Source organism: Pan paniscus, chromosome 1 (genome assembly GCF_029289425.2).
Source record: "Pan paniscus chromosome 1, NHGRI_mPanPan1-v2.0_pri, whole genome shotgun sequence".
NCBI classification, from domain to species: domain Eukaryota; kingdom Metazoa; phylum Chordata; class Mammalia; order Primates; family Hominidae; genus Pan; species Pan paniscus.
The window spans coordinates 144,694,749-145,848,181 of record NC_073249.2 but is presented as its reverse complement, the minus strand read 5'-3'; the positions used below and the strand labels follow the sequence as shown (position 1 = coordinate 145,848,181).

At 36.8% G+C, this 1,153,433-nt stretch overlaps 2 protein-coding genes and 5 pseudogenes across 47 annotated transcripts; 4 read left to right on the top strand and 3 right to left on the bottom strand.

Annotated features, from left to right (window-relative positions):
- Positions 1 to 36,440: 36,440 nt before the first annotated feature.
- Positions 36,441 to 37,889, bottom strand: LOC100977132 (large ribosomal subunit protein uL30-like; annotated as a pseudogene).
- Positions 37,890 to 146,908: 109,019 nt separating this feature from the next.
- LOC100973067 (large ribosomal subunit protein uL1-like) lies at positions 146,909 to 147,575 on the top strand (annotated as a pseudogene).
- A 98,404-nt stretch (positions 147,576 to 245,979) lies between these two features.
- ADGRL2 (adhesion G protein-coupled receptor L2) lies at positions 245,980 to 927,897 on the top strand. Of its 46 annotated transcripts, XM_055116826.2 has the most exons (30): positions 245,983 to 246,313; positions 266,594 to 266,652; positions 354,107 to 354,287; positions 384,983 to 385,051; positions 634,838 to 634,899; positions 696,742 to 696,783; positions 771,950 to 772,122; positions 842,517 to 842,730; positions 872,249 to 872,358; positions 878,491 to 879,291; positions 885,701 to 885,994; positions 886,530 to 886,633; positions 887,468 to 887,653; positions 888,494 to 888,532; positions 891,381 to 891,564; positions 901,497 to 901,622; positions 901,843 to 902,048; positions 903,475 to 903,648; positions 904,628 to 904,837; positions 905,770 to 905,990; positions 907,309 to 907,375; positions 915,341 to 915,432; positions 916,260 to 916,304; positions 916,589 to 916,615; positions 917,273 to 917,441; positions 920,059 to 920,187; positions 920,736 to 920,832; positions 922,378 to 922,506; positions 923,346 to 923,363; positions 925,865 to 927,897. In XM_055116826.2, the coding sequence occupies exons 7-30, from the start codon at positions 772,050 to 772,052 to the stop codon at positions 926,617 to 926,619; spliced, it is 4,470 nt and encodes a 1,489-aa protein (XP_054972801.1). In that variant the 5' UTR covers positions 245,983 to 246,313; positions 266,594 to 266,652; positions 354,107 to 354,287; positions 384,983 to 385,051; positions 634,838 to 634,899; positions 696,742 to 696,783; positions 771,950 to 772,049; the 3' UTR covers positions 926,620 to 927,897. The 46 variants fall into 46 exon arrangements, with proteins under 46 accessions (XP_054972869.1, XP_054972879.1, XP_054972872.1 ...); XM_055116894.2 differs by lacking the exon at positions 266,594 to 266,652 and having other exon boundaries at positions 245,980 to 246,313; positions 923,346 to 923,397; XM_055116897.2 differs by lacking the exons at positions 266,594 to 266,652; positions 923,346 to 923,363 and adding an exon at positions 925,131 to 925,183 and having other exon boundaries at positions 245,981 to 246,313; positions 925,865 to 925,959.
- Positions 366,426 to 367,689, top strand: LOC100977460 (heterogeneous nuclear ribonucleoprotein A3-like; annotated as a pseudogene).
- LOC106635006 (small ribosomal subunit protein uS10-like) lies at positions 530,694 to 541,847 on the bottom strand (annotated as a pseudogene).
- LOC100978146 (hsc70-interacting protein-like) lies at positions 624,396 to 658,224 on the top strand (annotated as a pseudogene).
- LOC129397817 (uncharacterized) lies at positions 723,876 to 737,674 on the bottom strand. The gene is made up of 3 exons (XM_055112726.2): positions 737,173 to 737,674; positions 736,602 to 737,079; positions 723,876 to 726,134 (listed from the first exon to the last, which is right to left on the bottom strand). Exons 1-3 carry the CDS (start codon positions 737,672 to 737,674, stop codon positions 725,948 to 725,950), a joined length of 1,167 nt encoding a protein of 388 aa, XP_054968701.1. The 3' UTR covers positions 723,876 to 725,947.
- Positions 927,898 to 1,153,433: the final 225,536 nt, after the last annotated feature.

Below are 1,153,433 nucleotides of genomic sequence, written 5' to 3'. Positions count from 1 at the left end.
TCATTGGCCTTTCCTTTTCTCCGTACTCTTGCTTTGAACATGGATATAATACCAAGAGCAGAAGCAGTCATATTTTGACAGTGAAGTCATGAGACAGCATGCTAAGCATGGGGTTAAACAGAGAAAACATTTAATATCTTATTGAACTGCTGCAACAGCACTGAACTGCTTACCTCCAGACTTCAAGATACGTGAAAAAATAATCGCTTTTGTTTAATTCCCACAATTTAGAAAGTTACTTGTAGCCAAAGAATTACTACTAACTGACATACTAACACAAATATTCTCCACTGAAGGCATTTAGTGTTTGTCACAGCACTCCTAGACCAAAAGTAATATTTAATACATTCCATTTATTAACTAGTTAATCCAAAACTTAATACGTACTTAGATCCTAACAACTTAGTGGCCTGTTGGACATGGCACAACTTCTCAAATCTTAGAATCAAACAGGACACCGCCACCATCATTTCCTGTTCCATATGGATTTTTGTGTGGCATTTTGTTTTTATTATAGTAATTGCAGAAACTCCAGCTTCCCAAAGATATGATGTTATTGTAGCACTCTGATGTCAAAACTGTGAACTACCTTGAGATACAGGTTTGTGCTTTGACATTCCCTGAAGAATACTCCTTCACCTTTTTGATTTTGCCTTGATGCAACATTTGAAAACAACAGCCCTAACTTTCAGAAACATTATGATAATAAAGAGACAATAAATGTAAATAATAAATGCCAGTAGCTGGTATATAACAGATGATCAATAAATTATAGATGTTATTAGAAGTATAGTTTTGTGAATTTTTGAAAACACTTCAAAGAGTATCTCCCTATAAACAATTTCTGTCTCTGAAAATACGAAATAAGTGTATTTCCTATTTATTTCCTCTTATTCTTATGTGTCATAAACAATATATAGCATCACATTAGAATCACCATATTTAATGGATTCCACTGCACACACATACACATGTATGTACATTAATGTAAAACTGAAAGCAGGTACTGGGATCAGATGCTCAGTATGGCAAACAAAAATACAATGCTACAAAGATACTGTTACCCCAAGCTAACTTGCCACTTAATTTTAAGGGGCTTTAGATAGAGAAATGTATAAATATATGGAACATTCCTTGCTTCTAACTCATGGTCGGACTTGCCATTGTGCAATTATTATTTCATTTTTCTTTCTTTTCTTCTTAATCTTCCTCTTAGATTACTCTCCCATTAGAAACACTCTCCTAATAGAATGTTTTAATTCTTACCTACCCTGTAAGGATTTGCCCTGTAAATCTGAGCAAAGATTACTCCCAGTACTGTAAAACTCTAAAGGTCCTATCCACTCTCCATTTAGTGTGAATAGTGTTCCCTTCAATTTGTTTGCCCCACTTCAGTTTGATGAACAATCACTTTCTCAGAAGATGGGTATTTTCTAACATCAGGAACTGGAATACAAGCCCTTGTTTTCCCAAGCTAAATTTTTGGTGCTGTCAGCTGGACAAGATGTACCAGTCACCCACATACCTCAAGCTTAATGACTCCAGAAAATAGCAGTCTGTCTCACCCAAAAGGGCTTAAAATCACTGAATACTTAATGTGAACTGGTCAATTTCTTTGGAGGCATGAGATGCAGGAAAAAAATAAATCTCTATTTGCTATGGTTTCTGTTTGCATGGAGAGCTTTAAGACTTTTTGGATGTAATGGGGAAAAAGTTAGACCATTTCTCAAAACACACTCCAGAACCACTGCTTGGAAGACTGGCTAAAAAGATCACGACAGGCAACAAAGTCATTTGCTTTTGGAAAGTAAAAGCATCAGAAAGTCCAATGGGATACATAGCAATGAGCGAAAGATCGCTCTTGTTTATGAGAAAGTATTGGGTAAGCTATGAAGCCCAAAATAGGGACCAACAATCCAGGGTGATTGTAAACTACAAACATGCTCTTAACCACATAGGAAACATACATAGCCTATGTAGGAAGTACCGTAGAAATCAGAGACACATTCAGGCCCACAAAATGCGATCACCTTTGCAGCATTTTCAAATGTAAATAATAATAGCTCTATATTAACTGATCATCTTCAGTCGTCAATTTCCTCAGACAGGTAAATTAGTTCCCTAGCTGAGATTAATAGGTTAAATGGGCGAAGCAAGTAATTTAAGCAGGGTAAAAATAGATGTCATTCAATTCTTTCTTCTTTAATCTTTTAGCTTTTTTCTTTACCCCCATTTACTCTTTCTTTAATATTATTCATTCCCCATAACTTAGGAATAAAAATGCTGAAAATGGGAGTATTAAAATATATCACTTAATTTGTTGTGTGCAGTTTGTGAATCCTACCATTTCGAAAGGAAAATCACACATAACTCTTTGCACAACAAAGTTTCTCAAGGTAATTGTCTCAATGGCTTGAATACTGCAAGGGGTGAGATTTTTATTTTTCAATTTATGATCTTAAATTTTAAAACTACATTATTTGATACTGGGCCAAATAACACATTGACTATGTTTTTTTTAAAATTCCTACAATTAGAAGTGTAATTAGTTGATTAAAATTCACACAAAGAAGAGTTAGTGAACACACCAAACCATATCAGTAGCTTAGAAACCCTGGACATCCATATGTTTTAAACTCATCCTATGATTGGACTGACCCTGTGTCTTCTATTTCTTCCTCTGTGAGCTAGCAAAATAACCCCGTTCACTTACCTGCTTTAAAGTGAGGAGTAATGAGACAAAATTTGTAGTCGGATCAAAGTGTACTAAATAAGTACTCTAATTCTCAGGGAAAACATTATGGGTATTTATATCATATACAGTAATGAAAATGGAAATTATTTACTCTGGGGACTATGGCCACATTATCGTTAAATTATTTGCATCTTAATAAATGATTTGCATGCTAATGAGAAGGCATTCTCAGAGCAGCCTTTCCAAATGTTTCTCTATAGTTCTACTATCAAGTATGTATGATACCATGTGATACAAAGATATAAAACCTCAAAAGGTCTGTGAAGTAAATTATCCTTTTTTTCCTTTGTAATATGCTTTTGGGGGATTACTGAATGTTTTATTTTAAATTTGCCAGCTTATTGCTAATGAGTTTTTCTTAATTCTATGGGATTTTATCCCCTGTTTATGTATTTATTTATTTTATTGCTTCCAAGATTACACCACAGTCATGTTCCTTAGTGTGAGTCAAAGGTCCTTTCTATCGTTGCTAGAATGGATAAAGATTCAGTCTCCTGATAGATGGTAAAAAAAAAAAAAAAAAAAAAAAAAATACTCTAAATCAGAATTCTTTTCCCAATCTAATGTTTTGCATTTGACTTTTATCCATATGCAACCAAAAAGGAAAACAGAAAAGAAAACTCCTCTTTAGATCACAAAGAAGGTTTTGCCTATTTGAGTGAATTTAATTCATGTGCTCTTGTCTCAAGTAACACTCATTATTCTGATCTCCCTAGAGATGATATTCCCAGTGTCTACCTAGATTCAGCTACTGCAGGGAGAGCACACATTTGATCTGAGATTCTGTAGATATATATTGCAAATAAAAATAAGTTGATCCTCTCAAGGGTGTTCTTACACTAGCTAAAATACAACTTGAAAGGTTAGTGGGGAAGAGGTTAGTTCCCAAAGGGAAAGGCTGTTTCCCCACATTTGCTTGTTGGAGGATGAATACGCTAATTGGAAAACTGGAAGTTCTGGGGATTTGCAAGTGGAACAGGTGAAAATGTAACTGGTGATAATTAAAGGCTAATTATCTTCAACCCACAATTGGCCACAGGAGGTTCTTCTGAGCCACATAAAAAGAGAGCCTCGGGGTGGGGGGGAAAGACAGGCAGAAGAACCTACAATTCTTTTATATACCTGTGCTATTAACTACAGCCAGGAATTGAACCTGTGTACACTGATAGCTGATATCTGCCTTCCCCTGCTATCACCTTCCCTCCCAAATCTGACTGAAGGATTTCTACATGTAACTCATATCATCGGCATTAGGATTTGTCCACTTTAAAGTCTTTCTGGTGATTAGAAAGTAGATATTCCTCTGAAATCCCAAAGAAGACAATTTCTGACAGGCGGAGTCATTGTATTAACTGTTGCAGAAAGTTTAGGGATGGAAACTGTTTCTATGGATGTCCTCTTTAACAATGGTTATGTGGCATGAAGGGCAGAAAAACAGGCCCTTTTCACATTTCAGGCTGTATCTGGTTTTATTTGGACCAGGGAGAGATTCCAGGAAACTTTCTCCTAGAGGTTTCATAGTTGCGCTGGGAGGAATAAGAGGACCATAGGCCAAGAGAAATGTATTGGCAGAATCATCATTCAAGGAGCGATGGCCTAGTAAGTATTTTTCTGGGAAAGTGGGGGTATGTGATGTATCTTACACTATAGCTTACACTGCTACTTCCTCATCAGCATCTAAATGTGCCAAGTAGCCTGCCCATCCTCTTTTTTGGAACCTCTCCCTCCATACATATGGCCTCTCAAAGCTAACAAGTTCATGCCTAACTCCACTCCTAATCTGACTGGAGCTGAGTGATCCAGAAATAAGCACTGACATAAGCCAGTGATATCAGGGAAATTCCCTAGGATTTTATACATGAATCTGAGTGACAGAGGTGATCTCTCTCAGGTGACAGGATTTTATGGCATAAAACTGAGAACCTGCCAGCCACTGTGTTTTCCATCATGTGGAGAAAGCTGGTCTACAGTGAGAGAGCATCATGTGGAAAGTAGCAAGGACTGGAGAAGAAAACGCCCTGCTACCTTTTCAGCCCCTAAAATTTTTGGATCCAAATGCAGCTATCCTCCTGTGATTTCGTCATTCAACCCTTCTTTGGATAGTGGGCCAAAAACTTCCCTTTTTAACTAAAATAATTTGTGTTAGGATTTTGACATTTAGAATTGAAAGACTTCCAAATGAAGGAACACATCATGGGATACAATTTTTTAGTGTTGTCATTACCAGTCCACAGGCCTCTCATCATCAACAGAGAGCACAGCATCCTCCCTTTTGGCTGAGCCCACGTTTAGGAAAAGGGAACAAACAATAAACAGATTTGGAGAGGTCCAAGAACAATGGGGGCTTATTTCTTGCCACCTGGTCATGTCTGAGATGGCACCAGGACTTACAAAGGAGGCCCCGGGTAGAGTAGACATTCAGAAAACAGTGTGGCCATTCTTTGTGAAATTTAATGAACATACACTCCACTACCCAGCAATCTCATTCCTGAGCATAATATATAAACCACATACACAAGCATGCTAATAGATACATTGCCGTGGTTGCAAAAAATTGGCCAGTCTATTTTTCTGTCACTAGGGAAATGAATGAGTTTAAGTTGGACCATATGAAATTGTGAATTTTTGACCTTTTTTCTACAAAAAGGTCAATTTCATATAGTTCAACCTAATGCAATGTGGTAGATATATACTACGTAGCAGAAACAAAAAAAAATCAAGATCTTCCTACAGCAACATGGATATATCTTAAAACTTAAGGTTATATATATATATATATATATATATATGTGAGTTTCATTTAAATAAAGTAAAAACATACACAAAAATACACTGCATATCTTACCAGGATAGATGCATATATAAGGATATGTGTCAAACACAGTTAATGGGACAACTATTAAAAGAAGGAAAAATGGAGTAGGAATCAAGGTAAAAGAGAAAAATCAACTATCCAATAGAGATGCTTTGCGTGGCCTGATGATGATAATATGCCATAAGCTTGGGAGCAATAAACCCATTTTTTTGCACCTGAGGGGTAAGAAGAGTGGCACAGCCAGAAAGCCAAAGAGAGAGGAAGAGGAAAGCTTCCTGTACCAGCGTGAGTCCTCAACAGAAGGCAGAAACAAGAGGGAATGTATTTAGAAGAGAGGATCTGAAACAATTCCCCAAATTTTCCATAGCTCTAGACAAATGGCCATAATTTGTCGGAATTTTTCCAGGCCTTCTAGAGGTCTAGAAGGAACTACAATTAGCTAAGAGAGAGGGTTGCCACACAAGACAAAGGTCTCTTTGTGGTGACTGAGGGACATTGTTAGTGTATGTGGCATGGACCATATAAGTTAGAGCTATGGTCTACTGGGAATGGAGGTAACTGATGCTGTAGGAAATGAAACTCATAATCAAACACCTGACATCGTGATTTATATCTCTGCAGAGTCTTGAAGAGGCCAGTGGGTGCTCATGGTCAAGACTGCATTATTGCCTTTCATGGCCCATCTAAGACATGTGGTTTGCACCTAGACCTACTTAAGTGCAATCTGGGGTTAAGAGATGGATGTCCTTTGAGTAAAAACCAGAAATTACTAAGTAACGCTAATTCAACTGGGTTTACATGATAGAAACTTAAGTGAGTTGAAAATACAGACTCAAGTTATAAATTATGTTTAGTAACAGAAAAACAATGAAAGTTCAATTTGTACTTACATGTTTCTGACTAAAATTTGTATTCTCTCTCTCTCTGTCTATATGTGTATATATATATATATATATATATATATATATATATGAACACCACTTACTTGCTGCCTGTAACTCATTTCAACTATTCAAAATTATCTGTCTATAAGTTCATGTTCAATATAGCATGTAATTCTCGGCTTTGAATACCATGTTTTTTACACGGAGAGATATGGGTATGCTAGAAACAGAGTTGCAGGTTTTAGTTTAATAGACAGTCTATTGGTATTTTAAAATAAATAACACATTCGTTAGAAACAATATGTCAAAAAGCTAATTACTATTCTTGGCTCATTCTTCACACAGGCAGATTTTTGTTTTGTTTTGTTTTTGGAGTGTGCTTTGCTGTTGGAGACCAGTAGCTTTGCAATTGTGGGTAATACATTAAAGACGAAAGGAGGCTTCTTTTAATTAACGGCACAGTTCTAACTTGATCTAACCAGAGCAGTATCAGGAAGAGCCAGCAATGTCACCCCTCCTTATATTCGACAGCGTTCGTCTACCTCTTACAATATTTTCTCAGGAGAATTCATCCTGGAGGATAGGGATTCTGAGCTAAATGCAGACACTTAAAGCCTTGAACTAAGGAAAAATTCAGAGCCAAGTGGAAAGTTTGGCTCATCAAGTGTAGTATTTAAAAAAGTAGATTTGAATAGAAAAACAAAGTGGTATCCCTAGAGCTACGTTATTGGTTGATAAAATTATATTCAGCAGTAGAATCCATTTCAATCAAAATTCAAAACTACTGAACTCTAGTAAAGAGAACAGATAACTTCAAAGATTTCCTTTTTTTTTTTTTTTTTTTTTTTTTCGAGATGGAGTTTCACTCTTGTCCCTCAGGCTGGAGTGCAGTGGCTCTATCTCGGCTCACTGCAACCTCCGCCTCCCGAGTTCAAGTGATTCTCCTGCCTCAGTCTCCCTAGTAGCTGGGATTACAGGCATTTGCCACCACGCCCGGCTAATTATATATATATATATATATATATATATATATATATATATATATATATACACACATATATATCGTTTTAGTAGGGATGGGGTTTCTCCATGTTGGTCAGGCTGGTCTTGAACTCCTAACCTCAGGTGATCTGCCCACCTCGGCCTCCCAAAGTGTGGGATTACAGGCGTGAGCCACCATGCCCGGCCAACATCAGAGTTTTTCTAGCCGAAGTTATTTTAGAGGGTAATCAGGAACTGTAGCTTTCAGACTCAAAGGCAGAGGAAGCCCCCAAAGCTTTGTGACACACTAGGACTTTCCCAAGCACACTTTAAGATGACTGAGTAGTGGTAGCTATAAAAATATAATAATAAAAGCAAAAGTAATACCAAAAACTAATTTTTATTTACACCTTACTATGTACTAAACCCTAAAATCCTATCACCATCATTCTAGCAGCTAAATCCCCAAGTTACAGCTAAGCAAATTATGGTTCCAGTAGGTTAAATCAGTTGCCAATATTACTAAGCTAATTATTGACAAAGTTGGGATAGAAACACAGGCTGTCTGAGTCTAGAAATCTGAACTATTAATCACTTAACACTATAGACATTTACATTGGTTGACTTCTTGATCAGTGTCAAGATGCTGATAGAAAGGAAAAGAAACTAAGGAAAGCAAAGATTTCTTTGGAAGGGAAGTGGAGGTTAATAGTGCTTTAATTCAGGACACATTACGTGTGAAGTAACTGTGGGATTTCCAGATGGACTTGAGTAAGCACTCGGAAACATGAAACTGGTATACAAGAGAAAAGTGGAAGATATAGATTTTAAAGCAACATATAGGAGACAGTTGAAGGCAAGAATGATATACACAAATACAGTACATAGGGAGAAAAATGTTAATAAAACCTCAGAGAACATTAGCATTTAAAGAATGTTGGCAGGAAGGAGAGTAACTGAAGGAAATCAGGAGAATAATTTTCAGAAATCTAGGAAGAAGAACATGTAAGCACCATAAAGTAAGTGATTTTTTCTTTTTTTTTTTTTTTGTTCATTAGTACATCTCAAGCACCAGAAATAATATCTAGTATATAGTAGAGATTCAAAAATAGTTGTATGTATCAAGTACTAAATAGAGGAAATTTGTTTTTGCAGTTGAAATGCTCAGGGTCCACATCTGGATAGGGTCCCTCAAATATCCTTTTTTATTTATTTATTTAGTTTGAGACGGAGTTTCACGCTTGTTGCCCAGGCTGGAGTGCAATGGCGTGATCTCAGCTCACTGCAACCTTCGCCTCACAGGTTGAAGCAATTTTCCTGCCTCAGTCTCCCAAGTAGCTGGGATTACAGGCATGTGCCACCACGCTCGACCAATTTTTGTATTTTTAGTAGAGATGGGGTTTCACCATGTTGACTAGGCTGGTCTCGAACTCCTGGCCTAAAGTGATCTGCCAGCCATGACCTCCCAAAGTGCTGGGATTACAGGCATGAGTCACCCCGCCCAGCCTCAAATATCCTTAAAACACTCATTTCCCAAACCTATATTGAACATTATCTATATGCTTAAAAATTTTTAACTGGTTTTAAAAAGAGAGAGAGGGTTAATTATACAATTTTCTTTGATTAAAAAATGCTAAGTATTTCTCCATGCTTAAATATTTTCAAACTAGTTTTTTAAATTAGATAGTTATATAACTTCCTATGACCTCAATTTCTTAACTAAAAATTTACTTCCCAGTGAAACCAATGGTGGAGTTAACTAATTTCTGAAGAAATAAAAGGCTTGAGAGTTCTATTTGTTTTTAGCCTTAGATTTGCCTGTTTTTATACACACCTACATGTGAGAATGTTCTCATAAATTTTTCAGTTGGTCTATGATTTATGAAGCAGTTAATATGAATTTAGGAATTATCTTCCAAAAATGCATCATAATTTGTGTCTAAGCAACAACTGTTTCAAAAAAGAAAGCCACAGTCATCACTTGGTTGTGTTGGCTGACAAACCTGGAGTAATTAATCTTTGTTTTCAGTGAATATTTTATTAAATTAATTTTCAAAAATATGTGCATATTACCATTTTAAGAAAAGCTTTTATGTGTGACAGTCAAATGTAATGAAATGACTCAGGCCCAGACATAAGCTCCTGCCAAGATTTGAAAAATGATATGCTTTATATATATATTTTTTAACCCAAAGAAATCCAGGGGACTAGGAATTTACCAAATGAATAGACATAGGCACATGTTTGTTATTATATACCTGAGCATGTATTCACTTTTCAACTGAATTTGCTGATGGCATAAGATACCCAGGCTTTGAAGAGAGACAGACCTAGGTTTGGATCCTATCTTTGCCATTTCCTGACAATACGACATTGAACTAATTATTTCACTTCTCTGAGATCTTATTCATCCTAAATTAGGGCAACTTAGATACCCGTTGCAAGGTGATTGTAAGTTCCAGGATAGTATAAAGTAAATCTTTCCTGTCCATTATCATATATCTGACTCCTGGCATAGTAAGAATTTGAAAAATACTTGTCTTGTTAGGTGAATGTGCAGGATAACATATGCACTGCCTGGCACACAGGGAGTATTCAACAAATGCTACTTCACTTTCCTTTTTCCACCTACACTATTATTTGCATCAGCCCATCTCTCCCCAAATATTTCTGTTATTGGAACAAATGTGCATTCTAAGCTTGGATTGTCAGAATAATCATGTCAATCCTCTCGTGGCTCTTTCCCTTTGGAGTTACCAGATCTGCTACATTGAAAATATTATCATTAGTCACAATTTAATGCACTAACATATGCTACCAAATTCTGTCCCCAACTCCTCCATACTAGCAGGAATTACTTTCTTCATTTTAATTCATTTACATGATATTCATAAATTCAGAGTTTAATTATCATAATAGAGTTGAGTTTTACCAGCATTTTGGTTAAATAAATGACAAGACATGTCAAGCATCCTGCTTTTGGTTGACATGCAAACATATGCCTCCTACACTGTAAATTCTACTGATGGTTCTGGTGTCAACAGCAAGTGGTGTAATGAAATACGCACTTATTGTTATTGAAATTAGGAAAACCAACAAGAAAGATTCCAAAGCAAGTTTATTATTTATTGTACATTACAACTATTATAAAATTGAAGCAGTGACATGATTCAATTTAACTTTGCATAGAACCATTGATCTTGATTTTTGCACAAAGAAGTCCTTTTGGGCTAAAGCTCTACACAGAAAATCAATTTGCTTAAAATGCTTCCCTTTTATACATAATAGCTTACTCATCGAGGACTGAAATTCTGCATGTGAATAACACTGCAGTCTCCTTCTTGCCAATCACTGAAGCACTATGTAAATTATAATTGGAATATTATGGCAAAAACCTAGAGGCCACAATCTTTCCACGAGATAATTGAATGTCAATAATGATCCAGAAAAACATTTAAAGCTGCACCTCAGCATGAGTACAAATGTCCTCAAATTTAACTTTTAAAAAGTGTTTCTGTTCATTGTGCACTGAACATTTGTCCAAGTATGGAGAAATACAAGCAAGCAACTACCCCCTGGAAATATTTTGGTCCATGTTCAGGATAGAGACAAGGTTAGAAGTAAAATTCTAGTTCCAAAGGTGTCACTAACAATTAGATATTTTTATGTGGCTAGTTATTTAACCTCCCTGAATCTGAGGTTTTTTTATTTATGGAAATTACTCCAAAATCTGAAGTGTTTCAACTCCATCAATAATTACATAAACATTTTTTACTTTGAAACTATATTACTTAAATGTTGTTAGAAATGAATAAAATAAAAAAGTGTTGTACTAGAACTTCCAAAACAAGGCAGTAAAACAAGAATTAGGGGGTCTACATAGATAGGATTACCTCAAACTTTTTCGAAATGTATCTCATTTCATGTGAATTCATAACAATTTTTCTAAATTGAAACAGAAAGTGATATAAGATCTTATATAATATTTCCTTATGATTTAATAAACAACATATTAATTAAATAAATGTCAGATTTCCAGCATCTAACAAAGAAGATTTTTTTCTGTATTAGTCTGTGTCTGTCTCATATGAACTTAGGCTATTAATATACATTCATTATTTTCTCTTTTAAGGTTTATATATAAATCTGATAATTAAAGGTAAGGCATTACTGCTATAAAAAAACTTCCTATTGTGATGAAAATATGTTTCCATGATTTTTTTAGTTCATGTGGTATAGACCTAACTTTGCCAAACATGTCGCACAAATTATATTCTAACTCTAAGTAAGACAACTCAGATTCCATGAATAGATATAAAATATACTTGTTAATACTATGCTGGAGTGTTACAATTTGCCTCTGATCTGCTTCCATTCAATTTTCTTAAAGCTAATTTCAAAATCATTTTCCCATAAAGATTTAATTGGGAGTGTGTCTCCACTACATATCTAATTATTTCCTACTATACCATGAACACGACACACTTCCGGCCTCATATACCCTAAAGGATTTCAATTAATTCCAGTTATTGTGAAACATTAGGAAAGTAATTCCTAGACATTGTGCAATATGCCTAATTTGTATATAACTAAAGAAATGTGATCTAATATAATAATATTTTACTGGAGGCCAAATGAAGGACAGAAATGTGTCATTGAAAGGCAAATCTTATATGATTGAAATTTGTTTTTCCTCCAGAAAATTGTTAGAAACAAGGATTATTCCATTTTCTTATGCATAAGGGGGAGCAACTAATCTTTTTAACTCTAGCAAATAATGATGCATTTTAATAAGCCTTTAAAAAATCTGCAATTAGCATAACATCAAAAAGAAATTAGACATTTTTCATTAACTACATGTAATAACTTATTAATGAGAAAGTACATTTTTCTAAACATTTATAATTTTCTAAATAAATAACTTGGTAAACTAATATAGTCTAATAGTTTAGCTCATACTTAACAATATCTGCTGAATTTTCAAAATACAATTGAATCAGTGTGTAGAATATCGACTGAGAATATGGTCTCTAGAGTGACCTGCTTACTTGCTATGAGGATTTGGGTAAAATTTTGATCTCCAAAATCTTAATATCTTCAACTGTAAAGTGCCAATTGAAGTAATACCTTCTTCATCTTCCTTCCTAGATTTCTTATAATGATTAAATAAGATAATGCATGTGATATTGTTTAAAAAGCACTTAGACTTACTCTGTAACACCGAGGTCAACAATGAATAACTCTTATTCCACACTCAGCTATCCTAGAAGCCTTCCTGGTTTGCAGAGAAATTTGTACAAAGTGAGCATAATAGCATTAGCCCTTGACTGGTTCAAGTTAGTCTCTTGTGGGCTTGAAAGGTTTGAGGCAATCCCAAAACTAAATTCATCTCATGGCCATAATACGACTAGGCCCCACACTCTCATTTGCTCTCCATTCCAGTGGACTGGGGTTTTAACCAGATTCCCAGGGCACACCTGGCTCACAAGCTCAACAATGAAATTTCTGCTTAATCATTGTTTCACTGTATCTTGTACCCTTGGGTTCTACCCAGTATTACTTTGTCCCATAAAATTTTATTTTGATGCTTAACATTCCTCTCCAGCAGGAAATTCTTCTCTATAATTAACCCCACTCTCCTGATGCAATTATTTGCTCTCGTCTTTAAAATTGATGTGGATAAACTGGTCAGTATCCTTGGTTATACATAAACACTAACATTAAGGATGCAACAGCAAACTGTCACAGAGTTCAACCTTATGTAATTTTGGCATAGCTAAAAACACAATGGGAGTCTTATTCTACACTTAATAATTTTCCAAACAAAGCCAAAAAAAGATATCCAACAAGTATCTCAAAATGCTCTTCGTTAGAAAGTTTTAACTTGCATACAATTTAAATCTCTTTGTCTACAATGTAAGCCTATTTTCTCTTGTTTTGTTCTCAATAGATATGGAGAACAGCTACTTATTGTTTTGCCAGTAGTTTTTCCTAAGTTATTCCTCTTTTATCAAAATCCCTTTTATCCTCATCTTCTAAAAGTGCTATTTGCCTCCTTTAAATTTGTCTATCTTTATAAAAGCTCCAAAAATACGCATGTAAGTCTGGATGCACATTTTTAAATCTAATAAAAACACTGCAAGCAGATAATACCTGTGTTCTTTCTCATTGCATATAGCTAGTTGCTATTATACATCAAGAATTATATGTATACATATTCTTGCTTAGTATTATGTTAAACACAGTTCATTTTGAGTTTATGATAATAACAAATTCACTTTATTTTTGGGTTCCTCAACTGTTTCCTGAAATCATTTCTATTTTATAACATATTATTAGCTTGATCAATTTTATTCTTATAGCTTAAAAATATTTCCTGACATGTGATATATATCCTTTAGAATATACTTTTTACTTTAGCAAAGAAAAAAGGATGTCATTTGTTTTTCTTAAGACAAAGTCAAGTCCCCTTGTACCTCCAGTCTCCTCCTGTTTTTCAGAAATAGAAGAATCAGGACTCAGTTCCACCTAATTAGCCTTCCTTCACCCCCGACACCTGTTAACTCTACCCACACCTACCACACACCCCATTTTCCTTCATTTTCTGTAGTTGTCTCCATTTTGCGGAGATTCATCTACACTGTTTCTTTCTACAAGTAAACAGAAGACAAAGCTGATCAATATCTGTCCCTTGAGTGTGTACTTTCAATTGAGTATTATACTCTTGCTCTCAGTCACTTTGAATTGGAATTCATATAGCCAGTAGCCCAGGTGATAATCAACCAAATCAACACCAAGGTAGAAAATCAGAAATATTCACTTTTCCTTTCATTTATCCTTTTATGCTAATCTTCCTTAATTCAAAAAGCATCCTCATTCTTTTATCAACCTTCCAAGAAAAGCCTTTAAAATTATTTTCTCTCCCTTACTATGCTTTACCACTAAATCCACTTAGATGCCAAATGCTGTTTTATTGTTGTTGTTATCTATTCTAAATACTTGTATTGTTTTTCTCCTTTCTTTCAATTTCGGCATTTCTAGTGTTCATATAGGCTTTGATCTTCCATCTAAGTAAGCATACAATGAATATTGAAATGTTAATTAATACAAAGCCCTCCCCTGAATATATTAACTTTCCAATGGTTTATTTTTCCACCATTGAATGTACTTATAGTTTTTTAAACAAAATTACTTACCTTGAAATTATGTCCTTCAGCTGAGCTTTTCAAATAATGTCATCGATGCAACTATTATTTTTTCTACCTTTTTTCACTAATGTTTAGTTTTTTGTGCTATATTTCTATATTGAAAGAATATAAAACTTATCAAAGACAAAATTATCAAAAAATTGATTTCCAAAGATCTAATTGACTTTTATTAGTGATCCATGAACTGAACAGCATCCAATTTATGAAATAGGAAGGAACTCCAATTAGTGGGTGAGTTTTATAAGAAGAAAAAAATGGAGAAAAGCAGGAACAAGGAAAAAAAATAGCAGTTTGATAATTTCAAAGCTACTGTCCTTATTGGAATATAAGTAAAATTTTGTTAGCTTAATAGAATTTGCCTATCATTTCTCTCCTGATTTCTGGGATGTTCAGATCTTGTAAGTAAACAACTACGGTATCAGTTTGGTAATGTGGAAATTTACCATGAGTGACTCTATTTAGATCTCTCTTTCTTTTTTAAAACAAAATTTTCCTTTCTTTTTCATTCTAATGTCTACATTTGCTTTAATCCAGTTCCACAGTTAAATATAGTCTGTGCTCACCACCCATCATTTTTCTATCTACTCACAGTCATTTATTGATTGACAGTGGTTAATACATTGATTGATTCTTTATGATACTGTGGTGAAACAATATTTTCTGAATTCTTGTATATTTAATATTGGCATTTTTATAATTTATACACTTGAAGGCAGCTTGACAGGTTAAAAATTCTTGGCTTTACTTTGTTTGCTAGGATGTCTTGAGTATTTTATTCTATTTTTACTCAAATGAGGGTTCCTTTGTAGAAATCTTAGACTAACATAACTTTTTATTCTTAAAAGTGACAACCTGTAATCCCAGCACTTTTGGAGGCCGAGGCAAGTGGATTATGAGGTCAGGAGTTCAAGACCAGCATGGCCAAGATGGTGAAACCCCGTCTCTACTAAAAAACAAAAACAAACAAAAAAAAAAAACAAAATTGGCCCGGCATGGTGGCAGGTGCCTGTAATCCCAGCCACTCGGGAGGCTGAGACAGAGAATTGCTCGAACCCAAGAGGCAGAGGTTGCAGTGAGCCGAGATCATGCCACTGCACTCCAGCCTAGGCGACAGAGCAACACTCGTCTCAAAAAAAAAAAAAAAAAAAAAAAAAAAAGTGAAAACAAATATTTTCAAATCATGTATCTGATAATAGGTTTATATCCCTATTATATAAAGCACTTCTATAAGCAATAACAGAAACTTGATTTTAAATGAGCAAGAAATTTGAATAAATATTTCTCCAAAAAATACACAAATGGCCAATAAGTACATAAAACAATGTACAACATCACTATCATGAAGGCAATACCAATGAAAACTATAATAAGATACCACTTCAGACCATTTGTGCACCTATGTTCATAGCAGTATTATTACAATAGCCAAAAGGTAGAATCAACCCAAGTGTCTATCAGTGAATGACATACGGCGGAATATTATTCAGTCTTAAAAAGAATATTCTGGGCCGGGCGTGGTGGCTCATGCTTGTAATCCCAGCACTTTGGGAGGCCGAAGCGGGTGGATCACGAGGTCAGGAGATCGAGACCATCCTGGCTAACACGGTGAAACCCCGTCTCTAGTAAAAATACAAAAAAATTAGCTGGGCATGGTGGCGGGTACCTGTAGTCCCAGCTACTCGGGAGGCTGAGGCAGGAGAATGGCGTGAACCCGGGAGGCGGAGCTTGCAGTGAGCCGAGATCGCGCCACTGCACTCCAGCCTGGGTGACAGAGCGAGACTCCGTCTCAAAAAAAAAAAAAAAAAAAAAAAAAAAAAAGAATATTCTGACACATGCTACAACATGCATAAACCTTGAAGACATCACTGTAAATGAAATAATCCAGTCACAAAAGGATAATTTCCGTATGATTCCATTTATATGAGATATCTATTTTAGTCAAAGTCATAAAAACAGAAAGTAGACCAATGATCTCCAGGGGCTGGATGGAGGGAGGAATGGGGAGTTTTGGTTTAATGGGTACAGAGTTTCAGTTTACAGGATAAAAAAAAATCCTGGATATGGATGGTGGTAATGGTTGCACAACAGTGTGAATATACTTAATGCCACTGAATTGAAAAGTTAAAAGTAGTTAAAATGTCAATTTTTATTTAAAATTTTATAAAACATTATTTTTTAAAACTATGCTGATGTTTTAACTTTGCACTTAATATTTTCTAATTAAGTAATACACTTCTAGTAACTGACAATAAAAATATCGACTCTAGAAAAAGAGAGGAAAGGGACTCGACACACCCATTCGAATGCTAAAAATTAAAAAGACTGACCATATACCAAATGATGTCAAGATGTGATTCAGTTGGTACTTTTTCATATCCCCACCATGCTGGTGGGAGGTTAAAATAGCAGCCACTTTGGGAAAGGGGTGACACTATCTTAAAGTTAAACGTGTACATACCCTGTGACCCATCAATTCCATTCCTAAGTCTTCACCTAACAACAAGAAAGAGATGTACAAGAATACTCATGGAAGCTTTACTCATATTAGCCAAAATCTAAAAGCAACATAATGTCCATCAACAGGGGAACTAATAAACTAATTTGATATCTTTATACAATGGAATGCCACTTAGCAATGCCACAACATGGATAAACCTCCAATATAACATGTTGAGTAAAAAATATCTGCCACAAAATAGTACGTGCTGTATAAATACATTCTATGAAGTGCTATATGGTGATTAAAAATAAAAAACAGTAATTATTGTGGATGGTATTGACTAGAAAGAGGCTTGAGAAAATTTTAGTTTCTAATATTCTGTGTCTTGATTGGAGTAGTGATTGCATGTGTATGAACTTGTCAAACATTATCAGATGGTACACATAAATTATCTGCATTTTATAGTGTATGAGTTTTACTTCGATTACAAGGTTAGGCACAAAACAAGAGATGATGATCTTTTGCCATGTTTGCTTAAATGACTCTTTTAATTTTAGAAATACAGTTACTATTTTAAAGTATATTTGTATTGAGCCAATATCAAACGTGTTCCTCAGAATGTCATGCGCTCATTTATTATGTAGATGCAATTAATTTCTAATTTTAGAAAGATTTCATGAATTGCATATTTAAATATGTGGTCTATTTCTTTTGTTGGGTTTCTTCTTCAGAGACTTTGAATATGACTATGCTGTTCTTTGTTCTAACTTAAAAAATTATATTCTTTTTAAATTCTTTTGAACACACAACTCCTTCAATCAGACATACACAATTCTTCCACTGAGATAGCTTTAAATAAGATCACAATAACTTTAAAATCACCAGATCTAATGGATAATATTTGGTTCTTATCTAAATTGATAAGACTTTTACTTCATTTTGGAATTAGTATCTTCCTCTTAGCTTCTTGAATAATGCACACTTTTAGCTGCTGTCTGAACTTTTTGGCTTCTTTATATCTGGATCTTTTCAGGCTGATCATTCTCTAGCCAGTGATGAAATACAGAGCAAACTGAAGACTTTTCCTTAGTCCTATTCTTTCCTCATTCCATATCCCCTTCCTAGATGATCTCATCTATACACAACTTTATTTACCACTTATATTCAGACAACTCCAAAATTTATACCTCTAATCCAGACCTCCCCTCTAAATTGTGGACCTCAACTGCATTATTGTAATCTCCATTTGGGAAAAATGAAAGGTAACTGAGAATTCATATTTCCAAAACCAAACCAGAGATGGACTTTCTTCCCCAGTATTTATTATGGCAATGAATGACTCCATCTTCCGTCAAATTAAATAAGCCAAAACCCTAGGAAACATCCTTGATTTTACATAATCCATCCATCATAACAAATCTAGTAAAAAGATTTGTTAGTTTTACCTACACATTTCTCAAGTTTAGTTTTTCGTCTTTAAAACCATAGCAACTACATAACCATAGTAACTATTCTAGTGTACACTCATTGTCTCTAGCCTGAGCTACAAGTGCACTATACATATCCATTCTTGTTTATCTACTCTATTTTTATAGAAGTCATAGTCATGTTACCACACACACACACACACACACACACATATATTAGACAGAGTCTCACTCTGTCACCCCTTCTGTAGTGCAGTGGCACAATCACAGCTCATTGCAGCTCATTGAACTCCTGCGCTCAAGCAATTCTTCCACCTCAGCCTCCTGAGTAGCTGGGCCTACAGGCACATGCCACCACACCCAGCTATTTTTTTTTTAATGTTTTGTAGAGATGGAGTCTTGCTACATTAACCAGGCTTGTCTTGAACTCCTGGCCTCAAGTGATCCTCTTGCCTTGGCCTCCCAAAAATGCTGGGATTACAGGCGGACTTAACCAAACACAACTACGTAAAATCCTAGCATACTCCTCAATCACCCATATAGGCTGAATAATAGCAGTACTAATACATAACTGAAATATCACCATCTTTAACCTAATTATTTATTTTATCCTAACAACTACTGCATTCCTGGCACTCAACCTGGATTCAAGCACCAAAACCCTATTACTATCCCCTGCCTGAAACAAATTAACATCACTAACATCCCTAATCTTATCAACTTTATTATCCCTAGGAGGCCTACCCCCATTAACAGTCTTCCTGCCTAAATGAATTATTATCCAAGAATTTCCAAAAATAATAACCTTATCATTCCAACCATCATAACTATCATAACTCTACTCAACCTATATTTGAGCCACCACTGCAACCAGCTCATACTTTTGATCATATCGCACCTCTACTCAAAAATCTTCAATGAATTTCCACTGACCTTGAAGTAAAATCTGAAATCCTACAGGACACTGCATACCTTGTTTTCAATCTCTGTATGTAACTCTATCTCAGAATTGGATACCTTCATTCTCTGCATTCAAGTGAGATCGTTTTTAGTTCCTTACGTGATTCACCCTACATTTTGCCACAGAGATTTTGAAAGTGGTGTGCTTTTTTTGCACGAAATTTTTCCTCCTTTTTTCATTTAGTTCACTTCATGCTCATTTTTATTTCTCAACACGAATCATTACTTTGCATAGGAGAATTTTCAACCCTACTAATCTGGTCAGAATCTACTGATATGTTATTTTATTGCACCATGAAAGTCTGCACTAAAATTGCAGTTGTAATTTTATGATTTTTTTTTACTGTGATCATTATATTAATGCATGGTTTAACCACCAGAGTTTATGTCATTTTTGAGGAGAGTCTACTTCTTAATCCATTCATGATGCTATAACAAAAATATTACAAACTTGGTGACTTATAAATAACAAACATTTATTTTTCATAGTTCTTGAGGCTAAGAATGCCAAGATCAAGGGTCTGGAAGATTTCATGTCTGGTGAGGGACCATTCCTCAAAGAGGGCACTTTCTCACTGAATCCTCACATGGTGGAAGCGATAGGGCAGATCACTGAAACCTCTTTTATAAGGACACTGACACCATCTATGAAAGCTTTCTCTTCATGACCTAGTCACCCCACCCGCAAGAGCCCCAACTCCTAATACCATTGCCTTGTGTGTTAGGATCTTAACATATTAATTTTGGTGGAACACAATTATTCAGACCATGGTGACTGTTTGTTGTTGTTTATTATTTGCTCCTCAGTGCCTAGCAGTGTTTGATAAATGTATGTTGAAGGAGGGGAGCAAGATGGTCTGACCTGAATAGACAGTTCTCAAAAGAAGACATACCAATGGCAAACAGGCTTATGAAAAGGTGCTCAGCATCAGTGATCATCAAAGAAAATGCAAGTCAAAAACTACAACGAGATATCATCTCACCCCAGTTAAAATGGCTTTTATCCAAAAGACTGGCAATAATAACAAATGCTGGCAAGGATATAGAGAAATGGGAACCCTTGTAGACTGTTGCTGGGAATGTCAATCAGTACAACCACTATAAAGAACAGTTTGGAGATTCCCCAGAAGACTAAAAATAGAGCTACCATATGATCTGGAAATTTCATTTCTAGGTATATACTCAAAAGAGAGGAAAGCAATATATCAACGAGATATCTTCACTTCCATGTTTATTGCAGAACTCTTTCACCATAGCCAATACTTGGAGGCAATGCAAGTGTCTGCCAAGCAATTAATGGATAAAGAAAATGTGGTACATATAGGCATTGGAGTACTATTCAGCCATACAAATGAGATTCTGTCGTTTGCATATATGGATATAACTGAAGGTCATTATGTTAAGTGAAATAAGCCAGGCACAGAAAGACAAACTTCTCATGTTCTCACTTACTGGTGGGAGATAAAAATTAAAGTAATTGAACTCATGGAGATAGAAAGTAGAAGAATGGTTACCAGAGGCTGGGATGGGTAGTGGTGGGGGTGGGTAGGAAGTGAGGAGCACTAAGGGGTACAAAAAATACTTAGAAAGAATGAATAAGGCCTACTATTTGCTAGCACAACAGGATGACTATAATAAAAAATAATTTCATTGTACATTTTAAAATAACTAAAAGAGTATAATTGGATTGTTTGTAACACAAAAGATAAATGCTTGAGGTGCTTACCGTGATGTGATTATTATGCATAGTATGCCTGTACAAAAATGTCCCATGTAACCCATAAATATATATACCTACTATGTGACCACAAATTAAAATAAATAAATATATGCTGAACAAATAAATAAACAACAGGAGATGATCTAGAAAACTATAAATTGGGACCAAATTGTGAAGGATGTTCAATACAAGTCAACAGAGCTGATAAATAATTAGGTGGGCAATAGAAAAATCACTGTCAGTTTCTGGGCAAGGGAAAAGAGTGATGTGAACAATGCATCAGAAAATAAGGTATTAATATTTGCACAGTTGGTGAATTAATATCAGTTAGAAGTTAATTTTTATAGTTCAGATAAAGATAGAAGATATACAGAAAACAGAAGGGCAGTGAGACTAGATAGAGATTTCTTTTCATTGTAGCATTATACGTGTCATAAGACAGAAGGAAGAATCAGTATACTTGAAGACAGGTCAAAAGTTACCCATAGTGAAGCCAGAAAGAAAAAGAATACGAAAAATAAAAAGAACAATATATGAGAATTGTGGTAATATGAAATGATCTAACATTCATTTAATTTGTTTAACTTTTATGATCATGGGTACATGAGCAGGTTTGCTATAAAGGTAAACTTGTGTCACAAGGGTTTGCTGTACAGATTATTTTGTCACCCAGGTATTAAGCCAAGTACTCAGTTGTTTTCCTGATACTCTCCCTCCTGCCACCCTTCACCCTCAGACAGGTCCCAGTGTCTGTTTTTCCCTTGTGTGTGTCCATGTGTCCTCATCATTTAGCTCCCACTTTTAAGTGAGAACATGCAGTATTAGATTTTCTGTTCCCATGTCAGTTTGTTAAGGCTAATGCAAAGAATGTGAGCTCATTCTTTTTATAGCTGCATAGTATTCCATGGTATATATTTACCACATTTTCTTTATTCAGTCTACCACTGATGGACATTTTGGTTGATTCCATGTCTTTGCTATTGTGAACAGTGCTGCAAGGAACATATGCATGCATGTGTCTTATGGTAGAACGATTTATATTCCATTGGGTACATACCCAGTAATGGGATGGCTGAGTAGAAAGGTAATTTTGTTTTTAGCTTTTGAGCAATCACAACACTGCTTTCCATAATGGTTGAACTAATTTACACTCCCACCAACAGTATATAAGCATATCATTTTCTCCACAACCTGTTATAGTCAGCATTTTTTGGATTTTTTTCACTTTTTAATAACAGTCATTCTGACTGGAGTGAGATGGTATCTCACTGTGGCTTTTATTTGTATTCTGTAATAATCAGTAATGTTGAGCTTCTTTCCATATGCTTGTTGGCCACATGTATGTCTTCTTTTAAAAAGTGTCCTTCATGTCATTTGCCCACTTTTTAATGGGATTGTTTTTTTTCTTGTAAATTTTTTTAAGTTCCTTTTAGATGCTGGATATTAGACCTTTGTCAGATACCTAGTTTGCAAAAAAAAATTCTCCCATTCTGTAGGTTCTGTATTTATTTGGTTGATAGTTTCTTTTGTTGTGCAGACGCTTTTTAGTTTAACTAGATTCCATGTGTCAATTTTTGCTTTTGTTGCAATTGCTTTCGGCATCTTCATCATGAAATCTTTGTCTGTTCCTATGTTCAGAATGGTATTGCCTATGTTGTCTTCCAGGGTTTTTATAGTTTTGGTTTTTACATTTAAGTATTTAATCCATCTTAAGTTGATTTTCATATATGGTATAAGGAAGGTGCCGAGTTTCAATCTTCGGCATATGGCTAGCCAGTTATCTCAGCACCATTTGCAGAATAGGGAGTCCTTTCCTCATTGCTTGTTTCTGTCAGCTTTGTCAAAGCTCAGATGGTTGTAGCTGTGTGGCCTTATTTCTGAACTCTCTACTATGTTCCATTGGTCTATGTGTCTGTTTTTGTAACAGTACAATATTGTTTTGGTTACTGTAGCCCTGTAGTATAGTTTGAAGTAGGGCAGTGCGATGCCTCCAGCTGTGTTCTTTTGCTCAGGATTGCCTTATTCAGACTCTTTTTTGTTTCTATATGAATTTTAATATAGTTTTTTTCTAGTTCTGTAAAGAATTTCATTGGTAGTTTGATATTTTCAGAGGAAAGAAAGAAGAAAGCAAAACCCATAGAACCAAACATAAAAGCATTATGTAAGGTGATAGAACAAAGTGACCAAAGTTAATTTATATAGATTAAATGTATACATTAAAATTTAGACGTTTGAGGTGTGTGTGTTTGTGTGTGTGTTGTGTGTGTGTGTGTTTACTCAAGTTACATCCTACATCCTACATCCTACATCCTACATCATAGCAACACAAAAAATAGAGGGATGGAAAAATTTTCAATGGGTATATTATTCAAAAAAAAGCTAGCCTACACTACAGTGTTAATTTTAGACATAACATACTCTAACAGTGAATGCAATGATGGAAATAAAGTGGATGTTAATATTGAAAACTGCAATAATACATCAGGAAAAAATAATAAGCATGAATTTGAATATTCATAAAGGATATTCAAAAGGATATATAAAACTTAGTGATTTGAAAATGAATATTGACAAATATACGATTATACTTGGAGATTTTAATAAACCTCTATCAAAAACTAATACATCAAGCAGAATGTTAAGCACTAACAAAATATTTGCAAAATTTATGGACGGGCCGTGGCTCAGGCCTGTAATCCCAGCAATTTGGGAGGCCGAGGCGGGTGGATCATTTGAGGTCAAGAGTTCAAGACCAGCCTGGGCAACACGGTGAAACCCTGTCTCTACTGAAAACAAAAATTAGCTGGGTGTGGTTGTACTTGACTGTAATCCCAGCTATGTGGGAGGCTGAGGCAGGAGAATCACTGAAACCCAGGAGGCAGAGGTTGCAGTGAGCTAAGATGATGTCACTGCATACCAGAGTGGGTGACAGAGTGTGACTCTGGTTAAAATATATATGTGTATATATATATATATATATATATACACACGCACATATATATACACATATATGTATACATATATATATTTGCAAAAAGATGGACCAGTTAGCTGTTTACAAAAGAAATCTCAAAAATTGTTAGAATCGATATTACAGTCACCACCTTTTCTGACCACAATAAAATTTCACTTGAAATCAATTAATTAGAAGATCAATAAACCATATGTCTAAAAAGTATAAAATATTTAGACTTAAACAACACAAAATTCACTATATGGTAAAGTTGTAGGATGAAGCTAAGGTGATATAAGAAAACTGGAGCTTTAGTTTGTTATGTCCCACTCCCCAAAAAGATCCTAAAACTAAATAAGCTAAATATTAAACTTCAAAATCCAGAAAAAAAGTGCAATAAAGCAGACTTATGAAAAGGTGATAAAAGAAGGTAATAAAGGTAATGCCAGAAATTAAATAAAATACAAAAAAAAATGCTCCATTAACTTAAATGTTGATTCCCAGAACGATTATAAAATAAATGAGCCTCAGGCAAAACTAATTTTATAAAATAGAAAGAAGGTATAAATATCGCTATTGAAAACATAGAAAGAAACATAACTAGGAACATAGAAGAAAACTGCATATAAATATTTGCTAGAAAATGAAAATAAGAATTGGACAATTTTGTAGAAAATATGAATTTGAAAATTGACAGGTAATAAATAGAAAACTGGTATAAATTAGTAACTATTAAAGATATTATACTAGCAATCCAACATCACTAATCTAACTCCCAACAACGAACACAAAGAGCTTAAATTGCTTTGAAAAAAAGATTTGTCAAATTCTAAGGAGCAAATTTTCTTAACATATAGTAGTGTTCCAAAAGAAAAAATATATTAAAAAATCAACCAATTTCTTTAATGAAATGAAATTAACTTGAAATTAAACTGAAAAATTATATTAAAGTTAGTAATCAATTTTACTTATATAGGTCAAAAATCCCAAATAAAATTTAACACATAAAATAATACATTGAAAAAGAATAATAACAATAACACTGAATTTTAATCAGTAAGTTTTATCTCAGAAATGAAAGAATATTTAAACCTCATAAATGTATTACTGCAATTCATCCTAAAGAATAGAACATACCGGCTGGGCGCGGTGGCTCACGCCTGTAATTCCAGGACTTTGGGCGGCGGAGGCGGGCGGATCACCTGAGGTCAGGAGTTCCAGGCAAGCCTGGCCAACGTGGCGAAACCCGTCTCTACTAAAAATACAAAAATTAGCCAGGCATAGTGGCATGCACATCTAATCCCAGCTAGTCGGGAGGCTGAGGCAGGAGAATTGCTTGAACCGGGGAGGCAGAGGTTGCAGTGAGCTGAGATCATGCCACTGCACTCCAGCCCGGGCAACAGAGCAAGACTCCCTCTCAAAGAAAAAAAAAGAATAGAACATGCCATTTTGCTAACATTTTAAAAAATTAACTAATTAATGGGGGGAAAATAACTCTTAGAAGCCCAGGAATAAAAGATTAATTTAACAACAAAATCAGACAATACCAAATTTAATAATAAACTCTACATTGGAACAAGAGAAAGATTCCAGATATTAATTATAATGTTTAATATATTTCTGGAATTTTTAGCCAGTGTATTGAGACAAGAAAAATCAATACAAGTTATAAAAATTGGAAGTGATGATATTATTATTTTTATGAACAAAAATAAAAATAATTTTCTATATATCAAATCCAACAGAATCTATAGGCATATTTTATGACCAATAAGAGAGTTCCACCCTAGTTTTCAGAAAGAAAATCAATGCAGAAATATTAGAGCATTCCTATTTACCCATATTAACTATGTGAAAATATAGTGGAAAACATGCTATTTAAATAACAGCAAAAGTTTTATAGTACTTCAGTATAAATTTAATGAAAGATGTATAAAACTTTTAAAAAATCATATGTAATATTTCTGAAGGATGCAAAGGAAGATTTGAATAAATAGAAAAGTTTATCATATTTATGACAGGGAAGGCATAATATCAAAGACATGTCAAATTTTACAAAATTAATCTATAAATTTCTTGCAGTTCCAATAGAAATCCACTAAAAATTGATTCTAAAAATCATATATAAAAGCAAAGTGTCAAAATAACAATAAAAGATATGCAATACCAATACAAGAAAGATAATTTTCACTACTTGATATGAAGATTTGTATAAAGTTATAATAATTAAGACAATTTTATATTTGCATGGAGACGGAAAAATGAAAAATGGGACAAAATCAAGAATCAAGAAACAGAGCAAAATATGTATGGGACTTTGGCAGACCACTGAAAATCTTTAGGAAAAATATAGCTGAGCAATTTGATTACATAAGAAAATATTAAATTATACTTTTCAAAACAGAAGCAAAAACAACTCCAGATAAGTGAAAGTATTAAATTAGAAAAAGAAACATTAAACACATTAAGAGAAATACAGAATATCTTTGTGCCATGAATGCATAGAATTACTTCAACACAAAAACACACAAAATTATAAGACTAATAAAATGAGTAAAATTAGTTTTTGGAAAAGTAAAACAAATAAAAATAGTAGCTTTGACTATGTTTTCTAAAGAAATATTTGGATTCTGTCAAATAAATAGCTTATTACTCAAAATAATTTTTTTAACTCCTAAATACTTGTAAGAAAAAGGCAAATGGCTCATTTGAAAAAAATAGTTGCAAACTGTGAACAGGCAAATCACAGAAACAGAAATGTAATGGTCAATAAACAGGGTGTTAATCCTACTAATTAACAATATGTAAAGTAAAATAATAATAAATATTATCTTCAATCTATCAAATTGGCAAATATTTTATAATCTGATGATAGGGAGGGTTTATGAAGATGTAAAAAAATGATAACCTTTTGTATTGTTAAACCAACAAAAGGTATTTAGTCCACCAAACATAAACTATGTATATTAAGCAACAACATAAAGTGTGGTTCACTTATTCTAACTCCTGTAAACTCTGTGATCAATTATGCGCCGCCATAGATCTTCATTGTGTCCCTTTATCTTTCTTGTCTCTACCAGATAAGGGCCACCCTATGGTCCCTCCTCTTCATGATTCATCTCCCACCATTATATCCAGCCTAAGACAGCCTCCAAAAGCCTATAGAGGATAGTGGTGTTGTCTTCTCCAGGGCCTTTCTTTATTATTATTATTGTTATTATTATACTTTAAGTATACTTTAAGTTCTGGGGTACATGTGCAGAACATGCAGGTTTGTTACATAGGTACACACGTGCCACGGTGGTTTCCTGCACCCATCAACCCTTCAACTACATTAGGTATTTCTCCTAATGCTATCCCCCCACCACCCCCACAACCCCCGGCAGGCTCTGGTGTGTGATGCTCCCCTCCCTGTGTCCATGTGTTCCCATTGTTCAACTCCCACTTATGAGTAAGAACATGCAGTGTTTCGTTTTCTGTTCCTGTGTTAGTTTGCTGAGAATGATGGCTTCCAGCTTCATCCGTGTCCCTGCAAAGGACATGAACTCATCCTTGTTTATGGCTGCGTATGTATATGTGCCACATTTTCTTTATCCAGTCTATCATTGATGGACACATGGGTTGGTTCCAAGTCTTTGCTATTGTGAACAGTGCTGCAATAAATATAAGTGTGCATGTGTCTTTAGAGTAGAATGATTTATAATCCTTTGGGCATATACCCAGTAATGGGATTGCTGGGTCAAATTATTCCTGCTTGATCCTTGAGGAATTGCCACATTGTCTTCCACAATGGTTAAACTAATTTACACTCCTACCAACAGTGTAAAAGCATTCCTATTTCTCCACATCCTCTCCAGTATCTGTTGTTTCCTGACTTTTTAATGATTGCCATCACTGGTCATTAGATAAATGCAAATCAAAACCACAATGAGATACCATCTCACACCAGTTAGAATGGCAATCCAAGGCCTTTAGTAAAACCTTTGGAGAGGAAATGTTCTCTGGGACATCCTAGGAAAATGTGATTTGGGGTAGATGAAAATAAAATGTTTCCCTCCAAAATTCATATCCCCCAAAGCTTTCAGGCTTTTCCTTCTACAACAAGGGTAGGAAACCATTTTCTGAAAATGGTCAGAGAGTAAATATTTTAGGCTTTGCTGACCACACACAGCCTCTTTCCCATCTAGTCTGTTTTTTCGTTTGTTAATATCCTCTAAACACAGAACAACCATTCTGTTTTATGGCTGTAAAATACACATACAAACAAAACCAAGCTGTGGGCTAAAGATTGACTCATTGGCCATAGTTTGCTGACCCTGCTCTATGGCAGAAGAAGGAAATTCTAGCAACTCAGCCCCAATTTGTGTATTTCTAGGAATTTGCCCATTTCATCTAGGTTATCTAATTTGTTGGGGTACAATTGTTCATAGCATTTTCTTAGAATCCTTTTTATTTCTTCAGTGTCTATAGTCATGTTCCCAAATTCATTTATTTTAGTTATTTGTTTCTTCTCTATTTTTCTTCATCAGTCTAGCTAAAGGTTTCTAAATGTCACTGATTCAAAAAGACCAAATTTTGGTTTCATTAATTTATTGCTATTACTTTTCTAGTCCCTATTGTGTTTATCTCCACTCTAAATTTATTGTTCTTTTCTTTCTACTAGCTTTGGGTTTAGTTAGCTCTTTTTCTATTTCCCTGAGGTACAAATTTAGCTTACTGAATTGAGATTTTTCTTCCTATTTTTAATGTTGGCATTTATTGATATAAAATTTTCTCTAAGCACTACCTTTGCTACATTCCATAAGCTTTAATATGTTGTGCTTTTGTTTTCTTTCATCTGTATCTCCTAATTTTCTTTGTATTTTTTCTTTGAGACTTTGATTGTTTGAGTGTCTTGTTTAATTTCTTCATATTAATTTTCCAGTTTCCCTTCTTTTATAAATTTTCAGCTTCATTTCATTGTGATTAGAGAAGATATTCTTTCTGTATGATTTCAATCTTTAAAAAATGTATATGGCTTTATTTTAGACAGATCAACTATATAATATCGAGAATTTTCTAGCAAGCTTTAGTAAACCATAGTTTATGGAATCAGAAACAGAAGAACAAAAATATGGTAATAGAATTTTTCTCTTATTAGAGATTAGCTAAACTGATATCCAGGGAGAATTAGGAAGAATACAGAAATGAGAGGATACTAACAGACTGGGGTTATCAGAGGGAGTCAAGAGATCACAGGTCATAAATGCGTAAGATTGAAAGAGAAGAAAAACTGATAAGTAAAGAAATTGGGGTAAAGAAGGGGTAGAATATGGGATGACATAAAAGTGCTAGTATGATTTCAAGTGAGATTAAGTTCCTTCCAGCTCTGAATAGAGTAGCATAGTTAGATCGCTTTGGATTTTAAACCTTTGGATTTGAGGACATTAAAAAAATTCTATAGAAGTCTTCCATTGTCAGTCAAGATGGGATGATTGTAACCAGATTTATCCTATGACCTAAATTTTTAAAAAACTGGACAGAATATATGAAGTGACAGTTTTCAGATATTAGACAGTAGAGAGTGCAGAACAACAATTTCTAAGAGAAAGAACACCATTGAGAAGAGTTCTGTGATTGTCATTAGAAAGAGCATCTAGGTTGCAGCAAAGAGAGGAATAACCCAGGTGTAGCTGGCCATCATCCTGTGTTGAGGAGAGAGAACAAGGAGGCTGAGAGTCCAAAGAAACTGGAGTTGTGAAGCAGGGTACCAGAGAGGAGGTTACTGAATACACAGAGAGAAAAACTCTAGAAATCTGCGGATGCTCCAACTTGAGTCTTCAGCTGACTCAACACATGTATATGAGGACACTACCTATGCTCAGGAGAACTACCCCAAAAGAAGAGAGGAAAAATGTATAGATCTATAGGTGTGTGAACAGTCTGTGTGCTCACTAATCACAGTAGGAAACATACTAATTCACAGGGTGTAGGGTGGCATAGTCAGGAGATTGCCTCAGAAATCTGCCAAAAAAAAAACAGCCATACATTAAAGTTTACTGAGTTCTAAACATTTTAAACAAAACAAAACAAAAAGCCTCAAAAGGATCAGTTTCCAAAGTTGGAGGACAGGCAGTATCTGATTTTGAGATCTTTTAAAACTCTACAGTAATCAAGACATTTTAGTATTGGCATAAAACTAGATAAATAAGTCAATAAACAGAAAAGACAGTCCAGAAATAGACCCACACGTATATATGCAATTGATTTTTGACCAAAAATGCCAAGGCAATTCAATGGAAAAAGATCATCTTTTCAAGAAATGATGCAGGAAAATTTGAGTTACAGAAAACAAAAAACATTGACCCTGGCCTCCTACCATATACAAAATATTAACTTGGAACAGTCATAGACAGGATGTAAGAGCTGTAACTATAAAACTTCTAGAAGGAAACGTAGGAGCAAATCTTATTGACCTCAGATTTCGCAAAGATTTCCTAAATATATCAAAATACTTACTATAAAAGAAAAAACTTGATAAATAGGACTGTATCAAAATGAAACACTTTTGCCACTCAAAAGACACTGTTAAGATATTGTTATGAAAAGGAATAAAGCCAAAGATAAAAATATTTGCAAAACATCACATATATCCAACATAAGATATGCATCTAGAATATAAAAGAACACATATTTCAGTTACAAGACAGCACAATGAAAAAATGAGCAAAATTACTGAGCAGCAACTTCACCAAAAACTGTGTAAATGTCAGTGAGCACATGAAAATATGTTCAATACCATTGTCATCAGGGAAGTATAAATTTAAATCACTGTTGGATGTCGCTATGCATACACCAACATAGCTGAAGTTAAAAGTATGACCATACAAAGTGTTGCAGCTGGAACTCTCATGAACGGCTCATAGAACTGTAAAATGCCACAAACATTTTGAAAACAGTTAAGCAATTTCTTAAAATATTAAACATACCCAATCCTAAACTCAGGCTATGTATTTACCCAATAAAATGAAAGCATATGTCTATACAAACACTTATATGTGAATATTCATAGTAGTTTCGTTTGTAGTGGACAAAAATTGGAAACAACCAAATGTCCATCAGCAGATAAATGGAAAACAAATTGTCATCATCCATACAATGAAATAATACTAAGCAATAGAATGAAGTAAACTATTGTTACATGCCACAATATAGATGAATCTCAAAGTTATTATGTGGAGTAAAAAGAAGCAGGCAAAAAAAGAGAGAGAAAAAGAGAATGCATACTGCCTGACTTAATTTTGTAAGGTTCTAGAAAATGCAAATTGATCTATAGTCACAGATCAGTGGTTGCCTTGGGTGATGGGAGGAACGAAGGGGAGAATAGTATTCCAAAGAGACACAAGGAGACTTTTGGGCTTGATGAATGCAATATATTCATTATCTTGATTGTGATAGTTTCACAAATATGTACATGTCAACATTCATCAAATAATACACTTTATATATGTGCATTTTAATGTGCATCAATTGTACTTCAATAAAGATATAATAAAAAGGAAACTGTATTTTGATGATAATCACTAATTTAAGTGCTGTAGTTGTACAGAGTATGACAAGATCTGGACTGGAAAAAAATATATACATTTGTGTCCTATGAAGACTAAAGTCATCCATTAAAGTGGGATTACATCTGAGAGATCATCAGAAAATATTGAAAATAAAAATAAAAGGTCGGGCGCGGTGGCTCACGCCTGTAATCCCAACAATTTGGGAGGCTGAGGCAGGCGGATCACAAGGTCTTGGAGATCAAAACCATCCTGGCTAACATGGTGAAATCCCGTCTCTACTAAAAATACAAAAAAATTGGCTGGGTGTGGTGGTGGGCACCTGTAGTCCCAGCTACTCGAGAGGCTGAGGCAGGAGAATGGCATGAACCCAGGAGGCGGACCTTGCAGTGAGCCGAGATCGCGCCACTGCACTCCAGCCTCGGAGACAGAGTGAGCCTCCATCTCAAAAAAATAAAAAATAAGAAAAAGAAAGAAAGAAAGAGAGAGACGGAGGGAAGGAGGGAGGGAGGGAGGGACGGAGGAAGGAAGGAAGGAAGAAAGGAAGGAAGGAAAGAAGGAAAGAAGGAAAGAGGGAAAGAAGGAAAGAAGGGAGGAGGGGAGGGATTATTTCATCAAAGGAACGTATGGAAGAGAGTTTTTGAAATATATTGGCAAATTTGAAAGAAAGAAGGGCATACAGATTTCACTAGTTCATTACTTAGGAAATTGACAGAAATCTTTCATTTTTCTTACCTGAAAATGGATTAATAGCTACACTATACCTTTTGTTAAAATTAGTTAACATGAATATTTAACATCTCATTACATTATAATCACGAAAGGCAAACGTTGTCACCATCTAACATGATTGTGCCCTTTATATAAAAATATTTGCTGTATTTGTGATTTTATGCATTTGTTCAGTTGTTTATACAGGTTAACTGTTATAAATACTTACTTTGTTTAGGGTCAGATTTACCAACCAAAATAATCTTAGTAGTAAACAATTTATTTTTGTAATCAACCATGTTTTTGAAGATTTCTTGTCATTCAAAAAAGTGAATTTAAAACAATGTCAGTAATTCCTGCCTGATTAGTTAACCTTAAAAGCAGATTCTTTCAATGAAGTGCTAAGAACCTAGTATCTCATTTTATCAGTTAGACAGTCATTATATCAAGAAACACATAGCTGTCGAAACTATTTTTAGAGCATATTCAAAGATTATCTTTGCCTCAACAATGATGTCCCTCTGACTCTCCTAACATATATATTCTTTATTATGAAGCAAAGATACAGTCCGTGTAGTTGCATAAATATTCAAGACCCACAAGACAGCTTGCATTAAAATAAAATACAGCTACAAAATAAGGTAGGAATTACACCTTAATAAAATAAAATAAAACAAAATACAGGCATATATGAAATAAGATAGGAATTACACCTTAATTAAAAACATACTCAAACTAAAAATAATACAGAAAAGAGCAACTTTAAGACAATGAAGAGAATATAATTAATGCATCATTTAGCAAAAATGTTTCAGGCACTTTACTTGACAATTGGGATAAATCAGCAGGAAAGAAAGGGGACAGATTCCTGCTTTGGAGGAGTTATATTTTAACAGGCTGTAGCTGACCAAAAAAACAATAATTATATTAATAAGCAAAATATAAAATATACTAGAAGTTTATAAGTTCTGTAGGAAAAAAAATGGAGCAGGAAAAGGGGAACCACGAGGACAAGGAAGGATATGGAGACTGACATTTTGAATAGGATGGGTAAGGTAAGCCCTTTGAGAAGGTGACATTTGAGTAAAATCTTCAATGGAGTGAGAGAGTTAGCCATACAGATCTTCAGACAGAGTGCAAAGACTCTAAAGCACCTGCAATATTCACTCAGAGAATGGAGGCAGGATGGCTGAAGAAGAGGGAGCCATGAAGAGAATAGTAGGTGGAAAGGTCAGAGAGGTTATGGACAAGATAAGGTAGACCTTTGTGTGCCATTGGCTTTTTACACTGCGAGAAATAGAAGCTGTTGATGGTTTTGAAAAAGGCACAATGTGATCTAATTTCCATTTCAAGAGAATAATTCTGGCTGCACTATTGAGAATAGAGTGTAGAGGGACAGAGATAGAAGTAGGAAGACAGGGGACCATTGTATAGTAGTAATACAAGTGAGATTTTATGAGGTCGAGACTAAAGTGAATGTCATGAGAAGTTGGATTCTGAATGTAATGAGGAGTTGAGTGTAAAGGAGTTGTGTGTAGAGTTGAGTATTTTATAATAGAAAGGTTGTGGGGTGTGAGGGAAAGATGGTAGTTAAGGATAAAGCCACAGGTTTTGCCTAAGTTTCTATAGAAGGATGGAGTTGCTATTAATTGAGATATGGAAGACTGGATGGAGCAGGTTTTGATGGACATACATTAGGAAGGCCAGCACATGAAAATTTCCACTCTATAAAGTGGGTACTATATGCCTTGCACAATTCCAATTGATAGGTGCATAAGCGTGAACAAAGTATAGTTCCAGTCCCCCAGGGAGTTAACCGTTAGGTGGGCCAATTAATAAACCAGGCTGGGGATGCTCCAGCCCTAAAGGAATTGTGTAGGAGGGGTTTATGCCTAACTTCTAGAACATCATCAAATCTTGGAATACTAAAATGTAGAAAGTAAACTACAGAGTTAAATCTCAAACTAACTAAACCTCTTGACCCAATTGGTAGCATACTGATGAAGCTAATAGAATCATTGCTAATATTAAATAACAAGAAAGTATAACATGAAACTATGTACTAAATATTCCCAAGTGTTTTATATCTTTATTTTATATATTTAAGTATTAGTGCAAGCTAAAACGATCATTTCCCAAAATGTTTAAATAAATGCACCATGCAAAAGAAACATAATAAGTAAAATTAATAATTTGAGAAAATATTACATTCTTTTAATGTTGATTGAGCTCAGCAGCCACATCCATGTTTTCTGAGGATGTTAGATTGAATGAAATATTGGTTTGACAACAATTACTGTCTTCTAAAACAAAATATTTTCTTTTGATTATGGAAGAAATTGAATGTTATAAACATTTCAGAATATAAAGAAAAACACAAAGAATAGCAAAATAGTAAAAAAATAATAATAATAATGCCCTTTTTCAGGGTTAAACACTGTTAACTGCTAACATTTTGATATTCGCCCTAAGACTACATTTAGAAAAATGCATATTTTAAAATAAATGTAAACATACACATTTACATTAATATTTACCATTCTCCCTCAGAAAGGATTTGGAGGAAAAGAAAGATTTATCTGTTTACAGCATATAATAACAAGTGTTAGTTAAGGCAAAAATAAACATTCTAAAGTAAAAGAATGTTATTGTCAAAAACACATTTTAGGGGAAAGCATATCTCTAAAATCAAAAGTTGATAATTCAGTGAAAATAAGATTCACTCTGGTAATTTTTTTTTTCTACAAATTTTGGGCACACCTACATCAAGTGAAATAAAATTCAGTGTTTTATATAGGTCTTATCAGCATTGACTTTTTACATGGCAAGATCTTAAGATGTATCCTTTACATTGATAACAGCCATTTTCATCTAATTAAATTGTCATGATTTTATATATGTATATATGCATATGTGTGTTTATATATTAGGTATATATTCATATATACACGTGTTGACTACTTTATTCAGTCACTGGTTAATAGTAAGCAAAGGGTGACATAAGAAAATACTTATTACAGTGAACATTATATAAAGCTTAACATGTGCCTAGCACTCTTCTAAGTGCTTCCTTACTGATCAACTAGTATCAACCTCACAACACCTCAATGAGCTAAGTATTATTCAGGTCTGAGCTAAGTACAAAAGTACTAAGTACTATTGTTCCACCACTTTACTGATGAGGAGAAACAAGTAAGAGAGAGGTAGAATACCCTATCTTTGCTTACTCTAAGTAACACTGATGTGAAGTGGCACTGGGTTACACACCCTGGCTATTGAGCTCAAAATTTGTGCCCTTAACGGCTATACTCTGCAGCTTTATGAACAATCATCCAGTCAGTTTCTGCTTTTCTAGATGTATAGCTATTTTAAAAATTATTTTGGATAAATATATACAATTATGAATAATCACTATTACTTTTAACTTAAAAATTTAGATGTTTAGCCTGAATGTTCTCTGTGAACTTTTTCTCAGGCAATTTATATTTACCAATTGCATTTTACAATTATTCAACCAATTTACATTTCTAACTTTTTTCCTAAGATCACAGAAACTTTTCTTAGATTCAGCACCTCCTGTTATTTTCCAGTATTTTTATATATATATATGATTTTTCTCCCCAGGCTTGAAAAAATAGTTTATTTGTAATTCAGCTTTTCTGGTAGCAATTAACAAGTCACTACACTAGCTGGCCTGGTTCTATTGTTTCTTAGGGGACTAAGTATGTGCCTACACTGTACTTGGTATTTAAATAAATCAATGATAAGGATCTTTCCCTGGAAGAATTTATAGTCTAATTGAAAAGTAGACACTCTACCCTTCACAAACAAAACTGCCCTATCAGCGTTTCTTGGCTTTTTATCACCATGAAAATCATAGGAATTTCGCCTGGCCATACACTCCAATGAATAAACACTGTGGGTGATGTACAACTCCTGTTTATTCACTAAAATCATTGCACTCTCTTTTTTTTTCAATTTGAGAGCAGGTACTGTTTATTAAATGACCAGCTTAGAAAAATAATTCATGGTAGACACCTTAGTTCATTCTTCTAAAAAACCTGTTGATCTGGTCCTGTCTGTTGCCAGCATCTCCACCTTCTACAAAATGGGTGGTCTTTTTCTTCATTCCGCCTCGTGGAGAAGATAATTCAAAGGGCCACAGGAATTTATTTGCTTCTTTGAAGTGTTTCCCAACAGTATAGATCTCATTAATCATATCCTCCATGCAGATGATGCCATATTTACCAAGAGATGCAGCAATCAAAGCGTTGTCTGTCAAAGCAATTCTTTTCTTATTGATTTTGCCATAACCACACTTGTAGATTAGTTCATTTACTGACTTCAGATTTGGGTACCCCCATACAATATATGGTTCTACAATCCTCAGCATGTTAATTGAAGCCTTGTTAAGCTTCACAAAAGTTCCACTGAAGATTTGACGAAGGCGAAGAAGCCGCAACACCTTTCGGACCTTTTGGCCACACCATTGATACCCCTGATCCTGATGACAAATACCGATCTGTGTTCTGCAGGTACATAGAAGTTGCAAGCTTTTCTTGCCTTCCTCACCATTCGAATTTCAGTTCTGTACATCTGCCTATATTCCTTGTGATAGCGCTTTGCTTTTTCACAGATAAGCTTCCTCCTTGCCTTTCAAAGCATCTTTTGGACAAACTTCTTTCTTAGGTGCTTGATCTTCAGCTCTGCGAAATTCTTTCGCTTTTTCTTAAGGGTTTCTGGCACAGCAGGAACCTTCTTTTTCTTCTCTTCAACACCTTCTATGGTTCCAGCCAGAAAAGAGGCTTTTTTTTTTTTTTTTTTTGACATGGAGTCTCGCTCAGCCTCCCAGGCTGGAGTGCAGTGGCGCCATCTTGGCTCACTGCAACCACCATCTCCCGAGTTCAAGTGATTCTCCCGTCTCAACCTCCCAGGTAGCTGGGATTACAGGCACCGGTCATGCCCGGCTAATCTTTGTATTTTAGTAGAGACGGGGTTTCACCATGTTGGCCAGGCTGGCCTTGAACTCCTGACCTTAGGTGATCCGCCCGCTTTGGCCTCCCAAAGTGCTAGGATTACAGGGATGAGCCACCGGGCCCGACCTTTTTTTTTTTTAAATAATAAAGTTATCATGTGAGCAAATGGGAGCATTGTCAGTACAGAAATAGACTCAGATCTCCCATAGTTTTTTTTCTTCTTCAAGTGTATCATGTTAAGGTTTCTTGATTTTTGTCATTAGTAACAAATTATTTACAACTATTGACATTTAAATTTAAACTAACATTTTGCATCTTATATAGTTTTTGAGGGCTTGTGTAGTCATGGAAGGATTTATCAAGAAGACGAACCTTGAAGGATGTGTATTATTGACTGAAGAGATACCTTTAAGTTACCATGGCTTACCTTTTACTTAAATTATTCTTCTTGAAATCTGTTGTTTTCTTAAGCAACAACAAAACAAAACAAACTGCATTCAATTTCACTGACAGGATCCATTGAACTGGTTGTGTAGCTCCATAGCCAAAATTGTATTGTATTAAATTTGTGTTTTACAGTTTAATTGGAATGCCTAGAATCAAATTTAGTTCTTCTAATGAGGTCTCATATCTAATTGAACAATATATTGGTCTTTATTTTTGCTACAAAATAATGGAAAAATATATGTCCCCTATTCCACTTCCCGTATCTTACCTATCAGCATCTACAAAGGCTCTCTCACTCTCTATTGACAAGCAATTACTGGCCACCAAAAAACAATTTTAGGATAGTTTTCATGAAGAAACGCTCATTTTAAAAAGAGGTAAACAGTTAAAACATTTTATCAATTCTAACTATCCTGGTTTTTAACCAAGACATTTATTTACATTACAAAACAAGCATTTGCAAATTACAAATTTCTAGAAAAAAATTATCTTTTCTAATGAAAGAAAATATTTTGAATGATGAAAACAGCAAGTAGAGAAGTGTATCTACAGATTTCGTATCTATACTGTGGTTTTCTTATTTTGCAATGTACGGTCAAAGACAAATTAGAAAGCCGACTAGATATGGTCCACAGATTCCTTTTTCTGCAACAACCTAAAATCTGATTATGAAATCTTTCACTGATAATTACATTTGTGTTTAAGGCAATGTTTCCCTGTTGTTTGATGATATGGTTTGCCTGTGTCCCCACCCAAATCTCATTTTGAATTGTAGTTCCCATAATCCCCTTGAGTTCTGGGAGGGACCCAGTGGGAGGTAATTGAATCGTGGAGGCAGTTACCCCTATGCTGCTGTTCTCATAATAGTGAGTAAGTTCTCAGAAGATCTGATGGTTTTACAAGATTTTCCCTCTTTTGCTTGGCACTTCTTGCTGCCACCATGTGAGGAAGAACATGTTTGTTTCCCCTTTCCCCATGATTGTAAATTTTCTGAGGCCTTCCCAGCCATGCTGAACTGTGAGTCAATTAAACCTCCTTCCTTTATAAATTTCCCAGTCTTGGCTATGTCTTTATTAGCAGTGTGAGAATGGACTAATACATTTGGTCCTCATGGCATATTTTTTAATCTAGAATTTTCCATGGACTTCAAAGAATGCTAACCAAGCTAGCAATGTTGCATACAGTACATTCATCACAATGGCTGAACAGTACTGTACTCTGTACTGTCTCATCCAGGGCACCATTCACTAGGTTGAACTTTAGCTCAAAGACCTTGTTTGAATTGTTACTAACTTGCCTGGCCCTTAGGAGGCAATCATCGAAGCTTTATCTTTCTTCCTATGGGGGCTCAATTTATATAACCCTCTCATCTTTTATTCTCAATTGATTGTACCTTTCTTCTCAGCAATTCTTATGACCTGTTTGGCCCAATACCATAATATTCTTATTTTTTCTGCAGCTGTAGAAAAAGTACATTCTAAACATTGATCAATTTGGCAGTATATTCATTAAATATTGTAGCCTTTAAAAGGGGTAGCATAGGGAATATGATGTTTCCTTAAACAGTTAGTTTTGTGGACAATTACAGTTCACCCTATAAACATATCCAGTCTAAATTTATTTTGAATGTCCCTCATAGATCTATTTTTTAATATCCTAATTAAGTTTCCATTTTATCCAGTTTACATTTTACCCAGTGTTGAAATGTAAAGACCAGATGACAGATTATTTTGTGGCTAATACTACCATACATTTATAAATTTGTGATACAAAGATCTGAATTCTAATTTAATAGAAAATAAGCCCTTGATCTTGGTGCTATGCTAGGCATGTTTCCAGTACCAAAATTTATGTAGGCCTGAATAAATGATTTGAGGATAATAAAACACAGTTTCAAATTTTCATGAGAGTCATAGGAAAACAACAAGAACAAAAGATATCTATAATGTTTAATGGTCCTCCTTATATGATGATATCCAAAATCAATATTATCTTTTCATTATCAATGCAGAATATATATCATTAAACTAATGAAATAATGCAATTATTGAGGAATGTTTTATTCCTCCAAGTCTCTGACCTTATGTTTTCATTGGCAGTGAGTAACATAGCAGTTTCAAGTATCTCCACGATAATGAGAAACTATACTACAATTGTTGGTTAATGTACTTTAATTCATCTCAATAAATAGTTTTCAAGTATCTCTCACATACAATCTAGGTATGTTAGATTACATAGAATAAAATGCTGGATAAAAACAAACTTTCCCCTCTAGGATCTAGCACTATTCTGTAGGCTGTAGGCCTAGGTAGTAGTACAAAGTTAGAATGTATCCTGTCTGTATTTATAACTAAATTTCACATGCTTAATCTAAAATTAAACTTCTTCTTATACATCAATCATGATTATGTAAGATAATATAAATTTTGACTGTATCAATGATGATATATGAAGATACAAATCTTTCATGATTTTATGAAGATAATAATCTGCCTGAGAGAAGCAGGGTTGCCTTCATGAAGGTGAAGACATTTAGGATAGATGTTTAAAAAGGATTTCCCATTATGGAAAAAAATATAGCAAGAACAAAAGAAGTGGAAGTGGGAAAGTATGGGATCTTACCATATAAGTAGTTCTATTTTCCTGGAGATGATAGTACATAAACAGAGCAATGAAACAAAAAGAGAGAGTTTAAAGTTATGTGAAATAAATATTGCTTTATTATTGAATTAAAACTTGGAAACAAAATTGGTATTTAATTCCATAGAATATAGACACCTAATTAGGTTTGAAAAGGGAAATAGTAGAATTAGAGTTGGGTTTAGAAACAAAATTAGTCTTGTAATAGTAACTATGCTCTTCTAGAGTGAGGCAGTATAGTCATGGAGGAGAACTGCCAAGGGATTATTTTAATGATCCAGAAGATAAATAATGAAGGCTTGAACTAGCCTTATGTCGGTAGGATTGAAAAGAAAGGAATAGATTTTTATAAATAAAGATAGAATCTACAGACATGTACCTAAATATTATTAAGGCAGGATAGAATGAAGACTTAAAGATAACCCCGAGGCACTTAATCGTATGTAACTGAGAGAATTCTGCTACTATTACAGAACCTAGGAAGTCAGGTGCAGAAACAGGCTGTAGGAACAAGATTGGCCCAGTTGATTTTAAGGGCTGACAAGGTATCCAGGAAGAATTGCAGTGGAAACTTTTAGAAATGCAGACGCTAATGCTATGGGGAGAGATAAGTGCAAGCGGTTGGATTCAGGAGTCATCTCCACGAGGGTCTCCTGTTGAGCATCTACGTACTTAATGCCAAGCCTAGATTCAGTATTCTAAAAGAGACTCCCTCTGTCAGTAAATTTATTACAGAGCGCCCCACTTATTTTCTTAGTGAGGTTTTAGCTATGATTTAAAACAGAAATTCCAAAATCTCTGTTAGTTTGGTGAATATTGCAGTATCTTTGTCTGCAGTCTTAAAACAGGGAAAATACAATCCTTTCCTCAAATCGTTTGAAGCTCAGGAGATTACATGATTCTCAGGAACATGTTTTCAGCCCCTGTGCTCACCCCACTAGCACAAGTAGCATGATTCTGAGTAGGTTGTTTAAGCTCTCTTTTAATTTATAAAATTGAGTAGTAGAGTAATAATCTCTACCTTGCCTACCTCATAAATGTGCATTATTATGAAATAAGACAAGATTAAAGCAATATTCAAATGTAAGGAGTGATTACTGCGTTCTTCCTTCACATCTTCCTTGCATTCCCATATGAAAAATTCAGCCAACTGATGGTAAGGACATTGTATGTCAGCTTCCAGGCCATAAACAGGCTATCTCAGAGTTTGGCAAATCAGGAAATAGAAATCAAGTCTAGATATAAGGTATGGTGATGTGTCTGTGGGCATGGGCTATGAGACTTAGTGTAAGGTAACACTCACAATGCACCTCAGTTTACCCTTCCGTAAAATTGACATGGTAAGAGAAACTCTTAGATTAGATTGTTGTTAGTGCTAAGTGCTTAGACATACTAGCAATAAACTATTGTTTTAATAGGTACAAATTCTCAGTCTCAAGCTTGGATTTACAAAAATGTAATGTTTCCTTGCTTTTAAGTATTAATTAAAAAGAAATACAGATAGGATCTTGCTATTTTGCCCAGGCTGGTCTCCAACTCCTGGCCTCGAGTGATCCTCCCACGTTGGCTTCCCAAGTAGCTGTGATTACAGGCATGAGCCCCTGCACCTGGCCCTAAAAATTAAAGTTAACATAACTCTGAAGTTTCTATTTCAGCCATAGGCAAATGGCTCATCAATTCAATTGTCATTTCTGGTTTTACTGAGTTCAATTCAGGATTTTGACTCAGTTCGTTAAGGTTTTCACTCCCCTTCCTTTTGCATACCCTCATCTCTAGTGCTTAATTATAGTCCTGGCATCAGGTGAGAGGAGTCTGGTCCACATGACGATATCCTCTAACCTTGCTGCTCTCCACTGTTGTCAACATGCTAATCCTGGCATGCATCATGCATCATCGTGCTCTGGCAATTGCTGCTGACATCCATGATCTTTGTGGCCTGTGACCAAGAAGTTCACAGTGTGCTTTTGTTGCGCACATCTCTATTAATCAGCTAAGTTATGCTACACTAACAACACCCAACTCATACTTGTTTATAACAACAAAAATTTACTTCTTGTTCCTGCTGCATATTCATTGAAGGTCAAAAGCAGTTCTATTCAACATCAACCTTTTCAAAACCTTTTAAAAAATAATTTCAATATTATTTTAGATACAGGGGTATGTACAGGTTTGTTACATGGGTATATTGCATGAAACTTAGGTATGGGGTACAGATTCTGTCAGCGAGCTAGTGAGCATAGTAGGCAATAGGTCGTTTTTCCACCTACAACTCTCTTCCTTCCTTCCCCATCTAGTAGTCTGCCGTATCTATTGTTCCCATCTTTATGCTCATGTGTACTCAATGTTTAGCTCTCACCTATAAGCCAGAACATGCAGTATTTATTTTTCTGTTCCTGCATTATTTCACTTACCATTATGTCCAGTTGCATCCATGTTGCTGCACAGGACAAGATTCAATTCCTTTTATGGCTGTATCATATTCCATGGTGTGTCTGTACTGTTTGCTTTATCCAGTCAACCACTGATGAGCACCTAGGTTGATTCCATGTCTTTGCTATTGTGAATAGTGCTGAAATGAACATACGAGTGAGTGCACGTGTCTTTTTGCTAGGATAATTTGTTTTCTTTTGGGTATATACTCAGTAATGTAATTGCTGGGGTGAATGGTAGTTCTATTTTAAGTTCTTTGAGAAACCTCCAAACTGCTTTCTATAGCAGTTGAACTAATTTACATTCCCACCAGCAGTGTATAAGTGTTCCCTTTTCTCCATAGCTCCGCCAGCATCTGCTGTTTTTGACTTTTTAGTAGCCATTCTGACTGACGTGAGATGGCATCTTATTGTGGTTCTGATTTGCATTTCTCTAATGATTAGTGATGTTAAGCATTTTCTTATATGCTTGTTGGTGGCATGTATGTCTTCTTTTGAAAAATGTCTATTCATATATTTTGCCCACTTTTAAATGGAGTTGTCTTGTTTTTGCTTGTTAATTTAAGTTCCTTATAAATTTTGGATATTACACCTTTGTCAGTCGCATACTTTGCAAATATCTTCTCTCATTATGTAGGATGTCTGTTTACTCTGTTGATGGTTTCTTTTTCTGTGCAGAAGCTCTTTAGTTTAATTAGGTCGAATTTGTCAATTTTTGTCTTGTTGCAATTGTTTTTGATGTCTTCATCATAAAATCTTTGCCAGGTCCTATGTACAGAATAGTATTGCCTAGGTTTTCTTCAAGGATTTTTATAGTTTTAGGTTTTACATTTAAGTGTTTAATCCTTCTTTAGTTGTTTTTTGTATATGGTGTAAGGAAGGGTTCCAGTTTCAATCTTCTGCATATGGCCAGGCTGTTATCCAGGTACCATTTATTGAATAGAAAGTCCTTTACCTGTTGCTTGTTTTTGTCAACTTTGTTGAAGATCAGATGGTTGTAGGTGTGCAGCTTTATTTCTGAGCTCTCTATTCTGTTTCATTGGTCTATGTGCCTGTTTTTGTATGAGTACCATGCTGTTTTGGTTAATGTAGCCCTGTAGTGTAGTTTGAAGTCAGGTAGTATGATGCCTCCGGCTTTGTACTTTTTGTTTAAAATCTTTGGCTATTCAGACTCTTTTTTGGTTAAATGTGAATTTTACAATAGTTTTTTCTAATTCTGTGAAAAATAATGTTGGTAGTTTGAAGGAAATAACACTAAATCTGTAAATTGTTTTGGGCAGTATGGCCATTTTAATGATATTGATTCTTCCAGTTCATGAGAATGAAATGTTTTTCCACTTATTTGTGTAATATCTGATTTCTTTCAGCAGAGTTTTGTATTTGTTCTTGTAGAGATCTTTCACCTCCTTGATTACCTGTATTATTAGTTATTTCATTTTTGTGGCTATTGTAAATGGAATTGTGTTCTCGATTTGAGTCTCAGCTTGAATGTTATTGATATATAGAAATGCTACCATCTTTTGCATTAATACATTTATTTTAAACCCTGAAACTTTACTAAAGTTATTTACCATTTCTAGAAACATCTTGCCTGAGTCTTTAGGATTTTTTAGATATAGAATCATATAATCAAGAAAGAGAGATAGTTTCACTTCTTCTTTTCCTATTTGGATATCTTTTATATCTTTCTCTTGCCTGATTGCCTGGCTAGGACTTCCAGTACTATATTGAACAGGAGTGGTGAGTGTGGGGCCTCCTTGTTTTATTACAGTTCTCAATGGGAATGGTTCCAGCTTTTGACCATTCAGTATTATGTTGGCTTTGGGTTTGTCATAGATGATTTTTATTATTTTGAGATCTGTTCCTTTGAGGTCTAGTCTAGTCTGTTAAGGTATTTATCATGAAGGATGTTGGATTTTATTGAAAACTTTTTCTGCATCTATTGAGATAATCATATGGGTTTTTTTGCCATTCACCGTTGCTTATGTGGCAAATCGAGTTTGATTTGTATATACTGAATCAGTCTTGCACCCCAGGATTGTGGTGTATTTCCTTTCATTATTATTATTATTTATTTTTTTTTTTTGAGACAGGGTCTTTCTCTGTCACCCAGGCTGGAGTGTCATGGCATGAACATGGATCACTATAGCCTCAACCTCCTGGGCTCAAATGATCCTCTTATCTAAGCCTCCTGAGTAGCTGGTACTACAGGCACACCCCACCATGGTCAGCTAATTTTTTAAATTTTAATAGAGACAAGGTCTCACTACATTGCCCAAGCCAGTCTTGAACTCATGGGTTCAAGTGATCCTCCTAGCATTCACCTCCCAAAGTGCTGGGATTGTAGGTGTGAGTCACTGCATCCAGCCTGTATTAACTTTTTAACATGCTGTGGATTCAGTTTGCCAGTATTTTGTTGAGGATTTTTACATCTATGTCGGCTGGGAATATGGGCCTGAAGTTCTCTTTTTTCACTGTGTCTCTGCCAGATTTTGGTATCAGGCTGGTGCTGGCTTCACAGAATAAGTTAGAGAGGAGCCCATCCTCCTCAATTTTTTGGAATAGTTTCATTAGGGCTTGTACCCGTTCTTCTTTATGTGTCTGGTAAAATTTGGTTGTGAATCTATATGTTCCAGGCCTTTTTTGACTGGTAGATATTTTATTACTGATTCCATTGCAGGACTTGTTTTTCACCTGTTCAAGTTTTTACTTTCTTCATGGTTCAATCATGGGAGATTGTGTGTTTCCTAGAATTTATCCATTTCCCCTAGATTTTCTAATATGTGTACATAGAGTTATTCACAATAGTCTCTGTGGATTTTTTTATATTTCTGTGGGATTGGTTACAATGTCATCTTTGTCATTTCTGATTATACATATTTGGATCCTTATTTTTCTTTATTAATCTAACTAGCAGTCTCTGAATCATATTTATTCCCTCAAAAAAGCCACTTTTAGTTGATTTTTTGTATGAATTTTTGCATCTTACTTTAATTTCATTTGTCTGTAATTTTAGTTATTTTCTTCTGCTAGCTTTGAGGTTGGTTTGTTCTTTTTTTTTTCCCCACTTCCCCAGATTTTTCTAACTTCTTGATGAAGGTATTTGGAGCTATAAACTTTCCTTTTAATACTACCTTGGCTGTATCCCAAAACTTTGGTAAGTTGTGTCCCTATTTTCATTAATTTCAAATTTTTTTATTTCTGTCTCAATTCCATTGCACACCAGGAGTTATTCAGGAGCAAGTTATTTAATTTTCATCTATAATTTTAAGAGATCTTCTTGATACTGATTTCTGTTTTTAATATACTGTGGTCCAAGAGTGTACTTGGTATGATGTCAACTTTTTTAAGTTTGTGATTCAGCATGTCATTTCATTATGCTTAAGAACCATTGCTGGGGAGATAGTGGGTTTGTTTGGAGGTAAGGGGACATTCTGGTTTTATTGCCAGTGTTCTTGCATTAATCCTTTCTCATCTGAAAGGGATGGTATTCCTTTAGTGTAACAAAAGTTGACAATAATCAGTTGGCTTCATTTCTGGATGTTTTCAGAGGGTTAAAGTTCTGTACATAATCTGGATTTGTGGCTAGTTCTTGTCTGTGGTTCCACAGTGGTGTATATTAGCAGAATATTTTTTGGTGATATAGTTTGGGCTGCAATCCAGTAAATGATGCTTAAGAGTAATGGCTAGCAGATAGGTTCTTAGCCATGCAGCTCTTTTGTATTTCCTCACATTCACAGGCGTGCTCTGCAGTGTAAGCGAACGAGATGACCACCTCACCAACTTCATTCCTGGGCTTCAGGTGAGCTCCCTCCAATCACTGCTGGTGTGCCCACATTTCTTTTTTCTTTTTTTCCAAGAAGAAGTCTCACTCTCTCACCCAGGCTGGAGTGCAGTGGTGTGATCTTGGCTCACTGCAACCTCTGCCTCCCAGGTTCAAACAATTCTCCTGCCTCAGCCTCCCGGGTAGCTGGGATTACTGGCGCCCGCCACCACACCTGGCTAATTTTTGTATTTTTTTAGTTGAGACGGGGTTTCACCATGTTAGCCAGGCTGGTCTTGAACTCCTGACCTCGTGATCCACCCGCCTTGGCCTCCCAAAGTGCTGGGATTACAGATGTGAGCCACCGTGCCCGGCAGGTGTGCCCACATTTCTTCAGTAGGTGTTCCAGGATATGGGGCTTCCTTGGGAAGAGGCCCCGGCAGGGAAACAAGCCACATCCTTTCCAGACCAGCCCTTCAGAGAGAAGTACGTTCCACTTCCATGCCAGCCCATGAATCCCTGTGTTTCACCCCTCTCAGTGCCCTGAGAGTGCGGGACTCTACCCTGCTTAAGTGCTGAGTACAGATCTTGGCTTGGCATTCCCAAGCTGTGTGCCATAGCCCTGGGGCACAGGGATCAGCCGGCAGCTTGGGGTAGAGCTCCAGCTGCACTAGGGTATCCTAAGTGCTCCCAGGTTTTTGGGAAACTACTCAGGTGGAGCAAAGCACCCAGGCTGGACAGTGGAGGCTGCACTGTGCACCACTCCTGCAGGACAGCTAGGCAGGGGCCCTGAAGGGCTGGCAGGCAGAGGGCCTATGGAACAAATATACCCCGTCCCACAGAGCAGCCAGCCCCACTGTCTCCGAGTCCAGCAGTCAGCTGGGAGCTAGAGCTTCTCAGAAGGAAATGTGGAGCCATGGAGGGTTATGGCTGCATCCCACCAGAGCTGTCTACACACAAAAGCCCCTGGGCGTGGTCCACATTGGCAGAAACCTGTCTCTGCCTACTCTCTGGGTAGAGCCCCCTACCAGCTCAAATGTCCATGGGGAATGTGGAGTCCCCTGTAGCGAGGATCCCAGAAGTACATGGTAAGAGTGAGCTGTGACTCAATCCCTTCATTCACCCTTTCCCCAGGAGCCGTTTGGGGTTGGGAACTAGTCTTAGCATTCAAATACTCCATTCAGTGTTTCCAGCTTCCTCCCTCTTCAGCCCCAGAGTCTGCATTGCCTCTCCATCCACTCTCAGTGTTTTCTCTCCGAATATCTGCTCAAATTATGTTGGTTTACTCAATATTTTTGTCTCCCTCAGTGAGAGCAGCACTTCCTGGCTGCCTCTAGTCAGCCATCTTGTCCCCTTCCCCTCAACATTGATTTTTATTCAAGGTTAGAATCTGAAGGAGAGGCTCCTATCAAGGATTGGCCAACTCATAGTAGAAGAAAAGAGAGATGATGGAGCCACATAACGGATCTTAAAGTTTCTGCTAGAAAGTGCTTATGTCCCTTTAATTTACATCTCATTGACAGAAGTCACATGAACTTCCAAGTCTAATTTCAATGGGGTGAAATAGTATAATCTTTTCCCAAAGAGGAACAGCAAATATTTTTAATAATGTAATCTACACCCCCGCAACATACCAGGCTTCTCTGGGTCCCCCAGATCACTCTCTGGCAGCAACATGCACATTTCACATACACCACCTCATCAAGGTATGGTGAGCAGACACAGTAGAGAGTTCCAGATTGGTGGAAAGACATACAACTTCCTAATGACATATCTCGAAACACATTTCAAGCTCAATTCTTACAGTCCTAAGAGACCTCCCCCTAACATTTACAAGGCTAAGTCAAGAATAAAATGGAGGCTCACATAAATTTAAATATTTAAAAGTTATAAGACATGCTACCAAATGATTACATAAAATATGCTCTAACTTATGCCCTAACAAATAAGTCTTCATTAAGCCTTGAAAGTTTAGTTCCTCATCAGAACATGACAGAGCAGAGAGAGCTTCCCTAGGCCCAGGTCTCAGGCCAACTTTGATGGGTATTATCTTCCCACTGCTATCTTTCTGACACACTCACAAATGCCTCATGCTCATACATTAGGACATTCTAGCCAGCCTTCTCATGTTTTATCCACATCTCCCACATCTAAGGCTGCACTCACCAGCAATAGCCCATAGTGTGGGAAAAGGCGCACACAGTATTTGGGGACAAGTTCAAAAACACATGGGTTGGAAACTCAGGAGCTGTGGACCCTGTAGCATGGTTTAGAAGGGTACACGTAGGCTGGGTGAGCAGATCTCTTTGGACCCAGGAGCCCTCACCAATGGGGAAGGTAACCCAAATAAATGCCAAAATGGAATGGGGGAGGGGGACCCTCAACTATGATCTAGGAGTACTAAGTCAAAATAAACTTTAGAGGATATACACCTAAGTTACATATACATCAAAGTATAATTTCACATGTTTGTGTATGTCAGTAATAGAACCTAGTCATAAAATGATTCTACAGGAGGCCGGGTGTGGTGGCTCAAGCCTATAATCCTAGCACTTTGGGAGGCCGAGGCAGGCGGATCACTTGAAGTCGGGAGTTTGAAACAAGCCTGGCCAGCATGGTGAAACCCTGTCTCTACTAAAAAAACAAAAAATTAGCCAGGCACGGTGGCACATGCCTGTAATGCCAGATAGTTGGGAGGCTGAGGCAGGAGAATCTCTTGAACCCGGGAACTGGAGGTTGCAGTGAGCCGAGATCACACTGCTGCACTCCAGCCTGGGCGACAGAGCAAGACTGCCTCAAAAAAAAAAAAAAAAAAAAGATTCTACAGGTACAAATTTATAGTTAGATCAGAGGAGTAATTTCTGGTGTTCTATCACACAGTAGGATGACTATGGATAACAATATCGTTTTGTATATTTCAGAATAGCTAGAAGGGAGGATTTTGAGTGTTCTCAACATAAAGAATTGATAAATATGAGGTGACAGATATGTTAAATATCCTGGTTTAAATATTACACAATGTATACTTATATCAAAATATACATTGTACCCCATGCACTGTACCCCATAAATATGTGCAGTTATATGTCAATTAAAAACATTTTTAAATAAAAATCATTGTAAAAATACTAAAATATGTTTTAAGGCTATTTTCCTTCTCACTTCTGTTCGACTGCAGATACTAACTTCATCCATTATGATTGGTCTCACCTTTGCTTACCTTTGAGCAAAACTGACCCACTCAGGGGGTGTTTTAAGCAACTCCTGTCCATTTTACAGAATATCTATTTCTTTGGGAAAGAATTCCTTGAAATTTTCATATAAATAAATATTATCTTTAATATTTTTTAAAGAGCTTTATTAACAAAAGTATGCATTCTTTTAAGACCTCTATATCTACTACTTAAAGTAATGTCTATTTGTCTTTGCAAATAACTCAACACAAATTCTGACTTTTGTCTAAGAATATCCTAACAGATCAGGATGTCCATGTCAGTGTGATGAGTCACTAGTGACTTTTCTTCCTTCTTTGGCATGATAACCACCCTGTGATCAGGGAGTTGTTTTTTATACATAACTGTCCAAGCTTGCTTTCTTATTAGCAAGACTCTGCCTATGGCTAATATAAAAATGTTTTTCCCTGGGTGAAATTAAATGAGACTCCATCTGTGGCCTCACTAGTACCCAAACCTCAATTTCTCTTCCGCCAACATCACCTCCATAGAACATGTGCATAAATGAATAAGTACTATATCTGGTAAGGCTGGCAAGTCCTCCTTCGAAAAACAAAGGAATTACTTTACAAATCTGAGTTATGACATGTGAGTTAGAATTTTGCCTGGTATGAGAATATCCAATTTTAAGTTTCTTGTCCCTCACTAGCCAGGCAGTTTTTAAGAAAACTGCCAATTTGCTTTATTTCATATGTACTTAATTTCTTGATTCGCAAACAGGGAAAATGTGAAACAGAAAACCTCACATGTAACCAAGCTGAAACAAGAAAGACAATTACTTTTCCCTAATGAAATGTTCTATTTCCTTACTTTGCTGTTTCATTAATTTCCCAACTTCATTTTATGCTGATCTAGATTTTAGTAGATTTCCCGGAACACAACTTGAGCAAAAGACGTTTGAATTAATTCAAAAAAAAATTATGTATCTGTGGCGTTTGAGGTATTTTTCATGAGCTGGGTAATGGTAAAAGGCAATATCCACGTTTCTCTGCCACAGAACTTGTCATTTTAGAGCTGAGGTGGTGTGGGCAGATTAAAATAGGCAAAAGAATAAGAATTAAATATAGTTATAATTATGACAAATAAAAAGATAGAATGACTGAGGGGCACATAACTTTTCAGAAGCCCTCTCTGAAGACGTGAGATGTGAGCTGAGAACTTATAAAAAAGATGAAGCAACACATGTGGATATTTGGAGGGAGTCTCAGCCCCCAAAGTCAACATCAAGCACAAAGGCTCAAGAAAAGAACAAGTTTGGTGTGTTCCAAGACTGGAAGAAAGTCATTGTGATGGGAGCATAATGAACAAAGGAAGAGTGGTAGGAAATGAGAAGGATTGATTACCCAGGGGTTGAATTAACTAGGCAAATACAAGGAGAGTTCCATGTTATTTTTAGCAGGAAGTCACCGGTGGAATTTCAGCTGAGAAGCAATGTGATCCAATACATACTTTTAGGAAATGGCTTTGGTTGCTGAGTGTAGAATATATCTTGAGCTAGGTTATGAAGGAATGGGTGATAGGGTAGGAGGGAGTGAAACCAGGGAACCAGTTAAAACACTGATATTTCTGACTTCAAGTCTTCACATATAGAAAAATAAAACAGCATCCATACTCTATGTTCACTGACTTTTCTTCTTGGCCTTTGATCTGGGTTCATAGTTTGTGCTTCCCTTATGTCATGAAGTCCCTTACATTTGCTGCATTTGCTCAGAGCTCATCCTCTCAACCCTTGTGCAGAAGAATTTGCAGAATTTTCCTCTGATAAAGGCACAGAGCAGTTACCTGGAATTACCAGACTCCTTTGTCCAGAGGGATGACAGTATTCAAAGAAGCTATGCACTGTTTTCCAGAACTTGCTAAATATTATCTATAAGTCAGTAATTTTAGATAATAGGAAGATATCATTTATTTTTACCTCTTTCTGGATTAGTCATTTTAAGTTCTTAAATTGTAATTGATGAGAAAACCAACTTCACGGACATGGAAATTCCTTCAGGCTGTGAAAGAGCAAAAAAGCCAGAAAAAAATCTGATTTTTTTATTGAAATTATTGGATACTGGCAGCTGGGTAGCATTAAGAGGATTAGAAACATGCCTGGTCTTCTATTTAGTTTTCTGTCCTTATCATAGATGTCCAGTCTAATTTCTGGAACATTACTTTTGTTGTCAGTTATTAATCTTTCTGAGGTGGAACAGTTTGTGGTTTTGGTTCAGTCAATAACTTCTTTGGTAGTAAAATCCTCTCTAAAATGCAGTGACTCATGTGTGTTTTTTAATTTTATTTCTGGCTGAGTATTGCAAGCTTCCACTTTGGTAAAGCTGTGGTAGGGACCAAATCCATGCTGTTTATGAAAAAAAAAAAAAAATCTCTCGTTTTAGTAGATAGAGGAAGGTGTTTCCCATTGCTGGGAGGTGTTGGGTGATATTTACATTTCTTTTCTTCAAAAATCTCATCATTGTGTTTTCTGTGCTTTCAAGGGATAGGTTTAACAACAGAAATGAGATAGTGGTTTAGACTGAAAAGAATCGTAAGTAGGAAGAATATTACCATGTTTTCTAACAGACACTTTCTCTTCATCAAAGCTTGAGTCTACCAAATTATTGAAAGGAGCATTTGCAACACCAAGCCTCAATAAAGAATAGAGTAAAAAAAAAAAAAAACAAAAAAAAAACTCAGGGCAACGTTACCAGTGGTGGGCGTCCAAGTTCTTGGCGGCTTGAACAAAGAATTGGAAAAAATGCACAAAGAAAGAAAGAATGAAGCAGCAAAAGCAGAGATTTATTGAAAATGAAAGTACACTCCACAAGGTGAGAGCGGGTCTGAGAGTATGGGCTCAAGAGCCTCATTACAGAATTTTCTGGGGTTTAAATATCCTCTAGAAATTTCCATTGGTTACTTGGTATGCGCCCTATGTAAATGAAGAGGCTGAAGTAAAGTTACAAAGTCATTTACTCGGTTTGCGCCCTCTGTAAATGGAGAGGATATTTGCTATCATAGCTGAAGTGTTTCCATTTGATTTACTTCTAGGAAGCCAACGTGAATCGGCCTTATGTTTCCTGCCTCCAGACCCCATTCTCCTGCCTTAGTATCTTTTTGAAAGATTTTGTAAATTTCGTTAACTACTACAATTAGGTGGACGATACCATTACAAGGAAAATTTTTTAAGTGTGTAAAGATTTGCTTGGATCTCTGTCATAATAGTCTTCTTCCTTTCTTAAGACAGCTCCCTTATTCTTGAGTCCAGATAGCCAAGCACTCACTTATCTTCTCTAGGAGCTACTATCCTTGCTTTCAGTTTAGCCACAGGTAATTTGATATATGTCAGTTTATGTATTAGATGCAAACTATGAATGTTTAATCCTAAGCAGCCAATATCATCTTTGTGCTTACAAGTTTCTTGACCAAATCTTAGGTCTAGAACAATGCAATCTATGGCTTTTATGGCTGAAGATGTAGAGTTTAATGCAAACATTGTAATGGGACAATTGTTGACTACACCCCGTATTAATAAAATTTTTTCCCATGTTCCAAACTAATTAATGCAGTGAAAAATTCTAGATGCTGACTGTGGACTCTGGATCAATTTGCTTCTATCAATCAGTACCTCTAATTCAGTCCATGTTCAAATGACCTTAAGAAAAGAATATCAGTACCTATATCTTGTCAAATGCAGGGTTTTTTTTTGTAATGAACCAGGATAGGCTAGGACTGTCCTGCAGTAACAAACAACCCTAAAATGTTAATGTCATCAAACAAGAAGAGCTTCTTTCTTGTTCAGGCTACATGTCATTGAAAGCAGGCAAAGGGTGTCTTGCTCATTAAACACAATATGAGATTCAGGCTGAATGACGAGCCACTATTTCCAGCAGTGCCACTTCCTGAGTCCATGGAAAAAGAGCTTGAGGGAGCAATTAAAATGTTCTAGCCTAGATATGACATACTCGGAACTCATTGGCCAAAAGTAGTCACATGGCCTCAAGGGGCAGGGGGAGGGGGCTATGTAGATTGCATGCCAATTGCAGGAAGTACAATTTTACATATGTCCTAGAGGAGGGAGAAGCAGAAATATTTTGATGAACACCTTATTGATTACCACAGCACTTCACTACTGGCCTGCCTGAAGGCTTTCTGTGGACTGCTTCATTGAGTTCCAAATAACTGATTCCTTTCTAGCAACTTAGCCTAAGGAATCAGTCCTTCCTGGAAGACTAGCCTACAAAGGTTGCTGATCCAAGGAAGGAGAAGGTAGCACATCATGTTGGCTTTTTTACCTGAAATTCTGATTAGTTAGGACATATAGGCTGGTATTGGTATCAGTCTCCTTCCTGACACTTGCACAATAGCAACTCCATGAACTGACCTGCCAGCATATATCCTAACGCTGGTAGAGACGGCACTTTGTTGTCCTATGTCTCTGAGATTTCCCACAGGGAAACTGAGTGTTCCTGGTACTTTCCTGGCATCCTGGAACTTCCGCTTCTCTGTGAAATACTTCCACACCAGGAAATAAAACACCATTAATAATCACTCATTTGGAAGGTGAAGCAGCTAGAAAACATTTTCTGAGTTGTGCCCTAGTTTTGCTCAAGGGGATTCTATTGATCCATTCCCAGATATTCTGTTAGGTTCCTCAGTTTTCACTTCAAAAAATGTAAACCTTAATCCCAACTTCACTGTCTAGTGGGTAGATATGTATAAATTGCTGCAGTCCAGACATTCACCAGAGATAGAAGCTTGCATTATTTGCTACCTAAAATGATTAGGAACTCAGCTAAGCCTTTTTCTTTCTGCCTTCATTTGTTTTAAAAGCCTTTTGAGGTGTAATTTACATTCTATAAACTACACATATTTAATGTGTACAATTTTATGTGATTTGACTTATATAAACACCAGAGAAATCATCAATACAATCACAGAATGAACACATCCGTCATTCTCAAAAGTTTCCTGGTGCCCCTTTTTTTTATTCCTTCCTCTGGTCCTCATCTTCACCTGTCCCCAGGTAATGCATGATGTGCTTTCTGTCACTATAGATTAATGTTCATTTTCTAGAATTTTATATAAAGAGAATCACAGTGTATGTACTTTCTTGTATGGCTTCTTTCACTCAGCATAACTATTTTGAGGTTTATCCATGTTGTTACACATACCAGGGATCAACTTCTTTTTACTGCTGACTAGTATTCCATTGAATAAATATATCACAATGTGTTTATCCATTTACTTGTTAATAGACATGCATGTTGTTTCCAGTTTTTTAATACTACAAATGATTCTGCTATGGACATTTGTATACTTGTCTTTGTATGGACATATGCTTTCATTTTCCTGAATAAATACCTACAAGTAAAATGACTAGGTCATTTGGGGGAAGTATATTTTTTAAAGCTGCCAAGCTGTTTTCCAAAGTGCCGTATTATACCATATTCTCAAAAGCACTGTGTGAAAGTTCCAGTTTCTATAATTTATCTTCCAACACTTGACATTGCCAATCTTTTCCATTTGATAACATTACAATACATGTGTAGTCATATTTCCATCTGGTTGTGATTCGCATTTCTCTAATGACTAATGAGGTCATCTTCTTATATGCTTATTTGCCACTCAGATATCACTTTTGGTCAAGTATCTGTTCAAATCTTTTGCCCATTCCCTTTAATTTTTTTCTTTTCTTATTGAGACTCTATTTTTTGTTTAAAATATTTAAATTTTGGGACAATGACAAACTTATACAACACTTTGTAGAAGCATACAAAGAAACAGTTGTCCTCACCCATTGAAGAGTAGTCAACCTGATGCTGCATCACCTCTTAATACATTAATGTGTATTTCCTGCAGAAGAGATTATCACACATAACCACAGCACATCCATCAATCCAGGAAATTAACATTTGTGCATTATTACCGTCTACTATTCAGAACTTACCCAAGTAAGTTTGGCCAATTATTCCAATAATGTCTTATAAAGCATAAAAATTCAGTTCAGAATCACGTATAGCCAGGTATTATGTAATAGCCCTATATTTTTAGTTTCCTTAAATCTACAACATTTCTTCATTCTTTTTCAGCCTTTTAGGACTTTAAAACTTTTAAAGAAACCAGATCATTCATTTTGTAGAATGTCCTTCAGTTTAGGTTTCAATCCTGGTTACATGTTTTTGACAAGAATATCACAAAAATAATGCTGAACTTTCATGTTTGTACATTATTGTTTTTTTCAAAACACCTTTATTGAGGTATAATTGACAAACAATAAACTGCTCATACTTAAAGTATTCAGTAAGCTTTAACCTATGTATACATTGTTACCAAAATCAAGATAATAAACACACCCTTAACTTTCCCAAAATGATCCTGGAGCCCTTTGTTATACCTCTGCTTCAGGCCTTCTCTCCCAACCTCAGACAACAAATGATCTGCTATCTGTCACTGTATATTTGTTTGCATTTTCTATATAAATGAAATTATACAGTATGCACAATTCTTTGTCTGAATTCTTTCACTTGACATACTTATTTTGAGATTCATTCATGTTGTAATGTGTGTCAACATTTATTCCTCTTTATTTATAAGAGAATATTCTATTGCATGGTATACCACAGGTGTTGGCACCTGTTGATGGACATTTAGGTGGTTTCCACATTTTTACTTTTAAAATACAGCTGCTATGAACATTCATGCATAAGACTTTGTGTGGACATATGCTTTTATTTTTCCTGGGAAAATACCTTGGCATGAAATAGATGAATCATATGGTAAGTGTATGTTTTACATTTTAAGAAATTGCCAAATATTTTTCCAAAGTAGTTGTGCCATTTTACACCACCAGCTGGGTGAGAGATCCAGTTTCTCCACTTCTTCACCAGCACTTGGGAGGGTCAGACTTTTAAATTTTAGCCATTCTAAAAGGTGAGCAGTGGATCCCTTCATGGTTCAGTTTGCATTTCCACAATGACTAATAGTGTTGAGAATTTTTCTGTGTTTATTTGTCATCCATATATCATGAGCTGTTAACAAATCACTCAAAATATGCTTGTTAGCAAAATTTTAATGTTATATTCATAATGAAAATCTGTGGTTCTGTATGACAATTCCCTAGGGCTTTTTTTTTCTTTAGAGGTCAGGGGAGTTCAAAATGTTTTTTTTTTTAATTCCTTATCATCAGTGGTACATGCCTCTGCATTGAATAGTTGAAAACCTAGTGCCCCTTTCTGTTGGAGCTCTTCAAAATTACAATCATTAAAATACAAAAAGACCTAGGTATCTCCCTGAAAGTATTTTTTATGGATGCTATGATTTGTTGCTATTTATTTATTTACTTCAGTATTCAAAGCTTATGATTAAAAGCAGAGTATGGTTATCAGACATACAAAAGTAAAGACATTTCCCACATACTCTGTTGGCTTTCTTTCTCAAATAGCGGTTTTTTTTTTCAGTCAAGGCTATCTTAATGTCCTCAGAGGCATTGAATTTCATGATGCTACATGCAAAGAGGTGATTCTGGAAATAAAATATCTAACCAATGTTTTAGGTACTTTGGGATACAAATAATAACATTCAGAATATGAACAAACCTGTTTCCTCTTTCTCTTTTGCACACAGCTAAACTACAATCCCAATTGCCCTTTGTAGTTGGGAATGGTCAGGTGATTAAGTTTTGGCCAATTGAATAAAAATAGACATAACATGTGCCTCTTCCAGATCTGCTCATAAAAATTCATCCCATGTGATCCTCAGCATTCTTTTACCTTCCAGGATGATCTTGTTAAAAGCATTCAAAATTATAGGTCAGCAAGATGGAACAAGACTGAGCACCTGAATCATCATTTGGAGGCAAACCACACGTGGATCGGGAATACCGATTTGGTAGATTATGTGAATAATTTCCATTGCCTTAAACCACTGAAATTTGGGAACTTGTTTGCACAGCAACTAGAGTTATCCTTACTAATGCAGAAGTCACTAGGGTCAGAAAGATACATCAGTAATAAAGTTTCTGCATTTTTCTACTGGTACTTCTTTCTCCATTTTCGGACTTCAGGCTTCAAGCCCTTGATGGAATGCTGAAGCCCACTGAGACAACAGTGCTTAGAGTTTAATTGAAAGGCGTAACTACTGTGCAACAGTCCTTTTAATCAAGATGTTAAAAGGAAATTTTATTAAACTGTGATTGAATATATAAAATTAAGATGTAATGCATTTTAAATATATTAGCTCAAATTGTAAAATATTAAATTAAGATTTAATATATTAAATTAAACACAGATTAAACTAGATTGAAAAAAATGCTTTTAAAATCTCAAATACACCAGAGAAATTATTAACCATTTTATTTAAAAGTGAAAATCTAGCAAGTACCAAGTGATAAAAGGGGGAGTTTTCAAGGGAAACTAGTTGCACTGGGGACGTAGCAGTTGCTCCCTGAGGTAAATGAGACTATTGAAAGACTAAAGCTGACATTTGATTCTGGATTAAAGAGAATAAAAGCAAAATGTAATGACACGTTGAATTCCACCAGATCCCGTGAGATACCAGTGGCAGTGCCAACCCTGATGGTGAGCACATGGCTCATCTATTTAGAGTTATTCTCTTTTCCCACACCCAACATAAAAACCCCTTGAAAATGATTTTGTTGTTTGTGCTTATATTTTTGTGAGACAAGCTGGCTCTCTGCTGACACCAACCCTTAAGTCTAGCAGGAAACTTTTCACAGGAGGAAAAGAAAATAGAAAGAATGGTATTTAAAACTAAAAAATGACATTATTGCATTTTTCCTGTTTAACCCTGAAGATAAATAAATGCAAATATACTTTTTTACTAAACTTAATAAGTGCTGGTGCAACCCTTTAAATAGATGTTGCTTCATCCAATTTTTACAATGGTCCTATAAGAAAATTATTATTTTTACACATGAGGAAATTACAAATCAGAGAGGATAAGACATTTCCCAAGAATAAAGCAGCTAGAAAGTGATGTAACCTCACCCAAGGCTTTATTTTATTCCAAATTCCATGCTCTTTCCTCTTCCCATTAATGCAACACTGTGTGTGTGTGTCTGTGTGTGTGTGTGTGTGTGTGGTGTCTATGCTGGACTATGACAGTGGTATCTACGCTGGGCTACAACAGTGGTCTATATTATGGCTGAATTACATCTGTGAAGGAAGTAAGAAAATTTTCTCAGAGGGACAAGTCATAATCTGTGCATAATCACAGATGATAATAGTAAATAATAATTATAGCAGTTACCATTTATTAAGCACTAAATGGTGTGAGACACAATGATAAATACTTTGCAATACTTCATTCGATTATCTGAACAATTTATAAAATCAGAGAACAGCATGGGGGAAACTGCTCCCATGCTCAAATTACCTCCACCTGGTCCTTCCCTTGACACTTGGGGATTATTATAATTCAAGGTGAGATTTGGGTGGGGAGACAGAGCCAAATCATATTGGCATCTATCTTATAAAAATGGCTTAAAAGTATTTGTTGAATAAATTAGAAAACCAAATAATTATCAAATGTCACATTTGTACTGAACATATATTCGTGCTAAAAAAAAATGCCTAAAAAATAGAAGACATGGTGTCTATTTCAAGTAGCTTACAATCATCCAATTTAGTAGTAATATAGAATAGTATAAAGACATAGAAATAGATTCGAATTTGAAATTCCACCTTTGCCAATACCAGAATTGAGAAAGTCATAATTTTTTTGGTATATGTCTTCACGGCTTCCCAAAGCCAAAAGGTTAGATTATGTAATAAAAAGCTAACTTCCCACTCTTACAATCTGTCACTGCCCTCAAAGCAAGTCAGTTCGTGATAGCACTCTGCGGTTTATATGTGTAAATCACTGGCATTTAGCAAGAATTGGTTTAAAGGATTTGCAAATTACAACAGATTCCACTTCAGGAAACAGGCTTATGAATCTGTTATTTTTGAATGGTTATAAATAGCAGAAAGGTTGATCTAGGCATTTTACTTTTGTGATTTTATTTCATCTTAAACCCTGAGTTTCAATCTTCTCATCTTTATAATGGAGATTCTGTGAAGAAATAAAAAATCTTAACCAGAAATAAGCACGTAGTAGATGCTAGGCAAATGTAATTTTCCTCTTCCTTTCTGCCTCCAATTGTTTACTTGTGCCATCTAAAGACATCTAAAAATAGTCTTTGTCCCTCTAATCCATTGCATACAGACTGATGTTCAAAACATTTAACAGCTAATAGAGCATCAAAACTGACCAATCAAAACAGGACCCTGCCTTCTTATCAGACATTCAGCTCCAATCAGTCTTCAGGGGCTGGACAGCTGTGTTCATTCACTTACCTCACTGTGACTGAGCAATGGTATGGTATGGTAGCAAAGCTTTAATATTCCATCCGAAACTCCAATTTTAAAATTCAGCATTATCCTTGAGCTTCACACTTTTCTCAACACCAACTTTTACCCTATTTATTTTCATTAGAAAATTGAAAAATAAAAAAAGAATATTTTCTCTTCATTGCAATCATGAAGATTCAGCCCAGCAACAAATACTGATCAAGTGCCTATATTGTACAAAGCAGTATACAACTGACTGCTGGTAGAAATGAGACAAACTGGCAAAAATGAATGCTCAGAATCTGTAGCTTGATTCCACTATAGTAAAATAAGAAATTTCAGCATCTATAAATTATGATAGAAATGTAATTTCATGAAATTTTAGGTAGCGGTCAATGGTTCTCAATAATTTATCAGTATAGATTATTTAAGTTTTGGCCAACAGCTCTAAAATCTGAAGTATGATTCAATTAAATTATTTAAATAAAAATGATTTAGCCATAAAATGATCAAAAACAGTCTTAAACATTGTGGGATATAATCTTCTTGATTGACGGTTGTATGTGTGTGACCCCTCAGGATTTATTGTCGTCCCACCAAATATTGTTACACAAATATTTAGACCAATTTATCCAGGATATTTTTGTCCTGCTCCTCTATTGAATAACGTAAGACAAAAGTGTTGCTAAAGAAGTTAACAAAAGACCATTGCTGATTATGACACAAAGGCATTTCACATTTCTTAAGGAACGGGATAATAAAGGAAATAAGTTGCTAATTGATCATAACTTGGCAGAAAATTGCTAAGAATACAAAAACTACTTAAGAACAGAGAAAAAAACCTTATTAATGAAATGTCACAAAATATCACAGTTCATTAGTCCTAACTTCCTGATGTCTGCTGAACTAACTATAGAATTTAAAATAATTTCTTTCATGCATATGTATTTTAAAATACCAAAAAATCTTAATCATCAAATTCACTAAATATGAAAATTAATAATTATTGAAAAATCAATTTTAATATATCTTAAAGCTTCTTACTTGAAGATCATAATGTGCAAAATATCTAAATTCAACCAAATTAATTATTATGAAGCAGCTTTAATTTTAATTCTTGGATTTACTGAACTCAAGAAAGTATTTGGCAACCTGTTTATGAGTTATGTATATTGTAATTAAAGCTGTAAATGTATTCATAAGCACATTTATAAAAATTATAATGGTGTGTGTTTAGAATCTTTGATTTTGTTAACCTTAAAGTTGCAAGAAGAGTAAAAACCTCTTGAAAGTACCATAACTTTATAACTTCATTTTATTCTTTATTTCTTTGTAGTACTTAAGTAACGATTTTCTTGGTCGGTGGTAGCAGGATTTTTCTTATTGCACAAGCTTTCATGTAGATGAGACCCTTTTTATTCCTTAAGTGTCTTATTCTTTTTTGAACTATTATAATTCTGAGATAGGCATTAAAATTAAATAAAACAATGGAAATTGTGTGTGGAAATATCGACGTTTGGTCTCACCAACACTATTTTCTTATTTTTGCTTAGAAACAAAGGGAGACTAACGTGTTAGATTCACTTACTTTCTATGTCTCTTTCTAAATCCTGGATCTCTAAGTCATCTGAAATGAAATCAAATAACAAATAATATGGTTTGACTCTGGGTCCCCACTCAAATCTCATCTGGAATTGTAATCCCCATGTGTCAGGGGCGCCTGGTGGGAAGTGATTGCATAATAAGGGCGAATTTCTCCCTTGCTGTTCTAGTGATAGTGGGTAAGCTCTCATGAGATCTGATGGTTTAAAAGCGTGCAGCATTTTCCCTGATCTCTCTCTCTCCTTCCACCATGCCTTGCTTCCCCTTCATCTTCTGCCATGATTGTAAGTTTCCTGAGGCCTCCCCAGCCAAGCAGAACTGAGTTAATTAAACCTCTTTTCTTTATAAATTACGTAGTCTCTGGTAGTTCCTTATGGCAGTGTGAAAACAGACTAACACAACCAATAAATATTCCTCTAACTATAAAATCAAACTAAAATTCTGATCTTATAAATTATTTTGAATTCTACCCCAGCAATATTATTTTCATTTTAACATATGTTAGAGAACTAAAATACGTCATGAATAATATTTCCCTTGAGGATCTTTCTGCATCTACTTTTCATAATTATTTTCTTGCATTTACCTCTGGGGATCACCTTGCTCATAAGGTTTATAATTATGAGCATCTTACTTATAAATATTATATTTAAAAGATTTAAGCCCTGTCTGTATCCCTTCTTACACCATGCAAATGTGCATGTATTTGAATATGAATATCACAGTTCGCTAGTTGCTCACTTAACTAAAATATTTCTGTTTAAAACAACATAAAATCATATATTCAGAATTTAAGCCTAGAGTTCTATAACCCAATGTACAATTTAAGTAATAGAAATCAAACTTTTCACTTGGCTTTAATAGGAATGCTATTTTCAGTTGATGGCACAGCATTTGCTTAGCAACAACACTAGCTTCCATTTCATTTTAGAAGACTTGATCTAGTTTGAACATTATGCATGTATTTTGGCTGAAAGAAAATTTATCACAGGTGTATGCCTTCAATTTGCAAGAGTGCTTGCAAAAGCAATCTGTCTGAACTGAGACCGCCATATCAGATAGTGAAGATATCATTAAAATGTTTCCTTTGTGTTATGTTCAGACGAAAATCATTCTACCTACTGAGCATAAGAACTGGAATCTTCAGCAAAAGTTAAAGGGGTTTTCAGGAAAAGAGCCTTCTGATATTCAGGTTTGGCTTGTGGGATTAAGAAAGTAACTGAGGCTCAACTAAATAATAAATTACTAATTCAAATGTCAGGCATCAATGGTCTGAAATAAACTGTGTTTACCAAGAAATTCCAAGGGAGAGGCTGACTTCAGTAGATGTTCAATAAAAAGTTTGTTGAATAAATGGGTAAATAAATACTCAAGGTCACAGGAGACAAAGTTTTATTTTCACAGGATATTTGTCACTGCCCTCTTTTCACATCCTCACTGTTGGAACTACACAGCACCTATTGATGGATAGGCTTACCAAGGAGGAGAGAAACCACAGGCTCACAAAGCTCCCAGTTACATACAGGCAGAAGTGCTAAAAATGATCAGAGATTTTTATGTACACCTTTGCACTTTCTTCTTTTGTAAAAGCAAAGGGAAGTTGTTCAATGATTGTCAATGGAATTTTGAGATGCAAAAATTAAAATATTGTGAAAGAATACTGTGAAGTATGCAGAATAAACATTGCCAGCTATCGTCTTGCCCCTTCGAAGTTTGACGTTCGCCACTGAAACCAAAAAAAAAAAGAAAAGGTGGAGGCATTGTACATAACTTTGAACAACCAGTTTAGAGATAGCTGACACAGAATAAAAATGAAGAATAACTGCATTTTAAAAAAATAACAGGAGTTTTTTTCACAGTTGGGAATTTGGTGTGGAGTTGAATAATGAATAAGATAATATTTTAGAAAGTGAGTTTGCAAGAAGGTGAAAATAAAAAGATTAGGAAATATTTGTAAATATATGTTTGGTGCACGAAATTTGTACAAGAATGACAAGTAGTACTGGTTGAGTCTATTTTTTAAGTCCAAATTGTTATACATTTTAAAAAGCAGGTATTTTAATTATTTTGACCAAAAAAATAAGTCACATAAAAATTGTTATCAAACACTGTGAAGCAACACTGCGCAAGGGTTTGAGACACAAAGAGAAGAGGAATATATCCATTGAAACTGAAGAAGGAACTGAGATGACAGAAAAATAATTATTCAAATTGGAGTCTGTCCAGGATACCGAAACTAGAACAAGAGCCATGTGGAACTCATCATATAAAGTTTGGAGAAATTGTATACAGAGGCTTTGTATGGAATAACAGAGTCATATACACATGTATAAGTGCTATGGAACGCTAACACACTTGTGTAATTCCATACAAGGAGGAGGAGATTCTGGAGTCTATTATATTTTGACTCAGAAACTAAATGATAGACTATTATAGTCCCAATCACTATTCAGTAACTAAGAGCCATCTGATAGTGATTCCCACTCATAAAACAAAGCCACTAGATATTTTTTGAGAGATTGAATTTTCTTACTGAATATCAAGTCCTGCCCCAAGCTGATCTCTTCTTGAGTAACCAAGTATACCATATAAGGGGAGGGAAAAGAAAAGGAGGACTAAAATAAAATGTTCTCAAAACAGCAGCGTTTTTTTTCTATTTTGAATTATTAAGTAAAAAGGAGCTATGTCAAAAATAAGATTTGTATATGTTTTTCAATATTTCAACTTATTTAGCAATTTTATGATCACAAAAGTTTTGTAATTCATCTTACTTTCCAGAAGATCCTTTGATGCATATGGTTCATGTTCTAATGGTCTCATTATAATATCAAGTCTATTAAGCCTCTTTAATATAAGATGGAAGGAAAAATGCTGAGGAATTTGGAGGCAGGCATTCTGAGTTTTCATTCCAGCTTTGCCCACCATAGACATGCAATCTAACCTCTTTGACCTTCAGTTTCATCATGAAGAATATTGGAATAATAATATTTAGCCCCATAGGGTTGTTTTAAAAATAAATCAGCTTACAGCAGGTGCTCAATAAGTGCTATATTGTGTATTCAGTTGGCAAATTGTTACTGGTGATGGGAACAAAAAATAGAAATGCATCATGTTCCTGTCCTTGAGTGAAAAAAACAAACAGACTGGCAATTACAACACAATGTGATAAATTCACCAATGCAGCCTTGTCCCTGGTGCTTAAGGGGCTTGGATTCCATATGGAAAAAAAATTCCCAAAACCTCTTCCCACCATTGAATATTCCACTCTTCCACTTTCTTGTCTAAAGTAGTGAAGTGATCACAGTAGCAATGAGACTATGTAAAAGTCAAATGAGCTAAAGGAAATCATAGCTCCTTTGGAGGCATGAGGACATGGAAAATCTCCATTCCCAAGAAGCTGTGAGATCATGTCTGATTTAAATCCCAATCCTAAACAAACCAGGCCTCACGCTGGGTTTCATGTGTAGAATTTCATGTCCAATGCCTGTAATGAGGTGATAAGGCCTGTGTCACAGTAAGTCAGTAGCAGGCGATGGCAATTAACAGGATTGCACTAACCTGGAGATGTGCCAAGCTGGCAAAAAAAGGATTAGAAAGTAAATGAAGTGAACAACCACGAACCAGCAAATAGGGCTTAATGGACAGTACAAGTCAGTGAGGCAAAAATGGGCCAATTTGCTCTCATTGATTTTCACTGCCCATTGAGCTGCATTCCTTTTTTGCTTTCTAATGCATTTATCTTGGCCTAGGCACGTTCTCTGGCTGTCATCCTGAGGACAATTCCATTGACCGCAACAAATCCATGAATGACTGGAGGGGACCAAAGTATGATTTGACCTCCAGAGCTCTCTTTCAGGCATCATGATGCAATGTTGTGATGACTTGGAGAGTCAGAGACAGAAATTCCAATGGGGCCTCATATTAGAGCAAGAAAATCATATGGTTGAGGAGACTTTTATGAGAGGAATGTAAGTACAAGTAACAGAGTTTCATTAAACTTGTGTGTTCTACTTGATTTATAAATAACTCACAAAGTAATGAAAACACTCTATCCTGTCATTTTCAATGGTTCTAAGTAATGTCCGATGGAAGCGCCAAATGACTTCTGCTATCCAGAATAACTAAATGTTGGTGACAATTTGTTGTTCACTAATTATGATAAGAGGAAAGCCATGCAGCTATTTAAACTCTAAGAGTAAAGAAATTTTAAGTGCCAGCTTAGTTGGGATACTGAGAGTATTTCAGTATTTCAGTATCCCCTGTAATAAACCCTTATTCTCCTCTCTTATATTCATATTATTTTCTCATCTCCTCTTGTCTCCTGGTCATTTTGCTCTTTACTTATTTTTCTTTTGCTGTCTCTTCTCTCTCCCTTCTTCCTCCCTACTGGATGATTTTTTATTTTTAATTCCCTTACTTTAAATGGAAATGTACTCCAAAGGTAAATAAGCTATCCACTACATTGCAAGCCAATCAGGAAAATTTGCATCTGTACACTGGATTATTCAAGAATTATGTTCAGAGTAATTTCCCCATACCCTGCCATTTGTGCTTACTCTCAGAATACAGTGGCTTCTGAGATTTTGAAATTTCATCAGTTGCTTATGGAAGAAAACAATCTCTATCCAAGTTGTAGTGAAACTGGCTTACTTGTGAACCTGAATCAAGTTTCATGTCTTAAACAGACAAGACAGAAAACATGTGTCTACCCATAATAAATGCTTTTCTTTTGTTAAGAATTAGAAGACTGAGCACAGATAACTGTGATTTGTATTTACCTTAGTATGAATTTACCTGCGAAAGAGGTCACATTGGTACCTTCAGCAATTCAGATTCTTTCATTATTACAGAGAGATTTAGTATCCTCCAATGCTGCTTAAGGAAGCTTCTGAGTTTCTCTAGGATGTGCTGAAAGGTCAGACCTTACTTAGCTGGTCAGAGTTAAGGAGATTCCAACCTGACAAGGAATGGCTGCAGGCCTGAAAAAGACTTTCTTTTTCAAGCTAATTAACAGGTATTTTTTATAAGTCCAGTAAAATAATTTATTTCTGTAGTCACCTTTGTAAATAATGCCTTATTTGGCACTAGGACACACCAAGAAATGATTAGAGATAGCTAATAAATCTATTTGGCCATAAATATGGTATACCTTTGTTTTTTGTTTCATTTTGTTTTAAGCATTTAACTAACAGAGTTGGGTGGAGAGGGGTATGGAGAGGACGATCTGGGTAAATCTTGAATGTTACGGGTTGATATGATTTGAATTTGTGTCCCTGCCCAAATCTCATGGGTAATTGTAATCCCCAAAGTTGGAGGAGGCACCTCGTGGGAGGGGATTGAATCATGGGGTCAGATTTCCCCCTTGCTGTTCTCGTGCTAGTGAGTGCGTTTTCACGAGATCTGGTTGTTTAAAATTGTGTGGCATCTTCCTTTTCTCACTCTTCCTCCTGCTTGGGCCATGTAAGACGTGCGTGCTTCCCCTTCGCCTTCCGCCAGGACTGAAAGTTTTCTGAGGCCTTCCCAGCCATGCTTCCTGTACAGAGCCTATTAAACCTCTTTTCTTTATAAATTACCCAGTCTCAGGTATTTCTTTGTAGCAGTGCGAGAACAAACGCATACACACATCATATTGCATTTGGATATTAGTTTTCTCCTCACTTATGCTTTGCCTCCCAGTGGACCACTTTTCTCCCTTCCATAAAGTAGCTTTGCATTCCTTAAATGCACACTGGGAATTACATGGCCAACTGCTATGGTGTTTCTCTGGGGCTGCTGTTACTGCACCCAGTAGAAGAGATACTGGGGAGATATCAAACTTCACAAAAGTGTTAACTGCAGCTGCTTAAACAAGAAAAAAAAAAAACTGTCTTAATCTAAGTTATGCATTGCATGGCACGTGCATTTGATGTTTCCTTATATGTTTCCAAAGCAGCATGTGCAAGATATCACACTCAAACTGTCACTATCTGAAACACAGAGCAGCACACAGGCAAACGTTCCAATAAGACTATTGCACATATACGCCCCACCTGAGGCACCTGGAAATAACTAAACTTCTGAACATACTGTAGTTTGTAGTTTTCTTTAACAAAATAGAAAGCTTCTGTACTTAAATCAATTTAATTTTAACTGGGATTAATTTATCCTGGTATGTACTTCTAATTATTTTATATTTCCCTTGGATTACTTCCAATATTCTCTGAATGGTTCTTCAATTCTCTGTTTCCTCCCTATCTCCTATTCATTCTATCAGATTTTCTTCCTAAAAACGCACATTTTTTCCATACATCACTCTTCTACTTAAAAACTGTCAATGGTTTCTCTATGCCAAAAATAAAGCTCAAATGCCTTAGCTTGACATTTAAAGTTCTCTGCCGTCTGGCCTCAACTTGCCTATGGTTGTTGTCTAGTTCCCTGTACATCTAAACATAAATCCTCTGTTTCAAAGTGATCTAATTACTGCTACCCCCTCACTCTATTTCCATGGCCCCCAGTAAAAAATTCCATGAGTTTTCTGAATACTGATGATCATTCTCCGTGCTTGAAGTGACCATGACCCACCTTTCCCTTTCTGTCACCCTTTATTCTGTCAACCTTCCAGATTCAATTTGCTGTGGAAGGATTTCTCCACATCTGCATAGCTTCTGGAATTAATGGAGCCCCCCCTCCGGGAAGTGTAGTTCTGGAGAGGAAAACAGGTAAAATCTAGAAACTAGAAAGAAAGACTGCGTTTTTGTTCCAGCACTCTTACATAGCTATAACATGACCTTGAATGAGTCACTTGACCCTCTGATCCTCCATTTCCTCGTTATTAAAATGAGATTAATAACTGCTTTCCATAATAATTTCAAAGTAATATGTCTAAAAAGGTACTTCAAAAATAATAAAGTTTATTTGAATGTAACATATGATAATTTTCTTCTGAACTAGCATTTCCCATGCAATTATAATATGCCAGGACTATTCTGTCTAATTCATAATAATATTATGGTTGTTAACCACATTTTTTCCATACATCACTCCTCTACTTAAAATCTATCTCTCTACTGGGCTAGAAATACCTTGAAGACAGAAAACATGAATTCCATTTTTGAATTCTCACTGTCTAGCATGTAGTTACTACTCATACTCTTGTACATATTTTATAGATAATAGAGCAGAAAGGTTAAGTTAATTGTCTGTGCTAAAACAATGGGCAAGAGGAACTGGGATTCAAACCAAGATAAGTGGACACCAGAGCCTGCTTTTATCACACTACGTAATACTGCCTCTTACGCTATCTTGTAATTCATTATTAGAATGTATTTAGTCTTATACACTTCTAGAGGACAATCAGCACTACTCATCTTCTTTGTATATTTTATATGACCTCCACTGTCCAGAATGCTTGTCACACAGTTCATTTCCTCATCTCCTTCAGGTGTTTGCTCAAATGACACCTTCTCCATGAGATTTTCCGACACCTACCCATATTTAAAATTTAAAATACATGAAATTATAACCCTTAGCCTTTCCTGTTTACTTTATCCTCTTTATTTTCTCCATACCACTCATTTGACAACATCCATGTTTTACATATTTATTTGTTTTTATTGTCTTGTTCTACTAGAATGTAAGCTCCATGAAGTCATCAATTTTTGTCTGTTTCATTTACTACTGTAACCCCACTGCCTAAAACAGTGCCTTTCACATATTATAAACTCAATAAATATTTGATAATACATTAATAATTCAGCTTAGTATGTGATTGATCAAGTGAAGTGATTTGGGAGTTTTCTCAGCTAAAGGCTGCTGACCTTTGTATTCAGTTGTGTAGAATAAGAATACACACAGTATCTACAATTGTGACATTCTCTTTAGATGAATCCTTGGACAATGCCAATTGTATTAAGAGGTGCAATAGGCCGGGCGCAGTGGCTCACGCCTGTAATCCCAGCACTTTTGGAGTTCCAGACAGGTGGATCACAAGGTCAAGAGATAGAGACCATCCTGGCCAACATGGTGAAACCTCGACTCTACAAAAAATACAAAAATTAGCTGGGCGTGGTGGTGGGCGCCTGTAGTCCCAGCTACTTGGGAGGCTAAGGCAGGAGAATCGCTTGAACCCGGGAGGCAGAGGTTGCAGTGAGCCCAGATCACGCCACTGCACTCCAGCCTGGTGACAGAGTGAGACTCCGTCTCAAAAAAAAAAAAAAAGAAAAGAGATGCAGTAAATGCACTGTGATTCAGATAGGCATGTTGGAATTGTGCTTTTCTAAAACTGCAAATGTGTTTCTGGTTTTTTTTTAATTTATAAATTTATGAATGAGTATTTTATAAGAGAAAAGCATCACTATAGGATAAGCTTCTATATTCTATGAAGATTTTGTCCATCATAATATGAATATATCCATGTTGATCACAGGATAAAATGTAAATTCCTAATCATGAGCTATAAGTCATTTTAGGATGTACTCTCCACCTGCATGTCTACTTTCACCCCTTATCAGTCCCATTTCAGAGGCAAAATAGCACAGCAGCTATACCACAAGCTTTGGAGGCAAGCTACCTGAGATTGCATCCCAGGCTTATCATCAACCTTCTTCAAGCCTCATATTCCTCCAGTAAAATTAAGATAGTTACATTCACTAATTCACAGGGCTGTTATGGGGAGAAATGAAATGATCCACACAAAACACTTAGAAAACTTTCTAACACAAAGTAAGTTTTGGGTTATTGCTATTTTATTAATGTCATTTTACAATCCAGCCACTTGAAGTTCCCCAGCCTTTCTCATGCATCTATGCCCCTGAACATCAGGCTTTTCTTCAGGTTAGAGAAAATATTTATCCCTAACTTATCCAACTGGCAAATTTCTTCTTACCTTTGAGGTCTCAACTCAAATGCTGCTTTCTATGAGAAGTCTTTCCTGACTTTGCCATTCAGACTCAGGGATTACCCCTCGAAAGTTCAACATCATATTGTGCATAATTTGATTTTGACAGTTAACATCATGCTTTATTGGTGTGCTTGAAATTCTCTCTACTGGACTAGAAATACCTTGAAGGCAGAAAACAATAATTCCATTTTTGAATTCCCAATGCCTAGCATGTAGTTAACACTCAATGAATATGAATTGACTACATAAATTAATGATTTGAGTTTTTGTTTACATTTTTATATGTATATTTATTTAGAAATACATGTATTTGTACTCTGCCTAGTTTAAGATTAAATTATTACTTAGATTTTGGGCATAAAATGTAAGCAGTATCCATTTTGGGGAAGAAACATTTTTCCCTCATCATGATGTTTTTCTTCTATGTGAAGAAAGCTCTATTTATGCAAATTCCTGGCCCCTCTCCCCACTCATTTATTCCTCCTCACCTGTGAGTTCTTAATTAGACTGAAGAGTTTGAAATGAAAACTGATCCTCCTAGGCCAAGCTCCTTCTTCTCTCTTTCAAGAATGGACTACCCACAAAGAGTATGGGTTCTTGGTTGCTATGGTCAGATAGTCAGCTTGGCCATGAAAACCCAGTCCTCATGGTATAAATTGTATCTTGTGCAGAAAATTATTCCCAATTTTGAATTTTGATATCAAGAAGCTGGTTTATATTTAGATATAATTCACATTGGCAACTGAGAGCAATATTCACAATTAGGCAGATGTTTTTTCTTCCAATTGCCTTTCCCTTTGGTCTTATTTCTCAAGTGATTTAGAATTCAGGCATGGAACAATGAGGCTCTTTACTGAACCCTTGAAACTATAAACATCTTTCATAATTTAACTATGTTTGCACTATGACATAAATGATAATGTATTACTCAACACTCTTATCGTGTCTACAATATTGCTTCCATGTATCTCAAGCAATGTTGGTGGGTATAAGGGTATGTACAAGGAAGATTCTCACTGTGATTATGAAAAAAGAATGAAATAAACCTTTTCAATCTACTATGACACCAAAAGTAACATGATCTTTTTTACCAATAAAAAATCACTCCTCTGAAGCTCAAAAAATTTCTAGGAGAAAGGAAGCAGGAAATTCATTCATCTGATTGGTACTGTCTTAGAATCTTCAGATACTCCAGGCAACCTCTTGCTTACAAACTTCATCTTCACAGATCCTAACATGCCACTTATCTAGTGTGAATTTCATATCTATGCATGTTTTATGATTCACTTATTTCACTTTCCATTGAAAATAAGCCTCTAATGAATAAAATGGTTTTTTCCACTTTATTAGGTAAAACATTTAATATAATGAAAAACAATTTTAAGTTGAAGTATCATATTAGGTTGTGTTGATTTGTTAATCAAACATGATGATAGGTGACAGAAGTGGTTTGCATTTGCATTTCATAACAGTTTAATACTATAAAATATAAGAATAAGAAACTAAACAAATTACAGTTATATTCAAATGTATTTTCAGGGAGAGTGGGGAAAATAGTTTCTTATCATTATATAAATTACAGTTCTAAGATTTCACTAAAGAACTATCCCAGAGTTTCAACTTTTATTTGGCAGATTTCATTTTCATATTCATTTTTATATAGATTTTCTATATTTCAGTCACATTTCAGCTTATCTTATCTGCAAAAATATGAGTCAGTCATAAATGGCACATTATTACTCATTTCTTTAGTCATTTCTTACATTTAACTAAAATATTTTTTGCGAATGTGGGCTATGGTTTCAAATTTTGACAGACATTCATAAATACTTTATATAAAAATTATATTTTTCTTCTTTAAACCTAGAGGAGGTAATATAATTGATGAAATATTTGTAAATGTAGAGCTTATAACATTATCCAAATATATATTGGATAACTTATCTTTAGAAGACATTGTCCTGCATCTGTGAAATTACATGAGCCATAGGCCAAATGCTTAGCTTTCATGAAATTTTCTCAATACCTTCAAAAACTTTATTAATTCATCCAGTTAACTAAGATACTATAGTGGCCCCTTTATATTAATCAGTATTTTGCCCCAGTATAGATTAATGATATCTGTCCATGATATGTATGTATTAGAAAACCTTTCTAATCAAATGTCTTGAACATCTCTGTCCTGTTCACATTCTTTTTTCTGTGTATATTTTTATCTATAAAATATATGTAGCAGCTATTTTGTTGTACTAAAAAAAAACTTCAATACAAATCTTATTACACCTACCTTTGCATGCTCAATTTAATGATACTAGAAGTACAACAACAAACATGTGGGAGTCTGAAATTGTTTTAATGTTTAAGGGTGTTACATTAGAAAAGATATGATATAAATGGTATAAACTAATCAACACTTATTAAAATGATATTTAATATTTAACTTACACTTTTCCTGCCTTGGGAGACTTGGTAAGAAACCTGGGAATTTTGAAAAATCTGTACATTTATAACTGGATGAAAAGAAGATGTCATTGAAAGAAACAAGATAATCCTCATTCACTGAAAAGTCTCAACAAATATTTAGCCAAGGGTTTATGATGTACTTCATATTGTATTTTAGGAAATTGACACCAGATAATTCCTGATTCTTTTTCTATTTTGTAGAAGTGTTTGCACTAAGTTACAATGTTTGAGATTCCATCATTTAGAAATTCACCTAAGTTAAGCCAGAGACGTCTGTATCAAGAATCTTTTGACTTCAAGTTAATGAAATCTTTCTCAAACTCTCTGAGATAAATTGGCACTCACTTTCCATTCCCACTTCTTTCTTAGTGCATTTTCTTCTACAGTAATGACTGAAATGCTAAAAACTACATTTCCCAGACTTCCTTCCACCTTAGCGTCTCTATGAGAAAAAGAGATTCTTCCAATTAGTGGTACTGAAAAACTGCGGAGAAGATGGAAAGGAGAAAAAAAAATCCATGTGTCTATTAACATTTGCCATTTTTGCTGGCCAGCAAGGTCACAAAGAAGAACTTTTCTGCCTCAGCATTCCACTGTGTCACTGCTAGCCATGTGGGTGTTAGGAGGCAGTCGGATTGTGGCAGAATGAACAGCCTGACTCCACTGTGCAGACTCCAGCTTTGATGATGTCAAAAGAAGATTCTGGAGTAAGAAGCTTCCTGATCCAGATTCCTATTCCTGGATTTGTAGTTTTTGCATTGTGTTGCTGAACACAATTCCTCCCTACGCCACACTTTCCTTACGCCACACTTTCTGATGTACCCAAGGTTATAGCTTCCCTGGCAGGACAATTCTGTAGTGTTCTGGAAGTCAATTCTAGAAGCCCAGTCCTCCAGGATTTCCAATCATTTGGTAAATATTTAATTCACTCTTTTAACTTTTCTTCTGCTTAAAATACTTTGTGATTTTTCTTTCATACAATGAACCCTAATATATTGACATAAACTATACCGAGTTATAAAGGGAATTTACTGGCTAACATAATTGAAACACCCTTGTGTAAATGTGACTTCAGACAGAATGAGTCCAGAAACTCATAGACTTCAACAACATAGCCCAATGCAACTCTCTGCTTTGTCATTTATTATCTTGGCTGAATCCTCAAGTATGGTGGAAGATGGCTGTGGCAGACCGGCTTCTCACATTCCCAGGCTCCAGTCCTGTGGTGAAGACCAGCTGCCACTCCTCGGCAATCCCAGCAAAAGCTTCAGTGAATCCTATTGGCTCTGATTAGGTAACATGCCCATCTCTGATGTAGTCATTAAGGCCAAAGCAATTTAAAAGTCCCATTTACCAAATTTGCACACTGCATGTTACTCTTAGAATTGAAGCAGTAAGAATGAACTCTATCCAAAACATAATCTAGGAGAACTGGGACTTTTTCAAGGAAATTTAGGTGCCATTACCACAAGAAGAAGCACACGATTCAAAGCCAGACAACAAATGTCCACTGCATATTTTCCTTAAAATATAAGCACTTCCTGAAGGATTATAATTTTATCATTTACATATTAGTAAAAATTTATTCAATCAGATTACTTACCTTTCCATTTTGATAAAGAATTATTACATAGCAAACATTAATTTTAAAATACCAAATTTCTACTATGATGTAGTCTCTAATCTCTGCCGTTATGAATCTTACAAAGCAATAATAAGGCAATTGCATAATTCACTACAAGTAGAAAAAACAAAGCTACCAGAAGACAAGTAGAGATAAAATGCTATCGACACTCAGAAGAAGGATGAATTATTTCAGTTGGGAAAATTGAGAAAAGCTTCATGGAACTCACAGAGATAAGAAGAGGTCAGTACAGGTAAATGATAAATGGGGAGAGCATAAGAATTTATTGAGAAGTTTATTGAAAGCAGTGTAAGAAAGAATTTTCTAAGAACTGTAATAATCTTTTCATAATTACCTTTTTTCTTTTTTTCTGCAAAGTTCATATAATGATAATGCCAGAGGAATAGGCAGAAAGAGATGTCTTCACAATTGTTGGAGAGGATGATTCTACAGCACTTGTGATTGGATATTGTCTGTTTCGTAATTTATTTTTACTTAATCTTTTTTTTTTTTTTTTTTGAGACCAAGTTTCACTCTTGTTGCCCAGGCTAGAGCACAATGGTGCAATCTCAGCTCACTGCAACCTCCACCTCCTGAGTTCAAGCAATTCTCCTGCCTCAGCCCCCCTAGTAGCTGGGATTACAGGCATGCACCACCACATCAGGCTAATTTTGTATTTTTAGTAGAGACGGAGTTTCACTATGTTGGTCAAGCTGGTCTCGAACTCCTGACCTCAGCTGGTCTGCCCGCCTCAGCCTCCCACAGTGCTGGGATTACAGGCATGAGCCACTACGCCTGGCCTTAACCTTGTTTTAAAAAGGATTTGAGATGGCTGACCTAGCAATTAATTGGATATGCGGGCCAGTGAGGGAGAAGAGATAAAGATGGCATTTGATAAATATACGTTGAAAAATGAGTTAATTTACTGAGCCTTGGTGACTGGAAGATGGAAATGTCACTACGAGAGTTGAGCAAGTCAGGAAGGAGTTGATTTGTAGAGATAATGGGAATTGACAGCAAATATATTACAGCAGACACTTCTTGTGTTTGTAACTACATGGATTGGTTGTACCAAAAAAAAAAAAGAAGAGGAAGAAGAAGAAGAAAGAAGACAATTTAGTTGCCTTGTGGCAGTCTTTACAAGCTGTGAAAAATGCCCCCCCTGAACTTCAGTTGTGGTCAGAAAGCGTAGTATCATGAGTCTCTCCCTAAGTAGACAGACAGCAGGTGGAACTGACTTTGCTTGTGATATCATGGGACTCCCAAATATTCCATCTTCTGCAGCAATTGGAAAATTGCAGCAATTGCAGTAATTGGAACTTTACTTAGAGCTACTTGGAGTCAGGGGGCTTACACTGCATTCTATAAAAAGTATCACAGTATCCTTCCTTTTATCTTCTCTCAAAAGGTGCATGAATGGCCACTTTTCATGACTCTGGCCACCCTAATAATATCACTGCAAAGATTATCCAGAGAGGAGAATTGGACTCCCTATTTCAGAAACAGCTGTTTCAAAATAGTCAAAGCAATGAATTCATATGTTGTTTAAGTGCAATAAATATTTCCAATATTCTTGTAGCATGTATGGAAGATAGATATCATCTTGACTCTGTAGATTAAAAACAAATGAGGGAAGGAAAAAGATTTGCTCACACTAGCAGACTACTGTAATTAGAGGAATAAACCAGAACTGGATGCTGCCTAAAATCAATGCTTTCAGCTTTCCCCAGCATACTTCGTGACCGTGCCATTCCCATAAGCAGCAATGGAGAAAAGATACACCCTTCCTGCCCTCCTACAAACAAAACACTTGCTCAACCGTAATTCTGTTTCACCAGCTTAATATAGACATTACATATCTAAACTCAAGTCTATAGGATTCAGACAGTTCTGGCTGTACACTTGGATAGCTGACCTAAGCCTTAGTTTTCTCATCTGCAAAACAGAGACAGCAATAATACTTTCTTCATATGATAACTACTGTTTTCAGAGTACATGCTGGGTTAGGTGTTTAGTACAGACTTTCAACCCTGTATGTCCTCTGAAACCAATACTTTTTATTCTTAACAAGTTCTTTTGCTGATAAAAGACATTTCTTTTTTCCTGAGAGATAAATTTCCACTTATAAATGCATTGTTTGCTTGAAAATAATTAGTATATTTGCAGTGTTCAGTTGTTCATTTTAAAAGGTGTAGAAACAAGAGACTTTTTAGCCCTATGAAACTATTTCAAGAGTAATCTTTTTAATAAAAACAACACTCTGTGTTTTAAATCTTTCATTATTCACTTGTGTATGGTGAACTGAGATGGATACTGCATCCTCCTTGGATCTGAAGACTAAAATGTTCTCAGCTGCAGACCAATTATGATATTCAAGTATTTTCAAGACTGCTGAATGGGATATGTTGAGCTGTGCTTGTGTGATTAGCTTCATTGATTTCTATAGAAAATGCAGTACTTAACTTCAATCAGTATAGTAGTTGAGTAGTTCAAGGAAGTTTACTCTTCCTTTGAAATTCACAAGGAACATACAGTACAAAGCCAGCCACGTAAGGGTCACAGTGACAATTTACCAAAATTAGAGGTCTCAGGATCATCTATAATCAGTCCATTTGAACAGATTAGACCATGTGATTACTCAGATGTGTGTTTTCAGTCTTACCTTACTTACAGATTACACGGTGCAATTACTTGCAAACAACTATCGATTACTTTAAAAATAAATAGGAATCCATTACATGGGAATCTCCACTCTTTCTTTTGTTCAGAAATATTTTACTGTCTTCTAGTGGAAATAGTGATGTCTTCTGCCTGGAAAATGATCAGGCATTCACTAAAAAATATGGAGGCTTTTAACACAATGAAAACACTTCACGTGGAAAACTGGTGGTTAATGGATCCTCAGTAATAACAGACATAAAACTTGGTGGGCTCTTAATCTATCTTTCCACCTATCCAACTAATTATTTCTATGACACCTATGATCAAAGTTACTTAGTTGAGCTGACAGAGATATTAGAATTTCAACATAATGCATGATGAAGATTTTCTCCTGTCTTTACTCGGCCGGAGCCATATTGGGATATATTAGGATTAGTGATATAATGTCTATAACGTACCCTGAGCTCCTTGGAAAGGAGTCAGTACAGAATTTGAAAGCTTAAAATGTTATGCTTATCTCACCCACACATTGGACGGAGTCTTTCCTTGGCAGCTCGGGTGATATTTGGCCTATCAGTTGCTGTCAACAATTTATTTGCCATAATGTTCGAGGCCTGGCAGATATTTCTATTATACAGAAGACCAGCAACTTGAGGACTGTTCTGCAGTCTTCCAGAGTCAAAGCAAAGATCTTCATGAAGATAATAAAAGAAGCAAATTACATGATTCTACTTCTACTTCGACTTCTCATGAAGACCCTTATCTAAAGCAGAATCACATGAAAAATAGCCTGCTCATCCTTTCTGCCAAGTCGAAAATCACAGGTCCATGATCAATAGTGCAGTGAGTAATTAACAGTTCTGATATATTTTGAAGCACTGTTTTCAAACATTTGCACAGAACAGTGTTGAAAATGTAGTATTCCTTATTCTCAAAACTTTTCTGATAAAATGTGGATTTAGTTTTGTTATAGTGTCAGCAATACCAGAATTCGAAAGTGAAACTCCCAACTACCTCCTCCATTTTTATCTCTTGTGTTATACATTCTCCACTTTGGTTTTTGTAAGATGATATTTATTAAAAGTATCCAAGATATTGTCCTAGCTGCCAGTTGTTGTTTCTTTTGCTTTTTGCCCTGTGAACTCACTGAAAGCTTTTTTTCTTTAAGGACCTGCAGATAATTGAGCTATGCGTGCAAGGATGATGGTTAAATGGCAGGTCAAATGTATAGCCTATGAAAGGGTTGGTAGCTTCCAGTGTTCAATATCACCAGGTCGTTGTTACAGAAGTAGTAAAAAATATTCTTCAAATATAATCCTTTCACACCACTCAAATTAAGTCAGGAAACCTTTCTCAGGCTTTTGCAAGGTTTCATCAAGTAAAATAAACATAATATTATATACATAGCCATTGCATAAGGGTTTAGCCGCATGAACTTTGAAGGCAACATTGTTCCAATGTTCCATTTGAGAATAAAAGAACATACTTGATTGAATACTGCAGATGATGTCCATAGGAACACGTTATCTCATTCATTCATTGAATCACTCGTGCACTCAATGAACACATATTTGCATTCAACAAATACATTGCATATTCCTCTATTCTGGTAACAAGGAAACTTTTGTTCCAACAGGAGACTGAGTTTTTGTGAAAAGTTTAATTTCTTCTTTTGTCCAATTCTTTAGATCTAGACAATCAGAGCTGACATATAAAAAATTGTAATTTTAATAATTTTTATAATTTTGTAAGTATCTGGCAGTCCCAAATCTTATTTCCATCAAAGGATTGCTTTCAATTTGATTTGACTGGTGCTTTTCTTTTCTTTCTTTTAACTTGTCATCATAATGACATATTGGAAGACTATCGTAAGTGGATACCACTAAAAACACACTATTTCACTTTTGAGTTCACCAGTGTTTTTCAGGTCAAAAAATTATTGGTGGTAGTATTTAGTAATGTATTCATTGCAATAACAGTGGTCCCCAACCTTTTGGCACCAGGGACTGGTTTCATGGAAGACAGTTTTTCCATGGAAGTTGGGGAGCCATTCCACCTCAGATCATCAGGCATTAGATTCTCGTAAGGAGCATGCAACCCAGATCCCTCACATGTGCAGTTCAAAACAGGGCTTGGGCTCCAATGAGAATTTAATGCCACCGCTGACCTGCCAGGAGGCAGAGCTCAGGTGGCAATGCTCACCTGCCAGCCACTGCTACTGGTCTGTGGCCTAGAGGTTGGAGACTCCTGCATAGGATATTAAACCCTTTTATGGCTAGTGTTCCATTGGAACGCTAAGCATGTGGGAGTTGTTTATAGCCTACTGCTCAAGGTTATTGCCAAGGTCTGATGGCAAAAATTCAAAAAATTGCAACTTCAGGCATAAATGGGTTAACTGTACCCAAGGAGGAGTTAGATGCTTTGGTTTAGGGTCTTGTCCAATCTGCTTTAACTGTTCTTTGAATGGTAGAAGTGAGCGTTTCTCCAAATTATCTTGTGTCAAGCGACGGCCAAATATCAAACGTCAGAGTATCAATATAAACATACTTCACACATTGACTATGAGAGTAATACCTGTTTTGATATGAGATTATATTTCCAAGTCTGTTGACCTGGGCAATTCTCTTGTGTATAATATCAGGCAATCCTCAAGGTCTACCTCAAAGTGTCCCTCTGTTATTTCTGGAATCTGTGAGAAATAATCATATACATTGTAAAGTTGCCCATCGCACTCTCAAGTCCCTCAGGTGTCACTTGTAAAGCTGCTTTTTAATCATATTCTGTTCTCTTTGGTCGTTAGTTGTTACTATCCATTTGTCACAGATGAAAATATTTCCATTGTATAAACTCAAGGAGGTTAAAATATTAGCTTTCTGCCCTCAAAAAAAAAATAAAGAAATGTAATCTAGTTTAATAAAAAAAATGTCAAGAAGGCATTGCAGAATGTTAGAGGAAGGATTGCTCATGAACTTCAGCTTAGCAATTGGTCTGTTGAATCTATTTGAAAGAAAATTGTGAACAGAGAATTGCCCAGGCTAACAGGCCTGAGTGGGGATGGCTACAAATCCTTATTTTTCTCTGACACACACACACACACAAAAAATGGAACTTGATGTTCAGAAAGCATTGCCCTTCCATGAAAAAAATAATTAATAAAAATCATTTTATTATATGCAGCATGCTTTAGGGGCTAAAATCTAGGTGAAGTTAAAAGTGAACCTTTTTTTGTTTTGTTTTGGTTTTTTTAATTGTAGAGGACACTAAGAAGCAAAGTTTATCCCATTCTTTAGTCAGGAGGTGAGGCAGAACTCTGGAATGTAAGATTGCTCAAAAACATCTGCACTTGCCAACAGTTAACTTATGGGAATAAAACCTTTTCTGTATAAGTGATTAGATTCTCTGAGCTTCAAAGAGAGTTGCGGCGTCTTAATTACATGGAATATAACTACTCCAGTTAAAAACAAAATATTCAAGGTGAAAACACAGTAGAATTAAGCAGTATTATTTCAACCTTGAAATTGAAGCTATATCTTATCACTCTATTGCCCCATAATGGAAAACTGAACTTGAGTTAATCAGTATTCCTGATTACAAATAGGAAAATTGTGGGGATTTTTCAGAACCTTCTTTTTATTGTAAAGGAAATGTCATGACCATGATTTAGATAGAAATATTTTGCAGAGGATAAAAGGTTTTTAAAATTCTGATAAATACAGGCTAACTTCTGAGATTTATAACTTATTGAACTTTTTATGCATAAGACATTTAGATTAATTCATTTAAATAAATGATTGGATTGTTCTCCTGTCATTGCCTCAGATGTACCTACTTGGTCTTTCTTTTCCATAAAGTACATTTAGTGATTAGCTGAGTACATTTAAATGCAATTTGTCTTGAATAAGAAAAATGTGAAGATAAAGTAGCTGTAAACAACTAACTAAATAATGCTATAACAATGCAGAGAAGAGACACAAAGCTGAATAGATGAGAGAGTTGCAAGCATTGAATATGGATTGAGACTGTAGTTCACAGTAAGTGTATCTGCCTATCTTACTTGTTTGTTTCATATTTTTAACTAGGCTGGGGAAAAAAACAAGACTACATGAATACTTTATCATTTTACTGTATACTTGCTTCTGTGTCATTCTAGCCAACCCTGTTGCATGATAATGACAACCCAAGCTCGGAACAATAGAGACACAGAGTTTATTCACCAATTCAGTACACACCAAGCAAAATGGGGTCCATATAACTAAATGCTAGGTTAATTTTATAGCTTGTATGACCCCAGTGTACACCAGAGTTCTTCCATATTACTCAGAGGCAGAAAACATTCATAGTTCAGGGCAGTTGCAGACCACTCTACGAATCCCACATCCTAGGAATTCCATGTCAAGGCAAATCATCGCTCTGATTTAACTCAAATAAGTAAAACAAGAAATGAAATCTTTGCTCAAAATAATCATGTTTTCCAAAATTTCTTCAAAATAAGAATTTATTAGGTTTGACCCAGAATGGGACCCATTTCCTCTCTGTGTGCTCCGAGCTACCCATTTCACTGAGAGCTCCAGAAACAAAAAAAAACAGAGTATGTCCTGACAGTTTGCGCTAAAGGCCATAAGAAAGCCCTGTACTCATAGTTACTCCTGTGGGGTTTTTCCTCTTATAACCTCTGTCATTCATGTCTTCTGGCTGAATATTCAGCATTTATAAATATCAACATATTTCATCACTTTCAATTGAATTAGAGAAAGATTTATACAAACTGAAGAGAAACTACAGCATGAGAATTACAAGAATAGTGCACTATGTAGCAAAGTTCCTGAGAATTAAAAATAGAATCATTGTAAATCTATGTATGCAGAAGACCAAAGAAAACAGGTTTAAACCAAATCATGACCTGCATTAGCCTTCCGTTTTTACCATTTTTCTCCAGTATATTAATTGTTTCCAAAAGTAAAAATAATTTTTACATATTGGAATAGTGTTGGAAAAGCATTAAGATGTTCCATTCTCTTTTTGTTTATAGACAAAATGCGTAAAGTGCTAAAGCGCTGACAAAGGGATTGGATGGGGCTCAATCCTCTGAATTAGATTCTATTCAAAAGCAATCTTTTCTTTTGGCAGGAGCCCTACTTACTTCCAAAGACAAAAAGGGTCACACTTTTTTTTCTTCTGGAGATTCTTTACTCCTTTCTGACGTTTTATCCTGTTGTCCCTCTCTGTTGCTGCTATTTTTGAGTTAGTTATGCAGCTTAATTTGATCATGCTTAGCACAGTGAGAGATCAGACTAATCTTCTGTTCTCCTTTTGGATCATTTACTGCAAAATGTTGTAGGTCTTACGAAATTGCAGGATTCCTCTGTCAACTGCACACATAAAAGCATCCTCCATATGTCTTTGTCTTTAAACTCTCTTCTAAATATTTGAGAGTGAAAACACACGGACTGAGAGATCAAATGCTCTCTATGAAATATAATTTCATAGCTATCTGTCATAATTAATTCCAAGTCTTGTGACACAATGTTAAATATACTTTGGATAACTCATAAATCACCTAAAGATATACATATACATATATATATACACACACATATATACAGAGAATAATCTCTTCTATTAAAAAAATCTTTTAAGACTAACAATATAATATTTTTTAATGTTCTGTGTTTTCATCTGTTAGATGACTCAATTTGCTTTGAAAATTTGTTCTGCAATTCTATATAATTGACAAGATATATTCATGTAAGTTGTTTATTTGTCAAAAGCCTGGGTATTTGAGTTTGTTGAATTTTTGTTTTTTATTTGTAGTGTGTTTGATGCTTGCGGTGTGTGTGTGTCTGTGTGTGTGTTCTGTCTCCCCAGTGAATATGCATCTTAGAATTCTTGAGAGTTATGTCTATTTGATGTATAACATCATTTTTATGCAGTTTATGCCAGTGTAATTCCTCAAAACCATCACTAACTCAACATAGACCAAGATAAACATAACTTCTTAAGCTGAAATGTTTCAAACTTATTCTGGCCAATTTAAGTAGGGTAGAAAGTTCAGTGTTACCATATTTTTAAAACACAAATTTGTTTTATTATGGACTAATACCTATATCACAAAAGAAAAATATGGAGAAGAGATAAGAAATAAAAATAGCTAAAATCCTTTGCTCATCACTGTCGGCATTTTTTGATGTCTTTTTTCCCACCACTGCATTTGGAAGTAGCTTTTCTGGATGTCTTTATTTACAACTCTTCTGGGCACATAATGGATAGAAGAGTAATAACGCTCATTTTCATAAGGAAACTCAGGCCTCTCAGCATGAGTTTTGGTGCCCATATGTAAGATGGCACATGACACCATGTTACATGTATTTCCTAGTCTTGCTCTGTTAAGTCATCTTTCTATGCCTTTCCAATTTGCCTAAATTAACAAGCAATTCAACTGGCAGACACTTTAGGGCATGATAGTTATGAGAGAGGACTAACAATGAAGGCTTATGTGTCTCATCCTCCCAGGTAAAGATGTGTATTTTAAAGGAGGTCTTCCAGTGTTAGTGTCTTTTCTAATGCCACCTGGAGCTAGGATTCCCTGCAGAATATCTCTGATCACATTAGCAGTGTTTATTGAACTCCCACAGGGTGTAAAACCCTGTGCTAGGATCCGCACTTACGAGAAATATTCATAGTCCCAGATTTTTCCCAGATGGCAATTTAGTAATAAAATATTGTGTGTAGAAGTCAGTAAAAAGACAAAGGTTGGAAGGGGCAGGCTGTAGTATGAAAAGCTGCAGAATCAAAGTCAAACATACTTGCATTTGAATTCAGCTTTATGACATTGCTACTCTGGGACTATAGGAGGGCTACTGAGATTTTCAGAGGCTTGGGTTCCCATGTATGAAAAGCAGAAGCAGCAGCATCATTATCATGATGGATAATACTTATTGAATGATTATCATGTTCCAGGCATGCTCTGTAGTACTTTGCATATTTTAACTCAGTTATTCCTTATAACAAACCTGAGAGGCAAGCATTGTCTCCCCATTTACAAATGATAAAATTGAGGCATAGAGGATTAAATAGCTTGCCCAAGGTCACATTGCTAGGAGATGAAGGAGCCAGGATTTGATACTGGGCAGTCTGAATCTAATATCTGAATTCTTAACCACTATTCTACACTGCCTAATGAGACTTTTGTAAGAATTAAATAAAATAATAGATATCCGCTATTAGCAATGTGCAAAGCCATAACTTGTAATAGCCTCTGATTCCCAGATGACCTGAGAAGTTTCTCAAAGAGAAAGATTTACTTGAAAGTACAACTTGACTTGTGACTTAACAGAGGAAAAGGTAATGAAAAGTTGCTCTATTTTTTTTTTGAGATGCAAAGAACATTTACTTGAACTTTACTGCACTTCTCTGAGTGTGAAATTCTTCCCTCTCAGAAAACCTTAATTCTTTCCCCAAACAGGTTCATGTTAGCCTCCAAATTTTCTGCTGAGAGTTTCAAAGGTAAAATCAGAAGTAAGGTCATTCCTTAGAAATAGTATAGCTGTCATACCTGGATTTCAACACAGATTTCAGAATACAGAGTTTTCTACAAAATATACAATGACAAAAGTTATTATGCCCTTTTTAAGTTTATATTCATCAGAAATGTTTACTCATTCAATAAATGCATTTTCATTAAGGCAATCAGCATAAGAATCTACTGTATATTAGACACAGTACAAGACCCTGAGATTACAAAGGCAATTTGTTTGCATTGCATCACCATTGGTAGATTCACAGTTCTTACTACTTTGTATCCTCTTCCTTCTTAGTGCAACATTACCCCAGTTCAGTGTGGGGAAACCAAGTCCTACTCCCAACTTAGTGTATGATCTTTGGCAGAATCTGGTATCACCTCCTGGGTTCAATTACATGGAGTCCTGGCCAAAATAGTTTGTTCAACTACTCTTATCCAATCTGATAGAACCTTGAGAGTTTGCTGAGAATTTTGAGACAAAGACATTGGTTCTTCACACTCAGCAGCATCATGTGACTATGAAGTCCTTGGAGCTTCCAGCAGACATATTTCCATCTTGAGGACAGCTAGTCTTAAGGTGAAGCAAACCCCACAGATGCCAGAGTGTTCAGATGGGAAAAAATTACAATAAAATCAGGTTCTTGATGCTATCATTAAATTGCTATATTAAGCCACCCCTGAAATTTGACTCCTCCAGTTGTTTCAGGTATATGTGAACCAATAAATTCCCTTTATTAGTTAAGCCAATTGAATGTGGATTTTATGTTCTTAGAAGTAACAGACTTGTGATTATTATAAATTCCTAGAGTCAATACAATCTAAAGTTCTATTTTTCATAACCCTGACAATCATAGCCCTGAGATGCACTAGTAAAATGAATTGCCTCTCGTACCAAGTGTACCTGGCATACATTTTGAGCTCCCTGGATCTTACAGGTACTCAGCTACAGAGCCACAAAGGATCAAATAGTTTGTTGATTTGCCAAAGTTTTTAGCTTGTTTTGTTTTGTTTTGTTTGGTGTGATTGCCTAAAAGAAATCCAACAATTGAACAAATATCAGAGCATCTTTATAACTTGTTGCAATTGTTCAAACATAGCCATGAGATGCACTAGCAAAATGAGTTGCCCTTAGTACCAAGTGTATCTGGCATACATTTTGAGCTCCCTGGATCTTACTGGTACTCAGCTACTGAGCCACAAAGGATTAAATCGTTTGTTGATTTGCCAAAGTTTTCAGCTTGTTTTGTTTTGTTTGATTTGGTTTGGTGTGATTGTCTAAAAGAAATCCAACAATATGACAAATATCGGAGCATCTTTATAACTTGTTGCAACGGTTCAACCAGATTTAGCACTTTTGATAACCAGTGACTGAATAATAAGAAATTCCTGGACTAATGTCTTTGAAAATATCTTTAAAGACATTGCACTAAATCTAATATTGTCAAAATGACCTATAAAACACTGCATAAATTAGGAAGAATGGTAAACATAGAGGTGCAAACAGGTATTATTTATTATTTTTTCCATCTTCTTTAAATTTTCTAATTTGCTCTACCCCACCCAACTAACCATACCGCTCGTCTCCAAATATACCAGGCACATTCCCACCTCTGAGCTTTTGTGTTGGCTTTTGCTTCTATCTAGTAAAAATTAGGTTGATATTCTCTCAGTTTGTTTCTCTGAAAATCAACATAATTCTCTTCTTTACCTTCCTAAAGTCTTTATTCAAATATCTCTTTTCTATGAAGTTTTCCCTGCCCACTCCACTTAAAATTATAAATACTTCCCTACAAACCAGCAATTTCTACCCCTTTCCTGCCTTGTATTCTCTGTAGCACTTATCACCATTTAACATCCTAGGTGCTATATTTTTTGTTTCCTGACTGTCTCCATCACTAGAATGTACCCTTCATGAGGGCAGGTTTTTGTCTAATTTCTACAAGAGTCCCTGACACTCTTTAGCTAATAAATACATGTTTGCTAAACAGAGGAGTCTGACCTTTTACCAAAGTAAAATTATATTGGTATTCCCAGATGTCACATTCAAGAAAGTCTCTAAGAAGAGAAACAATCAAGGTAGATATAATTACAAATGAGAAAAGATGAAAATATGTAAGGCTGTGAGGGGTTATGATTAAAAAATAAAACACTAAGGAAATACACCTTGATGTTTGGAAAAAAATAACATGCGTTATTTGGTGTGGATAAGAAATCAAGACTTTAGACAGCAGAGTTTAACATTGTGAAGAAGTGTCTGAAAGGTGTAATTCCTTTGCGAATAGAGAATAGTTTAAGGGGAGAGAGCCTGAAAATTTGCATCTGCCTTAAACCTTTCCAGTGGTGAGCCAGGAGCCTTCAAGGAGAAAAATTGCATACCACCTACTCCGTAGATGGCTCAGAGGAGAAGTGACATTGGATTAGCCCCAGTCTTAAAAATAAAATTACAGGACAAGATTCAAAGGGAAGTTTCCAATTCCTATCTTCAGAAAAGAGTCATGAACCATCAACAAGGGAATAAGACTGTAAGAACTTTGTAAGCGTCTGTAACTTTCATCACTTTCCCACGTTTGTTATTTTTATCTCTTCAGTATTTTCCCCAAAGGAATTAGCAGTGAAACCCTAAAAACAAAAGAGGTCTGTGCGATTCTGTCAGAGGTAGGTAAATAAAAGGTCAAACTGGCAAGACTTCACAAGCTTCTGCCTTCCTTTCTGGTGGATAACGAAACCCCAAAAGATAGAATGGGCGGCAGTGGCTATCAAAAAGAGAGGAAAACTGAACTGACTGAGTCTTGCCAGCCTACAGTGAGAAAGAAGTGAAGAAGAATCCAGTACGAGACGGGCCCTGTGGCTGGGTTGCAGAAATGCCTTCCAGCTTCCGAAAATTTAGAAATTTACCTCCTCTAAAATATAAAGAGTTCATGTACAAGTGGGTTCAAAAACAGTTTTAAATACATTTGTGGTGCAACTATTTTAAAATGGATGTTTTAATCAAATGAGAGATGCTTGGGATTCCTTTGGAATGTGATGTTATGCAAAGCACTTTTAAAAGCTTCAAAATATATCTAGGTGAGTGTCGGAGGCCAAATCATAGACTGGCTAGATGATTAACCAGTATGACCTATCATGGCACATATGACCTTCTAAGATTATGTTGAATAACTGCTTTTAAATGAATGTGCCATGGAAATCTAGGCTAGTATATCCCTTGGTAGTAGAAACTGTTTCTAAATAGGGCAAAATATCAAATGCATTTGATAATGAACCAAAATTCTACAGCTTGCCTCTGAAAATGTTCAAAAGGATGTGACACATTAAAACGTCTACAATGTTATCACTACATCTTGCCAAATATACTGAGTGTGTTAATGATGATACATCCCTACATAATACTGGTAGAACAATGGTTCTCAATTTGAAGCAACTTTACCTTCTTGGGGATACTTGGCAATGTCTGGAACATTTTGTCTTTCAAGACTGGACCAGGTGTTACTAGAATCTAGAGAGTAGAGGCCAGGTGTGCTGCTAAACATCCTACAATTGCACAAAAATGTACAATGTTGTGGGAGTAGTCTCCACAACAAAGAAATACGAAGTTCGAAATGTCAATAGTGCTAAGCTGGGTACAGTGGCATGCATCTCTAGTCCCACCACTCTGGAGGCTGAAGTGGGAGGTTCGCTTAAACTCGCTTGAGCCCAGGAGTTTAAGTCCAACCTGGGCAATACAGTGAAGCCCCATCTTTTATATAAAAAAAAATGTCAATAGTGCAATAGTGCTGCAGTTGAGAAACACTGCTCATAAAACATTAGGCAGTGAACTTGGCAAAAAGAAGTCAAAACAAAACAAAAATCCTATATATAAATGTTATGTTTCTATTTTAATTTTTATTGTAATTTTTACCATCTAGAGTATTTTTCATAGGATCACACCAGGAAAAGAATGCAGTTGCTGTCAACCTGTGACCTAATATTTAACAATTGTACTGGACTTAAGCATATGATACACCTCAAAAACACCATAACTACATTTTCATTTTTCTCCCCATTAATAGACAAATGATTCTGATTCACTTGATAGCATTCAATTGTGGTCTATCTCTTGGCATTCATATTATGATAACACACTGTAGACGACCAAGAGCCTGTAGGTCAAAACATTGCTCTCCTGTAAGCTTATCAGCAAAGAATTTTGTCTACTGACTTCTTAGATGAAAAGTATCCCCCTCCCCACTCCAAAAAAAGACAGATAGCAAGAAGTAAAATGAATAAGCAAGGCCTCACTCGGACCTGGTTCTTCATTTTGGAATAAGTCTTCCATAAAGTGATGAGATGTCCCGTATGGCCAGCCAGACACATTCCTTGAATGATGAGACAGGTCTCCAACAATAGTGAAGTGTTCTATCAATCCCTGAGTGATGTTACCATGTACACATGCAAACATTCCATCCCCAGGAGAGGATTTCTGGTAAAACAATTTGGCCCACTCTCCCAATTTAAACAACTGCAGATACATTCCAATGTGTCATTTTCAGTAAAGACAGGTGGCCTGCTGGTTCTTCATACTGGAACTCTACTCTGTGCTGTGAATGATATGTAAACTGCAATTTAACCATACATGTGTATAAAGTATTTGTGGTGACATAAATCAGAGGCTCTTCAACTGGCTTTACATCAAGCATTCCTATTCCCTGCACATTTCATAGAGTGATAAGGTAGCACCTCTTTTTTTCCCTAGAGTATCAAGTATTGAAATATGAGTCAGCTACTGGCAAGAACGTTATGAACTTCCTCACTAGCAACTGAATTAAGTGGCAGCATTAACACACAGATAAGCTATCCTGTCTTCCATTCCAAGCCTGAATGATTCTTTTAATGTTTGTCATTTAATGTGGCACCACTTGTGCACCCATTGTCATCTTCTTGCAGTAATAATTCTATGCTAGTAGAAAGCTTCTAGAAATCCAAACAGCAGCAGTCAATGTATAGAGGAGTTGTGTAAGAGGCATTCAAAATGTATAGTTCTGTAGTTGTGTGGTATCCTCACTTCTGGATATTAAAAAGCTATTGGTGCAAAGTTCTCTTCAGTGCAGTTTATTTTATTTTATTTTATTTTATTTTATTTTATTTTATTTATTTTTGGGACAGGCTCTCACTTTGTTGCCCAGGCTGGAGTGCAGTGGTGCACTCTCGGCTCCCTGCAACCTCTGCCTCCCGGGCTCAAGTGATTCTCCTGCTTCAACCTCCCAAGTACCTGGGACTATAGGCACACACCACTACACCCAGCTAATTTTTGTACATTTTGTAGGGATGGGTTTTGCCATTTTGCCCAGGCTGGTCTTGAACTCCTGGACACAAGGGATCTGCCCGCTTCGGCTTCCCAAAGTGCTGGGATTACAAGCGTGAGCCACCATGCCCAGCCAAGGTTAATTTTAAATTAATCTTGCCAGTAGATAAAGATGAAATACTTACTAGTCTATACAACCCAAAAAGAATTAAGATTTTATGGTCTTGACAGTGGCTTGATTATAAAAAGCTTTTTGCTGAAGCAAATATAACAAGATTCCAAGAGAGAGGCTTTGCTTCCAGGACCCATCTCCTGAGATGAACAGTTATTTGCAAGCTTATATGTTTGTGATAGTAGAGGACTGGCATCAAAATAAATGGAATTAAAAAAATAAATTTTGTTCCAATTTTAAAGAAAATTCCAGTCCCTTCAGATTCTTCCCACCATTATATGTTCACATTTATGCTTGAGCTCTCTGACCTGCATTGTATTAGGCTGGTGCAAATGTAATTGCAGTTTTTGCACTGTTGGAATTTGACATTTGATATTGGAATACAATTTTAAACAAATGTGGTTACGTTATGCATCATTTTAATGGACATTTCTCACTTTATGTTTTTCTGCTAATGACTTATTACTTGCTGTTTATATTATGTTTATTTTAGACCACGGGAATGATGTTAGACAAAAAGCAAACTCCAGCAATTTTCTTATTCAAGTTCAAAATGGGTCGTAAAGCAGTGGAGACAACTTACAACATCAACAGCACATATGGGTTAGGAGCTGCTAATGAATGTACAGTGCAGTGCTGGTTCAAGAAGTTTTGCAAAGAAGAAGAGAGCCTTGAAGATAAGGGACATAGCAGCCGGCCATCGGATGCTGACAACGACCAATAGAGAGCATTCATTGAAGCTGATCCTCTTACAACTACACATGAAGTGGCCAAAGACCACTGTACCATCGTTCAGCATTTGAAGCAAATTGGAAAGGTGAAAAAACTCTATAAGTGGGTGCCTCATGAGCTGACCAACCATAAATCAAAATAATCATCGTTTTGAAGTGTTGTTTTCTCTTAAGAAGACACAACAACAATGAACCGTTTCTCAATCGGATTGTGACATGGGACAAAAAGTGGATTCTTATACAACAACCAGCAATGACCAACTCAGTGGCTGGACCAAAAAGAAGCTTCAAAGCACTTTCCAAAGCCAAACTTGCACCAAAATAAAAGGCCACTGGTCTGCTGCCAGTCTGATCCGCTAAAGCTTTCTGACTTCCAGTAAAACCATCACATCTGAGAAGTATGCTCAGCAAATCGATGCGATGCACCTAAAACTGCAACACCTTCAGCCAGCCTTGGTCAACAGACAGGGCCCAATTCTTCTCCAACAAAGCCCAGCTGCATGTCACACAACAAACACTTCAAAAGTTGAACAAACTGGGCTATGAAGTTTGGCCTCATCTGCCATATTGACCTGACCTCTCGCCAACAGACTACCACTTCTTCAAGCATTTCGACAACTTTTTGCAGGGAAAATGCTTCCACAACCAGTAGCATGCAAAAAATGCTTTCCAAGAGTTCATCGAATCCAGAAACACAAGAGTTTTATGCTACAGGAATAAACAAGCTTATTTCTCATTGGCAAAAATATGTTGATTGTAATAGTTCCTATTTTGATTAATAAAGATGTCCTTGAGCCTAGTTATAATGGTTTAAAATTCACGGTCTAAAACCACAACTACTTTTGCACCAGCTTAATAACCTTTAGGAAATATCTAGAGGTTCTTACAGGACGTCAGTTCTATATGGACTGCTTTGTATGAACTCTCAATATAAACTTTGGGGATTGTAATAAAGAATCCTACTCAAAACATGTAATTTTCATGAACAGCTTATCAAGAAGTCAATCAGGGAGGGGGATATAAATATGTTTTTCTAAATTATTGCTATGAGCCATGCTGTATTAAATTTTGAAGCTTCAACCCTTAAAAAGGGGAAGATATTCCCCAAATCTCTGGGCACTGTAACAATTATAACTCCATTTGAGCTGATTTAAAACTTTGGTCATATATCTGTTTCACAGATCTCTTCTTCTTCCAACAGAGGCTGAGCTTCTGGGCTTGAGGAGTAAGAGTGGAGATAGACACATTCTTTGTACTTTACATGCCTCTTCCCACCTCCATTTGTGGTGCTGGGTTAGGGAAAAGAGACAAGGGAGAGAGGACAAGCATCTTGGTATATAGAAGAGCAGAATGTTGCTATTTCTTTGGCCAGTGTTGACTAGCAATATCTTGTTTGCCATAACTGTCCCTATAACTGACTCTAACAGGTTACAAGTGTGTCTTTTAGGCAGCCTGGTACAGCTTCCTCAGTACTGAAACCTGACTCAGCTTTGAGTTCAAAATTTCAGCTCCAGAATAAAAGCTAGTGGGCTGTCTACACCCAGCATGGGAGGTAGCCTGCCTTAGGTGGAGGAACAGCAAAACAGCCTTAGCTAGGTTACTGTCTGCGATGCCCTAGACTAAAAGGGAATTCAAGTGCCAGTGCCCTTGCCATGTCAGACAGGGTTGGGTCTGGAATGAGAGAGTACCTAGCACCTTTTCTTTTCAGCTTTGACTCTAACCTAGGTACAAGAGTCAACATTCTCTAAAATTTAAGTAGAAAAATGCAGAAGACACTGCGTAAAGCTGCATCAAGTTGCCTGGGATGCTCCAGTTTACTTTCTGTGAGACCTTGACTAAGTCACTTAACATTTCTGAGCCTAGGTTTCCTCAATTGCAGAATGGGATAATGAGAGTCCCTACTTCAAGATTAGCTTATCTATAAGGCTATGTCAGCTATATGAATTTTTAAAATTATCTTTTAAAATCTAGATATCTGTTTACATGTTAAGACTGAAACATCAGCAACATTTTTTAAAAGAGAAAAGTTTTCTTTATTTCAGAAATGATTTCACATCTAGATATTTTCTACCAAAGCTATTTGTTCCTCTCTGAATGCCTTTCTAGTAGGCTCTTTAAAATACTTCTCCTTTTCTTGGAAAAATTATAGTTTTGAACATGATGTAAGGACATCAACATTTTCTATATCTGTTAGTCTCAAACTTTACTGTACCTATGTATTACTCATAATTGTATTAAAATAAATTTTGCAAGGCAGAACCCTCAGATATCTGACTTAATAGAACTATGGTGGGGTCCAGGAATGAACACTTTTACCCAACACTCTCTGCTTCCCAAGAAATCTGACATAGGTGATCCACAGACCACACACAGAGAAACATTGTTTTAAGATGAATGCGAAAATCTTTTGCAATGACCAATTCCTGGGACTGTTTGCAGCTATGTGCACTGTAGCTTACAAGGAATGCCTTACACTAGACAAACAGAAAAAACACAAGGACAATTTGTCTAACTTTAAGTTTTGATTTGAGCATTTATTCTATACTTACAGAAATTAAGTTTTATTTTGAAATAACTATAGTATTGTATAGTTTTTATGCATGGGTGACTCTATTACCAAAAAAAAATTGCTTTTTAGAAGCATGGAAGAGGAAACTGACCTTGAAAGAATGCAGCACAGAATTATAACTATATCTATGGGGGAAATGGCAAATCTCTATTTTTGTTGCACAAATAATGAATGTAATAAAAGAAGTAAAGTCTAAAAAAGCAAGTGATTTTTCCTAAGCAATCTCTTTCTTAGAATTTTCATTACATTTTACTTCTTTATATAAAAGAAGATGGCATAGTTAAAATCATGTAATAACAGGTGCTATGATAAATATTTGCCTGAAAATATTTTAGACTCCTGATTTAAATTTGTAAGTTTCTTCCTCTGTCTCTGGCTACTGTTCTCTTATTCAGAGCATTTTCCTTATTACCAAGACCTTCTGGAAAAATTTCTTTAGCCTTTTGATGCAAATGATTTATTTTTCTTTTTGCTCCTACCCCACCCTTCACTGTCACCCACAGCATTGTCATTCCCCAACAGGTGCAAAGAATGCAATATCCCTGCTTTCATGCAAGAAATATATACGAATAGTAAGTGGCAATAAACACACCAGTGATCATAATATTGGAATTTTTAAATAAAATGATAGATCTAACCACTTTTTATGCAGCAAAGGAATGATACCACAAATGAGTAGGCACTTTTTTAAAAAAGTAAACATCTCCTGTCTCTAATTCAGGAGAGATCACTTCATCATCTGGACTCCTCTGTAGGGGATAAATGTGTAAGTGAAATTTTGTTGGAGGAATCTTCTTTGCTTATTCGGGTGCCTGCAACAATCCATGATTTTGCAACGAGGCTTGTTCTCATTTAAATTTCTCATTTTAGATCTAAACTAGAAAAATTTTGCTGTCTAGACTCAGTATGAATTCCCATAGTACCTCAAATCTGTATTAGGAGCATTATATAAAAGACAAGTTTGTTCTCATGTCTCTTCATGTACAAAGCATAACTCAGTCCTATAGTGAGCTGATCGCATTCAGACAACCATGTGTGAACCTTATGTTATTCTGCCCTTTTCCAATATTTAAAAACTGATATCTATCTTTTTAGGAGGATAAGTGTTTTCCTAAGTCGAAAAAATTTAGTTCAGGCTTGGCCTGCATTAACTCTATTGAATTCTTCAAATGCATACCAGGTTAATGAAGGCTAAACCACGGTGGGCTAAATTTTTTGATAAATATCGAAGTCTTCTTTGATCCTGATAACCCACAAATGTTCAGCATGAGTGAGTTTTCACGGTCAGCATGCAGTGATTTTGATATTTAACTTAAGCTCTAGCCCAATGTGGTTTATTTTACTTATGTGGATGGTATGCTTAGAACTAAGGAGCAGGAAAAATTAGAAACAGCATAGGGGTACATGACATATAAGGCACTTTTCCCCATTTGGCTAAGAGTCTGCATCATTTACTTGTGGCTTCAAGGGCTCTCTCTTTGTGTGTGAGTTTGTTTGAAGTGAAACAAACAAAAGCTTAGGGAATGCTTCTTTGCTTTATTTGACCAGCCCCTAGCTGCTTTCTTATATGAATTCAGGTCTCCTTTTCCTATCATGACAAAGCCTCTGACCCTGAACAGAGGCTAGGTGTCTTTCCATCACCTGGCAACAGGAGGTCTGAGAAGGATGAAATAACAATTAGGTAACAGCAAGATCAAGAAAAACGGTGCTTTCAAGGATAAATAACAATCCTCATAAAATGCACTATAGACTCAAAGTTCTTCAATTTTCCATGAGTCAGATAAGTCGTATCTCCAACTTCTAGGATTCAATAAAACTTAGGATTCAAATGGAAAGAGAGAAGTGTCTATATAAATTACATGTAACACATATGCAACTTACTTTGTGATTCCATTTAGATGCCCTAAGAAATGAGGATCATGGTTACCTTGTGGGGATAGTGGGTGGAGAGGAGATTGGGAGGTGGGGGGCTTCCAAGGTATTGATCATCTTGTTTTTCTTGATCTTGCTGTTATTTACACAGATGTATTCTCTTTTTGAAATGTGTTTAATCTGTACATTAATGTATTAATGTATGTAATCCAGGATTCCTCAACCAGCCCTAGGGACATTTTGGATCACATGATTCTTTGTTATGGGCATCTTCCTGTGCATTGTAGGATGTTCAGACATATTCCTGACCTCTACCCACTAGTTGTCAGACGTATCTCTCCTCTCTAGTTATAATAATCAAAAATGTCTCCCAAATTGCTAAATGTCTCCAGGAAACAAAATCTCCTGAGAACTTCTAAAGTAACCTACCATTGTTAAAGACTATAAGTCAGATGTCTAGAGGAAATAATTCTTTAAGATAGGATTATTGCATCATAACAATGAGTAATATTACCAGACTTGGAGAAAATTATGTGGGCTGGCATTACTTGAAATTCACACTGTCTTCAAAATCATTAAAGTTTATTATAGTTTGGATACACCATATTTCCCACTGCTTAACTTTCATGTGTAGCTTCTATAAATCAAACACTGCCAACTCAGAAATGCTTTTGACAACTGATTGATTGATTAATCTCAGTTTTGAGCAGAATAATTGGCAAGAAAAGGGAACCCATTATAGGACTACATTATTTATATAAACAAGGGGGCTCAAAATTACCTGCAAGACAAATATACGAGATTATTCTCAGTCCTAACAACAAAACCTGACTTTACAAATGGCTGTTGAGGCAGACAGGTAAGTAATTGAAAGGAATGGAAGTTGCCAGGTCTCTAGGCATGAATAATTACTAATATAAGTTCAGATTTTTCACAACTGATAAAATTAGTAGTATCTGAGTTATTACAGAGACAAGACAAACAAGAAACCATAAGATAAAGTACGGTGGATAAAGAGTCAAACAAAAAGATGTTTAAAAAATGAACATTCACATTCTAGGCAAACACTTTAAAAGGCACCAGATACACACATACCAGCAAATCCTGATAACTCTTTCTAGCAGGACAAAATGCTTTCTGTTTAAAGGGCATCCAACATGTTTTTGTTTGGCTTTTGTTTTGGTTTTGGTTTTTTTGCTACGTGTATTTTTTCACAATGACTTATGACTTGAAAAGAAAAATAATGCCATGTGAATTCAATGTTTTACCAAGAAATGTTTATCAGTGTTTCATTCTGTGCACTCAGAGCATAAACACTTTCTTTTTTCCTGAAGCCAGATTTGGATCACTCACTTGAGCTGGGCCTGGGGGAGAAACACAGCGTGTATGAGGAGCTGATTAATTACCAGAAATCAAATGCCTTGCAGTCCAGAGCTCTGTGTTGAAAGCAAGCACCAGGACTAGAGGAATGGTGAGATCCACATGCAGGCATGGAGAGACAGTAACACCTCGGGGATTAAGTTTCACTGTGGACTGAAACAAAGGATTTAAGAATGATTGTTTATCCTTGACAATGTCACCTGTGCCAATCTTTTTTTAACAAGAGCTTTCAGCATATGACTTTTAAAGTCAAAGAAATCCTGTTAACCTCAATAGTTTGTCATCTTTAAAAAATCATTGCTTTTCCACCCTTTATATACTCCTTGAAACTTAGGTAGTAACTCATAATTAAAGGTTAGAATATGTCTTATTTCAAGCCTTGTACACATAAATAGAATCTTTTGAGGCTATCTCTCTGGAAGGGCTTCTTATTTAAAGTAGTGCATATGTCTACAAGGGAGATATAAACAGAGACAAAATAATATGAAATGTTGGGAGCAATATACTGGCAAGCTCAGAAATCTTGAAAGGTATTAATAATCATAGGTGGGCAAGATCAGCTAGTTGACAGACTTTTCATTTCTTCAAAGATCATATAAACATGGAACGTCTTCCTTCAATTCACACTGGAGGCTGGTTTCTTTTCCATGCCTCATAGCCATAAAATCCCCATTACCATTGCAGATCCATTTGTATCAATAGACTAAGGTCAAAGGGCCCAGTATTAAATTCCTCCACAGGCAAGTTTGCTTTTTAAAAAAAAAATTTGTTGGTGGGGGTCATTTTTTCCCCAGAAATTGCTTGTGCAATTTACCCTTGTCCTCCAAGAAGCACCCAGCGATGGGATCCAGAGCTGTGATGCTGTGGCGCTACTTTACATGAAGGGCTATGTCTCAGAAATGTGTGTTGTACACTTAGAATCTGTGGCTCCAGCTTTGCCACTTCAAATCACTGAAACACCTTAGCCCTTCTTTAAAACAGGTAGATTTAAAAAAAAATCAAAGCTATTAATTAAAAAGAACACTAGGCCAAACTCTTATTTTTTTTTTTATTTTTATTCAGATGGGGTCTCACTCTGTCACCCAGGCTGGAGTGTAGTGGTGCAATCTCAGCTTACTGTAACCTTCACCTTTTGGGCTCAAGCAATCCTCCTACCTCAGCTTCTTGAGTAGCTGGGATCACAGGTGTGTGCTACAACACCTGGTTGATTTTTGTACCTTTTTTGTAGAGACAGGATTTCATTATGTTGCCAAGACTGGTCTCGAACTCCAGGGCTCAAGGGATCCACCAGCCTCAGCCTCCCAAAGTGCTGGGATTACAGGCTTGAGACACCATGCCCCAAGGCCAAACTCTTTATAAACCACCCAAGTTTGTCTATCCCAGAAAACAAATGGATTGTGAGCTCTAATAGTAAAACATAAAGTTACTCTTTAGTATTGACTTTCTTCTCAGGTTGCCTCAGAAAGCCATGTGGTTTTATATTAGCAGAGAAAGTGAGAGAGGGTTATTGAGGAAAGGGGAACAAGTCAACTCTGTAACTATAAATATTTTAAGATTAACCAATGGCATTAGTGGAATTCATGTTTAAAACTAGTTACACCAAGAGAAAATCAACACCAATAGGGGAAAATGTGGGATAGAAAAGTTTAAAATGTTTAAAATTTGTGGAATTTATCTACCCTTGTCCAGTGAGCATTTTGTGCTTCGGAATTACCATCTTCTTTTGGCCCAGGAGGCTAGCATCCTCTGGCTTAGCAGGGCATTGGGCAGAGGTGGGCATGTCAGCCCAGAGGTTACAAATGGAATTAATCTTACTTGGCAAGGCACTTACTAAGATTCCAACTGCCCATGAGCAGAGCAAGGTGGCTGAATAGAGGCCTCCACTGATTGTCTTCCCCACAGGGACACCAAATTTTAATAAAAAACTACACACAAAAAGCACCATCATAAGAACCAATAATAAGGTGAGCAATCAAACTACCTGGTTTTAACTTCATATCACTGAAAGAGGAACTGAAGAGGGTAAGAAAGATAGTCTTGAATTGCTGACACCACCCCTCCCCATCCCCCAGCAGTGGCCACATGGCACATAGAGAGAATCTGTGCACCTGGGGGAAGGAGAGCACAGCGACGGGCACTTGGCATTGAACTCAGTGCTGCCCTGTCACAGCGGAGAAAAAAGCCATACTGGGCTCAGCTAGCACCAACCCACAGAATGAGCATTAGGACCAGCCCTAGGCAGAGGGAAATCACTCATCCCAGATGTTGGAAATTGAGTTTCTCAGCAAGCCTCACCACCATGGGCTAAAGTGCTCTGGAGTCCTAGGTAAACTTGAGAGGCAGTCTAGGACACAAGGACTATAATTCCTAGGCAAGTCCTAGTGCTAGGCTGGACTTAGAGCCAGTAGACGAGGGTAGCACATGACCTAGGAAGACACAAGCCAGGGCAGCTAAAGGAGAGTTTGTACCATTCCTCCCCCAACCCCAGGCAGCATAGCTGACAGCAATTAAAGTGACTCCTTCCTTCTGCTTGAGAAGAGGAGAGCAAAGAGTAAAGATGACTTTGTCTTTCATTTTAGATACCAGCTCAGCCATAACAGGATGGGACACTGGGAAGAGTCAGGGGCCCTCATTCCAGGCACTAGCTCTTAAACATTTCTAGACGCACACTGGACAAGAAGGGAACCTGCTGCCTTGAAGGGAAGGATCCAGTCCTAATAGGATCTATTACCTGCTGACTAAAGAGTGCTTGGGCCCCAAATAATCAACCGTGATACCCAGGTAGTAGTACGTCATGGACCTTGGGTAAGATTCCGAGAAGTGCTGGCTTCACGTGATACCCAGCACATGCCCAGGTGTTGTGGCTATGGTGAAAGATTTCTCCTGTTTGAGAAAAGCAGAGGGAAATGTAAAGGGGATTTTGTATTGCACCTAGGTACAGCTCAGCCACATCTCGGAAAAGCACCTGGGAGGTTGAGGCTGCAGTGTGCTGTGATCACACCACTGCACTCCAGCCTAGGTGAGAGAGTGAGACCCTGTCTCAAAAATAAATAAATAATAAATAACTAAAATGCTGAAGTAAAACATCCTTTCCCCTAAAATAGTATATTCAGTGAAAATATCCTTCAAGCATAAAGGAGAAATAGTTTTTCAGACAAACAAAACCTAAGGCATTTCATCAACACCAGGTATGTCCTACAAAAAATGTCAACGGGACTTTGTCAGTTTGAAAGAAAAGGAGATTAATGAGCAATAAAACAATTTTCTGAAAGCACAAAGCTCACTGGTACTAGTAAGTATACAGAAAAACACAGAATATCATATAACACTGTGTGGTATGTAAACTACTCTTATCTTAAGTAGAAAGACTAAATAATGAACCAATCAAAAATAATAACTACAACTTTTTGAGATATAGACTACAATAAGACATAAAAAGAACAAAAACTTAAAAAGCAAAAAGTTAAAGCATAGAGGTTTTTTAGTTTTCTTTTTGCATATTTGTTTGTTTGTGTGATCAGTCTTAAGTTGTCATCAGCTTAAAATAATAGATTATAAGAGACAGTATTTACAAGACTCATGATAACCTGAAATTGAATAATAGATACAAAAAAGCGAAAAATTACCTCATATTACCAGGGAAAATTACTCTCACTAAAAGAAAGATAGGAAGGAAGGAAAGAAGAGAAGACTAGAAAACAAATAACAAAATGGAAAAAGTAAGTTCTTACTTATCAGTAATAATCTAATCAGAAGACATAAATTGACTTAATGGATTTAAAAAACAAGACCCAATGATCTGTTGCAGAAGCACAGTTCATCTATAAAGACATACATAGAATGAAAACAAAGGGATGGAAAAAGATATTCCATGCCAACAGAAACCAAAAAAGATCAGGAGTAGCTAAATTTATATCAGACAAAATAAATTTCAAGACAAGAACAGTAAGAAGAGAAAAATAGGTTGTTATATAATGACAAAGGGGTCAATTCAGCAAGATGATATAACAATTGTAAACATATATGCACCCAACACTGGTGCATATTATTATTTTAATAATATCATTATTAATAATATCTGGAGATTTTACACCCCATTTTAAACATTGGACAGATCTTCCAGGCAGAAAATTAATGACGAAACATTGAATTCAATTAGCACTATAAAATAAATGGACCTAATAGATATTTACAGAAAATTTAATCCAACAGCTGCAGAATGCACATTCTTCTCTTCAGCACATAGATCATTCTCAAGGAGAGATCATATGTTAGGTAGCAAAACAAGTGTTAAAACATTCCAAAAAAAAATTGAGTTAATATCAACCATCTTCTCTTACCACAATGGAATAAAACCAAAAACCAATAACAGGAAGAATTTCAGAAACTATACAAACACATGGAAATTAAAAAACATGCTCCCAGATGACCATTGGGTCAATGAAAAAATTAAAAAGAAAAATGATAAAATTTTTGAAACAAATGATAATGGAAACATAACATACCAAAACCTATGGGATACAGCAAAAGCAGTGCTAAGAGGGAAATTTAGACCTATTACTGCCTATATCAAAAAAGAAGGAAAACTTAAAAGAAATAACCAAATGATGCATCTTAATGAACTAGTGAAGCAAGAGCAAACCAAACTCAAAATTAGTAGAAGAAAATAAAATAAAGATTAGAGGAGAAATAATTGAAAATGAAGAAAGAAAAAATACAAAAGATCAATGAAATGAAAACTTAACTTTTGAGAAAAGATAAATTAAATTGAAAAACCACTAGCCAGAATAAGAAAAAAACAGAAGACCCAAATAAATAAAATCAGAAGTGATAATGGAGACATTATAACTGATACTGCAGAAATTCAAAGGATCATTAGTGTTTACTGTCAGCAACTATATGCCAGTAATCTGAAAAATCTAGAGGAAATGGAGAAACTTCTAGACACAAACAACTTACCAAGACTGAAACATGAAGAAATCCAAAACCTAAGCAGACCAGTAATAAGTAATAAGATCAAAGCCATAATAAAACTCTCCCAGTCAAGAAAAGCCTGGGACCTGGTGGCTTTACTGCTGAAATCTACCACACATTTAAAGAACTAATACCAATCCTACTCAGATTATTTCAAACAATGGAAGGGAGAATATACTTCCAAATTCGTTCTATAAGGCCAGTATTACCCTAATACCAGAATCAGACAAAGACATGTCAAAAAAATAAAAATAAATAAATTACATGCCAAAATCTCTGGTGAATATTGATTCAAAAATCCTCAACTAATTACTAGCAAACCAAATTCAACAACATATTAAAAAGATCCTTCATCATAACCAAGTGAGATTTATCCCAGCAATGTAAGGATGTTTCAACATATGCAAATCAATCAGTGTGATACATCATATCAGCAGAATGAAGAATAAAAATCACATGATATTTTCAATTGATGCTGAAAAAATTATTTGATGAAATTCAGCATTCCTTCATGAAACTGGGTATAAAAGGAACATACTTCAACATAATAAAAGTCATATATGACAGACTCACAGGTAGTATTGTACCAAATGGGGGAAAACTGAAAGCCTTTCCTCTTAGCTCTAGAACACTACAAGTACTTCAATATAGTACTAGAAGTTCTAGCTAGAGCAATCCCACAAGAGAAAGAAATAAAGGGCATCCAAATTGAAAAAGAAGAAGACATATTATCCTTGTTTGCACATAATATAATCTTGTATTTGGAAAAACCTGAAGGCTTCAACAAAAAACTATTTGAACCAGCAAACAAATTCAGTAAAGTTGCAGGACACAAAGTCAACATACAATAATCAGTAGCATTTCTTATGCCAACAGTCAACAATCTGAAAAAGAAATCAAAATGTAATCCCATTTACAATAGCCACAAGTAAAATTAAATACCTAGGAATTAACTTGACTGAAGCAGTGAAAAATCTCTATAAGGACAACTGTAAAACACTAATGAAAGAAATTGAAGAGGACATAAAACATTGAAAAGATATTCCATGTTCATTCATTGAATGAGTCAATATTGTTAAAATGTTCATACTACCCAGAGCAACCTACAGATTCAGGGCAATCCCTATCAAAACGTCAGTGACATTCTTCACAGAAACAGGGAAAACAATCCTAAAATGTATATGCATCCACAAAAGACACAGACTAGATAAAGCTATCCCGAGCAAAAAAGAACAAAACTGGAGGAATTGCATTACCTGACTTCAAATTATACTACAGCACTATAGTAACCAAAACAGTATGGTACTGGCATAAAAACAGACTCACAGACCAATGGAACAGACAACCCAGAAACAAATGCATACATCTACAGTGAACTTATTTTCAACACAAGTGCCAAGAACATACACTGGGGAAAAGACAGTCTCTTCAATAAATGGTGCTGAGAAAACTGGATATTCATATGCAGAAGAACAAAAGTAGACCCCATCAATTGCCATATACAAAATCAAATCAAAATAGATTAAAGACTTAAACCTAAGACCTCTAACTATGAAACTACTACAAGAAAACATGTGTGAAATCCTCCAGGACATTATTCTGGGCAAAAAAATTTTTTAAGAATACACCAAGGGCACAAGCAACCAAAGTAAAAATGGACAAATGGAATCACATCAAGTTAGAAAGCTTCTGCACAGCAAAGGAAACAATCAACAAAGTGATGAGACAACCCACAGAGTGGGAGAAAATACTTGCAAATTACCCATCTGACAAGGGATTCGTAATCAGAATATATAAGGAGTTCCTAACAATTATATAGGAAAAAATCTAATAATCCAATTAAAAATAGGCAAAAGATCTGAATAGACATTTCTCAAAAGAATACGTACAAACAGCAAACAGGCATATGAATAAGTGCTCAACATAATTGATCATCAGAGAAATGCAAATCAAAACTACGAGATACCATCTCACCCTAATTAAATGGCTTATATTCAAAAGACAGGCAATAACAAATGCTGGCAAGCAGGTAGAGAAAAGAGAATGCTTCTACACTGTTGGTGGGAATGTAAATTAGTACAACCACTATAGATAACAGTTTGGAGGTTCCTCAAAAAACTAAAAACAGAGGTAGCTTATGATCCAGCAATCCCACTGCCGGTTATATACCCCAGAAAGGAAAGCAGTATAGCAAAGGAATATCTGCACTCCCATGTTTGTTGCCCCACTGTTCACAATAGCCAAGATTTAGAAGCAATCTAAATGTCCATCAACATATGAATAGATAAAGAAAATGTGATATATATATAGATACATATACACATGCACACACACAATGAAGTACTGTTCAGCCATTAAAAAACAATGAATGCTGCAGATGATGGATACCCTATTTATCATGTTGTGGTTATTACTCGTTTCCTGCCTGTATCAAAATGTCTCATGTATCCCATAAATATAAGCATCTACCATGTACCCACAAAAATTAAAAAATAAAATATATTTTTAAAATCCCAACTGTCATCTAGATTGGTAATCCTTTTGTTGCTAATCAGAAAATCATCATTCATCTCTCCTAGGCTTAAGCTTCAGGACTAAGAATATATACAAGAATATGAATTAGAGACACAGCAGATAGAAACTAGTTTGACTAGAAAATAGAAAAAAGTAGAAAATAACCAAGAAAATCCCAAAGGCCTGAAAGTTACAGGATTTTTTTTTTAAATTCAGCCTTTTACAAAATTAAATAACATTGGTTTTCAGTACTCATCCACCTGCACCTTTTTCTTTCTTCCATTCTTTTTTATTTTTTCTTGTACTATATTACTGATTTCAGCCTTGTATTAGTTCTTGCCTATCCTATCCTACCCTCCATTCTACAGTGATTTTAATGAGCCTTTCTCCATTTGTTAAGTGAATATAATGATAAAAAAGGCAGTTTTTGTCCTCAGGTAGCTCATGCCTACACTTCCGATGTCCAATTTTCTATCCCTATTTATTAAATCATCCCACTGTTAAATTATAATTATTCTCCCTATTTGCCTTTTCTACATTTTTTTTCTGATTTTTATCTTATAGATACAGAATATTTATAGAGTTCTATATATTTATCTATGGTTTTGCAACTCACTGGTAAGTTGAAGGGGTTTGTTGAATATTTTACAAGAAAGTACTGTTTGGGGAAACTTAAAAATTTTTCTTCAAAGCTACTCTACTCACTAGACAAATGATTATGGTTTATGGGTGATACCTAACCCTGGGCTTCTTTGAGTTGATAATATTTTGGAGAAGTATAAGGCATTTTTTTTTTACACAAATTACATCTGATTTTAAAGTGCGTTTTGTAAGTTCCTCTCTTTTGGCAGAAAATTTGCCCTCCTAATTATGTTTACCTTAGGCTAATATTAAAATTGGTTTGCATTCCTTGGCATAAAAACTGCCTCAGGGAGAGGGCACAGAAAGAGGGACTTGACCCAGAAACATGCAGACAAGGGAGATAGCTGCCCAGGGGTGCAGATTCAACCTACATAGTACAGCAAGTGGATAAGCCACAAACATGTAACCAAGAACTTGTCTCTAAAAAGTGAACTAGAAATCTTATTAAAACTTTTCATTCTTGCCAATTTTTCCTATTATTTTATTGTTTATACTTTTTCAGATAAAAATAACAAAAACTATTTCTTATTCTCAACTTTTTTATGTTATCATTTTCTCTTTGCCACTTCAGAAAAAAAAATATATTAGTTTTTGGTAATTCCAAAGCAGAAATAATTTAGTTTGCTTTATTTTAGTAGGAATTTTAGTTTTATTCTCTTTTTCTCATTTTGCTTGTGTGTTTTGATTCTAGCCTAGATGCATTTATACATATCTTGGATGGCATATTTTCCTCCTCTCATCATCATTAACTCTCTCTAAAAAGTAATAACAATTGTAATTAAATGGTGCTTTATTCCAATGAGCTTCAAATGACTTATAGCCATTATGTTAGGTGTGGAAATACTATCTCTGTGAAGTAGGTAGGAGGCAAGTGGCAGTATTCTCATTTCGCAAAAGGGAAAGTTATCTCATAGCGAGATTAAATAAATTGCTCAAGGTCACATAGAAAGCTATTGAAAAAGGAAATTACTGTACTTTCAAGCTACACAGCACATCTTCAGTTAGAAACTATTTCTTGAGTGTAAGCCGTGTTGTATCTTATTAGCAATATACTTCATTGTTAATGGAAGTTTGATAAAGACTTCCATGGAACAGGCTTCCAAATATGTGGAAGTCGATAGTTACATAAAAAGATATACAAAGAAAGAAAATGTATTCTTCCTAGAATTTGAAAGATAATAGCAAGGACTTCATTGAGCTCCTATTATGTGTCAGTTGCTATATTCACAGTGAGATATAACTGTAAAGATTCAGACCCTGCCTCAAAGGACTTAAAATTTTTAAAATATAACTGATTTTTAAAGAGATAATTACATTTATATATAAGAAAAGAAATAAATAAGGCTGTGTGATCACACACTAAAAGGGTTCAAAATACCATGCTCTTTGAGTTCCCTGGTATATATTTCAGAGCTTTCTGATTTTCCCCTTATTACCCAGATCACATGGTTCACTAGTCATTGAAGTTACCTCTAACCCCTTTTTAGGGTGGCTACTTTTAATTCTCTAAAATATTATATTAAATGAGAACTAAATGGTAAAGACTGTTCAAATTACATATTTTTATTTTAAAAAGATTTTGTAACTCCTATGTAATATAATGGACATTTTTTCATGGTAGACGAATAAGCTTTAGAGTTCAGATCTTTTTGACATCCAGTTTATAGATTTCAAGATGTTTCCGTTTGACTGTACTTCTGTCAACATCAAGAATATAGGCTGAGTGTCTTCTCAACAATTATATTTTTATTGTCATATTCTAATACATTTATCACTTAACATAAAGTGAGTATCTTCATCAATCTTAGCAATGTTACTTAAGTCTTTTGAAACATTCTTCGTTTCCCTAGTCACCACCCAACCACAGAGTAGCTTTCAGAAATCACTCACCTACCTCTTCATTGGTACTACAGCTCACCATTTGGAGACACTGTCCCATATACTTTAGGCACAAGAGTGGGAATATTGCATGTGGAAATCATTAAAGATATTTTAGGCTGGGCATGGTGGCTCCTGCCTATAATCCCAACACTTTGGATGATGGTCAAGATGGGAAAATCACTTGAGCCCAGGAGTTTAAGACCAGCCTGGATAACAAAACAAGACCCCATCTCTACAAAAAAAAAAAAAAAAAAAAAAAGTTTTCAAAAATAGCTGGATGTGGTGGTGCATACTTCTATTCCTAGCTACTTGGGAGGCTGAGCTAAGAGGACTGTGTTGAGTCTAGGAGGTTGAGGCTGCAGTAAGCTATGGTTGTGCCATTTCACTCCAGCCTTGGCAACAGAGAGAGACCCTGTCTCAAATATACATAGTTTAGGTGGCTAGAAAATCAGCACATTCCCAGGGCCTAAAAGACATCAAGCGTTTGAATATAAATCAAAATTTTAAAATATATCTTCACTCTTCCATTGCTTTATAGTCATATGATTAGGAAGTGTACATTGGTTAGTGTGGATTTGTTTAGGGTTTTTTTCTATTTTTAAACAAATTTTATTTTGTACACTTGAGGTGTACAACTTGATACTAAAGGATACATATAAATAGTAAAATTGTTACTATAGTGAGGCAAATTAACATATCCATCTGCCCACATGGTTATCCATTTTATGGTTTCTTGTTGTAAAGTTAAAATCTAGTCTTTTGTAGGAATCTCAATACAGTCATTGCCTATAGTCCTCATATTGTACATTAGCACTATGTTCATTCTATATATCTTCTACTTTGTATCCTCTTGCCCAGACCAGTGTCCTGGAGAGTATCTCTGATGCTGTCTTGTAGTAGTTTCATAGTCTTAGATTTAAGTCTTTAATCCATACCGATTTGATTTTTGTGTATGGTGGGAGATAAGAGCCTACTTTTGTTCTTCTACATACGAATATCCAGTTTTCTCTGCACCACTTATTGAAGAGACTGTCTTTTCCAGAGTGTATGTTCTCAGCACTTGTGTTGCAAATAAATTCACTGTAGATATATGTATTTATTTCTGGGTCGTCTGCTCCATTGGTCTGTGAGTCTGTTTTTATGCCAGTACCATGCTGTTTTGGTTACTATAGTGCTGTCATATAATTTGAAGTCAGGTAATGCGATTCCTCCAATTTTGTTCTTTTTTCTCAGGATAGCTTTGGCTATTCTGGTCCTTTGTGGATGCATATACATTTTAGGATTGTTTTTCCTGTTTCTGTAAAGAATGTCATTGTCATTTTGATAGAGATAACAATATTAATTTTTTCAATGAAAGAATGTGGAGTATCTTTCAAATATTTTGTGTCCTCTTCAGTTTCTTTCATTAGTGTTTTATAATTTTCATTATGGAGATCTTTCACTTCTTTGGCTAAGTTAATTCCTAAGTATTTAATTTTACTTGTAGCTATTGTAAATGGGATTCTTGTCTTTTCTTTTACGTGTGTGTGTGTGTGTGTGTGTGTGTGTGTGTGTGTGTGTCTGTGTGTGTGAGACAGGGTCTCACTTTGTCGCCCAGGCTGAAGTGCAGTGGCATGTTCTCGGCTCACTGCTGCAACCTCTGCCTCCCTGGTTCAAGGGATTCTCCTGCCTCAGCCTCCTGAGTAGCTGAGAGTACAGGCCCACACCACCATACTCAGCTAACTTTTGTATTTTTTGGTAGAGATGGGGTTTCACCATGTTGGCCAGGCTGGTCTTGAACTCTTGACCTCAAGTGATCCACACTCCTTAGCCTCCCAACATGCTGGGATTCCAGGCATGGGCCACCACACCTGGCCTGGGAATACTTTTTTAATTTATTTTTTTAGATCGTTCGCTGTTGGCATATAGAAATGCCGCTGATTATTGTATGTTGATTTTGTGTCCTGCAACTTTACTAAATTTGTTTGCCAATTCAAAAAGTTTTTTGTTGAAGTCTTCAGGTTTCTCCAAATATAAGACCATATCATGTGCAAACAAGGATAATTTGTCTTCTTCCTTTCCAATTTGGATGACCTTCTTTTCTTTTTCTTGTGCAATTGCTCTAGCTAGGACTTTTAGTACTATGTTGAATAACAGTGGTGAAAGCAGGCATCCTTGTTGCATTCCAGAGCTAAGAGGAAAGGCTTTCAGTTTTTTGGCATTTGGTAAAACACTAACTGTGAGTCTGTCATATATGGCTTTTATTATGTTGAAGTATATTTATTCTACACCCAGTTTTTTGAGGGTTTTTATCATGGAGGGATGCTGAATTTTACGAGATGATTTTTCAGCATCAATTGAAATGATCACATGGTTTTTTCCCTTCATTCTGTTGATATGATGTACCATATTGATTTCTTCTTTAACCCATTGGTTGTTCACAGAAGCATGTTACTGAATTTCCACATATTTGTGAATTTTCTCCAACTCTTCCTGTTATTGATTTTGAGTTTCATACCACTGTGGCCCGAATCGATATGATTTCAATCTTCTTAAATTTATTGACTTGTTTTGTGGCCTAACAGTTGGTTTATCCTGGAGAATGTTCCATATGTACTAGAGAAAAATGTGCATTCTGCTGCTTTGGGATGAAAAATTCTGTATATGTCTGTTTAGGTCAATTTGGTCTAAAGTGCAATACAAGTTCAGTATTTTCTTATTAATTTTTCTGTCTGATTGGTCTTTTAATTGTTGAAAGTAGAGTACTGAATTCCCCTTACTATTATTATATTACTATCTATTTCTCCCCTCATGTCCACTAATATTTGCTTTATGTATTTAGGTACTCCCACATAGGCTACAGATATATTTACAATTGTTATGTAATCTTGATGAATTGACCCCTTTATCATTAAATAAAACTTTTTTTGTCTCTTCTAACAGTTTTTGACTTAAAGTCTGTTTTATCAGATGTAACTCGAGCTACCCTGATCTCTTTTGGTTACCAAATGCATGGAATATCTTCTTCTATTCAGCCTGTATCCTTAAAGGTAGACTGGGTGTCTTAATAGTCAGTATATAGTTGAACCTTGTTTTTGTATCCATTCTGTCACTCAGTGTCTTTTAGCTGAAAAATTTAATCCAATTATATTTAAGGTTATTATCAATACATAAGGAGGACTTACTGCTGCCATGTTGTTATTTGTTGTCTGGTTGTTTTGATGTTCCTTTGTTCCTTTCTTTTTCTCTTGTTTTCTGCCTTTGTGACTTGATAATATTCTGTAGTGCTAAGCTTTGATACCTTGTTTTATTATTTGTATATCTGCTGTAGTTTTTTGTTTCATTGCTACCATTTGGCTTACGTAAAATATCTTACACTTATAATCAACTACTTGACGCTGATACCAGCTTAACTTCTGTTCCATACAAAAACTCTAGGCTTTTATTCACCCCTCCCCATTTATGTTTTTGATATCACGATTTACATCTTATAGTGTGTACTCCTTAAAAACTTATTATGACTTTCATCATTTTTGACCATTTAACTTACAAATCTTCCATACTGGAAGTATGTATGATTTAAACACTGCTATTACAATATTGGAGTATTCTAGATATGACTTTGTATTTACCTCTACCAGTGCATTTTGCACTTTCATATTAAGTCAGAGTAATAATTCTTATCCTTTCATTTCTGCTCAAAGAACTCCCTTAAGTAGTTCATGTAAGGTAGACCTAGTGGTGATGAATTCCCTCAGCTTTTTGCTTGTCTCAAAAAGACTTTATTTCTTCTTCATTTCCGAAGAACAGTTTTGCTAAGTATATTATTATTGACTAGCAATATTTTTCTTTCAGCACTTTGAATGTATCATCCCATTCTCTCCTGGTTTGCAAGGTTTCTGCTGAGAAATCTGCTAATAGTCTAATAAGAATTCCCTTATATGTGACCTGACATTTCTCTCTTGCTGATTTAAAATTATTTCTCTGACTTTAACATTTTATGGTTTGATTATAATGTGCCTTGGAGAATATTTCTTGGGTTGAATCTCTTTGGGGACCTTTAAACTTCATGGATTTTGATGCCCATATATCTTCCAATACATGGGAATTTTTTCAAAAATTATTTCATTATATATGTTTATGTCCCTTTCAGTGTCTTTTCTCCTTTTGGAACTCCAATAATACAAATATTTGTTTGCTTAATGGTGTCTCATAAGCTGCGTAGGTTGTCTTTACTCTTTTTCCTTCTTTTTTTTTCCCCCAACTGAGTCATTTAAAAAGACCTGCCTTTGGGCACAGTAGTTCATGCCTGTAATCTCAGCACTTTGGGAGGCCAAAGCAAGCAGATCACTTGAGGCCAGGAGTTCGAGACCAGCCTGGCCAATATGGTGAAACCCCCTCTCTATTAGAAATAGAAAAATTAGCCATGCGTAGTGGTACATGCCTGTAATCCCAGCTACTCGGGTGCTGAGGCAGGAGAATCACTTGAACCTGGGAGGCAGAGGTTGCAGTGAGCCAAGAGTGAGAAACACTACACTCCAGCCTATGCAATAGAGCAAGATTTAAAAAAAAAAAAAAAAAAAACCCTGTCTTCAAGTTCACTGATTCTTCCACTTAATCTGGTCAGCTGTTGAAGCTCTCCATTGCATTTTTTTATTTTATTGATTGACCTATTCAAATGCAAGATTTCTGTCATATTCTTTTTTATATCTATCTGTTCTCTGAATTTCTCATTTAGATTATAAATTATTTTTCTAATTCCATTGAAATGTCTCTCTGTATTCTCCTATATCACACTGAGTTTCCTTAAGATCATTATTTTCAGTTTTTTTCAGACAATTCATAGATTTCTGTTTCTTTGGGATCAATTACTGGAAAATTATTGTGTTCCTTCAGTGGTGTCATGTTTTCTGACTTTTTCATGTTTTTGTGTGTGTCCCTATATTGATTGCGCATCTGGTGGAGCAGGCACAACTTCAAAACTGTACAGAATAGCTTTTGTAGGGGAAGATTTTCACCTGCAGATGTGACTAAAGGTGCTAGCTGAAGAGGGTACGTGGCCTTTGGTTTGGGAATGAGCACAACGGTATAGTCTCCATGCAACTTTTTTGGTTGTGATCAATGTCAGCAATAACTGCAGGTGCCTCAGTGGTCTAGACTGTATGAGTTTATGAAAGTAATGATGGCAGTATAGGTTATTAGGGTCTTTGGTGGCAAGGGATTTAGGGGCCCTCCTTTTCTTGTCTTCCCAACATTAAGGAGTCTTAACTGAGAGAATCACTCTTGATGTTGGGTCTGACATGTCCCACCAGCAGCTGCAGCAGTTCTGGGATCCAGGGCACAAGTGCTCAGAGCAGTTGTGGAGTCATGGTCCTGGGCTCAGAGTCTTGCAAAACTACTATAGCACCTGGGACTTGAGGTTCATGTTTACTCTTCATGGCATAATTGGATTCATTTATCCCACAAACCTCTGTTGCTCAACAGCTCAGGCCCAGGGAGCAGGGATTTAGCTGTGGCTCTGACTCTGTGGGCCAGGACACTGGCATGGCTCCAAGAAGGGGTGCTCTGAAAGCTCAGGGCCTGGGGAACATGGCACATATCTTAGTTCATTTTGTGTTGCTGTAACCTAAAACCACAGACAGTACAAAAATGTATTCTCTCACAGTTCTGGAAGCTGGGAAGTTTAAGATCAAGACACTAGCATCTGATGTGGACCTTCTTACTATGTCCTCTCATGGCAAAAGACAGAAAGGGAAGAAATGATGAAGCTGAGTCCTCAGGTGTCAGAAGGGCAGAAAAGAGAGGACCCACTCCCACAAGTTCTTTTTACATCTGTATGAATAATCTAATTATAACCTAAACACCTTCCATTAGACCCTGACCTCTAAACACTGTTGTATCAGGATTTAAGTTTCTACCACATGAATTTAGAGGGGGTGCATTTAAACCATAACAGTGCAGCTGCAATGTAAGACCCAGAATCAACAGGGGATAGCATCCGTTCAGGCCCCGAGAGATAAATTATCATGCAACTGTGACTCTGGCCCTGGGATGATGGGGCAGGGCAGTAGCCCAGGATTTGTGAGGCCTGAACAGCAGCAACAAGAACTCAGGAATGGCAAGCTGCATGTGTGGCTTGCACCTTGGGGGACAGGGAGCCACACAGAGATGACTCTACTTCCCAGGAATGTGAAGCACCTCAGCAGCTCAGACTCTGTGCAGGGCTGGTCCAGTTCCAGGAAGGTGAGTAACTTTGACTGTTCAGCCTGGAGGGCAGAATGGCTCAGCTCAGCCAAGGTTTTCATTCCCTTTGACATCAGGTGCCACATCTGCTCAGCCCTAGAAAGCACGGCTACACAGGTCAGTTGAGGCTCCAGTTCCACAGGAGGTAGTGTGCCATGATGACTTGAGCACCAGGAGTGTGACTATTCTGGTGTACCAGGGGTGTGAGGTAATAGAGGATGAGACACCATGTTGGCTGTGATAACAAGGGGATGACTGTTCCCATGTTCCAAGGTCTAGAGTCTCCCAAGGGACAGAGTGCTGGGTCAACTCAAGCACTAGAGGGCATGACTGCTCTGGTGTGCCAGAAGCCTGAAGTCCCTGGGGGGTGTGACACTGTGTTGGTTTCAGCACCAGGGACACAACTGTTCCAATGTGTCAAGGCTCAGGACCCCAAGGAGGCAGGTTGCCAATTCAGCTTGAACCCCAGGGGGCAGGGCACATCAGCAAGGAATAGGAAAATGGAACGCTTTGCAGTGCTTGGACCCAGAGAGTAGGGCATAGCCTCAGCATGGCTCAGGGATGGCACACTACCAGGGGGGCATGGTGCCATGGTGACAAAGCCTCAGGGGTGCACCCTTAGAGGTGTAAAATCTACTTTACCCCGGAGCAGGACATGCTCTAGCAATGGTTCCAGCTCCAGGACAGCATCTCAGGCCATAGGTTGATGGGGTATAGCGTAAGCTACTTCTCTGGGGATAGCACAATGTGTGGACTCTGGGGAAGTCCTTCAGCTGGGCTCAGAGCCTGTGAGGACTGCAGAAGTCTCCTATAGTGAAGTATAGTGAGGTGAAGATAGCAACTGTCCACAGTAGTGATGGAGGCTGCTGGGTTCCTCTTATTTATCTTTTCCCATAGGGAGAAATTTCTCCTGGTTCCAAGCTGATCCCAACTGGGGGAAGGGGTGGCAGAGGCAAAGTGGATTTTTCCCCTTTCCTATACAGCCATCCTGGATTTCTGTGCTCGGCAGGCTTTCTGCTACTCCTTTGCTGTTCCCCTGTGCTCTCCTTTAGTTATTTTGGACAAAATGTTGTTCTCTATTTGTTGTTTGGGGATTTTTGTGTGTGTGTGTGACAGGGAAGATAGGTAGGAACTTCCAGCTTTTGTGTTGCTCTAAAATTAAGAACATTTATCTATGTGCATATTCTGATACATAAGTAAAAATTCACACATTTACAAATATGTATAAAGAGGCAGATTTTCAAGCATGGCTTTTCTTTAAAATCCATGTAACGTCTACTTCACCTTTAGTTAATAAATGAATTCATCACCTGCCTCCACTTTTCCATTTTTTTCAGTTTTGTTCTATAAATCTTTTTATCTATTTTTCTTTTGTTACTCCAAAGTTATACAAATATACTACCTTCTAAATAGATCAAAATTATATTTATTATTTTATTATTGTCATTTTGAAAACAAAGAATATAGCAAAGAGATTTGAAAATTTGCTTTAGAATAAAATCAAATGTTCTAAGGTAAACTGCAATGTCCGTATTGACTGCATTCATTAGTCAGTATCAATTTCGGACTCTATTTTGTCTATCCAAACCTAAACTTTGATATTTACAAAAGTTAAGGGTCATATTTGTATGCACTCTTTAGTCTTATTTGTGATCAATAATGTCCTTGCTCCTCAGCTATTCAAAAAAGAATGTTTCAGGACACTGGGGACAATGTACCTTGAAGTGAGATTTAACTATATGCCACTGTTCACAGTACCTCCACTGACAAGCGGTAACTTTCTTCTCTAAGATGAATACAAAAATATTTAGTCGTAGTAACATAGAATAATTATTTCATCTGTTTTCTCTCCTTGGGGGCAAAAATATACCTAAACTATTATAACCAAACAATCTTCCTTCATTGAGCTTATAAAGTAATTAATTTGGCATGCAAATCTTAAAGAGAGAAAATGGAGATTAGAAAATAATCCATGATTGTATTTACTAATCATACCCATTTTCACATTTTTTAATTATTAAATCTCCCTTAAGAATTTGTTCTCCAATGAAGAGAAACATAAATTATCAACAATTCTAAAAACAGGTTTGTTAAATGTCAAAGTATTCTTACCATTTTTTTCTTAGTTGTTGCTCTTGTAGCTAACTGTTCTCTTATTAAGTACACAGATATGCTGGAAACATAATGAAGGCTGACCTTTCAGTTTTAACTGGGCCTTAAAAAGATCAGGTCTACAGGGCCTGCCATCCATTTTTTGCATGGTTGTTGAAAAGGTGGCAAAAGTCTTATGCAAAACAAACTTCTTTTTAGGCTTTCTTTTTCACATTGCTTCTTGCATGAAATAGCAAGGCAAAGAAGTGCAGACTTACAAATCTCATTCATTGATTATGAAGTATACAATATATATTATGCTGCTACCATATGCCTTCACTGTTTTACACACTGTGGATACTATTGTGTCCGGAATTGGTGGGTTCTTGGTCTCACTGACTTCAAGAATGAAGCTGCGGACCCTCGCCGTGAGTGTTACAGCTCTTAAGGTGGCGCGTCTGGAGTCTGTCCCTTCTGATGTTCAGATGTGTTCGGAGTTTCTTCCTTCTGGTGGGTTCGTGGTCTTGCTGGCTCAGGAGTGAAGCTGCAGACCTTCGCGGTGAGTGTTAGAGCTCATAAAAGTAGCGTGGACCCAAAGAGTGAGCAGTAGCAAGATTTATTGCTAAGAGCGAAAGAACAAAGCCTCCACAGTGGGGAAGGGAACCCGAGCGGGTTGCCAATGCTGGCTCGGGCAGCCTGCTTTTATTCTCTTATCTGGCCCCACCCACATCCTGCTGATTGGTAGAGCCCAGTGGCCTGTTTTGTCAGGGCGCTGATGGGTGCGTTTACAATCCCTGAGCTAGATACAAAGGTTCTCCACGTCCCCATCAGATTAGTTAGATACAGAGTTTCAACACACAGGTTCTCCAAGGCCCCACCAGAGCAGCTAGATACAGAGTGTCGATTGGTGCACTCACAAACCTTGAGCTAAACACAGGGTGCTGATTGGTGTATTTACAATCCCTGAGCTAGACTTAAAGGTTCTCCAAGGCCCCACCAGAGCAGCTAGATACAGAGTGTCGATTGGTGCACTCACAAACCTTGAGCTAAACACAGGGTGCTGATTGGTGTATTTACAATCCCTGAGCTAGACATAAAGGTTCTCCAAGGCCCCATCAGAGCAGCTAGATACAGAGTGTCGATTGGTGCACTCACAAACCTTGAGCTAAATACAGGGTGCTGATTGGTGTATTTACAATCCATGAGCTAGACATAAAGACTCTCCACGTCCCCACCAGACTCAGGAGCCCAGCTGGCTTCACCCAGTGGAACCCACACCGGGACTGCAGGTGGAGCTGCCTGCCAGTCCTGCGCCGTGCACTCGCATTCCTCAGCCCTTGGGTGGTCGATGGGACTGGGTGCCGTGGAGCAGGGGGTGGTGCTCGTCGGGGAGGCTCCGGCTGCACAGGAGCCCACGGAGGTGGGGGAAGGCTAAGGCATGGCGGGCTGCAGGTCCTGAGCCCTGCCCCGCGGGAAGGCAGCTAAGGTCCGGTGAGAAATCGAGCACAGCACCGTTGGGCCGGCACTGCTGGGGGACCCAGTACACCCTCCGCAGCCACTGGCCCGGGTGCTAAGTCCCTCATTGCCCAGGGCCAGCAGGGCTGGCCGGCTGCTCCGAGTGCTGGGCCCGCCAAGCCCACGCCCACCCGGAACTCCAGGTGGCCCTCAAGCGCCGCACGCAGACCCGGTTCCGGCTCGCGCCTCTCCTTCCACACCTCCCTGCAAGCTGAGGGAGTGGGCTCCAGCCTTGGCCAGCCCAGAAAGGGGCTCCCACAGTGCAGTGGGGGGGCTGAAGGGCTCCTCAAATGCCGCCAAAGTGGGAGCCCAGGCAGGGGAGGTGCCGAGAGCAAGTGAGGGCTCTGAGGACTGCCAGCACACTGTCACCTCTCACTATGGGAAATGAGGATTCTTGATATAATAGAGTGTATATTTTGGGGAAAAGCAGAAGTGAGATGGAAAATATAAGGATTTCAGATAAAGGCATACCTCAGAGATAATGTGGGTTTGGTTTCAAACTACTGCAATAAACTGAATATCACAGTAAAGTGAGTAACACAATTGTTTTGGTTTCCCAGTGCATATTGAAGTTGTGTTTACACTACACTACAGTCTATTACATGTGTAGTAATAGCACTTTGCCTATGAGGTAAACATGTACAAAGGTCAGGGTGGAGGCATGACTAACACAAGATGTTAAGAATGATATGAACGTGTCTTTGCTATTTCTGCCTAATGACTCAGTCTGATATAAAACGCTTTCTTCTGGTAAATGGTGGCATAGAGTATGGGATAGTGTGATAACCAATTTGACCTTTTATTAATCACAAAATAAAAAATCTCTAGCTTAAGTTTGGAGATTTCTCAAAGAACTTAAACAGAACCGTCATTTGATGCAACAAACCCATTACTGCTTATATAACCAAGGGAATATAAATTATTCTACCATAGAAACTCATGCATGTGTAAGTTTGTCACAGCCCTTTTCACAATAACAAAATCATGGATTCAACCTAGATGCCCATCAACAGCAAGGACTTAAATGAGGGAAGAGGGTGCTAAACATTGAATACACATGGATACAAACAGGGGAATCATAAACACGAGGACTTATTTGAGGGTAGAAGGTGGGAGGAGAGTGAGGATCAAAAAACTACCTTAAGGTACCATGCTCACAAACTGGGTGATGAAATCATTTGTACACCAAACCCCAGTGACACACAATTTACCCAGGTAACAAACCTGCACATGTACCCCCGGATTCTAAAATAAAAGTTGGAAGAAAAGAAATTAAAATTAAAAATCTCTAGCTCAAAAAATTCTGATTATAATTTTAAAATATAGCGCACCAATTTCATAGCTGATACTTGGCTTTGCATTTGCTATTTTGATTTCAGTTTCTCTGATTATTAGTAAGTATGAACATTTATTTACACAGTAATTAGCTACTTCTATTTTCTTTTGTGAATTATATACAGGCATACCTAAGAGATATTGTGGGGTTGGTTCCCGACCACTGCAATATAGCAAATATTGCAATAAAGAAAGTCACATCTTTTTTTGGTTTCTCAGTGCATATAAGCTATGTTTAAACTATACTGTAATCTATTAAGTGTGCAATAGCATTGTGTCTAAAAAATGTATATACCTTAATTTAGCACATTTTATTGCTCAAAAATGCTAATAATCACCTGAGCCTTCAGCTCAGCCTTTTGCTGGTAGAAGGTCTTGCCTTGATGTTGATAGCTGTTGATTGATCAGAGTGATGGCTTTTGAAGGCTGAGGTGGCTGTTCAATTTCTTAAAATAAGACAACAGTGAAGTTTGTCATATGAAGTGACTCTTCCTTTCACAAAAGAAAGTCTCAACATGCAGTGCTGTTTGATAGCATTTTATTCACAGTATAACTTTTTTCAAAATTGGAATCAATCCTCTCAAACTTTGTTGCTGTTTCATCAACTAAGTTTATATAACATTCTAAGTTCTTTGTTGTAATTTCTACAATGTTCACAGTATCTCCATCAGGAGTAGATTTTATCTTTAGAAACTACTTCCTTTGCTTATCCATAAGAAGCAACTACTCATCCATTCGAGTTTTATCATGAGATTATAGCAATTCAGTCACCTCTTCAGGCTCCACTTTTAACTCTAGTTCTCTTGCTTATTTCTACCACATCTGCAGTTACTACCTTCACTAAAGTCTTGAACCCCCCAAAGTCATTTATGAGGGCTAGAGTTAACTTATTCCAAATTCTTGTTAGTGTTGTTTTTTTACTTCCATAAATCACAAATATTCTCAATGGCATCTAGAGTGGGAAATCCTTTCCATAATGTTTTTAATTTCTTTTGCCCAAATCCAACAGAGGAATTACCATCTATGACAGCTATAGCCTTACGAAACTTATTTCTTAGATAATAAGACTTGAAAGTCAAAATTACTCCTGATCTATGAACTGCAGAATAGATATCATGTTAGTAGACATGAAAATAACATTAATTCCTTGTACATCTAGATCAGAGGTCTTTATGACTAGGTGCCTTTTCATTGACCAGTAACACTTTGAAAAAAAAAATCTTTTTTCTGATTTGTAGGTCTCAACAGTGGGCTTAAAACATTCAGTAAACCGTGCTGTAAACAGATGTGCTGTCATCTAGGCTCTGTTGTTCCATTTATAGCATACAGGAGCACAGGCAGACTGGATTTAGCTATTCTTAAGAGCCTTGGGATTTCAGAATGACAAATGATCATTAGCTTCAACTTAAAGTCACCAGCTGCATTAGTCCCAATCAAGAGAGTCAACCTGTTCTTTGAAGCCTGGCATTGACTTCTCCACTCTACCCATGAAAGACCTAGCCAGCATCTTCTTCTAATACAATACCATTTTGTCTACATTGAAGATCTGTTTTTTATTGTAGCCACCTTCATCAATTATCTTTGCTAGATCTTCTACAGAACTTGCTACAGTTCACCTTGGAGAAAGTGAGGGAGACATCAACACTTGCTGCTTTACCTTGCACTTTTATGTTAGAAAGACGGTTTCTTTCCTTAAATCTCGTGAAGCAAACTCTGCTAGTTTTAAACTTTCCATTTGCAGCTTCTTTACCTCTCTCAGCATTCATAGAATTGAAGAGTGTTAAGGCCTTGCTCTAAATTAGACTTTGACTTAAGGGAATTTTTTGACTAGTTTAATCTTCTATCTACAACACTAAAACTTTCTCCATATCAGCAATAAGGCTGTTTTGTTTTCATTCATGCGTTCACTGGAGTAGCACTTTTAATTTTCTCCAAGAGCTTTTTCTTTGCATTCACACCTTGGCTGTTTGGCACTTGAAACCTAACCGTTGGCCAGTCTCAGCTTTCAACATGCCATCATCAGTAAGCTTAACCATTTCTAGTGGTTGATTTAAAGTGAGAGACATAGGTTATTAACTGGCCTAATTTCAATATTGTGTGTCCAGGAATAGGGAGGCCTGAGGAGAGGAAGAAAAATGCTGGAATCACCATAGCAGATATAATAATAATAATAAAGTTTAAAATATCGTGAGAATTACCAAAACGTGACAGAGACACGATGTAAGTACATGCTATTGGAAAAATGACGCCAGTAGACTTACTTAACTCAGGGTTGCCGCAAACCTTCAATTCACTAAAAAAAAAAAAAAAAGTTATTTGCAAAGCACAATAAAGTGCAATAAAGTGACTTATGCCTATAGTGACCATTGCTATGAAGAAAATTGATAATAAAAATAGGATAGTGCTAGACATGGTGGCTCATGCCTATAATCTCAGCACTTTGAGAGGCTGAGCAGGGCAGAATGCTTGAGCCCAGGAGTTTGAGAGCAGCCTGAGCATGGTGGCGAAACCCTGTCTCTACAAAAAAATACAAAATTTAGCTGGGCATGGGCAGCACACACTTGTAGTCCCAGCTGCTCAGGAGGCTGAGGAGGGAGAATCACCTGATCCTGGGAGGTTGAGGCCTGCAGTGAGCCATGATCAGACCACTGCGCTCCAGCCTGGGTGGTGGAGTAAGACCCTTTCTCAAAAAATTTAATAATTAATTAGTTAATTAATAATAATATGATGCAGCTTGATTGGGTAGGAGGGGAATCCTACTTTAAAAAGGGAAGGTAACTGAAGATGTAACATTGAGCCTGTCATCTGAGTAATGAGAATGAGTTAGCCAGGCAAAGCTCTAGCAAAAGAGTTTTCCAAACCTACGGAACCAAATGCAAAGGCTCAGAGGTAATAACAAGCTTAACATACGTGAAGAAAAGAGAGATGGGGAGAAAACTGACAAATTGCAAGACATGGAGAAAATGAAGCCAAAGAGTTCGTTGGAAGCCAGATTAGAAGAGCTTGAAAACCTAAATTGGAAGATGGGATTTTATTCAATCCAAAAGTCTTTGTATGGTTTTAAGCCAAAAAAAAAATGCTATGGTAGGGTTTGTATATTTAAAATATCCGTTTGTTGATATGTTAAAGCGGGACCCTAGGGAAATGAAACTAAAAGAGAGATGAAAAAGCTATAGAAATAGTCCAAAAAAGAGATGACAGTAACTTTAAGTTTGGTTGTTAAGAATGAAAATCATGAGAAGTAGCATGTTCAGGAAGTGCTTGAGATAGAGTCCAAAAAACATGCTGATGTATCGTGTGTTAGGAGAGAGGGAAATAGAGGAATCAAATATAGCTCCTGAGATTTGTATACAAGCAATTTGGTAGATGATAGACCCATTAACTGAAGTAGAAAACAGTGGGGGAGGAGACGTTTAGAAAGATGTGAAAAACAAGAATTCTGCCTGTTGAAATGGGGTTGCCCTCTCCAACTTGAGGATGATGTAGACATAAACCTCTAGCCATGCTTGATCAATTTTAGGGGGAAAAAAAAAATCGCTACCTTTAAAGGAGTACTAAGCATGCTATATGCCTAATCACAATTAATTCTCACAACATTGCTATGAGAAAACTGCTGATATCATATTCTTTATACAGATGAGAAAATTACGATTTAGAGAGGTTACATGCATTGTGAAAAAAAAAAAACAAAAAACCCAGCAGTGGGCATTGAAAATCTACATCCAAATTTGGCTGACCCCAGAGCCCAAGCTCTGAAATACTATGTGTCAAGAAAAGGACCCCTAGTACAGATAAAGTTTACCAAAATTCCAAGGAAGAAAGCCATTTCCAAGTCTCTGGGGAATGGATCTGGATTCAGGAGGTTTTCATCATAAGAATAAAAATGGGATCTAGAAAGTCGATCCTATATCAAAGGCGGACTAGTAACAAATTGTCTTTTGGCTCATTCCAATAGCCATAGCAGACTAAAGAAGATAAATTTCGTTTCCCTGTGAAGACTGTTCCAAGAACAAGAGACAGCACGTAATTTGCCACTTGGCTGTTAAGTGGTTCCGGTTGCGTGGATTGGAAAGATGCTGGTTCAAGGATCATTCAGTCAGTCTGAAGACAATTTCCTCCTTTATACTAGTCATCACTGATTGGGCAGAACATAAATAAGTTGCCCAAGCAGTTGCTTCCATCAGACCTTCACCAGCTCTAATGCTGGAGAGGATATTGAGAAAGAAATAGTTAAACCAGCCAGGCGTGGTGGCTCATGCCTGTAATCCCAACACTTTGGGAGGCCGATGCGGGCGGATCACCTGAGGTTGAGAGTTCAAGACTAGCCTGACCAACATGAAGAAACCCTGTCTCTACTAAAAATGAAGAACTCCCCAGGCGTGGTGGCGCAAGCCTGTAATCACAGCTACTTGAGAGGCAGGAGATTCGCTTGAACCCGGGAGGCGGAGGTTGAGGGAGAGCTGAGATCGCGCTACTGCACTCCAGCCTGGGCAACAAGAGCGAAACACAGTCTCAAAAAAAGAATGAATAAATAAAAATAAAAAAGAAAAGAAATAGTAAACCAAGTTATCTTAAGAGTTGTGGTTGAAGGAACACATGTTTAGTATTTTTATATTGAAAATAGCCTTTCCATATTTCTCACCAATTGGTAGATTATTTCCTCTCTGGATAACCTTTAGAAAGAGATTTCCTTCTAAAAGGAGTCTTAAATATATCCCTTAGGCTGGGCGCGGTGGCTCATGCCTGTAATCCCAGCACTTTGGGAGGCCAAGGCGGGTGGATCACCTGAGGTCAGGAGTTTGAGACCAGCCTGACCAGCATGGTAAAACCCTGTCTCTACTAAAAATACAAAAATTAGCTGGGCATGGTGGCACACGCCTATAATCCTGGCTACTCGGGAGGCTGAGGCACGAGAATCACTTGAACCTGTGAGGCAGATGTTGCAATGAGCTGAGATCACGCCACTGCACTCCAGCCTGGGTGACAGAGTGAGACTTTGCCTCAAAAAAAAAAAAAAAAGTCCCTTAAATTATGATAAAGTGGAGACTGGTAATCACTACATGAGGCTAGACAGAGCACTAGATTTGAAAGATAAAAAATCAATTTTAGGACTAATAAATAAGGTCACAAGACATTTCATAATACTTAGAAGAGTAATCTCAGCTACACCATAAAAGTACTTAAGGTCCTATTCCAATTCCTTAAGTGAAGAGACTTAAAAATTTATATCTGGACTATATACTATAATTTATCAATATGGCATAATCAATTAATTACATTGTTTATTAATCTGATACTAATTAGTTAATTCATTTGACAGATAATACCTAATAAGACTCAGACACTGTGCTGGGTGTTGGATACAATGCTGGAGAAGCTTTTTGACCTCTTGGAGTACACAGTTTGATGAAGGAGGCAAATAAACAATGTGTAATTGCAAATACTGATAACTGGGAAGAAGAAAAGAATAAAACTCAGTGGGAGAGAGTAATGAGGAAGACTTAGTTTAGATTGGTTAATCTAGGCAGGTTTCTTTGCAAAGGACCCAGTTGGGGAAGAAGGAATGAAATGCAGGCGGTTAGAACAGCTCATGCAAAAATCAAGAACCTGGTGAAATTCAAGGAACTGAAAATCATGGGTGTGGCTGGAGAGAAGTGAAGGTAGAAGGAGATGGATTTGGAGAATAGGAAGCAAGCAGATCATGAAAGGTCTCATTAAAACATGTGGGCATTTTAATTGCTTGTTTCTAAACGCAAGAAAAATCAAGAACACAGCACAACCTGATAGAGATTCTTAAAAGACCATGCTGGATCTTATGTCAATAGTGGATTAACAGAGAGCAAGATTAAAGCTAGAGAGACATACTCTTAGGCTATATTTTATATGGGGAACCTTGATGGTGGCTTAGCCTAAGAGGTACAGTTGCAGTAGAGATGGGGAGAAAGGTGTGGATTAGACATTCATTTTGAAGGTAAAATAAACAAAGCTCGGTGATGTATCACAGCTAAAGAGGAAGAAGTGGGTAAAAAAAGAGCAATTTTTAGCCCTGAATCCATGGGTAGGTAGAATTAATACAAAGAAAACTGACATTGTTTTAATTCTATTATTCAAATTCAGTTATTCTTATTAAATTTTTTATTGTTTTGCCAAATAAAACGGGAAAAATTATTGATTTCATTTTTGGCTGAGAGAATGAGAGGCACTTTCTGCAGTGATCTCAGATAAAGACAGCAGCCAAGCTTTCTGTCTTGGAAGACTTTCCTCTTTGTCTTCCTGGGGAATTAGTAATAGAATTCTTGTCCAATTCCTCAAGCCCAGGCCTGCAGGGTGAGCCTGCTCACAAAAGAATATTCTGAGAGGATGGAGTGCAGAGGCATAGGGGACTGCCCTGAGCTAGGAGAAGTGGAATTGGATTCCTCAGGAGTTAAAGGGGTTCTTTTGACAATAGTGACAGACTCCCATTCACCCAGTTCCAAAAACAAACAGAAACTTACTGCGGGTTCTTAACATCTATCCTTCCATTCATTGAGACAGCAAGTCCTAGAGAGCAGTCTTCAAATTAAAATTTTAGCATAAATTTAAGTAAGTTTATTTCTGATAATAAGGAATAGAAAATATAAGATCCTTAAGAGATAAAAGAAAAGGTAGTGTTTTGTCAAAATAAAAAATAACTCAGGCAGGGCGTGGTGGCTTATGCCTATAATCCAGCACTTTGGGAGGCCGAGGCAGGCAAATCACCTGAGGTCAGGAGTTTTCGAGACCAGCCTGACCAGCATGGCAAAACCTTGTCTCCATTAAAAATACAAAATCAGTCGGGCATGATGGTGCATTCCTGTAATCCCAGCTACTCTGGAGGCTGAGGCAGAAGAATCGCTTGAACCCGGGAGGCGGAAGTTGTGGTGGGCCAAGATCGCGCCATTGCACTGAAGCCTGGGCAACAAGAGTGAAACTCCATCTCAAAAAAAATAAATAAATAATAACTCATGTTTGATAAAATTAGTTTTAAAAGCCACTGAATCTGAAAAAAGGCACAAACATTTATTAATAAATTTTGATGTATCTTGATAATTTTGATAGTCCCACAGAAGATTCCGGTTACAGTGAAAATAATTGACTCTAATCTCTGCAGCTTTGGCTGTTACAAATTCAGAACATTCCCAAATGGGCCCTGAGATCCCAATGCTAACATCAAGCTTAACTCTGAACAGAAATATTTTTAAGTTTGAGAAAAGTAGGAAGTCTTACAGTTTAAAATGCCTTGAATATTCACTAGATATTTCACTGAAATACCTGAGGTCTTTATATTGCAGGGTAAGGCATAATAGCAAATCACGGTAAGGGACATGTGTTTCTCTTATAAAGTGAAAAAACCACTGTGTATTCAGGTTTCTTCTCTGGATAATCAGTTCTAAAAAAGGATGTGTATGGAAGTTGAGGTTCTGAAAACTGACTCCCTTAAAAATATCTATGCATGCAGATCTCTTAGAAAGTTTACAATTTCCACCAGTTTGAAGACTTTTCCTGCAGACCACACTGTCTCTAGTACACAATCTTCATTATTACATTCCCAAAGATTGAGAATTTGATGAACTTGAGCCTTAGTGGTACTGTATTATTATTGTGCTATCTCTCAAGCTGGTGTCTACCTTTGAAGGTAGACATATTGAGTAATATTGAGTAATTGAGTAATATTGAATAAATATTGAGACATATTGAGTAATAATTTGTGTGAAAATACTTTAAAGCTTTGGTGTGAAAGATAATATGCGTGATACAGTACATGGTGTATGAATACAGTTGAGACAATAAATAAGTTGGATAAATACAACAATGTACATAAATCTAATCTACATAAAGTCCTCCTCAGCATTTTTGCATATAAAAATATACCTGTAAAATATTAACAAAAACAGTTCTCTGCAGTTTCAGTGTTATGCATTTTATGAGTTTTCTCAGGTTTCATGATCCTGTGGACATTTCTGATATAATACTTGCATTTTCAAGTAAGATAAATAGCATTCTTTCTTTCTTTATCTTCCTATCTTTCTTTTTGTGTGTGTGTGTGTAAATTAACAAGGCTATCTTTCTTAGAGCTACCCAATTACCAAAAGAAGAAAGAAAGAAAAAGAAGAAAAAAAAGAAGATATTTTTAGTGTAGTTATTAAGAGAATGCCAAAAAAAATCTGTTTTTTGTTTAACAAGTTTTAGATTCTTCAAGAGCAGCATATATTAGAGACACTAACATGATATGTGTGTATACACATATACATATATATTATACATATATGTAATATTTTAGTTTTGCATTTTTTATGCTCTTTTAGAAATGAGAAATTGAGCTTGGGTCCTATGAGGTAGATTATGGTTATTAAAATATGCCCCTAAGCTTAACTTCTCAGTTTTCCTCTCTTGTATTAACCTGGTGTGTGTGTGTGTGTGTGTGTGTGTGTAACTGTGAATCCTTACACATGCACTTAGGCTAATTAGAGCAGAGACATTTTTATGCTCTACATTCTGCCAATTTGAAACTAATTCTGAAGCTGTTCCTAAATGCAATATATCTGATCTAAGTGTTCCATACATATACTTATCAACTAGATATAGATACTGAACTCAGATACAAGATAGTTAAGTTCAGTAGGTTGTTTTGCATAATGACTTCAAAGAATCTTCCTTCCACCCCTGAGTATCTGACTTGAATTGAAATTCAAATTTAGCTTTATTAGAAAGGTTTTATAGGAAGGTTAATTAAGTTTTGACCCTCTTGAACCCTGATTCTGGGAAGATTCTGTAAAATATTACACTTATGAACAGTTGGTCAGCATATCAGCAGCATTTATTGAACATATTTATGAACGGAACACTAAGGGCTATAGATAATTGTGAATAAAATGAAGAATTTAATTCCTTTCCATAAGAATGTTATTATCTAATGAAAAAAAAGTAGAGTATATATTCAACTAAATATCTCCCACTTATATAACAATAACCAGAAACCATACACACAAACTCAACATAATAAGAAATCAAGCAAAGTAGAAATTTAAAGGATTAAAAAAAAAAGACAAGAGAAAGTGCCCACAGCAGGGCGATAAATGTTCTTCGTGGCTGGGCGCCGTGGCTCACACCTGTAATCCCAGCATTTTGGGAGGCCTAGGCAGGCAGATCACGAGGTCAGGAGTTAGAGACCAGTCTGGCCAACATGGTGAAATCCCGTCTCTACTAAAAATACAAAAGTTAGCCGGGCATGATGGCAGGCGCCTGTAATCCCAGCTACTCAGGAGACTGAGGCAGGAGAATCTCTTGAAACCAGAAGGTGGAGGTTGCAGTGAGCCGAGATCGTGCCACTGTACTGCAGCCTGGGCGAAAGAGTGAAACTCCGTCTCATCAAAGGAAAAAAAAATGTTGTTCACTCTCTGCTTGGTTAAACTTGGCTTATTGGATCAGTGGAGTTGAAATTGGAAGAAATTAGTCATAGAGCATGAAATGCCTTGGCAGGTCTCTGTTTTACACTAAGGGTGTTAGAAGACATTTTTCCCAAATCATTTTCCCAAATTAGAAATATAGCTGTTTCAGATTTCTAGGTAAAATGCAGAAATAGTTTTAATAAAGTTCAGAGTACTTCTCAAGTTTTTATGGTAAAAGCTGTTCATGGCGGTATTTAATAAGAGCCCAAAACAATTGTTTTCAGAATTATTAGATTTTTAAAAATATTTCCCCAGCAATGACCATTACCACCCACTCTCACTCCTAGACACACAAACTTACCCACATTCTTCAGCCTTATTTATCTAAATTCTTGGAGTTCATTTTAACCATCCACTGTAGTCTGATCATCTAATTTCCATATTCATTGCTCAGTAAGGAGTCTGATCACATTAGATGTTATACAACCCTCTTGAGCATGGAAAAAATAACTTTTTGTGTCATGACGCCTACTTGAACTTCACTTAAAAACACTGTGGGAGACACTCAATAAGCATCCACTTATTTGACTGGTGGAAGGAGAATCTGGAGCTGTATCTGGAGGCAAAATTGCATATTCATCACTTTTCCAAATTTGGATATATAGATGAATTTCTCAGTGTTTAATTGCTCAGTGAAGCCTTCCCCCAAGATTCCTGTGGAGTGTAAATGATAAAAAGAGAATTAAAAGATATCTTACGGCTGTAAGCTTCCCTTATCTGGTCCTTCACTTTAGCTGAAACTCTGTTATACTCAGAAGACCCTCTTACCACTAAGTAGAAATGCTGGGAAATGTGGGTGAGTATGGAGCAGCAAGCCTCTCCTTTGCATAATTTGAGGTATATATAAAAGACATTTCTATGCCAGAATCACCCTCCAATAAAAAAAAAAATACTAAAAAACAATGATAAAGTTCTTGTGTATGACCTTTTAATAGGTCTGGAGGTAAACTTAGTAGTTTCTGATTGGTGTTTTAAGAAAATGAAGTCAAATATAATGTTGCACTGCATTATTGATGGTGTCATATTTGATATTAACTCGGTGATTCTTTGTTGCTTTTCTTTTTTTTTTGAGACAAAGTCTAGCTTTTGTCCCCCAGGCTCAAGTGCAATGGCCTGATCTCAGCTCACTGGAACCTCCACCTCCCAGGTTCAAGTGATACTCCTGCCTCAGCCTCCCAAGTAGCTGGGATTACAGGCGCCTGCCACCACGCCTGGCTGATTTTTGTATTTTTGGTAGAGACAGGGTTTCATCATGCTGGCCAGGCTGGTCTCAAACTCCTGACCTCAGGTGATCCACCCGCCTCGGCCTCTCAAAGTGCTGGGATTACAGGTGTGAGCCACCATGCCCAGCCTCTTTGTCGCATTTTGAAGGGTAAGTACTCTTTCATGAAACCCTAATTTTGGAAAAACACATGTACTTATTACCTCACAATGTAAAATATATTTTTACTCTGAGCAGAGACACTTACACTTTAAAAACCTTATTAGAATAAAGTATCATATCTTTGGAATTTTCTTGTGAAAAAAAAAAAATGTTGCCTAAGCTCGAACCAAGAATAATAATTATGGAGCACTTCCTAGTGAGAGAATGCCAAGGCGTGGAGATACATCATGGAGGTAGTTCTATCAGGACACAGCACTGGCGGCCTATGAAGTGATTTTGTCACAATGAGAGGGGTGAAAAGATTGATAAAGATTCTCAGTCTTTTGGCAAAGTACTGCTCAGGGGTGTCCAATCTTTTGGATTTCCTGGGCCACACTGGAGGAAGAAGAATTGTCTTAGGCCACACATAAAATACACTAACACTAACAATCGCTGAGGAGCAAAAAAAAAAAAAAAAAAAAAGGAAAAAAATCAGAAAGTTTACAAATTTGTGTTGGGCCACATTCAAAGCCGCCCTGGGCCACCTTCAGAATGTGAGACTCAGGTTGGACAAGCTTGGTCTACATGATAATTTTGCTCTGGGCCAAGCCTGGAATGATGACACAAAGTAGTTGCTCAACAAATCTTTCTTGAACAAATGAATGGCTAAAACCCTGGAAGGTTGTATTTTGCCCAAAATCTCTAGTGTTACTTCAAATCAAACTCAGAACTAAACCTAAGTGAACATTAGAATAAATATAACCTAATCACTTGGATTGTGAGGCAATTTTCCCTAGAGCTCTATATCTCTACATTTTTAGTCTTTACCAGTTCTCAGGTAGGACTAACAATATTGGCCAATAAAAAATAATTTCCAGAAATTGAGTTGGGGAAATAAGACCAAATTATTTGAAATAGCTTTTTTCCTTTTTTTTTTTTTTTTGAGATAGAGTCTGGCTCTGTCGCCCAGGCTGGAGTGCAGTGGCGTGATCTCGGCTCACTGCAAGCTCCGCCTCCCAGGTTCATGCCATTCTCCTGCCTCAGCCTCCTGAGTAGCTGGGACTACAGGTGCCCGCCACCACGTCCGGCTAATTTTTTGTATTTTTAGTAGAGACGGGGTTTCACCGTGTTACCCAGGATGGTGTTGATCTCCTGACCTCGTGATCTGCCCGCCTCAGCCTCCCAATGTGCTGGAATTACAGGCGTGAGCCACTGCACCCGGCCTGAAATAGCTTTTAAAAAATTAGTTAGAAAATATATGTTAATCTAGCAAAATAACATATATAAAAATAAATGAAAATAATGAAACAAAAATTTTAGTTGTTTATATTTTTATTGGGTACAGAGTAGGTATATATATTTATGGAGTATATGAGATGTTTGATACAGGCATGCAGTGTGAAATAAGCACATCATGGAAAATTGTTTATAATTTTTAAGAGGATTTGGTCTAGGGTTCCAGATTAGATCATGCCTCCAGTGTTACATGTATAATTGATATATTTTTGTGTTTTACATTATAATCCCAAGTTAAAATTTTACTGTTTATAATCAGCATTAGAACATTTAAGAAAACTTAATACTTTACTTGTTCATAAGTTAACTCAATTTGCAAGAATAACCTAAATAGTTAAGGTGTGTTTCTTAGTCAGACACTGAAATATTAATCAAAAGCCAACATTTACCTGGAAATAGATGGGGCTAGCGAAGTGAAAGGAAAAGCCTTTATTCATCAGGCATTGAAATTCTGTACTAATTCCTATAAAGAAATTAAAAAGTGATGCAAAACAAAATGAAAACCTAACTTTAAAATATCTCTACTTTCCCCTCAGCCCAGCAGCCTCCACTTTCTGTTCAGTTGTGCTTTTTGGATCTTTTTTCTGTCTTTCAGTCAACAGGTACATTAATCAGTGTACAAAATTGCCACAGTTGTGGCTGGAACACAAATATAAATACATAGATTGTGATCTCAAGAAGTCTATGTATTGATTAATTGACCTAGTTGAGGAGAAAAGACATGAAGTACTAATAAAAAATAAAAATAAAAATGCAAGAGAGAATCTGATAAAGTGCAGACATATGATAAGACAAGCTCTGTAGGAGGTCAGAGGTGGAGGCAGGTTTGGAAGGCACTACACAGCTGGGGCCTTGAAACACTGATAATAATCAGAAGGGTTGAATCATAAGGACAGATAAATTCCAGGCCAGAAAAATAGAGGGAGTAAAAACACTGACGTAGAAATGCATTCAACATATTCAGAGACTAACGAATGTATCTGTCTGAAAACTGCAAAGGATTTGTAGAACAGGTATAAAAAAAGGATAGAAAAGTAGGTGAAGAAAGATGCTAGCCATTGCATCTAGCATGTTGCACCTTCTCAATCTATTCTACCTATGTCTTTGTTAAAGGGATAGCTCTCGCCGACCTTGTTTGCATAGGGTGACCCAAACCTGCCCTTCTCCCTTTCTCCACCTCCCTCACCTGATTGGATTAGGAGTGGACACCTCAAAAAACGTGAATGAATCAGATTATCTGCTCCAGAAACTTGGAACAGGAACATTGTGAAACTGAGCCACTTATCTCTGGGAAACAAAACAGCAAGAACATGGAACCAAAGTCAGTGCTGTGGCAAACTAAAGGCAGGTGTAAACTGTAGTTATTATGGGAAAGCAGAAGGAAGTGTCCTGCAGAGGAAATCTAAATGAAATGGGAAATGGAGCCAAACATACAGAGAAACACATGGTAGAATGTCTAAACGGGTAGTCTCTGGGACTAAGCCACCAGGAATCAATCCTAGCTTTTCCTTTAACAAGAAAGGTAATATTGAGAAAGTTACTAAACCTCCATGTACAATAGAAGATAAAATACAAACAGTAATTACCTTTGCATTGTTGTGAGAACTAAATGATATAATGTGTAGAAAGCATTTAGAATTATGCCAGGCTCATGGTAAGCAATGTTGCATGTTATTATCATTAAACCATCACTTTCCAGTTCCACCTATATTGCTTACATGGAGTCCTTCTGGTCTTAAAAATTAATTCTCCCCTCCAAACAAATCTTGTTTGTTTGTTGAGCTAGTTTGATCAGTCCTATTTGCCTTACAACAAAATACTTTCTAACCAGAATGACTTAAAAAATAAACTTGGATCAGACTAGGAAGACCTTGAGTATTAAAGAAGTTTGAATCCAGAATACTGAAATTTTCTTCTTTGATACCTTTTTTCCTCAATCAACCCATTTCCCAGAATTTATCCAAGTACACTGAATCTCCCACTTACCTCAAACTTCCAATTTGGTGAAATATGATAAAATAGAGAAAATTTACTTTTAAAAATTTCATCAATTCCTTGTATTAATACATGTTTGCTCTTGAAAAATCCAGCTTAAATTTGAGAATTTTGGTAAGCTTTTCCTGTAATTTTCAAAGTGCTTAAAAATAGAAGAACTTAAACTAGGAACACACTCATCCTTTTCTATGGGATCATTGTCAAACCCCTACTATTCAACAAACCCAGCATAAATTATCATTTCTAAAAACCGCTAAGAAACTCAAGTTTTCTGAAGTGGTCTGTTCGGAGGTTTGTGCATTTTTCGGTGATCTGTAACAATGTATTTTTCTTCCCACCATCTACTGCAGGTAGGTTCACAGGTGGGACCTGAGGAGCATTTGGGGATTTTACAACGCGATTTTAAATTATTTTATTGAAACAATCAGTTTTCACTACCTGTAAAAAGATATTCCACTGTAAGTACATACGTTTGCCGTTATTTTGGAGGGAAAACTTCAAGACTAAATTAGTTTTTGAAACCCATCTTAGATTTTCATGTGAATTATATTCAGGAAAGAAAACAGTGACTTTTTTTTTTTTTTTTTTTTTTTTGGGACGGAGTCTTGCTCTTTCGCCCAGGCTGGAGTGCAGTGGCCCGATCTCAGCTCACTGCAAGCTCCGCCTCCTGGGTTCACGCCATTCTCCTGCCTCAGCCTCCCGAGTAGCTGGGACTACAGGCGCCCGCCACCACGCCCGGCTAATTTTTTCTATTTTTAGTAGAGACGGTGTTTCACGGTGTTAGCTAGGATGGTCTCGATCTCCTGACCTCGTGATCCGCCCGCCTCGGCCTCCCAAAGTACTGGGATTACAGGCGTGAGCCACCGCGCCCGGCCGAAAACAGTGATTTTTACATGACCATCTATAACAGTTTGTGGGTAAAACCGAAGTCTACAAAGTTGATTGTTTTTGAAGAATGAAAAAATAGTAAGTTACCATATTTCTAGTATTACAGCTTGATCTGAATATGATAATCCTAATTGGAATGTTTTCTCATACGTATTTGAATTGAAGAACAGTTTTTAGCAAGGTACTTTAAATTTATTTCATAATACTAAAACAGAGAATTCTTGTTTCAGAAAAGCAAATGATAAAAATAAAACTGTGTTTACATTCTATTCTCTGTTTCTAAATCTAAGTCAAACTATAAGTTAGTAAATTGATATTTTTAATACAACTTTCTTAACTTTTAATTTTGAAATAAGTTTAGACTCATGGAAAAGCTGCAAAGATAGCAAAATGAAGTCCCCATATACCTTTCACCCAGATTTCTTAATGTTAACATCTTACATAACCATGTAGCATTTTTTGAAACTAAGAATTAACAGTGGTACAATACTATTAGCTGAGTTAGACACTTCACCAAGTTTTCCACTCATGTCCTTCTCTGCTCATAGATCCAGTCCAGTATGCTGTATTGTATTTAGTTATCACGTCTCTTTAAATACCTCAAAACAGTGATGGTTTCTTGGTCTTTTGTCATTTTTCATTACGTTGACACTTTTGAAGAGTACAGGTCAAATATTTTGTAGAATGTTACCGTATTGTCTGATGTTTTCTCATGATTAGACTGAGCTTTTGAATTTGGAGAACAATGCACCATAACATGATGTACATGGTAGCAAAATGACCTCTTTCTGGTAAATATTAACTTTTATCTCTTGGTTAAGGTAGTGTCTACCAGGTCTCTCCATGATTTTTCCCTTTCCATTTGCTAATCTTTGGAAGCAAGTCACTAAATTCAGTACCTACTCAAGGAATGAGGAAGTAAGCTCCCCCCTCCTGGAGGAAGGAGTATCAAATAACTTGTAATAATTAATAAATATTTGAAGGTAGACATTTTGAGTCTATGCCGATATCCTGTTTTTCTTTAAAGTTCTACCCACTAACTTTGGCATTCATCAGTAAATTTGCCTACTCTAAGGTATTGCCTACTCTATGGTATTGTAATTGTGATATTCTATTGTCCTAATTTATTGTACATTTATTACTTGGAATTCTGTGCAGAAGATGTATCCTTCTCCAACATATATTTGTTTATTACTCATTTATATCAGTATGAATTTGTGAGTTCCAGCATCATAATCTATTTTAGTCTATTTTATGCTGCTGTAACAAAATACTGTAGACTAAGTAGTTCATAAAAAAGAGAAATTTATTTTCTCACAGTTCTGGAGGCTGGGAAGTCCAAGATCAAGGCACTGGAAAGTTTGGTTGTCTGGTGAAGGGTACTCTTTGCTTCCAAAATAGTGCCTTGTTGTTGCATCTTCCAGAGAGGAGAAATGCTGTGTCTTCACATGGAGAAAGATGAAAGGACTAAAGGGCTGAATAATGCATGAAGACTCTTTTATAAAAGTATTGATCTCATTTATGAGGGAGGAGCCCTCATGGCCTAATCACCTTTAAAAGGTCCCCTCTTAATACTATCATATTAGTCATTAAGTTTCAACACCTGAATTTTGAAGGGAATCCATTCAAACCCTAGCATATAATTCAATACTATCATTATTTGTTTATTGCCCACGATGTTGCAGCTTTGGCCATTGGTGTCTCTTTCCATTTGGCTCGAATGTCCTTTCGACATTACCCTATTCTTTTTTTCTTCTTATGTACTTCCTTACTGCACCAGGCTCATCTTGTATATTCCCTGCCCCATCCCTAGAATCAGTCATTTCTCTAAGAAATTTTATCTCTTTTATTAGAAAATGGTGTTTAGAAACCAAGATTAGGGTGCTAGGTGTGCTTATTGCTACTGGGGTGTCACTGCTTTTAGTACATCTCAGTGGACAGACCTAGAAAATATATGTGTGAATATTAACCTGTGTCTGAAGTTATTTCTGTATTTACCTGCCTGTATATATTTAAAATAAACATGAGATCAGTGTGATATCTCTAACTCTGACAACATTTCCACATGCAAATTTTAAGTCAGCACAGATTTCATTCTAATATTTGTACACTTAGGCTTGAAGGGTTTTTTGTTTGTTTTAACTTTTAATTTTTCATTATATATATTTAAAGAGAACAACATGATGTTTTGATATTCATCCTTTGATTCACTAAGAGGTTCAATCGAGTTCATTATTTAAAATATCTTAAATTTTACATTACATTGAGCTTATTTAATGTGATTAGCAAATGTTATATGGTACCCAGATAATTACATTAACTATACATTCTTTCCACAAGCAATTACTGAACACTTATTTAGCACTGAGAGAAGCAGCAATAGTAAGACTTACAAGCCCTCTTCCCTCATAGAACTTTTACTTACAGAGTAAATGCATTATGTGCATTATTTTAATTGCCTGTAATTTATTGAGTTTTGTTGTACCCTCAAAGTTCTTGCTCTCAGAATAGTTATGTTCTAAGGGGGCAATACAAAGGTATTATAAAAGTTTTGCCTTCATCACATGAACATATAGCATATCCATGTAAAATCCAACTTTTTAGGCTTAGTTTTTTTTTTTAATATTTGTTTTCCCAGTTTTATTTTCCACTTTTCCTGTTAAGTCCTCAATAACTAATCAAATAAAGTACTGAAATGTTTATTACGATAAGTATTTGTCATTTATGCCTTTAAAAACTGATCACAACTGTCATGGCAACTTACATGATAATAGGACAAACAGACTTCTCAGCAATCTCAGTTGGAAATGAAGCCATGATACCTATATTTGCTGTATATACTTGGCCCCTTGGCTGCCAAACCCATACCCATCTGTTTAGATGGCAGATTGCCTACTCATATGTTGGCTGCTCTCTTGTACTATGACATGAGTTCCAACCAATGACAGCTAACAAAATACTTCAGGAGGCAGCTCTTCTTACAGGAGGTCCTTTCTCATGCCAGAGTTAGAGAAGCAGTTGGCATCCCGCATCCATTTAAACTTTGTTACACCTGTTGACACTTCCATGCCAAAAGCAGACAATGCGACAAATGAACAACAGAAAGCACAAAGAATTTAATGAAACTAAAAAATAACCCTTCTTACAAATAGATGCTCAATTTCACTGCTGATTACTTGCACAGTTGACATTTAATTAATGGTAAATAAGGATTGCCTACTAAGTGACCAGAAAACAGTGTGCACTAAGGTGTCCCACATCACTGGGATTTTGGCCTTTATCACTCCATATTGTAAAAGGCAATGAAAGTCAATAATTACACTGAATACCTCTTTTGTCTATCCTTTAAAAAAATGCAGACACATGTCAATCAAAGAAGGTCCTTTTTAAGATAGCTTTCTTTTAAAGGAGAATTAAGGTAATTATTCCAATGATTCAGACTCCCAAAAGCACTGAATTACTTAGATTGTCTCTTTCCTAAAACAGGTGAAAGCTATGGGTGGGAGATGAGGGAGAAACATTGTAATACTGTCCCAGAACTTCATTTTAACAAACATCAGGTGACCATTAAAAACATACATATTCCAATAAAATATATGTTCAAATATAATTTAAAATGTTTATTTATGATTATATGCTTTATTTGTCTTATTTTCATTGCTCATCATTTTTTAATTTTGTTGTATATTTTATCACAAGTATACCCCTAAAATATGTCTCTGTAGATAAAATGAATTGTGTTTTCAAAAAGTGCTTTAGTTATAACAGTGCACAATTCTCCTCTTCCTTCCTTGACCTCCAACTCTTCCTTAAACTGACATGAGGCCAGTACATCAATTTTCTATTCAATACCCTGAATATGATTCTGGGAAACAAAAAAAAAGAATTCATTTGTAATAATAATGATAGGAAAATAATTAAACTAGCAATAATAATGTCTCAAAGGCTGCCAGGAGTAGATGGGGTATCTAGTTCCCTGACATGCCTGCAAGAATCATAATGATCTCTTCCCTGCTTATTTCACAAGTCAAACAACAACCACAACTAGTATTTATTGAGGACTTATTGTTTATCAGACCCTATACCAATTTCTTTTAATTCATACCTTATTGAATATTCAAAACACCAAGTGAGGAAGCCTTATCTAGATTTCACAGATAAGTAAACTGAAGCACAGAGAGATTACATAGCACACCCCAGTACAGGGATGAGCAAATGGCACAGTGAGGCTTCAAATTCAAGCAGTCTGTCATTTGAGTCCCTAACCTTAACTTATATATAACTCCATCTCTTCTCTCACTACTTTTATTTTATACCTCACATCACACTGTATACTGAATTTTTAAAGGTCTTCCAGCATACCATTACTTGACCCACTGCTTTTGCCTGGACAAATGCCCTCTCCCCATCCCATTCACCTCTCAAGGATAACTCCTACTCAAAGTTCCAAGATTACTATCACCCTCTTTCTTGGTTTGATATCACTGTCCTCCTTGATCCCTCAAATTTAGGTTCACTGTTTCTTCTGAATGTTCCTATTATACACTACTTCTAACAGCATTTTTCATGTTGTATAGAAATTGAGAGAATTAATGTCTTTCTTCTGATCTAGATCCCAAATATTTTGAAAGGGAAGGCTCCATCTATCTTGTTCACTTTGTACCCATAGCACCTATCAAGGTGAATAGCACCCAATATATTCTCAACAAGCATCTGTTCATTCATTCAGTCATTCAACACATACTGTATAACCTGAAATGTTCTAGGTCCTGGGAATAAAACAATGAACATGACAGATAAAATGCTTGTCCCATGACACTTACTTTCTTATTGAGTGTTAGGCTAAGTAGTAAATAAATAGAATAAACTACGCTGTAGATGATGATAAATGTGATGGAGAAAAATGAGACAGTGAAGAGGGTTAGAAATTACAGCAGGGCTAAGGACTTTACGTATGATGGTTAAGGAAAGCTTCACAGGGAAGGTGACATTGGAGAAAAGACTGAAGGGAGTGTAATTATATCTGAGGAAAGAACTGTTCAAAGCAGAAAGAAATTGAAGGCAAACATTCTAAGGCAGAAGCATAAAGTGACTCTTGGATTTAGTGATATGGCATTCATTAGCAACCTTCACAAGAGCAACTTTGGGGGATTGATAGGACTACCCTGACTGGAATGGAGACATGAAGCAGAGATAACAAGGAGCTTATCCATAAAGCGCATCACAGAAAGGGCAGTTGGAGGAGGAAGTGGGTTTGTGAGAAGATTTTTTTTAAGATAGTAGGAATAACAGCATGTTTGTATGATGGAGAAATTCTAGTTGAGAGCGAAAACCTGATGATACAGAAAAGACAATAGGATTACCACAGCTATGAACTTGAATAGGTGGAATAAAAGGATAGCTTTAGATAAGAAGACCCCAATTAGCAGTTACTTTATGAAGATATTATAGAAGTGTATTTCTCTTTAATGTAACAGTCCAGATGGAACAGATCAGATCTATGATGTTGCGACCACAGGGTCAGGATCACTGGCTCGCACTGGTTTCTTTTTTAACCACCATTAAGCTTGTTCTGTTCTACTTTGTACAAAATGGCTCCTAACCACATTCTAGCAAGTGGGAAATGAAAAAAATGGGTGGAATTGTGTATATGTGCATGCTTTTTCTCTTCAAGGTCAAGACCCAGAAGTGGCATATATTACATTCCATGATCCTATGGCAAAACTGAAATGCAAGCCCATGTCTAATTCAAAGGCCATTGGAAAATGTAATTCTTATTCTGGCCTATGTGAGTTATTTAAAATTTGTAATTTTTTTTCCCATAGCAGAGGACAGTAGGGATTTGGCAGGTGAGAAATGAGACTAACGACTATCTCCACTTCATGAAGGAAAAGTGTAGTTTGTGTGCCCAGAGAAAGGAGACTTTTCGATGCTTCAGGAGGGAGAAAATTAATAGGGAAATGATATCAAGTCTATGTTAACCCCCAAACCAATAAATCCCTAATTTTGTCAAAAATATGTTTAGTTCTCTTTCATGTCAAAATGAAATTGGTTAAATTATTTTGATCGTGGGATAACTAAAACATAGGTAAACAGATCCAGGTTGGACCACAACTCCTGTACTTATTATGTGTGTGACCTTAAACAAGTTACCTTATTGATTTAAGCTTTAGTTTCCTCCTGTAAGAAATAGGGTTAACAATAATACTGGCCTCATCTGGTTGTTAGAAGGACTGAATATAAAGTAGTTGGGCTGGCCGTAGTAAGTACATGGAAATCATAGCTATTATTTCCTTAACCTGACAAAAATTTCTTATGCAAAATTGGAATCAGTGGTTTTTATTTTATTTGTTTGACTATCTACATAACAATGAAAATATTGAGTCTATCATGTACTTTCATTCCAAAATTAGAATAAAGATAGTGTAAGTTATAAAGAAATTCTAAGATGTGGCAGTAATAAGAGTTGCCCAATCATTCTTCTATGAAAGCTTTCTGACTTTTCAAGCCCATTTAGTAGCTCCTTCCTGAACCCCTAAATCCATCTTCTTTGAGTTTTTTATACTTTAAGTTATTAATGCAACAATTATTAATTTCATGGTGATTTTTCTGTTTACCTGTGTTTTCCCTTTAAAGGCAAAGAAATATTCTTGAAAAATATTGACAAAAAAGATAGCTAGATAGGCAGACAGACAGACAGACAGACAGATAAACAGTATAGTCTGTAGCATTGTATAAAATTCAGTTTAAATTCTGGCTCTATTTTACACAGATTTGTGACAAAGTCCCTCTGAGTCTCATTTTATCTGTTTGTAAAATGGGAATGTTGATACCATCTTGTAACTGTGTTGTCATTTAATTAAATAGCAAATAATAATTTCTTTATTAGAATCCTAACATAATGAATTTTTGTTTAACCTATATCTCCTTTCACATGATTATATACTCTGTGAGGGCAGGGACATTGTATTACTCACCACTGCATTCCCAATGTACATCCCACTGCACAGTACCTAGAATCCTAGGTATAAATAAATATCTTCGAATGAAGGCATAATGCCACTGATATGGTTTGGCTCTGTGTCCCCACCCAAATCTAATCTCAAATTGTAACCCCCTTAATCCCCATGTATCAAGGGAGGAACCCAGTGGTAGGGGATTGGATCATGAGGGCAGTTTCCGCTATGCTGTTCTCATGATAGTGAGTGAGTTCTCACAAGATGTGATGGTTTTATAAGGGGCTCTTCCCCCTTTGCTCCTCACTCTTCTCTTTCCTGATGCCTTGTGAAGAAGGTGACTGCTTCCCCTTCTGCCATGATTGTGAGTTTCCTGAGTCCTCCTTAGCCATATGGAACCATGAGTCAATTAAACTTCTTTCTTTATAAATTACCCAGTCTTGGTTGATATCTTTAAGCAGTGTGAAAATGGACTAATACAGCCATCGATGACAGTCTGACTTTTTTTTTTTTTCAAATAGTGTTAAAACAAGACACACAGCCTGAAATCTTTTTACTTTCTATAATTCTGTTATGGGGTCGCATCTGCCATGATGCACACCCTCCACTTCATTATTTTGTGCTGAAAACGGGTGATCCCCTATCTTTGTTTATTTTATGTCAGGGTGACCTAACATATCCTTTACAGGCCATTTGTATCGATGCCACAGGGCTTAAAGGGGTGCTGTGCAAAATTCTTGTATGCCTTCTGCCCATTGTGCTGGAATAACTCAGCAATTATTCTTACTGCACAATAGCCAGCCCAATGTATCTGTTTTAATCCGAATTGTAGTGTGTATTGGTTAAAGAGGAAGCCTGGTCAAGCACCACCTGCTTCATGCTGAGAAGCTTTTACAATGAAGAAGAAAGATTCTGTGATGCTGGTAAAAATAACAGAAACACTGAGTGTTTTTGTCTATGACTCCACCAATAGACCAGCAGCACTGAAGGATGGAAACTACTACTTCTCAGTGGACTATACACTTAACTTTTTATAAATGTTCTATTAAGGAATGAGAAATGAATTATTTTATATTTAGCCTTCATTCCCTTTGCTTAATCAAGATACTACTTTCCATTTTGTGAAACAATATCTGATTGGTAGTATTTCTGAAGTGATTTGAGGCATTAATCCAGTGGACTGAGAAGGTTTCAATTTTTCTTGCAAACTACTTTTAAAATGTGTCTTCCATTATAAATCCCTATCTCTATTCCTTTTACAGCTCTATTTGAAAATTAACACTAATTTCTTAAATGGTATCATAAAAAGAGCATATTTTACCTCCCAAAGAAAAATAAGATATAAAATAATTTTCAGGGAATCTTTCAGAAAAATATTACAAAAGTTTTTTTTTTAATTCTCAGCAGTTATAAAATACCAGTACTACATTATAGTTTGGTCTGCTGTAAAAGAAAGGAGGGAACAATTGAAATTGTTTATGATTTATGCTTAGGTTAGGAAAGAAACTATATTTTAAAAGTGTGTGCATTCCACAAATTTCACTCTCACTAAACACTTTCCTCCCTTTATGAATCAAGATAAATCTCACTTTTACCCTGAAGGGAAGATTTACATGTCACAAAAAAAGAAACTAGCTGAAAACAAGTGTTCTCTACAGCAACAAAGTAGTCTATATGTCTGAGGGCTTTTAGTTTTTTCAACAACTTTTTTTTTTAAGATGGGAAAATTTACTGTCTTGGTGGAGGTTTTGTAGTTATTTTTTAGTTCATATTTTGTTACACTTTTGTTAGCCTTGAAAATAGTTACCATGGTAATAGTTCCATATATATCTAATCTTAGAGCTGAGTTACAGAAAACCTTCCCACAGGGTTGCATACAATGCCATTGATGGGTCTCATCTAGCCTATTATTTAAAGTAGGAATTATTTTAAATAATATCAAATTGTTACATTCAATTCATGACTTTCTTTTGTAACTCTCAAGTTGGTGAAATCCTTTGGTGTGTAATTTTGGAAGAACTGTGTTTAATTTCAGTTTGTATTTTTAATCACTTTTAACTGCTTTTCCTTTTATGAATGCTATATAAGCTTAGATATAGAAGATAGTTTATTTTCTTTTATAACTAAATGCTCCTAAGGATTTATCAAAAATAATTATTTTAACATAAAATCTGTAGTAGATCATAATATTGGCAACTTCTAAGAACCCTTAGATATAAGAAACTCATTTTTTTCTAAAAGGTACTCATAATATATGAACAAGAGTTATAAATAAATGAAACATGACCCTAGATCCACGGGCTTTAAAGGAACTTTGATAAGCCATCCAATTTAGTCTCCCAACTCCAGTCTTAACAGAAATTAAATCACCCTGTATAGCAGTTTTCTAGAGAACATTCTGTAAAGATGACTCCTCTGCCCTCCACAATGCTATACTTCAATGTTTTGCAGCTCTTATTTTTCAGAAGGCCTTCCCAGTATTTAACCACTTTGTATCTGGCTGCATTTTAACTACCCCTCCTCCGGGTCTTTGCCATATTTGCTCACTAACATCTATAAGATACTCCTTAGCCGTGGAAAGAACTCAGAACTCAGGAAGTCTCTAATATGTCTTAAATTAAAATTTTGTTAACAATAGCAACCTGAATATGAAGAAATGTAAAAATAACATGCATTGACAATTGGAGATTACTAAGAACACAAGGATAAGTCTACCTACTGAATACTTATTAAAAAGGTTGGTTTAAAAGACTATTTACAAATATTGAAAAGCCTTTTGTACACTGTGAAATAAAAGAAAGAGACAATGAAGTTGCAATATTGTAACATAGTGTGATTATAACCAGATCTAAAAACATGTGGCTATAGAGGCTTAGAATGAAATACACCCATTAATTACTATGTTATGGTATTGAAATGTGAGTTTTTTATTCCATTTGCCAATTTGGGGCAGCTTCTTATTATTTTATAATTTTTTTAAGGGAAGAAAAATAAAATACAGGCATCAAGTCATACACGAAGCTAAGCCTACACCCATTTTCAATTTTTTCTCTCTTGCTTGCCTTCACCTTGGAGACTGAGGGAGCTCAACACAATTTAGAGCCTTTCCCTCTCAATCTCCAAAGCAGGAAGCAATGACCATGCAATAGAGCTCTGGAAAATGAGACATATGCAGACATCTGCTGGGATATATCTGAGAAAACATGCTTTTCTTCTGAAAAGAAAGACCGATAACTGTTGTTAGTCTTTATCTTCTATTCACCTATTTTTCCAGCCTTGAATGGAAACTTCATTCCTAAACTGGAACTTTTATCTAAGAACCATGAGAGAAAGTCTAATGCTGGCCTTGATATAATTTAGCTACTCAGCCAACACCAGCAATTTTGAGAGTTCCTTAATAAAAGTAAAATAAATCTCTATTTGTTTCAACCACTACTGCCCAAGTAATCTGATTATTATAGCCAGAATATTTTCTTTTTTATTCAATGAAGACAATATTATTGTGAGTCTGGTATCTTTAAGTCACTATGAGAAACCGTTTCACGAATTTAATCTCATTCCTCAAATTGTTGTATTGGCAAGTAACTTGAAAACTTTTGTTTTTCAATATATTATAGATATGTTATTTGCTATATTTACTATAAAAACTTAAGGAAAAGGAAAGTTTTTCAGCTGAAAAGATTTGTGTTGTAATTAGATGTGAATTAACATGAAGATTTTGATGCTGAACAAATAAATGAATCCCGTCAATGATTATGTTTCCCCTATTATACCACTTTGTTTTACATATTCAGAGAAATAGTCTTGGCAAAATACAATTGTAATTTACAAAGAAAGTCACCAGCATTTGAGTTTTTCTTGTTTTTGATTAACATTTAATAAGATTCCAAGTCTGAAATCATCAGCAAGCCTGCTTTTTAAAAGAAATTTTAAGTGACTGCATAGCTATTATAACTGGCATTTTCATGGAAACTATTCCTCCTGATTATGTGTGCGTTTTATGTATTACTGGCCCATGTTACCAAGTTAGCTAATGCTGACTTCAAGAATAAAATAATTAAGGTATTTTGTGCATTCGTAGATGGATCAAAAGCAGAAAGAACATAAGCCAAGGAAATGTCCTCATCTTTATATAGTCCCTTTGAACTATATTAAAATTTAGGATCACTATTTTTATTTTAACAAGTAAAAGGAGATGCTGTCAGAATGAAGATAAGATTAGGATTCTATACCAAATGAAGTATTTCTGACTCCTAGTTCCTGTTCCATTCTTTACGCCAGAAAAGCAGCAAAGATACCACCCACATTGCTGCCTTACTGTTTTTCTGAAGGTCATTCAGGCAAAGGATTTCCAGTGGAATTCTCTCCAACATAAATCTATGTATGATCACATTGTTTTTCTTGGTGAAACCAAGGGTTGCGTTTCTTCATTAGAAAATGGTCACTTTTCCACTTTTGCATGTCACAGAAGCAATATCTTACTCTCCTTTTGCATGTGACACCCATGGGAACACTGAAATCCACAATCTCTGGAAACGTACGGAAGTTAGATCCAAATGCTTCAAAATAAAGAATCTAAGTTAAAAAGTCCATTGGCACAGGATGTATTTCCACTAATAATTTTGAAAACTATATTAATACTCCTCCGATGCTATCTTTTTTCTTCACAAAAGAATCCATTTTTCTTTTCACTTGCCTCTGGTGGGGGGAGTTTACCATTGAAAAGTGATTCCTTAGCCAGGGTGTAATAAGCTTAACACAAAGGAGAAGAAAAGGGAACTATTGGATGGGTTTTGAATTTATGCGTGTGGTTAACACTATGCAGTATTTAAAATAGTTTCATTTAAAATATCACCTTTTAAAAATATTACTTTATAATTATATGTTTATAATCTTATTTTTATTAAAATAAACAAGTTTAGCAACTAAGATCCATTAAAATCACCTTGGACTCAAATATAATTCTCAACATTTCTCATATGTTCAGAAAATAAATTAAAATAAAACTAACCAAAAAAAGTAGCACTGCACAGGCAACTAAAGCAAAAATAAACAAATGGGATTACATCAAACTAAAAAGCTTCTGCACAGCAAAGGAAACAATCACCAGAGTGAAGAGATAACTTACAGAATAGGGAAAAACCAATCTGCAAACCACATATTTGGTAAGAAGTTAATATCCAAAATATATAAGGAACTCAAACAACTCAATAGCAAGAAAACAACTGAATTAAACATGGGGAAAGGACCTAAATGGACATTTCTCAAAATAAGGCATGAAAATGGTCAACAGGTATATGAAAAATGCATAACATCACTAGTCAGCAGGGAAGTGCAAATGAAAACCGCGATGAGATACCTCCTCATACCTGTTAGAATGGCAATTGTCTAAAAGACAAAAGATAAAAAGTTTTGGAGAAGAAGCAGAGAAAAGGGAACCCTTTCACACTATTGACAGGAATGTAAATTGGTACAATCATTAAGGAGAACAGTATGGACATTCCTCAAAAAATTAAAAATATAGCTGCCATATGATCCAGTAATTCCATTTCTGAGTATATATTCAAAAGAAATGAAATCAGTATGTTAGAAGGATACCTGCTCCCCTTATTGCAGCGTTATACACAATAGCCAAGATATGGAAGATATACAAACAAACTAAGTGTCCATCAACGGATGAGTGGATAAAGAAAATGAAGTATACATACACAACAGAATACTATTCAGCTTTAAAAAAGAAGGAAATCCTGTAGGTGAGTTAGCCAACCACAAAAGACAAATACCACATGATCTCTTCACATATGGAATCTAAAAACCTGAATTCATAGAAACAGATACTACAATGGCGGTTACCAAAAGCTGGAAGGTGGGAAATTGGGGAGTTGTTGGTTAAAAGATAAAAAATTTCAATTAGGAGAAATAAGGTCAAGTTATCTATTGTACAATATAGTTATTACAGTAAATAACAATGTATTCTATTTTGAAAATTACTACGAGAGTAGATTTTAAGTGTTCTCACCACAAAAGATAGTAAGTATGTAAGTAATAAGTGTTCTCACCACAAAAGATAGTAAGTATGTAAGTAATGCATATGTTAATTAGCTGGATTGAACCATTCCACAATGTACACATATTTCAAAGCATCATGTTGTACATGATAAATATATGCAATTTTTATTTGTCAATTTTTTTAAAGCAGCAACAATAAGGAAAGTGAGCAGAAAAGGCCTCATATTTTAATATTACCTATTTAGGAATCAAAATTTTCCTTACAACTGCAATAAATTTCACCAGCAGCATCTTCAAAGATGTTTGTTAAGTAGCTCATATATTATTTGAAACTGTCGTTTTCTTCTTAGTCCTTGCTACAGAAAATTTCCCCAATACAATCTAATCAAGTGAAATAGTTATGCCTTAGTAGGGATAAATAAGCTCACATATGTATGTTTGTGTTTCAGTAGGGATTAATAAACTAAACTGATTCATTCTCTCTGTAAGGTAGAAATTCTTTCTTAGAAACAATTGAGTAAGGAAATATTTGATCAATTTGGCACAGGTAATTCCAGACAAATAAGAAAATAAATAATCTTATATGTTCTTGTGAACAGATAGTGATAGTTCCAAGAAATGAATTAAGTAAATTTTAACAAGCAGTATAATTATTTCTGTTAGATAATCCTTAATCTCATCTACGAAACGGAAAGGAAATAAATGCCTTCCTGTAACAGGAAGAGTGAGAGAGGAAGAGGTATAAAAGATTGAGATGTGTCACTTTTCCGGTTAGCTCAGTGTGAGAAGCCATGAGCAGCAAAGTCTCTTGCGACACCGTGTACGAGGTGATGCAGGAAGTCCTGCAAGGGAACCAGCACAAGGGCCCCAAGTCTGGAGACAGTGGAGTTGCAGATTAGTTTGAGGAACTGTGACTCCCAGAAGGACAAGCACCTCTCGGACACCGTCAGGCTTAAGTCCACTCCCCACCCCAAGTTCTCCGTGTGTGTCCCGGGGTACCAGCAACACTGTGACGAGGCCAAGGTCATGGATATCCCCCATATGGACATCGAGGCGCTGAAAAAACTCAACAAAAATAAGAAACTGGTCAAGAAGCTAGCCAAGAAGTATGATGCATTTTTGGCCTCAGAGCCTCTGATCAAGTGGATCCCACAAATCCTGGGCCCAGGCCTAAATAAGGCAGGAAAGTTCCCTTCCCTGCTCACACACAATGAAAACATGGCGGCCAAAGCGGATGAGGTGAAGTCCACCTTCAAGTTCCAAATGAAGAAGGTGTTATGTCTGGCTGTGGCTGTTGGCCACGTGAACATGACAGAAGATGAGCTTGTGTAGAACATTCACCTGGCTGTCAAATTCTTGCTGTCATTGCTCAAGAAAAACTGGCAGAATGTCCTGGCCTTATATATCAAGAGCACCATGGGCAAGCCTCAGCACCTATATTAAGGCACATTTGAATAAATTCTACTGCTACCAAAAAAAAAATTGTGATGTCTTTCAGCAGAATAATTTTAGCACCTGTGTCATCTCTGGCATTGTTCTACATACTAGCCACTGAGATAAATTGGAGAGTAGGGTGTGATAGAAGGAAGAACAACTTAAATATTTCTAAATTTTAATTATTCTGATTTAAAAGATTACAAAGTTGAAATAGGTCAAAATTAAAACTCTGGGGAAGAGTTCCCCCCCCCTTTTTTTTTTCATGTATGGGAAATGAAACAGCATCAGGTAAAATGGGGTTTACTATGTTTGCAAACTTTATTAGAAATTAGCTGTTTCTAGGGAGCTAAAACATTTCAACCGGTGCCAAGAGAGCAGGAAGGAGCCTTTGTATTTTGAAAGACTAATGAAACTAAAGAGTTGCAGCCAAATTTTGAAGGGGAATCCAAATGCTGTTTGGGGAAAAGATGACTAAATGAATTACCAGTGGCTGTTTGTCACCTCCCAAAGCTCTGTTGCAGAAAGACATTACTGAATAGCTTTTATAATCCTTTTTTCTTATCCTTTTCTTTCAAATCAAGTCAAGCAGAATATAGTTAAAGGCTTAATTTTCACTGAAATGTTCTGTGTGAAATTAGACCTTCTGAATCCAACTTTTCCCAGCCACCTTTTTTTTTTAAGCAGTAAGTAATCAGCGTTTAATTACTTGACTTTTACATGGTACAACCTTTGAGACCTTGCTGACTTACTGAGGCTTCGAGGTGTATTGTTCAGAATGTTCAAAGACCCTGTATGTCTTGTTAGCATTAACAATGGTAAGGTTAGAAATGGAGAAAGTGGACTGTAACATGCTCTTTGGGTACACCATTGCACACATGATAAAAGCCTCAAATTATTTAACTTTTGATGTTACCAGGCACAAGGTAGAAAAGGAAACATAATTCTGTGCTTTTTTTTTTTTTTACTTACGATTGCAGTTTTGTTACTAACTACTGGAGCTTGAGGCCCTCAGATGAAAGATACGTCTTTGTGACTGTAAAACAGAAAATGAAGGCAAGAGTTGGCAGAAATTTTTATTCTATAAGAACAGACAAATATATAATTCAGAACCATAATATGTGCTTTAGTGATTATTTATAAGCTATATATATGTGAAGTGTATTCCCTCTTTTAAGGTTTTGCGGATGGAGTCCATAAGTGAGAGACTTCACACTAACCCAAATTAAAACTCATACTACTTTAAAATTGTTTTACAGACTCGATCTATGTAAAAATTATCATATTAATAAGGTTTATTTCTTAATTTTTAGTCAAATGTCAAGACACCAAATACATTAATATAAAGAAGAGAATTATAGAGTGCTCCGTTTATACCAGTAATACATCAAAGACGTCAGTGTGATACATGGAAAAAATTAATCCAATGACCTTGTGTCCTTTTAAACATACGTCGTTTCTACCCTGCCTACACCAAAAAAAATTTAAAAGAATTTGAGATTCATTCCTGTTTAGTTTGTTTGCTTGTGCTGCTATGACAAAACACCACAGACTAGGTAATTTATAAATAATGGAAATTTATTTCTGTTTTAGAGACTGGGAAGTCCAAGATCAAGGCACCAGCAGGTTTGGTGTCTGGCAAAGACCTGTTCCTCAAAAATGGCACAGTCTAGGTGTCATGACATGGCAGAAGAGCAGAAAAGAACAAATTCACTTCCTTAAGACCTTTTATAAGAGCCCTAATCCCATCCATGAGGGCTCTTCTCTCATTAATCACTTCTTAAAACCTATTTATGCCTAGTGTTCCATTATTGAAACTCTAAGCATGTGGGAGTTATTTATATCCTACTGCTCAAGGTCATCACTAAGGTCTGATTACAAAAATTCAAAAAATTGCAACCTCAGGCATAAATGGGCTAAAGCCTCCCGCCTCTAAATACTATCACATGGGCAATTAAGTTGCAGCATATGAATTTTGGGGAACACAGTCAGATCACTCCAATTGCCCACAAGCACAAATACATGTATAATAAAAGATCAAATAGAAATTTAAATTAAAAATTCTCAGAAATAATGACTGTCTTGGCACAGGCTTGCAAATATGGAGTTATTGGTCACTTATTTTGATCTTTCATGTTTGATTATTACTTGTGATAAGTTATGATCTCTTTCTGGTGTTTCCTTTTTCAAAAAAAATTTTAGCCTCTAGGGGAACATGGTAGTAGCCCATCCTACCACAGGGACTAACCACATTCATAGTAAGTAGACAGTGTTGCTTCTTTTTTGTTTAAAGATAAACTGCTAATTTCCTTCTTATTCCTCATCTACACCAACAAAGAAAACTAATGTACATTAGATATATTTGGGTGTTGTCATAATTTTATTCCATTTTGCTTTCCTATATTTTCTGATTTTTTGCAATAATTATGTATTTCCTTATCATCAGAAAAAGCAATAAATGTGGTTCAAATAATTGTTAAAACTATTTAAAGAGGAACAATCCAGAGAAAATACATTTGTTTTCGCCTAGAATTAGGTTAATTTATGTGGATTGAGAAACTTTGAAAGAAAAAAGTGCAAATCGACTAAAAATGAGGGTTTGAGCATGCATATTCCTTTTTTAGTGTGCTTTTTATAGCACAACCAGTGATACAATGATAGCCAATACCATAGAGTTGCCATGAGGTTCAAGTGAGATAAAATGAATGCACTAGCACTGAGATTGATAGGATTAAGCATCTGAAAAGAGGAACAGGAGGCGAAGGAAGAGCAGATGGAGGTGAAGACAGAGACAGAGTCAGAGACTGTGAAGGAGACAAAGATGAAGACACAGGCCCAGACCACCCAGACCAACCCTAAACTGTACTGTATTACATATTGCTGCTTTTCTTTCCCCTTGCAGCTGTAAGTTATGTATCTGAAAGATATGTGCAATTTTGAGTGTTCTTTACTTTTTATATACTACTACTGCTGCTATTTATAGATGTCTTTGCCAATTTAGGCCTTTTTCACAAAGAGAATCTCATGTAATCATTACAGGTGCCATGTGAGATGGACACTTTCTCCATTTTAAAGATGAAGAAGTTGAGATTCACAGAGCTTAACTAATTTGCCAGAATTCACACAAAACTAGAAGAGGTTCAGATAATTTAATCTCCAGTCTCTTTGTTTATATAGGACTTTTGAAATCTTAAGATAATTTCTATTTTTCCTTAAAAATTTCTCTTATTGTTGTTCTCAAGGTTAAAGTAAAAATTTTAAAAACATATATATGAGGAAGTAATATGCACAGCAGCAAAAATCTTCATCTGAAACTCTAGTCTTTTTTTCAGGTTACAGTACAAATGATTGCATAAGTTTAATAGGGGCAATGAATTTCTTTTGTAATGATTTCAACTAAAATGAACAATTTTATTTTAGCTATACTCACTTCAAATATGGAAATTCTGGTCCCACTAAAACCATTCTTTCAATTCTTTTCAAGAAGGATACTCTAGAATTGTTTCATTGTTGTTGATTTTGAAATGTAAATAAAATTAGGAAAATAATGAGCAAAGCAATCTACATTTTTATTCAGAATTTGTTAATTTTATTAAATTTATATCAGACATATTCTTTTTTCATGACATTGGAAAAAATATTTCTTCTTTTCTGCATCCTTTTTTTTGTACCCAAAATAAACTTTTTGGCTGCCTAGTTTATCTGCACTTGATGGATAAAAGAAAAAAAAAAAAAACGAATTTGCTGTTTAACAAAGGGAATAAAACACCACTTTGCCAGTAAAACTCTTTAAATTTATTGAACAATTCTTCCACACTTTATAAATTATTTTTATCTAATTGTAGCTACATTTAAGTTAATTTAAAGCATTTTCTCAATAAAAATATAATGTTTATATTTTTCTATTATTTCCAAATGTTTTGTATCAATCTGATAATTGATTAATCACCAAATTGGAAAATTGTCATTTTCTCTGGCAATTTTCTGAAAAAAAAGAAGTCAATTTTTTTTTCCTTTTTTAAACAAACAAATGCAACTGGTTTACTTTAGTTTGAAGCTTGACCTAACTTGGAAATAAACAACTGGCCTAATCATGTATACAGTGGAGATATTTAATGAACACCATGTAAAGTTTGCCTTGATGGACTATGACATAGAAACACCCAGACGTGTTCATGTGTTCATGTAAGAAGTCACTGAGGCAACAGCACTTTACATTAACCATCCGCCTAACACTAGTCGATCCTTACGTCACAATCCAAATTGGTGATAGAGGTTGTGCAATGTGGGAAGTAAATTAAAACGTTCGAAAGCTCTCCTTAGTTTGCATTTCCTTTTTGGCTGCTTCCTGTTGTTTTTGTTTTTCTGCAGGGTCTAAGAATTTCCCCTGGAGATGGGGAGAGAGTGGTTGGGGAAAGCAAGGGAGGGTATATATTTACATTAAGAACAAAAATGAAGACAGATAATCTTTCCTTTCTAAACTACAATAGAGAAATAGATATATATATATCAATGACTTGGAGTGCCCTACCTGAATGACCAGAAACAAAAGTTACCTGTATTTTTGGGCTGCCAGGCTGTGATAAACTATAAAGGATTTCTGTTCAAAGATGATTTAATACTGTTAACAGGGAAAGAAGTCAGCAGGGCATATCCTTTGGAGACTAATATTCTTCATATCTGAAATGCAGTTTTGGTTAAGGTCTCCAAAAGAGACTTTTAGAGATTGGGAAACTACACGTTTTTGCAATGGAATTTGACAAGCGTGGCATTTCTTACATAGCAAGCATCCCAGGTAGCATTCATCAGAGAATCTTAGTTGCTTGTGGTTTTTGCTAAATTATAAGTTATTTGAAATACATAATTGTTTTTAAATTTTAAGTTAATACATATTTTAAAGTATACGTACGTGTGTGTGTGTGTGTGTGTGTGTGTGTGTGTGTGTGTGTTGGAGAGAGGGAGGTTGACTTATAAATTGAATGCTTAGAAAATAGAAAGCAGTAAGACCTTTCTCTTTTTTTCCCAAAGCAGATTTTTAAAGTTAGTTGAAATATTCTTAAATCCTCTTACTGTTACAAATAAATTCTGAGTATATGTCACATAAATGAGAGTTTCTTTCTCCTCAGGATAAATTTCCAAAAAAAATTTTTTGATATATACTATTTTGAGTTTCCTAATTTGCTTCTGACTGGATAATTTATAAATTTGAACCCAGAGCTGCTCAATTTTAATAGAAACTATTAACATTTGTCTTAATCTAGAAATAACATTATTAACATTTTACATGTAATATATATAAGTATGTATATATGCAATGCCAATCTTAATTTGTGAAGAATGTCTTTTCCTATGTGTATAGGAAAGGAAAATAATATATTTTTTCAAAGTTTGGAAAACTTTGAAAAATTTGATATTGTGGTGATAAAAAATGAGACTGTGCTCGATCAAAAGATGACTTCCTAAACAAGTTATATAGCTAAAATAAAAACATTACTTAATTTTGCCCCAATTAGATTTATGTAAAGAAAAAGATCACTTCTCTTGTGAATAGGCAAATGCAATTGTATCAAGGATAATTTAAAATATATTTTTTATCCAAATCTTTTTAAAACTTTTTCTTCTTTTCCGGAGGTGAAATAAATGTTACAAGACATACATGAAATAAAATGTTGTACTGAAATATCTATTAACAGATTACTTAAATTGGCTGCATGCCAGCAAAGAAACATCTTGTCTTAAAACTTCTTTTGGATAGGAAAAAATTTGATTCAGAAATAACTTAATAGAAAATTACATTTGGCTAATCATGTTCTAACATAAAACAATGCCATTCACATCAGAATTTATTTTGTAATTTTGTAAAATATATTTTGCTTTTCCAGCCAGTTTTGTTTGTTGGTCAAGTTTTCTGCCATAAAGGCATAGAGCATTGTCTTTGGAGGCATCAAATGGTCAATGTCTACGCCTGGAATCTCCTGCTTCTAAACTGAGGAAACTCAGACTCAAACTAACAAGTTCAGTTATTAGTTTGCCGAGGACATAGTAAACGCTATATAAATATTAACTCTTTTTTTTTATATTATACTTTAAGTTCTAGGGTACATGCGTACAATGTATGGGTTTGTTACATATGTATACATGTTCCATGTTGGTGTGCTGCACCCATTAACTCATCATTTATATGAGGTATATCTCCTAATGCTATCCCTCCCCCCTTCCCCCACCCCATGACAGGCCCCAGTGTGTGATAGTTTGCTCAGAATGATGGTTTCGAGCTTTATTCATGTCCCTACAAAGGACATGAACTCATCCTTTTTTTATGGCTGCAGAGTATTCCATGGTGTATATGTGCCACATTTTCTTAATCCAGTCTAGTATTGATGGACATTTGGGTTGGTTCCAAGTCTTTGCTATTGTGCATAGTGCCGCAATAAACATACGTGTGCATGTGTCTTTATAGCAGCATGATTTATAATCCTATGGGTATATACCCAGTATTAACTCTTTTATCTGGAGGTATTGGTTTTATAAATGGGAAATACTACATCTAAATTCAGTTTGTTTTTGTAAAGTCCTATTATTTCTGCTTCTTAGTTGAAACATGACCCATTAATTTATGTTTGCCTTATTAAATGTATTAATTCTACATATAAAAAGAAATATTTGTTGATGATTATTTATAAGTATTAATGAATATAAGAAAAGGCTCAAGAGTTAAAAGTTTGACTAGTTTTTGTTCCATTCCCCATTCATCTTTCCTGCTAATTTTCTAGTCCCTTTTAACTTTGGAAGGAACTAGTCGATGGCTTTTACCATCTCTCTATCTGTCCATCTATTATTTATCAGTCTATATTCAGGGTGCCTATTGTTGCTGCACTGATATTCTGTCTAGTGCATATTGCAAACTTCAGAGAAACAGGCCCAAAGAGCAAACTAGCAGAAGGCCTTGATTTAGCAGATCGAAAGGGAAAAAATTCTCAGCCATGAGGGGCTTTGTTGTCTAGTGAGATAACAGAACAAAGAAAACACAGATGAGCCACAAAAGTTCTGAGAAATAGGAAAAAAAAAATAGGATACTTAAGTAGTATTGTCAAATTTCTGAGTGTAGAAAGAAAATTGATGTCACCTCTGCAAACCAAGTAGTTTCCCAAAGAAGTTGCTTCTAATCAAATCTTCACTGCATTCAAAAATGTCTTTCAAAGTAACATTTTGCATTGGTAGAGGCATTTTATACTACGTGTTTGTAAAATACTTATTTTGGAAGTCTCACATTTGGGGAATTTCATGAAGATCCTTTCTAACTGAGCATTTTCTATAGGAGGATATAGGTTTATTGGATTAATAAAAGTATTTTAAAGCAAAGTTGTAACCCTCATAAATTAACTTAACAAATATTTTACCTACTTATTGATCAAATCATTGACAAAAAATTGTGTGAGTTAATTACAATTATAATGAATAATGAATTCCAGGTAACAGAGGCTTATGAAGCATAAATAACTATACTGACAATCACAGCTAATACATGTGCCATGGGTAAGATTCAAGTGCAGATCTAAGGAGATAAGTAAAGAACAAGTTACAAAATGTGTGTGTGTGTGTGTGTGTGCACGCACAAACATGCAGGGTTGCAGGAGAGGGAGGTTGGAGGAAGATCCAAACAGGCAGACATAACCCCAGGTAAAAAGAAGGTGGTGAACTTTTGAACCCTACTGGCATACAGACCGTACAATATTACCCACCCACCCAATTCTGCAGGTAATACAATCACAGTTCACAGTGTAAATGTTTAATCCCATTGGTGTGCACTTCAAGTAAGAATTTTATTTCATTGTTATTAGTTCCTTATTTTTTCAGTTGTTTCTAAGTTGTTAGAATATTTGTTATCAACAATATTACTTTGGGCTTCTATGCTTTTAAAGCATAAGGACCAATAGTTTAATTTTGCAATGAAAAACCCCTACTAATATACCAAGAATACAGAGTTGCCTAACATATGTTTTTTAATTATAATGGCATTTTCTGCTTCTATTTCCCAAATGTAAATAAAATGCTTGGTTATTTAATTTAATGTGAATTAAGTAGTTTGTATCATCTGTTAATGATATAAAATTGAATAAAATAATTCTTTTTAGAGATAAAAAGCCTCTAAAGATAAATCATTCTTTTTAGAGATAAAATGTTACTTTGTTACACCTTTTACTTCATAGGGCACAACTAAAAGAGAAAAGCAAATCATGCATTGTTCTTCTGATATTCTTTGTTCTCTCTAGGATAATCTGCATGTTCATTGTATTTTATCATTTTTTAAAAATCTTTAATACCAGTCAAACTTGGCAACCTATACCAAAAAGTAAGGTAATCATTTTCAGAGAAATTTTGGGTTAAAGAACATCTACTTTTTCTCCTTGTCTTTGTCAATAATATTAGCAGAGTGGAGGGAAAGAGTGCTGATTTAAAACATGTTAAGTACACTGGTAAAGAGTAACACCCACTAATAATACTAGTGTTTGTTAGTAATAATTATTAATTTTAATAACAATTGCTTCTGACTTTCCAGAATTTGCTGTGGATTATTTCATTTCTCTTCTCTGTTTACCCTCCCATTTTACAACTGAGAAGACAGGCAGAGAGAAGCCATGCAGCCAAGATAACAAAACTAGTAATTGTCAGAGATACAAGCCTTATACGAGGCCACATGACTTGACATTGCCTTCCTCTGTGGAATGTAATTCTTTGTGATTTAAACCAATAACAATTGCATTTCCTATCAGTGTTCTTTGTTTTCTGCTTAAATAATTTAAAAATCAGAAATAATAATAAACAAAACTATTAAAATTATGAAGTAAATTGAAGGGTTTACCCGTAATGCGTGGCATTCATTTTTTTGTCACCCAACCTCAGATTTATATATATTTATAGATTTAATTGAGACCACACTGTACAATACAAAGTTGAAAATAGAAACTTAGAGGTGACACAGTCACACATGAGTTGTGGTACAAGATACTATGCTCTATGTAGCTAAAAAATATTAAAATTGAACACATTAGCATCCCCATATCGAACACATTTTGTGTTACATTTAAGAATATTGAAGAATATTCAGAAAGCACAGTGGAAGATTCTTATAAAATACATTCATGCTTCTGGAGAACTAGGGTAAATTAGTTATGCAACATACACACCAGTGTAAAGCAATTTGTGACAGCATTTAAGTTATATTTCTGGAAAATGTGTGGCTGCTTTCATACACACACACAGACACACACATACATACACACAGTATTTAATCCTACATAATACATATTATTTATATAGAGTACAAGCACACAATCCTTTGTATAAATATATTATCACTATATAGTTAGATTTATAGAATATATTTTAAATATGATAAATGCATATACTATAAAACATATTACATATTTTGTTTAATTGTGAGTTGCTTTGTTTTTTAATTTACATGTGATACATATACATGTCATAATTCAATGTTGTATATAATAATTGTAATTAAATACATTTTTGTAACTGATCATTTTTTAAATTACAATAAATAATTGTCCCAGTTCAGCATTTTTACTAGGAATATTTGTTATCTCTAAGTATCTGAAAAAGATTTTTAAATATTCTAAAAGCCAATCAAAATACATTTGGGGTTTTCTTCAATCTAGTAGGGAAAGAGAAAGATTTGCTTTATAACATTGCAAATTTAATCCTTGTAGAATGACTTTTGGTAACCCTTTTGTCACTGTGTTAGTTTGCAGAATTAGCTTGAGTTTGTTCAGCTAATTCCTAGCCATTATAAAATGTTCCAGCTCTTTCCGATTTCCATATAACTTCCAAATTTAGTGACCTTCACTGAAGAATTCCAAAGATTGAATTATAGCATAAGCGAAGTTTTTTATTTTGAATTCTACTAAGCACAATACATATTTGTGCCATATTAGAAAATAAATGAAAATTTTAAAAAATTAACAGCTTTTCATTTGGTTATCACCAGTAGCATTTTAAAAGTCTTTATCAAGTATAAACCTTTATTTTTGCATACTTGTACCTAGTACAGTACCTTGCTTGTAGTAAATACATAATAAATATGTATTGAATAATTTCTTTTATGTGGATATTAATTTTATTGGAACCCAGATACACAGAAAAGTCTGTAGATAGAATGTCATTTTTGCTCCTAATGTAAATCTAAATATGATTTGAAAAAGAAAAGGCAAAATTTTTTAAGTAAATCAAATTACATTTCTTAATAAGCTTCTCCTTTACAAACTTCTAAAATAATTAATAAAGCAATTATGAATAATGTTAAATTTTTCAAGAAGTTCAGACCCTTTGCAGCTAAGTTTAAACCAAATTACTTCCCATGAAAGACATTAAAGAATCATTCCCAAGCTAATCACTATCCATGAAAAATAAAATCATAATTGAGTAATATAGTCCATTAACACAGGAATTTTCCTTTCTTAACTACAAAATGCTATTTACTATTACTTTGTCGTATATAATATTTTGTCAGGAAATGCCAAATGTCAATTCTGCATCTATATAACCTCTCCTTTTATTCCATAATAAAATTAAATATACATTTTGAGTCAATATAATCCTTATAGTCAAATGTCTGCAACCATCAAACATTTGTAACCTGAATGTGTTTACTTACATATGTCCCATTGCTAAATAAGACACTATATTTTTTTCTATTCCAAAAGACATGAAAGCCAGAAGCAATTATCTAGGTTTCATGTTAAGCCTTTGGCTTAATCCAGACATTATGTACTATTGGTAAAAATCAAAAAGGGACTGATGTTTTGAGTAGGGGAAAATTAATACACTTAAATGGAATTATTTGTATTACAAACTCTATTTCCCTCTTTTTATTTTTCTTCTTCACTGTGGGCAAACATATTAATCTCTTTTTTTTATTTTTAATTTTTGTGGGTACATAGAAGGTGTATATATTATGTGTTACATGAGAGACTTTGATACGGGCATGCAATGTACAATAATCACATTAGCATAAATGGGGTATCCATCACCTCAAGCACTTATTCTCTTCATACATGTTAGAATAAATTACAATATTTTACACAAACCAAAACTGTATGTTTAAATTTTGCCCATCTCACATTTTGCAGTTGGGGTCCAGATTCTATCCATAAATTTCTAATAACAAGCCCACAAATTACTATCACAAAAATAGAATCCTAATTAATGTATAAGTTAATAATCCTTCCTTCATAAAAATGACTGAGTTTGCTTTAATCTCCTTTTCCTGTATTATTTCTCAAAGATAATGATGGCAGCAGTGGCCCCTCTGGAGTGGCCACTGCGAAGACACTGGCTGCAGAAGGAGAGGTGCAGCGAGGGTTACACACTCCATGGGGCCCATGGAAGCCAGGAGCAGGCAGGAGCTCTGCCCCTTTCTGGGAGCAGCTACAGCCACCCAGCCATGGCTCCAGACCCAGGCATCCCTGCACTCTCAGGGACATGGGAAGCTCATGCCCTTGCAGTATCCAAAGTGCCTGCTCCTGCAGTCTCACCTCTCCCAACTCCCAGTACCCGCTCCAGTGCAGAGCAAAGTTATGGCTGAGCCTGGGCACTGTTGTGACTCAGCTGGGTGTATGCATGCTTGAGGTGGCACTGACACTCCAGCCCCCTGACTCCCAGGGGCACTCCCTCTGGACTTCAGGTGCTGACAAGTGTGGGAGGGAGGCCAGGGGTGGCTGAGGGTGGCTTGGCGCAGGACTGCAGGCGCCTCTCGGCACCAACAGCCTGGGCTCCGTGGACAGCATGTTGATGGTTGGGGTCAGATAGGTGCCTGGGCAGAAAGGGGCGGGTCCCTGGTAAAACCCCACCTTCAAGTTAGGAAGCCTGGGGGCCAGGCTGCCAGTTCCAGGTGGAGTCCACTGCCCAGAATGAGAACTTATGGTGCTTTTTCCAGGTCTGCCCATGGCCACCTATGGACCAATCAGCATGCACTTCCTCCCTTCTGAGCCCATAAAAACCCAGACTCAGCCAGACTTACACAGATGTCAGGACTACCGGCTGCCAGGAAGGAAGGAGCTACCCACTTCAGGTGTCCTCAACTCATTGGGACAACCTACCTGCAGAAAGGAGCTATCCACTACGGGTCTCCTCAGGGCTGTTCTGTTGCTTAATGAAGCTCCTCTCCACTTTGTTCACCCGCCAGTAATCTGCATACCTGATTCTTCCTAGATGTGGGACAAGAACTTGGGAGCCACCAAATGGCAGAACTAAAACAGCTGTAACACAAACAGGTCTGAAACATGACCACGCTTGCCCCATTGCCAGCAATGTGAAAGGGAGAAGAGAGAAGGAGTGAAGAACTGTGGCCCTTCAGAGAGCCCAGACCCAGGAGCTCCCCAAGCCAGGCCTAAGACACCCTCTTTGGGGCTCTGCAGTTCCTGGCATTGCCAGGCTTCTGGACACCACCAGGTTCCCAGTGCTCACAGTGGAAACTGCTCACAGTATGCCTGGTCCAGCCACAGCCTCACAGGCAGTCAGCACCTATGCTGGTGCTGCCACAACCAGTACACCTGGCTATGCACAGTGGCCAGACCCTGTGATCACTCAGACACCCCTTGCCACTCCACGCCTCGCTTATCCTTCACAGACGTGGGATCCAGGCCAGTAGCATGAGCCAAGCACAGCCTGATGGGCTGAGTGGGCAGAATGAGCCCAGCAGCCCAAGCAAAACTCAGGCAAAGGTGCCACTGGACACAGGGGATTCTGGCTGGAGAAGGAATACCCTAAGGATCCCGTGACAATAATATTTTATGTTCTTTCTTAGAGTCTCTTAGAAAATATTATCTTGTATTCAGGCACTATTTTACAATGTTTTTAAAGTTCCAATATTTAATACTTCATTGAACTTTTAAAAATGTGTTAAAATAACTCATTTAGCACTTTTCTATGTGGCTATATCCTACATTGTCAAAGTAGACATAATAATTTGAACAATGTTATGATTATGAAACTGTATGCTACTTCTTTCAAGAGAAGTAAAATGACAGAAGTTCTCTAACAATATATTTAAAATCACATTATTATTGACATTTGGTGGGTGGTTTATATTTTCAAATGGAAGAGATATCCACTCAATGTAAAGATAGATCATTACTTTTCAGAAGAAAAAGTAAATCAAGGTGATCCTTTTAGAGTCATATTTCTGCAATCATCAGGTATTTATGAACCGAAATGTCTATACTTGGGTCTGTCTCATTTTTGAACAGGATGTTATTCAGATCCCATTACTGAATAGGATTTCTTATTGCAAAAGACGTTAAACATATTAAAAGTTACTAAGTTTTTAAGTTGTCTTTAATTCAGACATTAGATTTCTTCTCTTAACTGCTTAATAAATTTATAAAGCAATACTTTCTCAAATACTTTGTTACCTTTTAGAAATTGTTAAGGTCATTTTCTAAAGCATTTTGTACTGACAGAACGTAAATATCTTAGAGACAAGAATAGTTTATGCAAATTTACTTCTCTCGGTGTCTGAATATTTTTCACAACTTTTGGCAGTTAAACTATAAAGTGTAATCATAAAGCTAGTGCTTTTAAAGGATGCTCAGAAGGATTGTCATTGTCATTGTGTGGACTAAACATTTTTGTAGATTTGGGGTTTTGGAATGTTAATACAACTTAGAGGAAATAAAATAATCAATAAAAGGCAGCATTGACTGGTAGAAACAACTACAAATAAAATTTTGAAAAGTTGAAAGACTCTACATATTAAATGTTGGTCGCCTTCCTAAGTAAACATTCCTTTTATCTTGTTCTTTCATGATTGCTTTGCTTAATGTCTAGTATAAACTCAAGCTATGAAGACCATTGAATAGTTGGTTGTCTCTGGCTGTGGTTGTCTCTAAAGGAGACTGCTCTGGAATAGACCCTTCCACTTGGTTTATGTGGCCTTTCACATATCTGGCAAACTGGCTGTTTCAATCAGCATTCATGGCACCTTTACACTCTGATAAATCTTCATAAGATGTGACTTTATGATGTCCTATAATCTCTACTAAATTAAGTGTTAAATGTTGGCTTTAAAAGTATATATTTAGGGCCAGGGACGGTGGCTCACGTCTGTAATCCCAGCACTTTTGGAGGCTTAGGTGGGTGGATTGCTTGAGTTTAGGAGTTCGAGACCATTCTGAGCAACATGGTGAAACCCCATCTCTACCAAAAATACAAAAAATTAGACAGGCATGGTGGCATGTACCTGTGGTCCCAGCTACTCAGGAGGCTGAGGTGCAAGGATTGCTTGAGACCAGGAGGTGGAGGTTGCAGTGAGCTGAGATTGTGCCACTGCACTCCAGTTTGGGTGACAGAGTGAGACTCTGTCTCAACAACAACAACAATAAAAGTATATATTTAGGAAGACCAGATTAAACTATTTCTCTAGCTTTCTCATAAAGTGTCTTTAACTTTTTGTATCATGTTTTCCAAAGTCTCTAAAGTTTTGTTTTGTTTTTGTTTTCAGAAACATCATTCCCAAAGTACTGATTTAACTTCTTGAAAATGCAGTTGTTACTGTAGAAGTACATATATTTTATAACATATGATGTTTTACTAACTTTGGTCTTAGACAAGACAAGGTATTTTCAGAATAAAGTTAAAGCTTAATAACATGATTTGAAACCTTTAGTGATTTAGATTTTGCTTTAGGCTCATTTCTCATGACTTCATCTGGAATTATATTCTGTTCATTGCTTGGAAGGTGTCATGTGCCTCCTAACTTTCAGTGACTGAGAATGCTGTTGTCTCTGCTTGAGACATTAACACCCCTCCCACCCCACTCATATCCTCACACATGCTTTCACTTGGCAAATTCCAACTTAGCCTGAGCTGATAAGGTACTTCTCCACAAAGAGTTCATTGACCTTAAAAAAGCATGGGTTTAGTTCCCACCAAATATATCAAAATAGAACAGTACAATGAGCTCCCATGTAACTGCCAACTAGATATACAGTTATCATTCTGCCATTCTTCATCTCAGTTTCATTACAATACACTTAAATTTACTATATATTGCCTGTATTACCCCTGGACTCTAACTTCAATGTTGTATGGGACCAAGTCAGTCTAAGTCACTATTTACACCTATTGCCTAGCCAACACAGTGCCTGGCACAAGGTGAATTCTTTCAATATTTTATGAGCTTCACATTTTCAATAGGAACAGACTTTAAAATATATTGATGTAATTAGTATTTGAGACTGGAGGTGTCTCAAAAATATATTTTTTATTTTTATTTTTTTGAAATCACTTAATAAATACCTAAAATAATTGAAGTTCATGAATCAAGAAAGAAAGCAATATGCTAAGGATGCAACTAATATAGATATTTTGAATGAACACCAATGTTAGCTCTGAGCTTCTTGATAAGCACAGCACAAAGGAGTTCCACGTGATATATAATTCTAATTATCAGGAAGAAATATTCCACTTTTTCAAGAAACACAATTTATTTGAAAGAGGGAAAGAGTCCTAAACTATAAATGCGATTTAGCTCACAAACTTGATACAAAAGGTATTTGAAAGTATCACTAATGATATTTTCAAAAACATATATTATGATTTGTTATTGCCTATCAAAATCGACCATATATATGGAGTATACCCATATATACATGATATGAACATTTTCTGTTTTATAATAAGAATAAAGAACATTCTTTATTCTCTATTATGCTAGATGATAGAGATTTTACTTTTAAGTAAATTAATGGACCTATATTAATTTAAATACATGGACAATCCCACATGATTTCTAATAGTATTGGACAGTTCCATAAGCCACATGTCTTAGCTTTTGATCTCTCTGATTAACTTGTCTATACAAGTCACTCTAATTACCCAAGACTGATAATTGGCATTCAAAAAGGTAGCAGAATGCACCTGCCACTCTGACCACTGCCGACCTTCACCATGAATTAACTAAAAAATCCATGTCAGGCAGCTAATTGAATGAAGCTGTAGACTTGTAAGCCATAATGGTTATGATTAGTGTGTAACATACCACATAACGGTAATGATGTAATCTAGGTCTTGATAGGCTTCAAACCGAAGTCTAAGGAGTCATATTCTAAATGAAGAGGAGAATAAATGACAATAAGAAAACTTTAAATAGACAGACAGAGCGCCCTTGCCTCTGTCTCCAAAAAGAGAAATATTCAATTGGATTTTAAAGGTTGGTGCGGGTTATGTGGCATCCTTGTACTTGATAGCTCGTTAAGGTAGATAGGCCTGTCAGCATTTCTTTCATTTAGGCCTGAGGAGTTATTCTTCATTTGCAGCAGGGAGTGAGGAGTCAGATTGGAACTGCTGACTGCTGCCTTTCTTAGCAGCCGGTGAACTGCACATTTCAATGAGGTACATGCTGAGCATGGCACGCGTATGTGGAGGGGCTTACCAGTTACTTATTTGTTGCATGTTTTCAGAGCCATTACAGCAATGAGATTAGTGATGCACAAGCTGATCATGCTTTCTTTACACATTACACTTTGTATACAAGTGACAAATATGAAGTGAGCAGCCAGAAAATGTCATTTGGTGAGAGAAAGCATGATGTGTTGGTGTTTTGGCTTAAGCACACACTGTGTGCAGGGTGGAAGAGCTTTTGTGGACTAGATGAATCCTGCTGAGCTCTCAGCCCTAGGGCTCACAGATAAAAAAAGAAAGCTTGTCCTGTGTGAAATTTGCTCCTGACTCTGGAGCCTATCCCATGCTTGTTAGGATATATGACATCTTATAAATATCCTCAGCAAGACACGTTACTGAACCTCTAAATGAGAAAAATGAAGCCTTTCATAGCAAATGCATCAGCCCAGTGACCAGCTTACTCATGAGCAGAAATTGAACATGTGTCCAGAAATGCAAAGTGAGGTTTCAGAATGTGCTGTCAGTCCAGGATACTCTAAATGCGGTTGGTGCTTCTGTGATTCAACAGTATCCTGTGGTGTGTAAATGGGTTACACTTCTGGTATTTGTTTCCATAGATTCATATATTTTCTGTGTAAATGATACTCGAAGTTAATGGTGACTAGAAAACTGCTTAATGGAACTCAGGAGCAGATCTGAGAAATGGCATAGGTCTACCAATAGAGCTATTAGAATGGTCGCAGATTTGCATCACAGATGCTACATTAACCTTGCAAGTGCATAAAGCCTGGTGTGTTTATACTGCATCCTGTCAGTAGGTTTGCAAGCTGTCTGCCATAAAACCGAAGTCATGGTATGGGACTATTAGGGGTGTAGCATATGTCTACTATGTGTAATCAGCATGAAGGGTAGATGGAATGTTCTTTTACTTTGGTAGATACAAGTTAGGCTAAGAAATATGTTTTCAGTTTGAGCATAGATATTGATAAACAAGGGAATTCAAGATCTTGCATTAGAGGATTAGGAATATGCACAATAAGCAAAAACCGGAAAAGAGCATTATGATTAAGGAAAATATTGTGAGATCAATGTTAATCTCATTAAGTCACAATGCCAAAGTTTGTTTCCAATATATGAGTTTGAATTTGTATTAAATGCTTTTGAATTTAATAACTGGAAGCCAATTCAAATTACAGATTTACCCAGTATCTGGAATTTTAAAAGAAAAGAAAAGGTCATGGCCTGAAAATGATTTTAAAATATTTCCTGAAAATAGCTTCCTGGAATTTATAGTTGGTATTGTAATTACTGATTCCAATCCAAGGAATTGAACACATTTTTAAAATAAGAGCCTACTCTATTTCCTTAATTACGGTATTAGAGTGAGGTTTACATGGAAACTTGTGTGTATACAAAATTTCTCCTCTAGCACAGTGTTTTTTTAATTATCTATTACTCATTTGATCAAAAACACTGAGAAATAAGATTTTTCCACTAAAAAAGAAAAAGTCTTACCAGCATTTTACGTTCCAAAATTTTAAAATCAGAATTTACAGGAGTATCCTTAGATATTATTTACACTGATTTTACCTCACTATATTTTTTTCTCTGTTCTGAATTCATATAACACATTCCTATACTCTGGCATATGCATATGCATATATGTACATGTATAAATATACATATATGTGTAATGTCATTAGTCTTTAAGATAAAATTGTGACAGTAAATGCGAACCAAAATTGGGTAAGTATTGCAACCTAATATTTCCAAAAACAATCAGCTTTGGCATTATAGCAGATATTTGTCAGTGTTTCCAAACAATTCATAGGAGAGTCAGTTTGGCCATCTTTATTCATAAGACACTATTCAAAGTTTTAAAATGCTTGCAATATTATAGATCAATGTGAATACTGATCTAGATGCTTAAGCAGAAAATATTATTAACTATTTGTGGCTTTAGATCCTTCCAATCAACTTTTCACCTCATGGGCCACAAATGTAGTTTGAAAACTGCCAAAATATATCTACTATTGCATTTAACACATAAAATTAGCATCCTTTGAAGCTCCAATTATTGTAACACACGTAAAGAAGGCCAATATTTAATCTTAAAATTTAATTCCATGATTGACTCCACTTCACCTATAAATTTCAGAAACCTACATATGCATACTGGGATAATATTCACACTAGTTGAGCTGCAATGTATCTTATACAGAATGGTGCAGTAAGAATGAAAGAATTGTCAGCTATCATTCTAATTTGCTTATTTCTTTGCAATTTGTTACATTCTTAACGGGTTTGATGAAGGGGAAAAATGCACACATGAAAACTCACCAAACAAAAAGTATTCTAAAGATGGGTGAGGATGGGGTAGAAGAGTTAAAAATCCAAAAGAGTTGTTTAATAAAACATGGTATTATAAAGTTTATGTAAATTTAAATCACCTATGTTACAACAGAAAGAAACCTAATTCTTTAAAGGTATAGCTACAATCAGTATTAAATCTAATAGGGGTAAGAAAACAATAAATACTAAAAATTTGAAAATGTCCCCATCCAAATACACTTATCTTCTTATACCAACTCTATTTCCCTCATCAGGTTAATTCAAATTTAAGTTCTATCGAGAGAGTAAGAAGTTTTATATTAAAGGTTAAGGGAGAAAAGCAAAACCTTCTTTTTTGTAAAGATTGTTTCAGGAAAACACTTTATTTCTAAAAAATAATGGATAGAAGCTACTGGTATAAATTAATATTTCAAAGGGTAATAAATGCCCACCACATTAGGAATGGTTTAAAAAGTCATACCAGGGCTTTGTGAATATGTCTCCATAACCTGGACATAAATCTGATTTTTAAAATATTTCCCATCATATTTGTTTGAAAGCTTTTTTAAAAGTTGAGTGGATAAAAAAAAGTTTGTCCTTAAGCAAAAGTTTTGTATATTCACAGATGCTTGCATTATTAATTTGATTTTGTTAGCATTTCATGCACAAAGGATGAAACCATCGGCCATTCTTCAGAGCACATTGACATAAAACATTAAGAAACACAAGGAAGTCATAGAAAAGACTCCACTTAAGTTATCACCATGCACCTAATCAAAAAAACAAGGAACCACAATCACATCATGGAGCCTGGTTGATCACAATCGCATCTGCATGGGAGAGATAGTGGCACTGACGTACTTTAGTGACCAAATGGTTAGATGAGACAAATCTGGCCTATGTCAAATTGCGTTCCATTTCATATTATGCATGACAAAGGCAGCGATGCTAATAAAAGACTTTTCCATGGACAGGCTCAGTGTCTACCACAGCATCACTGCTTTACTGTTATAATCAATTTAAATGCAATTACATTCATAAATTTAATGATCTACTATTGTTTTTAGAAACATGTCTTCCAAGAGCTTTAAAAAACATCAAAAAAATCATAATTTTAAAGTGGGTAGGTATTAACTTTGAAAAACCATGAAGTTAAATGTTTGCACTTTAAATTTTGAATAAAGAAACTAGAAATTTTGTGGGAAAGTATTTTAATTCAATATACTTTAAAGTTCTTAAGGATCTTAATAATTTTGGCAATCAATCTGTGTCTACTTGAAACCAAAGAAACTGATTATTCATTGAAGTAACCAGTTAAGCTGATTATCTTCTAGGTAATTAAAAAAGTAGTTGTTTCATTTTATTATCCAAAACCAGAGAAATAATATGACTATGCCTACTTGCTGCTTACCATAGGTAAAAATAGAAAAATATATATAGGTAGTTGCCTATATATTGGGAATGCCTAAATTTCTCACAAGAATAGTTAGTTCTTATTTCTAAATAAAATGTCTTTATTAAAAAGATATGCTAAGGATTGGATTTTTCCTTATTTTCTTAACAAATTAAAATCTATTTAAACTACATTAAACAATTTGAAAACAAACATTACAATTTCTATCCTTTTGATGGCAGCTTACTTTTAAAAGGTTTCTTTTTAAAAGAATAGAATGCATTGGATGGGATTTCAGACTCCTTAACTAAGACTTCTTGTTAAGATTATTTTAAACTGTCTTGAATTTAAGCTTTTATGTTTCCTGTATTTTCATTTAATCTCATCTATATTTTATATTTACAATTTTTTCATTGTGAATATATAACCATACTGTAGATAGCAAGTTCAGGGAAAATTATCTGTTAATTGCAATTACAGTGTGTATATTTAACATTCAATGTGTGATCATAAAAAAATAAGAATCATTCTGATTTTACTGCTACTAATGTATAAATATATTACAATTGTTGTATACGATTAGTCTAAATTGTTGAAGTAAAACACATTCATCTAGGCTGAGCGCAGTGGCTCATGCCTGTAATCTCAGCACTTTGGGAGGCTAAGGTGAGCGGATCACGAGGTCAGGAGATGGAGACCATCCTGGCCAACAAGGTGAAACCCCGTCTCTACTAAAAATACAAAAATTAGCTGGGTGTGGTGGCGCGCGCCTGTAAGCCCAGCTACTTGGGAGGCTGAGGCAGGAGAATTGCTTGAACCTGGGAGGCAGAGGTTGCAGTGAGCTGAGATCACGCCACTGAACTCCAGCCTGGTGACAGAGCTAGTCTCCATCTAAAATATATATATTCATCTAATCTGCTCACCTGTATTTTTGTTTTTTATTGTTTGTTGTTGTTAGCCTATGAAGACACTGTATGTTGTTTATTTTTTTAAGTTTTCTGTAAATTTTACTCAGTACTTATCTCAACGGGTCTCTTTATTAAAACTGGCAAAGCTTTTCCTTTTGGTTTTCTGAATGCAGATGTATGCCCACCATTCAATTCACAAATTTAGGAAAATATATATTTCATATATTTATTCAAGGTGTCTAAAACTGAAAAAGTACATGTCATTTATATTATTCCCAGCTCTTTTTGGTTTGAGCCATAGATTGCAAATTAGTTTTTCATAGTAAAACTGTAACATAGACATCTCTTCATGCTTACCTGCTAACTATTCCCTGACTTACATCTTCAGCGTGCCATTGAGGTAAACACGATGATTTATTCTTAAATACTTATGTGGATGGTAACAAAAATGAAATAGGACATTGCTCAAAAAAGAGGGGAGGGAAGAGAAAGAAAAGGAAACTTCCCTACAATGCTGCTAGCCAGGCTTTATCTTTATGACACTAACAATAATCCCCTGTGTAATTAACTGTAGAGTGGTTATGCATGCAGCATGCAGCCCATGACAAGCCTCATAGAAAATACATCAGTATTAGCCACAGGTGAATTCGTTTAGAAAGATTAATGACTGCACCTGAATTTTAATGTCTGAAAAGGGATGGAACACTGAATCCTTAATTAAAAAGTTGAATGACTGGTATGGTTTGTTTAACATCACAAATTTCAACAGGAGGGTTTTGTATTCAATGAAGTATGCAAAAGGAAACTTTCCTTAGAAACTGGTGAAGTAGAGGTGAAGAGCAAAAATGTTTTATGTGCTTTACTTTATGTAAATCGATACATGGATCAGTTGCTTTGATATGGATCAAATGTAGTGTAATTATGGCTCTTTTCTGTTTACAGTGAATGTGAAGCAAAGAATTCTTACAGAATATGAGCCAGAATTACCCTCAAACCGAAAGAAAGTCAGAGTAGGGAAGCTGTAAAACCAACAAGTGATCTTATTCTTTCCTTAATGGGAAGCAGTTTCTTCTTCATTATTATTTTACAGAGTTTTTTAATGAACAGAAAGTAACCTTGAAAAACAAGTTGGCAACGCCATTCCCAGAAGAGTTTAACTCCGCTTTGCAAACTCTTTTACTGAGTGTGTTAAAGCTTATCACAGACAGATTTTTCAATGACAATTTTAATCTCCTCTTTTAGGACTTAGATGCAGACAAGGGGAAGGATGACTTGGGCATGCTTCTATCTGGAATAGGAGGAAACAATTGAGATTAATCATCTGCCCTTGGGGTAAGAATAGCAAAAAGCAGATGTCCTAAGCAAGAATGACCTAGAATATTACTTTAGCCACTGTGTTTACAACTTCTACTATTTTTAAATTATTTTTCTATTAATCAGAAACAGTTCATATGTTCTGGATCTTTAACAATACCTCATTTGACAAAAAAAAAAAAAAAAAAAGAAAAGAACATACAAATAAAAAGCTGGCATAATATCATTAATCTATCCAGAGCCTATTGACATATTCAGTGTAAATGTACACCTCAATTACTTTTTTAAAAAACAACAAAAATAACATGTTTTATTGTTATAATGTGGGATTTCAGAAAAATGAAAGCAAGAATGTATCTGGCAGTTTTGTTCTAACCATAGTTTATATACAATTGTCTGCATTTTCTGTTTGGTCTTTGCTTCAAAATGGAAATTCCACTGAAATTTTAGTTTAGAAGAAATCAAAGCACATGAAAATTCCTTTGCCTTTTTATTTTCTAGGTCAGAATGCTGCTCACATCCATGGCAAAGTAGATTTTGATGCTTCTTAGCTTCACACATTGCCTGCTGTACCACCTTTTCTGCCAAGTAAAAGCATGGCTTTTAGTTCTGTCCGCTTTCCAAGGGAACACATTTTTAATGAAATGTCATTTAGAAGTATTTGTTACTTCCTGTAAAAGCTTCTTTCATGGTTTTGTGTGCGTGTGTGAAGAAAAAAAAAATTAGCCTCTTAAAATGTTGTAGTTGTAACTGTTCCCAGTACTTAGAACACTAGCGAGGGGGGGAAGGAAACTCTCCAGTTCTCACAGATGTATCAGATGTTTTTAATAATGAATTGAAAAAGTGTGTGTTCCATGTACTGTTATTGTCACTGAGCTATATTATTGAGTGAGTCGATTAGTGCCAATTTCCATTAGTTATAATTACCTGTGCTACAGTGCTAGACAAAGTTATTGGCACATGAAGTGTAAACATTTTTCAAAGATTGGATTTAAAGTAAACATTGATATCTTAGCATTAAGCCAATACTGAAATGTAAAGAAATGGTAAAGCTTTGGCAGCTCTCATCTCCTGAATTCAGTTAATCCATTAGAAGTCAATCTGTAGGATACTGTTTGAAGGGGCTTAAGAATTGGTATTGTTAATACCAGTTAAAATAATTTACAAAGGTGTCCATTAAACTTGTCAGCCAGGTGTTGACAGACAAAAATAGGGCTGGCTCTGGATCCGCCCAGAGCTATTCACATTAAATGTCAGTTAATAATGTCTGTTATAATTTTAGTAAATAAATGTCTGAAAGTTCAATATTAAAGCTTTCTCCCAGTTATGTACCTAAATCTTTTACCACACCTATTTAAATCCTCATCGCTAAAAGTTAAGCATATTCTCAATGGGTTCATAAGCTTTGCTGGAAGAGTACTTGTAATTTTCTGAAACTTTAGGGGGTCATGTTCACTCTTCATCCATTAAATCAGAAAGAATAAGAAAAGTTCAAGCTAAAAAAAAAATTAAAGGATTAAAACCAGGAAATGTTTAAAAGTGCCTCTTAAATATTGTATTGCCATTACTTTAAAACAATCATTCAGAGTGATTGTAAAGGGTAAATTATTTTTTTAAAAAATTTATGCCATTCACTGAAAGACTGTATTTGGATTATATTGTAAAACAGGACTAAAACTTATATTCACGAGTAGGACTTTGTAATACACACACACACACACATATATATATATGTACACACACACATACATATATAATCTCCTAAATTCAGCAGGTCCTGATAACTCCAAAAGGTAGAGTACAACCTCCATGGTACAAAGTAAATTCTCGCATCTTTGACATCTTACCTTGTTCATAAACCTGTCATATCCAGTGCCTTGATAGATAGAATTTGAATCACTTTCCTTGCTGAATGAAAGGATAATATGTTTGCATGTGAATTTCCCTCCCTCTCTCTCTCCAAAGTGTAAGGATGATTTTTGACATTGCATCCTCACATATAGACTGATTCTCAACATAGTTTAGAGCTCTTATAATATTTATAATCAGAAAATATACCTATATATTTAGGTTAAATAATTTAAACATATATTTATATATGTATATACAATCCATGTAGTTATTTATTTTGTAGAAATGCAATATAAATACAGCAAATTGTCATTTTAACCCTTTCTGAAAAATGAAGAGAATGGTACTAGGAAGACAGTACTAATATTTATTGATTATTTATTACATGCCAGTCACTATAATGGAGGCTTTAAATGTTTTATTTTATTTCAAGGTGAAAATACTCTTTTGATGGAAATTTTGTTATCACTATTTTGCAGATAAGAAGTCTGAGGTTTAGTGACCATTTTGGTTTTAAAGTGCTATGCTGTGCTAAACTCACAATCAAAGAACTTTTTATTATTTGCCATTTCTCTGCCTACTCTATTTAACTATCTCTCATTGGTTAAATTCAAAGCTATTAAGTCTTCACTCTAGAGTTCTAGAATGTTTGTCCTGGATTTAATCTGGAGATTTGTTATGCAACTTGTAGACAAATCTGCGGCAGCAAAGTCATAAATAAGCAATTGTAGAACATCGTAACTGCTTTCTGTACCTGATTGTGATAGAACTGGATGTAATGTTTGCAGCACTTACAAGCCACCCTTTCAGGACTGCACCTAGAAGATAACAGAAGGTTTTGGCGACATTTATGGAAACAAAACTAGACAGTAAATTAATCAACAAATGTCTATTTTATTTAAGAACACATAAAAAGCATTGCCGTTTGCTTGATTTTGGTTTGGGTTGCTGTAAACAGACAGGACAGGGATTTCACTTTCTGTCAAGACTTCATTCTCTCTCACGCCAAGCTTTTATTTCACTCCATATCTGAAGTCCTCAGAGAATCAGGAAAAGTATAAATGATACTTTTCTTCCTGTGGAAGGATTCATTTTCATCACATAGTCTTCATGTTTGTGAAATAAAGGTACTTTAAAGATTAAAAAATAACAAGCATGCTTTTTTTTTTTTTACATTTAGAAAGCTTAAGATACAAAATTGGAAAATTTAAGTTAGAATATCAGTAGTGGGCATATGAGTGTTTATTGTATAATACTTTCAACTTTTCTACATATTTGAAAATTTTTGCCAAATGCAGCGGTTCATACTTAAAATCTCAGCACTTTGGGAGGCCAAGGTGGGTATCCCAGGAGTTTGAGACTAACCTAGGCAACATAGCAAGAACCTGTCTCTAAAAAACGTTAAAAAAAGAAAAATGAAAAATTAGTCAGGCATGGCGGCATGTACCTATGGTCCCAGCTACTCCAAGGCTGAGGTAAGAGGATCACCTGAGCCCAGGAGGTCCAGGCTATGGTAAGCCGTGATCACACCACTGCACTCTAGCCCCTGGGTGACAGATGGAGACACTGTCTTAGAAGAAAAAAAGAAAGAAAGAAAGAAAGAGAACATTTTTATAATAAAATGTTGAGGGGAGCTTTAAATACAATGAAGTACAGTCTAGTAATCACACACCAACTACTATTTATTGCTGCCAAGGGTAGGAATTATAGGGAAATTTTACTTTCTCAGATTTATTTCTATTTTATGAAAAAGCTTGTGTTATCTGATAGGAAAAATTATTTCCACTTTCTATATGAAAGAGTAGTTGTAGAAAACTTTACCAATAAAACAGAAAATGGATCACTGAACTGCTTTGAAATTCTGGATCCTTTTGACGAAGAATGAAAAGGAAAATTATGCCCATCATGTTGGTGAGGTTCTTTCTCTCCCTGGGTTGTCCTAGAGCAATGACTTTTTAAATTTCATTAGGATCCAAAAAATAGGAAATTTAAACAACAATCACAGATAGGATATATTGAAACTCTATTGGCCGGGCCCAGTGGCTCACACCTGTAATCCCAGCACTTTGGGAGGCCGAGGCTGGTGGATCACAAGGTCAGGAGATCGAGACCATCCTGGCTAACACAGTGAAACCCCGTCTCTACTAAAAATACAAAAATTAGCCGGGCCTGGTGGTGGGCGCCTGTAGTCCCAGCTGCTGGGGAGGCTGAGGCAGGAGAATGGCGTGAACCCGGGAGGCGGAGCTTGCAGTGAGCCGAGATGGCGCCACTGCACTCCAGCCTGGGCGATAGAGCGAGACTCCTTCTCAAAAAAAAAAAAAAAAAAAGAGAGAGAAACTCTATTATGTGCAGTACACTGTTGGAAACATAGGAAGAATATATATATATATATATATATATATATACTCATGTAACTTTTCACTATCTTCAATTTACAGGTGACTCAGTCAGACAGACAAAACTAACATAACGAAAGAAGAGACAATTTAAAACCAAACCCTCACTAAACAAAAATTGAGAGAAGGGGACTTGAGTGATCAGACAGAATTAATATATTTAAAGAAAACTGCAGGGAATGGCCTGAGAATTAAGAAATCCTCAAAAACATTTAAACAGTCACAACCAATGTTAATTAAGATCAAGATCATATTGCGTAAGTGATTTTGAATCCATTTTATAAATATTATATTACATTAGAACTTATTAAGTAATTTTCAAGCTATGACTTTTAATTGCTGCCAGGAATTCCATCATATGGGCATATCTTATTTTTTCAATCCTTTCTTGTGGACAGTCATGTTTGATCAGCATTTAACTAGCATTCACATAATGTTGATGAATAATTCTTATATTGAATATTTTGATATTTTTATATAGCCAAATAAGTCACTCTTTTCTTTAATTGTGGGTTCTTCCTTTGCTTTTATCTTTGAGGTCTGGAATAATGGATGATTTTTAGATCATAGATGAGGATGACAACAGGTGTTCTGATTTCAGGAAAAATCACATATGAAAATCAATTTCTACAAGAGATTAAACTGAACAAATTCTTCATTTTATATAACTGATTTCCCACAATATCTCTAACTACAGATGTGCTGAAGATATAATTCCATTTTTAACAATTTGTTATATACATTTTAGTGGATAAACTTGGGTTGATAGGTACATTGAATTTATTTCACCTTAAATTAGATACATTTTCTAAAGGTACAATTAATTATCACAGATACTGTAAATATTTGAGTATTTTAAGTGGATTTTATTAATATGCTGCAGAGTATTCTACATCAACATTATGTTTAAAAACTATTTTAAGAATTTCCACACTGGCATCCACAGACCAAATGATTTGTATCCAGCATATCAGAAATTCAGATGATAAGGTTTTATTGAAATATAAATTATTCTTATAAATAGATTAAGTATTTCCAGGGTGAAAATGGATTGCTGCCACACTTTCTCTGGTATTGTAAGTATTCTGTTTCCTTTAAAGATTTAATATTTTTCCAAGTGCAGCTGTATGAAAAAGCTGAAGTGCAGCATTTCCTGAGGAACCATTTGTCACTTACCTACATTTACCGTGTTTACTGTCCTCTGTGTATTGCTAAACTTCACTTTTAATAGGAGAAAATTGGCCTTAAACGGGGAGCAGTATTTTACTGCTGAGCAAGAAACTATTTGTATTCCTCTTTCAAACCCTGCCTTAGAAGCATGTAGAATGCTTCTTGACCAAAGGAGATGGTATGAATATTCATGTGTTTTATGAATCACAGAGTTGAGTCCGTATGGTTTTCCCATTTATCAATTACCGGTTTAGGATTATCCAGCTGAAGAGTTGAACTGATTAACAACGCTCTTTTTGTTTGCTCGGTGTTGAGGTGAAACAGCCCAGTGACAACTGTATTATTTCTTGCCTCTTCAGCTGTCCACACTTGTGCAAGAAGCTTAACATCCTGTCAGGTTTCATCATGTATCCTCTTTATTACCACGTTGTGAGAATTTGTATAGTTGTAAATCAGAATGACTTTTTAAAGTTTAATTTCTCATTGCAGAAAAGACCCCATGTTTACTATGCCTAACAAGCATGGCTAATCATGCCCATCATAAATGATCTCAGGTATGCTTGGCATCTGACTGGAAAATTAAAGTTTTAAAAGTTAATGCTACAAGCAGTTGAGAATAGCAGCTGCAGTGAGAACTCGGCTGTTACAGAGATGGTGGAATTAATCAGACAAACACAAACTCACCTTGATTGACGAAGCTAGCATATTTAGTTTGGTTTCGTTTTACATTTGTTTTTGTTTTTCTTTCATTTTTCCTCTAACAGCCTATCTGAATTCTTATTTAAAATGTCACTGGGAGATTTCTTCTGGGACTGCTACTACTGATACTAAAATTAAAAAACAAAACAACAACAACAACAAAACCAGCAAACGCAGAATCTTTTTGTGGTTTGAGAACTCTGCTTTGCAGAAACTCAAAATTCTAAACTCTCTTTGAAAAAAGAAAAAAATGTACTAATAGGATTGATCTCTCTCTCTCTCTCTCCCCCTCTCTCTCTAACTTTCTCCCCCACTCCCTCCTTCAGCTCCCCCATTTCCCCTTCCTTCATGTTTACTTTCGTTAGTATGCAATGGTACCTTTTAATGGGATAGCGTGGAAATAAGCAAAGCTTGAAAGGGCTTTCTTAAGTATATTTTCACTTTAAATGCTTAAGTGGTAATCTTTTTCCAGTGAACAATGAGCCTGCTGGTCTGCTATTTAGCAGCTTAGATTTAGATCCAAACTTTTCTTTTGCACTGTTACATATTGATTCTCCCTTTATCCCTTTTTCTGTTTCTCTGTGGTTTAGTTTTCTGTCTTTGAGTTCTTCTATTTCAGTTTGTGTGTATATAAACATGCTCATGCTTTGTTCTCTTTTTCAGTGATGGGCAGCCAGCTTCAAAGCCATAGAATGCTACATTTTGAAGAATATTTCAGTTATTGCTACATTTTTCTTTTATTGTGAATACAAAGGGTATCAAGCTGCCCCTACGATTTGCTAAATATCTCAGTGCAGTCTCAATTTGCTGTCATTTAGTTCTTTCTTCACTGAATCCAACTTTTACTATTAACCTATTTGGAAAAGAGCCAGAAAGGAGAGAAAGAGGGACTGCCTTGCACTTCAGTTGTTTAAAACTAACACCTCTGCCCTAGTGTGGAAGAATCTAATTTTCTCTGTGAATCTCGACTACACAAGAGGCAAGTTAGCACCTTTAACACTAAGGAATCGCTCAAACTGCTTTTGCTGACAGTCTGAGTGATTGAATCATTTACCCTACAAAACAAAACTGATAAAAAAAAAAAAAAACAAATCTACATATTTTAAGTGGGTGTAAAAGAAGTCTATAGTTTGGGAAAACAAACTGAACTTTTGGGGGTGGGGAAGTTAATTTGCCATGTAGGATGCTATCACATCAAAACAGACTATGCTTTTAAATTTTTTCTCTCAGATCCAAGCCTATCATTCCATGCAGAGAGCGTGGCTTTGGCTGTCTGAGATTCTGAAAATTCTGTTTGTGAAGCAATGAACAGTGTCAAATTCTTTGTTCAACATTCTGAACACCAGGTCTCACATTGTAAATTCTGTTTTTCTGGTTTCTAAATCCTGAGTGGTTGCATGCAATATACATGTGGATGGAGATTAGAAAGATTCCGTCTGCATAAGTTCTTACTCTTTGTAAGGCGTGTGCTTTTTTCAGTGAGTGTGACCCAAGTATATCCATGCTCATTTTTTTTTCTGATGAGTGAGTTAAATTGTTTGATTTACATTTTATCAAATACACTTTCAACATGTACCTTCTCCAAAACTCTAACACTGCATCTCATTCTGCTTTAGATTTGGTATATTCTAGATCACAATATAGCCAAAAAAAGATTATGTATTCATTACCAAAATAAACTGAACAAAAGACAAGAATAGATAAATGAATGTGTAAGAGAGAAAAATAACGCATTTTATCTTTCAATTTTATGTCTTCACTGCTAAGGTTGTTTTCCAATAAGGTGGATCTCTCACTTATTCTATCATCCTCCTTTCTCATACACTTTAGTCTTCAGTTCATTTTCTTTCCATATTCCAGCTCATATGCAAAAATATCAATGGCAAGAATTCTATATAGCTATACTGCCATATTTATAATTCAAAATCTTGTCAATTCTAGTCACTGATTCAGCTGCTTAGGCTGAAAAATAATGTATAATATTCTTAAAATTTTCTGCATGGTGATTGCAACTTTAGAGAAAGCTGCATTCAGCAGACAACCAACAGAAAAAGTTGGCTTAAGATTTTTAAATTCACTAAGTTATAAATGCACAATCATAAACAGGTAAGTCAGGACAAATATAAAATCAACCTGAAGTATGAAACCAAATATCTAAAAATAATATAAATATTTTGTCTCTATTTGTACAAATTGAGTATTTACTCAATCCCTTTTTAAGTAGACTTTATTTTTTAAAGCAATTTTACGTTTACAGCAAAATTGAACAGAAAGTGCAGAAAGTTTCCATATGCCTCACTGTCCACAAACATCAACAGCCTGCACCGAAGTGGCACCTTTGTTACAACATACCTTTTTATTTGTTAGTGAAAAGAGATGACTCTCAAGTGTTGAATCCTTTAACACTATGGGTCAAAAATCCCGTTTTTAGCTTAAGTCTCAAGTCTTGCTAGAATGCATTATTTCAAGAGACAAGTCATCTTTCAGTGCTGCTAAATACATAATACTAAATTAGTTACTGAAAACATACTGTGTTCAGTGTGTAACGCAGAAGGGATGCTAAAAGTAACAACTCGGAAAAGGTGTCAACAGAAGCACTAGTTGATTTGTAGATGTAAATTGGCAAATGCCTCACCAGGGGTAAATGCTAGAGATACAGTACAGCCATCATTGAGACTTCTCCTCCCTCTACTCTTGGCAGTAGTTCCTACTTACAGGTAGACAAAATTCCAGATGTACTCATTTCAACATTCAAGCCCTGCTTCCTCAATCTGCTTCCTAGTGAGACTATTGAAATTGAAGCGCTACAGAGAAAATAGAACTTGTCATTTCGAAAGTCTTATAATGAATTAAACTGTTTTTTAAGCCAAACAAATCCTAATATTCTAGTGAAAGAAAATACAAAGAGACTTAAGAGCAGACTAAATTATCTAAAAGAGATGCTAATTAGGAATAATAAATGCTTGAATAGCCTAGGCTTTTTTGGGCTATCATAAGATTATAAACATGCGATTCTATAAAGTCAAATGATGGATCTTTCTAGTAGCAATTCCAGTATGAATACCAATTCTGAGTATTAAATGCAGCGTGCTGCAGGTGCTTGCTAAGCTCATGAATCAGTAAGATTTCTTTCCTATTTGGCCATCCAGCTCTTGAATAGTAAATACAAAAGCCTTAAAAACCTGGGTTCCACAAGACTTCATTGTATTGGAGACAGATGTATTTCTTTTAATGAATCACGACTACGAGTATTGATTCTATCAAAGAGTTCTGGGAACATTAACAGAAAAGAGATTTCTTATGACATCATGTCCCTCAACATAATATTTATGTATAATCCATGTGGACCATGTATATTTTATGCAATTATTGATGAGAAAAGGGACCCCTTTAAGCCTTTACTCATTAAATGATGTTTCTCCACCATCCTCTTATCTTGCTGCTCTGAGGCTTCTCTAAGTGGTTGCTGGTGGTGATCTACTCTGCCTTTCTCTGCAAGCATCTTCTCTGCTTCAAGAATTCTTCCCAAAGCCAGTTCTTATTGTGATTGCCTCGTTGCTTTTGCCCGTATAGCCCTCAGCATCCTACCCCCACAAACTATTTACAAATAATTGTTCTTTAAGAGTCAGTTAAGCATTCACCATGCTCTTGCTTTGCAGGAAAATTGGCAGTAAAGTAGAAAAGCTGATGCCATCATCAAATATTATAACACACTTCTGAATGGAGTTTTCAATTTCAAGGCCAACAATATATAGCTAAGAATAAGTTGTTACTTTTTGTACTTCTTGAAACTACTTTATCATTGCTCAATATTTATTGAGCACTAGTGTTATTGGAGTCAATTTTAGAACAATTTATTTCTATCCATTTTTCTCTTAATAATTTTTTTAATTTTGGATAGGAACATTTACATTTCAACCCTGACACACAAAAATTACTTTATAAATATTTGGTGTGTGGGTGCATGAGGAAAATGTTTCCTTTCGGCATTTGTGGTTTTCTCTTCACAAATAAAGTATTTAATGAAATAAGGATGGAGCAGCATGACCAAATTCATATGCACAACATATTTGGGTGTTGCTATTCCTTTAAGCATTGAATAATTTTTTTTCTTCCAGTGTTTACAAAACAGTAACAGGTTTTTTTTATCTTGGCGTAATGTTGTCAAACAATAAAAGAGTGTGGAAAAGAAAAGGGGAGCCTTTTTTCATAGTGGTGATCTGACAGAAGAAGGGATTGGTGGTTTCAATCTGTGTGCTACTCGATTGAAGGCAGACAGTTACTTAGGGAACATTACGTGTGGTTTGAATGGCTAAGAATAGATGTGTTCAAAGCACAGATATCAATGTCTTAAAAGCCACTCCTGGGATAGACAACAGCTTCTTCTTTAAGCCACTTAATTTTTTGTCTGGAAGTTAATATTTCATTATTCCTTGGAGCACTTGACATGGTCTTTATGGTTTGAAGATGTGCAGCAACCACCATGCAACCTAATATTAAGCTGTGTCTTCAAAACCCATAGAGAGAAGGTGCTGGAACTAAATGCTTTGGCACATGACTAAAGTAATTAACTATGGTAGACAGATTTAATGCTATAACGGTTTATTTTAACCAAGAGCAAAAGTAGGGAGGGACAGGGCAGGAGAAAGGATGGCTGCAGTCGGAAAGTTAAAAATTAAATAAATAAATGTCAGTGTTGCCTATGTCAGGAACAGCGGCTCCCTGCTACTTTCTGAACTATCATGTTCAAAGATGTTGATTTAGGCTCCTGCTGGTAAACATGCTTTTTTATAACCTCAACTCATCCATATTTCACACAAGAGACTTCATAAGAGAGACAGATTTATAATTTTCTGTCACTGAATTCAAGATTACCAATTATTTCTTTATTGAAATTTTTGCATCCTTTACTAGAACAGGTATTCATAGCTTTATAGACCTTTTCTTTTTTTCTCAGTCACTCAATTTAGATTTATGAAGCCTAAGAGTTTTCTCCTGCAGCAACTCGCAAAAACATTCTACTTCAAATACGCAGTGCCTCAATCAATGTAATTATTTCCAGGAACAAGCCACAAGTTTTAGAATTTATATGCTTTAATAATTCTATATTCTTGGAATGTGTAATGATTATGCATGAATGAAAAATAAGGATTTTTGAGGACAAAATATATGGGAATATTTAAAGTTCACTTTGTAGATTAATTGGACATTCCTATTTAAAATTTTAACTTTTCTCTGTGTACCATTCAAGATTTAAAACTTTCCAAATTATTTCAATAGCATGCTTTCAGAACACTAATTATATTGAAGTATGAAGAAATGGCAGAGAATTTCAACCCAAATATTACGCAGTAAAACTGCAAAAATTAGGATAGGAAAGTCTAGGAAATGTGTGTTATCTTTTGACCCCAAGAGCTTAGGGACAGGGACTTCAAAGGCATAAATGACATGTCATATTATCTATAGGTGCTACACTCTATCATGTTGATGTAGTTTTATTTCTATGGTAGTTCTTATATGGTGGAATTTGTCGGGGTGTTAGAAAAATATGATCAGACAAATTTCCTGTATAATAGTCTGAGAAATGGCTAGAACATAGAGAAAAACTACTTAACATATGAACTGAAGAAGCTGGCATTTCTTAGAAGGTTAAGAATGATCCTCTTCAGCCTGAAGAGATAAGTAGGGATCCCAAAGGAAGAGAGACACAGGGTTAACCCAAACTTTGACTTTTGAAGATTGCAAAAGAGAGTAATTAGTTCCAAGTAGACACAGCACCTCTCTCAGCAGGGCACATGGGCCAACAAGCAGAGTGGAGGCTGGATGTCATCCCTCCAGCCACCAGGAGCACTGTGCCAGCACCCCCATGTGGAGCCATTTCATGCCACTCCTGCCTAGGTCTCAAGAAGCTCAATAGGAAGGGCAGATTAGAAAGTGAGACCCATACTCCTCCTTTTTTCAAACACTACTCCTGTTTCCCTACACACACCTTGACTATGAACTCATCACTCAGAATGGTAATATTCAAAATTTGCTGAATAAATAAATAAAATAGGAACAGGTCACTATAAAAGCTAAAGAGGCACATGTAACTCTCAGAATGGAGGAATATTCAGATTTAATTCTATCTGTCTAGCTAAAGATTGCTTGCATAGTGTCTGTTCATATCCTTCACCCACTTTTTGATGGGGTTGTTTTTTCTTGTAAATTTGTTAAATTCCTTGTAGATTCTGGATATTAGCTCTTTGTCAGATGGATAGATTGGAAAAAATTTCTCCCATTCTGTAGGTTGCCTGTTCACTCTGATAATAGTTTCTTTTGCTGTGCAGAAGCTCTTTAGTTTAATTAGATCCCATTTATGTGGCCAACAAACATATGAAAAACAGATCATCATCACTGGTCATTAGAGAAATGCAAATCAAAACCACAATGAGATACCATCCCATACCAGTTAGAATGGTGATCATTAAAAAGTCAGAAAACAACAGATGCTGGAGGGGATGTGGAGAAATAGGAATGCTTTTACACTATTGGTGGGAGTGTAAATTAGTTCAACCTTTGTGGAAGACAGTATGGCAATTCCTCAAGGATCTACAACCAGGAATACCATTTGACCCAGTAATCCCATTACTGGGTACATACCCAAAGGATTATAAATCACTCTACTATAAAGACACATGCCACGTATGTTTATTGCAGCACTATTCACAATAGCAAAGACTTGGAACCAACCCAAATGCCCATCAATGATAGACTGGATAAAGAAAATGTGGCACATATACACCATGGAATAATATGCAGCCATAAAAAAGGATGAGTTCACGTCCTTTGCAGGGACATGGATGAAGCTGAAAACCATCATTCTCAGCAAACTAACACAGGAACAGAAAACCAAACATTGCATGTTCTCACTCATAAGTGGGCGTTGAACAATGAGAAAACATGGACACAGGGAGAGGAACATCACACACTGGGGCCTGCTGGAGGGTAGGAGGCTAGGGGAGGGATAGCATTAGGATAAATACCTAATGTAGATGACGGGTTGATGGATGCACCAACCACCGTGGCACATGTATACATATATAACAAACCTGCACATTCTGCACATGAATCCCAGAACTTAGAGTATAATAATAAAAAAAAGATTGTATACACTAAACATAAATGTTTATAGTTTATGTCAATAGCACTTGACACTTTCACTTTCAAGATTTTCATGTTGATCCTCACTACAGCCCAGTATGATAGACCAAGCCAGATATTTTCATACTGTCAGGCCTCTGAGCCCAAGCCAAGCCATCGCATCCCCTGTGACTTGCAGGTATACACCCAGATGGCCTGAAGTAACTGAAGAATCACAAAAGAAGTGAAAAGGCCCTGCCCCACCTTAACTGATGACATTCCACCACAAAAGAAGTGTAAATGGCTGGTCCTTACCTTAAGTGATGACATTACCTTGTGAAAGTCCTTTTCCTGGCTCATCCTGGCTCAAAAAGCACCCCCACTGAGCACTTTGTGACCCCCACTCCTGCCCGCCAGAGAACAAACGTCCTTTGACTGTAATTTTCCTTTACCTACCCAAATCCTATAAAGTGGCCCCACCCTTATCTCCCTTCACTGACTCTCTTTTCGGACTCAGCCCACCTGCACCCAGGTGAAATAAATAGACATGTTGTTCACACAAAGCCTGTTTGGTGGTCTCTTCACACGGGCGTGCATGAAATTTGGTGCCATGACTTGGCTCAGGGGACCTCCCTTGGGAGATCAATCCCCTGTCTTCCTGTTCTTTGCTCCATGAGAAAGATCCACCTACAACCTCAGGTCCTCAGACCGACCAGCCAAAGAAACATCTCTCACCAATTTCAAATCTGGTAAGCAGCCTCTTTTTACTCTCTTCAACCTCCCTCATTATCCCTCAACCTCTTTCTCCTTTCAATCTTGGCACCACAATTCAATCTCTTTCTCCTTTCAATCTTGGCACCACACTTCAATCTCTCCCTTCTCTTAATTTCAATTCATTTCATTTTATGGTAGAGACAAAGGAGACACGTTTTATCTGTGGACCCAAAACTCCGGCGCCAGTCACGGACTGGGAAGGCAGCCTTCCCTTGGTGTTTAATCATTGCAGGGACGCCTCTGTGATTATTCCCCCACATTTCAAAGGTGTCAGACCACGCAGGGACTCCTGCCTTGGTCCTTCACCCTTAGCGGCAAGTCCCACTTTTCTGGGGAAGGGGCAAGTACCCCAACCCCTTCTCTCCTTGTCTCTACCCCTTCTCTGCTTTTCTGGGGGAGGGGCAAGTACCCCTCAACCCCTGCTCCTTCACCCTTAGCGGCAAGTCCTGCTTTTCTATGGGGCAAGAACCCCCAATCCCTTATTTCTGCACCCCAACCTCTTATCTCTGCACCCCAATCCCTTATTTCCACACCCCAACCTCGTATCTCTGTGCCCCAATCCCTTATTTCCATGCCCCAACCTCTTATATCTCTGAGCCCCAATCCCTTATTTCTGTGCCGCAACCTCTTATATCTCTGTGCCCCAATCCCTTATTTCTGTGCCCCGACCTCTTATTTCTGTGCCCCATCCCTTATTTCCACGCCCCGACCTCTTATCTCTGTGCCCCAACCCCTTTTCCCACTTTTCTGGAAGGTAAGAACCCCCGAACCCCTTCCCTCCATTTCTCTACTCTCTTTTCTCTAGGCTTGCTTCCTTCACTATGGGCAACCTTCCACCCTCCATTCCTCCTTCTACTCCCTTGGCCTGTGTTCTCAAAAACTTAAAACCTCTTCAACTCACACGTGACCTAAAACCTAAATGCCTTATTTTCTTCTGCAATGCCGCTTGATTCCAATACAAACTCCACAGTAGTTCCAAATAGCCAGAAAATGGCACTTTGAATTTTTCCATCCTGCAAGATCTAAATAATTCTTGTCGTAAAATAGGCAAACGGTCTGAGGTGCCTGACGTCCAGGCATTCTTTTACACATCAGTCTCCCTTCCTAGTCTCTGTGCCCTGTGCAACTCGTCCCAAATCTTCCTTCTTTCCCTCCCACCTGTCCTCTTAGTACCAACCCCAAGCGTTGCTGAGTCTTTCTAATCTTCCTTTTCTACAGACCCATCTGACCTCTCCCTTCCTCCCCTGGCTGCTCCTCGCCAGGCCAAGCTAGGTCCCAATTCTTCCTCAGCCTCTGCTCCTCCACCCTATAATCTTTTTATCACCTCCCCACCTCACACCTGGTCCGGCTTACAGTTTCGTTCCGTGACCAGCCCTCCCCCTCCTGCCCAGCAATTTACTCTTAAAAAGGTGGCTGGAGCTAAAGGCATAGTCAAGGTTAATGCTCCTTTTTCTTTATCCCAAATCAGATAGCTTTTAGGCTCTTTTTCATCAAATATAAAAATCCAGCCCAGTTCATGACTTGTTTGGCAGCAACCCTGAGACACTTTACAGCCCTAGACCCTAAAAGGTCAAAAGGCCGTCTTATTCTTAAAATACATTTTATTACCCAATCTGCTCCTGACATTAAATAAAACTCCAAAAATTAAATTCCAGCCCTCAAACCCCACAACAGAATTTAATTAACCTCGCCTTCAAGGTGTACAATAATAGAAAAATGTTGCAATTCCTTGCCTCCACTGTGAGACAAACCCCAGCCACATCTCCAGCACACAAGAACTTCCAAACGCCTGAACCGCAGCGGCCAGGCCTTCCTCCAGAACATCCTCCCACAGGAGCTTGCTACACATGCCAGAAATCTGGCCACTGGGCCAAGGAATGCCCGCAGCCCAGGATTCCTCCTAAGCCACGTCCCATCTGTGTGGGACCCCACTGAAAATCGGACTGTTCAACTCACCTGGCAGCCACTCCCAGAGCCCCTGGAACTCTGGCCCAAGGCTCTCTGACTGACTCCTTCCCAGATCTTCTCAGTTTAGCGGCTGAAGACTGACACTGCCCAATCGCCTCGGAAGCCCCCTAGACCATCACGGATGCCGAGCTTCGGGTAACTCTCACAGTGGAAGGTAAGCCCGTCCCCTTCTTAATCAATACGGAGGCTACCCACTCCACATTACCTTCTTTTCAAGGTCCTGTTTCCCTTGCCTCGATAACTATTGTAGGTATTGACGGCCAGGCTTCTAAACCTCTTAAAACTCCCCAACTCTGGTGCCAACTCAGACAATACTCTTTTAAGCACTCCTTTTAGTTATCCCCACCTGCCCAGTTCCCTTATTAGGCTGAGACACTTTAACTAAATTATCTGCTTCCCTGACTATTCCTGGATTACAGCCACATCTCATTGCCGCCCTTCTCCCCAACCCAAAGCCTCCTTCGCGTCTTCCTCTCCTATCCCCCGACCTTAACCCACAAGTATGGGACATCTCTACTCCTTCCCTGGCAACCGATCACATGCCCATTACCATCCCATTAAAACCTAATCACCCTTACCCCGCTCAGTGCCAATGTCCCATCCCACAGCATGCTTTAAAAGGATTAAAGCCTGTTATCACTCGCCTGCTACAGCATGGGCTTCTAAAGCCTATAGACTCTCCTTACAATTCCCCCATTTTACCTGTCCAAAAACCGGACAAGTCTTACAGATTAGTTCAGGATCTGCATCTTATCAACCAAATTGTTTTGCCTATCCACCCCGTGGTGCCAAACCCATATAGTCTCCTATCCTCAATACCTGCCTCTGCAACCCATTATTCTGTTCTAGATCTCAAACATGCTTTCTTTCCTATTCGTTTGCACCCTTAATCCCAGCCTCTCTTCGATTTCACTTGGACTGACCCTGACACCCATCAAGCTCAGCAAATTACCTAGGCTGTACTGCTGCAAAGCTTCACAGACAGCCCCCATTACTTCAATCAAGCCCAAATTTCATCCTCATCTGTTACCTATCTCGGCATAATTCTCATAAAAACACACGTGCCCTCCCTGCCAATCATGTCCGACTGATCTCTCAAACCCCAGCACCTTCTACAAAACAACAACTCCTTTCCTTCCTAGGCATGGTTAGCACGGTCAGAATTCCTACACAAGAGCCAGGACCACACCCTGTAGCCTTTCTGTCCAAACAACTTGACCTTACTGTTTTAGCCTAGCCCTCATGTCTGCATGCAGCTGCTGCTGCTGCTTTAATACTTTTAGAGGCCCTCAAAATCACAAACTATGCTCAACTCACTCTCTACAGTTCTCGTAACTTCCAAAATCTATTTTCTTCCTCATACCTGATGCATATACTTTCTGCTTCCCGGCTCCTTCAGCTATACTCAACTCTTTGTTGAGTCTCCCACAATTACCATTGTTCCTAGCCCAGACTTCAATCCGGCCTCCCACATTATTCCTGATACCACACCTGACCCCCATGACTGTATCTCTCTGATCCACCTGACATTCACCCCATTTCCCCAAATTTCCTTCTTTCCTGTTCCTCACCCTGATCATGCTTGATTTATTGATGGCGGTTTCACCAGGCCTAATCGCCACACACCAGCAAAGGCAGGCTATGCTATAGTACAAGCCACTAGCCCGCCTCTCAGAACCTCTCATTTCCTTTCCATCGTGGAAATCTATCCTCAAAGAAATAACTTCTCAGTGTTCCATCTGCTATTCTACTACTCCTCAGGGATTATTCAGGCCCCCTCCCTTCCCTACACATCAAGCTCGAGGATTTGCCCCCACCCAGGACTGGCAAATTAGCTTTACTCAGCATGCCCTGAGTCAGATAACTAAAATACCTCTTAGTCTAGGTAGATACTTTCACTGGATGGGTAGAGACCTTTCCTACAGGGTCTGAGAAGGCCACCGCAGTCATTTCTTCCCTTCTGTCAGACATAATTCCTCAGTTTAGCCTTCCCACCTCAATACAGTCTGATAACAGACGAGCCTTTATTAGTCAAATCAGCCAAGCAGTTTTTCAGGCTCTTAGTATTCAGTGAAACCTTTATATCCCTTACGGTCCTCCATCTTCAAGAAAAGTAGAATGGACTAAAGGTCTTTTAAAAACACACCTCACCAAGCTCAGCCACCAACTTAAAAAGGACTGGACAATACTTTTACCACTTTCCCTTCTCAGAATTCAGGCCTGTCCTCGGAATGCTACAAGGTACAGCCCATTTACGCTCCTGTGTAGACACTCCTTTTTATTAGGCCCCAGTCTCATTCCAGACACCAGACCAACTTAGATTGTGCCCCAAAAAAACTTGTCATCCCTACTATCTTCTGTCTAGTCATACTCCTATTCACCATTCTCAACTACTCATATATGCCCTGCTCTTGTTTACATTGCCGGTTTACACTGTTTTTCCAAGCCATCACAGCTGATATCTCCTGGTGCTATCCCCAAACTGCCACTCTTAACTCTTGAAGTAAATAAATAATCTTTGCTGGCAGGACTATCCTGAATCTCCTTAGGCACTCTCTAATCAGATATCCTGAGTCGTCTCAATTCTTAGACTTTTTATACCTGTTTTTCTCCTTCTGTTATTCCATTTAGTTTCTCAATTCATCCAAAACCGTATCCAGGCCATCACCAATCATTCTATACGACAAATGTTTCTTCTAACAACCCCACGATATCACCCCTTTCCACAAGATCTTCCTTCAGCTTAATCTCTCCCACTCTAGGTTCCCATGCTGCCCCCTAATCCCGCTTGAAGCAGCCCTGAGAAACATCACCCATTCTCTCTCCATACCACCCCTCAAAAATTTTCGCCGCCCCAACACTTCAACACTATTTTGTTTTATTTTTCTTATTAATATAAGAAGGCAGGAATGTCAGGCCTCTGAGCCCAAGCCAAGCCATCGCATCCCCTGTGACTTGCAGGTATACGCCCAGATGGCCTGAAGTAACTGAAGAATCACAAAAGAAGTGAAAAGGCCCTGCCCCACCTTAACTGATGACATTCCACCACAAGAGAAGTGTAAATGGCCAGTCCTTGCCTTAAGTGATGACATTACCTTGTGAAAGTCCTTTTCCTGGCTCATCCTGGCTCAAAAAGCACCCCCACTGAGCACTTTGTGACCTCCACTCCTGCCCGCTAGAGAACAAACGTCCTTTGACTGTAATTTTCCTTTACCTACCCAAATCCTATAAAGTGGCCCCACCCTTATCTCTCTTCACTGAATCTCTTTTTGGACTCAGCCGGCCTACACCCAGGTGAAATAAACAGCCATGTTGTTCACACAAAGCCTGTTTGGTGGTCTCTTCACACAGACGTGCATGAAAATACAAATTTTAGAAATTAACGAACAATAGTTCAGAGAGGTTAAGTGGCTTGTTTAAAATTACACAGGTAGTTACATAGGACCATAAGCAGACTCACCTTCTGAGTGCAAAAGGGAGACAGAAAGTACTGTTGAGACTAAAATGAGAGAAATGACATATCTGGGATATGGAGATTGTATTAAGTGATGGTTTTTCTTTGAGAAGATTTTTTGGGATGATTATTTCCAACTTTTGCTGAATATTGATGGATAGCAGAACTCATGGAAAATATGGAGAGGTTTTCCGTAGCTGGGTGAAATTTTTTTCTGGTTTTCTTTATCTTTCAGGTATTTTCAGAAAATGCAGCAACTCAGATTAATTTTCTCATGTTTTTCAGTTAGTGCTGTTTGTGAGTGTGTGTGTATGTATGTGTGTGAGGGTGTATGAGTCATTTGATATTGGATGCAAGAGTTACTGCAACCCATTCAAGGAGGTCCAGAAGGGTATACAAGGACAATGATTTAAAAATTGATTTTTTGTATGTGAAAATTGAGGATAGGTAAGTATTCATTGAGCACTCTTCAAAAAATCAAAAACCAGATGTGAAGGTGATCTGGCTGCGACATGTCACCCCATTGATCACCAAGTTTGATTTGGATTGATGTGGCTGGCTAGGCGGGCATCACTTTCCTCCCTACCACTTCCCAGGCATCCCTCCTGAAGCTGCATGTTTGGTCAAAGAGGATGACCTCCCCTGATAGAGGAAGACCATTATTCCTGTCAAGAGTAGCTTTGCTCCCCTGCAAGAACCCGCAAACAGCTCAAAAAAAACAAAAAAAAAAAACAAAAAAAAACCCAAAACCAATAAAAGTCTATAATGTAAAGGACTCCAGGTTAAGTAATTTCATTTCTCTTGTCTTTGTCTAAAATTGTAAAAATTACCTGAAAATCCTAGGTTAGCTGAGGTGGTCATTAAGACTCCATATTTTGTTAAGATGTCATGAAATGCAAATGGTACGCATTTTTGAGATTTTTCAAGTAGTATAAGAATTGTAAACATTCTGTTTTATGAGTGATGTAAGTGTATTATATGTAATGTTGAACAGGTCACATTGCCAGTGAGTTGAAATTGTGCAATTCCGAGTTTCTATTTATCCTCAAGAGTATATTGTTTTTATATTTTAAAAACATAAATATAACAAAGTACAGTATCAGAGGCCCTTTATAGTCAGATTTAATGGTGCAAACACTGAGTTGCTACAATGCCAAAAATACAATATAATATAAAGGTAACAATATAGAAAACCAGAGCAAGAAAGTACATTTTCTGTAAAATATTTTGACTCACAGTATCCTAAAGAGGGCAAAAATAAATGCTAGACTGTAACCTTCACCTGCTAGTGTTTATAAACATACCAACAGTAAGATCTGGGATTCACAAAGCCCATCTTCATCCATTTATTTTCCATCAATGTGTCTGTCCTTTAAATGATACATTGAAAAGAAGAGAGACATACAATCAGTGAAGTTTTCAGGATTGATTTAGATAGAAACAAAATGAAGTAAACTCATATTTTCTAATTGTGAGCCACACCATATTGTATTCTAGTTCCTCTTGATGCATTGATTTGTATCCCTTGTTAGTATGGGATCCATTTCTAAAAAACAGTTTTGCAACTACTTTTAAAGCCCAGAAATCCCACATCTCAATTTGCATCTGTTTTAGTGGCTTAAGAATATGCAGCAATTTTTAAGCACTGTTGAAATGAAGCTCATAAGAATGTAAAATGAACAATGAATGAGAAATCTGGGTAGTAAGAGTTTAAAATATCAATAGATTAAGCCCTTCTTGGTTTCTAATGCTACATTTTCAGATTTCTTTTTGAGAAGAAATCTCCTTTTACTTTATTTGTTTCCCTTTTTTCATAAGATTGAAGAAATCCTCCCAAGATTTTCCAAGCTCCTTTTGGGGGCTTTCCATAATGACAGCTGCAGGCTGTTGCTTCAGGTGACTGTGAAATCTTCTTCATAGAAGTCAGTTGAAATTATGCTCGTAGTAATCGTATTGAATTTACCCTGAAAATAGAACAAATAAATATGGATAGGATCAATTTTTACATTCAATTAAATATTTGCATTTTATTCAAGTAATTAACATGAGGATGAAAATTATCTTGTGAAGCACAGTATACACATTTCTATAGCATGCGTTACTTTACCAGAGTTAAAATATTACCATTATGCCTGATAGCACATGTGGAAGCAAATCCTAGGAATGAAGCATTTATAGTAAACATCCATATGTTTTAGTAAACACAATTGCAGGCTTTCCAGAGTAAGCAAATGTGTGAATTCTTTAAATGATAGTAAAGAATTAAAATAGTCCCACTTTTCATATGCCAAAAGGAAAAAAAAAATAACACTATGTCACATACTTTGAGATTGTAACAAAATCATAACGATGAAAATAGTAACAAGCACTTTTTGGGTTTGATACATATATTTCATATGTAACCATGATACTAAGCTTACGATTGAAGCTCTATTTTCCTCTTATTTTATAGAAGGCTTGCCTTAGACAAGTAGGCAATTCAGCAATTTGGGGGCGATAGATGTGGTAGAACTTAAGATGAAGTCTTAAAGAACTGGTCAATTCTAGTAATAGCTAACCCTCACAAAGTATGTACCATGTTGAGGCACTGGGCACTTTTCTAAGTACTTTCCATATACTAACTCTTATAATCTACCTCATTTGGTTGATTCCATTATTGTCTTCATTTTACTGATGAGGAAACTGAGACACAGAGTGATAAAATAAGTTGCCAAAGGTCACACGGCTAGTAGAGAGCAGCAGAGATTCAAATGCAGACATTCTAGCTCTGCAGTCTGCTTAATGAGCCTTCATCTTAGATGAAAGTTCTGCAGCTTAAATGGCTCAAAGCTGACCTGACTGATCTAATTAAATGATTCTGATAATTCTGATTCTCAAAGCCTTAACTTGTAAATAGTCAAACAAATTAGATGTCACATGAATCTTTTTGCTTTGCCTCCCTTTCTGCAGTACCTGTAGTTCACTGGGATTTCTAGTGGCGCTAACAGTGGTGGCACTGCACCCCTCTCTGATATAGGGACTTCATTGTCCTGAGACCCTTTACATTTTCAGAACTTAATGATCACATGACTTTGGAGAAAAATTTTTAGCTTTTATTAAAGAAAGTTTTCTTTGGGTGTAGCTGCCCCCTAGGTAAAGTATATACATTTATGATACCTGTTATGTTGTCTTTTAAAAGAGACATTGTTGTGGGGGAAAAGTGGTATATGAAAACATTACTATAGTAATGCAAATACTTCCATGAAAAAGTCATAGGAATGATCTCTGATTAATCAAATAAAGTGAACTATACAGACTTGACTGCTTCCTAATATCCTCCCAGAGTCCTTCAAGACAGCAGCATTCCCAGGCTACAAATCAGGAGGCTCAGGAATCAGGCAGCAATTCAGGAACATACCAGCAGGGCTCCAGCAATGCCTGTTCCAACCACATGACCAACACAGTTAGGACATGGACTGTTTCCTAACCCTCAACCCGATAAGACCCAGGCTCGTGGAGCATCACAAAACCAACCAATTCTGGTATTGTTGCACTTCATTTTACATAAGTGTGGCTACATTTATTCACAGTTGTGTGAAGAGAACCTCCTAGGTTTCTTGCAAGTCTTAGATGAAGTAAGAGGTCAAAAGAAAGAAAATGGCCTTTTTAATATGAATGACCAGGTGTCCTAAAACTTACCAACAGAGCCCAATCCTTTTGTCCCTGGGCTGGGTTTCACCTATAACATTCAACTTATGATTTCAGAAATGCATTTTACAACTAGCCTCACATCTCCTAGCATTGGTTCCTAACATAATTGCTTCTAAGAACCTCAAAATTTATCTTTTTCATTGAAGTTCTGTAATACCTTGAGCACTTTTTAGACTTATTAAAATATGATACTAACTTTAGAAAAAAACTACCCAATTTTTACCACAAAGAGCGATGTTTCACCAACAAATATGTGAGCCCCACATTAGAATAACACTAAGTGGCATATTTAATTCTGTATCACTTTACAACTATTGACTCATGCACCAAGCTGAGTTAATATTGTGTGCCCTGTTTAAAACCTTGCCCACATTTTGGGGGATTTCTAGTTAATGAAACCACTGCTTAGAGATAAACATTGGGATTTCCTATCGGCATCCCTTTCTACCCTTATACTGACATTAGTGACCAAGCCGGTTGTCAGGGGTAGGAGGGGAAGAGGACAAGCACTGTATTTGACAATCCAGGGGAGCAGAGAATAAGAAGAAATAATGTTAAGCAAAAATCACGGTCCAATTTCCTTTTCAAGAGGACTTAGGAGAGCTGTGGGAGTTAGAGGAAAAACTGGGCTTGGCAATAAGAAGAGTCAAGGCAATCTGGAACCCTCTTTGCCAACTTGGACCTTTTCCCTCATCTCTACCCTCCTGGTCCCATTTTGAAATTCATTGTTATATTGTAAGTGCCTAATAAAAAGTGAAAGTATTGTGGAAATGTTAATAATAATGTCTTTATGTACTAGGACTCAGGGATAAACAATCTCTGTTTCCATTTCTTTGTTTTCTTTCCCTCCTTCTTTGCACTTTCCCAGACTCTCCTTACCTTGCCTGGCATTTTTTCATCTTGGTGCTGCATTTCTTCACAGATAGCTGTTCACAATCCTTCCATTCTTAGGGCAAATATGGTTCCCAGATTAGCATCACATTCCCCTGAGTACTTGATGTATGTTTTTTTTTCAGACAAGACTTCTGATCATCAAAAATAATCTTGCTATTGGGTAGTGTATTTGTCCGTTCTCATCCTGCTAATAAAGACATACCTGAGACTGCGTAATTTATAAAGAAAAAAGGTTTAATGGACTCACAGTTTCACATGGCTGGTGAAGCCTCACAATCATGGCGGAAAGTGAAAGAGGAGCAAAGTCATGTCTAACATGGTGGCAGGCAAGGGAGGGTGTGCAGGGGAACTGCCCTTTATAAAACGGTCAGATCTTGTGAGATTTATTCACTATCACAAGAAAAGCACAGGAAAACCCACTCCCATGATTCAGTTACCTCACACCTGGTCCCACTCACAACACGTGGGGATTATGGGAGCTACATTTCAAGATGAGATTTGGGTGGGGACACAGCCAAACCACATCAGGTAATTGGTATGAAAATAAGCTGGCAGTTATCAGATAATTGCCACATCTGTCAAAATTAATTGTAGTCTCTTTTGCTTAAACAGGGAGAAAATAACCTTTCAAGTCAGTGTGTAACTAGGATATACTTATAGATTCATTTAGCCTTAACCATTTATATCTCTAGAAGTAAATGGCTTTTACTCCACTTAAAAAGATAAATTCTTAATGCAAAGTTTCATCTTTGGTCATTAGCACAGTCTCTCATATGAAAGAAGTCTCTGTAATTAGTCTTATCGCATATAATGGAAAGACACTCTACAATTCATGTTTTTCTACACCAGATCAATTCTTTATTCTTTACATCCAAAAGTGATACTTTTGATAACAAGGTTCAACCTGTCAGTCTCACTAAAATTATTCTATTAGCATTGACAAGAATGATTTTTTTGGTGGGGGGACAAAGTCGGCAAGGCTGGAGTGCAGTGGCACCATCCCAGGTCACTGCAACCCCCTCCTGGACCCAGGCCATCCTCCCACCTCAGCTTCCCCAGGAGCTGGGACTACAGGTGCATGGCACCATGCCTGGCTCATTTTTGTATTTTCTGTAGAGATGAGGTTTGGCCATGTTGCCCAGTCTGTTCTTGTACTCCTGGGCTCAAGAAATCTACCCGCCTCTGTCTCCCAAAGTGCTGGTATTACAGGCATGAGCCTGTGTCCAGCCCAACAAGAATGATTTTTAAATCTATTATTCCAATCTTTGCACCATAAATACTGGCTAATATTTTTATTATCATCTTCTCATTGATATGTTTGTAAGGTACTTTAAATAGTCCCTGACTTGTCATAAAGTTCATTTATTCCATCACTGCTATCATCATCTGATTCAAGCAACACAATAGACGAATAAATTAGAAAATATTATGATCCCAATTTACAAATGAAAAAATTGAGGCTATGAAGTTAGGTAACTTGTCAATGATTAAACAGCTAGTGATTGGGGCAGTCAAAACTTAATTGCAAACCTAGTTGACTCTAAATGAAGGAAATGGACGATTCCCCAAATTTTGAATGTCTTTCTATTATACTGCCTGTACATCTGGTTAATTGCAGAAGAAAAAAAAATTAAAACTTATCAGTAATGTGCCTCCTGACAATGAGGAAAAATTAGAAGAAATGAATATTTGAATGTATACCAATAGCTTTTCAATTATTTGATCATATTATAGCAAAGACTCCATAAACTACCTATTCTACTTGATCACTTCTTCCAGTGGAAAAGGAATTCAGCAATAATGATAAAGTGTCACTGCTTAAACAAGTTGAGGAATGAAGGAAGGAAATTATTTAGACATCTGTTTTAGCAATAGGGGGGATGGATAATTCATATTCAAATTTAGTACACTGGGATTCAATGCTTTGGGGATATTACAATCCAGAAATAATATTGGACCAAATATACATGGCTACACACTGTAAGCTTAGTGATACATCCCATAAGAAAATAAAATGGTAATAATTAAGCTAAACTACAATTAATTTATAATTAACAAGCAAGAATAACAGCAATTAAAATTCCTGGCCAACACAGACGTTTCTGATTCACTAGTAACAAATTGTCCTTCCCTAAAACTGAAGGAATATTGTCAAGCTTTGTCAAATTCTTCTGGGTGCGAAACTGAATTAGTCTTCAGTATGCTCTAGCAGCTTGTTAATTTGGGTATATAAATAACAAATGTTAATATCCTAGGTTACTAGTAAAACAAAACAAAACGCTCTTAGTAGTTGGATGTGGTGGAGTGCCCCTGCAGCGCCATTTTCTAGGAAGACTGAGGCAGGGGAGGATCGCTTGAAGCCAGAAGTTCAAAGCTGTAATGCCCTATGATGGGTGCCTGTGAATAGTGACCACGCTCCAGCCTGGGCAACATACAAGACCCCATCTCTGAAGAAAAAAAAAATGAAATCTTCGTTATAGATAAAGATAAGAATAAGATAAGTCAATGGAATAAAACCCAACTTTTCCGTAAGAATAAAGGGGAACGCCTGTACATTTGAATCAATTTGAGATTCTTCAGGGGATTGCTTAAAGCCCATTAACAGGCCACAGAACAATTTTTGAGAATCACTGCTATAGAAAATATCATGCTCATCTCAAAGGGAATAAAATCTATCTTAAGTATGTTGTTTACAATCAAAATTGTTTTTAATTTCTCAGAACTTGCAGACTTTATGGGGAACTCGAGAAGACAACATCTCTTTCTTACTCTGAGAAAATCTTCCCTGCACTGCAACTTCTTTCTTTCAACTTGGCATTCCTCATTTGGTAAAATGTCATCACCATTTACACAGCTAGTTATGAACCAATCCTCTCTCTCTCTCTTTTAATCCCACATCTCACATCCAATTCAAACACTGTCACCTCTACCTACAAAAATACACCTCAAAGTCAGTCACTGGGAAGTTTGTCCACGTCCTTGTCTCCCCTGGGTTTATGCAATGGCTACCTGATTGGGCTTTCTATTTCCTCTTGTGCTTCCCTCCCCTCACTACTCTGCAGCATAATCTTTCCAGAATGAAAATCAGATCATAACACTTTGAATGTCTCAGCTGTCACTGGCTTCCCATGACACAGAAACTCAACATTCTTCACAGCCTGTCCACTAACTGCCTCTCAGCCTCCTCTCCCTCCCGTGCTCTCCTCCCGCCCTCAGGGTAGTCACCTGGCCTTCTTTGCTCTTTTGAGAACACATCAGAAATGTTCCCACCTCAAGGACTTTACACTTGGAATTTTCTTCCCCTGGAATGCTTTCCCCAGGAATATATACATGGCGGCTTGCATCTTTGCTGCATTTATGTCTTGTTCTTATGCCAGTTCCTCAGAGATCTCATCCCTAAACAGCGTATCCAAAATGCACATTCTGTCACTCTGCATTCCTCTACCCTTTGTGTTTTTCTGCCTCACACTTATCACTGTGTAGCACTATATTATATGTTCAGTTGCTTAAATGTTTATTGGCTGTCTTCACCACTGCAATGTAAGTTCTATGAGACAAGAACTTTTATTTATTTCTGAATCCCCAGTCCCTATCAGAACTCCCAGCATATAGATCATGTTCATAAATATTTCCTAAGTGAATGCATGTCTACATTTGCATCTACACTTAGGTCGTCATTGGGATCCATTTAGAGGACTGCCTAATGCTACAACCAGGTGGTCAGTTACTGGAGGGTATCTCTAGAATTCTTCTTACTCATTCGAAGTACACTTGATGCTTTCGTAGGCTTCCTAAGACTCAGTGACAGTATTCTGGTTTAGGCAAAAGCAGAAGAATGACAGGGTTGATCTCAATTTCTCCCACTCACAGCTGGCTGAACATTTAACATTCCATATTTAATCTCTTGTTCCTAAAAAAGAGTTATCTTCTTACAGTCTTCCCACCCTAGTCCCACTTTCAGAGAGATCTGAACCTTCAACCAAAGTGCCTGCTATTCATAATTCTACAACTATTGTAACCACACTACGCCTCCTAATTTTGCACTCCCAGGGAAAAGAAAAAATGTTTAAGAGCTCAAAACTTTAACAAGCCTCTCCCTTTATTTCATACAACAGACTTCCTAGTTAGAAGGATTGCAAATTGGAACCTAATTATATTTTAAATGAACTAAATATATTGCAATAAGGTGAAAATTATTTAGAAGGTATATCCTGGCAACGTCATGAAAATCTAATCACAATAAGAACTCTTTTAACTTTTCAAAATAGAAGAAGTTGAATTTTTTAGAAGGCATAACTCAGTTATAATTTTAGTGAACATAGTGAATAATTAACATCAGACTATGATGTCATAATTGTTGGAAACAAGATGTAAAAAAAGGATATTTTGTATTTTTTATATTAGTGATAAAAATAATTATTATTATAATACTATGTGACAGGCAATGTTACAAGCACTTTATATGTAGAAATTGCTGCCTTCAACCCTAATCCAAGCAACATAAAATCTTACCTGGATTATTATAGTACTTCCTACCTGGTCTATCTGTTTCTGCCCTTCACCCCTTACAACCTATTTTCAGTACAACTGCTCAATTATGGTTAAAAAGATAGGATATGCCCTATCACTTTCTTGATCAACACCTTTGGATAGCTTTCCCTCTGTCTTACAATGAACTGCAAAGATCTAACCATGTCCTACCAGGCCCTCCATAAAGAAGCCCCGATGACCTCTCTCATAACACCTCCAACTTGCTCACACTGGTTTCCCTGCTGTTCTTTATACCTTCCAGGCAGGCACAGTTATTCTGCTGGGCCTTTGCACCTGATTTTTTTTTTTTTTTTTTTTGTACGGAGTCTCACTCTTTCGCCCAGGCTGTAGTGCAATGGCGCAATCTTGGCTCACCGCAACCTCCGCCTCCCAGGTTCAAGAGATTCCCCTGCCTCAGCCTCCTCCCAAGTAGCTGGGATTACAGGTGCCCCCCAACACGCCCGGCTAATTTTTGTATTTTTAGTAGAGACGGAGTTTCGCCAGGTTAGCCAGTCAGGTCTTGAACTCCCGACCTCAGGTGACCCACCTGCCTCGGCCTCCCAAAGTGCTGGGATTACCTGAGTGAGCCACCGCGCCCGGCCTGCACCTGATATTTCCTCTACCTGCAACACTTCCATCAGATGTTTTCATGACTTCTTTCTTTCTTCGTTCAACCTCTCCTCAGATGTTGTCTTCTCAATGAAGCTTCTCTGACTACAAAATTTAAAATCGTAGCCCCCACCCCAACAGTCTTCTTTCCTCCATTTTCTTCCATAATAACACTTATCACCATCTGATAGATTATATATATTTACTCACCTCATTAGAATACAAGCTTCATGGAAGGCATTTTTGACTGTTTTGTTCACTGTTGCAATCCTAGTCCTCAGAACATTGCCTGGTACATAAAAGCTGGTAAATATTTGTTTATTAAACAAGATACCAATCAAGCAGTGAGATAACATTACATATCTATCAGAATGACTAAAATCAAAAACACTGTCAACATCCAATACTGATGAGAATGTGGAGCAACAGGAACTCTCATTCACAGCTATGGGAATGCAAACAGTACAGCCACTTTGGAAGACACTTCGGCACTTTCTTACAAAGCTACACATAATCCTACCATATGATCCAGCTATTACACTCCAAGAAATTTGCCCAAATGAGTTGAAAACTTATGTCCACACAAAACCCTGCACATAAATGTTTATAGCAGCTTTATTCATAATTGCTAAAAATTGGATGCAACCAAGATGTCCTTCAATAGGTGAGTGGACAAATAAATTGTAGGACATCTATGCGATGGAATACTATTCAGTGATAAAAAGAAATTAGCTAACAAGCCATGAAAAGACATAGAGGAAACTTTATATATATATATATATATATATATATATATATATATGTATACACACACACACACACACATACACACACACATATATATACACATATATATATATTGCTAAGTGAAAAAAAAAAGCCAGTCAGAAAATGCTAAAAACTATATGATTCCAACTATGTGATGTGCTGAAAAAGATAAAATTATGGAGAGAGTAAAAACATCAGTGGTTGCCAGGAGTTCGCAGGGAAAGAGAAAGGGATGAATAGATGGAGCACAGAGGATTTTAGGCAGTGAAACTATTCTGTGTGATAATACACTAGGGAATACATGACATTGTCCATTTGTCAAAACCCATAGAACTGTGCAACACAAAAGATGAACCTTAATATAACCTTAATTGTTGACTTTAGTCAACAATTATGTATCAATATTGGTTTGTCAATTTTAATAAATGTGCCATACTAGATGTTAATAATGAGAGAAATTATGTGTCTGTTTGGGGCAGGTGGGTGTAACATAAAAACTGTACTTTTGAAGCAAATTTTCTGTAATTTACAACTGCTCAAAAAAGTAATCTATTAATTTAAATAAGTAAATATATTTAGCTACTAATTTGGAACTAGCTAAAATATTAGCCTTTTAATCTCATAAAAGAACATTGATGTAATTTCTATCATTATCTTCATTTTGAAGATGGGGAAACTGACCCATCCATGTTGGGTGACTTTCCTAAGCTCACACAGCTACTACTTGAGAGTTGCAGGTGTGGAACCCAGAATGGATCATCTCCAGAAGCAGCACTCCTAATTATTATGCCATGTTACACACTCTAAAGACATTAAATGTACAAGGGATATAGGTTGATAAAACAAGAGCTTCTGACGGGACACGGTGGCTCATGCATGTAATCCCAGCACTTTGGGAAGCCAAGGCAGGCAGATCACCTGAGGTCAGGAGTTCGAGAACTGCCTGGCCAACATGGTGAAACCTTGTCTCTACTAAACATACAAAAATTAGCCAGGTATGGTGGCACATGCCTGTAATCCCAGCTACTTGGGAGGCTGAGGCAGGAGAATCGCTTGAACCTAGGGGGCAGAGGTTGCAGTGAGCCGAGATCAGGCCACTGCATGCCAGCCTGGACAGAGCAAGACTCTGTCTCCAAAAAAATAAAATAATAAAATAAAATAAAAATAAGAAGAGAGCTTCTTTTTATGATATATGGTGAGAGAGTGAATGCATCTATATGAGTAGTTGTGCTAAAAAGAAAATTATCATTCAAGAATGAAGTTTGACAGTCCCAGGGTTTGGTTTGTTGTCATTGTTTACTATTTTTGTTGTTCCCTTTGAGAACAACTTAATCGCTGTTGACATACATGGTCTTTTGGTGACAAACAAGAACTTTTAAAAATGCTGCACATATTTCAATATGGATAGGTACAAAAGCATATCTTTTTTATTTCACTTTTTAGTCTATTTGTAAGGCTAATATATGTCTGCTGTAGAGGGAAGAATTGATTGTCTAATTTCTGTAAAGGATTTTAAAATATACCTGAAGTGCCATTTATGTAAAATTAGAGATATGGCAGGACAAGCCATTGAGTGTGAAACAGAAAATTCCAGTCAACTGATGAGCCCCCCAGGCACAACACAGAGGGCTTTATAATTTTCTTCTTTAAAGTAGTTTCTAGATATTCCATTATCATGACAATCTTTCCAAGTCTGGATCCTCAAAGTGACCTTTTCCCTGCACTACCCAAAATAGAAATTTCAGTTCATCCCTGCCTGCCTGTGGCAGGAATAAAGCAAACCCAATATTCAGCCTCTTCCCAGATTACACAGTCCATGAGAGAATATCATCATAACTTCTTTCCATAGCAGAATATTCATCCAATTAAACTTGAATATTTTTTAAGAATGCTCACAATAAAAAAGATAATTGCATGGTTGTCAAAAATTATGACTAACAAGGTACGGTACAGCCTCATAAAATAATTCTTATAAAAAGATTAACATTTACCATGTACTACTGATGAAACATAATTGTAAGAGATTTAAAAATAAATAACTGGAAAAAAATAAACATTCATTGCACATAAAATATACAACTAAAATGAACTTTAAAATGGTAGAAAAATACATTAACACAATAAATTTGCTTATTCAACATAGGGATATGGCCTACTATACAGAAATTAGTTTCTTTAAATACTTGTTTTAAAAAAAGAGGTGTTTTTCTTTGAACTCTGTTGTGTCATGAGGTTATTCTATAAACAGGTTTCTATTGTAGACCCTCACTAAAAGTCAAAACCTTTAAGGTACAGTCCTCACAAAAAAAAAAAAAAAAAAAAAAAAAAAAAAAAAAAAAGTCAGGGAAAACCTTTCACACATACAGAAATGGAGAAAATTGCTAAAGAAAGGGAAAAAAGTCGCTTGACAGATAAGCAATAGCTCTGCTTACACAGTAATTTATGGTAATATCAGAAAGTTTTTGATAAAATTTCACACATATTGCAGGGTAGGACATTGGAAAAGACAAAAAAAAAAAAAACCTCAAAGAGATAGGGGAAATTAAACTATTTATAGAAGGGGATGTATTTTGTAAAAGAAAATTTGGCAATTGGTTTTGATAGTCATAACAATTTATGTAATTTATATGTTCTTTGGGGACTTGCTGTCTGAAAAAGTGGCAAGCTAACATTTTCTCCATTACTACAAAAAGTCATTTTTGAGAACAGTAAATACGAGAAGGTTTAAAATATATATATATATATATATGTACATATATTTTGTGTGTGTGTGTGTGTTATACACTACATACATAGTAAGACCTCTGGTAATGTTTGTGAGCCAAATAAATTTCTATCATTTGTTTAGTTTAGATCTTTTAAACTCTTATTTTTATTTTATTTGATAGCAAATCAATTTTCCAATAAAATAATTTTGCCTTTGGGGTATTATAATGAAAAAGCAATTTAAAATATATTTCTATAACTACTGAAAAGTACTTTCACACTAGATATGCAGTAAATAAATGAAATATTCACACGAGTTGCACTTCCTTTCTTGTTATCAAAAAAACAATGAGCCTTAATTTACATATTTCTCCATCAACCCCTTAAGCCCTTATTAAGGTCAAAGCTTGAATATAATATATTTGTTATTCTACAGAATTTTATATTTTGAATTTTAAAGTACTATTTAGTGCTCCGATTTCACTTTCTATATTAAAAAAATATAAATGACATCAATGAAGACTTTTTAAATGAATTTCCTTATATTCTTCAGTGACCTTTTTAAATAAACTGTCCCTGCTTTCCTCCGAACTTCAATACATCTTTGGCCTGTCATTGTCATTCTTAATCATTGATGTCTCAATTCAGTCTCTGACAACAACCACTATGAAGCTCTTCATTTCAGGAAACTGGAAACATTTTGTCATGCAAAAAGAGTGTATTATGGGAACTCTAGTTACCTGTTTTTAAAGAAGACTGACAGGAAAATTTGGAAAAAGAAATGCAAGTCTGTCTCTGCTCTCCCTAACAAATCTCACTTGAGGCAGAGCTTTAATGAGTAGTTCTGGAAACTTCTTAAACAATATATATATCTCTCTGACCTGGATGGTCGACCCTTTCAAGCTGGCCAATGCTTTTCAATAAAGATAATATCAGAATCTGAAGGAACTGGTTTGAGTTTCTAAAGCATTTTGAGGAAATATTTTGTGAGAATGGGAAGCATATTTTAATGCCATTCACATGTTTCCCTGATAATGAAAGCTGATCTGCAAGGGCATTGAAAGCATTACAGGCTAATTTCATTGCAATGTCGGGATCTGAGAGGGAGGTGAGGAGAACCAGGAGTTGGGTGGGAGTTCAAGAGCATCGAGGTGAACACGGTTGACCCATTGGAAAATCACTAAGTGCTGGAACCGACTCTAGAAGGTTCATGTTTTGAGCCTTTATGGTGATTGTGCAGCTCTCTTGAAAATTTACACTGTCATTTTATTTATAGCAGATGTCTCTTAAAGCAAACATTTTTACTTCATACTATACAAATATTACGGAAAATTGCAAACATAATGTGGAGTTTTGGTCATGCTGTAGAAATCTACAGTATTTTCTATAATGGATTATGAGCAAGGGGAAAAAAACTGATACTGATCTAAGGCTGAAGGATAAGGGGTAATCAAAACAAGACTTCTGCAGATACTTTTATGAAACTTGTTTTCAAAGAAAAGGCAAAAGTTAAACTGTGGATTAAACCAACTAAATTAAACTGTCGTGTATTCAAAATACATTCGGCACTTTAGAATAAAATGACCAGAAGCCAGTGTGAGGCAACTCCACTCTCTGAGCTATTCAAACAAAATAGTGTTTATTTGGATTTTCCTAAACAAAACTTGTATTCGATTCTTATGCACACCCAGTGGGAAAAAAAATCTAAATACATATTTCATTTTTCTACCAGTTCTGAATTGTAGTTCTCTTGTGAATTAATTTTGAGTATGGTGACTTAAATGTACGCTCTGTGGCTGCTCAGCAATTGCTGAACTGCCTGATGGAAAAGTTTTAGCATCTGAAATTTAGCTCTTAATATAAAATAATATAAAAATATAATGTGCAATTAAAGGAGAAAGTAAATTCTGTTTGGAAACAGAATTCAAAAATAGAAAATTATATAAACTTTGGAAATTAAAATCCATATAAGTAAAACCTGTATTTCTGAGAATTCGCTGTTTCTTATGCATGATTTATAACAATACACATTTCAAAAAGGAAGTCATTAAAATAATGTGGCCGTTATGTTTTCACATGCCTTTTTGAGAGTTTAACCAGTACAACAGAACAATCTCCCTGGACTCTAAAAACACAAATCCGTGACAAGGACATAAGATTGATGGAATTTGTAATCATATATTTTTACTTATGTAATAAATTTGTAATTTCAAGGGCATTATTCAAAATGACCACACTGCATTACAATGTGTGGATTCCTACGCTGTTTTGCATTAATGTCTGCAGAGAAATTTTACACTCTTAATCTGCCGTTGGTGCTTCAGTGGGTTGCTTACCATTATAATTCTGGTCACAGATGAGGGTTAAAATGTCTCTAACCTTTACAAATGTATTATGTGGCACCACTGACATAGCTTTTATTGCAGATAAAATCTATCACAAATTTTCTGTATGACAAAAGAAGAACATGATTTCATATTAAATTCTGATGATAGAGACATATTTCTCTGCTTGTACTTCTGAAATGTTTTGGGTATAGTAACAATGGACAACACTTCCTCTTCGATTACATCAATAAAATCTCAAAATCCCCTTCGTTTTTATGGGTCCAGAGCTTCAGTAAATATTTCTTAAGCAGAAATAAAAAACAGTGTGAAAAATCTTCAGAATTCAGTTCACTTCTAACCTTGCTGATCAAAACAGACAAAACATTCAGCTGGTTCAACATAATGAGAAGCAGAAAGAGGGAGCCACAAAAGAGCCTGGAAATTGAGTGTTGCCATGAAGGTGTATAAGAGCTCGAGCAAAATTTTCTCAAATATAAGCATCAAGATAACAGTAGGTCCCTCTGACAGTCATTTAAAAGAAAGAATAATGCCTATTATAGTAACTTCAAGGAGTTATAAAAGCACTTGAGTTTTCAGGGAGTCATAGACTTGTGAAATGTTTCTGACATTCCATCAAAAAATTGGTGTTGTGACATCATTATAATACATAATCATACAGTCAAGGAATGATTAGAAGTAAATCCTTAATAGCATTTTTTTAAACAAATTCCACATTGCATTCCAGACATCTTCTTTTTTTCCTTCTTCCGTTAGATTGAATGATCAAGAGAAAGGTGGATAGAATTGTCTCCTGATGCGTTTTCTGGACAATTTCTTAACAAATGAGAATTCTATTGGTCTGCATTTTTTTTTCATGTTTTGTGATTGTCAAGAACCTTACATAAATCTATGTCTCATGATACAAACTGTCTAATATTGTACTGAACACCTCTTCAAAATTACCTATTCAGGGAAAAGTATCCCTTTAAACTGCCAGGATGCCTCACAGCTATCAAGGGCTGTGTGGACTGTGTTCAAGATTCTAGGGACTTAAAGTATAATAATAATAATAATAATAAAGACACAAAATAAAAATAAAAACTTTTTAACAGAAAAAAAAAAGATTCTTGGGGATCTGCCGAAGTTGAGTCTTCATTTATTTCTTTCTCTGCATGCCACTAGGGACTTCCCTAGACTATTTGAGGAATAGGCCTTTAATTGCAAGATTACCTGAAACCAGACCCAACAAGCTTGGAGTAGCAAACAGTCAAATTGCAACCCCCCACCAAAAAAAAAAAAAAAAGCTACATGTGGCTTTAATTTTATTTCATTTATTTATTCTTTCAATTTATTTTTAAAAATTCTTGCCCAGTGCTTCAGCCTTTGGGCCCATGTGCATAATAAAAAACATTGCTGGGAATAAATAATACATATTGACTGTGTCTATTAGGATTCCCCCCTAAAAAGTTCATCAAAATGACTTATTTTATAGTCAGGAGTCTGAATTGCAAGTCTATTAGTAAAATAATTCTATTAAATTGTATGATATTTCTAACTTCAATTAATTACATTTATATCTAGCTCTATAGTGTAATGACTTATAATATTAATTGTGATTTTAATTTAGAAACAGAACTTGTAAAGTTTGCCTCGAGTTTTAGTGTTTAATGATTTTTCCACATTTAGACTGTGTCTACAAATTGAGACTTTTCCATTTTTCTAGTTAAACAACTGGTCATTTCAAACCTTCGTGTTGATGATTTTTCTCCACTGAATTGACCAATTTAATTTTCTCTAGGGCAATAAAGAAACACAGTATAATAGACAAACTAAAAGTGACTACAAAATAATGTTTCACTTTGGCTACGTACTGTTCACTTTTGGCCATATGACCAGAATTTTATTTTCACAAATATTAGAATCGGAGTTTCCAGTGGCTGAAGCCAGAGAAGTCCAAGAATCTGATTTGAAAATAGAATATTGTCATGCTTGACATTAGTTAATAAAACCAACTAAGATGTCTGTGCTGGATCAGCAATAAGCTGATTCTTTCCCACAATCAACAAGTTTTACATTCGGTCATTGCACCCCAGAAAGCAAACTGGCTGCAAGGTGACCTTGGCCTGGATCTCAGTGCCTCCATAGGCAAGTCTCATACTTCTTTGTAACTCCATTTCCTCATCTGTAAGACAAAGATTGATGATGAAATGAGGTAGTAGATATAAAGTGCTTAAAACAGAATCTTTCTCAAGTAATCAATAAATGTTTGCTATTATTATTATTGTCATTCAACCTAATATTGATATTCAAATTTTTCACTTTTAACATGTTATGCCACTTGCCTGAAATAACCTTCTCTTTCTGTCTTGCCTTTGTAAATTCAATACTTTCTTCATAGTTCTGTTGAACACCAGCCCAAGGTGATTTCTCTTTTCTCTCGACTCATATTGACCTTTTATCCCAAATCACAATTTAAGACATGGGTATATTCTCCAAAGATTTCTTACTTCCACACACACACAAAAGTACAAGTTTCTGGAAGAAGGGGACAGCTTGCTACATTTCTTGTGCCTAGATTTGGCATCTGATGCATGCTGTATCCACGTCACAATTAAAGCACAGAATCCAAAGAGTTAATGAGCCACAGCTTATGACATCCTTTATTTTTCCTGGTCAAGTTAGAGAACCACATTGTTTCAACAGAAACCTACTTTGTTTTTTTGAATTTTTGTTTGTCTTTTTGTTATTTTTTCTTAAACACAACAATTGATGTTCCTTTAATGGTGACTTTATATAATTTGGCCTTTGGATTACAAAATGTATTTTTACACACTAAAATTCTTTGGATTGAGTCCAACAAGCTCCACGATTATATAGTGTTTTCCTCTATACTGCAGCCTTTCCAAAACAGGTTTTATATCTTAATGTCGCATTGCAGAATATACATACAGATTCTTGAAAATGTCAGGCTCCTTCAATTCCCTGAGGCCAAAACAAAGATGTCTACTATTATTGGCACAATTAAGAGTTACAATTATTAGGTATGGCGTTTATATACATGCAAATCTTACTGTTAACAATGGGAATTTCAAATATTTAATATTTGTATATGGATTTCATTTGAGCTCATTAAGTAAGTGCCTTGGAAAAAGAGAAGTAGTTGAATTATTACATGTCTAGAAAATGACATTTAAATTTTTTAATTGCCTCATATTAGTAAAAAAAATCTGTTTGCATATTAAAATGAAACCTCAGAGTCTGATTTCATTGCTTATTTCATAGCTCTTATCTAGTTATCATTCATTTCTTCTCATCATAAACCAGAGTCCTTTAATTCTTTCACTGTGTCATAAAAGATTCAATAAATTCTGATTTGCATTTCAAATTCAGCTCTTTTTACAGAAGGACATCAGATTCAATGACAATTACATCACTAATCTTTTTAGCACTGACAGTGGGAAGCCAAGCTCAAGCTCCTTCCGACTGAAGTCCTAAAGATGGAAGGTCATGTAATGTTCCTTCTCAGCAAGAGTGAATTTTTATTTTGGTAAAATCTTCATTTTATTTTCTTTAACGAATATGTGCTCATTTAACCCGTTTGCTTTGTTTAAGCATTTCATACTATTTGTCTGTTTCTCCTTTCATTAAGAAATGAGCATCTTATTATTTTAGCTAAAAAAAGAGGAAACTTACAGTGTTGATTAAGCACAGTAATCTGTTGTTCTTATTATTGGTGTTATTTTGGAAATATTGAGGAAATTATATTCATATACTTTGGGGAGGTATTTTTTCCATTTTGTTGTTGTTTAACCAATTGTAATCACCAAAAATGTAAGCACTCATGTATGTATATCTTTGGGTGTGTATATGTATGTGTGTGTAAATAACATCTACAAATATTTTGACACCTAGTGTCAGAGACAAAGATAAATCTACCTCTTGAATAAATGTATTGTGAATTAATTATTGCTCTTCTAGATTCTATATACAATTTCCTCTGTCTTCAAATACTTGTCACAACTGGAGCCAATAATACTGCACAAATTACACACAGTTGAAGCAATTATATTTCTGGTACTTTATAAATGTTGCTATCTCTGTAAAGGAAGGAACAATATAAAGTAAATAAACATTGAAGTCATTATAACAATTTAGTATAGACTAAATTTAATGAAGTAGTTATCAATATTCTGATATGCACATAACATGGACAATGAATAGAAACTAAAGAGAATTTTCAAAAAGAATATCAACTTCCAAACTATTTTGCTATGTTATACTGAATTAAAATAATTTTCTTTTATTTGTACAGTATTTTCTGGCTTTTAGTATATCAACTTATTTTAAATCCTAATTATTTTACTTATATCACAATTTTAAGCTGTATGTTATTCAGATAATAGCTACTCACCAATAACTATTTTTAAGTTATTTTTTACAAGTAAGACTTTTTGCATTAAAAGTGAATTTTAGAAAGCATAGGGGTAATGATGGGTGACAAAGTACAAGATCACAAAACCCAAAAGAATACATGTTATTTCTGTATTTTTTAAATTAATAGATCTGTTTTGACTACACTGAACCTAGTTCAGTCAACCAACTATTACAAGCATATATCTTTTCAAGTATAAAACAGGTACTGAATGAACACTTGTTAAATTAAGGAGAAAAAGAGTCAATAAGTGATTCAACCTGTGGTGACCAAGAAATTCCATAACTATGACAGGATAAGCTGGCCAATTAACCAAATGAATTGTTTGATTCCATCATTATTTTTTAATTCAAACATAATGGAGTTATATAATATAGTGTAGTTATAATGGAAAATTTTAGAAAACTTAGTATCAAAAATACATTGAAATATAAAATAAAATCTACAACAAAATACAGATATATTTTCAGGTTAATTTAGTGAAAATTAATTTCCAGGTTAATTTAGCGCAAAATGCCTAGTCAAGTTAAGGACTTGGAAGTATGTGTGGGCCAAAGCATTCAAATTTATTTAAGGCATATACATGTTGTACTGGGGAGCCTTCAGAATGAAGCCTTCCTAGGTGGAAAGAAGGAAGAAAGAAGTGAAGAAAGGAATTTAAAAATTGATTAAACAAATAGATAAGTATTCATTTGTCAAAAATAATGTGTTGGCTGAGCTTAGTGGCTCACGTCTGTAATCGAAGCACTTTGGGAGGCTGAGGCAGGTGGATCGTTTGAGCTCAGGAGTCCGAGACCAGTCTAGGCAACATGGTGAAACCTCATCTCTACTAAAAACAAAAATTATCCAGCCATGGTGGCCCATGCCTGTGGTCCCAGCTACTCGCTAGGCTGAGGTGGAAGGATCACTTGAACCCAGGAGGCAGAGGTTACAGTGAGCCAAGATGGCACCACTGCACTCCAGCCTGGGTGACCCTGTCTCAAAAAAACAAAAACAAAAGTGTGTTGATACTAATCATGTAATAAATGGTAACTTTTCAAGTATAAGTTAGGTAAATATTTCTTTTGCCTCTCCCCTTTCCTGTCTAAATCCATTACTTTGCACATTTTTGAGAGAATAAAACATGAGTTTTTTAGTTACTATCTTGGTCTATTACTACATAATAAAATAAATTTTTCTTAATTTGTAAAAACTGAATCATGTGAATTATCCGTATAACTTTATATATACAGTATGTGTGCACATATACACACATATTTAAATGTTTGTTAATTCTGGGAAACTATAAAAATGAATTTGTGTGCTAAACTGAAACTAACATTTTTATTTTCTATAATCTGATCATAGAAAAAAGTATCCGTAATGAGCTTACAGTACATAAATTATTGTCTGGGTGTTAATTGCACTCAAAAAGCTACGTCTGCTGAAACCACAATTGCTAAATGGAAAAAAAAGATATATATATTATTATCCAAACAATGCCCATTTATACAGATATTAAGAAACAGTTGTTTGTTATCTTCCAATCAAACATATCTAAATGTTTTGTGTCATAACAACCAAACAACTGAATGATTGACTAAATTCTCTAGCAGGATGTTTGTGCATTATGTAGACATAACCAATGAATTACTGTATTTTTAAAAGGCCTGGATAAATTCTCAGAAGTTTTTTATGTGCACAAAGACAATGCAGTTGTATATGACCTTGTTATTACACGTGAAGAACGTTAAGTCTAGGAGAGATGAAACGTTTTCTGATTTTCAGGAGATAAATGCATAAATACATTTTTGTTCAAAATGGTCTCCTTTTTTTCAATATACATAGTCACTGAGAGAGACCAGAAAATGTCTCCTAGTGGAAAAATAGACCAATGGGAGGACATAGTTGGCAAGCAAGAGAGGAGATGGTTGACAGGGCATAAACAGAAAAGATCCCAGAGGCAAAAATTGTATCGGAACAGCTAGTCATGGATGAAGGGGCATATGGGGAGTATACAAACTTGGAGAAGACAAACTTGTGCTGAAACTGACCACTTCTAGTTCCCAAATCTAAAATCCACACATTCACCTGTCCTGATGCCCTGGAATTTCAATACTCTAGACATAGCTGTTACCATACTGCTTTTAAAAAGTGCAGCAAGGTAATGCAGAGTGTGAGTTATCATTCACTGAATTAATCAAAAGCTTTTTCCTAAACAACTGCCATTAAGAGTTTAAGAAAACATCATTTCAGATGCACATGTTAGGTGGAGGCTAAAATGAAAAGGTAAGGTTTTGAATAAGATACTGCAGGGTCAAAAAACTATTTTAATACAACTTTAGTTATTCACCCTGTAATTTTTATACATGTGTAGATTTCCACAGAAAAATAAATAACTAGAGAAGAAGAAATGCCTTAGTTGTGTCTTTAAGAGAATTTAAGAAATCAGATTCAGAAATAGATTGTATACACAGACCATCCTGGCAATTCCTGTTTTTTTCAAGGAAGAGTGTTGCCATTATATATGTCACTGTCCACATTGTCTGTTTCACTCTGAAGAAATCTTTTAAAAGCCAGCGTTGCTGCAAATCCTGCCACAACTAACCATTAAGCTTTTTTTCAAAAGTATTGCCATCGATTTGTACTTACCAAAGTCTATTATATATCTCATGGATAAGGCCTTTAATTGTTTGCAAATAATAAAGAAACACATTGGAAATATGAATAAAATAAAATATGACAAAGTTCTATTAGGCTACCCATAACCCTCAGTAGCTTTCTCTAAAACAACAACAACAACAACAAAAAAACAAAAAACAACACTTAAGCTTTTCCCTTATTGTCTTAAAATCATATTTTCGTACTTACACACCTAGAGGAATTAGTAGAGTAGACAACTGAAGGCCTTAAATAACCCAGAGAGCAGAAAATGCATGGGACCATTCTTGAAAACACTAGAAAAAATTCTGAGAGGTGTGGTTTATTATAGTGCTCAATAGTATTAAAATAAATAACTTAGTTGTAAAAATAATAATAATATCGAACATCTTGAACTGATTTTAGAATAACAGTTTCAAATGATTTTAGCCAGGGACTTCTCTGACATTCAACTAAATTTGATAGACTTGGATTTTTGTTTCTTTTGCCTTTCATACCCCAAGGCCAATGCTTAAAATAACTCCAGATTCAGGTCCTCTATATCATCCTCATCTGTGTTCCCCAGGATATTTCTTCTAGCCCTTTTTCTGTCTACATTTCTCATCCATCAAAAGAACTATCCATCTCATTTTTCATTTGCACTACATTCTCACCATGCTATCCTTGAAATCCATTCTATGGGACCATGTTCTATGTGAAAGTGCTATAATTAGATCCTTCTGGGTCATTTGGTAATGAACCCATCTGGATTTCATCCAACATACACTAGTTTTATACCAAATCTGACCTATTATGGCTAGAATTACATTAAGGTTCCATTCTAAGTCCTTTCTTATTAAAATTGTGAGCTGTCATCCTGGGATTTTAAGCAACAAACTATGAAAACTAAGCTTACATAAGGAACATTAAGTTAAAGTACACACTTTTAGGTGTGACTTTCTTAAGACTGAGCCAGAGACAAAGACAAATAGCCAGATTTTGGACCTCCTGCTAATTAGAATGGTAGCTCTCAAACTATTTTAACCAATATCCATTTAAACATGGCAAATAACCCTAAAAATCACCTGGACTATTCTCAATTTCCATTGGAAATATTATTTCCTAATAGCAATGAAACATTACTCATTGTACAAATAAATTTGGGGGAGGAGGTTAAAGATAAATGATATAGATGATGTGCATATGATTCACAATACACATCTGAGACACTAATTATAAGATTAGAGGGCGGGCCAGGCACGGTGGTATACGCCTGTAATCCCAACACTAGTGAGGCTGAAGCAGAGGGTCGCTTGAGACCAACTGTTTGAGACTAGCCTAGGCAACATAGCGAGACCTCCATCTCCACAAAAAAAGAAAAACAATTTTTGTTTTGAATTAGCTGAATGTGCTGGGACACACCGGTAATCCCAGCTACCTGGGAGGCTGAGGTGAAAGGATCACTTGAGCCCAGTAAGTTGATTGTGCAGTGATCTATGATTGTGCCACTGCATCCAGCTTGAGTGACAGAGGGAGACACTCTTTAAAAAAAAAAAAAAAAAAGGATTTAAAGACAAAATTAGTGGTAAAATTAAGCATTGGTACCCACTATAGAGTTAAACAACACAAGACAAAATGGATTATGGTGAGACTAAATGAGAAGAAAATTATAAATAAAAGCCAAGGACAGTAACAATTGAAAATCAGCAGCAGCATAAGAAAAGTTTCACAACATTCTAGCAGCCCTCCTGAGGAGGGTGGAAGTGCCACTCACGTCTGCAAGCTTCTCAGCATCACCAGGCACCCTGTGGGAGCCAGTGTAAAGAAAGGAAGAAAGAAAATCCTACAAACCTAGGATTAACAAAATTTGCCTTATAAATATTAAATCATTGTAACTCTGAATAAATTACATAGTATTTCACTAGTAACCAGACTTTAATTGTATATGAAGAAAATATCCTGTGGAATGACATGTCATTGCTCCTAAAGAACCAAAGAAAGAATTTAGCACCACTGCAAGAGTTCACAGCCTATCGCTGGGCCAAGGGACAATTTTTCAAACATCTGCTTCAGTACTGAGCTCTTAAAAAATTAGATGTATGTTGGTAGCCTAAAAGTTTGTCAATAATCATACGGCAGGTTATCTGGATAACAACTCATGGACCAAATACTATATATAACTCACTTCTGGCTCACAATACACATCTAGGTTCAGGTTATCACTGGATCAAGCTGTACCCCTTTATTGTCTAAGGCTAATGAGAAGTGTATTTCTTAGATAAATGAAGTGTACCTGCTAAGTAAAGGGTAACCAATATCATTTGAAATCCTGATGAAGATTTCTCTGTAGTTTGACTGTAGAAAATTCTGAGAGAATTGTCACAGCAAGTGAGAAAACAGCTCTGGCGTAAAAACTGAAAACAGCCTGATTGTCATTTATGTGGTGAACAGCAATTTGATTTCGACAAAACAACTTCATCTGTCCATTAAATTAATGATCCTAATTTAAATTTTATTAGTTTTGTAGTTTTTATTGACTTGAACTTGTAAAATGGTTTTTCTTATACATAATTATATAAAGCCAATAAGCACACAGTTTATACCTATTATGTTTAAACGTGTTTAAGTAATACTATAATAAGAATAATTAAGTCAAAGCTTGGGGTCATTAAGAAACTTTGCTCTTAAACGGAACCTATATAATGAGTGCCCTAGTTTGTGGCATTGAGAAGCACCTCTTTGGCCTAGTTAATCCCCAAGAGAACAAAACCATAAATGAATGGGACAGGATGAATCTGAGGAGAAAATGGGTACACAGTGATCGGGAAAGAGATTAGGAGACATTTCTGCAGTCAGCTGAAAAGATTATAATAGGCAACTGCTTACCAAAAAGCTTCCTCCTGCCTTTTGAAGATTTCTAGAGTAATACCTCCTGGGAAACCCAGGCAACTGGAACTTTCTGGTTCCTCTAAAGAATTCTGTAATGGCCACAAAATATCTCCCTCAAACTTGCAGAAATTTTGCTAATTTGTTTTGTGTGTGTGTGTGTGTGTTTTTAACCTCTATACTCTTCTTGACTCAGAACTCTTCTTATCCTTTCCATCATTGCCACTGTTGCCAGAAACAATGATGTGATTCCTCCATTAGGAAATTTGAGGTAATTCTTCCAGTGGTTCTTCAATGTGAACTCTTTCCATTTCAGTGCGTTTTACACATTGTTCAATATTCCTACAGGAAAGTTCGGATCATTTTTGTTGCCTACTCTAAAAGCCATGAAGGTTCGACATTGCCTATTAAATCAGGCATTCGAGGCAATCATCCTGACATTAATGATGTTTTCTTATCTGGCTTCAATCATTCTTCCGAGCATGTTCCCCAATACTTTCTAAACTTCAACAATGTTACTAGATGTTCGTACCTATCACTTTCTGCCTCTGTGACTTTACACAAGCTGTTTTCTTAACAGAAAATATATGTTCCTCCTACTCAGGTGTCATACAACAGGTTTCCTAAGACTCCTGGACTCAAGTATGTACACAGGGTTTAATTGGGTCGTGCTCTCTAGAGTGGAACTAAGAGAGTGTATTAGTCTGCTCAGGCTGCTATAACAAAATATTAAAATCTGGATAGCTTTTATAAACAAGAGAAATTTATTTCTCACAGTCCTGGAAACTGAAAAGGTTAAGATCAAGGTGCCAGCAGGCGCAGTGTCTGGTGAGGGCCCGTTTCCTGGTTTGTAGATGAAGCCTTCTAGCTGTATCCTCACTTGGTAGGAAGGGCAGAGTGGATCTGCCTTCATGATCTAATCATGCCTAAAAGACCCTACCTCCTAATACCCTCACCTTGGGGGTTAGGATTTCAACACATGAATTTGGAGGGGACACAAACTTTCACACCATAAGAGACAGTAAGCCCAAAAGACTAAACAAAACAGGATTGTTTGGGAAGACGTTGAAGTTGCACTCAGATAAAATTGCAACAGTGGACTCTACTGATTCTGTTGAGAGCTCTGAAGCTCAGAAAACTTTTCAGAGATGCCTCCAATCCAGGTAAAGCAGTCAGACAGGTCTGCGTACCTCTGTATTGACCAGTCATTGGAGGCTGGCTGCCCTGGAAATGGGATATAACTTTTGGCAAGTCATCTTTCTTCAACTGGAGGTAGGAGAGAGATGAAGAAAGCTATGAACGGTCACAAGTAGCTCAAATCAGGCAGGTTCTGAAAGCAGACCTGCACAGTACAACACATCCACTTCAGCCAATCCCTTGTGCCACTCAAACCACTTGTTTCATAAAGTAGGTGCACCCACATAGGAAAAATGCCAGAATTCTGGTTGGTCTTTTTCCCTGGGGCCACTCAGGAGAGGAAAGTTGTGGGACAAAGTACAGCTGAAGACTACAGCTGATACTCATTGTCTTTCCTCCACTATCCATTTTTGATTCCCCTAACCCTAGTCTAACACCTCTGCTGATGTAAGTAGTTTATAATATAGGACAAATTAGATCCTAATTTCTGAGGATTCCGTTGCCCAGGTCACCGTAAATGTCTCAGATCATGGCTGCTCTATGTTTCCTTTTACCACCAAATTGTATAAGACAGTACCAAGAAATACCCCAGTGTCTCACCTGGGTGCCCATTGTGTTCTTCTGTGCCCCCAGTGTGTAACAGCAACCCTATCTTTTCCTGCTTATAAGGTTCAATTAGCCTACCAGGGTCACTATTGCTCTCCTTGCCTATTGGTCTCCTGTGAAAAGAATCTGATATGACTGGGTGGGATCCATAACATAGTTTAATGGAACTCAAGATATATCCCTTGGGGTCACCGTTCCTCATCTAAGAACATTTCTAGACATACAAAACCTAGAGTTACAAAGGTAGGAAGCACAAATTCCCCAAGTGGGTCACTGCAAATGATGGTGAGTGAGCCCTCCTCTATTTCTACCCCGTATTTCCAGACTCATGAATTCTACCTACTAAGGATATAGCATCCTATTATAGTCATTTATTTGAGTATTGCATTCTATGGGCTAGCACCTATACAAACAAATTAGCACCTCACTTGTACCTTGAAGAGACTATTCAACCAACAACCACTGGGGGGTGCAGTATGTGACAGAACCAGCATATCCCATGATCACACACCTGCCATCATACCTCCATGGCTATAAAGTGGCTTCTTTAATCCAAGAAAATGCTAGGCAAGATTCTACGCTGGTGGATCAAACACTGTCAGGCAGCGGTTCTAGCTGAGGCTCTATAAGCCAGAAGTGGAAACTCATATGAGGAATATATGATGATTTCCATTAAAATCAATCACTGCCCTTTCCAGAGTAGGAAGAATCCAGTGAAAACAGCTTGCCACCAAGTTGGTGGTTGGTCTCCTCGAGAGCTGATGACATATCAGGGGCTCATCATTGGTTTGTATGCTGACATGATGAACTTTAGGTAACAATATTAGCAAGATCAGTCTTGGTAAGGAAATAGTCATACATTGGAGCTCCTACACTCCACTATAACTACTCTGTTCATAAGCCCCTTTTGCCAGAACTCAGGTGGTTGATAACAAAGGCTGACTGATATCAACTGTATGAATGATCTGTCTACTTGTTTAGTAACTTTTCCATAATGAGTGCTCTCTGGTGGAAATTACATGCAATGCAAAGTTTGCCCCACTCTGTGCACACTCTCATAGGTCTATTCACGTGCCTCTTCTCTAGGCATCCTTATCTGCATATTTTGTTCTTTGTCCTTTTTATTCACCTAACCAACAAGTGTAACCACTTGACAGTGTCCAAGAGCCCATATATGTTCTTAGTTTGGGCCACTTCTCTTTCTACACAAAGTGTTTGACTAGGTATACTAAACAAAACTATGCTTAACAGAGGAATTTCTCCTTATTACACTTTGTTAAGACAATTCCTGAGCTCTGGTGTATCTATACCTATGTTCCAAGTTAACCCACCTGTAAAACACATTCAACCTTTTTACTCTTCCATCACCCAGTCATAAGGGACACTCCTTTGTGTGGCCATAGGTGTGAGCTAAGGGAAAGATTCCAGTGCAACACTGATATGCCAGAGCATGGTGTCCTGAGCAACCTGCTGAAGCCTCTTCCTTGTACTTTATGGTTCTACTCACAGTCCATCTCAGATGACCATGTCCATCTCATGATAGTCTGTGGCTGGGCCGGCCCCATCTTATGATTCAGTGAGTCTGCCAGAACACAACTCACAGTGGGCGTCTCTGGACCCATGACATTTGATGTTTCACAGTTAGATTCTCCATGTCTACCAGAACTCAGTGACATACTGAGATAAAGAAGATAATAAAGAAGCTGTTTATTTCAATAGTGTATAACTCTGTGCTGCCAAGGGCATGATAGGCTCCATATGTATGTTGCAAATACTCTTTTTAGGGTTTTACCCACCATAGATACCTGTAATACCATATTGTATAGCCCAAGTGGCAAGGTGCCTTGAATTGTACCCTGGATTATACAAGAACACATTTCTTAAAGGTGGCAGACTTCTGTTCTGTGCCAGTCAGGAAATGGGTTGGAGCAATAATTCTTTTTCTTTTTTCTTTTCTTTTCTTTTTTTTTTTTTTTTTTGAGACAGAGTCTCACTCTTGTTGCCCAGGGTGGAGTGCAATGTCACGATCTTGGCTCACCGCAACCTCTGCCTCCTAGGTTCAAGCGATTCTCCTGCCTCAGCCTCCCAAGTAGCTAGGATTACAGGCATGGGTCACCTCACCCGGCTAATTCCGTATTGTTAGTAGAGACGGGGTTTCTCCATGTTGGTCAGGCTTGTCTCAGGTGATCTGCCTGCCTCGGCCTCCCAACGTGCTGGGATTACAGGCATGAGCCTCCATGCCCAGCCATAACAATAATTCTTAATGTGGATTATGATGCCTCCAGAACCTGAAGAAGCCTACTAAACACGATATTTACTTCTTAGTTGTAGAAGCATAAGTTGCAATGGTTTGTTTACTTTACTTTGGAAGTGGTGTTCTGGCATGCACTAGACTCCTTAAAATGTCACTGATTAGTCAGGTCCTTGAATCTTTGAAGATTTTTATCTTCAACCCTTTGAAGTACACATACATACTAAGGCCTTCAGTGTACAGGCTACTTTCTGCTCATCTGGTCTGATTAACAACATCATCAATATAGTAGTCCAATGAGATATATGTGGCATGTATATAAGGTCCAGATACCTTCTGATTATCTTTTGATAGCACAAGATATGGAGCAAGACAATAAATGTACACTCTTTTCTACCTTATAATAACTCACTTTTTTAGAGTCCTCCTTCTTGATGAAGATGGAAAAGCCTGCATGCTTCAACTCAGTGGTAACATACCATGTGCTTGAAGCCTCATTAATCTTTTAAGCGAAGACGGCATGTTCGGCATTACAGCTTCAACTGGTGCTACTCCTTGGTTGAGTCAGCAGAAGTCGGCTGTAATCATCTAGGCACCATCTGTGTTTCTATAGGCTGGTGAATTAAACAGGAGATATTATGGGGACCATCTTTCCTGCATCCTTCCAGTCTTTAATAATGGTACTAACATCTGTCATTTTTTTTTTGGGATGAAGTATTGTTCTTGATTAACTATCTTGACTGAATTTTGAGGGGAGCACTTTCGAAGGCTGCTGCTCGGCTTTCCCTGAGATAGCTCTTTCTCATTGGGTGAAGAAACCAATGTAAGGATTTTACCAGATACCAAATATGTCTCTTCTTGGACTGTATACATGTCCACTCTAATGCTCTACCCTTCGTATCAAGATCAACTGAAACCCTGTATCCAACAGTCCTCAAAAATGTCTGAGCGATCCCCTTTTCCCAATTTACAATGGCCCAGAAGTACCTTAGCAGGAAGAACGAGGGTTAACAGTTGGTGTATTTTCTTGCTGTAATGTTGCAAGGTCTTAAGTCTTGGAACTTATTCTTTAGTCAATAATGATTTCAGATATGAAAATAGTCTCAGTTATAGAAATACGAATATTATTTATTTATGGTAGTCACCCTTGGCCTCCTGTATTTTAGAAAGCTATATAGACAAGCAATACACTAGATGGTTCCCCATTTACCTAGAAATAAGATATTCTATTAATTATCTCCATTGCTCTCAGCAGATCAACATTTCCCTGCAACCCGGTTGCCACTCCAAACTCGCCTTCATCACATCTTACCTTGCTTCCAAAGTGCCTATTATCTTGGGATCCTCCTATTCCAACTGTTGGTAGGGCACAGTTATTTCCCCCTCTTAGTAGGTTTGGCACTTATCTGCCTGATTTCTTGTTGTGATTTAACCTATTTTGTCATCTGGTTATGAGGACGGAAGGTAGGATTCAATACAGATGTTCTGTATTTAATAGTGAATCCAGATGTTCTGTATGTTCTCTGGCAAAACAGAGACCTCTGCATCATCTTTAAGCAGTAGCCTTTAACCAGGAAGAGTAGGCCACTTCTGCAATCCCAGCAAATTCAGAGTATCTAAAGATTTGAGAATTTTAACACGTAAACTTAGATGTCCTTAACCCATTTCTCACCTGGACGTGGCAGGCTTGCTAAGATGGAAAATGCAACTTCCTCTGGAGATTTGTTACTCAGATGATTAAGCACTGGGTTGACATCTGCTTTCCAACCATAGAAGACAAAAATCCTTTCTATGTTATCCACTAGGTCCTCTGGCTTCCACACGTAGCTTGTAATTGGTAATTAATCTCAGCCTTCCATTGACTTTCTCCAGTGTATATAGGTTCCCCCTCGGCAATAGCCATCCAATGACATGACTTTTTTTTTGAGACAGGGTCTCACTCTGTCACCTAGGCTGTAATACGATGGTGCAATCTCAGCTCTAATCACCTCCTGAGGTCAAGCGATTCTCCCACCTCAGCCTCCTGAGTAGTTGGGATTACAGGTGGGCACCACCATGTCCAGCTAATTTTTGTATTTTTTTGGTAGAGAGGGGGTTTCAACATGTTGCCCAGGCTGGTCTCGAACTCCTGATCTCAAGTGATCCTCCCACCTTGGCCTCCCCAAGTGCTGGGATTACAGGCATGAGCCACTACACCTGGTACACCATGACTCTTATAATTACAATTTTCCTCAAACATCTCAAACACCTGAGACACTACTCCCAGCAGTACATTCCTTCCATCAGCATCCTATTCTAAGTCCAATTCCCCACTGGTGGAAGTTTTATCATTGCCTTGCTATGGCATGTCAAGAGCTAGCCACACTCCAACCACTAACAGTGATGGTCATAGTCAGCTGATTTGTCCAGCTCCAAAATTCTATTTTATGGTCTTCTTCCTAACACCACTCCCAGTACCAACTAGTTCAAGTTGGGCTCTCCCAGTAAACAGATACTGAGATTGAGATTTGTGTGCAGAGGTTTATTGGGCAGTGCTGTTAGGAACAACTCTGAGTAAAGCAAGGGGAGGGAGAAGGATTGGAGGAAATTAAAAAGTGATATAATTGTGAGTGTAGCCTTAGCTCATCCCATTGGAACCTCTGAAGCTGAGATGATCCTTCAGAGGTAACCTAAATAAAGACCAAGGGCCAGATCTTTGTATTGCCACATTAACTACTCACTGGATGAGGGCTACCTCTGGGGGATGGCATAAACTTGGAGGTGGCATGTTCCTTTACGTCAAAAAAGCCGTTATGGAGCCCTTAACCATCTTATGCTCATGGGATCTCAGAGAATGAATATCTCAATCATACTCAAAGAGAGTACTTCAAAGGGAGATTTGTGTGGTACAACACAGTATCCACTACACTATCATTAAAGCCTACATCAAATTCCACCTTTGTACTTCCAAGCTGAAAATATCTTCATTTTCCCTCTGAATTCCCATAAAACTTTGTTATACTTTTCTCATAATACCATCTTCAACTACATTTATAGATAAATCTAATCTTTCCTTTTATATTTAAAATTCCTTGGGTTCAGACTTTGTGTGCAATTTATCTTCAAGTTTCTTACTAAGTCTATTTCTGTACTTTCTCATTGTGTAATCAATAATTGTTTTAACATACAAATTTCTATTCATCTTCAAATCTCAGCTTACAAATCATTTCTTCAAGAAACCTTCTCTAAACCCCCAGACTCAGGAAGATTATACATGTTCATAACACCTTGTACTTGTCTATCATCACATTAATTACAATTATATTTAATTTGTCACAAAAGTAGTTATTTAATAGGCTTCCACTGCTAGAATAAAAGTTCACAAAGTCAAGATCCAGGTCTCCCCTGTTCACTACTTTACCTACAGAAATTAGCACAATGCCTGGTGCATAATTGGCTGCTAAATAAATAGTTATTGAGCAAAAGAATGGATGAACTAATGAATGAAGAGGAGAATCTCCTTCAATATGAAAGTAAAGAATAAAAATTAACAGTCACTCAACCAGTGGCCTGAATTTTTTCATGAGCTTGCTTTCCTCCAAAGATCTTTCTGGGATTGCACCAAGGGGCTGCTTTCTTGAGGTGATAAAAGGATCAAAGTATTTCAGGCATTTGGATTGCAGGACAGAGCCTAGTGAGACTCCAAAGGGGTTGGCCTTCTGAAAGACAACATGAGGACCTTGAGCTTCTGAGATTTAAGACAGGATACAGAGGTACTTCTATACGAATGATGAATTTGGATAGTAAATATTAGTGTTGAAGCCAAACTCTGTCTTGTTTGCTATCTGACCCCATCCATCACCAATGATCAGAGGACTGCATTTGAGTCATCTCAAGACGTTTATAACTAAGCCACCTCACTGTGCTATTAGAAAACAAGAGAAGTAATTACTGCACAGGGCTTTTCTGTCAAGTTCCTTGAACAGATAACACTGAAGCCAGAAAGGATCACAAGCACTCTCTTTCCTAGATTCATCATGAATTTTCTGTCAGGATTGGTTCATTTTATACTCGGTTTTATATATGGGTAAACATATTTATTCTATGTGTTCATGCACCAATATTTGTTATTTCATTTTAGTATTTTTTTAACTTCTTGTTAAAGAGTTTGTGTTTTGGCATGAGGTTATATAAGTTCAAATCCTGTCCAATTAGCTATCTTCAAAAAACCACTTGGCCTCAGTTTCCTTATCTTTAAAACAAAAGATAACAGAAAAAGCTACCTCAGTGTTATTGTAAAGAACAAATTAAGAAGTCAGTACAAAAGCGCTTTGTATGTGGTAAATCCCTACCTCCATGATTAGCTGTGATAGTGACAGGCCATTCTCAATACAGGACATTGTTAGGTATTTATGCTACGGTGGTGGGCTTCCTTCTGTTGACAGTTTATTTGAGGCAGGTAAAAATACCATCATAACCTAAATGATTACTTTGTTTAACAAACGTGCTTCAGAAGGAAACACCTAGTATTAGCATGTGCTAGAAAAGGCACTCAATAATTGACTGCTAACTGGTTGATGTTCATGAAAATCAGGCAAAAATTTAGGAGGAATTTTCAGTTGTTATAAAGCTGGGTCATTATCAAATGTTACTTATCATGCCTCATTTTTATACTGTGTATTGAGATTTAGGAAAATAACTGGCTAGCTTTTCTCAAACTACATATTCAGACGTAGTTTTAGTTTTTGTTTTTTTTTTTTTAATTTCTTAATTTTTTTGTTCTGTTTTGTTTTGTTTAGAGACAGGGTCTTGTTAGGTTTTCCAGGCTGGTCTTGAACTCCTGGCCTCAAGTGATCCCCCTAAGGCACAGGAATCACAAGCATGAGCCACTGCACCTGGCCTGGTTTGAGTTTTCTCATAGTCATATTATCTATGTTTTTATGTCATTTATTTATGAAGAAATTCTTATGGCCCACAGGTCTGATTAAGTTCCTGCTAAGGGAATCTTCTGAGTAACTTTGCCACTATAGGGAGCCCTTTGGCTTTCTGACAGAAGAACTGAGAGTAACTCACAGGCCAGGCCTCGGCAAAGCTACTTCCTAGCCCAGCTTTTCTAGGTGGTGTTACGAGTCTGGGCATACCACATCTTAACAATCTGTGCCTGCGTCCTCATTTATAAAGTTAGGAATTTCAATTAACATTTATTGAGCACTCACTACAATTAAGGAATTATGCAGGGGAGAGACAGTGATTCCAGATGGATTTTGATGGTAGCACAGATGTAAACACCTATACCAGTGTTCCATTTTCAGAAACTTGGGGATGATCCTTTCCACTCTCAACCCATGTTCTGCAGGTTTCTCCTCCTTGCATTTACTCTCTTGTAATATATGTGTACATGCCTCATCTCTCATCCAAGTAAAAGCTCCTTGGAATGCAGGGACTCCATCATAACCTTATTCTTCTTTTAACCTCCTGTTCTTACCCTTAGCATTTGAGAAAGCAGTTACACATAATAGGTGCTAGATGAAATTTTAAGTACATGAAAATATTAACACCTATTATCAAAGGAGGGATTGGGTAAATGTCATCACAAAATTTTAAAGAATTTACTCTGGATAGTGTTTATTTAGCTTCCAATGTATCCCAGAAGGCAACCTCATAAGGTAACAAAATGTCTCCATTTCGCATATAAAGAACTCAGACTCAGAGTAACCTAATAATTTGTAGAAGACTAGATTCAAACACAAGCCCATCCAATTCCAAATGCTATATTTCTACATAGTCATTTCACCCAAGCTATCACACATGAGAAAGAATGCATCCGAGACAAAAGGATTGGAAAAGATTTCCTAAAAGTGGTGATGTTTGAGATGGATCTTGAGACTGAATAGAACTCTGACAAAGAGAAATGACAGAAACATGTCCTGCAAAGAGAACATTAATACGAGCCAGAGATTGAGGATCCTGGAACATGATTGGGTTAGTAATCCAGATCAGCTCTAGGTTATGGTATGTGGCTAAAAATTAAAAATATTATGATAATAATATGATGCAAAATTATGTATATACTTCTACTATTTTAAAAATATATGTATCAGGCTGGGTGCAGTGTCTCATGCCTGTAATCCCAACACTTTGGGAGGCCAACGTGGGAGGATCACTTGAGGTCAGGAGTTTGAAACCAGCCTGGCCAACACGGTGAAATCTCACCTCTCCTAAAAATACAAAAATTAGCTGGGTGTGGTGGCACACGCCTGTAATCCCAGCTACTCATGAGGCTGAGGCAGGAGAATAACTTGAACCTGGGAGGTGGAGGTTGCAGTGAGCCGAGCTAACATGACTGCATTCCAGCCTGGGTGACAGAGTGACACTGTCTCAAAAAATAAGTAAATATATATATACACACACACTTATATATATATATACCCACACATATATATAGTGTGGGTATATATATGTATATATATGTATGTGTGTGTGTATATATGTGTACATGTAAGTGTATATATATATGTATATATATGTGTATATGTGTGTGTGTGTATGTGTGTGTGTGTGTATGTATGTGTGTGTGTGTATATATATATATATATATCTCCAGGCATGATAGCTCATCCCTGTAATCCCAGTAATTTGGTGGCAGAGACGGGGGATCACTTGAGCCCAGGAGTTCAAGACTAGCCTGTGCAACATAGCGAAAGCTTGTCTCTGCAAAAAATAAAAAAATAAGTAAATTAGCTGAGCATGGTGGCACATATCTGTGGTCACAGCTACTCAGGAGACTGAGATAGGAGGATCGCTTGAGCCCAGGAGGTCAAAGCTGTGGTTAGCTGTGATCCCACCACTGCACTACAGCCAGGGCACAGAGTGAGACCCTGTCTCAAAAAACAAAGAAGACAAATAAACAAACAAAACATGTATATGAATCTCCTCAAAATGCTCCAAGGACTTTCCATTACATTCAGAAAAAAACCGAAGACCTTTTCCACATGATCCCCATGACTGCCACTCTGACCTCAGTATCTATCACTCTTTCTGACAGCCACTTAATTACATCCATAGTAGCTTTCTTACTATACTTACTAAACCCACCAGAGCCCCACTTCAGGCCCTCTTTATTGGTGTTTCCTGGGCCAAGAAATTTCTTTTCGTAGATAGTTTCCTGGCTTGATCTCTCAGTACATTCCAGTACTAGTTCAAATGCTGTCTCCTCAAAAAATGACTTGCTTAGTCATCACATCTGAAAGAGCAGCCCCCTTTCCTCTCTCTCTTTTTATCCAGCCTTGTTTTCCTTCTTATTATTTGTCTCCACCAGGTATGAAATTAACTATCAAGGTTATCAAAAACAAAGAACTTCTGAGAAACTGTCAGAGCCAAGAGTATTCTAAGGAGACACAAAAACTGGATGGAATGTGGTATCCCGGATAGAAAAAGACATTCAGTAAAAAATAATGAAAACTGAATAAACTACAAACTTTAATTCACAGTCATGTATCACAGTAAGATGTTAATAATAGGAAAAACTGGATGTAAGGAAATTCTCTGTACTGTCTTCATAGTTTTTCTGTAAAAATGAAACTAATCTGAAATTTAAATTTTACTTTAAAAAAATATGTATGTGTAGCTGCCTGTGGTGATTCATGCCTGTAATCCCAACTCTTTGGCAGGTCGAGGCAGGAGGATCACTTGAACACAGAAGTTCGAGACCATCCTGGGCAACAAAGTGAAATCCCATTTCTACAAAAAATTAAAATTAAAATTAAAATTAAAAAATAGCCAGGCATGGTGGCATGCGTATGTAGTCCCAGCTACGTGGGAGGCTGAGGCAGGAGGATTGCCTGAGCCTGGGAGGTCGAGGCTGCAGTGAGCCATGACAGCACCACTGCACTCCAGCCTGGGCAACAGAGTGAGACCTGATCTCAAAAAATAAATAAATAAAATGAAGAATGGATTAAGAATGACAGAAACAGTGGTGGGAAGGCCAATTGGAGGATTAGGACAATGATACAGATTTCTTAAAAGTGAGACCTAAGCCAGGTAGTAGGCAAATAGAAAGACAGGTGCAAGAGATATTTTGATCTAGAAATATATGAGACTGAAAATTGATTTCAAGGCAGTGAGCAAGGAGGTATAAGTAGATTAAACTGAGGTTATGAATCTAGATGACTAGAAGAATGTTAATATCATCAATTAAAATGAGGAATAGTAATTCTTCTCTGAACTTCCTATACAGATGGTCCTCAATTTAGGATCAATCCACTATGACTTTACAATGAGTTTGCTGGGACATAATCCTGTTGTAAGTCAAGAAGCATCTGTATATTCACATATTTCATTTGGTTGTCATAAGTAGCAAATGATAAATAAATATAGAAAATCCTTTGAAAAAGTTAAAAATGCTCAACAAAATGTAAATTATTCTCAAATTTTTATCTAAAAAATTTCTGAGTGCAAAGCTAGAACAGGAGGGTACACTATGGTGTCTCAGCGAATGCTTAGCTTTAGGACAGCATTGTAAAAGTTTTCATTTTTTCATGTCTCAGGTGCAAAACTTTAATAATAATAAAAAATATTTCTTTAGAAAGTATACTGAGACCTCTGCTCTCCACATCAGTCTTGGGGTTATTAAATGATCATTATTACTATTACTTAGTATCTAGCTGACACTAACATGCATGCAGTCGACAGAACAAATGAAAGGTATTATCCTGGAGCAAAGTAATTTTTTATGGTCAATAGTCTATCATTAGTATAATGTTTATTTTATGCATTCACAGACTTTTTATCACCTCAATTGTGGTTTATAAATATTAACCTATTGATCTTTGCTGCTCTTCCATCTGCTACAGAAGTTTCTGATAAACATCATCACTTCCTTCTTTTTATAGGTGAAGGACAAGAAATAAAGGAAATCTCTAGTTATTTGATGACTGGACATGGTTGTAGAAAGATTCAGAATCCAAGGTTGTCTAACCACATAAATTCCTCAAGCTTCCCTAGAGGCTAACATTCTAGCCTACCCATAAAATCTGAACTGATATGTTTCCTTTTAAATTAAAATGTAGAATGAATACAATAACACCATATACAATAATTTACCCAGCATTGTGACTTGTGACTTACATATGCTTTTTAAATTATCAAATAACATACTGAAAATTCAGTACTTGGTTTGTTTCACAAAAATCTACTGCCATTTATTTTCTTTTCCGTTTTCTTTTTCAAGTTTTGGCAGCAGCAATTTGTTAAGCAAGAGTTCTTGGATTCTTCCCAAGAAATGTGTCTTTTCATTCTTTTGGGAGTCCGTTACACCAAATACCAATATGATTTCATTTAGGTAGTGAAGATCAGCTCTTTGGATGACCAAAATAATATACCCATAAAAATTATAAAAGAATACATTTAAAGGAGTCTAAGAAATCCATTACTTTTCTTAAACTTTTTTTTTTACTCAGTTTGTATAGGTTTCCTGATGGGAAGCTTTATTTAGTCCATTATATCTTTAATTCATTTTGCTAAAGTAAACTCGATACAAGACTGGGGCCTGGGATGAGCATTAGAGTTACATTTAATGAAAATTTAAAACACAAAAGCACTTCAATTATTCATCTTTCCTGATTTATGTGGAAAAATGGGTGCACATATGTGTGTTCCTTTGATAGGGTTCAAATTAATAGTGAGCTTTTAAAAATATGGTCCTTAGTAACTTCAACAAATGTCCTTTTACCGGCTTATCTTGAGCAAAACAGAGACTTTCAAATCAAACTTCTATTTCATCTATTTCTTTCTTTATTACTGAAATGAATAAAGTAATTTTGCATGGAAACGTAAATGCTTATCAAAATTGGAAAGTAACAAGTGCAACAATAAAACCATTTGTTAGAAGCTTCATATGTTATTTTATTTTATTATTACGACTGGAGTGATACATTTGTCTTTTCATAGGGAGTTACATGAACTTCTTAAGCTGCAAACCCAGACATAAGTCATGTGTGTGCAAGGCAAAGGAGCAAAAATTATGTCCAGTTAAATCCACAGACATTTGTTTATGCAAAGAAGCTTTAGAAATGGAAACCAAGAGCCCCCGTTTTCCCACTTGCAACACAGAAAAGACTCTCAGTAACAGGTTTGACAAATCCACATTTAGTTCCATATGGTCATTTATCCTCCCTATGTCTTTGAAAGTAAAATACTGTGAAGGCGGCATTTGAGTTTTTGGTGACAAATTACTTTTCTCAGTAGAATCAAAGGCTGTGGCCATCTGCAATAAAATAGATGAGCCACAGCTGGCTTTCATAATAATCAATCCCGATTGTAGAAGGATCATGGCACTTCTGGATTGATTGTGAGGACCTGCCATGACAAACAATACTGACCAATTCAGTCATGTTGACAACCAGTTATTTCTCATATTTAGATACAGACTCTACCTCATATCATCAGAAGGAAGGAAGGGGAGAGTTGAAAATTATCCGATATATTTGGACAATAGTAGAAAACTCTGAAAATTCAGAAAATCCTTAAACTAGATTTGGAGATCTAAATCACTTACATGATATGTCAATACTGACTGAGACTACATCTATATTATATCAGTAAAACAGGAAATCTGTTTACTAGGAATTTTTATCATTGCCTCCTCTACCTACACATACATCCTAAAGGAAACTGCCTTTCCACAACTCCTGCTATGTGAACTGTGGACCACTTGCTTCCAAATTTCCTCTTACGTTCCCCCAGGTGTAACTCTTTCTGCCAGGGATGGATACCTGATGAAAAGGCAGTCACTCCATGGACATGGTAGTGGCTTAGGACTTGTGGTGTAACCCCCAAAAACATCCTTCTTTGGGAATTTGGAATTGAGCAACTAAATTACTGAGTTAGTTAGCTATAGAGAACTAAGCCTAAAAGTTATATAATTTTCATGGCTGGGTAAGCCATTATAGACCAAACCTGAGTGGCATAAAAGAAAAAACAACAATGGCTAACATATGTTGAATACTTACTCAACGTCAAACTATCCACTATGTATTTTAAACGTCATGTCATTAACACTGTTGGTAGATACTGTTATTATTCAGATAAAATTGATGAAAAAAATCTGAAATTTGGAAAGATAAATTAAATTCCCCCCATCGTATAGATGTGAAATGAAGACAGAACTGAAGCTCAATTCTGCTGGACTCCTCTTGACTACTTAGCTATAAAACTGGGAATCTATTGCGGGAATTGGAGGAGAGAGAAAAAGACAAGAGAAGCAGATAGAAATAGAGATGACCTTGCCTCATCATGTATGCAGCCCTAAGCACATAGCCTTCTCTCCTTAAAGCTTCTGAGCTACAGTTCCCATAGGTCTAAATATTCAATAATCTCTGTCCTCGGGGTCTCATGAGCTCCCACAGTGTCTCCAGGTTGGTGTAGAGTACACAATACTGTCTGTGGTTAGAGCTATTGAGATAACTAAAGCAAAGGTAATATTTATCTTCATTTCTTCAGGCATTTCTTTAAATGTTCTATAATTCACTTTGATTTCAGAGATTTGGTGTTAGTATTGCGTTTTTCTGGGTATGGGATATATAAACATCTAGTAACTATGAGTAAATATGAAATTCATTTTTTTCAGCCAATTTCCTAATTTTAAATTTGTAAGGACCATCCAAGAAAAAAACAAAAAATATGTATTTATTTATTATTACTGGCCGTGATATTTGAATATGCGTGTGCTTCTTCCCTCTAGAATCACTTCATATTCTGAGATTAAAATCTGTTTCAAATAATTAAGTCGCTAATGGCTTCAGCCCATTATAATGCCTCAATCTCATAAACAAAACCCTGGATGGCAAAGCTGGCCCTCTGCCCCACTCTTCCAGCAGCTAGGTAAACAATTATTCAAAAAGTGAGGTGTTGTGGGATTTATACCAGTATTAGTCCATTTTTGCACTGCTGATAAAGACATACCAGAGACTGAGCAATTTACAAAAGAAAGAGGTTTAATGGACTTACAGTTCAGTTCCACATGGGTGGGGAGGACTCACAATCATGGTGGAAGGTAAAAGGCACGTGTCACATGGCAGCAAATTAGAGCGTTTGTGCAGGGAGACTCCCATTTTTAAAACCATCAGATCTCATGAGACTTATTCACTATCATGAGAACGGCACAAGAAAGACCCGCCCCCATGATTCAATTACCTCCCACCAGGTTCCTCCCATGACATGTGGGAATTGTGAGAGTCACATTCAAGGTGAGGTTTGGGTGGGGACACAGCCAAACCATGTCAATACCCAACATTCTCTTCTAAAAACCCAAATAGAACTGGAAAAGATGAAGAAGGCCTGGATGATTCAGATAGCCCCACATTTCTGAACAATGCTACTTTCTTATGTAGAAGTGACATTCAAAGGATAATAAAAATTCTATATTATCTTACAGCTTACATTATTTGTGCATTTCGGTGCCCTGATTTTCTTTGTCCTAGGCTTTGTGTAAAGGTGGCAGTTTAACTCCATTGCCAAGTTTGGCAAATTCAAACTTCAACTGTCCACAGTCCTGATTCTCCAGTGCCCCCATCCCTAGGCATGTGGCTCAGTCTGGACAGGGCCTCCATGTTGTTTGGGCATCCATCAGCATTGGTTTGTTCCATGTTCCAAAAGCAGACAGTACAATCAGTTTTTTTCTTTTTCAGAGAGTCAACTACTGCTATGTTTGGCAGTAGTTAACTGTTTAAGCAAATCTAGGATACTGGAACAGCAATTTAAGATGTATAATGAGGCACAGAAATAGCTCCTTCGCATTTTCCATTACTTTCATAATGCTTCACCAACATTCTCCCTAAAATTGTTTCTCTTTGTTTTTAAAGGGAGGTGGGAATAAAAGGTTATTTATTGCAAAAATATAAAGGCTTCTTTATTCTCTTTGATATTGTTCACAAATTCTGTGTCATTACAGACAAATTGTTGAAAAGATCTGCAGATAATCTTGTCTGAATTGCCTTAAACTCATTCCACTGTATTTTTCCCTTAGAATAATGCCCTCACTCTAATGGAATTTCAAATATATTAGCAGATATTGCCATTGATATTTCTTCATGTTAAATAACTATTACATCTATGTGTTGCATTTGTATAAATAAAATATATGAACACCATTACAATATATATACATTTATATTTCACAGGATTCTACTCATTTCTATGGGATATTTTTAAGGATTAATGATCTTTTTTGCATTTCTTTGAGTTGTGGGGCTTTTGCCATGCCATAAAAAAGGCCTACCTTTTTAATGTGATGCAAATATAATATATAAATTATGCATTTAATATATGTGCAGTGGAATATTAAGTATGACATTCTCTTTTTTTCTAGAGTTTTGTTCAGTGGTCCAAAGGCTAACATTAGCAGATGCTAGAACATCTATGCAGGATATTTTAAAATGGTTTAGTGACTATACCTTGAGGGCAGATATAAGTAAGTCAAGAGATTTATAGGGAAAGGATTTCTTTGAAGATTGTTGCAGATGGGCCAAATGAAGGAAGCTCTCAATAGCTATCCAAAACACCTGGCATGTTTCTTCTCGAGATTGAGAACAGGCTTGAAGAAAAGTCTAAAAGGAAGAGGTTGGCTTAGCGGAGCAGGAAGAGTAGTAGTGCCTTCCGAGAGAGATGGCTGCTCTTCCACTGAAGGAGTGGGGGAAATGGGTGGGTGTAGGGCAAGAATAAAGACATGTTCTTCTGGGCCAAGTAGACCCACAGAGGAAAGCTGGTCTTGAGTCAATTTAAGGACCTAAAGGGAAATCCAGAGAGAAAGTACCACTGTATGCAGAAGCTAATGAGGCATTTTAGGCATTCAGTCAGAGCTAAGGAATAACCCAGTAGGAAACCCTCAGATGGAGCATTTCTGAAGAATCTACAAAAGTTCTCTGTGAAATAGTTAATACGTGGGCATCTGCCACACCAAGAAGGCACCTCTTTCAGTTTACAGTGGCACCTGAAGAGCCAGGACAGAATGCTGCTGGGGAAGCAAATAAGAGGTAGAACGGTAAGACAGAGAAAGCATGAAGAAGCCAGCCATAACCCTTTCCACATTGCCATTGACTCAGCCGAGTCAGCCCCAAACTGGTGGTTCAGAAGAAGGTTTAAGATAGAGCAGTAAATGAAACTTTGAGAGCATGCTAAAATAGACTTTAAAACCTGGAAAATAATTGTGTTATTTAAAGAGAGTGACCTGGAATATAAGGAGATATGTCCAAGAGTTTGTACAGTGGGAGGGAAAAGCAATTCAAAAGAGGCTATTTAAAAGAAAATTGAGGAAAAGAATAAAATTGTGACTTAAAACCCCACAATGTCCATCTTTTTCAGTGTAACATACATTGAAATATCTAATCAGGAAAAAACCAAGGTACACTGGTAAAATACACACACACAAACACAAACTCATATTTAAGAAAATGTGGCTATGGAAATAATACTGTATATTCACTTCAAATGTTTTCAGAAATATAAAATGTCTGATTGTGATAAATATAATAAAAATAGTACAGAGTAACGGAGCTTGAGAGTGATGAAGGCAGATTGCTATCAGGGACAGCGTCTATAACAAGGCACCATTTTGGTAGACACTTGGCAAAACTGATGGAATGTATGTTCAGTTTGGAGGAAGATTATTCCAGGCAGAGGATGCAAGAAGCAGAGAAGCCTGAGACCAGGACATGTTGATTGCATTCAAGAAGCAGTGAGGAGGCCAAGGGGCTGGAATGGCTCGAAGCCGAAAAGGGTAGTAAGAGGTATGATCAGAGAAGTGCCAGTCCAAGTAGGGCCTCCAAAGCAATGGAAGAGCCTTACATTCTACTCTGGGAGATACGGGAGGGCACTGAAGGGTTGTAAGCAGAAGAGTAGCATGATCTAATGTATATGCCTAAAGGCTCACTCTCTCATGTTTTTTATTTGTTTGTTTTGTTGTGTTTTAATTACTGTGTCTATTTTCGGTTCGAGCAGGGCAGGCATGCACTTTCCAGTTGGCCATGGTTCACTATGCTGGCTCCATTGTCTGATACCAGGCCTGCTTCACTCTTGCACTTTGCTTTCTTGGCTTCTGATGGCACTTGAATTTGTAACCTTTATTCCAGGCTCTTACAGTTTCTGTCTCTTGCCACACAACAGGAAAACCCTCTTAAAATATAAGCTCAAGCTGCCACCTTCACATTTCCTTTTTTCTTTTGATGCACAGGTCTTCCTGGACATTGCCTTGTTCACGTTCTGAATTATGAAGCAGTTCTAAAACTTCCAAGTTTTCTGGGGCTTACTATACCTTTCAAAATAGGTTAGACCTAAGAAACTAGATGCTGCAGAGTTCTTGAGCTTGTTGCCAACTAAAGACCACATTGGTTGTGGAGATCTTTTTAATTTCTCCTGAAGAAGAGCCAGGCTGTACTGGAAGAGTACTCATGGCTAGGCCAGATCAACCCTAGAGAATGAGGAGCCCAGCCACAACATGTCATAAAATGTACTCTTTGGCTCCAAAGTGTATTGTTATAGAAATAGAATCAGTTGAAAATTCACTTCCAAGACAGACTTGAAGAGGGAAAGAAATCTCTGAGGAGCAGCCTAAATATGTTTAGAAGTGGAAAGAAAATAGCATCTATTTGTTCTATTAATAGCGGCATTGTGAGGGTTAAGTTACGAGTGGGAGAAAAGGACGTTGGGTTTCTTTTCCTTATAACATCTCCTCCCTTCAGTTGCCCCCTTGAGTACCAAGCATGGCGGGAGAGTTTAAAACTATCACTATCAAACACAAGACCTACTACATACCCCCATTTAACACTGCACAGAAGATCAAGTATGTCATATCTGGGCAGATAGTTTACTCTCTTATGGAATTCCCAGCCCCCAATCAACAGTACTCCAGAATTGAGCTCAGAGACTATAACACTCCCCAAGCACATTTAATTATTATTTGCTCTGTTTAATATGCATTACCAGTTAGATTTATTAAGCATGTACTATGTGTCAAGCACTTTGGGCCCTGAGTATTAGGCCTTGAGTATAACGAGATTAATAAGAACTATTTTGTCCTTGATGAATGCACTTTCCAGTAGAGTAGACAAAACTATAAATAGATAAATGGTGTTGTCATCTATTAAGTGTTATTACTGAGGTAAAAACAAAGTGTGAATACACAGGGGACACTATCATGTAGAAGGGAGAAGGTCATATGCAGAACTGAGCATCTTGCTTTTTGTCACTTTACATTTTAACTTGTACTAGAATCCAGAAGAAAATTGTATGTATAACAAATCACATAAGTTTATAAAGGTAAGATGGTAGAAGGGCTTCAATAACAATTTTAAGACCTTGAACTGCATGCTGTAGCAGTGGGAATCCACTGAGTGTGTTTAAGCAGAGAGGGTACTTCATTATAACCACATTTCTTCATTTATATTGCTAGGCCAGGCTGCTCTAAGCACCTGATTCCCATATCCAACCACTTACGTTCCTTACATCTCCCCTTGGAGGTACCATGAGTCTCACAAGCATAACGTGTACAAAATTTCTCATTTCCTTCCAATCTAGTTCTTCGCCTATCCTTTCCCATCTATGAAAGTTATATCATTTACCCATTGCTAAAGCCAGAAACTTAGAAGTCATTCTCGAGTCTTTCTTTTTCCTCATGGCCCATCACCATGTCCTTTTATTTTTCTACCTTCTACCACTCCTGTTTGTTTCCCTTACTACCCCGCTTTGTACTCCATCTTTCTGATGGTGGTGACCTCCTCGTTGGTTTCCCCACTCTCACTAGTGCCTCGGTCCAGGCCATCCTCCACAATAGCTGAGAGCAATCTAAAAACGGAAACGCGACAAAGTTGTGGCACCCTACCCCTGCCCCATCCTGGAGCAATATGCAAACCCCTCTACAGTCTTTATATTCTATTTAGAACAAAGGTCAGAATCTTTACTGTGCCTCTGGATGCTTGAGTGCTCCCACAGTCTTGCCTCTCCAACTACACTTCCTGCCATTTCCTTCCTCCCTCTCTAAGTTCCAACCTCAACCCTCTTTTTGTTCCTAAGTATGCCAAATATTTTCCCATACCAAGGATCACACATGATGTTTCCCCTTCCTGCAATGTTCTTTTCCTCATACCTCACACGGTGACTTTTTCTTACTCTTCTGTTTTCTGCTTAAATCTTAAATCTTCCTTGGCCACTCTCTGTATACTCTCCAGCCCCCAACTCATTTATATCAGAGTACTCAAGTTGAATTCATCATAAAACATATTGCAGACTATAATTAAATAGATGGTAATGATAGATAGATGATAGATGATAGATAGATAGATACGTAGATACATAGATATGCAGACAGATGGCTGTTTTCCATTTTAATGTCTGCATCCCCTATTAGACCATTTCACTGCAACCTCCTTGGTGTTTGTTTTGTCCATTGTATTTTCAAAATCAAAGTGCTCAATACAGTTTTGTTGAATGATGTATACTTTTCTCTTTTTGTCACAACATTTCCTTGAAATTATGTAACAAATTTGCATATATTTCCAAGTCATTTTACTTAAAAGTCTAAAATCCTCCTGCCCAGACCACTTTCTACTAGGTGAGAAAAGCGTGGAAGAGACATTTCAACCACTTTTTTTCACTACAAAGCACTAAGAGAACAATACTGCAGGAAATTTTTTAATGCTATAATGTGTTTTTTAATTCTCATTGAATTCCTCATATTCTCATATATGACCAATTTCCAGATTTACTGGAATTTTTATTTAAATGCTTATCCATTTATTACATTTTGTCATCAAACTGAAGCATATAGTTAAGTCTGCTTTTCTGTAGTATGTGTCTTGAGAAAATAAAAAAAAATTCACTCGAACTTTGTTTTAATACATAAACTAGTGTAGGTAACTTTTATTGCAAGTACACATAAACATTTTATGTTATTTCACTCCCAGCTTCTAGCCAAAACATTAAAAAAAAAAAAAAAAAGGCGGGGGGGTTTCTTGCAATCTTTGCAGAATTTCAAGCCTTAGTCAAAAAAGAAAGTCCCAAGAATCTTTTCAGAAATCCTGTTTGGGCACTATTCCCAGCATAATTTTGCAAACCAAGATGTTTGGGCAGTGCTGGTATGCCAGGGATAAGAAGTTGAGGATTTTTATCTGAATCTAACCCAAACTCCAGCCCTAATTAAAATACCACAACATTGTAAACTCCTTTACTATGTTAGACTTTAGTTGAACTAATTCCACTTCTGGAATACAGCTTCTCATTTATGTTCCTGCTGATTGCTTATAATTTTATTTCAGCTCTCCTCTTGCTTTTCAAAGGATAGAAGTATTGTCCCAGTTTTTGTTGCTATGCAGACATCTCTGAAGTTGCATACTAAAGCCAAATAGCCTGGATATGGTGACAGGAGCTTCTGAAGCTTTCTGTTTTATCCATTTTCCTTTTCTGATGACTGAGCATGGTGCAAAAGACGCCTTATAATGCTTTATTTATATTGTCTCATCTATTTTGGAGAAATAAGTACATATATATGCATATTATCTATCTATCATCATCTATCTATCTATCTATATACTCATTTTAATTGCCAAATACATTTGATGTTGGGCTTTTAGTCCCCTATACAGAAAGCGTGAACTGTAAAGGTTAGTACAAACTCTGTGTGTTTATACTCCACACATATATGTAATGGAGGCTTAGAAGCTATCAATCTCTAAGCATATGCCCTACATTCTTTGAAATCCCATCAAAGAAAATCAGCAAAGGACACAGGTTCTCTGTCCCTCATCCCAAGACCACTTTACATGCGTATCCACCTTTTCATCCTTTTCCCTTCGAACCTTCTAAAAAGCCCCTAAATTTCAAGTTGCATTACCTGTTGCTAGTGCTGCTGCTATTCCCTCATTACTATTTCACTCAGAGTTCTAGAGCCTAGCATGAAGTCAAATGTAAAGTGACAAGTTAAAACCAAGGGGCTTCAAAGTACAAATTGTATATGATCCTCTTGCCATAACAGAATAGTGACATTGTCCTGTAAAATTAGAACATCTGTGCTCTTTTACTCCAGAGAATTAGCAGCATGAGTTCGATTCAGTCGTTAACAGGAATTCTAGAGAGATTTGGAACTGTTTCCCAGAAGAAGTAGAGAAAGTCAACAGTTTCCAGATTCTCCATATAAATAATTTCCTTACATTATAAACATATTATTTATTAAAATGAACAGTTATTCACTGGGCATCTATCCTAAATACTGCACATAAAGCAGTGAGGAAAAGTCAAAGATATCTCTCTCATGGAGCTCAGATTTTAGTTTGGAAGACACTAAACAAACAAATGAATAAATAGAACATATATTGGGTCAAAGATGATGAGGTTTGTAGAGAGAAGTAAGGCAGAAAAGATGGAGAGGACTGGGCAAAGGATGGAAATTAGTGGGCAATGGATGGAATTTTAATGGGGTGTTCAGGGAGGTCTTCACTACATGAGAGACATTTTTGGGGAAAATTCTGAAAGAGTCAGACAAGTAGAATATCCAAGGGAAGACCATGCTGGGCAGAAGGAACAATAAATACAAAGGCTCTGAGAAGGCAGCATACTTTGTGTGATGGAGGAACAGTAAGATCAGAGAGGCTCACATGCTGAGAGTAGGGAGAGGGCGCCATATGGTACCAGAGAGGTCAGATGTAGGGGCAGGGAGTCCAGGCATGGCCTTGTGAGCCAATGTTAGGACTTCAGCGGTTATATTTTACTCTGAAAGAGATAAGAAAGCTTTGGAAGATGTGTTAGTTTCCTGGGGCTGCCATAACAGATTCTTATAAACTAAGTAGCTTAAAACCACAGAAATGTATTCTCCCATAGTTCTTCTGGAGGGCAGAAGTCCAAACTCACAGTGTTAGTAGATCCTTGCTCCCTCCGAGGGCTCTAAGGGAGAATTCCTCCTTACCTCAATTGTCTTCCCATGGCTCCAGGCATTTCTTGGCTTGGGACTATGTCACTCCAATATTTGCCTCTGTGTTCTGGTGGCCTTCTCCTCAGTGTCACTGCATCCTCTCCTTCTGTATCTTATAAGGACACTTGTCACTGGATTTAGAGCCCATCTGTATAATACAAGATGATCTCATATTAAGATCCTTAATTACATCTTCAAAGATTTTTTTTTTTTCAAATAAGGTCACATTCACAGATTCCAGGGGTTAGAATATGAACATACCTTCTGGGGTGGTAGGGACAATTCAACTCACTACAGAGGGTTTTCAGCAGAGGAATGACAACATCTAACTTGTGGTTTAGCTGACTTTTTCTAGTTTCTGTGGTGGATGTAGAATACAGGGAAGCAGGAAGTCTTTCCTATCTCAGAGACCATAGGACATAAGGAGCTAATTCAGGTGAGTATGTGTTCTGTATCTGAAGAATAGTAGTGGGGATGGTGAAAAATGGCTGGATCCTAGATATATTTGTAGGTAAAAATGACAGAATTTACAGAGGATTTTATGTGAGAAGTAAAAGTAGAGTCAAGGGCAATTTCAAGGTTTTTGATTTGAATATCTGCAGTTATTTCTGATGTATATGGTAGGAATACCTTCTTTCCTATAAAGCTTTTACATCACTGAGGTCAAGGTCATTAGCTAGCTGCCACTCTGGCTCCATCCATCTCAGGTTGAATGCCATTTCCTTCTGGTAGACTTCCCTGACATCAATAGATTAGATTAACATATCTCTGTGCTCTGTGCCCTGAGTTTATTCCTATCATAGCTCTTTTTGTCATTTGTGTTAGTCTGCTTTTGTCGAAGCCCCCAAAAGTTAGTGACTTAAAACCAAACCAAACCAGAAAATAAAAAAACAAAAAACATGTATTTAGTTCATGATTTTGCAGATTGATGACAGGTTTTGACTGGCCACTATGCTAGACAAGCTCATGCATCTGCAATTTGCTAGGGGGTCAGCAGGAACTGAATAATTTATGATGCCCTAACCTGAGATTTCTGAGATGACTGGGGTCTTTCACCATGTTGTCTCTCATCCTCCACAGGCTGGCCTGGGATTGTTTACGTAGCAGCCAAAGCATTCCAAGGGAGTGAGCAGAGGCTACAAGATCCCTGGAAGACAGGTACAGTTTAACTTCTGTCAACTTCTTTTGGTCAAAGTAAGTCACAAAACCAGTCCAGAATCAAGAGATGAGAAAATAGACTCCACTCATCTATAGAAGTTACCAATTATTGTTGCAGGTTTTGCAATCTAGCATATCATTTAATATAGTTACTTATTCCTTGCTAGCTAATAAACCCCACAAGGAAAGGAAACAAGTCTCTCTGTTCACCACTGTATCCCTAGACAGTAGACATTGAATACATATTTACTAAAGAAATAAATGAATGAAAGAATGACTGAAAGAATTGATTGGAAGAGAAATGAAAATACAGCTCAGTCAGCAAATGCCATGATCTCTTGGTCTTCCTCCATTCTCTTAACATACGCATCAGAATCCTTATACACTTAGTATCTGTAACCTGTATTTGCATGTGGGGCAAACTATTGCTTCGAATCAAAGATCAGAATTAGGATGGGTGCATGCAAGAAATTGTCAAAATAAGCATTATTTTTAAAATTTTTTAAACATTATAAATATTTGGGATAACTTTTTAAGGGTGTTGGATTCTTACTTACTTAACCTGGAACAACAAATTATTGCAGTTTTCCTTGGAATAGTTGTATCTGTATACACAAGTTAATAATATACTTACTTCTAGAGTGATAGCCGGTGTTATGTAGACCCATTTTTTTAGGGTTCAGAGTTCAGGTAGATACCTTCTTCGCATAAGTCAGTTGGCTTTCTTGCTTTCTTTAGGAATGTCTTGCAGGCACCAAAGTTTTTCAAAAGGATTCTTTTCCTCCTTATTGATGCTCATCTTAGAATCTAAAATGCAAAGGATTCTATAATAGTGATATGCCTTTATTGTTAAACAATGTCATTGTCTGAGAAACAGGTAGTGTTTTACAAACGGAATACAAAGGCAAGTTTTTATCCTTTTTGCAATGGAAACATATAAGTACCTTGGTAGTAGAGCTAGGAATTGAATTTAAAATCCCAGTGCCCAATCATTTTCACTAACGACTTCATTCCTAAAGCTTCATCCATTTTTCTCTGTCACTCTTTATATCACAAATAATTCACACTACCTACCAGCAAGATCCTTTTAGATTCTCTTACATCTTTCAAACCCTCCTTAATGTGAACTTCTTTCAGCACTGAGCCTGAATGTCTTCCAGAGCCTTATTGATCTAAGTATATCAACCTGTTGTTTGTGCTGCCTGTCTGTCTGTTGCAGTTAGTCTAATAAGTCTGTTGGGCTATTCAATTCTGTGTTTGGTAGAGTGCTTATGTTTTGTACTCAGTACACCAGAGGTGTGGGAACAAAGCAGTAATCTGAGAACCAATTCAGTGGGAGCAAGTCCTGGAGAACCTTTACCTCTGCAAAGAATATTTTTCCAAAAATAAGAATATCTGGGAAGTAGAAATGGCTGTGGAGCTGTCTAGGAGTCCTATGGATACATGAGAGCCAGACCAGTTCTGTGAACATTGAAGTGAAGGAATGAGAAAAAAGGGTTGGTTCTGCATCACGTAAAAATTGTTAATTGTTAGGAACTTGTGTCTGCTGGGAAGCAAACGCTGAAAGGGAACAGGGATGTAAGAGTCTTAAGAGTTTGATCAGGGACCCAAACCTCTGAAAATCAAAAGAGGAAAAAGTCGGGGTTGAGCAGGTAAGCCTCAGACCACAGTGCAAATCTGACAGTCTTGACCAACCCAAAGGGAACTAGGAATAAAAGCTGCCCATGAGAGGAATCCTGCACTGGGCGGAAAGAGACAGGCCTAAAGAAACCCACTAAGCTTGGTCATTCTCTAAGAACTACCTGATAAGGTGAATTCTGAAGGTGGAGTTTGTTAGCTAACTTCATTCCTTGCCGCAGAACCACAAGGTTTTTATTGAAGGGAAACTCAAATAGCATACCTCCCTGGCTATATGGAACTTTAAATAGTTTTAAAATCTTTGGGAAAAGAGTGGAATGTTGAATGAAACCACTCTTTCAACCTCCATTGTAGCCAGTGGGGGTGAGGAGGGAGGGCTACAATCGAAAGATAATTTAAAATAATCCTAATATAGTCAGTCATTCTGTTAATCAGCATTTTTTTTTTATCATTTGTGGTTTAGGTGCCCTTTCTGGAGGTTTTACTTGTCATTGTGTTTATGGGAAATTGACAGTTATTAATTGTTTTTAAGCTTGAACCAGTCCTTATTAGAATTCAAATGTATTTCCCACTACTGGGTCCAATATCTATGTAATCATTTATCTTATAGTGAATTTTACTGTAAGCGTAATATTTATAAGAAGCAATTTGTCATTCCTGGGTTAAGTATAGAAACTTCAATATTTTCTGGATAAATATGTCAAAAAATCTAAATTTCAAGCAATAGAAGAGAATGGGAAGCTTATAGTGTCTTTTATTAGACTTGGGAGGTTTGCTATTTGGTTTGACTCGATTATCATTATTGTTTTATAAATATAATTTTCTAATTATTACCCATCATTAACATTAATGGCATTAATGCTGGTAATCCATCTCCCTAAGGATTTCAAAGTGCGATATTTTTTCTAAGCTAAATGATTTCCAGGACTCCAGCAGCAATTCCCACCTTGATTTGCTGCACCCGAAGTCTCCAAATACAATTAATTTTAATTCATATAAGAATATACACATTTTGGGTTAGGAAATGGGGTGGCAGATGCTCACAAACAATTTTGGAACATTTCCACTCCCTAAATATTTAGATCTCTAATCTAATTGGCACTATATCCCCCTTTTTGTCACGGTAGACAGCACTCCTTGTCATTTAAACTTTTCTCTATGTGTGTGTTCCCAGGTCTGGGGAGCCTGGAAGAACGCATGTGCAAGCTGAAGGCTGAGGCCCAGGAGGTACAAATGATCCATCATGCTTATGCCCAGTGTTTCTCCTTTCTGTGACCTGCTCCCCAGTCGTGCCCTAACATTCCAGTTGGTCTGTCTCCAGTTCCCACTGATCCTCTACTCTATGCTCTGAGCATATACCACTGATTGCCCCAGCTCGTGGCGCTCTCTCCTGCTGTCCTGCCCTCCTTCCTCGTGTTCATTCACCCCGGCCTTCTCCTCCTGCATCCCTTACTTGCCCAAACAGCTCCTACTCTGTCGTCAAGAGTCACATGAAGCATCATCTAGTCTACAGAGAACTCCTTAATTACCCCCAACTGTGTTTTGCCTTCTTTACTTTCTTTCCTCTGAAGGTTTTTTCTTTGTACAGTTGTCCAATATTAGTATTAATCTGTTTACCTACCTGTTTCCATCACTTCCGCTAAAAACTGAGGGCAAGGACGATACATTTTCATATATATACCCTAGGTTCTTGTGACAAAACACTGCGTTTTTATTGAATAAATGAATGAATGAATCCCTCCTCCTCATTCTGGTGAACCAGGAGGCCAGCACCTCCACAGTCACTCTCTGAGTTGCTGCTGCAAGGTCCCTCCCACACTAGCAGCACAGGTAGGGTGCCATCCTCATTACCCCCACACAGCGCCACATATGCCAAAGGAGCTTTCTCTCTACCTTAACTGAAATCTGACCTTTCCTTGGCATGCTTATCTTCAACCAGTTACTAGAAAAAAGTATCTCTGATACAATAATTAAAACTACTGTGAATTCATGTGTCACTCTAAGTGTAAATTGTTCATGTGTTAATTTTGCCAGTAGTGAGTGAATTGAAAAAGGGACTGGGAAGCCAGTAAAACATAGAAATGAACCCCTAATGGTGGCATTTCAGGAAATAGGAGAAGACAGATGGGAAGATATTTCTGGACCAGAGTGCTTCTGGGTGCCCTTCACATTGTACCACACAAGCCATTTCCATTCCTGTACAGAAGGTTGGATCTGCTGCTACAACACTCTCTGGCTCTCCTGAGAACAGTATTTCTATTTTTGTCTTTTATAAAAAGGTAAAAGCACCCTTCTTTCTGGTTGTCAGGGAACAGGAAGGAGCCCCCTCTCATACAATGACCAGAAAAAGCCAATAACAAACTCATCTTTTTTCTACATTCAGTAGACACCATAGTAACACTTCCCAGTTTACAGATAGGCAATGAAGTTCAATGGAAACAGATTTTTAATAATTATAATTATACCTTACACTGATTAAGTGTTTACCCAGGTGCTATGCTAATCCTTTTCCTTTATTTCTTACACCAACCATATAAGTAAGGTTATTTTATTATCCACATTTTATAAGAAAGTTAGCTAACTTGCCCATGGTCAAACAGATAAATGTCTGAGTCACAAAACTGGTGCCCAGAAAGTTATGACTCAGACCCCTAAATATGCCATCTGGAAGGCATGCCCTGGTTTCAATAAGGGGCACCTAATTGTGGTTACATGTCAATATACAATCTAGCACTACTGGTACTATTATCACTCTTCTTTATATGACAAGATATTTATATTTACCTCTCCTTTTCTATTCATGAGAGTACAGAATACATCATAATTTCTGAATCCAATTTCTATATTAAATGACTGGTAAAGGAAATATAAACACTTCGATGTTATTTTCAATATTTTTTCTGCAAAAATTTATGAAACATCTACAATATGTAAAAGACATTTTCAAAATATTTGGGGAGATATTTTAGAGGAAATCGTATGGTCTCTGATTCAAAAGAGTTTACAACCTGAAAAGTAATATTAACACCTCAGTAACATTACAAGTCCAACTTGTGTACAAGCTGTGTCCAAATAGAAAAAAACCTGAGAAGTCACCCAACCACTTAGAGAGCAATCAGACTATTGGATGTCAGAGACATAAAATAACTATTGTCTTCACCCTTTTACTTTCAGGCAATTGTTTCCTAAACACTGTTATAGTCACTAAGTCTGCATACTTTAGAAACTCCAGATCGTCACTAAATCTCATGGAAATGTGTATTGGCATTTTCCTTGAGATTTCTTTTAAAGTATCACTTCTGTCCATCAAGTCAGAGTCCTTATAAGTGTAGTGTGTTTAAATTCTTTATCTTTCCTGACAGTCTATAGAGTCCCAATAGCAGCAAAAATCTAACTGAACTCCCTACTACTCTCTGCAAATATGCTCATATGTTTATGTTGAGAGTTTTAATGCCATTTGTTGAAATATATTTAACCTATATCATTTGGTTCACACCAAGTTAATGCTAGCTCCTACAAGGCTATGATCAATTCAGTCAACTAGTTGGTTTGACTGATTTTTCCTTTGAATTCACCTAATTGCTGGGCTGTTTAAGTATCTGCAGATACCATTACACAAAAGAAGGCAGGCTTCACATTAGCTTGCTAAAAGAGGGTTATTATTTTCTTCTGAGATCTGCTATGGACTTATTGAGTGGCTGTTGGCAAGAGTAATGATCATATTTGCCCTCTCCTCTTTCTCATTTTAAAAACAAGAATATGAATATAAAACAACCCAGAAAAACTCTAAAGATGCTAAATGAATAAGTTAATAATCATTGTTTATTTAAAGATACATCTGTATTGTACAAAGAGAGGGATTTCTTTTACCCTGAAATGCCAATAAGAAGCCATATGAAAAACAAAAATAGCAATTTAAAGAGATTTTTAAAAACCTCCCATTCAGTAGTACAATTGGGTTCTTTTCAGATAATTAATCATTAAGAAATATTTAAGTACTATTTTTATTTACATTGCAGTATATATCACTGGCTCTTTGAAAGTTAACAGGGATTAATTTTCTTTCAAAATAAATATTCCACTTAACTAATTGTCTGTGTTCTTTCACTGCTGTCTACACCATTCAAGCCAAAACACCGATCTCATTCAAAACTCAGAATTTCATCCAAATTTGTGTACCTGGCCACTAATAAAAGATTTTTGGTATGCTGTCTAAAATCCTAATGACAAAATAGGGAGAATCATAAAATGTTCATAAAAATCGGATGGGATCAAACATCAGCTAATCTGAGTATATTTTTCTCTATGATTAACCAGTTCTTAATGACAACATTTCTTATCTTACAACTGTGACATGAAGAGGGAGCTGTAGCTCTTCTGAGACACAGTTCTGCAAGAACCAGCTTATCCACGCTCTCCGATCTCGTGTCTGTTTCTCTTTCTCTCTCCCTCTCTTGCGCTGTCCCTCATTCATGCACTCTTCCATCTTTTTGCCATTGTGCCAGCTCAATTTAAATGTATCTGCTCTGTATCTGTTCAAGTGGAGATAATCCATGCAAATCAGGAGCCGTGGCTCTCAATGCCTGGTTCACAGAGAGGACTCAGCTTGAGGAGGTCACTTGTTCACAGCCGCTCCTCCCATTATATTTTTCCCCTTATTGCAGAACTGCTGTATGTATACAGTGACTGAAAGGACTCAATTTACTGCAACTGCTGCCTGGCTTTACTTACAACTTTTTTTTTTTTATAAAGGAACTTACCTCCATCTGTCTTTTCAAGGTAGGAAGTCTGATTCTTCTAAAGACGTGTGTAATGCCTCCACTGTCTGCTCATTATCAAATGTCACTTGAATGCTTTATATTGTTGCTGGCATTAGGTACAAATACTGTGATTCCAGGTGCCTCATGCTTTTGTTACTTAACCATATAGGTACAATTGTTTAAGTGCTGGGTATTATAATGTTTATTTTCCCTGCAGCAAGCTTCAGTTTTACAATACCAGAAAGATTAGAGTATCCACTCTCTAATGTAGAAATATAATCCTCTATCAAGTTTTCACTCTTAGAAAAATATTAATTTCTCAGTATGTTTTAACTTATTATGTATGCTGGCCAATAATAGCCAAGTGTAAAATTCAACTGTAACAAATTTTTTTTTTTAACCTGGAGCCCTCCTGCAGCATTTTCTGTGAAAAATAACTAACTGTTGAAATGTTTTTAACAACAGCAACAAAATAATAGATTTTACTTTATTTTGCTGCAAAGCAAAAAGCTGAAGGCCTTATTGTTAACAGGCCTGTCAGATAGATTTATTCTTCACCATTTTTACATTGTTACTAGGCTACGCAGAAGTATTACAATTAGTCAGGATTCAGTTACTGTCATTATCCATGTGATTATTTATTGTTTTGAGATTGAAATTGTATTACAGAAAAGTTTAATGTAGCAAGGCTTTTAAAAACCTGAATGTTTGTATAACACTGTTTGAGATCAATTTTTGAGAATGATTTCAATAGCCAAATGATTAAGTTTGGATTAAAAATGCATGTAAGAGTCTAGCAGATTTGACAATACACATGGTGATTTATGTAAGCAATTCCTGGGCTTACGTTACTTCATATGTGTCTCCTTGAAGTTACTTATAATATTTTAATCACTCCTTAGTCATATCAATTTTAAAACATACTAAAATGTCATAACATTATAGACTTTAAAATCTCTTTTTGACTAGTACAAATATAATTAGAACATTCCAGTTACAATTTAGATTTCAATAAATGCAATATGTCTTTGAAAGTATTCCTTATTAATATAATTTTGCATTTATTACCTTATTTTTCTAGGAAGGCTTTGACATGTGGCTATGACAAGGCTAGTTAATCTCTTATATAAGATAGAATTGAACATAAGCAGTAAACAAAGTTGACAGTCCTGAAAAGAAGAAAAAATTATCCTCTGGTATACTGAATAGTTCTGATGACATAAATCTTACATTTCATCTTCTAGGTAGATACTTGTAGTTAGTGGAGTTCGAAGGAAAAAAATTTATTATCCACATAAAATATCTCAATGCCAAAAATGTGCAGTTCTTTTTCTTTTTGATACAGAGTCTTCTATTGAAAAAAAAAAAAAAGCACACTGATTTTTGAGTACAGTACAAGGCATGAAGCCCTGTCATTGTTAGCATAAAGAAGACATCTACACAAGTATTACTGTGCAGAGGGCAATCTTTCTGTCTCTGGCATTTGTTAGGTTACTGTATGTAGAATTTAACAGATAAATATGTTCTGCTTCATGGCATTTTAGTGATCCTATTGGTATGCAAGCTACTCGGCTAGGATAGCAACCGAAAAAAAAAGGTATATGTTTTATAGCAGTGGGTAATAAAAGACCTTCACAGTGAGAGAAGAGGAATTTGACTTATTTCTTACGCAGTAATTAGAATTTCTTTAAAATTCTTTGAAATACTGAGTTGTAAAGTAAACTGAGGCTTTCCAGGAAGGGCTAATTGAATTTATCTATTTGAGCCATGTAGTTGTCCGTGAATATCTTCTTCACAGACACTGTCGCTGGAGAATTCCATTCACACCTTCAGCACTACAGGGAAAGAAAAGGATTTGTCACTAACAGTAAAGGATGACAATTTCATATTTAAAACGAGTTTGAGAACAGCACCCTACACAGGAAAACCTTAACAGATGGAAAGGTGTGTGGGATTGCCTGATTATGTGAACTTGAGACTAGTGTGAAACTAAAGGATGCCCTTTCAGAACAAAGGAACGCCATGTAATACTCTGTCAGCAGTCAAGCTGAGGATAGGTATAAAAAGTGGCCAAGGAGATCTTTTGGGGACAGAGAAAATGCAAACAATGAGACATTCTCTTTTCAACCAAATTACCAGGGTTTGACAGGTATAAAGGCACTCCCCATGGAATGTCACACCATCATTTCACAGAGACTTATTTCAAAAGCACATATTTTATAGACTTTGGCATTTGTTTGCAAACCTCTGAGAAAACTCTCCAAAGACCTAACTTGTATGCCTTAAGTTAGGTTTTACAACTATGTATCCAAAATAAAATGGTCACAGCCTTCAACTCCCTTGGGTTTCTTTTGCCTCATCTGTAAACTTGCCATTCCTCTAGTAACTCATTCAAGCAACTGTTCAAGATAAGTTACATTTTACTCCATTTTAGTGTGCCTTGCAGCAGAATCTATAGAACTGGTAAACTTTATGGCTATATATAATACCATGTTGTTATTCCCACCTGGCTCTTTGCTGCTGCTTTTACTGAGTACAGTTAAAAAGATAAATTATCATCTTAAAAGGATGCTATGGAAGGTGTTAATAAGTTGTATCTAACTTCAGGAGTGTTCACTGGGGCTATAGAAACTTGCGACCCTGCTTAAGGGGAAATGATGTGCATCATCAGCAGACATTCACTGCCTATATCTTCTGTAAATATTTCAAATTTCAGGAAGGATTCTATAATACCGTATATATTTCCTAAATCATGGAAGTTATTGCTGCATAAGGATTGATTATGATATTGAGTGAAAACCCAATGGATTTTGCTTTTTAGGTAATAACTTAAATTTGTACACCACCACTATGGGGTCAGTGAAACCATCATCCCCATTTCAAAGATAAAGAGAGGTACAGAGAGGTTTAAGTAACTTAGCCAAGGCCACACAGTTGGGACAGAACTGGGATGTGAACCCATTTATTCTGTTCCTGGCTTTGAAAACTCACACAATAATGCCTTCCTAATTATCTCTGATGACTAATAGTAGGGACATTCCACCCCCCACAAATAGCAAAAGTGCTCTGATTTACCCATTTGTCATCTGGATTCAAATATCTGATTCTGATTTTCCAACTCTTTTCAAAGTTCTTCACCTCAATCTGTATTATCATTATCACATAGGTTTTAGAAGTTGTTTCATTTAACGTATGTCAGGAATGGTTACTCTTACAGAACATTTGTCTTTTACCTCAAGGAGTTAAGAACTAAATCAGATCTGTAATTGACTGACTTGTCTACTGACAGCCTTTGAAGAGCCACCACTCCCCAGCTTGTTTTTCTGTCTAAAGAGCAAGATTGACATCTCTTTATATGTTTAAAATTTGTCAGTGGTGTAAAGTGCTCAGTAATGATGGAAATTAACCTGAGGCTTTATCTAACTACCTTTCCTAGCAACTCCATTGAAGTTCTGATAACAATTAAAATTTTGATGCAAACAACTGTTCACATCAGAAAAAACACTTTTTTCTGTCTTGTCATACCTTTCTTCAAAATATTCTGGGTAGTAGTGGCTCTTTTCCTTACCTTTCACTGCACTGGATGCATCTGAATGAAAATTTCCCCAGCCAAAATACACCAGCACATTAGAAAAGCAGATAAAGAAAAGAAATGAAGTAGCAATGCATGTTTAAACGGTCTGATGGTGAAACATTGAATATAATTATCTGTTCTTGTGTCAGTAGTTGTTATCTCCTTAAGGAGAACTGAGTAAGAAAAGGTCTATACAGGGCAGCATTTCTGGCCTTATTTCTGTCTATTTGGGATAGCCTTTGAATTGTCTCCCACTTTCTTTCCTCCCAATGTGAAAAGATGAACTATTACGCATGTAACTCATAGGTATCTGATTCAAAGACTGTGTTTATTTGACCTGTGGATATCAGATATCTAATATAAACAAAAACCCAAACATCATCAACACATAATCAAGTGGCAGAAGTTTGCAGAACATGGGTCAGTAGCAATTGAGCAAGCTACACATTTCTCAAGTAACAAATGAAAAACAATTTTGATTGTATTCTGTGATACCAGCATTCTTTTTAGATCTTCTTTGAAGTATCAGGCAGATGGACTGCCCTGTATATCCACAACCTCTATCTGCTGGCAGGCAGAAAGCCCAAGAACCTATCTTTAAAGTTATTTTAATATATCAGTTTTGCCCAGATTAGTCAAGTTAGATGTCGACCATTGGTATGGGAAAGGTTGGGAATTAATTTAAATTTGAGCTAACCCTGCCATCATCTCTTGCTGAGTGAGTCCCTTAGCCTGTGAGACATTCTTTTCAGATTTGATTTCTCTGTTACTTGGTTGATATTCTCTCCTTGAAAGAAAAAAAAAAAAAAAAGGAGGAGTGGTGAGAAGAGAACAGAGGATGGTGATTTGGAGTCTGTGTTGATAGAAACATTCAATGGAGTTAAAACTGACCTACAACCATTTGAAGAACGTGTCCCTCATTACTAAATTCTTTGGCTGTAATACTGAGCTCCCTATCTAAAAAGATGTCAATTTCCTGAAATTAAATATAAAACCAAGGGATTTTTCTCACTGAGGAAGGTGTGCAAAAATATTTAAACAACTTAACTCTGAAATGTATTAGCAATCAGTTTAGACTGGACAGTTAACATATTCAAGATCAAAACTAAAACTTCATTAGATAAGACACACATTTTGGTAAGCAAAACTTCATTAGATAAGATGTACCAGGATTAGAAAGTCTGTTTGTTACTGTTGTTGTTGTTTTATGATTGTTGTTATACATAGTTCCTTCTATCTTCTCCCGGAAAAATTAATCAAGTGCCCTTTCTGCAATTGAGACCTCTTTTCTGTCTATTCTCAATGCCTGCAGTTTATATCACACAAGTCAGCCTCTAATTACGTTCTTTTTTCATATTTCCCAGGTTGTTTCATGGGTCATATTCTTGTATTCCCAGTAGTTTGTAAACTACTTGAGGATGAAAATCATATTTAATCTGTGTCCTTCACAGTCCTAGCCTCAGCACTAAGACTAGAGTCTACTCTTGATTAATATTTGAATGGTTGATTGAATTTTGTAAAAATCGAGTTAGCTTATGTTATATATTTTTAAAATTTGTTTCGGGAGCAATGAGAGGAACATCTATCCATCCAACACATTTCTTAAGACTTAGCTATATTCCAAATACTGAGCCTATGCTCTCTGACAGCATATTAAAATTTACACATGCTTAATTTTAAAAATTGCAACAAGAAAGGAAATTATTCCAATGGATAAAAAATATATACTATGATTTCTCTTTTTGGAAGTTAAAAGGAGAAGCAACTGGTAAAAGAACCAAGGTGAAAAGTTAAGAAAAGAAGGAGACTGAAAGACAAAGAGAAAAATACAGAAATATAGAAGACAGTGGGGGAATGGGGAAGAGATGAGGAGAGGAGGGTTTAGGAGATTTTAAACAATTCAGACTTTGACATTTTTTAGTAACTTCAGTTTTCAGCTTTTAAACCTCTGTCACTAAATCTTCAGACACTCTAAATGAAATGGAAATAATAATTAATCTTAAAGGAAATTATTCTTTGTCCTGAAACTTTGGCTTTCCAGGAATGAATACGTTAAGAGGAGTTAGGGTCCTAAGCAACGATGGAAGCAAAGAGAATGTAAGGTGGCTTTTAAGGCAAACTATGGAATAGTCAATCCAATAAGAAATCTACAGAAAGAGTTTACAACCATAAATCAGGTTCTAAAAGGAATTTTGCAAATCCAGTTTTACCCGGGCGGACACCATCACCCAACCAATGTGGAGGTGGAGCCTGTCAGAGAAGTGGGTTTCAGGGCAGCTTCCAAGTTACAATGATCGCCAGCCAGCATGCTCTTGGAACGATGAGACGTGGACCTCAGGAGGCAGTGCTGGCAGGAGCAAAACAGAAAAAGCAGTTTGGGGTCCACAAACGTGGATAGAAAGCAGAACTTTCCATCCCCTTCTGGGTGCCAGGGCCCAGGGGAAAGGTCCCAGTTCCTCCAAATATTCGGGGTAGGTAAAGGAACTAAACATATGGATTTTCTGCCCATTGAGTTACTCTAACCACATGCTAGAGGCATTTTGTTACTCAGCTCTTAGTCATTTCATTTTTTCAGCCTTTAGCCATTGAGATATTAAGAGTATTTGTGAAATCCTTTTGATTAGCAAGTGAAAAGCCATTGTATACTGGCTTCTGGGGTGTTATCGATTCAGAGAGGGATGGAGCAGTTTACAGGTGACTGTGGATATGTATTTCTAATTGATAAGAGGGATGTAGGACCTTGGTTTAAAGTTCTGCATTCTTCACTGGAAAACAAAAACCAAAGACATTTAAAAATCATGTAAACTGAATTTACAGAGAAAACATAATGAAACAGAAAGAGTACTAGTTTCAGACAGACAGACCTAAGTTGGAATACAATATACAGAGAGTATTATTGAATCTCTCTGAGCTTCAGCTTCCTTAAATGGAAAAAATACCCATTTCTCAGCTTTATAATAAAGAAATAAAATAATGTCTGCTACATGCCCAAAACAATACTAAGTTCACTGAAGACATTTGAAGTACCTCTCTATCCTCATTTTGTTTTCTGTTCAAAATCAAATTGATAGTACCCTGGATCCCACTCACAGACATAAGTATTTAAATGTTTCATGACTTAATTTTATTTTGTAGCTAAGAAAAGAGATTTATGGGACATCAAAGCGCTGATCCTAACCTGTTACTAACAAAGTGAGGCTTAAAATTCTTAGGTCTTCTCACAGGCAGTGAGCAGACCACAGATGTAAATTAGCATATCCTTGAAGAAAGATGCTTCCTATGCTGGGGGTCACATTTATAATGTTGATTTAAATTAATATTTTCACCTAATTCTGCTTCTCAGGTCTTGATTTAATATCCTTAAGGCCTGATGCCTATGGACCAGCACGTGTTAATTTCTACGGCTCTTAAAATGGCATGCCTGTCTGCTCTTAGCCACTCGGGTGATAGGTGCTAATTCAGAGCTTGCTGAATTTCCTTCTGAAAGTGTTATCTGTGCAGGCCACTATGAGTTTCCAGTACCAAAGTTCGAAAGGCAGATTGCAAACTTTTGAAAGAGTTGACTATGGATCAGACAAATATAAAATTCATTCTAAGGGGACTCTCCTTCTTAGCTTTTTCTGTGTGAGAGGAGAGCACAGAGCACATGTCAGAAGAAAAGAAGCATCAGGACATGAAAAAATCAAGAGGGTATTTCACAGCTTGTAGGATTTTTCTGATTTCTTTGGAAACTATGTAAATGAATTCCTTAAACACAGACTGCCATTGATTTTTTTCTGGTGTTCATTGATTCCCTCATCATTGCTTCATGTATGTGTTCTCCCAAAACATCTAGTATTGATATTTCTCTCCTTCATACTCTGTCCCCAATCCATTATAAGTATATCATTCAAACCTGTTTAATTTCCTATGAAAGATGATATTAAGTGCACTTTTAGTGTAATTATGTTGATAGTGAAAGATAAACATGTATTAGGCAGTGCAAAATGCTGATTATCTGTCAGGGTAAATCTGTTTATTTCAGATATAGCAATCTGACAACCCCCCGGTGTTAATCATGAAAGTACATGCTTGTGCCAGGTACTGTTTGGTGCGGTTCTGACAGTGAAATGCACTCAGTGGCTTACTGCTGTGACGTAATCTTTATCATATATAAACCCATATGCATGTGTATCTATGTCATAAAATGCAGACTGTGGATTATGTGTTTTAAGCATGTGTGATGTACTTATATTTCGGTATTTTTGTGTGTGTATGGAAGACAAAGTATAATTTGAGAGGCAACAATGTCCAGTTTGCATTAACAGCACTGTGTAAAATGGAATGGCTTGAGAAAGGAGAGAGTGGATTATAGGATCAGGCCGCATTTTAGTTTGTACCCAGAGCGGGGTTTGCCCTCAGTAATATCAGCTCAGAACCATTTGTATTAATCCACAGAGAAAAAGAAAGAGCCAGTAGAAAAAAGGAGAATCAGGAGGTAGGTCTGGAACAGGATATTCATCCGATTCTCAACACAAACATGCTTCCTTTATTCTTTAACTTTTTTCCTTGAGATAGTAGTTTCTAAATATATCCTAGAAACACTACTGACTGCCAGATGCTATTGGACATAAAGTTCCTCTTTAATGAGATAAAATAGTGTCAGGAAGTCAACATGTTACACATGCTGTGGCAGAATTTCACCAGGCTTTTGTGCAGCAGAAAATGAATAGAAATGACAATGAATTGAATATTCAGGCACAGTTTGCCAACTCCTCTGAAAAATAATCTTGTCTGACTTTATTACGTTGTGATCATTTCCTGAATGCCATAAAATGCTGAGTAAAATAATAAAAATTGATACATATATTGACATTTCAGTTTTCTAAATAGAAGCTGAGAAAATATAAACAGCATTTGGTCTTTGCAACTCTTCCAACCAACCATTTGTATGCTGACTAATTCACTTACACTCAGATATCTCATTCTGCCTTAATATAAATGTCTTCTGAAATAATTTCTCACCAGTAGATTATGCACATCTTTAGTTTGATTCAGAATTTACATGTGTAGTTTGCATAATTTTGCATCAGAGTGTCTGCTTTAAATTACGTAAAGGTCACTGTCATTCATAATCAAAAAAGAAGGTGCATTAAAGGTCACAATTCGATAAAAAAAATTGATTAGAGGTAGAGATTTGTTCATGTGATACAATATCATTGGATAAGTGGAAATATGAGTCAACAAATTAACCTCAGTATAAGGGGTGACCTGATTCTTTGCCATCAAAAAACAATCACATCCAGATTGCTTTTTTCCCAATGTTTAACTTGTTTTACTCTATGTAGCAGTGACAGTTACTTCAGTTAATACCTCTTACCACTGGGGGTCTTTTATAATGTCATTTGGTTTAGAAATGACATAATGACAATTTTATCTCCAAAATAAAATAGTAAATTATAATGAATTAATAATAGACAGATATGGATTAGAAAGTCCCTCAGGGCTTATGGTTACTTCTACCATTTTTCCCCTGAGGTAGCTCCTAGTTCTTCCACTCTTTTTAAAAGATAGAGCTGTCACAGCACATTTCTTCTCTTACGTCACTATTTTCTACCTCTCACAGACACTAAGAGCCCATGCAAACCCTTTGGAATTTTGACATCTACTCAGTATTAGAATAGATAAGTTCAAAATAAATGTAGCTAGTGATCGGCAATTAGTTTTTTTTGATTTGTTGAACTTTTTAAAATATGTCTGTCTGAAAGTGACTTGAATAAATGGAAAGCAATTGAAAATAAATAAATGCTAAGTTGCAGTATATATTTTGTCCATAAGTCAACTTGAATATCTGAAGGAAGATAATTGATACACATTTCACTTGGAAGTTTGGCATAAGTTCTGAGACATTAACATGAATACTTACTGTAACAGAACTCATATTTATTTCCTCATCTTATAATATTTTCCTTCTCATGTGTGCCCTTGACTTAAAGGGAAATCTTCCTTTCTTCCCTTAGCTGTTTGTCTACTCTATTTGTTGTATTGGCATCTTAGCATAGGATCGTCTACCAAAAAAACAAAAAAAAACAAAAAAAAAAAAAAAAGAAGAAAGGTAGACAAGGAGGCACCACCTTTTTAAAGTACATTGTTTATTTTTCAAAGAAAATCAAACACTTTTAAAGGAACCATAAAGGTTAAATGGTTTAAGCAGATTATAATTAGTTAATTTTGTTAAACCTATACTGGATCAATTTTACATTATTTTAATTACCTTTTGGAATAAATGGTTTGGTGAACAAATTCACTTGATGTTCAGGATCAAACAAAATTACCTTTCCTCTGGGTAGGCTTAAGTTTCACAAAATGATTTGAAAATGACCTCCTTTGCTTTCATCTAAAAATATCTTTGGATTTAAAAAATGATTAAAGTTGGATATATTGTGTTTTAGGCCAATCATATTTTATCATTTTCATAGCTTATTCTTTCTTTAAAGAGGAAAATAATGAAACTTCACTAAACAGATGTTCCCCCTTTAAGGAGACTCTTGGAATTTATACACTAACATGGTATACGCAAGGTTGATTCAACTCCTATTTCTGACAGAAGGCATGTATCATATTCTGGAAAGTTTATAAAATTTTTGCTGACAAGATATAGAAATGAAAGCTGGATGATCATTAAATATTATAGCCAAATCAGAGACATTATGATTTATGTCTTTGCTGTGTATGTATGTATGTGTATGTACCTATACTCATGCCTAGAAAGAAGCAATCTCTGAATTGTAAACGTCCAGATCCCAGGTAGTTAGAGGATACATTAAAAAGCATATATGACTATCTCTCATCCACCCCGATTTAGGGCATCTAGGGAGCAATGTTGGGAAAGTGCAAATGGAATTTGACCTTTCTTTGTCAATGAAAAGTTAGGAAGTTATCCTAGTGTCCAATGCTATCTGTCTGTCTTTTTCTTTACAACAGTGATTCTCAACTAGGGATGATTTTGCTTCCCTGGTGACATTTGGTAATTTTGAGAGGCATTTTTGATTTGGGTTGGGGGTGGGAGGTACTGGTACTATGGGCATCTAGTGGGGTAGAAGCTACATATGCTGCCAAACATTCTAGAATACATAACACAACCCCCACAACAATGACTAATTCTTCCCAAAATGTCAGTAGTACCAAGGATAAAAACCCTTTCTTGTAGCTCAGAAGGAGGTATTTCTTCACTCTGTCTCAACTCTGTTGTATCTCTCTCCCCAACCCTCAACCTCACATAATCCCATACTGCATCTGGCTCACTGCTTTTCATCCCTCAGAACTCTCCAGGCACTCATCACTTCATTCAGGAAAGTGCCACTGACCGGTCTGATTGCGATGGCATTCCTTGGTGTTACCATCCCACTGTATCCCTCTGAGCTCTGTTGACTGACTTTTCTATATCCCATTCTAGACTATAAATGTTTTGAGAGTTGTATGTTGTATCACTAACATCTGCATAGTTTGTGGAACATAGTAACTCCTCTGTTAAGATTTGTTGTTGAATAAAGTCAAGTTTGTCTCTAGAAACAGTATAGTACAGAGTGTTAGGGTTTATCTTAAATTATACTTAAAATACTATCTCAGGAATTGAGGGATAAATAAGTAAATCATAGTTGCTGGACTGAAAATATAACTGTTCTTAAAATTTTTTGAAACAATCATTTGTAAGTAGGGGGTCTGTCTGCATATTTATTTATGTCTATATAGCTGAATATGTTTCAAAACATAATTATATGTCTATGAAACATGTTATTTCAAAACATAATTATATGTTTATGAAACATGGCATGATTGTGTGTATATAGATGTGTGTGTGTACATATGCACATAGTTTCAATAGGTATACATTTTAATGATGACATTCCGTGATTGTATCATAAATGCATACACATAACCAAATAAAGCATCTTAATATTTACATCATTAAATTTTTCAAGCTCTGACTTTATATTTAATATACCAAATATTATATTTGCAATAAAATAGAAAACATACTCTCCACCTTTAAAGAAAATAGACATTATACCTTTAATAAAATCACTGTCATTTCTGTTTCATGCTTTCCTGATTTCTGTATTTTATGTTATGAATATGGTCAATAACAGTATCAAATTATAAAAATACACCTGTACAGCTGAATAAGTAAATAGTTTAGTTTATTGATTGATATTAGTCAGTGAAGCCAAGATTACATTTTACATCAATTGTTACACTTCTAAGAGTAATATTTATAACTCTGCATTTTGATAATATTACTCCCCTTTGTTATTCCATAAAAAGGAAGTGAAGTCTAAAGTCAGGCTGTGCCATTTAGAAGCTGTGAGACCTTAAACAAGTTATTTAATTCCCTAAGCCTCATGTTTATCTGTAAAATGGGGGCAATACTGACATCTACTAATAGCAATCTTACATGGTTGTATCATAGACAAATGAAATGATATTTTAAAAGAATTCAGCCTACAGGCACATAAAGTAGTTGAATAAATGGTGATCATTACTAATACACTACTAGTTGCAAAAGTAACCATGATAGTAATAATAGCAGTGATGGGACGGCATGAATCCAGGGTTTCTTTAGTAATCTGGAAAATATACCTAATAATATTTCTATAACTTAAAATTAAATTTATTTTGGAAAAATATTTTATAAAAAGAGATCCTCTTTTATGTTTTTTTCTCACTGGAGTCATAAAATTCAGCATTGCTGATGCTTAAGAGCAAACTCACCTCTCTTAATGAATCCTTTCTTCAACTACTTTAATCATCTCTGTCTTCTTTTTTCTACTTTCATTTTTTCATTGCATGTAATAGTCATTTTATCCTCCATCAATTCTTTTTTTTTTTTTTTTTTTGAGATGGAGTTTCACTCTTGTTGCCCAGGCTGGAGTGCAATGGAGCGATCTCAGCTCACTGCAACCTCCACCTCCCAGGCTCAAGTGATTCTCCTGCCTCAGCCTCCCGAGTAGCTGGGATTACAGGCATGCGCCACCACCCCGGCTAATTTTGTATTTTTTTTTTTTTTTAGTAGAGACGGGGTTTCTCCATGTTGGTCAGGCTGGTCTTGAACTCCCGACCTCAAGTGATCCACCTGCCTCGGCCTCCCAAAGTGCTGGGATTACAGGCGTGAGCCACCGCGCCCAGCTTTATCCTCCATCAATTCTACGGTGATGCTCACTTGTTTGTTTGAAAGAATTTTAAAGCAAATTCCAGATTTATACTTCTTTAAGATATCCAACAGCATTTTTCCTACTATTCCATGTCCTGCTGTGGCACAACAAAGCAACATAATATTAAATACAAACCCAGATTTTTTTTCAACAGGGTGCATCATAGATAAGAAAGGCTGTGAAATATGCAGATTTCTCATCAAACCAAGAGAATTCCCTACCTTTCTCTCCCAGTGATCCCAATAGGCCAATGGGTCAAACCTGTCTTTGAGAACAGCATTTCTACAAAGCTGCTCAGAGAGGCAGGGCTCAACAAATGTTTTCTGAATGGAACTGGAATTATGAATGTTTCTAGTGAATGGTTCTATAAAGGCTAAAATAATTGTAAGTCAAATTATCATGAGTTTGTATTGCATTCACTAATTTCACTTCTTAGAACAAGGCAATAATCGTAGAGGAAAATAAGACCCATGGACCATTTTGTCTTCTAAGCCCTCTAGGTCAGTCATCTGAGCTTTCTGCAGTCATAATCTTTTTGCTGGTGCAGGGTCTTGCCTCGATGTTGGTGGCTGCTGACTTATCAGGATGGTAGTTGCTGAAGGTTGCAGTGGCTGTTGCAATTTCTTAAAATAAGACAACAGTGAAGTTTGTTGCATTGATTGACTTTTCCTTTCATGCAAGATTTCTATCACACAATGTTGTGTGATAGCATTTTACCTGTAGAATTTCTTTCAAAATTGGAGTCAATCCTCTCAAACCCTGCTGCTGCTTTATCAAGTAAGCTTACATAATATTCCAAATCCTTTGTTGTGATTTCAACAATGTCCACAGCATCTTCACCAAGAATAGTTTCCATCTCAAGAAACCAATTTCTTTGCTCATCCATAAGAAGTAACTTCTCATCCATTCAAGTTTTGTCATGAGTCTGTAGCAATTCAGTGACATCTTCAGGCTCCAGTTAGTTCAATTTGATAGTTCCACCACATCTAAAGTTACTTTCTCCACTGAAGTCTTGAACCCCTCAAAGTCATCTATGACAGTAGAAGTAAACTTCTTCCAAACTCCTGTTAATGTTGCCATTTTGACTTCTCCTGTGAATCATGAATGTCTTAATGGCATCTAGAATGGTGAATCCTTGCCAAAAGGTTTTCAAATTAATTTGCTCAGACTCCCTCAGAAGAATCTCTATCTATGGCAGCCATAGCCTTATTAAATGTACTTCTTAGATCATAAGACTTGAAGGTCAAAATTCCTCCTTGATTTATAGGCTGAAGAATGGATGTTGTGTTAGCAGACAGAAAAACAACATTCATTTCTTTGTGCATCTTCATCAGAGCTCTCAGCTGACCAGGTACATTGTAATGATAGTAATATTTTGAAAGAAAGCTTCTTTTCTGAGCAGTGGGTCTTCACAATGGGCTTAAAATATTCAGTAAACCACGCTGTAAGCAGACATGCTGTTATCCAGGCTTTGTCATTTCATTTATAGGGCACAGACAGAGTAGATTTAGCATAATTCTCGAGTAGACTTAGCATAATTCTTAAGGGCCCTAATGTTTTCAGAGTGGTAAATGAGCATTGGCTTCAACTTAAAGTCATCAGTTGCTTTAGCCTCTAACAAAGTCATCCTGTCCTCTGAAGCTTTGAAGCCAAGCATCGACTTCTCCTCTCTAGCTAGTTAAGTCCTAGATGGCATCTTTTTCCAATATAAGGCTGTTTTGAATACATTGAATATCTTTTTAGCATAGCCACCTTCATCAACTATCTTAGTCAGATCTTCTGGATAACTTACTGTAGCTTCTACATCAGCACTTGCTTCACCTTGCAGTTTTATGTTATGGAGATGGCTTCTTTCTATAAACCTCATAAGCCAACCTCTGATAGTTTCAAACTTTTCTTCTAAAGCTTTATAAAATTGAAGAGAGTTAAGGCCTTGCTCTGGATTAGGTTTTAGTTTACTTAGGGCAATTTGGAGGCTGTTTTGGTCTTCTATCCCGATGACTAAAACTATATCAGCAATAAACCTATTTTGCTTTCTTACCATTCATGTGCTCACAAGAGTAGCAGTTTTAATTTCCTTCAAAAACATTTCCTTTGCATTCTCAAGTTGGCTAACTGGTGCAAGAGGCCTATCTTTCAACATGTCTGAGCTTTTAACATGCCTTTCTCACTAAGCTTCATCATTTCTAGCTTTTGATTTAAAGTTAGAGGCAACCCTTCCTTTCACTTAGAGGCCATTGTATGGTTATTAATTGGCTTAATTTCAATATTGTTGTGACTTAGAAAATAAGGAGGCCTGGTTGAGGGCAGAGGGAGAGAGACCAGCGGATGAGCAGCTGGAGAATACCCTGTCAATAGAGCAGTCGGAACCCACACATTTATCAATTAAATTCACGGTCTTACATGGGTGTGGCTCATGGTGTTCCTGAAGAACTATAATAGTCACATCAAAGATCACTGATCACAGATCACTGTCACAGATATAATAAAAATGAAAAAGCATGAAATATTGTGAGAATTACCAAAATGTGACACAAAGATATGAAGTGATTACATGCTGTTGAAAAAAAAAAATGATGCCAATAGACTTGCTGGACCAAAGTTTGCCACAAACCTTCAGTTTGTAAAAAAACACGGTAGCTGCAAAGCGCAATAAAATGAGGCATGCGTACATTATCTAGACCACCACTCTTACTAACATTTTTAAAAGCAAACGCTGAAATTTAAAAAACAAGTTTATTTAAATACATATTCTTTATATATTTTTTGCCATACTATTTTTTTCAATGTTCTTCCTTAAATGTACAGGACTAATTCATATATATATATATATATATATATATACACACACACACATACATATATACACATATATATACACACACACATATATATACATATATACACATACACACACATATGTACATATATATACATATACATACACACATGTGTACATGTATATACATATACATATACATATATATATATACGCACACACTGTATAAACAAAAATATGTGATTCTTTGACCCTACCTGGGGGGTGAAATACAAATTTCTGCCTTTGGCCCTTGCTTTTTGTACATTGAATGTGATCAAAGTAAATATGGTTAGCCAAATTACACATGAAACAAACCTTAAAAAGATACCATATACGATACTTAGGAATAAAGGTAACAGGACCTGATAAGTGCGTAATGATGTATATCAGTTAAAAACATGAAATATACAATTTTAAATGAGGTTTTCTAGCAAGGAACTTTAGTTAGGGAGAAAAAAGATTTATGGTCTTCAATTAATCATAAGTTTAATATGCACCAGTGGTGATAGGACTGCTAAAAAAGAATACCACCACCTTAGGCTAGATTAATAGACATTGTAAAAAGGACAGTGGAAAGAATGATCTCATTACATTCTCCTATTATTAGATCACATCTGGCATATTATAATTAGTTCTATACATTTAAGGGAAAACATTGAAAAACACAGTATATCAAAAATATGGGGCCAAGCTCAAGAAAGTTTTAAAAACCATGTCATACGGGGAACAGTAAAATAACCAAGTGGTTGACCTAGAAAAAAGAAGACTAAGGGGAGATACCATAAACAATGGATATGGATCACTATGGATATCTTTCTTTTGATGTTTTTTGTTTGTTTGTTGAGACACGGCCTCACGCTGTTGTCCAGGCTGGAGTGCAGTGGGGTGATCTCAGCTCACTGCAACCTCCCACTCTTTGGTTCAAGCAATTTTCCTGCCTCAGCCCCCTGAATAGTTGGGACTACATGTGTGTGCCACCACACCCAGCTAATTTTTGTATTTTTAGTAGAGACGGGGTTTCGCTATGTTGCCCAGGCTGGTCTGAAACTCCTGATCTCAAGTGATCTACCCAATTTGGCCTCCCAAAATGCTGGGATTACAGGTGTGAGCCACCATGCCCGGCCTATAAACAAATATTAATTGCCATTTTGGCAAGCACTGTGCTTATGTATAACATAAACACAGAAAATAGGAAAGAAAATTTTTCGTTTTTTTTTGTTTTTTTTTTTTGTTTTATTTGAGGCAAAGTCTTGCTCTGTCACCCAGGCTGGAGTGTGGTGGTGTAATCAAGGTTCATCAGCCAAAATCTCCTGGGCTCATGCAACCCTCCCACCTTAGACCCCAGAGTAACTGAGACCACAGGTACGAGCCACTGTACTAGACTAATTCAATTTTTTCTTTTTTTTTTTTTTTTGTAGAGAATAGGGTCTCACTATGTTACCCAGGCTGGTCTTGAACTCCTGGACTCAAACAATCCTCCTACCTCAGACTCCCAAAATGCTGGGGTTATAGGCATGAGTCACTACACCCAGCCAAGAAATTGGTGTTTTATCGTTTTGTAAATGGACTTTATATTCAAGAGGAGAAGATAGACTTTAAATAATCACACAAAGAAACCTTTGATAACAAATAGTGATAAAGAGGAAAAGCTACAATGAAAAAATAAATAAGCTGATGAGATTTAATTGAAATAGAGCATATAGTCAAGGAAGTCTTCTCTGAAGAAGTGACATTTAAATCAAATTAATAAAGATGGATATGGGGAGAGAGGTCATTCCAAGCAATGAGAATAGCATATGCAAACCTCATAATTAAGAGACCCTTAAAGTAGAAAAGAGCTTGGCAAAATTGAGGACAAAGAAGAGGACAGAAAAGAGGAGCATCACAAAGAATCAAGAGAGAATGTTGTGAGAAGAAAATGAGGCCGGATTGTTGTAGCTCTTTGAAGCTACGTTCAGGCTAGGCTACTATTGAAAGTGCCAGGAGAAGCTCCCGAAGAATTTAAGCAGAGTGAGGCAGGAAGATTCCCTTTTGCAAAGATACCTCTGGTTTTGTCTGGCTAATGTATTGGAAGGAGGCAAGAGGTAGTGTGAGAGCCCTTTAAGAGGCTACTGTAGTGGGAAAGACAGAGATGAAGGTCATTAGGCTTCAAGCGGAGGAGATGGAGACTGAATGAGAAAGAGAGATTAAAAATATTTTTTAGGGCTGGACACAGTAGCTCGCACCTGCAATTCCAGCATTTTGGGAGGCCAAGGCAGGGAAATCACTTGAGCCCAGGAGTTCAAGAGCAGCCCAGGCAATATGGCAAAACCCTGTCTCTACAAAAAAAAAAAATAATACAAAAATCAGCTGGGCATGGTGGCATGTGCTTGTAGTCCCAGCTATTTGGAAAGCTGAGGCAGGAGGATGGCTTGAGCCCGGGAAGTCAAGGCTGAAGTGAGCCATGATTGCGCTACTGAACTCCAGCCTGAGTGACAGAATGAGACCCTGTCTCAAAAAAAAAAAAAAAAAAATCTATCTATCTATATAATATTTTTAAAATTATATATTAAAAAGTTATATATAAACTATATATGTTAAAAATTACATATACCCACACACACTTTGGAAGTAGTATCAAGAGAATTTGATGATGGATTGGAAAAGAAAGTAATATGCCAAGCAAGACCCACTTTTTCTGGTCTGAGTAACCTCCCTGAGCTAAGGGGGAGGTGAGGAAACTTTTTTTTTTTGAGGCAGAGTCTTGTTCTGTCACTCAAGTTAGAATGCAGGGTCTCAATCTCGGCTCACTGCAACCTCTGCCTCCCAGGTTCAAGCGATTCCCCTGCCTCAGTCTCCCAGGTAGCTGGGATTACAGGCGCCCACCACCACACCCAGCTAATTTTTGTACTTTTAGTAGAGACGGGGTTTTACAGTGTTGGCTAGGCTGGTATCGAACTCCTGGCCTCAGGTGATCCACCCACGCCGACCTCCCAAAGTGCTGGGATTACAGGCATGAGCCACCAGGCCCAGCCGGAAACTTTAAACCAGAAGTTTAAAAGCCTTGTTTTGGCCATAGTACCTTTGAGAAACCGGATAGACTATTTTTATATTATTTGAGTGAATATTTAGTAAGTTGTCCATTAGAAGAGACCAGAATTGCTTTGTGTTCTGTAGAAGAGCAGATCCACAGCCACAAATGTCAAGTTTACACAGAGGTGCACTTCAACCCAGTCCACGAAAGAACTGTTTTTAAAAAACTAGACTGTCCAGAAACCTGCCTTAGAAGAGGGTAAGTTTCCCCTCACAGTACCTCTTCTGGCAGAGTCAGAAGTCTACCAGACCTGTATTTAAAAGATGTCTGCACTGTGTGTAACACTGAACTGGAGTCTTTTTCAACACTATTGTGTTGAATTTCAGCTATAAAATTTTAAGACATTGAGAAAACAAAGAAGATTCTCTCGTAGGTCACTGCAGGTATTTGGTAAGTCATTTAATTGTTGATTGCTACTGGGCAAGTCCCTCACACCTTTCTACCAGAAGGGCGATTGATTGCATCAAGCAGCTATTGGCTATTTACCAAAACATGCACACTTTCTCTCCCAGGTAAATGAAGGTCAGCCAGCCCCACACCCAAATGAATCACAGAGGTTAGAAGCCAAGAATTCTCTTCCGATATAACTCTAAACTTGCCTCATGCAAACGTCTTTAATTTGCAATGGTTTGCTTTCATGTTGTGCTTAAACTTAGCTTCAAGCATCCCTCTCAACCCAGCACTCCCAGACAATCAATACCCACAGACGTATAGTCATTTGAGATGATATTCAACTCAGTTGTCATCCCTGCTCAACCCCAAGGCTCACAGTACTGAAGGGCTCTACCCCCAATAACTCCATGGAGAATGAGAAATGGTGATGATTTCTTCTAGGCCCAGAGGCCCAGAGGATCTCACTAAGCATTCATACCACTTGCCAGCCAGAGCAATGATTATTTTTTTCCCATTGGTAGTGCTTCAATTTTTCCAAAAAAACAACCTTAAGAAATTTAAGAAGATTCTTTAATGTGGACTATATAAATATATACAGGTGGAAAGTTTAAGTTTGTCATATCTTGATGTGTGATTACATATGGAGAGTGGGAGAAGGAATCAGCCACACAACTAAGCATCCCATGATAGATACTGTGCTTAATCTGAGCCAGAGATTTGAGGCAAAGCATCTCAGTCCTCTGGAAATAAAGAAAGCTTTTATTTTCTTTTCCATAGACTTTAGTCTTCAGTAATAATTGTGTGCTTTGTGATTGTAGCTCAGGAATAGTACCTATCACATTAGAGTTCAATTTTAATATATCTAGAGCTCTTTAATAAGACCGTCTGTTAAGACTAGGGCAGTGACTGATTAATAAGTTGGTTCAAGTAGACTTTCATTCAGGTCTCAGTAATAAGTGCTCTGTCTAGTTGATAAATTTCCACACTAAACACAAACGTTGTTATTTGTCATATACTAACTGTTTTAATGGACCATTCTTCATGATCTTTAACAACCATCAATTGATCTCTAGGACTCCAGTGTCACACTGCAATCCAGCTATGTTCAAAGAATCTAAGTTTAAGTGAACTACATACAAAAGAAGGAAAAAACACATTAATTTGCTCTGGGGACAGAAATATATAAAGCACATTAATGAAGATGTGAACAACAAGAAGTGACTCAGGGCTGTTATTTTTCTCCACAGCAGAAATACTGTAATCAATCCAGACAGTTATATCTTCAGTTCCTCAGGTTTTAATAAAGGTAAGTCTAAGAATTCTATTTAGACTTTCAGACCATTACATCTTGAACCGTCAGAAATAATCAGATATGTTTTAAATCAGCTAGGAGATAAACTGATCGATTTCATCCTTGTAAAACATAAACTCTAGAGGTAGCTTAATTTTCACATTCATCATTTGTGATTATTTTTCCAGTTCCTCTTTGCTTTAAAAACTACATCAAACTCAGATTTCCCTGCAGCGGACTGGCAGGCCTAAGCCACTTAATACAAATAAAGCCCAAAATGCTTAGAAATGAAATGAGCTGTTTTTTAAAGAGGTTCAGGACATACACTTATGTCCTAAGAGTACAAAAGGATATGCCTCCTTCTTTATCTGATAGTCTCCGGTGGCAACATTAGCACATCGATGTTTTATGCATTTCATACATAATGCTCCATGTGATTATAAAATCCAGACTGCAGAGCGGAATTAAGTTTGCTGAGAATGGAATGGGACGGGAGGAAGGACATGTGCTATTGAGAGAAATCATCCCATTCCTTTATCTTCTAGGAGATCTGCGGAAGCCTTTCCTTTGGAAAGTGCTCAAAGACAGATCAAATGTGATAATAAAGGTTCACTATCTGAACAGGTCTGCCCTAGAAATAGTGCTTTGGAAATTCGAGGTGGAAAGAAAGGCAGTCTGTGCCAGAAACTGATTAAATTTCAGTCATCTATCCAAAGCAGTCCCTGGTTGCTTGTAAAATGCTCCATATAATTACAGTAACTATGGGTTTTAAAGGAATTTACACATTAGCCTTTATCATGGGACTTTCTTTGTGGGTGCATTTCTACTTTAAAATCAATATCCCTAAAATAAACTTTAATAAGATTTATTAATTTTATCTATGTGGACCTTTAAAAAGTCAATATCAAATATCTTTCTTCAAATTCTTCTTGGCATTTGAAGAAGCTTAGATATAATCAAATGTCATGCCCTCTGTATGTTAAATGATCATTGTTCTATGACTTTGCTCTTGTATACAACTTAGCCCTCTTTTAAACTTTGAAAGAGTTGTGAATCAATACTAAATACCGTTTAAAACGTATAGGTCATCCTGATACATGATCTCAGTACCGTGGACAAGGCCCATTAGTTGCTTCTTGAGCTATTATCTTGCTCTGCGTTAGATTTGAATAACCCACAGAAGTCATTTGACAGCCCCCAGCCGACCCTGCACCATGGTGGCTAAAATCACTTCTTTGAAACAACCTGCAGGCCTTTGAAACAACCTCAGGGAACAAAAAACAAAAAGGCTTTTAGAAAGTAGTGTCCCAGAGAAGAACACGACTACACTGCCTTTCATTCAAAGTGCCATAAGGAGCATTGACAGGATACCACAAATTTCAAACCTTTTTCCTTTCAGAAGAGACTGAGTGCCAACATTTCTTTACAGTAAGCTTCAAAAGGGAAGAATTTCTACCAACTACATACTCAGTGGTTTGTTGGTATGTGGCTATAATCTTAATCCAGAGAACAGTAAATTTATAATTTTCATTGGAGGGAAGAATTTTGAGGAAACCATAGTTTAAGATCTTCCTTGACACCAGAAGAGTTCCATCAGTAAATCATGGAGGAAACATCGAATTGTGCTACCCACTAAAAATAAAACCTGTTTTAATGTCAGACATTTGTAAAAGTAAAGGTCAAGCTAACCCCTATCCCTAAAATATAAGCCTCAGTACTAGGTTAGAAGCTTATTGATTAGGTCTCTTTTTTTCTGTCTCTACCCTACCCCAGTAATAGTATCTTGGAAAACTTATTATAAAGTGAATTCATAATATTGAAACAGAACTTTACTGGGAGTCATACCTTAAAAAGATAATTTTATTAGCTGAGATAAACAGTGCATCTTTCCACTCAGATAAAGAAGACTGTAGAGAACATTCAGATACTTTAACATAGTTAGCTATGTTAAAGTACCCTGTGGTAAGGATCACCTCAATTCCAGTATCTTTATCCACCTAGTGCAACAAATAAGCTAGCTCTAGCCACCCCACTCTTCCTCCTACACACAGAAAAATGCTATTTGACACACAATTGAATCAAAACATCAAAGGGCACAGAAGCGCTTAATTATCATTTTATAGTCTGCCCTTTAACTGGACTGTTTAAGAGAGATTTTCATTTCCTTTGTTATTAGCCAGTAAAGGATATTTTACATGATCTACAAAAAAAAAAAATCTATCAACTTATTTAGGATAGAGTTTAGCTGCTTTTAGTGCAAAACCCAATTAACAGTAGTAACTTAATTCAATTAGTGGATTCTTCCCTGATGCAGAAGAAGTCCAGAGTTTTCACGATTATAAGCCATCCATGTTCCCACTGTCTAACTGCTCTGCCACTCTGCATGCATAGACTCTATTTTTTGTGAGTGCTTGCAAGATAGCACTAAAGCTCCAGTCATTATGTTCACTTTTCCATACAATAGGAAGGGCAAGGGAGTAAGGGCCTGTGAAGTCATCATACTGCATTCATCTCAGAACACCCCACCCCCAACCCCACCAACCAATCCAAAGACTCATCTTTATGTCTCATTATCCACCCCTATTTTGAAAGGAGGCTGAGAGACAGTTTTGTAGACAGACATATTGCTGTTTCTGACAATATAGGAAAGCTGCTACACAGGAAGAGGAGAAGAATAAATATTAGGTGAACAATTAATAGTCTCTGCTCCACAATCTAAATTTACTCCTTAATATGCTTCTGAGGTGTCTCATTTTGCAGACCTGTGACCTAAAATCTAATGAAAATATTTCTCTAAAAGCTAAACGGGTATTCTGTTAGCTAAGATCTTTTAGCTTCATATGTCTGCCTGAGCAGCATCATACTTTAGAAAAGAAAGCTCTAAATATAAAGTACAATTTTAAAATAATTTGATTATATCAAAACTGCCCAAACCACCAACTGTTTTTTAGATGCCAATTTATTTTTCACTTGTGAAACTTTGAGATGATAGGCATCTAAGGTTTCAGCAACTGTTATTTCCAAAGCTTAAAAGAATCAGAGAGGAAAATTGCTGGTTTCACACTATAAAATGTCTCTATTCTGCCTCAACTGAAACATTATCGTTACCAGTACATTAATATATTGCTCTAGAAATTGCAATCTTTATAGATTAATTTTCTGACAGCTCTGCTGGTATAGATTTACTTCTTTTGCTTTGCACATTTCTGATGATCAGATTTTAATTTGAGTAAAGGTGAAATAGAAAGAAAACTCTTATTTTGATTAAATTGCTCTTAAGTAAATGGCAGTATTTTCGGTCATCCAAGAGGCTTTTTCATTTCTAGCTGGTATTTGCCATATGCTAATAAACTAGAACATCACAAGATTAATGTCTATTAAAATATGAGTTTTCCTCACCATGGTTAGCATCTCATCATCATGATGAGGATGACCAAAAGTACCTGAAATATGTTGATGTTTTATAGAAAAATGGGGTCAGAAGATAATCTCAAATACTGACCCAATGAGGATTAATTCAAACAGATTTCTAAAACTGTCACATGTCACTGAATGAAACACATGTGATACACTGCCTGGCCCATGACATCTGCAGGTCATATCTGATTAAAGAAAAGCAAGGTCACACATTTCTATATCAACATGTATGCACACTTCCTTGGGGAATGTTCTACTGCTGGGGAACATACAGAGAACAAAACTTTAATTTCTCTAACTACAATCCAAAAATATCTAATGTATCTTACTTGATCAGAGTTAAAGTATGCTTCAGGGGTTACTTATCTGGAGAATTTGTATGTCCTTGGGTCAGGAATTATTCTTTTAAACTGGAATATCTTTATAATTCAGCCAAACTAATGGATCTTTCCTATTATACCATGGCATTATCATCTAGGTACACAAAAGCTGTTAACACATGGCATACTTAATCACCATTACTACAAGCTGCCAACAGATGCATCAGTCAACAAATCTATTCTAATTGTGTCCTGGAAAGAAGTGTTTCACACCTTTGGAGGTTGACATCTGCACCAGGCAGAAGTGCAAAAAAGTGTTTAAGGTCCACATTTATGGATACCTGATAGGTGCATTTGAGAAAATATGAACGTTGCTCAACGGATGTTTTAAAGAACACAGAACACATATTAATAACTATGACTGTTAATATTTTAAAGTTTAACAACAGATTAATTTGGCTGATAAGCACATATGTGACTGAATCATAAATTTCACAAGTGCTGGAACCATGTCTTAAACATATTTGCATGCCCCATAGTGCCTGGCACAGTGCCTGGTAAATTGAATGCTCTCAATAAATATTTGATGATAATGAGTATTTTATTTTACATCTACATCAAACCAAAACATCAAGCTGATGGAAAGGGAATTTTTCACTTCTAGATTCCTTTACTCCCTTATACTCATACCGTGTGTAATTGCTTTTTAAACATCAGACAGTATGAAATTTTCTAACTAAAAAGAAATATGCAAGAATGCAAAAGATGATAGAGAGAGAGGTTTCACATTTGCAAGTAAAGAGGATCGTTTTGGAAATACTTCATGTTATTACTTAGGATCTGAAATAATGATTAGATAAGTTTTGACCCTTTGGGGGTATGTTACGTTTACTTTGTATTTTGGGACCATGGTATCCAGGCAGTAGAAATACAGACAATGATATATCAAGTCACAGGCATGATACAGCAATAAATAAGTGCTCATCTTTTGCATGATTACTGCCGTACTGCTTTGGTATTATATTTGTTTTCCTCAAATAATTATTAGCTATATATAAATAATAAACTTTACTCCCTCGCTACTGGAAAATGATGTTTGACATTAAGGAAAGGTCAGGTATTGTGAGTGGGAAACCACAATGTGCATTGCCTTTAAGGATTATTGAATTAAGAGGTACATATATTTGACAAAGTATAGAAATCAAATAGCTACCATGTTAGCAGTGCCATTTTACATGCCATAGATTTATTGATCATTTAATAATATTTTTAACCGTTAAAACTGTGAGTACTTAGTATGCATGATGATGTAAAATGTAATATCACACCCTTGAAGATTATATGAGAGCATTTTAACTAGGGTAAATTAACCAATTATTTGGACATCAGATTGGAATATAACTTAAACAAAGGTGTTTAATTTTAGAAAGCACAAAAAAATTAAGTCACTTATGTCAGTTAAGTTGTATCTGTTGATGTACGGGACAAGTTAAATCAATATTACAGCTACTAACACACAACAACACAAACTCTTTCCATGGGTCCAAGTTGTATTTTGACGTTTGTATGTGACAAATGGATTCTGCAACTGACAAGGATGCTTATGCTATAGATGTCATGATAGAAGGTTTCCAGATGAAACGAGAAGAAAAAAAACATTTTTTGTCCAACTCTGTGCCTTTCACTGAAGCGTAAAATCACAGCATAAGTTTTATATTCAGAAATATCACAGGAGTGATCAAAATAAATATATGTACTCAAGGTTCTAGAATATATACTCACAACTTCATTTTTTTTCTGATAGACAACACAATTTCTGCCCTTAATTCTGGAGTCTCCTATTTTATTATTAGTATATTTGATCAGTAAAAGAAATATTTTAGCAGAGCTTGGAAATCAAAAACATAAGAACTTTTATAGAATTTTCATAAAATATTTAATATGCCAATCAAGTTGCGTAAGTACCTCATGGGGGCAAATTGATTTATATTAATCAAATTTAGCAGTATCTATGTTCCAAGAGCTTTGGAAACATTAAATTCAAACCTCCTCATGGAAATACAATTTAATCCCAGGTAGATGTTCTTGTTTGCCATTACCTGAATGATTACATGGCCTTTGAAAGTTACACAAGGTTGAAATGTACCCGAAATATTGGACTCCTCTGAGGAAACATGTATAGAAATGTACAGCGATAATACTTTTATTCGAAATTGAACCAAATACCCCTAACATATGTGCCTTTCACCTTATTTTCTCTAGTAATACATCAAAGCAAGAAAGTTTTAAAAAGAGAGAGGGATGTAGAATTTCATATGAAATTTGAAAGCATGAGTTCAGTTTTTGTGTTATTGTTTTGTGTTTTAAAAGTATATGTTTTTCTTTACCTTTGTTTTATTTTTTCCCCTTGGACAAAAATGTATCATAATAAGACTGTGATATTTTACACTGAAATGAGTTTAAAGTTTATACACTAGGAAGTTCAGCGACCTGGGAATTAGGAAACTTGTTTCTGAAATAAGCTGTACCACCATCTGGTCGTATAACTTTGGGCAAATCATGAAACCTCTCTAGACCTTGTAGATGTTGTTCACAATGTTGTAAAGTGAGGCTATTGGAATAAATCATTTAAAAGGTGTTTATGTTAAGGCTTTCCTTAGCATCTACCAGAGTGTAACCACTACACAGAGGGACCCAAAGAGAAATACCCGGACCTGGACTTTTTATTGCCAACCTGGGCTTCTATCCTAAATCTGCTCTCCTACTTAGAGAAAGTGGACTGAAAAAAATGTAGAATTACCGGAGACACCTTTTATGGTCCCTTATTAGAGTCAAAGCATCCAACCAGAGGACATAGCCCTTTAGCTGCATTTATCCTGGGCACCTCCTTGACTTTTTTATTTATTTATTTATTTATTTATTTATTTATTTATTTATTTTTTGAGATGGAGTCTCACTCTATCGCCCAGGCTGGAGTGCAGTGGCACCATCTCGGCTCACGGCAACCTGCGCCCTCCAAGTTCAAGTGATTCTCCTGCCTCAGCCTCCCGAATAGCTGGGATTACATGCACCTGCCACTGCGCCTGGATAATTTTTTGTATTTTTAGTAGAGACAGGTGTTTCACCATCTTGGCCAGGCTGGTCTTGAACTCCTGACCTCGTGATCCACCCACCTTGGCCTCCCAAAGTGCTGGGATTACAGGCATGAGCCACAGCACCTGGCCTCCTTGACTTTCTTTTTAGCCTTTCAGAGCTGGGAGGTTCCCTAAGCAAAAAAAAAAAAAAAAAAAAATTCCTTACTTCCAAATGTAATGGAAAGTTATAGTGTTCTGTGGGAGTCCACAATTATTACTGTGATGAGATTGCTATGATGCAGTGGTGGTGGCATGGTTGTAGTAGTGATGATATTGATGAGAGTATGGTCCCTAGAAGAATACAAAATGCATTATTGGTAACTTCATTCACTTTACTTTGATAAGAGTTTGCTCTCAATCTCAGCCTGGTACCTTTCAGATCTGCTGGAAACTTGATCTTAGACTTCCTAACCTCCATAACTTTAAGAAATAAAACAAATAATCCAGTTTATGGCATTTTGTTACAGCAGTTCAAATAGACCAACACAGGACTTTTCCTGGTAGTTTTAGAATAGCATAATGGTTAATAGCACAAGCTCTGAAACCAGCTAGCTTGTGTTTCATCTGGTTCTACCACTTGCCAGCTGTGAGCCTACATAGGTTGCTCATCTTCCCCATATCTTGGTTTCCTCTTCTATAAAAACGATACTTACATCTTGGCCATCATGTGAACATAAATTCAATAATGTGTATATTACATTTTTTCAGATAAACAAACTCTCAAAAGGGTTAGATATTATTAACTACCATTATAACCTATGATCCAGTCTTCCTGTCATATTAGTTTCATTTCTTTTAAACATTTTTCCAATTTCAGGATGAAAGGTTAGAAAATGATTTCTGTGTTGCAACTTTCCCAAATATATCAGGATATTACCAGTTTAGTGGCTTTAAAAATGCCAATTTTACAGTTATGATTTTCTAGCCATTAAAATTGATGTTACATAAATACATATTTCTTCAAAGGCCTTAATAAAACAGAAAACAAAAAGCAATGAAAATGGTTTGTTAACATTTACACAGGGCTGCCTATGAGTAGTGAGATTTCTGGTAACTTTTACTATATTCTTTCCTTGTGTATGACCTATTAACACTTTTATTTTCTCAGAATTGGCACTTGTAAAAAGTAGTTGCTCACCTCTGCCTGAAGTCATTATCACACATTGATTATCAGTCAGTACCTTAGAGGAATTAGTTGCCAGTCAGGGACACTAAGAATCCTCACAGGATAGATATTTGAAGGACAGCAGAAACTGAAGAGCAGGGAAAAGTGTTTTCAGGAAAAAAGAAATAAAGGTGTAAAGGTGTCTTTGGTGTTGATTAAATACAGTGGGCTATGTCAAGGGCTTCACATGTTCCTTTGTTGCAGTATATTTTCTATTACCAAAAATGAGCCTTCCTTACCTGAAACTAACCATCACAAATTCCTCCTTTTAATAATGAAGTTAGGTAACTTGCCCAAGGTTGTATCTATGAAAGAGCCAAAATATAAAACCAAATGAGTTTGAATCTTATAATTCTTCCAAGGCCTTATGAATCATCTTATAATAACAAGATAAATATGTGTTTTTTAATATTTGCATATGCTTCTGCAGTTAAAAATACTTTTTGTGAAGTATTTCACCTAATCCCCACACATACACACAAAAATATCCTGTTGAATATCATTATACCATTTTACAGATGAAATTGGAAAGCTCAGAATGTGCAATTAATTTAAAATCATATTGCCAGAGCTGTATCTTAAATCAATAATTTCTGACTCGGTCCAGTGTCTTTCCAGTGTACTATACTATTTTCATTCATTAGTTATTTACACATACAAAATATTGAAATGAAGTCTACACAAGCCAAACCCTCACCCCCGAACCAAAACTGTGATTCTTGTTCACAAAAACACATAATTTAGTGTGAGAAATAAAATATGCATTCACAAAAGAACTAACCCTTTTCAGAGTACAGATGAACAAATACAGGATTAAACATAATTTCCATGTATGATTCCAACTGCCCCTCAAACATTCCCCACAACTCCATTTTCCCTAATATCTAAATCAGTCTTGGAAGGAGGAACATAATGTATGCATTTCTTTCACCATCTGTCAGTTTTCACTGATTTGGAGATTCATCCCTTCCTTTAGTTATTCTACACGTATTAAATCCTACTGATAGCCAGACTCCTGTGTACCACGCAGTAGGGCTATATAGTGTTTAAAAAAACAAACAAACAAACAAACAAACAAAAAAGCACTATCTTTCCTTCATGGAGTTTACCAACTCTTGCAGTGCTTAGTGGAAAATTTCTACTTCAATCAACAGCACCATTAGCTGGAATCTAGATTCCAAAAACTTCCTAACACTTCCTTCTCTTCAGCAATTCCCTGTTTTAAGTGCAAGGCTGCTTTAAGTGTAGCTGTTTGTAAGACAAGGGAGATTATTATCAGACACCCATTGTGATGACCTTCACTTACCATTCTTCTCATTCCTGATTAATGTTCAGTGGCCTTGTCAGAGATTCTCCTCTACTATGCCAGCCTGCCACTTCCAGATATGTTTCACCTCCCTTCTTTGCCTGCACCACTCTGACCAGGATTTCTGGAAACCTTTTGTGCAAGCTATAATAATGCTTCTTTTTCTAAATATACTGATAAAAATATGAATGCGACTGATTGTGATACTAATCAAGGATTAGAAAAGGGAATGGTTCCACAGCAGCCCATTTTAGCCCTCTATTTTACTCATGTTGATGAGGAATAGTTTTCTAGTTTCAAATATTAGCCAGGTACAGAACCAAGTGAGACTGTAAGTCTTGGTGGAGACAGTTAACTGTGTCCATTTCCTTGATCGTCCATCTGAGTTAGGACTGTTTCTTAATTGCATTTGTAATATTCTTGTGCTGATTGCCCAGGTCCCTGAGGATCGCCAATGTGAAGTGCACTAGACCTATATATGTATGGCTGTCAGTGCACAAAGTTTCTAGTTGATACCATAATCCAAAGGAGCAGGGAGAGCACTCTGACTCAGCTGGGGTGTCTGGATGGCCTAATCCTCCTCTGGAAAGAGTTCATAAACTTTTTCATGTGTCATTCTGATATGGACAGGAGGCAGGGAAATACTGGGTAGAAGAGGGCGGTCCCCGGTGAGGGCCCCACCCTCGAGCCTGGACAAGTGGCCCAAAGTGAGAACTTTACCTCCCCATTTTCCCACTCGAATGTTACCTTTTCAAAAACCACCCTGGCCTGCCCTGTCTCCCATCTTGTACCCATGAAAACCCCAGGCTCCACTGGCAGAGGAGCAGCAGAGAAGGAAAGATGAGAAGAAGGAGCTTGACATCAGCGAGGAGCAGCAGAGGAGGAAAGAAGAGAAGAAGGAGCTTGACATCAGCGAGAAGCAGCCTTGACTTCACAGGGACAGCTTGACAGCGGGACCTCAAAGAAGAGTTCAGCTGGGGATAGTCGATTTCCAGGGGAAGACTAGCTTCCCACTCCATCCCCTTTTCAGCTCTCCATCCCTTCCCACCTTCCAACAGCACTAAAATCCCTGGCATTTATCATCTTCAATTTGCTTGTGCAACCTGATTCTTCCTAGATGCCGAACAAGAGCTTGGGATACAGGGGGCTGTCACACTGAGCTGTTAAACGCGTAAGACATTCACGGATGACAAAGCTAAAAGAGCGCACTGGAACACACACCCTCTGGGGCTCCAGGGGTTGTGGGTATCCCCCTAGATGCTGCTGTGGTGCGGCACAGAGTCCTGCTCCTGCTGGTGCCCCGAAGCGCTCATCCCAGCCCCTGCACTCGCTCACCTTCGTGCTCCCTGTCCCATGAAGGATTGAGAGCTGTGGGCTGAGTAAACAAGCCACCCCCTTCATGAAGACCGTGAAAGCATCAGACAAAAATTTCCTGTTTCAATTCTAGCATTATGAGAGCTCTCAGAGAAATCATCATTTGCTTTATGTTAAAGAAGACCAAGTCTTCCCTGTGTTTTCATGGTTGCTAATATATGGTCTTCTTTCAAGTTCATCACCAAGTTAATCTCACTGTCCAGATCTACATTTTTTGAAGACCTCCATTGGTCTACAGGATTTGTAGACAACCAAAAAATTGCTAAAGAGAGTTGCCATTTATCTTACACCCTGGCAGACTCTTTTTTTCAGTAATTCTTAAGCATTGGATTGTATCAACTAACCAGTTCCAGCCCTTTGAGGTTCTGTTAAGTGCACTTTGAATTCTGTGAATTTGCTGAAGCCTTCAGTCAAATAATTTGAAAATAGGGGTACAAATAGGGTCAGAGTCTTTAGGTCAGAAAAATATTACACTCAAATTTCAATTCCCATTTTTTCCAATAACCTTCTCTAAGTAGAACAGTAATATATATATTTGTTTTATACAATTATTTTAGAAATTGTCTAAGCTAAAAGTGGTATTGACTTACTACAATTCAGACTACTCTTGGCCCAACGCAGTGGCTCACACCTGTAATCCCAGCACGTTGGGAGGCCTAGGGTGGCAGATCACCTGAGGTTAGAAGTTCGCGACCAGCCTGGACAACATGGCAAAATCCCGTCTTTACTAAAAATACAAAAATTAGCTGGACTTTGTGGTGCCAGCTTGTAATTCCAGCTACCCGGGAGGCTAAGGCCCAAGAATCTCTTAAACCCGGGAGGCAGAAGTTGCAGTGAGCCAAGATGGCGCCACTGCACTCCAGCCTGGGCGACAGAGCAAGACTCTGACTCAAAAAACAAAACAAAGCAAAACACAAAACAAAACAAAAAGCTACTCTTAATATACAGGCAGTTAACATTTTCTTGGTATCTAGTCTGGCTCAGGCACTAGGATATTAACTGATACCACAAGGATCAATGATTACATGGTGTCTAACTTTGAGATCACAGTAATAGAAATTAAGTGAGTTAACTAAAAAAGAACAAAGAAAATACGGATCCAAGAAGGTCTTTTACAACGGCAGAAGTTACTTTGTGCTAACTTTATCATAAACTTGGAAATTTAATAACAATTGTTAATAATTGCATAGTATTCACCATGTACCAGATATGTTCTAAGTGATTCTTTATCCCTGGAAAACATTGCTATTCCTCTTCTGCAAATGAGGAAATTGAGACACAGAGAGGTAATGCCACTGGAGTAATTCCAGACAACCCAGAAACTGAACCCGGGCAGCTTGGCTTCAATGTCCAACCTCCTAACAAGTTTATGGTACAGCCTCTCACTAAACTCTGCTCTTGACCACTGGGTCTTCAACTGCCCTCTTCTTTCCCCTGTTTTGAAAGTTTTACACTTTTCTTATTCTCTTATCTCATTACACTATTATTATTGCCTGGAATGCTCTTCTTTCATCTGCCTTGTGGCACTAACTTTTACTCAGCATACAAAACTCAGTTCATGGTTTACTCTCTCTCTTGAATGTTTAGTCTAATTTAGAGGTACCACCTCTAGATTCCCATAGTGTCTTGTGAATATGTATCTGTATAACTAATATTTGTTGAGCATTGATATGTATTAAGAGATAAGGCCTTCCCATGGATTATTTTGTTCCATCTTTGCAACAGGCCTATAGGGAAGGCGCTCCATTTCACTGAAAGAATATTAGGACATCGTCATAATTAAGGAAACAGCTTAAGGTTAGAATTAATTAATTAATAGTAACTGACAATGTCAAGATTCCAACTCAGACAATCTGATTCCCAATGCCTTGCTCTTAAGCATCATACCCATATGTGTGTTGCATACATGTGCACACACACACAAAATTACAATCACAGTACTTGCTTCATTTGCATCTCACCTTTACTGAAAGCACCTTGAGAGTCAGCCATGTCTTATTTTATTTTGTATTCCCAGTTCCTACCACAGTGCCTAGCAAATAAATACAGCATAAAATCTTAACTTCTGTTAATCTTTCTTATTGTACCTTATTGGTCCCTTGGGGTTGTTTTGTTTGTTTGTTTGTTTGTTTGTTTTTCCTTTAGTCCTTCACCTGATACTTATTTTATGTTGTTTCCCAGGACTTGAAACCTTAGCCTTTTCAGTCTCTCAAGATTGACTACTATGGCATTAGCTCCCACCTGTTATACACATGATTTCCAAATTCAAAGGACCTGTACTCTCTTGGAATTTATCCTTCTCTATACCTTTGTACATTCTGAACCTTCTACCTGGAATGTCTTTCTTTCCTTTCTCTGACCTAAAAACTCCAAACTTTTCTTCTGGTTTCAGCTCAGCCATGAGTTCTCTTAAGTTCATATGTACCTTCCTCTGTAGTTCTTATCTACGTTTCTTTGGTAGCATATTTTGTGAATTGCATCATATTACAATTATGTTTACCTGTATCCCTTGACCTTAAGAGATTCTCAAAAAGAGCTGTGCTATATTCATTTGGTATCCTAGTTTCTGGAAGAGTATATCACAGAAAGTGTGCTCAGAAAATTCTTTAATAAATGAATGAATGAGAAATCTGAAGAATATGTTTTTAATCATACTATATTTGCAAGAGGGTGCTTTTTATTGGGAAGCTATGTGTTAACATTCTGTCATTTTATAATGAAAGTAATTTAAAGATAGCATAAACAAACAGTATGTTATCTCTACTTCAAATATAGATTTAATGTAAGGAGATTAATATTTTATTCTGTCTTTGTATGCCTTTTCAATGTGTAATTAACAGTAGCAGGACACATTTAACCTTATCACTAATATCCAAGCTTCTGCTTTTTGAAGAGTCAAAATCCTTTGCCCAACTTGTGCTTGCCCCAGGTCACGAGTCCACATCAGTGCTTCTGGTACAGAAGCAATTTTTTCTCTTTACTAGGGTAGCAGGGTCATCTGATTGGACTTTCCATGGTCCTGGCTGAATAGGAAGGGAATTAAATTGCAGTGTCAAAGGAAATTACTCATTCTAAGAAGCATTCACACATTATCTATGGCCAAAACCATCTCTGACACTCATTTATGATTAAAATTAAAAGTAAGAAAGAAGAGGCAGTTTGGCAGCACTTCTATGAAAATAAAAATGTGAGGACCAAATTAAATCGATGGTGCTGGTCTGTGGCACACCAGATAAGAAAGTGGTTTTCTCAGTGGTGTTTTAGAATTTAGAGACATACCCAGTGAGACAGGAGAGGAAATGTATGCTCCAGTGTAAGTTAGTCTATACAGAACTTCCTTCTAGAACAAACCTTATTTAGGTTGATGCCCAATAAATTCAAGTCACTCAGACATTCTCTCATGGAAAGTTGTGAGGGAGCAAAGGGTTTTTTTTTTTTTTAATGGAACCTTAAAGATCTTAAAGGAGAAACCTTCTCTAAAACAAGCCCATTTTCCACATCGTCAATGGGCATGCACTGCTCTTATTTTATTTTTGCCATAGTCCCAATCATATATTTGAAACCTATCACATGTCTAAGGTAATCGACGGTTACAAAGAATGGTGGAAAACATAATTTCTTGATAACATATCCCTGAAATAACATGGAGTTGAGGTCAAAATGTATCCTTTAAGACATTTCAAAAGTATACAGCCTGGCTTTAAAACTGTGCTGAATCCTTTGCCTATAGAGGAAATAAAATTAAAATGTTAGATTTAAAAGGAAACTCAATATTGATTATTAGAAGTAAAAATATATTTTTTTGAAAGGCCATGGAACTATTTTAGTTCCTGGAATAAATATAGCAGCAAAGATAGTTTAAAAGAGAAAGGCCTCTAGATTTATTTAAAGACATGTCATCTCTGTGGCCTCTTCACAAAGGGCAGACAAAACAAAAATGATTTATCAGTAGGGCTATTTACCTTTCAGAAAACTGTGATTTGTTTTTTTGTTTTTTATGTAGGCCTATTTTTATACTTTTATTTTATTGCCTGGTACTTAAGCACTTAAGAATGTTTTTCTTCAAACATCAGATTTCTCAACCTAGTAAGCATTTATATTAGCCTTATAAAAGCAAGCTCTTTTCAAATTTGAAGTAACAGTTTACTATTTATTTCATTCTGATTTTTAAGCATTTTAATGGAAGTGATACTTATGTTACTCTCATGTGACCATACTACCAGATGGTTCTACCTTTCTATAAAAACATGTTTGTAGAGCTCACTGGGAGTTACATATATTTGTGTATCTATGATGTACCTGCCTGCTAAAGCTCATCAACACTAATGAAGAATTAGTACCAATTACTCTAGTAAATGCTAGTAACTGCATTTATTTTAGATCAAAATTTGAACTAAACAAATACAAATTCAAATTCTAGGTTTTTATATTTCCTTTAGGAAGTGTGAATTCCAATGAAAACTATTTATTTCCTGAGAAATAAATAGAAGATGGGTAGTGGTTACTATTTTTCAGACAAATGTATTCAATGCAGACTGTGAAACTGACTGTGTCTATGAGTGGAACTAGACTTAGTTAGTGACAGTCAGATTTCCAGAACACTGAACCTGTGAAACAAAGATTTTTTTGGATCCTGCTATAGGGCTAGAATTATAATACAACAAGCATAGGTATTTAACAACAGATAACCATTTTAAGAACGACCAAAATTTCCCGCCTGAATATTTCCCCTTGGTAAGATTATTGTCATAAATGCCCAAATGAATCTACTAAAAATATTATTTAAATGTCCATATGTTTTAGATCCTATATTGAGTCCATAGAAATTACAACAAATACTGAGGAATTAGAGTTACAGTGGAATTAATCAAATCAAATTAAATCTCCATTCCAATTGTATCATGTACCTTTGACAATTTTCTGTGCATTTTTTACGATCTTGAAAGAAATCAATTGGTCTTGTCTGAATTTGACTGTGCCACTAAATGATATCAAGCTATGTCATCACTATGATTCTTGGATCAGTCTACTATTTTACAACAAATGATAGCTGGAAAAAGATTCCATCTGGCAATTTAGTCATAATTTTAACCAAGTACCAGTGGAATTCAAATTTACTTTGGTCAATCACTCTAATAGGTTTTAAAAAATCAAAGTAATCTAATAAATTTCAATTTTCCATTAAGTAACTTATTTTTCTTAATTTAGTTATTAATACACATATTAAGTATCTTACATTTAGTATGTTATTTTATCTTTTAACAGCATGATGAGGTCAATATTATTTCTACACCTTATAGGTGAAAAAATCAAGACTCATAAATTTAGCCAACTTTTCCTCTGACACACAGCTAATAGGTTGGGGAATTTAGATTTGGGCTCAATTCTTTCTCTTTGCAAAGTTCAGCTCTTTATCCCAACACCAGTGTTTTCCAAACTGCACTCTGTGTTTTTCTAGAAATGTCTGTCAATAGATACTCTGAGAAAAAAGTATGCAAGTAACTTTTTTCCTAAAATAAATCTTTTTAATGTATACGTAAAGAATATAATAAATTCATGCTTACTATTATTATACAACAATCTTTCTTTTTTTTTTTCTTTTCTTTTTTTCTTTCTTTCTTTTTTTTTTTTTTGAGACGGAATCTCACTCTGCTGCCCAGGCTGGAGTGCAGTGGTCCAGTCTCGGTTCACTGCAACCCTCCTCCTCCAGGGTCCAAGCAATTCTCACGCCTCAGCCTCCTGAGTAGCTGGGATTACAGGCGCGTGCCACCACGCTAAGCTAATTTTTGTATTTTTAGTAGGGACGGGGTTTTACCATGTTGGCCAGACTGGTCTTGAACTCCTGAACTCAAGCAATCCCCCTACCTCAGCCTCCCAAAGTACTGGGATTATAGGCATGAGCCACTGGGCCTGGCCAACAATCTTTCTTTAACAATAAATTGTTATATTTATAATTGTGTGTACAATAAAAACATGTTTTAAGGGCCAATGAAAGATTAGCACAGAATTCAGAACTATCATTTCCTTGTGTCTGAGCTTAGGCTGCTATAACAAAATACCACATGCTAAGTGGCTTAAACAACTAATCCTTATTTCTGATAGTGGGGTAGGCTGGGAATTCCAAGATCAGTGGGCCAGCATACTCAGTTTTTGGTGAGGTTCCCTTCCAAGGCACATGGCTGTCTTTTCACCATATCCTCACAAGACAGAGAGAGAGAGAAAGAGAGTGTGACAGAGAGAGAGAGAGAAAGAGAGTGTGACAGAGAGAGAGAGAGAGAGAGAGAAAGAGAGCATACACTGGTGCTTCCACTTCTTCTAAGGAAACTAAATCCAATTGCTGGGGCTCCACCTTTAGGACCTCGTCTGAACCTAATTACCTCTCAAAGTCCCCACCTCCTAATACCATACACCTGATACATTTGGGAGTAGGACTTCAACATATAAATTTTGAGGAGACACAAGCATTCAGTCCATAACAGCTAAGGTGGCAAATAATTATGTGGTAGTTTAAGGGAGTAAAACACAATAAACTGTAAGTTATTGTCAATGATCTGGTTTATGGATTTCGTAGTAGATTGACATGTGGTCATTATAGTACAAAGAAAAAAAATTTTTTCTTTTTGAGACAGAGTCTCCCTCTGTTTCCCGGCCAGAGTGCAGTGGCGCAATCTCAGCTCACTGCAACCTCCGCCTCCCAGGTTCAAGCAATTCTCATGCCTGAGCCTCCCAAATAGCTTGGATTACAGGCGCAACGTCACCACGCCCTAATTCGATGTTCTATGATAGCACATTTGTAGCCTGAGATTGGCCATGCTGTGAGTATTTATAAACAGAAATGGCAAATGTTACAAATCAGGTTTAATTTATTGTTTTGTTAATTGTCTGGACTTAAGAAAGTGACACAGAAAATGTTAATACAGCAGATTATAGGCCGGGCACAGAGGCTCACACCTGTAATCTCAGCACTTTGGGAGGCCGAAGCATGCGGATCACCTGAGGTCGGGAGTTCGAGACCAGCCTGACCAACATGGAGAAACCCCATCTCTACTAAAAATACAAAATTAGCTGGGCATGCCTGTAATCTCAACTACTCAGGAGGCTGAGGCAGGAGAATCACTTGAACCCGGGAGGCAGAGGTTGCAGTGAGCCGAGATCATGCCATTGCACTCCAGCCTGGGTGACAAGAGCGAAACTCTGTCTCAAAAAAAAAAAAAAAAAAAAGCAGATTATATTTAAAAGTGTGTTTTGTCCAGAACTGTTACATCAGTAACATAAAAAATCAAGGAAATATTTTTCTCATATTTAAAAACTATTAATTTTCCAATTTGTCAAAGAAGCAGCTCATGCTATTGATCAAGTGAAGTTCCAGCATATGTCTTTGTTTTTTCACTTTTGTGTTATTCATTAAGGTAAACAAAAATATTAACCAGCATTTTCATCAGAACTGTATTCATTCATCAATAATAAATTCATTCATTCATCAACTTTACTCAAAATCTGATTTTGTGACACTGTTAAAAAATTATAAAAACTGTTCATGAATTTTTGAAAGAAATAGTCACATTGAAGTATAGGTGTGTAACTTTTATAATAAATAATATTATATTTTTCATTATTGATAGAGTTAATGCTACATGGCATCTGGCTTCTAAGTGATCCAAGAGAGGAAGAACCAGTGGAAACTACATGCTTTTTATGACCCAGCCTTAGAACTCACATAGTATCTTCATGAAACAAACCCAAATATAGGGCAGCTCTCAAAGAATGGTTAGTTATTAATAGATGCAAGTCACTAAGCCTGGGCCACCTCCAAGCCTAGGCTGCATTCTCTCTCTCTCTCTTCCTGGTGCGCTTATCCAAGGTGATACATTGCCATTGCATCTCAAGAACAGCTACCAGTATTCCACTGATACATACGCATTTTAAAGAAACCCTCTGGCCAAATAACTTTTGATAGCCATGCATTCTGCTACATTGTCTCATCTATTCTTATCACCACAAAATTAATCCCTTCCTCAAAGTAACTGGAAGATTAATCATATTTTTGTTAAAATATAATAAAGAGAAGTGATAAATTATCCATTAATATTAAAATAAAAAATACAGATATAGAATAATTTTCACTTTGTAAATATTAATGCAACAGAATCTGTACAGCACCTAGAAAAAACAGGTGAATTGTTTTAGTCAACTAATCATAACTGTCCTAGATTCAGAATTATTTTGTGAAAGAATGAGAGAAAAAGAGAGAAAGAGAAAGGCAAGAAAGAAGTGGAAAGGAAGAAACTATATGTAAAAACGTAAAAATGCTTAGAATATTTTTCATTCATATTTTAAAATTCACTAGTAACAATATAGATATTCAATTGATATTATGAAGTTTGAAATATTCATTATGTATTATATTCACTTAACTAAGTACCATTTCAAAAGGTTTGAGCTTTTGTTGAATCTATTCTGGATTCTGAATTTTATGAAAAAATAATTTTTTAATATTTCTAGCCTCTATTGTCTCACATTTGATTTTCTATGGCAAGATATAGACAGCAATAGCAATACTTTGCCTTTCCATAACAGTATCCACAGTGAGTTTGTAAAAATACTGTTAACCCAAAGCTAAGTTGCACGCTGATAAATATTAGAAATATTGACAGGTATTTGGGGAGTGGAGGATTAGGTAAAAGGGGAAAGAGGTGGAGACACTCACATGAGAATAAAATACTTTCTATAAAGGCTTGCAAAATATTTGCAAAATGAAAATTATCCATTATGCTTATGTAGAAATAAGTCAGAGTCACATTTTTGCAATTGCTATAATCCTTTGGGCTACTGTGAACACCCACTCCACATCTACAGCATTATAATCTCATAATCAGAAGGAATAATTTGGTAAACCATCTTTATCTCAAGAATATGATCTTTCAGCTCAGTATAGTTCACATCCCAAATTTGATCATGTCAGCATCAGAGGCTACTATTAACTTGTGTCTCCTCAAAATTTATATATTGGAAGCCTAACCCTGCATGTGACTGTACCTGGAGATAGAGACTTTAGTGAGTAATTAACATTAATTAAGGTGATAAAAGTGGAGCCCTAATTCAATAAGACTGTGGCTTTATAAGTAGAGAAAGAGATCTCTCACTTTCTCTCCCCACTCCCTACCCCTCCATATGATGGCACAATGAGAAGATAGCCATCTATAAAGAAAAGATGAGAGCTTATACTCAGACAAAGATCAGAAACTGAAGCAACTAGCACCTTGATCTTGGACTTCCCAGCCTCTAGAACTATGAGAAATAAATTTCTATTGTTTGAGCAGAGCAGTCTATGGCATTTTGTTATGGTAGTCTTAAGTGACTAAGATTTTGATACCAAGAAGTGGGGTGCTGTTGTAACAAATACCTAAAAATGTGAAAGTGGCTTTGGAACTTGGTGTTGGGTAGAGGCTAAAAGAGTTTTGAGGTGCATGCAAGAAAAAGCCTAGATTTCCCTGAAGCGACATTAGATATACAGACATTAACACAATTCTATTGAGGGCTCAAAGGAAATAAGGAGAGCTGAAGAGAAAGTGTTCATCTTCTTATTGAAGATATAGTCACAAATAGAATGTTGGTAGAAATGTGAACACTAAAACCCATTCTGGGTTGGGTGCAGTGGCTCATGCCTGTAATCTCAGCACTTTGGGAGGCTGAGGCGGGTAGATCACCTGAGGTCAGGAGTTTGAGACCAGCCTGTCCAACGTGGCGAAACCCTGTCTCTACTAAAAAACACAAAAAAATAGCCAGGTGTGGTGGTGTGTGTCTGTAATCCCAGCTATTCAGGAGGCTGAGGCAGGAGAATCGCTTGAACCCGGGAAGCAGAGGTTGCGGTGAGCCTAGATCACGCCACTGCACTCCAGCCTGGATGACAGAGAGAGACTGTCTCAAAAAAAAAAAAATTTCTGGTGAGGTCTTAGATAGAAATGAGGGACAGTTCATTGGAAACCAGAGAAAAGATGATACTTATAAAATACGAAGGAGCTGGACTGAATTGTTTCCTAGTATTTTGTGGTAGAACTTGCAAGCAATGCAATTGGATATTTAGCTGAGGAGATTTCTAAGCAAAGTATGGAGGATGCAGCATGGGTCCTCCTTATGCTTATAATAAAATGTGAAGAAGGAATTGTTAATCAAAAAGGAATCAGAACTTGGATATTTAGAAAATTCTTCATATTGCAAAAAATGAGAAAACTTGTTTTAAAGAAAATACTAAGGTTGTGGCTGAACGAACAGTTGATAAAAAGATCATGGATGCATTTCACGGACTTAATCAGGCATCTCTGCAAAAGCCAGGAATACAGATGGGATAGACCAGCAGAGACATTGACAGTTTTAACTAAAAAGGGCAGAGAAAGGACAAATGCAAGAAGGCTATTGGGCTTCTTGGATTCTACAGGCCTTAGACCCTAAAGCTATTCAGCTGGGAATGTGCATTTCCCAGAAAAGGGAAGAATGAAACTGAAGATGAATCAAAAAATCATCAGGCATGTCACTCCCACCACAGGCCCAGAGGGCAAGGCTACTTCCTCCTTTGTTTCAGCCAACCAGGTAGCCACCACAGAGGCCAAGTGAGTAGGACCACCCCACAGAGCTGAAGAAGCAGAGCTGCACTGCAGAGCCATGGGGTGATGTTGACACCCCATAAGCCTGGACAGCAAAGCATCACATCGAAGAGGATTACCCCCAAGCCTTAACATCTAATGGATCTTAGCTTCTCCTGTAGCTAAGAGTCTCTAAAATGCACCTCCCCAACAGACACACACACATACACACACACTTGTGTACAAACACACATCCCTGATTTAATTCAGATGTTCCTGGTGTTTTAAAACAAGGCAACGACAAACTCGTCCTCTGGTAATCAGAATCTACTTTTTGACAGTAGCCTTTCTCCTTCCCGTCTGCTCCACTTCTCTGACCAAAAAAGGTACAATTCGTATTTTGGTTCCAGAAAGGGAGTGGTGATATGGGGAGGGGGTTGTTGAAAACAATTTTATTAAACGCTTCAGATGATTTCTCTGAACTTGGCTAAAAGTAAACATGAATTGAGATGAAAATGCTTGAGTTTGAGAGCCAGACCTTAGAAATGTTAAAAAAAAGAAAGAAAACAAAACCAAGAATAAATAGCACCACCACCAACAACAACAACAAAGAAAGGTCTAACAATGAATAGGTTTCAAAGACTTCTCTTTCTTGCTGTCATTAAAAAATAAAAACGTTTTAAAATTAGGATGATATAAAATATGAGATGGCTGACCAAGCCTTTCCAGTGTAATACTGGGACACAGTAAACAATTACATTATATAAACCAACCATCTGAGAAGAGATGATAATTAAAGTAATGCATCTACATGCTTCATTGATTTATGAATTTGTTTAATGATTCCTGTTCAGAGTAGCAAAAGCTATTATGCATTCACTGATTTTAAGAGAAAATATATAACTGCTTGACCTTTTGCTGCACCAATGGAAGTAATCTGCAGTAATACTCCAAGAGATTCAGTCACACTGATTTTTGATTACACTTAAACCATATATATATTTCCTTCATTGAAAAAGTTTTATGATTGTATATTCATAACTATTGATTGTTTTGGATGGAATCATGGAACCCAAGCAAAATTGCCTCCCAAGAGCTAAGATTAGGCTTAAATCAATGCAAGCAAAGCCATTAAACCGTGTTGGGGATATTGGCACCAGGGCAGTCTGCATTCCTCACTCTACAGCACTAAAGAGGTGTCTGCTTGTAACCAGGTGCTGCTGGACAAATGCTAAGTGATAGGTGGCCATTCTTATCAGGGAATTTCTTTGTTTATATGGTGTTCAGTCACAAGCTGATCCTTCTATTCATGTTGTCTTAGGATGTAAACTTTCTTGTTTGTTTTCATTTCGTTTTAACCTGGGAGCCAGTAAACCTTGGCACACAGGCAAATCTGAGAAGGGAAAATGGAAATTTAAGACTAAGTGATCACAGGAATGGCAGGAATGTGGGATGGTATTGGTGCTCTGAATTTAGAACTCTTTAAAGAAGTTTTTTCCTTCTACCCCACCCCCACCTATCTTGCACCAATCTCTTTTAAAAGTCAAAGATAGAGATGTTAAAGACCTGTGTTGTGAGCTACACACACACACACACACACACACACACACATCAGCATTCATTCTTTGGAATCACTAAATCCAAGCATTCTCTCATCAGCACGTCCATGCTTGACTGGAAGCAGATACAGGAAAAATATAGGAACAGCCAATTTGCCATATCAGATCAGACCACATATTTATCTATTTCTGTACTTTGCCACTGGGAGTGACCAGTTGGTAATGTTTCATTAGGAAGGCGGGAAGGAAAAAAAAATCAAACAACAACAAAAAAATACATTCTACAAACATGCTTTAGACACTCATTCCCCAGTCAAGAAAGCACTTTACAATCTTCTATTCTCATGCTCTTTTATCATTTTTTTCCCCTGTGCACCTTCCCAACCCATATCAAACTTAAAATAATTACCGCAAATGTCATTTGAGTGTTCCATGAAATATTTTGGCAACCTTACAATTTACTGTTCACCTTTCTTTATTCCTCTTGTCTTGAGATTTACCTGTGTTTAAGAGTTGATTGTGATTTTAGGAATGAATTTTTAGGGAATAAAACAAAAAATACACTATATGACAAATAACTAGCTTTGAGTTCATAAGTGCATAGCTATAACTTTGCCTAATATAACTCTATCATAGGAGGCATTGTATTAAATGATACAGTGATTCACTCTACCTGAGAATGTTCAGACAATAATTCATCTGCTTACTGTTGTGAGAAATCTGCTCATAACACTGTAGAGTGAGGTTTATGATTGACACAATGAACATTTGTAAAAGAGTTGTGTTCTGTAAGCTAAGATTAAATTAGATCTTCAAGGATTTTAGTAAAAATTTTCCAAAATCATTTTGGAGGCAATTTGAAAAGAATTGCTAAGATTTGAATCTGAAGAATAATTGGTGAACAAACCAATGTAATGACAACTGATACTGAAGAGAAACCAGATGAAAAAGATTTAAAGAGGGAATTCCTTCAGAACTTGGGGACAGATTTCACGGAAATATAAAGAAAGCACGTAGAAACATAGTCTACCAACGTAATGTCTTTCAGTAGCAAAATTTAATGACAATAAAGCAGGGTTGTGATACTTGACAGATTTTATGCCTCACATTATGCAATTTAACATTTTTTGGTTTTTTACATGTAGGCATTTGTTTACACATGCATTTGGAGAACTTGACTGTGATGGAGCATTAGACAATGTGACTTACATGTTGACATCGCAATAGCATGGGTTTTATATTAGCATATCTTTGATCATGAAAAGAAGAATTTTGCTCATTTTTATTGACTTATGGCTCAAAGAGATGGTTCTAAATAGGCAGTGCTCATATGTTTTTATTGATTTTCATGAATAAATGCAAAGTTACAGAAATAAAAAATATGTAAAATCTGGAACATATTTCCCACCCCACCAGATTATGAAGATTTAAAACTTGATCAAAATTTGACCCTAAATTATTTGACAATGTCCCCTTAAGCCTTTTAAGGGTCGCTTAGCATTTCCATTACAAATCTTGACTTTCAGAGGTTTAACGCTTGGCAGTTTAAAGTTGCAGGGGCCTGGAACTTATACAAGTTGTCAGTCCAGATGTTTTTTATTTATTTGTGGGAGGTTGTCCCTTTTTTTTTTTCAACCCTCTCTTTTTTGTTTCACTGAAAGTGTTTTTAAAACTGCTGGTAACTTCTAAAGCATACAAAAATTAAAAGCTTTAAGCTTTTGTTCTGCACCAGAGCCATAAATACCTTCATTTTGAAATATAACGTGTAGAGAATTGCACTTACTTCCCACCCCGTGATGAAAATAAGTCAATCCAATTTGATTCTAGAATCTCTTACATGTATTATGACAAGGATGATAAATAAAATAAATTTTAAAGTCAACAAGAAATAGAAATCTGAAGGTACTAAACCAAATTGAAGAAACCCTATTAAATGGACAAGTTATTTGGCAAATGTACAAAGAAAAAAATGATTCCAGATTAATTGTTAAAAAAAAAAAAAAAGTCCTTGATGTATTTTACCCAGCACGTCAAACCAGCAAGTATGTGGAAGGAGGTTTGAATCCTAGATGGAAGGTGCTGAATACTCAGAATCAAGTTCAAATTAAATAATGTTTTTAGTGCTTACATTTTCTGTCAAAAAAGCATTCCTGTTAGCGACTGTACTTGCTTTTTAAGAACCTGAATGACTACATAGGTGACAAAGTTATAAACCCCTTCAAAGAGCTGACAAGTGTCTAAGTCAGTTTAAAAAGATTAAGAGTGGCTCCCTTGTTCTAAAATTATACAAAAGTGCCATTTCACTTTTCAAGCAATTTGAAAGCCATTCATTTCAGTGGCAGGTAGCCAAAACACAAAAGCCAGAGAATGGCAGCAGAGATGTCATACCGGCATACACAGATGTTTTCCAAAGGTTTGTACTGCTTCTAACCTCAAAGGTACAGCCTCAATAGGTTGCACAGACAAAGGAGTCACCGCAAAGATCTGCACTAGGTGCACACACGTGTGCTGGGTTCTAGCATGCCCTGACTTACCCACAATGCTTGTGATTCTGTCACTTGACTCTTGAGCCCGGATGCCCAAGTTAAAGAGTTGAGGGTGACAGAACAGAATTTGTATCATCCCAAATACCTGATGGACAAAGTCTCAACATATCAGTGGACATTCTGATGGGCCACACCTGAGTTTTAGTTTCTGAAATCTTCTTGCTGTTTATTTACCTCTGAGGAATCAATTAGAATGACACAAAACCCAGCAAAATACCCCCACCTGATGTATTTGAAATATAACTTTACACAACCAGCTTAAACTCTAGCTGTGAAAACTTGAATTTAAACAGCCTGAAATTGCATATAGTTTAAGTCTTAGGTCAGGCAGTGTGCTAGTTCTGGGGGTTCTGGAGGATACTAGATTAGATAAGCAAGATAATCTTGGAAAATGAAAAATTTGGTTGTACCTCGAAATTCTAGCTTCAATTCTTTAAGACAATGGCGATTAAATAAGGGTTAGTGTTATATGGCCTTCCTATCAACTTAAGATATGCCATGTGAGAGAGGAAAGTGGTTTTTAAAGCTCCATTGGTAAATTTTATGTACCTGTTTAGTTCACAGCCATTCTTTTTAGTCATCTAAACACTTTTGATGTAGAAGGGAGACATATACATAAGCAATCAGGTAGAGTTAAAGCAGTAGCAATGGAATCAAAGGGAAAAGAGTGTTTAAGTTTGAGTAGTAGAGTCAGTTAACTCACTGAGTCAATTAACTCTATTGAAGGGGTTAATTAGGTCAGGTCAAGCAGGGATTTGGGAATGGGATAGAAAAACAAAACAAATTTTTTTAAATATTCAAAGAGATGATAGTTTTGGAACATGAGTGTTGGGGGTGAAAAAGGGTTGGAGGTAACAATATCTAATGTATAATGAATGCTTGCTTACTACATAGTGGGCAATATTCTGCATATATGTGTAAGTTAATCATCACAAGAACTTGATAAATGGGTGTTATGATTAACCTCACTTTATATCTCAAAATTTGCACCCAGGCAGTCTCTCTTCCAGACGCTTACATGTAGGCACTTCCCATACTGCCTGAGTGTTGTAAATGAGACTGCATTGCCATGAAAGGTAAGAGAATCGGATCCTTGCTTGACGGAAAAACAGTTCAGATTTGGTCCTTTTATTCCATAAATATTAGGGAGCCTCTGAAGATTTTTGAGCAGGTAAAGGCCACAACCAGATTTGCTTGTTATCTGAATTAAGGACAGAATGATAAGAAACAAGTTTGGGAGGAAAGGAACAAGAGTGTAGGACAGAGTTCTGATGGCTGGGCCTCAGAGCACACCAGAACCTAGAAAAGATGCAGATTCAGGGGCTCCACTACGGCTGCAAATGAGAATTTCAGGGATGATGAAAGCTTTAAAGACCAAAACAAGGAATTTAGAAAAAGGAAAATAGATTGAAAGACAAATTTGTAACGAAGATTTTACAGGATATGATGATTGATCGGATGTAGAAAGGTGAAGAAGAGAAAAAAATCTAGACTGATTCCAAGGTTGGCACATGGAAGCTCATTGAAGAGCAATGTCTTCAAAAATTTAGAAAACTGAAGAGGGAGAAAAGGGTGAGTATGCCACATTTCAAGTGGCCCTGGGATGATAGTGTGAACGTGTCAAGGATGCTATGGCTCTGGATCTCACAAGAGAAGCCTTGACAGGCTAGCTGTTGGCAGTCACCAGCGAGCTAAAGGTAAGTGAAATCATGCGAAAGGGCGACAGCGTCCCAGGTAAAATGTGTAGTATAAGAGAAAGGCTCAGGCATGAATCTTTGAGAAGTGTAGCATTTAATAGGTGACTATCGAATGACAAGTCTGCAGAGGGTCACAGAAACTGAAGGGCTGAAAAGGGAGAGTAACAGCACCAAAGAACTCTGATATGAGAATTTGGAAGTAAGAAAGGGTGGCAATAAACAGCATAGACTTTGGAGTCCAGCAGACTTGGAGTCTAATTTAATGGGTAGTTCCTATAAGCCAGGCATTCAACAGTATTATATATGCATCATTTTATTTAATCCTCACAAATAACCCTACAAGAAAACTACAATTACTCGTCTCATCTCACTAGTAGGGCAAATAAATCTTAGAGAAGTTTAGGAACTTGCTCAAGGACACTTAACTAGTTAAAGATGAAACTAATATTCTGTTTCTTCCCCTACAGCCAGAATTCCTAATCGGATTCTAAGCTTCCTCTGTAAATCCATACTCTGAATGCAAAAATATGTGTATCTTGTTGAACATTGTGTTTTCTTGTACCTAATACACAACCAGAACCAGATTAGTTTTTCAATAAGCATTTATTGAATGAAAGAAAGAACAACAGTTGAAGGATAACTGTGCATGTTTCTTCTCATCATGTTATCCCCTCCCAAAATGCCTTCCCACTAAACTTATTTGAAAACAGCACATCACTCATCTCTCATCCACATCATAAAGCCTACCCTGACAACCCCATCCAAAGACAGGCCTCGTTTTCCTGTACTCATGCATTCGTGTGTGCCGCTTTCATAGAATGTATTCTATCTTGTCTTGTATAATTAATTCCCTTTTTGGATTCTTATATTTTGCTTCACAAGAAGGCAGCAAGCTTGCAAGGACAGAAATATATTCCTGTATTCCTCGCTGTCAACTAGTCCCATGCCTTTTACCAAATAGGTCTTAGTAATTGTTGGCTGATTTATTTAACTAATTAAAATCAGGGAATATAAAATGGCATTTAACCCATGGCTGCCTCGCAAATACAACGTTCTGCCCTTCATCTTTTCCAGACATATTTCAAAGGATGTAAAAATAGACTTTCAGAAAAGCAACTGTATAGGAAAAAAATACGTGCCAGGCATTCAGTTACTCTCTCTGTAAAGCTCTTTGCTACTTACCATTACAATAGACAGGCTTTTTCTATGTTTTAATGAATCCCAATGTTCATAGCTTTATGTCTTACGCATTTCAAGTTATATTTGGTTGAAACTTGGCATACTCCAGCCTGGCCAAAATGGTGAAACCCCGACTCCACTAAAAAAACACATTAAAAAAAAATTGGCTGGGCTTGGTGGCATGTGCCTGTAGTCCCAGCTACTCGGGAGGCTGAGGCATAAGAATCACTTGAACTTAGGAGATGGAGGCTGCCGTGAGCCGAGATTGCACCACTGCACTCCAGCCTGGGTGACAGAGTGAGACTCAGTCTCAAAAAAAGAGAAAAAGAAAGAAAGAAAGAAACTTGGTATATAATTTTTAGAGTTTCAAGTATTCCCATACAGATACATATACAGATATATATGTGTACATATATTCTATATATTTACTTGTGTCAATCCAAAAAAGTTTCTTAATCTATAGACTTCTTTGGATTAATGGCACAAAAAGTAAGTGACCAAGTATCTGAGGTGCCTAGCTGGATAAAAGTGAAGGTTTATAGTTGTCCATAAAAGAAACACAATGCCTGTTGCCATTTGGAAAAGAAAGCATTACAGCACAAGAAGTGTACTATAGAGACCAACATGCAGAACCCTGCATGGGAAGACAAGAGACTATTAGAAGCAGGTTCACCCTGGGCCTGCAGCTTCTGAATTCCCACAGGTGTTCTGTAGGCAACAAGAGCCTCTTTTTATGTGTCATTACCAGGAGAATGGTGACCTACTCCCTCCCAGCCAGACCTGACCTTATCTCTGTCTTCGTAACCCCTGGATTAGACTATTGCTCTGCATTTATACAGATAACACTGACAACTGCCTAAGACCCTCATCTTGTGCCAAATTAAGAAAAAATGTGTTCTTACTCCCATTGTTACATATTTTTTTCCTCCTGGTATTATTTTTTTATCTCAGGGTATGAACAATGTTAACTTCAGGAACCCCAACCAAATGCTTACCAATTGACATGAAATTACCCTATCGGGTAATGATTTGCCAGTGGGAAGAGATAAGAAAAACCTGAGATGGCCTGGAGGACAATTCTCAAATGTTACTCTCACTCCCACCTCTAATATTTATACAATTTCTCTCCTCAATTAGATTTAAAATGAGCTAAGAGACATGGTGTTTTCTCTAACAGGAATGTTAAAAAATTAAAGATGCTAAAACCCACATAAAATTTCACTGAGGCTTAGGTTATACATTGCAAAATGCTAATTCCTTTCAGAGAAGAAAAGATTCTCAATTCACATAAAAAAGATGTGGATCAATGGAAACAATATGAGCTTTTCACCAGACATGGAATCAAATTCTGTGTCTTCTGATTACTATATGACCTTGGCCACATTACTAAGTCTGAAACTAACTTTTTTTTTTTGTAAGGGAGGGAGAACTCAGAAAATTAGAAAGCAAGAAAGATTAAGAAAAAAGAAGTGAGAAGGTCTCATCCTCTTCTTTGTGAAGGAATCTCTGATTATTTTCTCTGCATTATGAAGTGATATGTACTCAAGACTCTTCTGACAGAAACCTTCTAAGCATCTTCTCAGCGGGATGTTTCTGTTTTTCTTCAGGAGAGCATTAAGAAGTTTCCTTTTGGCCGGGCGCAATGGCTCACGACTGTAATCCCAGCACTTTTGGAGGCCGAGGTGGGCGGATCACGAGGTCAGGAGATCCACACCATCCTGGCTAATACGGTGAAACCCCGTCTCTACCAAAAATACAAAAAATTAGCCGAGCATGGTGGCGGGCGCCTGTAGTCCCAGCTACTCGGGAGGCTGAGGCAGGAGAATGGCGTAAACCCAGGAGGCGGAGCTTGCAGTGATTAGAGATCGCGCCGCTGCACTCCAGCCTGGGGGACAAAACGAGACTCCGTCTCAAAAAAAAAAAAAAAAGAAGTTGTTTCCTTTTAAAGCTCATTAAGAATCACACATTTCCCTTTATCTAAGGTACTAGGTACTTAAAGCTCATCTGTCCAAGGGATAGCTAGGTAATGGCTGCTAACATCCAAAGGCCTTATGAGAAAGAGCATAAACACAGCAAGACACATCATCCTGGGTCGCTCCTCCTCTTCCTCCTGCTTCTTTGAAGGAGCAAACACTGAAGGAAGAACACTGTGACTCTTTAGACTTTCTCAGGCCTTGCTTACTCTTTGCACCATGATTTATGTTCATAGGCTATGAAAAACTAATATTTTGTGATTAGGCTCCCAGATTCCCTCTCTCTTCAGTGTTTAGATTGTAAATATCCTACACCTGGATATATAACACCGGTCTCCCCCAACCTGTAAGTTTTCATTCTAGGCTCCTTTATATTCAGTTGATTGCTTTGCTAAGCTCTCTATGAATGACTAAAGTCATTCATCTTCACTCTTTTACCAGCCATTTCTTTCAAAGTTTTCAGCATATTTATTAGGATACAACTCAATGTTTTTTACCTCTTTACTTTTTTGTAGTGTGATATGGAAAAAAAATTAAACAGTTAAAAAAATCTTAGCACCATTTTGGATAATTTTTCAGAATTTCAGAAATTCCTTATTATTTAATCTTTACAATAATGATATAAATAATATTAACACCACCATTTTACAGGTAGAATAAAGAAAGCTTGGCTGGGGCAGGCAGGGTTGGGGGTAGAAGGTAGGAAGGTAATACGTTGCCTAAGGTCCTACAGCCAATAACTAATAAAATCTGTATATAAACCCAGGTCTCCTGGCTCTAATGTGCATGCCATTTTCACTAAGCTGTTGTGCCTCTGAAGTTAGTTAAACTCTTTAAGCTTAAATTTATTCATTTACAAAATGAGGATATTAATCTCTGCATAGCTCAGAATGCTATTATGGAAATCAAATAAGTGAAAGTGCTTGATAAACATTCAAATGTATAAGAATATGGGGGTAATAATAAAGTAAATTAGCAAATGCTGAATAACAATCATTTTCTTATAAGTCATTATACACATTAAACTAAAAGACACTTATTAATATTAGCCTTTTTTATTACAAGAATCAAGCCCCCAGCGTGAAAATTAGACCTCTAATTCCCTTGTCAACATAATTTGTTTTAAAAATCACAAAAGCTAATTTGTGGAAACAAGGTAGATTTTAGACTTTTTAAACTGTGTGACAGAGGGTGAATTTCCAAGGCAATGTGGGAAAAGATGGGTTTTTCATAAGCAGATATGAGAATATTTTTCCCACATCATGTGAATAAGGTGCAGTGAAGGAAAGTGGTGACCTCGGCTCTCTTGGAATGAATGTGTCTTGATGACTAAGTTGAAGATGCCATTGTATGCCCTGTGTGCTCAGGGTAAAGTACAAGCATTGAATCCAGATTTTCCAGAAGTTGATAGGGTCCTAGATTTTTGCTGTATTAAATTCAATCTGAGCCCCTGAATAATCCCAATTCAAAAACAGATATGTGTGCAGTAGAAACCCCAATTTTGTGTTCTTTCATTTCTTCAGAGATATAGAACATATGAAATTTTCTTTCTAGTGTACATTTCATTTATAGTTTGATTAACTTCCACTGGTGCAGTTAAAAATCAACCTGGATAGGACAGCTTTGTTTTTTCATCTTGCACTGTAGAGATTCCAAAATTCTTGTCACTTTGGAAATCATGAAAATATGTGATTTATATTAAGTACCTACTGTTGTCCTCACCTAGATAAAACAGTAAGTGAAACAGATGAGTTATAATAGGAAAGCAAGATAGTAATTAATCAATTACACAAACTTATAATTAGAAATTTTCATCAGTTCTATACAGAAGAATTACCTGGTGGTAGGAGAGAGATCCACTCCGTAGGATGAAGGGAAGTTCCCTAAAGAAGTGGTTTGAGCTAAAATATGGAAACTGGTCAGAAGTTAATTAGAGGAAGAGGACAGAGGAGCTGGAAGAGAGAAGGGAATCCAGGGAAAGGAAAATAGTGTATTTAAAAGTTCTGCTGTGGAAGGGCCTTGGGTTCTGCCAAAGAGGTTTAAAATTTAAAAAAAATTAAAAAAAAGAAAGAAAAGAAAATCTGTGTAGTTGGGAGGTGGTATGGAAGCATGAAACATGCAAATGGAGGCCAGATCATACTTGAGCATAGACATATCCTTGAGTAAGAACAATAAATGAGCAGGCCTTAAAAATGACTGTGTTAGCCTAATACGTATATTTGATTACTTCATTCCGATACGTTTATTGAACATCTGCCATTGTGAAGCATTCTGCTACAGGGTCAACTGGAGACAGAGTGGTGAATAAGACAGACTGCTGTCCATGTAAAGCTTACAGTCTTTAGTTCCAATTCATCTTTGAGTACCTATCGTCTTCAATATACATCGCTATCCCTAGAGGTATATTGGAACAGGAGGCAAAACTAGCTTTATTTGAAATCTGTGCCTTAACAACTACATATAAGTAATGCCAACTTGGTACTTACTTGGTATTCAGTATACAGCATTAATATTTAGCTCATTTTCTTAGTCAACATGAGTAAGTCATACTCACATAATAGACATTGCTAACATGATTACAATATGATTAAGTTTTCATTTTTACCTTGATCTTGCCCCTAAGCTCCAGTATTATATAGTAACTACACACTTGTCATCTCTACCTAAATAGCTAATAGACATCTCAAATTTAACATTCCCCAAAGCAGAACTTTACATTTACCTACATAAATGCATTTACCCCCAACCTGTTTCTCTTAGTCTTCCACATTCAGTGAAAGAAACCACCATTCACTTTCTGAAGCCAAAAAAAACCTATGAGCTATCCTAGATTCTTCTCTTTCCCTCATCCTTCCTACATCCAATCCATCAGAAAGTCCTTTTAGGCTTACCTTCAAAATGCCTCCAGAATTTATCTTCACAGCCTTTCTCACCTGCTATAATAGACAATAATCTATTCTCACACAGCAGCCAGGGTGATCATTTTAAAACAATCGAATTGTGTCAGTCCTTAACTTAAAATGCTCCAGTTACTTCCCATTTGAATGGAGACTGGATATCCAACATGGCCTTCAAGACTGTACATGATCTACTCTTTACCCAGTTTTCTCACTTCATTTCATGGCATTGGAAAAGCTTCCATTTTGTGTTATAAGCTTCACTCTGCCTATTTTAATATTCCTTAAACAAATCAAGCACGGCCTTTGAACTTGCTATTTCCTCTGCTTAGAATTCTTTGTCCCTAGATCTTTAATTGACTGTTTTCTTCTGTCATCCAGTTCTCAATTCTAATATTATTTCATCAAAGAGACTTTTCCCAGCCACAAAAATAAAGAATATACCCTATATACTTAAGAAAACACAAACCAAGAGGACCAAAGGCTTTCCAGGAATGGAGGGCAGCACTAACAGGGAATGTGTTTCTGAAAAAAATAATGTGTATGCTCCTGGAACAGAGATTGTATGTTACTGGAACTCACCTTATGAATATCTTACTCATCCAAATTGTTCTCTACAATTTTACGCAGGTTCATTTATGCATTGTTTTTAGTATCTTTTTAAAAATGCTCTTACTTTCTGTCTATGCCAAGTAAAATATAAATCCCATGAGAACAGGCATCATAGCCACCTTTTCTCATATCTGTATTTCCAGGACCTAGGAAAGTGATCTGTAAATATTTATTAAAGGAAAGTAGAGAAGGGAAGGAAAGAAGGAAGTAGGGAAAAAAGGAAGAGAGGAAGGAAGAAAAAGAAACTACACAGCTGTTTGTCCAAAAAAAACAAGTTGGCATCCTTTATCTTTTATATTCTTTCTTAAGCTTGAAATAATGTAAGAAAAAAATATTTTGCATGAAACATTCCAAATACATTTTAATGCATGCTGGGAAGAAGACTTTCTTCTGACCTAGTATCTATGTGGAAAATTTGAATAGTAAATCTGTAGATAACAGAGAAATGAAAATGATAAGAGGAAACTCCCCTCTCCCAGCCCCCATAAGAAGAAAGCCCCTAATCTTGCACTGTTGGGCAATGTTAGTTGCATTATCTTCTTTTCCCTTCAGTCTTATATTTTAAAAGAAGCAGAAAAAAGAAAGAAAACAAACCACAATGAATGTTTATTCTATTGGGCATCATTCGTTAGATGATTCACTGGGCTACATTCTCACAGTATGTATTATTCCCTCTGAGTGGAGATCCATTGATTTCCAAGTCTCTAAGCTGCCATTTTGGAGACTGCTGAGTGCAAATATTATAATGCCATTTGGGATATTCTAATGTGCTTTTTAGAAAAGTAGTCTCTCAGTAATAGTCAAACTTATCTTGATTGGGGTTTGGGCTACATTCTTGCTGAGAAAAGATGGCACTGCTTGCTCTTATGCTTTTTTTAGCACTTTAAAATTGACAAATTCTATCAGAGTCTTTGCCTAGAACTTCAGTTATTCTAAGCAGGGTGGTCAAAGCCTTGAGGAAGTCCTTAAGTAAGTGCTCCTTAAGGATGGGAACACTGTGCTATAAATCCTGGTATCACAAAGGACACTCAACAAATATTTGTTGAATGAATAGATAAATAAGTGAAAGTATGTTAATTTTGAATTTCTTGCTCAATTGCTTAGAAAAATAAGCAATCTGCTTTGACAATCTGATGCTTCCACTTTAAGCAACAGGGAGTGAAATAGAAACTTTCCTTAAAGTACAAAAGGGATAAACACTTTCTTTTCCCTGAATATTTTATGCAAGAAATGCTTATTCAGTACCTATTATATACAGGGCATTGGAATGAACAAGAGCAATTTTTGAAATCTGTCCTAAAAGAAAATCTATTCAGAGACAACCCCATGAAACCTCATAGCTATCTATAGATTTTTTTCCTCCCCCATTCAATAACCCTCTGTTCCAGTAGCATACACTATGGTTTTTTTTTAGAAACAAATTCCTGGTTAGTGCCGCCCTCCATTCCCGGAAAGCCCTTGGTCCTCTTGGTTTGTGTTTTCTTAAGTAAGTATTTAGAGTATATTGTTCAACTTTAATAGACACTATTCCTATATTAGGCATCCCAAGGTGCTAAGTATTAGATAGCATTTATTTGTCCCTCCATGGGATTGCTTCCTCTAAGACACTTTGGTATGATGTTCTAGGCTTTCATTAAGCATTCCTATACTAAAACACCATAGGAATCTCACCTTGACATTTAATGTAGGAAATTTTTTTGAGGACTTTTTTTTCCCATTATATCCCTCTGCGTCCTCTCTCCCTATGAAGTGTCACATGAGAAGATTTTTCAAAACTAAGAGCTGGTTAAATCCTTGTTTCTCCCAAAGAACTCTTTTCATTATGTTCAAGGTTAATCTTATAACTTTTGCAGCTGCCTTTTGATTTTTTTTTCTTTGACTATCAGAAAGCTCATAGTTGGAAATGCAAAGAAACTTTAGTCATTACATGGGATTACATTGCCCTTCTATCATTATGCTAATTCCTCCACAAGAAATGAGAAAATAAGGCCCTCCAAATTTATATGTAAAATTTTTAACAACTGAAATTAATTTCAAAAATATAAGGTATTTTTTTTCACTTTCTGCAGGAAATATAGCAGTGATCAATGAGGACTAAAAATTATCTGTCTGCATAGAATTAATATTCCTTGTATTGGTCCTTATTGTTTTTTAACTGAAAAAAATGCTCATCCTTTGACCACTAAAATGATCACATATAGCTAATGTTTTGTGTCGTTTCCTTATATTCTGTTTAAACATAAAACCTTTTCCATGTTATGAAAATCTCTTCTCAAATAATCAAGTACTATTTCATTCAGTGGTTAGCCCATGATTTACTTAACCATTCCTAACATCTTAAACATGCAGGTTGTTTTCTGCTTTTTAATAATTGTAAGCCTCTTGTGTTTTGGAATTATCAGCTTATGGGACCTTCTAGCACTTTTTCTGTTGGATTATGACAGATACACATGTATATCATCATATTGTATTCACCTTAAATAATTATTTTACTTATCAGAATTTATGTACATGTATGTATGTATACACTTACTATCTATGTTGATATACTGGTAGATATTTATTAAGCAAAATGAATATCTTAAATCATTTCAGTATTTGGATGTAATTAGTCACATAAAAAAAGTTACAATAAGAAGACTTAAAATTTAGTAATGTGTAGTATTCTTGATAGTCATAAAAACTGAGTAGGGAACATTGATTTAATCTTGGAAAAAGAGGCTTTCTGTGATATTTCAGCAATTCCCTAGCTACAGTCAAGCGTACGAAAGGGTAACTTAGTCATTATTCAAATTAGGCTATTAATGAGTCAATCCTATGGTAATTCAGTTGAATAATTTCTTCTCTAGAGGTGTCTATACATAACGAATTTTCCATAAAGTTTGACAATTAAAAAAAGAAACAATGTGTTCTAGTACAGAATTATCCTCCCTCTGTGGGACTGCAGGACTATCCACTGGGTAGAATTATCACATAGGAGTAGTCACCAGAGAATTCAAGGTTATATTAGCCCTACGTCTAAAAAATTGATTAATTTGTCAAATAAATGACAAATGTCCTCCACTATGCTGCTAACCATCAAATAAATGACAAGTGTCCTCCACTGTGCTGCTGACCAATCAATTCATTTAAAATAGCATCTCTGTGTAACGAAACCATCATAAAAGATTGTGTTTTGTTGATTATTTTTCCTAATAAAGAAAGGGAACTTTCTTAGTTGCCAAGTTAAAAGATTGCAGAAAATATCTGAAACCTGTATAATCTCATTGGGAGACAAATTTCTGCTTCTATACATTGTACTTGGAAAACAACAATCTAAAAATGGAAGCCTGTACATACTCATACCATAATATTTTCTGTAGGCCCTTCTGTAAATATCTACTGTATGAATGTGTTCCTTTCTCTACTTTGAAATGAAGAAATTCTTCAAGTGAACCACACTGCAAATGACTTTTTTGTGGGCATTTAATATTGTTGAAATTCTTCTGTATTTCTTTGTGAGGAAGAATAAATTTTTACATTCTGTAATAGTAAAGGATTTAAGTCATTTCCCAACACTTGCATTTGCCCCACTCCCCCTTACCCCCACTCTAAAATTCAATAGAAAGCCAGACTAAAAAAATTGGGAGAGGAATTTTTGAGCAAGACAGAGGAAGGTTGAGCCTTGAAAGTTTTCCATTTTTTTTTTTTTTTTTTATGGTTTTGCCTTGGTCTAGGATCATTTCTTTCATTTAAGTCTGAGTCAAAGCTCACCATTTGTGTTATGACCAATTTCCTGTTCAAAGTACAGTTCTTCATAGGTATTTTCTGCAATTAAAATTTCAACCTATATAATCACTTCATAAGTAAAGACAGAGAAAGAGTGAAAACACTGCTTATTTTTAATATGATAGACCCAGGTATAGAACAATTCAATTGGGTAGGTACGGAAGGTTAACTCTGTTGTCTGAACCCAACCATTCCTGGCATGAAATGTAAAAACAGTTCTTTGAATACTCAAAAGGTTAAAACTGCACACTTTACTATGAAAATTACTGTGAAAAAGAGGGAGGAAGTAAATTAATTAGCGAGAACTGAAAAATTGTAAGCAGTACACTTGTAATCAACCACCAGAATTCTTCACAAGCAGTAGTATCTTTGAGGAGTCAGGAACAATAGGATATTGGTAACTAATTCTTTTTTTTTTTCGAGACAGAGTCTTGCTCTGTCGCCCAGGCTGGAGTGCAGTGGCACAATTTCAGCTCACTGCAACCTACACCTCCCAGGTTCAAGCAATTCTTCTGCCTCAGTCTCCTAGCGAATTTTTATATTTTTAGTAGGGATGGGGTTTTACCATGTTGGCCAGGCTGGTCTTGAACTCTTGAGCTCAAATGATCCACACACCTCGGCCTCCCAAAGTGCTGAGATTACAGGCGTGAGCCACTGCCCCCAGCCGGTAATTAATATTTTAAGTCTGTCACTTATTTGAGTCTTGTATTGAGAAAACCAACCGTCCCCTGCATTTATTTGCTTTCATTTGCTTCTCCAACCTGCCTGAGAGCTGACGCCCTGAGGCTGGAGTTCAAGTGGGAGTATACTGGTCCAAGACTAACTAGGCTTCCTGTCAGGACATTCCATCAAAGAGGAGTCCAAATCTTAACCAAAAGTCAATTTCTGTCATGTCAGTCCAACAGAGTTAAGCCAAAAGGGAGGCTAGAAGTCAGGAATTGGAAGATGAAATGGTGGTTGAGACAGTAAGTCACACTGAACCAAGGTAGAAACCAAAGCGAACACTATTAGAATAGAAAGGAGACATAAGGTAAAAAGTTGCCAAAGTGTAGGGAAAGTACTGGATAGAACTTATGGAAACCTAATCTTGTATTGCACTTTCATTCACATAAAGTATAATACACATCCCACATTGTCCCTCAAGTCAGATATAAACAGAGGTCTTATATGCCATCCTGCCTCCTTACATCATGGTTATCTCTACTTCTGTTATGCTTATTTCTATCAAGACTTAAAAAAATAAAGTGTGTTTCTTCCTTCTTAAATCAAAATAAGTGAGACGACAGTTTTGTGACATAAAGGGCATCTCTTCACAGCACTGAATTACCTAATAATATTGGTTGGGAAGGATAACGGAGGATCATCATTTAACAACCACCATACCCACAAGCATGATTGGGATGGAAACTATATTTTACTGCCCTGATTCAACATTAGCACTTATTCAACCTTAGTTGAAATCTATTGGGTGTTAATACCATTGACACTGGGTCCTTCATCCTTGAGTGACATCTCTTTTACTGACTAGCTATCTGATTTTCAACACATTACCCAATTTTCCCAAGGCTTAATTTCTTCAATGAAAAATGGGGTAAAGTATCTGAAAGTGTTGTTTTAAAGGCTAGATGTGCCCATTAACATATATGAACACTATTAGCAGAGGGCGTGACTCCTCGTAGGTTTTTAATAATAGTTTATTTCCATTCTTTGCTAGTCCAGTGAATTTCCTTCTCTTCTGCTGAATAAGGGAGACAACATTAGGGATAGTCTGTTGGTTCTTACAGACTATCATTCTTTTTATACCTTCCTCTTGAAAATATCTATGAAAATCCTTAGAGAGTAGCTCTTTCAGTGATGAATTTCTGTTTCTCTACTAAATTGTTTACTACAGTAATGTTTAAGAGTAAGCCGTGCAAGGAAAAGGAATCTTAGGCACTTCCATCACTTCATGAGCACTTTACTAAGGAACCCACCAAGATATGACACATTTGACTCCAGAAAAAAAAAAAAAAGGTAATTCTAATTTAGTAAGATATGTTCTTTTAAAAAGACTTTTTTATTGAAAGAAGCAGGCTCAGTGCACAAATATTTATAGCAACATGCCAGAAACTCTACAAAACCACTGTAGCCAGAGAGTAGTAAAACAAAGAACTGTAAAATTAAACACAGAACTTATTTTACACAAATGGTAGGTTTCTATCTAGTTTTCTAGCTTTACTCTTGCTATCTTTATGCTTTTCACTGACCCAGGATCACATACTCCTTAATATATACCAAGGTGATATTTCCGTTAATCTCTTAAACTCTCCTGCCCTTGCTTTAACATAGAAATAACTTGTCTTGGCCAGAATTTCACATGTAGACTGTGAATTTAGCTAATCTTCCTTTGAAATAAAATAGTATGAAATGCCTCCATATTTCAAGTTTAGTCTATGTACCTTCTTAAATTCTCTAATGAATTTTAGTTACTTCTTTTCAGTTCTATGATTTTTGAAAACCTCCCAGTTGCTGGATTCTCTGTGATGAGACTCTCTTCGTTTTCCTGCTTCTTTGATCATTTCTACCTCTCCTCTTTTCCTGTCTCTTTAAGCATTGCTGTATCCCCAGTGGATTATCATGAGTTCTACATTCTCTTTTTATGCTACATACTTTCCTGAGATGATCTTAATCACCCTCTGAATCCTTAACAATTTATGAATTCTAGTACCACTAACTTTCTCTCAAGCTCAAGACCCATATAGTCCACTGGTTACAGAACAGTTCCACCTGGATATTTCACAGTCACACAAATGTAAAATATCCAGCAACTTTCCTGCTAGCCCTGTTCTTCTTCTTGTATATCTTGGTCAGTGTCACCAGTTTCTATGTACTTGGACAAGCCTGTTTCCAGGCAGTAACTCTTGTTTTGTTTTGTTTTGTTTTATCAGGTTTTATTTTAAGTTCCAGAGTACATATGCAGAATGTGCAGATTTGTTACATACATAGGTAAAGTGTGCCATGGTGCTGTGCTGCAGGGATCAACCCATCACCCAGGTATTAAGCCCAGCACCCATTAGCTGTTCTTCCTGATGCTCTCCCTTCCCCTGACCCCCAAATAGGCCCAGGTTTGTGTTGTTCCCCACCATGTGTCCATGTGTTCTCATCATTCAGCTCCCACTTATAAATGAGAACGTGTGGTGTTTGGTTTTCTGTTCCTGGGTTAGTTTGCCAAGGATAACCATTTCCAGCTCCATCTATGTCCCTGCAAAGAACATGACCTTGTTTCTTTCTTTTTTTTTCTTTTTTTGAGACGGAGTTTCGCTCTTATTGCCAGGCTGGAGCACAATGGCGCGATCACTGCAACCTCTGCCTCCCGGGTACAAGCAATTCTTCCTCAGCATCCCAAGTAGCTGGGATTACAGGCATGTGCCACCACACCCAGCTAATTTTGTATTTTTAGTAGAGATGGAGTTTCAGCATGTTGGTCAGGCTGGTCTCGAACTCCTGACCTCAGGTGATCCGTCCACCTTGGCCTCCCAAAGTGCTGAGATTACAGATGTGAACCACCAAGCCCAGCCTGATCTCATTCCTTTTTATGGCTGCATAGTATTCCATGGTGTACATGTACCACATTTTCTTTATCCAGTCTATCATTGATGGGCATTTGGATTGGTTCCATGACTTCGCTATTGTGAATGGTGCTATAGTGAACATACACGTGCATGTATCTTTATAATAGAATGATTTTGATTCCTTTGGGTATATACCTACTAACAGGATTGCTGGATAAAATGGTATTTCTGCTTCCAGATCTTTGAGGAATCGCCACACTGTCTTCCACAATGGTTGAATTAATTTGCATTCCCACCAATGTACAGAAGTGTTCCTTTTCCTCCACAACCTCACCAGCATCTGATGTTTCTTGACTTTTTAATAATCACCATTCTGACTGGCGTGAGATGGTATCTCATTGTGGTTTTGATTTGCATTTCTCTAATGACCAGTGATGTTGATCTTTTTATCATATGTTTGTTGGCGGCATAAATGTCTTCTTTTGAGAAGTGTCTGTTCATGTACCAGGCAGTAACTCTTAACTGGCTTTCCTTTCTCTTTAATCACTTTCCAAGTCTTGTCAACTTGTCTCTTTAACGTCTTTCAAAAGCGTTATCTATCTCTACCTCCACTGGCCACTTCCTTAGTTAAGGCCTCCATATTTCTCCTTGCCTCATTCATATTTGCCATGTATCTGCTGGAATAATTGATTTAAATGCACATATGGACTTGTCAATCTATTGTTGAGAATCTTTATTCTGTGCCACGTATGAGATAAAGCCAAAACTCCCCAAATGGCATACAAAGCCCAGTACCTTCCAATCCTTAATGATTTCGACATCTACCTTTAATGTCTGTTCTTCACACTTTACACTGCTACAGTACTTAACTGCTCACTGACTGTCCCACTACCTCTATGCTGGCTGACTGTCCCACTACCTCTGTGCCCACACTTCCCCATCACACCATTGTTTTGCATCGCTCCATCCCATTTCCTGAGGCATGAATGTGTTAACTTACATCTCCACATACCCATACACTTGAGCTACCTCTTATTTGTCATCCTTTTTTTACATAATTCCCTTATAAAATCTCCTCTATCACCATAAAATATCCTGGAAGACAATTTCCTCCTCCTTCTCTAAAAAATCAGAATCTTCTATATATTTCCATTATTATATCTAATATATGTATTATTCAAGAATCCAAAGTGACAAGTGGTTGACCTTCTGAATATTCACTTTTGAATAAAGTGAAAAGGAATAATAAGAGAAAATAAATGTTTGTAGGGATGCATGTGGGTGTGGGAGGGTTGGGAGATTGAAAGATACATTGAGGCAGAGACAGAGACACACACAGGCAGAGAGAGAGATAGTGATACATAGAGAAGACAAGAGAAATGAGGACAGAAAGAGAAAATGCACAAGCATATATTTAGGGATTCATAGCATAGAACCCAGCAGTTGGGAGGTTTTCAAAACTTATAGACTTGAAAAAATACAGTCTATATATACATAGCTTTTTAAACTCCCTGATGAATTTTAGTGACTTCTTTTCAAGTCTATAGTCTATATGTAAATACACATACTTCTTACTTGAGACTAGTAGCCACCTCCCACCATGCAATATTTCCAGAGTTGTTTTTGTTTGAGTTAGGGTTAAAGGAGTTTGCACAAAACATTCAGTTGTAGTCTACTTCTGGCAAAATGCATGCCTCTCTATATGGGGTCTATTGTTCTGCTTCTGAAAGCAATCTTGCTTCAGCCGAATGGATGACCTTATTCTGAAGCGACTGGCTCATTTGAAAGGCCATGTATACTTTTTTCATGTGCAAAAGAAAGCTAGACTAAATCAATTTATATTTCCTTATGAACACGAAAAAAAAATCCCTTTGGCTCAGAAAAGCCACAGCAGAAAAACATGTTACATAAAACAAGGCATCATTGAGTTTAAGCATTAATTTGCATGAAGCACTTGTAATCTTACAGGAAGCACTAGACTACATTTGGCATTGGAATTAGGTATTTTTACTTATTTATTTTTTATTATCACTAAGCTTTTTGGAACTGAGGTACTGCAAACTGGATAGCAGCTTGTACTGATTTCCAAAACCAGTGGAACAGCCTTGAGAGTTTCTTCCTTACAATGTGATGTCATCAGTTAGTAAGTTTCCATAGTGCCCCATACCCTACCAAAGAAGTTCCTCTCTGTATTAGTTCTACCTCACCTGCCAAGAAATGAAAACACACAGCTTCCTTTATTCTACAGTGAAACAAAGTGGTTTGGACACAATTTGGAGGGGAACTGCCAGAAAAAACAACAAAAAAAAAGGCTCTAACTTAATAATGTTTCCATACATTTAGGTGCTCTTCTAGAATATATAAGTTTAATTGATTTTTTTACCTTTTTTATAGAATACAACTGGTATAGTAGAAATTGAACTTTGGCATTGACCCAGAAATGTAAAGAAAAGATATAAAACTTTATGAAATTCAAAACGATTAAATCATTGTTGGAGATATTTTTTTCTGATTGGCTTTCACAAAATAGTACAGTGTTTGTTGCTAACAGAAAATCATCCTAATTTTATCTAGGGGAATGCTTTTGTCTGTTTTATCTGAGACAAAATTCTAAATAAGGTGATTGATTAAAACCATATTGTATACCAAAGAAACTGAAATAAGTGCTATTTTTCCTACATGGACATTATACCCATAACATACTTTTATAGTTAAATATAGGCATCCTAAAAATACTTGTGCATTTCATTCTCAGAAGACCCCCTCCCCTACAAAAAAGTTTTGAGATATTAAGACCTGAAGACAGTTATAACTTATATTGCCATCAAAATGCACAGGACAGAGTACTTCAGAAATTTTGAATGACTCGAATCCTTTTAGGAACACACTGCAGCACTTAAAATCATCTCATTCCTCATTAAATATGATTTTGCCCCATGTGCTTTTAAAAATCTTCATTTGTATGTAATAAATTGTCATTTTGGAGATACCAAAAGAATTAAGTTACACTAAGAATAATAGAATCATTGATATTAGAGATGAGAAAAACATATTAGGCCTTTCCTTTGAAGTCTCGTGAAGGACAGTTTTCAATATCGTGTGTGACTTAGTGAGTTCTCTAGTCTAGCGTTTAATGGGAATTTTCAGTGTGCTAATAAAATGCTTTTAAAAATGTATCTATTTAGGCCATGTGTACCCAAGTGAGGCAGACATTACTGAAAAGGGGAATAAGTTCTCATTTTCTGTAGTTCATTAATAGTGGCTTTCAGTGGAAAATGCAGCAGCATCTTTAGGGTCTCCACCATCCACAGAACCATTACCTTAGCCAAGGCTACTAGAACCAACCACCACACCCTTCTTATGCCTGTTTGAACTTTGAACTATAGCCATAGGAATAAAATCTCAGTGTTCTGTGCAAATTAGGGTAGATATTTCCACCAAGTCTATTTTTAAATACCAAGTAAGGTTGAAATAGCATAAGGCAGAGAAACAAATGGGAGATGGAAAAAGACAACTAAAAGATGGGGAGTAGGATAATAAGGAAAGAAAAGTATCAACAAAAAAGATGAGTTTGTAGAATGACATCTGGGTTTCCAAAACTAATGTTTCCCACTAAAAATCTTACACATTTCTATTAATATTGACACTTGTAAATACTTGCTTGTTGTGAATATAAAATAAGAAATGTAAAGCATTTGGCATAGCATAGGACAAGTATTCCATAATTAATAATTTATCTTCCTTGTAAATGAAACTTTGCATTACATACAAGAAGTAACCTGAAATATAGTGTAAAGGTGTAGCCTTAAATCTCTGTGATTGTTTTTATCTTAATTGTTTACTGGGAAATACAGAGGCCATTTTTCAGAAAGTATGCCATGTTTTTGAACAAGAAAAATTATGCACTTCATCATGGGTTATTTGATTCACCCATCCATCCATCTAACCATTCATTCATTATTCAATAAATTCCTATTGAACAAATCATTACGAGCATTATGATAATTGCTGGGAATATTGAAATAAACAGAAAATCTAGCATGCTTAAATTACAATGAAAGTAACAGATGTGTAAATAAACAAAGAAAAAAGGAATAAGTGCTAAAATACAGGTCCGTTGCAGGTACAGTTGACAGGCAGTCATGTGAGAAGGGTCAGTGTAGGAGGCTTAGAACACTGAGATCTCTGTCCCGAGACCAGTAAGCTATGGCATAAAGATCTTAGATATCACTTGTCAAAGCAAAACAAACAACCTATCCATTGTTCATGTGAAATAGGAGGTCATTCTCAAGTCTGCAATGTCGGTAGAACCTTACAAATTCTACATCAATCAACTTTTTTAAAATGGGAAACTATTACAGTAGTACTTTAATTAATCATCTGAGAATAAAGATAAAGTCAAACCTTGCTGAGAAAAAAGTGAACAAAAGTCTTCATAAATCATTCAAAGAATATTGGTACATTTAGAGCTCAGCAACCCATGTTACTTCTAAGATATAAAAATGTTAAGCAATGCCAAATAATTGCACATTATGTAAGGAGGGCCGAGATGGCAAACACAAGGGGGAAATATCAGTGCAGTCAAGATTGCTGTTCTCATTTGTACCCTCATGCCCCCATTTGCTAGCACCTGTACAACCTGGAAAGCTTATCTGTTGTTGGATTGATTGATTATAATTCAGTATAAGTAAGTTTCACAGTTTTACCTCATCAGGTGTTTTTGGCTTCCTTTGCTTATGGCTCTTGATTAATTAATTAGTTGATTAGTTTATTTTCTCTGTTACTCCATCTCATTCCAAAAACATGTTAAAGTACAAATTTTCTGTTGGTTTAATAATTGACTTTGCCATCTGCTAAAATAATGTACATAACTAGGCAGTTAGAGAGAATTTTCCTTTCTGTAGGGAAGCTCTTGAAACCAAACTATACCTGTCTACTTATATGTCTGACCCAGGCACACAGATTGATGATGTACTCCCATATTATTTTGCTTAATCACTCCTTTGTTCCCCAGAAGTGTGTCGGCAACAACTTAGTATAGAACTGTAATTGTTTCTTTACATAAATGTCTTCTTCCAATGGTTCTCACTTTTTAATGTGCATCATCACATTTATTCAAAGGGAGAGAGCTTGTTAAAACAGAGCTTCCAATAGTCCCTGATTCAGTATGTCTTGGTGCAGCCCCAAAATTTTCCCTTTCAGCAAGTGCCATGGTCATGCTAATGCTGCTAATTTGGGGGTCACATGCAGAGGACCTCTGTCTCATCCAATATCTGGTAAATATCTAGTTGGTGGCAATTCAGTCTTACCTCTGTACAGAACCTTTTAGAAAGTGTTCAATAAATGTTGATAACATTGAATAAATGAGTGAATCATTGTTCCTGCTTTAGTCCTCTAAGATGGAGATAATTAATAACTCCTGATCCCACTTCTTAAAATATTAGCCTATGAAAAACCCTAAGCAGGATGAGCCTGGGAGCAAAACCATACTTAAAGCTGAAAACCTGGACTGGAAATGTCAAACATTTCCATCTTCAATTTTCCCAATGAGTTCCACATATATTCTTTGGAAGATTCAAAAAGGCTTAATAACAGGATGGATTATGAAAACTGAGAATGAGAAGGAACAATTACAAAACTCCTGTGAGTTCATCAAGAACAGAGCCTGACTGGCAGCAGTTTTCCCTTAGTGATGCTACTTACAGGGTTCATCAGGGAAATATAACTAGCATAAAGTATCTGGGACCACAAAACAGCCTCACTTCTCTTGTAAAACATGGAAAAAAATAAGTTTAATGTCTAGAAAATTGCATACATTAATAAGGATGAATGAATGAATATACAGAAGTCAGCCTGAAAAACATCTCTAGTGGTGTGGCGTAAGTGTGACACTTCATTACTTAACCTTAAATGTTTGTTTTCAACAAGAGTTTGAATGATGACACAGAGGGTGGGCCACCAAAATTGCAGATGATTCAAAACCGGGAAAAAAGTAAGTGATTTAGGAGACATAATCTGAATCTGGCAGTATCTGGACAACATGAAGCAATGAACTGAAGCAAAGATTACATTCAATAAATGTGATCATGTAAAAATGTAGTAGGTCCAAAAATTAATCACATCATGTAAATCTTAGGTTCAAGGATACCGTGGATAAGAAAGGCAGATAAGCAGCAATGGATTTAACAGAAGTCAACAATATGTTGTGGCCACCTTTAAATACACATACACACACACACACACACACAAACACCCTTATGAATACATATAAGAATATATGAACATGTAAGCTTAGCTATACATATACGTGGAGACATGTGATACATATGTATTCCATCCATTTACCCAGTTATTGACTCAAAACCATTAAAGCACACAACAAAGCCCCAACGTGACACAATAAGTGGAGTAAAAATATTAAATCCCATAAAATACAAGCTGCCAACCAGGCATGGTGGCTCACGCCTATAATCCCAGCACTTTGGGAGGCCGAGGCGGGTGGATCACCTGAGGTCAGGAGTTCGAGACCAGCCTGGCCAACATGGCAAAACCCCATCTCTACTAAAAGTACAAAAATTAGCCGGACATGGTGGCGGGCACCTGTAATCCCAGCTACTCAGGAGGCTGAGGTGGGAGAATCACTTGAACCTGGGAGATGGGGGTTGCAGGGAGCTGAGATCGTGCCACTGCACTCCAGCCTAAGCAACAGAGTGAGACTCCATCTCAAAAAAGAAAAAAAAAACACACAAAAAAACAAGTTGCCTTGCTAGGAAACTAGTGAAATGAGTAGGGCAAGTCCGCCTAGCTAATCCACTGGCAATTCTGGCGGTCCTGGGCAATTGAAGTGTGTGCACTTCCTGACTGTGGTAGCACTTGTCTGCTCTGGCATGCATATCCACTCTTTTGTCCATTGCCGCTCACATATCCATTGGAACAATTTAGGATCCTGGGATTTACTGAGAATTCCAGCACAGTGACAGCTATTTCAAGCACCTTCTAATTAGTTGGCACTCATTTCATTGGCCCTATCCAGGAAGATGATGCAAGACAGTACTGAAGACACAGAGATCCATCCTTTGCCTCCTGACTTCCTGAGTCCAGAATGTCCCTCCTTTGTCCAGATGGCTCTCATTTGAGACCACGGCTGGGTGAGATACCATGCCCAGCGCCAGTCTTGCTGGTCTGCTTTAGGGTTTCCATGGGAGGCAGTTATGGTGGAGTGCTGTTCCAGACAACATGCTAGTTTTCTGGCCCACAGAAATAGCAACACATCATCCCTGTCCTCAGACAAATAAAAAGATGTGAGCACCTGTGAGCAAACTTAGCTTAATACCTGTCTTAATAAGTGTATACAAAGAGCAATGGCAGCAACATAGACCACTTAAGTCTGGCTCAAGGAGTCAAGCAAACTTCACAGAGGAGGTATCAGTATAGCCCCAAATTAAAGGATAAGTAGCTGTTTGCTAGAAAATTTTGCCATTCAAAAGCCAGAAGATGAAGTGGAGCGGTAAAGCAGGACCAAATTATGAAGGGCCGTGAAGTTCATTGAAAGGTGTTTAAGATAGCAAACAGCAGCAAGATGGATCATTTACAATAATATATAGGTATAAATAAGAAGAGGGATTTTGTCAATTAAGAAGCTATGAATGAACTAACTGTAGCAAGAAATATCAAGTGAACATTCGTGTTTGCAACACATTTATAAAAATGTAAGTACCATATTACTGCTTACAAACATTGGAAACATTACCATCTTTAGATGCTTCTAGCATTCTACTATTGGTTCTAGGATTAGGGAATTCTGAAGTGAAATACTGCAAGAATATCAGTACTTGGAATCATCTTACATTATTTACCAGTATCTTATTTTGGATGACTCCTTGACTATGTCCAAAAGTATCCCCTTAGTAAATGGAATTTCTGGACCCCCCTCCACGGGACCTTGCACTAGATTCAAGCTATAATATAGCGGTGGCCTCAGGGATAAATTCAGCTATGGTTCTTCGCTTGGATTTAATGATTTTTTTTTTCAAAATGCTTGATTCTATTTTTAAAAGCAAGAATACATGCTTTGACATTCTGTTAATTAGAACAAAGTACCCATATTCGGTCTTATACTTACTAACTTTAATAAAATAAATGAATTCAATTTTTAAAATACAAATCCAGCATCATTACGAAGATAGCAATATATACCAGCATCTACCCTTAGGTGGGCTGACCCCTGCCACTCCTGGCATGGGCGCTGTTGGCTCTTCCCCTTACTGGGCTGAGTAATACAGATATACTTAGCCTTTCTTCACAAGTCAGTTATCAAACTTTGAAAGAAATCTTATTTGTTCAATTCAAAACTGTAAAATCCAAAGCTGGACATACTAGTTATTGCTAACCTGTTCCAGAGAACCATTAGGCATTTTCCCAGCTGCCTGTGGGGTCGCCTTTACTTTTCACACTTTTCCAGAGCTGAGAAGGGAACAGGAGAGTGCTGCCAACCAAAGAAACATTGCCTAGTGTCCTGGTATTTTGGGAACTTTTCCAGCCTGCTTTGAGGAGGCAGCCCAAATGCCATAATGTTTCCAAAATGCCTAACTGGGTTGACTAAACCCAAAGTAATTCCACACAATGGTGATATAACCTGGTTAATACAATGAGTCTCGCCATGTCCTTTTTTTCCTCCTTCCTTCTTTCCTTCTTTTCTTCCTTCCTTTCTTCCTCCCTCCCTTCCTCCCTTCCTTCCCTCCTTCCTTCCTTCTTTCCTCCCATCCCTCTCTCCCTTTCTCTTCTTCTTTATTCACTCTATCCCTCCCATATCGCTTGTCAATTATCCACCCCTCAATATTTTGTGATTTGGCATGAGGTCCACTTAACTCATGCATGACAGAAGAAGATGCACACCCCAGGGGCTGATCAGCCTCTTCATTGAGACACAACCAGATTGAATATGGGCCAAGACTTTTGGAAGCTAGTGTGTTCAGGCAGGGTTTGCTAACACTAATAGCAGAGTGCATGGGTCAAGAAGATAAATTCATGACTTTTTGTATTTATCCAAAACAACCAGGCTTGATGCAGTTGTTCGCACCTATAATCCCAGCACTTTGAGAAACCGAGTAGGGAGGATCACTTGAGTCCAGGAGTTTTGAGCCCCGACTGAGCCAAAAAGCGAGACACCATCTCTCCAAAAAAAATGTTTTTTTAATTAGCTGGGCATGGTGGCACGCACCTGTATAGTCCTAAGCTACTCAGGAGACTGAGCTGGGAGGATCACTTAGGCCCAGGAGTTTGAGGCCACTGCACTCCAGCCTATGCGACAGAGAAAGACTGTCTGAAAAAGGTAAAATAAAACAAACAACCAAACTAAAGCAAAGAAACAAATAGCATTTCTAGTAAAAAACATCAATCATCAGCAAGTATATGAAATAAAGATAACCGTAATATTGTGAGATTACTCTGAAAGTTGAATATTCCAAAAAATGCAAGTAAAGTATTCAATGTATTGTCCGGCATTTAATCAATTCTCGGTAAATGGTACTATCATGATTATTACCCTCCTCATCCTTTAGTTATTATCAGTATCAAAATTAGCAAAATCTTAACTTCGGACCTGTGTTGGTAAAAATCATATCCAGTTAGTGGCTGGTTGCTGTTTGGTACACACTCAAACTAAGAAGGCAGGAAAGGTGTTATCCCAGCAGCAACGTAGAGTTAAAAACCCTCAGATTCATGAAGGCTTATACTACCTCTGAGATTCCTGCAGGGGTCATGATACGCACGTCACCAGCCCACATCCAGGTTGATTGTTAGGTTTCCTCTTTGTGTGACATGTTATGATTGGATGATTTGTGAGAATGTATTTAATTGCTGGAGAATTATTCTTCACTTAAAAATGTTTTTAAAGTGTTACGCCCTTTTAAAAACTTCAAAAAAAGAAAGTGTATTACCCATCCTACCTCCTTAACACCACATCTCTCACGATTTTGTACCAATTTTGAATTTTATGCTCTTTTTAAAATCGTAATAATAATGTGCATATTGAATACCACGGGTGGTACCGGGTACGGTGGCTCACACCTGTAATCCCAACACTTTGGGAGGCTGAGGCGGGCAGATCACGAGGTCAAGAGATCGAGATCATCCTGGACAACATGGTGAAACACTCTCTCTACTAAAAATACAAAAATTAGCTGGGCGTGGTGGTGCACACCTGTAGCCCCAGCTACTCAGGAGGCTGAGGCAGGGGAATCGCTTGAACCCAGGAGGCAGAGGTTGCAGCAAGCTGAGATCGCGCCACTGCACTCCATCTTGACAATAGAGAGAGACTCTGTCTCAAAAAAAAAAAAAAAAAAAGAATGCCACGATGGTTCACAATACCTACATGTATTGCAGTGATAAAGAGCAGGTTTTGTCATCAAGGTGTCCAAGTTCACCAGGCATGGTAGCTCGTGCCTGTAATCCCAGATACTCGGGAGGCTGAGGCAAGAGGATGGCTTGAGCCCAGGAGTTCGAGACCAGCCTAGGCAACATAACTAGACCGTATCTCTACAAAAAATTAAAATATAAAAAATAATTAGCTGGGAGTGGCTTTGTGTGCCTGTAGTCCCAGCTACTTGGAGGCTGAGATGGGAGCATCACCTGAACCCAGGAGTTCCAGACTGCAGTGAGTTGTGATTGTACCACTGCACTGCACTCCAGCCTGGACACCAGAATGAGACCTTGTATCTTAAAAAAAAAAAAAAAAAAAAAAAAAGCCCCCGTTCAAACTGTAGCTCTGTTGTCTACTAGCAATGTAACCTCCCCAAGACTTAATCTCTCTTTATGTAAAAATGAGGATAATAACAACAACAATAACAACAACAATAACAACATGTACCTCATTGGGAAAACTAAATTAAAGAATCCATGTAAAGTGCTTCCTGAAATGCCCAGGACATAGTACTCCATAAATATTATAACATTTTAATGGTTGAGAGTAGTCCCTAATCTTTTAACCCTCTTTAACCATAGTTAACATCCAATAATGCAATATTATAAATGATGCTATAGATAGCATACTTTCAGGTTTACAATACCCTTCCTTTCAAGAGATGTTATTACTATTTTTTAAAAATTTTCTGCTGAAGTGATCATTGAAAGATGATATTTGATCGCCATATTTGTTAACACCTCTCAGCTGTTTATTAGCATTCTTACTTCAACTTAACTAAAGGAAATCTATCATGTTTGCCAGATTTCTTCTTTATCTAGGCTCCTCATTCTCCACCTCCTTCCCCACCACCAAGCCACCTGTGCACAGGGCGACTTCATGGGAGAGAACCACAGAACACAGCAGCTGTATATTGAAATGGGAAATGTTCCCTCGTCTCCTCAAAGGGCGGGTGATAGGGGTGTGGCTCGCTTCTTCAGTGCTCCGCTGCTCAAACCTCTAGGGGAGCATACAGACGGGCAGGCTGTGGGGCTCCGACCCCATGGCAGTGTCTGAGGGTGAATGTTTACAGCTCCTGAGGCCCCAGTGGGCCTATGTTACGGGGTGCTCTTTTAATTTAGCCGTCTGTATGCAGCTTGTGTTAGTTGGCTCAATGAGACCCCCTTCCTTATCACAAGGAGAGAGAGATTTCTGTATCCCGGGGTTTCTTGCCTTGGTTACAGGAAGAATGGGATCACACATGGGCTTAAGGAATGAGTGCAAGGTTTTATTGAGTAGAAGTAGCTTTCAGCAGATAGGGGAGCCAAAAGGGAGATGGTTTTCCCCTGGAGTCAGACTGCTTGGAGGCCAGGGCTCTCCTCCAACTGCCCCAGCCAAACTCCACTTCCTCCCGGGCGATGGCCTGCCTGCATGCTGGCGTCTGTCCGTGTGCTCTTGTCAGCGTGCTCCCCTCAACATCCTCTCCATGTTCTCTACAAGTCCAGCCTCTTGTCTTCTTCCGCTAATGTGTTCCTTTGTTGTCCAGCAGCTTCTGTCTGTGCCTTGCTAGGATCTCGAGTTTTTATAGGCCTAGGATGGGGGCATGGTGGACCAGAGTGCTCTTGGAAAGGAAAATACAACATTTGGGCACAAAGGCAGAAGTGCCTGTCCTCACCTAGGTCCGTGGGGGAAGAGCCCTAGCCAGGGACCACGCCCTCCTCTACTCAACACTTCCCTTCCCCTCTTCCGTATCATTTAAACGGACCGTGTCCTTCCCTTCCCAGCACTCCCTTATCAGTAAAACCTGGCCTTCTCTGGTGAATTCATCTCTCACTTTCCCTAACACGCAAAAAATTCTAAGACTCAAACGGCTTCTATTCCCCTCCTTCTTTCAGAAGCCTGAGCTACAAACTCTAACTTTTTTTCTCCAGTCTAAATTTAACTTGCATTTCTTTGACTGCTAATGAAGTGAACGTTTTCCCACATGTTTGTTTACTAGTTGTATTTCCTCTTTTGTGAATTTTCAGTTCATGTCCTGTGCCTATCACTTTTAATGTGTATGGGCTTTTTAAAATCACGGAGTTCTTAACACCTTATTAAACGTAGAATGGGGTATTCTTTTTGAAATAAGGATATTTTATGTTTATAAAGCCAAATTTATTTGCATTTTTATGATTACTTTTTAATCTTTTGCAAATTTATATTTGTCTTCTAACCAAAGATCTAGCTATTTACTTCTTTTTTTGTTGTTGTTTAACAATGGTTTGATTTTTTAGAATTTTATTTTAACATTAATCTATCTGGAACTTATTTTGGAATATAATATGAGGTGAGGGAATACATGGATTTTTTCCAAATTGCTAACCATTTATCCAATACCATTTTTGACTAAGCCTTCTCCTCTCTATTTTCCTGACTTACAATGACTTTAACATACATGGAATTTTTACAAATGATAACATCTATTGCTAAGCTATTTATTATTTTCCATTCAGCTGTCTGTTTTTATTCCAAAACCGCAGATTTATGTATTATAAGCTTATAATGTGTTTGGTGGTGGTGGTGGTAGTGGTTTCAAATTTACTTTGATTATCTTAACTGTTTATTCTTTTTAAATGAATGGTAGGAAAAAAAAATTGAAATTTCTCCCAAACTCTTATTTTATTTCAATTACATGAAACACAAAAATACATGTGGAAACTACATGAAATATATAAATAAATGAGGTTCCATCATCTCATTTACAATTATGTTTTGTTCTCAAACATCTTATGTTATAGACCTCAATAAAATTTTAAATTTTCTTTATATATGTGACTTGGATAGATTCGAACTATATTTGTAATTTTTCTTTATATATGATTTAGAATTTGTTTTTCAGATTATTCCTTGCTTACCTTTTTTTGGTACTTTGGAATCTCTTCTTTTAATTGTATTTCTAGCTTTATATTAAATATAATTATATCGTCAGTCAAATTCATGATATTTTACTTTACAAAACTCTTCAGGGATAACTTTTCCCAAAATTTATACCCTATATTTGGTTTCATGTTACATTGGTTGATCAGAAATCCCTAAATAATAGTAAAAATTAGTGAAGATAGTAGGGATCTTAATCTTATTCCTCATTTTCATCATTAAATAATGGCTGTTGGTTTAAACTAGAAACTCTTTCCCCTTGTTTAAGAAATAGCCTATAAATTAGCTAGGCATGGTGGCACACCTGTAGTCCCAGTTACTCAAGGGACAGAGGCGGGAAGGATCACTAGAGCCCAGGAGTTTGAGGATGCAGTCATCTGTGATCCACTGCACTCCAGCCTTGGGGACAGAGCAAGATTTTGTCTCAAAGGAAAAAAAAATAGCAAAATAGCCTTCTATTTCTTTCAGTATTTTCATGAAGAGTGTCTGCAGAAATTTTGTCTCCTACTCAGTAACTTTTGACATAAACATGTTATTTATGTTTTTCTAATACATTGATTTGCCATTTTTGATGAATAGATTTTATAATATTGCATCATGTTTTCTCTCCTTAAATTAAACCTTATGTAGTTGTGGTAAATTATTTTTCATAAGACTCTGAGGATGGACTTATAATCCAAGAATTTAAACATAATAATTGTTGTATCAAACATTTCCCTAAAGTCCTGTTCCATAACCCCACTCACCTTCTTTTATCCTATATAAAAACAATTAAGCTTGCCTGGCCTGATTTTTGCTGAAGGAGGTCATGCCCTTCGTTGTTTGTGATTCCTTTGTCTAACAGTGGTTTAGTTTTCTCCCTGAATATTTGTTCCAATGTTTCACTAATTATCGACATGAAAGAATCTTGTAGATATTCTTTCCAAGTGTTGGACTAACTGAACCCTTCTGTGCTTCGAGGTTCCAAATAATTTTAAGCATAGCATGGCATACATTATATAATCATAATTATATAGTATTTTTCCAGGGGAGTTAGTCTGTTGTTCACTAACAGTTAGCAATACCTCAGCCCTCACACCAAATCACATCAACATTCATCGCCATAATTCAGGTTTTGTTCTCTTCTGCCTGATTAAAATTTAAAAATCACCCAGATTGAACATATGGGATTTTTCAGTATTCCATTATCATTGAGACTACTATTGCTATTTGAGTTTAAAGTAATAACAATCTGAATGTCCATTAAGTAAGGACTAACACACAATAGGGGTAGCTGCTGTGAGCTAACTACTTGTTAGGCATATTGTGTGCCTGGTGACCCAGACATGCCAGGGATAAAAATGAACTATTTTCAATTGCACGCCATTGTGTAGGTTATTTGCTTTTTTAAAAGCAACTTTAACATTTAATTTATGACTAAGAGAAAGTTATGAAGCATGGAGGGGTGGGGGAAGCAGAGGCAAATAAAGAACATTAACTAAGAAATGAGTTTGATCAAAGAAAAAACTGCATTTAAAGACCCTGGTTCCACCGCCTGAGCTGAAAGTCAGCCAAAAATAAATACTGACAGATGAAGAGAAACTTTGATTGATACAATTGGTCTTATCTTCAGATCTCAGAATTACTAGGAGTAATAGAAAATATGGAAGATTTTTATTAAGTGTGTAGAGAGACACTCCATCTTGCAAGTCTGATAGTTACAAAAGTTGAGTGTTTCCATGAGGATTTCAACTAACATTCGGGAATGTTTCTATTTATCAAAGAAAACTTCCAAGATGCTTCCTGCAAGATCTCCCTAATTGTTTTACTTGTATGCCTAGCATTTACAATTGTCCATGCGTTCATTCAGACTTGTATGTGTTAAGCACATACAAGTCAGGCACTGCCTTAGTGTTTGGGGATATCCCAGGGTAGACAAGTTAGCAAGTTTGCACTATTGTTCTCATATACACATCCTGTGCTCTTCCCATGCGCTGCTCCAGTGGTCTTTATTGAGCCACATTACAGGAAAGCCTAGATAAAGGAAAAGAACTTTTTCCTCTAACGTTATTTTAAATGGAAAACTCAACTCTTTTCATATTTCTTTTAAACTGATTTTTCCTGTGTATCAAAGTGATAGACCTGAGCTGGTTCCACTGAAACATCTCACTTAAAATATACAAAATTTGCTTTAAATTAGCACTCACACTGATAGATTGAACAGGTAAAAACGGCTTTCATGTTGTAAGTATTCCATAAAGTGGGAGGGAGGAACGGAATGAGGAATAGATGGAGAGAGAAAGAGAATCGTTATTTGAGCCACCATGGGTGATTATATATTCCTCTTTACTTAACAACAACAAAAACTTCTCTAGAAAAGAGTTTGTCAAAAAAGCTCAACTTCTCTGATAATTTTTAAAAATGCAAATTAAGACCAGTATGCAATAGATACACTCTGCAAAATTTTAAAGGCCTTTATATTACTCAGTCTTGACCAAGTCTTAGGAAAACAAGATCTCTCCTAAACTACTAGTTTAAAAAAAAAAAAAAAGAAGGCCAGGTGCACGGTGGCTCACACCTCTAATCCCAGCACTTTGGGAGGCCAACGTGGGCAGATCACAAGGTCAGGAGATCGAGACCATCCTGGCTAACACGGTGAACCCCCATCTCTACTAAAAATACAAAAAAAAAAAAAAAAAGAGAGCCTGGCGTGGTACTCGGGAGGCTGAGGCAGGAGAATCACTCAAACCCAGGAGGCGGAGGTTGCAGTGAGCCGAGATCACACCACTGCACTCCAGCCTGGGCAACAGAGCAAGACTCTGTCTCAAAAAAAAAAAGAAAAAAGAAAAAAGGAAGAAATTTGGTACATATTTGGAGACAAATTTAACAAGGTCTATCAAAACTAAAAAAGGCACAAACTCCACTCCATTTTCATTTTTAGGAATGCTTTTCTGTAGATGTGCAAAGATATATGTCAAACTGCACATTGTGGCTTTATCATAGAAAACAACTGGAAACAATCTAAATACCTGTCCATTAGGAACTTGTTAGAGAAACTATAGCATACTCATATAATGGCATGTTATGCAGCCCTAAAAATGAGAGAGGTCTATATGTCCTCTACATGAGGAAGTATGTTTTTAGGTAATTAAAAAGTAGGTTGCTGAAGTATAGTAAATCTCATTTACATAGAAAAAAGGTGTGCATTTGTGGGTGTGTGTGCACGCATGTTTGTGACTAGAAGATTGCTAGAAAGATATGGAGGAAAAAAATCTTAAAACTCATTACCTGGTTGGGGAGGGTGATAGAAAGGAGTGGGTATGTGAAGGTAGGAAAAAATATTTCTACTTTTCTCTTTGTGCTTTTACCTATCATTTAATTTGTCACCATTTTAAATTTATCTTTAAAAAATGAATCATTTTTCTTCGAATTGTGTAAAATAACAGGTTTATAACAGATGTGAAATCAGAATGTACTATTTCAGCCACTATCACGATAATTTTATACATCATGTGTTTTTAAGGAAGTTTTACTGGTATATGACCTGAAGCATTTGAATACCTTCTGATCATTTAGAAGATTTAGAACACTCTAAGTAACAACGTATCCACAATTACTAATATATGCTTGAAAATGTGACTGAGAAAGGCCATTTCATTATGTAGCTGGTAATAGATTAGGGTACAAGGAACAGCCAAGTTATCAATTTTATCCACTCACTTTAAGTACAGAAGGTTTTAAAAATAATTTTCAGACAAATTACCTTCTCTATTGATTGTTAATGCTTATGAAACAATGACTTTATCTTCCTCCTATTCACTTTGAACACCATTACCTAATTGCCACCATAACCTTCACAGTTGTCCAACCAGATATCAAGTTGTAGTGAGTTCTACATATGTTGCCTGTACTCAGGTAGTCTTTGATAAATATATAAAAAGGGGACATAGTATTCCATTCCTTTGTTCTTCTGCACACCTGGAGAGAATACTTAAATTTTATCAATACTATTTCCACATTGTCTTTTATTATACGATCACATAAAAGTGATGATCCTATAAATTTATTTAAAACCCACTATTATTCTTTAGCGAGATACAGCTTTGGGGGCTTGGTGAGTACTGAAAAATCATAAAGCCATGTGAATATAAGCCTAGCATGAAAATACAGTTTGTGAGCTGGCTGTATTTTCCAAAGTTGTAATATATTCCAAAGGCTGCATAAAATGAGGGCTAGAAAGATGTTCATATTACTGCATATATGAAATGTGAAAATTTGATCTATCACAATTTCTGGTTACTGTCAATTAAATGAAATCAAAGGAGAAAGGCAGATCATGTGACATATTAATGGGAAAGAATAAACCTGAGGGTAACTTAGGTAAAGCACATAGAAATATTTCCTAATACACAGGGCTAGTAAACATTGTTTTGGGGAGAGTGGCAAAAAAAAATCCTAGATAATATTTAATGAAACTGGAATCCCTGCCCTGGAATAAAAGAAAGCTATAGCGATCATTTAGGAGAAAAAATTTTAAAATGAATGAACAATGCATTGATAATGAACTATGTGCTGTATTTCATTAAGAGCTAACATAAAAACTAAAGACGCTCTGCAATATTCATACCAAGAAGAATCCTTGGAAGAAAATCTAAGGAAACAATTCTAGCTTTCAAATCTAGAGTTGCTGCTAAGTAAACATAAAGATTTACTCAAGAAGATCCCTGAAATAATTCCTAAAGAAAATGAAAGGTCTTTAGAAACCAGAAAAATAAGTGTTAACTTGAAGTCTGAGACCACATAGCTCGATATGTCTCTATAATTGTCTAATGTCCTTTAGGAACTTGTAGCTAATTAAAAAAAAAATGGCTTCAGCGCAATCCTCATTTGTTTTCTGTTTAAATAGCGCAATCTATTAGGTTTCAATGTCTCTAACTTGAAAGAATTTTATTTCTTTTTCCTGAAAAAAATTCTATTCTTTACCATAAAAAATGACAAGTACAAGGTCAAATTCAAAGGTAATCTAATGACATGTCTGACTGTTCCTCTATCTAAATGAAATAAAACAGACACAGTCTCTTTTATAAAGGACCTAATAGAATAAACCTAGTAAGCAGGAAACCATTTAGAGTAGTTGATTTGGCCTTGGTTTTAAAGGTGACCAGCATTCCTTGGTGTGTGGTAAGGTAACAATTGAATTGGTTTTATTCGCTAGCCTCCATAATGCTTTCTCTTGCAGTGTTTTTTGTATTATGCACCAATACATCCTCAGGATGCACCAATACATCCTTCTTCTTCCTCCCCTATTTGTTAGTCACATGGTAACAGATGTGCATCCAATACCAGATGAATATACTGTTACTCACAGTGATTTTCTCTGCAACAATCTAGAAGCACGCATTGCCTTTGTCCTGGGACCTCGTATTTTTGGTGGCCAGGCCTTACAAAAGAATATATTACCAAGCTAGAAAACATTAAAAGAAATAGTGTGACATGTACTGTATGTACTAACTTTAAAAGGTCCTTTACTAATCTGATGCAAACAATTGGTGCTAAATACATGTTCATTGAATTAATGGTCGTTATAAAATATAGCTCTTGCTGCCATTCTCATGAATAGAATATACTTTCAAATTGCACCCTATTAAATCTTACATCAACGCTGCTATTCTTTTTTTTTTCCCAGCTGAAATGTATTAACATATGCTGTACCATCACACAGGAGAAGCCTCAGTTCAAAAGTATTTCTCTCTCCTCATCTCTACCTGTTTTCAATGCCATCCTCTTCTACCCTTTGTCTATCAGTATCCACTTTACATTGTATGAGGAAAACTGAGACCAAGCTTTTGCTTGGCAATATGTCACAAATATTAGACAATCATGGCCTTTTAAAAGAAAATTTTAGTATAGTTCTGACTTTTATGAGAGTTGGTCCTCATTTTGGAATTAACGTTAGCTAGTATTGCTTTCTATTTGAGATCCTGCAGAAGTTACCTACTCTACAGAAGACGGTAGTGTTGGCAAAGCCAGTCAAGGAATGTTATGTGAAAACACTTGGACTTGTAAAACAAAATACCAATATTAATTGTCATCATTATTGCTTTTTTGGACTCTGCACCAAACCTTGCAGGATATTTCATTTACCAGTATTTTTCTAAAATAATTCCAGATCACAGAGAAGCAGATTATACCAGCAAAGTACTTCTGTCATAAACTTTTAGAAAATTAGGAAAGTTTTTTTAAGTTTCATATATAAATGCTGAATTGCCCAAATAATCATTTTATTTTCTATATAATAACCAAAAAGGCAGGTTGTATTTATGATTTGTTTTCTATAGAAGGCACTGTTCACATGCTTTAAATACTTATTTCTTTCCATAACTGTATGAGGTAAGTACTGTTATTGTCCTCTTTTATAGAAGAAACTGAAGGTCACTTGGCCTATGTCATGTAACTAAACAAGGGAGTTTACCCTCGAAGCCTTCAATTTTAACTCCTATATAACCGAAGTTATTCATCAACCAATTGTTAGATGATAGGCACTGTGGTTTCGGCTGTCTGCAGTTTCATAATGATGTAGGTAGTATGGCTTTCTCTCTATTAATTCTGCCTGGGAATACGGGTGGCCTCTGGAGTTTATGGATTACTTTCTTCAACTGAAAAAAATTCTCAGTCCTTTTCTCTTCCAGTAATACCTCTGTCTAATCCTCTCTCAACTCTCCTATGGGACTCTAACACATACTAGAATTCTTCATTCTATCCTCTGTATTTTTACCTTTTCCTCCCTTCTTTCCATCTTTTTAGTTCTCAATGCTTTTTCTAAATGATTTCTCTGGCCTACCATCATCAATATTTTATGTCCTGTTAAATCTGTTCATTGGGTTATAATTTGGTTTTCTGAAGTTTTCTAAAAACGTGTGAGGTGGTATTTTTTCAAATGTTCTGTCACTTTTTATAGCTTCTGTTTCTTGCAGCTATTTTCAAACTCGTCTTTTAATTCTTTAATTATAGCAATAATAGTTTCAGTCCCCCTGACTGATAATTCCAATATCCAAAATCTGTAGACCTGTCCCTTCTGACTGATGATTCTCCTGGTTTTCACACATAGTGCTTTGTGTGTATTTTATTCAGGAGGATTCCTTGAGGCCTAGCATGGAAGTGCCTTCCTCCAGAGAGAATATATGTTGATTTCTGCCAGATTCCTAGAGGCACTAATTGTTTGGAATTTTTTCAAATCAAGTTCATAGATTAGAGATCCCTGGGCCACCAAAACAATGCATAGTGAAGGCTGCAAATCAGTAAAAATACCAGCCACAACTTTCATTTTTTCTCTTTTCTCTCTTGCTCTTCAATGTGCCAGATTACTATGGTCTGAATGTTTTATCTTCTCACTCCTCATCCCACCTCAAAATAAATGTGTTGAAATTCTAACTTCAAGGTGATGAATTTGGTGGTGGAGACTTGGGAGGTGATGAGTGAGTGTCCTTGTAAAAGAGGCCCAAAGGAGGGCATTTGCCCTTTCAACATGAGAGGGCACAGATAGGAGTAAACGTGTATGAGGAAGTGGGCCCTCACATCGGATCTGCGGGCACCTTGATCTTGAACTTCCCAGACCTATCCCTGTGAGAAATAACTTTCTATTGTTTATAAGGCACTATTTTTTGATATTTTTCAATGCATCCCAAATAAACCAACCGATACTCACTGCAATCCTCTGTAAGCAGAGGATAGAAGAGTAGAGATATGCTTATTACTGATTCCCTCATCTTTTGAGGATTGGGGCTTTTTGGGGCCCCAGCTCAACGTAGGTAGATAGTCTTTTGCAGTCCCTTGTTTGAAGACCCCCAAAGAGTCTGCCAAAACCATAGCTAGAATCTGACAGAATTCAAAAATACCCCTGTGGCAAAGGCAACTTAAGCACTACATTCTCAACTTGCTTCTCTGGATCGCCACCTTTTCATTGATTTTGTCCTGTAGACTTTACTACATTTTCATCCCTTAGATGTGCTCAAGAAAACATTTTTAATACAGTATTTTTAGTTGTTTTCAGCATGAAAATCTCTCTGAATAATATAACCTTTACTGAACTACTCAACATTCAACAATGTAACTAACCATTATTAAAAAGAGAGGTCCTGTAAACAATGGAGACAATGTCTCTTTCCCAATAGAGATTACATTCCAGTCAGAGTCATATCCAAAACAAGTAAATAAAAAGACAAAATAATTTTGAGTTATAATAAGAACTATGAAGAAATTCTAGAAAATGAGCTGAAAGAGATATTAATGAAGGGATGCATAGAAGGGAGATATTGAAAAACAGCTTAGTATTTTTCCTAAATTTCAAAGAAGTTTAAAAAGTTAACAAAAGCATAGAAAGAAATGTAAGGTTATAGAGAAATTAAAGTTAAATTAAATGACAGGTGGCAAATGACATAGGCAACGAATGATTTCAGGTATTATTGAAAGAGGCCTGGATTGGGAATGGAGTTTCAAGAATGGGTCCCATGTATCATTTACCTGCTGAATGGTCTTGGGAAAGTCATCTAACCTATTCAATATAATTCAACCACTACTACCACTAAGTAACTGCACATTTGTTGTTTATCTAAAATACAAAATACTCTGTTAGGCATTGGGTGGGAGTGGTCAGAGAGATGAGCAAAGCATGGTTCCTGCATTTCTTGCAATGTGGACCTACTATAAGGCTAAAAAGAAACTACATCATAGAAACATAGATTTAATTTAAAAAACAAAAAAGAAAAAGAAAGAGAGAAAGAAGCTATATATACAAAATTCGATGTCTGCTAATCTGACTTTTAATCCCAACTCTGTAGCTTGTTTGAGCTTGAATAAATCTCCTAACCAAAAGATCTGATAATACAGGTTGAAGTAATGGTCTTAAATATTCTATGGATTCCTCTTCCTCACCTTTCTACCACTCACCTCACTGTAGGCTGGTGAGTGGTAGACCACTCACTAGAAGTGAGGAAAACAAGGAAGAAGAGAAATTCTGAAACTTCATTCTTAAGGCAACCAGAAGAGTCCTGCTTTTATCCATTCTAATATTGAGTTTTCTTATAATATTAATATTTTATGAGCATGAGCAAAGAATGGTGCATGTAGCAAACGTTTGAAACCCACTGATTGGTTAGTTGGTTTTGTTGAAAAACGTAAAAGAGTTATGAAAAGTGTGTAAGATTGATGTTCATTCTACTGACTGAAGAAACTTGGGAGAGCTGCAGAATAACTGCAAATGGTCTGCACAAAAATGCATGAACCAAATATTAGCCATTGGTAGAACATATTGGTATTAAGGTGAAGATATGAATAGAGAGAGAGATGTAATACATGTATAGATATGCAATTTCAATTTTTAAGATACAAATGATTCATGCTTATGACAGGAAAGCTCAAATAGCATGATAGATAATAATGTGAACAGTAAATGCCCTCCCTCCTATCATTTGTTTCAGTTTATTGCATATTCTTCCAGAATTTTTCCATACCTATCCTAATAGATTTATGTAGTTTTTCATACAGAAAGGGAATTATACTGTACATTCCATATGGCAATTTGATCTTCTGTCTTAATATACCTTGGACATGTTTCTGTATCAGTACATATTGATCTACCATCTTCTTTTTTGGTACTGCAAAGTATTTCATTATATGAATGCAACAAAATTTATTTAACCAATCCACTGTGGATGGACATTCATTATGTTTTCATAACCTGTTTTCAATTGCTTTTCTATTGCAAAGATGCTGCCATGCACACCCATTACATTAGCAGCTTTGAGTATATGTGGGAACTGCTTTTGCAGCTGCTGTGTCATGTATTTTCTCAATCAAAAGATAATTCAAATACAAACACTCATGGAAACTTTTGACACTTAAAGAAGATCCTCACACTAAAACCGTTTGGCAACTACTGAGTTAGAAATTCATTTTAAGCTTTAGTTTAGCATACGCTGTTTGAAGTGTAACAGGCAATCAAGTTTGTTAACAAATGAGATAAATAAATGCCCTTATCTGAAACTCACCAAAATTGATTCATTGATGCAGCAAACTCATTTTTTGAGCACTTATCCTGGCTCCGGACTATTGCTATAGGAGTGACATGTGGTTTGTGCTTGTGGCACTTGTGCTACAGAAGGCCTAGAGACTGCCGTGCTAACATCAATTGCAACACCACTGTAGCAAGTGCTGGCATAGAAGAGCTGCTCTGCGATTTTACTATTGTAATGTAAACACTGAAAATATGAACTAGAGCTGCTGCTCTCTCTACCAATGTATGCAGTGCTTCTCTAGGCATTTGCAGGAACTGTTTTCTGTAGGGAAAACAAAGAGAATTTGGCAAATAAAATTCAGTTTGTTTGTATTTTCCAATCATTTCCTATCTGTGGCTCACACATTTTTTTCTCTAAAATAAAGGAAGGATTTATCTTTCTATTTGTACCTCTCTAGCAAGTCCTCTGCTCCCTTATTTATCTTTATGTGCCCTTTGAACACGGCAGAGGTTTATCCTTGCAAATGTCTGTCTATGGTAATTTCAGACTAACAACCGACAATTTAGCCACTTACACTTCACTCTCCAAACCTGTGCCTCACTAAATGCTACTTAGTGTCTTTTCTCTTGTCAAGAGACACCATTCTGGCTTTCTCTTCTGGAAATAAGAAATGGAGGCTATCTAGGCACAAGTATGTCACTCTGGTCAATGAAGTTTTGAAATGCAATACATCTAATATAATAAAAATATTAAGTACTACCATTTATTAAATCCTTACCATTATAAGTACTTTACCTACTATGTGCTTTATGTGTATCATCATATTTAATTTCCATAACAAGCATTATCTCCAGTTTACTTATGAGGAGCATGAAGCATGGGAGAAGGTAAGTCACAAAATCATACAACTTGCAACTAATGAGCTCGATTTAAGTCCAGGTCTGTCTAATTCTATGGTCCATACTGTCAACCATTATACTGTACTGCCTCCACAGGTAAAGGGTGTTTTGAAATATGGATAATATTGCTATCTCTACACCATGTGTAAAAAAGCACCAAATATAGGCCTCTCACCCTTCCTCCTACCCCATCCCCACAAAAAAAAAAAAAAGAAGCAACATTTTCTGAGCTTAAAAAGAAACCTCCTGCCTGGATGCCATGAATAGATATAAAGTTTATTTCGGGAGGAAGGTTTTGAATATATTTGAAATATTTAAGTTTTATACCTGCCTTCCGGTGTAACTTTGCCGCCTTAGGGTCTTTATGGATACTAAGTCTCATCTATTTTTACCAATTTCTGCAAAATTATGCTGGAGGAACATGCTAATGCTAACAAAGGAGCCAGCTTGACAGAGCCCCAAGGAAGAAAAAAAAATTATCTATATTGGAGTAGTATTAGTCTAATCCTACATCCCAAAATGCCATACTTGGATTAACCACTCTCCATTAGATAAGCAGGAAATAAATTAGCAATGGAAGACTTGGCCCAACCTCTCTGCTGGAAGCATATTATTAAGAGACCATGCCCAATAGTATTAGGGAGATATGTGTTTGACTATGATCTTGAAATCCAATGGGAAATAGAGTGCCAACTGGCAAAGTTTCTTTTTCTCAGTTCAGCCTCTCTTTCTTATGTAATGCAGTGTGGGTAAAACTATACGTGTTTCATAAAGTCAGTCATCTTGTATAGACTGTATCTATCACTGAGTTACAAAATCTCCTGAAAATCTTGCTCTAATATAATCCATCTCAACTTGATTCACAATGTTTTTCTGAAAAATAATAATTGTAACGTTTTGTGCCCCATCCAACCAAACCATACTTCCATAAAATTCCTTTCCTCTTTCATTGTTTGTACACACTCTTTTGATTGTTTGATAACATCTGCACATGAGAGTGTAAATTTCAACATTGTTGATGTTTCCAAATGGTTATAAGTTCCAGCTGTTTGTTCTTTTCTCTCCAATGGAGATCTAACATTACAAAGGAAAAGAGGAAAAAAGAAAATATAACTAGTTCCCTACTCTCTCATTAGAGAGGAGATAAATTGGATGGTAAAAATTCTATTAGCAATTATATTTTTTAGAAATCAGAAATTCTCAGCAAGCGATATTTAAACATCCCCAGTTGCCTCTATCACTTTGGGGAAGGGATGAGATTGGTGAATAGAGCCTGGTTATGTAGAAGATTCAGATAACACACAAAACTCCATGCCCCAGGGGAAAAAAAAAAAAAAAGCATTGTACATATGTAGAATTTCATGAGAGGCATTCAAGAACATTTATAAAGTAAAACACCAATTACTTCATACATGAGGCCCTCTACAGCTAACAGTTCCTGCTCTTATTGTTCTCTAAATAAATCCTGTGCCAGCTTAACTTTCTGGTAAGGAAATAAGATTCTACAAACTTCCTCTCCCTTTTTAATTACTTAAGCATTGTTGTCTTGTTTTAATTTAGCAGCAGGGAAGAAATGCCAATGAGAGGCACATGTGAATCAAGAGGTAGGAGGATGCTACCATGTAAGACCCCTATACGATCACCTAGCCAAAGTTTAATACTAAGAAAGGTTGTGCCAAATAAATGCATGAGGATAATAAACAAGGAATCTACACCATATAATAAATAAACCTTAAACAACCAAATAACAGTTGAACATCTACTATGTTAATACCATTGCCTTGCTTTTTTTTTTTTTTTGCTTTTTTTTGCTTTTTTCTCCCAGAATGAGAGTAATTCATTGTTTTTCTGAATATGAAAGTATTAACATACTCATTATAGAATTTACTGATATTTGAAGGTAACAAGAAAAAAGATATCATCCATGATCCTAACACCTTTCAGGGAAAAATATAAAACATTTTCACTTCTTTCTAGACTTTTACTGCATACATCAATATATAGATGTCTATTTTCTATTTTAAAATGGAATTACAATATGTAGTTGTCTGTTTTTTTAAAAATGCAAGTTTGAGTAGCTCTACACTTTCTCCTATCAAATATAATGGGTGCCATAGATTTCTTGTTAAGGATTTATCATTTATTATATATGTGTTATTATTTATTATAGATTCTGACTAATTGACAAATCTCTTATCCACTCTTCTATTTGAAAATATACAGTAAATTGTTATTTATAGTCACTATATGGTACTATAGAACAGTAGAACTCATTCTTCCTATTTAGCTGTAATTTTGCATCCATTAAACAAACTTTGTCTATCCCCCCTCCTCCTGTACCCTTCCTAGCCTCTGGTAACCACTATTCTATCTTTACTTCCGTTGAGATCAACTCTTTTGACTTCTTCATCTGAGTGAGAACATATGGTATCTATCTTTTTGTGATTGGCTTGTTTTATTTAATGTGATGTCCTCCAAGCTTATATATGTTGCCACAAATGACAGGGTTTTATTCTGTTGTATGGTTGAATATTATTCCATTGTGTATATATACCACATTTTCTTTATCCATTTATCTGCCATTGGGCACTTTGGTTGATTCCATATCTTGACTATTGTGAATAGTGCTGCCACAAACATGGGAGTGCAGGTGTCTCACCAATATACTGATTTCCTTTGTTTGGATATATACTCAGTAGTTGGATCATATGGTATTTCTAGTTGAATTTTTTTCAGGAAACTTCATGCTATTTTCCATAATGGCTACACTATATAAGAGTTCTCCTTTCTCTACATTCTTACCATTCTTACCAGCATTTGTTATATTTTGTCTCTCTCTTTTTTTTAATTAATTATTTATTTATTTATTTAGACAAGTCTTGCTCTGTCACCCTGGCCAGAGTGCAGTGTCACGATCTCAGCTCACTGCAACATCCACCTCCCAGGTTCAAGCAATTCTCATACTTTAGCCTCCCGAGTAGCCGGGACTACATGTGTGTGCCACCATGCCCAGCCACCATGCCCAGCTAATTTTATATTTTTTGTAGAGACAGGTATTCACCATGTTGGCCAGGCTGGTTTTGAACTCCTGGCCTCAAGTGATCCACCCGCTTTGGCCTTCCAAAGTGCTAGGATTACAGGTGTGATATTTTTTGTCTCTTTGATAATAGCCATTCTATCTGGGGTGAGATGATATCTCATTGTGGTTTTGATTTGCATCTCCCTTAGGATTAGTGATGTTGAGCATTTTTTTCATATACTTCTTGGCCACTTGTATGTCTTTTTTTGAGAGAGATGCTTATTCAATTCATTTACCTATTTTCAAATGAGATTATTTGGGGGTTTGTCAGGTTTTTGCTATTTAGTTGTTCGAGATCCTTGCATATTCTGGTTAGTAATCCTTTGTCAGATGAATACTTTGTAAATATTTTCTCCCATTCTGCTAGTTGTCCCTTCACTTGGTGGATTGTTTCCTTTCTTTGCTGTGCAGTAGCATTTCAGTTTGATATATAACCCCGTTTGTCTATTCTTGCTGTGTTTTTGAGGTCTTTTCCATAAAATCTTTGTCCAGGCCAATGTCCTGAAGTGGTTTCCCTTATGTTTTGCTCTAGTAGTTTTATAGTTTCAGTGTTTACATTTAAATCTTTAACCCATTTTGAGTCAGCTTTTGTATACAGTGAAGGATAGGGGTCTAGTTTCATTCTTCTGCATATGAATATCCAGTTTCCCAGAACTATTTATTGAAGAGACTGACTTTTGTCTAATAAATGTTCTTAGCAACTTTGTCAAAAATCAGTTAGCCGTAAATATGTGAATTTATTTCTAGGTTCTCTAGCCTATTCTATTCGTCTGTGTGTCTGTTTTTATGCTAGTACCATGTTATTTAGCTTTGCAGTATATTTTGAAGTCAGATAGTGTGATGGCTCTGGCAGTCCTTTCTGCTCAGGATTGCTTTGGTTATTCACAGTCTCTTGAGGTTCCATATTAATTTTAGGATTTTTTTCCTATGCAATGTCATTGCATTGCATTGAATCTATAGATCACTTTTGGTTGTATGGTCATTTTTACAATGTTAATTCTAATCCACGAGCATGGGAAGTCTTTCCATTTTTGCATCCTCTACAATTTCTTTCATCAATGTTTTTAGTTCTCCTTGTAGAGATCTTTTACCTCTTTGGTTAAATGTATTTCCAGGTAATGATTTTGTAGCTTTGGATATGAGATTGCTTTCTTGATTTCTTTTTTCACTAGTTCATTGTTGGTGTATACAAATGCTATTGATTTTTGCATGTTAATTTTGTATGTGGCAACTTTACTAAATTTGGTTATTGGTTCTAACAGCTTTTTGTTAAGAGCTTTTAGGGTTTTCTGTATATATGACCGTGTTCCTGCAAACAAGGAAAGTTTTACTTAGCCTTTTCCCCTTCGGTTGCTCTTGTTTCCTGTCTTTTGCCTGATTCCTGTGGCTAGGACTTTCAGTACTATATTGAGCAAGAGTGGTGAGAGTGGGCATCCTTGTCATGTTCAAATTCTTAGAGAAAAAGCTTTCAGCTTTTCTCAGTTCAGATGTTAACTGTGGGTTTATCATATATGGTCTTTATCGTGTTGAGGTACATTCCTTCTATAACTAGTCTGTGAGGGGTTTTATAATGAAGGGATACTGAATTTTATCAAATGCTTTTTCTTCATCTATTGAGATTATTTATCCTGTTTATGTGATTTATCATGTTTATTGATTTGTGTATGTTGAATCATCCTTGCATCCCTGGGATAAATTCCACATGATCATGTTGAATAGCTTTTTCATGTGCTGCTGAATTTCGGTTGCTAGTATTTTGTTGAGGATTTTTACATATATGTCTATCAGGGATGTTGGCCTCTAATATTCTCTGATTGTTGTGTTCTTGTCTGATTTTGATATCGTAGTAATGCTAGCCTCATATAGTGATTTTGAAATAATTCTTTCCTCTTCAGTTTTCTGAAAAGGTTTAAGAACAATTGGTATTCATTCTCCTTTAAATCTTTGGTATAATTCAGCAGTGAAGCCATCAGGTCCTGTACTTTTACTTTTATTACTGATTCCGTCTTGTTATTTGTGATTAATTTGGTCAGGTTTTCTATTTATTTTTGGTTTAATCTTGGTAGGTTGTATGTGTCCAGGAATTTATCCATTTCCACTAGGTTCTCCAACATGTTGGCACAGAGCTATTCATAATGGTTTCTAATGATTCTTTGTATTTCTGTGGTATTAGTTATAATGTCTCCTTTTTTTTTTTTTTTTTTTTTTTTTTTTGAGATGGAGTCTTGCTCTGTTGCCCAGGCTGGAGTGCAGCTGTGCAATCTCTGCTCACTGCAACTCCTCCTCCCGGGTTCACGCCATTCTCCTGCCTCAGCCTCCCAAGTAGCTGAGACTAGAGGCGCCTGCCACCATGCCAGACTAATTTCTTGCATTTTTAGTAGAGACGGGGTTTCACCGTGTTAGCCAGGATGGTCTCGATCTCCTGACCTCGTGATCCACCCACCTCGGCCTCCCAAAGTGCTGGGATTATAGGCATGAGCCACTGCGCCCAGCCCTTATAATGTCTCCTTTTTTGTTTCTGATTTTATTTATTTGGGTCTTTTCTTTTTTAGATAATTGTTATTATTTCAATTCTTTTAAATTTGTTGAGACATTTGCAGCCTAACATGTGGTCTATGCTGAAGAATGTTTGATGTGCTGATAAAAGGAATGTGTATTCTGCAGCTGTTGGATAAAAAGTTCTGTAAATGTCTGGTATTAGGTACATTTGGTGTAAAATGCAGTTTAAATCCAAGGTTTCTTGGTTGCTTTTTTCGTCTAGATAATCTGTCGAATGCTGAAAGATTGAAGTCCCCGACTATTATTGTACTCTAATCTCTCTCTCCCTTTAAGCTAATAACATTTGTTTTATATATCTGGTGCTTGGCTTCAGGGTGCATATATTTTTGTAATTGTTATATCCTCTTGCTGAATGGATCCCTTTATATAATGACCTTCTTTGTCTCTTTTTACAGCTTTTTACCTAAAATCTGTTTTATCTGATATAAGTATAGCTACTTCTGCTTACTTTGGTTTCCATTTGCATGGAATATCTTTTTCCATCCCTTCATTTTCAGTCTATTTGTGTCTTTACAGAGTGACATAAGTTTTTTTGCATATAGCTGAGTCATGTTTTTTTATACATTCTGTCACTCTATAACTTTTAAGTAAGGAATTTAATTTGTTTACATTTAAGATTGTTATTGATAGGTGAGGACTTACTCCTGTCATTTTGTTGTTTCCTGGTTGTTTTTATACCTTTCATTTATTTTTCTTTTCTCCCATTTAAATCATTGCAGTTTGGTGGTTTCCTGTAGTGAAAGTATTTGATTCTTTTCTCTTTTTTTCTCTATCGATCTGCTCTACCAGTGAATTTTATACTTTTGCATGTCTTTGTGGTGTGATTATCATCTTTTTCCTCCCATATGTAGGACTGTCTTAAGCATTTCTTGCAAGGCTGGTCTGGTGGTGATGAAATCCCTCAGTTTTTGCTAGTCTGGGAAATACTTTATTTCTCCCTCTTCCTGAAGGGTAGCTTTACTGAGTATACTTCTTGGTTAGCAGTTGGTTTTTCTTTCCTTTTCTTCTTCTTTCAACACTTTGAATATATCACCCAATTCTCTCCTGGTCTATAAGACTTCTGCTGAGAAGTCTGCTGATAGTCTAATGGAGATTTTCTTACAGATGACTTGACACTTTTTTCTTACTGTTTTTAAAAATTCTCTCTTTGTCTTTTACTTTTGACAACTTGACTATAATATGCCTTATAGAGAATCTTTGGGGTTGAATCTATTTGAGGAACTTTGAGCTTCCTGAATCTGAATGTCCATATCTGTATTAGTCTGTTTTCACACTACTATCAAGAACTATCTGAGACTGACTAATTTATGAAAAAAAGAGGTTTAATTGACTCACAGTTCCTGAAGCTTAACAGGAAGCATGACTGGGAGGCCTCAGGAAACTTACAATCATGGTGGAAGGTGAAGGGGAAGCAAGCACATCTTACCATGGCAAAGCAAAAGAGAGAGAGAGTGATGGAGGAAGTGACACACACTTTTAACCTATCAGATCTCATGAGAACTTACTCAGGATCATGAGGACAACAAGGGGGAAATCCACCCCTGTGATCCAATCACCTCCCACCAGGCTCTTCCTCCAATTCAACATGAGATTTAGGTGGAGACACAAATCCAAACCATATCAATATCTCTGTTGAGATTTGGGGATTTTTCAGCTATAATTTTATTATATAGGTTTTCTATGCCTTTTTCCATCTCTCTTCCTTCTAGAAGTCCATAATACTAATAAATAGTTGTTCACTTAGTGGTATCGCATAAGTCTTGTGGGCTTTCTTCACTACTATTCTTTCTTATTTCCTTTTTTTTTTCTGATTGAGTAATTTCAAATGACCCATCTTCAAGTTCAAAGATTCATTCTTCTGCTTAACCAAGTCAGCTGCTGAAGATCTCTATTATATTTTTTATTTCATTCACTGAATTCTTCAGCTGCACAATTTCCGTTTGGTTCTTTTAATATCTATCTCTTTGCTACATTTCTTGTTCATATTATGAATTGTTTTCTTGATTTTGTTAAATTGTCTATCTGTATTTTCTTATATCTTCTTGAGTTGCCTTAAGATTATTATCCTTAATTCCTTTTCCAGCAATTCATAGTTTCCTTTTCATTGGATCTGTAACTAGACAGTTATTATATATTTTTGGTGGTATTGTATTTCCTTGCTTTTTCATGTTTCCTGTAGCCCTGTGTTGATGTTGATGTCTGTGCATCTGGTGGAGCAATAACTTCTTCCACACTTTCTACAGCAGCTTTTCTAGAGAATGACTTTCACTTGCAGTTAGGTTTTAGGTTGCTGGTTGGGAAAGGTGTAGTGACTGTTTTTCCAGGTAGACAGAACGGTGTTCTTAAGCTATATTCAACATTAACAATAACTATGCATGCCTCAGTGGTCTAGGCTATAGAAGTCTGTGGCAGTGGTGCTGGTAGCATAGGTGATTAAGTTCCTCAGTGGTAAGGGCTTTGGGGGGGTCCCTCTGTTCCCATTTCCCCCCAGTGGAAAGTCTTATCTTAGGGTATGCCAATTGTCTGGTCTGACATGACCTACAAGCAGCTGCAGCAGTGCTGGGTTCCAGGTGCAGGCACTAGGAACATCTTTGGGGCCCCTTGTCAAGACTCAGAGTCTGTGAACCTATGGTAGCACCTGGACTTTGGGATTCAAGTTTGCTCTCTGTGGCAGAGATGAATGTAGGTTGCCCACAGAGCCAGGATCTGTGACTCTAAGGCACTGCCTAGAAGCTCAGGCCCTGGAAGCTGGATTGTAACTGTGATTTTACCCTGGGAGACTGGGAACAGTACTGGGCCAACTCTAGGGAAGAAAGTGTGCTCTGGAGGTTTGGGCCTGGGGAGTAGGGTATGGCTGCAGTTGAGGAACCTGAGAACCTGAGCCAATAAGTCTCAGTGGCAATGTGGGTCACAGGGGATGAAGTGCTACATAGTGGTGATTCTAGACCCTGAAATAGTGAAGCTCAGCTGTATCCTAGACTCTGTTAGTCCAGGTGCAGCAGCAGCAAGTACCCCAGAATGGCTGGACACAGCTGTCTTTTGGGCCCTGGGAGACAGGGAGCAGCACAGCAATGACTCCACTCCCTAGAAAGAAGGGTATCTCAGCAGTTCAGACTCTAGGAAGCGGGTCCAGCTCCAGGGAAGTAGAGTACTAGAGTTATTTGGCCTTTAGGGTGTGATGTCTTAGCTCAGCCAGGGCTCTGTTTCCCAGGGATGTGAGGTACTGCATCAGCTCAGCCCTAGGATGCATAGCTGTTCAGTTCGGCCAAGGAAGGCAACATTTTCTCAGGGAACAATGTGCCTTCTTCAACTCAGGCCCAGGAGTGTCGCTGTTCTGAACAGCTCAGGTACTATTTCCTTAGGAGGCAGGATGCTACTTCAGCTTAGGTACTAGGATTTGTGGCCACTCTGGGCAGCCAAATTCCTCGTGTCAGGGCAGTGTTTCAGCTTTGGCACCAGGAAGGTGGTGGCCAACATACTTGCTCTGGGTGGCCATAGTATTGTTTCTCCAGGAGGCAGTACCACTTCAGCTCAGGCACAGAGGGATGAGACTGTTCTGGGATGCCTGGTGCTGCTTCATACCCAGGCAGCAACCTCAGCTGCCTGGAGTTCACACAGGCAGGGGACCCCAGTGTTGAAGACTACAGTTGTCCAAGGTGCTGCTTGGGGCAACCGGGATCCTCTTGCTTACCTGTTCCCTGTAGGGAGAATTTCCTCCTGGTTCCCAGCTGATCCCAGCTGCGGGAAGATGTGGTGGAGGCCAGGTACTTCCTTCTGTTCTCTGTGTGGCCATGCTGAGTTTCTGTGCTCTCCAGGGTCTCTGTAGCTTCTTTCATGTATGCCAGCACTGTCCTTTAGTTATTGTATTAAAATATAGTTTATTTGTTGTTGTGGCTGTCTTTGTTGTGGAGATGAGTGCTAGGAGCTTCTAGTTGACCATCTTGCTCTGTCCTCCTCATTTGGCATGTTTATGAGAGTGCTTGATTTCCAAGAAATTTTTTTCAGCCAGTGAACCTCAGGAAATGTCTCAGTTGTCCCTGAAGTCACTAAGCAGCATCTTTTCCAGATGCCTGTTCGAACTCACTGTGCATTAGGGGGTTATCTGTTACGAGGAATAAAACCCACATAAGTGTGTCCCATTTTTAACTTTTAACTTCAAAATCAAATAAGCCCAAATGTATATATTCTGTTTATATACCTAGAAACATCCTCTCCTTAAAGATAATAACTTGTTCAGCCATAGAGAAGAAAAGAATGAGAATAAAGATTTCCCTTTAAAGGATTAAAATTAGTAATTGTTTGTTTGTTTGTTTGTTTTGCAATTCCAAGAGATGTAAACTAAATGGACATAAATTGGTAAGGAAAGATTTAGCAGATGGCATACTTCCTTTTAAAACAGGTAGCCAAATTAGTCTATCTTCCTTCTTTCTCAAATACCACTAAAATCTAGCCTCTTTACTTGACTAAATGAGAAGATCACTATCTCCCTATACTGTGGGGTCCTGATAGGATCCTTGCTGTTTTTCTTAGCCTAGTGCTCTTACAGACAAACAGACAGCACCATGGCTGGGAAATTGAGGTCAGGAGGGAATATGCCACTCTGCCTGCCAGGCTCCCTAGTATGTTATTTCACCTGCTGGGTACAGAAACTTCTCTCCAGAGTTCAACAGAGAAAGTGCTTCCGTGATTAATCACATACAAGTTCCTGCACCCAGGGGTCACTGGGTGATGATTCTTTGATGCACACCAAGAGAATCCACCATATAAAGGTGATGCTACTGCTGCCATCAACCCTCTCGGTATACATTATTCTAACCTATAGGTTCTAACCATAGCCAGCTTGTTTTAATAAGATTTCAGAAAGAGAATCAACTCAAAACTGCTACAACTACTGTGAAAAACAAAACAAAACAAAAATTCCTCCTGAACTTCCTACCCTCCTCTGAAACAAAATAACTCAGGTTTCTCTTAAGTTGACCTTGTTTTTCCTATTGTCTTCCATTTTCTTAGTATTATATTTTGTCCTATTTTCTATTTGAAAAGACCTTGAAACTGCACTGTCCACAGAGCATTCTTGTTCTCACAGCTTCCAACATGCCATGCATGTGCACCAGTCTTTATTCAAACTCCCACCATCACCCCCAAAGAGCCCGTCAGAAGCCAGAGAGTTTTGTTGATTAATAAGGCAAACATTGACTGTGCAGCTATCTCATTTCATGCTGAACACCATGCTAGGTGCCAGAGATAAAAGAATAAGCAACTACAAATAATTCTTACATTCATGGAGCTTTCAATATAGTGGAGAAGACACTCACTTTGCAAACAACCTTTTATTAAAATATGTAATAAAAACTGTGACGAGTGTAGAATGGAAAGTTTCACTCAGTTGAGAGAAGGCCTAACCAACAGGTCTTTATCTACTCAGACAAATCTTGGAAGATGTCCTTGATGAGATGACCTTGGTAACAAAAATTAATCCCAGAATAGTAACAATAAAAAGAAAAAGGGAGCTATTGGAATGTACGTAACACTTTTCCTTGTTTTTTTTTGTTGTTGTTGTTTGTTTGTTTGTTTTGTTTTTTGTTTTTGAGACAGAGTCTCCCTCTGTTGCCCAGACTGGAGTGCAGCGGCATGATCTCAGCTCGCTGCAACCTCCTCCTCTCGGGCTCAAGAGATTCTCATACCTCAACCTCCAAAGTAGCTGGGCCTACGGGTGAGCACCACCCACTCCCAGCTAAGTTTTGTATTTTTATTAGAGATGGGGTTTCACAATGTTGGCCAGGCTGGTCTCGAACTCCTGACCTCAGGTGATCTGCCCTCCTTGGCCTCCCAAAGTGCTGGGATTACAGGCATGAGTCACCGTGCCTGGCCATAACACTTTTTCTTTAATGATTGTACCTCTAGGATGGCATATCAAAAGTGGTGTTATTATCAAATAATTCAATAAGTAGGTACTCTTGGAAAAATGGGTTTAAAATTTAGAGATGCCAAAATGCACATTTACATACATTCTGCAGTGTATATGTTTCTATATTTGTACATTTATCTACCACTCTTCCTAGGATGACAGAGAGAGATGGTAGTCAGTAAAGCCAATGTCTTTGATTTTTTTTTTTTTTTTTGAGACAGAATCACACTCTATTGTCCAGGCTGGAGTACAGTGGCACAATCTCAGCTCACTGCAAACTCTGCCTCCCAGGTTCAAGTGATTCTCCTGACTCAGCCTCCCAAGTAGCTGGGACTACAGGTGCGCACCACCACACCCAGCTAATTTTTGTATTTTTAGTAGAGACAGGGTTTTTTCATGTTGGCCAGGTTGGTCTCAATCTCTTGACCTCGTAATCCGTCCACCTCGGCCTCCCAAAGTGCTGGGATTACAGGCGTGAGCCACCTCACCCGGGCGTCTTTGATTTTTATCAGAAGATCTGATTACAGTTTCTTACTTGGTAGTTAAATATTAGTTCACTCTACAGCATGGTGAAGCTGTAACACCGGAATCAGATATACAGCATACCAACCCCCTTGCCGCCATCTACTAGCTGTATGATCTTAGGCAAGGTAATCAACTTTGAAGCCCCGGTTATCTTTACTTTAAAAGGAAAATAATGGTTTGTATCGTATGAAGTTCCTGTGAAAATTAAATGAGAATATTTTACAGTAAACCTTTGTATAGCGTTTAGTATGTCCCAGATACTGTTCCAAGAACTTCCAAATATTTAATCAATTTATCTTCATAATAAATCTATGAAGGTTTTTTAATGAGCTTTTAATCACATTTTATATATGAGGACATGGAGGCATAAGGAAGCTATTGGGCCAAGGCAAACAATTAGTAAGAGGCAAAGCTCAGCTTCAAACCCAGAACTTAAGCTCTCAGCCACTTCACTCAGAAACTTTGAATAAGTATAAAGCAATGAATAAAATGCTTGATAGGTTGTAAGCATTTTAAAATCTTAATTACTTTCAATATAGTTAACTTTTTAATCCATATTCAGGTGAATAGTCATTTCAAATTTCCTCAGACTAATGCATTTCTCCAGGTGGAGATTTAGATCTCTTCTTCCTTTTCCTTCATTTCTTACTCTTCCTCTTCCATCAAAATCATCATTTCTTTCTCTCATGTGCATTCTTATAAATTCCACCTAAAAGATATGTAGCATCTCCTTATCTTTAATTACAACAGAAGAGTACACAAATCAAGATGATTATTAATATTTATAGATTTGTATAATATCTGAATTGACTATAAATATGGCTTTTAGCAAAAATTCTAAAAGCTATGTTGACATTCTAGAATAATTTTTCAGTTATTCCTCAAGAGTGTTGAGGTTCTAATACATAAATTCATCTTTCATTGTCTTCTCCACTTGGAAGTTACTATGTTGGCTTATGGAACAGAGTACATATACTGTCCTGAATTTTATGACGGTGCTGTAATAGGCCTTTTTAGGTATATGCAAGTGTAGCATGAGGAATGCCCACTCTGAGGAGCAGCATGCTTTCTTTCACTTTCTCAGGGAAAGTCAATTTCACTGAGATACTATCCCTTATTCAACATCACACACAAAAAATGGGAAGAATGAAGTCTTTTTTGGCACTGGCAATGATTCTGTATTAATTTAGAATTCGATGTACTGCCACATATTCAGAGAACTGAATACCCCAAATGTGATATTGGAAAATACTATTTCAGGCCAGGTGTGGTGGCTCATGCCTGTAATCCCAATACTTTGGGAGACAAAGGTGGGAGGATTGCATGAGCCCAGGAGTTCAAGACCAGATCTGGTCTCCATGAATAATTTTAAAAATTAGCCATGGGGGTGTTGCCCACCTGCAGTCTCAGCTACTACGGAGGCTGAGGTGGGAGGATCACCTGAGCCTGGGAGGCAGAGGCTGCAGTGAGCTGTGATTATACCACTGCACTCCAGCCTGCATGACCAAAAAAAAAAAAAAAAAAAAAGGAAATAAAAAGAAAAATACTATTTCATATATTGAACACAATATCTCACATTTTCAAATAATAGGGATTATTTTCATAAGGCCTCTTATTTTCCAACAAGTTTAAAATCAGTTGAACAGTCTCCACACCTCCCCCAAAAAAGTCATTATGAAATCATAATTATGACATGTAAAGGAATTGTTTTTATACATAATGCCTATATATTCTTTAAAAGGAATATTTCATTTCGTTTTAAAATCCAATAAAGTGTTATCTCCTCATAAAAAGTTATATAATTTTAGTCCTCTTGAAAAAGATTATAATTAATCTGAGGTTTCAGGCACATACTTAATCTATTAGTAGAAAGATTTCCCATCTTTACTGTAATTATCTTGAAAAAGTTTGAGAAGAGACTTTGAAAAATCTTTAAGCATACATTAAAGTATTTTGAATATTGCTCTCTTTACTGAGATCAGAACAAGAGGAAGTACACTCTTAGCTGCAGTATGAAATATTTAGCCTAAAAAGAGAAATGGCCTCCAGTAAAGTTTTTACATCATGAAATTTTTTTTTATCAGTGCAAATCACAGACCCTCTGTGTCAAGGGCTTCACAATAGAATTTTCACCTTTCAAATACAATTTAGGTTTAACACTGCTTTGAGATTAGGCGTGAACTGAGTGACATCTTAGCTTCGTTTGATCCTTCACCTTGAAGGACAGACTACACGGGACCATAATGGCACAAATCTTGAGTGAAGAAGTGAAACCAATTTTGCTAAAACATCTGAAATATACTCTTCCTAAATAGTAACATCTGGTGGTACAGAACGTCCCAAGGAGTCTTTGTTCCCAGGAGATTTCTCAACCCAGTTTTTTGCCACCCAAGAGGCTTAGGTAATACAGCTAGGGTCAGAGAAACGCAGCCATCCGTCCAGCCTCTGGGCTGTTCTTTAAATAAAATTGCTTCCCTAACTCTCTTCACTCTCAAGTTTTGAATACAATGCAGTTTCAACCATTGCTATTGATATTTTTCTGTTAATTAAAAATAACAAATGACATTGTTGTCTGAGAGGAGTTATGCTCTCAGTAGTAGATGCCACCAGAGCCTGGAAGTCACAGACTTTGGGGAAAGCACAACTCTGCTCCCCAATCAGCAACATCTGTGATATGAAAAGGGGACTCTGGAGGTTAAAACCAATTTGAGCTTGTCAGTCTCTAGGCAAATGCTGCAGAATCCTCAGGAACAGCTTGTGACGAGGGAGTGTTGAATGGAAATAAGCTCAATCAGCCTTCTGGTTTGGATCATTGAGAATACTGGTGTTTTAAATTTTTTATTTATTTGCTATTGTTCTGTTTCATTTTGTTTTGAGTTACATTTGGGTTGAGCTCCTTATTCCTCGTCTGGTGTCTCTGGAAGAAATGTGTATTTCTGTGAGATATATTTCCTCCTGTCTCCAGAAATCTTCATGGAAGAGAAGTTCATTGCTACCATCTGTACTTGGTTTAGAAGAGCTTTGATTAATAAGGACCACCCTATTGTTCATTTGTTTGACATGTGGAAATATTTGTAATCTGTTTCTGGCGAGAGAGATTTCAGCAAGGACCCGGTTTGACTTTCAAACCCCCGTTGCCAATGAAAACCAGCCTCCTGGATCCGGAGGTCAGTGGGGGAACAAGCAAAGGTGTTTTATTCTCCCTTCACCCCCTCCCGCAAACACCAACACCTGTTAGAAGTGAGGTTAAAAAGATCCTGTTGGAACTCTGAGACAGAGACCCAATTCCATCCTGAAAGAGGCTCTGATGTATGGTGTATAATGAAAGCTGGAGACTGCCCACTGTTACACATCATTATCATTCAGATCATGAAAGAAAATGAAATGGTTCAAGCAGATAACAGCTGTTTTTATTCTGCTTTTCAAGGATTCTCTTAAACAACGATTCTCTTAAACCTGATCTCATGGCTTTTATTTAAGGGTGAACACCCAATTGTAAACATAGGAGAGATGCATTCTCATGATGTCAGTAATAAAAGCATGTATAAAGCAGCATGTGTATTCTGGAAAGCTAACTAACCATTAAAGCCAAGAAACATAGTCTGGCACAAATCTGATTATGTGTCCAAGAGGACTCGATGGTATGCACATAAGAAAATGTAATGAAATAGGGGAAGGAGAAAAGAAGGGAGAGGGAGGAGCCAGAGGGTTGAGGGGGGGCTGTTTCATGTTTGTGACATGTTAGCAAAATCAGAAAAAGGTAGAGCTGCCAAGATCATCTGAGAAAGGGGTTAGCACAGCAAGCAGAAATGTAAGCAATTTTGTTTGTTTGTTTCACTATCTGTTGTATTACAGGCTCACCTCATTGCATTTTTATCTATTAGTTATAGACAATGAGGTTGTTACACAAGACACACACAGGAAAAAGGAAGAGGCCCTGTCTTTCTTTAATCAGGAGTTCAGATCTCATTTGTTACGATGTACATCTATTGTGTTTGTAATTGCTGTGATCATTATCATAAGCATTAGGTATAGCTTGCTTGAGGAATTCAGGACCACACATTGCTCATCAGAATTCTATATAAATAAAATAGGATACAAAGGAATTTTGATGGAGTAAACCTTATACAAGCTAATCTAATAGATATTTGTTGTAATTTTTCGTTTTGTGAAATTACAGCAAAAACATAAGCAATCTCTCCTAGATGCACTGTAACATGGAATGCTCATTTTTTAAAAATTTCTTCCTATTTCTTCTCATAGTAGGTAGCATCCTTTATTAAATGGGTCATTGTATTAATTAAAGTAAATATAAACCATTCCTCACGTACTTGATAAAAGTTTTTGTGTCTGAGGAAAATACTTGTGTGTATATGCATATAAAGTTTACACCTAACATTAGCGTACAAACCACATTAATTAAGATGAGTTCAACAAGCGGTTTAAAACTGGGAATCTGCTGTTCGCGTGCCTAGACTTGTACTTAGAAAAAATAGAAGGCATAAAAATGTCAGCTCCATAGATTTGCTGCTGAAAGACCCTTGTTCACTCGTGCATAAAATATAACTGCCCCCAAGGGTGTGCACGTTTATAAACACAAATTAATCTTTACCTGCCCAATGCACAAACTATAATGGATTTCAGAACTGAACAATGTAAACTAAATATGAGATCATTTTTGATATCTCTGCTAAAGAAAACCATAATGCATGGTTTGGGATCCTAAATTATTGCTGGATTTTCTGCTCTTAGGCATTCATTAGTTTACATGGGAGGGGCCAAAGAAATAAAGCAGCAACAGTTTGTACCAATGTATGACTTTCTATTTCTTTGGATCAAATAGGAAGAGATGTGTGGACTTAAACTGTTTTCAAATGTTCTCTCCAGTTCTGTTAGAAGCAATGTTCAGACTCAACTGCCAAAATTTTTCTTCAGTGTGAAAAATGCTGATTCCATAGGCTTGTGTTAAAATATAGCACACACACACCTAATAATCTAATGTCTTATCTATTGTTGGGTATGACTGTGTTAGCTTTCCATGTTGTGAATTATCTGGATTACAAACCCCTGTTCTTTTTCTTTCCTTCTCAGTATCTGTGTAGTGATAATTTTCCTGCTCACTGGTGCATCCGCTACTAAAATACAAGCAAAAATAAAAGGAGAATATAAAGGAGACACCTCCTACCTCTGGAAGGAACACAAAAAACACACACATTTGTACCAGTTAGCAGCCCTAAATATCTGTTGAATAAATGGTTTTAAACAGTTCACTGAAATACATATTTTGAATCTGCAAATATGTCCTGGAACACAGAAGCTGTGTGGGTTAGGCAGCTACGGTATAGCTCTAAAATTCAGAGGATCCCTTCTATTTTTGGCACAGAAGATAGTCACATGGCTATGAAACATGAATTTGGATGCCAAATGAATAACAAGCTTGGAGGCTGAGCTCCCAGTGACTTCAAACATCTGTGAAGTGAAAATATCCCTGTACCAAGGTGTGCTACTGTATTGAAAACAATTACTGTTACTGATCATTTTCTTGCTTTAAATAAAGTACATCTCTTCTCATGGGAGCAGGTGTAAGGGTGACTTTGTGAATCTCCATTAGTCAAATCACAAATGGGCACCCTCCCCTATTCTTGTAAATCCATGCAAACAAAATTACAACTTTTTAACATCTCAAAAGAAGAAGTGTGCAATTTGTTAGCAAGAAAGGATAAATTTCACCTTCCCACTTCTGCAGGATTCATAGTAATCCAAAATCAAGAGAGCACAGACACTTTGAAAATCTGCCCTTTTAGCCCCTACCTTTGGTATATTAATGACTACAAGATGTTGGATGCATATTTGAGCAGTAAGAAGAACCTGCTTCCCAAAGGGAAAAAGAAACTGGGAACAGACCCAGAGAAACAATAAGTTAGTGGACAGGTCTAAGAAACTCTGAATATCAGCACGTTCCAAAGCTTAGTAACAAAGCTTAGACTGTCACGTGATCTTTACATGAAAGTCAGCCCAAACCCTTTCTATTATTATGACATCTAGAGCATGACTTATTTTTCATAAACAGATATTTTTCTTACATTGGGATTTATCCTACGATGCTTCAATTAGCATTCTGCCATTCTTTTTTGTCATAGCCATACAATGATTTGCTATCTACCTTTAAAAAGTAAAGAGTTAACAGAGAAGGGAAATTTGTATTAGGTCCTGCATTGAATTTAGGTTCCTCTTTAAAGGATGCAGTAGAACAAAAATGTCCTTCTTTCAAAATGCTTATTTTGGATTTGAAGAGCATTCTCACCCAGGTACCATTCTTTCCTTCTTTTACTTTTCTTCCAGTTGTCTTACCTTTCCTCCACACATCCGTGATGCAGATTAGCACTGGCCTCCAAGCCCCAGGCATCAAAGGAATTAGGTCAGACCAGAAGAAATCAGGTTGCAGGCAAGAAAAAAATTTTAATAACATAGAAGCTACGCCAGCCTGGAGCTCCTGTACTCCTTCAGGCAGACTAACAAGCCCTGGCCTTAGCTGTAACAGTATTAGGTAATTGATATGTGGGAGAAAAGCAGAGATGTTTGAGAGAACAAAGATTTGTATAGTATTAGCACATGATGATATGTTGAATTTATTTAAAGCCAATCTGTACATAGTGCTCTGATGGGCTTGGTGCTCAGCCCTAAAACAATTGCAATTAAAAATAATTCCTGGAAAAGAGAAAAGCTCTAGTGCAATATCTGTTTGCTATAAATTATGAGTTTTTAAAAGTCACTTTGTATTTGTATTCCATCTGAGATTAGTGGTCTTTTAAAGCATATATTAAGTGTACACAGAAAATTAATTTTATGTTAGCATGTTTAATGCTCACTCACTCAAGCAGCATATTATCTTCCTGTATTTTAAGGACAAAAAATAGAAAGAGATTGTATCGGAAAATGTCCATACTTAGTTCATTCTCCAGATGACCGTTTTAGTTGCCACTATTACTGGCTCCAAAATGATTGGAGGAGTAATTCAAATTCAACCTATCACATTATCCAAGGGCATTCTATGAATAGCTGCAACCCAGAACAAGTTCTGGCAAAGATGCAAAGGCAGCGTATGAAAGTCAGCAATAACATTCAGGAGTGTTTTCCAGAGTTGGCGAATGCAGATGAGAATATTTATATGTCATCTCTCAAACTATAGAAAGTATTTTGGGAAAGATATTTTTCACAAGCCTTAGATTAGCCATTATAACAATTTAAAGGAGGTTTTTTCTTTTTTGGATGATGAAACAAACCTTTGGGTGATGCCAGTCACATTCACACATCATCCCATTCAATCCTTCCAGCAGCCCCATGAGGGAGATATTGGTGTCGTTAGCATCTGCATTTGTGATGAGAAACTGAGGCACAGGCATTAAGCAACTTGCTAATGACCTCAAAGTTAGAAGGTAGCAAAGACAGAATTTGAACTCAGGAATCTGAGTGAATTTCTAGAGGTTTTCCTCACTACTGGAAATAGTTTTAAAGTTTTAAGAAAGTGCCGGGCGCGGTGGCTCACTCCTGTAATCCCAGCACTTTGGGAGACTGAGGTGGGCGGATCACAAGGTCAGGAGATTGAGACCACGGTGAAACTCCATCTCTACTAAAAATACAAAAAATTAGCTGGGCACAGTGGCGGGCGCCTGTAGTCCCAGCTACTCGGGAGGCTGAGGCAGGAGAATGGCGTGAACCCGGGAGAAGGAGCTTGCAGTGAGCTGAGATCGCGCCACTGCACTCCAGCCTGGGCAACAAAGCGAGACTCCGTCTTAAAAAAAAAAAAAAAAAAAAAAAAAAAAAAAAAGTTTTAAGGAAGGTGAAGCCTCTTTGGTTTGGTTTCTGAATGTAGTAAGTCTCAGATTCTGATAGCTCTTAGATATCTCTTCAAAAAAGATCATCAGTAAGATCATTTTAACCAAGGGAAAAATACTATCCTACTTAACATGTATTGAGAAATTATTTCTACCAAATATACATAAGTTTTTCATGCATAAATTCACATAATACTCACTATAAGATATACAGTTACTATCCCCGGTTGAAGAAAGGGAAACTGATGCAGAGAAAAGTTGAGTAATTTCCCTTAGGTTAACAGGTAGACAGAGTAAGAGCCAGGATTCAAGCCCAGGAAATCTGGTTCCAAAGGCAGTGCATGTAACCACCAAGCTTTATTGCCTCCACAAGTCATTATTAATTGAATCATTATATCATGTTGTGTTTTAAGGAGTGGAGTTTTGTTAAATGATTTTGTGAATATAAATGAATACCAATAATTAAGGACACACTGCATATACCATGCTTTTTGTCTAGAATTATCTTTCCTCTTCACCATCTTCTCTTACAGTTCAACCTTAATGTTAGCTTCCCCAGATCCACCTCTCTAACTTAGAAGCCTTTCTATCTTCATAGTGTAGTGCTATCATGTCATGTATCACATAGTGTAGTAATGATATATTTAACTTTCTCTCCACTTGGACTCTAAGCTCGCTGGGGGAAGAGACTCCATCTTCTATGTCTTTCTATCACTAGTAATATTACTTGTTATGTAGCAGCCACCTAAAACACGTTGGATTTACAAGTGGATGAAAGAAGAAAATAATTGATAAATACTTGGTTGCAATAGATGGATAATTGGGTGAAGGATGTATAGATTTATTGATGGATCAATACATGGATGGATGGAAATATAAAAGAATAAGTGACATACACATAGGAAACATATGAGTCAGTCCAATGTGTGTGCCAGTTTTAAATAGACAGAGCTTCCTGGGTGTATTTCTAAAAAGAGGAACTTTAAAAAAAAATTCAGTCATTTTTCTACCTTATCTTTAATTACTATTCTTTTTTCTATTGTTTTATTTTAATGGCCATTAATGATGACTCAGTAAGCTGGTGATAAATTTGTTCTTGGATGTTTTCTCTACTTTTTTGTTATGCATATATCAAAGTTTTTGGCTTGATTTCACTCCTCTTAAGTAAAGGGGACTTTTATTCCTCTAATTACCTTTGAGTTCCTGCAATGAATGCACTGCATTCCTGGCTCCCTGGATGTAGCCCTCCACCCCCCTCAGCCATTTGCCTAGCAGGCGCTACTTGAAGGTTTGGCTTCTAGAACCCCTACTAGATTTAGCAATGAAAGCAGCATAAATTCCTAAACCTACCGTCAAGTGTGAATCCTCTACTTCAGAAGAGATATATCATCCTGGTCCCAAAAAGAAACAGACCACATAATATTTGCAATATTTTAATAAATTCATCCACTCCAAGTATTGTGTTGTATTTACTCACCAGGCAGAGCAGGAAAAAAAATGTTTTTGTCATCAATAACCAAAGTATTGTAAGAAAACATTAATTTCACTTAAAAAAAAAAGACATGGAAACTGTAGGCTACCGTTACGGATGCCCTTATGATATAGCTTATAAATACAATATTCTATTAAGAATGTAATTGCTAGAGACATTGCTCCATGAAAGATGTGAGGTTGTTTACAAGAAAAAAATGTCATGTCCTCGTTTGAGAGTTGTTTTGGATGACTACTTATCAGGGTTTAAAAATATAAAGGCAAATAAAGATTGGCCTTTCTACTTGAGGTCAGTAGTTCACTGATTTTTGTCAAGAAAAATAGTTTATTAGATTTCCTTTTACACTATCAGACAGCTTCTCATTTTTTATGTGATAGACTATGTAATTATTTTTCACAGTGGTATGTTATCTATCTCTGTATATACACACATACACATACACATACACATATATATTTACCCTCTGACACTGCATTTACTGTGGAAGTGTACCAAAAATCTATTTAAGATGCAAACATCAAAGAGGAAGGGGAAAAGGAGTCCTATTGCCACTATGTGTAGATATCTGTGAAAGTCGCCTAAAGACCAATTGATCAAATACAAAAATCATCACAACTGCTAAAGGCTGCCAACATAATCTTTTAAAGCAAATGCGAAAGTAGATGCTGAAAAACGTGGGTTACCAAAGCATTCTTTACCTCTGGCTCCCCACTCTGTGCTGTATCATATTCTTGCAAGTCTCATTGGGATGCTTGGTAAACACACTTCACCTTTCTTTCTTCAGTTTCAGGGTAGAAAGGGTCCCTTTAACTCCTGAAGACTGTAAATCACAGTCTGTGTGGTGGTTCTCAGAAGACACTTAAAGGACTGAACTGGATGCTCTACATAGCACCCTTGCCAAAAGGGTTCGGAAATGACTTCCAGCTTCCCACAGTAATAAAATGGCACTGTTTGGCATCTTCGAGGTAATAAAAGTGAATTTTTTCCATTCTAGTAAATGAGAAGAGAGGCCTGGTTGTTTTAAAAACTGATTTAAATTCGTGTGTTTTCCTCACATTATAGAGCGTGATATGAGCACACTTAGGTGAACTTCAGACCATCTCAGAACATTACTATCAGCAGCTCTCTGGGGCAGAACAGGATGTGCTGGTGGGTGGTGCAAGGGAGGCTGGAAGGATGGCCAGGTGCCCTGGACACTGCCGCCGTGATACGATAGGTGGCGCTCTCCCCTCTGAGTCCGTGGGAACGATCTCCGAACGTGCTCTTTGGAGGATATTACTTTGCTTGAAGGAAATGTCTTGGACGTTCATCAGTGTTTCTGGCACTGTCTAACAGCTGCTGAGTCTCATAGCAGACTCTGGCTGTATTTTGGTGATGGGAAAAGCTTTAGAAAACAGATTTCCTGTCTTTAAGGAGGAGGCTTATGTTAGGCATTATTGTCATTTGTATACAAGACTTTTTATAATTCGATTTCACTCTCCTCCCAGTTGCAAAGGAAAATCTTTTGTCATTCCTGTTTGACTCATAGGGTCTAGGAAGAAGTTTGATCATCTTCCGTTTCCCATCTGGTTATTCATAAGACACCTGCATCTCTGTGATTTCTCCTAGACTACACAATGCTACCAACTGACAACAGACGTTGTGTAAAGAAAGGCCACCTTTCAGAAAAGGAGCCTGAACATTAAAAGCTTGTCAACCAAACACAAGGGATATAGCTTTTATTCCTTATTTCAACTGCACCAGAAGTGGAAATTATAACTCTTTTAAGCAGAAAAGACAAGATTGATACTTTTTACATAGAATCCAACCCACATTTGTCTTTGCTTATATGTTGCAATTATAAGGCTATTATAAACAAATTAGTAGTATCACGGAAGAATTTTGAATGACTTGCTGATGTCAACTACTGCCAAATACTCTTATCTACTCACCACATTCTTAATTAAGAAACATCAGTGTGTGTGTGTCTTTGTTAAAATTACTCAATAGTGGCCTCAGTAGTTACAGACTAGTCCATTAATTTATTAAAGAAGTTCAAAAGATTATTACAAAAGAAGCAGGATGTAGACACACCCAGCTTAATAATAGTGGGGAAGAGAGGGGTCCCTAAAAAAAGATACGATAAGAGAAAAGGGAGATATCACTGCAGTTCATAATGATGGTTGGTAAACAGTTGAGTACATGCTTTTAAGTTTGGACAGCTCAGTTCAACAAAGTAAGAATTAGCTGTAAATGCTAATGTCTTTGGCTTACACGTACTCCCTGTGAGTATGACCCAAATCAGAGCATCTGACTTCAGTGGGTGACCATCTGCGATAAAAAGGAGAATGTTTCCTTCTGGGCTAGTCCTGAAATACTAATAGAGGCAGTATTCCTGCACATACTAGGAAATCAATAAACACCTGCTGAATGGATGAATACATGAATAAACATTTGAAGAACAGTATCTCCTTTTCCTTTTTTTTTTTTTTTTTTTGAGACGGAGTCTTGCTCTGTCGCCCAGGCTGGAGTACAGTGGTGCGATCTCAGCTCACTGCAAGCTCGGCCTCCCGGGTTCATGCCATTCTCCTGCCTCAGCCTCCTGAGTAGCTGGGACTACAGGCGCCCGCCACCATGCCAGGCTAATTTTTTGTATTTTTAGTAGAGACCTTTAGTAACAGGGTTTCACCATGTTAGCCAGGATGGTCTCGATCTTGTGACCTCATGATCCGCCCACCTCGGCCTCCCAAAGTGCTGGGATTACAGGCGTGAGGCACTGTGCCTGGCCGGTCTCCTTTTCCTTATTGCTAAAACAGAAGTAATGTTACTTTCAGCAAATTTGTAAGGGTAAAAACAGTTACATTCTTGATCTTTAAAGTGCAATATATTTATCCACCATATTTCTTTTTTTAAATATAGAAACTGTACTGTATATACTCTGAACAACCTTCTTGCAAAAGAAAAGAAAAGAAAAAACACAAAATTTAATGGCCAGCACATTCATCTATACCTCCTACATTAACAGAGACTTGCTAAAGAGATTTTATGGTTATACTTCAGCTTGTTCCCTGCGTGCTACCTCCTCTGTAACTTGACTTTAAATTATCTGTTTATCTTCTCATATTCCAAATATTATTGAATACATGTAGTAGATTAAATAATCAGTTTCCTTTGAATATCTTTAGTTGTGATTCCTATTTTAACATTCACATTTTGCATCCAAATGGTATTTGTCTTCATATAATTGATAAAATTCCATTTATTCATTCATCTAACATATATATTGGTTGAATGCCTATTATGTATAAGATAACCTACTAAATGTAGAAATTCACCAGAAAATAGTCAACTTCTCTTCATTCCACAAATTCAGAGTTCCCTAATACTGCGGGTTTACTTTAATTTGGTCAGTGGTGCCAAGTAGTCATACAGGTGAAATATTTCCTTTAGAAGAGTGGTACTGAAAGTTGTCCATTCTTAAGAAGCATCTTTGATTATGTATGTAGTAAAATAGGTTCTGAAATTAATTTTCTTAGAATTGGCCTCAGTAGACCTGGCATAGATCCCAAGAATTTGCAGCATTTCTAACAAGTTTCCCAGGTAATTCTCAGGCACGTAGTTCTCAGAACGTGCTTAAGAATTACTGCCTTAAAATTTAAAGAAAATTTTCTTTTCATGCCATGCTATATTCTATGTACAAAAAGCATCTTCCTTTACTTTATTATTTTTCTATAAAATACAATTTAAATTTTCCCGAATGACATTTTATAATTACAACAAAATCTGTTGCGACCCATGCAGACTACTATACAATTCTTTATCCCTTTAAATGGAGTAGAAATAAATGAAGAATGCTAAACATGATTTCTTTAAAAACTCACATTTTAATCATAAGAAAAATACTTTAATTGCTATTATGTGACTCTAAATTGGTAAATCATTATAATGATAATTTATAATTTTGGTTCATTAACTTTACAAAATATTATTCAAAAGTTCCTGCAAGGTGCTTTTTCTTTAATACTTTATTTTATAATTTTTCCTTCAAAATATTTTATTAGATCACAATGAGTTTTTCATATGATTTTAGAGAATAGTAAGATAAGTGATGTTTTCCTTCTTATATTAGTAATACTTTACTTCTACCTTTTTGGAATGGATTATTTCTCTGTACAAGTCCTTTCAGCAATATGGCGCCATGTCATAGGTGGTGAACACAGTGACATTATGTAAGATCAGGGTACAGAGAAAATATATTACTAGGCTCTACTTGTTGTATTAGGGTCCACCTTTCTTTCACAGAAACATTGGCTTGTTATTTCATAATTTCAGTTCGAGACTCGGTTTTCTTGCTTCTAAGGTTGGTAGGTCATTTCTTTAACAAGATTCGATATATTTCTAATCTTTTCTAATTTGAATATTATCATAGTGTGATCTGGTGATTTTTAAAAAATATGTCAGTAGTGCCCAAGCTGCATTAGGAGATTTCAGCTGATATTAAATTAACCCCAACCACCACCTCCAGTCAAATGTGGCACCCATGCATGACAATATCACACCCACTTTTACTATATTTCTTCTTTTTTAAAAAAATGTATTTTAAGGGGCTCACTTGAAAATAACTCATAATGACAGGCAATTGTGAAATGTTCAGTTTCATTGAGTGCTCTAACCACATTCACCTGAATAACCCAGCTCCCTAAAGGCTGAAATCTATTCTAGCTAATTTGAATACATAGTGTCCAATGGTAACTACCAATGTATGCTAGGTCTCATCAAAATGGAATGAACCAGAATATCTGCACACTCAAAACAAACAAACAAAAAGGAATAGATGTTTATTTTTAAAGTTTTAAAAGGCTAAAAAAATCACAACACTATTTTAAAATATACACACTTCCACATGATAATATGCCCTTGAGCCTGGAAATCATTATAATAAAATTTTGTGGCAAAAACCCTCCACTTTTCTGTGGTGGCATTTCTGCCATGTTTCCAATTAGAACTCCTATAAATTTTGAAATTCAACAAACAGGAAAATAGAAATCTCACCTGTCTGTATTCAGACCTAAAAAATGAATTTAAATAAGATTCCAGGCCAAGTGCGGTGGCTCACGCCTGTAATCCCAGCACTTTGGGAGGCCGAGGCAGGCAGATCACGAGGTCAGGAAATCAAAACCATCCTGGCTAACACGGTGAAACCCCGTCTCTACTAAAAATACAAAAAAAATTACCCAGGCGTGGTGGCAGACGCCTGCAGTCCCAGCTACTCGGGAGGCTGAGGCAGGAGAATGGCATGAACCCAGGAGGCAGAGCTTGCAGTGAGCTGAAATCGGGCCTCTGCGCTCCAGTCTGGACGACAGAGTGAGACTCCATCTCAAAAACAAAAACAAACAAATAAGATTCCAAATCAAACTTTCTAACTTGCTGAGGTTGATACATTAATATCTGATTTCCAATATGTAGCGATTTAACTAACCAAATCCATGTTAAAATAGAATCTATACTTTCATCATTCCTTTTTAAATGAAATCATGATTATTTTGACACAATTCTCTATACTGAGGTATCCATTTCCTCACTGGAGTTCTGAGAGATGCTACAAAGTTGAAAGGGTTTTTCCACAAATGATGAGGAGGCTAAGAATCCGGGAATGCAATGCACTAGACTGGTTGCAGACCAAGCAGCAGAACTAAAGCTCAAAAGTAGGTGAAGGAACTTTCTATCAATAACTGCAAAAATAAAGTGTAAAGTGGAGCATATTTATACTTCTGGACTGTTTCTTTATTCAGCAACCTTATACAGAAAGTCTTCTTTATCTTTTTTTATTATTATTTATTTATTTAGAGATGGAGTCTCGCTCTGCCACCCAGTCTGGAGTGCAGTGGCCTGATTTCAGCTCACTACCACCACCGCCTTCTGGGTTCAAGCGATTCTCCTGGCTCAGCCTCCCTAGTAGCTGGGATTACAGGTGTCCACCACCACACCTGGCTATTTTTTGTGTTTTCTTTTAGTGGAAACAGGGTTTCACCATGTTGCCCAGGCTGGTCTCGAACTCCTGACCTCAAGTAATCTGCCTGCCTTGGCTTCCCAAAGTACTGGCATTACAGGCATGAGCCATTGCACCTGGCCATTCTTTATCTTTTTAAATGTCATAGTTGCCTAATTATAAATATTATGCAAATAACTACTTATTTGCCAAATGACAAATCCAAAATACCAAGCATCATCAAACTTTGGAAAATGCATAAATATCTCTAGGACAGTATTTTCAAATGATGCATAGAGGTAAATACGCATGCTTTTGTACTATGGACAATGCTTCAGAAAATGGATCTTTAAATCAGAAAATTCCTTGAGGAGAAGTCTGACCCTGGCTTTGAGAATCACAAATGCTGTAGTGCAGGAGAGGAGACCCACATAGTGGTTATAGTCCATCTAATCCCATCAGACTGAACACCTCTAAGTATGTTTCTCACAGTGAAAACATCTGGTCTAACTGCCTTCTCTGTCTTTTAGGAATATATTATTAGAAAAGAAAAACATTTTTGGCCTACTGTAATCAGTCAAAGGATGAGATATAATTATAACTAGGCAACAGTTGTTGTCCAGCAAGCTTGTAATTGTAATGAAAGTTGATAATCCTTTCTTTGCCTTGCAAATCCTAATTTACAGATGTTAGAAATTTAATCAAAAAAAGGAAAATCAGAAAAAAATAGAGGCAACCTAACCTGTAATCTACTTTTCAATCCCTCATCAGTAATGCCAAAGTGAAAATAGATTATTGAACCAGGAAAGGATTTTGATAAGCAAAATTGCCTTTAAAGCATTCTATTCGATAACATTAATATCACAATTCTCATCAGCATATTGGATACTATCCTCCCTCCAAAGGACTTCAATCTCATTTGATGTCTGTCTTTTACACTTTAGTTTTCTGAAAGGCTTGTTTTTGTTTTAAGTAGTTCATCTATTCATCCATCTGTCTAAACATCTTCTAAAACTAGAGCGAAAAAGCCTTTACAAATACCTTACCAGAAAGCTCCCACGATAATGAAAGCAAATAGAAATTATAAGAAAATAAGTTTATCTTTCATGTTTGAAACCAGGAGCACTTCTTCCGTTTGAATTGATTTCAGCTCAGCATGATTTTTCATATGTTTTCTGAGTTTTCTCAGGGTTCTTTTGATAATGAGTAAAGAGCATAGTTTTGTCCTTCAAAGTTGCAGAGCGATGTTAACACAAGGAGTTTTGTTTTGAAAATCTTTATCTGGCATAATTATACATTCTGCCCAGTACTCTATTGACGACGGGAAGTAAACTGTTTCTCTCCTTCAGTTGTCGTGCTTAGGATCTAAAGGCCAGATGGGTCCAGTAGCTGAAGCTACAAAAGAAGCTCTCCTAGGTCGTCGGTGGGAAGTTCAATATTATTGCCTCCCTAATAGCAGCTGCTTCTGTTTGAACTCAGGGTTATGAAAGATGAACTACATTAAATGGTAAATCATTAAATATCAGCTGAGTAAAAGCACTGTGGTGTATTTCCCTGCTTAAATCACCAGCATCTGTCTTCTCACATGCAAAGAGTTGCTCTTAACCATCATGCAGTGAAACCCTGACAGAAGGGCCAAGACTGAAACCACACAAAAAACCTCAAATAGCATCTTTTGGGTTTTCAGTTGGCAAGTAAATGATCATCAGCAAATATTCCACAGTGGAACTAAAGCTCAACATTGCATTAACAAAGCCATAAAATATTTAGGAATGCACAATCCCTTTAGAGCCTCATTTTTTTCTCCTATTATGTGTTTATTTAGAAGAAGAAGAAAAACAACTGTTTAAATTATGTCCACCTAATACCTTAGGTTTATTGCAAAGCCTACAATTTGCTGGGTTTGTTTTACTATTGATCCTCATCTTACTTATGGAGGATGTGAACATCATAACTAGAGATAAAGCTCATACTGATTCAAAACTAAAATTGTACAATAATGGATGCCTAAGGTAGTGTTTCAAGACTGCTACAAAAATTAGACCCTTTCATCGACTTGCATTAGGCAGCAGAATAATCTCAAGTGGCAATGATAGCTATAAAATCCCTCTCCCTACATAGCTTAGATTTATAGTAGAATACTCATAACTGCAAGCAGTTACCATGAGACAATGGTCTTTCTTTACCTTTATACTGCATGTGCTTTCAAGGTGCTTTGCTCCTCTGTGGATCTGTCTTGCCCACGTGAGTATTTGAGCTATCAAGACAGTGTCATATTAGATGCCACTATCATGGCAAGATACTGAGGTAACCACACAACATCTCAACTAAATATTCTTTTTTTTTTTTTTTTTTTTTTTTTGCCTCCCCAGAATATATAGCCCTGCGATAAAAAAGCAAATGGAAATCTAGAATTCACTTTTAGGTTTCCAATTAGTTGCCTCTTTTTGGCATACAACAGACTGCATTCAAAATTTGGGAAGAAAACAGGGTTTAATTGCATAGATTATGTTCTACCAATCATTTTTATGGCATGCTTATTTTGAAAATGTATCCTGCCATGTCATTCCCACACTCATCTCAGCTGGGAACATACTACCTCTATATACCATTGAAAGAGGATATATAAAATTTTCTTAATAGTATTACTTACAGACTTATTTTATTCAACACTTGAATTTTCTTTTAATTTATATTAAATGAAATCATAAAATTGTTTTACATTAATCATCAAACAAATGAAAATTTCAGGAAAAACTGGTTTACTAACATCCTACTTATTAGAAACATACCTGAATCCTTCCAAAAAATATCCACATATTTACATCTCTCAAACTTCTTTTTTTTAACATAAATTATATTATTTTAAGAGGTATAAAGATGCATTTTATCATACAAACAATTTTTTTTTTGAGACGGAGTCTCGTTCTGTTGCCTAGGCTGGAGTGCAATGGTACGATCTCAGCTCACTGCAATCTCCACCTCCTGAATTCAAGCGATTCTCCTGCCTTAGCCTCCCAAGAAGCTGGGATTACAGGCACATGCCACCACGCCTGGCCAATTTTTGTATTTTCAGTGGAGACGGGGTTTCACCATGTTGGCCAGGCTGGTCTCGAACTCCTGACCTCAAGTGATCCACCCGCCTCGGCCTCCCAAAGTGCTGGGATCACAGGCGTGGGCCACCACGCCCAGCCAAATGTATTTTTTCATTGCTTTATTAATTAGTGCCTATATACAGTATAACATTACAGAAAACTATATGCACAAAGTCATACTATTGTTTAGGGAAGAAATAATTATACTCTTTTAAGAAATTATAAGAGTCTGGAAGACCATCTTATTGTTTGACTTTGGGCAAATTATCAGCTGTACCACCATTTTCTCATCAATATACTGAAAATAATAATACCTATCTTACATATGTGTGAGAATCAAATCAAATCAAATAATACATACAAAGTACTTATCATAATGCCTGGAATATATTAAAGCTTTTAGAATAAGCAAAATGTTTGCTTTTGTCCCAAAACATACACAATGTATTTCAAATCTATGCTGTGTTGTGTTTCATGTTTCCTACAGCCTCCACACTGTTCCCTGCCCCTTTATGCATTTACTAAAAAGGCTCCTTTTGCAGCTACTCATTCCATCTGTTTTATCCACTGGAAATCTTTCAGAGACCAACCATTGAGACCAACTTGCAAATATATTAACAGAAAACATATATAGCATGTGGTTACCTCTTTGGGGACATGAATAGACAAACAGAAAATGTCAGTGTGTCATGTTTTAGAAGAAATATAAATCTTCATGAACTGCAGGACACAGTTTTGCTAACACGAGAAAGGAAAGATAACAATTTTGACAAAATTAAACTTAACCCTATGGGATATGGTTATCCCCATGTTACCTGCTTTTAGGATTATATAGGACTGTACTCATATTCAGGTCAAACTAAAGATAGGCAAATATCATTTAGGGGCATTAGAGGGTGAATGGAGCTGGCAGGCAGGCATGCCCAGGACACTTTCTAGAACACAGATGCAGGACCTATACCTACTATTCAATGCTGTCTTGTCATTGTATTAAAATACACACATCACGACGGCCCAGAATGTTCACTGGTTAAGTGAGGTCCTAAAACTTGAAAGGATCTTTGTAACTGAGAGGAAGAAAAACGAGTCAGTCATAGGGACTCTATAACTCAGATTCTGAATACTGAATAATAATCTAGCATAATTATTATACAATATTGTTCAGCGCATTTTTCGACATCATTGTCAATCTGTTTACTCTTATTTTCTTATTTCCCTAATAATGTTATACACATATATGTACTGTATAAATAATGAAGATAGAAGCTTCAGTGTTTCATGTTAAAATGTTAACTGAGATGTAAAGAGGAACCACGTAATTAATCCTTGCACCACTAAGATGAATTTCATCACAGACAACATCATTCAACAACCCATGTCATTACTGAAGCAAAGGTTAAATTGCTCTTTTTAAAAAATATAAAGCCAAGCTTTAAAGAGATTTACCAAAAAATGAAAGAACTGACCAATCTTGCTCACTCTCATCCTGAAGAAAAAGTGTTCAATCTACCAACGTATCAGGCTTTCTATATAGTTGGTTGTTCTTATCTATAATAGTTAAGAAGCTACAAATGACAATATATTTTAGCATTATATCGCACACTTCATTTCATAAGGACACTTCGATTTCTCTTCATTTCTGGAGGAAGATTAATTTTGTCACTGAACATTCCAGGCCCAAGTTGCTTGAAAGGAGTCAGTGACACACCAACGTTTATGGAAATCCTGAGCTCCAATGTCAGAGAGCATCCCAAAAAGGATGATGCATCACTCTGCAACTGCCATCTGTTGAGTGTTTTCCCGACAGCTGTATCTGTTGACCATCACCAGTGCAGATAATCACAGGAGGCACGAAGGAAGTGCACAGCCGTCAGACACAGAGGAAAATTCCATGTTCGTCTGTAAAACAACATTGCTTTTAATTGCACCATAATGATTTTCTAACAGACACAATGGTATGTAGTGTAGTCTTAGAGCTGATTTAAAGCACACACTAAACCACAGTGCAGCTGAAAAGCCAATTGAGACTTCTTAGTGCCAGGAAGGTTTTTGTCTTGCGTGAATACTCAAGAGCATTTTGCCAGCTACTCTGTCCACAATCCACTTTTACCAAAAATAACTGCCTCTATCATTGTGCCTGGGCAGTTTTTAAAAGAAAATGAACATTTTTATTTCAAATATCAATGAGGTTAAGCCTTGGCTTTATTTTTAATCTTCATGATAGACAATCCTAAGATAAGACCACTTCATCAGGTGGGTGATGGTCCAAAGTCACACTCTCCTGACTTTTTTTAAACCACTTAATGTTTTTATTCTTACCCTCCAGTGTAAAAGTCTGCCCAGTTACCTTCCAACTTTACCTCTTTCAAAACATTTTCTGACATAGCAGTTGCAAGGGTATTGAGATGGTGGAATTGGCTTGTCAGACATTGAAAGCCTTGGTTTCTTCATGGGAGCAATTAATAACACTAGTGGCTACTATTATTTGAAGACCCGCTATGGAGCAGTCCTCTTCTCAGTACTTTATAAGCTTCACCTTAAAAGATTCCAGTCAAAATGTCACCTTGTGTGAAAGTCTAATACTCTGTTTCTGGGAATTCAGCTGTCAGAATATGATGGATTCATCAGCAGAGGCTTTCTAAATCCCCTAGCTCCATTCCATTCTGGAGCATAAAAGAATGAGAGAGAGACAGAGAGAGAATAAAAGAAAGAAATTTCAAAAGATCTATACTTTCATCCTTTTCATTTATTTTAATCATTATTATTATTATAGTCAGTATATGTTGACCCTATCACATATATACACACAACACAATCACATACCCATGCATGTGTACACACACAGGCACTTATATACTCTAAACTCTCATTTTCTTCATTTACTACCAGTTCTCACTTATTTGTGTACCGTCTTGTAGCTAACTGTTACTACTACTCTGAAGTGTGGCAGCAAGAGCAGATATTAGAACCAATTAAAAAAAAATCTGTGTTAAACACGCATTAGGTACACTTGGGCTTATACTCTACTTTTCAGGGGAAAAAATATGTACCAAAATGAACCCCACATGCCTATGCCTGGCTCCTGGCAAGTTTCATGGCTGACACTCCTATAACAAAAGACACAAATGTTTTTCTCCTACTAGTCTGAATTCAGAAAGCAAGGGACAAAGAAAAAAATTTACCATCCATTCTCCACCAGGCACTACAGGCAGAGATCTGGGAGAACTGACCTTGGTTAAAAAATATAAATCCTTACTTTTTTGCCGGCTTTTGTCAATTGCTTCAAGATCTCACCTGTGGGCTCTAGAGCAGGTAGGGGGGTCTAAGTCACCCCATGGTGAGTACCAGAAACTATAGGGGAGAAAAAGTAATACATTTACCTCATCCATTGCAAGGTTCATGGCTGACAACCATATAACAAAAGACAGCTTAACAAAAGAAAATACAAATTTATTTATTTATTTATTTAAGGCAGAACCTTGCCCTGTTGCCCAGGCTGGACTGCACAGATGCAATCATAGCTCACTACAGCCTTGAACTCCTGGGCTCAGGTTGTTCTCCCACCTCAGCCTCCCAAGTAGCTGGGACTACAGGCATGCACCACCACACCCAGCCAACAAATTTATTTGACCAAAGTTTCATGTGGTAGAAAGCCTTCAGAAATGAAGACTCAAAGACCCAAGGAAAACAGCGTATTTTTATGGACAAGTTTGATGAAGAATAGACAGTCATGTAGAATTATGGTTGGACAATAGGGTGGTTTGACCTAATGATAAACTGAGCAGAACTTAGCAAAGGAGGTTTGCTTAGATTCTTCTTGGCCTCCAGGTATAGGGCAAGACACCTGTCATATGAGGGTCTTGTGGCCTATTTACAGGGGAGGTGGGTCAGACAACTTCCCTATAACCATGTTTCAGGGGAGAAAGGGCAGAGAAAGTTAGAGAGGTCCTTCTTGCTTCTATGGTTTTCTCAATTTCCTTCAGGTTAAAATACTCAGTAGATAGTGAACTCGAGTTGGAAGAGGTGAGTCCGGTCTCAAAATGGAGGTAAAACTGATGCCCAGTGGCCCCAAGCCCAATTCCAGCTGTGACCGTCACCGCCGGGAGCAGAGGATCATGATCCAAAGGAACCAGAGTAGTTGGGAAAACTGTTTATTGGTGTTCTGAGCTTTGAAACGACAGATGATAATTTAAGAGAACATTTGGAAAAATGGGCACACTCACAGATTGTATGGTAATGAGACACCCCCAAAGAAAACGTTCCAGGGGGTTTGGTTTTGTGACTTACTCTTGTGTTGAAGAGGTGGATGCAACAACATGTGCTCAACCACACAGGTTGGTGGGTGTCTATTGGAACCAAAGAGAACTCTTTCTAGAGAGGAGTCGATAAAGCCTGATGCCCATCTACCAGTGAAGAAAAATTTCCTTGGTGGTATTAAAGAAGATACAGAAGAATATAATTTGAGACTACTTTGAAAAGTATGGCAAGACTGAAACCATGGAAGTTATGGAAGACAGACAGAGTGTAAAAAAGGGAGGATTTGCTTTTGCAACTTTTGATGATCACGATACAGTTGATAACATTGTTATTCAGAAATACCACAGTTGATAACATTGTTATTCAGAAATACCACACTATTAATGGGCATAATTGTGAAGTGAAAAGGCCCTTTCTAAAAAAGAGATGCAGTCTGCTGGATCACAGAGAGATTGTGGAGGTGGATCTGGCAATTTCATGGGTTGCGGGGGAAACTTTGGAGGTGGTGGAGGTAATTTTGGCCATGGTGGCAGCTTTGGTGGAAGAGGAGGCTATGCTGGTGGAGGTGGTGGCAGCGGAAATAGTTGTGAAGGAGGTGATGGTGGATATAATGGACTTAGAGGCGATGGTGGCAACTATGGCAGTCGTCCTGGTTATAGTAGTAGAGGTGGCTATGGTGGTGGTGAACCAGGATATGGAAACCAAGGTGGTAGATATGGTGGTGGTGGTGGAGGATATGATGGTTGCAATGGAGGAAATTTGGTGGTGGTAACTGTGGTGGTGGTGGGAACTATAATGATTTTGGAAATTATAGTGGACAACAGCAATCAAATTACGAACCCATGTAAGGGGGCAGTTTTGGTGGAAGAAGCTCATCCCTATGATGGTGGTTATGGATCTGGTGATGGACATGGTGGATATAGGAGCAGAAGGTTTTTAAAACAGCAGAAAAGGGCTGCAGTTCTTAGCAGGAGAGAGAGAGAAGTTGTTAGGAAAGCTGGAGGTTACTTTGAGACAGTCATCCCAAATGCATTAAAGGAACTTTAAAAATCTGCCAGAGGGAACAATGATCCATAGTCAGAAAAGTTACTGCAGCTTAAACAGGAAATCTTCTTGTTCAGGACTGCCATAGCCATAGTTTGCAAAAAGTTCAGCTATTGATTAATGCAATGTAGTGTCAATTACATGTATATTCCTGAGGTCTTTTACCTGTGGTAGCTTTTTCTTCTTCTTTTTCTTCTCATTTCATCAGGTATATTGCCCTGTAAATTGTGGTGGTGGTAACAGGAATAAAAAATTAAGGAATTTTTAACTTTTCAATATTTGTGTAGTTCAGTTTTTCTACATTTTAGTACAGAAACTAACAAAATGCAGTTTTGAAGGTGTTTCCTCGTGAGTTAACAAGATCATTGTTAATTACTATTTTGTATGGATTTTGCTAAAGTTAACTGTAAAGAAACACTGGCTGACTTGCAGTTTAAGGGGAATCTATTCTCCCCATTTCCAAACCATGACATGAACGGGTGCTGACATGTGGACAGAATAGATATTTGTGTGTTTGCAATGTGTGTTTTAGATAAATAGGATTGGGTATTTAAATTAGCATTTGTGAATTTAATAGCATTAAGATTACCTTCAAATTAAAAAAAAATCTCAAAATTAAAAAAAAAAGAAAACCTCAGTATGCCAAGAGGCTATATTTTAGGATATCATGTTGCAGGTGCAAAACGAACTTTCCTTCCACTCCCTGAAGCTTCAAGAATTTGAGCCTATAAGACAAACTGACAGATTAACAGGAGAAGAGGTGTACACATTTACTAACATGCAAACGCATGGGAGTCATAGCAAGTATGAAACTCAAACAAGGGCCAGATGGTTGAAGCTTAAAGGCCCCCATTCATAAGAGAGAGGGAAGTGGGGGACGCAGGCAATTTTAGAGGAAGAGTAAAGGATTTTTAGGGGAGGTGAATGGACCTGAGGAACAGATGATGGCCTGAGGCAAAGTTTGTCTGGACTCTGGGAGAGTGGTGTCAACTCTAGTCTTTTCTGCAAGTTTTTCCGCTCTGTTTGATGAGATTATAAGGAGGTGGCCCAAGACAACTATGTTTCTTCTGGAGAAACTTCGCTTGGTCAAATGAGAGAACTTCACATAAAGCACCTCTCTGTGCTTCAGGATAGGGAAAGGGGAGAGAGAGGGACAGTGGGAGAAGGTCAGAGAGACCTTGTTTCTGAGGCTGCTTCTTTATTTCAAGGTACTCAGCGTATCAAAATACCATATTTTAAGGTGTTGTTTTCTGAGCCACCACAGTGTTCTGAGCCCCGATGCCTAAAAGTAGTGTTTTTCAGGAAGAAGTCTGAACCACCTATTCACATTCCCATATAGCATAAGAAATTTGAAATTCTCACTTTTGAAACCTACTATCTATATTTGTGAACTATCCATGAGGCATTTCAAAAGCAGCTTTTTTTTTTTTTACAATGACCCACTCTTGTTAGTAGTAAGGTTTGTTTGTGAACTTGACTTCCTAGTTTTCCCACTTCCTGGTTAATAATTATGAGAGATAACAGTTCATTGTGCAGTTACCTAGAGGCTACTGTTACCTTTTTTTTAAACTTAAATATCCAAGATACTTGTACCCTAAGAGCAGTTGAACATTCTCATACACGATTCACGCAGTGTAAAAGAGCCACAGGCTAAAAAGCAATGCCTAATCTCTAATTAGCTAATTTGAGCGGGGGAGGAGGAGGGTCTATATTCCTGAACAGCCTGCTTATGTTTTAAGAATATTTCGTATTCCTAAATCAGGCAGGCACGATTCAGCCCACTAGCCATTGGTTGCCTGTCCTAAGAAACATGAGTCTCCTGATATTTCAAATTGGTTGCGGTAAAGAATGTTCAAACCAAATGCCTGCTTCTTTCGGTTCTGCCCTGAAGGAATGCTGCTAGCGGCTCTTCAATCTCTTTCTTAAAACAATGGTTTCCATACACCAAACGGTGCAGGCTCTGTGGACATTTTCTCTTGTCCACAATAAAAGAAGAAAAATAAGCAGTCTGAAATGATACACATATATAAATGGAACAAATCTGTAGTGAGAGCCTCCCATATGCCAGGCAACGTTTCGGGTAATGGAGGAAAGGAGGTGAACAAAAGATGGGAAGCCCGTGACCTCATGAGCTTCATATTGTTGTTTTTTGTTTTTGTTTTTTGTTTTGTTGTTGTTGTTGTTGTTGTTGAGATGGTGTTTTGCACTAGTTGCCCAGGCTGGAGTGCAATGGCGTGATCTCGGCTCACCGCAACCTCCGCCTCCTGGGTTCAAGCGATTCTCCTGCCTCAGCCTCCCGAGTAGCTGGGATTACAGGCATGCACCGCCACGCCTGGCTAATTTTGTATTATTAGTAGAGATGGGGTTTTTCCATGTTGGTCAGGCTGGTTTCAAACTCCCGACCTCAGGTGATCCGCCAGCCTGGACCTCCCAAAGTGCTGGGATTACAGGCATGAGCCACTGCACCGGGCCATGAGCTTTATATTGTAATGGGGGAAATAGACAAAAGCAAAGAAGTGATAGATGGCAATGTAGTAGCAAGTGCTTGATGAAAAATAAAGCAAGGTTAAAGAATGGAGAGAAATGGAGGTGCAGAAGGGGAAGGTTTGTCCACATGGGGTCTGTAAAGAGGGGGTTTCAGCAGGGCTAGAGAAGCCCTGCCTCTTCTGGTTAGATTTGAGTGGAGAGCTCTGTCAATGCCCCAGGGGATCTGTTTCCAGTTAGAGGATGGGATTGGCCTGGTGCTAGGGCAATAAGGTGAAAAGGGGCTTGGTGTGTTTCAGGAACCTGCTATTTCTGAAGGCCTTTGTGGCGTGTTGGTGTAAAAGTTGCCAGGTCTTCATTTTTGAAAAGGCTGTCTTGTATTCTGAGATGATGTCTTTCCCCTCTCCCCCAGCCCCCCACTGATGTTAACATGTCCTTTCTTTTAAGAAATGATGTAAGATTTCAAGTTAGTTGTTGTTGTTGTTGTTGTTTTTAATAGCCTAACTTGGCAATATAAAATGTTGGCAGCAGTATGCTGTTCTCTCCTTTTTTTCCCAAACTGATTCGTGAAATACAAACTCTGTTAAGCTCTGGCTTAAGACGTGCAGAAAGTGCCAATCCTCCCTCTGTGTCCATGGAAAACTCCATCTTAATGCACTCCCAGGTATTTATTTGATTTGTTTACTAATTTTGGTACTTACTTATTTTCCAAGTTTGTCTTGAAAGAAAAAGAAGCACTGTGCTCCCCAAATTCACATTCTATATGTTTGGCTTATTTTATTTTATTTTAACATAAAAAAGGAGTAGTAAAATTTATCCCTGATTCTTTAATAAAACATCATGTCAGCAGAACAGGTACGGGAAATGGGGCCCTCCAAAGTTCTTTTATAGTCTGACATCAGAATTAAACTGGGATGTTGAGAACATCTGGGGCTCTCTCTGTTCTCTGTCTCCTCCTAAGATTTCCAAGGGATATCCGTGTTTGCTTTGTGTTTGTGTTTTGGAGGTAGGGTGGGGAGTTGGGAGCTGCTTTTTATTTTTTTCTTTAAGAGAAAAGGAGAAAACCAGATATTTTCAAGGGAATTGACTACTAGTGGCCAGTATAACAAAGAAACCCCACTAAGCCTAACCACAACCTGACAGAATGAAAAGTGATTCCAGAGCTGCCACTCACCACAAATCCCCATGAACCATGCCAGGAAACAAGCTGAAAGAAGTAGAGAGGCTGCCGCTGAAGGGCCACAAACCTGGCCCCTAGAGAATCTTCTGGTCCCATTCAAATTCAAAGTGGTAGCGTGGAGGAGGGGTGGAAACTGAAGACAGAGAATTAGCAGCCCTGTGATCACTTTCAGGGTTATGATGGAACTGATTTAAAATGCAAAACCACATTCCGCTGTAAACACAGAGACAAACTGGAAGCAGAGAGGAAATAGAATTTTATTTGGTGATTTTCAATTTTAGGATTGAAATGGGGATGGGAAGAACTATGCTATTTATTTTTCCAGAACTCAAATTGCCTGTTCTTTTTTGTAGGATAAGTGAATGTGGACTGATAGATTACTTCTTTGGGCTTCAATGCTAATAAGGCATACTTCCCACAGAATCTGACAGAAAGGATGAATACCTTGCCCTGCTACTGGTTAATTTGTAGTGGCATGTGTATTTCTTGAATGTTCATGAAGTTTTCTAATTCATCACCACACAATTGGGCTTTTTACCTCTCTTTAAACAGAATGAAATGCCGGGAGGGCGAGAGGTTCGGGGGTGTTGTATTATCCCTCAGCCCCTGTATTTACCACCCAAAAGTTATTGCTAATTTTTGTCTACCTCAGAAACAAAATTGTTCTTCAACAAATAATTTAGTACTGACCACACTTTAAAATGTTTATTGCTGTTGAATCTGTCACAGATTGCATCAAGCCACAGAGATGCTAATCTATCTCATGTATTTGAAATTCCTCTGGGAAACATATATTTGGGCTTACTGCTGAGTGAACATGACTGTTAGGATTATGGAGACCATACGCAGTGAAGAAAGGCAGCATCGCTTTTCTGATGGAAAGTAAACAATAGGGTGATTGTCGGCTTACACATAGGGCCAACAGCCCTACTGCTGAAGAGCTGGATGTAAAATCCTTGATCAGCAAGCTGTCTTGATGTTTTCTTCTTGGAGTTGGATGTTGTCAAGGATTCAGATGAGCCACCCCAGTGCGTATGCAGGAAACAAAACAGGATATTCTTGTTTAAGGACTGTTTTCTGTAATTATGTTGATTTTTTTATGCAACACTTGAACTTTTAAAAACTCAAGGATGCATAAGAAGTACTCCAGAGGAGAATAAATGATTGGGATTTTGTCATAAGTGAAATGTTATTATGAGTTCTTAACAAAATTAACTTGTTTTTGTTTGTGATTGGGTCTATGAATTAAGTATACTGAGACCATGCCTGTTTCATCTTCCTGCCCCCCTCCTCGGCGCCGCTCCCCTCCCCAGCCCATTTTCAGACAGGAGGTCAAGTTGTCGTTGGAACATCATATTTCCTGCTTGGAAAAGGCACTGGATTGTATAATCATCTGACAGGAAAGTTTCAAGAGTACCAGGAGCTTCCCTTGGAAGGCTTGGGGCGGTGTGGGGAATGTGCAGCATCTATAAACGTCTTTCCTTTGTACAATCATGGGCCGTTCTATGGTTGTGTATACAGAGTTTCAATGTGGAAAGAGCTAAACTGAACTGTAAATACCCTGAGGAAAAAGTGTCTGTGGAAATACGTACCTTGGGCTTGCCTGGTACCCTGTAGTTATGTGTCCTTCCTTGCTAAGGAAGGAACATCTGGCTGAACAACTTACTGTTTAATGCTATCAGGCTACAGACATCCGGTCACTCCTTTCCCATCCCAATATAAATTATCTGCCTTAGACAAGGGATGTAACATATTTGTATGCCAAGAAATTTGATTTTGTTACACTTATTTGCTCTTAATTTAAGAGAATTACTTTGTACTCTTTTTCTTTTATTTAATCAAAATGCCATGTGATTTCCTATTTTACTTGAATAATTCTCATAATTTTACAACACAATGAAAGGATTATAGATTAGTGCAGGTCAATCTCCTCCATGTCCTCTTTATTTTTCTTAAGATTCCAATCCACAAAAGGTCATAGACAACATAATACTTCAGGGCCAAGGACACCTCAAGGTCCCTTTGAGAAAGTGATTATATTCCAAGAGAAGTGTGCCCTGAGTTTTAACCACTGTGATTCAATGAAGAACATAAAATGTGAACTAGTCAGCAACTGCCAAGTTTAGTCAGGAGCACCCTGTGAAAGCTGATCTTACTCTAGGTTTAGGCTGTTTTGGGGAGAGTTTAAAATGGTGCTTGCAGGACAGCCTGTCTGGGTTGAATTCAGATTCTACCCTTCGGCAAGGAAATTATTTAACCCTTCTTTCCCTTGGTTTTCTCATTTGTAAAAGGAAAATTATAATTGTTCCAATTATTCTTTGCTGCATAATAAAGCACCCTGAAATTTAATGGCTTGAAAGAAGTATGTCTTATTATCTCTCACTTTTCCATGGATTGACTGGACTCTGTTGGGTTGTCCTCACTCAGGGTTCATAATTCCGGAGCAGTCAGATAGCAGCAGGAACTGAAGTCATGTAAAGGCTTCAGGGGACTGGCCCCACAATATGATTCATTCACATGCTGGTTGTAGGCTAGAAGCTGTGTTGGGACTCTGTTGACACCTGGCCTCTCCAGTTGCCTGAGCTTTCCCACAGCATGGAAGCCTTAGTCTGACTTTTTAGTGGAAGCTCAGGGTTCCAAGAGAACAAGGCAATGTTGCCAGCTCATTTAAAGGCTAAGCCAGGACCTAGTATGCTATCTCTTCCGCCCCACTCTATGCATCAAGCAAGTCAATAAGTCCAGCTCAGATTCAAAGGGAGAGGAATTAGACTCCACATCTCAATCTCAATTAGAGGAGTAGTAAATAATTTGATACCATCCCTGATCTACCACAAATACAGTATTAACCACATAGAGTTTTGTGAGAATTAAGCAAATTAATCTTTGTAATGTACTTAGACCAATGTGTCACGCATGTAATGTATTTTCAATGAAAGTTACTTATTATTTTCTGGGTACTTATTCTATTTTATGTTTCTTCACTGCATTTATCACCATCCAACTTTGCTTGTTTTTTATATTTGTCTCTTGGTATGTGTTTATTGTCTCTCTCTCCTACCCAAATGTAAACTTCATTACCATAGGAACTGCTTTTCTAGGGCCTAGAAGAGTGTCTGGTACTTGATGAGGGTACCATAAATATGTGTTGAATTAATGAGTGAACTAGTGAATAAGTGAATGAACCCAGTGAATACAAAACTGTAGGAAACAAACATCTTGGATGTTTGGTTGTAGAAATTGGGAGTGAGGGAGGATTACAAGCAGGGACGTTGACATTATGATTTATTTAAATATATTAAAAATTAGAATGAGTATCATCTCTCGTATGAAGCAGTTTTAACTGCAGCTGTCTGGGGAAGCACAAAATATATTACCAGGCCTACCTTGCAACCAAAATTGGGAAGCTGCAGGTGGTCATTCACAGGCCTTCAAATCTGACAAGACTGGGCTTAAATCCCTGCTCCGCTGTTTGCTTGCTGTGTGACATGAAAAGTTTTTTAACTTCTCTGAGTTGTAAAATCTGTGAAATCAGGCAACAAGGCACACTGCAAGGGACTCCTGTGAGAATTAAATACAGCTGACAAAGGGTTTCAACAAAAGTACTGGACACAATTAATTAAAATGTACCAGTCCCTGAAAGTATTAATAATAGGTAAACTTTATTGACATGAATTTTATTTTACTTATACTCTATATTAAGTTAGACAGCTTTACAGTTTTTGTTTTTCAAAAACTCCACTTATGTTTCCAAACACATTAAAAAATATTAAAATAAAATTACATTTACTTTTTACTAACTCAACATTCAATCTGTGAGTATAATGACCCATAAACTGACCTTTCTGCTTCACCAGCAACTGACAAAAGAACTGGAACTGAATATTCACTAAGTTTTAACAACCATGTTAAAAATAAATGTTTACATTTATCAAGAGAAATTGTGACATCAGAGGAAATAAACATCATGTCCAAAGAACAACTTCCCAGAATTCAAGGGGAATTCCCCCACCCCCAATCTCTTTGTGAGGATGTCCAAATGTAAATTACTTAATCCACCAGATGCTGATTGTCGAGAGTTCAATGAATTCAAAACACTTGGAACTTTGAGAAATTTTAGAAGGGAAACCACTTTTTGTTCTTTAGAGTGCTTAGTATTTTTAAATAAACTTATAGGCCAAGATGAACTAATAAATATAACAATCCATTTCTTCAAAACATCGGGACTATATATATTTAATTCAAGATGGTTAATTTATAGGTAGACACACATATTTATATAAATTCATAGTGGATACATTGAACAGAAATTTTGTCTGTTTCCTTGCTTTGCAAAAACTGTTGAATAATATTTCTTACTCTGAAACATTTCTCTGGAACCTGGGAAAGATGGAAGCTAGAAAAAAGAATGATGAAAAAAAATCATACATCTTCAGACAGGGTGTGGTGACTCATGCCTGTAATCCCAGCACTTTGGGAGTCTGAGGCAGGTGGATCACCTGAGGTAGGGAGTTCGAGACCAGCCTGACCAACATGGAGAAACCCCATCTCTACTAAAAATACAAAATTAGCCGGGCATGGTGGTGGATGCTGTAATCCCAGCTACTCGGGAGGCTGAGGCAGGAGAATCATTTGAATCTGGGAGGCAGATGTTGCGGTGAGCCGAGATCAAGCCATTGCGCTTTAACCTGGGCAATAAGAGCAAAACTCCATCTCAAAAAAATAAAAAAGAATCATACATCTTCAAAAGGAAAGTATTCAGCACTAAAGTTGCATATTGCTGTCAGGTAGACAGTATAACATATATTCAATTCTCCAATCAGCAAAACACCAAAGAAGCACAGGGCAGGCATGGCTCAGTCCTCCAAAGTGAAGGAGAACGTACTTGCCGACGACATCACGGTAGAGCATGGTAAAATTTGTTCTAGAGGGGACTTACAAATATAGGACTCACTGACGGGTTTGATACCAGATAGGTAGCAACACTCAAATAACATCTATTTAACATACCTGACAAAAGGTGGTTAGTAAATATTAGTTTTCTTTCCTTCTTTCATTTGAACTATTTTTTTTCCTTGCTTTTTTGTCCATGACCATAATGTCTGGGCTCTGTGACTAAGCGTATAGCCATGAGTGCTGGGATCACTTTATGGCTCTTTGTTCCCAAGTAAACAAGCCTAGTCTGGTTATGTATTAATCAATAGAAGGTGATAGCCTGCATGAAGAACCAATATGGGGAAAGCAGAGGCCCAGATGAAATCAATATAAAATAAATTTATCTGAGCCTTTCCATCCTTCCACTTCTAGTTCCTTTATGATCCATGATCCATTTTAGGAAGATCAGTATCCAAGGGACTGGTCTGCTCAGTGAGCCTCACTTATGTGAAAAAGAGAAACTCTTGTTGTCACCTGTCAGGACCTGATTGGATCCAATTATATAGGGCTTCATCTCTTAATCAGATACCGTATTGGCATTCATGCCATAGCTATTTTTCCTATACAAAAGTGCTGACAAAAGTGATTTGGAGTTTTCCTTTTTTCTTTCCACACCTTACCCCTTTCAGAGAATGTCTATAATTCCACTCCTTACAATAGTAAATCCAGACGGCAAGAATTCTCAACAAAATGTGTTAATAAACATTTACCTTTTTCTTTCATATTTGTAGTAATGATAACTAATCCCTACAGTCTGGATTATAATTTGTTCAATTTATCCAACCAAGACAAAAGTCTTTTAGGGGAATTTCACTATCCAGTCTATTATTTAACCTCATGAACAAAATTGCTGTTGCTGCCTCACTTAAAAAGATTCATCATGAAGGTTAAGAACAGATGAGACGGGTGTCTGCAGTCTCCTGGAATCACAAATGTACAAACAAGGGAACTAATTTTTCTCTACTGTTTTTACAAAAAAAAGGAAAGCTTTTTTTTACACTAGGCAAACAGCAACTGGTTTAGTCTCATAAATTTACATGTCCTAAGTAGTGTCAGTCTTCAGGCAGATTAGATTAACAGGCCTTGTGTTATCATCCCAGGAAAAAAAAGAAAAACAGATCCAAAGTCATCTGGTTAATTGGAGGAAGTGGGGAGATGAAGTTGCTTCCATTACATTCTTTTGGAGCAGTTGCAAGATCCACAAAATCTGTTTTTAGCTCAGTCATTCATTCTGTTGGATGTGTGATGTGTTTTCAATTTAATGATAATTGCCCTTCCCATTTCTTTGATAATTGCCCTCTCTATTATCATTTATGGAGATTCAAATTATAAATCAAGACAAGACAGCCAGAAAAATATTATGATTGTCCCTTCTGAGGCCACAGTAAAACTCAAGTAACACTGCCAAAGTCTGAGAGCTTAAGCTGTTTTCATTTGCATGTTTCTGAACATTCTATTTTAGGGTCCAGTGGTTTTCCTAAAGAGGAGGTTGCATGACAATAATAGAACTGAATGATAATGTGTACAGAGAATATAAATTTAGCTTTGATTCGAGTTATAAACTTGTATTTGAAATCAGAAACTTGCAGTCGTGACTGTCTGAAAGCAAAGGTGAGGAGTCAGCCACAAATGCCTACTATTAGTCACCTGTGTCCCCACAGAGGCCATTGCATAGCGTTGCCTCCCAGGAGTTACCCTCTCTATTTTCAGCCTGTTTGGGGGAAAAAAAAAAAAAAGCTGTATCCGTTCCTTCTCACCGAATATGCCCCGTGATCAACACATTGAAATGTGTAGAAAGACATGAGTGAGCTTTGATGTAAGATTCCTGGAACCATCTCCCAAAACAAAACAGTATAATAAAAATGTACCCACCAAAAATGGCTCTTTGAGATGGTAACAATGGAGTTCTGGCTCCAGCTTATACCTGCTCAGGAGATCCCATTATTAACTTTTCAGGAATTTGGCAAGCTGTTTTTTCCCCCAGAGAACCATTATTAATAAATAAATTGCATAAATTTAGAATTAAATAATTAAACTTAAAACAAAGGTAATAAATACACACATTCATCACTTCCTAATTATTCTAGCACATTGTATTACTTTCCGTGTTGCTGAGGGTGTTTTTATCTATTATATCAACATGTTTGAAATACCACATAATGGTACAATATAGACTATCTCTTCCCGAGCCTGCATTCTGTGACTTCATATTAGCACCCAATAAGGTGAATATCAGTAAATAATACTAAATATAGTATTTAAACCACCATATCAGAAAATGCTACAAGTCAGTGCTTTTTTTCCCTGAGAGCTGATCGGTAAACATTTTGCAGCCCAGCCCTGGACAGTAACATGGTTTTGTGAAGAAAGGAGTTTGTAGCAGGGATGACCTGGGTTTCCTTTTGGCTCAATTAGTAGCTGTATGAACTTGGGCAGTTTAAACTCTCTGAGGCTTAATTTGTCATTTTCCTGCTTAATACACTTCAATATATTTCTATTACTCAGGATGAAGTCCAAAATCCTTAGGGTGTTTTTTCCCTTATCATTGCCCCAGATTTCTTTAAACTCCTTGAATCCCCCAAGTTCCAGCTGCCTAAGGGCCCTCAAATCTGGAGTGCTCTTCTTTTTCCTCTTTGTCCTGCTAACTTCTACCCATTATTTAGGTCTCTGTTTAAATGTCACTTTCTCAAGGTAGACTTTGCGATAGAAACTCCCTTTACCTCCCATAAAACTCCCAGAGAACCTTTTGTACTTGTCAAAGTGTAAAAAAATTATATTGCACATAGTTGTTTGCTTAATATCAAAACCCCCTCTTTCATGCATGTTTCTCATGTGTTGTTATCACTGCCAAATTTAACTCTGTGTCCATGGACAACCGCTTTGCAAGCCTAACCACTAACTTTCATCTGTAGGGTTTCTATCTTATTAAGAGCAAACTCTCATTTTCAAAGTCATTCATTCTACCCAAGAGGTATTACAGCATGGTTGGTAAGTATGCGAACTCTGAGGCAGAGCACTGTAGGTTTGAATCCTGACTCCACCACTTCTGAGCTGTGTGACCTTAGCAACCTTTCTGTCCCTCTTATTCCTAATTTAGGAAGTAGAGTTAATAACGAAACCTACTGATGCAGGATTTTCTCAGCCCCTTCACTGGACTTGCAGCAGGGTTACTCCCTCTATTAGGCATGCCAGGGTCAATCCCTTGCAGGAGGGAGCACGTGAGCAAGTGAGTGCAGGATCTCTCTGGCCACTCCGGGTGCCGACACAGATGCAAACTCTGTGCGGCGCCCATGACCAGGCCAGGTGTGTCGCCTTGAGGGGAATGTAGCAGCACCCATGTGAGGGTGCCCACAACTCCGAAGCCCCAGAGGAGGTTTTACAGTGCTCCTTTAGTTGTGCCATTCACAGACGGTGGTGTGTTAGCAGCTCAGTTGGTCCCTTGCCCCATTGTGTGAGGTGGCTGCCCTCCGCCACTGATGGCAAAGGGCTGGTGTGACAGCCTTTCTTGCTACCCGCACTCAGTGGGTCTCGAGCTATTGTCCAGTGTCCAAGAAGAATGAGGTCACATAAACAGTTGAAGGATGGGGAAGGCAGAGAATTTTGTTGAGAAATGAAAATGGCTCTAAAAGGCTGTCTGTTCCCCAAAGTCAGGCTGTCTCCTCCTCTACCAACTGAGTCTGTGGTCTTTAAAGGCACAGGGTGGGGAGTGCATGCTGATTGGGTTTGCCAGTATGCAAAAAAGGCTAAAGCAAAGACACCACTCAAAGGTGCGTACGACAATGTAGAAAACCAATTAGGAAAGGGTAGGTATATGTAAAATAGGTGAAGGGTGAGGATCAATCAGAGGAAAGCACACCAAACAGGAAGACAAGTTCTTAACACAGTCTGATGATTTAACTTGTAGCTTGGCTTTCAGGCTTTAAACTATCTTCAGCTTGAAGGTGGGGTTTCACCGGGTACCCACCCCTAGCTGCCTAAGCATTTGGCTGCTTCCTGTAGCTATCACTACTTCACGTTGTGAAAATTATGTAAATTAGCCGCTGTGAAGTGCTCTGTGAAGGACGATTGCGTAGGAATCAGTACTTAAAGGTTGGACATTATTCCTACTCACCTTAACTCTGGTTGAGCTTTCTCCTAATTATGCCATTTCTCAGAATTCCCACCCATATGGAGACTCTCAGGCTTCCTTGCCTTTGGTAAATTTAGACAATCCCACAGATTTTAACTACCCCATCCATTGGAAGGATGCCAAAATTTCTAGTTCTAGTTTCTCCACTAATTTATAATCCTACAGTTCCAGCTACTTACTGCCATCTCCAAGAGACTTCTTGACACATCAAACACAATGCACCACACCTAAATTCATTACCCCATCAAACTAGTTCTTTCTTTTGACATCCGTATTTCTGTTACTAGCAACCCAATTTCTTCTGTGAGGCTCCAAGTTTCTAATTTATCTATGTCTCTTCCTTTTCCCTTACTGCACGTCTCAGCAATTGCCAATTCCTATTGATTGTCTCTGAAATACCTCTTGCATCTTTTTCTTCCTTCTAATTCCCACTGCTACTGCCTAGCCTAGGTTCTCATTAATCTCTTTCTTGTCTGGACTGTAACAACAGCCTACTATCTTCCTCACAGCTTTAGACTAAGCTTAAACATAACAAGAAGCATTCTTCTAGAGATAGACATTCATAACACATGTTTCTCTCTCTCCCTCTCTCAATCCCTGTTTTGTGTGATGTTTTATTTGTGTCTTCCCTCCATGACATCAGAGACTTTTACCCACTAGTTCACCTCTGTAGCCTCAGCACCTAATAGTACTACTTAGTACTAGTTACTAGTAAATTTAGTACTATTATTAAATATTAGTATAGTATGAACATGGCATATTATTAATATGGCATATTGCTACTGAAAATAGTACTGTTAAATTTTAAATATTGATAAAATTATTTGTTAGGTTAATTATTGAATAAATCCATTTTCAGCCCTTGTTTTGATCTATAGTGCATACACTTCATCTACCTAAATTGGATTTCTGGTTAATTTACTCCCTGTTCAAACATCATCCGTGTTCCTAATCAATTACCTAATGTCTAATATCCCCATCCCAGAATACAAGGCCTCAATTAAGAGTACAAACTTACTTCTATGAAACCTCTAGCCCAAACTGAATATTCAATTTTTGTTTGTTTGTTTGTTTTTGGGTTTCTTTGTTTGTTTTTGAGACGGAGTCTCACATTGTCACCCAGGCTGGAGTGCAGTGTCGCAATCTTGGCTCACTGCAACCTCTGCCTCCCAGGTTCAGGTTCAAGTGATTCTCCTGCCTCAGCCCTCAGCCTCCCGAGTAGCTGGGATTACAGGCATGTGCCACCATGCCCAGCTAATTTTCTTGTATTTTTAGTAGAGACGGGGTTTCACTATGTTGGCCAGGCTGGTCTCAAACTCCTGACCTCATGATCCGCCCGCCTTGGCTTCCCAAAGTCCTGGGATTATAGGTGTGAGCCACCACTCCCAACCTAGAATATTCCATTTTTTTTGAGACAGGGTCTCACTGTGCTGCCCAGGCTGGCGTGTGGTGGTGCGATCATAGCTCACTGCAGGACCTCCTGGCCTCAAGTGATCTTCTCACCTCAGCCTCCAGTAGCTGAGACTACAGATGCACACTACCATGCCTGGTTAATTTTGAAAATTTTTATAGAGGCAGAGTCTCACTATGTTCCCCAGGCTAGTCTCTGACTCCTGGGCTCAAGCAATCCTCCCTCCTCAACTTCCCAAAGTGCCGGAATTATTCAATATGGGATTCATTGAAACTTACATTATGTATCTAAGCTCTCTAGAAAATATTGAAAATTCCTTGAATGCTTCATTTTCAAATATAAAGTCCTTTTAAAAAAGAAGTCTGGCTATCAGTTGGAAAGCTATTACCACAACTTCAAAAATCAACCATTACTCAATTACCTTTGTTTCCTTAAAACGGACACAGTTAGATAGCCAATGTTAATTCTTCCTACAAAGATGAGCTTTTTTATTACAAATGAAAATATCCCTCTTTCACCAAATTACACAATAAAATGTTCACCATTTACTTGAAATGTTAAAATTATGTCTATTACCTAATCATGAAATAAAGAAATTGGCAAGAAAACAACTGAAGGGCTACTTTATTTTTTGAGCATTTTCAACCATAGCCTAAGATTTTATCTCTATCTGTAAATGTACTTAATTAACCAAGAGCGGTGTGAAGACTAAATAAGTCTACGTAGGAAATTTTCCTTTGTTACCTGTCATAGAACCTTTACAGTTATGTTGGACCCTCACAATAAAACATGGTACTCGGGAGCAAAATTCAGTATTAGTCAGATTTGCTTTGGACTGCAACCAAGGACTGTCATTTTGATGCTGATTTGCCAAGAACAAGGACCTATCCATGAGCCCTCAGGAGAGTAGCACAGGAAGGTCCCATTGTAGAAGAAAATAGGTCCATTTCCCATCTACCATTTTAAGGCCAGGTTTCACAGCCTCACTCACAAATCTGCTGGATAGCAAAGGCTATCCCTTGCATTCACAAGGTAGTTTTTCACCCTGTTTCAATTCATGTCAAACTTACAGTATGCTGACAAACTAAAAATTATTGGTCTCCAAAAACCTACTCTGTTGCTCTCACAATAGTAATTTAAACATGTAACCAAGTGTAAGAAATGCATATTCTTTACAAAATCTTTAAATTCAAGAAACAACTAATAACTAATCTATACTCTAAAATGTATAAATGATTAGCCCATCTGGGAATTCTGCTGTTTAAAAGTTTACTGGATGGTGGTCAGGCATGGTGGCTCACGTCTGTAATCCCAGCACTTTGGGAGGCCAATGTGGGTGGATCACCTGAAGTCAAGAGTTCGAGATCAGCCTGGCCAACATGATGAAACCCCATCTCTACTAAAAATACAAAAAATTAGCAAGTCATGATGGCAGGCACCTATAATCCCAGCTAATTAGGAGGCTGAGGCAGGAGAATCACTTGAACCCAGGAGGCAGAGGTTGCAACCCAGGAGGCAGAGGTGAGCCAAGATCACACCATTACAATCCAGCCTGAGTGAAAAGAGTGAAACTCCATCTCAAAAAAAAAAAAGTTCACTGAGTGATATTTCTCATAGGTAGTCATATCTTGATTAACCTTATTCCTATTTTAAGTCAGAGACAGTGTCTGATTTTCTATTGCTGGTTTGAGACCCACTTGATAGAAATCCAGCCACCTACACACTACTTAGTTAGGAATACATTTTAAGCATTCAGAACCTATATACAATATTTTGAATTTTGGAAAGTAAAATGAGCAGGAGCATAGTAATTAGTCAACATGCCACAAGTTGGCTTCACCATCTCACTGCTTTGAGAAATTGTAACTGCTGCATCTCACCATTCCTACCTTAAGTTAGTATTTTATTGCTTGCAAAATATTTTTTACTAGAATAGGAATGCTCAAAGCAGATAGAAAGATACTCCTTGTTAGGCAAATATTGCTTGACTAGTAATAATCAATAAATAATGAATATTTATACCACAAAAATAAATGAGATAAATTAATATACTCATTTTTTTAGAAGAAAAAATGAGTATTTATCTGCTACAAAGGTGGGATGATCTGAAGTACTCTTATCAGACATCTCTCCGATGCCCCGGTAAGTAGTGTCAGAGGACAAGAAAAGGTCCGGAGACCCACTTGTAGCCAGAGTTTGCAGAAGCTGAGAGAAGTAGGCAATAGCTGCTGCAGGAAAGATTCTATTGCCAATGTATAATAATCCCTTTTTACCAATGGCAGGCATTTACTTTGCCTTAGGAAATATGTAACATTTACCTTTGAACCTTTTAATCACTGGCAACTGATACTAATGCAAGACAGGTAAACCTTTCCTTATACTTTGGGAAAGAGCAATTGACTACTGAAAAAGAGTCAGCGGTTCACAAAGACCAGTAAAGCAAACAAAAAGTATATTTAATATATGGCCACTTCAGATCTAAGGGATATAATCACCTAACAGGAGAGTAAATCCCCTGAGCCATTTTATGTTTTTACATGTAAAATGTTTCTTCAGTTTGAGTTGATATTAACTCTATAAACTACTCATATTTTGGTATATTCATTTATTCTGCCTGTAAAGACTCGCTTTCTGATTTGCCCTCACATCTGTGTTTGCTGGAGGAACAGATGCTCAGTTCCTAACGGTCAGAGTTTGGCCTTTTCCCTCCTATCACTAAACCAGAAAGAAACAGGGTTCCGAAGAATGGTGGCAGCTTTCCAATGGTTGGCCTGCACGTTTACATTTAAAGTAAGCAGGTGGCATCAATGGGCTGTCTAATGACTAACAAGATAAGAGTGCAATTGATCTTTTTATTAACCCGTCTCCCCAGGTGGGTGGCAGCCTGCTCCTCCCCTCTGGGTTCAGTCACGTTGTTCAGTTCCAGGAATCATTTTAGATCTTTTTGCTTTTTTGTCTGAGCTGATACTTAAAACACAGGGACACAAGCACTAATATCCATCTCATCTAAATTCTATTCTCTCTGTATCTCCAAATTGGTAAATGCCTTCGTCATTTGAATCTAATAAAAAAATTAATGCACATGCTAATGCATTTTCAATTTCATTGATAATCTTATCATGCTGAATTTGAACTGTGGATTTGTTTGTCTCCCTTCTAGGTTACAGACCACTTACTCTAAACTTCACAAATGGTTCTGAAGAGTATGGAGCCTACGTAGATTCATAAGGTAAATGATTAATTTCAAAATAAGATACAATAGCTTCAATTATGATATGAATTCAAGCACTGCCTAAATGTATTTGCTTTATCTATTGGTGGTTTTCTAAGTTCTGATATTGGATGATCTTTTATTAAATGTAGAAGATAAAATCATGATCCTGGGTGGAGATGAGGGAAGAAGAAACTACATGTATGGGTTACCTCTCTCCATGAGTCAGGTTATTCGTTGTATGTTGCTTAAGACTGGCTGTCTACCTATCTAGATTTCTTACAAAATTATGCTTGTGATCTTAGGCATTTTTCTGCCTTGGAGTATTCTTGGACATCACAAATCACATAGGCAAATAGAGATCAGTTAAAGTTGCTATTTTCGCAAATGAAGCCAGAAATTATTCGGATGCATTCCTTTGTAGAAGTAGGATGAGGTACAAAATATCCTGTGGTGGTGTTAGTTGAGGAAGTGTGGGCTGAAGGGATTTAGAGAGGATGGCCTCATATTTCTATTTCTCTGAATCATGATCATCATTTGCTTTCCTGGTTATTACTAAGTAATTATACATTCCTAGAAGCTATGAATTCTATATTAAAGCGGACTTACATAGAATCTTTAATTCCACCTATAGCAAAATGATTAAAAGCCTAGCCTTCAGAGCCAACCTAAATTCAAAGTGTGATTCTGTCATTTACCAGCTATGTGGCTGTGGGCTCCACATTCTTATTTGCAAAATGGGAGAAATTGTCATACCTACTTTCAAGAGTTGTGGCATAGCATAAACAAATTAGTAGGTGTAAAATGCTTAAAATATTGCCTGGCACCTAGTAAGCACTAAATTTACTGATTTCACAAAGCTCTATTTTTTGATCTCCTCACTTTACGGATTGTTTGACTAAATCTCTATTTTTCAACCTCCTCACCTTACTTGCTTCAGGTTCTCAATTCTTCCATAGTCCACAAACTTGGAGGCTATAGCAATTATTAAGGGAACCAAACTCTGAATTCCGTTTTAGCAGCCTCTCTCCTATACTTTCATGTAAATGCCAGGAAAGAAAATAATTGGCATCCCATTGCCCTTTGAATGAGTTCCTGGCTCGCTCTAGGTGGTGTGACGTGTAAAGTGACCTGAAAGTGGGGTGCCTGCCAGCCCGGCGCACAGCACAGCGTAGTTGGAGAATCAATTACAAGGCTTGTCACCATTTCAGAAACATGCAAACATCAATTGGCATAGAGTTTCAGGAAGCAGAATAAAAAGGAACCTACAAAACAAAAAGCCTTTCAGGGGAATGGAGGCACAGTTCTTCCAGATCACAAACGGTTGATTATGATCACCATTAGCACTTAATGAGCCTATATAGGGCCAATGACTTCATCCGCCCAGAAGATTTGCCAATAGTCCATGTTGCCACTCACATTCATCCTTCTCTTCTAAGAAGCATAACCATGGTGTTAAGTCATGGGATTTCCCTCTCCTCCACTAGCAAAAACATATTTCTCAATTCTACCATCCCCTAGTTTTCTTTCAGGAGTAAGGTAACAAATTAGAGAAAAGAAAATAACACCCAGGGATGGCTTATACAGTCCTGGAACACCTGGGTTCAATTCAAAATTGGTCATTAACTACTCTCTGACCTAGTTTTCTCATCTTCAAAATGTAATCAGTCACTATCCTATTTACACTTACATAGTAATATATCACTCTTCTATTTCCAAAGGTAATATTAAAGATGAAAATATGTGAAATTGATATTTTGACATAAGTGGAGATATCATTTGTTATATTTAGGTATTTATTACAAATGCTATAATTTATTGTAGCCATATTTTTCTTTTAATAACTAAAATGTGGAAAATGGCATGTTAAAGTTTAAATGGGCTATCTGCTGAGCTACTTAAAAAACTATTAATTAAAATGAGATATAGGACCTAAACAGAAGTCTGATCTTTTTAGAATTAACCATACTATTATAATTTTTATATTAGTCAACAGTAAATTTTACTGTTAAAATCATTTAAAGGGACAAACGTTGGCGAAGTAGAAGTGATATTGTGAAGAGCATATATTAATAATAGGTTATTTATTGAAGGAAAAAAGTCATTATAATAGATACCATTCCCTATGATGATACTTACGTGAATTTTTTTCTTTTTCCTGTTTTAAAGATATAATTCAGTAAACATAGTAGATCTTAAAAGTGTATAATATATTGAGAGCAAGGCAAGTAACAGTTACTGTGGAAGGGATAATATTAGATATTAAGAGAGTGCTTTAGGGTAATACTTCAGAAATTCAGGATTGTTTTATGTTAAAATATTTCAGCATAATTTTTCTGGCATCTTTGTGATATAAATAAACTTTATTTGCTGTGATAATGTAAGAAGCAAAAATGGGTAATGTCTACTACCTATAACCAGCATTTCAGGAAAGTGTCACTGTTAAAAATACATGGCAGGGATTGCATTTTGGGGCTCTAGTCCCAAATCTGCATGTGAACTTTCTGAGTCATCTTGAGTAATTAGCATCTCTCTAAAATTTTTGATATACAACTTGAAGAAATGGATGAAGGGACCTCAAAGAAAAAGGCTGATTTTTAGAAAAAAACTTCCAAGCAACAAAAATGGTTAGCAGATTTTAACATGCACAAATTCACATTCTGCTATTTATCTTTCCTTACATGTATGCCTATGCCTCTCATATGGTTTGTATCTGTGTCCCCACCCAAATCTCATGTTCAATTGTAATCCCCAATGTTGGAGTGGGCCTGGTGGGAAGTGATCTGATCATGGGGGGTAGATCCTCCATGAACGGTTTAGCACCATCTCTTTGGTGCTGTTCTCCTGATACAGTTCTCATGAGATCTGGTTGTTTAAAAGTCTGTAGCACCTCCCCTGTCTCTTCCTCCTGCTCTGGCCATGTAAGTTGGCTTGCTTTCCCTTCACCTTCTGCCATGATTGTAAGTTTCCTGAGGCCTCCCAAGAAGATCCTGCCATGCTTCCTGTACAGCCTGTGGAACCATGAGCTAATTAAACCTCTTTTCTTTTTCTTTTTCTTTTTCTTTCTTTCTTTTTTTTTTTTTTTTTTTTTTGAGACAGCTGGCATACAGTGGCTTAATCTCGGCACACTGCAATCTCTGCCTCCCAGGTTAAAGCGATTTCTCCTGTCTCAGCCTCCAGAGTAACTGGGATTACAGGTATACGCCACCACACCCAACTAATTTTTGTATTTTTAGTAGAGACGGGGTTTCACCATTTTGGCCAGGCTGATCTTGAACTCCTGACCTCAGGTGATCCACCTACCTCGGCCTCCCAAAGTGCTGTGATTACAGGCATGAGCCACCACACCTGGCCAAACCTCTTTTCTTTATAAATTACCTTGTCTCAGATATTTCTTTATAGCAATGTGAGAATGAAATAATACAGCCTCTACACCCCCTGATCTCATCATTTCAAGAATCATGGCCAGGTGTGGTGGCCTACCCCTATAACCTAGCACTTTGGGCTATCAAAGCAGGAGGATCACTTGACCCCAGGAGTTAGAGACATGCCTGGGCAACATGGCAAAACTCTGTCTCTTAAAAAACAAAAACAAACAAACAAACAAACAATGAAAGGGTTATTTTAAATTGGACCCTCCTCATATTCCACAAAAATTTTTAAATCACAAAAAAAGGCTAAGTTTAACTTTTATTCTTACCCACTAGATATTTGGAGACTATTTTTCTTATCATTTAACTAATTTTACTAGGGGGATGGTCTATATTACACCCAAAACTTTTCCACAACAAAGAAATATAAAAAGAAGATAAAGTGTGACCCCTATACTTTACAGTTTATTTATAGAAGTAAAATTAACATATACAAAAATAGATATTAGTACCAGAAAAAGTATACATATATGTTCATTTCAGTATAATAAATTATGAATTTTATAGGAATTCTGATGGAATAAGTGGCATCAAAGATGTGGTTTGAATAATGAATACTTTGGATACATAGTGCTTTTGGGGGCTAAATAACCAGTGATACTATGGATTTATATTATCCAGGGTCTGTGTAATACTTTGGATACATAGTGCTTTTGGGGGCTAAATAACCAGTGATACTATGGAATTATATTATCCAGGGTCTGTGTAATAGGCTGTTTGATCACTAAAAGTAAGACACAGGGATAATTGAAGGGGTCGGGTAATTCATTATGAAGGCAGGTGAATCCTAAGAAGTCTTTCACTCTTGCACATTCAGTGAAAGTGCCAATAGGCATCCCACCAAAATCCCCGGCGTAGCCAGAGTCTGAAGCTTTCTTCTTATATAGCAACAGTGAGAATTCCAGGATGAGTGGAAAAAATTCATTCACTTCAGAGAGGACTACAATTACAACAGTTGAATTATGGCCTTTATTTGTTTTACTTTATTTATTTATTATTGAGACAGGGTCTCACTCTGTCACCCAGGCTGGAGTGCGGTGGTGCAGTCACAGGTCACTGCAGCCTTGACCTTCCAGGGTCATATGATCCTTCCACCTTAGCCTCCCGAGTAGCTGGGACTACAGGCATGTACCACCATTTTTGTATTTTGTGTAGAGACAAGGTTTCACCATGTTGCCCAGGCTGGTCTCAAACTCCTGGGCTCAAGCCATCCTCCCATTTCAGCCTCCCAAGGTGTTGGGATTACAGGCATGAGACACTGTGCTTGGCTCAGTTATGGCTTTTAAGACCCAAATGTTGGTCTTGTGTGCAAAGCTCAATGAGTAACCCCATTTCTCTGAATAGAAAACCAGAGTCTCTGAGGCTTATCAAGCACGAGCATTCCACCCCCGATGAGTCAGTTTCCCTAGCTCTCCCTGTTAATCCATCAAGTTGCTTTCTTTTGGTTTCTAACCATGCTCAAAGTGAACCAGTTGAGAAAGCTGGTACCAGTGACTTTAACAGAGAGAGCGTGGAGAGTATAGATGAGTCCATACCTGGCTCTAAGAATAAACCATTTGCCATCTGAGGAAGAAATGAGATCATTCTCTTATTAATAATCCAAAATTTGACTCAGAAGGAAAACCAAAATTTGACATTGGTCTTGAAACGTTGAGTTTCATTGTGTTGAAAACCCACGAGTATGCCAATGACAATAATCATAATACCATTAGGTACTGAGAGTTTATTGTGTACCTGCCATCCTGTTATATGCTTTAATTTATTATATCTCATTCAATTCTCACAAAGTTCATATTAGAAGAAAGTATTGGCCCCAGTCTAAAGATAAAGAAATAGACAGAGAAATTTACTTTGATGAAATTAACAAGAAGCCAGTGGCAGAGCCAGGATTTGAACCCACATCTCTCTGAGACCGAAGGCTGTGCTCTTTCCATTATGTACACTACCTTTCTCACAGTGCTGCCTCACTGTCTAGTGATGCTTTTGTTATATGCTCAGGTACCAGGAAGATGACTGAGTTGACAGTTTTATTGCATGTATGTACATTAACATCAACCAATACTTATTATTTAGTCCCATGAAGTCAGTGAATGTTTTGCAAGCAGATGGGCTACAGATTCAGAAAAATCAATGAATATTTGAGCAAGCAAGTGAACTATGAAAAGCAAAAGCATTATATGTGCTTTTTCTGGAAAGTAAAGGGAAAGCTATAGTGTTAATAAAACAGACCCCATGCTAATGACTTAGAGTCCCCCCAAAGTAAAAATCAATCTGACTGTAAGTTAGGTTGATTTTGTTCATTCCATAAACTTATTTCTCAATGGAGCTTCTTAATTTTGACATTCAAAATACAGAATCTTGTTCATGGCTCTTTACTTTCAAATTTAAGGCCAGTTTACTTCCTAATCTCTTCTCATTTATTATTCATTTTCATATAAGTCTCACCTTGTTTTCGCATACTTCATGTTCTTACACACTCGCTAACAGATAGCCCTCACTGTCTGGAAGATCTTCCATTGATCATACCTTTTTTCTTGTTTCTCAAATCTTTATTGTACTCAGCTTCTAGGATCTGAAGTTCTGATTTTGCTCAAAGCCTTCCCAATTAATTAGATATAAAATACTACCGTCCTTCTATGGAAATCCTCTTTCCTCTAGAGTCAAAGTCATTACCAATGGTGAAATGTATTCATTTTGTATATAGCAGTAATTTCAACAGTTAGATTGCATTTTTCATTGATCTCTTTTTGTCTGGTTATAGTAGAAATGCTATTGTAGAAAATTTGTAAATATCAAAACATATGAAGAAGAAAATGAAAGCCATTGTTTATACCAGAGAAGAGCATTGCTAACATTTTTTTGTATTTCTTTCTAGCCCTTTTCTATTTTCACCACATGTGGTTGTGTTTTAACTTAAACTCTCTCTGCCTTAATACATTTTTATCCTGCTTTCTTTTCTCTAAAATTGGACCATCTAATATTTGGTTTCACTCAGTTCCTTAGATTTATAAGAGCCAAGTAATTAGTAGGAGATTTTGCCATTAAGAGTCCCGGTCAAGCATTGACTCATAGAAGCCTAGAAGCATTCATATTTCTGGGCTTGTTTACAAATACAAATCCTATGCAGTCTTATACACAACTCTTGAATAATTCTTCTCTTTGCTTCCATCATGCGTTAATTTTTTGTTAATTAAAACCACTCTATTTTATCTCATAGAAGTTAGAAAAATATATGAATATTACATTATAAAGACACGGCATTATAAAATAATACACCTGTCTTTTAGATTTCTAAATTAAATTATAAATCTAAAAAACTATTTTGTATCCATATAATGTAGTGTACAACTTCTGTGCGTTCTCTCTTCTCTCCATGGGTTCACATTAGTGTATGGAAGATTGTTTTCTTGTTCAACTTTCCCTTTCAAGGCATCTAGCCCTTGCCTCCCCACCTCCACCCCAGCTTATTTTAACAAGACTGTCGTTTTTTAATCCTGTGAACATACATTGTGTGAAAACCTAACTTTCTCCTTGTGACTTATCTGTCCAATTACAGGATGCAAGTTTTTATCATTTAGCTCATTAGGAAAGACTTAACTCTTAAATAATTACTATGCATCTCATTTCTTCCACCTATTAAAAATAATGTTTGATTATTCCGCCCAGGTTTAGACATTTATCTGGTCTGGATTTGTTTACTAATCAAACTTTTAAAGACACCAATTTTTCCCCACAAAAGCAATTAAAATGTGACTCTCATGGGAGAAACAGCCTTACACGATTTTACTGAACACCTTTATCTCAATGCCCCTGATACAAAGTGTATCCTCAGCATCCAGCCCATGGCTTGTCATCATTAGCTATTTGTAAATGAATAAACAATATCATTCAACATATGAAAATCCATCCCCAAGCAAGCAGGACTACTGACTTGTAAGGGCTAAAAACTTTCATAGCTTCAGTAAGAGGCAAAAATCTTTCATTCTACAAAAATATGTTTCTTTAAATGCCACTTTTGAATCTCCTGCCTGTGAGAATAGCATTTCCTGCACCTTATATATTTTTCACACCACCTAAAAGAGATATCAGAGACTATCCAAGTTGAATCCTAATTCTAGAACTATTGGAAAACCGCTGAGTATATTCATGCATTAGTCGAGTAGATTTTGCAGATGAAGATATGGAAGCTAAAGTATGAGCACCATTGAGAAGGAGCATGAGACCTGAACAGGGAGAGAGTGTTGAAGTTCCCCAGGCAATGGGAACTCAAGAGGACAATCATGAGGTGTCAGGACAATCAAGACACGGCAATATTTTAAAATGCAGACATTCTACATCAAGGCAGATATTGCCAGCAAGAGGTCTGTGTTTTATTGAAGTCTAAACTAATTCCCCTTGTTTTATGCTCCTGAATGGTTCATTTGCTTTGGGAGCCTCAGGGGTAAAAGGGAAGGGAAACAAATTAAGTAAAACTGCGAAGGCTTGTTAAAACTACACAAGGTGTGTCTAGCTCTCTTATTGTTATGTGATACATTGGGGGAAAAAATCTGTGGGAATTCCACTCTGACTAACTGCATAACAACTCACAGCTGATTAAGTCAACCTTTGAAACATGCAATGTAAATACAGAGAAAACCAAACTTAATATGCAATAGCATAAACTAATCATTGTTTCATTTTCTGGAAATTGCGTTGGCACCAGGGTGAGAAGTAGATGAAAAAACGCCGAGAAAAACAAAGACATCTCTCGGTAAATCAGTAAGTTTACAGATTAATGAAGAGCCAGACATTGCTGTTAAGGACTTAATATGCAGTGATTATGAGCCTGACCTTCCATAACAGCAGCCACTTAAGAGTTCTAGTGGTGGGGAGACTCACATATGTACCTAGAGAGAGAAGAAAAGAGAAACATTTATGACTTTTGCACCACCCAACATACACAAAAACACACCCTCTCTTAATCTCTGTCTATAAAACTTTATTTACATAGTTGTAAACTGGGAAATCTCAAGCATAAAACTCTGTCTGTATTAAATATACAATGGTTTAGTGGACTGGTGACTTTAGCAGGCTTGCTGATTTTTGCTTTTCCTGGCAGCAAATGATAAAAAGTCTTAGGGAATCCATATCTCTAAAGCCAAAAAGCAGCTCCCAGTCATTTGTGGCATCATTAGCAATGTTGTGATGTCCCTTAAGGACAAAACACATAAATGTTCTCATGTCACTTACAACTGTGTCAAGGAGAAAACCAAAATGAGCTTGCAAAGTCATGCACCAGCTCAATTTTGGAAGGAAAAAAAATCTTCCTTTGAAGGAAATGAAATCAATCCTCAGTTCAAATTAAATTTGGACTATTCTGTGAAGCTCCAATACACAGCTCCAATGACAATCAGTACTTATGGACTTAAGGTGCCGGCAAATAATGTTTCGTTTAAAAGAAATTGAATGAGGATTACTGACAGAGAAAGTTTTGATGCTATTTTGCATTAGTTAAAGTTAAACCAGGGCATTATTGGCTCAGTCTTGAACATCTCAATCCTCACTCTTTTTTTTTTTTCTTTTTCTTCTTCCTTTTTTAATGCACTAGAAGCATTTGTCTGATGAGGCTTGTGACTTAATCTTATTAAAACCTTGTCATGCAAATGTAGCGTGAAGATTTCTGTCTCATGCAAAATGTAACTTAAATTCTATTGGCATGAAATACTTTGTTATGCACAAACCTTCTGTTTGGTTTGCTGACATTCTTCTCAGTCTGCTCTCATGGTGATTCATTATCTTGTGATATAGATTTCCAAGTATCATCTTTGTATTGATTTTTATATCTTTAATAACCACTCCACAGAAGATGGCTCCACTGGTGTCATTGATCGCATCAAAAATTCAAGGCTTACAGAAATACTAGAGGGCTAATTGGTAGCAGAACATTTCAGACTTAGCCTTAATGCAGTCTTAATCTTCTGCATTAAACCTACCTGAAGGTTTCCTCTTGGAATCAGCCAGGAAAAATTTAGCACTTCGTTGAAAAACACCTGGTGGGAGCAATCCAAGAACATTGCAGTCAATCGACTACGAACTTGAAAATGTCACATAACATGTAGATATCAAGAGCGATCCTTTCATCATCCGGGCCTCCATAATTGGAATGCTCCTTCCTTTTCTTTTCTATGGCCTCTGGCTCCACCAAGCCAGATTTGCTTAAACGTTTTAGAACAGAAACTGTCAAAGATAAGTTCCCATAATTTTAAAGCCTGTGCCGTTCTGTGGTTTGATCAATAGGTGAGATTCCTTTGCAGAAAGTCAGAGTGAACATCCTGTTTGTGGAAATGACAAAACGACAAATTCAAGACCATAGGTGTAAGGCCAGCAAGCCCAAAGATCCGTTAGATGACCAGGTTTCTCATCCTCTAACTTGCTTCCCTCTTGCTCCTCATTCTCAGAGCATACAGACCTGGTTTAGGCAATTAGAAACCTAACCAAGAGAGAAGCAAGTACTTTCTGTAATGCTCAAGAGGAACTTGATCATAAAGTTGAAACTTTGACTCGTTTTATTCTTTCCCGGGTTATTTTGTGAACTTACTCTGTCAGTCAGTGTATCAAAGCACAGATTGGTATAACCTGGTACCTTCCCTAGAGTACCTTATTCTCAGAAGCCTGTGGGCAGAACGTGGAAAGGAAACTAGGACTTCTTAGAAAGATAAGGAGAAGGCAGGATGCACAAGGATGTAGGCTTTGGAACTGGCCAGACCTGAACTCTATTCCACCTCCAACATTGTGCTGTGTGGCACTTGGCAGATCACTGCCTCCCTAAAAAAATGTCAACCGTGAAAATGTTCCTTCTCATAAGAATAAAATGTACCAATGCACAGAAATCCCGGTACTGAGCTTATTATCTGTGCTCCATTGAAAAACACCTAGTGTTTTTCAGCACAGAGGTGTGTTACATATTAGAAGACCATAAAGGAAGAAGCCATGTGTTCTGCTTACTTGTTTTTTTATTTTCTCCCTGTAGGAATTGAAGAAGTCATTTTTGAAAGGTGGAAAAGGGGAAGTCATACAAGAAAATTTGTATATGTTCTGTTTCGTAGCAGGATTTGAAACAAAGAACTACACATATATGCTGTTCAGCATTATTGTAGATACAGCATCAAGCACTCAGAGGAATTTGAAACATGAAAGACATTGGAGTTAGAGTGATGATTTTAGAAAGACTGGAAATTGGAAAGGATGAATCAAGGATGAGGTCATAGTGAAATATTATAAACGATGTGGTGAATTTTTGATATTTAGATTCTTGAATCTTGAGTGAATCCTTGATCACCAGATATTGGATGAATTCTTAAATCACCAGAAATTATAGTTGTAAGTTTCAAACTTTCTGATTTTAAAAATAAGATTTAATAACCTCATAAAAGCCTAATACATTTGGAAGGGTCTTAGTAATTAATTTTAAGTATCAATGCACTCTTACAATTTATTGCTGAGATTGTCTTCAAAGTGTTACATAACAACACAAGTGTGGGTCTCAGTTTACTTAGAATATGATATTTAAGGAAATGGCAAATGCTTGTATTATACACTTGTTTTTCTTTTTTCCTTTCTCTTTTTTTAAGAGATGGGGTCTCTGTTGCTCAGGCTGGAGTGCAGTGACACTATCATAGCTCATTGTAGCCCCAACCTCCTGGGCTCAAGTGATGCTCCATCTCAGCCTTCTGAGTAGCTGGGACTACAAGTGTGTGCCACCATATCCAGCTAATTTTTTAAATTTTTATTATTATTATTATTATTTGTAGAGACAGGGTCTCGCTTTGTTGCCCAGGCTAGTATCAAAGCCCTGGCCTCAAGCTGTCCTCCTGCCTTGGCCTCCCAAAGTGCTAGGGTTACAGGCATAAGCCATCACTCCTGATCCCACAAATTATTTTTTTATTCAAGTCATTATTTATGTTGTATAATTATGTGTATCATAGAACTTAGTCATGTATTTGGCCCCATAAATCCCCATCTGCTTGTGAAATTTTCATTTATACTTTCATCACATCCTCCTTTCCTAAACAAGCTACAGTTTTCAGCCTATGAGAGGAAAACATTTTCAGGCAGTTTTATTACAGGTGGTTTGACCATCATTGTGTAACTGCCTTTTGAGCTGCCCTCCCACAAAATAGTTCTTGATTTTGCTGCAGTTTATATAAGAACTTGTTATCCCACCTGTCTGCTCCTCCTTTTGTCTTCTGTTTTCCTCCTCTTTGCTCTCTTCCTCTCTTTTTCTTTTCTAACTTCATTCCTTCCTAAGCTTCTACTTTATTTTCATGATTCTTCTCCCTTCCTCTCTTCTTCTCTCCCTTGTCATGTTGTTACCTGAACTGAAGCCCAATGCACAGAGTTGTAAGTTTAACTCAAATTTTATTTATCCTTAAGATATTTACATAATACCTGAAGGCATCCCCCAATATGGTGCTAAATTCATTTTCCATCCTTTACAAGAAAGATGTAAAATATGAAAGGAAACAAAAATTCTGCCTAATTCAGTGAAGATAGTTTTCCAAGTGCTGAAAAATTTCTTTTTTTCCTAAACCTTTCCCTTTCTTTCCCCTACAATATAACAAAAAGGTCTCTTGACCACAGAAACCTTTGCTCAGTAGTAAGTTAATATGGTACATGAACATTTTCTGTTTCCTATTTTTTAAAACTTCAATATACTACAGAAAGAAAATGTGGACCTCCACTCTTAATGAACTAGGAAAATTAATTTATTTATTAATTTATTTTTTGAATGCTGGGAAAATTTAGACACTCGATACTAATCAGCTTATTGTTTCTGAAAATTTTTCTTTTCTTTTTTGGTAGTATTATCTATTCTTTACCATTCTCAAAGAATTAAGTTTTTGCTTATTAAAGCAATACTATTAAACAGTATTTGATTATTGACTAATAACCAAAGAATTGAAATATAGTAAAATGTCACTAGCAAAAAAACTTTTTTTTTAACTTTTTGTTAAATTCCTCTTTAATAGTTGTTAAAACTACAAAAGTGGGAATTGACAAGATTTCCAGCCAAATGAATTTTTTTTTAAATTTTGGATTTGTATATAAAATGATCCAGAAGTGAAATATGAAAGTTATGATATTTTCAGGATTTCTTCTTCTGGTCATCTCCATACCTTTTACACTCTCCAAATGGAGGCCTCACATCATTTCATAATAGGAGCCATAGCAGGAGCTTTAGAATCATTATTGATGTCGTTCTGGAGAGCAAATTACATGTGTGCTTCAATTTGCCACTATGGAATTTACATAACCTCAGATTTTGAATTGAATGACCAGTGGACAAAATTGGCATCCTAACTTCCAATCAGATATTAACTGCCATGTTTTCAGCTACTATGATGCTTTCACTTGTATTGAATTCTCACAAAGGCTCAATATGAAAAATATTATCATTTTTGTTTTACAGATGCTAAAATTGAGAATCAGGGAAATTAAGCAATGTTGCCCAAATTGACAAACTCAGTAGTTATACCACATAGACTGTTCTGTTTGGCAAATAGACCTGAAAAATAGCAATTTGCCAATGGTTGGTAAATATTGTTTGTGATGTTTTGTTTATTGTGGTAAGAATACTTACCATGAGATCCACCCTCTTAACAGATTTTCAAGTGTACAATAACATGTTATTACCTATAGGCATAATGTTGCGTGGCATAGCTTTAGAATTTATTCATCTTGCATCACTGAAACTCTATATGTTGATGAGCAACTGTTGTGGCTTTTGAAGTTTGGTGAGTGAGAGGGAGTGGCGCCCGGCACGTTCTTCTCTTCTGCTGCAGCCAGAGGAAGGGTTAGTGTTACAGGATTCCTATGGTGCCACTTTCCCAGTGGGAAATCTCTGCAGCCACATGACCTCTGCCCAGGGCCTCACTCAGTCCTCTGGACTCACACCATCCGCTTCAGCCCAGCAGGCTACACTTAGCTTGCACTACCGGCCCAGATCCCGTGCCTGCCATGGCTCCATCCTCAGCCCATGGCTGAACAGGGCATGCCACAAAGTGGCTTCCATGTTGGGCGCCAGTGTTTAGATGAGGTGGATGTGGTGGCACCCGAAAACTAGGAGATGCCAGAAACCAAGAGTCCCAAGGAGTGTTACAGCTTTTGCTCGGGGAGTCCTGAGGTCTGAGCCCCCAGGAAATGTTACAGCTCTCTCTCATTCCTCCTGACTGCAGCTCAGTGAACAGGGACGTGTTACAGTTCATTCGTTCCCACTGCCCACAGCTCAGCAAGTTCCGGATTCTTGTCCCGCCACCAGAAGGAATAAGGTATACGGACACTGGAGAGTGAGTGGGGCAGAGAATAATTTTATTGAGTGACAGAAGGAAAGCTCTCAATGGAGAGGGGATCTGAGAGTGGGTAACCCTCTGTGTGAGAGGGGGCCCAAAAGCAGATAGCCATCTGTGCGGCTGAGTCCAGGGTTTTTAAGGGCTCAGAATATGGGAGTGTGTGCTGATTGGTCTATGGGTGGTCTTGGAAAAAGCACCACTCAATTGGTTTAAAGGCAACAAGGAAGTTCTCACTCTGGTTGTGGACTCTATCCAGAACTGGCAGCTCAGTCTTCAGGCTTTGAACTGTCATTGGCTTGAAGGTCAGGTTTCACCAGGGACCCATCCCTGTCTGCCTAGGAATCTGTCTGTCTCCTGTTGCTATTACAACTCTCCAATTCCTCCTTCCTCCAAACCCTGCCAACCACCATTCTACCCTGCATCTGTGAGTTTTACTATACCTCAAGTAGAATCAAGTAGAATCATGAAGTATTTGTCCTTCTGTAATTGGCTTATTTCATATAACATAATGTTCTCAAGGTTCATCCATGTCACATATTGCAGAGTTTCCTTCTTTATTTATTTAAGGTGCAATAATATTTCATTGTATGTGCATACCACATTTTCTTTATCCATTCATCTGCCTATGGGCATTCAGATTGTTTCCACACCTTGGTTATTGTGAATAATGTGGCAACAAACATGAGAGTCTTCATAATCTCTTTAAGATTCTGATTTTATTTCCTTTACATACATACATGTGTATATATACACACACACACATATACACACACATACACACACATATATACACACACATATATATATCCTGCTACTTAGTGTGTGTGTGTATATATATATATATATACACAAACACATATATACACACACACACACACACACACTAAGTAGCAGGATTGCTGGATCATGTGGTAGCTCTATTTTTAATTTGGAGTGTTTTAAAGACCCTCCATACTGTTTTCCATAGCAACTGCACCATTTTGCATTCCTACCAGCAGTTTGCAAGGGTTTCAATTTCTCCAGAGCCTCACCAACACTTTGTCTTTTGTTATTTTTGTAATAAGCAGCCTAAGAGGTGCAAGGTGATATCTCATTGTGGTTTTGATTTGCATTTCCCTGCTGATTAGTGATGTTGAATATCTTCATATACCTGTTGCCCATTTGTATTTCTTAGGTTGCTTTTTCACTCTGTTGATTATTTTCTTTTCTATGCAGATGCTTTTTAGTTTGATGTCCTCCCATTTGCCTATTTTTATTTTTGTCATGTAAATTTTTATATTAATGATTCATATTAATTATGTAACACTATATATATAGTGTTTGAAGTGATTGGGTTGATATCTCCAGAATATTATTTTGTGTCTATTATATATCATACCACATAACTAAAGTAGATATTTGTTTCATTTTATTTTTAAAAAAAGAAAAAATTGACAACAGCTGCTTTACCTCAGCCAACTTAAGAAAAACTTATGAATTGATTCATTTTTCAAAGTTAAAAAAATTGCGTAATTTTACCTTAAAGGGATGGTTATCCCTAAAACCTGTCTTTGACAGGTTATATTATAATCTCTTAAAACTTTCTTTAAAATTTCTGATTCCCTAGGCCTGAGTTCAGACATAAAGTATCAGAATCTCGGGCAGCATGGCTTGCAGAATTTGTGTATATTTACTGTTTCCCCATTGACTGGATGTGCTCCTTGGAGTTTGAAGAGCCACCCCTTTTACTTTATTAACAAAGAATAAAATGGTCAGAAACAAGACTAGAAATTTTGATCTCCTGGGTCCTACCAAATTGCCTCTGAATACTGTTCCTAACTAGGCAAAAGGCATGGAAGGACACAGACTATAAGAAACATTGCAGTGGACTGTCTTCCTTGCAAAATTGCTGGAGTTTTCCCTCTTTCAGGATCATCTATCTTGCATGTCTCTGTCAAGTGTACATTTTATATTTGTTTAAAGGAAACAGCAGTACTTATGCAGATGTATGATGGCATATGGTCAGGATTTAGATGAGTGAATACTTGCACCTGGAAATCAAATATTAGTACAGGCAGACCCCTCTGCTTGCCCAGGGCAGCATCCACTGAACAGGGTAAGGGAAAGAGCTGCCAGATCAAACGTAATCCAGATGTCTTTTCCATCTCTTCCCCTTCCCCATACAACCTTCCATTGTTTTCTCTGTCCTTTGGCGATATTTCTAAGTTTTTAAAGGAGAAATGAAGCCCAGAAAATAGAACTAAATATGTTTTTAAAGCAGAACAAACATACTACCCACTGAGCAGTAAAAGCTTTCTTTTTTTTCTTTTCTTTTTTTTTTCTTTGGTTTTGGCCTTTTAAGAGGTTTTATTTTCATTATCTTTTTCAAGAACATATCAGATATTTGTAGTAATCCTTGGTCAAGGATTTAGAACAGTGTCCTTTTTAGCTTAATTTTCCTATTGACTAGGCAATTTTTGAGAAAGTGCTATCTCAGATATCATAGAGTGTCAGTAATGCCCAGTTACCTTCACTGATTCTAACTTTTACATAGTGTTAACTGTCCATTTATTGCATTTTAATCTCAAACTGAGCTTGTTGCTTGGGGTAGGTAGTTCACTAGTAAAGGATCTTGTTTTATCTTTTCGAAACACTTTTCCCCCCTTAGGCATGTCATGCAAGCTCTTTGTACTTTAATATCTATGCATACTTCAGAGAGATAAAAAGAGGATACAATGTTGTAAATATGTTGATACTTTCTGATCACTCTGAAGCAGTAATTCATCATTCAAAATCTCCTATATAAAGATAGCTTTGTAAAACAGGCCAAAAAGCAGAGTGAGGTGTGGGAAGGCAGGGAAAACTGTCCAGGAATAAAGGCATGAAATGAAACAAATTTAAAACCTGCCAGTAGGCAAGAATTCTTCTAAACAGAAAAGAATGGCTGATAGTCTTACAAAGAAGGAAGAAAAGAAGAAAGGGGGGGTGGTGGAGAAAGAGAGAGATGAAGGAAGGGAAAGATGGAAAGAGTGACAGGTGAAGCCAGCTGGGCTTCTGGGTCGGGTGGGGACTTGGAGAACTTTTATGTCTAGCTAGAGGATTGTAAACACACCAATCAGCATTCTGTAAAAATGGACCAATCAGCACTCTGTAAAATGGACCAATCACACTCTGTAAGATGGACCAATCACCACTCTGTAAAATGGACCAATCAGCACTCTGTAAAATGAACCAATCGGCAGGACATGGGCCGTGCCAAATAAGGGAATAAGAGCTGGCCACCCCAGCATGCAGCAGCAACCTGCTCTGCTGCCCTTCTATGTTGTGCAAGGTTAGTTCTTTTGCTGTTTATAATAAATCTTGCTACTACTCAGTCTTTGGGTCTGCGCCACATTTAAGAGCTGTAACACTCACTGTGAGGGTCTGTGGCTTCATTCTTGAAGTCAGCGAGACCAAGAACCCACCAGAAGGAACAAATTCTGGACACATCAGGGAGGGAGGGAGGGAGACAAGCAGACTTGATAAGAAATGGCAGATTCTGGTGATGAATTTTTTTCCTACATGACCTACAAACAATGCGTGTGATGTAAAGTTACCAGGTAGTGTAGTCTGATTTTTACTCAGTTATTGTTACTTGGCCCTTGTTGTCATTAACATCTTGCTCCTGAGATTTTCCAAGTATTTTATTAACTGTTTGATATATGACTTTTTAAGACTTTTTGATCATTCAAGACCTAAGAAAGCTATCCATATTCTTTAAATTGGGTCATTATATTTATTTTGTAGAAAATCATTTATCAGGAAAAGGTAAAAAAATTAGGACAGAAAAATAAGTTGGCTAGGCAGTGGCTCATGCCTATAATCCCAGCACTTTGGGAGGCCGAGGCGGGTGGATTGCTTGAGCCCAGGAGTTTGAGACCACCCTGGGCAACTTGGCAAAACCCAATTTCTACAAAAAATACAAAAATTAGCCCTGAGGGGTGGTGCACACCTGTAGTCTCAGGTACTCAGAAGGCTGAGGCAGGAAGATTGCCTGAGTCTAGGAGGTTGAGGTTGCAGTGAGCTGTGATTGCACCACTGCATTCCGGCCTGGGCAATAGAGTGAGACCATGTCTCAAAAAAAAAAAAAAAAGAAAAGAAAAAACAAATTGTGTAAACTTTGTAGGAAATACAAATGGTCATGGTCTTCAAATGTGTATGTAGCAGGGGAGAGTTGGTGTCAGGCGGATGTGGGTTGGATTCCTTCCTCCTTTGCTAGATGCACCTGTGGTCTCTCTGAGACTCAAATTCTTCCTCAGTGAAATAGACATAAATTTTTTGACATTTAAACCAAGCAGAAGAGTGTAGACCCTCTTCTAGACTGAATGTTTGGTACTCAGTCAGCTCTTGGTAAATATAAATCCTCCTTGCTAAAATTATTTTCTTTAAAACACTTCTGGTATTTGTTTTAGATGACAGTTCCCCAAATTGAGAACTTTTGTTACAAAACTGCTCCAGAGACATCTTTGAAAACCCAAGGCTGCAACTGCTGTCGGATTTCAGAATGAAAAGAGGTTTTCCTCTGGCCTCTTTCACTCCTCAGTGGACTTTAAAGATGTTGGGAACAATTTGGTCTTGTTTTATGTGTCGTGGATTCTCTTTTTGTGAGATAGTTACCTAAATTAGTAAAACATGTAGACAGCAAATGAACCAGACTCGCAATAACCCCCTGAGCAATTGGCCCTCAACTACTTACTTCACAAGGTCGTGTTCAAGGCTGGGTCAGGAGATTGATGTGTATAAAGACAGTTTAGATTCTTTGCAGAAAAGTGTCCTTGGTGTCATTGTTTATTGCCAGTAAGAATGAAAATATCACCACCACTCTCATTAAAAGAAAATTGTATTAAAGCCTACTTTAAACTTGTTTCTTAGGTTTGTCCTGATAATACGGAAGGAAAAAAGTTTCCTTCCTACTTCCTCTCTTCCTTTTTTTTTTTAAACACAAGCAAACAAAAACAAACCCCTCTAGTGCTCCTATATCCAAAGGAAATGAATTGCATACATACACATCATCATATTAGTAGTATGCCCCAGCAGGAAATCTTGAAATGATTGATACTTAAAGTGTTATCGTCTCAAGTGGAAACTCCCGTCAAATACAAATGTACAACAGTTGCATTTTTTTCCTTCTCTTTCTTTTCTGCAAACATGTAATACAGCCCCAAAGAAATCATGCTGGCCAGCTTCCTTTCTCTCTATTTAGTGCCTTCCTTTTCCTCTCCCTATCTCTCCTCATTACCCAGCCCCAATTTGTACACGCACTCCATCCCCCCAACCCCCACCCGTCTCTAGTATGTGAAAATAGAAAAGCATCTGAGTATCTGGGCAGCCTATCAGTTTGCTTAGGTTCATTTTAGCTAATCCAGACATCCCACACAGCAGGGGGAAAACTGCTGTATCTAGTGAAACAAGAGCATGAATAATTAAAACTCTGTTAGTAATGAACTTCCAGTCGTTATGTAAATGAAACTGATTTCAAGTCTAATTTGTCAGCCTGAATTCTTTCTCTGTTCTTCCTTTGTCTAGGACAAGAACTCATCATAATGGACTTGATAATAAAACACTGGTAGACATGCTGTGTGCAGTGCCCATCTGAGTTAGGGCTTTTACCGTGGTTAATTGATACAGTTACTCCAGAACAAGTCTATAAGGCATTTTGTATAGCTCTAAGTTTTAAAAGCCGCTCTTTTTCCTTTTGACAGGACTGCCTATTCTTTGCACATACCTCATTATCATTTACCTTTACATGAGGGGTGGCATATAATTACTGCCTAGTAAATAGTTTCTTTTGCAATATCCATGATATTCAAAGACAGCAGAGTTCAAAAAGGTCCAGGGGAAGAGAAGGCTGTAGTCTTCAGAGAATGACAAATAGCCACCAGGGAGAAAAAAAAAAAAGAAGAAGAAAAGAAAAAGGAATACTTGACAAAGTGCAGGACCACTAAGAACCAGTTGCCCACTGTTCCACCATCAAGTGTCACTCATGCTGTTGGTGGCATTGTCCAAGTGATACTGTGTTGTCGGTGGTCACATATTTCAGCTACATTGTTTAGATCTACTGTATTGTTTGTGAAATCATTCACTGTTAAAATGACAGCTTCAAATATCACAATTTGATTTCCTATAGTTACAAATATTTTATATAACATAAAAGCAATAATTCTTTCAATAGAAAGCTATTCAGCAGTGTGAACTCATTGACAATTATACTAAGTTCTGATCTTTTTACATTTGGATTTTGAGAATGCTTGTGTATTATTTTTAGGGAATTATATAAATTAGATATCAGAAATTAATTACTATTTTGAATATGTGGCACATGATTTTTTCACTATAAGATAATATATAAATAAGTAAAAGAAACTAATTTGTATTTTGGATCTGTTTGCTACATTAAATATTTAATTTCGTTCCATGTTTAGAAGGGGAAAAATGATCTCCATTCAGAAAGATTTTGTTTTTAAGCTGCAAGTGTTAAGAATATCATTCTTGCTAATCTAGTAGATTTTTCATTATTGAGATCATAGTACAAAGTAATATTAAAAATGAAAAATTTTTCTAGATCCCGCAAATGTTGATACACTAACTCCTAGTTTTACGTCCCTATAATGGTATTTATAGTGCCTTTGTGTCATTGAACTTAGAGAAATGTTGTCTCACTGTTTAGCTCTGCTATCTTTTGTTATTTTGCACCATTGCTTTGTTTATAGTACTAAAGAATAAATTGTATACTAATCACTTTTGTCCAAACAAAGAAAAATGAAAATCTCAGCATCTGCCTGAAAGATGATCATTAGTCCTGCAGAGATCCATCATTTTAGCTTGTGGTACACACATCTTTGGTCACCTGAAATGTGCCAGACACTGGGCTAAGCAAGGAAAATGAAAATTTTAAAACAGAGCAATTATTTCAAAAAAGTGAGGAAAGACCAAGTAACCAATATTTACAATATAATATGAAAGGTACTATAAATGAGAAAGATACAGTGTACCACATGTGTACATGTGTAATGTGTCAGAGAAGTATTGTAAAGTAATCTGCAAGAAGCCAGAAGATAGAATGCTTCAGAGAAGACCATTATGTCTGCTTTGTCTAATGGCAAAATATTACATGGCCTAAGCCCACTGTCAGTGTTGTCAGGTGCAAGGGTCTGGTTTTAATTTGATTCCTTTTCTCCCAGATGCATTACGTGGCAATTCCTGCCTCAATTTCCCAGCCAGCAAAAGGTATACAGTTATTAAAAAACATGTCTGATTTTCATGATATCAAAGTGTAGGCTGAAGGTACAGGTTAAATAAATTCGGTTTCGTGCAGTTTTACAGGATTTTGACTAGACCGGGGCATTACAGCAGGGACAGTGCAATTTGAGGTCTCATAATGCCCAGCTTGACCCTGCTCCAGTGACTGCCCTGCACATATCCATCAGGTTTGCATTGAAGAGATTTCATCTCTATTGTGCCTATGCCAGACCTTGCTATAACCACTTCTTAGTCTCACATTTTGATTAAACCTGGAGTTTGTCTAACTCAAACTAAACCTAGCAACTACCAACATTAAAAGACAAAAGCAACCCAGTGATAAGTACAAGACATGTAATGACATACAACATCTCTCTCTCTCACGCGCACACACACACACATACACACATACACACTATGTCTTTTTGTTTTCAACTGATAATATGGCTCATGGGGCTAGCAAGTCTGTTCATTTAATTCCTAGCCAACTCCAGAAGTCATAAAAATGCGTAATCTGAAATTAAAGTCAACTAAACCACATTGTTTCTTTGGAAAGTTAAAAGGAAAATACACATAAGTAATAGAAATCAATTATTGTATATTCCCAGGCCTGTTCTTATAAACTGAAGAGGTAATCAATCACTCTGGAGATTTCTACAAGGTAATTACTGTTTATTCTTTAATGATAGTGCCGTCTTCCTTTCTTCCTTCACACCAGCCCTTTGCAGCTGCCACCTCTAAGAAAGCAAATAAGCTACAGTTAAAAAAAAAAAAAAAAAAGAAAAAAAACGACTGGAAGAAAGTTGGTGTCCTCATAATGTGGACAATAAGACTGCTGAACCTCATCCCCTTCTGTGACCTGAGGCTACGATACTTTATGGCTTTGCTGTATATACACATCATAACTGCTTTTCAGTAATAAATGCAGCCATGGCTTTGAGAAGGGGCACTGCTGCATAGGGAGAATTAATGAGAAATATCTTTCTTGTGGATGTTTAGTCATTTACAGGAATTAGGTACGAAAATAAGAAGCAGTTAAAAAAGAACATGGACCAATTAAGAATTTAAAACAACTAGCATCCGACTAAATCTCATCCCCCTCTTTAAAAAGACAGGGAGGAAAATAAAGAGTAAAAATAAATGCTACTGCTATTATCGAAAGCCAAAAGCACTAACCAAGAGATTTTACAGTGCTTCAGTCAGAGCCTAGCTAATGAATATAAGTTACCTTAGCCGGTTTTAGCTGACTTTGAAATTAAAGTCTCAAACCCTTGCATGCAGGGAGAGCTGGACTTGAGCAAAATGGACTTAATAAACTCCATTGTGCGGTTAGATCCCTAGTGAGATTTCCTGCCCATCCATGACCAATCGGTATTATTTTTTCAGTGACTGGTACTTTTGTGAGCAAGATTGGGGTTTCTGGGAGTGATTAGCACTTTTCACCCTTGATTGACAGGTTCAAACAGAAATGAGACAATAGGAGGAGTCATTAGGAATTCAAATGTAAGGTTGGTGTTTGCAGGCTTTGGGATTGATTTTAATAGAAAGGAACAATATATGTAAGAAAAGGAATTAATGTTAAAAATGTTAACTTATGAAGTATAAATTAATCTTTTCAAATTCAAAAAAAATCAGAATTGAAATTAGTCAAAAATAATATGGATAGGAACAGCAAAATTTAAATGTTTTTTCTAAATACTTTGTAGACAATGGATATATTCAGTTCCTTGCCTTAGCTATTTAAGACTTGAAGATTTAAAATTTTAGGGAAATTCTCAGTATTGAAAGTTTAGATTTGGTTTTCTCGAAGATTGAAAATCCTATAGAAACAAATAAGTATTGTTTTTCTAGGGAAAAGAAAATATGATGAAGTTCTCCATTATATCTAGGGAAGATACCACAGGGAAATAATTATGGAGAGTGATTCTAGCATTGACCAGTAATTGATAATTGGCCACAAATAATTAGGGTAGTATCTTCACTGGTATAAATTATGCTAATAGCTCAGCCTTGTCCCTAGGTGCTGATACTGGTTTCTTATAAGTAATTTGGTTTTAAATTCACATTATAAATTTAGCATACTATACTTGAAACTTTAATCCTGTTTGGCCTCAAAGCAAAGGCAGATAATTCAGAATTAAACAAGCCTAATCAAAGACGAAAAATAAAATGGACCCCAACATTTGTCAGAATTTTTAAATAAAAGTTGATTTCTTATGGAAAAGAAGTTTTCTGTGACAACAATGAATACAAACCATGTTTTTTAAAAGCAAAGCTAAAGAAGGGCAAAACGTATTATTTGAAGTCACCTCGGAAATTTGAATGGAAGCATTTCCGATAACCTCGTAAGTTGTTAATGTTTAAAGGATGATAGCATAAATTCAATACCCTGTGCACGAAATAATCACTGCATCAGATTTTTATGCATATCCTGTGTGTAGCTCAGCATTCAAGCTGGATTTTTGAATATGTTGTGACTAATTTATGCCAACTTTTCATCAACCTAGCATTTTTCATTTTTCAATTGACATACAAAGTTCTGTAATCTGTGTGCTCAGTATGTTAATATACTGAGATGGTAAGAGAAAATCCAGTGCATCACAATCACAAAAGTAAACTGTGAGGGAGCCTCAGTGGAAGGAAAGGATGAAGAAAACAGTACAACCCAGTGAGGGGTTAGTGTTAGGTTTGATGTGGATTATTAATAAACCACACTTCCCACATCACGAGATGACTTCTGTCCTTTTTTGACCAATCCACCTAGCACCTGTACTTCAATTTCCCTCCAAAAATTTAAAGCATGCTCTGTCAGTGGTTCTCACACTTTCCTGCAATTGGAATCACTTGAGAATCTTTCAGAAATTCTAAGACTTGGCTTCTGCCCCACACATTCTCATTTCTTAGTGTTCATCAGCAGTCCAGGAGGTTTTGATATCCAGCAAAATTTGAGAACCATTTCTGTAAATGCTTTCTGCCTCTGTTTTTTCTAATTTGGTCTGAAAAGGCACCAATGTCCTCTCCTATACATGGTTTTTTAAAAATGCTTCTCCATCTTGCGGTTGATTTCAGGGACACGGCTCCTTGATCTGCTGTCTTTTCTGAGAAGCGTCACATCAACATACCCAGTGCTTCTGTTAAAGTCGCTTACAGACTCTCATCCACTCTCAACTTCTTTCTTATTTTCCCTTTTATACTCTTTCATCCCCTAAATTACTAAGATCAACTGTTATCCCTCTGAGTTTTCAGCTCTTATTCAATTTCCTATCTTTAGCTATCTTTGGTGTCTTATCCACCAGTTTAAGCATGAAAAAGTTTCCTTTTCAGCATTACCTATTTCTTTCTCTTTATCTAAAAAAAACACAGGCGGGCTCTATTCCTTTCTTCAATCTTCATCCAAGAGCTAAGTTAAGACCCTTAGTGATTTTTTATCTCATTATAGTGGACTTCTGTTTCAGACTCTAGTTTTCTATCTGTCTTCTCCCAATAGGCTCATCACTTTCCTGTACAAAATGCTACTGTCAGACTTCTTGTCATTTCCCTTGCTCATTATGAACACCTCGTCAGTGTGCTTCTTAAACACATCCTATGCAATTCAGCTCTTTATTCTCTTTTCATAGGCTCCTTCTGTTCCAAGCTGTCCCTAGAATTATGGGTCTGGATAGGAGTCAGCCTGTGGACTGATAGCCATGCTTAATAAATGTTTCTGCACCAAAGAGCTTCTGCAGAGGGTGATTCTGCAACATGGATGACCAAGAGTCTCTCTAGAGTTCCTGGAATTGCTTTAGGCCTTAGAAACACACGTGTTCCTTAAGTCATGTTCTTCTGCCTTTCAACAACCTGTTTTATTCTAACGCACACATCTGGTACTGCATCAGAATCATCCAAAGAGCCAGGAAGGAAGACCTAGGACTGATAGTTATATACATCTATAACTGTTCTGTTTTTCTTTTGTTCAAGTTATGCAAATTATGTACTTATTTGAACAATTATAAAATGAGTGGCTGCTGCCCTTTGGCCTTCCACATCAAGAGTCTGTTTCCTGCATCAACTGAGCTTTGTAAAATCCATCATTATCCCTGCTTCTATCCCCTGGTGCTCCTGCTCACCATTTCCCTTCCCAACAGATTCTACCCCCAACTGCTCCCTGTACCCAGCTGTCCCTCTTCCCTTTCTTGTTCGCATGCCCTTTTTCAAGTTCCACATTTTCATTTGCTAGGTCACCACCTTGAATTTTCTCAACTTCCTCTTGTAAATTTACTTCTTGCCATGGCACTTTTCTATGACAGCTTTTCAAATAAATCTTCTTTCGGAGGCAAAGAAACACACACAAAAACATTTTTTAAAGTCAAAGAAACATATACCAGTGAGAGAACCCTATCTTCTTTGTGGGTGGGTTGTATTTCTGAACTATTGAACACACATACATGTCACATGATGATGGATGTCAAGTCCTGGATGTAGAAACAAGTTCAAATTAACGTGCAGCAGGAATAATTGCTCAAAGATCAAAAAGCAAATTTCAGTTGTCACATAGTGAGCTTAAAATGTCACAAAGCGAGTTGAAAGGAAGAATACAATTATTTTTAATTTATTAATTTCAAATAAAGTCATTAATGCACAAAGGTAGAAAGAAGCTTGGTTTCCCTGAGTTTGGACTTCAGGTTTGGTCAGATCAGTTTCAAATCCTGACTGCAGTTTTGCTAGCTGTGTAACCCTCACAAATAATTTAACCTCTCATAGTCTGTTTCCTCACTGGTAACAGCAAGGTGTAAATAATATTTTATTTCAGGGATATTTTTGAGGTCTAAATAAGATAAGATCTGTTAAGCACATTGCAGGATTGGGACGTAGGTAGAACTCTGTAAACGGTGGTTGACATTATTATTTGCGTGCCTTAGTAAATCCACCACCAAATATCTGGGTATATTTTATACATTTCTTGGGCAGCTCTGATATTATTCTTTCTTCAGACCACCACAAATCCATCCCTGGCATTTAACATATCAATACAAAGATATTTATATTTTCTTGTCAATACCTTAGCATTATTTAGTATTATGTATACTTTGCCCACTTTTCATTCAGGAGATGTTTTAGATGGAAAACATATTAAGCTACTCCGCATGCTTTCAATATAGTATATCTGTTATCAGCCTCTGTAGCCACTAGATGTCAATACAATGTTTATCTGGAAGGTTTAATAAGGACTCATTAGTATCCTATTTAATGATTAAACAACGTACTCCCTTTGCGAGGCATTTTAATATTGAAGGGTTTCTGAGAATTTTATGATAATATTTATGGAATTTACTCCACTAACAGCTGAAATGCTTCACCTCATCCAGGCGTAAACAGTTGTTGAATAGAAACAGTTTTAAGCCTGAATCGAATTAAAGTTGTGAAGAAAAATGTATATAGGCTGAATATAATTGCCCTGATTGACTTTCTGCAGGTACTTAACTTGTGGAAACAGCAACGAGGTCTTTATTATTCAAAACTGGATAAGACCTAAATTTTATATTTCATTTTAAAGATAGTATCTTACCTTCTCATAGTTATGACAGTAATTCAGAGAAAAGAAATAACCTAGGATGTTTCTAAAATCATTTTCTTCAGTATATTGGCTATTTAATTCGTGATTTGATTAAAGATAATTTAAAATGTTACCAAAAATCAGCTTTAGGAAGTTTGGGTTTTTACTCTTCAATCTCTAACCCTCAAATTACAGTAAATAACTTTTTCCTGAACATACCAATTAACTTCATTATTTTTTGAAGCACCATACCAGTACAGAGAAATGTAATTTAAATCTTTCCTTTGAAATTAGGGAGTCATAACTTACTTGAAAAATAGGCAGAAATTGACCTCAAAAACAAACAAATAAAAATAAAATAAACAAAAAATACTATCTTTATCTGGGGATGTTATTTTACTAGATGATTTTTTTCCCCCAATTCCAGCTTTATGTGTTTGTTCTCTAGATATTTATCATTGAACCTATCTGTTTATTTCAGCCAAATAAAGAATAAAAGAACTTGGAAAATCCACTAGCCTAAAAGAAATCTTGCATTTAGGCCGTGCACCATGGCTCACACCTGTAATCCTAGCACTTTGCGAGGCCGAGGCAGGCGGATTGCCTGAGCTGAGGAGTTGGAGACCAGCCTGGGCAACAGTGAAACCCTGTCTCTACTAAAATACAAAAAATTAGCCGGGCGTGGTGGCACACGCCTGTAATCCCAGCTACTCAGGAGTCTGAGGCAGGAGAATCTCTTGAACCAGGGAGGTGGGGGGAGGTTGCAGTAAGCCAAGATCACACCACTTGCATTCCAGCCTGGGCGACAGAGCAAGACTCTGAAAAAAAAGGAAAGGAAAGGAAAGGAAAGGGAAAGGGAAAGGGAAAGGAATCTTGCATTTAATCTTTAGTCTGTATATCTCGTTACATGCTCTAGTAAAATCCTATATTTCCAAACTTTTCCCTAAATGAAATGGCACCATAATGAAATTTTAGGATGAGAAATAAAATTTTAGGACAGCTTTAAGAAGGTTCTTTATCTCTTTGCTTGCCTTTCCACATACATACTGCAAGTTGGTAACATTTTACATAAGATTATAATTTAACATAGTGAATGTTTTAGGAAGGAAGGGAATAAAAGGAGGGAGGGAGGAAGGAAACTGAGAGCAAAAGTGTCTATTTGAGAACCCGTTCATTTCTTTCTCAACCACTTTATGGAAATTTTCTCCACAATTAGGACCCCAGTGCCTGTTATGTGAACTCAGTGGATCAATGTAAGCAAATTAGAGATAGAGGGAGGAGAGAGGGAAAGAGAGAGAGCAGAAGGAGGATGAGGAGGAGGAGGTGATGATGGAGAGTGGGTGGGAGTGACAGAGGGGATGGTGTGATCGGCAAGAAAGGTTTCTGAAGGCTCAGGATGTTAAATTGACTTTTGCGATTGTCTCACAGTTTTGGCAGAGGTCGTGAGTAAGAATAAAAAGTAACTGTTATCCCACTTTCAAGGGAAAATTTATCCCTGCACTGTTCTGTATGGTAGGCCTTCGGCACAAGAGTCTATTGAGCACTTGAGATGTGGCTAGTGGAACTGAGATGTTCCAGAACTTATATACACATTGGATTTCAATAATGTAGTGTGAAAAAAATGTGAACTATCTGATTAATACTTGTTGCATGTTGAAACAATAAAATTGTAGATTAATCCAGTTAAACGTATTATTAAAATTAATTTCACCTGTTTCTTTGGACATTTTTAATGTGGCTACCAGAAAATTCAGAATAATATATGTGGCTTGCATTATATTTCTACTGAACTGCACCACTCAGAAGGGCTTTGCTAATAAATAGCAAAATGATACTTTAACCCTTAACCCATCACCCGTCTCCAGGTTAATATTGTGAGACTAGCTGGAGAGTCAAGAATGCTTTGTGAAAGAAAACTATAGGCCTATCAAGGGTAGCGCTGCAGCATCTTATTTCCACTGGGCAAGGGATGTGAGTTTTTTTTTTTCCCACTTCAAGATAAACTTCAAAAGAGAACCATTTGTTTAGATGTAGATGCAGAGCTGAAGAGGAGACTGACACCTCATACAACATGGATGTCCACATGGTTGCAAACACTCTTGGGAGGCTCTTTTCCTTGGTATGTGGAGTTGAGTGTCCACAGAGCTCTTAGAATAACTTGGCCTAGGCCTGTTGCAGTTGGAAAGACTCAGAAGCAGAAGTTAATGAGGAGAAGAAGAGGGAGAGCAAGGAGATAGAAGGCAGAGAGCTCTTCCCCTCTCCCTATCACAGGTCTTCCAGTGTAGGCAAGCTTGAGCTGGAAAAGAGTAAGGAGCTTCGAATTGGATATGAAATGAACGTTTGAGTTTGGATAGAATGGGATTTTGTAATAGCTGAAATTGACACTGTTAATAAATGTAAAGTACTAGAAAACCTATGGAATATGCCTGAGTTTAGGGGCAGAAAAGAATCATTATGTTTATTGTCTGTCTCCCCCATTAGAATTTAAGCTCCAGGAAGATAGGATTGTTGTGTATCTTTTGTGTTGTTTTGTTTCCACTTCATACTCTAATGAGCCTTAAATAGTACTTGGCCCATAGTGGGTGTACAATAAATATTGGTTAAATGGATGAATAGATGAATCTGACACGATATGATTGAAGCAGTAGTTGGATGGGGAAAGATGCTTCCTGGTATGCCTACAGAGTCTAGCATGTTCAATAACCTGGACACTTGCGTTCAGAAAAGCAAGGTCCATGTCATTCAGTGAGCATGAAGTAGCTGGTACATAAGGGGAGGGATTGCTGCTCAGTTCAGCAAATGCAGTCCATTTTAGAAATTATAGAGTAGAGTCAAATCACTGCATGATGCTATACTATCAAGAACTCTTTTAAATTTTCCTTGCCAATAGACTCATATTAAGGCTTGTGATGCTTAAAATACTTCCAGTGCTTTAGAGTTATTGAACATTTTTCAGTCAGTAAGATCCTTATGAAATTTCTTCCATCATTCATGGCCAATTACCTTTGTTTTTTCAATTACTGGTCATTTTGTTTGAGATTGAGTTTTGAGTATGATGAATACTTTTCATCATTATTTTATGTAGATTCAAGTAACAGTGAGAAAGATCATAACTCTGGCAAAGATTTATGCTGCCACCAGTATAGTTCCTAACCTTTTCTAAGAAAACATTTTGATAGGTGGTATGTGACAACTGCACTAGGAACCCAGGGCCTAAAAGCAGTCAGAGTCATCACAATTCGTTCCTTAGGCCCCCCAAGTCTTTAGCCTTCTATTTCCTTGGTTTCCTAGAGCTCATTGACATCAATTGTTGCACCTCAAAATCAACAATAAGGATAAAACACAATGCTAAACATCTAGTTTTGTTTTTTTAAAGAAAACTTGTATCTAAACACTTTTTGAAAATGACACTCATGGGCATAAATCATTACTGCCTTTCAAAATATAGGATGGTGGTGATTATTTTATCTGAGTATGTGAACTTAGCTAAAAAGATGCATGCATAATCAGCTTCTCCCCTGAGTAAAATCTCAGTTTTTATTACTGTTGTTTATGTCTTGACAACTCTTCCTCTTTCTCTGCTCTCTGACATCTTTGCTCAAAGGTATCTAGTAGCCTTTAGGTGACATAGGTGAGCTCTTTCTCAAAAGATTTTTAAAGCATTTATGCAGATTTTAGAATAATTTGTGAAAAAGAATTAGGAATACCTATTTTACTATGTTACGATTTGACCAGTGTTAGCCTAAGATGTGCCATCATTTGACGGATGAGGGAAAAAGAATGCTAAAACCTTTAATAATTTTGTAAATGAGTTCATCTTTCCTAAAGAGAAAAACAATGATCTCTCATACTAAAAGGATTATTTGTGGGGAGGAGATGGACAGAGAAGTACAAAAGACAAGAAAAACTGTAAGTGATAAAGACTGGGAAAAGTAGATCATGATGATAGAAGAGACACAAAGAGTAGGAATATCAAATTGCTGACAACTCAAGTGTCAACTTGGGTTAATAGTGCCCTTCCTGGAGGAGGATGTTCAGAAAAATTGTGAGGCTATTACAATCTGCGTAGGAAAGCTGTCATGAGTAGTTAGTTATCTCTGCCACGGGTGCAAGAAGCAGGAATAGGGCATAAGTGCCTTGTATTTCCATTTCTATGCCAGAAGGGAAAGTTCTCTGCTACAAGAAAACCAGTGAGTGTTCAGAGGAAGCAGTGCTTCCATAGGTGTCAGGGAATCCCAGCTATGTCAACACTGAGGAACCTACGTCTGAATTTATATTTTCCACTGAAGAGAAAAGCCTTTACACTAGACACTTAAATATATGGGTAGGAAAAAAAGAAAGAAAGAAAGAGAAAGAGCATAAGTGACAGAGAGAGAAAGAAAAAGAAAAAAAGGAAAGAAAGGGAAAGCAAAAAAGAATGAAACAAGGAAGGAAGAAAGTACAATCTTTTGATTAGATCACATCCTTTAGGTCTCCACTATTATACCTTAAAATACTGAGAGAACTTGACAATATGATTGGTGAGGTAGTCTAAGTAAAGCTGCAAAAATATCTAAGTAAAGCAGCAAAAATTGTGAGGAGTAGGAAATGTATCAGAAACTGGGTATGAGCCAAATATTATCCTAGTGCTCAAGAAGAGAAAAAGATGGATTATATTTACCAAAGAAACAATGTCCCTTCTCCTTTCCAAAGTGAACACCTCCTCCACCTGTGCTCTTTCACCTCAAGCCCAGATCCTTCTTCTCTTCTCTTTCTAGACAAATTTATTGAAACATTGTTGTGCCTGCTTACCTTCCATTTTCCTTCTCCTATTATCCTGTCAATTCTTTTCAATGGATTCCATAGAAATCTCGCAAAGCTGCTATTTAAAGGATTCCTAAGTGTCCAATTTCTAGTACATCATTAAACATGTCCCATTACACCTTCTTTCAGATAACATTGTGCAGTTTAACCTGTGATATCCTGTGTTTTTTCTGCAGTCATTCTACCTTTTTCTCATTCTGGCTTCTCCTTCATTGACTATAGATATCCTCTCAGATTCTGTCCTCAGATTCGCCATTCCAAATGCTTGATCTTAGAAATTTTATCAACATCCATTGATTAAACTGTATTTTTAAATCACCCACATTTACCTGCCTAGTCCAGGTACCCTAAATATTACTGGTTTTGCATTTTAGCTGCCCTGTGGAAATATCCATGGATGTCCCACACATAGCTCATTTCAACTTGCCCAAATAAAACTTATCTTCTCTGTTCACAGAACTACTTTTCCTTCTGTTCCTCAGATTGGTTGACCATTGCCACTAACCCACCCTGGAACCAATACTATGTACCCACCATGCACTGTGCTATGGTTTACATGTGTCATATCACATAATAGGCACACCAGCCCTCCAAGATGGATTATTATACCCATTTTACAGACAAGGAAATGGAGACAATAAGAGGTTAAGTAACTTGCCCAAAAGGCCACTAGGCTGATATATTGTAAAGCCAGAATTACTCCTAACACCTGACTATCCTGACACCCAATAATATTTTCATGCCAACCTGAAGAAAACATGTATAAATAAATAAGGAAATGTGGATTCATTCTGTTTCTACAGAAAACAGGGCTGGAGCAGTGAAGAGAAATTACATGAATATAGATTTCTGTCAATTTATCAAAGAACTTCTTAAGAGACACAGCAAAGAAACAAGTTTCCTGGCAAAGTGACGGCTTCCAACACAGGACAGTTGCAAAAGGATCTTTTGGATAATGAGAAAATGTAGACTACACAGACTCCTAAAGTTCACAATATGCCCTGGCACTCCTGCAGTTTGTAGGATAGCTCTTCAGTAGTTAGTTTATTAATCCTGTAAAGAACAAAACAGATGCATGCAGCCATTTAGTAAATATACTGCATGTTAGAGAATCAATATATTTTTGTATTAAACAGTCTAAAGTCATGAAAACTTTGGTAACGAAAAGCTAGAATTTTAAATAAGAAGAAAGTGTTTTTTATTTTAGTGATTCAGCTGCTTCAGGTCGTGTTGTGTTCTCTGTTTTGAAAAGCAGCTACCACAGCTGCTGCAAACATTTTTGAATGATCCATCACTACAATGTCATTCTGGCTGCAGCATCATCTTGTGTGGCTCAGGAAAGAAGAGGGGAGAAAAGTGTGAACGGAACAAATGGCACACTGTGTTCCAAAACTGAAGAGAGCATTTCTTGTATATTTGAGAGTAATTTTTTTGCATTGTTTATTTTTGGGGGTTTTCTTTAAACATACACTTTAATGTATTGTCTTTTAAAAAAAAATACTGCTTTCAGAAAGAGTCTGTGCTCAACACTTTGCATCCTGCGATAATTATTCCTTGGGGGAGTGGGTAAATAGGAGCAAGGGGCAGGAGGAGTCATTATCTCCAACTAAAACTGCAGTGGGAACATCGGAGAGGTGAGGTATCAGATAAGAGATGCAGAAATCCGTGCTCGGTTCCTGTGGCCGTACAGGCTGGGGAATATGCCCAGGGCTCTAGATGATTCTGCAGAGGCCACTGGCAGGTGCCTACAATGAGACTCTGTTCATCCACTTTAATTAGCACCTCATCACTTTCAGCTTGGTGTCACCCAGCTGGCTACAGCTAGACGACACCTCCAGCTTGAACTGGGCTCCATTCCATTTTCTTGGAGCTTATCGAGACATGTGGTGCTTGCTTTAAGTGCAGCTGGTGCTGGCACTTTCATTGTAAATTTAAATCTCTGTTTGGAAAAAGGTGATAAGAACAGTTTGTTTCAAGTCCCTGGTGTTTAAGCCTTAAGCAATTCCCAGCAAATACATTCAAGGCTCCTTCTGGTTTGATCGGCTACAATTTGTAGTCGTCTTATTAATAGTGGCAGTGTTCAGATTCTTCTTAATGCTATTCACATTAAGGAAGTCGCTACACTGCATCACGATTTCTCTGTGGTTCAAAGTTTGTTTGAACTTGTGGTTCAAAGATTGCTTTTAGCATTTTTGGTGATGCTTGTTGATCAGTGTAAGTTATGAGAAAAATACTGGCATCTGCATGCATTTATTTGAGTTTTTTTTTCTTGTTTCAATGGAACAAAAAATGAGATGCTTACTAGATGCATTCTGTTTCATTGCAGTTATTTCTCAATAACTCAGGGTGCTAATATCCAAGACTGCACAGTGAGCTACAAGTGAAAGCTTAATGATCTTCTGTTTTTCCATACAGTTATTGCACCATCAGTATTTAACTCATTTCTTTATAAAACATCTTATTATATATTGTGTTTGAAAGTATTGTGTAAAAATAATGTCTATTAATGTATTTTGTAACCAATTTGTATATCTCTTGGTTTTTGTCCCCAAGATTGGCAAACTTGATTAAAATATTTTTTCTTTTTTAAAAAATTTCTTCTTATAGGCTGGGCGTGGTGGCTCATGCCTGTAATCCCAGCACTTTGGGAGGCCGAGACGGGTGGATCACCTCAGGTCAGGAATTTGAGACCAGCTTGGCTAACGGCTAACATGGCAAAACCCTGTCTCTACTAAAAATACAAAAAAAAAAAATTAGCTGGGTGTGGTGGCGGGCACCTGTAATCCCAGCTGCTCAGGAGGCTGAGGTAGGAGAATCACTTGAACCCAGGATGCAGAGGTTACAGTGAGCCAAGATCACGCCATTGCACTCCAGAGTACAACAGAGTGAGACTCCGTCTGAAAAATAAAAAAAAAGAAATTTCTTCTTAAACGCCTTTAGATACTCTGTAGGCATCAGATACCCACATTTTGGAGATAAGGAATGAAAAACTGAAATTAAAATTACTTCCTTTTTATATAGTATTCTCAGCAACCTTACGAGAGACAGGGAAAACAACCTCAAATGGATGACTACAGTACTAAAAAGAATGTTGATTATTGCATTCTTCTAATTTCTTTCTCTTTCTCTCTTTCTGGAACTAACAAATAACCCCAGTGGAGGAAACATTTCCCATGTGATTTTACATCTGAGCGAATTTAACCAGGAAAGTCTTGTTTCTAAAGCTTAAATTTTGTGGAATTATTTCCTTATTGATAGTTTATGGGGTTTCCTAATTTAGATGTCTTCATTTGTTCTCTTAACTCAAAATCACACTTTTATTAGTAACATTTTAAGTCAAAATGATACCTTAAGTTGCAACCGAAGTTTTATGGACATTATCTAATATAGTTTTCATGAAAATTCTGATTTTTTGTAGGTAAGGAAACTTAATTTCAGACAAATTAAGTCATGGGCTGGTGTCACATAGCTGATGATAGAAGAGGGAGGTCTCAAGCCTAGTCTCTGTTATACAGCACAAGGCTGGAAACCAGCTAAAGATTCTTCAACCAAAATCTTCCTCCTAAGAAACAAGAAACAAGGGCAACTAGGAGGCTTTAGGCATTCGTTTCCAGCATTATTACCACTTTCCTTGGCCTGGTGGATGAACTTTTCAGAGACTGGTTTTATCATTTATAATAGACAAAATCATACTGAACTCATATGACTATTACTACAGCTAGATAAGGTAAAAAGTCAAGTATGTAGCACAGTAAATAATAGTTACCTTCATTTGTTCTTTATACCAAAAATATAGATGCCTAGTCTAGCATTGCCAGATGAAACTGAAATATTCTTAGTTGGTCAGTTAAGAACTATATGGTGTTTATTTTGACAGTTTGTCCTGAAGCAGAGTAATATTTCACATTATAAGTTTTAATTTCAGAACATATAGCATAAGCCCACCCTTTCTTTCTCTGTATAAGAAAGATGGAAAATATTTTTTAAATTATACAAGATATAGCTGACCATATTGGGGAAAGGAAGTATACATTTTAAAAATTTACTGATTTATAGTCATAATAGACAAATATTTATTTTCATATGAGCTAGCATTCACTTATATAACGACTAAGTGGTTTTTGAAAACTCATTGTATCCTAACAATGAGTTATCTGATGTCTAGTTTTCATTAAACCTGTTTTCCAGATAAGGAAACTGAAGTGCAAAAAGGCAAGGTCATCTAGTACAGGAATTTACCCCACTCAGCACCCACATTCAACCATATACGCTGTGTTAAAATAATTTAAATATTACTTGTTATGACAGTTTTATCAACTTAAATCTTACAGTTATGAAGAAATTCTCCTGAACGTCTGTATCCTTAGAGGGTTAGATCATAAGTATATTTCAGCATTTATGTCATTTATTTGTTAAAATTAGTCGTTATCAATAAAACTACTCATTGGAGTTGAAAATAAATACAAATTAAAGAAATTTAATTTGAACATTGGATAACAATAAAAATTGTTGTTCAGTGTTTTTCCATGATTTCCATCAGTGTCTAGTAACAATCCTTTTAAACATAATAAAAATAACCATAGATACTAGAAATTGTTTGTGAAAGTAATAGAGGAGCTAATTGAGATTTCTAAACTGAGAAGCCCCATAAACTATCAATAAGGAGATAATTCCGCAAAATTTAACTTTAGAAACAAGGCTTTCCCGGTCAAATTCACTCAGATGTAAAATCACATGGGGAATGTTTCCTCCACTTGGGTTATGCATTGATTCCAGAAAGACAGAAAGAAATTAGAAGGATGCAATAATCAACATTCTGTTTAGGACTGTAGTCATCCATCTGAGGTTGTTTCTCCTGTCCCTTGTAAGATTGCAGGGATGAGATGTGGCCCTAGGCGCAGAAGCTCCCAGGCAGGTGGGCAACTGCCTGGGGCAGGACCAGCTTCAGCTGTGAGCCTTGCTCTCCCTGATTTGGGGGAAGACCAAAAGTCGTGTTTCGTTAATCTGGGTAACCTCATTTTCATCTCATTTAACTAGTCTAAGTTAATTGAACTACCTGCTGAGATCTCTGGCACATAGCTAAATAAGGTGAAATGAGGTTACAATGTTCCCTAACCCACTTTTGGCCCCATTTACTGTATAGGCTGGTTTTCAAAGAGGGTCAGAAAACGCTTTGAAAATGGCAGATTACATCCTACTGCTTTGTAGCTACACCTATGTCAATTCCTTGTCATCCTGCTCCTTAACTTCACCTCTCCTTAAATATGTAGCCCTTCCCTATTTCTTTGCCTCCATCTCACACAGATCCACTTCTCATTTTTTCAAGTCAGTTACCAACATAACATATCCTTAGACCCTTCTCACCCATATCTATGTACTCTATTGACGTTTCTGACACATTGTGTCCACAACTGCTCTCTATGGCTCTTTGTCTCCCAACAGATCTCAGTAAACTCTCTTTCAGTCTGAACAGACTATGTGTACCCAAGGTTAAAAGTTGCCTTGAAAAATAAAAATTCAACCCACCAACTGCTTAGACTCTTTTAAAACACCAGTTTGAGAATTTAGCACTGCTATGATTGCATTCATTAATTATTTGGGCTTTAGTAGAAACTGATATTAGTTATTTCTGACGTAGAGAACAAAATACAGTTTGCAGCCAAAAAAAAAGAAAGTTTGAATAAAGCACCGTATGTTTCTGCATTGTTTTCTCTTGCAAAAGTCCTAATGGAGGATTCATTTCAGTGATTCATTATGTCCTTAAAAATGTAATTTTTCTTTTGCCATCCAAGTAATATGTGTTTATTATAGAACAATTTAAAAAAATAAAAAAGAATATCTTTGCTCTTGTCCTAAACCCACACATATAATTTATTATTTTAAAATAAGGCGAATAGCTATTGATACTTAATTTTGCCTGTGCAAATCTGAGTTTAAAGCCAAAATGCCTGAATTAGTGATGTATACTAATTGCCATAAATATCTTGTAAGAACTCACTGAGTATTTTACTTTTAACCTGCGTTTCCATCGCTATCAGTGTTTCATTCTAGATAGTAGTAATTATAAAACCATTAAATGTATTGCAGCATAAAAACATCTTTATGTTTGTAAACACAGGAGATATTAGATAGGGTTCCATTTATAAATGTAAGATAATTTCTTCCTATAGGTTATCATTCTGTCTTATGCCTTCATTAAAACAGTATCTATCCTTACATTTTACATTATATATATGTTTTATATATTGAATTATACATATATTTTATACATTATGTTTATATTAGCTATATCCTTATATTTTACAGTGAGCACACAGAAACATCCTGTACATCACACTAATTTTATTTAGAATGTTCACTTTCTCTTCCATGAGTACTCTTACTCTCTCTAATCTATTTATGTATGAATATACTCAAGTTTATGGAGCTTTTTTTTATTTAATTTGTTCCTAAACATGCTATAGAAAGTTGACAACTGCGTGATATTAAGAAAGAATAGTCACCCTCAGAACCCAGACTCACCAATAGAAGAACTCTTCATTAGCTGTTTTATGAAACTGAAACCCAAACCTAATCTGAATGTTGTAGGATTGTTTCTCAAACTGTATCTGTTTTATAGCTTCTAATGGACACTTTTTTAAAGTTCCAGTTTCAGAGTGACAAGTGCCTTTTATATGAGTCTCACTTAAGCCATTTAAAACAAAAACCACGGCTGTTATAGCCTAAGAAGATAAGAGAGATGAACTAGTCAAGGTGAAGAAAATGAAGCAATCAAGATGAATGCTCAAGCACCTTCGTGCATTTAGCAACATAGAAGTATATTGACAAATAATGGAATATTCCTGTTCCTGGATTAAATAAGAAAAAGAGAGCAGAACAAGGTATAGATGAGCTAATTCTTATCTGATAAATAGCTACTTCTATTTCAAGTAATTCATTATTTTAATAATAACACTACATAAAACCCAAAACTGCATAGGAATATATATTTCCCCCAGAAGCAATTAAAAATGATTCAACAATGTACAAACAGAATCAAGAATCCGGGCATGGCGAAAGTCTTCACAATTCCAAATACTGCTAGTTATAGCATGATTAGATTATAAAAATGGGAGAGATGTTAACCAGGTTATTCCTTACATTGGATGTGACTCTATGTTTGAGCTTAAACAAGGTGTTTTCAAGCATGTTTCCTTTCATAAAACTTTTAATAGACATGTGGAAATGGAAGACATATGTTTAACAATTATAATATAAGCTCACTCGAAAGTCTCCTGAATAAGACTGAACATTCCCTAAATCATGGTGTCTGACTTTCAAAAGACTAAATCAAATCTTCAAATGAAAACAATTGTGATGCAGTTAATTAAAACAACTTTGTGGCTATGTTCGATCATTTTTAAAGGGTGTACATTTCTAGATGGCATAGGTTTTCATGTTTTAAACTGTGTAAGTCTTCATTATAAAGAGACCAGCTCCCATCACCAGATGTACATATACCTTCTGGGGGCTACTTATACACACATAATGTGAGTGAATAAATCCCTTTTGGTCTTGCTTTTATAAATCAAAATTTAAGAATGAAATTCAAACATTAATTGATCAAAATCCCACAATGAATAAAAAACAAATATGTCTCTATTTCCTTATTAATTCTAATTGTTTAAAGAGTACATTCTTAAATCTGAATCTCCTTTCTAGTTCCAACAACTAGTCGGACTACAGAGGAACAAAGCAGCTTGCCCATGTCAACAGATCATTTTATTTGGGCTCCAGGTTTCTGAATGAACCTCAACTCAGACCCTTGTATACATCTGAACTCCATAAATCCACAGGTGTTTAAGTAGCCCTGAAGGCTGGGTCAGATAGCAGACTTGTTCCACTATGACTTTACAAGGATTTCGTACTGTGTAAACAACACTTGGAAGGATTTCTCTTTACTGCTGAGTAAAACCAGTAGCAGAAAGGGCCACTTTTAGTTTCCTTCCCTAAACTATGATGTGGTTCAATTTTATTATTTCAGTTATGAGCTGTGTATATTAGGTTATCTTGTACACAGTGTAGGCAGCATTTTAGTCCTTTGTTCATGAACAGGACAACTTGGCACAAAGCAAGGTCTCTTAAATGGAAAAAAAATCATCGTCTTAGAAGGGCATTCTATTACAATGATTTTCTGTCTTTCCTTGTACTGTACTAAGAAAATGTTGAAATATCTAAATATCATTTATTTGTTCCATTGATACTGGAGGATTTACATACCTCAGGTACCCTTCCCATAAAAAAAATTTGCATGAAGTTAGTATAAGCAAATGAGAGATTCTACCCATAAGGTGTTTACAAAATCCAGTTTTGTTTTCATTTTGCTTCTTTTGCTTTGTTTTGGTAATTGAGTCAGAAACCAGATTCAGAGGGCAAATTCAGAGGAAAAGCTAAAAGTTTCATGCAATGATAAATATACAGTATGCTTTGAATGCTATGACAAACTGCAATATTCAAATTTCTCAAAGTAGAACATTAGTTCAGCTTAGACTTGGAAATTAGGTCTAAAGAAGAAAAGCAAGGAGTTGAAAAGAAAAAATATGTGTTTGAAAAGCACACACACAAAAAAAAGATTACCTGTCTGAGTGGTGTATAGTAATCAGAAACAGGGAAAAGAAATAAAAATCATTAGGGAATTTTCAAGATCAGAAAACTTCAGAGAGAAAAATGTAGAGGTCTATAAGAGGAGATCCCCTGCAAATGAATAATTAACTCCAATAAAAAGCCTAGAGTCTCCATGTTGCCCCTGTTTTAAGATTTTGAGTGATTTTTTGAACATGTTTATGATAAAAGTTTTCTGTCACATATTATAATTGTATACTTTGAAGTGTATCTGATATTAAAGCAGAATAAAAATATGAACAGTAAAATATTTCTTTGTATATATAAATGGTATTTCATATATGAATGGTATTTCTGTGCCTTGGTTTAGTATACAATACTTTATTTCTTAAAAGATGTTTCTAGAATGCCTCAAGAACAATGAACCTAAGTCTCCGTAGTGAAATAATCAGTGCCTAGACAGTATTGCTGTAGGGTGCACACAGGTACCAAAGAGCCTTGTGACCTTTCTGCATTAGGAAGGTTGCTAAGAAACACTGCCCCTGCTTATAAGATAAATAAACAAACATTTAGAAAAGAGAGAGCCAGATCCACTCAAGTAAACATTGATTAGCAGTGCAGTCTGATTCACCTATCAATGAATCATGTATAAATGATGAATCAAGTGAAGGACTGAGGATCAAAGACCATCAGCACAGAAAACTAAAGACTCGGACTTAACCTCCACAAGATCAGACATCTACTGAGCTAACACCTCTGCCCTACATATAGCACTCTCCTCATGCTTTGTGTGCACTTACAACTTCAAAAGTTTTTTTTATTACCTTCTATGGACAAGCCACTGTGCTAATATTCTTGTAAAATCATGCTTAAATATTTCTTTTGAATATCCACAAGAGGAAGGGATTGTAATTTGTAAGAGGAGTTTGGTTTTGAAAACAAGCAAGAATTATTTGCTGCTTGGTTTAGCAAATCAGATGAGTAAATATGCCAGACAATGCATGTGTGGTCAAAACCCCTATGTGCACATTTTTCTCTCTGGTCTTTGCTGTATTTCATAGACATCATCTGTTTACAAGACCGATATTCCCACTCGACTATAAGCTCCTCAAGGTCAGGAACCAAGCTATTTTCATCTTTCTATTTTGACTCCTAGCACATTGCCCACTGCTTGGAAAGAGCCAATGTTTTTGTGTGATTCCTAAATTGTCTCTGAAGGCAATCCAAAAGAGAATTGCAAAGCATTGACATCTTTGTACTAACTACTTTGGGGAAAAAATGTACACATACTGAGATTTTACAAGCTAAATCTAAATACTTACAGGCCAATGCAGAATATCTACTACATGTTGATAAAACTTGAAAAAAAACAACTGTATAGTGCTATTAGGTAGATGGGAATTATTTAAAACGAGTATTAAACTATACATCATTATTTCTGTTTTACTCCCAGAGTGAAACTGTGGATTCTGAATTTGTCCCTTGCCTTCAAAGTTAGAAAAATCTTCCACCATGACCTTTGTTCATTTGAACAGCACATGAAAATGTATTTCTCATGCTTTGGACATATAAGTTAGAAAATCTACCTCAAGTTTGACAGGTTTCCAAATGATTATTTTCATTTTTAATTCTAATTTGTGATTATTGATTCATCAGGTAAAAAAATAAACAAAGTGCATACCTTTTTGAAAGTATCTAAGACTTTACAAATGTAGCAGGAAGTGATGAGACTACCAGACAGAAGTAATGAGCAGGCTACTTGTATGAATTTAAAACAAAGAAATATAAAAGTGGGCTGGGCATGGTAGCTCACACCTATAATCCCAGAACTTTGAGAGGCTGAGGCAGGAGGATCACTTGAGCCAGGAATTGGAGACCAGCCTGGGCAACATAGGGAGACCTCATCTCTACAAAAAAAAAAAAAAAAAAAAAAAAAAAGAAAGAAAGAAAGTAAAACAGCCAGGTGTGGTGGTGCTCACCTGTGGTCCCACCTCCTTTGGAGGCTGAGATGGGAGGATTGCTTAAGCCCAGGAGGTAGAGGCTGTAGGATCAGACCACTGCACTTCAGCCATCATGACAGAGTGAGACTCTGTTTCAAAAAAATGAAAGGAAAAGAAAAAGAAATATAAAAGTGGCCAAATCACACCTGAAATTCGACATAATTAATATAAATGTAAACCCATTTAAAGATATATTGAAGGCCGGGTGTGGTGGCTCATGCCTCTAATCCCAGCACTTTGGGAGGCTGAGGCAGGCAGATCACCTGAGGTCAGGAGTTCAAGACCAGCCTGGCCAACATGGTGAAACCACGTCTCTACTAAAAATACACAAATTAGTTGGGTGTGATGGTTGGCGCATATAATTCCAGCTACTCAGGAGGCTGAGGTAAGAGAATCGCTTGAACCCAGGAAGCGGAGTTTGCAGGGAGCTGAGATGGCGCCACTGAACTCCAGCCTGGGAGACAGAGCAAGACTCCATCTCAAAAAAAAAAAAAAAGGGAGATATTGAAAAATATGGAAAATGGGGAATACTACTGAAGTACAAAGAAGCTAAAATTGTATATTCAATAATGCTGTCAACATATATAACCATGTTAAAGTTATACTCCATGGAGTTTGTATCTGAATACTCACTTGAAAAATGGACTGGCTGAGGAGGAGATGTACAAATATATACAAGTATGTCAGTCTACTGTAATTTTTCTCACAAATATTTAGAAACTGATGGTTTCTTAGATACACATAGTAATATATTCAATTTAGTGATATATTTAGTAAAAAATATGTGCAAGGCACCCCACCCTCCAAGTATCACAGGTCTGTGCTCTCATCACGACTACTTCTAGTCACGAAGTGCAGACGAAATGGCTATTGTTACTGCATGCTACCCCTGCCCCCCGCCCGACTCTGGCTGAAGTGACTTCTAGAGAATTTAAAGAATGAGCACCATTTTTCCCCTTTATTTTTATTTTTTCCTCTTTTGAGGAAATTAAAGACTAGGACTTTCAAAAGCAACTGAATATATGGGGAAAATTTGAAAGTGACTATGTATGTCCAGGGAAAAAAGCAGGTTCAGAAAAGTCCTGAAAAGACCTTAAATTTACACCTCAGGTGGATCCTTGGCACAGAGAGTGCCTACAATAATACAAAAATCACAAAATCAATAAATAAAAACGTTAACAAAAAACAGCAAACTCTGGGGAAAGGGAAGAATCTGGTTTCCAGAGTTACCACATTATTAGATTAAAATGTCCAGAGACCGGGCACAGTAGCACAAGCCTGTGATTGTAGCACTTTGAGAGACCGAGGCATGCGAATAGCTTGAGCTCAGGAGTTTTGAAACCAGCCTGTGCAACATGGCAAAACCTGTCTCTACAAAAAAAAAAAAAAAAAAAAAAAAAAAGAAATACAAAAATTAACTGGATGTGGTGGCACACACCTGTAGTGCAGCTACCTGGGAGGCTGAGGTGAGAAGATAGCTTGAGCATGGGAGGTTGGGGCTGCAGTAAGAAAGATCATGCTACTGCACTCCAGCCTAGGTGACAGAATGAGACCCTGTCTCAAACAGGAGGAAAATAAGTCCAGTTTTCGATTACAAAAACCATGAGTCGTACAAAGAAGCGGAAAAGAATTGTCCCTCAAAGCAAATAAATCAATAAAATGATCCCTTAAAAAGACCTGATGTCTACTAGATAAAGACTTTAAAATAGCACCTTAAAGATATTCAAAAAACTGAATTAAGATAAAGAGAAAGTCAATAAAATGATGTATGAACAAAATGGAAATATCAGTTAAGAGATGGAAAATCTGGCTGGGTGCAGTGGCTCACACCTGTAATCCCAGCACTGTGGGAGGTTGAGGTGGGTTGAGATCACCTGAGGTCAGCAGTTTGAGACTAGCCTGGCCAACATGGTGAAACCCTGTCTCTACTAAAAATACAAAAATTAGCTGGGCACGTGGTGTGCTCCTGTAATCCCAGCTACTCTGGAGGCTGAGGCAGGAGAATCACTTGAACCTGGGAGGTGGAGGTTGCAGTGAGCTGAGATTGCAACACTGCACTCCAGCCTGGGTGACAGAGGGAGACTCTGTCTCAAAAAAAAAAATTAATAATAAAATAAAATAGATGGAAAATCTAAAAAGAAACTAAAAAAATCAAGAGCTGAAAAATACAATAATTTAAATGAAAAATTCACTAGAGGAATTCAAAGGCATATTTGAGCAGACAGAAGAATCAGCAAACTTGAAGACAGGACAATGGAAATTATTGAGTCTGAGGAACAGAAAGAAATAAGATTAAAACAAAATACACAGCCTAAGGGACCTGTGGGACACCATTAAGCAGACCAACATACACACTGTGGAAGTCCCAGAAGTAGAGGAGAGACAGGAAAAAGAAGAAAGAATATTTGAAGAAATAATAGCTGAAAACATCACAAATATGATGAAAGACATGAATATGTACATCCAAGAAGCTCAAACTCCAAGTAAGATGAGCTCAACAAGACCCACATGAAGACACATAATAATTAAACTTTCAATTGAAAGACAGAGAATCTTGTAAGCTGCAAGACAGAAGTGGCTCATCGCATACAAGGGATCCATAATAAGTTTATCAGATGATTTCTCATTAGAAATTGTAGAGGCCCAACAGCAGTGGGCCAATATATTCAAAGTGTTAAAAGCAAAAAGGCATCAATCAAGAAGTCTATGTTCAGCAAAACTGTCATTCAAAAATTAAAAAGAAATTAAAGGATGGTTAGATAAACAAAAGCTAAGAAAGTTCATTATCCCTGGAGCTGCCTGGCAAGAAATACTTAAGAGAGTCTTCCAGGGTGAAATGAGAGACTATATAGTAACTGAAAGCCATATGAAGAAATAAAGATCTCAATAAAGGTAAATATGTGGTCAATTATAAAAGCTAATATTATAGTAACAACCATTTGTAAATCTACTTTTTGTTTTCTACATGATTTGAGCGACTTAACATATTCTTTTTTTTTTTTTTCTGAGACAGAGTTTCACTCTTGTTGCCCACTCTGGAGTGCAATGGCACGATCTTGGCTCACTGCCACCTCCGCCTCCTGGGTTCAGGCAATTCTCCTGCCTCAGCCTCCCAAGTAGCTGGAATTACAGGTGTGCGCCACGATGTCTGGCTACTTTTTGTATTTTTAGTAGAGATGGGGCTTCAACATGTTAGTCAGGCTGGTCTCGAGCTCCTGACCTCAGGTGATCCACCCACCCTGGCCTCCCAAAGTGCTGGGATTACAGGCATGAGCCACCATGCCTGGCAACTTAACATATTCCTAAAAATTATTACAAAAAGGAAGCAGCCTAATAGAAAAATGGGCAAAAGACTAAATAGGCAAGTTATTAAATAGTGTACCCAAATAGTGACAAGCTTATGACAATATTCTCAACCTCATTAGCCAGCAAGAAACTGCACATTAAAACTACAGTGGGATACTACTAACACCCACAAAATAGTTTTTTAAAGAAATTTTTTAATAACAATACCAATGATGTACAGGGATGTGGAGCAACTGCAACTCACACACAGCTGGTGAGAGCATACAACACAGTCATTTTGGAAGGCATCTTGGCAGTATTTTCCAAAGTGGAAGGTACTTGAAGTTTTAGTCCTAAGCATATCCTTTACATAAATGCATACATATGCACATTAAAAGACATGCACAAGAATGTACATAGCAACTTTATTCATCATAACCCCAAATGCAAGCAACACAATGCCCACCAACAATAGAATGGATAAATAAAGCAGTGAAATATTCTAAAGTAAGGCACTATTGACCTTGTGGGCCAGATAATTCTTTGTTATGAGAATCTGACCTGTACTTTGTAAGATATTTAGTAGCACCCACTAGATGCCAATAGCATTTCCCTAGTTGTGATAAAATGTTTCCAGTAACCACTAAATGTCGCCTTGGGGGATTAAATCCCACCCCCTTGAGAATAACTTCTCTAAAACAATAAAAATAAACTTCTGCTACATGAAACGTAGTGGACAAATATATAATGTTATGTGAAAACAGCTAAACACAAAAGAGTACATGCTATAGGATTTCATTTAAATAAAGCTCTAAAACAGGCTAAATTATGTGATATCTGTTGGAATTTTTATTACATTTGGGAGAACAGTAACTAGCAGGAGGCATATGGAAGATAGTCTAGTCTAGGTGAGATTCTCTATACATCCCAATCTGGGTAATGCTCACATGGGTGTGTTCTTTGTGGAAATTCATCAAGCTATAGTTTTATGATTTTGCTATATATACTCTGCTTCAAAAAAAAAGACTACTCAAGATTATATATTTGTAAGCCTAGAGATGAAGAGACACGTAATTCTAGAATATGAAGCAAATGTTAGAAAGAGTTACTTTAAAAACACAAACAGAAGGGATTCCAACATCTCAAATTGGAAGAGAGAAAAACTGAGCTTTGTTAGAACCAAAGATGACAGAAAGAGAAGTGACAACACTGAGTGAAAAGAAAGAAAGGAAATCTTATTTCCACAGGGAATAGAAAAGGTGCTAAAAGAAAACATTTTAACCCAGGGCTAGAAAGTAAAACAATTTCTACAGTGGTGGGCGCTGCTAATTATCCACTTGTTATTTTTTTCTGTCATTCTTTCTCAATCAAGAGAACCCCAGATTTATTCTATGCAATACTGTGCTCGCGAAATGTTGCATTATTCAGCTCTCCTTGTAAATAGGGTTGTCCAAAGTGATGTGGCCATGAAAGCTGGTATTGCTGCAGTCACCATATGACATGAGATGACTGAAGATGGAAACCAGTGCCAAAATGTAGTTAGGCACAAAGAATGAAACTGAGTCTCTGATGACCATAGAGGCCCTCATCTTCACCCTGGACTGCCTGTTTCTGGCATTTTACATGAAAGGAAGAAAACCACTCTTTTAATTTTTTTTAAAAAGGAGTATGTGCAATAATTTATAACTTTGTTTCTTTCTAGTAGGAAATAAAGACTGCCCATCTCCAGTAATGTTTCTGTCATCCTTTTTTCAGTCTAACATTTTTATTTTCTTTGACCTAATATGTAGAAAACGCCCATGACTTTGCATATGTGGTTTGAATTAATGAAAAAGAAGAAAAGCCAAGGGTAAATGTTGAACACACAAAAGAGAAGGTGATTTTATGTAAATATCTTTGTAAAATAACCAATGAAGTGAAAAACACTTCAAATTCTACTTACTTTTTAAATATCAATATTCAAATAGTTTTGTTTCAAAAATTCAAAATTCAGTTAAACACACAGAACTTTATTCTGATAATGACAGTATATTGACTGAGATCACATGGGAATGAGAAATGTAATAAAAAAGAAATGCTTAGATTATTGCTAGAAAAAAGTATGCATAAATGAGAAATACTTGGACCTAGACATACTACAGTACTATGTGTTTCTAATTGTTGAAAATCATCACTGTGCAATTTCAAGTGAATAAAATCATCTTCAAAATTGGATATAATGTTCAATATTCTAAGTTCAGAAAGAAGTTTTAAACAGCAAGGCATTTAATATTGCCATCCAGATACTATTCTGATCTGCTGATGTGGAGTTTACTATTGACGTCAATCAGAAATTTGCCTAAGTAGGGACTGATGAATAGAGTATACTTCCTTTCTGGATTTCTTCTTCTATCCAGAAACATAACAGGAAGGTCATTTGTTTTAGAATAGAAGAGTATGTGAGTGGTATAAAATGACCTTGAATTATGATCTCTTCTGACATCTAATGTGTAATATGTATTTTTAAAATCTAGGAGCAAATACATAAAACTATAGGTAAGTGATAGACAAAACCTGAAAGAAGAAAACTCCTTTTTAAAAAACAATGTAACTCAATCCAAGTACCAGTGAAAAATATTTGTATCTAAATGTGATATAGTTCTAAGAAGCAGAGTCATTCAGCCTCCAACAGGTTTGTGAAATGTATTTCAGGAGAAAAGAAATTATCAAACAAATGTACCCCACTCCCGCCCCACAGTAAAACTAAATGCAATAGCATGATAGCTCAGCAGATGCAATGTGAGGTTGCCCTGCATGTCAGCGTGACAAGACAGTGTATAACTCTAGCTAAAAGCCAAACTTGTAGGGAAAGCATATTTGCTGTCCATCAAACATAGGCCCATGGTTGCAATAAATACTTATCTTTATCTATCACTGGCTACCTGCCTATCTTTAATTTCAGGCCCTTGAAATTTTATCTCATTAACTATTAAGATATGATTGTGCTCTCCTATTTTTAGGCCTATTTCTCAAAAGTGTTCTATTTGTATAATACATCAAAAAAGAAGACAGTGGCTGTATGTTTCTTCCCGTTGTTGGGATATTTGGAAGGAAGGGAGTGGAGGTTATTTTGGGCAAGAGTTTGTCTCTGGTCAGCTGAAACACATCAGTGAAGTAATTTCTATTTAAGTCTTGGCTTTGTCACTCAGTCTGTAATAAGCCAGAACTGTCAAACAGAAATCAGAACACAAATCAGTAATGGTTGCCAGAAAAAATGGACAGAAGAAAAAAATTCGATTTACAAGGCAGGAGGGAGTGGTCAGTGGTCACTTGCAGCACAAGCCAACAGTTTCCTCAGAAGTTTGGATCAGTAGACACTATACACTTATTCAAAAATCCTGTTGCTTACTTGGGGAGAGGGCTTATTAATTATTTAAAACGTGGGGACAGCTGTATTGTTCTCAGTCTGATTCTCAATGTGAAGAAAATAAGAGGCAATGTGGGTGAGTAGGACAAGATAGAGGCACTTTCTGAAACAATTTTAATATGAATTGCTCACTTCACTTTGAAATCAGCTGAATGCTAGAATGTCAACAGTCACAAACTTATGTCTCCTTCATGTTTTGACAATGTTCAGTGATCTAATAGCACCAAGTTTTGCAAACTCTCTTGCCTAAATGCCAATTCTGCATATTAAGTTAGCTCTGTCTCAGTAGGGGTGTCAGAATCTTGCTGATTTTCACTCACTGAAGTGTAAGGCTTGCTTCAATCAATCAGCAACATTCTCAGCAATTTATCCATTCCATGTAAACTGAAACAAGATAATGTGTCCCATTTTTAAAATCTGGTCTATACTCGTCATTTTAAAAAGTATAATCTGGAGGCTCAGTCCCTTATCCTTCTTCTGAAGATGAACAGTTTATCTTGGAATGGCTTTTCCCTGGACAAGATCAAATGCCCATGCTAAAGCAACTTTCCCATCATCTGCAATCTGCTTCATGGGATAAATAATACAGTCACAAAATTTTACTGATGAAGAAAATCTTAAAGATCACCTGTGACCTTCATTTCATGTCACCACTGAGAAAACAGAACTCTGAGAAATAAAGTAACTTCCTCAAGAACACAGCACTTTGGTGCCAAAGTGTGGCCTGATACCCAGAAGTCTTGATTACCAACCAGTCCATCATTCTTGTTGGCACCCCTACAAATGTAACTGGAAAACATGGACATCAACACTTCTCTTTTACAAATTCTCTCTCTTTACAATTTTACTTGATTTTACTTTTTCTTCATCTTGGAATCTTTTGTTTTAATACATCAGTTCCCCTTTTTGGAAATGTCTGTGCTAAAGGCCATTAATAAAAAAGTATTCAGAGCTGACACATCCCAAATAATGAAGCTGCTAACCTACATTACCATATTATACTTAATAAAATTAATTCGCCCATGTAAACCTTGAGTAGGCAAATTTGCACTTAGAACACACAGAGAACCATATTTGTGACACAAATAGATAACTATTAACTCCTTTTAAGCTTTCAAATGCCTCAGGATTTCAGAGTAAAGAATCAAAAAACTGCAGCTCTAATTCAAATGAATCAGGGTAGAGCAGATGGCTGAAGAAGGAACACAAGCAAGAAGGAAATCTCCTGTTCTCCCTTTCTGATTACTTTGCCCACAGAGGAATAACGATTCAAAGAAAATCAGTAATCATGGCGGATGTCATTAGCATATTCCCAATAAGGGAGCTTACGTAAAAATTCCCAGAGAAAATGAATGACTACTTGCAGATCAATTTGCAAAAGGCGCTCATCTCCAGCTGCCTCCCTTCTCCCAAAATGTGAATGATTTAAGACTTAAAAATTGAAGTTTGTAAAAGTTATGGGCAAATGCTAAAGGTTGTTTAAGTTAATAATGATGATTATTACAAGTAAAATAGAGCAGGTATATTTTCAAGTTTGTCAGTAATTAGTAGTACCTAATGTTTCACATTTCTAATTAAATTCCATTTGTGCTGCAACAAAATCCAAAGACTTATTAAAATATTGAATAACCCTCTCCCTCTCCATCTCTTCATAATGGCTGATTAAGCAAACTGCAATGAAGCACCTTCATTGTTTTATTGTGAATCCATGTGGTAAAGTGTGTTTTTCTCTCTCTTAATTGATGAGCAGAAATCATTGAAACAGCACATCAACTCCATAGAAAAACTTGCACGAAACAATTTTAAAAGGGGAAAAATTTCAACTCAGGTAACTAGGAATTTAACGTGCTTTTGTTGAGAAAATATTTCAGAAGTTGTGCTTTTAACTAAATGCAGTGCAAGAAAATGACAGATGCTTGCTTAAAGTTATACAGAAAACACCTGATAAGTTTGTCATTGGTAACCATTTCTCATTGTTCACCTGTACAGTTTCTAGATTTCTAGTTATTGAGAGGGTACAAACATCCATTGCTCTTTGTCAAGTTGAATATTTAACCCTCAAACACAAGACAGAAGAATTCCCTTTCATAGGAGGAATAGCAGTTACCAGATATGCAAACACCTTTATCAATAATAAATCTCCCTCATAAATTAACCATGAGACACAATATTGGCAGGTCTTCATATTAAATAGAGAAGAGCTAGGTAATGCCATCATTGATTAGACCAGTAGGAAGCAGATGGTTAAATAACACAATAGGAAATGTCACAATCGTTTTAATTTTATTATTGAAACCCAAACTTTCAGTGGCGGTAGACAGATTGCCTTCATTTTTCATCCATAAAACAAGCATCTTGAACATTTTATCAAAAAGAACTTTTTCTTACACTGGCATTGCAACCAATAAAACCTTTTATGCATGGCAAGTTGGCAGAAACTATTAATAAAATGTCTGTCAACTGCAAATCGCTCTTTTTTTCTTTAGCAAAAAAGGGGGAGAAATCATTAATTACAGTTTCTGTCACACACAAAAGACACTATGATTGTTCTGATGTCTTAACAACCTGAATTCACCTAGTGACCACCTCTTCTGTGGATTTGAAAAGGGATGGGTCGTCATCCATCTAAACAAAAAGCTGCAGAGCTCTCCTAACACATTGCCTGTGTCTGCCTGGGCAACAAATGTGGTATTTTAGGTTGACTCTGAAAGAAGATTATGAATATGGATAGAATGCAAATACTTCATCTATCTTAATCAGAATACAGGAATTCAAGCTGTTGAGGAAAAAAAAAAAAAAGACCTTAGAATTCCCATACAAGGAAAGAAATTTTATAGTGCTTATTGAATTTAGAAGACAGAGATTAGAGATGAACTTAATGAATCTGTTCATCAGGAGGCAAGCAACAGACTTAGCAACAAGTGTAGATCAATTACCCTGATGACAAATAAATATAATGAACTTTCAAAGTGGGAAACAACTGTTTAACACAATTTAAGAAGAAAACAATATATTCTTTTTCCTTTTCTGGGTTGGCTTTGTCCTCCCCTTTCTACCTGATTATTTTTTTTCTTCTACTAACCACTTAAAAACTCTTTTCATTTCCCTGAAATGATCTTTCCTCACACAAGCTCCACAAAATGGAAAAGAAAGAGCACAACTACATAATTTCTGTAACCAAATATAAAGAGAACAAAAGGGCCAGGAATGACTTATATAGGTTCCTCCTGAATGTGCAGCAAGATTTTTTGCAATAACACTGTGTAGAAAACTGCCAGTTTTCTTTATTATTTCTATTTATCTGCTCAAAATATGTCAACAAAAAGGTCTAGGTAGCTGGGTTCACCTGTCTTGGTTCCCCATTTCCTTTCACTTTTAATAAATGTGTTTGCTCCAGGCGCTAGCATATTGAAATGCAAGAGGTTTCTTTGTTTGTATATTTAAGAAACTTTTCAATTTAGTGGACTTCTTAATATGAAGACTAATAATTACAACACATCCATGTTGCTATGGGGTTTTTTTTAACAATATGGACTATAATTATTTTATGAGGTTCATTCAAGGATGTCTTTACGCAGGGTGGGATATATGAGGAGATGAAATAAGTCTAATCTTATAGAACAAAAATGCTTTATAATAATCTATAAATCTAAGAAGAATAGTTATCGATTCTTAAAGTTTATTACAATTTTAGGTTGTGATATATCTAGATTCAAATCCTAGGACTACTTGTTATGAGCTGTGTGACTTTAAGCAAGTTGTTTAACCTTTCTCTACCTCAATTTACTCATCTGCAGAAAGAGCAAACTACTAATAGATACTTCATATAAGAAATGAAATGATGCGAAGTATGTGAAGTACCTAGAACACTACTTGGACAGAGGAAGTGTTACGTAATTGTTAGCCATTACTAACTGGTCTATTTTTGTTTGATCTAAAGCCAAAAGTGAAAAGATGTGAACTGTTTAAAAACTCAAAGGCTAAAGCATACAATAGATACTACTCATTCTTGACTGCTGACAGAATAGGTATGGCAAAAATTTGCAGTGGCTCACGCCTGTAATCCCAGCACTTTGGGAGGCCGAGGCGGGCGGATCCCGAGGTCAGGAGATCGAGATCATCCTGGTTAACATGGTGAAACCTCATCTCTACTAAAATAATAATAATAATAAATGAATGTAGGAACCCTCATTATGAATGAGCTACGGTGAAGGACTATTCCATTGGTAGATGGATGGTAAAGAAGACAGTAATGTTGGTAATGATCAAGTATGTGTTGTTTTCTCTCAGAACAAATGTCTGCAAAAATCTAGCAAGTATCGTGAAATTATCTTGTTATAAAGTTGGAATTCAAGGTAAGAAGTGAACATGCTCTTTCTTACCATATCTAATATATGCATGTGTACACATTATTTATATATACATATATATGCAATCTTTATAATCTTTGTTTGAGAAAACCCTTTTGAGTAGAATTCTTTATTACCGCTGGTTAAAAATGTCATATCACAAGAATCTGGCAAGCATTCAGAACCATTTAATCTTTCATCAAGGCTTAATCAGAAGAGGTTTATATCTCTTTTGTGCATTGTCAAGTGCCCACCACAATTTGTCTCCCCCATACTGGACCGACAGATTGAGTGAATAAGCAAAGAGCCAGAACATCTGAGTATAATTGCAGTGTCAGCACTGTTAACTGTATTTATGAGAAGAGAGTTAACACTATGACATTAATAATTTCATCAGATTACACATGTTTGCTTGACAAACAAGCAAGCTATTCTCTTTAAATTATCTGTGACTAGTGCTGTTTTCAGCTGGAGAACAGCCATGAATTCCAGTTTAAAAAGAAAAATAAACTCACCAAAACACCATTCAACTTACACTGTTATGTTTGGGGAAAGAAAAAAAAAATAAGTCTTTAAATATTTGCATTGAGCCAGACTTTATAAATCCTGGTTTCCTGTCAATAAGAAAGAAAAAAAATGGTTAGGAACATACAATAAAAAGGAAGGGCCAGGAAGCATAATAATTGTGTCTCACTGTACTGTAGTTCAAAAATAGCTTCAGGCAGAGACACGAAGTCTTTTAGTTTGCCTTGACTTTTTAAACCACTAGATGCTCACCTGCAGTGGTTTCTGTGATTTGTGGCAGCTTACCAAAGGCACAGGATAATAAAGACAGTTTGTTACCCTCTAATTTTGGAGGGGCATAACACATGAAGCTTGTACAGCAATCTCTTACCTACATATTTCACTCCATAAGGGGAAACAATAAGAGAGAACACGACATGTATTAGAGAAGTAAATTACAATGTTATACTCTGGTCCAATAAACCATTGTGGGCTGTCATGCTCCTGACTACTGAAGTGTTGTTTTATGCTACAGCTTAATCAGCTGGATCTAGGCTCTGCTTTTGCAGGCCAGTGCCTTAGGCAACATAAATGCTGTGATTCACACATGTGATCACAGAAGCCTATATGGTAAGGTCCACACAATCTGCCATGTAAGTTATTGGCCTGAGTGATGGATCTCCTTGCAGTTAATTTAGAAGATAGAATGGGACTTGAACCCGGTTGTTAAAATAATCACAAAACATTGAACCACCTGTTTGTCTTATTTAATAGGAGCATCTTGCTGGTGTTGGTTCTAACAAAGGTAACGTTTCATCATTTGAGCCTAGAATCTATGCCCTTGTGAGAACCCCACAGGCAGGAAGCATCTGTATTTATGAAGCTTACATGAGACAGCATGATGTGAACCTGAATGCAAAAAGTTAAAAGAGTTATATTGATTCCACTACTAGCAAGCCCCAAAACAAAAGCTTACCACTGCTATAAATACGTGCAAAATTGGGTGTCAAAAGAAAGTATTTGGCTTACCTGTTTTAGTAATTCAGATAGTCGTTTTATATTCACTTTCATTATTCTTATGACAGTAGGTATTGTTAATATAACAAAACCAAGAGAATGATAGTGATACATTTTATATTTATATGTACATATGTGTATACACATAATCTCCATTTATAAATATATATAATATAACTATGCTTTCTTGAAAAAAATTAATAGATCTGTTTAGAAAGAATGAATGATATATCCTTAGGCTGAAAAAGAAAAAGATTCTTAACTCAGTGTCAGTCACTTAGGAATCATATTGCCAGAGTTTTGTATGGAATGCAAAGGATAAAGTATTTATGAAACAAAAAGATAAAACACATCTCCTCACTAAGATGGCTATTATTAAAACCAAAATCAAGTGTTAACAAGGATGTGAAGAAATGGGAACACTTGCCTGCTGTTAGTGGGGATGTAAAATGGGAGCAGCTACTGTGGAAATAGTATGGTGGTCCTGCAAAATTAGACAAAGGACTACCATATGATCCAGCAATTCCCGTTCTCAGTATATACCCAGAAACATGGAAAGCAGGGATCTAAATAGATGTTTGTACCACAGTGTTAATAGTGGCATTATTCATAATAGTCAAAATGTGGAAGTAACCCAAATGTTCATCTACAGATGAATGGATAAACAAAATGTGGTATATACATACAAAGGAATGTCATTCCTCTTCAAAAGGAATAAAATTCTGACCCATGCTACAATGTGGATGAGCTTTGAAGATATGCAAAGTGAAATAAGCCAGAAATCAAAGGACAAATACTGCAGGATCTCACTTATATAAGAGGTACCTGGAATAGTCAAATTCATAAAGAAGAAAAATAGAAAAGAGGTTACCAGGGACTGAGCACCAGGGCAAGTGGGGACTTATTGTTTAATGGGTACAGAGTTTCAGTTGGTATGATGAAACAGTTGTGAAAATGGATACTAGTGATGGTGTGCAACAATGTACTTACTGTAGAATGTACTTAAGTAAATGTACTTATTGTCACTGAACTGTGTACTTAAAAGTGCTTAAAATGGTAAATTTTATATATATTTTCCCAAAATAAAAAAGATAAATCAAATTTCTTGAAAAAATAGAGCCCCTTCTCCAAAGAAACTCTTTGATATCCAAAACTAATAGTCTGATTCTATCAAAAGAGAGCTAATATAAATGTAGAAACTTCAATTAGAGTCAGATCTCCAAATTTTGGGTCTCGAATTGGATGGTAATATGTTCAAGCCAAGTCAAAAATTCCTGTATTCTGGATTCATACCCTTTGCCTATCCTAAAGACTAGAAAGTACTCATTAGTACCATAGAGCTAACTCTCAGGGGCAAAATTACTGCTGCCACAATGTTAATTGTTTAAGGATAGATTTGATACCTTTAATAGAGAAATGCAAGTATAAAAGTACTTGGATTTATAAAACTTACTCTGTTCACCTTTATACACAACATAGCATTTTAGCCTTCAAACTATGCACACATTTTTATGGGTTTTACCAAGGACATCTGAAGATTTGTCTGGAAGTACCTCCCAACAACTGATCGGTGTACTATTCTGCAATATTTCTGCTATGTGATTTTACTAGCTCTCTGGGTCAGCTCCTATGTGTGTTGAGAGTTCAATGCAAGTTATTTCTGCTTAGAGCTGCTGTGACTTGAAATTCCATTTTAGTGAGAGCTCACATTCTGTTCTGAAAATGTGTCGTATGCCTTATAAAGTTTGTATCTTGGTTCACTCATCGAGGCACAGAGCATGTTTCTACATTAACATCATTTATAAAAATAGGAGGCTGAAACGTAGAACTGAGAAAAATCTGAGTTTTTATTTTAAAAAACAGCACGTTTTTACTTTCTGATATCCACCTCAGCTTCTGTTCTTTAAAATGGGATCAATGTCATTACACAATTTTCATTAAAATCATGTAAAAAGCACCACGCTGTGCAAAAGATGGGCCCAAATACTCTGCAAAGGTCATTGCACATAAATCAGATCCTTTCCCTCTACCTGTAGGAGTTTCTGCTCCTGTTCTCAAAGAGACAGACTGGTGAGCATGCAAAATTACAGGAAATGCAGAGAACAAAATGGGCAGAGCAACCAAAACTGTGGTGTTTGCATCAAATACAGGTCAAGAGTAAACTTATTTTCCTATGAAATTCAAGAATATGTTGAAACTGGAAAGAGCGGGACAGGCTGGTAGCACCTTTTAAAGACCAAGAGAGGCTGCCTCATTAAATATTAAGAACTTGGAGGAAAGAGGTGGATTTACACTGATAAAAGGTTCATTTAAAATTCCATGAGGTCAATAAATTACCACTTAAGATGCCATTTCCCAAAATGTGTCCTGAAGAATGCTTGTTTTAAATGAGGGTGGAGGGGTAGAGGGAAAAAATCCTGTGGTCCAATTGATTTATGCACTGTATCTCAGATGGAGTTTGACAAGAAATGTTGGCCAGGCGCGGTGTATCAAACCTGTAATCCCAGCACTTTGGGAGGCTGAGGTGGGAAGGATCACTTGAGTCCAGGAGTTTGAGACCAGCCTGGACGACATAAGGAGACCCCATCTCTACAAATAATTAAAAAATTAGTCAGGTGTGTCGGCGCACACCTGTGGTCTCAGCTACTCAGGAGGCTGAGGCAAGAGGATCACCTAAGGCCAGGAGGTTGAGGCTGCAGTGAGATGTGATGGCACCACTGCACTCCAGCCTGGGTGACTGAGTGAGACCCAGTCTCAAAAGAACAAAACAAAACAAAACAAAACAAAAAAACAGACAATAAAGTGTTGAGTTACCAAAGGCCCTGTTAACGCCTGCAACAAAAAAGATTGCTGAATCTTGCTTAGTCCAGTCTTTTCAAACTTGTTTGACCTTCAACCCCTTTGCTCTTCCTCTGCACATTCATCTACATAACAAATGTACAGAGGGCCTCCTCTAGGCCAATCACTGTTCTAGGTCCTGGGGATTCAGCAGTGAAGAAAACAAAACTCTCCCTTGGCAGACTGTGTAATTAGGAGGAGACAGAAAATAAACCAATAGATAAATCAAACCAGAAAATAAATCATTTATATAATATATCAGAAAGAGTGCAATGGAGGAATTTTTTTTTTAATAGCAAGGGGGAAAGGTTGCTGTTTTAGAGAGTGTGATCAGGGACGCTTCTCTGATAGGATGCTACTTGAGGAACAGGTGAGATATGCTGAGTTGATCAATTGCTGGAGGACCAATGGAAGCCCCAGGGAGTATGAGAGCAATCACCACCTAGAGAGTGAGCCCCTCAGCACTTTCTCCTGCACAGAAGGAGACTTAATATTGATAGAAAGTTCTACAAGGCGGCACTAGCATTAAGCAGTTCTAATAAGAGATTGATTTTACCAGTGCAGATAGGGAAATTGCTCATCCTCTAAAAGCAAATTAACTCTTTGGGGCCCCTAGGGTGTTGTTCATTTACTAATTTATTTACAAATTGTTTGCTCCTTGGCCTCTGATTAGTGACATTTTGCATGGTGACCACGTGTTTTGGAAGTGCGTTACTCTCAAGTCCTCCATTTCGCATTATATGGTGGCCATTTATCTCGCTCCTCAAGAGGGAAGCAGAGCGAGGGAGCGGCTTGTCATACCTCATTTGTCATAAGCGGAAAAGGATTCATCAAGCTGCTGAGCCGCGTTGAGAGGAATGATGATAGGGACTGGCATGTTTGCTGCCTGATTCAATTCTTGATTTCATTGACAGGGGCTCCATTGATGATTGTTGTGATTGAGATATCAAAGATAGAATAATTTAGCAAAGGTAGAAAGTTTATGCTACCTTATGCTACCTAAGGACATATCCCATTTTCCATTCTCCTGGTAGAAATATTTTCTGCCTTTAGAGCCAGCTACATTGTCTGTTGGGTTCTGTGCACAATGAAAACATGAGATTCCCTTATTTAAAGACAGGAAAAAAATAGTGTTAAAGGTTCTAAAATAGAAAACATTTCTTTTTTCTTTCCTCCCCAATCTCCTTCTCTTGACTTTATTTTGCCTTTTATTTGCTATTTAACATTATTCTAAGAAAACATTTAATTTATTAGCATGAATTCTATCACTCGGCTTTATATTGTGCAATGCCAATTTCAAATGCAAATATGAGCATTTAAGGCACATGGAATCACTGAAATAACACAATTCATATTATGTAGCTTGTGTATGCATACGTATTTTATTCTTACCAGAACAGTGAAAATGCTACACAAAACTTAATTGTTTTTGTCTGACTTCTCGATGCATGCATGTTCTACCTTCACTTTCTATCTTACTGATTAGTAAGGAACACCTTAAAGGGAATAGAGCTGTGTGTTGCCTTATATTTTAGTTACCTTCTATGTTATCATCATCACCCCTACCTCAGTCACAGACATAACATGCTGACGTTGTACTCACTTTGAGACTCACTGACCTGCCAGTCATTATGGGTTCGCCAGTGTGCTCATGAGGCATTACAAACATTATATGTGAATGAGGAGACAAGGAACAATAGACACATATATTGCATGTGTCTCCTCTGCTCCCGTGCATGCCCTATTGTCCCATTAGACTTCACTAACAAACACAAGTTGAAAGAGAAAATGATTAAGGATTTCAAGGTAGTGACAGCACTGCATGAAAGCAAGTGCCAGGCCTTACCTACATGAAGCCCTATGCATAGGGTACGCACCCATGAGGCCAGCCCTGCCATCTTTTTACAGAATACATAATAGGGAACATAGGAATCACACACGAGGGTACTGCCATCTCATAAGGAATGTTCTCAACATTGTTCCTTCATTAATTTTCTAGATGTGCCCCTGACATAACCTTTAGAGGGTGAAATATTTGCCAAGAATATATATTATTAGTTGGAAAATAGCTTCAGGACTTGGTTAGAACAACTAACCTCAGAAAGTCCCCAGCCCATGTGACCTTCTTTTCTAGGTTCAGATCAAAGAACTGCTGATCTACTAATGGAATGGTTCATCTGTCTTTTAATGTATGCAGTATCATAGCTCATCTTTCCCTCTTCTTACGCTAAAATCATATTTTGATTAAAGTTGCTGTTCATCCTTCCTTTCCACCACTGCCACATTCCTTGTGCATCAATTCCCTGCTTTTCAGAATGACTAAAGTCTAGAGTAATGGAGTATGGTACTTCCACTGCTAAAATGAATTGGAGATCAATGCACAGAAACTCACAAAGCCAACAAGCCTGCTAGTAATTCTGATACCCTGTTAACTGCATCTTAGTGTCTGGTGGCCTTTGCTTCTCCTGGAGACAATGTAGCCCTCATTCTGCTCAAGACATACTGTCTTCCATTCGTGGAAAATCACTTAGAATCACTTCGGAAAAAATACCTAAGTGATATGGTAAAAAAAAAAAAAAAAAAAGCTGCTTCCTGGCACATTCCTTTTACCACTCTATCTGCTACCGGACCTTCTATTGACCTTCTGCCCTATTCAAATCCACATTTTGTAACTGATGTGGAACACGCAGCATTTTGACACACCATTCTTGACACACCGTTCGTACGAATTTACTGTAAACCTTGTGCCTGCCTGCATTGTGGTAGAAATCATATTACCAGATTCCTAAGAAGAAGGCTTATGATGTTAGAAACTGTTAAAAACATGAATGAGAAAAGGCCCCTTCAAACAGAGCCTGAGGAGCTAGCTCAAGTAACAAAGCCCTGTTTTCCATCTTTTATGTAAAGCAAATGGATTAACAACAACTGGCATGAAGCTGAACTGACACCCTGACTCACTGTGCCAGGCAAGCGCTCTATTGAATTGTTTGCACCAGCCATTTCTTGTGTGCAAACAGAAGGAACTTGTTCAGGCAGCAGCCACTGTGAATGGTATGTGAGGATTTAGTGAAATACATGCTCAGGACAGCTTTCTTAATCCTTGCGAGTCTGCCCAACAGAGGGAATTCCAGGGTGACGGATGAAGGAAGCGCCCAAGTCTTTCACTGAACACAGTCAAGTCCAAAAAAGAAAGTTGAAGTGACTTTGTTATGTGTTTAGTTTATGCTCATCCAACAAATACCGCTGTTAGGAAAAAAAGTTTAATGAATGATGGTAATAAACAGGCTGGTACTACCCACTGATTAAAGTGTCATCATGCCTCTTTCGAAATCAAAGGAGTTATCTTGCTAATGAACTAAATTAGACTGAACTAACATTCATGTTAATAATTATTACTTACAGAGCTAGCTGTGTTAGGAGTGATCATGATAATGTGAAAACTGAATATAATAATAATATTTCTCAGGTGCATATCCTCTAGTTTAAAGCAAATTTGACAGGAACATGCAGGTACCTCAGTGGCCCAATTTTGAGAAATAGAGGGAATTTTTTCATCGTAAGGATGGTAGATTAGGTCCTAGGTGAGTAATGAAAAGAAGGCTGAAAAACAAAATTCCTTATTAGAACCAGAAGTGTTAACCTGACAAACACATTCATTCAAACTCTTTAGCACGTGAAATATATATATGAAATACATATGGTACTCATTTTCCCTTAAAATGAGCCATGATTGAAAAAAGAAACAATTTTACATTCTCAAGGTTGGAAATAGAGAAGATATGCATTGGCGATAATATTGATTTAAAAAAAAATCTGCTGAAAGGCTATTATTAGACATAGATTATAGTTACAGTGAAAACTGGGAGCTGCTTTTAATCCCCTAGGGGGTAGAAAGTTATGTAGGGTCCTTTCTGTCATTGTCAAGGTGTAGAAAGAATGAAAAAGGCTGCAGTGTATTTCATTATTAGTACACATGAACAGTTTGAACTCTCTATTATTGGGCTGTCTTTTTCCATAGTTGGTAACTTTTTCAGGCTCCTTCTAAGAAACTATTTGACAAGGAAAAAAATAGCCTTCTTGGTTTGATATGTGAGTATATACAACTTCGCACAGGTTTTCACAAGAAAGTAAATGAAGAGCATGGCCTGCAAGCTTAATCATATTAACTCTGAATATAATCAAAGCTTCAAAGTTTAACTCTATCTTAGCACCGAATGTGAATGGAAAACAAAGACTATAATAATGAAGACATTTCTGAGTCTTGGAGGAAATTTTTTATTAAATACAAATTACTACCTCTCAAAGTAAAATTTACATTATATCTATAACAATATGAAATATCTTATTTAGCTACAACCAGATACTATTATTTGACTGTTTAGAACACAGAACAAAATCCTTCTAAAACCGGTACCTTGGAGGATGTTGTCTTTCTTTGAATTAAAGCCACAACTAACAAGCCAGGCACAGTGGCAAGCACCTGTAGTCCCAGCTACTTGGAAGGTTGAGGCAATAGAATCCCTTGAGCCCAGGAGCTCCAAGCCCAGTCCAGGTAACACAGCAAGACCTTGTCTCAGAAAAAAAAAAAAAAAAAGCGCACACACACACACACACATACACATACAAGAAAACACCAACACCAAAGGCCAAATACTTCTCAACATACCAACGATTAGCGAGATTAATGATTACTTCTTTAACATATCAGTTCTCTCAAACTATTACTGTTAATAATTATAGGTAACTTGCACCTTTATTTTCTTTGTGTAGGGGGAAAGAAGTGGCCAAAGTATTTTATTTTAAATTAGTAATCTCACTTTTTTCATCAGAGTTTGTTTGATATGATTCTACTTTCCACATGTTTCTTATTCGCTGTTTTGTCTTTTAAGGCAGGCAAAGTGAGTCAAAAGCAAATCATGTTTCATGTGAATATTGGACTTTGACACTATTTGGACCAAATTATAGAGAAAACAATGTTCCGGAAATAATTTTTTTTTCTTTAAACACTTATGAAATGTCAAGATAGGCCTTAGTGAATCAACCAAGCACATTTTTCAAATTATTTCAGTAAAGGGTGAGAAGTTGTAAAAACACCTTTTAAAATCTCAACGTTTTATAATAGCTTATTCCAATAATGGAATAATTTATTCCAATAATGGAATAATTTATTCCATTATTCCAAAGGGTAATGCTGTCTCTTTATCTGTTTGTCCATAATGTATGTCTGTGCAAACTTAGGATGGCTTTTACCTCATCGTGCTAAAAGAGCAAATGAGGAGATTTTAAACACGTCTACATTTTAATATGTGAGCCTGTAGGCTGCTATGCACAGTCTTCTACAGTTTATAGTGAGATGTTTCACATCAATTAAAAAAAAAAGATGAGAGAATGGGTTACTTGAAGAGTTTGTTTCCTTATAATCAACTCTAAAGAGACCAAGGTCATGCAACAGATTTCTTTTTCTTTCTTTCTTACAGGGAGACTATGTGAATGCAAATTGCTTTATTGGTGAAGGGAATTAAAATTATAAAAAGCTGGGCTTAAAGAAGTGCAAAATCAGAGCTGTGTCGGAGCAGGGACAATATAATTGTGGTATGGATTCCCATATGGGACTAAATTATCTAGATTTTAGTAACATCAGCAGTTCTGTGTAGCTGCTGGAATGCGGCCAATGTGCCACATTTGCTTCATTTTTAAGATGGTTCTGATTCTACACAATGTTAAATATGCAGAAAGCTACAATTGTTCGGGTATCTTGGTGGCACTTCTCAGATACATCTCTTTGCATGTCAGAAATCTTATTTGACTATTAAACAGGAAGTGACACCAATGTGACTTTATTTTTCTAAGCAAAATGCCATTTATTATCATTTCTATCTAGGCTATAAAATCTTCCCAGTAGGGGGAAAAAATACCCTTTTCTGTGAGTACATATCAAGGTTGTCTTCCTTTACAGTGTACCATTCAGTAATACTGTTTTGTAGCAACTCAATAAAGCTGATAGTTTTTCTGGGTAATTACCCACAGCCCCCCTGCAGGACAAATTAGCATTCATGACCTGAATAATGCTTACTAGAAAGAGTTCAATGGAATTTACTTAATCAGAATCATTGCTTTCTCTTGGCTAATTTTTGTTTTTACCTGGTCCCCAATGCTTGCTAATAGCAAATATCTTTCAAGCCAATGTTTGGTATCTGATAGAGAAAAATGCATGAATCTTTAAATGTTCTAATGTATTTGTGAGTCTTGAAAAAATAAATGTATATTTTTTATATTGAGTGTGTGAAAAATTAAGATATCCATCTTCTTTAAAATTTCTAATTAAACTTACATGCTTATTTCTCTTTTTAATGCTTACTGGTTTCAGAAAGACAGAGATTTTTCATTTTCTAATTATCCCTCAATTGTTTCTCAATTTGTTGAGGACAAAGCTAGAGGATTGGTTGTGATTTTTGATAGATGCTTGGTAATCACTCTGTATCCTTAGGCATCAAAAATTAGGAGAACTTTGAATAGACAATGGGTGATGTTTTTGACAATTTGATTGATTCTTACTTTGTTCTTGATGACTTATTTAATAATTTTATGATTTGAACCACAATATATGAAATGTAGATACTAAGATATTAGAATAAAGGAGGAGAGAAAGTAATATTCACTGAGCTTCTACTACTTACAAAACACTCTGTGAAGTAAACAGTATATTTTATTAATTCTTGAAATGGCTCAGTGAGGGAAGGACTAGTATCTTCATATTTATAAAAGAGGGAAATGTGTTTCAGAAGATACTTACTCCAGGTTATACAGCCAGTAATGAAACAGAACCAAGACACAATCCCCAGACTGCCTGAATCAAAAGCTTACACTTTTTTGGTTTTGTGTTTATGTGCAAAGATTTTAGGTTTTTAGGAAGGCAAGAAGAGGAAGTTCTAAACCACTTGGTTCTAAACCAATTCCCTTGACTGAATCTTTAATTTGGAAAAGACTCCTAACCTGGAAGAGGAAATGTTTCTAAAATACAGCTGCATATCAATGTCTTTGAAGGACAGCTCTATAGACAACAACCAAGATCAGAGAACCACAGCAATGGGGCCATCCTCTAAAGTTTATTTTAGCTTATTTCTCCCCCCTTCCTGTCATCTTTTGTGAATCTTCACAACCCAGTGGAGTAAACGGCAGGTGTGAACTGTTGAGACACAGGCTCCCACAATGGAGCATTACTGAGGGTTGGGAAGTAATCCAGTCAAATCAAGCTGAAAGACAAAAGTGTGAGATAAGATCCAAAAATAACAAAGTAAAAGCAGAAAGGTCCTTTGGGGTTTCTATGCACTTAACTCAGTGGAGACATGGAATTTCTGTAGGTTGGGGAGATTTGTCTGGAGGCTTAGTTTGTATAGCAATCTGTTTTTACCTAGGTGGTATGGTTGTTTTGGATTGCATATTATGTTTGTTTAGAGTATATATTTATTGGAGGTGCCTTGGGGGAAGGCTCTCAGAGATTATGTGGGGTAGTTACAGCCGCTGAAAGAAACCTCTAGGCTCTTCCACTGATTAGATTGCATAGTTCGAATGAATTAAAACAGTCCAGTGCAACTGAAAAGGAGGATTCACTCATTCAGGCCCTTGTGCCTTGCAGTGCTGAACTGAATTTGGTACTTAATTAAGTTTCCAGGGGTGCAAAATGGTTATCCCATTTCTAAATCTAAATAAATCAAAATGTTTTTTCAACTTTGGGGGTTTCAGAAAACCCACAACACATTTTTTGCGCAGATTTTCCTTCCAAACACTAGAATATTGCGAGGAAAATTCAATCCATATGTTTCAGACTCACGTACAGTTGTATCAAAATCTTGTGTTGCAATTGACATTTGATGTTCATGAAGTTTTCTGAATGCTTCTTATTTGCCTTTAACTCAAGAACATAAAGTTGATTTGTCAAGCTTATAAGTACCAAAAACCCCAAAATATTACATTTGAGTTGAAGACAACAAATTTAAAATTCTGCATCAGGCATTAAATTTAATAAAGCTTTTGTCTTACCATCTCTACAGTGTTGTGTACTTGCAGATAGGCATATGCCTGATGACATGGAGTACAAAGACACAGTATACTTTTGATATTGACATGGTGAGGAGAAAGTGAAATGACAGAAAAACAAGGACACATATTTTCTCTTCTGGTATTCCTCCATGATTTAAATATTAACAGCATATTGTTTATAATTTAATGCAAAAAATATGTGCACTGACAGCCTATATCTAATTCTTCTTCCATCCTTCAACAATCTCCGTTTAGATTCTGGTTGGTACTTGGCAGCTCTTCCTTTCCTGCCAGTGTTCAGGCAATGATGTATCTTCTGGTCAGTGGGTCCCTCCACATCACCACAAAGACAAGAGAATACTGGGAGGAGGAAAGGCAAGAGGAAAAATAAATCATTTAAACTGAAGCATCAGTGTCTTTGGGATGGTTATATAAAAGAATCTGCATTTGTTGCTATTAACGCTATTTTAGAGGTTTCTAAAATGATTATGTCCCTTTGTTCAAGGCTAATAATGTGGTTCTGCCTTTGCTTAGAACATGATAATGGTGCCTTCCAATCAGAATCAGCTCAGAGAGGAGAATCATGTTCCTAAGAGCCAGGAACCTCAGAAAAAAAAAAAAAAAAAGTCTTCTGTTAGCACAAAATAAATAACAGTGTTCTGACATTTATTTATGACAGTGTCTGTATAGACAGTATAGTAGTGGGTCATTCACTTTGCTATGTGACTTGTATATATGGGCTCTTTTATAGTTTTCATTATTCTTGTTTTCAGTGTTTCTTCCCTTAGAACAAAAATGATGTATGTTTATTGTGGAAAATAAGAAAATGTTCGTAACTAAAAGAAGAAAATATTTCCGAAGCCTCACTTTCTAAAGATAACTGCTATTTACATTTATCATATGTCCCTTCATTGTATTTTATACATAAACATTCATGCACTGTATTTTTTATAAACATAAGATTATACAGCACATACTGTCAGTGGCAACATAGAGCAATAGAAGATTATGCTATATGTTTTTAAATCTTTTCTTCTTTTTTGATATGCTATATTTTAGATGGCTGTATATAGTTCATTGTTTGAGTGAAATATTAAATCAAGTATTCAAATATAATTATTCAAATGACTGCATAGTATTCCATTGTCAGAATGAACTATTTATCATCAAAATATTCAAATATAATTATTCAAATTTAATAATTCAAAATTTTAATTTTCAGGCTGTCCTAATACACTGGTTACATAAACAATACTTGAAAATAAGATCTTTCCTTCAAATCTTTGCCAGTGTGAATAATTTTTTCCTTAGAATAAATGCCCATAAGTGAAATAACTAGTCGATGTTTTAAGGCTTTTGAAATATGTTTACAAAAATAGCATGCACTTTACTTTTTTTATTTTTTCAAAATGACAATAGATGTATGCCTCTGCTTCTATGACCTTTACTTGATCCTTGTCAGGGTAATTGCAAGAGGTCCAGAAGGTTGGGAATGTAGAATACGGTGGGTGGCCAAGAAAGACAATTATGCTGAAAAGTACAAAGTGACTCAAATGCACGTCTTGTTCCAAGATTCTTTGTTATTTAGATTCCTGCATTTTCTTCCTGCATCTTACTCAACACCCCCTATCACTCCTGCAAAGTATTACCTGACTTTTAGAGTCTATAGTAAGAGCCCCACATGTTTTCCATGAATAAGGCTAGTTTTATAGTGAGCTCTGATCATCTGACAAAATAATATTTAATTGTAAGAAATGTTTTCAATAATCATGAAAATTCTTGTAAGTCTAACATGGGCCAACTTCTATTTGGGAATGTAATCATGTGTGAAGTCCCTGTGGAGTAAATTGGAATAATGTGAGTAACTAGGAAATGCAATCACTCTATCCCTAGTTAGGAGATGGATGAGACAGGAAAGCTAAGTGGAAAAGTGTATAGACCCTGTGGGAAAAGGTCTGAGTTTACACCCAACCCCTCCATTCACTAACTTTATGACTTCAAGCAAATGACTCGAGCTGCCAAAGTTTAATGTCCCCCTCTGTCGGGTGCTTATATGTTCTACATGCCATCTCAGTGGTGCAGACGCACTAACTTGCATACAGTGGGTGGTTAATAAATAGTAAATACTTTAGCTATTTTTAGACAGAGAAGATGCAAGTTACTCACTGAAGGCTATTTTAAATGCCTTTAGCCCAATTTAGCCAGAGGTCATATTGATTAAGAATCATATTCTGCTACAAGTAACAACAAAAAAAAGAGTAGCTTAAACTAATAATTCTTATTTTCTTCACCTACATAATTCCACACCCAGAGGTGAACCTTGTTAGTGGTTATTGGTTGAAGAATGTCAAAACCGGCCGGGCACGGTGGCTCACGCCTGTAACCCCAGCACTTTGGGAGGCCGAGGTGGGCAGATTACAAGGTCCAGAGTTCAAGACCAGCCTGACCAACATGGTGAAACCCCATCTCTACTAAAAATACAAAAATTAGCTGGGCATGGTGGTGCACGCCTGTAGTCTCAGCTACTTCTTGGTAGGCTGAGGTGCTTGAACCTGGGAGGTGGAGGTTGCAGTGAGCGGAGATCATGCCATTGCACTCCAGCCTGGGCGACAGAGCGAGACTCCCTCTCAAAAAAAAAAAAAAAAAAGAATGTCAAAACCACGATCCTTCGGATTAATGTATCGTTTCCTCTCAGCTACCAACATATAGCTGCTGCCACTGCTTTTGTCCACTGCTTTAGCCCCATGTCCCCATTTCAGGAAAGGAGAAAGAGGAAGTAATAGGAGGGAGAGGAAGCACCCAGGTGAGACATCCAGAGCAGACTGTGAATATCTCATTGGTGACTGCCACCCCTCACTGCAAGGAAGAGATGAAGAGCTGGGCACTTGCTTTTCTAAAGAAAACCAGAGTTACATTCCGTCTGCCAAAGATGACTTTTTCCTTTCTCTGACCATACCTCTTTCTCTTGTTTGCTTCCTGTTTGAGACAGAGTAGGCTCAGCTAGCATAGTTAGAGGGGCGTTACAAATCCCACCCAATAATTCTCACCCACCAGTTTCTGAGAATGCCTAAAATTTCAGCATCAGTGAATTAAGCTACCACCCACTATATGTTAAAATGCGTATATCTCTGGGAGGAAAGTTAGCACCTTGCTTCATTTCCATACTTAACACCTTAGATAACCAATAAATGCATTGATTAAATTCCCTTAAAGAGAAAATTAATTGAGACTAGGTTTTTAGCGAGGAAGGATGGAGAGTTCAGTTCTGCGTGACAGGCGCTAGCCAGGCAGGCAGGAGTAGGAACGCGTGAAAGGAAATAAAGAGCAGGAAGGGCAGCGTGAAGCTGCAGACAGGCAGTAGAGGCTGTTAGCAAATATTAGATAAGCACCTCAGAAACAAACACCACCTTTCACAGTGTGTCCTGGGAGTAGATCTGATTGCTCTTTTCTCTTTAGTCCTCATCGTGTCTGATCACGCAAAACTCTATATTAATACACATCGAACACTCCAAACCACAAAATAGATAACTAGCCCAACCTGTGCCTGATATTCTGTTAGACTTCACTTCAAGCTTCACATTTTGTGAAGCCCAATGTGGTTACACTCAGGAGCCACTATCCAGAGAAATGGGAATTGTTGGCTATGCAGGCTACTTCTCAGGTGAGAGTCTTCTGACTTGATGTTAAGATAGCGGAAAGAGATGTTCATCCTCAACATTTGATAAGACAGACAGTGTAGCATTATTGTTCAGCTCATGATTTCTAGAGACAAACTGTGGCTTCAAATCCACAGTGACTATGGGAGAGGTATTTAACTTCTCTGTGCCTCAGTTTCTTCATATGTAAAGTGACCATAATAATGGTATTTAGGCTTGGCGTGGTGGAGGAGGTTGCAGTGAGCTGAGATCGTGCGACTGCATTCCAGCCTAAGTAACAGAGTGAGACCCTGTCTCAAAAAAAAAAAAAAAGGTATTTATCTCTTTAGTTTGTTGTGAAGATTAAATGAGATATATAACAAGAGCTGAGAACTGTGCCTGGAACACAGAAGTGTTTGCTTTATTAAGTTTAAAGCATTACTTTTTTCTGTCTCAGATCTTTTCCGTAGATACTAATAACCATATCTTATATGTCTATAGCTTTTTACAATTTCCAAAGCATTTCCCTATGTATTTACTCATTTCAGGGAGGTGGGTCATTTTTATTAGGCCCATTTTACAGATGGGTGAATGGAGTCACAGAGATTATGCGTATGTCCAAGGTCACATGGATATTAACAAGGCAGAGACCTAAACCCAGCTATTTGAAGACAAATTCAATGCACTTTCTGTTATGCCACATTGACATATTTGGAAGCAAAAGTTTTGACATCATGGCAAAATGAACATGTCTCAGAGTTGATTCTGTTTATGTGTATTCCTGATTCCCAAAAGCTGAGTCTACCTATAGGTATTATCCAGTATACTTGCCTGGGTAGATGTAAGAAGTATTTGACTTCCTGACTCATATGTAATTTCTGTACTATTCCAGAAGGATCACAATTTATTCCATTACTATTGAATGACCCAGTAATTATACTTCTAGGAATATACCCAAGAAAAGAATCTTTAGCAGTGAAAGAAAAAAAATAGTTGTATAACAAAAGATACTAATTTAGAGTTATATATAATAGCCAAAGAAGCAACAAATAATCTAAATATACTTGGCATAGGATCAGTTAAGTAAACTCTCACACATCAACTTAATGAAGTGATGATAATGATAATAACTATTGTATATTGAGCATCCAGTATGTGCAATGCATTTTACTATCTCCTTTCAAATGGCATCTCTTTTGATTTCCTAAGAGTTAGGCATTACTGTCACTCCATTACACAGATAATGCCCCAAAGCCAAGGTTATGTGCCCAAAGTGACAGATACGGCTAATGACTCATCCTTCAACCTTTCTTGCTTCTTTATTGCCAAGGAGCCCTGATTTTGCTTGAGAAAAAAGGTACCCAGCACCAGAAGATAAATCAAGAATAGTCCAAGCTGATAAGAGCACTTCCAATCTCCTTGCAAGTAGTAAGTCTAGGGATGGGCAGGTGGTATAATTCTTGTCAATAAGATTTAAGAATAAATTTTCTTGGGCTTCTTGAAAATCACTTCCTCAAGTCTTTTTTAATTTTTTTTTCCTGCTCCCTTTTTTCTTGCCTTTGAACATTTTTATGAGAGTAGATGATGCTGGAGGCTGAAGCAGCCATTTTGGGATCATGAAGGGATTAGAAGCAAATGATGAGAATGACAAAGTAAACAAGAAAAGTAATCTAGGCCCCCAGTGGCTGCAATTAGCCAACAAGCTACCCTGGTATTGCCTGCTGCCTTTTGGGTTTTCTTTGTTTTTTGTTTGTTTTGTTTTTTAATAGAAGCAATACACATCCTTTTGGGATAAATTACTACTCATCTACTGTTTAGTACTAAAACCAATTATATTAGGTAGGATTTGATAAAGCTGTGAGTGACATAAAAACACCATCCCCGCCTCTCTGCCACACACACACATACACACACATACTAACTTGAACTTAAACACCTTTTAAAGTCTCTGATATGGTTTGGCTCTGTGTCCCCACCCAAATCTCACCTTGAATTGTAATCCTCATAATCCCTACATGTAAAGGGAGGAACCTGAAGGGAGATGATTGGATCATGGGGGTGGTTTCCCCCATGCTGTTCTCATGATAGTGAGTGAGTTCTCATGAGATCTGATGGTTTTATAAGTGTTTGACAGTTCCTCCTTCACACTCTCTTGCCTGCCTCCACGTTAGACATACCTGCTTCCCCTTCTGCTGTGATTGTAAGTTCCCTGAGGCCTCCCCAACCATGCAGAACTGTGAGTCAATTAAACCTCTTTCCTTTACAAATTACCAGTCTTGGGTAGTCCTTTAGCAAGGTGAAAACTGACTAATACAGTCTCTCTCATAAAAAGTCTATGACAGGCAGTCTGGCACAAATATGGCATTCCACGAAGTCCTGAGAGACCCAGGCTTTTCTGGCTTTTCATTCCCCGATCCCAGGATTGTGCCCACCACAGGGACCAATACGGCTACTTGATTTCCAGCCTTTGTGTATGCATTCTAGCCAACAGAAAGGAGGAAGGAGCAAAGAAGAACATATGCCCTAACTTTTAAAATAAGCCAGAAAGTTTCACACACCATTTTATTCACATCATATTGGATAGAACTGCTAGCTGCAGGAAAAGCAAGGAAACGTCATCTTTATTCTGGAAGGTCATGTACTCAGCTAAAAATCAGTGATTCAATCAGTGGGGAAAAAAGTAAAGAACATGCAGAGGGAAACACATGCAGCTGATGAATCCATATCTGTCTGACTTTAAAGCTATGCACTTACTGCTATATTCCACTGTCTCGTGGCTAATTATACTATATAGTGATATGGAAAATGTTATATTATTTTCCATCCTTTAAAACTATTCACAATTAAAATATAAAAAGAAAAATGCTTTTAATATGTTAAACAGGATAAAATTATATAATATATACAGGTAAAATTATGATTTCAAAAGAGTCAAAGGAGTGGTTGTATTTGAATTTAGGAACATGAATGTATCACAGATTTCTTCCTACTTTTCTCTGTTCTTAAGGCTTCTTTAATAAGGAAGTAATCATTTTGTAATAAAAATTTCTTATACTTACCTATATATCATATTAAAATCATATAAACTACTTAGTCACTGAAGCTTTTTATATATAGCCACGAAGCAGAGTCTGTAAGTGGTGGATTTTATGTAGAAGAAAAATGATAAATAGCATGTCATTTGATGCTTCATAATTTTTGGTTTTTCACTTTCTGGGTCACAGATTTCTCAAAGAGTTTTCATTCTTTCCACACTTTAGTTAGGTGATTGAGGAAGGTGTCAGGCTACTGAGACATGGGAAAAGATGATGTGGAGGAATTAAATTCTTCTTTTTTTTTTGGCTGAGTATACAAAATACACAGTATGATTTCATAGTCCTTCTCCTGTGTTTATTAACCTCTGTCTGCTATGGGCAGTATTGAGAAGATATTGAGAAGATATCGAGAAGATATCGTCATTGGCATTCAAATGAGATACATACTTGTATAATAAATGTACTTTTTTTTTTTTTTTGAGATGGAGTCTTGTTCTGTCACCCAGGCTGGAGTGCAGTGGTGCAATCTCAGCTCACTGCAGCCTCTGCCTCCTGGGTTAAGCGATTGTCCTTCCTCAGCCTCTTGGGTAGCTGGGATTACAGGCGCACGCCACTGTACCCAGCTAATTTTTGTATTTGTAGTAGAGACGGGTTTTCGCCATGTTGGCCAGGCTGGTCTCGAGCTCCTGACCTCAGGTCATCTGCCCACCTCAGCCTCCCAAAGTGCTGGGATTACAGGTGTGAGCCACTGTGCCGGGCCATAAATATACTTTCATATATACTGATTTAATAAAATCAGTGCTAGGAATTGATGGAATGGTTAGAATCAAGAAATTTGAAAAAAAGGGAAAAAAGAATTGCTGGTTGATAGTGATTAAGTGATTAAGGAATATATTGAGGGTGCTAGGATTACTACATTACTAGAGGAACATTGTAAATATAACATGTCAGTTCAAGAGCTCTTCTCCATTTGGTGAGTGCACATGCACAGTTGGCTTATGTGGCATCGAGAGGGCCAGCAGCACATATCAAGGAGGTGTAGATCCCAGGATTGTCCTGTAGTATAGGTGATGCATAGCTTAAGAAGTTATGTTCTATATGTGGTTTAAGCTATACTTTTTCTGTCTTTAATATGTACTTGCTTGCTGATTTTTTAAGAGGAAAAGGGACAAAAACAACATTGAAAATGATTTAAACCAGTGAAGTTAAGTGTAATTCTAATACAACAGATAAAAATCCATATTTTATCTCTTAAATTATTAGGATGATAAAGCTAATTTTTGCGTGCTTGATTGTTTTGTATTCATTATCCAGTCCAATAAATTGAGTATACAAATTTTACTCTTACTCAACAAGAAACCTATGGCTCATTTTTAGTAATTTATTTACGTTCAAAGGTTCAGTAGGAATTTCATATCTGAATATGCTCTAGAGAAGATATCTTTTTTATTTAGTTTCCAAACTATGTAATTCAAGAACTGTAAAGTGGTTGAGGCTACAATTAAAGATATGGCTTCTCAATGGCAACACACACAAAAAAATACCTGGAAAAAAAATTAACAAAAATATGAGCAAACACTATATGACAGAAGTTCAAAAACTACTGAAGAACAAAAAACACTTGCATAGATAGAGACCCATACAATGTTCTTGGATAAGAAGATATATCATAAAGATGTCAATTATCCTTAACTTTACCTATAGCTATTATGTCATACTAATATAAAATGTTAATCAAAGTATTTCCAGAACAAGATAAGCTGATACCAAATTGTTTATACGAAAAAATAAACAATCAAATAGAGCCAGGAAGTCTTAAAAAGAAAAACACTAAGAGGGAACTAGATCTTCCAGTTATTAAAACATCCTATAAAGCTTCAATAATTAAAGTATTATAATATTGGCATGCATACACACACACAGAGAGAGAGAGAAGGAAGGAGAGAGATAGAACAATAATTTGAATCTATAACTCATCTATACCATAAATCAATATTTTTTAAAATAACCCAATAAAACATGGGTAAAGGAAATGTACAGCTATCTCATAGAAAAGAAAATACATTTAAATAAAACAAAAATGGTTGATCTCACTCATAATCTGAAAAATACAAATCGAAATCACCCAAACTTTTTTCATGTATCAGATTGGCAAAGATCCAAAAGTTGGATAACACCCATGTTGGTGAAGGTTTGGAGAAACTAAATCTCTTCCACTTCCATAGAAATAAATTTGGCAATAGCAGAAAAAATAAATAAATTTTAAAAATCGGGCCTGGTATGGTGGCTTGTGCCTGTAATCCCAGCACTTTGGGAGGCCGAGGTGGGCGGATCACAAGGTCAGGAGTTCAAAACCAGCCCAGCCAACATAGTGAAACCTCGTCTCTACTAAAAATACAAAAAGTAAGTAGCTGGGCGTGGTGACAGGAGCTCATAATCCCAGCTACTCAGGAGGCTGAGGCAGGTGAACCGCTTGAACCCGGGAGGTGGAGGTTGCAGTGAGTCAAGATTGCGACGTTGCGCTCCAGCTGGGTGACGGTGTGAGACTTCATCTCAAAAATAAAAAAATGGGCCAGGCGCAGTGGCTCACGCCTGTAATCCCTGCACTTTGGGAGGCCGAGGTGGGCGGATCACAAGGTCAGGAGTTCAAAACCAGCCCAGCCAACATAGTGAAACCTCGTCTCTACTAAAAATACAAAAAGTAAGTAGCTGGGCGTGGTGACAGGAGCTCATAATCCCAGTTACTCAGGAGGTTGAGGCAGGTGAACCGCTTGAACCCGGGAGGTGGAGGTTGCAGTGAGCCAAGATTGCGACGTTGCGCTCCAGCTGGGTGACGGTGTGAGACTTCATCTCAAAAATAAAAAAATGGGCCAGGCGCAGTGGCTCACGCCTGTAATCCCAGCACTTTGGGAGGCTGAGGCGGGTGGATCACGAGGTCAGGAGATCGAGACCATCCTGGCTAACACAGTGAAACCCCATCTCTGCTAAAAAAAAATACAAAAAATTAGCCAGGTGTGGTGACGGGCGCCTGTAGTCCCAGCTACTCGGGAGGCTGAGGCAGGAGAATGGCGTAAACCTGGGAGGTGGAGCTTGCAGTGAGCCGAGATCGAGCCACTGCACTCTAGCCTGGGCAACAGAGCGAGACTCCATCTCAAAAAATAAATAAATAAAAATCATACAAACATAAAAATCTTCTGAAACTGAAATTATGCTTCTAGGAATTAATTTGAGACTCTATTTAGGATTATACACATACATGTGAAAAACTACATATATATAGGATGCCATTACAGTGTGTGTGTGTATAAAAGCAAAAGATAGGAAAGAACCTAAATAGGAAGACATCAATAGAAGACAGTTTAAACACGTAATGCAACAACCATATAATGTAATATTTATCCAAATATGAAAGAAAAAATACTTCATGTATAAATACTAAACATTTTTCAATTTATATTAACAACAACAACAACTTTGTTACTTTCTTGGGTACTTTTACAAAGATATTCTATAGAAATGTATATATTCCATCCTATTTTTATTTTTTTTTAAGAGACAAGTTCTCACTGTCTCCAAAAAAAAAAAGTGCACTTTGGAATGTCCATGTTGACATTTTTACTACACGTGTGGAATGTTAGGCTCCTTCCGGGTACTCTCTAATTTGTATTTAGATTTCAAGCTTACTGGTTTGAAGAGAGGTGAGCCACTCTCCCTTCAGTTAACAACCACTCTCCCTCTGTTTTGTTGTTTATCTCCAGGGAAGAACATTGGGTAGTTAGGGGACAGAGGTAAAAAGAGAGACTTCTCATACTTTTTATATCTTTTGAATCAGAACCTTTTGAGGTCATCACTATTCAAAAAACAAACTAAAATATAACAAATTTTAAACACCTTAGCTTGTAACTCACAGTCATACCCCATAAGTGTGGCTGTTTCAGGCACATATTTTCTAACTGAAAAAAAACAAGATGCAAAACAGTATGTATAGCATGCTACATTTACGTTTTTAAAATGGCGGGTGGGGAGAACATCTTGACTCATGCCTGTAATCCTAGCTACTGGAGAGGGTCACGGTGCTGAGGCGGGAGGATCTCTTGAGTCTAGGAGTTAGAAGCTACAGGGCCTATAAATTAAGCAGATTTGCAAGCTTATTTTGTCTCCTTGTATCATATAGTGCATTTCATTTAATATTTGCCTGTTTTATTAATAATTGAAAGCCACTTTGCAACATACAGGCATGCAGAATAACTTTTGAACCTATGGGAATTAATGTCTAGTGAGAATGGTCTAGGAATAATAAAAGTTATGATATAAAAACCCTGATCAGCTATTTTGCAGTTTAACTATTCCCTGTAGATATTTTCCTCACATTATTACCCTCCTTTCACTTGAAATTCATATATCAAATTCCTGTCAATATTATAGCTTGATAGGTAGCAAACTACTTAAAAAGATATGTATATATTTTTAGATACAATTAAGTTAACCTTTTAAAAATATAAAGAAAGAAAAAGCAGAATGTCATTACACATCTTCAAAAAGAAATTACTTTGAATGTAGAGAAGAGATATGTAATGTTTAACATTATTCTGTGTTAAACTTTTAAAAGTCCCGATTAGGATTCTCTCCTATTGAGATTTTTCTCTGGGAGGGAGATTTTGTTTTTTTAGGAATGTTTGTATTTTTTCTGCTTTAAAAACAGTTTCTACTTATGTAAATATGCCTACCTTGCCATTACCGGTGTCAGTAATGCCCAGAGGAAAGTGTATTTCGAATATACACATTCTCCATATTTGGAAACTGTAAATTAAATCAGATATTTTTGTCTGTTTGTTATTACAATTCTAGGGTAAGTTCGCCCAAGGGCAGAGCTAACACAAGTGCACCTCCTTATACTGCTATGATGCCCTGATTTACCTTATTTGAGGGAATAGTATTGACCGTTTGGAGCCACCTCTGGCTACAGTATTTCTATGGCTATCAGGTTAATGGATCTGTTTGGGTGGTATTAAAATCAAAATGATCTTTAAATTGCATCTGGCTGCAAAAGTTGCAAAAGCAAAATATAAAATCTATACATGAAAATCAGAATGTTTTCATTCAATAAAGTCGAATTCAGCATTTAATCTGTTAGGTACTATTAGGATCACCAATAAAATACCAACCTGGTTCTGCTCTTTAGGAACCACAAAAACAATGCAGATCATTTCCTCACTTGAGTTTGTCACATAGCCTTCCTCAACCAGTTTCCCTCATCTCAAAGTGTTGTCAGTCGCAGCTGTGGTCTGAGTTTAACCCCCCAAAATTCATATGTTGAAACTTACTCCCCAATGATATAATATTAAGAGGGGGAGTCTCAGGGAGGAGTTTAGGTCGCCTCCTACACCAGCCCTCATGAATGGGATTGGTGTCCTTATAAAAGCGGTCGAAGTCGAGCACGGTGACTCAGGCCTGTAATCTCAGCACTTTGGGAGACCAAGGCAGGTGGATCACCCAAGTTCAGGAGTTCGAGACCAGCCTGGCCAACATGGAGAAACCCTGTCTCTACTAAAAATACAAAAATTAGCTGGGCGTGGTGGCAGTCGCCTGTAATCCCAGCTACTCAGGAGGCTGAGGCGGGAGAATCACTTGAACCCGGGAGGCGGAGGTTGCAGTGAGCCAAGATCGCGCCACTGCACTCCAACCTAGGGGATAGAGCAAAACTCTGCCTCAAAAAAAAAAAAAAAAAAAAGTGATCGGAGGGAGCTGCCTTGTCCTTTCCACCATTTGAGGACAAAGTAAGAAGATAACTTCTGGCCAGGCAAGGTGGCTCACGCCTGTAATCCCAGCATTTTGGGAGGCTGAGGCGGGTGGATCATGAGGTCAGGAGATCGAGACCATCCTGGCTAACACGCTGAAACCCCATCTCTACTAAAAATACAAACAATTAGCCGGGTGCGGCGGCATGCACCTGTGGTCCCAGCTACTCGGGAGGCTGACGCAGGAGAATGACGTGAACCCGGGAGGCGGAGCTTGCAGTGAGCCGAGATCGCGTCACTGCACTCCAGTCTGGGCCACAGAGCGAGACTCCGTCTCAAAAGAAAAAGAAAAGGAAAAAGATACCTTCTTGCAAGTAGAGAGTGAACCCTTACCAGACAACAAATTCGCTGACAGCATCTTGATCTTCAACCTCCCGACCTCCAGAACTGTGAGAAATACATTTCTATTATTTATAAATTAACCAGTTTTAGATATTTTGTTAGAGCAGCCTGGATGAACTAAGAGAGTTGGAGAAAAGAAGCAAGATACAACTGGTGCCAAAATGAATGATCCCATGAGTGCTATAGGAATTAGATAGAAGGTAGCTGAGATTCTTTAGAATAGAAACTGACCCGGCCCGGCGCGGTGGCTCACGCCTGTAACCCCAGCACTTTGGGAGGCCGAGGCGAGCGGATTCACGAGGTCAGGAGATCGAGACCATCCTGGCTAACACGGTGAAACCCCGTCTCTACCAAAAATACAAAAAATTAGCCGGGCGCTGTGGCAGGCGCCTGTAGTCCCAGCTACTCGGGAGGCTGAGGCCGGAGAATGGCGTGAACCAGGGTGGCGAAGCTTGCAGTGAGCCAAGATAGCGCCACTGCAGTCCGGCCTGGGCGAAAGAGTGAGACTCCGTCTCAAAAAAAAAAAAAAAAGAAAAGAAAAAGAAACTGGCCCTTATTCATATTGGTAGTCTGAACACCTGGAATATTTCCTGGCATATAATAAAGACTCAATAAACATCTATTGATTGCAGGATTAAAGTAAATAAGTGGTTCATTGTTGGCTGATGCAGAGGGGAAACCTTATGGATAAAATAGAATTTTAACTGTATCTTGAAGGATGGGCAGGATTTGTATTAAAGAGGAGAATAAGAAAGGATACTATAAGTGAGGAAAATAGCAGATGCTAAACTCCAGAGAAGTAAGAAGGGTGTTTTAAGAGGGCGATGAATAAGATTTCCAGGCTAGTGCTAAGAGCACATGGAGCCAAAAGTAAAACCTAAATGTTGCTAGAAAAGGCGAAAAAAGATTTACGAAGAGCCTTAAAAACTAAGCTGAGGAGTGTGGACTTTATTAGGTAAGTAAATGAGCAGTGGAGGAAAGACATGATGAAAAATGCTGTTTGAGGGAGCTAACCTGGCAGTGGTGGGAGGATAGAATCCAAGGAGGGAAGTATGAGCTGTGACCCCACAAGGGGAGGTGCATGCAGCAAAGCAGCTGTTGCTATAGTGCAGAGGTGAAGGACAGTGGAAAGAAGGGAGGAACTGATTTGGGAGAAACTGGAAAGTAAGAATCCAGAGCATTTGGTGACTTTTAATATGAAGCATGAGAGGCAGGGGCCAGGAGAATAGGATAAAGTTGGTGCTAGTAACGGACTGCAGAAAGAATAAGCAGCATGTTTCAGTTGCGCCCTGTGGCATTCTTCTGGGAATAATTGTGTTATCTGTTGCCATGAATTGTCCAATATATATTGGGTGCAATTAGGTACTTATTGAATGCTTATCTTTTGTCCAACTATGCCAGGAGCTATGGGAAATATAGAAAAAGTAAGTCAATAACATGAACATCTTCAAAATGCTGGCATTATTTTTTATTGTTGCATTGTTATTTTAAAAACATTTTTGAACCACTGTTGGTTGAATCTATAGATGTGGACCCCATGGATGGGGAAGGCTGACTGTACTATAATTTCTCCTCAGTTTACTTACACAAACAGTGACTCTGACAGTGGCAAATTAACTTGCCCAGCATAACAAAGCCAGTAAACAGTAGCCTCAGAAATAAAATCCCAGCAGTCTAAAGCCCAAAGTCTGCAGTTTCACCATCACACCATACAGGATTTACTGTATGGAAGTAGTTAATAAGGTTAAATGACACTAAATATTATTGAGGAACAAAACCTGTGGTATCATGAAATTTGTTTTAGGGCAGGAGGAAGAGATGAGGCTCACAAGAGAAACTGTATACGCAATAACATGCCCAAGGTCACTGACAAAAAGGCATAAATCTGGGCTAGATGATGGCTACAGGGTTGAATGCCAGGAACAGTGTTGTCACTCAATATGCACTGGGATCAATCAATTAAATACTTATTGATCACTGATCATACATCTAGTAGTGACAGGCCTAGCACCTGGTAGTGACGGGCCTAGAAGTTGAGGATGAATGTACCCTCTTCTCACATTTTCCAGGCTTCAGCTTTATCTTCATACCAGTACAGGCCCAGGATACAGTTCATTCAGGCATGCACCATATTTCAGATCAACTCAAGCTGCCCCTTCCTCAAGGTGGCACAAATTCAAAAGTATTCCTGTGATTTTATTATTATTATTATTTGTATTTTTTTTGAGACAGGGTCTGGCTCTTTCACCCAGGCTGGAGTGCAGAGGCAGTAGCTCAGCTCACTGCAACCTCCACCTCCTGGGCTCAAGCAATCCTCCCACCTCAGCTACCTGAGTAGCTGGGACCACAGGTGTGCACCACCACACCCGCTCATTGTTTTGTATTTTTTGTAGAGATGGGGTTTCACCATGTTGCCCAGGCTGGTCTCCAACTCTTGAGTTCAAGTGGTCCGACTGCCTCAGCCTCCCAAAGTGCTGAGATTACAGGCGTGAGCCACCATGCCTGGCCTTGATCTTCATCATACTCAGCTTCATCATGTTCAGCCTTATTACTCTGGGACAAAGCCTCTAGAAGCTCTAAGTGACACGAGCAGTGTAGTATTTTTAGTACATAGGATGAGCTGGAGAAGAAATAGAACAGAGTTTAGAAAGATAAATACCTGGGCTGGGCCTGGTGGCTCATGCCTGTAATTCCAGCACTTTGGGAGGCCAAGGCAGGCAGATCACGAGATCCGGAGTTCGACACCAACCTGGCCAATATGGTGAAACTCCATCTCTACTAAAAACACAAAAATTTAGCCAGGCATGGTGGCGCACACCTGTAGTTCCAGCTACTTGGGAGGCTGAGGCAGAAGGATCACTTGAACCTGGTAGGCAGAGGTTGCAATGAGCTGAGATCGCACCACTGCACTACAGCCTGGGTAACAGAGCAAGACTCTGTTTCAAAAAAAAAAAAAAAAAAGAAAGAAAGATAAATGCCTAGCACTCTATATGATGCATGCCTGGTATGCAATAAATAGTTGTTAAAAGAAGAAAGAAACTTTAAAGAAGATATTCTAATAATCCACATTTGAGGAGAGAAGGACTCTTGCTGGTAGAAAAGGAGAATTAGGAATGAATCAAAAGAGTTTTCACAGGAAAAATCAACATAATAGATTGCATGTATGGTAATGGAAAAAGAAAAGTCATAGACTACACCAACTTTTGAACCTATATACTGTGTTTGAGAAATTATATAACTGATAGAGATTCTGAGAATTAGAAGTTTCATTAGGGTAGGAATTCTCTCTCTTATTATCTATGGTAATCTAGAAACTAGCCACATGCTTAGTTCATAGTAGACAGGCAATTAATAATTAGGGTGCTGAATAAATAATGTATTCATCTTAAGAAGAAAACCAAACTCTCATAATCCTCAAGCTGTGAGTCTCAACTCAGAGCAGTGACATTTACTGCTGGGAACCCACGTCTTAATGAGCCACTCTTACAGAAGGAACTTTGTTATATCCTTTAATAAGTTAGATCAGGGGGAAAAAAAACAGAGACAGGGAGATGTTTGAGGACCACTGTACTAGCACAAATGCCTAGTGGCATTCTTGATTTCAGGTTAGGGCTAGGATCGTGTCTAGAATGAAGGGCCTATATTAGTTATTGGCTGGATTCCTGAAACCAACTCCAAGATGAATTTATCAGGAAGGACAGTGGACCCTTCACTTGCATAAGCCCCTAAATTTCTTAAATTTTTATATACTTTAGACACCATAAAACCTGGACCTACCACTAAACCACTGGTCATATACTTAGGTCCAACTGGCATAAAAAATGATTTGAATTTCCCTCTTGCCTTTTCATCATCCCAAATAACTGAAGTCTGCATCCTAAGCTTGGAATTAAAACTAAATTCGAATTTTAATCATGCCTTTACAAGCTCCATGGCTTTAATATACTATTTAATTTCTCTGAGTTCAGTTTTCTCATCTGCAAAATGGGAATATGAATAACTACCCTTCAGGGTTAGTATAAGCTTAAATGTGCATAGGAGTTCAATAAATTCAGCTCCATTATTATTAGTACTTAGCACAACGATAATTCTACTCATTTTTCATGTTCAAAATATTATACATAATTGTCATTTTGTTATAAACCCTCAGAGCCCCAATAAATAAGGTTACCCTAATGTTTCCTTTACTTTACTTTTCCAGTTATCCTGCTAGGAGGAATCCTGGAAATAATGATTAGCAAGAGTTATGTACTAGATTCAGAACATACATTTTCTTTTTTTTAACTTCTATTCTCTCAGTATCTGCTGAGTATGAATCTAAACGTAAGCACTAAGCTTTTATGAATAATAGCTGCAGAGATTACTGTTTCACCAAGTTATTCCAAGCAATTTTTCAGGCTGAACAAAAACCAAATTAATCATATAATTTAGTGGTCATTTTTTTATCATCTGGAAACCAAAAAAAAAAAAAAAGCCATGAACACCAATGAATAGGCCTGCCTGGTGGCTCATGTCTGTAATCCCAGCACTTTGAGAGGCCGAGGCAAGAGGATCACTTGAGCCCAGGAGTTTGAGACCAGCCTGAGCAACATAGTGAGACCTCACTACTACAAAAAATAAATGTAAAAAATTAGCCAGGTGTGGTGACACATGCCTGTGGTCCCAGCCACTTGGGAGGCAAATGTGGGAGGATCACTGGAGCCCAGGAGATCAAGGAAGGCCACAGTGAATCGTGACTGAACCACTGAACTGTAGTCTGGGCCACAGAGTGAGACCCTTTCTCAAAAAAAAAAAAACAACAAAAAATTCTATCTATCTATCTATCTATCTATCTATCTATCTATCTATCTACCTATCCCAATGAATAAATGAACATACTTCTGTACTGTAACAATTACTAACTAAAGAGTGGTTAGAATTTTATTATTTGCCTAATCATATTTTAAATAAAAATGGGTGGCCAGGTGTGGTGGCTCACACCTGTAATCCCAGAACTTCGGGAGGCCGAGGGGGGTGGATCACCTGAGGTCAGGAGTTCAAGACCAGCCTCGCCAATATGGTGAAGCCCCGTCTCTACTACAAATACAAAAATTAGTCAGCTGTGGTGATGCACGCCTGTAATCCTAGCTACTCGGGAGGCTGAGGCAAAAGAATCACTTGAACCCATGAGGCGAAGGTTGCGGTGAGCCAAGATTGTGCCATTGCACTCCAGCCTGGGCAACAGAGTGAGACTTCATCTCAAAAAAACAAATAAATAAAAATGGACTCTAACATACTTTTTACTGAGGGGAGGGCCCTCACATTTTTTTGCTCTTAAATATGTTCCTCTGAATTTGTCTTCCACTTTACCTACTCACATCATTCTGGCATAGGAAGAAAGAAATTAGGCCAAATCTTCCCCAAATATTTAAAGTCTGCAGGCTTCTTTTCCTTGCAGTTATACTTAAGGGTCCTTTAATTTTAAAGAAAATAAAATACCAAGAGCTACTCTGAATTCCAGAAGCATTTAGATTAATTTTATCTGAACAATCTTAACAGCAGCTACATACATTGAAAGCATAGTCTTACAAATGTGTGTAAACTATAATTTATTCTATTACAGAGCTTAGTGTTCATTATTCTGGAAATAACTCCATATCCAGCTCCCTCCTCCCACCCACACCCTCACACTAGGAGTCCAAGGGGCACCAGCTGTGAATCACTGTTTTAGGTACTTGAGAATTTGTGGTCAGGGTGTCTTTGCCCATTTGTGTGAGTCTTGACGCCTTCCTAGCCTAAAAGAAAATAGAACATAAAGAAGGAAAGCACCTGGGCTACGTTTAGATCATGGGGTCTCCAGACAAAACCTCACTATGAACATATGAGAACAATCTCCTTTTCTAGACTATCGTCAACCCAAATTTGAATTCTGGTTGTGCTGTTTATTAAAATGTGGGTGTCATCTAACCAAAATGGGCTTCATAATCTTCTTTATCTGCTAATTACAAGGTATTTTATTTTATTTCATTTTATTTTACTTACTATTTATTTTTAATTTTTTTTGAAACCGAGTCTTGCTCTGTTGCTCAGGCTGGAGTGCAGTGGTATGACCTTGGCTTACTGCAACCTCCACCTCCCAGGTTGAAGTGATTCTCCTGCTTCAGCCTCCCAAATACCTGGGATTACAGGCACGAGGCACTTTGCCTGGCTAATTTTTGTATTTTCAGTAGAGATGGGGTTTCACCATGTTGGCCGGACTGGCCCCAAACTTCTGACCTCTGGTGATCCACCAGCCTTGGCCTCCCAAAGTGCTGGGGTTACAGGCGTGAGCCACTGCACCAGGCCTGATTACAAGTTATTTTAGAAGAAAATACATTTTATCTGCAGCATCCTCTACCAGATCAAAGCACTCTCACACATGTTATCTGATATGAGCTACACAACAACTTTGAGCCAAGACAAGACAAAGAAAACTGTTCCCATTTTTCAGAGAAAGGAATTGAGTCTGTGATCACATGGCTTTTTCAATTTAGATTTAATTAGTATTTGAGACAGGTGCTTAGCAAGGTTTTCTGACTCTTTAGTTAGTTTCTGACTACCTCCCGCTGGTCCTTCCATGTCTATAAATCTATGATTCTAATAATCATGGCCCATCTGAGAGACACTTTGCATGGCTTATGTCTGAGACTATTTGGTGGCTGGTAAGAACAGAATAATGCCACTATTCTTCAAGTTTTTTCAAAGGTTACAGAATCAAATGCAAGTTATTTTTAACATTCTTTGTGAATTCAAATACTAGGTGAATATTGTGATTTTTATTTCGATGACAAGAACATCCATTTAAGTACCTTCCCTCTTTCTTCCCCTACCTCCCCAACCTCTCTTTTTAACCCACAATCAGGGCCTGCTGGTTCTAAGCTTTTTGGCATCTCTGGATGAATCTTATGTGATTTAAAATAGCTGCTACTGAGCTGTTGTTTAGTACTTTAGTCCAAGTCGGCTTTAAGTGTGTACAACGTGGAAAGAGTTCTTTTCTGAGGACTGACTCTAAGCTTCAAGAAATGTTGAAGGGTTTTGTTTTCCCGGAGCTGTCAAGTTTCTTTGAGAGAACTGAAAAGATGCAACAAAGGAAGATGTGAGAGTGATTTTTAAAAATTTTAAATATCTCTTTGGTTCTTTAATCTTTTTCAAATTAAAGTTATATTGCTAACCATTCCATAGCTAAATGCCTCTACCTTTGGATTGTTGCACTGTGGCGATTATGACCCTTATCTCGTGTGTGTGTGTGTATGTGTGTGTGAGTGTGTGTGTAAGTGTGTGAGTGTGCCGACGTTCCTTTCTTTCAGCCTTTTCTCTGAATGGTAAAGGTTTATCAGAGACTAAAAACTTATCTTTTCAAAATTGAATTTGTAGTAAAAGTGGTTTGATGTAGAAGGGAGGAGGGGAAGTAGAAACAAAAGTAACATTGGAAGAATAATAAGAGAAAAGCAGCAGACAGCAGACCCAAATTGTACAGTACACCATGTTTATGTGATTTACTTGGGGTTATATGTTTTTAAAAGCAACATATAAATGCATAGCAGGATTTTGGCAGATGAAATTATGTTGTGTTTACTTTAAGACACTCAATGATGATAAACAGTTATTTAGTACAAGTAGCATGCCCAATGGTGCAGAGAACACTGAATTAGATATGGCTACTGCAAAGTAGGTTTGAAATCTAAATACAAATTAGAGGCAGGATATAAAATGCCCAGGAAAAAAACCTAACATTTAAACATGTAAAAATGTCATCATGGACATTCTAAATGTATTTCCAGACATAATTTGTAAAATTTCCTAACTGCACATACGAACAGTGTAAATAAAGTCATATTTACACAGATTCAATCGTGCAGATGTAAGCACATGAATCTCAGGTATGCCATTTAAAAGTGATACATTTAGCTGCAAAATATAGGCATCCACCTGAAAATTGCTATCTTTACTGTTCATCTCCCTTACATTTTTAATTATATTCAACTTCTTTATAAATTACAAGTTTGAATAAACATCCAAACATTTGTTGTTTCTGAATAATATGTGCAGTATATATTTGAGTAAAATTTTCTCTAAATGATTTTTAAATTTTGTATTTGGCCCCTGTAGTCTCTCTTCACTTACTTTAATAAAATATTTTACTGGTTTTTTTTAAGTTGGCAAAATGGAAAATTGAAGAGCCGTTGAAGAAAAACAAACCAAATTCTCCATGTGAACAATCATTGCACATTGATGTCTTGAAACAAGAAAGATTTCTCCTATTTATTTACCAGAGATGAGTACAGATAATTTCATTGTACATCGATTTTCTCTAAGGAGGGAGGAAATGTGGTCAGCTAAAACAAAGCACTGAAATGGGGAATCAGCTGCCACAACTTCTATTCTCATCTCTATCTTCAGAATTTGCTTTGACTCTTAGAAACTCACTTGGTTTCCATGATCTGATCTAGGGTTTTTTGTTTGTTTATGTCTTTGTTTCTTTGTCGTCGTTGTTTTCCTTTGGTGGTTATTTTGTTTTGTTTTGTTTTGTTTTTAACAAACATGATCAGACTTATAGTTAGAATTCTTGAACTGTTTTGTTAAGATATTTAAATTGGTATGTTCTATAAACAATATATTGATAAAAATGGTAACCAATACAATCATACATCATTCAGGAATATAATCATGTGAAATTCATGTAGCTAAGTGTTTAGTGAGTGCCTACTGCGTGAAGGGCACTGAACTAGGCACTGCAAAAGCGTATTTGATCTTTAAATCACAACATACTTATGTAACTGTCATTATATGAAAATATAAGGTTCTCAGTAGGCAATACTGTGTGAAGTAAGAATAAAATTATCCAAGAGAATATTGCTGTGAACTTTAAATACAAAGACCTCCTTTATTTTTGATAATACTTGTTAAATACACAAAACATTTCAAATCTCTTGACCTGTTTTTATTGTTTTTGAATTACTGTTTTTAAATTTACAGAATATGTCCACTGTATACATTTTAAAAGTTGGCATGAATATGTATATTTACTTATGTATATAACTAGAAAAAAGCATCATCCTATACCAGAAACACATACATCTGTGCCTTTTAAAGTTGAGTTAAAACTTACAGTATGACTATTTCTTTTTTTTGTTTGTTTTGTTTTGTTTTGTTTTTGAGATGGAATTTCGCTCTTGTTGCCCAGGCTGGAGTGCAATGGAGTGATCTTGGCTCACCACAACCTCTGCCTCCCAGGTTCAAGCAATTCTCCTGCCTCAGCTTCCGGAGTAGCTGGGATTACAGGCATGCACCACCATGCCCTGCTAATTTTGTATTTTTTTTAGTAGAGGCGGGGTTTCTCCACGTTGGTCAGGCTGGTCTGGGACTCCCAACCTCACGTGATCCTCCTTCCTCGGCCTCCCAAAGTGCTGGAATTACAGATGTGAGCCACCGCGCCTGCCCAGCATGACTATTTCTAATGAAAAGCATTTTATCTTTACTAAGAGTACTGCTATTTTTCCAATTCCCAAGTTTCTTATGCTAGGCCTGTCTTCTTTTTCTTTTTTTTTCTTTCTTTTTCTCTCTTTTTTTTTTTAGATGGAGTTTCACTTTTGTCACCCAGTCTGGAGTCCAGTGTCACCATCTCGGCTCACTGCAACCTCCACCTCCCAGGTTCAAGTGATTCTCCTGCCTCAGCCTCCCAAGTACCTGGCATTACAGGTGTTCACCACCACGCCCAGCTAATTTTTGTATTTTTAGTAGAGACAGGGTTTCACCATGTTGGCCAAGCTGGTCTCAAACTCCTGACCTCAGGTGATCCATCTGCCTTGGCCTTCCAAAGTGCTGGGATTACAGGTATGAGCCACCATGCCCGGCCATGTCTCCTTGATTACAGGAAAAGATAGGAAAAATATAAATAAAATGTCCTTTCAAATTGTTGATTTTATAATCATGCTTTTTAAAAATTTATCTTTGAAAATGTTTTGGGCTTGGGTATTTAACAAGAAGTTCTGGGGCTTTTACTAGGTTTTATTTATATTTTGCTCTTCCCAACTATATTGGATAGGAATTTTGTTGGGTTATCATGACATAGAAACCCAGAAACACAGTGGCTCAAACAAGGTGCAGGTTAGTTCCTACTCACGTAATAGTTTGGATAGGCAGGGTTATTGGTATGCAGCAGCTGTGCCATCTGAGAGACACAGCCTCCCTCTGTGTAATAGCTCTGCCATCTTCAACTGTGGCTTCCATCTCTTGATCCACCATGGCTGCTCTGGCTCCAGCCATCATCTTTGTCATTAGCCAGCAGGGGGAAAAAAGGAAAGGAAATGCATGCTTCTTTCTTTTGAGGACATACTCTGAAATTTACACATGTAATTTCTGAAATTATTCATGATAGATGTTCAGGCACAACCACACTAGAAGACAAAATAGAGTAGTGAAATGCTTGCATCTATACATGGAATCTCTGGATACAATAACCACAAATACAGCCTCATACAAGGGTGTTATGTCGATGACTCATTACAGGCAGGATTATTGTAGATGAGCTTCTGAAATGATGACAATTCAGTAAAATTTGGAATAAGACTACATAAAGGGCTGGGCACAGTGGCTCACACCTATAAGCCCAGCACTTTGGGAGGCCAAGGCGGGCAGATTGCTTGAGCTCAGGAGTTCAAGACCAGCCTTGGCAACATGACAAAAACCTGCCTTTACCAAAAATACAAAAAAAATTCGCCAGGCATGGTGGTGTTTTCCTGTGGTCCCAGCTACTTGGGAGGTTGAGGTTGGGGGATGGCTTGAGCCTGGGAGGTGGAAGTTGTACTGAGGTGAGATCGCACCACTAGGCTCCAGCCTGGGTGATAGAGTGAGACCCTGTCTCAAAAAAAAAAAAAAAAAAAAAAGCAACATAAAATCTTCCCTTAATATACTTTTCTGGAAAAATCAGTGCAAAATAAAAATCTTTGTGTTGGATGTGAAACAGAATTAGGTGTGCATATTTATAAATTATCCAAGTTTTTATCAAGAAATGTCCAGCAGTTTGAAAGTCATGATAGATATAGATAAATTATTTTTGTGTCAGACTGTGTCCTAAACTTTGTAACACAATTACCACCTCTAGTCCTGTCCACTAAATTCCCTCCTTCAATTACTATGACAACCAAAAACAGCTACAAAAATTTATAAAATGACGCCACCACCACCCCTCCCCACCAGGACTGTAAAACGCATATTGACAGCTCTAGAGCTACAAGGCATGTTAGCATCTGGTCTCACTTCTAACATACCGCAGATAACAATATCATCAAACATTTCACAACGTTCACACGTGGGTCTCAGATTTCCAGCCACTAATATCTATATCACTGCCCCCGATCGCCTGATGCTGCACATTCTAGGCTTTTCTTAGGACAGCACTTCACTTTTAGGTACCAAATCATATGGCATGTTATGAGTTTAGGCTGCTATAATAAAGGAACCCAAAACTGAACAGACATTTCCTTCTCCTGTAGAAGTTCTCCCAGCAGTCTAAGACTAAGAAGGCAGACTGACAACGTAAGGACTCTTACCACTACTCTCTTTTTGCTCCGTCATTCTCAATTTCTACGATTTCCATTTCAGAGATCCAACATGACTGCTCTAGCTCTAGCCATCACATCTGTATTCCAGCAATGAAAAGGGAAAAGATTAAAAAAAAAAAAAAGGCATTTTTCTTTCCTTAAAAGGCAAATCCCAAAAGCAGACAGACAATTTCTCTTACATCCCTTACTCTAGAACTTAGTGTTTTTATTTTTGAGATTCTAAAACTAAAGATGACTGGTGACTCTAAGAATCTAGTAGGTATTTTTCTCCCAAACAGGTGGCATAGTGAAATGAACCCCAAACTAGAAATTCTAATTCTGGTTGTACTGCTAACTAGCTTGGAGATCTCAGGCAGGTCATTTAACTTCTAAGATTGTTTCTCCATCTGTAAAATGAGAAAAGGGGAGGTGAATAGGTTATTTCTAATTTCCCAATTCCAGAGTATAATAGCCAGGACATCATTATGACTAGATTAAATCTTAAAACTTTTTTCCTAAAAATTTTGCAATCTGTTCATTGTAGGTGATTGATTTTTCAGAACTCATTCCAATTTTATAAAGTAAGTTAGGAACATGGAATTTAATGAAAAAAAAATTTACTTTAGATTTTTGTCATAATGCTTTTAAACAAATATGTATTGAACACTTACCACAAGCCAGACACTGAATTAGACACTACAGATAAAACGCAGAGCAAGATTGGCACAGTGCCTCCCCTCATGGAAAATACAGACAAACAGAAAATAATGGAAATGCATAGCAAGTGCTTGAAGGAAATGTACAAATGTCTAAACAAGACACTAACAGAAGTGACCAGCTTTAGATAGGGTGATCACAAAGGCCAGAGGCCTTAGAATCAAAGGAGCTGCTTGTGCACATTGTGGGGCTAGAAAGAGCATTCCAGGCAAAGAGGGATTGCCTGTATAAAGGCCCTAGGAACCTGAGAAAAAAAAAATAATAATAAACACGGGCCAGGTCATACAGGTAATGACAGGCCCTGGTAAGAAATTCAAAGGTATTAAGATTTATTCTCAGGAAAGGGGGAAGGCAATGAAGGGTTTCAAAAAGGTAATTATGTGAATTAGCTCTCAGTCTAACATCACTTTTGCTTTTGTTGGAAGGAAATAAAAGAGAAAGCAGAGAGACCAATAATCCAGGGAGAAATGGTGGCAGTTGAGACAAAGGGGTGGTAATAAGAGAAAGAAAAAAAAAATACCTGTATAAAGTGCAATTTTAAAAGCTTAATTTTATATCTAATGGTATATACAATCAATCAATGAACAATCACATTCTGAGGTCCTACCGTATGTCCAGATGGAAGTGTAAAGGTGAATGATATATTGCCCCTGCCCTCTAGGAACTTATAATTTATTTGTGGGGGAACAGCTAACAAATAGGAAACCATATCAATAATCTTACAAGAACTTCTCTGATACCTTATAAAAAGTGATTTATTTCTCTTATGTCTTTGAATTAACAGGGGAATGTGTAGAAATCTTAAAATATTATGTCTGTGTTGTATCCTGCTATTGCTTATTATATTTACAGACTGATTTTCCTGTGCAAGAACCAGGATGCAACCAATGTCCAAATGGACATTTCTTTCTTTTCCATGTATTATATTTTTTCTTACTTAGGCAAGCTCTTGGATGTGGAGTAGGTACCAGATTGTGCTGGTGGTAGGATTAAAAGAACACTGCACTTACACTTTACCAGTGTATGATAAGATCTCACTCACGCCTGCCTACAGAGACCCTGAACTCTCGCCTTTTCACACACCCACATTGGCAAACACCTCAGCCTAAGAGACAAACTCACAGATGGCAAACATAGGGTGTTTGCTTTCTAGAAATTATAAGAAACTGATTAAATTTCAAATAAGAAAGAAAGATCAAATGTAGCAAATGATCTCATTTAAAATAATCAGTGCACTGTATTAGAAATATCTTTTCTGGCTGGGCACGGTTGCTCACGCCTGTAATCCCAGCACTTTGGGAGGCTGAGGTGGGCAGATCACCTGAGGTCAGGAGTTGGAGAACAGCCTGACCAACATGGAGAAACCCCGTCTCTACTAAAAAAAAAAAAAACAAAATTAGCCAGGCGTGGTGGCGCATGCCTGTAAGCCCAGCTACTCGGGAGGCTGAGGCAGCAGAATCGCTTGAACCCGGGAGGTGGAGTTTGCGGTGAGCCGAGATCACTCCATTGTACTCCAGCCTGGGCAACAAGAGCAAAACTCCATCTCGAAAAAAAAAAGAAAAGAAAAGAAAAGAAATCTCTTTTCCAAACAATATCTTGGAATAAACTAAAAGTAACTTGCCTCAGACTTAAAGGTCCTCGATGAAAAGGGCTATAGTTTTGCTACTTAAATTACTCTTTCAGGTAAATTTTCAAATATTATTGGCATTGGAGAACTTCATGTGAAAACCTCATGCCCATGGCCTAGGGTTCTCGCCCCGTACCACAGGTTTGAACACCATCAGACTTGCACATTCACAACAGTAACCCGAGTTCTTGTGGATGGTAACGTGTATATCTCTCCAAGTCTGTCGAGAGCAGCAGGAATGAGGAAAGTAAAAGGATGCCAGAGGCCTAACACTCGTGGCCATTACCATTCCCAGAGTGCCTTTTGCAGGAGTAGGGAATGGTAATTCTGATATCCTGGACACATTTTTAACTGAGTAATAACACTTTGCCTACTTAAATGCCCCCTGTAGTTTCAATTAACTGGGCATGCTTCTGAACATTCTTTTGCTGTTAGGCGAGGCGTGGTTACAGCCAATGCGCATTACTTCCGCAGTGAATAAAAGTGCTTTCTCATCTAGAACCCACCTTTCAAACCTGTGCAAGGGTAAGGATATAATTTAAACATTTAGGCTCTAATTTGCAAGACATTTTCAGAATAGTAAGGTCAATAACACTTGTATAACATTTCCACTGTGGGAAGAGGGCATAAAATCTAAGAATACAGTGGCTATTATTTTGATTATCAATTCAATAAGTAGAATCATGGCATTATTGCTATTGAATACCTAGTTAATAACCACATAAGAGTACTTCAGAGCTCAATAGGAATATAAAGGATATTTATAATGCAACAATGGATTATTCAGATTTTACAATAGTTATTTCTCAGCAAATAATGTTGCTTATAAAAATCATAGTCCCCTATCTCAACATTTCTTCCACTATTCTATGGGAAACTGGTGTCTTTGGAAATCTTAACAGATGTCTGCCAACAACAGTTTATGTTAGCTAACAAGTTTAGAATATACTGGGTCAAAGTTAAACACTTTTTATCTTGCTTTTTTTTTTTTTTTTTGGTTTTGCTGTTTTTGCAAAGCCTTAATAATATGCTAACGTTTATTTTGAACTTCAAGATAAGTTATCTAGCATGTAGGACTGTATTTCCACAATTAATGTGACTATAGGACCCTGGAACATATATGCTATGGTCTGAATGTTTGTGTCTCCCCCAAAATTCATATGTTAGAATCCTACTTCCCAACATGGTGGTATTAGGAAATGGGGCCTTTGGTAGGTGATTCAAGTGTGAGGGCAGAGCCCTCACGAATGGAATTTGTGAGGGCTAATTCCCTCACTAAAGTCCCAAGGGAGTTGTTCACCCCTTCCATCATGTGAGGACACAAGGAGAAGGCACTATCTATGAAGAAGCAGGCCCTTGCCAGACACCAGATCTGCTGGCACTTTGATCTTTGACTTCCCAGCCTCTAAAACTGAGAGAAATACATTTCTGCTGTTTATAAGCCACCCATTTACAGTATGTTGTTAAAGCGGTATGAATGGACTAAGACAATATATTAACATATTTTTTCTATTTAAAATACATATTTATTTCCAGTTACTTCTTATCCCTTCTGCTGCTGCTACCCCAACTGGAATCAACATCGCCTTTCACTGGGTTACTACGATAGCCTTCCTAATTCAATTCATCTTCCTGTTTCTAGCCCTGTCCCTTGACAGTCTATTTTCAAGAGGCAGTCAACAACACCTCTTAAAAATCTGCAAAGAACCCTATGATAATTTCCCATTTCTTTCAGAACAAAAGCCAAAGTCCTCACCATGTCCTGAGAAGCCACAGGTTATCTCACCTCTCCCTCTTCTCGAGTTTTTCTAAACTCATCTCCTTTTGCCTGCTCGGTTTCAACTTCATACGTCTGTTGAAAGTTTCTCAATACACCAGGAATGCTTCCATTAAAGCATATTTACACCGGGTGTTCTGTCTGCTTGGCAGAGCCTTCTCTAGGTAGCCACAGGGTACATTCCCTCACTTCCTTCCAGTCATTTGCTCAAGTGACGCCTTCTCAGTGGGACCCGCTCTCACCAACCCACCTGTTTCAGATGCTAACCTCTACCCGAACCCATCTGGCAACCCTGATTCCCTTTATCCCACTTTTCCCTGAATCCACTGCATTTATCATCTACGACCATGCTACAAAAATAAGTAATTTATTATGTTTATTTTTGACTCCAACTAGAAAGTAAAGTGCAGGGAGGTACAGATTTTATTTTACTCTGATGTTGCTCTAATTTCTAGAACAGTGTCTAGCATGTATTGGGTTGTCAATAAATATTTATTGAATAAAGAAAAAGAAAAGAATATTCTCCATATATGTTTCTAAAATCAAAATGTGTCATAAAAATGAAATGTTTCTTTTTTCCCTGTTATAATATTTCTGGTGTTTGTTATAGTTACTTATGTCTTCGAATCTAGGAAATATAAATCGGGGGATACTTGGATTTTTCCAAACTCGCTGCCATCAGGGTTAATTTAATACCTGGTAAAAAGAAGAAGCCTAATGTCATCTGTGACTTCTCTTTTTCTAATTTTATCACTCCTTTCTCTGTACCTGAAATTAATTTTTTGCCAAGTTGCCTAGTCCTGCCAACTGTATTTCAATAATAATGTCCTAATTAATTTCCTTCCCTCCTTCCCTGCTAGGAAGGGCACACATAGAGAGACAACTGCCAGTAATCCTACAGGGGAGGCCGGAACTCTATCATAGGTGGCCTTCAAGGCAATTAAACTTTTTGTGGTAAACAATAGTGAGCCACTACATTTTTTTAAGCAAGATCAGAATTTTTAGAAAGGTAACTCTGACAGTGATGTATCAAATGACCTGAAGGTCAGCAGAACTCTCATTTCTAATTCTGCACGAACTCTTGATTTCCTGCTATGTGATGATCTTTCCATCAGTTTCTCATCTACTTTCTCTTTGGCCACCTACTCACATCTGAAACCTGCTCCTTCTCCAAGAGCCTGGGTATACGACAAAGACCCAGGTCACGAGACATCCCTGGTTCCATCACCTTTGAGATCTTTCTGGTCTTCTTACACACTCTGACCATAAGAGAACAAAGGGAGAAAGGAGAGAAAAAGAAGGGCTCGACATTTATTTTTATAATCTCTAAATAATCTCATATAATGTGAGTTAGTCCCACCTTACAAGTAAGGGGATCGAGGTTCAAAACACTAAAATATTTTACCCAACATCATATAAGTAGTGGGATTCAAGCTTATAGCTGCCCAGAAGAGTAAAAACAATAAGACTGACTGAACTTTTTTTTTTTTTTTTGAGACTGATTCTCACTCTTTCGCCCAGGCTGGAGTGCAGCGGTGTGATCTTGGCTGTCTGCAACCTCCGCCTCCCAGGTTCAAATGATTCTCCTGCCTCCCCAGTAGCTGAGATTACAGGCATGCACCACCATGCCAGGCTAATTTTTGCATTTTTAGTAGAGACAGGGTTTCACCATGTTGGCCAGGCTGGTCTCGAACTCCTGACCTCAAGTGATCTACCCGCCTCGCCTCCCAAAGTGCTGGGATTACAGGCGTGAGCTATCGAGCCTGGCCTGACTGACTTCTAATGAGCATCTAAGTTCCAGATACTGAAACATATCTTTTACATAAATTATTTAAATTCCAATAGGCTTATGGGGAGCTTCAGTTGTTATCCCCATTATATAGAACAGGAGACCAAGATTAGGAAGATTAAGTAATTTTCCAAAGTTCACATGGCTAGTAAATGATGATTCTAGGACTAGAGCCCAGTTTTATCTAACTGGGGTGAGAGGTCCTAACCCCCACACTATCAATAAACTCCAGTGCTTCCCCATGGGTCATCTTGCCTCCTGTGGTATGGAAAACAAGAGCCATGGGGCACACACTGGCCTGGCCCTGACCATCACTACATGATGGTCTGTCAGCCTTGGGTGTCAGTGAGCCGGTGCTCTCTCTGCTGTCGGCAGGCGTGGAGCAGCTGTTTATCCTGCCACTGGGTGCGGGGGGAAGGGAATAGCTCTGGACGGATCAGTGCTCTTAAAAATATATATTTTTCTGTACTGTTTCCTGCTTTAACAATTTATATCCCGTCCACCACTACCACCATCACCACCTGCCCCTAGAATTGTGGGGAAGAAAGAAAACTCTAAAGCTTAAGATGCAAGAATTCTAGTTGAATTTCAATTGTGACTATCAAAGCAGAAAAGTCCTCTGTAAATATTAAAATTTTACCATTATCTTTCTGCCCAGCACTATGGGTTACACATGAACTTGGCAGCATTTTATTTGGGAACGCAAAGTCCGCCTTACTCCTTTTTTCTTTTTTGAATACTCATTTAGCGTTGGCTCAATACTTGAGGTTCTTGGGTAAAGCTTTCTCAATTAGATAGTTAATTTGGATCTAAAGAGTTATTAGTCAAAATACCCTGTGATATGAAGACTGGTGTGAATAAAGACAGAAACATTTCATTCCCAAGAGATATACATAATAATAATGATAAATTAGGAACATCACAGACGTGCTCACACCATGCCCAGATGTGCCAAGAAATGGCGCTTATTTATTTTTAATTGATTGGGTCTTCTTCATAATTCCACATCCACTGGGCAGTCTAGAAAAGTTATTTCTGTTACATTGTTGATTCAATCTTATTAGGCAATTCAACCCATCTCTTTATGTAACTCAGTTTGTGCTTCAACGAGTAGGAGAAATACTTGTCAGATTTCCGGCCTCTCCACCTGGATTTATATGGATTATGTGAAATGAGTGAGGTGCACATAATCTTAGGGGAGGTGGAGTCCTGGAGTTGAAGAGGTGTCCTCTAAGTCCTCCCGGCCTGGTCTTCTCCCAGAGGTGGTCATCTCAGGAGGGACTTGTCCATCCCCAAGGCATTCTGAAGCCTCCATTGCAAGAAACTGCCTTTAGTGATATTCATTCATGTTTTCTTCACTCAATTCTTACAGTGTTTCAGGGCCCCAATAGCCATCTCCCCTTGTTAACCAAGCCCCCATCTCCACTTTTGCTGAAAATAATGATTCCCAACTGGATCTTTATCTACCGTGAATGGCTTCATTTTCTTTAGACCACCTGCTTTGGCAAAGTTGCCAGGCAAGACCTTCACCTACTTTCAGCCAGATGCCCCTGGTTCGTTTCACAGGACACTCAGAAAAGCTACCATACCATGCAAGAGCTGAGGGAGACTCTGAGGGGTTAAACTCAGATCTTTCTATACAAAACCACAGTAAACCACTGAATTTAATTTTATGTAAAACCCCCAGTAGTTAAGCAGAAGGAACCTGTAAAGCGATAGCTTCTCATCCTCTTGAAGGAGCAGAAGGCCCTTTCCCCTCACCATTCCCCTCAAATTCTCTAGAACATCTCTATACTCTTCCCTCACTCAACCCCCACCACCAGGAATCGGTGAAAACTGGAGAAGCTGGAGCAATGTTCTCCTATTTCTCTGTCTTCTACCAAGAATCCAGTGGGAACTGAGGAGCCAGGCATTTCCCGACTTCTTCCTCACTTTCATTTAAGACTCGCTAGTATTGCTGTTATTTCATTTAAGACTCTCGAGTATTATTTGTCTGGCGGCTTCTCAATAGTTAAAGAAGAAATAAAGGAATTTAGAAAATCTTTTTCTTTCTTACAATCCAAATTTCATGACTATTGTCTTGGCAAAGAAGTCAAAGGAGCCAGCTTTTGAGATTCAAAACTGATCAATGGCTTCTTTGTTCTAATCTTGGGAATGCCCAGCTTCTCCTTCCCAGGGGCTATGTGCTTGGGAGGTAGAAGTTTGCAACAAGGGAACTTGATTTAAGGGATAAGTGTCAGTGCTTTAATTTACTATCTCAAACGATTTCAAATAATTCTCATTATAACTCCCACCAAAATAACAATATTAGCTTCTTACTATGTCAGATACTGTGCATCAATGTTATTTTATGTTTTACTTAATTCTTACAACAACCCTGTTATGAAAGTCTTATTACACACATTTTCAGAGTAGAAAATCAAGTCTCAGAATGATTCACACAGCTGGGAAGGAGTTCTTTCTCTTATCCACTGCAGTCTAAAATAGTGTTTCTCAGTTTGACTACAGCCCACACAAGAAATATAATTTATGTCCCAATCCAAATACACACGTAACTGAAGAAAGAGTTTCACATAACAATACTTAACTTGCACTCAATTTCTTATGTTCTGTACAATTCTCTTCCTTTCTTTTTTTACTCTTTTTAATGCTAATCACAATCAACTACATTGATTTCATGACCTACTAAAGGGTCATAATTGACAGTTGAAAAATGCTGCTCCAGCATCTGCTGCATCAATATTACAGAATTCTAGTAGAAATTACATCAAACTCTTTAGCCATTTGGAAGTCAGGCTAAGGTAATTTTTCATATGCAAGTTATAATTGTGAGCGCTTCAGTATGAAAAACTTGAAGCAAGTAGAATAGTGAGTTAAATGTCAATTAAATACTGTTAAGTAGCTTTAAAATTACTTAGCAAGAGGAAATCCAGAAGCTGAACAAATATAGATTTGTGGTTGACTTGCCATTTTTAAGTAGTTTCACAAAGTCCTCTTTGGGTTATCCTCTCAGAACTTGTATCTAGGTATTTTCACTCTCAATTTTGATCTACAGGACATAATTGTATTCCAAGGTTTTTATTTTTCCCCAAGGATTCAGGTTAAAATGTAGCATTGTTTTCATCCAAATTGTATTCCAAATCTCTAAATAATTTCAAAGAAGAAAAACTTTCATGAGTCCCAAATTCTTGAATGATTAAGGATTTGAGTCAGTGGACATTCTGCACTTGGAGTGAGCAAGATAAACTCCAGGCTGATGATGTCAATTAATTTGGGAATGAGTGAGTGACATTTCAAAAAACAGAAGGTTGAGAAGGTGTTCAAGAATTTCCAGGTCTTGAAGCCTAGAAAAAGCCAACAGATTTCTGCCTTGCAGTCCAAAGCTCTTACTTGAAAGTTGCCTAAAGCAAAGCACTCCAACAAGTAAATCAAGAAATGAGCCCTCTCCCATGTTTGCTGCACTTTCTAGTTCTCACTAAATTTTACTTTTGACCTCTGAGACATTTGCAACGGCACCAGGATGTGGTTACAAATTGGATTAGTATTACCAAGCAGATCCTTTTGACATGCTGGAAGACCTAATCCATCAGTTACCTACTGAAGCCAAATGGATGACGTTAGTAACTCCTTGGGGTAGGTTTTGAGATACACAACTGGAGGACAAAACAGAAACTTTTGAAAATATGGAAAAGAAACTATTCAAAACAAAGGAAAGGAAGAATGCTCGAATAAATGCTGGGAGACCTAGATTCTGGCCCTGCAACCACAAAATAGTTTTGGAAGCCTTACAAAGTTACTTGACCTTTTTCAGTTTCAGATTTCTCACCTGCAGATGTCTTCTGTAGCTTATCACCTGCAAATGGTCTCCTAGTAACTACTGACATGCCAAATAGTTGGGATCAATTCTCTCCCTCAAATTGCACACAAGGTTGAAATCACCATATTCTTCAATACTCTCATTAGATAAATACATTTCAGAGAATACTATAAATAAGCAATCCTCCTGGAATCTGGCACCATTGAGAAGAACCTAGCCACCAGTGGTTTTAGGAGAGAGCTAAGGGAGAAAGCATAACATGTAAACAAGATCACGGGATGAGAAATTCACACAACCTGTAGAGGGCACTAAGGTACTTTTTAGAGAAAGAATCAGACTAATGGGCATGAGAGGTACCTGTTACCCCAAGTGAGAAGCAAATGGGGAGAAAGGATGAGTGAGAGAGGTATCTTCATTCAACTTTCCTCACATGGTTCTGTTAATCCCTGCCTTCTATCCCAAGTAGACAGTAATCACAGTAATCAGTGATTACAAAAGATAAACTGCTAACTGATAGAAAAGGGAAAAAATTACAAAAAGAAAAGCTTCATTGTAAGGATTTGATAAATGAGCCCTTGATACCTAATAACTTCAGGATTTGCCATTGGTCAGAATTAGGAAGTCCAAGGACAAAATGTTTGAAGCTCCTGCCATATTGATTATTGGCAGAGCAGAGGTAAATTAAGGGGAAAATCCAAGGAGTATCATAGGGTAAGGTCAAAGGATAGCACAGATGGAAGATGCAAGTCAATGCCTTATATTGCAAGATTGTTTCTCAGGAAGGAATGAATAGGATTCAAAATGATGCCCAGAAATGCCCTTACTTTTGTATAATTCTTAACAATTTGCAAAACCTTTTGTAAAGCTAGAATCTCATTTGATCCTCATGACAGCCATTTTATAGCTGAAGGTGTAGAGAGGTGATGTGGCTTTCCCAAAGTAACACCGTAAATTTCAAAGCTAGGTCTTTAATAGAAATTAATTTCCAGTGATTTTTAACAGAACATCAGGCTGTTCTACCAGCCCAGAGTGCTTTTGGGGACTTATTCACAGTGGAAAAATTCTGTTACAAGCCGAAGAGGTGTCAGTTTATGTTGTAAAGTAAAAATCAAATGGCAGATATTCACAAAGCAAAATAAAGACAATTTCTCATCACAGGCTTTGTAGCTCTAAGAAGCTAACAGGAGTTTTCACAACACAAATGGCTAATGTTAGCAGCACGCCGAGTTGGCAGTCATGTCGTCTGCCTGATCAACAATATGCCATGCTGTTCGAGATTTATCCTGTTACAATTCCTCTGGGTAAAGGTATCATTTCCAAAGTGTCCCTATCAGAAAGTAAATAGAATTTGTAATAAAAGCCAATAGAAGAGGTGGGACCATATATGCTTTCCGTTCTACCCTCTTTACAGAAAAAAAAAAAAATTCATTACTGCCTATATTCAGATGATTAGTGTCCCAAGCCAAAGCTCCAGGAAGGGAATCTAGAGTCAAAACAGGAAGAACAAGTTTGGGTGTGAACTCCACAGGGAAGCCTCAGGCTGAGACATGATGATGTCATGGGCTTCAGGAGGGGCTTTGAAGTCAGACCCAAGGTTGAAACCCAGCTCTGCCTCTTAGAAGATGTACTGAGACTCATTGAGCTTCATTTTCTATGCAATGAGGATGAAATTCTGATCCTGCAAGTTGATGTAAGGATCAGAAATAATACATGTAAGTGTGTGTCACATAATAAATCCTCAATAGGTGGAAACTAGAATTTTTGGGTCCCAGATGCTTGATGGGAAATGGGGCACACAGTAATGTTGAAAGCCCTAAGGACAGGTTTTTCCTCTTTTCAAGTCTGCTAAAGACTAGCCCTGACACCAGGTCTTGCGGAAGGTCTGTGTATCCAACAGGCCAAGGACTCTTTCAGAAGACAGCTTTTGTTGAGTGTCACCTTGAGTCCCCAAGTGTAAGGATTTATTATACTTTGATTTGTACAAGTCCTCCAAGATCAAAGATGGATTCTGAATGTTAGTTGTCAAGTGAACAAACGATTGTGGAAATATAAAAGCAAAGCAATGCATGTTGCCTTAGGAATAGCTCATTTGCAAAATCTAATATGCTATTACATTGACATATTTCCTCATTTCATCTATTAAATCTTCCATTTTAGTAAAACTAGTTTGTTACAACCAAATGCTGTGATTATGTGCACTTATGTATACATCATAAGTGTATAGTCTGCCTATAGTGTCTAAAGAATGCTGGGTCTGAGTTGAAAAAAATAGGAAATTAAGATCTAGGTGTGAATGAACAGCCTCTGCATTTAAATATCTTTCAGTATGACTACCTTCTTAAAAATACTTCTGAAACATACAGCTTTTTAAAATTTTAGTTCTTCTAGCACATCAATCAATCAATCAAACTGTAAGTTGTTCTTTTAAGAACGTCCATTTGGAAAACTTATGGAAAATAGATCCCATGAATTGAAATACTCCCCAGATTAACTGAAATGTATTAGTGGGAACTGCTTGTGAGATATTATATTGGAGGTAAGGAATCACTTTCCTGTTCCCTGAGTTTTTGTTCTCATCTTCCATCTAGGACTTGGCCTATTTTATTTGAATCTGCCTTTATTTGGCCTGGGAAAAAAATGTTTATGTAAAAATTGACCCCTCTCTGGCTCTTGCAGCAGCTTGTTTGTGGTATAGATGAGTGTGCTGGTTCAAATTCCTCTGTTCACTGTTGACTAAGACCTTGAAGAGTTCTTCAGGCTCCACTAGGCCCGAGAAGAGTCTATTGAGAGTCTCAGCCTTTTTCTTCCTGCCAAGTTACTTTTTTATTAGGTAGATAAACTCCTGAATTGTTGAGAAGCAGCTGTTTGAAGAAGGATTTGGCTGATTCTCATGAGGTTTCTGGGTGCATGAGAGATATATTTTCGTCTGGGATCCACTGGTCCCGAGCACAGTTAGACCTGGATGACCTCTCTTTCTTGCTCTATAAAGGTTTCTGGAATGTGGTGGAAATGCAGCACTGCTTTTCAGGGAAAGCTGCAGCCACTCAATCAATTTCCTTTTCCTTTCTGTCTCCCATCTAAGTGTGGATCTCTCTCCATAAATGTTAGTCTTTAAAATTAGGATTTCAGGTAATTTGATGTTTACTAGATGAATGCTAACCACGTAGAGTATATGAAACTTTACTTAGAAAAAAAAAAAAAAAACAGAAAAGAAAGAAAAAGAACCCCCCAAAAAACCATGAGTTCTGACTAAGACTAAGCCTGGTCAGATACATGAAAGGGTTTAAGCTGTTAATTTTCACATATTGCTCAAGTAAGCAAAACTAAAAGCATTTAATTTCTCTAATAATCTCAGACATGGTTTTCTTATAATGTACTACACAATCTGTATTGATTACTCTGTCGGTGAGATACACATTTAATAAACATGTATTCCAAAGTGAAGCATAAAATCAAAGTTTAAATTACTATTCTTGAAAGCCACTTTTTCCCCCAGTGTGTCAAAACAAAATGATTGGGAGACAACAAAGACTTACATTTCAATTGTTTCTTGAGAAACTAATTGATAATAGGTATTAAGATGAAGAGGGCATTTACAGACAGCAGAAGAATAAATTCCATACTTTTTCAAAATATGTTAGTGTAGAGATGACTTCCACCCAATCATTTGGGAACAGAAAAGAGCTTAGCTGGAAGTTGTAAAGGAAGAATAAATTTTTAGTGTTTCTGAAAAACACATAAAAATTTTCAGTATTATTTAAAAAGTATTGAATTGATAAAAAATTAAATATCAAATCTTGATCCACTATATATGCCATTTATATATGCATATAATAAAGATTAGATTATAAGCTTTTAGCATTATTTTTGCAAAGGGCATTATTTACATATAAGAGCAAATTTCTTTGCCAAATTTAAGCACCCGGTTTTTGAACTTTTAGTGTCTCCCAAAGCAGTATTTGCAGCTATGCAAAAATTTTTCACATCTTTAATGCTCTTCAGAAGAGGTCTATAGAAGGCAAATTGTAAATGTGTAAAGTGGTAAATAGAAGGGGTGATTCAAAGGAAAAGCAAATTGACATTTGTAGTATTAGAGGGTACTGTTGTTTTTGATTTGTTATATGCCTTAATCTGGCATGCTATTTCACCCTTCATGACACACATCAATACCTTCTTTATGTCTGGCTATTACCACTCATTTAAAAATCTATTTTACATGATTCTTTCAGCCAAAAAAAGACCATAATGACACAGAATACAGCATGTGCTTCATAAATTCTGTAAGAATCAATACTTTGGCTGGGAATCTGTCAGTCTCTCAAAGTTATGCATCATTAAACTTTACTGTTATTACAGTGGACTCTTCCTCAAAGTTCAGTAACTTGCTCATAATGGAGAAACGCTTTTAAAGCCAGGAAAGCCAGAGAGAGGCAAAAGCTACTAGCAGTGGGATATATACCTGCAGATGATGCTTCATTTGCAAAATGCAAATAGAACCAACACTGTTTTGCTTATGTATGGGCAGGTAGTTTATAAACTTCAGGTTCCATTTATCTAAAGGCCCTGTAGATGATATCCACACAAGTTTGGAGAATATGGGAAATATTCTACTGACCAGATTTCTCCTGCCTTCTAATAATAACCTCTGATAATTCCAGCAGTCAGGTTAAAAAACAGATGACAGCTGGATTCTTCACCCATTTTACACTACTTTCTGGATTAACTTGTAATGAGAACATGAGAGGTATTTGTTGTTTGTCATAATGACTGGTTCCAGGAGACACTTACTTTTCAGCCACACCTGTAGGGATTCCAGCTGTAATCATGGCACCTGTGAATGGCCTCGTCAGCATCAAAACCAAATATTGGCAGAGTGCCACTTGTGAGTTGTCTCCTGGTTTCACCCCAGTCTCATCAGTCAAGATCTCACTATTCTTCTAACCATATGAAATACATGAGGTTCCCAGAACTGACTGAGCTCTTGCTGCTGGGTTCAAGGCCTTGGCTTCCGTAGTTCCTTTCACCTGTTCTGCTATTTCCCCTCTTAGCTATTACTTTCTCTCTTTTTTTTTTTTTTTGGCAAAAAAACACTTTTGAATGTAATAAAGAAATGGCAATAACTGGTACATACATCAATTCAAAATATTTTCACTAAGCACCAAATAGAATAGTTCCCAATCTTTTCACTAAGAACCGCTTTGCAAGAATGCCTAAAACTTAATCAGTTTATTTAGGCTTTTAGTCAAGAAATATAAAGCTGCCAATCAGAGTTTCTAATGACCATGAGACAACCAGGTTAACAGCCTTGAGGTCATATTATATGAGCTTTTAAAAGCTTTGTTTAACCTATACATTCTAACTAAGGGGATTTGTTGGTGTCAGGCTGGTAATCACAGGTCCATGTTCCAGATACCATATACACACACAACAAAAAGAGAAAGACTATATGATCCCTGTATATTTAAGGGAAATAATGTCTGATTCTCACAGGTGTACAATTAGTGAGGGGCAGAGAGACAGGTGCAAAGCACTAGCCTACAAGGGAGAACCAAGCAAGGGCAGCAGAAGAGATAAAAGTCCTGTGCCCTTGGGGTGCAGCAAAATGGGTGCCGGGAGGCTCCAGGGAACAGACACATGAGTGGATGTCAGTACATGTGGGAAGGGGCCTTCAAGGCTGAAGAAAACAAAATGAGCCAAGGCACAGAGCCACAGGAGTACTGCCAGTCAGAAGATAGTGAAGCATTTGTCCTGGGTAAAGGGATGTGATCTAATAAGATCTAGTAAGAGACTGTATAAAACTCAGAAAACCTCACCCAGTGAGAGCCAAATAATGCTGGTCTCTATTTCTTTTCTTTTTTTTTTTTTGAGATGGAGTTTTATTCTTATTGCCCAGGCTGGAGTACAAATGGCATGATCCTGGCTCACTGCAACCTCTGTCTCCTGGGTTCAAGCGATTCTCCTGCCTCAGCCTCCCAAGTAGCTGGGATTACAGGCACCCGCCACCATATCTGGCTAATTTTTATATTTTTAGTAGAGATGGGGTTTCACCATATTGGCCAGTCTGGTCTCGAACTCTTGGTCTCAAGTGATTCACCTGCTTCGGCCTCCCAAAGTGCTGGGATTACAGGCATGAACCACTGTGCCCAGCCCTGATAGTCTCTACTTCTTAATAGCAATTCGACAGAGAATTTGAGACGACCTGAAAAACTAACAAGAAAGCAAAATATTCCCCAAAGGCGGAGGTGTCACATGCTCTTTGTGGAGGTTAAGTAGTCAATGATCACTCTGCAGCCCCTCCTCACCCTCACTGCGACACCCCAGTCTCTTGGAATCAAATCCACTGGCAATAACCTTCCTTAATGGAAAATGTTTTCCCTCCCAAAATGTAAAACAAAAATAATACAAGCAAGCAAAACTCAAAACAGAAAGGGATGATCAGAGCAAGCTTTAGCCCCTTGTAGCTCACTTATGCCCCCATTGTCACGCTACTGAAAACTGTGTCTGCCCCCATTAAACTGATTCATTACTGCAGAATGAATGGCAAAATTTAGCGTATCACTGCTCCTACTACATCCCTGAAAAAAAAAAAAAGTAAACACCACACAAAATATAAACTTACCCCGAAAAGAAATCAGCATCAACCTAAGGATCCTACTGTAATATTACTACACTAACCCAAGACATTTTAATCCTCTTCTGACTTATTTACCAAAAAATACTCATTCTGAGAGCTCTGGAAGCATTACAAATATTGTATTAGATTTTTCTTCCTGAGGTAGTTTGAAGTCTTGAAACAAGAGCAAATTTACATATTTTTCTACACACCACTGAGGGGTAATTATCATAAAAGGCCTACAACCAAAATCCTCATCCCCCGATTCTCAGGCTGTCACAATTTTTTTTTTTTTTTTTTTGAGACAGAGTCTCACTCTGTCACCCAGGCTGGAGTGCAGTGGTGTGATCTTGGCTCGCTGCAACCTCCACCTCCTGGGTTCAAGTGATTCTCCTGCCTCAGCCTCCCGAGTAGCTGGGATTACATGCATCTGCCACCACATCCAGCTAATTTTTTGTATTTTTAATAGAGATGGGGTTTCACCATGTTGGTCAGGCTGGTCTCGAACTCCTGACCTCGTGATCCACCCACCTTGGCCTCCCAAAGTGCTGGGATTACAGGCGTTAGCCACAGAGCCCAGCCTATAATTTTTCCTTCACATCAAACAATGGAAAACACACATAAAAAGATGAAAAGTCATACAAAAATTAAAAAACAAGCAAAACCACCATTAAAAAGAAACTGTGTTGTCACACTAACAGTCTAAACTTTGCTAAAGACCAAAAAAAAAAAAAATTTTTTTTTACTTGGCTTATCCAAGCTACAGACATTTTATAAAGTACTCAAGAAATTAATAGCTTATAAAAATAGTGGAACATTTTCCAATGACATCATGAAACCAAAATCACCTCATTCTCTGGCAAAGAGTTCTTCCAAAATGTCAAGTCTACAAGAAGGGATGTAGGCCAGGCGCGGTGGTTCACACCTGTAATCCCAGCACTTTGGGAGGCCGAGGCGGGTGGATCACGAGGTCAGGAGTTTGAGACCAGCCTGACCGACATGGTGAAACCCCATCTCTACTAAAAATACACAAAAAATTAGCCAGGCGTGGTGTCGTGTGCCTGTAATCCCAGCTACTCGAGAGACTGAGGCAGAGAATTGCTTGAACCGGGGAGGCGGACTCCGTCTCAAAAAAAAAAAAAGAAGAAGAAGAAGAGATGTGTGGCAAACCTCACGCAGCAGCCCACTCTCAGGCTGACCACCTTTGCCTGTTGTTCAGGTTGGCTTCAGAGGTGCAGGGATGTTGGCAGATGCCTTCTCAAGGTAGGCCAAGGAGTCCCGAGGGATACCGATGCTGGCCGGCTTTTCAAGCTGAACGTTGATGTCCTCCAGCACCTGGTGCCAGCGGCTCAGCTTTATCAAGTGCTTCTGGACTTCTTTCCACTGTAACTCATTCCTTAGTTTTGAGACATCCTCTTTGATAACCTGCTCTGGTTTCTGGACAAATAACTGCAATATTTTTTGTAAGAAAAAGCATTCTGGTGACAGAGCAAGACAGACAGAAAGAGAGAGAGAGAGAGAGAAAAAGAAAGAAAGAGAGAAAGAGAAAGAAAGAAAGAAAGAAAGAAAGAAAGAAAGAAAGAAAGAAAGAAAGAAAGAAAGAAAAGAAAGAAGGAAAGAAAGAAAGAAAGAAAGAAGAAAGAAAGAAAGAAAGAAAGAGCATTCTCTCTTTCTTTCAATATCCAGAAACTTCTGGCTACACTGAGCAGTAACAGTTTGAATGTCTTCCTAATCAGTGCAGTTGACATAGTCCTGACTCACCGGAGAAGTTAAGCATGCATCGCAGGATAACTCCAATTACTCCGCCGAAGTACTGTTAGAAGGTCTCAGAGCACGTGGAGCTGTCTGAAGAAGCGAAGTCTGGCCCCGGAGGGCCAGTAGGGGCCCCTGTAGCTGCCTAGAGAACATACCCCCTAGCGGAGCTGCTGTGGCTTGAATGGCGTGGAAGGAGCCCACTCTTAGCTGTTACTTTCTGTATAATCTCTGAATATTTGTGACATTCTCTGGGAAGTCCTCCCTGATCACCTTACATTGAGGAGGGCGCACCTCTGTTCTGGCGAGCACCTTGTTTTGCCCTACATAATATTTGTACGGTAATGAAATCGCCTGTTGAATGTCTGGCTTCTCTATAACAGTGAGAGTTTCAGCAGGGACTGCATCTATTTCCCATTGTACCCCATCACACAATTCAGTGCCTGGCACACAGTAGGTGCTCAAAAAAATCATCAACGAATAAATGAACGATGTCTTCCATGTGCAAAGTAGAAGTAAATACTAGAAATCTCAAAGAGGCATAAAATTTAGCTCCTATTCTGGAAGCGTTTACAATAAGGTGGGAAAAACAGTATGGACATAGGTTTTTTATAAAGAAGGAGAAAAGGAACTAAGAACAAATATAAGAACATTAATAACAAAAATTATTTTCATTAGCTGCAAGAAAGTAATAGTTTATTTGTGATAATACTAAAAAAATTATTTCTCACATGAATCAGTAAGAAATAAACAGTCATTTGAATGTCAGAATCATATCAAATTACAACACCTTTCACAGATGTTCTCCCTTATCTGTGGCTGAAACGTCTCACCCACTGGTTTGTTGACAATGCCTTCAAGGCCATATTGCTACATGGGAGAATTTGAGTGCAGACATTCCTTCATATTCATTCTTCATGCAACCTTTCAGCTCCAGATATTTGCAAATTTTGCCTCAGCTATTGAAATTTGTTATGGAAATAACAATGAAAAAAAAAAACCTTGATTCCCACTTCTTGAATGAGTGTTTATACAATAAAGTGTTTATAATAGTACCTGGTACCTGGTTAACTTTCAATACATGTTTGTTATTCTCATTTCATACCCCTTGATATCTTTAAATTCCCCTTTCTAAGGCACTGAATCTAAACCTGAAAGCAAGTACAGATGGAAAAGAAGAGCGATATAATGAACCTTGCACCAGGTTCTTGGACTGTGTCATGCATGCATTTAAAATTACAGTTCAGAGTGCAGGCATTTGAACTGGCTCACAAACAATAAAGAATTGTGCCTGGTCTGGGTCAGGTATAAACAAGCTGGAATCTGGCATAGGTAGGATGTTCACTAGTTTGGTGTTCTGGTTGTGTGCTTTCTCTTATTCCTGTAATCTTCACCTCCGATTTTTTCTGTCATTCTGTAAGGAGACTTAGATTTGGTCATCTTCCCACCATATGCTAAGTCTAGCATGGTGGGCTTTGGAGTCAGAAATTCCTGAGTTTGGACCTGACCTCACCATTAGCCTCTCTGAACTTCCTTTTCTTTATTTGTAAAGATGGAATTAATAACCAGTCCTGCTTTCTTTAAAATATCTTAAGGATAAATACTAATTAATATAAAATTAATGGTATAGGTATACTCTAATCTTGGTGAGAGAAACAAGCTCCTCTAAGTAGGTAACTGATTAGTGTCAATTGTGATGGATATAAATACGATGAAGAATTGGTATCATGTACAGTTCAATAGGGCTCTAACACATCACAGTACGTGGTCTGTGCCCAATAGGCTATGCTCCATGTTTTTTTTTTTTAATGTTCCTACCACACGGTTTTGCAGTTGTTCTGAATTCAATATGTATTTTTGAATCAAATAGAATTTATAAGAATAAAATATAAGCCCTAAATAATGGCAGGAATATTCTCCTATAACTTTAGTGTCTTATTATTATTCAAATAATAATTTTCAACATTGCTGAGTTTTCTAAGTTTATGTAGAAAGGTTTTGGAAGAGTCTATCAATAAAACTCAAAAAAGTATTGTAGAAAAGTAATTTTCTGACCCAGTGCAGGTGTTATGTTTTTCATCTCTAGGGAGTAATGTTTGATTATATTTTATTTGGTTCATCCAGGGGCATTATGCCAGGAGCATCTTCAGATTGTGTAGTACCTCACACGGCCACCACATCTAAGGGGCATTATGTACATCATAAACATCTTTAATAGTTTAATATTAAACATCTTTAATAAACATCTTTAATACTCTACCTTTGGACTTAAAAAATTGTGTATTTATTATGACAGTTTTTCAGCAATAGCAGCTAAATGTCTTCTTCTTAAAAGATCAAAATATTATGATAATTTACTGACAGAAGAAAGTAAAAGGCCTCAAAGAAGAGATACCTTTTTTTAATCCAGACAAAGATACCATAGAGGCTTGCAGCTGCCCTGTCTTCACAATGCCTAACAGTGATGAGAGACAGTAGGATGTTAATAAATGCTTGATGAGTTAACAATGAATAAACAAAACATTTCAAAGAGTATGGGTATTGTGAAGGATTATGACAATAAAAGACAGTATTACAAACAGCCAAGAACACAGACACTGGAGTCCAAAATACCTGATTTCAAGTGTTGGTTCTGTGGCTCACTGTCTGTATGTCTTGAATGAGTTACTTATCCTTTCTCTGCTTCATTCTCCTCATTTGTAAAATAGGAAAATTATAGCCTCCATTTCACAGGGTGGCTGTGAGGACTAAATGAGTTAATATACATCGAATCCTTAGTGCTGTATCCTGTTCAATAGCGGCCTAGAGCATCATATTCCACAGTCAGCGTCCAATAGGCAACAGCCTCTATTTTTAAAATAGAGACTAAACACACAATTTTGCACATATGTGTTGAGAATTCAACACATCTTTTTCTGTTGAATAGAACTGATGAGAATAAGAAAATTGTGGAAATACACTCTTAAAACTTTAGAATCTTATTATTGTTCAAATCAAGATGTGTTAGATAAATGCCTCATCAGTGAGGATGATCGTGGTGAAGAAGGAAGAGAAGGAAGTGGAGGAGGAGGGGGAGTGGGCCGCAGAAGAGGCAAAGACAAAACACTGGTCATTCGGGAATCAGTAAAAGTTAATCCTCACAATGGTCTGCAAGTCCCTAAATGGTCTATCTGCCCCACCGCCCGGTCCTCCAGACACATTCTTCTCTGACCTGTCCCCCTTCACTCCCCCTTTGCTGCCTCCATTCCAGTCATTTTTGCCTTCTTGCTGTTCCTTGAATGCAGCAGACACAATCCTGCCTTAGAGATTTCAGTGAAGCTATTCCTTCTGCCTCAAATATTTTTCCTCCAGATGTTTGTTGGGATGATTTCCTCACCTCCTTTGAGTTTTTGCTCAAAAGTCATGTTCTCAGCTTAAGACCTACCATTACCTCCTCTCTAACACCGTTACCCTTCCTCCACAGCACACACTCTCAACATCCTTACGCTGCTCTACTCTTTCTTTTCTACTTGGCTCATTTCACCTTCTAACACATATATTCATTATGCTTATTATTTATTGTCTCTCTCTGTTTATCTGAGCTGCCCTCCCCCACTAGAATTTAAGCTCAAGATAGTGGGATTTTTAGTGATTTTGTTCACCGATATAATAACTCCCGGACCTGGAACAGTTCATGACCTATAATAGGTGCTAAATACATATTACTGTAAGAATTCTCTTTTTTATATATTATTTTCTCTCTTGCTATAATATTTTTCTTTCAATTTTTTGTTTTGTTTTGTTTTGTTCTGGTTTTTTTTGTTCTTTTTTTTTTTTTTTTTTTTTTTTTTTTTTAGAGGGAGTCTTGCTCAGCCACCCAGGCTGGAGTGCAGTGGTGCGATCTTGGCTCACTGCAACCACAATCTCCCGGGTTCAAGCGATTCTCCCATCTCAGCCTCCGGAATACTTGAGATTACAGGCACCCGCCATCATGCCCGGCTAATTTTTGTATTTTAGTAGAGACAGGGTTTCACCACGTTGGCCAGGCTGGTCTTGAACTCCTGACCTCAGGTGATCCACTGGCCTTGGCCTCCCAAAGTGCTAGGATTATAGGTGTGAGCCACCACTCCCGGCCTTTTCTTTCAGTTTTAATCATTTTGCACTGATATCACTTTGATTATAGGATTTTCATGAAACAATTACTGCTCTATGTCCTGGCCCACATCTAAAATGAGCAAAGAACAAACATACAAAACTTAGAAGAGCAAGATTCTGCTTTGTTTCGTTGTTATTCTCAGCCAAAACTTCATGCCTTTTGGGGCAACTGACAAAAAACAAAAGTTAGCATCATTTATATAAAAACACTCCTGACTCAAATCTTTCTTTAAAAAGCTAAAATACTTTAAAACTCTAATTTTTAAGGTAAAAGACAAGGGCATAAATGGCTTCTCAAGTAACCCAATCAACATTTACAATCATCAATACATAGTTCTGGTTGCAAGGAAAAGGACAATTTTATAAATAATAAATAGAAGATAGGGATTATATGAGTAGGGAAGGGAAACTAAATTGTGCGAAAAGAGGCCCTCAAGGAAGAAAGTGGATAGTTAAAATATAGATTAGTTAAAATTGTTTGAGGCTCTTCCGTAGCTGAGAAAGGTGATTTGATTAAAAACACCAGTAATTTTGTTCCATATGTAAACTGACAAGTATGTCTATAAATCCACACCACCCACCCGTATTTTCATTTAAAGGAAAACTAGGAAACAATTACACCCAGATTGTGTATGTTTAATGTACTAAATTACTATCAAATGAAGATTGAGACATTAACTTTTTCTCTAATGCAAACTTTTTTTATGTGTCAATTTAAAATATTCTTATAAATGTAAGTAAATTTTATTTGTTTCTACTTAGCCTAAAATAAGAAATTGTATAGCCTCAGCTGGAAAATGTCAATTACACAGTCTTTGTTTCTTTGCAACTACTTCCCAGTAGATTTTTCTATTATTTAAAATTTTAGCAAATTTAATTTTTATTTTTTATAAACTGTAAGATTCTTGCAGTTTTTTTAAAAAAAATTGATACCAACATTCAGTAACTATTAGGAAATATTTTTTGTATTTACTACCTGTCTAGTATTTAGAGAATTGCTTTCCCTATTTTGGATTAATCATTGTTTAATTTCTAAATCCAAGGGATTAATATATAAAACCTTAAATATTAAAGAAAAATTAATTATGTTCATTATTATTTCTATAATATTTCATACAAACCCATAATCTTAACAAGCATTTCATTCATTTATTCATTCGCCCATTCAACAATATGTCTGTATTTCTTTATTACCAAAGCTTGACTTTTTTGACTTTGATTTGTGAAAGCTTATTGCTAGGTGGATGCCATATTGTGCCTGGTGCTGTGATACATTGTATTTAACTGTCAATATCTATAAACATTTCTCAATATGACCTGTGAATGTTAGACTGTTTACAGTATTTCCTGCAATTATCTCTTCAGAAATGTGACAGAGGAAATGGGCTCGTGTCACCCATAGGATTTGAGAAACGTCTAGTGAAAATCATTGTAACTTGGCTTCAATTTGTAAGACATTACACATCAGTTATTACCATGCACTTAGATTATTTTTGTCTTGTAAAATATTTTAGGATGGTTTTTATTGCTCTTCTTTGACAACCTTCTGGTGTCTGTGTCACTATTATTTCCATTTTTAACGGAGTTCTTTGATTACTTAAGGGATAGGCCAACATTTGGGGTTAATTACCAAACTCCTTTGTTAGAAAGCATTACCTAAAAGAGGAAGAAAGAGAGGAGATAAAGAAAACTGAAGTTCAAAGAATGGGGAATAAACAATGGACTTGTTTTATTTGTCTTATTAATATGGCCTGTATGATGTAGATGGCATTATTTTATATGTACTTTGGTGAGTTACAAGGTAGACAGAAATATAACAGAATTTTACAGCTAAAAACTCACTCTTTTTTTGTCACTCTTTTTTTGTTTTTCAGTGAGGAAAGATCTAAAAGGAAAATAAAGTTCAAGTCTCCTAACTCTCATGCAAACATTTCTTCTATTTCTCACATTAAATCTCCATCCTGCCTACAAGAAGCATAACATCTCAAAACAGGAACATCATATATAAATATAAGTACTGAATTTCCTCTTCCTGTACAAACATATATGTGCATAAGCAAAAATTTCAATTACACCCAAAGACACATAGTTGTCATAGTTAACACTTTCTAAGTGCCTACTAGGTACTAAATGTTTTGTTTTGTCTTAATCAACTCATTAATAAAACACACACACAACTCTATAAGGTAGTTTAGTGTAGGTAGATTCTTTTACAGATGAGGAAATAGAGAACTGAAGAGATTAAATAATTTCCTCCTTATCTTAGAGGTAGTAAAAGGCAAATCCAGACACAGCCCAGATGTTTCTAACCCCAAAACAATGATCCCAGCCACTATGTGTATATTCATAGTCACTGATGTCAAATCCTTTTTCAAAATTAAGTGTGGATGGTGGGAAGTGCGTTGTGTACATAAAGGGTAGATGAAAGGAATTCTGTTAAAGTCAATGCACTAGTGACACATAGCTGTGTAACAAATTACCCCCAGAACTTAACAGCTTAAGGGAACAAACATATTATCTTGGGTTAGGATTGGGCACAGCTGAATTGGGTTCTCTAAGTCAGGCCTCTCATGAGGCTGCTATCCAGGTGACCACCAGGGTTGTAGTTATCTCAAGGTTAGACCGGAGGAGGATCCACTCCCAAGCTTATTCACATAGATGTTGACAAGATTCAGTGCCTCATGGGTTGTTGGACTAACGGTCTCATTTTCTCATTATCTATTGGCCGGAGCCTCCCTCAGTGCCTTGCCACATGCACCTCTCCTTAGGGCAAACCAGAGAATGGCATTAGATTCCATCAAGATGAGCAAGGAAGAGAGCAAGTGAGGGTGGACAAGACAGAAGCCAGAGTCTTTTTATAGTCTTATCTCAGAAGTGACATCTCATCTCTTGCCATATTCTGTTCATTAGAAAAATGCAAGTTACTAGGTCCAGCCCATGATGAAGGGGAGGGAATTATACATGCATACCAAGAGGAGGGGATTTACTGGGAGCCACCTGAGAAGCTGCCCACCACAGTCAAGAAAGTGTTCTCAGAGGATATTGAGGACTATGTTCAGTTGACTCTAGTCTATATGTCTGGCTGCAGAAAATTTCCTGAATGAATGTCTTATGGTAGCCTCCATCCTAATTCAGGCAGAGCCTAACATTAGCCAGAATGAACATGCCAACCTCCAGCACTGTCTGAGAGAAGCTGTAATTCTGATAAGGAGTCATCTAGCACAAAATTAATTTCTTTCAGAGTTAAATTTTCATTTCAAATATCAAAAAAGTCAGTGGATATAAATAACTATTTTTATATAATATAGTGGCAAGAAGGTGGGTTCTGAAATCTCCTGACCGCATTTACAGATACATCTCAAAGACAACAGCTGTTTGAACACAGGCAACTGAGGCTCTTAACCTATTAGAGACTCAGTTTCCTGACTGTGATTCAGGGACATAGTGCTACTATGAAGTTTAAATAAGATGACGTATGTGACAGGATTTTGTTAACTAGAAAGTGCAACATACAAATACAAACTTTGCACTCTCCTTAGCTACAGAACAGGATAGAATGTGAAGAACAGCACTTAGCATGCTATTTCACTATCTTATTAGAGCAATAAATATCTTTGGAATATGGATGATGAATGAACTGTGTTGTTAACAATATTCAAAGCACTATGAGTATCCACATTTGTTGTTGATCTACTAAAGAGAAAAAAAGGATTCCCAGGCAGTTTTGTTTCAAAGAGGCACTTGTGTTTTTGAACTGCTTGCCTTGACCACGCTGCAGAGGTTTTGAGGCAATGCTCAAGCTTTCTGCCGCATTGAAAACTTCTGGCAGCATGGGCTTCCCTCAGCCATTTTCCTTCATTTCATGCTGCCCCTAGTTAAAATGTTCCTGTTGTGTGTGTGTCTTTGACTTGAGAGAAAACATTTTCTCATATCATGTAAGAACTACATGGAGTGGAGGCCGCTGATGGACCAGAAACGCACATTAGCCTTTCTTCTTTAGTGGCCCAGATTGAAATCTCATCTGATGTTTTCCCATTAGAAATGAGATGGTGAGATATTTTCTGGGAAGTGATTTAGGTACACTAAAACAATCTATAAGGATCTATTGATTAGAAGTAGATGACTCAAACTTGATTTGTGTGCACTGAAGTACCTTGGAAGGTGATGCGATTGACAGGCTATGTGGAATAGATTTGGGACTGGAATAGTTAAGATACTGCAGCTTTGCAGAGGGGTACAGAAGCAGAGGAGTAATTTGTGGAGAACTATAAATGGAGGAAGAAAATATAGAATTTAGACTACAGAAAGCACATATTCTATTTTTAGTAATATATCTATAAATTCAAACAAACAAAACAAGGAGTTTTCATACAGAGAGTTATAAGAAGAAGGAAATTCCAGGGTGTTCTATAAACTTTGAAAATATATTCAAACATGTATTGGTTCCTGCAAACATGTATTGGTTGCCATTAGGTTGTTCCTGATTAGTTTTTGTCCACCACATCGTTTTAAAATAACTTCACAGCAGATAATAATGGTATTACGCCTCTAACTAGAATCAAACAAATAAACAAAACCTGAATCCAAATGGCCTGTTCATAATCTTATAGTAGTCCATCATAGTTGAGACCGGAAAATAATAAAGTGATGATTTATACTTGAATAATGTGGTTAAAATGTAAATTAACGTAATAAGTCAAACTCTAGCCAACTCTGAAAATGCAGGAGTCTATTGAAAATTTTGCATTCATTATATTCTGACTTCCTCCCCACTTTACATGGAACTCTATTCCACAAATTTACTTGGAACTGAAATCATCATATAGGCAATATTTAAGATAATATGATATTAGGTATCTCCCAGGTACATTTTGCCTGGGACAAATCTTCCCTCTGCTCCAGGCAAATATGAATATGCCTTACAGGAAAGCCTAAGAAAGAGAGAACAGGAAAAGGGTGACTTCTTTGAGCCTAGCTGGTGACTCTATTAAGCTAAATGTTATCCTTAAAATATTTTACTTATTTTATATAAATAGGAAAGTATGATCTGATAGCATTTTATTTATTCTGAAAATATTTCTCGATATTTCAGTTTGAAGAAATTTCATAATTAATCATGATGTTAAGGCAATAAAGACATTCAATTATATTAAAAATCATAAATTTGAAACAAATAAATTTAACTTTCATCTGAGCAGCTCAACTTTTCACAAACTAGCTAAATAAATCTTGTAGTATCTGTATATGCAAATTACTTCAAGGGGCAGAAATTCTCTAGTATGCTTAACTTACAGCATTTAAAAATAACATAAAGATTGATCTTTTTAGACATTATTAACAATGTGGGGATCAGAGGGGCATGAGCTAACAGCTAAGATAATTGCTGTGGAATCAGCTGTTCTTTCTGAAGATCTAGTCATAAATTATCTAGTCCTGCACTGTTCAACATAGTAGTCACTATCAACATATGCCTATTTAAATGAATTAAAATAAGCAAAATTTAAAATTCAATACTTCAGTCACACTAGCCACATTTCAAGTGTTCAATAGTCACATACACCTGGTGGCTACAGCATTGGACAACACAGGTATAAAACATTTCCGTCATCACAGAAAGTTATATTGTACAGCACTGAATTCTCCCTCCCATTTGTGTGTCCCTATGTCTGATCTATATCATGGATAGAATAAGGAAAATACGTAGGGCACTCAGTACTTATCCGAAATGCTGAAAATAAGATAGAACTTATCTTCCTCTTCAGAAGTTAATGAACACAAAACACTTCGTGTCCCAAGATGTTCTATTAAGCCATGAAAGTTACAACAAAATTAGGGGTGGAAATACTGAGAATTATATATTAGGTTCAATGAAGCACTAAAATATACTTATCAAGTCCCCATTTGTCCGCTGTGTTTGGAATGAAGTAAGTGGAAAAGAGCATAAAAATGTTAAAATGCTTTTTACACGAAACAAACAATATTATGAAAGGAAATTCTTAATGTGTGTAAAGATTAAAATATTGTTGAAACAAACTAGCTGATAGAGTAGAATGGGCTTCACTCTATTGGGAAAAAGATATTTTTTCCTCTATGATTCCAATAGTTTATTCCTGCAAGACTTAAACTGAATGTGTTTAAATGTTCAAGGTCATAAATAGCAAGATAAGTCATAGTATTTCTTTGTATCTGAGAACTTACATGTATTGCATTACTGTAATACTTTTTTTTAAGTCTGCTTGCCCAGTTTTTTCTAATTTTTTCTGTTGGTTGTACGTTGAAATACAATGGCTTCGAAAAAAAATCTAGAATTCTGAAACCTCAAAATTAACCATTAATATGATGGCTAAAATAGAAGGCAGATTTTCTCTTTAAAAAATTATATAGTGGTGTTTTCCACTGTTAAAAAAAGAAAACTGAAGGAATGGCTTTTCTTCCATGCAATGTATTTCTAGAAAGAGGGATCATTGTCTCTGAACTTTCTTGACCTTAGCCTGTTCTGTTTTGCTAAAGTCATTAAAATGATTAGAACCTCAAGGAGGGTTACAGTGTTATATTCTTTTTCTCTTTTTAAGTTACTCTGAGCTGAATCAACCAGGTTTAAACCTTGCACATCTAGCTTTTCTGTCTGCCTGGATGAGTTTCTTCAACAGATTCTCTGAATATGCGTTAAAAAACATAAATCACTGGATTAAACTTGTAGAGAATGATGAAAGCTAAATTCGTGTATATACATGTGGCAGGACAAATGTACCCTTTTATTATTTAACCTGAATGAAAGCAATAAATTTGAAACAGATTTAACTGATGATATTGGTAATCCACAACAGATTTTGTAAGTGTTTTTGAATGAACGTTGGTTTTGTTCAATAATCCCTTGGATTAAAGAAGGGTTAGATAACTCAAACAATCTGCAAAGAATCATATTATTTTGCTATTTATCTTTTATTTTTACCAAAAAAAATGATATGTATGGTTTAGACTTTAGCAAATTAAACCAAAAACTGAATTATTCAATTCATTTTTTAAAATTTGTGGCTAGGATTACCCAAGAACATTTTTACCTATGTTCTTGGATAGCAGCCTGTTCTCCATCCTCCACTGTTAATACATAGTGTTATGTAGCAATAATACGGATCTTATTTTTAGGTAGACTGACAATAGCTTCTCAATTACTTGCTTTGCTGATCTATCGCATCCCCTTTAGGTCTTCCAAATTTTATAAACTTTAAAATGTAGAATAAAAATTCTTTAAATTTCCTCTGTATAGCCACTTATTTCCCTACCTCACCCCCTGCCCACATTCAAATAAAAGGTTTGAAAGAATTATTAGGTGGGTACTGGTATTCAGTTCTAATAATAATTAAAAGTGCATAATTGTTTGTTTATTTAGCAATTACTAGATGGTAGAAAGTCTCTTCATCCATTATCTCATTGAATTCCTAACAAAAACACTGTGAGACAGAGACAATTTTTTCCCCATTTTTCCATGAGCCAATTAAGTTACATGATAAATTAATATACCCAAGGTCACACATCTAGCAAGTGGCAGATCCGGGGTTCAAACACACCCACATCCATACTAGTTATCTATTGCAGCATAACAAATTATTCTAAAAAGTAATGGCTTAAAACAGTAAACTTTTATTACCATAGATTCTGAGTCAGGAATTAAGGGATGGCTTAGTTTGTTGGTTCTGGCTCAAGGTCTCTTAGGAGATTGTCGTCAAGATGTCAGCATGTAGGCCAGGTGCAGTGGCTCACTCCTATAATCTTAGCACTTTGGGAGACTGAGGCAAGAGGACCACTTGAGGCCAGGAGTTCGAGACCAGCCTAGTCAACCTAATGAGACTCAGTCTCTACATAAAAGAAAAAAAACTTAGCCAGGCATGGTGGTGCACATCTGTAGTCCCAACTACTGGGGAGGCAGAGGTGAGAGGACTGCTTAAGTCTGTGAGTTCAAGGCTGCAGTGAGCTATGATCATGCCACTGCACTCCAGCCCTGATGACAGAGCCAGACCTTGTCTCTAAAAACAAATTTAATTTAAAATTAAAAATTAAACCAAAAAAGATGTCAGTAGAAATGTCAGCCATCTAAAGGTTTGACTGGGGCTTGAAGGTATGCTTCTAAGATGCCTCACTCACATGGGTATTGGCAGGGTGCCTAAGTTTCTCCCTGGCTGTTGGCAGAAAGCTCAGTTTCTTGCTCCATGGACCCTTCCAAAGAGCTGCTTGAGTGTCCTCTTAACGCATCTTAACCAATTCTTTCAAAGCAAAACAGAAGTCACAACATCATACTCCCTCAGAAGTCACTCCAAAATTTCTGCAATATCCTATTGGTTACACAAATCAGCCCTACACTACACCCTACACAAATCAGGGTGACACTACACAAGGAAGTGATTATCAAGGAACAGGGATCACTTGGACCATCTTGGAACCTGGCTATGTTCCCAGCACAAAATATATTATTAGAAAAGTTAGACAGTCTTGGTTTTTTTGTCTGTACTTACTGAATGAAGAAACTGCACTGAAAAGCTATATCCAACTGTAATTGCTACTCATTCATATTTTTAACATGGAGGATATTACATTTGTTTGTTTGTTTGTTCATTTGTTTTTGACATGGAGTCTCACTCTGTCACCCAGGCTGGAGTGGTGCAGTGGCATGATCTCTGCTCTCTGCAACCGACGCCTCCCAGGTTCAAGCAATTGTTGTGCCTCAGCCTCCCAAGTAGCTGGGGCTACAGGCGTGTGCCACCACACCAGGCTAATTTTTGTATTTTTAGTAGAGACGGGGTTTCACTATGTTGGCCAGGTTGGTCTTGAACTCCTGACCTCGGGTGATCTTCCTGCTTCGGCCTCCCAAAGTACTGAGATTACAGACGTGAGCCACTGTGCCTGGCCTGGATATTACTTTTATTGGATAAAATTCCTAGAATAATACTTACCTCATATTCAAATATAGAAACAAAATCATATCCAAAGAGAGATCTTTAATTTTTTTCAGTTATCAATCATTCTGCTGTCACTCAAATTACCATTTTGCTCTAGTACAGATTACCACTGTGTAGGCAAGACATTCACACATTACTTCTGTAAAGGTCCAGATAGTAAATATTTCAGCTGCACACCAGAGAATCCCTGTTGCAACTACCTAACTCTGCTGTTGGAATATCAAAGCAGTCATAAACAATATTAAGTGAATAGGCATGACTGTATTCCAATAAAACTTTATTTAAAAAAATATATGGTAGGCCAGACTGGGTGCAGCAGCCCACGTCTGTAATCCCAGCACTTTGGGAGGCTGAGGCGGGCAGATCACCTGAGGTCAGGAGTTGGAGACCCGCCTGGCCAAAGTGGTGAAACCCTGTCTCTACTATAAATACAAAAATTAGCTGGGCATGATGGCAGGCACCTGTAATCCCAGCTAATCAGGAGGCTGAGGCATGAGAATTGCTTGCATCAGATAGGCAGAGGTTGCAGTGAGCCAAGATCATGCCACTGCATGTAGCCTGGGTGACAGAGCGAGACTCTGGCAAAAAAACAAATACAAATATATATATATATACATATATATATAATATATATTTGTATATATGTATATATATGTGTATGTATATATATGTATATATATATGTGTGTGTGTGTATATATATATACACATATATATATATATGGTAGGCCAGATTCAGTAGTTGGGTGGACTTTTGAACAACTATCTTGATTTCACGTAACTAAAATGACTTTAAATTTTATGTGACAGAATGATGTTAAGTTGTTTGTCCTGGCCCATAAAATATTGTACAATTTTAGGAAAGCTGACAGCACCATCAAGATAGAAAAGATGAGCCTCTGTAAAAACAGAGCATAATAGATAAGACAAAAATTTTACACATCAAATCATCACTCTAAAAATATTAAGTCATTCTAGAAAATAAACAGAATTAAGGGTGGATAAAATTTTGATAATTCTTAATTCTGTCTGTATTATGAATACTTCATATTTTTAGCTGACCTTGAATTCTCTAGACCTTATATATTGTGTCCAACACAGAATAGGCACTCGACACATATTTGTTGAATGAATTTCCACATGCTCCACACCCCCCAGCTTTTGCTACCTTTTCTTGTCTCATCAACAAGCTTTTCAGGGCAACTTGAAGTTCACTGTCAGTTTTGCTTTTAAGAAGTCATCCAACAAAAAGTAAATAGCAGGTAAGAAATAGTTATTGAAAGATAATTGAAGATATAAAGACTTAAAAACAAATTGAAAAATTATAGAATAGAATGAACATTGACTTCAAATAGACTGGCTAACAGGAGCAATGAAGCATCAGACAATAGAGTAATTGGTGAGGAATTTATTGGCCTCTGACAAAGCTATTAAAGATAAGTTCCATTTAGTCATTCTCACTTTTACTGCAGTTATTTTTACTTTGAGGCCAAGCATTATATTTTTTAACCCACTTTTTAATGTGGTTATATCTATAGCTTAAATCCTCTTATTGTATCTCCTACAGTGTTCGTTCACTCATCCAAACAAACGTTTATTCATTTATTTCTTGAGCACCTACAATGTGCCAAGCACTAGGTAAGTTCTCAAAGATACAATGGAAAACAAAACATGGATCCTGCCCTTAAGGTGCTTGGAGGCTGATGGGGGATACAGAAAAGTAAACAGGCATGGTAAAAATGCACAGTGTCATAAGGTACAAAGCTCATATCCAAGTATATTAACTCACATTAAACAGAAGTATTAAACTTTCATATTACGGGTCCCAAAGACAATACCTACTGTGCATTTCAGCTCTTTCCACTTTTCAAAACAAAAGTAAAAACAACAAAATCATAAACACCATTACTGGAATATACTGCTTTATAACTGTATTACAGAAAATGCAAATTACTAAAGTGGTTTAAGGAGAAAAAAGTTTCCTGGCCAAATTATTTTGCAAAATGCTGGGTTCAACAAAATTAAACAGATTTCTTTTTTCACTGTAGAACTTTTCAGCACTTATAATATGGTAATAAGCATTGTGACTCACTCAGAGGGCAAATATGATTTGCAGTGTTTTGAAATGTATTTGATAAGGGTATGCTTTTTAAAGAAAGTGTCACTTAATATCTAGTAGGGCATGAATGTTTATGGGAACGTAGTTTGACAAATACTACCAAATATAGTTTGAGAAATATTACCAATAACAATTTCACAGGTTTTAATCAAATCATATTCATTATAATCTAGGAGGGCTAACTCTTTAAGTGAAATATTAAATAAATCCTTTTGTTATGCAACAGAGTATTTTTGCAAAACTCTCTAATTTAATATCTTTCAAATTCAGAATTTAGTTGATTTGTTCTTTTTTAAAGAAGCACTTCCCTGGGAGCCTATTAAAGGCTATCAGGTTTTGCTAATCCTTGGCTAATTATGTGACAGAATTCAGGAGAGTCCAGATAGGAAGCAGAGGAGTCTGTGATCTCAGCTTGCAGAGGACAGCCAAAAGACGAGTAGATGAAGCAAACTGATGTCCCCAGGTTAGGCACCTTCTTTTTTTCCCCCTTCCTTAACCTTTTCCCTCTCCTTGTTTCTTTATAACTTATTTTCCCTTTCCCACTCTGTTTCTTTGCTTCCTCTCCCTTTTACTTACCTCCTTCTCAATGACATAGGTCTGTCTATGATCACCAAAGATTTAAATTTAACCCTACTAATAGCCATCCCAGCAATAATATTGCAATAGTATTTTATAATTCATGTGTGGGAATGAATAGTGAAGTAGGCAGCTCATTCATAGCAATGGAAGGGATAAAGAAGCTGTCCCCTGTTGGCACAGACTGACATCTGGTTTCCCAGTTTCCTCTCTACTGGCTCTACTGGTACTGGCTCTATCCGGTACAAAGTGGTTTTGAAAGATAAGATCACACCATGTTAGTGCATGTGTGTGGAGGCGAACTTTTGAGATAGGATTTGACTTGTGCAATATTTGCCTCCAAATCAGGCACCTCATATTTGAATCCTTATATTTGAGTTTCTCTTATTATAAGGTGATCTATCAAGTCTTATTTTATATGATTAAATACTGGTTGGAGAAGACGCATAGTCTCAAAGACTCAGACAACAATAGTTTTTCAATTGTTAGAGAAGTCTCTAATTGAATTGGTAAAAATAGGAGACAAAGAAAGTTAATACAGACAGTAGCTATTCCTGGGGAGTCTGCTTCATAATTGCAAGTGTTAGAAAATGTTGTAAACATGCCTTTATTCAGATTAGTTGGAAAAGCATTATAGTAAGTTATTACAAAGTGGATATCAAACAGACACCTACAAAATGAATTTTTTTTTAAGTTGCAAGTACTTGCAAAAGAAGCCTAAGGGAATTCCTATAGGCTTAAGCAGGAAAACTATCTAACATGCAGTGAATACTTATAGAAGTAGGTGGTGGGGGAGGGGGAGGGGGAGGATGAAAATGAAAGTGGTTTAAGCTGCAGAAGGAGGAAAAATCAGAGATTGGTGACTGACCAAAGGAAGCACCTGCTTTCCGGAAATTAAAATCATGTGTTAGGCAGCTCTGACTTAATTGCCAAATGGGGTGAAGCCCAGCCTCTAGTGTAAAAGGGTCCCAAATTATAATTGGGCATCATGGATTAAAATTCAATACCTGAAAATTTCCTCAGAAATGAATGGGCAACTGGGACAGACTGCAGAGCCCAGTACAATATGCTTCCCGCAGCTGACACTGGCAGGTCACTTTATTTGGCACCAAATAAAGTTCCCAAGTGGTCTTTAAGGGCATTCAGCTGCTGAGTGCTTATTTCATTCATCTCTTATTGTGCTGCCAGTAGCAGATCCAAAGAAGTAGCATGAATCAGCTCTGTGGATAAAATTTTCTCAGGCTGCGTGGTGGAGATGCAACTGGACTCATTTCACTGCTTTAGTGGGACCTTCACTAACAGCAGTACCCTGAATAGTAACAGCTTTCACACAATGTCATTCAACAGGAAATTTGAGGGAAAGCAGGACAAACTTGAACATTAGGAAACTTCCAAAATAAATGCCATTTAGCGAGGAAAACAAAAATCTTAATGAGAAACATTATATACTTTTGTCATTAACAGATACCTTAGAATATTGTGAAATAAAGCTCGTAGCTCCCCTCTGTGTGTACTTCCAGCTGCAAAGTAGAGGCTAGCGCCTAAATTTCCTACATTAAACATAAAACTATGGCATTATACTTACCTCTCTTTAGTTGCTTCTGTTTAAAGTAGCTAGAGGATTAAAAGTCAATCCATACAATACCTTTAGTTTTATATGGACTAATTTCAAAACACTTACTCAATGGCAAAGTGTGTTTTCTTATTTCTGTCAATTCTAGTAAAATTTTCTGATTATAAAATAATATTTCGTGTCTTCCCCCATGCCGGTTTAAAAACTGCAGGAGCTATAGTAATTCTGCTGAGGTCATGAACTTGTCTGATGAAGTACAGATGAATGTAAAATATTCTTCTAAGCTTAATAGATCTTATTAATGTGTAGTTCCAGTACACATTTTTTAATTTAAATTCACGGAAAGGTTAAAAAGCAGTAGTTTTTACTATTGTTTTGCCTTTGGTTTAGGACAAATTATGCACATACCCACAAGAGAAACAGTCTGCTAATCATTTCGTATAAATCACTGTTAGCGGCGGTATCTAATAGTGCTACTATCACTGAATGGTTAAGAGTCTTACATTTCCATTAGAATTAGGAGCAAGGGCTAATTATTTTTAGTTAAAGTTGAATTTAAACGGGAAGCATATTTTGGCATTTAGTCTGGAAACCCAGGACTGTTATAAAATGCCTGCTTGTAAATTCAGAGAATAGAAAAATACACACAGTTTTTTTTGTTTCTTGGTTTTTGGAGAAGTTGGTATAGTTACAGTGAGATCACTAATGTAAATATAGGAATATAATATAATTAATATAAGATGTTCTGTTCTTGTGTTTACGGCCAAATTTTGCAGTATAAAATGAATTAATTTACCCAAATAAATATGCACTAGTATCTGAATGCTTCTCTAAATTGAATTTCTTTTAACTTTTTAGTAAGGAAAATTCCAAATTTATACTACACAGAATAGCATAATAAAACCCCATGTACCCACTACTTCACATCACTGATTAGCAACACATTATCTATTTTGTTTCATCTTTATCTCAACCCCTTTCCCTTCGGAATTCTCTTCTTCAACAGATGAAATAGTATGGGATTTAAAAATTGATGGAACTTATTTTATAAAATCTCTATCTCAGGATTAAGCATTTTATTTAAGAGGTTTTTGCTTTTCAGTTTACCCAGGAAAAGACAGGTGCACCCTACACACAACATGAAGTGGTGGATGAGGTGGGTATTTAGTAAACTCATACCTCAAACACCAAAAATTCAATGATCTGGGTTTTTGTTTTCTATCAGTTTTCTAGGTAATTAAAATGTTGCTCTTTTTCACCAGTGGAATTTTGAGTCTTCCACTTCTACCACTCCTCTAAACCTCTCAGCTTTTCTGCTTTCTTTTTTCTTTCTCTCTTTATTTATTTTTGCTTCCCTCTAAATCAAAAATAATAATACTTCCTACATCATAGCTTTTTAGATTTTAATGACAGCCTCCAAGGACAGGTGCCAGTTAAATGAAACCTATAATTAAAACTCGTGCTATTCTAAAATTGGGTTACTTGGCAATACTCAAATCAGAGGCTACCCCCATTCAGAAGACATGCGTGTAGTATTTATCTGGGTTACCGGCTGTGCAGCAGATTCAATCAAGGCCAGTCTTTGCTAGGTGCCAAAAATGTGGTGGAATGTTTAGTTTGGTGCACCCACATTTCAGGTTTCTCTCCATGGCACCAGAGTAAGTGTTCTGCAGCTTGCAACATTGGCAACCAGTGTTCTTCTTCTTAACTAAAAATTTCAGTAAAGCAATATGTTTATCAAGCAATTAATTTAGGCATTTGCGCATATATATGTGTGTATATGTGTATGAATTATCATACTTGTTGCATAAGTTTTATGAGTTTTTTAATAAAGTTTATGATAAGTTTTTCTTTAACTTCCAGTATTTTTCTCACTAAGAAATAGAAAGACATGATCTCAGTCTCAGTCCTAGTCTGGGACATAGACATCATGTTGTTGGATCCCATGTTTGTCCTTTCAAGCATGGTTATCATTTTTCTATAAGCAATCTCTTGAAGTAGCTTTGCTTTCAGAAGCTCCTGAGAATCCTTCCATGTTTACTCAAGAGCAAGCTTTCTGACTCTATTACTGTCCCTGTTAATTCTACTCTGGTAACTCTTCAACCTTTCATTGATTTTCCTCTCTTTGGACTTGTCATTTGTGCCCTGCACCACACTGCTGACTGGGGGAGAGGCACTATCTCTGCTGAGTTGGAAAAGTCATGATGTTTTCATCAGTAGCATGCAACTCTTGATATCCTGTGTGAATTTAGGCTGGGATCTAGTTCTCTTGGCCGCACTCACCATTGAGATGCAGTCCCTGCTTTCATCCCCTTCTACTCTTGTACTCCTTGAGTCCTTCTACCAGTTTCCCATTTCAGATATTTCCCATAGTTTCAAAGCACTAGGCAAAAAATTCAAGTTGATACTGTTTAACCAGGCACACCTTTATTTTCAAATTATTTAAATATTCAATCTTTCCTGCCTCACTGTGTGTGTGGGTTTCACTCTAACAAATGTGCTATACAAAAATTTGGATGTATGTTTAATTTGATTTTCTTCTGAATAAATCTGAATTTTTTAAAAATCAGTAAGAAAAGGTGCAAACCATTAGGAAAGCATTTAAAGTAGATTAATTGCTTATCAAGTTTTCATTCTCTCTTCAAACTATATTGAACCACTTGTTTTACATGAATTCCAAAGGCTGGCACTAGCTTTCATTTCAAGAAATAGATGACACAGGGTATTATATTTTAAGCACCATTAAAACCTTGAAATTGCACAGTGACTTAGAAAACAACAAGTTAGTTAGCTTGGATGGCTTTGTAATAGTTATACAATGGGGAAATTCATTGTTAAATGACCCTCCCACTCTTATCTCACAGGTAATGCTTGTCAGAAAGAGGAAGGAAAAATGAGACTGGTATCCAGGTACACAGGTATAGGAAGATCAGAGAGAACATACCAAATATTCACAGGGAATCTGTTGTTCATTGATCCATGACTAGTGATTGGAAACTATTTTTGCCTGGACAGACAAATCTAGCTCATCGCTGTCATCCTAATTCCTAGCTTCTATAATCCACTACTAAAGTTGTTCTTATCTATATTTTAATGTGTTTGAACAGAGGGTGGTTGTAATACTGTTAATGAAACAATTTTAATATAAATGATTTAGGAATTATATTAAGTGGCATTTGAATCTGATGCTTCCACTGCCTAATTTATCTCCTTTTTAACCTTTTCTTTTACACCTTCATTAGAATATCTATTAAGGTAATGAAACCTAGCTACCAGATTAAAAAGCAGAATACTCCAAGTTCTAAAATAATAAGAATGATAGTATTTAAAAAAATTTTTTTGAGCAAAATTTCAAACCAATGAAAACAACAAACAACAAACCCCACCTGTTTTTATGATGCAACTCAAACAGCACCTGAGTCTATAAACAGGCAATAATTGGTTAACTAACCAAAGTGATACAGTTCATTATTTTTCTATTGCACATTTATGTAGTTCCCCCCGAAGCACAAGCATAATTTGGTTTTTTTTAAAAATATGATTTACATATGGCACTTGAAGAGAGATATTTTAGAAAATCATATAAAATATTCCTCCTTGTAAAAGCAATGTCCTTTCCTTCTTGTTAATGCCAAGGATGCTTTTCCCCAAACACTCATTCCCTGCTCAGAACAGTGTAGCCACTAATGAGGAAAACACAGCTAGTACCTCAGTTGAATGTTTTCCTTTGTTTATCTATGGGGAGTTCATTCTGCAATGGGAAGAATCTCTTACTATCAATGAGTCTGAAAGTGCTCAAATTCCACCAAGGGGAAAGTTACAAAGCTTTGTGTATCCATGGTTTAAGCTAAAGCAATGCAAAAGGAACTCTATCATCTCAAAGAGCATCAACCATGCTACTTCCATTGTCTCCATGTGTATAATACATTCCATCTTATTTACATGGGTTCTATTTCCAGTTACAAGATCACTGCTTGGCAATACGAGGGGATGTGCCTCTAAAATGACAAACTGATCCTGGCACTTGCTACTTATTACAGGTATATTATGTGTTTTCAGCCTATCGGGGATTTCTAGAGTAGTTCCAGTTACTGGCAATCAGACCTTGAAAACTACTCCATGCCCAATAATAATGAGCATCTTCAAATGGATTTTTAAAGACAGCATTAATTCAGAATATAAATTAAGAGAATATATTTGATGGTGAAAAAGTGCAAACCTACCGACACATTTTGGTTTCATGTATAAAATATAAACAGCATATGAATTCTCCCTTGTGTCTTCAGAGGCATCTGCAGCTTTTTTTCCTTCTGAAGGGTGTTCAAAATATGCTATTTTAAGCATAATAACCCATAAATAAAATACAGTGCTTGCCAAAATTATTTTTTTACCTATATATAGGGCCTTTAGACACTGTTCTGAACTCTGATTTTCTCCTGAGATGCAATTTAAGAGCTTTAAAAAAAAGTCTTTAAAAGACTTCCTATGAAATATGCACAGCTTTTTTTTTTTACATTTGTGTTTCTATATGGCCAAATTGCTCTGTTGTTATAAATACTGTACGTAAAATTACCAGATTGCCTGGCATTCCATTTTTACAGGGGATACTGCATCGTTAAGCATGGAAAGAATATAATATAACTATTCAAACTGCTTAAGATATTTTGTAACCATAAATTATTATCCAAAAATATTTTTCAAGTAGATAAAAAGAGTTGTCAATTCTACATAGTGAATGCCTCATAAGGGGCTCGTTTGTGGTTGAAAACTGAATAAAAGCAGTAAATTAAGACCAGACTTAACCATAGAGAAGCCGTAATCCACTGCAGATTTCCTTGGTGAATGAAGTATTGTGATGTGGATTTATCCTCCTTGCTTGTACAGTTAACCATTCACATCTGTGACCAAAGTGCTGTCTGTGCTCACAGACAAGGTAGGTTCACTAACCCCAAGGAGGTATGCCCATGCTGATTTACATTGTATTGATAAGTACAAAATAAACACAACTGTGTCTCGGGGGCTGCCTGTGAAAGGGCAGATAGTATATTGACGCTGAACTGGTGTTAAGAGAAAACAGGGGTATTGAAAAATGAGTGGGCACTTGAGAAACTGCCAGTGATGCTGGGTGCCCAGTTTTTGAACAGGCGTGATGCTAGAGGGGGCCTTGATGAAGCCAAGGGGGATGTGGGTATGAAAGGTCAGGAGTGCTGAGAGCTGCCTGAAATATGGTCTATGTTAAAGGAGTATCACTCACTATAAATATTCAATGTCAAGAATTTAAATGGCTTACAGACATAGAAGCCCTTGATGATTATGTTATCCAGCATTGTTGATTTCCTTCTGTTGTTTGTCAGCAGCCACCACAATGAATGAATAAGACTCTGGAAGTCTTGACAATGAGTCGGTTTACTTTTAAGTCTGTGCATTTTTCTTTGTGATTACATGCCAATATAATACCTAATTTGCCTTTTTCGAAATTAAACTAAAGGGAGCCAAGTATGTCATATATCTGTTATTATTTTCCTTTTCTTTTAGAGCCCAATGTTTCCAAAGGACATTAATTTTGATTTCTCCAATGAAGGCTTGTGGCTGTCCTTATGCTTTACAAAACATTACCAAATCAGAGCCGAAAAGAAAACTGTGAGCGAACATTCCTTCCAAACAATTGTTTTTCATTATTTAAGAAAAATTTTCTCAGATTTTTCTGTAATTCATTCCAATATGCTCCTTTTGTAAAAGATGTGGGAAAAAGAGAACACACAAGTGAAAAATGCCTTTTTATTCTGTAGAGGGTTGATATTTAAATATTTTATGAGTCACTCCAACACCTTTCTAAAACAGTATTTTACAAATAAGGTCAGCTTTGCAAGAAAAAAAGTTTATTCTTGAACATAAGCAGGTATTTGTACATTAATGTTGTAGTAAAATGTATGTAAGGTAAAAACTACTAGCTTGTTATGGTGTTTTCATCCTTCAAATCAAAAACTTTTCCTCGGAATTTTTCAAGATTGGAATGTCAGTTTCTTTAAGCAGGAAAATATTTAAGCTAATGAAATCTTTATCAGATTCAGCAGCTCCACTAAAGAGTAAACTAGGTTATCTACTCAATAAAAGGTCATTGGGACTTAAAGTAATGTGGATATCTTTACTAATGTAAAAAGATCCCAGAAAGCATTAACTCGTCTAAATATGTGTTAGATTTGATTTGATTCCTAAAGAATAACGTTTATAATTGCCATCTCCACTTAATTAAGGATAACCACGACTTGATTATACTCATTTCATCTTTACAAATGTGTGTGTTTCTGAGGAAAGCACAATCTTAAAATCTCTAATATTACATGATATATATTTCATCAATACTTCTGGAGTTTCAAAGCATTTCCTTCTGGTTAGTTGAAAGGGGTACTGTGCTAGTTGCATGTAGGTTTAAACCAAATTGCCTACAAATATTGCATAAGTGCCTGAACTTTCAAGACAAAGCTTTTCCAATCAAATACGGTATTTAACCTCCCACCACCACACACGTGCACACACACACACACACACACACCCCTGCCTCAGAAGTTAAGGGGAAACAGGACAGGCGTGGTGGCTCACACCTATAACCCTAGAACTTTGGGAGGCCAAGGTGGGCAGATCACCTGAGGTCAGGGGTTTGAGACCAGCCTGGCCAACATGGTGAAACCCTGTCTCTACTAAAAATACAAAATTAGCCAGGCGTGGTGGCGCACACCTGTAATCCCAGCTCCTGGGGAGGCTAAGACAGGAGAATCATTTGAACCCAGGAGGTGGAGCTTGTGGTGAGCCGAGATCACGCCCCTACACTCCAGGCTGGGAGACAGAGTGAGACTCTGTCTCAAAAAAAATTTTTTTTTTAGTTAAAAATAAGTTAAGGGGAGAAAACTTCAGTAGAAACTTGTCATTAGCAGTAAATTATTCTTTGGTGTTTTTGGAGTTAATATTTTCTAAAATGGTTGCAGATTGATCAAAATAACTATTTTTATACTTTTGCATGGCTTCTGTGTATTGCAATAATTTAATAATAAGTAATAAGACTCCCCCTTAAAAGAAAAAGTGCTCGTTAGTGATTGTAATTCCACGTTGTGTGGCACGTTCCTTACATGTTGTGAAAAGGTTATGGATTCACTCACTGTAGCATCAAAAGTATAAAGGTGAGAGGTGAGATTCTTTGTTGCAAGTGCTGAGAAATAATCATTTAAAGGTCAATTGCGCTCAAAAAAAAAAAAAGAACATCTGTTTAATAAGTAACTCATTTTGGGATATGCTGCAATTTTAAAGGTTACAGAATAGACCAATTTGCCAATGATGTCAGCAAGTACTATTAAAGTCATTGGTCCTATTAAAACAATCCTTCGTAAAATTCAGATTGCATGCCTTCTCACATACCCCACTACACATCAAAAAAGTGCCTAAACTATTTATAGTGTGCTTTCAAAGACACATTGCCTCGTGCACTTTACCTTAAGTACTCAGCTCCTCTTAAAAGCAACAATGGAGTGTTAGATGGGAAAATACCTTGGCAACCACACAGCCACCCCCAACACACAACACACAACCCACTCTCTCCCACATCTGATTCATCCTATTTTGCTTCATTCTTTCAGTTTTATTAATGTATAAGAACATTCCCATGTGTCATGGGTTAAAGGATTTCTCACTGGATATTCTGTTATACCGTACACCAACATCTTACTAGAAACTCCTATACAAAAGAAAAAAACTAGTGATTCAGCCATGTAAAGGACAAACTATAAATTTATATCCTTTCCTATTCCAAGACCAACTTCCTTCCCCTACTATTCTCTAAAAAAACCAAAGAGAATTTGGTTTGGCAATAAATTGGAATATTAACTTGATATGTAGAAGTAACAATATTTCTACTAAAAATCTTTTAGTACCTGAAAGGTTATTTTGTTCAAGATCTGAATAAAGGTGGTAGTTCATTTAATATAACTTTTATACTATTAAAAAATTTTTGCCTTTAGGGAACTGATGTACAATGAATAAAAGTTGTTTGTTGTTTTATTTTCTTTGTGAAGCAGTATTTTAAACTGGCTATAATTTTCCCTAGAAGGTTCACTCTTTGACATAAGTATATGAATAAAATAACTTGAAGAAAAACCTCTATAGAAAGCAATCCCTTCCAGACACTTGACTGCTTAAGATTTACGTTTACTTTTTTTACTCTTCACGTTGGTTGCAAAGCTTCTCCCCATTGAAGATATTTTGTTGGTGGTAAATAGTGAATTCTCAGATTTTTATAATGATTTGATTTTTTACATATGTTGTGTCAGAATTTTAATTACAGTTTGAAAACAATACGTTTTCAAGCACACTTCTAAGGTTTGCTATTTAGATTAAAGGAACTAGAAAGCTTATAACTCTTACCCTATTGTAAAGTAAGAACTACCTCTGTCTATAAGACATTTGCAATTAGAAGAAATTATGATACTCTTATTTCAAGCAACTTAGCTAAGAATCAAGTTATTCTCTTAACTTGACTTGCTTTTCATTTGAAAGAGGGCAAAATCTATTTCCTGGGTAATTTTGCAGAGCAAAGATATTAATACGTTGGGGTTTAATTGTATCCTGTGTTTAAATACACTGTGGGTGAAACCCCAGACCTCTGCTTAATTGCTATGAGAAAATAGCCTGATTTCTCTGAGATTAGGCACACGCTTATGTATACTTTGACCTAAGAGTGCCTCCTTCAGAATTAATCTTCTAAGGTAGAGGGATTTGCTTTTATATGTGCAGCAGGGCCATTCGTGACAAACAGGGCCTAATAAACTAACTTCACCCCCTAGACCTCCCTTTTGCTGTCAACGTTTTTCTTCATCTATTCACTTCACACATCTCTTGTCCAGTGGCTTATTAGCAAATAACCCTCACTGGGCAGGGGGAGTAATTTTAATGGTATTTTTAAATTAGAGGACTTGGAACTTAAATGGGATACTTCAAAAATAAAACTATCTTTAAAACTTTCATTTTTACTAATGAAACATAAAGTACTCTAAAATAACTCCACTTAAGTAAATACCATAGCCCTTTGAAAAGACAAACAATTCGTATTTACTTAAAATTTGGTCTGCAGCTGTATTTTGTTGGATTTGTCTAATGTATGAAAGCACTTTTTCTTTCCCATCAGCTACATCCGAATTGTTTTTGTAAGATGTAACAGAATGTTCTGGTTTTAAAATATTTATATTAATCAAAGTTAGGACTGTTTATATTTTTTGGCAATCGTGCTTTTCTTTAAAAGTGATGCACTCCTATTTAACTAAACAAAAGTGTTGAAATGGCCTGTCATATAAACTTCAACATAGCACAGTTGGCAATACAAATTCTGGAGACGGAAATAAAGGGGACGTAGTTTCTAGCTTCAGGTTAAACATGGATTAATAAAAAGAGCAACAGTGATAACTTCTAAGATTTTCCTGAGGAAATGTCATTCATTGCTGCTTATAAACTCTAGAGTTACCTGGTGGAAAGGTTTGTGTTCAAGTTTCTTGCTCTATTTTCTTGGGGCATTAGGAAGTAAATCCTAAGCGCTGGCTGAAAAATAATGACAAGCCACTAAAGCTGGAGGCTTAACACAACAATCAATTAATTTTAAAATTCCTGTATATTTTATATATGTCCAAACTCTTTTAGTAATGATAAAAATACTTACATGTTACTTACCTGCAATCAACTGTATTTGTGGGCAGAAATAGCTAAAAGGAAAGAGCTGTTTTTAGAAGTCAAGTCTCCCTCTATTGTTATTGCTACAAGCTTTTGTTGGTGAATCTTAAACTGTATGATCTATCTAGACTCACATAAGGAAAGCGGAGTTTTTATTAAAGACATTTTAAACTTCAAGCCAACCTTAGTTAAATTCATATACAGTTATATGTAATTATTTCGTAGTATGGACACTCCCAAATATTCTGGAAGTTTAATAAGACATGGCTTTAGGTAGATTGGTCTGTTTGGGGTTTTTGTTCTTGTTGTCATATTCATTCTGTAGTTCAAACTGCATTGATTCACTTCTGTGGAAAATAATCCTAAACAGGAAGGGTGGGGACAGAAGACTTAGTCCCTAATATGGAAGTTATAAGTGTTTGTTCTTTCAGAGTATGGTAAGGACATATCAAACCAACAGGAAGTATTATTATGCATTGCAGGCAAAGGGGTTAAAGGTCTCCTGTTCGAACTTTTGGCCCTTCTAGAATCCCTGATCCTTCATTATTTTGTTTAACTTGATGTAAGTCTTGACCAGTAGCTGACTCTGAGAAAACATTTTCTGACATAATTTCCAGAGGTGATGTGGGATTATTGTGCTTGCCTTCTCATTTTGGGTTGAGGATGAAAAGTCCAACAGTGGTTCCTGGTTAATACTTCAAGCACGGTCTTTTAATTAACAGGTCAGTTTAATTCATTCCTTTGGCCTTTAGCATTACAACTTCATTTTCACACTTTGGTTAAAATAATAAATGCACACAACACACACACACACATTCACATACACAAAAACACATTTAAGGGGGCAAAAATGTGCTATAGCAGAACAAAAAATAAGTGGATTCTTTTTAATTACCTCATTCATAATATAAAGTGGTGGAGGATGAGCAAAAAGGTCAGGATATAATAAATATAAAATTTACATCTCTAAACTAATTTACCTTTTTTTTTAATACCAGCTAAAGCCAATGAAAATAAACATGTATTCTATTATGTTACGCCATTACAGATTATTATTAATGTCTTGTTTCCAATTTTAGGCAATTTTGGTATAATCCAAATCTATATATTAGCCAGGGTAGAGAGTTTTGCTTGAGGTAGTTGACATTATATAGTCCAAAGCACAGGAAGAAGTAAAACATATCTGTAATCTTCACCCATTTCCAAACAGAAGGGGATAATCAGGCCAATTCTTCTATTGTGCGCCCTCCTTCTTCATGCAGAGATTCCTTTGAAGTCAGAGGGAGATGAAGGAGCTGAGGCTGAGAATGTGGCTGGAGGAAAAAAAAATGAATATTATTAGGCCAGAGTCTCATAACCATGATTTATGCCACATTAACCATTGGGTTTGCTATAATGCAGGGCCTTTTTATTATCATTTTTACCTTCTAGTTTAATCAAGGATCACTAATAACAACTTTTAATAATATACTGGGGTTGAAAAAATATGTTTATTTGAACTCCCTTAGGTGAGATTCACAACCCAGCCCCTCAAAAATGTAAAGAAATAATTTTATTTAGAAAAAACTAAAAATGTAAAAAGCATCACTTTCTGCTTGTATGTAAGTCTAGATGAAGCAGAAAAACTGACCAATTAAATTGGCATTCAGAGTGAGTACAGCACAGAGAGGAAGTTATGAAGGAGGTGGGGATTTATTTACTTGTCAAGCAATTTTCTCTCACTTTCTCCTTACTTCCTACCACCTTCAAAGAGAGAGAAAATGTTAGCTTGCATTTATGTCACCAAGCTAAAAGTTTATTTCTTAACCCTCCTTTGTTACAAATCACAGGGAGCATGAATGTATTTGAGTGCATAGAGGGAAAGTTATATAATTCAAGCAATGATGGACTGACGCTGTGGAGAGTCATTAGACTTAGGTGAACAGACAGCTGTCCAGAGACTCTTCAGTTTCAAAATCACCAACAAGAGGAAAATGACTGAAGACAGGAGCAAGGACAGAACCAATCAACTTGTCAGGCTGCGAAGCTATCTAAGAACAAGACAAGTTCTTCCTTCAATTAATATGCATTATTTAAGAACAATGCTAAGCCATATGAGAGATAGTAGACGTACAAAGACAAATCACATGATTCTTAGAACATTCAAAGTTGTGTGGAAGTGAAAAACATGTTAATAAACAATAACAAAGAATATGACAAGCATCATAATACAAGTGTGTCCTTAGTGCTGTGAGAAGACAAAGAAGGGAGTTATTAATACCTCTTTGAGTTTGGAAAGAGGTATTGGATTGGTGAATAATAATTTCACAAAAAAGTTAATAAATTAAGCTGCATCTTAAAGTATAAGTAGGTATTCATCAAGCAGAAAAGGAAGAAGTGGCCATTCCAGGCAGAAGAAATAATGTAGATTGAAACCGAAGCATGTCTTATTCAGGGAAGAAGAAGTTGTTGACTATGACTATAGCATATGGTATACAGGCTGTGTGGTAGGAGGAAGAGTCTATCATAATTCAGCTCCAAATTGCAGCCCAATAAACAAAGCCTTGTATGTTATGCTAAAGAGTGGGGACTTCATCCAGGAAGCAGTGGAAAGTCACCAAAATGTTTAAGCAGGGGAGTAACATGATAAGAATCGTGTTTTAAAAAATAGCTGGCATCAGTATAGAGGAAGGCTTGGAGAATGACAAGAATAGAATCGTTTTTGTGAGTTATAGAGAGGTTGAGAATTGAAAATGTGAGCCTTTGCTATGATAATAAATTAAGGAGGGATTTTAGGTTTAGGAGGTATAATTAAAAACAAAACAAAACTGGCAACCTCAATACATACAACCTTTCAGGTGCATACGATCAGGTTTGGGTCAGAGTGATATGGGTAGAAAAAATATGTTTCCAGTATAGTTAATAGTAGAAGATGGGTGCTTAAGTCAGAATCCCTAGAAGCAGGGACCAAGAGTAAAGTTGTTCTGAAAATGATTTACAAAGGGAGTGCTCTCGGGTGGAGGGAAACAAGAGGAGCAGAATAGGCAGAAGCAGGGAAGAAGGTAGCTAAGAAGGATGAAAACTGGCCTTAGCTGAGCCTGCTCCTTTGGGGAGCTCTAGAGCATATATTGTACCACAGAGTTAGCTCCTCTTATCCCCAGGGAGGATAATTCTCAGGTAAGTTAGCTTGGTTCAGCTGAGGCCTAATCTTTGGGAAGGAGAGAGCTATGAGCTGTTAGCAGCCAAAAACACTTACAGCCGCTGGGGAATAAGAAGGATGCCAATAGCAGCCACTGCAGGCCACCCCTTGCACTCCTCAGAACCACTTGCTTCTGACATTTAGTTTACTCCATTCAGGCACAACAACTTCAGGATTCTGGTTAGTCACATGTCCTGGGCTCCTGTATAAGATAAAGATGAGTAAAACAAACTGTAGCTTCCACTGCTGCAGTGTGTCCCAAGCCCGTAACATAATCATCATCTACCCCTTCATCACTCTTCCAGATGTTCCTCCTTATGGGTGACTACTTGTGCAGGTCTAGATGGATTGTCTGAAGGCATAAGCCACATTCTCATAACTTAGGAGTCTAAGCACCTGATTACCAGGCCCTAATCTGGTTATGGTTGCTGTACTTGCCTGTTACAGTTAAACAAGGCATGGGAATACCAAGATGCGGCTCAACAGATCACTTGAGTGACAAACACATTGCTCCCTGTCTCTAGCATGTAGCAGCATTTCTGCCTCCTCCTGATAATCAGGTCATTTATCCTGCCAATACAGTAACTTTTTGTGCCAGCTAGTCTATTGGCATAAGGAGCTCAAAGTAATCTGGCAATAGCCATAGCTTTAAGTTTACTGAGACTTTTCCTAGATCCCCTAGGTGGAAGTTTCCCTCCTGTGGGACTTAGGACCTCTAGACTCACAAAACCTGAAGTTGCAGGAATGGGTCCCTGAGAGTGTTGGTTGAGTGGAGTTCTTATTTTTACTCTTTGATTCCTGTACTCATGTATTCTAATCATTGAGGACAGAGAACCATATAGTATCTGTTGCTTTAAAGTGCACACTATACTCCGAAAGATAATACTTATCCCCATAGGATGCCATCTCTAAGCTGGTGCTGTAACTGGGCTAGCATATGGTAGGACCAGTGAACTCCACGAGCATGTGCCCATTGCCATACCTCCTTTTCTATAAAGTGAGTTCCTTGGTCCAATTAACATGATTTTATCCATATGGTCCACAAAGATGATGCCCTGTAGAATGTCTATACAGTCCCAATCCCTACAGACTGTATTTGGACCAAGCTGGAGAACTCACATAACTCTGGGACAAGATCATGACTCTTGTTATTAATCAATATGAATGCAAGCTGCTTCTGATCCCCCCTCCCTAATGGGTATTAAAAATAACACATTTGCCAGAACAATAACCACATATCTTGTATCTGGTTAACTTGCCCTAGTATATATATCACATGCAGCATAACAGCTGTGATTGAAACTACAACTTTGTTCAGTTGGCAGTACTCTGCTCAGAACTCCATGATCCATCTAATTTGTGTATGGTCTAGATTGCTCAGCTATGTGCAGATAGAGGACCTTCACCTATGTATCCTTTAAATCTTCGAGATTATCTATTTTGAGAGTAGTATTTATTTATTTATTGCACTAATCTGTGCAATTTTCCTCAGGATGTGGTAACTGGTTTTGATTTACTAACTTGACCATAGAGGATAGTTTTAAAGACTTCCACTTTGATAGTACAATAGTTGGTCAAGAAAACAATGGGAGAATTCATCAACCTCTAACTGGCTCATGCCAATTATACATTCAAGGACTAGAAAAATGATCATTAAATGAGTGTGTAAACCCAGTAGAACCACTGTGAAATAAGTCTAGATCAGAACTCCATTTATTTCCTGACACTTACATGACCATACTCTAACAAGTGGCCCATGGTGGTGCTGTCAGCATCAACTCATATCTTATATCCACCAATCCTAAAAAGATCTGAGCATTCCCTTTGTTCCAGTGTGCAGTTTTCTGAGTAAATACTCTTGGTCCTTTTGGGGAAGAACTGAAGAGTCACACACTTACTATAATGTTGCAGTTCCTGTCTCATGGAGACCCAGCATCTCCTTCAGTCAATAGTTTCTGGGTAAGAGAACTCACTCAGGTATGAAGACAAGGCAAGAAATTATGACTTTCCATTGAGACATCCGATCTCAGCCTTTTGCTCCTTATTTTCTATCTCTTTTGATTATGTGTATGAACCAATACCCTTGTTGGTGACCCATCTATCTTGCCCTTTCACATAGTAAACATTTCCATGGATAGCTTAGGACAGTTCCCACCGCTGCCCACACAGCAGCCATGTCAACCCAGTTTCCCATTGTGGTGACTGCACTCACTTTGCTTCTGACAATTAAGTGCTTTCCTGTGGCCCCTGTTAATCAGGAATCCTACCATCCCCCTTGCTACAATGGACCCCAGTCTTTTAATCACATGTCCTTCTATCCCTGGTTTAAGAAGGACTATGCTTCTCCACAATGTTGGAATCTCTCTGATCAGCAAATTCTTCATCATGTTAATAAACAGCATGTCCTCCAAGCTCTCCTAAGGAACATAGATATGGATATTTCAGTCTTCCATAATGAACCCATTTTTGCATGCTCAGTTTTTTTATTGGTTTATTTCTTTCTCCACAATCTATTACTATAGTGCCAGGATCTCTACTTCATTTCATGTGACCCATTACTTTTTCCAAGCTACCGAGAGCTATCCCAGTCTTACATTAGACCTATCACATAAGACTTTGCTAGGTATTAAATCCTGTGTTACAACAGAACAACCCCATATGAGAAAACTGTCCATTACATAGCTTTATATTCTGCCAGGACCCTCAGGATCCACTCCCAGGCCTACTCTTTGAGCATACATGCAGTCAAGTCCTAGATATCACGTGGAGTGTGTAACTCATTTCCTTCCTTAGCAGGCCATCAATTCCCTAGCTGGGTCATGCTGAAATGTGGCCCAAATTATCAGTCTGACTTCCATGAGGGAAAGTACAGGCAGATCTGAGGATTGTCTTATAAGGCATCTGCCTCATTTGAGAACTTGGCATAGTCTTCATGAAAGAAGCTTTCTCTTCCAACAAGAGAAGAGGGGGCTTACTAGCCATTTCTGTGAGCCACACATGTTCAGGGGACAATGTAGTTGTAAGGTGCTCATCTACTCAGATATCCCTATCCCAAACTTCAGGGTACTACTCCTTTTTTTCAGAGTCCTAAATTTTGCACAGGAAGCTTGCTTAGGCTGAGAATTTAGCCTCCTTTAAAGTTCTTCCACTTCTGCAAATGAGCCATGAGCCTGATCTCCAAATCTGTCTGCTTTCTAGCTACAAGAGAAGAATGTCTCTTTAAATGATGCTAATGAGGTTTTCTGACTATCACGTTTTGCTTTAAATGCCAAATAATAGAACTGAGTCTGTGTATTAAGCAGACTCTAAGATGGCTCCCAGTAAGCCTTGCCTTGCAGTGTTCATGACATTGGGTAATCCACTCCCTTAAATATGGGCTGGCTTTGTGACTTATGTTTAACCAGCAGAATATGACAAAAGTGACGGGACATCACTTCCATTATTAAGCTACATAAGATTGTCACTTCCTTCTTGCTACCAGAATCCCTCTCTTGCTGGCTTTGATCAATTAATCTGCCCTATTGGAGTGCCCCATGTGGCAAGAACCTGAGGATGGCCTTCAGCGAATAGTTCACAAGGAGCTGAATCCTGTCAACAATCACATAAGCTTGAAAGTGGATACTTCCCCAGTTGAGCCTTCTGGTGACACCCTAGCCTTAGATGGTACCCAGATAGCAGCCTTGTAAAATACTCTAAAGCAGAGGACTTAACTAAGACATCCCTGGACTCCTGACCCATAAGAATATGGAGATAATAAGTGTGTGTTGTTTTAAGCTGCCTAACTTGTAATAATCTGTGACAAAGCAATAGATATCTAATACAGCCTGTTATTTTATCTCTTCAATGCATCAGTGATATTTAGCAACAATTAGCCATATCTTTAGAGTTGCAATTTCCCCATACCTCTCAAAGCCAGAGACATTGCATCAGCTACTACATCCTCTTCTACCTATATCTCAACCCAGTTTGCTATCATGGGTGAAAATTTTAGCCAGAGGTAGGCAAATGTTTTCTGGAAAGAACCAGATGGTAAATGTTTTAGGCTTTGAGATCATATGGTCTCTGTCTCAAAAACTCAATTCTGTCTAAAAATTGTTAAATGAATGTGTTCCGATAAAATGTTATTTACAAAAAGAAGTGAGTTCGGTTTGGCCTACAGCCATAGTTTGCTGACCCCTGATCTTATCTTAACAATCTCCCTGCTATATGATGCCAGGGACTAACAATAATGCATCTACCACCAGTGATAAGAGCCTTATTGCCATCCACCTCCTGAATCTCAGCTTAGTCTCTGCTTCTTAGGACCCTTCCAGTGTCATTCAACTTGACTTGGGATCTCTAAAAGCAGAAACTAAGAGAAGGATTCTTATAAAACTAATTTATTGAGGGAGTGCTTTCGGAGAAGGGGAAGGAAGGAGAGGGCAATGGAAGAAAGCTAAGCAAGAAGTATGTTCAGCTGAAAACTGTGAGAGCTTGGTCCTACAGGAAGCTCTGGAGCACCAGAGGTCAATTCGCCCTTATAGTATGTGTGTAGGTGTGGGGAAGGGGGTGTAGGGGTGGGGAAGTGGGTGCAGGCAGGGAAGGAAGAGCTTTCATATTCCTTATATCAGTAAAGTATTGGCTGTTGGCTGCCTGGGCGGGGGAATGGCCCAAGTAAAGCAATTTCCCTTCTCAGGGAAGGGAAGTAGCTGGGTATGGGTACTTTCCTATGCCTTCTTTGGGACAACCCATTTATCCCAATTACATTTCTGTTTATGACCTAGAAGCATTTTCATTAATTTCTAAGGAATAGAACTAGGATGGTCAAAATACAAAGAATATTAATAATGCCAAAAAGGATGCAAAATAATTCCTGTTCATTATGGTTTTGTATTTGATAGGTGTTATCACTTTTCTTAGCCCATTCGTCAAAACCAGAACTAACATAGTCAAAGTGAACAGAATGGAATGACAGTTTGGGGAGCAATTACAAGAAACGTGTGCAGTAGCAGGATAGAACACAAATAGCTCAAAGTTCTCCTATCACCTGGCGCTCACTATTAAATAGTGTAATAACAATCACCCTAGAGACGAGCTGCTTCAGTTTCTATCCCACGCTATCCCTTACTGGAGCTGTAAACTTGGGTAAGATATTTAAATTTCTGTGCCTACTCAGTTTCCTAATCTGTAAATTGGGGTTAATGCTAGTATCTACCTCATGAGATCACTGTGGGCAAAAATGAACTAATATGTGAAGTATTTACAATAGTATTTAGTGCATAGTGTACACTGAGCGTTGGCTTGATTATTGCTGATGTTCCATTATTTGTGATCACTCACTTATCTACTATCTTATTTAAATGTAGCTTTTTCAGCATACCTTAATTTGGGTTTTGGGCTCTATTACCTCTTATTCCTATGCTTTGAAATATTTGAAAATATAGTTAGAATAGGCTCCTGTCAGCAAAAATTCAAGTCTCTTTCCTAGACCCCAAGGAAAATTCTGCAAAAAGCCATATTCTTGAGTTCCTTCTGTAGACAAACAGTTAAAAGTGTACCTATGCTTCTAAGCAGAAACCATTAAAAAAGAGTATCTCTATCCACATCTGAGATGATTATCCTTTAGTAATGAATCTAAAGAGGCTCCAATTTTTTGTAAGGTAAAATGATGCCTAAATTTTGCGAAGTTTGTTGGCATGGCTGACCACAAGCAAGAAGCTTCGGAGACTTCAAAAATAGAGGCTTCTATATATTTCTACACATGGATAGACAACTATGTATGTATGTAGAAACACATAAAGAATATTGTTTATTATATGTTTATATACACTGTCTCAGGAGAGTATAAGCTTCCAATTTTTAGATTTATAAATATACTTTTGAATCTATAATAATGCAGAGTACAAGATTTTGTATGTTGGAGACAGATGAAATATATCTGATCCCCATCATCTGCCTGGCACTTCTACTTCTCTTCATCTTTATAAATCACTGCTCAATAAACAAGAAAATAGGAATCAAGCAACCATGGAGATTTGGAAGAAAGATCACAATTATTTGACGAGTGAAACATCTGGAAAGGGATCATGGCCTCATTATCTTTCAAAAATAGTTAATGAAACTCTTCTTTTAGTTCACTGAAGAATTCAAAGTGGAAATGCTTCATCAAACATTAACTAAGAAAATGCATGCCAATGCTATGGATAAGTCAAGTTGTCATTCTGCTCCATAAATATTTATCCTGCAGATGGTTTTTGAAACTACCAGTTTCCTTATTATAAGGAAAAGTTAAGTTAGTATATTTATTTTAGATTATATTACAGAACTTTTCAACAGTTGGGATTTTTAAAAACATTTATTCCATTCCTTTTCCTATTTAAAATCAGTGGCTTGAATTGAACAAATCACAACGTAGTTAGAATTCTCACACTTATCAGGTGAAAGATTGGTCTCACCTATTACGTGTCTTCTTGACAATGTAAAAATCCATTTAAAAAATTAGAAATCTTTTGAAATCCTACCTTTCAGAAAGAAAATATTTAAAACTTGGTAAGCCATTGGACAGCAAACAGCTTTTGAAAAACAATTACATTGAAAAAGTAAATCATTTTCAATCCAAATGTGATTGTGCCTTTCTGGTTTTAAAATGTATTCTTTTATAAGAATATAATAGAATAAGTCACAACTGGTGTAAGGTGAAGCAGCAAACACATTTAATATAAACACACTGCATTGTGTCTATTTGCTTTAATCACCAAACACTTATTGAGCACTGACTAGATGTCAGGAACTGACAGGTGCTAAGAAGGCAAAAATGAAATGGTGGTTACTGCCTTCAGGGAACTCCTAGTCTAATGGAGGTGACAGACACCTCTACAGCTATCTATAATAGAGTGTGACATGTGCTATGCTAGCAGCACCAGCTAAGTATTATAGGAGCGAAGGGGCGGGGGATGGGAAGTAACCTCCTGAATCCAGTTTAAAATTGAGAAATGCAATACTTTTTATGAACCAAGGATCCCAAAGAAAGTCAGTCAATATATAAATGAAGATAAACAAAAGCCTTTGAGGGAACAAATTTAGAGGACAATTCTTAACTGTACCTTCCCAGTAAACATGGGAGTAATAACATTTAGAGAATTGAAAGATTGTGAACAATGTGCCTATTTTTACATCTGAAGAGTATTTTTGCAGGACATAAGTTGTGACTGTAATGACAGACTTCTGTGCAGTGGCATTCCTATAACTGCTATGAATGTACTCAACTTCATTAAAATCATTAACAATTACCAAAGATCGTTATTTCAACATGGCAGTCAACCACATGCTAAAACTAAATTTGCCCCTAAGTATATTCAGTACTGGGGCAAATGTGGTCAAAACTGATTAACATTTAAGAAAATTACAATGTCACAAAAACTGAAGTGCCAAGTTCTTCATTCCGTTAATAAAACTTACTTAGTTTGGCAAGATATAAATAATTACATGAGCCTGCAATATGAATGTATTGCCTTAGCATTTGCTTAGCTCTTTGGGCTATTAAATAATAGTTCTATATCTGAGTGTCTTAGTCCATTTGGGCTGCTATAACAGAATGCTATCGACTAGGTGGCTTATAAGCAACAGAAATTTATATCTAACAGTTCTGGAAGCTGAGAAGTCCAAGAGCAAGGCGCCAGCAGATTCAGCATCTGTTGAGGGCTGCTTCCTGGTTCATAGGCAGCTGTCTTCTCCTTGTCCTCACAGGGCAGAAGGGGTGAGGGAGCTCTCTGCGGCCTCTTTTATAAGAGCACTGTTCCCATTCATGAGGCCTCTACCCTCATGACCTAGTCACCTACTGAAAGTCCCACCTTCTAATGCCATCACAGTGGGAACTAGGATCTTTTTTTTTTTTAACAACTGGTAATCAATTTATTAAAATAGTTGACTTAAGCATCCGCAATGGTGACTTCCACTTTAACTCCTGGCTCAATACTGAAGTCATCTGCTTAACAATCTCAAAAGGACTGTGCAAGTCAATGAGTCGCTTGTGGATTCTCATCCCGAAATGATCCCATGTCTTAGAAGCTTCACCACAAGGATTTTTTCTTGTAGTGATTCTCAAACTCTTGGTAGGCATTCGAACTGGTCCTTTCACTTTGAGATTCTTTTCCTTTCCTCCTCTGATCAAGTCAGCTCACACCTTCTCCAGAGATTTTACATTGCAGCTCGTTAGAGTGATTCGAATTCAGTGAATTGTCACCTCCGGCTCCAAGGGTGTTTTTCCTGTATCCTTAAAAGCCATGGCTGCTGCGCGGCTCCCTGACCGACTTGTTCCTTGGCAAGAGCGAACAGCGATGAGTCAGGAGAAGGAGCGGGCGGATCAGAGCTCGGCACCACCTACGACCGTGTCTTCCTCAAAGAGGGAAACTAGGATCTTAATTTATGAATTTTTATTTCCAGAATCCCTAGATTTTACTTTTTTTTTGGACAGGTTTCTGAGTGAGGTGATTAAAATGTATCAAGCAACAGAAACTTTTGGCACAACAAATTTTTTTTCCTGAAAAATTCCCCACACATTTGCTTTTGAGAGGTAACACACAGGATTAAGTAGTCTCTAGCTTTCTGCCTTAATATTTGTCTTGGCTTTTGGGTGATGAGTGGACACTGCTATGTACAACTGCTGCTTCTTGAACTCTTCCGTCTGCCTGTCCCCCATCTGTCTGTCTTTGGTTAGTAAGACGGTTTTGCCTTTTCTTTTTGAATATTTGAATAACATGATTAAATTTTTAAAAATTCTACAAAATAAGGATTTAAGCACAGTCCCTGCCCTGTGAATTTATAAGATAATGAAAAGGCACCTTCCAAACAAAGAAAAGATGGAAAGATATTCTTCCTGAGAAAAGTATGTAACAATAGGGAAAAGCCAGTCGTCTCTTCTCTAATCCTTTGCCTTTGACATCTGTCATTTGGGGGAGAGGGTTATGTGGGTGTTGGGTGGTGTTACAGTAGCAGTTAAAAAGTTCTCTTCATCCTGTGATACTGATTCTCTACCCTTTGTCAGTGACTTCCTATCTTACATATTACTTTCAGATATTTTCTCTCTTTAGCTTACCACCAATGAATTATATTTGCTACAAATATAATTCTTTCTACAAAAGCAGAAAGTGCATATGAAAAAATAAAGAAAAAAATTATATTTGCTAATATTTTACATGTTTGAATTAAAGTTTAAAAAACACAATAGCAACAGCAGTAATGATAAAAACGTGAATTTATTTAGTGTTTCACAATTTTCAAAGCATGTGTACGTATATTATCTCATTTGATCCTCATAATAACCATATGGATAGGTAGAACAGGCATTATTGTTTTCATTTTACACATGAGAAAATTAAATACCTTAACTGAGTTACCCCAGAAATGTAAGACAAAGATTCAAATGCAAATCCCATTGTTCCTCAACTTACAATGGGGTTACATCCGGATAAACCCATCTTAAGCTGAAAATATTATAAGTCAGAAATGCATTTCATACCCCCAATAAACCCATCAAAAGGTTGTAAAATCTTAAGTCAAACCACTGTAAGTCAGTGATTGTTTGTATTTTACTTGAGCTGATCCCCAGAAACATTGATAGGGAGTGTGGAATGAGTCAGAAGGGAAGGAAACCAATAGAAGATGTGTTTTCAAGGTGGTTTCCAATTTGGCAGTTCAGTCGTGCTGGGGAGCTATGAAAGCTGGTACACAGTGCTGCCCAGTGTTAGCTCAATTAAGGGGTAAAGAAGCTGGAATATTTATCTACCAACTCTCCACCTATCTTTGGTTGAAGTCTGCCTCCAGAGGTAACAACTGTAGTGTACTTCTGGTTTGCATTTTTTGGTAAACTGAGCATATTCTCAGAGCCAGAAAAAAGTCCTCACTCCCAGAGTCACAGATGTTCAGAGTAAGCAGCTTTCAATGTGCAGAGGTGAATGATGGGTGGGGTAGAATGGTCTCGGTTAGCCAAACTCAACAAGGTTAAGCAGTTTATCCAACCAGAGTTACACAGCTAATATTGGCAAGACCATGAAGGGACTTAGGCCTTTGGCTGTTTGGTAGATTCCTGGATAGAGTAAAATAGATGTCATTTCTTGTTCTCAAACTGTAGGTTAGGAAAGAGAGTAGATAAGAGAGAATATATTAAGCGTGAAAAAAATATTGTTTCTAAAGTTCTTACAATAATTGAAATTTGTTCACCCTGTACATAAAATAAAATTATTCAAAACCTGAAGATTTTATAGAATGCAAAGAAATATCAATATATGGACCTTTACATAGCAAACATGCTAATACTCTGCCAATATACATTGCCAAGGTTTTCAGTCCAATTGGTGGTATTTTGCTACGGACACTGGAATAAATTTTTGTATTTACAAGTGCCATAACATGTTTAAAGGACATGTATATTGCAGAAAATTATGACACACAAGTGGTCAGGGAAACATTATGTGGAAAAGTCCCAGCTGATGTGTATGTTATCACTAAACAGCCTCTTCACATCGGCACTCACGCCTCAGTTTCACAGTTGTGAAATATTTGCATACAGATGTGAAGGTATTCTTGTGGCTTACTCAATAAACCAGAATGGGGCTTTATGCACCCCTGAGTTTTCAATTAATGTTGTTGACAGAATGAATGGCTATTTATGCCATGAGCCTTTCATGTTCATTCATGGTACACAATACCTAAGTCTTAAAGATCTCATCTAAATGCCTCCCCTCTTGGGAGGGTGCTTATGGATTCCATTGTATATATAGGGTAGCATAAGGTTCAATGATTCTATCTAATCAGCAGAGTGGACCTTACATTTTAGCAAAGGCCACTGAAGCCTTTGTTCTGCAACAGGGCATTATCCTACAACTTCTTACAATAAGTTGAATGTCTGTTTGTCCAAAGATCTTAGGCAACCAATGCCTGAACTTCACTTTCCCAAGTATGCCTTTCTGTCCTCACCACACCCCAACACTCATATTTTTGGGAAAAGGATACCTACACAGGAAAATCATTTTTCTATGTGTAGTGAACCCTTAGTACACTCATCCATTTGACTGTGGTGAATAAGGGCCTGGAACATGGTTGGAGCCCAATAGATGTTTGCTGAATTTAATCCAACAAGAAAGAAACAGCACTACCAGCCCTGGCCCCTGTGTACTCTAAGATATCAGTAACATGGTACAGTTCCTGGAGGTAGAAGGTAAAAGTGAGTGCCTCCTTTACCCCACCTATTCAACAGTCTCCTCAAGCAAAAGGAGTGTGTAAATGTTGTCTGAGAAAGATTTTCATGGTAGATGAATGAAATTCCAACTTTCTTCTTGGGTGAAAAATAATTCCAGTGATAATGGAATTAGAATTTCATTGGGTTTAATCATTATTAGTTAAAATCAACATAATAATTCATCTTTCCATACAGTTTAATTTTTTTAAAAAAATTCATCATCATCTATTGTTAACCGCACATTGGTCCTATGAAGCAGCTAAGGATTGCTGTCTCCATTTTTCAGATGAGAAAACCGAGGCTCATTAAGCTTAAGTGATGTCCATTTAGGTGACATCAGAGACAGGGATACAAATGCAGGCTTATCAGATGTAATCTAAAATAACATATTTTAAAAGTTCCAACTATGTTTCCCAAGTTTTGAGACTCCATATGAAAAATACAGGCATGTTTGTTTACTTCTGCAAAGCAAATTAAATGTGTAGCCCATGCATTATTGATGTCTATTATTTTCGTTCCTAAGAAGTATGTGTATCAAATTGCCTTTACAAGAGAAACTCTATTAAAACAACTTGTATTTGCATGCCTTTTTAGTTTACACTTGAGCGTTTATTTTTCTGCTAACTTAAAGACAGTAATATGTGATGCTATTTTCAAAATCAGACACGCTGGTGACTCTTCCAGAGCATAGATCAGTGTTTGTACTTAAGATGTCCAGCCTGGAATAGGACTGTACCATTAAAGGCGCACGTGCAAATAAGTAAAGACTGCCAGACCAAATGGATGCCAAAGCCTTGAATTGTAAACTAACCCCGGAGGAACTTTTAGAGTTGTTAGAACATTTGCCCATTATTTCTAGAAGAATCTCAGTGGCTCTAATCCATCTCAAACTTCTTCTCAGTATAGCTCATTTCCTCTTGAAATTTTTCTTCTCTTCTATGGCCAGCATAGACAAGAAGGGGCAGACAGGCCTAGAGTAGACCCCAGGCCTCTTAGACCTAACTTAGGGCAAACGCAGAGAGATGCCCCAGGCAAATATGCACAGGGCTCTCAAGAACACCAGCAGCAGGGCAAATTGCTGCCTGATTTGCAGTTCTGCACTCTATCAGAATTTTATATCTGGAAGATAATAATTTAGAGACTAATACAACATGCCCATTGAATAGATTAGGAAATGTGTTTCTCAGAATTTGAATGACTTGCCCTAGTTCAGTGGTAGAATGAGAGATAAAACATGCCACTCAGAGTGGAATAAAATATATTTGTTTGTTTAAAAGCATGACATTAATCAAGACAGACTAGTGGTGTAGCTGGAGGACCACACTTTAGATCACAAGATTTCTAAGTAAACTTTGATTTACTTAAAAACCTGGAGATAGAATATCAGTTTGGCTACCTTGCCTAAATAATGAAGTTAATATTTATTTCTGGAAAGGCTTGGATCTATCATCTAAAGTCTTAAATCATATTCATTCAATGCCATGTTTAAGCAGTACAGTAATGAAAAGGAACAGTCAGTCTGAAAGAGAGAGCTGCTGATCGACACTCAAGTAATGAGTGTGCTTCCATCCAGTGCACAGGTGATCATTGGTGAGAGGAGGGCATGACTAGCAACTGCGTTTTCCTTGGCACAGTGCAGAGCTGAGCAGGATGATTTATAAACCTCAACACATTGAAGACCAAAAAAAAATAAATCATTAAGTAGCATGCCTCATGATTCAACTTGCTTTTCTTTCCCCCTAACACAGGTAATAAATTGTGTGGGCTTTAATAATTTATAGGAGATGTTGTTATAATGTGAGAATATTAACTTTGGTGAGTCTTTTAATTTGCTTGTGATGTCAATAGTGTGCTGAAGTGTTTCTTCTACAGGACAGCAACACCACTAATGCACAATTGTATGCTGACTCTTCAGTCAGAGGCTCCTGGGGACCAGAAGAGACAGTTCACTTTAGCACTGATCTTATCAATTTGGTGTATGTCCCTGAGGAATTACATGCCACAGAGAGAATTAAAAGGAACAGTTTGAAAGCACTTAGAATCATATTAGCACATTCACATACAACCCCTCTTCCCCATGTCCTTGTGGAAAGATAGCCTGACTCAAGCAATTTTGTTTCTGCCCAGGATTACGCCTCAGAAAAAGAGAGAGAGAGAGAAGAAGAAATCTTAACTAACAAAAAACAGCACAAGGAAAGCCCCCAAAATATTCCAGATTCATCTGAGAATGTGGCCAATTTCTTCCCAGTTAATAATGTCCTCCACAGATTTTCCCTCAGATGTTTTCTCGTCATTTCACAAATGTGACAGTAGTGACCCTCTCACATTTCAGACATAATTCCTCTCTGCCCCACCTATGTTTTCAATCAGGAAGGAAAGGGTTTTTAACAGTTTAGTGAACATCAGAGCCAGAAAAGTATATATAGGGAGAAGAAAGAGGCAGAATGAAAGAAAAAGGAAGGCAGAACAGTTCAAGAGATGATGTTATGGAAAAGAAAGCTTCTGCAATAGGGCTGAGTGTGGAAGAGCCTGAGAGCATCAGCCAGGCACCATTCCGAATTTTAATTGCAATCTACAAGCTGCAAACACAAATGAAGACCTGCCCCTTCCTGAGTTTCAAGCAAACCTCTCTCCATATATAGATTCTGCTACTTCAACAACAACAAAAAAATTAAAACACATGAAGCAGTTAATTGGAGATATTAAAATGAAGTGACCAGTGGCCAGGCACAGTGGCTCACACCTATAATCCCAGCACTTTGGGAGGCTGAGGTGGGTGGATCACTTGAGGTCAGGAGTTTGAGACCAGCCTGGCCCACATGATGAAACCCTGTCTCTATTAAAAATACAACTATTGGCGGGGTACAGTGGCTCACGCCTGTAATCCCAGCCCTTTGGGAGGCTGAGGCAGGTAGATCACGAGGTCAGGAGTTCAAGACCAACCTGACCAAGATGGTGAAACCCCGTCTCCACTAAAAATACAAAAAATAGCCCGGCGTGGTGGTGGGTGCCTGGAATTCCCGCTACTTGGGAGGCTGAGACAGAGAATTGCTTGAACCCGGGAAGCAGAGGTTGCAGTGAGCCGAGATAGAGCCACTGCACTCCATCCTGGGCAACAGAGCAAGACTCAGTCTCAAAAAAACAAAAAATACAAAAATTAGGCGGGACACAGTGGCTCATGCCTGTAATCCCAGCACTTTGGTAGGCCAAGGTGGGCGGATCACATGAGGTCAGGAGTTCAAGACCAGCCTGGCCAACATGGCAAAACCCTATCCCTACTAAGAATACAAAACTAGCCAGACGTGATGGCATGCACCTGTAATCCCAGCTACTCGGGGGGCTGAGGCTTGAGAATTGCTTGAACCCAGGCGACAGAGGTTGCAGTGAGCCGAGATCACACCACTGCACTCCAGCCTGGGCAACAGAGCGAGACTCTGTCTCAAAAAAAAAAAAAAAATGTCCAATACATGCAGAAACTAGCAGCATGAGAGACTGCAGTAACCACTGGTGGTAAGGTGAGGAAGGCTGGTGTTAATACCTTAGCACGTGATGGTAGAAGGTCAATGACTGAGTGGAAAAAGCAACAGAGTCAAAGACTAGATCACTCTCTCTTCTCTCTCTCTTTTTTTCTCTCTCTCTCCCTCACACATCTCATATGTTCAACGGCTAGTCCTAATTCTTTGAATTTTCATTAAAACATTTTTTCTTTGGCCTAAAATATGTAGTTCCTCTCTCCAAATCTAACCTGAAATTCAGCTTTTCTCTCATAACCCAAACCCGAGAAATCTCAGTGGGCCATTTGTTCTTTAACCTCAGCACTTTATTGTATTTTCCTTATAGGTTCTAGTTCAAGATTTGGGTCTTTCTAAAGAAGTGTATATGTGTATGCATGTGTGTGTGTGTGTGTTTGAATGCATGTGTGTGTGATGATACGTGCACTACAACACATAATTACTTATCTTCCAGAAAATACAGATGCATAGCTATGTAGTAAATCTCTTTCATGACTAAATCAATCTGTATAAATCAGGTATGTATGTCATCGCCCAGGCTGACCTACAGGATGCCAGAAAGTTCTGACATACTGAGACAAATTTTAAAACTGCAAACTTTTACATTTTTTCTTATATTTCACAGTGCCATCCATTCAACTCCCAACATTCTGCATAATGCTCACATGGTAACTTGTGCTATCAGCAAGACTAGGAATACAGCTCAGGAAGAAAGGACAATTGTGGAAACTATTTTATAATTACCAACATGTGACTATTTGCACATCATCTTTTATGCCCAAAAAAAAGGAAGGAAAAGAAGCAAAGGCTCTGCCATTAAAGGCGAGTCCTGTTCGTTGTCTTTTCTTAAATTGTATGGCTTATTTATTAGGGTCTAAATAAAGTTAGTAACTTGCCTAGGGGTATGGTTCTTGAACTTTGTTTAACAAATGAATCAAATGAATCTGTTTTCACTAGTCAATCTTTTCACTAGATCATAAGAGCCCAATATCCTTTTCTTTTTCTTTTTTGAGCCAGAGTCTTGCTCTGTCCTTTAGGCTGGAATGCAGTGGCATGATCTCAGCTCACTGCAACCTCTGCCTCCCAGGTTCAAGCAATTATCCTGCCTCAGACTCCTGAATAGCTGGGATTACAGGCGCATGCCACCACACCCGGTTAATTTTTTTTAATTTTGGTAGAGACGAGGTTTCACCATGTTGGCCAGGCTGGTTTCGAACGCCTGAACTCAAGTGATCTGCCCACTTTGGCCTCCCAAAGTGCTGGGATTACAGGCGTGAGCCACTGTGCCTGGCCTATAAGAACCCAACATCTTAAACAGAATATAGATGAGCTACTTTGGTTGAAGTAGTGAGAGGAGGCCTGGAGCTCCTCATCCTCGTTTCCCCATGCGGGGCATTGTGTGGACTCCTGCAGTCCAGTGAGCTACAGCTTGAAAACCTCCCAGATTAGAGCGTAGCACAAAGGGAAGTGCAAGTTGCCTTCACAAGATTCAAGTAAATATAAGACCAAATCAAATTATCAGAGAAACAGACACAAGTGCCAACTGCAAGCTACTGTCTTACATTGTTGAGATTTTATAAGTACTAAGGACTGAGATGCTTTCAAACCTTACAAGTGAAAGATTTCCTGGGATACAAGACTTTCAGTGCTAAAATCTAGACAGTCATGGGCAAATCAAGAGAGCTGGCCACTCTACCAAGGGTATCCTTTTTGAGAGTCCAGGTACCATGTCACATCTTGTCTTGCAGTGCTCAGAGAGTAGCAGCAGCATCTTCTCATCAAGAACACAGCACATTAGGATTCAGCTGAGCCTTGTGTGTTTGGCACTGGAGAGCTCTAGTTTCTCAGAGAGGGGAAAGAGAAGAGAGATAACGAAAAAGTACCCCTGTTCTAAACCACAACACAGAGAGCAGGTATACAAATGCATACCCACACACTTTGAGAAAGATATTATGTTTATTCATTTTTACCACCATTGGTTCTTCTTTAGATGTCAAAGCACTTACACATAGTCTCTTTTCAGCTTCCAAGACTGGAAACTTTACAGATGAAATAATGGCTCAGGTCTTTTCTCTCAGATTCACTGTCCAGAGTACTACCAACCACATAAGCTGAGGATATGATTTAGGGTCACAGATGAGGGCAGCATAGGAGCAGCAATTCCCTCAGATGCTATAACACCTGCCATCCAAGGTCAACATAAAGAGCCCTTCCCCCAGTCTGCAAATTCCTTTGAATCAGCCCTGCCCCTGGAGATTCAGCCCTGCTTAATTACAAGGCTGAATTCTAAATGTGCTTGGTGTTTGTCAAGTCAAGAGAGAGAAAACTACTCTGTTTGTGATTTATGTGTGGCCAATGACAAACTGTATTATTCAAGAGAGAAGAGCAGATGGCCCCCAAACAAGACAGTTATGGCCCACAATTATAATAGTTATAGTACCCAGTGGATCTCCAGGATACCAAGAGAGCAAGAAATCTAACAGTCATACCAAAGACACTTAAAGGAAAAGGAGTTTAAACTAAGCCCCCACATAATAATATAAGTTGAGACCCTTCTTCATCACATTGAAAAGGTTTATTTCTTCATGGTAGAAGATAGCATGAGTGCGTACCTCAAGTAGACCACTGCCCCAGGCAGGACTTGGAATTTCTCTGATGATGCCATCAGCTACTTCCATGAGCATCCACTTTGTGAGCTAGGACCTTGCAGTGATTTAGTTTATCTTGGGAGAAACTTAACACATCAAAGGCTGATTTACATCAGTCATTTTTGTCCCTTATTTCCATTGCCAACAGTCTGGTTCTATTGTCTGTGACGATTAGATTTTGCAGTCTTGAAAATAGCCATGCAAATTACCAAAATGTTTTCCATTTGAGACCTTATACATATTTGAATTAAATCAACTCTAAGCTGTTAAATGGAATTAAATGAAACAGGCTGAATTTGATGACTAAAATTTTAAAACTTCTGCAAGAAGCTTTCCTTATCCCAACCTCTTTATTAATGGCCAATTGTAAATGACTTTTGCAAATGGAAACACCATTTGTCACTTTTTTTAACAAGTACTACACTGTACTGTCTTAACTCCCCCCATTCAATTTAAGCATCAAGATTTATAGCTTGTCGTGAGCTCCTCTATCTTTCTGTTCCTTCTTTGTACCTCTCCAAATGCTCAAGCAGCTTTTTTTAGAATGAAGTGATGATAATTTGTAGTGAACTCATACTAGCATTCTGAGACTTGACTTTCAAAAATTTGTATTCTTCCCTATTCCCTTGATTCTACTTGAAAGACTTACTTGCTACACAGCAACAAACTACACCCAAAATTCTAAACTCTTTCATTTCATTTGATCTTTCTGTAATGCATAGCCAAATTTTGGTCATTAGCAAATTGCTTCAGTATTTCTTTGTATAGTGGTGAATTTTATCAAGGATTACAGACACCTGAAACAACTTTTAAATAGGCCAATGCACATAGTAGACTACCAACAAATGACCCTACACAGATACACAGGTTCATGCACACGCACACACACACACACTCACACTACACTTTAGTTTATATCAACCAAGTATTTGCTTGTTTTTGCTTGGTTAAACTATTTATACCAGACACCCAAGAATTTGGCTGTGAACTCCATTTCTTCCCTTTCTGCCTGTGTCTTTATTTTTCTTTCCTTTTTTTCTCTTTTTCATCCCTGTCTCTCACACACATACACCCAAATATAGCAAAAGCACATGCAGATAAATTTCTCAAGAGGATCAACGTGTGTGTGTGTGTGTGTGCGCGCGCGCGCGCGTGTGTGTGTTTATGGCCTAGGCCTTTCATTTATTTGTTTATTCATTTGTGGCTTTCATATAAGTACTTGACCTCTGCAATCATGTGACCATAAAAGCACAAAGTCAACTGTTGTACATTTTGATGAATCAAGCATTTTAGACAATGAAATGCCTCTCGATTATTTAATGTTGACTCTAAAACCAAAAGCAACACTTTCATGAAGTGAATCATTTCTATGAACTTTCAGAACTCAAGATCTCTTCACCAACTTTATTTCTTAACTCTTTATTTTATAATTTTTGTAATTCTTAAGCTAAGGTTTTCTTTGAATCCTGGTTATAATACCCTGGACTCAATCCCAAGAGTATATCTTTCTATGAGTTACTATGACTGTTAGTATACGTATGGCATAGAATTAATGATTATGCTGATGTAAGTTTCCCTAAACGCAACACTGGGTATCAAACACACTCGAAGTTAAACCAAAACTATATTAACCAACTAACTTATTAAGCATCTATTTCCTGCCAGCAAATGCATTAGGCTCTGGGGACTTACCGGTGAATGAAATACGTGTAGTCTCTGCCATCATGGAATTTTTAATCTAGTGGTAAAAGAGCAATTAAATACACAGCCAAGTGTGATAAAGAAAGTTACAACAGAAATATCCAACCAGGCTTTTCTAACCTAGACAAGGCCAGTGATTCAGGAAAGGCTTGTCAAATTAAGTGTTATCTAAACTGCACGTGGAAGGATGAATGGCAATTAGTGAGGCCAAGATGACACCAAAAAGTTCCAATTTGAAAGGACAAAACATGAAATTCAGGAGGTAAGAAAGAACACCTTTCCTTTGTTTATTTTTAACTTTTGCCTCGTGTATTCGTATATCCCTTGTACTGTTGAAACATTTAGCTATGTAACTATATGCATTTTGGAATATTTATATTTTAGAAATCTCTCCCAAAATATAATTGCCTAACTTCCTGACATGACTTGACATTTAGTTAATTAAAGATAATAACAGAAAGAAAATAGGACCTCCCTTTGGTACTTACTGAGTTTAGAAAATTTAACTAATTCTGATGTTTTATTTGCAGTATTCTGGAAAGGTGATGGAGACAAAATCCATTAAATGTAGCTTTCTTTCCTCTCTCTGAGTCCCTAGAGTTTATTCTCAAGGGCATTCTCAAGGCCATAAACTCATGAACCTTACTAAAGCGAAACACCTTCATAATATTTCTCTGAGGGCCAAGGAAAGGAAGCATTGTGCATGTGTGAGCATTAGGCTGATCTTTAAAAGGATGTAGTAAGTGGGTTTCACTGTACTGGCAACTCTCGTGGGTTCCTTTTTTCTGCTACACTGAGTGGCACGTTCATATCTGATTTTCAGTGCATTTGCTCCTAGTTATCTCTCAGTGTTTCTGCTTCAGGAAGGTTCACTGTTCAGTCCATCTTCCTTTCTCTGGGTGAAGGGTGGGTCAGAGGGTAGAATCAGCCTGAGAGCTGTTGCCCTGACTGCCTCAGAACTCAGCTGCAGATGCTCTCCATGCATGAGGCACCCGGGAAGGGAAGGTGAGACTCTCGCTCCAGAACCAGCTTCACAGCATAATGAAAGCACAGGTATTTTCTTTGCTAGTTTCATGTCCATATCTGTTATACTTTGCTAAAGTCTTTAGATCTCATTAATAAACATCACAGGGAAAAAGAGCCCTATACTCAAATAAGTTTGGGAAATATTGGATGAAACAAAATTAACTAGGCTTCTGTGTGTGTTCTTTAGAAATGCCTCTCAGAGTCTTTAACATGCTCATGCGCATTGTGGATATTTAAGAGAAAGAGGTTTAAGTATCCCTTACTCATCTCATTTAGCCCCTATGTTTTTCTTCATAGCATCTCTCAGGGCCAGTGTTCCAAAAAACATACTTGGAAAAGCCCAACTCTGCTACTCTTCTCCATTGCCTGTTTGAGACTAAGAATTCTTTCATTAGCTGACTTTCCTTCTATGCACCCATTCCTCATTCTTCTCCCCAATATTACTTGCCCATTTCTCTGTTCTATTCCTTCACCCTTCCTTCTCTTCCCCCTTTTATTCTCTTTTTGGAAATTTAAAATTACTATTGAGCACCTGGAAAGGTGCCTTTGAGATCTCAGGCTCTGGTCAAGACTCTGAGAAGAGATCACCAAAGCCCTCTGCTCTCTTGAGAGGTTTACATTGAGAAAGAGGAGGTGGGATGGAAAGGAGAACTAAATAAGTAAGCAAATACATGTACAAGTGATTTTTTTTTTTTTTTTTTTTTTGAGGCAGAGTTCTCGCTCTGTCACCCAGGTTAGAGTGCAGTGGTGCAATCATGGCTCACTACAACTTCTGCCTCCTGGGTTCAAGTGATTCTCGTGCCTTAGCCACCCAAGTAGCTAGAGTTACAGCTGCGTGCCACCACACCTGGCTAATTTTTGTATTTTAAGTAGAGACTGGGTTTCACCATGTTGCCCAGGTTGGTCTCGAACTCCTGGCTTCAAGTGATCCACCCATCTTGGCCTCTCAAAGTGTCAGGATTACAGATGTGATCCACCACACCTGGCTCATATACAAGTGTATTTTATCTACTAATTCTTGTAAATTAAACCTAAGCCCACTTGATACAAGTAACTCTTGGGTTCTTTTTGGTAGATAATAGTTATAATCATCCTATGCTTTGAGATAGAAGAAAGTGAGCTCCTCTCCACAACCTTGATAGAAGCAAGACTCACAACAAATTCTGCCACACATAAGAACTTTATTAAATAAAACGTACTAGCTCACAGGCATGAGAGAGTTGATAAAACCCGTTCTGTGTCTTGATGGAGCGCCACCTCTCTGTCCTTTTAGGTGTTCCCTCCACAATCTTGCATGAATGGTTCACTCAAGACTGATGTGACAATATTCCAGAAGCAGTATTCTGCCACCCTCACTGTCAACATCAAGCAATCCAGAGTCTTTTAAACCAATGTCTGCACATGGAAGATTCGTAGATCAAGCTTTGTGTTCCAGTCCTAAGAATAAAGAGTTTTCTCTCAATATCTTGTTCATGTCTGGTTGGGAGATATAACCAAAATATTTTTGACACTTCCACCTTGAATTTTTCTAGCAGTCATATGCTAATTAACAAAGTGCTAATTTCACCAATAAAAATCCACTTCTGACATTCGCTATGCTAATTAGTGCAATATCTTTATCAGAGATAAAGATAGCTGAAGTGCTTGCTTGTAGTAGCCTCCTCTGGAGTGTGGCCTTTCACTGTCAGCTAACAGCCTCCCACCTGCCTCTTGGGGAGTGAATTCCTGATTAGAATGCTAGTTGCACCAGGGGTGCAATGTCAACTAACCATCCTTAGAGCATAAGATCTATTCTGATACATTTTATGTAAATTACAGTGTGGCCTCTCTAAGTCCTATAAAGGAAACAAAACAGGTTAGTGGCTTGGAGGTTTTTTTTTTTTTTTTTTTTGAAGGTCTCTAGGAGAAGGACAGTGGGACAGCGATACCTAAAGATATTCAAGCTAATATCTGAGTTTAGAGAGCAGCTAGACTTAAGAATATTTTGGTGAATTGCATTCCAGACAGAGGTAAAAGGAAGTGCAGAGGTTCAAATGCAAAAGTGAGCTTGATGTGTTCAAGGAATCGGCACAAGTCCAGTGTGACTAGTGCAGTGAGACACCATCAGAAGGAGGGCAGATGGGATCAGGAATATGAGGAGAAACTTGATCACTGAAGGCCATGTTAAGAAACTTGGATTTTATTCCAAATGTAATGGGAATTTATTGCAGAGTTTTTAGTAAGGGAGCAACATCAAATTTATATTTTAAAAGAGGTCTCTGCTGAGTGAGGAGAACAGATTGCAGGTGGGTAAGAGAGGAATCTGTGAGACCACTTAGGAAGCTTTTGTGGTCCATAAAAGAGATTATGGTGATCTAATTTAAAGTGGTATTAGTGAAGGTGGAAATAAATGAACAAAACTGAGGATATCTTTGGACATAGAGCCAATAGAACTTAGAGATGAAAAGAAATTAGGAGGCAGAATGAAGGTAAAGAAAACAAAAGCTTAGTTTTGAGTTTCCGCAGCTAGATTGCTTGTGGTACCATCTACTAAGATGCAGAGGATTGACGGAAATACATGCTTTTGGTGATAGGGTGTGAATAGGGTATTAATATCATAGAAAGAGATCATCAACATGTATATTAGGAACTACTTGTAAGGTCACAAATTCTAAGCCAGTTTCTTCCACTAAGGCTAATAAATTTTTTCCGAGTTTGTAGAAATTTCTAGAGGTACAGTAAAGCCTTCAGTAGCATCATGCTATCCATGCCTTTCAGCAGTTCTGCAATTGATAATCCTATCCTTCTTAAGACTCTAAAAGCTTTGTGAAAATGAAATGTGGTTCTTCATATAAAGACCGGAAGCCCTACTAGAACAGTCACAGGCCACATGGCAATTATTGAGAGAAGGGATATATCACAGCCTTCAGACATGGAAGATATGGGATCAAATTCTGTCTCTGCTCCTGATTCACACTATGACTTTGGACAAGTCTGGAAGTCTCAGTTCTCTCATTTGTAAAAGGGAAATAATCTACAAAGTGAACATTGAATAATGTGTGTGAAACTTTTTAAACTGCGTAAAACTGCTATAATCTTTGTTACTACTTTTATTACTATAAAAAAACTCCCAACAACACAAGCCTTATTTCTGAATGTAGTAAATATGAAACCCACTCACTGAGACTACTATGTGTAAGGCCCTTATTTTACAGACTTTTCTATGTATAATTACCAATTTTAACAAAAATATCTTCTCCTGAGTCTTCAAGAAGTGAGCCTGGATAATAAATCACATTATCTCTTAGCTAACAATGATTCAATCTGAAATCACTCAATCTTTACAAAAATTCACTGCACCAAAACCACCTGGGGGGCTTTAATAAAACACTGTTTCCTAGGCCTTACCCTAGACCTGCTGATATGGTTTGGCTCTATGTCCCCACCCAAATCTCATCTCAAATTGTAATCCCCACGTGTTGAGGAAGGGACCTGATGGGAGGTGTGTGGGTCCTGGGAGAGTTTCCCCTATGCTGTTCTCGTGCTGGTGAGGGAGTTCTCACGAGATCTGATGGTTTGATAAGTGTCTGCAGTTTCCCCCATGCTCTCTCTCTCTTGTCTGCTGCCATATAAGATGTGCCTTTCTTCCCCTTCGCCTCCTGCCATGATTGTAAGTTTCCTGAGACCTCCCCAGCCATACCGAATTATGAGTCAATTAAACCTCCTTTCTTTATAAATTACCCAGTCTCAGGTAGTATCTTTATAGCAGTATGAAAATGGAGGAATACACCTGCAGAACCAGAGTCCTTGTGAATAGGACCCAGGAATCAATATTTATCAAATACTCCCCTGGTGATGGTGATGCAGCTGGCCCACACTCTAATACCTGAGTAGCTAGTTTGTAGGTGAGAAAATGGAAATGCAAAGAAGTGACTGACCCAGTAGCACAACTAGATTGAAAGCTTTCTTTCCAATCTGGATCAACATGCCTTCCATTGAATCTCCTGGGCACCATCAGGGCTTGGATCTTGCTAATCCTCCTAAAAAAGAAAACCTTGATAGGTAACAATAGCAAAAGCCAAGATAAGAGGTGCCGACAAAAGTATGAAGTACCAAAAATAACATCTACTACAAAAATAAACAATATTCTGTGAGACTAAACTTTAAAGAGAATGGCTCAGTCAAAGTGGGTCAACAGGATTATGCAAATTTGGCAGAGCATACATTATGCACATAGTACTTGGTCTCTCCCATGTGTTTGAGGTGGAATTTGTTGGCAATTGTTTGTTGTGGAACCCTATGGATATAGTATGCCTATTTTCTGTCAGATGAGAATGCAAAATGATATATCAAAAAGAGAAGGACAAAACAACAATGACGACAAACAAACCCCTGATAGCTCAATTAAGAAATAGGTTAAAGACATTCCTCCAAAGAAGACATACAAATGGTCAACAGGTATATGAAAAAATGCTGAACTCATCAGACAAATGCACATCAAAATCACAATGAGCTATCACTTCACATCTGTCAGGATGACTGTTAACAGAAACACATAATTAGCACTCATTAAATGTTAATTATCTTTGTTGTTATTATTAAGATTTGTGTACCATGAAGGGTACTATAAATGCTAGATGATCATGACATGGTCCCTGTCCTCAAGAAGACTGCATAAATAGGGAAGAGACAAGGAAACAAATTAGTATAATAGTATAATTTTAAAAGTATGGACTCTGGAAGCAGTTTGAATCCCAGTTCTGCCACTTAGCAGCTGTTCAATCCTGGGCTAGTTACTTAACCTAACATGAAATTATGTTACCTATAGAATTGAGATCATTTTACTTGTCTCCTATGGTTGTTGTGATGATTACAAAGATAATGCATGTAAAACACATAGCACAGAGTCTGGAACATAATTAAGTGCACAATAAATACAGCCATTATCATTGTCAACTTGTTGTGTTAGAAGTGGCCAGTGGGTATGATGGCAATGCCAAGCAAGGCACCAAAACAAACTCAGGAGTGGGATGTTTCTGTGCATGAAAGCCTGGGAAGGAGGTGAGGCCATAACTGAATCTTGAAGGTCATATACAGATAACCCAGAAGAGAGAAAGAAATGGTGCTCTGAGCATATGGTGCTGTTAGTAATAAGGTGGGATGCAATCAGGGAGCTGCAAATAATTCAGCCTGCAAGCAATGAAGAGTGCAGGGCAGACAGACTTCTGAAAAACTGGGAAGATGGACAAGAATATGAAGAAAAGTTCTCCTACTGCGGGACTAAGAAGCTTGGGTCAGATCCTATAGGAAGCCAGAGATCTTTAAAAGACTTCAGAGAAATAGAATGATCAGATTGTGTTTTCAAATGATGGGGATAAACAGGGTGATCCAATGGTATAAAAATAGCTAGGAGTGGGGAGGGGTTAGCACTTATAAATGTGAGCAATGCCTATGAACATTTTCTGAGCTAAATGACTTTTAAAACAATTTCCATTGCTGATTTAAGATACTTTGCACAGATGTGAGAGCGCATTTTTTTCCTGATGGAATCTCATTTCTGTTCTAAATTCTTTATATCCTTTTGTTTGCCCTCATTTGTGTTTACACCACCTGTCAATTTAGTATAATCTGTGATTTTAATGTGTTTTCCCCCTCTTCCAGATCATTATTAAATGCGCTAAATAAAACCAGACCCATCACTGCCTCTGGCACTTCCCTCCCTGAACACTTCCACTTAGTTCAATACACCAATTGTTATTGGCATAATACCTCTAAACTCCTTGAAATTTCCTTCCTACTTCTAGTTCATATCTGTGAACAAGATAAACAGACAAAGAAATGCTTCCTCTTTGGGCAAGACCTGGACCCTCTAGTTTGGGCCTGTGAGCCTTAACCCTCTCCATATAATCCCCTACGAGGGTACATATATGAAGTCCAAAAAAGATGTTACTCGATGAGACACATGTAAATCAATGGGTTTTCGCTCTCTGTTCTTGCTCACTGTGCTCTTCAATACAAATGTCCTAATGGATAAACCTAATCAATCTCTCCATTCCTTGGTATACTAACTGGGGACTGTGTATATTGAGGAGAGAGGCTTCTGTAATCAGGCTGCATGGCATTAAAATCTCTTCTTTATTGCATAGAAAGTAGGTCTCTCCCCAGTGGTCCAAAGATTTTTTTTTCATGTAAATCTGGAAATGCATTAAGTCACAGACATTTTCTCAAGCTTGCCAATCACCCCAGCTTCTCCATCTCTCAGCTCCATCTGCAGTTCTACCCCTAGATTCCAGTTCTGCAGGAAGTCAGAGCCAGGGCTCATGGGCGTATTGGAATGACATGTCTAACAAAAAGGAAGAGGTTGTCACCACTGCAGGAGCAACTCTAAAAACAGATATCAGGCCAGGCGCAGTAGCTCACGCTTGTAATCCGAGCACTTTGGGAAGCTGAGGCAGATGGATCACCTGAGCCCAGGGGTTCAAGACCAGCCTGGGCAACATGGCAAAAACCCATCTCTACAAATTAAAAAAAAAAAAAAAATTAGCCAGGCATGGGGCATGTACCTGCAGTCCCAGCTATTCAGGAGGCTGAAGTGGGAGGATTACTTGAGCCCAGGAGGCAGAGTTTGCCGTGAGCAGAGATCACACCATTGCACTCCAGCCTGAGCGACAGAGTGAGACCATGAATCAAAAATAAAATAAAGTAAAATAAAATAAAAACAGATATCAGTAAACCAAAAAGCAGTGAATATAAACAAAATTTTGCAGACCATTCATATTGAGAGGTGAAGCCGGCTGGGCTTCTGGGTCGGGTGGGGACTTGGAGAACTTTTGTGTCTAGCTAAAGGATTGTAAATGCACCAATCAGTACTCTGTGTCTAGCTAAAGGATTGTAAACACACCAATCAGCACTCTGTAAAATGGACCAATCAGCACTCTGTAAACAGACCAATCAGCAGGATGTGGGTGGGGCCAAATCAGGGAATCAAAGCAGGCCACCTGAGCCAGCAGCGGCAACCCACTTGGGTCCCCTTCCACGCTGTGGAAGCTTTGTTCTTTCGCTCTTCGCAATAAATCTTGCTGCTGCCCACTCTTTGGGTCTATGTTTCACCTTTAAGAGCTGTAACACTCACGGTGAAGGTCTGCAACTTCACTCCTGAAGTCAGTGAGACCATGAACCCACCAGAAGGAAGAAACTCCAGTTACATCTGAACCACAGAAGGAACAAACTCTGGACACACCATCTTTAAGAACTGTAACACTCACCGCGAGGGTCTGCGGCTTCAATCTTAAAGTCAGTGAGACCAAGAACCCACCAATTCCAGACACACTATCTTGGTTTCTAGATTTTGCTTTTCCATTCATCCCTTCAAGGAGCATTATTTGAGGTCCCATCTAAGTGACAGACACTGCTCTGGAGACCACAGAAAATCAAAAAATCAATAATGAAAAATGAAGAATAGTTGGTCTCTATCTTCAGGAAGCTAAAACCTAGTTGGGATGAATGGTTAGGGAGAAGCGATCCAGTGCTTACAGTTTTTTATACTTTAATATTTTCCACATATCCAAAATGGCATCTCAGAGGGTGATTCTATTATAGACACACTTTCACCTGATTAAATTGGGAGTTTTGAAGCAGACAGCTTCACACTGCAGGTATCAATCATTTCACCATATCCATGCTTTATGCCACTGCGCACTCAAGCCTCACCCTTCCCCATCCCCACCCAACGTCAAGGCCTGAAACGGAGTCAGCCTCATTCACTGGCACCACCATCACCTGCTGAGCCATCCCTACTAGTGTTTTGAGCTGCAGCATCTCAACCAGTGAGGGAACTACAAAATCACCCACAATGTGCAAAAAAGCCATACCGTGACAATTCTCACAGGCTTCCTGACAGAAACTTTTGAAACAGAATTTTGATGGTGTTCAGAAAGGAGGAACAAAGCACAATCCCTACCTCTCTCCCCATCAACAGGTACCACACGCAGGACCCACAGGAGCTGCCTAGGTTGCCCTAAACAAGAGGCAGGTCTAACCATCTGAGTTCATCCACCATATTTGGAATTGTGCAAAATCTGTTACTGGTCACTGGTTGCCTATTGGGGCTCGATTTCTTCTCTCAGGTACTGAGCCTTCACATTCAACTCAGTGAGTGTAGAATATTTTTCAGAAAAATTGTACTTTTCTGATTGTCCATCCATTAAGGCCAATTTGCCTCAAGTACTCTATTTTACTAATTCCAAGTGTTCAGCACTATGAGTCCTTTCACTTTCCATCTGAGGCTACCTACTCATTAGTATCCACTTCTAGTTTTTTGGGTTTTTTCTTTTCTTTTCTTTTCTTTCCTTTTTTTCTTTTCTTTTTTTTTTTTTTTTTTTGACACAGGGTCTCGCTCTGTTGCCCTGGCTGGAGTGCAGTGGCACAATCTCGGCTCACTGTAACCTTTGCCTCCTGGACTCAAGTGATCCTCCAACCTCAGCCTAGCAAGTAGCTGGGACCACAGGCACCTGCCACTGCGTCTGGCTGATTTTTGTATTTTTTGTAGAGGCAAGGGTTTTGTCATTTTGCCCAGGCTGGTCTCAAAAGCCAGGGCTCAAGCAATCTGCCCACCTTGGCCTCCCAAAGTGCTGGGATTACAGGTGTGAGCCACTGTGCCCAGCCCAGTTCTAGTTTTTATATAGGTAAGGCATTCACTTCCATGGGCAAGTTCATTGAACATCAGTCTATATGATGATACATAGTCTATATCAGAGGTCCCCAACCCCCAAGCCACATACTGGTGCTGGTCTGGCCTGAGGCCTGTTAGGAACCTGGCTGCATGGCAGGAGGTGAACTTCCATGAGCCGGCATTGCTGCCTGAGCTCCACCTCCTGTCAGATCAGCGGAACATTAGATTCTCATAGGAGCACGAACCCTATTGTGAACTGTGCATGCCACGGATCTAGGTTGCACTCGTTATGAGAATCTAATGCCTGATGATCTGAGGTGGAATGATTTCATCACAAAACCATCCTCCCCACCCTTCCTACCTCCACCCATCCATGGAAAAAATGTCTTCCATGAAGCCAGTCCCTGGTGCCAAAAAGATTGGGGACTGCTAGTCTAGATGACTCTTGGAAAAATAGCAGGCAACACCACCCACACACATCCTCCACTTAGGTTATCTGTTGCAATCTCCCCAATTGCCAGCAGAGCAGCTTTCTTTCAAAACTTTTGGTAATAGTCTTAGTTTTTCATTTCCTGTTTTGCTTTTGAGTACTTGCTTTCCACCTGGGATATGAGCAGCCATGGATTTACAATTATGTCATTGATACGGGACACACTACTTGCACACAGAATCTTTTCCTTTTCAGGAACAGAGTTGGCTTCTTAATTGTACCAGGAAGACAGCCGAGCTTGGATGCTATGTCGGTGTTTCTTTAAATGGCGTTTTTCCATTGCAAGCGCCATTCCTGTAGCATAATCTAAAATATTCCCCGTGGAATTACCTCAGCAAACAGACACGCTTCAGTAAGTAGCCCTTTGCTGGGGTCATTGGAACTAAAATGAACAACAACAAAAATTCCACCCACTCTTATTTCTGATGGTGACCTAATGCTAACCTTGAAATGTGGAAGGAGCAACACCCCAGGGCATAACCTTAGATGGCTATAGACCTTCCACTTGGTTATAGCCCTCTTTTGTTTTCAATTGCTGAATTTTTACAGCTACATAACAAAAAACTTTATTGTTAAAGGTTATGTTGGGTTTTTTTTTTCCTTCCAATTATAAGGAGTTTGTCTTTGTCTTTGCAGCCTTGGGAAGCCAGGGAAAGTAAAACATCATTAAATCGGTATATTAAGTGATTTAATTTTAATCATAGGTAATTTGTATTATGGCACTTGACATAGACATTTAGCTATATCAAATCCTCCAGAAACAAAGCTAAATAGTAAAGTTTTAGTAGAGAAATCAGTTATTGGTCACCATGTAATGGTTTTGTGGGTGTATTGCACCTGAATCCCTTGCTGTAGCTCATGATACACTGTTCCCTATCCACTCAGAGGCTTCTGTCTAAACAAGATTGACTATTACAGGGAAAGAACAGAAAGTTTCCCATGTAATATCACCAAATTTTTTACATTCTGAGAATCCTTCCCCAGGCACTAGCACAGTTTTAAAGGCAGAAAGGTGACCATATTTTTATGACAGTTTTTTTTCCTTGGTCTGAGGTTGGAGCATAAGAACAAAATAGCTCTTTTTGTTCATTGTACCAAGAAATTCCCTCCTGGATCTATCAAGTGTGACTGTTCACATAGCAAATAGCTTGGACATATCCAGACATAAACACCATATGAATAAAACATGTTGCAATTGTTGGATATAGTTATGTTTTTTACAAAGACAAGGTGTTCTGTTCTACACTATCTGCAGAAGTTCACAGTAATCATTCTAAACTGTGACACTTTATCTTATTAACTGAATAAAAATACTTTTAATTATCTCAGTTAACTCTGTTTATTATGACAGTATATGCATCATTAATCTGGAGAAGGTTTTTTTTTTCTTTTTTCACTGTTACTGTAACATAATGGCATGTCTAGGTTGAGTTCTGAATTGGGTTTTAGAAAAGGCTGAACATTTGGTTTCCACATTTCCACTCAGAGATTATCTCTTTTCTTTTCTGTTAACTCTAAAATGGAATCCTTTAAAATGAAGACTGTTTGGAAGGATCATTAATTAGTCAAATCTTGATGTTTTACTGATAATCCAGAGTTCCACAGAATAAGCAATTTGGTCTAATCTCAATTGCTGTACCATGTCTAAAGAGAATATAATCCTTAGAATAAAATTAATTCAGACCACACAGTGATGTACCAGCTGAGATCAGCACCTTGATATACATGCAGAGACTGAGAAAGGAGCTGGAACATATCACTGTTTATGGGTGGAACACCAAAGTCCAGCACAGTTGTGGCTTTTTTTTTTTTTTAAGGTGTCTGCCTTCAAACCACCTGCCGTGCCTTTAGTACCTCATTGCCCTGGGCACTGACCCAGTGGAGATTTCCCTATTCACCAACAACCTACAGCAATTTGCACTTATTGACACCATAGCAACTAATTGGTCTTCACGACCTGCAAACTTTCAGGAAGGTCAATTTAAGCCACCTTTCCTGTGTCAGGGATCAATGTAAAATTCCACAAATCAGATGCACTTCTGCTCCCTAACCCCACTGGAAAATTGTCTGAAGTTTTCTTAGTTGCCTCAATGAGGCCTCAGACTTACCCAGTCTGGGGTTTAAAGAGTAATATAATACCATTTTGTGATCCTCATGAGAGGATGAAATAACATACAGTGATATGTCTTCTAAAAAGATTATTAATTTGTATTATTTCTATAAATCAAGTCTGGTGCTAAAAGAGGGGTATGTGTGTGTGTGTATGTGTCTGTGTGTGATGTTTTGTTTTGCATTTAATCCTCATAATACCAGGTTAGACCAGGGAAGCACTGTATGAAGTAATTAAGGAAACAGACTCTGGAGTCAGACTGTCTAGGTTCAAATCCCTGATCCTTGTTTACCAGGTGTGTGACCTTGAGCAAGTTACCTAGCTTCTCTGTGCCTCAGTTTCCATTTCTTTAAAAAAATAGAGAATAGTAAGTAACGGGTTGTTTTGGTGATTTAGTAAATGAATACATACAAAGAACTTGGAACTTTACCTAGTACTTGATAATAAACACTAGCTGTTACCACTATTATCCTTACACTATGGTTTAAGGCTCAGAGGGCTGAGATCTGAAAGACGAGGGCCAGGTTCTGAGACTAGAAATGTTTTGCACCATAGAAGTAACTCCTAACAAGTTGTATAAACACTATTGGTGGAACAAGATATAGTTGTAGGCAATACATAGGCAATACTGGTACATAGGTACAGTAGGTACATCTCACATTTTTCAATTTCACATGCAAATACAAAAAAAAAGTAGAATGTACATAATACATAATTCATTTTTGCATGTGAAATTTAAAAATGTAACATGTACAACTAGCATATGAAGTACATGGTTTTATGGATTCTATTATTTAGGTTTAGGTCAAGTAAAAAAGTAAATTTAAAGAAAAATATTGTGTAAATGAAAGCACATGTAATACACAAATATGGCAAAATATTAATTAGTGTGTACATGAATATCTAAAATTCAGGAACACTCCACCATAACATATTATCTCCAAGTATAGTCTCATCTAAAACATAGTTTTCTGAATCCAGGTACCACAATGAAAACTCTACCTGTTCTCTGACTCTATTTTTTTAGTTTAACCAATTAAGGAAACTAAGTTATATAACTGTGATATACCCAACAATCTGCTTTAGAATAATAGGAGAGAAGAATTCTGCCCTTGAAAAAGGAACAGTTTAGTTGAGGAGAAAAATCCAAAACATATGAAAGAGAACTCAAAAACATACTAACCTGTGTGGTAATAGATTTTCAAATGTATAAGTTCAGGGTAGGAAGAAATTAGTATTCACTGGAATCGTCAGACAAGGCCTCCGATGAACACGGAAGCAGAGCAGGGCCAAATGTGAATAGAAAAGGCAAAGCCTTCCGAGTGTTAGGAAGTACCGAGCAGCTCATCAGAATCAACTTTGAAATAACGGAAATGCCAAGGTTGTACTCCAGACTTTTCCATCAGAATCTCAACAGGAGTGCGGCAGGAGTGTTGTGTCTTTTTCCCCCATATCATGGTGCTTTTGCTATATATGTGGCTGTGTCCTTTTGTAGGTTTTTCTGACTTCTGGAAGCTGAAGTGCTTTCCTCTCTTTGGCCATCTAGATGAGCAGCCCCTCTCTGAAAAGGCCTGGGGAGGGAGTGGACTAGTTTTGGGGATAAAGTCTGTCTTCCTTGCTTTTTCAGTTTCTTGGAGACTACTCAGTGTATTTTGATTTGTGAAGTAGGCAGATTCTGAGATGGCTCCCATGGTCTCCATGCCCCAGTGTTATGACCTCTCTCTGCCCTTGAGCATATGCAGGACCCTGACTTGCTTCTAAGCAGCAAAACACAGAAAAAGTTTTAGGTTGTCATTCCCACCTAAGATTCTGTCTTAGAAGACTGGAAAGAGAGATTTTCCTGCTGTCCTGGAAGCCATGTTGTGAACTCCCTACAAAGAGAGGAGTGCCAAGGAATACAAGTGGTGCCTAAGGCCTCAGGGCATCCTTTAATTCACAACTAGTAAGAAACCAGAGCTCTCAGTTACACAGCTGGAAAGAAATGAATTTTCCAACAACATAAATGAGCTTGGAAGTGGATTCTTTCTTCTTTAGTTGAGTCTCCAGATGAGACTGCAGCCCAGCTGACACCCAGATACAGCCTGTTAGACCCTAAGAAGAGGACTTGTCTAAACTATGCCTGGATTCTTCATCGGCAGACCTGTGAGATGACAGATGCCTCTATATTTTAATCCTCTATGTCTGAGGTAATTTGTTATGCAGCAATAGAAAATTAATAATCTGACTTTAGCCTGAACAAATGGAGGGGCAAAGTCATGCTGCTATCTGGATCACAGACACAGCTTGACTCCCTCACTTCCTCCTCTGCTCCTGGTTGTAGTTTATCGTATATTTACAATTTTTCCCTTGGTGACTTGCAATAATGAGTGGTTCCACCATAGGTTGAAAGCCTCTCCGTCTCCAATTATCATTTGAAGTCCTATCCAATTCCAAACATAGCAAATGCATCTTAAAAAGTAGAGGAATAAAACTGTGGATAGATAGGATAGAAGCTAGGATTTTTTTAATGATAACTTTTTTTCTCATCATTACAAAACTAATATGTGTTCACTGTAGGAAGTAAATCATAATGGAGATGACTCATCCAAATCAACAGCACAAGAAATGTGCACTAATATTGTCCATTATTCCACTGGTCTTATGTATATATATATGTGTCCAAAATATGGCACCGTGGGTCCTTTAAAACCTACGTTTTTTTTGGCCGGGCACGGTAGCTCATGCCTGTAATCCCAGCACTTTGGGAGGCCGAGGCTGGCGGATCACAAGGTCAAGAGATAGAGACCATCCTGGCCAACGTGGCGAAACCCTGTCTCTACTAAAAATACAAAAATTAGCTGGGCATGGTGGCACACGCCTGTAGTCCCAGCTACTCAGGAGCCTGAGGCAGGAGAATCGCTTGAACCTGGGAGGCGGAAGTTTCAGTGAGCCAAGATTGTGCCACTGCACTCCAGCCTGGGCAACAGAGCGAGACCCCGTCTCAAAACAAAAAAAACCTATGTTTTTGGGGGACCAGGCACAGTGGCTCATGCCTGTAATCCTAGCACTTTGGGAGACAAAGGGAAGAAGATCACTTGAGGCTAGGAGTTTGAGGTTACATTGAGCTATAATTGTGCCACCGTACTCCAACCTGGGCAACAGGGTGAGACCCTGTCTCTTAAAAACAACAACAAAACCTATATTTTTAAATTAGCAACATATCCTGCATGTTTTTCCAGTTATTTGGTGACCTTAAACATCATTGTTAATTTTGTTACTATTCTGACATGATATTTCATTTTACATATATGATTTAATTCATTTAATGAATCTGGAAAGGGACAGAATTTGAAGCAACTGTAAAAATGTCCAACATATTGGGCATTTGGGAAATTTTATTAAGTGGTCATCAATGTTACTCTGAGCCACATCAGAATTTTCAATTTTAATGAATATCACCTAGTGATCTTAATGCAGATTCTGATTCCAAATAAGAGTCAGGTCTGGGGTGGAGCAACAATTCTTTATTGCTCTAAGCTTATAGCTGATACTGATGCTCTTGGTACTTGGACATACTTTGAGTAGGAAGAGACTATATAAGGGAGACACTAGAATCAACAGCCATAACTTGGAACTGAAAGTTTGGACCAGGGGAGATGCAGTAACAATGAAAGTTACAAGACATTGACAGATATTTCAAAGAACAAACAAGAGAACTTCAAGACAAATTAAATATGGAGCATAAGTGTGATAGAAGATTTAAAAATTGTCTCTGTTTCCTAAATTAGAAGACATCAAGATTAGTGGTGCTATACACAGAAATGTAGTCAATTTTAAAAGACTGGGATGAGGTTGATTTTAGCCATGTTGATTTTAATATAAGAATAGGTTATTGTTGTGGGTTGAGTTGTGTCCCTGAGAAAGATATGTTGAAGTCCTAACCCCAGGTACCTGTAAATGTGGTTATATTTGGAAATAGGGTCTTTGCAGATGTAATGAAGTTAAAAGGAGATCGTACTAGGTCAGTATGGGCCCTAAATCCAATGACTGATATCTTCCTTTTTTTTTTTTTTTTTTGAGACAGAGTCTTGCTCTGTCTCCCAGGTTGGAGTGCAGTGGTGTGATCTTGGCTCACTGCAACCTCTGCCTCCCAGGTTCAAGCGATTCTCCTGCCCCAGCCTCCTGAGTAGCTGGGATTACAGGCGTGCGCCACCACAGCTGGCTAATTTTTGTATTTTTAGTAGAGACGGAGTTTCACCGTGTTGGTCACGCTGGTCTCAAACTCCTGACTTCATGATTGGCCCTCCTCAGCTTCCCAAAATGCTGGGATTACAGGTGTGAGCCATCACACCCAGCTGATATCTTTCTAAGGTGGGGACTGATATCTTCCTAAGATTTGGAGACACAAAGACACACACAGGGAAGGAGGCCACGTGAGGATGGAGGCAAAGATTGGAGCAATGCAGCAGTAAGCCCAGGAGTAGCGAAGACCATCCAAAACAACCAGAAGCTAAGAAGAGGCAGGGAAGAACAGTCTCCCAGAGACCTTAAAGGGACACCGATACCTGGATTTCAGACTTCTGTTATCCAGAACTGTGAGAGAATACATTTCTGTTGTTTTAAGCTGCCCAGTTTGTGGTATTTATTATGGAAGTGCTATGAAACTTAGGTTGGTGCAAAAGTAATTGCAGTTCTTGCCATTAAAAGTAATACAGTTATCTGGCCGGGTGCGGTGGCTCACGCCTGTAATCCCAGCACATTGGGAGGCCGAGGCAGGCAGATCACTTGAGGCCAGGAGTTCAAGACCAGCCTGGCCAACAAGGTGAAACCCCATCCCTACTAAAAATACAAAAATTAGCCAGGCGTGGTGGCCCGTGCCTGTAATCCCAGCTACCCTCGGAGGCTGAGGCATGAGAATCACTTGAACCCAGGAGGCAGAGGTTGCAGTGAACCAAGATTGTGCCACTGCCCCACCCCCCCAAAAAATAAAAAAATAATACAGTTATCTAATTGCTGACGTTGTGAAAACAAATAGAAGTATGAGATTGGAGAACATACTGGTCAGAGATAGAGATGTCAATTTTAGAAACTTTACAATAAAAACTGTAGTTCAAGTTTAAATAGTTCAAGCCATAAAGAAAATAGGCATATATGGAGAAGAATTAACTGTATAACCTTGAAATCCCCTCCCAGTTAAGGAAACTGACTGTGAAGTATGGCAACCCCCCAAACTCATTTAATGTCTCTAAGCCCCACTCTCCAATTCTGTATAAAAGAAGAGGCTGAATGAGACAAGCATTGAGTTGCTGTGCAGCTCTATTATTTTACATCCATCATTAAGCTTATACTTTGTCTAGACACTGGGAAGCTAAGAAGCAGTAAGAGCAAAGTACAGAGTCTCTTTGGTGATCATGACAATAGGAATACCTTGTGCTGTGTCTTTCTGGGAGAGTTCAAAACACTTTTATCTATAATATACAATTAATCCCAACACCTTCACTCTGAAACAGAACAAGCATTATCATCATTAAAGGATAAAGAAACCAAGACTCGGGAGAGTGAAATGAAAAAGCTCCTTCAGTGTAATATATTTCCTGAATGAGACAGAATGCTTATCAGGAGAAAACCTAATGAAAATACTAAGAACATAGAAATACCGCAAGAGACACATCACCTTCTTTCCCTCTCCCTCCTTCCCTTTTTCCCTCTTCCATATCTTCCTCCCTCCCTCCCTCTCTCCTCTAAATTTCCTTGCCCTTATTTGTAAAAATAGATTTTCATTACAAAATATTTAACACGTGACAAAGAGAAATAAGGGGTATGTTGGGTGACCAGGAAAATAGGTATTTTTCTTCCTTATATGTTTTTTCTTCCTCGAGTTAATGGATAAAGGAAAGTTGTGTTAGATACTCTATCATTTCTGTAAAGCTGTCAGTTTTCTCCAGTCTTTGAGGACTGGAGCAGTTATCAGTGGTGTTTTACTTACGGTAAGAAACTGCGAAGCTGCCAAATTCATGTCGTGAGAGTTGAGCCTCATTTTATTCTCTAGGAAAAACCAATTCTTAAGCTGTCTTACCCCTTTAGAAGAGACATTTCCAATATGCTTCAACAAAGTATTAAAATTTTGCCTTTTCTTTACATTACAGTTGCATTCTTTGTGGTGCTCTTACCTAGAAAGTTGAAAAACAAAACCACCAACATCAAATAGTCTACATTAAAACAGAAGCTCCACCAGCAACCCAAACTTCTTATTGGCAGTAAGCATCTTTAGAACAAACCACACTTAAAAATAATGGCATACTTGGCACAAGTTGAATTGTGGACTATACAGAGTTAAAAGTTTCTTATTTTAAAAAGCTGTCAGATAGGAATTTTCATTCTTTCATTTGCCTTTGAAGAGTGAGTAGCCTGCAGCAATCTCAGCTATATTTTTCCTTGGCGACACAATAACAATCCCAAGTGACACACCTACTGAATGATTATAAATTGTGTTAGGCTGCAGGAATCTGAGACCCAAAACACAGGGGCTTCAACACTCTGTCACAAAGCCCGATCAGGAACGGGTTGCTTTCCAGCTGGATTTTCTAGCAGTACTTCCCTAGAACTACTCCACCCTTTTCCACACCTTGCCTGGGAAATATCAAAGACCAACAAACAACACCTAAGACAAAGATCGTAGTGTAGCTACCAATCAGTGAACATGAACTTTTGCTTTAATGAACTCTATCCCTTTTTTTTTTTTTTTTTTGAGACAGTGTCTCACTCCTGTCACCCAGGCTAGAGTGCAGAGGTGCGATCTCAGCTCACTGCAGCCTCAACCTCCCGGGCTCAAGCAGTCCTCCCACCTCAGCCCCCTAAGTAGCTGGGATTACAGGCGCAAGCCACCACACCCAGCTAATTTTTGTATTTTTCTGGAGACGAAGTTTCACCATTCAGTAATCTGCCCCCCTCGGCTTCCCAAAGTGCTGGGATTACAGGCGTGAGCACCGCGCCTGGCCTGAATGCTGTACTTTCACATAAGCTATAAAACAGGACAAGTGGTATCCTCATGTAAAACATGTAAAAACACACACAGGCAGTTTAGCTGAAAACATTATTCACTGTAACAGAGTCAACTGGCCAGGGCGGTGGATGTGGGAGACACTCTGAGGCCTCTGGACTAGATGATCTGTGAAGGAATGTTCTACTTCAGTCCTTTGACCAATGCCTCAGAGCAGGCATTTTATAAATATTTGCTGATGTGTGTATAAAAGCATTTGTACCTATACTTTACCAGTGGGAGGAGAATATTGGCAGTTAGAGTTTCATGACGTCTTATACATTCGTGAACACCAGAATGGTAAGGGGTGTGGGTGGAGGGTAGGTGGGGACAGCTGAGTTAAAAATAAGGAGAGGGGCTAGATATGCTCTTTTTGCTTCAGTACTTTATTCACTATAGTTATGCCAAGCCAGGTACACATCCCACTTCAAAGGGTTTTTGTAGTACCCCTAGTAATTTTCAGTAAATGTTAGCTATTATTATTATTATTACTATTATTATTGTTATTCTAGAAATGGATAATGGATTCAGAAGTCATGAAAACCAAAACCATATTTCCATAGCAAATGCATGTATAAAGGCCCATGAGCATTTTCTTTAAAAGCCACATACTTAAATGTATATATTCGATTTATCCAACTAACTTGCTGCCCTTCATGCCTGTGTCTTTTCCCATAATCTGAACTGCAGACACTTTGTAAAAGGTTCCCTGCCCCAGAATAGTTGTGCAGCGTCAACTCTTGGGTAAATCTAAGAGGGACAGGCCTTTAATTGAGCTGACTTTCCAAGTCATTGAGCTGGACACTGAGGTAGGTTGAGCCATATTTGCTGCTATGAATAATAATACTAATAATAGCTATCATTTACTGAGAGTTTACTATGTGCCAAGTACTCCATTAAGCCCTTTATTTTCATTATTTTATGTAATCTTACAACAATCCTACTAAAATGTACTATTATTACCTCTATTTTCGCTATGAAGAAGCTGAGGCTCAGAAAGATTAAATATAATAATTTTTGTATGATCATTCTGGAACTGTATCATTTTCTGAGTGGAAGCAGACTGAGAAGTGTGGGCAAATTGAAAACAGTAAGACAGAGAGCTTGAACTGGATCAGAACTATAATTCCAGGCATATCTCAGCTAAAATAGTCAAAGCAGGGGACTTTGAGAGATCCTCTGAAGCTCTAGAATGCCACAAGCTCCCAAATTTGGATATTCCTGGCCTCAGCTCAGCACAAGATGCCATGGCCTGGCCATGGCCCACTGCTGTGCTTAGATCCTGAGCAGCCAGGAGCCATCCTTGACTAGTTGATTCAAGAATCACCATCAGTGGTTTGTATCTTCTTGGCTTCCTGAAGAGCCAGGCTTATAGTCTAACAATCATATTCATTACAGCCAATCACAGCATTTTTTGGAGCTGCTCTTTCAATGTCACCTTCAGGTCCTGCATCACATTGAAAAAATATATACATATTAATCTTTCAAGGTTAAATTAGACTCTTGGACCCACTCAAAGTCATTGAGATCTAAGCTTGATGAGAAACGTGGAGAGCCAGCTAGGTAAATAATATTGAAACTAAATAACATTAGTCACAAAATGTAAGTAAGAAAATGTATTCTGAGGGCAACTTGAAAAGTGGAGAATTGAAGATGTTCAGAGTGAGGACATCATTACTGGGCTCTACGTGTGCCCTCTCAGAGCTATCATTTGGGTGTGTAAGTCCCAGTAAGTGTGTTAAGCAATCACAGTGGATACTTAGTAATATTTTCTTATGGTCCTGTGGCATCTCTCACCAGCTAACTAGATGTCCAGCCTTGATAACTCTTGATTGGTATAAATCAACATTTACTAAGTGTCTGTTGAGTGACAATGAGCCAGTCACTCAATATGTTAACATATTTTTTTTCTCACAACAACCCTGTGAGGAACTTGAGATTATAATCCCATTTACCAGATCAGGAAACTGAAACCATGAGCAAGCCCTAAACTACCTATTTCCTCAGCAAATTAGTTTTTAAATGAAAGTGATGCTGAAGAGAATGCTTTCTTTCCACCATCACAGTTGCTTCAGTCTTGGCTTTTCCAACCTCTCTCCAAGCAGAATATTTAGGGAAAACAGAACTTTCTCACTTCTAAATCAATCAAATGGCATACATATGTTATAACCTCTTCTCAAATCAGAGAATGAATTTTTTAGGCAAAAAAATCTAAAGTTGTTTTACTTTACAAATATTTATGAACTGTATTAGATTTCTTTACTTCTCTAAGAAATGACAAGAAATAATGTGATTTATTTTAGATAGGCTTTAAGATTATTTAAAAGCTCTTACATTTAGAGGATAGTACCTGAATCACAGATTGTATATTATTCCTAAGTCTCATTAGAGTTTTCAAGGAGAAAGTCATCCTTATACCTACCAGCTAGTAGAGTATCTGCCAATAGAATTTATAGTTCAAGAGTGACCATTAACTCCTACATCTTTAAAGCACATTTCTCTTAGAGACCTTGACAGTTTAGACATAGGGCAAAAGCTTCATTTATTGACTTCTACTTGAAGAAGATGAAAAGGGTATTTTGAAAAGAAATAGTAATAAAAATAAAGGTTGAATCCTAACAGCCTTCAAAGAGGAAGATGATAATACCATGCATATGGCAGTTAAATATATTTTTCCTTAGTATTAAATATTATATCATATTGAATGCCTGAAGGTATTAACAAAAACATCCCTATACCTTATAAAATCAGATGTGACACTATCTAAGGCAGTATTTTCAAACTAATGGTTACAACTCTGAAGCACATTGTTAAATCTATTTAGTGAGTCATGAGCAGCATTTTTTACAAAAAAAATGAATAGAACAGATTATTTTTGAAAATAAAAGATTAGAATAAAATAGAATGTATCAGCCTGCATAACACATGGTAAAGTTTTATATTATGAATGTTAATTCCATATGCACTACTGTTTCCTTATCAAATAGAATAGTGCTTGGATCATAACAGGCAACAGAGGAATATTTGTTGTTAAATGAATGAATGAATGTATATATATATGTGTGTGTGTGTGTATGTAGATATATGTATACATATGTATGTGCATGCATGTATGTGTGTGTGTGTATATATATGTATATATATAGTAGAGATTGGGTTTTGCTATGTTGCTCAGGCTGGTCTTGAACTCCTGGCCTCAAGTGATCCTCCTACCTCAGCCTGCCAATGTGCTGGGATTGCAAGTGTGAGCCACCATGTCCAGCCTAATTTTTTATTAATCCTTTATACTAAATCATAATGTAAAATGTACTTCTTACTGTAGGACAGGCTAAAAACTTTGGAAAACTCTGTGTGTGTGTACATATCCATATGTATATATGAATATATATATATAGGCATATATATATACACACATACATGTATACACATACACATAGACATATATAATACATAATAATTGCACATACATATATCTAGTGTTTTAGGACAAATTTCCTAGAAGCAGAGCTGAGATAGGCATTTTAGTGACATATTGAGAGAGTGCTGGCAGGGGACACCTGTAAGGCAGGGACATTAGCTGAATAAGACAGTGGAGAGAAAGCAAGGCAAAGCTGTGGTTTCAAAAGTCTAGCCTCCCAGCCTTCTCCAGGAAAGGCAGCTCCCATCAGCCAAGAGCAATCCCCATCCAGAGGAGTGGGCAGTGACAAGGCTGACTCCTCTCAGCTAATAACTTTTTATTCATTTAATCATCGAATACTTTTTGAGCGCCTACTCCATGCCCAGAACTGAGGGAAGCCCTAGAGTCTGAACCAATCTCATAGAGATTATAGTTTACTAGATCAAAGTCCAACTGCAATTTTTTAAAAAAGGTGAAATACATATGATAGAAGCCTTTGCAATAGGAAAAGTGGTTATTTCCATCATAAATCGAATTCCTCATATGACCTTCGAGTTTCTTTTATGCCTCAGTTTTCCTAGAATTTTAAACTTTCCACAATGAAACCAGCACATGCATTTAAAATGAGGTGATATGCATGTGGAGTTATATATTGGGCTTGATTAGCAGCCTAAAGGAATTTTTAAATATACCAGTATTTTTCAAAAATATGTAAAATAGGCTACAAGTTTAAAGTTTGCAATCATAAAAATAATTATATGAAGTGGCAAAAACCCTGTCAACTATGCTATTGATATGGAAATAAAAAGTTATATTTCTGAAGAAGAGAATTTAGCAGAATCTTAACAAAGCCAACCAAGCAAAACAATTTCTAATCTACTGCTGGATTCTACATAGTCTCCTAATTTTAAATGATGTTTTAAATATTTGGGTGATTAAAATACCAAGCTACAAAACCTGATTTTATGAGACTTGTGGAAATACATTAATACTAAAGAACAGTGAAAAAAATCTAACTTATTCTCATTCTTGCACTATCCTCATAGTTTTTTTCAAGAGTGCATCAAAAATTTCTACCTTTCCAATATGAGTCCAAAATGTAGATTTAATCATGTCACTCACTGGCCCCACCACCCTCACTACCTCCAGCTTATTTACAGTTTGGAACCAACCTACCTTCTTTTCTTTTTTCTTTTCTTTTGTTTTTTTTTGAGACAGAGTCTTGCTGTGTTGCCCAGGCTGGAGTGCAGTGGCCCTATCAGGGCTCATTGCAACCTCTGCCTCCCCGGTTCAGGCAATTCTCCTGCCTTAGCTTCCCGAGTAGCTGGAATTACAGGTGTGCACAACCACACCCGGTTAAGTTTGGTATTTTTAGTAGAGTCAGGATTTCACCATGTTGGCCAGGCTGGTCTGGAACTCCTGACCTCAAGTAATCCGCCTCCCAAAGTGCTGGGATTACAGGCATGAACCACCATGCCCAGCCAGGAGACCACACTTTGAACAGCAAAGTCTAGTACCTTGATTCTCAAACTTGACTGCATTTGGAATTACGCACCGATATCTAGGTCCCATCACCAGATACTCTGACTTTTCTGGTATGAGGTGCAATGGATCATGGAGAGTTTTAAAACTCCGCAGTTGGTTCTAATGTATAACAAAGTTTAAGAAACATTGGTTTAATATATACCCCAGGTCTGATAATTAGGTCCTTGATTGTTCTACTTTGTGTGAGATCTAGTCTCAAAAGTCTACATAACATGATTATTGCCATTCTCACTTCCCCCTGCCTGGACCCCCACCAAATCACACACTGGAGCATTTCCTTGAATGGCTGGTAAAGACTTGCTAAATTTGGAACGTTTTCCTTGATGCTGATTACAGTTCCTGCTTGCCTGGATCTTTAAATCTGGGCTCTGACATTGTTGGCTCTGAGATTTCCTATCATGGCATTTTTCTCCTGCCCATCAAATATTTATTATATAGCATTCGATAGCCACATAAGAAATATTTGATAGCATACATTTAAAAAGAATCATTCATTTATTTATTCAATGAAATCCTTTACCAAGTACCTATTATGTGTCAGGCAATGTAATAGAATCTGGGGATACGGCATTAAACAAAACAGACAAAGTAAAGCCCCTAGCCTATTGATACCTATATGCTAATGAGAGAGACGACTACAAAGCAAACACGTATTTAGACTGAGCTTAAGTAGTGGTAAAAGTTATGAACGAAAATAAAATAAAAGGATAAAGAGCGACAGAGTCAGACATTTCACATGGGGTGGCCTTAGTAAGACCTCCTGTGCAGGAACCATTGGAGCAAGACCAAAATTAGGGTAGGGAGAAAGCACACACATCTGGAAGGAAGAAAATTTCAAACAGAGGGAAGAAGGGCAAAGGCTCTGAGTGTGCAGCTTGGAGTGTTTAGGGTAGAGTAAGAAAGTCATAGGCCCGGCACGGTGGCTTATGCCTGTAATCCCAGCACTTTGGGAGGCCGAGGCGGGCAGATCATGAGGTCAGGAGATCGAGACCATCCTGGCTAACATGGTGAAACCCCGTCTCTACTGAAAACTACAAAAAATTAGCCGGATGTGGTGGCAGGCGCCTGTAGTCCCAACTACTCGGGAGGCTGAGGCAGGAGAATAGCGTGAACCCGGGAGGTGGAGCTTGCAGTGAGCCGAGATCGTGCCACTGCACTCCAGCCTGGGCAACAGAGACTCCGTCTCAAAAAAAAAAAAAAAGTCATTGTGGACAGAGTTGAGGGAGCAAAGGGGCTATGTTAGGAGGTGAAAAGGTGGGCAGGGGCCGGATTAGGGACAGCCAGATCAGACATAGTAAGGTCTTTTATTCTAAGTGGGATGGAAGTCGTTGGAGGGATTTGAGCAAGGGATTTAAAAAGGATTGACTTGGCTATAATATATTTTTTTATATACCAAAGTCTATTTGACAATGTTTGTCTAGCCTTTTCAATTGCTAACCTGACTGTGAATGTTTTAGGATATACTACAGAGGAGGTTTATCAGACCAGATGGTTCTCCACTCCTTTCATTTGTTTGATGGTTAGATAACTGTTCTTCAACTTTTTAGTCCCAATATGCAGAGAGAAACTGTGAGCTTTTATATGGGCTGCATCTTTGTAAAATTCTACCTTGGCTTTTAAAATATAGATATGAGTGAATGGATGAGGTAATCTCTCCTTTAAAAGGAGTGCTCAAATATCTCACACATCCCATCTGGTTGCCTAACAGGTATCTCAAACATAATATAGTCAAAAGAGAACATGCTGGGCGCAGTGGCTCATGCTTGTAATCCCAGCACTTTGGGAGGCTGAGGCTGGCAGATCACTTGAGTTCAGGAGTTCAGCACCAGCTGGGCCAACATGGTGAAACCCTGTCTCCACTAAAAATAAAAAAATCAGCCAGGCATGGTGGCACACACCTGTAATCCCAGCTAATCGGGAGGCTGAGGCAGGAGAATCACTTGAACTGGGGAAGGGGAGGTTGAAGTGAGCCTAGACCACATCACTGCACTCCAGCCTGGGTAACAGAGCAAGACTCCATCTCAAAAAAAAAAAAAAAAAAAAAAGAGAACCACCGATTTTCTCTACCAAATCTACTTCTCTTGATTTCAGTAAATAGCACCACCATCTAACCAGTTGTTCAGGTCAAAACTGAGTTGCCATCTTAGATTCCTCTCTCATCCTCATCTAATCCATCGTTAAGTCTTGTTGTTTCCACCTCCAAAATGTTTCATCAATTAACCACTTTCACCTGCTCTACTGCTACAACATTTATCTCTACCACCATTTGTAAGGCTAAGGGTAAGGTCAACCAGACACCCAAATCATGATGAAGGCGGTAGTAACATAAATGACTCTGGACTTCAAAGGAGTGTTCTGGGCTAGAGATATCATTTGAAAGACTTGCGGGTGCCAGTAGTATTTAAAGCCATAAGACTGTATGAGATAACCTAGGGAGTATATAAAAATAGAGAAAATGTTCCAGGCCCAAGCCCTGGAGCACTCCAAGAAAGAAGACTGTGTAAGAGTCCCAGAGAGATAGTAGAAGAATCAAAAGAAAGTGGTATTCTGGAAGCCAAGGCAAGAGAATGTTTCAAAAGGAAGAAGTGATCAGTTGTGCCAAATACTTCTTATAGATTAAGATGAGGACTAATATTAACCACCGAACCCAATTAATCTCTTGCCCAGACTACTACAAAAGCTTCCTAATCTATCTTGCTCACTCTCATTAGGCCTCTTTATGGGCTGTGTTCCACAAAAAATCCACAGTGATCTTTCCGAAGCTTAATCATATCAGAGCACTTCTCCACTTAAACCCTTCAATGGCTACCCATTGCAAGTGGACTTTAAAAAGGCAAAGTTACACATCATCTGGCTTCTGCTTGCCTCTCTGAATTTATCTCCCTCCATGTTCCCCCCACTATGCTCCAATTATGTTAGCTTTAAGTTAGCTATCTTGTTTTTTTTGTTTTTTTTTTTTGTTTGTTTGTTTGTTTGTTTGTTTTTGAGATGGAGTCTCGCTCTGTCACCCAGGCTGGAATGCAGTGGTGCGATCTTGGCTCACTGCCACTTCTGCCTCCTGGGTTCCAGTCCCAGCCTCCCGAGTAGCTGGGATTATAGGCACACGCCATCATGTTTGGCTAATTTTGTATTTTTAGTAGAGATGGGATTTCACCATGTTGGCAGGCTGGCCTCCAACTTCTTACCTCAGGTGATCCACCCACCTCGGCCTCCCAAAGTGCTGGGATTACAAGCATGAGCCATCGCGCCTGGCCTATGTTAGCTTTCAGTTAGATTCTGTAGAAGATACACACTGTTGATGGCCTATCCTTATCTTTCCTAGAGTTGAAGAGTTTTCAGCATTCTGACAGTTTCTCATCTTTAGCACTGTGTCTCTTTTTGTGTTTGCCTGAGGGCTTTCTTCAGGGGTTTGCTTGACCTCCACAGGCGCAACCTAGAAGTGCTGGGGCTTAACACCCAAGAATTATACTCAACCAGTGAGATAGGGGAGAAGGCAGATACATAGCCTATCCTCTTGGTCTCTGGTAGGATGATCTGGAGTTAAGTTCCAAGTGGTTTATCAAAGGAGCCCCAGGGCCCCAGGGGAAATGAGCCTCTGTCATCCACAGCAGTAACTTACTTATAACATACCCTTTATTGGCTTTCCTCTCTCCGTGTTCGCCTTCTCCATTTCCTCTCTGGTGCTTCCTGGGGTGACTTCCCGAATAAACTACCTGCACTCAGTCTTTATCTCAGGGTCTATTGTAAGAAATTCGAAGGAAGACGCATGCCCAGCCTCTTCTCAGCCTCTAGCTTTTGCAGGTGCTCTGCCTTCGACTTAGAAAGCACTTCTCTCAAACCTTTGCATGTCATCTTATCAGTGGATGTCTTAGTCCCTTTGGGCTTCTAGAACAAAATGCCAGAAACTAGTAAGCTTATAAACAAGAGAAATTTGTTTCTCACAGTTCTGAAGGCTGGGAAGTCAAGGGTCAACGTGCAGACAGACTTGGTGTTTCGTGAAGAGCTATTTCCTGGTTCACAGATGGCACCTTCTAGCTATGTGCTCACAAAACAGAAGGGGTAAGAGCTCTCTCTTGAGCTCCTTTTATAAGGGCCCCAATCCCATTAATGGGGGCTCGTGTGACCTAATCACCTCCCAAAAGGCCCCACCTCCTAAGATATCACATTGGGGCATAAGATTTCAATGTGTGGATTTGTGGGGGGCACATTCACACCACAGCAGTGGGCTTCAACCTGAATGTTTCATCATTAAAGAGCTCCCTGTCCCTTTGGTTCAAGTAGCTTCCATCAGTCACTCTATCACTGTTGCAACTTCTTTATAGCATCAGTCAGTGCTAAAAGTTATCTGATTTATCATTCCATGAGTTTATCAGCTGCCTCACTTCTTCCGTCCTCACACTCAGCACATATCCCAGACACAGTCATGAGACACAACATTGTAAGAATTCCTTAAAGGCACAGACTGTCTCTCAGCTTCCTTGCTCAGCCCCTAAAACAGTATCCAGACTAGAGGACCCAGTCAACATTTGTAGACTGGCTGACCTAAGGCCTTGCTTCTCATAGTGGGGTACATGTACTCCTCCCCTGGCTGCTCGGTGTTACATCAGAGAGTCTGTATTTACATATCCAAGAAGCACAAAATATAACATATCTTCTAGAAACATAAATTTGATCAGAAACAAAGCGTATATATATGTGCACATTTGTGTATGGGTGTAGGAGTATGTATGTGTGTGTATGTATGTAGGAAATACTTAAATCATTTACTTTTTAATAATTAAATTTTTATTTTTAAATTTAAACAAACATATCTTATGGAGTAACACGGGAGATTCTCATGGGCTTTTATGATAAAATAAGTGTTCACTGTCCCTTGCTTTAGGGGTACTTTGATGGGAAAGTCTAAAAGCCTTCCTCGGAGGGACCCATACTCTAATTGGAAAAGGGAGGAAACTCTAATGGGAATGGATGGCTACACAAACTGTCCCTATTTTTTTCTAAATTTTTACCATGTTCTCGGGAGCTTTAAAGCCATTACCCATTCGTCCCCATTTTCTGGCCCAGTTTTCCCCAAACTGAGCTCGCCAGAACCATTAATTTATGTTCTCTAGAGATTAATGAAAATCTGTACTCAAATAAGACTGGAAACAGTAGATTAAACCTCCTTAGAGCCTTTAGTAAATGCTAATGTGCATTTTCATATACCAAAGAAAAATACTGTGTAATATACTCTTCTTCAAAATTTATTTGACCCTGTAATCCTTTTTAGAGTTTGTTGTTGGTGTTCAAACAGAGTCTCCCTTTGTCGCCCAGATGGGAGTGCAGTGGCGCGATCTTAGCTCACTGCAAGCTGTGCTTCCCTGGTTCAAGCAATTCTCCTGCCTCAACCTCCCGAGTAGCTGGGATTATAGGCACATGCCACCACATCTGGCTAATTTTTGAATTTTTAGTAGATTTGGGGTTTCACCATGTTGGCCAGTTTGATTGGTTGGTCTCGAACTCCTGACCTCAAGTGATCCACCCGCCTCAGCCTCCCAAAGTGCTGGGATTACAGGCATGAACCACTGCACCGGGCTTGTTGTTTTTCAAGTTGGGAAGCACTGCACTGACCCGAAAGGAATAGGTTGGTATTCCAACCCTGAGCACATTTCCAGGTCAGATATCCTGCAAAGTGCTTTTCATAGGAGCTTGTATACCTGTGAGGTAAAGGAATAGTTATTCCTTTAATCTTCACAAAAGCCTTCCAGGTAGGAATTATAATCTTCAATTTCTGAAGAGAATATTGGGAAGTGAAATAATTTGACCCAGCTTCCACGGCTAGTAGGTAGTAGAAAGAGGATTCGAAACCATGTTGCCCTGGTTCCAAGGGCCCTTTCTTCCACTTAGCACAGCTGAAAAACAACTGAAATGTTCAGAAGGAGCTTCTGCTGAAGCTACTAAAGAAAAGGATTTCTAGATTTCTAGATGTTCTTCTCAAAAATAACGAATGTATCAAAGGGGGTGGGGAATAAATATTTAATATTTTAAATGATTGCTCATTTCAACTGATCTTTTGTACTTATTGTTTGTAAAATATTGTTTTATATTCTTAGAAATAATTATTTTTAGACAATTACGTGGAATTTTGAAGAAACAGACATTTCTGTTTGAATGCACTGTATATAATCAGTCCACACATGTTTCAATACATGGAAAACTGAAAATTTTTTCTGTGGCAAGATTTAAGAGATTAATCATACACATTTCTGAAGTAATTATGAACATATTAACTTAAAATTCAGCATACCATACACCTAGTGAATGTCCAGTTTGTGAGCCTAAGAAAGCATACTTTAAAAGGTATGCTTTTTTTTTTTTTTGCCTAACTAACAAGTACACATTGACTAGGTAAACTCTGTTGAATTTGAATTGGGACTTAAATATAGAGTCATTCACCATATAACTGTGGTTTGGTCAATGACAGACTTCATATACCGTGTTGGTCCCATTAGATGATAATGGGGCTGGAATTACTTCCAACTTCCTCTCAGAGACCACGCAAGCAAGAAGAGAGTGGAATAAAATCTGTAAAGTGGTGAGAGAAAAAAAAAACTCACCAACTTTGAATTCTGTACCCTGCAAAATTATCCTTCAAAAGTGAAAGAGAAATAGAGACTTTCTTTGGTAAACAATAATAGAAGGAAATTGTTACCATTAGACCTGCCTTGCAAGGAATGTTCTTTAGAGAAAAGGAAAATGAGAAAGGTCAGAAACTCAGATCTACATAAAGAAAGGAAAAGCATTAGGGAAGCAATAAGTGAAAGTAAAATAAAAACTTTCATTTTTCTTATTCTTAATTGATCTAACAGATAACAGTTTGTTCAAAACAATAATAGCAACAACGTATTTGATTGTGTATATGCATGTATATGGCTATTTATACTTGTATAAGTGCGATAAATAACAGCTATAATAAAAGCAATGAGAGGGAGAAATTAGAATTATTTTAGTATTAAAAGGAACTCATACTACCCTAGAAATGACATAATGTTATTTGAAAGTGGACCTGGATGAGTTGTAAATATGTATACTGCAAACTCTAGGGCAGCCACTAAAAAAAAACTTTAAAAACAAGTATAACTGATATGCTGATAAAGGAGAGAAAATGGAATCATAAAAATTATTCAATTAAAACCACAAAAGGCAGAAAAAGAGTGGAAGACAAAAACAGGGGCACAGAACAAGGGCAGCAAGTAGAAAACTAACCTGGGCACATAGCGAAACTCCATCTCTACAAAAAAATACAAAAATTAGCCTGGCATGATGGTGTGTACCTATAGTCCCAGCTACCTGGGGAGCTGAGGTGAGAGGATCGCTTGAGCCCAGGAGTTCAAGGCAGCAGTGAGCCGTGATCGCCCACTGCGCTTCAGCTTGGGTGACAGTGAGACCCTGTCTCAAAAAGAAAAGAAAAGCAGCAAGACCCAAGACCCAATTCTATGTCTCTGTAAGAAAGTTACTTCTTTTATTGTTGTTGTTGTTGTTGTTGTTGTTTGAGACAGAGTCTCACTGTATTGCCCAGGCTGGAGTGCAGTGGTGCCATCTCAGCTCACTTCAACCTCCGCCTCCCAGGTTCAAGCCATTCTCCTGCCTCAGGCTCTTGAATAGCTGGGATTTACAGGCACCCACCACTATGCTTGGCTAACTTTTGTATTTTTAGTAGAGACAGTGTTTCACCATGTTGGCCAGGCTGGTCTCGAACTCCTGACCTCAGGTGATCCATCCACTTCAGCCTCCCAAAGTGCTGGGGTTACAGGCATGAGCCACTGGGCCCCACCAGAAAGTTCCTTTAAATATAAAGACACATATAGATTAAAAGTAAATGGATGTAGGCTGGACACAGTGGCTCATGCCCATAATCCTAACACTTTGGGAGGTCAAGGCGGGAGAACTGCTTGAGGCCAGGGTTTCAAGATCAGTATGGCCAATGTAGTGAGACTCCATCTCTACAAAAAAAAAAAAAAAAAAAAAGATGAAGGTATACAACACTAACATTAATCAAAAGAAAGCAGTAGTAACTATATTAATCTCAGACAGAGCAGACTTCAGACCAAAGAAAGTTATTAGAAATAGAGGGCATTATGTAATGATAAAGGGGTCTACTTTTTCCAAGAAGACATAACAATCCTTAACATATATGCACCTAACAACAGAATGTAAAAATATATGAAACAAACTCTTTCACTTCACAGCATAATGCTGTGGTAACTATTTCACAATCAGTAGTTTCTGCAGATTATTTATACTCACTTTAATTTAACCCAGGATGCTAGATTACCTACTAACTAAATAAGGAGGAATCTGTGCAATTGATGGCACTTCTTCTTGCACGTAAATAAAATACATTGAGTATTATAGAGCAGATGACATGGTTAAAATGAGTAGACTCTTCGTCTGGTCATTTGATTTTAGTTGATTCGGTTCATGGGGACTCTGGCTAAGGAACATATTTCAAACTCTTGGTATTATCCTCCTGATAATCATAGTAGTAGTCTCTCTGGTACGCTGTATCCTCTCAAAGTTTTAAACATTTCCATACAGCCATCTGCCAAACGTCAAATGGTATCTCTCCAGCTGGAAAAACAGAAACTCAAAGAAAACACATGATAATCAGGAGGCCACCATTGCCTATAAATGGCAAAATGATGGTAATTGAGAGTAGTCCTGATGCCCTAAATTTTGGTCATGCTCTCACTGAAGTGAGAGAAACCTAGATGAGCATGACCAAAAGGGAGAAATTGTCAAATAAAAAATTATAGGGCTGGGCGCGGTGGCTCACACCTGTAATCCCGGCACTTTGAGAGGCCGAGGAAGGTGGATCATGAGGTCAGAAGATCGAGACCATCCTGGCCAACATGGTGAAACCTCCCCCTACTAAAATTCAAAAAATTAGCTGGGCGTGGTGGCGGGTGCCTGTAGTCCCAGCTACTTGGGAGGCTGAGGCAGGGGAATCACTTGAACCCGGGAGGCGGAGGTTGCAGTGAGCCAAGATGGCACCACTGCACTCCAGCCTAGCGACAGAGCCAGACTCCGTCTCAAAAATAAATAAATAAATAAATAAATAAATAAATAAATAAATAAAGTACAGAAGCCATTGTTTCAGACTAAGCTCCTATACTAGACCCCAACAGACCAGGCTAAAAATCAAAATGAAGTCACTCATGCTAAAGTTCCACATTACCAGACCTAAACTGCTATCCAACCTTCCAAAAATCAGGAACTAGAGAGCACAGCCGATTTCCCAGATAGGCCAGTTTAAATCTCCAATTGACATGAAAATAAAGTTTCCTCTGCTTTAGTCCTTACAAAAAAACAGTAGCCTAAAAGGAAGTAACCTGATGTTAACTAATTAGTTATTTTTCTATTGTTCTGTCTTCCTGTTCCTGCCCTATGAGAAACAACTTTGAAAGGATTAATATATTCTTTGTTCTTTGCTTCTGCTTTCTTTAGCCCTTCTCTATCTATAAAGCCAAGCTTTTCTTCTCAGCTCATTGGAACACTAATTCTATTTATGGAATGAAGTGTTGCCTGATTCTAGAACCACAAAGTCAATTGAGATCTTTTTAAAAATATATATGAGGCAAAAATCGACAGAACTGCAAGGAGAAATAGATAGTCCACTATTATAGTTGAAGACTTTAACACCCCTGTATATGAAATGGACACATCCAGTAGGCAGAAAATCAGTAGGGGTTTTCAGGATGATACTGTACAGTGCCATCAATCAGCTAAATATAATCGACACCCATAAGCTACTTTATCCATCAATACCACTATACACATTCTTCTCAAACTCACATTGGAATATTCACCAACAGAGACCACATTCTGGGTCATAAAACAGACCTTAACAAATTATGAGAATAAAAATCATACAGTATATGTCTGATCTTAGACCAAAAGGGAATTAAACTGAAAATCGATAACAGAAAAATAGCTGGAAAATCCCCCAAAAAACTTAGAGATTGAACAAGCACATTTCTACATAGCACATGGGTCAAAGAAGACATGTCAAGAGAAATTTAAAAATACTTGAAACTAAATGAAAATGAAGACAAAGTTTTGAAAATTTGTGGGATGCAGAGAAAGTAGTGCTCAGAGGGAAATTTATAGCATTGTGTGCATATATTAGGAAAAAGGAAATATCTAAAATAAATCACCTAAGCTTCTACCTTAGGAAACCAGAAAATGAAGAGCAAATGAAATCCAAAGTAGGCAGAAGAAATGAAATAATAAACATTAGAGCAGAAATTAATCAATAAATTAAAAATAGAAAATTAGTATGAAAATCAACAAACCAAAATCTGGTTTTCTAAAAATACCAATGAAATTGATAAGCCTGTAATTGGACTAACTAGGGAAATAAAGAGAGAAGACACAAATATGATAAATAAAAGAAAGTACATCACTACAAATCCCATGGACATTAAAAGGATGATAAAAGAATACTACGCAGCCTGGCCAACATGGCAAAACCCCATCTCTACTAAACATACAAAAAAAAAAAAAAATTAGCCAGGTGTGGTGGGGGGCACCGGTAGTACCAGTTACTTGGAAGGCTGAGGCAGGAGAATGGCATGAACCCAGGAGGCGGAGCTTGCAGTGAGCTGAGTTTGTACCACTGCACTCCAGCCTGGACGACAGAGCGAGACTCTGTCTCAAAAAAAAAAAAAAAAAAATTAGCCAGGCATGGTGGTGCATGCCTGTAGTCCTAGCTGCTTGGGAGAATGAGGCAGGAAAATCACTTGAACCCAGGAGGCAGAGGTTGCAGTGAGCTGAGATCATGCCACTGCACTCCAGCCTGAGTGACAGAGCAAGACTCTGTCTCAAAAAAGAAAAGAAAAGAAAAAAAAAGACCAATTCCTTCAAAGACACAATCTGCCAAAACTCATACAAAAAGAAATAGAAATTTGAATAGTCCTATATCTATTAAAGAAATTGAATCAATAATTAATAACCTTCCAAAACTGAAAGCACCAGGCTCAGATGAATTCACTGGTGAGTTTTACCAAATATTTAAGGAAAGATATTACAAGAAAAAGAAATTACAGACAAATCTCTCACATGAACCAAGATGCAAAAATCTTCAACAAAATATTGGCACGCCAAATCCAAAATGTACAAAGAGAATTCATACCAAATCAAGTTAGGATTTATTCCAGGTATGCAAAACCGATTAAACATTCAAAAATCAATTAATATAATAATCACATGACATGAACGGGTTAAGAAGAAAAATCCCATGATCGTGTCAATAGATGCATTAAAAAATCTGATAAAATTCACCACCAATTAGTTGTAAAAATTCTCAGTAAACCAGATATAGATAGGAACTTCTTTAATTTGATGAAAAATATGAAAAAGAAATCCTACAGCTAACATCTTACTTAGTGGTGAGAAACTCAAAGCTTTCTCACCAAGATCAGGAATAAGGCAAGGGTATCCCCTGTCATCACTGCTTTTCAATATCATACTGAAAGTCATAGCAAATGCACTAAGACAAGAAAAGGAAATAAAAAGTATACAGATTGGGAAGGAAGAAATAAAGCTGTCTTGTTCATTGATGACATGGTAGTCTATGTAGAAAATCCGAAAGAACTGACACACACAAAAAGACTTCTCGGGACTAATAAGTGATTATAGCAGGGTTGTGGGATACAAGGTTAACACACAAAAGTCAATCACTTCTCAATATACCAGCAATGAACAAGTGGAATTTGTTTTTGTTTGTTTGTTTTTTGAGACAGGGTCTCGCTCTGTTGCTCAGGCTGGAGTGCAGTGGTACAGTCATGGCTCACTGCAGCCTTGAACTCCTGGGCTCAAGCAATTCTTCTGCCTCAGTCTCCTGAGTAGCCAGGACTACAAGTATGTGCCACCATGCCTAGCTAATTTTTATTTTTTAGAGATGGGGTCTCACTATGTTGCCCAGGCTGGTCTTAAGCCCCCAGACTCAAGCAATCCTCCTGCCATGGCTTCCCAAAGCTGTGGGATTATAAGCGTAAGCCACCATCCCCAGCCACAAGTGGAATTTGAAATGAAGAACTCAATAGCATTTGTGTTAACACTCCCCAAAATTAAATACATAGGTGTAAATGTAACAGAATATGTACAAGATCTATATGAGGACAACTACAAAACCCTGATGAATGAAATCAAAGACTAACTAAATAAATGGAGAGAGATTCCATATTCATGGATAAGAAGACTCAATATTGCCAAGATGTCAGTTCTTCCCAACTAAATCTATAGATTTAAAGCAATCTCAATTTGTCAAAATAATTCTGGCAAATTATTTTGTGGATATCAACAAACTGATTCTAAAGTAACCAACATAATATTGAAGGAAGAGAACAAAGTTGAAGGACTGATTCTACCCAACCTCAAGACATACCATAAATTTACATTAATCAAGACACTGTGGTATTTGTGGAAGAAGAGACAAATAGATCAAAGAAACAGAATAGAGCCCAGAAATAGACCCACAGAAATATAGTCAACCGATCTTTCCAAGAGGAACAAAGGCAATATATTGGAAGAAAGTCTTCTCAACAAATGGCGCTGAACAACTGACATCTACATGTAAAAAATAAATGTAGACCCAGAGCATACACCCTTTACAAAAATTAACTCAAAATGGATCATCAATCTAAATGTAAACCACAAAAGTATAAAACTCCTAGAAGATAACGTAGGAGGAAATTTGATGGCATTGGGTTTGGAAACAACTTTTTAGAAGGAAAAACAAAGGCATAATCTATGAAAGAAAAAAATTGTTAAAGTGGACTTCATTAAGATTTAAAATTTCTGCTTTGCAAAAGACACTGGCTAGAGAATGAAAAGAGAAGTCACAGACTGGGAGAAAATATTTGTGAAAGATGTATCAGATAAAGAACTGTTACCTAAAATATACAAAGAACTCCTAAAATTCAACAATAAGAACACAAACCCGATTTAAAAATGGGCCAAAGACCTTAACAGGCACCTCCCCAAAGAAGATATACAGATGGCAAATAAGCATATGAAAGATGTTCCATGTCATATGTCATTATTATACATTCATTCAAACCCATAGAAGGTACAAAATCAAGAGTGAACCCTAATGTAAACTATGGACTCCCGGTGATGATGTCTCAAGGTAGGTTCATCAGTTGTAACAAATGTACCACACTGGTGCAGGATGCTAACAAGTTACACATGTGGGAGTATAGGAAGGTATATGTAAAATCTCTGTGCCTTCTATTCAATTCTGCTGTGAACCTAAACCTGCTCTAAAAAAATAAAATTTATTTAAAAACAAAAATCACTTAGACCCCTTGTAGCTCTCACATTCATATATTGTTGATAGGTTCACTGCCATATAGTTTTACCATATATGATGTAGTCCATTGATTGGTATTTAGTTGTGTCTTATTTATTTTTTTCAGAACATATTTGATTTTCAGAAGTCTTAGCAATTAAGTATTAATAGTTGTACTGTGCATTTTCTCTCTTTTTAAATACATGAGTACAGGCTAGGCATGGTGGTTCATGCCTATAATCCCAGCACTTTGAGAGGCCAAAGCAGGACTATTGCTTGAGGCCAGGAGTTCAAGACCAGCCTGGGCAACATAGCAAACTATGTCTCTACAAAGAATAAAATAAAAGTTATCCAGCCATGGTGGTGCGTGCCTGTAGTCCTAGCTACTTGAGAAGTGGAAGCAGGAGGATCAGTTGAGGCCAGGAGTTGGAGGTTACAGAGAGTTATGATGGCACCACTGCATTCCATTCCAGCCTGGGTGACAGAGTGAGATCCTGTCTCAAAAAAAAAAAAAAATTAAATTAAATGCACGAGTACATTACAATAAAAAATTCCAGCATTGCTTTCTAAATTATTCCTCAATTACTACCTTCAATCCCAGAGGTAGAGGCCATCATCATTATCCAGTTTGACTGTGCCTTCCAGAATTTTTCCGTGCATGTCCATGCATATATGAACATATATAAGTATATATATATCCTAGGGGTTAAAGGAGAGAAGCATCTTTTTTTAACTTCACAATAGTTATTAGCTATCTTTCCATGACAATGTATATTGATTGTCCTTATTCTCTACAATTGCTACCTAGTGTGTTATGATATGAATGTACCTTATCTTGTGAGTCGTTCTTCACTTGCTGGACATTTAGGTGGTTTCTTTTCCATATTTCCCCCCTCTAATAAATACTGATGCATTGCACATCTTAGCGTGTATCTCTTTGGTCATATGTATGACTCTCCTTTCATAAGGTATTGAGATGAAATTTAATTTTAATATACTGCCAAGTCATCCTCCGAATTACGGTACCAATTCACTCTTCCCATCAGCAAAGCTTGAGAGATTTCCACACTCTAGCCAATACTTGATGTTATCAAAAAACTTAAGTCACTCTAAGGGGTAAAAATGTTAATTCTCATTCATATTTTTACTGATTCTTGTATGTACTAGATCTTCTCACTCATCGCAGTGTCCTTCCCAACTCCCATATGGCCTCGTGACCTTTGTGGGGTTGTTTGTTTTCAGTGCTCTTCCCTACAGCTAAGTGTTTGCTCAGAAAAAAATCTGATATCACTTGTCTTAATGCAAATTTAAGTCAAGTGGTTACTATTCCTACAGATATTTACATTTCAAACCTCATCTCTAATTGCAGAATAAGAGAGTGTACCAGCAATTTAAATAATCACATAAGAGAAAAATTATTTCTTGGACTAGGAGGTTTTCTCAACTCCAGATATCACACTATTGAGTAAAGGCCCTGGTCACGATCCACTAGGAATGACTTCATGGGTGGAAAATCATAACATTCTGGTTAGAAAACATTTGTTTATGCTAACTGCTTCTCAAATAATCTCAATATCAAAGGATTCTTCAAGTAGCAAATGCGCTAAGCTCTGTTCTGAAAGGCAATGTGGTATGGCTGTGGAGGGAAAATGAGATACTAGAGTTCTGCAACAAAATTCATTCATATTAATTAACAGGAGCCATAGTGAGGCACGGTTGTACATTTATGGGTCAGAAATATTTTCCTCCAAGTTTATGTGTGGAATCAGACATCTCAACCAGTCAGTAGGTCCTTTTTTGGAATAATAGAGGTCTTCCTATTTTTTCATCAGCAAATATATTGCCTCTGAGGAAGGTCTTTGAGACCAGGATTCATTTTGAAGAAATGTCTGACATAGGCCCTGCCATGCCAGCCTCTCTTGGCCTCAATTTTCTTATTACTTAAATGAAGCTAAAATGCCTTCACCAGCATTACAGGACGATATGAGATTAAAATGTTATGCCTTACATGAATGTACTTTTATCAACTCTTAAGTGGAGGCTGTAATTATTAAGTAAGTCAACAAACAAAACAACATTTTGAGCACGTATGTGCCTGATACTTATATTTATAGTCACAAAGATCTTGTAAGAATAAATATTGTTGTTCCCAAGAGAAAGTATCAGCTCAAAGAAATTGAGATTCATGCTCAATGTAAATTTGGCACTAGCAAAAAAAATTCAAACAAAATCTTTCTGAATCTAAAATCTAGGTTCTTTTCAGCACATAATCTGCCTTCATCCTTTGACAGCATATCACACATAGTAGGTACTTAATCATTGTATCTCAAATGAATGCAGAAGGGAAAGTTTACCTTGTGTTTGAATGCAGAATTTTGAATGTGATGAGATTTCACCTTATTTAAAGACGCAGGTTATCTAAGCCATAATTATCAACACAGATTGAGCATCCCTAATCTGAAAATTTGAAATCTGAAATGCTCCAAAATCTGGAACTTTTTGAGCCCCAACATATCCCACAAGTGGATAACTCTACACCTGACCTCATGTGCCATGTCACGGTCAAAACGTAGTGGCACAGCAGTTTATCCAGTGTCCCCAGAGGAGAAATAAAATTACCTTCGGGTAATTTTACATACCTACAGGCTATGTGTATAAGGTGTATATGATACATAAATGAATTTCATGTTTAGACTTTGGTCCCATCCTCAAGGTATCCCAAAAATCTAAAACACTTCTGGTCCCAAGCATTTCAGATAAGGGATATTCAAGCTCTATTAGTCATAATGCATAATAATTTAAGGTGCACTCTCAATAAGACAACATCTATTGGTGGGTAATGTACCAGAATTTTGACTTACAAAATGGATGGTAGAACTGACTAAACAGGAAGTTGCTATTCCATGCAGTTTCCCCAGGCTGGTGCCAGTACACATTCTGGGAAGATGCGATAACAGCACATTTTACATCTTTATGTGTTGAAACCAATAAATCTTAGCCCTTCCAGAAGCACGGCCCTGCTTTGGGGTAAAATTGCAGCCACTGATATATAATTCAGCTCTGACTTAACTTTCTGCCTTTTTTCTTTTCAGGCAACCTCCACCTATTTAGATGTGGGTCACTAGGTGACAAAATGGAAAGAAAACCAAATGTGGGAGATGATAGGAGCAGCTGATAAACAAGTATTTTGGGATTTCTCCTTTTAAATAGAGTCTGAAAGAGAGGGATTTTATAATAAATGCTGGTTTATATCTGAGAGCCAGCAATGAGATCAGAACCAAGAGGCTATGGCTGTTAACTTAGAGCTGAACTAAGAGCCACCTTTCTATCAGCAGTGACTGTTTCATGCCAACTCAGAGGATTAGAACCACAGGGCAATGAATCTGACTCCCTCATTTTATAGATTGGAAATTGAAGTCCTGAGAGGGGACACAGCTGGGATTCAAACTCACAACTCTAGGCTCAGAGGTCTCTGCTCCGGTGTGCTGCCTTCTGCTACCCACCTCCTTTTCAGCAGCAGCTCTTCACCACCGAGTGCATTGACATGTTGGAGCCTAAATATAAATCCTCTCTGTTCACTGCAGCAAAACAAGGAAAAGACATATCTTTCTTCTCCCAGAACATCGGGCACAAGATCATGCCCAGATGCCATGGTTAATTACAGTTAAAATGTAATGCCACGAGAACGGATTGCACTAGACGGGAGAGGGGATTGAAGAGTTCATGGGTTCCAAGGAGAATAAAATTTCTGATCCTGCTTGAAGGATGGGTTAGCTTTGCACAGCTCTTAGCATAAATGTTACATAGTGACATTTCTGTAAAGCCTCAGAAATGAGGCTCATTTCTAACCTCATTGGTTAGAATGAGGTTCATTCTAACCAACCCATTTGGTAGTAGTGGGGAAGAGGCTTCCTAGCCTGAAATAATTGAGAAAAGACATTTAAAGGTATAATTTAAACATGAATGAAAGAAGGTTTCAGGGAGCATATCAGCTCTGCACTCCCAGGGACTCAGCTTACTGTACAGGACAAGTGTCTACCTTCAGAGTCCTTTGGACACTTGGAACCGGAGAGTGCTGTGCAGTATCACAGGGTTTGCCCAGACCAAGTATTCCAGCTCAGGCATTAAAACCATGCCAGGGTGGTGAAGGCAAGCCAGGAGATCATTTTTATTGACACCAGGCAGTTAACATTCTCAAACTAAATACCCAAAGAAAGGAAGTTCATTTTGGAAGTCTCCCACATTTTCCAGACTTCTTCCCTCTTCTGGAATACCCTACCTCTCCTCACCCAAGTATCTAGAGCCCTAAGGCCTCTACCATCCCAGTCAAAGGTATTCCGCCTTTCACCTAATCCCACCTCTTCTAGACCTACCCTATCCAAAAGTGTACCAAAAACCTTTTCTTGCTGCTTTCCCTGCAAGAGATCTTAAGTGAGATTATCTGATTCAAAGAATTTGCAACAGGGTGAAATCACTGAGAACCTCTATCAACTTGTTTTTCCTATCCCCAAGGACTTACATTTTAAAAGGTCTGTTATCTTATCCCAAGGGAAATCTTTTAATGTGGAAAAGTTATTTTTGAGCTGAGGCCCTAGGCTTCTTGGGCACTATCTACTCCCAACACCAGTCCTGACTAGGGTGCACTAAATGGTTGATTTCCATCTCCATTTCTATTCTCCTGGAATATCTTGTTTCTTTTACTCCACCTCAACTGGATTGTCTTCTCATTTTTAAAAGAGGTCTACAAGAAAGCTAACAGTTAACCCTTTCTGGGTCTGGACTTTGTGCTAAATACAAGTATTATTTACTCCTTTCCCACAACCCCTGAGGGAGCTTTACCATGGCTCCCATTTTAGAGAAAACAGGCTTGGAGGGGTTAAGTAATTTGCCCAAGGTCATGATGAGGAGCACAGCTGTGAGTTAAATGCATTCTCAGCCACTGCATCTGATGGAAAAGCACTGACTCCCGTCAGAAGGCTCACAACTAAGTTGTACTCCGCCACTAAGGAAAGATGATCACTAACTGTCTTAATCTTTCTAAAACTCCTTCCTTAACTGGGAAATAGGGAGAAAACAGTAGTATCATGCTGGGCTAAGGTGAGAATTAAATGTAAAATCAATTTATACAATTATACCAAGTTTGTGGGGTTATTTGTGGGTGATAAAAGTATGGCACCTATTCTTAAAAAAAAAAAGAAAAAATCACATCCCTGAAGGGAATTTTATTTCAGTGTATATGTGACTTCTACAAAAGATGGACTTGTAATAGACGATAGTAAACTGGGACCCTTTCTGTCTTGTTCTTCACTCAGGCTCTCAGCAAATTCTGTTAAATAAATGAATGATTGACTTTTGCTTGGAAAACAGAGAAGGAACATGGCAGGTGAAGGAAGAAGGCTTTGTTAATTGAAAAATTGTGGGCCGGGCCCCCTGGCTCACACCTGTAATCCCAGCACTTTGGGAGGCCGAGGCAGGAGGATCACAAGGTCAAGAGATCGAGACCATCCTGGCCAACATGGTAAAAAAAACCCATCTCTACTAAAAAAATACAAAAATTAGCTGGGCATGGTGGCACACGCCCATAATCCCAGCTACTCGGGAGGCTGAGGCAGGAGAATTGCTTGAACCCAGGAGGTGGAGGTTGCAGTGAGCTGAGATCGTGCCACTGCACTCTAGCCTGGCAACAGAGTGAGACTCCATCTCAAAAAAAAAAAAAAAAAAGAAAAAGAAAAGAAAAGAAAAATTGTCACTGATATGAGTTTTAAATGTGACGATCAAGCCCTATGGAGCTAAGTAGTAGCAAGATGTATTCAGACATCACGCTAAAATGAATGGTATCTTGTATTAGATTTTAATAGGTCAACAAAATTTTTAAGATTTTTTACTTAAAGACCTATTTAGCACCCTTTAGGCTTGCTAGTGCTACCTTAATCCTACTTGAACTTTTGTACCCCATCTCCCAGACATTTGCAAGTCTTTTTAAAATTGGCCTTGTGGAGAGTATATTTGTTTAGTCCAGTTTCTTTCCCCGCCCCCACCTCCATTTTCTATTTGCAGTTTTTGCCCTCCCTCTTGTACCTGGCATGTTTCCCAAGAAGTGCTTCAGTTGCAAAGAAGGAAAATACTGACAGTGCATAATTTAAATGAGAGAGATGTGCCATGCCACATTTTCATTAAAATTACAGAAAAATCCAAGCTGTGTGGAGTTTAAGGGAGATCAGAATAGAGTCCAAAGTGCTATCATTACATTTTGTAGTGTTTTTTTAGCTCAATAAAGCAGCTGTCCTATATTTGCAAAATAGCTTGGAAATTGTTGATCGTAGAAAAGGAAAGATGCACACTGGGTTTTTTCTTTCTTCATTTCAGTTTACATTTTCTACTAGTTACAAGAATTAGAAAAAAAATCAAAATGTATGATTCCTATCATCTCTAATAGCATTTAAGTATCAAACCAAGAATATGTTGAAAAGAGTTTCTAAAAGTAGGTTGGGACAGAGTCTTGCTAACAAACCAAGAAATTCTTACTCACAGATCAAATACTATGCTGGTTGATAAGTGTAATAAAACAATGGCACTTGCTTATAATGGTCTTTCAGTGAGCAAAATTTTCTGCAAACGTACACAAAACAACCAAATTAAAATGTTATTCTTGGAAAAATGACCTGTAACAAATGTGGAGAATAAAGAATGCCAAAACAATACTATTTTTCTCAGTAATTGTAGGGTTTCACCACTCTTGAACTCAATCATCCTTTAGATAAGGAGGTTCATTATACTTTGGCATCAGTTCATTATATTTTGGTATAAGTTAGAATAACAGAATGCTCCTGTCAACCAGGAGATTTTGTTTGTTTGTTTGTTTGTGTTTGTTTTTAGAGACAGGATCTTGCTCATCACTCAGGCCTACGTGCAAGTGGTGCAATCATAGTTCATTGTAACCTCCAACTCCTGGGTTCAAGCAATCCTTTTGCATAGCTAGGAATAGAGGCACACGCCACTGCACCCAACTAATTTTTTTTTTTATTTTTTGTAGAGACAGGGGTCTCACTATGTTGTCCTGGCCTCAATTGAACCTCACACCTCGGCCTCCCAAAGTGTGCGGATTACAGGTGTGAGGCACCACACCCCGGCCCAGCTGAGATTTTCATCTCAGTAGTTAATAACTTTTCTCCACATGGCTAATGCCCATTTTGTTATACTACCTTAGAATCTAGACCCCAGAATCAAGTATATCAGACATTAAAAATGATCTTTGCTATTTGAGAATCCAATAAAAAAACAGCAAGAATATTTAGCAATTTCAGAGAAAACTAACTTAAAAGCTACCTTGTTTCAATTGTTCTCCAAATAAACTACATTTCTGTGGTTTCCCAGCTGAAAATATTTAATTCTATATCTCTGAACACAACATCCTTATAAATGTTAAGTCCATTTTCAGCTTTGTCAGTAAGGGGGATTTTTACTTTAACATAGACCTAGAACTTTCATTCCACCAAATCACCCTATGTGTTTGTTTCTATTTTTTCACTTTTAATGATATATTTAATTATATAAATAACACCTGAACAATTATTGTAAAAAGAGTAAACAATACAGAAGAATACTGAATAGAAATAAAAATCCACTTGTGCCTTCATTTCATATATAACTAATGTCATCAGATATTTGTTGGTGCTTCCAGACCTTTTATTTTTTAGTTTAAAAATATACAAACCATATGTTAGTGTTTTTATTTGGTTTCTCAAATAAGGTCATAGTAACAACTTTCTTTTCTTTTTAAAAACGTCAACATTTTATTGTTAATGTAGCACAAATTCAGAAACTATATGAAACAAATATGCAACTTAATGAATTTACGATAGTATACTATTGACATCAAAGGGCACCCTACAAGCTTCCGGATGCCCTCTCCCAATCAAAGCCCTCTCCCTCTCCCCAGAGTGAGGGGGTGATTTATTACTTAATGGACATCCTTGAATAATATGGCTTAGTTTTGCCAGTTTTGAATGTTTTAAGTCTCTTTAAATCATATTCCCCTTCCAGCTCTTTCTCATTTTTTTATCATTGTAATTTGTTAATGAAAGTGAATCATTTGATCATTTGTCCTGAACAGATCCCACAGTCTAGATTTTATTAACTGCATTCCCCTGGTGTTATCTAACATATTCCTGTGGTCTCTGTAACTCCTATAAATTGGTAGTTAATCTAGACGCTTATTCAGATACAATGTCAAGTATATGTATATACATATATATTCAAAATACTTTATAAGTAGTAGGGTATTTTTCATCAAGATGTTGTCTCTTGCAACTTATTTTTTTACCTAATATATCTTGAAGAGTCCTCCTCCATTACTCAGTACATGTAAGTTTATCTTAGTTCTGTATTCCATAGAATGATGTACCATAATTTCTGTATCTTTCCCTTTCTGATAAACCTTTAGGTTATTTTTTTCACTTTTATCAACAATGTTACATTGAACATTCTTACATAGAGACCTTTGTGCATACAAGCAAGAGTTTTGCAGGACAATGACATCTTCAGTCCTTTTCCTCCTGCGTACACCATCAAGAGATCCTGAAAAGGGGAGAATTTCATTCATGGAAGAAACAATAGACCATTTTCTTCAGTGAAATGTGTTTAGGCTGCTTCCCAACACTGGAAAGGGACCTAAGATACAGCAGCAATATCCACAATGGGGTACATACCTACCAGAGGGTAATCAAAAACATCCATTGGGGCATAGGGAAAAAAATATAATTTCTATTTCTATTCATTCTTTTATATTTGTATCTTTTTTAATGTACAGAAGCGTGTGAAAAGAATTTGTAAATATATGTGTGCATGCTTGAAATATTTAATCAATAGGGATGCTCTGAGAAAAAAAGTTTAGATATGGTTGCTATATACATATTTGTTATGTAGAGCTCAGATCCTGAAAAGATGATTGCCTGCTGAATATCTCCACCTAAATGACTTGTCATCATCTCAAACTCTACCTGTAAAAAAAAATACAATCTGCAATTTTCCCCCTCAAAGTTCAGCTTCTTTCTTTCTTTCTTTTTTCATTGAGACAGAGTCTCATTCTGTTGCCCAGGCTGGGGTACAGTGGAAAGTGGTGTGATCTGGGCTCACTGCAACCTCCATCCCCCAGGTTCAAGCAATTCTCCTGCCTCGGCCTCCCAAGTAGCTGGGACTACAGGGGCGTGCCACCACGCCCAGCTAATTTTTGTATTTTTAGTAGAGATGGGATTTCACCACGTTGGCCAGGCTGGTCTCGAACTTCTGACCTTAGGTAATCCACCCAACTTGGCCTCCCAACGTGTTAGAATTACAGGCATGAGCCACCACACCCAGCCTCCTCTTCTTTCTTGATGCCTTTGTTTCCATTAATGACATCAGCAGTGTTCTCTCAGTCACCCAGCCTCGAAACCTTGAGTCATCTTTTGTTTGTTCCACCTTCCATGTCAGTCTTTACAAGAGCTTTTACATCTGTGCTTCAGCCTTTCCATTACCACCTCCCTTATTCAAGCCCATTTAATGACTGTTGCGGTGAAGGTCTAATTGGTCTCCACTCATTCTCTCCCTTTTTAAGCCCATACCTCCTAAAAGACAAATCTTTCTCAATTAAGCTTCTTATCACACCACAAATTTGTTGCAATCCTACATATAATTGTGAGCTGCCAACTAAAAAATGTCAAAACTGCTCCTAAGTATTCAAGAGCCTTCATGCTTTGGCTTCAAACTCTTCCTCTGCTTCATTGTCCTCTGCCTTTTTTATGCTAACATTTATTCAGTTGAGTCCTTCCTCTGTACCTAACACTAGGCTAGGCATATTGCAGGTGTTAGCTCATTTAACTCTCACTGTAGTCTAAGTCTATGAAGTAGATGGCTGAATTTCATTATAATGGATTTCTGAAACCAGAATGCCTGGATTTCAATCCCTGTCTTACCAGTGCTATGACAAGTGATTTGTTGGACAGGTCTGTCCGTTAATCTCTCTTGCCTCAGTCTCCTCACCTGCAAAATTGCTCAATAAATGCTACTCTGCTCATTCTGGTTTTGCTTTGTTTTGTTTTGTTTGAGATGGAGTCCCACTCTGTCACCCAGGCTGGAGTGCAGTGGCGTGATCTCATCTCACTGCAACCTCCACCTCCCAGGTTCAAGCCATTCTCCGGCCTCAACCTTCCAAGTGGCCAGGACTACGGGCGCATGCCACCATGCTTGGCTAATTGTTTTTCTATTTTTAGTAGAGACGGGTTTTCACTGTGTTAGCCAGGATGATCTCGATCTCCTGACCTCGTGATCCGCCCGCCTCGGCCTCCCAAAGTGCTGAAATTACAGGCGTGAGCCACCGCGCCCGGCCTCATTCTGTATTTTTAATATTACTACTAACACCCCCATTTTCCAGGAAAAGACACTGAAGCTCATAAAGGTTAAGTCAATTGCCCCTGTTCACACAACTAGTGAGCGTGGGAATGGGAATTCAAACCCACATATGTCAGACTCCAAAGCCCACATTCTCAAAACAGTCTTTTACTGGCTCCAGTTTCCAGTTCCATCTCTCCTACTTTCTACACGCGTCCTCAAAGTTCCAGTTAAGTCAAGTTACTGACCGTTCTCCAAGGTACTTCAGATTCATTTCTTTTCTTTCTTTTTTGCTTTTACCTATTTTACCTTTCTTCCTCAAATATTTCCACTTAACATGCATTTGATTTCTCTCCTTCCTCCTCAATGGTGATCTCAGCCTCTTGAAATTCTACCCATTCCTATGAGAGGCTGTCTTCTTTGTGATACCATCCTTGATCTTCTTTTTCTCTCTTCCATGAAACCATCAGCTGTGATCTCCCTCCGCCCAAATGGACATATATCGTATGGCTCTTATGTGTGTGTGTGCTTTTACTGCAGATATTTGTGCCATCTACAGTAGAAACCAGGAGGACATTATATTTGAAAGTCCCCCGGAGATCATCTTGCCTAATGACTGTTTTCAGAGCCCCAGGGTTCAAAGGTTCAGGACTGCCAGAGGCATTTGGAAAAGGCTGAATGGGTGAATCTGTCCTTCTCATATGTACCCATACTCCTTCAAACAGAGTATACCCTTTTTACCTCTTTTGTATATTGGAGTAAATGTCTAAACACATTCCCATGATATACTATTGTCTTCTATCTCCCACTAGATCTCTAACACTTTGTGGGAGGAGAGAGTCTTATGGAGAGGATGTCTCCTGCAATAACTACCTTATGGACTTCACAGAGTAGCTGCTTATTCCAGGCAGGTCCTTGTGCTCAGCACTTTAACATACCCTGTCTCAAATATCTAACCTCTCAACAGTCCTGTGTAGTAGGCATCCTCTCCACGTCAAAGATGCCAAATGGAGACCTACCTCACTGAAGTTAAGAAGTCTGCCCAAGTTCATATAGGTCATGAGTGATAGAAGTAGAATTCAAACCTAGATGTGACTGGCTCAGATTCTGAAGTATAGATAGACCAAGATTCACATTTTTGCCCACCACTAACTAGCTCTGTGATCTGGGGAGTTATTTAATCTTCCTGAATCTTGCCTTTATAAGGATCACAGTCACACTTCTAAACACTGTCCCGAGGATTAGACACGATGTGCCAGATGTCTTTCAGTCAAAGTTGGCTAATGTAATTTCCCTCTGCTATCTACATTTTCCCAAAAAAACTCTAGGTATCTTAACCTGTGAATTTTCTTCAGCAACAGGTACTAAAAAGCAGCATCCTGAGATATTCTGTCACTTACCATATATGACTTTAAAAATAATCAGGGCCAGGCATGGTGGCTTATGCCAGTAATACAAACACTTTGGGAGGCTGAGACGGGTGGATTGCTTGAGCCCAGGAGTTTGAAAACAGCCTGGGCAACATGTCAAAACCCTGTCTCTACAAAAAATACAAAAATTAGATGGGTGTGGTGGCACACACCTGTGGTTCCAGCTACTCAGGAGGCTGAGGTGGGAGGATCAACTGAGCCTGGGAGGTCGAGGCTACCATGAGCCATGATTGTGCCGCTCCATGCCAGCCTGGGTGATGGAGTGAGACCCTGTCTCAAAAAAAAAAAAAAAAAATTCAGAAAGCCATGCAACTTATATCAGGGAAAGATGACAATTCAAGGCTCCAATATGAGCCAGTAATAGAACAAGTTTGATTTCATAGCATGGTGCTATGGTCTAAATATTTGTGTCCTTCCAAAACTCATACATTGAAACCTCATCCCTAATGTGATCATATTAAAAGGTGGGGCTTTGGAGAGTCAATTAAGTCATAAAAGGGGAGACCTCATGAATGGGATTAGTGCCCTTATAAAAGAGGTCTGAGGGAGTTTGTTTACTTATCCCTTTGGCTTTGTGTGGACAAATAGATAGTGCCATCTATGAAGCAGAAAGTGAGCCCTCACCAGACACCACATCTGATGGCAATTTGATCTTGGACTTCGCAGCCTCCAGAACAGTGAGAAATGAATTTCTGTTGTTTATAAATTACGCAGTCTAAGATATTTTGTTATAGCAGCCCAAACAAACTAAGATACATGGCATATATTAATGAAGGAATTCTCTCATGGTTAAAATATCCTAAGAGAAGTAACACTTCTGCTCCCTTCCCACTGAGCCCCTAGGCCCACAAATCTCACTTCTTCTGCCAGGAGAAACAGAGTCAATTACAAGAGGGGTGTGTGTGTGCATGTATGTGTAGTTTTTAGAAGTATTACTATGGAAAATACCCCATTAATAATCTGCATGCATTCTTAAGAAACCCTGATGTCATTTTTCTATTTGTGTACCTTTCTTTGGTAAGTAGGCAAAGCTGTTTTGTGAGTATGACCAGAAACTACAGGATACATCAAAAAATCAAATTTATTTTTAAAAATGACATAAAGCCTATTATAACTATTACATCTTTTGTAATCCTATTACCACATATTATTTTTCAATCATAGAACCTTTTTGTTCTTATTTTACTGTTATAAGGACACATAAATTACTTATACAGCATAAAAATAAAAAGGATGGCAAGTCAAAAGGCTTATGTGCACCTGGAGGAATATTGTTGACTGGTTCACTGCCATATAGTTTTACTATATATTATGTAGTCCATTCATTGGTATCTAGTCATGTCTTATTATTTGTATACATAAACATTATCTTTTTTGCGGGGAGGGATGGAGTCTCACTCTGTCGCCCAAGCTGGAGTGCAGTGGTGCAGTCTTGGCTCACTGCAACCTCTGCCTCCCAGGTTCAAGTGATTCCCCTGCCTCAGCCTCCTGAGTAGCTGGGATTACAGGCACGTGCCACCGCGCTCAGCTAATTTTGTATTTTTAGTAGAGACTGGGTTTCACCATGTTGCCCAGGCTGGTCTTGAACTCCTGACCTCAGGTGATCCACCTGCCTCGGCCTCCCAGAGTGTTGGGATTACAGGTGTGAGCCACTGCACATGGCCACATTGTCTCTTTTTAAAAAATGGTTTTATTTTTATAGACTTAGGGGGAATAAGTGTACTTTTGTTACACAGATATGTTACACAGTGATGAAATCTGGGCTTTAGGCATACCCATCACCCAAATAGTGTGCATTGTGCCCAACTGGTAATTTCTTATCCATCATTACCCTCCCACCTTCCCACACTTCTGAGTCTCCAATATCTATTTTTCCATTCTCTGTGTCCATGTGTACACGTTATTTAACTCCCTCTTATAAGTGAGAACATGCAGTATTTGACTTTCTATTTCTGAGTTATATTGTCTATTTTTAATTCCTACTGTTAATATGCAACTAGCTCTATTGAATGCCTGCTAGTTCCTTTTTTTTTCTTTTGAGATGAAATCTTGCTCTTGTTGCCCAGGCTGGAGTACGATGGCACAATCTCAGCTCATTGCAACCTCTGCCTCCCGGGTTGATGTGATTCTCCTGCCTCAGCCTCCTGAGTAGCTGGGATTACAGGCGCCTGACAACATGCCTGGCTAATTTTTGTATTTTTAGTAGAGACGGGGTTTCATCATGTTGACAAAGCTGGTCTCGAACTCCTGACCTCAGGTGATCCACCCGCCTTGGCCTCCCAAAGTGCTGGATTTACAGGCGTGAGCCACCGCACCCAGCAATTTTTTTTTTTTTTTTTTTTTGAGACAGAGTCTCGCTCTGTCATCCAGGCTGGAGTGCAATGGCACAATTTCAGCTCACTGCAACCTCCCCCTCCTGGGTTCACGTGATTCTCCTGTCTCAGCTTCCCAAGTAAGTGGGATTACAGGCATGCACCATCACGGCCGGCTGATTTTTTGTATTTTTAGTAGAGACAGGTTTCACTATGTTGGCCAAGCTGGTCTTGAAATCCTGACCTCAAGTGATCCGCCTGCCTTGGCCTTCCAGAGTGCTGGGATTACAGGTGTGAGCCACCATGCCCAGCCCTAGTTACATTTTTGAGGAAGCAGTAATGGATATTTGTTGCACCTGTCCCCCAAAGTGCATGCCAATGGGAATGAAAGGATAAACGTAGAGGGGAACCGCTCTGCAAGAAAGTTTAGTATAAGGCTTCTTTCCTGTCTGAGTTTCCCCTCCTGTTCTTATCTGAAAACCCAGTCAAAATAACTGGTTGCTTCTATCAGCCTTTCCAGAGAACACATTCATTTAAAAAATGGATTGACCACAGGATGTGTAACATTGATGACACTAGAACATTGTCATATTGTGCAAAGACACTTAATAAGTATCATTTCATGATTGGTTAATGACTCGTAGATGGCTGTTAACACGTCACCATTACCATCTTTATCACATTTTATTTTAGTGCATCCAACTGGTTTACCACATTCTCATCAAATGCCCTGTAACTGAATTTAACACAGTTGAATGTATTATCAAAAATATTTCTAAATTATTCTCTTTTTTGGCATTAAGTAGTGAGCTGTGATTCAATGTTTATTGAAAAAACAGAGCTTCATAGATAATGAAATGTTGTTTGTGTGTGCAAAAGCACATTTTGCAAAGAAAACCATTATTTCAATACACAAATATTTTCAGAATCTATTGCCCCCCAAATGCCAAATTTGATCACTATTTCATATTGATTTTTGCCCTTTTGACAATCTATCACCAATACCACATGGTCATGTTTTCTTCCCTTCAAGCAGAGGTTTCAGTAATGAACTGGGTGTATTCTAAGAATTAGGCTTTAAACTTTCCTTTTCTAAATATGCCCATTTAAAGCTGTGGAAAATAGACCCAGAGGTCTAAGGGGATAGATGACAAAAGTACGCTTCTTAAGTTTACAGTGGTTTGATGGGTTCAATTTGTTTTAGCACTCTAAAAAGTAATAATATGCTGTCTTTTGTATATTAGATCTGCCATCAGTTGCTTGTTTTCCAAACTGTTAATAGGTTGTACTGAGTAATGTGCACTCCCTTTGTGACCCAAGACAACTCACTGAGGTTGGAGGTACAATCTGTGACTCTGAGGCAGTTTTTCTCTGTATAAAGCTAATAAAACCAGCAACCTTACCCTTATTAGTGCTGTCCTGTCACCAACTGACCTAACACCTCCAAAAGTAAATAGAAGATTTGCACAGAGCCACATCCACATTCAATCTCCAAACCAGTTCTCCCTGTGACACAGTAGAAAGGCATCCTATGGTGAAAATTTATAGAACTTTTAGTAGTTCTTAAAAGCTTCCTTTTCTAGGTTTTAGTGGTTTTCCTTTTTCAAAGGGGACCTTTGAAAAAGATCAAACAAAAAATTTAAAAGAAAACAGAACCTGGCAGAGACCAAATTAGAGATTGTTAATATTCAAATAGTGATGTCTTATTCTATTTTCTCTAAATTTGTGATCAACATTAATGAATTTGATCAAAAATATGTTTTGAGTACCTACTTTAGGTCAAACACTGTGCAATTATGACAGATAAAGCATACTTGGATCTTGCAAGGCATACAATCTAATAGGGAACATAGAAAACATGTAACTGTTAGAGGAGAGTTCAGGGTGAAGTGGATTTTGGGAAGGATTTCTGAAATCGTTAGCAAATCATCAAGGGCTGAAAGTTGCCCAGTCAGAAAGACTTTCCTTTCCTTTTATTAACAAATGTTTCTTTGCATTATTTTAACTACTATGTTTAATTCTATGCTAAGACTTTTTACACCAGCTCCTCTTTTACTTTCTTTATTGCTATAAAGATTTAGGAAAGAAAATGTTCAAATTTAAATATCTTAGGTGTTTAAAGTATTTCCATAAGCATTTTTTTTATTAATCTTTATTGTGCCCCTAGGAAATTAACAAGTGATACTATCACCTTTGTAACAATGAGAAAATGAAGGCAGAATGAAGTTAAGTCCAATTTGTTAGTAACATTACAGCCAAAGCAATATTCCAGATTCCTTGATTCAAACCTTAAGCATCTTACTTTTTAATCATTACACGTTTTTGGTTGCTCAGGACATTGTATTAGTGTAACAATTTTAGATTATCAAAGCTTATAGAAAAATAAAGGTGAAGAATTCTTAACTATTCCATGGAAAAAGCATCTAAATATGTCATTTAAACTATAGAAGATACAGTGGAACAAGTTGTTTTGAATCAATGACATGCTTTCTAGGGCTAGGTAATCAACTGTGTGGTCAAAACTTTTTTAAAAAATGACCTTACACAGCCTATATACAACAATTAACTTCACTCATCTGTCTTAACTCATTTAAAACTGTCTAGCTATGGCTAATTATTCAACGGTTGATTATACATCTCAGTTTGCCGTGGATGGTTCCAGTTTACACCAGTTGTCTAGTCTAACTAATGATAGCACTTCCTTTCACTTGAAAAGCACCAAGTTTTGACAATAAATCATAGGGTCACCCTATGATTATGGTATTCTCCATATTCTGGGTGAATGTATTGAAAACAACAGGGTGGTGCCTCCCTAATGCTGCACCCCCATCCCCACTGGATATCCTCTAACAGTCTGTATACCATTTTGAATGCCTACCAGGGAAGTATTACTTAATTACGATAGAGTACAGGAGAGAAAAGTGCCCAAGAATAAAGTCAACTTAAGAGTTTTTTTTTTAATTTATAATTTTTGTGGGTACATAGTAGATGTATATATTTATAGGGTACATGAGATGTTTTGATGTAGATGTGCAGTGTGAAATAACACATGATGGAGAATGGGGTATCCATCCCCTCAAGCATTTATCCTTCGAGTTACAAACAATCCAGTTATACTCTTTAAGTTATTTTAAAGTGTACAATTAAGTTATTATTGACTATAGTCACCCTACTGTGCTATCAAATAGTAGGTCTCATTCATTCTTTTTTTTTTTTTTTCTTGAGACAGAGTCTCACTCTGTCACCTAGGCTGGAGTGCAGTGGTGCCATCTCAGCTCACTGCAACCTCTGCCTCCTGGGTTCAAGCAATTCTCATGCCTTAGCCTCCCTAGTAGCTGGGATTACAGGTGCATGCCACCATGTCCAGCTAATTTTTGTATTTTTAGTGGAGACGGGGTTTCACCATGTTGGGCAGGCTGGTCTCAAACTCCTGACCTCCGCCTTGGCCTCTCAAAGTGCTGGGATTACAGGCGTGAGCCATGACGCCCAGCTTCGTTCATTCTTTTTTTTTTTTTTTCTTTTTGAGACAGAGTCTCGCTCTGTCACCCAGGCTAGAGTGCAGTGGCCCTATTTCGGCTCACTGCAACCTCCACCTCCCAGGTTCAAGCGATTCTCCTACCTCAGCCTCCTGAGTAGCTGGGATTACAGGTGCCCACCACGGTGCCCGGCTAATTTTTTTGTATTTTTAGTAGAGACAGGGTTTCACCATCTTGGCCAGGCTGGTCTTGAACTCCTGATCTCCTGATCCACTCACCTTGGCCTCCCAAAGTGCAGGGATTACAGGCATGAGCCACCATGCCCAGCCTCATTCATTCTTTTTAACTACTTTTTTTGTGCCCATTAACCATCCCCACCTTCCGCACTGCTTAAAGGTTTTTCAAGTAATGGTGGTGTTGAGGTTCAGAAAGCCATGCCCCAGAGACTGCCACTCTGAAATGCTGAGAGGCCTTACAAACTGCCTTAGAATCAAGGTACTTAAACCTTATCTTGTTCCCCGACCCCTCCCTCCCACCCCCACCATTCCCCCTAACACTCCTCCCACCACTGTAAGGAGCACAGGGAGGGACTCTGGAATTTCCTTATCTGACCAAGAAAGCTTCTTTCCAAGAGAAATGCAATTGTCTTTAACCCTCTCATCAAATAACCAGTAAAGATCAACTAACAAGCAGAGAGGAGACTAGGAGTCTTCACCACATCCAAATAGATTTTCCTTCTCTTTTTCTGAGGGTAGCACCAGGAGATTACCTGGGGGACTTTGTCTGCATAAGACAACCTTTGTTCTTAGGCAGCTCCATCCCTCACCTCCCACCTCCCGGATCCATACACCTCTCCCCTACGAATAGAGTAGTTAAGCTTCTATCAGCTGGCCCTTCTTTGAGTTCATATTTTGTATGACTCTCGGGAATGCTTGTGCTAGTTTTAATAAATTTTGAATGCCTTTTCTCCTGTTAATCTTCCTGAGGTTAGTTGATTTTCAGTGAACCTTCAGAGTGCAAAGAGGAAGTTTTCCTTGCCCCTTACAGTGGCAAAATTACTTCCATGTCACTTGGTAAGTGTGTGCTGGTCCAGTTCTTCTTAACCTATCATTGTAATTTGGTCATTTTGTTAGGTTAGGCCTGATTGATTACAAGAGGGAATGAGCAGGTGGTGACCATTGTGGCCATTTGGTCTTGCTATTAAATCTCCCATTTGCAGGGTCCAGGCATTTGCTGGTCATGCTAATCGTTAAAGTCATGTTTAGTAGCATGATAATGGAAGAGAATATGACCTTTAAGAATTGGCTACTTGTTCTCACAGTACTTCTTGTATGTGATTTATAGACTTTTTCAAGTACGGTAAATAGATATGGTGGATAAAGGCTGTTTAGTATGGTTTATATTTTTGAGGGGGAAGGATGTCCGTTTTTGCTTGAGGTTTATCATGTGTTTACAAAGCTAGAAAGATCATTGGTATACTGTATATCCTGCTGCCCTCTGGTATTACTAGAGGTTATAAAATATCTCAGCTGTCAATTGCTTTTTTGTTTTTGTTTTTTACTTTCTATATACTATTTCTTTTTAAATTTTTATTTCTAAATTATCCAGATCCAGAAAATCTTTGTATCCTCCGTGCCCAACACAAAGCTTTATAACTAATTCTCAAAGAAATATTGGTCAAATAAACAGATGAAAAGATGAGTATTTTCTGTATCTTTACATACATCTCAGACATCTAGAATATAGTAAGGTAAACAACATCCTAGATTTATAATAAGAATATTTTTCCACCTTCTCATAATTCAAGGGGATGTTAAGATCTGCATGCATGTGTACACCCCCTCAGAAAAGCAATTTTTAGAAGCCCAAGTAGAGAAACCCATAATTCTACTTTAGTTTCACCATAATAGTGTTGATGTGCTTCCTTCTGAAACAATCAGTGGCATTTCCTTAAAAAAAACACAGCATGAAGTGATTAGAATATGCATTCCATGAATGGTACTAAACCTTTTTGTGAATCAAATTCTTTCAGTTCTCAAGAGTTTCCCTCTCAGGCACAGATTCAAGAAATTTCTGTGATTGCCTTGCTTACCAGATAGTGATTCAGAAAGAACACACGCTGAAGTTTCCAAAATCTGAAAAGCTATCTGAGGGCAAAGATAATTGAGACAATTTAAGAAACTATTTTTATTTTAGTCTACAAATGATATAGCATTGCAATATTATTTGCTTCTTTCTGTCCCTCTATAGTCCTAGGATATCTGAAAATACTGTGTCTTTGCTTAAATTAATCTTATTTGGATATTATATATATCTGGGTAGAATTTTAGACTGAAACTGACTTAATACGTGTGTGTTTTGGTCATATTCATTTATTTTATATATATTTATTGAGTTACTATGCTGTGCCAGGTACTGAACTTGAGGCTGAGAATACGATAAACAATGAATCTGACATTGTCCCTCCCCACGTGGATCTCATAGTCAGAGAAGGGAGAAATGTAAAGAAATAATTAAAATAAATACTAGGTGGGTCAGACATTAAGAAAGTTCTGATCAAGGCACAGTGATGGCAGAGAGAAGAAAGTGACTCATAATGAACTCTGCATGGCATTTTCAAAAAAATCTTCAAAGATAGATGGATAAACTGATTATTTAGAATTAGTAGAGTTTGCCAAGTAAGCATGTTTATGAAGACCATTTGAGGTAGAGAACATGCAAAGATACATTATACAAACAGCGTAAGTACCTGGAAATCACAGAGGAAGAGTCCTGATATCAGTTGCATTTTCCTTTAAAAATTGATATCTTATGTGGTTTCTATGTATATAAACATCTGTTCCTTTTTGGCCATTCTCTCTTAATAAACTAATACCTAAACTGAGATACATTTCATTTCTTTATTAAGCAATATAGGCAATAAAGTCTCATGAAGGTATTACTAATCCCAACTCCAATTTTAAATGTCATTTATCATACAATTATATGTTGTCACTGGAATGAATAGTCAGAGTTGACATTGGGTCTCCTACCTCTGTGGCTCTATATCTGGGAAATGGAGGTTAATATTCCTGTTGAGAAGCATGTTAGGTAAATGTTATATTATCTACATATGAGAACCTCTAGATGTTATAATTCATAAATCTCTGAGAGAGAGACTATATCTAGAAGCCTCCAATATTAACAGCAATGTAGATAACCCTCTACATGGAGATGTTCAAGGTACCTTCAATTTCTAGGATACTATGACTGTAACAAATTCCTTTATGAACCTTCAGAGAATGATGTTTATGTCAATAACCAGTCTCAATTATCAGAGTATCTCTGATATTCTGGGTGGTTCCATGTAATTCTCCACATGCTGCATAATAACTGCTGATCTGAGAGAAAAGTGTTCTCGTGAATGAGCTCAGCTGTTAGGTCATGTGTCTTCTTCCAATCAGAAAATAAAGTTTCTTCCCTAAAGCTGAATAGCTGGACTAAGGCCAAGTTGTGGAAAATCCTTCCTAGACAATCAAACAAATAGATAAGCAAGCACAATCCAGTAAAGCTCCTACCCTGCCAAAATGTCACGTGTCCTTTTAAATCAATTTTTAAATAGACTCTCAAGGAAAGGAAATGCTACTGCATGTCACAACATCTGTTTAAGTGCATTTATTTCCAACAGAAGCAATAGAGCAACTCCGTGTGGCCCATAGATGACTGAAAGAGACCAAATTGCTCAAAAGATGCAGTACCATAAACAGACATTTATAAAGGTTCGTCAACTCCAATGAAGTGGTTTCTGTGGACTCTGCACTTTTCCATGCCCCTCTGTATTTCCTCACTCCTGTTGAAAATAAATAAATACAAGGAGGATGCTGCTAAAATGATGGAACCTTAATGTAACCTTTTCAGCCAGAGATAAAAACATATTGATTGGTAACTGCTGAAGGACATCATTAAACTCTCAGTGTTTGATTTCATTTCTTCTCCTCTTATTAATTAATTTATTTATTATTGGGTTGCCCGCAGGCATCTCTGTACTGACTGACCCTGCTAGTTCAACTATTAAAGAATTTCTCTCTCTAAGGGGGCCTGATGTAAACATGATAATCTGTTTGGCGGCTCCTATGATGGCCCATGAATAAAACATATAACAACCAGGTTAGAGTTGAAATAGTTCACTATTTGTTACCAGATAGAATGTTTAGAAGCTCCTGGAAAGCCTCACCATGGTTAATCTCAGAAGTCTGGAATCTCATTCCTGGCTCAAACTAACCCACAAGGGCTGTGACTAACCATTGGCCTTATGGTCAACCATCTTACAATAACTTATTAAACAGAAGCTAATGCTAGGGATCGGATTTGAACAATTATCCTCTAATTATGGCAGAAAGTAAGTCTCTGCTTTTAGAAGGTATACATCATATCCTTGAAAACAAAAGAAAATGTTCAGTAGGTGAGATCTGGAAAGTGGAAGAGTTAGAAAGTGGCCACATCTATTATATTTAATAGTGCACACACTGAACTCAAAATGCAAAACTACCTACTTGGTTCTTTATAATACTACAAAGAAGCAATGGGATATTTTTGCCTCTGATTACCTGTTGAGACCAAGACGAATTTATAACTCTAACAAAAGAAAGGGTGTGCTAAATAATCCCTACATTGGCAAATCAAAGAAGCAAAACCTGTCCCTGGTTAGGTGGATGTTGTTGGGGATAAAATCAGACAGGAGTTATTTAATGTGACCCTTCCCACACAACAAGAGAACAATTGTTATAATTCACGTTTGTTTTCAAAAGCACAGTCATTAAAAAACTGCTTATAACACTTTTTTCCTGAAAATCTCTCCCTTTGTACATTGGCTTTGTCTATTAATCCTCTAATTATGTTCCTGAATATATTTAATTTTTGATCTTCTATAGAAGGAGGCATAAAATGAACATTTTGTATAAAGACAGTTTTATAGTGCTACATAACAGCTATTGACTAAAGAACTTAGCTGGGAATGTCTTTCGTCTGTCAACAATTTCTCCTTATCACCTCTGACATACTTTGTACTTTTTATCTTTTTGTCATTATTCTTTATTTCAGTGAAAAAAATAGATATAATTCTGGATACTAACACCATTTGAAAAATTAAAATATGTTTTTGCATTTCTAGTATAAAGTAAGCATAAAAAATTAAAAGAAATAAAGTAAGCAAGATTTTGAGGGTGTATCTGAGTATTTTTTTTAATTCAGCATTCTCTAAAGAGCATTGTCAAAATATAGAGGTATAATTAATGTAAAATTATAAGTTAATGTCCAAGACATCTACTTTTAAAATATTATAAGTAATAAAATTTACATCTACTGCATATTTATAAGATCTATGTGATTTATGCACCTCTGTTGTAAGATTTAGGTAACTTGATTTAAATATAATGTCTAACTCTCTCAGTGAATCATTATTGAAAAGAGTGTTGAATTTTTAAATTTTTTGAAATCATTATGAAATCTCTTTTCTAAAAATTATCTTTAAAAACCAAAGCTAAATGCTTCTAATAATATTTAGTGAGAAACTGTAGTAGCACCTAATTTATTAGCTTCACCATGGAATGAGGTATTTCATATAAGCAAGTTTTCCGACCAGGCTCAGAGGTTCATGCCTGTAATCCCAGCACTTTGGGGGGCGAAGTGGGGCGGATCACGCACGAGGTCAGGAGTTCGAGACCAGCCTGACCAACATGGTGAAATCTCATCTCTACTAAAAATACAAAAATTAGTCGGACATGGTGGAACACACCTGTAATCCCAGCTACTCAGGAGGCTGAGGCAGAAGAATCGCTTGAACCTGGGAGGCAGAAGTTGCAGTGAGCTGGGATCGCACCATTGCAGCCCGGCGACAGAGCAACACTGTCAAAAAAAAAAAAAAAGCAAGTTTTCCTGGTTATTATAGCTTGCCACCTTGTGTATGTTATGAAAATCAAATGTAATAAAGTATACAAAAGTGTTTCAGATGGAATATAATTTCACTTGCTTGGTTTTTTTGTTTTTGGTGGGGTTTTTTGTTTTGTTTTTGTGTTTTTTGAGACGGAGTCTCACTCTGTCACCCAGGCTGGAGTGCAGTGGTGTGATCTTGGCTCACCGCCACCTCTGCCTCTGAGTTCAAGAGATTCTCCTACCTCAGCCTCCTGAGTAGCTGGGATTACAGGCATGTGCCACCAGGCCCGGCTAATTTTTTTTTTTTTTTGTATTTTTAGTAGAGACTGGGTTTCACCATGTTGGCCAGGCTGTTCTTGAACTCCTGACCACTAGTGATCTGCCCACCTCGGCCTCCCAAAGTGCTGGGAGTACAGGCGTGAGCCACCGCGCCTGGCCCACCTGCTTGTTTTAACTAAGATTAATAATGATCAACACTAACTGTAGGATTCCCAAGTTTGTTACAAAGATACCCTCCTCAATATCTTGCTCCTAATATTAGCACCACATTATTACGTTCTTTTAGTTTTTATCTGTGGTGTTCTGTCTTCTTGCTCTAAGACTGTCTGTCAATCTGGCCTGTTTTATCTCTACCTTATTCTCCTCCCTGCCTTCTCTTTCTAGTTTCAGGTGGATTTGTTTATCTATTTTCCCAAATTCCAACAGACACAAGTTGGAATTTGGGACAAGGATAAACAAATACACCTAAATTACATCTGTAGCATAAATAGGTCTGGGTGAGGATCTAGTAAGTTCCTGTAAATTGAGGTGGATGTGCTTTTATTATAAGACTTTTAGCCACCACTGAGGCACACAACTATAGTCCCAGATACTGAGGAAACTGAGGCGGGAAGATCATTTAGAGCCCAGGAGCTCAATGCTGTAGTGTGCTATGACTGCACAGCACACTGCACTCCAGCCTGGGCAATGTAGCAAGACTCCATCTCCAAAAACAAAGACTATGGGAGTATATATTTAGGCTACTAAATGTGCATTCATTGAACAAGTATTTATTAAGTATTTACTGTGTTTCAGTCACATAATTAGACAGATATGGTCCTTGTCCTCATGAAGCTTATAATCTACCTGAAGAGACAAACATATAAAAGACATGTTAACTATTTAATGAGATTAGATGGGTGCTATGAAGAAAAAATGCAGGATGCTCTAAGAGCATTTAAAAGAGGACACCTGGCTGGGTGTGGTGGCGCACACCTGTAATCCCAGCACTTTGGGAGGCCAAGGCGGGCGGATCATGAGGTCAGCAGATCGACACCATCCTGGCTAACACGGTGAAACCCTGTCTCTACTAAAAATACAAAAAAATTAGCCGGGCATGGTGGCAGGTGCCCGTAGTCCCAGCTACTCAGGAGGCTGAGGCAGGAGAATGGCATGAACCCGGGAGGCGGAGCTTGCAGTGAGTCGAGATCAAGCCACTGCACTCCAGCCTGGGCGACAGAGCGAGACTCCGTCTCAAAAAAAAAAAAAAAAAAGAGGACACCTAAACTAATCTAGGAAGGCTTCCCATTTAAACTGAGACCTGGGGGAAGGATAGAATTAGGCAGGTCAGAAAAAGGAAACAGTGTGTAAGGAAAGTGTGTGGTGTTCAGAGACTTTTTGTTTATTTCCAGAATCTTTCAAGTAGTTGAGATGGCTAATTTTGAAAATATTTTAATAAATGGGTCACTTACTATATACTTTCTTTCAAAAAATTTACAAAATTCTTTGATGACTGATTGTAGTTCAACTTATTTTCACGTGCTTCTCCTTCCAGAGCTTGGAGAGACTCTTCTCTAAATTCTCAATGCATTTGCTATTTCATTATGGAGTGTGACTCTTCTGTAACCAGGCCACTTATGCTGACTTACCTTGAGGACAAATTTCCAATTCTAGACTGTATTCTACTCTCAATCTGATTGTAGAACTCCCACTGATGGCAGTAGGAGCTGTGCTTGTATATGTAGGAAAGTACACTGCCCTCTGTGTCATTGACGGACTCCTCTGGCACGAAGCCTAGAAGCCTGAGTGTAGATGTGAGTCTCTAAGGAAACAGAGCTCCCAGCAGTGCCACGCTGGCAGTAGTGTGAATGGAGGAAGAGAAAATAGGTGAAAAGGAAGGACACGGCATCTGGACCAGCACCCTCTAACCCACCAATCAGAGGCAGTAAGGAGAGGGAGAAGGAATTACAAAAAAATTTTTTTCCAAACATTCGAAAAGACTCTGTTTCACAAAATCATCAGTGTAGCCACATATTTCTTTATTTTGAGACAGGGTCTCGCTCTGTTGCCCAGGTTGGGGGCAATGGCACGATCTTGGGTGACTGCAGCCTTAACCTCCCAGGCTCAAGAGATCCTCTCACCTCAGCCTGTAGTTAGGACTACAGGTACACGCCACCATGTCCAGCTAATTTTTGTATTTTTTGTGGAGACCAGGTTTTGCCACGTTGCCCAGGCTGGTCTCAAACTCCTGAGCTAAAGTGATCCAGCCGCCTCAGCTCTCCAAAGTGCTGGGACTACAGGGTTGAGCCGTCACACTTGGCCTCACAGATTGATTTTTAATAAGCCATATCTGTCAACATTTGCAAGGCCTGGGCAAGAGTGCAAATGGAGGCCCCAATTCAGGACCAGCCCTAATCTCTTTCCACTCTCTGCAAAATTCTGTAGGAGAAGGGGCCTCCCAAGTATGTGCCTAACCTTCATCTCTCCCCTGTTCCTCACCCCAGACAGTCACACTGGTCAGGAGAACTGAGCCAGAGAAGAGGCCCACGCTGGCCCTAGAAGTGGGCTCCATTTGGACAGGAAATTTTTGGAAGTGCTTGTTCTTAACCACTCACTAAACTGTACTGCCTTAGATAATGAGGAGATTCATAAAGATTTTAAATTAAGATCCATCGGTTTTAAGGATGAGAGAGCTATGCATCTTCTAAAGCTTGTTTTTAAATCAGTGTTTCTCAAACTTAATGTGCACAGAAATCATCCAGGGATCTTGTTAAAATGCAGACTCAGTCTGCAGGTCTGGGATGGGCCTTGAGATTCTGAAATTCCTTTTTTTTTTTTTAAACAGAGTTTTGCCCCGTCGCCCAGACTGGAGTGCAGTGGTGCAATCTCAGCTCACAGCAACCTCTACCTCCTGGGTTCAAGTGATTCTCCTGCCTCAGCCTCCTGAGTAGCTGGGATTACAGGCGCCCGCTACCACACCCGGCTAATTTTTGTATTTTTAGTAGAGACTGGGTTTCACTGTGTTGGCCAGGCTGATCTCAAACTCCTGACCTCAGGTGATCCACCCACCTTGGCCTCCCAAAGTGCTGGGATTACAGGTGTGAGCCACCACGCCCAGCCCTGAGATTCTGAAATTCTAATGAGCTCTCTCTCAGGTGATGCTGGTCTGTAGACCACACTTTGAATAGCAAAGCCTATGTGAATATTACTGGTGTCAGTTGTGTATATGAATATGTTTGTGTACACACTGTTACTTTGGAAAGGGAATTTTAATAGTGTGTGTAAAAAGAAAAATCATGTCAGCATGAGTTAAAAAGACATAGCTTTTAGAGCTATCATTATTTAAGATTTTTGTCTCAGATGATGTCCCAGACAACAGCCTTTCATACTGATTCCTCCTTCATATTAATCCATTATCAGTGGTGTCACAATGTCTTATCTTAGAATTGGGCTTTCAAGTGTTGCTTTAGCAGCCTTCTGTAGCCTTCTAAAACTCTGCAGATTTCTAAGATACCTATTAGAGCCAATGGAAGACTAAATGTCTCCTGGTGTAGAAAGAGTTTTTGATTAGATTTAAAAAGCTGTCATTTCTGAAATTTCCCTCCCTAAATCATTTTCAGCTTTCAACAAGCTCTTATATGTTGCTTTCTTGGATGGATGCTGCTTCCTGGTAACTTTCTAACTATTCAAGTTAACAGTGTCCTGTGTTATGGAACTGATACATATTTAGGAACATCTTTACAAGCTAAAAAAGCACTTGGCATAGAGAAATGTTACTCTGGTATCTGCTCTGCCATAATAACTATTTTTTCTTGTATTGAGAGAAATTCAGCTACATGAGGAAGGACAATGATGCCACAGGTTGAACTGCTAAAAGCAGTTTTGAAAGCTGTCATAAAGGTTAACACTTTTCATTTAACCTAGATGAAATGTCATCCAAAGTAAGCGTGTTTTCAAAAGCAACTTGGACTTGTGGGAAATGACAATTAAAAAATGTTGACATTGAACCGTGATTTCATAATGGAAAATTGACTAGTGTTTTAAGGATATATATATATTTCTAGATTGCCCTATTCTATGTTAAAAAAATAAAATGTGAAATATTATACTGAGTATTGAACTGAACTTTCCCTTGATAATTTATGGATTATAACTGAAACGGCAGTTTTCTTATTAGTCATGATCAAAGTGATTTGGAAATGTTTGAAAACATGTGAAAGTTGATTACACATTTTATTGCTGGCACCACATTGACTGGCCACCCATATGATGGAGCAATTGTGACTGTGTACTAGTTCCAACTAGCCTCAGGGAAAGTGTACACTGGATTGAAACCTTTAGGAAGCATTGCTTGCCTCATTTAATCAAGTGACTTTTATAATTTTCCAGCTTTTGTCTTATTTATTTCACACAATGAGAAAGAAAAATATCTTATTTCTGGCATTTAAAGAAAGAATATCCATCATTTAAAAATTCATTTCAAGCCACACATACCTACCTTTTCATGAAATGTATCTGTTTTGTTTTTCAATGAGACAACAGACATACTTAAGCAGAGTAATTCTATTTGATCTTAAAGTAACCAATATATCTTCATTCATACCTACCTTTTAAAATCCTACCCTTTTTTCAAGGCCCAACAAAATTCCTTCTTTTCAGGAACTCTGTATTCCTCTAGTCAGAATTATTGTCTCACTTTTCTATGGTCTAACAATAGAATTTGTGCATGTTTGCTAATATGGTTTGTGTATATTTGTAGAGTTATCCTATATATGGTACTAGAAGGTGAGCCCTGAGGAACAGAAATTGTGCCTTCTATTTTTTTTTTTTTTTTTTTTGAGACGGAGTCTCACTCTGTCGCCCAGGCTGGAGTGCAGTGGCGCGATCTTGGCTCACTGCAAGCTCTGCCTCCCGGGTTCACACCATTCTCCTGCCTCAGCCTCCCAAGGAGCTGGGACTACAGGCGCCCACCACCACGCCCAGCTAATTTTTTGTATTTTTTTAGTAGAGACGGGGTTTCACCGTGTTAGCCAGGATGGTCTCGATCTCCTGACCTCGTGATCCGCCCGTCTCGGCCTCCCAAAGTGCTGGGATTACAGGCGTGAGCCACTGCACCCAGCCTCTTCTAGTTTTTTAAAAATTTTCCCGTAGCAGTCTAACCAGTATGTTCTAATATTGGAGGTTATAATGTTTGAATCAAATCATTATAATGTCAGTAACTATGAATGAATGCTTGTGGGATGATCCACTTGTTCATTAAGATCACCAAATCATCATATTGACCTTTTCAGAAATGACCCATGTAAATAATTTTTATAAATTATCTGAGTCCTGGCAACATTTCAAAATTTAACACTTGAATGCAATTTGGATAAAATAAAATCACATTTTAAACTATGTTATATCTAATGAATCTGTCTTTAATATAAAATTTTAAGAATTTTAATAGTGTTTTTCTTGTAAAGTTTCATGTAAAGTTTACCTTTTTTGCCTTGAAACATAAACAAAACTTGGGTTCACAGACCAGTTCTAGGACTTAGTAGTTGAATGACCTTGAGAAAGATTCTTAAAATCTTTTAGACCCAATTCTCTAATCTGAAACTATGGAAGTAATACCATGGCCTGCCTTATTGGTCCTCCTAGGAGAACTCTAATGCACGTAGAACACTTACCACTGTGCCGGGCATAGCGCGCATGTTGAAATTGCCAGTGCATGGTGCTGTGGGAAGATCTCTTTCCTGACAGCCCAAACTTGCAGTCCATCAGCTAGTCAGGCATGTGCACTGGTGCGCCCCCATGTCTTTTAACCATTTGCTGCTGTTTTTATTTACGCCCAAGCAAAAGGGGACACCAAATTGTTGCAATTAGGAGAGAAAGTAAGAACCCTCAAAGTTTGAGAGAAAATCAAAGCAAAGACTTAGTCACTAAATCTTCCATAAGGAGGAGGAGAACGAGCAGCTGAAGTTTGATGGATTCAATTCTGAATGCAGTTTCTTAAAAGGAATTTTTGTGGTAAGAGACAATGGAAAGATACCAAGTTACAATACAAACCCAAGGGTAGGCCTCATGGAAATCAAAGAAATTGGCACTACAGGCACATTGTAGAATAAGGGAATATTTGAAAAGAGAGGGCTATGTATTTACCATTTTGCTTGATCTACATATCAAAAGCATCTTCCACTGTATATAGAAGATCCTCGCAGGAAACTGTTTCATATGAAAAATGAAAACTAAAATAAAATAAAAAAAGAAAGAAGAAAGTGCTGGAGGCCATATCATTTTCTCTTTTTCATCCTTTTCCCTTTCACAGATTTCAGGCCAGGTGCAAGTATCTCATGCAAACGAATACCTTCCCAAATCAGTACAAAGGCAAAAGAAGATCCTGGGAAATAAAGCATCCACCACACTGAAACGAAATAACATAACTGAGAAGTAGAGATAATTGAGGAAAATTAGGTGGTCTCAACACAAAAGAGCATAACTTTTTTTGTTTCCATCTAATAGCCTGTTACATAATAAAAGCCTACGGTGCTGTTAGGAAAGAAGAGACTTCTGCTCAGTTAACTTTAGAAATATTTTAATTTGACAATATATCTTCCTAAGTGTTTTGAATCAGTAATACTGAAAAATTGAAAGTCAAATCTCCAATGAGCTGAAACCTAGGTGATTTACTATTTGAAAACTTATGTTATTCTACTCATGTATGAGGCCTTAATTCTAATGGACTTCACTGTGGCAAAGATTTTTTTCTTAATAAAGAGGTGTCACTGTTTTTTAAATTATAAATAAGTTAACAGAAGTTTAAGCTTATTTTCTGGGTTTTTGTTATTGTTTTTAGCAGCAAAGAAATTTGTCCAGGCATTGGAAAAATAAACTGTTCTTTTTTTTCTTATTTTATTTGAGACAGAGTCTCACTCTGTCACCCAGGCTGGAGTGCAGTGGTGTGATCTCGGCTCACTGCAACCTCCGCCTCCCCAGCTCAAGGGATTCTCCTGCCTCAGCCTCCCGAGTAGCTGGGATTACAGGCATGTGCCACCACACCCAGCTAATTTTTGTATTTTTAGTAGAGACAGGGTTTCACCATGTTAGCCAGGATGGTCTTGATCTCCTGAGCTCATGATCCACCTGCCTTGGACTCTCAAAGTGCTGGGATTACAGGCGTGAGCCACTGTGCCTGGCAAATAAACAGTTTTAAAAAATGATTTCACACAAAATGAAGGTTTTAAATTGGTCCTAACACCTACTGATCAAATTTATGGTTTGTTTTGATTCAAAAACCCATAACAAGGTTTTTTGTCTTGTTTTTTGTTTTTGAGACGGAGTTTTGCTCTTCTTGCCCAGGCTAGAGTGCAATGGCACGATCTCAGCTCACTACAACCTCTGCCTCCCAGGTTCAAGCAATTCTCCTGTCTCAGCCTCCTGAGTAGCTGGGATTACTGGCATCCGCCACCATGCCACCATGCCTGGCTAATTTTTGGTATTTTTAGTAGAGATGAGGTTTCACCATGTTGGCCAGGCTGGTCTTGAACTTCTGACCTCGTGATCTGCCTGCCTCGGCCTCCCAAAGTGCTGGGCTTACAGGTGTGAGCCACCGCGCCTGGCCTGTTTTGTTTTGTTTTAAAACAGGATCTCACTCTGCTGCCCAGGTTGAAGTGCAGTGGTGTACAATCACAGCCCAACCTCCCGGGTTCAGGTGATCCTACCACCTCAGCCTCCTGAATAGCTAGGACTACAGGAACACAGCACCACACCCAGCAAATTTTTAAAAAATTTTTTGCAGAGATAATATTTCACTATGTTGACTAGGCTGTTTTTGAACTTCTGGACTCAAGTGATTCCTCTACCTTGGCCTCCCAAAGTGCTGGTATTACAGGCGTGAGCCACCATCCTGGGCCCTGATAACAAGGTTTTAAGGGGGAAATTGCATGCATGTTACCTGGAGACTGTGGAAATGTGTACAGAACTCATTGGATTTTTTTTTTTTTTTTTGAGACGAGTCTCGCTCTGTCGCCCAGGCTGGAGTGCAGTGGCGCGTTCTCAGCTCACTGCAAACTCCACCTCCCAGGTTCACGTCATTCTCCTGCCTCAGCCTCCCAAGTAGCTGGGACTACAGGTGCCCGCCACCACGCCTGGCTAATTTTTTTTGTATTTTTTAGTAGAGACAGGGTTTTACTGTGTTAGCCAGGATGTTCTTGATCTCCTGACCTCGTGATCCCCCCGCAGTGCTGAGATTACAGGCGTGAGCCACTGTGCCTGGCCAACTCATTGGATTTTTTTTTTTTTTTTTTCAGAGTTTCGCTCTTGTTGCCCAGGCTGGAGTGCAATGGCACGATCTCGGCTCATGGCAACCTCTGCCTCCCGGTTTCAGGCAATTCTCCTGCCTCGGCCTCCCAAGTAGCTGGGATTACCGGCATGCACCACCACGCCTGGCTAATTTTGTATTTTTAGTAGAGAGGGGGTTTCGCCACATTGTCCAGGCTGGTTTCAAACCCCTGACCTCAGGTGATCTGCCCGCCTCGGCCTCCCAAAGTGCTGGGATTATAGGCATGAGCCACCACACCTGGCCCAACTCATTGGATTTTTAAACAGAAGATTCAGGTTCAAATCCCAACTCCTTGTGATCTAGTTGAGAGACTGGACTACTGTCTTAACTTTCCTGAGCTTCATATAGCCGGAATAAAACCACCTATTGTTTATGTCACATTGCTATGGTGAGATTCGAATAAACTAGCATAAAGGAATAACTCAGTATAGCTCCTGAAATATTTGGGATGGGGTGCAACAAAATGATAGTAATATTTTCCCTTAGAAGCATCACCATCTAGAAAACTGTTCAAGTTGACCTCTCTCACGTGTCCTATTAGTTATCAAGGCCTGTCATTTCTATCTCCTAAATATCTCTCAATTATATTTTCTTCTTTTCATCTTCCTTTGTACTGTCTAAATTAAGCCCCTAGTTACCTCAGGCCTTGACTAAAGTAATGACCATGTAATTCACCCTTACCCGAAGACTCAACTACTGCCAACCCATTCTTTATGTTGAATTATCTTTCTAAAGGATAAATGCAATCACATTATCCTTCTGTTTAAAACTTTCGATGCCTTCCTGATGACCATAAAACAGAATTTAATCTCCCTAAAGTGACACGCAAGGGACTTCATCACTAAGGAGTTTAACATCTTCTACCATTTCTCATCATATACCCTATGTAACAAATACACTATATACTATTATTTTCTCTGAACTTCTATCTTTGCACTTGCTGTTCCCTTTTCCTATGATGTATTTCCCACCCTCTGACTGTGAACAACTATTCATCTTTAAGACACAGCTGAAATGTCACCTCCCATATGTAGCCTTCTCAGAGCACATAGGAAGAATTTATCATTCCTGTAGGACTTATAATTATATCCATTATACCACACCATATTTCTTTAGTAACTTGTTTACATGTCTGTCTCTACTCTGATCTCTGAGCTCCAGTGTATAGCATAGAGCCAAACATGTGGTAGTATTTGATAAATACTTACTGAATTAACAATTGAGAACAACAAAAAAATCGATGGTGTTATAATGGGTTAGCTCATGAATTAATAAGTCCCAAATTAGAAAGTGGCCTTTTATTTTTATAGTGTAGTTGTAGCCTCTGTCTACGCAGGCAAGCAAAAGAAACAGAATTTGGATAATTATTTAGGGATGTCTACAAAACAAAACAACAACCTTTCTGAATCACTTACAATATTACAAGCAACTGTATCTTTGGCCTAAATTTTGAAGTTTAATTTACTCTACTTGTTTAGACATAGCATGAACACAGAGGTATTTTTGTTATTCCTGGAAAATACACATTTCAGATTGTCCATTCTTCCCTTTCCATGCTAGCACAAAGGAAAGCCAGGAATATATATAACAGCAAAGTGGCCTTTATGTATGACTTTGCCACTACCTCTCTGAGTTCGCATTAAGCATGCTCTGTATCTTGTCTCCCCTTCATTAAACAGTACAGGCCTCTCTCTTCAGGATGCTGTGAATTTAATGAGAAGGTTCCGAGGTGGTCCCATTTTTTTCTTTTGTCGGGAAAATAAGAGAAAAAAGCCAAACATCCTGGTGTGCAAAGGTTAGAGCCAGGCCTTGGTAATTAACTGCAGTTAGTGCCTAGCATAGTGCTGACAGTGAATAAATGTTCCTTGTTGGTGATGAAATACTAAATATCAGAACCAGTGTTTCTGGTTCTGCACTGTCATAAAGCTGCTATTATTCAGCATTTATTAGGCAGCCACAGAATATGAGGCATAAACATGACAAGGAGAAAACACACAGTCCCTCCTCTAAATTACAAAAGACAGATGCACAGGAAAGTAGGTGGACCTCGAAATTGTTTCCAAATGGCTCTTTGTAGGAGGATTCAGAGAGTAGGAAAACTAACAGGGAGGCAGGCTGGGTGGACAGGATGGAGTGTAAGAAAAATGGGAGGTGTAAGAGGAGTCAGTGTTTCCATAAGGGGAATAGGGTAGGAGGTCAGGCCAATTTCCAGAATCTTAAGAGTCAACATGAGAGATCCACTGGTGGTAATGAAGACCCCAAAGGAAAAAAGAGGGAAGAGTGTTTATCTTTTGCCTCTCTATGTCTTCTTGGCTAATGAGGACAGGTCTTCCAGCTTCTCTGGATGGTAGTAAGAAAAAAAAAAAACAGGATTCTTTTAAAGTAAGACACTCCCATACTAAATGAATAGTTCTTCCATTTACTAGCCTCGGTTTCCCTGTCTTTAAAATGGAGCAATAATACCTCAAAGTGTTGAGCTGAGAATTAAAAGCCACGAAGCCTATACCTGGTCCACACCAGTGCTTTGCACATAGTTTTAGGAAGCAAATCCAGGAGGCCCTGGAACCTTAGCCTAGTGTCCCAACCTTTGCTATACTAGGTTTCTTGCTTTTCTTGCTTTCTCCTTTTTCTATTTATCAAAGGAGTAATATTTTCTAGAAAGAGAAGATAGAGTTTAAACAAGAAATATTTGTTAATAAATATGTAGACTGGAAGTACCTCATGCTAAAGATCTGTTTACTTCTGAATTTGGGGCCAATGGGATTTTAATTTAGTTAGTAATTTGTTTTAGCAGTCACTAAGCAGAGACCAAAAAAAATCACAGTGGGAACCTTGTAAAATGGTTCTTGGGACCCTCAAGAGCATTTCTTTCAGTATTTTCATCAACTGAGCTGGTCTATATTGTAAGTCTTATTTATAAGGAGGCTTTCAGGCAATTTCACACTGCTTTTCTCTGATGCAGCCCCAAAAAACATGTAAACCCAAGGGATTAGTAGCGACTTAAAGGGAAAATAGTGTAAAGTTACACCATGAACCGAGGCAGCACAGCTGCCTTGATGCACTGTTCCCTTGGGCTCCTACAGTGAATGAAACTTATCTAAGTGGCCCAGTCCACTCCCACACTGCCAGATCGGCAGCCCTTTGTTACAATGTGCACAAGAATTGCTCAATCTCAGGGGGCAGCTGAGTCTGTAATGACTTGCACTGTAGAAACACAGAGGAGTTCACTATCTAGGAATGAAAACTTAAATCTCTTCTTATATTTCTTTGTTGACAGTTGCAAAGCAGGTCTGGGTAGTAAACAAAATGTTTATTCCAGCAATGTTCATTTCATAGGCGGTTCAGATACATTTATTGAGTAGGGCAGCAGCCGAAAATGGAAATGAAACCGGAATGTCGGCTTAGGGCTATGTAGAAATCTTGAAAAAGACTGAATATTCCCCAAATGCAACCATCATGAGGCTGGCATGCTTACACTGATGATCTCATCAGACTGATAATTAATAATCGTGAATTAGGCTAATGAAATCAGATGGGGTAATGAAAGGCAGCCTTCTTCTACTTGTTAGCATTGCTGTTTTCTCCATTATTTAATCTCTAACAGAAATTGACTTTGCCGCTCGAGATCCAATTCAGCCTATTTGACTTTCAGAAAAAAAATTTTTTTAAAATTGTATCAGAGCCTTAAAGAAGGGGCAAGTATGAAAATATTAAGAATCTATACAATGACACCTGCAATGTTGGGAACATAGATCAACTCAGAACAACTGCCTGCATTTCCTGCTCCTTGATAAAACTAAAGAAATTACAAGTAAAGGAAATGATGAAAAGGAATTTTTTTCAAGGCTGGGATTTTTAAAAGGCAGAGATTCTCCATCCCCCAATGGCAGCTTCTTGAATTTTTTGACACACATAGTTTACTAAATAATTAAACTATAATACATCTTCCCTCCAAGGATAAGCACTATAGTAAGACCTAGGAAAGTAATGAGGATCAAGAATGAGCCCTTTGGCCTATAGAACAGAGTTGTGAAGACTTGACCTGGAAATGAAGCAGAGAGACTGCTTGCTCTGGTAAGAATTCACCAGCTGCCTCTATATCTTAAATCTGTAAGAGAAAGGTGGATGTGAGTCTGATGTAATTTGGTTCCTATTTGAGTCTTTACCAAAGAAAGCTTGAGAACCTGCAGAAGGGATGGAGGGCAAAGGAAGCATGTGCTTCTCATTCTTCTTCCCAGTAAGCAGCATGTGGATAAGGGGAGCCTCCATGTGAACTGGAACTGTTTGGGACCCATTCCAGTGACTTCACATGTTCTCCTGTCTTCTGTTTGAATGCCAGTGCCAAAGAAGAGACAGGAAGAATGCATGTGTGAGTAAAGGGTTAAACTCAGCAATATGTGTGGATAAAGTCCCAGTTATTTCCTATCGGATGTATCAGATCTATTTTGAGGTTACTTATCAGTTGGTTATTGTGCTAATAATTGCCATTAAAATTAATACTACAGTTCGGGAACTAGGCAAAGAGCTAACAAGTTTGCTTTTACACAGAGCTTTCCAAAAGCAATCTGTGTAACTTGTTTCTGGAATGCAGCTGTGTAAGTTTTCATTAACATCTTGCAGGTGGAGCCTAATTTTAGTTCAGCCTTGAGAAGGGGGAATTGTTTTCCTCACCATATGCACAGCACCGCAACAGCAGCAAAGCAGGTGGGGTTTTGCCAAGCACTTGTTTACTTTCTTGTTTTTTTATAAAATGGATGATTCATATCGTTAATCATGCAGTTTCTATTTGATTTTAACATGTCTTTAACAGAATAGTCTGGAGTACATTTGACCTACAGTTACTTGAATGTGAAACAAAAGCAATGAAATGGAAAATGATAAGAAAATGAGCAATGAATCCTAAATATAGTGGGGAGAAGCCAGTGAATGAAGTAAAATTTAGAAATACATCTGTTTGGCTACAGAAGCATTTTAAAAAGCAACCTTCCAGATTTTGGTTTGGCAATTTGAAGTTGGCTCAGTTAGAAAGTTCCATATATATACATATGTGTGTGTGTGTGTGTGTGTGTGTGTGTATATATATATTTTTCTTTTTCTTTGCCATTGCAAGAAGGAAAGTATTACAGGAAGGAAGCTGTTGCTGGAAAGAGAGGAGATGAGGGGTCAGAAAAGACAACTGAGATGCATACACATTGTTTTCTCATGCGAGTTCTTCCCTGGCCTTTGAATCTCAGGGAATGGCTGGTAATCGGCTTAAATTTTAGGACTGAGGAAAAAAATATTGTTAAGAATCAGAGAGTGATTAATGACAGTAATTTCTTTTTTCATTTGTTTAGGAACTATCTTAAGATTGACGTTAAGCTTCAAAGGCACAAACTCCATACCTCTACTATGTTTCATATGCTTCACTGCAGTGAACCTACTGTGTGTGTCTCTTTGGATGTGAGGCTAGTGTGGTCTGGCCATAACGTGGCTGCATGTCATCTGGCTTAAACAAGCGCCTTTGAATTCTTCTACCCTGTGGGGTGTGCATGAAAATTCCATTACCTCCACAGAGAGGGGGCAGCTCCATGTGCATATTTGTTTCTTTCAATTCAGTCTCTTGGAATGGATGGAATGTGTGATTACACTATATAGGAGTCTATTGTTCTAAACCTTAAAATAAACCTTTTCTTAAAAGCCCTCTTCTGGACCTTGAAGGTCACCATTCAAGGGCTTTGCCTTTATGGAAGTTCTTAACCTGGTATACAGGTTTGTCCATGAAAGTGCTTTAGAGTGTTCGTGAAAAAGGGTTGTTTTGGGCCGGGCGCAGTGGCTCACACCTGTAATCCCAGCACTTTGGGAGGCCGAGGCGGGTGGATCACCTGAGGTCAGGAGTTCGAGACCAGCCTGGCCAAAATGGTGAAACCCCTGTCTCTACTAAAAATACAAAGATTAGCTGGGCATGGTGGCAGGCATCTGTAATCCCAGCTACTCAGGAGACTGAGGTAGGAGAATCGCCTGAACCAGGGTGACGGAGCTTGCACTAAGCCGAGATAGTGCCACTGCACTGCAGCCTGGGTGTCAGAGTGAGACTCTATCTCAAAAATAAAAAGTAAATAAAGAAAAGAAAACGGGTTTTGTTTTCTGAATAGATATGAATGTGCATATTTCTCAGAAAAGAGTCCATAGCTTTCTTTGGATTTCTAGAAGTATTTTTAAACCCCAAAATATTAAGCACCATTGCCTTATACAGAATGTTTTCAAATACTATTTTTTTTCCATAAGTTATTGGGGTACAGGTGGTATTTGGTTACATGAGTAAGTTCTTTAGTGGTGATTTGTGAGATTTTGGTGCATCCATCAACCAAGCAGTATACACTGCACCATATTTGTAGTCTTTTATCCCTTGCCTCCCTCCCACTCTTCCCCCCAAATCTCCAAAGTCCATCATCATTGCTATGCCTTTGCGTCCTCATAGCTTAGCTCCCACACATCAGTGAGAACATACGATGTTTGATTTTCCATTCCTGAGTTACTTCACTTAGGATAATAGTCTCCAATCTCATCCAGGTCACTGCAAATACTGTTAATTAATTCCTTTTATGGCTGCGTAGTATTCCATTATGTGTGTGTGTGTGTGTATGTATGTACGTATGTATATATATATATCACAGTTTCTTTATCCATTCATTGACCGATGGGCATTGGGGTTGGTTCCACGTTTTGCAATTGTGAATTGTGCTGCTATAAACATGCTTGTGCAAGTGTCTTTTTTGAATAATGAGTTCTTTTTTTTTTCTTTCGAGATGGAGTCTCGCTCTGTCACCCAGGCTGGAGTGCAGTGGCGCGATCTTGGCTCACTGCAACCTCCGCCTCCCAAGTTCAAGCGATTCTCCTGCCTCAGCCTCCTGAGTAGCTTGGATTACAGGCGCGCGCCACCATGCCCGGCTCATTTTTTAATTTTTAGTAGAGATGAGGTTTCACCATGTTGGTCAGGCTGGTCTCGAACTCCTGACCTCGTGATCCGCCTGCCTCAGCCCCCCGAAGTGCTGGGATTACAGGCGTGAGCCACTGCGCCCGGCCAAATAATGACTTCTTTTCCTCTGGGTAGATACCCAGTAGTGGGATTGCTGGATCAAATGGTAGTTCTACTTTCAGTTCTTTAAGGAATCTCCACTCTGTTTTCCATAGTGGCTGTACTAGTTTACATTCCCACCAGCAATGTAGAAGTGTTCCCTGATCACCGTATCCACATCAACATCTACTGTTTTTTAATTTTTTTATTATGGCCATTCTTGTGGGAGTAAGGTGGTATCACGTTGTGGTTTTGATTTGCATTTCCCTGATTATTAGTGATGTTGAGCGTTTTTTCTATGTTTGTTCACCGTTTGTATATCTTCTTTTGAGAATTGTCTATTCATGTCCTTAGCCTGCTTTTTGATAGGATGGTTTGTTTTTCTCTTACTGACTTGTTTGAGTTCATTGTAGATTCTGGATATTAGTCATTTGTCAGACATATAGATCGTGAAGATTTTCTCCCACTCTGTGGGTTGTCTGTTTACTCTGTCAACTGTTCCTTTTGCCATGCAAAAGCTCTTTCGTTGAATTAGGTCCCAGCTATTTAGCTTTCTTTATTGCATTTGCTTTTGAGTTCTTGGTCATTAAATCCTTGCCTAAGCTAATGTCTAGAAGGGTTTTCCCAATGTTACCTTCTAGAATTTTTATAGTTTCAGGTCTTAGGTTTAAGTCTTCAATCCATCTTGAGCTGATATTTGTATAAGGTAAGAGATGAGGATCCAGTTTCATTCTCCTACATGTGGCTAGCCAATTATCCCAGCACCATTTGTTGAAAAGGGTGTCCTTTCTCCCATTTTATGTTTTTGTTTGCTTTGTTGAAGATCAGTTGGCTGTAAGTATTTGGGTTTATTTCTGAGTTTCTATTTTGTTCCATTGGTCTATGTGCCTATTTTTATACCTGTACCATGCTGTTTGGGTAACTATGGCCTTATAGGATAGTTTGAAATCAGGTTGTGTGATGCCTCCTGATTTGTTCTTTTTGCTTAGTCTTGCTTTGGCTATGCGAGCTCTTTTTTGGTTCCATATGAATTTTAGAATTGTTTTTTCTAATTCTGTGAAGAATGATGGTGGTATTCTCATGGGGATTGCATTGAATTTGTAGATTGCTTTTGGCAGTGTGGTCATTTTCACAATATTGATTCTACCAATCTATGAGCATAGGATGTGTTTCCATTAGTTTGTGTCATCTATGATTTCTTTCAGCAGTGTTTTATAGATTTTCTTGTAGAGGTCTTTCAACTCCTTTGTTAGGTATATTGCTAAGTTTTTTTTTTTTTTTTTACAGCTATTTTAAAGAGGTTGAGTTCTTGATTTGATTCTCCACTTGGTTGCTGCTGGTGTATAGAAAAGCTACTGATTTGTGTGCATTAATCTTGTATCTGGAGACTTTGCTGAATTCTTTAATCAGTTCTAGGAGCTTTCTGGAGGAGTCTTTAGGGTTTTCAAGGTGAAGGACCATATTTTCAGCAAACAGTGACAGTCTGACTTCCTCTTTACCGATTTGGATGCCCTGTATTTCTTTCTCTTGTCTGATTGCTCTGGCTAGGACTTCCAGTCCGATGTTGAAGAGGAGTGGTCAGAGTGGGCATCTCTGTCTTGTTCCCATTCTCAGAGGGAATGCTTTCAACTTTTCCCCATTCAGTATTATGTTGGCTGTGGGTTTGACACAGATTGCTTTTATTACATTAAGGTATGTCCCTTGTATACCGATTTTGCTGAGAGTTTTAATCATAAAGGGATGCTGGATTTTGTTGAATGCTTTTTCTACATCTATTGTGATGATCATGTGATTTTTTGTTTTTAATTATGTTTATGTGGCATATCACATTTATTGACTTGTATATGTTAAACCATCTGTGCATCCCTGGTGTGAAACCCACTTGATCATGGTGGATTATCTTTTTGATATGTTGTTGGATTTGGTTAGCTAGTATTTTGTTAAGGATTTTAGCAACTATGTTCATCAAGGATATTGGTCTGTAGTTTTCTTTTTTGGTTGTGTCCTTTCCTGGTTTTGGTATTAGGGTTATGCTGGCTTCATAGAATGAGTTAGGGAGGGTTCCTTCTTTCTCTATCTTGTGGAATAATGCCAAAAGGATTAATACCAATTATTCTTTGAATGTCTGGTAGAATTCTGCTGTGAATCTTTCTGATCCTGGACTTTTTGTGTTAGTAATTTTTTAATCACCATTTCAATGTTGCTGCTTGTTATTGGTCTGTTTGGGGTATCTAATTCTTCTTGATTTAAGCTAGGAGGGTTGTATTTTTCCAGGAATTTATCCATCTCTTCTAGGTTTTCTAGTTTATGTGTGTAAAGGTGTTCATAGTAGCCTTGAATGATGTTTTGTATTTTGGTGGTGTCAGTTGTAATATCTCCTGTTTCATTTCTCAGTGAAGTTATTTGGATTTTCTCTCTCCTTAGTTAATCTTGCTAATGGTGTATCAATTTTATTTATCTTTTCAAAGAATCAGCTTTTTGTTTCATTTAACTTTGGTATTTTTTGTTTGTTTGTTTCAGTTTCATTTAATTCTGCTCTGATCTTGGTTATTTCCTTTCTTCTGCTGGCTTTGGGTTTGGTTTGTTCTTATTTCTCTAGTCCCTTGAGGTGTGACCTTAGATTGTCTGTTTGTGCTCTTTCAGACTTCTTGATATAGGCGTTCAGAGCTATGAACTTTCCTCTTAGCACTGCCTTAGCTGTATCCCAGAGGTTTTGATAAGTTGTATCATAATTGTCATTCAGTTTGAATAATTTTTAAATTTCCATCTTGATCATTTTTGACGCAATGATCATTCAGGAGCAGGTTATTTAATTTCCATGCATTTGTGTGGTTTCGAAGGTCCCTTATGGAGTTGATTTCCAGTTTTATTCCACTGTAGTCTAAAAGAATGCTTGATATAATTTCAATTTTCTGAAATTTATTGAGGCTCATTTTATGGCCTATCATATGGTCTATCTTGGAGAAAGTTCCATGTGCTGTTGAATAGAATGTGTGTGTATTCTGTTGTTGTTGGATGAAATGTTCTGTATATATCTGTTAAGTCCGTTTGTGTCAAGGTATAGTTTAAATCCATTGTTTGTTGACTTTCTGTCTTGATGAACTGCTGTCTTGATGACCTGTCTAGTGCTGTACTGAAGTCCCCCACTATTATTGTGTTGCTTTCTATCTCATTTCTTACATCTGTTAGTAATTGTTTTATAAATTTGGGAGCACTAGTATTAGGTGCATATATGTTTAGGATTGTGATATTTTCCTGTTGGACAAGGCCTTTTAGCATTATATAATGTCTCTCTTTGTCTCTTTTAACTGCTATTGCTTTAAAGTTTGTTTTGTCTGATACAAGAATAGCTACCCCTGCTCACTTTTGGTGTCCATGTGCATGAAATGCCTTTTTCTACTCCTTTACTTTAAGTTTATGTAAGTCCTTAAGTGTTAGGTGAGTCTCCTGAAGGCATCAGATGGTTGGTGAGTTCTTATCCATTCTGCGATTCTGGATCTTTCAAGTGGAGCATTTAGGCCATTTACATTCAATGTTAGTATTGAAATGTGAGGTATTGTTACATTCATTGTGCTCTTTGTTGCCTGTGTACTTTGTTTTTTTGTTTGTTTGTTTTTTGCTTTTGCTTTTTAGCTTATATTCTTGTTTTACAGGTCCTGGGTGACTTATGCTTTAAAGAGGAAACACAAGAAAATGTGTTTCCAGGATTCCTTTCAAGGTTTAGAGCTCCTTTTAGCAGTTCTTGCAGTGGTGGCTTGGTAATGGCAAATTCTCTCAGCATTTGTTTGTCTGAAAACAACTATATTTCCTTCTTATATGATGCTTAGTTTTGCTGGATACAAAATTTTTGGCTGACATTTGTTTTGTTTGAGGAGGCTGAAGATAGGGCCCCCAATCCCTTCTAGCTTGTAGGGTTTCTGCTATCTGCTGTTAATCTGATAGGTTTTCCTTTATAGGTTACCTGATGCTTCTGTCTCACAGCTCTTAAGATTCTTTCCTTTGTCTTAACTTTGGATAACCTGATGACAATGTGCCTAGGTGAAGATCTTTTCGCAATGAATTTCCCAGGTGTTCTTTATGCTTCTTTTATTTGGATGACTAGGTCTCTAGCTAGGCCAGGGCAGTTTTCCTCAATTATTCCCCCAAATATGTTTTCCAAGCTTTTCGAATTCTCTTCTTCCTCAGGAAAACCAATTATTCTTAGGTTTGGTCATTTAACATAATCCCAGCCTTCTTGGAGTCTTTGTTCATATTTTCTTATTCTTTTTTCTTTGTCTTTGTCGGGTTGGGTTAATTCAAAGACCTTGTCTTCGAACTCCAAATTTCTTTCTTCTACTTGTTCAGTTCTATTGCTTGTACTTTCCAGAGCATTTCGTATTTCTAAAAGTGTCCACAGTTTCCTGAATATTTTATTGTTTTTTCTTTAAGCTATTTATTTCCTTGAATATTCCTCCCTTCACTTATTGTGTCATTGTTTGGATTTCCTTGCATTGGGCTTTGCCTTTCTCTGGTCCCTCCCTGATTAGCTTAATTACTAACCTCCTGAATTCTTTTTCAAGTAAATCAGGGATTTCTTCTTGGTTTGGATCCATTGCTGGTGAACTAGTTTGATTTTGGGGGGGTGTTGAAGGCCTTGTTTTATCATATTACCAGGATTAGTATTCTGGTTCCTTCTCATTTGGGGAGGCTCTATCAGAGGGAAGGTCTAAAGCTGAAGGCTGTTGTTCAGATTCTTTTTCCATGGGGTGTTCCCTTGATGTAGTACTCTCCCTCTTTTCCTATGGATGTGGCTTGCTGTGAGCCAAACTGCAGTGACTGTTGTCTCTCTTCTGGGTCTAGCCACCCAGCAAGTCTACCCAGCTCCAGGCTGGTACTGGGGATTGTCTGCACAGAGTCCTGTGATGTGAACCATCTATGGGTCTCTCAGCTGTGGAGAACAGGTGTCCACCAGTGCCTGTTCTGGTGGACGTGGTGAAGGGTGAAATCTCAAATACTATTTTAATGTAACAAAGACACAGTAGTTTATTTGGCTAATGATTATAAATAAAATGTAGCATTTGTCAGCTTTCCTCTTATAGTGAGTCTGCCTGACTTAGGAAAGTTTACACTTTAAGTTGGCCGAGATTCTTTCCCTAGGATATCGTAAATCTTTCCCTATCTCTGACCTATAGCCATGCTAAAAGAACACCTAAAAGAATGTTAGATTTTCTAAAGATTTGTTCCTTTATTCGACATAGATCTGTTAAGCACCTGTTATATTTGAGGTACTTTTGGATTTCAGAAATATATGACTCAGTCTCTCTCCTTAAGAAGGACCCAAGCCTGTGGCAGAGACATTCAGCCAAGAAAAGAACTCAACTAAATGGTCTATTTGTAAAAACAAAAAATCATTTTGTGGGGCCTCAGATTTTTCACATCATATTTCACACTCTCATTCTGAGATGTAAATGAAAAGATTTTTAAAAATGACTGTGACCCTTTGGCAAGATGACAAGAACCACACCACACCCAAACCTGTTTGTTCTGCTGTCTTCGTCCACCCACTGGCAGATGTGGCTGCAGGGGGCTGTGTGGGTGACAGAATGCAGCGATGGAACTTTAGAATTGGCTCCTGTGAGTGGAATCGGGGGAAGGGTCATCAAAAGGCAGGAAGGAGCCAGTGCGTTTGAGACTGAGGCTAAGTAAGCATTTTTGACTGATTTGCTGTTACAGATTCCCTAAAGCCTCATCAGATTGTGATTTTGCAACTCTCTTGAGCACAGTCCTAGTTTTCACAATGCCCTCTCATTTTCACTGACCAGACCCAGTCTTTGGATGAGATCTCTCTCTCCCAATCTGGACCTCAGACTCTGTTACTATTTCTTCCATTCCCCAACATCTGAGGTGCTTCTCACTCAATCCCAAATTTTCCTTTGACCCCAACTTACTTACTCACAGGAGTAGGAGGACAAAGAGACAGGGAAATAATTTGATGAGAAGCAGGGATTGACTACTTCCAATTATTTTTCACTGTAACCCATACTATCAACAACAGATGACATCGATTTGATCTTCCCAGTACTATTTGTTCTTAGCCATATTCAGAATGTAAAATTTAGGGCCAGGCATAGTGGCTCACACCTGTAATCCCAGCACTTCAGGAGGCCAAGGTGGGCAGATCACTTGAGGTCAGGAGTTTGAGACCAACCTGGCCAACATGGCGAAACCCCATCTCTACTAAAAATACAAAAATTAGCCAGGCGTGGTGGTGCATGCCTGTAGTCCCAGCTACTAGTGAGGCTGAGGCTGCTGGAGGATCACTTGAACCCGGGAGGTGGAGATTGTGGTGAGCCGAGATCTCACCACTGCACTCCAGCCTGGGTGACAGAGTAAGACTCTGTCTCAAGAAAAGAAGACTGTAAAATTTAGTATCCAACTTCTATTCATCATTTAATCCGGGACTATCTTGGAGAGGATGAAATGAGGTTGAAGCCCTATTTCTAAAATGTAAAAGAGTTGTTTTGGCTATCTAAACAAAGGGCTCAGTGTTTTAATATTCCTAGTTAAAAATCACAGGATTGGCCACCTGCCTTACTTTTTTTCTGGGTTATTCATTTTTTTGTAAATTTTTCCTACTCTCTTTTCTAGGCAAACCTACACTTTTCCTGCTGAGATTCCTAAAGTTATAGAGTAAAATGTCACCAAAAGGAAGCATGTGATTCATTTCACTCTTGCTGGTAGGTACATTCAGAATACGACTTCAAGAGGTTTATTTCCCTTTTGTAATCTAAACCTTATTGGGCTGCCTGCAGTGGAAGCCTCAGCTACAGCTGCAGAAATAAAGTCTTTACAGAAGCACTTAAAGAAGACCTGGTTGTTCTGGTACTGCTTCTGAAGAAGTTCCAATCAGCAGCAGGGGAAAATTTATGAGATTCGTATGAGATTTTTGGTTTCTTAAAAGAGTACACATTCCACAGAGGATCTGAATACATTGCACGAAAATCGTACAGTCCTGTCAACCAGCACAAGCACATGTGCAGAAAACTTGAGAGGTCACTGTTTGGCAGGACCACAGTAAAATCATCTGAGACAAATGAGATAAATCCTGTTTAAAGGCTTAAAGTGAAAGAAAGAGATTCTGCAACTTCATCTGGGGAGGCCTGATAATATCTAATTGTTGTCTTTAGTTCTGGGACTCATCTTTAGTAGTCATTGGTATCAGTTCTGCTTGTTTTTTTTTTTAAGCCTATAAATTGGTTAAAGATAAAGCATTAACCAAAACCTCTGTAAGTACATGAGAATCTCTACTTTGTAGAAAAGAAATAATAATAATTTAAGAATTCAGAGTATTTTGATTGCATATACCAATATACTTGGGTAATACCAACTATTAGTTTTCTTTTTAGGACTTTTTTTTTTGAGACGGAGTTTCGCTCTTGTTGCCCAGGCTGGAGTGCAATGGCACGATCTCGGCTCACTGCAACCTCCGCTTCCTGGGTTCAAGTGATTCTCCTGCCTCAGCCTCTCGAGTAGCTGGGATTACAGGCATGTGCCACTACACTTAGCTAATTTTGTATTTTTTAATAGAGATGGGGTTTCTCCATGTTAGTCAGGCTGGTCTTGAGCTCCCAACCTCAGGTGATCCGCCCACCTCAGCCTCCCAAAGTTCTGGGATTACAGGTGTGAGCCACCACGCCCAGCCCTCTTTTTAGGACTTTTTTTTTTTTTTTTTTTTTTTTTTTGAGACGGAGTCTCGCTGTCGCCCAGGCTGGAGTGCAGTGGCGCGATCTCGGCTCACTGCAAGCTCCGCCTCCCGGGTTCACGCCATTCTCCTGCCTCAGCCTCCCGAGTAGCTGGGACTACAGGCGCCCGCTACCACGCCCGGCTAATTTTTTGTATTTTTAGTAGAGACGGGGTTTCACCGTGTTAGCCAGGATGGTCTCGATCTCCTGACCTCGTGATCCGCCCGCCTCGGCCTCCCAAAGTGCTGGGATTACAGGCGTGAGCCACCGCGCCTGGCTTTTTAGGACTTTTGATTATCAAGAGTTGTGTAGGCTGAGGCAAAATGGCATATATATATATGGGTGTGTGTGTATATAGATATATGTGTGTGTATATATATATACACACACATATATCTATATACACACACACAAAGCCATTTTCATATACAGTATATATGATATATACACATACACTTTCATATACAGTATACATGATATATATATTCACACACATGCACAAATAAGCCATTTTCATATAGTGTACAGAAAGCAATTTTTCCTCAGTATATATATGTGCATATAATCAAATTAGGCCGGGTGTGGTGGCTCACGCCTGTAATCCTAGCACTTTGGGAGGCCAAGGCGGGCAGATCACCTGAGGTCAGGGGTTCAAGACCAGCCTGGCCAACATGGTGAAACCCCATCTCTACTAAAAATACAAAAATTAGCTGCACTCCAGCCTGGGCAACAGAGCGAGAGACTCTGTCTCAAAAAATAAATAAATAAATAAATAAATCAAATTAAATAATGTGTTTTTAAGGTGTTTATGCCCATCCTACTGCCAAGAGAAGATCCAATTACTCAAGTCGATTGAATTATGTGGGATAACAGAGATGCCAACCCATCTTGACCCCGCAGTGTTAAGCCAATTCCTTTGATATTAGGCCATTGTATGCTAAGCTCTTTTTTGAATTACTGTTAGAATAAAGTAAAAATAAAGACCTGGAAGAGCAAGCAAGACACAAGTAGGCTCGTGCGAAAAATGAGAATTGGTGACATTAATAACAATAAAAATGATACATAAATTGCTGTAGCACATCGTAATTCTCTAAGTGTTTATCTAAAGATGATTTGATCTTTTTAATAATCTTTTGAGGAAGATTGAACAAGTCATTTTATAGAATAGAAAGTTAAATCAGGTGTTGTAGAGCAGTAATAGGCATTTTTTGCCAGTATAATATTTAATAAAACATTCAATTAGATGTCAATAGTTTAAAACTTGGAGATTTCACATAAAAACTCAGATATCTGACTTATCTAGAAAGTTGAAAGTTCTGGTACCACTGGATGACACTGGGCCAATATTCCCCTGACAACACAGTAGCACTTCCTATTGTCTTATACCCACACTCCTCACTCATTAATCTTTACTAGCTTGGTCATTTTAGGCATTTGATTTTTGAACCCCTGGTGTAAAAGGATTTTCATACTGCCATGCCCTGAGTTCATGACAGAGGTAGGCCTAGAGTGCAGGTCTGTGGCTTGTATTCTTTTACCATAAAATGTTTACATTGAACTGATGTATGGCTAACACATCCTTCTTTCCTCTCCTCCAAGAGCCTTCTGCTCCCCTGAACTTCTCACAATTGCCCAAGAGCTCACGCATTCCCATGTCCCCATACGCTTGATGCTGTTCCTTGTGCTTTTCATCCAGTCTACCTGCCACTCTCCCGTCTCCCGACTAAACCTTAGTCCTAGTGCTCCACTTAAAGTTCCCCTGCTCTCTGCAGCTGTCTCAGAGCCAATCTGCAACCTCCCTCCTCTCCCTCAACCATCATTTATTCAGACTCATCATTTGTTCAATAAATGTCAAATAAGAGAATGAAGAAGGGATACAATAGTTTTAGGCTAATGCATTCATCTGCACTGGATTTACTTTTTTCCCGAGGTCTATGTTGGGTGACACATTATGACTTCCCTGTCTGTTTAAACTATGGGTCAGATTACTTCATAATAAAGATTTTGGAGAGAATGGCATCGAGCCACATTTATCCCAGGGAATGTGGACAAAGTTTGGGCAACTTCTTTTTTGAGGTAGTTCAGCATGACACTGTGGATTCAACATTTTAAACTCATTTATTTGTCAAAAATGTTCCTTGCTTGGAACATGAGTTTCTTTACCACTTTGGTTTGGTAAACAGGGAAAACATTAATTCAAAGTCCGGAGAAGACAATACTCTGTTTTATCCCAGCAGGAGACAAATCAGTGGCTGGCAGGGGAAATTATATATAGAAAAATGACACAGAAAAGATATGGACTGGCCCGAGTTATTGATTCATCCCACAAACATTTTTTGATATTTACTGTGTTCCAGACACTGAGCTAGGCCCTGGAGGTAAGCAGATATGTAAATACATAGGTGCAATGGATATTATGGGCATCTGTACATTATATGAGGGATACAGAGGAGACAGCAATTAATTCTGCCCAATGAAATCAACAAAAGATACCTAAGTAATTTGACCAGTTAGCTGAGTCCTAAGGGACATAAGCATATTTTGTACTCACTTTGAAGATGACATTAAAGACTTTAGCATTAAAAATAAATTTGGAAAATGGATCTCTCCTTCCTAAGGGTATATAGATCATATGAAAAACACTTGAGAATATATTATGTGCATTTAAAAAAAGCACCTAGGAGATGCAAAATAAAGGAGTAGGAATATACAGTCTCCAGATTCTACCTGAATTCAATCTTGGTTCAATTATTTGCTAGCAGTGTGATCTTGGAAAAGTTACTTAACTTCTTTGTGCCTCAGTTTTCTTCTCTGTTAAAATAGATAATGAAACTACCGATGTGGTTAGTTATAGATGAGATAATATGTGTACAATATTTAGCACACTATCTGGTACATAGTAATAAAAAAATTAGTGATTAGCATTACTATAACATAATCTAGTATAAGCCCGTACACTGTTTTTCTTTGAAATAGCCAGCATCAAAATAAGATCATATAATTCAAAGCACTTATTAATAAAAACTTAATTAAAACAAAAGAAGAAATCTCAAACCTAATATGCCTTGCGTCATTTATGTATCAGTTTTGCATTTTATTCTCACTCATCTTAGATAATGAAATGAGACCAGGTCCCATAATTGCCCTTCTGTAACTAACTGTTCAGTTTCTTGAATTTTTCAGTGAGGTTCGTCTTCCCATTGTAATGAATTACTGTAATGCTACTGTGCTGTGGCTTCCAGTACTGCATATTACCAGTGAGAACCATTCTCAGCAATAAATTAACTTTCAAGCCTTGATGAACATCGTGAATCCTACATTTTCTTAAATTGTGAATCTTACATAAGCACACACATACATATGTACATATATGCATCCCTTTTAGTAGTATGTGTTATACTCTCCATTTGAATTGATTATTTTTATTGATACATATATTTATTTGACTAAGAACATTTTAGGAATATTGAAAATAATATCAATATTCTTCTGGAAAAGTCTCAAAAATCTTTTATTTCCTATTAATTCTTTGGTTATTCCTATAAAATTCAGATGAAACTGATTATTCAGTCTCTTCTAGATAGGGTAAAATAAACTTTCTGAAAATCTCTCACAAGTGGGGACTTGAAAGTCTCTTGATAACATACCGTCCTTTCATTCTGTGCTTACCTACCAAAAATAATCTTAGGCTTTTCTGTGTAATAAAAAGATATACAAATATCTTAAAAATTATTTTTAATAAATCATAAATATATTCATTTTAATAAATAATAATACTTTATCATTTTCTAATACCCACTCACACTGGAATAGTAAAAATTACCAAATAGACCCTATTTTCTTTTCTAAAGATACTTTTCATTTTACTAAATTGGGATCATTGACTATATTTCCATCTGGAAGGAAAGGACCTTGCCTTATATTGCTATTTCTGTGTCACCCCTTGGATTAGCACACGGCTGAGGCAGCTATGTTTTGAGAAATGAGTGTGAGGCTGGGTATGGTGGCTCATGCCTATAATCCCAGCACTTTGGGAGACCAAGGTGGGTGGATCACTTGAGGTCAGGTGTTAAGAGACCAGCCTGGCCAATATGGTGAAACCCCATCTCTACTAAAAGTGCAAAAATTAGCTGGATGTGATGGTGCGTGCCAGTAATCCCAGCTACTCGGGAGGCTGAGGCAGGAGAATCGCTTGAAGCTGGGAGGCGGAGGTTGCAGTGAGCCGAGAGATTATGCCACTACACTCCAGCCTGGGCAACAGAGTGAGACTCTGTTTCAAAAAAAAAAAAAAAAAGAATTAAGTGTGAGCTCCTTGAAATTCCTCCCTGGCTGTATTCCTCTGTTGTGTTCTGGGCTTTCTGCCAGGTTCTTGGGCAGTATCTCACTTCCATTCTTCCCATTTCCAAGTCTTCTTTTGCAGACTGACGAATTGTTTGTAATTTATTATAGAGAAATGTAGCTCTCTCGCCATCCAGTGCTGCTTACCAGACCACACCCAGAAGGACCTAGACTTTCTCAACTTGAGTGTCTCCTCTAGATTTATCTAGTTGTTTTCCTCAACAAAAGAGCTATTCATAAGTGATATATGTGTTGCTCCTCCCAAGAAGGCAAAAATAGTCATCTTTTTTCATTTTTACAAAACAGCATAGCAGAATTTTTTTTCCCTCTCGGCTATGTAGATTTTTTTTTCAACAAATATGTTTAGAGTGTGTTGTCCGTGTAAAGCTTTTTACAGAACAAGTCATTCTTTCCTTCTAGTAACTCCCATTGCAGGAAGTGAACCCCAAGAAGGTGAAGCAGATAGCTACATAAATAAATTCTAGTGTTTTTCAGGAAAGAAAGAACTTCGGATGTGCTTGTGGAAACTCTGACAATTATGTTTGAGATATCATGGAGAATGGGGCAGAGGCAAGAATAGAGAGGAGTTGGCCAGGCACGGTGGCTCACGCCTGTAATCCCAGCACTTTGGGAGGCTGAGGCGGGCGGATCACAAGGTCAGGAGATAGAGACCATCCTGGCTAACACGGTGAAACCCCGTCGCTACTAAAAATACAAAAAATTAGCCGAGTGTGGTGGCGGGCGCCTGTAGTCCCAGCTACTCGGGAGGCTGAGGCAGGAGAATGGCGTGAACCCGGGAGGCGGAGCTTGCAGTGAGCCGAGATCGCGCCACTGCACTCCAGCCTGGGCGACAGAGTGAGACTCCATCTCAAAAACAAAAACAAAAAAACAAAACAAAACAAAAAATAGAGAGGAGTTGATGTTAACTCGATTTTACCAGAAATGAAAGATTCTGAGAACTGCAGAACTTCAGAACAAACCAATGAGTTTGATATCAGTCTCTAGCAAACTGTAGACAATCATTAAAATAAAAGTGAGCCTGTTGAAAAATGGCACTGACTATTAAGAATCAGCATGGGGTCGCTAAGAACAAAGCAGCCACAAGTAAACTAATTTATGTTTTCTCTTCAAAAGAGAATATAACTGGATTTTTGCAAGTACTTTAATCGAAATACTCATATGTTCCTAGAAGATAAGTTAGAGATACTTTAGAATATGGTTAGGAAGTTTCCAAAATGGCAGAATTATCTCTTTAAAAGTGATTAAGAATGAACTTTGGAGTCAGACAGCCTTAGGGTTTCAAATTGAAGCCCTGCACCTTATCAACCATGAAAATTTTTGAAAGTTGCATAAGCTTCCTGAACCATAATTCACTAAACTGTAATAAGGATTAAAATTATCTATGTCATAAGGATACTGTGTTTCTTGTGACATAATTTACATAAAGTGCTCTTTACTCCTTATTAACTAAGTGCTCAATACAAATGATAGGAGTTGTTTTATTCTCATTATCTAGGGTTGATTGATTGTTGCCAATCTGAAGAGAGGTCTCTGAGATATGCACTAGCACTTTTTTTGCCAGTGATTTGAAGGAAAGCATGGAAGGCATAATAATGATATTGTCAGGCTCCTTGCCAGGCTGTGTGCTTTTTCAGGAAAGGGACCTGTCATCTTGCCCTTGGTATGATCATTGCCTGACCCATAGTAGCCGCTCAGATGTCTTTTAAAGAATAACACAAAATGAAATGTGGTAACCAAGACATTGGATAGCAAAATCAGGAATCCAAATATCCCAAATAATTAGAACAATGAGCCAGTACCAGAGATAAACTCTAGAATGGATGGAAAAAGTTGTAAGAGGTTTGATTAAACAGAATTTGGTATGAAAAAGGTTTAGTTGTTTTTAGATGTTTTAGTTTTGTAAAAGTTCAAGCACTAAGAATAATAATGATGCCAGCCCCTCCTCAGAGTGCATTTCCTGCCTCCACAGAATTCTAAATTATTAGAAATAGAGTGCAGAACAAGGCAGGCATCAGTATCCATGTATTTTGCATAATTAGACCACATTTCAAATAATGCATTCAGTTCTGACTGCCACATTTAGGAAAGGCATGGACAAACTGGAATCTCTCCAATATGGTGATAGGCATTAAAAGCCATATCATGTTATAATGATTAAAGGAATGTTCAGTCTGAAGAAAGAGGAGACGTAGAGAAAAATGATAGCCATTTTTCAAATAGTTGAATAACTTTCATGTGGAATAAGGATTAAATTTATCCTCAGAAGCTTTAGAAAAAGCTCATACCAAAGAATAGAAAATTCAGGAAGGTATTGGTCAAAAATAAGGAAGCTCTCGTTTAAAATGAAACTAGATTGTCTTAGAGGTAGTAATGTATTATCTTCAACTTATTTAATTTTAATTTACTTGGCCAATGATTACTGCTCACATGTATGTGCATACCATGTATACATCCTATATATGAAAGAAGCCTTCAAGAGTTTGTAGGTTAGTTGATTTATATAATTTATAATTTCCATATATGTAGTTATAAATGTACCTCTAAACATGTACTGAGCAAATATTTATTGAACTCATTACATGTCAATCTTGTGCCAGATGTGATGGGCAAGTTGAAGCAAAGGCAATATTTTGTAAGAAATTTTTGCTTGGGTAAGATATTGGATGAAACTTTGATATTTGAGACCAAATCAATCTAAAAATAGCACAGTTTGCTTGATTTAAATGTCATTAAGGAATCAAGGGGTCTGAGAAAATTAAAATCCCACCTCTAGAGTACAGTACATTGACAAAATGGGTTGAAATTACAAGTCAAATGCATGACCTTTCCATCTATTTAGCCCTATATTTTTTATACTTTGTTTTGATCATGTTATACTTGCATGACAAATAATACATATAATTTTGGCATGTTTCTAAAATCTGGTCTTGCTTCTTCAATGCCTGAATTCCATTTACATACATGACTATAAAGAGATATGTAGCCAACCAACTTTTTTTTAATACCACAATCAACAATAAAATAAATTAACTGTCTACTGCTCCTTAGGGAGCAAAAATGATTTCCTTTCCTTAATAAGTTTACAGAAAGCTTCTCCTATTATCCTTTTCTCTTTAGAAGAAGTAAAAGGATCATAACTAACACATGTATTTGGTTTGCTATTAGAAAATTTAAAAGCAAAATGTACAACATACAACATACACAGCGATATTCATTTTGATTATTTGAGAAACTCTGATTTTATTTTCCTCTGCCTTTTGTTTTGCAAACAGTTGCTTTAGAAAAGGTGAAAATACAGTCATTCTCTATGTTTAAATAAAGCTATATTTTTAAGACAGGAACATAAAAAGAGCCCATTTTTGCTAAATGGTTAGATTTAATTACAAGAGGGTGATTCTAAAAAGGAAACAAACAGAAAGCTGTAGAACAGCCCAGTCATGCTCACTGCAGCCCAATCCTGATTCAGCAAATAGGTATTTGCCAGTAGCAGTGAGCATTGTGTACTACAATGACGGTGCTGCTTAACTCGATACTGTTCCCACACCTCAGTTAGTCGGGCCCAGTGCGTGGGTAAATCATGAAGTCACTGGGTACTTGAGCAAAATATTGAAAGCAATGGAGGTTATGAGGGTTTAGAGACAGGTGGAACTGGCTACCTGATCACAGCCACACCCAACTTTTAAAATGTACCTGGCAACAAAATTCATGCCAATATGACACCTGTCTGCTTAGGAAATTCCTGACGAAACACAGAAGGGCAGGCTTGGGATCTTAATAGTGTTGTGACTGTGATTTCCCCAGGAGCCTCTCTGGAAAAGGCTCAATACTCTTTTCTCACTTGTTTGCCAGTTGGAATTTGAAGAGAGCTTGATAACTGTGTTCTATGTGGATCCAGCATTACAACTGATAAGGTAAGGGCAATTATATCTCTTTGTTTGATCATTAAAGTCAGAGTATAAAGAAATCCCCTACTACTCCATCTTCCCTTTCAAATGTAGATTACTAGGGCAATCTTGCCAGTGTATTTCAGGATCTTGAACTTGAGGGATAGAATTGTCTGGTGCCTGCTCTAAAAAGAGATAGCCAGCCCCTGCAATAGCTGTCGGTACAGTTTCTGGCTAATGAAATGCAGAGAAATGAGGAAGATGGTGAGCTGTGCTTGTGTGGTAACGGGTGATTTCAGAGGAAAATGTCAAAGCAGCTCATCTCCCGAGGCCCTACATGATGTTGTTTTAGTAGCCACCTTTATTCAGAGATTTAAATTTATGAAAAGAGAATCATAATGACATCTTAATTGCTCTGAAGATGTCTTTTCAAAAGAATTGTCACAGGAAGATTTCCTTCAGAGGAACGGAGAAACCAAAGGAGATGGCTTTATTGTGGAAGAGTTGAGGAAAGCCTTCTGTCCTAGAAGTTAACATTTACGGATCTCTCTGGCAAATAATAGTCTCCGTTTCAAGTCCATTATGTTTGATAAGGATTCAAAAAGTCTTAATCGAATCTAGCAGTCATTGCTGCTTCTTTCTTTCCTAATCTCCCTGATTTTGAATTATAAGATCTTTGTCTCTTAAAATAAAACATCATTTGTTAAAGCCTTTTCAAAATTAAGACCAAAACCATCACAACTAATTGTTTCTTGGCATCAAATAAACAAATTTTTAAAGTTTGATGAATTGTTTGTAAGCTCTAATCAAGTGGGTGGTGTCATAAAAGAGGGGAGGGAACCCACTGAAACAATATATGTAATTTGTTTGCATTAGTATTTGAGATAATTACAAAGCAAGTGTTCAAAAGCTGTTCTGTATACTCCAGAAGGGGGAAAGATAGGAGAGGAAAAGCATAAGAACACCCAGCCATTGTCAGCTGCTCTCTAAAATATTGCCGGGTTCGCAATTGTCGAACATTAGCACTACTAAGAATGCTGGGGACAGAGTGTCACGTTGAATGTAGAGTGATGACTTCATAGGAAGGCAAAGCTGAAGATATGACCAGTTTGCAGTCACAGAAAAATCAGCTTTAATTAATTTGAGTGCCAGCTCTGTGTATAATTACACAGCATGAGAGTTTGCATGCAAATGCAGAAATGCTGATTGTTCAAATACTTGCACTTGCTTATTAATACGTTGGGACTAAGCAGGGCTGGCAAGCAGACAGGGTACGGCACACACGGTGCCTGCAGGCTAATTTGTATTATACTGTAGTTAGCAAACAGATTTCAGATGTTTCTCCTTTCTTTGAATAATAAGCACAAAAATATGTATGTCATTTTCATCGGTGGTATACCTTGTTTTCTTTTTGATTAAAATAAAATGTTTTTGGTTTCTGAAAAAGTGTTGAGGGTACATTAAACATTACTAGAACACTGATTTATAACCATTGATGCCAGGTCTGGGATATTTCTATTTGACATTTCATGTAATTGTCCAAACTGATCATATTTCATAATTAGTGAAACTATATTCAAACAATATAAGTTTATGATTAAATCCCATGGAGGAACAAAGGGAGAGACACAGCTGTATTGCCTACTTGTCTGTCGAATCTAGTATCTTGTAGTCAGCATTGGCTGGGTCCAGAAGCTTCAGTAGAACTGATTTCTTTGTGAGAGTACCTAATCCTAAAATGTCCTGCGGTGAGATTTTCCATTCTGACCACTGAATCTTTTCAGAGATAAGCTTCAACCAAATTCCCAACTACCTGGACAACACCCTAGGGGAAAAAGTCTGCCTAAATCACTACACCAGGAACATCTGATAATTTATTAAGGAAACGGTATTAAAAAAAATAAGGAATTTGCCCAAGTTCCCCAAATCTGGTACTACTATCAATGCTGTCTGTTTTCTTGCCAACATTTCAATGCTTTTCAGTTCTACAAATATTTATGGAGCACCCATTTCTGTTAGACACTGCAAAGCAGAGGATGTACTATAGTAAGCCAGATAGATACAGTCTCTGCATTGGCTATCTCTTTTCTCCCAGCAATTGTCTCAGGAAGGAACCTACGTCAGTTCCCTGGGACATAGATGTTTTTAGCAGTCATTACCTTGGGGGAAAGCCCACATTACAGAAACTTGAATCTATGGCCTTCCATAAATACAGTTTTCATGGTCCTTCTGGGACTCTCTGATATTCTTTCAACCCTATTCTTGTGTAAGATGAAGGAAGCTACCTCTGTCTTGAGGGTTGAATGGAAATTTAATGGATATGTGAAAGAGTCTATTAGGCAAGCCCAAAAGTTTTATAAGAATATATTGAAGAGGAAGGCTGTCATACCTTTCCCTGAAAGCCTGTATCTGTAAGAATAGTCATTTCTCAAGGAAAAAAAGTGAACACAACATGTAGGTGGATATGGGGCACTTTACACCATTGGGTCTGACCAGAAGTAGGCAGGCATCTACCTACGTGTTTTCAGTATGACCAGCTGAGAAACACCAGCTAGACAGCATCACCCCTTCTTTCTAAAAACTCTGCCAATGTACATGTACAAAGATGGAAGGTGACAATAAAAACACTCATACATACCACCTAAGCTTCCACTTCACTTTCAGAGTAGTCATAACCTTCTCATGCTACATATCACAAGTATGCAAGAAGGAAGAAGAAAATCCAGGATGGTGAAAGAACTCCAGGGTATCTTCATGATGTACAACACAGTAATTTCGGAACAGTGGTTTTCAGAGAACAACTATGAATTGCAAGTACCCTGAGCTCAAACAACTTTTCCTTATGGCTCTGTCATGGTCAGACACACATGATTAGGAAACAAAACAAAAACAAAAACAAAAACAAATTTCCAAAATATGTATGAATTAAGAAAACACCATCTTGCTGGGACCAAAATATTAAAAAATGTTTGTTATATGGATTACTGGTATCTTTACCAAGGAGAGTTAAAAAACATCTTAAGGGCTTTTGCCTATAAGAAATGAATTCGAATGGGGTTATGGTAATATATGAAAGGAACCATATTCACAGATGATGCAAGTAATTTCATGAAGCTACTAAGGGATAGGAGAGAAAGATAATACATTTGTAAAGAAGAAAGTAGAGAATTTATTCTGCAACTAGAAAGTTTTCAGGAAACCTGAGAACACTCTAGCTACAGAGATGAAGAAAGCATGTAACCCAGTGTAGAAGCACAACACACTGGGGTAGTTCAGGATGGTCAATCGCGCTGATTAATACAGCGTGAGAACCATAGAAGGAATGAAAGCAGCTAGTGAGTCAGCAATGATTAGGTCAACAAAAACTGTTTCCTCAGATTTGTGGGCTGAAATATGTATTCCACAGAAGACATATTTCAAGGGCATGAGAAGAATGAAGGGGAGAATAATTGAAGATAGCAAATGTGAGGAATCTGTACCCAGAAAGTGAAGCGGGAGAAGTAAGCAAGAAAAGTTTTAGGCAAGTGGAGATTTGAGCATGTTTGCAGAAGGGAAGAAATTAGTGGAGCAGGGGCAACTGGAGTTGTTAGGGGAAATGTGTGATTAATGGAACAGGAGTTGGGGAGAATCCAGGTAGTTATGCTAGCTAGAGAGTTTTTGTTTTCTGTTGTTGTTGTTGTTGTCTTATTCCAAGAGAGAAGGACAGGAAAAGAGGATGGTGTCAGGAAATCTGAGGTGGAGGCGAGGAAAGTTATGAGAGTATGTGCCAGATGCCTTTGGTCCAGTGTGGACATTGGTGAGATCATCTCCTGGGAGAGTAAGTATAGGAAAGGGTGGAAATGACACAGAGATAAAAACAACTTTATTCTCGTACCGAAGAAAAGGAAGAGCAAAATAATGTAAAACAATTTACAATGAAAATGGGTAAAAAAATGTAAGGAGAATGAAGAAATGGAAACTGGTTACTATAAAGTTTCACTTAAACATTAACTTGTGCCAAGGTTAAATGGGTAATGAGTCTGGACTTAGGATTACCTAACAGTCTCTAAGTTTACATTTTCCAATATCAGCCCACCAAAAGTAATGGGTTTTTTTGTTTGTTTGTTTTATTTTTAGTTTAGTGCTCTTGTATTCTACACTAAGGAAGGAAGTGTGGGGCAGATATCTGCATATGAAGTAAAGGAGGCCAATAAGCCACAAAAGAGCTTAGTCTTTAAGGAAAAACCCATCATCTCTCTGGAGCTACCCCTTCCCCCTGCTCATCTTTGGCCTTGCTGGTAACAGTAAATGTATTTATTTAACTACATGACACAAGCCTGTATGGGGATGCTTAGGCCTCCCTTCATCATCATACTTCCCCTCTTACACAACCCAGATTTCTGTTGGCTCATACCACCTGGGTGAAACACCAAATTCAGGGCAGCCATCTCCTAAAAACCAGTTAAATCTAATACCTGTGCATTACTTGGCAAAAAGAGAAGGCCCTAAAGGTCTGACTGTCTGCTTAATGCGTCTGGAATTACCATTAGCATTTAGGATAGGTGCATTCTTAGGCTTAGCCGGCTAGTCCGGTTTTCCTGCCTCAAGACAGAGCATAGCACATCAGTCACTAAGTGGCTGCCAGTGGACACAGGGCATCCCCTGGGAGCGGCGGGCCTGGATATGGTCTAACAGGGGCGCTGAGCATTGAGATTCCTGGAGAGATTAGTGGTAGTGGTATGTGGATGTCTGGGCCTTCAAGGACCAGACAGTAATCAGTAGGAAAAGGAACAACACAAAAATGGTCTCAGAATACTTCCAGCCTGCCATTTGCTGCTGCTTCCAATTTCCTTCTTCTTTGATCCACTTTCTCTGCTTTCCTCTTCCCCACCTTTCCCAGATCCCAAGTCTAAGGGTCTTGTTGACCAGGTAAAACAGTTTGTAACATGTGGCAAATAGAGAATGTTGAAGATTTTTAAACAAAGGAATGAAACTCACCTGAATTCAAAACCAAAGATATCTTGAGGAGCTACTTTATGTCAGGCACTGGAGTGTATGTGGGGGATTTGAAGATAAACATATCAGGCCTTTTACTTAAGGAATTCATCATCTAATGGAAAGACAAAACTGTTAAACTCAAATACTGGATGACATAGGGGTACTGAAGAGAGGAAACGAGGATGATGACAGAAAAAGACACTTCTGCAGAAAAAGAAAAATACTGGCAAAGCAAATGTCTGAAGCAAATGCATGTAGATATGGGAATGCACATAAACATGAACAAAACTGTGTTGTTGTTTTTTAAAATTTTATTTATTTATTTATTTATTTATTTATTGAGACAGAGTCCCGCTCTGTCGCCCAGGCTGGAATGCAGTGGTGCGATCTCGGCTCACTGCAACCTCCACCTCTCGGGTTCAAGCAGTTCTCTGCCTCATCCTCCCAAGTAGCTGGGATTACAGGCATCCGCCACCATGCCCCACTAATTTTTGTATTTTTAGTATTGGCCAGGCTGGTCTTGAACTCCTGACCTTGTGATCTACCTGCCTTGGCCTCCTAAGGTGCTGGGATTATAGGCGTGAGCCACCACGCCCAGCCCTGTGTATTATTTTTCTGGCAGCAATGTATAATGTTGTTTGGATGCAGAAAAGCCTACAGGTGTGCATCACCATGCCAGGCTAATTTTTGTGTTTTTAGTGGAGACGGGGTTTCACCATGTTGGCCAGACTGGTCTCGAACCCCTGACCTCAGGTGATCTGCCCATCTCTGCCTCCCAAAGTGCTGGGATTACAGGCGTGAGCCATGCGCCCGGCTGGGAGCAGCTCTTAAACGGCAAAATTCCTGTAGCCAGGTCAGCCTGTGAAAGAACAGCAGGAAGCCAGCCTATAGAAAAGAAGTGAAGGGCTGGGCGCAGTGGCTCACACCTATAATCCCAGCACTTTGGGAGGCTGCGATGGGAGGATCGCTTGAGGCCAGGAGTTTGAGACCGGCCTAGGCAACAGCAAGATTCCACCTCTATAAAAAATTTAAAAGGTTAGATAAACATGGTGGTAGTCTCAGATATTCAGGAGGCTGAAGCAGGAGGATCGCTTGAGCCCAGGAGTTCGAGATTGCAGTGAGCTGTGATCATGTGAGCTATATGCACTCCAGCCTAAGAGACAGAGCAAGACCTTATCTTTAAAAACAAAAATTTTGGGGCCAGGCGCGGTGGCTCATGCCTGTAATCCCAGCACTTTAGGAGGCCAAGGCGGGCAGATCACAAGGTCAAGAGATCGAGACCATCCTGGCCAACATAGTCTCTACTAAAAATACAAAAATTAGCTGGGCGTGGTCATGCATGCCTGTAGTCCCAGCTACTTGGGAGGCTGAGGCAGGAGAATCACTTGAACCAGGGAGGTAGAGATTGCAGTGAATGGGGATCACGTCACTGCACTCCAGCCTGGTGACAGAACAAGACTCCGTTTCAAAAAATAATAATAAAAATAAAAACAAAAAAATAAAAAAAAATTTTTTAAAAAGGGATGGAAAAGAGGATATAAATGGTCAAGAAACCTTAGAGGAGAAATTGACAGGGTTTTGCATATTATTGCAGAGAGACAGGAAAGCTGTCATACTTGACTTTAAGGTTTCAAACCTTGGTGATGACATTTTTGAAAAAATAGGAAACATAGGAGGGGATGTAAATGTGAGAGGGAAGATATCGAATCCAATTTGGACGTAATGAGTGTTTTAGGTGCCAGAGCTTGTCTTTCCAGAGAAGAGCAGTGTGCAGGTGGAAACCTGTATTTATCACTGAGGAGACGCAGGGCTAACAGCAGAGCTGTGGGCATCCTCTGCAGACAAGACCCAAAGGATAGGTGAGATTGTCAACGAAAAGAGAGAACAGGTGAGAAAAGGGCTAAGGAACAAACTTTTAGATCACACACACATAGAATGCAAAGAGGAAAGAGACAGAAGTTGCAGTCACACAGTTAAAAAGAAAACTGAGAATGTCCCAAGCAAGGAAGAAAGGGTGGAGAGTTTCTGGAAGCAAGGCCTGATCAGGCAATAAGGAGGAGACACAGACAAGGAAGATGGAATATGAGAACATTACCTGTCACAATGACTTAGTCATTGATGACTTTCAGGAGAGAAATTTCATGAAGAGATTTCTCTTCATAGGAAGAGAAGTCATAAGCTGGGTGATAAAAAATGGCTCTAATGTATTTTAATATTGAAACAAAAGCAAAGCATTAAGCTTTCTAGGGGTTTAGCCCTAAATTGGAGGAACAGAAGATAAGAAATAGGGACTACCTCAAAGGGTAAGGAAAGTAGTACAAATTTAACTTGGTCTGCCGCGCTATTTTACCCAACCAGAGGCCTGTTGTAATCCTGGTTTCTCTCAAGCTGTTACTTCCCATCCTCAAGTGAAGGTGGGTGGCGGTTAATGGGGAAAAATTTGATGACTAAGGTTAATTATCAGAAAGAAAAATTACAGTGTACAATTATCTGGGGGAAAAAAAGGATGACTAAGGCCATAAATTACAATCAGGCTCTTCCTACAATTCATGCTTAGGAATTAAAGGAATTTTCCCCTAAGAATGTCATCTCCACTCCACCCACTGTTCATGGTCTATTTTATCTTTTTGAATACAGTCTATCCTCATAGGAGAATGTGAAAATTTCTTGTTTTGTATGGCCTGCCCATAGGAAAAGGCCTTGATGATAATCCTTTCACGTAAAAATGTGTTCCTTGGCTTCTGGTGACTTTTAAAGGCTATAGAATTCTCACAATAGCTTTGCTATCCATGTAGCAAATTCAGTGGTCAGTCTCCCTACCTTATTAGGCTTAGTTTAAAAACCATGATAATCTGGACAATCCTAAATGAATGTATATCTTTCCTTGGCTTTTGCTTGAATGTATATTATTGTTGTTGTTGTTGTTGCATCCACATGTTGGATGCTCAGTGCTCGGGTCTACCCAAAGCAATCTGATAACAAATAGCACCATATTACCTGTGAGTAGAATATTATTTTTGCCCTATTCGAATACTTTTTTATTAGCCACCCCCAACTCCTCTTCAACTACATACAGATACCTGTTTAAGAGTGCAGCTGAGGTGTGATATCTAGCTTGCTGGAAGAGAATATAATTATGTTTTTACCTAATAGGTAATCTCTGTGTTATCCAAGAGTTATGTATGGGGAATATGAATTATCCATGTACCATATTAACAAAGCATTCAATTGCACTTAGCTTGTGTTCTTCTTTTCAAATATAAGTAGCTATTTTAAATGCCTACGCTTGTTCTCTCTTTCTTTTTAGTTGTAAGAATATCTCTGCCACTTACCTAATTTTTGCAAACTTTTTATTTTTGTGCATATATTTGTGTACATATACACAAACACATGCACACATACACACACATTCTAAAGCACTCAAGGAGGCACCTTCATAAACTTGCCTTGCATGGTTGTTGGTTTATCCGTCAAAGAAATCATTATCAAGAGAATGCCGTGCTTTATATGCTTACTAAATTTTTTTAAAATGCTTTTCATTATATTTATGCAAACATAACTTGGCTAGCTCATAATTTACCAAATTTAAGCATTTGTCAGGGTTATTTCCAATCACTCAGAAAAATGTGCCTCTGTGTATTTTGATTATTTAAAGCAATATTGTTTCCATTATGCATATCTGTTGCCAGAACAGCATGACTGTCTTGACTGAATGAGGAAGTGGGAATGCTCTTAATTTTCATACATGCATCTGCAGAAGTACTTTTGATTGTTTAGCCAATGCACATATAATGATGTAGGCATAAATGTTTTTGCACACATTTTCCTTGGCACTTCAGAAGAGAAGGGTAATGCAAAGGGTAATTACATATACTATTGTTTGCATTAAAATTTACGAGATATATATATATATATATATATATATACACATATATATATCCTAAATTGTAAGCTGAGGAAATGTTTAATATTTTGAAGCATAAAAATTAGGATGGACTCATTCTATAGAAATCTCTGTTATGTGATCACATTTTATTTATATACTTCAGCTAAACAATTTCCTTTATTTTTTGCTTTGGGCTTGTATAAGCTTTTTACCAAACTCTAAAGTTCTTAGGGATCAAATAGTGCCACTCAAACTTGCTTACCTTGCCTTGAAACACATCAACTTACTTGCTCATTAGATGGGTCCATTATTTCCCAAGGAGACAGGAAAGGAAAACAGACAAGGTATTAGAGACCACATTTCTGAATATGGTCTCACCATATAACTATAGAATCAAACATTTTCTTCCTAGGTTACTATATTTCATCGAATCTAAGATGCTATCAATGGTAAGATGTACCCTTATTTTATATTCTAAAAAGAAAAACTAAAACTCTGCCAATGAAATGATGATATACTACTGATTGAACAAGTTATCCTTATTTCAGAGAAGTCATTAGGGTGGTACAAAAGTAATTGCAGTATTTGCCATTAAAGTACTGCAAAAGCCGCAATTACTTTTGCACCAGCCTAATGGGAGACAAGATCCATTTTACAATGGATAAAATAGGCTTTATGGAATAATTAGAGAGCTTTAGCTCTTGGGTATCGTATGTTAACTACATCAGCCAACTCAATGGTGCTCCTTTCCTGCAAGAGACTATCTCCTCTATTCAGTGAGACTAAAAAAATGTACCATGGATTCCAAATTGCTTCTGCTGTTTCCCATGTACAGAGTTATCAAGAAGATATTTTCTCTTTTAAAAGAGATGACTTTGGCTTGAAGGAAGCAGAATAGTAGTATAAAAAGTAAACACAAAAAAACAAAACAAAAAAAACTTTAGTGTTTGGAGTTTATTATTTTTTTAATTTAAACTTTATTCTTGTTTCTGTGAGTCCTTAGGCTATGGGTTGATCTAGCTGACACTTGATTTCCCTACTCACTGTCTCCTCAGTTCCCAGTTTTTCTGCCCATCCATCTCTCTTCTCCACACTATTAAGAGGCATTTGAAATTTTGAGGTGGGTACTAAATATGCCTTAAAATATCATTATAAAACAATATTAAAAAATGGTCAACCAAGCTTTAAAAAAATTTTCAAAACATGTTAAAAACTATCCTATTCCAAACAAATTCTTGTAAAATGTATACATTGATAATGAAAGAAGTAAAGTGAATTGTTTGGCTATCAGAGAAGGGACTTATAGAGAAATAACTGTTTCCCCGTCCCCCTCACCAACTCAACTTGATTTAATTAGTTGATTAATCATGGCTGAACAACTAATCACCTGTGGTGTGTCTCCTTACCTAATTTGGAAATAGGCGTTACAAGGCAAGAAACAAAGCTAGGGGGGAAATATTAAATTGCAATTTAATTGATTTATCACATATTGCATATCAAGATATTTTCTAACGTGCCAGATTCTTCTGGCATTATAGGCAATATTCACTTACTCATCACTCATCCATCTATTAAATAAACCCATATGAAGCACCTCACGAGTCTCAGGTACTCTGGACAGAAAGATGAACAGTGCTGCTTTCTATAGCAATGTTTCTCAAACTTTTTGAGCTAAGAACCCATTTCTACTCTCAAAAATTATTGAGGATTCCAAGAACTCTTGTGAGGCATGGTGGCTTATGCCTATAATCACAGCACTTTGGGAGGCGGGCAGATCACTTGAGGCCAGGAGTTCGAGACCAGCCTGGCCAACATGGTGAAACCTCATCTCTACTAAAAATACAAAAAATTAGCTAGGTGTGGTGGCACACACCTGTAGTCCCAGCTACTCGGGAGGCTGAGGCATGAAAATCACTTGAATCTGGCAGGTGGAGGTTGTAGTGAGCTGAGATCACACCACTGCACTCCAGCCTGGGTGACAGAGAGAGACTCTGCTCAAAAAATAAAAAAAAAAAAACAAGAACTTTTATTTTTTGTGAGTTACATCTCTCAGTATTTACCACATTAGAAATTAAAGTGAGAAATTTTAAAATATTTAATTGTTAATTCAATATTTATGAAGAAAATCAGCCTTGCACAGATACTAGATGCAAAAAAAGGAAGAATATTTTACTAGCCTTCTCAGATAAATGTGCTATTCTTCTTTGATATTGAATAAAACTTTGACAAATAGTTTATTAAAGGTTAGTTGCAAGGTAGAATCTGAAACCATATCAATGAACATTTAAAAATCTGCTGCATTAAAATACATTGGTTAATCTTACATTTTGGATAGATCTTTAACCAATATACTACATGCATGATCTTGTAACATCATGCATTGGTCATTTGGAAAGTATTGTTTCACTGAGTTATGTAGATTTCCCATATGTCAGCATATTTCATGAAACATTTTAAAAGGAATCACCACTGTTAATATCACCACCATGCTTATCAGAAAAGTCTTTACATATTACGAAGCTGTCAGGTTCACAGTGACGGATACAAATTGTTCTTCAGGTTACAATTCTTGTCTGCATGTTTGAATTTTATCATTGGCAATAAGTACTGTTGATTGTTTTCCTTGAAGTGATTTGGCTTGCTTTCATTCATTGTTTAAAAAATATCTGCACGGCACCTAAATCTGAATAACCATCGTTTGTCTGTCAGTTGCTTTTTAAAGTAAAAATGGTATTTCATGAAGAGAGCAGCTATGTCAGGTTACAACTCAAACATTTATCTCATAAGTGCTTTTCCTCAAGACGGTCAGACTTCGGTAGTCTGTGAAAGTGCTTTTTGCATGCATCCATTTTGTCATATAGAATATTAAAGATGTATATTCAGAGATTTAGATTTCATAAAATTAGCAATGATTGTTTTTAAAAAGACATACTTAAAATTGGTATTTTTTTGTTTGTTGTTTGTTTTGTGTTGTTTTTGTTTTTGTTTTATTGCAAGTGTGAGGTGGTTAAGAATATGACTATAGTGCTACATATGGTTTGGTGCCACAGTTTTAACTTATGCTAAGATGTTAGCAGTTTTATACACCAGTGCTTTCTATCATCATTGCAAATGTCAACAGAGTGAAAAAGGCAAATAATGTCTTAATATGATTTTGAAAATAGATTTCACTTTACAAATCCCCCGAAAGGGTCCAGGGACCCCAGAGGATCTGCTGACTTCACTTTGGTAACCTACTCTAGAGATTCAAAGGTTAAGGGAGAAGATAGATTAATGAACATGAATTTTCAGTGGTTTGTAATAAGTACAGTGATAGAGGAAAGCAAAAAAATATTTTCAGAGCACTCTAAAGGAGAATATATCTGAGTGTGATCCTGAAGGACACCCAAGTGTCCGCCAAGTAGAGAAGGAAGTCTTTGGCTAATCGAATCCTGTGCCTGGGACTATGATTTCTGTTTTCATTTTACCAATGCTTTGTAAAGTGTAAAGACATCTCAACCATATGGTTTCTATATGGCAACTGGATTAAAAAAATATATGCCCAGTCAAGTAAGGCCATTAATAGACAATTACCACTAAAGGTTGAGTTACTATGGGAATTTGGAAGGAAGGACCTGGATGGTTGCATGAGATTCCATGTTGTAGTGCATAGACATTTGTATGTGGTAAGCCAGATGTCATCTTTCAAGTACTTTTGGGCTCTGAGTCCCAATAGAAATAAATTCAAATCGGTCTTCATCGATGTGACCTGACATGATGTCATTGAACTATTTTAACTAACACTGAAAAAAGGTGAAATTATTGACATGGATTGAATTCCTAACATATGACTTGGTGACCTTACAGATATGATTACATTTAATTATCAAACAATTTAATGGGTATCATAATATCCCCATATTTAAGACCGAGACACTGAGGATCAGAGACATTAAGTAATATGCCAAAGGTTACAAAAGCACACAGTGTGCAGAACTGGCTTCTAAGCCAGCTGTGTCTAACTGGGAAATCCCTGTTCTTTCTCCAACTGGGATATATATAACTAGGAACAGGCAAAGTTATATCAGGTGTAAGATAAGCCTCAGAAAACACACTGCCTATCATGCTGGAGCACCAATTTACCTGGATAGCGGATTTTTTTTTTTTTTTGAGACAGAGTTTCGCTCTGCCGCCCAGGCTGGAGTGCAGTGGCATGATCTCAGCTCACTGCAGCCTCCACCTCCCGGGTTCAAGTGATTCTCCTGCCTCAGCCTCCTGTGTAGCTGGACTGCAGGCATGCACCACCACGCCCAGCTAATTTTTTGTAAATAGGGACAGCATTTCACCATGTTGGCCAGGCTGGTCTCAAACTCCTGACCTCAGGTGATCCGCCCATCTTGGCCTCCCAAAGTGCTGGGATTACAGGTGTGAGCCACCATGCCCGGCTTGAGAGTGGATTCTTATAATATTTTTTAAATTAAAAAACCCCGATATATAATGAAATGGAATGAAAATCATTTGAAGATGGAGACTTCCAAGGCATTCCATCTTGAGAGGGAAGGACCTAGGATCTTCCTAGAGCATCCAAGAGTCAGAGTTCATAGTCCTCTGCATTGAGGGAACTTTTGAGATACACTCTGAGACGTGCATTTTTATGTCAGACAAACCAGTGTGTTTTGCCCAGTAACTAGACCAAATGCTGTTCAGTTAGTATGCCAAGCAGTCTAAAATTGCTCCTAATTCCTGATTGTTGTGGGTATAATACACATTTCTAAGCATGTTTCACAGATGTGACATCAGCATGTACCAGAAGAGGTAAGGTTAGAAGGGAAGAAACGATTAACTCTAATATTTACCAACAGCCACTAATGGCCAATGATAGTGATGATGATGAGAATGAGTGTGATGAAAATGATATTTTTTGAGTATCGACCATGTGCTGAGCACTCTGCATAAATTCATCATCTTAAGTAAACTGCACAGCAATCTTGTAAGTTGATCTTACTGTCCCCATTTGTGTATGTACCCAAACATAATACTATGCATTTGTGTTATCTCAACAAGTCTGTGAGCTATTATTATCCATATGCTGCTGATGAAAAATTGGTCTCAGAGTGGATAAGTAATCGCCCAAGTTTATACAGTAAGTAAATGATGGAAATACGCAAAGACCCTGAGGGGCTTGTCTCAAAAGCCCTAGATCATTCCATGCCATGCTGCCTTGATATTAGGTAGAGATACTGTATTAATCTGTTCTCACGCTGCTAATAAAGACATACCGGAGACTGGGGAATTTATAAAGAAAAAAAGGTTTAGTGGTCTCACAGTTCCACATGGCTGGGGAGGCCTCACAATCATGGCAGAAGGTGAAGGAGGAGAAAAAGCGTTTCTTACATGGCAGCAGGCAAGAGGGTGTGTGCAGGGGAACTGCCCTTTATAAAACCATCAGATCTCATGAGACTTATTCACTATCACGAGAACAGCATGGTATAAGCCTCCTCTGATGATTCCATTACCTCCCACCAGGTCCCTCCCATGACATGTGGGGATTTTGGGAGCTACAATTCAAGATGAGATTTGGGTGGAAACACAGCCAAACCATATCAGATACCTATATAATTTATCATTTAAATTTGGATACTTTTGAAAGTAAAAGTGGATACTATTAATAATTGTGCCAGAGCAAGAGACACAAATTAAGGTTGCCTCAGAAAATAAGGAATAAATTGTTACCTCACTATTAGGCAAAGATAGAGGCTGAGTGGTATCAAACTTCTTAAAAATACATGCATCAAGGTATTTCTTTATTTTAAAATACTGACTAATCATTTCACCTCAAGCAATCTTTTATAGTATGGGGCAGGGCAGGGAGAAGGCATATATGTATGCTTAATACTCAAGAAATAATTTTTACCTAGCAATTTATAGAGTAAAAAACATGCATCATTTTTGATACATTTTTATACACAATATAATAGAAGTCAGGCACAAAACTCTAAAGGGGATAAAGAAGATTTAGAAAACCCTGATTCAGCATTAGAAATTAATGAATGTGGTACTTACTATGTGCTGAAATATTATAACTTACTGATCAAGGGGAGAGAATTTTGAGAAGTGTGCTACATACTTGAATAGCTCCTATTTCAGAAATAATCCTGTAACAATAACTTGAGACAGTTTTATATAATTGTGGCAGGTAGTCACTCCACCTTGATTCAAGTACAGGTTTGGGCATGTTTTTTTTTTTTCTTTTCTTTTCTTTTCTTTTGTAGTTGCTTCTACTCAATGTATCATAGGTGTAAGTCCTTAATTTCTTTCCAGTAAAAGAAGAATAGCTTATAACTTCTTTTGTTTCTTTTTCTTTGATGCAAGAGTTCTCTCCTCCCAGTTTTTAACCTGCTTTGTTCAGACATTTTTTCTGCTCTAATTTTTTCTTTTTTACTCCTCAGTAGATTTACATAAAGTTAAGTGACTTAAGCTGTTTGTGACATTATTTTTGGATTTTACTGCTTCTTGCTTTGGCTGCTCCTGATCATATCCAGATTTATTTTCTAGAGGAAGCTAATTTAGTAAATTTTTTTTTTTTTGGTAAAATAAGTACTATAAGCTTTCAACCAAACAGGCCACTCAAATGTACAGAAGAAAAAGCCACATTTATTCACAAACAGATGGGTTTTTCTTTTTTCCTTTTTTTAATTCTAAAGAGACATATATATATATTCTTGAGTAAAACAATATGTACTAGCTTTGAACAAACATTTTATGCAGACATTAGGTCTAAACAGGAGAAAAAGCACCAACTCAAATAGTATAATTTACCACTGTGAGATTTTTCTGTTAGTGTGTATGTGCATCTTGTAAATTCTTGTGCTTAAAGTTGCCTTTCAACCTTTTAAAATCATCCTTATGAATCTTTTCAGTTGGCTGGACATAAGAAAAGGAGGCTTTTCTCTTGAATGAATATGAGAGTTATTATGTTAAGCGTGGAGTAAGAGTGTGCTGAGCACTTAATGCGACATGACATGCCTGGTACTCCCCACAAGCTTACCTTCAAAAGGATGAGACAGAGACAAATATAGCTCTGCATACATGTCAAATGGCCAAGTGCTGAGGGGGAAATATCTCTTATCCCCCTGCTTTTTTTCCATTGTCTCTTCATGAGACCAAGGTCACAGAACCTAATGAGGAACAGAAGTCAAAGGAAGTAGAGTTCTTAGGTCCCCTGTACAGTACCTGGATTATAATTAATAGCTGAGGTTTTGAGGCCAACCAGATCAAGAAAGGCAAGATGTTCTGTTCCCACAGGCATTTTTGAGCTTGGCAATGCTAAAGTTAGGGATGGTTTGCCTCTTCAAAGCCCCACAGCATCATAATTGCTCAAGGTACTGAAATATATGATATCATTTCATATGAAAATGGGGCAAGGGCAGAGAGAAGAAAGACTCAAGTGATAGAAAGAGAAGAAAGAAAGGCATTTTACTATTATATTTTTATACTAATGACCTTCACTTGGTCTCTAACACAGTCCGTCAAATCTTAAAAGTTTATTTCTAGCCTTAAAGAAAGTAGCTTGAACAGTTCATATTTCTGGATATGGCAGGCAGTGTGGTAAAGGAAAAAGCAAAGTCCCTGCAGGCAGAGAGATGTGTGCTTGATCAGTTCTGCTATAGACTTTGCATGACCTTAAGCAGCTTCCTTAGATTACTCGAGCTCTATTTTGTTATCTGTAAAATGGTTACAATAATACTTACTCCCCGGTGTTATTCTGAGTACTAAATGAGTTCTTATACCCAAAGCATCTAGTACAGGGCCTGCACGAGTTTGTGTTCTTTCATTGAGTATTGCTGTTGTCATTAAAAATATAATTTTATTCTCAGAAATTACATTTTATTACTGCCATAACCTTATAGACCAACAACAAACTGAGTAATCTCTACCTTCTCTTCCCTGTGTGGCTGGCACTTTTGGAGAAAAATCTCTTAAAAGGAAATTAAAGCAGTGCAACCATCTGTGATTTGTCAGGGTCATATAAAAGAGCTATACACCACCACCACCATCAACAACAAAATCAGTATCTAAGAACTAGATTAATTCAGGTTTGAAACCACCAAAAGGAGCATAAAAGGGTAAAGCAAAAATCAATATATATTCTGAAAAGTATGGACAGAAGGTAAATTACATTTTGTGTGTGTGTGTTTTGTGGTAATAAGGAGATTAAAGTAATATTTAAAGTGGTTAAGAAATCTGGACATGGGCTTAAATGCAACTCCACTATATTCCATTTGATCTTCAAAGAAATAAAGTGCTGTTTAGTTTTTGATCTTCATTTTTCTCATCCAAAAATGGGAATAATAACAGACTTACTTCATAAGATTGTCATGAGGCTTATATGGGATACTGCATGTAAAACAATCACTAAAATCCTGCATTAAGGATGAAATCTTGTTATTAGCATACATGAGCCTTTTGCCTCTATTTAGCATCGGTTGGTCATGTTGTCTCCATTTTCTCTTCTGGCTGTTTCTCTAAATTATCAGGACTTCCCAAAGCAAAGGCTTGGGAATGTCTGCTTCTGGAACATTTGAATGCACTTGAGAGCTCCCTGAGAATGAAGCATTCTAGAGTGTAAAAGTCATGAACCAGTTATATATGGTTCTCCGGGTAAGTCCACAGGAACCCAGCCTGGGCTTCTCTCCTTTGGAAAGAGGCACAGCATGGCTCCCAAAAGGCCAACTACAAGTCAAAGGCTATGCATCATCATGTTTTGACTTTTCACCATCAAAATTCATCTATCAGTGAGACACAGTTCATATGACTAATCTTGTTTGATTTGGCAATGAAGTGAAATGTCAATAGGCTTCCTATTTTGAGTGAAATTATTAAATATACCAAAGGGAATATTACATGTGTGTTAGTCATCCCAGAATAAAGATGAGCATACATCCCTGAAAACTTCAACTCCACTAATGGGATAATGGATCACCAGAATATTTTATATTTCAAATGCATACTTTGTTCACATTCTTGCTTCACTTGGAGAATTGTGTCACTGTTGCCTAAGTCTTGGGTTTCCTTTACTCCATGCCTGGATTCTCCATTGACACTAATGGGAATTTCACCTTCCAGCACAAGACAATATATGGAACTAAAATGACAATAGCAGAAGGAAAATAACACATTTTGTACATTGTGCTACAGAATATTTTCTTGACTGTTTCTGTTATAGTCATTGACTATTGCTAAGAAAGATCCATTTGGAAACCCAAAAACATATTGTCTCTAAAGGCTAGTCTTGTGAAAACATACTTTTACCCTTACATGTCATCACAAATTACATAAAATAATAATTATAGATCAATCTACATAGTTTTAATTTTGTGGTTGGTTAATTATAAAAGCATACCTCTCTGGCACTGCCATTAGTCTATAAGGTATGTGTGTCTCACTCTGTGGCAAGGCTGGAGTGCAGTGGTGCCATCTCGGCTCACTTCAACCTCCGCCTCTCGGGTTCAAGTGATTCTCCTGCCTCAGCCTCCTGAGTAGCTGGGACTACAGGCACGCGCCACCATGCCCAGCTAATGTTTGCATTTTTAGTAGAGACAGGGTTTCACCATGTTGGCCAGGATGGTCTCGATCTCTTGACCTCATGATCCACCTGCCTCGGCCTCCCAAAGTACTGGGATTACAGGCGTGAGCCACCGCATTTTGGGAGAAAAGATTGTCCATATTTTCTTAAGGAAACATAATGCAAAATCTGCCACTTACTGAAATTAAAAGTATGATGATCTGTTTGTAGTTCATGTTCACACATTAGCAATAACCTGTAGAGCTATGAGTTGTTAGAATGTAGCATTAAAAAAAAAAAATCCTCTGTGAAAGAAGAATAGATACAAAGCCCATTTATATGAGTGACCACATGTCAAAAATGTAGTAAAGTGGTTTGCAGACTGTCCTGTTCATTATTTTGCTGACTTGGAAACCTTAAAGTGTTTTGTATCCTTTTCATTATCTACAAAAGTATGAATTGTAATGGAATTTACATAAAAATCCTGCTGGAGAGTGGAGACTTTACTGCATAGTCAGCTTTGCCTTCTAATCCAATCTTCCCCAAAGCAGTTGGTATGACAGTTGCCAAACTCAAACAGCAGGATCTCTTTTGTAAAGAAAAGTATGAATTTGAGTTATAAAATGAACAGAATATTTTTCTATTACTCTGGATGTTTCCTCTTGCTGAGTTTACATGAGAAGTCTAGCAGGAGGTGTTATTAAACAGCCTCAGAAATTAGCCCCAAAACAATTATCTTGGTTTAGCTATGGAAAAAGACACCAGAGGCTTAATGAAAAGAGCATTTGAATTTTTGTGATTGAATATCTGTTGGACACCTCTGTAGTTATTAACCCTTATGGACAGGATTTCAGATTTTTTATTATTTTTAATTGAATTGGTTTTGGAAAACTGCAGATTAAAAACACTTTTCTTCCCTGGGCTAGTCAGAGATCCCAGAGCAAACTGTGTAATAATGGGTTCTTTAAAAGTTTGGTTTAAACCTTGCCTCATGGCAAGGAATAAACCTTTTTCAACATAAATTAGAGTTTTCATATTACAATAGATTTATAGAACTACTACATAAGAAAGAATATCTCTAGTCATATAGGCCACCATCCGTTCCTCACAATCATTATCTGCCAATACCCATGGCTTTCTTTGTGTTTAGTAGTAAATTTGCTATGAATTAAAGCTTCCTACAGACTCCTTAAGACAATATTCCAAAAGTTACTATATTTTTCAGTTTTTTATCTTCGTCTACACATAGCCAGAACATCAGGTTTCTCAATCCTGCTTCTTTCTCTGTGTTCTTTTACCATCCTAAGTAATTTCTCTGTCTTCATAGTATGTGCTATTTTTAAATATTTGTTGGCTGTTATCATGTCAAATCTTAAGTTACTTAGCCAGTTGCTTTAATCTTTTCTCCCAAGCCCCCTTCCCAACCTCACCTCCCCAGTCACTTCATCATTTTTTTTCTTTTCTCTTTACTCTCCCCAGTCTTCCACATATTTCTGGAATTGAGTTTATCCAAACTGAATGCACTCTTCCAGGTGCATCATATATCATCCCTTAGGTCTGGGATATGATGGTTCTTTGTATACAGCCCAATGCTAGTGGAATTTGTCTTTTTTTCTGATCACTGTCAGCATGTTGACTCAGAGCGTTTTTTGAACATCTCCTGCTGATTCCTGAGGGAGCCTTTCTGCAAGTGGGCTATCCTCTACCTGGTAGTCTATTTTTAAAATCTGATATGGGAGAAAACATGATTTTGTGGACTGTGTTAGAAAACATGTCCAGGTACCGCATTCCACCCCCTGCCATTTTTAGAAACATATCTATTTTATTGGCATTTTTATTTTTGTTTTACTATATTTTATTATGAAAATGTAATGGTAGCATATGCAGACAAATTGCTGCTGAGGTTGCCAGAGTGAAAATGGAGATTCTTCTAGTCGTATTACAGACATTTTTTAAAAAGTAGTTGAAAAGGTCAGCACTGAAATTAAAAGCATTCCTTTTTTTTTTTTTTTTTTTTTGAGACGTAATCTTGCTCTGTCACCCTGGCTAGAGTGCAGTGGCATGACCTTAGCTTACTACAACCTCCGCCTCCCAGGTTCAAGCGATTCTCCAGCCTCAGCCTCCCGAGTAGCTGGATTACAGGCCACTACGCCTGGCTAATTTTTGTATTTTTAGTAATGACGGGGTTTCACCATGTTGCTCAGGCTGGTCTCAAACTCTTGAGCTCAAAGTGATCCGCCTGCCTCGGCCTCCCAAAGTGCTGAGATTAACAGGCATGAGTCACTGCGCCCGACCAAAGCATTCTTTATTTAATGTTAACAAGTGAGGTCTGTATATTTTCTTCACCTGTTCGTTTTTTTAAACTGTTTCTTCTGACCATCAAACTAGTTCACAGGAGGTACAAAACTGAGGGTGAGAAGCAAGAGAAAAGAAATATAAAATTAAATATGAAACTACAAAATTTTAGTAACACAAATTTCAGTTATACAATTTTTTTCTATATCATCATAAGGAAGTACTACTCAATATAAAAAGGCTATTGCAGCTATTAGATGGAAGTAGGCTACACCAAAATCAACCACAAGTCACTTTAAGCAGTGTAAGAAAATATTATATAACACCTATATATCAATAAAGCAAAACTGGATAACTTGTGAGTCTGATGAATTGGGGAAAAATCCTCACTTATATATTAACATATGTTTAAATATTATACTATATATGTTTTGTATATTAACATAAATAAATAAATATTCATGGGTTCTAAGGGGCTATCAATTATGTAAACCTACTCCCACTAATTTAATAACAGCTTTTCAGAAAATAAACTATATACAATTTAAACAATTTCCTTTTTTTTTTTTTTTTTAATAGAGCCGGGGTCTTGCTATGTTGCCTGGGCTGGTCTCGATCTCCTAGACACAAGTGATCCTCCTGCGTCAGCCTCCCAAAGTGCTGGGATTACGGGTGTGAGCCACCGCACCCCGCCAGATTTAAACAATTTCTTTTTGCTAAATGGCAACAGCATACATTTATCTGTATAATTACATGTCACTCTCATCTCTGAATTACAATCAAAATTTAACTCAAAACCTCTTTTAATATACTTGGAGTCACTTTTGAGGCTTTATGATGGTATCAAAGAGATAACCACACTGCTTTTAGTTCATTCACTTTCAATTATATATCTCAGTTAATACTACTTTAGTTATATATCCAAACAACAGACCCAAATTGATCTTGAACAACAAAGAAATTTATTGGCTTTTGAAAGTTAAAAATCTGCAGGTAGGGCGGGCATAGTGGCTCACGCTTGTAATCACAGCAGTTTGGGAGGCTGAGATGGAACGATCTCTTGAGCCCAGGAGTTCAGGACCAGCCTAGGCAACATGGCAAAACGCAGTTTCTACCAAAAAAAATACAAAAATTGCTTCTGTGCGGTCACGCCAAGCCAGCGCCTGGGCCTGGAACCGGGCTGCAGCTCTTCAGCTTCGCCCACTGCTTCCTGACCATGGACCCCCCGCAAAGTGAACGAGCAGGCCCTTGTGAAAATGTGTAAGCAGGATCCGAGCATTCTGCACACCGAGGAAATGTGCTTCCTGAGGGAGTGGGTGGAGAGCATGGCGGTAAAGTACCACCTGCTACTCAGAAAGCTAAATCTGAAGAAAATACCAAGGGAAAAAAAAAAAAACCTGATAGTAAGAAGGTGGAGGAAAACTTACAGGCAGACAAACCATCAAGTGAGGAAAGTGATCTAGAAGTTGATAATGAATGGGTGATTGAACCAGACACTGATGCCCCTTAAGAAATGGGAGGTGAAAATGCAGAGATAGGACCAGGCGCGGTGACTCACGCCTGTTATCCCAGCACTTTGGGAGGCCGAGGCGGGCGGATCACGAGGTCAGGAGATCGAGACCATCCTGGCTAACATGGTGAAACCCCGTCTCTACTAAAAATACAAAAAATTAGCCGGGAGCGGTGGCGGGCGCCTGTAGTCCCAGCTGCTCGGGAGGCTGAGGCAGGAGAATGGCGTGAACCCGGGAGGCGGAGCTTGCAGTGAGCGGAGATCGCACCACTGCACTCCAGCCTGGGCGACAGAGCGAGACTCCGTCTAAAAAAAAAAAAAGAAAATGCAGAGATAACAGAGGAGATGAGATCAGGCATATGATAAGAAAGTGGCTGCTATTGAAGCCCTAAATGATGGTGAACTGCAGAAAGCCATTGACTTATTCACAAATGCCATTAAGCTGAATTTGCACTTGGCCATTTTGTATGCCAAGAGGGCCAGCGTTTTCGTCAAATTACAGAAGCCAAATGCTGCCATCCAAGACTGTGACAGAGCCATGAAATAAATCCTGATTCAGCTCAGCCTTACAAATGGCGAGGGAAAGCACACAGACGCCTAGGCCACTGGGAAGATGTAGCCCATGATCTTGCCCTTGCCTGTAAATTGGATTACGATGAAGATGCTAGTACAATGCTGAAAGAAGTTCAACCTAGGGCACAGGAAATTGCAGAAGAAAGTATGAGCGAAACGTGAAGAGCGAGAGATCAAAGAATAGAAAGAGTTAAGAAGGCTCAAGAAGAGCATGAGAGAGCCCGGAGGGAGGAAGAAGCCAGACCACAGTCAGAAGCTCACTATGGCTCTTTTCCAGGTGGCTTTCCTGGGGGAATGCCTGGTAATTTTCCCAGAGGAACGTCTGGAATGGCCAGAATGCCTGGACTCAATGAAATTCTTAGTGATCTAGAGGTTCTTGCAGACATGCAGGATCCAGAAGTTATGGTGGCCTTCCAGGATGTGGCTCAGAACCCAGCAAATTTGTCAAAATACCAGAGCAACCCAAAGGTTATGAATCTTATCAGTAAATTGTCAGCCAATTGGGAGTCAAGCACAATGCCCTTCTGATAAATAAAGCCCTTGCTGAAGGAAAAGCAACCTAGATTACCTTATGGATGTCGCAATAATACAAACCAGTGTACCTCTGACCTTCTCATCAAGAGAGCTGGGGTGCTTTGAAGATAATCCCTACCCTTCTCCCCCAAATGCAGCTGAAGCATTTTACAGTGGTTTGCCATTAGGGTATTCATTCAGATAATGTTTTCCTACTAGGAATTAATCCCTACCTCTCTCCCCCAAATGCAACTGAAACATTTTATGGTGGTTTGCCATTAGGGTATTCGTTCAGATAATGTTTTCCTACTAGGAATTAATCCCTACCTCTCTCCCCCAAATGCAACTGAAGCATTTTATGGTGGTTTGTCATTAGGGTACTCGTTCAGATAATGTTTTCCTACTAGGAATTAATCCCTACCTCTCTCCCCCAAATGCAACTGAAGCATTTTATGGTGGTTTGCCATTAGGGTACTCATTCAGATAATGTTTTCCTACTAGGAATTACAAACTTTAAACACTTTTTAAACCTTAAAAATATTTAAAACAAATTTAAAGGGTCTGTTAATTCTTATATTTTTCTTTACTAATCATTTTAGATTTTTTTCCTTTGAGTTATTGGGCAGGGAAGATACTTATGTATGGAAGATTATTGCTCTAATTTGAGTGAAATAAAAGTTTATTAGTGCGAGGCAAACATAACTCATTTGAGGATAAACATTGTATTGGATATGTGGTTCCTGAAGCATTTTGGCTTGTCTTTTTAAATGCTTTATCCTTTTCTTTAAATATTTATTTCAATAAAACTAACTGGGACCACCAGTATTTCAGTAGGACCTGGGTAGAGACTGGAAGTACTTGGCAGGGCAGTGGTAATCTTGCTGTGTTTTATATAACATGCATCCTTGGGCAGGTTGCCCTTAAATCTCACCCTGTGGTGAAGGGATTTTTTTTTTTTTGTAATGCTGCAGTAGAATTGGAGTACTTAGTTCTGTTCTTGTCCAGTATATCTAATAAATGTTTCATATTATTTCCACATAGGGGAAATGAGGGAGTACTTTTCTTTTTATATTTCTATGCTTAAAATTCTCTTTCCTAGTCAAAAAATGCGCAACTCTGTGTCTGCTTTCTGCTTGTTAAATTTTTCTGCCTTACTTTTCTTGGGCTAAAGACAGGCTTTTTCCACCAGCATCATCACTGTTATAATCATTAATGGCATAATTATACAAGCATATTTAATGCTGTGTTTAATTTAATATGTAATACATAGAGTAATGGTAGGGTAATACCCACAACAACTGTAGTTTCTTACTTGGCCGTGAGAATGCTTACTTATGTGTTAGACTTCCACTCTGGCAACATCTTGTCATATCAAAAGACACTGGAAAGAGGGATTCCCTTTGTTGTTTGGTCTTCTACTTAGAAAATACCTATTGGAGTTAGAGTTTATCTTGTAGTATTCATATTTGTATTTTGAAAATAATAAGGTTTGAATTAAATTGATATGCACAGAGGGGAACCAATTTTTTTGATCCAATGTGAATTATAAATGAGATAATCCAGTTGTTCATTGTGGAGTTGTTGAGACTATGAAAGACCCATTGTCTTTGTATTCAGCTCTTCCTTAAATAGTGTAATCATACCCCCACCTCCACTTGCTTTCTTTCCCTCCCCTCCAATGATAAAGAAAATGATAAATTTTCTGTTGTGCATTCAATTCTTATTTTAAATAAGACTAAGTATAGACATTGTACCTGACATTGCTATGTTTCTAACAATGTTTCAATTTAAAGTGCTAGTGCTTAAAAACATTTTCATGGGATAAGACCTTGCATACTTTGCTTATTTGAAGAATCAGTGGTAGGTGCAGTGAAGTAAATTCTATGGAGTACATTTCTAAAACAGCACATTTCTGGAATCATAAATAAGTTTATTCAGGTTCTAACCCTTTGCTGTACACAAGCAGACAGAAATGCATCTGTTCTGTAAATGAGAAAAAGCCATTATGCTGATGGAGCATGCTTTTAAAATCCTTTAAAAACACCACAGCCGGGCACGGTGGCTCACGCCTGTAATCCCAGCACTTCGGGAGGCCGAGGCAGGTGGATCACAAGGTCAGGAGTTTGAGACCAGCCTGGCCAACATAGTGAAACCCTGTCTCTACTAAAAATACAAAAAATTAGCTGGGCATGGTGGCGGATGCCTGTAATCTCAGCTACTTGGGAGGCTGAGGCAGAAGAATTGCTTGAACCTGGGAGGCGGAGGTTGCAGTGAGCCGAGACTGTGCCACTGCACTCTAGTCTGGGCGAAAGGCGAGACCCTGTCTCAAAAAAAAGAAAAAAAAAACAACAAAAAACACTCACCACATAAACTTGCATTTGACGCCAGGCACGGTGGCTCTTACTTGTAATCCCAGCACTTTGGGAGGCCGAAGCGGGCAGATCACAAGGTCAGGAGTTTGAGACCAGTCTGGCCAACATAGTGAAACCCCGTCTTTACTAAAAATACAAAAAATTAGCTGGGCGTGGTAGCAGGTGCCTGTAATCCCAGCTACTTGGGAGGGTGAGGCAGGAGAATCATTTGAACTTGGGAGGTGGAGGTTGCAGTGAGCTGAGATCATGCCATTTCACTCCAGCCTGGGTGACACTGTGAGACTCTGTCTCAAAATAAATAAATAAATAAATAAATAAATAAATAAATAAACAAACAAACTTGCATTTGAGCTTGTGTGTTATGTTAACGTATGTTCTCCTTTCTCAAAATTGCCAACGTGTACTTGGTTTAACTCAAGAACAGTTTCTTCTGGATTCCTTATCTGATTTATTTAACTGAATTATATTCTAATATTGCAAATATCACCATAAGTGGGTAATAGTAAAATTCCTCTTCTGAAAATGTGTACTGTGCTTTTAGATTTTAAATTCCACAATCTAAAATACATTCTTAATTTTCAACCCCCTCCAAAAAACACAAAAATTAGCTGGACATGGTGCACGCCGGTATTCCCCGCTAGTTGCGGGGCTGAGGTGGGAGAATTGCTTGAACCTGGGAGGCGGAGGTTGCAGTGAGCCGAGATGGCTCCACTGCACTCCAGCCTGGGCGACAGAGCCAGACCATGTCTAAAACAAAACAAAACAAAACAAAACAAAAACCCAAAAACCAAAACAATCCGCAGGTAGTCTTTAGGCACTGTTGATTCATGATCTCAGAAAGCATCTCAATGACCTGTTTTCTCTCTGTTTGTAGGTATTTTCTCTTCTGTACAGTGTCCACTCTCAGCAGGATTGTCCCTTGGGGAAACTGCAGCAGCTCCATCTCCTTGCCCCTCTTTTATTCCAATAATCATGAGAACTTCTCTCTCACAACCCTTACAGAAATCCTCAGCCTGGCTCTTACCTACCTGAATTGGGTCATACATCCTTCCCTGGACTCATCCCTGCGGCCAGTCACATGGGATTAATACTGGGTTACTGAAACCCTTAGTGTGGTCGAAGAAAACTTTGTGTGATGATGGAAACGTTCTATAATCTACTATGTCCCATACAGTAACAACTAGTCATGTGTGGCTATTGATTACTCAAAATGTGCTTAAGGCAACTGAGGAACTAAAATTTAGACTTTCTTTTAAGTATGTTAAATTTAAACTAAATAGCCATGACTGTATTGGACAGCACTAGAGTTGAGAGTGCGGGTCAAACCTACTTATATTACATGGATTGAGGAGTCGTTCCCCAAAGAAAAGGTTTGGGAGAAGGAGGTCCTATTTTACCAGAATTGGGAAATATAGATGCCAAGGGGTAAAAGTAGCACATGTTCACTATACATACTCTAAAACTTCAACTTTTTATTAACACTTTTTTGACTGATAGTTTCATTTCACGTTATATAGCTCACATCATGTTACCTACAGTTTTTCTAATGCTTTGTTTTTCCTTAATTAGAATGCATACAGTAGGAACTTTGGACAGATAACTGTTCAGGCCTGAATAAGAATCCATTCTAAGCTATCATTAGGGATTCACTGCTTTTAATGGAATTCTCTTTTATGTACACTGTGTCTTTCAGAGGATATTTTAAATGACATATATGGAACCAAGTTTACATTAAATTTCATGTGGCATTTTTAATACAGATAACTGAATGACAAAGTAGTAATCAGTTTATAGATATTGCTGATGTCAAACATGTACAGTAACAATTGCACTACAATGTTCTCCTTTAACTGAAGTATGCAAATTTTCTCTTTGATGCTGACTTATTCATTGATTCAACCAAGTTTCCAAGACAGGCAGGGTTCTTGCCCTCATTGAGCTTCTAGTTCTCAATTTTGTGAAAATATGAGACACCATCCATGTTAGACTTGAAACAAAATAGACCAAATTAATACTGGTTTATTGCAGAAAATTTAGAAATATTAAGACATAATTAGTGGAAAATAAAAATTATCTATAATCCCGTCACACAGAAACAACTACCATTAATGTTTTAGTGCATATTTATTTAATAAGTATATGTATATTAGTACTTATATTTATTTGTATAAGGATGAGAACCTGCTATAGATAATCCTTTAAAACTTAATTTTTTTTTTGAGATGGAGTCTTGCTCCGTCACCAGGCTGGAGTGCAGTGGCATGATCTCAGCTCACCCTAACCTCTGACTCCCTGGTTCAAGCAATTCTCCTGCCTCAGCCTCCCAAGTAGCTGGGATTACAGGCACGCGCCACCATACCCAGCTAATTTTTGTATTTTTAGTAGAGACAGGGTTTCACCAGGTTGGCCAGGATGGTCTTGATCTCCTGACCTCATGATCTGTCCGCCTCAGCCTTCCAAAGTACTGGGATTGCAGGCATGAGCCACCACGCCTGGCTGAAAACTCAATTTTTACATAATCATATGGTCTTTAAAAACATCGTGTTTAATGGCTGCACAGTATTCCATTGTGTGAATAAAAAAATATATATATACATCTAAAAAGTAAAACTCTTAGGTAAAAAGGTTATGGACTTTTTTTAACATTTTAAAGATTTAGGAAATTACAAGTTCCATGTAGGCAAAGGTTTTTGTCTGTTTTGTTTACTGCTAAATACCAGTGTGTAGGACAATGTTTAACACCTAGAGTATATTTAATAAATATTTGTTCAATGAGCAAGTGACTATTGGTATATTTCTCATCATAATTCAAACAGCCAAGTATGAGATGACCCATTTCCCTAAATTCTCATCAACTTTGGGATTTATATTTTTTTCTTTTCAGTTTTGTAGACAGAAGATGGTATCTCATTATGGCTTTTGTTCTAACTTATTTACTTTTTCCAGAAGTACAAATTGTGTCCAATCATGCTTACTTAGGCAAAAACAAGTTCTACAGGGTGAGAAACTTGTAGCCTGATTTTGGCTGAATATCTCAAAATCTTAAAATTTTGACTAAGCAAAATCCAGCAGGATTATGTGTTTGGGAATCATATTTCAGGCCACTAAGAAATCACATGACTAGAGAAGCCACTAAGCCTACTTTACCTCATAACATATTAACATGTAAAAAGCCTTTAAATGCAGGTATTTGTGTTTTACTAAATCACCAAATAGAGAAACCTAGATAACTGTGATGACCCTGCCTAATATTTAGCTCTCTCTATTCTCTGCAGAACTTTTTTTCTTCATGCCCTAAATGTAACTCATAGTCTAATACATAAGCACAATCGAAGTTTATTATAAAAACTATAGAGAAAATGCAAATAAACCAACATTGGGAGATCCAATCAAATCTCACGTGGAACTATAACTAGGACCTAGAACACGAACATCTCATGGGGCTGTCTCCTCTCGCTGAGCATCTGCTTTTATTCTCTTGCTCTTGCCCCCACTCAATCTCTCTGTCTCTCTTTTTCTCCTCTCTCTCTGCTGTAGTGCCTGTCCATGCTGAAACATGGTTCTGCACTGGCTTTAGATCCCTTTCCTATTCAAGCACTTAACTAACTGTGCTCCAGTTCCGAATAAGAGAATTAGATCCACTTCTCTTGGGGAGGTAACTGTCCTTCTTCTCCAGCCCAATCTGCTATGACCCTAGGGAAGGATCCCCTACTTCAAATATGGGAGCAAAGATGCCCTATTGATATGGGAGTAGTTAAAGAAGAGGGGTTAGATCTGATAAACATCCCAAAAGGCATATGTCACAATGTGCCTGCACTTGTTAGATGCTAGGATACAAATATAGGAAGAATTATTATATAATATTTATTATATTATTATATAATAATTTATTAATCTAACTTGAGTATACAATTTAAATAATCTTCCAGCCATAATTTAAAAGTCATTTATGATAATCAGCAGTTTCTAAAAATCTAGTTTTAATTCTATTGCTAAGCTTTGCTGTATTTATTTTTCTACTTAAGTGTTTTGCCATTTGTCCCTGTCAGAGATCTTTGATTCCACAAAAACAATTTTCTAAAGTTTATTTTTTGTTCTACTAAGTATGGGTTCTTATTTCTAGTTATTTTTAACTGAGCTGCTGTATCTTGCAATTTTAGTACTTTCTTGCAGTACTGTTTTTCTCAAAATTACCTGACTTTGCAAAAATTAAATAAATGAAAAGAACTACCTCTTGCAATGCCACATTTCAAGCATTTTTGAGATAATCCAACTGTGCTGTCTATACTAAGCAAAATGATTCATCGAAACTAGTGATTTAATGATGTACATATTTTTTCCATCTTTTTCATTTTCTTTGCATTTCATAATTTTATATTTTCCCCCTTCAATTCCATTGCAATTCAAGTCTATTATGGAATGAATTAAATCATTTTCTATTTCTCATTTAACTGATTTCTGACAGTTAATCTTTCCAGTTGTAACTAGGGTGATTTTTGAGGAAAAAGAAAATAAATTACATTTAAGTTACACGTATGAACAATAAACTATTTAAATCAAGCCATCTCCATCATTAATATCATTCTGGCCATATACTCTGGGTCTTGCAATATATGACACATGGCTAAATTTACGGGATTGGTCACCTTGCAGTTTCATTACTTCTCCTATTCAGACATATCCTCAAATTGTGGCAATATGCATGACATGACAGCCTTCCTTAATGACTGATAGAGATAGTTTCACCATGGTTCAGACCACTGTGATGAGCATCAATCACTAAGACAGACAAAGATGTCAAAGCTGCTAAGATGCTCTTTAATCCAGTGATCCTAGGAAGTCACAACTGTCAGCACAGATCTAAGCAATTGTCTAGCTCGGTGGTCCCTAACTTCTTTCAGTTAGAAAACCTGTATTATACCAGAAAACATCCTTGAAGAATTCCACTTTTATTAAACGCATATACAATGGCCAACACCAGGCACATTGTAACAAATACCATTTTAGATGTTTTACATATTGCCTTAACCCTTTTTACCCCTTTTCTCTGATAATTGCTCCCATTCCTATAGAGGTGGCCACTTGTCCTATATTTGAGGCTAGAAATCTTTGGAAATAAAATTTAAATTTACTAATTATAATAACACACTTATTCAAAGAAATAAGTGTAAAACATGCTATGTATTCAGTCAACAGATAGTGCTTAGTGCAGGGCCGGGCACAATGGCTTATGCCTGTAATCTCTAGGGAGGCCGAGGTGAGTGGATCACTTGAGGTCAGGAGTTCGCGACCAGCCTAGCCAACATGGTAAAACCCCATCTCTACTAAATTACAAAACTTAGCCGGGTGTGGTGGTACATGCCTATAATCCCACCTACTTAGGAGGCTGAGGCACGAGAATCGCTTGGACCTGGGAGGCAGAAGCTGCAGTGAACCGAGATTGTGCCACTGCACTCCAGCCTGGGCGGCAGAGTGAGACTCCATCTCAAAAAGAAAAAAAAAAAAAATAGTCCTCAGTGCTTCAAACAAGTAGAGAACCACTGATCCAGAAAATATACTTGTTATAAAATTCACTCTTACCTTAATAATTCAGATAATTGAACAAGTTTTTTGTTGTTTTATTCTTTACTTAACATTATTGATCAACCTGATTATCTACTTTAGCTAATATACACAGACAAAACCTGTAATTTTATAGGATGCCATGTCTAAGGTATCACAATTACCCTCCCATGATTCAGGTATGGTAAAATTATGAATATATTTCTCTGAGGTGCAGTAAAATAATTTATTTATTACTTCCTCAACATCTCACTCACAGGTGGTTAGATTTTGAAAGATTATTAACTAGGCTGTGTAGGCAAGCACAGTAATTTGACGTAATTAGACCCTCCTGCTAGGGTCTAAGGATATTATTTACAGAAATGAACCAGTGTATTATGTTTAATACATTCTTAGAACATTTGTGCATATACTATGTTAGGTTTTCCTATTTAAGTGTTTCTATGTTACTTGAGTTCATTAAAATTTTTTTCCCACCTACTTTTTTTGCCCTTAATTCCATTAGGCTTTTTAAATTCCTACACTGGCTTTCTAATCTATCACTTTTGTACTTATCTATACCAAATGAGAACTCTCACCTTCTTCAAAATCTGATTCAAAACTGATTTCCTTCAAGAACTTTTCAGAATAAATGCCATGACTTTGCACTTCCTCTAGAGACTCCCTAAGATTTCAAATGTTCTATCATCTTTTTTTTTGCAGCATATATATCATGCTTATTATATATTCAGTTTGAACTGCTTTATGCTTTGCAAATTTTCTTTTTTGGTAATTGCAGTTACTTCCGTATTTCACAGATGTGTGTATGTGCTTGCTGCTCTCTACATCTTGATAATGCTTTGCTTCAGCCTGATGCAACATGGCCTGTTTGTTTTTTTAAATTTTGCCAGACAGTGTTCAGTACCATTTATCACTGTTGACTAAGCAACTAACAAATTCTTCCCAAAGAAGAGTGGCAGTGCACTTTGCGGTTTGTTAATTCATTAATTTACCCATTAAAGATTATTGATTGATCAACTCCTGTGCTCCTGGCACTGTGCTAAGCACTTGAGATACATCAGAAAAAGAGAGAGACTCAGCTATAGAGTTGATAATCTGGACCAAGACAATCTGTTCAAGGCACTTGACCCATTATGCTATCCAAACATTGTTCCAATGCTCACGCTATCCACAGAGACTAGAGTATCACTAGTCCCTGTCCCTTTTTCTTTTCTCTGTAACCTACTTATTGCTGTTAACACAGTCAAGGGACAGGTAGATAACTGTGAGAAATCCATATATTTTCAAAGGGAAGTGAGTAGTGATCACATATTCATTATCTTGACCTTGGAGCAGGTCAGAGTAGACACAGAAGAAAGGAATGTTACCTGCTGCCAACTATTGTTAAGAGAGTACAATGTGAGATCCACCCCAGTGCACTAGTTGATGTATTGCTGTAAAATCTCTAGGTATTCCAGCTGTAAGAAATACATCAGCTACATATCTCAACAATAAATATATTTGAAATTATACTTGTCAGAGAAAAGCTTGAGAGAACTACATAAGCTTTTTAAACTCTATTGTTCTTCCTTTATGTCTTAGAGTTTACCAATATCATTATTAATATTTACTGTTAATTGTTTATGTATATTATTTAATGCCAGCACAGCCTTACAGAGGTACTGTTTTAAATGACAAAGATAATGATTACTGAAATGGTGATTAAACATACACTATAAGCCTAGCACCTTCATAAAAATCTCAGAGCTCTTTACAAAAGCAATAAAACAACAAACTGAAATAGCAGCTGTGAAAATCATAAACTAGTTTAAGAAGATAACACTTAGGAGTTTAAGGGTTTTTTGAAGCCCATAAATAAAAAGATGCAAAGTTTCATGCTCATGAAAACTAGCTTTTAGAATTTGCCAATGGAGGATAGTAGACTAAGTGACCTAACATTTGTCTTCAAATCACAATGGCTATGTTGAAATGGATGGAATACCATATATATGTCTTAAGACTTTTATTTGATTTTCTTAGGCAGAATTGTCAATTGACCAATTTTTTTACATTTAACTTTAAAAAAAAGAAAGACCATAACAAAACAAGCTTATGATAAGGATTTTTATTTTGAAGAAATTTCAAGTACTCTTAATCTAAATCCTCTATGCCTTCTATGTTTTACGATATCCATAATATTCACTATGGTGATCTGAGATACTGTAGAATTGCATTTATCAAGCTACTTGACTATATTCACTATGATTCACTTACTTCAGCAAGAAAATCAAACAAAAGTTTGCTGCAAAAGGTGATACTGGCTGATGCATGAGGTAGTATCTGAGCTCCCTTGACATTGTAAGGTCACTGCAACCAAGGGTTCATTACCACATTGTGAAGAGTCAGCTTCAATGTATAAGCTGCTGTCCAGAGAAACCTAAAGAAACTAAAGAAAGCAGACCAATCATTAATTGTATGTGTTGTATTAGTTTGCTAGGGCTACCATAACAAAATACTGTAGACTGGGTGGCTTAAGCCACAGAAATCTCTCACGGTTCTGGAGGTTAGAAGTCTGAGACCAAGGTGCTGGCAAGGTTGGTTTCTTCTGAGCCCTTTCTTCTTGGCTTGCAGATGGCTGCCTTTTCACTGTTCTCACCTGGTCTTTCCTCCATGTGCAAGTACCTCAGGTGTCTCCCAGTGTGTCCTAATTCCTCTGTTTATAAGGGTACCAGTCAGGTTAGATTAGGGCCCACCCTCACGGCCTCATTTTAACTATTACCTCTTTAAAGGCACTGTTTCCAAATACAGTCACATTCTGAGGTACTGGAAGTTAAGGTATTAACATATGAATGTGGGGGACGGGGCACAATTTAGCCCATAACATATGTTGTAGTGAGTGGAAGAGCGTTCTTCTACCCCCTGCTAATAGCTCTGTGCACTTGGAACTTCAGAATGTGACCTTATTTGGAATAAGGGAGCTAAATGATTTGAACACAGGGATACAAAGAAGGTAACTGCAGACACTGGGGCTGACTTGAAGGTAGAGGGTGGGAGCAGGGGGAGGATCAGGAAAAATAACTAATAGGTACAGGGCTTAATACCTGGGTGATGAAATAATTTATACAACAAACCTCCATAACACAAGCTTACCTATATAACAAAGCTGCACATGTATCCCTGAACTTAAACGTTAAAAAAGGCTGGGCGCAGTGGCTCACACCTGTAATCCCAGCACTTTGGGAGGCCGAAGTGGATGAATCACCTGAGGTCGGGAGTTCGAGACCAGACTAACCAACATGGAGAAACCCTGTCTCTACCAAAAATACAAAATTAGCCAGGCATGGTGGTGCATGCCTGTAATCCCAGCTACTCGGATGGCTGAGGCAGGAGAATCGCTTAAACCCGGGGAGGTGGAGGTTGCAATGAGCCGAGATCACACCATTGCACTCCAGCCTGGGCAACAAGAGCAAAACTCCATCTCAAAGAAAAAAAAAGTTAAAAAACATTTCTTTAAATAAAATTTTTAATTTTATAATGAAAGAAAAGAAAGAAAACATGGAGGGGAAGGTGATAGGAAGATGGAGGCAGAGATTGGAGTGATGCGTCTACAAGTCAAGGGAAACCAAGGATTGCTAACAGCTGTACAAACTTAGGAGAGAGACATGGAACAGATTTTCCATCGAAGCCTCCTGAAGAAACAAAACTTACAACTTGATTTTGGATTTCTTGCCTCCATGACTGTGAGAGAATAAATTTCTGTTGTTTTAAGCCACCCAGTTTGTAGTCACTTGTTAAAGTAGCCACAGGAAACGAATACAGTTATTGGTACTGGAAAATAATAAACACACCTACCACATACCAATGACCTCCATGCACAAGGCATTATTTTGGTATATGTTGTCTCTTAAGTCCTCTAATCAATGAAGAAACTGAGGCTTAAAGAGGTGTAAGTTGGCCAGGCATGGTGGCTCACGCCTGTAATCCCAGCACTTTGGGAGGCTGAGGCAGGCAGATCACTTGAGGTGAGGAGCTCAAGAATAGCCTAGCCAACATGGTGAAACCCCATCTTTACTAAAAATACAAAAATTAGCCCAGCATGCTGGTGGGTGCCTGTAATCCCAGCTACCTGGGAGGCTGAGGCAGGAGAATTGCTTGAACCCAGGAGGTAGAGGTTTCAATGAGCCGAGATCATGCCACTGTACCCCAGCCTGGGTGACAGAGTGAGACTCCATCTCAAAAAAAAAAAGGTGTAAGTAAACTTCTCTGGTAGCCACAAATAATAAATGTCAAGCTAAGAGTCAAACTGACGGCTGGGCGCGGTGGCTTACGCCTGTAATCCCAGCACTTTGGGAGGCCGAGGTGGGCGGATCATGAGGTCAGGAGATCGAGACCATCCTGACTAACATGGTGAAACCCCGTCTTACTAAAAATACTAAAAATTAGCCAGGCATGGTGGCAGGCGCCTGTAATCCCAGCTACTAGGGAGGCTGAGGCAGGAGAATGGTGTGAATCCAGGAGGCGGAGGTTGCAGTGAACCGAGATCACACCACTGCAGTCTAGCCTGGGCCACAGAGCAAGACCCCGTCTCAAAAAAAAAAAAAAAAAAAAAAAAGGAGTCAAACTGACAATCAGTTTGACTCTATGTTATGGTCATTCTATGATGCTGTACTGAACTGGCAGACAATAGTATCTTGAGGTTATAATGAATTAATGATTTTGTGCTTAAATGGTTCATTTCATTGAACTTAGACAGTGACTCTTGGAGGCAGTTATAGAGAAGCACAAGAAGTAAATAGAAAAGGTATCTCCCCTTGATATTGTAGGGAATCCCTGCACCAGCATCATCCCGTATCTTTCTCTTCTAACCATCCTATACCTAATGGGGTTCCTCTTATTTATTTCCTGGATAATTTATTTATTGGGTTATTGGATTATTTATTTATTGGGTTATTGGATTATTCAGCAGAGCTAAACCCAGTATCATCTGTAGTTTGATGTTGGACAGGAGTGTACTCTTCCTTGACAGGGACATAAGAGGCCAATTTCAGTTTTTAACCTTGATTTTCCCTTAGATCCAGATCTCTATGCCTTATAACCAAAATATGATTCCTGGTTTGCTTCTTTAATGTTTTTGACTCTGAAAATCCTGAGCAGAGCCTAAGTGTTCACTGTGGATAAGTAGATGAGGAATGAGGACAGAGATGCCACCTGGAATTTTACATGAGTATTCTTATCCCATCTATTTATAAGGTTTGCCTTTTCTCCATTTATAGCCCTAGAGAGACTCTCTCACTCTTTTTTTTGAGACTGAGTCTCACTCTGTTGCCCAGGCTGGAGTGCAGTGCCACAATCTCAGCTCACTGCAACCTCTGTCTCCCTGGTTCACGCCATTCTCCTGCCTCAGCCTCTGGAGTAGCTGGGACTACGGGTGCTCGCCACCATGCCCGGCTAATTTTTTGTATTTTTAGTAGAGGTGGGGTTTCACCATGTTAGCCAGGATGGTCTCGATCTCCTGACCTCATGATCCACCTGCTTCGGCCTCCCAAAGTGCAGGGATTACAGGCATGAGCCACCATGCCTGGCCAACTCCCTCAATCTTAACCTCTTACCAGGCTCCAACTAGTAATCTTTGTCATTGTATTAGTCCATTCTCACATGCTATAAAGAACTACCTGAGACTGGGTTATTTATGAAGAAAAGAGGTTTAATTGACTCACAGTTCTGCAGGGAGCATGGCTAGGAGGCCTCAGGAAACTTACAATCATGGCAGAAGGGTGAAGAGGAAGCAGGCGTGTCTTCACATGGTGGCAGGAGAAAGAGAGAGAGTTAAGGGGGAAGTGCCACACACTTTTAAACAACCAGATCTTGTGAGAACTAATTCACCATCATAAGAATAACAAGGGGAAATCTGCCCCCATGATCCAGTCACCTCCCACCAGGTCCCTCCCCCAACACTGGGGATTACAATTCAACATGAGACTCGGGTGGGGACAGAGAGCCAAACCATATCTAGTCATGTTCATGGAGCTCAGTTTTCCTAACTTATAAGTCTGAACCATAAAAGAGGGAATATTCTTATGGCTTAGATTATTTTCGTGTATTTATATATTTTAAGGTCAGGGTATATGTTTATTTTCTATCACCTCAAGAGCCTACAGAATTGTCAGTATCATCTGAATGTGCAAATAAAAGTTGATTAAATAACCAACAGAATGGTAGCTCTGGAACTTCTGGAGTCATCCTGGCAAGTAGAACCTTTCAGGTCTTGCCTTTAAAATTAAAACAACGCATGTCTCTTTTTAATTTATAGTTGCTAAAGACAAAAGGTGTCCAGATTCTACAAGACAGCCAAGATACATTTACCCCATAAAATACTTTTGCTGAATTATCCAACTATCCTTTGATTCTCTGGATATAACTAGACTTGTGAACAGACTGAAACCCAAATTAGAATTCAAAATTTGATAGAGTGTGGTAAGACAGACCACAGTGGCCTCAGACCTAAATTTAAATAAATAATGAAGTTATAAAATAAACACACTCTATGTATCCTGCATTACAAAAAAATGTATCAATATTGTCTGATTATGTCTTCATGGTGCCATACAATTTGGCAGGATCCGGATCCAGATGTAGGTGAAGATTGAGTCTTGTGCTAAGTGATAAGCAATACACCAACCAAAGTCTCCCTTTCTTGGGGTCCTAATTCTCATGACTGGAAGAACGGCAGATTCTCTGAGTGAGACTTCATCCTTTTATAATGGTTTCTAGTGTTACACTCAGCAACTATTGAAGAAGCTCTCCAGTCTCATTCTGATTGCTCCAGTGCAGGGACAGCTCAACAACAAGGAAGGTCATTGAAGCAGCAGAGCGAAAAATGAAACGTTTCCACAAATTTCTAGAGGTAGCCCAACCAGTTTAGGAAACTAATACTAAGACTGGGACATAGTGACAGCAAACATTACTGTCATGATATCATAGTGTTTATTGTCAGGACCTTACAGAAAAAGCGGACAGCCTGGGCACAAAGGGGCTGACATGGCAGTTCAGGTGAGATGAAGAAGAGACCCCTCTACATGCAGTGGGGTATCCTTTTTTCTGTTATGCATTGGCCAGTTTGGCCTCTCCCTATTCCATACAGTGAACCTGAAATGTGGTGTGATCTTCCTACCCCCGTTTTCCAGATGCAGTCTGGCATTCTAGCACCTGTGTTGCTGACCTCATTTTCCTCATGCTTTCTTGGCCTCACCTCAGCCTCTGAACTGTGCTCTTTACCTGAGGCCCTTGGCCTGGTGACCTAAGTGATCATTTCTCTGGATTCTACCTTCACAACAATTAACCTGGTTATAAGGTTCCAGCCAGCAGGACTTGAGCTACTTCTGCTGTCATTCATCCCACTGGGTGCTTCTCTATGCCTGCTACCCCAGGGACCAGTGGCCTAGTGCCCTCCTGATAATGCTGGGTGCTTTTGCTTTTAGAAAGAACTTTACAAAAACCTTTTGTGCTGGTAACTGTAGACAAGGCACTCTATTCAGTATGAACCAAACAGTAAAGCAAGCCTGGCAGGCAGAAAACAAAACAAAACAAAACCACAACTTTAGACAAGAGTTGAATTAATTAAGTCAGTTATCCTAGGACAACTTTAGTTGCTAAGATGCAGTCTCTGGAGTCAAATTGCAGGGTTCTGCCTCGGCTCCATAACTTGCTCTGTGACCTTATGCAAATTATTTAACTGATGCCTCAGTTTCCTCATCTGTGAAAAGAGAATAGATATGTTGGAATGCTAAAAATGAGATTATACATGTATGCATCTACAACAGTACCGGCATATAGTAATTGCCCAATAAATTATTCATGGTTTGACAGAACCCTTGGGCCCATTTCCTCTACCTTAGAAACAACACCATCAGCTTACTCGAGAAAATGCCCTGGCCTGGAGCAGGCAGAGAGAGCCAAGGTGAGCTCTTATTAACTGTTTATGTTAAGACATTATATAAGCTACTCTATTTTCTACCCCAGCCTTATCCTATGGTAGGCAAAGAAAACTAGCCTAACCTGGTAACAATGACTTAAATATTAAATAATTAAAATAAAGCAGATAAATTGAGCAAGAGATACCTGCCTCAGCAGAGGCCTTACGAAAATCAAAGTTAGACTCAGTCTTCCCAGCATGCTAAGCAAATCTCCACAATGCTACAGTGTTTCTAAACAGGGGCATTCTTGGCTTTATTGATAAGATAACACCCTTTCTTTATCCAGGCTGTTCCAGGCATTAGGGGTGCCTTAGCATGCCTAGGTCCTTCCCACTAAATGCCAATAGCATTCTTCAGTTATTCTGATAATACCAGATGCCTGACACAACACATACATGCACAAACACATAAATGCACAAATGTACATGCATTTCTGAAGTCCCTTTAGAGAAGTGATACCAATCCAGATTGGAAACCACCACTGTGGCAATATAATCACATGGATTGTTCAGGAAATAGGCCTTCTGGAAGGAAATAGATATTATGATGTCAAAGGAAGATGAGGGTTGGCTGAACTCACTTGTTAGCCCACATCTGGGAAAGTAATATCTAACAAATTAATACTGGGGTGAAGTCACTTTTAAGAAAAGATGGTAGATTGTGCATGCGTTTTCGTTCCAAATTATTTTACAAAATGCTGATTATTCTGTTTTTGTTCATTAAACAAGGGTTTATTAAATGCCTACCGAGTACATACCACTACTATATGCATATCCACTTTAAAAGGTTTATTTGAACCAGGACAGAGCACAGTAAGTTTCTGGCATCCTTGAATATAATTTCTAGTTTATTTAGTAGCCATGTCTGAAATGACATCTTATGTTTGAGTTCCAAGTAATGACCATTAACAAATATAGCTTAAAACCATTTTTTTACTTTTTGTTATTTTTGTGAAGCTAAGTTTAACTTGGCAATATTTTTGTGAAAGCTTCAATGCTTTTTGGCCTGAACAATTGCACTAAATAATCCTAACAAGGTTGAGGCAAGAACATGGTTATTCAGACACAGAAATAAAATCCAGACATACACGGGTACATGTCTCAAAGGTTTTGAGCTCCCATAGTGCTTACTGTTAGTGCTATATAGACTTGCCACTCAGAGCTCCAGCCAACATTTAGTATATGCAAGTTAAACCATTTGGTGGGCTTTCTCCTCTACATTATCTCCACAAATGGAATATCCACAGCCTTGGCTGCTATGAATAGAAATAGGAAGCTTTTGAGAGAAGAAATTTATGCAATATAGCAAAAGAGATGAAAGAGATTCAGACCTCAAAGAAAGTAATAGAGAAGGAGGGTCAGAGACTGTAAGTTGAGTGTGGAAAAGCAGAGTGATGGATTATAGAGCAGAATGGGGAAAGACATGGTTAAAGGATTCTATTACCATAGGAAGAAAGGAAATTATTTTTTCTCATAGAGAAAAGAAATATTATAAACCAGAGTGTTATGTTTTCAGTATACTGAATGGTCTTATGTCCGTTTTGTGTATTATAGGCCAGAGGCTAATCATAGGTGAAGATGAGACAAGGGAATTCTAAAAAAAAAAGACAGATTATAGAATAAGGGTAAAGAAAATTGGAGTAAAATGAAGTTGAAGAGTGAGGCCAAAATAGATATAGGAAATGGAAAAACAAAACAAAACAAAACATGGTAAAGAAAGGTATAAGAAAAAGAAAAGAACTTAAAAAATAATTTTATGATTCCCTATGAATTTAGAGTCATCTTATTTTTAGAAAACCTACTGGGCAGTATATTTTACATTTTTAGTGCTAACCACTGAGATACTAAAACATAGTTCACGCAGATCTAGTCTTTACATTTCAACATTCACATCTTGAGATCAACTTTAACGTAGTAATGATCATACTAGAACATCATAATTGGATATATTCAATTAAATTTCATAGAGTATTACCTTTACTTCTTATAAGGCTTGGGATCTCTTGCACTTAAAATTTAAAGGTACATGTGAATTTTACACAAATCTATCTACTTTTCCTCTAAAAGCAAATGCAGTAATAGCCCCTGACAGAATTCCCTTTGGAAGATATATTTTTCTTAGTAAGAGAAATCAACCAAAGACAACTTTTAAATATTTCTAACCAAGAGGACTGCAATATTCAATCAAGTTAATGTTATCAGTGTGGTGATTATTTGAATATCTTTGATGTCAGAGCCATGCCTCAGAATTTCAAAATTCACTTGACTTTGAAATCAAAGTATACATGCTTTTTTCCTACTATAATATAAAATATATATTAAAATTTTATCAAAAAATTGAACACACAAAAGGAAACTGCAAACTTTGCCAAGGATTTTGATAAAAATTTAATTTGTTTTCAAATATCTTATTATCTATGAAATATATAAAACATAAGCTAACTGTGAATGTGGTATATATTTTACTATTTGTATGACAAAAGACTGAAGTTTTCCTGGCCTAGGTTTACATTAGCATGTGCATTTTTAAAAGGCAGTAGTATGTATTATAGTGGGGAAAATATCAGTCCAGGATTTGGAAATCCTGTTTTAGCTTCAATCCTGGCTTTGTCTACTAGCCATATGATTTCTTTAAATTTTTTTCTCTTTTAAACTGGGAATAGTATGTTTCCTACCTAGTTCGTTGGGCATAAAAGGATGCTTTAAATCAAATCTATAAAAACATATGAAATATAATTTGTTTAAGTGTAGTTTCCTTAGGAATCATAAACAACTTCACTCATTAAAGGTTTGTTATCTAATGCATGGCTATCCCTCTTTTCTTCATATTGCTAAACTCTTGTACTGTTCTTCCATTAGTGGAAAAAAGAGAAAAGGAAAAAGAAGAAAACATTTCAATTTTCAAATCCATCCCTTTACTATCATACTTTAGACTACTCTGATTAAAGATTTTGAGAGTGATGACATTGAATTCAACATTTAAAATCAAGTGTGTTATGTCTAATTTGTATATTTTGCCTTCAAAAAATGCAAATTCCTTCTTTTGGCATCATGTGAAGAGTTAAGAATGCAAGGAAAGAACTGAAACAAAAACTTATTCCATAAATGAACACTCCAGAAAAGAGACATTTTTCCTGTTGTGATTGTTATTATCATTCCAGCCCCTAGCGTACTAAGAGATTAGGAAAGTTTATGATATGAATGAATGCATAACTGAATGAATGTCTCTATGTTTGCAAGAAAAATATTCTATTCTTTTTGTATTTAATTATTAATATTTGCCACACGGTCAGTCTTACCACAAATTTTTCTCTGTCTCCAAGCCATTGCTTTTCCCAGAATTTCTAAATTGTGAGTTGTTGCTATTTTATCAAATATAGAATAGTCATCACTTAAATTGTTGGGCAAGTTCAGTACTAACACTTATCTCTTCCACTTAATCTAGAGGTGAGATTTGCAGAAGCATCTTAAAGACAAGAGGGACAAGGCTTAGAGAATTTTTTTTTTTAAGGCACCGTTCTTGCAAAAGAGTGATGTAAGAGGTAAGGAAGCTAAGAGACAAAACTGAACAAATGAGTTTAGGGAGAAAGCTAGCCTTTTACAGAGTAAAAGGAAACAGAAAGTTTGAAGTACTTTCCTCCAGCCTAATGAGGGATTTTGAAATTAAGGGTTCTTAGAGCAAACCTGGAATTAGAACAAGTTAAAGAAGTAAAGAATGTAGGGAATGAATGGAGAGGGCTTGTTTGTCTAGAGTTGGTGCTTTAATAGAAAACGGCAGGTCAGCAGCAATGGCTGCAGCTGACAAATTGGCATGTATAAGAATAGGGACATTCTTATGGGGGCAGGAAAGCAGAGTGCTAATAACAGAAGGTTTTTTTTTTTTTTTTTGCACTTGTATTAATCCAAAGAAGTTATTTAAAATTATAGTTCACATTTTTTTCCTCCATTTCTCAGAATTGTTTAAAGAGAGGAAAGAGAGGAAAAGGAAAGGGATAATTTATAGGATGTACCTTAGGAACTATTATTAGAAGAATAAAAAAGACTACTACTGGCAAACCTAAGTGCATTAGAAATGAAGTAATTAAAGGTTCTATAAGAAAATGAGCAAATTAGAGCTAGCAGTCATCTATTAACCTACTGTGACTTATAACTCACATTTTACTTTTTTCTCCCAGTGCAAAGCTCCCCTATTACCGTGTATGATGTTCACATGCAATTTTCTATTGTCGTAACCACATATATGTGGTGGTGAGTGGATCTTAATTTGTTCTTCTATGTGTCTCTAGTTCACTAGCTTTAATTGTAGGGCACAGTTTTTCTGTGCTTTGAAAAGTGCCCAGCATTGCTAACCTGTGTCAGCATTTGATGTCTATTTTTGTAATATAGCAGTTATCATAAGTGATAAAGATAAGCAATGAAATGCATGCCAACATTGAAGGAAAGGACAAGGACAGATGTAGCTGATGATCAAATGTATTTACTGTGGGAAAACTAAGATGGGATATAAATGGTGGGAAGTGGGAAGCTAAAGATATACCTAGGGAACAAAGTAGGAGAATAAGATACTTGCAAAGAGTGTGATGAATCAATTTTTAAGGAAATGAACTTAAATTCCTGATAGATGTTTAAGTATTCTATGAGCAGACAAAAACACTTGTGTTTCTAAATCTTAAATTAAGACAGGCTCACAATTTCATGAGAAATCACTATCCATTAAAATATTGAGCATGTTTGGCAATATTCTAAACACTACTTACATTATCCCATTTAAAGTACTTGTAAACTATATGGAGTAGGAACTAATATAATCCCCATTTTACAAATGAAAAACCGATGAATAGAGATATAAAACACCTTGCTCAACGTCACACAGATAGTTGAGTGACAGAAGTTTCTTTCAAACACAGTTTGTGTCTGATTTTGAACACAGATTAGCTCCTGATTCAGGCACTGGTAACCACTATGCCCTCTGTGTTCTGGAGAACCATAAGGATAAAATGTTACTGTTGAAGGTGGAATTTTTATAAAGAAACTAGCAATAGTATTTAAGTACTTCTTTGGAAAGGCAGCACATCATGAGAAGCTGAGAAAGATCTTAGTGTTCTCTACTCCAGGGCTGAAGATTGTCTGTCCTGGACTTAGTGTACCAAATAGTGCTCAAAATTACTGTATCAAAATGCCTCTTATTACAAGGGAGAGGATGACACACTCGTGAAAATAGAGTGGAAGAACAAAACAGACAACTGGATGTCCGTATTTAGGTTCCTCTTTCTTTTGCTGTGTATATTTTCTAAATTGCCTCTATTTCCAGCTCAAATAAGCTCATATGAAATTATGTTTGAAGAATATGTTTCGTGTACTACTTGAGAGATGACAATGTTTCATTGTTTAAAATATTATTCCCAATAGCCCTTGCAACTCATTTGTTCCAAGCACAGAAGGAAATAATTTGATAACAAACCAAAGTACTCCAGTGCCTCATCATTGAGGACTGAGTTGACAACAGAAAAACAAGGGATGGGGGACTGCAAGTCACCCAGTCATTTCAGAGGGGGAATCATCTCAGAAGATGACAAATATGAGAGACTTCTGTCTTGATAACTAGTGGCATCCTTCCCTGGTAATCCTTGGCTGTTGGGCAATAAAAGACCCAATGTGGAGTTAGGAAGAAAAGACTTAATAATAACAAAAATAGTTTAACTTTTTTATAGCACAATGAAATTTACAAAGTGCATCTGCAAATATTCTCTCTCTTGATCTTTCTCTCTGAGAAGCACACAGCTGTGCATTCTTGGAAAAGTCACATATGCTTTCTTGAGCATCAACTTCCTCAATTGTAAGATAGGAAAAACAATTATTCTTCTTAGGCAAGTTACTCAGTTTCCTCAATTATAAAATGGGAGAAATAGTGGGTATTAGGTTGAAACAGAGTTTTGCCGATAGTCAACAGAAATGGCAATTTCATATGATTCAATCTAATACCTATCCTATAGAGTTGTAAGGATTAAATGGATCAATGTACGAAAACAGAGCCCAGCTGTTAGTACACTCAGTGTTATTCATGTAAATACAATCTCATTTCATTCACAGTAACACTGTGACAGATAATAGGGTTCTACCTTTGAATATAAATTTATGTGAAAAGCATAAATATTATTTATGGATTTATAAGGGGGGAAATGTAGCTTTACAACAAATACCCTGCAATATAATGCTTTGTTATGTGGTTTCTAGGCTGCTCATTGAATATTTTATTAGCTAGCTTGTAAATTCTTTGGGTTGTTTCTCCCTCCCATCCAAATTTGCCATCCAGGGGGTAGTTGGCTAGTTTTGTAGGTGAGGTCTCAGTAAATACTCTTGTGATTTTGTTTATCTTATAAAATGACTCGAGGCCAAAAGAATGAGTATTGCTAGGCTTGTCAATTCAAAGAGGGCTTTAAAAGCATGTCAATATGTCAAGAGAAATTTTTTAATGGATTCAGATACTGCTTGATCAAAAAGAAATAAATAAAATATAACTTATAATGCATGGAGATAAATAACAGGAACCTTCAGAGATATTTGTTTGTACATTCTATTTATTTTGTGGAAAGTTTTCATTTTGATTTTTATTTCTAATATAATTTGTAAATTCCTCATTAGACATCGTGCCTTTGAAAATATGTGTGTATTATATACTAAATTGGTATATATTAAAAGAAAAATGTATTAAACTTCAAGTTATAAGATGCCAAATATTATGGAGGCAATTTTAGTAAAATAAAAATGTATATTTTTAAAAATTTTTTGAGACAGGGTCTTGCTCTGTCGCCCAGGCTTGAGGGCAGTGGTGTGATCACAACTCACTGCAGCCTCAACCTCTCCAGGCTCAGGCAATCCTCCCACCTCAGCCTCCTGAGTAGCTGGGACTACAGATGCCCACCACCACACTTGACTAATTTTTCTATTTTTTGTAGAGATGGGGTTTTACCATGTTGCCCAGGCTGGTCTTGAAGTCCTGGGCTCAAGGGATCCATCTGCCTTGGCCTCCCAAAGTACTAGGATTACTGGGTGTGAGCTACCACGCCCAGCTGAAACAAATATATTTAAAGCTGTTTAATCTATATTTTATAAAAAGCCTCTGAGAATGAATTAGAAAAATGATATGTTTATAGTATATATTATTTTATCCTGTGAATAAATGTTACATAAAATCATATTATCATAATTACTAAAACAATATTATTGGATTCTTTTTAAAATAATTTAAATAACACAACCATTATTTTGGCCATTATTCTCTCTGAGAATCAGTATACTAATTCAAATTATATATATACATGTATATATACACATATATACGTATACACGTGTATATACACACGTATACACGTATATATACACACACGTACATATGTATATACGTATATACACACGTACACACGTATATACGTATATACACACGTACACATATATACGTATATACACACGTATACACACACGTATATATACACATATATACACGTATATATACACGTATATACACACGTATATATACACGTATGTATATACCTATATATACGTGTATATACACGTATGTATATACACGTATATACGTATATACACGTATGTATATACACGTATATACGTATATACACGTATGTATATACACGTATGTACATACGTGTATACGTGTATATACACGTATGTGTATATACGTATATATGTGTATATACGTATATATACATACGTGTATATACGTATATATGTGTATATATGTATATACATATGTGTATATACGTATATATGTGTATATACGTATATACACACATATGTATATACGTATGTGTATATACGTATATACACATATGTAGATATGTGTATATACGTATATACACATATGTAGATATGTGTATATACGTATATACACATAGATATGTGTCTATATGTAATATAGACACATATATGTGTATATATGTATATATGTATATATATACGTATATATGTATGTGTATATACACATATATGTATGTGTGTATGTATGTATATATAATATGTGTGTGTATATATGTATATATACATATATGTATATGTGTGTATATATGTATATATACATATATGTATATGTGTGTATATATGTATGTGTGTATATATGTATATGTGTATATATGTGTGTGTATATATATGTGTATATATACATGTGCATACATGTGTATATATATATATTTTTTTTTGAGATGGAGTCTTGCTCTGTCGCCCAGGCTGGAGTGCAATGGTGTGATCTCAGCTCACTGCAACCTCTGCCTCCCAGGTTCAAGGGATTCTCCAGTCTCAGCCTCCCAAGTAGCTGGGATTACAGGCGCATGCCGCCATGCTCAGCTAATTGTTTGTATTTTTAGTAGAGACGGGGTTTCATCATGTTCCCCAGGCTGGTCTCAAACTCCTGACCTCAGGTGACCCACCAGCCTCGGCCTCCCAAAGTGCTAGGATTACAGGTGTGAGCCACCATGCCCGGCCTCAAATTATATTTTAAACCTTATTTATTTGAAAATGATAATATAGGATGTATTCAACATAGTCCTTTATTTGACTGAAAAATAATTTTTCCTTTAATGTTTGTGTGTGTGTGTGTGTGTGTGTGTGAAGAGACAGAGAGAGAAGGAGTGAGAAAGAGACAAAGTATGTGTAGAAACACATAAGACTGGTAGATTTCTTTTTATTGGATTTTTTCATTTAATTCTGGGAATCTTATTTATAAATGCTGACTTTAGACAAAAGCTGAGATTATCCTCATTTTACCAAAAAGAAGACTAGGTGTAAGAAAGTAGGAGTAGCTTGCCCAAAATTATATAACAAGAACTAGGAAGACTTTAAGCCAGGTTTTAAAATTCCTTGTTTGGTGCTCTTTCTTTTACAGATGGATGCTACTAACTTCTGCTTACAAATCTATCCTAGAATTTAACTGCTTTCACATTCTTACTTTTCTATTCTTTTAACTAATAGTACCAATTCTTTATATTATAATGGTATCATTGGAACAGGTAGACATCTATTAAGCTAAGGACTGAAATGGTCAATTTTTGTTTGAAAATAATAGAAGAGACCGGGTGCGGTGGCTCATGCCTGTAATCCCAGCATTTTAGGAGGCCAAGATGGACAGATCACGAGGTCAAGAGATCGAGACCATCCTGGCCAACATGGGGAAATCCCGTCTCTACTAAAAATGCAAAAATTAGCTGGGCACGTGCCTATAATCCCAGCTACTCGGGAGGCTGAGGAAGGAGAATCACTTGAACCCTGGTGGCGGAGGTTGCAGTGAGCTGAGATCGCGCCACCGCACTCCAGCCTGGCAATAGAGGGAGACTCCGTCTCAAAAAAAAAAAAAAAAAGAAAGAAAGAAAGAAAAAAGAAAACAGTAGAAGAGTTTTGACCATATCTGCAATTTAAATTATTTAAATAGAGTCACTATTTGAGGGAGTTAGTGAAACATATTTATCTGAAAAGTGGTTAATGAATGATAAATTTTTTTGTCTATCTCAGTCTCTTATTTCTCATTCATTCCTTTTTTTTGTTTTTTGGTTTTTTTGAGATGAAGTCTCACTCTGTCACCCAGGCTGGGGTGCAGTGGCATGATCTCGGCTCAGTGCAACCTCCACCTCCCGAGTTCAAACGATTTTCCTGCCTTAGCCTCCCAAGTAACTGGGATTACAGGTGTGTGCCACCACGCCTGGCTAATTTTTGTCTTTTTAGTAGAGATGGGGTTTCACCATGTTGGCCAGGCTGATCTTGAACTCCAGACCTCAGGTGCTCCACCCGCCTTGGCCTCCCAAAGTGCTGAGCTTATAGGGGTGAGCCACTGTGCCCGGCCTCATTCTTATTCTAGGACATTTGAATTCTTCCAGCATACTGTTTGAAGTAGAACAGCTACAATGAAAATAGTTTTTAAAATAAAAATAGATTTTAAAATTATGAAGATAATGTAATGCACATGGAAAATCCAATCAATATAAAACATTTTCTTTTTTACCTTAAAAATTCCACTCAAACTGTTACCTCAACTCTTTCTTTCCCTTCTACCTTCCCCAATTTACCATTTTGATTGCTATCTTTCCAGACCTTACAAAATGATTTAGACAGTTAAGAGTTTGCTACATATTTGACCCAAACATATGAAAGAAAAAAAGCAAACAAATATGAGAAGAATATATTTCTCATCATAAGAGACTCTTACCAAATAAATGGTAAACTGATGACATGAAAAAACTAAACCAACCATTGAAGACAGCACATCTACCATTACTTCTCCTTGTTCATGTTCTGTTCTCTCATTTTTCTTCATTTTCCTTCCCAGTACCATTAATAACCTGGCATACCACATATTGCTATTGCTTGTTGATTGTCTTTTTTCCTGTTACTAGATGGTAAGCTCCATCAGGACAGGAACTTTGAGAGATTTTTATTTTCTTGAACAGTGCCTGGAATATATTGATGTATTATAAATGTTTGTTAAATGAATACATAAACTAGACATTGGATGCTCTCAGAATATAATTTTATGGTTAATTGAATAAAACTATGCTTGTTGAAAAGATTTCTAAAATGTCTGTAGTTAGCACAGCAATATTTCAATAGTGAGTTTCATAGTCTTTTTTAGGTTCATAATTTTGAATGTCATTTCTCATTATATAAGGTAATATATAAGTATGGGAATTAGAGTAAAATTCATACTGACTTCATGACTGACCCTGTTTTGAATAAATCTTCAGTCTGAATGTAGTTGCTTATAATTGGCCAATTTCCCTGAGAAACAAGCCAGTAAGTAAAATATATTGATTAATTGAGAACTGCAGTTAATTGGGTTTTTACTAAAATTTATTATACTGGCACAGAGTAGGCACTTAATAAATATTTGTCAAATATGTGAAGTCTAGTTAGAATTTTTTTAGTTTCTCAAATAAAAAGAAAAATTTTCAATTAAACATGTGATATGCAATAGCATTAGAATCTACATAGCAGACAAGCTTTTTCAAAAGTATCTCAATTTCTTCTCATGCTCTTCTTTTTCTATCTTTCTGTTCACCTAACCTATGAAGCTGGGACAAGTAAGGTGGAAATCTCTAGGTGATGTGTGAACAGAGAGCTTCAGTAGCCTAAACAGTGTCAGAGCTCAAATAGGCTGAGCAGAGCATCTGAATGGGAAGGGTCAGATGCCTAACAGCAATAGGATATTGGTTACAGGTAGGATGGTTGATCAAAAAGTAAACATATTAAAAATAACAGGAGACAGATGTTTCATTGTCAGACAAGTTGTTACAAATATTAAGAGAGAGAAAGTATGGCTGGGCCAGGTGGCTCACGCCTGTAATCCCAGCACTTTGGGAGGCTGATGGGGCTGGATCACAAGGTCAGGATTTCAAGACCAGCCTAGCCAAGATGGTGAAACCCCGTCTCTACTAAAAATACAAAAAATTAGCCAGGCATGAGGGCAGGTGCCTGTAGTCCCAGCTACTTGGGAGGCTGAGGCAGAGAATTGCTTGAACTCAGGAGGTGGAGGTGGCAGTGAGCCAAGATGGTGCCACTGCACTCTAGCCTGGGCAACAGAGCAAGACTCCATTTCAAAAACAAAAAAAACAAAAAACAAAAAACAGACAGAGAAACTACATTGGACCCTGTGGTGCTGGTTTGGAAATGGAGGAAGCAGTGTTTCATAGATATAGATATATATGGAAATAAATATCAATGTAATATGTGGATAGATAGATAAATGGATTTTTATGTGCATATATCTCCTTGGTTCTGGATCCTGAGAACAATGACAGCCCCAAAACAATGGGCACACCTACATCCCAGATCTTGGTTTCTCAATAACATTCTCATCTAAAAGAAATTAAGACTCCTTAGAGAAATAGCTGATTCCAGGGCTGGGGCATGAAAAATACAAAACGAGCCTGGAATATATTACTGTGTTGAAATATGGAAGTATTAAAACAATGCCAGGGACATGTCAAAGAAAGATGTCAGACAGAAGAGGATCATACTGACCATATCTGGGACAATTTGAAAATCAAAGTGAATAATAACAGTAACAGCAGATTATAATCTATTGGGTAAAAGGAATATCCATGAGTCCACTCTGACATATATAAATAAATAAATAGAAAGTTACTCTACTTCCCTGCAATATACTTATGAAAAGGAGGAAAAGAGCAATTACACAGTCATCACCTTAATCATGAGATCAGTATTCACATCATGAGTAATGTGCCACCTGATAGGTTGCTATGAAATGAACATAGCATCACTTTTGTGATTTTTCCACCAAAGAGAGGAAACCTGAATCTGATAATGAGAAAACAAAAGAGAAACCTAAACAAGGAGCATCTTACAAAACAAACTAACTCACAATCTTCAAAACTGTCAAATTCATGAAAGCCATGGTAAAACTAAGGAAATCTTTCAGATCGAAAGACTGAAAATGCATAATAATTAAATTTAATGCTTGATTGTGGACTGGATCATTTTGTTATAAATGACATTATTAAGATAAGTGGCAAAATTCGAAGGGGATCTGAGGATTATAGTGATGTATCAGTATTAACTTTCTGATTTCAGTGGTTGTATTTCAGTTATAAAGGAAAATATCCTTGTTTGTTGAAAAAAATATGTTAAAGTATTTGGGAATAATAAGTATCATATCATGTTGACACATTACTCTCAAATAATTCTGAAAAAATGTTATTTGTCATTACAACAGTCTTGTGATTTAACATTGTTTCAAAATAAGAAAATAATAAAATTTTATTCAAATTCAACATCTTCCATGATATGTTGTCATAATGCCGGAATAGGTTTCAGGTTAGTTTAGAGAAAAGTCTTTTACATGTTATAAAGTTTTATAATACAGTTTGCTATGGTCTGAATGTTTATGTTCTGCCCCAAATTCATATGTTACAGTCTTCATCTTAGATGTGATGGTTAAGAGGTGAGGCCTTTGGGAGGTGATTAGGTCATAAGGGTGGAGCCTTAATGAAAGGGCTTAGTGGCCTTATAAAGAGAGAGATCCCACGCCCCTTCCACCATGTGGCATTAAAGTGAGAAGGAAGCTATCTCTGTGAGGAAGTCCAAGTGGAAGGGCCCTTGCCAGACATTGAATGTGCAGGCAATTGATCTTGGACTTCCCTGCCTCCAGAACTTTGAAAAATCCGTTTCTCTTGTTTATAAGTCACCCATTTGATGACATTTTGTTATAGCAGCCCAAATAGATTAAGACACATTTGGAGGTGTAGAAAGCAGAGGGCTCTCTCCATCTCCACTCTTTAAAACTACAGCATTATAATAATGAAAGAAAAAGGCGCTATACTTTTGTTTCATTTCCAATGAAAACAATTATGATCTCTTAGACATTTGGTACTGATAGTTATAGTAATGGTTTTCTGTTTCTTTCCTCCTTTTTTTGAAACAAGAGTCTCACAGAGTGCAGTGGCATGATCACAGCTCACTGCAGCTTCGACCTTCCTGGGCTCAGGTGATCCAGCCACCTTAGCCTCCTGAGTAGCTGGTACTACAGGTCCTCGCCACCACACCTGGCTAATTTTTGTAGACACAGGGTTTTGCCATGTTGCTGGGATACAGCCATTCGCCACTGTGCCCAGTTGGTTTTCTGTTTTCTTTTCTCTTAAAGGCCTTTTAATATACTTCTTTTAGTATGAAGAAGCCAAATAGTCACAGTAGGTATTAAAATAGCAACAAATATTATTTAAACCAAAAATGATACTTCCCCAGAGAAAGAAAATTTAGTAGAAATAATATGTGGACAGGTAAAATTTTTATATTACTTACATTGCTATAATACAACTATTTTAAAAGAGCACAGCAAATAATAGATTACATTGTTTCCTAGTTGTGTAAACTTGTAGTGAATTCCAACAAGAATAGGCTATGCAGGCCATACATGAGGAATGTGCTAGAATGGTACTGAAGACATTGCTGTATCTATTCATGTTATCAATATCTAGGTGTGTGTATTAGTCCAATTTCATGCTGCTGATAAAGACATACCTGAGACTGGGCAATTTACAAAAGAAAGAGGTTTAATTGGACTCACAGTTCCACGTGGCTGGGGAGGCCTCACAATCATGGCAGAAGGCAAGGAGGAGCAAGTCACATCTTAATGTGGATGGTGGCAGGCAAGAGAGAGCTTGTGCAGAGAAACTCCCATTTTTAAAACCAACAGATCTTGAGAGACCCATTCACTATCATGAGAATAGCATGGGAAACACCCACCCCCATGATTCAGTCATCTCCCACCGGGTCCCTCCCACAACATGTGGTTATGGAAGCTACAAGATGAGATTTGGGTGGAGACACAGAGCCAAAGCATATCAGTATGTAACAAACACAGGTAAAATGAGAGCATCAAGTAAATTTATGGAGTAGGGTTGAATATACTATCAAAGATTTATTTGCCCAAAAGTATATTGATATGTTTGAGAAAACAGAATAATTTTCTTTAAAGCAAAATACAAAAGTACATAATTTCAGAAATTATGATATTAGAATATCCAGTTTGTCAATTTGGAATTTAAATATTAAAAATTTAGATTAGAATGTAAGCTCATGAAGTGGAATAAACAAATATTCTATTTGGTTTTGATCTGTTTTTTAGTTGATCAGTCAAGTAACAATTTGCATCATATCAAACACTTCAAATATCTGGAAGGTTGTCATTATTACTCCTAATACCAGAAAGGAATCCCAGAAGCTGAATGTCTTTCCCTAAAGGCAAATGTTTAAAGGAGACCATCTTTTGAATATATGATGGTGCATGTTTTGGGGGAATATTCTTTAGTCTATTGTGAGAATGAGTTGTGGTCTAAGGAATTTGGAGTGTCACTGGAGAGAAGACAAGGGGAGTGGGGTCCTTCATAGAAAATATTTTATCCCATGACTACACATCTGCCAGCCAGCAGGTACTTCCTCCTGATCTGTCATGGTGGTGTGCTGATAGAAACTAAAAAATGACAATAAGGCTTCTTGGACTTAATAGACTCCTTCCCTCCCTTCCTCCCTCCCTCCTTTGGATTTCATAGATTCCCTGCCTCCCTCCCTCCCTCCCTTCCTTCCTCTCTCTCTTTCTTTCTTTCTTTCAATAACACAGTGTAGTAGGTTCAAAATCCAACTTTCTTGCTTTGTAGCTTTGGAAACGTAGACATACTAATTTCTTTGTGCCTCTTTTTTAAATATATAAAATGGGGATAATAATAACACCCAAATTATTATGAGCATTAAATGAGACAACGCGTGAGCCACCATGCCCGGCTTTTTTATTTTCTCCTCCTCCTTCTCCTCCTCCTCCTCCTCCCCCTTCTCCCCTCCCCTCCCCTTTCCTTCCTTCTTTCCTTCCTCTTTCGTTCTTCCCTCCCTCTCTCTTTCTTTTTCTTTCTTTCCTTCTTTCTTTCTTTCCTCCTTTCTCTTTCTTTCTTTTCTTTTCTTTCTCCCTTTCTTTTCTTTCTCTCTTCTTTCTTTTCCTTTCCTTTCCTTCCTTCCTCCCTCCCTCCCTTCCTCCCTCCCTCCCTCCCTTCCTCCCTTCCTCCCTCCCTTCCTTCCTTCCTTCCTCTCTCTCTCTTTCTTTTTTTCTTTCTTTCAATAACACAGTGTAGTAGGTTCAACATCCAACTTTCTTGCTTTGTAGCTTTGGAAACTTAGACATACTACTTTCTTTGTGCCTCTTTTTCTTCATATATAAAATGGAGGTAATAATAACACCCAAATTATTATGAGCATTTAATGAGACAACGCGTGTTAATTGCTTAAATTTGTACCTGAGAGATAGGAAACACTAATTGCTGGCCATTGTTATAATTATTGGAGATAAGGAACAAAGGTGAAAATATCAAGCAAAAATAGAAGCTACACTAAGAAATTTGTGACTTCTTAGAACACATTGTGATGATTCTCTGAATAAATATATTTACTGGTACATACCCAACACAATATTAGAATATTAGGGCACATAAGTTCTCTTTTAAAATAGATTTAAAGATATATATATGTGTTTATATATATATTTAAAGATATATATAGATTTAAAGATATATATATTTAAATGCATATATGAAGATATATGTATATACATATATCTTCATACATGGGGGTGATAATTGTAGTATTTGTCACAGCAATGGAATGAAGACTTCATTATAAAAATTATTTAGCAATTTGCCTCGCACTACTAATAAGCACTCAAAGCACTAGTTTGCTACTATTGCTAATTATCATTATCATTACTATATATGTGAGAGATACATATAAGGGCATAATTATAATTTTATACTATGATAAGAACAGAAGAGTTAACATTTCAAGTCTTTTAAAGAATGAATACAGTTTTTCCAGATGGAGAAGAGGGAAAGAGCATTCATGGATTCCCCATGTGTTTTACCTAAACTTGACTTGTTTTCAAAAAGTCACTGAGACCACAATTATTTTACTGAGAAACTGCTTTTGAATTGACCATGTCCACACAAACTAATCAATCAACAGATAATTGAGCACCAAATCTATGAAATATGCAGAGAAATTGTAGACAGGCTCCCAGCTGGTTTTCCTGTTCTACATTCTCTCTTCTTTAGCATACTTTTCATGAGGTTGACACAGTAATCTCCCTAAAGTGCAGTTTTCATCATGCTGTAACTGCTAGAGGACATAGAGTGGTTTTTGAATGCCTGCTGTATCAAGCCCAAACGACTCTATCTAGCTTCAAGGATCCTCAACAGTCTTGCAATTCACAGTATGGCATCAGCACCAACATCACCAGGGAAGTTGTTAGAAATAAATAATCTCACACCTCAATCCGCACCTATTAAATTAGGTTCTTCATTTTAACAAGGTCCCCACGTATGCATATTCGAGTTTAAGAAACATTTCTTTAAAATATCCTTTAATCTAAACCAAACAAAATCACTAATCCATATACAACCCAGTCTTATCAAGAAGAATTAAATCTTTTCATTAATTTCTCTGCATCCAAAGCAATCCCTTTGCTCATGCTCTTAACTCCACTGGAAATATCTTATTTCCTTCATATCTACTATCTAACTCTCATCCATTCTTGAAGACCAGTGAAAAGTCTCATATCTTCCATGAAACTAAGACCATTTCAAAGTACACTAATCTTGTTGAATATTTCTTGCACTTAGGACAACACCAATTCCATTCTTCTTTTATCATTCATTCATTCATTATTCATTGAATATGCATTTTCTTAATGCTTATGATTATTTACCTGACATTGTTGCATTGGCCACAATAAAACAAGAATGCAAGACTTTCCCTACTCTGTCAATTCCCAATGAGGGATATCATGGTTCAGTAGAGATGTCTTAAGTTTCATAGGCAAGAGGTATAAGTGGGTAGATGTGAGGGTGCAGGACCATATTGCATAAAGCCACATAATTTGTGCTTTTTTGTTAAAACTACTTAATGGAAAAATACTGTTAAAATATATTAAAACCTTTTGTAGTTTGAAACAGATGAACTACTTTAACTGTTACGGACGTGACAAAGAGATGCTGTGTTTTGTTTCATGTTAATTTTCCCTCCTATAGGTAATTGTGATTTTTTTATAGGCCAGCAATATGTCTTTCTCCATTCATTCAACAAATAACAAAATTTTAAAATAGCTCCTATTTGTCCTTTTCTGACTTCTTAAATTTTAGACATGATAGGCACTAAATAAATACTTGTTGATTGAAGACACTCTTTGATCTCAAGTTGGGGACTAGGTTTACACACGTGGAACAACCATTTCAGAAATGCAGCCACCCTTTCCTCCTACTGTTATTCATGACATAAGGAAACGTTCATGAAGTTGTAGTGACACTTTGGTTTACTAGGAGTGTCTTTTGGATCAAAAAGTTCCTCCAGGGTGCCATGGAAGTTTCTGTTTCTCTGTAGCTAATGTTTGCTATCACCAGAGACTGTGTTGGAGTACAGCCAACCAAATGGAATTGGCTAGTAAAAGCTTTTGTGGGTGAGCATTTGGAAACAAGCTTCATGACCATTTGCTAGCAAAACCTCAGCAGGAGGAATTTTAACCAACCTAAGTTAATGTAAAGGTTTGATTTGAAAGGGTCTGGAGGGGCAGGGGAAATAAAATACTTAATGAAGTATGTAACATCCCATATTCTTTAACAGTAAAAATAAAAGTGCTAAAGGAAACTAAATACGGCCTGAGAGGGACCCTGTACTTCTATATTTGAGTCCTTGTGGATGAATTGTAACCTAGATTAATAGACAAAATTGAAAACCTAACTTAGGAGTATGAGCCTGTAACAATAACTGAGTCTTGGCCAATCACAGTGGCCAAATTTCAGCCACTCATAGACTGCTAAGTGTTCAAACTGTGTTCAAATAAGGTAAACACCAATCTGTAACCAATCCAGCTGTTTCTGTACCTCACTGCCAATTTCTGTACATCACTTCCCTTTTTTGTTTATAAATCTTCTTCCATCACGTGGCTACACTGGAGTCTCTGTGAATCTGCTGTGAATCTAGGGGCTGCCCGAATCATGAATTGTTCATTGCTCAGTTAAACTACTTTAAAGTTAATTTGGCTGAAGCTTTTATTTTATCAAAAGTTAGCTTTTCTTGTTGCAAAACTACTCACCAGCTCTTTAGGTAGAAACAGATGCTTAGGCAGATAGCCAGTCTTTGAAAGGGCGCAAGCTCCAAGCGGCGGCACTGGAGTACAGTAAGATTAGATACTGTGCAAGACCGTCAGTGAGCCCCTTGGTTCCTTCAGTGTGATGCAGGAGTGGAGTCACACAAGGAAACTTCAAAACCAAACTAAGTAAAAACACGATTTCCAAGGAACATAAACTAGAACTTTACAAGATCTAATGTTACATGAAAAATGCACATTACTTTGATTCAAGAATCAGCAATTACTTTATATTTATAACCTTCAAATTGATTACAACGTTCCTTTATCTTATTCAGCATTCTTGCTGAAGATGAGCTTTCCCACATGAAGTGCAATTTTGTCTTCAACTTTTAATTCCTCTGGATACAGAAGAAAAGCTCCGGGCCCTTAATTGAGCAATTATTATTTCTTAAGTGAACATAGAGTTTGAGGATGGTGCCAAAATCTTCCTTTCATCCAGAGAACAAGTCTAACATAAGCAGCAGCATAAGTGTTGTCTGGCGGCACCCCAGTTTTAGGTACAAGAGCCAAGTCAAGACTGAAAGGGGAACTCATTCCTCACCTCTACTCACTCCCTGGCATCTCCTGAGGTTCTTGAATGAATGCCAATTAGGGCCGATTTATATGTCTCCTTGGAGGTTTTAGATAACTTCACTAAGACCTGTTTGTTTTTCTCATTTAGTCTGTTTCTCCAGAGTAGGATTTGCCAACTTGCTGCTGAATATGCTGTTTGCAGTTCATTGCTAGGTTTCCATACTAACATAAAGCATTGGTATTTGAAAAATTCATTAAGAAGTAGCTCACCTTAATTCCTAGATCTAAATCTGTGGCGTGGTTCTATCACCTTTTCTACAATGTTGTCTCAGAATTTAAGAACGGAAAATAAAGAGTTCATATGCTAACATTTCATGGAATATGCCTACACAAAGGAATTGCTGCTTCATGGCTTATGCCATTGTTTAAGCTATTCTAATTGTTTTCAAGTTTTAAATACAGAGCTGGAATCCAATTCTCAGGAACTCCTACCATTTGTCTTAGTTTTCTAAGAAATTTACTGTCTCCATTACATAAAGAGACCTTCAAATATTTGAAGATAGGTTCCATGCTTCCTTTATATGTATATATATTTTTAATTAAACTTCTCTTATTCCTTCCGCTACTCCTAAGGTTACAGGGCTTCCAAACTGTATCATTAATGAGAAGTTAGCTTTTCAATAACCACATTTTGAATACAGTCTGCTAATACTGACCTCAATTATAGTTAAAAATATATAAGACCTGCACTTTAAATATAATCTTTTCCAGGTTTGATTAGATTTTGTTTGCTGTAATTAGCCATCTGTAATACATAAGACATAATCTAGAATTTGCTCTTTACACATCAGAGTGATAAATCCAGCTACAGAAAGCATCTTTTTGGTTGCCTCTTAATGAAAATATTACTAGACACTACTAAGTGGTGATTGAAAAAACATGCTGAAATATTACTGTCAGCTACTGGAGTAAAACTTCTCACCAGAGAACTATCACAACTTCAGGATAAAAATGATTGCTATCTAAATACAAATTTTAGCAGCCATTAAAACTGTTAGAAAGACCTTAGATCACTTTGCTTCTTAGAGTTTAAAAAATTTTTACCATACAGTATCAAATTAAAATTTAGTTACTACTTGCAAAATTCAAAACATTTATGAAAGTATAATTAACTAACATTTTAAATCAGAATTCAGGACAGTTTGAATGTTCCTTATATGTCCACAAAAGTTTTTTCTAGTCTTTTACCAAATACTAAAGTGATGACTTGTCCATCAATGTAGATGTTTAATATTCACCAAAGTGTCATCAACAACTTAATGCATCATGCTTTTCTTTCTCATTAAAACTGCTGTATTACTGAAGCTTGATCAAATTTCCTTCATGCTTGGACATCTGTTTAAGTATAATATTCTACACTTTTCCTCCTCTATCAGATTTTGCTTTATCTTTATTTTCCTTCCTTCTCTTACCTGTATTCAAGAAATAGAAAATGGCTCTTTGATGTGCCAGTTCCAAGTATGTTCAGATAAAAGGTAAATAATTCAATAGACTTGTTGATGAGAATTGACATTTGAACACTGGAGGTTGTTTCCTTTACTCATGCACTCTCTTAGTGAGGATAGGGGACCCAAGGTAGTGACTGGCTGGAGTGAGTTTCAAATTGGTGAAAAACTTCTAAAAAAAGAAATGGTAGAGAAAAGAGCAAAAAAAATTCTTTTTTAAATCAATGAAGTAGGAAAGTCCAAACATATATTCTTATCAAGTCTTATACTTGTCCAATAGTTATAAGCCTCTCTGAAAACATTTATATGTGTGGGTGGAGGCAAGTTGCCCATTAAATTGTTAGAGGTGTTATCAGATTCATCAGGACTTGGTTGTAAATTTGACTACACAGTTTGGCTCATAGAGAAATGAGGAGGAAATATCTGATTAAAGTGTGCATAGCTGCTGAGGCAACTGAATGTTGCCATAGCAATTGAGATGAAATGTGCAAGAAGTGAGATAATTAAATCTAACCCCTTTAGTAGTTTTGATAGTCAACGCACTGCCAATAGAAAAAGTTATCTACCGTATTAAGATAAAACACATTCCTCATGGAATGTCTCCTTACTAGTATTTTGTTTCTTTTCTAAATACATTGCTTTAGGTGTCTAATTTGAATGTTCTCTTTTAATAATCAAATACAGTTTTGACCTTGGTCTGCCTAAACTTTCTGCTGGTTTATTATATCATGGGGACAGACATCTATAAAAAATATCAATGTTTTCCCCTTTAGTTCTTAAAAAAAGTATACTAAAGCCAAAGCTGTCACATTTGAGCTTTGAATTCAATAATATCTAGAACGTGCTGCCCTCTTCAGGAGCTGGTGCTTAAAAATACTTTTTTTTTTTAGCAGATTGATATGAGTTATAATATCAAAATTGTATTGATAATCTTCAGAAATAAATTCCATGTAAAATAAAGTATTTCTGTTTAAATTTTTTTACATTAAGAGCTTGCATTAAAAATCAATACATATAAAATTTTGAAAGGAATTATTATTATTTACAAATAATACAAACTAATAATTTCCTTAAACTATTGTCATAGGGAGAATTCCTGAATCATTACAAAATTTGACTTCCATATTTAGTATTTAAATTTTTAAGAGAAAAATTGTCTAAAAAAGAAGGTATTTTCTATGTGAAAATCTAAGTAGGACATCCTTCAAATCCCAGTTTTATTCTTCAACAACAAAAACAACAACAAAAACCAACTTTTTAATTTGGGAACATTAGGGTTTATAGTTTGAAATTTTAGCTAGTTTTCATTTACAGAAACAATATCTTTCTTGGGAATAATGATTCCAAAGATATCTTAACACATCATAATGTTTATTCAAAATTACTTCACTAGAAAAAATTTCTAAAGGTCTGAAATATCACTATTGAGAAAATTCAAGCAAATCTCCTTCATATATATCTATTAAAATTTCCTTAGCCATTATATAGTTTTAACAGAGAGATATGATCTCAGTGTATTTTTCTCCAAATTAGGTTTATTATACTTTAAAAAACTGATCAATAGTAATAGCATTAATTATCAGGATGTGAGAAAAGCATATTTTCTCTTAAAGAGTTTTAGTTAAACCTGTCTCATCTCTCTCAATAAAAACTTCAAATGAGCTAAAGGGCTGAGTGAAAAAAAAATATATTGACAATGTTCTCCTAATTCTACAATATTTCTTTTGTGGAAAATAAAATAGTTTATTCCTGTATTTGAAAGTACTTATCAAAACAAGTGCTTAATCTTATGGTAGCTCTGTTCATAGTCATATAATATATGTTCAAGAATTCTTAGAACACTGATTTGTGTTTTCTGCTATAGATTTACTTTATTTTTGTTTTGCTGCTGGTGTATTACATTTGGCAGTTAGGATCCCTGTGGATGGAGGTATAATAAATAATAATATTTTCTTTACTTTCCAGGGTATTTATGGCACAATGAAAAATTTCATCTTTCCCAGAATGGTAAGTAAAGAGTTCTTTCTGTATTTGATAGTACTGAACACGAACAAGAAAAGGTGAATTATTATAATAAAATTGGAGTATCATTTACTAAATGTATTGAGTCATCTGATAATTACAATGTAGTTTATACTTTTGCAAATAAATGGATGCTCTATTCAAATTCTATAATTATTCCAAAATTTTCGCCAAATATACTACAGGATTTTTACAGGAAATACAAGGTTTTGCTTTCTCTGTTGGATTGCAGTTGAACATAGTATATCCAACATTTTGTTTTCTGGGGTAATTTATTTTAAAATACACAGATATAGAAATAAATGTGGTTTACATTCCACGAGCAGAAAAAGAAAGCGTTATCTGTGATACAAATTGAGAATTGGTAAGAGTCCTTTGGAATTGTTACTGTTACATAAAAACTAATTGTAATTTATGTTTGACTGGGGCTTTGCAGCATCTGTGAATTTTAAAATATTTATTTTCTAAAAGTATATATCATAACTTCTAGGCAAGCTAGCCACTATATGATTTTGGTTAAACATATAGTTTCGTTGTCTTTATATTTTTATGACTTAAACAGGAAATATTTAGTTTTAGTCCTTATCATAACCTCTTTACAATTCAAATACTAAAAATTAATCTTATTATATGGGAAAGGTCAGTGTAAAATGATATTTCCTAGGAAGTTATTACTGTCTCCTATGATGCTCTTTTATTTTTCCAGTGGTTTAAGAGTATTCCCTATAAAAAGAAGGAATTTCTCATTGTAGAAAAAAAAATCACTTTGACATCAAAGTGTTAGGTTAAGTGAAAAAACAGGGTACAGAACTACATACGTTACATGTTGTGTGCATGTGCGCTTATATAGACAGAGGAGAGAGACTTGGCAGTATATCTTGGGCTTAGAAAAAAGACACAAAAGGCCAGGCGCGGTGGCTCATGCCTGTAATCCCAGCACTTTGAGAGGCCGAGGCAGGCAGATCACGAGGTCAGGAGATCGAGACCATCCTGGCTAACACAGTGAAACCCCATCTCTACTAAAAATACAAAAAATTAGCTAGGTGTGGTGGCGAGCCCCTGTAGTCCCAGCTGCTCAGGAGGCTGAGGCAGGAGAATGGCGTGAACCCAGGAGGTGGAGCTTGCAGTGGGCCGAGTGCCACTGCACTCCATCCTGGGTGACAGAGCCAGACTCCATCTCAAAAAAAAAAAAAAAGGAAAAAAGACACAAAAGGTACACAAAAGAATGGGAATATAAGTAGTTTCATTGTCTTAATTCTTCATTTTTTGCATTTCCTATAATAAATAGATATTATTTTTATAACCAGAACAAAAACATTATTTGAATAATAAGCTATTCAAAAGAGCATATTTATTAGATAAATACATACATATAAAATTGGGAAATACTTCTTTGTGCCAACTGGATAACCAATTAAAAAAAAAAACTTCAGCTGGGCATGGTAGCACATGCCTGTAATCCCAACACTTTGAGAGGCCGAGGCAGGAGAATCACCTAAGGTCAGGAGTTTGTAACCAGCCTGATCAACATGGTGAAACCCCATCTCTACTAAAAATATAAAAATTAGCTAGCTGGGTATGGTGGTGAGTCCCTATAATCCCAGCTACTTGGGAGGCTGAGGCAAGACAACCGTTTGAACCCAGGAGGCGAAGGTTGCAGTGAGCCAAGACTGCACCATTGCACTCCGGTCTCGGTGACAGAGCAAGATTCAGTCTCAAAAAAAAAAAGGGCCAGGTGTGGTGGCTCACGCCTGTAATCCCAGCACTTTGGGAGGCTGAGGTGAGCAGATCACAAGTTCAGGAGTTCGAGACCAGCCTGGCCAATATGGTGAAACCCCGTCTCTACTAAAAATATAAAAAATAGGGGCTGGGCGCGGTGGCTCATGCCTGTGGGAGACGGAGGCGGGCGGATTACCTGAGGTCAGGAGTTCGAGATCAGCCTGGCTAACATGGTGAAACCCCTTCTCTACTAAATATACAAAATTAGCTGGGCGTGGTGGTGCACGCCTGTAATCCCAGCTACTCCAGAGGCTGAGGCAGGGGGATCGCTTGAACCCAGGAGGCGGAGGTTGCAGTGAGCCAGGATCGTGCCACTGCACTCCAACCTGGGCGACAGTGAGACTCTGTATCAAAAAAACAACAACAAAACAAAACACAAAGAAACAAAAATTAGCCAGGCTTGGTGGCACACGCCTGTAGTCCCAGCTACTTAGGAGGCTGAGGCAGAAGAATCACGTGAACCCAAGAGGTGGAGATTGCAGTCAGCTGAGATTGCACCACTGCACTCCAGCTTGGGTGACAGAGCGAGACTCTGTCAAAAAAAAAAAAAAAAAAAAAAAAAAAAAAGGAGATAACTAGGCAAATATAAAGAAATTTTATCAAAAAAATGCTTTTAACCTAAAATAATGTTAATAAATCATTTATTATTAATAATAAATGGCACTATTAGAATATTTTTGATATTAAAAATTCTGCTCAAGAGCAATTTATTATAGGGCAGAACTTAACATAAATGTATAAATTTTAGTTATATCTTACTGTCTTGACACTTTAGCTCTCTAGAACTAAGCCAAAAATTTTAGAAGAAATTTAGGAAAAAAGTCTCTAGCATGCATCTAATATTGTTCACATAAATGCTTCCCAAGTTTTTCTTTCCATCATATTAGTTCTCAGTTTACATAAAATTATAACATAATTGTTTCTCTAATTATGTAGCTATAAACTAGAAGGATTACTATAAAACCTAGGAGAGACTAGGAGGAATGCATTAAGGAGTTAAAGAGTATTTTCAGCTATTCACCAACAGTAAGAATTGAGGGACCAAGATTAGCTGCATGATTTTCAGTAAGATACATCATATACATAGGTTTAAAATTCCTGAGTGGTTAAAGTAGAGGGTTATACTATAAGATTTTTAAAATAAAATCTTAAATTTCTTTCTAGACCAAGAATTTTACAATAAAATTACATATCCTTAAATTGAATATACATAGCATAAAATAACATTGAGAGACTTGGAGTCATTAGAATGAAAAAGACTGTAATGATTAAAGGGGTAAATTTCATTCATTTGTAAAATTCACATAAGTGAAAGTCTCATCCATATTTTGTTGAAAGTCTTTTCCAAATTTTATTGTGTAAATAAGGGATTATATATTGTGTATTTTGATAATATTCCTTCTATGTTACTATTTTTAAATGTACCAAAAAATTTAACCTGAATTTTTTCACTTTACTCTGAATGAGATAACATTGTAAATGACCTATAAGATAAAATCTAGTATCAATCTTTCCTAAAGAGCGGGGAGCCAAATTTACACAGATTTGTATATGGAAATTTATATTTCTAATAGGTTTAGACTGCCAAATTACTAATTTGTTATACTGGGAAATCAAATATTTAAATATATAATTTCCTTTTTTGCATGTACTCGGTAAACTCTTTAGTCCAACATATCATGACATTTTAGAAGAAAAATGAACAAAATTAACCTCTTGTCTATAACCAAAATCAGGGGCAATGTAACAAATTATTGAATAAATAAAATACTGCTCATTCAAACTATTTCTTTCTGATTTGTAAGTGTGCTAATTTAACCAAACAGACAAAGTTCTGAATAATATGTAAACTAAATTGAAATGCAAATATATATTTTATTGACATGTATTATTAAAGCTGAACTTCAAAACAGAATAAATCTTCAGCATTCCAATTTTTTCTAAGATACTGATGAGAAAATAAAATAAATATTTTAATGTAATTAATTTGCCCTTCAACAAAATAGATCCTCTCATTTCCAATTCTGGTTGTACTTAATGAATAAAGGTTGAATGCATATTTATGTTAATAGTCATGATATATGCACGTCAATGAACAACAGTAAAACATACTTTATTTCTGAAAGTGTTAATAATGATTTATTACCTTATTTCATTAAGGACAAAAGCTCCACATTATAGTCAGCTATAGCCAATAGTCATTTTGTCATTAATCTTAAAATTTCACAAGTTTCCAATTTATCAAGTGTCAATTTTTAGGTCAGACAATAATAATATAAAAGAATTGTTAATTGGCCAACAGGTTGATTACTTTTAAGATGTGAAAAAAGCAAAGATAAAAACAGTCCTCTCCTTTTCCTTCAATTAAAATTGCATGCAATTATTCTTGTAGATTATAGTTCTCTTTTGGGATTTCCGGTTTCATACAACTTTTTGGTTCATTTCACAGGAATAATATTCATTTTAATCAGCAAAAAAACAATTGATGAGCTTTTTTACAAGAGGGAGTTCACTCTGAGTGCTGATTACTGCCACTACATTATCCTGTTTTTATTTATTTATTTATTTTTTAATGGTCTTGCTTTTAAAGCAGTTAGTTGAATATGTTATCTGTTAGTAGCCATTGCCTTTGAAGACAGAATACCTTTCTTGATGAGTGGTTAGCCCATTTTGTTTTATTCTCCCAACTTTCCTAAACAATATCGTAAGTTGGCTTCTGAAATGATTTATTGCCATTTTATATCTTCAAATATACACATCAAAATATTTTAAAAGTAAATAGATATTTTTGATGTGTTATTAATTGTATTACGTAGTTTAGAAGGTTAAACTACTTCCTTTACAATTCTAAAAAATATTTAGTAGCTAAAAAAATAAAATTTCTAATACATATGTAAGAAATACAGGGCTGGGCATGGTGGCTCACGCCTGTAATCCCAGCACTTTGGGAGGCCGAAGCGGGCAGATCACCTGAGGTCGGGAGTTCAAGACCAGCCTGACCAACATAAAGAAACCCTGTTTCTACTAAAAATACAAAATTAGCCGGGCATGGTGGCACATGCCTATAATCCCAGCTACTCAGGAGGCTGAGGCACGAGAATCACTTGAACCCAGGAGGCGGAGATTGCAGTGAGCAGAGATTGCACCATTGCACTCCAGCCTGGGCAACAAGAGCAAAACTCCGTCTCAAAAAAAAAAAAAGAAAAAGAAATGCAGATCATGAATACCCATGTACCACCAACCAGTTTAAGAAAAACACATTATAATGCCCTTTCAAGCTTTCAGTGTACCCTTCTACAGTTCTTTAACCCTTCTTTAATCCGAGCTAAACATTATCCTGAATTTTCTCTATCCCTTGCTTTTTTTTATAATTTTACCTCATATATTTGCATCCTGAAATATATAATTGTTGTTTATGTTTTGCAACAATATGTAAATAGAAAGTTGTATTTATCTATGACTCTTCTACTCAACATTAAGTTCTTGAGTTTCAACACTTTGAAGCACATAGCTATAATTCATTAGTTTACTTGTATAGTATTCTATTGTAAGATTTATTAGTCTTCCTTTAACATTAATGCATATTTGGGTTGCCTTCAGTTTTTTGTTTTTTGTTTTTATTATTATTATTACACACAGTGCTTCTATGACCAGTCTTGCAAATTTATAAGTAGATATGTGCAAAAATTTATACAGGGCAGTGGTTCTTAACCTGGGATGATTTTGCTCCCTAGAGAATACTTGGCAATATCTGCAAACATTTTTACTTGTCGTAACTAGAAAGTGCTACTAAATGTCCCCAGTTAATGATAAACATCCTATAAGGCACAGGATAGCCCCACAAACAAAGAATTATCTGGCCTAAAATGTTAATAGGATGAGGTTAAAAGATCAGTCTCTAGATGCCTACTTAAAAATGAAATTGCGGCTGGACATGGTGGCTCACGCTTGTAATCTTAGCACTTTGGGAGGTCGAGGCAGGAGGATCACTTAAACCTAGGAGTTGGAGATCAGCCTGGGCAACATGGTGAAACCCCATCTCTATGAAAAATACAAAAATATGCCAGGCATGGTGGCAAGTGCCTGTAGTCCCAGCTACCCGGGAGGCTGAGGTGAGAGGGACAATGGAGGCTGCAGTGAGCTGTGATCATACCACTTCACTTTAGCCTGGATGAAGTGAGATCCTGTCTCAAAAAAAAAAAGAAAGAAAAAAAAAAAAAAGAAATTGCTGGGTCATGGAGTATGAAAAATTTCAAATTTATTAGATAATTCACAACTGTTGTACACAGTAACAATGTTACACTCCTACTAGGAGTATAAAGATAAATATTATGATTTCTCTATATCCTAGCTAGCACTTAATATTGTAAGATACTTAAATGTATTTATTTTTATTATTTTTAGAGACAAGACCTCACTTTGTTGCCCAGGCTGCAGTGCAGTGGTGCCATCTTGGCTCACCACAAACTTGAACTCCTGGGCTCAAGTGATCCTCCTACCTCAGCTTCCTGAGTAACTACGACTACAGACTCGTACCACCACAACCAGTTAATTCTTAAAATTTTTTGTGTAGACAGGGGTCTCACTATGTTGCCAGGGCTGGTCTTGAACTCCTGGCCTCAAGCGGTACTCCCAGCTATAATCTGCTGAGGTTATAGGTGTGAGCTACTGCACCTAGGTAGCCAGAGTTTTTATTAATTTGTCAATGTGAAATAAATACTACTCAAAGTTTTAATTTTCAATATTTGATTACCAATGAGATTGAGCACCTTTTCTCATTTTGCTGACAATTAGCATTTCCTGTTCTATGAAGTACCTCTTTTTTTTTTTTTTTGAGAGAAGGTTCACTGTATTGCCCAGGCTGGAGTGCAGTGGTACAATCACAGCTCACTTCAGCCTCAATTTCCAGGTCTCAAGCAATCCTCTGGCCTCAGCCTCCCAACTGGCTGGGATTACAGGTGCATACCACATGCCCAGCTAATTTTTAAATTTTTTATGTAGACAGGGTCTCACTATGTTGTTCAGGCTGGTCTCAAACTCCCAAGCTCAAGCAATCCTCCTGCCTTAGCCTCTCAAAGTGCTGGTATTACAGGTGTGAGCCATAGCACCCAGCCTTCTTTTTAACCAATTTTAAAAATTAGGCCAGGCAAGGTAGCTCATGCCTGTAATCCCAGCATTTTGGGAGGTCGAGGCAGGCAGATCACTTGAGGTCAGGAGTTTGAGACTAGCCTGGCCAACACGGTGAAACCCCGTCTCTACTAAAAAAAAAAATACAAAAATTAGCCGGGCGCACTGGTGTGCACCTGTAATCCCAACTACTTGGGAGGCTGAAGCAGGAGAATCACTTGGACCCAGGAGGCGGAGGTTGCTGAGTAGAGATCGCGGCACTGCACTGCAGTCTGGGCGACAGAGTGAGACTCCGTCTCAAAAAAAAAAAATTGAATTATCTTCTACTAACTGATTTGTAGATAATATCTGTACTAATCTACTGTTTTTTATTTTTGTAACAAATGTCTCTTTCTAATTTGCGCATTGTTTTTTCATTTCTTTAAGGTGCCCTTTCATGAACAGAGTTCTTAATCTTAAAGCAGCTAAACTTCATAAACTTTTCTTTTTTGCTTGTATCCTGCATTTCTTACTCAAGAAAGCATTCCCTTATCTGTGTTTTAGCATTTTGCATTTCTACATTTAAGTATTTAACCTATTTGACATTGGTTTTTGTGTATGCTGTGAGTAGTAATACATTTTAAAAACAAGAAACTATAGTGTTAGTGTCATGTGTTGAATAGTTTATATTTCCCCACTAATCTTCAAAGCTAGACTTTTTATGAATCAAGTTTCCAAATATATAAACTAATTTGTGGCTCCTTGTTTTATTCTACTGGTCAATTTGTCTATCCCTTTACCAATATTATACTGCCTAAATTATTATAATTGTATAATAATTTAAAATATCTAATAAGTTCTCTCTTGCTCTTCTTCAGCAATATCTTGGCTACCATGGCCTTTTTCTCTTCTATACAAATCTTGGAAGAAGCTTGTCACTGCTTCTTTCTACACTCACAAAACTTGATTGAAATTTGTTAGTATATACAGATCAATCTGAAGGGAAATTACATCTTTCTTACCACTTTTAGTGTTTCAATACAAGAATATGTTCAACTCTTCCATTTATTTAGATTTTCAGTAACGTTTTTCTTTTCTTTTTCTTTTTTTTGAGATGGAGTCTTGCTCTGTCATCCAGGCTGGAGTGCAATGGCAAGATCTTAGCTCACTGCAACCTCCGCCCCTCAGGTTCAAGTGATTCTCCTGCCTCAGCCTCCCAAGTAGCTGGGATTACAGGCACCAAGCTAATTTTCGTATTTTTAGTAGAGGCGGGGTTTCACACCATGTTGGCCAGGCTGGTCTTGAACTCCTGACCTCAGGTGATCCACCTGCCTCAGCCTCCCAAAGTGCTGGGATTACAGGCATGAGCCACTGCACCCAGCCTTTTTTTTTTTTTTTTTTTTTTTGAGACCGAGTCTTGCTCTATAGCCCAGGCTGGAGTACAGTGGCAGAATTTCTGCTCACTGCAACCTCTGCCTCCCAGGTTTAAGCGATTCTCCTGCCTCAGCCTCCCAAGTAGCTGGGAGTACAGGCACCTGCCACCCTACCTGGCTATTTTTTGTATTTTTCGTAGAGATGGAGCTTCAGCATATTGGCCAGGATGGTCCTGAACTCCTGGCTCTGTAATTCGCCCGCCTTGGCCTCTCAAAGTGCTGGGATTACAGGCGTGAGCCACCGCGCCCGGCTGCCTTTTTTCAATGTTTTTCGTTTCCTTTTAAGACAGAGTTTTGCTCTTGTTGCCCAGGCTGGAGTGCAATGGCGCGATCTTGGCTCACTGCAACCTCCACCTCCTGGGTTCAAGCCATTCTCCTGCCTCAGGCTCCCGAGTAGCTGGGATTACAGGCATGCGCCACCACGCCCAGCTGATTTTGTATTTTTAGTAGAGATGGGGTTTCTCCATGTTGGTCAGGCTGGTCTCAAACTCCTGACCTCAGGTGATCCACCCGCCTCGGCCTCCCAAAAGTGCTGGGATTACAGGCGTGAGCCACAGCGCCCGGCCAATAATGTTTTTCAAAAAGGATTTATTCCCCCATAAATTTGTTAGATTTACTCTTAAATACCTTTTTTACAAAATATTTTTAAATTATATATGTGTAGTTATTTATTTTTAAAAAGAATTTGTTTCCATACATAGAAGTACAATTAATTTTTATATTTTTATTTCTATTTGGGAAACCTAAACTTTCTTATTAATTCTCAAAACTTATGTGTATTTTCTCTTGGATTTCCTGTATTAACAATTTATTTCATTCTAGCCTTTATACTTTCATTTTTTTCTTACATACTCTAGTAACTAGACCTCTAGTCCAGTATTGTATAGAGATGATGATTATGGAAAACTTTGTGTTTTCCTGATTTTTAAAAGAAAGTAGTTTGAACAGTTCACCATTAAGTTGTTGGTTTTTTGTAGATCTCCTTTATCAAGTTAAGGGATTCTTCTTTTATTTGTAGTTTGCTTTGAGTTTTTATCTTTAATAAATATTGAATTTCATCAAATGTTTTCCCTACATTGATTTAGAGGATAATATAATTTTTCTCACAAAGAATTGCTGAGCATCCTCTTTCACCTTAAAGACATTTACTGAATGGGGTGAATCTGAATTTCAGTTTTCATGTCCCTGCTAGCATAGGGGGAAAGTCACAAAGCCCAGGGCTTAGTGCTGGCATGCAAAATAGATATATCCTTATCATTAACCTTATCTACAAATAAATGCATCGCATAGAGGAGTGCAAGGAAAATTGCAAGTCTTACTTCAATGTATAACTAAAGAGGAAAAAAAACTCTCTTAAAAATTCATGATCATAAACCAACCTTACTGTGTTTTCAGCAAGAATTCACACACTCTTAATGGTCTAAAGAGTCCAAGATAAGAATCTAGTTACACTGGTCCTCATTTGTGCCTTTTAAATCAAAAGAAAATCCCCCCATGAGAGTGCAACCTTATCCTATCCCTCTAAGAATTCTCACAGATAAAATTCCAGGAGTATACGCCCACAGTTAGAAATCACAAACACACTGGAAAAAAAAGGGAGGGTAAGTGAGCAAGAATTAGATGAAAAAAGATTAAATGCAGAATCAGACTCATAAAAGACTTCCAACTTTGGAATTCTTTCATTCTTTTTTTGCCCTTTTGCTTTTTTATTCTCAATCTCTTTTGCATGTAAAACTATATTTTAAAACATTTTATCCTTGGCTGGGTGCGGTGGCTTATGCCTGTAATCCCAGCACTTTGGGAGGGGGAGACAGGCAGATCACCTGTGGTCAGGAGTTTGAGACCAGCTTGGCCAACATGGCGAAACCCCGTCTCTACTAAAAATACAAACATTAGCTGGGCATAGTGGCGGGCACCTGTAATCCCAGCTACTTGAGAGGCTGAGGCAGGAGAATCGCTTGAACCCGGGAAGCGGAAGTTGCAGTGAGCCGAGATCGTGCCACTGCACTCCAGCCTGGGCTACAGCGCCAGACTCTATCTCAAAAAAAAAAAAAAAAAAAAAAAAATTATCCTTTAGTGTTTAATTTCATTGTTAATAACATGTAAGCACTTCTTTGTGATAAAGTTAGAAATTAATAATACAGAAAAGTTTAACCTGTAAACTAAACCTAGTTACTGACATGGATTCTAATTATGACATTTATGTACCAAGCTATACAAGCTTTGGTGAAAAAAAAAAAATGTACAGGCTGGGCACCACGGCTCACACCTGTAATCCCAGCACTGTGGGAGGCCGAGGCGGGTAGATCACCTGAGGTCAGGAGTTCGAGACCAGTCTGGCCAACATGGTGAAACCTTGTCTCTCCTAAAAATACAAAAATTAGCTGGATGTGGTGGCAGGCACCTGTAATCCCAGCTACTCGAGAGGCTGAGGCAGGAGAATCACTTGAACCCGGGAGGCAGAGGTTGCAGTGAGCCAAGACTGCGCTACTGCATTCTAGCCCAGGAGACAGAGCGAGACTCCATCCCAAAAAAAAGAGTAGAAATAAGAATAAGTCCTTTTTTGTTTAGCTTAAACAAACAAGTAAATATTGTATTAAAGATAGTAAAACATATGTTTATAGCTATTACATAGCTATAAACTTTAATATTTTTGTTTTCAAACTTTAATATTTTTATAGACAGAAACCATTTAGCACAATACTAAAAATGATACATATTATAAATTATTAGAATATGTTTTATTTGTGTAGCACATTTTTGCCCAAATCTCCAGGACTTTCAACTTTATATTTCTGTTTTGAAATTTTTTTAGAAAGGAGTTGTGTTCTCACTTGATCCCAAGCCCCTGATGGTGCTTATAGTGGGCAGTGGGCCAAAGCTGAGCTAATTGTAGTCTGTCCCTATAATTTTTTAAACTGGAATTGTGGAACTGACTTTTAGGCAAAGGGAGAATATATCAATTGATGTATCCCAAGCAAGGCTGATTCTGAGCCTTAATTCCAGTTATTAAACTTCCTAGGGATCCATGAACCAGTAAATTGCCTGTGCTGAAACTTATTTGAGTTGAGTTTCTGTAACTTGCAGCCAAAATGGTCCTGATAACTACACTTACATAAAGAAAAATAAATTCTGAGATGGTTTCCTACATGCTGATAGTCATAGAAGACAATGAATTAATAATACCTTTAATACCTTTTCCACCAAAAGAGAAGGGAATTGGGAAGAGTTTCTGGGTGAGTTAATTTGAAGCCTTGCCTTGACTAGAGTGTACCACCTTCCTCTGTTTTATTCCAGAGGCAAGTCGAAGGAAAAAGGATTGCCCACAGTTACTTCTTATGGTAAGGTTAGGACCACCAGTATTTTGACAATTAAGGTTCTGTATCTAGAGGGATTCCATTAGGAAGTCCTTCCTGGATATAATATTATTTTCCAATTACTTTCTTCTTGAGCGTTCACATGACCTCAAAAGCAATGAAAGGGACTGACATTTAGGGGTAGAATATAATAATTATCGAGCATTTTACTCTATGTTAGGTACCTGGTTGGTCGATTTAAATTTATTTTCTAGTTAAGTGGTATGGGCTGAATTGTGTCGTCTCAAATTCATGTGTTGCTGTCCTAACACCTAGTACCTCAGAGTGTGACTGTATTTGGAGACAAGGTCTTTAAAGAGTACACTAAGATTGAATGAGGTCATCGGGGTGGCCCCAATCCCATATGACTGGTGGCCTTATAGGAAGGGAAGATTAGGACACAGACACACACAAAGGAACAACATGTGAACACATGGGAGATGATCGCCATCTACAAGCCAAGGAGAGAGGCCTCAGAAGAAACAATCCTACTGACACCTTACTCTTGGACTTCTAGCTTCCAAAACTGGGGGAAAATTAGTTTCTGTTGTTTAAGTCGCCCAGTCTGTGGTATTTGTTATGGCAGCCCTAGCAAATGACTACATTAAGTTATATGTATTCTCCTTACTCAGTACTAGTCAGTCATGAAGGGCTGGCCAATCTAACCCTAAAATACATTTCAAATGTCTGCTCTCCTCTCTCTTCCTTCCATTACTATCTTAGTTTAGGCTTTATTTGTTTTACTTGAAATATTCCAATAACCTTCAGTTTCTCTTCATTCTAATAAAAACATTCATACTCATGATGGCAAACACATTAGACTGTGAGGCTGCTGAGAGCAAGGTGTGCTTTGCACTGTCTACTTAATCCAGATGGAGTCCATGGTTCCCAAACTTGACTGTGCATCAGAATTTTGGGTGGCATTTTTTAAGTTACAGATTTTCAGGCTCCTGACCATGTCTATTAAATCAGAATCTGTAGGCATGTGGGCTAAAATATTGGTATTTTTAACATGTTCACAAGTTGATCTTATGAGCAGTATACATTGTTGCTTATTTTTGCCCATCTTTTTATTAATAATCATGTGACAGTGTCTTCCACCATTGTTAGCTCAGTGTTTAGTACTATGTCATCCATTATCACAGTAGTTTTTGGAATAATAAATTTAATTACACTTTTTTGAAGTAAAACAGTGATTCTTTTACATTGATTACGTATTTCAATAATTTTCTTGTTGAAGTTATGTTTATGGTAGGTTATGTTATATATATATAACATATATATATAACATATATGTTATGTTATATATATATAACATATATATATAACATATATGTTATGTTATATATATATAACATATATATATAACATATATGTTATGTTATATATATATAACATATATATGTTATGTTATATGTTATATCCCATCCCGTCAGAAGCTATAAAAATGTCACAAGTATACTTTTATATGTATAATAGTAACAAAAGATGACACCTACCCAATTTGTTTACTATAAAACTGATAAGTAGGTTTCAGCACTAGGATGTCCCCTTCAATATGTCCCTAATTAAGTGAATAAAATTTGGAAAAAGCAGGCAGAAACATTTATTTCTTTTGTAGTTGTTTTGTGGCCTAACACTATTCATATCGATATAAATTGTGTGGTAAGACCACAAGTAAAAGACAACATACAGTTCACCTTGGAAAAGGAGGAGGTAATGTCTGAAATTTTATCTGGTCCCCCATATTATAAGCTCAATTTATGCTTATCATTTAATAAAAATTGACAACTTTATACTCTGAAAAAAAAACAACACACTGCTTTTCTTACTTTAAATATAAAATGTCTCTAATGCTGAAGCAGCGAGTCTTTGTATCTACTCATAGAGAGGAAAGCATGATCCTACAAAAGGGTAACAAATAATGGCATTCGGTCCTCCCAGATAAACTCTGCTGTAGTCTGTGCTGTACTTGAAATCAAAGGCAGATCTTCTGACTATACTTAGACAACAAAAAGAAAAGTTGCTGAATATATCTGCCAAAGTGATTATTTCAATACATATTTGTTTTGAACCTATTATACCAAACATTATATAATCTGGGGAGATCAAAAGAGACATGATTCTTGCATTTGTGGAGCATTCAGCTTGGGTAATAGAGGTCCTGGTTTAATAAAAAAAAAAAAAGTGGGATGTTTACAGGAGCCTAAAATGGAGGCAAAGAGACAGAGTGTGTGAGAAGTCATGCCCAAATGACACTTCCTGGAGGGACCAGTTACTCTGTGCTCAGATGTCAACAGCCAGGAGCACTCTGGGACTTGAGCAAGCAAATGAGCATGACATTTCAGTTCAGTCTTTACTGTCCATGCATACCTTGTAAAAAGGTTGGTACAGAAACTAAATATTATCCTTGGGCTACTTCTCCTTTTCTAAATGTATACATTCATGTATTCATTCAACAAGTATTCTATTAAAGGTTTTTCTAAAATAAGGCCTTTTTAGCTGATTGAAAGGCCTCAGTATGAAATGATATACGAACTAACTACCTAGTCCTTGGGTTACTTTTTTCTGGTACATATTTTAAACATTCTGGATCTTTCAGATTATAATCTTGACCACAAGTAATGATTTACTATCAGTGCTTCCAAATTTGGGTTAGCATCATCAGGAATGGGAAGCTCACTACTTCTTCTATCATTATATTGCCTCTGAAAAATTCTGACTATAAGTGGTTGTGTTTTTAAATGGAACTGTGCCTCACAGTACCTTAAAGCATTTTTTTTTTTTTTTTTTGAGATGGAGTCTCACTCTGTCGCCTAGGCTGGAGTGCAGTGGTACAATCTCTGCTCACTGCAACCTCTGCCTCTCGAGTTCAAGCAATTCTCCTGCCTCTGCCTCCCAAGTAGCTGGGACTACAGGCACACACCACCACACCCAGCTAATTTTTGTATTTTCAGTAGAGATGGGGTTTCACCATGTTGGCCAGGATGGTCTCGATCTCTTGACCTCGTGATCTGCCCGCCTCGGCCTCCCAAAGTGCTGGGATTATAGGCATGAGCCACCGCGCCTGGCCAGTAAGATTTTTATAAAATTAAAATAGGCATAGTAAAGAGGATTTGGGAAATTGAAGAAACAGATAAAGAAAACATTGCCATATTCCCAGTACCCAAGTACAACCACTCTTAACATTGTAATAAATATTTCTAGTCTTTTTACTATGTGTTGCTTTGATTCTTTGTTAGTTTATATAATTTGGTCATCACATATGTAAACATGCACATACATATACATACACAATACAACTTAGATCCCTGCTGGTGGGAGAAATCTTCTATAGAGGATAAGTTAACAGGCACTGGAGAAAGATTGACCTGGGTTCCAATTCAAGCATTATCACTTGCTGGTTTTTATTGCCTTAGATATTTCTTATGTCTCTCAGACTCATTTTTCTTATCTATAACATTAAAATAACCTAGAACCTACTTCTTAGGCTTATTGCTAGCAGTAATTAATGTAATTAACACTGTCACTAGCACAGTGTCTAATAAATAATAAATTCTTAATGATGATTAAATTATTATGCATACTACTCTGATATAATCATCAAATATAAAAATTTTCAGGCTAAAAATTCCCAATTCTTTCAGCTTTCTCTCACATGAAATAGTTTTAAGTCCTCTTACCATTCAGGCTGCTGACTCCTAGGAGTTCTATATTCTTCCCATCTATATCTTCTGTAAAATAATACTTCCAGAACTGAGCATGGTAATCTAAACAATTTGAAATAGAGTTAGATTATATTCTCCATTATTCTATACACATCCTAAATTTATTAATGCAGCCTAAATCACTTCTTCTTTTGTTTGTTGTTTGCTTTTGTAATTGTATTATACCACTAATTCACTGCCAAGTAAAGTTCCTCATTTTTTTCCCCCAGGAGTACTGTTGCTAAGTCACATATCCCTTAAACTAAATTTAGGCAGTTGGTGTTTTGGTCCCAAGGCAAGACCCTACAATTATTCCAACCAAAAGATGTATTTTTAGAGTTTGTTCATCTTTTTGTTGTTAAAACATTTGGCTGGGCATGGTGGCTCACACCTGTAATCCCAGCACTTTGGGAGGCAGAGGCAGGTGAATTGCCTGACTCCAGGAGTTTGAGACCAGCCTGGGCAACATGGTGAAAACCCATCTCTACAAAAAATTAGCCAGGTGTCATGGCACATGCCTGTAGTCCCAGCTACCCAGGAGGCTGAGGTGAGAGGATCACCTGAGCCCAGGAGGCATAGGCTGCACTGACCTGTGATCATGCCATTGCACTCCAGCCTGGGTGACAAGTGAGACTCTGTTTCAAAAAATTTTTAAAATGGATATTTGGACCTTGATTTTATCATCTAATGTATTTTCTCACCTTCCCTAGCTCATGTAACCTATGACCTATTTTTAATAGGCATGCCTTCTCATAGCTTTATCTCAGTCACTGATATGTTCACATTAGACAAGGCCAAAGACAAAGGTCTGTGGTATACCCCTTGAAAAGCCTTCCTCCAGACTGACACAGATTCATTAACATTGCCATTGGGTACAATCATCAATCAGTTATGAACACACATAATAATACTATGCCTAGGTCAGGCGCGGTGGCTCACGCCTGTAATCCCAGCACTTTGGGAGGCTGGGGCGGGCGTATTACGAGGTCAAGAGATGGAGACCATTTTGGCTAACACCGTGAAACCCTGTCTCTACTAAAAATACAAAAAAAATTAGCCAAGCATGGTGGCGGGCACCTGTAGTCCCAGCTCCTCGAGAGGCTGAGCAGGAGAATGGCGTGAACTCGGGAGGCGGAGCTTGCAGTGAGCGGAGATCACGCCACTGCACTCCAGCCTGGGCGACAGAGCGAGACTCCGTCTCAAAAAAAGAAAAAAAAAATACTATCCCTAAACCTGTATTTCTCCATCTTGTTCACAAGGACATAAATAAAATCCTTATTAAATGCTTCGCTAGAATCTAGAGATCTGTATATCTATTGTTCTGATATACTAGCTTTACTCTGACAGAAAAGAACATCTAAGAGTAGGCTGAACAGCTTACTCTTTTGGAATTTAGACTTTTTCCTAATAACCACCTTAAAAAATGTTGATGACATCGTCTTTTATAATAAATATTATATAAGCTCTTCCCCACCGCTCACTGCCACCAAGCAACATCCATTTCATGGATCGAAAGTTTGCAGACTGACATTTTTTGAACATACGGCATTCCTCTCCAATGTCTCCCTCCTCCCCATTTTTCAAAGGTAATCAGTTGAATATTTCATAATCTCATTTAGAAGTTCTCCTTGTAATAATTCATAGAGGTCAAGAGACATTTTGGCAGCTATACCAGTCAAGTTTCCCCAGTAGGGCATACAGGTGAAGTTTTCATACTTTGTACCTAAGTTCCTGCTGCAAATCTTAGCTCTACACGTTTGTAGTTGTATGATCTTGGGCAACTTATTCAACCAAATAGTAACATATGTTTTATAGGGCTGCTATGATGATTAAGTAAACAAGTGCATATAAATACTTAGTATATACTTTATATCCTTATTTATCCTCAGTAAATGCTATCTACATTATAATCCCTTTATTTTGTCTTTCAATTTTTAGTTAATGTCCAATGGTCTTGACTTCATTTGTCACATATTTATTGAGTAGTACTTGGTACATACAAGGCCCTAGAGATAAAGTAGTGAACAAATCAAAGTACCTGCATTCATGGAGCTTACATTCCACTACAGGAAAAAAAACAAAAACAAAGACACTGAAGTATGTAAAATAATGGCAATCAGTGATGGGAAGAATGAAAAGTCTAAGGGGTTCAAGAAGTCTGAGAGAACTCTTAGAAAGCGTGGTCAGGGTCCTCTCTGAAGTGGTGACATATGACCAGAGATATGACTGAACCAACAGGAAGAAACATAAAAGAATAAAGATGCTTTGCTTTCTCTTTTTCATGAATGAATTTTATGTCTTCAACTTAAAAAAAAATGAGTCCATTCCTTTATTGATCGCCCTCCTCATTTCATACTAAGGAAAAGCATTTTCGGTTCTCTTTAGCATATTTCACAAGCCATAGCTCATTCTGTGCTTTAGTCTTGCTAAATTTTTATAGGTCTATTCTACCTTCATATATTTATGCTTGATTATGTTTCCCCTTTTACTATCTTTTGCATATGCTGTTTTAAATTCAGAGCCTGTCAGTAAGTCCCTGTGCAGCACACTGGTTTCTTTAGTTTCCTCCCCATTTTCTTGCTCATTAGAATCATTTGTGTTTGCATAGGCAGAACACAGCTTAAATCAAACTCTAAGAGCGTATGGTTGCTTTTCCCCAAGGTTCCAATCATTTCCATTTTACCTACCGGTTTCTGTCAGAATGGGTCCTGAGCAGGAGTTCCCCTTAATGCTTACTCTGCCTTCTGGGAAATGAAATTATCAGCAAGGCCGGTCAAGAAATTGTCACTATTTTGCTTTCTGAGGTATGAAAGTTTCTGCAGATACTTGGAGACTTAAATCCCTAACACTAAGATATGTTGCAGCTCTGCCAACATATCTGAGGTCTGCACTAGAAAAGCATCCTATCTTTCCTTCTGACCAGAAAGTCTGTAGTGCAGTCACATAGCGCTATCACTTCTGTGTTTCTCATTTTATGTTCGTCTAGATTTTTATCCAGTGTTCCTCCACCTACAGGTTCTTGGATTTACATGTACGTTCATAACTTCTAACCAGCAAGGACTACATACCTGCCTTCCAATCAGCTTGATTGAATTATAATTAAAATAAATTGGATTAAAAATTAATTGTTTATATGACCAAATTCTATGCCCAGAAAACCAGAACATTCCCCTTCAGTTTAATATTAACAAGCAGCATGAAATAGTAGAAAGCTTTGGGATGGAAGGTGGATTCTACTCCTGACCAAGCCATATACTAGCTGGGAGACTTCCTACAAGCTGCAGATTCATCATGTATCAGAACTGAAGGACCCTTAATGGTGAAAAATCTGGACCCTCTACTCATCTACTGATGAGCAAATTGTGGCCTAAAAGGTTAACTGACTTGCTTAAAGTGTCACAGCTAGTTGGGGATAGTATCATGACTGCAAGATAGGGTTCTTTTCCTTAGGTCAGTAAGTTTCATCCCAATATGTTATCTTCCATTAATAGCGCAAAGATTTACTTCTATGAAATGGAATAATAATATCTGCCCTTTCTACCTTATAGGGTTGTTGTGAGATAATACGTATATAATAATAATGGTTGTGTAAGGTGGTATTGTAATGATTTTAATGATTTAATCTGTAGGTTTCCTGGACTTTTTCCTTCTCATTTAAGTGATATGCATTTGAAATATTAATCTGTGTTGAAATGTGCTTACTTTGTTGTAGGTTTACAATGAATTGCAGGCTATGTCCCCCCACAGAAGAAAGAGCTTTTGGCATCCCTAAGACCGGGTGGTAATCCTTGTTCTGTTATTCAAGGGATGCATGACAATACATCTTCTTAACCTTTCTGATTTTAGTTTTCTCATTTGTTAAAGGGTTAAATATTTCTATCTCTTACAGTTGTGAGCATTGATACAGAAAAGCTAAATATCAGCGGCTGTTTTTGTTTTACTTATTTATTTATTTTCTCTTTTCCTCCTCCCTCTGTCTATGAGCTGCTTGATGCCAGACACTATTTATATTTATTTATCTTTGTATTCCTAGAGTCTGGCACTCAATAGCTACACAGTATGTTTGTTGAAGGAATTATTTACCAAGGTGAATAACATGGAGTGGGTCTGAGGGTGGCAGCATTTTGTAGGTCAATGTTTTCCCATCTCTACTCTTAAGACTACAACATTGAGCTTTGTGGAGGTGCTGCAGGACCTGCCGTAGTGACAAGGGGGTAGCTGAAGTTTAATTCTGCCCCCTATCTTGCTTTAATCAGTGCAGACATACTTGTTCCTCATTAATATGTAGAACTGTTTTTAGAGGAAAAGGTTTTTCAGCTAAAAAAAAAGGTTGAAATGAGATCTGTAGCTAAACAGAATCTAGGCTTTAAAAGGAGTTTCAAAAATGCAGCTTTAAATACTTCTTTTACTATTAGGCACCTTAAGCCAACCAACATCTCTGTATCAGAATTTCCTTGTTATCACAGGACTGATAGCATTTCAGGTTGGTTACAGATGGGAGGAAGATATCACATACACACCTGTGATTTCCCAGTGTATTTAGCCAAGGATATAGAACTTGGATCCAGGTGACCATGGGTATCAGAAGCAGGTGCATGCAGATAAAGCACATCTTGGCTTGATTTTTCTTTTCCTCTGGTTCCTCTGGGCCACACAATTGCCAGGGACACTACTGCCAGCATTGAAAGACACAATTTTAAAAACTCAAACTTGTTACTCTGGAAGCATTTATATTTCATGGCCTAGGCACTTCCATGCAAGGAAATGTTTGCACATATAGGCTCTCCCACTTGTAGAACCAAATTGGCACAAAGAAGAAAACCTCCTGCAGGCAGGATGGGGAAGAGCAGACAAAGTCAGAGCCATGGGTCCCTAAATAGTGTCTCTGCTTCCAGCTCCCAGTGTTCCCGTATTTTTGCAGGTTTGTTTTGAAGATTAAAGCAGGGTAACACTAAAATATTTAATAATGTGTAAATGGTTGGGCTTGGGCACCAATAGATCAGAACAGATGCTGGTCATAAACTACCAGCAAGCCCTGCCAGTGCCTACCAGCCAAATGCCAGCCTTAAAATAAAGTAACATTAAAATGTCCTCACAGTATCTGATACATAAATGGTGCTTGATTAATGTTCATCCCCTACCCTGTTTCCTTCTTCTTATTGAATTAAATCCAGTAAAACCAAAAAATGGCAAATTCAAGAGCACACATCTTCAAATAACCTAAGAAGTCAATCGTATTATTTTATCAGTATAATATATTAATGAGGGGGTAATTTCTAATGCCAGAATTCATTTTTTGGTCTACAGTAAAATGGATATACTTTAAAAAATTAATTATAAACTATTTCCTGAATTAGAACCTAGCTATTAACTAGTAATAGATGTTAGTTACACCCAGTGAGCCTATTCTCTGTCTCTTCAAAGTTTACCATTTTTCCTGCAAGAAAGGGTTAATTCTCTCAGGTGCTTTGAAGCCGTGTTTCTCTGGAGTTGATAGTGGAAAGGGAGACCACTCTATCACAACCACTTGAGTCTTTATCTCCACTTCCCCAAGACATTCCAGAGATTTTGATATCCTCCTTCCTGTTAAGAATCTTTGCCAGAATGAGCATTGGAAGTCGGTGTAGGGTTTCTTAGGTAAGTTAGCTTTTTATAAAAAGTTCAGCTAGCCTTTGGAGAGTTTTACTGGTTGGGAAAGCAGAGCTTAGAAGGAAGGACATCTTTGTAGCCAAAGTGAAACAGGACTGTATCTACCTGAGTATCAAAGAAGACAGGGCACAGGGAAGGATCAGTAGTAGGGAAGGGATGGAAGGACAAGTAATTGGCCGGCTTTACCATTTAGTGAGTTCTCTCTGGCCTCATCATCAGGTGATGCTTTTGCCATGCGTTAGAAATCTGTAATAGCTCTTCTCTTTGTGTGGCTCTTAGAAAGCTTAAAGGCAAATTAAGGGCTTATGTCCAGCATGCATATAGGCATACTTTGCCTGTGTTCACCTTTCTTGCTATTTATTTATTTATTTATTTTGAGACAGAGTCTGGCTCTGTTGCCCAGGCTGGAGTGCAGTGGTGCGATCTCAGCGCGTTGCAACCTCCGCCTCCCTGGTTCAGGCAATTCTCCTGTCTCAGCCTTTTGAGTAGCTGGGACTACAGGTGCACACCGCCATGGTGGCTAATTTTTTTTTTTTTGTATTTTAGTAGAGACGGGGTTTCACCATGTTGCCCATGCTGGTCTCGAACTCCTGAATTTAGGTAATCCATCCATCTCGGCCTCTCAAACTGCTAGGATTACAGGCATGAGCCACTGTGCCTGGCCTCTTTATTTGCTTTTTAATTTTCAATTTTTTTATTTTTTCTTTGCCTCTATCTTCTTATTATTTTTATCTCTTCTTGTTTGTAAATCTCCTTAAATCCCTTTTAAAATATGAAAGAAAATAAATAAGTAAATAATTAACTCTATAAACATAACTAAGAGTGAGCAGATCCTTCAAAACGATCATTTAAAACATTAGAAGTACAAACAATAATACCAGCATATGTACCATGATAGGACTTTTACGTAGTCAATATAAAGCTATATATTTCAAAATGTACTTACAAAATTCTTTGCTATAATACAACACAGGAAGTAAGATAGAATGTTCAAAATTGTTTCATATGAGCTTATACAAGTTTAGGTATTTATATAACAGCATTATAAAAGTTGTCAACTGTTTCAGGCTATTATACTGTTTTATGCTATTAAAGATACTAAAATAATAGCAAATATTGGAAGAGTTGTTATGTGCCAGGTACTATCTGTATTAATTCATATAACCCTCACAACAACATTATAAGACACAGGTAATGATCATTACCATTTTATAAATTAGAAAAAAACAGTTAATTTAAAGTTGAGCTTCCATAACATGCTTAAAAATGCACAGCTTGAAAATGATGAAGCTGAGATCTGAACTTGGGTGGTCTCAATGAAATTCTAAGCTTTTAAGTTATGTTGCTTTTCTAAAATTAAAAAAAAAGCATCTTAATATTAACATTAACTAGAGTTAAGTGACCTTACACTTTATTTTATGAGGACTTTTCAGATCTTTTCAACAGATCTTTTTCAAGGTAATGGAGAAGAAAACATTAATCTTTAATATAGCTTTTACTTAAAAAAGTAGTATCTGTGACTTCTTTGAAAGCATGTGTCAAGTGTTCAGTAGTGGTGTTTCAAAAACTTTTACAGAGCAAAGTAATCTCAAATGGTATTTACCATATTCTTGACTGTAGAATTTTAAATAAGAAGTGAATATAAAAGATTACAGCTATGAATAGTACGGATTGTAGCCTTGGCCAGGTGCAGTGGCTCATGCCTGTAATCCCAGCACTTTGGGAGGCCAAGGTAGATGGATCACTTGAGGCCAGGAGTTCGAGACCTATCTGGCAAAGATGGTGAAACCCTATCTTTACTAAAAATGCAAAAATTAGCAGGGCATGGTGGTGCGTGCCTGTAATCCCAGCTATTCGGGAGGCTGAGGCACGAGAATCACTTGAACCCGGGAGGTGCAGGTTGTAGTGAGCTGAGATTATGCCATTGCACTCCAGTCTGGGCGACAGAGTGAGACCCTGTCTCAAAAAAAAAAAAAAAACAACAAAAAAACTGCAGCTTCATGGGATGCTTACTAAGCATCAAGAAAAAAATTCCGCTTTTCAATGTATGTGTTTTGTTAAGGGCCCAAAAATAGTAAAAATGTTTCATTTTTTAGTATGGACACAGATTAAGTTAATTGGTGTTAATTATCCAATTTTATGAATTAACTATATCTTTTATCTTTCAATTTGGCAAAAGTAAAAAGGGAGAGAAGACAAAATTTTTGTAAGCTAAATACTATGAATATGAGAAGCTTAGTTTTACTTTTTTCATTGAGAAGTGTCTTGCTTAGTGGGGGAAAAAAAAGAGAAAATTTCTATTACGAAGGGAATCCAATCATATTTGCCAACATTAGTTTCCAGGTTGTATAGGGAATTATTTGTGATGATTTTCATTTAAATGGAGTCTATTCCATCAGTTGACAGATATTTGTTTTACTAAAGTTTTAATAGTAAAGTTGCATAGATAATTATTTAATAAAGTGGTAGGCAGGAGTTTATGTGCCCTAAGACAAAATTAAGAAAATTACAGTTGATTAAAAGACATATAAAACTGTTAGAAAAAGGAGAGGAGTATTTCAATGAGACTACTACAATGTGCACAGAGGGTTGTTTCAGAAATTATATATTACTTAGGATTTTAAGCTAATAATAAAGAATATTATGCAAATGATAAAATTTATAGAAAACTTTAAAACTAGCATGTTTAGGCTGGGTGTGATGACCCACACCTGTAGTCCCAGCACTTTACGAGACTGAAGTGGGAGGACTGCTCAAACCCAAGAGTTCCAGACCAGCCTGGGCAGCATAGGGAGACCCTGTCTGTACAAAAAAATTAAAAATCAGCTGGGCATGATGGTGCGCACCTGTAGTCCTAGCTACTCAGGCAGCGAAGGCAGGAGGAATGCTTGAGCCCAGGAATTCCAGGGGGCCTTGAGCTATGATCATGCTACTGTATTCTAGCCTGAGCGACAAAGTGATACCCTGTGTCTAAAAAAACAACAACAAAAAATCCTTCCAAAACCGAACTAGCATGTTTAATATCAATGATTCTCATCTTGTGGAGATGAGAATTTAAAATGAGTTATAAGCTGCGTGTAGTGGCTCACACCTGTAATTCCAGCGATTTGGAGGCCGAGGCAGGAGGGTCACTTGAGCCCAGGAGTTTGCGACCAGCCTGGACAAAATAGAGAGACTCTGTCTCTACAGAAAAAAAAAATTGGTGGGTGTGGTGGTGCATCCCTGTAGTCCCAGCTACTTGGAGGCTAAGGTAGGGGGACTGCTTGAGCCTGGGAGGTGGAGGCTGCAGTGAGCCATGATAGCCCCATTGCACTCCAGCCTGAGAGATTGAGGGAGACTTCATCTCCAAAAAATAAAATTAAATTAAATAAAGAGTTATATTCCATGGGAAAATGTGTTGACCTATAATCATACTAAAAATTTGTATATGAAGATAGAAAATACAGAAGAAAATTAGGAATAATGATAATATACTAATAACACTCACCAATAAGAAATATAGCATAAAATTTGGCATATTAAAAAGTATTCTTAATTTAGCCAGGCGCAATGGCTCATGCCTATAATCCTAGCACTTTGGGAGCCTGACACGGGTGGATCACTTGAGGCCAGGAGTTTGAGACCACCCTGGACAACATGGTAAAACCTTGTCTCTACTAAAAACACAAAAAATAGCTGAGTTGTGGTGCACACCTATAATCCCAGCTAGTCATGAGGCTGAGGCATGAAAATCACTTGATCCCGAGAGGCAGAGGTTGCAGTGAGCCAAGATCGTGCCACTGCACTCCAGCCTGGGTGACAGAGTGAGACTATGTCTCAATAAATGTAAATAAATAAATAAAATAAAAATAAAATTTAGAAATTCTTAAACTCTGGAAGTCATTCCAATTTTAAGCAAATATTCCTCTTTGAAAAGTATAATCTTAAGGAAGAATTTTTTAAACATATCTGGGGCCATCAACTACTTCTGGTAACTTTTAGTGAAGGCTTAGCTTGTTTTGCCTTAAAACATTTCGTGTTTGGCGGTTTCTGCTACATTGTGTTTTTATTTAACTACATTTATTAAACTGTATATTAATTCACAAAAGATTGTTTACTTCCATTTGTTTGATTGAAAAAGTCTGTGATATGGTTTGGCTCTGTGTCCCCACCCAAATCTCATCTTGAATTGTACTCCCATAATTCCCATGTGTTGTGGGAGGGCCCCGGTAGGAGATAATCTGAATCATGGGGATGGGGGTGGTTTCCCCCGTACTGTTCTCATGGTAGTGAATAAGTCTCATGAGATCTGATGGTTTTATCAGGGGTTTCTGCTTTTGAATCTTCCTCATTTTTTCTTGCCACCACCATGTAAGAAGTGCCTTTCACCTCCCGCCATGATTCTGAAGCCTCCCCTGCCATGTGGAACTGTAAGTCCAATTAAACCTCTTTTCCTTCCCAGTCTCAGGTATTTCTTTATCAACAGTGAAAACGGACTAATGCAGTCTGATTTATTTCATGTGTCATTTCTTGGTGAAATATAGTTATGGGATATTAGGTAATATGAAAATAATCAAAATCATTATTTGTTTCTGTCAAGGCACCTTTCCATGTAGGGAAACTAACTGAACAAGTCACATAAAAATGGCTGGGTGTGGTGGCTCATGCCTGTAATCCCAGCACTTTAGGAGGAGGAGGACGGTGGATCACCTGAGGTCAGGAGTTTCAGACCAGCCTGGACAGCATGGTGAAACCCCATCTCTACTGAAAATACAAAAATTAGCCGGGTGTGGTGGCACACGCTTGTAATCCCAGCTACTCGGGAAGCTGAGGCAGAAGAATTGCTTGAACCTGGAGGCGGAGGTTGCAGTGAGCTGGGGTCGCACCACTGCACTTCAGCCTGGGTGACAAAGCAAGACACCTGTCTCAAAAAAAAAAAAAAGAAAAGTGTAAGATAAAACATCAATAGAAGAGTGGTGGGAAGTGGTGACAGGTGGGGAGAAAAAAGAAAACTGGTGAAAGTGAATATAGAGAATAGACTAAGTCAATCAGTACAAATAAAGGGGCAATATGACCTATGAAGTAAGAACACAAATGAGGTAATACATATACAAACCCTTTGAACAAATAAAGCACTATTACTACTATTCAATATATTTCTTCATATGTATATTGACAGTATAATTCACACTTTTTTCAACATAAAAATTATTGACCACCAGAGCTCAAACATTAAAATGTTTATAGGGGCCAGGAAGAAAAATAGTGGGTGAAAGATATAGTCCTCTTGATCTATCTTCTATTTTCCAGTTTATAGAAATGTGGGTGATGATACATTTCAATTTCCTTTAATGCCACCATTAAAATAGAACATAAAACATTACACAAATGGAGTGATTCATGGCACAAGATACTTTGCCTTGGTTTTGAGGAGGTAATAAGAAATGACAGAGAATACAAGGAGTAAGAAAGGGCGATAGTTTGGATTTTTGTCCCCTCCAAATCTCATGTTGAAATGTAGTCCCCAGCATTAGAGGTGGAGCCTGGTGGGAGGTGTTTGGGTCATGGGGGAGGATCCCTCATATATGGCTTGGGGTCCTCCCCACAGTAGTGTGTTCATGCAAGATCTGGTTGTTGAAAAGAGTCAGGGACCTCTCCCTTCTCTCTCTTGCTCCCTCTCTCTCCATGTGACAAGTCTGCTCCCCCTTTGCCTTCACCATACTTGTAAGCTTCCTGAGGCCCTCAGCAGAAGCAGATGCCAGCATCAAGCTTCCTGTACAATCTGCAGAAACGTGAGCCAAATAAACCTCTTTTCCCTATGAATTACCCAGTCTTGGGTATTCCTTTATAGGAATGCAAAACAGACTAACACAGAAGGCATGTTTTGTTTAGAAGGTAAAGCCTCTCCTCCTGGATGTTGCTATGAGCTAATATACCCAAAATGCTGCCAGATCTTTCCATTTTTTCTTCAGAAGTTGGAAATCCATATTTTTTTTTGAGATGGAGTCTTACTCTGTCGCCCAGGCTGGAGTGCAGTGGCATGATATGGGCTCACTGCAACCTCTGCCTTTCAGGTTCAAGCGATTCTCCTGCTTCAGCCTCCTGAATAGCTGGGATTACAGGCACGTGCCACCAAGCCTAGCTAGTTTTCTTGTATTTTTAGTAGAGATGGGGTTTCACTGTGTTAGCCAGGATGGTCTCGATCTCCTGACCTCGTGACCCACCCGCCTTGACCTCCCAAAGTGCTGGGATTACAGGGGTGAGCCACTGCGCCCGGTCTGGAAATCCATAATTTTATGGAAATCTCCTAATTTTTAAGAGTTGACAGATGATAGATTAAAAAATGAAACAAAACCAAAGACAGTGCGACCCACTGTCTATGGTGCAAACAAACTATATTTGTGGCCTAGATTTTATACAGGCCACAGCAGTTTGAGACCTCTATTTTATGCTTTGCTAAGAGCAGGGCATATAAAGTTTAGAGAGATTCTAAGGAGCTTACAGTCACGTGGGGAAGAGGACAAGTAAACCAACAAATACAGTGATGTGTAATAAGTTCTATGATAATCAATGTTTATTTTGATGATCCTTCAACACTGAAAAATTCCATATCATCTAAGAAAGATAAAATGATGTTTAGTATAATTTTCTTAAACAGCAAAATACTGTACTAATATATTTTGGAAACTTTTTTTAAAAGCGGGAATGTTGCTGGGAGCAGCAGCTCATGCCTGTAATCCCAGCACTTTGGGAGGCCGAGGTGGGCAGATCACGAAGTCAGGAGATTGAGACCATCCTGGCCGACATGGTGAAACCCCATGTCTATTAAATACACAAAAATTTACTGCGTGTGGTGGTGGGTGCCTGTAATCCCAACTACTTTGGATGCTGAGGCAGGAGAATTGCTTGAACCTGAAAGGTGGAGGTTGCAGTGAGTGCCTGGTGACAGAGCGAGTCTCCGTCTCAGAAAAAAAAAAAAAAGCAGAAATGTAAAACAGGAATGTAAACAAAAAGAAACAGCATTTCAGGTGTCAGCAAAAAATCCAAACATCTCCTTTTTTGGACATTTCTATTAGTTTACTCTTTAAGATAATATTAATTTAAAAATTTCTGGTGATCTGGCAGGGAAAAATTGGTTAAAAAGGCTTTTTGGTTGTTGGAGATAGTGTTCCAGGCTTTGACAACTTAGTGAGTCATAAGTGAGCTACGATAGAAACATGGTACTTTTTAGCATAATGTATAATTTGTCGAAGATGTTTTTCCTTTGAATAAAACCAAAATACCAGGGTGCAAAACATAACCCTTGAGAAGTTGAATGTAAGTCCTGTTGATTCTAATTTCTGAGGTTCCCTGGACACGTCTTTATCTCATCTAAGTTGTTGGGACAGGAAAGGTATAAGGGAGAAGAGTGTTCTAGGGAAAATGTGTTTGACAGCCAACATTTCAGCTTTTCTGAATTCAATAATTCACATGCGTTAATTTCCTGCTTTCCTTGAGATATTGCCCACCCATCTAATGCACGCACACACAGACACACACAAACACACACAAAAACACACACTCAACAGGATGATTAGTAGTACGAGAAACTCCTTTGACAATTTGTCTACATTTTTATTTCTTTTTACTTAAAGAACACACACACACAAACATTGTTATTCTGGAAAATACTCAAATTTTCATTGTAATTACTAATTTATGCAGGCACTAAAATTTGTTTACATATGGCCTACAAAAATATTTCGATTAATTGACAAAACAAATTTATTATTATGTAAATTTGTGTGTGTGTTTATATGTGGTGAGTACATTTATATAAGATTTCTAGGTTATTCAACTTGCAATATCTATATCAGCAAAAGCAGTGCTGCAGAATATGGACAATATACTGAACTAAATATTACAGTGGTATTCATCATTATAGGAATCTAACTCTCATTTATTCCAGAAATACTTTCCATCAGCCAACTACACGTAGACACTGAAAAGGTCACTGTTCTTCAAAAAGCTTCTGAGAATAAGTGAAATGTTTCAAAATTACTTCAGTATGATTGGTGCATACCATTCTGAATAGTATAATACTTCCTATGCCATACAAAGTTGGGAGGCATTTCTAGATACACAAATGTGAGCAGGCAGCCTAGGCACATGGTGAAACCCTGTCTCTGCCAAAAATACAAAAACTAACCCAGCCTGGTGACACATGCCTGTGGTCCCAGCTTCTTTGTGGAGGATGGGTGGGAGGATCATTTGAGCCCAGGGAGGTGGAGGTTATGGTGAGCTGAGATGGCAACACTGCATTCCAGCCTGGGTGACGCAGCAAGACCCTATCTCAAAAAAAAAAAAAAAGAATGTGAGCAGGGAGGGCAGTGCTTCCTAAGAGGAAGTTCTAAGTTCTAGAAAGGAGTTTGAGGGGTCTTTTTTCTTTTTAATTAAAATTTAAAATTTAAGGCATCTTTTAAAAATAGGAACTTTTAAAAGACCATTATCTCCCCAAGAGTCATGAGTTATTTTGGTAGACCAGAGACTTTACGAAATTGTATTAGATTGCTGAGAGCTTCTCATACCTGCCTCCCAAGGTTTGAGTATTGTGGGTAATTGGTATAAAATGGCACAGTGTTATAGCTGCGTCTGTGGATGGTTGGATAAAAGTGAGAGGATTGAAGAAGTTGGAGGCTCAAAGTTTACTGTATGCCACAACAACACATTGAGATATTATTATGTGTGAAATTATGTCCTCTCTAGTAAATTAATGCCAAAGGAAATCTGTTGATAGGAGGGGTAACAAAATTGAAATAAAATCTGAATGAATCCACTCAAACCTAATATAATGGGGCAGTGGAACAGTGGCACACAGGAAAAAAACGGGATGGAATTTCCAAAAAAAAAAAAAAAAAAGGAGATGAGCAGGTTAAAAAAAAACAGATACATATTACCTATTATGTTCTGTGTAGGATATACTTAAGTGAAAGCTAATTTTCCTGCAGGTTTAAAAATAAAATTGATAACTTGTCATAAATTTATTCTACAACCTCACCAAAGTTGGAAAATTATTCCTCGTTTTCATTATTTTTCTGAGTAAAAGTGCATTTTCAGGGAAAAAGGAACAAGAATAAAATGTATTTGAGAGAAAATTTTGTGAAGTAATAGTCTGTGAAGAAATAGTATATAGTTAAAATTTCAGAATGCCATGCGTATTAAGCATAGTCTATAAATCCTTATGTCCTAATTAGTTTTGTGTATTAACTTATAAATAGTTTTGTATATTCTTGTTTCCTTTCCGTGGGTATTTCTCCTTTGTTTCCACAGATGATTTATTTCTCTGGGGAGGGAGTATGTTTACCATTCTCCAGCAGCACCTAGAGCACTGAATTGAGGAAAGCAGGTTCCTATGACTGCTGAATAATTGCCTTTATTATCCTTACATTTTGAAAAATATGTCAGCCTACAATTTCAGTAAAAACGCAAAATTAAAAATGAATATAGAAAATCATGTGCAACTTTCCCCTGACATTAAATTATCCTGTTGTGCCAAATGTAGCACAAATGGCCTTCTAACAGGGGTCCTATGCAAACAGTGGGTGATCACGGAACACATCAGCAGCAACACCAAGTCACACTGGTGATGTCAAGGACAATGTATTCTGAATTCCATTTTGTATTTCTTATGTGATATTGTGCCAGAACACAAATATATAGATGCAGACATACACATATACATGTGCATATATATATTTTTTACAGAATTTAAATAATTCATTCAAATAAATTATTTAAATGATTTAAAAATTCCTTTGTCAAACAGATTAATGGAACCTTGTTATTCAAAAGATAAATCATTTTATATGAAGTGGCAAAGACTTCAAGGGCTAATAAAGGTTTTATGAGAGATAAACTTTTAATGAATTAATACTTTCTCATGTGCTTATTTTCTATATACATAAACATATACACATATGCTTATGATGATATTTACATCAACATTTCCTGGCTGATTTTTAAGGAAACAGTATTTACAATATTTAACATAAAGTGTTTGTAGAGATTTTATTTTTAGTAGCTGAAGTATAATTCACCAAAGCAAAGGAGAAAGTTTAAATAATGGTGCTGTAAATGTTATTATTTGTGTAATAAGATAAAACAGACCATTTTTAAAATTTGTAATTTATATGAATCTAGTAATCATTAGTCCTGAACAATTTTACTCAGGTCATTCTCTAGGCTTAAAATTTATTCTGCACTCAAGTCTTTTTGCTACATAGGTCTTAATCAGAAGATGTTTTGCTCTAGAAAATGATGGTGAACTAGTATTTATATAACAAGACCTTACGACCCTGGGAAAAATTTTAAGGATTTTTATAAGGCTCAGTACACATTCTTCAGTGAAATTTTGGCATAGTTTCAATTTTAGACTCCACTGAAATTCAATTGGTTTATTTTATAATTAAAAACAAGAAAATCATAGTAACAAAAATATATAATGTATGGCACTCTTGTTTATAATAGAAACATCCATAAGGAAAGAAACATGCTCTAACTTTTCTCATTACCCCAAAGGGAATTGCATCTTTAATCACACAAAGCACAACTGCTTTCTAATTTTGTTTAAAGTATTTCAGTACTTACAAAAACCAGATCAGGTTATTGTAAATCTAGAGCAAATTAGAATCATTGGCCTCTGCTTAGCTCTATGCAAGAGTTCTATGTAAATCATAAATTTAATGGCATATTAAGACACACATCTGTTTCAGTTTTGTAGAAGTTAATAATCTAACTTCAGAGTATTTAAACACTTCTTTCACTAACTGAAAAATTCAGGCAAAGACAGACTTCCCTCAGTATATAAGGTATAATATTTTACTTCCAAATTTTTATAAGCTGTAAATATTCTTAAGGAAAGACAGTTTTCTAAATATTCAATCTAGTATCTATTTTTGACCTTACATGATTTCCTCCTGTACGGAAATAGTCAATATAAGCAAATAGGCGAGCATTATCATCTCAAATCTACACCTGCATAAAATATTTTGATTTATACATATATCAAGTTTAAAATCGTTTTGCAACAGGGCATTGGAGAGAAAGTAAATATTGAATAATTATATGAAAATGTCAAAATTCATTCTTTTAAATATTTTTCAGATTCTTTATTTGATTACCCACAAATTTATTTTTAAATGATAAATGATAGTCTTCTTGGGATTCAGATTATTTGAAAATAATTCACATTCTTGGGTTCCTCAAACATTTACATTTCATAGCCAGCATTTTTACTCTGCTTTTCTCTAATTTTATTTTAACAAACTATAAAAATTGTTTTTATGTTATATCCATTACCTCTTACCTTGACACGTCTCCTCATATATAGCAGTAACCCAGTATTATAATGAATTATTGTGTTTCAGTTGTCATTAGATAATAAATAAGAAATTAGCTTTTCTTGCTGTGGATTCTACATTGTTTGAACAATTAAAAATATATAGTTTGAATTGGGCTACTAATTAGGGTAGTAAGGATATTGTACTAATTAAGTTGCCATCATTTTCGGGACAACTAAAGTTGCCCCCATAATGAAGGGGGCACTCTTAATGCACTAATAATCCTCGTTAGTTATATTGTAGATAGGTGATTTTGGTAACCAGGACAAATGACTAAGAGTGTGGATGGTCCAGTGAAACACATTTCCATCACTAAAATAAAACCATTCGAAGAATATATTATCCAGGTGATGGTTTAGCAACATCTTTTTAATGTACAATAACTGGACAGGTTATTTATGTGTTTGTATTTCTAACCTAAAACAAATTTTTCCCCAAATTTTTCATTAAATATTACTTAACAAAACCTTATCATTACTGAATCCTTTCAGTGCTCCTTTGAGATATGAATGACATTTTAATATGATTCTAAATTTGGATGCTAATTTGAAAGAAAACTGATTCTTTTCTATCACAAAAGCATATGCCTATTACATCATTGTTTGGTCTAGGATCTAAGTGATAGATTTCATACTGACCTTAAGAATGCATTGTAAAGAGTTTCAATAAGTTGAAACCTGAATGATACTATTCTTTTATTAAGAAACTATGTTGATGGGAATTAGGTTTATAACACATTATTTTACATTGCAAACTGCTGTTCTACTTTCCAGATGCTCAGACATATTTATTTTTATTAAAATGTGCATGACAAATAAAGGCCTTTAAAAAATAAAGCAGCAAAGTGGAGTAAAAGATCATAGTTATATTGATTAGAGAACAAAATCATGAAAAACATTAGTAAGAGTTAATTTATAGATCAGAAGGATCAACCAAAGTCAAAGTCAAACATCTCATGTTATACAATGTTATGCTATAAAAGATTTTCAGAAATGAAACAGGTCCAGGAGCGATGGTCCGCAGCTGTAATCTCAGAACTTTGGGAGGACTGCTTGAACTGAGGCGTTCAAGACCAGCCTGGGCAACATAGGGAGACCCCGTCTCTAGAAAAAATAAAAAAAATTAGCCAGGTGTGGTGACACTCATTTGTGGTCACAGCTACTTGGGAGACTGATGTGGGAAGATTGCTTCAGCCCAGAAGGTCAATGCTGCAGTGAGCCATGATTGTGCTACTACACTCCAGCCCAAGCTGGAGTGAGACACTGTCTCAAAATAAATATATAAATAAAATAAAAATACATAAATAAGTTTTTTTGTGTTTAAAAAATACTAAGGGATCATAGAGTATAATTACTTTATGCTGTATAATTATGAAAACTTTAATGTATGAAAACATTATAAGTGTTATACACACTTGAAACAATATGAAAACATTATAAGTGTTATATAATTGTATATTTGACTCACTTTCTAAAATGCAGAGAGGGTGTATGTGAGTTTGTTTCCTGACTCTTAAAAGCCTTTGCAAGTTTTGCCATACTACAGTGAACTATGACATGAATAATCAAAGTCATATTCGAGAGGCACTAAAAATTCAATTTGGACTATTCTGTGACATTGCTACTTGGTTATCTTTAAGGATTTAGATTTGATAGAGTTACTTCTACTGTTAACCATCTCTTTGCTTTTGTTCTGCACCTAAGCAATACATGATACTTTATCAAGAACTGCCCATTCAAAGAGTTGTAATTTTAGATTATTCTTAGTTTACCTTCAACAATTTTAAAGAAAGTTTAAATAAATTTAATTCATCGTTGACAGTGGTGGAGGTTTGTGTGCACTAAAAGGGGATCAGGAGGTATTTTATTTTTGTTTTGTTTTGTTTTGTTTTGTTTTTTGAGACGGAGTCTCACTCTGTTGCCCAGTGCCCTGGTTGGAGTGCAGTGGCACTATCTCGGCTCACTGCAACCTCTGACCCCCAGGTTCAAGCAATTCTCCTGCCTCAGCCTCCCGAGTAGATGGGATTATAGGCGCCTGCCACCATGCCCAGCTAATTTTTGTATTTTTAGTAGAGACGGGGTTTCACCATCTTGGCCAGGATGGTCTTGAACTCCTGACCTTGGGATCCACCTGCCTTAGCCTCCCAAAGTGCTGAGATTACAGGCGTGAGCCACCACACACTGCAGGAGGTGTTTTTTTAAACCACGTACTGTTAATGAGAAAACACGGTTATGAGTATTTATGATGGACAAAATTACTAGAAGTTATAGACAGCTTTGTATAAAATTAGTGTTCTTTTGCTTACACTTTGTGATCTGACAGAAGCATTGATAAAAGACCTATAAGACCCAACTATATAAAATTCTCAAGATGCAGAGATTAATGAGAGTTATAGGAACAATCTATGGGAAAGAAAAACTTTGAGTTGTTTAAGACTCAGTGGAACAATAATTATGAAGAATATCGTTTTAAATTTGCTTACTTTTGAGTATCATAATGGTAACGACATAAAAATTTCCTAAATCTTTATATACAATTATGCATATATTAATTAACATGTGTGGTGCACAGAAAAAGTCACGTTACCAGTTGAACTAGTGGATGCTTTTTTTTTAAAGTATTAATTACCAAATGACAGCTATTAATAATGCGTGATTATATACTTCTAAATTATACCATTAAACACAATATGCCTTAATTATATTTATATTATACTTTAAACTGTCATTACTTTTGGAGACTGCAGCTCTACATTTTGGATAGGGTTTGGCCTTCTTGGACAAAATTTGCTAAGCCTATAGAGCAGGGAGAATAGCTAAAACCTTACTGGCTTTGCCAAATGCTTTCATATGTTTTTGCTCTTACGGAAAATGAGTTTTGATTTCTTTTCAGCCTACATGCATGGCAAGGCAAAAATTGAAAACAAAGCTAGCAACTTTCAACAAGTTCTAGTTAAGTTTGGCATTCATATATTGCTCTGATCTGCTCTAGAGCTTTAACGTAGTTTATTTTCTAGAGTAGGAAAAACTAGTTTCAGCACCAAGCATCATCACAAGTAATGATGAAGAAAATGGAACTGAGTTAGGTTTAGGATATAATCTAGCTAATTTTATTTCTATTTCTGAATTAGAAATGAGAGTCATTCCACGTGTTTTTTGTTTCTTTTGAAACAATTTTGAAACAATTTTCTTTTGAAAACAAATTTTGTTTCTTTTGAAACAAAATTAGAGTTTCACAAACTCTAATCACAGGCAAAAATACGCTCCCCATAATAGATACAACCGTCCCTCCTTAATAGTTTTCTATAACTGTGTTGCTCAAACTTAATGGCAGTTTTTGGCCTACTCTCAAGCCTCAATACCTCTTCCCTTCAACCCCTGACCCTTTTAGAAGTGTCTTAGCTATAGCCATTGACCAGAGTAGGGCAGTGAAAGTGATACTGTGTTCTATTGGCTTACACTAATCACAATATTCTGCACCTATGTCCATTTTCATACTATTTCAGATTCTTTGTTACTCAAACTACTGTTATTCTTATGTATATTTTAACAAGTGCCTGATCACTTCCCTATAAACAAAGATACTTAGATGATAAATCTCGGTTTAAAAATTAACATAACGTCTGTACCAGAAATATACGAACCCATTGAATAAAATAATCTTCAGTTTCTTAAGGTTACTAAAATTAAAAACATGAGTTTCTACAGTTGGAAAAAACATGTATGGTTAAAATGTTTGAAGCCCATCAATCTCTCTAACCACATAAGCTAATGAGTTCCTTCTGTTTTCTTTGAATGAAATCACCATGAGTGGTTATATGTTGATTTAACATAAAACAAATGGAAATGGGTGTTTCCTTTGTCCTTTGTAGAATTTATTTTAAAAAACAATTAGCAACTATTATGAATAAGTCAATGATTTTGCCATTACTTAAATAACAATATAGATTGAGTAATTAAATTGATTGGATTGCAGGGAATGTGTAACATACTCCAACTCTCCTTAACTTGCACACATCTGTAGATATTATTAAGCTTCTCATTTCATTTTTTTCTACCATAACACCTGTATTGTTATAAATTATGTTATGAATTGTCAGAGAGTGCCAGGTAAATTATGTTTTTTGAATGTAGATATACTCTATGGTGTGTGCCTTTTAAGTGTTCCTTTGTAATGGCAGGTTTGTGGCTAACAGCTTAATCTTGAATCTAGCAATATAATTAAACACTATTTCAATTCTTCTTTGTGGATATACAAAGAAGGTTGAAGTATTACCTCTAAAGAATAAAGAAATAATTAAAAATCTTTAATATTTAAAACATTGTCTTACACAAGCAGTATTCTTAAATGTAATTTTAAAACATAGCAAGTCTATTATATTTTTAGGAGAAAAGTGTGGAACTCTTTGAACTCTATAGAATACACATCCTATTGAAATAAGATTTGAAACTTCTATGGGGCATTTTTCTAGTTTGTATAATTTTAATTCACTTTTGATAAATTCTTCCCCCTTCCAAGCATCCTCCTTTTTTGTGATATTGTGTCTTTAAGAATACAGTGAAGAGTGATTCACTTATGTCCTGAGCATCAAAGAATGTCAAATATATCATGCAGATAGATAATGGGTTTTTCCAGAGATTATTTCTGAGAGAGTTAAATAAATAAGTAAATGAGCCAACATATGGCCAGCTTAATTCAGGCAAAAATGTCTATTGATTACTTACTAAGCTCACTAAATAAAAACTTCAGCCTAAGTTTTGCTTCCCAAAAGAAAATAGGATTAGACTGATGCATGCACTCATTGGGGCTTTTGTGAATGGTGCCCAGATGAGTGAAAACCTTCAAAGATGAACAAAGAAGGGCTAAAATATTTTGGTAAATGCAAGTTACTATCAGTTTGACATATTCTCTTTTGCAATCCTGAATGAAATAATTTTATATTCCTAAGAAGATCATAAAATTACCTCTGAGGTCTGAGAATTAGATAATTCTGCCTTCTTTTCAACGACTTGAAGTAGCCTGATTTAATTTTGCTAGGTAGATCTGTTGTATGTATGTATTTTGACATATGTAAAAACTTAGGTACGTTATAAGATTTCGCACCAGCTCTGCATAAGTGTACTTTATCCAGACTAGTTTATATCCTGCGTGGTTAATATTTGAATTATGTTATGTAAGAAATTCCAGATGTAAGTGTGTATGTAGTTTAAAGCACCAATGCTCTAAGTTGCTCCTTTTATCTTTTGAAATAGTGAGAATATTAAAACATCAATACATCAGGTAGAAGAAATTAGATTATCAAAGGTTCTTTTTTAATCTGAGAATTACAATGAAACCACCAAAAGAACATGTTCTAGTTATTTGGACACACGTACATTTAACCTATGATTTCCTACAAGTCAAGAACAAACTTGACCAGTAGTTGGATTGGATTTACTTTAGTACTACACCTATCTGGCTTTCTGACAAAATACTGATAGGTATTTAGGATCTTCATGTCTTTTGAACAATCTGCTGTTGACATATTAATAACATTGTTTGGAATGATTCCTGAAGTATGATGCTTGCAACATTCCTGCAGCACCAAAAAGTACCTATTGTTTCTGAAAGCAAAGCAGCTTAAGTTTTATCCTACTTTCTAGGTTTTAAATATTGGAGAATCATTTTTTTCTTGAAAACCAAGGTAAATATGCTTATTTAATTGATGGCTGCATTCATTAGTAGAATCAGTGGTTTACAAATACATCTGAAAACATAGCTGCTTCCAGCTCAGAAATTTTGCAATAAAAAAAAATCCATGTTTGAATTTTGTGGCATGCACAGGACACTTAACTGGCTTTTAAACGTTTTTCCAGCGTGATTCGCCCTGTCCTGCTCTGTTCCTTTCAGCTTAGGTCCATCGTAGGCTCTGCCTGGCTGTTTGCTGACATTGCCAACCGAGAGGGGCAAGGAAGTGTGTTCAGAGGACAAGAGCAAAGGCAGTTTCAATGTAAGGAAATGAGGGAAACAGACCTAACAGCTCTGTGACTATACTTGAGAGTAAAGAGCCTTGTAGTCTCCTTTCCTTCCTTTGCTTATCCTGGTGAGTTTAATCAAAAACAAACAAAACGCTCTTGTGAAATATAGTCAATAAAGTCAAAGTTTAGCTGGCTCTACGTAACTACAAAGAAAAAATCATCGCAATTTTAAAAAATGTAACTTTCATTAACGAGCGCGCCGGAAATCTCAGGTATCAAAGACGCATTAACCCTGGAGCGTCCCCCGCGCGCCGCAGCCGGACGGAGGCAGCCGCGGCGAACAGACGTTCTTTCTCCTCCATGCAGTTACACAAAAGGAGGGCTACGGAAACTAAAAGTTTCGGGGCCTCTGGCTCGGTGCGTGGAGAAAAGAGAAAACCTGGAGACAGGGTGGGTGAAAGACGCATCCCGGGCGCCTCTCCGAAGTCCAGGCCGGGAGCAAGCTCCTGGGCCTAGAAGGGAGGGGGCCCCGAGCCGCTGGTCACCCCCCTGCGCTCAGCCTCGGAGCGCCGCGCTTCGCAGCGCTCTCCCAAATACTCTTCACCCATTCCAGAAATAAAATAAATGTTTTTAAAGTGCATGTGTGTGGACAGGATGGAGAGCGCGCGCCGGCGGAGCGCGCGGAGGACCCAGCGCGCAGTGAGTGGAGTTTGGGGGTGGGCTAGGGGTTAGCGGTTGAATGGGTGTGTTAATGGGGGGAGCTGGAGGCAGAGCTCGGGGACCTGGGGGTAGGGGGAGCGCAAGCCGACTGGGAGGGGTGAGAAGGGGAGGGGCGGGAGCTGGCGCAGGCCGCCTCCGGGGCGCGTTCCACGGCCGTGCGCGCGCGTCCCTCGCCGCCACCGCCGCCCGGACAGCCCTGCGGCCGCCCCGCCGGCGGAGCCGGGGCCGGCCTGGTCCTCGGGCGGCTGCTTGGCCACTGCCACCGCCGTCCGAAGGGCTCGAGCCCGTAAGTATCCCCTTTCGCTCCTCCTCCCCGCCGCTTGGGCGCACGGCCGCAGCAGCTGCTCAAATGGAGTGGAAAATGGCCATTGGGCGACAATGAGTTATAGATTATCTGCTCCACGTTTTGTACTTAGCTGCCTGTAATCTTCTTTTGAGTTTGCCCGAGCCCCTTGCTGGAAAACTCAGGAGGGAGAGATTTGTCCTTTGCCGCTGTACACGCTAGTATGTTTATATGATTAGCCCAACTGGCGGGGAGGGCGGATTTGGGGGAAGGAGGAGGAGGCTGGAGGTGACTCCAGTTCAGACCTCGCGGAGAGTCTGTGTCAGGACTTCGCATTCCCCCGTCTCTCTCTCTCTCTCTCTCTCTCTCTCTCTCCCTCTCGCTCCCTCTCGCTCCCTCTCCCTCTCTCTCCGCTCACACACACGCAGAGGTGCTGGGGCGAAATCGGGAGCTTACCAGAGAATTCCTTGGGATTGTTGGGGGGCATCTCCCCTCCGCTGCTGTGTGTGGCGTGGCTCTTCCCGGCTCCTCTTTGCTTCCCCGAGCCCGAGTCTGCGCCGCCAGCCTTCCTTGGGGCAGCGGCCACCTCTCAGCCCCGGCCGGGAGATCCGAAATGTGAGGAGGGGTCGCCGCCGCCTCCCGCCCCAGGCCGCAGGGTCGGCGCGAGGGATGCTATTCCGGCCGGGCGCTCGGGGGGCTGCGGGGCTTCGCCTGACAAACTGAGTTGGCTTCGCGCCGCCGGCGCCCACCCGCCCGTCGCTTCGAAGGGACTCCCAAGTCTGCGCACCTCTGTCAGGCTTTTGCTTCCACCACCCCTTTCGCTCTGATTCCCGATTTTTTTTTCTTAAGGGAGCGTGCGGTCTGGGGGTGTGTGCGTGTGTGTGAAAGACCTCTCTCGAAGAGCGGCGTGTGGGAAACTGCGGGAAAATGTTGACTTAACCCCAGGAGCCGCCCGGCGCTGGCTGCTCGGCTGGAGGCGGCGGCGGCCGAGCAGGAGGACACGCCGAGCTGCGGCGCCGTGTCCGGCCGGGGAGCTGCGGCGCTGCCTCCCGCGCGGACTCGGCGGCCGAGGACCCGCTCGCGGCCGGCCTCGGCCCCCTCCGGCCGGGGTAGCCGCTGCCCTCCGCGCCTGTCCCCGCGCGGCCCCCGCGCCAGACGGCCCTCCCTCGGGGCGCGCTCGCAGACGGAGGTAAGAGCCGCAGGAGCGAACAATGTGCCTCTGTGCCCAGCTTCGAAGACCTGTTTGCTTTGCGCCTCCAGTCCGGGTGTGGATGCTGGAGGCGCAGGGAGCCGCGGGTTAATGGGGCTCGGCTGTTGCTGTTCGGCTGGCCCAGGGGGAGACCCGCGCTTGCTCGGGCTGCTCGCTCCCTCCCCCCAATCTCCTCTTGGAAATCGATCCGCAGAACTCTGAGTCCGGTCCAGCCGGCTTCTCCTTTTCTCGTGGAGCCATTGTAACGCTCTCCAGGCATCAGTCTAGTTGCCGGGGGCGCTGGCAAGGGGGTTAGGATGAGGCTCCGGTAGCCATGCATTTTTTAATTTCATAAAAGCTTGTGGTCGCAAGGTTCCTCCCGTCCTTTCACTGGGGGGCCTGGGGAGGAGGAGTGTGAAGCGCGTCCTCGGCGGAGCTTATTTGCTCCGGGCGCTGGGGCCCGGGGCCACCCCAGCGTCCCGCCCGCCTTGCCCTCCGGTCCCGCACTGTAAGTGGAGCGGGGAGGCTGAGCGGCTGGAGCGAGTTCGGGGGAAGTGGACGGTGGGGGAGGGCTTGGACGAGTTTTTGAGGGTTGCTGTTCCTTCTCGTCGGTGGTTAGGTGGTGTGGGGAGGCGAGGATGACAGCAAAGCGCAGCCAGATGTGGTCGGGCCGCCGCCGGGACTGGCTACGATTGGGAGCGGCGGGGCTGCTGCTGCCAGGGCGGCCTCGTGGGGCGGGAGGGTGCAGGGGCCGGGGACCCGGCGGGCCACGGGGAGGGCAGAGAGCCTCCCGGAGCCGCAGTGAGAGGGCAGCAGCGGGCCGCGTTGGGCCTGCGGGAGAAGTTACGGAGTGTATGCTGCTGGAGTGGCTGTGGGGCAGGGAGCCTCGGGAGCTTGGTTTGTGGGATGGGGGTGCCACTGGGGAGTGGCGACGAGAGAAAGGCGTGGGAGGAGCGCGAGGGAAGGGGAGACCCCCGCGCTGCCCGAGCGTGGGCTCCTTGATTGGCTGGGGCGACCCTCAGGCAGAGGGGGCGAGGGCGAGCCAAACCATGGAAGCGCCCCAGCAGTGTCGAGGTGCGCCTGCGAGACTTCTGCGCTTGGGACCCGTAAAGTTTGTTCCTTTCGCCAGACTGCGGGGTTGGGGTGAGGGGAGAATACTGGAAGCTTTACTTAATGCTAAAGTGTCGCTGAGTGGAGGCTTTTTTTTTCCCCCTCAAATCCTCTGTTCACTCTGTGCTCTCAAAGCATAGTTGGGAGGGACAAGTCCTGCGGTATCTATCATAGCCTTTCTCTTTTTAGGGACTCCTCCTCCTCATCTTTTCTCCCTCTCCCCGCCCTCCATTCCGTTCTTCCCGATACAAACTGTTGTCTCAGATTCCGACCGAGGAAATGTTTTCCTCCTGTTTCTTGAAAGGTGTCAGGCTGCTTAGCAGCTTCTCCCAAGCAGCCTGGGAGCGTCTGAGCTGCAGCTACCAACCATATGGTTCCCGTTACAAAGGCCAGGTTCTAAGGCACTCTCTTCCCCACCCCGCCCTCAATTCTTTGATTTTATTCTGCATTCTTTCAGTACGTGCACTTCTCTTCCCCTTTCCAGAGGCATGGATTTAACAGACGTAGTTGATTCATTCATTTCTCTGTCACTATTTATGTCTGGAACGGGCCCCACCGAGTTTGCTCTTTGCTCAACGAAGTTGCACAACGAAGAAAGTCACATCCTTTGGTAAATAATTACCTGTTAGGTTGTCTCTTGCTAAGTCAGGTTTGATCTTGGGCAAACCTTAGAAAATAGGCACTAAAGAGGCAATATGCATCCAGAGCAGAAAAATAGAATAGTTTTGGGTACTCATCTGTGGCAACATTCCAACTTGTGATGGGACTGTTTTGACCTAACTAAGGGTACTTTGTAACTTTAAATTTTGTATCTTCGTAATACTTGAGAAACCCTTTAAAAGAAAATTTACTTCTGTCCAGGTGTGTTATGGAACTTTTTGTTGTCTCTCCCTCCACCCTTCCATAAATTTATGCATAATAGAAAGAATACTACAGAACAAATGTTCTGTTGTTTAGTTTCTTCAGACATTCCGATTCTCTCCTTTTGTTGTTTGCCTCTAAAAGAGGTGCCATTTCACATCATTCTGCACAAATTGTTTGAATTAATGCAAGTGTGAATTCTTACCGTTTGAAGGGGACTATTAGCATATCAAAGGTTTCTTAGCTTTAGCTCAATTGAGAAAACTTCAGCCTGTCTTCCTTTTGCTTCCAAGCGGAGGCCCAAAGGGCAATGAGAATTGTAAAGGGTAAAAATAGGGAGGTGGATTCAGGCTGTGTTTCTGAACTTTTACTGTTTTGTAATTATGTGAGCCAAAAACATTGTCTATTGCTGTGGAGCCCTTGCAAATGGCAAGACAATTATTTTCTATTGATAAATGGTTTGTTCCTAGAAAAAGAGTGACCTTTTGTTTTATGATAGTCACTGTTGCCTGTCTTTTGGGGTCCCTTCAGTGTAAGAGAGAGTGAGAAAGCCTTTCCTTCTAACTTAATGCTTTTTTAGGAACTACACTTTGTTTTATTAGTAAAATGAAAAGGCCATTTAATTAGTTTTTAATTAGTCTCTAAAACAATAGAAATTTTGTGATTAAAAGACTCATTTGTACACGTAGGTAACTTTGTTTTTTATGTGCTAAATAAATAGGGAAAAAGTCAGCGGAGGATGTTGAAAATTAAAACCTCAAATGAACTTGACACAACTTCTGTTGCAAATAGAAGCTTGGAAAAGTTTTTTTAAGTGAAGATTCAAATTTTTGTGAATTCTATTTAAATAGATAATTCTGTTTAAATATTGTTTTGTTTCAAAATTTGTGTATCTTGTCAAACAGTAAACTCTAGTATTCAGTTGGTTTATTTTTAAAAATATAGTTTATTTGTTCTTGCTTTTTTATGTTTACAGAGAGAACATATCTTTGAATTTCTTTCAACAATTCAATATCTATGAATGAAAAAAACAAGAACAAGTGCTTGGGTCATTTGGGTTAGTTATCAAGTGCAGATGGGTCAAGGGGGAACTTTTACCTTCAATTTCTTGGGAAGAATTAGTTTTATTTATTTGACTTAAGAATTTACAAAACTTAGTTCTAAGATGGAAATGAATTTCAGGGGAGACTTTTTTGGAGATGTAAGCTCATATTTTTTATAGTTTTACCTTAGATGTTTGGTTGCTTTTGAATATGAATTGATAACCTTTCATTTACTAATGTTCAAACTCCTTGCTTTTATTTTATTAATGAAAATGAATTCCAATATAACAATTTCAGAGGGGAAAAACTATCATTAATTGCCTAACATTTTTAGCTTAAGTGTAATCGGATGATTTTTTTTTTTTGGATTACAATTAGGTTTTTTTTTCTGTGCCATTGAGATTGTATATCATTATATCCTTACCCTGAAATTATTTTATGGTAGTTTATTTATCTGATCCCTTCACTTGTCTAGGAAGTACTTTAGTGGTTAAAAAAAAAAAAGGCCACATTGATGTAATTGCTATTATTGCACTTAAGTTGCTGTTAACTAGTCTGCTTTGAATGCAGAGTGTTATAAAGAAAACAACATTATCCTTTAGAGCTATTAGTGATAATCTAAAAATTGTCTTGAAAACATTGCTTTTCACTTTATGTGAGGGTGATCTTGAATTCAGTAAACCTCTAAAGGTGCAAAATGTAGTGAAAAGAAGATTTTTCAACATTTAGATGACAAAATTAGACTACTTAGAGAAAAATTAATGTGTTGTAGAAGCACTTCAGCTGCCATTTTCAGTCACTGGGTTACTATGTGTTGGCAACAGAAAACGAATTTAGAAATGGAGATAGCTCTGGGAGCAGGTAGTTGGGGAAATCAGAATATTGAATCATGTGGGGTAGAACAAACCAATTACTTCAAGTTTTGACTTGAGAATTTCCAATAAGTATAATTTTTTCCAGGCTTTTGACTGTCTGCTTTATTAATGGACTAACATCAAAGCAGGCAACAAAACTTCCAAATGTTACAAAAACTAATGTAAATATACAGATCTCACGTGCAGTAATACAAGTCTCAATTTAAGACAAACAGTTGGGGTTTTTACTGCTGCAATTTTCACAATCAGCAGAAACATTAACAGCAGGCTTCTGGGTGTTTCCTTTTTTGAAATGAGCTAGAAGAGAGCTTTAAAACTAAGGTTTACTTAGGGTTAATCTTTATTTGATCATTATTGAAGCTTTCTGTGTTTCATTAAATTTAGAATAGCGTTTTAGTATCTTAATATAAGAATATGTGAATTGAGATTGAGATGTCATGAAGGTCAAGAGGTAACTAGAAATCTACAAACCATAGTAATAAAATGTTATTGCTTTATTTTCTATCAAAATATTTATTTGACCTCACTTTTGTGAATATTCAAATAACACTCAGTTTATTGACAGGTGTAGGTGGAATTCTAAGATGTAGGTTAAACATACTTGTACCTACCTAAAAGAAATCTGTTTTCATTTTAACAATCCATACCGCTTGCCCAATGCTGATATTTAAGAACATAGATTAAGGGTTACTTAGATTAGGAATGAAAGATAGCTTTGGAAATGGAGGAATTTAGTTTCACATAAGGTGCTATTTTTACAAAAGTTTCTTCAAAGACTGTAGCACTTTTGCCTCTTACTGTTTCACCATATCTGATTTTGAGTCTTGAAGGGAGAGATGCGCATTTGACGTCTGTCTGCTTTTCTGCAGAAAAGATTTATGTAAAAAATAAGTGCAATTATTTTTAAGGTAATATATTTTGCAAATAAAATGCATCGTTACAAAAAAATGGTTCTTCAAGATTATTTGCAAAAATGCCTAGCTAAAAACTTTTCAAATTGACAGATTTCGGTAAAGCATTAAAAATAGCAAGTTTAGCTACTAGAGCTGAAAAGGAGTTGAAGTTCTGTGAATGTTTTGGTCATATCAGTTCCTATGGATTAAATATGAGTTAATGTAACCTAAATGGATAACTTTTGTTGCTATTTTTAACAAAGATTAGAACATTTATATTTCCAAGATAGATTAAAATCATAGGCTAGTTTACTTCTCTCTTACATAAGACTAATTATTCTATAGCCCCACCCAAATATTCATCTCTTCAAATAATTCTTGATTGAAGGTTGAAAGGTTGAAAAGTATTTAATCACTCAGATTATTGTAATTAGGCTTGATGCTGTCACAAAAATAAATTGAGACTATTCTCCAAAATCTTTTTGCTGCTTAAGATGCTCTCAAAGATTGGCCAGGTAGTGATTATATTTTTTAATGCTTTAAGAAAAAGCTTAAGGAAATAGTTTCTTTAACAGAGATGAATAGTTAATTATTGGAATTAGGGAATTATAATCCTTGACTTAGTGTGGTAATTTCTAAAGGAGTAACAAGGGTCTGTCAACCCTAAATTTTACTCAGGACTTTAATTTGGTATTTTGAGTGTAGTATATAGGTTTTGTTAAGCATGTTAAGTATAGAAATTTTCTTAATGTTTTGATTGTTTTGATGTAAGTATTTTTGTGTGTGTGTGTGAGTCACGGTGTCATGAGAAAAGGGAGATCCTAATCAAAAATATTTAACATTTTTTTCCTGAGATCATATATCTGCTGCACTAAGTAGGCAATAATTTGTAGATATTTTTTGATATATTCTTATCCAACAGTTTTTTAAAAGCTTATTTTATTATTGTTATTTTTTTACAAAAAACCTCCTATATTTGACAAATAAACATTATCTAAAGGAAAAAAAGAGTAGATTGAATAAAGGAACCAAGCGCTTAACACCTGCAAGTAAAGTGCAGCTTATAGCAAAATACTATTGATTGCTTTGGAAGTAGAAAGCAAGTTTAAATACAATTTGTTTAATTACAACGAAAATGCAGTTTTATGAAGTAATATAGTTTGTCTTCACAGATGATTTTATGCATTGTCTGGTAGTAAGTAAAATCCCATCACACTTATGTAAGTTTGTTCAATTACCAGAATGACTAAAAGAAAAAAAATCAATTTAGGTTGAAAAACAACAGAAATTAGATTACCTTGGTTTGTAGGAACTCGCCAGCAGTGTCTACATTGCTTAATAATATCAAAAGTTACCATGTTCACAGTGTAAGGATATTGGCGCCTGTTTTGATATGCATACATTTGTTTTCTTGGTGACTTTTGTTAGATGCAGAGTTTTTTCTTTTTGCTTTTCATTTTTGTTTTGTTTTGTTTTTATGAAAGCTATTGCATGACATACGAGAAACTACTTCCACCGGCATATTCTCATTTATTTTAGAGGTTTGTTTTTAAGTAGTTGCTTTTCCATATTCCTTGGATTTATTATCAGTTGATATTTTAGATTAGTGAAATATCAGGTGTAATCTTAAGAATCAAAAGAAACCTACTCCATTATAAGATATAAATAGGTTATTATCAGCAACCAAAATACATTTTGGCAATTCTTACTACTGACTCTAGAATTACATTGAATTCTAAATCCCAAATTCTTGTGGCAATAAAGTAGCATGGCATTCATCGTAGCAGATAGCTGGGCACCTGTTTTATTACCACCTTGATTAATTCTGGCACCCAGATTTACGGAAGTGCAGGAACAAGCACAACCGCTACTCAAAGCCACCGGCTGTTTTTAGGTCATGAAGTCAACTTCCTGGAATTTCTAGGGAAAATAGTTGAAAGGGGAGGACAAATGTCACTTTAAATAGAGATGTTTAAATCAGATTTCTGCCTGAGGGTAAAGTTTAGGTCTGTTTTAGCCCAGATGTAATGTCTCCCTCTACAGAGCACAGCATTAATCACGACCTGACAAGAAAACGTATGCTGAGCAAAACGTGGCCCCTGTTGGTTTTGTCATTGATTTTTCCAATCTGTGAGGAGTACATTATAATCATTAAAATTCAGACACAGGGATTACACCTTAATCTTTGAATTTCAGTGTTGAAATTAGTTATCTTAAAAGAAGCCTATTTAAGGCTAAAAAGTCTTTGGAGGACTTTTTTGCGGTAGATTTAGTACTTTAATAAAAACAGAAATATATTGTTAAAAATTGGGTAGGTTAGGCAGATGTTAACTTCCTGAAATATGTGACCAAGTCTTAATTCTGTTTTAAAATGCATTAAGTAACATTTATATATATTTTTAAATCTGATAAAAAAAAGAGATGGAGATAAAAATGAACTATTAGTTCTTGGCTATGAGAGATGGGAGAAGTTGAAAAGATGGTTAACTTTAGACTTAGCATCAATTCAAGCACATGTTAATTTGTTAGAACAAAACCAGATACAATCCTGTCTTTTTTTCTGGATGAATAAGAAAAATCTTCAGCCATCATACTAGCGAAGAAGGATGCACCATGAGGTTCCTAATAAAAATGGACTTAATTTTGCTATTTTCAATCATTAGGTAGTACTTGTTAACCCCTTTCTTGGTCACACATATGTACATACATAAACACACATTTTATAGTCTGTTTCTTTGTATATATCAATACTTGTTGTTTATTGTTGGCTAAAAATTAGGAAGTTTAAAATGTAAAATACGTATGATTAAGGTATCTCTTTTAAAACTGATTTTGAAAATGGTATGACATAAATATCTGTTTTGCTGTCAAATATATCTATATCTCCTGCCTGTGGACTGAGAAATGCTTGTACTATCCACACTTTGCCTCCTTTTATAGGTATTTTTACATCAGTCCACACCTCAAGCTAGTTATTACTCTGGATTTAGATGACAGCATAATCTAACCTCAATTACTGTCAAAAATGGCACTTGACTGCTGGGGGTGGGTTAGGTGACCTTGTTTTGACTAATGCTTCCTCTTGAAGATGATAGTAAATAGTGTCTATTTATAGAGCGAACAAAAGAGAATTCTGTTTTCTTCATAAAGTAAGTTCTAATTCTAATCATTTATTATTAACATTGTAAGTACTATGACAGCAGTTCTCCATATAATGGGCAAACCATTACAAGATTTTAGATAAAATTTTTAGTTGATACAATATTTCTGTTTTATGCAGACTACGTTTACTTAATCAGTTTTCAGCTTCAATTTACATAACAAATAATCATGTTTAAAATGAGTTTCCCTGTGTCTTTACTTTGAAGCAAAGTATTTCTATGTGGAATTATTACTCCTTTATTAAACTGGTACCATCCATACGGAAATTTTCTCTGCATTAAAAGTCTACCATTTTATAGTGTTTGCTACTGTGGTTATTGATTAGAAATTACAGAACACATTTCTTATGTACCATTTTCTCCACTCATCTTTGTGTTCTTAATGTCAGGATGCTTATGGTGTATTTTAGTTCTTACAATTCCTGACTTTCCTATGGTTAAAATCTAAGATATTTTGGGAAACATTAATTTTGATAATATTCTATGCTTATGTATTTTTGTCCTAGTAATTGTACATTTTTTTTTAGTTTGATGAAGGCTTAATGTATTAAATGACAGAAGATATACTGAAGATTCATGTACTGAAAATAATACCTCTCCACTATTAAAGAGATGAGCATAATTCTAAAACACTTCACTTTGCCTCATATGTGTCAACAAATAAAAATTACACTAAAATTATAATGTCCTAGACATGTTCACTTTTACTAAGGACATATAACTTTTTTGCGCTTTTCAGAGTTCTCTCTGTCACAAAGAAGACAATGTTTGAATATTAGGTGCTTCCTCTTGATAGCTCAATAGATGAATAAATAGGAATGTTCTCCCACTTTGCTTTTTCTACTACAAGTGCTATGATACCCATAGCCTGCACGGAAATGACTTTTCATATTGTTACGGGTTTTAAACTAGATCTACAGCCTGAATATCTAAAAATATACATGAAACAAAATTTGATTACTTTTTCTTAAGCAGAAAACCCCACAAAAAACACTGCTGATTTGCTGTTGCTGTTCCTCTTACCTCATTTGTTTCACTGGGAAAAGATATAACTGATACCTCAGTATGATATTTCTGTATGTTTTAGCATATCTTATAATTTTCCTTTGTTCAATAAGAACCTTAGTTTTAAAAAATCACTTCTTATAAGCCTGTCAGTTCATTTCTAGGTAAGTCAAACTGGCTTTGCCTCAGATTTCCAGTCAGTATTTACATGTTATCAAGGTGGTATGTTTATGTTGGAACCGAGACATTTTAAGGGAGAGGGGCATCAGCGTTCTGCAGCAACATGTTTTTTATAACACGTTGCCCCCGAGACTTAGAAACTGTTCTTAACTTTCTGTTTTTTGCTCCCTTGGCAGAGATACATCACATCATATCTCTGTATACTTGTGGAAAGAAATATGGCAGAAGAGCACATTGTGTAAACAAATCTAAAACAAATTCTGAAAACATGTTACAGAAGGGTAAAGAGCATTTTGCAACCCAGATCAGTTTTTTTTTTAATTGAAATGAAAATAGATTTTTCATAAATACTCTCCAGGTGTAAATTTTAGAATTATTCAGAATAAGAAGAAAATACAGTTATCACTGCATTAATTTAAAATTGATCTTTATCTTTGATTTTAAATTGATCCTAAGATGCTACCTTTGTTTACTTTGTGTTCAGAAAATGAATCAGATAAATGAGCCGGGCAGCTTTTTTTTTTTGGAGTGGTCTATCATTTCAGGCTGGTGCTATGTAAGCAAGGTAATGTTTTCTTTTTCCTTGAAATACACTGTCTGAGTATGTCTTGGGCGACTTTGTGAAAAGTTTGTGTATCCTGTCTGCTCAAGTTGCCATCTTAACCAGGATGGAGGGCAAGAATAATCATGTTGAACCACAGATTTTCAAGAGCAATTATTTTAATCAGGTAATTGGTAAGGAAGAGAGAAAAATGTTGGATAGTAGAGTAGTATTTCTATAAAATGGTGACTTGCATTTTTACTAAGGTAACTGCCCACGTTTCAAATATTTTTGCTTAACCTTGTTATTACCTGCAGAGGGAGCTTTTATATGCGATGAAATAATCAAAGCAGTATAAATTGACATTTCCCTTTGAAAGTTATGTTTTATTAAAATATTTTTTATTTTTGTTTGAAAAAATTGTTGTAAAGAAAGTAAGGCATTTTGAGATGAGCCAAATTATAGTGCAACTTAATGTACTAAAGGCCTTGTGTTTATCAATTCCTTTATTCATAGATTACAAATGTGCATTATCATTTCCTGTATTCACAGATTACAAATGTGCCTTATTATATTTTTGATTAAAAATAACTTAAAATATAATAAAGATACCAGATCCATTTTGAGATTATAATTTTTTATTTATGATTGTCTAAAGCTCAGGGAGAATGACTGCAGAACTGTCTTGTTTAAATGCGTAGTAGTTGTTACAAGAGAGATCCCAGCTTTTTAGGTAATTTTCCAGATATGTAACATATTATTAAATGACCTCTAAACATATCACAGTGTATTACATTCCTCTACATTTAATTAATAGACCAGATGAGATGAGTTGCATATGTGCTTTTCTAAACAGAAAAACGATCGCTTTGGCTTAATGACTTTTACTTGCAATAATGGACATGAGTTCAATGACATTAAAACACGGGAATTACTAATAAGGACCTACTATTACATGATTTAGAAAACTGCTGACTAACTTGGGAAAAAAATGAATGCAGGCAGAATAGACAGTACTTGATTGAAACCTGAATTCTGTTTATGACTCTGTGCCAGCTGAATTTCTAAGGAATTGTAAGCCAGATACTTAGGGAAGTACTTGAGAGTTTTTCATTCGGGTGTTTAGGTAAGCAGGGTGATAAGCTTTTAGAGGCATTTGGATATTTTTTAGTGAGTAGAATTTTTCATATTGCCTAAATACACTTATTTGTGCCAGGAAATTTAATGATAGGATATTGTATTACATTTTATTAAAAAATCAATTCCAGTCTTTTCATTTTTGCATTTTGGTATAGTAACATTATTTTAGAATTTGCTTGTTGGTTGGTAAAAAATAGAAAGGTTATTATCCATTATGTATCTTTGGAAAGAGATGTAATAGTTCATTTCTCTTATTTTACCAAGTAATAATATGACAAAAATATTTATTTTGCATTTTAAAAAGCTTTGTTTCTTAATGAAATTCCTTGTTTCAGATTTATTATTTTAGTAGCTAATCTTTACTAATGTGAAAAGTCAGATTGTTACTGTGACAAAGAATAATCCTCTAAGTAAGGAAACTTGTTTAATAAAGAGATTTGTGGTACTGGTATGGGCTTTTTTATAAGTAGTATTCTCTCAGCGTGGCCCCGTATTATCTTAACAAGTGTGTGCCACATTTATACAGAGCATTTTTATAATGGGGTGGTAAGAATATTAGCAACAGCAATTATATTTCAATAGGATTAAGATGGTATGTTTTACAAAAGTATACAAATGCTTCTTTTCCATACAATTATTGATAGATACTCTTTACTGCCAAATTTATGTCATTGTCTTAAATAATATGATAAAAAGATATTTCTTATCATAGTTGGTTTTTAATATAATAGGCACTGCAAAATGGGATCTGATGTTATAGTTCATTACCTTTTTTCCCCCTAATACTAAAACCTCCTTCACAGTGAGGTAAGGGTTACTGGAGAATTCATTCCAGGAAAATGGTTATGTGAGGCACAGTAACTGTCACAGAGTGCATAACTTCTGTAAGGTTACTGGAAAGGCACAGCTAGGGTAAGTTCTACCTGTTTTGTCTTAAATTTGAAGGTAGACTACTGAGCGATTTTTAAAATACTGAAATCTGAATCCATTGAAAAGAAATTGTACTGAAAAGTTAATCAAATTAATTGTTCTCATAAAAGTATTATTGGTATTTTATTAGGGATGTTTATGACAAGGAAATAGATTGGTAACTGATTTTCGGTTTAAAGTAACCATGATCTTGGTAAATTATCAAAGAAAATTTTATCACATATTCTTGAATTAATAATAAAAAATATGAATTTATGATAAAACATTCTCTGCTCCTTTGTATATACATTATTTAAGCATAGCTGCGTATATATTAATTGTTCTTGCATCTGTGTGAGCAGACTGGTTTTTAAAATAATAAGCTATTATGAATAGTATATATTATGAAGAATAGTCCTCCAATTGAGAGTATTGTGTATTAAGAGGATAGATTTAAAATAATATTTTAAATATAAATTTTATAAGAATGGGAGTCAAATATTTGAACATGTTAAACATTTTAAATGGAAGTTACCAAAGAATATGATAAACCCTAAATAAGATTAGAAAATTTATATATGTGTATGAAGAGTCTAGAATGCAAAATTATAAACCTGCATGTTTTAATAACTGTATTGGAAAAAAATGTTTTAAATTGCTCTTGTTATTCCCAGGATTTAGAAATTAATATTTTTATTTTAGGAACAAAAATAAACAATATTAGTGTCATTTTGCCTGTTGTATGTTTCAAAGCCATTTCTTTTGCCTATTTAATAAAGATTTTCTCAAATTGAAATCTTAACAAAGGTATAAAAAGAATACTTTTTATTACCTACACTGAATGTAGTAGATTTTGTGGTGTTCAGGTAACGTTGTTAATTCAAAGCTGCACTAAAGAGAAATGTTAAAATCTTAGAATATCAAGTTTGTTATTTTAAAACGAGAATAAATCATAAAATTTTATACATTTTCTTCAAAAATTTAAACACAGTAGCATTACCTTTATTTAAAAATAAACACAACATCTAAGGAAATCCCTAAAATTCAGAACAAAAATACTCATGCTTTCTACTCATGGGTAGCTTTGTCTCTAATATTTGTGTGTTATACATTTTAATAGGAATATGATTGCTAAAACTATTTTTTTTGAGATACGTGTTTAAGAAGGGAAAAAACCCATTTGTTAAAATTATTTAATCACTGAGTTTTTATGTCATGGTTTAGAAAATTTATTAATTCTTAGTGATCTTTAAATCAGATTGTTGGTTTAAAAGATACTGTTATTTTGACCAAATATAAGTCAAAGCAGAAAGGTAGTTGTTAATACTCGTGTCAGAGGCCTTAAGTAAAAAGTTAGCTATGTTCAAGGAAAAGACTTAGTCCAACATTTTACTATTTGACAGAGCATCATGCTGTGTTATCTCTTAGTAGTAGTTAGTGGCCCACAGTAGCTTTGGCTAATGCAAAAATACCTGTACTTTTGAAAGTATTTGAATTTCACCTCGAGAAAATCTTTGTTTCATCTCGTTGCTGTATGGGATTCAGATAACAGCTACAACACAGTAAGGTATTCAAGAATACATTCCAAAAGCACTTTTCTATCATTGTATTCTCTGTAAGAATTAGGGTTGATTCTCATCAGAGTCCTTATTATTACTGCTTAAAATATTTTATAGAATTATGGTGACAGTTTGTACAAATAGGGTGACATAGAATTATAATGAACTTGATAGTCAAACATAACCTTTACCTATTTTAATACTGTACTTACTCCCTCATACCGCATGTGTTTTATTTTTTACTAATTTTCTTATATTGTGTTACTAATAAGAAGTACCTAAGTCCTCTGACATTTCAGCCTGGAAACCTGTCATTGGTTTCTTAAAATTAGAATAGATTTAAAACAATGATTATTTAGGTTAATATTACATGATTAAAACATCCAATAACGAAGCATAAGTATCTTAGAATTCACATTTTCTGGAGTTGCATTTCTTAAAAACATTTGGGATTGATTTTTAATAAGTTTAAGAGTATTTCTAAAAAAAAATTAGGGAGTAAGAATGAGCTCTTAGAACAATACTAAATTGAATAGCTTGTAGTGCAAGTATCACTTAAGTATTTTTAGAATATTGAAAATCTTGTAGATTACATACACTAATGGCCTCGTTCTCCTTATTGCTTGTTAATTCTGTGAAAATCAAGAGGAGCATATCAAGGTTGCAGTTAATTCATCATATGTTAGCTTTTAATTGAAAATAAATGAAAATATAGCTTTGATTTGTTAGCTTATTTTATTCAAGTCAGTTTTTCCTATTTATAAAGAATAAATCACCATAAACTCTTATGTATGTATAAAATTGATGTTATCAGATGTTTATACAATTGATGATATTACTAGACATTTTTGCACTATTCTCAAGAATACCTTTTGAGTATTTTGTATATTGCTTTAATACTTTTAATATTTCCTCTTATAGAATGTTTTCTTCAGATGTTTTAATAGTTTGATATTACTCATTTCTGAATTGATGGTTGAGGGCCTTTTTCTTTTTTAAAAAACACTTTTCACTACTTGCCATGCAAACTATTTGATCTCCTAAAGAGAACCGGGATATAAATTTAGTAATTAGTATCAGTGTATAGGTTTTTTTATTTAATGTGGAATTATTATATGGTGATGTTCTTTGGAGTGTTTTCATGTGACTTAATGTGTATTTAAGCCCTCCATAGTTAAAAAGATATTTACAGTACTTTCATGTTTGGCATTATTCAACTCTTTCCAAAGATTCTTTTAATATTTTGTCTGATTATCATTTATTTTAACCTACAAATGCTCTTTTTATGCTTGCCTACTTTTATTCAACCTACAAAATAAAACTTTATTACGTGTACTTTACCAAGTCCTTAATAAGCTTCAGTATTCAGTATTGCCAAGCACTTATTAAAGCTTCAACATTTTCTTCCTTTATTTTGTTAATGGTATCTCATGAACGTTGAATTCTTAGTTTTTTGGGGCTTTTTTTTTTCAAGTATATTTAGGGGGTACAAGCACAGTCTTTTTACATGCATGTACTTTATAGTAGTGTACCCATCATCCACATAATAAATGAACGTTATACCCTCTGAGTAATTTTCAGCCCTCACACTTCTCCCACGTTCCTACCTTTTGTAGTCTCCAGTGTCTGTTTTTCTATTCTGTATGTCTAAGTATTTTTCATCATTGTAGCGTACAATCAAAAATTGGTAAAATTTAAGTGTCAAATTCCTAGTTAAAATTTTTTGAAATGATGGCATACAAACAGCTTTAAAGGTAGGCCTTCCGTCCCATTTTTTTTTTTTTGGTAAGATTTATGAATACATTGAAAAATATAAAAATTCGGTGGAAATCAGAAGCTAAGTCTTATCTTTAGTAGTCAGCTTCCTTTCTATGAATTTGAGTTTTATTGAGTCTTCGTCATCACAAGAGATCATGAATTTGGTAATAAATCTAGAAAAGTGCAGCTTTTGGTTAGTATATGTAAATAATACAATTTTTTTTAAAAAAATTGAAAATTGTTCTCAATTCTTAGTATAAAAATCAGAAATTTGTCTGGGTCTTTAAAAATATAGTACAAATATCTAATAATGTATTTGGTTGTTTAGCTGAAAGGCAGATGTTTCAGTCTTTGGAATTCAAGACTATATTAATCTAATACTCCTTAAACCAACATTTTATTTATAGGGTGTAATAAAAATCATAAAGTTAAATTTGAATGAGTAAAATCTTGATTTTTTGGCGGCCTTGTCCCCATTCTGTGTTGTGCATTTATAGTTTTCCCAAGGCCACAAGATACTACCAAGCCAGAATGATTCAATTTTTACCGTTATCTACCTCTCACTCCTAGTTTATTACTTTATTGAGACGCACAGCACTAGAGAATTCTTCCTATGTGAATGATTTCTTTTGGCCAGGTGCGGTGTCTCATGCTTATAATCCCAGCGCCATAGAGGATGAAGTGGTAGGATAACTTGAGGCCAGGAGTTCGAGATCAGCCTGGGTAACATAGCAAGACCCGTTTCTACCAGAAATTAAATAAATAAATAAATAAATAGCCAGCGGGGTGGTGCATGCCTGTAGCCCCAGCCACTCAGGAGAAGTGGGAGGATTGCTTGAGCCCATGAGTACGAGGCTGCATTGAGCTACAATCTTGCCACTACACTCCAACCTGGGCAACAGACCTCTCAGAAAAAAAAATTCCTCTTGAGAGTCTTATTAAAATAAAAATCACAATCAAATTAAACTTTCAAAAATCAGGTATTTCATATGTGGGTACAATCTCTTGAAGTATGTTATACTTTTGTAGTTCAGAGCAGCTATTTCCTTTTTTTACAGATAAGGTCTTGGATTTACTTTAATAATTCACAGCATTTATAATGTCTTGGATTTTACATTCAAGATGTAATTTTTGGTTTCCTACATTGCCACAGAGGTTATTGTGGCAGCACATGTGGTTTTAAAAATTTGACAGAACTTCTGGTACTGAGTTTGCCAAAATTACCAGACCAAAAAATACGCATTTGCTTGCATTGGTCTTAAAGGCTGTATTTTGAAATGTTGATTGTATTTTATTCTTTCCAAGAACGATCCTACTTATAAGCATATTACATCTACCTTGCCATTACTTCTGGGCTTAATTCTATTAATTTTGTTTAGATCAACAGCCATTTATTAAGGCCATGCCAGGAAAACTGTACTGTTATGTAAGGACTGTGCTCACTAGGTTCACTAGGTTGTGAAATATTTGCACAAATAATTCTTATAAAAGTCATACTACGATATCATGCCAAAATGAAGTGCAGAGAAAAGGTTGTAAAAATATAGGGTAGGTTAGAGTAAATTCAAAATGAGTGGTATGGAAAAAGAGACCCCATTTATTTAGAACTGAAGGCAGAGGAGGATTGTAGGCTATATAGTCTTTTCTGAGGAGGAGAAAAGTTCAGAGGTAAAGGCACAGGAAAGGTAAAAATATAGTGCCTTAGGGGGAATGTGAAGTGCACAGAAAGTAGGAGATGAAACGGGTGTGTGTTAGTTTGGGACATGATTATGAACAGCCTGCTCTTTTAAGATTCTCTTGTAGGCCACAAAATGTTGTTGATATTTTCAATTGAGAACATGTTATACTTATTTGATAGCATTCAAGGTGGTGTATCCAATGAACTAGAGTGGGGAACTAATGAAAGAAATAGGAACCTAATTAGAAGGGGTGGACGACAGTCCTTGGTGAGAGGCAATGGCAGTAGACAGATATGAGAAGTTTTGTAATGGTGGGTTAGAATTTGGCATTTGATTGAATGCGAGGTAAAGGAGGAGCAAAGAATCAAAGCCTAGAACCAAGGTTCCAGCCAAGTCTTTTATGTATTCCATTAGCCTGCTTTAGTGGAAGGGAGAAGGAATGAGCCCATTTTCTGATGATACTTTGAGATGCATGTGTTAAAAGTCCAAAGTACCAGCTGCTGAGAAAGTTGATGCTTTAAGTTGGTATGTATATTTTTAAATGTGGTATTTGTAAAAAAAATATATTTTTTCTTCCTTTGAAATGTTTTTAAATGTTTTCGAGTGTATACCTGCATATGTTTTTACACTGCATATGTTTAAGTGATACTAATTTTTTTTAAATACTCACATAAAGTGAAAATTTTTATTATGCGATATTCAGGCTACATGATCTAGGTTTTTATTTGTATTTTAGATGAGATTTCTAGTAGGTAATCAAGACTGTATAAAAGTCAGCTGTTGTAATCTGGTTAGAAATCTTTATTTTGCTAAAGAATACTTTTGTCATTATTAGACCTGTTGAGATACTCTGCATTGTTCAGGGCCATTTTAGTAACATTCTTAACAGCCCTTTAAACAAGTAATTTGATATTCTTTGGTTTCCTTAGATACCAGCCTGCCCCTTTTCAGAAAGCTTAGGGATATCTGTGCCCTCGAAGATTTAAAAAAATTCATTGCAATTTATCTTCACTGCAGCTTTCTCTTTTGTTACCATGAACTTCTAATATTATATATTTATTTTATTGGTACGTGGGGAAATTTCCCTGCTTCACCTGTTCTTTAAAAGAGTAACAATCATTTCCTCAACAGCTTTTCAGCTCTTCATACCCAGCAATAGTTCTTAGGTTTTATAGCTGATCTTTTGTATCATGTTAATTATGGGTGACAAGCCTGAACAACAACCCAAAGCATCTATCAGCACCTATCCATCAGTGATTAACTCAGAGTAGGCTCTCAATGTATTTTTTGAATAAATGCTTATCATCGATTATAATGAAGATCACAAATTGTGCTGGAACCTAACCAGTTATAGATTCCTTGCATGGATATAAGAATGATAAGAGTTACAATTAAAGTGTTAAATACTGAGTTGTGTGTCCTAATCCAAAAGTATTCTTGCTTCCATATAGTAGAGAAAATTTTTTGTGATGCAGTTACAGTGCTTAATAAAGCTTCATACATGGAAACTCTCAGTAAATGCTTATTGTTGTCATTATTGGTGTAAATTAAATCTGAATATTAGTTCACATATTTAAGTGGCCCTTTTGGTATCCGTTTTCACTCTTCAGATTTTTTTTCTCTCATTTTTTGGGGGGAAGACTCTTCTTTTTTTCATTGCTGCTCAAGATTTTCTATTTTTTAAATTACAGAATTTTCTATTATTGTTGCTACCTTCCTTAGATGATAAATCAGTAGCAAGCTGATTGGTTTTTATCAAAATTGATGTTCTGATATTGAAAACAGGAAGTGTTGATGTTGACCTGTCTGTCTGGAAAAAAAAAAAAAAAAACCCAGAATATTCTGCTTACACTTTGACTGGGCAATTATGTAAAAAAGATCAGTAGTTTTTCCTTGTTTTACTTTTATAATCTGATGCCTGGTGAAATAACCACACAGAAAACATGCAAGTAGGAATCTTTTGTAGTTCTCCGTGGCCTATAATCCCTGCCCCCAAATCATGCCAAGCGTTAGGATCCGCCCACGTATTAACAGCTTTAAGAGGAAGTCAGTAGAGGATCCTTGTCAGAATTGTCCTGGTGTGTGATGGCTTGCTTCTTTTTTATGAAAGGATCAGTCATGCCGAAGACATAGCTATGCATAAGGTAATCAGCATGAAATAAAGGGAAGTTAATTAAATATGGTTGTCAATACTGTAGTTGTGAATTTTATTTAACTAGTTAAGGAAACTAAAAATATGACATCCTTAAAAAGACATTTTTAATGTTTATAAGATAAAATACGTAAAGAAAGTTTTGACAATCTTAACAAATCCATTGTCAAACTATTACCAGGCTGTGTAACCATCTAGGTACTTAGCAACCTAAGTGAAGCAATAGCATTTAATATTTTGTATAAATTTTTAGCAAAGGTGGCCCAAATTTTAGCATTAGAGACATTTTCTGATATGCAGGGAGCTCTTCCTCCACAGTTCTTTTCTTTAGTGGGTAATTACATACCACAGGTGGATTATGTTTATCTTTTAATGGTGAAATGATAGTTTTTTTTTGGTGGAGGAGCTGGTTATCTGTCTTCCAAAATGTCTTCTGGTGACTTGTATTAAGATCTGATTAAAATATCATTGTGTTCTTGCATTCACAGCAGAAGACTAGTATAAATTGCATTATATGAAACTGAATAATATCTATGGTTTAATTTAAAGTAGAAATAAAATCTAAATTCATACATTCGAGCTGTAGCGTTTCAAGATTTTAATTTGGTGAAATGCCGGAACAATTTCTTATATTTAATTTGAGGAGTATTACATGAGAAGTGCATCTTATCAAATTAGGAAAGAAACATATACTATTTACACAGTCTAATTATTAAAGCATGTTAAATTTCACAGTTAATATTCAGATATCTTTCTGTAAATGAGTTGCTGAGATTTATTGTCAATGTTGTTTGATTTGTAAAGTCCATTAAGTTGCAAATGCTGATTTGAGGAATGGTGGCAAGTTAGGATTTCAAAGTAGCCATGTTTTTTTCAGTAGCCTCTGTAAATCATTAATACTAAAAAGAAATAACCTGCAATGCTGTGTGCATTATAGGTAGTATGAGAAACTTTTTTTTTTTTTGCAAAGCATAGCTGAAGTTTAATTGCCAGTGTGGAATGTATTGGTTTTTCATATAGAGGTGAGATAGCCCACAATTGGCTGTTGAACTGGAGTGCCGTTGTCTGTCTTATAATTTTGGAGGAGAAAAAAAAATATGGATTTTAATTTTTACATTCTTTGTTTTGAAAGATGATAAAAGTGTTTTCTACACATATGTTTCCCGCTATTAGAAAAAAATCACTGTTAAGAGGATATTGCTGATGGAAACAATGTTTTCTCAAGTTCAAAATATTGCCAGGGAAATATGTAGATGTGGAAGGCTACCTTGTTAAGAAGTTGTGCAGGAAAAAAATCTTTAATTTTTATATTTTAATTTATAATTTAATTTTTATATTTTAATATTTAAATTCTAATATTTTTAGTGTACTTTGAAAATGTCCAATTTGTACATTTATATAATCCCTGGGTTTTATTTTTATTTTTTAAATTTTATTTATTTTTACTTCTTTTTAATATGAGGTCTTGCTCGGTCATCTAGGCTATAGTGCAGTGGTACAGTCATAGCTCACCGCAGCCTCAGACTTCTAGGCTCTAGCTATCCTCCCACCTCTGCCTCTTGAGTATCTAGGGCTATAGGCCTGCTCCACCACACTTTGTAACACAGTTTTTATTTAATAGCAAAATTAGCAAGTATATTTAATATAGTTTCATATAATTTCACATTTTGAGATAAGTTTGAAATTATTATAAATTGTTTTTGTAGATACTATTAAATTCCTAAACTTCATGGAGGAATTATTCTACTGGATTTGGGCCTGAGTTGCAGATTTTGTTTCTGCAGTAATTATGGACCTTTCTATTTCTTCATTTTTATAATGAGGAGACTCTGGTTTTAAAAACTCTTTCTTGAGGGGTTTAATGATGAAAATGATAAGGTATTGTATGTCAAACAATGACAAATTAAAACTTCCAGAAGAAGTAGTCATTTTTGTTTTCTGCCTTATAGATTGACACTCTTTAATATTTAATTAAGTGTTTAATTAAAAAATAGTCTTGCATAGAAAAAAATCTTGAAAATCTCTATTTAGGTGGTCTGCGAGTTAGTTCCTAGTTTTTTTTTTTTTTAATTAAACTTTCTTACACCAACAAGCAAAGATGAAAGTTTCCAGTTTTAAAAAATTCTGTTTCACACATGAGTTTCTGAATTCCATCCACTTTGCTTTATTCTTTCCACTATTCATGTTAGTTTCCGTAATTCAGTTCATTTATTCATGCCTGCCTCCCTTCCTCTCTCCTTCCTGTTTTTTCTCTCCTTCCTTCCTTCTTCCCTCCCTCCCTCCCTCCTTCCTTCCCTCCCCCCTCCTCCTGTCTCCCTCCTTCCCCCCACCTCCGTCCCTCTCTCCCTCCTATGTTTCTTATTGTCAAAAACATTTATTATGTGCTAGCTCTTTGCCAGGCATTATGCATGGGTTATACTCACTGGTAAGGTAGCACTGAAGTGATAGACATGAAAGCCATCTTTCATCATAACTGTGTTCAGTTAGCTCACCATCTTTTGAAAATGTTACATTGTGATAGGGATGAGCACTCTGTACTATGGACAAAAATGACACTGTACCCCTGATGTGTGGTGGAGGTTTAGGGAACCAGTCAGTTAGACAGTCAAGTGATGGACCCAAACTGAGTCTTGGAAAAGGAACAGTAGTTAGCCAAGGGACAAGTGGCGGAGGAGATTCCAGGCAGAAGGAACAGTATAACTATACCAAGAAAGGTATAGAAGTGAGAGTAAGCTTCTATGACCCAAGAACATAAGAGCAAATTACATAATATTTAAAAAAGAAAACCAGGAAGTGAAAAAAGGATGGTCTTTCTCAAGTGTAGGTATATTTGCTAAAAAATAAATATTTCAAAAATTTAAATATTTTCCAGAAAGTTTGTTAATATATTTGATGTATTTTTTTAATTACCAGGATATTATACTAGTCATCAGAATCACAAAGTGATAAGCGAAAGTCATGGTCCATAAGGAGCACTTACTCTCTTAATTACATTACATAAATTCGTGACATTATTTGTGCATTTGTGTCATTTCTGTATCTTCTGAATCATTGTATTACTTGCAGTTTAAGCCTCAGTGCCTTGAACAAAGTATGTACCCAAAAAATTTTTTAGGCTTGGTTTGAAAAGATTTATCTTGAAGAAAGATAAACAGAAAATTTCAATAAAAGACATTTTATTTATTCATTTATTTATAGACAAGGTCTTTCTCTTTGTTGTCCAGGCTGGAGTACAGTGGCCTGATCATAGCTCACTGTAGCGTGGAACTCCTGGGCTCAAGCAATCCTTCCATCTCAGCCTCCCAAGAAGCTGGAACTACAGGCACATGCCACCATGCCCAGCTATTTTTTTTTATTTTTTGTAGAGATGGAGGTCTCTTTATTTGCCTAGACTGGACTTGAACTCCTGGGCTCAAGCCATCCTCCTGCCTTGGCTCCCCAAATTGCTGGGATTTACAGGCATGAGCCACTGCACCTGGCTGCAAAAGACATTTTAAAACTAGTTTAAAAGCTTAATTGAAGAGGACTCAAGATAACCCAATAGCAACTACTGTACAAATGACAACAGATAATGGCAGTAAGAATCTGGAGAGGGAGAGGTTATTTTTCAGTTTGAGGCAGTAAGGTTGGCTTTATGGCACAGGTGGTTTTTAAACTATGAAGTTTATTCTGAAGTTTATTAGGTGGAGGGGAAAGATGTTTTCTATGTGAATAAAAAATCTTGAGTAAAAGTCAGTTTCAGAGGTTATTCAGAAATATTGAGCAAGTAAGTTTGACAGAAACAGTGCTGAATTAAGTATTTTTGAAGTTTGATCTGTTTGGGCTCCGTTTCCAGTTTTGCTTTTTAATTCTCCTCTCTCTCTCTCTCTGTCTTTCAGATTTTCAATTACCATTCCCCTTTCATTCCAGCCCCAGTTGCAACTTTCCTGTTGTTAAAATAGATACAATAGGGCTGGGAGCAGTGGCTCAAGCCTGTAACACCAGCAGTTTGGGAGGCCAAGGCGGGAGGATAACTTGAGGTCAGGAGTTCTAGACAAGCCTGGACAACATAGAGGCCTGTTTCTATGAAATCCTAAAAATCAAAAGTAAATAAATAAAAAATTTTTTTTGTTGTAGTGGGTATGTCTGTGGTCCCCACTCTCAGGAGGCTGATGTGGGAGGATTGCTTGAGTCAAGAGTTTAAGGCTGCATTGAGCTATGATCGTGCCACTGCACTCTTAGCTGAGCAACAGAGCAAGACGCTTTCTCTTTTTTTTGAGATGGAGTCTTGCTCTGTTGCCAGGCTGGAGTGCAGTGGCGCAATCTCATCTCACTGCAACCTCCACCTCCCAGGTTCAAGTGATTCCCCTGCCTCAGCCTCCCAAGTGGCTAAGATTGCAGGCATGCGCCACCATGCCTGACTAATTTTTTGTATTTTAGTAGAGACGGTATTTCACCATCTTGGCCAAGATGGTCTCGATCTCTCCTTACCTTGTGATCCGCCCATCTTGGCCTCCCAAAGTGCTGGGATTACAGGCATGAGTCACCGCACCTGGCCAGACCCTGTCTCCAAAAAAAAAAAAAAAAAAAAGACATACTAGATTTGTTGTGCTAAGTTAGAGTGAAATAATAATACATGTACTTTTGGAGACATTTTAGAAACATTTCTGAGATCAACCTTTGTCAAGTCAGAACCCCAATTGTGTTCTTCCATATAAAATTATTTTTAGAGTTTGTTCCAGTTTTATACACATTTATGGTTTAGAGTGAAATTAGGAAGATTACTAGAGGCTGGCAAGATGGATGGAAGGTGATAAATCAGCTTTGAGATTTTTGCAGATGTTCAGAAAGAAAGATGTTAGGACAGAGGGATTGAAAGCAATGGGAAGAGGATTAAGGTATTTCAGGGTAAGAATCAATAGAACAGTGAATGTGTACCTCTTTAAAATGAAGTACCTTTTGTATTGACAGAGCTATATTTTACCCAAACTTAAGATGAATAATGCTCCAGAGGATTTTTGGTTTCAAAACTATTGGAGACTAGGCTAATTTCATTTGTTTGTGTGTGTATCCATGCATACATGCACATATATATTTAGTAAGCTTGGTTTAAAGAAAATCTGTTACTTCATAGTAGATGTGATTTTCTTTTACCATTTCACACTAATGCATTTCTTTGTTATTGTAAGTTAGCAATTGAAGGTTATATGTATAATTCATGCTAAATTAGTATATTGGTCTAGAAGGTTTTTCAGGAGACTAATGGAGTAGAGGCTTCTTTAATACATATGACTATATAAAACATTATTAATATTAACAGGTGTTGCACTTTAATCCCCTAGAATGACTGTTTGGTACCAGCAGGAGATTTATTAAGCCTGAATTGTGTGAAATTGTGTGTGCATAAGCTGCAACTTAGATTGCAAAAATGCTACTGAAAACTGTTAAAAAGTTTTAGGTATAATTTGGCAGAGAGGTATTAACTGTGCTAAAAGAAGTATGTGTGTATGGTTGGCCCGTTCGCCTTAACCTTTTTATCATTTATCTTCTTGTATTAATGTCACTGAATTATTAATTCATGAGCCAGGATGAGAAGGGTGAAGGCACCATTTAAATGTGTGGCAAATTTATCCTTATCGCCAGAGACATGAAAAAAGTCATTTTGTGTTATCTGTAAAATGGAAAGGACATTTTAAAATTTCATTTACAGTAATCCACTTCACTTCCAGTCAAACACCTAGATTATTACTACCATAATATAATGTTATTAAAAATTTGTAACCTTCTCCACTCTTTTGTCTTATATATATAATGTTGATAGAAAAATTTAGCCTTGATTTATTTCAGTGTGATACTTGTTAATTGTAGGTTAAAAATGTTACTTTTACGAATGATATGTTATAGTTTGACTTAAATTTTAAGGAACAGTAGACTCATGAAAAATAAAAAATATTTACTGTAATAATAACAATCAGGATATTTTCATTGAGGGGAGTCTGCATATAGGGAATTGGAAAGCTCTAAATATATGTTTCAAAGAAATGTTTGCATTTATTGTGACTTCATAATTATTTGGAATAAGATTGGTGATGTTGTCCTTGTGGAACTTTTAGCATTATACAAGAAACTTAGCAAATTAGAATTTAGCATTTACTTGTTGAATGTAATGTGGATCTGGGATATATCCAGTATTTCATATGGGTAAGTAGCTATGGTGACAGGAATTTCAAGAGTTTGAAGCCACTTTTACCAGCAGCTCTTCGAAACCATCATGCTAATGGAAGAATACCTCAGGGGTCTTGTCCAAACCTCATCACTTTTCATTCTCCCATTATTTACTATTTTATTTACTCATGCCAAACAAAGTAGTAAGATAAGTTACTGTGGTAATGTCCTTTGTTTTCTTTTCTAGAATTTCTCCACAAACACTCTAAGGTATACATATGGCTCTGTTATACACATACTGAAAACACGAATTGTTTTTTTTGAGATAGAATCTCTCTTCGTCACCTGGGCTGGATTGCAGTGGTGCAATCTTGGCGCACTACACCCTCAGCCTCCCCACTTCAAGCATTTCTCTTGCCTCAGCCTCCAGGGTAGCTGGGATTACAGGTGGTGCCACCACGCCTGACTAATTTTTGCATTTTTAGTAGAGATGGGATTTCACCAAGTTGTCCAGGCTGGTCTTGAACTCCTGACCTCAGCCAATCCACCTGCCTCGGACTCCCAAAGTGCTAGGATTACAGGTGTGAGCCACTGCACCTGGCCTGAAACTCTAATTTGTTTTGATCAGTAAATAATGCTACTTTGTTTTTCTCATTCTAGTATGGTTAATTTACCTTTACATTAACATTTAAATTAATTTCTTAAAATAATAGACTAAAGTTGATTTGATTATTTTGGCAGATATGAATAGTTATTAGTTCATTATGTGACTGAACTGCATCCAGTTATCTTGGTCTTAGGATTGTTCATCTATAAACAGGGGTTGGGCAAACTGGCTAGCCATCAGTTTTGTAAGTAAAGTTGTATTGGCACGCAGCCAATGTCATTTCGGTATGCATTGCGTGGCACCTTTCACACTGCAGTGGCAGACATACATAGTTATGGCACAGACCATATCACTCTTAAAGCCTAAAATATTTTCTGTCTGGTCCTCCATAGAAAGAGTTACCTAACTTCTGATCTGACTGTCTCAATCTGCATAAAATGTTGGTTCTCATCCTTACAAATGTAGTGGAATATAATTGATAATTTTAAGCTCAAGAGATTGGAAAATTCATTAGTTTTTATCATCATTGGAAATGTTTTTTTTAAGCAGATTTTTGCTTTTCTTTATATGTAGAGTAGCAATAATAAGTGATATTTTTCCTGAAAGTTTTCTGAATTGAAACATTTTAAAAACCGTTAAAATATTGCAAAAATACGTTAGTCTGTTACCACATGAAGGACTTTTGGCAAGTAATTCAAGCTTCTAGTCATTTTTCTCTGCTTTTTTATAACCTATGTTTCTTTTTTATTAAACATCACTGCTTTATTACTACTTTAATGTTATTTGAAATTTTAATAGGTTATAAAATTATATTTTAAAGTTGAAAAAGCTCTTTTCTAAAAACCACATACCTCTCCTACTCCATGTTTGAGTAGTTAAGAAGCACTAAAACATAAATTTTAATTTAATGGAAGACCTTTTGGTTTTTAATTTTTTCATACCTAACAGCCACTCAAAATGACACAGTCTGTTACTGTTTCTTAATAGGTGTGTCCATGAATATTTTTCTTACCGTCTCATCTAAATCTCCTAATTTTTTTTTTTCATTTTTTTTGGGACGAAGTCTTGCTCTTGTTGCCCAGGCTAGAGTGCAATGGCGCTGTCTTGACTCACTGCAACCTCCTCCTCCTGGGTTTAAGCGATTCTCCTGCCTCAGCCTCCCGAGTAGCTGGGATTACAGGCGCCTGCCACCACGCCTGGCTAATTTTTGTGTTTTTAGTAGAGACGGGGTTTCACCGCATTGGCCAAGCTGGTCTCAAACTCCTGACCTCAGGCAATCCACCTGCCTCGGCCTCCCAAAGTGCTGAGATTACAGGTGTGATACATCTCCTAATATTCTTAGAGGAATCAGCTACACCAAACACAGAGTTTCAGGCTGACATGGGAAGCCAAAGAATCTATTCTGTTCATTCACTTAGACTCTAGCTTTATCTTTAGTACTATTAATGTTAATTATTTAGAAATAATTGGTATATTCCTTTTCTGTACAACTCAAGAAAATCCTTTTATTTTGAGTTTTACTTGTAGACACAGATATAAATGGTATGGAACATTTGGCATAATCGGGACTAACCCCAGCTAAGGCATAGAAACTTGTTCTTTCTTAAAGTCCCTGATGTTGTTTTGAATTTTGATTATCTGTAGTTTTCCCAGGAAGGCAGAGTATGAAATATGTGAGCTAAATGCTTCAGGTTATTATAATATTCCTGTCAATATAACAATCTATAAGTAGATTTCAAAAACAAAGATTTTCTGAAACAGTTGCTTCTTTTTAAGTTATGAATTAGAATAATTGCCGAGACATATTTTGATAGAAGAGGCAAGTCCTTAGTTAAACATATTGCAGAAGCCCCCAGATGGCTTCCTTAACATTACTTAAGGTAGAATCAGGACCATAAATTTATCATTGGGAAAATTGGAAAATGATTGAATCATAGATTTATAATCTCTTCCTACCCTTATATAGTTGCTGAACTTGAGACCTAGATGCTTGCTACTGCAGTCCTTGTAGGGGCAGGTTGAGCCACGATTCTATAGTGTGCTCTTGATCTGGATCTTGACCTCTTCATTAAGATGACTGATTGATCTAGGTACACGTCTCAAGGAAACAAAGATCCAGAAACTGCTGTTAGTTACTTCTCTTAGCTTCTCATCACATTTATTACCATTAAGTTTTGGGAGGTTTAGTAATTATTATTTAATGCTTATTTTGGATCTTGGTCATTTTCTTGCATATTTAATTCTCGTAAGATTATTAATTTCTTGAAGGTGGCAGCTATATCTTAATCTGTTTTATAATGCCTTTAGAACCTAACACAGGACCAGTTAATACAGAAGGTAAAAAAAAATTAATGAATAACACTCGTTTTAGCACTGGATATCCATTAAAAATGTGTAGGAAGTACTCACTGGATATTCATTGACTTGACTGGACATACATGAAATTATAGTGCTAATGTGATCTACTTTATGTTAAAGGCAAGAAATGTAAGTTTAGATAACACTATATTGACATAGTTTGCAAATGAATTGTATCATTTAATTACAAAGGCAGTGTGCTATAGCACTTCACAAAACTTCAGCTTCTTACTGTGTATTCTTTATAGTTAATTTTTCACATATATCTATATTTTATTTTATTTTTTTGAGATGGAGTCTCGCTCTGTCTCCCGGGCTGGAGTGCAGTGGCCTGATCTCTGCTCACTGCAACCTCCACGTTCCGGGTTCAAGCGATTCTCCTGCCTCAGCCTCCTGAGTAGCTGGGATTACAAGTGCCCGCCACCACGCCTGGCAAATTTTTGTATTTTAGTAGAGACGGGGTTTCGCCACATTGGCCAGGCTGGTCTCGAACTCCTGACCTCAGGTGATCCACCGGCCTTTGCCTCCCAAAGTGCTGGGATTACAGGCGTGAGCCACTGTACCCGTCCAATTTTTCATATTTATTTTTAAGATCATTTGACGTATTTTACTCAGATTACCTCATTACCTCTAAGAAACCTCTGATGGTGATATTGATGATCTAATATATGACAGATCCTGGGTCATTATTATTTCATTTAGTGGTTGTATATATAGACCAAGAGGGAATTTGAATATTGATTCAGGGAATGGCTAGTAACGGTGATTTATGAACAAAGGATCCAGTGCAGTGAGCCAAACATAAGATTGCATCTTATGAGTGAGCCATGTTGAGTTTTTTCTGTTATACTTACCCGAATGATGATTAGTCCATAATCTTGTAGATGTTAATATTAAAACATTTGTTCCATGACTATTAAAGATGCATTGCTAGTTATATTGGAGGAAATATTTATATATTTATTCTTTGGACTTACTATGAACAACTTCTCTAGTAGTTTGGTTGATAAAATTTATCAGTGTAATTAGTTATATAATTTAGGCACTTTAGTAATATAAATGAGTAAATTAGGATAGCTCAACTGGAAATAGTAAAAATTAAGTTAATATTTAGCTGTTATTACCTAAGGGATTGCTCATGTAAACATTTTAAAAATCAACTCACTATTCTTTTGGTGTTTCCTCACTTTCGTATTTCAAGATGATTTTGTTCTGTATTCATTTTTTTATTCTAAAGGAAAAGATAGTAAAATAAGGTTATCTGGTCTACATAATTAGTAACAGTAGTGGTTTTAGAACATGAGCTTATTTCTCAGCCCTTCTGCTTGTTTACTTTGCTTGAGTAGGTTAAGTTTTCTGCTTTTAAGATAAAATGGATATATTTCTTAAGGTTGTTGGGAAAATTACATGAAAGAGTAAGCACACTGTTATCTATCTAGTTTAGCTGTAATTTTTTTGGGAGCCTAACTGTGTGCAAGGCAGTTACAGGTTTTTATTAGGACGAGTTATTTTTAAAGTACAGTGTAATCTCCCTGTGGATGAGAAATTTTGTTTCTTTTTTTCCTCAGTACACAACATATGTAATAGGTGCTCAGTAAATATTTGTTGAAGGAATAATTTGGTGAATAGTGGAAAGAATGGCTTTGTAGATAGCCTTCATTGGGATCTAAGCTCTGCTGCTTATTAGCTGAGTAATTTCAGTTGAGTTATTTTACCTCTCGGAGCCTCAGATTTCTGACCTTTATAATACTGATCTTGCTTTTTTGGTAAGGATTAGTGACATGTATCTTACAGTATTTCAGACAACATAGAAGTTAGCTTTTTCCCAATTTGAGGTAAAGAAAAAGTTATTTTTAAATGGCAGTCCTCTCCAATTTTAAGACATTGGATTTCCTCCGAACTTTCTTTTCTTCTTTTTAATATGGAGTCTCACTGTGTCACCCAGGCTGGAGTGCAGCGGCACGATCTCGGCTCACTGCAACCTCCACCTCTCGGGTTCAAGCAATTCTCCTTCCTTAGCCTCCTGTGTAGCTGGGATTACAGGCACGCACCACCATGTCCAGCCAATTTTTTGTGTATTTTTAGTAGAGATGGGGTTTCACCATGTTGGTCAGGCTGGTCTCGAACTCCTGACCTCGTGATCCACCTGCCTTGGCCTCCCAAAGTTCTGGGATTACAGGAGTGAGCCACCTTGCCCGGCCTGAACTTTCTAATAGTCTAGAGTCCTCATGCAGTTTTTTTGAATTGAATTACAAGTACCATGACTAGAAATATTTCCTGAGTGTCTACTATGTCTGCAAAACGAAGAAATTTTAGTAAAGGGTAAGACCAATGATGAATATTAAGGGGACTTTTGTATAAATAGTTTAATTAATGTCCTCTAGACTTGATAGCAGTGCCTGCAGAAAGAAGATGAAGAAAGAGGGTGGTGACTAGTGGCTGGCCACGTGGTTTTAAAATCTCTGTGAGCATTGCCAGCCCCAGCCCTATCCATGTGAAGAAAAGAAAATAAACTCAAACCCCAAAGAATGCTGAATGTCTGAAGCTCCTAAGAAAGCCTTTCTGATTAGGGATAGCAAGGGTTTGCTTAGCTGACTTACTGAAGGAAAACTCCCAGGGGTAATGATGTGTTCTCTGATGTTAAGGGGAAATCTAGTCTGTAAAGATTACACATAAAATATTTCTGAAAAGTGAATAACCTGATTGAGGTTCAGCTAAAGTGAAATAAAACTATAATTTATTTTTTCATTTTCTAAGCCTTTGCATAGAAAATGAAAAGGCAGAATTGGGTTAGTGTCATCCTTTTTTGTGTTTGTTTGTTTTGGTAAAATACAGAAAAGCGGCTCTTGTTAGTAAATTCTGTCTCATAATGATTATAATTTTATGATGCAAATAAGATCTGAGACTGATTTTGTAAAGCTAGCTTCAGTTTTCATTTAGAGTTGACATGTATTTAGTACATAGAATTTAGGCTTACCTAAAACATTAATGTTTCATTTTACACAGCATTAGTGCATAATAACAAGGATAGGTGACTTTGGTAGTTCTCATGCTTAGCTGGCTCTTTTCTTTTCCTGTTCTCTTCATGATATAACTGTTTTGGGCTTAATAGCCAGTGTTTGCAGTAGTTCACTGTCCATGAGTAGAAACCAAAAATAAAGCTTTAGATAGAACTCCTTATGGTGGCTTTGCTCCTGGTGGAATATCAACATTAGTTAACCAGTTTTAGAAAATTGTAGTTTAATTTTCTTTTGCCCTTATTAATTTGAAATGTGTTGTACTCTCTTTCAGTGATGCTTATTAATAAACATTTTATTTTTTCTACATTTGTTAAATAAGCCTCATCACATAATAAGGCTAGATGTGATTTCCTGGTAATGTAATGTAAATATGTGACTTAAAATTAGTTAGCGGTGTTGTCCTTTTAAGTAATTTTGCTGACAGTTTTAGGCGCGGGATATTTAATGCAGCTAATAAATGGAAGCAGGTTACTGTCTGAAAGACTGCAGCTGACTGTACATTGCACGTAGTGTATAAAACGTTGAGGGCTGTTGGGATATACACAGCTGAAGCATATTCCTGGAAATTACTGCTCAGCTTTGGAAGGTTTGGTAGTAATGATGCATTAATGGACTTTTTACATGACAGGGTAATAGGATACTTAGATCAAAAAAAATGACAGAGGTTTGGTAGACAGTGGTTTATGGTTTATAGGAACAAGATTAGGATGAAATTGTTTGAATCTTATTTGAAGGATAAGGAAAAAGCAGAGGTGGGAGTAGGTTGTACGTTAGAAGTGGTTTGGATTTTTGAAAGTCATAGTCATTTATAGTTTAAGTAGAAATCTGTTGTATCTTGTTTTACTAAGAAATGAACTATTACGTAGCAAGCATTACCAGGAGCTTCACCATGCACTACACCTCTACTCTCCCAGTTCCTCCCCCACTTCATCCTAAGCTCTTTGATGTTCTTGGAAAAAGGTTTTCTAAAAATCAAAAGAAAGTTATTAATGTGGGAATCATTTGAAGTAATCTTTTCTGTTTGTTGAAAGGAAATTTAATAGACCTTTTCTGGTTTTGTTACTTGTTTTTGTTTTGCTTTGTGAAATGCTGTTATTGAGCTTTTTGCAGTTACAGAATTTGAAGGACAAATGTTAGCTGTTATCTATGCCAGTGGTTTGGCTCCAATATGATTTAGAAGGAATGCCTTCTTGGGATTAGTGTCATGATATTTGATTATTTATTCGTTCTATTCTTAGCTGATTGTGGTTTGTTAGGTATTTCAACTTTCATTAACATTTGTTTAATGGAAGGTTGTTTAAAACTTGGGTCACAGCAGTAAAATCTTTTGATTTAGTTTCCAAATTGCACTTAAAGCTTGAGGTTTTGGAAATAATTTTATTTGATGTAAAAGCGATTGGGCACAGGTTGTAGAATGATAAAAATAAATTTGACTTTTTTTTTACTTATTCATTACACAGGCAGATTGACTTAAGCTTTATTTTCGTAAAAGAAGCCATGATTTTATACATTCTAGAACCTGTTTCCATTTGTCAGAAACAACCACTTACGCGGTCTCATAATTGAATGATATGTATTTTTAAAATTGTGTTTCACATTCTCAAACCTTCAGAATACACTGAATTTTTAGTATATAAAAATTTTCATAAGATATTCTTTCCTGGCCAAAGACCACAATAGAGGTCTTGATTGTGTGGTTTCCTCCTCCTTTTTCCCTTCACGAACAGAGGTTTTCCTGTCTTGGCAGCTGTTTCCTACAAAGCAGTCATCAGTCCCCGATTTCTTCCTTCCTCCTCCTTCCCACAAACAAGGGCTCTTTGAATAGTGGATGACTGAAGACAGACTGATCTTGGATCACTTTAAGAAAGTGGAAACGTGTGCAAGAGTTGAGCATGTGGGCAAGCTGCCTGTAGGCACTAGCTCATTCAAATCAAACAATGAAAACTTGGACAGTAAAAATTCTTTGCTTGGAATCTAGAGTGGTCCAAAGGCTGACTTAATTTTACTTGCAGCACTTCATCCACGCGTTTAAATTATTCTGATTGCTTGATCAGATCATCGAACAGACTGTAAGAATATAAGAAATTGTTCATTGATGGCCTTTTAAATGTGACAAGCCATGAGATTATCTGACTTTTTAAAATGCTTTATATAGAATAACTTTCAGGTTTAAGGCAGGCACATTGCTACAGCAGTTGTAAACTGCAGGTTCACTTTTGGTTTTGGTTACCTTTGAATAGTCTATGGGAGCTCAGAGTGAAAAATGTACAGAGCCAGCCAGCTAGTTTTGCAGGGATGTGTGCCATGTGTCTCCATCAGATTAATTTTGGATACATCATTCTTCTTTTTGAGGAAGTTTGCATTTTCCTTTGTTTCTTTGGACAGATAAGCATCTGAGGTGTTCTTAAATGGCATAATACTGATGTTGGTGATGCCTCCCTCTCCCCTGTGTCTTCAGTGCTTTCAGAGAGAGCTAAAACTTGGGCCAATTCTGGGTCATAGAGGGATCCTTAGGGAAGCATTTACATGTCTGAAACTGTGGGCCTGAATGATTTCAGATTAATTTCTTACATTATTTTTGTTGTGTTCTTAATAAAGCAAGATAGTACCTTTATAGGTAATAAGTGTTTCAAACCATTTAACATCTGCCTGCTTTTCCAATCAGGTTACATTATAATGAACTGATAGTAGAATGTAATGTACTGCTAATAGCATCCCGTGTGATAAGCTACATGAAGCATGTAGTAAATGCACAGTAGGTCAGATAATGTGCAAGAACTCAAAAGTTATCAGGAAAATTTTGTTTTCTAAATTTTCTCTATGGTTTAGTGACAGCATCGAAATGATGTAATGAGTTTGTTTTACTGAATTATGTATGCAACCTCAGAAAGGGAGGGAAGAGTTCCCTCCCTGCTGCACTTTGTAAAACTCTTTAGTTGCAGCAGGTTAAGGATAACTGGAGAAAACTTGGTGTAAGAGTATTATGTAGAATAAAATAATAGGAAACGAACATGAAGAAACTGTAAGATGTTCCTTTAACAGAAAAGTTTGTGATTTCCTTTCCCTCAGAGGCTAAATGAGGAGGCTGGATATATTTGGGAAATGCCTTCATTTTATGTGCATTATAAGGCTAATGTTTGCTGTGATTCCTCACACGACCTCAGAAAGAAGTAAAACACTTGGACAGAACCCAGCAAATGACCTGGTCTCATGTGATCCTAGAAGCCGAGAAATACTAAGTCATACTCCTGAAGTTTTTGTACACTCTCCAGTTTGGAGAACTGGATCCATAGGGGCTATGAATACCTATCAGTCAGGGAAATAAGTTTGATTTGGTGATTAGGAATGTGGCATTTTCAGAATCCCTTTGTATATGGCATTATTTTGCCATGTACAAATTTTGGCAATTTGACTGTCAAAAAGGCAGTCAACCTATTTGGGCTTTTGACTGTTTTCAGAATGTAAGATTCAGATATCCAGTGTATAGGAGCAGCTTCCATAGTGGACATAGAATCAAAATATGTTTTATATTCAGGAGAGAGAGAGAGGAACGGAGAGAGAGAATTGTTTTGTTATGTAGAAAGACCATAGAGTAAGTGATGGATTTGTTTGTTTTTCAGATATGAAGATCAATGATGCAGACTGATGGTTTTGATGAAGCTGGGCATTTATAACTAGATTCATTAAGGAATACAAAGAAAATATTTAAAGGGATCAATAATGGTGTCTTCTGGTTGCAGAATGCGAAGTCTGTGGTTTATCATTGTAATCAGCTTCTTACCAAATACAGAAGGTAAGATCCAGTTTACATTTTGTTTTTTAAATCCAGGAGAACTTGAACTATACAATCTTCTTAATATGGAAGTACCTAGAATATTTGTTTATTATTTTAAAAATAGGTGTTAAAATTATTTCCTGAATATTGAATTGTTTATTAGGTGGTTGAGTTCTTTTGATAACACAGATATGATATAGAAAGTGCTAGATATGTGAATTTATATTTTACGTGCATTTATGAAATATAACCATTCTAAATAATCCCGAGGGAACTAAATGAAAGCTCTGTTTTGGTATACATTTTACATTTATTCACTACATTTATTTTAGTAAAGTGAAAAGTATTTTGTGGAAATTTTCATCTTTAGTTACATTTGCTTAAGTGTGTGCATAATTCTAAAACTCCTAAGTTAAAATATGTAGTCTTTTATGAAAACTTACATTTTAATAATAGTTCATCTTTTTATGTTGTTTATATCTTTAGCTGTATATGTGTGTGTATATGTATATTCTTTGTAATGTTAAATTTGCATAAATATAACTATTTCTTTGTACTTAAAAATAGATGTGGAATTTTTCTTAAGCACTATTGCATTAAACATTTTTAAAATCTAGGAATAGTAATGAGTGTATTTTTCAAGACAGACCTGATTTTTAAAGAAATAAATATACTTTTGAAGCCTAATGAAATAATTGGAACCATCATTTATTAACTATATAGATTTCTGGAATCCATTGTTTTCTTAGTCTTAAATATTATTTCCACATGAAAACAACACACATGCAGGTGTTTTTTAGAGCAGGCTAGAAGTTAATGGAGCTAAGATGTATAAATGTTATAGCTAGTTGATAGTGGCAGTTATTGGCACGAAAATGTATTAATCTTGTAAAGTTTGTGAAGGGTATAAAATCTCTGAGAAATGCATATAAATTATAATGGATTTAAAAAAATTCCAATTCTTGAAAAAATGTTTAAGAATTAAAAAATTGATTTTATATGTACTTTTAAGTGATCTCACTTATACCTATTATTAAAATGATAGGTGGAGAAGGGGCATACTGTCAACTAATAGAAGTGTATTATTCCATTGTCTGTGTAATAAGCTTCAAAATGTTAACGTTTTAATTTTGCTGAAAGAATTTTACTTGAATTGCTTGTTCCAAAGTTATATTTTATCATGTTCTCCTTGTCCCTCCAGTCCCCTACGTTCAGTATATTGATATGATGTAATATAATTTAAATAAATAACAAATTTAGAAATACTTAAAATAAGAGTTTCTGTATTCAGAAAGTAAATAGTGTTCACTTGGATTTAAGTCACACTTGGAAGTTACAATCTTTGGGTTAATATTTTATTTTCAGATGACATTGCTCTTTGCTTTAGAATTGAAGATGCATCATATCTAACATCATATGTAATCTGTGTGAATGAATAATACTATCATGATAAACAGTGAACAGGAATTGTGTTTAATAATATAAATTTCTGGCTTGGATTGTTGTGAAAATCTTGTGTGTAGTCTGATGATTTTACATCTCGTTTTTGGGGAAGAAAACCTAACTGAATTCCTGCTGTTAGGTTTGAATGTTTTTATACATTTAAAAAAGATTCCAGGTGTGGACCAATGGCTCATTAGTCCACATAATGAAAAAATTTCTAATCAAGTTAGAGATCACTTTGCTTGCACAGTAGCTTAACTCAGTGGGGGGCTAGCAAACAGAGAGTTTTTTCATGAGATACTGCAGCTTTATTTTCAGTGTCATCTATCAGGTCAGGATTCATATCTGCTGTTAGGAGAAATTTCATTTTTGGCTCATCAGGCCAGGGGGTATTGCTTCTGAAGCACTTCCCTCCTACGGGTAAAAAGAACCTGGGACGAACCCATACTGCTAACTGCTAATTGTAAGAGTATACACAGTTAATACACACTGTTAGAACATTGATCCAGTATTGCATGGGTTTGTCTTAGAAAGTCTTACATGACATCATAGTCCTTTATTGCCAGAAAGCAGATAATGCTCTGTGAACATCTATAGAGAAAGCCAATCAACGTTAGGTAAGAAGGCATAGGAAGGCAGATATGAATTTAACCTTCAGCCATTGAGTTTCTTTTGGGCCCTTACGTGACTGTAACCTTTTAACATCTTACACAGTTTAGTTCTTTTTATACTTCTTTTTATACCAGTTTCTAGGTTCTTGCACGTAAACTCAGATAAGTTTTCCTGAGTGAATTCTTCCCTTTTTCCTCATTTATTGAGTGATTAAATTGAGCTGCATGCTTAGGATTCAAAATTACACAAGGAAAAATAATGCATAAGGCACGGTTCTTTTTTTTGTTTATTTTATTTTTTATTTTCCCGTAAGTTATTGGGGCACAGGTGGTATTTGATTACATGAGTAAGTTCTTCAGTGGTGATTTTTGAGATCCTGGTGCACCCATCACCCGAGCAGTATACACTGCACCATATATGTTGTCTTTTATCCCTTGTCCCACTCCTACTGTTCCCCCCAAGTCCACAGAGTCCATTGTGTTATTCTTACGCCTTTGTGTCCTCATAGCTTAGCTCCTACATATCAGTGAGAACATGGGATGTTTGGTTTTCTCTTCCTGAGTTACTTCACTTAGAATAATAGTCTCCAGTCTCATCCAGGTCACTGCAAATGCTGTTAATTCATTCCTTTTTATGGCTGAGTAGTATTCCATCATATCTATATCTATATCTATATCTATATATATTTATCATATATATATTTTCCATCATATATATATGTTTTCCATCATATATATATTTTTTCATCATATATATATATTTTCCATCATATATATATATATTTTCCATCATATATATATATACATATATTTTCCATCATATATATATATATATATATATATGATGGAAAATATATGTGTGTGTATATATATATATATATATATATATATATATAAATACACACAACACACACATCACAGTTCCTTTATCCACTCGTTGATTGATGGGCATTTGGGTTGGTTCCACGATTTTGCAGTTGTGCTGCTGTAACCATGCATGAAGGCATGATTCTTACTCTTGAGAAGCTCATGGTCTTATGCAGGGATTGAAACCTTAAATACCTGTTGGTGCCTTGAGAACATTCGACTTGAGGTCAGACAAGAAAGTGCTTGTCAGAGGACCTGTGATTACCATTCCAGTATTTAGCTTGGTTTTTCCAGTCTTCTGACTTTCAGTAGAAATCAAACATTAGGATTTTTAAGTAATGGCAACTAATTAAGATTTTGTTTAAAAAACAAGCGTGTATACCATAGAATAGCCATGGGTTATGCCTTTCTTTTTAGATCTTTTTTTTTCCTCCTGTTACAGTTGTATTTTACCTTGGTACATGATTTTAAAGGCTTCACATAATTTTGGATTTGCTTTACATCTGTACATAATGAGACATACATTTCCAAATTCATAAGGACTTACTCTGTGTTCAGGCAAACATTATAAATGTCATATTTTGTGTACACATAAAAGGGCAAATCACTAAGCATTTTTAAAGTTTGAACATGGCAAAAGCTAATTATACAAAGGTTTAATTGTTATATCTATCTATCTCTATTTTGAATCAAGTCTTACCCATTAAAATTTACCTGTTTGTGTAAGAATCAAGTCTTACCCATTAAAGTTTACCTGTTTCTGTAAAATAGGATTAATATTTTACATATTCTCTAAGCCTTTCCTACAACGTATTTTGGGGAAAATTATATTTAGAATTTCCAAATAAAAATGATTTTATACAGACCAAACTTGCAAAATATTTTGTAAATTTTTCTTATAATTGATTTTATTTCTAGAGAACTAATCTCAGATTCTTGAAAAGTCAGTTTTATTGAGAGACTGATATGCTTTGATTCTTTTGGCCAGTTTTTATTAGCATAGTACCCACTGTGGAATCATGTATCAGTAAGTAGAAAGTAAATTGAATTTTTGTGTCCTAGAGAATTAAATTATGCTGTATAATGGAGCCTTGGCAAGCATAAGTTAGACACATGAAGGCTTGCTCAAGTGACAAGTTACAAATAATAGTACTTCTTCAGCAAATTCAGTAATGCAGATTTCAGGTTGAATTCTTTATGCAGTGAATATGTAATTAGATTTTATTAGTCAAAATTTTACTTAATTACCTCAAATTATATTGTTGCTTATCCTTATTTCAAAGAAAAATGTTCTGCCAGGTATAAATGTGAGACATGCCAGAAACAGCTTTATGTATTTATTTTATATAAATCAAGAAAATATAACAGTTGTAGAAATAGTTTCTTGCCAGTTTTTACTGTACTTTTAAGTTCCCTAAGTACATTTTATAATGACTTGAGTTAATGTTCTCTCTCTAAAAAGTGTGTGTCTGTAGGGTCTTTTCACTATTTGGGTAGAAGAAAAAAAGGCAGATTTAGGGGTTAAATATGAAATAGTGAAAACTGTTTCTGGCATATAGATATTTCCTTCAGAATGGTCTGAATTTGGTGGAATGATTAGTAACTTTATCGTGCACACACACACAACATGCAGTATGCTAGTTTCACAAGGGCAGGGATGTTTTGTTGTTGTTCACTGATGTCTTCAAGTGCCTGAACAATGCCTGGCTTATACTAAGCACTCAATCCATAGCTGTCACATAAATAGAATAAATCTTTGAAGAGGTTTATAGTCTGTATAATGAGGGAAAAGACAATGAGCAGTGGTAATAAGAGTGTGATAAGTGCCATAATAATGATATTCACAGAGGCATTGGGATGAGCGATAGTTGGATGGTTGCATGTGTGTTAGGAAATTCTTGTAGTTGGAAGTGATGATACAGCAGAATCACCTGGAAGATCTGCGGTGGGGCCCAAGCATTAGTTAACATTACTGACAAATTGCAGGGTGATGCTGATGGTGTTGCTCAGCATCACACTATAAAAGCCACTGTGTATTGTATGTGCTTAGGGGTGGTTGTGGTGAGGGTAGGGGTGCATGGGTGTAGACATGGTACAACTTTTTCAAAAGTATTTTTGGAAAAAATGATGAGATGATTGATCATGATTCAGAAGTTAGTATGCAGTTGTTTCTTGGGAGTTAGTGTCTGTTTCTTTGCAGATTGTTCTTTATTCCCCTGATTAGGCTTCTTGGGAATAATTTTAGTCTTCAGAAAAGGATTTTTTTTTTCTTTTTGCGCTTTTTTTTTTTTTTTTTTTTTTGGAGATGGAGTCTCACTCTGTCTCCCAGGCCGGAATGCAATGGGATGATCTCCGCTCACTGAAACCTCCACCTCCCGGGTTCAAGGGATTCTCCTGCCTCAGCCTCCCAAGTAGCTGGGATTACAAGCACCTGCCACCATGCCTGGCTAACTTTTTTATTTTTAGTAGAGATGGGGTTTCACCATATTGGCCAGGCTGGTCTCTGACTCTTGACCTTGTGATCCACCCACCTTGGCCTCCCAAAGGACTGGGATTATATGCATGAGACACCGCGCCCAGTCTTTTTTGCTCTTTTCAACAGTATACTCAGAAAAAAATTTTGAAAAATTTACACCAAATTGGAAAAAAACATATTTTTCCTCTTAGGGATAAATTCTCTGTTTAGTAGAGCTCTTAAAACTCTTGTTTCAATTTGTCTCTTTCACTCTAATACCCTGGTTCTTTTCTTGTTGAGAATAACTACATGGCCAATGCTGTGATACCACTGAATTGACTTACTGTGGGGATTTCAGATTTCCCAATCTAACAAAATTGACTACTTTTGTTCATTTCAGTATATTTGATTAGTTGAAGTCTAGGAGGTAAATTTTCAGCAAGGTACTTGGGGATTTGGCTGTAAACCTAATGGGAGTCACAACTCCCATTAAATTAATAGGAATTGTGTATTTGTGCCCGCTGCATAGCAAATGTAACTTTATTTTCTAAATTCACAAATTATGTAAATTAACACCCAGCTAAAGCAATGAATTTTTTAAAAATTACTATTATTATTTTTTGAGACGGTGTCTTGCTTTGTTGCTCAGGCTGGAGTGCAGTGGTGCGGTCTCAGCTCACTGCAACCTCGGCCTCCTGGGTTCAAACAATTCTCCTGCCTCAGCCTCCCAAGTAACTGGGACTACAGGCATCCACCACCACGCCTGGCTAATTTTTGTATTTTTAGTAGACACGGGGTTTCACCATATTGGTCAGGCTGGTCTCAAACTCCTGACCTCGTGATCTACTTGCCTTGGCCTCCCAAAGTGCTGGGATTACAGGCATGAACCACTGTGCCCGGCCAAAAAAATGATTTTATTTAAGAAAATACTTAACTGTATTGCTCTTAGGACACTTTAGATATTCTTTATTTTGTTTCATGAGTATATTGTAATTTGATTGCAGCAGCTGTCTTCTCCATAGGTAGCGATAATTCAGTTTTAAAAATATAAATCTTAATGCCTTTACAAATTGTATGATGTTGTTATCTTCTCTTGCAAAAATCAAATTATTATAGTATTACTATCAGCATTCAAGATGAAGGTAAATATGTTCCAAATGTGACTCAAAGTTGCCGAAAATAAAATTAAGCTTAATCGGATACACTGGCATCTTTTCAAAAGTTAATTTGAATTATACTTTGGTCATCTTATATACCAATATTTAGTGTCAGAATATGCCATGTTTCATAAATGAAGATAAAGTTCAAGTGCTTGATTGTCGATTTTTTTTTCTTCCCACTTTTCCTCATGCTTTTTTCTTGATTCCATCCTCTTTTGCCTCTTTTTCATTTGTGGAAAAACTTTGTTTATCCACAATCTTCGTTGATTCACCAATAGGTCTTGTTGTTGGCAGAAAAAGTATTGCAAATGTGTATGTCATTCACAACAGTCACCCAGCAGACCTCAAAAATGTTATATTGCGTGGCTGTTTAATTTCGGTAAACCTCCATTTTCTGACAGAAAAGACCATATCAAATATTTAGTAAATAAATTTGTTTTTAAATAATAATTTGCTTAAAGTAAAAAGGTTATTAGCTCATGCATACTAGAGTAAATTTTAGAAATACCTATTTTACATCCACATTAGGCATTTACACAGTTATTTTTATAGTTTGAAAGAACCAATAGTGTATTACAGGGAGTTTAATTAAAAGCACAGGAGGCATTTAAAGCACCTTAATTTTGTGGAACTGTGATTCTGTTAATTTCTCATTACTCATTAATTTCAGCATTGAAGCTCTTCATTTTTTGAATTAATACACTTTAATTTTTTAATATACGATAGCTTGTGATATTAGAGAATAAGATAAGTGATTGAACACATCTGAAGACCACATCGGAAGACTATTGTAGAACATGCTGTGTCTCAAAAAACTGATTTATCTGCCATATTACTAAGGGAGTGTCTTACTAAAACATATGCTTGATACCCCATGGTACTCTATTTTCTTTTCCTCTCCTCTGCAAGACAAAGAATGACATATGACAGCCATGCAGGCTACACATATTAGACATCCATTTGGATTAGTGAGTATCTCATGGCATCTTTCAACCCTATTCCTGAACTCCTTTTGTCAACTTGACAGAAGTGATTCCAGGAGAATACCTAGTCCCAGCCTTGGGATCTCCTGGCTCAAATGTAAAGCTGAGAAGGGAATACGTATCAGCACTTCAGGAAGCAGAAACAACATTTATAATCTCTTCTTATCAGCATGGGACTCTCCTGAGTTTGACTTTTATGTCTGCCATAATTCTTGCTTTGAGGGCTTATTTTTCTTAAAAGTGTTTTTTTCTTCTGATTTTGAATGTATATATCTTCATGAGAAAAGAGAAAATTAAAAAAATTAAGATAAAACTTTTAGAAGGTTCATAATTCTGTGACTTTCTTATGCGGCAGCACATTTCTTTTCTGTTTTTCCACCTATACACATACTTCATATGCATAAAGCCAAATTATGTATAAATACAAAATTAGGTTATTTATCTACATATACTCTTATATTCATATTTTCACTTTTAATTATCAGAAACAGTACTATTATGCCATTACATATTTAGATAATGAATGTTAACAGATGCATAGTAATTTATTTAATTATACAAATTTAATACAAATTATTTAATCCTCCTTTTCTACTTGCCAGCCATTTGTACTTAATTTCTTTCAAGTATAAGTAAAATACATATCTATATAATTATTTTTCCTTCACAACTGGTTATTTCCCGAGGATAGAATTCTATAATTCTGATAATTGTACTGGAGATATAGATATCTTTCAAATTGGCTTTTTTGAAAAGTTAAACCTATGTGCACACATTGATGACCAGTATATAAATCCATGCACTTTACCAACAATGATCTTAAATTTTAAAGAGAATTAACACTTTGATTTGTAAAAAAGGGTATCTGATTATAAATTAAATTTGTAATTTGGGGGATACTTCTGAGGACAAAAACATTTTTTGTAGATTTATTTATTGGTTAGTTGTCATTTTGATATGAACTTTTTGTACACTGCTTTTGCCAACTTTTCTGTTTGTATTGCTAATACTTTTCTTTTTTTTTTACAATTTATTGATAATCCCCTTTTTTCATTTTTATTATAAAAACCTATTTTTGCCTTTTAGTTTAATTTACACTGTTTAAAATTTTTAATGAAAACTTCAAATAGAAGAGAGAAATTCGTAGCATAACACTAATCGCAGGTTTAACAATTGTCAAGATATTGTTACATTTGCATTATTGCACTCTTTCTTCTTCTTTCCTTTTTGTTATATAGCCATTTTCTTTCGTGAGACCTTCCATTATTTTATGCTTAAAAATGTATATCTTGATCTCAGTTAAATATTTATTCACTTACATTTCCCTGTAGCTCTTAAATATTTTTATTTAAATTTTGAATCCGTCAGGAATTAACGTTTTTATAAGGTGAAATCTAAGGTCTTTGATCATTTAATTTAAAATCAAGTGAACTAACATTAAACCAACCCGTAAGAATTAAATTTTAACCAACACAGTAGTTGAAGTTTGGAACATAGCCAAATTAAAAATGGATGATGGATGATAGTTGAAAAAACAAAAAAGAAAAAGAAGTAAACACTGTTTATATCTACATAGATTGAATTGTGAATGAAAATGTGACTGTTCTGAATCCAGTAATATATCAGTGTTCTTCTCTCCTTAAATGATTTTTGTATCCCATGTATTTAATAAAGTTTATTTTTAAGAGTTTTTATGTTGTTAAACAGCCGAGAGAAGCAAAAGCATGACTGTAGAGATAGATTAAAATGTCCCACCATGAAGATGAAGTTCTACATTTTAGGAATTTTGGAGTTTCAAGAAACATAAAGAATTTCCTGGAAAAAAAAGAAGGGATTTGTATGAAGCCTGGTTAAGTTTTGCACAGGGATTTAATCTAAAAAAAGGATCCAAGTAAAATTCTTATTTTGTTGCATATTTACAGGGTGCATCTTACTATTCCTGTACCCATCTCTTTGTATCTAATTGTTGTGTGTTTGTGTGTGTGTATTAATCATTAATTAGTTCTCTTTTCCCTTACTGATTCTACTTTTTCTCTTTGTAGTACTAAAATCTAAGCCAGGTGTTAGATATGCCTATATGAAGTTCAGGCTTTGGTTAGAGACAATATAGTAGGTTAATACAAGTCAGAGACTTCCTTATTTTAGTTACACATTACAATAGAAAGCCTGTTGGATTTTAAGAGGCTACTTTTATATGGTAGATTGCTGTGATGAGGCGATGTTGACAGGCTTTTTAAAAAGTTGGTAAGTAAAGTGAAGGAGACAGGTGCTGTAGGTTGAGTTTATTTCCTTGTTTAAGGAAAGTGGTTTTTTTTTTTTTTTTTTTTTTTTTTTTTTTTTTTTTTTTTTTTACAGTTTTCTTGTTTGGTTGCTTTTGGTAGATATGTTGAATACCTGAACATTTCTCCAGTTGGAAGGAAGGGAAATGGAACCCATTGTACTGGTAGGAAGGCTCATTCAGGGAAGTAAAGAATGTGTATTAGGATCCAGAGAGAGGAAAGATTCAGGAAGAGATGTGTACAGCCGCAGAAGAAAGATGATGGAGGTCATGCTGGGCTTTAAACATCTTATTTATCTAGAATAGTGCCCCTCAAAAGTTAATGTGCATATAAATCACTCAGGGATCTTGTTAAAATGTAGATTCTTGCTTCAGTAATCTGGGATGGACCTTCTGAGTCTGCATTTCTAATAAGCTCCCAGGTGATGCTAAGGTTGCTGGTCTGTAAGAGAATGTCTGTATTAGGGAGTTTTGGTTATTAAAATGTTTGGTCTAGAAAATGAGAGTTTACATGACAGTGACTTCCGCTGTTAAAAATCGAGGTTTGTTTTAAACCCAAACAACCATAGTTGAAATATAGAAATAACATCACTTTCAGTTGTATAACTCATTTTATTAAAAAAGGAACTAAGCTACCTTGAAACTTTACTGAATATTTTTACATTTTGTTGCACTTCTAATCCTATTTTATATGCCTTCTATTGACCTTCTATTAACCTGGTGAGTTGCTTTGAAAAATCCCTGAGTAACAATGCAGCCTGACCCTTTCTCCCTAATATTTCCCTCTGTTCCCTATTGATCTGTCCTACTTTCATTCTATCATACACAGAAACAGTGTTTTTAACAGCATTTTAATACAAATGTTTTATTATTTAAAGTAACACTATAAAGTCATGTAATGCAAAGTGTATGTTTGTCTTATTTAGAAAAAGTTTATTTTTATTATACTAATTTTTCAAAGTCAACATATTTAATCAACTAATAATTGTTGTTTTTGCCTAAGTATTAATTCCTTGGCTTATCAGCACCATAAGAGTATAGGATGGAAGTACTTGATTGTTAACTGGTCATTAAAAATGGCTAAATATATTTTATCTGCCTTAGGTTATCTAGTGATTTTTCCACTTTTTAGTATTGTATAGAATCAAAGATTTTCTTCTTCTTAGTGGACACAATCTCCTTTTCCCTTTTCTTTCAGAGGCAAAGATATAGGATACTGATATGATTTGTTTTAATTTTACGATAATACCAATTATAAAGTAAATTTATTTCTTAATGAAGTTTATTAGACTCTTCAGGCTCTTAAACCACTCAAAAGTAAGTTAGTAGCAAATTTTAAATATAGACACTCCTATATAGGTACCTGAGAGGTCGAAGTATTTTTATTTTGATTTTTTTGGTGGAATTAAAGAATTTTGGACTTTGAATCACAGCTTGGATATTAGTAGTGTAAAATTTTTCATTTTACAGATAAAGAAACTAAGGCCTGCAGATTGTTCCTTCGTCAAGCTCTACTTAACTGCCAGTCCAGTTTTCTTGCTGTAGAACTTTATATTTAGCTTCAGATCATTAGTATATTTTCCTATCTCAGCAGGCTGTTACTCAAGAATATTTAAAGTATACTTTATATTGCTTAAAATTGCATTACTTAATGGTAATTATCAAACGAGCTAATTATGTCAGTTTTCTTAACGTTTATTACCATTTTAGATGAAAAACTATGTTAAGATTTGTTTTTTAGTGAAAATTATGTATAGTACCGGAGGACCAATCATGCTAACACTTCAACTTTCAAATAATCTTCCAAAGTTTACAGCCATAAGCATGTATTTTTTAAAAAGCACAATTTATCTTTGAAGTTACCAGCTATTGCTGAGAACCATTAACTGTCAGAACACCGAAAACCTGTAACAATTATAACAAGAATTGTAACTCTTACTATGTTTAGTTATCAGTTCACACAGATTATCAGTCATCATTAAAACAGTTAAAAGGCATGCTCCTCCTGAGCCCCTCCTTCAGGTATGTGTTTTGGACATTATCTTTTCCCTTTTGTTTGCTTACAACAGGAAGCTCGTTTAATCCTTTGCTTTGTTTTAGAGGTAAGCAAATAGCAACCATCCCTGTTAGCTTTCAAAAGCTCTTACTTTTGTTGCATTAATGGCACTCACTGTAGATTGTGTGATCTTGCTTTATTTACCAGAAAGCTTGCCTTTGAGAGCTGTCACTCCATTCTTTCAACAATGTTGTTAATTGACTGATAGCACTGATTGAGTGGAAAACCTTCAGTGACAAAAGACTGGATATAGGTGTGAGTCCATTTGAAAGGCTGGTGAATCTTTGCTTCTTAATCCCATTTCTATTTGCACTGAAATACTAAATACAGCCTAGAAGAACAAAGCATATTTAAAAGCATTCAGAAATGTTAAGCAACAATAAAACCCCGTAACCATTTAAATGACAGCAGCTGACTATTTGAATTAACTTTGTGTTTGGCTTAATTTGGGGCCCTAATTATTCCTAACTTACGTGAGTAGATTTCAATTATAGTATCCTGCAGGGATTTGTAGCTAAGGCAACTAAAAGAATCATTTTACATAAAGTACTTTTGTTCAACTGATTAGACAAGTTAAAACGTAATGATGTAAAATTGAAACCCTTCTGACAAGGTCCAAACAAATGGTTCTAGTAATTTTGTCCAAAAAAGGTTAATCTAAGTTTGATTTTAAATACTATTTTGGTCTTTTAGGACGATTGACTTTCTTGTAATACTGATAAGTATATAAAAATGCCTTAAGATTGCATGTTTTGGTAAAGGAGTAAGACTTTAAAGGTGAGGACAAATTTGTCACAGTGGATGGACACCTTCCTAAGTAATGTTTATTTGCTTTATAATCTTCGATACACAGTTTGACAGCTTTAAATGCATAGATTTAGAAGATAAATACATATAAATAACGTGAATGACTACTACCTATTTAATTCTGTATTTTGGAATACATTTCAGTTGAACGCAGATCAGAGGCTCATTTATGGATTTGAAATGCTATATACCAAGAAGGGACACAACATGGTTGACATTGTGCTATAGTCAGTGGACAGACTGAGTGTTTGACTCGTCCTGCCGAAATACTCCTCCCCACTACAAACAGCCACATTAATTTTAAACACCTTTACCAGAATGAAAGCTACTTTAAACTTAATTACTGGTGCTGGAGCACAATATTAAAAAAAGCATTAGCCAGCATCCATAGATCATTTTGAGGCTTAACCATAGCATTTCATTGGAGTCTTACAGCTGTCTAATATCAGTCTATTGTAGTGAGTGAAGTTAAGAGGCAGCAACTCTGTTCTATGTCTTGTCTTAGCACTGCTTTAAGTTCTCTTCGTTGTCTTCTTTCTCCCCCTCCTCCTCTTTTATCCCTTCTTTCAGTTTTTGAATATCTACAACATGTGAGTCATTGTCTTTTCACACTTGATATTTTCATTATTTCCTTTAAGCTAGTCAATTCTATGACCTGTTTTTCACTAAGTGAAACAAAATCTAAAAGGCATGGTGTGAAGTTCACAGACCTCACCTTTTTGACTTCAAAGTGAGGTTTTCCTCCCATAGCACAAATGAAGCTATATAACTGCTTCTTGAAAACAATGTCAATAAATTCATTTTTTGACCTATTCAGTTCCTTTTTGTTCTTTAGTATACTTTTTGAAAGCTAGTAACCTTTAGGAGGCTTTTTCTAATCTAAACAGGAATCCTCTGAATTTATATAGCAGCACAGTACAATACAGTAAGCCACAAGTAGTTATTGAACACTGGAAATGTGACTAATGTGACTGAGAAAATACATTTTTATTGGTCAGAGCAATTTCATAGGTACTTCTTTCCTGTAAGGCTTTGTTGTTGTTGCTGTTGTTACCTCTTACACCTCCTTTATATGTTTTAGCTAATTCATTGAAGTTAAGCACAATGTTTTATTTATTTCTGTATTTTTCATAGTGCTTAGGCATTCAAAACTATTTTAAATGATTGAGAAGCACATTCAAAGAGACTTAGTACCAAAGCTACATTTTAAATATATACTTAATTTATAGGGCAGGGATTTCACTAATGATCACCCAAAACCAATATGGTTAGTTTATGAATATCGAAAACAAAGGAGTGTCCATGCATGCATAGTGTATATCTTGCAGGAATTCAGCCCTTAGGATTAACAGCTAAGTATACTTTAAGCATATTTTAATAATTATAGCAAGCCCTAGTTATTTACTGCAGCCTCAATTCTTATTAGGAGATTTTGATAGTTGTTTAAATTATTTGGATGGTAATAACCTACACTGAAGTCAGCTAACGTTGGCTTCTCTTCCCTAAATATGGAACTTCCTTCTTAAAATCCATTGATGAACCCAGCTAATATTGCCATTTGCTTTTTATGGTTTGAGAATATGTTTTAGAGTATAAGTAATTATGAAGGTATCAGTTAAAAATGATGAGTAATGAATATCTCTAGTCATTTCGAAAATTCTTGTGATCTTGTCTTGTGAATTCTTTAGTAACTAGAAAATCCTCTGTGATTTTAGCTTAAATATAAGGAGGACATTTTATCTTCATAATGGGTAATGATGTATTTTATTATAATGATATTTTATATAGATTTATACATCACACCTGAAAATATATTACTTTTTTGGTTCTTAATGACTTTTGGCTCTTTTTCTTAATTACTTTACTGTTAATATTAAAATGTTTATAGCTTGTAATATATAAAAATTCGTAGCTTTTTTGGGGAAATTGTCATAAAATGCCACTTAAATTTGTGTGTGTGTGTGTGTGTGTGTGTGTGTGTGTGTGTGTATGTGTATGTATTCTGGCTGTCAGAATTTCTTATTTTCCATGTACGTTTGCAAATGAATTTCTGATTTACCATTCTGTCTCTGGGTCTAATTTAGAAAAAGAAATAGCAAATTCTATGTTTAGTAGAAATTGAGGTAAATACACAGTACAACTATAGGATTTTTTTAATATATTAATTTTGAAGAGGAAAGCATCTGACTTAGAATGGCGAATTGAAAAATTATTATATTCTGTACAATGATGAACTATTCTAGCCTCAAGTACTTGGTAACTAAAATGTTTGCTCAGTAAACGTAAGAATTTTTCATTGACATATTCAGCATGGATTTGAGGTTTCAGAAGTGCTAGTTTCTAATCCTAACATCTAATAGTTCATTACCACCTCGTTTTAAAACAATAGTGGTATCTCTCAAATGAAAGCATTATTTTGTCAGACTTTATTCCTGCATGGTTTACATTTGTTTTAGAAAGTCAGTCCACTTTAAAAATGAAAGTTTGGTACCAGTGAAAGTAGCTGAAAAGAATGTATTGCTGTTTGATAAGTCAAATAGAAGAGGAGTGTTAGAACAGATGAAAAACCTTCCAGGTAACCGCCTGGTAAGAGAAAGATGGAAAGATATAGCTTCTTTTGGGAAGAGATACTTATGAATCTAATCTGAGATGTATGTGGGAAAAAAATTTTTAAAAAGCTGTATTCTGTAAGCATAGTTGCTATGTTTGTCATTTAATAATGAAGAGAATAAGAAAATTCTCCCCGATACAACATTGACTTAATTGTCCTTTTATAATACTTCTTCAAAGTATGATCATTATGAAATGAAAATGTGAAAACACTTGGAGGAAATGAACCTCCATGGATTTGAGTAAAAATTTATTTTCCTTTTTATTTAGCATTTGCAAATGTATATCTGATGTGCCATGCTGTCTCTAGCTGTGTGTCTCGCTGGCTTATTTCTGTTCTCATCCTCTCTGTCAACTTAGAAAAAAAATTAGTAAATTCTGTGTTTATTAGAAATACATACTTTCATGGTTATGACAGCTGAGAAGTACTGTACTATGTAAATAAAGATACACCAACATAATGAACTTTTTAGCTTTATTAAATTATTTTTTAACAGTGCTTAAGAAAAATCTTATTGGTATTTAATCTGTATGAAGATCTGATACTTTAAATTTAACCTGTAAAAATCAACATTTTTTTGGTATAGTAGAAAAACAAACTGAACTGTCAGGTCATTCCAAGAGCGAAGAGGCAGATGCAGCTGGTCCAGAGGAGAGGCTCTAGTTGGTGCATAAAAAATATATGTCAGCATTTTGACACTGCATTCTTTTGGGGTATCTGTTATCACTGAATAGGAAACTGTTTCAAATTGACAGGCAGACAGAATGTTGTGCTGAATGTGTAAATTGGAATTATCACATCTAGCAGTTCCCTTCACCAGGTGCTGGGTTGGAACTTGGTTCTCCACTAATCGAGAGAGTGCCAGGAATAGTTTTATTTGCTAATTATCCTTCATCTCTTCCAATCTAGTTTTTTTAGTAAACAGCTTGCCCGGGTGTTTTTAGGAATACCTAGCAGGACAGTGTAAGACTGCAGGTGCTTATGTGGCAAGAGGATGCCATACAGAACACTGAAAACACCTATATCCATCTGTGTGAAAAAGATGATTGCTTTCAAGAGTTTTACCCCCTAATGTCCTGAGAATGCTGCTTGTCAGTAGTTTGTTGGCCCAGAGATCCTGGTGAGGGCAAAAAAGTGGAGGTTGGTGTTTTTAAGAAAACTGGAACATTTTATTTGGTTTTATCTTTGAATCTCTTTAAAAACTTTATGATTTGCAACCTATGTGAATAAGCAGTGAAATTTTCAAAGACTGTAAAAAAGAAAGCAAATAAAGTATTAATAAAGAAATATTAAAGATGATTTTTTTGTTTCTTCAAGCTTTGTGGTCTTACTGGAAAGATTTACTGTAACATGATATACGGTTAAGGTTTTTATTTTTCTGTCATTTTTTTCTAAGAAATTGTTTCATAATATAATACTATGATGTTTGAGAACAAAATTGAGAATTTTATGCTTTATAAATTTATATCACAAGATGTTACTAAATACTGCTCAAATTAAAGCAGTATTTGAGCAGTATGCTCAAATTGAAGCATTTATAACTGTTACCTTTCTTGAAATGTAATAAGTTGGATCACAGAATTATCCTTTAATTAGTTCTGTTAATCATGTTTTCTTTTTTTGTCATAAATATATTTTTAAAAGAGTTTATGGCCTGCCTTTTGCCTATTCTATGGGCAGTGAATTTTCTTAATAAATTTTCCAGTGTAGGTTGCATTTTCTGTTTCTGTTTTCTAATCATCTTTGCATTATGGCAAGATAAATGCCAAGTGCTCAAAATGAAGATTTTATGAAAATGTTTTATAGTTTTCCTTGGACTCTGAAAGTTGTCATGGCATTTCTACAGCCACTCACATTACAGTGATACTGCCGAACCACTGGATTTATCCTGTCAGCTTTGGTTTAGGATTAGGCAGTGTAGTCATTTGTATTGACTTGGTCTCTGTTTTCTTTCACTGACATACCCTGTAGTGAAATTACATTTGTACGAGTATCTCATGGGAAAGACAGAAAGTATAATATACTCAAAGGCAGCAACTTTTGGTGTAACGTCCAGTGGTTCAAATTCTGACTCTCATCAGCTATGTGAACCTGTACAAGTTATTTAACTTGGGTTTTCTTGCTTATTATAAAATTGGGAAAATGCCTCTATTTTAGAACTGTTGATGCTTAGAAATGAAATGTTTAAACATTTATTAATCAGTGATTGTTGAACATTTGCCATGTGCTCAGACTATGCAGTGTGCTAGGTATGGGTATTATCTTAAAGGAACTTAACAATAATGGTGGTACCTTATGACACCTAAAGGGGAACCCAGAGAGAGCTGCATAGGTGGCATACTCAGCTGAAACTCAAACAGCAGAGATATCTGAATGAGCAAGAGGTGACCAGCTGAGAAAAGTTCTTCTGAGCTCCAGGAGAGTGTGCAAAAATATTGCCACTAAGAAATGGGGTGAATTGCAAATAGGTCAATGTGTGCCGAAGGTGAGGGGTGACAAAAGATAGCTCTGGATGAAGTTGGAGCCAGATGACTCATGTGGAAGAGTTAGAATTTGATCATGTAGGTGAGAGATAATCATTGAAAAATTTCAAAGGTGATTATATATTTTTATTCTGGAAGTATTTCTTAGAGATAATCATTGAAAAATTTCAAAGGTGATTATATATTTTTATTCTGGAAGTATTTCTTAGAGATAATCATTGAAAAATTTCAAAGGTGATTATATATTTTTATTCTGGAAGTATTTCTTAGAGATAATCATTGAAAAATTTCAAAGGTGATTATATATTTTTATTCTGGAAGTATTTCTTTAGGCTGGATGGGGTTGACTATTGAAAGCGTTGAGAATATTGAACAAGTTCCTGTGGGACCAGGGAATTAACATAAACAAGTGAAGTAGACAGGATATAAAGAAATGATACAAAACTGGAAAGTGCATGCTTGTCTAAAGTAGGCAGAAGCCAGGCACAGTGGCTCGTGCCTGTAATCCCAGCACTTTGGGAGACTGAGGTGGGAGGATCACTTGAGGCCAGGAGTTAAAGATCAGCCTGGGTAACATAGATAAGACCTTGTGTCTACAGAAAATTTAAAAAATTAGCCAGGCATAGTGACATGCACCCATGGTCCCAGCTACTTAGGAGGCTAAGGTGGGAGGATCACTTGAGCCTAGTAGTTCAAGGTTGCAGTGAGCCATGATAGTGCCATTGCACTTCAGCCTGGGCCACAGAGCAAGGCCCTGTCTCAAAAAAACCAAAAAAACAAAACTAAACAAAACCAAATAGGCAGGTGCTATTCAGCTTCAGGTGATTATTTTATCAGTATTTTGATACTTTTTCTTCCTCTTCTTTTTCTTTTTTTTTTTTTACGTTTTTATATTTTTTCCTTGCAAGCAGGAAGTTATGATACATTTTCAATGCGAATATGTTGTCAACTGAGCTGATATTTTTCCCCAAGAAAAGTCGGACATTGGATTTGAATGTTACATCCCCATATTTTGAAATGTTGGCAGCTAATTCAAACAGACACTGAGGGGGCAAATGAAATATACCTGTGAGCTGAATTCATCCTGTGGTCTGCCCATTTGTGCCCTTTTTCTTAAAAAATAAGATTGTTGGAGTAATCCAAGCAAGAAAGAATGAGAGACTAGAAAAAATATTGAATGAGAGTAGATAAAAGGAATGAATTGATGAAATTTCCGAAGTCATATTCACAGTAGAAGTGAGGCAATTTGGCAGATCACTGATGAGGGAAAGGGTGATTTATATAGTTTGTTCGTGGTAAGGGACAGAAGCTGATGTTTGGGAATAAAGTAAACTGGACTTTCTTGCAGGCATCCAGGGGAGGTCATATTGCCCAGCTGGTCCTTGTGGAGTTTGGAAGGTGGTGTGGAAACTGGTCATATATAGCACAGATGCATAATCTGAAGCAGCAGGTGCTTCTGGGACTCTGGTTACTTGCTTAGTTGTTTGGCTCATGGATTCCCTTTGTATCTACCTGCTTCTGCCTAATAGCAACTAGCTGTTCTTTCCCTCAACTCAGTCTTTTTATTTTTTCCCCCTTGCAGTTTTGTTTTAGGATATCTGGGGTACTTCACCCAGTCTTGTGCCACCCTGTCAGCTGCAGCTCTTTCTCTAGCTCTGGAATTGCTTCATGTTTCCCAGTTCAAATTCTTGAGAACAAAAGAAACGTATGGGCTTCTTCTTTTTGTATGAAGCCACAGCCTACATTGGTCTGAGGATCATGGACTGATTGCCCTTGAGTCAAAGAACCATGTCTTTTTCGATCAGCTGTTTTTGATTGCTGGTAGGGTCTCATAGTCAGGCTGGCTTTGCCCCTTTAGCAGTGCCTATCAGCAGATCATTTGAGTTAGAATAAACTGAGCACCAGCAGAAATGGTGATTTATTAAATATATCTAGGCCTGGTGAGTGATGAATGTCAGGAGTCAAGGTGGATCAAGAATTCACCAAGATAAGAAATACAAGATAAATGGATTTGATGGCTAATTTGTGAGCTTAGTTTAATGAAGTTACTGCCATTAACAATATAATTAATACTAGTAATATGCCAAAACTTAGCCACGCTTATTTGTAGGGCATACTTAATTACAGAATTAAAAAAAAAATTAGGGCCTTAATATTCCATGATTTATAACAAGCATTTAATGTGAGGCTTGCTTTGATCATTAAATAATAAACATGTTTAATCATTAAATAATAAACATGAGTAAAGTTTGGGAAACTTTTGTTATAGATACATAGAAATAACTAGATTTTAATGTCTCTCTCATTTTGTACTTTTAATTTAAATCTAAAAACAATGACTGCCCTTGTCAGTCCTTTACTGGATATTAATCACTGTAGTAGGTGCTTTTTATTCATTGTCCTGGATAATGTTTCCAACAGCTCTGTGAGGTTTATGTTGTTTTGTTACATTTTAGCCAAGGAAACTTATGCACAGTTAGGTGACTTAGGCAGGGTTAAATGAATAATGAAGTGATGAGATTGATTCATTCCCAGGTATGCCTGACACAGAATTCATGATGCTTTCAATTTGCATAATAATGGAAATCCATTTTTATTTTTAGATTTGGGATATTTCTAGATGTATATACTGTGGTATTTGTGGTTTAATCATGCATAATTTTAGCAATGCATATATATGTAAAAAGGAAATGACTTTAAAGGTTTATAAATGTATAAGCACTGTTCACACTTGAGCTAGGTCTACTGCAGACAGCCAATTGAGAAAGTGGAAGATGTTCCATTCAACATATGCTTTTGTCTTTGATGCCGGACATCTTACTTAACTCTATTATAATTGCGTTGACTAGATATTTTGGCATTGCGTAGTCACCTCAGTAGAAAAGCCTTTATCAGCCCACAGATGGTTCTTTTTGGTGGCAACTTTCACATATCAGCTTCTTCTCTCAAATCAGCATCCATTGACAGCTTCTGAATAGAAAGGATTTTGTTCTTGATCTATAGAGATGCAATTGAAAGATTATATTGTGATTTGAATATAACACTTCTTATTTTAAATTTCTCGGTTCTTGATACAAGACAATATTAAATAAAATATTGGATACATGAAGACATTTTTAAAAATCCATTTTTTGGCATTTTTGGAGAGAATATCATTGCCTTAATGATATTATTAATATAATCATCTTGGAATTTTTATTTTATTTATACAGCAATTAATCTTCTTTATCCTTACTACTATCAACCAAATCTTTCCTTTTTGTTAAATTGATATTTTTAGAATGGCCCTTGAAAATGTATGGGAATGTATTTTATCTCAAACGTGAAATTAAGATTTATGGTTAGTTGCGATTAGGGAAATAGGAAAAGTTAAAAATGACTACATTTGGACCAGTGGAGATAAGACTAGGAATCATAGAGGATAAGATTAAATATTATATAATCTCTAACACTCTGAGATATAAGCAGTTAGTTCTGGCCACTAAAACTCAGTATTATCCTTTTGGGGATAATAGCAGTGTTGGTTTAGATTAAGGCTACATACATAAAATTTGAAATTCTGTAAAAGGTACATCAAAATAAGGAAAGCCAGATCCAATAACACATAGGACACAGAATTAATAACTGAGCCCATAGTACTACTATTCCTTGATTTGATTTATTCATGAAGTCATTTGTTATTTCATTCAGCAAATGCTATGTTTTTGCAGTTTTTACTAAATGCAACTTTTTTGGTAGTTGGTGGTGCAAAGAACTGAAACTAAGGACAATGAATATCATTTTACTGTTCCTGTAAAATTCCTCTTAGGGCAAGAACAAAGGTGGTATAAAAATGTTTAGAACCAAGACTTAAGAGAATGTATTTCTTTCCTATTTTTGCTGTCTTCCTAAACATGACACATCCTTACCTCTTTAGATGTTCAGCTTCCACCGACTGCACAGGGTCAGTATTTGACTTGGTGTTATTTCTTAAAGTATCAGAATTGGGGTTGAGTACTTCCGTCAGGGACTGTGAAAATTTAGCACACTCTAAAAAATGATAGCAAGTATAAAGGTCCTGAAAAAAAATCATTTGCAAAATGTAAACATAAAAGACACCGAAATGTAGACATATTTACCATTTTTTCCCGGATGTAATATAAAGTGTGCCATTTGTAACTTAGAGTGCTTATTTCCTATTGGCTGTGGTTTATTTTCAGTCTACTATGGAGTTTTTATGTTATGGCATGTTAACATGCCATTTTATAGTCGTATGGCAGCTATTATTATTTATTTTTACTACATATTGGACAGTGTTGACTGAGTAAATGTAATTTTGATATATACCTCTATGAAATTAATTGTTTAGAATTTATTTAAGTAATTATGTTTGAACATTCAAATTATTTGATAACTAGAGAGATTAAGAAGATGCTACTATTAAAGATTGAAAATAATGGACAGTTTAAGATGGTAAAGGAAAATTTTGTCACTGAGTTTTACATTTTAATAATTTGAGCATCAGATTATTTTAAAACATTTGCCAATTCAGTTCTAACATGATTTTGTATACATGTATTTATTTGTATGAAAAGAAATAGTGTTGTTTAAATCGTGTCAATTCAGTGCTATTTTCTCTCTTATTGTGTAGTATTCTTTGAGTGTTGAATATTTGAATATTGTAGTTTGTTTTGTTCTTCTATATTAGAAATTCTCATGTAAGTAAAATGACCATAGAATAAAACCTTTTTTTTTTTTTTTTTTTGAGACAGGGTCTTGCTCTGTGGCCCAGGCTGGTGTGCAGTGGCATGATTTCTGCCTACTGCAACCTCCACCTTCTGGGCTCAAGCAGTCCTCCCACCTCAGCCTCCTGAATAGCTGGGACTACATGTGTGCACCACCACGCTCGGCTAATTTTTGTATTTTTTTGTAGACACAGGGTCTTGCCATGTTTCCCAGGCTAGGCTCAAAATCCTGAGCTCAAGCAATCCACCCACCTTGGCCTCCCAAAGTGCTGGGATTACAGGCATGTGTCACCGTGCTTGGCCCTGAAATAAAATTTTTAATGTTATTTAATTAATAATCATTTCATGTCATTTAGACTTTAATTTTTTGTGAGGCTTTTTAAAATAAAAGTATTTTTAAGGACTTTATTAAATCCTAAGCAAATTCAGACATCATAGAAAATTGGAAAGAACATTAAAAATTATTAGAAATTCTTACTTCCAGAAACTAACATTTTCTTGGAATGTTTCACTGTTTTTTTTCCCCCCATAAAAAACAGGCCAGGCGTGGTAGCTCACACCTGGAATCCCAGCACTTTGGAGGCCGAGGCGGGCGAATCACAAGGTCAGGAGTTCCAGACCAGCTTGGCCAACATAGTGAAACCCCATCTCTACTAAAAATACAAAAAAATTAGCTGGGCGTAATGGCGGGTGCTTGTAATGCCGGCTACTCAGGAGGCTGAGGCAGGAGAATCACTTGAACCTGGGAGGCAGAGGTTGCAGTGAGCCGAGATCATGCCTCTGTACTCCAGCCTGGCGACAGAGTGAGACTTCGTCTCAAAACAAAACAAAACAAAACAAAAAAACACTTGACTGGTATTCTATATTTTAAAGACTAAATAACAGGTAATCCTTTGAATTATTTTTTAAAAAGACCTTTTATTTTTATTTTATTTATTAACTTCCTATTTTTGTAGAGACAGGGTTTCTCTATGTTGCCCAAGCTTGTTTTGAATTCCTGGCCTCTGGTGATCCTCCTGCCTTGACCTCCCAAAGTGCTGGGATTCTAAGTGTGAGCCACTGCACCTGGCCTCAGGTCTTTTTAAGTGTACATTAAAGTTTTAAATATGCACTATCACTAGCAAATTTTATAATCATATAATGTATGAGTTCAGTCACTTAGATCTCTGTTCATTGGAAAAATACCCCATGGTAACATGACACAAAAGGTACTTTGGGGAAGCGTAATTTCTAGGAATCCAAGATTTGGGATTTTGGATTCTCTCAGTCTACCTTTGGGTCTAATTAGTTACTTTCTCTGGTTCAAGCTCCCTTATCTTAAAAATTAAGAAATTATTTTAGAAGGGGGCCTATATTTATGCTGACTTTCAGCCGTGAAATAAAGTTAGTCTACTATAGGAGAATATTTGCTTCTAACTTCAAAATTTTCCTTGCCTTTAGTTTTCTTTTTATTCTTTATTGTTTTCATTTTATCTTATGAAACTACTTTCAGCATGTGATAGGTGATTGTTCTTAAGTATGCAGTTGTCCAATTGCATAACTTTGGCCTATTTTGATAATTTTTGTTACATGTCCTTATTAATTTAGGATATGTACATATTTCACTGACTTTTTTTTTTTTTTTTTTGAGGCGGAGTTTTGCTCTTGTCGCCCAGGCTGGAGTGCAATGGCACAATCTCGGCTCACTGCAACCTCCACCTACTGGGTGGGTTCAAGCGATTCTCCTGCCTCAGCCTCCCAAGTAGCTGGGAATACAGGTGCCAGCCACCACGCTTGGCTAATTTTTGTATTTTTAGTAAAGACAGGGTTTCACCACATTGGCCAGGCTGGTTTCGAACTCCTGACCTCAGGTGATCCACCCACCTTGGCCTCCCAAAGTGCTGGGATTACAGGCATGAGCCACTGCACCCGGCCTCACTGATATTTTAATTGGATGATAAAGTAGCAAAGTATTTTTATCATAGCTAGTTTTGCAAAGGTTTTAATGATTTCATAATATTAAGTTAATTTAAGAAATTCATCTAGCACGTTATAAGAGATGTCAGAATATCATGGCAGTTTCCATATGTTCCATATGTTTGACTAAAGGTGTTACTGTGCAGTGTTATACTAAGAGAAATTTATATTTTATTGATTATGTCAGTATCAATTCTAAAATATCTTTTAACATTTAATGCTGTTCTTTATCAATAAACACATGGGCCATGCACAGTGGCTCATGCCTGTTTTCCCAGCCCTTCAGGAGGCTGAGGCAGGTGGATCACTTGAGGTCAAGAGTTTGAGACCAGCCTGGCCAACATGGTGAAACCCTGTTTTTACTAAAAATACAAAAACTAGCCACTTGTGGTGGCGCTTGCCTGTTATCCCAGACTCAGGAGGCTGAGGCAGGAGAATTGAACCTGGGAGGTGGAGGCTGCAGTGAACTGAGATTGCACCACCACACTCCAGCCGGGGCAACAGAGCAAGACTCCATCTCAAAAGAAGAAAAAAAAAAAGAAACACATGAATTTGCTTGGTTTAGTCCTTAAACATTTTTCATTATGTGTTATTTTGTTGTAGAAAAATTTATAATTGTTTTTTCTTAATTACATCCGTCTTTTTTGTCATTGTAGAATGCGGCCGAAGATACTTTATAATAAAAGAAATATTACGTTTACACTGGAATTTTGTTTTGCTTGCTGAAGTTAAAACAAGCAAAATTTGTAACTTAAGGTAATAGAAAATTAATATGGTAAAATGTCAGATTATAATGTGGACACTTAATATGTTAGTTATTAAGGAATTTAAAAAAGAGACTAAGATGGATGAGACAAAAAACTTCCTAAATTTCAAAAATAGATAATTTTAAAGAATAGATTAGACATATTGTTTTTACGTTATGGGTAAATTTCCCAGAAAAAGAAATTAAAAAAAGCACAACTGATTCATAATGAGCCAACCCCTTTTAGGGCATAGCTCTTGCTACCCTTTTAATTTGTGGCCTATAAATTTTAGCCCCTATCAACTCTGACAGTTACTAGGTAAGTACTCTTTTCATTTAGCCAATAGCTCTGTATTGATATCTAATATTAAGATAACAAATAGATCTTGATTCAAAGCTAGTCTTACATAGCCTTGTTATATCTTAATAAGAGCAGGTACCATGACTTTGTCACTATATATGAATGAATGAGTGAATGACAGAAAAAATGAATTTCCCAGCAGATGACTATGTTAATAGAACATGAGTAAGCCATTTTTTTGTTGCTGGATTTGTATTTTATAAACTGTAGGGAAAGAAGAATAATATTTAGTTTTTTTGTAGTACTTTTACTCTTTTTCCAAGCAAGTTTACTTACCACTTTCGCCTCTACCAGTGTCTCCCATGCACTGAAACACATCTGATACAGAGGAGATAATAACTGTTGGAGGAGTGAATAAGTGAGTGATTCCTACCCCATTCACACTATTGTAAACAAGAAAAGCTTTTTCAAAACCAAAATGTGTTTTGAAAAAACAAATTCCCTATAAAACCAAATACATAAGCATAATACTGGTTTCTAAGTACTAAGTCAAGAAAAACGAACAAACACTGAAGGCTGAGAATATGATTTTTGGCATCATGTTTATACTTTTTCAAGGGAATATTCTGTATAGACTTTTTAAAGACAAGGGTTTTTAAAAATTTTTATGGGGGGGTCTAACAGTACAGTGAATTTAGATGATTTGTTTGTGATTAATAGCCGGTGCTAGCTGGTGTCAGACATGAATTAGAAACCTGGTTGTTTGGTTCCCATGCTGCTGATCTTTGCAGGATTGGTTGCCTTCTCACTTTGGGCCCTGTCATATATGAATTGAGGGTGGGCAACAGACAGCTCAGGTTCTTCTTCATTACTGTCTTGCAAGCTTTTGAGGCACCCAAACCACAGCCATTGTTGGAACTTGGTTGCTTGGTTGTGGCATTTCTCTGTTGCCTCCTAAATACTGCATAATATTGCCCAAGGAATGTCAGGCTTTATGATGGTCCCAGAAAGGATCCTTTTTCAGAAACAGAAAAAAACTCTCTAAAATCATAGTTGGCAATCTCTTTGCTCCATTATCCTACACCCCTAACTTGAGGACTCTTTGCCCTAAATAGCAGTGGCTCCCTCCTGTGATTATTCTTAAGTTGCTGAGAGTGGGTTGTAGTGAGCTGATGAAAAGATGGCAGATGATGGGAAACCTTAGGATCTTGCTGCTATTTAAATTTGATTTAGTATAAAGTGAGATTTAAGTGTTTTATGGCTAATTAAGGGGTGAACTCAAGAAACCAGGTATCATATATTGAGTGCAAGCTACAGAATAAAAGAGCATGTTTTCTCACAAAGATACGTAGTTGATTTGTACATATTTAGCTGCAGAAAGAGATTAAAGTCAATACATCTGACCCAAACTTACTGAATTATGTGTCACCAGTTTTACAACACCCTAGACTCTTGTAATTCCTTAGTACCGAGAGTTGAATTAATCTGAAGAGCAGTAGATACTTTATTTTTCAGCAATTTTAAGTGTTTATTGGAACAACATTAAAAATAATTACAATTTTCTGATATTAAGTGGTAATCTATTGTGGAGGAGGAGCTAAAAATCCTAGAATTTAATTTTTCTTCACGGACACTAAAATTATGAAAACCACGTTAAATTTTTAGCATTTCAGGTATTTTAATTTTATACTTTATTATGGATATATTTAGCATAGATATGGGCCAACAATCTTACGGCAACAGTCATAAGTGTTCTAGTAAGTTTCAATATATTTCATGGCTTAATTCTGTATATCCATCTATTATAAGAGACTCAATGTGAGCCTCAGAATTGTCAAGCAGGAAGTTTTTTTTAAATGGGGAATTAAGTGCCAAGTCATGTGTCTGAAGTCAGCATATCAGTTGGCAAATACGTATATATTTAGTGAGGACCTATTTCTGATTTAGAAAAAAATTGATTGTAATTTCTACAACATTGAAACAGTGTCTAGAGGAATCCTTTCCCCACCCCCAAATAGCTGTTACTGACATGTCCAGAATATTGCACCTAAGAATGAATTGACCTATGACATATTAAGGATAAATTTTTTTTAAAAATTAAGTGAATATTGCATTGTTTCTATTTAATTTGATAGCCTCATTTGTATCTGTTATATGAAAGTTTTAATCACCATAAATATATTTACAATGAAGTTGGAAAATGGAATTTCCCCACCTCCTTGGATTTGATTTTTCTATTTTACTTTATTTCTAAAAGTTACGAAGCTGGGCATGGTGGCTCACACCTGTAATCCCAGCACTTTGGGAGGCTGAGGTGGGCGGATAACCGGAGATCAGAAGTTTGAGAAAAGCCTGGCCAACATGGCGAAACCCCATTTCTACTAAAAAACAAACAAAACAAAACAAACAAAAAACAAAAATTAGCTGGGTGTTGTGGTGGGTGCCTGTAATCCCAGCTACTTGGGAGGCTGAGGCAGGAGAATCCCTTGCGCCTGCGATGCAGAGGTTGCAGTGAGCCAAGATCGCACCACTACACTCTAGCTTGGGCGATAGAACAAGGCTCTATCTCAAAAGAAAAACCACCCCCAAAAAACAAAAAAAAACTTACGGCTTCCAGTATACCACTTTGTAGGTAGCAGATTGTCTGTATATTTTGATGTCTCTGCCCTTTTTCTCTATTTACTATTTAAACAAACAGGCTTTACTCTTACAGAGACAGAGTTAGCAAAAGTACCCCATTGTTTTTCAGGTTTCTTCTACATTCCCAAAGCTGTAACCTTATTTTGTTTTTCTAAAATTTAATGTAGTTCTAACTGTTGACAAAGCTAGTTGTGACACTGGCCAACATTTTCTTTATTGAGAGTTGATGAATGACAGCCATTTCTGAAATCTCCAGTCAGACTCCTCCTGATATAAAGATAAATGTGAAATATTAGAACTGGAAGTATTTTAGCAGCTTTCACTACATCGAAGCTATTTTTTGTCACTTTTATTTGGGGATATGGAATGTTCACATAAATTCTATTTTAAAGATGTTTAAGTTTTTTAAAAATATCCTCTTCACTTACCACCATAGATGAGGAGCCTACCTATTCTAGAAAGAAAAATTGTCTCTAATTCTTAATTTATTATGTTTTCTCATGTGAGATTAGTAGTTTCATTACTAGTTTTGAGCCAATGGTACATTTCTCCTGAGAGATACCCAGGGAGTGAAGTGGACTTTGTTAGTAACCTTTGCTACTTGGCCTGCAGACAAGGAGAACTTAGGGAGACAATTCATCACCCTAAAGGGAAGCAGAGGAGAGGGCTTACGTCACAATTGTCTATGAAATCTTGATCATTTTAAGCAGCATTGAAAATTTTGTTGGAAATGGTTTTATTAAAAATGTTCTGCATAATTGTGACATTTAAAGAGAAAACAGTTTGTATCTTCTAAGTTAAGAAAGGTAAAAGTGACAGCAGTTTTGAAGAAGAAGGAATTGAGCATTTTCTGTGTGATGAAAACTTTTTGTGCCAACAGTCATAAAATAGGGATCTTATTTTCTCCATTAAATAGATTAGAAAAAGGGGGCTAAAAATGTTTTGGTAACTTACTGCCAAGATCACATAACTGTTAAGTTAGAGCTGAGATTAAAATCCAACCTTCCTTTCTCAAGTCCATGGTTTACACTGTTAAGCCTTGATGCTCGTAGCAGAATAGGAAAGAAATAACATTTCATGCTGTTTTCTTCTTTCTAAAACATGTTACATTTTTTCTTGCCTCTGGCACTCATTCCTAGGCTTGTCATATCACTGACTTTTTCGCATCCTTTAGGTCTTGGTTCTAATTAATGTCTACCCCAGAGAGGCTTTTCATAGCCATTATATGGAAAGCACCTCCCAATTACATCATCCTATTTATTTTCTCCTTAACAGTCTTAGTACCTGTAAATACTTTATTTTTATGTCTCTCCCACTATAAACTCTATGTATAAAGGACAGGGACCTGTCATTTTCCTTTTTGTTCAAAGTTTTGTTTCATAGAATAGTACTTGGCATATATTAGTATAGTAGGCAGCTATTGGTTCAATGGATGAATACAACTTTTTATATATTCTGGCATCCTTTTAAGTAATAGAGACAAGTACTATTTCCTCAAAGAATGTTTAAAATAAATAATTAAAAATTTACCTTCAGTTTTAAATTTGAATTGTTACTGTGGCAGGCAAAAGTTATTTTAAAGAAATAAGTTATATATAAATTTCCCTGAAAATTATTGAAAATTCTTATTGAAATGGTGTTTTACTGAGATGACATTTGTAATTTTGTATCTTGCAAAATGCAAGATAATCTTTCATTATTCGTATAGGATTCATTTCTGCAAGCATAGCTTAATGATTCAGTTATTAACTTCATTGTATATCTTACCCCAAAGAAACTAATCTCTGATATTTGGGATGTATGGGGTTTTTTTGGGGTGTGTGCATAAAATAGGTACTCTCTGGATCTTGTCCATAACATGCATAGGAATCTTAGGTGACTTTTAACAAACATTAAGCAAGGGTGAGCTCAAAGCACAGAATTTAAAGTGGCAAGTAAGTGCTTCATTACTGGAATATAAGTTATCTGTGATTACAAATAAATTGTACAGAGTTATAAAAATTACATTATGTTTCTAGACACAAGAATTTGAGATCTATGTTATTTAAAATAGTGGTTACTTTTAAAACTGGGTAGTATAAAAAATCCTTACTAATGTTCTTAGTCATCTTACTTGCTTTTGGGTAATAAATTACTTTTATGATTAGTGTTTGATTACTAAAATCTTAGTGTTTTGAAATGTCTACTTTCCCAAAACTACAGCCAAAAAAGCCTGTATATAAAGTGCTTTGCTATACTGTTGAACAAGGTAGCATTGTTATTGAACCCCATGGGAAAAAAGGAGTGCTGTTTTGGGTGTCTATAAAAACGAACCAAACTTCTTCCCTGGAGTATTCTGACTGCTGTTGCTATGTGCTCATGGGCCTATGCCATGAGGCTCTTTTCAGATTTGTATCAGCAAGTCAGAAGTTAGGAGGCAGCTCTACTGATCCATGAGAGAAAAAACAATATTGAAGCTGATGAATGAGTTTTATATTTCTGTACTTGAAAATATTTAGTTAAATTACTGTGCAAAATAATATCTGATTATCTGTAGGTTAATTCTTATCTACAAACATCAGATTTTAAAAAAGAAGATTGTGAGCTACTTTTGTTTACATGGAATTGCTAATACTAATTACCTAAATGAAATAAATTTATAAAGGAAAGCCAAATACTTCATTGCAAAGTCAAGAATAAGTAATATTCAAAAAAATTTTAATTCATAAGATATTCTGTATTTGAGTGAATAATCAGGAGTTATCCATTTGTGAAGAACTTAGATTTTATTTCGTTTTCTGTTCTATTTTAGATTATTATCTCTTTATATCGTATGGTAACTCTACCTTACAGTGTTAGTTGTTCTTAAAAATTTGGAGCTTATAGACTCTTTGGAGAATCTGACAAAAGCCGGGCAACCCTCCCAGATAAATATGTAGGCCAATATGGGCACAAATAATTATGCCATTGTAATCCACTTAATAAAAAAGCTCTACTTTGAGCAAGGCTGTGTGTGTGTGGTGTGTGTGGTGTGTGTGTGTGTGTGATAAAAATTATTTTCCTTTTACATTGAAGAGGTTTTATTGTTAAAATCCGTGCCACTGCTATGTGCTAGGCATTGCAGTAGGCAGTGCTAATACTGTTGAAACAAAACTACTCAAAGTTCTTGCCTCCATGGAACTTACACTTGGTTAAGATGTTGGGGAGACATGCATTGACTAAATTACAAATAGGGTATGTTCTACAAAGGTGGTTGCTTTGTGTGGTGGCTACTTTCATTTTTGTCCTCCTGTTTTTCCATTTATTCCCCATAGCTTAGCAAAGTGAACTTTGTGAAATATAAATTGGATCACTTTTCCTATCAAAAACTCTCAGTGGTCTCAGTAGGCACACAACTCTAAGCAGTTTGGCCCTGGATCCTCTCTCCAGCTTGTCATGGAGCTACCCTTCGGTAAGCTCTCCTGGGTTCAGCCATACTGCTGTTATTTTAGTTCCTTTAAATGTTTCAGTGTCTTTATACATCTATAGTTTCTTTGCCTAGGATCGTTGTCTCCTCCTCTTCTTATGATAACTTCTTTTTTAGAACGACATTTAATTTTTCCTATCTCAGAGAAGCTACCTGCCCAATTAAAACACCCTTCTCCCCTACAACATTCATACCTACAAAACTCTGTTAACTTTGCTTCTTCTTTAGCACTTATTACAAACATGAACCTGTTTATCTATTTTACATCTTTTTTGGGGGGAAAGGTCCCTGTTACTTGCACTAGAATGTTGGCTCTATCTGGGCAGGAATACTGTTTTTGTTTTACTCAGCCACTTGCAGGTAGGATACTGTCCGTATTTAGTAACCAAAGATGCATTGGAATGTGTAATGTGGATATTCATACTGCATATAAAGTATATGCAGGGGATTTGAAAGGATGTTGTGAGAGCACTAGAATAAATGATCAATATGTGGATTATCTTGCTACAGTAGAGATGGTGTAAAGAAAATAGTTTAGGGATGAAACATTGAAATCAGTCAGACTTGGAGATGGGAGAAGTGATGTCAAGGATTGCTTACTCTTCGGTTTCTGGCTTGTGCAACCTGGATGAATGTTGGTGTTGTTGACTGAGATAGAAGAGGACCAAATTATTGTTAAGATATAAATCACTTGGGTCCTTTTCGAGGTCTTTTTTTTCTTTCCTTTTCACCTTCGAAGTTTCTTTTTAGTTATTTTCAAAGACTGTCGAGAGTATAAAAATCTAGACCTCTTACCTGATCAAAGTTCTGATTTTAAAAAACACGCTTAAAAAAAAGAGACTGGAAGGCCCTTGCTACGTTATTTTAAACTACAGTATAAAGATACACAGATCAGTTTATTTTCTTAATGGAGGCTGTAATCTTGCTGTTCCTTTCTTCAGGAAATCCACTTAATATTGGCCACCTGTTAGTATTAGATCACCATGTATAATGACTTCCAGCCATTGTAAACATAACTAAGTAGACACATAAAAACATCATGATAGGAAAGTACTAATATATGTGTATAGTTTGAATACTTTAGTCTCTTCACAGTTTATAAATAATTCCAGTTTCTCACTGTTCTGAAAATGAAAGGTGAATGTCAGTCACATTGATTATCAAAAGTGTTGATTAAATGTATGTAAAAAATAAAATATAATTTATGACTCAGAATTGAGTAATATACATTATATGTTCAGATGCATACTTTATTTAGGTAGATGTGTTAAGTTTTTTTTTAATTAAAATTTTTGAGATTTAAGTTGAGTCTTCAATGCGGTCAAGTGTAATTTTGAATTCCTTTGTATTCACTTAAGTATTCAGATCTCTTTATGAGAATTTGTTAGCTATTTGATCTACATTGTAAAATATGTTTAATGGCTGTGCATCTTAAACAGTAGTGCCATATATCATGTCAAAATTTAAAAAGTAGGAAATGCACATTTTCCTTACAAAACAACAACAACAAAATAACACTTAAAGACTTAGCTTGTTACTGCCAATTATTCAGGTTAAGTTTGTACATATAAGCGTATGTATCTGCAGATAAAACTTATACATTTTCATGAGAGTTTTTACAAAAGGAGAATAAAGTGTCATTTTATTATAATTTTTTTGATAATCTAACTTTTGTTGAAATAGATGATTTGCAAACAAAACAAAACACCTTTTATTTACTCCTAATTACATAAATTGAAATACCTGATTCCCTAAATTTTATTTCCCACATCTACAGTCCCGACACCAAGAATGACCAGTGATCCTCCTCCGTTCATACATTTAAATGTTCTAAAATCAAAACTAAATATTCCTGTTTATTCTTTCTTGAAGCATTTTGATACATGGGAACAGAATATGAAACTTAATAAGGTCACACTTGAAATTGCAAGGATCAATTTTAAAATAAAACCAAGGTAGATATGGACACTTTTAGTCAGTTTCACATTAAAACTTCACATTTTGAGTAATACCCATAGTGATAATCTAATTCTGACATAGTTGAAAATGATGGGCCTAGGAAGTTATTTTCAAAATACAGGAATATAAACTACATTCTAAGTTGTCAGAGCTTAAAATGAAATTATTTCTTGCAGACAAAAAGTATTATGAAACTACCAAGCTTTTGTTTTTTATTGGCACTAATAGTGTTGAAATAAAAATGAATTTTACCTGTATTTTATTCATTTATGTGTTAGCATAGTTAAAACAACCAAAAACATATTTATTTTTCATGGTTCTCTATTTTTCTGTTCATGAAAATTTTAGTGTTTATAGTGGTTGGTATTATTTGTTTAAAACTACTTTTTGAAAACTTTGTACTCTTTACCTAAAGCATTTGTAGGTGTTAATCTTTCCTTTTTTTTTGAAGATTGTTTTTTTTCTTTTTTTTATTATTATACTTTAAGTTCTAGGGTACATGTGCACAATGTGCAGGTTTGTTACATATGTATACATGTGCCATGTTGGTGTGCTGCACCCATTACCTCATCATTTACATTAGGTATGTCTCCTAATGCTATCCCTCCCCGCTCCCCCCACCCCCAACAGGCCCTGGTGTGTGATGTTCCCCATCCTGTGTCCAAGTGTTCTCACTGTTCAGTTCCCACCTATGAGTGAGAACATGCGGTGTTTGGTTTTCTGTCCTTGCGACAGTTTGCTGAGAATGATGGTTTCCAGCTTCGTCCATGTCCCTACAAAGGACATGAACTCGTCCTTTTTTATGGCTGCATAGTATTCCATGGTGTATATGTGCCACATTTTCTTAATCCAGTCTATCATTGATGGACATTTGGGTTGGTTCCAAGTCTTTGCTGTAGTGAATAGTGCTGCAATAAACATATGTATGCATGTGTCTTTATAGCAGCATGATTTATAATCCTTTGGGTGTATACCCAGTAATGGGATAGCGGAGTCAAATGGTATTTCTAGTTCTAGATCCTTGAGGAATCGCCACACTGTCTTCCACAATGGTTGAACTAGTTTACAGTCCCACCAGCAGTGTAAAAGTGTTCCTATTTCTCCACATCCTCTCCAGCACCTGTTGTTTCCTGACTTTATAATGATCGCCATTCTAACTGGTATGAGATGATATCTCATTGTGGTTTTGATTTGCATTTCTGTGATGGCCAGTGATGATGAGCATTTTTTCACGTGTCTGTTGGCTGCATAAATGTCTTCTTTTGAGAAGTGTCTGTTCATATCCTTTGCCCACTTTTTGATGGGGTTGTTTGATTTTTTCTTGTAAATTTAAGTTCTTTGTAGATTCTGGATATTAGCCCTTTGTCAGATGGGTAGATTGCAAAAATTTTCTCCCATTCTGTAGGTTGCCTGTTCACTCTGATGGTAGTTTCTTTTGCAGTGCAGAAGCTCTTTAGTTTAATTAGATCCCATTTGTCAATTTTGGCTTTTTTTGCTATTGCTTTTGGTGTTTTAGACATGAAGTCCTTGCCCATGCCTATGTCCTGAATGGTAATGCCTAGGTTTTCTTCTAGGATTTTTATGGTTTTAGGTCTGACATTTAAGTCTTTAATCCATCTTGAATTAATTTTTGTATAAGGTGTAAGGAAAGGTATCCAGTTTCAGCTTTCTACATATGGCTAGCCAGTTTTCCCAGCACCATTTATTAAATAGGGAATCTTTTCCCCATTTCTTGTTTTTGTCAGGTTTGTCAAAGATCAGATGGTTGTAGATGTGTGGTATTATTTCTGAGGTCTCTGTTCTGTTCCATTGATCTATATCTCTGTTTTGGTACCAGTACCATGCTGTTTTGGTAACTGTAGCCTTGTAGTGTAGTTTGAAGTCAGGTAGCGTGATGCCTCCAGCTTTGTTCTTTTGGCTTAGGATTGAAGACACTGTTTTTATTGTCTAGTCAAATGGTAAACATAAGTGACTACATTATTGCTGGAAGATGAAAAATAAAACTATACTTTACAGTTCACATATTTCAACAGGTGATACCTCATTTCTCATTGATTTTAGGTATTGTCACTAGACAAATTAATCTCTCTGATAACCAGAGAGAGATTAATCAAGTGTTGGTGCTTACTGGACTTTTGTGTTTCAGTTTGGCTGTTGTAATACTCACATGTCAGACTAAGTAGAAGGAGGCATATGCCCTTGGAAATTATTTTAATTATTTTAGATCATTTTTTCTAAAAAGTCATTGCCAAGAGAGGACACTTAGCTATACACATCTACATGGATATTTTTCTGGATTTTTAAGGACTAATTCATAAACAATATAATCATGATTTTCTTATTGTGACGGTGTTAATGTCTGTTAGTGTTCATCAGTATAAAGGAAAGCTAAAAAGTTTGTTGTGTGCAAAAATAAGTAAAGTTAAATGTGAATATCAGAAGCACTTACAGTTTCTTACTGGCTTATTTTTTTCAGCTATATCAGCTTAAATAATGCTTAACTCTCTGAAGAACATGGATTAAAATGAGCAAATTTATAGTATGAAATCAGTATATAGAATGTAGTTTAAAACGAAAATGCAGTTAAAGCTCACATTTGTTTTTAATTCAGGCTCTTGACATGTAAAGGCATTTTAAGCCACCTACCTATTTCCAAGATGGTATAGACCACCTGCTGTTAACATGCTTTAAGGAAAATGGAGAGATGTAAAAGAGTTTTGGTGATTTCTCTGCTTTGAGTATAAATGAAACTGAAAATCTTCTGTCCTGTACTCTTAATAGTGAACTATTAGAGTGTTTAAATCTTTGTGTGAAAGTGAAGACTGTCATAAAGGATTACCATTAGCCTCTTTTTATTTTTTTGCTATGTGAATACTTGTTAGCACTGGATAATCTGAATATAGTTTAGTTATAATACTTATTTCTTTATGTCTCTAAATTTGGTACTTTGTAAATGTGCTTTGACAGTAAAGAGGTAATTCTGATTGAAATGTAAAAAACCCATTTTACTTGAAAATTATAAATGATAGATCAGAGTGTATGGGTAAGAATTACAGAAAATGGAGTAGCCCTTACAAGGTATATAGCATCAATCCAGCTAAGGTAATCAGAACAGTTTTAGAATTGGAATTCCTTCCACATGAGACAAGAACTGGTAAAATTTGCTGATCACGTTAGATAGCGGGAGGCTGGAAATTATTTGAAAACTTGGATAGTATATTCTATGAATATTATCATAATCTTTGAATAGAGAATGAGGTCTATTAAGGTGTAATCACTTGATTCTTAGTCCCACCCTGCATATGGAAATATCTAATTCTTACCAACAAACACATCCAAAGTGCCAAAGTTGCTGAAAAGAATTTGTTTTATTTTAGTTAAGCATTAATAAAGTATTGAAATTTACTATTGACTCATATTCCTTCTGATGGTTGCATATCAAGATGAAAAATGTACAAAGGTCTCTAATTATATACGTAGGAAAAAAAGATGGAGTGTGATAAATATTTGTCAGTAACTATTTAACTCCAGATTTCTATGTCATGTTTAGGGAGTTTTATCCTAAAAATGTGTAAAGAGTTTCTTAGATCTTTTCCCACTCATAAACTTTCAAACTCACAAAATCATGATTTGTTTTGGTTGGGTAGCTACTCCAACATTCTTTCTTCACATTCTTCCATGGCATTGAAAACTTGCCATTTCAGTCTTTATGGCTCCCTTTGGAAACAACTTAATTATGTGAAATTGTCATAATGTAGCTTTAAGCCCTTCTGAAGATCATAGGTCAAGCTGAAAATTAAAGGGGACCCTTGCTTTATAGTGTCAGTTGTACCTTTTGGAACCTTGGCGGAATATTGATTAAACATTTTACCAATGAGTTTCAGATTGATTTATATATTGTGTAAAATTTATCAAAAGTAACAGTCAACATCTGATGGAATTATGAAGTTGATGGGATTATGAAGGTACCTAGAGGTACCTGCCTCTTTTCCTCTTAATGAAATTAGTCATAAATTAAATTGTTACTGAAACTTAAAACCAAGATAAAGCTGAAAGTGTATCCTTGAGTTTTTCTGAAATGTTTCTCCACTTGCTTTCTTCCTGATCTGAGTTTTCTTTCTTTCTGTCTTGTCTTGTCTTGTCTTGTCTTGTCTTGTCTTGTCCTGTCCTGTCCTGTCCTGTCCTGTCCTGTCATGTCTTGCCTCTTCGCTTCTCTTCTCTTTTTCTTTTTTTTTTTCTGAGATGGAGTCTTGCTCTGTACCCCAGGCTAGAGTACAGTGGCACCATCTCAGCTCACTGCAACCTCTGCCTCCTGGGTTCAAGTGATTCTCCTGCTTCAGCCTCTCTAGTAGCTGTGATTACAGGCACATACCACTGTGCCCGGCTAATTTTTGCATTTTTATTAGAGATGGGGGTCTCACCACATTGGCCAGGCTGGTCTCAAACTTCTGGTCTTAGGTGATCCACCCACCTCAGCCTCCCACTGTGCTGGGATTACTGGTATGAGCCATCGTACCTGACCTTCTTTTTTAAGTTTTAATTTGCTTGTGCTGCCAGAGGAAAAATGTCTGGGTTGCCTGTGTCTTAAACTCTTAACTTCTGTAGGCTGCACACTCTTTCTCCCCAAAATCCCTGCAGCAAGTGACCTTGTCAAACAAAAGTGTGGAATAATGGGAGGCAGCCCAGTGATGGTGGGTCGTTTATAAGTAGCTGTTTGCTACTGTCAGAACAAAGGCAAATCAGAGTTGCATTAAAGGGATATGACAGAGTGAACAACTGCCGGCCCACTTCCCTAATAATACTTGTCTTCTAGTGTTGGATTGAAAACTGAGTGGCTGGAGTAGTTATTCGTATGGGTTTGGGATGAAAAATATATAGGAAAATAAAGATCTATTTCTGTCATTTAACAAAATACAGAATTTAGGAAGCAAAATTTGATTAAAGCAGCTTTATAATGCTTTTGAGTGACAGAAACATTATGAGTATGTTATGTTCTATTACATTGTTAATAGCATTGTTCATTGTTATATAGGGTTTTTAACTGTGATATATTTGAATCTGTTTAATATTGCACCATATTGTGACCAGATTCTTGATGTACTTGTGTAAATTTGGAACAACAGTTAAATCTTACTCTTTAAAATACTAGTTAAGTGTAGCACTCTTCTTACATGTCCATAATGGAAAAACACTTGCCTTTTATTTGTAGCTTGATATGTAGTCTGTCCTTTTGTTATTGTTTTTGGAGGGGGCTTAGGGTTTATGTGTGACTTACGTGCTGCTGTGAAATGGAGAGCATCACCTATATCTGGCATTTGCATTTTTGTAATATTGTTTTCAAAATGTTCCAGAGAGGTACATCTTCTTCCACCCCGTCTCTCTAATGCACAGTTAACGGTATGTCCTTCACTTGAACTTTCTCCCTTGTAAATCAATTATGCATTTGCTATAGTAGTTCAGCTTTTTAAAGTGCATAAGGAGAATACTGTATAAAAAGTGCTTGTAAAACAAGTCTTTTTCTAAGAGTCTAGACCTTGAGAATTATCATGTTTTTGTTTTTCAATAAATGGTTAAGGTATTGTAAAAAGTTGGACATTTTACCAAAGTTACCATATTTGAGCTAATTTTTAGAATATTTTTTAAAGAGTTAAGTTATCAGTGCTTTCCACGCAAGACTTTATATGAAATAAATACATTAAGAATGTAGAGTTTTTGATGCCTGGTCAAAAGTGGAATTAAGGTTGGTTTTATTATATGCTTTGAATGTGTTTCTGAAATATTTTTTGAAGCGGATACTTGTAAGTTAAATACCTTTTATCATTTATTTTTATCATAATTTTATATATACTCTGTCATGAAATAATATTTAAGAATCCCAACATTTGTTTTTATGGTATATCTTTACATTGTAATCTGTAGTATTTTAATTTCCTATAAACCTCTTAATAATACTAGACAATATGTGACCTTTTACACTCATTCATATGTGCCATAAAATTACTTTTTCCTTTGATTCTATTAAATCCTTTCAGACCACTAGAGAAACCCCTGATTTGTACTTAACAGAGCTTTTCATGTATTAACAAGTAGAGTTACCTGGCTATCAATAAGTACTTGGTTAACTAGAGTGACTAAGTTAAAGACTTGTAGAAGTTAGGACTTTCTGAAGCTAATAATCCAACACCCTAATTTGTGACTCGGGGGATCAGATGCACAGTAGTTCAAGACTTGATGTTTTTGTTCAGGGTAAGGTAGTAATTTAGTGACAGAATCCAGATAACTCAAATCCTCAGACTAGAGAAAAATTATTAAGATTTCTTGACATTTATTGTTATTCCCTACCTTTAGCTTTTACACAGCTAAATCTACTTGTGGAAGTTCAGCTTCAGAAAGTTTTAGCCATAGTTTCAAAGCTGTTGACTGTGGTTGAGGTTTATTAACAACCTTGGTTTTCTAATGGAGTGGAATTCAAAGTAGATCAAATTCCTTCCCTGAGCCAGGATTCTCTGAGTGCTCTTCTTAACCACTCCTGCCCAACCGCTCATTCTACAATATTGAGCCTTAACTCCTGTTCCTGTCTCCCTGGCCATCCTTTTTAATAGTTTTGTATTAAATTGTCCATCGATTAACAACATTTTGTTTTAATAGATATTCTCACTTCAAGGTGGCATAAAATAGTATATATTTCTCAGGATTGACTTTCCCAATTAAGAGTATTTGCCTTCATCTCTGTGCATTAAAATTTATTGCTGCAATTGACATGGCTAAGGTGGCATAACATAGTGCTGTGAGCATAATCAAGAGCTAGTCTGAATAAGTCTGAATCATAGCTCTTCTGTTCATGACCTTGGGCCACTTACCCTTTCTGTGCTTTGTTTTACATATCTTTAAAATGAGGATTAAAATATTACTATTAGGTTTCAAGTAATTATAATATTATTCATAAAGTACTGAGAATCTTGCCTGATATATATAGTAAGATGCTACATCAGTGTTAAATCATAGAAGGAGCCAGTAAATTGTTTCAATATTTTAATGTGTGTGTACTTGAGGTTCTGGAGATATTCCAAGAACAACACACATTCCTAGTTTGACCTGAATGAACCAGGAATATTTCAATACGTAGCATTTATTTTTAGAGCCACATTTTACTGAAACTAAACCTAGGAACAATACGTGGCTTTTTTGGGCGAGGGGGGTGTTGTTGTTTGCTTTAAGAACCTTGCTTTGTTAAAAAATAAAAATAAAAGCTCTTGATATTTTTGGGAAGGCAAGTTAGACATAGACCTTAAAAGAAATCTAGCTACTGCCATTTATAGGTAGTTATATGGATACCTTACCTTTAGAAGTTATTGAGTGTGACTTATCTGCTTAATAGTGATTAAATCCGTTTAAAATGTTTACCAGGTGTTAATCATAAGTCAGGGTTGACATAGCCAGTTAAATCTTATTTGAAAGAAAGAAAAATCTCTGTAAATCATGTTTACAGATTTTTTAAAAACTGGCTGGCAATGTTTATTATAAAAATCCATAATTTTCCATTTGTGTGCTATATTAGAATACTATGCAGTTGTAACGAATAAGCATTTATAGTTTCCGCTCCTAAAAATTGGACTACAGTTTCGTGAGTTTAGTCTCATCTGGTAAGCTTTCCAAGAGATTCAGGGAAGCCATAGCTTTCCAAGTATGCAAATCTCTTAACGTTCAAAGCACTTCCCTCAGGCACAAGAAGACTATTTCAGTGGCATGCTCTGCTCTTTTCCCTTAACATATCTAACATGAGGAAGTTTCTCATTAGGTACCCAGCTTATGTACTTACTGTAGGATCCACATTATATATACAGGGAAATTACCCATAATTAAGATCAGATATCTATTTATTAATTGATTTGACATTCTTGTAATAATTTATTGGTAAATAAGTATCTCTTAACTCATTGAATGTGGATGGCATACATTTTTGGAAAATGTTTCAAAATACGTGAAAAAAATAGCAACCTGAGAAATTTAAGTTACTGTGTTTACATTTTTGAAATTACATGTTTGGAAGGTATTTATGATGGGGACAGCCTATCTATGTTTGAATAGATGTTGAAGAAATTATATGAGAAGAATTGATAGAAAGTTTTATTTTTAATTGTTTGCTTTGTAATATATTTATTTGGTGACTGTAAAAAGTAGATTTCAGAAGATTTATTTATACTATCAATGCATGTTTTAAAATTATTCTGTTTGAGTTGTAAATAATTAATGAAAAAGGCATTTTATGTGGCACTGAATCAATCTGTTAGTTTCAGTTGTTCACCCTGGATTTCTTTCATTTAATCGTCTTCTTACTGCAAAGGAGGACATTTATCCATTACTTTGCCCAAATAATACTAACACACTAGCAGATGGTCACTTTCCAACTGGTTTGTCTTCAGAAAAGAAATTAAAATATTATAGTGCCAGAGAGAGATGTTGTAATGTGTCCCTTTCAAATTAACAGGTCATTCTTTTCAACTATTTTGTAACTGTAAAATAGCTCAATGTCACATAAAAGGCTAAAAGCTAGAGTAAATGGTGTCATGGGAAACATGAAATAAACACAGTGTAATGGTTTATAGTCTTGTCTTGAACACACTAGGAATATTTCTTTTCTAAAAAGACACAAATTATATGCTACGGTAGTATTTTGGTTGTACTGGATTCTAGTTTAATTAGTTCATATCAAAAGTTAGCACTTGTTTTAAAACATGTGTATACATTCTGAAAGAAGATACTTCCCCCAAAACATTTAAAAATACCTTGAATATATTCTTAAACAAATATGTTAGCCTAGCAAACAATGAAATGAAAACCAAATATGAAAATAATGTATCTTCTTCCTTTACCCCTTTAATGAATGATCTGTAACTCTGATAAAAAGATTAGTTTAGAGATTATTGAATTATTTTAATACTAGGACCAGACTGAAAGTAACATTGTACATTTAGAAATGCAACATATAAATGAGTAGAATTGGAGCCCCACATGATTGGGAAATAAGCTGGAGAAACTGAAGTATGCTTAAAACACAGAGTAATTAGCGAGCAAGCTCAGGAAAAAAAAATCTCAGAATACTTAGAAGTAGTGTTTGAAGAACTAGAATCATCACAGTTTAAATTATTTGTTTTGACCTTTCTCTGCCACTGAATTGCTGTGTATCTTTGGGCAGTCACTTAGATCATTTCCCCGACTAGAACAGTAGCAAGTTGGCTTAGACAACTCTTAAGTCCTTTTTTTAAAGTGTTACAGCTATTTGGTTGGTGATGAATTACTTAACCCAGAATTTAAAAAAAGACAAAAAACAAAAAACTTAAAATGCATTTGCCTAAGTGAGCCAGGTAGATTTATAATGAGAAAGAAAGAAGTTTTTATAATATTATTTATTCTTCTTCTGAAAAAAATCAAGTGATAATAGAAACCCAAATACAAAATAACTGAATTTGATTTGCATTCCTCCTAATTACTAGCACTGTGAACAAAAACAGGTCGTTTAAATATGTTGTATGGGCTTGGTGCAGTGGCTCACACCTGTAATCCTAGCACTTTGGGAGGCCGAGGCGGGCTGATCACTTGAGGCCAGGAGTCCTGAGCCCAGGAGTTTGAGACCAGCCTGGCCAATGTGGTGAAACCCTGTCTCTATTAAAATTACAAAAATTAGCCGGGCTTGTTGGCACGCACCTGTAATCCCTGCTACTCAGGTGGCTGAGGCATGAGAATCACTTGAATCCGGGAGGTGGAGGTTGCAGTGAGCCAAGATCTTGTCACTGTGCTCCAATCTAGGCGATAGAGTGAGACATTGTATCTAAATAAATAAATAAATAAGTTGTATTTTGGATCCTCAATAAATAAGTTGTATTTTGGATCCTCATCCGAACAATGGAAATTATAATTTTTCTGGTTATCTCACTGTGTCTAAAGCGATGTCCTACTGTGTTGCCTTTTTCAAAGAGTGATCATTTGACTATTCCTATAAGAGCCCTTATTGGAATGCTTTCTAGCATATTATTTGCCTCAGATACTCCATCTGTCTGGGGAGTTCTTTCTCAAATAGTTGGACATTTTCTGTCTTTTTAAGGGTAAAATATATGAGACAGCCTTTTCTAATTTGTACAGAGATGAAAAATTAAGTCAGCCTTAAGTTCTTTCTTAACTGAGAGTTTTTCTTAGAAAGTAATTTTAAGATATTGATGCAGGTTATTTTCCTCCTTAGCTTAACAAGGTTCAGGTTCTTGTCTCAGTACCAGGAAGAAGTAGGCATGCGGACACTTGAAGAGTGAGTGGTGTAGATTTTATTAAGCGAAAGGAAAGCTCTCAGCAAAGAGAGGGGTCCTGAAACCAGGTTGCCAGGTTCTCCCTTTACAGTTGAATTCGAGGGTTTCTATATCTGCTGATGGGGCTGGGTATTCTATTTGTATAAGGCATGAATTTCTTCTCCCTCCCACCGCCCCCTGCCCATTCCGTCCAGTGCACACGCGGGCCCTTAGTCTGAGCCATTCCACATTGATTTATTTCCCTTACTGTGCATGTGTTAAGGGACAGAATTTTTGACCACGGGCATGTTTAGGCAAGCCCTCTGTGCACAATGACATTGGTGGGTGGAGGTTGTCCTGGGACCCTTCTCTATCTGCCTAGGCATTTGGCTGTCTCCTGCCTCTATCAATATCTTTTTGTCCTTCCCTCTCAAATCCCTACTTTAACCAGCGAAGTGGAATATTTGTCTTAAACATTGTGGTGTTATTACTCATCCCACCCCATTTCTTCCTATATTTGTTTGAAATGCCAGTATACTCATATTGCATAATATAGGATAAACAGGTTTATATGTGGAAGTGTGAAATTATATATTGTTATGAATGGTAGGGGAATTGGTAGATCTGGGACTCAAAATGATTGCTGGAACTTTATATATATATATTTTTGGTAAGGTATTAATTCACTGAGTACTTCAAATATTTTATTTTATTTTTGAGACGGAGTCTTGCTCTGTCACCCAGGCTGGAGTGCAGTGGCGCGATCTTGGCTCACTGCAAGCTCCACCTCCCGGGCTCACGCCATTCTCCTGCCTCAGTCTCCCAAGTAGCTGAGACTACAGGCGCCCGCCGCCACGCCCGGCTAATTTTTTGTAGTTTTTAGTAGAAACGGGGTTTCACCATGTTAGCCAGGATGGTCTCGATCTCCTGACCTCGTGATCCACCAGCCTCGGCATCCCAAAGTGCTGGGATTACAGGCGTGAGCCACCGAGCCTGGTCGTACTTCAAATATTAGTCCCATGTTCATGTTTGAAATTGTTTAATCAAAAGTTGTTACAAGTAGTACTGAAAAAGGAAAGAAACCTGCCCTTGTGATTGTTCTTGCTCATGGTTATCCTCTCTGTTCTGTCTGTTCATCCTGCCAGGGTAAGCTGAGATCTCCCTTCCTCCATAATATATTTTACAGCTCCAGTTCTCATTAGTCTTGCTTTACTCTGAGTTCCTACACCGCTTACAGTATGCACCACATAATTGAGTATTTACTTATATATCCTTCCGTGTATGGATTGGTGATGTTTCATCTGTTTCTTTGCTTCCCCTGTAGACCTCAGACTATACAAGGTGAAGACAATATTTTGTTTAATCTTTCCCTAAATCTTCCTAAGAATGTGTTAGAACACCTAAGTGGTGCTCAGTGAATACTAGATTGATTTGTTTTTTTCCTTTTCTCCATTTCCTTTCACTGAGTGTGAAAATTGCTAGAAATCACACACCATACCCCCTTTTTTTCCTGAGTCTATCTTTTTAATGGGCCTCTCTTCTTTCCCGGTATGCCAAGATAGATGTACTACAAAAGTCTGTATATAGAATTTGTACAATTTGTTTCTTGATTTTAAGTATATGAAGAAAAACGTGGACATAGAGAAAAGATGATTCATAATATGTTCTAATTAGAAATGTGAAAGTTGGTTAAACATTAAAAAATCAGCTCGGTGTTACAGGTGTGTTTTTTTTCCCTTTCTTAATTGTTTGAAGTTTGCAGAATTTACTGTTTTCTACCGTAACTAAGAGATATGCTTTCTGGCAGACCTATTGAAGAATTTGGTTTATGCCAAATATACTACTAATAATTTAAATGTCCCACATAGTTAGGATCTTTTGGTATTCATCAGAGTAAAAATTAATTTTATCTTAAAAACTAGAGTAAAAAACCTTTTTTTAAACAGTAAAAAATCTGCTTTCTGCAAACTGTGTCCAGATAACCAGAGCTGTTTAGCTGGATAATGAAACAGTAAATGTGAAAGCAATTTGAAGAACATACACATTAACATTATGGTTAGAAGAGTGAGGGATGGAATGCCTTTTGTATCCCTGACATATTTCAAACAGAAAAATATGCAATCTGTTTTCATAGTTCATAAGATGCTCCACAATCCCCTCTCAACCAGTTCTGGTAGATAATTAAGACCTAACACATTCATTGTATGTAATGAATAATTTCTCTAATGCATCTAGAATTCAACAGAATTGGGAAATAGCCTTCAAATAATTTTATGTGGGGCTTTATTTTCTTGTGGAACCCTAGTTGAGAAAGGCTATACAATCTCTTTTAACCTCTATTTGAACAGAATCTTATTTTGCCACGTATATGTTTGAAGACCTTAACCCTTCTAGATTATTTTTACTTGACCCAATTACTTAGTGGTTAAGAATGTATTGCCTATACAATACAGTCCAAATCTGGTTGGCCCTATTTGTTTTCTAAAGTTTTAAATGTAGCTATGTTTTATTGACAGCATTTTTCCTACTTAATTATGTCTTTTCTTGACAGCTCAAACTGTCTCTATTTACTCTTATTTAGAATGCAGCTGGCAACAGCAGTTGGTTTGTGAAACCCAGGCATATAATTAACTTCCCCAGTTAAGGTATGGTTTGTTTCATTGGAAGAGAAAGAATTTTGGGGGTATGTTTCTTTAGTCTGAGAAGTAATGCAGTTTATTTTCAGTATGGTGTATTTTATGTGACAGAACACAAGCAGAGAATTTTTAAAAAAATTATAACATTCTAACATTACTTGAGCACTAAAGTGCTACAAAAAATACTTTGTTATTATTTGAACCACGAAAATCAGATATTAGCATTCAGCGTAAATGTCAAATTAACACAGGCCAGTAGGAACATTTGTGATCATGTTCTTCTCACATCTACTTGCATGGATAATGAAGCTTTGACTATTGCTTTGATGTAGATTTTTGAAGGAAATCCTCCTCCTATTTCCAAGACACTTTGTAGTTACTAATTCTAAGAGAATATAAGCGAATCCATTTATTTAAAATAAAATAAAAATGGGGGGAAAGATATTTAAGCAATAAATTTCATACCATGAGATTTTTTATATCCTGGTTACTTTAAAACCCAGTAAGCTGCCCTGGGTTCTCTCCTGATACTGCACAGAACTTTTGTTTTACATCCTCGTCTTCCTATTATTAGTTCAACTATATTGTTTTTCTCTTTCTAGCACTCTATCTGGATTTTTGTAATTATTACTGTCTTCCTATTATTAGTTCAACTATATTGTTTTTCTCTTTCTAGCACTCTATCTGGATTTTTGTAATTATTACTGTCTCCCTTTATCAGTTTTAAAAGTTAAGATATGTGGTATTTTTGAGATCAGAATTGTAGCCATTATATTGACGTGCTGCGGATATTAAGAGAAAAAGTCCTTAGTTGCCAGCTTTTTGTATACTCAAGTGTTGTGGATTCTTAAGAATAAATGTTTCTTTGTTTTCATATGAAATTGTCTTTTTTTTTTTTTTAGGATACATGTCTTACTTTGTCACCCAGGCTAGAGTGCAGTGGTTTGGTTCCCTTCAGCCTTGATCTCCTGGGCTCAAGTGATCCTCCTCCCTCAGCCCCCAGAATAGCCGGGACTTTAGGCATGTGCGACAACTCCCAACTAATTTTTGTACTTTTTGTAGAGACGGGGTTTTGCCACATTACCCAGGCTGGTCTTGAACTCCTGAGCTCAAGCTTTGTAATCCCAAAGTACGGGAATTACAGGCACGAGCCACCGCGCCCATCCCAAACTGCCTTCCTTTTTGCCCAGCCCATGAGAACAACCTGTGCTAGTGAATGATTTTTAAAGAATCTTGCTACTTTTTTCTGCCTGGGATTATGTGTTGACTGAATATAGTTTCCTAAGAGATACTGTTGATTTTTTTAAACTAAATGTCTACCAGACTTTCTGCTCTGTTGTTCCAAAATTGGACAATTTCCTGCCTGGTATTTTATTTTTAAGTTGAAAATGGGAAAATTGCTAATGATGTTGAAAGCAAAAATGGTATTGAATGCTTTCTGACTAAACATATATTGAACAAAGCAAAACACTATGTATCTGCTCTTTCATGTAACATTCGGAAACTCTTGTGGCATAATCAGGGCTATTTTCTGTATAAGATGGGGAGGTAGGCTTATAAATATGCTAGGTAAGTGACCAGCTCTAGAGGAACCTGATACGAATGTGACCCCATACTGAGTTTAAGTAAATAAAACAGAAATAATGAATAAATAGAATCATGACCCTTCCTGCTGATGAAGAAAATCATTTTGATTTTTGATATAGAGTGATAGAATGAAAACTATATTGGTAATATTGCTTATATAGTAGTTGAAGTGAGTAGAGATAAATTCATAATTGAGTGATCTGTAAAAGAGTGTTCCAAAATAACATATAGCAAAATGAACTGAAGGAGGACTTTTGAAAACAAATAGAATTATGTTGGAAAACAAGTGTCTTTAATGGATTAGTTAAGTAAAAATAATTAATATAAAGCAATGGAAACAGTGTATGGAGTTAGAGACATAAAATTGCCAATTTATTTATTGATTTTGTTTTATAATAGTTATTATTTGAAAAACGACCAATATGAATAAATAGAAGTAAGGAGGGGAAAATGAAGGAAAACTATTTTTAGCTGGTATCATCTATTTGGCAATGTATTTACTGTTATGCTTATAATACTTCATTTATAAATGTTAACTGTAACATATTCATGTAAATATTTGTGTTTATTTTATATATGACTCTTTTAACCTGATGTTTCATCTCTATTTTCAGAGGAATTTAAAAAAAATGTTTAACTTCAGACATTAGCGATTACTGGTTCAAAAACAAGTCTTCTAATGATAAATTAATACATTAGTAAAAACTTCCCATAAACACAGCTGCTAAGGCCTGCCAAATTGGCACGTTGGTTCCACGTCTTATCCAGGGCTTGACAAGAATATACTACTGCTTACTTAATTACTGCTCACAGATAGAAAAGGAAAGGCCTTTAATTCAGCATTTGTATCGTCGCATGGCCCTGTTCAGTCAAGCTGAGTGCATGTTACATGATTGCCTGAGAGGAGCAGAAAAGCTAGTTTCTCAGTCTCTAACCAGAATGCATGATAAGGCTTGGTGTCAAAAAGGGCAAGATGGGGATCACAGCAATTATGGCAGAGGCAAAGTAGTTACTTTGACAACCAGATTGAGGATTCATTGCGATTTATTATTTACTACTTGAAAATCTCACTCTGTGATTTAATTAAGGGTTGAGATTTCCATGAAGTCTGTCTTTTCTAAATTTGAGCACCCTGTTACTGTTGTTTATGTGTGCACTGAAATAATCTCAAACTGATGTTACTCCAAAACTGTGACGAATTAGGCTTAACATGTAGTTTTTTGAAAATTTAGACAGGTCACTTAGATAACAGTTAACTGAAATTAACTGGATCTTATATTGGGCGATGGTAATCAATGCTTACTAGTAACTTAGTAACATTGACTCCCTGGGTATCTTCAAAGCAGCCTGGTTGTAACAAGTGAATTTTATCTTTTCTGTTGAAAGCAGCTTTAAATAATTTATACCTGATTTGTATTTCAGTGTATCATTTTAGATATACACGTTATTTCTTTGCAGTTACTTAATGGTAAACTTTTTTGGGTGGGGAGACAAAGTCTTGCTTTTGTCACCAGGCTGGAGTGCAGTGGTGTGATCTCAGCTCACTGCGATCTCTGCCTCCCAGGTTCAAGCGATTCCCCTGCCTCAGCCTCCCAAGTACCTGGGACTACAGGCATGCACCACCACGCCCGGCTAATTTTTTGTATTTTAGTAGAGACAGGGTTTCACCATGTTGGCCAGGATAGTTTCGATCTCCTGACCTCGTGATCCGCCCGTCTCGGCTTCCCAAAGTGCTGGGATTACAGGCATGAGCCACCATGCCCAGTTGGTACACCTTTTATATTGCCCAAATTATAGTCTATAAAATGTGATTGTAATCAGATAATTCTTGTCCAGAAAACGAAAGTTCACCTTCTTAGAGTGAGTTAACCATTAGATAATTTTGTATTTTATGTTTTTTTCTTCCCAAGTATTCCTGAAATGCTTTTTACCTTTGCAGATGTAACTCAGTTGACTACTTATTCAGCATTAATTAATAATAAAATATGATAGGCTTTTCAACCTATGATTTTTATTTAAACAAAACCTTTCAAATAAAAATAATTTTAAACCTGTATTTGATTTCTATTTAAAATGGAGTGTTTTCATATACTCTTTTAAATTAAAATAGTGTCTGCTTAGCTCGTTTACATTCTTTCTGTCAGAATGTCTGCCTCAGGATTCTATATATAATTAATGTAAGAAAAACAAGAGGGTAATCCCTTGGTAGAAAACTGGTAATGGATTAAAAGACCATAGCTCTGAAATTCCAGTAATGTGACACATTTTCTCTGAAAGATGCACCTAGGCCCGATATCTAGAGGTATTAAAAAGTGCCCCCATTTTAATTAGCTAAAGATAGACATTCCTAATATATTTTGTTGTATGTTTAATATGGAATATTATAAGTAAATTCATACACTGATACTAAATACGATTTGAGAAGAATTACTGCTTTGGTGAGAAGAGAGCTTTGAGTGTCACTTGAAGCTTCAAATTTCTTACTGAACCAATTGATAAAATGTACAAAATGTGTATTGAGAATGTGCAGAACAGCCACCCAGGTAGTTTGATCAGTGTCTTTCTACATAGTGCCTAACATGAACTAGTTTAAGAAACTTGAGGAATCCACATAACTATCCTTGGTTCCAGTTTTTTAATTAAAAAGTTTGGACTAGGGCAGTGCTGTGCAAATTGTGATTTCCAACCCATTATCAGTTTGTAAGCACAGTATTTAGTGGGTTACAATCATCACTTATGAAAGAGAGCAAATATCAGAGCACAGTTTATATAATGAGTATTATTTCATGAAATTTGCATTAATTATATGTTCATATCTTAAGGGTACAGTGTTTTGATATAACATGTCATACTTAAGGAATGCAGTAAAAATACATAAAAGGAAACACCGGGCTGCATGATCCTAAAAATCTCTCCCAGTTCCAACATTCCCGAGTGAAATTTTAAACATGTAGCTCTTCCTTAAGTAGCATTATATCATTATGTTATTTCAATAGAATTTGTCACATGCAGATGCATTTTGGGAGAAAAAGAGGAGAAAGGTGCAAGACTTGATATTCTGAGAGACTAATACCTATATAAATTGTAATTATTCCTAATTGCTATGTGTGATAATTTAGGCCTGCACAAAATTGCTGAGAGCATATCAAACAAATGATTAGTTCTCATTGTCAGGCCCAGAAAATACCTCGTGACTAATATTAGAGTACATCCTTTAAAGATGAGTATGATTTCATTCATTTGGGATAGAGAATTCAGGGAAAGAGTCTGGATACTTTGGATGTGGCTAGACAGTCAAGCGGTCTTCTATGCCATACTTAGGCATTTGGAATTTATCTTAAAAGACCAGGGAAAGCTGTCAAACCCATTCAGCCTGCTAGGATTAGCTCTCCTTTTAGAAGGATGAAAGTAGTAATGTGATTTTTTTTTTTTTTTTTTTTTTTTGAGACGGAGTCTCGCTCTGTCGCCCAGGCTGGAGTGCAGTGGCGCTATCTCGGCTCACTGCAAGCTCCGCCTCCCGGGTTCACGCCATTCTCCTGCCTCGGCCTCCCAAAGTGCTGGGATTACAGGCGTGAGCCATCGCGCCCGGCCGTGATTGTTGAATTCAAGTAGAGAAAAATTCAAGGTATGGAGACAATAAGTTACAAGAATTTCAGAAGGTCAGCTATAAACGTAGAAACTCCTCTTTTGATAAAGAGTGAAATACACTAGCTAGCTTGACAGTGCTCATACAACATACGAATTGAGTTTCACTTTAGTATTTTGGAAATACTGGAACAGCTTTCAGTACCTTTGCAAAATGCCCAAGTAAATGTATGTGAAATGTTGAAAGACTTAAATGAGTCCGGCATATAGGAAAACCTTGTTTTATTGAGCTTTGTAGATATTGCATTTTTTAAAATTTTTTTTATTTGTTTATTTTTTTGAGATGGAGTCTTGCTCTGTCACCCAGGCTGGAGCGCAGTGGTGCAATCTCGCTCACTGCAAGCTCTGCCTCCTGGGTTCAAGCCATTCTCCCGCCTCAGCCTCCCGAGTAGCTAGGACTACAGGCGCCCACAACCACGCCCAGCTAATTTTGTTTTTGTATTTTTAGTAGAGACAGGGTTTCACCTTGGCACCTTAGTAGACCCAGGATGTTCTTGATCTCCTGACCTCGTGATCTGCCCCACTTGGCCTCCCAAAGTGCTGGGATTACAAGTGTGAACCACTGCGCCCGGCCTGATTTTTTTTATAAATTGAAGGTTTATGGAAACCTTGTTTCCCACAAGTCTTATCAGCACCATTTTTCCAGCAGTATGTGCTCACTTCATGTGTCTGTGTCACATTTTGTTAATTCCCACAATATTTCAAGTTTTTCTATTATATCTGTTATGGTGATCTGTAATCAGTGATCTTTGATATTATTATAACTGTTTGATGTGTATTATTGTAATTGGAGTGCCATGAATCATGCCCATTCCAGACGATGAACTTAAGGAATATTAGGTTTTCTGACTGCTCCACCAACTGGCCCTTCCCTGTCTCTCCCCCTCTCATCAGGCCTCCCTATTCCCTGAGACACAAAAATTTTGAAATTAACCAATTAATAATCCTACAACGGCCTATATATGTTCAAGTGAAATGAAAAGTTGCACATTTCTTCATATTAAATCAAAAGATAGAAATGATTAAGCTTAGTGAGGAAGGCATGTCAAAAGCTTAGATAGACCAAAATCTCGGCCTCTTGTGCCAGTTAGCCAAGTCGTGAATGCAAGGAAAAAGTTCTTGAAGTAAATTAAAAGTGCTACTTCAGTAAACACATAGATGATAAGAAAGTGAAACAGGTTTTGTTGCTTATATGGAGAAAGTTTTAGTGGTCTGGAGAGAAGATCAAACCAGTCTCAAGATTCTCTTAAGCCAAAGCATAATCCAGAGCAAGGCCCCAACTGTCTTCAACTCTATGAACGCTGAGAGGTGAGGAAGATGTGGAGGAAAGTTTACAGTTACCAGAGGTTAGCTCATGGGGCTGAAGGAAAGAAGCCATTGTTCCCATAACATAGAAGCGGGAGGTAAAGCAGCAAGTGTTGATATAGAAGCTGCAGCAAGTTATGCAGAAGATCTAGCTAAGATCATTGATGGAGGTGGCTACACTAAACAACAGATTTTAAATATAGACAAAACAGCCTTCTGTTGGAAGAAGATGCCCTCTAGACTCTTCATAGCTGAAGAGAAGTCAGTGTCTGGCTTCAAAGTTTCAAAGGACAGACTGTCTTGTTAGGGGCTAATGCAGCTGGTGACTTTAAGTTGAAGCTAATATTCATTTACCATTTCAAAAATCCTTGGGCCATTAGGAATTATGTTAAGTCTGAGGAATACAGATGTACCCACCCTTCTCTTTGCCTTTTTATCAAGACTCAGTGTACAAGGATTGTATGTGTGGGTCACCTCGGTCTCCTCTGCTTTAATGCTCCTCATCTCTGGCAATAAATTACTTCTCTTTGAAAAACTTAACATTTGTTAGTGTGAATTTTGGGATCTTATGCACATAATTTATACGCGCACTAACTTGTCATCCTGTCCCTGAATTGAATCTTTTGATAGTTTCCTGATATAGTTTATGCTGTGTCTTCTGTTAGGGGAGGCTTTAAAAGGAGGGAGCTCTTGATCCCTATAGGAGAAGCAGAGCAGATAGAAGCGCATTCCAAGTGGGGAGAATACTGTGAAGAACGCTACAAAGACAGGAATTCACATACCAGATTTTATATAGTGAATATTTAAGACTCAATTCCGTAGTGTAAGCAGATTAACTTTGTTATTTAAATAAATTATATGGAAAAAATTAATTTTGGAATTTTCTACTATAGCACCTTGGTGCCACAGGTACCATTTGTTTCTTTTATAGAAAATTTATTTTTGGAAAAATAGTTCATCCATCTACCTTTCAGTATGTCAAGGTTAACTCAACAGCCAAGTGCCAGCTGTGGGAGATACTGGGAGGAAACTTGGACTAAGTTGGGGGTCGGGGAGAATTTGGAACAAACAGCAAAAAGGTAATTAAGAGTTGGGAGAGGTGGGGATTAGGAAAAATGTACGCAATATATAGGAATATTTTGCTTGAGCAAAATATCTCATTGAATGAATGTGTTGGGGCACACATCACCCAGGGGAAATGTATCTTAGCTGTAGATGAGGGAACTGTGGTGTAGCGTGCAGAGATACACGCAGTCTTTGAAAAAACTGGCCCATCTCCATGTTCACCTAGGTCTATAGGCTGGTAGCTCTGAACCGGTAAGATTATAGAAATCTTGATATCTTCTCTTTGGTTCTCAGGGTGAGAAATTGTATATTTTTAGATTGTTCCCACAAAGGGGACAGAATTTCTGTTATTCTCCTGGGCCGAGTGCCTTTTTGTTCATCTACTCACCTTAACCCAAGTCCCGTTTCTTGGTACCTCAGGGTTGGCAGCCATCTTCATTAGCTCTCTTATTACTGAACCTGGTTGGTTTGGATGAACTGGTCACTGTTAGTCCAAATAGGGTTTCCGGTTCTTGTTTTTGTTTTTTATTTCCCCCCCCCATGCATGTATATAGAAGTATAATTTTAGTCTTTTACATACTTTTCTGGGAACCCATTCCCAAATCATTAAATATTATTATAGTATTATTTCTAATATTTATTTTTACTGTATTTATATTATTTAATATTATATTGTTTTTTATTCTGTTATATTGTTTTATGATGTTTTGCATCATATTCCATTTTGTCAATATAGTTTTAAAATACTTCTTTACTTTGGACCTTTACTTTGTCTCAACATTTTTATTCATAAATTTTATCTAAATCTTTGTCAAGTTTTTTGGTTATTGTTAGAGTATGTTGTTCTTGCAAATGGGATTTGGTAAAGCTCTTCTCAGAAAGACTGTACCGCCTCATAATTTCAGAAATATATGATGCTGTCTGTTTTAAAATAGCCATACAAACAAATCCTTGATAATTTGATAGGAGAAAATGTCACCATATTTTAAATTTTTGATGCCTTTTTGTCCTTGCCAATTAAATTGAGCATTACATGTTTATTTCCTACTTAAATTTATTTCATTTTCCCTTTCCATTTCTTACCTACTTTGAAATTGATACTCTTTATTTGTAAGCACTTTTATGTAGAGTATTTAACCTTGAATTACTCGTTTAGACAGTTGATCTTTTTTTGCTCCACTACACGGCTTTTCAATATAGAATGCTTCAGTTTGAGGTAGATTGATTTATCTGTCTTTTGGTGGTTTTTATTTCATGAATCCGAATTTATTGCTATTTTGAGATCAGGTTTACCCATATTTTCTTGTTAGTATTATTGTTATTCTAACACTGAAATTATTAACGCATTTATGTTTTGGAGGTCTTTTGTAACTAGAATTTAGTCCTTTGCAGAACATAATAAGTGTGGCTAATAAGTGTGTGTGTGTGTATGTGTGTGTGTGTGGTTTTATTTCAGAGTTGCTTTATTTTAATTTATGATGAATTTCAGTTTCTATTAGAGTAGTGCTTTTAGGTTGAGATACATTTTTTTATCCATCAATCTTTGTACCAACACTGTGAATTAATTTAATATCATGCCTGCTTTTCAAATGAAGAGATTGGGGACTGATATTTGAAGTGATTTATCCAATGTCACAGAGCTCTTTAAGGGATAGAACAAGGATTCCAAGCCAAGTCAGTTAACTCCTTGTCCAGAATTACTTTTTGCTGTAAAATAGTTACCCATTTTAGAATTAAACACTTCAGATTTAAGTAGTTTGATCTCAATAATATCTGTACAGATTAAATTAATATCTTAGGGGGAAGTAATACTTAAAAGGAGCATTTAAAAAATGTAGTTATTGACCTACTTATTTCCCCACCCACCACACTCCCTGTAGGATTTTCATAAGCAGAGAATTATATTCTAAGATTGTGTTCTTATTTCATTAGCACTGTGATAAGCCACAAGAATTGTGTTTTACTATCTTTAATCTGTTCTACTCCATATCAAAACATTCATTGACAAGAGGAGATTGTAGTCTATTCACTGATTTTGTCCAAACCAGTTGGAATAGTGGTCAGCAACTGTCTTCCATAAATGGCTAGATGGTAAATTTTTTAGACTTTGTAGGCCAAATTTAAGGGTGTTGTATAGATATTTATATAATGAGAGAAATGAATATCCAACACATTTATTGACAATATTCAGATCTTATTACTTGACACTGACATTTTAATTTCATACATTTTTGTGTGTCATGAAATATTGTTCTTTTGATTTTGTTTGAACATTAAAAAATGTAAAGGGACCATGGGAACACTAGTAGTCCAACCCTTATTTAGAAGGGACTGTTGTGGGTATCTGGTAGATCAGATTTGAATTCCATTTGTAAAACATTTGAGTATTTACTCTATAATAATATTAAATATAAATTAACATCACAGTTTTCTGAGGAAACTGAAGTTCATTTGTAAAGAAACTTCTTAAAGTTTTGCCAAGTCAGTAAATGGCAGAACTAGAATTCAAAACCTTATCTATTTTTCAGTGCCTGGGTTCTTTCATGTGTTCATTGTTACATCTTCTGTGCCAGGCATGGAGATAGGCACAGTGCATACTGGCATGAATTAGATGAGTTCCTGCTTCTACATAGTTCTTAGTCATGATGCTGCACAGATTTGGGAAATGTAATTTTCTAAAACCTGCCTGTCATTATAAATCAGATTCATCTACACTTATTCTCATTTTCTGATAAAAAGTATTTGCTTGTTTTTGTGACTCTTTATCAATCCTGTCTTGTATTTTTCTTTTATTCTTGAATAGTACAGGAACTTTTTTATCTGGTAACATTCAGCTTCTTAAGGATGAAATTAAAAGTATTTGAGGTTGCAAGGGGAAGTAAACATTTAAAGTACCAAGGAAGGGGCATTAGAGTAGTGCACCAGGGCATAGCAACAATGGCTCTCAAGCAGGATTCCTATGAGCCTTTTTTCCTGCAACTCCTTGTAATTTGTCAGAATCTGTGTATCCAGAAGTTGGAACTGCTCTGTTTCCTCTGCACTGTTGGTACCTGTAGGGAACAAGCATGAAAGACTACAATGGGCTTTAGTGTGTAGGGGCAGGGCCTATACCATTGGATCTGCTACCGTGCTGTTCCTTAGTTCCCTTGATGTTCAGCTTGCAGTTAAATACAAGAAAGGATATAATTTTAACTCTGCAGAAAAGTAGTATTACTTCTTTTTTAAGGTAACGTTTTGTAACTTTACAATGTTAAAATAAACTCCCTGCTTTCCCCTTTCCCCAAATGTTGTGTTGACAAGATTGGAAAATAGTTTGTGTTCTTTAATAAAAACCTTATCATTTCATTAAAAATTGAACAAACCTCAATAGCAGACGCAAAAATGGTAACACTGAAACCAGCCACGAAATCAAAGTCATTACATTGTCATTTAAGGAATGACTTTATAACCTTCATACGAATTTTGGGAATTGGTTTCTGTCCAACTCATAGTATCACAGTTAATAGACTACTTCTGTAAGTCTGCTCTTTGCTTCAGGAAGAGCTTTTACAACTGGATGGACTTTCTGTAGTTTCTGGAAGTGGTAGAGTTGTCTCCAACTTGTATTGTTAGTTTCTTTTGGTTATTCCAGCATTGTCTAATGGAGGAATTCAAATGTGTTAAGGACACAGATACATAATGAATGAAGTAATAAATAAGTGCTATTTTCTGTTTGGTGGCTTTTTTTTAAGTTATTTTCAGTTTGCATCTATTGTGTTTTGAGGTAGAGTTCACAGAGTGGGTTCCTTACTGCATTTTGTTTTATTTATTCTTCTGTTTTGTAATTTTTCATTGGTCCAAGAGCATTCATTGAGAAAAGTAATAGCACAATAGTCACAGCATTCACTAGAGTATTTTTGTTTCTTTTGTATGTATCATATTACCCACTTGATTAGTTGTTCCCACAAGCTCTATATATCTTTTGGAAATTTATCTTTATATCTGTGAGATAAAAATAATCTTCAGTTATTAAAAAAGAGTCATCTATGTGTTAGTAGTGACAATGTATATTTTAGAAATTTCATGTATGTAGCATCGTTGAGAATCAAATATGAAACATTGTTTAAAGGAAAAAGAGTAGAAATTAAAAAAAACAACTTTGATTGTATAAGTTATTTTTTGAGATGAGAAATTATTTCAATATGTTTTCTTTTTCTCTAGAAACCTGTTGGAAAATGCCTTGTTACTCCAGCAGAAAAGCATGTCTATTATTACCAATAGAATTAGTGTGTTCAGAAAAAGAAAAGGCTTAATTTACAGCCTTTTGAAGTTTTAGGGAAACTTCCTTTTTTAAAGCACGCAGGAAGAAAGACATGACATCACAGCCTTAAGTGGGTAAAAGGTTACATGGCTGATACTTTTTAAGTGATTGAATTATTAGCATGGGTAATAATTTGTGGAAGGTCAAGAGGTGCCACTAGTTTCAGTGTGTTAATCTTCCCCACTTAAAGTGAGAAATAAATACCTCATAAGAATATATATGGGGATATAGTATCTTTCCTTTCTAAGACACTTGCTTGAGTCAGCAGTGGTTGCGTGTGGTCACCTTTGGATTAGTCTTCGGATTCAGAGAAATGAGTGGGTAGTTTCAGTGCAGTTTCAATGTTGTTAACCCAAATAAGTTCTAGAGTTGGTATTAATTGGCCCCCTTATAGAAACCTTTGAGGAGGAAGCTGTTGTTACACAGGTAACTTTGACTAATAAAAATTAATATGGAAATATAATAAAAATTGGTAGGGAACTCTTTCATTCATCTACATTGTGGTCACTCATGTGATTCAATTTAAATGTATCTTTTTTTTTTGAGATGGAGTTGCACTCTTGTTGCCCAGGCTGGAGTGCAGTGGTGCAATCTCGGCTCACTACAACCTCCGCCACCTGGGTTCAAGCATTTCTCCTGCCTCAGCCTCCTGAGTAACTGGGATTATAGGCGCCCACACCTAGCTAATTTTTTTGTATTTTTAGTAGAGATGGGGTTTCACCATGTTGGCCAGGCTGGTCTCAAACTCCTGACCTCAGGTGATCCACCTGCCTCGGCCTCCCAAAGTGCTGGGATTACAGGCGTGATCCACCGCCCCAGACCTGAAAGTACCTTTTTAAAAAGGAAATTTTGGTTAAGAGTTTTTTTTGTGTTAGTGCTTTAAAAAAATTGCTTATATTTAAATACAACAATGTATTAACTAAAAAGACTTAAAATCCAAATTTTTACTCTGTTTGATCTGGGAAACCTGCCTGGGAAATACTTTAAATGAAGTCTCCACCCTAATGAGTTTTAGCATCAGTGACAAAAAAGGAGTGGAAACCTTTACCTAGCAATGTTGGAGTGAGTCACTGGATATGGGAACAAATAGCTCATTTCTGCATTTTTGCTTCTTATTTAATTATTTTTAAGAATAAATACTCAGGCTGGATGGAGGTGGGAGTGAATTAATGAAATTTCTAATAACAAAAGGATAGTAAAAATTATAAGAGATTATATTAAATAACATAGAGTTGGAAATAAATTATACCTGCGGAGATGATGAAATTGTCGTTTACTTATTCTGTAATTGTTTGCTAGTTTCTTTGTTGACAGTGAATACATTATACAGAGTTACTAAGAATTTTAATTTGCTAGGACAATGCGAATGACTTCAGATATTAAATTTTTGTTAGAAACTTATTGATGTTAAACTGGTTTTAACTAGTTATAAAAAATAAATAATAATTGTAAAGAGTATTTCCTGTTTCCCTGTGAGGGTGGGAGGGGGACGGAAACTCTGGAATGATTTTGAACTCTAGCAGGTCGTCAGTCATTTAAGAGCATATTTTCATAGTTGAGTCCCACTGATTAGGGGACTCTGATGAAAATGTCATCTTTGTCCTGTTTATATTCTTTATCTCTTGATACCTGGATTTTTGAAAAAACATTTTCTGATGATGTTCATGTCTTAAATTTATAAACTCAAAACTTTTATATATATATAAAAGATAAAACTGTGATGTTTTTGTTTCTTTTCCTCTTAAAACAACTTTTATGTTCTTGAGTATGTTTAACATCTTCTGGTACATAAGAATTATAGTAGTAAATAAAGCATAAAGTAAAATAAAGTAAAAATAAAATGCCTACTGTGTCCCTGAATAAATAATATTCAATTTCTGTTGAAAAGCTCAGAGTCCAGTAAGGAGGTAATATAAGTACAAAGACCCTTAGAATGTGTTACCTGCTCTGATACAGGAGCTCATAATTGTTCATTCATTCATATATCCATTTATTTAACATCTTTATTTTGTCACTCCATAAAGAACACCGTAAATTGGTCCTTTACTACATTTTGGCATTATGGTAGTGAACCAGATAAATGACACTTGTCCTGAAGGAGGTCTCATCCCCCATATTTGTTACTCAGGAACAGGGATTATTATATTTTTGTTCCTTGTATCCCAAGTGTCTAGAAGAGTGCTAGGCACATAGTAGTTACTCAGTAGATGTTAATTGAAAGAAACAAAACAAATGACCCAAACCTAAGCTCAGGTTGTCCTTTCCCTGTTTTCAAGACCTGGTGTCTTGAACTGGGTTTTGAAGAGTAATTGTTGCCTAACAGAAAAATGAGTGGAACATCCTGTGTGGAGGAGATAGTTTAAACAGAGGCACTGAATAATTGGGTAATATTGAAGCTTAGTGTGAAAGTCACTTTTTTTTTTAAAGTAGATCAGAATAAAAGTATTCTGTCTTTGTGAACTTAGAATTTGTAACTATATACTGAGACTAATAGCATCTCTTTGTGGCATATATTATTTTTAATAGATGTGCTTATCAGGAATTTTTTTAAGTTAACTATTAAACATAATATTTTATAACTGAAATATGTTTTCATGGTACTTGTGAATTATTAATTAGTGGTAGATAATTTAGAAGTTTTTAGGTAGGAGAAATTAATTTCTTTCTAGTAAGGAATTTAACCCCACAGTGTTTTTGACTCATAATGTGTACTTTCTTTTTAAAATGTCAAAAGGCTTTTCAGAAGTAGTAGTATTTGAAACTATCAGCTAATGGTTTTCTAAAAGTATATTTTTACCTTAGAGCATCTAGAGTGTCCAGAATTTTGTGACTCTTAGCAAATCCCCAAGTTGAAAATTTTTACCTTGTAGCTTGCATAATTGGATTTAAATATGTATTTTCATTATGCATGTATTTGTTAGAAAATATTGGTGTATTTCTTAGTGTAACAGTATTTTGTATTTAAGTTGATTTTACTTAAGATTTCAAATAAACTGTAAACATTCTTCTTAGAAAAAATTTTTTTGAAGTACTTCATTATTTAAAATATTTCCAAAATAATCAACAGCTTATTTAGCTGGGCATGGTGGCATGAGCCTGCAGTCCTAACTACTCTGGGGTGGGGAAGAGGCTGATTTCGAGCCCATATGCTTGAGCCTAGAAGCTTGGGGCTGCAGTGAACTATGATTGTACCACTGCACTCCAGCTGGACAACAGAGTGAGACTCTCTCCCTAAAGCAGACAAACAAAAAAACAGTTTCTAAACCAAAATGACACATAAAACTAAGGCATATCACTTATTTGGACTGAGTTGATGATTGTGTAGTTATATGATCTTAAATTGTTGGAACACTTTCTTTTGCAACAGTTTCATATTTCTGTAAGCATTTGTTGGGTATTTCATGCTCACCCCACTTATATACAAATTGCAACATTTTCTAGGCCAGTGTGCTTATTCTGGAAAATGACATTGCATTCTTTTATTTTCTGAATTATTTGCATAAGAACAATTTCAAAGGTGACAGTAGTAGGTCTTTTTTACTTTCCACATGTCGTAGTTTAGGTTTGTAGCATAATACAGACAGGTGAAAGGAATTACGTATAAGTAAGCACAAAAAAGTAGATGTTTTAGGGTTTGATTGATAAAGGCATTTCTAAAGTGGATCTAATTAAGTAATTAAAACAAAAGGATCTTCTACAAATTTACACGAAATAGGTTTTTAACATTCTGCCTTGTGGTATAAAAAAGCCTTATTACGCATCCTTGATTTTAAAAATTGTGCTTAGTTGGCTCCATGAATATGCAGAGATGAGTGAAAAAGTTGGACTATCAGTGACAACTTATCTTTTAGGTTTACTTTTAACACTATTTTCATCTAAGTTAAGATGAAATTGAAATAAGCTTTCTGGATGCTTCTAAATTTTTCAGCCTGGTTGAAATCATGTCCCCTCCTCCTTAAGTATTTTTCTCATTTCCATTTTAGGAAGAAATTTTGCTAACATATATAAACAGGAGTAATAAAGATATTTCATATGCCAGCACTGGTAATAGACTATGGCTTGAGTTAATGTTTCAGCACGGCGTAGAGTCACAGCCTCACTCTCATAGAGGTCCCTGATAATAAAAAAGCATGGTGCTTCCTGGGACCCTCAAACAGCATGAGCAGTAGCAAACATGACAGTATTTAGTTCAAAGTAATTAAGAAAAACAGTACAAGAAAAGTTGAATTCTTTATAGTACAGCGTAGTAAGAACACTTTTATGGGAATGTGTGATTTTACAGAAATGTTTTAAGGAACAGAGTTAATGGAGACTTTGTTAGAAAAGCAAATGTTCCTCAACAAGCACTTAAAGTTTATCACAACAAAGTGTACTGTTTGTTGTCAGAGCAGCACATTTTCTTGCAGAAATGCTTATAAATGATGCCAAATTTAATGATAGAATTTCAATTCTGGTCTTACAAATTCCCATCCGGTAGCAGTGCATCTGTTTATTAGGAATTACCCCTGAATGTGAATGATTTCAGTCTTAAGTTGCTGCACCTGTTGCCGGGAGGTATTTATTCCAATCACTAGCCTAAAGCAGAGAGAGTTATATCTTGACATTTTAGAGCTTGGGGGGAAAAACTGTCTTTTCAAAATCATGTGTTCAGAGAGGAGAAAATGGAGCAAAACAGTTCATTTTACTCTAAGCACCGCTATTTGGTGGTATTCACATTTGCACAGCACAAAGCTGCAATATTGATTTTTTGCTCACAGGGCCTCCCACCAGTTCTCTCGTCAATTGTCAGGGTTGCAAGATGGATTAGATTACATTTTGCTGGTTGGGATGCTTATTTTTTTGTTGTTGTTGAAATAGAAATAGACTGAAAATACGGCTTGGAATGAATATCACAGTAATAGTGTGGTTAAAAGGCTTTAATTTGAGGATTTCTTTATGTTGATTATGTTCACCAAGCCATTTCCCTGACCATCAGACACAGTTTCCTTTCCTGTTCCTTTTCTTCCCCAAGACTAATAGCAGCCAGCATACCATAACGATGTTCTTTACAACTCTGTCCCCAAACCTGCTGCTGATGGCCATCATCATTTGGAGAGGCATTAAAGTAACATTTAAGAACATGAACCCAGGAGCTGAATTACTGGGTTTGAAATCTTAATTTCATTTTTATTGGATATAACTGTAGAAAACTTAATCTTTCTCTGCCTCAACTTCCTCCTCTGTAAAATGTTGATAATAATGTTACCTACCTTGTGTGGTTGTTTTGAGGATTCATAATCAGGAAATATTTATACAGTCCTTAGAGGGACTTCTGAGGGTGGCAAATTCCCTCTAAAACAAGTGTAAAATTAGAATTGTCAACAACAACCATTTTGGGAGCTGGAAAGTAACCAAACAACAAACGGGGAAACATTATTTATGAAAATCTACTAGAACTTCTAGCAGATGTTTAAAGCCTTCTAGCATGGGGCTGCTCCTTATCCCCCGCAATCCCTCCATCTCTTACTCCTTAACTATGTCATTGTGGAAGTTTCATCAGGGCAAGATTGGCCTTCAAAACCAGTGGCTTTACTGCCATGAAGAGCTGACATGATTTGGAGTAGAGGGTGGAAACTCATGCCCAGCAGTGTTGTCAATGAAAGTAAACACTGTAGGGGAAAAAAAAAATGGGGAAAACCTGTAGCTCTGCTATCCTTTGGTTGTAGCTCCAGTTGGGATGACTGGAAACCATTCTGAAACTTAACAGGGAAATCTTGGAAATGAAGAAGCCATAAACTTTCTGTGCATTCTTAACTAACTGGGAAGCTAAACACATGTACAGAGGAGACATGAGAGGACTTGGCAGCAAGTAAATAACTGAGTCTGACTTGTAAACTACTTGAACTTTTAATACTCTTTCTAACATACAATCACATCAGCAAAGAGTGGAGACTTAATAATGGGCCCATGGTTTTTGTGCAAAGTCTCTGCCCAGTCATTGGCTGACCACTAAGCCATGCAGACAGAGGTGATATCTAGGAGCCGAGGCTAAAAAATAAAAATAAGAATTCAAACGAATTAAAATAAAACAGTGAGCAAAGGTATAAGCAGCCACACACTGTGGGGGCAGAGATTCTGCATATTAAATACAGCTGAGGTATTAAAAAGAAACCACGACAGCAGCAGCAATTCTCAGGGGAAAGAAATCTGAAACCGGAGTTGCTAATGGTGTATTATTTAAAATGTATAGTTTTCAACAACAAAACATTTATAAGATACATAAAGAAACAGAAAAGTTGATCCATAAAATAGAAATTGCCTCTGATGTGGACCCAGTGTTAGATTTAGCATATAAGGATTTTAAACCAGCTATTACAAATACGTTCAAAAATCAAAGTAAAACTATCTTGGAGAATTAAGAGGAAATATGATGACAATGACAACAAATACGTAGTCAGAGAAAAAAAAACTATTTTTCAAAGGCCTTAGAGACATTCTTTGCACATCTTAGTTATTATAGCAGTGTGCTGTAAGTAAATTAATATTTTGTTGTACAAATTACAGATAGTGTAGCTTCATCTGACCCAGAGATTGTGATTCAGTAGGTCTGGGATAGAGCTTCAAGATTTGTCTTTATAAAAAGTTTACTAGGTGATTCTGATGTAACCATATTTGGGAATCAATTATGTAGACTTGGCAAAGGATTAAAAAAAAAAAAAAAAATATATATATATATATATATATATATATATATATATATTTTGATGATTTCTTCCCATGAGTCAGTATTCTAGATCATTAATGTGATACAAATAAAGGAATAAATAAATGTTTTCAGGAATGGGTTTTTATGTCTTTCATAAGATTTATTTAGTGAAAATGTTGGGTTTTAAAAGTTGATACTAATTGCAATAATTTTATTAAAGGCTTTTCAAAGTTCCTTTAAAGTAGCATTGTTGGTGGAAGAGGTTGAGCTATATCCCTTGAAGTTTTCAGGAAAATAGTGTAAAATGGTCAAAGAAGGCACAACAATTTATATTTTTCTTAAAAATGTGTGTAAACTTTTTATTTTCCATCAGTTATTTTGCCAAGATTAAGGACATGCCCGTGCCACAGCCTCAGGAGCTCCTGACAACATGTGCCCAAGGCGGTTGGGCTACAGCTTGGTTTTATACATTTTAGGGAGACATAAGTCAGAAATCAGTACATGAGTGATGTTCATTGGTTCAGTTTGGAAAGGTAAGACAACCCAAAGGGTAGAGTTAGGATTCCAGGTAATAGGTAGATTCAAAGATTTTCCGATTGGCAACTGGTTGAAAGGGTTTGTCTATTAATAAAGACCTGAATCAATAGAAGAAAGTGTCTGGGTTAAGATAGGTGTTGTGAGGACCAGGGTTCTTATTATGCAGATGAAGCCTCTAGGTAGCAATATTAAGAGAGAATAGATTGGAAATATTTCTTATCATATTTAAAGAGGCAGTTCTGGCCAAACGTGGTGGCTCACACCTGTAATCCCAGCATTTTAGGAGGCCAAAGTGGGCAGATCACCTGAGGTCAGGAGTTTGAGACCAGCCTGGCCAACATGGCGAAACCTCATCTCTACTAAAAATACAAAAATTAGCCGGTCGTGGTGGTGCGCACCTGTGGTCCCATCTGCTGGGGAGGCTGAAGTGGAAGAATAACTTGAACCTGGTGGGTGGAGGTTGCAGTGAGCCAAAATTGCACCACTGCACTCCTGCACTCCAGCCTGGGTGACAGAGCAAGACTCCATCTCAGAAAACAAAGGGTGGGGCAGTTCTGTCAGTCTTAAGGTCTCTGTTTTAATGTTAAGGATAGTCAGCTGTGTCAGAATTCCAATGAAAGGAAAGTACAATGAGGCATGTCTGACCACCCATTCCCATCATGGCCACAACTAGAGAACTTTTCCATAATTGATTCATGTTTATTTTCTCTTTTCCACTAAGTCATTGATTAAAATAGTTAACCTAGGAAGATGTTTTCCTGTGATTTGTGTGAACTCTGCTTAGTTTGTCACATGGACTTTTGAAAATTATTTTGACAGTACCTCACAATCTATATGGATGTGCACAGCACATCCATGTTAACAATGTTGTTATATTTATATTTTAAGAAAACAGAGCAAGTTGTTTATTAATTATCGATCACTTGAAATGTTGGAATAGCATGTGTACTTGATTAAAAGGAGCTTGCCTGTTTAGACTTACAGACTGAGGAAATTTTATAAGACTTTGAAATGACTTTAATTCTTCAGAAAAGGTTTTAATTAAAACCCAGAGAAGTAAAATGACTTTGCCCAAAGTCACAAGACTGACCCATATACTCATACTTCAGTGTTCAGTGCTCTTTCCATGTGTACCTACAGTATAGCATTTGCTGTCTTTATATTTATGGTACACATGTTTACATTTCTACAAATATGATTTTCACTACTATTCATGTAGTTTTGTGAACCTTTACAATAATTATTTCTTGTCAGTTTTACTAATATATTCTTTGGTGATTTTCAGATTGTATGAAGACTTATAAAATAAATCTTGTTATTTTATCAGCAAAATGGCTTGAGTAGTCAGAGTTGATCAGAGAAGGGTTCTGGAGTCTAAGCTCCCTGCATGGGTTAGAATCTAACGTGTGGTAAGATTGAGACCCTAAATTTACTACTATTTGATGCCTTAGTTTCATACTCTGTAAAATTGGTATTATAACAGCAACTATTCCATTGTTTATTTTTTATGTTGTTGAACATAAAACAAAGTGATCCATATAAAGCATTTAAGCCAGTGCCAGCACATAGTAATTGCTTTGCAAGTAATACTTATTTCTCTCTTCATATTTGTTTTTTAAAGAATATATATATTCATTATATATATATACATTATATATATACACATTATATATATACACATTATATATACACACACACACACACACACACATATATTTGGTTGGAAATACAGACTTTAGATAAGAGAAATGTATAAATATGTAACCCATCTGTCTTATGACAATTCCAGTGATACATATATGATAATAAATCGACAATTTAAATATTTTTTTGGAGGGGGAGATGGCATATAATTTTCATTGATAAGTAGTTTGCCTTGTTTTTAATGTTCACCATTTGTTTTCACTACCAAAGGAAATAGACATTACAAAGGAAAGCACATTGCAATTTATGTTGTGTAAATCACTAGTTTAATTCAACAATTTGGTTCCACATTTATAAGAATTATGTATCATGTGCTATTGTAGGCATTGAGATTATAACTAAGAGCCTTACTACAGTCTAGCAGGGTAGATATATATATATACTAAAAGTGAATATGCACTGTATCACATGTTAATAAGCACATTAGTAAAGATTAATGTATCTGCATATATAAAGTTTAATCAAAACAGGTAAGAGAAAGAATTTAGAAAAGAACATTAATGATTTAAATCAAAATACATTGTAGGATTAAATAAAGTGGTATTTGCTATTAAGAACTCTTAGTGCAATTTCTGTTGCTATAGGAAAATACTCAGACTGGGTAATTAATAAAGAAAAGAGTTTTATTTAGCTTATGATTCTGGGGTTCTGGGGTCGAAGGTGGGCAGCCACATCTGGTGAGGGCCTCATGCTGCTTCCTAGAATGGTTGAAAAGTGGAAGGACAAGGGAATGCAAAAAACTAATTCATTCCTTTGAGAACTAACCCAGTCTTAAAAACTTTGGGGCTGGGCACAGTAGCTCATGCCTGTAACCACAGCACTTTGGGAAGCGGAGGTGGGCGGATCACAAGGTCAAGGGTTCGAGACCAGCCTGGCCAACATGGTGAAACCTTGTCTCTACTAAGAATACAAAATTAGTCTGGTGTGATGGCACGTGCCTGTAATCCTAGCTACTCAGAAGGCTGAGGCAGGAGAATTGCTTGAACCGGCGAGGCAGAGGTTGCAGTGAGCCAAGACTCTGTCTCGGGGTGGGGGCAGGGGGAAAAGAAAGAGTTATAAAGACCCAGTCACCTGTTAAAGGCACGACCTCCCAGTATGGCCACACTGGGGACTAAGCCTCTACTTGAGTTTGATGGGAACAAGCCATATTCAAACAATAGCAAGTACCATGATCTCTTTTCTCCAGTAGATTCTGTATTGGCAATCTACTAAATTATTAAAGTGCACTGATCTTTCTTTTCTTTTTCCTTACTATACTTTTTTTTTTTGAGATGGGAGTTTGGCTCTTTTTGCCCAAGCTAGAGTGCAGTGGTGCGATCTTGGCTCACTGCAACCCCTGCCTCCCAGGTTCAAATGATTCTCCTGCCCCAGCCTCCCTAGTAACTGGGATTACAGGCATGTGCCACCACACCCGGCTAGTTTTGTATTTCTAGTAGAGATGGGGTTTCACCGTGTTAGCCAGGCTGGTCCTGAATCCCCTGACGTCAGGTGATCCACCCGCCTCAGCCTCCCAAAGTGCTGGGATTACAGGCATGAACCACAGCGCCAGACCTTACTGTACTTTTCTGGATGACTGTGACCAAAGCTTTAAGACTACCATCCCTGAATTATCAAAACAGTAACACACTCAACTATGCCAATTCCCAAATAGGTTTCAAAAGCAGAGGAAAATTCACTTAGAATGATAACTCTAATCCTGCAAACTAACAACAACAACAGTTAAAGGGCTTGGGTTTTAAAAACCACAGTGCTTCATAATCAGTTCTATGTTTTGACAAAATAGTAAGAATTGCGAGTATGGCTCCAAGCCAGTCTTTTAATAATGTGTTCCGATATTCCTAGCATTTTCTAATAATAGATTTATTCTGTTTTATTATAGAATTATAATTGCAAATTGCCTCTGTATTTAAAATAGGTTGCATTTCAAAATTTTATTTGATGTCGTTTGTTTGAATTTTCACATAGCTTTTGCCACAGAAATGTGTCAGCTTCTGAAGCCATAAAAATATTTTCTATTAAAATAAATATGGTACTACTAGTTTAAGCTGAATTATTTGTATAGATATTTCAGTACAAGGTCAGGAGATGGAGAAAAAAGCAGAGTGTGTGTGTGTGTGTACATATAAAAGTTTATGAACTTGTTGGGGAAGAAATATATTTTGGAAGTTTGGCCTGTGTACCATTTGTCCTGACATTTACCCAGCTCTGTTTCTGTATCCCTTCTGCATTAGTAGTGCACCTCTCCACATGCTACAGTACTCTCCACATACTATAAACCTTGTTAGTGAAAACCCACCAAGGTTGGGGTTTGCCACAATCTCCTGAAGATTTCTGAGTTCCAGATTAGGTATTCTTTTCTTCCCTCTTCAGTCCAGTTACACCTTTAGTTTTCTCTGAAGAACTGAGAGTTCAGCCAGGTTTGAAAATTGCTGCTTTTTAAAATCATACCAGTATGTCACCCAGTACTGCTTTGGAAGAATATACTTACATCTCAGAAAAGATCATGTTCAGCTCTTTGAATTTTTTGAGTTGGATGGGAGCGGTGCTGGCTCCTTTGAATGTCCATCTGCTGATTCCTTTCAGTGTCAGTTTTAAATAAAGGGTATTTAAATGGAAATAAGTTATTGTGCCATAAGCATCTTATTGTCATAAATATCTTAGTTATTGTGGGGAAAAAACTGCTAAGATGAAGGTATTTTTTAAGATAATGCAATAGCAATTAATATGTATACATTAAATAAGAAAGTAATGCCAGTGGATGTAGCAGAGCCTTCATTCCATTGCACAAATGAAAATTCTTTCTTGATTAGTAGTTATATTTTCTGTTTGTAAAACTTGTCACCGTTTATAAAATCCATGATTAAATTTGTCATTATTATTTGGATTTACTAAAAAAGCCATTTAGTTTCTGATTATACAGAAAGTAATTTGTTAGGGTATTTTGTAAAGATGAAGAGTCCAAATAAAGATGAATAAAAAATAACTTTCTGACATATTGTAGAGAACCAAAAAATTATTTAATAAATGCCTGAATTTTATGACATCTCTTGACGATAGACATTAATCATATTACTTGAAAATGCTTTACTAAAATAATTTATCTTATAAATGAGTTACAGTTTAATTTTCTTTCTTTTTTATTTTAAGGTTTCAGCAGAGCAGCTTTACCATTTGGGCTGGTGAGGCGAGAATTATCCTGTGAAGGTTATTCTATAGATCTGCGATGCCCGGGCAGTGATGTCATCATGATTGAGAGCGCTAATTATGGTCGGACGGATGACAAGATTTGTGATGCTGACCCATTTCAGATGGAGAATACAGACTGCTACCTCCCCGATGCCTTCAAAATTATGACTCAAAGGTAAATATTCATGTGTTAATGTCCCATTTGAGCTGTTGTATCCAAATTAGAAAAATTATTACAGTTATTCCAAAGCGAATGGATATAGACCACATCCCGGCCTATTTATTAAACTGAGTTGGGTTTTTACCTACTAATGTTGATATCTACACTTTATATTTTCATCAACATTCAAATATGTAAATCATTCTAATATAGCTTGACATGTATCAGAATATGTAATACGTATCTTTTTGTGTTATATAAACATGAAATAAAAAGCAAGAATAATTGAAATGTAATGTTAGTTTTTAAGGCTTCGAAAATTTGAAATACTTTTTGTAACATCAAGAATGTTTAAGTGCCTGGGTCTTTGGCAATAATTGCTGCTTTTTTTTTTTTTAATTAATAAACTTTGTTTTTTAGAGCAGTTTTAGGTTCTTAGTAAAATCAAGTAGAAAGTACAGAGATTTCTCATATGATCCATATCCATACACAGAGTGTTTCTCAACTGAAGATACTTTGCCCCACAGCAGTACATTTGTTAACAGTCCATGAACCTACATTGACACATAATTATCACCCAAAGTCCATAGTTTACAATAGGATTGGCTTTTGGCGTTGTACATTTTATGAGTTTTGACAAATGTATTCACCATTGTAGTATCATACAGAATACCTTCATGTGCCACATAATGACTTTTTGGTTAGTGATGAACTGCGTGTACCATGGTGGTTCCATAGATGCTAATGGATCTGAACTGTTGCCTAGTGACCTCTTAGCCATCATCAAGTCGTAGTGTGACGCATTATCTTTTCTATTTTAAATGTGTTTAGATGTACAGACACTTAACATTGTATTATAATTGCCTGTGGAATTCAGTACAATATTATGCTATTCAGGTTGTCGCCTAGGAGCAATAGACTGTACCTTATAGTCTAAGTGTGTAGTAGGCTATACTATCTCAGTTTGTTTAAATACTCTCATTGCTGTTCCTGTAATGATAAAATAGGCTGACAATGCATATCCCAGAAAGTATCCCTTTGTTAATGATGCATAACTAGTTTCACTGCCCTAAAAAGCCTCTGTCCTTGGCCTGTTCATCCCTCTTATCCTCCTAACTACTGGTAGCCACAGATATTTTCCAGATTGGCTTATTTCACTTAGTAATATGCTTTTACATTTCCTCCATATCTTTTGTTGGCTTGATAGTTCATTTCTTTTTAGAATGGAATAATATTCATTGTCTGGATAGACACAGTTGATCCATGCACCTACAGAAGGACATATAGGTAGTTTTTAGGTTTTGTCAATTATGGATAGAGCTACTGTAAACATCAGTGTACAGTTTCTTGTGTGAGTATAAGTTTTCAGTTTATTTGGGCAAATATAGTACAATTGCTGGATTGTATAGTATGAATATGTTTAGCTCAAAGTGGCTATACCACTTTCCATTTCTACCAGCAATGAATAGAAGTTCTTATTTCTCCACACTCTTGCCAGCATTCAGTGTTGCCAGTGTTTGAAATCCATTCTATTAAGTGTGTATTGCTGTCTTATTGATGTTGTAATTTGTAATTCCCTAATGACATAAAATGTTTAACATTTTTTGATATACTTATTGTATACTTAACTGTCATCTGTACATCTTTTTTTCTTTCTTTCTTTTTTTTTTTTTTTAAGACAGAGTCTCACTCTGTTGCCCAGGCTGGAGTACAGCGGCGTGATCTCTGCTCACTGCAATCTTTGTCTCCTGGGTTCAAGCAATTTTCATGCCTCAACCTCCTGAGTAGCTGGGATTACAGGTGCAAGCCACCAAGCCTGGCTAATTTTTTGTATTTTTAGTAGAGACAGGGTTTTACCATGTTGGCCAGGCTGGTCTCAAACTCCCAACCTCAGGAAATCCACCTGCCTCGGCCTCTCAAAGTGCTAGGATTACAGATGTGAGTTGCCATGCATGGCCTTGTATATCTTTTTTGTATCTGTTTAATCTTAGCCCATTTTTAAAATTGAGGGTTTTTTTTTAGTGTTTAGTTTTAAGAGTTCTTTGTATATTTTGGGATAACAGTCCTTCATCATATATCTCTTTCTCAAATATTTTCTCCCAGTTTTTGGCTTGTTTTTTCATTCCTTCCAGTTAAGAGTTATCATTTATATAGTTAAGACTTAAAACATAGAAACAAGCAAACAGAATTAAATAACAAGTTCAACTTAAGAAAGCATAAAACTAAGTATAGAATTCCTTGTATCCTTCAACGAATTATAGGTAAAATATCCTTTTAACAGATTAAACACTTTCTGGCTTTTCTTCCTAGCAGATTTGGCTTTACTCAGTAGGTTAGAGAAGTCACAGAGAAGGCTGTCAATATAACATATGTGTTAAGCCAAGATGCAAAGTATGTTTTTGAATATTAAGTGGGAATTTCTGCCATCTTCAAATAGTATACAGATAGCTAAGGTAAACATATTCTGATTAGGTTCTATTCTTTCTAGTTCAAACCATTGCTTGTTTTTTTTTCTACCTTATATGTTGCCCAAGATGGTTATAAGCAAGAGACCAGTTGTCTTTTCTTTAAAATTTAGATGTAAGGAAAATTTTGCCCACATTCAAATTCAGGATCATTCAAATTCAAGACAATATAAAATTTGACATAATTGTTTGAATGTTCGAGGTACTGTAGTTTGTATTAAGGTGTTAAAGATGGTTATAAATTGGTGTTTAGCCACTTTGAAAATAGTACAGTTGCCAGGTGCAGTGGCTCACGTCTGTAATCCCAGCACTTTGCGAGGCCGAGGCAGGTGGATCACCTGAGTTCAGGAGTTCAAGACCAGCCTGGCCAACATGGTGAAACCCTGTCTCTACTAAAAATATAAAGATTAGCCAGGCATGGTGGCAGGCACCTGTAATCCCAGCTACTTGGGAGGCTGAGGCAGAAGAATCTGTTGAACCCGGGAGACGGAGGTTGCAGTGAGCCAAGATCACGCCACTGAACTCCGACCTGGGCAACGGAATGAGACTCTGCCTAAAAAAAAAAAATAATAATAATAATAATAATAATAGTACAATTGAGTAAGGTAGAGATGAATATAAAGTATACGTATGTCCTAATATGATAGACTACCTCAATTCCTGAGTTGAAAGGTAAACTCATAATTTCTACTTTATTGAATTTGAGCAGTTTTTTTTCTTCACTGAGCCCCAGTTTATTATAGAAAGTAGATAATACATCATTGGTTAATTTTGTGTTTTAAAAATGGTGTGTTTGAGAATGTGTTATAAACTTTAAAGCTATATAAATGATACCTCTTAACTGGACTGTTGCCTTCCCACATATAAGTATAATACAGAAAACTGCTAAGAATGGATATCATTTTTTCTGTATTAGATACGAGACACCTAACTCTTGGCACCTTTTTTTTGTTTGTTTTAATTGTGGTACTCCGGGCATCTTTATTAGAATTTTCCTATATGTAAGATAGTATAAATAATTATTGCTTATGTAGAATAACTTGCCCTTTTAAAAAAAAAAAACTTAAAAATCCCAAAACCCTAATAGTTTAGCAGATTTTTCCCTTTATATTTCTCAAAAAATGTGATATTCAGTCATGTAGTGATGGGAGACATGTTTATTTCTTTAATGTAGAAAGTTTGTCTTTGAAAAGTTCACATTAAAACATTAGAATTTTTCCATTAAATTTGAAAGCCCCCCTCTTTTTTTTACATGTAATGATAGAGATGGGCATAGAAATTTCAGTACCATTAAAATATGTTTTCATTGTATTTTTCTCCTCTTTTCTTGTGTTTTTCACTCCCTTTCTTCCACTGTTATCTCTTCAGCAGTTGAGAATCAAGTAAATAAATACACTTGTAATTCAGGCTGTGGACATGGTAAAAATATTGTATTCACTCTCCATTTTCTATTTCCTGTTCATTTAAAAGTGTGAAACTAAAGGCTCTAGTAGTAACTGATTATAGTATACTGTCTTAAGTATTCTGAGAGGCTCATCCTAAAAAATGAGAAATGAAATGCTTTCTTAAAATGATATTTGTTTTAATATTTTATAGAACAGTCACCACTTAGTACTCTTTAAAGATAATTGTTGGGGGGGGGGCAACTTAAAAATATATAAAAGTTATAACACTTTGAATTCATTAACAAACCAAAAAAACAAATCCTACTATTACTTTGAAGTATTTGATTAACAAATAAATGAGAATTTTGCTACCAGTATTGTCTCTTTGCAGCAGTTGGGTACAAACTAGTAGGTGTCTTAAAGTGATACACTAGATTATACCTGAAGACCGTCCTCCCAAATTTTAACTGTTTTTTCACTCTAAAAACCTGCTCATTGTTATCAAGGTAGTTTTGCTGCTTCGGATGATGCTTTATAACGTGACCTCAAGTTTTTAGCACTTTGGCCTAGAGATCTGAAAGTAATTATGTAAATATTTACTGATTTATTTTTCAATATTAAATGTGAGTTTCACATGCATAGTTAGGTCTTTTGCAAAGCAATTCGTAGACATGTGAGTGTACCTTTGTAAATACAAAGAAGTACGAAACGTAATACATACCGTGTGAGGAAGATGGTAAAAATATGTGCTTCAGTTAGTCCCTATTGTAGTAAGGTGTATTTTGTATAAAATAGGCCCCCTGCCTCCCATTTTTTTTTTGCGGGGGGGATGGATTGAAATTGCCCAAGGAAAGTAAGGTTATGGCCTAGATTTATGGAACTAGACTGGCTCCTTCAAAGCTTTTAACCAAAAAAATTTTACTTAAGCACAGTTAAAGGTAGCACCTGACTAGAACCTCATAGCCTACTTACATTATGATGTTTCTTTTATTTTTTTTTATTTTTTATTTTTTTTGAGACAGGATCTCACTCCCTTGCCCAGGCTGGAGTGCAGTGGCATGATCTCTGCTCACTGGAGCCTCTGCCTCCTGGGTTCAAGCAATTCCCCAGCCTCAGCCTCCCAAGTAGCTGGGATTATAGGCACACACCACTGTGCCCGGCTAATTTTTGTATTTTCAGTAGAGATGGCGTTTCACCATATTGTCCAGGATGGTCTCGAACTCTTAGCCTCAAGTGATCTGCCCGCCTCAGCCTCCCAAAGTGTTTGTATTACAGGCGGGAGCCACTGCACCCAGCCTATGTTTCTTATTAAGTAAAATTCATTATATTTTTGGTTGGTATACTATCCGTTCAAATTCCTTGAAGTTTATTTCAGAACTGGGTGGCATGTAAATAAATAGTGCAGCAAGCCATTGTTTATACAGGTTTGGCACTTAAAGAGTAGTCAACAAAGAATGTAAAGGAGAAACACATGTAAACATAAAGTTGAATAGTTGCCAGTGAATAAATGATATCACCCACAGAGATTATGTAATTTGAGCACGCAAAACCTGCTAGACAACACCTGCATTTGAGGAGCAGAGGTAAAATTGCCATAAAAAAAACGGAACAGACGTGGGAGAATTAATGTTTTAGAAGCCAGTAGCAAAGTACAAAAGAGATACTTTAATTTTCTTGATGATGATGAAGATTTTTATTCTATTTTGACAGCTCAAATAAAAGAACATGTTAGGATTTTCGAGATAGGAGAGTTTCAAGATAGAAATCAAGAAATAGCAATTAGCCTTGCCTTGCATAGACCAGCAGGAATTAGGTAGTACTCTGGTCACATGGAGCCAGATGATGAATAAATATAAGACCTGAATTTATAAAGTAGGGATAAACTTCTAGGATTTTTATTCTACGAGAAAGGGAAACAAAATCTAGCTTTAGAACTTCAGGTATAGTTTAATTAACTTAAGCTCTATAAGCAACAAAGCTGATTTCAAAGCTCAGTGTTTTCTGAAAGGTTGGGATAATGGAAGTAAGCTCTAAATGTAGGCACCGGAATAATCTATTCCCTTTCTATACCCCATTCGGTAACTTTTCTGTTCTTAAATTTCCCTTTTCTAAACTTATCAATATCCTAACCTATTATCTCTAAGTATAATAATTACACTTTATTTTACTTTTTAAACTCAAGAGCATATGGAGTGGTGAGAACTTCTTGTGTGCCAGAGGCTTTGAAGGAATGTGTTGTTGTATATGTATGTGCATTACTTTGTTCTGTGGTTCTTTACATTACAGTGGATGCAGAGTGAGACTGGAAAATTGAGTGCATACTTGGAAGTAAGACTACATGGAAAGGACCATGTATGCCTTAGTGTGGAATAAGCAGAATGATGTTACCCTCTACCATGACACCTCCCATTCTTGCCACCAGGCAAGCCATATAAATAGGGACTCTGTAGGGGATGGGAGAGTTTATAGGCCATGGCTTCTATTTTAAGGGAGTTATTGAGATTGTTAGAGCTACAGAGGAGCTTGAGGCTCATCATATTCTAATTCCCTTTAATTACACTTGGGGAATTGATGTCATTATAATTGGTACACTTATTTCACATAGCTACATGTATATTCTCACTTTTAAAAAAATCTCCTTGAGAAGGAGTGGCAATTTGATATTCTTTTTACTTTGCAAGCCTTTAGAAAAAGGTTGGATTATTTTCCACAGGGGCTGAAACCTCAAATCGCCTGTACCTAGAACCTCATTCATTTAATATCTTACTGGCATGAAAATGTATTCATAAATAACTTTGAAGTTCAGTTTTGCTATCTAGACTTTTAACATGTCTATTATTTTCAAATATACTAATAGATACTAATTTTATATAAAATATTTAAACAAGGGAGATACTTAATGCACACATACACACACACACACACACACACACACACACACCCCTTTACGATGGGAAGTGGTGAATATTGGAAGCCTCTCAGAATTTAATCAAGAAAATTCATTACAATGCAGTCACAGTTCTGCCAGTGTACTCTGGCAGACTTCATGATTATAGATTTCGGCTTGTGTATACTCTCCTTGACGTACAGTCCTCTCAACTTTTTACATTGATCATCCATTCTTCATAAAGAGGCTTTGTATCCAAGTCAGAGCTATATGAAAGATATTTTTATTTAATTAATATTTGTTTTCTGATTTTTCCTATAGGTAACAATAAACTGTAAACTCATCTTTCTAAAATCTTCATATTTCTTCCTCATTAATGGCATTTTTCAAAGGGAAAAATTAGTGCAGTATGTCTTACGGTGTTTCATAATATTTTGGGGGTATATTTTATTCCTGAATTATTATGAATGCTTACTAGTCAGGGTTACTCTTGCTTAGCATATTCATTCAGTATACTTACTTATTCTCATAGGATCTAAGCCTGCCATGTCTCAGAAACTGCATTCTTACCCTTATGTTATTTATTCCAAGTGCTTTTATCTACTTGACATGTCAGGTTTATCCACCACTTGTCCATTAGGGTAAAATACATACGGGGGAAATGAAATAACTCGGCCGCTCCTAACCCATCATGTCTATGCAATCTACTTAGGTTGTTTTCTGTTAGTTGATGGATTTCTACTAATTCTCTCACTCGTGGCCTAGTTGTTTCAAGACAACTAACTGGTATTACAAGCACATCTCTGTGGCCAGTCTACTAATATAGATTCTTGAATTTTAGTACAGTAATAAATAACCATTAAAGCTCTTATTGGTATACCTAATTGGACACATACTTTGCATGTCACTTACTGATGGATATTAAAGCAATGCACTCATAGGAAGGGGAGACTACTGGCAGTAATAAACATGAAACATATTAAACATTCACATTTAGTGTGCAAGAAAGACTAATAAATTTTGAAATGGTTTAGAAGATAAATTATCTAAATATCTTTTATGACCCTGCTTATCAAATGTAGAAAAGAGAGAAATAATGTCACATCAAAAATTCTGCCCTATAGGATCCTTGGTTTCTCCTTTTTTTTGACAGGGTCTTAGAGCTGGAGTGCAGTCTCTGCTCACTGCAGCCCCAGCTTCCCAGGCTCAAGTGATCCTCCCACCTCAGTCTCCCGAGTAGCTGGTACTACAGGTGCATGCCACCACACCCAGCTAATTTTTGAAAAATTTTTTTACAGACAGGGTTTCTGCCATGTTGCCCTGGCTGGTCTCAAACTCCTGGACCCAAGAGATCCGCCTGCCTCAGCCTGCCAAATGCTAGGATTACAGGTGTGAGCCACCAGGCCTGGCTCTGTTTTTCATTTTAAAATGAAAATCAGTAAAACAGTTCTACTAGATGTTGAAGACTGAGAATACAGGTGTGAATTGGCTCATTTTCACTGGTACTTCTCATTAATTTAGGGGGTTTTTACCTTTTGTATTATGTCCATTGATTGGTTGAGGAAACCAGAGTATTTTCCATAAGGACATTACATTAGTGGTCTTAAGTATTCCCTAAGGATTATTCAGTGAAATTCAGAAGCTTGAAAGATACTTTAAAAGTTTGAATTTTATTTTATTTTTGAACAGATATAGGCTGGATAAGGGTAAGGGAAATTAGTTTTTGAAAGCAAAGCCATATCTCATTTCAACTTTGGTGATTTTGCTTCAGTTTTTATTTTTAGTTTTGAAACCAAAGCGGAGAGATGAAGAAATAAGATCAAAATCAATAGACGTGAACATGAACATTTCATTTGACCTCTGCATTTCAATATGATCATAATGATCTTTTTATAGTGCTTTTCATATCCTTAGGGATTATTATGTATTCCACCTTTCTCATTTGAAAGGTGAGTATTATGGATGGGATGACAATGGTATTTCTGTGGTGTCTATATCATCACATACCTTGTAGTTTTTCACTCACCTAGAACATTCCTTCCTGTACACTAAAACATTGGTTTCTATTTACAAAGTATGACATTTAAACAAGTTAATTGACAGAACTGTGTTTGACTGGTATCTCTAAAATGTACTAAACAATCAAGTGTTAAATGTATTTACTTACTGTCTAAGGAAAATTATTGTGGGTAATTAGGTTCATGGTGGCATTTTACTAATACACATTTATCTAAACGACCACGAGATCAGCTTTCATAAGACTATTTTCAGATACCCATTCAAGGACTTTGTTGTTCCTAAGTATGATTTCTTTTCAGTATGGATCTGCTTGTTGATGTCATACTAATAATATAAAAATTTTGCTTACAAGCATCCTTTTTAAAAAGTTATACTTTGAACAGATAAGAATAGATGTTCAGTTACAGTTGTAAAAAATAGAAATGAAATTTTATTGTAAGGTTTCACATCAAGGCAAAGTCACTATTTTTGCTTGTAATTTGGCATTTTCTTCTGTTTTTTTCTTTTTTGACACCAAAATTCATAGACAAATGCTACTGAAATGTAATATAATGCATGTTTTCTACCAGTTAAAAAAAGAACAAGTTGTGAAGTGTAATGTCACTTAAGAATTTGGAATTGTTTTTAGTATGCTGTAAAATTTCCTATTGGCATTTTTATTAGGAAAATAATACATGTGTTTATTAAAGCTTTGGAATAATGTCACTGAAATATGCTGTTTATTAATACTTTAAATTTAATATTTAATAAATAATAGCAAACATAATTGGGGCAAAATTGAGACTTTTCCATTCTAATTATTCTTGTACATTTTAAGGAGATATCTAAATAAATAAAATGCCTATCTGTATTTAATAGAGAAAACATCTTACTAAATTGGTTTACCCCAAATCCATATTTTGTTTTCGTACTAGGTTAGGAACACGATAGCATGATGAGTCAGTATACTGTATTGACTAATTTTATTGAATGAAGAGAAAGAGAGAAATATATATATATATATATATGTCTTTTTTTTTCTTTTTGTGGGGATCATGGTCTCACTATGTTGCCCAGGCAGATCTTGAACTCCTGAGCTCAAGCTATCCTTCTTCTACCTCCTTCAGTGCTGGAATTACAAGCATGAGCAACCACTCCTGGCGAGATAATTTGATATTAAATTATTTAAAGATCTTAAACTGTCATTTATTATGGCCCTATTAATTTTCCATATATCCTATACTGAAATTGCATACCAAAACTATGATAGTAACAGCAGCAACAGCAACAACAAAAAACACCAGTACCTACTTTGTACATTATCTGAGGAGAATAATTGTGGGTAATTAGGCTTCTGATGGCATTTTACTAATACATATTTTTGTGCCTTGCATATTTTAAAGATCCATTCTTTTTTCTTTGCTATGTATTTTCTTTAAGTGTATTATAGCAATGTAGTTAGATTTTTTTTAGTGCTGTTTGTTACTCCACTATTAGTTTTAGAGGTAATACATCTCTTGTGGCTGTTAGAAGGAAAAATCTCATTATGAAAAAAATAGAAGTAAATGATTTTGTAGTCTTTAACACATTTAAATGTTGTATAAATAAATCAGATATATTGTGAAACTAACACGTCATGGTTCTCTCAAAATTTGTTAACATGTCATATGTGAAGACCAAGAAAGACATAGTTTTAGAACTCAACTATCTACATTACTCATGGCTTTAAGAAAGTGTCTGAAATGAGAGTTGCTCTATTTAATTTGGCTTGAGATGATTCCAGTGGTCTTTCTATTTGTTTTTTCAGACCGCAGATCTGTTATTCTTATTGAACTCATCTGTAATTTGTGGAAATCTTACTCTGTCTCTAAAGATAGATTCATGGTAAACCCATGAAGGTAATGAATCTTAAAACATCACAGCCCTTCACTTGCATGGGTCTCTTCTAAGGCATTTGAACAAGTTCATGGGGTCAAATACATACAGTAAAAATTGGCAGAAATACAATATTTAAACACAATCTCTAAAGGCTCTGATTTCATTCTCTGACTTTTCTGATATACTTCCCCTCATTTATGGTGGCTTAGGAATAGCCAAGCGCATTTAGAGATGCAGTTAGATGGAAGTTCAGTTGGTGTTAAATTCAATCTAGGTTTAGTGGATTTATTTTTATGTGGTTTGTAGACACTTGTATACAGTTTTGTTACTGCTAACTATTCTGGTGAAGAAATGGCCTCTAGAAATACTTCTGTTACTCATTATACTTCCTTCCTGATCGTGACATAAATGTGCAAAGACAGATGTCATATTGCAATTTAAATATGTCCTATGACACCTGAGATATGTGGGTAGTGGAAGAGAGATAATGTTTGTAGTGTATGGAGCCAGAAGCTAGTCTATGGAAAAATCCTTTCATTCATTACATATATATATATAACATTAAGGGACATTTGGTTTTCATAGATAGCTAATCCAAAGAGAAGTTTTCTCTTACATATTCTTGGTGGAGTATGTAGAGTACACAGAGCACATGACAAGGGTAGTACTTAAAATTACCAATGTACCATACTTTCCCCCTCTTGATGAGTAAAATATGAAATAGAATTTATCAGAATGCCAGTGTTTGTAAGGCACAGGCTGGAGCAGTGTAGCAAGCACGAGCTCTTGTGGCAGTGTGGGTGCATGTTTTATGCATCACAACTATCAGTAGTAAAAAACAAATTTGGATCAGCTGTTCACAGGAAAAGCAACATTATAGAAAGTAAACTGAAATTTTTACATGAAGACACACTCATAGACTATGTCGCTAAAAATATTGAAGTATTAGAAAGGAATATCAGGCAATTAATTAAAATGTTTTAGTTTTCTGGATTTTGTTGGTTGTGGTTCTTGTTGGCTTTTACAAATTTATTTCTTGTGATTTTTTTTTTTCTAAATAACCATTCACTTTGGTATCTAATTTTCTATATGTAATTTTTCTATTTTGTTTTTTATAGAAGGACCCTTAAATTTTACAAGTTTTAGACCCCACAAAACTTGAATTCACGCCTACCTTTTTTATTTATCAGGTGATAGTTTCAAGAAGTTGGCATAGCATTCCACTGGACATTCATAGGTTGATATGTACATTTTAGGATATTTCATTGTATCTTTAGATATCTTCTTTGTATTTCAGAGATTTAGGATTTGGGAGAAGAGAGACTGAAAGATTAAAAATTAAACAAATTCATTTTTTAAAGGACATTATTTAAGTTTATAAACTAAAACATTTATTTATTTAGTAAAAGCTTTGAGCTAGAATAACCCATTTTCACAGTTTATGTTAAATAAATGCTTGGCTTAAAGCCCTCCTATTATAATATGGACAAAACTAAATGGAGGAATAAACAGATTTTAAATAAATTTCACTAATATACTTTGCTTTTATACTCTCCTCCCCCTTCTTCTCCTTCTAATTTTTGGAAGTTTCCCTCACCCTCAACTCCCATTACAGACTTTATATGAAGAAAACTATTATTTAAGTTACTTTTCCTTAGTAATGGTGTTTCTGTTAGATTTATAATAAAAACCATCCTTTAGTAAATGAAAGCTTTTTTTTTTTTAAGTTTTACTCTTGGTACTTACAAAAATCACACAGGAATAGAATGTATGCTGATTTTTTTATGATATTTTATAATTCGGTAATTTTTTTCCTACATTTGATTATCTTATGACATCCTAAAGTGTTCTTATCATTAATTAATAGAATTCTGTATAAACTTGAAAGAATGTTTGTAAGTAACTTTTGAAATCGAATTGTGAAATGTGTGAATGAGACTCTACCTTTGAAAATGTACAAAAGCAGGTATGTTAGATAGATAGATAGTGGTCATAACAAATATATTATCTAATAAGTTGATTCAAGGCACTTTTATATATCTTGCCATTTATTTCAGCCCTTGATGAGTAGACCTTTATTAAGCTGTGATGATTACTGAATATGAAATGTAACCAAGATTATTTTTTATTCAAATATAATTTAAATATTCATCAAAGAGAAGTTATGCTTGAGACTGACAGAGACTATTAACATCAAAAAATATAATTAACTGCATTGGGTATCATGAAGCAGAGTTAGCCAAATAGCCGAGAGGTCTAATTGCTCTAGAGTTTGAGAAGCAATGGTTTTATTTTATGCTGTAGCTGTGGAATTAATAGTAATGCGGTTTCCTATGTGGGCCAATTAAAAGCTGCCTGTTAAGGTTCACTGCTCTATAGGAAACCCATTGAATATCGCTTAGTAAACAGGATTGACATGTCAATGTGTACAAGAAGATAAAATAGAATAAAAACTGTGAAAATGAGAAGTAGTATTAAAAGAACTGTCCTTGAAAACAACTCATAAAACTCTTTACCATTAGTGTTATGGTTGGTGTTGTAGTGTGCCTCCCACATTCGCCTTTCAGGATCAGGCACTGTTTCTCCCATCTGTCAAGAGAGTTGCCTGCTGATGGGCTCACAGCTGAGTCACTCCACAGGAACTGTCACAGGCTGAAGGGATCTTAAACTCTTCTCCCCAGAGGCAGCCCCCAGTGAATCCCAATGAATGCCAGAGTACAAAGGATTGGCCTCTTCATCTTTGCTTCATTTCAGGGACATCTCTGAAGGTCTCTGCCAACTCCAGAGCTCCCGCCCTGAGGAATTTGCTGGGCTTTTGTTGCGACTGCACTGGAGTTCACCTTCTCACTCTCCCCAACCCTGCATCTGTCATGGCTTCAATGATAGTTCTAAGAGCACTCCCAATAAGCCTCTGAGAGATCTCTGCCTCAAATCTGTGCTTCCCTTGTTATCCAACCAAAGAAAAGTGCTAATACTAAGTGTAAAAATATTGGCTATATACATTATAGGAATCTAGTAATTAAGTATAAAAACTAAAGGTTTTAAAGGAAAAAAAACAACAAAAAAAGCCCAATTCAGGTCTAAAAATGGCTTTTTGCACTCAAAACGTTTATCTTTGCTTGTCATCCTTTTTCTTTAATAAAAGTAATATTTTGACCTTTGTGGCTGTATTAAGCTTTTTAACTGAATACAAAAAGAAAGTGCTTCTGATTGAATCCAAAAGGTTTTGCCTTGCCTTGGCTATAGAGGTTTAGAAGTGGGCAGACATTCTAATGGCATTTTGACATTAATGAGGTTGCTGAAATGGAAAAGTTTAAGGGTCAAAGATAAGAGCAGCGACAAGTTATTCTAGTGTTTCTTTTACTTAATAATGTCATATCAAATATGCTTAAGAAGTTGACCATGATTCCTTATGTAGAATATGTAATGTTTATATGAGTATACTACTTTAAGTATTATAATACTTTTTGCAAATAAAAAAATTCTGACTTACTATAAAACGTGCCACCTCAGTCTATTAATATGTTTAGTTGCAACTTCTGCAAAACGTGTAAAAAGTTTTAAAATTGCTTAATAGATTTTATTGCGTACAATATGATAATGTGTATAGTGTGTCTTTAAACTGCAGTGATAAGGCTGTTTTCCTAGTCATTCATTATTTAATGTGCTTACTCTGTTTATATCTGTGGCATAAGAGTGCACGTTAGCTTTCAGAAGAGCACAACATTTGCTGCTTCACAGCACACGGCCCTCCACTCCCAAGCCTGCACATGGTGTTAGTGATAGTTAAAGCACTTGAGTCTAACATTTTATAGATTTTGATGAACCGAGCCTTTCAGACAAGTTACTGATATGAAGCTAATTCAGGCTAGAAGTATAATATGAGGATAGACACTTTCTGCTTTCATTGTCACTTTTAAAAGCTTCTACAAACTGCTTGTGTAAACTATAAATCAGATACATTTTAGTTTGGTTTATATCATATGGTTATGGAACCATGCTTGGCTTCTGAAAATGATATCTTGTCTTTCATTGATTGATTTGCTGCCAAATGATTACTGGGTTCTGAGATATAGAAGCAAATGTGCCAAACACTCTAACAGTATTTATTAACCACTGGTAAGAATATATTAGTATATTTGTTAGAGTACAGTCTGATGTTTATGGAGTTAATATATTTTAGAATAAGGTAGAGCGTTATGCAGTGCATATGATTCAGAGACTCTTAAAACAGTGACTAACCCCTCAAAGGCTCCGTAGTCTGGTGAAGAAGAGGAGATAATGTACAGAAATAACTGTGATACCAAATCTCCCTTATAGTGTAACAAACTTTCAAAAACTGGTGGAGAAGGGAAAGTGGTAAGTTATGGCCTGAGAGGGGAAAAAATACTGTATGCTCGGGGTACTGAGGAGGTCTGTTCAGGGAGGTATTCAGCTTCTGTCCCCTTTCTTTCACACTCTGTAACATGGAGCATCTTCGCCAGTTTCTTTTTCCTTTCGGGCATTGTGAGTGAATTCCCTCCCTTCACTTAAGCTAAGGAGGAAAGGATCTTTCAAAGATTGTGTTTATATATATCTCAAAAATTATGAAAATAGTCCTACAGAATATCATATTTAAAAATTATTTTTAACTCTGTAATGTCAGCATGGAAAATAGCACTAGGATTTGAGTCCTTAATATTAACTCCGAAACAGTAAGGAGTTCAATCTTTTTATAGTAGAGAATAGTAAGGTACAGTTTGATATTCACTTGTTAATTTTTATCTGTTAATTTTTATCTGTATAGATATTATTCAGATGTGGCATATTTATGGTATTACTATGTTTCCAAAATTACAGGTATTTCTACACTTTAGGATATAACAGCACGTAATGTCTTCTACCACTTTTTTTTAAAACCAGCATCACAGATGAATAAAAAGTTATCTGGCTGGGCTCAGTGGCTCATGCCCATAGTCCCAGAACTTTGGGAGGCGGAGGTGGGAGGAATGCTTGAGGCCAGGAGTTTGAGACCAGCTGGACCAAAATAGTGAGACCCCATCTCTATAATAAATAAAATATAAAATTACATTTCCCCTCCCTGCCTTTCTTCTTTTCCTCCTTCTTCCTATTTACCTGTGATCAATTGATCTATCTATGTATCTGTCTATCTTTTTAAAGATAATTTCTTGCTTTTGTGACTGAGATGCAGCAAAAGGACACTTCCCTTGATCTGTGCTTTTTAGAAAGAGCTCATTGGGTAATAGGCTGTAGACTGAATATTTACGAGTTGGTGTTCAGTTATCAAGAGAATGCCATCAGCAATGCCTTGTTGCTTTCTTATCAGCTACTTCCTGCTGTCAGCTTGGCACTTATTTCAATAGAAAAGGATTTGCATCAAATGTAATGCCTTATTATATACAGCTAACATGGGGTTTTTAATTGTGCAAACACATGAGACTCCTGCAGTGGTAGTCAATTTGATAAAAGGATTAGATTATGAATGTTTTGTCATGATTAAAGATTAGTTCAGATTTATCAGAAGTAAGCCAGTGAAATTTGTCATGTATTTATCAGTCAGGTGAGACTCCATTAATCTGAGAGTGTATGAACCACAAGTAGCCATCTCTTTATAAAAGTCTGCTGAATTTGGTTATTTATATTCAGGTGACAGGTGCTAAGGATTGTTTTTGGCCTTCCCTACTTGCTCTACTGCTCAGAGTATCCCAAGAGTCTATGTCTCTAGCTTTTGGTCACTTTTTTTTTTTTAATCTCATCTTATAGAATAGTTTGGTAAACATCTACACAAAATTTCTGTAGTTTTTATTAAAGAAATGACAACTAGTATATACCTGAAGACATTTTGAATTGTTCCTTTGATTAAAAAACCTTCAGTAAAATACGGAAGATTGAGAATTCCAACTTAGAAGGTATTTAAATTGAGTACTTCTTGCCATAAACAAGACTAGGCATTGAGATAGATTGAAAAGAAGCCTGACATACAACAGAAAGGTGAAACTACAGTCCCAGACACAACTAAAATTACTGTGTGAGGCCTGATACAACAGTACCCACTGCTCTTGGAGTGTTTGGGAAATAATATAAACAAGGACGTAAGAAGTTTACCGTGTAATTCTAGACATGGAAAATAATTAGTGAGTTTAGCAGCAACTAAAGTGCAAAATATAGGAGATGCCATAAAGCAGAATGTGATTAACTTCCAAATTAATAATATAGAGCTGCTGCTCTAGGAAAAGACTACTTCCGATTCAGGTAGTCAGGGAATATAATCCTGTTTGGCCAGCATCATTTGTATTGGCTTTCTGTATACCACCTGTGTGGCTGATTCTTCCTGCATATGTGTGTGCCTCCCTCAAGTACATAACAGGGAGATCCTGTTTTTAGGATTGCATGGAGGGCACCACTGGGAGTTGGAAAATAGCAGTTCCTCAGACTAGAAGCATAGTATCCTAAGCTCTGATAATTTTCTACCTCAGGGACTTAACGGCCCTTCAAATGGATCTTCTTATTAAGGAAGAGATAGTTCAAGAACTGTACATAGTCATTTATGTGAGAACTCAGTTCAGAGGTATTTGCTAGTGTGCTAGCTGTTTTAAATTACATAGATATCAAGATTCTCAAAGTCTACATAGAAAAGGTTGCCTCTGTTAGGATGATTTTTGTAGAGATGAGTACTGAGCCATGCTTATGGAGTAGATAATATCGTAGAGAGATGTTTAGGAGAGAGATCTTTCAGATGCAGTGATTCCTCTAGCCTGTGGTGTTAGTAAGTCAATCAGATTCTCTGGGCCTTAGTATATTGTACCTATATTAATGAAGAATTATATTAGATCGGTGATTTTTAAACTGGATTTCTTGGAGAAAACCCTCAGGTTGAGGGGTGACTGAGTTATATGGGAGGAGAGATCAAGTGGATTTTTCAGGGGTTTGGAGCCGAATTTCGCTACTATAATTCCAGACCTGTCTCAACTTCTATTTCTAATCCATTCTATTAAGCAGGATTTTTTTGTTCATTTTTTAAGTAAAATTTTTCATGTCAAAGAGATTGTATTGCCAGAATCTGATACTGATTTGGTACTACTGTATTTGATGATGATACATAATTTATGCTCATATTTGTTATTAAGCACATACTTGCTAACAACATTTTTAAATTAAGGGAGAAGGATCCTCTGTTAGAACAGAATACTTGTATGAAAATTCCCGAGGGGAGTTGGGATATAATTTGACCATGAGGGTAGACTCTCTATAAGTAGATGATAAAGTGAATTCCTTCTATGTGGGAAAGAAGGACATAAGGAAACACAGATCAAATTTGAAATTCAATAGTTAATAGAAAAAGATTCATGGCTTTCTGAATAATTATGTAGCACTTTGTTTTTAGAATAACAGTTTTCACTTTGTTGAACCTTTGGAGAAACATGAACTATGTATTTCCCTTGCCCTCCAACATTAACTTATTAATTCAGTTCATATATTCAGATATTGCTTGCTCATTCTTTTTTATTCCCTTCTACACAAAATATCCTATGAGTTTGTTTATAAATGACATCAAATATTTTACTGCCAAAATATTTTAGAAGTTGCAAGAGGAAGAAAAATTACTTTAAAATTAAAGTAATAATTAGAAATGTTTATTTGACTGAAAATTAAGTTTAGTGAAGAAATACAGTATGTGAACATGAAAGTTGGGAAAGATCCATAATTTGTTTTGTGTAATGAATAGCAGTGTTTTCTTCCCTCTTGATTAAAAAAAAAAGTAAGCACTTACAGAACATAGAGTCATTTTAATAAAAAATGGGAAATATTTCTGAGTCAGTTAAATACTTTGACAAAGATGCGTTTTTTAAAGCCACACTTCCAAAGTCTTGTTATTTTATTTCTATACTTTCAGTTTGATTTGTATAGGAAGTTCTGTCGGCATTTGTTGCCATGCTGTAATCAAAATGAGGTCTGTAAAAGTGGAAATTATATTAGTTATCAATTCAAATAGAAAATCGTTTGTTGTATATTCAGAGATTTATAATACTGACTAAATGACATTTCATCAAACATCTCAGGAGTCAGAAAAAAAATCTTTATGGCATAATTTTCTTCTTTTCAAAATGATATCTAAACCAAGGGCGTAATCTTTAAGGTGAATTTAAAATAGCCGCAACACAAATCTAGTTTACTCAATTCTGCCCTCTAAAACTCCTTTTAGTTGCAGGTTCCTTTGCATTATTTCAAACTCTAATCCTCTGAGCGGGTAATTAACGGACCAGAAAAGCCATTTGTGGAAAAGAAGAGCCATAAGGGTGAAAATATTTCTTCACTGAATTATCTTTAAGAAGTAAATAATTACAAACGGAAAGGATTTGGGATGACCAATCTAAAACTGAGGATAATTAGAAGGAATAGAGTATGAAAATCGAAATGCTTGGCATGTACAACAATTCTCATATCACAACAAGACTAATTAAATATTTAGAAACCAAAATCCCCTCACAATTTGAAGAAAAATAACCCATGACAAAAGGGTCTGTAACTTTGCAGATAATTAGCAAGGTTTATAGGAAGGAAAAACATCACAGATTGGCTCCAAGGCTCTGCAAGGTCATGTCTTATTATGCTGTGTCTTTTATATAGTCTGGTAACAAGTTTCTTGCTAATTTAATCTAACTAGGGCATCCCATAGCGATTTCCCATTTCCCTTGTTAAAAATGTGATAGTTTCTGCAAGTGCAAACTGCAGTAGGTTAACGTTTTTATAAATAATTGCTCTTAAGTGATACAGGTTGTAATATTTTTTAAATTATTAAAAGTGAAGGCTTTGAAAATTTGGACACAGAAGCATTATTTTTTTAAGTATTACAAAATTTTATGGTTTTTATTCCCATTTAAATTTTTTTGTTTAATTAAGTAGTTAGACCTGACGACCCTGTGAATGAAACAGTCTCAGTGGCATGCTATGTAAATAAATACTTCTTATTTTGCTAATAAAAGCAAGCACATTTATGTTGAATGTGCATTTCTGCAAACAAGAGATTTTGTACTGGATTGATAAGGCTCTGAGTGAGTCAAGCCTAATTTGCATTAAACTGACCCCAAGGTCTGGTAAAAACTGCAAGGAATTTCAAAGGTTTCTAAAACATAGAAAGTTGTTTTTAGAAAATCAGCATTGCCATTTCAAAATGCTTATTTTAGTAATTAATGTGGTATTTTTAAGGAAATTTTTGGAGTTTCTAAGTTGTAAATGAACTAAATATTAAAGTATGCATACTTTGTGTTTATAAATTCTGGCATAATATTTTACTCAAATGCAAAGGTTATGGGGAGATGTTATTCTGTTTTCATTGACTGAAAAAAAGCACGACAGCCTCCTAGAATTGATTTTCCATAGGATTTTACTGCCAAGCTTTTGTTGACTTGCCACCAGTTACTTGATTTTTACTTGGGGAGTGAGGACTTTCTCTTTCTCTTATACACTATACTCCTTTTCAGGCAAATGGATTTATGTTTACACATTGAAAGTACAGAAAAACATTTTGCATTTTTGCTTATGATTATCATTTTAATAATACATGCAATTTTAAAATAATTTTTATGCAATTTCAAGGATTTAATCACAGGTGCAATTTTAAAAAATCAGGATTATATTTAAAACTTTAAAAAAGTAGAAAATTGAATGTAATAAAAATTATATTGTTTATTTTTCCCAAATTATGTATCTCTGTGTACCAGTATTCATGCATATTATGCTAGAGATTCTGAAACTAACTTTATTACAGTAATGATTTCAAAATAAATAACACAGTGTTCTATAATGCAAATTGTATAATATCCTAACATACCTATAGGATTAAATTCTATATGATGGTTAGAAATCTAGACTACACAAATTATTAAATAAATAATGAGCAATAGCTATGTGACAAATGGGAACATTGTTACAGAACACCTCTTTTTTGCCACATGAATTACACACCATTTAGCTTCCTAATGTTATGTTTACCTAGCAGTTAGTTAAGCTCACAAATCATCATTAATAAATATTTAAAGAAAGCAAGACCCACTTTCCCTAGCTGGATAGAATAGAAATTTAGATGATAAAATAGCATTTCATTATAAAATAAAAAAAAACTTTTTGAAAAGATTTGATTTAACATTCAACTCCATTTCTCTCTTGCATTTGTGAGGATGATTGTAACCTTGTATCTTAAAGCATAATTCTTTGTATTCCCTCTCCATTCACTTGATTATTTTGCCTGAGCAAATCTATTTGCATTGGTGCCTACCTATTTATGTTCTAAAGTTATATGCTGTGTGTATAAAATTTTGTTCTAAATTTGGACTAAAAAAGACAGTGGCTAGAGTACTAAGTCAGTTGGAATTTGCTAGTGTATATGGAGAAGTGATTAGTAGCTAAGGAGTACTTATCCCGCCTTCCTTTTAAATAGGTAATCTATTTCATAAGGGTTTGTTATTGGCATTCACGATACAAGACTATATCCAAATTGACAGAGTTCTCTGAGAATCAGGTACGGCTGATTGAGGCAAAATTGGATGTCTGGTGTTTATTTTCTATTAACCATGTTTATTTATGAACAGAAATAGCCAGATAATCATTAATCATTATTTAATTTTTTCAAAAACACCAGATTCTTATGTGCTAGGCATATAATCACCTCCAATAAGAATTTGTAAGTTGGCAGCTTCTTTTTTCTTTTATTATTTTCTCTTAAACTCCCACTTTCTAGTAGTTTCTAAATTTTTAAAACTTGTGTACCTGAACAGAATGTAATTTACTTATTAACATATAATTTATTTTTACTTAGTTATTGAGGCTCAAGAATGCATGTAATTCCTATTCTATTAATTAAAGAACAGATTCATATTGCAATAGTTCGTCTGTAGATACTCTGTTTGTTTAGCGTATACAATTCACCTAAGGATATGGTTTAAGCTCTTCCAGGAAATCCTGTGTATGTTTTGTTTATACTTGGCACTATGAAAAGGAGTGTCATTACATGATACCTTGGTACCTTGGAAGCATTGATTTCACCTCCAAAAAGTGAGCACTTTTAACTGAGACAGACAGAAAGTAACTCAGGAAAAAAAAAAAAGTCTTACCATTGCTAGTATTTTGTAATTGAAGTTTAATGAATAAATAGCCACTAAAATATTTAAATTGATGAAGCAATCTTCATCGAAGATGCAGACTCAATAAAGGATTGAACTAATTCTTTAATTAGTAATTGTATAATTTCAAATTTAAGCAAACTTTAATTTTTTAGTTTCTGTCATGATATACTGAGCTTTTCTGTTGAATGCTGGAGTATTTGTTCAAGGCGGTAGATTTTGCATTTTTAATCTTCCTTAGAACTGTGGTGAATAATGGCCTCTGGCAGGAGATAATGAAATTTTCTTAATTTATATTTTCAAGAAGAAGCTTCAATTGAAAATGGCATCCTGTGGCCTGGAGACATAGCTCTAGTGCAAGTTTCAGGGGAGCTGCAATAATAATGCAGTGCCATTGGTGACGGGGAACGATGGGACAGTGAAGAAGTAATTTAAGGAAGAAAAGAAAATGCACCAAAGCTTTATTGTAGCATATCTAATGATCTGCTGAAGATTCCCAATGGTTTTTGGAGCATGACTGGAGAAACTAATGTTATCTTGCCAAAACAGAAGCCCCTGCTTAATCAGCAGAACAAGACTATTGATTAAAACACCTCTCACAATAGATTACACATGGAATCTCATCTCCATACTTTGCACTTGGTAAAGTGTAATAATGAGCATAAGATAATCAAAAGAAGAGTAAAAGCAATTTGTTGGGCATTGTACAATTCAAGATTAGAGTTGGAATGGAAACAAATTTGCATGAATAGTTGAGCCTGTTTTTAAAGCTGTACACAGTAAAGAGTACGCACAGTGCAGGGACTACTGTGGAAGAGTAAAAGATGTTCTGCTTCTTTAAGATTTGCAAATCTGTTCATCTTACATAGGGGACATTGTTATTATTGGTATTTTCGGTGGCGGTGGTGGTAATTTATATTTCTTGATGTTTGTTATCCAGGTATTGTGCAGAGAGTTGCCTGCACTATCCCATTTAACCTTAACAAACTTCTAAAGAAGATACTACGTTTTACAGATGATAATGCTAAGGTTGAAAGGTTTAATACATTGCTTATGGACTCACAATTAAGTAAGCAGCTGACCTGGAACTTACACACCAATTTTTTTCTGATTCTACAGCTTCTGCTTTTAAACACTAATCTTCCCAATTATCAAATGATTTTGCTTTTGAACAGAGATAAACAGTATGCTATATTATTTTTCGATACAATTTATTCTGAGAGTATAAGTAATGTGTACATTGTGCTCTCTTTCACATAGAGTTTTAAAAGATTAAGGAAAGGGAACATATTAATAGTTTGTTTTCATTAATATTTCATTAGTAATGAGGCACTATGTCTCGAAAATAAAGAGATAATCTTTCTTGAAAATGCTGCTGTTAATCTGTGCATGATATTTTTAAGTAATTTCCATATACTAGTATGTAAATTAATGATAATACACTTTTATAAAATGCCTTTTTATGCTTTACACATTTTTTGAGAACATTTATCTTAATTTCAAAAAATACTGTGGATGCCTTAAAAGTTAATATTGAGACCTGAGAACATTGATTACATCTGGAAGATAAAATATACTGTTTGTAATACTTTCACCTTCTTGCCATTTGCAAATTGGGATGGTTAAGTGATGCATTAGCTATTTCTTAAAATCTTTTTTGAAATATATGTTGTGCACAAGCCTGGGCAATATCACCAACTTTAAATACTTACTCTAATTTTTGTAATCAGCAAATATATTGGTAGGAAGTAAATTAATAAACTATTAATCTTCAAAATTATTTGTTACACTTCAGCTTTTACAGATGCATATTTGGCTTCATTCCAGAATTGAACCATTGAAACCCTCACCCCCACACCTGTAGGGTAGAAAGACTGCAGGGATGAGTTTTTAAACCATGAGTAAAATTCAGTGTTTTGGGCCAGACACGGTGGCTCATGCCTGTAATCCCAGCACTTTGGGAGGCCAAGGCGGGTGGATCACCTGAGGTCAGGAGTTTGAAACCAGCCTGCCCAACATGATGAAACCTCGTCTCTACTGGAAAAAAAATAAAAATAAAAAAATAATAATTAGCCAGGTGGCGTGGCACATTCCTGTAGTCCCAGCTACTCAGGAGGCTGAGGCAGGAGAATTGCTTGACCCGGGGGGCCGAGGTTGCAGTGAGCCAAGATTGTGCCACTGCACTCTAGCCTGGGCAACAGAGCGAGGCTTTGTCTCAAAAAAACCAAAAAACAAATAAACAAAATTCAGTGTTTTGTCCCATTTAAACTAGTTTATGACCTATAAAGCAAGACTTTTGGATTTTCTTTGTTGTGGTTGATGGATTTTATTAATGTTTTACGAATTTTAATGTCAGAAATAATACTTTTATTCCGGTATTTGAACTTAATATTAAAAGGTTTTATTATTGGGTTTATTTTAGTTATATTTGGAATTCTCAGGTTGAGTGTTGTACTCTATATACTTTAGAATAGTAAGAAAGGTCTTTAAAATTGTAGTCAGAAAGTTGCAACCAGAAATTATATATAGGTGATACTTCATGCGTTTTTAACCCAGTGATGTGAAATAATGATTAAATCTTTGTCTTTGTATGCCAAATTTGAAAATTTTGGAAATGTGACTAGAAAAATACTAAAAATGATTATATGTTTAGAATTTGGGACTGAGTGCTTATGTAGTTTTATGTTTATTTTCTACTTAGTATTTAATCATGAATTATACCCTGGAAATGGTTTTTGTTCCTTGTTTTTGTTTTTGAGACAGGGTTTAATTATGTTCCCTGGCCTGTGCTTCAGTGGTGCCATCCTCCCACCTCAGTCTCCCCCAAGTAGCTGGAACTACAGGCACATACCACCACACCTGGCTAATTTTTTTAAACTTTTTGTAGAGATGGGGTTTTGCCATGTTACCCAAGCTGGTCTTGAACTCCTGGGCTCAAGAGAGATCCTCCTCCCTTTGCTTCTGCCTCCCAAAATGCTGGGATTATAAGCGTGAGCAATAGTGCCTGACCCCAAAATTGTTTAGACATTATTCGCAATGCCTACTTACGCCTCTGAGTTCTCTCTAAAAACAGAAAGAAAGCAATTTCTGTATTTATTGCCTTCCTAGAGTTGAGCTACTTTATTAAAATTTATTTAAGTAAGTCAAAGATTGAATATAGGAAAATTGGCAGTGATTACAATGGGTCATATTTTTCTGTTATTTTTAATGACATACTTCTGTAGAACATAGTATATTTTTACATATTCTCAAAAGTTTTATTTCCAATTTTAGTGTTTCGTTAGCACATTTTTAGCAAAACATTATACTTCTTATCTGTTAAAAAATTGGTTCATATGTGATGTATACATGTACTCTGATAATATACTTATTTCAATTCTCCATGTTAAGAATTGATGAATAACTAGACAGCTTGCTCAAAATTAGAGCAACTAAAACTCTTGATTTCTACACTTAGAATTAGCAAGAAGACATATTAACATTGTAAACTGTATTATGTACCTCTTACATAAGTTGTACTCATCACTTGTTTTCTGTTTCACTTGTTTTACTAAGTTTTATAGAGCAAAATCATGTTTTGCCATTCATATTTATTCTTTAGTAAAGTATCTAAACCTATCTCGTTTTAACCCTGTGGCTCTCACACAAGTTGCACTGATCAGAGTCACCTGCAAAACTTGTTAAATCTGAGATGGCTGGGTTTCCACTTCCAGAGTTTCTGAACCTGCCAATTTTTGGTGCAGCTTAATAATTTGTATTTCTTTTCTTTCTTTTTTTTTGACGGCGTTTCACTCTTGTTGCCCAGGCTGGAGTGCTATGGTGCAATCTCAGCTCACTGCAACCTCTGCCTCGCAGGTTCAAGCGATTCTCCTGCCTCTGCCTCCCGAGTTGCTGGGATTACAGGCACGTGCCACCACGCATGCCTGCGTGGCTAATTTTTGTTTTTTTAGTAGAGACGGGGTTTCTCCATGTTGGTCAGGCTGGTCTCCAAATCCCGACCTCAGGTGATCCACCCACCTCGGCCTCCCAAAGTGCTGGGATTACAGGTGTGAGCCACCGCGCCTGGCCAATAATTTGTATTTCTAACAAGTTTTCAGCTGATAGTGGTGCTCTTGGTATGAGGACCACATTTTGAAAACTACTGCTTTCACTATCTTAAGTCATCTGTTCATCTTTATAAATATAAAATGAAATAAGACCAGTTATTTGAAAGTTGAAGTGTTCAAAATATATTCTAGTATCTGCTTCTTTATGATGAACCGTAATTGTAGTTCCTTCAAATTGTAGTAAAATGTCTACTCATTAAAACCCTATTTTTTCTCTTTTGCCTTGTTCTCATTCATACCGATTTTTTATGCTTAATGTGTAAGAAAATTGTAGGTTATTAACGTAATAAACCCACATGGTATTACCAAAATATACTGATAGTTTGATTGTTAAAACAATGATACCTTTATTGGTAAAGAAATCTTCTTCTGTAGAGGAAGAGAGAGAAAGTCATGCCAGGAACTGTGCCCAGTACTGAAAATACAAACGACTAAACACTTTTTCTTTCTTGGCTTAACTCTACCTTTTCGCTTTCATTAGTATGAGAACTTGAAGCTGAGCCCTTGGCGGGAATTTACTTTGCTTCTGTGGATAAGTAATTGCCTTCTTTCTGGATCTTTTTAAATGATAGCAATTTACACTTTTATAATCTTATCAACAGCATATTGTTAAGGAATTTTCAGATTTTTCTTAGTATTAATAGCTCATGTTGGGTGTTTCCCAATGTCTTTCTTGTCTCCTCACTCTCTATTTGGAAACTTAATGCTGCTTGCACCCTTTATAAAGGAATATAAATGTCTGTATTTCTGTTTCTGTAATTTGGGCCTCTAAAAGCTTAGATTCATTTCCATGAATCAAGATACTGGCATGCAAAGTTCTAATTTTCTTGTACTTTTTACAGTTGGATTTCTCTCCTTTCTGACCCTTAACTGTTTTAGCTCTAAATTTGCCATTTTTCTCAAGATTAATTTCTTGCACTTCTGATATCTCTGTGTATATAAACATATGAAATTTTCAAACTTAAAATGAATATTTTTTATATTTTGGGAGGCCCTGAATTCTAGAATTTTTTATAATTTTATTGCAGGAGCTTCATTAAATCAGTTTTGCTTAAGATTATAGTTGTAGAATTAATACGTTTTGCTGTCTTAAAGCGGATGCTTTGTGTAATGTGATTATTTAAATCAATAAAAATTATGTGGTTGGTATAAGTAATCATAATTGCTTTGACATTAATTTGAACCTGTAATTGGTCAGAGGACTACTGCAAAGTTGTTCAGAAAGAGTAAATATGGACAGTTATTTTTTATTATGGTGTTGGTCCTCTTTCAAACAAAATGTAATGGAAACCAGAATGCTTATATACTTCCTGCAGAACATACCATGACATTGAGAAACATACAGTAAAAGATCTCTAAGCCTGTACTAGTTATATTCATTCATCCAATTACTTCTGGTGGAAAAAATCTGGGCAATTTTCAATGTATTCTTTATTTTTGAAAAACTATCTATCTATCTATATATATATATATATGGCCAAATCCTTTGAGTTACTTTCTCCTTCACCTTAATAGCAAAGTTTTTCATGTTCTTGGTCCATTTCAACTTTGAGTACAATTCCCTCTCTCTCCCACCAGTTGCTAGTTTGTTGATATGAGAGGAGCCTCTTGTGAGAAGGGAAGGTTGATAAACTAAATGAAGAGTTTACTCACACTAGAAATTGTTATTTGGAGGAGTTTTTGTAATCATATTTAAATACCATTCAAAACCTAACAGTTTGGTTGAGTAGTTATAAAATGTATACTGTGGGAGTATCTGAAAGGGATATCTAACACACAGTTGTTTATCTTTCTTCATTTCTGAGAGGTGTAAGGGTGTGATAAAAGGAAGATCACTGTAGGTATGAATAAATACAAAGAAGGAAATGAAAGGACTTTTGTTTTTAATGGGACCAAGTTAGTGATTTGAGGATTTCTGGCAGATCAAGAAACTAAAAAATCAGTGAACTGTCTTGTTGCTGCAAAAGTTTAAAAAAGAAGAAAAATGAAACATCAGAATTATATTTATTAGTTGGGAACATTAGTTATTGACCTATTGAGAAACTGTAAACCTACCTCTTGTCTTGAATTTTAGGATGTGAAATAGGTTCTGTGATTCATGTTAAAATAATTCGTTTACACTAAGTGGTGAACCACTGGCAAATTTCTTCAGATGAGTGAACCAAATTAAGAGAAATACAGAATAATGACAGGAAAACATATGTTACAGAAGATTGTGACACTATACCATTTACATTATTTACGTTCTTGAAAATTACAGTATATGGTATATTTCTAAAAAAACACTGCTATACTCTATTATAATCATGATAAAAGTTACTTATACTTTATTTAAGTCTTGTTTGAAGTTCATTGTAGTATACTTTGAATTATAAAATTTACCTATTTAATCCTGTAGTTTTCAGGCTTTGCTGCTCTTCAAAGAGAAAGTCTAGTTTTGAGTTGAAATGGCACCAAAGTATATGACTGTTCCTACCCATCTTTAACATGATTCACCTTCTACTGCCCTTTAGTTAGTGGTGCTAGAAACTGGGATGCTTTTCAAAATTCTTTATAGTGCTATTTTATAGTTCAGTATTTTATGTACTATCGAATATGTGGTATTCCAACTGTTAAATAAATGTTATAATGTTCTTGTTCTGCTTGATTTGCCTTCTTAATGTATGCGCTATCAGAAAATACAATAAAAACCCTGAAAACATTCCATTCATTAGGTTATAATCAAATCAAATTATAAAAGAAATAGTTCTTGCCTTTACAAAAGTTATGAAAAGACCTTTTGGACAAATTCATAGAACGTACATATCATTTTATCTGGAATTCTAACCTATTTTTAATATTCTTGGTGAATTAATGACATTGCAAAAACAAGAAAATAATTCCTTATAACAATAATTAGAACATTCTAGGCATCATGTTAGTACAACATTCTTTTTAATGTTATATTTTAGGGAGTACTGGTGTTGAACCGAGGTACATAGTCATCTCATTAATTATATAGGCACATTGATCTATGAATAGAAAGAGTAACAATAATGCTTAGACACTACATATGTGCCAAAGCATTTTTCTAAATCCTTTAAATGCACTTTATCATTTATGTGGACCATAGCATATAAGGTGAGCTCTACTAGCTTAGTTTCTGGTATTCCAGAAAGTATGTACAGTGAAGAAATTCACACCCAACTGGATTTAGAGGATAAAATTAAAATCCTGGCTCCTTGTTTTGTGTTGTCAAAAACTTCCTGCTGAGAAATTCAGGTTTTGACTCTTACGTTTCTGTTTAGTTATAGGACCATTTTTAAAAATTGTAATCTTAATTCTTAATATCCTAGTAAGATATATCCAAATATCTTAATATCCTAGTAAGATATTTGTTGTTGATCTTGTTGTCGTTCAGTTCATGTTGAATATATCAAAAATTAAAATGTATAACAATAATAGGAAACTGTTGGCCATTATTTTTTTACTTCTAGTTAAAATTTAGTGTGACCCACGATACCACTGTATTACAACATAAAGAAAACAAAACTCTTATAAAATATTTAATAATGTAGAGTAACTTAACATCACTTGAATTTTTGTTTTATGTTTCTGGTTGCTTAAAGAAAATGAGAAAAACTTCTATGTTATATTTAAGTGAAAATAATCAAATAAATTATGTTACACAAGTTTGATACATTTTGTTTTTCAGGTGCAACAATCGAACACAGTGTATAGTAGTTACTGGGTCAGATGTGTTTCCTGATCCATGTCCTGGAACATACAAATACCTTGAAGTCCAATATGAATGTGTCCCTTACAGTAAGTATGCAGTTTATATTTTTTTACACTTTGCCCAGCATTACTCGTTGATGCTGAAAGACTACACATGTGAAAGAAGCATATGTTTATGGCCTACAAAACCATTATGCATGCAGAGCACTAACAGACTTGGGCCTCCAATTAGCTTCATGAAGTGTGGAAGGAAGCCATAGTGTGATGCTGGCCAAGTGTCTGTCTGTGTTCTTAAGTGTTTGGCTTTTAAGGCTAGTGTTTTTCCAGAAAACAAACTTGAATTAGCTATTCAATACAGCTGATAGAAATCTGTACTTTTGCCCAATACCAGTTGCTGACAAATTGGTTTGGCTCACAGTTTTCTGAAGAAGGAATTGACTTCAGTTTTAATCGTGAGTTACTTGAATGGCTACCTGCTGTTGTAGTAAGTTTAGTGCTGGGTAAAAGCTACCATTGCAGTAACTGAGGCAAGTGCTTTACTTTTTGTTCTATTGTCTTTAAGGGAGCATTTCTTTATGGGATTCAATGATGAAACCTTAATGCTAAATAAAATAGTTAGATATAATATAACCTTGCACATGGTTCTGTTTTTAATTTTGCAGCATCATTTTTAAGATCCTACAGATGGATATTTAAAATTCAATTGAAAAGTTTATAGGTAGGCTTCGGCCAGTAGTCAAATTTTGTATAGTTTTCCTTCTAATCTCAGAATTCGTACTTCAAAATTGTATTCTATACTTTCAGTTTTAAAAATCTTAGCATTTTAGACAACTTAAAAGTTTGAATATTACCTGATTTTCACAAGCTAGTTTGATAGTATTGTTGTCTTCTTTGCTTTTTAAATTATAGAAAAGATAGAGATGTCATTTAGTCATGTTAGTTCATGGGCGTTTGAATTATATGTTTTTTATCAGCAATTTTGCTGATTTGAGACAGTTTTTGTACACTTTCCTCCTTTAAAAAAAAAGGATTTGCCAAGTAATGAAATTGCTCTTTCCAGAACCTCAAAAGCTAGGTCATTAGTTCTGACAGATTTATATGTTCAAACTATCAATATTTCTAAAACCAAAGGGCCAAATTCTGATAGATCTGCTGTGTCCGATATGGTAGTAATACATTCTGACACATGCTGTGAAGGCACTCTCCATCTTTTCTCTGACACAGTTTTGACAAATTGGCTTTTTGTGTTATCAGTTAAAGGCCAAACACAGATTATCTTTTCATCCCTGCTCTGTGTTCATGTGTTACTGTGAAATGGATGCTTTTTATGTTTTCAGTATTTTCTATACCATTTGTAGGATTGGAAGCCTACTGAGTACACTGATCTTTATATCATTTCTCCTGTGTAGTGTTGGTGGCTTATGTAATCATTCTCCTGTGCCACTAGAGGAACATTGTATTCTTTTGACCTAACCAAAATTTTGTTCCATAAAGTCACTTTCACTTGAATTTAGCATGGTTTCTGTCCTCAAATTAGAGAAGAAATACAGCATCCATTCCCAAACAGTGGAATCAGTCAGAGCTGCCAAGAATTATCTTTCTGGAGCCAGTTCCTGTAACCTAGTCTATAGACCAAGAACAGTGTTAAGCAAATATTATTTTCAGACTCATAAGCTATTTCTTGTGCTGTTTAAGAAAGGAAAATGTGGATATCTTCTGGAACATCTAACTTGCAAAATTTTACTTTTTCAGTTCCCCAGAAGTATTGTACGTTGTGCACTAAACTTGCAAATAGCTATACTCAGAGAAGTATTTGTTCCTTTTAGTTTTTGTCTTTTAATTTAAAACAATCAGTAATTAATTTGCTGTTACCTTTCTAGACATTTGCACGAGGCAGAAATAAGTCTATGGGTTTTTTTTTAATCACTCTTTGCTAAAGAATAAAAGTAATTATAATTCCTATATACTCTACAGTAGTGACACTCTATAAATTGCACGGTTTCAACTAATATTAAAATACAATGCAAAGAGTCTTCTTAGGTTATTCTAATCCTATGTAGGACAGTGTCTTCTCTTATCTCTTTTTCCCATTTTCCTCACCTTTTGTTTCTTTGTGCCTCTGTCCATTGTATTCATTCCTTATACTTTCTTTTAGTTTAAGCCTTTAGCTTTCACTTTCTCCTTGATTTAGTAGTGTTTTTATATTTTGTAACATTTGCATACCTCTTTTACATGTTACTTAGTTGATAAAATTGTCACCATCAGATAACATTTATTATGTGTTTTTTACCACTTGGCTTTATACCAATTTCTATCCACAGTAAATCCTCCAGGATCTTATATATTCCAATTAAGTCCTATTACAAAGCAATTTCAGAAGGTTTTCATGACTTCTGAAAATTTTAAAAGAAATTTGCTCAACAGAGAACATTAGAAATGCTGTTACTTTGTTTACTTTAGTATGTTTATAAACAGGCGCATGCATTATATGTGATGCTCGTACTTGCCCAGTTAATATCGATGTCAAAAGTGTACATATACAGGGTATCCATTGTCATTGCCAGACTGTTAGGAATTGCATATATTTATATTTGAAAGAAGTCATAAAGATCTTGGAGGATAAAGCAGAGTAATCAGATTGGAATTTTGCATCCTGCAAGCAGGATTTGGTTTTGATTTTTGTACCTCTTATTTCAAAGTATCATTGTAAAACTACTATAATATTAGCCACAAATTTTATTTAATATGAAAAATAGCCATTATTGATTAAATCATTATTAATGAATAAACATGTTTATTCAGTGAAATAGTGTGTCACTTCACATACAGAGTATGTAGGCTGTGTAGTTAGTTTGGGTTAATTTCTTGTCTTGCATATCCATGTAGTCCTCCACTGATGTTCGTGGGTCATATACTTGTGTTTGGTCTAAAGAAAAGTAAATGTATTGTTAATTCATACGGCTCTTAAGACAAGTTGTAGTATATATTTGGCATGTGATAGAGAATACTGATTATATTAATTTTATTGTATTTTTGTACTCTTCTACTGATAGAATTTTGGCTGGTTTCACAGATGTCTGTCCTTTTGATTTTCATAAAAATAATAACGTAGGGACTTTTTTGTTGTAAAGAGCAATGTTTTCCTTATGTGATTCATTAATCATCAAAGGTTTATAATATTTTAAATCTTTACTTTTGAGTGTTACTTTTCAACAGAATTATAAAATATATACAATATATAATTTATATTTATTTTCCTTCAATATGTGATATCAATTAAATCTCAAGTAAATAAAGACTTTGATATTCTGTTCACTAACTACATTGTAATTTTAGTTTATCAAATAATAAAATTCAGCCATTTTCAATGAATGGAAAGCAAAATACACTTTCTACATCTTCTATTGAACTTGTTTTAAGTTCTTTTTTAAATAAACATTTTAAAATGTATTATTTCCACCCTTTACATTTAATTTATTTCAGTAAAATTATCCTTTCCTTAGGGGAAAAAAGCATACAGCTGTATATAAATTGTAGTTTGAGTAGTCACAACGCTAATGATTTCTCTTATCCTCATTTTCTCACTACGCCCTTCAGTTATTGATTCTAAGCAGGTATAATATTGCTCTTCGCTGAGGAGTAATTTTAGGACTAGTGGTTTATACAAAAGTATTGTTTTCAAGACAGTAATGTTGAATTTCTTGTTTTTCAGATGTAGTCAGAATAACACATTATAGAGCAAGTATGTTTCCTGAAAGTGGTTACATAGACCAAGTTGATTGGGGAAAGTTGTAGCTTAATGTGGAAAGTTGTATGCCATTCCTATGGCAAAAATGTTCGTGTGATGTTTTTTCCCATAGGTGTTTCAGAAGGCCAACATTTAATCTTGATGAATTATTGTAACTTTTAAAAATTAATCAAACTAAGATCTTAATAAAATGTGCACTACTCTGTCTGAGTACATTTTGGAAATGCAGTATTAGCACACCCTGATGCATTTTAACAACAGAAAAGGGAGAAACAGACATCAGTCTTGTCATTTTATGAAATTTAGGCAACATACTTCAAACCTATATACAGTGTAAAGTAGTATTTTATGGTTTGTAAGTATTAGAATACGGTTTACCAACAAGGATCTTACATAGCCCCCTTCCTAACTTCATAATCTGTTTCTTGAAACTGTAGGAGTTTTTTTTTTTTTCCTCATGTAACTCTACTAATCAGGTTTGTTTTATGAAAGCATTTACTTTTTATAAGGTCTGTGGAGTCAAGGTATTTGCTTTGAATGCTCGGTATGATTGTTGTTGCATGCTAGCTTGCTTTCTATGTAAATTGATGATGGAGAATTGTCATAATAATCTAACCATAATTCTTTCTTCCTTTTTCTCCTTGCCTACTGTGCTTGCTTTTCCCTTGTATGTATTTTGCTTACTTTTTTTTATAGACTTAGTATTACAAGTTTGAGATATATAATATAGAAAATTTAATAAGAATTTTATAATAAAATGTATATGTAAACCTAACTAAGTAAATATACTAATTCTTAGTGGGGGAGAAAGGTACTACCTTACCCTACTCTTCAAAATCACTACTGGTGATGGGGGGATATTGATATATTCCTAAAGAGGAGGCTTTTTTAATGGTTAAAATTAATTTATCTAGGAATAGAAAATAATAGAAAAGCAATTGAAACATACTGGGATGCATAATTATATATTTCTTCTTAGTAAATATCTATGAAAAACATGTAACCACATCAGAATTAAATTTGATCTAAACTCCAAAATTAAATTGTGATTTTTATAAATGTATTTTTCTATTGTTATGCTTATCTAAAGTTAGTTTAATAACTGAGTTCACAGAAGATAAATGGGGATGATATACCTATGCATGCATTTATGTCTATAGCATACATATAGGAAGTAAAACTTGGTAAGAATGCTGAGTGACTTTGGAAAGGCAAGAGTATGTATACCATGCATTAGTGAAGAGTTTCATTATTTATTCAGGTACACTAAGTGAAGCAACATGCCAACATATTTGTATTGCCTCCTTAATCTCCTAAAATGATTGATCCATGTTCTTTTATGTAACTTTAGAATCTTTCTCCTGCTAGGTTTTCCTGTTGTGTGTTTCTCTTTATCCAAAGTAGTACAGCTCTTAATTCTTCCTATATTTAGCATCTGTTACGAATTCAGTCTTAGACTAATAGTCAATTTATTTTAATCTTTTTTCTTTTTTCCTTGCACCTTTTTTATTTTTCTTCCCGATGCTTAAAATAGAAGTGGAGCAAAAAGGTAAATAACATACAGTCTGAACCCCAGCTCCCTGTTATGTGCCTTATGGATGTTAACTTCCTCCCTCCCCTCTCCCCACAACACTCCTGTATTAAAATAATCAGCAGGATCTCATAAATGCCACCTCATAAGGAAGTCAACTGTTTACAATGAAATTGTATGACTGCTAAACCTGGTGATGGGGTAAAAATTCTGAAGTCGGCGAGGGGGATCTGCCCTTTCTCTGTTTCTTTTTTACCCTTTATCTCTTTTTCTGACACCCTTGGATATTTTCTTATAATTAAAGTGTCATCTTGCCTGGCTTCCAGAACCCTCTCCATAGCATGCCATGGTTACAGGGTCTCCTGATTGTTTCATCACTGCTTTTCTTGCATTTACTTTTCTGTGCTCCTAATTGCATTTCCAAATACTTATGTTCCTCAAATTGAAGCACCTTTGTTTTCAGTCTAACTTATGTAAAAGTTCTAAATAAGTCTTCACATTCGGTTTTCTGTTTTATTTGCCTTATTTCATGGTTTTGCTTTTGGGGGCTCATAGGTGAAGTAGGGGGTTGAAAGGTATAATGTTTGTAATAAAATGAAATATATACTGTTGTGCAAAAGCTCAAACTTTTAAAACATGGGTTAACAGATTATAAGATGAAAACATAGCAAAAATTTAAATTGTCAGACCACTCATAAATGATCTTAAACTTAGGCTTTTCTTAGTGAAAATAAACATAAACTTCAGTTACTTTGTACCCTGATACACTGATTATGCTAACTTTAGAAAAGAAGGGTAGTATTTGTATGAAGTATACATTTCGGTAAAATTGAATGCTAATAATATGAATTTTTCCCTTTTGATTTGTGATCACTGAAACTTGTTTGCCTGTGTAGTTTTTTAACTTGGCTTAATTTTTGTCTTTCTCTGTAACTGTTAGTTTTTGTGTGTCCTGGGACCTTGAAAGCAATTGTGGACTCACCATGTATATATGAAGCTGAACAAAAGGCGGGTGCTTGGTGCAAGGACCCTCTTCAGGCTGCAGATAAAATTTATTTCATGCCCTGGACTCCATATCGTACCGATACTTTAATAGAATATGCTTCTTTAGAAGATTTCCAAAATAGTCGCCAAACAACAACATATAAACTTCCAAATCGAGTAGATGGTACTGGATTTGTGGTGTATGATGGTGCTGTCTTCTTTAACAAAGAAAGAACGAGGAATATTGTGAAATTTGACTTGAGGACTAGAATTAAGAGTGGCGAGGCCATAATTAACTATGCCAACTACCATGATACCTCACCATACAGATGGGGAGGAAAGACTGATATCGACCTAGCAGTTGATGAAAATGGTTTATGGGTCATTTATGCCACTGAACAGAACAATGGAATGATAGTTATTAGCCAGCTGAATCCATACACTCTTCGATTTGAAGCAACGTGGGAGACTGTATACGACAAACGTGCCGCATCAAATGCTTTTATGATATGCGGAGTCCTCTATGTGGTTAGGTCAGTTTATCAAGACAATGAAAGTGAAACAGGCAAGAACTCAATTGATTACATTTATAATACCCGATTAAACCGAGGAGAATATGTAGATGTTCCCTTCCCCAACCAGTATCAGTATATTGCTGCAGTGGATTACAATCCAAGAGATAACCAACTTTACGTGTGGAACAATAACTTCATTTTACGATATTCTCTGGAGTTTGGTCCACCTGATCCTGCCCAAGGTAAGCGTGTTTACTTGCTAATGCTTATGTCATTTTGTGAAAAGCATTTTTCTTTTTAAAGACTTCTTAATTTTTTTTTTCCTATTTTCTTCCCCTTTTCATAGTTAAAGGACAAAGGACAATGTTGTGGTACATTTTAGCCTTATTATGGTTCATTATCTTTTTCTCAATTTCTTCATTTTAATGTTGGCTTCAAGAAATTGTGGCATTATTGGTCAGTTTAAACTTTTTTCATTGCTAAAAATATAATACTAACCAGAAACCTGTTAGCAGTGTTTTTTTGTTTGGTTGTTTTCCCCTACTTGACTGCTGAATTGATTACAATCTATCTTCAGACCTTTTAACTTCTTGGTGCCAGTGGTTAAAGGAAACGTGTGTTAGGAAGTCCCAGGAGAATGGCTAGGCTTGATGTACAATGCCAGATATATGCGTTCTAAAGTTTTGGTGTCTGTTCTCTGAGTAGGAGAGGGAGCCATCCAATATTTTTCTAGATTATCATGTAAAATTACATGTTTTTATTTTCTGATAAATTAGTGACAGTTTTAAGTCAATATTTCTGTGACTTTAACAATCACATGAACCAAGCTTTAAATGATCCCAAGTGATGACTTGTGATGACAGATATGCAAGCATTGTGTGATTTGTATTCTCTTTATGGAGGATCATTACTTTAGAAAGTAATGCTAAATTTTTGGAAATATACTTTGGTTTATTAAGTGAGTTCAATTTTGTGGGAAATAATTTTGATGATAAATGAATACTTCATTAAAACAAGATTATCTCATACTCATGATGAAAGAATAACTTGTTAATGTATTATTATAGAGCTTGCACTGTTTATAAGTCTTCTATTTGAACAGTGTGTGTTTAAGATCTGAATATCCTAATTTACTGAGTTAATCTTGAAATTATTGCATTATTTCAAAATTTTAGGAACTAGAAAGTTCTTTGGAGTGATTTAATTAATATCCTCAATAGGGTGGGGCAGAGACTAATATATTTTTTCTTCTCTTAAAGCAATGCAAGTACACACACTTAAATATGTTCATAACAAACACATACCCATACATATTTTAAGATATGCTGTTAATCAGTTTTAAATATTGTCATACGGTCAGGACCTCAAAAGCAGAAGTCACAGCTCTTTGTCATGGAATTTCTAATTTGAGTCATTGTAGAATACCAAAATACGTGAGTTTTGTTCATAAAATAACAATAATGATCCACTGACTTAGTGTACATCCCCTTTTTCCCTAAATCAGGTTATGTTTGTATTTTTTGGCTTATAGTTGTAGCAGTAATGTTCATTGTTAAATTTATAACAATGAAATCTTCTTTTAGGGCATATAATTTTATTGATAGTATCTTAGAATCATTTATTTAAAAATGTATACATATGTTTGCTCATGAGGCAGCAGTTTGGTTTGTTTCATCTATTTCAATTGTTTTTCCAAAAGCTGCTACTTCAATAGTGCTTCTTTATCCTATAGGTTTGTCAAAAGGCAAACTGAAGGCATTGATAGACTTGTATTGGCATTGGCTAAAATTGTATTGATCCTTATGTTAACCTTTTTGTAGCCTGTATTAGTCTCACAGTTGTTAGATTTGTCTTGGGTAGCAGTAAATTTTTTGTCATCCTCAGAAAAAAAAGAAAGAAAAAAATGTTTTACAAATTGCAAATTCATAATCAGGCAACAACCTGAAGAATTGTGAATAAAGTTGAGTATAATTCAGTTCAACAAATAAAAACATTACCCATCTACTTGCCACAAAGTACTTCAGCGAATACAAAGATGGTTAGTAATGTCATCCTCCACATGTGTCATATATTCTAGCAAATAATTTGATCCATTTCAGATGAAAAGTCTTTGATAGTTTAGATGCTTTTGGAAAGAGCAGTTAACAGCCTTGAAAATGAGAAGCTTCGGCAGATGTAGCAACTGTATGTTCCTACAACTATGGTTTGTCATCCAAAATAGCCATTCTTAAATAGTCCCAGAACATGAAAATTCATATTGACCCCTTATTCAGCCCTTAGTGATAAAAAGTATTATCTGACCTAAATTTATCTCACTGCTGTTTGACCCATATTCATTCTCTCTCTCTCTCTCTCCTTGTAATTTATATTATGCATTTAGAGACTCCCGTCTCTCTGATCCAAGATGTGTGCTACCTATATGCATGTAGGTGGGGTCTTGCAGAACTATTCTGGCCCACAAATTTAGGTCAAACCAATAAGCCACTGTCAGCTTTCCAGAAACAAGATCCAAGAAACTGATAGAACAGAGCAATCAGAGAAATGAGGTCTTTTGCCTGTCATAAAGTAGTGATTGATTTATTTTGCTGAAATTTGTAGTTCAGGTCATCTGTGCTGGATTTGCTATCACATATATGGCCAAGGCATAAATTGTGCTGTAAAATTATCCATTCGTTTTTTTTCATTATCTATATCATTTTTCATTGTGGACTGTTTAATAATATATTAGCTTCAATACTTTTTCCCGTTTATAAATCCAAGCCTTTTCATTCCTAAAAGCACACGCATATTATTTTTGTGCCTTAATCTTTTTTTTTTTTTTTTTTTTGGTGAGTTTTGAGCTCTGTGTGATCCCTGCATAGTTCATTTGCTCCACTCCCCTAAACGAGGTCTGGTTTTCCTCTTTCACCTTCTCCCTCTCTGGAATGGCCTTAGGAAAAACCCTTTCCAGTCCTGTTTTAACTCTTTTCCATTTCTTAATCTGGATTGCTTTATATTTACTTAATCTGTCTGCACATGTGATATCCCAAATATTATAAAGAAAATGATGTGTTTTTACTTGGCTTTTGGCAGTTCCTCAACATTTGGGTTAGACTAATTAATGATGTGATACACTTCTGTAATACCAGGAAAAAATTTTTATAAAGAGAGCCATTTTGTTTATATATAGCATAGAATACATACTTCCGGAAATACCTTTTCACTGATAAAGAATGCTGTATAAAAGATGATCAGTGTTTTTAGACAGTGAACAGGGGCAAGTTGAATAGGTGCTCGTTTTTGCTTTACCAAGCTACAGAAACTCTAGAGTTCATTTTGTGAACAGTGGGTGAGGGTGAGTTCTTGGACCTCAGTGAGGAGAATATTACCCTTAGCATAAATGGCTATTGTCTTCAAACCCTTTCATGGAGGAAAACCCTGGTAATCAATAGAAGTTCTTAGTACATAACCAGAGTAAACTGAACCATTCTGTATGTGTTAGTTAAAATCTTCATGGGTACTTATTAAGCATGTTTATTAGCATCATTTCTTAGGTATTTTATTTCTACTCAAATGATAAATGGTAGGTAGAATCCTAAGTCAGTGCATGAGTGCATGATACGGCATCTGGATAAATAGAGCTCTATAAAAAAGGGTTTGGATTAGAGTCATAATTCTATTGTGAGTTGTGTTTTCTATTATTATTTATAGGATATTCTTGAGTTTTGAACCTTTTGCCATGTTTCATTATGGAACTTCTCATTGTTTGTTATTCTAGTCTTATGCTTTCTTTGCAAATTGTTATTCTTTTAGAGATTTACACAGAACACCATGTCAGTTAAATGTTCCCAGATAACTGCAAGGTTACCTGTTGGATACCGTAATTTTCTAGAGTCTATGAAAATCTGTAACTAGGCAAGTAAGATCATAGCATTTAAGAGTATGGGAAAGTGACCTTAAACAAATTACTTAACTTCATCGTTCAGTTTCCTTATCTGTAAAAGGAAGATAATTATAGTGCCTACTTCATGGAGTTGTGGTAAGGATTAAATAAGATGATCTGATTATCCATGAATGGTGATTGGCATAGCACCTAGCACATAAATGCTAAATCAATGTACGCTTTTATCATTACCAGATGCCCTATTTGGGCCATTTCCACCTGTGGAAATAAATAATAATTTTTAGAAATATATCTGCATTTCTAGCCTTCACATGAGAAAAAAAGTTGCTTTTCTTCTGGTATTGCTAAACTTAAACCTTCCAAAATTCCAGAAATTCTATGTGTACCTCTAAAAGATTTAGTTTTGTCACTTAAGCTTTATGATCATGTTTATTTTCATGATATCCCAATATTTCACTGATTTATTTTTGAAGAATAAGTTGATTCCCTTTAATCTATTTTGGTGATCAAAAGGTAAAAAGTGGCTGGGCACAGTCGCTCATGCCTGTAATCCCAGCACTTTGGGAGGCCAAGGTGGGCGGATCACGAGGTCAGGAGATCGAGACCATCCTGGCCAATATGGTGAAACCCCGTCTCCCTGCTAAAAATACAAAAATTAGCTGGGTGTGGTGGTGGGTGCCTGTAATCCCAGCTACTCGGGAAGCTGAAGCAGGAGAATGGCTTGAACGCAGGAGGCGGAGGTTGCAGTGAGCCGAGACCACACCAGTGCACTCCAGCCTGGTGACAGAGCAAGACTCCGTCTCAAAAAAAAAAAAACAAAACAAAAAGGTGAAAAGGTATAAAAATAAATTATCAAAAAAACAAACAATGGAAACATGGCTGTAGAATGTTGCATGAAATTTTGCACATTTAATTGAGGTCCTTTTATTGTCTACCTTGACTCGGTTATTATGAATCTCAACTAACGCTTAGCTAACAAATCACTAATTGTAGTATAAATACATATTTCAGTGATTAAATATGTACTAGTTAGTACAGTGTCAAGGGATATATCAGGGACTGTAGCACTCAAGCATTTTGCTCTGCCCCCTTCTTTTTTCTGTTCTGATTCCCGACTCCCCTTTAAGACTTGATTCAGCAGCAGTCATTTGACACTTCTGCAAAAGATTGTGATGCTTTTGACAAATGTTAATTGAGAAAGCACTGAAAGCCTGGCTGCATTGTAATCAAAGAAAGTTACAGAGGTTTAACAAGATGTCAAGCAAGTGCTTTAAAGAAAAGATAGGTTTGAATAGGTTTCTGCAGCAGCTGGCTAGGCATGATGTTTGACTGATGTACATAGGCATCTCTCATATGGTCAATAAATTATGCCCTGGAAATAAAACACATGCTTTAGAAGTTTCTCTTGAGGTAGAGGGGGGAAAAGGAATAAAACGTGTATAGTTTACTTACTGGTAACAAGAAGTATGTAACTACTAAAGAACTAGAAACATGTCACACTACTTTTTCGTAGTTTACTGTCAGTAGTGTCAGAATTAATAAAGAAAGATGGATGGACCAGAGCTTAAAGTAGTAAACATATCAGTGATAATATGAACTTGTTTTCTAATAAATTCTAATATTCTAGCTTATTATCTCATGTGTAAAGTGTAAAATAAGTTGATTTTATTAAGATGATTTGAAAACATAGCTATTTTTCATTTGCTCTACTACAACAATTTAAATTGAAGGCATCATATATGTAAGGTTTTAAGAGCCAATAATCTGTAAATGTTGATACAACTTTGGTGTGATTTCCTCCAACAGTTTTTAAGTGGTAGTATTAAATTTTTACTGACAGATTTTTGTTGTTGTTTAAATTAATTCAGTGGTAATTAATGGAAGAAACATTGAGCTCCACTATTTCTTAAACCTGGTGGATTTAACAGTTTAGTAACATTGGAAGGCAAAAATAACCTTTAAAAATAATGAAAACATTTTTGCTTTTAAATGTGTAACGATAGTTCTTTTAAATTCTCTGTTAAGGGTGACTAAGATATGAAGGGTTGGTTTGAATTAGGCATGATTTGATCTGATGCTTTATCTTGGTAAGAGATTCCACCTCTGACTGGAACTAGCTGCTTCTTCATACCTACCTTTTTCAAGGTAACGATACCGAAGCCTGAGATGTTTCCTTAATAAAACAGCGCAAGCATGCCAAGGTTATCTTCTGTTTGGATCTAATCAGGCATGCTGATCATGCTCAGGCAAGAACGGCTGCTGGGTGGAAAGATGTCACAGTATTTATTTTCTTGCAATATGTAAAGTGGGTGACATTAAATTTTTTTATCATCCTAATTATATATAATCATCACAGTTTTGTTAATGCTTTGAATTTGATTGCTTATAGAATGTGAGTTTATACAATAGAATTTTTCTAAATTAAACTGTCCCACATTTCCTGTTAAACAGTATGTGATGAAATTATGCTTAAACTGTACTATCACGTATTTCATTGAGAAATAAACTTAAGAGTCATACAGCAAACGCTATAGTAAAGCCTAAACTACCTACCTTCTCTTAGCCATCAGTATAAATAAATTGGAACAGATGAAAAGATTTATTCTTATGAGCGATATTGTCAGTAATTCTCATTTCCTTGGTTTGTGGGCAGACAGATGGGTAGGGTTTTGTGTGTGTGTGTGTGCATACACACATTCCACGTGTGCATGACTGTATGTGAGTGCAAGTGTGTGTTTGAGATTAATATACTCATCTTTTTTCCATAGTGCCTACCACAGCTGTGACAATAACTTCTTCAGCTGAGCTGTTCAAAACCACAATATCAACCACAAGCACTACTTCACAGAAAGGCCCCATGAGCACAACTGTAGCTGGATCACAGGAAGGAAGCAAAGGGACAAAACCACCTCCAGCAGTTTCTACAACCAAAATTCCACCTATAACAAATATTTTTCCCCTGCCAGAGAGATTCTGTGAAGCATTAGACTCCAAGGGGATAAAGTGGCCTCAGACACAAAGGGGAATGATGGTTGAACGACCATGCCCTAAGGGAACAAGAGGTATTTTCTATAAACTACCATGCATACATTTTTCAATTTAGTAAGTAGGTTCTATATTACAGTGAAGTGATTTTATTCAAAGAAAGCGATGTTTACAGTAGCTAACTTTATTTTTGTACTTTGGTAATATAACATCTATGGACAAAGTTTTTTAAACTGTAACAGTCATTTAAGATCAGGCACTATAAATTACCTCTCCCTTTCAGAGACCTAGGTCAAGCCTGAGATTTTTGCCCCAAGACTCTAGTGAGTCTTCCTTACAGCTGCCTTTCTCATTATAAGCATCACTTTGGATGAATCCCAAGAAAATTAAGGGTTTTTGTTTGTTTGCTATAAATATATGATATTTCTATGCTGACTTCATATTTACCATTTATAATCTGCATTATACCCTACTTTTTGTCACTTATTGTCAAATACTTGCATTAGAGTTTATTCAAAATTTAACACGCAGAGCAGGATCATCATAGCTGATTCCCGAATGCATGCAGAAAAATGGTTTCAATTTCACTGTTGTTTTCTACATCTGTTGTAGGAACTGCCTCATATCTCTGCATGATTTCCACTGGAACATGGAACCCTAAGGGCCCCGATCTTAGCAACTGTACCTCACACTGGGTGAATCAGCTGGCTCAGAAGGTTGGTTGGAACCTTTTAATATGACACATTGGTGATTTAGGGCATTAACTTCTAACATAAATAATTTAGCTTTGTGTGTTAAAACCAGCTTTATTGCTCTTTGTTCAGTATAAAAGTAAAAAAAAAATTACGCATAGTTTTGTCTGTAAATTGTTTATTGAAAGTTACATATGTTTGGGGGTATCCTGTTCTCTATGTTAAGCTTTTTAGTGAGTAATGCTTGTTAATTTCATTCATATTTAGTTCTGTTTCTTTTGATGTTCATAAGACAAAATGCATTCGCTGATTAAATAAAATATCATTAAGTTTACAACTGAATCCACAGAATGCAAGCAGATGTTTATATCACACATGATTATGGTAGAATGAGTAAACTACTTTAAAAGGCATTAGTAACTTTAATATTACAGTGTAATGCAATGCCATTTTTTCTCCTCCTTCATCTACCTTTATGACGAATAAACATCAGATAATAACCCTCAGTATCATGCTGATTACATACTGACTTAAATTCTGGATCATTGGAATAAATAAGACTTTAAAATAACAATTTTAAATGGTTGCAGTGAAATGAGAGAACTGGCTGAAATTTTTGAGAAAGGATTTTTTTTTCCTTTTTATTTCTTTTAAATGCCTGGTTCAGAATTCTGTGTGTGTGTGTTGGTAATCTAAGAGCCTTGAAACTTCTAAGACGAAGGGAAAGTTATCAGTCTCAATTAGTTGGAGAATTTAACATTCGCAAATTTTTTTCACCACAATAAAGATACTCAAGGAGAACTAGAAGCTGTAAACAGAAAAAAAATTTAAATGAGATAATACAAATTGTCTTTTCAGATCAGAAGTGGAGAAAATGCTGCTAGTCTTGCCAATGAACTGGCTAAACATACCAAAGGGCCAGTGTTTGCTGGGGATGTAAGTTCTTCAGTGAGATTGATGGAGCAGTTGGTGGACATCCTTGATGCACAGCTGCAGGAACTGAAACCTAGTGAGAAGGATTCAGCTGGACGGAGTTATAACAAGGTAGAGAGAACTCTTCTGTTATTTTGAATTAGACACTTGGTATGGCAGCTCTTGTCTTATAGGAGTTGAGAGCCAAATCTTTGGCCCCGGGACATATACTTAGAAGCAAAATTTCTAATTTGGTTCATTTTTCCAAGGAAGAATTACAGTTGAGAAAAGAGCAATGTGCCCTGCCCTCCCAAAAATGTGTAAATGATGTTAATTACCTGAGAGAGATCTTAGTTGGTGGCAAACTTTATCCATCTGATTGTGGTCAATACTGTAAGTTTATAATGCATTATCTGCACTTGGAGAGATTATATGTTATACAGTTGATATACTTTGTATGCTAATACATGGAACTCTTATAGTTGCAGCAAAATTTTGACACATATAGGAATATTAGCCACTGACATATTTCTTTCAATGGCAGCTTTTGGAAGAAGGACAAGTTGCCGTCTCCAGGAATATATTGTTATCAGTGCCATTAATTTTTCCTATTATGACAAAAGTTGGATTGCTACTTTTCATCACACTATAAGTGTTTATATTAGGTTCATAGGAACCCAAAATCTGTGCCTAATGTGGTTCTACCTGGTTAAAAAATTGACTTTTTTTTTTACTGCAGTATATATTTTGTCTCTTTTTGTCAACATATTTTAGATTAGTATACTTCGTAAAATAGAATAAAAAACTGTAAATAAGCAGTTTTGGTAGTCAGTGCAGACTCAGACTCCAGAGGACTACTGCATATAAACTTCGAGCTCTGGAACGCCAGCTTAATTTTTGAGGATTTCTTCTTTCCTCATTTTCAGCAGATAAAAATCTAACCTCTGATTTTTCTTTTCTTTTACTTAAAAGCTCCAAAAACGAGAGAAGACATGCAGGGCTTACCTTAAGGTATCTCTCCTGTGCTGTCACCCTGCTTTCTCCCTTCTTCAGCTACCTGCCACGCTTTATCATCTTGCTGCATGATCCAATGTATTTCAGTCTTTGATAATTATATAATGTGCCCCATATCAGCTGTACAAATGTTGGCTTTTCACAGGTATATTACTCTCAGAATAAGCAAATAATTTACTTTTAATGATTTCTGCTGTTTTTCCATTCATCCAAAAGTACACGAATTTTAATGAAATATCCTCTTAATTGGAAAGTAATTATGTAGTCTCTTTGTTTCCTGTTGTCATCTCTGTGGAATAAAAAACAACTTGAGTAAAACAGCTATGATATATTCTCGGCAGTTTATCATATCAAAGACTGTATAGTCATAATGTATGTGCATGAAAAAGTCACTGCTTTCTTATCTTTGTGGTATACTCTTAAATAAAATAGGCTTTATTCTGAAATTTTTAGGAGTCATTTCTAGAATCAGGTTGATATGGGGATGGGTTACTAAAAATGAAATATAAATAATTTAACTGTGATATCTGTATATGTTACATACTGTTTTTTATCAAGCTAATAGGAACAGAAAGCCACTGTTGAGCTCAGAATCCCTGTCCACTCCAGCCGGGTTTTCTCCCTGGTATATCCAAGTAATAGGAAACATGCTGAGGCTGCCATACTGGTTCTGTGTGATAGATCAAAATAATAATGCCAAATTGCATTTTGTTTTGTTCTGTGAATATTAGGAGTTCCTTTTGGGGAGATATTACTTTCTAACCTTACTTTTCAGGGGACCATAACCATGGTAAATCAAACCTTGAAGAACGAATCCATATATTGTGACAAGAAAACAAAAGAACTTTTGTAGTTTCTTAGACTAGAGAGTATTAAAAAGGCATGACTTCACTAATTTTGGTTGGCAAGGTCTAGGAAAAAATGACGTCTCACTAGTTAGTATTGGACATTGTTGAACTTGAGAACTTTACATGAAAAGGTAGTAGGAAAGTCTGTTTTTAGGTAATAATGGTCTGAAAGTCCCCTTTTAGCCTGTTTAATAGGGGCAGAGAAATAACTGCTGAAATCTATAGAATTTTTTTAAACTTCAATGTTCAGTTCACCTTTAAGGTATTAGTTAATGTATGAAATGTAATAATTGGTATGTTGCCCAGGACATACATCGCAGTTGGAAAAGAATAGCTTTTTTTTTTTCCTTTGGCAGAAAGAGACTACTTCAGGAATATGATTAGGCTAATGATCATTTTGATCCCACTAGACAAGTACAAATAGTAATAAATAAGGAGTGTTTCAAATTAATAAAAGCATGCCATTAGCAAGTTATGTGTATATGGAGTAAATTTCAGCATGACCTTAATTTCTGACCAGCGTCATTTTCAGTATGTCTCAAATGAGCTTCTCTGTTCAGATAAGACTAATAAAACTCTTTAAATTACAAATCAGAAGCTGACTTACACTATGCAAATGAAGCAAGTTCCCACTTTGTGACAGAGGATTCATTTGTAACTTAGATTAGAGAGAGGCTCCAGTCTGTATATCTTGGTGACTAATGAATCTGGCCTCTGCAGACCAATTTCTGTTCCACTCTAGTTAATGGCTGCAGCAGTATCAGTGTGAGCATTTCGACTATTCTATCTCCCATTAGAGGGAGAAAAAAAGCCTTTAACGCCACTTGGAAGTATCTTCCACCTGCCAGGAAGGTCGTGGTGGCTCACACGGCAGACAGAACGAGGATATTAAGATGGATTAAGCTAATTAATCTTACTCTGACAGTAGCTTCAAACAACTTTCCCCCCTGTTCATATAGTACCTCACGCTAGCAATTTTTATTGTTGTTCTTTTTGTACAGTGTGTGTTCTTTCTCTTCAGTAATTACCAATAGATCAGAACTATGTGTTTATGGGCATAATGACACATTATGACTGGGTGAATGGAATAGAGTAAATAAACTTAGTGATTTCACCTTTCCAAAGCATAGTCAGTGCGTAGCTACAGAGTGTAGTAGTATAAGATCCTGCCTTCAGTTGATTAACTGAGTTATATTTTATTTAATGTTATCTTGTGTAGCAATAAATGAAGCCTACATATGTGAATATTTACAACTTGGGTGTTTATGAAGACTTGATTCTACTTTCCTGTTTTCTCTAACTTATCAGTAGAGGCTTTAATTTTGATTCCTTTCTTTATCCCTTTAAAAGCAGATCATTGTTGATGAATTAAAGTATATGCTCAAGTGTTTTTTAGCTGGACAGAGAATTGGAAGAGTGAAAATGTTCACAGATAAATTATGAACTTTAATGCCACCTTGTTTTTTTTTATTTCAAATGATTATAAGTAGACAGTGTCTATAAGGAATAATTTTGGTTACTATTTTAGTTGAGATTTCAAAAAATAATATAGTTTAATTTTCAAGCATACATATTAATCTATTCCAAAGACATTAGTATTTTTGGTTTAGAATATTCAAGTTTTGAGATTATAAATAGGATGACTTTAGTAGTTTTGACTATACCTGTAAGAGTAATGTCTCAGATTAAGAGCTGACACAGGTGGTTGTCAACTGTCAACAATTGAGGTGTGATTAAATAAATAGAAACAATCCACCTTCTACACTTACTGTTTGTAATCAAATAGCAGTCTGTTAATCTTCAGTCAGTCCTGTTTTAAAATGGTCCAGTTATATTTTAAAATGGACCAGATATATGTTGTCTAGGTGTTCTTCCATCTTGAAGTAAGAGTAAATCATCATGACAGATAAATATTATAATTGTCACTCATCAGCGACTGAAAATCACTTTGGTTCTAAAAGCCGTCAAAACTAATGATAGTTTTCTAATGGATACAGGCAATTGTTGACACAGTGGACAACCTTCTGAGACCTGAAGCTTTGGAATCATGGAAACATATGAATTCTTCTGAACAAGCACATACTGCAACAATGTTACTCGATACATTGGAAGAAGGAGCTTTTGTCCTAGCTGACAATCTTTTAGAACCAACAAGGGTCTCAATGCCCACAGAAAATATTGGTAAGTGAATCTACTGTCAAGTTTAATTTTGATTTAGGATATTCATATGTAAGAGGATGATGTTTCCATTCTGTATCTATTATTTCCCAGTGCTGTACTTCTTTTTTGTCAAATTATTTTTGTCTGTTACCAAGAGAAATTATTGACCACACTTACTAAAATTAATGCAAAAGCCAAACTCTATCCTGTGTTTTACAAGTTGGTTTTATATGTGTGTGTTTTTCCAATTGAAAAATCATTAACAAAAAAGTGTAAGAGTGCCTAAATACCAGAATGTAGATTTTTTAAGTAATGAAAGTACTTGCTATGAAACTGTGGCAAATGCTTAATCGTTTTATATAATATGTTCCTAGTGAATTTAAATTATTTTATGGAATGCATTCTCAGTCAGATATTTTAACACACAGAACTTGAGTCAGATGTTTATATTAAACATAACTGCCTTCAGGTGAAAATGTGGTCAGTGATTTACATCTCCCACAATGCAGAACATCCGTGCTTCATAGATTGCAGAATAGCTACAGATAGTGTTGAAGCATAATTTAGAATTCAAATGCTACCACTGAGAGGTAGGAATTCACTTGTGAAAAATATTTGAAAGAAATACAGTAAAATTTTATTAATTTAGGTTTGAACAATTTAGAATTGTTAATTATTCAGTGAGGTTGAATTCAGATGAAGTTAACAGTATACCTTAGTTAGTGAAGTAAAAAGCTCCTCAAAAGGGACAGAGACTACTCTTCCACCAGAAGCAGTGCTAACTTCATTAGGGCAGCAGATACTGAATGAAGACTTACTATCTGGAATGCTGTATCTTAATGCCTAATTATGCCTTATTGTGCCTGGGTAAGTCATGAGACTTTATATAAAAAATGCAGACCAAAGGGGTATATGGAAGAAATGGACATAAATCAAATTAGCACCTATATTTGAATTCATAACCTTAAATTTATTTTATATAAGTGAATTTTTAAAAAGAAATGAAATATTTTAAAAATAATTTGTTTTTATTTACTTTGAGGTTTGGGAATGAAAAATCAGTAATTACCAAAGCGGCATATTATGACCTCAATTTGTTTTCTAAATATTCTGAAAATTATTTTTAAAAAAACACTAAAATTCCCTTCTTATGCCTCTTCAATTGTGCAAGAAAATTTCATGGGCTGGGTTCACATCTATGCTCCCATCAGCCTTACATATATAGAACACACTGTAATTATAGATCCAAGATATTTTTATCCCAGTTTGAGATATATTCTGAACAATTAAATGTCCAGGAATACATTTTTTCTAGTACCTATGTTTTTCAGAGTTCTAAAGGATTATTTTTTGCTGGGCACAGTGGCTCATGCCTATAATCCCAGCACTTTGGGAGGCCGAGGCAGACACATTGCTTGAGCTCTGGAGTTCGAGGCCAGCCTGGGCAACATGGTGAAACCCAATCTTTACAAAAAATACGCCAAGAAAAAAAAATAGCTGGACATGGTGGCGCATGCCTGTAGTCCCAGCTACTGGGGAGGCTGAGGCGGGAGGATCAACTGAGCCCAGGGAGGGAGAGGTTGCAGTGAGCTGAGATCATGCCACTGCACTCCACCCTGGATGATAGAGTGAGACCCCATCTCAAAAAAATAAATAAAATTTAATTAAATGAAACTAAAGGATTATTTTTAATATTGATCTTTTTTCATTTTTAATTAAAAAACACTATGGAGAGACTGGCATCTCTAAAATAATGCTTGGTATTTACTAGTCTAAATGCTGATTACCCAAGAATTATCAGTATGAAAGTCATTTTACGGCCGGGCATGGTGGCTCATGCCTGCAATCACAGCACTTTGGGAGGCCGAGGCAGGCGGATGAGGTCAGGAGTTCAAGACTATCCTGGCCAACATGGTGAAAACTCATCTCTACTAAAAAATACAAAAAAAAAATGGGAGGCCGAGGCGGGTGGATCACCTGAGGTCAGGAGTTCCCAGCCTGCCCAACATAGCCAAACCCAGTCTCTACTAAATGTACAAAAAATTAGCCAGGCGTGGTGGGGGGTGCCTGTAATCCCAGCTACTCAAGAGGCTGAGGCAGGAGAATCCCTCGAACCTGGGAGGCAGAGCTTGCAGTGAGCCGTGATCACGCCATTGCACTCCAGCCTGGGCGACAAGAGCAAGACTTTGTCTCAAAAAAAAAGGTCATTTTACATATTCTAATAATAGTTGTGTCTTTTTTATTTCCAAGGTATAAACAATTTTGGGGGTGGGGGGAAGGGCCCTGATTTACTGTGAGGGAAACGTTCACCTTTTTCCTAGGACTTGTCTTGTTCTCTTTTCAGACATGAGGACTAAAATAGCCTATTATTTCTCTATGTTCCCACTCCCTTGAGGACATGGCTATAATGTCTTAGGTTATTAAAACAATTTGATTTTCCTCCTTAGTGATTTCTTCTTAAATTCTTGGTTTAACTTCATAGTGTGATTTACCCTTAATAATACATGACTCCATAAAATGATATAATTTTATCTATTATAATTATATCTAATTGTGACATTTAAAAACTTGGAGGTATAATTTAAAATATGCAATAAGAGCACCTGTTTTAAGTGTATAGTTTGATGGAGTATGGCAGTTGTACACTCTTATGATCATCAGCATGGTGATATTTCTGTGTCCTCAGATGGGCCCTTCATGCTCCTTTGCAGTCATTCTCCTCTGACCCTAGCCCTAAAAACATCAGAAACCACTGATGTGCTTTCTGTCCATGTAGATTAGTTTTGCTTTTTCTAGATCTTCAGTTGAATGGAATCATATAGTATGTAGTACTCCTTTTGATCTTGCTGCTTTTATGCAGAGGAATATTTTTTGAAATTTATCCATATACATGGGAGTGTCCATAATTTAATCCTTTTTATTGCTGAGTATTATCCATTGTGAAGACATACCACAATTTGTATATCTACTCACTTAGACATATTGAATTTTTTTCCGCTTTTTGGCTGCCATTTTTGGCTGCCATTTTACCAAGTGGTTGTACCATATTAAACTTGAACTGCAGCATATGAGAGTTCCAGTTGCTCCACATCCTCACCAATATTTAGGATTGGCAGTCATTTTATTTTTAGTGGTTCTTGGAGGCATCTCATTGTGGATTTATCTTGCATTTCTGTGATTGCTAAGTAACATTTTGCTGATAACCTCTTTACATGTGTTTATTGTCCATTCAAATATACTTTTATGAAGTGTTTGTTCATATCTTTTGCCTATTTTTAATTGGGTTGTTTGTCTTATTAAATGAATTCTAAAGATTCTTTTTATATTATTGTTGTAAGTCTTTTTGTCAGAAATATGCATTCTGAATATTTTCCCTCCAGTATGTGACTTTATTTTCTTTATATCTTGGGTGGGAAGAGCAGAAGTTTTTAATTTTGATTTTAAAAATTCCCCTTACTGAGCTTTAGCAGCATCTGGCTAATCCTGTTCCACTTACTGCTCTCACTCTTGTAATATTTTAAAGCAAATTGTAAAATCCTATCATGATTACTGTAAGAAACTTTATATGGATATATCCCATACTCTTTAAAAAACCACAATACCATTATCACACTTTAAAAAAATAACAAAATGTTTCAAAAGATAACAAAGTGTGTTCACATTTTCATAAATTTATTAATACTTTGTTGAAACCAGGATACAAGTCCAAGTAATAAATCTGATAGATATATCAGTTGAGGTTTTTTGTTTGTTTGTTTTTTGTTTTTGAGATGGAGTTCCACTCTTGTTGCCCAGGCTGGAGTGCAATGGCGTGATCTTGGCTCATTGCAGCCTCCGCCTCCTGGGTTCAAGTGATTCTCCTGCTCCAGCCTCCCGAGTAACTGGGATTACATGTGCTCACCACCATGCCTGGCTAATTTTGTATTTTTAGTTAAGACGGGATTTCACCATGTTGGTCAGGCTGGTCTCGCACTCCTGTCCTAAGGTGATCCACCCACCTTGGCCTCCCAAAGCTCTGGGATTACAGGCATGAACCACCATGCCTGGCCAAGTATTTTTTCATTAAAAGTTATTTCTCTTTGCATACTAAAAAAAAATATTTTTTAAACATTTTTTGTTTTTCTTGAGGAAGTCAGGTGGGTAATTTGTCTTGTACACTTTGTTACATTCTTGGTTTGGCTTATTTCATCCACAGTGCATCATTTAACTCTGCCTGGTATGCTGATGGTTAGATTTAGAGGCATGATCATGCTAGGTTTAACTTTTTGTTTCTTTAATTTAACAAGAACTTTCTGTTGCATCTTATCAACAAGCACATAATCTTTGGTTTTATTTCCTTGTGATTTTCAGATCGGTTCCATGGTTTAGATGTTATCAGCCTGACCATCCATTGTAAAATTCCCTTTTATTTATTGTCTTTTTTTTTTCTTTTTTCTTTTTTTGAGCCAGAATCTTCCTCTGTTGCCCAGGCTGGAGTGCAGTGGCATGATCTCAGCTCACTGCAACCTCCGCCTCCTGGGTTCAAGGGATTCTCCTACCTCGGCCTCCCGAGTAGCTGGGATTACAGGTGCCTGCCATGATGCCCTGCTAATTTTTGTATTTTTAGTAGAGACAGAGTTTCACTATGATGGCCAGGCTGGTCTTGAATTCCTGATCAGGTGATCCACCTACCTCAGCCTCCCAAAGTGCTGGGATTAAAGGTGTGAGCCACCGCCCCTGGCCTTATTTATTGTTTTAATGAGCTGAGTGGCCAGCATGATTTTTATCATCACTTTAGACTTAGACTGTGGTAACAAAAACCCCAAAGTCACAGCTGCTTACAACAACAAAGGTTTACTACTCCTTCCTGCTGCATAATTGTTGAGGCTGGACTTCAGCTCTGCTTCCTGTCATCTTCAGTTCTGCTCCGTGTTGTTTTTATTCTGGGACCTAGGCTGATGCCAGCTCCTTCCCATAAAGGTGCAAGTCTCCTGGCAGAGGTCATAGTTCTTCCTCTTTCCTCTCATTACAGCCACTACTTGCTGAGGAATTTGCAAAATAGTAAGATAAATATATTAAAATTCTGTTTACAGTATTGGCTGAGTGAGGCTCTGAATGGCTCTCCAGTGAACCAAGTGTATTCATGTTCAGAAAATCTATTGAATAAGGCATTTATTATTTCAAGCATACAGAAAGTAGAGGATAGCATAACATCTGTGTACCACTTACTCAGCTGAGCCACATATTGGTATTTTACCATATTTGCTTCAGATTTTTTTGGAAAAAGAAAATCATAGATAATGTCGAAGTTCTCAGGATTGCCTCCTTCCTGATCATATCATGAAAGAGGTAGCTGTCATCTTTATTATTTAGCATTAATAAGCTTAAAAAATTTTGCTTTGTAAGTATGTACAGTGAATACTTTTCAGGTTTTTAACATTAATTTCACACTGTAAATGTAATTGTATAATTTTCTTTTTTTTTTTTTTTTGAGACGGAGTTTTGCTCTTGTCGTCCAGGCTAGAGTGCAATGGCATGATCTCGGCTCACTGCAACCTTCACCTCCTGGGTTGAAGAGATTCACCTGCCTCAGCCTCCTGAGTAGCTGAGACTACAGGCGTGCATCACTACGCCCAGCTAATTTTTTTGTATTTTTAGTAGAGAGGGGGTTTCACCATTTTGGCCAGGCAAGTCTCGAACTCCTGACCTCAGGTGATCCGCCTGCCTCAGCCTCCCAAAGTGCTGGGATTACAGGCATGAGCCACTGCACATGGCCATAATTGTAAAATTTACCCTTAGCATTTTATTTTTTATATTTATATATGCTGACATGTGTATCTGTAGTTCATTTGATCTGTTTCTAAGAATGTACCAGAATTAACTGCTGATAGACATTTTAGTGGCTTCTGCTTTTTTCCTGACAGAAGGAAAACTGTAATGAAAGTTTCTGTATGCCTTCTTGCTCCAATGTGTGCCTTTCTAGACATACATGCGCACATACATGTGTGTGCCTACACACACATACTCCTTAGAAATAGAATTTTTGAGTGGTAGAGCATACCCACCTTCAGCTTTACTAAATACTGCCAAATTGCTCTCTACCTTCTTTTACCAATTTAATTTTTCACCAGTAATACCATTACTAGTTTTGCAGACACTTTATTATTGACATAACTGTTGTCAATCTAATGAGTTTGAATTGGTTACGTTATTGTTTTAATTTACAATTTCCGTGATTGCTTCATGTTGATTTTTTTAAACAGATTTATTACCTATGTTAGTTTTCTCTCCTATGAATTTATTGTTTACAACTTTCTCCTGTTTGATTTTTTCTTTATACTTCTATGTATACTGGACACTAATCCTGTAAGGATTATATAGTTTACAGATACTTATTCTGTCTGGGCTTTCTCTTTTTATCTTTTTAAAAGGAATCTGTTGTTTTACATAATGAGTCAGATATATCAGTTTATTCTTTTTAGGGTTGGTACTCTTGGTGTCTTGTTTAAGAAATATTTTCCTTTTGGCTCTCTCAAGTTATGTCTTGAATCTACCTGATTCAAATTATGTCTTGAATCTACCTGAAATTTATTTTTAATTATGATATCATATGAGAGAGGCAGCTAATTTGATTTTTCCCCATATGAATAACCAGTTCCTTGTTTACGTTTAGTGCATAATCCATTTCTCCCCCTAATGATTTGTAATGATATCTTACATGTTAGCCATGTCTATTATTTGCTGCTTTGGTTTTTTCAGTAATATTAATATCTGTTGAGACTTTCAGCCTTGCTCCTTAAGGAACTGCTTTGGCTGCTTTTTGGCATGTCTCTTCTATATAAATTTTTAAATCAATGGATCAAGTTCCAGACACAAAAATCTTGTTGGAATTTTGATTAGAATTGGACTGAATTTGTAGATTGATTTTGAAAGAGGTGCCAGAGTGAACTGTTGCATTCTCCCAAATAACAGCATTATGTAATTCTTCATTTTTTCTTAGGTCTTCTTATAAAGTTATATATTTTTCTTATTTTTAGTGTCTTGCACTTTTTTAAAAATCAGATTTGTTCCTAGACAACTTATACTTCTTGTTTTTATTATAAATAATATCACTTTTAAAATTACATATTTTAATTGTTTGTTGTTTGGTGTATAGAAACACGATTGATGTTGCTCATAGCAGCCTTGCTAAATTCTTAGTATTTCTGATAGTTTATCGTTAGCGTCCCTCGTTATTACTATGTAGTTAATTGTGTTTACTGTGAATAATACTTGTTTTTTCCTTTATACCTTTTATTTGCTTTTCTTGAATTACTGCATTAAGCTAGGTCTTCTAGTACAATGCTAAATAAAACCTGTGACAGAGATCATTTTGACTTTAAATGGAATGCTTCTAGAGTTTTTCACTATTGTTTGCTATATATGTTTTGGATACATAAAGGTTTATCCTTTATCTGATAAGAAAACTTCTATCTGGTCAAAGAATTTTTCTTTAATTCACATTTTTTGTAAAGATTTTTTTTACATTAAGTGGATGTTGAAATTTGTTTCTGTGAATACTTTTTAAATTTCTCTATTTGATGAATTATATGAATACATTTTCTAATGTATTAATTTCTATATGCTTTTTTAACTTAATTTACTAAAAAATTTAATTTGTCCAGGATATTATAAAATGTGTGTATATTTTATTAAAGATTTTTTGCATCATTTTAATGACTGAAAGTATCCTATAATTTTTTGTGAAATGAGTTAGGGATATATCTTTTTCTGTTTTCTGAAACAGAAAATAGAAATCTTATTTAAAATTCAGTATGTATTTATCAGTTGAGTTTTTTAATGGTCATAAACTATTAGGGTTTTTAATTTCTTTTAGTCAGTTTTATTTTTCTAGGAAAGTTTCTATTGTCTTTTAAAAATTTATTGATATAAATTTATCTATTCATTGGTACAAAGTTCATTATTGCATTTTCTTATGGAAATATCTTAAGTAGCTTGAAATATCTACTGAGAGCTGTAGTCATGATCTTACTACTTTTAATAATTTAAAGTTTTTCTTTACTGTGAACATTATTTTTTAAACTCTAATAAGTAAATTTCTGTGTAATGAAATTAAAGTTTGATAAGTAAATATTTGTTTAATGCAATTAACTCTTTGTACATGTATATCTATGTTTGGGATGATTCATGAAAACTCAGAGGATATTCTTCTTTCATCCTGTCTTGTTTTAAGATATGAAAGCTTCTTTCAGTGTGAGGAAGAATCAGTTACTTTCATTAAACTTCTTTCCCTCTTTCCTCCCTGCCCCCCACACAGAGTCTGAGAACAGTTCATCCATCTACCCACCTGCTTAATCTTTCCAAACAAGTATCAGTAAAATAAGTGTATCAACCAGTTTCTGCAGCTGATAGAATTTTAGCAGTTACATGATGCTCATTATAAATTTGTATTTCAGGGTTTGACATGTGGTTTAATTGCTTATAAAAATTTATGAATGTTATTATATTTACACCTAAATATAGATGTATTTTACAAAACAGAGTTGCAGAAGATTAAAAAAATTAGTATCCAAGAATTACTGTACAATGGTATGAGACGATTTTTGTAAAAATAAAAAGGGGATTGTAGGTGAATAGCTGATAGATGATACAGACATTAGAGACATTAAAGAGAGTGACATTCAGAAAAAAAGTATGGACTGTATTTTTTGAACTTTTTTAAGAATACAGATTATTTTTAAAATTTAAATATCAGAAATTAATGAATTTTTCATATAATTCCTTAGATTTCATCAATAAAATATTAATATTATAATTATTAATATAAGATAGTTAACTCCTGTAAAAGCAATGTACTTTTCCATTCCTTTTAAAATCTAAATGAATGTTAATGTAAAATAATTACAATCTGTATTGTGATTCCCAGCAGACAGTAAACATTTATGTTGTTAGTGGTTACTATTAAGTATATTTTTGAAATGAAGTTAGCATTGGCATGTTGATCAGGTAGATGTTCTCAGTGTTTTGTATTGACGTGTTTTCCTTAAGTGTTTGTCAATTTCGATACTTGGTTTGAATTTTTGAAATTTGGTTTAGATTGCAGTGGTTGTCACACTTCTGCTGTAAAGGTCCAGATAGTATATATTTTAGGCTTTGCAAGCCATGGTGGTCTCTCTCGCAAATATTTAACTGGCATTGTAGCACTGAAGAAGCCATAGGCAATATACAAATGAATAAGCATGATTGTGTTCCAATAAAACTTTATTTACAAAAACAAATGGCATGCCAGGCTTGGCCTGCAGGTTCTATTTTGCCCAATTTGAGTATGTAAAGACTGATGGTTACTAGTGAGAATTAATGGGAAGTTTTAACATAATGACATTTTCATCATAAATATATTCTTCTGGGCTCACTATTTTTAGAAATTAGAAAAAAAAAGTATTACTGCAAACTTGACCTGTGTAATTTTTCATATTAAAGTGGATCATAGATAGAAAGAGATGTATAGATGCCATAAAGTCATTCAAATTTGTACTTCATATTAGTTTTACCACTGCCAAGTAATGGTCATTGAAAAGTTACTTAATATAAAGAGCCAAAAAATATCAGTTTGAAATATTTTTGTTTAGCTTCATGATTTAAATATAAAACCTTGAAAGTTATGTACTATTAATTCATACACTGTTCATACTTACAGGCTAACAGATTGGTATTAGTTCATGACAAAAGAGATAAAAATATGAAGAAGGTGTTAGAATGACAATACAAAATTTTTTTGACAAGTGAATATTTAAGACTTAAATCATTTGGAGTAATTTGATTTTTAGTCCATGATTTTTGTTGAAACCTAACAGTAAAATTTTTTAAGTAGGCAAAAAGAAAACAGTAGTTTCCATACAGTTATCATTTGCCTCCTTAGTTAACTCTTAAAGAATCCTTTTTTCCCCACCTCCTTTATCTTTCCCCTCATCCAGTCCTGGAAGTTGCCGTACTCAGTACAGAAGGACAGATCCAAGACTTTAAATTTCCTCTGGGCATCAAAGGAGCAGGCAGCTCAATCCAACTGTCCGCAAATACCGTCAAACAGAACAGCAGGAATGGTAAGGTGGAAGTCTTTTAAAAATTGACAGGTTTTGTTGTTGTTCAAAAACCTATTAATTCTAAAATGTATTTGAGTCCTTATATAACAAAAAAACGGCTTACCATTTAAAAGCAGATTTAAAACAATGCCTTAGGACTTTATCATTTTATTCTTATTTTATCTTAGTTTATTAACAAGCATGTTTTTTGTACATCATGTGACTATTTTTACCTTCCTAGGGCTTGCAAAGTTGGTGTTCATCATTTACCGGAGCCTGGGACAGTTCCTTAGTACAGAAAATGCAACCATTAAACTGGGTGCTGATTTTATTGGTCGTAATAGCACCATTGCAGTGAACTCTCACGTCATTTCAGTTTCAATCAATAAAGAGTCCAGCCGAGTATACCTGACTGATCCTGTGCTTTTTACCCTGCCACACATTGATGTAAGTTAATGTATGCTAATGAAGTAATGGAAGGTTATAAAAGCAGAAAGAAAGGAAAGCAAAACTGAGGTGCTGGGGATGGGGAGAGAACTGGGGAGATGGGAGGGAGGAAAGACAAGACCTTTCCATTTGAATTTTAAATGTTGGACTAGGTCAGAGACACAAGTTTATTTAAGTCTGTGAACATAAAATTAAATGAGCTTGGTTCAGTGATTATTAGAACTTAAGTGTGTTCTTAATGAAAGCTAATTCAGTAATCAACAGGAAAATGTAAATGACTCTAATTTGTTTTCAAATGAAAATTAACCCTTACCTTACTTAGCAGCAGGATAGCTGAGTATTAACTCTTAGGACTCTGCCTTTCTGTGTGGCAAAATTTTTTTCATTAGTTTACTGATCACGTTTGACACAGCTGTTACCAAGTATTGTGTTTAAAAAAACAGTTGAGGAGATGTGATTCCTCTGCTGTGCCTTAAAATACAAGTTGATACTTACGTAACTACACTGTATTGGAAGATTGTCTACAGAATGTTTGGCTGTTGTGATAAGTAGAGTGAATAAATGCCCACAGATAAAAAAGTGGATCTCCAAATAGGCAAAGAAAAATAAATTTGTGTGGTTATGATACTCATATCTGCTTCAGTTGATTGACTCTTTTTTTTTTTTTTTTTTTTTTGAGACAGAGTATCGCTCTGTCGCCCAGTCTAGAGTGCAGTGGCGCGATCTCGGCTCACTGCCAGCTCCACCTCCCGGGTTCACGCCATTCTCCTGCCTCAGCCTCCCGAGTAGCTGGGACTACAGGCGTCCTCCACCACGCCTGGCTAATTTTTTGTATTTTTAGTAGAGACGGGGTTTCACTGTGTTAGCCAGGATGGTCTCGATCTTCTGACCTTGTGATCCGCCCGCCTCGGCCTCCCAAAGTGCTGGGATTACAGGCATGAGCCACCGTGCCCGGCCTATTTGATTGACTCTTAAGAGCTTGTAGGTACTAACAATATGATTTACATTGCTGCTAGTGTATCTCTTAGAACTAACCAAAAATGGGCCCAAAATAGAACATGGATTTTTAAAACATTTGGTCCGTATAGAATTTTCTCAGAACAAATTTATGGCTCTAATTTTATCAGAAAGGAAAAAAAAAAGATTCTAATGTACCATCAATTGTAAAATCATAAAATGGAAATTGTAATTGTGTAAAATGGGTCTTGGTAATTTAAAGTACACTTTAGAGTCTTTCGGACTATAAAGCCCCTTTTAAGCTAGATATCTGCCTTGTGTAACATAGTCCACAATTTTGCTGATGAAAAACTTTATAGTCTGAAACATGCAAAGTTTAATCTAAATTACCTTTTATACATATTAAACAATTGCTGTTGCCATCTTAGAATATAAAATCCTAATTTTATCTTGTCATTTTATTTCCCAGCCTGACAATTATTTCAATGCAAACTGCTCCTTCTGGAACTACTCAGAGAGAACTATGATGGGATATTGGTCTACCCAGGGCTGCAAGCTGGTTGACACTAATAAAACTCGAACAACGTGTGCATGCAGCCACCTAACCAATTTTGCAATTCTCATGGCCCACAGGGAAATTGCAGTAAGTATTTGCACTTCTAATTAGTAGCAGAGAAAAACCTCAGAGATTCAAAACAGCTTGTATAATAGTCCCATTCTTTGGGTGCTTACCGTAACTAAAAAGCAAACAAAGTAATGTTGATTTCTAATTGTTTCTACACTGTCCATAAATTTTAAGAAGTCTTGGCACTGTTATTGTTACTTCTCAAAATCATATGCTATGACTTTATAGACTTGTAAGTTTTCCCTCCTTGGGGCAGGTGCTTGGTAGAGACAACAGAAGATTTAAATAATGAGCAGCAATAGGTCATACAAAAGAGACAGAAGGCCCTCGAGTTTAACATGCCCTTCCCATCTTGAATGTTTGAATCTAATTTTACAACTTTTCCTTTAAGTTTCCTAACCACTTTGCACATTGTGCAAAGCTGCATCTTTTGAAAAGTCAAAATGGCTTCTGGAATATGTCTCAGTATTCTTTCTTGTGATTAAGACAATGACAGCCAGAAGACAGAAATATTTTAAGAAGTGTAGCATTTCGGTCTCAGATCCGTTGTATGTGTCAACTCTCAATATGTAAGCATACAAAACCCCAAGGAGAAAATAAAAACTTAAAACTTGGTTTATGTGTTAGCTTGGAAAAATCATTAAAATGTCACTTGTTTTTAATCATGAATAAGTATTCTTTATTCTGTCATGTAAATAGTTTCCATGTGTTTATGTAGTTAATTCAGTCATACTTTGAAATCATTAGGCTCCTTTATTGTTTTCTAGGTAAAATCTTCCTGTCTCATAGATCATTTTTTAAGTATAAAAGACAATAATATTGAACGCTATTATGTGATCAAAATTTATTTTTGGTATTGAGCCTCTTTTGAACACATATGAATAGTATTCTTCAAAGAGTTCAGTAGTAAAAGATGAGCTGTACATGTGAAAGCTGTCTTTCTTCTAGTTGATGTAATGCAGGAATACTAATGTTCCTCATATCTTTTTATTTTCAGTATAAAGATGGCGTTCATGAATTACTTCTTACAGTCATCACCTGGGTGGGAATTGTCATTTCCCTTGTTTGCCTGGCTATCTGCATCTTCACCTTCTGCTTTTTCCGTGGCCTACAGAGTGACCGAAATACTATTCACAAGAACCTTTGTATCAACCTTTTCATTGCTGAATTTATTTTCCTAATAGGCATTGATAAGACAAAATATGCGGTAAGCACCAGTTGAGTTCATTGACCTTAGATCTCTGAAAATTATTTTAGTAGGTGTGAGGTGACATATGATACTGATATTAATGTTTGACCTTGTAACTTGATAGAATTGATACAGCAATATTGAAAGACAATTTGTAGTAAATTAAAAGACTGTCCAATTATTAAGTAATATTATGAACTAATTCATTTTATATATTAAGATACAGTCGAATTTTTCTGTGTTTTTATTAAGACATAATTTTAATAGAAGAATGCTGAGGATACAGTAATATAAAGATCCTATTTTAAAAATTCTTATTTTGTTTACATAGTCATTCTGACCGGTGATCCTTTCTTTGTATTCATAGCAATTGATTCATCATCATGAGGTCTTAATATCAGAAACAGAACTTAGTTAATGCTTCACCCTATATTCATCTGCACTTGGATAATTTAAGAATGTTCCAGATATGACAGGAAAATAATCTTAGGTAATTAGAGCTAGGATTTTGTCATTAAAGCAAAATTTTAAAATTCCATTATAAAAAAAATAGAAATAATATATTTGCAAACAACACTTTTAAAGACTTGTGAAGCAAATCATCTACAAGTGGAATATTTAGATTTCATAACAGATAATTCACAAACAGAAATTATGAAGTTTTCTTATTTGATATTTAGTTTCACTAAAAAATGTTATAGTAATGTTCTACCTTGATGAAACCTAGCACACTTTGCATTATACTCTGTGAACATGATAATCTTCAGATTTGTCAGGGTTTTTAGCTTGTTTCCAGTTACAAAAAAAATATTTTCAGGAAGCATTAGTTTACTCTGAATAATGTATTTTTGAAATAATAGTGATTTCTCTTAGTGAGTATTTTATATTTTGGAGTGGGCTGTTTTTATTCATGAATTTTCTTTTGTGTTTTTTGTTCTTTTCCTCTGTAGATTGCATGCCCAATATTTGCAGGACTTCTACACTTTTTCTTTTTGGCAGCTTTTGCTTGGATGTGCCTAGAAGGTGTGCAGCTCTACTTAATGTTAGTTGAAGTTTTTGAAAGTGAATATTCAAGGAAAAAATATTACTATGTTGCTGGTTACTTGTTTCCTGCCACAGTGGTTGGAGTTTCGGCTGCTATTGACTATAAGAGCTATGGAACAGAAAAAGCGTAAGTAATTGCAAGCGACCTGAGTGTTTTTCAAGTGAATAATTTTTTAAAGCCTGTTAGCTGTCAGTGAGGGTCCCTGACAGATTAAAATAGCATCTGAAAGCTTTATTGGTAAGAGAATGGGCATACCGTGCACAAATTACAATCAAGTCTTTTGTAATTTTCTGGGTTCAGAGGATTTGTACTCTGGCAAGGCAGATTCTAAATTATGGACTTTCTTTTTAACACAAAAGATTGACCTGAAACAAATTGAAAAAGTAAATAACTTTTTGGCCTTAGAAAGATATTAAGTAAAAATTCTTCTGAACTTAAAGCATCTGACAGGTTTAACTACTCAGTGTTAAGCTAATGCTTCATTAGCTCTCTTTGTGCAGCCGACCCTCTATAGCTAACTCTCATTCTGAATTGTGACAGTAGCACATTCCATCCCATATGTTTTACTTTGATAATATTGTATCAGGCAGTTTGAAGGGATTAAAATAAGTCACTGTCTTTCGTTCATAAAAGTATAGATATTTACAGAAAGTGACAGAAGGTAGACATAGTCATGTTTCTAAGGATTTTATTTGCTAGAGGCATGAATTTGCCTTCCAATTCTGTTTATTTTTTTCCTTTGATAAAATTAGTTATATAAAGATTCTTTGGACTAAAGAAAGCTTTTTGACTGTACAGATGATGAAAGACAAAAGAAATTCAATGGGGGATTCCATGTTATATGAAAAATGAACCACTAAGTAAAATCTGTCTTAATAAGTTTATGCATCATTTACTCTAATACTGTGTGAGTTCTGTGCTTTGATATCCTTTTCTAGCATTTATCCATTCCTAGTGGAGGTATTATATTTCTGCTACACTGTTTTGCAACAAACATAACATCTGAACAGTTTTTGGGGGTTCTGTTAGGTTCCATAGGGTTAAGCACTTCAGCTCAGACAGATCTGAAAGGCAAATTTTGAAAAGTATATGTAGGACTTTAAAATGATGAGACAATTTGCAATATTGAGTTTCAAGTCTTTCTTAGGGAAGTCAGAAGTCTTAAGGATTCAGTGGTGGAGTGGTGTTTATTGTCTTCCCCATACAAGCACGATTTTGTATGCTTTTATCAAATATAAAACCAGCAGTTTGAAGTAAATAAATTATTATCCTTTGTTAAGTCAAAGCCAACTCAGAATTATTAGAGGTCTTGCACATGATAAATGAATCTTCAAAGGCAAATGTAAAGATAGTTTTGTCTGTTAGGTTTTTAAAATCCTATTTTCCTTGTGATGTTGAGGTTCCATAGAAACTACTAATGCATATTCTTCTCTTTTCATAATAGTTGCTGGCTTCATGTTGATAACTACTTTATATGGAGCTTCATTGGACCTGTTACCTTCATTATTCTGGTAAGCAGGTTCTGTTTTCCCTTGCTTTTTAGCTTGCTGCTTTAGCAGTGCTATTCAAACAAGGATAATTTGTTTTATTGTTTGTTTATCTATCTATACAAAGATTTATAAATATGCCTGTCTCACAGGATAATAGTATATTTTAAATATTTTTTATAAACTTGCTAATTAACATTTCTGAAAATCTTTACTCTAAAAAGTACTTTTTCTCATTTCTAATTTAATAAGCTGAAATATCACATCATAATCTAAAAAACATGCTTACATATAGGCCATGTTATAAATTAAATGAATATGTCAGGAAAGTGAAAGAATATTACCTTAATTTTTATTATCTTAGTTTCCACATAGTAATTTAATGAATTACTATGTAATTCTAATGAATTAATTTTAAGTGAATTTTAAATGAATATCCACATCCTCAATGCTTTTTAGTATATAAAAAGTTGTTTAAGCTTGCATTAACGAATGACTATTAAATCAACTTAAAATTTATTAGAAATGAAATTACTTCTATAAGACTGAAGATACCAAATGAATATACTAGTTTAAGAAATGCTATTTTTAAATGAATTTGATACAAGTCAAGGATAATGACATTAAGATTTTTTAAACATCTTATATTACCCTTAGTCACATTTGAGATATAGTTGAAATAAAGGAGTGTAGCTACAGTATCTAGACTTTGGTATTTAAAACTTTCACTCAGGCCTGGACATGGTGGCTCACACCTATAATCCCAGTATTTTGGGAGGCTGAGGCAGGAGGATCACTTGAGGCAAGGAGTTAGAGGCTAGCCTGGACTTCATAGCAAGACCTCCCCTCTACAATAATATTTTTAAATTAGTTCGGTGTTGAGGCACATTCCTGTAGTCCCAGATACTCAGGAGGCAGAGGCAGAGGCAGAAGGATCTCTTGTGCCCAGGAGCACAAGGCTGCGGTGAGCTATGATTGCACCACTGCACCCCAGCCTGGGCAACAGAGCGAGACCCTGTCTTAAAAAAAAAAAAAAAAAACTTGCTCAGTTGTAGCACTATGGTGAGAAATGGTGTTATTAACTCTGAAAAGGAAACATAAATACTTCCTATTTTAAGAAGTTTTTCTTATTTTTTTTTCAAAAACGTAACACAAATGAGCTCGTTTGGATCTTTTCATGGTTAAGCAGTGTTTCATGAAATTGAGAAAAACTTCTAGTACTTGAAGGAAACTTAAAACCACTTCAAGTGTATATTTGTTTGTCATTAAAATTAATTATTTTACACAATTACTTATACAAAGTGAAATGAAAATTTGAGATGAATGCCTGTATGAATTAAACCAGTAAAACATTCTCAGGTATTCCTGGGAAAACTGATTTCTCATCAGAATTATTAAATCCGATGATTGCCCAAGTTTTTGTTCTTGGTGTTCATATGTTAACACAGCCTAAGCCTGTCTAGAGTTCAATGGCTGACATGAAGAGGCATGATCCTTGAAGACATAACCTTCCATTTTCCTCTAAGACCTTCGTCAAACACATAAGTTGCAAAAATGTAAAGACTGCTTTAGGGATATTTGGCCAATGAGGCTATCCTGTGTTTACTCCTTTTATACTGTAGTTTTATTTATTTGATATCTGTGAAGATAAGTACTGACTTTAGATCATTAAAAAACATTTCAATTAGCAAAAGAAGTTAATTTTCAACATACTCAGCTTTTAGTAAGAAAAAAGGGTAAAGGACATTTTATTATGTTGTTCATTTATAGTAGAGCACACTATTACTTTATAAGTCTTGTCATTATTGTCCTCTACCAAATCCTTCAGGTTGAGATGTGAATGGCTTTTTCAACAGCATTCTCAAACACAAACCCCAGTAGGTAGCAATCCCAGTACAGATCTTGTTGGAATTCTCCTGCAATTGCTTTGCTTTCTAATTTTCCCAACAGAGAAAAATTAAGAGTGGTATAGGAGTACAAAACAGCGTCTTGCAAAAGAATATCTAACTTAAATTGAGATATGATATGATTATACAGTGTGTGTGGGAAAAAAAAAATATATATATATATCTTCCCTCTGGTGATGATAAGACATGTAAACTCAATTCAGGCACAAATCTTAATAATATAGATTGTATTGTATACTATCCTTTTAAGGAATATTCCCATAACAAAAATTACCTATTGCTATTCCTAGGAAAGTATAGCTTTGCATTTTCAGTTTTTCTGAATTGAAACTGTTTCACTTAGTTGTATTAAATAGGTGTACATTCTAAATAATAATCTATGAAGAAAAATAATATGCTAAGGAAGATAAAACTTCCTACTTCTGCATTTCTATACGATGTCTTGCCTACAGGCACTAGAGTTACTGTATCTATGAGAAAAGTGCTGGTAAGTAATGAGCAGTGGAAAACCATTAGTATGCCTGAAATGATTTAATGAAAGCTTGGATCATGACACGTCAGGAGCTGTTCTTATCATTTGGACAGCTCCATCTGCATCATTAATAATTAATTCAGTTCAATAAGAGTTCAGCTCACACACTCATTTAGAAGTCTTCTTCAGAGAACACCTCTCTGGCTGCTAGTCCCAGGGAGAAATAGGTTTCTGCTTGGCTAACAGCAAAGATCTGGAGATACAAGTATAGCTTTAGAGTTGCATTTGCCAGGTAGCAAAAGCTCCAGGGAGGACAAAAAGGGTCAGAACATGTGCAGTTCAGCTAGGTTACTTCAGAGTGATGTTTCTGTTCTTCTGTCTTATCATATCCATGTCAGCACTGCAAGCTGTGGAATGAATTTTAAGCTGCTAAGCTCAGATGGATGTGATTCAATTGAGCAGGTTGATGACCATAAAACAAACTGTGCACTCCTATAATCTGTGGTACCTTTTTCTTTCTTAAAATTTCTTTGTATTTTTATGTTCATCAATATGGGTGATGTTTAGCTGTGTCATATCATTAAGCAGTTTGAATTTTATCAGCAAATTATATTGGTGGGTTATTATAAATAATAATTTATGAAATTATTATTTGGGGATAGGTAAAAGAATGATCTTTGTCAGTGGGAGAGAAAAAAAAATGTCCCAGTTTGATGACTTACTCTTTTTGGCTGAATAAGGATTTTTTTTTTTCTTGATTTGTTCTCACTCAACAGATTTATCTTAAGAGATAGCCATCTATTTACCTGTACACACACACCTGCACACAGGCACACACACGCCCAGAGCTAAGCTAAAATCTGATTCTTGAATGAGTTGTTTCATCCCCAGAATTAATTATTAGCATGGACATTTAGCCTGGTGGGTTGTCATATGTATGTACCACAATCCTAATAGCCTATACTTACTAGTAGTGGCTTCTGTGTGGATAATTGAGTAACTGCATGTACTTACCAAGTTTAGACAAATGTTTGTGTGCGCAGCTGTAACTCCACCTTTTTCCTTTCTCACTGATGCATGCAGCCTTTCAACCTATGCCAAAATATTATGTTTAAACTTCTTAGTATTTACACTGAAAAGGAAAAAACAAAGAGCAAGAGGGTCAAAGAGTGGCTGCATTGGAATTCAAGGGAGAAGAGCAGCAATTGGATGGTAGAGACATTGTTCTCTCCCTGCCTCTTTGCCTGCCTTCCATTGAGAAATAGGGGAAATACCATGTTTGATGGTTGTGATTTATTTTGTAAACGTATATCAAAGGCAGAAAAATAAATTGGGCAAAAGTAAAAGTAAGGAGGAGAAAGAAATCACTTATTATAATTGGTGGGGGCGGGGGAGAAGGGGAAAGCACAGAAGTATATGGATGGAAAGAGTCATTTATGTCATGAGAAAAATGCAAAGAAGAAAGGAACTCAGACTTGCAGCCAGTAGTTTATTTGAAACCTACCTTTTTTGTCTTAAAATGACTACAGATTTTTATCAAAGATGTGTTTATTTGCCCCTCTGCCTCTTGTTCTCATTTCCACAGTTGTATTTTAAGAAAACAAGAAAGAAGTAAGAAAGGAGAAAAAATTTTTGGAATATTTTCCCCTGCAAAATTATAATTATCAGAATGTATTGCCTCCTGAAAAAGATTGCAGCAACAATATTTATTCTATCAAACTAAAATTTAGCATTACTTTTTTTAACATTGGAGAAAATAAGATAACTGTAAAACCACATTTTTAAAAATGTATCTGTGCTTCAGTATATGTTCTATTTAATTCCAGAAGATATTTTATTGTCATATATGTTGGTGGTAACATAAATTGTTGAGCGTCAAAGTGATATAAAAATTTTTGTATTTCTCTAATAAGACTAGTAAATAATATGTATTGGTGAAATTTTTTTCTTTAGTTGGGAAAAAGAAAAATCTTATTCAGTATTATTTTGCCATCTTACGATTTATGTCATATGCTTTATTTCATAATTAATTTGTCTTGAAATGATGATATTTTGTCCTCTTCCACATACCATTGCCTCATTATTTGTATGCTTTCAAGTCGTGTTTCAGAGGCTAAGTTAGTGTTGGGTTTAACTATAAATTTCTTTACATCTAGATATTAGTGCATTAGCTAAAAGTTTTATTTTCAGTTTCTTCAAGTTGGAGAGTTCAGACACTTGTAATTTGAGTGCAAAGATCCCTCAAAGTTATGATTATTTTTCCAATACTTTTAGTTGTCTTTAAAGGAACTCACTTTCAAATCTTTTAAAACATTCCATTTTAAGTATGTTAGAAACAGCTTTAAAAAATTTTGTTCTTACATTTGCACTTGGATTTATGAGCTTATGTGATATTTAGCAATGTAAAAGTATAAATGACATAAACAGGTTTAGAAAAAATACAACTAACTGTTGTTAAGCATGCGACTTGACTAGTGGGAGTAGAAGCGTGGCCATTTGCTGATTGTGGGATGCTAGTGTTTTACAAAGGAAATGGAGAATTAGTTAATTCTAGCAAATCCGTCAGGCAGAAGTCATTTGATGAGCATACCTATTATGTAAATAAATAACATAAATAGGATTTCTTTGAGGCAGTATTTTATATGTTAATTTATTTATCTTCAATTCATTCATCTCTGAGTGATTTTTAAGTTGGATTACTTTTTATAGAAATGGAAACTGTTAAATATAGACTTAGTATATCTTTGTTAGGAGACTTCTAATCTTTTCACCCAGAATAAATTGGTTAATTTTATATGGGAAGTCTGTGGGCTGTAGAGCCCAGACCACAGTATATTGAATCCCAGCCCTGACAGTATAGTAGCTAAGTAATCTTTGGAAACACACATCTCAATTATTTGTAAAATGGGTATACAAGTGCTGCCTGCTACCACTGGATATAGGATTGTAGCTGTATTTTTCCTCTGTAATTTTCTTTATTTTCTGAACTTGTATTGTGAATGTATTGTATGTGTAACTAGAAAGATACATTAAACACATGTAATGTCAAAAACCTCAGTTAAGTGAGGGGAGCAAAAGAGGAGAAATGCATTGAATAGTCTATTTTTAAAGGATTAATTGAGATAAGTTTTCTATGGCATATTCACCTTGGTTAGTATTAACTTGGAAGAATGACTTTATCATACTTAAGTCTTAATTGTATTTTTATATTGGTAGATTTCATTTTAGTATGTCAGTTTTATTGGAAAGTTGTCCCTGATTTTTGCCATTGAAAAATATTTCTTCTGAGTTCACTTCTAAGATTTTATCATTTTCTACTCCTCTTCTTTTTGCAATATAATACTTTATATGTTCACATTTTTCCACATTCACATTTTTTAGTTTCCTTATAAATTTTATACATTGTAGTGGATAATGAATAACTTCTTTCTTTCCAGAATGTTTTAGTACTACTAATATTTTGTTCCCAAGGGAATAATTAATATGTTTAGAAAATTATGAACACCAAATTATGGTCCTGTACACTTCAGGAAATTGTTTAAGAAGAGCAAGGAAAAAAAACCCTTATTTTCAGAAGTTTGGGATAAAAGAAAGTAAATTGTTCTTATCAGGCCGTTCAAAAACAAAGGGTCAGAAACAAAGGGAGAACGATTTAAAGGATTTTAATTGTGAATCTGCAAAGCAGCCATCTTACCTATTATAGTCAGTTTATTTGTTTACTTGGGTTTTTATTTCTCTGTTTATTTTTAGGATGTTTATAGAGTTCTTGTTTTTAACCATTCTTGAATTTTACTAGTTAAAGCTAGTGTTGCATAAAATTAAAAAAAAACACACACTCTTAATTTTTGCCTTTAAAAAATAATTAGAGGTACACTTTACCATGATTCTTTAAAAACCTAATCAGATATGTACTATACTACCAAAGGACCTCTAATTTCTTAAAGGCAGAAATTGTGTCTTACCTCATCCACAATACAATAAGCACATCCTTGTACGGAACAAGGTCAAGAAATATTTGTTGAATGAAATGTATCATATTGTAACATCTCCGAAAATTCAAGCATTTATTTATGTTATGACCAACTAGAATGTTATGGAAAATAAAGCCAGATAATGTTTCTACATTGTATTTACTTTTTCTCTAGATGTATTTTAAGATATTATTAAAGTTTTTTTAAACAAAGCACTGTTTTTGTCCTTAAGTAATTAACATCAAAGGACAGAATGTTACCTGCCAACACTTGTAAAATTTTGCCCATTGACCTCATTTATCCCTTAAGAGGGAATTCTCCATCTAAGAGAAATCATAGGGCACAGTGGACAAAATGACTGGATAGATACACAGCCTACATTAAAGCTTTCCTTAGCTCTGCTCCTAAACTCATCATTAGGAAGGACTTGGAAATTTTTATTTATTGCCCTATATCACTTTTCCTAATTATAAAGTCAGAAGTAGTGAAAGATGAATAAAATAGTGTTACCATTTGATCATGTGATATTGTGACTCAGTAAAAATGATCATGTTACTGTAACACTGTTATGCTGATTATCTGCAACAAGGAATTAAATTCATCCTTACCTATAATAGGTGAAATGGGTCTTTTTCTGAATATACTATTTCTGGTATTCTCTTAAGTAACGTACAGCTCACAAAATGACTTTTTTTTCCTTTTAAAAAGTAATCTAAAAATAAAATGGCAAAAAAAAATTCAGGAACAATGTAGCTTAGTTCTATTTTTGGAGCATAAAAATGGAACTGCCTCCTCTTCTTGCAACATTCTGCCAGGTGTCTGTAGAAACAAATGCAAATTACCAACCTTTGTCTCTCAGTCAAAACACAGCTCCTTTTCCTCTGAGCAAGCTCATGTTGACCTCTTGGAATCCACTCACTTTCCTTCTTGTCAGATTCCATCTTCCTCATTTTGCTTTTGTTTGCACCTAGATTCTTTGCATAGCTGAATGTTTAGAAAGACTCAAAACAGCCTTTTGTCAGAATGTATCTACTTCCTTACGATACAGAGACATAGAAAAAAAGGACTGATGGCTTTTAACAGTTAAATGGCAAAACATACCTATATAAACTTTATCTTACTTTATATAACAAACGTTTATCATATGTTACTTCATTTGATCCCCACAATTGCCTTATGAATAGATTGGACAGATGTTATTATCCTCATTTAACCAGTCAAAATCAAGAGCTAGACTCACAGCCAAGACTTATGGTTTCAAACCCAGCAATTTTGTAGATTACATGATGTACATTATGTAAATGCTCCTTTTAAGGAATTCACTTTAGTGTTTCCATCAGATGGTTTTTAGGCCCTGAAGTACATCTAGCTAAAGAAACTAATTTAGGTTTTCTAATTTATTTAATCATTACCACATAATACTGACTTAATGAGGTTGCAATTTGATGTCAAATGATCTATTAAAGAATTGATCATACATAGCCAGAGTATTTTTTATGTAGACTCAACTTGATCATTGCATACATTAAAAAAATTATATCAGTATCTTCCATATAAACATGGATTGATACATTTGCAAGAACTATTCATTTTTCAGCTCTTTGTTCATTGTGGTCTAATGCTTTATTTGTTACAACAGCTAAATATTATCTTCTTGGTGATCACATTGTGCAAAATGGTGAAGCATTCAAACACTTTGAAACCAGATTCTAGCAGGTTGGAAAACATTAAGTAAGTATTTTGTATTTTAATTTTAATACTTGACAAACTAAGTAAAAGATACTCTCCACAGGGATTCCTACCTTCTATCAACTGTAGAAATTATTCAGAATGAAGTTTTACTGCCCTCAAGTTGAATCTCAGTGTTACTATATCACTGATACTGGTCAAAAATTAGATAATAATTGCTGTCTTGATCTAGAGCCAATAAATTGTTTCAGTGGCTTTGTGGAAATTCCATATCACTGTAGCAATTTCATTTGAATTTAAAATGCAGTTCAAAATGATTTTCGCATTTGCATGGCTGATATGATTATATTGTTTGTTTTATTAAATGACTTTTTGCTTTAAGGATTCTGAGCAGTTTCCACTCCTAATCCTGTTTTCCTAAGAGAATTTACTCTATTACTATTGTTAACTTGAAGATTATCTGTTGTTTTCATGCTAATTAAACAAATATTTACTTTTTCTTAATGTTGAATAAAAGCTGCAATATTCTGTCAATGGAGAAAATGCTATCCAATTAACAACAAATGATAGCTGTTGTTCATTAAATCATCTTATGGAAACATTTTCAGAGTTACCTTTAAAATATGTGAGCCTTGTAATTTAGAATTTGAGAAGGTATTATTCAAGTTGGTTATAATGTGATTGTAAAAAATACTATTTTTAATGTCAAAAATGGCAGATCTATAGTAAGGGTAAATTTTTTTTTAATTAGATGTTTTAGATAGGTTAGTGCCAGCTTCATTGCATGTTGCATGGTAAGAGAGAGAGCTAATCTTTAGCATCTCTCTCTTTTCTTCCTTTTCCTCTTTCTGTCTGCTCATCTACACCAGTAATTACCGTGTTTGTGATGGCTACTATAATACGGACTTACCTGGGTAAGGTAGAACCCTACATTAACAAATTTATGGCATGATTTGTATTTTTTACAAATTCGTCAGTATCATGAATTGCCCTTAATTTTTATAATTATTTTGAAATATCTAATTTGCTATAGTATTTTTAAACTATAATATGCCTTTATTTTTTAATTGCTTGCCTCTGCATTTTGACTTTCTTAATTTTGACTAATTTATAAAATATATAAATGCTTTCTTATTACTTTCTATTTTAATTCTGTCTAATAATTTTGTTTCTCTTTTCTGCTTATAATGCTTTCTAGCTATGAAGATAATAAGCCATTTATCAAGTAAGATCATTAGTTAGACATGGAATGCACTGACTTTAAATCCTTCTCATTCCGTCCTATTTTCTACAGTTCTTTTCTTCTTAAGCTGTTCATGATGAAATCTCTCCAAAATTATTTTATTTTGAAGTTGTTCTCATGTTTTTGTCTCATTTCAGCTAGGCTTCTTCATGCTTTAGTTATAAAATCTTAGGTTCACCTAAGACTAGTTTATTAGAATCTGAAGTTTAGGTGTTAAGTGATTATCTGCCATTTAGCCTTTCTGTATGTGTCACATTATTTAGTGTCATGTGAGTACACCACAGGAATAAAAATACAGGAGCAAATTAATTAAGCACTCCTTAATTTCTTTTATCAAAATGCACATAAAAGACAAAGTCATAGGGGATATGTTACACGTTGTATTTTAATATAGTTTTGGTACTTTGTTTATTCTGGAATAAGAAAAGGTCATACCTGCTGTTGCTGTTTTCACTGGAGGCTGCAGTACTAAATGCTATTGTTCTTTCTTAATCAGAGAAAGGTTAAAGCCAAAATGCTGTTGAATATGAATGTGAACATAGAGAAAGTCAACTGCTACTACTGATATGTTAACATTTAAGCGTGATGTGTGTTTTTTGCTCATTGAACCTGTTAAAAAAGTTCACTTTATTTTTCCAGGTCTTGGGTGCTTGGCGCTTTCGCTCTTCTGTGTCTTCTTGGCCTCACCTGGTCCTTTGGGTTGCTTTTTATTAATGAGGAGACTATTGTGATGGCATATCTCTTCACTATATTTAATGCTTTCCAGGGAGTGTTCATTTTCATCTTTCACTGTGCTCTCCAAAAGAAAGTAAGTAATTGAAAACACCTAGGGGCTCAGGTTACTCATTCTTTGATTTGAATATAATAGATATAATAAAGAATATTTTAAGTCACATCCGGCATATTGTTAAAGAGCATCATATTTTTAATTATAAGTTAATTTTCATACCTGTCTGAAAATTTAGGTTTCACCTATAAAATAATACCAGTCATCTTTTGTATCTCAGTTTGGGAATGTTATAAACTAGATACTTAGGTTAAGATTTCTTCCTTGCTCGTAGGGTCTATAAAATGCTAGGTACAAAGGATATACAAGGTAAAAGAAAAGGTTAAATAAAACTCATTCTTTGCTCACTAAAGGCATTACAGTGATTCACAGTGAAATTGAGTATAAGGATAAATGATGTTAATTTTTAAAGCACCAGACATACAAAAAATTAATGTTACCTTTTGAGTAATTTTGAAGGATCTAAAAATCAATAATTAGTACCTTACATCTTACTTACTGTTTTTTCCTGATTTTATGTTAAGTGGAGTCAGATGAAACTTACAGATGAAAAGCTTTAATCTGTAGCAAGAAGATGTAAACCTAAGGGAATTGCTTAGGTGCTATTTAAGTATAAAATTTCCATACCTTTCACTGGGTATCATCCTTTCTCTGCCTACATATCTAATGTAGTTGTTTTATTCTGTTATTACTAGTTGGTCACTAAATTGAACAGAGAAATAGAATTGTGGAAGTGAAAGCTATTATGTTTTCAGTCCTGACAAGATGATAGTGTTGTTACTTCCATCAGTTTTGAATAAGCTATAATTTTGAGATAATGACAGTGGAATGTGCAATACTGACAGATAAGGTATATTCACAGCAATATAGGCATTAGGCAAAACCAACACTGGAAGGTATTATTTGGATAAAATACCATTTTGATTGCCATTGTCTTGGTATACAGCATTTCATAGCAGTTAACACCCATTAAATGTGTTGAAATTTTTTGTGAGGTGTGATGTGTTGTTTAATAACAATGAACTTTAACTTCTAAACATTGTACAGGGGTAACATTAGTAATTACTTTGGCTTTTATATATTTCCTACATAAGTGAGCATTTTATATACAGGCATATTATTGTATGTTCATAATTTTTGTGCTGTTGTGCCAAACATCTTTGACACAAATCATAGACATAGCAGAAAAGGAGTGAGGTAGTCATTATTTCCTCATATAGTTATGTGTATTAAATGGAACAGGAGAGTCTCTCATGCTTTTTAGATTAACAATTACATTTTAAATGCATCATGTTATACTTCAAAAGAACTATAACTTAGTCTCGGATACATCCAGTTGGGTGCGCCAGGATGAGTTGTTAAGAATATGATATAAAATGGTTAAGTTAAAATCATGGTTTTAACTGCTTGAATGAGCATACTTAGGCCAAGAAAATGCTTTGAAGGCTCAACCACATTGTTATTTGTTCTAATAGGTATAATTAAATAAAGCTAAAAAGATGAAAACGTAAGTGCAGTTAGATTTAAAAGGCCATCTACTGATTTTTAATTTTCTAATTTTGCAAGGAATAAGTGTCAAAGTCATGGTCTTTACAGGCAGTTAGTGCACACAGACTGCTGAGTTGAGGGAAAGCCTTTGAGTGTTTTTGTAACCTATAAGAAAAAATATGTTCTTATGCAGTTTCTTCTTGTCTGTCTTGTAATTTCACAGTCTGGCTCTAACCCACAAGAAAACATGTATATGCCAGTATAGCTGCAACAGTCCAGCAGCACCCTCTCCCTCTTAATTCTGTACCACTGCTTTAGATGGGGCCCTATTATTTAGCAGTTGTTCGGACTTCACTTTTTAAAGTTTAGTTGAAACTTTTTTTAGACCTAACAACTTTTTTTTTGCATTCATATATTCAAGCTTCAGGGGAAAAGGGAAATTACATGGGTAACTCATTAATGTGAATGAAAATTGCATAAATAGTTCCCTTGTGTGCTAATGAAGTGAATAGACATCTTAGACTCTCTACACTAAATGTTAAAGCTAGACACATCAGAAAATGAAGAAAACATTCCTTCCTAATTAGAGGCAAATGTATCAAAGTACTTGTTTTCTTTATTCTTGTGCCAAAGTAGTCTTGTCATTATACAGAGGTTACCCGCAGAACTATGCAATCCAGCAAAAGAGGTTTCTGTATTGACCTACCTAAGAGGACATGAAGCATATAAAACTCAAATGACTGAATTACAGAGCGGTTAAATGTAATTAAGCAAGGAAAATACTAAATTTTTTGTCCTGTTTTCTTAGCATAAAAAATTGGAGTTACTAAATATATGAGAATAAAACTATAAATATATTGCTATTATTTAATAACTAACATTTATATAATAACAGGATATAGAGTATGTCTACATGTTATATCACAGTTTAAAGATTCTACTAGCCAGTCTAGTGGACAGAGATACTTTTCTGATTACTATTTCACTAATTTTAATTGAACTTGATTTTGCAAGTTCAATTTATTTTCTCCACGGATAAGTTTTAGTGGAACTTTAATTCTTTTCGGTTGTCTTCACTGTTCATTTAATTAGAGAGAGAGAAGCAAGTGTGTTCATATTAATCCCTTGGTCTTGTGATTATTCAATGCAGGTACGAAAAGAATATGGCAAGTGCTTCAGACACTCATACTGCTGTGGAGGCCTCCCAACTGAGAGTCCCCACAGTTCAGTGAAGGCATCAACCACCAGAACCAGTGCTCGCTATTCCTCTGGCACACAGGTAACAAAGAGTTTGACAGCATCTTTAATTAACCTTATTTATAGAAAACCTACTGAGACATGTTCTGTTCAGATGCACTAATTGTCTTCTCATTATAATGATCTAGATAGCAAATACTTGCTTTTTTAGTATTTTGGTTTCAATGTCTTCTTAAACATTTCTTCAGTGTTTCTTTATATGTGGACGTCCTTTTTTTGTGTAGAGTTATTTAAGAAGTGTGTCATAATCGTCTTATAGCCTAAGGCCATATAGCACAATGCTCATAACAGGCACTCAATAAACATATATTGAATAATCAGTGATCTCCACTTTTTAAAGAAAGACAATAAAATAATATGTTTTTAAGAGTGGAGGATTAAATGCCCCTTAGTTGCTCAGTAAATAAACAATAGATATTGTTAGTTTTAGACCAGAAAAAACACACATTCTTTAAAAGGCCACCAGATAATCCTACATAGGTTGTTTAGGGTAAATCTTTGTATGTGTTTAATAAGGTAAGTTTGGGGAAACTAACAAAACATATTTGTCTTGCTGTTTTGTATTAATAGAGTCGTATAAGAAGAATGTGGAATGATACTGTGAGAAAACAATCAGAATCTTCTTTTATCTCAGGTGACATCAATAGCACTTCAACACTTAATCAAGGTCAGTTATCAGGAAAATTTGAGTTACTACCATTTATTAAAGTACATATAAGTTCCTTTTATTCAATAATGTAATGTAAGAAATATAATTTTAAACTGCATTAACAGGATGCGGCTCGAAGGTAATTATTGAAAATATACCTTGCCACAGATTAAAAATATTATCCTAGGGAGTACAGATTTATCCTTTCTGACCAAGACATTTATGAAGGTTTTCTTCATAAAACATTAATAAAATTAGAATAGTTACTATTCACATGAAACAGTACCATGGAAATTATGAACTTTTTTAACCTTTCTTTCAAAAAGTAAAAAATAAATGCTAAAAACATGTGTAGTAAATCTTCATAAACAAAAATACATGAAAGTTTATAAAGTAATTATTTCTATATTGTTTGATGTGTCTACAGTGGCATCTTTAAATTTATCAGATAAATCAGTATAGTTCTTAAAATATGCTAGGAAATGAAGTAATTTAGAAAAGAGTATATGCACACACATGTATTCTTGAATAAAAGCTTAATACATTCCAATTTAGTATGAAAAATGATATGGTATTGTATATATCCTTGGAAAGGTAATTTATTACACTATTTTCAGTTTGATATGTACTGATTTGTAATACAAGTTAGAATTTATTACAATGAAATATAATGACATTTTAAACTGTTGACATTGTTCTAGTGAGATTCTCATTTAAAATGGAAAAAGGTGTATGTGTGGTAGCAATACTAACCTGAATTTTAAGATATTTTTATCCAAATTACATTAGCTATGCAAAACATAATCAGTAAGTATTTAAAAGTTTGTAATTTGTCAGTTAGAATGAAAGACGTGCATTTCTTCTGTTGCTTTGGTATTTTACTTCATTCTGTTGGCGATCAAAAAGTAAATGCATTATTCAATGATTCATTTTTGAAACCTGGCAAATAACATTACATAATGAAAATTCTTGTTATATAGAATTTGTGAATGATCTAATAATTCATTTTATAGTCTTTTTTTTCTCAGCATGTGTGCTTTTGCATTTACTAAGAGAAGCTTTTTGCAATGTGTCATACTTTCTACCTGTCTGTGAAAGTTGTTTTTCCTCCTGCTCAGTTGGTATTAACACAGATGTTTTCATGAGGGATAATCCCACACCTGTAAATTCTGAAAGTTTGAGATTCCCTCTTCTGGGCCTCAGTGGTTACGTTTTTAATATTAAGCAGTAACATCTTGAAACATAATGTTGATCTCTATGCATTTAATTGCCATTTTTGTTTAACAGTGCTTTTGTATAAATTAGTAAATGTCATCCTCAGCAGGTGTTTACTTGGGGGATTTAGAAAGCACCTGTGAATTACTGAAATTTAACTTCCCTCTCCCTTCTCTCCTGCAAATTAGTAGTTCAAATACAGTCAGAACATTTCAACAGATTTTCCATTGCCAACTTGTCCACTACCCTTGATGAATATAAAAAAAATAGTTGACTACAACTGTAATGCTAAAATAAGAAACTGACGTACTTTTTTCTGTTTTTTGTTGTTTTTTTTTTTTACTTTAGGAATGACTGGCAATTACCTACTAACAAACCCTCTTCTTCGACCCCACGGCACTAACAACCCCTATAACACATTGCTCGCTGAAACCGTTGTATGTAATGCCCCTTCAGCTCCTGTATTTAACTCACCAGGTGTGCTTTACTTACAAATAAAACTACCTTTCTTTGCTGCTAAACAGAGCTATGATCTTTGCCCTGTTTCTAAAATATTCAAGTTGTCATATATTTATTATTACATTCTTAATTTCTCAGTTAAAAAAAATTACGGTATTGTCTATGCCAGGCTTCTAAAACTGCACTATATTATAGTAAAAGCTCAGTCATGATAGTATTTACAATAATGATCCATGTTTTTAACACAGGTGGCATAAATCTTAATATATTATTACAGGACTGACATCACATGGTCTGAGAGCCCATCTTCAAGATTTATATCATTTAGAGGTATCCTATCTATATAATATACTGTTCAGTTAATTCTAAAGCTTGCTGACAAAATTTGCTTCTGGAATGAATTAGCTAATGAAGATAATTTGGATGCCTAGCTATAGAAAACCACATTCAGCCTATCAATATATCCAAACTATAGTATAGTGCAGCTTTATGGTAGTTTTCTTTTTTCTTAAGAAAAATTTCAGAATAAAGTTAATATTAGTTAGCTTATACCTATAGTTTTTAATTGGGGGAGGGGGAAAGATTGTCACTAACCCATTCATATATTACTATGTTGTTTAATAGCTTATTTTAAATAAAAGTATATATATATTTAATATTAACAGAATTTTCAAGATTTTGGTAAAGTTTTCACATAATTACTGCTAGCATATAATCTTTATTTGTGATGAATATTTGCCACTAAATTAAACACAGAACTTCGTTTCCATTTTTTTCTTAAAATTATTTTTTAATGTAACTGCAGCTTCTCTTTTCATTCTCTTGTTTTTTTTCACTTTCCTTATGCTTTCCTCTAGCAACCTACAGAGAGACAAGTATGGGAGTAAAACTTAACTTTGCCTATCAAATGTAAATTTTTTCAGCATGATTTTTAATGGGCACAATTAAAACATAACTAGCAGTCATGAAGTAGACTCAGCGGGCAAGTGGTTCACAATTTGCAACTAAAATATTAACAAATTCAAACAGTACATCCATCTGTACTGCCTTTTGTCAGTAATGGAGGTCTGTAGCAAATGCTGTCCATACTTAAGTATACGCAATGCTGAAATAATTTGCTCTATAAAGCCTGAAGTACTGTCAACCAAAATGCTTAATAATTGACTTATCATTTCTGCATTCCCACAGTAATCTTGCTACAGGCTGTGGAAAATCTTCAAGTGAATTACCTGAACTTGGGCAGAAAAAGATACCTCTTCAAAACCAGTCAAAGATGGCTTAAATCTGCAGTATATCATAGAAAAGACCTTTTGGATTATATCCAGTGTATAGTGTTGTATTTACCAAGCAATGATAAAACAAAAGAAAATCTTTGAAAACAGTGAACCTCTACAGAGGAAACAAATGCTAGCAAGTGAGCCATGTGTCACTCATACCTTTAAGTGCAAAATGTTTTTTTTTAATAATCTTATAAAGATTATAGCACATAACATGAATTTATGAAGCTAGAGAATTGTGTCTACCAAGTTAAAGGAAGCCTTACAAATAACTATCACAATTTCATTTTGTTGCACATGGAACATGATACAAATTTGTCAGTTTTTCAGATGTAGAAGTTGGGACAGTCTTTAAGACAATACAAATCACTAACAAATATAATCTCTCATTTTCTCATTTTTTTGCTAATGATAATTTGCCCAACAATGATCACATATTTATTGGTCATGAAGTTTGTGTCAGGCGATACAGATATTTTTTTTTCTGAAGGAAACTGCATTTTCTAGGATATCTGCAGCTTTAAGAGTGGAGTGAGCACTAAAACGGGAAATTTCGTATTTTTTTCCAAGAATTAAATTTTTTCCTAAACTCCTCCAAGCCTTGCATACAATGCAGCAGCCTCACAGTGGTCAGTTTCATTTCAATAACATCACTTCATTCTTTTTTTTTACAGACCTATCTGTAGACTGTGATTTTTTTTTTCTCTAGGATTTTGAGAATGAATAACCTAACTTTCCATGGTGCAGACCATTTAATTTTCTCTTGACTTTTTTTTTTTCATTTGCTTGAGAAGCACTGTGATGTCTTAGTTTACATGTTTATGTGTCTGTAGAAAATACAACTCTGATTCAAATAGAGCATGTTACCATGTTTTTTTTCCCCCTCCTGAACCTCTTTTCCTATCTTCAGCAGACTTATCCAGTCTTTCATTCCTTTAGAGATAAAAATATATTAGCCAAGGCTGCCACCCTTCTCCCATTCCATAGTTAATATTTATTCTTGGTTTAATTTCTGTGACCCATACTTAAGAAATCTCTAACATTTCTGCGTTTGACCTCCATGGCCATGGTGTCTGTGGGCCTATCTTGTACAGTGGACTCTGCTGGTTCATTCGGTGCTGTCACTGTGACTGATGCAGACTGCAGGGCTGCAGGCAAACTTTGACCACTAGAAGCCTGGGGCCATTGCTATTAGAGAGATTATTAGTACCAAATACTCAAAATAATAAATATTAAATGAAAAATAAAAGGCTGCTATTGCTGGTAATCTAATTTGTTGAACCCTTGCTCTGACTAAGTTGCTGAGAAGCTTAGAAATTCTTCATCATGTTACAATAAATCATTTTACTTTCTTTTATATATCAGCTACTCTTAGGCCAGATAGCCTGAGCAGACAGACATGATGTGAGTTGTCCAAAGTGAGTCATTCCACCTGCTGTCTATCGTGATGTTGGATGGTGCTTGTGGGCCCCTGGTCCAGTCAGTATGAGAGATGGCTGTCTTTGTTTAACATGACTTCTTTGTATCTGTCCATGTTTTCATTCTTTTTTTTACTTCATCTCCAGAAAAAGGAAATGTTAGAATGTTGTTTAAAAAGTTGCTTGCCAGTTATGTGGGTTTATGTTGTACATTTGCCTTTCAGTTTTGTATTGTGACTTACTCCTTTTTAATTTAGTGTTGTTTAGGACAAATTCTGTTAATTTTATTTTTATAAACCATAGTCTTGTACTTTAAAATGTAAATGTCACTAATGAATTGCTTTGCATTAACTATGCAAGGGCATGGAGTGAAGTCTTCTTTGTGTCAGAGATTTGACCAAAATCAGTTAATCAGTACTGTCTCCCGAAATTGATAAAGTATTACTCTGTATGCCATTTTCCCTCCCTGGAAAACAGTATTATTTTTAACACTTTTTCCTGTTATCTAAGGGGTTGCAACTATTTACAGTTGGGAATGCAGGAAAGCCTGGCACTTTTCAAGTGTTAGCTTTCAAATACAACTTTGTCCTGAACGACATTAAAAAGTTTTGTACAAAAGAAATAGAGTTTCTGTGGAAAGGAACAGAGACAGTAACGATAACTCCCCCTCTTCTGTTTCAGGACATTCACTGAACAATGCCAGGGATACAAGTGCCATGGATACTCTACCGCTAAATGGTAATTTTAACAACAGCTACTCGCTGCGCAAGGGTGACTATAATGACAGCGTGCAAGTTGTGGACTGTGGACTAAGTCTGAATGATACTGCTTTTGAGAAAATGATCATTTCAGAATTAGTGCACAACAACTTACGGGGCAGCAGCAAGACTCACAACCTCGAGCTCACGCTACCAGTCAAACCTGTGATTGGAGGTAGCAGCAGTGAAGATGATGCTATTGTGGCAGATGCTTCATCTTTAATGCACAGCGACAACCCAGGGCTGGAGCTCCATCACAAAGAACTCGAGGCACCACTTATTCCTCAGCGGACTCACTCCCTTCTGTACCAACCCCAGAAGAAAGTGAAGTCCGAGGGAACTGACAGCTATGTCTCCCAACTGACAACAGAGGCTGAAGATCACCTACAGTCCCCCAACAGAGACTCTCTTTATACAAGCATGCCCAATCTTAGAGACTCTCCCTATCCGGAGAGCAGCCCTGACATGGAAGAAGAACTCTCTCCCTCCAGGAGGAGTGAGAATGAGGACATTTACTATAAAAGCATGCCAAATCTTGGAGCTGGCCATCAGCTTCAGATGTGCTACCAGATCAGCAGGGGCAATAGTGATGGTTATATAATCCCCATTAACAAAGAAGGGTGTATTCCAGAAGGAGATGTTAGAGAAGGACAAATGCAGCTGGTTACAAGTCTTTAATCATATAGCTAAGGAATTCCAAGGGCCACATGCGAGTATTAATAAATAAAGACACCATTGGCCTGACGCAGCTCTCTCAAACTCTGCTTGAAGAGATGACTCTTGACCTGTGGTTCTCCGGTGTAAAAAAGATGACTGAACCTTGCAGTTCTGTGAATTTTTATAAAACATACAAAAACTTTGTATATACACAGAGTATACTAAAGTGAATTATTTGTTACAAAGAAAAGAGATGCCAACCAGGTATTTTAAGATTCTGCTGCTGTTTAGAGAAATTGTGAAACAAGCAAAACAAAACTTTCCAGCCATTGTACTGCAGCAGTCTGTGAACTAAATTTGTAAATATGGCTGCACCATTTTTGTAGGCCTGCATTGTATTATATACAAGACGTAGGCTTTAAAATCCTGTGGGACAAATTTACTGTACCTTACTATTCCTGACAAGACTTGGAAAAGCAGGAGAGATATTCTGCATCAGTTTGCAGTTCACTGCAAATCTTTTACATTAAGGCAAAGATTGAAAACATGCTTAACCACTAGCAATCAAGCCACAGGCCTTATTTCATATGTTTCCTCAACTGTACAATGAACTATTCTCATGAAAAATGGCTAAAGAAATTATATTTTGTTCTATTGCTAGGGTAAAATAAATACATTTGTGTCCACCTGAAATATAATTGTCATTAAAATAATTTTAAAGAGTGAAGAAAATATTGTGAAAAGCTCTTGGTTGCACATGTTATGAAATGTTTTTTCTTACACTTTGTCATGGTAAGTTCTACCCATTTTCACTTCTTTTCCACTGTATACAGTGTTCTGCTTTGACAAAGTTAGTCTTTATTACTTACATTTAAATTTCTTATTGCCAAAAGAACGTGTTTTATGGGGAGAAACAAACTCTTTGAAGCCAGTTATGTCATGCCTTGCACAAAAGTGATGAAATCTAGAAAAGATTGTGTGTCACCCCTGTTTATTCTTGAACAGAGGGCAAAGAGGGCACTGGGCACTTCTCACAAACTTTCTAGTGAACAAAAGGTGCCTGTTCTTTTTTAAAAAAATAAAATAAAACATAAATATTACTCTTCCATATTCCTTCTGCCTATATTTAGTAATTAATTTATTTTATGATAAAGTTCTAATGAAATGTAAATTGTTTCAGCAAAATTCTGCTTTTTTTTCATCCCTTTGTGTAAACCTGTTAATAATGAGCCCATCACTAATATCCAGTGTAAAGTTTAACACGGTTTGACAGTAAATAAATGTGAATTTTTTCAAGTAGTTAACGTGAACTTTTATGTATGATACATAATTGGCTTTAACATGTTGGTCCATTCCCACCTTGGTTTAAGTAACGTCATACCAAAGTCCATGGATATATGAAAGGATACAATTAAGTTGCCTGTTTGTTCTTTATGCTGAAAGGAATATATGTCTTCCAATTGCCCACTACATATGCACAAAATCTGCTGGATAAGTTTTAAGAGGGATATATTCTGAAAGCATTTTTGTTTGTTGCATTGTACCAGGACTAAAAAAAGAAGGATTGGAAGTTCTGCCATCAAATTTGGGTATCATAAAAAGTTTTTAACTGATTTTTTTAACTGATTTTTCAGCAGTATTGGGAAATTTCTTAAACATACTTTAAGGATTATAAATATCCCTACAGACAGCTGTGAGTACCAATATACATTACCCTGGAAAAGTTTTACTCCAAGTTCAAAAATCATATAATTGAATATCAAGAAATAGATGTTTTCTGTTTGTATCATAAGCATTTATACAAAATTATTCTAAAGCTTAATGGTTTGCTATAATTCTCAAATACTACCACTAGCTTATAAATCACTTTTATGTGGACACACACATGCCTATTGAATTTAAAAAGGAATGAGATTTAAAAATTAAGTGCATATATATAATATACATATATATATATATATATTTTTTTTTTTTTTTTTTTTTTGAGACAGAGTGTCCCTCTGTCACCCAGGCTGGAGTGCAGTAGTGTGATCTCGGCTCACTGCAACCTCCGCCTCCCAGGTTCTCAAACAGATTTAACAATCCTCTGAGAATGGTACTCATTTATTTGGCTAAAATTCTTCAGGTATTTATAAACTTTACTTGCTAAAGGAGGGCATTAGATAATCAAGTATTTTTAATTTTCCATCTTGTTATACTTTTTATTTTAAATGCCTAAAACCATACAGTATTGTGTGATGTGTAATTCCTAGTATACAAGCTACCTAGAGTCAGGCTGGTTCAGTAATAAATTTTTTTAAAGGCAACACTGATTATTCAGTTAATCCTATTTCTTTCTCTTGAGGCAGTTCTCAAAACTCTAAAGACATGAACACTGCATCGTACCTAAATGGCTACTGTTCTCTAACATCTTTATCCTATGGATTCAATTTGGAAGCCATCATTGATCTTTGGCATCAAAAGAAAAGTCATTTTTAAAGCATTTCTTTTCAAAAATATATAAATATTGCCTTAAATTCCATCTAGGATTCCCTTAGTACAAGGTAGTTTCTTAGGTTTGTAATTACTAAACTACTGACTGTTTTAATGCAGATGCGTTATTGTATTTATTAACCCAGTTTCTTTGGGTCTGCTTAGACTTCACCTGAATGTACAGTTTTCACGTTCTTGATTGTTTCTCTTTGTGATAGTCACAACTGTGAACTTATAAAGTCACATTTTTAAAGTTCTTCCTAGAGACATTCACTCTGTTAGTCTTTATTAAAAATAATAATAATAATAATAAATGTTATCTTGTTGGCCAGACTGGTCTCCAACTCCTGGTCTCAAGCAGTCCTCCCAGTTGGGCCTCTCAAAGTGTTGGGATTAGAGGTGTGAGTCACTGCGCCCAGCATTAGTCTATTCATAATAAGGATGTTTGTTTACATTTGTTTTATATGTGACTTGTTACAGGTTAGTCCAGATTGACCTCTTGTTTTTTAAAAAAGTCCGTTCTATTTGCAAAACACACACACACACAAGACCCACTTATAGTTTATCCATTTATATATTTTCGTCTTAGAGGTGTTTATATTCATTTATGTGGAAGAGAATCCATACAAATCTATAAATCACTTAAATATGTCCTCGATTTCCACTCATCCACATTTGAGGGCAGTGACATATAATATTTTAACCAGTAAAACATTATTTGACAGAAAATCACTGTCTTCTCCCCAAAAAGAAGAGAAGCATCATGCACAAATTTATTGCTAAATTTCAAAAAAAAATTAACATGCACTTGTTTTATGGATGTATTTACTATGCTTTATGTATTTATTTCAATGAGAAAAGAGAAAATGTATCTTTCCTTCAATTCAACATTGAACCTCAGGCTTAAAACTGACCTTTTAATGTCCTCTTGTGGGACAGGGAATTTTGTAAACAATTTTAACTCAGTAAGTTACAACCTTCTAAGTAGAAAAACTTGGAGAAATTCACACTAGTTGAATTTTTGAAATGAAAATAGCTCTTTGTATTTTCTCCATACTGATATCTTTAAAGGCAGTCCTTCCTGCAGTATTTTACAAATAAAGCTTAGTACCTAGAGTTTACACAATCCTGTGTTCCAGCTAATTCTCTTTCCCCGAAATTATTTCATTAAATCTCAAATGTCAGTATGGAAAGTTACTGGCGTGTTGAATGTAGATGAGAATTACTTCTCAGCATAATAAAATTAGTTTTGTGTGGTTTTTTGTTTGTTTGTTTTTTTGGTGAAAATGCCATATCGTATGCTTCCTGCTAGTGAGCACCAAGTTGATTGGGAGTAGTCCTTAAACAGCATGTATAGGGAGACTGGAAGCATTATAAAGAATGAGTGAATGGTAATGGGTTTGGAGATTAATTCGTGACAGCCTTAATTATTATTTGAATGGTTTGGAATTAGAACTTTCGGTTATGTCAGTTTTATTCTTTCTGCAAATGATTGTAGAAATGCATTGTGTTAGTTAAATGCACCAAGCAGAAATTTTTGAATGTTTAAGAAGGATATTGGACCCGGCGCAGTGGCTCACGCCTGTAATCCCAGCACTATGGGAAGCTGAGGCGGGCGGATCATCTGAGTGCGGGAGTTTGAGACCAGCATGGCTAACATGGTGAAACCCGTCTCTACTAAAATAAAAAACTAGCTGGGCATGGTGGCATGCACCTGTAATCCCAGCTGCTCAGGAGGCTGAGGCAGGAGAATTGATTGAACCTGGGAGGCAGAGGTTGCAATGAGCGGGGATCACGCCACTGCACTCCAGCCTAGGTGACAGAGTGAGACTCCATCTCCTAACAGAAAAAAAAAAGGAAAGATACCACATTTTTAACCAAAATGTACTTTATACATATTATTGATGCCTTATACAACGTATGGGACCAATGGGAACTCCTGGAAGTTATCCAAGTTCATTTCAAGGCACTATGGCCACCGAGTTTTCAAGGCCAGCATAACATATCTCTGTCAGAGGGCATTAATAAGCTGTAAGTGCACCGTGTAATTAGGCTAATTAAATGTACTACAAGCATTTTTCAAATATTAGCAATAGACCACTCCTCAGCTCTTAATAAGGCTTCTCTGGAGTCTTCCTTTTCCTGATGGCATTACTTTTACTGAGTGTTCAGTTTCTCAGAAGCCTTCAGAAGCTAGTTTGATTTTTAAATCCTGTTGTTTTTACTAGTGAAAATGTTCTGAATTAAAACATTGTGAAATGCTGTTAGGTATACTGGCATTTAACATTATGGATCACAATGAAATAAGAAACAACAAAAACAGGTAACAATACAGTTGAGCTCACCAAAACCTTACCTGCTGTGGGGAAAGAATACTGCCCCATGAATCTTTCACACGTTTCTCTATTATACACTTATCAAAGCTGTAAGACCAAAATCTCTTAGAAATCTTTAAAAGGCACAGTTAAGCAAGCCAATGTTGTGTGGGCATAAGAGACTAGTGATGAATGATCAATTGATGAATAGTTTTCTAAATGTGTTTTTCGCAAGCATTTTTAAATCACATGTTAGAAGTAAGCTTTTTTAGAAGCATTGTGGAAATCACAGCAACATGGCTTTCTTGTTTGATTTTATTAGGCAAAAATGACGGATGGTTTGATATTCTCTTAGAAAGGCTGACAGCTACTATATAGAACCACTCAGGAACAATAATGATAGGTATCAACGATACTGATTAGATGAAAGATTCATTTATGTTTTTCTGCTGAAATATCAATCTTAATAAATAGATGGCTTTTAAACCAAAACGTAGTACTAGCATACAGTAAATTCTTTTACCACGGTAATAAAGGAGCTACAAAACAAGGATTGCTGTCTAGTTTTTTAAAGATACCTCGGACTAAATGATTTTGTCCCATTCACTAATTTTGCACAGTACAACAGAAATAAAAGTGCTAGCACCTAAACCTTTTGGCAGATGCTTAAATATATGCCAGGCTCTGTACTAAATGTTGTTGCTTTATTGCACTTAATCCTCAGTTCTTTGAGTAGGGTATTAATTATCTATTTTTTGCAAAGAAGAAAAATAGTTTGCTCAAGGTCTCACAGCTGGTAAGTGGCAGAACCTTCACTAGAATGATTTATCTTTGACCGCATAGTTTGAGCATTTAACCAACATGTGTCACCTCTAGTTTTACTTGGAGTTCCAAGAATGTTCTTTATAGATCATGGACTCTGTCTCTGCTGCCAGTCATAAAGGTTTTTTTGTTGCTTTTAAGTCTATAGAGAAAAATGGAAATGAAGTAAGGAAGTCAACTTAAATAAGTCAAAGTGTTTCAGAAGAAGAAACCCCTTGTAAAAGATAATCTATTTACCTCTAAAAGGTAAATCTTAGCAGAAGTGGGCGCAGTAGATTGAGTGGCAGTCATATGTAAAGTTAATTATTTATTGGTTACTAATGTGTCCCCCTTTGGAGATAACTTACATGGTTATCAGGAGGGAGTTTGTAGTGGGGGAAAAAAAATCAAAAGATTCTGATTTAGGACATCCAAATTCTAATCCTTAGCTGAAAAGAATGCTGGTTTACCCAGTCAGCAGTGGGACCAGTACCCTCAAACAATGAGGATCAGTTTATTTAAGTATTTGGTTTTTATTTCCCTGTACAACTAAGCTATAACAACAGCAAAATTTTTAAAAAGCCATTTGAAAATGAAAATTTTATAGTTTCCTTACTTTTTTTTTTTGGGACAGTCTCACTCTATCGCCCAGGCTAGAATGCAGTGGCATGGTCTTGGCTCACTGCAACCTCTGCCTCCTGGGTTCAAGAGATTCTCCTGCCTCAGCCTCCTAAGTAGCTGGGATTACAGGCGCCCACCACCGCACCGGCTAATTTTTGTGTTTTTAGTAGAGACAGTGTTTCACCATGTTGGCCAGGCTGGTCTCAAACTCCCTGCCTCAAGCAATCCACTCACCTCGGCCTCCCAAAGTGCTGGGATTACAGGCATGAGCCACTGAGCCCGGCCAGTTTCCTTACATTCTTTTAAAAGTTAATATTGTTTTAATTGTAAATGATTTGTGTGTGTGTGTGTGTGTGTGTGTGTGTGTGTGTGTGTGTGTGTGTGTAGGGCTTTTAAATTTCATAATTTAACTCTTTCACATTTGGCCAGAGATCTAATCTGAAAAGTGAAAAGTTTGAACTAAAATAGCATTACTGTTTTCTTTTGTTCCAAAATATGTTCTGCAGGGCCTTGGAGTTAAAGAGGGAAGCTCAGAAAGACAAGCTGGTTAGTGGTTCCCTGTGTTAGGGGGTTGGAAAGGTAGTCCACTAAGGCAGGCATTATACTGACCTTTATGATTTATTGCATTAATTCTCACAATGTACAAAGGTACATATTATTACACAGAAGGAAACTAAGTACCTATGTTCTTCAACTTAGCCAACTACAGAGTGGTAGGGTGGGAATTCGAATTTAGCTTCATGCTTGATCCCAAACACTTAAACACTGTTCAATTCTGGCTCTGGAGACAGTCTGGCCCACCTAGAGACCCCAGGAGTTCCACGGCAGTTATGAGCACCAAAAAGCCATGCACACCGACTGCTCCAGATATAGCTGGTCTGGACATCACAGAGGTAAAAGAAGAGTCCCTAAGGAATTTGAGTCTGTGTACTCTGGGCTCCTGCCCAAGACACACACTGTCTCTTCTGGCTACTCCACCTGAGAACTGTCTGAATCGTCCTGTTGGTGCCATTCACTCTGTCCCCAGCCTCTGCCTACCTTCCTGCATTCTTTACTTTCTCTTTCTTCTTCAAGCTTTTTGTTTTTCTATTAATTTTCTCCTGATTTTTAAATGTTTATTTGATTTTAAAAACTAGTTCTTAATCACATCTACTTTTATATCATCTTTTTATGAATTTAGCCTTTTTTTTCTTACTGGTGTATATATATACACACATATAAATGTATATATATATATACACATATAAATGTATATATATATACACATATAAATGTATATATATACATATATATGTGTATATATACATATATGTGTATATATACACATATATATGTGTATATATATACACCTCTATATATATACCTCTATATATATCTCTATATATACCTCTATATATACCTATATATACACCTATATATACACCTATATATACCTATATATACACCTATATATACCTATATATACACCTATATATACACACCTATATATGTATATATTAGTCTGTTTCTTCTTTCATTGTCTTCTGACCTCAGATGCTTTTTAAAAAATCTCATATAATGTTATTTTTTAGTATTAAACTTTAATTTTTATTGGAATACAAGTTTATTTATATTTAAATTTCTTCTTAATTCTACTTTTTAATTTCCTTCTTTTATTTTTGCCTTTACATTCTTTAAAAAATAAAAAGATCCCTCTGTGTTTTATTTTCTATTTTTCTCTGAATGTTCTTTTTCATAGATGGTACCATAAAGATGGTAGCATTGAAAAAGAGTCTCCCGCATTTCAGTCCTGCGTGTAGTGCAAGTGTCATGCAAGCCAGGAGGCCACCTGAAGCTTTGGAAGCTATGTAGAAGAAATCCAGAGAGAAGAGCAGGGTGGAGAATAGGACACACACAGGGAGGTGATTTCTAGTCTAGTCTAGTCCTGTGTCATTCACAGTGACATTTTTATTATTTTTCTCTAATCCTTTTCTGTTATCTTGCCCACATCTAACTCAGCAGTAAATTTTTAGCGTTTTATCCCTATTAGGTCTTTTGAAAAGACTTAACAATGCTTTCCTTTCCACAGTTATTTAATCAGTTTACATAATATTTAATGAAACTTTATAATTAAAATAGCGGGCCAGGCATGGTGGCTCATGCCTGTAATCCTAACACTTTGGGAGGCAGAGACAGGATTGCTTGAGCCCAGGATTTCAAGACCAGCCTGGGTATAGCATGACCCTGCCCATAGATAGATAGATACATAGATACATAGATAAAATTAGCTGGGCATGGTGGCTCACACCTATGGGCCCAGCTACTTGGGAAGCTGAGGCAAGAGAATAACTTTAGCCCAGGGGGTCAAGGCTGCAGTGAGCCGTGGTCACCCCACTGCACTCTAGCCTGGGCAACAGAGTGAGAGCCTGTCTTAACAACAACAATTACAAAAGCAGGCAAAACTTATTAAAGTTGGTCCCACATCATGGTGAACTAAAGTGGGGATTTATTCTGTCCCTATCCTCAGAGTTAGGCTAGAACAATATAGATGTCTCAAGAGGTGGACGACTTTCTGTGTTCATTGTCATCTTACTAGTGTGGCCGTTGAAGGAACTCTGGCTTCCAGTTCCAGGAACTCCAATTAAATGCTCTAGGACATTGGACATATATCAACTGCTTTGAGCTTCAGTTATAACAAATCTAAAACAAAACCAATTGCAAACCTTGGATGTGTCCGTTAACTAAAGATGATGTTAATACCTTAAAAGCTCTCCAAACTGATCCCCAGGTTACTAACCAATCTTTTAGAATAGCCTAAGCTTGCTAATCTCTATTAAATGCACTGACAGCCCTTAGTAGGCTGAGCCCAGCCCACAGGCTGCTCACCAGTTTGCTCTCTTCTCTCACCATCTAAGTTATATGTCTGCAAGGAGTCAGTTGTATTATTTTTATTTTCACCAAACCCATTTATGGTTGTACTGGCTATTATCATTAAATAATTTAAACAAATATTATATACTGATTAAATGAGTGTAGGGGAAACAAAAAAATAAGCATGAAACACTAGACATTTGCTGCTAAGTCAGTCATGGAAAAAACCACTGAAAAGGTTTAGACAAAATAATAATAAAATTCTAGAAAGAATCTGCACTTAGATCACTCCACAAATATATGAAGATTTTGGGGTCCTTTTAAAGAAAGAGAAACTAAACATTTTAAGTGTTGCATTCCGGATAGGGTATATGCAAGAAAAACAGTTTCAGACTCTAATCAACAAACCCATGCTTAAAGAAAAACCTTTGACCTTGCATAAACTGACTTATTTGATTAACCCAGCAATGTCCTATTCACACTGAATAAGAGGTCTTTTGCTGACGGAGAAATCGATTTAATAAAATAAATACACCTTCAGTTAATTATTCAATACAATAATTATAATATCTAATGTATTTATTGCATATTTAAACATAAAAGTGAAGGTAAAGCAGCAAATCCTTGAATATTTATATCCATGTCATATATTTTTCCCAATGTTAGTGTTCATTTTATATGATAAGATACTCTTGTAAATAATGTAATGAAGTACTGGTATTATGTTTATGGAAACTTTGGATTCACATAGACAGGTTTAAGCCTTTGCTCTCTCTTGGGCAAAGTACTTAACCTCTCTCAAATTGTTTCCTCCTCCGTAAAATTGGAATCAGGCTACCTTGCCAAGGGTTGCTGTGAGGATTAGAAGTAATATATGTAAAGTGCCTTACTGCAGTGGCTGGCACGTGATAGGCTCTCAATTGATAGTAGCTTTTTTTTCTTTAGGAAGATATTGTAACAAACATCCTGTGACTTTAAGTTTTAGAAAAATAATCAGTCATCAGGACTTCAGCTGGATTGTCATTATCTTCCTGAAGCCATGTGGCCAGGATATATCAGTTACACTTCTATGAACAACGCACCTATGGCCACCAGGCCCGGGCCGATCAGGGATGGGCTTCCGACTGTGACTGCGGACTCCTCAGCTTTATGCAGTGATCCAGGTTAAAGAGACCAAGCGGGAGCAGGCCTCTGAGTCTCCTTCTGGAATATTAATTCAGCTAATTTAACAAATATATTTATCTTATGCAGAGAAGTGTGGCACTCAGTTTTTCCACTTCCCTATTTTCTCTTTTCCTTCCTTTTGCCTTCTCTTCCTTTCCTACAAAGCCATAGACAAGTTTCTTGCTGTACTTATTTGATTGTTTGTTTCACCTTTCTTTCATCTAATAAATATTGATTGAGTATCCACTATGTGTTTCATGTATAAAAATGTGGAACATAGTAATGAAGGATGTCCCTGTCCTTGAATTAATAATGGTAATGACTAACATATATTGATCACTTATTCTGCTAAGCTCTGTCTCTAAACCCTTCATGAACATTATCTCATTTTTAAAAACCCCAATTCTTTTAACAATCTCACAACATAAATACTATGTTTATCTGCCATTTATAGGGGAGGAAACTGAGGCTTAGCAAACTATGTAGCTTTTTGAAGATTAAAAATCTAGTCCATGGGGCACCTGAGAGCTTATATTCCTGAGGACCTTATTATGATATGACTGACATGGCTTGAAACAGAAACAGATATTTTAAAAAGATAATTACAGCCCAATAAAGTAAAGTCTTCCCTATTATGAGAGCACAAAGGAGAGGCCGGGTGCAGTGGCTCACGCCTGTAATCCCAGCACTTTAGGAGGCCGAAGTGGGTGGATCACAAGGTCAGGAGATCGAGACCATCCTGACCAAACATGGTGAAACCGTGTCTCTACTAGAAATATAAAAATTAGATGGGCGTGGTGGCACGTGCCTGTAGTCCCAACTACTCGGGAGGCTGAGGCAGGAGAATCGCTTGAACCCTGGAGGCGGAGGTTGCAGTGTGCTGAGATCGCACCACTGCCCTCCAACCTGGCAAGACAGCAAGACTCTGTCTCAAAAAAAAAAGAGAATGACTGCCACTGAAAGGAGCACTAAGAAAGGCTTTATTGAGGAGACAGTGTTGGAGCTGGGTTTTGAAGGATAAGTAGGGGTTTTCTAAGCGAATAAAATAGAAAAAAATTATAGTATTCTAAAAGACCATAAATTATGTGAAAAGCAAACAGGTGTGGCAAAGCATTAGCTAATCTGAAGGAGAAGTACAGTGTGGTTTGAACAATATAGTGTGTCTGATGGAATGTGGTAGACCAAAAAAGTCTGAGAGATAGATTGAGGCCAAATTGAGAGAGGCCTTGAACATCCCTTGAGTTCTGGAACTGATGTCTGCCATTTTATACTCACTGGCAGAAGGAGGGAAGGGAAATAGGTATTAACGTTTAGTGAGTTCTCTTAAATGCCAGGTACTATACTTCGTGTCTTATTTATATTATTAATACTATTTCATTTAATATAATGAAATAGTTCTCACAGCCATACAAGGAAGTAGGCTCCAATCATCATCATCATTATTATTACTCAGAATGTGCGAATTATAAAGGTAACATTCACTGGATTTTCACAAAATGAACATACCAGTGTAACTAGCAGCTAGATTGGAAAACAGAATACGGAACCACAGAAGCTACCTTGGGTCCTCTTCTAGTCATCACACCTCCAAGAATAACACTACCTGACTACTAGCCCTGTAGTTTACCGTTGCCTATTTTTGAACTATAGAAGTAGATATTGCACTTATAAGATTCAAAATATTATATTGGATAATATTTTATGTATAGTGTATTTTCTTCAGTGTAATGCTTGTGAAATTCATTCATGCAGGCATATGCAGTTGGAGTTCACTCCTTTTCCTTGTGGTATAATATTCCATTGATGACTATGTCATACACTATTTATCCAGCTTTGAAGACCTTATTATTATCTCCCTTTCAAAAATGACAAAACCAAAACTTGGATAGGTTAAAAAACTAGTTTTAAATCACAGAACTAGAGAGTGGCTGAACTAAGACTGGTCTAATATCATATTATTCTAAAGGCTAAACAGCAATATAAGATGTGGTTCGAATCACTTAATCTCTAGTCAACAATAATTTATTTAATGCTTGCTCAATAAATTACACAATAATTTATTGTGTTCCAAGAACCTTTCTAGCTTCCAAGAGCATAATAAGAAACAAAGCATATTCTCTGCCCTGTTGAGAAACATTCAGACATACAAAAAGATAACTTAAGTTCCCAATAAGTGCTATGAGGAAGATACTCATAAACATGCATGGAATACTGACTTTGTAGAGGGTCCCGTCCTGTTCTGAGTACTTTACCTCTATTACTTCATGCAGTTCTCAAAACGAACCCATGTGGTACATACAGCAGCTGTTCCTGTGATCCTTATTTTACAAAGGAAGGGCTCAAGTGTGGAGACTTGAAGTATCCAGCCTTATGTCCCACGGATAGGAAAGAGAGGAGCCAGGTTCCAATCAGGGCAGTGAGGCTGCGGGCCCTGCGCACATGACCACAACTTTATGAAGGGTAAAATAATTTGTGAAGGGTAAAGGGGTATAGAATGAGAGGCAGATTGTTAGGAAAGGCCTCCACGAGGGGGAATGTTTGAGCTGGAGACCCAAATAGTAAAGAGGAGGTATCTATTCAAAGATCTGGAGAGAGAATGACCCAAACGTAAGAAGCAGCAAGTAGAAAGATAAAAACACCCTGAGTCAGATATGAGCTTGGCATATTTAAGGATCAGAAGGAGGATAGTGGAGGGAAATGAGGCCTTGGCCAAGTACAGGTTGGGAGCTCTAGAGACATGGGTTTTGGAATACCACCTTTAGCCTACACCAAATGCCATTTCTCTTTCTACATTGTTGTTTTCTAATCAGCTGCATTGGTTTCTTATGTGGAATGGGTATAATGATGCACATAAAGGCTTAGAACACTGACAAAGGAAGTCGTATATATTCAAAATTTGGTTTCTTCCTGCTCTTGCTCTTCTCCAATGTCACTCCTACCCTGATGATGGTGGTGAAACCAGGAACAGAATAGGAGGAGGCCATTGGGTTGTGTAAGAATGTGTTTAACTTATATTTTCTCAGAGTTGCCCATCTGCTATTTTTCACTACTGATCACACATTGCCAGCTGGGGTTTGGAGCTGTCATGAAGGGCATCTCAGGTCAGAATCCTTTTCACATTCATGTGTCAGATGTGACAAGGAGTCAGAGTAAAAAAAAATAGAGGACAGGAAGAACAGGAGGCTCAATGAAACTTTACCAGGACACCTCTGAAGTCTGGAACTGTGTTTCCAGGAAAGCCAGAAATCTGTTGGGGTTCCTTTCAGATGAAAAAAAAAAAAACTGTTCCTGTTTGGGAGTAGTTATTATTTGTGAGGCAGGATGCTCTACACTGTCTCAAGGTGAGAAAATGTTATGTGCTCCTCGTAGTTATGAGCCTGTTCTAATTATATGCCTCCTTGATTATTGTTCTGCAGATTGATTAGAACCATATTCAAGACATTTGTAGATCATGGTTCCTGGACACTTCTATATGTTAGCAAATCAAGTATGATTTATCCCCGGAATTACTGGTTAGGGATGGCTTCTTTTTTTCAATGCATGTTCTCCTTAGCTTATAATTTTAATTAGCGCTTGCTCCCAGTTCACACTGAGAATGGGGATGATTGTCACTTCAGCACTGATGCACAGCCTTCGCTTGTAATGCAACTTTGACTTTTGCATTCAGATTCGTTAATCAATGCTGGATGGAAGATAAGGGAGACTGCTGAATTAAAGTTGCAGTGCAATAGGAAATTCAATAGCCTTCAATTTAGGAGGTGAATTTGAATTAGATTTCTGCTAGACAAAGCTGGATTTAACAATCCAGGGATCCTTATCCACCGCACTCAATTCTCGGTAAAGATCATCCTTCTCTCACATCCCGACCCAATGGCAAGGGACTAGACCTATATGCTGGAGAGGGTCCAGCACACCTGGGGAGACCCTGCTGTCACTCTTCTCTGTTGCTTGCAGCTTCTTGAAAAAGTGAATTGCACCTATCATCGTTGTGCTATTGTTGCAGCGTTTTCTGATTAGACTGCCTCAGCATCTTTCTTTCTGCCACACAGAGACATCAGATTTTCTCCCAAACAGTGGCTTCCTTGGAAGTTCCCTATCTTTTAGCTGTGGCAAATGTCTGTGTATGAGGAAAATACAATGACTTCCTGAAAATGTAAAATAATTGTGAGAAAAACCTGCTTTGAATTTCTGATTACCCTCCTTTTACCCAAGATAAGATTGTATTGTTTCTTGAAAGATCTAGTATCTTGAACAAGATAATTATATTCCTCCTAATACTCAAGTAGAATTTCCCCTCTGTGAAATACAAGAGAGGTACCTATTTCAGAAAGATTTAAGTTCAAATTTAATCACATTGTCTCTGAACTTTGAGTGAAATTTCATTATCATCATCTTGACTCACATTGACTAATATACAAACAGAGCCAACGAGAGTGGAAAAGTAAGAATATATGGGAAAGAAAATAAAGAGCTGAGGGGACTTTGACAGAAGTTTGGAATTTTCAAGAATGCAATCTGTTCCAGCAAGTTCAAGCTTTTTTTTTTTTCCCTAAAAATGCAATTGGTATTAAAATACAATAATGCTTGGCAGTGCAAATATGAATATTTAACAGTAACAAGTTGACGCAGTTTAAATGTTCCCAGGTCCAGGCTTAACAGAATATTGTAAGGAAGATTTACTTTCATGAAGTGAAAGTAAGTGTTTTAAATGAAGTCCAATATCCTTGAGGATTTTTATCACCCACTAAAGCTTAGAGAGGCCATTTTATCCTAGAGTTGAGTTTGATTATTAGAAACCAGTATAAACTTTGCCCTAAATAAACAGTTCAGGTAAGGAAAGGATTTTTCCTTAGTAAAATTAATGTTTTGATACTATTGTATTATGGTTCTAGAGAGAAACAGAACCAGTACAATGTGTGTGTGTGTGTGTGTGTGTGTACACACACAGATTTATTTTATGGAATTGGCTTACAAGATGATGGAGGCTCGGCCAGGTGGGGTGGCTCACACCTGTAATCCCAGCATTTTGGGAGGCTGAGGCAAGTGGATCACTTGAGGTCAGGAGTTCAAGATCAGCCTGGTGAACATGGTGAAACCCCATCTCTACTGAAAATACAAAAATTAGCCAGGCGTGGTGATGCGCACATGTAATCCCAGCTATTCTGGAGGCTAAGGCAGGAGAATGGCTTGAACCCAGGGGGCGGAGGTTGCAGTGAGCCCAGATCGTGCCACTGCACTCCATCCAGCCTGGGCGACAGAAGAAGACTCTATATCCAAAAACAAACAAACAAACAAACAAAGAGAAAAAACCAGGTAGACTGGCAAGTCCCAAATCTGCAGGGTGGGCAGCAGACTGGAGACACAGGGGGAACTGAGGCTGCAGTTTAAGTCTGAAGGCCATCAGGCTGAAGAAATTTTTCTTGCTCCGGAGAGTCTTTTGTTCTGTTCAGGCTTTCAACTGATTGGATCCGGCACACCACATCATAGAGGGCAATCTATTTCATTATTTTTCAAAGTCCGCTAATTTAAATGCCCATCTCACCCAAAACACTGTCATAGAAACATCCAGAATAATGTTTCAGTACTTACCTGGGCACTGCAGTCCAGCCAAGTTGACATATAAAATTAATCATCATAGTTGTTGATGACAAGTTTTATTTCTACTTTCAGTTTGAGACATTTTCAAAGGATTATTCCATTGGCTTCTAGGTCTTGCTTTATTTGTTAAATATTTTAAATTTTAGGACTCTTTATATCAGAATCAATAATAATTGCTGTTTAATGGACTGGGATTTTAGGAGTAAAAAAATGTTAAAATGTGGCTAATTAGGGCTATGTGGATAGGGAGAGCTACTCATAATAAAAAGAGTCCAGCTGCAGAGGTCTCTCTGCTCTTCCCATTCTTCATCACCTGCATCTGACAATTTGCCAAGCATCAGTTTAATTCTCTTTCCATGAAAGAAGATAAAACTGTTGTTTATTCTTTGCAAAGGCACAATGATAAGTCCTTAAACACATTATTTCAATTCACGCATCTTAAAATCGGCCGCATCTTTTCCGTTTCTGTTACCACTGCCTTGGTGTGACTTCCATCATATCAGTTCCTATAGAATGTCCTGCTCCCCCTCCACTCTCCAGTACAGACAATGTATTAACACCACATTTATTTTTTCCAAGACTTTGCTTCCCTATTTCCACTCCCTTGCTTCCCTCTTTCCACTCCCTTGCTTCCCAGTGACAGCAAAATAAAATCTTCATTCTTGATTCTTGGCATTCAAAGCTCTCCATGGCCTGACCCCATCCCACCTGACCAAACTATTCACAAGCACTTTCTTTTTTCTTTTCTCTTTTCTTCTTTCTTTCTTTCCTTTCTTTCCTTTCTTTCCCTTCTTTCCCTTTCTTTCTTTCCCTCTTTCTTTCTTTTTCTCTTTCTTTCTTTCTTTCTCTTTCTTTCTCTCTTTCTTTCTCTTTCTCTCTTTCTTTCTTTCGTCTCTCTCTTTCTTTCATCTCTCTCTCTCTCTTTCTTTTTTTTTTTGACAGAGTCTCGCTCTGTAGCCCAGACTGGAGTGCAGTGGCATGATCTTGGCTCACTGCAACCTTAGCCTCCTGGGTTCAAGCGATTCTCCCTCCTCAGACTCCTGAGTAGCTGGAATTACAGGCGCCTATCACCATGCCCAGCTAATTTCTGTACTTTTAGTAGATACGGGGTTTCACCATGTTGGCCAGGCTGCTCGCGAACTCCTGACCTCAGGCGATCCGCCCACTTCCACCTCCCAAAGTGCTGGGCCCTGTTCACATGCACTTTCCACTACTGTCCACCACTAGGTTTCCAGTCCAGCCGGGCTGTTCAGTGTCTCATTCCAAGCCTTGCTCTTGCATGTTTCCATCTATCTAAATCCCACCCGCCATCCTTTCTCTGAAGATTCTCTCATTTCCAGACACCAGGATCTACAATTTGATGGACTCTTTAAGCAACTGTTATCTGTTTCAGCCATTTTATCCCAGTGTAAATGAAAATTAAATATTTTTATACCTGTATTTCTTGTTTGTAATTTTAAAGTCCAATAGAATATAATTCTCATTAGGGAATGTAACGTGACTGCCTTTTCTCCCCAGTATCCCTAGTTTCTAGCAGTGTTCTTGACACATACTAAGCACACATTAAATGTCCCTATATATTAAATATATGAATGAATGAACATCTGTTTCTGGCAGTGGAGGGCTAGATATCATATATAAAACTCCCACTGAATACACTTAAAAATACTAAACAAATATTTTAAGGTGCATTGATGAGCTGGCAAGAAAGTAAAGTAAATAAGAGAAAGATGGAGCCTATAGAAGATAAACTAAGTGAAACACTGAAACCAAATCTTACCTCTTCCCTCAGGGCATTTACTGAACCTGGAAAATGTGATCTTTGGTTTTCATGGTGTACTGAGGCACAGGAATTAGAAGACAATTTCCAGGGACCTCTCCTGAGAATTAATAACTTCAAGTTGGTTTCCATGTGGGTTTTTACCTCAGATTCATACTGGGAAAATCTCAAGTTTTTAAATGTTTTTAAAAGGGCCTGCTTACATGAAAGAATAGTAAGAAGTTGTCACTTTCTAAATATGTAGATGCTGAAACCATTCAAAATATGAAGGACTCATCATCTAATATTCAGGCCTATTTAAAAAAATGCATCCCGAGCAATAAACCCATCCTCATTTTTATTTCTCTTTCTAAATTCATCCAGTAAAGAAATAACAGAACGTTTAAATGACAGGAGTACATAGCATTTGCAATCTGGGAAATACATTATCCATAAGTATGCATTTTTGTGGCCACAGGGTCAGAAAGAACCATGGTATCAATGTGTCCTAGAAACTGCTGCTTTTCATGAACCCCATCAAACTAAAACAACAGAGATCCTGTTATTATCTGGTCTTGCTTCAGTCTAGGAGAGCTGTTTCCTAATAATATGTATTAGTTCTTGGAATCTGGGCTCACCCCTGTAATCCCAACACTTTGGGAGGCTGAGGGCAGATCACTTGAGGTCAGGAGTTCGAGACCAGCCTGGCCAACATTGTGAAACTCCATCTCTACAAAAAAATAGAAAAATTTGCTGGCATGGTGTCAGACGCCTGTAGTCCCAGCTACTTGGGAAGCTGGGGCAGGATAATTGCTTGAATCAGGGAGGTGAAAATTGCAGTGAGCCGAGATCACATCACTGCACTCAGGCCTGGGTGACAGAGTGAGACTCCGTCTCAAAAAAAAAAAAGAAAAAAAAAAAAAAGAAAGAAAATATCAGCCTTCTTTCTATTAAAAATGTATTTGTTTCAGTTTGGAAGATGAAAAAAGTTCTGGAGATGAATGGTGGTGAAGGTTGCACAAAAATGTGAATCCACATTGAATGGTTTAATGCCATTGAAATTAACACTAAATTTTATGTCATGTATATTTTACCACAATTTTTTTCTTTCCAACTTTTATTTTAGGTTCGGGGGTATATGTGCAGGTTTGGTAGTTGGGGAAATTTTGTGTCATGGGGGTTTGGTGTACAGATTGTTTTGTCACTCAGATAATAAGCATAGTACCCGGTAGGTAGTTTTTTGATCCTCATCCTCCTCCCAGCCTCCACCCTCAAGTAGGCCCCGGTGTCTATTGTTCCTTTCTTTGTGCCCAGGCGTACCCAATGTTTAGCTCCCACTTATAAGTGAGAACATGTGGTATTTGGTTTTCTGTTCCTGTGTTAGTTTGCTTAGAAAAATGGCCTCCAGTTCCATCCATGTTGCTGGAAAGTACATGATTTTGTTCTTTTTTTATGGCTGCATGGTATTCCATGGTGTATATATACCACATTTTCATTATTCAATCCACTTCTGATGGTGTTGATGGGCATCTAGGTTGATTTCATGTCTTTGTTATAGTGACTAGTGCTGCAACGCGCATAAACGTGCCTGTGTCTTTATAGTGGAACAATTTAAATTTCTTTGGATATATGCTCAGCAATGGGATTTCTGGGTCAAATGGTAGTTCTATTTTAAGTCTTTTGAGAAATCTCCACACTGTTTTCCACAGTGGCTGAACTAATTTAGATTCCTATCAGTAGTGTATAAGCATTTCTTTTTCTGCACAACCTCGCCAGCATCTGTTATTTTTGACTTCTTTATAGTAGCCATTCTGAATGGTGTGAGATGGTAACTCATCGTGGTTTTAATTTGCATTTCTCTAATGATTAGTGATGTTGAGCATTTTTTCATATGCTTGTTGGCTATGTGATGTCTTCTTTGAGAATTTTCTATTCATGTCTTTTGTCCCTTTTTTTAATGGGGTTGTTTGGTTTTTTTGCTTGTTAACTTGTTAAGTTTTTATGGATTCAGAATATTAGACCTTTGTCAGATACATAGTTTGCAAATATTTTCTCACATCTGTAGGCTGTCTGTTTATTCTGTTGACAGTTTCTTTTGCTGTGTAGAAGCTCATTACTTTAATTAAGTCCCATTTGTCAATTTTTGTTTTTGTTGCAATTGTTTTTGGAGTCTTCATCATGAAATCTTTGCCATGGCCAATGTCCAGAATGGTATTTCCTAGATTTTCATCTAGGGTTTTTATAGTTTTAGGTTGTATATTTAAGTCTTTAATTTATCTTGAATTGGTTTTTGTATACGGTGAAAGAAAGGGGTCCAGTTTCAATCTTCTGCATTATGGTTAGCCAGTTATCCCAACACCATTTAGTACAGTTTGAAGTCAGGTAGTGTGATGCCTCCAGCTTTGTTCTTTTTGCTTAAGATTGCTTTGGCTATTCAGGCCCTTTTTTTGTTCCAGATGAATTTCAGAATAGTTTTTTCTAATTCTGTGAAAAATTTCATCTTTAAGACAATTTTAAGAAAGTTATCTAGACTACTTTCCTCTTTATTATAAAATATCAATTATCAATTAAACATTTATTGAACCTGTTTACAACTGGTATAAAATAGACCCAGAGACCAATTGAAAATACTTTTTCCTAAATAAGACCTTTGGTCTTTAAGAAGTGTCAGTGTATAAAAAGGAATATCATACAAATGTAGGAAATATGTTGATTTTTGAGAGAAAAAAAGAGTCTCAGCTGAAGTGACATGCAAAAAGCAAGCAGGCAAGTAAAAAAATTATGACCATTAAATATTTAAATGTAAAAGTTAAACATTTTAAAGTTAAGAAATATAAAGAAGTTATCTATATTTATAGAAAGATCTTATGTTTATGGGAGCAATGAAGGAAGGCATGATATAAATGATTAGATCACATGAAGTCATAAAATTGTACCTAGAAATAATGAAAAAGTATGAAACAAGCAATATCCAATGAATGCATTAAAATATATTCAAGTTTACTGGTATCAAAGAGATGTAAACTATTACCAGGGAGAAATGGTGAGTTAGTAAAACAGGCAATTCCACATCATGGCAAAATGTCTAACTGAAGCAGCCTCGTTACTATTTGTACTAAATTTAACAATAGTGAAACCAGGGTATTCTGTACTGTTTTGACCTTCACTAATTTATGTGGCAAATTTATGGACAAGTTCTTGAAAAGATACAGATATAATTAGATTATTAAGACCTACACAGCAAACTCAAAGAAACTGGTATTTATTTAATCTAAGAAAATGATGTGTTTAAAACTGTAAAAGTAGAATTATTATTATATCAAAGGGTACTAATTGGTTTCATTTCTATAGAAGAAAAAACAGGAAGTAGATCTTATATGATAATTTATATTACAGTCAAAGGTGTTTTGGATATTCTCAAACACCAATTTTTTAGTAAGTTAGAAAGATAGTTTGAAAATCTTTTTGGATGATTTAAAAACAAAACAGAAGAGATTTTCTATTTCAGATGAATCTGTTTTAGGTTAGAAGTTCCACTGAAAATCTTCCTCAAGGACTCCTTTAGAGTTGTGATTCCAAATCCAGACTTTATACAATGCAGCTTTTAAAAAGCACGTTTTAAATAGACCTCACCGCTGGATAAAACCAGCTTTCATGCTCTTGGCTAAAATACTCTTCTAATGTTATGGGGCTCACTTACACATGGTAGTTGATGCATTGCAAGATCAAGTGAGTGGAGCAAGTTATTTGCTCCACCAAAAGAACTCTCTTTGGGATCTGGGAAAAGTAGGTATTCTCTCAGGGTTTATGTGAAGCAGATTAAATGAGTTAACAGTATGAAAAGGCATAACCCAGAACCTCATATTAGGAGGTACCTCAGCAAGAAGACTTGGCGTACTAGCAGAAAATATAATCAAGAATTAGAACATATATATATATGTATAAGTGTGTGTGTGTATGTATACATATGTATTCAATATATATGAATATATCAATATATTAAAAAATGGGCTTACATTAGTGCCACAAATAATAATAACAACAATAATAATACAGATAATGTTTACTGTGTGCCTGACATTTACACAGGCTTCAATAACGCTGTGAAGGAGGTACCATAACTATCTCTTTCTGAAAAGAAGAAAGTAAGGCACAGCATGGTTAAGAGAAGTGTGGAGATATGAAGTGACTAGGGGGGAATCTGTTTGGAAAACAGCTTCAGGACAGATTGTGGGAGATTTAGGACATTGTGATAAAAGTGTGTATTTTAATCTAGGTAGCCTTTGTGAGTTTTTGAGATGAGGAATCACCAATTACAGATGTGCCAGCACTGTACACAGTTCTTATGCCAATGGTGAATAGGGGCTGGGGGTGAGAATTTAGTATTGAGGTATTGGAATGGTTCAGATATTAACAAGGAGAGAAGAGTGGGATGGGAAGGAGGCCTTAGTCTGGTAGATTATGGAGGAAGGATTTACAGGGCTTGATTGCTAAGTATATGTCCACAAGAGGGAGAGAGAAGTTGAGGACATTTTCTCTTCATAAATTTAATTTTAAAAAGTAGGATTTCATTTCCTGACTGGTATCCACACACAGTTGATTATAATTTGTGAAATGTGTTGATTATTCTGGTAGTTAACTTTCATAAGTTTTTAATTTGTTTTTGGGATTTTAAATATCCTGCCAAAACCCCAGGTCTCTCAATATATAAAAAATAAAGCCAAGCACAGTTTTGAATATGTGACTAAATAACAAAGAGATTCAAATCAATTTGGGTAGTTAATGAACTAGATTAGCTCAATAAATATTTCTTGAGTCAAGCAGGTAAGGGACCACTTCTCCCAAATCATTACAGTCAATTATTTTAAAGTTGAGAAATTCTTGGCAACTTTTTTTGAATCTAATCAAAAGTTCAAATGACAAAACCACTAGTCACAGGATTTTGATGTTTGTAATTTCCAAGAAAGTAGAAGAACAGGAGAAATTTGAGAATCAGTACTTCCAAATCTACATACGAGGAAATGGCACCATACAGATTGGTAGTGCGAGCAAATTAATAAGAACTTATCCTCTCGAGTGCACGTTCTTCCAGTCATTCTAGTTATTCTTGGCATGCTGATCTCACAATCCATTCTTCCCTCTCCTCCCATACTAATCTCACCACTCAAGTCAATTTTATGCCCTTCATTCAGTTCCTGCTCTCCTTCATTCTGGAGACACCTTAATTTTCTTCTAATTACACACCTTTATGCCTTTCTTTCCCTGTGTCTAGAGTGTTTCCCCCACCTGGATTTGCCAAATGCTTTCCCTTATAGCCTTTAAAGATCTCTTTTATTTTTCCTTCCTCCCTGTAGCCCATCATGACTAAATGTATGTGATATTGAATCTCTCCTTTATTCTAACAGGCTATTTGCTCACTCCACAAAAACCACAGCTGCTGAACTCAAAACATAATGTAATACTTACTCAGAGTAGGCTTGCTTTTGCTCTAATATCAGTCAGGTTGGATAATTCTATTTTGACCACATTAATATTGTGTGGTCTGAAATGTAGGCATGTAAACAATGGAAACTGATTCTATTTGACTCACTTAGAAAAGCGTAAGCATAACACAATGTGACTCGCTGCACTGTTAATGAGTTCTTCAGTGGGTACCATTTTGTTACACTGATACTAGGAATCAGACTAAGGTGTTGTATAGAATGGCCATCTTCTGGCTGCATATATATTTGTGTTTTATGGTGCAAGGTTTGAACCATGGTTATAAAGGGAAACCTGAGGTCAGCGATTGCAGCAAGAAAAAGGAAAAAGAAGATGAAAATCACATATGTCTTACAAAACTCCACCTAGTAAGTCTGTCCTCTCGTCCCACTGGGACTGTGGCCATTCTTCCCTGGTTGATGCTGCTGTCATTATTTCTCCTCATGTGCTCTCTCCTCTGCTTCATTAGCTAATCATAGCGCAGGAGCCGTTCTACCAGCATGCACTGTTTCTTCTAACTCTGCAAGTAAAGCTAACACTCACTGCTTAATCACTTTTATCTCAACAGGTAAGGATAATAAAACAGTGGGGAAAATGACAAAATTTAGTGCACCATTTTCTATTAAGAGCCATGGACTAACTTTTTCTTTGAGATTCAATCACTTACTGTAGCACAGCATGAAACTCAGGCAGGTGCGACCTCAGCATCCTCAGTTCTGACATAGGAATAAGCGGTATCCTCTGGTTCAAAACCTGGGCTTACTGTGCCTGCAGTACTGACTGCGAGATGGCAGCAGAGGATCGAATAAAAAACCCTGGGCCATCTCTTGCAGGACCTCAATTTTTCCCAGTGCATTTGAGGCGAAAATGATGAAATGGAGATCTGGAAGGGACACTTATTGATGCCATTGACTCCAATGTCTTATTTATAGATTAAGCAACCAAGGCCTATAGGATTGAAATGGCTTTCCCAAAGCACACAGTTGTGTTGGCAATTAAGTTATTCTGACTCGTGTGGTAGATTTTTAAGTTAAGTAGCATCAGTGAACTCTGATAACATTTCAGAATTTGTTTTTATTATATTCCTGTGGACACATTTTTTAAACATAAAACATTAGCAAGCAGTAACCACCTCATATGTGTAAATTAGATTATAGTAGACTTCACCAGTGTTTTTCAATATAAAGTTACCCTTTTTCTAAGACCACTGAACACTATTCTCACCAGCCTTTTTGCAGTTGGGTGAAGCTCTGTGACTTAAAATGTGTTCCTTCAGAGGTGAGGCAGTGAACATGACATCTGCATGATTTTTTCTAGCTCTTTCTCTATCCCTTCGTTGTCTAGGGTGGAGGTAACGGACCAAGATACCTGAGCCACAGGATTGAAGCAGCTTGGATCACTTAGTAATCCCATGGATGACTGGTTGCTCTGGAGAATTGGCTAAAGGAGAAAAAAGAACTATTATATTTGAAGTAACTGAGTTTTTAGTATAGTTTGTTACTGTCACATGAACATAGCCCATTCTGACTAATGGAAAGATACTGATATTTTTCTGCATTTTCTATGATTCTCACTCTTGGATATCATTTTGTGCAGACATGATGTGTTATTATTTATGTCAGATAAATAGTGTTCTGACAGAGATTTCCCTTCATACGTGATTTCTGATCTTTCGTGGCACCCTACTGAATAGATCCTTGGCCGGGATTCTGTGATTCCCCATCAGGCTTGCTTCCCTGTGTGCGTGGCTTCCTCTTAGCATGGGTTTTCTGGGAGACAAAACCTGAAGCAAAAGCATAAGTGCTAATACTTTATGGGAGTTTTGTGATCAGCTGACTGCTCAGTTTCTCAGAATATCTTCCGAGAAGCTGAATGAAGCTCCTGTGACTTCAAACAGTATGGAAAGTGGAGCAGGAGAAAGAAAAATACATTAAATAGAGATTTATACATTAAATATACATTCTAGAGAGATCAATTTTTTCATAAATTTTTTTTGCTTATGTCATATACGGTTATTCAGAAAATAGGCAGAAATAAGCCAAAAAAGAAAAGAAATTGATATAAATCTGCCTGGGTGTGGCAGCATCGTCGGTCTCAGTGACAACAGAGAAGCCCCAGAGCATGAGTTGAGTTGATGTTACCCTGCTGTGCTGAGACCCAGCTCCGTGGTGGGAGGAGCAGAATCTAGCCATTGCTGTAGTCACTCCAGCTAGACAGCGTGGCAAATGAGCAGAACTTAGCTAATGCAGAAACCAAACTGGTGAGTTTTATAATTAAAAAAAAAAAAACAATAATTCTATAGCACATTTAAGGATTAAAAGACATAATGTTTCTAAAGTGCTTATCATAGGGCCTTGTACAAACTAATAATTGGAAGCCAAAAATTAATGAGGTGATAATATAGCTTGTTAAATGTACACAGGATTTTGCACTTTTACTATCCATGTTCTTTTATTAGATCCCTGAGCAGTAGGAAGGGCAGCTCTCTGTCCTATTTTACTGGTAAGAAAATAGAGGCATCAGAGGCATGAAATTACCTTCCCAGGCTACTCAGACCTGGGTGGTCAAACTGGAAGGTCCAGAAAGAGAGGCTGGTTTTCCCATTACCAATAGGTTCCGTTCTTTTTCTGTTACACTACTTTAATGTTTAAGTCACCATAACATTTTCCAGTTATTTAATTGAGAAACAAAAGAGCTAGATAAGCAAAAAATGAAAAACAAAAACAAACAAAACAACTCCTCCCAAACTCCAAAGACCAAAGACAAAAATAAAAAACCCAACAACAAAATAAAACAAAAAAACAGAACCAACATGACTGCTATGCTAACATTTCCTATTTTACTCAAAACCTAGACTTTTGGTAGCCATAAGGCACCAGGAGCTGAACTCTCCTAAAAAGAAAGAATTCATTGATTCCTCTTATAGCTTGAAGAACAGTTGAACTATCAATTCGTATCTGATATATAAGGTTGATGTGTCTGAATAGATTAATAAAATAAATATTGTGGAAAAGTAAAATTCAGATTTACTCTCCAGTCAGTTTTTCATGAAAAAGATTAAACAGAAATCAGTAATTACTTTTTTTGAGTAATTAAACAAATGAAAATCTTGGGATCTGACAAAAAGATTTGATAAGAATTCTGGTACTATGGATATTTCTATAGAGATCAATTTTTTCATACTTTTTTTTGCTTATGTCATATATGGTTATACAGAAAATAGGCAGAAATAAGCCAAAAAAGAAAAGAAATTGATATAAATCTCAATAGCTAGGATTAAACACCTCTAAATCAATTTTGTCTCCTCCCCACCTTCCTTCTTTTCTCTTTGTTCTCTTCCCCCTTCCTCCCCTTCACTCCGCCCTCTAGCTCTTCCTCTTTCCCCGTTTTCTCTTCTCTAAATGAAAATCTGTTTTTAACTGGTTTTTTATACTCAACATTATAGATAAGATAATATTTTGAATTTAGGCAACAATTTCATTTTTATAAATTTCTACTGCTTTAGGAATTTTGGCTAGTAATTCTCAGAACATTTCTAAATAGAAGATTGCGACTTACCAGTTGTACAACCTACATTTAGGGCTTGTTTTGCCCAAGGTCACATAGTCTGATATCCTAAGAACATGGTTGAGTTGGCTCATACAGTGGGAATCATCAGCTCAGATGACAGCACCTCATCTGCACTGCTCAGGGAGTGACACAGAAGTACTGGCTGGCCGTAGTCTCATACCATTAGGAATTACCCCAGGGATTTGTATTCTTTGAAGATTAAACGTTCATTTGTCCAATCACAGTATTGTAAAGTTGCAGGTATGTTGTCTTCCGAATTTCAGAGGTATTGAGACTACTCCTAAAATCTATTGAACATGCTCATAAAAAAAAATCACACCCTCAGAAGATTTTGTCAGCAGAAACCATCAACCCTGAAGAAAAGAAATGATTTAAGAAAAATCCCCTGATTTAAAAAGTGACCCCTAGAATAAGTTTGGAGTAATACATTATCTACTTTGTTTTTATAACTGTGCCATTCTGTCCATGGTCTGTGTGGACAAGCAGCATCGAGAGAGCAGCTCTTTCATTGCAAAGGTGCAGAAGTGTAATTTATGACTCCTTTGCAGACACACTGCGGACCTGGACATCATTTCACTTTCAGTTACTAGCATGCAGGAAAAGCAAAGGAAAAGTATTAATGTGATACATCATTGCCTTTGGAAATTGGGAAAATAATTAAATTCCTTGCCGATTCCCATTAACACAGTTTGCCATTTGCTATAACAATCCAGCCCCGACACACACCTTGGAGTGATTACAAAAGACACAGTGAAGAACCCCAAAACTTGAGGCAAAAATTTCCTAAGGTGTGACCTGGGTGTGCTATGAGTAGCCCAGCAATATTTTTGATGGCTCCCACCGAAGACCACTTAATGGTTGCAAACTGCAAATATGAATTGCATTTGAATTTTGTCTAATCAATTCAATATATCAATCAGCCATATTGTTAAAAAAAGAAATTTGGTTGAACAATTTTGTCAATTCCGTCAAAATGATCAAACTAGTTATAAATATAACCATGATCAGGGGAGTGTTTCTTCAGGCTCTTGTGCCGTTTCTGTTGGGGAAAGCCAATTCAAGAAGCATTTATCAAGTGCCTACTATGTGTCAGGCACACAGTAGCACTACTTGTAGTAGAAGTGTGTATATAACACATTATCTTTCCTCAAGGAACTTTCAATTAATATTTAACAGAGGTATTACAAAATAGTTGTGAAGAATACATTTCAAGATAAGTCCCAGACAAGTAGGAATGTTGGAGGAATTTGGAAGCAGGTGAGAACAGGTTTTGTGAAGTGGTCAGAAACACCTTATCAAAAGAGCAAACGCTGGGTAGTAATTGGGTTGGTCCTTAAATTACAACTACAATTCAGAGGGAAAAAGAAATGGCAATGGAGAATGGAGGCAGAGCAAATGGTCCAGTGAAAAAACAAGAAAGAGCAAGGCATTTATTAGTTGCCTCAATTAACTTATCAAATATTTATCGAGTGATCTATATGTGCCTTCCATTCTGCCAGGTGCTGGAGTGATGAGGTCAACAGGACAGACATCATTTCTTGTGGAGATGTTAGGTAACCATGAGGAAGTCATGCTGGCTGCCAAGGAGAATGAGATGAAGTTGGACAAATAAAAGGAAAGTCAAGAGAACTCATATAATATATCTCATGTTATATTTCATCTTTTCACCCACAGCCAGGTAATGAACACCTGTGTGGTTTATAAAAGCAAGTCAATGTTAACACTGGGAGCAGACCTACCTCACCAGGATACGGCAATGAGCTTACGTGGAACATATGACTTAGGGTGGGACATATGGCACTGTGATCTTGTGTGAATTGGTTCTCTGAAGAGCAGGCAAGCCTGGTGCAGTGGCTTACGCCTGTAATCCCAACACTTTGGGAGGCCGAGGCGGGCAGATCACTTGAGGTCAGGAGTTTGAGACTAGCCTGGCCAACATGGTGAGACCCCACCTTTACTAAAAACACAAAAAATTAGCCTGGCATGGTGGTGCACACCTGTAATCCCAGCTACTTAGGAAGTTGAGGCAGGAGAATTGCTTGAACCAGGGAGGCAGAGGTTTCAGTGAGCCAAGATCGCACCACTGCATTCCAGCCTGGGCAACAAAGCAAGACTCTGTCTCAAAAAAAAAAAAAAAAAAACAACAACAAAAAAAACAAAACAAAACCAGATAGGTCCCACTCAAGGGCTGTAATGGTGGTGAAACTGAAGGGAAAAGGGAATTATTTGAACTACTATGCACAAAGCCTGTGATAAATGATTCACTCTCACAGCAATCTAATTATTAATATTATTGCAACAATACTGTTATTTCCATTAGATGGACAAAGAGACCAAATCTTAGATTCAGTTGCTTCTCCAGGAGCATACAACTAGTTAAATGGAGAAGCCAAACTTGTAACTCAAATACAATTTCTCTCTCTTTTAACTACTGATATGGTTGGGCTCTGTCCCCATCCAAATCTCATCTCAAATTATAATCTGAATTGTAATCCCCATGTGTCGAGGGAGGGACCAGGTGGGAGATGATTTATTCATGGGGGTGGTTCTCCCATGCTGCTCTTGTGATAGTGAGTGAGTTCTCATAAGATCTGGTTGTTTAATAAGTGTCTGGCACTTCCTTCTTCACTTTCCTTCTTGCCTGCTGCCATGTAAGATGTGCCTTGCTTCCCCTTTGCCTCCTCTCATGATTCCAAGTTTCCTGAGGCTTCCCCAGACATGTAGAACTGTGAGTCAGTTAAACCTCCCTTCTTTAAAAATTACCCAGTCTGGGGGTCAGGCACTGGGGCTCACACCTGTAATCTTAGCATTTTGGGAGGCTGAGGCAGGCAGACCACCTGAGTTCAGGAGTTCAAGACCAGCCTGGCCATCACGGTGAAACCCTGTCTCTACTAAAAATACAAAAATTTAGCCTGGTGTTGGTGATGCATGCCTGTAATCCTAGCTACTCGGGAGGCTGAGGCAGGAGAATCGCTTGAACCTGGAGGCGGAGGGGTTGCAGTAAGCCGAGACTGGACCACTGCGCTCCAGCCTGGGCAATGGAACAAGACTCTGTCTCAAAAATAAATAAATAAATAGATAAATAAATAAATATGATAAATAATAAAAAATAAAAAATTACCCAACCTCAGGTAGTATATTTATAACAGTGTGAAAATGGACTAATACACCTACCCATGATTGCTATACTTCTACATTGCTATTGAGAAAAATAAGGGTGTTAGGATCAGAAGCCATTTTAAGAAGAAATATAATGAATTTAGCAATGAAATTTAGAATTCTATTCTCCATTCTCAGATATAAACTTGCAGTGTAAGAGATCTGGGTTAATAATAATAGGGAGGTAAGAAGAAATAAAAAGAAAAATTAAAGAAAGACAACCCTAAGGGTAGTAATAATTAAATTTTAACAAGAAAGGCCTATGTAGACAGAAACCAATTACATTAAGCAAAATATACTTGTGTCTTTTGAAAGGATTTCAGAAGTATGAATTTGGCTTTGAACAAAACCGTAGTGGGGGGCTACTGTTTTTTGAGTCTTCTTCCATTGGTAGAAGCCATATGTAGTGGGCATAGTAGTGGTCCCCCAAAGATGTCCATGTCCTAATCCCCCACATCTGTGTCTATGTTAATTTACACAACAAAGAAGACTTTGCAGATGGGGCTAAGGTAGAGATCTTGAGATGGGGAGCTTATCCTGGATTATTTGGGTAGACCCAATGCAATCACAAGGATCCTTATAAAAAGGCAGCAGAAGGGTCAGAGGTGGCAATGTGTCAATAGGAACAGAGGGAGTGAAGGGGGTAAGATGAACTAAGGAATGTGGGTAAACTCTAAAAGCTAAAAAAGACAAGGCACCCTATTCTTCCCTAGAGCCTTCAGAAGAAACACAGCACCTATCAACCCATTTTAGACCTCTAAGTTCTAAGACCTTAAGATAATATATTTATATTGTTTTTAGCCATTAAGTTTGTGGTGATTTGTGGCAGTGGCAATAGGAAACTAATTCACTGTAAGAAATACTCGGCAATAAGCAGTGAATTTGGGGCTGCAATGACTTCTGACATCAATACCTGGAGCTGGGCTACACTTCACAGATTAAGGGCACAGTCCTCCACGAGGCTAACCTCACTTCACCCACAAGCTAGGATTCCACAGACCACCCTCACTTCTTTCCAAATGGCTACAAAGTCAGGGGTTCCCACGAATCCTCCAGACTCAATAATTCACTAAAGTAATCTACAGAACTCAGGAAAGTGCTATACTTGTGATTCCAGTTTTATTAGGGCAGAGGGATACATACCAGCGCCAGCCAAAAGGAGAGATGCATGCATCACTGCAGGTGAGGTCTAGGAGAGTCCCAGACTGGAAGCTTCTGTTGTCCTGTCTCTGAGGAGTAAGGATACATTAACCTCCTATATAGGCATACTGAAACTCAGTTTATATCAGCAAGATTAATTCTTCAGCTGGGAGCTCACTGATCTGCCAGCCTTGGCTCTGATTGGCTAAGTGCTCGGAAGGAAATAGATGAAGAATAAAATTGTTGGTAGCCATGGCATGGGCAGATAGGGACTGCCTTTACCAGTTCTCCATCTTACGGATCTGTTCTCAATCTTGTCCTGAGATATAAAATAAAATGCAGTAAAATCTTGCAGTGGTAAGTTACATAAGTGAAAAGGGTTGAAACTCTCCCTTTTATTTTGCCTGCTTTAAGTGCATGAAAAAAATCTTAAATTGGAGCAAATTTGGTAGGTTTTTTCCCAACGAGGGTTTGTTATTTGAAAAGGTGATACTTAACACATTGTCCCAGGACAATGGAGGCCTTCTGATTTCTGACAGAAGCCCGGACTTATGGAAAAACAAAACAAATAAGAAACTCAAAAAACCTCTTAAATCAACCTAATAAAAGAAGGATGTTTTCAAGGCAGACAGGAGAAACAAAAGAGGGAGGACATGATAGTTGCTGGTGAAGCTTCCATAATAAGAGACACATGTAGTTAGTAAAACTCCTAAGAAACTAGTGGTAATTGATGCCTCAGGACATCAGCAGTGTGACACTGGGTCTTCCTCAACAAAACTATAACATATGGAAGTTAAAGGTCACTCTTTCCAGAGCTTTATCATCCCAGTCACATGGTCACTGTGAATGGGACTTTGAAATGCCACCAATAACTCAGAGTGTTCTAGTCCCCTTCCCCTGCAGTAACAGTACAGAAGAGCCATTTAATGGTGGGCAGTATGTGAAGAGAAAGCTTCAGAAGGTGACTTTAACAGATTGAATGATGCCCCACCCCAAAAAGATATGTCTGTGTTCTAATCCCAGGAGCCTGTGAATGTGACCTTATTTGGGAAAAGGATCTTTGCAGATGTAATTAAGATAAGGATCTTGAGATGAGATCATCCTGGATTATCCCAGTGGGCTCTAAATCCAATGACAAGTGTCGTTATAAGAGACACAGGAGAGATGCACAGAGAAGAGCAGGCCACATGAAGACGGAGGCCGAGACTGGAGTGATGCAGCCACAGACCAAGGAATGCTTCCAGCCATCAGAAGCTGGAAGGGGCAAGGAAGGATACCCCCTTAGAGCCTTCGAGGTGAGCATGACCTTGCTAACATCCTGATTTCAGACTTCTGTCCTCCAGAAATGCGACAGAATGACTTTCTATTCTTTTAAGCCACTGTTTGTACTAACTTGTTATGGCCGCCCTACAAACTAATATGGTGACCATGTAAATACATAAAAGTGGTTTTGAAATTTTTCCCCTTCACTATAAAACATGTTAATTAATTCACTTTCATGGATTTCTGCTGGCAGTTACTCTTTCAGTTCTAACAACTAACTATTCAGATTACAGTCATTACCACAAAGAGCAAAATGTGCTATCAAAAATGAAAAGTTACAATAATAAGACAAGAAGAATAAATCTATTGTTTAGTTAGTACTCCACAGATGTTATCTTTATAATATATTTAAAGAGCCACACAAAAATCTTGAGCTGATTTGAATTTACTTTGTAAATACACATATCTTTTAAATGCAAAACGAAGGAACAGAATTATTGGTATACCAGTCAATAATCAACCTTGAAACTGAAAGTAATATTTAAAGTTTGTTAAAAATAAAGCTTTAAAATTCACAATTAATATCAACCATAAATATGTGAACCAAAATAAGTACAAATTTCACAATTATTCAATAAGCTCAAAGTAAAACATTAACCTGAATAATTAATATTGCCAGGAATATGTGGGTTATTTTGGTAGCCCAAATTACTCAAATTTATTATCTACTTGAGCTATGCTTCTTTTCTGACTTCCTCTAATTTTCTGTTGATTAATTATTTTTTCCATTTTAACATAAGCAGTAATTTCCTTCCATCTTCCAAATCTTTGTTAAATGTCATGGATAAGAGTTTACCAGCTACTCTCTAGGGCAGCGTGAGAACAGTGCCATGCTCTGAGTTATCTTGTCAATTTCAGGTCCTTCCATGCTATGCAGCTGGCAAGAAACTACTAAGTCTATATGTACAAGAGAGGTAGATCAAGTCAGTGAATAATCTTTATTTTCACATAGTGTACTTTTTTTTAGGAAACAACAATTTATGTCATATTTTAAAATTTGCATTAAAACCTAGATTTCATTTTTTTGATAATGTGTGTACCTCGGTGTAGAGGTTTATGATGGTTAATTTTAGGTGTCAACTTGACTGGATTAAAGGATACCTAGAGAGCTGGTAAAACATCATTTCTGGGTGTATCTGTGTATTAGTTCATTTTCACACTGCTATGAAGAAATACCCGAGATGAGGTAATTTATAAAGGGAAAGAGGTTTAATTAACTCACAGTTTCGCATGGCTTGGGAGGCCTCAGGAAACTTCAATCATAGAGGAAGGTACCTCTTCACAGGGCAGCAGGAGAGAGAAGAGAAAGCAAAAGCAGGGAAAACTGCCTTATAATACCATCATATCATGAGAACTCACTCACTATCACAAGAACAGCATGGGGGAACCGCCCCCAAGGTTTAATCACCTTCCTCCAGGTCTCTCTGTAGACATGTGAGTTGGTGCACTGAGTGGGCAAGGTCTGCCCTCAATGGGGGCGAGCACCATCAAACTGGCTGGGGGCCCAGGTAGAACAAAAAGGCAGAAGAAAAGTGAATTTGCTTTCTCTCTGTCTCCTGGAACTGGGACATTCTTCTTCTCCTGCCCTTGGACATCGTAACTCCAGGACTTTGGCCTTCAGACTCTAAGACTTCTACCAGCATTCACCCTGATTCTCAGGCCTTTGGTCTTGGACTGAGAATCATGTTATTGGCTTCCCTGGTTCTAAGGCCTTCAGACTTGAACTGAGCCATGCTACCGGCATCCCAGGGTCTCCAGCTTACAGACAGCCTGCTGTTGTGGGACTTCTCAGCCTCCTTAATCTGTGAGCCGATTCTCCTAATCAATTCCCTCTCATGTCTCTCTCTATCTAAATATCCTATTGGTTCTGTCTCTCTGGACAACTGTTAGTTGTCCAATGGCTCAAATTGTGGATTTAGGAACAGGGACACTTTGGCAGTTTTGCCATTGATAATCCATGGTGCTTTGGGTAAAACCTTTCTGTATGGTAAAATGACAGTAATAGTAACTGACTTCTGGCGCCCAGGATTTTGTTTTAAGGCTCTAAGAATAGAAAAAATGTGATAGCACTATTAAATAATAGAGATGATTGTCATTTGACAGCTAATCTTTGAAACCAAAATGCAACGTACTTACCTTCAGAACACTCTCCATCCAGTGTATTTATTTCATCCTCAAGTGTGATGTCTTTCATATTTAATAAGTCAATTGTGATTCTTTTAAAAACTCATCATAAGAACCTGGTTGAACTTTCATTTAAGCTATTTTTGACAGCAGTGAGTGACCAAAACTCCAATAGGGAAAATGAGGGACTTTCATTTAAGCTATTTTTGACAGCAGTGAGTGACCAAAACTCCAATAGGGAAAATGAGGCCTTTGATTACAAGTATTTCATGCAAAATCTATGCTATTCCTGATTCTCTGGTCCCTTTAATATTCACTCTCAAGTTAGACTCAGTTGATTTTTTCAGAGAGACTTTTGGCTTCCAGGCAAGAGAGTCTGGGTCTCCTCATTGTCCTAGCCACCCTCTGATACATGAGCCAGATACAACCCAATTGTTCCTGCAGATACCTTTTATAATCACAATTTTAGTAAGGGAGATCAAACCCTGGTGGATTTACAACGTGATTTTTATATCTTCTCCATGGGGTATCATCTTCCTATTCTTCTGCCTCTGAATGGTGGTCAGTTCACCAAGGCTCAACTCCATTCTTTTGTAGCTTTTGCTTGTAGAATTAGGCACTAATACTTCCAGATGTTCCAGATGTTCTAATGCTTCCTTGGTAAATCACTTATCATCCTGGATTTGATTATTCATTCTTATTCCTGCCTCTCTCTTTACTCTTTGAGGACAGGGCTTGAGTCCTTTGTGTATGTTTCCCTGACAATGACTCCAGGGGAAGATAGGCCCAGAAATGAAGGCTGAATGAATGAATGAATGAATGGATTACTTTTGTTTTTATAGAAGCAATGTATTAGGATACATTTTTGACTTAGATCTTGTTCCAATTCATTTAATGATTGGTTAAATGAAAACAGATTTCTGATATTTTTAAATTAAAGTATAACTATGAAGGTAATTTTTATTTAAAAAAATCAATGAAGTACAATGCCCCAAAGTAATGATTTTGATTTTCTGATATTTTAGATTATAGCTTCAAAAATAGCTAATGCAACGTCTTATTTTCTTCAGCCAGGCAGGAAAGTAATTTTGATTCCTGATGCCTTTAAAAACGACACAAACTGTAATACCTTAGGCTCCCAATCAGACAAGAGTAGCTTTCATTCCCAAAGTGAACAATTCTTTAGAGGCTAAAAGTTTCAGGAGTCCTCAGGGTGGGTACAGAGAGTGATAACCCTTTTAAATATGTCAGCCCCTTTCTAACTAACATGAAAACTGGTCAGGTCTCCTCTCTGCCCCAATACCTCTGCCATTCCTCATGTTGGCCACCACTGTTCTGGGACCTGGAAGATCTCCTTCCTCCCCTTCTCCATCTGTCAAATACGGGGGCCCCATTGTCATCTATATATCTTCTCCCATTATTCACTCTACTATGCCCTTTCTGGTCCCTGCATCCTGGTGCTGGTGCAGTGGAGCAAAGCTTTCAGCCCTTAGGAATGCATCTTCCTACATCACCTCTCCTGGACCTGAGGTGGTATCTGCAGATGGCTCAGGATGAATCCATGAGTTGAGCCAAATGGGGGTCAGGGTTGTAAAGGAGCTGCCAGTTTTCTCTCTGAAATACAAAGCTCCAAGCCACGGAAGGCAGGAGTGTCCAAAGAACTATTGAAATTTCTCAACCAGTGAGCATAATTTCCTAAAATTCTGCTGAGCTTATTGGAAAAGTGTATAAACCTGCCTTAAACCATTTGGAACATGCCATTCCCATCTCCTAATAGGTTTTTAACTCAATTTTCACATTAGAATGTATAATATTCTATAGGAAAAAGGTAGCCTTGCCAATATAATTTCAAGGTGACTGCATCTTTTATGTAACATATGTCTAATGCCCTGGGTATAATAACTACCACTGTGTAACATCCCCTAAATTTCCATGGGTAATTAATTGATAACTTCTCTGTGGGTGTTATATAAACCCTTTATTAAAACACATAATTCAATAAAGAGGATCTAAATCCGAATCACAGTGAAGGACAGCATTTGGGCTGCTCTCATTCTGTGTGCAGCTAAATTGAGGCTGCCAGGTTGAGACCACTGCCCTCTTCAAGGATGGGGTGGTCAGTCTCAGGGAAAAGAAGGAAACTGAACATCAGTTAATTTAGGTAACCATTTCAAATTAAGCTGTAAAAAGCACAGCTATCTGGGAGGGCTGTCCTCTGGCTGGGGTTAGCCTCTGTGGTTGGCACTTGGAACTTTCTGTAATGAAAGACAAATTAGCACACTGCACATACAAACAAGAGAATCAATGAAACTGAAAAAAAAAAAAAGCTGTCACACAAACATAAAGATTAAACGGGAGATAAAGAATGATGTCCTCAAATGTTGGAAGTAGTCCTCACTAGGCAAAGGCTCTATTGTATTGTTTTGCTAAAGAGGACCATAATTTTGATGTTTCATAAAAATTTAAGTGGAGATTTTCTTTCTGTGGCAGATATAAATCTCCTGGAGCAAAGATTTTATATGTAATTCCAATTTTGTGGTGCTAAGACAACAAGGAACAGGTGAAGATTTTACTGCAGGTAATTTTGTAAATTACTGAAGACAAAACCTCCCACAGCCATGCCGTAAACACGCTCTCTATCAAAAGCTAAAATAGCAAATCAACAACGCCTGTTTTAGGTATTGTAAGATACAGTTCTCAAATCCTAAACTGGAAATAAAGCTACCTATAAATATTTACTGGTGAGATGACTGTGATAATAAATAGCTATTTCAAACAAGTGCAGAACATATCAAAATACTGAAATGTACCCGTGACTGAATATGTAAAATAAGTGGACCTATGCAGCACATAGCAATGTGCATGCTAAGGCTTTGCTGAAAACTGCATCTTTGGGATTTTAAATTATTTAAGGTGCATAAAATAGTTCATTACAAATCTGGTTTTAAGAAAGTACAGAATTAGTAGTATAATGGGGTCCATTCATCAAGTTTAGGGGGCAAGTCAAAAAAAAATTTTTAATGGCATGTGTACAACTCAAAGAAGTTCTTTACTATGTGTGGGAAACAATAGCTGCACTTGTCATCTTGCTAACTTTCACCTTTCCAAAGAAAGCAAAAGAAAATGGGCATGAAGAAATATTGCTTGAAAGAAATGAAAATGCTCTGTAATTGATTGATCAACATCTTTTATCTTTTGATACAAAAATTCATTGTAGTAGATTGTTTATTTCCCTCTATTAGAGAGCAATAAAAGGAAATGATGTTGGAAGCTTATTTTATGGCTGGAAATAGTTTAATTCTTAGAGTGTATGTCCTACTTTGGTTAAGAACCTCTTGGCACCTTTCTATCAAATGAACCCATTATGCCAATGATGATTTTTACACATCTTATAGGATTGAGGCAGAATTCTGGAGAAATCAGGCATAAACTGAGACAAAGAAAAAGAGAGAAGGGAAAGTAGAGTAACAGAGAAGACAGCCAAAGAGGCAGAGAAGGACAAAGGGAGAGCAGGCCGAGAGAGGCCACGGAGGAGGCAGAGATGGGGATGGACAGACAGGTAAGGCAAAAATCTTCCTGGTGAGCTATGGAGGGACTATTGTTGCTTTCAAGGTTAACTTAACAATCCTTGCCAAGGTAGCATGAATCTAATATGATCGGTGGCCTGCTTCCCGTTTTTGGTTATCATATGATTATAAATACATTTTATGGGCAATTTGTTATGTCAGTCTTTTACTCACCATTCTTCATCTTTGGCTTCATTTGCACAGCAGAAAATTTAAAAAAATTGAAAAGTGAAAAAGATGCTCATTTTGCAGCCCCCTGCCACCCAGCCCCAGAATCAAGCATATTGCTCAGTGGTTTCCCTTAAAACCCAGGGGCTGCAGCTCATTAATGTGAAATCTTATTGAATCCCTGGCTTGCTTGGTCAGGCCCCTGGGAGTCTCATCAGAGGCTGGCAGTCATGGTGCTTGAAGAGAGTGCTGCAGCTGCTTCTGGGAAAGATCCCATGGAGCCTGGTGCCAGCTTGAGTCAATCTGTTGGTGGTTCCATCCAATCTAGGGTTACATTCAAAGCATGCTAATCAGCATACTTCACCCTCATTCTTTCTTTCCATCACCTGCCAACACACAGGTTAAGTCAGAAGACCAGGAGGAAGTCCCACAGGCTGCCTCAGACAATCTGTGTGGAGCTGGATCTAAAGCATGTCACAGAGTAGCTAGTGTTGCACTGAAACGGAATTACCCTTTGCCCCACTTTAGAAGTGGGTTCAAGCCTAGAAATAGAAATGCTACACTATATGCCATCTTTCTGGGTATTCCTTGATTCCATTAATGTGTTCATGAATTCCAAGGGGCTCTCCCAAAGCTAACTCAACTCTTGCTAAAATCGCAGGGTACACTGGTGCTAAGACCAGGGACACAGACTGTGTAAGTAGAATAAGTAGATCTAATTTCACTATGAGGAGGTCAGTCTGCTCCATGCTTCCCATAAAGACAATGCTTTTTAACAGATTTTATTGGAGGAGTGATTTCATGTCCTTTTTCTCATACAGATTTTGCTGTTTTGTAAATATTTTACTTTTTCATGTGGGAAAGGCATTTGAGAATTTTCTAATGTTTCCATTTGAAAAAAAAAAAAAGACTTTTGGCTACAACTTAATGCAACCTGTGACCTATCTCCCAACTCCCTATACTCCTCCTTGAATCTTGTATTCCTAAATTTAAAATTTCAGGCTAAACTGCCTTTGTTTGTACTGCTGTATCTGCAAAGCCTCACCTCTCAGCCTGCCTGGCCATGCCTACTCATCTTTGAAGACATAGGTTCAGCTTCACCTTCTCCTAATATTTGTTCTGACTAGCCCTCTTTCTCTCCTCATTGCCTGGGAGCATAGAGACTTCTATCTCCTATAGACTCTCATCCCAGGATAGGGCTCTTGACTCCCTAAGGCACCGAATATACCTAGAAGTATTTTCATTCCTAGTACAGGATCAGGAACACAGCACTTATTCAATAAAATTAACGAATGAATGAGCGAATGAAACCAGTTGAAAGAGTTTGGACTTAGACTCAATCAGATCTGTGTGTGAAATCTAACTTGATCACTTATTAACCATGTGGCTTTGGGTAATTTACTTAGTGTTTCTTAGTTTTATTATAGACATTTGTGAAATGGGACTAATAATAACATCTTCTTCCCAGAGTTTTTGTAAAGCTTAAATACAATAAATATATCAAGTGTCTGGGTACATAATAAGCATTAAATTAAGTATAGTTCTCCTTCCCCAGTGAATACGTGTGTGAATTTATATCTGCATGATAAAGGCTGAAATAACCAAGGCCAGTAGAAGCATGTATAATTTGGCCTTTTCAGGAAATCTTCCCTCCTCCCCGTCTTTCTACCCACCATGAGGATTCTTTCTCAGGATGGTTTGCAATATTTGACTAGTTGAATGTACTCTCGGAGATTTAGCGAGTTATCTACAAGGCTTGAATCAATTCTGATTGGTTTTCCCATTTCCAAAAATGGCGAAGAACTAATGTATTTAACCATCTTCAGTCATTTACTTCAGACAGTTAATTAGTTTTTCATTTTACAAATGTCATGATCAATTTTCTTATCACTTCCACAACTTATTCTGTCATGTGTGGCTTCTGGAATGTTTATTATTGGACTGACACTATTTAGAATGTAATAATAATATTATTGTTAGTAATAATAATAATATGAAAAAGTAATCACTAATACACAAAATGAAGCTAGAGAGAAAGTGTTTTAAAAGAAACAATAAAAAGCAAATCTGAATTTATAATGTTTCATTCAACAACTAAAACATCCAAATATCTAAGAGATTTAATGGCTCATCTTATAGCTGCTGAGAAAAAAGAAATAACCTATTCATATGAGGCCCTGAATACAGAATAGTAAAGACATAAGGCATTGTAATATTTCAAGCATCTTTAGTTTGCGTTCTGGAAGGCAGAAATGGGGCTTTACATTGTTCGTCTAACATGGGAAATATTGGAAAATGAGAGTCTGAATAAGAATAATTAATAATAAATTCTTGCAATTACAAAGCATGTTTCATCCCAACATCCTTAGGAGTTTAGTATTTTTCCCAAAGGCACTGTTTAATGCTCCTCTCATGCAATTGACTTACAACATACTGACATGGGGAATCAAAGGCAAAATAGCACTTAACATGGAAAGATTGAGCCACTGCAGCAAGACCAAACACAAAGCTCATTCTAGTCAACTGCTTTTTTTCTTTAAAAAAATATCGGGTTTTTTTTTAGAAGCGAATAAAGCCAGCCAAAGCTGTTAGCCTCATCCCACAGTCATTGCTCTGTAGCTTGGACTAGCCCTTCTCGTTGCCATGATAGGTCAAATTAATTCTTCATTTTTATGCACAATCATGACCCTTCTCTTTGCTGGCCCACTGGGACATATATTACTCATTTTTTAGTAGCCCATTAAGTGTAGTCATATCCCGTGGCAACTAGGTCTCTATTAATTTCAAAGTCTTTAGCTTTATGCAGCATATCCAATAATGCATTTTTCCATCTGTTCATGTAAAGAGCAAGATTGGAGATAATGGTCAAAACAGTGCTTTGTAAATTTTCATTAGATCACACATTTTTGGGGGGTGGGGGTGGAGGACAATCCTCTAAATTATATGAATTAACTCTATGAACTATATAATAGGATCATTCTCACAAGTAAATACATAGTTGTTAGTCCAATATCTGTGTACTGATACAAAGATGAATAAATATGCATATATTACATTCCTGTTTGGACCTCGATAGACCTGTTTCTAATAAATAACAGTCTTGCTGCATCTAGACAGCTCCCCTTTTCTGAAACCTGATGCCTGGAAGGAATAATGCTTAATATTCACAAATGGGATATGTTATATATTAAATTTGGGCATGGTAGCAAGAACTTGATTCTAAAAACTGGCATTTGTTGAACAGAATCATGCCTGGCATGTTATCTCTGGTAATTGTCACAATGAAAAGTAGGTATTCTTTTTCAAATTTTGAAATAAGAAAACTGAACTTCAGAATGGCAAATGATCTAACTGACTGAATTATGTGCCCAAGGTTATTCAGTTAATAAATTAAGACAAGCTGAAATTTTACTTTGTGGTCAAGAAATTTCTTAAAAGTGATATAATAGAAAAGAAAATTTAAACTGTAACTCATATATTAAAATACTTTAGGCTAGAGTTTGCTATTCAGCAATTAGTCTGCTATCTCCAGGGTGGCAGGGGTTGCGTCCATTTTATTTATCACTATCCACCATGCCTATGCAGTTTCTGTCACAGAGCAGGTGAATAAATATACGTAGAATAAATGAGTGAGTGAAAACCATCCTTTATGGACATGCCTGTCACCTTAAAAATGACCACACATATAGATGTATCCTAGGCTGAGATATGCCTTGATTTTATCCTCTAGGGAGAAGTAAAGTTCATTTATTATGTTAGAAATATCAGAGCAAATCAATCTTCATAAATTATATGAAATATTGCTGCTCTTTTTGAGAATGCTCAACATGTTTCTGATGAATTGGACACTTGTACAATTTTGATTTCATGAATTCAGCAGATATTGCTTTGTTGCTATGCTGGGTGGTAGATACATAAAAATGAATAAGATAGTGACTCTATCCTCAGTAACTGGCATAACATAATGGCAAACAATGGGATCAGAAAGAAAAAACCTTAGAAACCTGTGACCTTGGGCATATTACTTAGCTTATTTGAACTTGGTTTTCTCATTTCTTTAATTGACTGTTTACTTTTGGTGTGTTTTAGGAGTGTCTCTTATAAATAGCATATTGCTGGATTAAAAAAAATCCAGTGTGATAATATTTATCTTTTATCTGAAGAGCTTAGGCAATTTATTTTGATATATTTGAACTGTTTCTACTTTCTTATTTTATGCCTTCTATTTGTCCCTCTTTTTCTGTTACTTTTTTCCTATGCCTTTTTTCACCTTATTTTGTATTGGATGAGTTTCCAGTAGCCTCCACTGCCCCACCAATCTTTCTCCTCTGCTATGTTTAAATGTATCTCCTCCTGAGTATTTGATAATATTCATTCTGACTGATGTGAGATAGTATCTCATTGTGGTTTTGATTTGCATTTCTCTAAAGATCAGTAATATTGAGGTTTTTTTTTCATATGCTTCTTGGTTGCATGTATGTCTTCTTTTGAAAAGTGTCTGCTTACATACTTTGCCCACTTTTCAATGGGGTTGTTTCAATGTTATTCCTATCAAACTACCAATGACATTCTTCACAGAATTAGAAAAAAACTATTTTAAAATTTGTATCAAACCAAAAAAGAACTTGAATAGCCAAGGCAATCCTAAGCAAAGAGAACAAAGATGGAGACATCATGTTACCTGACTTCAAACTATACTACAGGACTACAGTAGCCAAAACAGCATGGTGCTGATACAAAAACAGGCACAGAGACCAATGGAACAGAATAGACAGCCCAGAAATAAGGCTGCACATCTCTGACCATCTCCTCTTCAATAAAGCTGACAAAAACAGGCAATGGGGAAAAGACTCCCTGTTCAATAAATGGTGCTGAGATAAGTGGCTAGCCATATGCAGAAGACTGAAGCTTGATCTCTACCTTATACCATATACAAAAATTGACTCAAGATCGATTAAAGACTTAAATGTAAAACCCAAAAGTATAAAAACCCTGGAAGGCAGCCTAGGCAAGACCATCCTGGACATAGGAACAGGCAAGCATTTCATGACAGAGACACCAAAAGCAAAAATTGACAAATGGGATCTAATTAAACTTAAGAGCTTCTGCACAACACACGAAACCATTAACAGAGTAAACAGACAACCTACAGAATGGGAGAAAATATTTGCAAACTATGCAACAGACAAAGGTCTAATGTCCAGCATCTACAAGGAACTTAAACAAATAAACATACAAGAGAAAATGTTGTTGAGAGTGGATTTGTTATAAAAGTGAGTGTGGCTCCCTTTGTTCTCTCACCCACTCTTACACTCCGTCTCATGTTTTCTCTCTTTCTCTCCCTTGCCATGTGATACCTTCTCCCACGAGCTGACTTAGCAAGAATGCCCTGAACAGATGCAGCCCCTTTACCTTGAACTTCCCAGCCTCCAAAACTATACAAAATAAATCTTTATTCTTTATAAATTGCCGTTTCAAGTATTCTGCTACAGGAATGCAAAAAGAACTAAGACACCCTCTCTACCTTCTTTGGAAGGTATATGCTTTATACCTATTTCTTCAGTGGTTTCACAATTATTTTAACTTGCAGACTTAACTAAGTCTAAACTTATTCATATTTTACTCATTGTTCCATGCAATAAAAGACTTTAGAAGGCTTTAACTAATTAACTCCCTTAACTGTAATGGTTAAATTTATGTTAATTTTTGAGGGGTGCCCATTTTAAACATTGTTTCTGGGTGTGTCTGTGAGGGTGATTCTGGATGAGATTAGCATTGGAATCAGTGGACCCAGTAAATTTGATTGCCCACTGCCCTCCCCAGTGTTGAGTGGGTATCATGCAATTTGTTGAGGGCATCAATAGAGCAAAATGTGGAGGAAGGAGGAATTCTCTCCTTTTTTTCTTGCTTCACCACTTGAGCTGGGACATCTCATCTCATCTTCTACCCATGGACTGTGCTTTATACTATCGGGTACTCTGGTTCTCAGGCCTTTGAACTGAGATTGAATTATAGCAGGTTTTAAGATAACATTGTTTTGTTCAACATCATTTCATTATAACATTGATAAGGAAAAAAAAATCAATTCCATGCTGGGGCCACTGTCTGAATTTACATGCTCTCCCAATATCTAGGTGAGTTTTCCCTGGGTACTCTGGTTTCCCTCCATATTCCAAAGATGTGCATTCTAGGTTAATTGGCATGTCTAATTTGTCCCAGTAGGAGTGAGTGTGGGTGTGTATGAGTGTGCCCTGCCATGGAATGGCATCCTGTCCAGGGTTGGTTCTGCACTCTGAGTTGCTGGGATAGATTCTGGCTACCCACAATCCTGAACAGGAATAACTGAGTAAATAATTATCCTAGCTATTTTTTACTTATCTTTTTAAAGTGTATGTATAGTTTACATTTATTTCAATGTTTTATATTAGAGGTGTATTGGTCTTTCTTTAGAAGTTTGGTGATGTTTTTTGTGACCAGAATCATGCCATGAGAACTTAAATTTTATTTACCTCAATTAGCTTATGGTAAAATTGGCTGTGTTGTAAGTCATTTCACTTAAAGTTGCAGCTTCCAAGACTGTCAATGGTGTTAAGTGAGAACTTACTGTACAACACTGGCTTTTCTGAGTTTCTAGCTTGCAGATGGCAGATCATGGGACTTCACAGCCTCCATAATTGTGAGAGCCAATTCCTCATTTTGTACAGATCTCCTACTTGTTCTGTTTCTCTGAAGATCTCATATACACCAACCTACATGCCTTTGTTTTGAAATACTTTAGATCTAGCTTATTTCTTAATGTCTTTACCTTCAACAAATTAGTTATCATGATTGTTTTATATAGTATTGTATTAGCCTGGGCTCCCCAGAAAGCAGAGCCTGAGACAAAGGTTTATGAGCCAGTAATGTGGTTTATTTGAAAGTTTGTTAACTGAGGAATGGTGAAGTGAAATAGTGAAGAAAGGAGGGCCAGTGTAAAGGAGGATTGCTGAGTTAACCACCAACGGTGTGATTGGGTGTGCAGTTTTTTAGGACCATAGGATAAATCTTATCAAGTGAGTCCCACATTTTTTTCTTTCTCCAAGTGGGAGGTGCTACTGGCATGTAGTAAGTAGAAGCCAAGGATGCTGCTAAATACCTTACATTAAACAAGACAGCCCCCTACAAAAAAGAAAGTTCAATTTTTTTTTTTTTTTTTTTTTGAGACGGAGTCTTGGACTATAACCCAGGCCGAGTGTAGTGGCAAAATCTTGGCTCACTGCAACCTGCACCTCCCAAACTCAATTGATTCTCCTGCCTCAGCGTCTCGGGTAACTGGGATTACAGGTTCCCACCACCATGCCCGGCTAATTTTTGTGTTTTTAGTAGAGATGGGATTTCACCATGTTGGCCAGGCTGGTCTCGAACTACTGACCTCAAGTGATCCACCTGCCTCGGCCTCCCAAAGTGCTGGGATTATAGGCGTGAGCCACCATGCCTGGCCTAAGAATCTTTTTAAAAAACGTAGTCTAAAATCAATTCTGAAGTTTTTTTTACCCCAAAAGTTAGTGCTGAGATTGATAAACATAGTTTACACAAAAACAATTAATAGTATCCCCCAACTGAACCATCTGAAATACTCATCAACAGGTGACTAAATTGTGAGGTGTTCATGAATAACAATAAGCAATAAGAAGAAGCCAGCTACTAAAATAGGCAACAATATGAATGAATTTAAAAAATACCTTGCAGTGAAAAGTGAAATACATAAAAGACCACATCTGTTTGATTCCATTTATTTGAATGTTTAGGAAAGACAAAGCAGACAGCAGATCAGTGGTTGCGGGAAACTGAAGACAGAGGGTGGTGATTGGCTGCAAAGAGGCACGAGGTAACTTTTCGGAATGATGGAGATGCTTTGCATCTTGATTGTGGCGGTAGATACACTGCAGCATACTATGTCAAAAATTTTTTGAAATGTACCCTCAAAACGTATGCATCTAATTGTATATTAACTTTTCCTCAGTAAGTTGATTTAAAAGAAGAAAAGAGTCTCAGACTGAAGTGTTATTCACTGGCTCCCAGTTCCTGAGAGCAAAAAATTTTGGTTATCCCTTGGGACATTGATTACTTTCTTGTCTTGGGTTGAATAAGTGTGAGAATCCCCATGGCAGCAGGTGAGAGGTGCAGTGCTGTCAGGCTGCAGCTATGTGAAGTTGATTGAAATCTTTATACAATTGGTTTGTGCAGCTGTAGCTGGAATCAAAGATGTGGCAAAGGGAAGTTGAAGAGGTACACAGAAATGTCCAGTTTGGAGGTCAACATTCATGGATGTGTTTATATGTTTACAATACTTACATATTTACCATTAAAATGTTAATGTTTCTTCTTGGTTCTTGGATTATTTCCTTCTAAAATTTCCAAAATTGATGAAGCAACACAATTAACCAGATATAGGAAGCTTAAAAAATCCCAAGCAGGAAATTATAAGAATATTACACCTAGGCAATTCCTTTGCAGAAAATCCTTGGCAGTTTCCCTTAGTGAAGATCTTTTTTTGTAGTAAAAACCTCAGTTTTTGTTTATCTGAGAATGTCTATTTCTCCCCTACTCTGTTCTTGAGAGATTGCTTTCATATTTCAACATAAGTAAAACTCTATGCTGAAAGTTGTTTTCTCTCAAAACATTAAAGATACTATTTTACTATCTGTGACTTCTATTGGTGATATGTGATTTCAGCCTTCAATTTAACTGCCTTGGTTCTTTGTAGATGAGCTGTCATTTTTATCTGGCTGCATTTATGTTCTTTTTAATTTTGTATATTACCATTTCATTTTGATTTGTCTAGGTATGATATTCTTATAATTTTCTGTTTGAGATTTGTTGGCTTCCTGCATCTGATAATTATTATTGCTTCATCAGTTTTGGAAATTTCTCAGCCATTATGTCTTTGAATATTGTTGCTTTCCCATTCCTCCTATTAATTCTATCTGGAACTTTGATTAGATTGTCTAATCTTTATTTCTGTCAATCTGTATTTATATTTTGTTTCTTTGTGCCTCTCAAGTGCATTCTTGATAATTTTTAAAATTTTATTTTCTGGTGCACTAATTCTTTCTTCAGTGGTATCTATTCTACTGTTTAATCCATCTACTGATTCCTTTACCTTAAATACTTATTTTTTTATTTATAGGAGTTCTATTTTGATTCTCTTTCACATGTGCTTGATCTTTGTAATCTGACATTCACTGCTAATATTTTCATGCTTTTTTATTGAAACAGATCAAAGTTATTCATTTTTATATTCTGTGTGTGACTATTAATTTCTGAAGTTCTAACGGGTATAGCTTATTTCTGTTGCTTCTCCTGATTCTCATTCATAGTCTCTTCTCTTTAGGTATGTTTTGTGATTTTTTTTTTTCATTGTGCGTGGCCCATTTTTCATATGCCTTGTAGATTCTGTGCTATTCTCCAAGTATTAGGCTGCTTTTAATTTCTTTAGAAAAAATTTATATTTTTTTCTGGCAGTTACCTGTTGACATTATCCACTTTAGAACTTTATTCTAAATTAAATTATCCACCTCTGTATTTTATAATGATACATGTAACACACATTTAGATCACCAACCTCTCTGAGGGCTAGTTGCATTTATAGACTGTCAGGAGATATTTTTTATTTTAGCCATTCAGAACCAAGATTATGGCATGAAGGCTCTTTGCTGATCATTACTGCATAGCATATTCTATTTTGAACTTAATCTTACATCAAGGGTAGAGACCTTTGATATTCCATTGAATGCAAGTATCTTCTACTAGATCCTTTACCTTGGATCACCTTGGATTTTATCTCCTAACTGCCGCTTGTACTGCATCTGTCAAAGATGAATCCCAAAATTTCCAAGGCTTGGCAGAAACTCTCAGGACAAAAGCCAAATTTGGAATCTACTTTACTCCAAGGTTCTGTGACTTTGCTTTTAGTTCTATGAATTCCTTAATATTGTGCCTACTCAATAATATATTTTAAAATTATTTTGCATTTTATCTGGCATCTTGAGTGTCTCAATAGAAAAATTTAGATATCAGGAATATAGTCTTCATAACATTAAAAACAGTTCCTGACTCTCACTTTTTCCCTAAACTTATCTTTTAATCATTTTAATCATTTAAACTTAATTTGAGCACCCTCATTCTTCTTTTTCTGATTCCTTTTCTTCTCCAGGTTGTTATTTCCTTCATCTCTGATTCTATTTCCTGGCTCTTACTATGTTTTCCCATCCCTGATAAAATAAAAATTGGAGAGAACACAATATCAACCATTTACAGTTCTTGGTGATAGATTGATTTATTACATTCTAATGTAGTTTTAATCTTTCAGTCACTTACCTTTTATCTTTTCCTGCCATATAAAAAGAGGACTTTTTCTCCTTTTGTTTGCTGACATTTGAAATTCTTCTAATAGGGGACAAATTGCTTTTGGGCATAAATACTACTGAAACTCATTTTCCACGAGTCTATGCTGATGACAAATGTAATTTAATAGTCTAGTTATAATAATAGCCCCCTTCTATTGAACACCTGGTATTTGCCAGGCACCATGTTAAGTGCTTTATGTATATGAGCTGAAATTGTCACAACCACCAGGTAAGGTGAATATTATTGCCATTATTCTATCAATGAGGAAAACTGAGGCTCCAGTCGGTAAGGTCATTTATCCAAGTTTACACAGTGAGTGAGATTCCTGTCTGGTTCCCAATCCTGTCTTTTCTTCCCACTGTCTTACACTGTTTTTTTTTGACTAGCTTAACTTACAAAAACTGGCTCATGATCTCTCCCCTTGGATCACTGTTAAGTTTTATGTGGAAAAAATAAGAAGGTTTAGATCTAGTTGTATTTCTGTGAGACTTATTTCCAGTTTCCAGGTAGAGGCTGGAGGTTTTGAGATAGGACCATTGGGTCATATGTTTTTGCTTCCTGTATGCATTTCTTCTAACACCAGAAGCCTAGCTGATAAATTCTCTGTTTCAGACTTTCCCAAACCCAAATTTTACCCCTGCTTTAGCCATAAGACTCTCTGAATTATAATTTTAATTTTGACAGCATTTGATATTATTTCAGTTAGTGTCAATGCTATGATTGGTTCCTTTACTGACATTCTAGAATATATCCCTAATGCCTCATATATTTCAAGCTCTAGTAATAAAGTGTCTGACAATAAAGTATGCTGTTTGAGCATGGCATCTTTATTAATAGAGGTATGACTCTACTTCCCTCACAAAATCCTTTTTGGATGAAAGCTAAGGCAGATCAGCCTTATGCTAAAATTTGCATATTCTCCAGAGTGGTTCTGGAGCACTGCTTTTAAACTCAGTCATTGCCTTATGCTCTCTTTTCATTTCAGATAAATGAGAATCATACCTTGTTTCCAATCTCCCTAGATGAGGAGGGTGTTAAGTGGGTAGACAGGGAAGCCAATTAAATGCTTTGAATTCCTAAGACAAACTATTATAAGTCAAGCTATCATAATTATAAAGGAGTTTATTGCATTTGTAAAAACCAAATTTAAGTAGAGTAGCAATTGAGTTTGCCATGCAGAGCTTATAAAAATACAGTGTTAAACTGTTTGTATGTTAACATCTGTATAGTGTAAAACACTGTAAGGTTGTAGCTTTCATGTTTTAAATGTGTAAAATAATGTCTTCTAAGTTGCTTACCTGATTAGCTATTTTCCGTGTTCTAATGAATAGTTCCTTGTGAGGGAGACTTATAGAAAAGTCAAAGGTGAGAAAGCCTGGAATTGGGCCACAGAAGAGCATTCTCTGGGTGACCATCCCCGTGCCCCATTGTATACTTAGCAATCACATGCAGGAGTACTGGTATAAATCTCAGGCCAAGCAAAGATTTGCCAAAATGGCAAATTTGGTTCTACAGTGTTGTGGTTGTTCAAGATGTATGCTATTTATTAATTTGGGAAGAATTAATAATATGGTTATTCCATGCTCAGAGCTAGGGGTTCAAAGGTGATTAAGTTAAAATTGTTACCTGGAGAGAGATATGACACCAAATCACAATAAAGTGAGGGTAAGCTCATCACAGAACAGTGGACACACCAGACTCATGAGAGGGAGGAAGGGAAAAATTCTATCCAGGGGTATTAGGGAAGGTGAATTAGGGAAGGTGAACATAACTAGGAGTAAAAAATTACTGTAATACTAAAGTAAAATATACTGTTCCTTGGATGTTGTATAGTTTGGTGCTGCACTTAGCAATAAGCCCACATTTAAATTCCCTTAGCTTCAATTTGGGGAAAATAAAGCAAGGAAAACCAACTGCAACCAAAAACTGTAAAAGTTCAAACCCAATGTGTGTGTGTGTGTCTGTGTGTGTGTATGTGTGTAGGGAAGAGAAAAATTCCACTTTCTGTCCCCACTCCTTCCTCCTCCAGCCCCCAAACCTCTCAAATCGGAGCTCAGTCTCCATAAAGAAGCTGAAACGTGACATTTTCTCTAAACAGACTCAGTAGCTAAACTATAAAATGAAGCCTCTTTATTGGCATAATTTCTCTGTTGTGTTTCCACAAGGCAGATCTTCTCATTATGATGGCATCCACTCACATCCAGGGGAAAAGGGAGCCCATGACTGTTCACACACCTTTCTGATGGCTCTCTCTTCCTTTCCATTCCCTTGCTCAGTTATGTTTAGTTGTGGCGCTTTGAAGCCTTTCCCCACAACCAGACTTCATCAATTCAGTGGATCAGATGAGCTTTTCTCTCTTCAGGTGTCTGGCAGGAAGTGTATTAAGCTGGACTTTATGAGCAGTCTTTAAAAATGGCTTCTTTGGTGTGAGGATATTTCAAAGAGGAACCAAAATTGCTAATTTTAGCCCATTGCCAAGGGAACTTGTTTGCATGGCCCAGGGTGACAGATTTAGATGTGTCTTTGTAAAGCAGAAGGCAATGGTGCCATTTGCAGTCTGAGCACCTGGGCTCTGCCCCACTTGTCTTGTAACCTGCAGTGGGTTATTGCTCTCCCTTAGATAAAATTGACATAGCATCTTTTATTTCTGGCTGGAGTAGACCTGGTACAAGAAAGAACATTCCAGGATGTAAATAAACGTCCACTTATCTGATATTTATTTTCAGAGGGATCCTTGAGACAGTTCATTGCTTGTCTCTAGAGTCCCGGTGTCTTCTTTCAGCAAGGGCTGGGTGTTTGGATGAACTTTAAAGCTTCCTGAGTTTTGATATGGTGCTGAAACAGAAGCTTTGATGCTTTAAGCTGCTGACTGCAGAGGAAACTCAGGGTTTAAAGCTTATCAGCAGACGCACAGAACCCACAATATCCAGAAACATTTCCCTCCGTAGTAGAAACACTGGGAATTGCATGGGTTCCATGTTAGCAAAGGACAGGCTCAATTTGTTACACAGAGACCTCAAGAGCTGCTCCCTGACTCCCTGACCTGCCCCAGCACCCAGCATTTCCCTGCTCCTGCTCTCAGGTTTCCACCATACGGAACCCAAACCAGCCATGGGGAAGCATTTTATTTCTAGGCATCCTGTCCTTTGATTTTCTTTAGTCGGGATGCTCTTTTTTTTTTCTTTGTCCTGGTGTGTTAGTTTCCTATGGCTGCTGTCACAAAATATAACAAGCTAGGTGGCTTATAACAACAGAAATATACTGTTTTATAGTTCTGAGGGCTAGAAGTCCAAGATCAAAGTGTCTGCTCTCTCCAAAACCTGTAGGAAAATCCTTCCTTGTGTCTTCTTAGCTTTTGGAGGTTTGTGGGCAATCTTTGGCATTCTTTGGTTTGTAAATGGATCACTCCAATCCTCTGTCTTCACATCGGACTCTCCCTGTTTTCATATTGTCTTCCCTCTATGTGTGTCTGTCTCTGTGTCCAAACTTGCCCTTTTTACAAGGACACCAGCCCATTGGATAAGGGTCCACTCTAATGACCTTATTTCGACTTGATTTTCTCCATAAACACCTTAAAATAAGGCCAAATTCTGAGATACTGGGGGCTAAGACTCCAATATATCTTTTGTAGGAGGACGTTAAACTCTTAACACCTGGCTAGTATCTTCTGAGGACTCAGCTTCTAAGCAGTCTTTGTGTTCCCCACAATGAGATTAAATACCATTTCTGTGAATTTCTTTAGCACTTGGTACTTACCTTTTAATGAGATTTTATACATTGTGTTGTCTCCTTGATTGATTGTCTTCCACAATCAATGGTAAACTTTTGAAGCCAAAGACTGGGCTTTGCCTCCCTAAAAGTTACCACGGTGCCTAGCACTTAGGGAGTACTCACTGAACCAGCAAGATAGGAAGCGAGGCAAAAAATTTCCGCACATCTGATTTGCAAAAGGTTTAGCATTTTCAGTGATATTCAATAGGAAACAAGAAAACAGCCTGTCAATTTACTAAATAGATGATTCGATCTGAAAATGACAAAATGGCTATACTTTGCCTCAATAAAGAGAATTTACAATGAGTCAAAATCATATTTGAGAAGTGAGGAGGGTGTTTTTAGCCTTTTCACAGCCTCTTTTAGAGAAGATGAATTGGACAGGGCTCTGGGACAAGTGTCTCTGTAATAATGGGGTGTGTGAGAATTGAGTGCTGTTGAGGTGATTAGAGCATGGGGTGGCTGGTTCGAACAGCTGGCTTCTATTCCTGACTCACCCTGGATTCGCTGTGACCTCTGGCAAATCACTTACCTTCTGAGGCTCTTTTAAGTGAGCTTTAAAATAAGGATGGCAATTGCGATCATGTAAACATATGGAATGTGATGAGGACTAATTTTAAGATAAGGGTTTAAAGAGATTTTCATGAAAGCTATTATTTACTTTAAGTGTTGTGAACATTACGAACTGGCAAACTGGCCATGTTAGCTAAAACAAAGAAAGATAAACTAATTCAAATTAGTAGACTCAACCTCATTAAGTTTGGATACAAATATCTTTTTTCTCTGGTAAATAAAGCCAGATGTATAGAAAGCAAACTGCTTTGTAAAAATAAATCATGATTCATTTCAACTTTTTTTTCCTTGATCCATTTTGTTTCTTTCTATAGAGAGTTAACTCGGAAGTTGATCTTTGGAGAGAGGTTGGATATGAACCAAAATAGCAGAAGGAGAGAGTGTAAGGGAAGTAGAGTTGACTTCACCAGTTCTTGGAGGATTTTGAAAGAGAAAATAGAACTAGAGCCTACAGTCTATTATCTACACGAATTGCAGAGGAAAGTAGCAGAGCAGCTCCAGAATGTCCATTTGTGGGGCTTAATGGTGGTGGTATTGTTGGAATGGGTGCTGGTGGCAAAGATGCTTGAAGTTACACTTGCAGAGCAATTTATTTTAAATTATAAAATTAAAGTTAGATATTTCAAAGGATGGTGGGACAGAACTGATTGAGTTACAGCCTAAAACCTCCAGTTTCGCTCTTAGACACCCTTAGCTGCCACTGGGTACTAGGGACAATGAAAGCAAATCTGTGAAGCAGAAAGGGACAACTATAGATGCAGACACATCCCAGCTGAGAATGATGCTCCCTCCTTTATTTTAGAGCATTAATTCTGAAGGAAATACATAACACACTTGGATTCCTGAAACAAGTTTCTGATTTCCTCTGAAACCACGAGACTAGTCAATTGATCCATATATCCAGATGTAGATGTTGACCAACTATTGTTTTCTCTACAGTGTGTTAAGTGGTGATGTGGGGCTACTCAAAAAAGGGAAGGGTGGGAAAGTACATGACATTGTGCCTGCAGCCAAACTGTTTATGGTTTGGCTAGTGAGGCCAGCTGTGCTGGAAAGAAACAATTGGATGATAATACAAGAAATGTATATTCTATGATACAAAATGCTGCGGCTGGCTATGAAAGTAGAGACCTTTAGGGATAGAAGTATTTAGTATTTAAGGCTATTATGGAAAATATGAGACTTCAGCTGGACCTTGAGAGAGATTTAAGTTAGCAGAGAGGAGGAATAAGCCAGAAATGGCAAATATGTATATCTGCACACTGTCTCTTCCTTTGACCGTGGCAGACGTTATTAATCAATCACTCTGGAACAGATTTGTCTTCCCTCAGAGAACTACCCACGTCCTGCTTTCTGGGATTTATTTAAGTCACTGGCTTATTTCCCTATTTAACTACAGACTCCTCTAGTGTTCAGGTAAGCCTTGTTTACTTCTGTACCTACTGAGTTTGGCACATAGAAGAGGTTCACTGTGGCAGCCACAGAGGTGCACTGCTGGATCTTGCTTCAAGAAAGAACTTCTCATTCAGCTGCAAGGAATGCAGTGAGCTGAGAGTCTCTTTGGGGGATCTGCTGCTGCAGTCTTTGAGCCAAGGTCATGCTCTTCCAGGCAGCCCCCAGCCAATGACTGAGCACGGTGGGGGAAACTAGGGTGTGGCCATTTGCACCATATGCGGGGCACCTCTAAAGGGCAGTCTGCTCTGGGGCTCCCCATTGGGTTGGATGAGTATTTGCCAGATGCGCATTACAGTCTGAGACTCTCCCTGCCCAGTCCTGCCTCCTCTTCGTTTTTCACAAGTGTGACCTCCCAGTTAACCTCTCACATTCCTAGCTGGGTTTCCATGTCTGCCTCCAGGTCACATTCCTAGCTGGGTTTCCATGTCTGCTTCCCGGTCACATTCCTAGCTGGGTTTCCATGTCTGCTTCCAGGAGGACTTGGCATTGACTTAGCAAAAGTTTATGGGATTGAATGGAGTTAGCGATAAGTTTTCGTCGGGTCATTCATTACATGATGTCTACTTCCAGGTTGCGACTTCATCCTTTTATTCTACAAGCATCGTGAGCACTGACAAAGTTTTGGGCTCTGAGATAGATGTTGGAAAGTCAAAGATGAATAAGGCTGATCCTCAACTTCCACAAGATACACTCACAGACATGGATGTAGAAAATGAGACTCGAGAGATGAGCAACTTGTTCAAGGCTTTCCTAAGTGGCTAACATGTTTAGAATCCAAAAAAGGGTTTCGGTTCCAAAGTATGAATCCTTTCCACACTGATTTTCTGCTCTGTAACATTTGCAGTAGAACCCGTGCAGTTAAACACACTAGCGTTCACATGACTTGGTCCTGGTTTCGTATTCTTATAGTTCAGTGTTAGTGGTCTTTGGAACACTAACCACTCAAGTGTGCTTCATGGAATGAGCATGCTAAATATATTAAGAGAGGTTTCTTGGTTGGAGTTTGGGGGAGTCTTTTATATGCTAAGGTACATTGTGCATTTGCAAGAACAGGTCGAGTAGACCGTATTATCCGAAGTTATATGGTGTAAGAATTATTTCACAGAACATCTTTGAGGAATGCTATTCTACCCAGTTAAATTAAATGATAGAATATTATTTACTACAACATCCATTCAAATTTTTCTATCTGCTAGTCCCTGGAATCCTGTGAAGGAAGCACTCTTATTAACCCTATTTTTCCGATGAGGAATCTGAGGCACAGAGGTTGGATAATTTATCCCAAGCTACACAGATGGGAAGTGGTACCATGCCCTGTCTCATTCGCCTGCACTCCCCTACCTCCCATCGTCTTTTATGTGCTGAAACCTTTGAGCCTGCCCCTTAATTCACTAAGGGTTTTTCTCGGTGCATGTGAAAGAATGAAAATTGCCTGGCTTATCCACAGGGACCATGGATTCTGTGCAGTTCAGTGAGATGTATGCACAAAAACCTGAAAAGAGGCCAGGCGCGGTGGCTCACGCCTGTAATCCCAGCACTTTGGGAGGCCGAGGAGGGCGGATCACGAGGTCAGGAGATCCAGACCATCCTGGCTAACACGGTGAAACCCCGTCTGTACTAAATAATAATAATAATAATAATAATACAAAAAATTAGCCAGGCATGGTGGTGGGCACCTGTAGTCCCAGCTACTAGGGAGGCTGAGGCAGGAGAATGGCCTGAACCTGGGAGGCGGAGCTTGCGGTGAGCCGAGATCGCACCACTGCACTCCAGCCTGGGCAAGACTCTGTCTCAGAAAAAAAAAAAAAAAAAAAAAAAAAAAAAGCCTGAAAAGAAGACTGGTTTGAATGGTGTTTGGTGGAGGGATAAGTTGGCCCAGCATTAATGCTTCCCTCTGGCAATCTGGCAAAGAGGGCTTCTCTCTTTAGAGGGCATACCTGGGGCTAACTCTTCCCTTTCACAGTGCCCCTTCATCTCCCTTTTTATACTCTCTCCTGTCTTCAAAAGCCTCAGGACCTGTCCCCCACACCCCAAAACGTACCATCAGATGGAAGCAGACAGAATATAAGAGCAAGGGCTTTACAATCAGACACCTGGATTTAGATCTTCCCCTTATCACTTGCCAATTGTTCAAGTTGCTTAATCTTTCTAAGCCTCAGTTTTCACTTGAGTAACATGGGGCCATAAAAAAAAGTCAACATTATAAGGTTATGGTAATGATTCAAGAAAATAATATATGCAATGCACTTAGTACATAGTGCACACTTAATAAATGGTGTTGGTTGTGAAGGCTTCTCTCTCTAGCTGTTTCTGAAATTAGACAGTGACTTCTTAAACTGAATATCCTTCCAAACGTAAGGAGAGAAAAATCTAATTTCAGGCACTGTGCGAGTAATAGGAAAAGGAGAAAATGTATTGCAAAAGGGATGGTGGCCTATAGACCCTCCCCCAAACATAGCCTCTAAAGCCAGGACTGCTGCAGATCACTCTCACCTGTAAAAGAGACTGTGTCTTTAGTTTATTTGTGATGACTTCAGGCTCCGCAGTACCAGGTAATCCTCATGCTTAGCGGGTTTGTTGGCCATTGGCCTGTGTTTTCTACTGTCACCTCAATACCTAGCTGCTAATTTGAGTCTTTGAAGAGGCAGACAATGAGAGTTTTAGTTGGCTCTAATGTCTATTCTGTGGCTTTATTTGCCTCTTTCCCAGAGATTGAGCATTTGTATCTACGGGCATAAGATCGATTACCACATTGTGCCGTGGAAATGAAAGGGAAACATTCTTTCTTTCCTCTCTGGCTCTGCCTGGCATTGAGTGCCCCCCTTTGCTTAGCAAATGGCCTAATCCGAGCGGTTGCATGGCCTGAACGTGTGGACACAGCAACCGTAATTGCACACTTATCTCAGACAAAAAAATAAATGAAGTTGCTATCTAATTTATTCAGATGGCTCTTAAAATGTGGCATTTCATGTAATGATTTGATTTCTAGGAACTAAAAAGTAACTATGCATGCTTTGTTAGGAAAATTACTTCAGCACAAAATGAGGCTGCTTTTTTTTTTTTTTCCCAGCCACAGTAACTAATAGCTTCAGATATAAGATAAAAATAAGGTATTTTGTAATTAATATTTTAATTTACTAAGAAGGGAGCTAAATGGTGACTAGACTTCTCTTCCCCTTGATAATAATGAACCCAGGCAATTTCAAACGAAGAACAGCAGCCAAGAGTTTAATACCTTTGATTAAGAACGTGTTTCCACAGTGGCTATTATGTTCCTATTTAAAAGAGCAAAACAAAACTCAGGCTTATTTTATTTTGGAACTGCAGGGGGTCTTATGTCATCAAAAGAGGACAAGAAAATGTTTAGAGGTAATTAAAAGCAATTTGCCTCATCAGGCCTTTTTTCTCCTCCTTTTTTCTCTACTCCTCTTTCTCTCCACAGTACTTGCTAATTGCCACTTCAGTGACCTGAGAATTTTTTTTTTTTTCCTGATGTAACTTGCCTATTTGGCTGTTGCTCACACTTATAATTGACTGCATAAATCAATGAATCTCCATTAGTTCATTTTAAAAACAGAACATTTATAAGACTCCCTGTCTTTAAGGAGAGCTAAAGGCAAGAAACTAACAAGCCTGAGTACTAACCGTATACCAGGTGCTTTACACATGCTGATGTATTTCATCTCCGAAAGAATGCCATGAAATCCCTATAATAGAACTGGGAACAGGTGCAGTTTGCTTGGGGTCCCACTGCGTAGGGTGAGATTAGAACTCCAAACTTTGTTTTCACTTTATTACCTCTTTTCCTTAAGTCTTCTCTGTCTCCTTATTCATTTTTTAAAGTTTCCATTTATAATTTTCATTCGTTCCTTTTATTTGAATGCCCCTGGCATGCATTTAAGCTGATAATATTTAGGTTGCAAAAAGCGGACTTGGAGACTCTCAGAAAAGGCACTGTGAAAAGTCATTCACAGCAGCTTCCCCAGGGACTGAGAAAACTCAGTCACCTCTGGGAAATTTTTAGCTAAAGTTTTAAAATAATAGAACTTGGGGTAGGAACTTAGCACCTGAAATGGAAGGTGTTTTAATTCGACATCATGTTTTCAACCCTGGAAATTGATAATAAATGGCATCACACTCTCCGATAAAGTGACCTCCTGGGAAAAGGAGTTGTCTAGAAACTTTTGACCTCAAAGTTTACACAGGTTTTCTTTAAACTCAGGTCAATTGAACAGCATGGACTAAAGTGTCGCACGCTGAGTAAGTGTAGGAAAAGTGATGCTAAATTAAATAAAAGATTAAATTGTGTATTTTGATAGAGAAACCCGCAATGACCATACGTTTGGAATAGGGTGGTTTTCCTGCTGGCTTGCAAGAGGGGTGGCACAGGAGATAATGGGGGCAAAGAACAATAGTTGCACATTAATTCTTCTGCTAGATAGAATATAGAAAAATAAGGGAAAACATCTCAATCTGATCAAATATATGAGCCTTAGAGAAGTAAGAAGTAGCTTTATTCCCCTTTTTGGTTTGCTTTCTACTAAACTCCTTACTAATCCCAAAATCGCAACACATACACACTCCCAACCAATGTGTGCCCAGAGTTTGGGTTTTCACCTTTTGTTTTTATAGCTTTGAGTTTTAACTTCATTTTACATGCAGAAAGAGCCAAATATTTGCATGTAAAGCACATTTGGTCCACCTTCTAATTTCAAGAGAATTTAAAACAATATGAGAGATAAAGAAAGACTTTGGAGAGTAAAACAGATGAGGATTAGCGGAACATCCCGAGAATGTCCTGACAGTCAGCTTAACCTGCCCCTCAGCTTCTAAGGATGAGGAGGAAGGGCGTAACTTTTAGCCTGAACATTCTCAAAAAGGGAGAAAGCTGAGTAAAGTAGTTTTTAGTTCTATTTCTCCACCACCCTTTGTTCTGTGTCCTGGGAGATGTTTGCAATCCCTAGAAATCTGTCATTTTATATCCTAGGAACTCTACTTAGATTTTGACTACTGATCAAAATTGATCCAATCCTATTTGGAGAAAACATTCAAGAACTTGGAATTAGTCAGAGTTGAAGATGAGCCTGTGGATTGAGAAGGTAAATACTTTTGAATGATAAACTGCAAGCGAAATACAAAATTCTAAGTTTGGGTTAATTTTGAGATCACAAGCATCCTACATATAACATGGTTTTGGATAAAAGTATTTTTATGCCGAGAGGTGGATGCAGTCCTGTGGACTGAATATTTTCTGTTTCTTCAGCCTGATCTCCTCTGATTCTCCTCCTCACTCACGTGGATCCAACCACATGGGCCATCTTCCTGCTTCTCTAACCTGCTAGGCTCCTTCAGACCCAGCCCTGGCACCCACGGTGCCCTCAGTCTACAACACTTCTCCTGGATCTCTACAGCTTCCTTTTGGGGCTAATTACTGCTCATTTGTCAGACTACTAATTGGTTCTTGTTTTGTTCTCATACCACCTTGTATGTTTCTTTATAGGACATATAACCATAATTGAAAATTATTTGTGTCATTCCTTCTTTAATATCAGTCTCTTTCAGTAGATTATAAGAATCATGAGGGTAGAGGTTGTAATTTATCTTGTTTACCATTATTTGGTAGTTGTAAGCTGTAGCCAGTCCTTGATAAATCGTTATATGAATGAGTGTATTACTAGTACTGAGGCTTCAAAAATAGGAGAAATATTTAACTGCCTGAGGCAACTGAAGTGAAAGTCACATCTTCATATTGAGGATGAAATAGCTGCAGGATTCTAAGTGCTAAAAGCAAAGGAAAATGGACGTTGAATATACATTGAGTAGTGAGGAGTGCTGGAGAGATAGAAAATAAGCAACATTGACTATCTGATATTTAGGTAGAGAACAAAGACTGAGGTTTACCTGGGATCATTGCATACAGGTAACAGAAGGGGATTGTAGATAGAATCAGTTTAATGGTACCTTATAGAAAGTCCCTAGTATCAAACACGCTATCCGTGGTAAGACAAGTCTGTCAGTAATTTCCTGACCTTCCGACAAAGGCTGGGAGCTATGGACTCAGTGTTGTCTACTCACATGCACAGAATGCAATATTTCTCATCCTTTGGGTTTCTGGGATACCTGACGTTTACACCCTTCTCTGGGAAGGTTGCTCTGAGTGATGTGCCTTTCCTCTGTAACCCCATAGTGGCCTCTATAATTATCATTACATATATTTACCTATTTGTTTCCTCTGTTAGACTGCAGGCTTCTTAATGGTAGTGATTTTTTCATTTGCCTATAAATTCCCATGACTAATTTAATTCCTAGCATGACACACCTGATCGCCAAACTTATTTGAACTCATTTTAATTAAATACTTGTTTCATTTTTCCAAGTAAATAAATTGGTTGGGAAATGGTTGAGTTCATGTAAGGGGTGCCTAGCAGAGTAGATTATACAGTTAAAACTTAATATGTTTTGTTGTTTAACCAATCTCAGTCATAGATACTTTGGTAGATTGATTACAAAAATCACCCAGTTGTTCAGATCTCCCTGTATTTACGTCCCCCACAAGGTATCTTTGCAGGATCTCCCATCAAGAGATGGAGTCTCTCTACCCAATCCTTAAGTCTTGGCTGGACTTAGAATTTACTTTAGTCACAAGAATGTGACAGAAATGGTGGTGTGCCAGTTGCAAATCTAGATCTTTAAAATTCTAGTTACACTGTGAGCAAGTCTAGACAGCCATAGCCATTCTAGCTGAGCTGAGGTCATCCTAGACCAACCAGTTCCCAGCTGACCTGATAGCTGACCACAGATGTGTTGATTGAGCCCAGCTGGGACCAGAACTACCCAGTTACACTCAGCCCAATTTGCTGACCTGCAGAATTGTGAGCTGAACGATTGACTGTTTTTTTGAGTCATTACACTTTGTAATGTAATGTAGCAAAAGTTAATTGTTTCTAATATGCTATTTTTAATTTGCTTAGTTAAAATAGCTGACAGTATATTTTGCCAAAAATAAAGGTGATGAGATCTGACCCAAGCATAGTACATCCCTTGGAGAGTCCTATATGGAATTACCTTGGAAGTAGAGGACTTGAGACATGAGAAAATTTGAATATTTCCTTGAGCGACAAAGGAAAACATCTTTCTTAGAAAATAAACAATAGGCTGGGTGTGGTGGCTCACGCCCTTAATCCCAGCACTTTGCTAAACTGAGGTAGGCGGATCACTTGAACTCAGGAGTTCGAGACCAGCCTGGACAACATGGTGAAACCTTGTCTCTACTAAAAAATACAAAAATTAGCTGGGCGTGGTGGCACATGCCTGTAATCCCAGCTACTCGGGAGGCCAAGGCATGAAAATTGCTTGAACCCGGGAGGTGGAAGTTGTAGTGAGCTGAGATCTCACGACTGCACTCCAGCCTGGGCAACAGAGCGAGACTGTTTCAAAATAAAATAAGATAAAATAAAAATAATAATAATAAAATAAAAATAAAGAGTGGCTAATAAATAAGCAGACTGTATGAGGCATCTCAAGAAGAGTGCAAGCTTCCTCAAAATTGGAGGTGATTTCTGAGGGCCAATCAAACATAAAGGTGAGATGACTTGATATCTTGGTACACAAGATAAGCTTCTGTTTTTCTGTTTTTTGTTTTTTTTTGTTTTTTTTTTTTTTTGACAGAGTCTCGCCCTGTCACCCAGGCTGGAGTGCAATGGCGTGATATCAGCTCACTACAAGCTCTGCCTCCCGGGTTCACGCCATTCTCCTGCCTCAGCTTCCCAAGCAGCTGGGAATACAGGCGCCCGCCACCACACCAGGCTAATTTTTTGTACTTTTTAGTAGAGACGGGGTTTCACCGTGTTAGCCAGGATGGTCTTGATCTCCTGACCTTGTGATGTGCCCGCCTTGGCCTCCCAAAGTGCTGGGATTACAGGCATAAGCCACCGCGCCCGGCCAAGATAAGCTTCTTATACAATGGTTGGTAAGAGTCTGCATGAGTTAGTGACAATTACAATCTATCAGTATTTGAGAAGAATAAACATCATAAACAAATAATTATAAGCCATGAAATAAAAATCAAAAGTAATTTCAAGAAAAGAGAATTAAGGAGCAAGATCTGTAAGGATGAAGAATGTAAATAGCCCATCTGCTGCGAAGTGTGGAGATCTGAATTTGCTTTCTACCATCACTACTTTCTGGTTTGAAGAAAGTCACTGAGCCTTAGGTTCTTCAGGTGGAAATTGGGTTACTATAACTCTGTTTTACTGAGAAAATCATTTAAGATAATGGGCAGGAAAGCTAGAGAGCTGGCACAATGACTCCTAATATCTAAGTTTGACATTAGAATACGAGTGGTGAGAGAGGGCATCTTGTTTTCTGCTGGTTTTCAAAATAAATGCTTCCAGCTTTTGCCCATTCAATATGATATTGTCTGTGGGCTTGTCATAAATAGCTCTTATTATTTTGAGATATGTTCCATCAATACCTAGTTTATTGAGAGTTTTTAACATGAAGGGATGTTGAACCCAAAGGCCTTTTCTGCATCTATTGAAATAATCATGTGGTTTTTGTCCTTGGTTCTGTTTATGTGATGGATTAAGTTTATTGATTTGTGTATGTTGAACCAGCCTTGAGTACCAGGGATGAAGCCAACTTGATCGTGGTGGATAAGCTTTTTGATGTGCTGCTGGATTCAGTTTGCCAGTATTTTACTGAGGATTTTCACATCGATGTTCATCAGGGATACTGGCCTGAAGTTTTCTTTTTTTGTTGTGTCTCTGCCAGGTTTTGGTATCAGGATGATGCCGGCCTCATAGAAGGAGTTAGGGAGGAGTCCCTCCATTTCAATTGTTTGGAATAGTTTCAGAAGGAATGGTATCAGCTCCTCTTTGTACCTCTGGTATAATTCGGCTATGAATCCGTCTGGTCCTGGACTTTTTTTGGTTGGTAGGCTCTTTATTAATGCCACAATTTCAGAACTTGTTATTGGTCTATTCAGGGGTTCGACTTCTTCCTGGTTTCGTCTTGGGAGGCTGTATGTGTCCAGGAATTTATCAATTTTTTCTAGATTTTCTAATTTATTTGCGTTGAGGTGTTTACAGTATTCTCTGATGGTAGTTTGTATTTCTGTGGGGTCAGTGATTTATCATTTTTTAATTGTGTCTATTTGATTCTTCTATCTTTTCTTCTTTATTAGTCTAGCTAGCAGTCTATTTTGTTAATTTTTTCAAAAAAACACCTCCTGGATTTGTGTATTTTTTTGAAGGGTTTTTTGTGTCTCTGTCTCCTTTAGTTCTGCTCTGATCTTAGTTATTTCTTGTCTTCTGCTAGCTTTTGAATTTGTTTGCTCTTGCTTTTCTAGTTCTTTTAATTTTGATATTAGGGTGTCGATTTGAGATCTTTCTAGTTTCTGATGTGGGCGTTTAGTGCTATAAATTTCCTTGTTAATACTGCTTTAGCTGTGTCCCAAAGATTCTAGCAGGTTGTCTCTTTGTTCTCACTGGTTTCAAAGAGCTTCTTGATTTCTGCCTTAATTTCATTATTTACCCAGGAGTCATTCAGGAGAAGGTTGTTCAATTTCCATGTAGTTGCACAATTTTGGTGAGCTTCTTAATCCTGAGTTCTAATTTGATTGCACTGTGGCCTGAGAGACTGTTTGTTATGATTTCAGTTCTTCTGCATTTGCTGAGGAGTGTTTTACTTCCAAATATGTGGTAGATTTTAGAAAACGTGCCACGTGGCACTGAGAAGAATGTATATTCTATTGATTTGGTGTGGAGAGTTCTGGAGATGTCTATTAGGTCCATTTGATCCAGAGCTGAGTTCAAGTCCTGAATATCCTTGTTAATTTTCTGTATCATTGATCTAATTTGACAGCATGGTGTTAAAGTCTCCCACTATTATTGTGTGGGAGTCTAAGTCTCTTCGTAGGTCTCTAAGGACTTGCTTTATGAATCTGGGCGTTTCTGTATTGGGTGCATATATATTTAGGATAGTTAGCTCTTCTTGTTGCATTGATCTCTTTACCATTATGTAATGCTCTTCTTTGTCTTTTTTTGATCTTTGTCGGTTTAAAGTCTGTTTTGTCAGAGATTAGGATTGCAACCCCTGCTTTTTTTTTTTTTTTTTTTTTTTTGCTTTCCATTTGCTTGGTATATATTCCTCCATACCTTTATTTTGAGCCCATGTGTATCTTTGCATGTGAGATGGGTCTCCTGAATACAGCACATCAATGGGTCTTGACTCTCCAATTTGCCAGTCTGTGTCTTTTAATTGGGGCATTTAGCCCATTTACATTTAAGGTTAATATTGTTATGTGTGAATTTGATCCTGTCATTATGATGCTATCTGGTTATTTTGCACACTAGTTGATGCAGTTTCTTCATAGTATCATTGGTCTTTACATTTTGGTGTGTTTCCGCAGTGGCTGGTACTGGTTTTTCCTTTCCATATTTAGTGCTTCCTTCAGGAGCTTTTGTAAGGCAGGCCTGGTGGTGACAAAATCCCTGAGCATTTGCTTGTCTGGAAAGGATTTTATTTCTCCTTCACTTATGAAACTTAGTTTGGCTGGACGTGAAATTCTGTTTTGAAAATTCCTTTCTTTAAGAATGTTGAATATTGGCCCCTACCCTCTTCTGGCTTGTACAGCTTCTGCTGAAACAATGACTAGGTAATTTTCAATGATCAGCTCCCTGACAGTCATATAGAATATATATATTTTTTCATCCATGGTTTCTGTCATTTATGTCAGCCTTTCCCTGGCCATTGTCCTTCTCCTCACTTTCCTCCAGAACAACCTTGCTTATTGCAGACAGTGGTAAAGCTTTTTTTTTTTTTTGCTGAGGTTGGGATGTTCAATAACCCTATGAATCAGGGTGATGATACAGCTTCACCTGTTTGTGAAAGTTTCTTCTTTTATATCCCCCTGATACACTCCAGGCCACTGAATGGCAAAGGTGTGTTAGAGAACAGATGTGCCCAGTGCTATTTTGTTACCTTATCTTTGGGATTAAGATTTTTTTTCAAGTAGGGACCAAAAAGACATGATAATATTTTGAAACTTTCTTTTCTGTATTTTAAATTTCCATTAGTTCATTCTGCACCACAGTTCCCACCCATCGAGTCATGACATTCTTTTCTTGAGGGGCAGCCAAGAACAAAGGAGACCATGTTCAGTTTTTGAATTCCGAAACCTGCTCTTGAAGCTAATTTCGAAGGCAGTGGTAGTGAAAAGCCAAGGCATTCACTTGCAATACCTAGGCTTGTTGAAAGAGGAATCGGAAGCATTCCTTTAAATATTAACTATTCCCTTAAAATATTAAGAGGCTAGAGGACCGAGGTAAGAAAGATTTACTATAAACCACAGAACAGAGACTATGTAGAGTATGACATAAAGGTAATTTCTCATACCTGGAAAGAAGAAAACTGAAGGGGAGGATCCCGGGGACAGAGTGACAGGCAAGCAAGATGACTGAGCCCAGAATTGGGACAAGTTCCTGGGCCTGGTCTGTATAGAGACCTCAGATGGTTCTGGAAATCACTGATGAGAAGGGGCTGGGTTAGCACACCTTGCCTGGAACTCTAGATGGAGATTATCGCCTCAAAAGGGGCATCCTTGGTAGAGCAGTGATTGTGTTGCTATTTTGTTTAAGATGACCATGCCTGAGAAAGCCTCCTTCTGCCACCCCTGAGTCTCATTTGGATCCAGAGAGGAGACCCAGGAAGGTTCCCAAAACTGTCCCTGAGATGGTGTTTGAGAATTAGAAATCAGCATGGCTGTCAGGAGGCTGCCACAGCTTTTAACAGGAAACCAAGGATTGGTTAGCCCAAAGCAGGAATGATACGTAGGACATGGCTAAATCTCAAAATGTCAGCTGTGCATGTTAGTGCTGTGGTGAAAGCCTGGTGGAGCATTGGGAGGGAAGTTTGAGCTAGCTGAGAGCCATCACCTCCATGGTTATACTAAGAGATCAGACCACAGATCAGCATCTCACCCTTTAAAGCAGTGATGGAAGGCAGTCAGTGCTCAGATAGGGCAAGTGCCAGATGTCCTTTTTCTAATGACAGGACATTCATGAGCCCCCAAGAGTTAGGAGAATGATGTTGGGGAAAATCCTGAATATGACAACCCAAAGAGATTAAGTTTTAGAAAGAGGAGCGTAAGTTAACTTTAATAGCAATATCTACTTTTTGCTTCTGCCATCAGTGGAAGTGAGGGCTCATGAGTATAATAGTCTAGATCTGTATCTTACTGTAGGGGTTTTGACCCCACGATATCACTATTCAGAGATGTATGTGGAACATATAATACCAATTTGGCCCCCCGATATGGGTTAACCTCTTTTTTCTATGAGCCTCATTTAAAATCACTCCCTGTGTTGTATTATGTATGCATGTGTTTGTCTCCTACACTTGATGGTAAACCATATGGTCCCTTGATGGTAGGGACCATATCTCATTCCTTTTTAAATCCCCAGCTGTTGGCACAGGGTCCAGTACACAGTTATCTCTCAAGAAATGCCTGTTGAATGAATCCATGATGGCAAACAAATTGGGTAAATTGTGAACATTTTTATAAAAAACTATGTGTGGGATTCTAGAAAATCTGATGATTCTTGAATTGATCGTTTTGTCTGTGCTGTGGAGACATCCCTTTAGTTGATAGTTGTGGAATACCTACAGTGTGCATCACCCCAAACACCTTTCACATATAAATCATTGAAGACTCCCAAGAATCTTATGATGTTGGTCTTGTTGCCCTTGTTTTACAGATGAAGAGACTGAAACCTGAAGAAGAAACTGATTCAAGATTTCAAAGTTATTCAGTGGGCAAGCCAGGCATTGAATGTGGCTCTAGCCTGTGTTTCCAGCTGCTATGCTCTATGTGACTCTAAATGTGCATAACAGTGTCCTCTTATGAAAGTGGTCAGAATAGTTGTGTTAGGGAACAGCTACATGATAGTATTTTCATGTAGAATGTATATTATCTCATAGATGTGTATACTCAAAGCAATGTTTAGGGAGGCTATAAAGTGTTTCAGCAAATGACAAGAATCTTCCCCAGCAATAGGGGAAAAATGACATCTATAATGTTTCTTTGAAATATTAAGAAATACTAACAGGAATTTGTCAATGTTGACTTATTATTTCTTTCAGGTGTGGGAAGTCTTAGTGAAGTCAGACAGGGGATGGAGCTTCCTCTATCATTCCTTTTGGGAGCTTCTTCATGTCAGTGGCTTGGAAAGTGGCCCTGGGCTCCTACACCCATCATGATTCTGGAAAGAGCTCCAGCTTTCTGTTCATTGGATAGGGACTTTTGGAAGGGAAAGAAGGATCAAGGTCCTATGAAGGTGGAACTGCAGCACTGGCCTGCCTGTCCCTGACCTAGTCCCTTTTGGGTATGCATGCATAAATGGAGGCTGGTACCCCCATGGGGATAATCAATGGGACCCTGTGACTTTTTCACTCTTTAGCAGAGTGCAGAGTGCAGAGTGGAGTGACAATCTCTCTTGGGATAAATCCAGGTCCAGAGTGTCATTTTGAAGTACTGCTCTGACATTGTGTGTCTTGAGTCTGACTGGGAAAGTGAATGATTAGCAGAGACCTGGGAACCCCTGTAATATGAAACTACAGCAGGAACTACAAGGACCTTCAGCATATATTTTTATATAACTCTGGAAAACAAAGCTAACTCTTTTGACTTACCCCAAAACAAAGTAGAAAATGTTATGTAATATTTGGGGGTTATTTTAGCATGGCTTTAGCAGGTGCTCTGTCAGTAGGCACCAGTGTAACTGTAACTGATTTTTATGCATTTGAATTGGTCTATGCTTGTGCCATGTTGTCTGTTTTTCATGTTGCATATCACCTTCTGGGCTTAGGAGAGGAAAGAATATTGCCAAAATAGAACTAATTCTACAAATATATTGAGATACAGTCTTTGTTTCGCTCAATTTTTTTTTCATAGTTTTTCTAGGGTAATAAACATCAAAGCTGGCATAGTCAATGATCTCTTTCCAGAGATATGACCAGACAAGCTTCCTTTCACTGGGCTCTTGGGGCAGTACATTTCCAGGAGGGGAGAGGAACATTAAACCACGTGTCAAGTCATTCTGCAGGAATGGAAATGTTGGTTTCTCTGGCTGTAATAATTCAGGAATTAAATGTTGGACGTGTGGCCACAGGAAGGCTGAGATTTCTTTCATAAATCATGCAGTCTTGTTTACATTACTCATCCTGCATTCATCTCCCTTGGAAGGCCATACAACTTGTCCAGCATGCCATTGTGTGGAATTGTGTCAGTGAGTTTGTGGGCCTCCAGATAAATCGTATCATGTAAAGAATACCTTTATAAGCCAATCCCCCACCTGGCCACAGTCCTCACAAAAAAGAATGTGCTTCGTTATATGTGATTGGAAGCTTCCAAATTGGTCTTGGCTATTTTCTATTACTTAGATGCCTCTAACTTTTCCTTAGCTACTGTGGGAACATTGCCTTTCCTAGGCTCGCCATCATTCTAGTGCCCTGAAACTTTATCAGAGGGAATACTCTCTAATCATTTTCAATTGTGCAAAGGCTTGGGACTTGACTTCTTATCACCTGTAATCCTCAGTACCATGACCGCCTTTTATTTTCCTGCCTACTTGTCACATCTTCATTGTTGGAACATAATATCTGTGGCTCACAGAATCCCACAGCTAACCAAGTGATGGATGTCCTGTCAATGATTAATCCACATTTCTATGTAGTTTTGAGTCTATTGCTTTTCTATTGATTTGTGCTAAGGGTTGAGCAACTTACTAAATGGCTGCTAAGGTTTGATTCTTCACTGCGAAACTTTTCCTGAGTGTTTGGCTCTACATTCTCTTAAACCTGATGGTGGTCAGATGGGCTATTATTCCAGGGAAAACTCAGCAAAGCAAAGCAAAACAAAACAGAAAACACTGCATAAACTAAGAAGAATATACAATTTAGTTAAACATTTGTCATTACTAAAGAGGGCTGCATTGATATCTCCCTCTGTTGTTCTCTCTCTCTTTAGGATCTCAGATATAGAGTCTTTAGTTAATTATACTCTTTGGTTCCCAGAAGTCAGATTAGCATCTGTCCAGTGCAAAGACACTCTGTTATTTATTTGTTTCAACTTTATTCCCTTTTATCTTTATCCCACCCATTCTCCTCAGAGCTGAGGTAGATAGATGGAAAGAGTTCCAGAATCTTAGATTTGGGAATCTTATCTGTGTTCTGGGACACGAAGAAGAGGATTATTCACTCAGGATAGTGTGAACGGCCCTCAGCAAATTATTGAGTCATTCAGATATTTTATTAAGTTGTCAACATTAGTTCTATTACCATAGGCAAGTGTTTTGATGTGCATCTTTTTGTTTCATATTGTTTTTTGTTTTGTATATTTTTAATTATGTAAATGATATTAAATGTGTATCTCATTCTTTTCCTTATTTTTTTTAGGGTCCAGCCATGTAGCTATGGACATGCCTCATTTGCTGTATTTAATTACCACATGATGCTCTGTGATGTGCCTCTAGTACATTTTGCTCATCCACTTCCAGTGATTGACTCCCTTCCCCAACCACAACTAATGCTGCAATAACTGCCCTAGCTCAATATGTTTACCAGTTCACTGATGGAGTTTTCCTTTCATTTGTCTTATAATTATGAAAAACAGAATTTATGAGATAAATTTAGTTTTTGTTTCAATTCTTTCCTTTTTTTTTCTTTTTTGAGATGGAGTCTCGCTATTTCACTCAGGCTGGAGTGCAGTGGTGCAATCTCAGTTCACTGCAACCTCTGCCTCCCGGGTTCAAGTGATTCTCCTGCCTCAGCCTCCCGAGTTGCTGGGATTACAGGCATCTGCCACCACGCCCAGCTAATTTTTGTATTTTTAGTAGAGACGGGGTTTCACCATGTGGGCCAGGCTGCTCTCAAACTCTTGATCTCAGGTGATCCGCCCGCCTTGGCCTCCCAAAGTGCTGGGATTACCGGTGTGAGCCAGTGCGACTGGTCTCAATTCCTTTTTACTCCTTTAAAAAAAATCCTATAGCATTTTACACATCTCCATTGTAGAAAGGCTATTTATAGATTCATCATGCTCTTTGCTCATAATTGATCTGTTTTCTCTTTTTCTAAAGTTACAATGATCATAGTTTTCTGTTGTGCTCACTAGGTGACATACATGTTTCAGATCATAACTCAGTTTGCATTTTTGTCATGGCAACAATACAGTTTTTTATAATAATTATAAGTATAAATTAAGAAAATCCAGTACTACAACAAACAGTCAGTGAAAATCTGTAGAAGGTTGTATGTATCATTAAAAAAATTTTATGAGTAACAGAGTAAGACGTGGCTACAAGGCATGTTTTTCACATACTTTTCTTTGTTTTAAAGAACTGGTGTGCTAGCTATGCCATTGGTGACTAACCTTATGGGTCAATGTTTTACTAGTCTCTAGAATACTAAGCCAACACTAAACTGAAAATAACAAATATAGCTCCATTTACTTAAAAAAAAATTCTTCACAATGCTACCTTTCAGAGAAATCTGTAAAACTGTGAGACTCTGCTACAACCAAAGCTATCTTTTGAGATAAGCTGACGGGGGTGAGTTATACAGTGCAGGGTGTCATATGACCTTCAGCAACTCTTACAGTGCCAGATTGTATTAGGACTATGTAAGCGACCAACACAACCATATATAGACTGAACAGTGATCTATGAAGGGGTCCCACATGACGTGGCCCCAAAGAGGTGCTACAATTGGAGAGACACTCAGAATAGGGAGAAACAGCAAATAGAAAGAGAAATAAAGTAGCTAAAGCAGGAAATGATAGGTTGATTTAATTTCTGTGGTATCCTAAAAGAGACTCCAATTTTCTTTAGACCTATTTGAATATTGAGACAGTTATCTGTGTATGATTCTGTTTCTAGACTATATATATATTAAAAAAATCAACACAACCCAAATAAAAACATACAAGAAGCCTCAAGCCAAAGTTGAAAGTGAAAATAAGGACAAAATGGAATGCAATTTTAGTAATTTATATTGTAAGTATAAGTAAGTAAAGAGGTTACTCCACCAAGGAAAGTTCATGGAGCTCTGAGTGACTACAGAGTGAATGAATATTAAACTCATTGCATCCATGTGTTAGAAATGGAAGGAATGATTCACAACTTATTTTTCCAGTAGAATCGCTATTGAACTCTGCACTTGGGACACCACAATATGCTAATGGAAGGTAAAGATATTTCCCAAGGCAAAAAAGCTAAAAAGTGGCAGAAGTGGTTGTCACAGGAAGCACTCACCTAATATTCATGTACTCCACTATATTTACAAACTTCCTTGTTAGGTTAGTTATATGATGACTTCTGGCCAATAACCTATGTATGAATGTGACATGCGTCATCTCCAGATATAATGCTTATGATCAGTGTGTGTTCTTTTCACTTTCTTCTTGCCTGAGGTCTTGAAGACCCCAGAAGCCATGAGTTGAGATGATGGAGCTACAAAATAGAACCTGGAAGAATCCATACTTAGCTGCTGGGAAGTGAGCTGCACTGGAGAGTATCCAGACTTGCAGAGGGTTTGGTGAGTGGGCAATACACTTTTATGTATAGAATGACTAAGATGCTTGCAGTTATTTGTTACTGCCAGAGTCATACTAGGTGATATTTGAATTCTGACCAATCTATTTTACTAGAAATATTTCCCTCTTCTCACCATACCATATTGGTTTAAAGAAGATGGAAGGCTCTAAGATAGATGGAGGAGTCTTAGCTTTGTCATCTCAAAAAATGGAAAAAATGAACCCTAGACTATAGAAGTGTTAGAAAGTGAGACAACTCTTAAAATGTAAGTTTTATGTTTATTCAAGTTTGCTAAGGTCAACAGAGGAGAAGATGATTGGCATTGAAAAGATAATGTGTTACTCATAGTTTTCCAGAGAAGGAGGCATGCCTCACCACACAGGGCCACACAAAAGCATCAGGGTTGGTTAGATGGAAGAGGGAGTGAGGAAAAAATGTGGGCAAAAGTCTTTATGGTTGTTTCTGTGGGAAGGAATGAACAAGACAGGGTAAGCAAGCTTATGATTGGCTAGTTTAAATAATTTCAGTGGGCTCTGAGGTGTGAGAACTTCTCTAGTTGTCTGGTACCTGGTCGTGGGGTGATTAGGACAATGGGATCCTGGCTAGCTTGAGAGAGAGCCTGAGAAAGGAGGTAAGTGGCGCATGGGTTCTGGATTGGTTGATTTGCATATAAAAGGCACAGGATAGGCACAGGATCTCCAGGAATTGGCTAGCCCTGGGAAGGGCAGTTTCTCCAGGGTGGGCAAGGGCCCAGATATCAAAGTATCAGGTTCAAAAGACATGCTTAATACAACATATAGAAAAAGTACCTAAGTGAGGGTCTGGCCCAGAGTAGAGGCTGAGATTAATTTAAAAATAAGTTGGAAGGGAGCAAGTCAGAAACCTAGGAGAACAGTTAGGAAGAATTGACAGGGTGCACTATTAATCTATTCTCTATAGTGCAAAGAGATTCCTCTAAAATGTGTTTCTGATGATGTCACTTCTCTTTTTAAAAACTCTAAATTAATGCATGCTCTTCTCCCTGTTTGGGTCATTCTAGCTTCCACATTAATCATAACAAAAACCCTACTCATTTTGCAGGTCTCAGCAGATGACATTTCCTCTGGCAGAACTCCCCCAGTGCTGCCCACCCATCCTCATCCAGTGACCCCTTCCCCCATTAGGTCTGCATTAAGGGACATGCACACCTGTATTAGCCAGGAAGCAACATAAAGAGAGAGAGATTTAGAGAGCTCCCTTATCTAACATGGACTAATTCCCATAATATGAGCTGTCTCTGTTCCTATAGTTCTCCTTTGTAGCATTGCCAAGTTTTTTTAGTAATGACTTATTCAGTGTTTGTTCTTATCTTCAACTATTGGCTACAAAACGTTCTATCTTGTTCATTGCATTAATCCTAGCACCAAGACATATGGTCCATGCTCAGTGCATGTTTGTGGAATGATTGACAGGCAAGACTTGAATCTGTCTTGTTCTTCCTAATGCAGGTGCCTTTAAAACAGTGCTTGGCCCATTACAGATGCTCAGCAAAAATTATTTAAACAAAAGCAAATATAGCTCCTCATAAAAATCCATAAGTTATAGCAAATAGATACCAAGGAGATGAAGACTTACTTGCCCAAGGTGCTCTGCAAGAAGGAGGCAGAAATTGAATTCTTCTGACTCCAATGCTTGTTTTCCCTTTGCACAATGCCCAGTCTTAACAAGCAGGCTGATTTAACAACAGTGGTATAGTTTAGTGATTATCAAAGTTTAGTGTGCATATGGGACACCTGGGAGTCTTGATCAAATGCAGGTGATGAGTCAGTGGGGCTGGAGTGGGGCCTGAGAGTCTGCATTTCTAACAAGCTCACGAGTGATGCCCAGGCTGCTGGTACAGCAATCATACTTTGAGTAGCAAAGATGATGATGGCCCACAGGTTAATTTTCCTTTTGTATATACCTATAGCTTCAAAACAGAAACAAGAATAACATTAACCAGTATAAAGGCTTCTTCTTACAAAGGAAGGAATAGTCAAGCAAAATTGGTTATCTAAATGAATCAAATTTCACAGATAATTGTTCAGCTCTATTCTTCCTTCTGGGAGGAGAGGGTCTATAACTCTGAAACCAGGTCCCTACTTTTGTTTTAAGAAGTTGAAAACAACACAACTTCAGGCAAAATAAACTCTACATTTTGTAATGATTTCATATGTAATGGTTCAGTTACATTGTCTTAGTATGGGTTCTCTGGGAAATAGACTTTGAGATAGAGATGTGCCTGTAGCAGGTTTGCTGGGGAATGAAGGAAGCAAGATGGATCCAGGGAGAACTAGACCTGCAGTGCAACTGCCACGGAGCTTTGGCTGACCCTACAGGGAACTCTGAAGCAGAAACAGCTCTCAGAGTTGTCCCAAATCAAGGCAAGCACACTGTGTCATTATACCCTTACACTGACCAGTGATTGGGTGCAGACTGACACCTCCAGGAGGAGAATAACTTGGATGGGCCACTTTGACCAATGGCGGTTCACAGAGAATGGCCTAGGCCATGAGCCAGTCAGCAGCCCTTATTCCCAGAAGCTGGGGAAATAAGAAACTCAGTATTGGCAGGTCATCTGAATGGGCTCCACAGCATCTACCACACATTGTTCCTAGCACTTAGACAATTCTAAAAATATCTTCTGCACTATCTCTGAGTTTTGTAAACATCAGCTCTGTAGCTTCTCTGGAGAAACAGGCTTTTAGATGCTGGAAGGCATTAGAAAATAATGGGGGCAGGGAGAATGAATTAGAAAGGACAGCAGTTTTCTACTACCTAGACCGGTGAGTGATCGTACCCAGAGCCTTCTGAAATAATTACAAATGCAAAGATTTCATTCAACGCACAACATGTCCATTGGATCCATCCACTTATCTGCTCTTTATATTTTTCTAGCTGTATCTTTCTCAGTTTCTCTGTCATAAAATGTGAGATTTCAAACAGATGATCTATAAAATCCCAAGCAGTTTTAATAAAATTCTGATTATATAACTCTTTCTCCTTCTAAATCCCTGCCCTTATCAAATAGCTCAGAGAACAGAAACTTGGCTTAATCCAAATATGTTTTTTGCCCACAAACATCTATTCCAAGAATCAAGAAATACCTAACAGGGACAAAGAAAAAGAAGAACTGGAATTAATATAGATCTTTTTATATAATAAATCCCTTAAAAATTAAAAAATTAAGTGAAAGAATAATTTTATAGAAAATCTGGAATATAGAGAAAAGAATAAAAGCACAACTATCTTAACAAATATGTAATATTCAATTGTATTTCTATTTTCTACTGTTTATATATAATTATAATCACATAGTTATACAAGTTTGCATCCTATTCTTTTCATTTAACATTGAATATCCAAAGCATTCCCACATGTATTGAATGGCCTTTGTAATATTTCAATATTTTATACTATGTCACACAGAGAATAAATGGGAATTTACTTAATACTTCTAATTTAGAAGATTTCTATAATTTTTTTTGTTTGTTTAACAAACAGAGATTTGTCCTTAACTTTTTTCTAAAATTTGGATCGTGTTTTAGGGTAGAATCTCAGAAATGGAAGATAAAGCAGGTTTCAAGGTCAAGGGAAAGCAATTGAGATGATCAGAGAAACAGGAAGGACAAAGCCTGGAAAGATATTGTTTTATCAACAAGACCGCCTTGTTCTCTACATCTGTTTGAGGATGACATTTATTAATAACAAAGACTATGACCTGATTCTTTTAGAAGGCCCAAGATTGGCAGTAAACATCATAAAAAAATTAAAAGAGAAAAAAAAGGAAGAAAAGGAGGAGGGAAGAAAAGAGTACAAAAGAATGACTAAACCTGAATTATTTTTATACATTTGTAGGTCTGACAAATTGATCTTCTATTTTCCTCTGTAAATGGCACTTACCTAATTGGGGAGAACACAATCAAGCAATATTGCTTTACACTCTATTTTTTGTGTGTATGTGTGAGCAACATGGCTGTTTATTTCACCTGGGTGCAGGCGGGCTGAGTCCGAAAAGAGTCAGCGAAGGGAGATAGGGGTGGGGACGTTTTATAGGATTTGGGAAGGTAATGGAAAATTACAGTCAAAGGGGGTTGTTCTCTGGTGGGCAGGGGTGGGGGTCACAAGGTGCTCAGTGGGGGAGCTTCTTAGCCAGGAGAAGGAAATTCACAGGGTTAATCACTCAGTTAAGGTGGGGCAGGAACAAATCACAATGGTGGAATGTCATCAGTTAAGGTGGGGCAGGGCCTTTTCACTTCTTTTGTGATTCTTCAGTTACTTCAGGCCATCTGGGTGTATACGTGCAAGTCACAGGGGATGTGATGGCTTGCCTTGGGCTCAGAGGCCTGACATTCCTGTCTTCTTATATTAATAAGAAAAATAAAACAAAATAGTGTTGAAGTATTAGGGCGGCGAAAATTTTTGGGGGTGGTATGGAGAGAGAATGGGCGATGTTTCTCAGGGCTGCTTCAAGCGGGATTAGGGGCGGTGTGGGAACCTAGAGTGGGAGAGATTAAGCTGAAGGAAGATCTTGTGGAAAAGGGTGATATTGTGGGGTTGTTAGAAGAAACATTTGTCGTATAGAATGATTGGTGATGGCCTGGATACGGTTTTGTATGAATTGAAAAACTAAATGGAATAAGAGAAGGAGAAAACCAGGTATAAAAGGTCTAAGAATTGGGAGGACCTAGGACATCTGATTAGAGAGTGCCTAAGGAGATTCAGCATAGTCCTGCCAGCCAAGATTATTTATTTACTTCAAGAGTTAAGAGTGGCAGTTTGGGGATAGCACCAGGAGATATCAGCTGTGATGGCTTGGAAAAACAGTGTAAACCGGCAATGTAAACAAGAGCAGGGCATGTGTGAGTAGTTGAGAACAGTGAATAGGAGTATGACTAGACAGAAGATAGTAGGGATGACAAGTTTTTTTGGGGGCACAGTCTAAGTTGGTCTGGTATCTGGAATGAGACTGGGGCCTAATAAAAAGGAGTGTCTATACAGTAGCTCAAATGGGCTGTACCCTGTAGCATTCCGAGGACAGGCCTGAATTCTGAGAAGGGAAAGTGGTAAAAGTATTGTCCAGTCCTTTTTAAGTTGGTGGCTGAGCTTGGTGAGGTGTGTTTTTAAAAGACCTTTAGTCCATTCTACTTTTCTTGAAGACGGAGGACCCTAAGGGATATAAAGGTTTCACTGAATACTAAGAGCCTGAAAAATTGCTTGGCTGATTTGACTAATAAAGGCTGGTCTGTTATCAGACTGTATAGAGGTGGGAAGGCTAAACTGAGGAATTATGTCTGACAGAAGGGAAGAAATGACTGTGGTGGCCTTCTCAGACCCTGTAGGAAAGGCCTTTACTTATTCAGTGAAAGTGTCTATTTAGACTAAGAGGTATTTTAGTTTCCTGACTCCGGACATGTTGAGTAAAGCTAATTTGCCAGTCCTGGGTGGGGGCAAATCCTCGAGCTTGATGTGTAGGGAAGGGAGGGGGCCTGAGTAATCCCAGAGGAGTAGTAGAATAGCAGATGGAACACTGAGAAGTTATTTCCTTGAGGATAGATTTCCACAATGGAAAGGAAATGAGAGGTTCTGAGAGGCGAGCTAGTGGCTTGTACTATAGCATAGCCTGTCTTTGCTGGTGTATGGCAATTAGGCCAGTGGAACTGCCATCAATAAATCAAGCGTGATCAGGGTGAGTAACAGGAAAGAAGGAAATATGGGGAAATGGGGTGAATGTCAGGTGGATCAGAGAGATACAGTCATGGGGGTCAGGTGTGGTATCAGGAATAATGTGGGAGGCCAGATTGAAGTCCAGGCCAGGAACAATGGTAATTGTGGGACTTAAAGAGTGAGTACAGCTGAAGGAGCCGGGGAGCAGAAAGTATATGCGTCAGGTATGAGGAAGAAAATAGATTTTGGAAGTTATGAGAAATGTAGAGAGTGAGTTGAGCATAGTTTGTGATTTTTAGGGCCTCTAACAGTATTAAAGCAGCGGCCGCCGCTGTACACAGACATGAGGGCTAGGCTAAAACAGTAAGGTCAAGTTGTTTGGACAGAAAGGCTACAGGGTGTGGTCCTGGCTCTTCTGTAAGAATTCTGACCACGCTAACCATGCCTAGGAAGGAAAGGAGTTGTTGTTTTGTAGAAGGTGCTGGGGTTTGAGAGATCAGTCGGACACGATTGGCAGGGAGAGCACGTGTGTTTTTATGAGAATTATGCCGAGATAGGTAACAGATGAGGAAGAATTTGGGCTTGATTGAAGTAATGGGGGCTGTCTGTGAAGCTTTGCAGCCGTACAGCCTAGGTAATTTGCTGAGCTTAATGGGTGTCAGGGTCAGTCCAAGTGAAAGTGAAGAGAGGCTGGGATTAAGGGTGCAAAGGAATAGTAAAGAAAGCACGTTTGAGATCTAGAACAGAATAATGGGTTATAGAGGCAGGTATTGAGGATAGGAGAGTATATGGGTTTGGCACCACAGGGTGGATAGGCAAAACAATTTGGTTGATAAGGCACAGATCCTGAACTAACTTGTAAGGCTTGTCTGGTTTTAGGACAGGTAAAATAGGGGAATTGTAAGGAGAGTTTATAGGCTTAAAAAGGCCATGCTATAGCAGGCGAGTGATAACAGGCTTTAATGTTTTTAAAGCGTGCTGTGGGATGGGATATTGAGTGAGGTAAGGGTGATTAGGTTTTAATGAGATGGTAAGGGGTGCATGATCGGTCACCAAGGAGGTAGTAGAGGTATCTTATACTTGTGGGTTAAGGTGGGGGGATACAAGAGGAGGACGCAAAGGAGGCTTTGGATTGGGAAGAAGGGCGGCAATGAGATATAGCTGTAGTCCAGGAATAGTCAGGGAAGCAGATAATTTAGTTAAAGTGTCTTGGCCTAATAAGGGAACTGGGCAGGTGGAGATAACTAAAAGGAGTGCTTAAAAGAGTATTGTCTAAGTTGGCACCAGAGTTGGGGAGTTTTAAGAGGTTTAGAAGCCTGGCCGACAATACCCACAACAGTTATGGAGGCAAGGGAAACAGGACCTTGAAAAGAAGGTAATGTGGAGTGGGTAGGCTCCGTATTGATTAAGAAGGGGATGGGCTTACCTTCCACTGTGAGAGTTACCGGAAGCTCGGCGTCTGTGATGGTCTACGGGGCTTCCGAGGCGATTGGGCAGCATCAGTCTTCAGCCGCTAAGCCGAGAAAATCTGGGAAGGAGTCAGTCAGAGAGCCTTGGGCCAGAGTTCCAGGGGCTCGGGAGTGGCTGCCAGGTGAGTTGAACACTCCGATTTTCAGTGGGGTCCCACACAGATGGGACGCGGCTTAGGAGGAATCCTGGGCTGCGGGCATTCCTTGGCCCAGTGGCCAGATTTCCGGCATGTGTAGCAAGCTCCTGTGGGAGGAGGTTCTGGAGGAACGCCTGGCCGCTGCGGTTCAGGCGTTTGGAAGTTCTTGTGTGCTGGAGATGTGGCTGGGGTTTGTCTCACAGTGGAGGCAAGGAATTGCAATTTTTTCTGTTATTGTACACCTTGAAGGTGAGGTTAATTAAGTCCTGTTGTGGGGTTTGAGGGCCAGATTCCAATTTTTGGAGTTTAATGTCGGGAGCAGATTGGGTAATAAAATGTATATTGAGAATAAGACGGCCTTTTGACCTTTTAGGGTCTAGGGCTGTAAAGCATCTCAGGATTGCTGCCAAACGAGCCATGAACTGGGCTGGATTTTTATATTTGATGAAAAAGCCTAAATGCTATCTGATTTGGGATAAAGAAAAAGGAGCATTAACCTTGACTATGCCTTTGGCTTTTTAAGAGTAAATTGCTGGGACAGGTTGGCGAGGGCTAGTCATGGAACAAAACTGCAAGCCGGACCAGGTGTGAGGAGGGGAGGTGATAAAAAGATTATAGGGTGGAGGAGCAGAGGCTGAGGAAGAACTGGGACCTAGCTCGGCCTGGCGAGGAGCAGCCTGGGGAGGAAGGGAGAGGTCAGATGGGTCTGTAGAAAAGGAAGATTAGAAAGACTCAGCGACGCTTGGGGTTGGTACTGAGGGGACAGGCGGGAGGGAAAGAAGGAAGATTTGGGACGAGTTGCACTCGGCACAGAGACTAGGAAGGGACTGATATGTAAAAGAATGCCTGGATGTCAGGCACCTCAGACCGTTTGCCTATTTTACGACAAGAATTATTTAGATCTTGCAGGATGGAAAAATTCAAAGTGCCATTTTCTGGCTATTTGGAACTACTGTCGAGTTTGTATTGGGGTCAAGCGGCATTGCAGAAGAAAATAAGGCATTTAGGTTTTAGGTCAGGTGTGAGTTGAAGAGGTTTTAAGTTCTTAAGAATATAGGCTAAGGGAGAAGAAGGAGGAATGGAAGGTGGAAGCTTGCCCATAGTGAAGGAGGCAAGCCCAGACAAAAGAGTAGAGACACGGAGAAAGGGTGGGGGGTTCTTGCCCTCCAGAAAAGCAGAGAAGGGGTTGGGGCACGGAAATAAGGGATTGGGGCACAGAGATAAGAGGTTGGGGTGCGGAAATAAGCGATTGGGGGGTTCTTGCCCCCTAGGAAAGCGGGACTTGCCGCTAAGGGTGAAGGAGAAGGGGTTGAGGGGTACTTGCCCCTGCCCCAGGAAAGCAGAGAAGGAGTAGAGACAAGGAGAGAAGGGGTTGAGGTACTTGCCCCTTCCCCAGAAAAGCGGGACTTGCCGCTAAGGGTGAAGGACCAAGGCAGGCATCCCTGAGTGGTCTGACACCCTTGAAACGTGGGTGTATAATCAGAGAGGCATCCCTGCAATGATTAAACACCAAGGGAAGGCTGCCTTCCCAGTCCGTGACCGGCGCCGGAGTTTTGGGTCCACAGATAAAACGTGTCTCCTTTGTCTCTACCAGAAAATGAAAGAAATTGAAATTAAGAGAAGGGAGAGATTGAAGAGTGGAAAGGATAAAGTGGTTGAGGGACAGTGAGAGAGGTTGGAGAAGAGAGTAAGAAGAGGCCACTTACCTGATTTAAAATTGGTGAGATGTTACTTGGGCTGGTTGGTCTGAGGACCTGAGGTCATAGGTGGATCTTTCTCACGGAGCAAAGAACAGGAGTACAGGGGATTGATCTCATAAGGGAGGTCCTCCGATCCGAGTCACGGCACCAAATTTCATGCGCGTCCCTGTGAAGAGACCACCAAACAGGCTTTGTGTGAGCAACATGGCTGTTTATTTCACCTGGGTGCAGGCGGGCTGAGTCTGAAAAGAGAGTCAGCCTACACTCTATTTTTGCAAAAGTCTTTGTGTGATGAACAAAAAGGTTGATTATGGAAGTCATTTTACACCGTAGGCAGTATGTTATTATTCTAATATGTGGTTTGGAGCTGGGGTGTGAAATTCTCCTTTACTGGAGATAGAAGAGAATGGAATGTTATTTCTCATTTGGGAACACAATTTTGGAAGAATGACCAACTTTTTAAAACAAAACCTCTTCCACTACTAAAAATCTTAAAAAATTAAAGAAAAAGAGCCAATTCTTTGATTTCCTTTTGTATTTTTCTTTTATCAAAACGTCCTCATGTTCTACTAAACTTTCTTTTTTTCAGGATGTCTATGTCTCTATTTCCCAGTTCCCCAGTTTCGTTCCCTCTTTTGCTTCTATTTGGCAAGGGTGACCAGTTAACCTTTGAAGAACAGCCTGGGAAAATTTCCAAGGTGCTTAGCCATAGACAATTTCATAGATTCCCTCTGCCTAACTGAAATAAATAACAGGTTAAATCTGGAGCCACTGGGTAATGTCTAATTGCTTTTTGGCATAGCTCAACCAAGGCATAAGCACTCCTAGCTGGGTTTGGGCTTGATATTCATAGATGAACTATTTTTCTTTGTATATATTTTTAATGCAGATCAATGCAAATCAGTCCAGAGAAGTAAAATCGTTTCAGAAAAAATTATATATGTAGTGGACAATCATGGCTGCTCGTAATCATTCAACCATTGATTCTGTCACATCATTGGTTTTAGAGGGACAGTAGGCTTAGGTGGGCTAAGAAAAGCAGGGAACGATTGTGAGTTTTTCAGCAGCTGCAGATAACTTTCTTTGTGTAGAGCACTTAATCTCTTAGAGTTTCAGTTTACAGCTCTGTAAAAATTAGTAGAGCGCAGCAATACTAACTGACCTCTGAAGTGATTTGGTGAAATACTATTAAAATTATGGAAAGTAAATATCAAATGCTAGACAAACATTTAAGAATAACCCTTTTCTCTTTAATGGTTTCAAGTCCTGAGCTTTTCTCTACTTCCTGAATGATCTTTTTCCTTCTCTGCATCATCCTTTGTATATAATGTACAGTGCCTCAGCAAGGCTAGCTGAATGTTTGTGTTGTAGATAAATGCTCCTTTTCAATGCTCTGAGCCTGCATCCTATAACATGCCTGTGAATGATCTAATTCACTGGTACACAACTCTCAGGAGTATATGTTTTCAACAGAGTGAGTAGTACAGGCACAACTACCTACAGACCTTACTCCCTGTATGAATAAACATAGAAAAAATACTTGATTCTGGTAATAGCACATTTTAAGTCATTTGGATTCTAGAAAATGCTTATTTCTGAAGCTTTACTTATTCATCCAACAATTATATATAAATTTACTGTTTGTATTCCTTCCTTTTTAGTTTTGGGAATTAATAGAGTATTAAAGAAGGGAAGTAAGTTCTATATTCTTAGTTGGAAGACTTGTATATAAGTAAACAAATTATACAATAATGTCAAAAAATCCATAAATGCTTTATAGATAGCAAAATAGGGTTGCATGAGACCCCATGAAAAGGATAGCTACTTAGATTGAGTGGCCAAGGAAGGCTTTCTGAGTGGTGGCAGTTGCTTAAGAGCTGAATGGTAAGAAAATATAAACCATCAGATGAAACATTTCCATCTGCTGCCACCACCATGTCTCTCCACCTCGGGAACTCTGTCCTCTTCCTTGTTGCTATTGATGATCTCTCCCTGTGTGTCTCCCTCCCTTGTCAACTGGATTCTAGCTTCTTGTCCCCACTCAAGGGAATCACACAATTATTTCCTTGCTTTTCTGCAAAAACAAATATTCACTTTCTAATAGTCCATTCTTATTGAGACCTAAGCATAATTGTAATTTTTCTTCTATCTTGAAAAATATTCTGACTCTACATCCCTTTCCTATTACAATCTCAATTATCCACTTTTTTAAATTGCACATTCCTTGAAAATTTTCCTTTTTGTCTCTATAGTCTGTTTGGGAGCCACTCCAATTATGCTTTAACCCTCAGCACTCATTGAAGCAGCTCTTATCAAGGTCACTGATAACCACAATGTTGATAAGGATGGTGCTCATTTATCTAAACCTGACCTATCAGTAGCAGTTAACAGAGTGGATCACCCTCCTTGAAACACCTGCTTCAACCTAAACTAAGGACACCATGCTGTGGAGATTCGTGCCCACCTCACTGCCTGCTCCTTCTCCTGTCCTTGGATCCCTTCCTCTCATTTTCTTCACATGTTGGAGTTATCTGTGGCTCAGCTCGCACCCTTACTCTTCTCCATTTATATTCACCACTTAGGTAATTTCATGGATTTAAATTCCATCTCTATATTGGTGGCTTCCTAACCTATCTCCCCAGCCTGAAGGCCTAGGCTCTTTTATCCAAATGGTTGCCTGATACGTCCAAAGGCAAGTCTAAGAGTATCTCAACTTAGCATATCCCAAAAAATCCCTGCAGCCTTAGAAAATAATTTGTCCCTTTGATGAAAAAGGGAAACGTGAGAGATAAAATGGTTTTATGAGAGAAACTGAAGCATTCAGTTTTGGACCACTGTTCCCAGGGTCACCGGCATGCTGGGCAAAATTTCAAGAAACTATTAGGGCCAGAGTCAAAGACTTAGAGAAATGCTTCTTATTTTCACAGCATCACAGCTGTTAGAGATATGATTATTGTTCTTCTCTTGGCCATCTACCAGTGTGAACTTCGGAATCTAGAAAAGAACAAAATGTTTTTTGGATGTGTATGTGAGTATGTGTGTGTGTTTATATTACATTTTTGAAACAACTTCTATCATTTTGGGTGGGCAATATATGATGAATAGGTCTACCCAGCCTACTTATACTATAGCAAACTTTCAATCATTTAAGAAACATTAAATTACTTAAGAAGAATTAATTGAGCTCCAAATAACCACCAACATTGTGATATATATTGAAAATATAAAATACTATGATGTATTATCTGATATTAAAAGCTACAGTCTCTGAGAAGACTTATAAAGTAAATAGTGTTATAAATGGAATATATAGTAGTAGGTGTTTACCAAATGTGATTTGAAATGAATAAGTTTTAGCTCTAAATACTAACAATATACCAGGAGGCTATAGTCTTATATTGCTTGAAGGATGTGAAATTTGCTATTGTAAGTCAGTTTAACTAAAACATCTCCTAAAATAATTCAACAGAGACAAAAACTGTCTGATATGCCAAATTTAGATATTCTCTTGGTTCATTATAAAAATTAAATTGCTTTTTATTGGTTAGATTGATGTTGAATATGATATTCAATTTGAAAATGTCAGGGGAAAACTCAGAAAATAAAACTTGTGGGGTATATATCCCATGTAATTCTAATTAGACAGTTGTTTTGTGTTCTATTTATATTTAATACAAAACAAAACAAAGAACATTAACAGTTTTCTGCATGAAAAGATTTAAGGTAAATAAAGAAATGAGAACCTTATACATAGGTGAGCTTACTTCTTTTAATTATAATTTTTAAAGGAAAAAGCCAATTAGAGTGCATCGAGCTTGGAGAAACTAAAACATTTGGATACCACATTTGTGTGTTTTTTTAAACGCTTCAAGCTCCCCAAGTTTATGAGCCCAGGACAAACACAATTAAAGTCATTGGAAAAAAACATGGAGCTATTTTGGGATGAACTTTTAATAAGTCAAAGTTTTATACATTAGGGAACAGCTTATAGAGATGTGTGGTTTTAAGAGTATGAAAATGGGGAATGAGGAAAAGTGAGGCTAGAAAAGTTTGTGACCACTGACCAACATATGCATTACTGCCCCCATCCTAGACACAGGGTTCGTGGTTTACATTTACAAAGACTAAGCCACTTAGCTAAGTGGAGAATCACCTGCTAAATCATGGTGAATTCTTCACTGGTTTTCTGGTAGACTGTTCATTGTGTTTGTTTTCTGGGGTCAACGTGCCTTCATTTTCTCACTTTCTGCTACTTGTGGGTTTGCAAACAATACCAAATTCTTCTAGAAATCCTTTCCAGAAATGGTTTCTGTAGCTCTGAGCCAGTAAAGAAGACTCAACTTTCTCTTGTGATAAATGTCTTCCTTGGTTCTCCTTAGAGACTTCCCATCTCTGGTGCTCTGCTGACAGCCCTCTTGACATCTGCTTCAAGCCACTGCTTCCTATCTCAGGAGGGAAGCTGGGAATTTTGATTTGTAAAAGGGTGCTCTTCATTGAAGCTAGGGTTTTTTCACAGCTTTTATATACAACCTTATCTGTCTCTGGAAATGTGATCTGCATGATAGATGTGAACATATGAGTTGAATAATCTGTTCTTTCTTCTCTTTGGATCATCAGTTTTCCCCATGTTGACTGGGAAACTTGCAGATATCTGTAGAGCTGGCATTTTCAGTGGAAAGGAAGAACTGAGTCCCAGGTTGTAACTGGCTGGAAGCCTGTAGTGGGCCCAACATTATGATTGATGTTGGAAATGCATCATATAAGAGAAAAACATTCTCCTCTAAGGGTTATGCTTTTATTGAATTGCCATTTGCTTCCCGCTGTCCTTATCCTAACTCTGTCTAAAGCTCCATTTCTGAAATAGTGTCCTTCCTCTCATTTGTCTCAGAGAGCCATAGTCAAACATCATGAAAAAGCACTGGGAACTAAAGATGCCTTTAAACTGAGAGGGCTACTCAGCAGGGATCCAGGATTTCAAATCTCTGCCAGGAAGTGGCTTCAGACGCTTGGAGCCTGAAGATGGAAAATCCTAACCCTTGGTTTTGCTTCAGGTTCCAGCAAGTAGGAACAGAGTTCCCATAAAATGAAGCTAAGGTCACTGGCAGAGTGCAATGGGTTAAACTGACATGACCGGAATTGGACAGTGAGCACTGCTGGCCCCATCTCGGAAACGAGGTAATTAGCAAGTCCTGTTCCAAGTCTCTCCTTTGTCCTTGTGACTTTATGCGCTTAATTGTAAATTATCTTTCCTCCTCTCAGTTTCCACTGTGTGTGTGTGTGTGTGTGTGTGTGTGTGTGTGTGTGTGTGTGTGTGTGTGTGTGTGTCGGTGAAGCGATTCAAGGAGAAGTGCTGGGACTGAGCTCCCACTGTAAAAACAAAAAAAGCAGTGCTCAGTGCCTGTGAGGGCCCGCTCATGCCGGGCACTGGAGCTGGTGACATTATGGAGCTTGTTAACTCCAAATCTTCTTCGTTTTACATTTTTTTGTGATACATTTTGCAAAAACCCACCCCGGGGAGAGAAGGGCCAGTTGCCTCTTTATTACACTGTGGAAGAGGCACATTAGCGTTCCAGTCTATATATTATGAAATTAAGTGGATACCCTTGGGGTTAATTCCTTGTTGTAATTGTAATGAAAAGAAACAATTTCTAACCCTCCATTTAAGATCTAACTATTAAAATCCACTAGTCTTTGTGACTCCTGGGGCCAGTGGAGTGCTTCAGTGTGTATGAAAAGGGCACTCCTACAGTGTCCAATATCAGTAATTTAAAAAATAACCACCTCCAAGTGGGAAAACTAACAAACGAGTTTTCCATTTAGCCCCTCCCTGCTGTTTACCCATGGTGTGTTATATTCATCAGCTGTGTGAATTTGTGTGCGTATTAAAACTTCGGGCCTGGGTTCTAGGATTTTGGTTGGGTAAGAGGAGGGGAAGGGTACAATGTGATGCTCTTCAGGAAGAAGTTTAGAGTGAATCATCCTAAAGGACAAAGTTGAAGGAACTGAGAAAGAGGACCAAGTTAGAGAAAACTAGCATGTTGCCTGCTCCTCTGGCAAATCCAGAGCCTTTTCTGCTTGTCTTAGAGTGGTTTTCACATGTGCTTTCAATTGCAAATAAATGCATATTTTGCTCTCTAATATTTAGCCTACTATAATTCAGTATATTGTTAGTGGCAAAAAATGTACATTCAGTATATGACATCTGATTTAATTTCTTTATTACAGCTATTAAGGCCATTAAAATACCAAATTTACTAGTGTATTATCATCTGACATGGTGTAAATCACTGGTTGGTACATGCACAGTGGATGATGACAATAATTTAAAATAAAAGAAAGGGACGTTTCAGTTTATAATAGAGTTAGTATGTGAAAAAGACTTTGTGAGGCTTCTAAGATTTCTGGTGGGAGTTCTTTTTAATAAATGTATTTGTTTAGTTGTGGCTGATACGATCATAGCTCTTTTATTTCTCTCCTTTCACTCATCATAATATGAACTGCTTCAGAAGAAAGAAAACGCAGTTGCATGCTTGACAGAAAAAGAGCAAACTAAGAAATAATTGTATTTTTAAAAAATTCCATTCTATTGCCTCAGGAAATGTGATAAAAGGTTCTATTTAGAGGTTTTTTTTTTTTTTTAAATAATGCATCATATTATATGTCACAACTTATTGGGAAAAAGTTTTATTTTGGGTGAATAGTTCCTGTTAATTCATGCAGCATAGCTCTTGGTGACTTTCTGTATATGTGTGTGTCTCAGAATGCTCGTGAAAAGTCATTAATCCTTTGCTGTTCTTTTGCCATTTGCAAATTTTGGCATTCCCAGATTTGACTCCTATGTAATCATTTCAGAATGCCAGCAGAGGGCTGGTAATGGCCCATCATGTTTAGGTCACTGGCTTGTGTTGAACCAGGCAGGTGGTCTAAGTGAAATTAGCAGGCTTGTCTCAAGTCAGTTCCCACTTTCCTCCAGTCCACTCAAACAAACCATTTTGCCAGTCTCATTTCTGAGCTTCTCTCTCATCCTTAATTGGCCACTTCAGAGAGGAGAAGATTTTTGAGACACTTCAACATGAATATGGCAGTAGAAGGAAAAACTGCTTTGTGTTGAACTCTACCTGGGACTATCGAACTCCTAATGATTTTTTAATTTTGAAATTTTAACTTTTGAAACAATGTTAGACTTACAGAAAATTTGCACAAACTGTGCAGGCAGTTTGTGTGCCCTTCATCCAGCTTCCCCCTAATATTAACAAGTTACATAACCATGATACAATTATCAAAACCAGAAAGTTAAAATTGCTATAATACTAGTAAATGAATCATGGTATATTCAAATTTCTTTAAATTCAAGATTATTCAAATCTTAGCAGTTTTTTCCTTAATTTTTTTTCTGTCCCAGGGTCCAATCCAGGAATCCACATTGCATTTAGTTGATTTTTCTTCTTATTCTCCTCTAATCTGTGACAGTTCCTCAGCCTTTCCACTCTCAGTCTCTCAAACTTGGCTTGCTGATATTTTTTAATCATTGGATTAAGGTTATACATCTTAAGCAGAAATACCACAGATGTGATGTGTCCTTCTGTGAATGCTGAGTACGCTGTACATGATGTAGGTAAGTCTTATTATTAGCGATGTTGACCATGATGGCTTGCTTAAGGTAGTGTCTGCTGCGTTTCTCCACCATAAAGCTACTACTTTCCTGATACAGTGGTTTTCACATTCAAAATTATAAGACCATTCCAAGGAGGTATCTGTTTGTGTGTATATTTCAAGAAGGAAAAAGGAAGAGCTGCCCTTCTCTTTATGTCTTGCATTTACAAAAGTCTAAACTTATTTATTTATTTAAGCAATCTTCATTTTTCTATCTAGCTAGTATTGAAGGTGCTTTTCTCAGTTCAGGCTGCTATAACAAAGCATAAATTGGGTTGCTTATAAACAACAGTAATTTAGTTCTCACAGTTCTGGAGACTGGAAGTCCAAGAGCAGGGTGCCAGCATAGTCAAGTTCTCATGAGGTCCATTTTCTGGATACAGACTGCCAACTTTTCACTGTGTCTCACATAGTGGGAAGAACGCGAGAGAGCCCACTGGGTTCCTTTTATAAGGGCACTAGTTCCATTCCTGAGCGCTCCACCGTTATGATCCAATTTCTCACAAAGGCCCACCTCTTCATACCATCACATGGAGGGTTAGAATTTCAAAATGTGAATGTTGGTTAATCCGTTGCAATGCTCAAATAGTTGAAGTAAAATTATCCTTAGTTCTGTGGTCCTACAACCATAATTATAATGTTGGCACATGAGAACAATGTAAGTGCTTGGAGGCAAGAAACCTATAAACCTGGGCCAATGGAAGCTATTGACATTAATTGCTGGGCCAAGCAAATGAATGAAATTTGGAGTACAATTTGAGCTGTATTCCTGAAATCGCTTTTTAATTTTACTAACATGATGGGTTGAATGTTTGTCCTCCTGTATTAGTTAATGTTCTCCAGAGAAACAGAATAATACACACACACACACACACACACTCCAAACATATATGTGTATATATATGTGTATATACATATATACATATACATCCACATATACATCTTTCTCTCTCGCTCTCTCTCTCTCGACTGAATTATACTATGGGCTTTCTCAGGCCTTGCAATTCAGACTGAATTATACTATGGGCTTTCCAGCTTGCAGACAACCAATGGAACCACTTGGCCTCTGTAACCAGTCATGTGAGCTAATTCCCATAATCTACCTCTCTCGGGAATTAGCTCACATGACTGATTACAGAGGCCAAGTGGTTCCATTGGTTGTCTGCAAGCTGGAAAGCCCATAGTATAATTCAGTCTCAGTTGCAAGGCCTGAGAACCAGGGCAGACAATGTTGTCAGTCCCAGTCTGTGTCTGAAAGCCTGAGACCTGGGGTGGGAGGGTGCTGGTGTAAGTCCTAGAGTCTGAAGGCTCAATAACCAGGATCTTCAGTGTCCAAGAACAGGAGACAGTGGATATCTCAGCTCAAGAAGAGAGAGAATTTTCCTTTTTTCGATCTCAATAGGTTGGATGATGCCCTCTCGCACTGGTGAGGGCAGATCTTCTTTACTTAGTCTACAGAGTCAAATGCTAATCTCTCCTGGATACCTCCTCACAGGCATAGCCAGAAATATACCAGCACCCTCTCACTCTCTTTCTGCCATGTGAGAATACCATGAGAAGTCAGCCTTTTACAACACAGAAGAGAGTTCTCACATTGGTACCCTGATTTCAGACTTGCAGCCTCCCTAACTTCCAGTCTCCAGGGAGAAATATATTTCTGTTACTTATAAGCCACCCAGTCTATGGTACTTTGTTATAGCAGGCTAAACTAAGGCAACTACTTTGTGTAATTTATAAAATATGTTTCTGTCTGTACCACTGTACTGTGATCCCCAGGAGGTTGGGAATTGTGTGTCATCTCTCTTTGAACCTGCAATATGTGGCAGAATACCTGCCATACTAGGTGACTAATATGTGTTTATTAAGTAAAAGAATACATGCTCAGTAGGGAGAAGGTAGAAATTAAAGGGACCAGCATTTAGCCAAAGAAACTCATGACTAGACTAAGACAGTCACAGGGATCTATAATCATGATATGTCACCATGGAGTGTATCTTGTATCTTGTACACTTGTTGTGGGAAAAGACCATGTGCACCCTGTTTACTGTTTTATTCGTAGTTCCTAAGACAGTTACATGGAACATTTTAGGCAACTAATGGATGTTGGCTGTATTAGTTTTCTATTGGTGCCATACAAATTACCACAAATTTAGTGGTTTAAAACAATATTTCTTATCCTACAGTGATGTGGGTCAGAAGTTTGACACAGAGATCTTATTGAGCTAAAGTTAAGATGTTGGCAGAGCTGTATTCCTTTATGGAGGCTCATTGAGGTTATGGGCAGAATTCAGTCCCTCGTGACTCTAGGATTGAGGTTCTTATTTCCTTTCTGGCTGTTAGTTGAGGGCTGTTTCCAGTTTCTGAAGGCTTCATCCCCGCCTTGGCTCATACCTCCTTCCTCCATCTTCAAAACTAGCAATGGCGTGTTGAATAGGATTCTCTCTTCCCTCTTCTTTTGTTGTTACATCTCCCTGACCCTTCTACCTTTCTTTTCCACTTTTAGGGTCCATGTGATTCCATTTGACTCACCAAGACAATCCAGGATTATCTTTATATTTTAAGGTCTGTGTGGTAAGCAGAATAATTATTCCTCAAAGATGTCCATATCTTAATGCCTGGAATCTGTGAATATGTTAAATTATATGGCAAAGGAGAATTAAGGTAGAAGAAGAAATTAGGTCGTTAATTTGCTGTCTTTAAAATGGTAAGAGCAGCCTGGATTATCTAGGTGGGTCCAATTTAATCACAAGGGTCTTAAATGTGGAAGAGGCAGTCAGAAGGTTCAGTGTCATGGTAATGGGCTGTGAGACGCTCCGCCAGCCACTGTCAGTTTTGAAGAAGAAGGGAAGCCAAGAGCTAAAGACTGCAGTTAGCCTCTACAATCCGAAGAAAGCAAAAAAATGGATTCTACCCTAGAAAATGGATTCTACCCTAGAGCAGCTGGGAAGGAATTCAGCCCTGCTAACCCCCAGGAGACCCATTTTGGACTTCCAACCTTCAGAACTACAAGATAATAAACCTGTGTTGTTTTAAGACACGAAGACTGTGGTGATTTGCTATACCAGCAGTAGAAACCAATGCAGTCCATAACCTTTTTTCCATCTGCAAGTTTCTTTTTACCATGGAACATAGTATAGTAGACATCTTTGGTGGGACAGTGGGGGGTGTCATTATTTGGCTTACCACAGTAGAAGAGGGACTAAATGAGATTAACACTGTTAGTAGGAGAAGAGTAATAGAAACAACACAGGTGGCAGTGATCTCTTTCTACAGTATTTTGAAGGCTACATGCTACATTCTTGTGCTTGTGCTTTACATATTATAGATTAGGTTGATTTCATTCTGTTTTTCAGATGTGGTAAACGAAGAATCAGAGGGCTTAAGTAATTTGCATAGTTGATAAATGGCAGTTAGAATTTTATTCTTTGATTTTCAAACCTATTTCCTTTACCACCACCCCCAACCCTTTAAAAAATTTTGATCTAATACTTGTGGCAAAAAAAAAACAAAACAAAAAACATAAAAACAAATTGAATGGTAAAAATTTCCTCTGGCCCAATTCCCTTTCTGCTTTTCTATTAAACACTAGCCTTTGAAGTCTTGGAATGGCAAATCAGAACTAAATGGTAAAAACAGCCAAGAATAGATTAAATAGACCATAAATTGAGAAAGTAAAGATACATTGAGACACTTATTAATATTTTAAAATGAGAAAATAAATATGCGAGCAGTAGAATCACCGAATTTTCCTTCTTGGGGCTGTAAAGTTTTCAACGGTTATGTTTACCTCTTCAAATTACACAGGTGGCCTTAGAACCTGTTTGGATTTGGAACTGAATTAGTAAAAGAGGCTAATTATGAAATGAGTATTACTGCAATTGATTATCGCTGGGCCAAGGATAGAAAAAAATTCTGAGAGATCATAAATTCAGAGAAATTATGACCACATTAAGAACCTGCTCAAGTTGTTATAGAAACTCTTAGAAATGCTCTCCAATGAGGTTACAACCACAGGATCACAGAATTGTTACAACTGAAGTTACATTTATTAGGTTGGGCAAAGATTTTCTTGCTTTTGGATTAGTCATGAAATCATGACTTCCCTCAGACTTTCCTGTTTCTGCTGGGCTATGTATTCTTTGTTACTGTGGTGCTGTTGACATCCTCAGGGCCAGCAATCAGTGAAATCCATCCAACCACTGAACAAAGAGCCTTCTGAGAGCAGCTAACAGATTATGTGTCAGATCATTCCTGCCTCTGATATTCTGCCAGATCTACTGTATAGAAAACTGTAAATATCTGAAGGCTGCCTTTCATTTGTGATCCCCTTATTCAGGGTGTAATATTTCTGTTGTGTACTTCCACTATTGGACATTGTCTCAGCTTCCAAATATTAGGGCTAAAAAGTTCTTTGATTTTTCCAACTGCTTCTTGTTCCTCAGTGCTCCTTTACAAAAAAATCATTAGATCTTCTTAAATGAAACTTTTGACTAATGTACTTTTGTACTGAAGTTAAACCACTAACATATATTTTAGATTAATCCTCTCACCTCCCACACCCACTTTTCAGGTATAGATGTCTGATATAGAAGTATATTATTGCTTATGGGGTTTGAAAGCTTGATTGAGCCCATTTCAGGATTTCTTTATCCTGATTAAAGAGTCCAGAAGAATGGTAAGTCATATTCAGAGTTTGCGACTAGTGATAATGTTGAACAGTATTGGGAATAACACATGTTAATCCAAACAGAATTACGGTTGACGCTTGAACAACATGGGGGTTAGGGATGCCCACCCCTGTGCAGTCATATAATTTTTGTTCACATATAATTTTTGAATCCCCCAAAACTTTACTAAGAGCTACTACTGACTGGAAGCCTTACCAGTAACATAAATAGTCAATTAACACATATTTTATCTGTTACATGTATTATATACTATCTTCTTACAATAAAGTGAGCTAGAGAAAAGAGAACATTGTTATTAAAATCATAAGGAAGAGAAAGTATATTTACCATTTATTAAGTGGGAGTGGATCATTATAAAGGTCTTCATCCTTGTCATCTTCATGTTGAGTAGACTGAGTAGGAGGAGAGAGAGGGGAAATTGGTCTTGTTCTTTCATGAGTGGCAGAGGAAGAAGAGGTGGAGAAGGTGGAGGGGGAGGCAAGGGAGACAGGCACATTATGTGTAAGTTTAATTTTAAAAAATCACGTATAAGAGGACCTGTGCAGTTCTAACCCATATTATTCAAGGGTCAACTATACGCTTTCCGGTAATTCTTGAGTGGTTTAATTCTTGATGGCCATCAACTTTTCTCAGAAATGGTACTGTCTAAGTAACTCTGTGGATTTATAGACATTTAAAAAGAATAAGAAGCTCAGAAATGAATATTATTGGCTAAGTACAGATTGAGAAACGTAGGACTTATTCCAATTTTTGTTATAATCTCTGCAGGAGTTTATAAACTAGGACATATCTTCTGGACTTGTCTCTGAACACAGCTTGTTTGACCTTTAAACTGGCCACTACATTCAATAAAACCAAGTGTCTGATGGTTGTTTTTCTAGATTGATTGGCCAACTTAGTGAAATAAGATTTTGTCCACTGTACATGCAGACGCTGCCCACAAAATCTATGAGATGGGGAGAGCCATACCCTTTTTCGAAGCAAAGCCATCTGTATTAGTGTTCTCCAAAGAAACAAAACCAATAGGAGATATATACAAAGAGATTTAAGGTAAGAATTGGGTCATGTGATTACAGAAGTTGACAAATCTCAAAGTCTGCAGGATAAGTCAGCAAGCTGGAGAGGCAGGGGAGCCAATGGTTTAGCTCCAGTCTTAACCTGAAGGCCAGAGAACCAGGAGAGCTGATGGTGTAGCTGTAGTCTGGTGAATGGCTCAGGTGTAGTTGCAGTCTGGTGAAGACTCAGGAAGAGCTAATGTTTTTGTTTGAGCCCAGAGGCAAGAAAAAAAGCCAGTGTCCCAGTTTAAAGGCAATTAGGCAGGAAGAATTCTCTGTTAATTGGGGAAACTTCAGCCTTTTTGTTTTATTCAGGCTTTCAACTGATTGGATGAGGCCCACCCACATTACGGATGGCAATCTGCTTTACCCAGTCTAGTAATATAAAGGTTAATTTCATCCAAAACCACTGTCACAGAAACACCCAGGATAGTGTTTGATCAACTATCTGGGCATCCAGTGGCTCAGTCAAGTAGACACATAAAATTAGTCATCAGTTTTCAAAAGTGTAGAGTATTTTAAAGTGCTTTAAAAAACATCACATTTTGCCAACTCTAAACTCAACCCCAGTAATCTGTCTGGGGTACTCTTATTATTATTATTTTTAAACATAAGAAAGTGTGTGTGACAGGGTTCAGATCATACCAATAGTTGAAGAGACAATGAAGGTCAAGATATTTGCTTCCTTGATCTACATGAATCTCAAAGAATAACACAAGTGTTGATCTGTGTTATGAAAATTTCAGAGAAGAGGTGTGGAAATCTATAGCCTGTGATATTTTCTCAGTGATAATTCCTTCTCAGGGTGGCCCTGTGCTCTTGATATGCCATGTTTGTGCCATAGCTCTCTCTGCTCCATGGAAGTCTTCTTGTGCCAGCCTGTGATGGCTGCCCTCAGCATATTTTCTGCAGTCGTGACCTCTCCTTGTGACTCTATCAGCTCATGTGGCTGCTGCTTTGTCATTCTGTTGGCATCTGAGGAGAGGACATCACAGATCCTGTCCCTAAATGCTTCAGAAATGATGATTAGAGGGAGAACTGTCAGTGAGTCATTGTGGAAAATGATTTTTCTGTAAGTAAGAAGGAGAAATGTGTTGTTGAAGATTATAAACCCCACCATAGCATCAAAAACCTGACTATTTAAAGTATACATGGCAGTTTTCAAAAGAAGAGATGAGCTCAGTGGGATTCTTGGTTGTTATGCATTCAATCTTAAATGGATTTTGGGGGAGAAAAAATACCATTTGGTTATTTTAAAGAGTTTAAGGTGCTAAGAAAAATAAATGTTATTTATAAATACTCAAACTTTTGAATATTCTGCCTACATTTTCTACATTTTACTTCTATTACTTTTGTTGATCAGCTTATCTTCTCCCTTAGAATACTTTCTCAGTGATTTTTTTAAAGTCTTAAAAACCATATTGCCACAATCCTACCACCAAAACACAATTAACTTATTTTTATAATCCTATCTAAAATGTATTTTTATTATGTATAATTCTATATAGCTGTAATTAAAAACTCATATCATTTTAAGATATCAATTGTTAATATTTGGCTCCATTGAAAGGAAGTTTTTCTTCTTCTTCCTTTGGAAAAGGTTTCTATTCCATCTCCAGTCTATCTAATGTCAGCCATGAGTATATGGTAAAACTGATAGGTGTGATAAGCAAAGAGTTTCTCAGTTTATTCCATGATTTCAGGTAAATATAATGTGATGCATCTGTTGTTATAGAGGCACTCAAAATGCTTTGTCAGATTCATTCAATGATGAAGCTTGTTGAGATGAGTCCCTAGGGTGATATAGTCTTATAAAGTATTACATATTTGAATATTATATATATATATTTTAAAATACAAGAGTATATTTTAAACTACACATATAATATATATAATAAATATATATATAATATAGGTAAAATATATTATATAATATATAATATATGTATTTAAAAATATACTCGTGGAAAATAAGTTAGATGCCACGGTAACTTTTGATTCAGTCTTTAGGAGGAGCTATTTTAATTAAAAATAAAGTCTTTCAGAATAGTCTTTTAATAAGTAATATGGCAAACTCTGTTATCTATTTCTAGGACAGTGCAGTTTGCATGACAATTATTGAACTCCCCAGGCCCAGTGATGTTTGTGTGCTTAGTGAATGCCTCTAACTTGGCAAATATATTTTAAATGAAACAAATTTTGATTTTGGAAATTGGTGCCAGAAGACATCATTGAAGGTGGAAATATATGGCTATGACTGGAGTCTGGTTCAGGGCCCTGAAGTTTTAAAATCCTAATGCTTCCTGCAGAAATGGAGCTCTGAGAAGGAAAATGAAAGAATTATCCTTTCTTGATACCCCAGAGTACTGCACTATCAAGTGCATTATGGTGGTTTTATACATTCTCAAGAGGGTCATTAGTCTATTTCTCTACAACAATTTTTATGTTTTTTAAAGTACATCAGTGTGGAAGGAATATCTAACTAAACTATTTATAAGGATCATAAAAGATTGCTTTTCCTCTTAAAATTGTGTTATGAAAATGAGTCTTCACATAGCTTTATTGCTGATGTATTTTCAAGATTTTTTCTTTTTGTGAAAAATATATTTTCTTTTAAAAGTATTAGCCATTTTACTTGTCTTTTCTCATTAATGAAAAGAAAGCCATTGTTAAAGGTCAATTGAGAAGAGAGCAAACTCCCAAATTATCTCCAGACATGATGAATTTAACCCTAAAGCTACCTACAAAATCCAGTACCAACTACAACAGAAAGGGTTTTCCTATTCACAACTGAAGACGACTTTCTGTAGCTATAATCTAAGATAATTATTTAAAAAGTTTTAAAATTCTAAATTGGCAGTAAACCAATCGTAAAAGACCTCTCACTATTCCCTTTCTAGTTCTGCCTAAAATGCTTATTTTAGTCCCCTAAAATAAGCACATTGTATCCCGTAAGGAATTTATGCTGTGATTTTTTGTGACTTACTGTGCTACCCATTGATAACACATACAGATATGTATCTGCTAGGAGTGCCAAGTTATACTGTAGTAACAAACAATCTTTAATTCTCATTGGTTAAATACATCAAAGTTTATTTCTTTTCCAATGCAGGGCAGCATAGACCTCTGCTCATTGTAGTTACTCAGAGACCCAGACTAGGAAGGTTCGATCTCAACCATATGGCAGGAAGAAGGAAATGTGGTGAATTTGGCATTAGCTATTAAATCTTGCAGCTGAAAGGGATGCATTTTACTTCCCCTCACATTTCACTGGACAGAGCAAGTAATAAGGTTATGCCTAAATTTGAAAGGGTCAGGAAAATGAGAAATATGGTGAATGGTCTTAATGACTGTGATAACATATTATCTATATATGCATGTGTGTGTATAAGCATGAATCTATGATGGAAAGCAAGCTGGCTTAGGTAAGATAGAGCTAGGATTATGATGGAAGGAAACTGCCGACAAATTCCATGGGTTGTAGAGATTAAATATTTTAAAATGATTTTTTATTTACAGAAAAATATGAGGATATTAGAGTTCCTGTATACTCTACATTTAATTTCCTATTATTACATTTATATTAGTATAGCAACTAATAATAAAATACTGAAACGCTATTTTTAACTAAAGTCTATAGTTTATTCAGATTTCCTTAGTTTTTACCTAATGTTCCTTTTCTGTTCCAGGATCCCATATTGCATTTAGTAGCTATGTCTCGTTAGGCCCCTCTTGACTGTGACAGCTTCTCACCATTTGCTTGTTTTTGATGACCTCACAGTTTTAAGGAACACTGGTCAGGCTTTTATGGAATGTCCTTCAGATGGATTTTGTCTGATGTTTTCTCAAGCCTAGACTGGAGTTATGGGTTTTGGGAAAGGTGATCACAGAGGTAAAGTGCCATTTTCATCATTTGGCATCAAGGAAAATAATATCAACATGATTTATCACTATTGTTATTGACCTCGATGACCTGGTTGAGGTAGTGTTTCTCGTTTCTACACTGCGATCTTTCTCTTCTTTCTATTTTTTCATACTGTACCTTTGAAAAGAGTCACAATGAGCAGCCCACCCTTATGGAGTGGAGAGTCATGCTCTATTTCCTTGATGAGTGTGTATCTATATTATCTACATAAATTATTCAGAATTCTTCTGCATGAAAGATTTGTCTTCTCCTATGTATTTGTTTATTATTTATTCAACATTTATTTATAGTAATATGGACTCATGTATATTTATTTTATGCTTTGGGTTATAATCCAATGCTACTTAATTTTTGTTTTCTCAAATAGTTCCACCTTTGGCCACTGGGAGCTCCTGTGTCTCCATAAGATACCCCATCAGCATTTATTTATTTTATTTATTTAACATTTTCTTACTTTCTGCTACAGTTGTAGAGATTATGCCTCTAAAAGTTGAGTTCATGGTCCGAATGAGCCATCTGTTAAAATAATTTCAATAATTTCATATATGTTCCTTTTCACTTTGTTGCCTGGTCTTTGCTAAGAAATATAGGAAGGTGTGAAAACACCTGTCAGATAAATTGATCCATTAAAACTGGCACTGACTTGAAGTGCAATGAACAACAAAATTCCTTTTTCTACAAGAGATTACAAAGTCCAAAAGGGAAAAAATTGCTAAGGGCTAGGTTGGCTAAATCAGTTGTTTCTGCCCTAGAGAGACTATCTTCTTTCTAGCTGTAGTAGCTGTAGGAATAACAACCCAATGGGCTCCTTCATTGTCTAGCATAGTTGCAGGAAAAGGGAACCTAACCTGCATTAAGATATTGAGTGTCCTGATGACATTTTCTTTTTTAAATACAGCATCTATTTAAAATCTAGCTTCTGTGTAAGGTACAACAGTTGTGTAATTAAGTAGCTTATTTATAATAGTGGTAATCATTTATATTTTTGCTCTGGAAGGCTAAGGTTTAAAAAAAAATCATTCCACCATTCTTGCCCTATGGTACTAGCAGACTGTAATCTCTGACTCTTTATCTTGCTTTCTCTGTTACAAAGGAAGCAATTGCTAAAGCTGTTCATAAATGAAAGGCTTTTTATTAAGCATTCACTTAAATTGTGATTTGGTTTTGTTGCCATAGCATGGACTGTCACTATCAGCTCGGGCCATAAAGCCTTTGGATAACTGGTAGACAGTAATCATCACCAATCTGGGCTACATGTTTTAATTGTCAGTTCAGGCCTAGAGAACTCCAACTTGCTTCACATCTGCCAGCAGATATCCTTAGGCATGGGAATATCACTGCTATTGGAATATATCAGTTTTTTTGTGCAAAAATATTAGAATTATACCAAAGGGACATGAGATAAAGTGACTTTTATTTTAACTGGGATAAAGGACATTGGATAGAAACATAATGAATGGTCAAAAGCAGTTGGATTCCTTGTTTACAGGCAAAGTAGTTCAGAACTACTTCACACTGGAGAGTACTCTTGGAATTGGGTGAGAAGGGACATGGGCCAAAAATAGACTCTCAGGCCTGCAAGCGAACATTTCTAGAGAGATTTATTCTTCCGTGTGTGCTGTAGAAAAGTGAAGGGAATGTGGCAGAACATGCGATATCAGTTGGTTTCTTCCATAGCTGAATCGCACATCATTAAGGGCCGGCCTTGAAAATGAAACAGCACTTTAAATTGGTTGCTAAGTTGTGCTTCTAACTAGCAGAGAGAACAAAGGTTTTGGGCAAACGTGTTCTTGGCGGCCTATGCTACCTTGTAAGAGGGTTGATGTTTTCTACATTGTATAAAAATTATCTGTGACCGCCTGTGCCATATGCCATTCCCAATCCCCTCAGCGCTAGGAACACTTTAGCCGCTACAAAAGACCTCTTTACTACCACTGGAATTCAAAAGACTTGAAAGGCCTCCAGGAGGCACTGTAGAGAGAGAATTTGCAGTTAGAATTAAATACCTTTTAGTTGAGGAGAACCAGTTTCACACTAGTCTCTGAACTTGGAAATCTTAGCATTTTTTCCCCTGGGAGATGGGGTGTTGAAATCAGATTGCTGAAGCTGTGTTACATGAATGAGAGCTTAAAAAAAGATTAAAGAAGTTTAAGGCAAAGTTCAGATATATCTTTACTATCTTCCCCAGCACATTGACACAAAGGATTAAATACAGTTTAGCAGAAAAGTGGAAAAATGATTTTAATAGAATATGGTCAGAATTTGGAATCTCAAGGATTGTTATCTATATTTCTAGAAGTAGAATATTCTCCATAAAATTGAGAAGTCATTGAAGTTATATTCTTCTGTAATGACATTCAGAAAAATCCCTATTTATTTTGACCTGAGAGAAGGAGCTGGAAAAAAAAAAAAATGTCTCCTAGTAACCAATAGTTTATTTCACTTTCTTCCTGACTCACGATCATACCTGATTTATTGTTACATCTGCCAGTGGCTGAGGATGTTAAAGATCCCAAACTATGCTTGAAGTCTCTTTACAATCAACACAAACTTTATATAAAATAAGTATTTCTCACTGATGTTAGTACAACTGGGCTGGAAAAAAAAAAACTACTGGAAGGGAAAACGCTTAATACCTTATATATGTACAATCAAGGATTTAAATGAGTTTGCTTTCTTGGCACTTACTTTTCGAAATTAAATTAAGACTGAGATAACACTTTAAGACATTGTACTTTGATAGTACTTGGTAGAGGGAAAAAAGGTCCCACAAGTGCCTAACTTGAAGAGCCCCACGAGATTCTGAGAACTATACTTTTTGAATACTTCAACATACTAGTGTCTTTTCGGTACTCAATTAGCATAATTTGACACAATTATAGGTATAAACATTTTATAGGCACTTGGTAGCAAGAGTGTTAAAAAAGGGTTGATCTCCATTTGCTTCTATTGGCAACATTCACCTAGTTCTAGAATGACACTTGAATGAGCACTGAAATATGCTCCATACTATTAATAAAATTCAAAGCATATTTCATCTTGACACCATATCACAAGTTTGACACTGCGGTTCCTCTCTGAGGAATTTTGAGTCATGGAGACATCCCCTTGCTACAACCCCATCTCAACTAGATGATAATTTGATTCAGACTATTTCAATACATGCCAATATGTATATCTTCCCTGCAAAGTGGAGTCATACCCACAGAGAAAAAAAGATAGAACTAACAGGTCAACATCATTTTTGTGAAGCGGTACCTCAGTGGTTTAAAAAAAATACTTAAGTATGACTTTTACCAATTTTCATTTTTATCATGCTTCATCAACAGGTCCTTCAAGAATATGAAATTGAATGAAAAAAAGAAATTGTGACTTTTAACTGTCTTGATGAGGTTCAATTTTTAATGAAATGCTTTTCAAAATTTCAGTAATAAAGGAGGTGGTTTAAACAGCTGTAAACCATTTCCAAATCCCACAGCATGGAAATTTGTGGATATCAACAACTTCGTACCAGTGTTTTTGGTTTGATTTGTTTTCTAAATAGCTAGACCTTATTGTGTGTGTACTATCTAAAATATTTGAAAAGAAAAAAATAAGAAATGTAGGAGAAAGAAACTCAAACATTAGAAGAAAAGGATAGAAATGATGAGATATGACATTTCTTCCGTTATATTTTCCCTCATTGTTAATCATTATTTTCACCTTTCTCAGAATTAAGATGATATCCATTTGGTTTGGTGCTATTTTACCAGTTCTGATTAAAATTTATGCCCAATAAAAATAATCTGATTCATCTTAATACTATTGAAAATGGAAAATAAGCCCCATCTCAGTTAACAGTAATTTTTTGGGGGTCAATCTAATTAACCACACTAGTCATTTTCATTTTTCAATGCTAGTTTCTGATTAGAAATTGATTTTTAGAGATGTGTTTTCTTAAATCTCCTATGTACAATCATTTTGCCAGGTCTAAGGTTTTTTTTTTTCTTGATTTTAAATATGTATCAATCTATCTGATACTTGTAATAATAGTATTATGATAGAGATTTTTAAAATTTAATACCTCTAAAAGTAAGAAGGGTGAATTAATGTGAATAATATTCACTTATATCTGTATACTTATATACAATTTTTGCCATATTTTGACATATTATTTCAGTTGATATTCAGAATAACCCTTATAAGTAGGGAAAACAAGTCTCAGAGTAAATTGAAATATTCTTTAATAATTAGGAACTAAATACTCTTGTAATTCTGACCACATTATTGAATTGTATCACACATTTATGTATATCTTCTAAGGTTGGCACAATTATTCTCCCCATTTTATGGAGGAAAAACCTGAGGCTTCTAGTAGTTGGGTAATTTGATTAAGATCATGAGTTGGTGAGTGTCAGAGTTTGAATTTGAACTCAATTCTCTTTGCTTCCAGAGTTCAAGATTTCAACCTTTAACCTGTGTTGTTTGAAAGCAGTTCATCCCACTCTCATTTTTTAGATAAACTAAGTTGCAGAGGAGCTAAGTGTTTGGGGGCAAATTTCCCAGTCATTTCAAAGTAAAACGAAGGGCCTGGGCTTGATGTTAGCAATCCTATAGTACTGAATTTCTGTGGCTACATTGTTCTCTCAGTTGTGCAATTCTATATATGGATCACTGCATAGGTGAAGTAGTTACTTAACTCAAATGCATTTGATAATTAATGGCAACTAAAGGTGATTTCTTACCTGTGTTTCATGAATGGGATGTTTCAGAGCTGACGCTAGTATGGATTTATTCTCTAGCTCAGATGGGATTTAAGCTTGCAGTGATCACTAAGTTGTATGGATCAAATCATACTTTCTAAATGCCATTCCCCCTTGATGTGCTATCCCTTTACCTACACTGATCAATGGGCTTCTGGTTATAAAGATAGGATTGGAAGTGGTTTCTTTGATTTCCCTTGATGATTTCAAAGGCATGAAAGTATACCGCCCCTTTTGTGGGCCCCCAGGCTAAGGGTGAGGGGATGGTGCACATTGTGATAGCCAGCCAAGGCCAATCCTGACCTTTCTTTGCTGTTCCTTGAATAAGATTTTGAAACAGAAAGAGACAAAGAGGGAAGGACACACTGTAGAACAATATAGCTTTTAACATTTATGTCACACTTTAGGAAGATCACAGGGGAGCTAAAGCTGAGGGAGGAATGGCGACAGTAATCCTTTCAGAGTGAAAGGTGGCAAAAGTGGAGAATACAGAAGGGAAGACTGCAAGATGGGATGAGATGCCAACAAGATTATATAGTTCAGTGAGGTCCTCCAAATGATTTTTTTCCCCATCTCCATGTTTTCTTGTTTGTTTTCCTGGAAGAAAGTACATGACAGCACAGAACTAGCTTTGGGGCATTAGTTGCTCCACAATGAGCCTATTCTCAAAGGATAATTTTTGCAACTAAAAAGTTTATATCAATGACTTTAAAACAGATGGTGGGCCAGAACGACTGACTTAGAGTGCTAGTGATTTTTATTGAATGATTGATTGGTGTCCCTTTTGGAATTCTATTAAGTGCATTGAATTTTTCCTGATGAAAATGAAGACATGCCTGTACCCCATTTTTTAAACATATAATCTTTGACTTACAGGATCCTTGAACTCCTGGTTAAAGAATGCTTAGTTCAGGCAGTCACACCAGACTTCATAAGGAGAGCAGAGAGAGTGTGAGAAGATGGGTAAGTTTGAGATAGGGAGAAAGATTAAATATGAGACATGAACAAAGTACTCAATACGATTGATGAAATAGAATGGATGATTGAGCTAAGAGAGTTTTTCCTCCAGCTTTCAGCCTCTCTCTCTCTTCATTGTTCCACTACTTAAAGATTCAGTCGCCTTGGTAAAGATTTGTGCCCTTCGTCACCCACTTTCTTTTCCTTGCCTTATTCACCTCTGAAGATTGAAACTCTGCTAGGAACTAGCAGCCAGACTGGAAATACCTCCAAGCCTAATAGCTATGTATGTCAGCCACAGCAATAAAATGGTTACAGCAACCCTATGTTTCTGGGAAATGCGTACTCAGCTTTAACTGAACAGCCCATCTTTTAGGCCAGTGCTTCCGGAGCAGCAATGCATATTTGCCTCCCCTGGGGATATTGGTAAAATGAAGACTCTGGTTCTGGAGGTCTGGGGTGAGCTGGGGTCTGTGTTGCTAACAAGTTCCCAGGTGATGCTGCTGCTGCTGTTCCATGGGCCACGCTATGAACAACAAGGTTATGGTTTTCCTAGGAAGCTAGCACAACTGTCTTCATAATTGTGAGTTAATTTTTTTTATGTATGTCAAATATTCTGTTTACTTTCCCCCAAAATGCTAATTTCTAAATGTGATACCATAAAAGAAGATTTTGAAGCAAACAAGGAAGTTGAAAATCATTTTTTAAAAATCTGAATTTTTCAGAGTATTGAAAAATCAACTCTTTGATGTAATTCAATTGAGGCTGACAACATATCCTGGGGCACAGCCTGGGAAGTAAGAGTAATATAGATACCTGTCTCTCTCCCCATGAATGTCAACCAGAAATACCTAGAGGAAGCTTACTCTACTTCCATAACAATATATCATTTATACACATACACACACATTACACACATGCAATTGTATGTAAAGGCTAAGTAAATTTTACAACAAGATGGAAACTCTTTTCTCATACACATTTCAAGAAGTAAAGTAAAAACTTGCTGTGTTTCATTGGTTTTATACACTTATTGCTTCATATTTTAACATCCCTGAGTTAGGATGTGACTAAATTCGATAGAGTTTTGCAATTGCTGTTGATCAGATGGCAACAGTAAGAAAGGTGTCATTGTGTGTACATGTGTGTACAATTGTTATTCTTGGTGGCATGACTGGACAATGGCAGCCTCTTCACATTTCAGCCAAAACCATCGGGACTATCTGAAGAAGAAATACGAGTACAGAATGGGTGTCAGTAACTTAAAAGAAAATCATGGGGACAATTTTAAGGAATGCTGCATCACCAATGCTCTTGAAGGCAGAGAGGTTAACATTAGTGTAATGTGCTCTCTGTGGCTCTGAGATGAAACATAGCACAGGAAGGTTGGATTCTACACATGCAGAAGTGTTTAAAGTATTAGTTCATATATATTTTGCTTATATTTTCCTTTTAACTTGTGAATAATAGTAATGATAAAAATCCATGTGTAAATGAGACTGAAAGAACTCTTTTACTAGGTATGAAATAAAAATATTAAGTAGCAAGAAAACATCACTAGGAAATCAAAACATAATGCTGGTGCATCTTACAGTTAGTGGCAGCTTAATTTGATGAAATACTTCATTTTCAAACTTGCATGTTGGGGAAATAAAGTTATATCATACAACTGCAGATAATAGAATCAAAAGCAAATCCAAGAAATTACCTTCATTTAGTGTGTGTCTAAATCAACCATGACACATCAGGCCCAAGAAAACAATGGAGAATAGTGAGTGTTGCTATAAATTAGAAAATCCAGGTAGTAGATTTGTTTTTGATACTGAGTATATGTGTGACCTTGGGTGAGTCATTTTAACTCTGTGAGTCTCAGTTTTCTAACTTACAAAGTTTGTCTTAGATAATCTCCAACACACCTTCAAGCTCTTGGTTTACGTACACTAAAAAAATGTAATAAATAAAAGGTTACTCTTACCCACTATCTATTGTTTTATTCCCTTTACTATATTGAAATTTTTCCTGATGAGGAACTGATTTTACTTACATTTTAGCTTGTATTGAGCCAGGGTTCATTTAGCTAAAATCTATTTAGCTCCCAGTCAGATATGGAGAGCAACTGGTCAGTCTCTTCCTAGCAATTCTGTAGATTCTTGGAAATCTGTAATGTATAGATTTCAAGGCTTTCTCTTCTAGAGAAAATAAACCTATTTTTCGAATATGTCCAAAAATAAGAAGCTTGCAATCCTGTAACAACTTCTATTATATAAACTCACCATTTGGTTTTTTGACTGTCCAACAACCCTTCCTCTTTCCAAACGGTGCCCTGATTTCTTTTGACGAATAACTTATCTAACTCTGTGTAGTCTTACTGGGGCTATAAATCAAGGTTTCTGCATGCCCTTAGCCCCAAATGGACAGGTTTCTCAGACAAAAGTAATCACTTTCTTATTTTAGGGAACTCAGAATCCAGAGCCAAGTGTTATAAGAATGAAAAAGACAATTGAATTTACTCACTCCTGTGAAATGTCCTGAAGGTGGTCAAGGTGGTCCTGTGGCCTCGACGTCCATAGCTTGTCTGGTCCTTCATTTGATGCTGATTTGCCTCCAAGCCTGGCTTTCAGCCTCAGTTCCATTTTGAGCTCCCCAAACTTGCCCTGTTGAATTCTCTTTTTCATTTAAGTTAACCAGAAATTCATTTCTGATGCTTACAATCAAGGAAGCCTAATGAGTACAAGGACAGAATTTGCGTGGGGAGTTCCAGGACTCCAGTATTAAACTGAATTCACCACTCCCATCAGCGTCTTGATGCACGAACCGTGGAGAGGGTGGAGGGCTTCGTTCAGAATTCCAGCATCTCATGGCATACCACCTGAAAACAGTTCAAATGTCTCCACTGGTGTCAAATGGATATAATATAAAACTAAAAAGTCTCCACATACTGTCTTTGCTTTTACTTTGGATTCCCCAAAGCCTTTTAGTCAGTGTGATGGAGTTTGGTTTTGATTCAAATTACATCTCCAAATAGAATTTTGAAATGCAGTTTTTCTATCTATCCTCTGTCCATAATTAAAAGTAATTGAGTCCCTTCCTTGACTGATCACCAAATGTAGTGTACAAAGAATATCCAAGAAAGAAAACCACTAAAAGTCTGCTTTATTCTATTTGAACGTCTCTTCACACAAGGAAAGAATATAAACTGGGTATTTCTTTTGTGCTACCATCGTTCTATTCATTGTTGTAACGTTTTGCTAATTTTCCACAAGCCAAACTGCCGTTTCTTTGGAAACCCATTACCTTGCTGATACCATGCCAGATTTTAGAAACTATTCACTATTGAAATGAAAAGAAATATGATGGCAAAAGAAAAAAACACTTAGAGAAAGCAACTCCTGGCTCTCCAAGTTACCCCTCTTGGAAACATATGCTCTGAAGGATCTCAGAGGCCTTTTCATGTTGTCCTCACCTCCTCCCCTGCCACTTCCAAATGGCTCTCACTTGGCTTTCTCTTCTGCCACTTCCAGTTCACAAGAAACATTCCTGTATGTATTTAGGATAGCAGTTCAAAGTTTGAGCCCTAGAATCATATTTCTTGTGTATAAATATTAGATTCATTATTAATGTGATCTTGGGCAAATTAATCAATATCTCAAAAGTTAAATTTTTCTGCCTGTAAAATAGAGTCAACCAGAGTACATCCCCTTCTGATTACTAAGAGGCTTGTTTGAGGTAACTGATGTAACACACTTAGCATGCCATCTGGTCCCGTATTAGACCCTTGATATCCGTTATTTGTTTTGGCTATTTTTTAAAGTTACATAATGGACAAATGCAAATACATAATGGAGGTAGAGTTTTGAATGAATCACATGGTGTGGCATCTGGTGGACTGCAGAGGACAGGATGTGAAGCATCAAGGTTAGTGGATTTCTTTTGCAGTAGATCTGACATGATGTTTATGTGGTCAGATATCGTAGGTGGAAAGTAATGATGCAAAAGAAGGGACAAATTAAATAAAGGGCTAACGGAAAAGGCTTGCTGATGATCAGATGAGAGTATCAAAAGGAAGAGTCATTCCTGTATGGTTGAAGGTGAGGAAGTCAGGAAGGAGATAAGATGCAGGGAGAAGAGGCAGGCATATTATTGTGTGTAGGAGAGGCATTCACATAGAAATGTCCAGCCAAGAGGTGGAAAGCTTGGGAAGTGCTGAGCTGAAGTCTGTAGTAAGTCTTTTGTATGAGTAAACAGAGCATGCCACATTTTTCTGTTCCATGAGATACATCAGAACATTGTGGAGAAGCAGTGGCTTTTGAAAAAAACATACAGCCTTATTAAACCTCAGTTTCCCAATCTACAAACCTGATATTGAAAGATCTTTCTGGGCTACTTATCAAATGGAATGGAAATGTAAAGTATAAATGTAAGGATTAGCTGTGTTGAAGTGAGAGTTAAAACAGAAAATTGTATAGGATACTATTCTTTACCAGTTTCTCTATAAAATTTTCATTTTTGTTCTGGATGTTAGAAATATTTAAGATATTATTAGAAAATGCAGACAGCATGTCCAAAAGGCAAGAAAAGATATCTCCTTCCTCACTCTACTCCACAGAGCTGCCAGATCGGATGCAGGGCACACAGATATAATTAAAGTAATTGGCAAACAATAAATGCATAGTCTAACAGCCTAAGGGTTTTATATGACAAACATAATATAGAAAATAAGATTAACTTCAAAGGAAAAACACACAAAGGGATTTTTTGTCTCTATCAGAAATAAAAACTGTAAGTGTGAAAATACATAGCACAAAACCTTTGTAATTTGTGTGTTTGTGTGTAAACTATTCTCAATGAAATACAAATATGATGATTAAGCATGTCAGGTTGGATTGTGAGCACAGAGTCTAATTGTGCTCACCTAATCATCCATTATATACACAATTTACCAATTTGTACGCTCAACTAGAAAGGCTCCAATATCTTCTAAGTGTCACTTAAATATCCATCATTTATAAGTTCAGAGTTGTTAATAATAAAAAGGTTCACTTCTCTAGTAGACATACCACTTTACCTTGCTTATATTTTAATGCAACAAAGTGTTTATAGGTTATTTCTTTCAAACCTCTTTTTAACTTTTTAATTTTTTTTAATTAAACATTTTTAATTTCAAACCTCTTTATGCTTTTAATTATATACAGCTAAGTTTGCTACTTTTTTTGGCCTACTATAAAGAAAATTCATTTTATTTTATTTAGCTGATAATGAGTGTGCTGATTCATATGAAATCATTGTATCCATTCTTCTTTCACAGGCTGTAGAGTTTGGTGTAGCCTTTGAACTCAATTATACTCTAATAGTGTATTTTACCTTTTGATATCTTAATTTATAGAATTGCATCTTTCTATTGTGGGGCATTTGAAACTTTGAGAAATAGTTTTATGTTAAAGATTGGATTTGAAAATTTATATTCTTTCCCCAATTTTCAATATCAAGTATTTATTTTGGTATCTGATCTTTTCTTTGTCTCTAAGGTCATCTGGTGCTGGGTGCATGGCTCTTGGCAGAAAATTTTGGTTGAAGAGATGTGTGCTAGAATGGTCTTGCAGTTAATTGTACTGACAAATAGAAAATATCTGGAAAGAGACATAAGTTATATTGTCGTCTTTAGAATTTTATACAAGAAGAGCTTTCTTCTCCTTTTGCTGCACCCACCTGAAGTATTTCTTTGGGGTTTTTTGTACCTACCCCCATGTAGATGTTTGTCTGTTTGTTTTTGAGATGGAGTCTCGCTCTGTCACCCAGCCTGGAGTGCAGTGGTGTGATCTCAGCTCACTGCAACCTCTGCCTCCCGGTTCAAGCAAGCAATTCTCCTGCTTCAGCCTCCTGAGTAGCTGAGATTGTAGGTGTGCATCACCACGTCCAGCTAATTTTTGTATTTTTAGTAGAGACGGGGTTTCACCATGCTGGCCAGGCTGCTCTTGAACTCCTGACCTCAGGTGATCTGCCCGCCTGAGCCTCCCAAAGTGCTGGGATTATAGGCATGAGCCCCTGCACCCAGCCCAGATGTTGACAGCAGGGTGGTTAAGAGTTCGGCCCTGAACTCAGGACTTTGGGTTCAAGTACCAGGTTTGCTAATCACTAGCTAGGGGACATTGAGCATATTTTCTAATCTGTGTAAGCTTCAAATTTTTTGCTACAGTATTTTTTAAAATAACAATCCTTTAATGGGTTGCTAATGTTTGTCTTATAATTGATATGATGCACTTAGAAATAGTAAACAAATGTTTGTTACTATTATAATTTTTAGAGTTTCTGTTTCTCTAACTTCATCATAGTGAATTATCTTTTTGATATGTTGTTGGATTTGGCTAGCAAGTATTTTGTTAAGGATTTTAGTATCTATGTTCATCAGGGATATTGGTCTGTTGTTTTCTTTTTTTGGTTATGTCCTTTCCTGGTTTTAGTATTAGGGTGATGCTGGCTTCATAGAATGAATTAAGGAGGGTTCCCTTTATCTTGTGAAATACTATCAATAGGATTGGTACCAATTCTTCTTTGAAGGTCTGGTATAATTCTGCTGTGAATCTGTCTGATCCTGGACTTATTTTGTTGGTAATTTTAAAACTATCATTTCAATCTCACTGCTTTTTATTGGTCTGTTTAGGGTATGTAATTCTTCCTGATTGAAGCTAGGAGGGTTGTATTTTTCTAGGAATTTATCTATCTTTTCCAGGTTTTCAAGTTTATGTGCATAAAGTTGTTCGTAGTAGCCTTGAATGATCTTTCGTATTTCTGTGGTGTCAGTTGTAACATTTCCCATTTTGTTTCTTATTGAGGTTATTTGGATTTCCTCTCTTCTTTTCTTGGTTAATCTTGTTAATGGTCTATCAATTCTATTTATCTTTTCAAAGAACCAGCTTTTTGTTTCATTTATCTTTTGAATTTTTTTATTGTTTCAATTTTATTTAGTTCTGTTCTGATCTTGGTTATTTCTGTTCTTCTGCTGGGTTTGGGTTTGTTTTGTTCTTATTTCTCTAGTTCCTTGAGGTGTGACCTTGGAATGTCAGTTTGTGCTCTTTCGGTCATTTTAATGTAGGTGTTTAGGGCTGTGAACTTTCCTCTTAGCACTGCCTTTGCTGTATCCCGGAGGTTTTGATAGGTTGTATTACCATTGTCGTTCAGTCTGAAGAATTTTTTAATTTCCATCTTGATTTTGTTTTTGGCCCAATGATCATTTAGGAGCAGGTTATTTAATTTCCATGTTTTTGCATGGTTTTGAGGTCCTTTTTGGAGTTGATTTCCAGTTTTATTCCATTGGGGTCAGAGAGAGTGCTTGATATAATTTTGATTTTCTTAAATTTATAGAGTCTCATTTTGTGGCCTATCATATGGTCTATCTTGGAGAAGCATCCATGCACTGTTGAATAGAACATGTATTCTTCAGTTATTAGATGGAATGTTCTTTATATATCTGTTAAGTCCATTTATTCCAAGGTGTAGTTTAAATCCATTGTTTCTTTGTTGACTTTCTGTCTTGATGACCTGTCTAGTGCTGTCAGTGGAGTATTGGAGTCCCTCACTATTATTGTATTGCTGTGTATCTCATTTCATAGGTCTACTAGAAATTGTTCTATAAATCTGGGAGCTCCAGTGTTAGGTGTATATATGCTTAAGACTGTGATATTTTCCTGTTGGACAAGGCCTTTTACCATTATATAATGTCCTCTTTGTCTTTTTTAACTGCTGTTTCTTTAAAGTTTGTTTTGTTTGATATAAGAATAGCTACCCAAGCTTACTTTTGGTGTCCATTTGCATGAAATACCTTTTCCCACCCATTTACTTTAAGTTTGTGTGAGTCCTAATGTGTTAGGTGAGTCTCTTGAAGGCAGCAGATAGTTGTTTGGTCAATTTTTATTCATTCTGCTGTTCTGTATCTTTTAAGTGAAGCATTTAGGCCATTTACATTGAATGTTAGTATTGAGATGTGAAGTACCATTCCATTCATTGTGCTATTTGTTTCCTGTATACTTTGGGGTTTTTTGTTTGTTTGTTTTTGATTTTTAAATTGTATTTTGGTTTTATAGGTTCTGTGAGCTTTATGCTTTAAAGAGGTTCTGTTTTGATGTGTCCAGGATTTGTTTCAAGATTTAGAGCTCCTTTTATCAGTTCTTGTACTGGTGGCTTGGTAGTGGCAAATTCTCACAGCATTTGTTTGTCTGAAAAGGACTGTATCTTTCCTTCATATATGATGCCTAGTTTTTCTGGATACAAAATTCTTGGCTGATAATTGTTTTGTTTGAGGAGGCTGAAGATAGGGCCCCAATCCCTTCTAACTTATAGGGTTTCCGCTGAGAAATCTGCTGTTGATCTGACAGGTTTTTCTTTGTAGGTTACCTGGTGCTTTTGTCTCACAGCTCTTAAAATCATTTTCTTTGTCTTAACTTTAGATAACCTGATGACAATATGCCTAGGTGATAATCTTTTTGCAACGAATTTCCCAGGTTTTCTTTGTGTTTCTTGTATTTGGATGTCTAGTTCTCTAGCAAGGCCAGAAAGTTTTCCTTGATTATTCCCCCAAATATATTTGCCAAACTTCTAGATTTCTCTTCTTCCTCAGGAACACCAATTATTCTTAGGTTTGGTCACTTAACAGAATCACAGACTTCTTGGCGGCTTTGTTCAGATTTTCTTATTCTTTTTTCTTTGTCTTTGTTGGATTGGGTTAATTTGAAGACCTCGTCTTCAAGCTCTGAATTCCTTTCTTCTACTTGTTCAATTCTATTGCTGAGACTTTCTGGAGCATTTTGCATTTCTATAAGTGTATCCAATGTTTCCTGAAGTTTTGATTGTTTTTTTCTTTAAGCTATCTATTTCCTTGAATATTTCTCCCTTCACTTCCTGTATTGTTTTTTGGATTTCCTTGCATTGGGCTTTGCCTTTCTCTGGTGCCTCCCTGATTAGCTTGATAACTAAACTTCTGAATTCTTTTTCAGGTAAATCAGGGATTTCTTCTTGGTTTGGAGAGTTCTTTTTCATAGTTCTTATTAAAAAGTCTCCTGAACATTAAGAAACTCCTAGAAATATATGTGTTTTGAAAATACTAATGCACAAAAAAAGAAAGGCAACTAACATATACTCCTGGGGAGTTGAAGTACCAGACTACTGGCCCATTTTCATAAGAATATTTATCAGGTGCTGTATTCCAGAGTAACAGAAGCAATAGTCTATATATAGATACATAAGAGAGATTTATCATGGAAATTGGTTCCCACCACTATGGAAATCAAGAAGTCCTCCCATCTGCCATCCACAAGCTGGAGGACCAGGAAAGCTGATGGTGTAATTCAGTCCAAGTTCAAAGACTTGAGAACCAGGAGCTCTGATGTCCAAGGACATGAAAAGATGGATATCTCAGCTCAAGGAGACAGAGAATTTACCCTGCCTCTGCCTTTTTGTTCTATTCAGGCCCTCAACAGATTGGGTAATGCCTGACCACATGGTGAGGGCTGATCTTTACTCAGTTTACTGATTCAAACGTTCATCTCTTCTGGAAACACCCTCATGAACACACCCAGAAATAGTGTTTTAGCAGCTATCTAGCCAAGCTGATACATAAAATTAACCATGATAGCTACTTTTCATGAAATATGGATTTTAAATCTTAAGTAATCTGTAATGTCAGCATTGTTGTTATTTTTCCCATTTTATTAATGGGAATATTAAGACTCACTGAGGTCAAATATCTTTCCCAAAATCAGAGATCTAAAACTTGTACATTATGGAATTCATCCCTTGTACAAAGTCTGGGTTTTTGTATTTATGAAGTTGCTTTTTTAGTTGAATTAAAAAGAGCACAGCCTTTTTACAAATTAAAAAGGAAAAAAAAAAACCCACCAAGAATAACTATGCACTCTCAGTTTCTGATAACACTAGTTTAAATATATTTGTTGATTCAAAATATTGAGAAATGCAAGTCAAATGAGGTATATGTGAAAATAATCCTTCATCAATTTTGAGAATATATTCTTATAAAGAGGAAAAAGCCACCTTTTCCAAAATTTAATTACTTCCTTTAAGTCATAGTGGATTTTTATTCTTTAGCTTTCTCTATTCACTTGCCAAAATGTTATTAAATTGGTTATCATTCAAACAAATAAATAAGCTTATGTCTTTCTATTAACTTGCCAACATGTAAAAAGGCTAGGAGATTGATTTGCTCCAGGAATTAATTTAAAGGAAATTTTTCTAGATCTAGTGTAACTTTTATTTTTTTAGTCTCTCTGTCAAGCCAATCACCTCAGTTTTGTTTTCCTGACCTTGAAATTCCCCCTGCCCCAGTCAGCTTTGGTGACATGAACTAGATATAGTTCTATTAGGTATTTGTTTTAGCAAAAATGTTCTTGATATAAAGGCAAAGCAGAAGATATAATCACAAAAAATTGCTCAACTATCGTTGGACTTTGCTTTCTATAGCATTTAGAAAAACAGAACAAATACAGAAAAGTCAAAAGTAAAGTCTCACAATGTAAGTGTGATTGTTCAAAAAGCAATAGTAAATATATACGTTTCAGAGGTATATATGGACAAAGAGAGAGAGAAAGATAGAGAAAAGATAGAGAAAAGGTGGGGAGGGAAGAAGGAAGAGACAGAGAGAATGAGAGAGAGAGAGAAAGAGATATGGGTCAAGAAGAAAATGAAGAACTATGTCCTAGAAGCTGAATGTTATTTCTTTATTTGTAGAAGTGCCCACTACCTTTATTTCTAATTTATGTGCTGGGACACTACAGCATAAAACTTTGCATGTGCTTGCAAATAGACTACTTCAGCAACATAATGTCACATAGGTATCTCATTTCATTTGTGAGTATAAAAAAATTGATTCATTGCAGCAGTACCACAGATGTTAGAAGACTGCACAAAAAAATGGCTTCTTTCCTGCCGAGCGTGGTGGCTCACGCCTGTAATCCCACCACTTTGGGAGGCCAAGGCGGGTGGATCACGAGGTCAGGAGATCGAGACCATCCTGGCTAACACAGGTGAAACCACATCTCTACTGAAAATACAAAAAATTAGCCGGGCGTGGTGGCGGGCGCCTGTAGTCCCAGCTATTCGGGAGGCTGAGGCAGGAGAATGGCGTGAACCTGGAAGGCGGAGCTTGCAGTGAGCCGAGATTGCACCACTGCACTCCAGCCTGGGCTATAATAGAGCGAGACTCCGTCTGAAACCAAAAAAAAAAAAAAAAAAAAAAAAAAAAAGCTTCTTTCAAAATGTGAAAACATTAACCCCACCAATTTACTCATTACTTTTAACAAGATCAAATCATGGCAATATCCAACTCAGCAGGCATTTGTTTATTATTGTGATTTAAAATGTCTGGCATTGCAGAAAAAATAAGTGACTTGTGAAAAGTGTAATAATAATAACAATTCACTGGGAACTTACTATGTGCTGGAATTTTAAAAACACTGTCCTTAAATACAAGAGTTCCGCAATGAAGGAGTTATTTTAGTTAGAGAATTTAAGCCACTTTTCAACGTCTTTATAATGAGTAAGTTCCTAAGGGAGGATATGAGGTTCTTTTGTTTCGCTTAACAGACTTTGCTTCTGTGCCCCCTACATTGAGCTGCTGCACCTAAAATAAAATAGTATCAATATAAAATCATATACATATCTAATCTTGTGTATATAAAATAAAATCTGTATGTTTAAACCATATCCAGATCTGTATCTATACATACACTTTCTCATACCCATACCTATACCTATTCATATACTATCTCTTTCTCTCTGTCTATATCTTTATCTGTGAATTAATTATATTTTAACATATAAAATAATTTTAAAATGAAGGCATAATATGAACAAATAAAGTACACTCTGAACTGAGTAGAAGGTGAAACTGGTCAAGAAGGAAAACGATTAAGAGTGCATTCATCTAAACTTTATTCAGAGGTACTTATGAGTGCATGTAAACTGTCAGATTATTTAAGAGTTTAGAAATAAGCAAAATGGGACAGAATTTACCAGATGTGTAACAGGCCGGTCTGACAACACAGAATATAATTCGGACAAATTTAGTAATCTAATGTACAACATGAGGACTAAAGTTAATAAAATTGTATGAGGAACTGTACAATAGATTTTAGCTGCTCTTGTCACAAACAAATAACTATGTAAAATGACAGGCACGTGAATCTGCTTCACTATAATAACCATTTTACTATCTCTATGTATCCTATAACATCATGTTGTAAACCTAAATATGCACAATAAAGTTAATCTTTTAAAAAAGAGCTCAGTAAGGTTAGGTTAGGAATTTCTCACTATTCTGCATTATGTGCAGGGTAGAGAGATGGAGATCCTAGTATTTTTAAATGAGTTCACATGTACTAATTCAACAGAATTATACTGGGGTGGGGGAGTCTTGAGAGTAGTCAAAAATGCGATTGCTGAGCAATTTTCAGTGGTTTTATTACTAAGAAATTCTGGAGAATGGGAATTGGCAAACTGGAGATAAGCAAGTATCATTTTGAGTTTTGAAAAAAGGAAGAAATATTTTGCAAAGTAGAGACTGACAAGCTTTATTTACCTCTTGCAAGACTAGAATGAACTAGAGGAGTGTGGTTTCACACCTGTATAAGAGGAAATGCTGGTCGTTAGGTCCCAGAATAGACTCACTGAGATCAAAGCGTAAGAGAATAATGCATTTCATTTTTGAATGGCATTGAGTTTCTGGTAAAACAGACCAATGAGGTGACATTTCATTCACTGAGTTGCCTGATTATTTTACATCTGCCCTGTCTGCAGATCTGCAATATCTATCCCACCCCATTCCTAACTCTTTCTTGATGACCATGTATATATATTTTTTTCACTGAGAAAATAAAAGCTATCAGAGGGCACTTTTGTGTGTTTCCACCACCTGAACATGTCTGCCTTTCCTCCTGTCCTGGAGGTGAAGTGTCCTGCTGCAGTGTAAGGCCAGCCCCTGTCCTGTGCTCCCATGCCCTTTAGTTTATTCAAAGCCATCACACCAGTGAGTATCGTGTCTTTCTCCTATGATAAAAACTTCTTTTCTATTGGATCATATCCATCAACACACAGATACGTTATAGTATTTTCCACCTTTAAAAACAGATAAAACCCCAAAACAAACAAATGAAACCAAAACTTAACAAATAAAACCTTCCTTTATTTGTCAATCTACTTCCAATGATTACTTCATTTCTCTGATTCCCTTTTGTTGAACACTCCTTGAGTTACTTGTATTTTCTGACTCTCATTCCCCTCTTTATGTTTTTCCTTAAACCCCCGTGTTTCAAGTTTCATTAGCTTCAGTCCAATGAAACTGCTCTTGAAAGAGGTTTTGACCTAATTCACCTGGGGTGGGCCCTGGGCCTTGTTATTTTTTATAAGCTGTCCAACTGATTATAAAGTGTGACCAAGCTGAGAACTGCCCTAAACCTTCCAAGTAAGGATGAAGTCCCTCAGTGTGCTTACTCCCTCAAAGAGCTGGATGCACACCTCTGAGACCTTACCTAGATATCTAGTTACCTAGATCATCATGTACCAAAAAAGACTGATTCATGAATTTTCTGAAACATAGCTATTGCATAAGACCAGGTACATATTTATTTTCTTTTGTTGGTGCTTGAGTGCATTTATCAACTAATAATCAGAAAGAATATGGGACATAAGAAAATCATTATAACAACTTTATTTTGTCTTGTGTGAAGCATCTTCTCCCAAGCAATTTAAAATAGTTTACATCTTTGTAGGACAATTCTCGAAATGTTGTATTCTTGAATTGAAATATATGCCCAGGCTGCTAAAACTTCATAGGTGATCTTAAGCTGAGGGTTCTTTTGCTTGTGTGCACAAAAACCTTTGAGGAGTTAAGTGTTATGTGTTGAAAATGTTAATAGTAGGTGAATTTTCTATCCATCAATCTCTGGGTTTGTCATCTACTTCTACAGTGCTTATCACCCTATCATCTATTTGCTACATATTTTCTCAAGATATGCAGTTTATACTTTTCTCCATACTTATGGCACATAATGATTTTTGATGTTTATTTGTTCCTATTTCTCTTTTGAGGGAGAGTAAGATAATATCAGTGCACAGTAATGGAAAGAATGAAAGAGTTGACTTTTCAACATTCCATAAAATCTTTGAAGATCAAATCAGCAGTTGAATAATCTGAGCACTACTGGCAATCACAGGAGTGAGAAGAGATCAGAAGTGATACGAAACTGAGCTTTCAGTCCTAGGTTGGCCAGTAATCAGCCATACGACCTTGAATGAACCTCTAACTGTTCCAGGCCTCAATTCCTTCAACTCTAAAGGAGTCTAACTTTTGTTGCTCCAAAATGTTTGGGATTGTATAACGCTTTTTATAGCGATACCTGCGAAAACTGTACTCTATCCTTGAATAAGGATTTTATTCTTTAATAAAAAATGAGAATAATGAACGTCATAATAGCTGTGAATAAACCCTGTTTTAGTGAGTGCTAAAATAAATTAATTTGGTAATTTTTCTTTATGAAAATTGCCAGAGAAATTAGATCTGTCTTTGAGCACAAACATGAGAGTCAAAAGAACAGTAAATGCAATTTCAGTTTCATTCATCTCCTTTCAGAGACTGGAGACAAACTTGGACCTCTTCCAAAAGACCAAAGTAAACACAGAGGAAATTTTGGAAGATTGAATCAGAGCCAGAATAAACTAGGATTTCTAATGTTTAGGATGAATATTGCAAAGGGATCAGAAAATGGTTCAAGGAGAAACATTTAGATCTGAAAACCAGGCCAAGTTGCTTTAATTAATAATTTTCAGAATTAGGAAATTAAGTTGTATCAATATCAATCTGTGTGAGTGACTACTAAGGATATACAGAAAGGACATTCTGACTAATAAACTTTTTCCCCCTATAGCATCATTGCCTATTTCAACTAAATGAATAAAAAATTCAAATTAACTCCATGTAACTGCTTAGTATATGAATGTAAAGATTGAATTTAAAACAACTTTATAGTTGTTTTGTTTTGTCTTTGAGTATAAGTGAAATAGAAACAATTGTACTTTTAATAGAATTTCAGAAAAGATCATAAGTTGTAGCAAAGGCACTCAAAGCATTTAAAAAGAAATAATGACCAATGAGGTCAACATACCATTAAAATAGGTCTTACTGTCTGGTGTTTCATTGGCCCAACAGTAAAAAAGAAAAAAGGATCAGTGATATTCTCCATGCTATAGTGGAGTTCTGAAAGAGCCAGCCTTCACTCTTAGAAAAGTGAGTCTTATTATTCAGGTTAGCTTTATTACTTGTTTGTGGACAGATTTACTTAGAGTCATTTCACATTCCCAACAATGAGTCTTCTACCTTGTAAAGTCTGATCAATTGACTAATGATACAATATTATGTAAAGAATGAGTGAGTTGTTACAAATTTTAGGGAACTGCAGATGGATGGAATACTGCACTTGGATATCTCACCTGATACTAATGTGATTAATAAAAATTATTTTTTCTCTTGATTTTAAGAAAAATGATAGAAACTCTTGGATGAATAAGATCCTAAACAGCAATAGAAAACACCTCTGATTTTAATGCTTTAGAATGTTTGGGGGATTCTGTAGGGACTCTAGCACCAATGAATAGCACAATGTGATTTGAATTCTGGAGTTACTGATAAGGAACAGAACTGCTTTCAAATCTGTCTACTATTCATCTAGAGAGACACTAATCAGATAACTGAAGGGGTGAAAATTTATAAGATATTAGAGCTGTCATCTAAAAAAGTTATTTAATATAAGGTTTTAGCTAGATATTTATTTATAATTATTTATAGTAACTGTGGTAAGATATTTCACAAAAGAGTTACCCTTTAGTGGAATGTGTTCTATTTTACAGAAGTAAATATAAACCCCATTCATTTATTCAATAAATATTTACTGAGTGCCTACGATGGCATAGTCCTTTGCTAGGTGATGAGAATTTTTCTTCCTTTTCTATTCTCACTTTTGCTAAGTATAAAACTTTACTTTTCATTACTCTCCATTAAATGCTTTTGATTTTATGTTAGGATAAAAATGGAACACATGAGGAGATTTTTTCAAGACACATTTTAATTTTTTTAACTTGTACTTTGAACAATGTATTGGATCATCAGTTTTGTTTGGGGTTCCCTAGAATTCCGGCAGACTCACCTGGTCCACTGTCTTCATAGTCAGCATTGCTCATGGGGACACGGAAGTGTCAGGATTCTGCAAGCATCACTTGGAAGTGACTTTCCTCTTCCATAGTAACATTAGAAATCATATCATGTACTAAGTAATGATAGTCATTAGCAACTGAAAAACAAAATGGGGAGGACAGAAAGTATTTGGAGCAAAGCAATTGTTCACGAAATTGTTTGCCTCATATAGTTGTACCTGTACAATTGTGAGTGCTGACATTTTGGAATCACATAACTAGAAACTTGGCCCTAAGAAAAACACAAAACTCCGTGGCTGGATAGGGCCATGGCAAATCCACTCCAATATTTGATCTCTTTTAGTAGGTGAAAATATACAGTTAAAGGTGCTTCAGACCACAAGGCATTGAAATTTATAGTAACACATATCTGTGTTTGAACTCCGGTTTTACCACTTGGCAGTTGTGGGACCTTGGACAAGTTACTTAACCTCTGTAAACCAAGAAAATAGTGGTAAAAGGGGTAGGATAATCTCAACTTCATAAAATTATTGAGGATTAAATGGAATGCTGATTAACAAAGTGTTTATCATGGGCTTCATCTGTGGCCTTAAAATGTATTGATCGAATTCCATCTTCATAGGTATGTATTCATGAATATAACTACCAAATATTTATTTAGCACCTTTATATACTAGAGTCTTTGTCATGTGTTGGAGGTATAAAGTTGAGCACCTTCTGGTGGGAGGGAGAAGAGATAATCAATAGTTATGAAAGAATGTACATATACAGGAGTTATACTGAGCTTCACTCACTGCATGCATATTTCATGTAGTGGGAAGTTTCCTTTATGGGAAGGAAAGTATTTTCTGTTATTAAAAAAAAAAATACTTCTTGGGGCTAGGCATGGTGGCTCACACCTCTAATCCCAGCACTTTGGGAGGCTGAGGCAGGTGGATCACCTGAGGTCAGGAGCTCAAGACCAGTCTGACCAAGATGGTGAAACTCCGTCTCTACTAAAAATACAAAAATTAGCTGGGTGTGGTGGCAGGCGCCTGTAATCCCAGCTACTCAGGGGGCTCAGGCAGGAGAATTGCTTGAACCCGGGAGGCGGAGGCTGCAGTGAGCTGAGATCACATCATTGCACTCCAGCCTGAGCGACAGAGCGAGACTTCGTCTCAAAAAAAAAAAAAAAAAAAAAAAACCAAAAAACTTCTTCTGGTAAAGCCATGGAAATCTTTGTTTTACATTATAATATCTACAAAGATGATAGCAGAGAGATTAAAAACAGAGCTCTGAAATTAGACTGCCTGGGGTTCAGTTTTGGCTGAATGTGATTAATAAGAATTATTTTTTTCTCTTGATTTTAAGAAAAATCACTAGCTATGTAACCTCAGACTATTTACCTTTCTCTGTCTCTGTTTCCTCAATTGAGAAAAGGGGATAATATATTACCTGTGATATAGTTGGATATTTGTCCCTGCCCAAATCCCATGTTGAAATGTAATCCCCATTGTTGGAGGTGGGGCCTGGTGGGAGGTCATTAGGTCATGAGGGCCGATCCCTCATTCATGGCTTGGTGCTGTCCTCATGATGGTGAGCAGGGACTCATGAGATCTAGTCATTTAGAAATGTGTGGTCCATACCTCTGCCATGTGAGATGCCTTCTCCCCCTTTGCCTTCTGCCATGTCTAGTAGCCTTGTGAAGCCTCACTAGAAGCCAAGGAGATGCTGGTGCCATGCTTCCTGTACAGCCTGTAGACTGTGAGCCAATGAAACCTCTTTTCTTTATAAATTATCCAGTGTCAGGAATTTCTTAATGACAGTGCAATAACGGCCTAACACAACCTGTTACTTGAGATTGTTGTCAGGTCTAAATATTAAAATAAACATAAAATTCTTAGAGCAGTTTCTAGCACGTAATGAACATTCAGCAGGTGTTGATTGTTACATGCATTATACATTACAAACTGTATATAAAGACTGTGTGTGTGTGTGTGTGTCTGTGTGCGTGGACGTGTGTGCATGTGTTAGGGCTTAGAACTACAAAGTGCTATATCAGGCAAAATAATATTAGCATTCTGTATTCCATTCATTTGTCTTTACCCGTTTTAATAATATAGCCGATAACTATGTTCAGTAATATTACGTTTAGTCGTAGGAATAATAGTGTCAGGTATAAATGGCACAATTAAAAACACTACAGAAGCTAAGTTGCTCAGAAAGTTGCAATGCAAATGTTCCTTTCTAAGAGCCTTGCAAATGCAGAGTGAGAATAAAATGAGGATATCTTATTTTATTCCCTGGTGGGAATTTATTCACATCAAATATACTATATAATTCTGCACATGGACAACTTCTGCTGAGACTCCCTGCCTCATCATCCAAGCCTTTCAGAGAAGAAAATTGATGGACATTGATTTCATTTTAAAGGAGTCAATACATTATAATGTAAAAGTAGAAGTGTGTCACGTGATTCTCAGAGATATTTTGGAATATATCTGGTTTAAGAGAGCTAATATTAACAGACACTTGGGTTAAGATGAAAAATCATTGTCAAATGATATTTCTATTACATCCAAAACTGTTTTATAATGACATTCATTCAACTTATTTCAGGACTATGATATTAATTCGTTCATTCATTTATTGAAAAATTGTGTGTTAAGCACTCGTGATACATTAAGCACTGTACTAGGCACTGGAATACAAAGACTGATTATCTTTCACTAACCTCAGGTGCTTACAGTCTAATAGGGGAGAAAGGGAAATAAAGTAACTTTTAAGAAACAGACACTATGTTAGATTCATACAGAGGGATTTAGAGGACAGAAAGGAGGTTTTTAATTAAGACCAGGGTGAGTGTCACCAAGGGCTTCCAAGAGTTGAATCTTGAAGCACTGGCTGAGTAGGTGTGGGTGCATATGTTCGGCACCCTGGTATGGGGTGAGTAGTGAGGGAAGGCACACTTTATCTAGACAAAGAGAATGGCTTGTGTGCAGGGACAAAGGTATTAACAGCAAGTGTTCCTTGTGGATGGAGTACAGGGATCAATGAATTTACAGAAAACTAGGAGTTGCCTGGGAGGGGACACTGGAATATGGGATCTTGGGTTAGGAGTAGGGATGAGAATGTCCCTTGCCCCTGGAGCACAGTGTTCAGAACACAGAGGGTGATTAGGGAGCCCATACTTTGGAGAAAACAAGAAATGAAATGGACACAGGAAGCGGAACATCACACACCGGGGTCTGTCGTGGGGTGGGGGCAGGGGGGAGGGATAGCATTAGGAGACATACCTAATGTAAATGATGAGTTAATGGGTGCAGCACACCAACATGTCACATGTATACCTATGTAACAAACCTGCACGTTGTGCACATGTACCCTAGAACTTAAGGTATAATAATAATTAAAAATGAGTGAGCATGTAGCAGTTGCTGACATTTGGATATTCTCGTTTCTCTTTGACTGCAGCTCTCTGTGCCCTGTTGCAATAAAAAATTCAGTTAATACTGTAAAAAAAAAAAAAAAAGAGAAAAGCTAACAGATCAGATGTCTGAGGAGGCAGCCAGGTAGCATTCAGATCACAGGCAGGGACTAAGAAGAAATCAGGGACCTGTGATGAGAACAGAGGCTCAAATCTGCAACCAAGCGACGGGGTGTGATATGGAGCTTGGAGGAAATTCCTGAGCAGCCAGAACATCGCTGCAGCAGATTTTTATAGGGCACTTGCAGCCTCCTGAATGGACAGAAAGGGAGCTGTTAAGGGCACTGATCTGGCTCAGGCAGAGGGCCTTGAACTACACTGACGAGTTTGAACTGTATCCCGAAAGCTTTGGGGAGTCATTGCAGGGTTTGAAGCAGGGCAATGGTGTGATGAGATTTGCGTTTTAAAAAGATCTTGTTGACTGTTGTGTACAAATGGATTGGAAGTTTGTTACTCTGAAGGCACAGAGATCAGGTAGGAGGGTTTCTGCAGACGAAGGAGGATGGGAGGCTGATCTAAGGTGCTGCACTGGAAATGGAGTGGGGAGAAGATGTTTGGGAAGATGTGGAAAGTGGAACGAAGACTCATGAAGAGTTAAGAGAAGAGGAGAAATAGCAGAGCCTATGTGTTGTCTAATTTGTCTGAATGAGGGACCTAGTGCCTAGTATAGATGTCTGCCATTGCCTCCCAGGGGAGGTGCAGGGGAGGAGAAAGCTGATTTCAAAGGCAGAGGTGTTGAATTTGAGGGTCCTGCTGAAAAGCTAGGTGGGGACGATCTGAAATCTGTTGCATAGAGGTCTAAAACTTAAAAAAAAAATCTGAGTTAGGGATAAAGATCTGGAATTCATTATTGTTTAGATGGTAATTGAAACTGATGGATTTGGAAGGCATGTGTAGAAAGAAAGGGTAGAGCCTTGGTAAACACTGACATTTAGAAGAGAATGGAGGAAAAGGATTCATGACATTGACATAGGATGGCCAGAAAGGGAGAAGGGAAGTGGACAGTCAGGAGTGATAGGGAAACCACATGAGAAAATAATCTCAGGACAAAGGAAGAGCTGCAGAAGAGCCAAGCATGATAAGGGAACTATACACCCGTGCAGGACAAAATAACAATCGTGCAAAGTTTGCCAGACACTTTACGTATGGTAGCTCCTCCGATCCTCATGACAATTCCATGGGTTGGATGCTGTTGTTATGCTTGTGTTCCAGATGAGGCTGTGGAGGCACAGGAAAGTTAAGTGACCTGTCTCCCATTATAAAATGAATCTTCAAACCAACAAAGTCTGACTCCTGAATTCAGACACATTACAACCAGCTCTGCCAATGCTGAAGTACGCAAAAAACAAAATGTAAGGCTACATTGCAGTGAGCTGAGGAAGGACAGAGGAAGTAGGAAGTAGAAGAAGTGAGTGAATACCTCTCTTAAAAATTTTCATAAGGAAACTAGAAAGGCCCTCATTAGAGGGGAAGCAAAGGTAGGGTGGAGGAGAGATTTTTTTTTAAAGATTGGAAAGACCTGAGATATTTATGCATTGAGTTAATAGAGGGGATAAAGATGTGGATAAATGATAACATGAATCCTTAGAGACAACAGAAGGGGTTAGGATCAAGAATATTGGCACAGACATTAATTTTGAACAAATTTGTATTGAACACAAACTATGTAGTTGGCCCTGTGTAGGTACTGGGGATACAAGGTGTATAATATATGGCAGTTAACCTCAAAGATCTCAGAGCTGAGCTGGAGGTAGACATTTATAGCATTATATCATATCCTGTTAAGAAAGGGGGTTTGATGGACTGACTTTGAGGGGATGGCAGCAAGAAGTTTGGGAGTAAAGCTCATCTCCCACCACCTTAGTCAAGGTTTTGGCTCCAGTTACATTGGTCTCCTTTCAATTTCTGATCATGCCAAAGGCCTTCTAGTCACTTACCTATCCCTTCTCATCCTCAAGCTTCTGTTGTAATGTTACCTCTGCAAAGAGGCCTTCCCTGATCACCTTGTCTAAAGTTATGTTTCCTCATGCTTTATTCTCTCTCCCATCACTCATTGACTTCCTTCAGGACTGTTTTCACGATCTATAATTGTCTTCCTTATTTACCCATTTGTTTATTGTGTATCTGCTCCAGGTGTAAGCTTCATGACAGTAGGGACCATCTAGTGTGTAGACGACACGTGGCTCATTGGTGATTGTCAATACGCTTTTGAGTAAATGAGTGAATAACATAATAGTGTTTGGACGGTCTTTAAAAGTAGCCATCGGCTATGTAGGGAAGATGGAGAGATGATTTTAGGTAAGTGGGAAAGTATGTACAATGTTACAGAAGCATGAGCCAGAATGGAATAGTTAAGAAGCAGTCAGTAGCTTGGCATGTTCATACCATATCATAAAATAACTGAGTGCCAGCGGTAGTGAGGGTAGAGGGGGAAGGGAGAGGTGTTGGCAAAAGAACAGTACATTAGGGCCATATAAGGAAAGGTCTTATATGCTAAGTCAGTGATTCTGCTGACAATGGACAGTCCATTGAGAAACCAAATATTATGGAAATTAGATATTGAAAATAAATTCTATATGAATTCAGCTATTAACATTTATGCCTGAATTTTGAATAATTAGAATATATTCCTTTTAGTTTGTCCTCAAAATCTTCCATTGAGTTCTGTCTTGATGTAATTATGATCATACAATACAAACTAGTGACCTAAATCCTTCAACAAAAATTTGATTTCTGTGAAAAATCAAGAATTCCTGTTAGTGTGTATTATATGTTTTCTTGTGATCACTGCCTAGTAATTCAGTAGCCAGAGAATAAAGGGCTTCATCATTATATGAAGACATCAATATTCATTAAAACATTTGGGCTGGTCTTTGTAGGTATGGTAATGAAAATCTGCAAACTTGTTTAGCCAAAGATCAAACAACGTAATTAAATGTTAGTCAGTAATAATAATAACTTCACAAAATGGGAAATGGTAGAAATACAGCACAAAAAGCAAGCAAGCAACATTTCCTGAGAAACCTGTCTTTGTTTTTTTAATTAATTACTAGATTAGGGAAATGACATTTACTGAAGAAAATAACAGATCATTCAATGGAATTGCCAAAGGTCTTTCGAACCTCCAGAGAATTGGAGAAATGAGCTAAATGATCAGAACTAATGTTTGGAGCCAGTACTGTAATACTTGCTAATATTTTTGCTAATTTGATAAGTTATATAAGCTTCTAACCAATATATTGAGAGCAAAGAGAAGACTGTGGTGGGGACAAATACATTTTACAGCACTGTTTGCTGCCTTAGATACCTGAGGTTATTACCATGATGAAAATATTGCCTTGTGGGAACTTTGGTAGGATAGCTATCACTAGCCATATGTAAGTAGACAATTTAATTTACCCCATAAATTCTGTCACTTTTTTGGAATAATGTATCACTTTATAAAAATATAATTTAACAATTTACGTAATTATTAACTAATCAAAATAAATCAAGAGCACAAGTAGTATCTTTTTAACTTTCTAGCACATTGAATCAATATATTTACTTTAATTCTGTTTTTGAGGTGTATATTCAGCTTAATTCTTTGCACTTGCTTGGAAATGTATAGCTGTTTAAAATCTGTATTCTTGTCCTGGGTCATTTACAAAACCATAGGCATCTACTTGTGCTGAGCTGAATGTGGCAGATACCTTAGCACTTGAGGTGTCTTTACTCTGCATGGTTGAGAAAACTAGATCATCACTACCTGCATACGCCTTCTCGTGTCAGAGTGAAGCTCAAGGAAACTCCTCGCGGTCATTGATCCCTGAAGAACACTTGAAGACAAACCCTATTGGATAAAGGTGGTGGATTTTTAGCTTTTCTTCTTCCACTTCAGGGCTCAGCAAATGATGGCCCCTGGAATAAATCTGATCGGCTGTGTTTTTGTAAATAAAAATTTATTGGCTCACAGCCATACCCTTAAATTTATGGGTGTATTCAATTATGGCTATTTTCATGCTGCAAAGATAGCATTGAATAGTTGCTACATTGCAAAACCTAAAGTATTTTCTATCTAGTCTTTACAGAAAAAAATTTGCCTATCCCTTCTCTAGTACAAGATTTTCCTAAATATTTCCATATGACAATAGTTAAAGGGGATTTTAATGGGTGGGACTAATCAAAGGTGGAATAGTTAGGGAAACTGTTTAAACAAATTTAATTTTTTCCTTACTGCTGGAATTCTCAGAGTGATTAATATATGAATGTATATTTTGACCCTTTTAGAAGGAAATATTGTATTAGTATTTCCCCAAATTACTTGACTATCATCACTTTTATTTGTGGGCTAGGTATGAGATTAGTGATCTTTGAAACACACTTTCAAAAATGCTAAAATACATGTTTTCTTCATGACTTTCTATTTATAAATTCTGCTTTACTGCCTAAGAGGACTGTCAATTCCCTATTTTCTCCATAGTGTAGATATTGCAAGAGTTATTTAACTTAATATCATGTGTACCTTGCTCCTTCTATTTCAATAAGATCCCAGTAAGGATTATTTTGATGTCTGACCTCATTTCGAAAGGGATTTTTTTTTCATTCTTTTGAACAATTTTAAACTTAACTTGAAAAAAAAGTGTATATTAAGCAGTTATGTAACTGCATGATTTTTTCCTTCACACCACTGCACTCAGAAAATACTTGGAAGCAAGCTATATAAATTAGCTGGTTTGGAAAATTAAATGTACACCTGGCATCTTCTTCACAGTGGACAGTCTGAATTAATAACTCATCCTTCCTTATATGGAAGTAATTATTTACAAAAGAAGAAATGCACATGGGGAATATAACTGTGTGGTTCTTTCCCCCTTAAGTGCAAGTGTTAACTTATATCAATAAAAAGTAATGATTGAAGACTGTGTGATGTGTTTCAATTAAGCCAATAAAAATTTGTGGCTTCTGTTTGTTTTTGTTTTCTTCTGTCATGTTACACATGTCCTCAAAGCAGAGGATATAAAGGTTGAGCATCCCTAATTCAAAAATCCAAAATCTAAAATATTCCAAAATCCAAAACTTTTTGAGTACTGATATAATGTGACACGTGAAAAACTTTATACGTGACCTCATGTGACAGCTTGCAGTCAAAATGAAGCTGTGATATATATTTTCTGCACACACCCAGATTCCCCCACACGAACACACCTACAAAGAATAATAAAATGTCACATGTGTAGGCTGGATGTGCCAAGGACAGGTTCTCCATGATGCCCCGCATAGGGCCAAGACCTGTGTGCATTACTGGCTGTGTTTTTCTTCTTCCCTGCTCTGTAGTGTAAAAATATTGTTGAAAATGTCAGAAAGGCCTACAGATACTCCTACGGGTAACAGTGATAAGAAAGAGAGGGAGCATTCCTTACTTTTAATGGCAAAAACTGCAATTACTTTTGCACCAACCTAATATGTTCATCTGTAGCCACAGAAAGTCAAGCTGTTGGTGAAACTGGGTAGTGGTGTAAGTGTGAAACATCTCACAGAAGAGTGTGGTGTTGGAATGACCACCACATGTGACTTGAGGACTTAGAGGGATTGTGTCCTTGTGTCTTAACAGTAGTAATCTGCATGATCTTCTGCGATCCAGTGTAAAACAATTATGAAACTCCATCATTTAAAATGAGATCAAGATTGTAAAATACAGGGTAATCACATACATTTTTCTATGTGCTAATTCTAGGTCTGTTTCTACCTTTGAGCCACTAGTCTACAAATGTATAATTTAATTTGCTCAGCTTTACCATACCATTAGAATATTTTGATTGAAAGCTAAGTTTTCAATTTATACCAAATTAAATAAAACTATGTTGAAAATCATAGTTTTACTTAATTTTGATTTATAGTGTATGTTGTAGTTGATGGACACTATCAATTTATTTGCATAGTTATTTATTAATATCTATTTCATAAACTGGACTATAATTTCCATGGGGGCAGAGACTTTATATATTTGTATAGTGTGCTTGGTACACATTAGAATCTCACTAATATTTGTTGAATGATGAATTTCAATAACCTTTTATAAGACTTTTAAATGATCTAAATAATGTATATATTTAAAATTTATCCTGTACAGGTAAATGTAGCTGTATATATTGCTTTGATTTTGTAATCATTCTAAATCAGTTGACAATCTATGGCCTGCAGGCAAAAGCTGCCCCATTGCCTGTTTCTGTAAGGCATGGGAGTTAAAAAAATGGGTTTGTTGTTTTTAAATATTTGAAAAAAATTAAAAGAAGAGTCATAGTTCATGATATGTGAAAATTGTAGGACATTCAGATTTCAGTGTTGATAAATAGTTTTATTAGAATACGACCATATTCATTCATTTCTATATAATCTATGGCTGAGTTTGTCCTAAATGGCAGAGTTGCATAGTTACAACAAAGACTGTATGACCCACAGAGCCTAAAATATTGACTATCTGTCCCTTCATAGGAAGTTTGCAGATGCCTGTTCTAAATAAATAAAAAAGACACTATGCAGTTTGAGCTTTTGAAAGAATCAAGATGAATGACTACATACATATTTTAGTCTTCTATTTAACTATAAATTATATTTATATAATTTAGCATCAATCATGACTCTAAAGTTATAGGCTATACAATTTTTAAAATAATATCCCTACAAATGAACCAGTATTAGAGTAAATATATACATTGCTAAATGTCAAATTAGCTCTTATTTCAAAGCTCTGTGTTTCCAGTTGTTTTCATTTATATACCCTTAAAAATGACTCATATATCTGTGTAGCTATGAGTTTGTATTTTTTTTTTTTTTGACAGCAATGGACTTAAAACCTAAATTCTAAATTCAGACTTCTTAGTAGTGTATTCGACTAATTTCAGAAATACTATTTTGTTTGTTCTGTTATATACATTTTCTGTCCTCTCTTTCTCAGCTCTGAAGCTTTAGGTCAGTAGCCGCAACAATTTGAAAAAGAAAAAAAATCTCTGGAAAATGATGATGATGATGATGATAATAATAACCCTTTATATTTTATAGTTTATTCTTCTAAGTTTTTCAAAAGCTTTCATATACGTCGTGGAAACCAACTAAACTTATTTTAAAGCCTTACATGTTTCACTCTTGAAATTAGTATGAGTGCAACTATAATAGAGGTGAAGACATTAATATCCTTACCTTTTTCTAGTCTATTAATTCCCATGCTGATGTCAGAAACTGTTGACATAAATATATAAATAAAAGATGAAAGGTTTTTCCTTAATTTTAGTAGTTGAAAGCAACACTATAGGTAATTGGAATCAGATTTTTAAAAACTTTTGTAAAGAAATTTATCAAATAACATAGGGCTACTTTTTCACTTTTGTTTGGAGTAAATAGGCACATATAAACTATGGTTAAATTAGGCATTTCTGGTAGTTCCAGCTGTACACAATTCTCATTTACTGAGTATTTTCGATAAACACTCCCATAATTTTTTCTCTTCCTAATAGGAACTGTGTTAAATTGGGTATAGGATAAATTTCTATAAAAAAAGAGAATCCAAACTTGTGGTTTAAAATGATAGAACTGCTTGTTTCTCTTACAGTAATCCATAGTTAAGTGATCCAAAGCTGATAAGGAGATATTATCATCCTCAACACATAGCTGTTTTCTCTGGGTCCACAGTGGCTGCTCCAGGTGTTACCATCTTCCAGCCAGAAAGAATAAAGGCCTGGGAGCACACACATTATTTTTTAGAGAGAAGGCCTCACCTTGGCATATGTATTGCTTCTGGTCTCATCCTATTATTTAGAATGCAGGCCCATGGCCATACTAAATCTAGGGTATGTAGGCTAAAGCAGAGAGGACGTGTGCAAAGCTTAACTCAGTCCTACTGTCAAAAAAAGAGACAGTAGATATTGATAGATAACTAATAATCTTTATTGTATACATGGTGCTGTCAGTTTTATCTGTCAATGTCTACCTATCTTGATCAATCAATATAAATAGACATAAATATAGACACTTCTCCCTTTTACTAACAGAAAATTTGATTAGATATAAATTTGCTCAGATTGACTTGATTTTCTGATACCAATATCTCTACAATATTGCGCACAAACCGCTGAATATATCTGAACACTTTCCATAGCCATTATGTGACCATTTCTTGACTTCAAACCACTTCTTCTGAAACTGATTTGAATACAGAGCATCCTAAACTACAAAGGATCCATAAATTTAGGCCAGCTTTCTGGGCCCTCGGATGTACAAGAGGAAACCTATAGTTTTCAGTTCACTAGGTAAAAAAAAGTAGAATTAGAAATTCTCAAAGCCAAAAAGATTTAAAAAGTGACAGATAATTAAAAAACCCTTACTAATAATATATTGTAAGTGTGGTGTAACAGAAGTCAACACAGCTAATTTGATTATTATGAACAACTTAGCTTGAAATTGAGTTGATAGAGGGATGAGGTTCAATAAAGGGTTAGTGACTGTGAATTCTATGAGGTTTAGTTTCAAATGTTATTTAAAAACTAGCTTGCAAATATTTAGAAAACCTAGGATACTGTATGCCAAATTAACACACATTTTAGGTGGCGTTTCAATAAATTTCAAGGATAAACTCAGTAAAACTCATTAATTTCTAAATTTTAAATGATTTGCACCAGCTATGCCTCTTTCTTGGATGAGTAGTTCCTCTAGTAAGTACCCTAATATTAGACTGTCTCTTGAATTTTTAAACGGACTTATTAAAAGAAAAGGCTTGAGTGAGAAAAATCATACAATTACAAAGCCATCCTTTCCACTTACTATTAAGCTAACAATGTAAGCTCAATATTTAATGTTATTAACAATGCCCAAAGTCAAAGGTTTGTGATTAAATGAAGGATACAAAAGGACTGCCATATTTAAAACATTTAATTTTTTTTAGAAGAATGCAAATCAAAGACCAGAATTAAAGCCCAAGAGAAAATTTTATTTAAGCATATTTGAATTTCTATAGAGTTCCATTTAACCCTGAGGTTTTTTTCTCCCCTTCTGATAAACTTTTGCCCTCTAGCCTGCTGTGAAAAGAACAATGAAGCAGCCACCAATGCTCCCTAAACTCTCTGTAAGTGACTCTTCCTGAGTCATTATCCTTCAGCTTCCATAAGTAGCATGAAAAATCTCCTTTCTACCTCTCCCACTAGGAATCCGGTGCAAAGCATTGCATTTGATGTCTTGTAGAGCGGAAATCAAGAAACACAGGGCCCATCTGTGTCCATCTTGCATGTTGAATGAAAAACATTACCACCATTATAAATTAATGAGAATCTTTTATCTGGCCAGGGCTCTTTCCCCACACAATGTGAGTAACGTGGCAAAGATCTGAGACTTCCATAAAATGGCTGCCCTGAGTCTGGCCTCTTCTAGTGTGAAAGAAGAATGGGAACCTGGAAAATTTTCACTGACTGACTTAGGCCGTGAATCTGCTGCTGGGCTGCAGGAACCTTTGTACTTTAAGTTTTCAGCTTTTCATCAAAAGAAGAAGAAAGGCAAAAAGGGAGAAAAGATTCAAAGCAGCAATTTAAATTTCAGAAGTGAAGAAATTCTGAAAACAGTATTAATACTGGTTTTCTATCTCTCCCTCTTCTTTTTTGTCAAGTAGCCAAACTCTCTATTTCATATGTAGTTTCTCTGCTTCTTTGTCAATTCATTAGCCTGTGAATCCACAGTAGATTTCATCTAGGAATCGGACTTCAAAATCCCAGGAACCTGAGCGATTCTATAAGGTGATAACGCCATTATCCAAACGCTGCATACTGCCTTCTGATAAGCCTGCTCTCTCCTTAGGAAATCCCAGGGCTTTACTAGTCACTATTGTTTTAGGTTCCTGGAACAGTATTTATTAGCATGTGGAGTCATTCATTACTCGATCAGAATCAGGAGGGTAGGATTCCAAAATAAAAACTGCAGGGGTATACACACACACACACACACACACACACACACACACACACACACACACACACATTCCTGCTTTAACCTGCTTACTAGCCAAGGTTCATGCCTTATAGGTGAAATACCTGAATATCTTCTGTGAATGATACTTCCCCACTTAGTCTTATGCCTTCCACTCACTTGCTTGCCTTCTTATAACTAGCCAAATGGCCACTCCTGACTTTTTCTCTTGTTACTCTCTTTACCTGCTCTGGATAAATCTTTTTCTCCCGTTGCAATCAGTTCTTACAATGACTTCCTAATTAACACATAGTAAGTCTCCTCTATAAAAATACGTATTTACTAAATTATACACAGGCGCTTTGTCTTATAAGTCTTCAAGGTGGTGAAGGGTTTCTGTTATCTGTCACGTAGAAGACAATAAACTTAATGACAATTGCCACATCACCTGTGGTGTTGCTGTGTCCATCATAAAGAGTTATTTATTCACATTTATGCTATACATTTCTGTGGATAAACTCATGTTTTTCTTTCTGGAAAGAAAAGCACCCATCCTCTCTGGTCTTTCTCTTCCCATTTGCTCTATTTTTCTACTTTCCATCTTCTTTCTCTGATTTCTAATTGAGATAGAAAAGATTAAAAAGCTCTTTGAATAAATCCAGTAATTTATACAGGCATTCCTGCAGGCATTTTCGTCCCTTCAGCAGCGGGTTATGCTAAACATTGATTTACACAAAAGCAACTGTAACTGCATCTGTAACTGTTTTGCATCATAATTTTGGCTCAGAAATTACAGCTTCCATAAAAGTCAATTATTAAATGGCAGAACTCGAAACGATGTTGCTTAATTAGTGATTGTGGTACAGATTGACTTAGTCTTCCAATACCAATACTTCTACCACATAGAGATGCACAGACACCAATGAATATCCCTAACTGTTCTTTATATAAGCTCAATGAAGCAATATCATACGCAAATATAACCTAACTGGCATTTGGCATAATGTTTTTGTGATCTGTAACTTCCTTGTTGCAGAAGTTTGGTCCCAGCATCATTTTTCTGTGTTGTCTTTTTTAACTTTTGAGGGGTGGATAACCCAAAATTAAATGGCAATGCCCAAGGACAGAAAAACCAAAATGAAAGAGAAAGGAGATTTCTATGTAGCAAATTCTGTAAGTGTGAAAAATGTATCAAATATCTAACTAGATATTCCTGTTGCCCACGCAACAGCCAAGCTCCTTGCACAAAGCCAAGCTCCTTGCACAAAGACAGAGTTTTTGGTTACAAATGTTAGCCTGCTCAGGAATGTCTAGTTAAGGTTGTTAAGCCTAGAAACGAATATCTTGTGAAACTTAAAACACATTGTTTTTCTGGTTGAAAAATCAAACTGAGACTGAATAGTAGTGATTTATCTCATTCTTTAACTGCTAACATGAAACATTGCATTTGAATTTTAAACTTGCTTATAGGAGCTTCTGCATGTTTTTAGCATAGGGAATGGATAGTTTGTATCAAAATAAATAACATTAACACTTGAAAGACAAATAACCAATAAAAATTTTGAACAATTGTTAAAATCACAATATTGCATTATTTTAATTAAATAAAAAGTGGTAGATAAAGCAATAATGTGATAACAGAATATTGGTAAAAGTATCGTTTGTAAGTTTCTGGTTTGTGTGAAAATTTAAAAACCCGTAAATTTATAATTCATCGTATCGTGGGCTCACTTCCAAGTCACTTTTAATTAATGCAAAAGCTACATAAACTAAACAATTCAGAATAGGAATGTAGAATTTTGTTGCAAAATTAAATGTTTCTGTTGTAGGCTAATAAGTTTGCCATCCAATTAGATTAAAAATGAATACTGCATATATAGTACGTATTTATAGACTAATTTCCAAGCAAGAATTTTAAGATAAATTACATAAACATAATTAAAACATACATTGCCCAGAGTATACCTAAGAAAACTAAAATCTATTAAGAACCTTGTCCTTGTTTGGAATACAGAGTCACACTTCTATCGACACATGGTCACAGCCAGTATTTCATGAAATCATTGAATGAAAATCACTCTTCAGAAAGTGAAGTTATATTTTATCGCCCTTACTTAATAATATGAAATACCCTTGTAATTAGATACTTTATATTGGTGTAACTTGCATGACATCCTTTTATTTTCAAAAGTTATATTATTTATTTGTGTTAGGTTTCTAAAATGTAAAAACATAGAAAGAAATTTTTCCCCTTTATGATATTCAGCAAAAACATGAGGTTTGGAATCAGATAATCTGAGTTAGTGACTCACAGCTGTCACCCTCCTTATGTGATATTAGACAATCTACGTAGCCTCTAGTCCTGGGGTTCTTTGTCTTTCAAATGAACACATAGGACTTCTTCACAACACATCTTCACAACACATCTTCACAACCTCATAGGACTGTTGTGAAGAATCAGTGAGGATAAACATGGTAGAATCTTGCAAACTATTAGGTTGGTTCAAAAGTAATTGGTTTTTGCCGTTAAAAGTAATAGGGGCTTCTAAAAGGGGCTGTTTGAAAGTGAACTATTTTAAGTGTCTTGGTTATGGACGTGTGAAAGATTCCCAGCATTTATGGGGAAACATGTTGACTTCTGAGATAAAGATGTGTTGAGAAGGGAGTAGGTGGCTGTGCCAGTTCTGTAACTGGAAATGTGGACTGTGAGCCATGACTTCTGCCTGAGGGGATGACAAATGTGAAAGTAGTAACAGGCAGGAAAAAGGCAAAATATAGTGATGAGATTTTTTTATGTTGATAGAATATAATTGTCTTGGGAATTATATGTATCTTCCTTCTATATTGTACTCTTATAGAACAGGTACTTATAAAAATGGGCTAAGTTGTGAAGATCTTCTTCTGGATCATCACAACTTAAAAGGGACAGAGGAAAGTTGGAGAGATTTTTAAGGAGGGCCATCAATATAATTACATGATTTGAGTATAGGACCTGTGGGGGAAATGTTCTAGGATTATTCAGTATGCTAAGGACAAGGTTAAATGTAAAAATGTGGGAATGTGTAATACACTAAGGATAAAAGAACATCTGTTTTCTGTGTCTAAGAAAAATCCAAAAGGAACTGGGCTTAAGCTATAAGATAACAAATTTAAATTAGAAACACGAAAGAATTTCCTGACAGTGAGGGTTGCTGGGCATACAAAGACTTGCTGGAATCTCCTTTGCACATCTTTGAAAAAGTGTTTTCATTTAAATGGAATGGTGTAGGCTTTGACCTTCCTGAATGTAAGACAATGGGTCAAATAACTTTTAAATAACATTTCTAATTCCCTTGATTGTGAAGCGCTGTGACTCTGGCAAAATAGAGAACTGCGGCAGAAATTGTACAAAATAAAAGGCTTAACTATTTGCATGGAGAAAGAGAATATACATTTGATCCTAGTTATCCTACATGGTATTATTGTACAAAAACTAAGTGATTGCTTGGAACATTCTAGAATATGGAACATATTTCAAAAAAGATTATATAGAAGTCTCCTTGGAAATTCTCTTTTTTGAGAAATTCTCTACTTCTGAACTCTGTCAACCCTGGATTGAGTGTAATAGGATATGCAAAGTGTGGGAAAGACTGTTAGCTTTTCATTAGATATTTACTTCTTATTTTTCCTGTGCTAGATTATCTTTTCCAACCTCCTTTGTACTGATGTATAGCTCTATGTTTGAGTTGCAGCCAGAGGAACATGAAAGTGGCAGATGTGATGTGTACCATTTCTGGACCAATGCTTTTCAGAAGAATGTATGCCCATTTTCATAGACCATGACTAGGTACTAGGGGATGGCTGAGCCACAGTTGGAAGGAATCTGAGTCCATGAGTTACTACATGGAGGGTCACCTGCCAACTAGGAACATCTGCCTTAGTTGTTTATGTGAAAAAGAAGCTTTTGTTTTATTTGAATTATTCTGCATTTTTTAGATTTATTTCTTTTGCAGCCTTGTCCAAGACATTGAGTAGCCAAGTCCATATTCTTCTGTTTATTTCTTCTCAGATCTTAGTCAAATACTTTTCTACTTATTTAGATTTCTCTTCCATTAAATTGTGAGAACTATGAATTCACTTTTTTTGGGCCGTATTGGAATGATGGATCATATTGCACCTTGAAAGGTAGTTTTATTTTATTTTATTATTTTATTTTATTATTATTATTATTATACTTTTAAGTTTTAGGGTACATGTGCACATTGTGCAGGTTAGTTACATATGTATACATGTGACATGCTGGTGCGCTGCACCCACTAACTCGTCATCTAGCATTAGGTATATCTCCCAATGCTATCCCTCCCCCCTCCCCCCACCCCACAACAGTCCCCAGAGTGTGATATTCCCCTTCCTATGTCCATGTGATCTCATTGTTCAATTCCCACCTATGAGTGAGAATATGCAGTGTTTGGTTTTTTGTTCTTGCAATAGTTTACTGAGAATGATGATTTCCAATTTCATCCATGTCCCTACAAAGGATATGAACTCATCATTTTTTATGGCTGCATAGTATTCCATGGTGTATATGTGCCACATTTTCTTAATCCAGTCTATCATTGTTGGACATTTGGGTTGGTTCCAAGTCTTTGCTATTGTGAATAATGCCGCAGTAAACATACGTGTGCATGTGTCTTTATAGCAGCATGATTTATAGTCCTTTGGGTATATACCCAGTAATGGAATGGCTGGGTCAAATGGTATTTCCAGTTCTAGATCCCTGAGGAATCGCCACACTGACTTCCACAATGGTTGAACTAGTTTACAGTCCCACCAACAGTGTAAAAGTGTTCCTATTTCTCCACATCCTCTCCAGCACCTGTTGTTTCCTGACTTTTTAATGATCGCCATTCTAACTGGTGTGAGATGGTATCTCATTGTGGTTTTGATTTGCATTCCTCTGATGGCCAGTGATGATGAGCATTTTTTCATGTGTTTTTTGGCTGCATAAATGTCTTCTTTTGAGAACTGTCTGTTCATGTCCTTTGCCCACTTTTTGATGGGGTTGATTTTTTTTTTTCTTGTAAATTTGTTTGAGTTCATTGTAGATTCTGGATATTAGCCCTTTGTCAGATGAGTAAGTTGTGAAAATTTTCTCCCATTTTGTAGGTTGCCTGTTCACTCTGATGGTAGTTTCTTTTGCTGTGCAGAAGCTCTTGAGTTTAATTAGATCCCATTTGTCAATTTTGGCTTTTGTTGCCATTGCTTTTGGTGTTTTAGACATGAAGTCCTTGCCCATGCCTATGTCCTGAATGGTAATGCCTAGGTTTTCTTCTAGGGTTTTTATGGTTTTAGGTCTAACATTTAAGTCTTTAATCCATCTTGAATTGATTTTTGTATAAGGTGTAAGGAAGGGATCCAGTTTCAGCTTTCTACATATGGCTGGTCAGTTTTCCCAGCACCATTTATTAAATAGGGAATCCTTTCCCCATTGCTTGTTTTTCTCAGGTTTGTCAAAGATCAGATAGTTGTAGATATGCAGTGTTATTTCTGAGGGCTCTGTTCTGTTCCATTGATCTATATCTCTGTTTTGGTACCAGTACCATACTGTTTTGGTTACTGTAGCCTTGTAGCATAGTTTGAAGTCAGGGAGTGTGACGCCTCCAGCTTTGTTCTTTTGGCTTAGGATTGCCTTGGCGATGCGGGCTCTTTTTTGGTTCCATATGAACTTTAAAGTAGTTTTTTCCAATTCTGTGAAGAAAGTCATTGGTAGCTTGATGGGGATGGCATTGAATCTGTAAATTACCTTGGGCAGTATGGCCATTTTCATGATATTGATTCTTCCTACCCATGAGCATGGAATGTTCTTCCATTTGTTTGTATCCTTTTTTATTTCCTTGAGCAGTGGTTTGTAGTTCTCCTTGAAGAGGTCCTTCACATCCCTTGTAAGTTGGATTCCTAGGTATTTTATTCTCTTTGAAGCAATTGTGAATGGGAGTTCACTCATGATTTGGCTCTCTGTTTGTCTGTTATTGGTGTATAAGAATGCTTGTGATTTTTGTACATTGATTTTGTATCCTGAGACTTTGCTGAAGTTGCTTATCAGCTTAAGGAGATTTTGGGCTGAGACAATGGGGTTTTCTAGATATACAATCATGTCATCTGCAAACAGGGACAATTTGACTTCCTCTTTTCCTAATTGAATACCCTTTATTTCCTTCTCCTGCCTAATTGCCCTGGCCAGAACTTCCAACACTATGTTGAATAGGAGTGGTGAGAGAGGGCATCCCTGTCTTGTGCCAGGTTTCAAAGGGAATGCTTCCAGTTTTTGCCCATTCAGTATGATATTGGCTGTGGGTTTGTCATAGATAGCTTTTATTATTTTGAGATACGTCCCATCAATACCTAATTTATTGAGAGTTTTTAGGATGAAGGGTTGTTGAATTTTGTCAAAGGCTTTTTCTGCATCTATTGAGATAATCATGTGGTTTTTGTCTTTGGCTCTGTTTATATGCTGGATTACATTTATTGATTTGTGTATATTGAACCAGCCTTGCATCCAGGGATGAAGCCCACTTGATCATGGTGGATAAGCTTTTGGATGTGCTGCTGGATTCCTTTTGCCAGTATTTTATTGAGGATTTTTGCATCAATGTTCATCAAGGATATTGGTCTAAAATTCTCTTTTTTTGTTGTGTCTCTGCCTGGCTTTGGTATCAGAATGATGCTGGCCTCATAAAATGAGTTAGGGAGGATTCCCTCTTTTTCTATTGATTGGAATAGTTTCAGAAGGAATGGTACCAGTTCCTCCTTGTACCTCTGTTAGAATTCGGCTGTGAATACATCTGGTCCTGGACTCTTTTTGGTTGGTAAGCTATTGATTATTGCCACAATTTCAGATCCTGTTATTGGTCTATTCAGAGATTCAACTTCTTCCTGGTTTAGTCTTGGGAGGGTGTATGTGTCGAGGAATTTATCCATTTCTTCTAGATTTTCTAGTTTATTTGCGTAGAGGTGTTTGTAGTATTCTCTGATGGTAGTTTGTATTTCTGTGGGATTGGTGGTGATATCCCCTTTATCATTTTTTATTGCATCTATTTGATTCTTCTCTCTTTTTTTCTTTATTAGTCTTGCTAGCGGTCTATCAATTTTGTTGATCCTTTCAAAAAACCAGCTCCTGGATTCATTAATTTTTTGAAGGTTTTTTTGTGTCTCTATTTCCTTCAGTTCTGCTCTGATTTTAGTTATTTCTTGCCTTCTGCTAGCTTTTGAATGTGTTTGCTCTTGCTTTTCTAGTTCTTTTAATTGTGATGTTAGGGTGTCAATTTTAGATCTTTCCTGCTTTCTCTTGTGGGCATTTAGTGCTATAAATTTCCCTCTACACACTGCTTTGAATGCGTCCCAGAGATTCTGGTATGATGTGTCTTTGTTCTCGTTGGTTTCAAAGAACATCTTTATTTCTGCCTTCATTTCGTTATGTACCCAGTAGTCATTCAGGAGCAGGTTGTTCAGTTTCCATGTAGTTGAGTGGTTTTGAGTGAGATTCTTAATCCTGAGTTCTAGTTTGATTGCACTGTGGTTTGAGAGATAGTTTGTTATAATCTCTGTTATTTTACATTTGCTGAGGAGAGCTTTACTTCCAAGTATGTGGTCAATTTTGGAATAGGTGTGGTGTGGTGCTGAAAAAAATGTATATTCTGTTGATTTGGGGTGGAGAGTTCTGGAGATGTCTATTAGGTCCGCTTGGTGCAGAGCTGAGTTCAATTCCTGGGTATCCTTGTTGACTTTCTGTCTCGTTGATCTGTCTAATGTTGACAGTGGGGTGTTAAAGTCTCCCGTTATTAATGTGTGGGAGTCTAAGTCTCTTTGTAGGTCACTCAGGACTTGCTTTATGAATCTGGGTGCTCCTGTATTGGGTGCATATATATTTAGGATAGTTAGCTCTTCTTGTTGAATTGATCCCTTTACCATTATGTAATGGCCTTCTTTGTCTCTTTTGATCTTTGTTGGTTTAAAGTCTGTTTTATCCGAGACTAGGATTGCAACCTCTGCCTTTTTTTGTTTTCCATTTGCTTGGTAGATCTTCCTCCATCCTTTTATTTTGAGCCTATGTGTGTCTCTGCACGTGAGATGGGTTTCCTGAATACAGCACACTGATGGGTCTTGACTCTTTATCCAATTTGCCAGTCTGTGTCTTTTAATTGGAGCATTTAGTCCATTTACATTTAAAGTTAATATTGTTATGTGTGAATTTGAACCTGTCATTATGATGTTAGCTGGTTATTTTGCTCGTTAGTTGATGCAGTTTCTTCCTAGTCTCGATGGTCTTTACATTTTGGCATGATTTTGCAGCGGCTGGTACCAGTTGTTCCTTTCCATATTTAGTGCTTCCTTCAGGAGCTCTTTTAGGGCAGGCCTGATGGTGACAAAATCTCTCAGCATTTGCTTGTCTGTAAAGTATTTTATTTCTCCTTCGCTTATGAAGCTGAGTTTGGCTGGATATGAAATTCTGGGTTGAAAATTCTTTTCTTTAAGAATGTTGAATATTGCCCCCCCCCCCCTTCTGGCTTGTAGGGTTTCTGCCAAGAGATCCGCTGTTAGTCTGATGGGCTTCCCTTTGAGGGTAACCCGACCTTTCTCTCTGGCTGCCCTTAACATTTTTTCCTTCATTTCAACTTTGGTGAATCTGACAATTATGTGTGTTGGAGTTGCTCTTCTCGAGGAGTATCTTTGTGGCGTTCTCTGTATTTCCTGAATCTGAACGTTGGCTTGCCTTGCTAGATTGAGGAAGTTCGCCTGGACAATATTCTGCAGCGTGTTTTCCAACTTGGTTCCATTCTCCCCTTCACTTTCAGGTACACCAATCAGACGTAGATTTGGTCTTTTCACATAGTCCCATATTTCTTGGAGGCTTTGCTCATTTCTTTTTATTCTTTTTTCTCTAAATTTCCCTTCTCGCTTCATTTCATTCATTTCATCTTCCATTGCTGATACCCTTTCTTCCAGTTGATCGCATGGGCTCCTGAGGCTTCTGCATTCTTCACGTAGTTCTCGAGCCTTGGTTTTCAGCTCCATCAGCTCCTTTAAGCACTTCTCTGTATTGGTTATTCTAGTTATACATTCTTCTAAATTTTTTTCAAAGTTTTCAACTTCTTTGCCTTTGGTTTGAATGTCCTCCCGTAGCTCAGAGTAATTTGATCATCTGAAGCCTTCTTCTCTCAGCTCGTCAAAGTCATTCTCCATCCAGCTTTGTTCCGTTGCTGGTGAGGAACTGCGTTCCTTTGGAGGAGGAGAGGCGCTCTGCTTTTTAGAGTTTCCAGTTTTTCTGTTCTGTTTTTTCCCCATCTTTGTGGTTTTATCTACTTTTGGTCTTTGATGATGGTGATGTACAGATGGGTTTTTGGTGTGGATGTCCTTTCTGTTTGTTAGTTTTCCTTCTAACAGACAGGACCCTCAGCTGCAGGTCTGTTGGAATACCCTGCCGTGTGAGGTGTCAGTGTGCCCCTGCTGGGGGTGCCTCCCAGTTAGGCTGCTCGGGGGTCAGGGGTCAGGGACCCACTTGAGGAGGCAGTCTGCCCGTTCTCAGATCTCCAGCTGCGTGCTGGGAGAACCACTGCTCTCTTCAAAGCTGTCAGACAGGGATGTTTAAGTCTGCAGAAGTTACTGCTGTCTTTTTGTTTGTCTGTTTCCTGCCCCCAGAGGTGGAGCCTACAGAGGCAGGCAGGCCTCCTTGAGCTGTGGTGGGCTCCACCCAGTTCGAGCTTCCCAGCTGCTTTGTTTACCTAATCAAGCCTGGGCAATGGCGGGCGCCCCTCCCCCAGCCTCGCTGCCGCCTTGCAGTTTGATCTCAGACTGCTGTGCTAGCAATCAGCGAGACTCCGTGGGCATAGGACCCTCCAAGCCAGGTGCGGGGTATAATCTCGTGGTGTGCCGTTTTTTAAGCCCGTCAGAAAAGCGCAGTATTCGGGTGGGAGTGACCCGATTTTACAGGTGCTGTCCGTCACCCCTTTCTTTGACTCGGAAAGAGAACTCCCTGACCCCTTGCGCTTCCCAACTGAGGCAGTGCCTTGCCCTGCTTCGGCTCGTGTACGGTGCACGCACCCACTGACCTGCGCCCACTGTCTGGCACTCCCTACTGAGATGAACCCGGTACCTCAGATGGAAATGCAGAAATCACCCGTCTTCTGCGTCGCTCCAAAAGGTAGTTTTATTATTTAACCTAAAGAGTGAAAATATTTTTCTAGTGGTTGAGTAATCATATCAGAATGTACTTGTTACAATATAAAGAATTACAACCCACCCATTTTTACTCTATCTCAAAAAAAGAAAAAAATCTTTAAAATATAGGAAGAGGGCCAAAGATTTACTGCACATTTCCAACAATATTTGTTAAAAACGTGGTGTCTTTTTTACTGAGAGGATTTTCTTCAGTATGATTAATGAATCACATATCAGAAAGCTGGATTTAAATTCCACCTTAGTTTGGCCAGCTATAACAAAATACCTTAGCCCAGGTAATTTATAAACAACAGACATTTGTTGTTTCTCATAATTCGAGAGGCTGGCAAGTTCATGAGTAAAGCGTCAGCAGATTTGGTGTCTGCTGATAGCCTGCTCTCTGCTTCAAAGATGGCGTCTTGTTGTGTCTTCACATGTACAAGACCCAAACAAGTTCCCCTGGACCACTTATAAGGGCACTAATTCCATTCATGCAGGTGGGGCCCTCACGACCTAATCACCTTCCAAAGTTCTACCTTTTAATATTACCACATTGAGGATTAAGTTTCAACATACAAGTTTTGGGGGAACACAAAGGTTCAGACTACGGCATATCTGTAAACAAGAATTTTTACATTTTATTCTTTTCTGCCAGGAGCCAGTACAGCTAATACTTTTACAAAGAAAATTCTATGTGCATAATATTTTTTACTATGTTTCTCTGAAATAGAAATATAAACTAAAAGATGTATAATGAACTTTCTAATTATTTTTCCTGTTTATGGACATTGGAAGTCACAAATATGTAGAAATATTTGTATGCTAATTAGTGAAATAGATTACTCAGAATGTATCTTCCGTGTCCTATTCTGGAGGATTTTGAAGACTGGTATAGAAATTTAATAAATGTGAGTCTACATCTAGTTTTACAAGGTATGAAAACTTGTCTTAATATTACAGGACATAATAAAAAATCTCTTACTCTCCTCTGGCCCCTAGCTCTATTTGAAACCAAATCATTCATTCATTTAGAGGTAATATTGTGTGTTATTAGGAGCTTGGGCTCTGGAGCTAGAATACCTGAGTTTACATCTGGCTCTGCTATTTACTGACTATGGGACCTAAGGCATTTCAGTTTCTCTCTTTTCTCAGTCCTTTCAGCTTTCAAACTGAGGCCTATTATAATAGTATCTACATTACATAGTTTTGTGTAGAGCACAGCTTAGGGCCTGGTACACAGTAAAGAGCCAATAAATCATACCTATTATTTGATATATTTTTATTGATAATCTGCTATAATAAAAACTATAATACATTAAATTCACTATATGTCAGACTATGTAGTCAGCATCTGAAAAGTTATCTCATTAAATTCTAACAACTCCTCTGTGAAGTAGGTATTATTATGTTATTGGCACAGATGAAGTAAAAAACTCTGAGAGATTAAGTGACTTGCCCAAAGTCACAGAGTTAGCAAATGGTAAAGCCAGGATTTAAAACCATGTCCACTAAATTTCAAAGAATTGTGTGTTGGCTGACAGAGGTAGGTGCAAAGATAAAAATGATAAATTAATTAAAGATTAAAGATAAAAATGATATATTTCTTCTTCTAGAGAAGAAATCAGTTTAGTCAAGGTATAGATATTAAAAAGTATATTCTTGCTAAGTGTTAAAATGATGGTATATAAAATAATAAAATGATAGGCTGTGGGAAGAAACCTGGTGTGTTTTTCCATTGCAATTATTATAAAGCACTATATTTTCCTGACATTGATTGGTTGGAAATTGTTGCTCATGAGATGATTGTTGAGGCTTAATTATTGACTAGTCTCCTTTGTGCTCTTTGATACCACTTCACACACTTCACACACACACGGCTCCCCTACCCCTGCCAGTTATCTCATGGGCAGGTGTCTTGGGTGCAGAAGAGCAATACAGGCATCTTTGGGTAGAACTGAGCAAGGGCATCACTGCTATTTGAAAAGCCACTTAATGTGGACATGTAGGTCAACAGTGGAATACTCAGTTGCACATAGCCTGGTCCATTATGACCCAAATTTGATGTATCTTTGGTGGGACTCTACATTGCAACTTAACTAGATTCTAGATAAAGGTGACATTTGGAGTTCTCTATTTACACACTTCTGTTTATGCACAATCTAAAACTTCCCATCACTTAATTTGATTTCTTTCCTGCAGTTGAGCTAAAATAATTCAGTCATTTATTCAGGTAATTTGTTTGGAGAGATGAGAGGAGGTAGTGACATTAGACAATCATAGAATTGTAAAATTAGAAGAGACTTTGGGAATTGTCTAATCCAGTGTCCTCAGTATACTAGTGAGGAAACTGAAATTTAGAGAGCCAATGGCTTGATCTGGGCCACTGTCGGCTGTGTGCAGACTTTCCTCTTGTGCACCAGAGCTGGGCCTGGTTCTGACTCCAACCAGGCTCTGTGCTTGGTCTGTTACCACTGGAAAAATTAGATACTAATGAGAGAAACTGCTTTAAGGGAAGAGAAGGAAGACACTAAAGAGAAGCTGTAACTAAGTTTCAGAATGTCAAAGCTAAGAGGAATCTTAGAGATTACCTTTTCTACCTGTCTCATTTATAGAGGATGAAATTCAGTGCCAGACATGTTGAGTGGCTTTTGAGGCCATACAGAACTGGGGCTAGAATTTGGTTCTTTATTACAAATAATTCCTTCATTATACGAGAGCCACAGTAGGTAAATTTACTGAGAATATATTTTATGACAGGCATTGTGCTAATGCATGTATTATGTTATATAATATATGTTATCTTATATAGCATTTAAAGGCTGGCTTTACTTTACAGCTGAGTAAACCGAGGCCCAGAGAATTCAAGTAACTTTCTTAACATCACATAACGAACATAACAACAGAACCAGGATTCCAGTGTGGGCCATATCAAGAACTTGAAGTGTCTGAAATTTCCATCTTCTTGAAAGCTAACAAGTTAGCCTGCTATAGTTTCATGCATGCTGGCAGAATACCTGAGACTCTTGCGTCAGAGACACAAGACTTTATTATTACTCATATTAATAATAGTGGTCATAGTGTCAGCAGTTTCCTGAGCCCCAGTTCTTATAGAACTGTGGGAAGAGGGCTGGGGGTCACCTGCACATGCAGTGAGGTGTGCTTCATGAGAGGAACCCTGAGTTCAAGAGACACAGATCTTTATAGTGGGCAGTAAGTATGGGGGCTTTTTGTTCCGGAGGGAGACACTGTATCTTCCGTAGCTGTTTGCTATTTAAACTTTCTTGAAAAGACAGTTTGGAACAAAAGCCGTCAGTGCCACTGCTTGCAAGACATGCAGAAACATGAAAGACTCATGGAGAATTGCCTCCCAACATACTTTGACTGTAAAACTCATATTATCAACCACTCACGCACTGGCTCAGTAGCGGTGCAGCTGGCAGGAAGACGTGATGTTGTAACGGTTTGCTGTTGAAATGGAAGCATTTCAATAATACAAATTTCTGCCATTGAAATGCCCATTGGTAGTCAGCCCATTGCATCCTGAGAGAGGTGCATATAAAGCCACAGATGTATAATTGGGGCTGATTTTCTAAAACATTTCCTGTCTTTAGGCATTTTTCTCCCTTATGTAAAAGCTTACTTGAAGGAAGGAAGAAGTAGAGGAGAGAAGAGACTCAAAGTGCCATTTGAAGAGAACAGGGTCTCCAGGCTTTACACAGTCATCGACTGCCAGTCTTCACAGGTTGATGCTGGTGTTGCACAGGTCTGTTCACAATACAAAAGGAGGGTAGCTGCTAAGGTGGAAGGAGCAGGGCCTTTGATGTTTGGTCTCCCGAATTTGAATAAATTCTGCTTCTTTACTGCTGTCCTTGCATAAATTTCACCGCCATCTCTGGAGGTTTCATTAGTTCTAAGGTGAGAGTGACTCTTGGCAACTCGTAGTACATGCCCTGACAAATAATAAGCCCTGACAAATAGTTATTACGACTAAAAGTAGTAGAAATCTGGCACACATAAAAGTAATACTGGAAGACACTTTAATACACAACACCCCATAAGAAATATCACTTTGAGCTAAAAGACAATGCAAGGAGGAATTTTAAATTGACAAAGTGAATTTTTATTATTTAAAAATGTAGAAGTAATATGTTAATGCCACTGCCTTTAAATCCCACAATGAAACTCAACTGGCCTCATTTATGCATTCCAGAAAAAGGGAACCCTTTTGTTAAGCCTCACTTAGTCCATCTTAAAGCACCTTTCAGTCAAAGAACAGCTTCTCATTAAGGGAAAAATGGTTATTAACATCCTCATTTTGCTTCCTCTCATGAATTATTTGCATTCAGAAATGTGCATGGCATTAGTTTCAGGGTAAATGCAAATATGACAGCAGGATTTCGCACCAAGCTCTTTTTTATTATTAGCTCTTTTTATGTACTCCATTTATTATTCCCTCATCATTTTTCACATTGTATTAAAATGTTAGATTTCTTAAAATAATAATATTTCTTTCATTCGGTAATTGTCTCAGCCCTGTCTACAACAGTCTACATCATAGAGTGCCCATCTATAATTTGGAATGGCTTGTAATGACTGTTCATTTTTGCTTAGGGGAGGCCCAGGAATTAGCTATCATGTAACTGAATCCCCTCTCTCCCACCGAGAATGTGATTAGTACAGGTGAGGTTCATGAGCTCACAAAAGAGGGCAGTGGTGTGAGGAAGGCTTCTGCTGTGAGAGCTGCCAGTATATTTACAGTCTGGGGCTAGAAGAGAAATTAAGATTTTTTTTCTTCCCTCAGCTTTGAGCAGTGTCCATCTTCAATGCTTTCTAAATACAATAGCCTCATACCATATTTTGCTCTTGATGTTGTGAAGTTGTTGTGTGAGAAATGTTTGTTTGCTCCATCCAATGTCCTCCTTACAAGGAGTGAAGGAATTGGGAAGCTAAGGATTCTTATTCAGAGGGTAGTGGGCACAGCCTGGCTGAAGTGGAATCAGGGAATCAGGGACATACTTCCCACGAGGGTCTGCCTTGACAAACTGGTTATAATTACTTTGTTTTTCTCTGGTCATAAAAAAAAGGTAATAGATCTGACTAATAAAACCAAGCTAATAAAATCATTTGATCATTTTGATTCACTGCACTTCACTATACCAAGCTTCCCTGTTGACTCACAAATTGTTGCTGTCTAGTCTTTTTACATTTTTTTTTTTTTTGGATGTGACTTAATGTCTTTTGTTCTCTCCCCTTGTTACTATCCATCATTTCTCTTCTTCCCTTCAGGGAGCAAGGGAATGATCAATGACCAAGGCTCAAAGCAAGCTATCCAGCAGATCATATAGTCATGTCTATATGGTGTATTATGCAACATGTAGATACTTCGATAAGGCTTTTACAGTGGGATCTGCTTCTTAGTGCATTATGAACTATAGGATGTAGCAACTAGCTTCCATACTTTTGTTGTGTGCTATGTAAATTTTTCCTTTCTAGAGTATGAGATGGGAGACAACTGACTTCACCATGACCTGGAAGATAGGAGCAGGAGCAAGCTTCTGACTCAGGGTTCAGTGGGTACTGGTCTGGGCTTAGACACACTCTTTCATATATCTTATGCTGTCTATCTTGCCTCAATTTTATTGAAAGTCATGTAGTGAGTAGTGGGTCAGCATAGATCAACTTTGTTTTGTGGGTGGGAAAAGAGGGATAAAGAATTTCTCACAACTTCCAATGGGCTGCTGAGTAACACACACCATTTAGCCTAAAGCAGATAGCACTAATTGTGAGCAGTTACTATATGCCTGACACTTGCTAAGTGCCATACACACATTTCACTACATTTTTACAACAGTGCTGTGAGGTAGTTCCTATGTTACCAGCTTTTATAGAAAAAGGAAGTTTAACATCAAAGAAAGTAATTAGAACTTCTCAACATAGAATGCCTAAAATATTATATCCTGTTGCCCACTGAGGAAAGTGGATGAGGATGTCTGGCATTAGGGGCAACTGACCAAAGGTCCCAATCAAGCCAATCTCTGGGCAAACCTGTAACCCACAGCACAGCCATGTGCATTATGATGGCGGTTTCAAGCTACCATTGTTGATGATTTTTCCTTCGTTTTTTTTTTTTTGGAAGGCTATTTATATTACTGCTTTCTGGAATCATCAGTTCATATACTTGTCCTGTTTTCATCCTTTGAAAAAAAAATTGTCTTTTCCTTATTGATTTGCAAAACTGACTTAGATATGGAGAGGTGGGCAAGTCTCGGGCGCTGGACTCAAACTTCCTGGGTTAATGTACTGGCACTGTTCATGCACTGCTCATGTTAATGTTCTGTCACTTGCTAACTGTGGCAACTGTCAAGTTACTTGACCACCTTTGCCTCAGTGAAATGACAATTATAACAGAACCCACCCCTTGTGGTTCTTATGAAACAGTACCCATAAGCTATTGAGAACACTGCCTGTTACACAGGAAGCACTCATAAATGTTAATCATTATGTCGTGGATACTAGCACTTTGTTACATACACTGCAAATATTTTTCCAATATGTCTCCTTCTTGTCAACTTTGTGAGGTTTTTGATATATATTTAACTTTTGATGATGAATGACTTTAAAACAAACTCATAAAAGTTAAAAATAAATAACTTGTTTAAGGAGAAAGAGGATGCTAGAGGCTGGGAAGGGTAGGAGGAAGGAAAGGATAGGTCTAGATTTCAAAATTACAGCTAGATAGGAGGGAGAGGGTTTATTGTTCAATAGCACTATAGGATGACTGTAGTAAACAATCATATATTATATAGTTTCAAATAGCTAGAAGGAGGATATTGAATGTTCCCAACACAAAGAAATGATTAATGCTTGAGATGATGAATATGCTAATTACACTGATATAATCACTGATGTGGTTTGGCCGTGTGCCCACCCAAATCTCATCTTGAATTGTAGTTCTCATAATCCCCACGTGTTGTGGGAGGGACCTGGTGGGAGGTAATTTAATCGTGGACATGGTTATCCTTATGCTGGTCTCGTGATAGTGAGTAAGTTCTCACGAATCTGATGGTTTTATAAGGGGCTTTTCCCCCTTTTGCTTGGCATTTCTCCTTGCTGCCGCCATGTGAAGAAGGACATGTTTGCTTCCCCTTCTGCCATGATTGTAAGTTTCTCGAGGCCTCCCTAGCTATGCTGAACTGTGAGTCAATTAAACCTCTTTCATTTATAAATTACCCAGTCTCAGATATGTCTTTATAGGCAGCATGAGAATGGATTAATATGATCACTATACATTGTATGTATGTATGTACTTATGCTCCCCATAAGTATGTACAATTATGTGTCAATTAGAAATCAAAAAATTTTTAAAAAGTTTGTTTAAAAGAGGTACGTATAGTTAATAGCAGTGATAAAATACATATGTAGAAGAAGACACCCACAACTATTCTGATAACACTTTATTTTATTCTTTTATCTATTTATCCCAATGATTTCCTACAATAGAAGAAAGCAAATAATCTATATCATATTTACTAGTTAATTTCTTCAGGCTTTTCCCCCTACCCTTGTTCATCTTTTGGCAGTCTGAAATGGAGAAAGCATTTTCATCATCTCTAAGGAACTGCAGGGCTCGGGGATGCTTGAGTTTGATGCCCTTCCTGTACAGCACCGCACTATCACTGTAATGCACTCAGAGTCATCATTCAAAACCTTGGCCAATTGAATTAGGAACTCTGGAGCATAGGGGTTACAGCAATGATTTAATTGCCAACCAGGCAGCCACCCAGGGGGACTGGACTACTAGATTGAGAGATGGTGCCACCATTGAAGGATGGTCCCTATATCAGTGTTATGTGTATTATGTGAATGACAGGCTAATACAATTCCTCATCCACAGAGAGCTGGTAAGAAAAATGCACTCCAAATGGAACCAGTAAGAATCATTGTCAGTCAGAAGATAAATTGCCATGACTTTTTTTAACCTAAAGTAATGGTCTCTTTCTGATTTTTATATTTTTTTCTTGGAAGGATAACCACCCATTAAAAAATATAAGCTTGACAGAGTCTTGCTGTTGTTTTACAAACCATATTAGATATGATAATTTTCCTACTTGGATTATCTACTGTACGACCAGCTATAACTTTATCAAAGGAAAAGTTGAAAGGTACAGATTTTTTTAAAAAAGAAGAAATTAACAATGAAAAGCATAAATATCTCACATACTTCAGATCTCTGAAAGTAGTGATCATGTTGGCTTGAATCTTGGTAAAATAGGTTATTATTTAGAGACCCCAGCGAACTTAGAAAGGTTCATATCACACCAGTGTTCAACAAGGTACACATGATTTGTGTTATTATTATACATGTCAATAAAGAAAACTATATGTGCCAAAATTTTACATGACAAAGAAAATTACAACACTGGTACAATTTTTAAACATGTTCAGAATAACCAAATGTGTTCTATCAACAAACACAGTTAATCAGTGTTTGGATGTTCTCAATTCTTTAGGTGATTCCAGCATCCGTTGATCAAACTCCAGGCCAAAAACTCCTTCAAGCCATGGGTCTGCCAGAAAGGAACTGGCAAAGGTTTCCCCACTTTGCTACAGCCTGGCTGGGGACCAGTGTGAAAATCTATATAGATGAACATACAAATAAATCTACCATCCATATTAAAAAGAGGGATCTATCATCAGCTTAATTTTGGTCCCTAGGTGATGCCTGTCTTAAACTTGTTATGATAATGTGGCTGGCGTTGAGGAGAATATTTGGCTAATGGTGCATTAAAATATAGTCATTCATATATTAAGAAGTTAAGGGAATATTATAATTATTGAGATAACTCAATAAGCATCTGTCTGGATTGGTACTAATGTGTGCTAGTGTGTGCACATTTAAGTTAAATATAAACAGATCCTTTATCCTCTAAAAGCTTTGTATGAGTGGCATATGCATGAACAGACTGACATACACAGATGCCAACACCAACCAAAGCAGTAAATTGAACCAAATATTTGCATGATGTACAATTGCTTGTACAATACTTGAAAGATGAAATTTGAAACATGAAATTTGTCTATCAGAATATTTGCTCTTGAGAGAGAAATTATCTCACTAATTCCAGTTACTCATGGAAATGTTTTAATAAGATAGTCCTCCATAAAATATGTCTCTATATTTTAAGGGGCATCTGGATGATAGATGCTCAGTAAATTTTTGCAGAGGGAAGGAAATAAAGGTAAGTTACGTTTGGAAAGAAAGTCTCAGGTTTGTGTGGCGAGAAGATTTAGAACCTACAAAAAGTAGACAATTTGATTGAGGGTTCTTGGAAAATATCTTTGTTAAACAAAACAGACAAAAAACAGGCAAATAAGCAGAACCTTAGAGAGAGGAGAGATGAAATGGAAATTTAATTATAGTTTAATGCTTCTCAGATTTTTATAACATTTTCCTGCTTATGTTTGGCAAACATAATAATGATTGATTAATTGTATCAGATGAAACGATAACCATAGAGCCGCTTGTCCTGTTTTTAAAGTTTTTTGTTTGTTTGTTTATTTGTTTCCCAACTTCTATTCCCACTTGTTGGGAAAGGTGAAACTCTTGCGCTCAGGATAATATAAGACTGATGTGGAGACCTTTGGCTCTCTCTGTCTGATGTCATGACTATGGAAAAAACTATTGAAAAGGTTTTTCTGATACGAAGTGAGAACCATTAATTTTCTCTCATTAGATTTTCATGTGTAAGACCTTAGTTTCAAACCAGTGGGCTTCTGCACTGCCAGGTGGGGGTAGTGTGTGTTTCAGTAGGGCCGTGTTCAAAAGAAAGTGTGGCCAATCATAATGCCAGGGTTGTCTTGATTATGATGTTGAGATATTCAACCTGGCCAGACAATAAGGCCTACAGTGACAGCACTGCATTGTTTGGGCAGGGACCCTTCCAACCCTCCAGAAGCAGCATAGTCAGAAAAGAAGTGGAGAAAACCACCATAACTACTTTGAAGAAAAAAAGAAGGAAATCACAAAAGAAGCCCATGACCGGAGAATCTGATTACAAAGAAATGAATAAAAACCAAAATTCCCATTTCTCAAAGTGGGCATTTGAAAATCATATATTTTATGATCTGAGTTGTCCCTTTCTGCCAGCTAGTGGGTTTGGTTTTCAGTATTCTGAAAGGAACTGAAGTGTAGTAAGTGGCAAGCCATTCCCCACCCACAGAAGCATGCAACCTGCTCTAATAAAGACAGCAGGGTCTTTGGAATCAGGTCCAAGTTTAAATTCTAGCTTTGTTCTTTACCTGTTATGTGATTTTCGACAAGTTAGTTAACCTTTTGGAGTCTCACTGTCCTTTCCTGTAAAATGGAGATAATGGGATCTATTCAACAGGATTATTGCAAGGATTTGATGCTATAAAGTCACCTAGCATTACTGCCTGTGAAATGTTAGTTTTCCTGCTAATGAAGAAAGTGGGGAGTAAAGAGAACCTATTTCTGAGAGAGAACCCATTAAAAAGTTTCCATGCATTTTTGAAGTTTCAGTAATGTAGTGATGCTCAGTAATAAACCAAATCTGAAAATTTAGCCAAAGGACAGAATTATGATGTTGTACAAATATTTATCTAAAAGAATGTTACTTGTAGGTTTGTTCATAATGGAGAAAATTAGAAATCATCTACATGTTCAACATGGGATTGCTTAAACAGATTATAGCAAATATACTTGATATAATACTAAGCAGCCATTAAAAAAGTCTTGAAGCTGGATATGTAAAGTTATGGAAAATGTTTACAGTGTTTCACTGAAAAAAAAACCTGCCAAATTGAGTTACTAGAGGATTCTGGTTTTAAAATAGAAAATTATGTAAGTATTATTAAAGCACATATTAAAACTTTGTCTCTTTGGGGTAATATTGTGGGTGATTTAGTTTATGTCTTTGGTTAATTTTGGTATTTCATGATTTTCAACAGTAGTCAGAATTTAATTTTGTAATGGAAATGTACTTTAAAAATTATTCTTAGGATTACATTTTAATAGAACAATTGGTTGGTGACACAGTTTTCATAATCACAGGGTCAAAAGATAAAAAATAGTGGAATAAATATTAGATGAATTATTTTTCTGCATCTGTCTCAATAACACAGGTGAATCTGTATGGTTGATGATGCTTATCAATGTCTGGTTTATTTCTGATTTTTAGATACTTTAATGTTATTTCTATATTTTATCTTTATATTATAGATTATGAGGGTGTGATATTTTCTATTATATATATAAATTATTCTTTTATTTTTATTTATAGAGACAGGCTCTCACTCTATTGACCAGGCTAGAGAGCAAAGGTGAAATCACAGGTCACTGCAGTCTTCAACTCTGGGCTCAAGACAGCTTCCCACCTCAGCTTCCCCAGAAGCTCGGACTATAGATGCTTGCCACCACACCCAGCTAATTTTTAATTTTTTTGTAAAGACAGGGTCTCACTATGTTGCCCAGGCTGGTCTCAAACTCCTGGCTTCAAGTGATCCTCCTGCCTTGGCCCCCAAAGTGCTGGGATTATTGGTGTGAGCCACTGCATTCGGGCTTTTATGTTTTAAAATATAATATAATATGATACCTTCAACAACCAGAAGCATTTTAGTTTATATTATAATTAGCTCCTTTAAAATGATCAAGATAAAAAGTTTAGGTAGAGCACTTGGTTTTCATCTGGTCGTTTTTATAGAGAGACGTTTTGGTTTTTGACTGAGCATGTTAAGACAATAGATATTGCTTTTAATTAGAAAACTAAATATATAAATGTTGAAATTTAATTCACTGAAAAATAATAGTGGTTTAAAAAATGCACCACTCTATGCATTCATTTATTTATTATTTCACTAATTATGCCTTTCTTCTATTCAAATATAGTTGGAGTTTGAAATAAAAATGTGTAATATGGCATTTACAATATGGTTATAAATATAATAAAATAATCTAGGAACAACAACATTCCTACTGTTCTTCAGTCTCATTTTAGACTACACAAATCACAAATCTAAAAAAAAAAGAACTAGCTATGCATTTGCTTACAATAGATTCCATAGATAGTTTATAATAGGCCTTTGTTGTAAGGAAAATAATCCAATCGTTCCATTAGGATAGTTAATAATTTTGGAGAATTTAGGGAATCAAATTTTATTTTAATGAAAGTTATAAGATCTCTGTTTAATTTGAATCTGGAGTTAGCTGATATGTAGTTTTTTTTTTTTTTTGTATCACGAGGTTAATATGGCAGATACTTTGCCAAGACAAGTTGTCTTCACAAGCTTTTGCATCAACTATTTTTAGTTATTTATTTTCTAGGCAATCTCATGATTTATTTCTGCAAAATCACTTTTATTAATTATGAAGTAGATCTGATTTGTCCACTTGGGAGAGTAAAAATATATGAACCTTTTGAAATTCAGTACATTGATGTATGCCTTAAGAGTAAAGACAGTTAGGCTGGGCGCGGTGGCTCATGCCTGTAAACCCAGCACTTTGGGAGGCTGAGGCAGGTGGATCACCTGAGGTTGGGAGTTTGAGACCAGCCTGACCAATATGGAGAAACCCCGTCTCTATTAAAAATACAAAATTAGCCGGGTGTGATGGCACCTGCCTGTAATCCCGCCTGTAATCCCAGCTAGTTGGGAGGCTGAGGCAGGAGAATCGCTTGAACTCGGGAGGCGGAGGTTGTGGTGAGCCGAGATTGTGCCATTGCACTCCAGCCTGGGCAATAAGAGCGAAACTCTGTCTCAAAAAAAAAAAAAAAAAAAAAGTAAAGACGATTAGGGATTAAGAATGCACAGAATGTGAACATAGCTTCCTATCGTCTTACCACATCATCCTTTGATAAAGGATACAAAAACAGAATTCCTGGGTGACGTAACTCTAAGACTGCAATTGACTTCAGTGGTCATAAATGTCTTGTGCTGATATCAGGTTTTAGTGAACTATTAAATATATTTTAAAATTTATTAAGTTCCTGCTTTATATCCACATAATATTGTATCATGTAATCCATTATATCATATAATGTGATCTCATACTATTAGATACTTAAATATTTTCTATTAAGCATTTTTAATGACTGCATAATATTTCTGTGTTTGAATAAAGTATGATTTACTTAACCATAATGTTTAATATTAAGGTTTTGTTGAACATTTTATTGACAAATATGATACTCTGATGAACACATTTAACCTAAATCTTTGTCTATTTCTGATGATTGCTGTGTCAGATTTTTAAATATGTATATAAATGTGTTTAAATACATTGTCAGGATCTAAATTGATTTCTTGCAATGAGGCATGACTAACATGAGTGCCACTGAGTGCCAGCCATATGTTAGCACTGTTCTAGGGGCAGGACATCATTTATACTGATGCCACTGAAACGGCTCTTGTCAAGGTCAATGTGAACCTATAAGTTGCAAAATCAAATGGTTAATTTTCATCTTTTTTTTTTGATGGATTAATTAATGGCATTTGACACAATTACTTAACTATGAGGTTGGTGCAAAAGTAATTGCAGTTTTTGCTTGCAGTTTTTGATATTACTTTTAATGCAAACACCGCAATTACCTTTGCACCAACCTAATAATTAAAGACATATTGTTTTCTTCATATCTGAGATACTGTTCTTTCTTGGTTCCCCTTTAACTTAATTGACTGCTCTTTCTTTGCTTATCTTCATTTTCCTGACCTGCACATCTTAGAGTGACCCAAGCTCACCTCTCAAATTTCTCTTCTTTGTGGTAGTCACAACCTAGATGGTCTCTTGTCTACCCATAGCTTTACATTCCATCTATTCCCTGATGAGAGCCAAATTTATTTATCAATCCCTGACTTTTCCCTAAACTCTGAAGTAACAAGTACAACCATCAATATGGCCTTGCCCCTTAATATCTAATAGCCATTTCAACTTAACATGTCCAGAACTGAACTATTGATTTTGTGCTCTCCTACTAGCAAAACAAACAAATAAATAAACCTGACTCTGAAGTTGTTCCCTTCCTCCTTCAATAAATGGCAACTCCAGTCACATAATTTCTCTGTTCAAAACCTTGGGGCCACCGTATCTTTTATTCAACAAATAATAAATGAGTGGCCCCAGGCTCTAGGTAGGTGCTGGGGATCCATCAGGGGGACATATACATACATACATAATCATAATGGAGTTTACATTCTAGTGAACTTGATTTTTGTCTCTTTGTCTCCATCATTCCATCAGCAAATTCTGTTGATTCAGAATTCATAATATTCAAGTTTCATAATATATGTGAATCCGGCCACTTTCCATAATCTCTGCCGTTTTCCATCCAGTCAAGACATCATCTTTTTCTTGGACTGTTGCATTAGTCTTCTAACTGGCCTTCTTTCCTCCTGTCTTTGCTCTAGTAAAGTTTTTTTCAATACAACACCCAGAGTGATCCTTTTAAAACTGATGACAAATTATGTCACTCTTCAATTTAAAATCCTTCCCTGTAATAAAGAAAGAACAAAAGGAAGGAAGGAAGGAAGAAAGAAAGAAAGAAAGAAAGAAACATCCTTCCCAGTTAAAAATGAAACACAAAGTCCTTACCATGAACTTCTAGACCTACAGTAGGAACTCAAGAGATATGACGGTTGAAGGGCTGGATAAGAGAGTGAAAGGATGTAATTTACAGACCTATGTAGAGACCACCTGAAAAATAACAATTTCAAAGCCCAAATCAGTCTTGTTATTATGGTTGTCTATGGTGGAGGCGGTGGATTGTACTAACAGAGCTCTGAATATTTGATTGAAAAATAGTCAGTCAAGTTTTTGATATGAAGACCAATCTGGTTAGACATGGCCATGACTGCTCCAGGAAGAGGAAAGAATCCTAAACTCAATCTTTTCAATGGGAAGGAGATTGAGTTGACATAAAGGCTTTACTCTTAGCCTTTTACTATTCTCTTTTATGTGGCATTAAAGAGCTATAAATTCAGATACTCAAGTTATGATTCAATCTATCCATATAAAATTCTTGATTTATTTGAATCATATGTATCTATTGCCCAGTGGTTATGCATATCAGTCACTCTGCACCCACCTCATCTGTTATCGTTAACAGAAACTGGTTGACCAAGCTTGGCAAGGTACCCAGACCTTTAATCCATAAGTGGAAACGAGGAAAAAAAATCAATTCTTTTTGGTTAACATGTGTGAAATTAAAACACTTCTAGTTTAAACACTGCCTGGGCTGAAAGAACTAAGTTTGCCTATCATTTAAAAAATAGAAACATTTGTTACAACTTTCCTGTTAATGTGTTGATCAGTAGCAAATTTCACTTAGTGGAATGCAATATTAATTTTAGTAGCTAGCTCAGTGGCTTGCCTTACAAAGGGGCTATTTGCTGCTTTCTTTCTTTTAAAAAATGGGAGCAATTATTTGTACTTATGAGAGCGATGGGAGCAACCACACACTAAAAATAGAAATTATGAAATTAGCCACAGGCAAATTACAGAGCAGGGACAAGTTCACGAACATTTCCTCTGACTGGCCTGCTGCTGACCTCCCTCTTGAAGTGGACAGGCTATTTACTTGAATGGATGACATATTGGGGAACCTCCTTTACTAACCCGATTCCGTGTCTCTCTAGCTCAAAATGCCAATTGAGGGCTTAGTTTGATGCTGCATTTTGGTTCCAGAGACAAATCTGTTAGAACCATAGCTGAGAGTAGAAAATACATTATGTCAGGGCCACCTGTTAAATTTGAGCCATAACCTTTGGACTGGGTGACAGTTTTGTGGTTTTTAATTCTACTTTCATGTCTTTGAACTTTAAGCTGCTTCTGTGAAAAGTCACCCTTAATTGATATATTTAATGCAAGAAAATGTTTTGAATCAAAGTGTTCTTTGTTATTACTACCCAAAATACATATATCCATCCCCCAAACATAGTCAATAAAATAATCTGATTCATCTTTGGAGAAGAGAAAGAGAAAGAGAAAAAAAAATATGTCAGTGGGGAAAGGCTCTAAACAAAATCACATTTAGTGATCAGATTCTCTGTTTTCTAGGCTGCTGTTGCCAAGGCATCTGTGATTATTATCCTTTTTGTATCAGGTTGAATACACAGAAGCAAACAGAGCTTGTACTTAGCAAAATGAAATATAAGAATCGTTTGGGTGTAGGTGTAAAGGAAGTGATAGAGTTCAGAGGAACAGATGTTCTAAGAGTTATTAAAACTTTGCAAAATGAAATTTCATATCCTATCTCTAATTACTGCATTGCTCTTCTTGGAATCTGATGAGTCAAACCTGTTAAAATTCTTGGAGAGAGTGAAGGGAAATGGCATGGAAAGGCCAAAGCAACTTTCAGCCACTGACAACTTTCAACCTAAGACATGTTGACTCTCTCCAGCTAATCATCCACAAGGCCACAGCACTGCCCACATAAATGCCAGAAAAGAGCACTTTTAGCTGCATGTTTTGCATTTTTTAAGTATGTTATTAGAATTTCTCTGAAAACCCCCTGCTATATCACTGTGCTCAAAATAAAGTGCTCTTTGATTTGCTCAACTTTGTGTTTGCAATACTCTAAAACTCAGATTCCATTTTGTCTTGCAATGCCAAGTTATCTAAGCATGCATTTCTTTCCATACAAAATTAGGCTTCCTGCACTCATAGATTGGAAGCTAAATGCTTCATATTTATTATCTTTAAGGTGCTGTGTTAATGAAAGAATTTTAATCATTGACATTGCTCTGTGAATTATGTATTACAAAAACCCCTGCTGGTGAGTTAGACAAAATTAACCTACTGTAAGGGGCATTAAAAAAAAATCACAGCTAATTAGTAAGCCAACAGGAACAAAGAGAATGTAAAACAAAGATGTTGAGAACAAGACATTGAGGTAGGAACTGCTGTCTTCTTTTCAGATGTGGCTCCTTCTTTCATGTGGACTACATTTGTAATACTGCCTGCCATTGCTGGAATCTTCCTCCAATCTGATATGTTCCATTAGACTTGAGCATTTTTATGTTTTGTAATTAGTTTTCTAAGCTATAGTCTCTTCACTCTTTCAAACTGTGGAAATCCAAAGGCTCATAATAGAAAATGGAAGATATTTTTAAATGCTTTAAAATTATTTCCCAGGCGATCTATATTAGAGACGTAAGGCAATTCACAAGGATTATAATGGGAAATGATTTCTATCGCTTTTTTTCCCTTGAATCACTCTGTATGCTTATCATATATCCTGTGTCCATTCCTGTATTTTAAAGGAGCAAAACTTTGTCCAGGCTCCCTTCCTGATGGAGTTCCATGTGGAGCGGACAAAGGCAGGCATGGGTTTAAATCACAGGCCACTTGCCTCCTTAGCATTTCCTCCAGCCGACATCCAAGGTCTATGCATCACTCTGCTGGTGCAGGAGCTGGGAGGAGACAATTGACCCTGAGAGGCTGCCAGAGAGGTGCTCATGCTGGGCCCCATTTGTTTATAATTGCTCTTTCTAAGTTATAGGTGGAGATAAAGCAACCAAAATGGGACAAGCAGAGGCAAGAGACGACAATAATGTCTCTCTCAATTTTTCCCTGCTCAACAGAGGCCCCAAGCATTAAAAAGGATAAGGCAGTTCTTTGACCTTTTGTTTTCTTCTGGATGGTTTCCTTTATTTTATTTTTTTTCATGTTAAATATTCTCCCTTACCTAACAATAACCAAGACTATTGTGTTTCTGATGAGAACCTGATTTGTTGGTTTTTAGAGAAAGACTCATTAATCTTTCCTCTTTCATCCTGCTAGCTTACTGTCAGAGTAACCTCCAACTCTTGGGTGATTTAAAATAAAAGCAAACTGAGTAATTTTTTACAAGTCTTGCCTTTTTTAGGCAAAAGAAAATGGTCAAAGAATCCATAGCAAGGAAAGGATTCATATTTTAGAAGGGACTTAAATCTCAGAAGGATACAGAAAGGCAGCAATAGGATGTGAGCACTTCATGTGGGAATTTGGGCCCCTGCTGCATTCAACTTTGAGTAGCAGGCATCTCTTTCATGTCATTCTTCACTGCTTTTGCTGGGCTTAGAGACCTTAAAGAATGTTCCATGTTTCAATTCAGATGAGTTTCTTTTTTATTATAAGATCAGTGAAAACAGGTTGGAATCCTGTAAAAAGTTTGAATGTTCTTGAGTCTAAGAGTTCTCTTCCCTTGCTTTCTACTTTCCTCACCATGATAAGAAGAGAAAGGCCCAGGAACCTACCTTTCTCTCCTACAGCCTCTCCACCACCATCTCTTGGAACCATTATGCTCCTGTTCCTATTAACGTCAGTCAACACAGGAGCCCCCAGGTCCCAGGTCTCCATTACTCCATTATAAGTAAAATCTCGGGTGGTAATTTCTGTGGCCTCCCCACAGCTTCTGCCCACCAGCTGGAGGTGGAGTGGCTGCTCTGGCTTCTCTTGCCGCTTCCAGAGCAGTCTCTTTCCCCCACTCTAAGAAAACCCAAGCTTCATCTCAGTCTGTCAGCTGGCCCCATTGTTGCTGACATCTACTGATGTCTGGATGGTTTTCCTTCTTTGTTTGAGGACTTTTGCTCCTGGTTCATGGCCACTCTGTTCAGGATTACCTCTGACTTCATGACTTCATTCGTGGTAATTTCAATATGGCAGAGTTGATCTAACACCTGGCCCCTCAGTTCCTTGACCTTCTCTCTGCTAAGAATCCTTATGTTCACCTTACTTTTGTCCCTTCTTTCTGAGATCACATGCTTAGAACTACATCTAATCATTATCAATCACAGCATCTCCCCAGAATCTGAATTTCCTGCCGCATGTTCTCTGAACACTGCTTCCTCTCCTAGATAGAGTTCCAGGCCTTTCTCTCTCTCTCTTTCTCTGTCTCTCTTTTCCCATCCTAAATGATCTTTAGGTACCACTGTGACATCTAATCTATTGGGAGGATTACTTTGCACTTTCCTCACCAACCCAATGTTCTTGACAACCAAATATTATAATTATGCCTTGCAGACACCCTAACCCCCCCCCCACTCTTGCTCTGTGGTATTCACTTGAGAAAACCAAAATCTTGATTGTATCCAACTCTTTGCCTACTTTACGCCTGAAACTAGACAGATGTATATGATTAGAAACAAACACAAAATCACATAGTATGATTTCATTTCATGCTCATAACCAAGAACAGAAAAGTAGGCTTTGCCTGCTGCTGAGTAGTAGTAGTATATGTTTTTAGTGCATTCACTCCCCTACTTTCCTGGGCGGTTTACAAATTCTCCTCTTCTGTTTAATCTCATGCATAATGTATTATAAAATATCAGACTCTTGGACAGTTTGTTAATATACTATACTCTTTAAAGGTTTCCTGAGAGCTCCACCACCTTATAGCTGTGTGATCTTGGACAAGTTGTTTAACTTCTCTGTACGGCAACTTGCTCATCTATAAGATGAATATATTATACTTATATCATTGGATTTTTGTAAGGATTAATTGAAATAATATCTATAAAGTCCTGAGCATACCACTCGATACATAGTTTGGACCCAATATATATTAAATTATTACTACATTTACTTTTTTGAATCTGGAATTCCATTTTCCTACTTCTATAAACTCCTACTCATCTTCGAAGCCCAGGAAATAAATTTTCCCTTCTAATGAATTTGTCATACCATGTATCTTACTATAGCATCCTGTGCAGGTCTATTGCAGAAGTCATTACATTGCATTGTAATTGTTTCTTATACATCTGGCTCCTCGGCTATAGTATCTTGTCCTTGATAACACTCCATATGTCTTGTTTAAAGTTGCCTCTTGGGTGATTCGCTTGAACCCAGGAGTTTGAGACCAGCCTGGGCAACATGGTGAAACCCTGTCTTTACAAAAAAATACAAAAATTAAAATGGCATGGTGGTGCATGCCTGTAATCCCAGCTACTCAGGAGGCTGAGAGGTGGGAGGATGTCCTGAGCCTGAGAAGTTGAGGCTGCAATGAGCCATGATTATGCTACTGGACTCAAGCCTGGGCAACAGAGTAAGACTTTGTCTTAAAAAAAAAAGAAGAAAAAAGGCAAGGTGTGGTGGCTCATTTCTATAATCTCAGAATTTTGGGAGGCCAAGGTGGGTGGATCACTTGAGGTCTGGAGACCAAGGCCAGCCCGACCAACATGGTGAAACCCCGTCTCTACTAAATATACGTATATATATATATATATATATACATATATGTGTGTGTGTGTGTGTGTGTGTGTGTGTATATATGTGTGTGTGTATATATATTTGTTTATATGTATATGTGTGTATATATATAAATTAGCCAGGCATGGTGGCGCATGCCTGTAGTCCCAGCTACTCAGGAGGTTGAGGCAGGAAAATCATTTTAACCCGGGAGACAGAGGTTGCAGTAAGCCAAGATGCGGCCACTGCACTGCAGCCTGGGCAACAGTGCGAGACTCTGTCTCAAGAAAAATAAATAAATAAAAAATAAATAAAAATAAAGTTGCCTCTGAATCATTTAGCTTAGTGACTGACAAAAAAATATGCTAGTGGTGTGAATAAAATAGTTAATAAGTTAATATTTTTGATAAAATGTGATACCTCTCATGTTTAGAAAAATTACCAAAAATTATTCTCAAATAACAAATTATTTTTGTTAAGAATTACTTGAAAACAAAGACAATGGTAGAATTTGAATACTGCTTAATGTCCATACATATAAAAATTACATCTAATTAGTCCAGATAGTTGAATGGATATTATCAGTTGTATATGTAGCCCATTATCAGGGCTGACGCTAGACCTAGGATCCTTAAACACCACCCCAGATATGGTTTGGCTCGGTGTCCCCACCCAAATCTCATGTTGAATTGTAATCCCCATGTGTCAGGGGAGGGACCTGGTGGGAGGTGATTGGATCATGAGGACAGGATTTCCCCATGCTATTCTTATAGTAGTAAGTGAGTTCTCACGAGATCTGATCGTTTAAAAGTGTGGCACTTTCCCTCACTCTCTCTGTCTCTCTCCTGCTTTGCCATGGTAAGACATGCTTGCTTCTTCTTCCACCACGATTGTAAGTTTCCTGAGGCCTCCCCAGACTGTGGAACTGTGAGTCAATTAAACCTCTTTTCTTTATAAATTACCCAGTCTCAGGTAGTTCTTTATAGCAGTGTGAGAACGAACTACCACAACCTCACTTTCCATCACAAGGCCCTGTCAGACTATACCAGTCTTAGGTCTGTGTGTGCTGAGATGCCTTTCAGAGTTCATGGTTTATTCTGCCATGGATTTGACAGAAAAATATATGAATTGCTTCCCCACATAAACTCAACTTCAGACTTCAGTGTGAAATGCTTCCATCTATCTGCCCCTTGGGGGGTTGTATGGTACTCTTTCCTTGAAAAACTCACTTTCAAAGTTGCCCAGGATCATAAGATGCTGGAAAATTAAAGATTTGATTTGAGACTGGCTGGGAAAAGGACTATCTTGCTGCTATTGTTTTTGATGCATTTGTCCTACAAATTTTTATCTTTACCTCTTCAAGAAGATTACTTAACAGAAAACATATAAGCAGATATTATTGTATGCATTTTACTGGTGAAATGTGAAAAATGAGGAGTAGGTTGCTTATCCTCGTGTAAAAGTGAGCCATCCTCAGGTCTGGGAATCGTTCTACAGCCTTAACACACTTTCCCTTGCTGTTTGAGTTTCCATTACTGGGGCTTGACTCATATAAGAAAGAGCTACTATTTCAAGTTTATGTTTGGACATATCACTTTTCTAAGAGAAGGTGGGAGAACAATGAACAAACTGTCTGTGGATGTTGTCACTACTTATAAACAGTTTTGCTGAGGGCATTACAAGGTGCGAAGAACTGTCAGCTGAAAGAAGATCTATTGGTTCTCTGGCTTTCTAGCATCTGGGAAAGAACCGAGAGGCCAGTTGAAACCTCATACGATCCAAAATTATGTTGGATTATTCATGGTTAGCTCATTCCCCCTCCCTTTTTGAGTGGAGAACTCCTACAGGGGCCTTTCCCCACCCTCTCTCTACATCCAGCCTAACGGGTCATCTAAAACTCTCTTAGGGCACTTCCTCAAGAATTACACAAAGAAATATTATGCATGTAAAAATGCTAGCAGGGAACCATACAAATATCTGCACTCATTTTGTAACTTAAATATCCAGAGAAAGCTGCTTTATAGATTTGAGTCTTCAGGTAAGTTTTGAGAAACTGATTGTCCTTACGATTGATTAATCTGTTATAAAATAGTAAAAACAGGCAAAGTACAAGGAATTATTTAACAAGGCAGTCCTTTGGTACTTGTAGACTACTATCTTCTTCCTTGGAACTGCAGTATCTGTGCAGTGAACTACAGGATAACAAAAGATCCTTAACAACAGAAATCCAGGGCTGTGAAGCACAGACCTCAGGCCAGTTGTCTTTCTACTAATAATGAGAATAATATTATTAGTAGCCATCATTAACTACCAACTGATTTCTAAGTGCCAGCTGCTGTGCTAAACAATTAAATACACATATTTATCTTGTTTTATACTTCTAAGAACCCTGTGAGCTTGTTCTATTATTACCACTTTACAGAAGTGGCAATTAAAACTCACAGAGGTGGCCAGGTGCGGTGGCTCACGCCTGTAATCCCAGCCCTTTGGGAGGCTGAGGCAGGCGGATCCCGAGGTCAGGAGTTTGAGACCAGCCTGGCTAACATGGTGAAACTTCGTCTCTACTAAAGTTACAAAAAATTAGCCGAGCATGGTGGTGAGCGCCTGTAATCCCAGCTACTCGGGAGGCTGAGGCAGGAGAATCGCATGAATCCGGGAGGAGGAGGTTGCAGTGAGCTGAGATTGCACCACTGCACTCCAGCCTGGGCAACAGGGTGAGACTCTGTCTCAAACAAACAAACAAACAAAAACAACCACAAAAAAAAAAACCCAAAAAACAAACTTCACCGAGGCTCTTGCAGTGGGCTGGCAAGGGTCACTTGCTAAACTCAGTCAGAAAGTAAGGAAGTGTGATGACTCAAAAGCCTGTATTTACATCATCCTCTTTTATTCCTACTTCTCAAATCTGCAGATTACAAATCTTTCCCCAAAGCTACACATTAGATGTGCTTCACAGCCAAGAAATAGACTTGGAAAGCCCAAATAACAGGTACAGTCATGATTACGTCAGTTTTAAAGTCAGCAAACATTTAAACTGAACAAGTAAGTATGGATTGCATTCTAATCCCAAGCTCAGTAATATGTTAAACTCTAGATAAGAATAAGTGCTTGCAGTTGAAGAAGCTTGAGCTTCTCAGTCCTCTGCCGAAGAGCAAAGAATTCAGCCCCCTTACCATCTCCCACCACCCACAAGCATGTTTTCTGTCACCAAAGTCCTAAGCATTCATTTGGGTAGGGAGATTATGTGCTCCAGTTTGCCCTGGGTAGTAGTGGGTTATACACATTGTTCTAGTGTATTCTTAATAAGCACCCTCTAGCACTCTCAAAAGTGTCCTGGTTTGGACATTAACTGGTAATGAACTTTCCCCATGCATTATCTTGTCCCTGGAAAACCATTTGGGAAGGAGCATGAGAAAAATAAGAGAGAAACTAAAAAAGTTTCTTCAACACATGGAGTCACTGGACAGTCTACACTCTGAATCCTCTTCCACCCCCTTGATACGTTATCCTGGGGGTTGGCTTTTTTAGCTGGTAAGTGTGTGGGCCACAGGAAATTGTGTACTTTTTGGCTTTCAAGCTCTGTGGGGGAGAGATATTTCTTAAGGTGAGGTCTTTTGATTAAATGAATTTCAAGGCACAGTTTCTGATGAACCACTCAGGCCTCAAAATCAATGCCAAACCCCTTTCTGAATTTGAAACTTTGGTAGCATCTGTGCTCTTAGAAACAAGCAAGCAACTAGACATTCCACCACTTCTGCACAGCAGCTGACACCACAGCTGGGAGCACGCATCCTGCCTTGGCCTCCTGTGCTGGGCACTGGTGTCAGATGGAAACAGTTGTGGGGCTTTCTAGACACCTTCCTCCTTCCCTTCCCCAGTTTTAAAACCCTGAGAGAGTCTGAAGGGAATGAACAACTTATTTGTCAATTTTAATGAGCACGGGATTTTCATATATAAAAATGACCGAATGAATTAAAATTTAATTTAGTTTGTGAAATTCAAAAATAGCTGTGGTGCTACCGGAATGCCACCTTTACTGGAGGCTTTAGGTTGAAATATCAGGATTCTGTTTGCAGTCTGGGTGAATGTTTTGAACTGTAACTAAGTCACCTCTGTGACTGTCTTAATGTGTTTTCATAAAGCCTGGCAAAATTATATAAATAAAACATCTTCAGATTTTCATCTTTGCTCAGCTGTGTTGCAAAGGGGTCATTGGCCCCCACTGCAAGCGCTATGGAAAAACACAGCTTAGCTGACAAATTAGTGGTATTTGGTGCTAATATTACTAGTTCACCATTTGGAAGCGTTGCTCACTGGGAAAAAATAACATGTTCTATAAGACACAGGAGAAACTAGGGAGATAGTTAATGGGTGTTGGCTCCTCTGCACATCTCGCTCACAATCCTCTTCAAACGGCTGCTGACTTCCTGCCAATAGACATGGAAGTAATTGTCAACAAGATTTATTGTTACTTTCACATTTACACAGTGAGAGAGGAGAGGTTGAAAGAGTTCTGTGAAGTTCAGTACTGACTCCTACTGAACCATAGCAACGCACCCTGATTATCGCTAATGTGTGCTACAGAAAGGATTTTGCATCATTTGAGGCTTTAAAGTCATTCTTCTTGTCAGGAGCAAATTCCCCCACCGTCCTCAGTAATTTTTCCTAAGATCAATGAGCTGAGTGTCGGTTTGTTTTTTTCCACAGCGAAACGGTTGTTTTGCACGTGGTGAAGCAGAATTCTTCAGTGACAGAACTACGAGCTGGATTTAGAGTGTGACCAACTAATCCCAGCCTGTGGAACTAACAGAAAACCTAACTTCAGAAAGAGAAGGCAGCTATTACAGAGTTTTCAAAGGGAAAGGTTTTGCTTGCTAATTTAGAAAACGTCAGTGAAGGAATGTACTTGGTTAGAGAATATTCAAGAGCTTCTACAGTAATAGTTTTTTTTCCATTTCAGTTCTATTGTTGGGATACCTGGTTTGTACGGATTTATGAAAGATTTTTTTCTCTCTTCAAATGGCACCTAGATCTGCAGGAGTAAAATTAAGATGATGAGGTTGCAATCTTCTGCTATTTAGATACATTTTTCTAACAGTGAGGAACTGGTACGAGTGTCAAGAAATATTTTAGCAGACTGTAGGCTTCTCAAACCACGCATACAATTAAACCCACACACACCACTAAGGCACACAGAAGATTATCTCTTCCTTGAATTTCAGGACGGCATTTCCAGGCACAAGAAGCACCTGTTGGTGGCATTTCTCCCTGTAATGAAGGCCATCTGGATAGGAGACAAAAGTAGGGCATGAGGACTCTGGTAAGTGGAGAGAGAGCCCCTGGTACTGACTGAGGCAGCAACTGCTCTGAGAACTCTTAACAACTGTGGGGAAACAAATACATTGGACAAGGAATCATTTATCTAAGCAGTATTTACACAGGCAGCAGGCATCTGAAAAGGAATGGGTTTAGATTATGAAATCTTTTTTGTTCCCTATGCAAAAAATAGGCATGATTCAGGAAATCTGAAACCTTGTGACATTCTTCCTTGTCACTTGAACATTTACCATGGTGATGGTTTTCATACCATCGAGCGCTTATCCCTTGATTATTTTTTAGCAAGGGAGGAGAATAGATAAAAAGAACCTATAATTTTAAATGCCACCTTTCAAAATTTAGCTACAAGTGGGGCAGTAGCTGTGTTGACGAATAATGCTAGTCATGGTGGATATCAGAGCAGAACATAGCACTTGCTGTACTGAAATGACGAAGTGGCCCATTCAGCTTTGTATTTTGCATCTTAGAGTGGCACAAAGCATTTCCTGGAAGGCCATGGTGGCTTTGCATGGTATGAACCTTCAAGCAACATGGATATAAAACTCTTTGAGGATTAGTCATCAGAAATTCATGAGCGCTTTTGTCTTTTTTATACATGTTTTGCTTTCAGAGCTCAGTACTTTTACTAGAAGATAATCATTAATTTATTTAACAAATATTTACTAAGTATCTACTCTGTGCCAAGTACATTGCTGTAGGCACTGAGGATCCAGCAGGGAGGAGAACCACACAGAACAGGAGATAAATATCTGCTCTCTCCTTAGGCTCATATTCCAAAGAATAGATCATCATCGCAAAAATATTAAAATGAATGGCAATAAGTGAGCCATGGGGAAAGTAAAACAAGAAAGGAAGTATTTGGGGTGTGTGGAGAGGAGGATTTCAGTCTCAAATTGGGTGGCCAGAGACAGCCTTATCAAAGGTGGCATTTGACGGCTGGGTGTGGTGGCTCACGACTGTAATCCCAGTACTTTAGGAGGGTAAGGGTGGCGGATTGCTTGAGGTCAGGAGTTTGAGACCAATCTGGCCAACATGGCAAAACCTCGTCTCTACTAAAAAAAAAAAAAAAAAAAAAAAAAAAAATATTAGCTGAGCATAGTGGTGTGTGCCCGTAGTCCCAGCTACTTGGGAGGCTGAGACAGGAGAATCACTTGGACCCAGGAGGCGGAGGTTGCAGTGAGCAGAGATTGTGCCACCGCACTCCAGCCTGGGCGACAGAGTGAGACTCCGTCTCAATAAATAAATAAATAAAATAAAAACAAAGGTGGCATTTGAGTAAAGCCCAAAGGAAAGTGAGGAGTAAGCCCTGTAGGAGAAGAAGGTTCCAGGTTGAGTGAAGAGGGGGTGCAAAGGCCTGGGCTGGCCTGGTACTTCAAGGAACAGCAAGGAGGCTGCTGTGCTGCGGAGATGGTGGGAGAGTGACAGTAGATTATGGCAGAGATAACTGGAGGCCTGATTGTGTAGCATCTTGCTGGCCATTTTAAGGACTTTGGCTTTTCCTCTCAGAGTAGGATGGGAAATCACTGGAAGGCTTTAAGAAAAGAAATGACTTGTTTGAAACAATTTGCTGGCTGTGTTGGGAAAACTTCATAGGCAGGCAAGACTGGAAGTAGAACAGCCAATTCATGTATGACATTGCCTTTGGACTCTTAGCTGTACCGTTGGCTCTCCTGGGTCTCCAATTGCCAGCCCACTGCAAGGGCAGATTTTGGACTCCCTAGCTTCTATAATTGTACAAACCAATTCCTTATACGAAATCTCATATTTTTATATCAATAAAGTAGGTGTGTTTCTATCTATCTATCTATCTATCTATCTATCTATCTATCTATCTATCCACCTATCTATCTATCTATCTGCTGCTACTGAAATAATGCAGGCAAGAGAGAATACTGGTTCAGATTCAAATGTTAGCAGTGGAGGTGGTGAAAAGTGGTAGGATTATGAGAATATTTTAAAGGGAATGGGCCAAGGAGATTTGCTGATTTATTGGATATGGAGTATGTATAGTGAATTGTCCTTAAATAATCCTTTTGCAGCTTCTAGGATTAGACACACAAACTTTTGCATTTGTTGGAGAAGCCCCAGTTCACCTTACCTACAGTCTTCTTGGTTTTTAAAACTTTGATCATATTTTTCACCAAGACTTTGCTAGACAGAAGACTGAATACTATTCTCATACAGTAACCTTCTGCCTGCTCTCCTCTTGACCTCCTCCAAGTTCATTAGGGTGACCTAATTTAGGTGAGTGCAGTGCTCCACATAAGTTATACCATGTCTTGATGTGCAAATCAATATGACATTTATCCAGAAAAATGTATTACTTTTCCACCCTCCTTATTCCATGTTCCCTCTTCCCTGTAATGGCATGAACAAGGTATCTAAATATAATATTGATGAGTCAATCCCAGTACTGAATGCACTTTATTTACTTACCTGGATAATGTGACTACTTCTGGTCAGCAGGATTCTTTCAATAATTCTGGTAATGGTAATTTTAAATAATATTTAACAAGTCTTATTTGTAGCAAGGGACTATTTTGAGCACATTATACTTATTTTCTCATTTAATCTTCACAGCCATTCTCTGAAGTAGGCACTAATAAGGAATTGAGTTTTAGAGAAACTACCTGTCTTCCTTAAGGTCATAACTAGTAAGTTTCAGCTGGGACCTACAACTAATTATTTGGCATCGTTGTTGTATACATTTTACGTGTCAACTTGGAGGCTTGTTTTCATGAGATTAATGTTTAAATCAGTGAACTCTGAGTAAGTACATTACCCTCCATAATGTAGGTGAGCCTCATCTAATCAGTTGAAGGCCTGAATAGACCAAAAGACAGGCCTCTTGAAACAAGAAAGAATTCTTCAGCACATTGCCTTTGGGCTTTTATCTGTACCATTGACTCTCCTGGGTCTCCACTTGCCAGCCCACTGCAAGTGCAGATTTTGGACTCCCTAGCTTCTATAATTGTACAAACCAATTCCTTATACTAAATTTTATATTTTTATATTAATAAAGTAGGTATCTATCCATCTATCCATCTATCTATCTATCTTCTATCTAAATGCACATGTACTCAAACATCCTATTGGTTCTGTTGTATGGAGACCCCTGACTAATACATTTGGAGTTTAAAAAAAAAATCTTGTTGAAGAAGACTTATCTTCTGAAGTGCAGTCATCATTAAAAATTCAGTTTAAGGCTCTTTAAGACTAAAGGCATTTAATCGGTTACATCCTGAGATATAGAATTTCTGCTCACATAAGAACAATATCTGCCTCCTCTCCATCACTATTGTTTCTATGCTAATTTGGGTTCCAAATGACCAAGCTGTGACACTAGTGTTACACCATTTCAATCCTACCTAATAATAACCACCCTGCATATCTCTACTGCATGAATTAAAAGGAACTCTTTCATTGTATCTTTCTGCTTAATGACCTATAATGGGTATGTTTTTTATTAAGTTGATAGAACACCTTATAATGGTCTTTTTTTTGAGGAATAATGAAAGCACGGTTAATTCATCATTCTGAAAGTGTTGCTTGGTGCTCCAACTTAGAAAACTCAAGGAACGATTTCTAATTGCTATTGGATATAAAACTTAAAAAATTGTTTTTACAAAGTTTTTAGATGAGAAAACACTAAAACAAAACTAAATCTTACTTCCTGGAAACAAATCAACCTTTCCTCAGCATCTAGGTGAAGTTTCCAGGATATTGTTGCATCCTGCCAACCATTTCTTTAAAAAAAGTTGCTAGTCTAGATTTTCAAGGCAGATGCCTTTCGGAGGTGCCAATACTGGGTATTCTCAATAGAGATCAGCAGTGTGTATTGGAATAAAAATATCGGTAGAGAAACTAGGAGAAAATGGTAAGATTCTGTATTGTTTTAAAAAGATTACATTATAATTACTATTTTCTTTGTATAATTACACAAGGATAAAAAAGACATTTTTCTTAATTCCAGGTTCAGTTCATTTAAAAAAGGTCAGTGAAATCAGTTAAACCTATGAGTAAATTAAACATCATTTACCAAATATATAATGAGTAAATGTAATTTACTAAAACAAAGTAAAACAAATATCATAGTCTTGAGATTGATAATATATAACCTTTCAGCTTAAGAAGTCAGAATTTCATAAGAAAATTGTCATATAAATGCACTAATTTGAATTTAATTTCATAATGGCAAGACATAGATTAAGTATAAAACTGATGAAAAAAAAGGACTTTGAACCCAAACTAGCTATTAATTATGGCCTTATGGTCTTGAGGTCTCAGACTGGCATGCATTTATTCTACAGTCTTCCTTTTCTTTCTTATGTGTTTATTTTAAGACAGGGTCTCATTCTGTTACCTGGGCTTGAGTGCGATAGTGCAATCATAGCTCGCTGCAGTCTTGAACTATTGGGCTGAAGCAATCCTTCCACCTTTTATATCAGGCAGAGTAAGATGCAGAGGAGAAAGCAAGGAGTATGTAAACAAATGACTTGGGTTTATTTCTTTGCTTTGTAATTTCTCCTTAACTTACTACATGTTTAACCTTTGTCCACTTAACCTGCCTGAGCCTTTTTTTTCATATGTAAGGGCTGCTGGGATAATTAAATAAGATAATTTATGTTGTGATAAAGTAGCAGGCAAAATGCAAAGATTCAAGAATGATTTGGTCTGCAAAATTGTGGGCATTACTATAAAGCAAGCATCAGCAAACCACAGTCTGGGGGCCAAATTTGGCCCACTGCCTGTTTGCAAATGAAGTTTTATTGACACACAGCCACACCCTTTAACTTATTTATTGTCTAAGGCCGTTTTCACACTGTAAAGGCAGAGTTGACTAGTTGTGGCAGAGGCAGCCGGCAAAGCCTAAAATATTTACTATTAATATCAGACAGTTTACAGAAAGAGTTTGCTGATCCCTGGTAAAACCAGTATAAAGATCACCATTAAGTAGATAGTTGACATTCTCTTAACAAATCATTTGAAGATTCCATGGAGTTGGAAGCAAAAGATTGATATTTGAGAAAAATTCTGGTCCTGTGTCTATAAAACCTGCAGGGAGGTAAAGATAAAACAACAATCAGTAACAAACTAAGAACCCTTGCCACCCAATTCTATGGCAGACCACAACACCTATGTTGCTAGAGGCAAGGGAACTTGGATCCCACTAAGTTCAGAACTTGGGGTTCAATTGGCATCTCTAAAGTTCAAGTGGTTTAAAATGCAACAGTGTGGTTTCTTCCATAGTGATACATATTTGTCTTTTTGCCTGAACTGCATGGTGAGTATTAATTGAAGTGCTTTTCTGCAAAAATTTGTTCCTCAGGGAGGAAGAGAATACTTTCACAATCATTTCACTATGCTGAGATAAAAAAAAAAATTAGCAGAGGAGCATAAAAGTCCATGACCCATTTCATTAGATTTTATCTGTTCTTTTTCTGTACCTCGGACAAAAAGATCGTTCTCCTTTTTCCCCTTAATCTACCATAGCTACAGTACAGAATAGCAGTGAAGTGCACGGACTTTGCAGCTGATGCTCTTGGTTTCAAATCCTGCCTCTGTCACATACCAGCTGTGTGACCTTGGGAAATCACTTAACCTCTCTCACCCTCAGTTCCCTTATTCGTTAAGCAGGAATAATAATGGTACCTTCCTTGTATGGTTTGTTGAAAGGATTACATCAGTTGATACATGTAAAGTGCTTTTAACAGCATTTGGCACATAGAAAGCACCAAAATGCAATTTGCTGTTATTATTATCATCATCACTACTATATTGCTTTCTTCAGAAGACATTTATTCCAGTGCTCAAGACATTTTGAGTCGTGTTTTAGGTAAGATATTGCTTATACTTTTAGTAAGAAAAAAATACACTTCTGTCAATGGATATCATTATTTCTCATTCAACTAAATGCATATCTATATAGCAGATATTATTTGCCTAATACTATACTAGATTGTTGGCATTAAAAAAGTGACATCATCCCTGCTCTCAGATAATTTACAGTCTAGAAGAAGAGGCAAAAATATACACATATGAAACAATTAGAAATGCAGTTGCATCATCCTCATTATCTCATCACTCAACTTCTATTTATTGATCACTTATTCTTGCCAGAGTCTATATTTTCTGTTTTACATACATTACCTTAGTGAATCTTTACACACTAATCTTGCAATAAAATATTCTTATTCATGTTTAACACATGAAACACATGAAGAAATGGCAGCTCAGAGAAGTTATGTGACTTGTCCAAAGTCATATGTACAATAATACTGTGTCCCTGTAGCCACTAAAAAAATATGATTTCAACAATTCTTTGTTTCTTTGCATAAGCTTATTCAAAGGCATATAGTCAGATTGAAAACAAGTGATGTGTGTTACATGCCTTAAAAGTTAAAAGTTAGAATGTGAAAGTTTAGAAAAAATTGTGGGGTAGACTTTGTGAAGGTTTCAATGATGATTTTTGGTGGTTATTTTAATTCAGCACTACTGCTTTTTGTGTTCAAAGATTTACTCTTGAAGATCAGACATACATGCATCTATTACATTAATTTTTTTCACATTAAAAAATTAAAGTGGCATTTATTTATGGGTTACAAAGTTATGTTATGATTTATGAGTACAATGCAGAATAATTAAGTCAACAAGTTAACATATCCATCACCTCAAATACTTATTTTTTCTGGTGAGGACACTTGAAATGTACTCTTTTAGTGATTTTATCCTATTTTATGTTTTTTGAGACAGAGTCTCACTCCCTTCACCCAGGCTGGAGTTATCATGGCTCATTGCAGCCTTGACTTCCTGGCCTCAGGTGATCCTCCCACTTCAGCCTCCTGAGCTGCTAGGACTACAGGCATATGCCACCATGCCTGGCTAACTTTTTTTGTATTTTTTGTAGAGATAAGGTTTTGCTGTGTTGTCCAGGCTGGTCTCTAACTTCTGGGCTCAAGTGATCTGCCTGCCTTGGCCTCCCAGTGTTGGGATTATAGACTTGAGCCTCCATGCCCAGCCTCTCAGTAATTTTAAAATGTACAATACACTATTACCAACTACATTCACTATGCTATGTGATAGATCTTTAAAAAAACCCCAACTTACTCGTCTTGTTTAACTGAGCCTTGGTACTCTTTAACTATCATCTCCCCAGTCCCTCCACCCCCAGACTTTGGTAACCATCATCTAATCTCTGCTTCTTTGAATTCAGTTTTTTAGATTCCACATATAAGTGAGAACATGTGGTATTTGTCTTTCTGTGCCTGGTTTATTTTACTTAGCATAATGTTCTCCAATTTCACCTGGGTTCTCACAAGTGACAAAATTTCTTTATTCTTTACGGCTGACTAGTATTCCATTGTGTGTATATACTACATTTTCTTCATCCATTCAATCCATTCATCTGTTGATGAACACTTAAATTGATTCTATAACTTTGCTATTTGAACAGTGCTGCAATGAACATGGGAGTACAGATATCTCTTCAATATACTGATTTTAAATCTTTTGGGTAAATATCCTGAAGTGAGTTTACTGGATCATATCGTAATTCTATTTGTAGTTTTTTGAGGAACCTCTGTACAGATTTCCACAGTGGCTGTACTAATTTACATTTTCAACAACAGTGTATAAAGGTTCCTTTTCTCTGCATAGACATACATTTAAATACATGCCAGAAAGCCTGTAAAGGTCACTATGCCATTCTATGTGGGTATATTTTGCTTTATACAATAAATGTATTTTTTTTTTGAGATGGAGTTTTGCTCTTGTCATTCAGACTGGAGTACAATGGCACAATCTCAGCTCACTACAACCTCTGCCTCCCGGGTTCAAGCAATTCTCCTGCCTCAACCTCTTGAGTAGCTGGGATTACAGGCATAGGCCACCATGCCCGGCTAATTTTTGTATTTTTAGTGGAGACGGGGTTTCACCATATTGGCCAGGCTAGTTTCGAACTCCGGACCTCAGGTGATCCACCCACCTCAACCTCCGAAAGTACTGGGATTACAGGTGTGAGCCACCATGCCCAGCCCACAATAGATGTATTTTTAAAATAAACTGAAACATCATATCTTGGCACGTTGTGGGTACTTATTAAATACTAGCTAAAAATTAATGAATATATTTACATTGAATTTACATTGTATTTTCAGAGTTGCCTTATTTTTATTTCTGACAGATATTTAATTAGTTGTGTTCTTGCCACTCTACCTTGAATTATGTCTATTCCAACAGACTCTATAGCAAGTAGTGTTAAGTGAATACACACTTAAATGTCTGAGAACCCACTAGTCAAAGAACTCCAAAGTACATCCTTTTGAAAAATATTATTTTAATGTAAAAAACCAAACCAAAAAAAAAAACGCTTGATTTATCTAATCTCTAGCTTCAGTGTTTTTAGTGTATTGTCTTTTCTTAAAATACATTTTATAGAATGTTAGAGATAAAATTCAGCAAACTTGCTATTAAAATGGGGAAAAATAAAAAGGCATATTTGTATGTGTGCTTAGGGGCATAATTTTCTCGGCTGTAAAAGATGTGTGTGGAGAGAAGATGTGGGATTTTAAGAGATCTACAGTCATTTTTGTAATTCTATTGAGAATTTTACATAAAATGGAGGCAAATATTATCAATTGTTCCTTTAGTCCAATATTTTTCTAAGTGAGCTTTGAGACCTACCTGCATGGGTATCACCTAGGACATCTATTAAAATGCAGCTTCCTGGGCCTCATTACAGACATATCAAATAAAAATGTCTGATGTTAGGCCCCAGAACATGTATTTTGAGCAAAGATGTCAGGATATTTTTACACACATTAAGATAAGAACCACTTTTTCAGTCTTAAAGAAGCCCGAAAAATATTATCTAGGCTCCTTAAGTTTTTGAAAACTGACATTTAAGTTACATATTTACTAATATGAAATCTACAGAACACAAAAATATATATCCAGAACATCACAAGTCCTTCCCAATTAAAAATTTTACACTTTAAAAATAGAATATAGGCTATCAATTGAACAATGAATAACCTAATTGAGATGGTGGTATAACAGTTAACATTTATCTCTGAAATTAAAAATATTATCAAGTTGCAATTTGTGCCTCTTTACCAAGGCTGGGGTGAGGTTAGCGGGAGGAATGAGTTGTTTAATTTAACAAGTGATAATATTTGTAGTTTTAACTCCTATAAAAGCTGCTATGTTTTTCTAGAAGTTCATAGTCTTTAAATCAAACATATTTGAATTCTGCCCAATATTTTCATGATTACTATACAATATTTAAAAAATTAAAAATGATTGTGATGCTACCATTAAGACCGTAGGTCAGAGTCAGAATGTACTATTCTTTCCTATAAATCCTAACTTTGGTGGCTCAATTTTTTCCACTAATACTTAGAATAATTTTTGGCAACCCCCCAAAATCAGGAGAAAATGATGATGTCATGTTTATGATGTAAATGTCTGCAAGTATTGAGTACTTATGTTGCATCAATCTTTTTGCTTTACATGTTGCTATTTATGCATATTTCTCAGAGAAACCTCAAAATCAGCTTCAAGTTGGTATTATTACCAAGATTTTGCAGATGAGGTTATTGGACTGGATTGCTATCTAGATAGGTTAAATAACTCATCTGTGTCACACAGATGGTTAGTGGTAGGGCTGGGGAGTGAGCTCAGGAACATCTGAGTTCATACTCTGGGAGCTTAAAGAGTACCTTGCCATATCTGACAACCCGGTCATAATTTGGTAACATGAGTAGTGGCATGAGATATTAATGAAGCAAAGTAAAACATCTATCTCCCTGTGTGCTTAATCCCTTTGTCTGCTTTTTTTTTTTTTTTTTTTTTGCCTTCTTAATGATACGGACAGGAGGCAGGGAAATACAGAGTAGAAGAGGGCAGTTTTCTGGCAAAGGCCCCACCCTCCAGCCTGGAAACTGCGGCCCCAAATGAGAACAGTTATCCCTGTTTTCCTGCCCAAATGTTGCCTTTTTGGCCTGCCCCGCCCCCTGTCCTGTGCCAATATAAACCCCAGATCTCAGCTGACAAAGAGATAAGCAGCTGAACATGGAGAGGAGAGGAGGCAACTGAGCATCGGAGACTATGGATAGATGCAGCTTAACTTCAGACGGCACAACTTCGGGGATGAGCCTAGCTGCAGACAGCTGGGCTTCAGGGAAAAACCATCTTCTTCCTGCTCCATCCCCCTTCCAACTCCCCTTTTGCCGAGAGCCACTTCCACTGCTTAATGAAATCCTTCACATTCATCACCTTTCAAACCATTCATGTGACCTGATTCTTCCCAGATACTGGACAAGAATTTGGGATGCACTGAGTGTGGGAACCCAAAAAGGCTGTCACACTGGCTCTTCACTGAACTGTTTAACACTTAAGCCATCTGTGGATGGCAAAGCTAAAAGAGCACTAATTGCAACACACTATGTGCTGGAGCTGAAGCCCCAAAGCACTCTTCCTGGCTCTGGCACCTGCTTGCCTGCATCCTCCCTCCCATGAGGGGTTGAGCCCAGTGGGCTTGAGTGAGTGAAGTTCGTCCTTGATGGCACTGAAGTGGCTGGCTAAATCCAGAGCTGGTGCACTCCAGTTCCCATGAAAGGGTCAAGGCAACTATTCCATCTCATTAGCCTCTAGGATTATTAGTCTCATTGGCCAACCTGAGAATTTGTCATGTTTGACTTGCATATTTGATGTCTAACATGCCTGGGGTTTGCAGACATGCAATGATGGATGTGTTAGGCTGTTCTTGCACTGATGTGAAGACATAACTGAGTCTGGGTAATTTATAAAGAAAAGAAGTTTAGTTGGCTCATGGTTCTTCGGGCTTTACAGGAAGCATGGTGCTGGCATCTGCTTGGTCTAGGGAGGCCTCAGGAAGCTTACAGTCATGGCAGAAGGTGAAGCGGGAGCAAACATGTCACATCGTGTGACCAGATCTCATGTGAACTCAAAGCAAGAGCACTTATGAGCAATGGGCTGGCCCAAGCCATTCATGAGGGATAGACCCTCATCATCCAAACACTTCCTACCAGGTCTACAAAAGACCTCAAATAGCCAGAGAAATCATGAGCAAAAATAACAAAGCTGGAGGCATCACACTAGTTTGGCTTCAAAATATGCTATGAAGTGATCGTAAGCAAAAAGCATGGTAGTGGCATAAAAACAGACACATAGACCAAGGAAGCAGAATGAGGAGACCAGAAATAAGTCCATGAATTTACAGCCATTTGATTTTTGACAAAGATGTCAAGAACACACAATGAGGAAAGAACAGTCTCTTTAATAAATGGTGTTGGGACAACTGCATATCCACACACAGAAGAAGGAAACTAGACTCCTATTTCTCACCATATAAGAAAATAAACTCAAAATAGATTAAAGACTTAAATATAAGATCCAACTGTAAAACTACCAGAAGAAAACATGAGGAAAAATCTCTGCGATCTTGTCCTGGGCAGTGGATTTTTAGGTACAGGCAACAAATGCAAAAATAGACAAATGAATTACATCAAACTAAAAAGCTCTACACAATTGAGGAAATAATCAACAGAGTCAAGAGACAACTTACTGAGTGGGAGAATATATTTGCAGACCACATATCTGATGAGAGGTTAATATCCAAAGCATATAAGGAACTCAAATAACTCAACAGTTAAAAAACAAACTGCTTAAAAAAATGGGCAGAGAATCTGAACAGATACTTATCAAAAGAAGACATATAAATATGGCGAAGTATATATAAAAAGGGTCAGCATCAATAATCATCAGAAAAATACAAATTAAAACCACAATGAATTACCACCTCACGCCTATTAGAATGGCTAATTATCAAAAAGACAAAAGATAAGATGTGTCATAGGGGATGTGGAGAAAAAATCCTTGCATACTGTTGTTGGGAATGTAAATTAGTACAGCCATTATGGAAGACAGTATGGAGATTTCTCAAAAAATTAAAAATAGAACTACCATATGATCCAACAATCCCCCTGCTTGATATGTATCCAAAGGAGATAAAATCAGTATGTCAAAGAAATATCTGCACTCTCATGTACATTGCAGCATTATTCACAATAGCCATGGTGTGGAATCAACTTACATGTCCATCAACAGATGCATGGATAAATAAAATGTGGTATATATACATAGTGATAGACTAAAATTTAAAAAGGGAAGTCATCAGATTTCAAAGGCAGGAAAATTCAGTACAGAAGAATTGTGAAGTGAAAGCCCAGATCAATAGGAACCCTAGAGAGAAATGAGTCCAGACTGGAGCAGGTCAGAGCACAGAATTTCATTTTAAGCTTTTGGTTGATGGAAGTCAAGCTATGATATAAAGAAGTTTCCACTACCTATGCAAATGGGGAGCTCTTAAGGCTGAGAGTGTGAACCTTGAGAGAGAACCTTGAACCTTCAAGCAAGCAGGAATGGGACTGGATTTAGAACAAACCTAGATTCCTCAAGGACACAGTACTTTATAGGAAGAGGGATGGGAAAATAGCAAGAAGATGGAAATGTTAGCAAGGCTGAGTACAATATCTAAAGCAGAGATAAATTGTTTGGAATTCTAGAAAGAGATACAGTCATAATATAGAGCAATAGAAGAGTCAGAATTTTCTTTGTTTAGGCAAAGATAGGGCTTACTACCCCATAATTTCATTCAAGTAGAGGATAGAGTAGAACAGGCCATAATTTTCCATGCTTCTCTTTAGGAGATGCTGAAGGTAGTGCTGGGTGGTGAATTGATCTAGATGGCTCAGCATCTAAATGAATGGAAGTGCTGTACTTCAGGGAAACTTCTCAGGCAGAGTCTTCAACAGGGTTTGAAGCCAGACCTCAAAAGATCTCTCAAGATTTAGTCATCAAGGGAATGTACTGAGTCCCCAGAGCAAATGGCTGAGCTCTCTGGGAGCAAATATGGCACTCATCTTTAGAGAGAACAGACTCAAGTTGAGTCTGAGAGAATTGTATGTGCGTGTGTGTGTGTGTGTGTGTGATGTATGTGCATAGCTTTGAGATCACAAATATTTATTAGTGAATGAGAAGGAGCACAGAAGAAATGCTAAAGAGAAGGACTTAGAAACGTGTACTTAGGACAAAAGAAAATAGGTGACTTTGATAGGGCACCATGTCCAGTTTATGATATTTTATAATATTACCATAAAGGACATATTATGATGTTGCATTTTTACAACATTTGGCATAAAGAACAATATTATTGCTTGAAATTTGATCCAGAAACAGAATAAAATTAAACTAGGACCAGCCAAGATTCAACTCTTCAGAAGATAATTTCCCATTCCTGTTGCATATAGGCTAATTAGTTCAGAATATGTTTCTACTTGCATGTGGATTAGTGGTTGGTGAAAAACAACATAAATTATTTTTCACAAGATTTAAGGAAGACTACATTAAAAGATGAAAGAAAACATTTTGTTCCAGGTCTGAAACATAGGCCATAAAAAGCTGGGATATAAGCCAGAAAAATATTGGTCTGATTATCAAAAAATAGGATTATTCTGAAAGGTTGAAGACCAAGAGGCAGTATTAGAACTGTTGAGTGAAGCACAAATTTTAACAATGAAGGGTGGGAAATAATAGAATTTCAGCTAATAACTTATAGCCTGGGCTAAGATCCAAACTACATGTGCCAGAATATGGAAAGAAAATTCTACATAATTACAGAATTTTTCTCTCAGTGGAGACTAAAGAGCCCTCAGGATTTTATGAGACATCTACTTCAGTGAAATTTTTGGGGGGGACTAAGGAACTTTCAGTTCAAACCCCATTGAGATTTGTTCATCAGTAGTTGTTAAGCTTCCAATATATTTTGACAATTGGACATAATAGTAATTATTGTATTGTATGCACTTGTAGCGGCCTCAACTAGGATATAAAGAAAGTGAGGAAGAGAAGAAATCATTTTGTGTATTTTATTAACTCATTCATTATATGAGGTGACATTGGTTATATCAAGATTGTATAATAGTCTATTCTAAAGTATGGATTTTTTTTTTCATAAAACAGCATGAGTGTATCATGCCAAAGTAATATGAATGTGAAAGAATATCCATCATAGAATAATAAAGAAAGGATAAAATCATTTTGCAAAATGAGACACAGAATGCATTCACTCAAGTAGTTGCCAGTGGTTGTCTGATAAAAGAACTAATACTGTACATACAGTCAGGTTGTAGACATTTGTATTGATGGTAGAAAATGGCACTTCAGCCTTGCAGGTGGTATGCTGAAGGCACTACAAAGTGTATGGAGAAGTTGACTTTTAAATATATTAGTTCTGCCTGTGGTCTGGATTCTGTCCCACCTTCTTCACTGTGCCATTTTGATCATCCCTAATTTTATCTTTTTGGGCCATAATGAGCCATAGTTTCTGCATCTGTGAAATAAGGGGGTCAGAAAAAATCTACCCCTAGTTTTAAAATATTATCATATTTTGATAATAAAATATGATTTGAACTAAAGGTGAGGCATAATTAACTGCAGCTCTGAAGACTGACTACTTCTGCTGATCAGTTTCAAGAGGTCAATTTCTACCTAACAGGAAGCATTATGAAAAATGCTTACCATGATTGTGTAAAAGATGTTTGAGAAGGAAAAAGTGACTCATAGTGTCTCTGACTGCTGGCTATGTGGAGCTAATGGGGAGTATTTGAATCAATTGGCTAACCTTGGCAGTGCTATACTGTGAGGAGGTCGTTTAGAAAGCTGTTCCCGGATTAAAGAAGAAAGAAGGAAGGAATCTATGATAAAGAAAGCTGCGTAAGGGAAAAGAAAGCAGAGTGCAAAGTTGTGCATGTGTGTGCACATATGTTCATATGCAGGCAGCCATGTTTCTGTGCACATATGTGCATTCCATGTTCTCATTTGAAAGATAAAGAGATTTAACCAATCTATGGTTCCTTGCTTTCTCAATATTTCTTAGCTGAAGTTTCACATGAATATTCAAAATTGAAAAAAGTTTGACACTTCTTTCTGGTGAAACAGAAATGAAGATAAAAGTTTCCGTTATGTTCAGATTATTATAAGACTAAAATCCTGGCTTTTAGGAATACAGTTTTAAATTTGTCAGCCATTTAAAAAGTTATATTTCTGCATTCTTTGTACTACATTAGGCAAGTAAAATATAAACTTACAATATAATACAGGAAAATATCTTTAAAAATTATAACCTGTAGCAATGGACCAAATCAGTTAGAAATTTAAGTTCTGAGCAATGAATTGGTCAGAGATACATTGAACTTGAGGTTATGCGAGTAAGTTTGAAGGAAGAGATATAGCGTTTAAGGGTTAATAACATAGATTTTAGAATCAGACAGATATAGTTTGAAATGTCTCCCTGTCCCCTCAGCAACTGTTTGACCTTGGGCTATTAAAGTTTTTAAGCCATAATTTTCTGATATGGAAAAAGAAGATTATATTTCCTATCTCCTGGTGGTGTGCAAATTGAAAAAGATTATGTATAGAATGCATTTAACACAATGCCTGGATCAGAGTGTGCGATACATGGTCATTATAAGCATTTTAAAAACTTACTCTCACATAGTAGGTGCTTAAGAAGAAGAAGCATTTGTTTTATTAATATTTTCTATAGTCATGGGTTCAGGAAACAAAAAATGTCATGTTTATTACTGGTATGACTAACTACAACTGCATAAAAACTATTAGTCCCTTTAAAAATCCACCAATGAACACATCATTATGCTTTGCTCTGTAGACTCCTCTGGGAGTAAAGATACATTGTACTTAATGAAGCTGCTAAGAGTTATGGGAAAGGGAAGTTCAATAAGTCACTGGTGGTAAGGCTTTGACAAGGAGCAGGCCTGGGTGGAAGGTGGATGACTTCAGAGGTAGGAGAAATTGAGATTTAAGAATATGGAAACGTCACTGATCACAAAGCACTAGCTCAAGATGTTTCCCCTTCCTTCCCTCCCTCCCTGCTTCCTTCCCTCCCTCCCTGCCTCCTTCCCTCCCTCCCTTCCTTCTTTGCTTCCTTTCTTCCTTCCTTCTCTTTTCCTCCCCTCTCCTCTCTGCCTTTCCCTTCTCTCCCATCCCTTTTCCTTTGCATTCCTTTTACTCCTGTACTCAAGAATTGATTTCATTTAGGAAATGACAAACCAGACTGAGTATGTTTTATGTTAGGCTAGGCATTTTTGAGATATATGTGCACTTTCACCTGCTTTCTGTGAAACTTCAGGTTTCTCTGAGATGCTTCTAGAGATTCACATGTAATTTAAAAATATTTTATATTTATTTTAAACTGCAACCCAAACCAAACAAAAGCAGAAGCAAAAACAAACCCCTAAGACCCAACAACAACAACAAGCACTGATACGCGATAGTTGCCCATTTTCAGCACTTTAGAAACGATTAAGCACCCATGTGCACTGGGTTTAACTGGCTTTCATGCAGATTTCAGTCTGTGGCTCTTTTTGTTTATTTATGCATATATGTGACCTTTCTACAAATGTGTAATTGATTAGGAAGAAGGAGGTTTTGCTCTGGTCTTTCTTTGAATTCAAGCCTGCACATGTCTACTCATGTGAAATTATACAAGTGAGTTCACTAGTTCAGCACATGTGTACTGTGTTCAGCTAAATGCCAGGCAAAGCTCAGGCACATCTGCTCAGCTCATGCTCTTATCATGGCTTATTAGACAATTGTGCAATAAGGAGTGAACTCTACACATTGTATCATGACCATATTGTACTAAAGATAGTGTCAGATGTTAATTGCCTAAATTAAATATACTCATAAGTGTAATTGTTAAAATTGAGGTGAAATAATTGCTATTCAAACCAGAATCTGATGGCTAGTTAAAAACAGGAAGTTTCAAAAGAAAATAAAATTTCATGGTAGATATCATAAAAATGATCAGGATCAGATGACACAAGCCAAGTTATATAGTGCTCTCTACGCAAAGTCCTCATTGTGTTTGTGAAATTAAAATTTGCAAAATTCTTTTTTTCTCTGAATCCCGACAAGTTCTGGGTTCTGAAATAAAATCTTGACCTTGAATATACATCTCTCAGCATCTGTTAGTACAAGTTGAACCACTCAATGTTCTCGAAAACGTATACTTAAAAATGTAAATGTAAATGTCAATAGTGCCATTTGAAGCTATCATGTTGTAAGTAAGGAAAAAAAGCACAAGATATCAGGAAAATACTCATTCAACCCCATGTTATTGATTTTGCAACAGTCATGGTAGATGAGCAAGCAATGAACATGCACTTATTGCCATTATTTTAAAATTCTATGTGAAAAGAACATTAAGAAGCTGCTCATGAAGAATTGTTTATTTTAAAAAGTGAAGCTTTTGCAATTGAACAGTTGCAAGTTGTAAATACTGTGCATTACACCAATTTGTTGGTTTTTATAAGAATGGGCTATATAAGTAAGTATATAGAATATATACTACCGGGTCAAACCATTTAAGCACATACAATAGGAAAAATGCTTAAACTTTATGCTAATTTTTAAAAAATGCCATCAAATAAGTTGTCAAGAATGCATGGGTGTTGAAATTAGGATTGAGAAAGTAATGACTGGAAAAACTATAAGAGCTGCGATTCATGTAAGAGCGGTTGCCAAAATAAGTTTAAATAATTGTGGTATGTTCTGTAGACAACTACTCCCTATTAAGAAGATTAATGAGCATCTTTCAAAACAGTGTTTGGGTTTGTGACAGGAATTGCCAATTCTTTAAGTTAAACTTTTTAGAATGCAGAATTTTTAGCATTATTTGTGGCTATATAGATGATGAATTCCAATATTCACTTTTCAATTGAGGACAGTTGGTTCTGCCAAGGCGAATTCGTGACACAAATCTTTCAAATGCAATAAGATTTGAAGATGAAGACTGAAAATAAAGATAAGATTAAAGACGAAGAAATCTTTTCTTTTTTCCTCCTGGTAGTACCACCATTAACAAAACCTCTCTTAAAACATGGTTGTACTTGCTTTCATCTCTTGCTGACATTTTTAATAACCTGAAGGGACTCAATATGACAATGTTAGCCTGCCATGTTAATCTCATTTACAGCTACACATAAAGTTTTAGCAAAAAAATCGAAACAAACTTTGGATTCAATATGCAAAATAAAATAAATATGATTCTTATGAAACTCTGAGTGAAAAAAATATATATATATAACAGAGATGGGTATTGAGATAATAAGATACCTTAATGATATTAAATATTTCAAGATATGCATATCTTATATATAGGCATATATATTTATATATAAATAAAGATTTAGATTTATTGAGAAAACTGTTCATCAAATATAATTCTGAGATACTGATAGTTATTCAAATTGCAAATAAATTTTGTGCTACTCTTCTTCCAAGTTTCTGGATGTGTTTAGATGAAGACTTCTGAGATTGCAAAGTGAAATGTTAAAAAACTTAACAAGTCATCTGTGTAAATCAGGATTTTCTCTATCCTATACAAATGAAACAAATGCAAAAATAAATTGAATATTTATGTTGAAATCAGATTACAACCATCAGTTATAGCACCTGGTTTCAAAGTTTCATTTACAGTCTAATAATTTTATTTTATTTATTGACTTTTTGAGTAAATGTTATGAATTTAAAATTGTAGATGCTTACTGAAACATACACTTGTTTATTTTTTAGTTTTAATTTTAATTTATTCATTTATTTTTGAGACAAAGCCTTGCTCCCTTGCCTAGGCTGGAGTGCAGTGGCACAATCAGTGCCCACTGTAGCCTCAACCTCCCAGGCTCAAGAGATCCTCCTGCCTCAGCCTTCCGAGTAGCTAGGACTACAGGTGTGCACCACCATGCTCAGCTAATTAAAAAAAAAAAAAAAAAAAAAAAAAAAAAAAAATATATATATATATATATATATATATATATATATATTTATGTGGACATGGGGTCTCATGATGTTCCCCAGGCAGGTTTTGAACTCCTGAGCTCAACAGATCCTCCTATCTTGGCCTCCCGAAGTATTAGGATTACAGGTGTGAGCCACTGTACCCAGCCATGTATATTTTTTATATTAGAGCATCTGCTCGAGATTTTATTTCATTTCTTTTTTTTCCTTTCACTTTTATAATTATGCTATCTTTCATTGGTATTCATTGAACATTTCTTATGTACAAACAATGTTCTAGGTTCTAGGGATTTAAGGATGAACAAACCAGACAAGGCCCCTGATTATATGAAGCCTGTATTCCTTTAGTAACAAAATAAAATTGTTAAATTTTAAAAATGATATAGTTTTGTTTTTACAACATGGTGGTTCTATCCTGAATCTGCAAATTCTTCTTCTCCTGGAGATTCTTGGCAACGGAGCAGACCTTCTGGAGAAACTTGGAATGAGCAATGAGCAGACTTTAGAATTAAGGCAGAGAGCGCAGGGAATATATTTGGTTCAGAGTCAGTTGTTCAGAACCTAAGCTTGAAAGTTGGGATTTATTGTGTGGGGACAGAAGAAAAAGTGCAAAAACAAAAAGAAACAACAACAGTAAAAAAGCCCACAGCACATGTAATAGCTATAGTGCATAGTAGTGTAAAAGTTCTAAACGTAAAAATCAACCAACGAATATTTATTAACCACCAGCATCTTCCAAGAGACTCCATGAGAAATAAGTAAGAAATATTGGATATTGTCTTAATCCTTAAGAAGTTTGACAACTAACTCTGAAACAAAATTAGCCTATTAACCAGACACAAACAGATGGAAACAATCTGTAAAGTGCCATTTAGAATCTATAGATAGATTTAAAGTGAGACAAGGTAAAGCAAGGAATTAAGCTTTGTGTTTTTTTGTCCTATTTTTGGAGCAAAAATTCAAGAAAAGAGTGCCAAATAAGTATCAACATACTATGAAGGAGTCCAGGAACACGGCTAAGGTGGGATGTAGTCAGAGATTACTGTACAACATAGAATATGATAGAGCCATAAAATAATGAAAGTGTGTGTGTGTGTGTGTGTGTGTGTGTACCAGCAAAACTTCTCTGGTCATACAAGTAAAGATTACAAAACTCTAGGATAGGGATTAGGAAATTTTTCTTGTAGGAGTCATATAGTAAATATTTTAAGCCAAGCTTGTTTAACCCACGGCCCACAGGTTGCATGAAGCCCAGGACGGCTTTGAATGCAGCCCAACATAAATTCATAAACTTTCTTAAAACATGTGAGTTTTTTGTATTTTTTTTAGCTCATTAGCTATCATTAGAGTATGTTATGTGTGGCCCAAGACAAATCTTCTTCTTCCAATGTGGCCCAGGGAAGCCAAAAGATTGGACACCCCTGTTTTAGGCTTTGTGGACCATGTGGATTTTGTTGCAACTACTCAATTCTGCCTTTGAAGCACAAAGGCAGCCACAGACCGTATGTACATAAATGGCTGTAGCTGTGTTTCAATATAATTTTATTTACAAAATCAAGTAGCAGGCTAGATTTGGCTCACAAACGATGAATTGCCAACTGATGTTCTAGGAGATGCCTCAGATGTGGATATTTCCAACACATTACAGGACATCTGTGCGAGTGTACAGGGTTGCCATGAGAGCTGGTAGAGCACTAGAAGACAGGGATTAAGACAGAGAGACCATTGTTTTGGGGGGAATGGTGATTGAAAATTAATGGCTGGGTCCAATATGCAACCCCCACAACACCAGAGTATATTTCAGGCAATAGTACCGAAAATACCAGAGCGAGCAGCTAGTCACTGCAAAAGGTCCCGAGGATACCAGTGAGGTCCCCTTCAGGTACTGAGCTTTGAAATCATGTAAGCTTGGTCACCTCTGTGTTGTCCATACCTGCTGCTATGACAAAATACCATGAAAATGGCTAATTTGTAAAAAAAATAGAAACGTATTGCTTACAGTTTTGGAGGGTGGGAGTTCAAAATCAAGGTGGCAGCAGATCTGGTGTTTGGTGAGGGCCCAGTCTGAGTTTCCAAGATGGCACTTTGAACGCTGTCCCCTCACATGGTGGAAGACAGAAAGGCAAAAGGAGTAACACTGTGAAGTTTCTTTTATAAGGGCATTAATCCCATTCATGAGGGTGGAGCCCTTATGACTTAATCACCTCCTAAAGGCCCCACCTCTTAGTACTAACACATTGACAATTAATTATTAATAGATATGTTTTAGGGGACACATGCAGACCATAGCAGCTTTCTTGGCCACTGTACACCCAGGCATCATCCTGCAGAGAAGCAGAGGAAGAGGAGGTTATCTAAAAAACTCAGCATTTACTAAACAGACCTTTAAGCTACCCAGATGGTAACAGATTGCATTAGATTTAGTTGTCTACCCCTTGCTACCCAGGAGGGAGAGGGTAATGGAGAGAGGTTGGTAGCTTAAGGGAAAGTTGATGTAAGTAATAGAAAAATAAATAATCCATTCTCTTTGCATGTCTGTGTGTAGTATGAGTGAAGTGTTATCTTACTAGTGGTATCTTAGTGTTAGAAAGCTCTATTCCTTTTGATACACACGGCCACATTGATTCTTACCCTACTCTCACTCCCAACCCATATTTTAATACTCCTGGAGGGAAGGGCATGAAAGAGGAAAGAGAATCAGAAATATCTTTTACTCGTTTCTACCAGGTAAAAATACCTTGATGAGGTACTAAATACTAAAAACTTTCTAAAGTTTTTGTAAAACTAAAAACAGAAAGTTTTTAGTGTTACGGATAGTTTCTTTTTCATATTTCAAATACAAAATTCTAATGTGTAACACAATTAAAAAAACACACATGCATCCTTTGACTCTGATTTTGATACTTATCTCTAGGAGATACTTAGCTCTTCCTCCCCTACCAACTATTCCCTTACCTGTTCATTTACTCACCCCTACCTCAGCTAGTTAAGAATCACTGATTCATCCATAAACCATTCAATTAAGGGCCAGTGATACTGCATAGTAAAAATAAAAGACCTTTTCTAGAAAACATACTTCTATTTTAGATAGATCATTGTTTTTGGACATAGTTTAATCCCTGTTATGGGTTGAATTGTTTGTCCCCCAAAATGTTGAAGTCCTAACCTGAAGTATCTCTAAATATGACATATGGAAATAGGGTCTTTGCAGATGACCAAATTAAGTTGATATCATGAGAGTGGGTCCTAATCCAATATGACTAGCATCCTTATTAAAAAGATGCAGAGATAGATTGGTACAGAGGGAAGACAATGTGAAGATGCACAATGTGAAAACACCATCTACAGGCCAAGAAATGCCTGACACCATCAGAAGCCAGGAGAGCATCAGAAGCCAGGAGACCAACATAGAACAGATTCTCCCTCACAGCCCTCCGAAGGAACCAATCCTGCTGACAACTAGATTTTAGACTTCTAGACTCCACAAATGGGAAACAATACACTTCCGTTTTTTGTTTTATTTTGTTTTTCACCAGGCTGGAGTGCAGTGGTGCGATCTCAGCTCACTGCAACCTCTGCCTCCCAGGTTCAAGTGATTCCCCTGCCTCAGCCTCCTAAGTAGCTGGGACTACAGGTGTGCACCACCACATCTAGATAATTTTTTGTATTTTTAGAGATGGGGTTTCACCATGTTGGCCAGGATGGTCTTGATCTCCTGACGTTGTGATCTGCCCATCTCAGCCTCCCAAAGTGCTGGGACTACAGGCTTGAGCCACCGTGCCCAGCCCACTTCTGTTTTTTAAGCTACCCAGTTTATGGCATTTTGTTATGGCAGCCCCAGGAAATGAATGTAACTTTAATTCAATGTTTTCATTCGAAAGTGTAAGAGCCAAGGCTTCCACTGAGCATGTATGACTAAGCTTTCACCCTAAGTCGCCCTGTAATTCCTAGATAGCCCTTGCCAAACATCTTATTGAACATACTGAACTAATTCTACATATTTCTACTCACCTCTGGATAAAAGTTCATCTTGAATGGCAGTCATACACAAGTATATATAAATCATGATTGAAAAGTATCATCAAATGGCTTCTGCTGTTTTTCAGGGCAAGACCCCGGTCATGGATCTGGCTTTCCTCTGCTGACCCCAAAACCTTGGACACATGCCTCAAGGCAATGAAGGGAGCTCCCAACCCTGATATTTTCCACTTCTATTAAATTCTTAGCATTTCTTTCCTGAAGCCATAAGATAAAGGTTGTGTCTTCAGAGCAAAAGAGAAATTCAGAGTGGGTAATTATCCTGTTAATTTTAAGGGTATAATTTTAGGCTCTGAGTTGGATAGTTTTTATTGGAATGATCCAGTTTGGCCGGGTAGAGAAAGCCAAAGAAAACACAAGTGTGACAGACTTTCATTTGGTTCCAAATCTGTGGCTTCTGCCCTTTCAGAGAGTTGTTTGAGCTTTGAGGATGAATTCCCTCTGTTGCCAGGTATTCCATTAGTGTACAGGATATTTTTGTGCTATTCTTTAGCACGCATGCATGGTATTGTGTAAGCTGTACCACAGGGAACAAGGCATGATTAAAAACATTTGTGGCTCATCGTTAAATATAGAAATCATTATAATTGGATTAATTTAGGAAATACACAGTGATGCCTGAGTTTCCCCTTGAGAGCCAAATGTACATTAAGAGCTAAAATGTTCAAAAAGTACAGAGTTGACTTTCTCTCATATAAAAAATATGGATTCATAATTCAGACTCCCTTAATCCCAGGCTGCGCTAAAGAAAGCATAACAGCTCTATGCCATGTTGGGTGATAATTTTACTTGAGTCAAATCCATCTTCTCTCAAACCTGTGAATATGGATTTCTGCAGGCAAATCTAGCACTGAAAATTTGGTCCTAGAGGTACAACTGGACTTTTGAAAATGCCACTGGAAGCAGTTACATCAATCCTAGTAGAAGAAAGGGGAGTAGCTGATGCAGGAAATATAAGTGATGGAATAGTCATACAACAAAATACTTTCAACATATCTTTTGTATTATAATGTTACCCATGACATGCCTATCAGTAATATTGTCAGAGGCTGTAATTGAAAAGATATATTAATTATTATCAGTCACCTCCAGCACTCTTGCAGCTGGTGGAGTGATGCCTTCATAAAATGATGACATAGATGTTGACTGGTGTGCAGGAGGCTGCAGAGATAAAATTTTTTGCAGTAGGTTAAGATACTTTGGATGGGTTGGATTTCATTTCAGCACCATTTTTAAATTGCTGGACAGAAAAACTGCTGGGGATGAAATGTCCAGCTTCCTCTCTCTCCCCCTACCCCCATTTCAATCTGCTTTGGGAAAAGAAAAATGAAGAATACATTTGCTGAGAATCCTGGGGTCCTGGGCAGGAGAACTGGTGTGGGTTTTGGCTCTTCAACTGGGTTCCCTTGTCAGTGTGGCTTTCTCTCGGCCTCCTGCCCATTCCCGCGTTCTGCACGGCAGAACAAAACAAGTTGTGATCAATTAAGGCAGCTCTGAGCCTGCCCCTTGTTTTCACCATCACTTCCCTTACAAGCTGCAATTTTGTAGAGACAGGGAGTGGGTTGTTAAAAGAAAGTAATAGATTCCCAACAAGTTGGAAAAGGCTTTTTAATATACAGCTTTTGTTTGTAATTGCAATTGGGGAAATATGTACAGAATAAAACTTGGCTATTTTCAACTTCATTCTTTTCCCAATAATTTGAGATAGTCCCCAGAATTACAAAAACCTCTCTTGTAGCCCCTGTCTTAGGTAAGAGTCTATTTGGCACAGGCAGGAGGCAGAATAATTCTTTTAAATCAGCAGCAACAGTGTGACATCAATGTTACTCTGAACATCTCGCTAGATTATTTGAAATGGTTCTAGCTAGATGAGCGGGAAAGTGGAAAAGTGCTAAGAGGAGGAATCTGCACCAAGGAATGGAGGCAACATTTGGAAAAAGTTTGTAATTTTTCTTTAGAAGATTCTATTTAGGTGTATGTGGATTTTCCTGGAACCACATTTATGTCATTCTGATTACTCCCGACAATTTTCAATCATTGAAAACTCAGATAAGTGTTCACTTTTCTTATATGAAACAAGGCTGGAAGTAAAAAAAAAAAAAAAAAAAGCCAACTAAGAGTTGGCTCAGGACTAGCTCTTGATGGGGATCTGATCTTGGTCAAATGTCGTCTAATTTCCTATTCATGGCATTTTTTGGTGTTGTCAAAATTTCTAGCTTAGGTTGTTCAGAATATTATATCATCAAAATTTGATCTCCATTATTTCAAGCCTTTGGTAGTTATCTATGAGAACTACACTTTAAAAATTACAGATTTATTTATTTGAGGACATTGTTTTCATACTGAAGTCTTATGTGCACACGTTGGAAATTCACAGCCATCTCAGTTATCATTTGTGTGTCTCGTTATCTGTGCCTAAAGGTACTATTATTCTTCTTGCACATCTTTTTTCTTTGTCTTTCTCATTTTACCCACGCTCACACACAAGCACATATGGAGACATGGAACACAGGGAGAATGTTCCCTGTGTTCACATGGAACACAATTGGAATGTTATGCTGATTTTTGCCTATAAATTTGAAAATGTTTTCTTCCTTGCCCACCTAGCTGCAAAATGTTTTGGTGCTAAAATTTATTATTAACACCAGAAAAAAGACAGTGAGATTTTCCCAAGTATTTCATACTGGGAATTTTTTTTGGTAAAATTGCTAAATTTCCTAGTGAGATCTGTTCAGTGTCATTAAAAATATTAATCCACTACAATCTTTCCTGTCTTCCAAAGGAATTTAAAAAGTAATTCTGTTCTTTAAAACCTCAGAACATTGAATGTTATAACTCCTATTTAAATCTTCCCTGTAAGACTCAAGGAACTGAAAAATTAAGTTGCCTAAGCTATTTTTAAAAATCTCACCTCCCTATGTGAATACTTCCTTTTTTTCCATAATACTCTTGCCTTTTATGGACTAATTTCTGGCAATATACAATTTTCCTTTAGTGTATGTAAAATACCATTTGAAGAATTTGGAGCAGTCAGACTTAGCTGATTATAAGAATTCCTACATACATCACCCTCAGCACAGGGCTTTAGACTGCCACTGATTTTCCATCTTCAAATTACATTATGGCAATTCAGAGGGGCCAAGAGGGAGTATAGCATAATGGTTAACAAAATGGATTTTGAGGTTTGAAAGACTGATTTAGAAATGCTGGTCAATTCATTTTAGGCAAATTACTTAATGTCTCTCTTCCTTCATTATGTCATCTATAAAAATGAAGATAATGATAGTATCAATCTCATTGCCATGAGGATTGAGATATTATAAGGAAAGTATATCAGACATAATAAATACTCATTAAATGTAAGATATTAATAAGATGTTGGTTTATCACTAAAAAGGTGCCAGAGATTCTGTCCAAAAATAGCAGGGTTTTGTTGTTGTTGTTGTTGGACATGTTATTTTACTTTACTTTCCAAGTTTAGTCTTTATTTTTGACATAGGTGTTTTCTACTTGAAATGTGGAAATCACAATTTATCACAGCATGTGCACAAAGCTAATGGGTTTAAAAGGGACCTGAGAGGTCTCTAAGGGAATGTACATAGGCATGTTGCATGTATGGTTTGTGTGTGTGTGTGTGTGTGTGTGTGTGTGTGTGTGGCGGTCTTGCTCTGCTGCCCAGGCTGGTGTGCAGTGGTGTGATCTCGGCTCACTGCAACCTCCACCTCTCGGGTTCAAGTGATTCTCCTGCCTCAGCCTTTCCAGTAGTTGGGATTACAGGTGCACACCACCAAGCCTGGCTAATTTTTGTAATTTTAGTAGAAATGGGGTTTCACCATGTTGACCAGGCTGGTCTCAAACTCCTGACCTCTAGTGATCCGCCTGCCTCGGCCTCCCAAAGTGCTGGGATTATAGGTGTGAGCCACTGCGCCCGGCCGTTTTTGTTTTTTTATTTGCAGATTTTGAATTCAAATCCTACAATTAACAACTTTTGAGCCCGTTTTGGCTCATGAGTCTGCAATAGGCCATCTTGCTGTCAATGGAAGGGAGTTCTAGGGAAGTGGAAGGCACACTGGGATTAGATTCAAATTTTAACTAGTTACCCTAAATAAGGGTTTTTTTGGAATGAGTAATTTAACCTCTTGTACTTCAGTTATTATACATATAGATTGGGTAATAATACAGTACTCCATGGTGGTGTTAGAATTAAGTGAGACAGTACATGTAAAATTGGTCAAAACCATATTTGCTATCATTAAGAACTTAATATTAGTTAAAGCTAAGAAAAAAAGGTGTGCTTAGTTTTGTATACATACTTTGCAACTCTCCTTTTTTGGCACTCACACTTACTGGTATCATTGTGGATATGGACTTGCTTTGGATAAAGGATATACATATTTGAAGTTTCTACTCAGATAGTTCTTATGTTAAGATTCTCTGCAGCTCTTTCTGCCATTGTCAGCCTGCAGATCTGTCTGGAAGATGTGGAGAATTTTAACCAGTAGGAATTGCTCTGTCATGCTGGATAGATTAAAGCACAATTAATTTAGTTTAACAAATTTTATCAAATCTATAGTGTCTTTGATTATACAAAGATTTTTAAAAGACATCCAGATTTCAGAAAATGTACATTATAGACTTGAAGAAATATGGTAAATATCAATCTTCAAGTGTTCATTCTCTTAGGGGGCTGAATATGCTTTGTGATTCAAGTTCCCTCTTCCCTCCTCATCACCAGCCTAATGGGCTGATTGGCATTTACAAGGATGAGAAGGCTTAGGGAACAAGCTTTGACAAATATATTTGGATGCCTTCCTTGGCAGAGCCAAAAAATTCACAACTTTTCAAAGACAGCTAGTCTAATGCTACATTAGAATAATTTTATTTTTTAAAAGACAGTGTAATAATCTCTTTTATTAAGTATAACTGAACGTAGCTATTTTATTGTGTTGGAGAATAGAATATAACTTATAATAATTGATGTTATACATTTGATAAAAATAAACATGTTTATGTAGAAAATATTTGTGATTATGATGAGCTATTTGTGTAGTTATTTGGAGTGTTATATTACTGTTAAAATCTATTCTTTATTATAATTTTAGAAAACAACATAATGATTTAACATATCTGTTATCTCACAGCCAATCTCAAAAACTATGGGAGTACATGTATTTTTAATACATGGATCATATGGATGAAAAATGCATAGTTTATAGGAAATCTGGGTCTTCGGATGAAAAATGCATAGTTTATAGGAAATCTGGGTCTTTGATTTCACCATTGCTTATTGGTTTCAGATCCACAGTTCTTAGTTTGTGGAGTTCCTTTTCATTCTTGGTGGAAATCTGAGCTGTGAATGATTTTGCCCTCAAAATTCTCCATTTAATCCCATGTAATTTGCTGCCTATATCTATAACTTTAAGGTGGCCAATGGACCTGACATATTGGCTTCACTCTGGAAAACAAATACATACAGAATTTAAAATTTTTTTGTGGAATTATAAACTAATTTATTAAAAATGATTATAAGGGATAATATATAACAATATCATCCCTATAATATAGGGATATCATATAATGAAATTATTCTTATTATATAGGGATATTATATATCAGAAACATATATAATATTATACCTCAAAAATTTAACACCTACTTTTAGAAAAATAAAATATTAACAGCACTCTGATTAGATGCATCCTGTAAGATGGGTATTAAGGTGTGATATAGTAAGCCTAGTCTAGGCTTCAAGTCAGAGAGATCTAATAAAAAATCCTAGTTCTGCTGTGAATTAGCTATGATCTTAGCCAAGTCACTTGACCTTTCTGAGTTTCAGTTTTCTTATGCATAAAAAAATAGTAAATACCTTTCTTATGTGTTGAGAACTTGGTTGAGTTATGTGAAAACAGTTAACTCCATGTCTCAGATATACTAAGCAGTCAAAATTGTTTTTGCTTCATTCTTTCTGAAAATCAGTATTGTGCATTGATTATTGTGTAAAAGAATGTATTAATACATGCAATGCATATAATATGATTCTGTAATCAAGAACACCAAACAGCAATCCTGTGTACATATGGGCGAGGGGCTTCAGTGCCTCTCCCTGTGTTCCATGTCTCCATTGGCAGGACCGAAGAGGACACCCAGGTGTCTGCCCATTTCTCAACTTTTCATTGCTCCTGCCTCACCACCACTATGGGAGACCCACAGACCAATCTATGTTATACTTTTTATTTCTGTTTGTGTTTATCTCCATAAAAAGCCCCAGAAACCCATGCCATTCTTCATCGGCTGCACTCTAATTCCCTTACATCAGTTCAGAATATCCTGACATAGGACCCTCTGGAAATCATGGGCAATTGTTTACAAAATCCTCTGTATGGTCAGCACCTTCTCTGAACAATTGTCTCACCTTCTTGCTCTAACTGGAAACCTGGCTCTGAACACTGCTACCTCTGCAGCCCTCTCCATTGGGTGCTGTTTCCACTCTACTTAGCTATCTGCGTTAGAAGTATGATAGGGGTCCACCTTGTTCCTTGTTACTGTTTCAACTTCATTTTCTCACCTTTCTCCATAAATTGTCTTAGCTTTGAATCTCCAGTCATCTACCTTTTACCACCATCCTCCTTGTTGTAATCACCTACTAATCTCTGGGTCACTCCTCTTCCTTACTTGAAGGGCTCATTGCATCTCAACCTAATACTGTTATAACTCTTGGTGATTTTAGTATTCTCATAGGTGATCCTTCCTATATGACAGCCTCTCAGTTCCTTGACCTCTGCCACCAGTGATAATGTTTCCTATTGGACTGCCGCCACTCACTCACTCCCAGGGTCACACCTTAAACCTTCTCATTACCAGAACTCTCTCCATTACCACAGTTGTATGCATCCTATACAATGACCAGCACCTCTTATTTCTGTTTTTCACCTTGATTTCAATGATATTTAAGTCCTGCTGGAAACTATGTTCATGGATTCTCCTGTTTTCATTGTCCTTTGCACATATCATGTTTTCACTTCTCTCCTCAGACAGCTAAGATTTTACGTTTAGTTAATAACATCATCTCCTACCATTCATTTTCAGTGTTCTCATTTAATTATGAAAGAGTTGGTCTGGTAGAATTGCGGAGATGTCTCACATCCACCTTTGAAAAAGTTATCCAGCACTGAGGAGTATAGTTAGCTGACAGCCTCCAGCTTTTAACACCTTTGAGTCTGCTGTTAAATCCTTGGAGTTGTCCCAGCTGATGACTAAGCAAGACCCTGGCACTGAAATGTAGCCAATGCCAGCCAATGGCTACATCTCCAATGGGCTTCCTGATCCAGGGGTGGCATTTGTCAGTCAGCATTACTGTCTGCTGGCTTCCTCCCCTTTCATTTTGGAGGCATACCTCTCCAATAAGTCTTTGATACTCCACATTCCAACTCAATAGCTGGCACAGCTGGCAAAAGTACAACCTTGTCTATTTCATACCTACGTCTGTGCATTGCTGTCTGGTCTCACTTTAAATTTATCAAGTAGATTAAGTGGGCCCTTTGTGCTGCCAGACAATCATACTAAATTGTTTTCAGTCCATTTATTACCTGACTTTCATAGAACATTATTTTATATCTTTTAGTTTTTCCCTCATTATCTATATGATGATAACTCTCAAATTTGTATCTCTAGGCCAGATCTCATGCCTAAACTTGACTCTTTCGTCTAATGGTCCTCCCACCATCCTTATTGGAATGTTTAACGAGTACCTTCAATGAGCCCCAAATGAGCTGATTTCCTCCACCGTCCTGCTCCAAACCTGCTGCTCTTCTAGTATTCCCAAACTCAGTTAATAGCAAGTTCATTATTCCAATTGATTAAGCCAAAAACATTGTCATCATTCTTGAAGCTTTACTTTTTCTTATAATTCACATTTGAGCTATTGGCAAATTCTGTGGCTTTAACTTTAAAATACATCCTGAATCTAACCACTTATCACTGTATCTTTTGCTATCACCGTATGCTGCTACATCTTCTCTTGCCTGGATTGCTGCAAGTGTCTTTTAACTGGTCTCCCCACTCAGTCCTTTTCCCCACAGTCTACTGTTAGCACAGAAGCCATAGTGCCACTGTAGAAGTATAAAAACCAAGTTCAATGGTGACATTCTTGCACTCAAATCTCTTCAGTGGCTCCCACTCATAATAAAAATGTATAAAAGCCAAAGTCCTCAAAATTGTAAGAGTTTGACATGACAGGAGCACCTGTTACCTGTCTGGCCACTTGCCTTTTGCTTTCTTTACTCTTGCACTAAGTCTTTTTGCTGTTCCTTGAACACCCTAGGAATTTTTTCACTTCATAGTCTTTGCTTCTGCCTGGAATTCTCTTCCTCCAGATATTTATAATTCTCACTCTTGAACTATCTTCAGATTCTTGCTAAAATGCATAACCTTGCTCTCCACGCTATTTCAAATTAATTGCCCACTCCTGCAATATTCCATATTCCCTTTTCCTGCCTAATTTTACTACATAGGACTTATCAGCACCCTGCACATTCTCTATTTTGCTTATGTATTTTATTTCTTGTCTTCCTCACTAGACCATAAGCTCAGTAAGAAAAGGAAGTTTTTCTTGTTTTCTTTACTTCTCATTTCCAGTTGACAGCACAAAGATGACATATAGTAGGTACTCAAAAACATTTGCAGAGTGTTAAGGAATAATGAATTATATGTTCATTATAGGTTTTGCACATCTTGTTCATGGTTCTAGGGACTAGAAAAGAAATGGATATCTAGTTTATGCCCTTGACCTTTTTGTTACCTAGTTGAACAATTTTTACTGCCTGTGCATATACAAATGAATTAATCTTTTAGTATAGCCTCTGCTAACATAGGTTGGAAAGTCATCAGTGTGTTAGAAATGCAGACATTTGTCGACTTCTAATACCACAAAGTGGCACTTGTTCTTTGGTGTCATGCCTTTTAGAGCTCAGTAATGTTTAATTCAAACTTTAATTTATATGTTTTTTCGTGATGGTTTAATAGCTTCATGAGGATAATTCTCATTTTCAACACAATAACATAACAGTCTGGTTGAAATCAAAACTGTGTTACTTAATCTAGACCAAGGGATATTGCAGGCATCCAGATTCTTGAGTATTTGAGTTAATTAAAATGATTTTCTGTAGTAGCAACTCTGATTAAAGCAGAAGGTCTAAATAATTAGCTTTTGGCATGGAAGTTTAAACAGAAAACAATTCATGAAAATCCTTATTGCCCGATTACCATTTATATAATTATGACTTCTCAACCTTTATCTCTAGCCCAGATCTCTATCAATGCCTGACTCAGATTCATATACTCCTCTAACTACTTCATACTTTCATCCAGTTGTCCCTTGGCATCTCAAACACATAACCCATGTGTCAATGAATGGTACCTTCATCTACATAGAAGCCCAAGGTAGAAATTGGGCATCATCATAGAGTGATCTCTATGTGTATAGTACTATAATGCCCAGAGTACAAAGTTGATTAAGGTGCAGATCCTGCCCTTGAGTACGTTCTATCTAATAGGGTAAATTGACACAAAATTTTAATTTCACTTTCTTGTGGCCAGTGGTAAGAATGATATAGAAAAAAAAAGTCCTTTTAGATTAAAGGACTGTTGAAAAATTCCCTGTACTGAGAATTGAAGGGTGAATCCTGAAGTTGAAAAGCAGAAAGACTATTTCAAGCAAAGAGAACAATCAAAGCAAAGACACAGATGAATTACAAAGTTTAAGAATTGAAGTGTGGTATGAACATTTGTTTAACAATAATGTATAACACAATAATATAATGTATAAAGACATTAAATGGAATATGAAGTTGGATGGGTAGATATGGACAAGGTCACACTGAGCCCTGCATACCATGCTAAGAAGCTGTGGGCAGTAGGAAACTACTGACACATTTTTCGTAGAAGAACTGATGGTCACACTTGATTTTAGATTTCCCACTTTAGATTTTGTGGGGAGGATGCAGCAGAAAGTAGGAGAGCATGGAGGGAGACAAATTAGAAAGTTATTGCTTTTGTCCAGGAACACAAGAGGGACTGACCTAGAGGAGTGACAAGAATAGGAAGCAGGTGATAGACACAAGAAATAAAGAGAGATAAAAATCTAAGTATCAGGTGGAGTTAGAAAGAGAGAGTTTTTGTTTGCTTGTTTGTTTGTCTTGAGATATGGTCTTTCTCTGTCACCCAGGCTGGAGTGCAGTGGTGTGATCATGGCTCACTGCAGCCTCGACCTCCTGGGCTCAGTTGATCCTCCCACCTCAACTTCTGAGTAATTGGGACTACAGTTGTGTACCATCATGCCTGGCTAATTTTAATTTTTTTTTTAGAAATGGGTCTCACTATGTTGCCCACTCTAGTCTTGAACTCCTAGACTTTAGCAATCCTCCAGCCTCGGCCCCCCCAAAGCTCTGGGATACAGATTTCTATGGCGATTGAAGAGACTTTTATGCTAATATCTACAAGGAGGGTGAGCACTTATATGAGTTAAGATAAGACTTGTTTAGGATGTGCTGATTTAAAAATGACCAGGAGACAGGTGACATCATATCTATAGCAGTCAGTTCCATATGCAAATCTGAAATTTAGAGGTAAAATCAAGGACTTAGCAATGGGACTTATCAGTGTATGGGTGATTTTCAAAGTCACTGGAGTGGATTGCCCAAAGAGAAAGTATAAAGAAAGAGCCAGTTATCAAGAATAGAACCCTGAAGAAAGAATCAGGATCTGAATAAAATAGAAGCCCATGAAGGATATAAAGAAGAAACTTTCAGGTATGGAGAACCAAGAGAGGGAATAGAATATTTGATTACTCATTGAGACACCATTAGAGATAAATCCCATGAATAAGATCACTGAGATGTGGGCTGAAATGTGTCTATTGAATCTGTGATTAGAATTTATGGATAACATGGGCAAGAGTAGTTTTAGTTGTGAGTGTAGAAATGGAAGCTAGATTATAATGGATTGATTATATGAAATAGTGTAGAAAAATGAATACAGACTACTCATTTAAGAGTCTTGGTTGATAAGAAATCATAGAAAACTGAGTATTGTTTTGAAGATTTCCAATTTATGAGCATCTTATAAATGAAGAAACTAATGCTTAGGAAAGTCAAGTAATTTGCATAAGGTCACCTGCTAGTAAATGTTGTACTCAAAGTCGTAGTTTTTGACCCCTAAACCTGTTTTTGCTTTAAGCCAAATAGACAATGTAATATTAACGGCAAAAGTAACCAAATGATCATTAGTATCCTCATCCTAATATTCTATCCTTTTCCCATAGTATCACCTTTCCTTGCAGCTGCAGTTGGACCTTGTTTCAGCAAGATAATTATGGAAACAAAAATGAGGATGGAGAGTAGGGGCATTGTAAGCAGTGGAAAGGAGGCAAGGGAGAGAGAGTTGTTAAAGATGACTTCAGGGTTTGTAGCTTGGTTGATTGAATTAATGATGATGCCATTAAAAGAAAAAGGCAGCCTCAGAAAAGAAACTACATATTGAGAAAGGAAGGAGAAAGAGGTGGAATGGTCAACATTGTGGTAATGAATCCTTATAGCTCCTTAGCATCTGCCAGTCCTGATATTCTTAACGTATACACAATGCCTCTGAGAATTCTGTAACACATGACCAATTTTTCATTAGTAAAAAGAATTTCTATATTCAGTGTTGCATCAACTAAAATATAAATGAAAAACTAAATTTTACCAGAAACTGCCTAATTCAGAGCCAACCTAGCTGATTATTGGTATCACTTAGCTAAGATTTTAAGTGGTAGATTGTTCTGAAGATATTGTAAATGAAGTGGGTTTTTTTGTGGTTTACATTTTTTGAAAGATAAATTTGTGGAAAGTAATGGATGGCTTGGATGAAACCACTGGGGAAAGTAGTATGGTCTAGTTTTTCAGGCCAAAAGCCTTGTTGTTTTTTCTAGAAAGAGAAACTTTATATTTTAGTCCTCATGGCCTCTTTACAGTCCAACTATGATATGAAATGCCTTACCTGGAATTAGCCTACATAGCAGTTGGAAATTTGCAGAAAATAATTAAAGAAGAATTGATAAATGAAACCAGGTAGGTTGAATTCACCATTCCATCAATATATTTGGGAGTTAACTTTTGAGTTTATACCTATTTCTTTCGATTCCTGAACCTTAAAAATAGTTATCCATTCAAATCCTTTGGCCTACATGACTGAGGAAAGGGAATCAAGAGAATATACACTACCATTAAATGAAAATATTTGATAAACCTAATTTTCATTATTAACTTTAATTATGGAAATGGCATTTGAATAGATGGCTCAAACATTTTAGAAATGAGTTTGAATAAGTACTAATGTCTTCCTTATGTTTGTTAAATGTTTGTATATCCTGATGGGAACATCTGTATTCATGGCCTTTATTTCTACTACCCTGAAAGATTAAGGTGAGAGCAGCGGCAGAGATCATTTGTAAGGCAAAAGCCTGGATTATAAAAATTTCAACTATGCATTGTTCTCCTGATATTCTTCCCTAAAAATTGCCAGGATAGCTACCAGTAAAGAGAGGGTCAGTATTAATTATAGCAGGTTTAGCTTTCCTGCATATTGCATGAGACACAAGGATAATAATAGTCTCCTACGTTTGTACTTTTGTGTTATGTTAATGATCGTCAGTAAGGCAATATGCCAGGAAGACTATACAGTCTTCTACTTCTGCCAGAGGTATCGGCGTTTTAATCCAAAATATCTATGTTTAAATTTCATCTCCCAAAAGATATTGCATTGAGTCTACTCTGTCTTTTGAAACACTTCATTTTGCCAGTGAGTGGATTTTCATGCTGTGGTGCAGTCAGATGCACTCTAGCTCTACAGCAAGTGTTCCTTAAAGAGATGCTTCTGTACTTTGCTTCCTCCCTGGATATAGCTTTGGCAATGGTCCAGTGAGACTGAGAAAATACTCTCAAATTAGGCATGGGCTGGTGATAATTGTTAATTATTGAATGCTGCTGGGTGAGGAAAAATTCATGCAAAGGCAAATAGATGGTATGTGAAAGTAGCAACCACACTGTCACGGTATTCAACCCATCAGTCTTTATAAATAAAAGGCAAATTCAATTAGGCTAAGTAGATGGTTATTTAACAATAGTCAGTAAAATATTTCTTCACCGTATAGTAAATAAGGCTTATATTTAACCACAGCTTAGTATATTCTAATGTTAATACCAGGGCAGTTTGTTTTCATAGCTTGATCTAAACAGCACTTTATGTTGACACTTCTATTGTGTATTTAATGAACTCATATCAAATATGCATGGCAAATAAATACTATGTTCCTGGTAAACGTTTATTCTTTCCCCACTCTCTTGATCTTCTCAAGAGAAGTAACACACTTTTCACAATATATTTCTTCTCTCAGAAAAATGGATTTCACAACATTGTAACTAAATCTTATTTCAATATTTTTGCAAGACAGGAAAGAGAATTCTAGATCATTGTAAGTACAGACTGCTGCTATTTTAAAATGCAGCTCTGAAGTCTACCTCAGTTTGCCTCTGAGCAGCCAGTCTATTAAGAAGTATCCTTCTGACAGAAAGGATTAAGCCTTCCTGAAAGTCCTTAATCTGCTGCCCATACGGAAAAGCACTGTGGCAATGCATATGATGCCGCCAATAAGAATCAGAGCTGCCAGTGATGGCTGCTCTTAGCCCTCTATGTGTAAAAACGTACAGAAAATGGAGCCACAGTGTGGCTCCACGTTTGGGTATAGGAGCATGGTATCATTAATTTCTCCCAACAACAAAGTAAGGAATAATATTCAAGTAATCAGGGTTGTTGGGTGTGCCTTCACTGTCCATGAGGTTGATATAAAGTAGTAGTACAAGTGACTTAAGTTTCAGAGATTGGAAGGGGTCATATAATTGGCAGGTCCCTAAACCTCCTGCCTAAGCCATTAGTTAAAACACAAGTAAAAGCTGAGTAGTGGAGAGGAGATGAATCTGCCAATACATTGCCTCTTGATTTCTGGCAAAGGCATATTTAGATTGTGATACTGCCATGAGCATCACTTTCATGGAGGAAGCAGAGGGTGGCAATCTGCTCCACAGGTTTTTAGAACTGGCATGTGGTTCAGCAAAACAGAGAGCAAGACAGTGATTTCTTCCTTTTCTTGCAGATAAATATGAAGAGAGAAACTGCTATGCAGGGTTTGCCTTGCCCAGAGAAGGAATGTGTGATCTATAAGGGTTTTCCTGGTAATTAAATGTTGTAAAGGATATGAATCCTTTTATTTATACTGGGTAACTTTGAGACCAGAAATAACAAATGTTTGATTCTTTAGCTCAATGGACTTTGAAATAAATGCTTATTTTTGTTCATCTCCAGCTTTGGGTATTTTTTGAAATTCAGCTTTAAAGCTAGCCTTCCTTGTAATTCACTATGGGATGTCTTTATACACCACTGACAGTAATACAACTCATTTTGGGTGATTAACTTAACCCCCAGTATTGCAAGTGTCATGCTGCATTAGCATATCTTTCAAGGAATAGTTGCAGTGTGAGAAAATTGCCTGTAGGATTATTTGCAACTAGGAACCTGTGAAATGTAAAATAAAATTGAAGACTATAAAGTAAAACATCAAAGCCACCTAAAATATTAATAGCCAGCACTCTAAAAAGTAATTTAGAAGATTGCATGAGGTAGCGAAAATTACTAATTTAAAAACAGAGTTTAAAAAAGGCAGGAGTTTTAGAACAACAGACAATAGAAATTCATTTTATTTATACTATAAAAGGAGTTCAAGAGATATGGAGGCCCTAATAGTTGAGAGGGTCCAAAGTTCAATATTTGGCCATTCTGAACTAAGAAAAAAAAGGAGAGCAAAACTGACATTTCCCCTACTTGAAAATCGAAGGGAAAATATAAGTTACCCTTAGGAAAATATTGTGGTGGATCCAAAGAGCATTTTCAATTCTCCCTGGAAATTTTGTTTCATTGAGACATTTGTTTTTTAACTTGCTCTGTGGTATTCATCTGTGGCTCAGAGGTCATTTGATTGGCTAATTCTTAGGCATTTTTCATGTTCAAAGCCAGTTCTTGACTATTCTCATTCTCGGTTGGCTTTTGTTTTGATAGTAAAAGTATCAAATGACATGGTGAATGTATCTCCTTTTCTTAGAGGATAGAATTGGTTTTTAAGGTATAATACATGTATTTTGGAGTTAAGCACACCTGGGTTCAGGTCTTGTGCCTGCTACTTCCCATCTGTGTGACCTTGGGCAAATTGTTTAACAACTTAAGCCCTAGTTTTCTCACTGTAAACAGGTCATAATATCTACCTCAATGTATTATCCAAGATTCCATGAGATAATGCCCATAAAAGTTTCAACATATTGCTTGGCGAATAGCAACACTCAATATATTTTAGTTATTTTATGATTCATTATTCAAGCTGATAGTTTCAGAGATGGACAACATGGCCCAACAAGATAGCATGGAGCTGTGTGCATGACATAGCAGATGAGGAGGGGGGCTTTTATGGTCCCTTTCACACTAGGAAAAGGGTTCTCTGCTTAGATTGGTAAAGGTAGAAAGGGGGTTGTGGCAGAGAAGAGATGGGAACTGGGAGAAGGGGAGGAGAACTGCATTTCTTGCCTCTAGGGAGTGGTGGCTTAGTGCTTCTGCTGGTGCCTAAGTGTTGGGATGCCTACCTAATGGAGAAAAACTAAGTTAAAACCGGGCATTTAAGGAAAAACATGTTTCCAAATATTTCAAGATCTCCAGTGAAGTGCAAACTGTACCCAGGGTTAGAAGAGTGAGGTTAAAGCAAGATTGGAGCAAGTAACATGCATATTAAAGAAAAAGATAATAAAAACAATGAAAAGAAGGAAGGAAAGGCAGAAAAAAGAAAGGAATCACACACACTAGAGAGGTTAAAAAAGAAACAAAAGAAATAACAACTTAGAATAAGGATGTTGGAGAAAATAATGACAGTGATGACACTATTTTATTAAAACTGACTGTGTGTCAGGCTTTATCCTAGGCATTTTAGTTATGGTATTTATTTCTAACTCTTGAGTTGAACAAAGATCTTATTATTTCCTATTATTTCCATTTTACAAGCAGATAACTAGTTTTAGAAAAGTTATGTTGTTTGTCCAAGATATATAGTATTTAGGAAGTCAGGAGTTCAGAAAATATGAGCAAAATGTTTTTTAAACCATTAGCATCAAATGAGATCATGTTACATGACTTAAAGAAACCAGACTATGATAAAGGAAAAAACACTGTGAAAGCCACTGTGAAAGTTGGGCTTAAACCGTATAAAAGCTATGAAATTATAATGGTTATTATATATGTAGTATATTATGGCAGTTTACTGTTGTGGTAAAACATTATGTATTTATCACTTTATTCATGTCATGTATAGCATGTGTGTATGCGCAATGAAAACATGTCTTTGTCTTAATTATTATGCATAAAGTCAGTATATTTTAATATTAGCCAAGCATTATTAGAAGTATATCACTTAAAATATGCTGAGGAATTAATAAGACAGATAACACAATGCCTTCCTTTATACTTAGGTGTCGACATTTAGTCCTTAGCAGGTTGTATTCTGTGTTCAGCATTTTGCTAGGACTTTGTGTAAATAAAAAAAGAAAATGTGATCCATGTTGTCACTGAGCTCATAGTTTAGCTAGGGATCATGAGATACATGAAACTATATAATATAAAATTATTATGAAAGCAAATAATTATAACAAATGATATTGCTCAATCTGTGCTATAAGAATTCAGAAACAAGTACATTGTGGCTGGAGTATTTGGGAAGAACACTAATAAATGCTGGTAATTAATTTGTAAGAGGTTATATAAAAACAATAAGAGTACTAAAAGAAGACACTGGCAAAATCCTTTATATTTCTAGAATTAGGAAGGGTTTAACCATAATTAAAAATTTAGAAGTCAAAAAAATGAAACATTTTACTATACAAAAATAAATATCTACTGAGTAAAAATGCTTTAAGCAAGGCTATAATTCAATGAGCAAATAAATGCTCAGTTCAACCAATATATGAGACAAATGGGTCACTCTTTTAACTACATAGAGAGCTCACAGAAAATTTTAAGAGTGGTACACATATTCCTCTCTCAAAATGGAGCCAGGATATGAATTGACAGTTCACTAAAAAGGACCTATAAATTGTTCTTAAGCATATGAATATTTACTTAATCTCACTCATAATAAGAAAAATGCAAATTCAAACTACATTGATATAGCATTTTTTAATCATTTAAGCCAGGAATTGACCCCCAAATAAACGACATGGACTAGTCAGGAAGACAAGTTCCCCCAAAGAATTTTGGTTTTATGTCATACAAAAAGCAGAAATAAATGCTGGGTTCCAAGTGATAAAAAAAAAATTAACTACCTAGTATAAGTGCTAAAACTATATTATGTCCATTTTATCTTGATATGAGTGTTTCTAATGAAGTGGTTATATATTCAGGAAATGTTCAAAATAGTTTGTGTACTCAAATATGTTTTAAGACTTTTACTTTCTGTCAAAATGGAGTAACAGGGCATGAGATTTACTCCCCGACTTGAAATAACTAAAAGCAGTGGACAAAATATACTAAAGCAGAGTTTTCAAGACATTGAACATTGGAGAATGAAGGACAGTGATCCTGAAGTCAGAAAACAAACAAAGTCAGGCCTCAAATTGTCCCAGTTTATTGCCTTAAAGGATTTTCAGACTGCAGTACATGAAGGGGGAAGCCAGACAATGCCCAGAATACTTCTTAAGGCTTCCTAAGAGAAGGAGCTGAGATTTTAGGGAGATGACCATAGCTAGAGTTCACATTGCAGAGTACTGGAAAGAAGGGAGGTATACAACAAAACAGAAAACAAAACCTCCAGGTATCTGCAAGGGTTCCTCCTCAAGTAATCAGCGAAGTACTGCTCAGACAATACGTCTGAGGAAATTGCTGGAGGCCAGGAAAAGAACTACCTCATAGAATTGAGAGCAGCCGTACTCAGAGCTCACACAGGGCTAAGGATATTGCTTATTCTCCAGCCAGACTGGGAAATCATGTAATTTACAGTGAACTGGGTAAATACTCAGAAGCGTCTTGCCTCAGTAGAGGGGAAAAATTAGACATAGACTACTGTTTTTCTTCAGCCTAACAAATCTTAAAAGCAAGACCCAAAAGAATCAAACCATTTCCAAGTTACTTAACAGAGTCCCAGAACAATGTTCAAGAATTTTAGAGGAATATAAAATATCCAACATCCCACAATGTATGATTCAAAATTTCTGGCATGCAATCAACAAATTAGTAGGCATGAAAAGAAGCAAGAAAATGAAATTCATAATAAGGAGAAAAATTAATCAATTGAAACCAACTCAGATCTAAAACAGATGTTAGACTTAATACACAAAGACATTAAAAGGTTTATTATAACTGTACTCCATATATTCAAAATCTAAAGAAAAGATTGAAAATGTTACATAGAGACATGAGGAATTAAAAAATACACCAAAATCAAACTTCTAGAGATGAAAATTATAATGTCTGAGATTTAAAATACACTGAGTGGAATTAATGGCACATTAGATATTGTGGAAGAAAAGTTTATTAAACGTTAAGATTGAGCAGTAGAAAATATGCAAAATAAAAAACGGGAAAAGACTTAAGGAATACAACAACATATGTTTGTTTGCTGTTTGTATGTCTTCTTTTGAGAAGTGCATATTCATGTCCTTTGCTCACTTTCTAATGGAGTTATTTTTTTCTCATTGATTTGTTTAAGTTCCTTATAGATGGTGGATATTAATCTCTTGTCAGATGCCTAGTCTGCAAATATTCTCTCCCATTTTGTGGTTCTCTGTTTACTCTGTTGATTATTTCTTTTACTACGCTGAAGCTTTTTAGTTAATTAAGTCCAATTTGTCAATTTTTGTTTTTGTAGCATTTGATTTTGAGGTCTTAGTCAAAAATTATTTGCCTAGGCTCATGTCTTTAAGAGTTTTTCCTGGGTTTTTTTTCTGGGATTTTTATAGTTTGAGAATTTAAATTTAATTCTTTAATCCATCTTGAGTTAAATTTTATATAGGGTGAGAGGTAGGGGTCCGGTTTCATTCTTCTGCCTATGGCTAGCTCGACATCACTAATCATCAGAAAAATGCAAACTAAAACCACAATGAGATATCACCTCACACCCATCAGAATGGCTATTACTAAAAAGTCAAAAAATAACAAATGTTGGCGAGGATGCAGAGGAAAGAGAATGCTAATATGCTGTTGGTGGGAATGTAAATTAGTTCAACACCCTATCGATGGAAAACTGTATGGAGATTTCACAAAGAACCAAAAATAGAACTACCATTCAATCCAGCAATTCCAGTATTAGGAATTTACATTTTTTTTTAAATGCTTTGTATCTTAAAAAGAATACAAAGACCATCAGATGAACACACACACACACACACACACTCACACACACACACACACACTTTCTAATATATGTGTAATTGGAATCCCCAAAGGAGTGGAAAAAGGAGAGGGGACAGAAAAATGTTTGAAGAAATAATGGAAAACTATAAACCCACAGATGGACCGAAGAAGCTTAATAGACCCCAAGTAGAAAACTATACACAGGCACAAAATAATTTATTTACTCATAATGAATGATAAAATGGAAATCTTAAAAGGAGATGAAAAGACATGTTGTCTACAGAGGACCAAAATTGGAATGGCAGATTTCTTGCTAGAAACAATGCAAGTGAGAAGACAGTGGAGCAGCAGTTTTATAGTACCGAAAAAAAAAAAACTGTCAACATGGAATTCTGTAACCAGATCAGTTTCTATTTCAGCTTCAAGATGGAAAGGCCTGGAAAAAACACTGCAACAAGGAAAATGCTGGACAAACTGCAAATTATTGACTTTCCTTGAACTTATCAGAGAGTTGCAATGGGAAACCTTGGGATAGTGAGGCATCTGAGAGAGAAACGGGATCCAAGCATTTGCTTACCGAGGCTAACACCACTGGCTATATAAAAGCTGGTGAGAAGATAGAACTAAAAATCGCTAAAGATAGAATCTGTGGGCTGGCATGAGAGTGCAAAGCCTCTGGAGACTTCAGAAATAATAACATTTTCATATTCTAACATTCTTTTAGAAAAACCTTGATGCACAAGGCTCTAATAGGATGATGGGAAAAAAATCCTGTGATATATTTTCTCATGGTGATTGATGCAGGAAGGGAAGAGCAGCTACCAAAACATTACCCCTAATTATTTTTTCTATCTCCCTTTCAGATTAAATGCCTTAATCTTTGAGGGTGAGTGGTGGTGGTGAAGAGTAACAAAACTACACTGCTTTAGGGCACTGGTAGAAACCCACTGCAATTTGGGGAAGGAAATTTTTATAAAAGCACTACCCCTGAAGAGGAGCAAGAATAAGTTTCAGGCTCGATACTACTGCAAGAAGAGAGGCAATAGCATTTGTAAAAGACGCTTCTTTGTTGGACTCACAGACACTGTAGTAGCCTGACTGAGAATTATTTAAAACAGTAGAGAATACCTCCTTTTCCTCCTCTGCCACTAGGCTAACAGCTGTTGAATATGGATAAGAGTGGAGTACAGTTGGAAGAGCTGCAAGAAACAGATTCTCTCTGAGGAGCAGTGCAGTGGAAAAATACCAAAAGGGAAACAAATACTAAAAAAATTACCCTAGCCAACCATCCCACACCCTCAACTCAAGATACTACTAGAGGAATTTGAAGCCTGTGGTGAGCTAAGGCTAGCTATAGCAACAACAAATCTCAAAGAGAGCCCAGCTCCGGACTAGATCAAAGTAAACCCCTCAGTAATGGGCTACCAGAAAAAAAGATGTGTTCATACCCAAGCATAGAAATACTTACCTCAGTCTGCACTGTCCTATACAAGATGTCTGGCTTTCAACAAAAAATTATAAGGCATATAAAAAGGCAAGGAAAAACATATTCTGAAGGAGATAAGGTGATCACCAAAAGGAGACTCAGATATGACACTCATGTTGGAACTATTTGACAGAAAATTTATAATAACCATGATTAATACCTTAAAAGCCCTAATAGAAAAGTTAGATTGCATGCAAGATCAGATGACTGGTTTCAGCAGAGAGACAAACTAGAAAGTTTTAAACAGAAATGCTAGAAATTAAAAACATTGTAACACAAATGAAGAATGTTTTTCATAGAATCATTCGTAGACTTGACTTAGCTACGGGAAGAATCAGTGAATTGAAGAGAGGCCAGTAGATTGCACAAAGTAAAACACAACGTGCAAAGGGTGGAGGCGGGCGGCGGTGGGGTGAAGGAAGAAAAGAAAAACAGAACAGAGCATTCAAGAGTTGTGGGAGAACATTGAGTGGTTTAATACAGGCATAATTGAATTTCTTTCAGGAGAACAGGAATGGGTGGTAGAAATATTTGAAGAAATAAAAGTTGAAATTTTCTAAAATGATGGATAGACATAAGCAAATTAGTCCAAAAAAATTAGAGAACACCAAGCAGAATCAATACCATGAAAACCACACCTAGAAATTTTATATTTAGACTGCTGAAAGTGAAATATTAAGAGATGATTTTGAAGGTAGCTAGAGGAAAGATACATTACCTATGAAGGAACAAGATGCTAAATATAGCAGACTCATCAGAAACCATGTGATCAAGAAGACAAGTGAGGAGCACCTTTAGAATGATGAAAGAAAAACAAAAACAAAAACAAAATCTGTCAATCTAGGATTCTATGCCCAGTGAAAATATTCTCTAAAAGTGGAGTAGAAGCAATACTTTCTCAGACACAGAAAAATGGAGAGAATTCATTCCTGGCGGCCTCACTTTATATAGCATTTTAAGGGAGTATTTTTTCAGGCATGAGTACTATAATATTTGTCAGAAGAAATAAAGGGTGTTGAAAAATAAATAAAGGTAAAAATACAATTTATTTTTTCTTAGAATTTAATAGCTCTAAAAGATATCGTTAAACCAAAAATACCAATAACGTTACGTATGTTTAGAGTATATTGGAAAGCCCTATGGCAACCACTAAGAATTTTATAAGGTACAAATAATAATTTAATATAAGAGGCAAAATGAAATCATTAAAATTGATCAACTAACCCAAAAGAAAGCAGAAAAAGCAGAAAAAAGAAACAAAGAAAATTATTATTGAGACGTTCCACTCCTAGGTATTTATCAAAGCAAAATGAAAACATGTTTATTGAAATATTTGTATGTAAAGGTTCATAGCTGCTTTATTTGTAATTATAGAAACTGGGAAACAACCTGAATACCCACCACAGATTAATGGATAAGCAAATTGTGGAATATTTTTTCAGCAATCAAGAGGAAGCCATAATTGACATATAACAATTTAAATGGATCTCAAAATAATCATTATGAGTGAAAAAGTTGGTCAGAAAGGGGTATGTTTTTATTTGTATAAGATTCTAGATGAGGCAAACTAATCTGTAGTGACAAAAAGTAAATTGATAGTTGCCTAGAAATAGGGGCAGGATGGTTAGGATTTGGGGGACAGTAATGTGACAGGAGGAAGCTTTGGGGGTGTTGGATAAGTTTATCTTGATGTTATGGTTTCATGAGTGTGTATATATATAAACATCAAACTGTAGTCATTAAATATGAGTAATTTGTTGTATGTCAATTGTACCTTAATAAAGCTGTTGGGAAAATATGTTTAAAGCAAACATTTATTATATAGCTCCTCGTTGTTTGAAACAACTGTATTTTTCATTTCCTTACAACTTTACTGTGCTTCCATAAATTTGTTCTCTTATTAATATTTATTTGGATGCAGGATCAGAATATCGTGGCTACCTTCTCTTATACAAAAGTTGTGGTCCCAGACTATTAATAGATTTGTGGTATATCATATGCTACTTAGTAGTATCACAACATCCAACATTCTGACTTTTAATTTCCATTTTGTTTTCTCTCTGCTAAGTCATTATGTGGCGAGCAGCTCACCAAAGCATTTTCCTTTTATTTCTGTGCACACAGCTGGACCATATTTTCCATCCTCCCTTGCAGTTAGATGTGGCCATTTGACTGAGTTCCAGCTAATGGCATATAAACTGAAGTGATAGGTACCACTTTCAGACCTGGCCCATAAACACCTGTTGTACCCTTCTTGTCTTTCCTCATTGTCTGGCCGAATGAGGACCCCTCTAAGACACTATAAAACAGCAGAGCCACAGTGTAAAAATGTCTTTATATGTTGAAATGTAAAAAGCTGCCTCTTTAGCTACACAACTAAACTGTTGTGTTGTCATGAATTAAATTTTATTGGAAGAAGACATGAAATTTGGTGGTCAGTTTGCGACAGCATTCATATTATCATAACTAATATACGTTGTTAATTTTTACAGCATTAACGGTGGTGATAAAGGTAACCCTTAAGATGGCAGTGTCTTTTCCAAAGTGTCTTTTTTGAGCTCTTTTTATACATGTTACTCTGGTGCCAAACTCACAATAGATATTTAAGAAATGCCTTTTAAGTTTATTGACTTATTTTGTTCCTTTTCTTTTTGGAATACAGCAACAAAAAAGAGACTATCCTATTATTTGTTTCAATTAGCATTTAGTTATGATAAAATTAAAAGTAAATTTTAGAAGTTTTGTCAATACAATTGTCTTACAGTAGCTTTCTCTATTATCTGCAAGAATAAAAATATAACATTGGAATTGAGGGAAATAATTATTATTGAAATAGAGTGTATATAAGGATTTGTAGTTACTTGCAGAAAACTTATTCACACTTTTGATCAAAATTCCATTATACAATTCCAAATTATGTTTTCAAAAACAAATTACAAAACAAAATGTTCTTTTTTAGTGCCAAATCATCTTGTAAAAGCATTATTTTCATGAATAGTGATATTTCATTTCAATTTGTGAGTGTTATTTCTAAATAAACTATTAACTGGCTCTATTTCTCTGCAGGATTTACTGAAACAAACTTGACTACATGAATACAGAAGAAATGTAGTTGTTTGGTTCTACCATCCAACTAACTGGTAATTGTTAAAAAGTCAATCCCGTGGCATTCTATTTCTGCGACACCGCCTCCACTAGACACTTGCTCCACCTTGCATGTGGCATAACCACAGACTCTAAATTCAACACCTCAGAGGAGGAAAAAAGGAGGCTTTTATCAAATTGCAAGAAATAGCCTTTCTAGAGAAATTACTTCAATCACAGAAGAATTGCTATTGCTTTAAGGAGTGAAAAAGGAATGTATGTGGATAGTTGGGTCTGGAGTTTAGAGAGGGAGGTGTGAAATGGCCACTCAAAGATGTAGATAAAGCCCCTCTTTTGCAGCAAATTGTTGAATGGAGTCCTTGCTTGACAAGTTACAGATGGGCTCTGAAAAAATGCAAGCTAATTCAGTTCAGAGGGTAGTATTACCTGGGGCGATGCACTTTACAAACTGAGATCACAGATGTTCAATGAACATCAAGACATTCTTGATGAAGCTCTGTCCTTATGACTTTATTTGCTTATTTATTAGATATAACTATTCACTAGAGAAGTAGACACATGTTTGGTAACTAGTAAACTCATTTCATAAATACTTAAAATAAAATCTTTATTCAAAGAGTGGAGAGCTTAATAGCTCAAATAGGTTGGGAATACCCCAAAGAGAGGTTGAAGAGAAAGCCTTGAGGCAGTTCATAGGTCACAGACCTTCAGATGAGTGAGGAGTCACTCAAAAACTCTCCTCTATACCTTATTCAAAATACATGAATGGACTTAATGTGAACAAGTCAACTCCATTCCTTTTTCCTGGAAGATCATAAATAGAAAATCAAAGTGCTAAAATCAGAGGGCTAAAAAGGACTCACAGAAGTCACAGAGTTCACCAGTTTGCCTCCCAGCATAGGATGGCGTCTAAGTCTAACAAGACAGGTGATGAATATTCTTAAAGGCAGCCGATGGTTCACCCTGTTCAAATGGATGTCCAACTACTGTTTATTAAAAGAAAGAGCCTTAAAAAAACTAATACTAGTGGCAAACCCTTCTAACTTAAACATGTGTGCAATATCAGAAGCCACCAATGCTCTCATAGAGTTTTACATTTCTTGGACTCCTCACCAACCCTAGGCAGTGTGATTTAGAATTATAAGTTTTGAATCACTTATCTGTGGACTAATGGGACAGATATTTTTTTAAAAACACTTTTGGCCTTTACTTTTCTCCCCATTCACAAGCAGTTGGGATTAGGTTTAACAATGTTTTCCTGTGTCCTTTTCTGCTCTGCTATAGTTTGGGTATTTGTCCCCTCCAAATATCATGTTGAAATTTAATCCCCAGAGTCATGGTGTTGGGAGGTGCGACCTAGTGGGAGGTGTTTGGGTTGTGGAGGGTGATGCCTCATGAACAGCCTGGTGGTATTCTGGTGGCAGTGAGTGAGTTCTTACTCTCATGAGAATCAATTGGTTCTTGAGGGCATAAATTAGTTTCCCCAAGAGTGGGTTGATATAATGCCAGGACACCTCTGGGGTTGGGCTCCTCATTGCATATGATCACTTTCCCTTTGACCTTCTCTCTCATGTTCTGATGCAGCACAAAAACCATCATTAGAAGACAGAAGCCAGTGCCATGCTCCTTGTATGATCAGCAGAACTATGAGCTAAAGAAGCTTATTTTCTTTATAAATTACCCAGACTCCACTGTTCCTTTATAGCAACACAAAATGGACTAAGACATTATCCCTCTGTCTTATTCCTGGGGTCATGATTTGTGATTAGAAAAATCTGGCGTAATAGAGAGAACTCTGGACAAGAGTCAGGAGTCTCAGATTCTAGTGTTACTTTCATGATGTACTTTGAGGCCTTGGACAATTCATTTGGCTTCTCTGAGAGAGCTTGTAATAACCTCAGAAGTCACTTTAATTCTATCAAATGCTATTTGTTGAATACCTATTATGTGACACTCACTTTACAAGCATGCTGTTATTTAATCCCACAACCCTTTCAGATATTCAGTAACTTGTCCAATGTCACCAGGTGGGCCAGTGGCAGTGTAGGATATGAATATTTGCTTTACTTCTCAGGGTATCTCCCAACCCTACTGTTAGTCTTGGAATGAAAGGTGCTATGTTAGGAGCATCTGGGAAGACAAGAATTTTTGCCTTTGACTAATGCCATTTCTAGCATGAATTGAAATAATCAAAAACAAGGAAACAACTTTTTTCCCTATCTAACCCCCCAGATAAAGAAGACTGTGGTCTGCTGAGAACCAGATTTCAATGTCTGGGGACACTAACCTATTGTCAGTGATATAAAGGGAGTTGTAGAAAAATGTTAACTGCTTTCTGGCTTTACTATGTTTAAATTCTGACACCTTAGCAGTCTTATTGATAGCAAATAGGCATTATAATCTGTTCGAGGATTATTGTCAGCAGCGAACAATAGTTGAGATGTGTGGTCCTCAATTGGTGGCAATTTTACACCCCTCCCCACCACTGCAAAATTTGGCAATGTTTGGAGACATTTTGATTGTCACATCTGTGGACTCAGTGTTCTATTAACATCTGGTGGGCAGAAGCCAGGGATGCTATTAAACATCTTACAATGTGCAAAACAGCCCCTACAACAAAGAATTATCTGGTCCAAAAATGTCGATAATGCTGAGAGAAGAAATTCTGGCTTAGTTCAAAAACATCTCTTTAATGCCATCTTTGTGCCAGACAGTCTGCTAGTTGCTAGGGATGTGAAATGAATGGGAAATAATCTGTATTCCTGGAAGATGTCTGTCTATAGGAGGAGCAAGTAAGCAGTTTCAGGGTAGTGTGGTAGACGCTCTGCTGGTGGTACATGTAGCAAATCACTGATGGGCCAGTGAAACCTTATTGGAGAGTCAGAGAAAGTATCTTGGAAGTGATTTGGCCAAGTGGAAGGAGATGGAGATAGGTGAATAGTGATGTCGCTCCAGGCAGAGGAAATACCATAATCGGTCTCAAAGCTGTTAAATAGCATAGTCAATTTGTCATTACTGAAGACTAGAGAGGGGAGCATGGAGAACCAGAAGATAAATCTGGAGGTATAGGGATAGGCCAGGACACAGGGGGACTTATTATGGGGAGGATTTTGGATATTGTCACTGGCATGTTATCACATATTAACCTTTCTGATGGTCCTTTTGTTTTTTACATGGGAGTAATTCAAGAATGAGTTAGCAGGAGATCAACAAAAGTTTCAGGTAGGGGCTACTATGAACAGGACTGGAAGCAGAGTGGTAGACCACTGAAAAGGGAACCAAAAAGGGAAATAAGGGCCCAGCTGTGTTTTCTCTCAGTGATGCATTCTGATGAGCCATCCTGCTGCCCAGAACAGTGATTATTTCTAAGATTTAAGCAGCTATGTCTGTAGTTTAGATTTTGATGACCAGACCCACTTTAATTCAGGTCAAAGGTTGGCCTGAGATTAGGACAAGGAGACAAGATTATTAGACAACCAGAAGATTAGCTGGCAGAGTTTTATTGTCATACAAAGCGATGTCTGACACTTCAGATGTCAAATCATTCAAGAGACTACTTATTTTTCTACTTATTTGGTCTGAAATAACTAATTATACAGTGTGATAAAGGAGATTTATACAATTTTTCCCCCGACAGTATTGGGCTGAAGGCACAATTTCCATTTGCGACCATAGTCCATCCCAATCCAGTGCAATTTATTATTATTGCAATACTTCCTTAATATGCTGACAAGGGTCACATAGCACTGATACGTTTATTGTCTGAACTATCTTTTCTTCAATGCTAACTTGGGCTACAAAGTTCCAACATTATTTAATCTTGCCACTAGTTGCAAAGTCATTCTCCCTTAGTGGTGGTGTTTTGGGTCAGCTTTATTCTATAAATGAGGATAAGAATAAAAAGTTGAAAGTGGGTATTTGGGAGTTCATGTAGTAAAGAAGTGGAAGCCCATGTGAACTCTTTCACAGACATAACAGCAGCTGTAATGTTGAGATGTCTGTAGGTCAGTACGTCAGTTGGTGTTCATCTTGTATTCATGTTCAACCTCATGTACAGAGGCTCTTCCCAGGCTAAGCAGGGATGTGCATAGTGAAAAGGAATTGTACAACGTCAAGGCTTGTCTATATCTTCCCCAAGAATTCCACAGCCATTTGTATTTTCCCAAATATAACAGTGCTGTGCCAGTCTGGATTCAAGACTGGTAAAGAAAATAAGGTTGCCTTCTGGTCTGAAAATATAAATCAGTAACACATTTTTAAAGAATGAAAGAAACAGAGGAAGGAACAAAGTCTCCAGGCTTAATCTCAGCTTCTCAGAATTCTGAGAAGCCGCAGTTCTGGGCCTGGGTTTCTGCTTTCCCATCCATCCTAAGCTGCTGTTCTCATTGCCGTCTTCTGCTATATGTTGAGAGAGCATGTTTTTTTTTTTTCCTCTTGGAATTTCCCTAAGTATCTAAATTATGACTGAATAGAAATAAACTTTCAGGATAGTGGGCTGAGCCTATGTAGCTAATATTTGTTCTCAATTAGGCCTGTTTCCTAATTTCAGTCTCTTTGGGTTAGAGAGGTATAGGAGATTCCTCCACACATATAAATCCCTTTCTGTGAGTATCTTCCAAACTTTTCTGGGTCTCCAGAAATAATGAGCACATATAATGGTGTGTCTGAAAAGGAGAAAGGAATGGTTTACAAGGTTTACAAGCTCTAGCTCAAGTGCTATTTAGAGAAGGTCCTACTTCACTTTTTACTGTGTAAACACTGAGTCAAATGAATTTATTTCTGGGGTTAACATTTATTGTCTGAAATCTATTACATGCAAAGTAATTCCATTTGAGACCATATTTTAGGTTTTCTGGTAGCAGTTGAAACAAATAATTTCCAGATTATTTTTCTAGCACCATATTTTAAGAAACAAATTTTCTTTGTCGTCTTTTAATGGATATGTTGGGTTGGACAATACTTGATTTGTAAGACAAGGGTAAGTTACTTCCCATAACATTGTACTTTTCTTCTTTGGGTATAGGATCAAAGTAAAATCCCTTAATTTTGAAGACTGTCATTAGTGCCATTAGAATTTATTCAGTTAGCTTGCAGGTTACTATTTTTGCTAATATGAATTTTCACAAACCTAGTGGTCTGTAAACAACTAATTATACAGTGTGACAAAGGAGAATTATACATTTCTCACCCAAAAGTGTTGTGCTGAAGTCACAATTTTCATTTTATTTTTCACAGTGTTAAAATTAAAGGCAGATTTTAGGACAAATAATTGTCTCAACTTCATGTAGCTTTCTTCTATATTCCTGGCTCTCATTGCATGTGAGAGATGATGGGGGTTCAGTGGGACAGTTCTATTGTTTAATTTGGTATCCTGGCGTTCTAATGTTTTCATCACGACATCTAGTTGTCCCAGATCTCTTTATGCTGTTTTCTGGGAGTGACAGAGTCAAAAAAAATATGCCTCTTTAAGCTGTCATTCTGCTTAACTCCTCCTCTGCAATTACATTTGCATGCATAATACATCGTAACAAATTAGATATTACAAAGACACACGACGGAAATTATGTGAGCTTGTGGCAAGAGATATAACTGATGTGATAGAAGAGAAGGAGATTGCAGAGTAAAGGAAGGAGGAGAAGGAAAACTAATGAATGAAAACCAGTACAGAAAATGGCAACTGAAAGATATCTTCTCAACTTTTTAAGGCCAGTGATCAATTGCAGAAAAGTAAATGAAAAGGGAAAATGCAAAACCAGTTTTGTTCCTATGTCAGTCAGCTAAGAGATTAAAATTAAACAGTGTATTTGGTTCCAGAGGGAAAGATATTCATTGGGTTTTTGGCAGTAAAAGTAACTGTGACTAAGAAAAACTCTTTATTTCACATGTTAATCTAAAAAACTAAAATGATATTGGGGTTGTAATTCAGGCTTATTGGAAGTGTTTTCTAGTAGACTGGAAACAATCTTCTTGACTGAATGGACCTAGACTGAGATTACAGCTATAGCTATAAACACCACAGCCACTCTGTTTTGCTCCTACTTTATAATGACTGGATTAAAGTGTTTTTCTTATGTGATGGTATGTCTTCTGGCCTCCTGACACTCAAAATTGGCCAATTTAGAAGCACTGATGCCTGATGGTCATTGAAAGGCCATTGTCCCTGAAGTGCTATTAGTTCATGTCATACCTTGGCCAATAACTGAGGCAATGACCAGCTCCGTCTCTAAAAGGTTTGAATAGCCACTTTCAAAATGGCAAGGTTCAGCCAATATCCACTGACGATTTTAAGTGTTTTACTTGGTCTGACAAAAGCAGGAGAAACAGGAATTGGACTCAGAGTCCTCTCCATTTTTTGTCTCTTTTTTGGGTCTCTTTCCATTTTCCTTACTCATTTGCTATCTGTTTTCTACAAATCCATAAGGGAAATAATAAATTTTCAGTAACGTGGAAGTTGGATTAAGTTCAGGAGGAGCCCAAATATTAGAGTGGCTACAATCCATGCTATAAATCTTTTCTTTCTGTCCTGCTCTCCTCGGGTTCTATTTCTTTCACTTCCTCTCAGTCCTATTACTTCTCTCATCTCAGGCCAGGCATCCCACTCTGCAAGGAGGAATGTAGCAGATTGCTTCAGTGAAGCATTTGCCATTCTCCAGGTTTTTTCTCATCATTCTCTTTCAGCCTTTTTCCAGCGTTCCTGACAATGTGGAAGAACTCCCCAGCCAATCATTTTCTCGCATTCCTTTGGTGCCATGGCAGGATCCGAGGAAGCCCATCGGCCTCTGCTAGGCTGATAACCGTCATTGCTTCTAATGTGTGCTTCGGAATTTCTCATCACAGCACGCATCTGTTGGGGAGATAAAAGGAGAGATTTACAAATATATAACCAGCAGATGTATGAACGCTGTTGAGGCAAAGTAGACTAAGAAAGAAGCATATCCACATTTTCTTGGAGTAAGAGTAGATACATATGCTGGCTTTTGTATGATTAGGTCATTACTAACACCTGGAGGCTGTCTCAGTCCTTGGAGAAAAACCATGGAGAATATTTGGTAACGAACACATTTGGTTCACAGAGGGGGTTATTCTGAGCCAGATTGGAAAACATTTTAAAATGGAATATTGCCTGCATAAAAGAGGCAGATATTTCAGCTTTGCTACATAACAGGAGTTCTCTAGTGGATCCTTCTACATAATGGAGCCGTATGGTAGGTCTATGGAATATCACACTCTGATGTCAGAAAAGCATACATATCCTTAGCCAAATGTTTGCATGTGCATTAGAGCATACACAGTATTATTTAATCACTTTCTCCTAGGCCCTTGTGTATTAGTACCACAGTCCCAATTGCACAAAGAACCTCACTTAAAACCAGTGGGGTTTCTGAATACTAATGGAGAGTTTTCATAACTGTAGTCTCCTAAATATTGTTGGAGCTTATCTTCTGTTACTCTTTAGTATCCTCTTTTTTCCCCCTCTAAATTTCCTACATGAAAAACATGGGAAATTTTGGAAACTGTTAGGACAAATATCAAAATAATTTTATATTTAATTGAGGCTTTCTGCTGATCTTAACGGGTATAAAACTGATAGACATTATTGTCTCTCCTGATAAAACGTACTTTATTGATGGATTTCTTTAGCAGGTGTGTTAGAAGCTATAATTTTGAAGGAAGGGAGAAAGGATAGCTCATAAAGCTAGGGGGAAGAAAACAAATACCAAGAAATTAATTACCTAGCCTTTGCTTGACACCAGAAAAACATTGTGTAGTGATTTCTCACCAACGACCCAGACTTCTTAAAAAACTATGTACATAACCAAGAGAAGCTCTGTGGGTCACACTAAGTCATCAGGATATTGGGAGGTTGCATTAGGATGACACCGTCCGACAGAGAGGAATTGCCTGGCCTGGTAAGAGATTAAACATTTAATACTGTAGGATATTATATCATTCCAGGCCTCTCTATTCCTTTCCACTTTCTCTTTCATTGTTTTCTCCTTTTTACTTTATCTATGGTGAAAATCTTCTACTTCTTTTCAAAAAATTTTAAAGAGTTTCAATCTTTTTCTTTTGTAAATTGAGTATCTCTCTGTGCTAAATTTCTTAAAACTGAAGTTTTCCAGGCAGGGTGCAGTGGCTCATGCCTGTAATCCCAGTACTTTGGGAGGCCGAGGTGGGCGGATCATGAGGTCAGGAGTTTGAGACCAGCCTGACCAACATGGTGAAACCTTGTCTCTCCTAAAAATACAAAAATTAGCTGGGCGTGGTGGTGTGTGCCTGTAATCCCAGCTACTCTGGAGACTGAGGCAGGAGAATCTCTTGAACCCAGGAGGTGGAGGTTGCAGTGGGCCAAGATCGTGCCACTGCACTCCAGCCTGGGCAACAGAGTGAGACTCTGTCTCAAAACAAAACAAAACAAAAACAAAAACAAAAACAAAACCCAAACAAACAAAACAAACTGAAGCTTTCCTACCTATATTCTGGCATTAAAAGAAAAAAATTAACCTGGGTAATGAATACTCTGTCTACAAAAAAGCTAAATGGCAGTGATTTTTGGAAAGGATTAAATGAATAAAGACTTGAAAAAAAGTGTACAGAATAATGTAAATGCCAGCATCAGACATGCTGGCTTCCTTGGTTTAACATTACCTAAGCTATTTTAGGACACAGTTACCTGTCTTTAATGATTACAAATCTTCTTTCATCTCCAGAGTGAGATCAAAAAGAAATTATATCTGTTTTTCTTCATTGTCTAAAAGGTATAAACATAATCTATATGATAAACATGTGGCAAGCAACTGGAACATAAATAATTCAGGAATGTTGAACAGGGGATACACTACAAAATGCCATTCCCCACATCCCACCTCACCCTTGCCCCTCTCCATCTGCACTATCCAAAGCCAGCCTGACATACACTGAGGAGGCATGTTCAATGTGAAATTTAAGAAACTCCTCAAATTCTGTTATAACTCAAGAGTAAAACAAAACAAAATAAAACAAAAAACTTGTTGTTTCATTTGTAAAATACTATATTCCCTATTTAAGAGACAAGTTTACCCCCTCTTCTAGGGAAACAATTTTGAAATTCAGATAAAACTGAATTTGGAGAGGATTTCTCTCTCCTTACTTACATCCTACTTCATAGACTTTCTGTGAGTCATCTTGTTTCAAGGTTTTATAAAAAAATATACTTGGTATTATACCAATTTAATGTTCTAGAGAAAACATTTGTCCTTGAGATTCTTCTAATATGTTGCATTTGGATTCAGTGAAAGAGTTTATGTTCATAACTTTTGCTATCTTATGGAATTTTGTTTGTGGCCTGTCTTACGGCAATTTGGGGATGAGAAGGGAAATGAGAATTGATATTGTATTTTCAATTTCTGTTCATTGTCATCAGCCTCAGTCCTTCCCTCTGCTATATCCTCAGCCATATTATCTTCTCTTTTTATGGCATTTGTATATGATCACACTTTGCTTCACAGCCCAAAAGTAATTGTGTGAAGGAAAAGAAAAAAAATGCCATTACAGAACAACTATTGGTTTTGTGGCCAAACTTGTCTTCAGTTCTTGATGCAGAAAATACAAATTGTAGCAATTCTAGTTTTGCCATACATTCAATAGCTAATCACATTACTATTTTATGTGATAGATATGCCTACTTTACCTGATAGAAATGACTTTTTAATTCTTAATTTGGATACATATTTTAAACAGTGAAAAGAAAATATTGAAAAGACTTAGAAGCTTATAATATGGTAATATCTTATATGCATGCAGCCTTCCCTCTGTGTTGGTATTGGTAAGCAGATACTAACAATAACACTCAGAGAAGTTTATTATCCAATTTTGTGTGCATTCAATAGGATTATGAGGCTTTGATCATACAAATGCAAAAGAGATTTGGCAGTAACAGGAAGTAACATAGTTCTAGAAGCACAATTTCTATTTTATTAATCTGAGAGAGAAATACTTTTTCCAAATTGCTACACAGCTTGAAGGATCTGCTTAGCTCTCTCTGTTTATTTGTTGCACCACTAACCTCAGAATGTTGGTGGTTTACATAAATTCACAATCCTATGAAATCTGGGGGGGCTGGAAATCTTTGGATGCTATCCACATGACTAAGTTGGAGCCAATAAAATGTTTAGCTTTCTTTGTGGGTGGTCTCTCTTAGCCTTGGTTAGTGACCTGTGTAAGTTAGAAGCGATGAGAAAGACTCCAGAGATTTATTTAAGGTAAATAATTTTAATATCTCACAAATTTACTGGGACTGTCTCTAATACGACTTTGAAATCCACGCTGAAATTCTCCTTCTATATGAGAAGCTCTTAAAATGAGATGGCTCAGTTACTTCAGCAACTATCTCCCTTGAAAGGACCCATCCAATTTTTAATCCTACATGACTTGAGTGCAGTGGGTGGCCAGGTTCCAGAGCTATGACCATTACAAAAAGGTGAAGGTCTGGAACTCCTCCACAGAGTGCACTATCCCAGAGCCTGCACTGCCTCTTTCAGACTGTGCCACCTTTATACAAAATACCCTGAGGATTACAGCATCTGGATGAGCCTCTGATTATCATCTGCTGTGTTCCAGTCACCGCATCTCCTTATTGAGGCAGTT

Bases quoted from the DNA above. Each gene is read 5' to 3' on its own strand.
- LOC129397817 (XM_055112726.2), bottom strand. From the start codon at position 737,674: ATGCATGGCTACCGGAGCCTCATCCTAACCCCCTTGCCAGCGCCCCCG. The intron at 737,080-737,172 runs GCCGGACACGGC...CCTGGGGTTAAG, and splicing joins GGCAGCGCCGCAGCTCCCCG to TCAACATTTTCCCGCAGTTT. The intron at 726,135-736,601 runs GTAAGCTCCCGA...TTTTTGAGATAG, and splicing joins CAATCCCAAGGAATTCTCTG to GGTCTTGCTGCGTCACCCAG.
- ADGRL2 (XM_055116845.2), top strand. From the start codon at position 772,050: ATGGTGTCTTCTGGTTGCAGAATGCGAAGTCTGTGGTTTATCATTGTA. The intron at 888,533-891,380 runs GTATCTCTCCTG...TAATGGATACAG, and splicing joins CATGCAGGGCTTACCTTAAG to GCAATTGTTGACACAGTGGA. The intron at 920,188-920,735 runs GTAACAAAGAGT...TTGTATTAATAG, and splicing joins GCTATTCCTCTGGCACACAG to AGTCGTATAAGAAGAATGTG.